The 980,000-nt window shown below is 42.1% G+C and overlaps 5 protein-coding genes across 9 annotated transcripts in view; 2 read left to right on the forward strand and 3 right to left on the reverse strand.

Moving 5' to 3' along the window:
- Window positions 1–112,951, reverse strand: part of ELP4 (elongator acetyltransferase complex subunit 4) — a gene marked incomplete at its 5' end in the record, with an annotated part of 557,453 nt that extends 444,502 nt beyond the window's left edge. The window contains 3 exons of the mRNA XM_082270757.1: window positions 36,666–36,787; window positions 104,506–104,541; window positions 112,777–112,951. Of these exons, the coding sequence (XP_082126883.1) occupies window positions 36,666–36,787; window positions 104,506–104,541; window positions 112,777–112,951 (333 nt within the window). The remainder of the gene's footprint in view (window positions 1–36,665; window positions 36,788–104,505; window positions 104,542–112,776) is intronic.
- A 61-nt stretch (window positions 112,952–113,012) lies between these two features.
- Window positions 113,013–198,060, forward strand: IMMP1L (inner mitochondrial membrane peptidase subunit 1). Its single transcript, XM_082270764.1, has 6 exons — window positions 113,013–113,103; window positions 166,515–166,659; window positions 167,263–167,351; window positions 171,371–171,497; window positions 197,199–197,309; window positions 197,899–198,060. The coding sequence occupies exons 2-6, from the start codon at window positions 166,555–166,557 to the stop codon at window positions 197,965–197,967; spliced, it is 501 nt and encodes a 166-aa protein (XP_082126890.1). The 5' UTR covers window positions 113,013–113,103; window positions 166,515–166,554; the 3' UTR covers window positions 197,968–198,060.
- Window positions 198,061–204,510: 6,450 nt separating this feature from the next.
- DNAJC24 (DnaJ heat shock protein family (Hsp40) member C24) lies at window positions 204,511–287,653 on the reverse strand. Of its 5 annotated transcripts, none has more exons than XM_082270760.1 (5): window positions 287,549–287,653; window positions 279,643–279,781; window positions 250,404–250,545; window positions 205,526–205,594; window positions 204,511–204,733 (listed from the first exon to the last, which is right to left on the reverse strand). In XM_082270760.1, exons 2-5 carry the CDS (start codon window positions 279,748–279,750, stop codon window positions 204,588–204,590), a joined length of 465 nt encoding a protein of 154 aa, XP_082126886.1. In that variant the 5' UTR covers window positions 279,751–279,781; window positions 287,549–287,653; the 3' UTR covers window positions 204,511–204,587. The 5 variants fall into 5 exon arrangements, with proteins under 5 accessions (XP_082126886.1, XP_082126887.1, XP_082126888.1 ...); XM_082270761.1 differs by having other exon boundaries at window positions 250,404–250,542; window positions 287,538–287,653; XM_082270762.1 differs by having other exon boundaries at window positions 205,526–205,588; window positions 287,538–287,653.
- A 14,516-nt stretch (window positions 287,654–302,169) lies between these two features.
- Window positions 302,170–949,507, forward strand: DCDC1 (doublecortin domain containing 1; the record flags this gene model as incomplete). The annotated part of the gene is made up of 38 exons (XM_082270964.1): window positions 302,170–302,190; window positions 351,604–351,788; window positions 361,774–362,052; window positions 371,571–371,718; window positions 373,853–374,015; window positions 438,315–438,520; window positions 440,321–440,414; window positions 483,048–483,214; window positions 613,039–613,131; window positions 631,627–631,797; window positions 640,861–640,938; window positions 651,835–651,995; window positions 694,625–694,747; window positions 723,722–723,827; window positions 741,742–741,879; window positions 744,170–744,288; window positions 749,829–749,889; window positions 754,560–754,697; window positions 758,324–758,445; window positions 857,761–857,884; window positions 860,478–860,659; window positions 869,048–869,158; window positions 875,831–875,930; window positions 876,340–876,475; window positions 883,444–883,600; window positions 892,311–892,457; window positions 902,844–903,029; window positions 910,548–910,662; window positions 910,748–910,918; window positions 914,776–914,961; window positions 917,363–917,566; window positions 918,727–918,904; window positions 923,655–923,792; window positions 933,151–933,252; window positions 938,322–938,458; window positions 942,829–942,993; window positions 945,759–945,912; window positions 949,358–949,507. 38 exons carry the CDS (start codon window positions 302,170–302,172, stop codon window positions 949,480–949,482), a joined length of 5,391 nt encoding a protein of 1,796 aa, XP_082127090.1. The 3' UTR covers window positions 949,483–949,507.
- On the reverse strand, window positions 426,805–428,068 carry LOC309565770 (uncharacterized protein; the record flags this gene model as incomplete). The annotated part of the gene is made up of 1 exon (XM_082270758.1): window positions 426,805–428,068. The coding sequence occupies one exon, from the start codon at window positions 428,066–428,068 to the stop codon at window positions 426,887–426,889; it is 1,182 nt and encodes a 393-aa protein (XP_082126884.1). The 3' UTR covers window positions 426,805–426,886.
- Window positions 949,508–980,000: the final 30,493 nt, after the last annotated feature.

Consider the following 980,000-nt stretch of genomic DNA (forward strand, 5'->3'; position numbering starts at 1 on the left):
CATCTCCAAATTGACTTCCACACCTTCCACAGTGATTTGGGATTTTTGGGGGTACAGGGGAAAATTTGGCTAAACTTTAGTCGAGCTTTTAGCTGGCGTGGTTTTAAGTCGCGCTCTGACCATATTGCATCTTAATGAATCTCACACTAGGCGCTATTTTCCGCCCGCCGTTCTTTGAATGCCAATTTCAGACTTAAATAATCGCCGCTTCGCAAAATCACGCCGAAACGCCAATTCGCCGTACTATGAATCAGGCCCATAGTGTCCATCAGGGGCCAGCTCATAAAATTCAGAATTTTACACCGTGCCTATTATAGGGCATACAGGCTTCATAGGCTTAATCCGACTATCTCTTCTACTTTCTGGTGTTGTAATCACTCACCTAGGAATTTTTTTTTTGGACATGTCCCTTTTATCTCTTATTATTGGAATGATATAGAATGTAACAACAACGCAGTCGGTCAGATCTCCTTCTCCCCCTCTCCCAGGATCTGCTTGCTAGGTCTTGTTAAGGATCTGGTTCCTTTGATTGTTGAACGCACACTTCTTGGCCTAATGCTGTTTTACGCCAGGAAGACCATTACAGTGCACTGGAAAAGCCTTCTTCTTTCTCCAATACGTTCTGTAAGCAATTAGTGAATTCTAGTTTACCTCTGTATCGGGACATCTAAAGGAACAAGGGCTGTCCCAGAAAGTTCACTAAGGTGTGGGTATGATGGCTTGGAGAAGAATCTATGACTGCTACTCAATAGCACCTGTCGACCTCCTACTAGGAGAACAGGTGGGCCAGCCTTATCCTCTTTCCAATCCTTCTGTATTGCCTTGAGAGGACCCTAGTGCTCATGGGGACAATTTTTTCATACTCCTACAATCATCCCTTTTATTTAAATGAGCCACGCGCTACTTGATTTATTTTACTTGTGTTAGTTTTGTACTGTGCCTACTACCAGGCGGCGCACCCATGTGTGAGTCAAGCTGCTCGGCCTCCGTACTTATTTTTATAAACCAATAACTTACATTGCGTAGAAAAAAATTAAGTTGACTCCAAAACATTATAATGTTTCCTTATATACATTTATCTTTATAATTTAGTAGGACATTGCCTGCTTATTGTAGGATGCAGTCTACTCTAGTTGCCCTTCTCTACATAGGCAAGAGTCAATTTGCCCCTTTCTAGAAACAAGCAAAAGTAATGAATGCCTACATTGCGCAGGTATGTTCAGTAAATGCAAAATTAATTACATCAATTGAGCCTAATTAGAAGTCATCAAACTAAGATGAGTCTAACAGAAGTGTCTACAGACATCAAATACACAATATTATTTCTATTTACTTACTCCATACTGGCAGATGCCCAAAGCTAAATATTTTTCTTTCTCTGCAAATAGTCTGACCGTTATCACACCTCAAGTTCGATCAGGCATAAGGAATGCCATCTTATAATCTTTAAGCAGTTAATGAAGCTTAACCTGATACAATGTTATTTGCTAATGCAATCTACACAAAGAAGGATGTATACACCATCATAAAAGGCATATCCAAGGATTTAACATATGGTCTTCTTTTTTGCAGTCAGAACTAAAAATGACATTTGTTTTCTTTTATTATTTTTAATTAGATTAAAAAATCTATATGAAATTTTAAAATTTTTACCTTCTTACAGTCTTCGGGCGAAGCTTTAGCTAAGATAAATTTTGTTCTTACAGATACTGTCCTAAAAACAGACCACCGCTAACAGAAGAGTAGCGTCAGAGGGTAACAGGCTGGCAGAACGCATAAAAACAGGCTGGGATTTCTTAATAGAAAGGCCAGCATTATTTTAAAACAAAATGTTTGAAATAAAGTATTTAAAAAAAAAAAAAATATATATATATATATATATATATATATATATATATACACCGTATATATATATATTTTTTTTTATGTTTTAGTATTGCAGTGCCACTATACTTGCAGCACTTGTTTTAAAGGAAAACAAATGGAGTTTCTGTGCTCCCCTCTGATTCGGTTCCTGCTTTGTTAGCTCAATTTCCTCAAGTTTGAGGCTAAAGCCTAGTACACAACATATCCACTTTATAGAACTTTGTGAAAGTGTGCACCGACGACCAGGTGGCCACCTTGCAAACCTGCGTCAATGGCACCCAATGATAGAAGGCCCTTGACAGAGAAAGGAGGAACCTGACCCCTAATGGAAAAGGCCTGGATCGCCATCTGTCTGATCCATCTGGAATGGTCGCAGAGGAAGCAGACAACCCTTTCCGGGGCCCATCTATTAGCACAAATAGTGAGTGTGACTTGACCTGAAAGACTCCGTAGCTGCCAGGTACACACTAATTGCCCAGGGCACATCCAAGGCATGCAAGGCAATTTTCTTCTGACATTTTGGCCTGGGACACAGGGAAGGCAACACAATGTCTTCATTCAAATATAAATCAGAGACAACCTTTGGAAGGAACGACAGACAGGGATGAAGAACCACCTCATCTCTGTGAACTACCCAGTAAGGTGAACGACAGGATAAAGCCGCTAATTCCGACACCCTGGGTGCAGAGGCGATAGCCACCAAGAAAGCCACCTTCTGGTACAGCGTAAGCAGGGGAATCTCCTGAAGTTTCTCAAAAGAAGGCTTCTGGAGGACTGAGAGCACCAAATTGAGGTCCCAAGGCGGCAACAGAGACCACACTGGAAGGACCACGTGCCTAACTCCCTAAAGAAAAGTATGTGGCCACGGGCTGTTGAAAGAAGACCTCTAAGGCCGACACCTGACCCTTGATAGTACTCAAGGTCAGTTTCTGCTCAACCCCCCTTTGAAGGAAGGTCAAGATCCGAGCCACGAGAAAGAGAGAGGATGAACCTCAAGAGACTCACACCACACAATGTACAACTTCTATGTATGATGGTAGACCTTCCAAGAAGTGGATTTCAAAGCTTTTAACAGCATTGGAATCACCAACTCTGATAAATCTCTATCCATCAGCACCTGGCGTTCAAAAGCCAAGCCAAAGAGGTGTCTGTAACGTCCGCCAGAGGAACCCGTAACAGATCCGCAAACCTATGCACCTTCCCGTTGAGCCGAGGCACCAACAGATTCACCTCGAGGATGCCCCACTGGAGACACAACTGATGAAACAACTCCGGAAGAAGGGACCACTCCCTTGGTCCAAAACCTGACGATTAAGGTAATCCGCCTGCCAGTTTTCCACCACTGGAATGTGTATGGCAAAGAGGGCTGGAAAGAACCGTTCTGCCCACCTTAGAATGCCAGCTACCTTCAGAGCCGACAGGACACTTCTTGTGCCCCCCTCGGTGATTGACATAAGCTACAGCCTTGGCATTGTCCGATTGAATGTGCGATATGTCCAATGGTCCAGGTCTGATCACTCGGAGTTCCAAGGCATTGATCGAAAGTCTGGACTCTTCCAGTGTCCAGAATATTTGCAGAGGACACCTCCCCAGCCACACAGGCTGGCATCTGTGGTGACTACTGTCCAATACAAGGGGAGGAAGGATTTGCCCAGCCGAAGCACCGGAGAACGAAGCCACCATATCAGGGACTCCTTCGTTCCCCGGCTCAGCCGGATCTGATTGCCCAGAGACTGTGGAGTCTTGTCCCATTTGGCCTGAATCTCCCTTTGCAGGGACCTCGTAAGGCACTGTGCAAACGGAACCGCCTCGAAGGCAGACACCATAAGGCCCAGCACCCGCATGCAATTCTGGAGGGATGACCATCTGCTGGACAGCAGGAGATGAATTGCAACCTGCAATTTCTGGAGTTTGCCCATAGGAAGGAGCACTCTGGCTAAGGCCGAGTTCAGAGTCAGACCCAGATAGTCCAGCTTTGTGGACGGAACCAGAGCAGGCTTCGAAATAATTCAGAATCCAGTGGAACTCCTGCAGAGTTCGTATGGTGATTTTCAGATTTTCCACCAGAGCAGTAGGAGATTCTGCTCACAGGAGGAGGACGTCCAAGTAGCCCAGTGCCGCGATCCACCATTGGCTTAACAATGCTAGCACCAGGGCTAACACTTTTATGAAGAACCGAGGAGAAGAGGCGAGACCAATAGGTAACGCCACAAACTGATTATGCACCTCTTCCACGGCAAAGCCGAGGAAGCACTGGTGACCGGAACATATTGGAATGTGAAGGTAAGCATCCTTGATGTCGATAGAGACAAGAAAATCCCCCTGATACAGGGATGCCTTCACTGTGCGAATGGACTCTATTCTGAACTTCTGCACCCGCACAAAGCAGTTCAGCGCCTTGAGGTCAAGGATTGGACTCACCTTGACTTATTTTCTGGGAAATGTAAACAGGTTTGAATAAAAGCCCTGAAAACTTTCCAAAGTCTGAACCACGACAATCAGCCCTTGAAGTAACAGGTATTGTACCACCCCCCAAACAGACCCTGTAAGTGGTCTGGGGACAGGCGCAAGTTGGAAGGAAATAATCTTGCAGGGGGACAAGAGCGAAACTCGATCTTGTAGCCGGACCGAATGACTTTGTGGACCCACTTGTCTTACACCAGGGAAGTCCACGAGTCCAGAAACCAGCGAAGATGTTCCCCATCCCAGTTATGGGTGACGGCACACCTTAATGCTGAAGGAGCCCTGTCCATGGATCTGGAGAAGCCCGCTCTCGGCTTGCCAGACCAGGTTCGTTTGGATCCTCTAGAGGAGACCCTGAAAGGCTTTGAGCGTTTGTCAGTCGACCCTGAGGGATGAAAAACTTGAGGTTCCTTGCCCTTAGTAGCCTGCGGAAGAAAGGTACTCTTTTACCCCTGTGAGACCTTTATTGATGTCATCAAGGGTAGCTCCAAACAAGCGATGTCCTTGAAAGGGGAGCTCAGTCAAGGCCTTTTTAGAAAACTGGTCCGCAGACCAGCATTTAAGCCAGACCAGCATTTAAGCCAAAAGACATGCCGAAGGACCACTACCGAAACAGAGAGCCGAGCCACTAGGGGAGCGGCATCCAAAGAGGCATCACAGATATACTGCAGTCTCTGGACCAGCTGGTCCACCAGCTCATCAAAGGCAGGGGGGAGCTGTTCTCCAGCCAGGTCAATGGAGAACATTAAAAGCTTAGCCCACTCAGAATTTGCGACACCAGGGCAATGGTGAATACCAGCCTCAGTGCTGAACGAGCCGGAGTGTACATATTGCGGGCCACAGTCTCCACCTTCCTGTCAGCCAGATCCATAAAGGCCAGAAACTCTTTAACCAGAACCATGGTTGCCTTGTTCAATCTGGAAACTGGAGAGTCCACCACCGGGGGAACAGTCCACTTCTTAATAAAAGACTCCTCATAGGGGCATCGCCTAATAAAGCGCTTAGGGTCCCCAAGGGGATGCTTTGCGAAATCAGATTCAGGATCTGATGAGTCAGGTGGGGCAGGGGAAGGCGGGGGGGGGGCTATTTGATAGCCCGTTGTCCGAAAGCCACCTCCAACCAGGACACAAAGGACTCCCGGACCGCCGTCAGTGCATCGATGAATGGTTGGGACCCGGAGGGCCCCACAGCCTCAGAGAGGGATCAGGTGGGGAGTTGTGCTCCAAAGACTCCATGAGTCACCAGAGGGTCCCCACAAAAAGTGTAAAATACTGCAAAGAGAAAACCCCCACCATGTTCGCCGCACCACCTGGTCGCCAGGCACAAAGCACCAAGCGATCCTCAGCAGAGAGGGAGAGGACCCACCAGACTCACCACCCAGCAGAAACAGGCACCTGACACCACCAGGATAATTTGCACACCATGCACGGTGATAAGGAAGTAAAAAGATCCAGGAGTCAGCCCCAGGGGATGAGGAGGGGCTTGCAATGCCGAAATTGCCACCCACAGGGCTCCACTGTCATGGCCCCTGCTATTTTCAATGGCAAACCACCGCAAAATGGCCACCAGACTACACAAACACGGCCGCTGTGCATAAAGCACACATTCTACAGCAAAATGGCGGCACCACGAGGCTCCCAGGAACCCAGGAGTGATCCCTAGGCCTCAAGGACAGGCACAGGCAGGATGGGGGGTCCTGGCAGAAGCCCCCACCAAGTAAACCCCCCCGCACAATCAATAGTCCGGTCGCCAACGTTGCACCCCCCCCGCCCCCACCGCAAGTATAGCACCCAGACCCCACCCCAGGAAGTGGAACAGACCACCCACACAGCCCCAGCATAAATGGAGGGGGGTAGGATTGGGGACAGATAAAGGGGGGGATGCCTGACCGAAGGAGGGGAACCCCGGGGTCTGATTGTCCCAAGGAGGGGCCCACGTCCACCCCAAAACCCTCAAGGGCGAGAGGAGGGATAGCTACTCACTATACCAGGAACCAGGCCGGCACCGCTCCAGACAGAACCTCCTCGCCATCAAAATGGGGGGCTGTCGGTCAGGAGGAACACTGCGACTCGGGCCGAGACCCAGTCGTATGCGACGTTGCGAGGCGTTTCATTCGCAGGCCAGCCCCCGTCCGGTGGGGCTATGTCACAGCCACCTAGAGCAGAGCTGAGGTCTTTGTTCGTCGCGGAACAAAAGAGAAAACTCAACATTTTTTTTCTTGTTTTATCATATGCCCATTAGAGAGACTTCTCTTAATTTCCTGTCATATAGGAACAATAGGAAGCGACAGTAAAACACTCTAAAGTGAGAAAAATCAAATTTTATACAATTGTTACCAAAGTAAGTGTCTTTTTTTATTTTCTATTCCTGTTCGTGTAACAGCCTAAAATTTTTCCTCACTTTTTGTCCCAGTGAAAAAGGTTATCACAACAATTAGACATGGCATGGTCCCCTAGAGGGGACTGCAATAAACACTTGACCGTAGTTCTAAACCCTCACCGCTCTATCCAGAACAAAAACAAAATTATGGCTTTAGTTACACTTTAAATGATAAGGGTTTTTTTGTCAGTGTTTGGTTACAGTGTGGTTAGTGTCAGGGCCAAATTAAAGACCCATACACAGCTTTTTCTGAAGTTTTCCAAAGGGACAAACACAAAAATGTTCCTCGTACGATACCACATCGTACGATTTTGTTTAATCCGTACAGTTTTCATCTGAAAGTACAATACAAATACATTACATCACTTCAAAATGTTTATTCTGCTGTATGAGAATTTTCTTACTTAAGTAACCGATTTGTTTTTGATATGGAGATAACCAAAAAAAAAAAAACGGACGATCATTAGTCCAATAATCTCTTTGTGTGTACTAGGCTTAAGTGTTAGGTTTCCCAATAAAATAATGTCTGAAAAGGAAGAGTTAGGGATTTTTTAGGGGTTAAGCTGGCCACAAACAGATTTTATTTCCTGCTGAATTGGTTAAAATTCCACCCAAATCAACAAACTTCGATCTGAAGGAGTTGGATGGAAATTTGTTGGCTGAACGGTGATGGAATTCATTCAGCTGCAGTCACTGTTTGGGTATTGTGACAAATGCTATTTTCACAATACAATAGCCAGCAGGGGGAATTCATCCATCAATGCTGTTGAGCATGGATAGAGAAATATTTTAGAAACCTATCTAACAGAATCCTATGTACAGTGCCTTGCGAAAGTATTCGGCCCCCTTGAACTTTTCGATCTTTTGTCACATTTTAGGCTTCAAACATAAAGATATAAAACGGTAATTTTTTGTGAAGAATCAACAACAAATGGGACACAATCATGAAGTGGAACAAAATTTATTGGATATTCCAAACTTTCTTAACAAATAAAAAACTGAAAAATTGGGCGTGCAAAATTATTCAGCCCCCTTAAGTTAATACTTTGTAGCACCACCTTTTGCTGCGATTACAGCTGTAAGTCGCTTGGGGTATGTCTCTATCAGTTTTTCACATCGAGAGACTGAAATTTTTGCCCATTCCTCCTTGCAAAACAGCTCGAGCTCAGTGAGGTTGGATGGAGAGCGTTTGTGAACAGCAGTTTTCAGTTCTTTCGACAGATTCTCGATTAGATTCAGGTCTGGACTTTGACTTGGCCATTCTAACACCTAGATATGTTTATTTGTGAACCATTCCATTGTAGATTTTGCTTTATGTTTTGGATCATTGTCTTGTTGGAAGACAAATCTCCGTCCCAGTCTCAGGTCTTTTGCAGACTCCATCAGGTTTTCTTCCAGAATGGTCCTGTATTTGGCTCCATCCATCTTCCCATCAATTTTAACCATCTTCCCTGTCCCTGCTGAAGAAAAGCAGGCCCAAACCATGATGCTACCACCACCATGTTTGACAGTGGGGATGGTGTGTTCAGGGTGATGAGCTGTGTTGCTTTTACGCCAAACATAACGTTTTGCATTGTTGCCAAAAAGTTCGATTTTGGTTTAATCTGACCAGAGCACCTTCTTCCACATGTTTGGTGTGTCTCCCAGGTGGCTTGTGGCAAACTTTAAACAACACTTTTTATGGATATCTTTAAGAAATGGCTTTCTTCTTGCCACTCTTCCATAAAGGCCAGATTTGTGCAGTATACGACTGATTGTTGTCCTATGGACAGAGTCTCCCACCTCAGCTGTAGATCTCTGCAGTTCATCCAGAGTGATCATGGGCCTCTTGGCTGCATCTCTGATCAGTCTTCTCCTTGTATGAGCTGAAAGTTTAGAGGGACGGCCAGGTCTTCGTAGATTTGCAGTGGTCTGATACTCCTTCCATTTCAATATTATTGCTTGCACAGTGCTCCTTGGGATGTTTAAAGCTTGGGAAATCTTTTTGTATCCAAATCCGGCTTTAAACTTCTCCACAACAGTATCTCGGACCTGCCTGGTGTGTTCCTTGTTCTTCATGATGCTCCCTATGCTTTAAACGGACCTCTGAGACTATCACAGTGCAGGTACATTTATACGGAGACTTGATTACACACAGGTGGATTCTATTTATCATCATTAGTCATTTAGGTCAACATTGGATCATTCAGAGATCCTCACTGAACTTCTGGAGAGAGTTTGCTGTTTTTCAGTTTTTTATTTGTTAAAAAAGTTTGAAATATCCTATAAATTTCGTTCCACTTCATGATTGTGTCCCACTTGTTGTTGATTCTTCACAAAAATTACAGTTTTATATCTTTATGTTTGAAACCTGAAATGTGGCAAAAGGTCGCAAAGTTCAAGGGGGCCGAATACTTTCGCAAGGCACTGTATGTACGACCAGCTAAAGGATAATATGCAAAGGAAAAAAAATGAGATCCTTTGGATAAGATAACAAGGATGCAGATGAGAAAGATTTTAATGTATGTGGCTCAAGCCATAAAGACCATGTAGGAGCAGACACCAGTAAGAGAGTTACAGCAAATGGAACCCAATGGAACAGCAAGAGGGATAGTGAAGAAACAAGATTATGCCACACCTGTTAGAATATGGTATGAGTGCTTCATTTATGTTAGGCAGATGATATATAATTACACGACAAAAACAGAAGCTTTGCCAAGCTGACGTGTCTTACGACTGTAAACGACTCAGCCAATTATCTATGGTGCTTAAAGAAACTAATTGCTTACAAACAAGCCATCACTACAAGAATCAGGCAACCCATGGGCAATTATTTATTTAGTGCAGTTAGGCTCTCTACACAGGGGCATTGGCAGTGTGTACAGCAAGCTTTTACAAAGCATTTGCAAAGCTTTAATCAAGCATCAAGTAGCTTCTTGAAGTTTTGGAAGAACCCTTCTGCTCCAGAAAGCTTAAACACTAAAGCCTGGTAGAGAAGGGCTGAATTTTGGCCGATTTAACAGAAACTGGCTGAAATTCGGACCATGTGAACAGTCTGTCTTAAAGAAGCAGGTCGGATGGCCAACTTCTGTCAAATGGGCATGCTGGAAAACCCGCATCTAATCGGCATCTGATCAGTGCTGGAAGTCAATGGCTGCAAATGCTGACTGGTGTGTTCTGGCGGGCAGGGGGGGAGGTTCAGTCCTCGTGTCAGAACACAATAGCTCAGCTAGGAGATCACTGTATTAACATCGGATTGTTAGTACAGCAAGTTCCTCCTAAGCTTTTTTTTTTCTTTTCAGCCCGTTTGTTCAAAAAAACAAAAACAAAACTGTTTTCAAGCCCTCCTAATGTATTGAACACTTGGATTTAGGAGCCAAATATGCTAGAGTTATTGGCTGGCATAGACAATAAAAGCATATATCTGCCTGTTAAAGCAGGCACATCATGTGGTGTTGATCCAGAACACCAGGTGAGCTGGGCCTCGGGAGCTGATGGTGCCACCGAATATCAGATGGAAGATGCCCCAGGAGCGAGGAGGAAGCTGGATGGTCCTTTCTGGTCAGCTTGAGATGACAGGGTAAAGTTGCCAGAATCAGGGCAAGCTTGCCTCGGCCTATGGCTGACCGTACTCTGTAAGGTACTGTACTGACCCTCTTCCCCACTGGAATTAGGCCCATTTGGTGCACAGTATCATTTTTTTTTTTTTTTTTTTTTTTATACAACGGCAAGTAAAAAATACATTTTTACTTTAATAACCTGATCTGGCAAAAATGACATAAGCCCCATTATCTAATGTAAAGTGTGAAATTTAAAGCAAAGTTTTACCCATAACAACTTAAAAAAAAAAAAAGTTCTTTAGCAAGTGTAGCAGCTTTCACTCAGCCTGCCCATGGCCCTGCACCTCCTGCTGGCTGCACTGACACAGACACGTTGACAGACTCACTATAAGGGACACAGAGCCTGTCAGCAGCTGCTGAAGGATTTCTCCCCCCTCCCTGCTCGCACTGTGTAGTGAGCAAGCGACACTCACAGGGATCCAGTCGCCCGTTCTACACCTTCCACTGGGTCCTCATTGGCAGAAGGAGAGAGCCCATCACTTGGCAGAGCTTCAACAGCAAAGGATCTTGGGATCTGTAGTTCCCAACACAGACGGCCTCTATTGTAATCCCTGGGGAAAGACTACACACCCCAGCATGCCCACAGAAGGACGGGGCTGAAGCAGAGACCATGAGGCGAGGAGAAGACTGTGGACGCAGGAGAAGAGGTGTTGCCATCCAGGGTTGATGTGACTGTTTCCTGCCACAGCTCCACAGCCGGTCACAGACATTCCACCAGAGAGCGACCGGGGATGTATTCCTGAAGGCATGAGGTGTTCTGGTTGTAGGATAGCCAGACGGGCAACCTGAAGAGCCTGCCAGCCAGGACATCGCCTTTGGGCCTTGATCAAAGGATTGGTGAGCAGGCACTTGTTCATCATACAGATACAGAAAGGCACTGCATGCAGACAACGTTGCCTATCTTTGTCTACATCAGTAGAACACTGTGTTGTACCCACCTTCCCCCTGCCAGCAGAAACTATGTACATTCTGCTTAAGAGCTCCACAGTACACCCTGCTAATCAGGACACCTAAGTGCACCCACCAAGAGCTAGCTGAAGACTCAAGACTTATTTTCTTCAAAAGGACTACACCTTAACTCTACCTCCACAAGGGGATTAACACTCGGGGTATCTTAAGAGCCCTATTTATACCCAGGACACTGGTTACAATATGAGCAGGTTAAAGACCTAAAGGTTAAGTCAGCTGCATTGACCTAAATACTGTATTTGAACAGTTCTTTGGGACTGTGGTGTTGAGGTACAGAAGTGAAAGGCCTGACACAAGAAAGGGTCATTCCTCTGCCCTCCTCCTGCCTGGACCCATAGAGCTCACTTTCATTTTTATTGGTGGTTAATTTGTTCTCATCATACTGCGATCTGGTATTATCTTTGTGGTTATCTCTGCCTTCAGGGTCATTCGCCTTAAGAAGACCCTGGGAGTAGAAAAATGATATTGTTGAACTTCATTGCTCTAAACCTTCTCCCGCTGTTCTCTATGGGGGAATCAGATGAGAACGGACCATCTGTCTGTTCTCATCTGATCCGCTGGACGGATGGAACATAGGGTTTCCATCCGTCCGGATTTCACGGACAGGATCGGAATCGGATAGCAGCGGGTGTCAGCGGAGACATGTCTCCGCTGACATCCACTGCCCCATAGGGAAAGAACCCTTATGGTCTATTTTTAGTTGCTATCTTGTGAGTATCCATTTTTTATCAAATAAATGTCCAGCGGTAATGCACTAGGTGCCTGCGCCTTCGTGTTTGTCTTTTTATTACATGAACAGTGTTGTAACTGATCACATGTGCAGCACAATGGCAACAGCAGATCAAACAGAGGCTAATATGGCAGCTTCCTTGGATGTAAAAGATAGCGAGGCTGAGTTCCACTTTAACAGTTCTTAGCCAAGCCGCTGCTGATTTAGTATCATGTTACATGTTTCACCATGAATACTGGTATAACAGGTAACATGTTACTAGAGGTGAACTTATCCTTTAAACAGATTGTAAAAAAGGTTATTTTTTTTTTTTTTCCGAATAACAAACATGTCATAGTTATGCTGGCTGTACACTAGCCGAAAAATCGTTCTAACTCGTTTTCTAACAACGAACACACAGCTGTGAGAGCAAACGATTTTGCCATCATGTAATGACCGAATTTTGATTGATAAATCGTTTAATGGACATAAATGAATACGTTTTTCGTTAGTTTTGTCACATTTGACTAGTGCAAACAATTTGGGCAAGAAACACATTACACTTTCAATTTAACGTTCGCTCGGCAGGATTTTCCAAACTGTTCCTTCGATTTTTTAGCTCTGAAAAGTTAAAACCGATTTTTTATTTGTGCCCATTACTTGGACGAAAAACGAACGAACGGTCCAAATGACAGATTTTCAAATGATTTTACGGCTAGTGTATGGCCAGCATAACAGTCATGGCCAAAAATATTGGCACCCCTGCATTTCTGTCAGATAATGAACCACTTTGCCCAGAAAATTGTTGCACTTACAAATGTTTAGGCATGCTCGTATTTATTTCTTTTGTTTGTATTTGCATGACACAAAAAAGTGGAGAAACAAAAAGCCAAATCTGACACATTCAACGCAAAACTCCAAAAATGGACTGGACAAAATTGGCACCATCAATTTAACAGCTTCCCAACCGCCCGCGGCACATTTACTGCAGCAGGCTGGCTCTCCTACGTTGGCCGCATGCGTGGTGCTGGTGGGGGGGGGGGGGGCGCCCATTAGGCAGCAGGGATGCCGATCCACAGGGCCAGCAGCCGAGATTGCCGCCTGACATCCGCGACCGCTCCCCGCTAAGAGAGGACGACGGTCAGCTGTTGTAAACACAGCTGACCGTTCTTCTCTCTGAAATGATCACTGAGAGCCTGTGATCCTTCTATATAGGATCACAAGTATCTGTGGTCATTTCACAAGCCCATCCTCCATACAGTTAGAAAACACTCCCCTAGGCTCACACTTAACCCTTTGATCACCACTGTGTTAACCCCTTCCCTGCCAATGTCATTATAACAGTAACAGTGCATGTCAGTAAGGGGTCCGATCTGTGCGCCGCAATGTCGGATTCCTGCTAAAAATTGCAGATTGCAGCTATTACTAGTAATAAATATATAAAAAGGACATAAATCTTTCCCCTAGATTGGAGACGCGATAACTTTTGCGCAAACCAATCAAAGTATGGTTATTGCGATTTTTTTTACCAAAAATATGTAGCAAAATACAAATTAGCCTAAAAGGATGAAAATTTTTAATATTTAATTTTTAGTTTTTTTGGGAATGTTCTATAGCCGAATGTAAAAAATATAGTTTTTTCGCTTTTGTTCGTTTATAGCGCAAAAAAAAAAAAAACACACAGGTGATCAAATACCAACAAAAGAAAGCTGTTTGTGGGACGAAAATGACAAATGTTATTTCGGTACAGTGTCGCACGGCCGCGCAATTTTCCGTTAAAGTAACGCAGTGCCGAATCGCAAAAAATGGCCTAGTCATTAAGGGGGTAAATCCTTTCGGTCCAGAACTGGTTAATATTTGGCCCTTGGAAAAAATAACTGAAATCAATCGCTTTCTGTAACCATCAAAGAGTTTCTTACACCTCTCTACTGGAATTTTGGACCACTTTTCTTTTGCTAACTACTCCAGGTCTCTCAGATTGAAAGGGTTCTTTTTTCCAACTGCTGTTTGAGATCTTTCTACAGATGCTCTATGGGATTTAGATCTGGACTCATTGCTGGCCAGTTCTGTACTTTCCAGCATTTTGTCTAAAACCCTTTCTGGGTGCTTTTTGACATGTGCTTTGGGTCATTGTCCTGCTGTAAGACCCATGACCTCTGACGGAGATCCAACTTCATGACACTGAGCGCTATGTTGCACCCCAGAATTCTTTAGTAGCCTTCAGATTTCATAATGCCATGCACACAGCAAAGACATCCAGTGCCTGAAGGAGCAACGCAACCGCAAAACATCAGTGAACCTCCACCATGTTTGACTGTAGGGATGGTTTTCTTTTCTTCAAAGTCCTCGGTTTTTTTTTTTTTTCTGAAAACAGTAGAATGATTTTGTTTCGTCTGTCAACAAATCTCCCAAAAGGATTTCAGCTTCCTCAGGAAAATTTTGGCAAACTCCAATCTGGCTTTAGGTTTTTGTGTCAGCAGTGGGGTCCTCCTTGGTCTCCTACCTTAGCTTCCCTTTTTATTCAAATGGTGACGTAGAGTGTGAGCTGACACAGTTGTACCTTGTGCCTAAAGCCCCGTACACACGAGTCGAAATTCGGCCGGGAATTTTCGTCCGACGACCGATCTGCCGATTTTCGGCTTGTTAGTATGATGCTTCCGACAACCGACTCTGACTTTTCGGCCGAAAAAATTCTGGTGTGCAGGCTATAAAATTTTTGTCCTCCGTCAAAACACGTCCGATTTTCGTGCAGTCAGTACAGATTTCGACAGGGAAAAATCTTATGAGCAAGACTGGGCATGCTCAGAGAAGAAAGAACACAAAGAAAGCAAACCAACACATGACATCACTTCTGAAGTAGAATTCTGTCGTGCCGGAAAATTTGTGTGCAGTCTAGAGCACATTCCAACCAACAAAACACCACTCTGGACAAAAGACGGACGTCCGGTCGGCGGAAATTCGTTGCGTGTGTGCGAGGCTTAAAGGTCAGCCTGAATTTGTCTGAAAGTTGATCGAGGTTCTATATGCACCAAACAATCCTTTGTTGCAATCTTTGATCAAATTTTCTCTTTGGTCCACCTCCAGGGAGATTAGCTACAGTGCCATGGGCTGTAAACTCATTAACAATGTTGCCCACAGGGGACAAAGGAACATTAAGATCTCTGGAGATGGACTTGTAACCTTGAGATTGTCCATGCTTTTCCACAATTTTTGTTCTCAAGTCCTCAGGCAATTCTTTGCTGCTCTTTCTCTTCTCCATGCTCAACAACAGAAAGGGTAAATCAATTATTCACCATTTTACTGGTTGCGGGTGTGATTTCTATATTGCCAGCACCTGTTAACTGATACAGTTAAGTTTAATTACAGATTACAGGAGCATCACAAACTTGGAATGCAGTTATTTCTTACAATATTGAGAAGGTGCCAATAATTTTTTTTTAGCCCATTTCTGGAGTTTTGTATGGAATGTGTCAGATTTGGCTTTTTGTTTCTCCACTTTTTTGAGTCATACCAATACAAACAAAATAAATAAGCATGAGAATCCTTAAACATTCATAACTGCAACAATTTTCTGGGTGAAGTGATGCATTATCTGACAAAATTCAAGGGTGCCAATATTTTTGGCCATGACTGTAGCTGCTCTGTGCAATAGTTTTGTACATAGCAGCCCTGAGCCTCCACTTCTGGGGTCCTTCGCCAGCAATCTTGGCTTCTTCCTGGATCCTGCTTGCTATGGGGGCACTCATGCAGACTTGATCCCAAGCCAGGTTGTGTGCATCTACAGAAACACACAGAGTGGCTGGCCCCAGCCCATGCTCCCTTCTTGAAGGATTTGGCTGACAGCAACAGGAGCAAACAGCTCCCGATTTGCAGTGTCTCCTATGAGAAATGAGAGAAGAGCTGCTGCAGATGGGTCAAGATCAGGCTCATTTAAAGTGTTTAAGAGAGGCTGGGGGGGGAGCAACTTTTGAAAAGTTTTTTTTTTTTACCTTAAAGCGGAGTTCCGGCCTCGGGGGTCAATTTGAGCTAAAAATACCCCGGGACAGTCAGGGCTAGTACATTCCATAATGGATAGCCTCTGAACTGCCCCGGGTCGCACTTACCTGTAAGAAGAAATACTTACCTTGAAAATTTCTTCTCCAGCGCTGCCATCTCAGGTGTGGGCAGCTGAAGCCGCAGCGTCCCTCTTCGTGTCCTCTTCTGTGACGTCGGAGTCCCACAATGCACTGCACCGGCCCCGCTCATCACTTCCGATGCAGGCACGGCATCCCTGCACAGCTTCTGGGCATGCCCAGAAGCTGTTTAGCAGTGAATGCCACGCCTGCACCGGAAGTGACGAGCGGGGCCGGTGCAGGCGCATTGATTCCTGGAAGCAATGATGTTCAGCTCCCAGGAATCATCGCAAACCGGAAGTAACGGCGCGGGGCGCGGCCACAGAGGGAGGAAGTGGAAGGAAGGTGAGTATATTTTCTTCTATAATAAGGTAAGTGACAAAAAAAAAAATCGCCAGTACCCATTTCTTTTTCAGGTTCCCCTTAGCAAGCGATTTTGAGGCCGGAACTCCGCTTTAATGCAGATAATGCATTAGGGCAAAAAAAGCCCTTTGCCTCTAAAACCACTTTAAGACTATAGAACTCCCCCCCCTTTCCTCTTCATGGGGGGGGGGGGGGGGATGGGGAGGTTACTCAGTCTACAGGTATATCTGGAAACAATTATAACTGATAGAAGTACAGATAGATAGTATAGATAAAACTCATAGAAGCTTTTGAAGAGAGCAGAAGCAGTTACCAGCTCTCTAGTTTTCTGCCTGGGTCCACAGACCAAAACAGAAAAAATAAGAAAATTCCATTGTTAGAGGTTAAATATATGTTTTTTTTTTTTTTTTTAATGGAGCGGCTCTTTAGCAAGAAGCTAACCAATGACTTGCTTTTATCTTATTTGCAACACATAAGACATTATTATAGAGCAAGGCAAGGAAGCCTCACGCAGGGTTAAACGGCGCTAGAATAATGACAGTACCCAGAGGCGGGAGAGAGGAACGTGTTTACTGCTGTCTTGCCCTAGTGTAAATTCTAAACTTTCATGTCACTTTCTTGCAAAAGAAAGAAACATTAATTGCTTAAAGCAGTACATGCCCTTTTAGCGTTCGAGAAGCAGAAGATGACAGATGAAAAAAAAATGTATATTCAAAATGAAATTTCATAGAAAGGCTGATTTCATACTAAATAATGACTACTTGTTCCCAAATAAAAACATAACATTAAAAAGTCATGCTTTTATAGAAGGTTGCAGATCATTTGGGAAGTGGGGATATTAAAGGGCAACTCCAACCACATAGGCAAAAATACAGTTGGAACTGAACAACGGTTTTACCTGGCAAAACAGTCTTTAAATTTAGGCACATTCTCTTCTGATCTGCCCGTTGGGTTGACTTTACAGCTATAGAGCAAATAGAAGGAATTAAACGATTTCACAGGCTCCTAAAAAATTCTTGCCCGATGTTGGGCAAGATTATACCCCTGCAAGAAATGCAAAATGTATACCATGATAACCATGCTTTCCAAGATGGCCAGACATAGGAGACATGAAACATAGCTGATGGACATGTTCCATAGTCAGACGTTTGTGAATAAGGGTCTATACTATGATAAACAAGAGTCTCCGGGTCAGCCTTCGTAGGGACCATAGGAAGCACTTTTACACAATCCCATTAAAAATTTTCTTCACCATGAAAGTATACTCATCCTTAATGTATTCAAAGCCTCAAAGCAAAAAATCACCCAGACATGGAAATTCACATCTCTAAGGTTTGTTGTAGTAAAGAGCCACATATAGGGCACATTTATCAATGAGAAGCTCATAGCTATCTTAAACTATATGCAAATGATCCATCCTCATGGTGCATTGGGTTATCAAAAAGTGCCTCTTGACTCTCTTGTAATTGGCAAGGGGTAAAAAAAAAATCTGGTAGCGAGTGTGGTGTGATGGAGTGTTCCAATGCAAGAGGATCTTTCTTGAGCACGAGTGAATTAGGAGAAGAGCACAGATCACAATTTGGTGTGGACTTATTGATTATTGGAGCACAGAGCACTAAGGAAATGTGGACTCATTATTATTGATTTTTTATGTATATGTGGGATGCATGGTTAAATAATTAGGAAGTTAAGGCCAGCCATTCACAATCTGAATCTCAGCCGGTTCACCAACCCGTGGTTACAGGAAAGGACTTTGCTCTGTGTATGGCCTGCCTAAGTGTGGAGTGCTGCATAACCTTATAATATAGTGGTTTATGATTTACATTTAAATTGGGCAGCTTTGTCATTTCATTTTTGATATTTTTCACACATATAAAATGATACATTTCTTTCAATTTTATGCCCATGCTTGACTAATCAATGCCCTCCCAACATACTAAGAGACTAATGAAACTTAAAGTATAACTATAGGCAATTTTTTTTGGAGTTTTGGATAGAGGGGAGGTGGATTAGAACACCTGACGGTTTTTGTTTTTTTTTTTTATGCCGCCTGTGCCTCCATTAGGGAGATTCCTCCTCTCTATTTGTCCTGTTTACCATTATCATTGAAAGTTAAAGTAAAAGAAAATCCCAAGTTTTGTGCTGCCCCCAGAAAAGAGGGGAAATCTTCCAATGGGGACACTAGTTTTTGTGACCTGGGGGTCACCAAGAGATTCCCTAAATTCCCTAGATTTCCTCTCACTTCCTGTTCAGCTATAAAACAGGAAGCAAAGGTAAATCTCCGCAATAGGACACAGATGGCAAAAAAATAAACCTTACTGGAGGTATAACCCTCCCTTACTCTATCCAAAATGATAGAGTAAAGGGAGGGTTTGCCTATAGTTCTACTCTAGGAATTGTTTTTTTGGATCCAGTCAACCATTTTTGACAACCTCTGAGATATTCCCCATTCCCCCCCTCTACCCCTCCCTCCGCTACCCCCTTACCTATCCCTTTTCTTCATGCATCTCCTTTTCCCTTTCTTCTTACTACCTTTTTCTCTTCTTCTTTTTCCTAATTTCATTACTTTACCTAAGTGTAGAGAATGAATTTTACTCACCACCCCCCTCCACTATGACCCATAGTAATGGCCCTGACATGAGGAGGGATAACACTTATACTTAGATCTAGGTTTCTCAACCAGGGCTTCGTGGAACCCTAGGGTTCCTCCTGATGTTGCTAGGGGTTCTGCCTCTCCGATAAGTTCCCAAAGACACCATTGTTCCTTTTAGCTATCTGTAAGGGGGTAATTCTTCCCAATGATGACAAGAGTAAGGAGCATTCTTCCCACTGACTGTCACACTAATTTGTCATGAATTGTAGATTTTTAATTTCGAGCAGGGGTTCCCCGAGACCAGAAATTGGCTCCTGTGACACTACCCTACCAGTATATTTATTTGCTCTGTGATATACAATGACCATTTTTAAAATGTAATCACTATCTCTCCCCTTATCAATTTAGATTTTTTTCCCTTTTCACTGGGGTAAAGTTTATTCTTTGTATCCCATTTACCATTTCATAGTCTGAATATTTTATATTTTCTTTATTCCTATGCCATACTATTGGCACTTTTCCACTGCAAGTACCGACTCGGCTCCACTTGGCCCTGCTTGGCCCGGTTTGGTTTTCCACTGCTGGTACCGCATGGTACGGTGTTGGAACAGTTCGGTACGGTTTGGAACGGTTTGCTTTTCCACTAAAGTAGTACTAAAGTAAGTGGGTGGGATAACAACGATTCTCTGACCAATCAGTGGCAAGTAGTGACAAACAGTCAAGGCTGCATGCAAAGGATTGTGGGATATGGTACTGGTACGGCCCTCTTGGTACCACAACTGAGGTAGTACTGTTCATGGTACTGTTTAGAGAGCCGTACCGTTCGGTTCCATGTAGTGGAAAAGCGCTGCCGTACCGTACCGTACCGTTCCTACACCGTACCATGCAGTGGGAAAGCACAAAAGCGAGCCGAACCGTTCGGTTCCATGCAGTGGGAAAGCACCATATGTCACTGTACCTGTTGCGGCCTCAAGGTTGTAACTTTTAATACTTTTTTAAATAAAATGTAAGTGAAAAAAATATTTCACAGACTGGAACCACTGGACTCCCTGCACCCTGCCGGATCTTCAGACAGAGAATGAATAACCCAACATTAAGGACACCTATGTGAGCGCTCTTTCTCCTAAAAGCTTACTATAGTACCTTGCCCTTTCCACCTGTCAGCTCACAATACTGTACACACACACATTCCTGTGCAAGCTTGGTTTTAACTATCAGCTCCAGAGTAGCAACTCAATATAAAAACAGATATAATGTCATAATAGTTGAACTGAAAAAATTATTTTGTAAATTCAGAAGGAACATATAGATGAGCAATATTATGAGTTAATTTATTTTCCTAGCATTCCCTTACTATGGGCACCCTCATTTTCCCTTTTTTTTCAATTTGTAGACTAACGCTCCCCAGAATGGTACTGAGAGCTGAGGGAATAATAATTTATATAACATCAAACTAGGAGCCCAGTGCAGTGCAGGCTTTACGTTTCAAAACATGGTTATCACTGACAGCACTGGTCTCATACTAATGATTAGAGCAACTCCGAGTGGTTTATGGTCCATATAGGGATCAAAAGGGTTTTTTTTACAAACAAATCTTTTCACTTAGCTGCCATTATGCCAGAAAAAAAGCTAAGAACTGTAAGGCCCCTTTCACACCTGTCTGTTCCGTTTTCTGCTTAGCAGGGGATCGAAATGCCGATCCCTGCTGAGCAGGCGGATGACAGCTCCGTCTCCGCTCTGTGTGCTGAGACGGAGGTGTCAGATCCCCTCTGTCCTCTATGGGGGAATCGGATGAGAACAGACCGCCTGTCCGTCCTCATCCGATCCGATCCGCCAGACGGATGGAAAAACGGAATTTTTGTAAAATCTTACCTGTAAAATTCCTTTCTCTGAGTCCTCCGACAGTCGCCGCCTCTTCATATTCGTCACATATGGGGTATTAGACTTTGTTCCGAAGGAGTAGCTAGGCAACAGAATATGTTAACAATAAAGCTTTAACATATCCCACCCTCAAGGGGTGGTCCCCTCAGTCAATACCCTCCTACTTCCTGCAACCATATCTCAGTTTTAGTGGAATAGCAGTAGAGTATACATTCAAACCCCAAAAGAGGGGCGGGGGCGGCGACTGTCGGAGGACTCAGAGAAAGGAATTTTACAGGTAAGATTTTACAAAAATTCCGTTTTCTCTTACGTCCTCCGACAGTCGCCGCCTCTTCATATTCGTCACATATGGGGACGTCCCAAAGCAGTGCAAACATGAGGGGTGGGAAACGCATCCGCGCCGAAAGGCAACGCAGTCTCCACATCAAAGAAAGGAACCTTACCAAAGGAAGGAACTAGCTGGGCAACAGCAAAAATAAGTGCTCAACAGGAGCAACAACCCAGGAAAAGACAAAAAACCAGGGGATACAAAACTTATCCCAACAGCCAGGAGTCCCCAACAAGGGACCCTAGGGAACAGCCGCACTAAGAACCTTGCGGCCAAAGGAAGCATCCGCCGATGCCTGAACATCTACTTTGTAGAATTTTGTGAAAGTGTGCACGGTCGACCAAGTCGCCGCCTTACACACCTGGGCTACAGAAGCCCCATGACGACAGGCCCAAGACGTACTCAGAGATCTAGTAGAGTGCGCCTTCACAGGCACAGGGGGAACCTTCCCCTGCAAGGCATAAGCCTGTTCAATGGTCTGCCTGATCCATTTGGCAATGGTAGAGGCGGAAGCCGCCATGCCCTTCCGAGGACCCTCTGGAAGAACAAACAAGGAGTCCGTCTTTCGAAAAGACCCAGTCGATTTAAGGTAAACCCTAATCGCTCGAACAACATCCAGAGAATGCAATCTCACCTCCTTAGGATGTTTAGGCTTCGTGCACAACGAAGGCAAAACAATATCCTCGTTAAGATGGAATTCCGAAACTCGTTTCGGCAGAAAAGAAGGATTAGGTCGCAAGACCACCTTATCCAAATGAACAACCAGGTACGAAGACTTGCAGGACAAAGCCGCCAGTTCCGACACTCTGCGAGCCGAAGTGATCGCCACCAAAAAGGCGACCTTTTTGGACAACATAGACAACGAGATCTCCCTGATCTGTTCAAAAGGAGCACGTTGTAACACAGACAGGACTAGATTCAAGTCCCAAGGGGGCAAGGGATCCCTCCTAGGAGGAACCAGATGCCGCACACCCTGAATAAAAGTGCCAACCAAGGAGTTGGAAGCTACGGGACGTTGAAACAGAACGGCCAGCGCAGACACCTGACCCTTTATCGTAGCCAGCGCCAAACGCTGATCGACACCCGTCTGAAGGAAAGACAGCACACGGGAAACCGAGTACGTGCGGGGTGAAAACCCCCTGGACTCACACCAGGCAAAATAGGCCTTCCAAGTACGGTAATAAACCTTTCCCGAGGAAAACTTCCTCGCGTTGATCCAGGTATGAACAACCTCTGGAGAGAGACCCTTCTCCTTCAGGACCTCGGTCTCAACAGCCAGGCCGTCAAAGCCAGCGACTGTAAAGCAGGATGGTAAATCGGTCCTTGAGACAGTAGATCGTCCCGAAGAGGCAGACGCCAGGGGGCGTCGACCGCCAGATTCACGAGGTCTGCGTACCAGGACCGGCGAGGCCAGTCCGGTGCCACAAGAATCACCGTGCTGCGTTCCGAGTGTAACCTGCGAAGGAACCGGGACAGCAACTGAATCGGTGGAAACGCGTACATCAGCCTGTACTGATGCCACGGGGCCACTAACGCGTCCGACGCGTCCGCCCGAGGGTCGCGCGTCCTTGCCACGAACCTCTTCACCTTGTAGTTGAGGCGAGACGCGAACAGGTCCACATCTGGAAGACCCCACTTCGCGCACAACATCTGGAAGACAGCCGGGTGGAGAGACCATTCCCCCTGATCCAGGGTCTGGCGACTCAGATAGTCCGCCTGCCAGTTCTCCACTCCCGGAATGTGAACCGCCGTTATCGCCGGGACATGAGTCTCGGCCCAAGACAGAATGTCGGCCACTTCTCGAGCCGCTCGGGCACTCCTGGTGCCCCCTTGGTGGTTGATGTAGGCCACCGCCGTGGCATTGTCCGTCTGCACCCGAACCGGGCAGCCCTGCAGCCGGTCCGTCCAGCGATAAAGACAGAGCCTTATCGCACGCAATTCCAGAATGTTGATCGGGAGGGAAGACTCCCCCTCCGACCAGGTCCCCTGGGCGGACAGAATGCCCAGAACACCACCCCAGCCCGACAGGCTGGCATCCGTGGTGATTATCGTCCACGAGATCGGACGAAACGACTTGCCCCCGGACACCAACGGGGACTGGAGCCACCACAGGAGGTTTTCCCTGGTGCGATGACTCAACGAGATCTGAAGATCCAGAGATTGAGGTCGCCCGTCCCACTTGGACAAGATCTCCGCTTGGAGACCCCGCGTGTGAAACTGCGCGAAAGGAATCACCTCGAAAGCCGAGACCATCAATCCCAGACATCTCATACACGTCCGCAGAGACGAGTTCGGAACGTCCCTGAGGGACCTGACTTCCTCCTGAAGAGTCCTGAGTTTGTCTTCCGGCAGGAAGACCTTCGCCTGCACCGAGTCCAGTATCATTCCCAGATAGGGAAGACGAACCGACGGACTCAGAGTCGACTTTGGAACATTTATCGTCCAACCGAACTCCTGCAGAGTTTGCATCGTGACAGACAGGTCCTTCTCCAGACCCTGACTGGTCGCAGACCGAATCAGAATGTCGTCCAGATACCCCAGGACAGAAATGCCCTGGGCTCTCAATAATGCCAGAACCGGTGCAAGCACCTTGGTGAAGACCCGCGGAGCCGAGGCGAGCCCAAAGGGCAACGCCACGAACTGGTAGTGATCCTCCGCAATGGCAAATCGAAGGTATCTCTGATGACCCTCGAATATGGGGATGTGAAGATACGCATCCTTCAAATCGATGGAGGCCATGAATTCCCCCGGAACCAGGGCAGCCACCACCGAGCGCAGGGATTCCATGCGGAACTTGCGAACCCGCACAGAGCGGTTCAGAGCTTTCAAGTCCAGAATTGGACGAACCTTGCCCTCCTTTCTGGGCACAGTGAACAGATTGGAATAAAACCCCCGAAATCTGTCCCGATGAGGCACCGGAACCACCACTCCCTGAGCCCTCAGGTCCCGCACCGCCAGGCGCAGATCCCGCAGGCGCTCTGGAGACAGTTGTAGATTTGAGGGAAAAAATCTGCTCTCTGGCCGAGAGAGAAACTCGATCTTGTAACCAGATCGAACGATTTCCAGAACCCATCTGTCCCGCACACGGGCCAACCAGGGCTGAAGAAAACCGAGCAAGCGTCCCCCCACCCCAAAACTGGGTGAGGGCGCCCCTTCAGGCCGAACTGTTATGGGCCGCAGGTCCGGATTGGCCGGACTTCCGTTTTCCAGACCAGGGCTTCTTCTGAGAGCCCTGGCCCTTGAACGGTTTGCCCTTGTAGTGCGGCCGAAAGGCACGAAAGGACCCCTGAGGGGGCCGAAAATTAGCATGCTTCTTCCCAGAAGCCCCCTTAGCCTTGGGGAAATGGGGCAAGAGAGTGCTCTTACCCCCAGTAATCCCCTTAATCAACACATCCAGGGACTCCCCAAAAAGGCGAGACCCATCATAAGGCAGATTGGCTAAGGTTTTACGTGAAGATTGGTCCACCGACCAACATTTCAACCAAACCAGGCGGCGAGACAACACCGCCACGCTGTGCACACGCGCGGCCAACGGAATCAGGTCCAGGTCCGCATCACACAGATACATGACACCCTGGTGGATCTGATCCACCATATCCAGGGTCGCCGCTGAGGCCGAATCGGCCACTAGGACGCGCCTAAGCATCTGCGTCCAACTTGCGATCGCCTGGGCCGCCATGAGAGAAGCAAACAGAGCCTTAAGCATAGAACCCGTAACAGAATAAGTATGACGGGCAAGAGACTCCAGTCTCCTATCCGTGGCATCACGGAAAATAGGGGATCCCTCTGCCGGGATCGCAGTGGCTTTGTTCAAAACCGCAATAGCATGATCTACCGGCGGAGGCACACACCACCGTTCATCAGTGGCAGGCGAGAAAGGATAACGCAGCTTAAATTTACTTGGTACCGCAAAAGGCTTGCGCAAATCGCGCCATTGGTCCTTAACAGCGCGCTGAAAATCAGCATTGCAGGGAAAGACCTGCGGCGTCCTGCGTTTTCTCTGCGTCCCATAAGCCGCCAAGGCAGCTGGGGGACACACCTCGTCCTGCAAACGTAGCGTCTGCTTAATGGAAGCAATCAACTCATCCATGATTGCAAGCTCTTCAGGCGAGCCAGGGGGAGAATTATCAACCCCCTCAACTTCAGCCTCTACCTCAGACCCCACTAGATCCAGAGAGGAGCGGGACCCCGATAGGGGGGTCCCCGCCAGAACAGCCCCATCACCTTCACCCTCAGAATCAGAGGACAGAGCAACTCTGGGCCGTTTAGTAGATTGAGCAGCCACCAGCATTTGCACCTGTGCAGCAAGGCCAGCCACAATAGTGGCCAAATCCCCCCCTGGGGGGGAAACAGCGGTCCCCTGGCTTTCCACCAAGACTGTGGGAAATTTGCCCTCCTGAGAATCCATTGCCCCTGTATGCCAGACAACCAAGGGTTAACTGCCCCCTTACAGCAAGCGCGGCAAGCGCAGCCCACCGCACCACACTCAGGCACAATGAGACCCCCACAGGGAATATACAGACTGAATACAGGCAATGGAACACAGGAATAGAAGGATAAAACCTGAGGAGACTCCGCTGCTGCTGCTGCCTCGATCGGTGCTTCCAGGAGAGAGGAAGTGATGCTGCCAGGGCGCTCTATGTAAGCCTATGGAGGCTACAAGAAAATGGCCGCCGTGCATGTAAACCATGCGGCCGGAGCGGGCGCCGGTAAAATGGCGCCGTTTGGCGCCGAAATCGCCGCTCCACAGTGCATAAAATCACACACAATATCATCCCATAATATGGATACATGTTAGATCGCCGCAGCGATCGCTGTATATGCCCCAACATGCCATTAAAAACATGCCCCACAGCACACAGCTCCTCACACTGCCCAGCCTGACATACTCAGTGTCATACAGCTCCCCCCCCCCCTTGCAGCCCACAGCATGCAGCCGAGAGATAGGGAGACAAGCAGTGTGATTAAAGGCAGGTTACACAGTCCCAGACTGAGACCCCCCCAGACAGACAGGTCCCCACATAGATACACTTACCTCACATGGCGTGGGGAACCCGCACAGGCGAACAAGCCGCTGCACATGAGGCAGGGAGAGTCGCTACTCAAGACGCACACAATGGCGGTTCAGAAACCGCACAGCGTCCGGTGAGGTAGCCACCTCACCAATCATCCCTGCACCGAACAGGGATGGGTCGTTCACCGTGCCAGGAGCGTTACCTGGCTGAACGCTCGATGGCAGACTGGGAAGCCACTGACCCACGACCTGCGACCAGGGGGATCAGCCCGAGACCCAGTCCGCATGATCCTCTTCGTCCGAAGAACTAACTAATGCTGACAAAAATAACAGCTAAGTAAAGGTAGAGAGAAAACTCAAACAAAATATCAAAAAGAAGAAAGAGTCTGGGACAAAAAGTCCCAGCACAGAGAGAGCCAGCCACTCCTGACAAGCTAGACATTAAAACTGAGATATGGTTGCAGGAAGTAGGAGGGTATTGACTGAGGGGACCACCCCTTGAGGGTGGGATATGTTAAAGCTTTATTGTTAACATATTCTGTTGCCTAGCTACTCCTTCGGAACAAAGTCTAATACCCCATATGTGACGAATATGAAGAGGCGGCGACTGTCGGAGGACGTAAGAGAAATAAGGTTTCCATTCGTCGGGATTTGACAGACAGGATCGGATCGGATGTCAGCGCACATGTCTGAAAAACTGACAGGTGGATCTGAACGGTCCGCATGTGTGAAAGGGGCCTGAAGGATGTTGGTGGAACATTACATGAAAAAAAAAAATGTGGAAACATGAAGGTTTTTTTTTTATTACAGAAGAGCCATACTTTGCCTGTTTACAATCTCTATTTGTTCAGTTTACCATTATTACTGAGCAGAAATGGAGGAAAATTCCAAATTTTGGGTTGTAACCAGAACAAGAAGAGAAGGGAAATCTTCCAATTGGGACACCAGTTCTGGTGACAACCAGGGATTCCATAACTTTAGAGTGATTTCCTCTCATTTTCTATTTTGGTTATGGGACAATGGGACACAGATGTTTTGTGTTCAAAAGACCATTCAGATTATTCACCTTCTTGCACATAAATTGAGCACAGGAGAGATACTGTTTTGAAATATCAGCACTCATTTAAAATAGCCTTTTTCAACCAGGGTGTTTGGCAAAATTCTTAAAAATTGCCCAAAAACTTTATGCAAACCAGAGGGTGGATCAAGCCTGCCTTTAAGTTACAGAAAGCTACAGGTTATCATTGGGCACCATTACAACCCTCTATTCACTGGCCTCCTAACCAAGGATATTGGTTGAAAAGGAGGATGGCAAGCATCTGCACAGAATCCTTGGTTGCCCAACCCTTGCCCCTTTCTGTCAGCACTGAGGTCACATTAGCTTGAGCGCGGAAGAGAAACATTGGAATACTAGACAGTACCTGTGTTCAAATGTGTATTTTGCTTTGGAAGAATAAATCAGCTTTAACGTTGGGTGTCCTACCTATGTGCATGTTGCTGCATTATGTAAAACTATTTGTTTTGGATATTTTTTTTTTAGAATGGGGTGCCTCGACATTGTGCAGAATTTTAAAGGGTGCCTTGACAGGAGAAAAGTTCGGAAACACTGTTTCAAACCATTATAAGTGCTCACACTTAGGGTCCTTTCACACGGGCGCAACCGCCAACGTCCGCCGATCCCCGCAGAGCAGGCAGATGACAGCACCGTCTCCGCTCTGTGTGCAGAGATGGAGCTGTCAGATCCCCGCTCTCCTCTCCTCTATGGGGAGATCGGATGAGAATGGGCCGCCTGTCCGTTCTCATCCGATCCGATCCGCCAGACGAATGGAAAATAGGGTTACCATCCGTCTAGATTTCACGGAAAGGATCGGATCGGAGAGCAGCGGGTGTCAGCGGACATGTCACCGCTGACATCCGCTGCCCCATAGGGATGCATGGAGCATCCGATCAGGTCCGCCTGAAAAACTGACAGGCGGATCGGATCGCCCGTGTGAAAGGACCCTCACTTAAGAAAAATGTAATAATTGCCTCCTTATTTAGCTTTGTTTACTTTGTATCTGTCTTCAAGCCAGGAGTCATCCGAGGTCTGGCAGCCGCAGTCCTCCCTACTATCTGATCTGGGACACTGTACGCATAACAGCAGCATATAACAGAGCTCTGTAGTGCTTTACATTACTCCTAAAGGTAAATTCCAAGAAGAAATATTAAACGCACAAATAAAGTAAGCCTTGTAATCATTAATACACCTTATGAATGCATTTTTCAATGTGTGTAACTACTTTGGTTGTACTTGGTATTAGCCTCCAGCAGTTTAATTTACTGTCTTGTTTAGCAGCGCAAAGCACTGCAAGGAAAACGCTAACAGGAGGAGAGAGCATAGTGAAAGAGAAGGTAGTGCATATGTAAACTGCTTCTCCTCTCACAAGGTGGGGGTGGGGAAAAGATCTGTAAGTGAAAGTGATACTGCAGAAGAGAAAGTTCAGCTATCCCCCCCCCGTAAAGCTGTATAAATATAAGGCGTTCATAGACACGTGAAACCACTCGCGTATGTTTTTCATCTGCGTATTTACGTTTTCGTGTATAGGACATGGAAAGATGATTAAGTCAACTCAACTATGCAAGGAAACATAGGAACTAAGGTACAAATTGCAGTAGGTGCTCTGGACTGATGAGTCAAATATTTGGCTGTAGCAAGAGGCAGTTTGTTTGCAAAGGGCTAGAGAGTGGTACAATAAGTGTCTGCAGGAAGCATGGTAGAGATTCCTTGCAAGTTTGGGGCTGCATTTCTGCAAATCGAGTTGGAGATTTGGCCAGAATTAATGGTATCCTCAATGCCGAGAAATACAGGCAGACATTTTTTCATCATGCCATACCACCAGCATACCTCTCAACTGTCCCTGATTTTGAGGGACTGTCACTGATTTGGAAAGCTTTGTCCCTCTGTCCTTCTTTCTTCCTCATTTTGGTCTGAGCTAAATAGTTATATATAAAGTTCACTTTTTTATCTTTCAGAAAGTATTTCTCAGTGCTAAACCTTTCATCCAATTTCTAAGTTGCTGCATTTGTAAATTTTAAAAGTCAGTATAAAGGAACAGTAGTGGGCTTAACTTTTTTTTTTTTGTATAATTCAGCTTTAAGGGGGCATAGAAGTGGGAGTGTTCTATGCCTACATACCTTTGCTGATAGGTGTCCCTTGTTCCCATCCAAAAAAGTTGGGAGGTATGCATCAGGGAGGTGTGTGATTGCCCTCAAATTTATTCTGCAGCAGGACAACAGCCTCAAACATACAGCCAATGTCTTTAAGCACTATCTTCAGTGTAAAGAAAAACAAGGAGTCCTGGAAGAAATGGTTTGGCTCCCACAGAGCCCTGATCTCAACATCATCAAGTCTGTCTGGGATTACATGAAGAGACAGAAGGATCTGAGGCAGCCTACATCCACAGAAGATCTGTAGTTAGTTCTCCAAGATGTTTGGAACAACCTACCTGCCGAGTTCCTTCGAAAACTGCATGCACAAGCACTGTGTGTACCTAGAATTAAAGAAATTATGCGGTTTTGAAGGCAAATGGTGGTCACACCAAATATTAATTTGATTTGGATATCTCGTCTGTTCATACTTTGAAGTACTGGGCATATTTCTTTACTCCTGACTGCCGGTTCACACTTATGCAATGCGGGAAGGCTGCGAATTCGCAGCCTGTTCCCGCATCGCAAACGCACCCCTGGCAGTTCACACTGCCATATGCGATACGCAGGGGGTGTCAATGAAATGTTAACAACACCCCCAGTTTGATCGCATATCGCAGTGCGATCTTTACAGTTCGCACAGGATCGGATCGTACAAGTGTGAACCACTGTGCGATCCGATCCTGATACGGCTCAAAAAAAGGGTCACTTTAGTGCGGGTGCAGTGCGAATTTAGCCATACAAAGTGTATGGCTGAATTCGCACCGCACACACGATTGCATGCAATGAAGGAGCAGTGCGCTCCGATATTACATGCGATTGCCGCAGCCGCAAGAGTGTGAACCGGCACTTAAAGCTGAAATTAGTAACAATGAAGTAATGAGAAGATGATAAAGTAGTGTAGAAGGCGCTGGCATTAAAGTGAACTTGTTACTTTGCATTGGCAAAACACAGATTTGCTATAAGTCCAATCATGACTGGTTCTCTTTTGTACATTATCATTTAGATCTTCACAAACACTAAGCAATTCCTCCACCCAGTGACAAGCACACTGAACAAGTTTGTAGAATTCTGCCTGTACACGCAGTCTGATAGTTTCAAAAAATCATTAGGCATGGCAGTCTTTTTTTTTTTTTTTTATCTTCTTCGTTTTTTTTTTTTTTCCTGCTGAGCTCTTTCATTGTTGAGCTTCATAGTTGACTTTCTGAGAGAGCTGGGAGTACAAAAGGCATGAATATGTTTTCAAAGGATGATGGATAAATTGCTGGGTGGTATATAATATACCCTACGCTGTTGATGGGCCTTTTTATCTCTTACTTGTCTCTTTTCTTAACACACATTTTTCCCTGGTGATAATTACGGCCTGAAAGAACGTCTTTTCCCCTTCCAAGTATCAGCAATATTTGTCTTGGTTATAGGTTCAGGAACCTCCCCATTACATATCATAAAATTAAAGCAGGACAATTATAGCATTTCATTGCCAGTGAAAGACAGTCCCGGCACTATTGTTTTGGTCACTCGTTACTGCACTGGAATGCTGGCAGGGAAACGTGATGTAATCGGGACAGTGTGATATTATACAGCTGGACGCCCATGGAATTTTTAATAGGCTGTGCTGAGCTAAAAACACTGCCTGCTGCTTAAATGTTGCCAGGCTCTTTTAAAATACACTCTTAGGCCCCTTTCACACAGGCGGACCGTTCAGATCTGCCTGTTCGTTTTTTTGGCGGATCTGAACGGTCCCCCCATGCATTCCTATGGGGCATCGGATGGCAGCGGAGACATGTCCGCTGACATCCGACCCTATTTTCCATCCGTCCAGCGGATCGGAACGGATGGGATCGGATGAGAATGGACAGACGGTCCGTTTCCATCCGATTTTCCCCATAGAGATGCATGGGGAACTGACAGCTGTGTCTCCGCACACAGTGCAGTGTCCTCCTGCTGCTCAGCGAGGGATCGGCGGCTCAACCCCCCGCTGAGAAAAACGGAATTTGTCCAACGGACGGATAGTGTGAAAGGGGCCTAATAAAAAAAAATAAAAACCAATTGAAACTATACTTTAAACCCAACCCAGACTTAAAAAAAAAAAAAAAATAATAATCCGCTTGCGTTAAAATAGAGAAAAAACTATTGCAATACTCAACTCCTATCCAACACTACCCCCTGTAGACTTTTTGCTCTAAGGTCCAACACCAGTCTTGTTCTTGGGTAAATGACGCCCAGTATTATTCAACCCCCTTCCAGTGAGCTCAGGGCATCATGAACTACCCCCTGTTAGGGCGTGTAATCATAGACTCAAAGTACTGCTGCAGAGAATGGCACTCAAATGTCATTAACCACTTTAACCCCACCCGCCGCAGTTGTACTGCGGCAGGCAGGCGCTCCTGGGCAAAACAACGTAATACTAAGTCGCTCGCTCAGGAGGCTGTAGGGGGCGAGCGCTCGCCGCCGGCGGCACGCTCCCGCCCCCGCTCGTTAGCCAGGGAGCCAGTTCGTGTGACCGGCGGCTCCGATGGCCACCGGCCACTCGTGATCACCCGCAGCTGAGGGAGAAAGACAGAAGGATGATGTAAACAGCCATCTGTCATTCTCCCTGAAGTGATCACAGAGTCTATGTGATCCTGCTGTATAGGATCGCATGTCTCTGTGATTACTTCACAAGCCACGCCCCTTAACAGTTAGAATCCCTCCCCTAGGGACACATTTAACCCACTGATCACCAGTAATGTTAACCCCTTCCCTGCCAGTGTAATTTTTACAGTAACAGTGCATATGTATAGCACTGATTACTGTAGTAATGTTACTGGTACCCCCAAAAGTGTCAAAAATGTCAGTTAGGGGTCCGATATGTCCGCTGCAATGTCGCAGTCCCGCAAAAAAAAAAATTGCAGATCGCCGCCATTACTAGTTTAAAAAAAAAAAAACAATAAAAATGACAAATCTTTCCCGTAGTTAGTAACGCAGTAACTTTTGCACAAACCAATCAAAATACGCTTATTGCAATTTTTTACCAAAAATATGTAGCAGAAAACAAATTGATCTAAATTGTTAAAACATTTTGATTTTTACATTTTTTTTGAGAATTTCATATAAAAAAAATGTGAAAAATATTGTTATTTTTTCAAAATTGCCGCTCTTTTTTTGTTAATAGCGCAAAAAAATAAAAATCGCACAAGTGATCAAATACCACCAAAACAAAGCTCTGTTTGTGGGGAAAAAAAGAACGTCAATTTAATTTGGGTACAGCGTCGCTCGACCGTACAATTGTCCGTTAAAGTCACGCAGTGCCGAATCGCAAAATAGGGCCTGGCCATTGAGCAGCCAAATCCTCCGGTCTTAAAGTGGTTAAATGTGTGTCATTCTGTGCAAGAGTAAGGATCACCCATCAGTGCCGAATAGAAAAAATATAAAAACCCCTCAAAAGGGGGAACCGTAACGGCACAGGCTAAAAAAAAAAAAAACATATTGCAGGTAATAAAAATTTGAAAAAAAAAAAAAAGCATTGATACAGAAATGTATAAGAACAGATAAAATACACACGGTAGCGGCTAAACATTTAGAATATCTCACAACAATGGGATACAGCTGGAGAAGAAATTCCCTTAATATGCAGGGATTTCCTCTCACTTCCTGTTTGGATATGGGACAGGTACTGAAGGGACATCTCCGAAATGGGACATAAATGGGACACAGATAACAAAAAAAAAAACTGACAGGGGTTATAGACCTCCCTTGCTCTATTCAAAATGAAAAAAAAAAAAAAAAGTTTTGCCCATAGTTCTACTTTAATAGTAGTCACAACTAGTGATCGACCAATATCTCAGCAGCATCGGTTGTCATTGCAGACATCACTCTGGTACAAGCACTTTCCTGGAATATCGGCAATATCGGTAACAGTGCATATCGGCCCTCAATATATTGGCATTGCCGATAATCGGTCGGTCTCTAGTCACAACCACAAATTAATAAACCTAACAGCACTAAAATATTTAAAGTGGTTGTAAAGCTCAGACATGAAACATGAACAAAGCATACCCCTCTATAGTGTGTACTTGTCTCAATTAAGAACATTAAGTGTCATTTTCTGTTTGCTGCTTCTTTCCTCTGAAATAATCCCTTTTAACAAGTTTTCCTGACATCAAGAAAAAAAATGGTGACAGGGGAGGGACCTCCAGCTGATTGACAGCCTCAGCTCTGTTCCTTCATGCTGTGTGAAGGTGGGGGCTGTTCCTTCCGTCCAATCCGCTCTCAGAGCTCTCCTCACTGAGCTCTGAAGTGTGTATCTTGAAACTTTCTGCCCCCTTTTTTTTCTGGCAAGCTTTAAACATTCTGCACTTTGAACCGATGTGTAGAGAAGAGAAAACTGCAGATAAACGGATGCAATTTATGTAGGTATATTTGTTTAATCTCTGTGTATCACCTGATTTCAGTCACTTCACTGGCTGCATATAAGCTTAAGACACCTTTAAGATACCATTAAATTCATTTATATATTCAGACACTGACATCTGAAATTTTTGACACACATAAGCACAATTTATCCAAATGAATTGTGTGCAAAATTATACCCTTACAGGTAGTCTTTACTCACTATGAACCTGCCTGGCCCTGACCCTGTCCCCTGTCTTTTTCTGTGCCCACCCTATCTGGACATTAGAAAGTCAGAGCCAGCATTCTGCATCAGTCTCTTGCAGGGTGGGTAGTGTGGGTAATATAAAGATCGGGGACCTCAAATGTGATGGTAATGTAAGAACTGGAGCAGTGTTTACATCAGTGATGATTCTCTAACCTGTGATCTGAGATGGTCTTTATTTAATATGAACCCATCTGGTCCCAATCCTGTCCCCTATCTTCTTCTCTGCATGCTGCCCACAAATTCAAGTTAGAAAGTTAGAGTCAGTAGAAATACTGTGTAAGTCTCTTGCATGAGGTTAGATTGTGGGAAGGATGCTGCTTAATAGAGGTAGGGGACTACAATTAGTTATTTGCAGGCTGCAATGGATCCACATCAGCTGTGCTCTGCTGTTCTAAACTGCAATCATCCTTTACATTTCTGACTTTACAACAGTAAACATGCAGCAGGCTAAGCAACATATACAACTAAATGCCATCTCTGGTCAGAGTTTATAGAAGGCTGTCTGTCCCTGCCCAAAATGCCAGCACAGGGACCTGGAATGTGGCCTCTTAGGTGCTCAGTTCTGCATGATGGGAGATATTTACATGGCTACCCTTTTTCTTTGGTCCAGGTAGCCAAAGTGATTGGTTGGAAAGTATACAGAAGTAATAATATCTAGTAAGTTATTATGTTAAAGTGATTCTAAAGGCAAACTTTTTTTTTTTTTAAACAAAAAGCATGTTATGATGACAAAAATCCAAAGTGATACGCGGAAAAAATACCCAACACCAATGTGAAAACAATGTATGCGCTAACCAGAAAATATGGACCAAAGTACTATATAGCAGATGAGTCAACCAGGCTAGATAATCTTCTTGGAATGTGAAGATCCACTTGTGGGGGATAATAAATCCAAGGTTATCGGTGGGTTCCTGGACTAGAGTGGCTTAATGTCCCAAGACTGCATCCATATGTGGAGAAAAACCAAATGGCAGTCACAAAGTGTAAAACTGCTAGAGTTGGAGTTTATTAAAAAGGGTCAAAACACTTACAAACATCCATGGGTAACCAGCATGTAAACAATGGAGTAATAAAGATGACAAATGTAGCGCCTGACGCGTTTCGTCATACATGACATATTCATAGGACAGTGCCAGCGATGAGCCTGATTTTAACCCATTTTTGCGAGTAGCCTGTTAAGGGGTAAAATACAACTTACCTGCTTCCTTCACATATCAGGAATATGAAATGTTGGGTAACAAATGCTTTAAGGAAAAAAAAAACCTTCTGCCTTTAGAACCACTTAAATTTTCCCTGCATGGGCAAAGTATGGGGTCCCTTTATAGTTTTATAGAGTTATTTTTGCTTATCAAAAGATAGAAAAACTTTCACTTGTAAACAGCTAGTAGGTAATAAACAATAAATAAGTCACACTAAGCACAACTTATTTATTGTTTATTGTTATTTGGGTGCTGTCACATTTGAAGTTGCTGCTTATCTATTTTTATTTGCACTAGCTCGGTTATTTAATACTTTTTTCTGAGCTAGTAGGTAATGCCTTTGATAAAGCCCAGTGGGTGGGGAAAAACACGTCAAATAACTGCAGGTGGTGACATAATTTCCGGCCGTTGAGATGCACACTGCTTTCGGTTTGCTCTATGCTTGTACATTTCTATGTAAATGTGAGTGGATATGTTTTAACTTGCTAATTTTAGCAATAAATGGAATTACGCAATGCGGTTTTCTCTTGCTATTTTCTTTATATATGTGCATGAGTATCTTATTGCCCTAAACACTAAGGAGCAGAGTCAGTGAGGAGGGCAACAAAGACCAGCATACCAAGGATATTCATTAAGCCCATATGGCTCCTATCACTGGGAGTTCATAGCAGCTGGTGAGTGAGTGGGCACACTGAAGGGAAGAGCTTTACTTGAATCTACAGCACTTTGGCACCTTTTTGCATGATGGATTCATTTGTTTTACAATCATGAATATTTAGGGCTCTTTCACACGGTCCGCATTCCGTTGCGGACCGTGCTCTGCTCAGCGGGGATTGAGCCGCCGATCCCCGCTGAGCCGGCGGATGACAGCTCCGTCTCCGCACTGTGTGCGGAGAGGGAGGTGTCAGAGCCCTGCTGCTCTCTATGGGGAATCGGATGAGAGCGGACCGCCTTTCCGCTCTCATCCGATCCGATCCCCTGGACGGATGGAAAATAGGGTTTCCATCCGTCCGGATTTCACGGACAGGATCGTATGCGGATGGCAGCGGGTGTCAGCGGACATGTCACCGCTGACATCTGCTGTTCCATAGGGCTGAATGGGGCATCCGATCAGATACGCCTAAAAAACTGACAGGCGGATCTGATCGGAACGCCCGTGTGAAAGGGCCCTTAGGATCACTGACTATTTACACAAAGATTATGTTGATGCATTTATGCATTATTTATTTATTGCTGTTAATTAGGAATTGCTTTTTGTTTTGATACACTGACCATGAGGTTTATTATGGGGAAGGTATCCCCACTTTGGGTAGCGCTCTATATAATTTATTTTTGCAATACACAAATATAAACAGAAAAGAATACCTTCAGTGTCGTCTGTGGATCTTCACTGGCGGAAGCAACAAAAATCTCATGTCCATTGACTACTCCTTCTGCCACAAAATACTTCAGTAGAAGATTGGAGTATGTGTTGTATGTATCTTCCTCTGTGAACAGACAAGTGATATATTAAGACATAAAACACAAGTAAGGTCATAGCTTTAGGCCACCCCACACTAGCACACAATGGACTGAAGTCACAAAATATATCTGCATAGAGTATTGAAAGATCATTCATTGACACAAAGGGGTTGATTTACTAAAGGAACCTAGACTGTGCACTTTGCAAGTGCAGTTGCAATCATTTACCCCAGAGCTTAGTGAATGTGGTGAAGCTTTGCAGATTTCCATTATCCAATCATGGGCAAGCAAAAAACATTTTGTAGTTTTCCCTTGCACCTGATTGGGTACTCTTTAAAAAGTGAGGTTTCACCACATTAAAAAAGCTCTGGGAAAAACGAGCGCAACTGCAGTTGCAAAGTGCACAGTCTATTTGCCTTTACTAAATCAACCACATAGCGTCCTATTTAAAATGGAGTACGCTGCAGGGTTTACCCAACACTATGCCAGTATTTTATGACTCATTCATAAAATGTAGGCCATGGTTCAGGGCTCGTAGAACGCTCTGTAATAGGTGAAGAGCACATGACTGGCAGGTCATATGACCAGGAGAAAAACCTGACTTACCAGTAACTCGGTTTCTAGGAGTCTTCCAGGACAGCATAGGAGAGTAGGCTTCACTTCTGGAGGCAGGAAACACAAATCTTAAATCCATAAAGGGCAGTCACCTCTTCTGCTCTTATCCAAGAACTTCCCCAAAAACGGCTTAGAAAACAACAAAGAAAACACTCGCCCAAGGTTATAAACCTATATAGGCAAATCTGTTCTGGTGTCGCCCCAACTCCCTCTGCCACAGAAGCTGACAGCGCCCGCATGGAGTGAGCCATTGGGGAAAAAGGGCATTTCTTTTTCAGAATTTTATAAGCTTCCACAATTGCATGTTTGATCCACCATTCGATTGTGATTGTCGAGGCTTGGAACCCCAACTTTTTACTAGAATGCAAAATGAATAGGGCATTATATTTTCTAATGCCTTGAGACAATTCCAAATAACACAAGACATAGGCCCTCTTGTCCAGTTGGTGGAATTCTGCTTTGTTAGGATTAGTTGGAGACGTACAGAAGGAAGGCAAAACGATCTACTAAGTCTTGTGGAATTTATAGGCCACCTCAGGAAAGGACCCCTGCACAGATGAAACATCCACTTCTGAGCAAGGGCATCTATCCCCCTGGCCCTCACGTTCTCTTTCCAACGAAAAGTACCTTGGAACCATGGCATTTGACTTGTTGGCGAATAGATCCATCTCTGGGAGGCCCCACTTCTCTGCCACTAGCTGGAAGACATCCCCGTTCAGTGACCATTCTGATTCGTGAACCTGGTGACAACCCAGAAAGTCCGCGAGACAAGTGTCCACTCCCCTGAGGTGGACTGCGGAGATTGAACTCAGGTTCACCTCGGCCCAAGTAAAAATGGCACCCGCCAGCCGGATCAAGGAAGGGCATTGAGTCCCCCCCCCCCCGCCGCTTTTTGCTATAAGAGACTGCCACTATGCTGTCCGAGAGGAACTGCACGTGGTGATCCCTCAACTCTTTGGCGAATGCCCTCAGAGCCTCCCAGATTGCCTGCAACTCCCTCCAATTGCTGATCTTTGGTACAAGGGCCATTGGGCCACTTTTGAACCCCAGTGGGCTCCCCATCCCCAAGCACTGGGGTTCGTGGTAATACGGACAGACACTGGAAGGGACCATTGAAGACCCTGCAAGAGGTTTTCTTCGTCCCTCCACCACCACAGAGACCGCTTGGTCTTTGGAGATAATTGAAAGGTATCGCCAGTGATTGTTGTCTACCATCCCAGTATCACAGGATACTGGAGACACCTGAAATGGGCCCTTGCCCACAGAACCACTGGGATCGTTGCTGCCAAGAGACCTAGACCCGACATGGCTGTTCGGATGGTCATCGCTAGATTGCTTTAAAAGGAAGCCGCTGTAGCCTTTACCTTTTCTACCTTCTCCTCCGTGAGATAGACATTCTGTTTTAAAGTTTACCCTGTACCCTAGGTAGCAGTCCTGTGCCATGTCAGGTTCATTTTTCCCTGTTTATCAACCACCCCGCAGGTCCCCTTGTAATTGGGGCAAGGAGGGGGTAAAAAATTAAAGGTCGTCTAAATATGGAATGACAGATCCCTCAGTCTCAGGGGGACTAGTAACTCTGCCAGGCTCTTTATAAAAATTCTGGGGAATGAGGCAGGCAGAACAGCAGAGCTCTGAACTGGAGATGGCGGATTTTTTTCCCCCCACTTGATTGCCACTGTCAAAAATTTTTACGATTCTTCCTGGATCATGATGTGCAAAAAAGCGTCCCTCAAATCGAAAGGGAAGTCATAAAGCTATTTGGGAGGAGAATAGATTTTGCCGTAAAGATTGTTTTTATCCAAAACTTCTTGTAGATCACCCAATTGTTCGGAGACTTCAAGTTCAAAATTAGGCGGAATTTGCCCGATGGTTTACGAACCATGAAAGCATGTGAATAGAAACCCTGGTTTGTCTCTTGCTGCGGCACCAGAATGAGGACCCACTGGTCTACCAGGTCGCCAATTTAAGACAGAAGGGCTGTCGCCCTGTAAGGATCCCTGGGAGGGGAGGTTACGATGGGCTGAGTGCCCTTAAACTGAATTTGATAGTCCTCCCTGATTATCTTCAGTATGAACCCATGTGGGGTAACCTTTTCCCACTGTAGGAGGAACAGCCCCAACCTCCCTCCCACCGGAACCAAGTCATTGGGATTTTGTAGTTTCTTTAGGAGAGGAAAAAAGGATGCCACCTCTCTGTTTACCCCTCTCCCACTGCTTCTTAGTGGCTGGTTCTTTAGGGGCCTGCCCCTAAAAGGGAATCTCCTCTTTAAGCTTTTAGGAAAAAATAACTTTTTTTTCAGGCTCCACGCAATCCTTTTTGATAGAGATTGATAATGCGCTGTGTACCGGAAATACCCTGCCTTGATCCTCTTTCAAGGCCTGGTACTTCTGATCATGGAGGGACAGAGAAGCCTGTTATTCCTTAATCTCCAAGGTTTCATAAATCACGCCCAATAAGGCATCCGCCTCCTCCAGTGAGAGCCTGTATCTAGGTGATTTAGTCCCTTGTTCCGGAGTATCTTTGGATGAGGCCACTTCACTCAGCTCCTCCAAGGAATCCGGATCTTTCTCCCTCATTTTGTCGCCCTCTTCTGGGGCTGAAGTGAGAGGTACTTCAGCTAGCTGTTTAGGGGTCTCAAGGTTCAACAACATAGATTAATTGCCTTCATTTCTTTCTTCACGCCCTGAATCTAGTCCTTACATGCCCCCCCGTTGCCTCCTTGTATACCAATTTGTCAATACAAGTCTTGCAGAGGGGTTTGTTTCATCCCTCCCTAAATTTAGACGTGCAAGCCAGGCACCCCCCCCATTTCTATGATTCTTTGGGCTGAGCCTGAAACAGGATAAGGGGAGAAGTACCCTAGACATGAACAAGTGCACCTTCACCAACACCTATGTGCACCCCCAACAGCCATATCTGGATTCACAAGGCTCCTAACCAAGATCCAGTAACAACAAAAGGGGAGGGGGACCCCTGGGGAAGTCCTCCTCCCCCTCCCCAGCCCCGTAGGCTAAGTCACCCCAGTGTTTGCCTACCTGAGCTGGGCTGGCACCACTGCCACTCTGCACTGCAGGCTCCCTGGGTCTGTCATCTTCCTGCAGCATCGTGCCGCTGCGCTTGTGCCAGTGGATCCAGGACTGCCAGCTGCTCGCGGCTGGCGTTCAAATAAACCAGAGTCACGGCTTTCACACTGCCTGCGAAACCTGGGTGAATTGCCGGAAGCCCCGCCATCCTCCTGCGTTCCAAAGGCTGGAACTCGAGGCCTTGCGCCCCCCCCCCCCCCAGCCACACTCATTCGGAATACCATGGTACCCCTCCCGGCAGAGACCTCACTCCCAAAGCCAGTCGAACCACGCAGGGAGCATCCAGCCCTCCCTGGGCTATCCTGGAGGAAAGCAGCGGTTCCAGCTTCCCCTGCAGCTTAACTGGATGCCCAGGACATCTGCACCCTGGTAAATGCAGACCCCCCCCCCCCCCAGGCAGCCTCCTAGGTTCTGGGGGATTAGAGATCCACACTGGACAAGCAAAAAGACTGGGGAAGAGAGATGGTGACCACCCTTTATGGATTTATGATTTGGGTTTCCTGCCTCCGGAGGTGGAGCCTACTCTCCTATACTGTCCTGGACGGACGACTGGAAAAAAAAGTTTGATAGGTGCTGGGATTCTTATATTTATTCAAACAATCAAATGTAGGACGTTTTTGAATAAGCTTACTGGCTTGGTGTTACAGCTCCCAGCGCAACCCTCTAAATGGGTGTCAGAGAATGACTCTAACCCAAAAAATACACAACTGGGTGTCAGATCATAGGGTGAAAGAGTCCAAGAGGATTTTATAAGTTCACAAAAATTTAAAAAAACAACTTGTTTCGGGAGCAACAAACATCCCCTTAATCAAGGCTTGGAACAGAGCAATTTTTTAATTTTTAAAAGATAACAAACATGTTATATTTACCTGCTCTATGCAATTATTTTGCATAGGGCAGCCCTGATCCTACTCTTCTTGGCTCCCCCCTGGTACTACAGGCTAGCCCCCCCCCCACCCAACCGAGCACCCCCATAGCAAGCCTTTTCCCAAGCCTGCTAAGTGTGATTTTTAAGACGCAGAGAGTGCGGCTTGACCCTGTCCCCCCTGCTTACTGGGTGTGACTGACATCAGCAGGAGCCAATGGCTCCCACTCCGTTGTCTAGACCTATGAGGACAGAGAGAGCGGAGAGAGCCTCTGCTCTCATGCACATCGCTAGATCGATATCGGGCTCAGGAAAATATAGAGGGGGAGGGGGGTCTAGAATGCATTAACCACTTACCCACTGGGCACTTAAACCCCCTTCCTAACCAGACCAATTTTCAGCTTTCAGTGCTCTCAAATTTTGAATAACAATTTCTCAGTCATGCAACACTGTACACATATGAAAATCTTTTTTTTCCCCACAAATAGAGCTTTCTTCGGTGGTATTTAATGGTCACTGGGTTTTTTATTGTTTGCGCTATTAATGAAAAAAGACCGAACATTACATTTTTCTTCATTTCGGTTTTAAAATTTTGTAAATTTAGTCATTTTTCTTCAGAAATTTTGGCCAAAAGTTATACTGCTACATATCTTTGGTAAAAATAACCCAAATCAGTGTATATTATTTGGTCTTTGTGAAGGTTATAGAGTCTACAAACTATGGTGCCAATCGTTGAAAATTGATCACGCCTAATGTACTATCTATCTAATTTCTTGGGACACTAACAAGCCTGGAAGGTACAAATACCCCCCAAATGACCCATTTTTGGAAAGTAGACAGTTTAAGGTATTTAGTAAGAGTTATGGTGAGTTTTTTGAAGTTGTCATTTTTTTTTCCCCACAATTCTTTGCAAAATTATATATATTTTTTTTTTTTACAAAATTGTTATATTACCAAGTTATTTCTCACACACTGTATAGGCATACTTGCATTGCAACTACACCCCAAAATACATTTTGCTACTCCTCCCGAGTATGGCGATACCACATGGGTGAGACTTTTACACAGCCTGGCCACATAGAAAGGCCGAAAGTAGCACCTACAGGCGTTCTAGGAGCATAAATCACACATCTAATTTCCTGACGACCTATCCAACTTTTGAAGGCCTTGGAGCACCAGGACAATGGAGACGCTCACAAAATGACTCCATTTTGGAAAACAAACATCCCAACGCATAATCTAGGAGGCATCATAAATCTTTTGAACATGTCATTTTTTTCCACAATTTTTTGGAAAATGTGGAAAGAAAATGAAAACGCATTTTCTTTAATACACAAAGTAGTTCATTTAGTGCTGGTTCACACTATTGCGATGCGGGAACACTGCGAATATACAGCGTGTTCCCGCATTGCATCCGCAGCACAAGCAGTTCACACTGCCATATGCGATACGCTGGGGGTGTCAATTCAAAGTTAACGACACCCCCAGATAAGAGCGCATATCTAAGTGCGATCTGACAGTTCGCACAGAAATCGGATCGCACTTGTGTGAACCACCATGCAATCTGATTCTGCTGCGGACCAAAAAAAGGGTCCTGTGCGTGTTCACTGCGATTGCGGTGCAAATTCAGCCATACAAACTGTATGGCTGAACTCGCACCGCACAGACATCGCATGTGATTTTAGGAGCAGTGCACTCCGAATCATATGCGATGTCTGTGATCGCATTTGAGTGAACCGGCACTTATAAGATATTTCTAACACATAGCACGTACATAGCAAAAATTACACCCCAAAATATACTCTGCTACTTCTCCAGAGTATAGCATTACCACATGTGAGACTTATATACAGCCTGGCCACATACAAAGGCCTGATATGCAGGGAGCACTGTTAGGTGATCTAGGGACATAAAATTACAAATCTAAAATCTACAAAATTTCCTCCAGCCTAAACTCGCTCATCCATGTTTTTATGGACCTTGCTTTGTGCACTGGTGCGCAGTCATGTTGGAACAGGAAGGGGCCATCCGCAAACTGTTCCCACAAAGTTGGGAGCATGAAATTATCTAAAATGTTTTGGTATGCTGACGCCTTAAGAGTTCCCTTCACTGGGATTAAGGGGCCAAACCCAAACCCTATAAAACAACCCCACACCATTATCTTCCCTCCACCAAATGATTTCAGACCAGTGCACAAAGCAAGAATCATGAAGACATGGAGGAGCAAGTTTAGGATGGAGGAACTTGACTGGCCTTCACAGACTGCGATCCAGGCCTTCTCCTCCACATCAATGCCTGACCTCACAAATGCGCTTCTGGAAGAATGGTCAAACATTCCCATAGACACATTCCTAAACCTTGTGGACAGCCTTCCCAGAAGAGTTAAAGCTTTTATAGCTGCAAAGGGTGGGCCAACTCAATATTGAACCCTACGGACTAAGACTGGGATGCCATTAAAGTTCAAGTGTGTGTAAAAGGCAGGTGTCCCAATACTTTTGGTAATATAGTGTGTGTATCTATATATATATATATATATATATATATATAGCTCCTAAACTCCCATTTATAACTAGAGGAATTTATTAACTTTATTGAAATTTTTTAAGAATCTAAATTTTTCCCTTTATTTTTATTTTTTTTTAATTGGAACTATGCATACATTTGTGGCGGTGCATAGTAATAAAACTTGGTATTCACATATACAGTAATTTGAATATAGGCCTGAGCCCTAGAAGACATAATGCAAAATGACAACAGATTTGTGCGTGCCGTTTTTAATACAGCCTCACCCTTCAACGCTTCAGAGCGATTCACAATGGCATTTTGTTTGCAAAGCTACTGTCAACAACATTAATAGTTGCTAGAAATGGTGCCCAATTTTCCAAATGCAATTATATGTGTAAAATGCAATATACATTTAACAGTAAAAAGGTGTTACTTAGAGCTTGACGATTACATACTGAAGATTAAATATGGAAAATAGCTAAAAGATTTGATGATAGGAAAAAAAAAATATGAATATGTTAACTTCCATATTAAAGGGTCAGAATGATTAAAATGAAAGTTTAATCTGAACAATACTTAACATATAAAACAGTATAAACTGTATAAATGCACATTTTTTTACAGGTAAAAAATATGTACATTTATTATTTTTTTTTTCTAAGGAGCCTGCAGAGCATTGCACCCGTGATCAACAGATCTTGGGTGCAATGTCCAGCTCCTGCAAACTAAGGCCCCTTTCACACTGTAGAGTCCGTTGGTGGATTCAGTTTTTCTCAGCAGGGGATCAATCTGCCGATCCCGCGCTGAGCAGGCGGATGGCAGCTCTGTCTCCGTGCTGTGTGTGGAGACATAGCTGTCAGGTCCCCGTTGTTCTCTATGGGGGAATCGGATGGGAACGGACCGCCGGTCCGTTCTCATCCGATCCGTTGGACGGATGGAAAATAGGATTTCCATCCGTCCAGATTTGACGGATGGGATCGGATGTCAGTGGACATGTCTCCGCTGACATCCGATGCCCCATACAGATGCATGGGGCAACCGTTCAGATCCCCCAAAAAAATGGACAGGCGGATCTGAATGGTCTGCCTCTGTGAAAGGGGCCTTAGGATAGCTGGCTGTTCATACCTTGTACGGGCAGGCATTTATCTGAGAGCAGGGAGATCAATGGACTACGAGGCAATTTACCAGCACCCTTGAAACTCATTGAAAACTGCAATTTGTCAACAAAAAAATGAATAAATGACGCAGTTACATGCGACTGATGACAAAGTCATCAGTCGCATGTAGGCATTAGTTCACAGGAAACTGAATAAGCGATGCAGTTATATGGGCAGAGACCTGCATGGCCCCACTGTTTTTAAATAGGGACAGCAGGTGCGGGGAGAAGATCAGCTGTCACAGGGTGGGGTGGTGTAGGGTGGGGTGGTGTGGGGTGGGGTGGTGTAGGGTGGGGTGGTGTGGGTAAAGGCTGCACAGGTGCTGGAACATGTTACATAATCCACCCAAAAAACGGGTGGAACATGTAACATGTTCCAAAAGTGAACTTATTGTATACTTTTAGCAGTGTTAGGATGCTAAGGGGTAAAGTTCATTCGCTATAAACAGAAGGAGGCTAAAGTATAACACTGGTTAAGATTTTGGACATTCAAAAATGTACATATTCTTGACAAGAAATACCAAAACTTTAAAACAGCCTCCAGTGGCCTCTGGCGCTACATGCACTGTGGAGCAAATAATCCTCCAAGATCACAATAGATGAGAAGCTGCTGAAGTTGGGAGTAAGTACTCTGCTCTGCCCCTCTTCCTGCACTGTATGTCTGCTGTGTGTTTACATTAGAGATTAAAAAGGCTAGTCAAATCACTCCTGGGAGTGAAAGCTGAGCTACTTAAAGAGTTATATGGGTTTTTTTTGTTTAGAATCATATTACCTAGGCGGACTGATGCTGCATCTGTCCCCCGCGCCTCTAACACTGAGAACCGAGCGATCAAACACCGCCGGTCGCTTGGTTCTCACAGCTCCATGATCTGAGAGCTGCTGTCAGTCAGCAGCTCTCTGCTCTGCCCTACCTCACTCAGTGGAGCGCTGGGCTGTGGAGGGGCGGGAAGCAGCCGGCAGGGCGGGAAGCAGCAGGCTCAGGCTCTCAGTGGCTTGCTGAGAGGCTGAGCCACGTGCCAGTCCAGGCATGTGGGCGGATCCCGACTCCATTGTCGCAATCTTACCTGAGTCTGTACTGGCTCTGTGACGTCAGCCAAAAACACCGACTGACAACGGGTCAAAGGAGTGAAGAACAAAACAGCACTCCTGTGACCCCCCAGAAGTACAGCCAAACAAGCTTTGGCTGTACTTCTCATTTAATTGAAATTAAAACTAAGAAACTCCAACTGCAAACTTTGAGGGAATTACTGCAGGATCCCTGCAACTACAGAGGTCAATGGCAGCTTGTTTTAAAGATTATTTACTGCTTGATAAAAATATATAGTGTTTGAATTTTCTTAAATTGGTCGATTCTAACAGTTCCAATTTAAATTGACTGCAGAAAACTGGGGGGAAAAATAAAGATGAAAGGTTGGTGCAATAGAGGAGTTTTTTTAGTTACCTCCCTGGTGACCTGTGTCTCCTACCTTACCTCCATTCCAGTACTGCAACCTTTGCGAAACTCTTCAAAAATGGAAATTGAAGCGCCAAAGCACTGCTAAGAGGTCCAGATACAACTTTACTCCAATAAAAGTCAGGGGCAATATAAAAAGTATCAGATGCATTTCGGGGTTCTAATAGTGCCCCCTTCATCAGAGCTTGTATAAAAAAAATAATTAGACGACAAGTGACCTGGACCTTTAATTTTATAAAAGCAGGGGCCTTGTTAGCAGCTGTTTGGCACCTCGATGAGACTCTTCAGAATTCAACACTTCCAAAAATGTCAGTGCCTATATTCTCCACTGTGGTTTCATCCACTGATCCCTATATTACCACAGGAATCATAAGTGATGTAAGGTTTAGAGAATGGAACCATGGCATCCAGCTGGGGGCACAAGCATCTGATACTCCGCTAAACGTCGAAGACCAAAGAGTCTTACAAAGGGGCTGCATTGCTGGAATGGAGGGAAGGTGGAAAACATGGACCTCCAGGGAGATAAGTATAAAAGCTCTTCTATCAAAGGGTCCTTTCATCAGGAATCCTTCACCTGACAGGGTTGCTTTAACATTCATTCCTAATTACATCCCTACGTATCGGCAAATGTGGTACATTTTGGTGCATGGCAAACAGCATGGTGATGCAGCACAATTTAAAAAAAAAAGGGTTGGGGACATCTTTTCCCCACATTTCTGTGGGTAGCAAAGTCCATTGAAATGAATGAGCTGCCTTACATGCAGAAGGCAGCTGCAGTAACCTGAACCTAGCTTAAGGCGGTCTCCTCTTACAAAATCAATGTAAGATGTAATAGATTGTAATAGATGTAATAGAAATGGAAGATGTAATAGATCACAACACCAATGGTTGTAGAGTCCAGAAGAATCGTTATTTGCAACACAAAATAAAACATCCTGTGTGTTTTGAGGGTATAGTCACTGCCCACCTTTATCAGGGCTTAAAAGCAAAGTAAACTGAAAAGGTATAAGTTTTTCAAAAAAGGATTATGGTATCGCTGAGATCAATACAGGACGAGGGATTTGAAAGCTAATATAATAGCATTTTGGACAGCACAGTGGCTAAGTTGTTTGCACTTCTGCCTAGCAGCACTGGCAAGTTTGGGGTTGAGGAACTTGACTGGCCTGCACAGAGTCCTTATCTCAACCTGATAAAGCACCTTTGGGATGAATTAGAGCGAAGCCAGGCCTGGTTATCCAACATCAGTGCCTGACCTCACAATGCGGATCTAGAAGAATGGTCAAACATTCCCATGGATGCATTCCTAAACCTTGTGGACATCTTTCCCAGAAGAGTTTAAGTTGTTATAGCTGCAAAGGGTGGGCCAACTCAACATTGAACCCTACGGACTAAGACTGTGATGTCATTAACGTTTATGTGCGTAGAAAGGCAGGCGTCCCAATACTTTTTACTTTTGGTAATATAGCTTGTGTGTGTATATACATATTAGGGATCGACCGATTATCGACAAAGCTGATATATCGAGGGCTGATATGCACTTTTCCTGATATATCGGAATCGGGCCCGGAGGTTACCAATATTGCCGATATTTCGGGAAAGTGATTGTACCGGAGTGATGCCTGCAGCTAGAGGCATCACCCCGGTACTAGTGTCCCTAGCCTATGGTCGGCTATCTTGTAGTGACAGCCGATGCGGCTGAAAAGCCGCTCAGCTGTCAATACAAGGAGCGGGAGGGGACTCTCCCCCCGGGACCCCCCCCTCCCACCGCTTTCCGTGGCTTGCTTGAGTCTCCCGTCCCACCGGGAGACCCGGGCAACCAGCCTGCACGGCCGCCGAAGACCCGATCAAAGCCGCATTCGGCTCTGATCGGGTCTCCATGCAAAAACCCAGAAGTGATGTCATGAGTGGTACTGTCTGGCGCCAGATTAAAAATAATTACAGCATTCAAAACAGCCAAACTTGGCGTTTTGAATGCTTTTAGACCCCCAGATCCCTCCACAATACCGCTATGCATTGGTCAAAATATCGGTATCGGCAATGAAAAACCGATATCGGTCAATGACTAATATATATATACATATATATATATATATATATATAACTTCCCATTTATAACTAGAGGAATTTATTAACTTTATTAAAATTTTAACACATATATATATATATATATATATATATATATATACATACAGTAAACCCCCCTCCATCGCGGGGGTTACGTTCCAGACCCACCCGCGAAAAGTGAAAATCCGCAAAATAGAAAGACCCTCTTTTTAAATACACCCTAGGAATGGGTTTTAGAACTTTCACTGTACTTTTAAAAGCATTTTAAGGTCCTTAAACACACTTTTAAAACAATAGAAACACATTTAAACACATAAAAGATACTGAGAGACAGAGCAAGAGCAATGGAAAACATAAAAATATTTAATTAACAATGATTTAATTAGTAAAATAATATTAATAGGTCTTACAGAAAAAAAAACGCAAAATACCGGGACCGCAAAAACGGAACTGCGATATAACGGGGATTTACTGTATATAAATAAATAGGTGTGCTGTGTAAAATGAAGGCGCTATATAAGTACCTGTAATAAATCACAAAAATCAAATATTTATCATAAAAAATGGCTTTACAATTATTCCTAAGTGTTTTTGAATATTGAAGCAAACTCACAAACAACCTAATTTGAAGTTCACAAGGTTTGCTGGGATAGTACACATGAAAATAGAAGTGCATTTTAAGCACACAGGTATGATATACTATTAAACAGTGTCTTGTTTTAATATTGTATAGTTCACACTTCCCTTCCCGAGGGAAGCCTTTTTTTTTCCTTTTGGTAACAACACCTGTGAAACCCTAATTACCACATTTTAACAACAGAGATATTATGCAGGGTGATTAGCAGCCACAAGCCGAGGCTGTTCTTAGAACACAGACTCACCTAATTTGTATAGCTGAAAGCAATTTAATCAGGGGCTGCACAAAACGTACAAACGGAACCATAAGCAACTGCTATAAGTTACTTTATTTTAAAGCGACTGTCATTAAAAGTAAAACATAAAATAAAGCTGTGCCGAACTGAACAACCTAGATCACCGGATTCCAACCTTCTGCCCCTTGGCACTTATTTCTTGGTCCTCTGACTACCAGGGGGCTTACTCAGGCTAGTCAAGGAAAAAATAGACGTAAGGCTGGCTTTAAGTGCCGGTTCACACTTCCGCATGTGCGGCGATCGCATGTAATATCGGAGCGCACTGCTCCTTCATTACATGCGATCGTATGTGCAGTGCGAATTCGGCCACACACTTTGTATGGCTAAATTCGCACTGCTGCCGCACAAAAGTCGCACATGAGGCTTTTTTTCAGCCGCATCAGGATCGGATCGCACAGTGGTTCACACTTGTGCGATCCGATCCTGTGCAAACTGCGATATGCGATCAAACTGGGGGTGTCGTTAACATTTCATTGATACCCCCAGCGTATCGCATATGGCAGTGTGAACTGCCAGATGTGCGTTTGCGATGCCGGAACAGGCTGCGAATTCGCAGCGTTCCCGCATCGCACAAGTGTGACCCAGCACTTAGTAGTTAGGCTTCATTCACATGTCAGCGTTGCGATCGCGGGCAGAATCACTGCGATTCTGCCCGCGATCCGGAAATCATTGCAAATCGCGGGACGCCTGTGCGTTGCCCGTGATTTACAATAGCACCCCAAACGCTGTGCGATGTTGCCGCGATTTGCGCCTGCCAAATCGCGCAAAAAAAAACACGGGACGCATGACGCCCAAAAAAGGTACAAGAGCTTCTTTGGAGCGTCATGCGTCCCACAATTTTTTTTTGCGCAATGTTACCGCGATTTGGCAGGCGCAAATCGCGGCAACATCGAACAGCGTTTGGGGTGCTATTGCAAATCACAGGCAACGCACAGGCGTCCCGCGATTTGCAATGATTTCCGGATCACAGGCAGAATTGCGGTGATTCTGCCCGCGATAGCAAAGCTGACATGTGAATGAAGCCTTAAAGCTGGACTGCCGACACAAACATTTTCCTTAACATAATTTCCTCAATAGCCACAAAGGATACAAATCTGCTTTGTGTGTACCAGAGGGAAGAGTTGTGGGAGGGGCCCAGAAGGCCCACCCACTATAGGCTGCCTGCAGAAAACAGGAGAAGGCGGAGACAAGACCAGTCAACCTACTCAAGAAGAGAGAGCAGCAGTTACTGGTCTGACTCTGCATTACATGGAGCTTCTGCACAAAGAAAAGGTTTCATGGTGGATTACTGCGCAGATCTGGAAGCAATACACAATGCACACCAAAATTCAAGAAAACACATTCCTCTTCTATTTAGACAATATTTGCTTATCCTTAAGTTCACCTTTAACGACTTTAGCCCTGGAGGATTTGGCTGATCAAAGACCAGGCCCTATTTTGCGATTCAGCACTGAGTAAATTTAACGGACAATTGCGCGATCGTGTGACGCTGTACCCAAATGAAATTGACGTCCTTTTTTCCCCACAAACAGAGCTTTCTTTTAGTGGTATTTGATCACCTGTGCAATTTTTACTTTTTGCGCTATAAACAAAAAAATAGCGACAATTTTGAAAAAATAACAATATTTTTCACATTTTTCTATATGAAATTCTCAAAAAAAAATGTAAAAATCTTAATTTTCTAACATTTTAGGCCAAATTGTTTTCTGCTACATATTTTTGGTAAAAAAAAAAAAAAATTGCAATAAGCGTATTTTGATTGGTTTGCACAAAAGTTATTGCGTTTACTAACTACAGAAAAGATTTATGTAATTTTTATTGTTTTTTTTTTTAACTAGTAATGGCGACGATCTGCGTTTTTTTTTTTTTGCGGAACTGCGACGGACAGATCAGACCCCTGACTGACATTTTTGACACTTTTGGGGGTACCAGTGACATTACTACAGTAATCAGTGCTATACATATGCACTGTTACTGTAAAAATTACACTGGCAGGGAAGGGGCTAACTTTATTGGTGATCAAGGGGTTAAGTGTGTCCCTAGGGGCGTGATTCTAACTGTCAAGGGGCGTGGCTTGTTAGATCATAACAGAGACATACGATCCTACATAGCAGGATTGCATAGTCTCTGTCATGATCTAAGGGAGAATGAAAGATGGCTGTGTTTACGTCAGCCGCCTGCCTTTCTCCCTCTCCTGCGGGAGATCGCGAGTGGCCGGCGGACATCGGAGCCGCCGGCCACTTGCGCGGGGATGTCAGGGAACGAGCGGGGGCAGAAGCGCGCCTCCGGCGGCGCGCGCTCACCCCCTAGAGGCTCATGGGCGAGTGACGTACCGATAGGTCACTTTGCCCAGGAGGGGCTGACCGCCGCAGTATATAGTCGTGCGGCGGTCGGCAAGTGGTTAAATGCAATGTTTTATTTGTTTCGCACTCTCTCATTTTTTCAGTGCTGTCCTCTTTCTCTTTTAAAGCATAAGTTCACCTTAAAGTGGATGTAAACTCTCTTCTATATACTGAGTGAAGTGAACAGCCTCAGGTGATACACAGAGATGAAGCAAATCTCCCTACATAAGTTTTACATGTACATCTGCTGTCTTCAGCTTTATATATTCTTTGGAAAATGCACACCCTGTTAGAGATTTTCTCTCCCTGTTCAGCACTGGGAGTGTTGTGCTGGTAAACACTGTGAGAAAGCTGATTGGAGGAAAGGCACACACCCCCTCTCCACATAGGCAGAGGAAGGAAGGAATGTGCTCTGAATAGACTAGCTTTCTGCTAATCTATTTATAGCACCCACCCCCACACAAAATTCAGCCGGGTTTATCCCAGTTGACAGAGAACTTGTCAGAAGTTTTCATGCTAATAACAGGAGAACGGAGCAGGAGAAAACTATGGGACTTAGCCCTGGTTCACATCAGTGCGATGACAGACATCCCATGTGATTCGAAGCACACTGCTCTGCAAATCACATGCGATGTCTGTGCGATGTAAATTCAGCCATACAGTTTGTATGGCTGAATTCGCATTGGATTTGGACACAACTAGCACAGGACCCTTTTTTGGTTCTGCAGCAGAATCGGATCACATAGTGGTTCACATATGGCAGTGTGAAGGGTTCCCGCATCTCATATATGTGAACCGGCACTTGGTTCTTTGGAGAGAGAAAAGCTGCTGGACCTGCATCCCTTTAGACGTGTTCCTATTGGGAGCATCTCACCAAAAATGACCTTTTTGTTGCAGGGGATGCCAGAAATCTGACTTGCATCTTAGTGGAGACTTCTGGGAAAATCAGTGAGCCAATCACACAAGCAGGAAATTATGTTTTTGGGGTGTGGTCAGTATACATTCTGTGTACAGAACAGCTCCAGGTAGCCATATTGCATTGCATTTTCAGAAAATTACAACAGCTGCAGATTGAAAAGGAAAGGTGATTTTTAATAACATTCAACCACAATATGATTTGTGTCACAATTGTATACACTATATTGTTTTTTTTTGTTTGCTGATTTTTTTCCCCACGAAAGTGGAATTACCCTTTAAGCTGGCAACCTGGTATCATGAGCCCAAAGACTCTGCTTAACCACTTAAGCCCCAGAAAATTTTACCCCCTTCCTGACCAGGGCCTATTTTGCGATTCGGCACTGCTTGACTTTAACGGACAATTGCGCAGTCGTGCGACGCTGTACCTAAACGAATTTGACGTCCATTTTTTCCCACAAACAGAGATTTCTTTTGTTGGTATTTGATCACCTGTGCGATTTTTTGATCATGCGTTATAAACAAAAAAAGGGCATCAATTTTGCAAAAATAACAATATTTTTCACATTTTTTTTTTTTATATGAAATTCCCCCCCAAAAAATGTAAAAATCAAAATTTCATAACATTTTAGGCCAATTTGTTTTATGCTACATATTTTTGGTAAAAAAAAATAAAATCGCAAAAAGCGTATTTTGATTGGTTTGTGCAAAAGTTATTGCGTTTACTAAGGGAAAGATTTTTGTCATTTTTGTTGTTTTTTTTTTAACGCGTAATGGCGGCGATCTGCGATTTATTTTTGCGGGACTGCGACATTGCGGTGGACAGATCGGACCCTTGACTGACATTTTTGACACTTTTGGGGTTACCAGTGACATTACTGCAGTAATCAGTGATATACATATGCACTGTTACCGTAAAATAACACTGGCAGTGAAGGGGTTAACTTTTTTTGAGAGGGAGGGGTTAAGTGTGTCCCTAGGGGCGTGTTTCTAACTGTGATTGGCTGTGGCATGAGGTGTAAGAACAGCGATCAACGGTCCTACATAGCAGAACCGTATGATCACCATTCTTACACAGGGGAGAATGACAGGCGGCTTGTTTACATTAGCCGCCTGCCTTTCTCCCTCTCCACCCGACGATCGCGAGTGACCGACAGACATCGGGTCCGCCGGTCACACGCGCGGGGGAGTCCGTGACCGCGCGGGAGCACGCCTCCTGTGGCGCGCGCACGATCCCCCAGAGCCTCATAGGCTAGTGACGTACCGGTCGTTCTAAGGTAAGTATTTCATAATGAGCTAGTATGCGATGCATACTAGCTCATTATGGGTTTCTCTTTCAGGTTGAAAAAATAAATAAAATTTGGGTTTACAACCTCTTTAAGCTGGCAACCTGGTGTCATGAGCCCAAAGACTCTGCTTAAAAGTAAGCCAATTTTAGAACGCACATTCTCAGACAAAAGGTAAGGAATACTGATGCTACATAAAACACAATTTTTTTATTTTAAGAACTCACTTTTCTCCATTTGCCTTTAATGACATTTGTAATATTCCTAACTCAAACCAAGGCCTGAGTTTAGCAATATAACAGTGAGCTAGCAATGACTGCAATCTCGCAGAATCCTTCATTCTGAGGATTACACGTTTGTGTAGAGAGCTTTAGAAACAACAATGCACCTTGAACTGTTAAAGTCAATGCATCTGCGAGAATCTTAAGTTCTTCAATTTGTCACATAGAAAATAGCTTTTTATTGATTCATTTCTAGGTCACTAAACTTTTGTTGTGTTCAAAAAGATCTAAAGTGCAGGCATGTGGGCCTCTCCAATACTGCCAATTGAATGTGGCCTTCAATGGCGTGCTGCCATTCAAAGCAGGAGAAATGCAACCGCAATATAGAAAAACTGGAATATTGATGGGTACAGAGAAGGAGGGGGTTGGGCAAAGAAAGGACGTGTTCTTTCCAAGGCCAAATGGAAACAAATTGACAGTACTATCTGAAAAGAAAGATAGAACTTTTTTCTGTGGACTTAATTTAGATCATTTTTTTTTTTTAAATTTTAGACATATTTGCAATTTGCTCAGCTCATATAATGGAAGTCTATTGATTAAGTCCATGTACTCTCTATGTGAATAGCTTCAATAGCTGGCACTTTCACCCCCTTCCTGCCCAGGCCAAATTTCAGCGCTGTCACAATTTGAATGACAATTGTGCAGTCATGCAACTCTGTACCCAAACAAAATTTTTATAATTTTTTTGTTAGACAGATAGAGCTTTATTTTGGTGGTATTTAATCACCGCTGGGTTTTTATTTTTTTGCTAAAAAAAAAAAAATGAAAAAACGAAAATTTTGAAAAAAAAAATAAAAAAGTTTTTCTTAGTTTCTGTTAGAAAATTTTGTAAATAAGTAATTTTTCCTCCTTCACTGATGTGCAGGGATGAGGCTGCACTGATGGGTATTGAGGAGGCGGCACTAATGGGCACTGATGAGATGGCACTGAAGGGCACTGATGAGACGACACTAAGGCCCCGTTCACACTGGGGCGACGCTACTTCGCCGGGCGACCTCACAGGTCGCGGCGCGCTGCTCGCCCCGCGACCTCGGAGCGGCCGGCACGGACTTCATAACATTGAAGTCTATGCAGGTCGCTCCGGGTCGCCCCAAAGAAGCTCCGGACCCTTTTTCGGAGCGACTTGTGTCGCTCATATTAGAACGGGTCCATAGCTTCTGTATGGCAGGCGACCTACGGCGACCTGTCAGGCGACCAGGTCGCCTGACAGGTCGCCCCAGTGTGAACGGGGGCTAATATGCAGCACTGATAGGCTGCACTGATGGCACCTGTGAGGAAATGCCGCTGATTGTCTCTCCTCTCCTCACACTTTGTCACTGTGAGGAGAGGAAAGGCGATAATCGGGATTTTCTTGTTTACACATCATCAGCTGTGGTTGGGCACAGTTGATCACATGGGTAAAAAGCCATGTCATCGGCTCTTTACCGAGATCGGGGATGCGCCGTATCCCTGGGACATAGTGTGCCGCCAATCGATGTGCGCCCCCGCAGGCGTTCAAGCACGGCGAGGATGGGACGACATCATATGCCTGGGAAAGATCCCGACTTTACAGCCAGGATCCACCCAGATTTCTGGACCAGCAGCCAGCTCAGCCTGAGAACCTGAGGCAGCCCCTTCTGTCCCCTCCACAGCCCAGCGCTCCAGTGAGTGCTGGAGGGGTAGAGCAGAGAGATGGTGACTGACGGTTACCTCTCTCTGCTCAGAGCGGAAGGGAGAACTGAACAATCAGTCGTTTTCGCTTTAGAGGCAGTACACATTATTTAAAAAAAAAATCACAATCACAGGGGGAGTGTGTATATAAGGCAGGTAAATAGAAAAGCTATTGTAAAGTACAAATGAAGCACAGCAGCAATCGTATCATAAAAAGGAAAAAGCCTAGCGGCCAGAGCCGTGACTACACAGAGAGGTACATCCAGACTTTCTAAGAAACTACAAAACAGTATTAATGCCATCACTTATGTCCCCAGAAGGGGTTATGGATAAGGGTGGAAGGGTGATAACAATAAAAGGACAGTGGGTGCAAGACCAAAAAGAAACTCGTCATGGCCCAGCTGCTTGGATGGGGTCAATTCAAATGTATGCAACGCAACACGCATCAGCACACATGGTCTATTGTAGTTCACTGCCATGCCATTCATTGGGATTGGCATCAGAATGCACTATACTGTTCTGACCAATGGTAACAGACATACTGGGTTGCACACATTTTCTGGTCTGTCGCAATGCCTTGGCAGCCCATATAAAATAAATGGGTTGCATTAATGCACCAAAACTGGTAATATGCTGTAAGTCTGAATGGGCCCTCAAGTAAACTGGTCACAAACCCAGGCAATTCAAATTAAGCACCTCACAACAAAAAAATACATAAGCCGAGATGACTAATTCAAAAATGTGGGCTAAATAAACAGTCAGTGTCCAGAACAATGGGTAATCTTACAGGCATATGCAAATTTCGATTTTTGTAAAAGTTAAGTGGTAAAGGGAAATTGTGGGAATGTCCACTGGTACAAATGATGAGCCGGAGCATTAGGTTAGGTATAAACAGATGTACATGCAGAGCGCAACCCTGGTCTTCTTCCTTCTCAGCACAACCTAAATGCCAACTCTTCCAACCTGTTGCCTTAAAGTTTCATTAAACATTTTCAGCAATGCTACCAAAGGGTACATTACCCTTGGCTGTGTTGATGAGGAAAATGGAAATCCCTTTGCCATTGAGCATCACTCACAGATGCCATGAAACCTAAAGGCAGAAGATGGAAGGTCTACTACTACAGACACTATTCAGGTTGCACTGAGAACAGCCAGAGGCAGACAGTACCATGGTGGTCTGCAAGCACCATCAACACCTGTCCTAAGCAATCAATGCATTCCGTTGTATTGTAGCACTGCGCAGGTCCTATCAAGTATCTCCACACCCTGATAATGAAGAATTGACACGCCTCTTGCCTCCATCCCAAAATGGGATGTCATGGATCTGGGGTGCCTATCACCATGCCCAGACATTGCCATTTTGATACGCAAATAGGGGTTTTAGATGGTGTTGGAAACTGTACATCTCTTTGAGAGAGGCGTGAGAGAAAAGCTTGGCTGCTATAGGATACTTCATTCTGCTACTGGCCTAATTAAATAATGGTAGACTGTTCAGTGTTCTAAAGAGCAATGAGTAACCAAAAAGACTTCTCAAGGTGCATAGACAATGAATATTTATTAAGGCATAAGTGTGTGTCATGAATATTTATAACAAACACTGAAAAGGTCTTGTGAGGTATGAAAAGACTTACAGTGCTTTGCGAAAGTATTCGGCCCCCTTGAACTTTTTGACCTTTTGCCACATTTCAGGCTCCATACATAAAGATATAAAACTGTGTAATTTTTTGTAAAGAATCAACAACAAGTGGGACACAATCACGAAGTGGAATGAAATTTATTGGATATTTCAAACTTTTTTAACAAATAAAAAACTAAAAATTGGGCGTGCAAAATTATTCAGCCCCCTTAGGTTAATACTTTGTAGCGCCACCTTTTGCTGCGATTACAGCTGTAAGTCGCTTGGGGTATGTCTCTATCAGTTTTGCACATCGAGAGACTGAAATTTTTGCCCATTCCTCCTTGCAAAACAGCTCGAGCTCAGTGAGGTTGGATGGAGAGAGTTTGTGAACAGCAGTTTTCAGTTCTTTCCACAGATTCTTGATTGGATTCAGGTCTGGACTTTGACTTGGCCATTCTAACACTTGGATATGTTTATTTGTGAACCATTCCATTGTAGATTTTGCTTTATGTTTTGGATCATTGTCTTGTTGGAAGACAAATCTCCGTCCAAGTCTCAGGTCTTTTGCAGACTCCATCAGGTTTTCTTCCAGAATGGTCCTGTATTTGGCTCCATCCATCTTCCCATCAATTTTAACCATCTTCCATGTCCCTGCTGAAGAAAAGCAGGCCCAAACCATGATGCTGCCACCACCATGTTTGACAGTGGGGATGGGGTGTTCAGGGTGATGAGCTGTGTTGCTTTTACGCCAAACATAACGTTTTGCATTGTTGCCAAAATGTTCGATTTTGGTTTCATCTGACCAGAGCACCTTCTTCCACATGTTTGGTGTGTCTCCCAGGTGGCTTGTGGCAAACTTTAAACGACAATTTTTATGGATATCTTTAAGAAATGGCTTTCTTCTTGCCACTCTTCCATAAAGGCCAGATTTGTGCAGTATACGACTGATTGTTGTCCTATGGACAGAGTCTCCCACCTCAGCTGTAGATCTCTGCAGTTCATCCAGAGTGATCATGGGCCTCTTGACTGCATCTCTGATCAGTCTTCTCCTTGTATGAGCTGAAAGTTTAGAGGGATGGCCAGGTCTTCGTAGATTTGCAGTGGTCTGATACTCCTTCCATTTCAATATTATCGCTTGCACAGTGCTCCTTGGGATGTTTAAAGCTTGGGAAATCTTTTTGTATCCAAATCCAGCTTTAAACTTCTCCACAACAGTATCTCGGACGTGCCTGGTGTGTTCCTCGTTCTTCATGATGCTCTCTGCGCTTTAAACGGACCTCTGAGACTATCACAGTGCATTTGCATTTATACGGAGACTTGATTACACACAGGTGGATTCTATTTATCATCATTAGTCATTTAGGTCAACATTGGATCATTCAGAGATCCTCACTGAACTTCTGGAGAGAGTTTGCTGCACTGAAAGTAAAGGGGCTGAATAATTTTGCATGCCCGATTTTTCAGTTTTTTATTTGTTAACAAAGTTTGAAATATCCAATAAATTTTGTTTCATGATTGTGACCCACTTGTTGATTCTTCACAAAAAATTACAGTTTTATATCTTTATGTTTGAAGCATGAAATGTGGCAAAAGGTCGCAAAGTTCAAGGGGGCCGAATACTTTCGCAAGGCACTGTACCTCACTGTCTTACATGCTTGATCCAGATAAGTGAAGCTGGGATCAGCATTTCAATTAAAAACTTTTAATGTATTACGGTAATGCACCCAGGCTGCATTTACAGTAGCCCATATGCCTCTGTTTAATGTTTTTCATATGATAGATTTTGCAGCAAGGGCTAAAATAACCTCTTCTGGCCGAACTAGGAGAGTCGGACCACTGCTCTCACACACAAGCATCTACCTGACTATCCAGTGACCTGACACCCCAAAACAATCCTCTAATCCTTGGGGAGTGCTGTTGGTTGCAACAGTGTTCATGGGGATGTTTTGGACCACTGGAGAGCCATGCCACTGTATTGTGTGTGAGAGCAGTGGTCAAACTCCCTTACTGCTGCCCGCACAAAGTATTTTAGCAATTAGTAGTAACAAAAAGTAAAAAAGAGGCAAATGTTTTATTGTAGATGAAGCCTGACTGCATTACAATAATAAATGAAAGGGTTGAATTGCTCTTAAACAACCAAGTCAGCAATGGCAGCTCCCATGTCCTCATAGGCTCTATTTAATGCTGGAGAGGGCACAGGAAGCTCCGTGGCAGGCAACATATGTTTGGCCAGCTCTGCTTCGCACGAGAAACAATATAAAAATGAACTGTCCCAAATTATTTATGTCCCAGAGTTTGCTGCCTGCACTTCTGCTTTACAATCAGAATCACCTCCTTCACAGCACCGCCTGCAGTGGCAGCGCTGGCATTTAAACTTATTCTGTTCAGTCAGTGCCCTTGGCATCCAAAGCAAGACTACAGATCTCTATATTTAGATGCCATTCTAGATGAGAGCTTTTTTTCTTTTTTTTTTTTTTTTTCTGTTCCTCTGCCAGCAGCTGCAATCGTAATGGCATCTTACCTCTGGCTGGTACAGCAGACGGAGCACCCCTGCATTTTCGTAGTGAGTGTATGAATGCTTCTCCCCCCCCCACAGAGACAATAAGGGTTATGTGGGTTTTTTTGTTTTTTCCCATCTGATGCAAAAAAAACAAACAAAAAAACACCAGATGTCATCTACATAGTCAGTGTTAGACAGTTTGACCCTTGGTTTATGGGCAGTGGATTTTAAAGTAAACCTGACATAAGAGAAAAATAAGGTCGGTCTTAGCTGAGCTCCTTCTAAAAAAAAAAACACTAGTAAGTGTTACTAAACCCAGGATTCTGTATTCACTATATCTGTCCTCCCACATACATGCATGGAAATGCAATTTAACTGTAAATATAAACTGCTAAATACCTTTTCTCATCAGCAGTCTTGTGACTTCTATCAGTGTGCGGCCAAGCACTAGTTAAAGCTTGTAGGAGGAGTTTTCATTATCCTCTGACTGTCCTATGAGGATGCATGACCCCTGACCCTCTCTGTCTAGACAGTGCTGATTGGCCATGTGCTAATCACATGCACCCTCTCATAAAAAAAGGAAAAACTGAGCATGTGCAGAGTGCCTCCAAAGCTCTGTTCTATCAGGAAATGGATTGGGGACAGTGGAAGAAGGAAGAGAAGAAAGGATCAAACAGCCTTTTTACACAATGTGCAGGATTAGGTTCCACAGTGAGTATAACATGCATGCTTTACTGCATATACAGACTAATTTTCCTGTTGTGGGTTTAGTAACACCTTAAAAAGGGGCTCCAAGCACCTATAAAAAAAAATAAAAGTCAGCAAGTACAAAAAGTGTAGCTGCTGACTTTTAAAAAAAACAGCCACTCACCTGCCCCATGGTCCAGCGGTGAGCTTGCCCCAGCCATCTTTATCCTAGGTCCTCCCTTTGCGGCGCCGGCATCTTCACTACGGGCACCTGGCTGTGACAGCTTGTGGCTTCACAGCCGGGTACCCACTGTGCATGCCCGAGTCACGCAGCGCATACTGGATTGGTGGATGCAGTCTTCTGGGACCTGTCAGTGTCCCAGAAGAATGCAGGGGGAGGGAGGACAACTCCCGCTGTGGAGTGCCGTGGCACTCGGTACAGAAGTGGGAGCAGATACCTGTCAAAATCGGTTACCTCTTCCCCCTCCCCCCCCCACTCCTCAAAAGTGCCAATTGGGCAAGAGGAGCAGGGGATGAGTCCTTAAAGCGGAACTTCCCCTTTTGGGTGGAGTTCCGCTTTATCATCTGGCTTCAGTATTTTCAGTCACTAACCCCTATCCAGCATGACAAACAGCAATTAAGTTCCCCTCAATAGGTTGCTGGGATGCCCACATTGCAATATGGAATTTACAACAGAGATCTATCTGAGTTTTGGCATGCAACAAAATCAGGATCTTTGTAGCTCCAGTTATGGAGGCTCCCATCATCCACTGGAGCATATATGTCACAGGAATGATTTTATACTGTGATGTCCCCTTTTTAAATAACCTAAATCAGAAGTTCATAAAAAAACAAACACACATACTCACCACTATGCTGCAGGGTGTGTGCTGTACCCCGCTGGTTCTAAGCCCGAGAAGTGAGTGAACACATGAATGCCTCAGTTCTTGGTCTACTTTGAGCAGAGAGCGGTGACTGTCAGTCACCACTCTCTGTTCTGCCCCTACAGGGCAGGAGTGACTGGCTCAGGCTCTCAGCAGTACACTAAGAAGCTAAGCCATCTGCTGATCAGGCATCTGGGTAGACCCCAACATTTTTTTCTGGAGTGGCTCTGTGACGTCGGCCAACAGGAGACTTTAGCCTGCTGTCAACTGATTCTGGGTCTCTTTTCTGTCATCCACAAAAAAGCTTTGCCCATACTTCTCTTAATTCCCAGATTGATTCATCATACAGTTTATACATCAAACCAACAGGTAGGTACGGCTGATACCTCACCTCTGTCCTTTACAGTCACAGTGCAGCTTCCAATAGCGGTGACCCCAGATCACCAGGTAAGTAAATATGTAAAGCACATTTTGCACCAAAAAAAATAAATAAAAAAGACAAAAGCAAATGGAAACAAAAACCAAAACTATTACCCCATGGAAAAATATGGCTCACCCTGACCTGTGGGGAGACCCTAAATGAAGTTGCTGATGAATAGGTCTATATGACGTAATTAAATATAGATAGTTGGTCTAGAGCAAGGCTATATGACATCCTAAGCGGCCACCACAATATATATTTATCTAAAAATCTGATGGCCACAGAATGATTATCCCAGAAATGTACCAGAACTGACTGTGAGATAAGTATCGGCTGCAGGTCCTCCTAGGATGGCATTGCTCTACTCATATGTGCTAAGCCACTGGGGACCTACAATCTATGAATATTTATGTTATACATTCTTATTCACCTGGAACATTATTTAGGGGATCTCCACCGGCCAGAAGAGCCATCAGTTTCTATGGGGTACCAATTTTTTTTTTCATTTGCTTTTTTTATGCATGTTGTGCATAACTTTTTTTTTTATATACCTGGTCCAGGTTTACTACCATTGAAAGCTGTACAATGACTGTAAAGGATAGACATTGTATCAGCAGTACCCACCCGTTTTCTTGACATATTATATATATATATTAGATCAAACTTGTGAGAATTATTGTACTTCTCTTTTCATCCAGTAGTGAAGAAGCAGTAAATGAAGAAATGCATCAACAAGTATGGGCACTGTGCTATAAGGATACTAAAATGGACTAATCCAAATTCTAGATAATACATGTTTTTAGAACACTATTGTACAGTCAATGTTTTATGTGTTCTCTATGTAATCTCTGCATACCCCCTTATAGGAGAATTATACAACAGAAAAAGATTAGTTAAAGCCACAAGTGTTTATTTTCTTACCATTACTATTATATACTGGCTTTGAAATGTAAAAAATGCAGCAATTTAGAAATTGGATGAAAGGTTTAGCACTGGGACACAGTTTCTGAAAGATAAAAAGTGTATTTTATATACAACTATATAGGTCAGACCAAAATGAGGGACAAATGAGGAGGAAAACGGACTTTGTCCTAAATCAGGTACAGTCCCTTGAAATCAGGGACAGTTGGAAGCCATGCGTATGGGCAGATTTAAAATCCCTATTGAAAATGTAGGATTCTAAGTATTTTATTTTATGGCATGGTGCTCCCAGGTGACTACAGGTTAGATTCTGCATGCATGAAGAAAGGAAGTGGCTGCAGGAGTGCTGATATGCAACAAAGGATAAAAAAAAAAAGGTGAAATAAAAGTTTTATAAATAGTGCTTTAGCAAACAAAATGTCATTAAGTTAGGGCTTAAAGCGGATCTTTACCCTCCATGCAATCTTCACTCCTATCCATCCCTCTTCTCCTAAAATAGCGCTGTTTTTTTACATTTTATTTTTTAACTACTTCTATACAGGCCACTTTCACCCACTTCCTGCCCAGACCAATGTTCAGCTTTCAGCGCTCTCACACTGTGAATTACAATTGCATGGTCATGCTACACTGTACCCAAATTACATTTTGTCATTTTTTTCACACAAATAGAGCTTTCTTTTGGTGGTATTTAATCACCGCTGGGTTTTTTATTTTTTACAAAAAAAAAGACTTAAATTTTTGAAAAAAAAAATAAGATTTTTGTAAGATCTAACCGTAAAATCGTTTTCTCTGATGTCAATCAACAGACGCAGCCTCATCTCCATGAGCCAAGTGGGTTTATGCTCCTCCCATCAGGAGTAGTCTAGGCAGGAAAATTTTAATATACACGCCCAGGGGGCTGTCCCTCCAGGCATAAACCCCCACTGCACAACCCAGCACATCGGTTTAGTTTGAAAGCAGTGAAGACAACAGAAGTACCCCAAACAGAGTGGCGGGTGCTGCGTCTGTCGATGGACATCAGAGAAAAAGATTTTGCAGTAAGATCTTACAAAAATCGTATTTTCTCTATCGTCCATCGGCAGACACAGCCTCATCTCCATGAGCTGAGTGGGACGTCCCAAAGCAGTATAGGCATGAGGGGTGGGAAAATGCAACCAGACAGTAACATCAACTTCAAAAGGCTAAACATAGCCAACCAGGCAACATGGAGCTCAAGCAAACAATAGGAGCCCACCCAGATAAAAGACCCTGAAGAGAAGTACAAACAAACATTCTCTTATGAAACAGCAGCCTGCAAAACCTTGCAGCCAAAAGAGGCACCCCGAAGAAGCCAACAAATCCACCTTGTAAAATTTGGTAAAGTTGTGCACAGACGACCAAATCACTGCCTTACAAACTTGTATAACTGAGGCCTGATGGCGAAAAGCCCAAGAGGCACTAAACGCTCTAGTACAATGTGCCTTCACAGGGAAAGGAGGAACCTGACCCTTGATTGAATAAGTCTGAACCACCGTCTGCCTTATCCATCTCAAAATGGTCGCAGTGGATGCAGCCAAACCTTTGTGAGGACCGTCCAGAAGGACAAAGAGAGAGTAGGACTCCCTGAAGGACTCAGTAACCATTATCGCCCGAACCACATCCAGAGAGTGCAAAGCAACTTCCTTGTAATGTTTAGGCTTAGGACATAAGGAAGGCAACACAATGTCTTCATTCAGGTGAAAATCGACACCACCTTAGGAAGAAAGGACGGATTAGGTCGGAGGACCACTTTATTCCTGTGGACCACCAAATAAGGCGAACGACAGGACAACGCCACCAACTCAGAGACTCTGCAGGCAGAAGTGATAGCCACTAGGAAGGCAACCTTCTGCGACAAAGAATGCAGAGAAATCTCCCTAATATTCTCAAAAGGAGGCTTTTGAAGAAAAGACAAAACCAGATTAAGATCCCACTGCGGTAACGGGGATCTTCTCGGAGGGGCCAGATGATGCAGCCCCTGAACGAAGGTGTGAACCAAACTATGAGTAGCCAACGGACGTTGGCAGTAAATAGCCAAGGCCGAAACTTGGCCCTTGATATAGTACCCAACGCCAAGCACTGCTCAACCCCTTTTTGTAAAAAGGCCAAAACCCTAGATATAGAAAACAAGCGAGGGTGCACCTGGAGCGATTCACACCAAGAAATGTACGATTTCCAAATACGATGATAGATCTTCCTAGATGTTGATTTTCTGGCCTTCAAAAGGGTAGGAATCACCAAATCAGAAAGACCTATATCCCTCAACACCTTGCTTTCAATAGCCAAGCTGTTAAAGCCAGCGACCATAAAGCAGGATGGAAGATCGGTCCTTGAGATAGTAGATTTTCCCGCAAAGGAAGACGCCATGGAGGATCCACGACCATTTTTACCAGCTCTGTGTACCAAGATTGCTGAGGCCAGGCTGGTGCCACCAGAACGACCGGAGTGCCTTCCAGCGCCACCCTGCAAAGAAACCTTGGCAGGAGAACGAACGGAGGGAAGGCATAGATCAAGCGATACTGACTTCAAGGAGTCACCAGAGCGTCTGTGGCGTCGGCCAGAGGATCCCGAGACCTGGCAACAAACATCTGAACTTTCCTGTTGAGGCGAGACGCAAATAGATCCACGTCCGGGGGCCCCCATCAGACACACAGGAGATGAAACACCTCCGGATGCAGGGACCGCTCCCCCTGATCCAACACCTGACCTGACGGTAATCCGCTTGCCAATTCTCCACACCCAGGATGTGGACTGTGGAAAGAGCCAGGACATTGTTTTCCGCCAATACCAGAATCTCAGCCACCTCCTTGGCTGCCAGGGCACTCCTGGTTCCCCCTTGATGATTGATATAAGCCAAAGCCGTGGCATTGTCTGACTGGATCCGAACCAGAGAGCCATGTAGCTAACTTGTCCAGTGAAGCAGGCAGCGCTTGATCGCTCTCAGCTCCAGAATATTGATCGGCAAGGAAGACTCTTCCGACGCCCAAGTCCCCTGAGCACAGAGCTTTCCCAGCACTCTACCCCAGCCTGATAGGCTGGCTTCCGTGGTGACCACCTTTTTTTTTAGGGTTACAAACACTTTAAATGACAGGAACTCCACCACCCATTCACAAAATGTGATGCATTGTGGGAGAATAGTAATACAGTTTTGTGAATGGCAGAGAGGGCAAAAGGAGGCGGCCATGCAACGCAACTTTTCAGAATAGCAGCGTCACCTGTAAACTCTCACATCTCCAAAAGACAGCCTTTAACCACTTTAATACAGGGCACTTCCCTCCCTTCCCGCCCAGGCCAATTTTCCCCTTTTAGCGCTGTTGCATTTTGAATGACAATTGCGCGGTCATGCAACACTGTACCTACACCAAATTTATGTCATTTTCCCCCCACAAATAGAGCTTTCTTTCGGTGGTATTTGATCATCTGTGCGATTTTTACTTTTTGCTAAACAAATAAAAAAAGACCGAAAAGTTTAAAAAAAAAAAAAAAAATTTTGTTTATGTTATACAATTTTGTAAATAAATAATTTTTTTCCTGCACTGATGAGCACTGATGAGACTGCACTGACAGGCACTGATGAGGAGGCACTGATGGGGTGGCACTGATGGGGTGGCACTGATGGGGTGGCACTGATAGGCGGCACTGATAGGCGGCACTAATATGCGGCACTGATAGGCACTGATATGTGGCACTGATAGGTAGCACTGATATGCAGCATTGGTGGGCACTGATAGGCGGCACTGCTGGGCACTGATAGGCGGCATTGATGGGCACTGATAGGTGGCACTGACGGGCACTGATAGGTGGCACTGACGGGCACTAATGGGCACTGATAGGCGGCACTGGTGGGCACTGATGGGCGGCACTGATTGGCACTGACGGGCGGCACTGATGGGCACTAATGGGCACTGATAGGCGGCACCGGTGGGCAATAATGGGCACTGGTGGGCGACACTTAAGGGTGGCAATGATGGGCACTTGTGGGCAGCACTGATAGGGAGGGCACTGGTGGGCAGCACTGATGGGGTGGGCAATGGGGGGCTCCCTGAGCCCTGATTGCCATCCCTGGTGGCCATAGTGGGCATCCCTGGGGTCATAGTGGGCATCCCTGGGGTCATAGTGGGCATCCCTGGTGGATCTAGTGGCATCCCCCCCCGAGGGTCTGCACTGGTAATCAATGATCTGATTACCAGTGCCGACCCCCCCCCTGTCAGGGGAGCCGCCGATCGGCGCTCCTTTACTCGTGCCTGTCAGGCACGAACTAAGGAAAGCCGATCAACGGCTGTTCCTATTTACTATGTGACCAGCCGTGATTGGACACGGCTGATCACATGGTAAAGAGCCTCCGTCAGAGGCTCTTTACCGAGATCGGAGATGCAGGGTGTCAGACTGACACCTCGCATCACCGATCGCCGCTCTGCGCGCCCCCGGGGGGCGCCCAGAGCGGAGTTATCCTGCCGCCGTCATATGACGTCCGGTCAGGATAACTCAACCACATTCCCGCCGTCATTTGCCTATAGGGCGGGCGGGAAGTGGTTAAGGTAGCTTTGAAGGAGGCATCGAAGGGAAGATTTTTTACAAGAAGTAGCAGCCTTCAGGATACCCCATTATACATAATTAAAGTGTTACTAAATCCACAACAGTAAAATCAGTCTGTATATACAGTGAAGCAAGCTTGTTATACTCACTGTGGAACCTAAAGGGTAATTTCCTGCAATGTGCAAAATGCCTGTTGATCCTATCTTCTCTGATCCTCCCCTTCTTCCACTGTCCTAAATCCATCTCCTGATACAACAGAGCCTTGGGGCAAGCTGCACATGCTCAGTTTGGTGTGTATTGCTAGAGTTTGTTTTTTCTTGGGAGATTGCATGTGATCAGCACAGAGCCATTTAGCACTGTCCAGACAGAGGGTCGGGTCAGGGGTCCTGCTACCTTATTGGACAGTCAGAGGAGAATTAAAAGTCCTCCTACAAGCTTTAACCAGTGCTTGGCTGGACACTGATAGAAGTCACAATACTGCTCTAACTGCTGATGAGAAAAAGTATTTAGCAGTTTATATTTACTAAAACTATTGCATTTCCGTGTACTGTGGGAGACCGGATATAATGAATCCAGGGTCCTGGGTTTAGTAACACTTTAATGCATTTAGTGCTGTATCAAAAAAAAGAAAAAAAAAAGTAAACTTCAGCTTTAAAGCCCTCATTTTCATCTTAACGGATTCCAGTAGGGATATGCTATTAAAAAATGAATTTGGCAATAATTTTTTTTTTTGATCACTTACCTTATTTTAGAAGATTCTTTGCCCCACTTCCTTCTTCTGCAGCCACGGCCCCGGACGCCACTTCCGGTTTCGCATTGCGTCCTGGGAGATGTGTGTCATCAATCCCAGGAGGCAATGGGCATGGCGGCGGCTCCTCTGATTGCTGATCGCAATCTACAGCGCATGCGTGAGATTGCGATCGGCATTCTGGGTAGCCAGAAACAAGGAAGAGGGACACAGCGGCTTCAGACGCCCACCCCCGAGATGGCCGCGCTCTGCAATCAATTTTAAAGGTAAGATATTATCTACATTCAAATACTGTACTGTAATGTGTGAATAGTGTTACTGTAATTGGCAATATGTTCGGATTAGAGGGGTATTTTTATCTTAAAAATGTATTTTTGGCCGGAACTCCGCTTTAATGCAATTGATCGTTAATGCAACGCACTGAAGTGGAAAGCTGTGAACAACCCCAAAAGGGAAAAAAATAAATAAATTAAAAAAAGAGAAAACTGCAAAAAAAAAAAAGGACAAAAATAAAAACAGATCTACTAAAAAGAAAAGATGAATAAATACAGCCGATATATCTAAAGAAAACATGCCGCATGTTTCAGTGGGATTCCTTTTCAATTTTTTCCCTTCTGGTTTTGCATCCATGAGCCAAGTAAATGAGTCCCTCAGAGAGGGGAACTGTTCTTACCTGAAAACAGCTTTTGCAAATTAATAGCAAAACAATCCAGTGCTTGAAAAGAAAAAAAAAAAAAGGGGGGGCCAACCATGTGTTACAAATGTGCCGTGACACCACAGAAACCTCATAATAAGATTTTCATTTGCTTTATTATTATTTTTTACCTCCGAACACAAACACTTGAGAGACACGAAGCCGGCAGAACAAGACATATCACTGTTCTCCATACTCCGAGGTGATTAAGTAATGTTAAGCACCGTGAATTCCACAATGGGTTTTTTTTACACGTCCATGGCCACAAGGCTCGAGGATTTCAACCTGTGTCAGCCGCATTTAATATGCACACGACAACACAATTTGGCAAACCTATAACTTACTGCATCTGGCACCGCGCCATTGCACAGGAAGGTGAATTTTGACAACTTGCTTTTTTATATAACTACATTTGGCAAATCGCTTGTTTGGTATCTCGGTGGAGATTACCTTTCGAAACGTATACAAGGTGATAGAGTCAGTTATATTGACATGCTAAGAGAACCCTGAACAGTCAGGTTGAATTACATACCTAAAGGAAATAGCGTTAACTAATTAAAAAAGCTAAGGCCATCGCAAGGTTGGGTTCATGTTTGGTCCTGTCTTAAAAAAAAAAAAAAAAAAGAAGGAAAATGACAGAAGCATCTGTAGACGTTGTGCTGCTGAAAATAAGAAAAACACGTTCCAGTGCAATTTTTATTTTTAGGATTTGAGAAATATTTTTTTTTTTACATTTTTTAATTTATTTCAGGTTCTTATATAGCGCTGTCAATTTACGCAGCGCTTTACATATACATTGTACATTCACATCAGTCCCTGCCCTCAAGGAGCTTACAATCTAAGGTCCCTAACTCAGGGCTTGACAAATTTTCCTGAAATCTAGGAGCCAGCTAAAAAAGTTAGGAGCCAGTTTTTTTTTGTTTAAAACAAACAACCAAGCTTTATTTCCAAAAAAATAACATACTAAATTTATACATAAAGACGACTAGAACCCTACTCTCCTCTATAGCGCAATCGGATGGAACCAGACTGTCTGTCTGTTTCCATCCGATGCCATCTGATCCGATCCACGGGATGGATAGAAAATAGAACCACCATCCTTCTGTTTTTGGCGGACAGGATCAGATGGCGGCAGATTACTGCTCCATAGAGGAGACTGAAGGCTCCGATAAGGTCTGCCTGAAAAACTGAAAGGTGGACCTGATCAGACAGCCCGTGTGAAAGGGGCCTTCGGCTGTGGCATGGCGATGAGGAAAAAAAAAAAATTACCGTATATATTATTATATAATATATAATTTTTTTTTATAATTGAAAAAAAAAATAGAAAAATAAATTATTATTTTTTTATAATTGAAAAAAGAAAAATAAATGTTTTTTTTAATAATTAAAAAAAAAGAAAAATAATTATTTTTTTTTTTTAATAATTTAAAAAAATAAATTAATAGTAATTAATAATAATAATAACCACACTCCCTGTCCACTTACCTTTTAAGCAAAGGTAAGTGGACAGGAAGATGAAGCCTGCAAAAACTTTCCTCTCATCTCCTCTTTGGGAAGGAGATGGACAGGCATTGAGGACAGGCAGGGGAAACAGTCGTCAGTTACTGCTTGTAAAACTCCCGGCCACCACAAGAGGGCGCCAGTTCCCCGTTCTCTCACTGAAGAAGGCCGAAAAGCCGCGGCCTCAATTTTCGGACGGCGCGGTAGTCCGTGCACTCGGTAAGTGGTTGGGGGGGGGCGCAAAAAGGAAAAGGACACCTCTTGCAGTGCACCCCAGGCGCCAGGTCGCCAATTCTAGTCGCCAATGCGACCTGGCGCCCGGGGTTTGTCGAGCCCTGCCCTAACTCACATTCATACATACATAGTAGGGCCAATTTTATAGAGGATCCAATTAACCTACCAGCATGTCTTTGGAGTGCGGGAGGAAACCCACGCAGGCACAGGGAGAACATGCAAACTCCAGGCAGGTAGTGTAGTTGGGTGTGGTTGGGATTCGAACCAGCGACCCTCTTGCTGCTAGGTGAAAGTGCTAACCACTACACCACTGTGCCGCCCAGAAATAGATGCTTTATAACTAAAAACGGAATTTTTGTAAAATCTTACCTGTAAAATTCCTTTCTCTGAGTCCTCCGACAGTCGCCGCCTCTTCATATTCGTCACATATGGGGTATTAGACTTTGCTCCGAAGGAGTAGCTAGGCAACAGAATATGTTAACAATAAAGCTTTAACATATCCCACCCTCAAGGGGTGGTCCCCTCAGTCAATACCCTCCTACTTCCTGCAACCATATCTCAGTTTTAGTGGAATAGCAGTAGAGTATACATTCAAACCCCAAAAGAGGGGCGGGGGCGGCGACTGTCGGAGGACTCAGAGAAAGGAATTTTACAGGTAAGATTTTACAAAAATTCCGTTTTCTCTTACGTCCTCCGACAGTCGCCGCCTCTTCATATTCGTCACATATGGGGACGTCCCAAAGCAGTGCAAACATGAGGGGTGGGAAACGCATCCGCGCCGAAAGGCAACGCAGTCTCCACATCAAAGAAAGGAACCTTACCAAAGGAAGGAAACCAGCTGGGCAACAGCAAAAATAAGTGCTCAACAGGAGCAACAACCCAGGAAAAGACAAAAAAACCAGGGGATACAAAAAACTATCCCAACAGCCAGGAGTCCCCAACAAGGGACCCTATGGAACAGCCGCACTAAGAACCTTGCGGCCAAAGGAAGCATCCGCCGATGCCTGAACATCTACTTTGTAGAATTTTGTGAAAGTGTGCACGGTCGACCAAGTCGCCGCCTTACACACCTGGGCTACAGAAGCCCCATGACGGCAGGCCCAAGACGTACTCAGAGATCTAGTAGAGTGCGCCTTCACAGGTACAGGGGGAACCTTCCCCTGCAAAGCATAGGCCTGTTCAATGGTCTTCCTGATCCATTTGGCGATGGTAGAGGCCGAAGCCGCCATGCCCTTCCGAGGACCCTCCGGAAGAACAAACAAGGAGTCCGTCCTACGAAAAGACTCAGTCGATTTAAGGTAAACCCTTATCGCCCGAACAACATCCAGAGAGTGCAATCTCACCTCCTTTGGATGTTTAGGCTTCGTGCACAACGAAGGCAAAACAATATCCTCGTTAAGATGGAATTCCGAAACTCGTTTCGGCAGAAAAGAAGGATTAGGTCGCAAGACCACCTTATCCAAATGAACAACCAGGTACGGAGACTTGCAGGACAAAGCCGCCAGTTCCGACACTCTGCGAGCCGAAGTGATCGCCACCAAAAAGGCGACCTTTTTGGACAACATAGACAACGAGATCTCCCTGATCTGTTCAAAAGGAGCACGTTGTAACACAGATAGAACGAGATTCAAGTCCCAAGGGGGCAAAGGATCCCTCCTAGGAGGAACCAGATGCCGCACGCCCTGAATAAAAGTGCCAACCAAGGAGTTGGAAGCCACGGGACGTTGAAACAGAACGGCCAGCGCAGACACCTGACCCTTTATCGTAGCCAGCGCCAAACGCTGATCGACACCCGTCTGAAGGAAAGACAGCACACGGGAAACCGAGTACGTGCGGGGTGAAAACCCCCTGGACTCACACCAGGCAAAATAGGCCTTCCAAGTACGGTAATAAACCTTCCCCGAGGAAGACTTCCTCGCGTTGATCAAAGTATGAACGACCTCTGGAGAGAGACCCTTCTCCTTCAGGACCTCGGTCTCAACAGCCAGGCCGTCAAAGCCAGCGACTGTAAAGCAGGATGGTAAATCGGTCCTTGAGACAGTAGATCGTCTCGAAGAGGCAGACGCCAAGGGGCGTCGACCGCCAGATTCACGAGGTCTGCGTACCAGGACCGGCGGGGCCAGTCCGGTGCCACAAGAATCACCGTGCTGCGTTCCGAGTGTAACCTGCGAAGGAACCTGGACAGCAACTGAATCGGTGGAAACGCGTACATCAGCCTGTACTGATGCCACGGGGCCACTAACGCGTCCGACGCGTCTGCCCGAGGGTCGCGCGTCCTTGCCACGAACCTCTTCACCTTGTAGTTGAGGCGAGACGCGAACAGGTCCACATCTGGAAGACCCCACTTCGCGCACAACATCTGGAAGACAGCCGGGTGGAGAGACCATTCCCCCTGATCCAGGGTCTGGCGACTCAGATAGTCCGCCTGCCAGTTCTCCACTCCCGGAATGTGAACCGCCGTTATCGCCGGGACATGAGTCTCGGCCCAAGACAGAATGTCGGCCACTTCTCGAGCCGCTCGGGCACTCCTGGTGCCCCCTTGGTGGTTGATGTAGGCCACCGCCGTGGCATTGTCCGTCTGCACCCGAACCGGGCAGCCCTGCAGCCGGTCCGTCCAGCGATGAAGACAGAGCCTTATCGCACGCAATTCCAGAATGTTGATCGGGAGGGAAGACTCCCCCTCCGACCAGGTCCCCTGGGCGGACAGAACGCCCAGAACACCACCCCAGCCCGACAGGCTGGCATCCGTGGTGATTATCGTCCACGAGATCGGACGAAACGACTTGCCCCCGGACACCAACGGGGACTGGAGCCACCACAGAAGGTATTCCCTGGTGCGATGACTCAACGAGATCTGAAGATCCAGAGATTGAGGTCGCCCGTCCCACTTGGACAGGATCTCCGCTTGGAGACCCCGCGTGTGAAACTGCGCGAAAGGAATCGCCTCGAAGGCCGAGACCATCAATCCCAAACATCTCATACACGTCCGCAGAGACGAGTGTGGAACGTCCCTGAGGGACCTGACTTCCTCCTGAAGAGTCCTGAGTTTGTCTTCCGGCAGGAAGACCTTCGCCTGCACCGAGTCCAGTATCATTCCCAGATAGGGGAGACGAACCGACGGACTCAGTGTCGACTTTGGAACATTTATCGTCCAACCAAACTCCTGCAGAGTTTGCATTGTGACAGACAGGTCCTTCTCCAGACCCTGTCTGGTCGCAGACCGAACCAGAATGTCGTCCAAATACCCCAGGACAGAAATGCCCTGGGCCCTCAATAATGCCAGAACCGGTGCAAGCACCTTGGTGAAGACCCGCGGAGCCGAGGCGAGACCAAAGGGCAACGCCACGAACTGGTAGTGATCCTCCGCAATGGCAAATCGAAGGTATCTCTGATGACCCTCGAATATGGGGATGTGAAGGTACGCATCCTTCAAATCGATGGAGGCCATGAATTCCCCCGGAACCAGGGCAGCCACCACCGAGCGCAGGGATTCCATGCGGAACTTGCGAACCCGCACAGAGCGGTTCAGAGCCTTCAAGTCCAGAATCGGACGAACCTTGCCCTCCTTCCTGGGCACGGTGAACAGATTGGAATAAAACCCCCGAAATCTGTCCCGATGAGGCACCGGAACCACCACTCCCTGAGCCCTCAGGTCCCGCACCGCCAGGTGCAGATCCCGCAGTCGCTCTGGAGACAGTTGAAGATTTGAGGGAAAAAATCTGCTCTCCGGCCGAGAGAGAAACTCGATCTTGTAACCAGATCGAACGATTTCCAGAACCCATCTGTCCCGCACACGGGCCAACCAGGGCTGAAGAAAACCGAGCAAGCGTCCCCCCACCCCAAAACTGGGTGAGGGCGCCCCTTCAGGCCGAACTGTTATGGGCAGCAGGTCCGGATTGGCCGGACTTCTGTTTCCCAGACCAGGGCTTCTTCTGAGAGCCTTGGCCTTTGAACGGTTTGCCCTTGTAGTGCGGCCGAAAGGCACGAAAGGACCCCTGAGGGGGCCGAAAATTTGCATGCTTCTTCCCAGAAGCCCCCTTAGCCTTGGGGAAATGGGGCAAGAGAGTGCCCTTACCCCCGGTGATCCCCTTAATCAACACATCCAGGGACTCCCCAAAAAGGCGAGACCCATCATAAGGTAGATTGGCTAAGGTCTTACGTGAAGATTGGTCCACCGACCAACATTTCAACCAAACCAGGCGGCGAGACAACACCGCCACGCTGTGCACACGTGCAGCCAACGGAATCAGGTCCAGGTCCGCATCACACAGATACATGACACCCTGGTGGATCTGATCCACCATATCCAGGGTCGCCGCCGAGGCCGAATCGGCCACTAGGACGCGCCTAAGCATCTGCGTCCAACTTGCGATCGCCTGGGCCGCCATGAGAGAAGCAAACAGAGCCTTAAGCATAGAGCCCGTAACAGAATAAGTATGACGGGCAAGAGACTCCAGTCTCCTATCCGTGGCATCACGGAAAACAGGGGAACCCTCTGCAGGAATCGCAGTGGCTTTGTTCAAAACCGCAATTGCATGATCCACTGGCGGAGGCACACACCACCGTTCATCAGTGGCAGGCGAGAAAGGATAACGCAGCTTGAATTTACTTGGTACCGCAAAAGGCTTGCGCAGATCGCGCCATTGATCCTTAACAGCGCGCTGAAAATCAGCATTGCAGGGAAAAACCTGCGGCGTCCTGCGTTTTCTCTGCGTCCCATAAGCCGCCAAAGCAGCGGGGGGACACACTTCGTCCTGCAAACGTAGCGTCTGCTTAATGGAAGCAATCAACTCATCCATGATTGCAAGCTCTTCAGGCGAGCCAGGGGGAGAATTATCAACCCCCTCAACTTCAGCCTCTACCTCAGACCCCACTAGATCAAGAGAGGAGCGGGACCCCGATAGGGGGGTCCCTGCCAGAACAGCCCCATCACCTTCACCCTCAGAATCAGAGGACAGAGCAACTCTGGGCCGTTTAGTAGATTGAGCAGCCACCAGCATTTGCACCTGGGCAGCAAGGCCAGCCACAATAGTGGCTAAATCCCCCCCTGGGGGGGAAACAGCGGTCCCCTGGCTTTCCACCAATACTGTGGGAAACTTGCCCTCCTGAGAATCCATTGCCCCTGTAATGCCAGACAACCAAGGGTTAACTGCCCCCTTTTAGCAAGCGCGGCAAGCGCAGCCCACCGCACCACACTCAGGCACAATGAGACCCCCACAGGGAATATACAAACTGAGTACAGGCAATGGATAACAAGAACAGAAGGATAAAACCTGAGGAGACCCCGCTGCTGCTGCTGCCTCGATCGGTGTTCCAGGAGAGAGGAAGTGATGCTGCCAGGGCGCTCTATGTAAGCCAATGGAGGCTACAAGAAAATGGCCGCCGTGCATGTAAACCATGCGGCCGGAGCGGGCGCCGGTAAAATGGCGTCGTTTGGCGCCGAAAACGCCGCTCCACAGTGCATAAAAAACACACACATTACATCCCAATATAAGGATACATGTTAGATCGCCGCAGCGATCGCTGTATATGCCCAAACATGCCAAGAAAAAACATGCCCCACAGCACACAGCACCTCACACTGCCCAGCCTGACACACACAGTGTCATACAGCTCCCCCCCCCCCCTTGCAGCCCACAGCATGCAGCCGAGAGATAGGGAGACAAGCAGTGTGATTAAAGGCAGGTTACACAGTCCCAGACTGAGACCCCCCCAGACAGACAGGTCCCCACATAAATACACTTACCTCACATGGCGTGGGGAACCCGCACAGGCGAACAAGCCGCTGCACATGAGGCAGGGAGAGTCGCAATTCAAGACGCACATAATGGAGGTTAAGAAACCGCACAGCGTCCGGTGAGGTAGCCACCTCACCAATCATCCCTGCACCGAACAGGGATGGGTCGTTCACCGTGCCAGGAGCGTTACCTGGCTGAACGCTCGATGGCAGACTGGGAAGCCACTGACCCACGACCTGCGACCAGGGGGATCAGCCCGAGACCCAGTCCGCATGATCCTCTTCGTCCGAAGAACTAACTAATGCTGACAAAAATAACAGCTAAGTAAAGGTAGAGAGAAAACTCAAACAAAATATTAAAAAGAAGAAAGAGTCTGGGGCAGAAAGCCCCAGCACAGAGAGAGCCAGCCACTCCTGACAAGCTAGACATTAAAACTGGGATATGGTTGCAGGAAGTAGGAGGGTATTGACTGAGGGGACCACCCCTTGAGGGTGGGATATGTTAAAGCTTTATTGTTAACATATTCTGTTGCCTAGCTACTCCTTCGGAGCAAAGTCTAATACCCCATATGTGACGAATATGAAGAGGCGGCGACTGTCGGAGGACGTAAGAGAAATATATATTTTGGTTAGAGCTAGAAGTTCACCTTTTCACAAGAAATGAAAAGGTTAATTTAGGCCTCATTTACAAGGGGCATATGAACCCGCGCTCCATGTAAAGGCTGTATTTACATGCATGGACATAACACAGCTGTTCTATGCATCTTCTTGCAGGCAGTGCCATTGCTGTCTATTGGGATGCAGCTGCTGCAGGGACACAGCCACTGTTCCCAATGTGATGTTTGTGCTCGTGCACGGCCCCAAATTACTCCCGGAGGCATCCCCATGCAGGTAAACTCGGCCCATCCACCAGCATGGATTCATACTAGTGATCAACCGATATTGTTTTTTCATTTCCGATACCGATTCCGATATTTTGGTCATCGCGTATCGGCCGATATTTCCGTACATTTAAAAGAATATATATTTTTTTTACTTTACAGGTACTCTTGTGGAGGGATCTGGGGGTCTAAAAGACCCCAAACCCCTCCTCTGCTCTTAAAAGCATTCAAAACGCCAAGTTTGGCTGTTTTGAAGGCTGTCATTTTTTTGAATCTGGCGCCAGTACCTGGAACATGACATCACTTCCGGGTTTTTGCATGGTGACCAGAATGCGGCTTTGATCGTGCCTTCGGCGGCCGTGCAGGCTGGTTGCCCGGGTCTCCCGGTGGGACGTCCCCTCCCGCTCCTTGTAATGACAGTTGAACGGCTTCTCAGCCGCATCGGTTGTCATTACAAGACAGCCGATTGTCGGCTATGGACGCCGGTATCGGGGTGATGCCTCTAGCTGCAGACATCACTCCTGTACAGCACTTTCCCGAAATATCGGCAATATCGGTAACCTCCAGGGTTGATTCTGATATATCGGGGAAAGTGCATATCGGCCCTTGATATATTGGCTTTGCTGATAATCGGTCGATCCCTAATTCATTCACCTGGTATGAACAAGGCCCAACACCATACACTCTCCAATCCCTCTGTCCCCAATGCACTTACCTTCATTAAGATTACCTTTGACTACCCAGGCAGCAAATGCAGGGGTCCATGGATTTGAAAGCAGCGGCCTTCTTCCTAGACAGATCAGAGCAATTCTGATTGGCCAGGTGTTGGCAGATGACTGTTTTGGTCAATCAGGATCACTCTGATCCATCCAAGCGTCTCTAAAGGAAAAAAAGAAAAAGAAGACCACGACTTTCAAATCTCCACACCCCTGCACCAGCTTTATGGGCAGTGAGGAGCCAGATTGCGTTTCTATGAAACTGGCTGTATAAAGCATCAAAAACGCACCGAAACACACATCCTTATTTAAGGTAAAGAAAAAAGAGGGGGAAAAATGCACTAGACTGCATCAAAAACGCACCAAAAACACATCAAAAACATGCATGCAGAAAAGCATCTGGAACGCATCCAGACTGCGTTTCTATGAAACTGGCTGTATAACGCATCAAAAACGCACTGGCACGCATCAAAAATGCACTGAAACACACCTCCTTATTTAAGGTAAAGAAAAAAGAGGGGGAAAAGTGCACTGGACTGCATCTAAAAACACACCAAAAACATGTATGCAGAAAAGCATCTGGAATGCATCCGGACTGCGTTTCTGTGAAACTGGCTCTATAACACATCAAAAACGTACTGGCACGAATAAAAAACGCACTGGAACACACGTCCTTATTTAAGGTAAAGAAAAAAGAGGGGGAAAAATGCACTGGACTGCATCAAAAACGCACCAAAAACATGCATGCAGAAAAGCATCTGGAACGCATCCGGACTGCGTTTCTATGAAACTGGCCCTATAACGCATCAGAAATGCACTGGCACGCATCAGAAATGCACTGGAACACACGCCCTTATTTAAGGTAAAGAAATAAGAGGGGGGAAAATGCACTGGACTGTATCAAAAACGCACCAAAAATGCACTGGACTGCATCAAAAACGCACCAAAAATGCACTGGACTGCATCAAAAACGCACCAAAAATCCACTGGACTGCATCAAAAAAGGAACCAAAAATGCACTGGAACGCATCAAAAACGAACCAAAAATGCACTGGACTGTATCAAAAACGCCCCAAAAATGTGCATACAGAAAAGCATCTGGAGCTCATCCGGGCTGCGTTTCTATGGTGTGAACTGGCCCTAAAAGAAAAGCTTTGTGCTTTGGATATACTTTAACCGGTTGCCGACCGCCGCACAACTATATACTGCGGCGGTCAGCCCCGGCCAGGCAGAGTGACGTATGGATACGTCACTCGCCTGTCACTGACTTGCGAGCCAATTGCGGGCGGGCGCGCAACCCGCCGCGGCTCGTTCACAGACAAGTCAGTGCGTGTGACCGGCGGACTCGATGTCCGCCGGTCACACTACGATCGCTCCAGTGAAGGGAGAAAGGCGGAGCGGCTTATGTAAACAAGCCGCCCGTCATTCTCCCTGGTGTAAAAATGAAGATCAGACGGTTCTACTATGTAGGACCGTTGATCTTTGTTTTTACACCAATAGCAATGTCCCTGCACAGTTAGAATCACACCTCTAGGACACACTTAACCCCTCCCTGTCCAATAAAGTTAACCCCTTCCCTGCCAGTGTCATTTTTGCAGTAACAGTGCATATGTATAGCACTGATTACTGCAGTAATGTCACTGGTAACCCCAAAAGTGTCAAAAATGTCAGTCAAGGGTCCGATCTGTCCGCCGCAATGTCGCAGTACCGAAAAAAAAATCGCAGATTGCCGCCATTACGCGTAAAAAAAAAAAAAACAAAAATGACAAAAATCTTTCCCTTTGTTAGTAAAAGCGATAACTTTTGCGCAAACCAATCAAAATACACTTTTTGCGATTTTTTTTACCAAACATATGTAGCATAAAACAAATTGGCCGAAAATGTTAAAAAATTTTGATTTTTACATTTTTTTTGGGGAATTTCATATAAAAAAATGTGAAAAATATTGTTATTTTTGCAAAATTGACGCTCTTTTTTTGTTTATAGCGCATGATCAAAGAATCGCACAGGTGATCAAATACCACCAAAAGAAAGCTCTGTTTGTGGGAAAAAAAGGACGTCAAATTCGTTTAGGTACAGAGTCGCACGACCGCGCAATTGTCCGTTAAAGTCACGCAGTAAAAAATCGCAAAAAACCCCCTGGTCTTTTAGCAGCCAAATCCTCCGGGGCTTAAGTGGTTAATATGTGTTGATAATTTGACAATTCTCCTTGAATTTTGCACAAGCCTTTTATTAATGGGTACCCTGGGGCAGAATGATAAAAGCAGAGAAGTATATTAAAGTTCTCCCGGCACGCACATATAAGAACAGCTAGGTGCCCTCATTAATGTGTAAATTAATGACCCATAAAAATACACAACCTTTATAAACATGACACTTTGTGTACGTTGTATGTTGTTTCCATAACAATGCCAATTATAGCCTTGTTTGGAAGTTTTAATTCGCGGTGCAAGCATTTCAATAGCGCTGCGGCGAACTAATGGAAAAAAAAAAAAAAAAACGGCAGATGTAAATATGTGTGTCTGTTTTCAATAATCGTTCGCTAACCTACTATATTATAGCATCTCCAGAGGACCAGGACAATTAAAATAAACATTTTAGCACCCAGAATCTACTATTAAGTGGTTAAATTAACCAGGATAATGTGTGTCAAATAATGAAGACGAGTATTTAATTCCGAAAAGTAATCTTACTGTAATGCAATTTATGGCTGCTTAACAGCATAACAAGAATCCTCTCTCTCTATACAGGGTGCTGTATGGTCAGCGCTGCGATTCCAAGAGCTTTCTCAACAATAAACCAATTCCATGGAAAGTGGGGCTTATCTGGGTTAATCTTACAGCTTGGGTTTCCAAAGATATTGGCTCATTTAAGCGGTCATCAGAAAGCTATATAAAATTGGATGATAGTAAATCCCTTTGCTAAGCCTTTAAGGGCTCATCTAAATGGGCTTTGTTTATGAGCGATGCGTTTTGCAGTGCTACTCAAAAACGCATACGTTTAAAAGGATAACTCAAAACTGCGTTTGGCCTGCTTTGTCTGCAACTCATATTGAATTTAATAGCACCTGTAACATGGAGCCAACAGGTCACATGCTACGTCATAAGGGTCACCTACACTACAACAAATAGAATTTCAAAGACGTGCAATTAAAGTTGGGCTCCATGTGCAGAGAAACCAATCTCATCTACATGAGCCATGTAAAGTCTAAGGGTGGCATTGCAATATGAGCATGTAGGTGATTAGCCCTAACGCAGGGGTCTCCAAATTCTCTAAACAAAGGGCCAGTTTAATGTCCTTTAGACTTGAGGGGGCTGGACTGTGGCCATTAGATATATATATATATAAAATAATTACATAGTGCCTGTGGTCAGTAAGAGTAGGATTAGTGCCCCATCATTGTTATCAGTGAAGGAATAATGCCCCATCATTTATTATCAGTGAAGGAATAATGCCCCATCATTGGCATCATTGGGAGGAATAATGCCTCAGTATTGTTATCAGTGGAGGAATAATACCCCATCATTGGCATCATTGGGAGGAATAATGCCTCAGTATTGTTATCAGTGGATAAATAATGCCTCAGTATTGTTATCAGTGGAGGAATAATGCCCCATCATTGTTATCAGTGGAGGAATAATGCCCCATCATTGTTATCAGTGGAGAAATAATGCCCCATCATTGGTATCAGTGGAGGAATAATGCCCCATCATTGTTATTAGTGGAGGAATAATGCCCCATCATTGGCATAATTGGGAGGAATAATGCCCCATCATTGTTATCAGTGGAGGAATAATGCACCATCATTGGTATCACTGGGAGGAATAATGCCCAATCATTGTCATCAGTGGAGGAATAATGCCCAATCATTGGTATCCTTGGGAGGAATAATGCCCCATCATTGTTATCAGTGGAGGGATAACGCCCCATCATTGGCATCATTGGGAGGAATAATGCCCAATCATTGTTATCAGTGGAGGAATAATACCCCATCATTGTTATCAGTGGAGGGATAACGCCCCATCATTGGCATCATTGGGAGGAATAATGCCCAATCATTGTTATCAGTGGAGGAATAATGCCCCATCATTGTTATCAGTGGAGGAATAATGCCCCATCATTGTTATCAGTGGAGGAATATTGCCCCATCATTGGCATCATTGGGAGGAATAATGCCCAATCATTGTTATCAGTGGAGGAATAATGCCCCATCATTGTTATCAGTGGAGGGATAACGCCCCATTATTGGCATCATTGGGAGGAATAATGCCCCATCATTGTTGTTATCAGTGGAGGAATAATGCCCAATCATTGTTATCAGTGGAGGAATAATGCCCCATCATTGTTATCAGTGGAGGAAAATTGCCCCATCATTGGCATCATTGGGAGGAATAATGCCCAATCATTGTTATCAGTGGAGGAATAATGCCCCATCATTGTTATCAGTGGAGGAATAATGCCCCATTATTGGCATCATTGGGAGGAATAATGCCCCATCATTGTTATCAGTGGAGGAATAATGCCCCATTATTGGCATCATTGGGAGGAATAATGCCCCATCATTGTTATCAGTGGAGGAATAACGCCCCATCACTGGCATCATTGGGAGGAATAATACCCCATCATTGTTATCAGTGGAGGAATAATGCCCCATCATAGGCATCGTTGGGAGGAATATTGCCCCATCATTGTTATCAGTGGAGGAATAATGCCCCATCATTGTTATCAGTGGAGGAATAATGCCCCATCATTGGTATCAGTGGAGGAATAATGCCCCATCATTGTTATTAGTGGAGGAATAATGCCCCATCATTGGCATAATTGGGAGGAATAATGCCCCATCATTGTTATCAGTGGAGGAATAATGCACCATCATTGGTATCACTGGGAGGAATAATGCCCAATCATTGTCATCAGTGGAGGAATAATGCCCAATCATTGGTATCCTTGGGAGGAATAATGCCCCATCATTGCTATCAGTGGAGGGATAACGCCCCATCATTGGCATCATTGGGAGGAATAATGCCCAATCATTGTTATCAGTGGAGGAATAATGCCCCATCATTGTTATCAGTGGAGGGATAACGCCCCATCATTGGCATCATTGGGAGGAATAATGCCCAATCATTGTTATCAGTGGAGGAATAATGCCCCATCATTGTTATCAGTGGAGGAATAATGCCCCATCATTGTTATCAGTGGAGGAATATTGCCCCATCATTGGCATCATTGGGAGGAATAATGCCCAATCATTGTTATCAGTGGAGGAATAATGCCCCATCATTGTTATCAGTGGAGGGATAACGCCCCATTATTGGCATCATTGGGAGGAATAATGCCCCATCATTGTTGTTATCAGTGGAGGAATAATGCCCAATCATTGTTATCAGTGGAGGAATAATGCCCCATCATTGTTATCAGTGGAGGAAAATTGCCCCATCATTGGCATCATTGGGAGGAATAATGCCCAATCATTGTTATCAGTGGAGGAATAATGCCCCATCATTGTTATCAGTGGAGGAATAATGCCCCATTATTGGCATCATTGGGAGGAATAATGCCCCATCATTGTTATCAGTGGAGGAATAATGCCCCATTATTGGCATCATTGGGAGGAATAATGCCCCATCATTGTTATCAGTGGAGGAATAACGCCCCATCACTGGCATCATTGGGAGGAATAATACCCCATCATTGGGAGGAATAATACCCCATCATTGTTATCAGTGGAGGAATAATGCCCCATCATAGGCATCGTTGGGAGGAATAATGCCCCATCATTGTTATCAGTGGAGGAATAATGCCCCATCATTGTTATCAGTGGAGGAATAATGCCCCATTATTGGCATCATTGGGAGGAATAATGCCCCATCATTGTTATCAGTGGAGGAATAACGCCCCATCACTGGCATCATTGGGAGGAATAATGCCCCATCATTGTTATCAGTGGAGGAATAATGCCCCATCATAGGCATCGTTGGGAGGAATATTGCCCCATCATTGTTATCAGTGGAGGAATAATGCCCCATCATTGTTTTCAGTGGAGGAATAATGCCCCATCATTGTTATCAGTGGAGGAATAATGCCCTATCATTGGCATCATTGAGAGGAATTATCCCTCATCATGGTGTCAGCAGAAGGAATAATGCTGCATTGTCTAAATCAAAAGTGCCTCAAGGGCCAGGTAAATGCACGCAAAGGGCCACATTAGGCCCCCAGGCCACATTTTGGAGACCACTGTCCTAATGTATGGGGCTCTGGCATTTAGCTGCAGGCAGAGGGCACAGGTGGGCCCATCCACCTTTGCTGCAGGCAGCATGTCAAACTCTATGAGAGACTGACAGCTGCTGCGGGTGGACAGTGCAACTAGTGATACCGACGTTTTAGAGTGCTATATGCCCAGGGATGAATGCCCAGAATGTAAGAAGTCTGCATTCCAAGCATTTGTCCCTGGGCAAATACTGCCCTAAACGATCATACCACTAGGTGCACTGTTGTGCCCTGTTCAGCTGCAGTCAGCTTCTTAGATTTTGGCAGGCTGCCTGTAGCAGAGCTGGACGGTGCACTTGTGCCCTCTGCCCACAGCTAAAAGCTAGAGCCCCATGTCCTGGGGCTAAACGCCCGTTAAAGGATAACCTCTATTGCTTCCTATGAAGAGGCTGTATTATGTGTCTCAATCATGGACAACTTGTCTAAAGGAATTAATGGAGACTTTACTCTGCATGTTAATTAAAGAGATGCCCAACCAGGAGACTTTGTAAAGGCAGCTGTGACACCCCCAGCAGGCTGCAAAGGGAAGGACTGGCAAGAAGGAGGGCAGGTGAGTATAAGACTTTGGAAATGGTGCTGGGGAAGGGAGGGATTAAACTAATTTATTTTTAATCACTTTAGGACCAGGCCTATTTCTGATACTTGTTGTTTACAAGTTAAAATCAGCATTTTTTGCTAGAAAATTACTTAGAATCCCCAAACATTATATACTGTATTTATCGGCGTATAACACGCACTTTTTCCTCCTAAAAATGGAGGAAAAAGTAACAGTGCGTGTTATATGCCGATATTAAAAAAAAAAAAAGTCCAGGAAGCAGCGCCGAGAGGTAGAAGGGGGCGGGCGGCGCCGAGGAGAAGGAAGGACGCGCTGTCATCGGAAGCCCCGCCTCCTATTCTGACATCTATCATAGGCGCCGGGACTTCCGATGACAGCGTGTCCTTCCTTCTCCTCGGCGCCGCCTGCCCCCTTCTACCTCTCGGCGCTGCTTCCTGGACTTTTTTAAAAGTGATTCGGATACTGTCAATGGCGCTGGCGAGGCTTAAATTATGGGCACTTCACTGGCGAGGCTGCATGTATGGGCACTGCGCTGGCGAGGCTGCATGTATGGGCACTGCGCTGGCGAGGCTGCATGTATGGGCACTGCGCTGGCGAGGCTGCATGTATGGGCACTGCGCTGGAGTGGCTGCATGTATGGGATCTGCGCTGGCGAGGCTGCATGTATGGGCACTGCGCTGGCAAGGCTGCATGTATGGGCACTGTGCTGGCGAGGCTGCATGTATTGGCACTGAGCTGGTGAGGCTGCATATATGGGCACTGCGCTGGCGAGACTGCATGTATGGGCACTGCGCTGGCGAGGCTGCATGTATGGGCACTGAGCTGGCGAGGCTGCATGTACAGTATGGACACTGAGCTGGCGAGGCTGCATGTATGGACACTGAGCTGGCGAGGCTGCATATATGGGCACTGCACTGGCGAGGCTACATATATGGGCACTGCGCTGGCGAGGCTGCATGTATGGGCACTGCGCTGGCGAGGCTGCATGTATGGACACTGAGCTGGCGAGGCTGCATGTATGGGCACTGCGCTGGCGAGGCTGCATATATGGGCACTGCGCTGGCGAGGCTGCACGTATGGGCACTGCGCTGGCGAGGCTGCACGTATGGGAACTGCGCTGGCGAGGCTGCACGTATGGGCACTGAGCTGATGAGGCTGCATTTGTGGGCACTGGTGAGACTGCATTTGATTAAAAAAAAATGTTCAAAGCTATTTATTTTAAATTTCAGCTTTTTTCCTGAAATTTCTCTCCTCACATTTAGGTGCGCGTTATACACCGATAAATACAGTATTATTTTTAGCAGAGACAATGTCACGCCATATTTGCGCAGCTGTCTTACAAACGCAATTTTTTGGAAAAAATATACTTTTTTTTGAATAAAAAAATAAAAAAAACTGTAAAGTTAGCCCAATTTTTTCTATAATTTGAAAGATAATGTTACGCCGAGTAAATAGATACCAAACATATAGAAAAAAGGACCGAGTGCTAAGAAAAGCCTTAAAACTCAATCACCCAGCGCTTGGTAATCAGTGCAGCAATATCTCATGCGCATATAGACAGGAAAAAACTAAAATCTTAAAAAAGCAGCTGCCTTAAAATAGTAGATATATAAAAAGGTACATACCAACAAGTTAATAAGCACAAGCAGCGCTACTAATCCATAAAATCACAATCTAACATCTACACTAAACAGCAAAAAAGAAAATGTCATTTTTTTCATCATAAAAGAAATGAGCCCTTTAAGGCCGTTGGGAGGAAGCAACGTTTGACGTCGTTTCGGTCCTCCAAGGCCATAGAGTCGAGTGGGGGCCATCTTGCCCTCACTCGACTTCCTGCCTAGGAGGGGAGAGGACCGGATCGTTTTCCCCGCTACTGACGGCTGCGGTAAGCGGGGAAAACAACCAGGAAGCGGCGGGAGAGGGGCACCTCTCCCGCCGCCCATTAAAATGATCCTGTGGCAAATCCGCTGCTGGGACCATTTTTATGTAAAAGAGGACCGCCTACCCTGTAAAAAAAATTGTGGGGCTATCTGCTGCCATAACACCAGTATTTAACGTCATAATAGCGACGTAAAATTGCGGTGGGCGGTCCGGAAGTGGTTAAAATTTTTTTATTTTTTTTTAGCCCGCAGTCTACGTTGATACACTTCACACATCCCAGTAGGCTTCAGGAATGTCTCTCTAAGTTGGCTGATTTTGCACACATGCAGCAGCGGGGTTCAGCTAAATGATTACCAAGTGAAAGCCAGCTACTAAATCCAAGATGGCAGTGAAGGGGGGGAAAAAAGCTGTGAAGATTTGGGACAGCACAGGACTTGATGAGCTGGTAAATATGTGTTTTTTAAAAGTCAGCAGCTACTGGTACTGTTGAAAAAGAAACCCCCTTAGGTTTGTGGGACTTTAAGGGTAACAGTAAAGGCTCTCTTAAGAGAAATTTTTTACGTGTAATAAGTATAAAATTTATTTTGAAAAGGTGGTATCCTGGATAAGCAATAGGCTTTCCAGGGCATTTTCAGGGCAACATGTGGTCGCAGATGCAAATAATACTTTTTTCATGTACAAAAAACCTTTCATTGTAAAATGCCTATGTATATTCTGTTTCTTGGAATTTATATTCAATTATGTATTTCAGGAACATATGCAGATTCCCTGAGGAAGATTTATGTACTAAACAAACAGTTTGAAACGCGTTGGACTCTGCTATGTACCTATAACTGTATTGTATCATTCATGCCTTTTTTTTTTCGAGTCTATGACTACAAATATGTACAGTTTATGATGATTATTTGTTATAACTACACCTTTTCAAAATAAATTTTATACTTATTACACGTAAAAAATTTCTCTTAAGAGAGCCTTTACTGTTACCCTTACAGTCCCACAAACCTAAGGGGGTTTCTTTTTCAATTTATGACGGGATTATGGTAACCAATTACCTGGTAGCTATCTACATTATTCTATATGCTACTGGTACTGTAGCTGATTATCTTTGCAAAGCCTGGTGATGATACTCTTTGAATACCTGGTGATCCTACCATGGACTCCCCCTCCTTCCACAGGGTGACAAGCCTAAATGGTTTGAAGATACAGTGCCTTGTGAAAGTATTCGCCCTCCTTGAACTTTGCGACCCAAATTTCAGGCTTCAAACATAAAGATATAAAACTGTAATTTTTTGTGAAGAATCAACAACAAGTGGGACACAATCATGAAGTGGAACAAATTTTATTGGATATTTCAAACTTTGTTAACAAATAAAAAACTTAAAAATTGGGCGTGCAAAATTATTCAGCCCCTTTACTTTCAGTGTAGCAAACTCTCTCCAAAAGTTCAGTGAGGATCTCTGGATGATCCAATGTTGAGCTAAATGACTAATGATGATAAATAGAATCCACCTGTGTGTAATCAAGTCTCCGTATAAATGCACCTGCACTGTGATAGTCTCAGAGGTCCGTTTAAAGTGCAGAGAGCATCATGAAGAACAAGAAACACACCAGGCAGGTCCGAGATACTGTTGTGGAGAAGTTTAAAGCCGGATTTGGATACAAAAAGATTTCCCAAGCTTTAAACATCCCAAGGAGCACTGTGCAAGCGATAATATTGAAATGGAAGGAGTATCAGACCACTGCAAATCTACGAAGACCTGGCCGTCCCTCTAAACTTTCAGCTCATACAAGGAGAAGACTGATCAGAGATGCAGCCAAGAGGCCCATGATCACTCTGGATGAACTGCAGAGATCTACAGCTGAGGTGGGAGACTCTGTCCATAGGACAATAATCAGTCGTATACTGCCCAAATCTGGCCTTCATGGAAGAGTGGCAAGAAGAAAGCCATTTCTTAAACATATCCATAAAAAGTGTTGTTTAAAGTTTGCCACAAGCCACCTGGGAGACACACCAAACATGTGGAAGAAGGTGCTCTGGTCAGATAAAACCAAAGTCGAACTTTTTGGCAACAATGCAAAACGTTATGTTTGGTGTAAAAGCAACACAGCTCATCACCCTGAACACACCATCCCCACTGTCAAACATGGTGGTGGCAGCATCATGGTTTGGGCCTGCTTTTCTTCAGCAGGGACAGGGAAGATGGTTAAAATTGATGGGAAGATGGATGGAGCCAAATACAGGACCATTCTGGAAGAAAACCTGATGGAGTCTGAAAAAGACCTGAGACTGGGACGGAGATTTGTCTTCCAACAAGACAATGATCCAAAACATAAAGCAAAATCTACAATGGAATGGATCACAAATAAACATATCCAGGTGTTAGAATGGCCAAGTCAAAGTCCAGATTTGAATCCAATCGAGAATCAGTGGAAAGAACTGAAAACTGCTGTTCACAAATGCTCTCCATCCAACCTCACTGAGCTCGAGCAGTTTTGCAAGGAGGAATGGGCAAAAATTAAATTCTCTCGGTGTGCAAAACTGGTAGAGACATACCCCAAGCGACTTACAGCTGTAATCGCAGCAAAATGTGGCGCTACAAAGTATTAACTTAAGGGGGCTGAATAATTTTGCACGCCAAATTTTTCAGTTTTTTATTTGTTAAAGTTTGAAATATCCAATAAATTTCATTCCACTTCATGATTGTGTCCCACTTGTTGATTCTTCACAAAAAATTACAGTTTTATATCTTTATGTTTGAAGCCTGAAATGCGGCAAAAGGTAGAAAAGTTCAAGGGGGCCGAATACTTTTGCAATGCACTGTAATTTACTGCAATTGCCGTGTACAGTGGGTATAGAAGAAAAATATACCCACCGTAGCTGGAAATTAGGACAGACACAGTTATTGTTTTATCCAGCTGTATTTACTCAGTGCAACTTATAACATCCAAGTAAAAGATATAAAACCAACATTTCAGGGAAAAAAAAGAAAAAATCAGAACAGAAACACTGAGTTGGAAGAAGGATCACAACCCTCTTAAAAATGACTTGTAAACTCAATCAGGTGTAGCTAATAACCTTCTCAATAGCATACAAAGCCATTTGACTTTAAACTGTGATCAGCTGTGGTCATTTTAAATAGCTCAGCATAAAAAGAGCTTTCCTGGAACATTTCAGTCCCTGGTAATGCAACTAAAGCAAACAAAAAACTATGGGTGGCAATGCACTGTCAAAATATCTCAAGGTTAAAGTTATGGACAGGCTCAAGTCAGCAGATGGATACAAACAAATGTCAAAGGCTTTATCAATACTTAGAACAGTGTTTGTCAGGGCACACTAACAGGCCAGGTTTGCAAGAAAACTGAAATGCATCCCAGGTGATATAATTTGCTGCTCAGTGATTGCAGTATTCTAGTCTGCATCTCCCCAAGGTAATACCTAAAATCTGGCCTGTTAGTGTGCTCTGAGGACCAGAGTTGAGAAACACTGACTTAGAAGTGCAGTGAAGTCTATTATTAAGAAGTGGAAGGTATTTGGTACAACAGACCCTCCCTGGATCAGGACGTCGCTCCAAACTAGATGAAAGAGCCAGAAGGAAACTGATCAGAGAGGCTACCAAGAGGCCTACAGCAACTCTGAAGCAGTTTCAGGAATTTATGACAAAGAGTGAGCATTGTGTGCATGTGACAACAATATCACAAATTCTCCACAAATGTGGCTTGTTACATTTACATAGTTTGTGAGATTGAAAAAAGACATCAGTCCATCCAGTTCAACCCATGATGTGTGTGTTTGCTTTTAACCGTACATTGTATACTCCCTTATGTTGTGGTCTTTAAGGTGCCCATCTAATAGTTTTCTGAAACTATCGATGCTCCCTGCTGATATGACTGCTTGTGGAAGAGAATTCCACATCCTTACTGCTCTGACAGTAAAGAACCCTTACGTATTTTAAGGTTAAACCGTTTTTCCTCTAGTTTTAGTGAGTGGCCACCAGTCTTATTGTATTCCCTTACTCTGAAAAGTTTGTTCCTTATGCTAGGGTCTTTACCAGTACAGTATTTGTACATTGATATCATATCCCCCCCTCAAGCGTCTCTCAAGCGCGAGAATAAGTTCAATGCTTGCAGTCTTTCCTTATAGCTAATGTCCTCCATTCCTCTAATTATTTTTGTTGCCCTTCTCTGGACTCTCTCCAGTTCCAGCACATCCTTCCTGAGGACCGGTGCCCAGAACTGGACAGCATACTCCAGATGTGGCCGGACCAGAGTCTTGTAGAGTGGGAGAATAATCTCTTAATTTCTGGAGTGAATCCCCTTTTTATACATCCCAGTATTTTGTTGGCTTTGCTTGCAGCGGCTTGGCATTGCATGCCACTGCCAAGCCTGTTGTCCACCAGTACCCCCAGGTCCTTTTCCATCTTAGATTCACCCAGAGGTTCCCCCCCTAGTGAGTAGCTTGCATTCGTGTTTCAGACGACCAAGTGCATTACTTTACATTTTTCAACATTAAACCTCATCTGCCATGTAGTTGTCCACCCCATTATTTTGTTCAGGTCCACTTGTAAGGTTTCCACATCCTTGTATGGGAGGGTTGTAAGAAAAAAGCCACTCCACAAGAAAGGCCACATGCAGTCACAAATGAGATTTGCCAAAACACAACTTGAAGATTCTGAGGCCACATTGAAAAAGGTGTTATGGTCAGATGAGACTAAAATTGAATTATTTGGCCTCAACTCCAAACGATATTTCTGGTGGAATTTCAATACAGCTCACCATCCAAATAACACCATTTCTACAGTAAAGCATGGAGGTGGTAATATCCTGTTCTGAGGGTGTTTCTCTGCAGCAGAGACTGAAACACTTGTCAGGATAGAAGGAAAAATGGATGGGGCAAAATACCGTTAAATTCTTGAGGAAAATCTGCTGCCCTCTACCAGAAAGTAGTCAATAGTAAGAAGATTTACCTTCAAATATGACAATGAGCCAAAGCACACAGCAATGACTACACTGTGGTTGAAGGTAAAAAAGGTGAATGTCCTTGCATGGCCTAGTCATAGCCCAGACCTAAACCCCGCTGAAAATCTGTGGAATGACTTGAAGACTGCAGTCTACAAACTGTCACCATCAAATTTAACTGAACTTGAGCAGTTCTGCAAAGAAGAGTGGGTAAATATTGCAAAGTCTAGATGTGCAAAGTTAGTAGAGACATATTCTAACAGACTAAAAGCTGTTTTTAAAACAGTCACACACACAATGCCTCCTGCGCTTAGGAAAATGGCCCCTCTGGATGGATGTGCTTTATGTCTTCATTACTCTTAGAAATAGGTAACCACTGTCTTGCTGCCCTCAAAGACTTAGGGGAGTCTAACACTGCAACGATATAAACCACACAGAGGCACTGACCTAGTGCCTTATCCCGAGACAAATAATTTATTACATAAAAGCATGGTAAGTAATGTACTCGCAAAGACAGCAAGAGATTGCGTATCACAGATCACTGTACATTCCATCCAATGTATCAATACGTATGGGTGTAACAGTCACTGAAGACCCTGTGGGCTTACGCATTTTTCGAGGAATTCCTCTTCTTCAGAGCCACTAAAGAAGAGGAATTAATCAATTTCTTGCTGTCTTTGTGAGTACATTACTTACCGTGCTTTTATCTAATAAATGATTTGTCTCGGGATAATGCACTAGGTCGGTGCGCCCTCTGTGTGTTTTATATACACTAAAAGCTGTAATTAAAGTAAAAGATGGTCCAACAATATACTGACACGAGGGGTGATCCCTTTTCCAACTCAGTGATTTTGTTTTTGATTTTTTGTATTTTTTTCTGACATGTTGGTGTTCTATCTTTCACTTGGATTTTTTTGGTTGCACTGAATAAATACAGCTGGATAAAATAAAAACTCTGTCTTCATTTCAGGCTGCAATATGATTTTCTTAGGCCCCGTTCACACTGGGGCGATCCGACTTCCCGGGGTGACCTCCGAGGTCGCGGTGCGAGCAGCGCGCCGCGACCTCGGAGCGGCCGGCACGGACTTCATAACATTGAAGTCTATGACGGTCGCTCCGGGTCGCCCCAAAGAAGCTCCGGACCCTTTTTCTAAGTCGGAGCGACTTGTGTCGCTCCTATTAGAATGGGTCCGCAGCTTCCCTATGGAAGGCGACCTACGGCGACCTGTGAGGCGACCAGGTCGCCTCACAGGTCGCCCCAGTGTGAACGGGGACTTAAAGTGGGGTGATTCTTTTCTATACCCACTTTATGTTGAGCAGGAGGGTTTTCAGCAGTGCCAACACTGACAATCCTCCTACTAATCATATTTCCTCCCTCCCAGTCACTACAGGACTGGTATCCAACCAGGGTGCCCTGCTTGTGGAGGAAGTTCTGCAGGGTGCCTTCTTAGACACGGCCTCCCAGGTCAACAGAGTAAATACTTTGGTGGACCCTGTGATTACATTAAAAACACTCTCATGGAGAAGGTAAGTAATATAAAAGGCCATAATTCCTGGGGGAGCTGCCAGCAGGGAAGAAAAATAGCCAGAGGGGGACTTAAGTCCTAATGTGCCATTTAGCCATCTCTAATATCAGTCTGACAAAATATTTCAGTAATGTTACTTAGCAGTTGGGTTTTGATAAATGAACAAAATTACGAATCATCAGCAAACATGGTGACATTTCTCAACATTCCTCCATCACCTCCCTTTTAAAACTGCCACATGCTACAATGGCCATCCTCTACTTAACAGGTTGCCTACAATCATTTATAATAATAATATACAAGTATGAACAAAAATGTAGCAACTTTCCACAGACATGACATCGGAACGCCACATGTAGAAATTGATGAAGCGTGAAAAATTAGCAAGGACACTGCAGGGACACCTGTAGCATTATACACAGACATACCATGTGTAGGATGCAAAAAAATTCTACTTATTTGAAATCCAGCTGTCATGCAAGATTGAAAGCTATACTGTTAGTGTCAAACCTTCATACCTTTTTTTTTTTTTTTTACCATGCATCTAACATGCCATCAGTATTTAAAAGACTCTATTTTGTAAGCTAAAGTAGAACAAAAGGCAAAACTTTTTTTTTTTTCATTTTTGGATAAAGTAAGGGAGGGTTATAACCTCTGTCTTTTTTGCCTTCTGTCCCATTCTGGAGATTTCCCTTCACTTCCTGTAACACATCCAAAACAGGAAGTGAAAGGAAATACCTATGTGAGGGAAATCTCTTGTTGTCACAAGGGTCACTGGAACTAGTGTCACCATTGGAACGTTTCCCAACATTACTGTTTAGGGAACAACCCACAATTTGGGATTTTATTTTACTTTCCCTTTTTTGCCATCTGTGTCCCATTGTGGAGATTTACCTTCACTTCCTATCCAATAGCCAAACAGGAAGTGAGAGGAAATCTCTGCAAAATAATGTAACCAATTGGGGTCACCAGAACTATTGTCCCTATTGGAAGATTTCCCCTTTATTACTTTTCTGGGGACCACCCAAATTTTGGGATTTTCTTTCACTTTCCCTTTTTTTTGCCATCTGTGACCCATTGTGGAGATTTACCTTCACGTCCTGTCCCATAGCCAAACAGGAAGTGAGAGGAAATCCCTGCAAAATAAGGTAACCAATTGGGGTCACCAAAACTAGTGTTCCTATTGGAAGATTTCCCCTCTATTACTTTTCTGGGGACAACCCAAAATGTGGAATTTTCTTTACTTTTACTTTGGATGATAATAGTAAACAGGACAAATAGAGAGGGTGAATCTCCTTGATGGGGGCAAAGACAGGGGGAAAACAACTGACAGGGGTTCTATTCCTTCTCTCCTCCATCCAAAAAAAAAAAAAAAAAAAGAAGAAGTTTAGCCTTTAGGCTCGGGTCACACTTATGCGATGCGGGAAGGCTGCGAATTCGCAGCCTGTTCCCGCATCGCAAACGCACCCCCGGCGGTTCACACTGCCATATGCAATATGCTGGGGGTGTCAATGTAATCTTAACGACACCCCCAGTTTGATCGCATATCGCAGTGCGATCTTACAGTTCGCACAGGATCGGATCGCACAAGTGTGAACCACTGTGCGATCCGATCCTGATGCGGCTCAAAAAAAGGGTCATGTGCGACTTTATTGCGGGTGCAGTGCGAATTTAGCCATACAAAGTGTATGGCTGAATTCGCACCGCACACCCGATCGCATGTAATGAAGAAGCAGTGCGCTCCGATATTATATGCGATCGCCGCAGCCGCACATATGTGAACCGGCACTTAGTTATACTTAAAAAACAAAAAAAAAAAAAAAACAAAGTGACCCACTGCTAGGGTGGCTGGTGAACACACTGTCAATGGGGGTGCAGAAAGTTTGGCCCGGCAATATTCAGATCCACTTTTTGTCTAAGATGGACCTAAGCCCTGCCTCTTGTTATGCTAAGTCCCACCCTGCCATTTACTGTAGTTGTCAAATAGCGAGCCTATAATGGTCAATGAGGCTTTGCAGTTTAATAGTTTAATAGCAGTGCCAGGGGCTAACCCTGAGGGGGGCTGTTCCTAGTGCCACCTTGGACAAAGGTCAAGACTTTGTCCAGCTCTGCCCTACTATAGCCGGCTGACAAGACGTGATATGATGTCACAGATGACATCAAGTCATTTCTTCTGTAAAAATTAGGCCAAAGCATTGAGTTGAAGTTCTGTGCTATTGAGAGCTCTTATTCAAGTGGTTGTAAAGTCAGAAGGTTTATTTATCTTACTGTATTCTGTGCATTAAGATAAAAAGCCTTCTGTGTGCAGCAGCCCCCCTCATACTTACCTGAGTCCATTTCTATCCAGCTATGTTGCAGGAAACACTCAGCTACCCAAGACTCTCCTTGATCATTGGCTGAGACGGCAGCGTGGCGCCATTGGCTCCTGCTGCTGTCACTCAAACTCAGTGAGCCAATGAGGAGAGAGAGGGGGCAGAACCAGGCCGCGGTTCCATGTCTGAATGGACACAGGGAGCTGTGGCTCAGCTCGGGTGCCCCCATAGCAAGCTGCTTGCTGTGGGGGCAATTACCAGGAGGGAGGGGCAAGGAGAGGCGAATAGGGACACGAGAAAAGGAGGATCAGAGCTGCTCTGAGAAAAACCCTTTCAAAAAGCAGATTAGTATAACAGGTTTGTTATTTGTAACAAAAAAAAACTAGACTTTACAATCACTTTTGGCTATCAATTCAGCGTTAAGGCTTAGTGCTGCATAATGGCTGTCACTCATAATCAGCCCCAGTCACTTAAATGGGTAGTGTGCAGCAGTGCCCACCGAACGTGAGAAGGGCTATAATTTCTGCCCTGGCTAAAAAGCAAACACCCCTGACTGCTGCCTTTTCAGGCAAAGGGGGAGAGGTTGGGGGGAAAGGGGGCAGTAAAACATTGGGGTTTTACTGCCCCCCAACTGCCAGTATGAACAAGCCCTTACAAAGAGGTTTGCTTACAAACTTGCTGAGTACAACTGAATATTAGGAAAGCACCGAAATGAAAATTCTGGGCCAATACAGAAACCAAAAATTCAGGATGCCCTTGGCCGAAAACCGAAACCGAAAATGACTTTTTTCCCACAAATGATTTTAAAATAGATAGAACAGGGGCATACGCCAGAAACAGGCAGCGACGTACACCTGTAGCTGCGAACCTTGTCGTAGTATAGTTACTGTGACGGGTTGGCAAGTGGTTAATTTAATTGCCAATGGTATGGGGGGTTAATGTATTGCCACTGCTGGTCACTGATGCATTAGTGACTGACCAGTGGCAGTTAATTAACCCCTTTGTGCTGCATTAGTGGCACCAGTGTCAGGGTTATTTAACCACTTTGCCGCAGCTCACTAGAACTCTACTGCGGCAAAGTGGCTCTTGCAGGTCTGACGACGTAGACCTACGTCGCCAGACACTCCCCCTTCTCGGCAAAAAATAAAAATCGCACAGGTGATGAAATAATACCAAAACAAAGCTCTGTTTGTGGGAAAAAAAGGACGTAAATTTCGTTTGGGTACAGCATTGCACGACCGCGCAATTGTCAGTTAAAGTCGCACAGTGCCGAATCGCAAAAAGTGGCCCAGACGTAAGACAGCAAAATCCTCCAGTGGTAAAGTGGTTAATACTGGTTGCAGTGACACTCATACTGGTTGGACTAATGCACCACAAAGGGGTTAATTAACTGCCACTGGTCAGTCACTAATGCATCAGTGACCAGCAGTGGCAATACATTAACCCCCTCATGCTGCATAATACAAATACCATTGGTAATTAACCTTGCCTCAGCCCCCCCCCAAAGAGCTAATGATGGCAATCTGCTTACTTGTGGGATTAACAATGTACTTCTTTTTTCCCCGCACACCGGCTCCTCCATGTCACAGGCAGGCCAACTCTCTGCTCCTCTCCTCTTGGGTCCTCCTTTCAAAATCCCACCTCTGGCCGGTGGCCCGCCTCTCAGTCATGTCACTACTACGTGACTATGTATATGAACTAACACACCGGGCGGGCGAGCGGCCGCTAATAGCTGTAACAAAGTGAGCCCTTCACTTCCTTGTCAGCGGAGATACCCACCTGACAGGGAAGTGAAGGGCTCATTTTGTTACAGCTATTAGCGGCCACTAACCTGCCCGCCCGGTGTGTTAGTTCATATACACTTCACCTGCGCTGCGCCCCCCTTCTTCACGACGACCATTAATTTTCAGCATCTTTGACCTGTTTTTGGCCGAAATGGGATAGGCCCATTTTTGGCCAAAATTTCGGTGCACCACTACTGAATATGCAATCCAAAGACACCTCAGGGCTGTCAACCCTGAAGCAACTGATTATAAACATTGTTCCGATTAGGTGCTAATTTTTTTATCAGTCATGGTGCTGCTGATTTTGCATCCCCAAAATGAAGATTATCCACCAAATGTCCACTCAGCATGATCTACTGGTTAAAAACAGTTGTGGGATGACAACCTCCAAATGAAGCTGACGCGTTTCGAGGGTGACCCTTCTTCTTCAGAGCTAGATTTGGAATGCAGGCAGCTGGTCTTTAAATAATCAAAATGTCACATGACCTCTAGGTATGGAATTTATTTTCATAATAAATAGTTGCAAAGGTAATGCGCTAGGCTGGTGCGCCCTCTGTATTCTTTTTGTTTTTAGAGCCTATTTGGGTTTCCCTGACCTGTTGGGAGGGGCAACACAGCCGAAATAGCAGCTAAACGAGTGGAGTCGCTCTTCTAGGGCTTCTAAGGGCATTCCGTTGCGGACCGTGCTCTGCTCAGCAGGGATCAATCCGCCGATCCCCGCTGATCCACCGATCCCCGCTGAGCTGCCAGATGACATCTCCGTCATCTGGGAGAGGGAGGTGTCAGAGCCCCACCACCGCCTGTCCGCTCTCATCCGATCTGATCCCCTGGAAGGATGCAAAAGAGGGTTTCCATCCGTCCGGATTACACTGACAGGATCGGATGCGGATGGCAGCGGGTGTCAGCGGACATGTCTCCGCTGACATCCGTTGCCCCATAGGGATTAGGCTTGTGACGGTATCAGATTTTCATGCTGCGATTAATTGATTAAGGTTTTGCCACGGTATACGGTATTATCACGGTATTCTATTATTAAATTTAAATTATTAAATTTCCACCTCACTTCAATTTCATTGCTGAATTTAGGGGCTTTGGTTCACTTATGCACATTATTATATAGTCAGTCAGTACAGACTCTGTGAACCAGGCCTAAAATAGGTCATCAAGCAGTGTCTGGCCTAACTGGTGATAACTGGTCCTGGCGCTCGGCTCCGATCCGATGGCCTGGTCATTAAGAGGGCAAATCCTTGTGGTCAAGAAGTGGTTAAACCTGAAGGAGGTGTTGTTTATAAATGACTTTACTATTGCTTTAGGCCTGGTTCACATGTATGCGGGTTGGTGGTTCACATGTATGCGGGTTGGTGGTTCACATGTATGCGGGTTGGCGGCCCACATTTGCACAGGCATAGCAGCCCATTGATTTGAACGGGTTGCTATGCCCTCATTTTCCGCAGAAAAAAGGTGCATGCAGCATTTTTTTAAAATTCAGTGGCCTTGAAATCCATCCTGCTTTTGCACCATGCGACTAACCTGCAGTTCCTGCTCTGGCAAGCTTTCTGCATTTTTTGTATACGTGGGCACGGCATTTAAAAACAGTTTGCGTGTGCGGCAACGGCAGGTAAGTCGCATGGTGCAAAAGAAGGATGGATTTCATGGCCACTGCATTTTTATAAATTCTGCATGCACCTTTTTTCAGCTGAAAATGCAGGCATAGCAGCTCAAGCCCATTCACATCAATGGGCTGCTATGCCTGTGCAAATGTGGGCCCCCAACCCGCATACATGTGAACCAGGCCTAAAGCAATAGTAAAGTCATTAATTGGTTAAACCTGCAGGAGGAGCGGTGTTTTTATCTATTAATGACTTTACTATTGCTTTAGGCCTGGTTCACATGTATGCGGGTTGGGGGCCCACATTTGCACAGGCATAGCAGCCCATTGATGTGAATGGGCTTGAGCTGCTATGCCTGCGTTTTCAGCTGAAAAAAGGTGCATGCAGAATTTAAAAAAATGCAGTGGCCATGAAATCCATCCTTCCTTTGCACCATGCGACTTACCTGCCGTTGCTGCACACGCAAACTGTTTTTAAATGCCGTGCCCACGTATACAAAAAATGCAGAAAGCTTGCCAGAGCAGGAACTGCAGGTTAGTCGCATGGTGCAAAAGCAGGATGGATTTCAAGGCCACTGAATTTTAAAAAAATGCTGTATGCACCTTTTTTCTGCGGAAAATGAGGGCATAGTAGCCCGTTCAAATCAATGGGCTGCTATGCCTGTGCAAATGTGGGCCGCCAACCCGCATACATGTGAACCGCCAACCCGCATACATGTGAACCACCAACCCGCATACATGTGAACCAGGCCTAAAGCAATAGTAAAGTCATTAATAGATAAAAACACCGCTCCTCCTGCAGGTTTAACCACTTCTGGATCGCAAGGATTTGCCCCTTTAAAGGCCAGGCCATCGGATCAGAGCGCCAGGACCAGTCATCACCAGGTAGGCCAGACACTGCTTGATGGCTATATAATAATGTAATGTGGGCTGCTATGCGTGTGTGTGTGTATATTAGACCTGCACGATTCTGGCCAAAATGAGAATCACAATTTTTTAGCTTGGAATAAAGATCACGATTCTCTCACGATTCTCTGTGTAAAAAAAAAAAAAAAATTGGGATAACTTTACTGTTACGTTTTTTTTTTTTTTATTCATTAAAGTCTATTAATTGCGTTTGAAAGACTGCTGCGCAAATACAGTGGGACATAAAATATTACAACAATCGCCATTTTATTCTGTAGGGTCTCTGCTAAAAAAATATATAAAATGTTTGGGGGTTCTAAGTACTTTTCTAGCAAAAAAAAAACTGATTTTAACTTGCAAGCAACAAGTGTCAGAAAAAGATCCAGTCTTTAAGAGGTTAAACTTCCTTTCTCCCTGGCAGAGGGAAGGAAAAGATACAATGTAATCATTTTTGTTTATAGTTAGGAGACTTAATGCTGAAAGGCTTTAGCTGTGTGAGTGAATGAGTCATCCAGCTCACTGAAATGTATCAATTCACAAGTCAGGCAGACTTGACAGAGAAACTCGGTATTTTAAAAATGCCACAATAACAATACCGTGGCTATGCAATACCGCGATATATCGAATTACCGAAAACCGGCATATGTCTAATAGGGATGCATGGGGGATCTGATCAGATCCGCTTAAAAAACTGACAGGCGGATCTGATCGGTCCGTGTGAAAGGACCCTAAAGATCAAGCCACACAGAAACTCTCAAGAACAGGAGCATTTATTTCTTCTTTTTTCTAGGCATTTATTCCTGGGCGCATACTGCCCTAAATGTTAGCACCACTCGGTGCAAAGTCCATCCAGCTTCTCAAATTTTAGCTTCTCAAAGTTTTACAGGGTGGCAGCAGCCTGTGCCTTCCACCTATACCGAAATGTCGGGATCTCATGCACTGGGCTAATGCAGGCCTTACATTATGCAATTTTCTTTCCTTCAACTACAGGCTGAAAGAAAGAATATTGCTTGATTCCCCCATCAACGCAGGCAGTGTTAATGGGGGAATTCCTCCTGCAACACTTTTGCATTTTGCTGGCAGGAGTGCAGAGAGCCTCCTCCCCCGGCCGAATATATTGGTCACTGCTGGCGGCTGTAGCCACTGGCCATGATCAGGCTAGATCAACTTCAGTACAACCAGCCTGCCCATAGATGGTTTGAAATTGGTCCAGTTCCTGCTGAACTGGGCAAATTTCGATCTATGGCCAGCCCTAGAATCCTGTGTGCATGGGGGTTTTAAAGACAGATCTGTCTGATTTTCATTTTAGTGTAAGCTATTTCTTTCTAAATAAAATACCTCTCTCAGTTCAGGCACAGTGTTCTTCTTTGATTTTTGTTTGGACATCCATATCTATAAGTGCGCTGTTTTCACCATATCTAGTCTTAATGGGGTATTAAAATAAATTTTTAGTTGGATGTGATTAGGTACATTTTATAGTCACTTGGAAAAAAAAAAGAAAAAAAGCCTTAAAAAATAATTTAAGTACAGTATCACATCGAAGCACTAGTAAGCTTTGCATTGTTGTTTATGGGAATGGATATGTTAGTCTACATAAAGACCTGCAAGGGCTGTCGCAACACCTACAACCTAATGAATCTTACGGACAGCAACGTAGACAAATATTCCTCAAAGACAACAATCAGAAAGTGGATCATGATTCAGATTTCCAAGCAATGGAAAGAAAACCCCTAAAACAAATGTTATTACACTTTTGAACCATACAGGGAGATCATTTGTTGGTCTTGGCATAATAAAGACATGTTTATACCATTTAATGTTCATTTCAGAAATGCCTTACAAGCGAAATGTTTTGGAAGCAAAACCCACTAAAGCAGATTGGCATCGACGTAATGGGCGCGTGCATCTCTTTAACGCTTGCAACTTTTCTGGCACCAAATGGATATGTTACGAGTGTTAGGAGAGCAAATTGACTGCAACATTAGTAAATGATGGAGAAATAAATAACTTATTCATGCAAATATATGTTAAGTATTTTTCATACGCTTTATTGGATAGGCTAGGCATATTTATGTAATGTTTAGACATATCTGAAGCGTGGAAATGCCCTTGAGAACAGCGTGCTAACTACAATTTCATACGCACTACGTTCCACCACCTTATTTAATCCTCTAATGATGCAGACAGTAGCTGAATCTCTCAAGAAGTATTGATTTGCAATGTGACAATATTCCTATAAGGCTGAAAATTAGAAGTTTGTTAAGGGTTACACAATCATTAAAAAGTCATAATTAACAACCCATATCCATATTCTTGTTCTTTGTGTTCCATTCGAACAAGGGTTTTATTTAAAAGGCTTTTAAAAGATAACACCTTTGTGTCTAACCTTGTCATGTAGTAACAGTGGCTCAAAGGTAAGCGTTATTGCAATGCTGTGCTGAAATCCTGGGTTGGACTCCCACCAGGGTCACTAAGAGTACAATCTTTAGAAATGAACTGGTGGCCAGTCGACAGACACTGAATAAGCAGTACAAGATTTACAAAAGAAGCCCTCGCTGATCCTTGTAGCTGTAGGCATAGTGGAGCAATTCATCCTCAGCATTCACAGAACTACTGAAATTCATTAAGACAGCTCAACTCATCACAATCCCTTCCCAGCAGGGATTTAGTAGCTTTTCAGACATCTAATCATTAAAGTGAAGGATAGCCAAAGCTATTTTGGCCATACTTCTCCTATGGGTGACAGGAATGCAGTTCGTTCTGCACTCCTGTGAATCTGTTTTCAGCCAAAGCCCACTGTTGGCTGACGGCACAGAGCCAGTTTAGGCTCTGAAAAGATCCTGACCATATGTTCGGGATCCCCCAAAGCTGGACAGGCACCTGGCTCAGCCTCTCAGCCTGGCGTTCCAGTGAGTCAGTCACCATTTTTCTTCAGCCTGAAGAGTGATCAGCAGGGTGATTGATCGCTCAGTTCTCGGTCTTAGAGCCAGCAGGTGACAGATGCAGCATTAGATCGATGCTGCATCCACCTATGTGAGTATAATGTTTTTTTTTTCTCCAATAGCCCATACTTATCTTTTAATGTAGAAATAAAGCAGGAGCTCTGAAAAGGAGGGGTCCGGGTGAGCGGAGCGGCTGAGAGAATGACTTTAGTGCTCCTGCTGTGAACATTAACAATGAACTTCTTCACAGTGCCAGTAGCTACAAAGTTCAATAAGGGCTTTTTTCAAAGTGCATTTACTAATTGTTAGAATATGTAAATACCTAAATGTTTAAAAGCCTAGCCACATATTCACTTAAAGTTGTCCCTGTTTCTAGAATGGGGTGCCAAAGCCCCAGAACACGCAGACCAGATATGCATCTTTTTTCCTTGGTTACCATTGGTGCTTTGTGGTGCCCTTCAACATATGGACATTGTGATGCTTTGTGTTAGGTGCAATTGAATGCTATTCAAAATAAAGGGCACTGTAATGCACCATTTCTGTGTCATGTATCACCCCAATGCATTCAGTGTGAACAGACCTAATAATAATTGGGTGCCGGTTTGCTCTTGTATGGCCACAGGGATTATTATAAAAAATCTCCCTGCTTGGTGCACATATTTCATGAGAAGTGCAAGGAATGGAAAGCTGTATGAGGAGTCCAATAGTGTACTTTTGGTTAAAATTTCAGTTAGCCCTGTGGGGACATTAGACGGAGCACCACAGGGGCAGAGACTGACATGAGATATTCTTTGTACTTTGTCAAATTCTGACAAATAACACTAAGTGGCCCCTGGCCCACATACTTATACATCCACTTATAAGCACAGCAGGGGAAACCTCAAATGTTGTTTACAATTGCTTTGAGGACAGAAATCTGAAATAGATGTATGATCACTCTGCCATATAAAACTGGCATGGAAGCCAGGTTGTATATTTTACAAATTTTCACAGGCCAGAAAAATAAAATCAGTTTTATAAATGAACAAATCAAATTTAAACAAATGTTTTACCTGGAGATTTTTTGTAATGAGTATGATATGATTTGGAACAACAGAAAATAGCAGCAGTAAGCCAAAGCAAAGAAATTCTAAGTAAACTTGAGCCCATCAGAGTCCCCATCAAACTCTGCCTTACATTCAAACTCCCTTGCAAAGTGAACAGCCTATTTGTTATTATCAACTCAACCCTATGGACTCTAAGAGCCGGTTCACACTGGGGCGACTCAAAGTCTTTGAAGCTGCCCGTGCAGCACAACCTAATCGCGGCTTGCAAACGACTTCTCTAATAGAAGTCAATGCAAGCCGCTCCAAAGTCACCCCCAAGTAGTGAAGGAACCTTTTTCTAAGTCGGAGCGACTTGAGTCGCTCTGATTAGAACGGTTCCATTGCACAGAATGGATCACTACTTGTCAGGCGACCAAGTCGCCTGACAAGTCGTTGCAGTGTCAACCGGCTCTTAAGGTAACTAAGAAGAAGATTCACACTGCCTTTATGCTATATGTATTAAAAAGTAAATATTAATTTGGATACAAAAATAATTCTCTCCTCCATTGCAATTGTAGCCAGGTGAACAACCACAAAGGTAAATATCATTTGGAGGTAAATGCAATTGAGATGGACTGAGGCAAACAGCAGTGCAAGGAAGTCACCCATATGCATGAAGCTACACACTGCAGGACATACTACTAATACTGTAAAAAAGAAAAAAATACTGACCAATAACAAGTAGCGTTCCTACTGCTAGACCACCACCTATAAAGGAGAGAAAAAAGGGAAATTAGAAAATATACAAACACATATAATCAAAAAAAAAAAAAAAAAAAGATCAAATTTTCATATACTGTGCTGCTTCTTTACTACATCCTCATCCCAAACAGAGCTGTCTCTCTTGCAGATCAGAACTGTATATTATTCCAGCTCCACAGAGTGGACACCAAGCATAACATTACTAAGTCTTAAGAGCTGTCCTTGGTTCTGAAATAACTCCTAAGGGTCCGTGCACACTGGCTTAAAGCGGAGTTCCAGCCTGGAGAAAAAAAAATGAAAAGTCAGCATCTTCAAATACTATAGCTGCTGACTTTTAATATAATGACACTTACCTGTCCAGGGAGCCCGTGATGTCGGCACCTCAAGCCAATCTGTCCATCGGCTTTGGGTGCAGGCATTGTAAATAAGGGAAACCAGCAGTGAAGCCTCCAGGATTCACAGCCAGTTTCCTACTGCGCGAGTCTTGTGGCGCTTTCTGAATTGTCCTGTCATCTTCTTACACACACATAGGTCCCAGAAGGCAGGGGGGAGGAGTAGGGAGGAGGAGGGCCGGATGCAATCGCGGAAGTGATGTACATCATTGCGGCGAAATAGGACGGAAGTCCAGATAAAAAACAGCAGAAAAGGTACCAAAAAACATATATATATATATATCTATATATAGATATTTATATATTAGGGATCTACCAATTATCGGCAAAGCCAATATATCGGGGGCTGATATGCACTTTCACTGATATATCGGAATCGGCCCCTGAGGTGACCGATATTGCCTGCATCTAGAGGTATCACCCCGGTACCGGCGTCGGCTGTCTTGTAATGACAATCGATGCGGCTGAGAAGACGCTCGGCTGTCGTTACAAGGAGCGGGAAGGGACGTCCCCCGCCTCCCGCGGCTCCCCCAGGTCTCCCGCCCCACCGGGAGACCTGGGCAACCAGCCTGCATAGCCGGCGAAGAGAAGACCTGATCAAAGCCGCATTCGGCTCTGATTGGGTCTCCATGTAAAAACCCGGAAGTGATGTCATGTCATCACTTCCGGGTACTCAGCGCCAAATTAAAAAAAATCACAGCATTCAAAACAGCCAAACTTGGCATTTTGAATGCTTTTAAGTGCAGAAGAGGGGCTTGGGGTATTTTAGACCCCCAGATCCCTCCACAAGAGTACCTGTCAAAAAAATAAAAAAATGTTAATGTACGAAAATATCGGCCAATACCGATATGCGATAACCAAAATATCAGTATCGGTATCGGCAATAAAAAAACGATATCGGTCGATCACTATATATATCCAAAAACAGGGTGGGGGGGGGGGGTAGTCTCTTGTTAAAGACTGAGTTGGATTTTAGCATGGAACTCTGCTTTAAAAATCGCTGCTTCTATGGGAGTTTGTTGTTTTGCCTGTAGAAGCAGCTGTACAAAAATGCACTATATGAGCCGTATTTTTTTTTCTGACAAGTGATCTGGTGTTTTTTTTTTTTTTTAAATCCAGTGTGCATGGAACCTTAGGCTTTTTGCACATTGCTGCTCCTAAACACACGTTTAGGAGCTTTTTTTTTTTTTTTGCCAAAGCCCCTGAACTCAACTCAATAAAAGCCCTATTTGTCCATGCACACATAGGCTTTACCAGGAGTTAGGAACAGCAGAGTTTAGAGGCAGTGAAAGCTCCTCTCCTGAACGCAGAAAAATCTCATTCAGGAGAAGAGCTTTTGGGCATAAAAATGGCAAACGCTCCTAAGCGCGTTTAGCACTTCAGTATGTATTCATTTCAATAACCAGAATAAATTCTGACCAATGAAATAAACCCCCAAACACCAAATGCTGCTAAACTCTGCTAAACTGGTTTGAAAAAAATGCAACTTAGGTGAGTTTTTAATGCTGATTTTCTCCTGTCAGGAGAAAAAGCGTTTACATTAAAGCGGTTGTAAACTCAGAAGGTTTTTTTTTATTTTAATGCATTCTATGCATTAAGATAAAAAACCTTCTGTGTGCAGCAGCTGCTCTGCAGCACCCCCACTAACCTTAGCTCCATCTTCCTCCAGTGATGTCTATGGGTTCCTCAGCCATCTGAGACTCTCCTCCCGATTGGCTGAGACACAGCAGTGGCACCATTGGCTCCCGTTGCTGTCAATCAAAGTCAGCTAGCCAATCAGGAGAGAGAGGGGGCGGGGCAGAAATGGGGCTCTGTGTCTGAATGGACATAGGGAGCTGTGACTCAGCTCGGGTGCCCCCATAGCAAGCTTCTCGCTGTGGGGGCACTCGACAGGAGGGAGGGGCCAGGAGAGCTGAAGCGGGACCCCAGAAGAGGAGGATCTGGGCTACCCTGTGAAAAACCAACTGCACAGAGGAGGAAATTATATAATGTTTGTTATTTTCAGAGAAAAAAAAAACAAATTTTACAATCACTTTAAACCAGTGTGCATGAAGCCTTAAAGAGGAAGTAAACTCTCATTTTTTTTTACTTGTACCTACAGGTAAGCCTTTAATAAGGTACTGAGAATATCTCTTAAACTTGCACAGTTAAGGAGATGTTCAGAGTGCATGCAGCCAGTGACATCTTCGGCGCATGCGATCTAAAGGTCCCGCTTACCGCCCTGGACCTTCAGAGACCGTGCCGTAAACAGCGGCTCATGCGCGGGAGTGACGTCATCGTGGCTTTGCCCGCAAACACTGGGGAAGATGGTAGCCGGCTCAACGGTGTGCAGGCGCTGCTGAGACACCTTCATTCTAAGGTATTTCATAATGAAGTAGTATACGATGCATTCTAGCTCATTATGCCTTTGTTTTACAGCCCCCCCCCCCAAGGGTTTACAACCTCTTTAAGGGCAGCACAAATATCGGACAGTATTGGCCGGTTCAATAGAAATCAGCTGACATTTGACCTGTGTACTGCAGCCGGACCGAGTGCTGACCGGTGTGTTTTGGGCGGGGAGGCACTCCCTCTGTCAGAAGACATTAGCTCAACAGTGGAGATTCACTGTACTAACATCAGATAGTTAGTACAGTGGCTTCTCTCCAGTTTTTTGTTTCGTTCAGCCTGCTGGGTTAAACAAAAAAAAAAACTATTAGTGTGTGCTAGGCTTTAGTCTAAACTGCAGTTATCAAATAGGAAAGAAGTGACCGCACTCCGGAAATTCAAATAAAAAACAGAGTGATTTATTCCTCATCAAACAATAACAACGATCAAACTGTGAGACATGGGACAATTGCAGGTAGACGCGTTTCACGACATGGAAAGTCGCTTACTCATTACCACATGTAATGTAATGTGGTAATGAGTAAGCGACTTTCCATGTCGTGAAACGCGTCTACCTTCAATTGTCCCATGTCTCACAGTTTGATCGTTGTTATTGTTTGATGAGGAATAAATCACTCTGTTTTTTATTTGAATTTCCGGAGTGCGGTCACTTCTTTCCTATTTGATCAGTTCACCGGATGACGGATCCGACCTGCACCTGAAACTATCTCACCTGGAGCGGTCACACCTGTACTTGGATTTCTAAACTGCAGTTAGCCTTGATGAAAAGAGGGCCTTATTTATTAAAGGATCTATTTTACCAGACTATATTGTCCCATAGTAATCTGTAACACCCAGATTCCATTTTACATTTCAGTTTGTTGAAAGAATAGTGGTGTTGTTGACCAATGTGTAATTAAGCAAGGTAGGAGGTGGTAGGCTTGAGATTGACTTCTAGAAGTGAAGTCTGTGTTTGACCAGTTACAATATTTCAGTTCCCAAAGCTAAGCTTGAGATCCTTCCTTTTTCCAGGGGGGGCATCATCTTAAGGTCAGCCATGCTCCACCCCTTTTCAACAATGTCATGAAGGGGAGGGGCTTAGTCATTATCACATAAAGCACAGGCATTCAAAGGTTTGAGAAACCTGATGCAAAAGCAAAGCTGACCCTTGGGGTGTGTTTTGGGTTTGTGCAGGCGGCGCATGCATGCACGCAACGTCAGTACATGCTGTGCATCTGTGCACCGGGCCACAAATCTCCTCAATTTCCTTGCCCTGAGCTCCCCCTCTCCTGGAATGATAGCACTGGGGCCTGGGGCTAAGGGCAGTGGTCCGCGCAGCTGCTGTCAGTCACCGCACAAGCTGCGACTTGCAAATATTAATTTTTAAAGGGGAAAAATAAGCCGCTCTTTACCGGTTTCAGAGCGCTGATCGCCGCTCACGTGACCTGCCGCCTATCTCCTCCTCTCAGGCTCTCCTCCCCTCCCGACTGACGTCAGTGGGGAATCATCGGCCCCCCGCCCGCTGCAGGCAGCTGTTAGACAGGGAGAGAGCGGAGCTGAGCTCACGTGAGCGGCAATTGGCGCTCTGAAAACTGGTAAAGAATAGGTTATTTTTTTAAAACACAGACACAGGGGCATGGGCACACAGGATTACTAAACAGACCAGACAGGATGGCATCAAGAGGCTTAACAACCACTTTAAAAGGGGAAGTTGAGATTCCAGGGGGCGGCACTTGCCCCCCCCCCCCCGCCACCCCCATGTGGGCGCCCATGCCTTCCTTACAACTTCCTATACCTTGTATATTTCACTTATGGAACATTTCCGGTATGATTCTACCTTGATTTATTTTGCATAGTGAATCTGTTTCATAAGACTGCCTTTGATGTGCAGTATAGTCTTACGTGGGGCAGTGGTGCTAGAAGAAGGTAATAATGGAAATGTATTTACAATGTAGCTATAGACTGCTAAGATTGTTAATTCATTGTCCAGGTCACATGTTGCTGGCTGTTGCTTCCCTTTAACCAGCAACGTAAGAGGGTACTTCACTGGCAACCAACCTAAGTAGACATTTCGCCAATGACCACTATTGTAATGGGACACTTCACATTTTATCTGACCATTATTTCCTTTTGTAACTACTAATGAAAATAACTTTGTCATATAGGGCAGGAGAGTGCTGCAAAATACTATACCCTGGGTGTCAAATATTTCAGGTAGGACACTTTACTATTCATGCTAATTCACAGTGAGCTGTAGTTATTTTTAATATTTTAAGGGAGTTCCCTAATGTTGAAAGCATCACAATATGCAGAAAGCATCACAACACTAAAGATTTGCAGAAGGCTGGACGTTGGGTATGAGACTGTAAATGATAAACTTTAGCTTCAATATTGCAGTCCGAATAACCAAACACCTACTTGTTAACACAAGGGGCTCCTATAGCCTCTAGCGATGATCACTGTCTTCTCCCAGGGGGGGTGACTTCCCCCGATGCCCCCCCCCCCCCCCCCCCCGCCGGGAGCAGACAGTGATACAGCAGGAGAGATTCCTGTTAGCTCTGTCTGTGCTGATAGGGGAATCTTGCGAATTCCTTTCCTGAAACCTGTGATTGCAGAAAAGAAATTTGCACCATGCATGGCCTACAATAGTTGAAATCTTCAGTCATCTGCCCCTCCCCCATACCCCCCAGGGGTAGTCATCCGGTGCTGTGCAGGTTAATACAGCCGGTGGAACTGTCTTGGGCACTTATCAAGGGTGCCGACTATGCCTGCCCTTTTCACCCCTCCTCCATTCATAGGTGTGCTATTGCTTTGATCAATAAAAAGCACTCAAATAATGAATAAGGCAGACCGTTCATTCCTCCATTCATTTATTTGTTCAGAGCTTTTTTATAGATGGAAGCTACAGTACATCTATAAATGGAGGGGGGGGGGAAGCATTGTGGCACTCTTCACGAGTGCCTATGACAGCTCTGGCGGCATTAATAACCCTCACAGCACTGGAAGATCACAGCTGTGGGGTAATGTGGGGAAGGGGAGACAAAGGATGGAAGATCTGATAAGGAGAGCAGCCACCAGCACAAGTTACACTTCTCATTCAATGCAAGAACCATCCCTTGTGTTGATTTAAAATTAAATAAACGTAGGCTTTAAGCCACTCAAGTGAAGGGAGAAGAATCTGTTGTCCAGCAGTACAGAGGAGCCTGCATGAGCGGAGGATCAGGTAAGTAAAACTGCTTTTTCTCTGCCCCCATAGACATAATCGAAGACCTAACCCTTCCAGTGCAGCCCCACTGCAAGGAGGATTTTTTAGTGGTCATGAGCTTTGAGGCATAACTAAAGACAAAACTGTTTTATATTTGCATCTAGTGGAGAGAGGTTAGAAAAACTCTCAGGTTTGTATTGTGCCCCTGTTAAGGAGATTCATCATCTCTATTGTCCTGATCACATACACTATATTACCAAAAGTATTGGGACACCTGCTTTTACACGCACATGAACTTTAATGGCATCCCAGTCTTAAGCTGGATACACACTATACAACTTTTGTGGTTAGATTTCCTTTAGATTTACCTTTACTATGAAGTGCAAGGGCCTGCCTGATTGCATACATTTCGAAAGTGTTTAGGTTTGACCTCATATTATATGTTTTTGGTAAATCTAAAGACAACTGTATAGTGTGTATGGCCCATTAGTCCTTAGGGTTGAATATTGAGTTGGCCCACCCTTTGCAGCTATAACAGCTTCAACTCTTCTGGGAAGGCTGTCCACAAGGTTTAGGAGTGTCAATGGGAAGGTTTGACCATTCTTCCAGAAGAACATTTGTGAGGTCGGCACTGATGTTGGAGAGAAGACCTGACTTGCAGTCTCCACTCTAATTCATCCCAAAGGTGTTCTTTCGGGTTAAGGTCAGGACAGTCAAGTTCCTTCACCCCAAACTCGCTCATCCATGTCTTTATGGACCTTGCTCTGTGCACTGGTCCAAATCATTTAGTGGACGGAGAAATAATGGTGTGGGGTTGTTTTTCAGGGGTTGGGCTTGGCCCCTTAATCCCAGTGAAGAGAACTCTTAAGGTGTCAGAATACCAGGACATTTTGGAAAATTTCATGCTCCCAACTTTGAGGGAACAGTTTGGCGATGGCCCCTTCCTGTTCCAACATGACTGCACACCAGTGCACAAAGCAAGGACCATAAAGATATGGATGAGAGAGTTTGGGATGGAAGAACTTGACCCGATAGAACACCTTTGGGATGAATTAAGAGTGGAGACTGCGAGCCAGGCCTTCTCTCCAACATCTCAGAGGAGCTAGCGCTCTGGTGTGGGCTAGATTGAGCACCAACTGTGTACAAATAGTGCTATAGCAGGACTGGTAGAAGGATATTAAAAAGGATAGAAATTATATTAATATATATATATATATATATATATATATATATATATATATATACACAATATGGGCTATAGCAAATAATGAAATAGCAGAAAGTCCATAATAAATAGTCCACAATGGAAAATCCCAGATGTCGTTAGGCAAAGGGTGGTGTTAGCTGCTACTAAGGGCTGGCTCCATGACACAGTGAAGTCACTGCTGTGAAAACATGTAAGACAAGAAAGAGACAGAGCGCCTCTAGGTGCAGCAATTTATTAAAAGGATACAAGCACTAGTAATACAAGTGCGCGCACACCCATCGAGAGTCGTGTGCGAGCTCTGAAACGCGTCGTGTGATCCCCCTTCCCGAGTGACGTCACGCAGCGTGCGCTGCGTTCCAGTGCGGTCCCTGGCACCCTAGCCATATCCAGAAACCGGAGGAAGGAGGACTCCCGATACAGCGTCCACCCGTCCATCCGACCGGCAAAGACTTCTCCACCTTCCAGGACTCCTGGGGTAATGTTCCATCGTTTGACATGTCACCGGATGACACAAGCCTCCACTTTACCTCTATCCAGTGAGTTGTATTACTAGTGCTTTTACCTTTTTAATAAATTGCTGCACTTAGAGGCGCTCTGTCTCTTTCTTGTCTTCTCTACAACATCAGTGCCTGACCTCACAAATGTTTTTCTGGAAGAATGGTCAAACATTCCCATAGACACACTCCTAAACCTTGTGCACAGCCTTGCTAATAAGAGTTATAGCTGCAAAGGGTGGGCCAACTCAATATTGAACCCTAAGAACTAAAGCCGGGATGCCATTAAAGTTCATGTGTGTGTAAAGGCAGCCATCCTAACACTTTTGGTAATATAGTGCAGGTCACAGGGAGTCAAAATGAGAGTAAATCCAACATTGTGAGTTGCAACCAGAAGAGGAATAGAGGGGAAATCTTCCATTGGGGACACGTGCTCCTGTGACAACTGAGGGAATATCCTCACATTGGAAGGACATCCTTTGATTTCCCCCAGGCCGCCCTGTGCTCACACCATGGAGGGGATCCCAGGCCGGGATGCTGCTGCCTCAGTTACCATGACAGCCAGTGACAGACACACACCTAGGATGTGATCCAGAGAGGGAACCCCGGTGGACACCAGCAGCTGCCCGTTGTGCACGGACGGTCGGGTCCCCCGGAGGGCCGGGAATTTCCCCCGAGCCTTCCTCCGGAAGCTGGTCTCACCCCCAGCCTGCACATTTCTACCGCTCATGCCGCCGACACCGGGCGCAGCCATCTTGCTTCGGCCGTCAACAGCACGGTGCATGATGGGAGCGCGGGACGTCACGCCCGTCCAATCAGAAAGCGGGCGGCTGCTCAGCGAGCCAATCTTGTGCTTGTTTATTTGGTGGAGCGTGCCGTCCGCGGTGCCCGGTGTGAGTCTGTCAGGTGAGAGGATGAATGGGGCGCTGTGTGTACAGGACGGGGGGAGGGGGAGGTGTCCTCAAGTATTAGAGGTCATAGAGAAGGACAGGGGGGTCCTTCTGTCTCCTCACTGTGCGGCCTCTTGGGTGCTTTCATTCATTTATTATATTGTAGCTGTAGGCCAGACTTTCTTTATTTGTACTCCTTTGTAGAGTAAGAAAGGGTAAAACCTCAGTTAGGTTATTATTTTGCTGTCTGTGTCACATTGGGGAGTTTTTTCCTTCACTTCCTGTGCTGAAGGCACAACAGGAAGTGAGGGGAAGTCTCCTCTTCGCCAAGGTGCACATACACTATATTGTCAAGTATGGGGACACCTGCCTTTCCACACACATCAACTTTAACCACTTGCAGATTTACTGCGGCTGGCTAGACTTGGCGTATGGGTACGTTTGTGCACATCCACCCCCCATTAGGAAGCAGGGAAGCTGATTTGTTGCAGCAAAAAAAAATGAAACCCAGAATTTCTTGGACTCCGGCTTTGGAATGAAACCTTTTTTTCTCTTGCGTCCTCCGACAGTCGCCGTCCTTAAAATAGTCTTCACCTATGGGTATTGACTTCCTCTCCACAGGAGTAGCTAGGCATAAGACTTGTTAACCACTTGCCGACTGCCGCACGACTATTTACGTCGGCAGTCAGCCCCTCACAGGCAAAGTGACGTAGATCTACGTCGCTAGCCTGTGAGGGTCTAGGAAGCGAGCGCGCGCCCGCCCGCGTGGTCACAGACCCCCTCGCACGTGTGACCGGCGGACCCGATGTCCGCCGGTCACTCTGCGATCGCCGCTGCAGAGGGAGAAAGTCAGGTGGCTAATGTAAACAAGCCGCCTGTCATTCTCCCCTGTGTAAAAACAGTGATCATACAGTTCTACTATGTAGGACCGTTGATCACTGTTCCTACATTCCAAGCCACAGCCAATCACAGTTAGAAGCACGCCCCTAGGGACACACACAGCCCCTCCCTCTCAAAAAAAGTTAACCCCTTCACTACCAGTGTAATTTTACAGTAACAGTGCATATGTATAGCACTGATTACTGCAGTAATGTCACTGGTAACCCCAAAAATGTCAGTCAAGGGTCTGATCTGCCACCCCAATGTCGCAGTCCCGCAAAAAAAATCGCAGATCGCCGCCATTACGCGTTAAAAAAAAAAACAACAAAAATGACAAAAATCTTTCCCTTTGTTAGTAAACGCAATAACTTTTGCGCAAACCAATCAAAATACGCTTATTGCGATTTTTTTTTTTTTTTTTTTTACCAAACATAGGTAGCATAAAACAAATTGGCCGAAAATGTTAAATTTTGATTTTTACATTTTTTTTTTGTGAATTTCATATAAAAAAATGTGAAAAATATTGCTATTTTTGCAAAATTGACGCTCTTTTTTTGTTTATAGCGCATGATCAAAAAATCGCACAGGTGATCAAATACCACCAAAAGAAAGCTCTGTTTGTATGAAAAAAAAAGGATGTCAAATTCGTTTAGGTACAGCGTCGCACGACTGCAAAATTGTCCGTTAAATTCACGCAGTGCCGAATCGCAAAATACCCCCTGGTCAGGAAGGGGGTAAAATCTTGTGGGGCTTAAGTGGTTAAAAACAAAAGCATTTAACATAGACACACCCATGAGGGCTGTCCCACTGGTCAATACCCCCCCTGCAGTAGCCATCCCAACTCAGTTTGTCTTCTGCCTAGATTAGGAGTAGATTAGGCTTCCCTGTGCTGGGGCTCCAGTCTCAGCCTTCTAATCTTCTTATGATTTTTATTTGCTTTCCTGGGCTGTTGCTCCTGTTGAGCCTTTTCTGTTGCCCAGAAGGTCCTCTTACTGTGCGTGTAAGGTTCCTTTCTCTGATGTGGGTACTACTGTTTTATGCGCTTGCGTCTCCCACCCCTCATGTCTACACTGCTTTGGGACATCCCATTGGTGAAGACTATTTGAGGGGCGGCGACTGTCGGAGGACGTAGGAGAAAACTGAATTTTTGTAAAATTTTACCGTAAAATTCCTTTCTCTGAGTCCTCGGACAGTCGCCGCCCCCCGCCCCTCTTTTGGGGTTTTCTTGTACACTTACTGCTATGCTACCAAACTGAGTTGGGATGGCTACTGCAGGGGGGGGTATTGACCAGTGGGACAGCCCCCATGGGTGTGTATATGTTAAATGCTTTTGTTTTTAACAAGTCTTTTGCCTAGCTACTCCTGTGGAGAGGAAGTCAATACCCATTGGTGAAGACTATTTGAGGGGCGGCGACTGTCGGAGGACTCAGAGAAAGGAATTTTACGGTAAGATTTTACAAAAATTCCGTTATTCACTAGCGAAAATGGCTGAGCCCGGCTAATGCCCACTTGCTAAGTGAGTAAAAAAGCCTGAACATCACATATATGAAACCGCAGTTACGTCACTAATACATTTGTCCCTAACTAGCTTGGCAGTAATACAATAGAAATCCTCCCCTCTACCATTGACTCCTGGACATCTGCATGTAGCAATTACATCCCTGGCCTTCACTTCTTATCCGTATTCTCATCAGTCCTTGGAGGGGCTAGAGAGGAAAAATATCAGGGAGAAGGTGGGGGCCTCAAATACGCAGCTTGGCTGTCGTGATCTCTGTAGTACCACAGAATCTACCATTGTCTTAAAAGGCTTTTTATCCGCCATTTTGAAAGCTTTCCAGGTACTGGCGCAGATTCACGGGGCCGGCACCGGCGATCATTACCTGTGGAGAAAGAACGACGGTCTGCTGCTGTAAACACGACAGACTGTTGTTCTCTCAGGAATCTGCACAGAGCTCCTGTGTTCCTCCTATTTAGGATCACGGGTCCCTGTATTGATTCCACAAGTCCCTCCACCATACAGTTAGAAAACACCACTTAGGCTCACACCTAACCCTTTGATCGCCCCTGGGTTACCCCTTCTCTGCCAGTGTCATTAGTACAGTAACAGTTAAAATTTTTAGCACTGATTACTGCAGTAATGTCACTGGTCCCCCAAAAAGTGTCAAAAATGTCAGTTAGGGGTCCGATCTGTCCGCCGCAATGTCGCAGTCCTTATAAAAATCGCGGATCGTATAGTAAAAAAAAAATAAAATATATATATATATATCCATGTCATAAATCATTCCCCTTGTTTGTCAACGCAATAACTTTTGCGCAAACCAATCAAAATACGCTTATTGGGATTTTTTTTTTACTAAAAATATGTAGCAGAATACAAATTGGCCTAAAATTAGGACATTTTGTTTTTTTATTGAGAATGTTATATAGCAGAATGTGAAAAATATATATATTTTTTTCAGAATTGTCGCTCTTTTTTTTTTTTTTTTTTTGTTTATAGCAGAAAAAATAAAAACTGTACAGGTGATCAAATACCACCCAAAGAAAGCTCTATTTATGGGGAAAAATGGACATCAGTTTTATTTGGGTTCAGTGTTGCACAACCACAGCGCCGTATCGCAAAAAATGGCCTGGTCATTAAGGGGGGTAAAACCTTCCGGTCCAGAAGTGGTTAAACCAGGACACATTAATTACACAGGTTCTGTGACTAAGTAAGGTAGTAATCAAAATCCCTTAGTGCCTTGCATGTTTTATATTAGCCTCAGAACCTTTGTAATTAATGTGTCCTGGTTGAGGTGGCAACCCTAACTTGCAGGTCCAAAAAAAAAAAAAAACAGCAGTTTACAACCGCTTTAATGGCAACCCAGTCTTTTTCTGTAGGTAAGTTGTGTAGAGTCCCTGAGGTAGGATGGAGTCCTTGTAACTAAAGGTTGGAGATATCCGTCTATATATCTCCCGATTCTACTAGTGACGGAGAGAAGAGGATTGTCCTACAATATGAGGCCAGTAACGAGAAAATTCATTTTCTCGACCTGACCGTTGAGGTCAGGGATGGTGCAGTTGTGACGAGTACATATTTTAAACCCACTGACCGCAATGGGTACATCGAGCAAGGAAGTTGCCATCATCTGTCATGGTTGAGCTCTGTACCCAAAAGCCAGTTTTTGCGGCTTCGTCGCAACTGCACTTATAGAGAGGACTATCTGAGTCAAGCACGAACATTAAAGGACAAATTTTTGGATAAGGGTTATGACGAGGCCAACCTGGATATGGTACTCCAGGAGGTTGGTAATATTGACAGATCTAGTCTAACTCATAAACAACCAAAGACACAGGTCGATTCCAACCGTTTTGGCTTTTCGTTTATTACCACTTACTCAAAACAGTTTAATGATGTGAAACGTATTTTTAAAAAGCATTGGAGGGTTTTAAAGAATGACAGGGTGCTTGGTCCCGAGGTGGTTTTTAGGGGCGTGGAACCCCTACGTCTTCACATTGCTCCCAATGTTCTTGATAGGCCTAATCAGCTGTCCTATTTCCATAATCTAACTGGCTTCTTCCCTTGTAGAAGATGTGCAGTCTGTCGTGTTAACTCCCTCATTGGTAGAAAATTTTGTGAGATTGTTTCCACTGCTACATCCAAAAAATATGAGATTAAACCCTTTATTTGTTGCTCCTCTACTAACGTCGTCTACCTCCTTCAGTGTCCGTGTGGCCTACAGTATATTGGCCGCACAATCAGAACACTAACAGTGAGAGTTAGGGAGCATATTAAAAATATCAAAAAGGGCTATCAATATCATAGCGTGTCGAAACATTACGCAAGATGTCACAATAAAAATCCTGCAGGTACAAGAATTTGGGGAATTGATAAATTCACTCCCCATTGGAGAGGAAGTCATGTCCGCCGGGAGATTTCACGTTTGGAAACCCGGTGGATTTTCAACATGAAGACATACTCTCCATGGGGAATGAATATTGAGTGGGATGTAAATTGCCACATCAATAATAGCTTATCATGACTTTTTTATACCACTATTTTTGGTTAAATGGATTAATATCATTTATATTGCATTGGAACACATTATTGTCTTTTAAGGCTTTTTTATGAGTATTTTTTATGATATGTTTTATATTACTTGCTATTGGTGGTGCTATTTCCGGTGTCCCCTGTGTCAGTTTTCTATTATCCTGTCCTTGCTGACCTCGGACTTCCGGCTTAGCACACACATATGTTAGTTAAATATATATTTGCGTTAAGTCATTTGATTTTATATGGTAATGCATAATATGTACTGTATGGCCAATAATTTGTGTCCCATTGCTGTTCGGCTCTTTCCCCGGAGACTTGGGTTGTTTACTGTTGTATTCTCATCCCGAGAATTTCCGGTTTGCAGAGCCGGGTGAATGGAACGCATTTAGGGGACATTTCCGCTTCTGTAATTTCCGGCTGAGACCTTTTTATGCGTGCTGACGTCTTTGCAAACTCCGCCTCTGATGATGTCAACTCTTTGACGACACGCGTAAGGTGACGCAGATGCAGACGTTCAGCACGCTATGTTACACCGCGTTTTTTTTAAAGTTATGCCTTGTCACCTTCGCGAGAATGTGAGTACTACTCTTTTACCTCAATAAACTTTTGTTGTACAGTCTACACTATCGTCCCTTTCCATCTTTTGAGGTGCCCATTACACCTTTATTAGTTTATGGGAGTTCCAAAGGTCCCGGTCTGATTAATTTCCTTGCCATCGTCTGGTTTCCCTGTGTGGATCCTTTGAGAGTGATATATGCCTGATTTACCTAACATCTGGTAAGCAGTTTGGATGGTCACCACAATTGGGTGTTATATTGCTCCTGACTCCAGCACTGGTATCCGGGACTTTCTTCTGGTTTCTTCCTTCCTTTACACATTGGACATTTGTGGACTGTATTGTTTTGGGACTCTTGTTCCACTTTTACCTTATTGGCGCTGCTTTTATTTTTTCTTTACCATTAATTCTTGACAGCTCCCCAACATATCGGCAAAATGTGCTGAAGCCTATGGTGCTATAGCACTGCGCAGAGTGTTTAAGTGGCTGTAAGGCTCCTTTTCACACTTGTGCGACTTTGACGGGACTTGAAGCAATGTCTGTAATCTTGAGGTCTATGGATCCCAAGTCGCATCAAAGTCGGACCAAAGTCATGCAGGGACTACTTTGAAATTGCACCGATATTAACGTTACTCATTGGAAATTATGGGGTATGACTTGTCATGCGATTTTACAGTCCCAAGTTATAGGAAAAGGCGCACAAGTGTGAAAGGGGCTCAAAACCTTCCATACAGTGCATCTGGAAAGTATTCACAATGCTTCCCTTTTTCCACATTTTATGTCACAGCCTTATTCCAAATCAGCTGTCCCTTGCGGAACGAAGCCAAGGATTCCAATACTGATTCTAGGAATGTCAGTTGTCCAGAGTTTGGGACGTAAAGGGTGGCTAAAGTGATCAGGTTGCCATGTAGGGTGCCCTTCAGAAAGAGATCCCTTCCATGAGGGTCTGTGTGGTCATTAGTTGGAATAAAGGGGCAGTCCTTATGTATGGCTATAGCAACACCACCTGACTTCACGGGGGGGGGGGGGGGTGGGGGGGGAGTTGCTAAGAAACCACTGGTTATATGAATGGACTGGTAATAGGGGTACGACGGACTGAGAGCGGAAGGGTGTTTCCTGCAAAAGGGGAATCTGTGCCCCCAGTCTCTTCGATTCGAGCCACAACTTGCTTTGCTTGAATTGGGAACTTAGGCCACGCATGTTGTAAGAAATTACCTTTAGGGGAGCCATGACATTAAGTTCTCAGAGGACGACCAATACCACCCCAAGATGAGTGAGAGAGAGACCCACAGGGAGTGCAGACCAGAGCACAGGTAACGCTAAGGAGACAGAGCAAAACAAATGTGAGCTACTAGAACAACACAGAAATAATAAAAAAGACAACCATGAACATACTGTCAAACATAAGACACAGGAGAGCCATGAGCCTATGAAGCAGGTTAATAACAAAAACCGTAATGGCTGTCCAGACATCCCGCCCTGGCCACCTCGCATAAGGCCCCGGGTGGTGGGATATCTGTAGAGCCATATGACCCAGAAAAAAGGGGTCAAGGACTCCATTGAGTCCGACAATTTGGGGGAAGAGGTAGGGCAACAAGCACGGGCCGTCCGACATCCACGCCTCTGCGACCACAGCACCCTGTAAGAGTGCAGTATCCAAAAGAAAAATGTGCTGCAAGGCTTAGGGAGTTTGGGAGGTGAGGATAAATTCCAGGTATCAGTTCCAGTAGGGCACATTAAAAGGGCAGCCCTGAGAAAGCCCTGAGCAAAGAGGGAAAAAAAAAATGGTTCTGGCTTTGCCAGGCGTTTCTGGCTTTCCAGGTGCTTTGGCGCTGGAGTCTGAGTTCAATTGAAAAGTAGATGGGCATGTAATAGGAGAGAGTGAAAGCATATGAGGGCGATGGGCTGTTCAAGTGTTCCTGGGAGAGGCATCGGCCTTTGAGGCTTGGCATGAGGGCCTGGAGCGTGGACGATTCCCGCCTCTCCAGCGAACGTGTTGCCAGGGGGGAGTACAGGCCGATAGTAGAATTTCTAGGGAAGGGCGCAAGTCCGGTCTATTCACTTGTGGTAATTTGAGCTGGGTCAGAAAATGTGGCAGGTCATCCTTATCCCATAGAGTATGCTGCTTACCGTCCTTGTAGACAGCCTGAACGGAAAGCCCCAGCAGTAGGTGGTCTGCTTCCCGTAGGGCCTCCAGCAGGGGCTTCAGGGCTTTTCGCTGCATCAGGGTGTGACGTGAGATATCCGGGTACAGAGATATCTTTGTGCCATCAAAGTCCACATAGGAGACACAACGCATGTGTGACATTATGCGGCCTTTTACAGAGTACTTATGCAATTTGAAAATTAAGTCCCTTGGTTTATAAGGTTCATCAGAGGGTGGTCTCAATGCCCTATGGGCACGATCAATTTCAATGTGGTCTGGGGCATCACGACCCAAATCTGCTTGAATATACCCTTTAGGTGGGGCCTATATCCCTGTATGAGGTAGCTTCAGGTAGGCCCCTAATTCTGAGGTTACCCCTGCGACTCCGGTTCTCAAAATCATCTAGTTGGTTCAGCAGCGAATCAATCCATCTGTCCTGTGCTTTACAGTGGTCACTCAAAGCCTCAATAGTGGGAATAATATCATCCATCTTATTTTCTACAGTTTCAACTCTATTCCCCAATTGAGTAGTCTCAGCCTTCAAATTGTCAATTTCGTGGCGTAGGGCCTTCTCCACTCTCTCTGCAAACCTGTCCAGGTCAGCCGCAGTAGGGAGAGACAGGATGTGCGTGCCTAGGTCCCTGCTAGCCATGAGACCCTTCACTTCATCACCCCCGCCACGGCTGGGGGACGAGGGGGGAGGTTGTGTAGTCAGCACTAACCTTGGCGAGGGGACAGGGGAGACCGCATGGGCGGACAGGTCTCCTCGGGTCGGCGCCATCTTGGCTTGCTCAAGTCTGTCTCGGCGGCCTCCAGAGAAGAAGGCATCTATGGAGCTGGATCTCGGCCAAGGGGTCTGCTGAGGCTGAGGGGATTGTCGCCACCTCTGAGGCATCCTGTCAGGGGAAAAAAATCTCCCTAAGAGCTGCTGTGGGTGAGAAATTAGAAGCGGTATGGCGGGAGCTCAGAGCCGATGCATCCTCACACCTGCATGCCGAGACCACACCCCAGGAAATGCACTGTAATTATTGTAATTACAAAAAATATAGTACCCTTTTCCTAATAGATATACAGCTGTCACATGACCCAGATCTTTCCAAGCCTTTCTGCAGGGAAACATAGGTAAGAGCCTCTAGTCCTCTGCGGCTGGTCACGTGTTTTTAAAATGAAAAATAAATAAAATAAACATCTTTTGGAATGCTTAGTAAAAATAATTAACCTTTAACCACTTGCCGTCTGCTCACGTTGAGCCTACTGCGGCAAAGTGGTTCGTTATCGTCTGGCGAAGTAGACCTACGTCGCCAGACCCTCCCCTTTCTCGGGGGCGTGCGCGCGCCGCCGGAGGCTCGCTCTCGCTGTATTCAGTCACAGCGGGAGTCGGGCCAGGGGAGGAGCAGTGGCGATCGCCGCTGCTCTTCCCCGATCGTCGGGGAATCGAGTGTGGAGATCCGCCCGCCTGTGTAAACACAAGCGGGCGGATCTCCTAAGTGACAGGCAGGGTCAGATTGCAGGGTTCAGCATAGTTGAACCCTCGATCTGTCCTTGTGTCACACAGTCACCTCCCCCCACACACGTTAGTAAGCACCAGGCATACATTAACCCCTCCCTCTCCATTAAAATTAACCCCTTCCCTGCCAGTGTCATTTTTACAGTAACAGTGCATATATATAGCACTGATTACTGTAGTAATGTCACTGGTACCCCCAAAAGTGTCAAAAAATTTCAGTCAAGGGTACGATCTGTCCGCCGCAATGTCGCATTCCCGCAAAAAAAATCGCAGATCGCCGCCATTACGCGTTAAAAAAAAAAACACCAAAAATGACAGAAATCTTTCCCTTTGTTAGTAAACGCAATAACTTTTGCGCAAACCAATCAAAATACGCTTATTGTGATTTTTTTTTTTTACCAAACATAGGTAGCATAAAACAAATTGGCCAAAATTTTTAAAAAAATTTGATTTTTACATTTTTTTGGGGGGGGAATTTCATATAAAAAATGGTAAAAATATTATTATTTTTTCAAAATAAACGCTCTTTTTTTGTTTATAGAGCAAAAAGTAAAAATCGCACAGGTGATCAAATACCACCAAAAGAAAGCTCTGTTTGTGGGGAAAAAAGGACGTACATTTCGTTTGGGTACGGCATCGCACGACCGCGCAATTGTCAGTTAAAGTCGCACAGTGCCGAATCACAAAAAGTGGCCCAGACGTAAGACAGCAAAATCCTCTAGTGGTAAAGTGGTTAAAAAGAAAACTGTTTTGGCATACAAATATATTTTTGAAATCAAATCTTTATTGGTGAAGGTAACCTAGCGTGGGCAGATTTCTGCCAGTCACAGGCTGTGTCACGCCCTCCCAGCCTGTGTCTTAGAATAAGAGGAAGGTGAAGCCACAATTATTGTTTAGCTGGTTAGTGGGCATGGAGGAGGAGGGAGGGAGAAGGCTGTCATTTACCGCTTTGTAATTGCCCACATGTGACTATAGTCACACGGGCTGCTCAGATGTGATAGGGAGGAAATGCTCAGCTTAGAAACTCACTGAAAACTGAGCATGTGCAGAGTTGCCACCACAGCTGCAAAATCCCTATCTGAATGGGGAGATGGACAGAAGGTGAACAGCTTAATCAACCAGGATTTTTGTAGAATACAGAAAACAAATCTAGCGTAGTGACTGAGTGTGAACGGCATGTAATACAGTATTGATACGATTTTTTTATTTTTTTTTGGTGACACTTTAACCACTTGCTACGTAGGGCTACGTTGCTTGCTTGTGAGGGTCTAGGGAGCGAGCGCGCGCCGCCGGAGGCGCGCTCCCGCGTGGTCACGGACCCCCCCCCTGCGCGTGTGACCAGCGGACCCGATGTCCGCCGGCCACTCGGCGATCGGCGGGGGAGAGGGAGAATGTCAGGCAGCTTGTGTAAACAAGCGACCTGTCATTCTCCTTGCTGTAAAGACACTGATCACACGGATCTACTATGTAGATCCGTTGATCAGTGTCCTTACAGCTCAAGCCACAGCCAATCACAGTAGAAAGCACGCCCCTAGGGACACACATAGCCCCTCCCTCCCAAATAAAGTTAACCCCTTCACTACCAGTGTATTTTTACAGTAACAGTGCATATATATAGCACTGATTACTGTAGAAATGTCACTGGTAACCCCAAAAGTGTCAAAAATGTCAGTCAAGGGTCCGATCTGTCCGCCGCAATGTTGCAGTCCCACAAAAAAAATCGCAGATCGACGCCATTACGCGTTAAAAAAAAAAACAACAAAAATGACAAAAATCTTTCCCTTTGTTAGTAAACGCAATAACTTTTGCGCAAACCAATCAAAATACGCTTTTTGCGATTTTTTTTTTTTTTTTTTTTTTTTTTTTTTTTTTTTTTTTTTTTTTTTTTTTTTTCTTTACCAAACATAGGTAGCATAAAACGAATTGGCTGAAAATGTTAAAAAATTTTGATTTTTACATTTTTTTTGGGGGGGAATTTCATATAAAAAAATGTGAAAAATATTGCTATTTTTGCAAAATTGACGCTCTTTTTTTGTTTATAGCGCATGATCAAAAAATCGCACAGGTGATCAAATACCACCAAAAGAAAGCTCTGTTTGTGGGAAAAAAAGGACGCCCAATTCGTTTAGGTACAGCGTCGCATGACCGCGCAATTGTCCGTTAAAGTCACGCAGTGCCAAATCGCAAAATACCCCCTGGTCGGAATGGGGGTAAAATCTTCCGGGGCTTAAGTGGTTAAGGATGCTACGCTCTGTGTTGATCTTCTTGAAGTCCTAAAAAATAGCTATATCTGTATATTTTGTTCATATTTTGAAGAACACGACGTATGACTGTCTCTGGTATTCTTAGCCGGGGTCAAAGTTCCACTTCCTGGATTCTTTGAATTCTCTCCGTTATTTTACTAGACAGAATATTCCAAATTTTTGTTTTGATTCCTGGTTAGAAATGTCCCCGTAGAATATGCCCCCTCTCCATAGATCCATTTATAGTGTTGCTAAGCCCCAATACGTTCTCTATATATTGTACTCTTTTTTGCAGATGAGGATTTATTCAGTTCCAGAAATCGTCTGCCATACAGTCTCCTGGCTGTTTTCTTTGAAAAGTATTATCTGTTATGTCGGCCATTTTCTTCCTTGGTTCCAGGGTATCTATTGTGAACACAATTTGAGAACTGCCTTGTCATCAATCGCATTCAATGTTCCTAATCTTCTTACTAGCGTCTGCCATTCTCCTCTCGGAAAGCCTCTTCCCTCATCAATTCTGGAATGTGGTGGCATTGGGTTGTGCCAATTAACCCCTTTTTAGGCAGGGAGGCCTGTCATGCTCTGCACCACAGACCATTGTCCCTAAATGGGTTAATGTTTTATGGTCAACAAATCAGATTATCCATTGTGTCACCTGACGAGTTGGGGTTCTTAGTCATGTGATTTCCTTAGCTTCCTGCTGGGGTCATGCTGAGTGCTGAAAACAAGGTATTTGTGTCAGGGGATGTTGGTAAGCAGTGAACAGCATGAGCCTAGAGTTATGATTACAAAGAAGATGACTTCATTTTTCCTTCTACTTGGCAGAATGGGATGAGAGTTCAGATCCTCTTCAACCAGCGGTGCTGGGGTCCCTAATCCTGCTAGAAAAGAATGAGCCATTTTAATTTTATGACCTGAGCTGGAAGTGGTTGTCTGTGTGTGAGATGTCAGCATATTTTGTGTGTGCGGCCGATGCTATTGATATTTATTGCATTACCACTTGATGTTATGCTATACCAGTGTTTTCTCAAGGTTTTTTAAGTCCAGGCACCTGTAAAAATGATGCACAATCTCGAGGCACCCCATTCTAACATGTAAAAATACCAAGCTAATAACTTTACACAACACAGCAACCTCCGAACATGTAGGATACCCAACATTAGAGGTGATTTATTCTTCGAAAGCAAACACACCTTTGCACACTGGTACTGACTAGTATTACAGAGTTTCTCTTCTCCTTCACACCCGCTTACTCAGCTAATGTTACCCCAGTGCTAACAGAGCAGGGCAGGGCAGGGGAGGGGCAAACAATTCTGTGCAGGCTCTCGACCTACTCATTAACCAATGGCTTAATTGGTTGTTAGGACGCCAGCAGCTAGAAGGTTGTAATGGTGCACCATGAAAATCTAGAACTTGGTGTAGCTAAAAGGCAAAATTGATTTACCCACTGACTTTTGTATACAATTATTGGTGAGTTTTTAGGCATTTTTCCAAGGCACCCCAAATGAAACCTGAAGGCACCCTGTTTGAAAAAGGCTGTGCTACATGTGGTTATTGTGTGACTATATGAAAATAGAACAAAGAAACATTTTATAATGGACAATGGAAATGCCCACAAAATGACCCCATTTTGGAAAGCAAATACCCCAACACATAATCTAGGAGGCATGGGCTGCAGATAGGTACTCAGGTACTCTGATGGGCTGGAGACAGGTACTCAGGTACTCTGATGGGCTGGAGACAGGTACACAGATACTCTGATGGGCTGGAGACAGGTACACAGATACTCTGATGGGCTGGAGACAGGTACTCGGGTACTCTGATGGGCTGGAGACGGGTACTCGGGTACTCTGATGGGCTGGAGACGGGTACTTAGGTACTCTGATGGGCTGGAGACGGGTACTCAGGTACTCTGATGGGCTGGAGACGGGTACTCAGGTACTCTGATTGCCTGGAGACGGGTACTCAGGTACTCTGATGGGCTGGAGACGGGTACTCAGGTACTCTGATGGGCTGGAGACGGGTACTCAGGTACTCTGATGGGCTGGAGACGGGTACTCAGGTACTCTGATGGGCTGGAGACGGGTACTCAGGTACTCTGATGGGCTGGAGACGGGTACTCAGGTACTCTGATGGGCTGGAGACGGGTACTCAGGTACTCTGATGGGCTGGAGACGGGTACTCAGGTACTCTGATGGGCTGGAGACGGGTACTCAGGTACTCTGATGGGCTGGAGACAGGTACTCAGGTACTCTGATGGGCTGGAGACAGGTACTCAGGTACCCTGATGGGCTGGTGACAGGTACCCATGTACTCTGATGGGCTGCAGAGAGGTACATGGGTACTCTGATGGGCTAGAGACAGGTACTTGGGACATGCCTCATTCCCGATCGTTGCTCTGCAGGCCCCCGGGGGCGCAGGAGAGCAGCGAGAATGGATGGACATCATATGACGTCTCCCTGGAGGGACAGAGGGTTCCTGTCGCCGTCAATTTGCAATGCACCAGTAGGGAACTGGTTAAGTGGTTAAGGCTCCAGCAAAATGATGTTGCTTACGGGTTACAAGATCCGGGAACTGATCAAAGCTTATTCTACCGGTTGCTCGGGCCTCCTGGTGGGACGGGAGAAGCCCGAGTGGGAGATGGGTGTCCCCTCCCGCTGTTTGTGATAAATATCGAGCTGCTGCTTAGCCTTATCGGTTGTTTTCAAAAGAAAGACTGTCGAATTGCTGGCATAACCGCGGTCCAACCTCTTGAAGTGGAATGACTTACAAGTACGTGATTTAGCGGCAAGTGGTTAAAATTGACTGCTTTGTTTTTACGAATAGCAGGCAGTCATTTTGTGAACAAACTGGCTTGGGCATCCTGTATTTGGTCAGTGTCGCCAGGATAATTTTTTTAACTGTCAATTGGAGATACGTAATTTGCGATGGGGGTAGCGGTGGGGCAACATCTTCTGGTGATGAGTCAACAGGGCAACGTGGAAACCTTGTCAGGCAGCAAATAATTAATTGACCAGGATCTACAACATTTGTTGCTATGACTGACATTGACTTTATGCCAGGGGACATATATAAAATAAAACTCTATATCGCGATCTATCCATCAGGAGCTAAACAAGGCAGGTTTCTGTTCTGAGGGGGGAAGGGATGGATCTTGTGTTTTGTCAAATTCATCTTTCCCCCTAGTAAAAGCAGCACACACAGTAAACACTGGCTAGGCACACGGTTAACCCTTTGATCTCCCTAGATGTTTAACCCCTTCCCAGCCAGTGTTAGTGTCCCGATCACGGGTTGTCACTGGTTCCTGCAAAATGTCAAAAAATATAAAACGTATATCCTGTCATTAAAATAAAAATCAAGGAGGTCATCAAATACCACCAAAAGAAAGCTCAATTTGTGGGGAATAAAGAACATAAGTTTTTTTTTTTTTTTGGGTACAGCGTCGTAAATAATCAGGCCATTTTTTTGCGATATGGCACTGCGTCATGAATGGGGGCAAATCTTCTGGAGGTCAAGTGGCTAGGAAAACAGATTGATTTTATTAATGAATAAAGACATACAGAGTTCAGCTTGAACAGAACTGGGTATGCATGTTGCCATTGCTAGTCTCCTTCAGAATATGCATGCTGCCTAATTGCTATGTTGGTCACAATTCGTACCCCGTTTTCTGTGATCAGGAAAAAAATGGAATAACCATGGGGTACAGGGTACAGAAGGCATATGCCAGATTGCCTCTAACCTTTCTTAGCACAGCCTCCCATCCAGCACTGGAGGTCATCATTGACCCCCTCAGAGCAGTACTGGTCCTATAAGAAGGTTTACCTGCAGCTTTTACTCAAAGTGCGTCTTCCACTAGACATATTGGGGTTGATTTACTAAAACTGGAGAGTGCAAAATCTGGTGCAGCTCTGCATGGTAGCCAATCCAAGATCTCCACTTGTTTCCGGAACTGTGCTAAGCAGCAGGTCTCAAGCATTGTGACTACAGGAGGTCACCCACTTGCTATGGACGCCATTCAGAGAATGCTTTGCATTTTCTAATGGAATGCAAAGCTTTCTTTAGTCTGACAAGGTTGGAGCATGTGATGTTGCTGCTCCACCTCATCCAGTCACAGAACACTTTGCATTTATTCAGAGAGGCAAAGCATTCTGTGAATGGAGCTCATGTCCAGTGGCCGACCTCTTGTGTTAAGAATGCATCAGGCCAGAATCACAGCACTGGACCTGGAAACAAATGGAAAACCCTAAAATAGCGGTGTCTACTTTAGTGATTTTAGACTTCCGGGGCATTGGCCAGCTATGGTATATAAATAGTGTGGCAGAGCGTTGCCCTGCCAGTGTCTTAGAAAGTGATTGTCACCAAGAATTCTCAAACAGGCAAGTTGAGGGGCTCCAGGGAGCTTGTGAAATGAAGAGGAAATTGGCTTTTCAGCTTCCTCTGGGTTTTAAAAAGTCTGGTTTGGGACATGGAGGTTTCCAAGTGATCCAGGTGGGATGAATTCTCCAATCCTGGGTCCAGCTATTCAGTATAGCCAGCATACTAATTGGTCAGGCGTGTGCTGGGCTTTTAATCATGACCTGACCATGGTTCTTTGCTCCAACCCGGCAGACAGGAGGTCTGGCCCAGGAGTCCGGAGAGCTCCACGTGGGAGTCAATGCAGCACGAGGCTTCTATCCGTTGGGTGAGCTAAGTCTGTAGGGGACAGACAAGGGCCTAAAGTGTAAGGCCAGAGCAACGGTGCTGCAAGTGAGAGCCAAAAGGGCTGAACGGAGTTTGTGTTGATGAGCAGAGGAATGCTGAACCCCCTGCAAGGGTAACACTTGTTTTGTGTCCTGAACTTTCTTTTAATAAACCTGGGTGAAGAAAGCCCTTTAAGAGGAAGTAAACCCTCCTCTGCAAGTTGTACCTATAGGTAAGTCTATGATAAGGCTTACCTATAGGTACTGTAAATATCTCCTAAACATGTACCATTTAGGAGATATTTACCTTACATGCAGCCAGTGACATCACTGGCACATGCGCTCTGAAGGAACGGCCGCTGGTGCTGTTCCTTCAGAGACCCGTGCCATGACCGTGGGCTCCCGCATGGCCGGATGCCGCGATGCCGCGATCCCGGAAGACGGGCGACTGAACATGTAGCCCCTCATAGAGGTAAGCGGGCGGCACGGCGGGGGCTCGTTGTAAGGTAAGTATTTCATAATATGCAATGCATACTAGCTCATTATGGGTTTCTCTTTCAGGTTGTAAAAAAAAAAAAAAAAAAATGTGGGTTTACAACCTCTTTAAAGAAGAAACAGCGAGCGGCGTGTCCTTCAACGCTCTACCTTTGATGCTAGTCCTCACAATAGCTATAATGTTCCAAGCTTGACTAATGTAACTATATAAACATTTTACCATACCGGTCATTTTTCTCTTAAAGGCCTGCAGTGTACGTACATGAATTTAACTTTGTATTCACTTCTGTAGTCCCTTTTTTATGGCAAAGCTCAAAGGGCAAAGGGAGAAGGGAGTAGCAGCACAACCAGTTGTGCGTATGTGCGAACGAGGAACCTGCTGATAGGAGAGAGGTGACTGGTCAGCTCCAATGTGCTGCATCTCCTTTTACTGACCAGTCAAAGGCTGGGGGTGGGACAAGACTTGTCAGTATTGCTTTATTGTAGTAGAGAAAATCTGGTCTTCTGAGCTGTGGAAATCTTGTGACTGGATGAATACAAATCCTTCAGCAGGTAAAGCTGCTCCCTGCATACATACATTTTTTATTTTTCCAAACTATACACTAATATGAGGTTATAAAACTTGAACATTTGGAGGCAAGATTATTTACATAGATATCTATCAAAACCGCGAAAAAGACATTAGTTTCCCTTTTAAATCAAAATTGGAATTCAAGTGTAATTTCAACACAGCAGCTTTGTGTACTCACCCTTAATAATTTCCTTTCCCCTCTTCTTTCTTTGTCTTTACAAGATTAGCTGCGCTAAAAGAATAATCAACATATTTGGCTGTCATCTGCTGAACAAAAAAGGGAAGATCACAAGGGTTTTTCCCTTGGCCTAGTTGATGGGGTTGGAGTTTTTATTTCTTGTTCCAAGCCCCCATCTGAGAAGTCCATGATGACTCCTCAGATGGAACATGGGGTTTTCTGTAATCTGCTTAGCTGCACTGCAGTTAAAAATCTTCATTCCATGTTTGTGTAATTTATAATCTTAATGAGACTTGGGCTCTGGTGGGCTTTGAAATTTATTAAAAAAGCCTCTTTTGTGTGTATGCTTTTGTTCCTGAGCGCTGGGATCTGCATATTTTAAAAGTGGTGATATATTTTTTTTTGTTTAATTAATGGATTAAAAAATAATGTGGGGATTAATGACTGTACATCATTACTTTCTTCAGCTGATATTTAGATCTGTTTGTAATAGCTTTTTTTTAATTTAATGACAAATATGAATCGTAATGTATGTCGTAAATTTGAAGTTATTCCACTGGAATTTTGCCGGTTAAAGAGCAGGGCCATGTAACTTAAGCCTATAAAAACATGTATAAATATCTTTCACCCCTTGATGCCTTGAAATTATGGGATTCTTTTTTTTTTCTCATAAATTGCTTTCTTCCCCCTTACTCCCTTTTATAGATATTTATTTTTTCCTACCATGTCTTCAAACCCCAACCTCCTTTTCTTGGTGGACCTTGCATAAACCTACAATGGTAAACTCTCTCATGGAAAAAGGGTCTGCGACCCTCCAAAGCTGATTTAAGGCGCCCTCGTCCATTGTTTCGGTATGGTATGCCAAACCTTGTCATTGGATCACTCCTCCAAGACAAAGACTCTCAGACCACACTGATTGCCTTTGAATCCACTTGCCACTAAACCTTACTCCCCCCCCCCCCCCCCCACCTTAGCATCTAAGCTAATTTCTTTCATTTATTCCCAAATCAACAGACTACCCTCTGTTCACACATGCATATGTGACCAGGTGGGAAGAGAATTAAGAGCCCAAAAGTTAGGGTTTCAAGATGCTGAACCACATTTGGTCTAAGGTGCTTTGTGCATTGGTGTGCATTCGTGTTGGAACACAAAGGGCCATGCCCAAACTGTTCCCACAAAGTTGGGAGCAAAAAATTGTCCTAAATGTCTTTGCATGCTGACGCCTTAAGAGTTCCCTTCGCTGGAGCTAAGGGGCCAAGACCAACCCCTGAAAAACAACCCCACACCATAACCCCCCCTCCACCAAATGATTTGGACCAGTGCACAAAGCAAGGTCCATAAAGACATAGATGAGCATGTTTGGGGTGAAGGAACTTGCCTGGCCTGCACAGAGTCCTGACCTCAAGCCGATTGACACCTTTGAGAAGAATTTGAGCAGAGACTGCGAGCCAGGCTTTCTCGCCCACATCAGTGCCTGAGCTCACAAATGCGCTTCTGGAAGAATGGTTAAACATTCCCATTGATAAACTCTTAAACCTTGTGGACAGTCTTCCCAGAAGAGTTGAAGCTGTTGTAGTTGCAAAGGGTGAGCCAACTCAATTTTGAACCCTACAGACTAAGACTGGGATGCCATTAAAGTTTGTGTGTGTAAAGGTAGGTGTCCCAATAGTTTTGGGGTGTGTGTGTGTGTGTGTATATACACTGCTCAAAAAAGTTAAAGGAATACTTTGAAAATAAATCATCTCTCAATGGGGAAAAATATGCTGGATATCTATACTGATATGGACTGGGTAATGTGTTAGGAACGAAAGGATGCCACATCCTTTCATGGAAATAAAAAATGATCAACCTACAGAGGGCTGAATTAAAAGACACCGCGAAAATCAAAGTGGAAAAATGATGCAGTAGGCTAGTCCATTTTGCCTAAATTTCATTGCAGCAACTCAAAATGGTATTCAGTAGATTGTATGGCCCCCATATGCTTGCATGCATGCCTGACAATGTTGGGGCATGCTCTTAATGAGACAACGGATGGTGTCCTGAGGTATTTTCTCCCAGATCTGGACCAGGGCATCATTGAGCTCCTGAACAGAGTAAGGTGCAACCTGGCAGCCTCGGATGAACCGAAACATAATGTCCCAGAGGTGTTCTATTTGATTTAGGTCAGGCGAGCGTGAGGGCCTTTCAACAGTATCAATTCCTTCATCCTCCAGGAACTAGCTGCATACTCTCGCCACACGAGGCCGGGCATTGTCGTGCACCAGGAGGAACTCAGGACCCACTGCACCAGCGTAGGGTCGAACAATGTGTCGAAGGATTTCATTTCCGATACCTAATGGCAGTCAGGGGGCCATTGTCTAGCCTGTAGAGGTCTGTGTGCCTCCATCCCATGAATATGCCTCCCCAGACCATCACTGACCCACCACCAAACCGGTCATGCTGCATGGTGCTACAGGCAGCATAACCTTTTCCACAGCTTCTCCAGACCCTTTCACGTCTGTTACATGTGCTCAGGGTGATCTTGCTCTCATTTGTGAAAAGCACAGGGCGCCAGAGGCGGACCTGCCAATTCTGGTGTTCAATGGCAAATGCCAATCGAGCGCCACAGTGCCGGGAAGTGAGCACAGGGCCCACTAGAGGACGTCTGGCCCTCAGGCCACCCTCATGAAGTCTGTTTCTCTTCTCACCTTCCAGGACGGCAAACACATGAGAAATGAGAGGCTCCACCCTACAGAAAACACAATCAGTTCACAGCTGTTAAAAGGCTCCACCCTTCCCCTTGTCCCTCAGTTTGATTGCCTCTCCCACAGCGAAACATTTATTTATTTTTTCTCTGACCTTAAGACTGTGTTGGATGGTCCCCCTGTGAGGCAGGTTCAGCAACGCCGGTAAAGGCCACACACTACCTGCACACCTTTTAGGCTTCTCACAGGTCGCCCCAAGCAAGGTACAGGCAGTCGGTCAGAGTGGTGGTCCCTCCAAAGCCTGTGGCCTGCTGTTCAGCAGGGGTCTCCGCAGGACCTTCTGTCCATTCAGTTGGAGTTTGACAATGAAGCCATGACAATGCCATGGCCATGGCTTATCTCAGTCGCCAGGAGGGCACAAGAAGTGTCCTGGCGGCTCTGGAGGTAGCTGGCATTCTAAGGTGGGCAGAACAGTTTGTTCCAGCTCTCTCCGCCGTATACATTCCCAGGGTGGTAAACCTTTTTTTGAAAAGTTGATGGCTGCGCTGGACTGACCTGCTCTATCGAGGGTCTGTGGGTGGTGGTAGGTGAGAGAGGGCCACTTGGGGAAATTAACTCCCAATTAATCTGCCCCAACTGGATGAAAAAAGGCAGTGGACCCTTGTTGAGGGGTCTGGGCTGCTACCTTAAGATACGGCCTAGTGGTTGTTTCTAAAGTTTCTAGTAGTCGGTTAAAGGAGCGCCCAAAATCGGCAATAAGAATCCCACTTAGATCAAAAGATTGTCATATTATTGGTAGCAGAACATGTTAAAGCCAAAGGGTTTCAGGGAAACAGACTCCCCCCTTCAGGGCATAAATCTTGCTATTCGGATCTGCAACCAACAGCATATGCTGTTTATTGAAGCAGGGTGGTAAACTGGCAGGCGGATTACCTTAATTATCTAGACGCGCTGATGGCCTAGTGGGGTCAGATTTACGCCTCCCATCCCCCCCCCCTCCTCCAGCTTCTGTCAAGATTTCTATGCATGATCGAGGCAGAAGAGATTCTGGTCAGCTTAGTGGCCCTGGACTGGCCTCGCCGGGCTTGGTACGCTGATTTGGTGCGGCTGGTCCCCGATGTTCCTTGGAAGCTTCCTCTGTCCAAAGGACCAATCTTCCATCTTGCTTTAGTCACTGGCTTTGAAGGCTTGGCTGTTGAACGGCAGATGCTGATGGTTAGAGGTTTGTTGAAATCGGTGATTCCAACCCTGTTAAAAGCTAGGAAATCCACTTCTAGGAAGATCTGCCATTGTACATGGAAGTTGTACGTTGCGTGGTGAGAGTCTCTTGAGGTTCATCCTCGCTCTTTCTCGGTGGCTCGGATCTTGGCCTTCCTTCAACGGGGATTGAGCAGAAACTGGATTTTGAGTACTATCAAGGGTCAGGTGTCAGTCTTCTTTCAACAGCCCCTGGCCACATATCCCCTGGTGCATACTTTTCTTCAGGGAGTTAGGCACTTGGTCCCTCCAGTGCGGTCTCTGTTGCTGCATTGGGACCTCAATTTTGGTGCTCTTGGATGTGGTCCGGCATTTAGGGTGTACTTGGCAACTACAAAATCTTTTTTTAGGAAGTCAGACTCCCTATTTGTGCTCAAGGATGGGCCTCGGAAAGGGTTTTTGGCTTCCTCTGCGACCATTTCCAGATGGATCAGGCAGACGGTGATCCAGGCCCGTTCCATCTGGGGTCAAGTTCTTCCTTTCCATGTCAAGGCACACTCTACTCAGGCGCTCAGTGCCTCCTGGGCTTTCCATCATCAGGCATCAGTCAGTGACGCAGGTTTGCAAGGCGACTACCTGGTCGTCTGTGCACACTTTCACAAAGTTCTATAAAGTGGATTTGTTGGCATCTGCAGATGCTTCTTTTGGCTGCAGGGATTTGCAGGCTGCTGTTAGAGGACCTGGTCCTCTTTGAGGGTGTATTGTTTTTTTCAGGTAAGCTCCAGTTGTTATGGTTGAGCTTCTGTTTACCTGGTTGGCTATGGTTAGCCTTGGGCATTTCCTTTTCAGGGTTTCCACCCCTCATGTTTAACACTGGTTTGGGACAACCCAATGGTTAAGAAGATCAGGAGCTGTGTTCGTCAATGAATGAAAGCCAAAATGGGATTTTTGATTTTTACCGTAAAATCCATGTGTCTGATGTTCATTGACGGACATAGCACCCATCCCTCTGTGGAGTTGTAATTCTTCTCACACTGCTTGTAACAAAACGGAGTACCTATAGCAGAGCAAGGGAGTATACCCCCGGGACTGTCCATAAGTGTAGCCAGATTTTGTTTCTGCCTAGTGTCCTACGCCTGTAGGGAGCAGTATAACCCAATGGTTAAGAGGATCGGGAGCTGTGTCCGTCAATGAGCTGTGTCCATCAATGAACATCAGAGAAATGGATTTTACGGTAAGTCAAAATCCCATTTTTATTTTTTTTTACATTCTACTTACCTGCTCTGTGTAATGGTTTTGCACAGAGCAGCCCTGGTTCTCCTTTTCTGGGGTCCCCAACTGACGCTTTTGCCTCCCCATGCCTTCAGAGTGCCCCAATAGCAAGTTGCAAAGTATAGTACAGAGTGCCCCTATAGCAAGGAAAAAAAAACTTCTGCCTTTAGAACCACTCACTTCCTGCCCAGGACTACATGTCCCATGAAGCATTGCTCCTCACATTCATAAGTTCTCAGGCACTTACTGACCTGTATGGATGGTGTACTGTGCTGTATGTGTGCTGAAATGTCTTCTGACATGTATGGGAGGTGTACTGAGCTGTAAGTGTGCTGCACTGTATTTCCTGATATGTAAACCAATAATGCATTCTGTATGCAGGCCAACCGCTCAGCTGACCAACTAATTGATTATGAAAATAGTTGTTGCTTAATGAATGAATTGTTTCAGCCCTACTTTGAAGTCCCACAGATATGAACAGTACTGGAAATCATGAGGTACGACTTGTCATGTGACTTTGCAGTCCCAATTTGCAGGACAAGTCGCTCGCACAAGTGTGAAAGGGGCCCTAAAGGCTGTGACAGACTGCAACTTTTATGAAGGATATTTTAACTCTTCCCATAGTTCTGCTTTAGGGTTTTAAGAATTTTAAACTGTGTATGGGGACTTTAACTGTGTGTTTTCAATGGAGATGGTTTTAGGTGCCATAATGCCCCAAATTTAGAGAGATGCATGGAAAAATACCAGCGTCCAAAAAGTGTGAAATAAAAAAGGCTTGGTTATATTTGGAATTTATTGTGTGTGTGAAATTTAACTTTCGCAACACCCCCCACAGTCATTCTTACAATTTTGTAGGTGAAGAATCTTGTAAAGAAAGATGAGTCGGGTGGGCAACTCAATGTTTTTTGTTTTTGCTTCTATCGTCTTCTGAAGATGAAAAGCAAGCACAGCTTTATTCACTTGCCACAGGATCTGTTTGAAGGTCTGCCGTGCTCCTTGTAAGAAAATTAAGGTTGCTGAGCTGGGCACCTTCAGTCCTTTACAGTAATGATGACTGTTCAGGAGGTGGTATGATGATATTTAGAAGAGAGCGTAGTCATTGTCCGGGGTCGCTGCCCTCCTCACAGTCCATCTGTGTTTTCGCTTTCCTTTCACAGCTTTCGTACATAAATCTTCTTCTAGAACAACTCGGCATTTTCAGAACCTGTTTAATCCAGGTTTTACAGTCTGAATTTTTATGGCAGTCTTTGTTTTGTTCATATGGAGCTGCGATAGGAGCCCTATTGAATATAAAGGACCATATCGAGTAATGGCTCATGTTGCAACTAATACTAAAGTCAAGCGGTTTTAAAGGCCGCCGTCTACTTGTAAAAGCTTTTCAACCTATGTGCAGCCAGCCATTGCTTCTAGGAGTGTTCTTCATGGTAAATGGCTACTGTACACTGATATGCTGCCTTTTTTATCCTGCGCGTACATCCATGTGTCCAAACAAACCAGAAAATTGCATATTGATAAGCCTGCTATTGATGCCTGTGCCCCTGGATCCAACAAGTAGCAGCTACGTTTGGCCCGTTTTTGACCTAAAGCTGGTCATAAATGTTGTAAATTTAGCCATTTTCTAATGAACCAGCCAAAATTTGAGCTGAAGGTGGCCCTGTTGGCATCTTCCACCCAACATCCCTGGATCTGAAATAAAGAGTCAGGCATAACATTGAGCAGTGGCTGCATTGAATCGGAGGCAGTCAATGTTTTTATATTCTCATAGCTGTTGGTGCGGCTGTCATAATGCAGCACTCGGTAAGAGAGATTTATCTATCCACGCTGTGTAGCATGGATGGGGGTATTTAGTGATTTCTTTAACCACTTAAGCCCCGGAAGATTTTACCCCCTTCCTGACCAGGGGGTATTTTGCGATTCGGCACTGCGTGACTTTAACGGACAATTGCGCGGTCGTGCGACACTGTACCTAAACGAATTTGGCGTCCTTTTTTTCCCACAAACAGAGCTTTCTTTTGGCGGTATTTGATCACCTGTGCGATTTTTTTTGATCACGCGCTATAAACAAAAAAAGAGCGTAAATTTTTCAAAAATAGCAATATTTTTCCCTTTTTTTTATATGAAATTCCCCCAAAAATAAATGTAAAAATCAAAATTTTTTAATATTTTCGGCCAATTTGTTTTATGCTACATATGTTTGGTAAAAAAAATCGCAAAAAGCGTATTTTGATTGGTTTGCGCAAAAGTTATTGCGTTTACTAACAAAGGGAAAGATTTTTGTCATTTTTGTTGTTTTTTTTTTTAACGCGTAATGGCGGCGATCTGCGATTTTTTTTTTTTTTTTTTTTTTTTTTTTTTTTTTTTTGCGGTACTGCGACAATGCGGCGGACAGATCGGACCCTTGACTGACATTTTTGACACTTTTGGGGTTACCAGTGACATTTCTACAGTAATCAGTGCTATATATATGCACTGTTACTGTAAAAATACACTGGTAGTGAAGGGGTTAACTTTATTTGAGAGGGAGGGGCTGTGTGTGTCCCTAGGGGCGTGCTTCTAACTGTGATTGGCTGGGGCTTCAACTGTATGCAGAGTGATCAATGGATCTACATAGTAGATCCATGTGATCATCTCTCATACAGAGAGGAGAATGACAGGCAGCTTGTTTACACAAGCTGCCTGACTTTCTCCCTCTCCCCCGCCGATCGCAGAGTGGCCGGCGGCGATCGGGTCCGCCGGTCACACGCGCGGGGGGGGGGGTCCGTGACCACGCGGGAGCGGGAGCGCGCCTCCGGCGGCGCGCGCTCGCTCCCTAAACCCTCACAGGCGAGCGACGTAGACCTACGTCACTTTGCCTGTGAGGGGCTGACCGCCCACGTAGATAGTCGTGCGGCGGTCGGCAAGTGGTTAATTCGGTCCGTGAGGCTGAATGAGAGAATTCTTTATTTATGGCCAGCTCAAAGCAGTATTGAACCCAAAATCAAACATGTTTTTTATTGCAGCTTACCAATTCTTAGATGTGATAGCTCCAATAGTTTTTTTTTTTTAAGGCTTTCTTCGATTTTTCACCTAGTGATCTGGCTAGTGAGCCTGCAGATGTATCCGTTACATGGATGAGACCAACACTGACAGGGATGCTTACAATGGTCAGTTTTATTCATGTTAAACTTTTATCCCTAAAGGAAAAATCTGTTACTCTAACTGCTTATAAAGCGTTAGCTTAAGTTTGGCTTCAAATTGTTTGGTATAGGCAAATCTTCTAGTCCAGGGGTAATGAATTAAAATTCAAGGAGGTCCAGTCGCTAACATTTTCTTTGGGCCGAGGTCCGAATCTCAAGTCTGTGCCCATCACAGTACTCCTTTACATCAGGTGTCCCCATGACAGTGCAACCTTTACTTCAGGCATTCCCGTCAGAGTGCCCCCTTACATCAGGTGTCCCCATCACAGTGCTTCTTTACATCAGGTGTCCCCATCACAGTGCCACCTTACGTCAGGCATTCCCATCACAGTGCCCCCTTACATCTGTTGTCCACATCACAGTGCCCCCTTTCATCAGTTGTCCCCATCAGTGTGCCCCCTTAACATAAATTGTGCCCATCATTGTGCCCCCTTAACATAAATTGTGCCCATCAGTGTGCCCCCTTAACCTAAAATATGCCCATCAGTGTGTCCCACAGAATAAATATGTCCATCGACGTGCCCCTTAACGTAACATGTGCCCATCAGCGTATCCCTTAGCATAAAATTTGCCCATCAGCGTGACCCTTAGCATAAAATTTGCCCATCAGCGTGACCCTTATTTTATGTTAAGGGTCACGCTGATGGGCAAATTTTATGTTAAGGGGCACGCTGATGGGCATATTTAATGTCAGGGGCACTCTGATGGACAGAACAAAATATGCCCATCAGCGTGACCCTTAGCATAAAGTTCGCCCATTAGCGTGACCCTTAACATAAATAAGGGGCACGCTGATGGGCACATTTTATGTTAGGGGCCACTCTGATGGACATATTACAACAAAACGTGCCCATCAGCGTTGCTCTTAACATAAAATGTGCCCATCAGCGTGACCCTTAACGTAAAATAAATAGTGTAGCATGCTAATGAGCATTTTTTTATGTTAAGGGAAACAGTGATGGGCACATTTTATTTTATGGGGCACAACAAAATGTGCCCATCAGTGTGCCCCTTAACAAAATATGCCCAACAGTGTGCACTTTAAAAAATATTCTGATCAGCAATCCCTTTTGAAATGTACCCCACATACCTTTGAGGCAGGAGTCAGGAGGCTGTGGGGGGCAGAAAATACGAGACCTACTGCAATGTGTGAGACAGAAGCATGAACAGCAGGGGGTGGGGCGCACTTGTCACGCCCTAATTTGCGGTCCAGGTGGGAGTGAGAGCCGGGAGCCGCAGTGAGGAACAGGGGGTGGGGCGTGCACGAGACGTCATGCCCCTTACTCGTGGCCCGGCGGGGAGTGAGAGACCCGGGAGCCACAGTGAGGAGCAGGGGGCGGGGCGGGGCGTGCACGAGACATCACGCCCCTAACTCGCGGCCCGGCGGGGAGTGAAAGACCCGGGAGCTGCAGTGAGGAGCAGGGAGGTGGGGAGTGCACGAGACGTCACGCCCCTAACTCGCGGCTCGGCTGGGAGTGAGAGCCGTACACCGCAAGCCGCAGTCAGAAGCGGAGGGGCGTGGATGTCACTGGTTGCTGGGACACCCACGATCCCAGCAAACCAATGCCTGCTCGTAGGTGGCGGTCCGGGCAGAAGCACTGTGCGGTCCGTTCTTGGTCCGCGGGCCGCCATTTAATGACGGCTGTTCTAGTCCATCGAACACTCCCCACCCCACAGACTGGCAATGCTGCTGTTCAAAGGCGTTCTTCATCCAGGGTGAAGGCATTCCGAGGCATTTTTACTGGCAAGATCTCTAGGTGAAAACCAAGGATCTCACTCGAACGACCATGGTGATACCCTCATGTGTAGTTTAAACACTGTTTACATTTGCTGGTGCAACTTATGTATGCGTTTTTTGGCAGAAATTAAAACCGTCCCTTAAAAAAATAAAATTCTGATCACTTTTATTGCTTTTACAAGAAATGCAAACATCCCTTGTGACAGTAAGAGGCAGTACTCTTTATGGAGGTATCTGGGGTCTAAAAGACCCCAAACCCCTCCTCTGCTCTTCGAAGTATACAAAACGCCAAAATCTACGCTTTTGAATAATTTGATTTTTTAAAATTGGCGCCGTTGGCTGCCGAGTAAACCGGAAGTGACGTCGCTTCCAGGTTACTACTTCGGAGACCCAATCAAAGCTGACTCTGGCTTTGTTGGGGTCCCCTGTAGCCGGCGGGTGTGCAGGCTGGTCGCTCAGGTCTCCCGGTGGGTCTCCCAGGTCTGGGGTCTCCCAGGCGGAGAAGGGGACGACCCTCCTGCTGCTGCTTATGATAGCGGCTGAGTGGCTAATTGGCCACCGCATCAGTTGTTATCACATGAAAGTCAACTGTCTACTCTAAAAACGTTACTGGGGTGATGCCTATAGCTGCAGGCATCACCCGGCTTCCTCAGAATGATGTACAGGTACCTAATTTTGCGGGAAGTGGTTAACTTGCCCGATGTTAGATCCTTGTGTCTAGTAGAGACTGAAGTCTGGCACACTGCTAGTTTTTTTTTCTGTTCAGCTAAGTGGACTAAATGAGAAAAATACCGCTCAGGAGGAGCCACTGTACTAACTATTTGATGTTAGTACAGCCATCTACCCCGCTGTTCTATTGTGTTCTGACAGGGGGGCGGCTCCCCGCCAGCTATTGGCTGAGAGCGCTGATTGGGAGCCGATCGGCAGACCTTTTTCGGTCATGCCCCTTTGACAGAAGCCAGCCAGGCTGCAGTACACACGGGCCGACTGACAGCCGGTTTCTATGGATTCGGCCAAAGTCACCAGACATTTGGCCCGTGTGTACAGGGCTTTATACGGTTTAGTAGATCTAAGCCCAGACTGGATGAACATTAGTATGTTAAAGCATTGTGCTCTATAAACCATTACCATGTAGTCATTTTGACACGGACAATTTTTTTTTTTTTTTATGGCTGATCTCATTAAGCCTTTCCCAACTACTTTGTGCACTGGCTCCAGCTTTGGCTGCACATTGTTTCTCTGACTGACTTCCTGATGACAGTGATGGGCCATTGCTGCAATGTGTCCCTCAGAACTGTGTGTAACTGGGTGACAACACAGAAGCACAATTGGGGAAACATTGTCACCCTATAAGAGTGCCTGGCCAAGGACCATCATGGCAGGATCACCATGTATTTTTAATGAAATGTGCCAATTTGAGAAGTGAAAACCTATATGGAAATGTTTTTAAAATGTTGAAGGTCTTGTGAGATTTTAGAGATTTAAATTAGGACCTACTTTGAACAGTGGGGCCTCGCTACAGCCAGCCGGGCAGAAGACCTGTCTATATAATAGCGTGCATCTGGCAAAAGGTAGATGGAGGAATTCATTGCCACAGGAGTAGTAGAGAAATCTTCTTCCATTTTTTTCTTTGTGACAACTGTATTGGAGGATTTCCCTACATTCAGAGAGATTTACTATCACATGTGAGCCTAGTGGGAACATGCGTTTTGGAGCGTTTCTGCGCATAGGGTAGCCCAAACGCCCCAAAGAAGCTCAAACTTTTTTGGAGCTGTATTTTTTATTTTTTTTTCCAAGTGTATTTTGCTGCATTTGTAGTACGTTAGCAGATGCACGTTTTGTTGCACGGCAACCAGTGCTTGGGTGCCATTAACCATTAATGGCACCCTAAGCGCATCACTTTTTTTTTTTTAGCGCATTTCTAAAATACGCGGTCCAGAAATTCCTAGGTGTGAATGCAGCTTTACTGTTGTCCCAGACAGGAAGTCAAGGATTGACTTTGGCATTTAGGCTTCTTCTGTCTTAGGTGAGTCACAAATAAGATAGGGTCTTCCCCCCCCCCCCCCCCCCCACAATATCCTAGTTACAAAGAAACCTGATCTATAATAAAGGATTGCCTTCCCATAGCGTCATGAGTTATGTAACAGCGGGGCAGTAGCAGGCTTTTACTTAAACTTCAGTCAAGTGGTCTCTTTCACACGGGCGATCCGATCAGATCCGCCTGTCAGTTTTTTAAGCGGATCTGATCGGATCCTCCATGCAGCTCTATGGGGCAGCAGATGTCAGCGGAGACACCTCCGCTGACGCCCGCTGCCATCCGTATCCGATCCTGTCCATGAAATCTGGACGGATGGAAACCCTATTTTTCCATCCGTTCAGGTATTGGATCGGATGAGAGCGGACAGGCAGTTCGCTCTCATCCGATCCCCCATAGAGAGCAGCGGGAGCTGTGACACCTCCCTCTCCCTCTACAGAGCTGTCATCCGCCGGCTCAGCGGGGATCGGCGGATCGATCCCCGCTGAGCAGCACGGGTCCGCCTACGGAGGCGGACCGTGTGAAAGAGTCCTAAGGCTCCATTCACAACAATGCTTTTTGCAGAAATGCAGGACATTATTTTTAACACGGTTTCCTATGGAACATGTTCATATCAATGCATTTTTGTGACTCTTGCGTTTAAAAAAAAAGTCCCTGACCCTTTTCAAAAAACGCAAACAGTGCTTTTTATACTTTTTTTTTTTTTTTTTGGTGCTTTTAAATCTGCCCAGCAACAAATGTGCAAAAAAACCATAGATGCAAATTGTGGTTAAAAAAACGCAAAAAAGCACTGGAGAAAGGATCAAAAGAAAGCTGCATAGGTGTGAATGGAGCCTGAAGGAGGCCTTCAAATGATATTAAATTATATATATATATATATATATATATATATATATATATATATATATATATATATATATATATATATATATATATATATATATAGTGGGTACGGAAAGTATTCAGACCCCCTTACATTTTTCACTCTTTGTTATATTGCAGCCATTTGCTAAAATCATTTAAGTTCATTCTTCTTCCTCATGAATGTACACATAGCACCCCATACTGACAGAAAAACACAGAATTGTTGACATTGTTGCAGATTTATTAAAAAAGAAAAACTGAAATATCACATGGTCCTAAGTATTCAGACCCTTTGCTCAGTATTTAGTAGAAGCCCCCTTTTGATCTAATACAGCCAGGAGTCTTTTTGGGAAAGATGCAACAAGTCTTTCACACCTGGATTTGGGGATCCTCTGCCATTCCTCCTTGCAGATCCTCTCCAGTTCTGTCAGGTTGGATGGTAAACGTTGGTGGACAGCCATTTTTAGGTCTCTCCAGAGATGCTCAATTGGGTTTAAGTCAGGGCTCTGGCTGGGCCATTCAAGAACAGTCACGGAGTTGTTGTGAAGCCACTCCTTCGTTATTTTAGCTGTGTGCTTAGGGTCATTGTCTTGTTGGAAGGTAAACCTTCGGCCCAGTCTGAGGTCCAGAGCACTCTGGAGAAGGTTTTTGTCCAGGATATCCCTGTACTTGGCCGCAGTCATCTTTCCCTCGATTGCAACCAGTCGTCCTGTCCCTGCAGCTGAAAAACACCCCCACAGCATGATGCTGCCACCACCATGCTTCACTGTTGGGACTGTATTGGACAGGTGATGAGCAGTGCCTGGTTTTGTCCACACATACCGCTTAGAATTAAGGCCAAAAAGTTCTATTTTGGTCTCATCAGACCAGAGAATCTTATTTCTCACCATCTTGGAGTCCTTCAGGTGTTTTTTAGCAAACTCCATGCGGGCTTTCATGTGTCTTACACTGAGGAGAGGCTTCCGTCAAGCCACTCTGCCATAAAGCCCCGACTGGTGGAGGGCTGCAGTGATGGTTGACTTTCTACAACTTTCTCCCATCTTCTGACTGCATCTCTGGAGCTCAGCCACAGTGATCTTTGGGTTCTTCTTTACCTCTCTCACCAAGGCTCTTCTCCCCCGATAGCTCAGTTTGGCCGGACGGCCAGCTCTAGGAAGGGTTCTGGTCATCCCAAACGTCTTCCATTTGAGGATTATGGAGGCCACTGTGCTCTTAGGAACCTTAAGTGCAGCAGAAATCTTTTTGTAACCTTGGCCAGATCTGTGCCTTGCAACAATTCTGTCTCTGAGCTCTTCAGGCAGTTCCTTTGACCTCATGATTCTCATTTGCTCTGACATGCATTGTGATCTGGAAGGTCTTATATAGACAGGTGTGTGGCTTTCCTAATCAAGTCCAATCAGTATAATCAAACACAGCTGGACTCAAATGAAGGTGTAGAACCATCTCAAGGATGAGCAGAAGAAATGGAAAGCACCTGAGTTAAATATGAGTGTCACAGCAAAGGGTCTGAATACTTAGGACCATGTGATATTTCAGTTTTTCTTTTTTAATAAATCTGCAACAATGTCAACAATTCTGTGTTTTTCTGTCAGTATGGGGTGCTATGTGTACATTCATGAGGAAGAAGAATGAACTTAAATGATTTTAGCAAATGGCTGCAATATAACAAAGAGTGAAAAATTTAAGGGGGTCTGAATACTTTCCGTACCCACTGTATATATATCTCCTGTTATACTTGCATGCTTTTATACAGTGGTTTTACACAGAGCAGCCCGATCCTCCTCTTTGGTCCCCCACTAACGCTCCTGGCCCCTCCTTCCCACCGAGTGCCCCCACACAAGCAGGTTGCTATGGGGGTTCCCATCAAGCCGCTGCTCTGTCCATTCACACACCCAGTGCAGCTCGGCCCCGCCCGCACTCTCTCCTCATTGGCTGTGATTGACAGTAGCCGGAGCCAATGTCTCAACCAGTGAGGAGGAAGAAACCCCGGAGAGCCGCTGCTCTCATGCACATCGCTGGATCAAGATGGAGCTCAGGTAAATATAGAGGGGGGGCGGCTGCAGCACACACATTTTTTATTCTTTCATGCATAGAATGCATGAAGTTAAAAAAAAATTCCTTGAGCCTTTTACAAGCACTTTCAGTTGTGTATGTTAATTTCACCTTAAGTTATGGGGCTCTGCAAATGAGGCTTCTTTCAACAGGCTGCTAAGCAGTCTCTGGAGGGTGTGTGAATAATTCCTATATATTATCTCTGATGTACCCGGTAAAAAGTTTGGGTGTGTAAAAGGCTGACTATAACTTTAAGAACACCATCCCTACAGTCAAGCACAGAGGTGGAAACGTGCTTTGGGGCTGTTAATCTGCTAAAGGTACAGACCGACTTTGCTGCATTTAGGGGCCAATGGACGGGGCCGTTTATTGTGAAATTTTGGATAAGAACCTTCTTCCCTCAACCAGAACACTGAAAATGGGTCATGGATGGGTCGTCCAGCATGACAATGACCCAAAACATAGCGTCAAAGCAACAAAGGTGTGGCTCAAGAAGATGCACATTAGGGTCATAGAGTGGCCTAGCCAGTCTCCAAACCTTAATCCTATAGCAAATTTATGGTGGGAGCTGAAACTTCGAGTTGCCAAGCGACAGCCAAAAGATCTTATGGATTTAGAGAAGATCTGTAAAGAAAGTGGACCAAAATCCCTCCTGAGATGTGTGCAAACCTGGTCACCAACTACAGAAAACGTCTTACCTGTGTGCTTGCCAACAAGGGTTTCTCCAGCAAGTACGAAGTCCTGTTTTGCTTGGGGATCAAATACTTATTTTACTCACTGAACTGTAACTCAATTTATAATTTTTTTTTTGATCTATCATTTAAAATACACTTTTTACCTAAACATTTATAGACCCTTCATTTCTTTGTAAGTGGGCAAGCTTCCAAAATCTGCAGGGGATCAAATAATTTCCTCACTATAAAAAACCTAATTATTTATTTATTTATATATATATATATATATATATATATATATATATATATATATATATATATATATATATATATATACACATATATACACACACACACACACACAGCTCAAAAAAATTAAAGAAACGAAAACGCATCAGATCTCATTGGGGAAAAATATGCTGGATATCTATACTGATATGGACCGGGTAATGTGTTAGGAAGGAAAAGATGCCACATACTTTAATGCAAATTTAAAATAACCTACAGAGGGGATGAATTCAAAGACACCCAGAAAATCATTGAAAAAAAATGATGCAGGCTAGTTCAGTATACTGAAATTTCATTGCAGCAACTCAAAATGGTACTCAGTAGTTTATGGCCCCCCACGTGCTTGTATGCATGCCTGACAACGTCAGGGCATGTTCCTTATGAGATGACAGATGGTGTCCTGGGGTTTTTCCTGCCCTGGACCAGGGCATCACTGAGCTCCAGAACAGACTGAGGTGCAGCCTTGCAGTGCTGGATGGACCAAAACATAATGTCCCAGAGATGTTCTATTGGATTTAAGTCAGGTGACCATGGGGGGCCATTCAATGGTATCAGTTCCTTTTATCCTCCAGGAATTGGTTGTGTATTCTTTTCACGTGAAGCCGAATTGGTGGTGTATTCTCTTCACGTGAAGCCATGTCATGCACCAGGAGGAACCCAGGATCCACTTCACCAGTGTAGAGTCTGAAAATGGGTCCAAGTATTTCATCCCGTTACCCAATGGCAGTCAGGGGGCCATGGTCTATCCTGTAGAGGTCTGTGTGTCCCTCCATGGACACCCTTATGGCATTGGCATGTATAGATGTGCCATCCTGGAGGAGTTGGTCTACCCGTACAACCTCTTTAGGGTTCAGGTATTGCCTCATGCTACTATTAGTTACACTGACCCTAGCCAAATGCAAAACTTAGTGAAAAACAGTCAGAAAAGATGAGTAGGGAAAAAAATTTCAGATGCCTCCACCTGTAAAACCATTCCTGTTTTGGAGGTTGTCTTATTGTTGCCCATCTAGTGCTACAGTTAGGTTTCAGCTGCTTTGGTGTTAATGTAATTATTACCAACCCCCTCTGCTACTTAACTGACCAGATCAATATCGCGCGAGTTTAATTGACTTGATGCTATACTCTTATTAAAAAGTGTTCCTTTAATTTTTTTTGAGCAGTGTGTGTGTGTGTGTATGTATGTGTATATATATATATATATATATATAATATACATCAGCTGATCAGCTGCAGTCATGCGCTCCGCATGAAAAGGGCTTTGCTGGAGCATTTCAGTCCCCTGTATTGCACCTGAAGCAAACTATCAACTATAGGTGGCAAGGCACTGTCAAAAGATCTCCGGAATAAAGTTTTGGACAGGCACAAGTCAGGAGATGGATACAAAAAAAATTCAAAGGCTTTATCAATGCCTAGAAGCATAGTGAAGGCTATTATTAAGAAGTGGAAGGTATTTGGTACAACAGACCCTCCCTGGATCAGGACATCGCTGAAAACTGGATGAAGGAGCCAGGAGGAAACTGATCAGAGAGGCTACCAAGAGGCCTACACCAACTCTGATGCAGTTGGAGGAATTTTATTACAAAGTGTCGTCATTGTGTGCATGTGACAATATCACAAATTCTCCACAAATGTGGTTTGTATGAGAGGGTTGCAAGAAACCATCTGCTCATCAAGAAAAAGCACATGCAGTCACAACTGAGCTTTGCCAAAATGCTTTTTGAAGATTCTGAGGTCACATGGAAAAAGGTGTTATGGTCAGGTGAGACTAAAATTGAGTGGTTTGGCCTCAACACCAAACGATATGTCTGACGGAAATCCAATATAGCTCACCATCCAAATAACACCATTCCTACAGTAAAGCATGGAGTTGGTAAAATCCTGTTATGGGGGTGTTTTCTCTGCAGCAGGGACTGGTGCACTTGTCAGGATAGAAGAAAAATGGAAGAGGAAAATACTGTCAAATTGAGGAAAATCAGCTGCCCTCTGCCACCAAGTTGTCAATGGGAAGATGGTTTATCTGCCAGAAAGTTGTCAAGGGGAAGGAGGTTTACCTTCCAACATGACAATAACCTAAAGCACACAGCAAAAATGACCACACAGTGGTTGAAGGAGAAAAAAGATGAATGTCCTTGCATGGCCTAGTCAGAGCCCAGACTTAAACCCCATTAAAAATCTGTGAAATTACTTGAAGACTGCAGTCCACAAATGGTCACCATCAATATAAATGAACTTCAGCAGTTCTGCAAGAACAGTGGGCAAATATTGCAAAGTCTAGATGTGCAAAGTTAGTAGAGACATATCCCAACAGACTAAAGGTGATTCAACAAAATACTGACACAAGGGGGGCAATCCTTTTTCCAACTCAGTGATTCTTTTTTGGAATTTTTTTGGGCTTTTTTTCTGACATGTTGCAGTTATCTTTCAATTGTTATGTTCTAAGTTGCACTAGTAAATACAGCTGGCTAAAACCGTTCTCAGTTTAGGCTGCAAAGCAACTAAATGTGATTATTTTAAAGGGGGGTGATTCTTTTCTATACCCACTGTATATTCCTTGAACAGTCTGGTGTGAATGTTGTGCAGTAACAATCAGTCACCAGTCGGAAATGATCTCTTATTGCATAGATCATGCTACTTTGTTGACATCTGGTTGCCATGGGTTACGTCACGTTATTTCGCTCTATGGTTTTATAAAGACCTTTATGAACTGCAGCCTTGCTTCCCATTTCCCACAGCATTGTTGAACACCCGCAGATGTCAAAGCCTTGCATCGATTTCTTAATTTTATTATGTTCCCTGTTGTAATCCGAGATTACCCTCTGAACAATGGTGATTTTTTTTTTTTTTCATTCCCCGACTTGATGACTTCATTTTTCCCCATCTCTCTTTATTTGACCAACTGCATTGAGTAAAAGGCCTGGACCAGCCACAATGGAATTCTCTGAGGAGCTGTCAACGAGAGATGTAATAGGGGATTTATAAAGCCAGGGGCTAATTTATGTGGATCTATTTTATTTTGCCTAGAAAGGGCAGGCTCCTTTGCGTCTACATGGCATATTGTAAGCCTGCAGAAAACCAGGAGGCTGCATATGGGAGTCCCTTGATATCATTCACTTGCTGTGTAATCTTATTATGCAAAGTTCTAATCTTCATCTAGAGTGAATGCCTCCGGGTCACAATATAGTCATATCAAGGTTTTAGAGGTCATGTTTTGTGATCCTCGGCTTAGTCTTTTAAGTAGGTCTGGGATTTAAAGGGTATTCCCCTGACAGCGTTGGAGATAGACAAGCAAGAAAGAGCCTGCTGCCTCCCCTTTTTTTTTTTTTTTTTTTTGGAAGAGGAGACCTACATGAGGTCCCTGGCAGGATTAAAGTTGATTTGTAGCTGTAGGATTTCTTAACAGATGTATTATTGGACAGGGAATAGGGGGCCCACCAGCACAGCAGAATTGGAAGGCGATTGGCATTCTCCGCAGCTAAAACAGCAGCTGCATGTGGATTTGACTTCATTTAGGTGAAGCTCCTTCCAGTCACTCGGAAGGGATGGGATGAAAAGGAACGTCGCTGATAATTTTGATGTCTGCAAGATTTACTACGGGTGTAATGGGATTATCTGTAACACCTTCAGCGCAGGGGGGAGAAAAAAAAATCACTCACCTAGCGCTTTAACTGGCAGTAACTGCTAAATAATCCCTTCCCATCTTCCGGATGCCATTCACAAGCCTCGGAGCAGTGTCTGCCCCCCGCGTACTGTTATTAATTTTTATAAATGTAATAAAGAAAATCATGTGACACAGGGCACAAAATATTCATAAGAGAATATGGTCCATGTCTGGGCCCGCGGCATGGAATGCTAGAACTTGTTTAACTTCCTGCTGCAATACTGCTAGACGCAGGTTGTAAATTGTCTTTTTAAGTTCTACACTGCTGCTTGCTATTTTCTGTTCGTCTTTACAGAATACATTATTTTTATCGCTAGCTAGATTTTATAGCTATTCAAGCTTATTTAAAGTGCAACTTGGACAGATTTAAAAGACACAAACTAATGTAGCTCTATAATCCTTTTTTAGCTCTTCAGTTCTTTTATTTTAATTCAACCTGTTTTAGTCAAGTTTTTTCCAAGAACCAAAATGAAAGCGAATAGGCAACAATTCCCTTCACAAGGAGTAGCAATTGACTGTCAATACCGATAGGCATCAGAGTATCGCCATGGAAAAAACAGCAGGTTTGTGTGTATGTATAGAGATCTATCTTTAATCTGCAGCATGCCTTAGCTTTACTTGGAAATGGTTGTAACCCCCCGCCCCCCCCAACAAAAAATGCTCCTGTGCCTTTTTAAGTCATGAGATGGCACAGGTTGATCCTGCCTGTTCTGATCTTCCCCTCTGTAAACTGACAATGCTAATCATGGCTGCTGATCTCTGATGGCATGGTCAGTTTATGTGCCTCAGTCATCCAGCTCCATCCTCCCCTTCCCTTCCTCCCTCCCTCCCTTTTAATTTCCATGGTCTGTGTGAAGCCCCGCTCCTTCCCTCCCAAACTCAACCAGTAGAGGAATGTGAGCCACTCCCACTGGAGTTCCTTGGGAGAAAGACCCGAGAAAACCATGTTACTGCACAGAAGCACTGCCATACAAGTCAGGGATAACGTTGTGGTGACATTTAAAGCAGGGCTGGGTTATAAAAAAAAAAAAATATCCCAAGCTTTGAACATCTCACAGGGCACTGTTCACTAGACATGGCGGTCCACCTAAACTGACAGACCAGGCAAGGAGAACATTAATCAGAGACTCAGCCAAGAGGCCCATGGTAACTCTGGAGGAGCTAAAGGATCCACAGCTCAGGTGGGATAATCTGTCCACAGGACAACTTTTAGTTGTGCACTCCACAAATATGGCCTTTATGGAAGAGGGGCAAGAAGAAAACCATTGTTGAAAGAAAGCCAGAAGAAGTCCTGTTTGTGAGAAGTCATGTGGGGGACACAGCAAACATGTGGAAGAAGGTGCTTTGGTCAGATAAGACCAAAATTGACCCTTTCGGCCTAAAAGCAAAATGCTATGTGTGGCGGAAGACTAACACTACACATCACCCTGAACACACAATCCCCACCGTGAAACATGGTGGTGACTGCTTAATGTTGTGCGGATGCATTTCTTAAGCAGGGACAGGGAGGCTGGTCAAAGTTGATGGGAAGATGGATGGACCGAAATACAGGGCAATCTTAGAAGAAAACCTGTTAGTCTGCAAAAGACTTGAGACTGGGGTGGAGGTTCACCTTCCAGCAGGACAACGACCCTGAACATACAGCCAGAGTTACAATGGCATGGTTTAGATCAAAGCATATTCATGTGTTAGAATGGCTCTGTCAAAGTCCAGACCTAAATCAAAATGAGAATCTGTGGCAAGACTTGAAAATTGCTGTTCAGATGCTCTCCATCCAATCTGACTAATTGAGCTATTCTGCAAAACAGAATGGGCAAAAAAATGTCACTCTTTTAGATGTGCAAAACTGGAAGAGACATCCCCAAAAAGACTTGCAGCTGTAATTGAATACAAATGCACGCCACACTTTTCAGATATTTATTTGTAAAAGATTTTGAACACCATTTATCATTTTCCTACCACTTCACAATTATGTGCCACTTTGTGTTATTCTATCACATAAAATCACAATAAAATACATTTGTTTTTGGTTGTAACATGACAAAATGTGGAAAATCTTAAGGGGTATGAAAAGTGGTGCCAAATGATCGTTTTTGTACTGCAAGGTCTTCCCTTTCCTTATTGCGCCTCAGAGTCACATCTCCCCCCACTGACCCCCCTCGTGGAGATGTCAGGTCCCTCGGAACCCTAGCTTCCCATGGTTGCTCTCACTGTGGTCCTGCAGTCCTTTGTGTCCCAGGTAGAAGTGGCATGTGGGCAAAGGCTCAGGAGCAAGTGCCTCCCGCCTTTCCCCGCTCAGTCTGTCTCATCTGATTCTCAACCTGATGCCGCTGTGGACGTGGCCCGTCCAGGAGGGCTTAATATCACATTCTCCGATCCATCCAATTAGTGAGGATGATTCCTCCATGGTCACAGCAGCTAATTAAAAAGCACTGGTAGATGCAATTATCACTGCATTGAGTGAGACCTTAAAAATGGAGAATGTGGTTCATGTAGGCACGGACATGACTGTGTCGTTTGGTACACATATGTTCCCTCGCACTCCAAAGGTGTTTCCTTATGTGCCTTATTTTGACAGGTTTTCCTGTAAGAAATGGGAACAACCAAAATTACCCTTTTAGGGTCCCCAAACATTTTGCATTACGTTACCCTTTTGAGGAGTCCCTTTTAAAAAAAGTGGACTAGTCCACCAGTGGTGGACCCTCCTATTTCCAGGTTGAACAAAGCTACCATGATCCCAGTAGAGCAGTGGTTCTTAACCTTGTTGGAGGTACTGAACCCCACCAGTTTCATATGCGCTTTCACCGAACCCTTCTTAATTGGAAAAATAAAATACGATTTTTTCAAATTCAAAACATAGGTATATATTTATACATAGGTGCACAAAATGAACAAAACCATTAAGAACAAAGAACAAAACCATTAAAACATGATTTTCACACAAAAACAAAAACTATTATAATAATGAATATTTACTGCAAATCAGTGTGACTTCTGTTGTCTTTCAGAGACCAGTTCAGAAATGCACGGCTTTACCTTGGCAAGTGCCACTCTCATGTCATTTTCGCAACAAAGTCTGTTCCTTTTCTTCGTTTTTATGTCCAGCATCCTCAAAGGATTGCTCGCAAAGATATGTTGTAACAAACGGTATGAAAATCTCCAGAGCTTTCTTAGCAATAACAGGGTACGTTACCATTTGTTGACACCAAAACGTTGAGAGCGTTGTGCTTAAGGAAGTGTTCTCTTAGTTTTGCCGATGCTAGACTTGAATTGCTCAACTTGGCATTGCAAATCATGCAGTTAGGACGCTGACTCCCATCATGTTCCGTTATACATGTGAATCCATATTGTACATATTCGTCCGACCACTTTCTTTTTTTGCTCGACATAGTTAGTATGAAGGGATTAAAATATTAAGAAAGAAATCACACGACGTACCATCACGACAGTTTTAATTCGCCAAATTCCCTGCAGCACAGAAAGGCCAAGCGATGTTGCGTGATCACCTGCAGCCAATGAGTGGGGCATGTCATCACGAATCATATGAGTCGGGTGTGTGTCTTGACCTCTGCCGAACCCGCAAGACTGACTCACCGAACCCCTGGGGTTCGATCGAACCCAGGTTAAGAACCACTGCAGTAGAGGAATCCCCGTCCTTTAAGGACCCGGCTGACAGGAAAGCGGAGATTGTGGCACGCAGCATGTTTTAGTATGGCTGGTTCGATATTGCTGCCAGTCTTTGCCTCAGCCCTGGTGTCTACTGCTGGCCATACACTAGCGAAAAATCGTTCGAAAATCTGTCATTTGGTCCGTTCCTTTTTCGTCCGGTTAATGGGCACAAATAGAAAATCGGTTTTAACTTTTCAGAGCTGAAAAATCGGAGGAACAGTTTGGAAAATTCAGGCGAATGAACGGTAAATTGAAAGGTCAGTGTGTTTCTCGCTCAAACTGTTTGCATTAGGCATTTGTGACAAAATGAACGAAAAACTGATTCGTTTATGCCAATTGAACAATTTATCAATCAAAATTCGGTCATTACATGAAGGTACGATCGTCTGCTCTCATGGCCGAGTGTTTGTTTTTAAAAAAAATAGTTTGAATGATTTTTCGTATAGTGTATGGCCAACATAAGACCCTACCTGAATGGGCCAAGCTTTTGCGCCAGGGCCTGGAGGGTGAGCAGGTCCCCGCTGTTTATGTTGATTTAGTGGACCAGTTGGTCAATGGGCTGCAGTTTATTTGTGATGCAGCTTTGAATACAACTCCTGTGCTGTCCAAACTTTGTTTCAGCAGTGGTGATTAGGCGCTTGCTGCGGCTTAAGAATTGGTCTGCAGACCAAGCCTCTAAAGCAGGCCATAGACGATTCGAATTTCGTTCGAAAATCGTAAATGGCAGTGTTATCGAACGATTTTCGTATCGTTAGTGTGGTATGTAAAACGTTCGATTTTCGTACGACAGCAAAAATTCACATATCCAACATGTTGGGTTTTTTTGCGAAAATCGGCCGAATTTCGTATCATTAGTGGGGGAGTTGTATGATTTTGCCTAACAAAACACAGAACAGTAGGGAGTGTGTCCGGTAGAGATGTGGTTAAAAGGCACAAAAAATAGTGTTTTGTCGTACGATTTTCGGCTCACATTGATGGTACACTCGATGATGTGCACGAGTGCCACTTTCGTTTATCGAACGATAAATCGTACGAAATTCGAATCGTCTATGGCCTGCTTTAGAAAGCGTTCATTGATCTGCACTTTCAAGGCGATTGCCTGTTTCAGCCTACCTTGGTGACCTCATTAAGGGTATCACGTGGGGTAGAACAGTACCTTCCTGCCATAGTCTAGGAAAGGGAAGTAGCCTGGGGGGCCCTCCTTATCGGCACATAGAATATTTTTTAGTACTTCTGGGACGGAGAAAAAGGGAAATACATCTTTTTAAATCTTCCCCAGGAGTTTGCAAGCATCCTTGGTCTGGTAAGCCTAGAGCTAGATTCGCCGGACCCGCAGAGAAGACCCCTTCAGCATGAAGGTCTGCCCTCACCCATTATTAGGGTTATGGGGACATCTTCACTGGTTTCCGGCCTCGTGGACCTCCTTCATGAGCATCAAGGGGATCTATGAAATTATTCTTTTAGGGGTACCCAGAAAGTGGGACAAAGCTTGTCCCTTTTCAGGTTATTTAGGTCTAATAAGTCTCCTTGTGCGGATTTATTTCCTGCAAAGGTTTAGGTGATGTTTAAACTACCGAAGGTCCCCCTATCCCTGTCAATGGAATTGATTTAGCTAGGTCTGATTCAAATTCTGAGCAGGGTCGACCTTCCTCTAGACAAACTTCAGGAACCACAGGCCATGATTCACCGATTGCTGTCATGCAGATAGTTCTCTCGCCCATTTTGCATACAGGTTCGGAGTCTGATGGTATCCACCTTCAAGACAGTTCTGTTTGCATAGTCCTACATGCAGGTTCGGCTCCGCAGGAGGATATCGAGGTTTGTGGCGAGATCACGGGTTCCTGTGGCAGACGCTGCAGATGTCCAAGGGGTGCGGTAAGGCCAGTATCATCCTCGGCTCAGGTTTCTTCCGCAATTTACTGTGAGGAATCAAGGGCGAGGATCTTCCAATCAGTCTGGTGGCCATAAATGTCTCTTGCGGGGTTCCTCTCAAGAGAAGACCAGTTGTCCCAAGGGCTGATCTTCTATCCTGCTTTACAGTCGCTGGTTTTAATGGCTTGGCTGTTGAAAGCCAGGTACCTCGGCCCGCAGGTTATCGGAAATTGGCGGCATTATCCTGTCGCAGTCCCTGTTTAGTGGACCATAGGGATAAAGTGGTTCTTCGTCCCTGTCCATCATTCTTGCCCAAAGTGGTCTCTGACTTTCATTTGAATGAGGACATTGTGTTGCCTTCCTTGTGCCCCATCTGGCTCATCCCAAAGAATTTGCTTTGCATACCTTGGATGTGGTTCGTGCATTTTGGGTGTTATCTGGCAGCTACGGAGTCCTTTCAGAGGGTCAGACACTTTTTGTGGTTACGGACGGACCAAGAAAAGGGGTGGCCACTTCGGCTACCATCTCCAGATGGATCAGACAGACAGTAACTCAGGCCTATTCCATTAAAGGTCAGATTCCACCTTTCCCTGTCACGGCGCATTCTACTTGGGCGATGAGTGGGCCTTCCGTCATCAGGCATCAATATCGCAAGTTTGCAAGGCAAACACAAAATTCTATAAGGTAGATACTTTGGCATCTGTGGATGCTTCTTTTGGCCACAAAGTTTTGCAGGCTGCTGTTTAGGAGGGGCTGTTTCCTCTTGAGGGTTGTTTTTCTTTAAACTTTTTTTTTTTTTTTTTTTTTTCAGACAGGGTTCCTGTGACCCGGGTTAAGGGATCTTATGTCCTGATTAAGGGCTCCTATGTTTAGCTTTGGGTTATTTTCCCCACCCCTCATTTTCCTTTTGGCACTGATTTTGGACATCCCATTAGTTATTTATGGAGCGCTGTGTCCGTCAATGAACGAAAGAAAATTTTAATTTTTGTACTTACCGTAAAATCCATTTCTCTGACACGGACACAGCACCCACCCCTCTATTGAGTTCTGATACTTCTAATACTGCTTGGTAACTAATTACCTAGAGCAGTGAGGGGGGTTATATACCAAGCTGAGGACAGTCCATGGGCGTAGCCAAGTGTGTTTTGTTCTGCCTAGTTCTACTCCTGGAGGAGGCAATATAACCCTGTAGTTATGATTTATGGAGCACTGTGTTCGTCGAAAGAGAAATGGATTTTACGGTAATTACAAAAATCCCAGGTTGCTAAGGTATAAGGGCTAGCCTGCCCCTACCCACTCCTTCTGCCATTGTCAGACTGTTCCTAAGCATCCTCACATCCATTGCAGAGTTACGAGTCCTGTATGGGTGTTGGTGGCATCTGACTTGTCAGGACATAGGGGAAAAGAGACGACGGGAACTGGCTTTGCAGTGCGCAGGCTTGGGTAAGTAAAACTTGCTTTTCCAAGTTCTCTAGGTGTAATCTAGCATTTTACCCTTGTAGTGTGGGGGCAAGCTCCACTACAGGGGGAGGAGTTTTACTTTCCTACAACTTTAATTCAAGACTTCCATTTTAAAAGAACCTTTGCATTAAACTAAATGTGTTCATTTTATAGCTTTTTGAATGTATGTAACCATTCCCACAGTTTACATGAAATGTTCACAGATTAAGGTGATCTATTTGACAAAAATATAAATAAACGTAATGGTGTGTTATGGAAAAAGTAAATACGTCCTTAGTATCAGAAGCTGATATTGCCCACTGTAGTAGAAAATGACTACTATATGATAGAGATACATGTTTTATATCTGGTGTTCAGTCTGTTCTGTATATGATGTCCACAAATCTAAGGTGAAATAACTGACAAATTTCATTCATTTAAACTAAAGTATACTCCTTCAAAACCAATTCCTCCAAGGTGACAGTTTTTTTTTCTTTTTTTTTTCTGGCAAATTAGCCACCCCTGGACTGGAAGGTTTTACCCCCTTAATGACCAGGCCATTTTTTGCGATACGGCACTGCGTTACTTTAACGGACGATTGCGCGGTCATGCAATTCTGTACCCAAATAAAATGTCCTTTTTTTTTCCCCATAAATAGTTTTTTAATTTGGTGGTATTTGATCACCTCTGCAATTTTTTTTTTTTTTTTTTTTATTTAAAGTGGAGTTCCACCCTATTTTTATACTTACCTCCATCTTCTCGCTCCGGGTCACCTGAAAAAGAAATGGATAATCGCATATTTTTTTTTTTTTTACTTACCTCGTAGCGAAGAAAATATACTTACCTTACTTCCTTCTTCCTCCTTCCTCGGCCGCGGCCCGTCGTCACTTCCTGGCTTTGCAATGATTCCTGGGAGCTGAACGTCATAGCTCCCAGGAATCATTGCGCCTGCACCGGCCCCGACGTCAGTTCCGGGGCGCGCGCGTCATCCCCTTCTAAACAGCTTCTGGGCATGCCCAGAAGCTGTGGAGGGGTGACGCGCGCGACCCGGAAGTGACGTCGGGGCCGGCGCAGAGCATCGTGGGACCACAGAAGGCGGAAGAAGACGACGAAGAGGACGCGCTGGCTTCAAGCTGCCCACATCTGAGATGGCAGCGCTGGACAAGACGTTTGCAAGGTAAGTATTTCGTCTTGCAGGTAAGTGCAACCCGGGACAGATCAGAGGCTAGCCATTGTGGAATGCACTAGCCCTGACTGTCCCGGGGGTATTAAAAAAAAAAAAAAAAACAAATCCAGGGTGGAACTCCGCTTTAAGCGCTATAAGCAAGAGCAACAATTCTGGGGAAACAATATTTTTGCTTTATAACATTCCCAATAAAAATTATTAAAACAACTTTTTTCATCATTTTAGGCCAATATGTATTCTGCTACATATTTTTGGTAGAAAAAAAAATCCCAATAAGCGCAAAAGTTATCACATCTACAAACGAAGGGAAAGATTTGTTTTTGTTTTTTTTACTAGTAATGATGGTGATCAGCAATTTTTAGTGGGACTGTGACATTGCGGCGGACAGATCGGACACCTAACTGACATTTTTTACGCTTTTGGGGGGAACCAGTGACATTACCACAGTAATCAGTGCTAAAAAATTTGCACTGTTACTGTACTAGTGACACTGGCAGGGAAGGGGTTAACACCAGGGGAGATCATAGGGTTAAATGTGTCCCTAGGGGGTGCTGGGTTCACAAGGTCATATGGTTCGGTTACAAAATCGAATTTCGATCCGTCCCTCCGATAAGATTCTTCCCTTCCAAAGTGCAACTGTCCCCAGGTCGCTTACAGGCTCTCTTTGGGGCGATACAGGACATGTTACAACAAGGATAAATATTTCCGGTTCTGTATTTAGAACGCTTTCAGGACTTTTACTCAAACCTGTTTACAGTCCCCAGGAAGGAAGGCAAGGTGCGTCCGATTCTGGATCTAAAGGCATGCAATTGCTTTGTGCGAGTTCAAAAATTCAAGATGGAGTCCGTTCGCACAGTGGGTGCTTCCCTACATCAGGGGGATTTCATAGCCTCCATAGACATCAAAGATGCCTATATTCACATCCCAATATGTGCAGGACTTCAACGGTTCCTGTGTTTTGTCTGTGGGAGAGGATCACTATCAGTTTGTGGCATTACCCTTTGGTCTCGCCTCTGCTCCTCGGGTCTTCACAAAGTTGTTGGCTCCGGTCCTGGCATTGTTATGCCAGCCGGGGATATCAGTCCTGGGTTACCTGGATGATCTGCTTCTCTGTGCAGTCTCCCACAGCGCTGGTGACCTACTTCGTGGTCACCATGAGAAGTCTGGAGGAGTTCAGGTGGATTCTGAACCTTCAGAAGTCGTCCCTGGTCCCTTTCATGAGACTGGATTATCTGGGTCTGACTTTGGTCCTCAGCCCGGGTGTTTTCTTCCTCCTGACAAACTTCAAAAACTCCAGACTGCGATTCCGCTATTGCTGTCCAGCAAATGATCGTCCCTTCTGACTTGTATGAGAGTTTTAGGACTGATAGTGTTGTCCTTCGAGGCGGTCCCTTTCCCTCAATTCCACACGAGAATCCTCCAGAAGGAAATCCTTCTCAAATAGAACAAAGATCCAAATACCCTGGACAACCAGATCCAGCTGAACCAGGTGACCAGGGGGTCTCTGATATGGTGGCTTCAGTCCCCGACGCTCAAACAAGGAAAATCACCTATATTGGACAGTTGTCACCATGGATGCCAGTCTGTCCGGGTGGGAGAGGTGTTCTCGGCAAGCTTTCTGCTCAAGGGGTCTGGGCCCTGGAAGAATCCCGGTTAACGATCAGTGTTCTGGAGCTGAGAGCGATCAGGCTTTGCCTAGTCCACTGGACGGAGTACCTTCAGGGCTGTCCAGTGTGTATTCAATCAGACAATGCCACGGCTGTGGCTTATCAATCACCAAGGGGGCACCAGAAGTGTCCTTGTGGCCTTGGAGGTGGCAGGCATCCTTCGGTGGGTGGAATGCTTTGTTTCAGCTCTCTCCACCGCTCACATTCCAGGAGTGGAAAATAGGCAGGCGGATTAACTCAATTGGTAGAGATCAAGGAGCGATCAAGGGGAATGGTCTCTCCATCCGGATGTGTTCCAGTTGTGCCTTCGTTGGGGCACTCCAGAAGTGGATCTGTTGGCATCTCGGATCATCGGGAAAGTGCAGAGGTTTGTGGCCCGCTCTCTGGACCCTCTGGCAGACGCCACAGACGCGCTGGTGGCTCCGTGGAGTCAGTATCAGCTGATGTATGCCTTTCCCCCCCCCCCCCCCCTCTCAAGTTGCTGCCAAAACTTCTTCGCAGGATCGAGGTGGAAGGGATTCCCATCATCCATGTGGCGCCGGACTGGCCTCGCCGTGCTTGGTATGCCGACCTGGTCAGGCTAGTTGCAGATGTTCCTTGAAGAGGATCTACTGTCTCAAGGGCCAATCTTCCATCCTGCCTTACAGTCACTGGCTTTGACAGCTTGGCTGTTGAAGCAAGGTGCTGAAAAACTGGGGATTGTATGCTGCAGTGATTCCCACTCTACTTAAAGTGAGAAAAGCGACTAATGTAAAGATCTATCATCGTATGTGGAAGTTGTGTATTGCGTGGTGTGAGTTTCTTGGGGCTCCTACTCGGTGGCTCAGATCTTGGCCTTCCTTCAATAGGGAGTTTATCAAAAATTGGCCTTGAGTACTATCAAGGGTCAGGTTTCGGCCTTGGCAATTTTCTTCCAAAGGCCATTAGCCTCCCATTCCCTGGTGCGTAGCTTTACCCAGGAGTGCGACACTTGGCACCTCTGATGCGACCTCCGTTGCCATCTTGGGACCTTTTTAATGTGGTGCTGTCGGTTCTTCAAAAACCTCCCTTTGAAAATATTCGGTAAATTCCCCTGCTTACCTTATCTCAGAAGGTGGCCTTCTTGGTGGCCAGGGCCGCTGTTAGAAATCATAGGGCCCCATACAGTCCACCTGACGGGGCCCCCTTCAACCAAACCCCTAATGACACCCATGGCCCCGCCCCTGACCCCGTCTTGAAATAAAATGCAGGTTTGTTGCCGTTTATATAAATGCTTGCGGAGCCAACGTGTGCGTTCGCAATTGCGCATAAGCATAAAGTAGTGGGGGCATTTTAAATTTATTTTAAATTGTATTTTTATTAATTTATTTACAAAGAAAAAATCATACACTGTATCTTTATTTTTTGCTTTCACAAGGGATGAACAACAACAGCATGAGCCATGACAGGTCCTCTTTATGGAGCTATCTGGGGTCTTTTAGACCCCATATCTGTCCTCTGGCCTCCAAAGCATCTGATCAAATCAAGATCAGTTTGATCAGATGCTTGTTCAAACCGGTAATGGCTACATGAGACCGTAACTGGAAGTGATAAAATCCTTATCGCTTCTGGTTTCTGATGCCACACAGTGGGAGGAATGACACTCTCACTGTGTCTCAGGAACTGGATGCTACTGTTTGCATCCTAAAGGCAGTAAAGGCAGGGATGTCACTGCCTGTAAAATTAATCCAGTGACTTCTTAGCCACTAGGATTACTTTTACTGTGTGCAGAATCACTGAGGCTGAAAAAAATGATGTCGATCATTGCTGTAGCAATGACCAAGATATCACCCTTCCAATCCAGTGACGTACTGGTACAGTATGTAGCTGGAAGGGAAGCAGTTAAAGGGGATTGGTTTGGGGGGCAGTAAAAATGCAGCTCCACTGCACATGTTTACTGCTCCCCCAGCTGAAGTGTAAAGTAGCATCTCACTGTGTCCTATGATCATCAGCATTATGATAATCACACAGGCATCACAAAAAGCAGGGGCTCTATCATGGCTCAGTGTCACATGACTGTTAGGTGCTGACTTTGTTATGGCTGTGCTCTGTTACAGTCTGTAAAACTCAGTACAGCCATAAGTTGACAAAGTCAGCACCCAACAGCCGTGTGGCACAGAGAATTGATAGAGCCCCTGCTTTTTGTGATGCTAATGATAACCTGCTATGCTGTGATATAATTGGACACAGTGAGGATTCTATGCACTATTCTTCACTCACTGTGTCCATGTGTCCATTTCAGCTGCACTCTCTTCCTGCTTCTCCCTGTCAGCCGCTCAACTTATTCACATCTTGGCAGGACAGCAGCCTAGAGCCGAACGGAGAATTGCAGTATCACTCCGCCGGCCGGGACTAATTGAAAATAAAGAAATAGTCCCTCCACTGCGCTCACCTCCTGGGCCCCTCTGAAGACCTGATGGGGCCCAGGAAAATGATATAACACACTCCATAGGCAAGAAGAAGCAGGAGAGGAGTTTAGAAAGCATTTTTTTTTAATAATGCAGTAACGAACTGTCATGTGGCCGGGCCCCACTGTGTAGCTGATGGGGGCCGGGCCCGGTACAATAGGGCCGGTTGTACTGCCCTATCAGCGGCCCTGTTGGTGGCTATTACTTCTGCACGCAGGGTGTCGGAACTGGTGGCGTTGTCCTGTTCTCCCGATCTGGTGGTTCACAGGGATAAAGTGGTGCTTCGTCCGGATTCGTCCTTCCTTCCGTAGGCGGTTTCCAGTTTCCACCTAAATGAGGACATTGTGCTACCCTCCTTGTGTCCTAAGGAAATTGCACTGCATACTTTGGATGTGGTTCGTCAATCAGGGTGTATTGGCGACTACTGAGTCTTTTCGGAAGTCAGATTTGCTCTTTGTACTCACGTATGGACCAAAGAAAGAGCTGCCTGCGACTGTTTCCAGATGGATTAGGCAGACAGTTGTGCAGGCTTGTTCAATTAAGGGTCAGGTTCCACCTTTCTCTGTTAAGGCATATTCTACTCAGGTCTTAATGCTTCCTGGGCCTTTTTGCCATTAGGCATCTGTGGTTCAGGTTTGCAAGGCGGCTACCTGATCGTCTGTTCATACCTTCACGAAGTTTTATAAGGTGGATGTGCTGGCATTTGCAGATGCCTCCTTTGGCCGCAAAGTTTTGCAGCCTGCCGTTTTAAGGGGGTTTTAGTCTCCCTTCTCCCTTCAAGGGTGTTTTAATGTTTGTTTGTTTGTTTTTCAGGTGGGTCTCATCTTGTTGTTCTGATGAGTTCTTTGTTGCCTGGTTGGCTATGGTTCAGCCTTGGGGAATTTATTTTCTGCTGTTCCCACCCCTCATGTTTTATGGCACTGCTTTGTGACGTCCCTACTGTTAATAAGAACAGAGACTGCGTCCGTCAATGGAACGATACAGAAAGTTGGATTTTTGTCTTACTGTATAATCCTTTTCTCTGAAGTTCATTGACGGACGCAGTACCTGCCCCTCTTTTTTGAAGTTGGGTTGGGATTGTTTTCTCTGACATTGCTTTGTTACAAAAGTGACATCCTATTGCAGAGAGAGGGAGTATGCCTTCTGGGACTGCCCATAGGCGTAGCCAGAACTTTTTTTCTGCTATTGTCCTACTCCTGTAGGGGGCTTTTATAACCCTACTGTTATGAAGAACAGAGACTGTGTCCGTCGATGAACTTCAGAGAAAAGGATTTTACGGACAAACAAAAATCGATTTTTTTTTTTTTTTTTTTTTTTTTTTTTTAGAGGCCCTAGAGCAGGGGTCTTCAAACTATGGCCCTCCAGGTGTTCAGGAACTACAATTCTTATGCCTAGTCATGTCTGTGAATGTTAGTTTTCCAATGCCTCATGGGATGTATAGTTCCGCAACAGCTAGAGGGCCGTAGTTTTTCAAACGCAATTTTTTGGGAAAAATATACTTTTTTTTTTAATATGAAAGATGTTACGCTAAGTAAATAGAAAACATGTAACTCTTTAAAACTGCGCATGCCCGTGCAACGGCGACTAACTAGGTAAATTTTACTGTACATTGGCGATGCTTTAAAAGCTTTACAGGTCACCACTTTTGATTTAGAGGTGGTCTGGTGCTAGAATTACTGTCAATGATCTGACATTCGTGGTGATACCTCATGTGTGGGACGTTCGCTGTGTGCGTGCGGGACCAAAGAGCACATTGGCCTTTGCGCACAAACATTGGGGCACTTTACTTTTGTTTTTATTTTTAAAATATTTGATTTTTTTTATTTTTACACTGTTGCTTTCATTTTTTTTTTTTTTTTTTTTTAATTGCTGTCACAAGCAATGTAAACATCCTTGTGACAGTTATAGGCATTTGACCAGTCCTCTTTATAGAGAGATCTGCGGTCTAGAAGAACCCAAATCCCTCCTCTGCACTTAAAAGCATTCAAAGCACCAAGGTCCGTGTTTATGAATGCTTTTGATTTAAAAAAAAAATTCCGGGTTATGATTACAAACAGCTGGTCCCCTCCCACTGCTTGTAATAGCAATCAAGCGGCTTGTGAGCCACTCCGATTGCTATTGCAAGAGAGTCAAACACTGGCTCTAAAAAAACTATATGGGGATGATGCCTGCAGACCCCCCCCCCCCCTCCTCAACAATGCATGGCCACATGCCCTCAACATGGGGGGAGGGTTTCCTTTGGGGCAGGGGTGGCATACTTATTCACATAGGGGTGGGTATCTGGGAGTTGCTGGGAGGAGGCCCTTGTCCCCATCAACATGGGGGCAAGGTGCCCCCATGTTGATGGGGACAAGGGCCTCCTCCCAGCAAGGGCCTCCTCACTGCAGATCGGAAGTTGTGTCCGACTTCTATATCGGAACAGTGTGAACCTGGCCAAAGGAAACCTTTTATTATATTGAAGCTTAACAATTTGTAAATCTTGTCTGCACAAACATTTTAAAGCTGGTTTTATTTGGAGTTTCATACATGCACGCACAATTTTACTACTCAAAGACAGCAGGTACTGGTGGGTTCGTGAACAACAACCTTCTGCTTAGGTATACATAGATGAGAACTAATGGAAATGACCAAAGCCATCAAATAGTGATTAGATCAGGTTTTCTAACCTGCCCAGTCAATATTCTACCTAAACTTCCCCACCGATTCTCCGACTTGAGTCCTAGGCCGGTTCTCCCAATGCTTAACCATCTCAAGAGAAGTTAAAAAGTCTCTCTGCAAAGCAGTTTATTTATTGCTTGTGGGAGAACATGTAGGCAGGCTATATATGGGACAATTTCTCAAAGAGCAATTTGTCCAGTGTCCGTTAAGCCTCGTACACACGCAACGATTGTTGGCCGACCGATCGGCCGTCTTTTGTCCAGTGTTGTTGTGTTGGTTGAAATGTGCTCTAGACTGCACACAAATTTTCTCAGCCAACAAAAACCAACTTCAGAAGTGATGTCATGTGCTGGTTTACTTTCCGTGTGTATTTTCTTCTCTGAGCATGCCCAGTCTTGCTCATCAGATTTTTGTCTGCCGAAATCTGTACTGACTGACAGAAAATCGGCCGTTCTGTTGACGGCCAACAAAAATTTTATAGCCTGCACACCAGATTTTGTTCGGCCGAAAAGTCGGAGTCGGTTGTCGGAAGCATCATACTAACAAGCCGACAATCGGCCGATCGGACGTTGGCCGAAAATGCATGGCCAACAATCGTTTACGAGGCTTTAGGATTGGTTTGTGCAAAGAAAAGATTGCTCTCTCTTTCTTCTCTGAATAACTGTAGATAACCACTGAATAAACATGTTGGTTGGTCTCTTTGCAAGTGGCCATTCTTGCTTTACAGTTGAGGGTAATTTACACTCAAAACTGACTTTGGTACATGTAAAATACTGCAAATTAGGGTAAAAATGGTTACGAATTGATTTAAAGTAGAACTATAGGCTAAACATTTTTTTTTTTTCTTTTTTTTTTTTTGCGTGCCATCAGTGTCACATTGGGGATGTTTAGCTTCACTTTTTCTGTCCCATAGCCAAAACAGGAAGTGAGAGGTAATCCCTGCAAAGAACTGGTGTCCCCATTGGACGATTTCCCCTCTACTGTAGTTATGGGGACAGCCCAAAATATTTTTTATTTTTTTTTACTTTAACTTTTGATAATAGTAAATAGGACAAATAGAGAGGGTAATTCTTCCGACTGGGGCAGAGGTAACCATAAAAACCCTCTCCACTCTGTCAAAAAAAAAAAAAAAAAATCTGTATACTTCAACCATTCTCAAAGTAGTTCCATTCTTTTCAACTTCGGGTCATGCATTACCGGCACAAATTTATTTTCTTCTGTTTTCTTCTTGATTTCTCTTTGTTGCCCTTGTCAAAGACCAGACTTTGATATAAGGTATAACCAAAGAGCAAAACTTTTTATTACATTTTGGATAGAATTGAGAGATTAGAACACTTGTCAGTTTTTTGATTGTTGTCTGTGCCCAATAAGATTCCACCTTTTTCTATTTTTCCCATTTTACTGTGATTGCTGAAAGTGAAATAAAATCCCAAATTTATAATGGTTTATAACCCTGCCTTACTCTGTCCAAACTTGGGGAAAACTATTTTGGCTTTACTTCTAATATTAAAATAAAATGTGCTAACAGAAAGGATCCTGTGTATAGTATATTTCACATTTTTCTTGTTTTTTTTTTTTTTTGAACAGGTGGGCAGTTCGGGACCCCTCTGGTAGAACTTCTGTGACAATGTTTAGAAGAGTTGTTGGAAAGACGCTGGGTTTACTGGGGTATACCATCCAGTATGGCTGTATAGCGCACTGTACATTTGAGTATATTGGAGAAGTAGTCATAGTAAGTAAATGGTTTTTGCATAGGTGTGAGTTTCAGATACTATATACCTCTGTTGTGGGGGCAAACCGTTTTAATGCTTTATTTTGGGGAAAGCTTGCAGTATATTCAGGGTTAAAAGAAATAGATTTTATTTTCAAGGGTTCACAGATTTATAAACCTCAAAGTTCAGAAATGTAGAAGTTTATAGAAATATATAAGCTTTGTGTGTTTTTTTTTTTTTTTTCTTGGATATACAGTAAATGTAAAAGATCAGGTTGATATAAAAGATGCCATTGAGTATTGTTTAACCTAAAGAAAAACTTTGGAACATATCATGTTAACCTTTCAAAAGTTGATTGTCTGGCTAGGTATCAGTATTGTTCCCGGATTTGGCACGTCATTGACCTGGAAGTTGTAGGGAAATGCAGGAGTTGACGTGCAAATTCTTTTTTCCTGTATACTTGTTCTAGGTCAGTGGTAAAAATATGTATTGATGCCAGACACAGCCAGGCAACTAGTATTCACAGAATGACAACTTTGTTTCCCTCAGGCCAGGTTTGATGAAAAAATCTACTACAGCATACATGCTCCTTGTTCTTATTTTACTATTTGTTCCCCCTCTAGTGTTCAGGACCCTCTATGCAACCAACCATACAGAATTATGATGTTCTGATATGTGAAAATTTAAGCCGGCACCTATATTCAATTCATAGGTAAGCAAATGTTATATTGTGTGCAGCAGACTATAGACTAGACTTGGGGTTTTTTAGCCCAAAGCCTACTTAGAGTCTTATGGGCAGGGCAGACAGGGCCCTACTAAAATACTTTGAGAGGGGATTTGGCATAGGCAAGAAGACCCATGATAATTGTTTTATTATTTATTTTTTAAGTGCAAGAACCTAGAGGCATACACTTTCAGATGTTCTTGAGATCCCTGATAATGCGGGGAACTCCTGCTGCTGAAGGTTGGTTTGTCTTTTTCTTTTAGCCAGTGGAACTTCTAGATTTCTGATGGGCCAATAGGAAAGCATGGAAGTCAGTGACCCACCTTAGACTTGTTTAAAGTCAAGCTCCAGGAAAATTAAAAATGCTCATGCTGGCAGTGGGCACGTGCTGGCAGTGGGCCCGTGCTTGCACTGTAAGGGTTAAATCCTTTATATCTAGGAGACTTGTGTAAGCAATTTTACTTGATCTTTGCTCCAGCAGGCTCCTCTGCTTCACCAGTTCTGGCAGCCTCTTCTCCCCTGCACTCTGGCAGGCCAAGGTGCTCTGACCTGCATTGGATGGAAAGACGCTGGGGAACAGTCCACTGCTGGAGCATGGGGAAGCGGAATGTTGGATACGTAAAAGTGCTCTTCTTGTCCCCCGGAAAGAAGGCACAGACCCATTTGGACAGAAACATTAACAATCTGGGGGGAGGGCAGTGTTGTACTAGCATATTTAGAAGCCAAACTCCAGTTTATACTTTATAAACAGTTACAGCAGCTTTTGTTTTCCTTTTCAGATAATGGTTTTAAATAATTGAAAAACTAACCATTATACAGGGGAGGACTGGGCCGGGGGGCAGGGGGGCAATTGCCCCCTGGGCTGCTCTGATGTCCTGTAAGAAGGCTGCACCGCTTCTCCCACAGACATGCCTAAAGGATTCCTGGTGAAGAAAAGTAAAAAGTCCCTGCCACTGACCTACTGAGTGCAGGATGAAGACAAGGACAGAGCACAGGCCTCCTTCCCCGGCATGGATGGTGTAAACTGTGTCTGAGCAGAGGCCGGTTCCATGACCCACTTGAAACTCCCCAAGTCAGCCCCAACTGAGCTCCCCCAGCTCCCCCAACCACCCCCTGCTGGCCAGGTTGGGACCCCGGATTCAGCCAGTGAGTAGAGAGTACCTGGAGAAGGGCTTAAGCCTGGAATGGGGATCAGGAGGAGGATAGGAAGAGGGAGAGTGGGAGGGGGGCTGAGTCGCTGCACCATAGGCCTCTGGTTTGTACTTACCCCTGGGCTGAAAGTTGCCAGTCTGCCCCTGCCATTATAAGCCCCCCTGTCGGTATTAAATGGTTTGTCTTATCCATTTAACTTACACATTCGGCTTGAGAGCTTGTTTTTTTTTTTTTTAAGACTTACTGGCTGGATCAGCAGATAAAAAAAAATATAAGAAAGAAAAAACTCTTACAGCTCTCACATTACATTACTTACACACTAAGAAATGGTAAGCTTCAATATAGTATTTGCTTTTGAGTTATACACTATTTTAAAGTGGAGTTCCACCCATTTTCGTAACTTTACATCTATGTAATCCCCTTTAAAACGACTTTTACCAATGGAAAAGTCGTTTTAAAGGGGATTACATACATCTATGTAATCCAACCTATTAAAAATGGGTGGAACTCCGCTTTAAGCTTATATATTGGACTTACATTGGTTTTTAAGCTTCTTGTAGACTTCAGACTGGTAAATGCAGGCACTTCAGTTTACCTAATATGCTGATATGCCTGTTTACTAAGAGGATGCTTAAATCATTCTATACCACAGAGGGATGAATGCCTTGGTTCCACATGCTACTCTCAACACCACACTGCTCAGCAGGAGATGAATACCTAATGAATGTTGCTTACCTGAGACTAGCTCCATCATGGCAGCAGCGGATGGAGGGAGCATTTCAGCCGTTGGGAAGAAACAGCGGTGTGCGGCCAGTTTTCTTTTAGGGAGGAAGGCAAAGCACCGCAGCCAGGTAGAGTGGAGGGGGACCTGCCATTGGTTGAAGCAGCAGAGTTGCTGAGATAGTGATAGAGAGAGTGAAAAGCGGAGCACCTGTGGTCTGTTACTGCTTAGTCCTGGAGTGGTGTCACTGCATTTGTTTGATGCTGACCCTGAAACGGAGCTGCAGCACGGTGGCCAAGACCATATATCAGTTTAACAGGACAGGTTCCACTTAGAATAGGCCTCTCCATGGTTGACCAAAGAAGTTGCATGTGCTCCGTGTCATATTCAGAGGTTGTCTTTGGGAAATATACGTATGAGTGCTGCAAGCATTGCTGCAGAGGTTGAAGGGGTGTGTGTGGGGGGGGGGGGGGGGGGTTGTTAGCCTGTCAGTGCTCAGACCATACTTCGCACACTGCATCAAATTGGTCTGCATGGCTGTCATCCCAGAAGGAAGCCTTTTCTAAAGATAATGCACAAGAAAGCCTGCAAACAGTTTGCTGTAGAGAAGCAGACTAAGGTCCTGGGTTACTGGAACCATGTCCTGTGGTCTGATGAGACCAAGATAAACTTATTTGGTTCAGATGGTGTCGAGCGTGTGTGGCGGCAACTAGGTGAGGACTACAAAGACAAGTGTGTGATGCCTACAGTCTGGCATGGTGGTGGGAGTGTCATGGTCTGGGGCTGCATGAGTGCTGCCGGCACTGGGGAGCTACAGTTCATTGAGGGAACCATGAATGCCAACATGTACTGTGAAATACTGAAGCAGAGCATGATCCCCTCCCTTCAGAGACTGAGCCACAGGGCAGTATTCCAATATAATGGCCCCAAACACACCTCAAAGATGACCACTGTCTTGCTAAAGAAGCTGAGGGTAAAGGTGGAGGACTGTTCATGAATGTATCCAGACCTAAACCCTATTGAGCATCTGTGGGGCATCCTGAAATGGAAGGTGGAAGAGTGCAAGGTCTCTAACATCCACCAGCTCTGTGATGTCGCCATGGAGGAGTGGAAGAGGAATCCAGTGACAACCTGTGAAGCTCTGGTGAACTCCATGCCCAAGAGGGTTAAATCAGTGCTGGAAAAAATATGGTGGCCACACAAAATATTGACACATGGGGCCCAATATGGTGTGTAGGTGTGTACTTTGTTGCCAGCTATTTAGACAATAATGGCTGTGTGTTGTTGTTTTGAGGGGACAGCAAATTTACACTGTTATACAAGCTGTACACTCACTACTTTACATTGTAGCAAAGTGTCATTTCTTCAGTGTTGTCACATGGAAATATAATAAAATATTTACAAAAATGTGAGAGGTGTACTCACTTTTGTGAGATACTGTATGTTGCAGCAAGCATAAGGCTATACTTATATTGTGTGTATGTGTGTGTATATATATATATATATATATATATATATATATATATATATATATATATATATATATATATATATATATATATATATATATATATATATATATTTTGTCACAATTTCTTTCCCTCTGTTTTTTTTTTTTTTTTTTCCACGGCATGTCAATTAATATTATTTGTCTCTTTTTGCATAATGTAAATGTTGGAACTCCTTTTTGCATAAGATTTAGTGGTATTCTTAAATTCAGCACTGTATGAGTCCTCTGCACCATTTCTGCCCCACATCTCCAAACCAGTTCCTTCCCCCCAACCACCCCCCTTTTTATAATCTTCGTCTGTCACAGGCAGCTGGCACTCCGTCCCCTGCTACAAGTCTGGGGGAGTTCAGTCCCCACTGAGCTGACATAGCTACCGCTGGCTCTATCTCCTTTAGCTTGCTGCTTCAGTGGAGCATTGCAAGGCTTGCTCCAGCTTTGGCATTTAATCACGATGCCAGGTGCAGATTTTGTATTTAAACAATTTCCATCCCATATAGATCATAAGCTTGCATTAGATTTTATGAAGTTTGCCTTTTTAACATATTTGTTTTTTTTTCCTTTTGGAGTAAATCCATATTGCATTTTTGCTTGTGCAGCATTCTCATCTTGTGGTGTCTTTTGTAGGGGCGATATTATAGTAGCTAAAAGTCCCAACAAGCCGAGCATTAACATCTGCAAGAGGGTAATTGGAATGGAAGGGGATAAAGTCTGTACCAGCGGCCCATCAGACCTCATCAAGAGGCACACATATGTAAGTATTGTGCTCTCTTTTGGATCTGTCAGATGACTTGTTCAGTTTTGCTAACATTTTTTAAAGGGAAATTCTTTTGCATTTTAAAATATCAAAAGTTCTGCCACCACAAGATGCCCGTTATTTTTACTTTTTATTAGCCGGAACAGCCTATTTTTTTGTGTCCCTCCCTAAAATAGTTGTTGAAACCTGGTTTACCTTGACCCCATGACTAAGCTCTGCCAACTCCACTGTCCAGTAAGATTTCCCCAGAGGCCAGTAAAGGTGATATGAAGAATGATGGGCGACTAATGGACATCTTATATTAAGATAGATTTTGGTGGTTATTAAGATGGATTTTGGTGGTTGTATGTAACAATCTATTGAAAGCCCAACTCCAGCCAATAAAGTAATCCTTTAGTTTTCGACAGAGTTGGGAAGGAGTGGAAAACATGTCAGGTTTTTACTGCTGTATGTGTCTCCATTTTTGAGAAATGTTCCCTTACTTTCTGACCCAGTAGTGTAGAGAGGATCTGATGGAAAATCTCTTCAATCAAAAGTACTGCTTTTGTGTGTGGCATTCATTGTCCTGATGACTCCTGATTCCATCATTTCATTTCCAGATATCATAGGTTTGTCACTGGGACATAACCATGAAAGGAAATCTCTCCAATGGAGTCATTGGCAGCAGACCATAATGTGTTTGTGTTTTGTTTTTGTTTTTTTGTTTTATTTCCACACAAGCAAGGTGGATGGAAGAATCCTCTCTGCTGTGCTATTGTATTCTAACAGTGAGGACTCAATGCTGCAGCCGTCAATGGTGAAAAGTTAGACATTAGAACATCTTTGGTTAACCTTCCTAGCGGTATTCCAGAGTGTGGCTCGGGGTTAAATTTCAGTGCCAAAAGCGGTAACCCCGAGCCACACTTGGGGTACCGCTAGAAAGATAGCTGGATCCTGGTAGAGGGGTTACTTACCTTGTCACCGGGATCCAGCGATGTATCCTGGCGGTGTGTGGTGGCGGATCTTCCTCCCGATGCTCTGTGTGCCCCAGCTTCCGTCTCCTGCGACGTGACGTTCGCAGGGGGGTGGAACCGGCGGCAAATTCAAATGTAAAACACACTGATACAATTCAAAATAAAATAAATTCACATTAGATTGCCCCCCAGTGCCCTTTCCTGCATTTTTACTGTACTTTTTATGTGTATATCTATATGTATATATTATATATGTGTATGTGTATGTATATGTGTGTGTGTGTGTGTGTATATATATATACATACATACTTTAACTTATTTATAGTTTTTTATTATGTTATAATTTTTGATTTCAAACTTTCATACCCGAGATGTTATAAAGAAGAATGCACAGTAAAAAAAAAAAAAAAATCATATGTAAATAGTTGGTTTGGGCTGCCCATTCTTAAGAATTACATGCAAAATAATGGTACCCCTTTCAGCACCTAAAATCCAAAAGAATCATACCGCCAAGGAGGTTAAGCTTGAAGCGGCCACACGAGGCTCGAAATTTGATTTAAAACTAGCAAAACAAATGGTGGCCAAGTTGGGTTTTATTACTTTTGAAAGCCATACACAACAACATTAAATGCAGAGAAAGGAGGGGAAAAAAGTGTGTGTGTGTATGTATATACAAGCCCGATTCCAAAAAAGTTGGGACACTGTACAAATTGTGAATAAAAACAGAATGCAATGATGTGGAAGTTTCAAATTTCAATATTTTATTCAGAATACAACATAGATGCCATGCCATATCACATGTTTAAACTGAGAAAATGTATCATTTTAAGGGAAAAATAAGTTGATTTAAAATTTCATGGCATCAACACATCTCAAAGTTGGGACAAGGCCATGTTTACCACTGTGTGACATCCCCTCTTCTTTTTATAAGTCTGCAAACATCTAGGGACTGAGGAGACAAGTTGCTCAAGTTTAGGAATAGGAATGTTGTCCCATTCTTGTCTAATACAGACTTCTAGTTGCTCAACTGTCTTAGGTCGTCTTTGTCGCATCTTCCTCTTTTTATGATGCGCCAAATGTTTTCTATGGGTGAAAGATCTGGACTTCAGACTGGCCATTTCAGTACCCGAATCCTTCTTCTACGCAGCCATGATGTTGTAATTGATGCAGTATGTGGTCGGCATTGTCATGTTTGAAAATGCAAGGTCTTCCCTGAAAGAGACGACGTCTGGATGGGAGCTTATGTTGTTCTAGAACTTGGATATACCTTTCAGCATTGATGGTGCCTTTCCAGATGTGTAAGCTGCCCCACGCACACATGCAACCACATGCCATCAGAGATGCAAGCTTCTGAACTGAGTGCTGATAAGAACTTGGGTTGTCCTTGTCCTCTTTAGTCCGGATGACATGGCATCCCAGTTTTCCATAGGGGAAATTCAAATTTTGATTCGTCTGACCACAGAACAGTTTTCAACTTTGCCACAGTCCATTTTAAATGAGCCTTGGCCCAGAGAAAACGCCAGCGCTTCTGGATCATGATTAGATATGACTTCTTTTTTGGCCTATATAGTTTTAGCTGGCAACGGCGAATGGCACGATGGATTGTGTTCACCGACAATGTTTTCTAGAAGTATTCCTTAGCCCATGTTGTGATTTCCATTACAGTAGCATTCCTGTATGTGATGCAGTGCCGTCTAAGGGACCGAAGATCACGGCATCCAGTATGGTTTTCCAACCTTGACCCTTAAGCACAGAGATTGTTCCAGATTCTCTGAACCTTTGGATGATATTATGCACTGTAGATGATCACTTCAAACTCTGCAATTTTTCTCCTGAGAAACTCCTTCCTGATATTGCTCCACTATTTTTCACCGCAGCATTGGGGGAATTGGTGATCCTCTGCCCATCTTGACTTCTGAGAGACAATGCCACTCTGAGAGGCTCTTTTTATATCCAATCATGTTGCCAATTGCCTAATAAGTTGCAAATTGGTCCTCCAGCTGTTCCCTATATGTACATTTAACTTTTCAGGCCTCTTAGTCCCAACTTTTTTGGAATGTGTAGCTCTCAGGAAATCCAAAATGAGCCAATATTTGGCATGACATTTCAAAATGTCTCAACTTTCAAAATTTGATATGTTATCTATATTATATTGGGAATAAAATATTATGAGATTTGTAAATTATTCCATTCCTTTTTTACTCACAATTTGTACAGTGTCCCAACTTCTTTGTGTGTGTGTGTGTGTGTGTGTGTGTGTGTGTGTGTGTGTGTATATATATATATATATATATATATATATATATATATATATATATATATATATGTGTGTGTGTGTGTGTATACAGTGCCTTGCGAAAGTATTCGCCCCCCTTGAACTTTGCTACCTTTTGCCACATTTCAGGCTTCAAACATAAAGATATAAATCTGTAATTTTTTGTGAAGAATCAACAACAAGTGGGAAACAATCATGAAGTGGAATGACATTTATTGGATATTTCAAACTTTAACAAATAAAAAACTGAAAAATTGGACGTGCAAAACTATTCAGCCCCTTTACTTTCAGTGCAGCAAACTCTCTCCAGAAGTTCAGTGAGGATCTCTGAATGATCCAATGTTGACCTAAATGACTAATGATGATAAATAGAATGCACCTGTGTGTAATCAAGTCTCCGTATAAATGCACCTGCACTGCGATAGTTTAGAGGTCCGTTTAAAGCGCAGAGAGCATCATGAAGAACAAGGAACACACCAGGCAGGTCCGAGATACTGTTGTGGAGAAATTTAAAGCCGGATTTGGATACAAAAACATTTCCCAAGCTTTAAACATCCCAAGGAGCACTGTGCAAGCGATAATATTGAAATGGAAGGAGTATCGGACCACTGCAAATCTACGAAGATCTGGCCGTCCCTCTAAACTTTCAGCTCATACAAGGAGAAGACTGATCAGAGATGCAGCCAAGAGGCCTATGATCACTCTGGATGAACTGCAGAGATCTACAGCTGAGGTGGGAGACTCTGTCCATAGGACAACAATCAGTCGTATACTGCACAAATCTGGCCTTTATGGAAGAGTGGCAAGAAGAAAGCCATTTCTTAAAGATATCCATAAAAAGTGTTGTTTAAAGTTTGCCACAAGCCACCTGGGAGACACACCAAACATGTGGAAGAAGGTGCTCTGGTCAGATGAAACCAAAATCAAACTTTTTGGCAACCATGCAAAACGTTATGTTTGGTGTAAAAGCAACACAGCTCATCACCCTGAACACACCATCCCCACTGTCAAACATGGTGGTGGCAGCATCATGGTTTGGGCCTGCTTTTCTTCAGCAGGGACAGGGAAGAGGTTTAAAATTGATGGGAAGATGGATGGAGCCAAATACAGGGCCATTCTGGAAGAAAACCTGATGGAGTCTGCAAAAGACCTGAGACTGGGATGGAGATTTGTCTTCCAACAAGACAATAATCCAAAACCTAAAGCAAAATCTACAATGGAATGGTTCACAAATAAACATATCCAGGTGTTAGAATGGCCAAGTCAAAGTCCAGACCTGAATCCAATCGAGAATCTGTGGAAAGAACTGAAAACTGCTGTTCAAAAATGCTCTCCATCCAACCTCACTTAGCTCGAGCTGTTTCGCAAGGAGGAATGGGCAAAAATTTCAGTCTCTCGATGTGCAAAACTGATAGAGACATACCCCAAGCGACTTACAGCTGTAATCGCAGCAAAAGGTGGCGCTACAAAGTATTAAAGTGGAGTTCCACCCTAAAATTATACTTACCTCCATCGCTCCGGGTCACCTGAAAAACAAATGGATATTCACAATTTTTTTTTTTTTTTTACTTACCTCGTATAGAAGAAAATATACTTACCTTACTTGCTTCTTCCTCCCCTCGGCGGCCACGGCGATTCGTCACTTCCTGGCTTTGCAATGATTCCTGGGAGCTGAATGTCATCGCTCCCAGGAATCAATGCGCCTGCACCGGCCCCGCCGTCACTTCCCGTGCGCGCGCGTCATTCCCTTCTAAACAGCTTCTGGGCATGCCCAGAAGCTGTGGAGGGATGACGCGCGCACACCGGAAGTGACGGCGGGGCCGGTACAGTGCATCGTGGGACCGAAGAAAGACGGAAGAGGACGCAGAAGAGGATCGCGCTGGCTTCAAGCTGCCCACACCTGAGATGGCAGCGCTGGACAATACATTTTCAAGGTGAGTATTTCTCCTAAAAGGTAAGTGCAACCCGGGACAGATCAGAGGCTATCCATTGTGGAATGTACTAGCCCTGACTGTCCCGGGGGTAATTTTATCAAAAAATGTATTCCCAGGGTGAAACTCCGCTTTAACTTAAGGGGGCTGAATAATTTTCCACGCCCAATTTTTCGGTTTTTCATTTGTTAAAGTTTGAAATATCCAATAAATTTCGTTCCACTTCATGATTGTGTCCCACTTGTTGTTGATTCTTCACAAAAAATTACAGTTTTATATCTTTGTTTGAAGCCTGAAATGTGGCAAAAGGTCAAAGTTCAAAGGGGCCGAATACTTTTGCAAGGCACTGTGTGTGTGTGTGTATATTATGTATGTGTGTGTGTGTGTGTGTGTGTGTGTGTGTGTGTGTCTCAATGTGAGGTCAGGCACCGATGTTGACGAGAAGGCCTGGCTTGCAGTCTGCCAAAGGTGTTCTATTGGGTTGAAGTTAGTACAGAGCAGTCAAGTTCTTTTACCCCAAGCTATCTCATCCATGTCTTTATGGACCTTGCTTTGTGCTCTGGTGTGCAGTCATGTTGGAACAGGAAGGGGCCATCCCCAAACTGTTCCCACAAAGTTGGGAGCATGAAATTGTCCAAAATGTCTTGGTGCTGATGCCTTAAGAGTTGCCTTCACTGGAACTAAGGGGCCAATCCCACTCCACAATCCCCCCTCCACCAAATGATTTGGACCAGTTCACAAAGCAAAATCCATAAAGACATGGATGAGCTAGTTTGGGGTGGAGGAAATTGACTGGCCTGCATAGGCATTCCAATACTTCTTAGTAGTATCTATCTCCTTACTCTCTCCATTTATTGTTGTGTGTTGCGTATTTTATATATATATATATAAAATGAGTGTGTGTGCTAGGCAAAGACCTATAAAAAGTTTGTCTTGTTGGGTAGAGGTTTTGAAATTCTGTCCATCTGGTCCTGAGATTTACAGTTTTGATAAGCTGCACAACAAGTTGGATGGTGCCTCTGTTTGTTTTACAGTTATACACTGCAGAAGGGATGCAGTGGTGTTTTCTTTCCCCAGACTGTTTATTGGACAGTAAATAAGCAGTAGACTGAGGTCACATTTTAAAATGTATCTAAAGCGTAAACTTTTTTTAGTTTTGGGAAAAGCGGTTGGGGATTAAACAACCAGACAGGGAGTTTTCTGTAGTTCAGCGGTAAACGGTGTAAAGCTGTTAACCCTGCAAAGTGTGCAGGAACTTACAGACTCACTGAATATCTGGCAGAATCAGGGTATTTGTTTGTTCTTCTACAACATAATAGAACACTATCAGTATTTAGTAGTAACCTTTAATAGACCAAAAGGGGGCAAATAGTAACTGTTCATTGCTAGAGTATCCATACACAAAACCACTTTAGATCTGCCCTATAGCAGTTTTACTGCTACAGGGCGGCGCTCACTGGATCACGTGTGTGTATATGTACTGTACCTGATCCGACACTTCCTGGTAGGGGGTGCGCATATACACAGCGGAAGCCGATCTGCGGGTGCAGGGTACTCGCTATCCTCCGGTACCCAGCAATCATCGAGCAGAGACACAGAAGTATGTAAACAAGGCAGATCACTGTTCTGATAGGAGGGAAGGGATTGCATTTGTGTCCCTGCAAAGCAGGGGAAAAATTCCATCTTTTTCCCTAGTAAAAGCACCTCGCAGTATATTAAAACAGGGGCGGGGAACACACAGTTAACCCTTTGATTGCCCCTAATAACTCACTCCTTCACAGCCAGTGTCAGTACAGTGACAGTGCAAATTTTTAGCATTGATCACTGTATTAGTGTCACTGGTCCCCAAAAAGGGCAAAAATCCTTTTCGCTGAGGTTCACTGACAGACACCGCACCCGCCCCCCTTTTGGGTTGAGTTATGTATTCTTCTGACACTGCTTGTTAAAAACTGAAGCCCTATTGCAGGAAGTGATGGTATACCCCCGGGACTGCCTCAGGGGCATAACCAAAAATGTTTCCGCCAAGTCCTACTCCTGAAGAGAGGGAGCACATAATACCAAGGGTCTAGAAGACATGAAGCTTGTGTCTCAGTGAACCTCAGAGAAAAGGATTTCACGGTAAGACAAAAATCCAGTTTTACCTTTTACTGCACTCCTTGCATTAACATAGAAAGTGTTAAGACCTTCTCCACCCCCCCATTTTTACTTACCTTAGCCCTCAATCGATCCAATGCCATGCCTGTCTGCAGTTCTTCCTGGTCTCTTGGGCTTTCTTGAGGGAGCCCTTGACCCTTCTGTTGTCAATCAAAGCCAATGATGTGGGGGGTGGGGTAGAGTCCCACTGTCTGTGTCAATAGACGCAGACATTGAGGATTGGGAGCGTACCCCCAAAGAAAGCCTCTTTCTTTGGGGACACTTGTTGGATGGGAAGAGTCGGAAGCGCCAGCTGGGGACCCGTGAAGAGGAGCTTTAGGGCCCCTCGCAATCTTCATTGTTTGCTTTTTAAAAAGGGAAAAAAGAAGCTTTACAATCACTTTAAACTCCAGCATTATTATATTTTGAAATGAACGAAGTCAGCAATATTAAAATTCACCTCCAAACTCTATTTTGAAAGCGACTGGTCATTCTTTTGTTTGACTTAATTTTGGAGAAATGCGGAGGAGCAAATGGGAGCGTTCTGCTATATGTTGACCTACAGTCAACTTATTTGTCACTTAAGGAGAAGAGGTGCTTATTAATACCCCTTAATACAGCTCTGGGCTTGAGATAAGGAACTTATTGTCCACTATAAAGGGAGAGAAAAAAATTCCTGCGCTAAGTTAAATAAATGACAGTGTATTCGATATGAATTATGTGAGCAGCTAGCACCAAAATCAACTAACAGTGATCAATAACCAAAATCTTTACAAAAAGTGCAGCGCTAAAGTAATTTGAATAATAATGTGGCAAGTGGAGAACCACAAAAAAAACATATACAATATAAGCAAAATAGTGTCCAAAATACTGAATAAAGTCCCAAAACAGAAATGCAAATGAAAATGAATCCGCATGCAAGGTGTTTTGAGGAGAACAATCCTTTTCAGTGACACCCAGGGAAAAGTGGAGGATGGGGACACCTCTGTGCACAAGTATCACAAGCAGCTTACCAGAACTCCTTGGCTACTCAATTTAATGAGACAGCCTCTCCCAGCAAGATGTTATACCAATGTCACCAGCGGTTGTCAAGCTCCAATGCTTCATAATCACTCCATCATATAAGCATGAGTATATAAAAAGAATAAAAGCCCATAGCGTAATTCCGTAACATATAAAATCCAATTTATTAAAAGAATACTACTCACAGTGAGAAGGTAAAAAACAGGTACATAGAACAGTGCGGCGTCCCGCAATTGTCCAAAACAGCATCAAGCAATGTAAAGCAGCCGGCTCCGTAAGGGGGCGTGTGGACTTCGCATCTGGAGTCGCCAACGTTTCGTCATCAAAAGACTTCGTCTGGAATATTAAAATTCACCTCCAAACTCTATTTTGAAAGCGACTGGTCATTCTTTTGTTTGACTTAATTTTGGAGAAATGCGGAGGAGCAAATGGGAGCGTTCTGCTATATGTTGACCTACAGTCAACTTATTTGTCACTTAAGGAGAAGAGGTGCTTATTAATACCCCTTAATACAGCTCTGGGCTTGAGATAAGGAACTTATTGTCCACTATCTGCTGATAAAGGGCTAAGATACGTCTGCATTTCTCGGCAACGCTTTCCAAGCCATCAGCAGCTTGATGCTGTTAATGCGCTGTCCAGTGTGGGTGGAAAAGCTGTTTACTTTTACTGCTGAGAAGGTTTCTTGCAATCTGTGATCTGCTTTGCCTTTTCGTTAAAATCTGCAGATTGGTTAGGTGAGATGTTCACTATCCAGCATGTGTCCTAAATGTGCATGTCTCAAAACACCAGAGTATTTTCTGAAGAACCCTCCCTGAGAACATGCATACGGTTTCTGCAGGTTGCCATGCTTCTGTTGGCTACATATGCACCCATTTCAACGATCGCTCCTTTTGTGTCACTCTTCTGCTTAGCATGTCACTGAGTGGGGCAACAAATGATTTCTAAAGGATGGCTTTGCAGTAACAAGACCACATAAAAACATACAGAAAATATATTTGGATGGCAGTTTAGTAGAAAAATGCATCATCATGTACTGGGCTATTAACCCTGTATTGCAGGTGGAGGAGGTTGGAGTGCGATCACAGCTGAGATCTCCTTGGGAGGCTTTGCTGGAGCGGTCGCACGGATGAAGGAAGCCTACAGGTGTGAGGAGCAAGGAAGGTAGTTCATTCCTGCAACCTTAAACTATGTGAGGGGAGGGGAGGGCTGAGAGAATAGGTTTTGTCGAAGGCAGCCCATACAAGAATCAGGTTTTTTTTGGGGGGGGGTTTTTTTTGTTTTTTCAGCCAGTGGGTTGAATGAAAAAAAAAAAAACTCGCTTGATTCCCCAATTATTGCATTTTGAGGTGGATTTGGGAAAACGGGAAGCTTCCCCGCCATTAGAATAAACTGCTCAGCACTGCCAGCTATAACTGATTGAACAGCAAATATTCCTTCTTTGATTCCACTTCTTTTCAACCCCCCTACCCATATATGGATTGGAATTCGGCCAGTCCCTGCTGAACCGGCTGGATTTCAATCCATGTATGGCCAGTTTAATTCTTGGAGTTGGGCTTTAACCAGTGTAAGTATCTGAATATCATTTGGTAACCTCATGTAATCCCCTATACAAGAACACTGGAAGGAGGAGGGGGTAGCATTATGAGCCAGTTGCGTAAATTTCACGCACGTGATAGAGGAACATGCTGACATGAGGAGCAAGGAAATAGAAAATCACCAGGCTGTATTGCTTACAGTTGTGCTTAAGTTTGCATACCCTGCCAGAAATTGTGACATTTTGGTATTGATATATAAAATATCACTTGATCATGCCAAAAAAACATTTTAAGGATTGTGTCCTATGAAGCCATTTATTATCACATAGTTGTTTGGCTCCTTTTTAAATCATGAAAACCGAAATCGCTCAAATAGCCATGATCAAAAGTTTTTATCCCCTGGAATGTTTGGCCTTGGTACAGACACACAAGTTAAAATGGCAATTAAAGGTTCATTTCCCATATCTGTGGATTTTTAAATTGCAATTAGTGTCTGTGTATGGCTTTTTAAATTGCAATTAGTGTCTGTGTATAGTTGGTCTGCTCTCATGTGGATGCACTGAGCAGGCTAGATACTGAGCCATGGAGCGCAAAAAATCGCTGTCAAAAGACCTGTGTAACAGCAAGGTAATGGAAATTTAAAAAGGTGGACATAAAAAGATATCCAAAGCTTTGAATATGCCAGTCAGTACTGTTCAATCACTTAAGTGGCAAATTTGGGGATTTCTTGATACTAAGCCAAGGTCAAGTAGACCAAGAGATTGCAGCCACAACTGCCAGAAGAGTTTTTGGGGATACAAAGAAAACCCCACAGGTAACCTCAGGAGAAATGCAGGCTGCTCTGAAAAGAATGCTGTCGTTTTTAAGGAGCACAAAACAGGTGCATCTCAAAAAATGTGAATATCATCAAAAAGTTTATTTCAGTAATTCAATTCTTACACTTCATACTGGACTTCATGCAACTTGGATTCTTTTCCTCTCCACTCTTCCTCCAGACTCTGGGCCTCGATTTCCAAAGAAATGCAACATTTTTTCACAATCTGTGATGATTTGGGGAGCCATGTCATCTGCTGGTGTTGGTCCACTCTGTTTTATCAAGTCCAAAGTCAGCGCAGCCCTCTACCAGGAAATTCTAGAGCACTTCATGCTCCCCTCTGCTAACCAGCTTTATGGGGATAGTGATTTCATTTTCCAGCAGGACTTGGCACCTGCCCACACTGCCAAAAGCACCAATACCTGGTCACATGATCATGGTATCACTGTGCTTGATTGGCCAGCAAACTCGCCTGATCTAAACCCAATAGAGAATCTGTGGGGTATTGTCAAGAGGAAGATGAGACCAGATCTAACAATGCAGATGAGCTAAAGGCCGCTATTAAAGCAAGCTGGGCTTCCATAACACCTCAGCAGTGCCACAGGCTGATCGCCTCCATGCCACGCCACATTAATGCAGTAATTCATGCAAAAGGAGCCCCGGCCAAGTATTGAGTACATACTACACTGTACATGGACATACTTTTCAGTAAGCCAACATTTCTGGTTCTTCTTTTTTTTTTTTTGTTTTATTTTATTAGTCTTATGTAATTTTTTTTTTTTTTTTTTGCGATACTGAATTATGGGTTTTCACTAGCTGTAAGCCATAATCCTCAAAATAAAAATAAATGCTTGAAATCTGTGTTTAACGCATCTATATACAATATGAGTTTCCCTTTTTGAATTGAATTAAACTCTTTGATATTTTTTTATGAGCTGCACCTGTACTTGAACAAAAATGAGCTGCATGACGAGTTACCAGAAAAAAGCCTGGTAATACAAGAAAGGAGATAAATGCTAGGACCAGAGATCCCAGCTGGGAGCCTAGGTCCTTACTCCTGACCTAGACAAATTAAAATTGATTACCTAGAGCAGAGAGGGGGGTTATATACCAGCTGAGGCTGGCCCATGGGTGTAGCCAGGTGTTTTTTGTTCTGCCTAGTCCTACTCCTGGAGAACGCAATATAACCCACTAGCTATGATTTATGGAGCACTGTGTCCGCCGAACTCAGAGAAATGGATTTTACGGTAAGTACAACGATCCCATGTTTCCCTTTCCCTACTTAGTTTGCTTTCTTTTATTTTTTAAATAAGGGGGGTGGGTTGGGTGTCTAAAAAGTAGGCCTTGCATTTTGACGCAAGGGCCACTTTGGGTACAGTAAGAAACGTCTGTGCTAGTACTTGGCATATTCATTCTATCGTACTTACATTTGCACTACTCATGTGACTTCTCTGAGCCAATCAAAATTTGCAGTGCATGTTGGTAAACTTCTGCAGTCTCAAGCAAGGTACTCCGAAGAGTGAGCATAGTCTGCTTCTGCAATCAGTTGAGAAAGTTAAATTGGCATGTGTGGCCCTAGCAGTAAGGTAATGCTATAGAAAGCTGCATGAACCTAACAGGGTTCCCACCGCCAAAGCAAGGTGAGGTCATTACTGAAGTCTGCTTGTCATTTTCCTAAAAATGAATTTCTAATGTGTAAATATTAGGCAGGGTGTCCAACAGGCACGCAGCTGGTATAATTAGATACTGTGACCCGTGTGAACCCTGAAGAAGTGGATGCAGCTTTATAACCTTGCACACCGATTCTGTGTGCATTGAGGATGAACAATGGCCCGTGCATTGGTCATGTGACTTTATAAACAACCCGCTGGGAACCCAATCAAATAAGTACAATTCATTACAAGCTTGTATATGTCATTTGCTACTGTCGCCTTTCATCATATTTCATTTTAATCAAGAAAGGTAACACCTGTGGTTAAGCCACAAAAGCAGCTTTTGTGCAACGAACACCCGCAGGCGACGAGGCAATTACATTTGTTGCTTGTTCCAAAGTGGGAAGCACTTAAATAGACCTCAGTAGGGATAGCTGAGAAGAAAAGATTTACTTATATTATCTCCGGGCCAGATTAAGTTCTCCTGTAAGCCTGTCTTTTTTTTTCTTTTGGTTTGCCACTCCCCCCTCCTTAGAATGGAATGGACTATGGTAGGGTCATTCTGAAACCTGGCTGTGCAGGTGTTGGTTTTTTATAGGGGTAAAGAAATTAAAGGACAGTAAACCTAAAGTTGACTGAAAATCGAAAAGTGAAGATTTATTACGTTTAAAGTATATCTAAGCTTGAACAAAGATTGATAGTATTGCAGCTTATTGATCCTTAGATGTAGTGGCTGCATTCATTTTCTTATTTTACTTTTTTATTTTTCCTTTTTTACTTTACATTAACCTGATAATCCTTCCCTTAGCAGAGTTGTCTTCGGACAGGGAGTGTTAGGCCGGGAACAAATGGAAGGTTTTTTTTTTTTTTTTTTTTTTTTTTTCAACCCAGTGGGCTGAATGTAAAGAAAAAAACAAAAAAAAACGCCTTATGTCTTCCCAACATAAACATGACTTAAGCCCCGTACACACGTACCGAATGTCGGCCGAACGATCAGCCGTCTTTTGTCTGGTGCTGTCCTGTCGGCTGAAAACTGCAAAAGACTGCACATGAATTTTGTCGGCCAACAACAGCCGACTGCAGTAGTGATGTCATGTGATGGTTAACTTTCCGTGTGTTTTTTCTTTTCTGAGCATGCCCAGTCTTGCTAATCGGCTGTTTGTCGGCCGAATTCTGTACTGACTGGCAAACAATCGGCCGTTCTAAATTTTAATGCCTGCACACCCGATTCTGTTCGGACGAAAAGTCGCTGTCGGTTGTCGGAAGCATCATACTAACAAGCCGACAATCGGCCGATCGTTCGGCGGCCGAATATTTACGGCCGACAATCGCTACGTGTGTACGGGGCTTAATACTCCAAAGTGTGGCGAAACCGGGACCCATTTGTTTTATCAGTGGAAGGAGCTGCCCTACTAGGGCCATAGTCCTCTCAGGGATGGACCACTCCCTTATTTACTGCCAACCTTTATCAGAAACCATTTCCCCCCCCCCCTTTTTTTTTCTCCCCCTCTTTCCTCCCTTCTTCCTGTTTTCACTCCCCCCCCCCTTTCATGTTTTCTTTCCTTTAATAAAAGAAAGGTTGGGAAGAATTGAGACCTTTTCAAGAGTGTAATTTATATTTTTATGCAGTATGTAGTTATTAGCACCTTGCTATTTAACGGATACTTTGTATTTCTCTTCTCCCTTACCTCAATAAAAATTTATATTTAAAAAAAATAAATAAAAACCTAGATCACCCCGTGTGTACCTAGCTTAACCCCTTAAAGTATACACTATAGCAGTTTTACTGCTACAGGGCAGCCCCTCTGTGCCGGATCAGGTGTATATATACGTGATGAAGTTCTTCTGGGTAGCGGCCGCGAATGCGGGCTGCCGGCGGTTCTTAGCTGTGATTATACACAGACTCTATGTCTGCTGATCCTTCGGTACAGAGGCAAAACGGCAGTCTGCCTATTTAAACCAGGCAGATCGCTGTTCTTTAAGTAGGGAAGGCATGGATCCTGTATTCCTGCATAGTAGGGACAAGAATCCATGTCTTCTCCTGGTGAAAGCACCTCCCATAATACACAAACACTAGCTAGGCACACAGTTAACCCTTTGATCGCTCCTGATGTTAACCCCTTCCCTGCCAGTGTTATTAGTACAGTGACAGTGCATATTTTTTTTTTTTTTTTTTTTAGCACTGATTACTATATTAGTGCCACTGGTTCCCACAAAGTGTCAGAATGTCGGCCGTATAATCGCAGTTCCACTATAAGTTGCTGATCCCCACCATTTCTAGTAAAATAAATAAATAAAAATATCCCATAGTTTGTAGACAGGATATCTTTTGCGCAAACCAATTAATATACACTTATTGGGATTATTTTACCAAAATATGTAGCAGAATACATATTGGCACACTTTTTTTTTTCAGAAAATGGCCTGGTCATGGAGTGGGGGGAGGGTAATCTTGTGGAGGTGAAGTGATTAAAGCCAGGCATACATGGTTCAAATTGTCCTATGCCTGGCTTTAAGGCACATCTTGGTATTGATTTGTGGCTAAGTAGTACCCTGAAAGATTTAACTTTTTTCTCTTGAATTACCCCTAAAAAAAAAAAAAAAAAAAAAGTGTACCTCTTATGTGAGGGCACTCCTAGCCTCCCGTCCCCAAATCTGCACTTCTGACTGCTAGTTTCAGGAGAATGTTAGTGAGATTTGGTGAATTTACTATGGCTCGCTCTCCCTGCTGAAGGCCCTAATGCAAGAAGGCAAAGCCCTGCCTCTATGCCCGCCTCCACAAAGAGACAAAGTGGAAAGCAGGGCATGGTAAGAACAGAATTGGGGCAAAATCAGCTGCAGGGAGACCACTCATTAGTTGTGCCTAACTGTCCACCCTTTCTACTCAGCTCTTCCATTCAAGCTGGTATTACAGCTTCTATGAATGAAACACAATCTATGAATGGAGGACGGGGGATGAATGAAAGGTTAGCTCCCTTCATTCATAGATCACATAGAAGCCGGTACAACAACTTCTATGAATGAAGGAGCTGAGCAGAAAGGGCAGGCATAGTTGGAATTTCCTGATAAGTGCCTGTGACAGCTTCCAGCAGTACATATACTGCGACAGGTCGGCCCTGTCCCACTGTACGTCGCTTTGCGCGACCGCTACTGGGGGCGCCCTGCCGGAGGCACACGCCGCTTGGCCACAGGGGGAGCCAATCAGTGGGCACCCGCGATTGCTCCACATGGAGACAGAACGGCGGTCTGCCGTTGTAAACACGGCAGACCACTGTTCTGTCATAATGAACACAGGGATCTCTGTGTTCATTCAGTGAATACAACCCCCACACAGTTAGAAAGCACCCCCCTAGGGACACATTTAAAGCTTCGCTACTGGTGTTAACCCCTTTCCTGCCAGTGTCATTAGTACAGTAACAGTGCATATTTTAGCACTGATTACTGTAGTAATGTCACTGGTCCCCTCCCCAAAAATGTTAGGTGTCTGATCTGTCCGCTTCAATGTCATGTGCTGATCGTCGCCATTACTAGTAAAAAAAAAAAAAAAAAATTCCAGATCTTTGTGTGTGTGTATATTATTTATTTTTTCGGAAATGTCGCTCTTTTTTTTTTTAAAGCGCCAAAAATTTAAAATCGCAGAGGTGATCAAAAGAAACCCTAAAGAAAGCTCTATTTGTGTGTGTGTGTGGGGGGGGGGGGGGGGGGGGAGAAAGAAATCAATTTTATTTGGGTACAGCGTCACACGACCAAGCAATGGTCAGTTAAAGTAACGCAGTGTCATATCGCAAAAAATGGCCTGGTCATTAAGGGGGTAAATCCTTCTGGTCCAGAAGTGGTTAAGGACACTTTAATTTTTAGTCTGACATTTTAGTCTAAAATGTATGTTGGGCTGGCCACAGGTGCATTGATTGATATCTCGCAGGGACATGCAATTTCTGTCCCAAGAGTCACCGCAATTCTTGACTCTTAATAAATGATACACCTGCACTGTAGCATCAGTGCTTTATGATAAATCAGTAAATTGTAACTAAAGTTCTGATTTGCTGGAGCAATGTTTTTCTACATGCAGGTGAAGCCCTGCTCAGGCTACAAGTAAACAAAGCTGTAGCAAACCTAAAGCTTTAGAGCCGGTTCACACTACTCCAACTTGGGACGTGACTTGTGTGCCCTCAAGTCGCTCCAAGTCTCTTGTCCTTACAAATTCAATGTAAATGAATGAGAGCCGTCTTAATATGCACTACTGAAGTCGCTCCGACTTCAGAAAAGGTTCCTGTACTATTTGAAGGCGACCTCTATCCGACTTGGGCACATAGACTTCAATGGGAGTCGCCTCCTAAGTCGGATCCTTATCTATTTTCAAGTGACTGTGATCAGACTTTCCAGGAAGAGGAAAAAGATTAGTCAGGCATTCCCCACAGACAAAGTCGTCTATCATTTAAGTCTCTTCAAAGTCACGCTAAAAAGTCGCTCCTTCATGGGGCGACTTTCTGGTCGCAGTAGTGTGAACCGGCTCTTAGCCTCCTGCTGTGACCACGCTGCTACATTGCCATCACATGCCTGAAGTTCCAAGTAAATATTTTGTCTCTTTGCAGCTTACTAGAACAAGGGCATAAAGGCAATTGTGATTAAGTACTACTGGGGAGTGATTGCATTAACCACTTTACAACCGGAGGATTTTGCTGTCTTCCGTCCAGGCCACTTTTTGCGATTCGGCGCTGTGCGACTTCAACTGACAATTGCGCGGTCGTGCGACGCCGTACCCAAACGAAATTTACGTCCTTTTTTCCCCACAAACAGAGCTTTCTTTTGGTGGTATTTGATCACCTGTGCGATTTTTACTTTTTGCGCTATAAACAAAAAAAGAGCGTTTATTTTGAAAAAATAACAATATTTTTCACATTTTTTTATATGAAATTCCCCCCAAAAAAGATGTAAAAACCAATTTTTTTAAAAGTTTTTGGCCAATTTGTTTTATGCTACATATGTTTGGTAAAAAAAATCGCAATAAGCGTATTTTGATTGGTTTGCGCAAAAGTTATTGCGTTTACTAACAAAGGGAAAGATTTCTGTCATTTTTGGTGTTTTTTTTTTAACGCGTAATGGCGGCGATCTGCGATTTTTTTTTTGCGGGACTGCGACATTGCGGCGGACAGACCGGACCCCTGACTGACATTTTTGACACTTTTGGGGGTACCAGTGACATTACTGCAGTAATCAGTGCTATATATATGCACTGTTACTGTAAAAATGACACTGGCAGGGAAGGGGTTAATTTTATTGGAGAGGGAGGGGTTAATGTATGCCTGGTGCTTACTGACGTGTAGGGGGGGAGGTGACTATGTGATTCATGGACAGATCGGATGTCCAGCTATGCTGAACAGTCCGATCTGTCACTCCCTGTCACTATGGAGATCCGCCCGCTGTGTTTACACACAGCGGGCGGATCTCCAGACTCGATCCCCGACGATCGGGTAAGAGCAACGGCGATCGCCGCTGCTCCTCCCCTGGCCCGACTCCCGCTGTGAATGAAAACAGCGGGAGCGAGCCTCCGGCGGCGCGCAAGCGCCGCCCAGAAGGGGAGGAGTCCAGTCACGTTAATACTACGTGGCTGGACGGGAACGAGCCACTCTGCCGCAGTAGTATTACTGTGAGCGGTAGTAGAGTGGTTAAAGAAAAAAAAAATAATAATAATTTTCCGTTTTTAATGGGCAAGTAAACGTGCAGTCTGCCATCACTCACCCTTGCTGTAAATGCTGGTATCCTAGCTATTATGTTTTCTCTTTCTTTAATATTCTGAATCACCGAGCCAGCACACTTTCATAGGTGAGCACATCTGATCACCTCTTACTTTCTTGGTTGCATTTGGGTTAAGCCGGCCATCATTAGCCAATTTCTGCTAGTTTGTCTAAACTTTGTATAGTAGGAGCCCATGTTGGCACTTCCTAGCTCCACAAAGGTTGATTGGAACATTGTCAGACACAGTAGGGTTAATTTACCAAAGTGTCTGACCTCAACTTGTTCAATAAAAGTGATACTAAAGTCTTGTATTTTTTGTTCCATATAACAAACACGTTCTACTTAAAGAGGAAGTAAAGTAAAAAAAAAAAAACGAGAAAAAAAAAGCCCTGTAAAGAGAGAGGCATAATGAGCTAGTATTCATCGCATACTAGCTCATTATGTAGTACTTACCTTAAAACGAAGCCCCGCCGTGCCGCCACCTCAGCGACATGACGGCGACATGTCCTGCCGTCCCGCTTTCGGGTTCCCGTCCTCCGGCCATCTGATTGGCCGGAGGCGCGATTACATCACTCCCGCGCATGCGCGCGGGAGCCGCCGTTCACGGCACTGAGCTCTGAAGGAACGGCACGGGTGGGCGTTCCCTCAGAGCGCCTGCGCCGATGACGTCATCGGCAGTTTGCGCTGTAAATATCTCCTAAACGGTGCAAGTTTGGGAGATATTTATAGCACCTATAGGTAAGCCTTTAATATAGGCTTACCTATAGGTAAAAGTTATACAAGAGGGTTTACAACCTCTTTAACCTGCTGCGTGAAGTGGTTTTGCACAAAGCAGCCCAGATCCTCCTCTTCTTGTGTCCCTCTTTGGTTCTCCTGGCTCCTCCCTCCTTTTGAGTGCCCCCACAGCAAGCAGCTTGCTATGGGGCAGCCGAGTCGCAGCTCCGTGTGTCCATTCAGACACAAAGCCATGGTGTGGCTTCGTCCTCTCTCTCCTCATTGGATCACTTACTTTGACAGCAGCGGGAGCCAATGGCGCTTTGCTGCTGTCTCAGCCAAAGAGGCGAGTCCTGGATAGCCGAGTCTCTCGTGGAACATTACTGAACCGAGAGGGAGCTCAGGTAAGTATGAGGGGGGATGTTGCACGCAGAAGACTTTTTATCTTAATACATAGAATGAATTAAGATAAAAAAAAATTCTGTCTTTACAGCCACTTTAGGCCTTGGCAATACAACCTGGAAGCTGATTGTGGTTTCTATGCAGAAGTGAGCTTGATTTTGTACTCTCCGGTTTTAGTGACCAAACCCAATCGGATACAGTCACTGTTTGGTATTTAAAAAGTTTTGACTGTCAGAATACAATATCTGTCAGGGGAGATTCCTCCAGTTCATGCTCTTTAGTTTGGATGGGGGAATTGATTGGTTTCGCTCGTTCAGCCTACAGGGCTCAATGAGAGGTATCTAAACCTGTATGGCCAGCTTTAAAGTTTATCAATGCCAAATCATCAGCAAAAAGATTATATTAATGGTAGCCCACATATTTCACTTCCAGTATTTTTATGACCTATATAATGAGCATATGTTCATGCAAATTAACAATTTACCAAATTGACAAAAAGCACACTGGTAACCTTTTTATTAAGCTTAGTACATACACAAATCTACCTTTTTAAAGAAACTTCAAAGAAGGTTGTATATTCCCTTTAAGTTCAGCTGCCATCATATTAGACCACCAGGACCTTTGCAGTGTCATTTAACCCTTAAGACATCTGAAAGAGACTTCCCAGCTCACAGGTCACACTCATTAATTTAGCTGACGTAAAAAGCTTTTCCAAAGACTTCTTGATGGACATGATGGCAGTGTGTTGTGGATCCTGTGTGCACATAGACTGAACTGTGATCTTAATTAGAAGTTTGACAAGCCCACTCCAATAAAATGATGAGATTATGTGTAATTGGTGTCACAGTCAATTACCATTTAGCTAATCAGAAGCCCACTAACAGGTCTGGCCTTAGCTGTGGCCTCAGGATGTTGACGAGTGTCTGCCCCCTCCATGCTGCTACTGTGACACAAGAGCACTATTCCACTCAACATCCTAATGACCTCTCTGAAGTCTATTAAATTAATGACCTAACCATCCTAGTCTCGGGGTTCCTATCATATGTTTTTTTTTTTTTCTATTTTCCGTTTACAACTTTAAAATGAACTAATGAGAATAGATATAAGGGAGTTGCCTTTACTGCCTTATTTTTAAAGATGCAAGCTTTGGGGCTGTCATTCTGATGCTGGATTCAGCACCTAGCGAGTTGCTGATGATGTGGGACAAACATGTAGGATGGAAGTTCAGACTTTTTTGGTGCCTGCTTGTTCTAGGTTGGTAGGCTAACCAGAATTGAGATAACCTTTTAGGGTTTTTAATTTTAAAATGTATTTTTATTGAAAAATTGAGATGTATATGTACAAAACATAGCCGTTGGACATTCCCCGGCTAAAACTTAAAACTACTAATACCACCTCCTATTAACCCCCCAAAAAAAGGGGAAAAACACACCTTCCATACACCTCGCTCTGTCATTCTCTTGCAATTCATCAACCCTTGAAGTGATTTTATAAGGGGATTCCTGTTCCCTCTCAACCATCAGGATAATATATCGGAATAATATTAACTCGTGTTTAGAATCCTACATGCACAAATGTAATGTGAGTCCCTGGAGAGGAACACATTTTTTGTTCATATAAACTAAACCTTATCAGGGGGGAATGAATTCAGGCTGTGGACTTCTGATCATCTGTTGTACACTCCGAATCTGTCCAAGTACCAGACCTTCTCAAATTTCTTAGAGAAACCCTGGGACAAATAAGTAGCTTTGTATAGGGGTACAACCTTATTGAATAAACGCTTCCAGAAGGGCAGATTAGGGGCTGTGTCTGACTTCCACTTGAGCACTATCGCCTTCCTATCATAAAATATTAAGAGACCCAAGAGAGTACGCATCGCCCTACGAACGGCCAGAGAGTCCACTAACCCCAGGAGGCAAACCCCAGCTTTTACAGGGCCTGTATAGTAGTTAGGGTAGATATAAACTGGGTCACTTCCCCCCAGTAGCTACTAATCTGAGGGCACTCCCAAAAGATATTGGCAAATCGAGCAAGTTTACTAGAACAGCTCCAACAGCAAGAAGAGGAATTAGGGTATATACGATGTAGTCGTTCTGGTGTAAAATAAATTCTGTGCACTATTTTAAATTGAATCAGCGAGTCTTTAGTCGATATTAGTGTTTGAAATGGGCTGTCCTAGAGATCTTCCAAGTCCTGCTCCTCCGAACGCCACGCAGTTAGCAGGGCATCTAGTCCCACATGAACCGAGGGAAGTAGTGACTTGTAGATCACAGAAAGTGTTTTTTTTTTTTTTTTTTTTTGCGAGCGTCATGCCGGAGGAGAACCTCCAAATCATCCTGCTCCAATCTAAACAAGAAGGACCGAAATTGCGCTGCATAGGCTTGTCGGAGTTGGAGGAATCGGAAGAAGAGTGCATTAGGCAATGTAAATTTATCTTTCAACCTAACATAAATAGTGCACTCCCATCACAAATATCTGAAAGGTATCTGATTCCTTTAGCAGCCCAAAGACCAGGGTCTGGTATGGAATTCAATTCTGGTAGCAAGGGATTGAACCAAAGCAGAGTTGATAGGGACCTTTTTCCCCTCACTGTATTGGGTTTAGTAATGACAGCATGCCAGGCCTCAACTGCCCTCATAGCAGCTGTAAGGGGTGGGTGAGAGACTGTAAAACCCCTGTAGAGGAGTTTATGGAGGGTCTCAGGATTCTGAATGCACAGCTTCTGATACTACTGAGGCATTTGTGTCATCAGAGAGAAGTCCTTTATGAGCATGGGTAAGCATGGTCGCCAAAAAATAGGTATGAATGTCTGGGCAAGCCAAGACCCCTTGCATCCAAGGTCTGCATAAAACTTTCCTGCTAAATCTAGCTGGTTGGGATTGCCAAAAGGAGCCTATAAGTGAATCTAATTGTTTAAAAAAGGATTTCCGTAGCCACTGTGGGGCGTGCCTAAGGCTGTATAATTAAACTAGAAGAATTTTCATTTTAATTAAATTCTCCCGATAAGGGATAAAGGGAGATGTGACCAGGCTTTCAATCACTGTTTACACCACTGAAGAGCTGGGGACAAATTAAGATGTCTAACATACTTAGTGTTGGGAGAAATATTGATCCCTAAATATTTAAAATTAGTTGCCCATTGCAAAGGAGAATTGGGGTCAGCCAACCTTTTAGCCCCTTGATCCATCGATAAGGGATTTACCCCAATTAGTGTGTAGACCTGAAAAGGCCACAAACGGTCCAGGATCCATAGTGTTTCCGGAAGTGAATGGCCCGGGTCCCGTAGAAAAAGAGAATTAAATCTGCATAGAGTGCTGTCTTTTTTTTTTTTTTTTTTTTTTTTTTTTTTTAACTTAAACCTGTGCACCATGTTAAAGTAACTGCCCTAAAGAAGAGCAGTATAGATAATGCATATATACCATTTTTTTTTTTTTTACACATAGACCAAGCTGCTAACAAGTGACCGTTACAGGGATGCTTACTGCAGTTAGTTTTGAATTCACTGGTTGCGTGATTCCAATAGTTATCTTTTTTTTATTAAAGGAATGAAATGTTGCTGTAACTGCTTAAGAAAAAGTTGGCTGAAAGAGTTGGACTTTTAATTTGTTGCTTATTTAACCGTTAGCTGCCCAAGCCAATTCTGATACCTCTCACATACATACAGTGCATCCGGTATGTATTCACAGCGCTTCACTTTTTCCCCATTTTGATACAGCCTTATTCCAAAATGGATTCAATTTACTTATTTTTTTCTCAATTCTACAAACAATACCCCATAATGACAATGTGAAAGAAGTCTGCTTGAAATCTTTGCAAATTTATTAAAATAAAAAAAACGAAAACAATCAAGTGTACGTAAGTATTCACAGTCTTTGCTCAATACTTTGGTCAAGCACCTTTAGCACTAATTACAGCCTCAAGTCGTTTTGAGTATGATGCTAGGCTCACCTGTGTATGAGCAGTTTCTACCATTCTTCTTTGCAGGACCTCTCAAGGCCCATCAGGTTGGATGGGGAGATTCGGTGCACAGCACTTTTTAGATCTCTCCAGAGATGTTCAATCAAGTTCAAGTCTGGGCTCTGGGTGGGCCACTCAAGGACATTCACAGAGTTGTCTTGTAGCCACTCCTTTGTTGTCTAGGCTGTGTGCTTAGGGTCATTGTCCTGTTGGAAGATGATTCTTTGCCCCAGTCTGAGGTCCAGAACACTCTGGAGCAGGTTTTCATCAAGGATGTCGCTGAACATTTCTGCATTCATCTTTCCCTCCATCCTGACTAGACTCCCAGTTCTTGCCGCTGAAAAATAGCCCCACAGCATGATGCTGCTACCACCATGCTTTACTGTAGGGATGGTAATGGCCAGGTGATGAGTGGTGCCTAGTTTTCCTCCAGACATGACGCTTGCCATTCAGGCCAAAGAGTTCAATCTTTGTTTCATCAGACTAGATAATTTTGTTTCTCATGGTCTGAGAGTCCTTCAGGTGTCTTGACAAACTCCAGGCGGGCTGTCATACATTTTACTGAAGAGTGGTTTCCATCTGGCTACTCCTCCATCATACAGGCCTGATTGGTTGAGTACTGCAGAAATGGTTGTTTTTCTGGAAGGTTCTTCTTTCTCCACAGAGAAACACTGGAGCTCCTGTGAGAGTGACCATTGGGTTCTTTGTCAACTCCCTGACAAAGGCCCTTCTCCCCTGATCGCTCAGTTTGGCTGGGTGGCCCACTCTAGGAAGAGTCCTGGTGGTTACAAACTTCTTTGATTTACGATGATGAAGGCCACTGTGCTCATTGGGACCTTCAATGCTGCTGAAATTTTTCTGTACCCTTCCTCAGATCTGTGCCTCCATACAATCCTGTCTCAGAGGTCTACAGACAGTTCCTTGAACTTCATCGCTTGGTTTGGGCTCTGACATGCCTGTTAACTGTGGGACCTTATATAGACAGGTGTGTGCCTTTCCAAATCATGTCCAATCAACTGAATTGACCACAGGTGGACTCCAGTTGTAGAAACATCTCAAGGATGATCAGGGCAAACAGGATGCACCTGAGCTTAATTTTGAGTGTTATGGCAAAGGCTGTGAATACCTATTATGTACAGTACATGTGATTTATTTATTTATTTATTTTTTTATTGTTTTTTTTTTTTAAATAAATTTGCAAAGATTTCAAACAAACTTCTTTCATGTTGTAATTATGGGGTATTGTTTGTAGAATGTTTAGGAAATAATGAATTTAATCCATTTTGGAATAAGGCTGTAACATAATGTGGAAAAAGTGAAGCGCTGTGAATACTTTCCGAACGCACTGTATAATCTGGAATTTTTATTTTTAACAAGATAATTACTTAGAACCCCCAAACATTATATATTATCATAAAGCAAAGGCCCAGGAGAAAACAATTACGTTGCTTTTTTTTGTCACAATATTCGCGCAGCGCATTTTCAAACACAATTTAAAAAAAAAATACTTTAACTAATTTCGTACGCCTATGGAATGGTGACAAACTACGGTACCTAACAATGTCCATAAGCGACACTTTAGTTACACAGGAGGTCTGGTGCTAGAATTATTGCTTTTACTGACGCTGGCAGCGATACCTCACATGAGATGTGATCACTGTTCACATATGCGTGGGACCTAGGTATGTGTTTCCCTTTGTGTGAGAGAGTATTGGGGGTGGGGGGGGGGCGCTTTCAAATTATTTTATTTTTTTTTTTATATATATTATCTGAAAAAATATTTACGTTTCTTTAAAAAAAAATAAAAATTTGATCAACTTTATTGCTATCGCAAGGAATGAACAACATCCTCTGTACTCTTTACTGAGACATCTGGGGTCTGTTAGACCCCAGATCTCCTTTGCCCTCAACAGGGATTGGTTTGATCAGATGCTTTACAAGCTACTAAGGGCTTGTAGATAAAATACCAAAACAAGAAGGGATAAAATCCTTATTGCTACTTTCATAGACCATTGGGGAATGTAAGTTTCTCCCTCATCGCTATAGCCAGCCCAGTGTGACCGCTGGTTTCAGTCCTGGGTCCCCCCACTAGAATGGAACAGCCTGTGAGGGGGAGCCGCTGTGTAGCCGCTCGGATCACTTTCACTTTAAAAAGAATCACCAGCTGAAAAACATACCAGGGTCATGACTCTAGCAGCCATGACACTGCTATACCCACTAAAACCCGAGGACATAAGGGAGGCAAGTTCTTAAAACTATACATCCACCTTAGGGTGACAATGCTGTATTATTTTCACTGCAGAATAAACAGTTGTCACTATTTTATTAATTGGAGCAATAACCGATCTAACAGGATCAACCGGTATTAAGACTGTTATGGGGGGGATGCAGAAAAAGAACTGCTAGAGTAATGCTGGTAACAGACTGCATAATATATGTAATTATTTGTTTGGTCCATAGTTTTTCTTTACTGAGCGAAAAACAAAGGATTACAGTTTACCTGGCTCACCGTGCTGATGAAGTATTTCTGTCCAGTGGTAATCTATATATTTTTCCTCTATTTAATTCTCAGGTTCCAAAAGGCCATGTCTGGTTAGAAGGCGACAATTTAAAAAACTCCACAGATTCTAGAAGTTATGGATCAGTTCCCTATGCCCTTATTCGAGGAAGAGTTTGTTTCCGGGTAAGCTACAAGAAGCAAATTCAAGAAATAATAGGAAATAAAGGCATGCTTTTGTGCAGCGGTTCCAGAAAAGTTGACATTTTTGCTTGGAGGATCTCTTGGCCAGTGCTTGGTTACCTGTCTGAGGATATGGATTTAAAAGCAAATGTATATTATACACATTTTTATTACTTTAATTCTTAAATGGACTGCCAGGATTTACCCACCCCTCGATTATTAAAAGTGAATAAAAAATAAAAACCCTATATACATAACTTGTTTTCCTATAGACTTCTAGCCAGTCTACTGTAGAGGTGTGGCAGCTTCATCTGACTGCAGGGGATGGGCATTTTTTTCAGGGCAGAGCAGTTCTCCCATAATTACAAGTGAGCTCCACGCAGTCCCAGAGTAATGTGGGCCAATCCTCAATGATGAGTCGTCCACCCCCCCCCCCCCCCCCCAGGGGGCGTGTAAACAGAATATCTGTGAAAGTAAAAATTGTGTGGAGTTTGTTTTTTTATATGGGGGGTGGAATTCATAGAAAATGTTTGGATGTTTTAAATGGTTTAAGAATGTATAAGTTATAGCTTCCATGCTTGCTGTTTTTCAGATATGGCCTCTTCACTCTTTCGGAGTACTTCAGGAAAGTCCCAATGGCCGACTGTTAAAAGAGGATTGAGCGTAGTGGTAGCAATTAATGTTTTTATTCTATTTTAGATTTTAGTTATTTATGCAATTTAGGATGATTTCTAATAAACTACTTCTGACATTTTTTTGGTGCTTCTTGTTGGTCTGTGCACGAGGCTGGAAAGTGAACCTGAATCTTTTAATTTTATATTTTTACTACAATAGCCAATGTCTTTTGGAAATATTACATGCAGTTATGGAAGAAGTTACAGGAATGGGGTTGGGTTTATTATGGGGGTTTTAATTAGAATTTTCTCATGCAATACTTTTCTAAATGCATTTTCCTTGTACAGTACAGGAGCCAGACTTAACATTCATGCACCTTGAGTGAAGGCTAGTGCCTTCAGGGGATCGGACACTGGCAAAACTGTTCGAAGACATTTCCCCTGGGTTTCCATCAACTAACCCAACCCCACTCCATGAGTCCTCAGTTTATTTTGCTAGTGTCCTAAGGTGTTTTGCTCTTTATGGAAAAATCACTCTTAACCCAACTAGTTTATTTTTACTTCAGATTTTTTTTTTTAATTATTCATATAAAGGACTAGCAACATGATCATCCTGTTATTGGGAAAGTTAATATAGCCCCATAACCATGCATATTATATCTATTACTTGCTTTATACTGATTATGTGCACCATGAATAGTATTTTGTTAAAACTATCAGGAAAACTGGAATGTGTTTGAAATGCTTTCACTTGTATAGTGTTACACTTTTCAAATTTATCCCTAATGCTACCATTCAGAGTCTCAATTGAATAACTAGGTGTTGCATCACACCAAAGGCTGCGCAGTTTACTGACACTTCTGCTAACAAGGTACACAGGTGCTTCCTCCAGCCTTTTTGCAATAAAAACTATGCTACTTAGATGGTCAACACTCCAGATTGCTGCATATTCTTTCAGATAAGCTTATCCAATTTCTGAACCCTATTCTGTGAATACCCCCCTGGTGTGCTAAAAGCCTGCAAACCAATCTGACCACTTGGTAACAGTGCTTCCCTTGCACCAGAGCAGGACCCTATTTTAACACCAGTCTGCGTCGGATTCTAACTATTTCAGGCACGCAACAAGCCACAGATGTATTGCTGGCTGATCAAAGAAAAAAAATGTCCACCTCCTAATCCTCCCCACTGTGCAATTGTATTCTGACAGCGGAGATTCTTCTGCTGTCAGATTACACCGATCAGGGCTGGAGCAGCTGATCGAATGAAAATTTCCAACATTTAACCGGTCCCTGCTGAACCAGGTGAATTTTGATCCATCTATGGCAGGGTTTCCCAACCCTATTCCTCAAGTCCCCCCAAAAAGCCATGTTTTAGGAATTTCTTAGATAAAATGGCTGTCATAAATACTAAGATATTGACATTAAATTAAAGCACTTGTGCAAGTTCAGAGAAATCCTAAAAACATGAGCTCTTGGGAGTACTTTGAAAGAGTGTGGGATTAAAAAAAAAAAAAAAAAACATATACTCTCCTTAAGTGAGGAAAAAAACAGAGGACTGAGCAATCAAAGAATCAAAGACTGCTGATTGCTCAGTTCTCTGTCTTCACTGAGCAGAGAGCTGGTGATTATCAGTCACCGCTCTTTGCTCTGTCCCTCCAGCACTCACTGGAGTGCCAGGCTGTGAAGGGGGCAGGAGTGGCTGGCTTGGCGGCACACTGAGAGGCTAAGCCAGCTGCCACTCAGGCATCTGGGTGGATCTTGACAAAGTCTGCATCCCTCCAGAGTCTGGACCGCCTGAGCGATGTTAGCCTGCCTTTGGCTGAATAGGGTCACAAGAATGCAGAACTAAGTGCATTCCTGTAACCCACGTCTCCTTTAAAGCAGAACTCCACCCAAAAGGGGAAGTTTTGCTTTAATAACTTGTCTCCCGCTCCTCCTAAACAATTGACATTTTTTAGGAGGGGGGGGGGAGCAGGTACCTGATTTTGACAGGTAATGGCTTCCCAGCTCAGCAATGGAAGTTATCGTTCCTCCCTCCCCCCTGCAGTCTACTGGTACACTGACAGGTCCCAGAATACTGCATCCACCACTCACGATGCAACTCACGCATGCAAAGTCGGCACCCGGCAGGAAGCCACAAGCTGTCACAGCCGGGTGCCCATAGTGAAGATGCCAGGGACAGAAGACAATGGGTGAGACTGCCTGGGGTGAGCTCACCGCTGGATCGTGGGACAGGTGAGTGGCTGTTTTTTAAAAGTCAGCAGCTGCTGACTTTTTTTTTTTTTAAACTACAGATGGCTAGAACTCCTTTTTAAGGACTGAGACTGGGAACCACTGATCTATGGCCAGCTTAAATCTGTGTTTTCACAAAACTACAAATTCTTAGACAACTAATGGCCATAATATAGCCATCATTGTCCAGTTTTTAAAAGCACCAAACTCTTGCTTCACCCACGCTCTCTTCCTGGGTAAGAAAATGAAATGCCTCTTCTAGGGGCCTCAGACATTGAGGGAATGAAGAGTGCCTAAAGGCAGTGTTTGAGGAGGCCACAGAAGATTCCTCATCCCAAGACTCTTGTACATTCTCATGTTGTGGCTTCACGCAATAAATTTGCCAATGTCGATTTGCTCAGCTCTTCTGTGCGCAAAAGCCTTGGCATTGTTGCATTTGATTCTCCTCTTGTCTCAACATGTGCTTTGGGTTAGAGACCTGCTAAGTCTAAAAAGACTGCCCTAATTCATGAACAAATAGAATAGGCATCTTATGAGCATTGGATTGTCGTGAAAAGATTTTTCACCCCTCCAGAAACCATTGCGAAGCTCTATCCAGTGAAAAACAAGTTCACAAAAAGTGGACTGTTTGGTAGTAGACCTTAAACTTTGTAGAATCTTTTGAATAAAGCAACCTCTTAGGTACGTAAGAAGTTTGAGACTCTTAAAAGGTATTGCTGCAATATCTGTTTATCAAACTGCATCTAATTTGACTAGGGCAACGAACAATCAACAGGACCCTATCTTCTAGGACTGTACTTTAGCTGAGGACTTGGGGAAAAAAAAATACTTTGCTTTGCTCTTGTGTGTTGATTCCCTAGAACTTCAAGGTATGAAATCTACAGGTAATTCAAAATTTCTTTTTGTGTACTAAATATTTTTTCACTTATTTGGTATTCGCTTTTTTGTTTTTTTAGACAAAAAGTGGACTTTTACTCCATTTTAAACTTTTTGTAGAAAACTTGTTTAAAAGCACACCCCACAAGATGCCCAACGTTGGTAGCTAGGATATTTTCAGTATAAATTCATAACTTTAGGTGCTATCCATCCATCAATGGTGTCTTACTGGCTTTAAACAGTCTTACTAAGGCAGTGGGCAAGGTGTAGCTATTGTTAATGGTCCATTGTCAAAATACTTAAACTAATCTGACAAAATGCACTTTATCATTTTGTACCCCTACTCTGCCCAGCTAACCTACTTCCCTCCCATGCAGCCTTACATGGCAATTGTGTGCTTGGTCTCTGCTGTTTTGTTTACAATCAAGCCACCTGTGCTTCAGCGCACTCCTGCCCCAGGAGATTGCCCCATAGGAAGCTACTGTGCAAGAATTGCCAGATCACTGAATATTAGCTGGATGGGATGTAAATCGTAGAAGCTGCAGACCCAATTGGCTAGCTAAGGAGGTTTGAAAGTGCACTTGTCTCTCTATGGCTGAACCTTGGCAGCTGCCATTACACTGGCCAAAGAGACTTCATTAATCAGTAAGGAAACCCCTAATTACAATGACAGTTTTCCATGCATAAAACACAGCAATTTTAAGCTATGTTACAATAAACATTTACTTCCCATGTATATCTTGGACAAAACAGACATTTTTTCTTGAGTATTTTCAGATGAAATGAAGAAGCTGGCAGCTACATACAGTGGGTACGGAAAGTATTCAGACCCCCTTACATTTTTCACTCTTTGTTATATTGCAGCCATTTGCTAAAATTATTTAAGTTCATTCTTCTTCCTCATGAATGTACACATAGCACCCCATACTGACAGAAAAACACAGAATTGTTGACATTGTTGCAGATTTATTAAAAAAGAAAAACAAATATCACATGGTCCTAAGTATTCAGACCCTTTGCTCAGTATTTAGTAGAAGCCCCCTTTTGATCTAATACAGCCAGGAGTCTTTTTGGGAAAGATGCAACAAGTCTTTCACACCTGGATTTGGGGATCCTCTGCCATTCCTCCTTGCAGATCCTCTCCAGTTCTGTCAGGTTGGATGGTAAACGTTAGTGGACAGCCATTTTTAAGTCTCTCCAGAGATGCTCAATTGGGTTTAAGTCAGGGCTCTGGCTGGGCCATTCAAGAACAGTCACGGAGTTGTTGTGAAGCCACTCCTTCGTTATTTTAGCTGTGTGCTTAGGGTCATTGTCTTGTTGGAAGGTAAACCTTCGGCCCAGTCTGAGGTCCAGAGCACTCTGGAGAAGGTTTTTGTCCAGGATATCCCTGTACTTGGCCGCATTCATCTTTCCCTCGATTGCAACCAGTCGTCCTGTCCCTGCAGCTGAAAAACACCCCCACAGCATGATGCTGCCACCACCATGCTTCACTGTTGGGACTGTATTGGACAGGTGATGAGCAGTGCCTGGTTTTCTTTTTGTGGCTTTCCTAATCAAGTCCAGTCAGTATAATCAAACACAGCTGGACTCAAATGAAGTTGTAGAACCATCTCAAGGATGATCAGAAGAAATGGAAAGCACCTGAGTTAAATATGAGTGTCACAGCAAAGGGTCTGAATACTTAGGACCATGTGATATTTCAGTTTTTCTTTTTTAATAAATCTGCAACAATGTCAACAATTCTGTGTTTTTCTGTCAGTATGGGGTGCTATGTGTATATTCATGAGGAAGAAGAATGAACTTAAATGATTTTAGCAAATGACTGCAATATAACAGAGTGAAAATTTTAAGGGGGTCTGAATACTTTCCGTACCCACTGTAGTTGGTAAAGTTGAATAAAGACACCAGTCCCTCCAGTTCAACCTGTGTGGGTGTGTTCATGTCAAAAATCATATCTCTGTATAATGAATGTGCTTGCTAAGATGCCGATCTTAAGCCCCGTACACACGATCAGATTATCAAACGATCTGTCGTCCGTTTTTTGTGGCATGCTAGTCTGATGTGGAAAGTGAAGAGGTTATTTTCATACGAATTTTCCCGTACGACAGAATTCTACTTCAGAAGTGATGTCATGTGTTGGATTGCTTTGTATGTGTTCTTTCGTCTGAGCATGCCTAGTCTTGCTCTTAAGATTTTTTTCCGTCAATCTGTACTAATGAGACGAAAATCGGACGTTATTTTGACGGACGGCAAAAATTATATAGCCTGCACATCAGGATTTTGTCAGCCGAAAAGTCGGAGTTGGCTGTCGAAAGCACCATACTAACAATCCGAAAATCGGCAGATTGGTCGTCGGACTAATTTTCCCTACAGATTTTCTTACCGTGTGTACGGGCCTTAAGGCTGGTACCACACCTAATGCGGCTCACAGCAGGGGTCTGGTGCATCCCTTTACTCGGTTTCAGGCCCTAATTTTTGCATGCATCGGACCTGAAATGGAGCCAAAAATGCACAGGACCCCTGTGCAATCCGCTCCGCAGCAGCCACAGAGATGTGTAAACTGTCTCCACTGAGAGCCGGTCACACTCTCCTGTCATGCGAATTGGATGTGTGACACCCCCATCCAATTCCCATATGTGTGAACCCAGCTTAAGAGGTTTTTTGAAACTATCAAATCTTCCAGCTGACACCACTAATTGTGGAAGTAAATTCCACATCCTTACAGCCCTTACAGTATAAAAAAAAATGGTTAAACCGCTTCTTCCATTTCATTGAGTGACCATGTGTCTTCTTACACTCCCTGAGAATAGTTTATTCGCTTTGCAAGGATCACCATTGAGGTATTTGTATATTGCCATCATATCTCCTATTACGTGTCTATTCTCCAGGGAGAATACATTTTAATGTTTGTAGTTGCTCCCTATAGCTCAGGTCCTTCAGTCCCCTTATTAATTTTGTTGCTTTTCTCTGGATTTGCTCCAGCACATCCTTTCTTGAGGATTGGTGACAAGAACTGGACAGTATACCCTGGATTTCTATACAGTGGTATGATTATGGTTTTATCTCTTGAGTAAATACCCTTTTTTATGAATGCTAATATTCTGATAGCTTTGCATGCTGTTGTCTACTGGGACCCCCAGATTTATTTTTTTTAATCCTGGATTCCCCCAAGCGAGTAACTTGCATTCATATTTTTAGCCCCCCCCCCAAGTGCACTTCTTTACATTTTTTTTAACATGAAACCTTAAACATTTGCCATGTAGTTTGCCCACCCCTTTATTTTATTGAGGCGGTTTTGTAAAGTTTCTATATCCTGCTGTGAAGTTATGGATGCCTTTTATTCTAGGTTGTGTAAATAACCTAATGGCTCATATTGTACCCCCAATGCCAGGATCCAGGCTTATTCAATAATTGCACCACATACAGTAAACGTTTTATCATTTTTATTTTATAAATAAAAAAATAGGATGTACAAGCACTGTGTGGTAAATTTGCTATGCAAATGGTCTCCTAAGCGGTCTAAGTCTGTGCACAAGGTTTGGTTGGACTGTGGCCGATTTTTATTGCGCCAAGTGCCTACTGTTCCTGTAGATCTCTATAATCAAAGAGCATGAATCGCAGTTCACCAGCAGGGATTGTTCCAAGTCCTCTTCAGTTAGTATATATTTTCCTCCACAGCGACAGGTGTAGCAGTAATATTCCTCATCTGTTCCAAAAGAAAAAAAAAAAAAAGGTAACAAGGTGAGCTCTAAATTCTACTTCTACACCTAGCTGATTGTAACCAGCAGGGTGAGCCCACATCTGCCACCTGCAGGGTGAGCCCACATCTGCCAATCTCTTTAGACCAAAGCCATGCAATGAGGACCTACCAGATCAAACAGACCCTTGCAACAAACACATATTTGTTCATCGATCTAAAGGAGATTTTAGAATCCTAGATTTTAGAATCCTATCTAAATAATCTGTAGCAGAATTGTCTGAATCACAAGGCTAGCTGAACGAGTATAAAAATATTTTGGCCACAGCTCACATATGCATTGCAGTTGCATTTTGTATGGAGTTCAGTTTTAAAAGGAAAGAAGAAACACAAAGGCTGCCATTTCTGCTAACTGCCTGGAATTATTGCTGATACAGTAGCTACAATACTAAGTCACTGGTCCAGGGTTGATGACTTCACTCGCTTCATACTTGTTCCATGTCATTGTCTCCAGAATACCAACCCTAACAGCCAGGTAACAAGTATTTGTATAGGTAGGTCAGCAATTGTCCTACCACCTATTTCCCCATAGGGCCAATTTCCATGTATGGTTTCTGAAGTACTATGGCAATCCTATGAATCTTGTTTTAAATCCAAATACTGATACATATTTTTAAATTGCACTCGTATGTACAGTATGCGTCTGCAGACCTATTCCTAAGAATAAGCTGTAAAAAAAAAAAAAAAAAAAAAAAAAAATATTCTGGTCAGATTTCAGAGATCTAAAAATGACATACGTACCATCTTCCCATTCCATTTCCTCCAAGGGAACCTGATTGTCCACATGGCATGATCGGGTCATCTCTGTTTCTAAGGAGGAAAATCATAGAAATGTTTCTCAAAGAATTATACAGGCACAAGATCCCATATCAAGATTGCTCGAGAGCAAGGGCTTTCTACATTTAAAGAATTTTCATTATGTAACCCTGAAAAGTTAAGTACCTACTGCAGATGTAATGAAAAGCCCAGGCTCTGGATAATTTTTTTTTTTTTTTAAACTATGAAGAAAGTGAAAACACCACTAGAAATGAACTTGCTAAAATTTTGATACAACCTAGAAACATTTGCCAATCCACCAAGTTTAGAAGTTTGCTCTCCCTTTATCCATAAAGTGATCTCAATCTTTGGCTTTTACATTCTTGAATAAGTGGACAGTGTGAAGTTTTATTTTTTTTATTTTAAAAAAGGACCAGGTGTTTTTTTTTGGTCCATAGCAAGGGAGCTTTCAAGGCTCCACAGGCAATGGTAGTATTTTTCTGAAATTGTCTAAAGTCGCCCATGGCTCCAGCCCATACAGATCTGGGACCCAGAGATTCTAGGCAAAGAGTTAAGTGGTTGTAAACCCCCAGGTACTGTTTGTGCCTATGATAAGGCTTACCTATAGGAACTGTAAAAATCTCCTAAACTTGTACCGTTTAGGAGATATTTACATTGCATGCAGTCAATGACATCATTGGTGCATGCGCTCTGAAGGAACAGCAGCCCATGCCATTTCTTCAGAGCCCCGTGCCATGAGCGGCGGCTACCACACGCATTACACTATGCGGCTCCAGCCAGTAGCACAGCCGGAGTCCGCAGACCCAGAAGGAAGACTGGGATTCAGCTTCCAGCGGGGACGACGTGGCCTTGGTTTTTAGGTAAGTGTCACATAATGTGCTAGTATGCATTTACTTTGCAGGTAAACAAAAATATTTTTTTTTTCAAGACTTTACTTCCTCTTTAAAGAAAAAAAATTGGGCCAAGAAAATTTCAGATAGGGGTGGCTTCTAAACACTTGGTACAATCTAGCATATAAAATCCCATTCTAGTCAAAAACATTGCTGAAACAAATAAAAACAAAAAATACATTTACATGCTGTACCCATGGCTCTGGGTAAACCCATGAACCACTGTCCTCCCATTTGATAAAAACCTGAAGGGTAGGTGTAGCTGAGCCTACAACCTTTCAAATGCTCTGCTGTTTGTTTGCTCTAAGGTGGGCATGATCAAGAAAGCCAGAAGTATTGACCGACCGAAATTCTAACAGTGGGTGGCCCTGCTGACTTAACAAATGTACAGTACATCCGGAAAGTATTGACAGTGCTTCACTTTTTCCACATTTGTTATGTTACAGCCTTATTCCAAAATGGATTAAACTCCTCATTTTCCTCAAAATTCTACAAACAATACCCCATAATGACAACGTGAAAAAAAGTTTGTTTGAAATCTTTGCAAATTTATTTAAAAAAAAAAAATCACATGTACATAAGTCTTCAGAGCCTTTGCCATGACACTCCAAATTGAGCTCAGGTCTATCCTTTTTCCACTGATTATCCTTGAGATGTTTCTACAACTTGACTGGAGTCCACTTGTAGAAAATTCAGTTAATTGGACAGGATTTCGAAAGGCACACACCTGCCTATATAAGGTCCCACAATTAACAGTGCATGTCAGAGCACAAACCAAGCCTCGAAGTCAAAGGAATTGTCTGTAGACCTCCGAGACAGGATTGTATGGAGGCACAGATCTGGGAAAGGATACTGAAAAATTTCTGCAGCATTGATGATCCCAATGAGCACAGTGGCCTCCATCATCTGTAAACAGAAGAAGTTTAGAACCACCAGTACTCTCTCTGGAGCGGGCCGCCCGGCCAAACTGAACAATGCGGGGGGAAAAGGGACTTAGGGAGGTGACCAAGAGGTCACTCTGACAGAGTTGCAGCATTTCTCTGTGGAGAGAGGAGAACCTTCTAGAAGAGCAACCATCTCTGCTGCATTTAACCAATCAGGCCTGTATGGTAGAGTTGCCAGACGGAAGCCACTCTTCACTAAAAGGCACACAACAGCCCGCCTGGAGTTTGCCAAAAGGCATCTGAAGGACTTTCAGACCATGAGAAACAAAATTCTCTGGGCTGATGAAACAAAGATTAAACTCTTTGGCCTGAATGAAGCATCATGTCTGGAGGATACCAGGCACCACTTATCACTTGGCCAATAACATCCCTACAGTGAAGCATGGTGGTGGTGGCAGCATCCTGCTGTGGGGATAATTTTCAGCAGCAGGAACTTGGAGACTAGTTAGGATCGAGAGAAAGATGAATGCAGCAATGTACAGAGACATCCTTGATGAAAACCTGCTCCAGAGCGCTCTGGACCTCAGACTGGGGCGAAGGTTGACATTCCAACAGGAGAACAACCCTAAACACACAGCCAAGATAACAAAGGAGTGGCTACCAGACAACGCTGTGAACATCCTTGAGTGACCCAGCCAGAGCCCAGCTTTGAACCCAATTGAACATCTCTGGAGAGATCTGAAAATGGCTGTGCACCGACGCTTCCCAACCAACCTGATGGAGCTTGAAAGGTCTTGCAAAGAAGAATGGGAGAAACTGCCTAAAAATAGGTGTGCCAAGCTTATAGCCTCATACTCAAAGACTTGAGGCTGTAATTGATGCCAAAGGTGCTTCAACAAAGTATGGAGCAAAGGTTGTGAATACTTATGTACATGGGATTTCTTATTTGTAATAAATTTGCAAAGATTTTAAACAAACTTCTTTCACGTTGTCATTACGGAGTATTGCTTAAAGAATTTTGAGGAAAATAATGAATTTAATCCATTTTGGAATAAGGCTGTAGCATGACAAAATGTGGAAAAAGTGAAGCGCTGTAAATACTTTCCGGATTCACTGTAGATCACTAAACTTTTGTCGAAACAGCCAGTCTGAAAGTTAGCCTCTGAACAGCAATGGCAGCCAATCTTAGAATACAACAGCTGGGGAAGGGGAGCATTTGTGTAGATGGAGAAACCTATTTGTGTACTGTCAGATTTACAAAGGTATGGATGCACAAATTTAAATTGTTTCTCTTTCATATAAACGAGTAGAGTTGAACCATAAAGAAAAAGGAGATTTTATTCTACTTTTTCATGCGCTGTCGGCAATGAATGTGATCTGGTGGAGGGAATGGACATACACGCATTGGCTGTGATTCTGGATAACTGGAGCAATTCAAAATGTTCCTGCTTTTCTAATCCAAACTAGGTCTAAATCATTGTGACATTGCAGGCTTTGGCAGAAGATTTGAGTGGTATATTCCACTGACATCTACAATGACTAAACACCCTTTTTAATTTTACACTTTGAAACCGCTTTTAATGGGAAGTTTGTCCTGTGCTGGAAATAACTTCACACTGCTTCACCATCTGCATCCCCTGAGTGCATTCTTAATTTGGAGACAAAGTGGGATAGTGTGGGCCCCAATTATAGCAGCGGGGGCTGTCACATGGCAAATTACCATACTCCAAAAGTGCAATTCACTAATAAAACTTCTTTTCATTTTTTATTTTGGGAACTATGAATTACTAAGAGTAAAGCTGTGTAAAAACAGGGGGCTTGCAGATTATATATCCATTGGCAACAGAACGCAGAGTCAAACAAAAACTCTATATGGTTAGAACGGTCGTTGGCTCTGCAAAATCATTTTGTGCCGCCAATCCTTGGTTCCATCAGTAGTATAAAAAGAAAAAAAAAAAAACGCTTGGTGCCAAAACAAATATTTATAGCTGCACTCAAAAACACCAAAATTAAAGTGTTAGAAACTGTAATAATATTGTTGTGCTGTCCCTTTAAATCCACGTCAATATGAATGCATGAATCACTGCAAAACACCAATTGTGAATATTAGATAAAAGCCAGAATAAACAATTTAACGTAAAAGTCTTTTCACCCCACGTGTATATTAAAAGAAGTCCATTCAAAAGTATCTATCCAAATGGAGATGCCACCAGTGAGTTTCACCAGCATGCCACATCCAGCCGGTTATAACCCCAGATCGCACCAGCAGGGAGAGTTGTCACATCACAACTTTCACTCCATAGATTACAATCCGGCAAAAGAAAGCAAATAACAGCCTCCCATAGTGTAAAACCGCCTGATTTATTCATTATAATACTTTGTATATACTCAGTCTTTCCAATGAGACAAGTGTGTCAAACAAACATTCAGTACTGCTGGTTCCGGATCAAGCGTGTTTGATGATGTCAGCATAGGCTCCTCCCCGACACACGTTTTCTCCAAACAAACGTTCTCAAGGAACAAGCGCACTATCAGTAGTATGCTTGCTTCTTTTTTGTTTTTTCTAGTTGAGAGTCTCAAATTTGTCTCCCTATAAATGCTGACCAGTGCTGGAACTCTGAGGCTCCCTCCCCCACATTTGTGGCGCATGAAGCTTGCCACCAATTTCAGACGCAGCAGAGACAAATCTGGGTCCCTTTGTTCTATACCTTCTGACATTTCAACAGCTGAAGCAGTTACAGCAATTGATGGCCTCATGAAATATTAGCTGGTGTGCAAAGCAGGACAGGGATTTTAAAAATAACTTCACCCCCTGTATTTTTTAAATCCCCCCTCTTACCCTTTCCGTGGTTATCCTCAAAATACATACCCACATCTTCAGTGAATCCAGTGGTGGTGTCCTGCAATTAATACTACACACCAGGCCCTGTGCTGCCATCTTCTTCACTTATGTCAGCAGGGGTTGCCATCCCTTCCAGGTTTTTGCAGCCACTTGCAAGAACCAGGAGACTGCTAGCCCTGTGAAAACTAGTGATAACTAGCAGCTGTAAAGTATCCCGATACCTCCTAGGATGCATGACATCAGTATCTCTAGAAGCTGTGGGTGACTGACTACATTCTCACTTAAGTAAGAATCCCAGAATTTCCAGAAGGGAACAAGAAAAATCCAAGTTAGACTTTCCAGTAACTTGTTTTCCAGGAGTCTTTCAGGACAGCACCTGAGAGAGTGGCTCCTCCCACTTGCCAACAGGAAACACCACTTCCACCAAACTTTAAAAGGAGGCTTCTTCCCACAGCTCATCAGTTGTAGTAGAGTACTTCTGGCCCAGGCTGGAACACAATCATAATATGGTTAATATCAGCAAAAAAACAAAGGCAGGTCACTGCTGTCCTGAAAGACTCCTGGAAAACAAGTTACCGGCAAGTCTAACTTGTATTTTCTCTTTAACGTCTTTCAGGACAACACCTGAGAGTATAAACAAGACTTACCAACTAGGGAGGGACAACAGCCTGAAGGACCTTTTTTAACAAATGCCTGATCACCTGCTGACAGAAGGTCCAGTCTGTAATGACGGACAAACCTTAAATAACTTGACCACATAGCTGCCTTACAAATTTGATTTAGAGTGGCACCATCTTTTTCTGCCCATGTAGTGGCAAGAGCTCTAGTAGAGTGTGGTCGGATTCCTAGCGAGGGAGACAATTCCATCTGGGAGTAAGCCTCCAAAATAGCTGATTTAAGCCACCTAGCAATTAACCCTTTAGATGCCTGGAGGCCCTTTATGTTGCCAGAAAAATGAACAATCAATGAGTCCAGAGACCTAAAGTCCCTTGTTACCTCCAGGTAACATAATAGAATTCTTCTTACATCTAGATTGTGAAACAGTCTCTCCTTCTCCCCTGAAGGGTTAGAACAAAAAGTTGGCAGAAGAATATCCTGAGATTGTTTTTGAACTGACGCTACCTTTGGCAAAAACCCTGGATCTTTTTTTAAGTATAATCCTATCTGGATAGATGGACAGGAAAGACTCCTTGACATGCAGTTCACTGATTCTTCTTGCGGATGTAATCGCAACTAAAATTACAGTCTTGAGGGAAAGTTCCCTCAAAGAAATTAATTCTAAAGGTTTGAAAGGCTCCTTTGTGAAGGCTTTTAGAACCACTGACAGATCCCACTTAGAAAAGGTTTAGCTGGTCTGGAACGAGTAAGTGCCCTAAAAAAATGTTGCGACCAAGGCTTCTGAAGAAATTGGTCTCTCCAGGAACACTCCTAAGGTGGCCACTTGCACCTTAAGAGTACAAGCTGGTAGACATTTGTCTGCACCATTCTGTAAGAATTCCAACACGGACACAATATCTTCCAAAGTTCAATTTGTCGAATGACACCAGCTATTGTAGACTTTCCAAACCTTAGCGTAAATCGCTCTAGTTACTTTCTTCCTACTAGAAAGCAAAGTGATTACTAGAGGTTCTGACAATCCCTTACTCTTTTTAATAGCTGCTACTCAGATACCAGGCGGTGAGGCTTAGCCTGGCTACATCTGGGTGACACTGGGCCTTGAAATAATAGATCCTGTTTGAGAGGAAGCTGCCAGAATGGTTTGACTGCCATTTGTAGAATGGTGGAGAACCAGGCTCTCTTTGGCCAGAATGGAGTAATCAGAATTACCCAAACTTTCTTTTTGTATCTTCCTCAATACCAATGGAATTAGCTAAAAAGGAGGAAAAGCATAACCTAGGTGAAAATTACAAAGATGCACTAGGGCATCTATCTCTAGAGAATGGTCATATCCGTGAAGAGAAAAGAATTGAGGGAGCTGTGTGTTATCTCTTGATACATGCAGGTCCATCTATGGACGCTACCAAGTCACAGTGATCAATGCAAAGATTTCGGGGATTCAACTCCACTCTGCTTCCTGAATTTGCCGTCTGCTCAAAAAATCTGAAAACCCATTTAATATGCCTTTTGAGAAGGAGCACTGATGAGGAAAGTAAGTGACTTTCCGCCCACTCCAGGATTTTTGGTGACCGCAGCTGAAGGGCTTTGCTTCTCGACACATACCACCCCCCCCCCCCGCCCGCTTGTTTCAGTAGGCCCCGGCAGTGGCGTTGTCTGATAAAATCTGCAGGTGGGACCTCTGGAGGTTTGGAGAGAAGGCAGCCAATGCTACTGCCTTGAGGACTTCATTGCCTCGGCTTGGGACCAAACTCCCTGTGCCAGATTCTGATCCCAGTGGGCCTCCCATCCCCACACGCTGGCATTTGTCATCACTCTCCTTTTGATCGGAAAGGACCATAGAATGTCCTTTGACAAGATCGACTAATTCCACCACAACCAAAGGGTACTCTTGACCCTAGTGGGGATCTTTACCTTTTTTTCTAGGATTCCTGGACTGTGATCCCATCCCTTCAGGAGGAAACTCTGGAGCCTTGCCCATTGAATGGCTGGCATAGTTGAGGTTAAGGTCCATAGGGCTAACATAAAACTTTTCTGACCGACATCTCCTGATTTGGCTGTAGCATAGCTACTACATTCTGGACTTTGTTTTCTTTCTCTTACAGGAAGGAAGATTCTTTGCTGTACTAAACTTATCTGGTAACCTAGAAACTGTACTAGGTGAGCCAGATCGAAGTTTGATTTTTGAAGGTTTACAATCCAATTCAGGGTTTGCAAATGCCTGCGGGCCTTGCTGCAATCTTTCTCTGGGAAAGATGCAAAGAAGAGGAGGTCGTCCAGATATGGGATTACTGAGACTCCTCAAAGGCGGAGAGGATCAAGGGCTTCTGCCATTACCTTTGTAAAAATCCATGGGGCGAATGAAAGGCCGAAAGGGAGAGCTTTGAATTGTAGATGCAGGACTTCCTTCCCCATATCCACCGCCAACCTCAGGAATTTTTTGGACTGAGGGGCTATAGGAATGTGTAGGTAGGCATCTCTTAAGTCGATCAATGCCATAAAGCATCTTTTGGTCAACAGATACCTGACAATGAAGATCGAGTCCATACAAAATATTCTGTATAGATCTGACTTGTTCAGTGGCTTTAAGTTGAGGATGAGACACAAACTTCAGCATGGCTTCCTTACGAGAAAGATATGGGAATAGAATTCCTGATGAAGTTCCTTTTTGATACCTGATTCGCTACCCTCTGTCGCATCAGATGGAGTAGAAAGCCTGGTCTCTCAGGAAAGCACCTAAGAGCTCCTGACTCCCCACTAGGTGTTTGTCTGCCAGAGGAAACACAAAAACTGAGGAGTTGTGGGGAGAACCCTTCTTTTAAATTTTGGTCCTGTTGGCAAGTGGGAGGAGCCACTCAGGTGCTGTCCAGAAAGACGTTAAGGGAAAAAGTCATTAAGTAATAAAAAGAAGAGCCGAATTGTAAGAGAGGAGGGGGTAGGAGTGCAATGATGGAAACTGGGTGGGGAGGGTGAAGGTATGCTTTAACATAAAAGACTACATACATTTTTTACATAATATAGATGTGGAATACACTTCTAAACACTTGAGGGTTGGGTCCTCTTACCTCCCTACTTAAATCTTATTTGCAGCAGCCAGGGAAAGAGTGAAGGGGAATAATATAGAACAGGGTTTCCCCAACAAGGGTTCATCCAGGAGGTTGCTAGGGGTTCCTTGAGGAATGAGCAATATCTGCCACCACTGATCTTTTTAGCTATCTGTAATGGGGTAATTCTTGCCACTGACCCTCACATCTTGAGGTGTAGATATATTAATTATTAGCAGTGGTTCCCTGAGGCCATACTGTTGTTATTTCAAGGGTTCCTCTGTACTGAAAAGGTTGAGAAAGAATACTAATAAATAGAGCGTGTTACTTGAGTCTGCTGACATCACATCCAAGAAGGGGACAGCAGTCTCAGAGCTTTTGAATGTCTACACCAGGGAGGTTTTCCAGGTTAATAACATGCATAAATACATAAATGCACATATAACAAATTGGCTAATGACGGATGTCTCCTAAAACTAAGCTTCTACAACCAGGTGAAAGCAATACTTTTACCATATAGCTTCCCATAATAAATTGGCCATAACATTTGGTGGCCGTAACAAGTCAAATAATAGCACTTCACTGTGAATAATAACTATGGGCAAATGAAACAGCTCATTTAACTGCCCTTAAGTACTGGTGAAGAAAATGTAATTAACACTTAAAAAAGACAATTTTAAGCATGCTATCCATTAATTAGCAACATATTACACTGCCTGAAATGGGACAGTTATTTGATATCACTTTCTGCATTACCACATTTTACCGGGGGTCTAAACTATGGATCTCAGGGGAGCTAGCTAGTGGGTGCAAGTCTGATTAATGTAATTACAAAGATCAGTGAGTTTTGGAAATGACAGGATCAATAAAGCCATCCTTAATAGATCCTAAACACCTACACTACATTAAATATGTAGCGAATAAGGGGGAAAAAAAAAGAATGAAGCTGTTCCTACATTGTAACAGTTGACTAACTTCGCAGATGAGAGGTGAAATATATTAATATGGATTCTCACAAATGTACGTGTGTTTTCCTTGGCGTGAAAACTATATATTTCTACAGCAGAAAATCCGAGATGCCAGGGTGGGTAAAGGCTAATATAGAACAATGGAGCAGTCAATCTAAAACCAATATTTCATCTATGGGCAGGTTCCTTTGTCCAGTAATGTTTTACACCGCTCTGCTACTGGCAGCAAGCTTTGTTCTCCTAAATCTATCTTGAGATCAGTCTCCTATAATCTTTCGATTGAGAAAGAGAGGGACACCACTATAAGCCAATCAGACTGTGCAACATTCCACAACATATTGATCTGATCAAGTAATTAAATTCAATACAAAAATATATATACAGTATCTCACAAATATTTATGTAAATTGTACATAATAATGTCAATATTTTATTATATCTTTTCATGTGACAACACTGAAGAAATAACACTTTGCTACGATGTAAAGTAGTGAGTGTACAGCTTGTATAACAGTGTAAATTTGCTGTCCTCTTAAAATAACTCATCACACAGCCATTAATGTCTAAACTGATGGCAACAAAAGCGAGTACACCCCTAAGTGAAAATGTCCAAATTGGGCCCAAATAGTCATTTTCCCTCCCCGGTGTCATGTGTTAGTGTTACAAGGTTTCAGGTGTGAATGGGGAGCAGGTGTGGTAAATTTGGTGTTATCGCTCTCACTCTCTCATACTGGTCACGAAGTTCAACATGGCAAAGAACTCTCTTGAGGATCTGAAAAAAAGAATTGTTGCTCTACATAAAGAAGATTGCCAAGACCCTGAAACTGAGCTGCAGCACAGGGGGCCAAGACCATACAGTGGTTTAACAGGACAGGTTCCATTTAAAACAGGCCTCGCCATAGTCGACCAAAGAAGTTGAGAGCACGTCCACAGCATTATATCTAAAGGTTGTCTTTGGGAAACAGACGTATGAGTGCTGCCAGCATTGCTGCAGAGGTTGAAGGGGTGGGGATATCAGCCTGTCAGTGCTCAGACCATACACCGCACACTGTATCAATGTGGTCTGCAAGGCTGTCGTCCCAGAAGGAAGACTATTCTAAAGATGATGCACAAGAAAGCCTGCAAACAGTTTGCTGAAGACAAGCAGACTAAAAACAAGGATTACTGGAACCATATCCTGTGGTTTGATGAGACCAAAATAAACATGTTTGGTTCAGATGGTGTCAAGCGTGTGTGGCGGCAACCAGGTGAGGAGTACACAGACAAGTGTGTCTTGCCTACAGTCAAGCATAGTGGTGGGAGTGTCATGGTCTGAGGCTGCATGTGTGCTGCTAGCACTGGGGAGCTGCCGTTCATTGAGGGAGCCATGAATGCAAACATGTACTGTGACATACTGAAGCAGAGCATAATCCCCTCCCTTCGGAGACTGGGCCACAGGGCAGTATTCCAACATAATGGCCCCAAACACACCTCCAAGACAACCACTGCCTTGCTAAAGAAGCTGAGGGTAAAGGTGATGGACTGGTCAAGCATGTCTCCAGACCTAAACCCTATTGAGCATCTGTGAGGTATCCTCAAACGGAAGGTGGAGGAACACAAGGTCTCTAACATCCACCAGCTCCGTGATGTCGTCATCGAGGAGTAGAAGAGGACTCCAGTGGCAACCTGTGAAGCTTTGGTGAACTCCTGGAAAATAATGATGGCCACAAAAAATATTGACACTTTGGGCCCAAATTTGGACATTTTCATTTAGGGGTGTACTCACTTTTGTTGCCAGCGGTTTAGACATTAATGACTGTGTGTTGAGTTACTTTGAGGGGAAAGCAAATTTACACTATTATACAAGCTGTACACTCACTACTTTACACTGTAGCAAAGTGTAATTTCTTCAGTGTTTTCACATGAAAAGATATAATAAAATATTTACAAAAATGTGAGGGGTGTACTCACTTTTGTGAGACACTGTATATCATAAATTCCCCCGTAAATACTTGATTCAACATTGTGCCGAGAGCAGTGGCACTGCTCCCTCTCCTCACTGGGCTCAAATCAAATCCAGTAACGAAGGAGAAGGATGGAGCCACACTGTCAATAGACGCACACAGTGCGGCTCGGGATCCAGCCTGCACGAGTACCGCCCCACAGGTAATCAGGTGGTAGGAGGAGCCAGGAGGGCTTGCAGAGGACCGCAGAAAAGAAGGATTAGGGTTGCTCTGCACAAAACCATTGCACAGAGCAGGTAAGTATGAAGGAAAAAAAATGTATCCTTTACAATTACTTTAAAAAAGTTCTTGCACTTGATAGGATATTATTTACAAAGTGAAGCTTCACCACATTCACTAAATTTTGGGGCATAGGAGTGCAACTGCATTTGCAAAGTACACTCTCTGCCTTTAGTAAACTCCAGTAAATCTGTGACATCAATTACCCAATATTTGAATCCAGAATTCAAGCGAAACACTAAAATATCCAAGGTAAGGTTTTATTCCTAATATCAATTAAGCATAATAGCCATGCGTTTTTGAGGCCACCTCAATCGATCGCCCATAGTAGAATTTTGTGTATGGGATGGGTCAAAGATTTATCTTTGAGCTTGAGAACCAACCGTTAAATATTTATATACATCTCATTTTTAATAAATAGCATACACATATGAATGATCCATTTTAATTTCAATTAAAATATTCAGCTGGCCTCAAAAGCAAAGAACACTATGCTGTATGTGGAGTCTTGCTTGTATGCAAATGTTCATACCCAGATGGATTACAATTTGCAGGACTATGTAGATGGATACATTTAACGACTTGCCGACCGCTCACTCGAGTTCTACTGCGGCAAAGTGGCTCGTTCCCGTCCAGCGACATAGACCTACCTCGCTGGACTCCTCCCCTTGTGGGCGGCGCTCGCACGCCGCCGGAGGCTCGCTCCCGCTGTATTCAGTCACAGCGGGAGTCAGGCCAGGGGAGGCCAGGATCCTCGGGGAATCGAGTTTGGAGATCCGCCAGCTTGTGTAAACAAAGCGGGCGGATCTCCTAAGTGACAGGCAGTGACAGATTGCAGGGTTCAGCATAGCTGAACCTGCGATCTGTCCCTGTGTCACTAAGTCACCACCCCCCACACACGTTAGTAAGCACCAGGCATACATTAACCCCTCCCTCTCCAATAAAATTTAACCCCTTCCCTGCCAGTGTCATTTTTACAGTAACAGTGCATATTTATAGCACGGATTACTGCAGTAATGTCACTGGTACCCCCAAAAGTGTCAAAAATGTCAGTCAAGGGTCCGATCTGTCCGCCGCAATGTCGCAATCCCGCAAAAAAAATTGCAGATCGCCGCCATTACTCGTTAGAAAAAAAACACCAAAAATGACAGAAATCTTTCCCTTAGTTAGTAAACGCAATAACTTTTGCGCAAACCAATCAAAATACACGTGAATATTGTGATTTATTTTACCAAACATAGGTAGCAGAAAACAAATTGGACAAAAATGTAAAAAAAATTAGATTTTTACATTTTTTTTGGGGGGGGGGGGGGGATTTCATATAAAAAAATGTTAAAAATATTGTTATTTTTTCAAAATTTACGCTTTGTTTATAGCGCAAAAAGTAAAAAATCGCACAAGTGATCAAATACTACCAGAAGAAAGCTCTGTTTGTGGGGAAAAAAGGACGTAAATTTCGTTTGGGTACGGCGTCGCACACCGTGCAATTGTAAGTTAAAGTCGCACAGTGCCGAATCGCAAAAAGTGGCCCAGGCGTAAGACAGTAAAATCCTCCGGTGGTAAAGTGGTTAAAAGAGGGAATGTGGAGAACAGGAAAGAGTGATCACCTCCTTGGTGCGCTACTATTTCTTCATTAGTCCAGTCACATACTGGGTAGATCCTAAAATAGACTGTATAGCTTAATTGCAGAAGGAGAGGGCAGCCAATAAACGGCTTTCCTCACAGTGATCAGTGATGCCTTTCAGTGCCACCTATCAATGCATACTAGTGCTGCATATTAGTGACTCATCAGTGTAGCATCATCAGTGCACATCAGTGAAGGAGAAAATGTATTTATTTACAACATTTTATAACTGAAACTAAGTAAATTATTTTTATTTAAAAAAAATAAACCCAGTGGTGATTAAATACCAACAATGAAAGCTCTTATTGGTCTCAAAAAAATGATAATTTTGTTTGGGTACAGTGTTGCATAACAGTGCAATTGTCATTCAAAGTGTGAGAGCACCCAGTACAGCGCCCAGTATTGAAGTGGTTAAGGATTAAAGTCCACTGTCACTTCACTGTCCCCATCAACACTGATTATTTTTAAACCACATGCTGCTAGCCTTAGTAAACAGACAGGACATCATATTTTTTTTATTTTTTCAGTTACTGGTTTGTTGCCTAGGCACATAATATACATCCCAGGAGCCTTCAGGAGGGGAGGAGCGGTTTTCTCAGCTCAGCATACTCTTACGTATTCATGCTTGAGCTGGATTCAAGGAAGTAAATGTTACATGAATCATTTGCCCTTACACAAGATGGCCACAACCAGAAAAGCTAGGAGGTGTGTTTTTCAAAGTGATTTCTCAACAAAATAAAGCATTGAGACATGGATGGATGAGGGAGTTTGCTTTGGATATTAAAAATGAATTAAATAGAGTTTCTGTTTGGTGGTGCTCAGATGCAGTAAAGATCCTTTGTAAGCTTTGGTGTGTAATATTCAGGTTTAGGGTTTAGTTTATAACTATATTAGCTATTTAGCTCCATAATTTTTGTGGACCATTGAGAAAATCATTAGCAGATACGTCCATTATGCAGGACAAACACTGGCTAGCTTGCAGCATAGTTACATAGCTAGTAACAAAAAAAAGGCATGTCCATCTAGTTTAAGCAAGCATCTTCGAACCTTGAGACCCTGTTCACATCGGAGTGTACTGGAATCACAGCAAAATGCAAGACAAGTTATTTCCTAATGGTACCCCAAACGCAACGCGGTGTAATTCTGCTGTGACTGTTGTGTAACAAAGCGCACAAAAATCAGGGCAAAAAATGTAATGCAAAAGGAACCTGGCTGAGTGGCAGAATTTGTTACATGAGCTTCTTTGGGGTGTTTTTTGTGCAGCAGAGGAAAGGCTATTTTTTAGTTTGCCCACTTACAAAGAAATTAAGGGTCTGTAATTTTTATCATAGATATATTTTAAATTATAAAAATCCAGAAATAAAAACAATACAAATGTTCTAAATTGAGGTACAGTTCAGTGGGTAAAATAAGTATTCGACCCTCTACCAACCAACAATAATGCTGGCTCCCGCTGACTGGCTAAAATAAATGTTTGATCCCCTAGCAAAACATGACTTAGTAATTGGTGGAGAAACCCTTGTTGCCAAGCACAGGGGTTTTTGGGCAGTCACTTGGCAAATCAAAGTTTCAGCTCCCTCCATAAGTTTTCTATAGGATTAAGGTCTAGACCCTGGCTAAGCCACTCCATGACCTTAAGGTGCTTCTTCTTGAGTCACTGCTTTGTTGCCTGTTTTGGATCATTGTCATGCTGGAAGACCCATCCATGACCCATCTTCAGTGTTCTGGCTGAGGGAAGGTGGTTTTCATCCAAGATTTTACAATACATGGCCCCATCCATTGGCCCCATCGTAGCATCAAAGTCGGTGTGTACCTTTAGCAGAGAAACAGCTCCAAAGCATCAGGTTTCCACCTCCGTGCTTGACTGTAGGAAAGGTGTTCTTAGGGATCTTAAAGGTACAGGCCGACTTTGCCTCATTGAGGGGCCAATGGATGGGCCATGTATTTTAAAATCTTGGATGAGAACCTTCTTCCCTCAGCCAGAACACTAAAGATGGGTAGTGGATGGGTCTTCCAGCAACATATCAAAACATACTGCCAAGGCAACAAAGAAGTGGCTCAAGAAGAAGCACCTTAAGGTCACGGAGTGGCCTAGTCAGTCTCCAGCCCCTAGTCCTACAGAACATTTCTGGAGGGAGCTGAAACTGAGTTGCCAAGGACAGCCAAACCTTAAGGATTTAGAGAAGATCTGTAAAGAAGAGTGGACCAAAATCCCTCCTGAGATGTGTGCAAACCTGGTCACACTACAAGAAACGTCTTACCTCTGTGCTTGTCAAGAAAGGTTTCTCTACCAAGTACTAAGTCCTATTTGACTTGGGGATCAAATACTTATTTTACTCACTGAACTGCACCTTAATTTATAGGATTTGTTTTATGTGGTTTTTTTTTCTGGATTTGTGATTGATAGCCTGTCTCTTTAATTTAAAATACACATATGATAAAAATTATAGACCCTTAATTTCTCTGTAAGTGGGCAAACTTACAAAATCTGCAGGGGATCAAATAATTATTTCCCCCACTGTACATAAATTGGGTGTCCCCATTGATGATTTTAACTCTTACAGATTTCCCCTCTCACGGTAGCTTACCAGGGCAGCCAAGTACTCTGCATTCAAACAATTGGCTCTCTGCCCATATACATGCCCATCTGTCAAATCTATCAGAGCAGCGACATAGCAACCCCTTCTTTGGGCCAGGCTCATTCTAAGACAAATCAAAAGGAGTGATGCCCTTTGGGCCAGGCTCATTCTAAGACAAACCAAAAGGAGCAATGCCAGTTTTTTTTATATATTCGTTTTCATGGTTCATCTTAAAATGCAACACCAGGCAAAAACTAAACAGCAGCAAAATTTGCATATATTCAACACCTAAATTGCTGTCGTAGGTCCAACTACTACTAGAGGATGTAATGCACGATTTTCACAAACAAAATATTTATGAAATAATTAGTGCCATGTTTCACTATTTGTTCATCAGTTTCAAATTATATCAAATCAGAGATCTAAGGGCAGATATATTTATGTAGCTGAAATATCACTTGCATTATATTCATGCAGCACGTTACTTGCTATTTTAGTTCTCAGATCTCATGGTGTTGAAGAAGAACTACAGGCAAGTCTCAAATATCAGCAATAAATATGTAAAGTGAAAAGTAATTTTGCCCGCGTCTGTTTTTCGCTTTTGGAAGTAAAGAGGGCAAGAACATAAAGACTGCTGCCTGTATCAGAAACAAACTGATCTCTCATAACAACTGTATTCTATAGAATCCGTAAGAAAAAGCCACAATTTACATGAACTTCCAGGCATCATTTTATTTTAGTTTTGAATAAAGTGAGGAAGGACTTGAATCCTTTTTTTTTTTTTTTAATATACTTCTGTCTGTTTCCAATAGGAAGATTTCCCCCTGAACTTCCCATGTCCCCTTTCTGGTACGCATTCCACATGTATTACTTTAGAGACTCCATTTAAAGAAACCTATCATTATAGAAGCATGGAGGTTGCCATTGCTGATTTCTTCTGCAGATTGTCATGGAGACTCGCTAGTTCCAATATTTATTTTGTCACAAAGAATAAGCATGTAGATAAGAAGCTCAGACCTTCTGATTTGCATACTTGTCCCAGGTGACCAGTGAAGCCGAAAGGGTTAGTATAACAGCCTGCCAACAAGCCTTTTCAGAAACAGGTCTGAAGACCTCTGTACTTCTCTCATGACTGGTTTGCTTTAAAGCACGAAGTCACATGTATAGATATTCATACCTGCTAAATATACTTACCTTTCTAGTGGCCGGTTTGTTGAAATGCCACTTTCTCTCTGTTACCCGACCGCTTCATGTATTCTACACTTTCCGATGCGTGGAATATCTGCTGCACGCTGAGGTTTCTTTCAGGAGAACCAGTGTGTGGTTCGTTTTGTAATCCTACAGTACAGGACTTAGAATAAATGTCCATAGACTCCAATACTGAGGCTATGTATGGGGTCATGAATGGGCATCATGACTCTGAATGGTATATAATCTAAACCATTCTAACAGCCTGCCTCCATATATTTACAGTGGAATATTCAGAAGCACATAACCTGTCACCGTCTGGTATATTTCCTATTCCTCATTAAGGTGGACTCTGTGTGTGAGTCGGACAAGTGTGTCCCTAGGGGAGCTAAATTAATTATAGCACATGAGCCTGGTTATGGTGTTTCCCCTGGCTCTATGAACCAGGAAGAGGAAATAGATCCAAACAAAGGACGTGATGAAATGATTGTCACCGATATATGGGGGTTCTATACTATACATCTAGTAGAATAATATAGAAAAAACTTGACACCTATAATTATATACTTAACCTTAGGGATTGGAATTCTCCCTACTTGTCATCTTATCTCCATTTATAGCAAGAAATATCGGTATTGCTCGGTCTCTCTGGCCCTGACGAAACCTGATGCGAAACGCGCTGGCTCATTGGGACCCACAAACCGAATATCACCAAGACTTCTGGCACTAACATCAGCTGGAAGCATGTATTGCTCCCGTAATAGGGAGATATTTCTGTGCTGTGGTTTTTAATTGATATATGTCTTGCACATGAGGGATGTTTTATATATGTCTTTATACATCCCCCTGTATGTACAAATTTTATTTTAAATACATTCAATAAATGATTCAATTTTAATATATTGGTTCTCTGGCTTTCCTTCTCCAAAATTAGCCTGGAAACCCCTACTTTATCTTTAGTTAGTTGTGGTTCCAATTTTAGGCTCGTACCTTCCAGTGATTAGACAATGGGCAACCTTTTGAGAACACTCCCTCTGGGCATCCCCCCTATAACCCTACCCCAATCCAGGAGTCCTCAGTTTTATACTAGTGTCCTATGGTTATAGACCTCTTCTCCAATTTAGATAGAATACTTTTAGATTAAAGTGGAACTTCAGTCGTTTTTTTCCACTTTCTTTATTATAAACTGTCTGCTTGTCTTTAACCACTTGAAGACCAGGCCTTTTTTGGCACTTTTTGTTTACAAGATTTAATCAGTATTTTTTGCTAGAAAATTACTTATAGCCCCCAAATATTTAATGTTTTTTTTTTTTTCCCCCAGACCATAGGGAATAGAATGGCAATTGTTGCATTTTTTTATGCCACACGGTATTTGAGCAGCAGTTTTTTTAAATGCAATTTTTTTGGAAAAAAATAAGTTTTCATAAATTTAAAAAAAAAAAAAAACAATATATACCCAGATTTTATATGAAAGACAATGTTACACCGAGTAAATAGATACCTAACATGTCACACTTTAAAATTTCTCACGCTCATGGAATATCGTCAAACGACTCCATAGGCGATGTTTTAAACACCTTTACAGGTTACTTGTTTAGAGGTATAGAGGAGGTCTAGCGCTAGAATTATTGCTCTCGCTCTAGCATTCACAAAGATGCCTCACATGTGTGGTGTGAACACTGTTTACATATGCGTGAGCAACTTACGTATGTGTTCGCTTCTGCGTATGATCACGGAAGGATGGCGGCGCTTTAGATTTTTACTTATTTTTTTATTTCTACACTGTCCCTTTATTTTTTTATCACTTTTATTCCTATTACAAGGAATGTAGTCATCCCTTGCAATAGAAATAAGGATGACAGGTCCTTTTTTAGAGACATATAGAGTCAAAAATACCCCCAACACCTTTACCTTTAAAAGCAAAAGATAAAAAAAAAGTAGTTTACTTCCACCCTGGACCAGAAGTGACGTGGCTCCGGTCCTCAAAGACCACAGAGGATAATTTCTCGGGTGAAACCGGTAAGCCCGAGAGACACTGACAAACAGTGTCTCCCTCTGCTTCTGAAAGTGTTCAAGCAGCTCATAAGCCGCTTGGAACACTTTCAAGAGAAAGCCAGCCGCCGGCTGAAAAAAATAATACCAGGATTATGGCTGATATTTTTAGCCATAATCACATTAAACCACTTGCAAACCGCAAAGTATATATACACACGTATTGTGGTTGGCAAGTGGTTAACAATCATTGCAAAAAAAAAAAAAAAAACACAACAACATTTTGGTGCCAGTAGATACCTTTTTTTCCTGCACTTTTGTTTTTTTTTTTTTATCCACTATTCACCTAGGCAAATGATGTAGGCTGCAGCAGTTCCGATGACTCCTGGGATAGAATAGTCACTAATCTCAGGAGTCATTAGTTTTCTTTTAATTCACTTTCGTGAGAGTTTGCAGCCGGGGAGGAGACTTGAGGGGGGCTGGAGATGGGAGGAGACAAGCAGAGACCCATATGTGTTTTTATTGTGAATGCGTAGCTAAAACAATGTCCTACTGCACATGCACCTCCAGCCCTTTGTGTACATATTGCTCGAGCAGCCACAGCAGAAGTTCACTCCCGCTGTGATGGATCAGACAGACAGTGACTCAGGCCTATTCCATTAAAGGTCAGGTTCCACCTTTCCTTGTCACGCCACATTCTACTCGGGCGCCGAGTGCTTCTTGGGCGTTCCGTCAACAGGCATCTATATCGCAAGTTTGCAAGGCGGCCACTTAGTCGTCGGCGCATACCTTCACAAAATTCTATAAAAGGTAGATACTTTGGCATCTTTTGGCTGCAAAGTTTTGCAGGTTGCTGTTTAAGTGGGGTTGTTTTTCTTTAAACTTTTATTTTATTTTACAGACGGGCCTCCTGTGACCCAGTTTAGGGCTCTTATGTTTAGCCTTGGGTTATTTTCCCCACCCCTCATTTTCCTTTTGACACTGCTTTTGAACGTCCCTGTAATTATGATTTATGGAGCACTGTGTCTGTCGATGAATGAAAGAGACAATGGGATTTTTGTAGTTAGCGTAAAATCCATTTCTCTGAGTTCATTGAAGGACACAGCACCCACCCCTTTTTTGCTAGAAAATTTGGGCGCCGAGTGCTATTTGGGCGTTCAGTCATCAGGCATCAATATCGCAAGTTTGCAAGGCGGCCACTTGGTTTTCGGCGCATACCGTCACAAAATTCTATAAGGTAGATGCTTTGGCATCTGCGGTTGCTTCTTTTGGTTGCAAAGTTTTGCAGGTTGCTGTTTAAGAGGGGCTGTTTCCTCTTGAGAGATGTTTTTCTTAAACTTTTATTTTTCAAACGGGCCTCCTGTGACCCAGTTAAGCCTCCTGTGTCCTGGTTAAGGGCTCTTATGTTTAGCCCTGGGTTATTTTCCCCACCCCTCATTTTCCTTTTGGCACTGCTTTTGAACGTCCCCGTAGTTATGATTTATGGAGCGCTGTGTCCGTCGATGAATGAAAGAGAAAATGGGACTTTTGTACTTAGCATTCATCGACGGACACAGTACCGACCCCTTTTTTGCTAGAAAATTACTTAAAACCTCAAAACATTATATATTTTTTAGCAAAAACCTTAGGGAATAAAAGGGGATCATTGCAAATTTTAATGTCACACGGTATTTGCGCAGTGGGTTTTCAATTATTTTTGGTAATAATTTTAAAAGTTTATTTTATAATATGAAAGATTGTATGCAAAGTAAATAGATAATGGCGACAAACTATGGTACTTAAAAATCTCCATAGGTGATGCTTTAAACGCCTTTACACGTTAGCTGTTTCGAGTTACAGAGGAATTCTAGCGCTAGAATTATTGCTCTCACTCTAACATTTGTGCCGCTATTTCACATGTATGGTGCAAACACCGTTTACATATGTGTGCACGACTTACGTATGCGTTTGCTTCTGGCGTGAGCTTGGAGAGATAGTGGTGATTTACATTTTTTAAAATTCTTAAAAAAAAAAATTATGGAGAGACCTGGGGTCAAAATGACCCAAAATCTCTCCTTTACCTTTAAAAGCAAAAAATAAAAAGATTTTTTTGCTTTAAAAAAAAAAAAAAAAAATTTTCACTTTCACCATGGACCGGAAGTGACATCATGATGTCGCTTTGGTCCTCCAAGGCCATAGAGACGATCAAAGATGATCTAGTCTTTTATCGCGTCTGTGACCAGCCGCCACACCGTCAGACAGTTTCTCGGGCGAGCCGGTGGGGAAGGAAGACTGAGAAACACTGGCAAATGACGGGAGGGGGGGGGGGAATGTCCCCTCCCACCACTTCTGAAAGCGATCCAGCGTCTCATGACCTACTTGGAACACTTTCAAGAGAAAGCCAGCTGAAAAAAACAATACCGGGGTTATGGCTGATATTGGCCATAATTCCGGTAAACCACCTGCAAACCACAACGTATATATACGTATTGCAGTCAGCAAGTGGTTAAATAAAAACGTATAAATCTAAAAAACTGAAAATCTAACAATATACAGTATGTCTTGGTGAGTCACACCAAGACATAACAGATTGTCATTGTCCTATCAAACATGAATTGTGGGAAATTCATTAACTGTGGTTTATAATACTCACTGAAATTCGGAAGCCGAAACCACAAACTCTAGCATATCTGTTGGGTTTATAAAGTATTAGGAAAGCAACTGTGTGACTTTACAGTCTAAAATGTACATCTAATAAAACAGGGACAGTATACTAGGGTGGTTTAAAAAGCCTGTGATAAAGTGGAAATAAATCTGTGGAGATGCTTCCTAAATGAGTAATGTATAGGAAAAATACAGCAACTTTTTAAAGGAAAATTAATGGTTTGGGATCAAGTTTATTTTACATTTTCACAAAGTCCATCTCCAGCCCTGCTTCCCAATCCTTCCCGCACCCCTCATATTTGTTTTAGAATTTGCACATATATTTTTTGGGATATGTTCTAGCTGGTCACATACTCCCCAACACTAATCCCCCCCCCCCCCCCAGCACAAATCATATCCCTCTTAACCACTTGACGTCTGCTCACATTGCTGCTACTGCAGCAATGTGGCTCGTTATCGTCCAGCGACGTAGACCTACGTCGCTGGACTCCTCCCCCTGTAGGCGGCGCTCGCGCGCTGCCGGGGGCACGCTCCCGCTGTTTTTAGTCACAGCGGGAGTCGGGCCAGGGGAGGAGCAGCGGCGATCGCCGCTGCTCTTCCCCAATCGTCTGGGAATCGAGTGTGGAGATCCGCCCGCTTGTGTAAACAGAGCGGGCGGATCTCCTAAGTGACAGGCAGGGACAGATAGCATGGTTCAGCATAGCTGAACATGCGATCTGTCCCTGAATCACTCAGTCACCTCCCCCCACACACGTTAGTAAGCACCAGGCATACATTAACCCCTCCCTCTCCAATACAGTTAACTCCTTCACTGCCAGTGTCATTTTTACAGTAACAGTGCATATATATATAGCACTGATTACTGCAGTAATGTCACTGGTACCCCCAAAAGTGTAAAAAATGTCAGTCAAGGGTCCGATCTGTCCGCCGCAATGTCGCAGTCCCGCAAAAAAAAAAAAAAAAAAAAAAAAATCGCAGATCGCCGCCATTACGCGTTAAAAAAAAAACACCAAAAATGACAGAAACCTTTCCCTTAGTTAGTAAACGCAATAACTTTTGGCAAACCAATCAAAATACGCTTATTGTGATTTTTTTTTTTACCAAACACAGGTAGCAGAAAACAAATTGGCCAAAAATGTAAAAAAAAATTTGATTTTTACATTTTTTGGGGGAGGGGGGGGGGAAATTTCATATAAAAAAATGTTAAAAATATTGTTATTTTTTCAAAATAAACGCTCTTTTTTTGTTTATAGCGCAAAAAGTAAAAATAAATCGCACAGGTGATCAAATACCACCAAAAGAAAGCTCTGTTTGTGGGAAAAAAGGAAATAAATTTCGTTTGGGTACGGCATCGCACGACCGCGCAATTGTCCGTTAAAGTCGCACAGCGCCGAATCGCAAGAAATGGCCCAGACGTAAGACAGCAAAATCCTCCGGTGGTAAAGTGGTTAAAAATTCCCCCTTAGCAAAAATCCTCTCCCCTCCTCCAAATTCCCCCTCCCCCCAAACCTTCCTCCCCAGTACAAATCCTATCCTCCCCAAATCTCCCCAGCACTAATCATCTCTCATCTCCTCTTCATAAATCATGCCCCCCCCCCCAATCCCCTCCAAGCCCAAACTCACCACCCCCCTCCCCCCAAGTTCCTCCTCCTAGGGCAAATCTCCCCCCATTTTGTGTTCTCCGCAACTAAGTAGCCGTCGATGATGTAAAGAGCGTCACTGAAGTTATCTAATGCCTGGTACACACAATGAGCTAATCAGACAAAAGATTGTCCATTTTTTTTTTTTTTTTTTTGCATGCTAGTCTCATATTGAAAATGAGGAGTTTACTAAAGTGATAAATTCTCATACTACAGAATAAAAATTTGGCAGTGATGTAATGTATTGTATTTTTGTTGTCGTTGGTACAGCCATTAGTCTGCCAATGTTTTTTAACCTTATTTTCAGTCAAAGCACCCTTTAATATTCTGCACAATCTTGAGGCACCCCATTTCTAAAATGTAAAAAACTAAACTAATAATTTTACACAACGCAGCAACATCCACACAGGTAGGGCACCCAACGTTAGAGGTCATTTCTTCTTCCAAAGCAAAATGCTCTTCCAATATTTTTGGGCAATTTTTAGATATTTTGTCAAGGCACGCTTGAAGAAACCTGAAGACACCATCATTGAAAATAGCTGGTCTATGCTCTGAAGAATTATGCAGGGAGTCTAATGTCATGTGATGACATGCCCCCCGAACGATGTTCATTCAATCCATATGACAGGAGCAAGGGTATTTTTTTTTCTATTCTGTGGGGCAGACATGGGGAGAAGATTAAAGTGGAAGTAAACTTCTTTTTTCAAAAATATGCTTACAGGTGTCATGTATACTGTGCCCCGCATGTCTGTGCCGCGACTCCCGTGCACATGCGTGGGAGTGAAATCATCGCAGCCCGGCCTATCAAACGGCCGAAGGCATGGAACCCGGAAGGAAGACCGGGGAAAGATGGAAGAGCCAGAGGTCCTCTAGAACGATCCCACCGCAGCGCTGGAGGGCACAGCTTAACAGGGAAGTCTGCCACAATGTACCAATATGCTGTGCATACTAGCACAACATCAGGGCCTGCTCCCAATAAGACAACGGATGGTGTCCTGGGGTATTTCCTCCCAGATCTGGACCAGGGCATCACTGAGCTTCTGAACGGACTAAGGTGCAACCTGGCAGTGTCGGATGGACCAAAACATAATGTCCAAGAGGTGTTCTATTGGGTTTAAGTCAGATGAGTGTGGGGGCCATGCAATGGTATCAAATCCTTAATTCTCCAGGAACTGGCTGCATACTCTCACCACATGAGGCAGGGCATGGTCCTAAACCAGGAGGAACCCAGGACCCACTGCACCAGCACTGAGTCTTTCAATGGGTCCAAGGATTTCATCCCGATACCTAATGGCAGTCAGGCTGCCATTGTCTAGCCTGTAGAGGTCTGTGCATCCCTCCCCAGACCACATCTGTCACGTGCTCAGGATGAACCTGCTCTCATCTGTGAAAAACACAGGGAGCCAGTGATGGACCTGCCAATTCTGGGGTTACATGGCAAATGCCATTCAAGTTCCATGGTGCCAGGCAGTGAGCACAGGGCCCACTAAAGGATGTCGGGCCCTCAGGCCACCTTCACAAAGTCTGTTTCGGATTGTTTGGTCAGAGACATTCACACCAGTGGCCTGCTGGAGGTCATTTTGTAGGGCTCTGGCAGTGCTCATCCTGTCCCTCCTTGCACAAAGGAGTAGATACCAATCCTGCTGATGGATTAAGGACCACCTCTGCAGTTATTTTTTGTGCTATAAACTAAAAAAGTCCGACAATTTTTTTTTTTTTAAAAATGTATATATTTTTTACTGCTATAAAACAAATCCAATAAAAAAAATGTAAAAAAAAATCTAAAATTTCTTTATAAATTTAGGCCAATATGTATTCTGCTACTTTTTTCATAAAAAAAAAAAAAAAATCAGCGAAGCATATATTCGTTGATTTATGCAAACGTTATAGTGTCTACAAACTATGGGATATATTTATGGATTTTTTTTTTTTTATACTAGTATTGGCAGTGATTAGTGACCTTTAGCGGGACTTCGAAATTGCGGCGGATAATCGGATACTGACACTTTTGACACTTTGCAGGAACCAGTGAAACTAATACAGTGATCAGTGCTAAAAATATGCACTGTCTCTGTACTGACACTGGCTGGGAAGGGGTTAACATCAGGGGCGAGCAAAGGATTAACTGTGTGCCTAGCCAGTGTTTTTGTGTACACGGTGTGCTGCTTTTACTAGAAGAGATGGATTCTAGTCCCTGCTTTGCAGAGACACAAAAAACATCCCTTTCCCCCTGACAGAACTGAGATATGCCTTGTTCACATATCTCAGTTCTCCGTGTATTGCCCATGATCGGCAAGTGCCAGAGAGCATTGAGCAACGGGCACCTGCTGATCGGCTTCTGCTGTGGATTTTCACAGCAGAAGCGGGCCCGTGAGCCCCCTGCAGGCAGAAATGCAGAATCACGTATATATACACACGTGATTCTGCACAGGAGAGCTGCCCTGTAGCCATAAAACTGCTATGGGGCGGACATTAAGTGGATAATGTCAAGAATTAGGGGCCTGTATTTTAAGTCATTTGTATTTTTTTTTTTTTGTAAACAATCTGCCTTTGAACACCCTTAGCTACTGATTTCAGCATTGATCTCCATTGGCTGGCTGTGAAATATTTTTAGCTGCATCACTTTTATAAATGTGAAACAAAAATGTAATTAAAATAAAATTTTTAGGCATGGGTATTCCAGGGAAATGTGCTTCGGTTTAATTTTTATGCTTGTCAATGTTACAAGAAGCAGAAGATATTTAACTCCCAACATTAAGCTATTCATAAAATAGGAGATTGAGGTTTGGGGAAAACAGTCACATAATAATATGTCACAGATAATCTGTAAGCAGTGTCTTACATAGGGGCAAGGGGTACATCTTCACCTAGGCATGAATTTATCCAAAATTATTTATTTTTTTTGTTGACCTGACCTATTGCCATCACTATCATTTAAAGCAGAACTTTACTCTAGTCTATGGAGACATGGATGGATGAGTGAGTTTGCTTTGAATATTAAAAATTAATTAACCAGTTGCCGACCACCCGCCACAGTTTTACTGTGGCAAGGTGGCTCGGCTGCACGAACTGACGTTACTGTGCGCACGCCCACTATCCCTGCGATGTGCTGATTCGATTCAGAACCAATCAGTCATCAGGTCCAGACCAATGATTTTTTGCCTGGACCTGGTGATCGGTTCTGACCAATTGCAGAATGCCCTGTGCCGATGTAATGTAAACACAGGCACAGGAAATGATGCAATCTTCTCTCCTGGAGCCCTTTTCGGTTCCGGTGTGAGAGGAGAACTTCAGACAGTGAGTACACAAGCACTACACTGACACCAGTACACATAGACACATTTGTCACCCCCTGATCACCCCCCAGGTAACCCTTTCACTCCCTGTGTCATATACAGTATACAGATAATATACTGAAAACTGTATTGGTGTCACTTGTGACGCAATTTAGTGTGAGAGGCAGTTGGTGGTAGTTTAGTGGCAGCTTCAGATAGGTCTAGGGTACCCACCATATATCCCCTAATAAAGATTTAACACCCTGATCACCCCCCAGTTAACCCTTTCTTTGCCCTGTCACTGTCACTTTTATAGTGTACAGATATTTTTTCTGATCATTGTATGAGTGTCAAAGGTGACATCAGTTCGCATTAACGTTGGTTAGCATCAATCCAGGACAGCGTCAGATTTCCTGACGCATATTTAGTAATACATTTTAACCCTTTGATTGCCAGTGACACAAACACACACTAAACACCTCCATTACTATTATAGTGTCTGAACGGATCAATATCTTTGATCAGATCAGAACTATTCTAGCGTCCCCAATAGTTTAGTATAGTGTTCCCAAAACGCAGCGTTAGCAGGATCAGCCCAGATACCTGCCAGCACCTGCGTTAAGCCCCTCTGTTCAGCTCCCAAGAAGTGCAGTATCAGCAGATTATGGTCCCTTCTAATACACAGCACACTAAACCGCAGCGTTAGCAGAGTCAGGCAGCCTGATCTTTGCTAGCACTAGCAATTACATTTTTTGGTAGCAGTTCAAACAGTCCTTGACAACCAGGTGCTTTTTTTAACCTTTGAGTCATACTAGGTACCAATAAATTTATTGGCCAAAATGTCCAAACAGAGGAACACTTGTGAAGAGGCCAGATGAGAGCGATGGGGAAGCCTCACTGTCAGAATCGGGCTCAGTATTCAAACCTGTATAGAGCAGCGGCATCCTGACAGATAGCTCTGATGATGGAGTAGTGGTCCCTGCTAAGGTTAGGCGTACTCGACCTCGTTCTTCTGTTGCTGAGGTGCAAGAATCGCAGGGTTCTCGTATGCAGCAGAGTGTCAGTACTAGTGCCGCTCAACCTTCTGGTGAACTGGCAAGCACCAGCGGCCTAGTACATCCTGGTTGTAGTCAAACCAGCACTGCAGTAATACTTGGTGATGTAGCGAGTTTCATAAATGCAATTCAAGCTGATTCGGTGGCTAGCACAAGTAGTGTCCCGCAGCCACCAAGAATTTGAAGACAAGCCCGTAGAGCCCATTGTGTCCTTCCTGATGCGCTTGCAAATCCAGATTGGGAGCCCACCACTTCTGCAGTGCCCGTACTTCTCCCATCCACTGGCCAACCAGGAATTCAGGTGGAAATTTTACTCCCCTTGATTTATCTGAGCTGTTTTTCACGGAAGATCTGTACAGATCTATTGTGGACCAAAGCAATTAATATGCCGATCAATGTATCGCCGCAAATCTAAATTTGACTATTCCCAGAGAATTTGCATGGAAACGTATCACTGTTTCCGAATTTAAAACCTTTCTGGGCCTATCCCTCCTCATGGGCATTACTAAAAAGTGTGAGTTGCGGTCATATTGGTTCACTGACTCAATTCATCATATGCCCGTGTTCTCTGCTGCCATGGCAAGGACTAGATACAAGCAAATTTTGCAGTTCATGCATTACAATGACAATGAACTGTCGTCCTCGGGGTGACCCTGAATATGACTGGCTCCACAAAATTCGGCCCCTCATAAATCACTTCAACCAAAAGTTTGCAGCCTTGTATATGCCCCAAAAAAGCTGTCTGCGTTGATGAGTCTCTGATTAAATTTTCTCCCCAGCAAGCGTGTCAGATATGGGGTCAAGGTGTATAAGTTCTGTGACAGGGCAACAGGTTGTACATGTAGTTTCCGGATTTATGAGGGAACAGATAGCAATGTGGAGCCCCCCCAACTGCCCAGACTAAATGGGGAGCAGCGGCAAGATTGTTTGGGACTTGGTGTCACCTTTTTTTGGAAAGGGGTGCCATATATACCTGGACAATTATTACATAAGCGTGCCACTTTTTAGTCAGCTTTTGTGGCACTGTGCGACCTAATCGCCGGGACTTCCCCAACGGCTTGTAGATTCCCGACTTAGATGGGGGAAACAGCCTGCCTGAAGTGTAATAAATTGCTTGCAGTGAAGTGGAGGGACAAACGGAATGTTTTCGTTCTATCCTCTATTCACATAGATATGACAGTCCAAATTGCAACGGCAACTGGTGTTGTTGAGAATACACCATAGTTTGTAGACGCTATAACTTTTGCACAAACCAATAAATATATGCTTATTGAGATTTTTTTTTTTATCAAAGACATGTAGCTAAATACATTTTAGCCTAAATCTATGACAAATATTAAGTTTATTGGATATTTTTTTTATATGAAAAAGTAGAAAATGTGATTTTTTTTCTCAAAATGTTCTGTCTTTTTTCGTTTATATTTTTATATCGCAAAAAAATAAAAATGGCGGAGGTGATCAAATATCACCTAAAGAAAGCTCTATTTGTGGGGAAAAAAAGGGCATACATTTTGGGTACAGCATTGCATGTCTGTGCAATTACCAGGTAAATTCACACAGTGCCAAATTGCAAAAAAAACTTTCAGATCCTTAAGTGGTTAAATAGCATTTTCAGTTTGTGGGGCTCAGATACAGTTAAAGCGGAGTTCCACCCGTGTTGATGTTTACTAAATGTCAGGAGCTACAAAAAGTGTAGCTGCTGACTTTAATAAACACACACTCACCTGTCCTACCGTCCAGCGACACGTCCAGCGAGAGCCTCGGTTCTCTCCCTCTTCTCCCTGCGGTGCTGGCATCTCTAGTGTGGGCACCCGGCTGTGACAGCTTGTGGCATCACAGCCGGGGTGTGCACGTGCAAGTCACGCTGCGTGTCCTGAGTGGATGGGCAATCTTCTGGGACCTGCTCCAGCCCGCACACCTAACTCACCCCCCCCCCCCGGTTCTACGGCTCACTCACCCTGGGCAGGCAGCGGTGGCGGCTTCCCCCTGCGTCTCCTCTGTGGGTCGGGCTTCCCCTGCATCTCCTCTCTCCTCCTGTGCCAATAGCATGGCTTCTCCTTTCGGACAATCGAGAAACGGGTCTCAGGACCCGCTTCCTGATTGGCCAGGAGGGGAAGAAGTGTAGCAATAGCGAATGTATGTTTTATAAAGAGATTGCACAGCAGAAGTGGTTTAATTTCCTTGTAAAACAACTAATTCAGGTTACAAAAGAAATGAAAAGCAAAACATTTGTGCAGTGGCGGCCCGTTAATTGGGGGCACAGGGGCGCCACCCCCCATCCATGTGTCCGGCCCCCTAATCTACACACAGGACGCCGGACTCATGGGGTTTTTTCATCACATGATTAGAGACAGAGGCTTTAATAGGCTTCAAAAAAGGGTGGATCCAGGGCGAAGAGCACTGCGCCCTGAGCCCACCCAGTTGTGTGACAATAGCGAATTAATATTTGTGGCTTGTGGCATGGATACATAGTGTATTAAATATTCCATATAAATTAAAACAAAGAAAATAAAATAAAATGTTAGTATAAAATATAATTTAAAAAGTTTATATATATACCAAATTGTTGGTTTCTTAAAAGAAATCTGCCCTCAAACCTCAGTTTTAAGCCACTAGGGAATAAAATGCTGATCTGTGATTCTTTATACCAATGGCCTATATCTCGTTATTAAGTCTTGTATGGGCACAGATAAGCCCATTGCTGAATTCATTTAGTTGAGGGCACTTGACCATTATAAAAAGGTCTTCCACAGATGTTTAAATTTCCCACGGACAATAAAATTCCAGGACCTTCTTAGAGCTTCTACAACTGCTAATTAAGGCATATCATTTATAAATTATGATTAACTTCAAAAATGCCCAATTATTTCATTTTTATTTTCCAGTTGCTTGCAGCTATCAGGCCATGTAAAAAGGTAGCCCATATAGGCGAAAGATGGATCTTTCAATAAGAGGATCATGCGTAAGAGGCTCTAGGCAAGGTATGTACAATGGTAGTCTTGCTGTCTGGCCTGTCGATCTAGTTCTGATATAACAATGCCGGCTACCCCATAAATGGCATCAGCAGGAGGGCGGAAGCAGGGGACACAGGAGGTAGTTTTGATTGAGTATTGCATGGAATCTTGTAAACAATCTACAGAGGCAGCTCTCTTTTATCAGTCTGGCTGAAGGCCGATGGTGGCTATGCATGAGAGATAAGCCAGAGTGTGTTACTGCAATGTGCCACTGAGTGTTTTCCCCATAGGCGATGCACTATTATTGAGTCCCCCTCCCATTAGCAAGGAGGATGGGTATACATTTATTGAAGGCTCTAATGGAAGACTGAGGGACTCCTACCCCCAGGCCGATGCAGAAAGACAGGCTATCACATCATGTAACGGGAGCCTGTGTGTGACAGAGCTGACCTATATTTTCCCTCTTCCTTGCTCCCAACAGCCTGGCGCTGTTTTAAGAAGCTATTTTCTCGGAAGCGCAGCAAAATAAAATTGCAGACGAGAGATGCTGATTTACAAAAATTTGATCCTGGATTAACTCTTCCGGTACCAAAATCAGCAGAGCATAAAATGCCACGATGCCTAAATAACTTTCTAAGCCTGGCCATGCATGTCAGGATCTGACTTAGAATGGGAAAAACCAGACCTCAAATGATCCTTCATCTTTTTCAACCACTATTCCTTCCATGTCTGCCAATCTCTCCGTTATTGCACATGCCATTATCTTCTTTATCTCCGGAAAGAATAAAAAAAACAGGACATTTCCCAACCCACTACATTTTTGTGACACAGAGGCAGGTCTCTATGTACAACTGTTCACCATACACAGACTTTCCCACAGTTGCTCATATTATGATACAATCCTATCCTGTGTATGATCATCTTACAGCTGGCCAGACATCAAACGATTGCTGCAGGTTAGGGAATTAAGTGAACACATAATGGTGTCAGCTGCCCGAAAGCAACAAAAACATGCATAATCATACGCCAAGAACAAGCACCCCCTTTTGTGCAAGATCTATCAACCGGAAATGTCTAATTGCCTACAGATATCCTAATCCCCTGCGAAAATCAATATCTCCGCTTTACGTAACTCTGATAGCGGTTGTATAGTGTATACGTTGCAGAATAACTGATCTCGACTGCAAAAGATTAGTGGAACAGGTTTTCCAACATGCTATAAAAACACCTGCAACTGATCTTCACTGCAGACATGCTGAATATGAAGTTGGAAGTGACTGTCTTGGTGGTACACAAATACAAATATCAATGGACTACATTTGGGGTTTAGGTTGCCCACCCCTTCATATTAAGCTTCTCCAGACTCACAGCCACCTTAAAGTTGATCTCCTCACTTAATGTCCTTTAACCACTTCAATACAGGGCACTTTCACCCCCTTCCTGCCCAGACCAATTTTCAGCTATCAGTGCTCTCACACTTAATGACAATTACTCAGTCATGCAACACTGTACCCATATAAAATGTATGTACTTTTTGTTCACACAAATAGAGCTTTCTTTTGATGGTATTTAATCACTACTGGGTTTTTTATTTTTTGTGCTATAAATAAAAAAAGACCGAAAAGTTTGTGAAAATTTGCATTTTTCTTGGTTTCTGTCATAAAATTTAGCAAATTAGTAATTTTTCATCATACATTTTGGCCAACATTTATACTGCTACATATCTTTGGTAAAAATAACCCAAATAAGGGTATATTATTTGGTCTTTATGAAAGTTGGAGTCTACAAGCTATGGTGCCAATCACTGAAAATCGATCACTCCTGATGTACTGTGGGGTTCCTTAAGGAATGAGCAATTTCTGCCTCTTAGATAAGTTCCCCCTCACACCATTGATCTGTTTAGCGATCTGTAAGGGGGTAATTCCTCCCAATGACCACAAATGTAAGGAGCATTCTTCCCACTGACCATCATACTAATGTATCAGGAGTTGTAGATATAGTCATTTTTAGCAGGGGTTCCCTGAGACCAGAAAGTTATTTCAAGGTAGGGCTGAACGATAGTCGATATGATATAGACTATCGTTCTGCAGCCGTAGGCGATATTCATATCGCCGAGGTCACGATATTTTGCATAGGCAGGGGGAAGGGACTCGGAGGAGGACTCACAGACTTCCGTTAGGCAGGGACTCGGAGGAGAACTCACACATCCATCCCACTGCAGCCCGCCCCACACGTTCAGCGAGTCTCACTCTCCGCCCTAGTTTTCTCAATGGCACATTCAGGGAACCAATCACGCCGTGAGCAGCTGCACAGCTAACCAATCACGCGTGCCTGCACACCTGATTGGTTCGCTGTGCCGCTAATCACGGCGTGATTGGTTCCCTGAATGTGCCATTGAGAAAACTAGGGCGGAGAGTGAGACTCACTGAACGTGTGGGGCGGGCTGCAGTGCACGAGTGAGTCAGTGTATGCGGCTGTGCTGTGATCTTTTCCCGGCTCATAGTCCACCGCTCCAGCCTCCTACCACCACTGTGAGAAAGACTGTCACTGAATAATCTGATCGATTCCACACTGTCAAAGAGACTGAGTAATTGATTTGAGAGTACCATTATTAACCCTGACCTGCCCAGTGCCCTGTATCTGCAATTAAAATTTAGAAGGCTGCCTGCATGCTTCATGATTTCCATTCCCAGCATCCTTCCCAATCCCTTGTTGACTTTAGCCTGGATTGACGGGTCCCTCAATATCGCAATATATATATCGTTCAAAAAAAAAATATCGCAATATATATTTTTTCCAATATCGTGCAGGCCTATTTCAAGGGTTCCTCTGTGTTGAAAAGGTTGAGGAAGGCTGCTCTAGAGTCTCTGCAATTAAGCTCTGTTACTGGTGAAACGAGTTAGTGTTGTGGTCTTTAGGTGGGCCGTCTGCAGTGTGGGCCGTATATTGTTTCTGCAGGACCAATAAAACTTGCTGGAGTTTAAAGACGACATCAGTGAGCCTTTCTTTGAACTTGTATCCAGTCTTTCTTTGAATTATATTTGCTGCTTCTCTATCACTGCCTATTCTCAGACTGGGGTGGATCTTTGACCAGATGTGTTGGTTAACTGCAACAAGGTCACAGACCTGGCTGGACTTTCTGGATCATATTATTGCAGGGTTTCTCAAATAGGGTTCCCCTAGAAGTTAGGGATTCCATGAGCAAGGAGCAATTTCTGTCTCTCAGATAAGTTCCCACTCACACCAATGATCTTTTTAGCTATCTGTAAGGGGGTAATTCGTCCCAAAGACCACAAGTGTAAGGAGCATTCTTCCCACTGACAATCACAATAATGTATCATGAGTTGTAAATATAGTAATTTTTGAAAAGCACTGAGAAAACTGTTGGCGCTATATAAATTCTGTATAATATTATTAATATTAATAGAAGTGGTTCGCTGAGGCTTGGATAGGTACTTCAAGGGTTCCTCTGTGTTGGAAAGGTTGAGAAAGGCTGAATTACTGTTTGAACAGAATTAAAAATCTTTTAGCAAGAATAACCGCACGTTTTTTAATTGAATCTATCCACTTGCCTGGTATTCAGCGTTCCAAAAAAAAAAAACATCAAAAAGCCAAACAGGCACCATTTACCCCTATTCAGGAAGAGGTTACTGCAGCATTTCGCCATGGCAAATTCCAGGATGACATTTTCAAGGGCACCTCTCCAAATCTAGGTTCCAACTATGCCTACAAGTTCCAGTGATGTAATGCCAAACTTTCCCAGAGCACATCTGTGCAGTCCCACCATATTATTAGATGATCTCTCTATCTGGTAGATTTCTTTGTGAAATTCTCTGTTGAATCAAAACTCTCCGCTTTAGAAAGCAACATAGCATTAAAACTGCATGGTCTGTGCTGCTGTGGGGCGTAGCTTGTGATTCAGAGTCGTCAGCAGAGGTTGCAATGATGCAGTTAGCACAGATGAATCATTCAATACTAACTTGCCAAACAATTTCTATTCCCCATAGACCTCCAGAAAACCCATCCGCATGTATATATATATGTGGTTTAAAATGTGTCAGATTAAAATAGCTCTAGTTTATATTCTCCAGAAGTAAAACATGTGCGAAAAAGAAGGGGGGGGGCAGCAAAACTATACTTTAAAGGCCGCTAAACATAAATTGCATGTTATGGAAAGACTCTAGCCAACACAAAAGCAGTTCTATAGTTCCTGGTACTTTTTCGATCTCTAACATCCATCAACAATTTTGCCCTAATTTCTGAAAAGTATCATGATTAGCACTCACTAGGGATGCACCAATATATTGGCTGCCAAACATTATCAACCGAATAGAGTTATCAGTGTTTTGCAGATAGAATGAACAAAAAAAAAAAAGTGCTGATAATAGGCATGCTACATCCTTTTGACTTTAAGGCTTCTTTCAAACGGTCCGCCTCCGCAGGCGGATCCGTGTTGCTCAGCGGGGATCGATCCGCGATCCCCGCTGAGCCGGGCGGATGACAGCTCCGTCTCCGCTTGCAGAGCGGAGAGGGAGGTGTCTCAGCACCCGCTGCCCTCTATGGGGGATCGGATGAGAGCGGACCGCTTGTCCGCTCTCATCAGATCTGCTCCGCTCCGATTACTGAACGGATGGAAAAATAGGGATTCCATCCATCCAGATTTCAGCACAGGATCGGATGCGGATGGCAGCGGGTGTCAGCAGAGGTGACCTCCGCTGACACCCCCTGCCCCATAGAGCTGCATGGAGGATCCGATCAGATCCGCCTAAAAAACTGACAGGCGGATCTGATCGGACCGCCCGTGTGAAAGAGCCCTAATGCAAATTCCTGTCCCACTGGCTTCAATGCAAAATCCTGTCCCATTGGCTTCAATGTAAAATCCCGTCCCATCGATTTGAATGCAAAAACGCCAAGGACTAAGCTGACACTTTTTGTGTACAAGTTAAAATCAGTATTCAAATACACTTTAAAACATTTAGCCCCTGTAACCCCTGTGAGCCTCCTCTTTTCCCTCTTACTTCCCTTACGTTACTATCATACCTTCTCCTATTATTTCTTTATACTCCTCTGTTTCCTTAAAGTTTTGCCACTCAACCCAAATTTCTATCTCACACTCCTGATCCTCCTCTCCCCAATTCTTTAAGGCTTCCAGTTTTCTTGTTTTATCTACTCTAATCACTCAGTCTTTACTTGTTGGGGGCTCCTCTTTTTGCCATTTTAAGGTGATAAGACTTTTAGCTGCATTTAGTAGGTGTGGCAGGAGTGTTTTTCTATATTGCTTCACTGACATCTGTGTTTCATGGAACAAGCATGTCCATAGTTCTTCTGGAACATATTTTTTTGTAATTTTTTTTATCAAGGATAAGATTTCTTTCCAGAATATTTTAATTTTTGGACATTCCCACCAAATATGGGATATTGTCCCAGTCATCTGGCAACCTCTCCAGCAGTCTCTTGAGTTCTCCTTCTGGAAATTTCCCAATTTGTCGGGAGTATTGTACCACCTTGCGAGCAATTTGTAGTTAATTTCTTCAGTAATTGTGTCAATTGCTGATTTATGTACTAGCTGTAAACTTCTATCCCAAAGAATATCCTTACTACATGGTCCTAGATCTTTCTCCCATTTCTCTTTTAATGAGGGACCTATCTCCTTTGTTATTTTGAGCAATATTTTATAAACATTTGAGACATTGTTTGCCACTCTATCCGATACACACATCTGTTCAAAGGGTCTTAAATCTTTAGCGTCTCTTAGTGGTTGGGGCAGAGTAGCAACAAAGTGCCTCAGTTGTATGTATTTCCACTCATTTATTTTCCATTCCTTTTTTTTTTGTTTTAATTCTGCGAGAGATAAGAGTCTCCCTTGATCTATTATTTCTCCTAACCGGGCGTCCCTATCATCTATCCATCTACCTAGTTCCCTACCTTCTCCAGGTGCGAAAAATTTAGTACTTTGAAGCGGAATCAGGGGTGAATTGTGTTTCCAGTTTTCGCTTAAGTGAATCGTGTCCCATATTTTTAGGGCATGTCGTGTGATTATGTCTGTGTTGCTATTTAATTCTCTAAACTTCCAAATAATTTTTGCTAGGTGTGCCGAACTAAGTGTGCATTCTATTCTTACCCAATCTTTTTCGTCTTTTTGTTTACTCCACTCTATCACCCGTGTAATTATTGATGCTAAATAATATTTTTTAAAGTCTGGTAGTGCAAGCCCTCCATGTCCTTTCTCTCTACTTAGTGTCGTGTAGCTAATCCTTGTTTTTTTGTGCTTCCAAATAAACTGGGTTATCAACCTTTTTAGTGTTTTAAAAAATATTTGTGGGATTGGGATGGGGATCATTTGGAATATGTAAAGTATTTTGGGTAGGATTATCATTTTTATTGTATTTATTCTTCCTATCCAAGAGAATATTCTCGGGGATAGTTTGTTCAGCTCTGCTCTCGTATTATTTAATATATGGAGGAAGTTTACTTTATATAATTTCTCGGGGGATGCTGTTAGCTTAATCCCTAGATAATTTATTTCGTCTTTACGCCATTTAAAATTGAATTCGTTTTTTAACTTCTCTTCTTCTTGCTTATCAATGTTTATACTTAGTATCTCTGATTTTTTTTGATTGATTTTTAAGTTGGAAAGCTTGCCATAATATTTCATAGCTTTTATTATATTTGGCAGTGTGATCGTAGGTTTGGTTATATACAACAAGATATCGTCCGCGAAAGCGGATACCTTATACTCATCCTCTCCTAGCCTTACACCCCCGATATTCACATTTCTCCTGATGGTTGCTAGTAATGGTTCCAGGGATAACACAAACAACATTGGGGATAATGGGCATCCCTGTCTGGTTCCATTAAACATCTCGAAGGGTTCTGACATAGTACCGTTGATCTTAACTCTGGCAGTTGGCTGGATGTATAGGGATTTAATCCTGGATAGCATTGTAGGGCCAAGTCCTAACTCTTCTATGGTTTCGAACATAAATTCCCAATTCACCCTATCAAATGCTTTTTCTGCATCTAATGACATTATTATGCTTGCTGGTCTATTTTTTAACATTTGATTAATTAGGAGAATTGTTTTTATTCCATTATCTCGGCCCTGCCGACCTGGTATGAACCCCACTTGGTCTCTATGTATCCATTCCTTCATCAGACTTTTTATCCTGGTAGCTAGTATTTTTGTGAATAACTTGGTGTCTGTGTTAAGGAGAGATATGGGCCTGTAGCTTGAGCATAGTAGCGGATCTTTCTCCTCCTTATGGATAACAGTTATAGAGGCGGACAGGGCGTCTTTACTCATCTCGTATTGAGTACCTATTCCATTCATGTAGTCTTTTAATTTTGGTATTAATATTTCCTTGTATCTTTTATAGTAGTTTATTGTAAATCCATCAGGGCCTGGGCTTTTACCTGATTTAGTATCTTTAATGGCCTTCTCTACTTCTTGTTCTGAGATTGGTTTCTCTAGGGCTATTAATTTATCTTCCTCAACCCTTGTCAATTTTGCCTTTCTGATGTATTCTATAATTTTCTTGCTCCTGTCCGGCTCCATGGCCTGAATATCCTCTTTCTTTACTAAGTAGAGGTTTGCATAGTATTTTTGGAATTCCTTAGCAATTTCTGTTGTTGTTTGGATTATGTCCCCGTTTTTATTTTTTATTCTATCTATAAAGTTCCTCGCTTTCCACTTTTTTAAGGTTCTTGCCAGGTTTTTTCCCACTTTATTACTTTCCTTATAGATTTCTTTTGTATATCTTTTCATTTCCTGTCTAACTTCTTGGTCTAGAAGGTCTTTCCATTCTTCTCTTTTTTTTTCTAACAGGTTATGTGTAGATATGTCTTGTGTTTTTTTATGTTTTTGCTCGAGGTGGTACAATTCCGTATGGAGTCTATCCTTATTTATTTTTCTTTCTTTTTTCCTTTGTGCCCCTTTTGATATCATTATCCCCCTCATATATGCTTTATGAGCTTCCCAGACCAATTTTTTTTGGCGTGTCGTTGTCATCATTTACTTGGAAGTAGAGTTCCAGCTCTTTCTCTATTTCTTTTCCCCATTTTTTATCGGTTAACATCTCTTCATTAATTCTCCACGCGTCCCTTTTTGGCGTTTCCCTGTCTATTCCTATTTTTACAGTAATGGGGGTGTGGTCGGACCAGGTCCTTGTCCCAATCTCTGCCTCGGTTACCCTCTCTATCCATCTATGTTCTATTAGTATGTAATCTAATCTCAAGTAAGTTCCATGTGTACTCGAGAAGCATGTATAGTCTCTGCTTTTTGGATGTAGCATTCTCCAGACATCGACTAATTGGTTTTTTAATAATTTTTCTTTTATTCTATTTTTCTGGTTTTTGTTGATGCCTATCACTTTTGAGGTGGTATCTATTTTTGGGTCGAGGCATAGATTTAGGTCTCCTGCTACGACCACTCCCCCTTTTTTAAACGTCATTAATTTCCCCATTACCTTACTCAGAAAATCTATTTGTCTTACATTAGGGCTATATATATTTGCTAGGGTAATTTCCTCCTCTCCTATTTTTCCTCTTAGAAAGAGGTATCTTCCCTCTGGATCTACGCATCTCTCCTCAAGTGTGAATCCGAGGCCTCTGGCAAGGCCAATAGCTATTCCCCTAGAATTACTCCCCGTGGAGTCCGCGTAGTACCAGGTAGGGTGGCCCTGTGAATAAAGCCTGATATTAGACGCGTGGGAGATGTGAGTCTCTTGTAGAAAGACTAGGTCTGCCCCCAAGTAAATGATTTCTTTTAGGATTTTTTTTCTTTTGTCTGGTGCATTCAGGCCTCGTACATTATATGATAGTATTTTAATTACTGCCATTTCTCATTTTTATAGTTTCCCTTTTCTCCCGTCTGGGCTTTAGTATATTCCTATATTCCTGAGGGTTCTTGCTCCTTTGGGTCGGTTTGTATCTTATAGGATTTGGTTTTTCACTCTCTCTTTCTGCAAAGTATCATGATTAGCACTCACTAGGGATGCACCAATATATTGGCTGCCAAACATTATCAACCGAATAGAGTTATCAGTGTTTTGCAGATAGAAAGAACAAAAAAAAAAAAGTGCTGATAATAGGCATGCTACATCCTTTTGACTTTAATGCAAATTCCTGTCCCACTGGCTTCAATGCAAAATCCTGTCCCATTGGCTTCAATGTAAAATCCCGTCCCATTGATTTGAATGCAAAAACGCCAAGGACCAAGCTGACACTTTTTGTGTACAAGTTAAAATCAGTATTTTTTGATAGAAAACTACTTAGAACCCCCAAACATTATATATATTTTTTATCAAAGACTCTGGAGAATAAAATGGCGGTCCTTGCAATATTTTTGTCGTGGTATTTGCGCAGTGGTCTGCAATTTTTTGGAAAAAAATAAATTTCACTGCATTTAAAAAAAAACTGAAAAGTAAAGTTAGCCCAATTGTTTTGTATATTGTGAAATACGATGTCACGCCGAGTAAATAGATACTCAACATGTTACAGTTTAAAATTGCGCACACTCGTGGAATGGCGACAAACTATGGTACTTAAAAATCTGCATAGGCGACGCTTTCAAAAAATTTTAAGGGTTACCAGTTTAGAGTTACAGAGGAGGTCTTTTTCTAGAATTATTGCTCTCGCTCGAGCGATCGAGGCGACACCTCACGTGTTGGTTGGAACACAGTTTTCATTTGTGGGTGCGACTTACGTATGCGTTTACTTTCATGCACAAGTGCACGGCGACAGGGGCACTTTAAAAAAAAAAAAAATGTCCTATTTATTTTATTCATTTTTAGCACGGTTTTAAAAAAAAAAAAAAAATTAAAATCTCATCACTTTTATTGCTGTCACAAGGAATGTAAACATTCCTTGTGACAGTAATAGGCAGTGACAGGTGGAGATCTAAAAGACCCCAGACCCCTCCACTGCACTTCAAAGTATTAAAAATGCCGAAATCTGGATTTTTGAATACTGACAGTTTTTTTAAAACGGCGCCATTAGCAGCCGAGTAAACAGGAAGTGACGTTGCTTCCGTGTTACTACATCGGAGACCTGATCAAAGCCGAATCTGACTTTGTTCGGGACTCCAACCAGCTGGCGGATGATGCTGGGTGGTTGGTCAGGTCTCCCGGTGGGAGGGGAGACCCGGCAAAGCCGTGGAAGGTGGGCGGGAGGGCTGCTGAGCCGCATCAGCTGTTCTCTTCAGAAAGCCGACCACCAGCTCTAAAAAAATGGTACCAGGTTGATGCCTGCAGCTGCAGGCATTATCCCGGTACAACCACTTCTGCAAGCCGACGTACAGGTACATCGGTTTGCGGGGAGTGGTTAAATTAACTTTTTTTTTTTAAACGGTCTGTTTCAGTTTTTGCCCAAAAGCATCCTAGGCTTTTTTCAGTTTCGGCACTGGGATTTTCATTTTGGTGCACCACTAGTACTCACCTGTGAAACAGGTAATCCAATGTGTAAGGATATGAGTAGGCAAAGTTTTGCCTTCTCATCCCACCAGACAAAGGAGGAGCAGTGACAATGCAGAGCCCATAGGGTTTGAATCCCTCCAACTGCTTGACAACTAAAAGACATGGAACTCTATAAGGGATTATTTTCTTTTCAAAGAAACCGAATTGGCTTCAATCAAGCTACACGGTGTTAGATCCAGAATAGCGCTTAGCAGAATTCCCTTATAATGGTAAACATCTCTTAAAAGCATTTACAAATATCAATAGAATTTGCAAGAAAACACACAAATTGAAATTTTTCATCATTTCTTTTAAGGACTCCAATGCAGGGGTAGGCAACCTCCATGATCCAGCAAACTACAAGTCCCATTAGGCATGGTAAAGACCCTTTCAGACGGTGCAGACTCTATCAAGCGGATCCGCCTGCTCTGTGAGGCATCTCTCCGCTAAGCAGACGAATGACAGGTCTGTGTCTGCCATGCAGAGCAGAAACAGTCTGCTGTTCTCTATGGGGCAGTCCGATGGTCCGTTTTCATCCGACTGTCATCCGATCTGCCCGACGGATGGGAACTTATCCCCATTTGTCTGTATTTAGCAGACTGAAATAGATCGGGTTCCAGTGGTTGTTCGCAGACATCCGCCGTTCCATAGAGAACAATAGGTGGTCCGATAAAGTCCCCCTGAAAAATGGACAGGCAGACCCGATCGGTCCACTGGTGTGACAGGGGCATTAGCCTGGCCCCCAGAGGCATGAGGAGATTTGTGATTTCACCACAGCTGGGGTGTCAAGGTTGCCCATCCCTGCTCCAATGAAAGGCTAGATCTAAACCCAAATTCTCAAATCTCATGTTAGTTTTGACATGTAAATGTAATTTCAAAAGTTGTTTTCAATATTTTTGAACTTACAGCTTTCATTAAAGTCCAGCTGAACTTTCTGTTCAATTAAGAAAAACACATTCAAGTGTATCAAATTAAAAGGTGTGCAAAGTCTAAAGTTAGCCATAACGTGGGGAGAGGAAGAGAAGCGCAACAACTATAGTATAGCATGTAAAGTGTAATTTTAATAGAAAATCTAAAAAAGTACTCACAAAGATAAAATCAAAAAGAGCTCAGGTAGCCTCTCGGAGAGAAACCGGACACGCAACCAGGATGCCTTGCCTTCGCCACTGGCAAGGGAGCGGAGATGGAAAGGCAGCAGGGAACCGCTGTGACTGGAAAGCCAAAGCCATAGATGAAACACAGGGCCCAGGGTATGAAGCCACCTTATGTAGTAGGAAAATGCTTGAACTGAAACCAGAATGCATTTCGAAACAACCTTGCTTCTTCTTCAGCAAAGAATAAGCAATGTTGCTTTGAAACGTGTTCCAGTTCCAGCTCCAGCATTTTCCTACTACATAAGGTGGCTCCATAACCTGGGCCCTGTGTTTCATCCATGGCTTTGGCTTTCCAGTGACAGAGGTTCCTTGCTGCCTTTCCATCTCTGCACCCTTGCCACTGGCCAAGGCAAGACATCCTAGTTGCATGTCTGATCTCTGTCCCAGAGGCTATCTGACTGTTATCTTTGTGAGTACTTTTTTATTTTAAATACACCTTACATGCTATACTAAGTTGTTGTGCTTCTCTCCCCCTCCCCACTTTTTGTCTCCTACAGCCACACAGCACATCCATGCTGGAACGAAGCATCACTTCCAGAGTTAGATTAGTAGTGTGTTGTATAGCACTCTGGGGTAGCATCTAGCTTACATAAGTTTTATATTGTTTCAAATTGTTTTACATTGCTTCACACTATGAACGTAAAATCTAGCACATCAGGGCACCGATTTGTGGCCGGCTCATCTGTGTATGGGGGTGGTTTCAGTTCAAGGGTTGGTGCCCTGTGATTATTCTTGGTGTTCCCACCGTTGATATTTTTTTACTTAAAGTTAGTCATACACATACAGATTTTTTCTAGTCAGCCTGGTTTCACATTACGTCACACTAAATGGCACAGATGAAAACATCTCTAAACATCTCAACTATTGTATTCAGACAGCCGGGGCACCCAGGGCTGCATGAATACCTGAACAGCGGCTACATCTGATGGGATAGTCACTGTTCAGGTAATAAATTCTCCATCTGGCGCAGTTGACTTTTGTCGAGCCAGGTGGTACTGACAGGGCCACATGTGGCTCTACTTTTGGCCAATTCGATAGCTCAACAGTGTGTGTTCTTTGAAAAGCAGCCACAGCCTCAGTAAAAAAGGCTATCACCTGCCAGTATTCTGTACTGAAGGATGCTTGTTCTCTGTGTGGAAGCTGTGGTCTCTCTGAGGTGTGGCATGCTTCCACCCCCCCCCCCCCCCATAGTTCACAATTATCAAATCTCATGCTTCCTGCTAATTAGAGACCTGTAGCAAAGGCTGGTTTGAGACGTAGGCCTCATGCACACTGCTGCTCCTAAATTCACATTTTCTGAGCTTTTGGCATTTTTTACCTAAGCTCCTGAACACCACTTAATAAAAAGCCTGTGTGTCAATGTACACATAGACTTTTACCAGAGTTCAGGGACAGGTGCATTTAGATGCAGTTAAATGCTTCTCTCCTGAACACAGAAGATTTGTATTCAGGAGAGAAGAGTTTTAGCAGAAAAACGCTGGCCACGGCAAAAACATCTAGGCGAGTTTAAGCACTTTCATTTTAATGGTCAAAATAAATTATTGTGGCCAATAAAATGATTTAGCGCCCAAGCGCTGGATGCTGCTAAACATAGGTAAAATGCAGCAAAACACGGTACACTCGTTTACCAGTGACCAGTTTTTGTGCTGTGAGGAGAAAGGCATCTAGGAAACTAAAGGTTCAGTTGCACTTTTTATAGGGTGAAAATCCTCTGTCTTTGTCCCCCAATTGTGCTCCTGCAATGTCACCCTGTCACATTCACCCCTGATGGAAACTATAAATGTACAGGCATGGTCCACCTCTGTCACTATTAGTGGATTCATGCACACTGGGTGTTTAGCCTTGGTGCATGGGGCTCTGCCATGTAGCTGCGGACAGAGGGCACAGATGTCCTGTCCCCCTGCCATCAGGCTGTTGAACTCCATGAGAGGCTGACAGCTGCTGTGGCTGGACAGGACACCTAGTAGTACAAACGTTAGGGAAGTATACGCCCAGGGATGAACGCCTGAAACGCAAGAAGTCCTAATGGGACACCTGTGCCCTCCACTCACAGCTAAATGCCAGAGTCCCGTGCACCAGGGCTAAAATGTCCAGTATGCATTGGGGCCTTAGGAAACCACAGCAAAGATGTTCAGCCAACTCTAGTGCAAGTAGACTAGAATTTGCAGCGAGAGGCTGGAGGAAATAACCAACACGGCAAAAATTATATTTTTTTGAACAAAATAAAAAAAACTTGGCAGTGCACGGGAGAAGATGTGGGGGAAATAAGCAGCCCCTCAAATTCTTACCTGAGCTCCAACTCAATCCAGCGATGTTGCACAAGAGCCTCATCTGTCTGGGGCTATCCCTCCTCATTGGCTGAGACAGCAGGAGAGAGAGGGGGTGGGGCCGAGCCGCCGCTCCGTGTCTTAAAGGACACTCAGAGCAGTGGCTCGGTTTGGGTGCCCCCATAGCAAGTGGCTTGCCGTGGTGCATTCGACAGGAAGGAGAGTCCAGGAGTGCCGACGAGGGACCCGAGAAGAGGAGGATCGGGGCTGCTCTGTGCAAAACCATTACACAGAGCAGGTGAGTATAACGTGTTGGTTATTTTATAACAAAAAACAAGACTTTAATATCACTTTAATTGAACGAGCTGAAGTTAGAAGCCGATTGGTTACTAATCACAGCTGCACCAGATTTTGTGTCCACCAGTTTTAGTAAATCACCGCTATATGTCATCTAGATCTACATTATTATTTATCCTTCCCTTTTACTACATCATACTAGTTGCTATGGACAACACAGGCAGTTCTGTAGCACAAATCTTGACAGAGAGGACCTACCACGGCGCTGCAGGTCGTACTCCCGCTTTGTCTCTTCATTCCCCAGAATTTTCCAAGCTTGACTGATTTCAATAAACTTGTGTGCTCCCTCTGTAGTCAGCTCAATGTCCTCTTCCTTGTGCTGCTTGTCTGGGTGGTACTGCTCTCATGGAAAATAAAAGAGAAAGAATCAATAAAGAACTCAAACTAGCCAGCTTTGTACACACGCTTTAACAGTCACTCAAACAGAAAATGTATGAAATGTGGAGCAATGTGAAAAAAGGCCATGATGAGGTTTTTTTGTTTTCTTTAACTGATGCTAAAAGGTATAGGTGGAGTCATGAGAATAAAACACGGTATTCCAATGGTATACACTATACAGGATTTCCCAAAATCCTTCCACAGACCCATGTAATACAGTCACTGCTTCTCATATAGTCTGCACAAGCTTGAGTTTAAAATATACAAAGTCTGTCGCATGGAATTTAACAAAAAGTGTTAGGATTTACTGATCTGCTACTGACAGCTCGGTGCCAGATACCACAGCATACCTTCAGAGGTCTAGTGGAGTCCATGTCTTGACAAGTCAGGGCTGTTTTGGCAGAAAAAGGGGGACCTAGTCAATACTAGGTAGTTGTGGTGTGTGGTCATAATGTTAAGTGGGGTACACACTAGTAGAAAATCTGCCGAAAATTCCCGCCCGATGTGAAATCGTCCGATTTTCGCCTAGTGTGTACACAATTTGCAACGAAAAAAAACGGAGGGACAAACACCAAAATTTTTTTTCCCCGTCCCCAGACGACCAATTTTCGTTTAATGTGTATGCAGTACGTCCGTGAAAAATCGGATACGAAAGACTGCACATGATCTGAAGTTGCTGACAACCCGGAAGTCTAGGAACAAATGTGCCAAAAAAAATAAAAAAATCGGATGAGAAATTTCGTGAACATTTATACACTAACTAAAAACGGTAATGAACGCTGAGAAGACAGAGAAAAATCGGAGGATATTTCATCCGATTTTCGTCAAGCGTGTACGGCCCTTTAGGGTTGATCAGTGCATATACAGTATATTTTATTTATTTTGCACACACACCTATACACCCATCAGCCATAACATTATGACTGAAAATGACAAAATACACACAAGGGCGCACCGGCCTAGTGCATTATCCTCTAAAAGTTTTTTTCAAAATAAAAGGTATAAAAATACTCACCAACGAGTTATAATAAAAGCATATCAAATATGGTACGCAGTCTTCAGCATCGAGATCCAAGGGTGTAACATTATGACCACCCATCTAATATGGAGTTACTCTCTCTTTTGCCACTAAAACACCCCTGACCCATGGAGGCTTAGACTCCACTAGACAAAATATCACACTGCCTCTGCCAGCTTCATTTCTTCCCTCTTCAACAGGTAAGTGACTCACATGCATCCAACCATCCACATGATGGAAAAGAAAACATCAGGCTAGGCAACCTTCTTCCATTGCTCAGTGGTCCAGTTCTGATGTTCACATGCCCATTGTAGGCAGTTTTGGCTGTCGACACGGGTCAGTATGGGCACCCTGACCTGTCTGCAGAGTACACAGCCCCATACACAACAAACTGCGCTGCACTATGAGTTCTGACATCTTTATATCAGAACCAGCAGGAACTTTTGCAGAAATTTGATTTACAGTAGCTCTTCTATTGGATCAAACTACATGGGCCAGCCTTCCCCATGTATACCAATAAACCTTGCCTGCCGAGGACCCCATTGCCGATTTTCCTTCCTTGGACCATTTTTGGCAGGTCCTGACCACTGTAGACCGGGACCATCCTACAAGAGCTGCAGATTTGGAGTTGCTCTGACCCCGTCTAGCCATTACAGTTTGTCAAAGTTGCTCAAATCCCTACGCTACAAAAAGAAAAAAAAAATGGGATATATTTAATTTAGTTTTGATATTTTATTCATTTTTTTCTTTTAACAAAAGTTTTCCATGTATTGTTGTATCTTGTCTTGTAAATTAGCCTAACAGCATCTGGCTATGCTGGATGTTTCCTCCTGGAGACATGGCCTATTCTCTTAAGGTTTGCAAATATAAACATTCGTACTTGATCACAACAGGTTACAGGGGCTCACAACTTGTTGATCTGCAGGAACCTCCCGTCCTCCTACATGACAATATGCCCCAGTTTTCTGCTTGAGCCGTTTACATCCTACTGTTATGTAAAGAGGTCTTACAGGAGTAGATAGCCTGAAGCCATGGAGCCTTCCTTTGTGGCTGACATGGTTCATCGGCTGCTAATTAGATAGCATGTACTGTCAACGCTCTCCAGCCCTTCTCCTCTATTAATTGATCTTTAAGCCGAGGAAATGTTACTTGCCCTGCATTCTTCAGAGCTGTGAGCTTCATGTGTACAGTCCTATAGATCACTGTATTTGTTGTTAAAGGGAATTATGGCGTATCAAAATATACATAGAGTTATCATTGAAGCATTTGTCTGGCTGGAATTTTTAATTTTTCTTTCACATTCCTTTAGGCTGCATTCACATGTCAGCGTATGGATCGCGGACAGAATCGCCGCGATTCCGCCCGCGATCCGGAGATCACTGCAAATCGCAGGACGCCTGTGCGTTGCCCGTGATTTGCAATAGCACCCCAAATGCTGAGCGATGTTGCCGCGATTTCCACCTGCCGAATCGCAGTAACATCGCGCAAAAAAAAATTGCGGGACGCATTATGCCCAAAAAAGTACAAGTGCTTCTTTGGAGCGTATTGCGTCCCGCAATTTATTTTGCACGATGTTACCGCGATTCGGCAGGTGGAAATCGTGGCAACATCGCTCAGCATTTGGGGTGCTATTGCAAATCACGGGCAATGCACAGGTGTCCCGCGATTTGCAATGATCTCCGGATCGCGGGCGGAATCGCGGCGATTCTGCCCGCGATCCATACGCTGACATGTGAATGCAGCCTAAAATTATTAGGCTACGTTCACATCTTGGCGTTGCTATTACAGGCGTTTTTATGGGCGTTTTTGCAGGTGTTTTTAGATTGACTAGAGACCAATGGAAAACGCCTGTAATCTGCCCAAAAAGAAGCTCATGTACTTTTTTGAGCGTTGGGCGTTTTGCTCACGGCGTCAAAATGCTCAGGTGTGAACAGGGGCCATTGAAATGAATAGGATTTGTCTTGTTGGGCGTTTTGAGAGCTGATCCTAGAGCAGAAGAACGCCCCAAAACGCCTACATGTGAACGTAGCCTTAGAATTTGAGGATTTCATTTTATACACAGACTTGGAGATTTTCCCTCCTGTGTCTATCTTTACGATAAATAAAATGACATGCATTTCTGTTAAAATACATCTTATAGTAGATCAGTTAGCCACATACAGAAGTTGTATAAAGAAATAAAAGAGTGCACAAATGCCTAGTGCAGTGATGGCAAACCTTGGCACCCTAGATGTTTTGGAACCACATTTGCGATGATGATCAACTACACTGCAGAATACATGAGCATCATGGGAAATGTAGTTCCAAAACAGCTGGGTTGCCAAGGTTCCCCATCACTGGCCTAGTGCATTACCTTTAACACCAAAGAATTTATTAAAAAAACCAAAAGCATACTCACAAACATGAGGAAATCACAAGCATAAAAGATCACAACGCCAACATTGTGGATACCAGGTCGCTGTGTTTGGAAAGCTGACACCTTTTGGGAGACAAGCACTCATCCTCAAAGCTAATCCAACTAATTACAAAGCATGATTTATATAATTAGTTAAATTAGCTATGAGAAAGGGGTGGAGAGACAGAGTGGTGACATCACGCTCTCCACCTCTCCATCTCGTCCAATCAGAGAACACTTTGCATCCATTCATAAAATACAAAGCATGCTCTGAATGGCGCCCATGCCAAGCGACCAACCTCCTGTGTTCAGAATAGAGCAGGGCAGCCTCTCAGCAGGGGACCTGGAAGCAACTGGAGATCAATGTAGTAGTTCAGCAATTACTTGCTTCCAGAGGTATTGGTTAGGTATGGGATATACATAGGTACATTGGTTCAAGCTGGACCAGTGTAACAATGAATAAACTATCTATACCTGGAACTCAACTTCAACTCCCCAGCCTCCTCAACATTACAGAAAAAGTACTTCAAAACTTCAGTTTTGAAGTTTTCAGAAAAAACAGCAAATAAAACGTAAGCAGCATTTTTTAAATTATGCTATGTGATTGGGAACATACAGTATAACAAAAGTAAAACTGGTATTACACAATTTGACTTCAAAAGTAGAAAAACACTATGAATGGACATGAGTACGATGATATGCCGTAAAGGGAAACCTCCAATGGAGGCACAGTAATGAAAGGATATTGTAAGTGTAGCCTTGTAATTACATTTCTATTACCTTTGTGTACTAGTGAGAAAAATGTACCTTTACTTCTGGAAATAGAGACCACAATGTCACCAGGAAAATAAATCTTTTCAATTGGATAAGACATTAAAGCGAACTTCCACCCAAAAGTGGAAGCTCCGATTATCTGTGCCTCCCCCCCCCCCCCTGGTGCCACATTTGGCACCTTTCGGTGGGGGTGGGAGGAGCAGGTACCTGTTTTTGACAGGTACCGTCTCCACTTCTGTCGGACCTCGCCACGGTCCATCAGAAGTTTGGCCCCCTCCTCCTTCCCCACCGCCGGGCCATTCAGAAAGCACAGCTCGCTTTGCGCATGCGCAGTAGGGAATCGCTTGTGAAGCCGAATATAAAAGTCAGCAGCTACAGTATGTGTAGCTGCTGACTTTTAATTTTTCCATGGGGGGGATGGAGCACCGCTTTAAAAGCCTTTCCCAACGCTCTCCAAACACTGCAAATATGGCTGAGCAAGGTTTTTAAAGCTTTTGCAGATGTCAAGATTGTCACAGTTAATATATACAGTATCTCCCAAAAGTGAGTACACCCCTCACATTTTTGTAAATATTTTATTATATCTTTTCATGTGACAACACTGAAGAAATTACACTTTTCTACAATGTAAAGTAGTGAGTGTACAGCTTGTATAACAGTGTAAATTTGCTGTCCCCTCAAAATAACTCAAAACACGCAGCCATTAAGGTCTAAATCTTTGGCAACAAAAGTAAGTACACCCCCTAAGTGAAAATGTCCAAATTGGGCCCAATTATCCACCCTCCCTGGTGTCATGCGATTTGTTAGTGTTACAAGGTCTCAGGTGTGAATCGGGAGCAGGTGTGTTAAATTTGGTGATATCACTCCCACTCTCTCAAATTAGTCACTGGAAGTTCAACACGGCACCTCATAGCAAGGAAATCTCCAAGGATCTGAAAAAAAGAATTGTTGCTTTTCATAAAGATGGCCTAGGACATAAGAGGATTACCAAGACCCTGAAACTGAGCTGCAGCACGGTGACCAAGACCATACCGCGGTTTAACAGGACAGGTTCCACTCAGAACAGGCCTCGCCATGTTCGACCAAAGAAGTTGAGTGCGCATGCTTAGTGTCATATCCAGAGGTTGTCTTTAGGAAATAGACGTATGAGTGCTGCCAGCATTGCTACAGAGGCTCAAGGGGTGGGGGGGGGGGTCAGTCTGTCTGTGCTCAGACCAAACACCGCACACTGCATCAAATTGGTCTGCATGGCTGTCGTCCCAGAAAGAAGCCTCTTCTAAAGATGATGCACAAGAAAGCCCGCAAATAGTTTGCTGAAGACAAGCAGCCGAAGGACATGGATTACTGGAACCATGTCCTGTGGTCTGATGAGACCAAGGTAAACATATTTGGTTCAGATGGTGTCAAATGTGTGTGGTGGCAACTAGGTGAGGAGTACAAAGACAAGTGTGTCTTGCCTACAGTCAAGCATGGTGGTGGGAGTGTCATGGTCTGGGGCTGCATGAGTGCTGCCAGCACTGGGGAGCTACAGTTAATCGCAGGAACCATGAATGCCAACATGTACTGTGAAATACTGAAGCAGAGCTTGATCCCCTCTCTTTGGAAACTGGGCTGCCACAGGGCAGTATTCCAACATGATAACAACCCCAAACACACTTCCAAGACAACCACTGCCTTGCTAAAGAAGCTGAGGGTAAAGGTGATGGACTGGCCAAGCATGTCTCCAGACCTAAACCCTATTGAGCATCTGTGGGGCATCCTGAAACGAAAGGAGGAGCGCAAGGTCTCTAACATCCACCAGCTCGATGAGGTTATCATGGAGGAGTGGAAGAGGACTCCAGTGGCAACCTGTGAAGCTCTGGTGAACTCCATGGCCAAGAGGGTTAAGGCAGTGCTGGGAAATAATGGTGGCCACACAAAATATTGACACCTTGGGCCCAATTTGGACATTTTGACTTAGGGATGTACTCACTTTTGTTGCCAGCGGTTTAGACATTAATTGCTGTGTGTTGAGTTATTTTGAGGGGACAGCAAATTTACACTGTTATTCAAGCTGTACACTCACTACTTTACATTGTAGCAAAGTATAATTTCTTCAGTGTTGTCACATGAAAAGATATGATAAAATATTATTAAAAATATTAATAGACACCTTTATAACTTAAATTAAAGTATACAAAATTCTCAACACCTAAGAAAAAAAAAATTAACTTTAAATGTATGAATATTATTATGCACTTGGCTAATTGTAGTATATGTATGTTTCAAACTAACCTCACAGGCTCCTATGTAAAGTGTTGTTGCTATATAATTAAAATTAATAAAAGAATAGGCCAATAGATTTCATACAGGTGGGCATTATCACATTGATGGATATGTATGTAATTTACTCATGCAACCTATTCACCGGATGAATAATAATTCGTTTACAAAAGACCACTCGTCGGATTCCCCTTCATCAAAATGCACAGAGCCATTGTTCTTTCAATAATATGAATAACAAAACAATTAATTTTGCTTTTCCAAGAACGCACATTAAAGCCTCATGGAGTTATATGGAGTGACTGGTACAGAGGCCGTAAACCACAGGGCCAAGAAATGATGGGTGGTGGGTAACAAACACAAAGAAAAAAAAAAACACAGACAGCAACCCAAGGCATGCTAATAGATCCTAAAACTTTCCACTTTATACACACAAAGGTTTAACTACCTGTCAGTGACAACAGCCTCTAAGAGGATATATTTTATTGTTACAGTTAATGTAGATCTAAACCCAGTCACTAAAATCTTAAAGATAATCTTTAACATGTTCTTCCTGCAGCTGACATTAAAATAGTATCTGGAGATCCTGCCACTTCAATTCTTATTCAGGCACTTCCTGTTAGGGGGGTGACAACTGTTGTGCTCCTGCATTATCACCCAGTCACATTGACCCTGCCCTGGTTGAGACTACAAGGGATTGTGTGGTCATAACTTGCATAGTGACAGTGGTTGATAATGCCTATCAGGAAGCTGGTCCAAAGCAATGATGAGTACGAGATGAGCAGCACTGGGATGCAAAAAAAGTAAAAAATAAATAAATAAATAAAATAAAAAAAGTGGCGGTTCACACTAGTACGACTTTTCAGGCGACTTGGTCAGCCTGACAAGTCGTGCACTGTCGCGGTCCATTGTGTGGTACAGGAACGGTTCTAATAGGAGCGACACAAGTCACTCTGACTTTGAAAAAGGGCCCTGTACTACTTCGGGGCGACTTGCATAGACTTTCATTTTATGAAGTCGGTGCACGCGACTTCACAGGTCGCCCCCTAAGTCGGATCGCCATAGTGTGAACCGACACAAAGGCAATTGTTTATAAAAAACAGCATTGCGGAAAACTAAGGCCGGCCATAGACTGTTCCAATCTCTGCCGGTTCAGCAGGAACATTAGGAGCTATTAAAGCAACCACAGCCCGCAAGCCTGGAAGGAATTCAAAGTGAAGATGAAAGCCTCTGCACTGGTGACAGTGTGCCGATGGAGGGCTTTGTTTTAAGGCATGTCTTTCATAATGTGCTAATATGCAATGCTTACCAGCACACTATGCCTTTTTTTTTTTTTTTTAAGCTTTAATAACCCTTTAAACTGAACCATCTATGTTGTATCCAAGATGTGGTGATGTTTTTTCAAATGTTAATTTTTGAAAACCTAAATTAAGTTTTATTGGTCATTGCCAATAATTCTTCTCCTCAATGGCCAATGCACCCTCTATTTTGATAAGTCTGCTCATAGGCACGGTGCTCATGGGGAATTTTAGTCCAATGGGCGCCCCCTGTATCTGGAGAACTTGACAAACTGCACCTTGTTTGATCGTTCCTTCTGATGCCAGACGAATACGAAAAGAGCTGTAGTCCTTGTGAGGACATCACAGGTTCCAGTTAGAGGATTTCTATTCTCTCCCTGGATCACCAATGGAACAATTACTGTATCTAAACTTAAGCTTTAGGGCAGGGGCGGGGAACCTTTTTTCTGCCAAGGGCCATTTGGGTATTTATACAATCATTCGGGGGCCGTACAAAATTATCAACTTAAAAATGTGCCTGTTATATTTGGTTTAAACATTTAATTAACTCACCCCTAATGTGATGGCTGCAACTGCTTCTCTTTGGTGAGGTGTGTGATAATAGCTGGTATTGATGATGTTGCTACTCGCAACTGGTTTTCCAGGTTTGCGTCGGTCAGTCTGCAGCGCAGTCGACTCTTTGTGGTGGTAAGATTTGAAAAGAACTGCTGGTGGGTATAGCTGGCTGGTACTGCTGGTGGGTACAGCTGGCTGGTACTGCTGGTGGGTACAGCTGCCTGGTACTGCTGTGGGTACTGCTGGCTCAGGCTGGTACTGCTGGCTGGTACTGTGCTGAGGGTACTGCTGGCTGGTACTGCTGGTTCAGGCTGGTACTGCTGTGGGTACTGCTGACTCAGGCTGGTACTGCTGTGGGTACTGCTGACTCAGACTGGTACTGCTGGCTGGTACTGTGCTGTGGGTACTGCTGGCTGGTACTGCTGGTTCTGACTGGTACTGCTGTGAGTACTGCTGGCTCTGACTGGTACTGCTGGCTCCGACTGGTACTGCTGGCTCCTACTGGCACCGCTGGCTCCTACTGGTACTGCTGGCTCTGGCTGGTACTGCTGGCTCCGGCTGGTACTGCTGGCTCCGGCTGGTACTGCTGGCTCCGGCTGGTACTGCTGGCTCCGGCTGGTACTGCTGGGTGTGCTGCTGGCGCGAAATGCTGGTTAGCAGCAGCGCCGCGCTGGAGGAAGAGAGACGATGTTTCCTGTATTGGTCACAGGCGGAGTGCATTTGATATCACTCCGCCTGTGACTCACTCAGACTGTCAGAACAGAGCCGGAACTATGCAGGAAGCATGGTCTCCGTTCTGACAGATCAGCTGAGAGACACAGACTCAACTGCACGGGGGGCCGGACCAAATGACTTTGAGGGCCGCATACGGCCCCCGGGCCGTAGGTTCCCCACCCCTGCTTTAGGGGAAAGGGAGCATCTTTTTGCCTAAAGATGAATTCTAAAAAGGACAACTGTATTAGGGCATGCACCCACTCAGAGTGCAGTCTACCTGGTCCAAAACTTACCTCTATCACCGTTCCAATGATTTTCAAACTTGGCAAGAGCTGTAAAGACTTTCTTCTGAAAATCCCTGCCAGATCCTCTTCATCCTCTGTGTGTCTGCCATGGCTCATTCATTTCTACAGGGAGTGGTAGCCATGGTGGATCTAGCAGTCCTGCTCCTCGTTTTAATAAGTGGGGCCACAGCACAGGACCTGGTGGGAATGTTTTCAGGAAAAAAAAAAAAAAAAGGTGTACAGCTCTGGCCAGGGCCATACAGTGAGATTGTTGAGATGGAGACAGAGGTTAAGTATCAAACCAGTTGGGCTGAACTCAAGATGGAGACAGCGTATAAAAGTTAGAGTTCCCCCAAGCAGCTCATTTCAATGTCCTATTTGACTATTTACATAATAATCTAGTACTCCACACCCCAACTCCCAATTTAAGAGGTTTTGCAGTGTCGGCTACAATGTGTCTGGCACCCACCTGCAAGACAAAATAAAATGAATTGAAGAACTTCTACTCTATATGGAATTTCTTTTCGCAGAATGATTACAGCTTTCTAATTATGCTTTGTCTAATAGTAAAGGAAATTAACCCAGTGCGTGACAATTGCAATTAACAGTACACTGTCACCTCCTCCAGAACCTTGGTGCATGAATCTCCATTTACACATAAGGCCTCAGGCCAGCGCAGAGTCAGCTTCAAGCTTCATTCTGAGACACAATGCGACATTTGGGATTAACAAATTATGGAAGTAAATGAAGGAAGAAAAGTCACCATCACCTATAGCAGGGGTGTCCAAACTACGGCCCTCCAGTTGTTCAGGAACTACAATTCCCTTGAGGCATTGTAAATCTCTGACATTCACAGACATAACTAATCATGATGAAAATTGTAGTTCCTGAACAGCTGGAGGGCCATAGTTTGGACACCCCTGACCTATAGCAACCAGATGACAAAGGAACAGCTTCTAGATATAATTTCCTTGTAGGTAAGAGAAAGACTGGGGCAACAAGGACAGATCACTTTCATCCCGGTTTAGAAACCCTTTAGCTAAAAGGCATGGTACACCTTTTGCAAAAAACATAAACACATTCACCCACATTAATAAACTAAAAGAAAAAGCATTTTTACATTTATACATTTTTTTACATTGAAGCATACGGAGTTGAAACCATCATCAGTATATTACAGGTGCAATGGACCGGCAGAGAGATAGGGCTGGAGGAAATAAACAATGGACCACAAGTACGGTTTTAAGCAGGTGCTCCTTTGATATCTACAAGTCCTTCTGCCACAGTGGCAGATGGGACTTGTATTCCTTTCATTACATGGCTGTACTCTCTCCACCCACACAGCCATAATGAACTCAAAAGGAAACAGGATGCTGCAGGGAGAAGCATCCCATTGTTCAGGAAGTGTGTGTGTGTGTGTGTGTGTGTGTGTGTGTGTGTGTGTGTGTGTGTGTGTGTGTGTGCGTGTTTGTAGGGGGATGGGTTGTAATCTGGGGACTGTCACCATGGAATGACCATGTATCATGACCCCCCCCCCCCCAAAATAATGGGTGTAGCATGAAACATGGTCTCAAAGGAGGTCTATGCTTTTAACCACTTTAGCCCCGGAAGATTTTGCTGCTCAATGACCAGGCCACTTTTTTCAACTTGGCACTGCGTGACTTTAACTGACAATTGTGCGGTCATGCAATGCTGTACCCAAACAAAGTTTACATGCTTTTTTTCCCACAAACAGAGCTTTCTTTTGGTGGTATTTGATCACCTCTGCGCTTTTTATTTTTTTTGCGATATTAATAAAAAAAAAACGAAAATTTTGCGAAAAATTTACATTTTCTACTTTGACTGTTAAAAAATATCCAATATATTCAATTTTTGTCATATATTTAGGCCAAAATGTATTTAGCTACATGTCTTTGACAAAAAAAATTCTCAATGAGCGTATTTTTATCCACTTTAAGACCGGAAGATTTTACCCCCTTCCTGTCCAGGCCATATTTTGCGATTCGGCACTGTGTTAGTTTAACAGACAATTGCACAGTCATGCAACGCTGTACCCAAACAAAATTTACGTCCTTTTTTCCCCCACAAATAGAGCTTTCTTTTGGGGGTATTTGATCACCTGTGTGATTTTTAATTTTTGCGCTATAAACAAAAAAAGAGCGACAATTTTGAAGAATAATTTTGAAAAAAAAAAAAAATGTAAAAATCAAAATTTTTTAACATTTAAGGCCAATTTGTTTTCTGCTACATATTTTTGGTAAAAAAAAAAAAAAAAAAAACACAATAAGCGTATTTTGATTGGTTTGCGCAAAAGTTATTGCGTTTACTAACTACGGGAAATATTTATGCCATTTTTATTGTTTTTTTTTTTTTTTACTAGTAATGGCGGCGATCTGCGATTTTGTGCGGGACTGCGACATTGCAGTGGACAGATCGGACCCCTAACTGACATTTTTGACACTTTTGGGGGTACCAGTGACATTACTACAGTAATCAGTGCTAAAAATATGCACTGTTACTATACTAATGACACTGGCAGGGAGGGGGTTAACGCTGTTGGTGATCAAGGGGTTAAATGTATGCCTCATGCTTACTGATGTGTGTGGGGGGAGGGGGTTCTGTGACATAGACAGAGATCGCAGGTTCAGCTATGCTGAATCCTGTGATCTCTCCCTGTCTGTCACAGAGAAGATCCGCCTGTTTTGTTTACACAAGCAGGCGGATCTTCTCACACTTTCCCTGACGATCGAGGAAGAGAGACGGCAATCGCCGCCGCTCCTCCTCAGGCCCGACTCCCGCTGTGTCAAAACACAGTGGGAGCGAGCCTCCGGCGGTGCGCGCACGCCGCCGAGATCACTAGGAGTCCTGCGACGTAGGTCTACGTCGCTGGACCCGGGGGAGCCGATCTGCCGCAGTAGTATTACGACAAGTGGTTAAAGTGGAACTTTACCCATAACAACTTGATAAAAAATAATGTTCTTTAGCAAGGAACATACAACCCACATTAATAAATTATGCTATCAAAATTAGTGTGTGCTGTCAATTGCCTCCAGCATTGTTCCTGTTTCTTCTTGCTGGAGGCTGCCATTTTTGCTGAAGCCCAAAGCACCTGAGCTGAAGTAAATGATAAAAGTGGAACTAACCCCATCGGATTTACAGTTTAAAAAAAATTACATTCCTGGAATGCCGGGTTGCTAACTGTCACAGTTGCTTGTTTCCTCAAACAAACTGTCAAACTACTAAATGGCTGGTGTCATAACTGATCACATGTGCAGCACTATTAGCACTATGGCAGTTGCAGATCAAACAGAAGCAGGTTCCTTGGCTGTAAAGGATAGGAGGGTTTATTTCCAGTTTAAGGCTGTTAGCAGATCGGCCTCCAAAAATTTGCAGTGCTTAAGTGCCTAAAATGGAGAGAAACTGAGCATGCACATAGCAGGGCGAGTCAGTGTATGACTGGATTTAAACAGTATAGGCCCTTTTTTTCAATGTTTTACATAGCTTTACCTGCAAAAGGGGCCAGTCTGGCGTGATCTAACAGGATTTAATTTTCTGAATAAAGTTCCACTTTAAGGTTCTGGTTATGATTACTAGCATGCTAAAAATGTCAGATACTTTATAACGGTCAGTGCCAAATTCATACAGGTGTTGAAAATGCACTAATTAGGTAAATAAGCTTTCTCTGGCATACTAAAGTAGTTTGTGGATACAGAACAGAGTAGCAGGGAGATCAGATCACACAGACTACAGAGTGTCACACAGGAGGGACTTCTCCCCACTTTTAGAGACAGGACCATCTGTCTTGGGGTCTGTGTTGAATGCTTTTGTTGGTGTCAGTAGGGTTTTGCTTTTTCGATACAAATAAACAGTAATACAAACCCTGCTTGAAGCAGGTCAAATTCAGGTCAGAAGGAGTTAAAGGGTAACTCCACTTTTGTGGGGGAAAAAAATAGCAAATAAATACAATGGTGACACAAATCATATTTTGTAATTGAATGTTATTAAAAAATTACCTTTCCTTTTCAATCTGCAGCTATTGTAATTTTCTGAAAATGCAATGCAATATGGCTACCTGGAGCTGTTCTGTACACAGAATTAACACTGACCACACCCCCAGAAACATCATTTCCTGCTTGTGTGTGATTGGCTCACCAATTTTCCCAGAAGTTTGCCTAAGATACAAGTCAGATTTCTGGCATCCCCTGCAATAAAAATGTAATTTTTGGTGAGATACTTCCAATAGGAACATACCTAAAAGGGATGTAGGCCCAGCAGCATTTCTCATTAGAGCTCTGCAGCTGCCACGGCTGATAGATAATCCTGAAACCACTCCCATTAGACCGACTCAGCACAGAGGCACATAGGAACAAACAGGGATTTCTTCAGAATAATAAAAGGTAGGAATCTGCTACAAAGTTTGGTAAAATCCTTTTTTTTATCACTTTTATTGTTGTCACAAGGAATTTAAAACATCCTTGTGACAGCATCAGGCATGGTTATGAGTAAGCGATCATCTGTATTGTGAAACGCGTGAACCTGGCATGTCTGTTTTGCACTGTCTGTATGACTTCATCTATGAGGAATAAAGAAATTGTTTGATTTCAACATATTGCCTTGAGTGTGGTCCCACCTTTGGATTTTCTACTATCTCAGATGACGGATCTGACATGCACCGGGCTTGATAACTACACTTGAGCGGCTTCTCTCGGTTTACTCCAGCATCAGGCATGTGACAGGTTCTCTTTATGAAGAGATCTGGGGTCTGTAAGACCCCAAATCCCTCCTCTGCCCTAAAAGCGTTCACCAAGATCGGTGAGATCAAATGCTTTCAATTTTTTTTTTTTTTAAATGGCGTTTACATCTGGGTAACCCGGAAGTGAAGTGACATCATCGCTTCCTGGTTATTATATCATAGAGCCCAACAAAGCCAATCCAGTCTTTGTTGGACTCCATGATCAGCCGGGAAAAGCGCCAGCTGGTCACTCGGGTCTCCCAGGGGGACGGGAGGTCCCGGTAAAGCTAGAAGGGGGGGGGGATCACTTTCAGTATATACAATACATGAGATAGTAAAGATATAGGTGGTGCTTTCCAGAGGGCAGTATATCAGTGGTTGGCAGGCATTCAGGAGGTGACCCTACTGTCCCATGAACATCTGCTTTTTTCTCAATCCCAACAGCTAGCTTGCTGTAAAAAAAAAAAATTCAGTACGGAGTGTTTGTGCTTAGGATTGTGGTGCGCTCCAATTGAACTCAAAAATGCTGCGGGGGCCACAAAGCAAAGCAATGTGGACATGGAATGTGTATGGCCCTGTCAGGCCCCCACCTCCCCCAGTGAAAAACAGCTTCCATACACATATATACACACACACACATACATATACATACACATACACACAATGGCCCATAAATGTTTAGGCATTCTCATGTTTATTTCTTTTATATAAAAGTGGAGATACAAAAAGCTAAATCTGACACATTCCACGCAAAACTCCAAGCGTGGGCAACTGATGTTGGAGAGAAGGCCTGACTTGCAGTCTCTGCTCTAATTCATCTCAAAAGGTGAGTACACCCCTAAGTGAAAATGTCCAAATTGGGCCCAATTAGCCATTTTCCCTCCCCCGGGTGTCATGCGACTCGTTAGGGTTACAAGGTCTCAGGTGTAAATAGGGAGCAGGTGTGTTAAATTTGGTGTTATCGCTCTCACTCTCTCATACTGGTCACTGGAAGTTCAACATGACACCTCATGGCCAAGAACTCTGAGGATCTGAAAAAAATATTTGTTACTCTACATAAAGATGGCCTAGGCTATAAGAAGATTGCAAAGACCCTGAAACTGAGCTGCAGCATGGTGGAAAAGACCATACAGCAGTTTACAAGGACAGGTTCCAATCAGAACAGGCCTCACCATGGTTGACCAAAGAAGTTGAGTGCACGTGCTCAGCGTCATATCCAGAGGTTGTCTTTCGAAAATAGACGTATGAGTGCTGCCAGCATTGCTACAGAGGTTGAAGGGGTGGGAGGTCAGCCTGTCAGTGCTCAGACCATACGCCGCACACTGCATAAAATTGGTCTGCATGGCTGTCATCCCAGAAGGAAGCCTCTTCTAAAGATGATGCACAAGAAAGCCCGCAGACAGTTTGCTGAATACAAGCAGACTAAGGACATGGTTTAATGGAACCATGTCATGTGATCTGATGAGTCCAAGATAAACTTATTTGGTTCAGATGGTGTCAAGCAAGTGTGGCAGCAACCAGGTGACTTGCCTACAGTCAAGCATGGTGATGGGAGTGTCATGGTACGGGGCTGCATGAGTGCTGCCGGCACTGGGGAATTACAGTTCATTGAGGGAACCATGAATGCCAACATGTACTGTAACATACTGAAACAAAGCATGATCCCCCCCCCTTCGGAGACTGGGCCACAGGACAGTATTCCAACATCATAATGACCCCAAACACACCTCCAAGATGACCACTGCCTTACATAGTCAGGTTGGAAAAAGACACAAGTCCATCTGGTTCAACCAAAAAAAAAAAAAAGTAAGGGTAAAGATAATGGACTGGCCAAGCATGTCTCCAGACCTAAACCCTATTGAGCATCTGTGGGGCATCCTCAAACAGAAGGTGGAGGAGCGCAAGGTCTCTAACATCCACCAGCACTGTGATTTCTTCGTGGAGGAGTAAAAAAAAAAAAAAAAAAAAAAAAAAAGAGGACTCCAGTGGCAAACTGTGAAGCTCTGCTGAACTCCATGCCCAAGAGGGTTAGGGCAGTGCTGGAAAATAATGGGGGCCACACCAAATTTTGACACTTTGGGTCCAATTTGGACATTTTACCTTAGGGGTGTACTCACTTTTGTTACCAGCGGTTAAGACATTAATGGCTGTGTGTTGAGTTATTTTGAGGGGACAGCAAATTTACACTGTTTTACAAGCTGTACACTCACTACTTTACATTGTAGCCAAGTGTCATTTCATCAGTGTTGTCACATGGAATTCAAAATACTAACCACAACATACAAAGCCATTCACAACTTTGGCCCAAGCTACATTACCAATCTTGTCTCCAAATATCACCCAAACCGTCCTCTCCGCTCCTCTCAAAACCTCCTACTCTCAAGCTCCCTTGTCTCCTCCTCCCACACTCGTCTCCAGGATTTCTCCAGGGCCTCTCCCATCCTTTGGAAGGCTCTACCTCAAGGGTCTTCAAACTATGGCCCTCCAGTTGTTCAGGAACTACAATTCTCATCATGCCTAGTCATGTCTGTGAATGTCAGAGTTTTACAATGCCTCATGGGATGTGTAGTTCCGCAACAGCTGGAGGGCCGTAGTTTGAGGATCCCTGCTCTACCTCAACCTGTACGGCTATCTCCAACTCTAGCTGCTTTCAGGCGATCCCTGAAAACTCATCTCTTCAGGGAAGCCTATCACTAATCTTCCATCAGCTCATTCCCCACTGTTACAACCTCTTGTAACACCTGCCCCACCCCATTAGATTGTAAGCTCTTCTGAGCAGGGCCCTCTTAATCCTCTTGTATTTTATTGTATTGTAACAGTACTGTCTCCCTTCTATATTGTAAAGCGCTGTGTAAACTGCTGGCGCTATATAAATCGTGAATAATAATAATAATAATAAAATAAAACATTTACAAAAATGTGAGGGGTGTACTCACCTTTGTGCGATACAGTATATAATATATAGAACGCACACATATATATATATTAGGGATGCACCGAAATGAAATTCTTGGCCGAAGCCGAATAATAATAAAATGCTTGGCCGAAGGCCGAATACCGAACGCGGTGTTTTGCATTTTTTAACATAAAATATGCCCATTAGCGTGCCCCTTAACATAAAATATGCCCATCAGAGTGCCCCTTAACATAAAATATGCTCATCAGAGTGCCCCTTAACATAAAATATGCTCATCAGCATGTCCCTTAGCATAAAATAAGGGGCACGCTGATGGGCTCATTTTATGTTAGGGGGCACTCTGATGGGCACATTTTATGTTAGGGGGCACTCTGATGGGCACATTTTATGTTAGGGGGCACTCTGATGGGCACATTTTATGTTAGGGGGCACTCTGATGGGCACATTTTATGTCAGGGGGCACGCTGATGGGCACATTTTATGTTAGGGGGCACTCTGATGGGCAAAACAAAACATTTAAATCAGCATTGCTCTTAACATAAAATATGCCCATTAGCGTGCCCCTTAAAATGAAATATGCCCATCAGAGTGCCCCTTAACATAAAATATGCTCATCAGCATGCCCCTTAGCATAAAATAAGGGGCACGCTGATGGCCACATTTTATGTCAAGGGGCACTTTATAGGGCACTGTGGCAACAACATATGGCAGTCTGCACACTAATGCTTGTGCAGCTGCCAGCAACTGTATTCTTCTCTCCCAAATGTGCTCAGCTGCACATCACATACCTCTATAACTGCAGCCAGAGCCAAATGCCACGAACAGGGGGGGCGGGGCGTGGACCAAGTGTGAAGGAGCCGCCAGTCAGGAGCAGGGGGCGGGACGCGTGCGTGACGTCACACCCCCCTACGCGGCCGGACAGGACACCAGCGGGAAGGGAGCCGCGAGCCGCGGTCAGGGCGGAAGCTACAGAGAATGCATACATATCAGAGGGTTACTGCAGAGGACATAATAGAGGACCGCGAGCCGCAATGAGGTGAGAGACATTGTTCGGCTTAAATTATTCGGCCTTTTGATTTATTCGGCCGAACACCGAAAGTGCCATTTTCCCTATTTTCGGCCGAATAATGTTCGGCCGTCGATTATTCGGTGCATCCCTAATATATATATATATATATATATATATATACACACACACATACATACATACATATATACACACACATACAGTACATGTATACATATATACCCAAAAGTTCCAGCGCTGACACTGTAGCAATCTCACTTCCACAGTTTACAACTGACCAATGGTGCTGCTGCTTAAGAAATGCTGGTCCCAGCATAATATAATGTAATAGTAATAGAATGTGTGTGATTGATATCTATCTATCTAATGATAATATTATGATACTTCCTCTTTTTTATTATAACAAACAGTTACCTACAAACTGAATAGTAAATACTGTAACACACAATTTAACATAGAAAGAAAAAAAAGTAACATCTTTTATCGTCCTGTTCTAATTAGGACTTGTTCACACCGCTTTAGTTGAGCTTCACTGATCTGCACAGGGCACATAAAAGTCAGCTGTTTCTATGTGCCCGGCTCAGACCCCATTGCCGAGTAGAGGTGCGATGTGATGCCATGCGCTGTGTACAAACGCAGACCTACCTGCCACAGTCCTGCTTAGGTAATAGAAATGAATGAAATTCAGTGACACATAACCTGCCTTGGGTCGCCCCTACACAACGGCCACCAGTCCCACACACTAATACAAGTAAAGAATTGGTGTGAATGAGCCCCAAAACCTGCCTGGTTGCTATGGGTTACAGCGCAGTGCCCTCTATACTGGCTTGGTAAACAAGCCTGCCCCCCCTCCCCCCTGTGTGTTATGTTGGACGTACAGTAACAAAAGATCTAGGACAAAATATGAAATTCTTATGAGACGGCGAGAGGCTGGCAATCTACAACACACTACTGCCACCCAATGCTTATGATAGGATAGGTTTACAAGCCTGCTCATTAGACGGATTCTCTGCAGGCTGAGATTTTCTGGCACCGACTTTATTTTGCTTTGCTGCCGCTGAGCCAAGCTGTTTCTTGGTGTTTAGGAAATATTTGGGCTTTTTTTTTTCCACTATGAGGAGAGAAATTTAAATATATTTCTGCTACACCCAGTTTGCATTTTGCAACGAAAGTGTCGATTCGATAAAACAAAGGAGGACTAAACTGGAGCTGTTGCCTATAGTTACCGATCAGAATTACAGTATTGATTTTTTATAAAAATTGAAAAGTGAAATCTCTCTGGTTGTTACTTTTTACACATTTTTTATTGGCTTAACCACTTGCTCTCCGGAAGGATTTACCCTCTTCATGGCCAGGTCATTTTTTGCGATACCGCACTGCGTAAATTTAACTAGCGATTGGAAAAAAGTAACTTTTTTTACTTTCTGCTTTAAAAACAAATCCCATAAAAATAAAAAATAAAAAAAAATCGAATTTCTTCGTCAATTTAGATAAATATTTATTCTGCTACATCTTTTTGGTAAAAATAATCAGTGTATATTGATTGGTTTGCACACGTTTAGAAGAATGGTTTGTGAGTCTACAAACAATGGGATATATTTGTTATTAATATTATATATATATATATATTTTTACTAGTAACAGCAGTGATCAGTGAGACTGCGATATTGCGGCAGACAAATCAGGCACTAACTGACAGTTTTGACACTTTTTAGGGACCAGTGACACCAATAAAGTGATCAGTGCTAAAAATATGCACTGTCACTGTACTAATGACACTAGCTGGGAAGGGGTTAATATCAGGGGCGATCAAAGGGTTAACTGTATGCCTGGCCAGTGTGGGAGGTGCTTGTACTAGGGGAAGAAATTGATCCATGTCCCTGCTTTGCAGGAACACAGGATCAATGCCTTACTTACTGACAGAACGGCAATCTGCCTTGTTTACATACACAGATCGCCATTCTGGATCTCTGTCTAATGATCGGTGGGTGCTGGCAAACATCGAGTCCTCGGTACCAGCAGATCAGCTCCTGCTGTGTATAATTACAGCAACAGCAGGTTGCCGGCGGTGTGTCCAGGAAGTGTAGGATCATGCACTTGGTACGGTGGGTGGGCAGCAGAGCCTCCTTGCTGCAGTTTATGTAACTTATGCGGCAGGCAATCGGTAAAGCAGAACCTTCAGTCTTGCGCAGTTGTACTGGCTCCTCTCCTTGTTGAAAGTGCTGATTTCACTGCACACTGTGAGCTTCTTACATGTGGGTATTTGACGTCAACCCAATGACGAAACGCGTTAAGCTGACACACACATCACCTCAATCTGAACACATTCTGAAACGCCTGCCGGTCGAGGCATTTCCTGGAGCAGTGCGGCTCCTCAAATTGAGTGCAGGCAACCGCACAGGAGCATAGTTCGTTTGGGATTAAGGGATTTACTCAATTGTACCTTGCTGTCTGTTATGCCTATGGGGCATTTTTATATTTAAATAAACTGGAACATTTCTTTGAATACTACACCATGAGTCCGTCTCTCTATGTGATTTGTGTCCCCTGAGATCCACATACAGGAACTTCCTCCATAAGGACACACGGATCGCTGGACCACAGATCACGGGGATCTTATAAGCGGCACGTTTTGATGTCTTGTTGCCATACGGTAATAGAGGTCAACAACATTTGGTGAGTTTGCATTTCTTCTAATCCCGCAGATTTTGGAGGGTGTCACCATCATTATTTCTTCGGGCAAATGACACTTTGCACATTTGAGGAGAGTATTCACCTGGTTGGAATTTTAGGAGTCAACACTTCACTTTGACCGAATCTCTCTTGGACTATATTTGAACTTAGCACATATATTTGGATTGCCATTTGCACTTTCCACCTATTTATTATTGGATTTAATTCACGCTTTTTTCACTCATGTTTATATATTGCACTATTTATATGTATATATATATTTATTTTATTGCACGTGAGCACTTTTATAATCAGATTAGCACTGTGATATTATATTTGTGGAGCTTGCGTTGCTAAATTGCAACTCGTAATTTATTTTTATATTTCCTCAGGAGATCTGAATACAAATGCAATCTGCTTAGGAATGCCTACTCCACCAGACTGACACCCACCTGTCAGGGCATTTTGAGATTTGCATAATCCCTGACAAAAGCCAGCAGCACACTACTTGCATCACAGCTTAGGAGTCTTACTGCGGCAGCCTGTGATATTTTCAGGAAGTAATATACAGCACACTGCTGGCCCCTCCCACCAGCCATGATCTGCCTGCATTGCATAGAAATGCACAGAAGCCCAGTGATGATATCACTGGGTCCAAAACACGTTATGAATTGAGAACAGAATTTTTAAAAACATTTTTATATTATTTTAGTAGTGTGGTTGTAAGTGATTCAGAGACGAGGAGTATGGATACAGTTGGAATATTGGTTTTTCAGTCTCAAGTGAGTTGATAAGCAAAACCCATATGATTGGAAACTGCTGATGACCATTTTTTATGTACATCCATGATCTTGCAAAACCTGATAAAGAGAATGAAATAGAAAATCCAGTGGCGTGTTTATGGGGTGGGGGGGATGGGAGGACCAGCGAAGGCAAAATATAGGTAGATCAAACTTCAGCTTTATTTTAACCAGCATTGATAAAATGAAGCCTCAAATTAACAAAGACACCAACCCATAAATACGGAATACATGATTTCTAATAGGGAAGTTATCCATTCAAAAAGTGCCAAACCCCCACCAGATTGATAGTGATACCCGCAGCCAGTCACCTTATGTCAGATGAATAAATGACACCTGCAGACTTTCTACCCCTTACTTAAAGAGGAAGTAAACCCTCCTCTTTGACTTGTGCCTATGATAAGGCTTACCTATAGGTACTGTAAATATCTCCTAAACATGTACCCTTTAGGAGATATTTACCTTACATGCAGCCAGTGACGTCACTGGCGCATGTGCTCTGAAGGAGCGGTCGCTCGTGCCGTTCCTTCAGAGTCCCATGCCGTGACTGTCGGCTCCCGCGTGCGTGCGCGGGAGTGACGTGACCGCGGCTCCGGCCAATCAGATGGCCGGATGCCGCGATCCCGGAAGAGGGGCGACTGGACATGTCGCCCATCATAGAGGTGAGTGAGCGGCACGGCGGGGGCTCGTTCTAAGGTAAGTATTGTATAATGAGCTAGTATGCGATGCATACTAGCTCATTATGTCTTTCTCTTGCAGGGTGAAAAAAAGAAAAAAAAAAAAGTTTACAACCTCTTTAAAGCAGTAATAAACCCAAAACCACAGCATAACCCTACAGTCATGAAGATGAAGAGCTGTGTTCGCCAATGAAGGAGAAATGTATTATATTGCAGAATACATTCGTTTTTTTTTTTTGCCTTTTTTCCCTTCTCTTTTCACCCGGTGACCCAGCCAGTAAGTTGTAAGTTAGTGAGATACAACTCTGAATGGGGGGGCACAGCAGACAGCAGCATTATCAGTTTGGGGGGGGGGGGGTGTTGTTAAAATGTACCAGCAGATTTAATTACACTAACAAATGGAAGCCAAACTCCAGCTAGCATGTTATAGGCCAGTGATGGCAAACCTTGGCACCCCAGATGTTTTGGAACTACATTGCCCATGATGCTCATGCACTCTGCATTGTAGTTGAGCATCATGGGAAATGTAGTTCCAAAACATCTGGGGTGCCAAGGTTTGCCATCACTGTTATAGGCAGTTACAGCAAACAGTTTTTCCCCTTTTGGATAAAGCTTTTGCATCAATAAATAAATAATGATAATTGTAATCACCCCTGCCAGTGCTAAGTGGTTTGTCTCATCCATGTAAAATGATACACTCTGCTGGAGAGCTTGGGCTTTTGAAAAACAACAAACTTGCTGGCTGGGTTACCAGATGAAAATAGAAGAAAGAAAGCTAAAAAAGTAAACTAAGGCAGCCATCACATCTAATTTGTAAGCTGCAATATAATAAATGTTTGCTTTTGGGTTTAATATGACTTTAACTAGTACTCCTAACTGTCCAAATATGATTAGTCTGTATGACTTATTAAAGTGGTTCACATTATTCTTGTGTATATATACACCAGCACATTTTTTTTTATCTTTTATTTTATTTTCCTTTTTCGGTCGCACAATTTAGGACTGTGTAAGACACCGACAGACCAACCCTAAGTGCCAGATAATACACCTAAGAATTTATATCTGGCTACAAGCATTTTAGCCTTTCTTCAGTGTAGGTGGAAAATTATTGTTCAATGGCACCAACATGGCAGACTCAGCAAGGCCTGTTTTAGCTGGATTTAGGGACTACCTGCATGAGAAAATAACAACCCAACTCAATCTAACCATGAAACAATCCTCCAATACAACACTCAGGTAAGGAAAAAAATGTTAAAGTGATAATAAATGTTCTTTGTTTTTTATTTTTTTAATAACAAGCATGCCATACTTACCTGGTCTGTGCAAAACTTGCACAGAGCAGTCCCGATACTCCTCTTCTCGGGTCCCCTGCCGGCACTCCAGGCCCCTCCCTCCCCCCTAGTGCCATAGCAGACTGGCTCCCAAGCCGCTGCTCTGTGTGTCCATTGACACACAAAGTGCAACTTGGCTCCGCCCCCATTCTCTCCTCGTTGGTTCACTGGCTGTGATTGACTGTAGCGGGAGCCAATGGCTACCTGCTGCTGTCTTAGCCAATGAGGAGGGAGAGACCTCGGAGAGACATAGCTCTCATGCACATTGCTAGATCGAGATTGGTCTCTAAGTTTTAAGGAGGCTGCTGCACACAGAAGGTTTTTTTACGCATGAAGGTAAAAAACTTTGAGCCTCTACAGCCACTTTAAGACCCAACCTAGAGGTCCATAATGGTACCCATATCTGATTCTCCATTGTCATCAAGACAGTAGTACAGTGTTGACCACAAGCTTCTCCTGCATGTCTGGCAAGTTCCGGGGGAACCATTGGAGGATTTAATGCAGCAAAGGACATGCAGGGGCGTCCTTGTTCATTCCTGAAGTTTTACCCATCTCTTTCCAATAGTTTTTATTAAAGATTTTCAAATTAACAATAGACAAAACCATCATTCATAACAAAAATAGGGGTATACAATATCATCAAAAGAACATGTGATCACTTACTAACAAGGTACCTCTAGCTGTAAATATCAAGTCGGTAAGGGTAGCTTGGATCTTTCCCCTAAATACAACCGGGCAGGGCTAGGGGAGCAGAGCCGCAAGTCCAGACACCCCAATGGGAGCATACTGTGTCCAGATCTCACGCCCCAACCCGACCCCATCAATTCCTCTATGTCTTCCATAGGAAATACCCATAGCAATATACTTCCATAACCAATTTGCTACAGAAAACAAGTTTTACCCATCTATGGCTAAGCTTTACTTTAGAAGAAAATGTTCAAGTGTATCTTACCCCAACATTTTATATTTCTGATATGTGATGGTGTTACTATGTATTTGTATTAAAAAATATCCTGTTCTCTTTGCATTGCTTCCTTTCCGTGAAATACCTGGTGATTCTGCCAGTCACCCTGCTTTCCGATTTCAAACTGACCACACCAGGACATGGAAGCACATCACAGTGTTCAATCACAGTGTGGAGAACACAGTGATTATTCCTAGTAGCTATAGTCACCGGGGCAAAGGTTGCAAGCTAAAAATCCAACAGGCTGGTTGTACTGAAGTAGATCGAAGGATCGACATGGGTACAATCAGCCTACCCATAGATGGATCAAATCTCAGCCGGTCCCTGCTGAACCAGACGAGATTCAATCTTTGGGTGCCCTAAGGCAGGCAGAACAGCAGTGTTACCTGGTCCCATTGTCTTAGGCTTACTGGAGATACTTGGCTAACAACTCTTTGCATTGCTTCCTTTCCGTGAAATACCTGGTGATTCTGCCAGTCACCCTGCTTTCCGATTTCAAACTGACCACACCAGGACATGGAAGCACATCCATCCCAGCGAGGTCAGTTTGCTTCTTAGCATTCTACTTGGGAGAACAGCCTGCCTGTACTCCAATAGTCAGACTTCTGCAGAGACACCCCCCTGTACAGGAAGGAAGATCGGTGTACTGCTGTTTCTATACATCTGGCTGACACCCCCTGCTCATCATTCTTTATCTCTGTCTCAGCATTTTGAACTGAACTCTACCTGTGCTCTGTTCAAGCTGCCACTGCCATTACCCCCTTTCCCCCATCATCACAAGGAGCCTCCAAGAGCCTCCACTGTAAATACCATTCAAAGCTGCACTTCAGGTGTGGTTTTTATAGCATACATAAAGCGGAGCTCCGCCCAAAAGGGGAAGCTTTCCTTGTTTGCACCCTCCTCCCCTCCCCATTTGGCACTTTTTTTGGGGGGGGGGGAGCGGGTACCTGGTTTTGAACTGGAAGTTCGGCCCGCCGTCCTTCCCCTGCAGTCTTCTGGGAAACCTCTTAGGTCCCAGAAGACCACAGGTCAATTCCTGTTTCCCTCACTACAGATGCCAGAGCCTGCACCCAAAGAAGAATCGGCTCGAGGAAGGACATCGCTGGATCTCTGGACAGGCAAGTGTCCTTATATTAAAAGTTAGCAGCTACAGTATTCGTAGCTGTTGACTAATTTTTTCTGAAGGAGCCTGGAGCTCCTCTTTAAGCCGGCCATAGACTGTTTGAATTCAGCAGGAACCGGCTAAGATTCAAACCATGTATGGGCAGCCTGGTAGCATCCATCGATTGACTTGGTTGGGTACAACAAGCATGTTGGATTTTTAGGCTAGCAACAATCACTAGGTTCTCTTGGCCTGGACAGTTACCCGTGAAATAAACAGGTTCTCTTTAGCAGCTGACAAGGAAAGAGATAACCTGTTTAGTTGAAGACCTCCATAACATATGACATCCAATTCACTAAGATAAACTCCCCTGCACCTGCACTCATCCTTATGGGCGCACTGGATGGCAAGCTTTGTCCTATGAAAGAATCTGCATCTGTAATACTTTCACTGTAATTACCTGCCTGCATTTGGAAATAAGAATATTCAAATAACAGCAAATAAAAGAAATAATCACAAAAGGAAAAAAAAAACACACAAAAGCACTTTTCCCCCTATTTTTACAGGTCTCGTGTCTGTAAACAGTAATTTCCATACACACAACAGCTGCAGGCTCATTCCAAAACCGATTTGCACTGACCCAAAAATATGAGCCTATATAAAATGGGCGAAGAAAAATTCGTAGTGATGGGGTCGGACAATGGCTCTGAATTAGTTTCATAGAGTTATTGTCTCTGCAACAATTGTCTGAGCAGTCATCACTTGGAATAATGTAAATTCATATCCACTTTCTAACAAGCCAGGATCCTCATTTCCATAGAGACTTGGCTTGCTGCCACCGCTACCCAGTTGTCTATTTACTCCTAATTTGCGTTTCCACCAGGGCACTTCTTAGACTAAACAATGGTGCTATGTGACGAACATCAGATCTGTTTAAAGTCTAGGTTTTTATTTACAATTACGCACTGGTGTGTCACGCCTAAGGCATCAGAGCTATAGGGGGCCTCTGCTTTCCAAGAATTCTATAAGTAGACCTTCACCCTCTTCAGTGACTTTCCATAATTTTCCTCCTCCCTAAATCCTAACCCAATTACATAATAAGACATTAAAAATGGAAATAAACACACATCATAGAAAAAAGAAATTATATTATAATATATATATATATATATATATATATATATATATATATATATATATATATATATATATATATATATATATATATATATATATATATTCTAGATTGTAAGCTCTAGCGAGCCGGGCACTCTAGTTCTTCCTGTATTGAATTGTATTGTCTTCCCTCACATTGTAAAGCGCTGCGCAAACTGTTGGCGCAATATAAATCCTGTATAATAATAATAATAATAAATATATATATATATATATATATATATATATATATATATATATATATATATATATATATATATATATATATATATATATAAATAAATTGTGTATTACATGCTATTCATACTCACTGTGTCACTATGAGATTTATGGTCTATTCTGGAAAAAACTTGCATGATCCTTCTGCTCTCTATCTCCCCCTCCTGTCCATGTCCCCACTCCAGTTGGGAATTTTACATAGCAGTGTTGCCAGCTAGTGTACATGCTCAGTTTTAAGTAAGTTTCTATGCTGAGCATTTCCTCCCCAAGATATCTGAGCAGTCCATGTGACTATAGAGCCACACATGTGGGCACAGTGGCAAATGACAGCCCACTCCCTCCCTCCTCCTCCATGCCCACTAACCAGCTAAATACATAGGAAGTGGGATATTACATATTGATTGATGGAGGCTTCACCTCCCTGGTATTCTAAGATACAGGCTGGGGGGGGGGGGGGGGTGATGACACAGCCTGTATCTTAACAAGGATCTATTTCTAAGATACAGGCTGGGGGGGATGATGACACAGCCTGTATCTTAACAAGGATCTATATCTAGTTCATATCCAGCCACTGAACGCTGTCAGCCTTTGTTGTCCTCAGTTTCTAGCATTTCATCCAATGTTACTGGACAGCAGCACAGTTGAGCTTTGATTACATTATTGTGCTTCTTGCCGCATACATACTCCAAACTGGTGGATTCACAGCTAGTAGCGCCTGGAACTCCGCTCTAAAAAGTCTGTCAGCTTATTTTTGGGCATCTGTCTCCTTTTGGGGGGAAAATCTCTTCACTTCCTATCCAGAGACATTAAAAAAAGGAGGATGAATCTACAAAGTGGGGGAATTCTCCTCCTATACAGTTGTCACAGGAACAAGTATCCCCATTGGAAGATTTACCCTCATCTCTTGTTCTGGGGGCAACTGGAAAATGTGGGATTTCCCATTACTTTCTGTCTCAGTGACATCAGAAAAAATAAAGAAGGTTTATTTACTTTAGGACACAGGCAATAAAAACTTTACAGGGGTTCTAGCCCCTCTGTATTCTAATAAAAAAAAAAAAAAAGATGAAGTTCTGGAAATACATACACTTAAAGTTGATATATGGTCATACAGTTCATTGTTGGCCATTGCCTACTTTATACCTGAACATCTGTGTGTTATGAAAACTGTTTGATTTCTCTTTACCTGCAGTGAGTGAGCTGCCCCGGCTGGCATAGAAGAGGAGTGGTAAGTTGGCATGCATGTGCCAGTCTCATAGATATATCAGTTGCGAGGTGAAATCTGACAGGAACCAGGCAGCAGCTGAGTTCTCATCTGATCAGCAGCAGGAAATGGAACCCAAAAGCTGATTTACATATGCATACGAGACATCCCGGAGTCTGGCCATTCTTCAGCAATTCTCTATGCATGTCAAACAGAAGATGAGCAAAGAATGTATTGGTTTTATTTCTCCAACTCTGCAGTGAAGAGCTGAGGACTCTCCTTGTATCTCAGAGAGGATCGTTCTGAGGAACAGGGTGTGGAAGGCCCATCCTAAAAGCAGAGCTTCAGTTTGTTTTTGTCTTTTATTATGCTTTATTATGCTGCTTTGCACCTTTACAAAATAGAATAATAATTTTAAAAAAATGTATAAAAATAATAATAATATGATCAGCTCTCGCTACTATCTCAGCTTGTCCCTGGCCCTTGTCCCACAGGTTGCAGGAAAAAAAAAACGCTTGAGTCCCCCATCAACACAGTCAGTGTTGATTGGGGAATCCCTCCCACGGAGATACTGTGTTCTCCTTGCATGGGGGGGGGGGAAATTTTCCTTCCCTGTGAGAACACAGTGATTATTCCTAGTAGCTATAGTCACCGGGGCAAAGGTTGCAAGCTAAAAATCCAACAGGCTGGTTGTACTGAAGTAGATCGAAGGATCGACATGGGTACAATCAGCCTACCCATAGATGGATCAAATCTCAGCCGGTCCCTGCTGAACCGGACGAGATTCAATCTTTGGGTGCCCTAAGGCAGGCAGAACAGCAGTGTTACCTGGTCCCATTGTCTTAGGCTTACTGGAGATACTTGGCTAACATGTAATGCAGACACACTGGTCCTTCCATACACAGGTAACTAGCATATGTATAACATGCTATATACTTACTAACAGAGCTAGCTTTTGGTACTTTTGTTTCAGCTCCGCTTGGCTATCAGATGGATGTGCCCCCAGAATGCAGTACCAGTCCTTCTGTATCACTGAATTTGAAGCCATGAGCAAATGTTCATCTTACATCTTCGAAAGCCTAAATAAACAAAAAAAAAAATTTCTACTTTTTGTAGCTTTGTCTCAGGGCAAAAACATTGTCTTTTAAATATATTCCTAAAAAGCCACAAAGTATCCTGTATGCACCAAATGCCTTTGCAAACCCTGTTATTGTGTTGTAAATGTAGCAGTGACATCATCACTGTGCTGCCTCTGCAGAGAGCAGAGCTATAGGTGGGATCACCAGATTTGCACCAGATTTTGCACTTTCCTGTTTTAGTAAATCAACATTTAGCCCAAGCTTACACTGAGGTCGTTTTGAAATTGTGTGAGTTCAGCTGAACTTGCACGATTTCAAGCCAGTATTTCAGTCTGACTTTGGGGGCGATTTCAAAGACATCTGTGCGGGTTCCTGGGTTGGAAATTGCCCCCCCCCCCCAAAATTGCCAAAAGTAGTACAGGCACATCTAAGTATGCAGGCAACCCGGGGTATATCTGTCCACATAGACCATCCTCCACACCACCGGCTCTCACCGCTGTCAGTCTGCAGTCGTGACCGGGAAGACTACCCTGCAGTAGAGCGACCTGAAAGTGAGCGCAGTGTGGAAGGGAGGACTTTACAGAGGAAGATGTTCTAAGATTGCTGTCTAAAGTGAAGACAAATAAGTCACAGGGTCCTGATGAGATACACCCAAAATTATTAAAAGAGCTTAGTGGTGAGCTGGCAAAACCATTAACAGATTTATTTAACCAATCTTTAGTAACAGGAGTCGTCCTGGAAGATTGGAAATTGGCAAATGTCGTGCCCATTCAGAAGAAAGGTAGTAGGGAGGAATCGAGCAACTATAGACCACTGAGTCTGACATCAATAGTAGGCAAATTAATGGAAACCCTATTAAAGGATAGGATTGTGGAACATCTTCAATCCCATGGATTGCAAGATGAAAAACAACATGGGTTTACTTCAGGGAGATCATGTCAAACAAATCTTATAGATTTTTTTGACTGGGTGACTAAAATAATAGACGGTGGAGGTGCAGTAGACATTGCATATCTAGATTTTAGTAAGGCTTTTGACACTGTCCCACATAGAAGACATATCAATAAACTGCAGTCATTGAGCATGGACTCCCATATTGTTGAGTGGATTAGGCAGTGGCTGAGTGACAGACAACAGAGGGTTGTAGTCAATGGAGAACATTCAGAACAAGGTCATGTTACCAGTGGGGTACCTCAGGGATCTGTACTGGGACCAATTTTGTTTAATATCTTCATAAGTGATATTGCAAAAGGCCTCGATGGTAAGGTTTGTCTTTTTGCTGATGACACAAAGATATGTAACAGGGTTGATGTTCCTGGAGGGAAACGCCAAATGGAAAAGGATTTAGGAAAACTAGAAGAATGGTCAGAACTCTGGCAACTGAAATTTAATGTGGATAAGTGCAAGATAATGCACCTGGGACGTAAAAACCCAAGGGCAGAATATAGAATATTTGACACAGTCCTGACCTCAGTATCTGAGGAAAGGGATTTAGGAGTAATTATTTCAGAAGACTTAAAGGTGGGAAGACAATGTAATAGAGCAGCACAAAATGCCAGCAGAATGCTTGGATGTATAGGGAGAGGTATAAGCAGTAGAAAGAGAGAAGTGCTTATGCCGCTGTACAGAACACTGGTGAGACCTCACTTGGAGTATTGTGCGCAGTACTGGAGGCCATATCTCCAGAAGGATATAGATACTCTAGAGAGAGTTCAGAGAAGAGCTACTAAACTAGTACATGGATTGCAGGAAAAAACTTACCAGGAAAGGTTAAAGGACCTTAACATGTATAGCTTGGAAGAAAGAAGAGACAGAGGGGATATGATAGAAACTTTTAAATACATAAAGGGAAACAACTCGGTAAAGGAGGAGAGCATATTTAAAAGAAGAAAAACTACCACAAGAGGACACAGTTTTAAATTAGAGGGGCAAAGGTTTAAAAGTAATATGAGGAAGTATTACTTTACTGAGAGAGTAGTGGATGCATGGAATAACCTTCCTGCAGAAGTGGTAGCTGCAAATACAGTGAAGGAGTTTAAGCATGCATGGGATAGTCATAAGGCTATCCTTCATATAAGATAGGGCCAGGGACTATTCATAGGATTCAGATATATTGGGCAGACTAGATGGGCCAAATGGTTCTTATCTGCCGACACATTCTATGTTTCTATGACTTTGATGGCGTTGCGGAGAATGGACAGCTTTACCCCGGATGCCTGCATACTTAGATGTGCCTGTTTTAATCATCATCTATGTGAGTTGCTAAATGTAGTACCTTCATTAAATGTAACCATATTGCTACACTTAGGGGCGCCTCTATTTGCTTTTATACTCAGTTGTGACGTGACGCTTCTTGTATTTCAAGACGGCTTGTTTATCAAGTCAAAATTTATAAAAAAAAAAAATTAAAGAAAATGTTGCTTGTCTTGGAAAACGCTCTCAAACCAAGTTACTCTCAATCCAAGGTTTTTCTGTACGCATGAACTGGAAATAACTGCCGATTACGTCTTTTCGGTTCGGTTCTTGGTTTCCTAGTTGATCCTCAGATATCACATACCTGGAATAGCTCCAAAACACAGAGAAGCTAACACTCAATAAAAGCCTCTCAAAAGCCTCAGGTGCGGTAAACAAGCTTTGTCATAGACTTCTATGGAGGCTTTGGAGACACTTTGAATATTGATTTATAATTTTTGAAGCAAAGCAAACGCATCGTGTGAACAGGATTGTAAGGTAACCATTTAAACACTTTTTTTAACAAATGTCAACAAAATGCTCAACATGAGGCACCATAGCAATAAAATATACAGTTAAAATGACATGTATCAGGTTATTTGGAAATGTATATACAGCTTGTGTGGCTCACAAAATAAAAGATATAAAGCATACAACGAGTCACCGTTCTTTCTCTAGGTATTACTCGATGAGCTTTTTAATTAGTAGAAACGGTAAGGGTAGATGCACACCACACATCCCAAATCTTATTATATACTGTTGGGCACCCTCTGTGTTCATTTACAAGTTTTTCATATGGCAGGGTTTGGTTTATCGTCTTAGGCTCCATGTACACGGGACGCTGGAAATGGCCGTTTAGGAGCAGTTGGGCGTTTTTTTCAGAAGCCCCTGAACCCATCTACACAGGGTCGTTTACAGTCATTTACAGGCAGTTGCGTTCAGGGACTGTTTTTAGAACGCAATTATTTGCGTTCGAACGTGTGTTTCCCGGCGTTTCAAACGCACAAACGCGTCCGAACGCGTCTGAACGCGTCCGAACGCGATGACCCGCGTTTAGCGTTCGCGTTTTTCCATTTTAAAGGGGAATAATTTTTTTGACCTCTAGGAACGCTTCTAAACGCAAACGCCCGCAAACGCCGCTAAACGCGGGTACAAACGCGACCGAACGGACGTTTCAAACGTCCTAAAAATTCCAGCATTCAAAGGGACTTTTAACAACGTCCCGTGTACATGGAGCCTTATCCATGTACGAATAGATGGAGGATTGAGTTGAATCCATTTGAGTGCAATGGCTTTCCTAGCCAGAAACAGCATTTCTTTCAGTAAGACTCTATGATATCTCTGCCACAGTTCTTCATCCAGAATACCCAAGAGGCATATTCTAGGAGTACATGGAATAGGTAACAATAAGACTAAGGACAAAGGATTTGTCAGGTAACCATTTTATTTAGTGACAGGAGCTTTAAAAAAGCGTGTCCAATGCCACATGCCAAGCAAGTGTAAACAAGTCCTTAATGGCTGTAAGGAAGAGACGGCCGTATCTTTCTACTTCTTTCAGTTGGACCCCTGATGACAGGCTGCTACGCATGCTCATCATCCGAGTGCCAGCTGCAATAACACTGAAGAGACATCCAGCTGCCAATTAGAGCTCAAGCCAGTCCGGATCCTCTTCCGACATGGCTGAGCCCACCAGGAAGCTGTCATCTGCAATGGGCCAACTGCTACATGAGCACCCCCACCCCCATACATACCCCTTGTATATGTGCGGCCTGAGAATGCCCTTGCTTCAGGTGATTGATCTGTTACAGATGACAGCTACCTGGCACACTTGGCTATGTAGGTTTCGGAAGAGCATCCGGTCACGCTTGAGCTCATCACTGCTCGCGAAGATGTCAGGGTGGGACCGGCTGAGCTACAGATACCTACAGGACACCTAGGGTTGCCACCTCACGCACCTCAAATCCAACACATAACAATTACACAGGTTCTGGGGCTAATTTAATGCAGATAAAGCATTAAGTCTACTTCTCATCTTAATCAGCCAATGAACCTGTGTATTTACCCACTTCCAGGCTGACCCCCCCCCCCCCCTGCAGTTTTACGTTGTTGACGTTAAATACCGTTGTTATGGATGCAGATAGCTGCCATAACCCCAGTATATTCTTACTTGGCGGGCGGTCCTCTTTCACGTAAAAGTGGTACAGGAGCCGTCTGCAGCGAGGAAAACGGTCTGATCGGTCCATGTCCCAGGCAGGAAGCCATGTGAGGTATTGCCGTGATCGTTAGAGCCCATTCACACTGCCGCGACTTGACAGGCGACTTGTCAGCCTGACAAGTCGCGGTATGTCGCGGTCCATTGAGTAGTACAGGACCCGTTCTTATAGGAGCGACACAAGTCGCTCCGACTTAGAAAATGGGTCCTGTACTACTTTGGGTCGACCTCTGAGCGACTTGCATAGACTTCCATTATGTGAAGTCCCTGCAAGTCGCGCCGAAGTCGCGGTGCACACGACTTCACAGGTCGCCCCCGAAGTCGTGCCGCTTCAGTGTGAACCGGCTCTTAGAGGGAGAGCAATAATTTGAGCCCTAGACCTCCTCTGTAACTCTAAACTGGTAACCTGTAGCAATTTTTAAAGCGTCCCGTATGGAGATTTTTAAGTACCAATGTTTGTCGCCATTCCACGAGCATGCGCAATTTTGAAGCATGACATCTTGGGTCACATTATAGAAAAAAAATTGGGCTAACTTAATTTTTTTAATTCAAAAAGTGTATTTGTTCCACAAAAATTGTGTTTGAAAGACCGTTGCGCAAATATGGCGTGATATAAAATGTGGCAATGATCTCCATTTCATTCTCTAGGGTCTCTGCTATAAAAAAAAAGAAAAGATATAATGCTTGGGGGTTCTAAGTAATTTTCTAGCAAAAAATACAGATTTTTACTTGTAAACAACAAGTGTCAGAAATATTCCTGGTCTTTAAGTGGTTAAAGAGAAAGTAAAGTCTTCATTGTTAATTGTACCTACAGATACAGTAAGTCTATAATAAGGCTTACCTGTAGGTACTGTGAATATCTCTGAAACTTGCACAGTATAGGAGATATTCAGAGTGTATGCAGCCTATGATGTGATTGGTGCATGCGCTCTGAAGTAGGGATCGATCGATTATCGGCAAAGTCGATATATCAAGGGCCGATCTGCACTTTCCCCGATATATCAGAATCGGCCCCTGAGGTTACCGATATTTCGGGAAAGTGCTGTACCGGAGTGTTGCCTGCAGCTAGAGGCATCATTCGGTACCGGCGTCCATAGCCGACGGTCGGCTGTCTTGTAATGACAACCGATGCGGCTGAGAAGCCGCTCGGCTGTCATTACAAGGAGTGGGAGGGGACGTCCCCTCCTGCCGCCTTCCGTGGCTCGCCCGGGTTTCCCGTCCCACCGGGAGACCCGGGCATCCTACCTGCACGGCCGCCAAAGAGAAGACCTGATCAAAGCCTCATTCGGCTCTGATCGGGTCTCCATGTAAAAACCCGGAAATGATGTCATGACACCACTTCCGGGTATTTGGCGCCAGATTAAAAAAAAAATTACAGAATGTTTTGAATGCTTTTAAGTGCAGAGGAGGGGTTTGGGGTCTTTTAGATCCCCAGATCCCTCTACAAGAGTACCTGTCAAATGTAAAAATAAAACATTTTTTAAATGTACAAAAATATCGGCCAATATTGGCCGATACCGATATTCAATGGCCAAAATATATCGGTATCGGCAAGGAAAATCTGATATCGGGCGATCACTACTCTGAAGAGGCAAAAAATTTGGGGGAGCATACCCATGTATTTCCAAAGCTGCTGCAGCTATGAACCAAAAGACATGCATATTAAAAAAGAATAGCGCGCAAATGCAAAAGAAATTACTACCAAATCTGAAGAGAGTCCAAATGCACTACAGGGGACTCCTCCTGTATCCACTTGATGGTGGACACTGATAGAGTACAGGTGTGTGTGGGGGGTGGGGAGGGCTGCTCAACCTCGATAGTCTGGTCAGACCGAATACATAATAAACAGGCAAAAAATTTGGGGGAGCATAACCATGTATTTCCAAAGCTGCTGCAGCTATGAACCAAAAGACATGTATATTAAAAAAGAATAGCGCGCAAATGCAAAAGAAATTACTACCAAATCTGAAGAGAGTCCATAAATAAAAATGGGGGACCTTTTTGACCAGACTATTGAGGTTGAGCATCCCTCCCCACCCCCCACACACACCTGTACTCTATCAGTGTCCACCATCAAGTGGATACAGGAGGAGTCCCCTGTAGTGCATTTGCACATCTCTCCCAGCAAGGAGTATTATCTCCAAGGGTTAGGCTGGATTCATCTCTTTTTTTCATGGATAGTGTAGGACCCACTGATAATGGGGTACTTTGACGCAGTAGTGGGCTTGAGCACGATATGGCCATATGGTGGGACCAAACCCCCATTTTTATTTATGGACTCTCTTCAGATTTGGTAGTAATTTCTTTTGCATTTGCGCGCTATTCTTTGATCACTACTCTGAAGGTCCGGCTTACCGTGCCGGACACTCAGAGCCCGTGCCCTAAACGGCGGCTCCCCTGTGCACATGCAGGAGTGAAGTCATCGCAGCTCTGGCCACTCACTCCGGAGCCCCCAAACCTGGAGGAAATACCGGGGAAGATGTCCGCAGTCTCAGTGGTGTGCGGGCACCGCTGGAGGGCATCGTTCTATGGTAAGTACGTCATAATGACCTAGTATTTGATGCATACTAGCCCGCTATGCCTTTGTCCTACAGGTTTTTTTTTTTTTTAATCAGGGTTTAAAACCTCTTTAATATGTGTTTGGTTTTAAACTGATGACGTGGCAACCCTAAGGACACCACTGGGTGGGTAGTGATTGGCTCAGGCGTGTTCGGGATCCTAGTCCCACCCACCTGAGTGATCCCACCAGGAAGTGGTGACTGCACACCGCAAATCATAGGCAGTGAGGGATTTCCCGACCCGCAGCTGCACAGAACCAGGAAATCCCTCACTGCCTATGATTGGTGAGCAGTGACCACTTCCTGGCGGGATCACTCAGGTGGGTGGGGTCTAGGATCCGGGAACACACCTGAGCCCATCACTATGGGTGAGTATGGTTTTTGTAGATAATAGGGGAGGCGCTTGTGTTGGAATTTCCACCGTCATTCCTGGGCCAATGAGCTGCTCCGCCTCCCTGATGATGTACACAGAGGGGCGGGGCTCACTTGTGACATCATTGACCTAATATGGTCATATTGAGTCTGTGGCTACACCAGCAATAACCTGAGGGAGGGAAGTCCAGAGTTCCACTTTAAAAGTGAAGCTGAACAAGTATAATATGAGCAGATAACAATGACTTCCTGTCACAGACCGCCCTCATTGTCCCCAGGAGCCACCTAACACAAGCAGGCCACACAGCAAGGCGCCATTTCTACCAAACCCGAGAATAAATACAAAATAAGAAACTAAAATGACCTCCCCTCCTCCACTCACCATCCACCTACCCACCGCCAGCTCACAGCGCCCAGCACAGCGCCTCCATCCGCAACTCGTGCGCAAGTCACCAGAAAACTACAGCTCCCATCATGCTCTACGAACCGCAGCGTTCCCCCCATTCAAAATGCTTCCAACTTTATTGTACACAGCAACCGATCTCCAGCGTGCTGTTGTCGGGGCGGTCTCTATGGCAACCAGCACGCCACAGGGCCCAACCCGCAGCTGAAAGTTGTCGATAGTGTGAAATCGTATTTTCCTGGATTGTTATTGTGAAGCCGGAACACCGAGAACAGAGAATACTGACAGGAATCCAATACTGAACTTCTGTGAGGAAGGTGTGTGTTCTTATATCTGATCATATGAGATGGGTGATAGAAGAGAATACATTCATGTCATGTCACCTCAGTCAGTCCCATGCATTGATATCGCTGAATGATTTTATTCTTAAAGTATATAAGTAGAAGTATTTTTTTTTTAAGTTTTGGACAAGGTAGAAAAGGTTAAAAATGCCTGTCAGGTGATTTTCCACAGTCTGTGTCCCCATTGCCCCCAATTACCCTTTACTTCCTGTCCCAATGACACAACAGGAAGTTAGAGCAAAGTGAGGGAATTCCCTTCTTAGGGTTTTTTCCCACTTAGAGTTGGAGGAGGGGTAAAAAAAATGTGTTTGAGCTGCCTTTTTATCACCTGCCACTTGGCCTCTCCCCCTAAAGGGGACATCACCCTAAATGTCATGTTATGCCCCCCCACTAATCAACATTATTATTTTTTTCAACGTGCTTCATTTGTGTGTTTCTTTCCCCCTGCTCATAAATAAATGTGCTGGAGTCCCAATAGAGTCCCATCCAGGTGAGGACTGGGCCCGGGGGCAGGGGGGGAAATTGCCCCCTGGGCCGCTCTGATGCTCCGTTAAAAAGGCTGCACTGCTTCTGCCACAGACATGCCTAAAGGATTCCTGGTGAAGAGAAGAAAAAACTCCCCCACCACTAACATACTGAGTGCGGGATGAAGACAAGGCCGGTTCCATGCCCCACTGGAGACTCTGCTTCCCCAGGCAGCCCCGACCGTGCTGTCCCAGCTCCCCTCAACTGCCCCCTGCTGGCCAGGTCGGGAACCTGAATTCAGACGGTGAGTAGAGAGTACCTGGAGTGGAGCTTCAGCTTGGAATGGGGGTCAGGAGGAGGACAGAAAGCGGGAGAGTGGGAGGAAGGCCGAGTTGTTGCACCATGGGCCTTTGGTTTGTGTTTGCCCCCCTGGGCGGAAAGTTGCCAATCAGCCCCTGGTCCCATCTGTGCATGCCTTGGTTCTCCCAGCCATCCGCGCACACACAGGGTTTACCACCAAAGACTTCAACCAGGGAAGACTGGAACCTCCCATGTCATGGAAAATCCCCTGCGTGTGGGAATATGCACCAGTGGACCTGAATGGCAGTTCACACCACATGCAGTCCAGTGTGATTTCTTTTTTCTGCATTAAAAACCCATAGATAATAGGTTATATGGTTCTCAATGGCATTGTTCACACCAGAGCAGTCAGTTCCTGAAAAAATATAAAACATGCTGCATTTTTTCTGTGCTGAACTGTACTGGAACGCGGAAAACTCATCAAAACTGCACCGGAATGAACTTAAATGCACCAAAATGCATCGGAACACAAATATCTTTATTTCAGGCCAGTTTATACCACATGCAGTCCAGTGCATTTTTTTTCTGCATCAAAAATGCATGGAAAGTAGGTTCTATGGTTTTCAATGGCATAGTTCACACCAGTGTGGTCAGTTCCGTTCCCTTCCTCCGGGACTCTGCTCTCCAACCAAAGACCTGGCAGCACATGTGCTTTTATACAGTATCCCAGAATGCACCGAGACAGCCTGCCCTCTACCAATCAGCCTATGCATCCATTCAACAGGTTTCCTCCCACTTTCCAATATGCCTCCCTATTGGACCAGTGTGAAACACTCTCTAGACAGAATGTGTTGCACTCTGAGCACAATGAGCGTGTGGATCTTCCGCTCATTTGCTTCCTCCCCCCGGTGCCACATTTGGCACCTTTTAGGGGGGAGGGGGGAACAGGTACCTGTTTTTGACATGTACCCTTCCCCACTTCCAGGATACGGCGCCGCGGCAAAGTGAGGTCCCCTCCTACTACCCTCCGCCGCCGAGCCAATCTGAGTGCGCAGCGTGGTTCGCGCATGCGCAGTAGGGACCCATCCGTGAAGCCACAAGGCTTCACTGCTGGGTTCCCTGACCGGCAATGGCGACGGGAGCACCTGACAGCCAATGGAAACATTGGCTGCGGTGACGACATAGCTGAACTCCAGGACAGGTAAGTGTCCTAATATTAAAAGTCAGCAGCTACAGAAAGTGTTTAATTTTTGGAGGGGGAGCCGAACTTCGCTTTAACCACTTGCCGACCCCTGCACGACTATTTACTGCGGCGGTCAGCCCCTCACAGGCAAAGCGACGTAGGTCTACGTCGTTAGCCTGTGAGGCTCTAGGCAGCAAGCGCGCGCCCCCGGAGGCGCGCTCCCGCTCGCTCACGGACCCCCACCGCGCGTGTGCCTGGCGGACACTCGCGATTGTCCGTTACACCAGGAGAAAGGCAGGAGGCTAATGTAAACAAAGCCGCCTGTCATTCTTCCCTGTGTAAGAATGGAGATCATACAGTTCTGCTATGTAGGACCATTAATCTCTGTTCTTACACCTCAAGCCACAGCCAATCACAGTTAGAAGCACGCCCCTAGGGACACACTTAACCCCTCCTTCTCAAATAAAGTTAACCCCTTCACTGCCCATGTCATTTTTATAGTAACAGTGCATATGTATAGCACTGATTACTGCAGTAATGTCACTGGTAACCCCAAAAGTGTCAAAAATGTCAGTCAAGGGTCCGATCTGTCCGCCGCAATGTCACAGTGTCGCAAAAATAAATCGCAGATCGCCGCCATTACTCGTTAAAAAAAAACAACAAAAATGACAAAAATCTTTCCCTTTCTTAGTAAACGCGATAACTTTTGCGCAAACCAATCAAAATACGCTTTTTGCGATTTTTTTACCAAACATAGGTAGCAGATAAAAAATTGGCCAAAAATGTTAAAAAATTTTGATTTTTACATTTTTTTTGGGGGGGAATTTCATATAAAAAAATGTGAAAATATTGTTATTTTTGCAAAATTGACGCTCTTTTTTTGTTTATAGTGCATGATCAAAAAATCGCACAGGTGATCAAATACCACCAAAAGAAAGCTCTGTTTGTGGGGAAAAAAAGGACATCAAATTCGTTTAGGTACAGCGCCGCAGGACCGCGCAATGGTCCGTTAAAGTCACGCAGTGCCAAATCGCAAAATAGGCCCTGGTCAGGAAGGGGGTAAAAATCTTCCGGGGCTTAAGTGGTTAATACTAATTTTAGTATGACTGATATAATTACACATGCATTTATACTGCGTACATACACTCACCGGACACTTTATTAGGTACACCTTGCTTTACACCACCTTTTACCTTCAGAACTGCCTTAATTCTTTGTTGAATCAATTCAACAAGATGGAGGAAAAATTCCTGAGATTTTGGTCCATAGTGACATGATAGCATTATGCAGTTGCTGCAGATTTGTCGGCTGCACATCCATGATGTGACTCTCCCGTTCCACCACATCCCAAAGGTGCTCTAATGGATTGAGATCTGGTGACTGTGGAGGCCTTTGAAGTACAGTGACCTAATTGTCATGTTCAAGAAACCAGTTGGAGATGATTTGAGCTTTGTGACATGGTGCATTATCCTGCTGGAAGGAGCCATCAGAAGATGGGGACACTGTAGTCATAAAGGGATGGACATGGTCAGCAACAATATTCAGGTAGGCTGTGGCATATAAACGATACTCAATTGGTACCAAGGGGTCCAAGGTATGCCCAGAAAACATCCCCCACACCATTACACCACCACCAGCCTGAACCGTTGATACAAGGCAGGATGGATCCATGCATTCATGTTGTTTACACCAAATTCTGACTCTACCGTCTGAATGTTGCAGCTAAAATCCAGACCAGGCAACGTTTCTCCAATCTTCTATTGTCCAATTGTCGTGAGCCTGTGCCAATTGTAGCCTCAGTTTCCTGTTCCTAGCTGACAGGAATGGCATCCGGTGTGGTCTTCTGCTGCTGTAGCCCATCTTCTTAAAGGTTCGATGTGTTGTGCATTCAGAGATGGTATTTTGCATACCTAAGTGGGTATTTGAGTTACTGCTGCTTTTCTATCATCTCCAACCAGTCTGGCCATCCTCTGACATCAACAAGGCATTTTCTTCCTCACAACTGCCGCTCACTGGATATTTTCTCTTTTTCTGACCATTCTCTGTAAACCCGAGAGATGGTTGTGCCTGAAAATCCCAGTAGATCAGCAGTTTTTGAAATACTCAGACCAGCCCGTCTGGCACCAACAACCATGTCACGTTCAAAGTCACTTACTGTAAATCTCCTTTCTTCCCCATTGTGATACTCAGTTTGAACTTCAGCAAGTCGTCTTCACCACATCTAGATGCCTAAATGCATTCAGTTGCTGCCATGTGATTGGCTGATTAGCAATTTGTGTTACCAAGCAATTGAACAGATGTACCTAATAAAATGGCCGGTGGGGGTATATTTTAGATTTTAAAGTAGAACTGAAGACACATTTTTTTTTTTTCATTATGGATAGAGTAAGGGAGGGTTATAACCGTTTTTTTTTTTGTTTTTTGTTTTTTTTTTGCCATCTGTGTCCAATTGGAAAAAAATTCCTTTACTTCCTGTCCCATAGCCAGAACAGGAAGTGAGAGGAAATCCCTGCAAAGTGAAGGAAATCTCTAGTTGTCACCAGAATTAGTGTCCCCATTGGAAGATTTCCCCTTTACTCCTGTTCTGGTGATTTTCTTTCACTGCAGGACAAATAGAGAGTATGAATCTCCTTAACTGGGGCACAGACAGCAATAAAAGTCTGCCAGGTGTTCTAATTATTATTTTTTTTAAAAAAACTGTGTAAAAATAAAAAAATAATAGATAAAATAATTAGGAAAAAAAAAATTGAAGCACCCTGTCCCCATTAGCTTATGCGCAGAAACGAACGCATACACAAGTCCTGCCCACATATGTAAACGGTGTTCAAACCACACATATGAGGTATCGCCGCGTTAATTAGAGCGATAGCAATAAAATGAGCCCTAGACCTCCTCTGTAGCTCTAAGCTGGTAACCTGCAGAAATGTTTAAAATGTCGCCTATGGGGATTTTTAAGTACCAATGTTTGTCGCTATTCCACAAGTGTGCGCAATTTTGAAGCATGACATGTTGGGTATCTATTTACTCGATGTAACAATATCTTTCACATTGTAGAAAAAAATTGGGCTAACTATACTGGTTTCTTATTTTTTAATTAAAAAAAGTTAATTTTTTCCCAAAAAAATGCATTTGGAAGACCACTGCACAAATACGGTGCAACAATCTCCATTTTATTCTCTAGGGTCTCTGCAAAAAAAAAAAATATATACAGTATATATACATATATATATATATATATATATATATATATATATATATATATATTATGTTTGGAGAATCTAAGTAGTTTTCTAGCAAAAAAAAAAATGATTTTAACTTGTAAACAAGTGTCAGAAATAGGCCCGGTCCTTAAGTGGTTAACAGGGTCTTTATATAGGGGTGGGTGGGCGCAAGGAGGATAGGCCAATCACGTGAACCATGTGAATAGTTAGCACAGTGGCATACCTCCTAACTTTTTGAGCTGGGATCGAGGGACACCTATTAGCGAGAGTATGTAGGCATAGGACACGCCCCCTTAAAGGAGAATTATACAAAACCCAGTGGTGTATTTAGGTTTTGTGCTGCCCTAGGCCTGACTAAACTTGTGCACCCCCTAATTTACATATGACCCACCCCTTCCTGTAAAGGCCACGCCCTTTACTGTTTACGACCTGCCCTGTCACCTGTGAACCACAGACCACAAGTCTATCAGTGCCCATCAGCGTAGCCTCATCAGTTCCCATACGTTCAGCCTCATTAGTGCCCATCTGTGCAGCCTTATCAGTGCCGCCTCCTTACTGCCAATCAGTGCAGCTTCATCGTTGACCACTTTATGGGGGTGCTAGACTGATTTGCCTCCTGGACTCTGCCCTCTGGCCCAATTCACCCCATAAGACTGGCACTTTATTAAAAGTGTAACGCAAGCCAGCAGAGACCCTTTTCGTGCGGGAACAGGGAGGAGGCTGATTTTTTTTTCTTTTGTGCAGGGTGCAGCTTTTTTGCTGCCCCCCTGCAAAGTGCCGCCCTAAGCCTGGGCCTTGTTGGCCTAGGCCAAGTTACAGCACTGGGTAAACCCACAAGTGCTTTTTTTTAACCACTACTTTTCCTTTATATTGGCTTTGGGAATTTACAAATGCAGCAGTTTAGAAATCGGATGAAAGGTTTAGCACTGGGAAACACTTTTTGAATGATAAATAGTGCAACTATATATCAGACCATAAAAACCAGGAGTAGGAAAAAATGTGTATGTATAAAATTCCCCACTCACCCAGCGCTATATATTTAAAAAAATTGCAAATGTATGGCAATGAATGCCAAAACAGCTGCTGCTATAAATAACAAATATGTATAATGGGTGTAACCGATTCAATTTGATGAAGAATGCAGTGACACTAGCAGCACTAATACATCATAAACGTAGATACATCCATGACATATAAAAATGCGTTATAAATAAATAAATGGTGATCACAGAATAAGTGCAGCATGCAAAAAATGAATGAAATGAACAAGAAGTCCAATTCACAACAGCTAAATTTTCATGCACATTGGAGTCCAACAAAAGTGCAAAGTCCTTAGACTATATAGTGGAAATATAGGATTCTTCCATACACCAGTGCGCCTCCACCATCAAGCAGTCTCACCCCCGTCAGAATGGACACTCACCAAAAAGCTGATCAGTATGCGCCTGTATGAGCAAAGTGAATATTCCACCAAAGCGAAAGGGCACAGCTGCAACTTATCTCCAATGGATCTGTGTCTCCAAATGAAACTCACTCATGCCAGCAAAACCATGAAAGTAAAAGCACAAGAGCGGGGACTCATAGCGTAATTCCATACAATTTATTAAAAGATCACACAATAAAAGTACCCCGTTCCCATCAGAATGCTACTCACAATATTGCAGATAACATCAGGCGTTGAAACAAAATATTAATTGCCGTTAGTCCTACGCTGCTTTCTAATATGCGATCACTCTGTACCTCAGCAGGCCGGAGACTTCAGCGTGGCGTTGGGCGTAACCAAGGTGACTGCGTACTCAAGACCAAAATGGGGAAGAAAGAGGGACAGAGGGACTTTATTCCAAATGAAGGGACAGTCCCTTGAAATCAGAGACAGTTGGGAGCTATGCAGTGGTCACATAGTCAACATTAGCAGAGACTCAGAGCTGTGCTCTCAGCACAGAAAATATGGAAGCATATGAGTGCCACCTGGGCAATACAGACCATTATCTTTGCCATAAAAATAAATGGCCGCTTACCAGACCTCAGCCATCAAAAGGCATGTATACAGCCTTCAGCTGAACTGCGTGGATTTATATCACCTTCTCTGTAGGCCCTGGACAGTTAAAAGCTCGCAGCTCACAAATAGGGATGGTGGAAAAAATGGAGGACCAATAGTGCATTACCCTTTAAAAACTGTGTTAATTAAAAAGAATCGCACTTACAGAAAGTTTGCTTGAATCTAGCATGAAATCTCGTGGTGGCATGGCCACCTGCCGTACGGACAGTGCGCGCTGACGTCACGGCTGACTCCGCCCGACACGTTTCTCCTCAGAAGGCGTCAACTGGGATTAGAGTACTGGGATTGTGTATGGCAGCTTGTCCGACAGAAACCCGACAAATGTCCAGCTTCTGTCGAAGGGACATGACCAAAAAACATCTGCCAATGGCTGTGAGCGCTGACCAGTGTGTTCTGGTGGGGAGGGGCCACCCCCCAATAGCCCAGCCGGGAGAATGTGTACTAACATTGGATAGTTAGTATAGTAATCTCCTCTCAAACTCCTCAGTTCTTTTTTGTTTATTGAGTTGCCTGCTGGTTTGTGCATGTGCACCTAAGCTTACATTGCCGACCCGATCCCTGTGTGCTGGCGGGATGTTTGATTTCTGCACATATACAAGAGTTAAATTATCCCACACTGGCCAATGGAGATGCCCAAAGATCGGCATCAAGGAGAAGATGATGGTGCCGGTGAGGGACCCAAACCATGAGAGAGGAGGTAAGTATAGTGCCTTTAGTTCCGCTTAAACCTTTATTTAAAACCGTGCATTTAAAGTTTTGATTGACTCCGCTCCTAAATTGCTTGAGTTTTTATAAGACGTGTTTTAGAGTTAATTTACACCCATCTATCAGTTTAGTCAATTATAATATAGCTGCAAGTTATTTTTATTAAATGCCAACCACGTCTAGCTTGTATCGCAACACTGAGACTAAAGCAATTATTAAACGTATAACTCACTCAGAATCAATCAGGATGAAATAGGTAATTCACCCTCCTAGGTAACGATACTCTATAGGCAGTCAGTTTTTCCTTCAACATTTATTAAGTATGTTTTAACTGAAAGGCAGAAAGTGTCATATTAGGCTTTATTAGCTAAGGCAAAGAGCAAGGTGCAATGTAACCCCTGTTAGCCGGCAGTAATCATTGTTCATCATTGTTCTCATATCTACTGTATGTGACAATCAGCACATTCGTTTTAGTTATTAGCATTCTTTTCAGCAGCACTGATATCTTGGGTTCAGTTACCCCCAGGTGCACAAACTTAAAGCGGAGTTCCACACTGGGAAAGTTTTTTTTAATAAAAATACCCCCAGGACAGTCAGGGCTAGTGCATTCCACAATGGATAACCTCTGATCTGTCCCGGGTTGCACTTACCTTTTAGAAGAAATACTTACCTTGAAAATGTATTGTTCAGCGCTGCCATCTTAGGTGTGGGCAGCTTGAAGCCAGCGCGATCCTCTTCTGTGTCCTCTTCCATCTTCTTCGGTCCCACGATGCACTGCACCGGCCCCGCCGTCACTTCCGGTTCCGCAGTGTCATCCCTGCGCAGCTTCTGGGCATGCCCAGAAGCTGTTTAGCAAGGTATGACGGCGCCTGCACCGGAACTGACGTCGGGGCCGGTGCAGGCGCATTGATTCCTGGGAGCGATGACGTTCAGCTCCCAGGAATCATTGCAAGCCAGGAAGTGACGAATCGCCGTGGACGCCGAGGGGAGGAAGAGGAAGTAAGGTAAGTATATTTTCTTCTAAACGAGGTAAGTAAAAAAAAAATTGCGATTATCCATTTGTTTTTCAGGTGACCCGGAGCGAGAAGATGGAGGTAAGTATAATTTTAGGGTGGAACTCCGCTTTAACACACAGCCATACATTTTTTAACCGCTGGCAACAAGTGTGTATGTTATCCTCCTGTTCGTAGAGGTTTCCTTCCGTTTCAGCCTACATTCTAAAACCATACTGACCAATAAAACCAAATATGTGTTTGAATGGCTGTGGTAAGTTTATTAGACAGTAAATACTGGGCTGACCCTTCAGTGATACTGTTTCAAGGCCCCCAGGTTAGACAACATACAGTAGGTGTATGCAGCCTATTACATTAGGGTATGCGCCCCAAAGCTCAAACACACATGCATGTGTGTATGTGTATATATCTATATATATCTATATATACAGTCTCTAACAAAAGTGAGTACACCCCTCACATTTTTGTAAATATTTTATTATATCTTTTCATGTGACAACACTGAAGAAATGACACTTTGCTACAATGTAAAGTAGTGAGTGTACAGCTTGTATAACAGTGTAAATGTGCTGTCCCCTCAAAATAACTCAACACACAGCCATTAATGTCTAAACCACTGGCAACAAAAGTGAGTACACCCCTAAGTGAAAATTCCCCCACCATTGGCCACCATTATTTTCCAGCACTGCTTTAACCCTCTTGGGCATGGATTTCTCCAGAGCTTCACAGATTGCCACTGAAGTCCTCCTTCACTTTTCCATGATGACATCATGGAGCTGGTGGATGTTAGAGACCTTGCACTCCTCCACCTTCTGTTTGAGGATGCCGCACAGATGCTCAATAGGGTTTAGGTCTGGAGAAATGCTTGGCCAGTTCATCATCTTTACCCTCAGTGGTCATCTTGGAGGTGTGTTTGTGGTCATTATCATGTTGGAATACTGCCCTGTGGCCCAGTCTCCGAATGGAGGGGATCAGGCTCTCAGTATGTCACAGTACAGTAAATATGACATACTTACTGGCCCCTTCCCCCACTCTCCATCCTGAAGATCCTTCCGGCAGCAGATGGCAAAATGAGAAGACAACCACTGCTCAAGTGAGCAATCGTGGCGCTGTGGGTGCTGGCCCCGGATCGCCAACGCTGCAACAGTAGAAATGAAGGAGAAATCGGTCGCACACCACCAGTTGCTAGGAAGATTAATCCTTTATTAACATACGTCAAAGGTACACAGGATATAGAGTGCACCAATTTCTCCTTCATTTCTACCGCAACAGCCGGCAGGAGAGGAGTGGAGGGAAGCTGGTAGCGCTGCCAGGGTAGGGGGGGGGGTGTCAGGGAGCACACAGAGAAGGCCCAGGCAGTAGGTGGTTCGAATCCTGGACTGGGAGGGTGATCAGTGCGTGAAGGGTAATTATAAGAACTGATCCTGTTGTGTGTCTCTCCCCGTATCAGCTGAAAACTGACGGGAGAGAGAGGAGGAGAAGCCAGCTTTCAGCTGCTGCAGGTAGAGGCACACAACAGGATCAGTTCTTATAAGAGCCCTCATGCCGCACCCATTACCTCCTCTCCTGCCCACATCAGGTTCTCATGCTGCCTGTGTCCCATGGAGCCAGTGGCACACCCTATGCACGTGCCTATGTTTGACAGCCTCAGTGCCGCTGATCCTGTAAGGCTTCTTTCACAAGAGCCTTCTGAAGCTCCATGCAGTTCAATGAGCAGATGGATGTACAGTAAACCAACTTGTGTCTGTCCAGGTCTATTAAAAAAAAAAAAAAAAAGGACTGCAACCTAAACATGATAGATCAGAGGTAGCCTGTTGTAAATGGAGTACATTTACATCCGGTCACCCATAGAGCCATCATTGGGAATTTCTTATGGATCTCCTGTTGAACAGCATGTAGCACTAGCCTGTGAAAAAATCCTTATAATATCAGTCAGTTGAAGGAAAGTGAGTGAGATCTGGCTTAGGCTGGCCTTTATATTTTTTAGCCTGGTTCTGTTTGAGGATTGATGCTGCATGCAGACCATGATGCCAAATGGTACCTTTGCCAGGGTCAGATGTACTCCTCTACCAGCAGAGCTGGATTTACTAGCAGCAGGTCTTCCAAAGTTGGAGTGCTACTAGTCTAAAGTTAGTAGGCAGCCAGTCTGTAGTTATCCTGAGCTGATTGATATTAGTTTTTTGCATTTGTTGGGTATCCCCCTAAGTATAAGGCATTGTTTGCTTTTGTCTGATACTGGGGAGTGTTCTCGTACAGAACAAACATTGTTATGGGTATGAATATTCATTTCACCATACTCGGTCATTAGAAGGTTTATTGCCACTGATGTGGGTTAGAGAAGAAGGCAACCTTTTAAGAGCCCATTCACATTAGCGCGACTTGTCAGCCTGACAAGTCGCGGTATGTCGCGGTCCATTGAGTAGTACAGGACCCGTTCTAATAGGAGCGACACAAGTCGCTCCGACTTAGAAAAAGGGTCCTGTACTACTTTGGGGTGACCTCGGAGCGACTTGCATAGACATTCATTATATGAAGTTTCTGCAAGTCGCACCGAAGTCGCGGTGCACAGCGGTGCACGCAACTTCACAAGACGCCCCCCAAAGTCGTGTCACCTCAATGTGAATGGGCTCTTAGGGTCCATGCACAATAGCTTAAAAAAACGCCAGTGCTCTTGAGTGTTTTTGAGCATTGTTTGTACTAGCATTTAGGAGCGTTTAGCAGTGTTTTGGAGCATTTAATATTTTTTTCTGCCAGAAAACTGCTTTCAAAAATGCAAAACAGGAGGGCTTTTTTTCCCTCTAAATCAAGGATCTCCAAACTTTCTAAGCAAAGGGCCAGATTGCTGTCTTTTAGGCTTTAGGGGGGCCAGACTGTGACCAGTGGGTGCAGAAAATCCCCTGGCATCAGTGGGCATAAACAATTCCACATCATTGGCTTGAATAGAAGGAATAGTGTCCTATTGTGGGTATCAATGGGAAGAATAGTGCCCCATCAATGATGTCAGTGGGAGGAATGGTGCCCCTTCGATGGTGTCAGTTGGTGGAATAGTGCTCCAAGGGCTAGATAAAGGTGAGCCAAGGGCCACATCTGGCCCCCTGGCAGCAGTTTGGAGAACACTGCTTTAAATGCTGAGCTTAAAAGATGCCTCTAAACTACCTAATATGCATGGACCCATAGGGTATCATCAGTTGCTTCTACAGGCGAAATGCTAAACTCCTCTATAAGCAACGTTATGTTAAGCCGTTGTGCATGGACCTTGAGAAGCGTCTTTGCCCTCAAGGCTTTGCATGGGAAGGAAGTCTAGGTGAGAAGGATCCAGTCTTTTGCCTCTTGGGTCTGCTGCCTGGGGAGGCCCTATCAGCTTCAGAATCCGGGCCCAGGGAAGGAGTTTGGGCTTGGATTATAGGAAGGTGGTTAGAAAAGACAAATTTCCACAGTCAGTTGCTGGTCTCAGCTTAAAGCGGAGTTCCAGCCATTTCACTCACCTGTCCAACGGTCCAGCGATGCGGCCGCCCGAAGCCTCGATCCTCTCCCTCGGCGCCGGCATCACTGCTGTGGGCACCCGGCTGTGACAGTTTGCGGCTTCACAGCCGGGTATGCACTGCGCATGCGCGAGTTGCGCTACACGCCGTGATTGGCCGGCAATCTTCTGGGACCTTTGACATGTCCCAGAAGATTGCAGGGAGGGAGGGGGAGAGGAGAACTTCCGCTCAGGGCGCCACGTACCTGTCAAAACTAGGTACCCACTCCCCCCCCCAAAAAATGACATGCCAAATATGGCATATCAGGGGGTTAGGACCACCTAAAGCGGAAGTTCCACTTTTGGGTGGAACTCCGCTTTAAAACCCTCCCTTGGCCAGTAAGAGGGGCTGAAGTCACTTTATTTGAGCGGAAGGATTTTTCACACAGTTTGGGTATTCTGTTATCCCTATCCTTCTCTCCCTTGGACATTGAACCAATAAAGTGTGAAAAGAATTATAATCCGCGCTATGGGCCAAAAACTATACTATATAAATGATTGGCTGTGTATGGGATGTGCAGACTTTTACATGCTATAAGAATTTAGCGAGCTGTTGCCCCCAATCCTCCCACTTCAAGAGTGGGATCTGGATTAAATTTAATTAATTGAGCCAATAAAACCTTCAAGCAGAGATTGACAGAGTGGATGTCGGTCATTAAATGTGTTCTATGGTCACAGCATACACTTTCATTTTCCAACACCAGCATTGTACATAATAGAAAATACTTGTAAAATAATTCTTTATGTTGTGAGTTCTGCCTGTCTGCTAGCCATCTCTTTCCTCAACTTCTTGGATTCCCAGCATGCTGTGCAGCTTCCTCTTTGCTCCTTTATTTTGTTTACTTTCAAATTCTAAGGACTATATATCCCATGGTACTTTGCTGCCTGCAAGTAGTATTCCTCCTGAAATTCTTACTCTCAGCACCTCTGTAGTTCAGAAGGCAGGCTCTGTGAAATGCGTGACACAGCAGTGCCTACTCACAGGGGATAGTAAATACTTCTCACAGAATTCTAGGTAGCAAATATCTGGAGATGTGCCTGTAGGCTCCATTGATGAACATCCATCCCTATGTGCAAGGTAGCTAATAGCTGACTAATTTTACTCTTAGCTTTCTTTTTCAATTATTTATTTATCTGTTTAATAAAGCTTTTAGTAATTCCAAGGCTCCGTTCACATGTAGGCGTTTTGGGGCGTTTTTGGGGAGTTTTTCTGCTCTAGGATCAGCTCTCAAAATGCCCAACAAGACAAATCCTATTCATTTCAATGGCCCCTGTTCACATCTGAGCGTTTTGACGCTGTGAGCAAAACGCCCAACGCTCAAAAAAGTACATGAGCTTCTTTTTGGGCAGATTACAGGCGTTTTCCATTGGTCTCTATTCAATCTAAAAACGCCTGCACAAAAATCGCGGTAAAATCGCGGTAAAAATCGCACGCAAAACGCTACGCTCAGGTGTGAATGTAGCCTAAAGGAAAGAATTAAAAAAAATAAATAAATAACAAACATGTTATACTTACCTGCTTTGTGGAATGGTTTTGAACAGAGCAGCCTCAATCCTCTTCTTTTTGGGTCTACCGCCGACGTTTCTGTCTCCTCCCCTTGTCAAGTGCCCCCAATAGGAAGCCTCTTGCTAGGGGGGCACTCAAGCAGGCTTACTCCTGAGACACGCTCTGTGTGTCCATTTACATACAGATTGTGTCTCACCCCTGCTCTCTCCTCATTTGCTCACTGGCTGTGATTCCCGCTGCTGTGTGAGCCAATGAGGACAGAGAGACCAATGATAGCCACTGCTCCTGTGCACATCGATGGATCAAGATGGGGCTCAGGTAAGTATTGGGGTTGGGGGGGAGCTGCACCCGGAAGGATTTTTACCTAAATGATTTGGAATGTATTAAAGTGATTGTAAAGTCTAGTTTTGTGGGGGGGGTTAACAACAAACATATCATACTTACCTCCTCTGTGCAGTTGGTTTTGCACAGGGCAGCCCGGATCCTCCTCTTCTCGGGTCCCTGGCTGGAGCTTTTGGCCCCTCCCTCCTGTTGAGTAACCCCACAGCAAGCAGCTTGCTATAGGGGCTGCTCTGTGCAAAACCATTACACAGGGCAGGTAAGAATAACATGTTTGTTATTTAATAGAAAATAAAATGAGACTTTACAATCACTTTAAACAATATGTGGCCCTTTGGTGATGTCAGGGGACAGATTTGAGGTCCCCTTTAGCTCATAGGTTGACAACCACCGGTTTACATGCAGAAAAAAGCATTTGGCGCTTTTAGCACGTGAGCGTTTATTCATTTCAATGGTCAGAATAAATTAATATTCTGTCCCGTGAAATGAATGACTGAATGCCCACCTAATCTCATTTGCAAAATGAGTCTTTAGGAGAAAAGGCATTTAGAAGAGTTGGCCTTGTCAGTCAGAGTGTATTTTTTACTTACAGTTGCTCAAATGTCATGCAAAATAAACATTGTCACCTACCATCTTTTAGGCTCGGTCCACACTGCCGGGACTTGGGATCCGACTTGTGAGACCCTAAGTAATGTGACATGTGAAATCAATGAGAGTTGTCCTAATTAGTACCACTGAAGTCGTTCCGACTTTAGAAATGGTTCCGTCACTACTTCAAGGCGACTTCTATCAGACTTGTCCCTCAAAGTAGTACTCAAGTCTCCTGGCAAAGTCTCACTGTAAGTCGTGCGACTTTCAGGTCGTGGCAGTGTGAACCAAGCTGAAATCTCTGTTTTATAAAATACATAATGTTTTGGGCTTTTAAGTAATTTTATATACATTTTAACATATGTGTTGGGAAAAAATTGCAACATTTGCATGTTTTTCACAGGTGGAAACATAGCACTAGGTGCTCATTTACTCTCTTGTTGCCCTCTGAAGAGCAATCCTCAGCGGCTCAGGTGTGTGTTTTTGCCACTCCGCCATACTACAAGTATAAGTAAGGCTTAAGGGGATCAATGAATACATAGCTGCAATAATTTACATCTTTTATATCTGCCAGGAGTTTAGCTTTAACCACTTCAACCCCTCAGGACATAAGTGTACATCCTGGGGTTGAGGTGGTTATATTGGGATAATGCCCCTACAGGCATCATCCTGGTGTCACAATTTCAGCCGATGATGGGCTTTCATGTAGAAGTGATCTGAGTAGCTTTACAGTGGCTATACCCCCCTCCCACCGCTGCCTTTTACAGGCACTCCAGTACGATCGGGGGGGGGGGGGCAAGTACTGCCGCTGTTTGGGGCTGTTTTTGAAGTGAGATGGGCAGGGCTACTGTTAGAAATCGCGGGGCCCCGTACAGACTACCTGGCAGGGCCCCCTCAAGAAATATTAAAGATATATTTAGCTAAAATTCCAACAAAATCACTATTAGCAGACACAATTATAACATAACTCGCATAATTCCTGCTAAATCTAAAAAAAAAAACTATGTTGAATAAAAAAGAAGATGAGAAAAATATTCAGGCTGGGCAGTTGGAGCTCAGTGATCAGAGAGACAGGGAGAGAGAAACAAAGATACAATTTACAAATAAACTCCTGAGCAGAGATAAGTGCTGGGAGGGGGGGCCCACACCAGTGTTAATTTTGGCAGAAAATTTCAATTTAGTCTTAGGACTAAAATGACATTTTAGTTTTAGTCCCATTTTAGTCTTCTGCAAGTGTTTTAGTTTTAGTCGTATTTAGTCGACTAAAACTCCAGTACATTTTAGTCGGCGAAAACATCTTACATTTTAGTAGACTAAAACGTCCTACATTTTAGTCGACTAAAACTGATTTTAGTCATCTATAATCGAATGGGTGTAGTTCAATTGTAATTTGTAATGCATTATTTAAGCATTTCTCTACAATTTCCAAACTCATTATATACTACTGCTGGTCCTGGAGTGAAAAATCGAATATGTTATTATTTATGGTATTAAGCTTTGAGCATGCACTAGCACAGCACTACACCAGTGTTAATTTTGGCAGCAAATTTCAATTTAGTTTTAGTTATAGTCTTTTGACTAAAATGCCATTTTAGTTTTAGTCGTATTTTAGTCAACTGAATTGTTTTAGTTTTAGTCGTATTTTAGTCGACTAAAATTGTGTTAATTTAGTCAACGAAAACGTTTTAGTCGGTTTTAGTCAACGAAATGAACACTGGCCCACACAAGGGAGGGGGATTAGTGAGGGACGACTGTCTCTTTCTAAACAGATAAAAGCTGATAGCAGGGAGAGGGACAGATCAGATTCAGGTGCTGGAGGAAGATTTCTGTATTTGTTGTCCATCACTAATCCCCCTCTCTGTGTGGGCCCCCCTGTGTGCTCGGGGCCCCCTACAAGAGGGCTGGTGGTCCCCCCCCCTATCAGCGGCCCTGGAGATGGGAGGAAGATTACTCTGTACCCACTTCCCCCCTGTGATTTAGGAAAATGGACGGTATGAGGATTTTCTCACTTCTGGTTTGCGGCTTGATGTTTACCAGCTTGTAAAGCATCTGATCAAATTAATCTCAAGTTTGATCAGATGCTTTTGAGGGCAGAGGGGCAATTTGAGATCTAATAGACCTCAGATCTCTCCATAAAGAGGCCCATTTATGGACCATGCTATCATAAGGGATGTTGTTCATTCCTTGTGATAGCAATAAAGTTGATAAAAAAAAGGAACAGTGTGTAAAAAAAATAAAATAAAAGTTTTAAATAAAATAAATAATAAAATTAAAAAAAAAATGATTTGCCTCTGTGCTCACACACAAATGCAAACTCATAGTTCGATCCAGCACGCATACATAAACTGTGATTGCACCACCCATGTGAGGTATAGCCGTGAATGTTAGAGCAAGAGCAATAATTCTAGCCCCAGACCTCCTGTGTAGAGCTCCAAAATGGCAACCTGTCACCTGTCAATGGCTTTTTAACTGTCACCTATGGAGATTTTTATGTGGCCTAGTTTGTTGTTATTCCTCACGTATATACAATTTTTAACCCTGACATGTTCGGTATCTATTTACCAAAAAGTGTGTATAATATTCTGTTTGTGTGCACTAAAAAAGTGTATTTTTTTCTAAAAATTTGCATTTTAAAAATTGCTGTGCAAATTCCATCATAAAAAATTTGCAACAACCACTATTTTATTCTCCAGGGTCTCTGCTTTCCAAAAAATATATACTTTTGGGGGGTTCCAAGTAATTAATAAGTAATAATAAAAAAGCAGATTTTTACATGTATGAGAAAAATGTCAGAATTGGCCTGGGGTTCAAGTGTCTTAAAGCCGCAAAGATATGCAATAACTATTTACTGAAAATATACTATACCCTCTTTTGTCAGACTACAGGTTTGAATGAAGCCTTACGTAAATCTATTTTCAAACATTATTTTTAGTTTACCTAAATAATGGTCATATTAGGAAACAGAATTTTGCAAAGATGTTGAATATTCTTTGCATTTATTAGTACATGTAAGTATTTGTCTTCCAGATGCAGCTGGAAGGATTTTGATGAATATCCTTAGTGTTTTCCTTTAGTGTAATATATATTTTTTCAGTAAAAATTCCTGATCTGACTGTTCCCGTTAAGCTAAAAGGACATTCATTGCAGGTCATTAATTGCATTACACTCCAATGTATAATCTGAATGAGCAAAAGGTGATGATTTGTAGGTTAAAATGTGTTAAGTAGTTGAAATGCAGCCTATTTAACTTAATTAAACAGTGTAGTGAAAATGTCTCTTTGGTAAATGGGCGGAAGTCACCTTTTGGGTCTGAGATTTTGTTTTTAGAATTTGAAGGGGGAATCCCAGGTCAGTACATACATTCAGCTGGCAAAGTAAGCCTTCAGAGACAGGTATGATCTATGACTAATATTTCTATATCACACTTATTCAGAAGACGCGTCTGTTAATAAGTGGGTGGTTCAGAAGCCCATATTAACAGTCAACTTGAGTTTACTATTGTCCCGTTGCTTTTAATGATATACTTAGCTGCCATATGTGCATCACCTTTGCTCTTTAATTTGGCCTATTGAATAAACCCGAAAGTTGAAAGGATTAACCACTTAAGCCCCGGAAGATTTTACCTCCATTCCGACCAGGGTTTTTTTTGCGATTCGGCACTGCGTGACTTTAACAGACAATTGCGCGGTCGTGCGACGCTGTACCTAAATGAATTTGACGTCCTTTTTTTCCCACAAACAGAGCTTTCTTTTGGTGGTATTTGATCACCTGCGCGATTTTTATTTTTTGCGCTATAAACAAAAAAAGAGCGTCAATTTTGCAAAAATAACAATATTTTTCACATTTTCACAAAAAAAATTTAAAAATCAAAATTTTTTTAACATTTTCGGCCAATTTGTTTTATGCTACATATGTTTGGTAAAAAAAAAATAGCAAAAAGCGTATTTTGATTGGTTTGCGCAAAAGTTATCACGTTTACTAACAAAGGGAAAGATTTTTGTAATTTTTGTTGTTTTTTTTTTAACGCGTAATGGCGGCGATCTGCGATTTTTTTTTGCGGTACTGCAACATTGCGGCGGACAGATCGGACCCTTGACTGACATTTTTTACACTTTTGGGGTTACCAGTGACATTTCTACAGTAATCAGTGCTATACATATGCACTGTTACTGTAAAATTACACTGGCAGTGAAGGGGTTAACTTTTTTGAGAGGGAGGTGTTATGTGTGTCCCTAGGGGCATGATTCTAACTGTGATTGGCTGTGGCTTGAGGTGTATGAACAGTGATCAACGGTCCTACATAGTAGAACCGTATGATCACCATTCATACACAGGGGAGAATGACAAGCGGCTTGTTTACATTAGCCGCCTGCCTTTCTCCCTCTGCACCGATGATCGCCGAGTGACCGGCGGACATCGGGTCCGCCGGTCACACGCGCGGGGGGGACCGTGAGCGCGCGGTAGCGGGAGCGCGCCTCCGGGGCGCACGCTCGCTCCCTAGACCCTCACAGACTAGCGACGTAGTACTACGTTGCTCTGCCTGTGAGGGGCTGACTGCCGCAGTTAATAGTCGTGCGGCGGTCGGCAAGCGGTTAAAAGAGGTGCATGGAAGCAAGCCAGCCCTCAGTCTGATGTACTTTTTTCTGATACAGGGATGGAGACGCTGGGCATTACCTGCTGGTGTCTCACTTAAAGTCCCACATAGCTTACATTGTTATTGAATAAACCAGTTAACTAAAGCTGGTGGTAGATCTGTCAGTTTTTTGTTCAACCTGTGGGTTGAACGAAAAAACTGACCTAATTCCCTCACCCATTCAAGGTGGATGGGGGAATCTATCCCGCTATCTCATCATATTCTTACAGCAGAGACACCTCCTCACCTTCAGAATATACAGATCAGTGCTGCAGTCTATAGCTTTTTTCCAACAGGGTGTTTGAACAGAAGTCAATCAACCACAGTGGCCATACAAGGATTGGAATTCAGCTGGTCCCTGCTGAACTTGCCAACTTTCGATCCATGTATGGCCAGCATAAAATATAGATTGTTGTAGGATTCTTCAGTCAGAAGTAGCGCTCTTAACCTCTACGATTGTTTATCAGCTATAGCCATTGGAACTTTAGCCATAGTTACCAACAGTAGTTTTATGGGGGGCAATCCAAGTTTTTTTTAAACAATTTTTTAGCTGTGCTGCATTTGAGATAGTATCTCAGGATATCAGTGAATTACTAGAATGGAAGAAGGGAACACTGCAATTGAATAGAAACAGCTGCCAGCACTAAGAGTCAAGATACACACTCCAAAATAAGATACAGTAGAACCTTGGATTGCAAGCATAATTTGTTCTGGAAACATGCTTGTAATCCAAAGCACCCTTATATCAAAGCAAATTTCCCCATAAGGAAAAATGGAAACTCAGATGGTTTGTTCCAGAACCACCATTCATTCATAATTCCTTCAGTTTATAATCTTTATAAAAAAGTTATAGCAATGTGATAAACCATAAAATGTCCATCCACAAATGGCGCCTCCACAAGGGGATTAGAAGTAAAATCCAGCAGGACCTAAAGTGTATAAAAGAGAAGAAAAGAAGAGAGGCACCTCTAAGTGTAGCAATATGGTAACATTTAATGAAGGTTCAACATTTAGCAACTCACATGGTTGATGTATAAAAGAGGAACATCTAAAGGCGCTTTTCTACTGCATGGAACCGAACGGTTCGGCTCGCTTTTGTGCTTTTCCACTGCTGATACCGCATGATATGGTGTAGGAACGGTTCGGTACGGTACGGCGGTGCTTTTCCACTACATGGAACCGAACGGTACTGCTCTCAAAAACAGTACCACCTTGATTGGGGTTCCAAGAGGTACCATACCCGGTACCATATCCCACAATCCTTTGCATGCAGTCACTACTAGTCACTGATTGGTCAGAGAATTCCACCCACCCCGTTGTTATCCCACCCACTTAACTTTAGTACTACTTTAGTGGAAAAGCAAACCGTACCGTACCAAATGGTTCCAACACCGTACCATGCGGTACCAGCAGTGGAAAAGCAAACCGGGCAAAGCAGGGCCGAGTAGAGCCGAGCCGGTACTTGCAGTGGAAAAGTGCCATAAGTATGCAGGCATCCGGGGTAAAGCTGTCCACCTCTCTTCTCTTTTATACTGAGTTGTGACATGACGCTACTTGTATATCACGATATCGCTTGTTTATCAAGTCAAAACTTATTTAAAAATGTTCTTGTCTTGCAAAACGCGTTCAAACCAAGTTATTCTAAATCAAAGGTTTTACTGTACTACTAAGTGAAGTGCAGCGCTGGTAAGATGACAGCAAATCACACAATAAATAAGGGAAAAGCTATCAGCCCACCACTGGTCATAATAAATAAATATGCATACAACTCCTGTAAATCAATAAACAGGTAAAATAATACAAATACATATGCATAGAGAGGAAATGTCCGTAAGTAAAGAATCCACACTCTTCATAAAAAGTTATCCTCTGTGCTCCGTAACAGATAACAGACAAGTGAAGAAAGTCGTGATGCTGAGCAAAGTTGGCAGCTAGAAAAGATCATGCACCACACCACCAGGCAGGTAACACAAGCTGCTCACCAGATAACAGTGACCACTGAATCACAGGTGGACAGATAAGGACATGGAATTAGGTCTCCCTCCAACCAAATATAGCTCACACTGCTCCAGCAACACTCGAAAATAGAAACAGAAAAAAGCGCCCAATACTCTTGGTCATGGTAATAATTGCAATGTCATAGCCAGTATTTTGCTGCCAATATTTTTTTTATGTTTAGGTCAGCATTTTAGTGCATTAGTAGTTACTTTAGTGGCTCAAACAGTAGTTTCTAAACATAAAGAAGACCAAATAAAATAGTCCCAAATTACAGGAGAAAACATGTAGAAGGGATATGTGTGTGGCAGGCTTAAAGGTAAACTCTCATTATTTTATTTTTTAAATCTTATTTCCCCAGGTAGCCAAATACATATAGCAATTGACCCTGTTGTTATCAGTGGCCCTGTTATTCCCTAAATGCACCTCCTAATGCTGGCTGTAGCTCTACCCTCTTCTGAAGCCCAAATTATGGGTGTTCCTGTAGAGGGAGGTACAGCCAGCACAGATATGAAAGGGTTAAATACCAGCGCTATGGAGTTTCAGTACCTTAATTGAACTAGGATAGTGGTTATTGTGGTGTAAGCTGCCCCCAACCTACCTCTGAGGTAGTAAATTGGAAAAAGTGCAAGAAATGTTGGGACCGGCGCTACCACTTTAAATCAAAAATGTGTATTTGTGCGGTTTTATAAACTGTATAGATCATACGTATTTATAAAGTGCATAAGGTGCATATAGTGCGTTTAAAATTGCAAAGTGCTGCGTGCTAGTAAAACTTCAATAAAATAGCATGGGCTGTGCTCAGTGTACCATATATCACATATACATATAGAAAGTGCTGAGTGCTACTGATACCATTAACCACGTGAGTGATTATGTGCTTATAACAATATATGGCGCCAGTGGATCTCCACCAATTGCACCGCTGCTTACCGCACTTGTAAGACAGGTGGCTCAGCACTCCTCGGTCACTAGAATAAAAGATAAGCCTCCATTGTGTAGTATATGTTGATAAGAATAGAGCAACTTAGCATCCACTCACATTTAGGGAGTTCACTATCAGCATAAGGTGTTCGCCGAGCCGCTTCCGCGTTCCACCGGCTCAAACCACCGTTCCCGGAAGTGACGTACTGACGTACCAAAACCACGCCCTTCGCGTTTCGTCATACGACATCATAAAGCACAGAGCCCGCCCCCTCTCTAAGCTCAGTGATCTGTCACTATTATGAAAAAACAAGCAGATAATTTTTGGCAGTCAATATATTGGTACATTCCTAATTAGAACCTGCAATTTAAGTGTACAGTATGTAAACCCAAACAATTTGCCATCAAATATACTATGGAAACCAATTTGTTTTGCTGCAAAAAATACTTGTTGTTATTGTCAGAATCATAGAGCGCCCTGGTGCCCTATGCACACTTCCTGTGTTATTCCATAGAGCCAGATTAGCCCTTCCATTTTTTGCCCTGACAAACACTTTCATAATGGGGTTTTAGAGAAACCGGAATCTTTAGATTTACTCATTTGGTAGTATTCAAAATGCCCCATTCAGATCTGCGATTAATACTAAGATAATCTTGAAAAAAGAAGACTGAACTGGACAGTCATAACTAAAAGGAGAACACAGGCGCCACTCTAAGTACAGTATCTTGAGATTTATTAAATGATCCAAATAAAAGGTACTCGCAAAGGAAATAGTATAAAAGGCATCATAGTGGATGTAAATGATCGCTCCCGGTGTCTTGATCAGGATGGCTTGAGCGGTCTCGATGCACAGGCTGTGACCGGTGGATTTCGGTACTTCCTGGTCACGGGGACACGCCGCTGTCATCAGTTGGCTCCAAGCATCTTCTACTTGTCACCAGGGCAGCCTACGGAGTGTGTTCTTTGGGATTTCATAAGTCAAGGACTTGTTTAATGGACTTCCAGATAATGAATTTTTTTGTTGATGATTTATTGACTGTATTTTTATCTGTTCCCCTGCCCATCCAGTGGAACTTGTGAGGTCTCTAATATTTCTTTCCCCGTTGTGCGCCAGTTTATTAAAACTTTGACAGTCATAACTAGAATGTTATAAACATGAATTGAAATTAAAAAATGGAATGCATATTTGTGGCTTAAAAAATAAATACTTAAAAATAACAAATTGCGTACAAACTAATATTATGTTCCAAAAGTATTTTCTCTTTCATACATCCCAGGAAACAGGGCATCTTCAAATTCATGAAATGAATAAAAAAGTCAGGTGCTGTTAGTTTTATGTGCATCTACATATGTGCATGGACTCAAAATATAAAATGTAAATAAAAAAATAAAAGTTTATAATAAATTATTTATAATATCAGCGTCTGTAAACCAAAAATTCATAAAGTGCATTAAAAATTGCATCAAAAATTAGACGCTGACATCCATGTGCATCTTTAAAGTGTCAAAGTGCATAAACTCCATAAGTGAATTCATAAATGAACAATACAATATTCATACACATATGGATCACAAAATACTGTGCACACTGAAAATGCAAAAAAAGTGCTCAAGTGCATAAATAGGATGAATAAAAATTGATGAGTAGAAGACAAATCGATATATAAGTGTTAAACGAATAAAGAAAAGTCCATGAACCATATAAGAGCCGGTTCACATAGGCGTGACCCGACTTTGCCGGGCGACCTGTGAAGTCGCGGTGCGCAGCTCGCACCGCGACCTCGGAGCGGCATGCACGGACTTCATATCATTGAAGTCAATGCAGGTCGCTCCAGGTCGCCCCAAAGTAGTACAGGACCCTTTTTCTAAGTCGGAGCGACTTGTGTCGCTCCTATTAGAACAAGTCCTGTGCTAATCTATGGCAGGCGACCCGCAGCGACTTGTCAGGCGACCAGGTCGCCTGACAAATCGCCCCAGTGTGAACCGGCTCTAAATGGATGGTCTTCCCCAACACCAAGACCGTGCCTGTACTTCTTAGTAGCCATTCCACCTCATGAGCCAATACACACTAAATGTTCACTAAAAAGTCCCAGGCCGCTGGATATAGCCTTTTCAATATCTGGGTTTCCAGTCCAATAAAACATATTCTCTCTCCTCTCAACAACCAAGATAAATATGGAAGCAAAGGACATAGACAAGTGATAGTGCAACTCCGTTTTATTAAGGAGCCAACATAGACACTAAAAGTATTGTAAATGGTGAACTCTGCGCTTATGGTAATATACTTGGATAGGAATACAATTAGATAAATAGTAGGCTGCTGCCTCCCTGAACTATAGTCTAGGACTATATTAAAATGAAGGGGAGTAAGGGAATGGCGCTGCCTAATGACAATAGTGTAAATACGAATGTAGTAGAGTTAGAAGAATGGTCAGAAGGAAAACTGATATATGGTATATAAAATATTCAATGAATGGACATGTGAATAAACACCTGTAGGGGAAGTGTGCTTATAAATAAATATGTAAAGTGACTACGTGCTAATAAATATGTAAATGATCAGAAATAAAGATGAATATAAATATAAAACAATGATGGTATACAATGTACAAACTGTATATATAAAAAATATATATACAAAATAATAAATAAATAAAATATCAATAGATCAATGTGATGACATGTGCATAAGTGTCTAAAAGTGACAAGTGCACATAAAAAATAATATAAACGTGACCAAATACAGATGAGTAAATAAATATGATAAAATGTTCAAAATTGGTGACTTCAGTGAAAGTACTATGATGGTTGAATAAAGTGGCAGGTGGTGATATAAAGTGACTTGGTGGTAAAATTATCTAAAATTAATGCAAATGGTGATTGAGTGGCTAAAAAAGTCCAATAATAATTGGAGAACAGGTGACAAAATCTTAGTGTGAATAATACACACTAGGTGAGCCCGTGGTGGGTGGTGAGGTGCTCCGTGACCCCTTTAATAGGTAGCCCACTCACCAGAAATACCCACCCCACACAGGGGTATAGAGCGGGTATAAGAAATGGATGATGATCCTCCAGGTAGGTCCTTAATCCCTCTGTGGGTCCTGGGATGGATGTACTGGAGGGTCCCTGTAGGGTACCGGGGTATAGAAGGATTCCTAAAAGAGGATGGCCGGGGTCTGGTGGGGTCCTGACAGTATGGAATAACTGCTCCAAAGTTCCACGGTGGGTCAGCCAGTTTCAATGGGACACGTAATGTGCATCAAAGCCGTATGGAATAAGGAAAAGGCACATAGTGTAATACTGTAGGGTAAGTGCTTTATTGCAAGTCAAAGGTAAAAGGTACTCACATTTGCAATAATATAAACGAGCGGTGTATCATACGTCTGGAACGCAATGCGATCCACGCCAAATGCCGGAACCGGAAGTGATGCGACACGCTGTACGCGTTTCGTAAGCATACGTCTTCAGCATATTGTGCAAGGGGTTCAGAGCCATTCGGTAACATGGCAGGCATTTTCTATTACTGAATATAAGATTAACCTCCACCTCTCACCTTCACTCTAAAAATGCGTTCTACAACCCCTAGAATGATCCGTTTCATGACATGACATGCCCTACTCCAAAACTGGTGACTCTCAAGACCACTTCCTAAAATTCTCCTACATCGTCAGCTCATGGAATGGGGCAACATTCAAAGAGCATGAGTCCATGAGTTGGCACACCATCACATAATGATCAATGATAATATCATAGATAGATAGATAGATAGATAGATAGATAGATAGATAGATAGATAGATAGATAGATAGATAGATAGATAGATAGATAGATAGATAGATAGATAGATAGATAGATAGATAGATAGATAGATAGATAGATAGATAGATAGATAGATAGATAGATAGATAGATAGATAGATAGATAGATAGATAGATAGATAGATAGATAGATAGATAGATAGATAGATAGATAGATAGATAGATAGATAGATAGATAGATAGATAGATAGATAGAGAGTCACAATCACATTTACAATTATTTTAATGTATTGTTTTAAATAAAGAACTTCAATAAAAAAAAATCTAAATAGCTGTGTAGATAAGAATCGCCATCGTCATTGCACAATATATAAGGTAAATATATAAATAAATTTTAGCAGCCAGACAGCCAATTATGACCTGCCGTCTAGCTGCTAATTGACTTTGTTACCATTTCATGGCAACTAGCAAAGGGCATGAAGTTGTTATAAGGAAATAAGGTGTCAGGATATAGGTGAGATGTTGTGACCATACACAGGACTGCAAATTGTAGGGAGATGTACAGCAGAAAAACACAATGGCCTCCATGATTAATGCCTTAACGATTTCAGTGCCATCGTTATGCACATGGTCATTTTTTTTTTTTTTTTTGGCTTAACAAAAAAAAAAAAAAGGTTTGATTGTGTAGATGGTAACTACTAGAGGTACACAGAAGAGAAATTTGGTACTGAAACTGAAAATTCAATTCAGGATGCACTTGGCTGAAAATTACAGTTTCTAAAATATATATATTTATATATAATTGTATTATATTAAACGTTTTAAATAATATCATTCATTTAAATTTATATGAATTTATTGTCGGCCATTATCGGCACCTTTAGCCCAAGAAGAATGCATCCCTTTAAATTCTATGTATGTCTTCACACTGGTCTGTTGCACTTCCGTTGTGGTGTTAAAATCTTGCTTGCTGCATTTTCGGTCAGTTTGAAAAAAACCACACAAAAAACCCACTTCCCCATTGAAATGCATTGAAAACACAGCAAGAACGCTTCAATAACGCACCAGTGTTACGTTATTGATGCGGTTTTTGAGTCACATGACCTATGAAAAACACACCATAAGCACAGTAAAATTGCAGCAAAATCGCTGCAATTTTCGGCAATAATATCGGCACCCTTTTCTCTATCGGCAAAATGCCGAAAACACCATTTTGGGCTGATATGCTTCTGCCGCCGAAATTTCGGTGCATCTCTAATAACTACTGCCTACTAGTTGTTTTCCTCACCTAGTCAGAGAGCCATTTATAAAGAAAAGGTGAAACAGGTTACATGCCAATTTTTCGGACCTCTTTATGGATGTCGTGTGTTGTTCTACTACAAATCTCTGTATTGTACCCTGATCACTGACCCTGGACTTGTCTAGTTGACCCGGCTTACAGTCATATATAACTTCTGTCTGTTATATCAATTTCCAAAAAAATTCCAAATTCCAAAAAAATTGAGCCATTTGGTTATCTCTTCAGGACCTCTCAACTGCAAGGCTATCATTTCCAAATTCAACTGTAAAATGACACTGCATCAATCATCAGGGAGGAACCAGAAGGTTTGCTGCTGAAAGAGAAGCCAACTAGATTTTGACTTGGGAAGATCTGTACGTTTCGGCCCTGTCCATCCTGCACATTCCAGGCGTAAAAAAATAAAACTGGCAGGTGGACTACCTCCTGGATTCAGGAGAGCAATATCTTCATGACATCTTTCACAGGTCAAAAACGCCAGAGTTGGAACTCCTGGCTGTTAGATTCAACAACATACGGATCCTCTGGCCATAGTTATAAATGCTCTGGTGACTCTGTGGGATCAGTTCAACCTGATCTATGCCTTTCCTCCTTTGCAGCTCCTGTTTTGTCTGCTTCACAGAATTGAGGTTGAAGGCATACTTGTGATTCTCATTGCACCAAATGGGCTCTGGTCAATGTAGTATTCAGACCTTATCAGACTCCAAAGTAGCTCTTCCAGATTGTCTACATCTTCTGTCCCAAGGACCAGCTTACTATCCTGTTTTATAGTTGCTGGCTTTGACGGCTTTGCTGTTGAAGTCCAGGTCCTAAGGGATAAAGGCCTATATGATTTTCTTATTTTTTTTTTTTTTTTGCTTCTAAAAATCAGGAAATCCTTATCTCACAATAATAAAAATGGTATTTATCCTCACCTTTCTCCAATCTGGTTTTGATCAACACTTGGCCCGGAGTACCATGAACAAACAAATATTGGCTCTAGAAATTCTTTTTCAAAAAACACTTTCTCCTCACTCTTTAGTAAGGACATTTGTCCCTTCTAACGCGTTTCAAGCTATTCAAGTTTATCTTGGCTACATCTTTGTTCGGACTGACTAAGGGCTCTTTCACACGGTCCGCCTCCGTGCTGCTCAGCGGGGATCGATCCACCGCTGAGCCGGCGGATGACAGCTCCGTCTCCGCTTGCAGTGCGGAGAGGGAGGTGTCACAGCTCCCGCTGCTCTCTATGGGGGATCGGATGAGAGCGGACTGCTTGTCTGCTCTCATCCGATCCGATCCGATCCCTGAACGGATGGAAAAATAGGGTTTCCATCCGTCCAGATTTCACGGACAGGATCGGATACGGATGGCAGCGGGTGTCAGCGGAGGTCCGCTGCCCCATAGAGCTGCATGGAGGATCCGATCAGATCCGCCTAAAAAACTGATAGGTTCTTTAACAATGTGAGGGTTTACATATACTTTAATGTTGTCCATCTTTGATGCGATATCACCTCCCAAAGCATCTTTATTCTACACATTTATTTTTAAAATGTAAAAACCTTTACAAAGTACAGTATGTTATTTTGTTTGTAAAAGAATTAGTACTTACCCTAAAAATTATGTTTAACAGTGCAGTGATACATAATGATATTTAAGTTGAATTCACACCTGAGCAAAGCGTATTTAAGCATTTTTCCGGGTTTTTTTTGCACGTTTTTATGCCCGATTTTAGCGCGTTTCTATGTGCAACTTGCACGTTTTTATAAAGTGTTGTTAGGCAATAGAGAAAACTATAATTTGTTGCTAGGAATTTCAGCCTTCTTAGATTTTCCAATAGCGTTTATTTCTTTTATTATTATTATTATTATTATTAAGAATTTTTTTTAGTGTAAGGGGTTAGAGTTAAGGTTCGGTTAGGATTAGGAGTGGGGGTTAGGTTTATTTATTTTTTTGTTACGGTTAGGGTGTTATCAATACTGCTAATTCTAATAACAATAATAATAAATGATTGCATAAATAAATTAATAAAATAAATACACAAATAACTAAAAATCATCATGAATAAATAAAATAACTAAAAATCATCATAAATTAAATAAAATAAATTAATATTAAATAAATATCATCTAACCCCTAACCTTTAAAAAATATTAAATACATTATTATTATTAAAATAAATAACAATGCTAAAATACATTAACACCCAAACAAAAAATACTATTAATAATAATAATAGATAACTAAACACCCTAACCCAAACACAAAATAAATAAATAAATTATTATCACTATTATTATTATTATTATTATTATTATTAATAGTATTTTTTGTTTGGGTGTTAATGTATTTTAGCATTGTTATTTATTTTAATAATAATAATGTATTTAATATTTTTTAAAGGTTAGGGGTTAGATGATATTTATTTATGTATTATCACATATTATTAATTTATTTTATTTAATTTATGATGATTTTTAGTTATTTTATTTATTCATGATGATTTTTAGTTATTTGTGTATTTATTTTATTAATTTATTTTACAATTATTTACAGAAAATTGCGCAAAAATGCGCAAATGTGCACAAAAACTTGCAAATGGCATGTTTCCATTTATTCCTGTTGGAATAAAAACGCTCACATCTACCCTATTCGAGTTCCAAAAAAGCTCCAGAACTTTTTTGAGCTTGAGGCAATTGGCTTCAGGCGACTTGGAGTGGAGATGTGAACCATAGAGAATAATTGATTTTTTTCTTCAAATTGAGTTTTGGAGCTTCAAAATGCTGAGGTGTAAATGGGGTCTAAGGGTGATGGACTGGCCAAGCATGTCTCCAGACCTAAACCCTATTGAGCATCTGTGGGGCATCCGCAAATGGAAGGTGGAGGAGCGCAAGGTCTCTAACATCCACCAGCTCCGTGATGTCATCATGGAGGAGTGGAAGAGGACTCCAGTGGCAACCTGTGAAGCTCTGGTGAACTCCATGCCCAAGAGGGATAAGGCAAAGTGTAATTTCTTCAGTGTTGTCACAGTATCTGAGATATATATATATAAATCTACACACACATTAGCTCATAAAGTGTGAGATTATCTATCTATCTATCTATCTATCTATCTATCTATCTATCTATCTATCTATCTATCTATCTATCTATCTATCTATCTATCTATCTATCTATCTATCTATCTATCTATCTATCTATTTATTTATGTATATTAGGTATCTAGGCAGTGCTTTGTGTCTCTGCCCCTACCCGCCTACGGGCACTGACCCTTGGTTCCACCTCTACCCACCTCTGAGCACCGATCCTTGGCTCCACCCCCAACACAACTCCTAGTACGGCCCCTTTTAGAGAATATGGAGTCAAGCACAATTTTTTTTAGTGCTGAGTAATTTGTATGGAATTTAGAATTGATGACAAGAAAACTAATAAAATATATCCCTTGCAGCCAGCACCAATACACCCCCTCCCCCCCTGCAACAACATATCTTCCAGCAGCTAGCAACAGTAGATCCCTACCAAAACAGTAGATCCCTTCCAGCAACAGTTGACCCTCCAAAAACAAAATTACCCCCGCCAGCAACAATAGATCGCCATGAAAAAATACATCCCCTCCAGCAATAACAGATCCCCGAGCAGCCATCATCAGTAGACCCTCCATCAAATCCCAGCACCCCTTGCCATAGCATAGATTCAGTGCCGGGACTGCGTTCCCCCATGTTCTCGCTGAAAAAAGCCCTGTATATAGGGCGACAACGCTCTGTCCCTGTCTCCCAATAGTGCTTTTGCATTGCCACCCTGTCACACTGCATTCCAAAATAAACTACATGTGTTTATTTCAACACAAATTAGACAGGCATGGTCCACTGTTGTCACCATCCAGAGAAATACTATAAAGTCATTTACCACTTCCTGACCACCCGCCGCCTTTTTACTGTGGCAGGGTGGGTCTCCTGTGCAAACCAACGTAGGTCTACGTTGGTCGTGGGGAAGCCGATGCAGGGGTCAGGCGGCTCCGATTGCCGCCTGACACCCGCGATCACTCCCCGCTGAGAGAGAAGGACGGTCTTCTCCCTGAAATGATCACAGAGCTCATGTGATCCTTCTATATAGGATCACATGTCTCTATGGTCATCTCAGAAGCCACGCCCCCCAGTTAGAATCACTCCCCTAGGGTCACATTTAACCCCTTGATCACCTATACTGTTAACCCCTTCCCTGCCAGTGTCATTATTACAGTAACAGTGTATATTTATAGCACTGATTACTTTAGTAATGTCACTGGTCCCCCCAAAAGTGTAAAAAATGTCAGTTAGGGGTCCGATCTGTCTGCCACAATGTCGCAGTCCCGCAAAAAATTGCAGATCGCCGCCATTACTAGTAAAAAAAACAAAAAAACAATAGAAATGACATAAATCTTTCCCATAGTTAGTAGACACGATAACTTTTGCGCTAACCAATCAAAATTCGCTTATTGCGATTTTTTTTTTACCAAAAATATGTAGCAGAAAACAAATTGGCCACAAATATTAAAACATTTTGATTTTTACAATTTTTTTTGAGAATGTCATATAGCAGAATGTGAAAAATATTGTTTTTTTGTTTATAGCGCAAAAAAATAAAAATCGCACAGATGATCAAATACCAACAAAAGAAAGCTCTGTTTGTGGGGGAAAAAAAAGGATGTCAATTTTATTTGGGTAAAGCGTTGCACGACCGCGCAATTGTCTGTTAAAGTAATGCAGTGCCGAATCGCAAAATAGGGCCTGGTCATTAAGTGGCGGTTCACATTTGTGCGATGCGGGAACGCTGTGAATATGCAGCGTGATCCCGCATCGCATCCGCTCCCCTGGCAGTTCACACTGCCATATGCGATACGCAGGGGGTGTCAATTAAAAGTTAACGACACCCCCAGTTGCGATCGCATATCGCAGTGCGATCTGCAAGTTCGCACAGAATCGGACCACTATGCGATCTGATTCTACTGTAGAAAAAAAAAGCCTCATGTGCGAGTTTATTGCGGATGCGGTGCGAATTCAGCCATAAAAAGTGTATGGCTGAAATTCGCACCGCACATGAGATCGCATGTAATTTAGGAGCAGTGCGCTCCGAATTACATGCGATCTCCGCAATCGCACAAATGTGAACCGGGGCTAAGGGGGCAAATCCTTCCGGTCTTAAAGTGGTTAATGGAGTGCATGTCAATTTGAAGTGGCTACAAAGAGGCAGCACTGAGATGCAGCAAAGGATGAAATAAAGGTGAGAGGTATTTAAAAAAAAAAAATTGGCAGTGCTTTAGCTAATACCACCCAGTTAGGTTTACATCTGCTTTAACCTATTGCCAACCGCCGCAAGTACATATACTGCGGCGATCAGCCCCTCACAGGCAAAGTGACGTATATATACGTCACTAGCCTGTGAGGCTCTGGGGAGCGAGCGTGCGCCACCGGAGGCGCACTCCCACTCCCGCACGGTCACGAACCCCCCCCCCGCGCGTGTGACCGGCGGATCCGATGTCCGCCGGTCACACGCACGATCGTCGGTGGAAAGGGAGAAAGGCAGGCGGCTGATGTAAACAAGCCGCCTGTCATTCTCCCCTGTGTAGGAAAAGTGATCATACGGTTCTACTATGTAGGACCGTTGATCATTGTTCCTACAGCTCAAGCCACAGCCAATCGCAGTTAGAATCACGCCCCTAGGGACACACACAGCCCCTCCCTCGCAAATAAAGTTAACCCCTTCACTGCCAGTGTAATTTTACAGTAACAGTGAATATGTATGGCACCGATTACTGTAGAAATGTCACTGGTAACCCCAAAAGTGTCAAAAATGTCAGTCAAGGGTCCGATCTATCCGCCGCGATGTCGCAGTACCGCAAAAAAATCGCAGATCGCCGCCATTACGCGTTAAAAAAAAAAACAACAAAAATGACAAAAATCTTTCCCTTTGTTAGTAAACGCGATAACTTTTGCGCAAACCAATCAAAATACGCTTTTTTCGATTTTTTTTACCAAACATATGTATCAGAAAACAAATTGGCCGAAAATGTTAAAAAATTTTGATTTTTACATTTTTTGGGGGGGAATTTCATATAAAAAAATGTGAAAAATATTGTAATTTTGGCAAAATTGACGCTCTTTTTTTGTTTATAGCGCATGATTAAAAAATCGCACAGGTGATCAAATACCACCAAAAGAAAGCTCTGTTTGTGGGAAAAAAAGGACGTCAAATTCGTTTAGGTACAGCGTCGCACGACCGCGCAATTGTCCGTTAAAGTCATGCAGTGCCGAATCGCAAAATACCCCCTGGTCAGGAAGGGGGTAAAATCTTCCGGGGCTTAAGTGGTTAATACTAGTTAAAATGAAATAAAAAATCCCAACCCTGTATAATCATTTCATATATGTCACCATGACAACCAGGCAACCAGCATTTTTAAAAAGAGAGGCCAACAATAATATGTTTCTTTCATGACAGGTTTCCTTTAAAGTGCATGTTCTTGACATAAAATCATTATTTAGTAGTACTAAATTAAATTTATTACCCTTAACAATCAGTCCGCTGAATTCCATGCTTGACTCGCTAGTACATAAAAGAAATCGTAATTTGCTTTTAACAGGATTCCCCCTGTCAATTGGGTTTCTATATGAGAATTTCAGCAGTTTGGCACCCGCAGAGCTTTGATCAATACCTCCTGAAATGCTCTTTTTAGGAACAGGCTGCGCATTGTGACCGCGTCTTTAAAGTGTGCGGCAGAATCACCTTTCAGCATCGCCGTCGTTTGTATCTTATTAGCAATTTCTTTAATTAGTTTTCTTAGTGATAGATAGTTAAAGTAACAGACAAGTGACAGATTGTTTGTCTTTAATGATTTTCTTGTTTCAGGCCCATTACAAAGCAATTAGAAAGCTGACAGCGTTTTCACTCTGCATTACTGATCATCTAAAGTGATGAGAAATGAGAGGCGATGAATATTAATTGTATATTTTCATATGATTATCATAAATTATTACCTTGTCTAATGTAATGCAGGTGAACAGTGAAGCAAAGGAATGAAGCCCAGTCATATATGTTAATTTGAGAAGGAGTGTAGACCCCATTGAATCTCATGTTGAGGATTAGGAGTTTTATGTTTGTGGAAGATGGAGACCAAATGCGTTTTCAGATTTGCTGCGTGAATTACTAAACAATGTAATTAGAAATCCAAAGACTAATTTTATTAGAGAGGTAAAATAATGCAGGATGGCACAGATTAAAGCTAAAATCTGAGCAAACGGCTAAATACAAATGAAATATGTATATATGAACTGCTATACTATACCACCAATGTAAAGAAACACTTCATTGGCCATAAATGTATTGGGCACAGTACTGACTACCAATGTATACGGGCATTTCACTAACCTGCAATGTAAGGGGGCATTTTTTCACTAACCAACACTATCCACATTTCTTTTTTAGCTATAATTATTATCAACTACTTCTGGACCGGAAGGTCTTACCCCCTTATTGACCAGGCCATTTTTTGTGATTCGGCGCTGCGTTACTTTAACTGACAATTGCGCGGTCGTGCGACGCTGTACCCAAATAAAATTGATGTCCTTTGTTTCCCACAAATAGCGCTTTCTTTTCGTGGTATTTGATCACCTCTGCAATTTCTTTTTTGCCTAATGGGCCATACACACTATAAGATTTTCTGAAGACTTTTTCCTTTAGACTTACCAAAACCAGATAATATGAGGTCAAACCTAAACACTTTCAATTTGTATGCAATCAGGCAGACCCTTGCACTACATAGAAAAGGTAAATCTGAAGGAAAAAGTCTTCAGAAAATCTTATAGTGTGTATGGCCCTTAAGACACTGCTGCCTCTAAATGCTAGTCTCAGTAGATTTAGGGTGAGATTTCATAATATCACTACTGTGCGGCTCACTGTTCTCCCTGCTGGAAGCTGTGACTTAAAGCGTTCCACCCTAAAATTATACTTACCTCCATCTTCTTGCTCCGGGTCACCTGAAAAACAAATGGATAATCACAATTTTTTTTTTTTACTTACCTTGTTTAGAAGAAAATATACTCACCTTACTTCCTCTTCCTCCCCTCGGCGGCCACGGCGATTCGTCACTTCCTGGCTTGCAATGATTCCTGGGAGCTGAACGTCATCGCTCCCAGGAATCAATGCGCCTGCACCGGCCCCAATGTCAGTTCCGGTGCAGGCGCCGTCATACCTTGCTAAACAGCTTCTGGGCATGCCCAGAAGCTGTGCAGGGATGACGCTGTGGCACCGGAAGTGAGGGTGGGGCCGGTGCAGCGCATCGTGGGACCGAAGAAGACGGAAGAGGACACAGAAGAGGATCGCGCTGGCTTCAAGCTGCCCACACCTGAGATGGCAGCGCTGGACAATACATTTTCAAGGTAAGTATTTCTTCTAAAAGGTAAGTGCAACCTGGGACAGATCAGAGGCTAGCCATTGTGGAATGCACTAGCCCTGACTGTCCCGGGGGTATTTTTATTAAAAAAAACTTTCCCAGGGTGGAACTCCGCTTTAAGGAAGCAAAACCCTGCCTTCACCAAGATGGCAGCCTCAACACACAAATAGCGCTTTCTTTTCGTGGTATTTGATCACCTCTGCAATTTTTATTTTTTGCTCTATGAACAATAAAAGAGCGCCAATTCTGAAAAAAAAAAAAAAAAAACAATATTTTTCACATTCTGCTATATAACATTCCCAATTAAATAATGTAAAAATCTAATTTTTTCATCATTTCAGGCCAATTTGTATTCTGCTACATATTTTTGGTAAAAAAAAAATTCCAGTAAGTGTATATTGATTGGTATGCGCAAAAGTTATTGCATCTACAAACTAGGGGAAAGATTTATGTCATTTTTATTTATTTTTTACTAGTAATGGCGATGATCTGAGATTTATAGCGGGACTGCAACATTGCGGCGGACAGATCGGACCCTTAACTGACATTTTTTACACTTTTGGGGGGACCAGTAACATTACTACAGTAATCAGTGCTAATAAAATGCACTGTTGCTGTAATCATGACACTGGCAGGGAAGGGGTTAACCCATGGGTGATCAAATGGTTAACCACTTTAAGACCGGAAGGATTTGCCCCCTTAATAAACAGGCCCTATTTTGCAAATTGGCGCTGTGTTACTTTAACGGACAATTGCGCGGTCGTGCGACGCTGTACCCAAATAAAATTGTCCTTTTTTCCTACAAATAGAGCTTTCTTTTGGTGGTATTTGATCACCTATGTGATTTTTATTTTTATAAATATTTTAGTTTTATATAAACAAAAACAGAGCGACAATTTTGAAAAAAAAAAAAAAATTCACATTCTGCTATATGACATTCTCCAAAAAAAAAATAAAAAATAAAAATAATTTTTTTTAACATTTTAGGCCAATTTGTTTTCTGCTACACACTTTTTTGTTAAAAAAAATAGCAATAAGCGTATTTTGATTGGCTTGCGCAAAAGTTATCGCGTCTACTAACTACGTGAAAGATTTGTCATTTTTATTGTTTTTTTTTTTTTTTTACTAGTAATGGCAGCAATCTGCGATTTTTTGCAGGACTGTGACATTGCGGCAGACAGATCTGACCCCTGACTGATATTTTTGACACTTTTGGGGGGACCAGTGACATTACTACAGTAATCAGTGCTAAAAAATATGCACTGTTACTGTAATAATGACACTGGCAGGGAAGGGGTTAACATTATGGGTGATCAAGGGGTTAAATGTAACCCTAGGGGAGTGTTTGCTAACTGTGGGGGGATGGGCTTGTGAAATGATCCCAGAGATCTGTGTTCCTATATAGAAGGATCACAGGCACTCTGTGATCGTTTCAGAGAGAAGAACGGTCAGCTGTGTTTACAACAGCTGACCGTCCTTCTCGCTGAGTGGGGAACGATCGCGGGTGCTTGGCGGTAATTGTGGCCGCCGGTCCCGTGGATCGGCATCCACGTGCGCGACCGACATAGGGTTACGTCATTTCGCGCAGCCGAGCCAGCCTGCCGCAGTAAATCTGCGGCGGGAGCGGTCGGCAAGTGGTTAAGCAAAGGTGTGTGAGATCTTATGTCGATCGCACGCTGCTGCCTTTGTTTAATCGCCGGATTTTGCAAAGAATTATGAAAAAAAAAAACCCCGCCATGCCTCCTACTAAATACCTTGGACTGTCTACTTTCCAAAAAGGGGTCATTTGGGAGGTATATATACTGTCCTGGCGTTTTAGGGCCTCAAGAAATGAGATAAGCCATCAGTACATCAGGATTGATCAATTTTCAGATATTTATACCACAGTTTCTTGGACTCTGTAACTGTACTACTAAAATAATATACACTGATTTGGGTTATTTTCAACAACAAAGAAATGTAGCAGAATACATTTTGGGCTAAAGTTACGAAGAACAATCATTTATTTGCAAAATCTTATAACAGAAACAAAATCGCAAATTTCTTTCAAAATTGTCTGTGTTTTTTATATTATTATTTACCAGTGGTGATTAAATACCACCAAAAGAAAGCTCTATTTGTGTGAACAAAATTATAAAAATGTAGTTTGGGTACAGTGTTGCAGTGTGTACAGTGTTGCAAGACGGCGCAAGACGGCGCAATTGTCATTCAAAGTGGGACAGCACTAAAAAGCTGAGAATCGGCCTGGGCAGGAAGGGGGTAAAAGTGCCTGGTATTGAAGTGGTTAAAGTGGTTGTACACCTCTGTAGTGAAAAATAAACAAAGCTTATCCCCCTATAGTGTGTACTAACCTCATTCCAAAGCAGGGGGTTCCTACCTGCTCTCTCATCCCTCTGCTATCTACATCTGTCATATATGACTGACTATGGCGACACCACAGAACCCCGGGGGATTCCAACCCTCCTCAGCACACAGAAGGTAATTGACAGCTTCAGCTGTGCATGTTTCCCTATGAGCCTGCTAGATTTATTTTATTTATTACAGTTACTTATTTAGCGCCATCAATTTACACAGTGCTTTACACATATGTATTGTACCTCCACATCAGTCCCTGCTCTCAAGGAGGTTAATATCTAAGGTCCCTGACTCACAATCATACATACACATACTAGGGCCTACTTACCTACTACTGTCTTTGGAGTGTGGGAGGATGCCAGAGTAGCCGGAGGAAACCCATGCAGGCACAGGGAGAGCATGCAAACTCTCTGCAGGCAGTGCTGTGGTTGGGATTTGAACTGTTGACCCCCAGTGCTGCTAGGTGGAAGTGCAGCCTACTTGGCCACTGTGCTGCCAAATTAGCCAATCTGCTGCCCCAGCTTTTGCAGCCTAGATCACTAAGATATTGTGTAAAATGTGTGCTTTAGAACAGTGCTCCCCAGCCTTTTTATCGCCGCGGACCGGTCAACGTTTGATAATTTTTCTGTGGCCCGCTGAGGGGGGGCGTCAATGCAGAGTGACCATAGTGCCCCCAATCAATGCAGAGTGCCACAGTGTGCCCCCAATCAATGCAGAGTGCCACAGTGTGCCCCCAATCAATGCAGAGTGCCACAGTGTGCCCCCAATCAATGCATAGTGCCACAGCGTGTCCCCATCAATGCAGAGTGCCACAGCGTGTCCCCATCAATGCAGAGTGCCACAACGTGCCCCCAATCAATGCGGAGTGCTACAGCGTGCCCCCAATCAATGCAGAGTGCCACAGCGTGCCCCCATCAATGCAGAGTGCCACAGCGTGCCCCCAATCAATGCAGAGTGCTACAGCGTGCCCCCATCAATGCAGAGTGCCACAGCGTGCCCCCATCAATGCAGAGTGCCACAACGTGCCCCCAATCAATGCAGGGTGCCACAGCGTGCCCCCAATCAATGCAGAGTGCCACAGTGTGTCCCCAATCAATGCAGAGTGCCACAGCGTGCCCCCAATCAATGCACAGTGACCAGCGTGCCCCCAATTAATGCACAGTGACTAGTGCACATACCTGATTTGCAGTGGTGGCTTCTCCTCAGTCTCCCCGCGTCTCCTCAAGTCCTCCCTCCTCTTCCTCCTCCTCCTTGGGCAATGGCATGGGTTCGCCTTTCGGCCAATCAGGAAACGGGTCTCGGACCCTCTTCCTGATTGGCAGGGAGGAGGATCCGTGTGACAATAGCTAATATTCATTCGCTATTGTCACACAAATGGGTGGGCTCAGGGCGCACTGTTCTGCGCCCCGGGTCCACCCTTTTCTGAATTTTTTTTTTCTAAAATGGAAATAATGTAATGTTCTCTGGGCGGACCGGTACCATTTGATCCATGGATCGGTACCGGTCCGCGGCCCGGGGGTTGGAGATCACTGCTTTAGAAGGCTTATGGGAAGAAAAGGCTGCAGATAAACACGTAAAACTTTCTGTATGTGGAAGAATTTATTTACAACCACTTTAAAATAATTTTGTGGTGTAGAACAGCTTTGGGAGTCAGATTTTCTACATACACCCTACTTCTAATTGTTATTTAAATTCCTATAGCTACAAATTACTGTTCACACTAATTTTCCATAGGCTGTAGATATAATAATTATTAGCAGGGGTTCCCTAAAACCTGAAATTACTTTCAAAGGATTTCACCACATTGAAAAGGTTGAGAAAGTCTGGCCTAGGCATTCCTGTGCCTACTGCCTCTTAGCTGTACATCTCAAGTGTGGGACCTAAGGCAGGCCATACACTATGCGGATTTCTAACGATCCGTCGATTGATAAACGAAAGCGGCGCTCGCGTAGAGTATGGGAGTGTACCATGAATGTGCTTCGAAAATTGTACTTCAAAACACTATTTTTTGTGCCAGTATGGGAAGTGATGCAATGTTGTTTTGACCTTTTACTGGACACACCTCCTACTGTACTGTGTTTTGTTAGGTGAAATCATACAACTCCCCCATTAATGATACGAAATTTGGCCAATTTTCGCAAAAAAAACATGTTGGATCAGTCAATTTTGGCTGTAGTACGAAAATCACGTGTCGCACATACCACATTAACGATACGAAAAACGAAAAAATTGATTTTATGTTCGATTTGGATTTCCATTAGAAATTTGCATTGTGTATGGCCTGCCTAAGACACTGCTGCCTCTAAATGCTAGTCTCAGTAGATTTAGGGTGAGATTTCATGATATCACTACTGTCTATCAAAAGTAAAGAAAAAGATGGGGCTTTGAGAAGGCCAATGGAAAGAGGAAGATCACATGTCACACAACATTGTAGTAAAAATGATTACATCTTTTATTAGAATAAAACACACATATAAAAAATATGTATCATATAGATATATATCCAAATAAAATATTGCATGTGTAGAAATATATTTCCATAAAGGGAGTGCAGATACTCTGTATCAATAGATGATAAGGTCTCTATGTTGTACGGTCTAAGGGTCCCCAGCAAGCCGACGCGTTTCGCAGCAAGGCTTCCTCAGGGCCAGAGAGACCAGGACAGACGGATATTTCCCACTGCGAGAGAGACCAAGACAAACACATGCATAGAAGGGCAGACCATCCAGGGCGAATGAAGGAACTCGAGCTGAAATAGCTGCATGTGTGTGTGTGTATATATATATATATATATATATATATACACACAGGGCTTTTTTCAGCGGGAACGTGGGGGAACGCAGTTCCGGCACCTCCAGGACTGAATGTATGTAATGGCAAGGGGTGCTGGAGGTGTGCTGCAGGGTCTGTTGATGCTGGTTGCTGGGGATCTGTTGTCACTGGAGGGAATCTATTATTGCAGGGGGGTCTGTTGCTGGGGAGATCTGTTGTTGCTGGCAGGGGATCTATTGTTGCTAAGGGTGGGTCTTATGTTGCTGGGGGGTCAGTCGTTTCTGGGAGGGATCTACTGTTGAGGAAGAGGTCTATTGTTGCTGGCTGCTGGAAGATCTGTTGTTGCTTCCGGGGGTCTATTGTTGCTGAGGAAGGGGTGGTATTTTCTTGTAGGTGGTCCATTGTTGCTGGGGGGGAGAATTTATTCTTCCAGAGGGTCTGCTGATGCTGGCTGCGAGGAGATCTGTTGTTGCTGCTAGGGAGGGGGGTGTTTTTTTGTGAGTGGTCCATTGTTGCTGGCTGCAGGGGATCTACAGTATTCTACTGCTTTTCTTGTTATCATTACAAAGCTCAATACAAATTAGTTAGTACCACAAATGTTACTGTATTATCTGAAAGGGGTGGTTTTGGGAGGTGGGTAATGGGTGGAACCAAGAAACGGTGCTCGGAGGTGGGTAGGGGCGGAGACAAGGGGTGACTTAAAAAGGGGGAGTTCCTGATGGCAGCCTCCACACTGAGATACAGTGCACATCAGGGCATAGTAACTCAGAAATGGGAAAAGATTAGCTGCAGGGAGACCACAGACAATACTGATGACTAGGCTTTTGTCTTATGCCTGTCTTTTTGAGCACAGCTTTCAGAAGTGTATAAGTAGGTATTGGTATTAGTACTCCTGTTCAGGAGACCCCTCCCCTGGGTGTAGGTGTGGGTGGATTCTGTGCACCTTTATAATCTTGTGTGGGTGAAGTCCAAAGCAGAAGGATCATGGGAACAGGCCACAACTGGTTTATGCTAAGCCCCGAGAGAGAGCCAAGGTAAGGGATCACAGCAGTGGCGTAGCTACAGGGGTCGCAGGGGTCTCAATAGCGACCCCGCCCCCGCTCTCGGGAGGGGGGGCCTGTTCGGCTCATAGAGACAGTCTGTCAGATTAAACTCCCCATTTTGCATAGGGATCGGGAGCTCCGTCAGACAGTGAACATACTCAGCAAAGTGAAAGCAAAAGAGGGGGAGGTGTCTTCCTAAGTCATGTGCTCTCTGCCTCCCCCTACACAGTGCAGTACCTGGCTTTGGAATTGGAGGTACTGTACTGCTGATTTTTTTAACCTCTTGCTGACCGCCCACTGTAGTATTACTGCGGCAGGGCGGCTCGGCTGCGCAAAATCAAGAAGACCTACGTGTTTTGTGCACGAGGTCTCAGCGGCGCCCATGCGATGCCAGAGCCGCGCTCCCGCTGTGTTTGGACACAGCCGGAGGCGGGCCGTGGGAGGAGCAGTGGCGATTGCTGCCGGCCTCCCGCAGTCATCAGAGAAACTGACAGAAGACCCGCCTGCTTATGTAAACAAAGCAGGTGAGTCTTCTGTCAGACAGGCAGAGAGAGATCAGGAGTTTCATTTCATTACATTAATCCCTTACATTTTTTTAATTTTTTTGTTTGAGAATGTTTTGTAGCAGGAAGTAAAAAATATTGTTTTTTGTTTTTCAAAATTGTCACTCTTTTTTTTGTTTATAGCGCAAAATCTAAAAACTGCAGAGGTGATCAAATACCACCAAAAGAAAGCTCCATTTGTGGGGAAATAAGGACATCAATTTTATTTGGGTACAGCGCCACACGACCGCGCAATTGTACGTTAAAGTAACGCAGTGCCGAATCGCAAAAAATGTCCTGGTCATTAAGGGGGTAAAACCTTCCGAAGCTGAAGTGATTAAAGGCTGTGTAAATATATATACTGTATATGTGTTTGCGTGATTGTGTGTGTGTGTTTTTATATCTGTTTGTATATGTGTGCAGAACTTTCCACCCATGACATGACACACTGCAGAGTATTGCAACCTATCACATTACACACTGCAGAGTATTCCACCCATTCCATGATACCCTGCTGAGCATTCCACCCGTCACATAACACACTGCAGAGTATTCCACCCATCCCATTATACACTGCAGAGCATTGCATCCATCCCATAATACTGCAGAGCATTTCACCCATCCCATGTTACTGCAGAGCATTCTGCTCATCCCATGACATTGCAGAGCATTCCACCCATTCTATGACAAACTGCAGAGCATTCCACAATCACATAACACACTGCAGAGCATTTCACCTATCCCATGACACACTGTAAAGCATTTCACCTATCCCATGACACACTGCAGAGGATTCCACCCATCTTATGACACACTCCAGAGCATTCCACCTATCCCATGACACACTGCAGAGGATTCCACCCATCTTATGACACACTGTAAAGCATTTCACCTATCCCATGACACACTGCAGAGGATTCCACCCATCTTATGACACACTGTAAAGCATTTCACATATCCCATGACACACTGCAGAGGATTCCACCCATCTTATGACACACTCCAGAGCATTCCACCTATCCCATGACACACTGCAGAACATTCCACCCACCCCTGACACTGCAGAGCATTCCATCCATCCCCTAAAACAATGCAGAGCATTCCCCCTATCCTATGGTACACTGCAGAGCATTCCACTCATCCTATAATACACTGCAGAGCATTACAACTATCCCATGATACACTGCAGAGCATTCCACCCATCCCCTGACACTTCAGAGCATTCCACCCATCCCATGATACACTGCAGAGCATTACAGCTATCCCTTGATGCACTACAGAGTGTTCCACCCATCCCATGACACTACAGAGAATTTCAACCAGTGGCAGAACTACAAGGGTCGCAAAAGTCGCACTGACCGTGCCCTGGCGCTCTGGCACCCCGGGGTGCTCCAAGACTGTAGTAAGGGGGCCTACTACAGAACATGTGGAAGAGTCTCACTGCAGGGTCGTAATAAAGGGCCCCACAATGGGAGTTAAGGGGCCCAGGCTCAGATGGAAGGGCCTCGCAACTAGTGGGTCAGGGGGGCCCTTCATGGTTTTTTGCACTAGCACTCTAAAGGTTCTAGTTTCGCCTCTGACCCACAGTTTGGGGAATTTATGATGGGGAGAGAAAGAGAAAGATAGCTGGACTTTCCAAGTTCAAAGCTATTTACACTGAATTGGACTGCACCGATGGCCTAATGTGTGAACCTAAACAGAGTGTTATCCTGTTACTTCACAGTAAAAGCATGGACATTTTTTTTTTTCAAGAAGGTGGGCTTCAGGCCTGGAGCACGTGAGACACAATATGGCAGAGTTTCTCCCTTATTTAGGTTTGTGCGTACCCTATCCCAAGAACTCCGGTCCAGCTGTCTCATACCTTAGATCGGGTGGATCTTCCAGATTCGGCCGATCAAGTTTATCAATGTGGATCGGTCTGGTGCTGTCTATATACGTCCCCACACTGATGCCAAATCGGGCATACATATATTCGATCATATTAGCATGTGATGATTTTGAATATGTTAATGCATATCCTTATGACTTCTGTTTATGTTTTCCGGCTTTTTGGTGGGACTAATAATGTCATACAATGTCTGGGGGTGGGTGGTACCTTGTTTTTGCTTCCTGATTGGTGGATGTCTGTATAAATATTTTGCACAATTGTTATATACACTTATCACATACCTGATGAAGGGGTCCTGCGTAGCTCCGCTGCACTCTCTTGTTTGTGATGTGATCATACTTCAATAAAAAACTGTTTGGAATCAACGTGAAGATCCATGGTGTGCTGGCCAATATCTACCCAAGAAGAAGCAGGGTGATGCACACTGGCCAGCTCGGTGGGAGCTGGCAGAAAACCGAGGCTGCCAACAAATGAATTCCTCTTTAACCACTTAAGGACCAAGCCTATTTCTGACACATGTTGTTTACAAGTTAAAATCTGTATTTTTTGCTAGAAAATTACTTAGAACTCCCAAACATTTTATATATATATATATATATATATATATATATATATATATATTTTTTAGCAAAGACTCTGGAGAATAAAATGGCGGTCATTGCAATATTTTTTTTCACGCTTTATTTGCACAGCGGTCTTTAAAACCCAATGTTTTTGGAAAAAGTACATTTTCTGCATTTAAAAAAACTAAACAGTAAAGTTTTTTTTGTATATTGTGAAAGATGATGTCACGCCAAGTAAATATATACCTAACATGTTACGGTTTAAAATTGCGCACACTCATGGAATGGCTACAAACTACGATATTTAAAAATCTCAATAGGCGACGCTTTAAAAAAAGTTTAGCGGTTACCAGTTTAGAGTTACAGAGGAGGTCTTTTACTTGAATTATTGTTCTCACTTTGACCATCATGGCGATACCTCACATGTGTGGTTGGAACACCATTTTCTTTTGCGGGCGCGACTTACGTATGCGTTTTCTTTAGTACGCGAGCTCACGGTGATGGGGGTGCTTTAGTATTTTTTTCCCCTATCTATTTTATTACATTTTTTTATTTTTAGCACTGTTTAAAAAAAAAATAAAAAATCTTATCACTTTTATTGCTGTCAAGGAATGTAAATATCTCTTGTGACAGTAATAGGCAGTGACAGGTACTCTTTATGGAGGGATTGGGGGTCTAAAAGACCCCAGACCCCTCCACTGCACTTCAAAGTATTCAAAATGCCGAAATCTGCATTTTTGAATTCTGATAGTTTTTTAAAATCAGCGCCCTTAGCAGCCAAGTAAACCTCCGGGTTACTGCATCGGAGACCCGATCAAAGCCGAATCTGGCTTTGTTCGGGACTCCAACCAGTCGGCAGATGTGCCGGCTGGTTGTTTGGGTCTCCTGGTGGAAAGGTGGCAGTGGGGGGGGGTTGACATCCCCTCCCGCTCTCTGGGATAACGTCCGAGCGTCTGCTGAGCCGTATTGGCTATTATCTCCTGAAAGCTGACCACCGGCTCTAAAAAGTGGTACCGGGTTGATGCCTGCAGCTGTAGACATCATCAGGGTACAACCACTTCTGCAAGCTGATGTACAGGTACATCGGTTTGCGGGAAGTGGTTAAAGTGGGGGCCCTTTTTGGTTTCTTGCATCGGGCCCTGAAAGTTCTGGTTACACATCTGATCACAGTTACCTCTGCTCTCGACCGAACTGTCAAACCACCAATGATTTGACTAATGGTTTGTCATAACTAATTATATGTGCACCACTATGGCCGAAGTAGATCAAAGGCTAAGATGGTAGCTTCTATGGCTGTAAAGATAGGAGGGTTTTGTTCCCCTCTAATGAGACACAGATGAAAAGCAAATTGACTGTGGCTTTAACCGTTCCCTACTCTATCAAAAATGAAAAGAAAAATAGTTTTGGCTTTGGATATACTTTTAAAGCAGGGATCCTCAAACTACGGCCCTCCAGCTGTTGCAGAACTTCACATCCCATTGTAACGCTCCTGCGTTTTTATATGGTGTGGATTTTCAGCTGCAGAAATAGTTCCACGTCAGTAGCCATGTAAGAGATATGCTGAGATACCATTCCCAACCTCAATGACTCATCATGTGTGGAAGGTCTTATTTCAGCCAGTAAATACACACAATTAGCAAGCTGGTTCTTAGAGTGACTTTATGCATGTGGTAACACAATGATGAAGGTTGAGGGATAGGTTGAGTGGAGGTGATAGGTGATAGACACTTGAAGGTGAGACAGTAGCAGATGGATGCAGGAAGGTTTAGCAATGTTGTATGATAGCAGATGATAGAATAGCAGGTGGACATACAAAAGAGATCAACCCAGTGCAGAAAAGTAGCAGTAGTCTCAAGAGCTAGCAATCTAGTTTATGCAGATGTGATAAACAGTCTCTACTATGCAGAGCTAGATAGTGTAAGCTTAGTATAAGTTTATAGAGAATTCCCCTGCGGGGTAATTAGCACTATTAGCGATACAGCCGAAGGGTGGTTCAGGAGAGGCGGATGATCCAGTAGCGGGATACAGGGATCAGCGCAGCGAGGTTCCGTCAGCGAAGTAAGCTTGCAAGCATGGAAGCTTCAAGCAAGGTTAGCATCCAGATAAGGGTGTTTGAACGAACACATGTGAGTGAGAACCGACGCCTTAAATAGCCATCTAGTCCGGCGCTGAGTGATGACAGCTCCAGTCTTAAAGGTGTATGCGCACCTTTCCAAAAGTAAATGGTAGGGCGCATACACTTGTGGAAAGTGTAATTTAGGGTACCAAAGGTACCGGAACATTACAATACCCCCCCCTTAAGGCCTGCTCCTGAAGGCCTCTGGAGCTGGTTTGTCTGGGTATCTCGCATGAAAATTGCGGATTAATCTAGGGGCATGTATGTCAGAGGTGTTTAGCCAGGTGTCGTCTTGGGGCCCATAGTTCTTCCATCTAACCAAGTACTGAAGTCTTCTTCTGTAGATACGAGAATCCAGAATCTCTTTTATCTCATATTCTTCTCCACCTTCAACTTGTACAGGAGGGGGAGGTGGAATATTAGGCCTTATTCCTTGGTCCGGAACATGGGGTTTTAGTAGCAACACATGGAAAATGGGATGGATTTTTAGGTCCATTGGCAATGTAAGCTGCACTGCAGCTTTTCCAGTAAGTTTCTTGATTGGGAAAGGTCCCAAGAACAGAGGTCCAAGCTTTTTGCTAGGGATCTTCAGTCTCAAGTTTTTTGTTGAGAGCCAAACGAGGTCCCCGATAGTATACTGTGGAGAAGGTCTTCTACGAAGATCATAGTACTTCTTTTGTTGACTGTGAGCGTGTGCAATGGTAGTATTTAGTAAACCCAGAGAATCCTTTATTTGGCAAAGATAGTCTGAGGCTACTGGGTTATTTGAAGGAAGGATGCGTGGAGGGAGAATAGAGGGATGGAACCCATAGTTCAAGTAGAACGGACTCTGCTTGGTTGTACTGTGAGTTGCGTTGTTGTAGCAAAATTATGCCAGGGGGAGAAGATCCAACCAATCATCGTGTTGGTAAGAAGTGTAACAACGTAAATACTGCTCGATGCATTGGTTGACTCTTTCAGTCTGTCCGTTGGTCTGCGGATGGTAAGGAGAAGTGAGCTTCCGCTCAATCCGTAGTATGTGACATAGTTCTTGCCAGAATTTAGAAATAAATTGGGATCCACGGTCAGACAAAAGAGTTTTTGGGATACCATGTAATCTGAAGACATGTTTCATCAGGAGTTCTGCCGTTTGTTTGGACGAAGGTAGTCTGCGAATAGCAATGAAATGTGCCATCTTTGTCAGATGGTCCACTGACACCAAGATGGTATTAAATCCTTTGGAAGGAGGCAATTCTACGATGAAGTCCAATGACAGAACCTCCCATGGAGTTTGGGGTATTGGTAGACTGCATAGTAGACCGGATGGTCTCGTAGTGTCAATTTTGGACCTGGCACAGACATTGCATGAAGAGACGAATTTTTGTATAGATGTTTTCATGTCAGGCCACCAGAATTGCCGAGAAATCAAATTGAAAGTCTTTGTCATACCCATATGTCCTGCCATAGGCACATCATGCGATAATTCCAAGATCTTGGTGCGTAGGGTAGGTGGTATGTAAAGTTTGTCGTTGTAGTAGAGGAAGCCTTCTGCATCGGTAGTTAGTTGTGGTGGGGGTGAATCCAACCTTATACCATGCAGAACCTCTTCCTTCAAGGAACGGACAACTCCAATAATGCGTTTGTGAGGTATTATAGGAACGGAAGGAATTTCAAAGTAGTTTTCTTCAGTTAGTCGTGATAGTGCATCCGCCTTTTTGTTCTTATCTGCAGGTGTGTAGGTCACTAGGAAGTTAAACCTTAGAAAGAATAGTGACCATCGTACCTGTCGATGCGAGAGAGTTTTGCTAGTCTGAAGATATTGGAGGTTTTTATGGTCCGTGTATATAATTATTGGTAATTGGGTGCCTTCGAGTAAATGTCGCCAATTCTCCAGAGCCAATTTTATAGCAAGCAGTTCCTTCTCACCCACGGGGTAATTTATCTCGGGACTGCTCAGGGATTTAGAAAAAAAGGCGACTGGATGAAGTGGGGGTAGGTCGTTGGGAGAGTATTGCTCCTACTGCCAGGTTTGACGCATCTACCTCCAGAATGTATTGGAGGGATGGGTCTGGATGGAGTAATATGGGAGCGGAAGTAAACCTTGTCTTTAACAAGTGGAAAGCCTTATTTGCTTCTTCTGACCATTTAAATGGTATTTTTATGCTAGTGAGCTGTGTGAGGGGTCTCACAATAGCAGAAAAGTTTTTTATGAACTTCCTGTAGAAATTTGAAAATCCCAGGAATCGCTGTAGCGCCTTGCGTGTAGTTGGTGTAGGCCAATCCTGAATGCAGGATATTTTACTCATGTCCATCTCGATTCCTGTTTTGGATATGATGTAGCCTAGAAAGAGTACCTTATCTTTATGGAACAAGCATTTCTTCAGCTTCACATAAAGATTATGTGCAAGCAATCTCGATAATACAAGTCTTACATGTCTTATGTGTTCAGACAGGGTCCGTGAATATATAAGTATATCGTCCAGATATACCACAACACAGACATCTAGTAAGTCTTTAAAAATATCGTTTATAAATCGTTGGAAAACTGCAGGGGCATTGCATAGGCCGAATGGCATCACAAGATATTCGAACAATCCGTATCTAGTTCTGAACGCAGTCTTCCACTCGTGTCCATCACGGATTCGAATGAGATTGAATGCTCCTTTCAGGTCTAATTTTGAAAAATAGGTAGCTCCACGCACCTGCTCAATGAGCTCAGGGATAAGCGGTAGAGGATAGCGATCTTTTATTGTGATAGCATTCAATTTCCTGTAGTCGATGATAGGTCTGAGACTTGAATCTTTATTGCGAACAAAAAAGAGTCCTGCTGCTGTGGAAGAAGTGGAAGGTCTAATAAAACCTTTTTCCAAGTTCTCATCCAAATAGGTTTTGAGATGGGCAAGTTCATCCTGTGAAAGAGGATAAACATGACCGAACGGCAATTTGCTATTTGGGAGTAGATCAATGCTACAATCATAGTCTCGATGAGGAGGTAATGCTTGAGCATTTTTCTCAAGAAAAACCTCAGAAAGATCCTGATAACATAGTGGTGCAATCTCATCTGTCACCACAGACAGAATCTTCCCGGAAAACGGGAGGTTACACGTTTCCTCGCAATAACAAGAAGGGAAGGTCAAGGACCGTTTCTTCCAATCTATGGTTGGTTGGTGTGTGTGCAACCAGGGAAGTCCCAACACAATGGGAAAGTGGGGTGATGGTATTAAATCGAAGGTAAAAGTCTCCCTATGAGACTCGTTAATAGTGACTAGAAGTGCTTGTTTCTGATCGGTGATCGGACCAGAGGATAACGGAGCACCGGTAATAAGACTTACTGAGACAGGTTTGAGTTTAGAAATAATAGGAATTTTATTTAAAGCAGCAAAACATATATCCATATAATTTCCACACGATCCTGTGTCAATCATGGCCTTAGTAGTAATCCTGTTCTGGTCCCACTGTAATGTCAAAAAAACAGAAATGTAGGGGTTAGTGAATGAAGTTGTCAATCCTCCTAGAGAGACATGTGAACACTCACCCTTCTTTTTGTTGACTAGGGGACAGACGTTTATCTTGTGATCCGGGGATGCACAGTACAAGCAGAGATTTTCATTTCGTCTTTTGGCTTTTTCCATAGTTGATAGCGGTGGGCGTATGGTTCCTACCTCCATAGGAACGGCCAGACTCCGAGAGGAAACGGATAATGGCATTCCCATCTTTTCAGCCTTTCTTTCTCGTAGTCTTCTATCTATGGTAATACTGAGTTGTATTAATGCATCCAGGGTTTTTGGCAGATCCGCTCGGGCGAGCTCGTCCTTAACGGCTTCTGATAGGCCAAGCCTAAATTGGGTTTTCAGAGATGCATCATTTCATTCTGAATCAAGGGTCCATCTCTTGAACTCTGCGACAAAGTCTTCCACAGGCCTCCTTCCTTGTTTCAAGGATCTTAACTGAAGATCAGCAGTACTCTGCCTATTGGGGTCATCATATAGGCTAGTGAGCTCTGCCAGGAACAAGGCATAGGAGTTGAGAAGCTGGTCGTTTTTCTCAAAAAGAGAATCTGCCCAGGCTTGAGGATCGCTTGATAGGTAAGAAATAATAGTACAAACCTTAATGTGATCAGTAAGGTAGGTACGAGGTTTTAGCAAAAAAAGTAACTCACATGCGTTTTTAAATTCGCGAAATTTTTTGCGATCGCCTGTAAATACCAAAGGGGGATTTATCTTGGGTTCAGGGGACTGAGCAGAGGTAAGTTGTGTCAGTCTAATTACCTGCTGCGACAGAGCCTGATTGTCTTCTTTTAATTCAGCAAGTGCGTGTATTAACGCAGATACTTGCTGTTTTAATTGTGTCACCTGAGTGGTTATTTCTGGAACTATTTCTGCTGAATCCATTTTTGGGTTCGTTCAATCTGTAACGCTCCTGCGTTTTTATATGGTGTGGATTTTCAGCTGCAGAAATAGTTCCACGTCAGTAGCCATGTAAGAGATATGCTAAGATACCATTCCCAACCTCAATGACTCATCATGTGTGGAAGGTCTTATTTCAGCCAGTAAATACACACAATTAGCAAGCTGGTTCTTAGAGTGACTTTATGCATGTGGTAACACAATGATGAAGGTTGAGGGATAGGTTGAGTGGAGGTGATAGGTGATAGACACTTGAAGGTGAGACAGTAGCAGATGGATGCAGGAAGGTTTAGCAATGTTGTATGATAGCAGATGATAGAATAGCAGGTGGACATACAAAAGAGATCAACCCAGTGCAGAAAAGTAGCAGTAGTCTCAAGAGCTAGCAATCTAGTTTATGCAGATGTGATAAACAGTCTCTACTATGCAGAGCTAGATAGTGTAAGCTTAGTATAAGTTTATAGAGAATTCCCCTGCGGGGTACTTAGCACTATTAGCGATACAGCCGAAGGGTGGTTCAGGAGAGGCGGATGATCCAGTAGCGGGATACAGGGATCAGCGCAGCGAGGTTCCGTCAGCGAAGTAAGCTTGCAAGCATGGAAGCTTCAAGCAAGGTTAGCATCCAGATAAGGGTGTTTAAACGAACACATGTGAGTGAGAACCGACGCCTTAAATAGCCATCTAGTCCGGCGCTGAGTGATGACAGCTCCAGTCTTAAAGGTGTATGCGCACCTTTCCAAAAGTAAATGGTAGGGCGCATACACTTGTGGAAAGTGTAATTTAGGGTACCAAAGGTACCGGAACATTACACCCATGAGGCATTGCAAAACTCTGGCATTCACAGACCTGACTAGGCATGATGGGAATTGTAGTTCCCGAACAACTGGAGGGCCAAAGTTTGAAGACCCCTGCTTTAAAGGGACGTCACCTTAGGAACCTTCATTGTAGAGTTTTACCTGCTGCTGTGCATTTACAGTTGACACATGGACCACAGTCACTTCCTACTTCCTGAATGCTAAGTGGAAAAGTAGTGTTCCAATCACATAAGCAGGAAAGCACATGTCTGGGGATATATGGGATGAGCACATTTTTAAGGCTATACACTAAATATATTTTTATTTTATTCTGAAATGTCTAAATTATGTTTATATCTAATAATTTTAAATAATAAACCAGAAATTAAAGTAGTGAGTGTACAGCTTGTATAACAGTGTAAATTTGCTGTTCTCTCAAAATAACTCAACACACAGCCATTAATGTCTAAACCGCTGGCAACAAAAGTAAGTAAACCCCTAAGTGGCAATGTCCGAATTGCGCCCAATTAGCCATTTTCCCTCCCCAGTGTCATGTGACTCGTTAGTGTTACAAGGTCTTAGGTGTGAATGGGGAGCAGGTGTGTTACATTTGGTGTTATCGCTCTCATTTTCTCATGCTGCTCACTGGAAGTTCAACATGGCACCTCATGGCAAAGAACTCTCTAAAGATCTAAAAAAAGAATTGTTGCTGTACATAAAGATGGCCTAGGCTATAAGAAGATTGTCAAGACCCTAAAACTAAGCTGCAGCACGGTGGCCAAGACCATACAGCGGTTTAGCAGGACAGATTCCACTCAGAACAGGCCTCCCCATGGTCGACCAAAGAAGTAAGTGTACATGCTCAGCATCATATCCAGAGGTTGTCTTTAGGAAATATACATATGAGTGCTGCCAGCATAGCTGCAGAGGTTGAAGGGGTGGGGAGGTCAGCCTGTCAGTGCTCAGACCATATGCCGCACACTGCATCAAATTGGTCTGCATGGCTGTCGTCCCGGAAAAAGCCTCTTCTAAAGATGGTGCACAAGAAAGCCCGCAAACAGTTTGCTAAAGACAAGCAGACTAAGGACATGGATTACTGGAACCATTACCTGTGGTCTGATGAGACCAACATAAACTTATTTGGTTTAGATGGTGTCAAGCGTGTGTGGCGGCAACCAGGTGAGAAGTACAAAGACAAGTGTGTCTTGCCTACAGTCAAGCATTGTGGTGGGAGTGTCATGGTCTGAGGTCATGGTCTGCTGCCAAAACTAGGGAGCTACAGTTCATTGAGGGAACCATGAATGCCAACATTTACTGTTACATATTGAAGCAGAGCATGATCCCCTCCATTTGGAGACTGGGCCCCAGGGCAGTATTCCAACAGGATAATGACCTCAAACACACCTCCAAGATGACCACTGCCTTGCTAAAAAAGCTGAGGGTAAAGGTGATGGACTGGCCAAGCATATCTCCAGACCTAAACCCTATTGAGCATCTGTGGGGCATCCTCAAATGGAAGGTGGAGGAGCGCAATGTCTCTAACATCCACCAGCTCCGTGATGTCGTCATGGAGGAGTGGAAGAGGACTCCAGTGGCAAGCTTTGAAGCTCTGGTGAACTGCATGCCCAAGAGGGTTAAGGCAGTGCTGGAAAATAATGGTGGCCACACAAAATATTGACACTTTGGGCCCAGTTTGGGCATTTTGAATTAGGGGTATACTCACTTTTGTTGCCAGCGCTTTAGACATTAATGGCTGTGTGTTGAGTTATTTTGAGGGGGCAGCAAATTTACACTGTAAGGCTATATGTACACGGGACGTTTTAAAAAGTCCCTTGAACTCTGGAATTTAAAGGACGTTTAAAACGTCCGTTGTGTCGCACTTGCATGCCGCGTTTGGATGCGTTTAGCGGGCGTTTGCACTCAGAACTGTTTCTAGAGGTCAAAAAATCATTCCCCTTTAAAATGCAAAAACGCGAGCGCTAAACGCGGGTGATCGCGTTCGGTCGCGTTTTTGCATTTGAAACGCCGGTAAACACACGTTCTGAACATCCTGATCGCAAATAATTGCTTTCCAAAAAACGATACTGAACTCAACTGCCTGTAAATGACTGTAAACGACCCTGTGTACATGGACAGATAAGATAACATAGAGGTGGGTTCAGGGGCTTCTGTAAAAAAACGCCCAACTGCTCCTAAGGGCTCTTTCACACGGGCGATCAGTTTTTATTCTCCGCTCTGGTCCTTTTTTTTTCACGGAGCGGATGACACTTGTGTCATCCGCTCCGTATGCCCGCATATCATCCCATCCGTTTGCGGATGATATACGGACATAATGTAAGTCTATGGGCATTGCGGATAACAGCGGATGACACCGCTGACATCCGATTTTGCTTCCTTTACGTTTTTTGAACGGAGGAAAAATAGGGTTCTGTTCCGTTCCAAAAAAGGGAACAGAACTGAAAGGAAGAAAATCGGATGTCAGCGGATGGTATTCCCCTGACATCCGCAATGCCATTGACTTACATTATGTCCGTAAATCATCCGCAAAAAAATAGGACGATTTGCGGACATACGGAGCGCCCGTGTGAAAGGGCCCTAAACGGCCGTTTACAAGTTGCAGTGTACATGGACCCTTATACAAGCTGTACACTCACTACTTTACATTGTAGCAAAGTGTAATTTCTTCAGTGTTGTCACATGAAAAGATATAATAAAATATTTTAAAAAATGTGAGGGGTGTACTCACTTTTGTGAGATACTGTATATGTGTAATATGTATACTTTTTTGAGGATTTCTGTCAATTTCTAACATTTTACAGCCTTGCTTTTATTTTCATATTGGAAAAAAGGCAATATGTTTGTTTGAAAAATGAGCATGCATTCAAAGTAGGAAAGTAAAAATATTAAGCGTGATTGCTTCACACAGTAACACTCTCCATAATAACTCACAGTTATTATAAGAGCGCAGTGGACCATACGAATGTTGACGTGACAGTATCTCACCGTGGTGAACCTACAGTATAGTGACAAGCTGAAGATGACAGATTGATAAACATGCAGAGATGGGAACACTGCAGAATGACACCATACAATATACAGTATCTGACAAAAGTGAGTACACCCCTCACATTTTTGTAAATATTTTATTATATCTTTTCATATGACAACACTGAAGAAATGACACTTTTCTACAATGTAAAGTAGTGAGTGCACGGCTTTTATAACAGTGTAAATTTGCTGTCCCCTCAAAATTACCCAACACACAGCCATTAATGTCTAAACCGCCGGCAACAAAAATGAGTACACCCCTAAGTGGAAATGACCAAATTGGGCCCAAATGTCAATTGTGGCCACAATTATTTTCCAGCACTGCCTTAACCCTCTTGGGCATGTAGTTCACCATAGCTTCACAGCTTGCCACTGGAGTCCTCTTCCACTCCTCCATCATGACATCACGGAGCTGGTGGATGTTAGAGACCTTGGGCTCCTCCACCTTCTGTTTGAGGATGCCCCACAGATGGTCAATAGGGTTTAGGTCTGGAGACATGCTTGGCCAGTCCATCACCTTTACCCTCAGCTTCTTTAGCAAGGCAAAGGTCACCTTGGAGGTGTGTTTGGGATCATTATCATGTTGGTAAACTGCCCTGCGGCTCAGTCTCCGAACAGGATGGGATCATTTTCTGCTTCAGTATGTCACAATACATGTTGGCATTCATGGTTCCCTCAATGAACTGTAGCTCTCCAGTTCCGGCAGCACTCATGCAGTCCCAGACCATGACACTCCCACCACCATGCTTGTCTGTAGGCAAGACACACTTGTCTTTGTACTCCTCACCTGGTTGCCGCAACACACGCTTGACACCATCTAAACCAAATAAGTTTATCTTGGTCTCATCAGACCACAGGACATGGTTCCAGTAATCCATGTCCTTAGTCTGCTTTTCTTCAGTAAACTGTTTGTGGGCTTTCTTGTGCATCATCTTTAGAACAGGCTTCCTTCTGCAGACCAATTTGATGCAGTGTTTGGCGTATGGTCTGAGCACTGACAGGCTGACCCCCCACCCCTTTAACCTCTGCAGCAATGCTGGCAGCACTCATATATCTATTTCCCAAAGACAACCTCTGCATATGACGCTAAGCACATGCACTCAACCTCTTTGGTCGACCATGGTGAGGCCTGTTCGGAGTGGAACCTGGGCTGTAAAACCACTGTATGGTCTTGGCCACCGTGCTGCTGCTCAGTTTTGGGGTCTTGGCAATCTTCTTATAGCCTAGGCCATCTTTATTTAGAGCAATAATTATTTTTTTTAGATCCTCAGAGAGTTTTTTGCCATGAGGTGCCATATTGAACTTCCAGTGACCAGTATGAGAGAGTGAGAGCGATAACACCAAATTTAAAACACCTGAGACCTTATAACACTAATGAGTCACATGACATCGGATAGGGAAAATGGCCAATTGGGGCTCAATTTCGACAGTTTCACTTAGGGGTGTATTCACTTTTGTTTCCAGTGGTTTAGACATTAATGGCTAGGTGTTGAATTATTCTGAGTGGATAGCAAATTTACACTGTTATACAAGCTGTACACTCTACTTTACATTGTAGCAAAGTGTCATTTCTTCAGTGTTGTCACATGAAAAGATATAACAAAATATTTACAAAAATGTGAGGGATGTACTCACTTTTGTGAGATACTGTAGGTATAGCAGCTAATGGAGCGCCCACTGCTTTATGACCAGATTGGTATCTGGCAAATGACTCTTGTATAGCTTGGAATTGGCTCATAACATCTTAGCCTCAGTGGACAATTGCCAGGTCCAGGAGTTGTCACATGGGGGGCTTGCACAGGGATTACCCCTTCTGAAAGATGAAACGTGTACAAGTGGCAGAATGGGATGACAGGAGTTTACTGCAGTCACCTTGTAGACTTTTATGGGGAAAGTTTCTACTCAACCCTAGCACGTGACCCAACCTATAACCTACACCCTAACAAAGACCCTTAAGAATGCTATTCTTATCCTATTGGGTCCTGGAGCTTTCAGTGCTCAAAGGTAACACTGTTCCACTGAGATTTCAAATGTCAAGATCTAATCATTTTGTTGACTTACTGCCTTGCTTTATATGTCTTGTACTGCGTTGCTTTATAAATTATAATCTTACAATGATGCAGCAATAGGGCAGAAGCTGGAAATCCAGCTCTTGCTCCTGGAATCCCCAAGAGATCTGAAAAAAACAAAGCAAAGTGCGGTTCAACCAACCAACATCTGATACATCAGTTTCAGTCGTATTACCTTTTAATATGCAGAAATTTGTGCTCATGCTGCATTAGGAAAATGAACCAATAATCTAAAAAAATGACCATATATGTTTACATTGTATAGTTAATTAAAGCAAGAGAAGAAGATGCTAATTATTTCATGTTCTTTATACTTTTCCCCATACAGTACATCAGTGTGTAATTATAAAAATCGTCTGAACAAAATGTAGAGCAGCAAAGATCAGGAACATACCTTTCTGCAGATGTTTTTTTCTGCTTAGTTAGGTAAATGTTAAATCTAAAAGGTGCAATTTTTCCAGTGGCTGACATACTTCATCAATCCTAATTTGTGAAATTGTTCATTCACTGATTCAAAGTCTGTATGAAAAAAAAAGATGTTCGTCTGATTAACTTTCCAGCTTGAAAAAGTTAACCCATTCTGTAGCCACATTTCTGCAAAATAATGCACCAATGCAATGCAAGGCAATGGCCAATGTACTATTGTCTTAAAAGTATATGTATGGGCAAAATAAAAATGTGCAATATCTGCACATTTTATGTTCTTCTTTAAAATGACTCTGAATTTCTAACTTCCTGATATTGGCTCACAACATTACTTCTACTTCACTTCACTGAAATTCCAAGTAGCATTGTCAACCCTGCCTTAACCACTTTACCACCGGAGGATTTTGCTGTCTTACGTCCAAGCCACTTTTTGTGATTCGGCACTGTGGGACTTTAACTGACAATTGCGCGGTCGTGCGACGCCGTACCCAAACAAAATTGACGTCCTTTTTTTCCCACAAACAGAGCTTTCTTTTGGTGGTATTTGATCACCTGTGTGATTTTTACTTTATGCGCTATAAACAAAAAAAGAGCGTAAATTTTGAAAAAATAACAATATTTTTCACATTTTTTTATATGAAATTCCCCCCAAAAAAATGTAAAAATCAAATTTTTTTAAAATTTTTGGCCAATTTGTTTTCTGCTACCTATGTTTGGTAAAAAAAAAATCACAATAAGCGTATTTTGATTGGTTTGCGCAAAAGTTACTGCGTTTACTAACTAAGGGAAAGATTTCTGTCATTTTTGGTGTTTTTTTTTTTTAACGAGTAATGGCGGCGATCTGCGTTTTTTTTTGCGGCACTGCGACATTGCAGCGGACAGATCGGACCCTTGACTGACATTTTTGACACTTTTGGGGGTACCAGTGACATTTCTACAGTAATCAGTGCTATAAATATGCACTGTTACTGTAAAAATGACACTGGCAGGGAAGAGGTTAATTTTATTGGAGAGGGAGGGGTTAATGTATGCCTGGTGCTTACTAACGTGTGTGGGGGGAGGCTATGCTGAACCCTGCAATCTGTCACTGTTTGTCACTTAGGAGATCTGCCCGCTTTGTTTACACAAGCGGGCGGATCTCCAAACTCGATTCCCTGACGATCGGGGAAGAGCAGCGGCGAACGCCGCTGCTCCTCCCCTGGCCCGACTCCCGCTGTGACTGAAAACAGCGGGAGCGAGCCTCCTGCGGCACGCGAGCGCCGCCCACAAGGGGAGGAGTCCAGCGACGTAGGTCTACGTCGCTGGACGGAATCGAGCCACTTTACTGCAGTACAGTCAACGTGACTGGTCGGCAAGTGGTTAAGGCCCGTACACACGATAAGAAAATCTGTAGGGAAAATTCGTCTGACGACTGATCTGCCGATTTTCGGATTGTTAGTATGGTGCTTTCGACAGCCAACTCCGACTTTTCGGCTGACAAAATCCTGATGTGCAGGCTATAACATTTTTGTCGTCCATAATACAACATCCGATTTTTGTCTCATTAGTACAGATTTCGACAGAAAAAAATCTTAAGAGCAAGACTAGGCATGCTCAGAGACGAAAGAACACATACAAAGCAATCCAACACATGACATCACTTATGAAGTAGAATTCTGTCGTACCTGAAAATTCGTATGAAAATAACCTCTTCACTTTCCACATCAGACTAGCATGCCACAAAAAACGGACGACAGATCGTTGGATAATCTGATCGTGTGTACGGGGCTTAAGAGTCCCTTGACCTGGACTCTGTTGGACATTACCTTGGTGCGGTAAGACCTTCATCTACAGGAAGACAAGGATATTCTCACTATGCTAGGTCTAGTAACCTGGTCCCTACACTGGATGGCATTGAGGACGCTACTCTCAACTGCATGGTTCCCTTTAAAGGCACTGTTCTTTGTCTCCTGAGCCTCACCATCCTGTAGTCTCCATTTTGGGACAAAAATTGTATACTTAGATTTTTCTTTTTCTCCTGCCCGGCAATAAAAAACCATCACTGGAGGGCTTAGTGTTTCCTTAGATTGTCAGCAGACAGCTCATGCTGCAACCCTGCTGCCCTCTTGTAGGAGATAGCAAGCAACTGGGGGTCCTTATGGGTCTGAACTATTTGGGGTCAGTCCCTACTGTGTTGGCTGATTGGTAGCCTCTATGGGGAATACTTTGAGATATCCTCTTTGTTCCTGTCCTTAAAGCTTAACTACAGAAAACGTATACCTTGCAGTGAGCCTACGCCTGCATTGCAAGTGTTAAATGTTAGTTTATGTCTAGGTTACTAGAAAAATTAGTTTTACTTACCCAATTCTGTCCTCCCCCAGGCTCCCCAGCGCTGCAAGACTGGTCCCCACAACCTTTTCTCCTTTGTAATCCAGGGGTTGGATGCCTTCTGACATCATCAAGGCCAACGTAGGGCCCAAAGTCCTGCAAAAGATTTGTTTATTGACAGTACATAAGGGTGTGCTTTCCTGCCAGGGACACGGAGGATTGAGTAAGTAAATATGCTTTTTACATCCCCTAGACATAAGTAAGCATTTAACCACAGTAGTGCGGGAGCAGCCTAATGCAAGGAAGGATTTTTACCTTTCCCCGTGTTTGGTTTGGATGTAATCTCAGGTAACAGTCTTAGCTCTCTGGTTCTTCCCTGCCAGTATGACATGATTGTTTTCCCATTCCCGTGTATTTTGGTGGGTGGTATTGTTTTCCCTTTTTTGCTAGTCTCTCTGACTAAAAGTGGTTGTAAAGTCAGTAGGTTTTGTATTCTAATGCATTCTATGCATTAAGATAAAAAAAACGGTTGTGTGCAGTAGCCCTCCTAATACGTACCTGAGGTCCAGTCTAGATCCATCAATGTTGCACCAGAGGCTCAGCTGTCCGGGACTCCCATTGGCTGAGACAGCAGTGAGGCGCCATTGTCCAGCAAAAGTGGAAGCTAGAGTGTTGAGACGAACCGTTCAACACTGACAGGGGTGCTTACAATGATCACCTTTTATTTATTTATGTAAAACCTTTATCCCAAAAGGAAAAAAAAAAAACTGCTGCTGTAACTGATTATAAAGTGTTTTCTCAAGTTCAGCTTTAATTTGTTAGTCAGGTCCATCTACTGTAAATATGTGCATCTAGTTAGTGTTACCTCTTAGGTACAACAACACGTTTCTGACGCAGGAAGTAGAACCTCATTCCTTTCACGTAAGGGCCTCTGGACCTCGACTGCATATACCTTATACCTCTAATTTGAAAATTTGGATCTTGGAAAATCTGACTATTTCAGATTGGGCATCGGTCCTTCTGGTTGTTGCAGATGGCCCTGCTGTTGGACTGCTTTCGGGCATCCTTACTGAAGGATTAGAAGAGATCTTGTATAAAGGTTGGCCTTCATTTTTTTTAATGATTAGTATATAGCAGCGGTCTCCAAACAGCAGCCCTGGGGCCAGATGCAGCCCTTTGCTTCCCTTTACCTGGCCCTTGGGATTCTGTTCAATCCACTGATACCAACAATGGGGCATAATTCCTTTCACTGACACCAACAATGGGCGGCCATTCCTCCTACTGACACTATCAAAAGGGCACAAATCCTCCCATTGACACCAATGATAGGGAAAAATTCCTTTCAGTGACATTAATGATGAGGCACAATTCCTTCCATTAATACCAACAATGGGCCACTATTCCTGCCACTAACACCAACAATGGAGCATGATTCTTCTCACTGACACTAATGATGGGGCACAATTCCTTCCATTAATACCAACAATGGGCCACTATACAAATACTGTACTGGCGACCCGAGCATAAGGAACAAACTATTCAGAGAAAGGAGATACAATAAGACACGTGGCCACTCACTAAAACTTGAGGAAAGGCGGTTTAACCTTAAAGTGCGTAAGGGGTTCTTCACTGTAAGAGCGGTAAGGATGTGGAATTCTCTTCCACAAGCAGTCGTATCAGCGGGGAGCATTGATAGTTTCAAAAAACTATTGGATGGACACCTTAAAGACCACAACATACAGGGGTATACAATGTACGGTTAAAAGCAAACACACACACACATCATAGGTTGAACTGGATGGACTTATGTCTTTTTTCAACCTCACTAACTATGTAACTATGTAACTATTCCTGCCACTGACACCAACAATGGAGCACGAGTCCTCTCACTGACATTAATGATGGGGCACAATTCCTTCCATTAATACCAACAATGGGCCACTATTCCTGTCACTAACACCAACAATGGAGCATGATTCCTCTCACTGACACCAATGATGGGGCAAAATTCCTTCCATTGATGCCAAATATGGGACACTAGTCCTCCCACTGACACCAAAATTAGGGCATTGTTTACTCCCACTGGATGCCAGAACATTTTCTACTTCCACTGGCCCCCTTTAAGTCTGAAGAACAGTAAACTGGCCCTTTGTTCTGAAAGTTTGGAGACCCCTGGCATTTAGCATCTGCACGCGTCTTCAGAATCCAACAAGAGCTTTATTTGCCACAGTTAAAAAAACATAGTGGGTACTAACGCTAACGTGTTTCCGCCAAGAATAGGCCTTAAAGCAGTAGTAAATTGCGGCTAACGAAAAAAAAATCTTCTACAAAGGTAGTGGCATAATGTGCTAGTATGCATAGCATATGCATACTATGCCTGACGAAGGGGCACGCATGCCTTGAACGCTAGCACCACCCCGCTTCCACCGGATGTGATGAGGGAGAAGCTGTGACGCCGACAGGACACCAGGAAGTGCCAGAAGCCACTGACACAGCCAGGATCCAAGGCTGTCTACACCTCTCCTGCCTCCCCTGCAGTGGATCGGATGACTTGCAGTAAAGCCTGCTTTCCTATCACTCATGTGAGTGCATTACCTTTTATGCCAATAAAGGATTGTTTTAATACTACACTCAGGTGGCGCTGCTCTGTTCTCTCTCTTCTATTTACATCATGAAATACTAAACTTCGAATGAAGCCCTCCACTGTCACTGCTGAAAGGACGTCCATCTTTCCCCGCCTTCCTTCTGGGTTTGTAGGCTCTGGCTGTATGAGCCTCAATAATGTAAATCCCGGCATGCATGCGGGAGCTGTCAGCTGCGGCACAGAGCTCTGAATGTACAGTACGGTATGCCGAACCTTCAGAGCGCATGTGTCGGTGACGTCACTGACTGCATCTAGTGGGAATATCCCCTAAACACTGCAAGTTAAGGAGATATTCAGTATACCTACAGGTAAGTCTTATTATAGGCTTACCTGAAGGCACAAGTCCAAAAAATGACTTTACTACCACTGTAATCATAGTTTTTTTTCCGATTGCCAATGTTCAAACCTCCTGTAGATAGCTGTATATAACCCAGCTGTTTAAAAATTCCTGTATCTTTCATTGGACCTTAAGAAAAAAAAGTTGCAGTAAGCAAGTCCCAATATACGAACCTTTCCCTTGGCTTTCCCCATTATGAAGGGAAAAATTCATCCTCCTCCAATGAGGTCCGGGGGAAGGTGAAGATCTCCAGATCTCATGACATTAGTGTGCAGGCAGCTTGGTACTAGATTTTTAGCTGTGGAGATGTAGACATTGTGGGAGGCTCCTACCATCAAATACCACCATACTTAAAAATGTACTTACATTTTTTATAGGAAAGGGTTACATTCTTCTGAACTCTAGTTGCGCCGATATTTTTCATTTTAAGGTCTTGCAGATTGATTAAAGCAGTAAGTTGAATTGCTACTGTACAGCCATTTAAATGAATTTACTTCTCTTATCAGGTCATGGCAGGTTACAGAAGGCCTTTAAGTGCCTCATCTGTTGGGAGCCAGTTGTCTTCGATCTCTTTGCGCAGTTTTTTATCATCATCAGCACGGTCTCATGCAAGCAGTTTAGAAGACATTATTGTTAAAGAATATCTGGACAAGATTGAAAAGCCAAAAGCAAATAGACCAGTTTTGCCCAGGTAAGATAACTATTTTGCAAGATATTTACTCAAAATAAAAAATGTTATATTAAAAATGTAAATTTCTTCACTATTTACAAAAAATTAAAGCGCACTTAAAGTCAAAACTTTTTTCAATAGTTTTGGATAGATTACATTATTTTTTGAGTCCCCTCAGGTAAATTTCAACTCCTATCTCCAGCCCCATTCACACTTCACATAGCAGGAAGTCGCCTTCTTTTTTTGTGTGGGTGATTTTCAGCCGCTTTCGCACGTAGAACACCCCATTCATTTCAGTGGGCTGTCCTATGTGCGTCACCCAAAAAAAGCTCCTGCTCCTTTATGGCCAGCAAGCTTCATGCAATTTTTTTAAAACATTTTGCTGCGATTGCCATGTGACAATCGCAGCAAAATCACACCACCTTTGTGGTGCCACTTAAAATGAATGCCCCTACGCATTTTGTAGCGAATCACGGGCAGAGTTCTGCTGAGGATATTCCAAATCGCCAAATGTGAATGGGGCCTAAGACACATACCAGGAAGTAAGTGGAAATCTTGCCACGGGGAGGCTGGCCTATAGATGGATCATTTTTAATTTTGATCAGCTAACTGGCTGATAAAAAAAAAGGTACAGATTCTCCAATCTGCTGTGTTATTCTATTCTGACAGCAGAGACCCCTCCGCTGTCAGAATACAGTGATCTGCACTGCAGCCAATTGGCTGCATGCACTGATCGATCAAAAATAGTCCTTTTCAAGAGAATCCGGCTTTTCTGTAGCGGGAACAGTCATAGATGGATCAAAATTTGGCTTGTTCCTGCTGAACTGGCCAAATTTGAATCCATCTATGGCCATCTTTAGATAGGTGTCACTGGAACAGGCGTTCTTATTGGAAGATTTACACTGTTCTGCTACATTAGTGCACACACATCGGCGCACGTTGTGTGTTGCATTAATGCAACCCATTCATTTGCATAGGCTTCCTCATGCACCACAGTGCAGTATTTTTGACAGTGCAGTGCACCACAATGCACATCTGTTGGCAAGGTTATTGGAGGTGGAATTTACAACTTACCATGCATGTCCCACAGCTCAATGGTGTGAATGAGCCCTAAACTAATTTTCCTTTGTCAAATCTAAAATTTTGTATTTCTGTTCAACTTCTATACGAGGCAATGGTCAATCTTTCCAGCTGGGAAACAATCGGCAATAAAAATGATTTTAGCTCTACAAGCACTTTATTATTCTAGAAGTATATTTTGACGTATCTGCATTATTCATAGATCTTTTCTAAAAGCCAGACTGCATTTTGAACTATACCTGTGGCCAAACCAAGGACTGCATATATTGTGTCTACATCTATTGCATATTAAATAGTTTTGCAATAATCTAATTTTTTTATAGTGAAAATGCACAATAATGTATGTTTACATAGCAGATTACCGATTAGCTGTGTAAATGTTTAATTCCTGGCAATAAATTGTAAGTGTTGTGCTTTACTGTTAACAAACCCTTCTTGAAGAAAAGAAAGACATATTACTTAATATTTTGTACCTCTGGCAGTTTCTGTTAGGATAGGCCATTGCATCTGAGCACAGTTGTATAAATATAGATTGACATTAATGGTAGAAGCACTTTGTGTATGCGATGGATCTTGCTTTAGATGGTGGATAATTACAATCCATTAATATTCTAATGTTACTGTAATTGAAAAGAAAAGGCTTGACAGGGAAAGCTGTGCAGCAAGAAAATGACAAGTACTACTCCCTGGCAACCATCATTCTCCTGCTCCTATAATCACATTCAAAACAATGACATGGCGGCTGGATTTTATATGGGGCTTTTCACGGGAAACTTTGTTTTTTAATACCGTGAGTGGCAGACCAACATTTCGTAACTGAGAAAGTGAATAATGCTAACTGTGTATTAATCATTTAATTGCCATCATTATAAACAGTAAATAAAGGCAATTATTTATTTCCAACTTCTAAATTGGTGCACAGTGCCGTTTTCCCCATAAACTGACCATTTTTTGGTTATCTGAACGGGCAATAGGTCTCTTTTATTTGAGTATATATAGGTGAATAATAGTGTGCTTCTGGTTACTATGCAAGGAATGAAATACTGAAAATGTATCAATGTACAATGAAACCGCGAATGGAATAGTCCATAAAGTTAAAAATGGAAACAGGTCCATGTGCCAATAGCAATAAAAGCATATAGTGGAGTGAAGGTGTATTTAATTCTTCTCAAGATAATGATATATCCCACTGGATGGTAATACACATGAATTGTTAAGGCATTCCACCATACACATGTGCCCTTCTCCATAATCAAGCCTCCAGATGGTTGTGATCCCCAATTACAGAGATTAAACACACATGAGAAAAAAAGGACCCCTTCTGGTTTTGAAAAGTATTCAAACCGCATGGAGCCTCCCAGAAAGCTGTCATCAGCAGGCGTGAAAGACGTCACACGTTTGTGGCCCGCCCTTTTTTTTTGAGGTTGTGCAGTTTAGGGGTCTGCAAAGACTTTGGGCCCTTTCACATGGACTTTCTGATCAGGCCCGCCTGTCAGTTTTCAGGCGTACCTGATATGGAGCGGCCGATGTCAGCGGTGACATGTCTGCTGACACCCGCCGGTATCTGATCCGATCCTGTTCGCCAAATCCAAACAGATGGTGTCCCTATTTTCCATCCGTCTGGAGGATTAGATGGGGTCAGATAAAAACAGACTGATTATTTCTTTTGCCTAATGTAAATTTATACTTACTCGTTTATAATGTTATTGGATCAGATACGATTGTTATTTCTACATACAATGTGAAAAGTATAATTACATGTTGTTAACCTCATTACTCTTCAATAAACTTGTTGGAAAAAAAAAAAAAAAAAAAACAGACAGGTGGTCCGTTTTCATCCAATCTCCCCATAGAGAGTAGGACTCTGATAGGTCCATCTCAGCACAGTGAGTGGAGACGGACCTGTCATCCGCCTGCTCAGCGGGGTTCAGCGGATTGATTCCCCGCTGAGCAAAGTGGAGTCTCCCGAGCAGAGCGATTGTGTGAAAGGACCCTAAAGCCCCGTACACACGCAACGATTATCGGCCGACCGATCGTCCGTCTTTTGTCCAGAGTTGTGTTTTGTTGGTTGGAATGTGCCTAGACTGCACACAAATTTTCTCGGCCAACAACATTCTACTTCAGAAGTGATGTCATGTGTTGGTTTGCTTTCTTTGTGTTCTTTCTTCACTGAGCATGCCCAGACTTGCTCATTAGAGTTTTCCCTGTCGAAATCTGTACTGACTGCACGAAAATCGGCCGTTATGTTGACGGCCAACGAAAATTTTATAGTCTGCACACCAGATTTTTTTCGGCCGAAAAGTCGGAGTTGGTTGTCGGAAGCATCATACTAACAAGCCGAAAATCGGCAGATCGGACGTTGGACGAAAATTCCCTGCCAATTTTTGACGCGTGTGTACGGGGCTTAACTCTACAGCTTTGGCAATCTATCTATAGTTATCTAAATATAATGATAATGGGGTTGATTTACTCAGCCCCTGTTCACACCAGTGCGACTTATCATGCGATTTGACAGTTCCATTAAAGGCAGTGGATCCATTCATATCGCAGCGACTCTGGTCACAGCGATTATGAAAAATGTTCCTGCACTACTTTTTTCGGATTTCATTGCAACTTGTATAGACTTCTGTTAAATGATGTGAAGCTTTACATAATTTAATAAGCCCTGGAACAGCTGCACTTGCAGAGTGTAACTTGCCTTTCGTAAATCAATTTGTCTAGGAAGTTATGGTAGGTTGAGAGGAAGTGTTTCCCTCAAGTATCTGCAATCTTTGTGATGTAGGAATGCTAAAACTTATGCGCATGTATTTTGATGGGAGAGGTGGTTTGTGGTCCTAGGGGCTGCTCACCAGCAAATGTGGGGTCTTGCTAGACCCCCAGAGGGGTTGGTTTGGCGCTTCCGTCCTTTCAAAATTCCCACAAGTATTTGACATCTTCTAATGACATGTCGCCAGGTCCCAAACTTTAGAGAGCCAGTTGAGTTTGAGCCTCACTTTGGTTGGATCCTACAGGGTTTGTGTGGATAGGCAAATGTAGTATGCTTTCAAGTGCAATCAACTTGTATTCAAGAGTTTGAGAGCCTCCTGAGTTCCTTTGGGGGACCTTCTGACCTCCATCAAGCTTCCTTATAAGCTTCTTCTAATTTGCACAAGCTGCTTCAGGCTTTCCTTGTATTCCCAACTGTATGAAGGATATAATCATAATATAATTCTGGTATACACCCTACAGACTTGTTAGACTACACCTCCCAACATGACCTGACTGCTGGATGTCATCATAATAGAATTGTATTTCATTTTGTACAGACCTAAAACACGGCAGCAGCATTCCCATTTAATTCTGTATCATGTCCTGACTGCTGGATGTGATCATAATATAATTCTGTTTCACTCAAACAGACCTGAAAGTTCATACCTCCCGACATGATCTGATGACTGAATGTTATCATAATGCAATTTGATTTAGTTGTATACAAAAAACAATATATCTCCCAATAAAATCAGACCACTGAATTGTGTTTATAATACAATTCTATTTAATTCTATACCTACTGAAACACCAGTGGGTTGATTTGCTAAAGGTAAATAGATAGTGCACTTTGCAAATGCAGTTGCACTGACCATTTTTTTGGTTATCTGAATGGTCAGTTATTCCCCTTTACTTGTGGCTGTGCAGTTGATGGGTCTGCAAAGACTTTTTTTCTACAGCTTTGGGAATTCATCCACAGTAATCTAATTATAATGACAATGGGGTTGATTTACTAAAGGCAAATAGACTGTGCACTTTGTAAATGCAGTTGATCCAGAGCTTAGCAAATAGGCGAAGCTCTGCTGACTTTCATTATTTTATCATTTGCAAGCAAAAATGCTTTTTTTTTTTTTTTTTTTACATTTTCCATGTATGTAAATGGGTATTCTTTGCAAAGTGAAGCTTTGCCTCATTTACTAAGTTCTGGAGCAACTGCACCTGCAAAGTACTATTGCACTTGCAAAGTACTATTGCACTTGCAAAGTACACAGTGGGGTTGATTTACTAAAGGCAAATAGACTGTGAAGTTGCACTCTGCAAGTGCAGGTAATCCAGAGCTTAGTACAAACCCGATTCCAAAACAGTTGGAACATTGTACAAATTGTGAATAAAAACAGAATGCAATGATGTGGAAGTTTCAAATTTCAATATTTTATTCAGAATACATCATAGACAGTGGCGTAGCGTGGGTTGTCAGCACCCGGGGCAAGGCAAGTAATTTGCGCCCCCTTACCCGCGGGATTTTAGCACTCGAGTCTCTTCCACTAGATTAGTTAAAGAAACCCTTACCCCCTAAGCACATGTATTGTTTGTTATGAAAATACTGATGTAATTAAAGTAAAATGCATCTAAATACAAGTTTGAATGACCAGCGTGCCCCCTTTCAAAGTAAAATGCATCTAAATACAAGTTTGAATGACCAGCATGCCCCCTTTCAATGCAGAGAGACCAGCATGTCCCCTTTCAATGCAGAATGACCAGCGTGCCCCCTTTCAATGCAGAGAGACCAGCACGCCCCCTTTCAATGCAGAGAGACCAGCATGCCCCCTTTCAATGCAGAATGACCAGCGTGCCCCCTTTCAATGCAGAGAGACTAGCTTGCCCCCATTCAATGCAGAGAGACCAGCGCGCCCCCTTGCAATGCAGAATGACCAGCGTGCCCCCTTTCCATGCAGAATGACCAGCGTGCCCCCTTTCAATGCAGAGAGTCCAGCTTGCCCCCATTCAATGCAGAGACCAGCGCGCCCCCTTTTAATGCAGAATGACCAGTGTGCCCCCTTTCAATGCAGAATGAACAGCGTGCCCCCTTTCAATGCAGAGAGACCAGCGTGCCCCCTTTCAATGCAGAATGACCAGCGTGCCCCCTTTCAATGCAGAGTGACCAGCGTGCCCCCTTTCAATGCAGAGTGACCAGCGTGCCCCTTTTCAATGCAGAGAGACCAGCGTGCCCCCATTCAATGCAGAGAGACCAGCGTGCCCCCTTTCAATTCAGAGAGACCATCGTGCCCCCTTTCAATGCAGACAGACCAGCGTGCCCCCTTCAATGCAAAGAGACTTACCTGCAGCGGCGGCTTCTCCTCAGTTCCCCACGTTTCCTCGAGTCCTCCCGCCTCCTCCTTTTGGCCAATCGGGAACGGGTCTCGGACCCGCTTCCTGATTGGCCAGGAGGAGGATCCATGTGACAATAGCGAATTTTCATTCACTATTGTCACACAATGGGTGGGCTCGGGGCGCACTGCTCTGCGCCCCGGGTCCACCTTTTTTGAAGCCTATTAGAGCCTCTGGCTCTAATCAGGTGATTAAAAAAAAAAAAACCCCACTCTGTGACAGCGCCAGGCTGCTGACTCACTCACTGCTAAACTAACTGAGCAGTGAGGAGAGGCGGCATAGGCAGGGCTTGGTTTGCAACGCCACCCCACCCTACACCAATGGACAGGTGAGGCACAGTCCAGCCCCTCCCCGCCCCGACCTGCCATTTTCAGCCATAGGGCGGCCGCGCTGTACATCTCCCAGCCTAAAGATTGAGGCAGCCACAGACAGTGTGTGAACTGTGCATGTCATAGTCAGACAGACAGAGTGACACTGCGGATGCGCCCCCCCCCAGATGTTGCGCCCGGTGCGGCCCGCCCCCCCTGCACCCCCCACGCTACGCCACTGATCATAGATGACATATCAAATGTTTAAACTGAGAAAATGTATCATTTTAAGGGAAAAATAAAATTATTTAAAATTTTATGGCATCAACACATCTCAAAAAAGTTGGGACAATGCCATGTTTACCACTGTGTGGCATCCCCTCTTCATTTTATAACAGTCTGCAAACGTCTGGGGACTGAGGAGACAAGTTGTCCAAGTTTAGGAATAGGAATGTTGTCCCATTCTTGTCTAATACAGGCTTCATTGCTCAACTGTCTTAGGTCCTCTTTGTCGCATCTTCCTCTTTATGATGCGGCAAATGTTTTCTATGGGTGAAAGATCTAGACTGCAGGCTGGCCATTTCAGTACCCGGATCCTTCTTCTACGCAGCCATGATGTTGTAATTGATGCAGTTTGTGGTCTGGCATTGTCATGTTGGAAAATGCAAGGTCTTCCCTGAAAGAGACAACGTCTGGATGGGAGCATATGTTGTTCTAGAACTTGGATATACCTTTCAGCATTGATGGTGCCTTTCCAGATGTGTAAGCTGCCCATGCCACACGCACTCATGCAACCCCATACCATCAGAGATGCAGGCTTCTGAACTGAGCGCTGATAACAACTTGGGTTGTCCTTGTCCTCTTTAGTCTGGATGACATGGCGTCCCAGTTTTCCAAAAAGAACTTCAAATTTTGATTCGTCTTAGCACAGAACAGTTTTCCACTTTGCCACAGTCCATTTTAAATGAGCCTTGGCCCAGAGAAAACGCCCGAGCTTCTGGATCATGTTTAGATATGGCTTTTTTTTTGGCCTATAGAGTTTTAGCTGGCAACGGCGAATGGCACGGTGGATTGTGTTCACCGACAATGTTTTCTGGAAGTATTCCTGAGCCCATGTTGTGATTTCCATTACAGTAGCATTCCTGTATGTGATGCAGTGCCGTCTAAGGGCCCAAAGATCAGGGGCATCCAATATGGTTTTTCGGCCTTGACCCTTACGCACAGAGATTGTTCCAGATTCTCTGAATCTTTGGATAATATTATGCACTGTAGATGATGATAACATCAAACTCTTTGCAATTTTTCTCTGAGATACTCCTTTCTGATATTGCTCCACTATTTTTCCCCACAGCATTGGGGGAATTGGTGATCCTCTGCCCATCTTGACTTCTGAGGGACACTGCCACTCTGAGAGGCTCTTTTTATAGACAATCATGTTGCCAAATGACCTAATAAGTTGCAAATTGGTCCTCCAGCTGTTCACTATATGTACATTTAACTTTTCCGGCCTCTTATTGCTACCTGTCCCAATTGTTTTGGAATGTGTAGCTCTCATGAAATCCAAAATGAGCCAATATTTGGCATGACATTTCAAAATGTCTCACTTGCAACATTTGATATGTTATCTTTATTATATTGTGAATAAAATATAAGTTCATGAGATTTGTAAAATTAGTCCATTCCTTTCTTACTCACAATTTATACAGTGTCCCAACTTTTTTGGAATTGGGTTTGTAAATGAGGGGAAGCTCTGCTGACTTCCATCATCCAATCAGGTGCAAGCAATATGCTTTTTTTTTTTTTATTTTCCTTGCAGGTGATTGGGTATTCCTTGTAAAGTGAAACGTCACACATTTACAAAGCTCTGGAGCAACTTCACAGTCTTTTTGCCTTTAGAAAATCAACCCATCATCCTTATTATGACCTGTCCACCGAATGCGATCATAATACAATTCTCATCAGTTCTCTGCAGACCTAGAACCTCATATCTTCCCAAAGAACTTGATGGCTGTATGTGATCATATTATGGTTGTATGGTAATTTATTATTCTATACAGACCTAGAACACCATACCTCCAAACATGACCTGACAGCTGGGCACGATCACAATACAGTTCTTTTTCATTCTTCACAAACTTAGGACACCACATCTTCCAACATATCCTGACTACAGCAAATAATAGTCATTTTTATTACAATAATGCTAAAAAAGGATGCAAAAAGTAATTTCCCCCCCCTGCTAAATCATATTGTCAGTGATTGACCACATTTTTTGGAAAGCTGAGTTAAATTTCTTTAAAATTCCACACCCAGGCCTGATTACTGCCAGATCTGTTAAATTAAGAAATCATTTAAATAGAAGCTGTCTGACAAAGTAAAGCATGCTAAAAGATCTAAAAAAGCAACAGTTGAGAAACAAAGTAATTGACATGTATCAGTCTGGAAAGGGTTACAAAGCAGTTTCTAAAGCTTTGGAACTCCAGCGTACCGCAGTGAGAGCCATGATCCACAAATGGAGAAAACTTGGAACATTGGCGAACCTTTCCAGGAGTGGCCGGCCTACCAAAATGACTCCAAGAAAACAACGACTACTCATCCAGGAGGTCATATAACAACCCAGAACAACATCTAAAGAACTGAAGGCCTCACTTGCCTCAGTTATGGTCAGTGTTCATGACTTAGCAATAAGAAAGAGACTGGGCAAAAATGGCATCCATGGGAGAGTTCCAAGGCAGAAGCCACTGCTGACTAAAAAGGCTCAAAGGCTCGTCTTACATTTGCCAAAAAACATCTTGATTGTCCCAAAGATTTTTTGGGCACATATTTTGTGGACTGATGATTTTGTGGATTTTGAAAGGTGAGCGTCCCGTTACATCTGGCGTAAAATTAACACAGCAGAAAATTTACTGAAAGTGTTTTCTTTTTACAAAAAAATCACGTTTGAAAAATTGCTGCACAAATACCGTTAGACAATAAAAATTGCAACGACCACCATTTTATTCCTTAGGGTCTCTGCTAAAAAAAATAAAAAAAATTAAAAAAAAAAAAATATATATATATATATATATATATATATATATATATATATATATATATATATAATTTTCGGGGGTTCAGAGTAATTTTCTAGCAAAAACATTATGATTTTTACATGTAGGAGAGGAATGCCAGAATTGGCCCTGTATGCAAGCGGTAATAAATGAAATCGTCATTTAAAAACTGAATTTTGTATTTACTCAGGTTACTTTTGTGTAATATTAAATAATTTAAGTGTGACAAATATGCAAAAAAAAGAAAAAATCAGGAAGGGGCAAATACTCTTTCACAGCATTGTACATAGACTATACACAGAATATCTGTGCATTTGTGTATAAGGCTAGGGAAAATAAAAGGAAACAATTGAATTAGTGTATATTTTTTTTATAATCTGTATTTGCTCTCTAGTTATGACTGACAGCTTCCTTTTTCATTGTTTTGTATAGAAATTACATATCTCCTTATGCAAAGACTTCAGCCAGACATTGCAAAGACAGAAAATTTAATAATACACCTAAACATGGCTCAGCCTCTCCTCCTCAATCAGTGCGTGTAGCAAGAAGATCAACATCTCAAGATCGTTCCACACATCAAAAAGCATCAGCTCGGTACAGTAACACAGATTCAGATGACGACCTCAACAAGTCAGACGTAGCTGGCAGTCCCTGCCTCTCATCCCAGTCCAAGAGAAACAGACCCGTCAGTGCTCCTCAGGGGCATGTTAGGTAATCAAACAAAAGCATTTCCTTGTTGTTCTGGGCTTACACTTGATATGTTTCTCTACCAAAAAAATGACACATGTTAAGCAAAGTTCATTTATATGTTTAACACTGGTATTGTGTTTCCGCTTCCTCCACTTTATTGTCGACACACAATAAAAGCATTTGCAGACTGTAATGTTTCAGGTCAAGTGAATGTTTTTCAGTGAAACAGACACAATGAAAATGTGACATTTGTTGTACATTATGTAGTTGTATTATTTTACCAAAAAAAACACACAGAATCACCATTCCTAAATGATATTTCAAGCTGAACTAAGCAAACGGCTAAAGAAGCCATCACATAACCCTAAAAGTTGCTGTTTTACTAGCCAAAGGATTAGTATTTCTGGCCATCCAGTCCCAAGATTTTCACAGTTCTGCTGAAATGTACAGTCAGGTTGGTGCCTTGACTTTTCTACGCTGCAATTAATGTAGAACTATAGGCAATTTTTTTTTTCGTTTTGGATAGAGCAAAGGAAGGTTATAACTAGAGATCGACCGATTATCGGCAACACAATAGGCCCCTGAGGTTACCGATATTGCCGATATTTAGGGAAAGTGCATGTACCGGAGTGATGCCTGCAGCTAGAGGCATCACCCCGGTACCGGTGTTCTTAGCCGATGGTCGGCTGACTTGTAATTACAACCAATGTGGCTGAGAAGCTGCTCGGCTGTAATTACAAGGAGCGGGAGGGGACGTCCCCCCCTCCCACCGCCTTCCACGGCTCGCCCCGGGTCTCCTGTCCCCCTACCTCCACAGCTGCCGCCACCGAAGAGAAGACCCGGGTCTCCATGTAAAAAACCCGGAAGTGATGTCATGACATCGCTTCTGGTTACTCGGCGCCAAATTAAAAAAACTGACAGCATTCAAAACAGCCAAACTTGGTGTTTTGAATGCTTTTCGGTGCCGAGGAGGGGTTCGGGTCTTTTAGAACCCCAGATCCCTCCACAAGTAGTACCTAAAAAAAAAAAAAAAATAATTTAATGTCCGAAAATATCGGCCGATACCGATATCTGATGACAAAAATATTGGTATCGGTATTAACAAAACTATATCGGTCGATCACTAGTTATAACCCCTGTCAGATTTTTTTTTTTTCGCCATCTGTGTCCCATTGCTGCGATTTCCCCTCACTTCCTGTCCCATAGCCAAACAGGAAGTGAGAGGAAATCCCTGCAAATAACGGAAATTGATTGGGGACCCCCAGGTTACCAGAACAGAATCCCCATTGGAAGATTTCCCTTCTTTTACTTTTCTAGGGACAACCCAAATTTTGGGATTTTTTACTTTCACATTTAATGATAATGGTAAACAGGACAAATAGAGAGTGACCTAACGGGGGCACAGACAGCAATGAAAACTGGCAGGTGTTCTAATCCCTCTCCACTCTATCTGACATTAAAAAAAAGTTTTGCCTTTAGTTATACTTTAATACAACTTGGTCATGAAACAGCAACAAACCGATAAGGTTATCTCTGTGCTCTCACCTCGTGTCAGCATGTTCCTTGTCAGCAGTGGGCTTGCAAGACACTTGCAAGGCCCCCAGTGCTGACCTTCCCTCTACCAGTCTGAGTACACCTACACAGGGGAATATAGGAAGCTGAAATTCGATAAAATTCAGGTACTTACACTGGTTACATTTTTAAATATGTAGTGATTTTAGCAATAAACTGAATTTATTTGTGTGTTTTCTATCTGCCTGGAGTTTATCATTAACGCTCAAAGCTGGCCACACATAACATTTAATTTTAATATTTGTACAGTCTCCTTTAGATTTACATTTTATCATATAACATTCTTTGAAATACTTTGGGATCGATTTACTAAAACTGGAGAGTGCAAAATCTGATACAGCTTCGCATAGAGACCAATCCGCTTCCAGGTTTTTTCTTTGGTCAAAGCTTAAAGTGGTTCTGAAGGAAGAAGGTTTTTAACCTTAATGCATTCTTTGCATTACGATAAAAAACCTTCAGTGTGCAGCAGCCCCCTCAGCCCACCTAATACTTACCTGAACCCCAACTCGATCCAGCAAGGTTTCACGAGAGCCTCGGCTGTCTGGGACTCTCCCTCCTCCATTGGCACCCCCGGCTGTCAATCAAAGTCGGTAAGCCAATGAGGCAGCGGCTTTGTGTATAAATGGCCACACAGAGCAGTGGCTCAGGGTGCCCCTATAGCAAGCTGATTGCTGTTGGTACACTCGGCAGGAGGGAGGGTCCAAGAGCGTCGGTGTGGGACCAGAGAAGAGGATGATCTGGGCTGCTCTGTGCAAAATATACCATGTTTGTTATTTTTAAACAAAAAAACAAGACTATAATATCACTTTAATTGAACAAGCTTAAGTTAGAAGCTGATTGACTATCATGCACAGCTGCACCAGATTTTGCACTCTACATTTTTAGTAAATCATCCACTTTGTTTTTATTTACACAATTTTATAGATAGAGGGCAGATACAGCCAACATGTTTTTGCCTTTAGATAGAGTGAGGTAGGATTAAAGCCCAACGCTAAGAAATTTTTAATTTATCCCTTTCAGTGGGGCTGCATCCACAATTCAAGGGTTAATTGCTCATTTTGTCTAGGGGAGAGGAGAAACAGTTTCAAGTAGCTGATCCTCTGCTCCCTTGGCAGATGGCGCTCCCCTATGCTCCAGAGGTGGACTGTCCTTTGGCTTGAACCACTGGGCTATGGATCCTGCCTTGGTCTTGATGATATCAGGATCCTAGACTGCTAGAGCGTGGGGGAGAAGAAGCTACGGGGACTGCTATAGCTATGGGGACTGGTCTACCTGTGAGGGGAAATAAAGAATCAGATGAGTAAATTTTTTTCTCTAAGCCTAAGGCCCCTTTCACACACTCCGTCTGTCGGACGGAGTCTGTTTTTCTCCATCCGCCGATCCCCCGCTAAGCAGGAGGATGACAGCTGTGTCTCCGCGCTGTGTGCAGAGACACAGCTGTCAGTTTCCCATGCATCTCTATGGGGGAAATTGGATGGGAACGGACCATCGGTCCTTTTTTATCCGATCCCATCCTATCCGCTGAACAGATGGAAAATAGGGTTTCCATCCGTCCAGATTTGACGGATCGGATCGGATGTCAGCGGACATGTCTCCTCTGACATCCGATGCCCCATAGGGATGCATGGGGGGACTATTCAGAGCCGCCAAAAAAACAGATCTGAACGGTCCGTCTGTGTGAAAGGGGCCTAAATGAGCAATTACCCTGGCAGTGTGGGCACAGCCCCACTACAGGGGATATTTATTTTATCGTTTTTTACTTCTCCATGTTTGGAAACATTCACATTTTTCCTATTCTTATAATGTGTGCCTCCAGGGACACAGAGTGACCACATAATATCCCCAGTGGGGGCGCAGATAACCATAAACACATTTTAATTCTATAATATACAGTATTAAGGAAAGGTTAAAAACCTCACAGCCTGTTTTTTTTTTTTTTTAATATTGCAGTCTGTGGTAAGATTTTCCTTTACTTTCTGTGAGCCAGTGACTAGTGCCACCTACCAGAGATAATTAGGAAAAATCTCCCCAATGGGGACATATACAGCAATACCACTCGGCAGAGGTTGTAGCTATTCCCTATGTACAAAACTGAATTAAGGTTTGGGTAAACTTCTCCTTTAGCAATGTGTGGACACCTAAGCCTAGCTCTTAGGTGCATTTAGCGCTTGAGCATTAATTCAATTCGATTACCTTGGGTTCAACCAGCCTGTCGGATTTTACATGTGATGATCGCTAGTGGCTGTTAAAGCCTCTAGCAATAATTATTGGGTTCAGAACACAATGGCTTGGCTGGAGGGATTCCCCTATCAACACCCATGGTTGCAGGGAAGAAATTTGCTCTGTCTATGGCCAGCTTTAGTCATATTCTTTTCCAAAGTAATATCATTTTTTTTTTAAATCATTTTTATATCTAAATCTATTTATACCATGATTAAAATACTTGAAGGTCATAAAAATAGCTTGTAATGCCAAAAAATCTAAAGTAAGTAATCCACCTTGCTGTTTATCTATCTAATCTAGCTATCTTTCACATATATTTTACAAAAAGGCTGGGAAGCGGAAAATTTTGAACCAAAAAATTGCCAGCTCATATCAAATATAGGCATTTGCTGTAAGCCTACTGTTTGTTTGATATGCAGTTATACGAAGAGTGATATTTATATGATTTAATCTACAGAAATCAATCACATTTTTCCATTTAAAGAGGAAGTAAACCCTCCTCTGTAACTTGTAGGTATAGGTAAGCCTATGATAAGGCTTACCTATAGGTACTGTAAATATCTCCTAAACATGTACCGTTTAGGAGATATTTACCTTACATGCAGCCAGTGACGTCACTGGCGCATGCGCTCTGAAGGAACGGCTGCTCGTGCCGTTCCTTCAGAGCTCCGTGCTGTGACCGTCAGCTCCAGCGCGCGTGTGCGGGAGTGACGTCACCGCGGCTCCGGCCAATCAGATGGCCGGATGCCGCGATCCCGGAAGACGGGCGACTGGACATGTCGCCCATCATACAGGTAAGCGATGCATACTAGCTCATTATGCGTTTCTCTTGCAGGTTGCATAAAGAAAAAAAAAAATTTGGGGGGTTTACAACCTCTTTAATGGTCTGGTTACAGTAAAATAAAACTTGATTTGCTGCCTTTGTGGGCCATCATAGATCCATGCACTGAATCCATGTGTTGGTCTTGTCTGTATATTCTGGAGGAGTGAGGGGCATTGACATTGGCCTACACCCTTATTACATACTGGTTAAAAACATTTACTGTAGGTGTAATGACTGTTCTGCATTGCAGCTTTGTTAGCTGATCACATTTTTTATCGAATAAAATAAAAAGGTGCGATGATCCGACTAATCAAGGTTAATATTGTGTAAGTTATAAATACCTGTTTGACCCCTTCTATGCTTTCCAAGGACGGGTGTCCAAATTGTGCTACAAGAGTTTATTGCCTGTCGCTACCATTTTTGTCCCTCCTGCTTTGCTTATCTCTTGAATAGTTTTTTTTAGCACTGTTGCACTATAGAAAAAGCTTTCTGCTCTCTTGCTGGTACACACATTTATCACAGATTATTACACATACATAGATAAATCAAACAAACCAGGTAAAATAGCTTTTATTCAAAATGACTGGGAACAATGTACAAAAAGAATGCTGTAAAAAAATTATTTATTGCTTCTAGCAATCAGCTATTCTTTCGGCAAACAAGATATGAAGATAAAACAATGATTCTGCTTGCATACTCTGCTAGCATACTTTTCATACAAAAAAGAAACCAAGGAGCTAAACCAGGGGTCTTCAAACTATGGCCCTCCAGTTGTTCAGAAACTACAATTCCCATCATGCTTAGTCATGTCTGGGCATGTCCGAGTTTTAAAATGCCTCATGGGATGTGTAGTTCCGCAACAGCTGGAGGGCCGTAGTTTGAGGATCCCTGCCCTAAACCATCTCAACCACTGATGGCTGAAAAGGTCCCAACAGATCCTGCTGCTTTGAGATCCTACTCGAGGATAGGAGCAAACAATAAAAGAACACAGCTCAAAGACTTTGCGGGTAATGTCAGAAATATTGGCAAAGTCTGTACAGAAAAAAAAAAAATTTTATTATGGGTATTGTAGGAGGCAAACTACTTAAATACTAATAAATCACACTACCACTTATTTTGGATAAATCATGGCCACGGCTTTATTATTGGTTTTAACCAAATTTACAAACAAATCATTTCAACATATAACTGAATATTTTATTAATTCACCTCACAAATAACGAATACTTCAATCACTGCCCAGCCACTACGACTCAAGCCTAACATCCTTTACTTTAAACCAAGGTTATCAATTATGTTATATGAATAAAGCCGGCACACGAAAAGGCTTCTTCCAAGTAAAATTCTTTATTCCAACATGGATAGCGGTGACAACATGACAAATGTTGACGCGTTTCGGCTTTACGCCTTCCTCATAGCATGACATCACCGCAATCCATGTTGGAATAAAGAATTTTACTTGGAAGAAGCCTTTTCGTGTGCTGGCTTTATTCATATAACATTTGGTTTGCCTGAGCACCGACACTTAGCTCTTTATCTTCCCACAGTGCGGTGGAGCTAGGGTGAGTTATTGTTTAAGGTTATCAATTATCCCCTATACTTTATTTACAGATAGGTCCCACCGCATAACAGGCCGTGATGAGGGATGGGGGAGGGGGCGGGAGCTGTCCTTGTTAAGTCCTTCTCCTGACTGGCAATAAACTGATCCCAAAACCCCTTTTTATAAGGGACCCCAGGAATTCCAGGAACTTCCAAGGGTCAGATGACCCAAAGAACCAATCCCTGATCACCTTTCTCAGCCTCTGGAATATTCCTGAGGTCACCTGACTCCGCTAGCCAATTAGGTGCCTAGTACCTCACATAACTCCCTGGGGAGCTTGAAACTGTTGCTTCCACAATCCCATGAGGAAAAGGAGGGGGGGGGCATGAAACCAACTTTTCCCCCCTTTTTCCTTTACATTACCTGCAAAGTCCTTGCACTGTGTTCATGTCTCTTTTATACTTTTCATACAACAGCCCATTTGGGTTCATTCAGACCTGTGCATTGTGGTACCGTATGGCAAAAAGGCACATGGTAATGCACAATCCAGCGTGCTTTGTAGTGCCATTCATTTAGAATGGCATCTCAATTCACAGCTACAGTAGTGGGAAACACGTCCACACTGCAGCGAACCACATTACATGTATCATGCATTAAAAAAAGGTCATGGCTGTTTTTTTGTGCATTATGGTGCTGTATTTGTGGGAATTATTGAAAGACAGAAAGCACAAATATACACGCCGCTTTATTTACTTTTATTATTTCTTTCCAAATTAATTACCAGATCATACATTATAAATTGATGTTTTATATATATTTTTTTCTTTTACTAACTAGTGTAAAATCTTTGTATTACAAATAAACTTTTAATACAGGGTGAACCCGTCACACTTGATTCAAGACGAGAACAGAAACTGTTTACCTTCAGGATCTCACTTTTTTTCTCTTTGATTTTAAAGGCTAAGTTCACCCCCCCAAAAAAAAATGCACATCTATTCGCAGGTATAAAAATATGTATTCATGTATTTTTTTTTACTCTTCAGCCTGCAAGGCATTTCACCCGTGATCAGCAGCTCACAGGTGCGATGCCTGGATCCTGCAGACTCTCCCTACAGTGTCTGCCTGTACCTCCGATACGGGCGTACAGTTACTGAATGGCAGGAGGAATTAATGGACTATGAGAGCACTCACCAGCACCCTCACAGTTCATTGAGATCTACAAGCTGTGGGCTGTGCAAAGGCCAACGGTAATTGTAGATCATTCATGCATCAAATTTTGTGAATGAATGATGTGCCTGTGTGGACAGTGCCCTGCATGGCTCCGCTGTTTTTAAATTGAGAAGATCCCCCACCCGCTGTCACTGGGGTTGAGGGGAGGCGCCAGGGGGGAGAGACTGCAGATGCTGGAACAAGTTATATGTTCCCCTCTAAATACAGGTAGAACATGTAACATGTTTACCTTTGGATTGAGTCTACTATACACAGTAGAAGGAAAGAAGAGATTTGTGAATAAGTCACTGATCTGGCTTATAGCTGTATTTGTGTTTAATACAGCTTGCACTATTGATCACTGTAAACAACAGGCTTGTATTTTTCAACAAAGCAGATAAAGATAGACAGGGAAGTATGCGACAAGAAGCTCAAGGGTGTATTCACACCTCAGCATTTTGTTGTCTTATGCCTTCAAAAGTAATCACATTTGCTGCATCTTTGGCACAGTCTCTTTCAAATTGCACCTTCCATGGGTAATACATTACAATGCATCTAAACCCCAACATGAAGAGGTGCAAATGTAGCTTAAAGTTTTATTTGCTAAAAATAAGAATGTAAAATATTCATATGCAACATCTCATATTAACCTGACTTAAAATAAATTACTTTTATTTTTTAGGTTTATTTATTTTTTATTTTTTTTGTTTTTTAGTCCTGGCCATTATAAACAAAAAAATATTTTTTTGCAAAACCACTATACATTACCTGAAGGATTTACTGTCACTTTACCCATTAAGTGTGACATATTTGAAGCCAGGGTGGCAAAATAATAAAGTTGGTTAGTAGCATTCCTTTTTCTTGCATTGTGCTTGTTGCAAGTCTTGCAGCTTACAGTTGGGAACGATATGGTCTAAGCATCAGTATGGCAGAATTCCATAGTAAACTGTTGACAAATGAAGAATAATCTTAATGGCATTGGGGAAAAAAACGGAACTTTTCCAGCTGGATACAACAGATACTGCAATAGCTAGTATTTAATGCAATATGTATAACAACTTTAAACATAGGCAAAATGACATATAATATATTATAATAATTATTATTTATTAATTAATAATAATATTCACTACCGAGACCAGAAAGTCATTCCATGAAGGAGCGACTTTTTAGCGCGACTTTAGCATGACTTTGAAAAGACTTTGAAGAGACTTAAATGATAGGCAACTTTGTCTGTGGGGAATGCCTGGGTAATTTTTTTCTTCTTCCTGGAAAGTCTGATCACAGTCGCTTGAAAATAGATAATGATCCGACTTAGAGGCGACTCCCATCGAAGCCTATGTGCACAAGTTGGATAGAGGTCGCCTTGAAGTAGTACAGGAAATTTTTCTGAAGTCGGAGCGACTTCAGTAGTGCATATTAAGACGGCTCTCATTCATTTACATTGAATTTGTAATGACAAGTGACTTGGGGCGACATGAGGTCGCACAAGTCGCGTCCCAAGTCAGAGTAGTGTGAACCGGGTTTTAGACTACTCGGTTCACAGTGTGACAACGCTGTTGTTCAATTTCACTGCAGAAAGAATAGTGTTGTCACATTATTACAGGAAAGGGAAAACTAAACAGGTAATAAAACTACATTACATGGGGGACACATGAAAACAAAAACTGCTGTGTTATTGGTAGTTATAGTGTTTATACGCTTTTAAATTTTTCCTATACTTCAGTTGATATTATTTTTAAAGCTTGCTATTTTACTACCCTTTAAATTTTCAAAATTTTCACAAAGTTGGAGTTTTCATAAAAATAATACAGTATAAGCTTAGCACAATACATTTCTTACTGCATTGATATATGATTTTTCCATAGTTCCTTTTAATACTATAAACCATATTTAAAATCATCCCTGTGTTTCCCCGAGGGTCCTTATACCACAGGTTGAGAAATCCTGGTGTAGACACATGAAATATTGTTAAACACCACAACTGCCTTAGAACCTGAAGTCACAGCTTTCCGTTGGTTTTTTAAATGAAGTGCACTTGTCATCAATACTATGAGATGACCTGTCTTCTTTTAATAACAGCTTCCCATTATTATAGTGTTCAGTTATGTGTGTGTAAATTTTGTGTGACAGTGTAAGATTTAGTATAACATCATTTTGATTTTTTTTCAGGTATTCGATGAAAAAACATCACATGTCTCCTGCTGGATACAGAGCAGTGCCAGTTTTTAAACGGCTGCCATGGGTCATCAGAGCCACAGCTTACAAAAATGGAGACCACAGCACACCCAATAAAGTGTCTGCACCAACAATTCCACTGGTAATTACAGAGGTGTCATAGTTATACATGTTTATGGGCCCCCTTTCAATGTAGTTCTCATGTTTAAGAAGGTCAAAATTGCATGGAATCATTTTATATTTCTTGTATGTCATTATTTAATACATTAGCAATTACATGTTTAATTATATTTTTATTTTATTATTTAAGTAACATTTGTGGCTTGACACAGAAGCTATTTGGCTACAATAGAACCAACTCTATCCATCTTTAAAAGAGACATAAAGTGAATTTAAAGACAATTACCTTAATTGTTTTATTTGAATGGGTAGAGTCCAGCAAAGCCATTAAATGAGATGGTAAAAATATTTAAAACTCAAACCAAAGACTACGCCAGAGTTTTTTTTGGACCCGAGTTAGAACATAACTGATACAACAATGATATAGCAGCCAACCTTATGCCACAATACCCACATCCCCATTTTGCATATCAAAATGGACATACCATTTCCTATGGGATTTTAAAAAGGCAATTATATGTTTAATTCTATTTTTATTTTATTATTTAAGTAACATTTGTGGCTTGACACAGAAGCTATTTGGCTACAATATAACCAACTCTATCCATCTTTAAAATAGACATAAAGTGAATTTAAAGGCAATTACCTTAATTGTTTTATTTGAATGAGTAGAGTCCAGCAAAGCCATTAAATGAGATGGTAAAAATATTTGGAACTCAAACCAAAGACTACGCCAGAGTTTTTTTTTTTTTTTTTTGGGCCCGAGTTAGAACATAACTGTAAAAACAATGATATAGTAGCCAACCTTATGCCACAATACCCACATCCCCATTTTGCATATCAAAATGGACATACAATTTCCTATGGGATTTTATAAGGCAATTATATGTTTAATTATATTTTTATTTTATTATTTAAGTAACATTTGTGGCTTGACACAGAAGCTTTTTGGCTACAATAGAACCAACTCTATCCATCTTTAAAAGAGACATAAAGTGAATTTAAAGACAATTACCTTAATTGTTTTATTTGAATGAGTAGAGTCCAGCAAAGCCATTAAATGAGATGGTAAAAATATTTGAATCTCAAACCAAAGACTACGCCAGAGTTTTCTTTTTGGGCCCGAGTTAGAACATAACTGTTAAAACAATGATATAGTAGCCAACCTTATGCCACAATACCCACATCCCCATTTTGCATATCAAAATGGACATACAATTTCCCATGGGATTTTATAAGGCAGTAATCATGGTAGATATAGTAAAAAAAAGGCTTTATTTACAATTAAGTGACACATAAAACTTTGAAATACAGTGGCTGGTATATATCTTTATAAAGCATACAGCATGTCAAGATAAAAACCCAAAGAATACTGTATTCTTTATAAGTACCATATACCAGCCACTGTATTTCATATTTTTGTATGTGTCACCTAATTGTAAATAAAGCATTTGTACTTTTTTTTTACTATCTAAAACTATAGTGTATTTTATATATTTTTGCGTGTCACTTAATGGTAAATAAAGCTTTTGTACTTTTTTTTCTATACTACACCTACCATGATTACTGCCTTGTAAAGTCCCATGGAAAATTGTATGTCCTTTTTGATAGTTATAAAAAGACAAAAGTGAAAAAATGAAGGTAAACGCTTTTTGAGCTTTTAAACATCCACAACTAACCTATATGATTATATTATTATTCATTTTTATTACTATCAGGAGCCTTTGTATTTTTACTACTAGGCTTCTAAAGTTGTCAAACATCCTTTTTTATGTATTCTATTGTACTAAGAACTTAAAACTGACGTGGGGATGCAAAAAAAAAAAAAAAAAGCACATAAATAGAAAAAGATATATACATGACACATGCACAGTTTAATTCCCTAGACCCACAGTAGGCTTGTTTGGTACTTTAGCCATGCCCATTGGTACACACACTTTTAAAAATTCCTGAATGCCAAAGGTAGTTTTGTTGAATGCAATAATTGCTCAGTTCCTTGTTGGATAAAAAAAAAAAAAGTTCACGCAAAAATATATTCTAACTGTTTGCTGTGGGCTACTGTTCTTTTTTCATGCTTTAGTGAATAATTCCACAATTATGAATATGTAAACTTGTCAGTAACAGAATGGCATTTTCTCTTACCTTGTATGCTGCAGTTACTGGAGAGATGCACCGAGAAATTAAAGCTAAACATGGCCGCCCGGCGTATATTCCTGTCAGACGGCACTGAAGCTATTGAACCCAAAGACATTCCCCGCGATGCTGATATTTATATCTCCACTGGAGAGTCTTTCATAGATCCTCTGAAAAATGTTAAAGGTACAGAAAAATGTGTATGGCTTTAGGGTCTACAATTAAGACTGATTTCACTCTGTCTTTTGCTTGGTTTAACAAAACTAATGTTTACTCATTTACAGCTCAGTAAGAGTATAATGTGCCTAATGAAAGACAAATCCACTGACAGGCTCGTTTATTGCCCTTCATTAGCATCCGTGCCTAATTTAATATAGATCTGAAAAGACATTAGGGAGCCTGCAGGAGGTTAAATGGTGAAAAATATAATAAATTAAATCACAGATTATTGAATTTGCTGTTTAGTTCCAGTGACACCTAACAGACACAACCCATTAGGCATGTAACACCAGATTCAGAAACATTTCAAAGTAAGGTAATTAATGTATTAACTTATGAACGTCAATGAGTACAACAAAACCTAAAATCTAATTCTATAATAACGAGTATTTTTATTTTTTTAGTCCCATGACTGTGGAACCATAGCTGTGTAAATCATACTTTAATTACATTTTAAGAATCTGATTGATTCTGAACGTAGCCTCTCTTAAGGCAATATACGTGAAATGAACACATAGAAATTTTGATCTTTTGCTTTTAATTACCATGCATTACAAATGTGATTGTCCAACATATTAAATAGTACTGTTCGGTAAATCAGAAACAGAATAAACAAATATACAATATATTAGATATATAAAAGATTTGATATCTGTGTATGAGATGAGATAGGTATTGCATTTAGTACAGTCTGTTACTGAACAACATGTAACTACTATGGCTATAATATTTTTGGATATCATTTTCTTTGGAAACGATGAGGGCGGAGGGAGTAGTGTTTGATCGTGTCTGAGAGTTGGTATGATGCTGAGAAAAATGCATCACAAAGGAAGGTGACTATGTAGAAAAGAGATGTAATTTGTTTTTTAAATTCTTAATATAAAAAAGCTTAAAAAATGCAGAAACTAGTTGAAAAAGCCTCATATATGCTGTGTGTGTGTGTATATATATATATATATATATATATATATATATATATATATATATATATATATACATATATACAGTATCTCACAAAAGTGAGTACATCCCTCACATTTTTGTAAATATTTTATTATATCTGTTCATGTGACAACACTGAAGAAATTACACTGTGCTACAATGTAAAGCAGTGAGTGTACAGCTTGTATAACAGTGTAAATTTGCTGTCCCCTCAAAATAACCCAACACACAGCCATTAATTTCTAGACCGCTGGCAACAAAAGTGAGTACACCCCTAAGTACAAATGTCCACATTGGGCCCAAGTGTCAATATTTTGTGTGGCCACCATTATTTTCCAGCACTGCCTTAACCCTCTTGGGCATGGAGTTCACCAGAGCTTCACAGGTTGCCACTGGAGTCCTCTTCCACTCCTCCATGACGAATTTTGGGTTGTTATGGAAACAAGGATTGGTGATAAAGTGTCAGTAGAGACACCTTTAGACCCATGATAACTCTTACAGGAGTGAATTTCCCTTCCTAGGGGTAGATTTCTTTCATTTTCTGTTTTCTCCCTCCGTTTTTAAATAGGAGTCATTTGTAAGTCGTATGTTTGTAACCCAGGGACTGCCTGTATATATATCTACACACATTATATTGTCAAAAGTATTGGGGCACGTGAACTTTAATGGCATCCCAGTCTTAGTCCGTAGGGGTCAATATTGAGTTGGCCCACACTTTGCTGGATGAGAAGGCCTGGCTCGCAGTTTATAATTCATCCCAAAGGTGTTCTATTGGGTTGAGGTCTGGACTTTGTGCAGACCAGTCAAGTTCCTCCACCCCAAACTTGCTCATCCATGTCTTTATGGACCTTGCTTTGTGCACTGGTCCAAATCTTTTGGTGGAGGGGGGGGGGGGATTATGGTGTGGGGTTGTTTTTCAGGGGTTGGGTTTGGCCCCTTAGTTCCAGTGAAGGGAACTCTTAAGACGTCAGCATACCAAGACATTTTGGTGAACTTTATGCTCCCAACTTTATGGGAACAGTTTGGGGATGGTCCCTTCCTATTCCAACATGACCGCATACCAGTGCACATAGCAAGGTCCCTAAAGACATGGATGAGCGAGTCTTTGGTGGAGGAACTTGATTGGCCTGCACAGAGTCCTGACCTCAACTCCATAGAACACCTTTGTGATGAATTAGAGAGGAGACTGCGGGCCAGGCCTTCTCGTCCAACATTAGTGCCTGACCTCACAAATATGCTTCTGGAAGAATGGTCAAACATTCCCATAGGCACCCTCCTAAAAATTGTGGACAGCCTTCCCAGAAGCCTTGAAGCATACATATGTGTATATGTTTTTTAAAGGGTAACTCTACTTTTAACTTCACTTTGGTAAAGAATGAGAGACCAATGGTGGGAGGGCATAATTTGGGCAGTAGTTAAAGTGGTGCTCTTGCTATGAGTGAACAGATTATGAAAATTTGTAAAAGAACAGAAAATCACAGATGCTATCTTCTAAATCTCTGAGATCATTATTTTCAGATAATATAGATTAGGGTTTTGTTTATTGAACTTGTGTATGATGTGTTTTATTTGTTTACCAAAAAAAATCTAAAAACTCTCTTGGTCATCAGAGAAAAAAATATGAGAATAGCCAAAGCAGCAAACTAGGTCAGAGCTTCATTCCACCCAATAGTGATATTGATTAGGGGGTCATTGGTAAATTAAATCACCTACTTTCTTTTTATCTTTTGGGATCTTCAATGTTATCAATAAACAACTACAGTTTCTAGTTGTGCCCACCAAGTATTTAGTTTTGTGAAGAGATTGGTGTATATATATATATATATATATATATATATATATATATATATATATATATATATTTATAAATTATTAAATTGCCAAAATGTGTTTGTATTGAACAAAACTTTTAAGTCATCCTTTAGACTATTTTTATATTTTTAAATGCTTGTATAAAGGCAAAATGACAATCCCCAGGGGGATTAACTGATCATTCTTTTGCTTTAACCCATCCTGGTCAGTGGGGTTGGTGATGATATAAACTTTAAAAATTCTTTGCTGTCTAAAAAGTTTGAAGAAGTTTAAAAGGTATTGTTTAGCATAATTAAAAAATTTGACTGGAATAGTAAGAACCCTTAGTATGGCCAAGGCAGCTTGGTGGAACCTCAAACCTCAAACTGTTGAGTATAAATCTCCAAGGACAAAAATACACCAGCTGTGGGTGATTCAGTCTATAGATCAGTGAAATATAGGGTTCATGTAGATGTGCCCTTCTACTATATTACTACATTTACCTGCAAAAAACCTGATGGCAGTAATGTACCCATGATGCCAGTGTTTCATGACTGAGGTGATAAACAACCAGCTACCGTGTTGTTGTTCTAGATAAATGAAACTAGAAAAATGTCTACGGTAGAAACAGAACACACTGGATACATTTTATCTCCTAGTTGACCTAAGATTTGCTAGAGGCTTTTGAAAGAGAACTTTGGTCATTGACCAGGATCAGGGGAGAGTAGGCCTGAAATGTTCTGTCTGCTACCCCCACAATCTGCTTTCGATGACATAGAAAGAGATGATCATGGGGGGCTCTATTGTTGCTTTAAAGGAGAGGCTCTATTATTTGGACTGTTCCTGCATCTGTGATGATACCAATTCAAGATTATGCATTTTGCAGAAATTCAGGTAATAGTTGCTAACTATTTACAATGTTTTCAGATATCACATGTATGGAATTCTGCACTGCACAGATTAAATATGCCAGAGCATGTGATGGTTAATTTGACTTTGAATAAATACAATGGCTCTTGCTATACCTGTCACTTCCAAACCCATCAAAATTATATAATGCATGTATTCATGGATCTAATTGAATTATTATTTGCTTTGTAAAGCTGGAAAACACCCTGTTTAATCTGTGATTTTTCCATGTGGTTGATTTATTAGGTTTGAGTATGTGAGAAGAGATGTCTGTTGTCTGTATTGTTTCCACTAATGACATTTAAAGGGCCACCCAAATGGAACTTGATTTACATTAAAGTTTTCCTTATAGTATGGTGAAACTAAGCAATTATTTACATGGGTGTTCTTTTTTCAGTAGAAAGTAACATATCCACCAGCAAAGGTTGGAGGAGGCTGTTCTCTGCATCTGGATCTTATCCTCAGCTAAGAAGTCAACCTTTAAAAGCATTAGGCTCCATTTACAGCTGTACATTTTCTTTCTGTAGTTACAAGCTACCCATAAATGCATGAAGAAATCTGAATAATTAAAACCCAACTTCAGGATTTTTTAAGTTTATTTGCCCTGTGAATATTATGATAAAGAGTAACTTTAACTGCAATAATCCTCTTCTCATGCACTGTCCCCTGAAGAAACTCTATTCTATTCTGTTACTACTCATCCAGTTTGGAAGGCCTCCCAGCACAATTTTTCACTTAATGATTCTTCTACCTGTGGATTTTTCTTCATCTGATGAAATTCCCCCGATTTGCGACAGGTTAAATGTACTTCTTTTCCTAACTACGAGGCTACTTTACTATGCCTCACTACTTTATTACTCTATGCTACTCAATGCAGCTGATGATAACTTTTCCTTTAGGTAATAGACCAGGCCTATCAGACGTAAAGCTGAATTCTACCTAAATATTAAACTTGAGGCTTCTTAGACTATGGATCTGCATCTGTTTTTAACACTGCCTACTCCCCACCTTCTTTCCTCCAGCTCAACTTAACTGTCAGTTGGTATAGATCCTGCATGGAGCTCTCTTCCCTTTTGCTTACACCTACTAATCCCAGTTCTATGCGAGGCATAGATGCTTTCCCTGAGCAGGCAACCAGCTCCCCTGCTTCCAAAAGAGCTGCATTAAACTTGTGTAAGGGGAAGGGAAAACCCTGCCAGAGCAACCCAGGTGTACCCCATAGTGGCTTACAGATATTTATTCCAGTGATTTAAAGCGTAACCCCACTTTTGTTCTGAAAAAAATATTCCCTCTGGGTGATCTATGTACATTACAAGGATTTAAACAAACTTAGTTGCAGATTTCTACCTTTTGTTATTCTAAAGAAATCATTGTTTGTTCCTCTGTGCCGAGTGGGTCAAATGGGAGGGGTTTCATAATTATCCATCAGCTGTGGCAGCTGCAGAGCTCTAATGAGGGAAGCTGCTGGGCCTACATCCCTTTAGACGGTTTCCTATTGCGAGTATCTCACCAAAAATGACATTTTTGTTGCAGGGGATGCCAGAAATCTGACTTGTATCTTAGGCAGACATCTGGGAAAATTGGTGAGCCAATCACACAAGCAGGAAATTATGTTTCTGGGGTGTGGTCAGTACACATTCTGTGTACAGAACACCTCCAGGTAGCCATATTGCATTGCATTTTCATAAAATACAGCAGCTGCAGACTGAAAAGGAAAGGTCATTTTTAATAACATTCAATTACAATATGATTTGTGTCTGAATTGTATACGCTATATTGTTTTTTCTTTATTTGCTATTTTTTTCCTAGCAAAAGTGGAGTTACCCTTTAAGAACAGTGGTTTTAGAACAGGAGCAGGGCCATTAGGTCATATTTTGACTCAAGCGGCTTTTGATATAAAAGAGGACTACATTGCATAGGATCATTTACAGCTTGATATGAAGAAATAATAAATTACTTTAAGACATAATGTTATGATTGTACAGTTGAGTTTGTGAATTAAATTATTACAATTTATTACATTTTAACACTGATTAAGGCATTGGAAAATATTTTCTATGCTACTTGACTGCAAAGTTATGCAAAAGCATAAATCGGAAGAGCAACTCCAACAAAACATCAAATTACATGTTGGTGACACATAAAAAAACTGCTAAACTTGCTAAAAGCTTTTTAAAGCGGTACCACCTCCTGCATGCTCTTTGGACGGGAAGTGAACTTTACCATATTGGTGATGCAAAACTGATAAGACTGAGCTTATCTTTTCACCTATCAGTTTTTTTTTTTTTAATAAAAAGTGAGGTTTTACGTAAATCTCCCATTGTATAGAATGATTATTATTTTTATTTTTTTTTAAGCTTCAGGTGAACTTCTGCTTTTCCCAAACAAAGCTAATCATTAGGTGTTGTGTTCTTTAATCCTCCCTTACAGCTTTTTAGGGCAGAATAAGCCTTACTGTGTAAGTCACAAATCACTCAAGTCACAGATAAGTAGATAGCTTTGAAAGGTAGCCCTTTCAACAATCTGTACTTTGAAGTGAGCAGTGTTTAGGTCTACATGACAGGTGAAGATGTTTCCAGAGCCTTCATAATCCTTACCTAGTTTAACTGGGCACCAAAGCTCCATAGGTTACTTGTGCAAGTTCCTAACTTTAGTTTGTCTGCTCCTGACTATTACCATGTAACAGCACTGGTGCTTAGTGATTGGCCACCAGTGTCACAGGGGATGAGTCACATTCTACTCCATACTCAGAAGTATTAGGCATTTTTTTGCCCCTGCCAGCTAACACTGAGTGGTGAGGGAACAAAGAAAGGGTGCTGCTGGGGGTTGGGTCAAAGACCACTAATCGCTCAGCTCTCAGGTCCGCTTTGAGCACAGAGTGGCACCACTCTGTGCTCTGTCCCTCCAGTGCTCACTGGAGCACTGGGCTGTGGATAGAGCAGGAGCTCCTGCTCTGTGATGTCAGCTGCCAGCGGGCTTTAACTCCTGTGGTTCTTGGGCTTAGAGCTGGTGGGGAACCGCTGCAGCATCACATTAATGCTGCAGCATAGAGGTAAATATATACTGTTTTTTTTTTTTTTTTTTTAACTCCACACTTCTCCTTTAACAGATGTGGTGGTTGCATTAATTTTCAATTTTCAGCTTAGGAACCTTTTCCTCAAGCATAGCAAATACTTTTTAATCTAGCCAGATATGCAGTGTCACAACTTGGCCTTAAGGTTTTGGGTGGATGGGTAGTTGCTTTTTCCAACATCCAGGCTGCTTTCTAACATACAGAATTCATACCTAGGTTCTTGTAATGATGTATTAGATGAATAAGAAAAAGAGTGGCTACTCAGAAGATTTTGTCCAGATCAAATATATGTATTGTTGCTTTCAGTAAAAAAAAGCCGATGTGTTCCAGGGAACCGTACGACCTTGGGTTTAAGTGGGAATACCGGGATGATGCCTGCACCTACAGGCATCATGCCATTATTATTATTCAGCAGGCGATTCTGTAGAAGGTAGATATAATCTATGGCTAATTAGTCACTCGATCACTTCTGCAGGTGGTGGAAGGGGGTCCCATCCCCCTCCCGCCACCTCTCCCGGGCTCTCTGGTCCCATCACGGAAGCCGGGAACGATGCGGCCGGCGACGATGGCTGCCTGGGACAGAGAGAGAGGAACTGACATCGTTCCCCCCTCTCTCTGTAACCCTGGAAACCGGGAGCGATGAGTAATTGTCACTTCTGGTTCCTGCCCCTTTGTTTACCTGGCCACCAGCGGCCAGAGAAGCAGCCAATTGGACCGATCTCAGTCCAATCGCCTGCATGGGGGGGGGTCAAAGGAGACAATTGGGGTCTAATAGGACCTGTTGTTCATCCCTTGTGATAGCAATAACGTTTGCACAAAAAAAGTTAAAAAAAAGTGTAAAAAGTTTTTTGTATAAAATAAATAAAATAAAAAATGTAAAGCGTCACCATCCCACCATGCTTACACGCAAATGCGAACGCATACGTTACTCCCACAATCATATGTAAACGGTGATCGCACCACACATGTGAGGTATTGTCGCAAACCTCAGAGCAAGAGCAATAATTCAAGCACCAGACCTCCTGTGCCACTCTAAATCGCTAACCTGTAAAGGCATTTAAAGCGTTGCCTATGAAGAATTTTAAGCACCGTAGTTTGCTGCTATTCCACGGGCAGACGCAGTTTTAAAGCATGACATGTTTGGTATCTGTTTACTCGACGTAACATCATCTTTCACATTAAACAAAAAAAGTTTTTATTTTTTTATTCATGAATGTGTTTTTTTTTTCAATTAAATTGCGTTTTAAAAACTGCTGCGCAAATAACGTGTGACATTAAAAATTGCAACACACACCACTTTATTTTATAGGGTCTCTGCTAAACTTAAACTTTGCAAATGAACATATAGTCAAGCCTGATGCATTTTGGAAACAAGTTCTGTGGACCGATGAGGTTAAAATTGAACTTTTTGGCCGGAATGAGCAAAGGTAAGTTTGGAGAAGAAGGGGCACAGCATTTAATGAAAAGAACCTCTGTCCAACTGTTAAGCATGGGGGTGGATCAATCATGCTTTGGGGTTGTATTGCAGCCAGTGGCACAGGGAACATCTCACGAGTAGAAGGAAAATGGATTCAATAAAATTTCAGCAAATTTTGGATGGTAACTTGATGCCATCTGTGAAAAAGCTGAAGTTAAAGAGAGGATGGCTTCTACAAATGGATAATGATCTTAAACACACCTCGAAATCCACGGGGGATTACCGTACATCAAGAGGCATAAACTGAAAGTTTTGCTATGGCCTTCACAATCTTCTGACCTCAACATAATTGAAAATCTATGGATAGACCTGAAAAGAGCAGTGCGTGACAGACAGCCCAGAAATCTCAAAGAACTGGAAGACTTTTGTAAGGAAGAATGGGCAAAGATACCTCAAACAAAAATTGAAAGACTCTTTGCTGGCTACAAAAAGCGTTTACAAGCTGTGATACTTGCCAAAGGGGGCAGTACAAGATATTAACTCTGCAGGGTGCCCAAACTTTTGCAGACACCATTTTTTTGTTTTCTGTAATTTTGAAAGTGTCAATGATGGAAATAAAATCTAACTTATAAGAATGCCTAATCTGTAATTTGATGCCTTTTGGAGATTTTTCCATCTTTCCTCGGCTTCTTTATGCACATTAATACAAATTTTTACCTGGGGTGCCCAAACTTTCGATCACCACTGTATTTGGAAGCTTTTATTGGCAGATGTCAGATTCACTTCACCGTGACTTGTTCCATAATGCTGCATCTAGCACTGCATGTGCTGACTGTTTTAAGTGCAAATCTCTACCTGAACACATCTCAGCTATCGCTTCCCACCAAGAAAAATACATATAATCTCCATAAAATAATTTGTTGCCTATTTTTCACTGCCTGTCATGCATATTGTATATAATATTCTATATTTTCAGTTCTGGATATTCTGCTGGTTTTGCGAGTTTTCTGTTAATATTAATGGCAGAGTAAGCTTTTGTCATGCTTGCAGGACATCGGAAAAGGTGAAAATAAAACACAAATAATGTAGGTTGGGGCGCTCTAAATATTCATTTGGTATTTGTTGTATTATTTAGATTGAAAAAGTGTGTACCTTAACAATGTTTATGAGCTATATTATGAGGTATATTGCTGTTAAGGAGGTTCCAAATTATGGAACTGGTAAATATACTGTACATTTCAAAAAGGTTGCTCTATTTTATCTGTGTGTCTTTTTTTAACTAAAATATACAATCAATTCCCACTCTAATTCTACTCTGGTGCATAATCTTGGCTGCTCTAAAACAATCCTTTAAACAAGAAAAATTTATATTTGTAGTCTATTACTTTATATTTTTCCACCACTGCTATTGAAATGTATCATATCCTTGTAGTTCTTGTTTGATGACCTTCCATAGATAACCACTAGGACTTTATCCAAGCATTGCCATCTCAACCCGACATCTCACCAGCATGCTCTTTGGCTTAAGTTTATACTCTCTACTATAACAACTGGGTACTTTAGCACATGCATTCTCTTGCGTTGGATCTTTAAAGTATAACTAGAGGCAAAATATTTTCTTTAGTTTTGGTGTGGAGAGGGATTAGAGCACCTGTCAATTTTTTTTTTTGCGGTCTGTGACTTCATTAGGAAGAGTAACCCATCCCTATTTGTCCTGTTTACCATTATCACAGAAAGTGAAAGAAAATCTCACATTTTGGGTTGTCCCCAGAGCAATAGAGGAGAAATCTTCCAATAAGGACACTAGATTTGTTGACAACTAGAGATATTTCCACATTTTGGATGGACTTCCTCTCACTTCCTATTTTGGTTATGGGAGAGGAAATCTTCCTAATAGACATGTGCAGAACGGAAAAATTGGTTTCTTTTCGGATAGATTTGTTATGTTACTTCAAAATTTTCGGAAAAATTTGAATTTGGATCGGTCAGAAAAATTATGCTAATGTTGTTAAGGAGAGGGCTTCCCCACTGACAGCTGAAATGTAAACAAAAGAATGCTGGCAATGAGAAATTCAGAAAAAAAATGTGTGCCCCCCCCCCCCCCAATTCATAGCAGGCCCTTTGGGTCTGGTATGGATTTTTTACATCATCAAGTGACCCAGCACCTTGTGACATCATTGACTGGGCCATGCTGGGTCAATAACATCACAAGGGGAGGGGGGTCACATGATCAGGCATCAATGACACCAGAGGGTTTTTTTTTCGGATCAGGTGGTGCGGCGGGCGTCGTGATTGACTATGGATCTACTACGGGGGGAAATGTTATTTTTTAATAAAGGACTTGTTAACCACTTGCTGACCGCCGCAAGTACATATACTGCAGCGGTCAGCCCCTCACAGGCAAAGTTACGTATGGGTACGTCACTAGCCTGTGAGGCGCGCTCCCGCTCCCGCACGGTCACTCGGCGATCGTCGGTGGAGAGGGAGTAAGGCAGGCGGCTAGTGTAAACAAGCCGCCTGTTATTCTCCCCTGTGTAGAAACAGTGATCATACGGTTCTACTATGTAGGACCGTTGATCACTGTTCCTACAGCTCAAGCCACAGCCAATCACAGTTAGAATCACACCCCTAGGGACACACATAACCCCTCCCTCTCAAAAAAAGTTAACCCCCTTCACTACCAGTGTCATTTTACAGTAACAGTGCATATGTATAGCACTGATTACTGTAGAAATGTCACTGGTAACCCCAAAAGTGTCAAAAATGTCACAATGTCACAATGCCTCAATGTAACTCCTAAACCTACCCTAATCATTAGCCTAACCCTTAAAACCTAACCCCTAAACCTAACCTTAAAACTCAGGTGAAATGTATTTATTTTTAAGGCTATTAATACTATCACAAAGATACTGGCAACAAAAAATATGCAACAAAAGCCTCTGTGATAATTAAAACCATGCACAATTAATCAGTGCACCAAAATATAATCATCTACTTTACTGCATTTGTGAAGTCACAAGTATAAGCGACCATTCTTACCAGCAGTTTGCATTACTGCACTGCTGCTGGTATGCGCTTGAAGACAACAATGGTGATGTTCTAAAACCAAACATTGCACTTTTTGTTGTGTGGACTTTATTGAGCTCTATAGGCTGCAGCTCACTGCATGTCATACTTTTTTTTCAGCATGCATTACCCCGGCATGGTGGTGTGACTTGACATAACAGGGAACAATGCTTCTGCCTTGTCTATTTGATGGTCCTGCCCCCAAAGCACCTGGTGTGAACAGGCCCTTAATCCTGCCCTCTACCTGTGATCCTAATATTAACCTAATCTAACCCATAACCTAAATCTTAACACTAATTTATTCCCCACAGCAGCGAATTTACCTTGTCTGATGCCTGGGGCATCGGTACCTAACGCTTGCAATACATGGATTAAAATTTGGCTGGTTAATCAGTAGGGACTGTGCAAAATTCCTTTTTCTTGTATGGGCAGGGAGGTTGTACAGAAGTCAACCTACTGATTAACTTCTGTACAACCGCCCTGTTGGATTGTCCTTGCTTGATCAGCATCGCTAGCTATAGCTGGCAGCACGATCAGTGTATTCTGATGGTGAGGAAGTCTCCGCGCTGTCAGAATACAATAGCTCACCAGGAAGGATTCCTTCATACACCTTGAGTATATGGTTGAGCGAATTGAGTAATTTTTTTAGTTCAACCTGCTGGTTAAACTGAAAAAAAAAAGACCCATCTATGGGCTGCCTAAAGCTGCTATCCCCTGTGCTGGGATTCTCGAGAGCTAAAGGCTACTGATACACATATATATATATATATATATATATATATATATATATATATATTTTTTTTATTCCCGTGCACATGTGGGTATTTTTATGTTTATTTGTATGTTTATTTGGACTGCTGATGCAGTAACTGAAGTATTTTCCTAAGTACTACATTATATGTGAAACGACAGCGCTGTCCCAATCTGGTGTTGTGCGCTACCAAAAAATGATACAGAAAAACAACAAAATCCAAAAAAATGTAAACAATAAAAAAGTTCATATAAATTCAACAAGTGTCCATATACTAGTGAAGTGTCAATAGTTGAATAAATCTTCATAAAGTGCAGTCCGTGCTGATAATGACTTGGTTAACTTGTGCTGTTAGTGAGCATATAATGCAATTCAGTGCCTTGCTCCCCTCCTTATGTGCCTCCACTCACTTATGCCCCGTACACATGTACCGATCGTCGGCCGAACGATCGGCCATCTTTTGTCTGAGGGCTGTCTTGTCTGTTGAAAACTGCAAAAGACTGCACACGAATTTTGTCGGCCAACAACAGCCGACTGCAGAAGTGATGTCATGTGATGGTTAACTTTCCTTGTCTTTTTTCTTTTCTGAGCATGCCCAGTCTTGCAAATCTGCTGTCTGTCGGCCGAAATCTGTACTGACTGGCGAACAATCAGCCGTTCTGGTTGCACGACAGATTCTGTTCGGCCGAAAATGCGCTGTCGGCTGTCGGAAGCATCATACTAACAAGCCTACAATCGGCCGATCGGATCGAATATTTACGGCCGACAATCGGTACGTGTGTACGAGGCTTAACTCCTGATGGGTAAATCGCCTATTGGATATATGAGAAATCCTCTGGAAGTCTGATGAGTGATTCCAATTTCTCTATACCTTCCAGCAGGGCAGTATATAGCTCAGGTGCGTATTATGTAAAGAAGATCAGAGAGTATCTATAGCATAATTCAATTTTTTACTTAAAATGTGTTAATACCAATATATATTGCACTCGCATGTAATGCTTTCATAAACGAGCAACAACCGCCAGTTTGGAATCATATACTCGCGATTTGCATTCCATACCCCGGAAGTAATGTCACCGTAAGTTCCGCCTAATGCATTTCACCCTCCCCCGGAAGCTTCATCAGAGGTTGGAAATGCCAGTGATACGCAGAGGTTTTATATCCTTACTCCTCCTACTACACCCAATGTTCCCCCTACTACACCCCAAAATTCTAGTAGAAAAGTATGCTTTCTGAAAAGTATGTCCATATACAGTATAGTATGCTGCGCTGATTTTGGACTTAATTAAATGCAGTGGACCAACACCAGCAGACGACATGGCTCCCCAAATCATCACGAGCTGTGGAAAAGTCTATTTCATTTTGAAATCAAGGTCCCAGAGTCTGGAGGAAGAGTGGAGAGGCACAGAATCCAAGTTGCATGAGGTCTAGTGTCAAGTGTCCACAGTCAGTGATGATTTGGGGAGCCATGTCATCTGCTGGTGTTGGTCCATGTTTTATCAAGTCCAAAGTCAGTGCAGCCCTCTACCAGAGAATTCTAGAGCACTTCATGCTTCCCTCTGCTGACCAGCTTTATGGAAATGCTAATTTAATTTTCCAGCAGGACTTGGCACCTGCCCACACTGCCAAAAGTACTAATACCTGGTATAATGATCATGGTATCACTGTGTTTGTTTGGCAAGCAAACTCGCCTGACCTAAACCCCATAGAGCAGGGATATGCAAACAGTGGCCCTCCAGCTGTTGCAAAACTACAAGTCCCATAAAGCTTTGGCCTATGGATGTCATGCTTGTGCTCTCAGAGTCTTGCTATGCCTCATGAGACTTGTAGTTCTGCAACAGGTGGAGGGCCCCAGTTTGCATATGCCTGCCATAGAGAATCTGTGGGATATTGTCAAGAGGAAGATAAGAGACACCAGACCCAACAATGCAGATGAGCTGAAGGCCACTATCAAAGCAACCTGGGCTTCTGTAACACCTCGACAGTGCCACAGGCTGATAGCCTCCATGCCACGCCCCATTGATGCAGTAATTCATGCAAAAGGAGCCCTGACCAAGTATTGAGTGCATACTGCACTGTACATGGACATACTTTTAAGTAAGCCAACATTTCTGTAAAAAAAAAAATCCTTTTTTGTTTATTGGTCTTATGTAATATTCCAGTTTTCTGAGATACTGAATTTGGGGGGTTTTACTAGCTGTAAGCCATATACATCAAAATTAAAAGAAAGAAATGCTTGAAATATATCACTCTGTGTGTAACGCACCTATATAAAATATAGGAGTGTCACTTTTTGAATTTAATTACTAAAATAAATTTACTTTTTGATGATATTCCAATTTTTATGAGATGCACCTGTATATACATACAGTACTGTGCAAAAGTTTTAGGCAGATGTTAAAAAATGCTGTGAATCAAAAATTCTTTCAGAAATAGAAGTGGTAGTAGTTTATTTTTATCAATTACAAAATGGAAAGTAAATGAACAGAAGAAAAATCCAAGTCAGATCAATATTTGATGTGACCACCCTTTGGCTTCAAACCAGCATTGATTCTTCTATTTACACACAGTGCTTGTGAACAACGTTTGGGCCAATCAAACACCTCCCTTATGGCATTGCATTATTGATAAGTATCTGCCTGTATTTCTCAGCATTGAGGACACCATTGATCCTGACCAAATCTCCAACTCCATTTTCAGAAATGCAGCACCAAATTTGCAAGGAACCTCCACCATGCTTCACTGTTGCCAGCAGATACTCATCATTGTCCTCTCCAGCCCTTCATCGAACAAACTGCCTCCTGCTACAGCCAAATATTTCACATTTTGACTCATCAGTCCAGAGCATCTACTGCCATGTTTCTGCACCCCAGGTCCTATGTTTTCGCGCATAGCTTAGTTGCCTGCCTTGTTTCCACATTGGAGGTATGGTTTTTGGCTGCAATTCTTCCATGAAGACTTCTGGCCAAAATTCTTCTGACAATAGATGGGTGTGCCTGGGTCCTATTGGTATCTGCCAGTTCTGTGTTGATGGCACTGCTGGACATCTTCTGATGTCAGAGGGAAGTAAGCATGATGTGTCTTTCATCTGCTGCATTAAGATTTCTTGGCCAACCACTGCATCTACAGTATGGTCTTTAACCACTTAAGCCCCGAAAGATTTTACCCCCTTCCTGACCAGGGCCTATATTTGACATCCTTTTTTTCCCACAAACAGAGCTTTCTTTTGGTGGCATTTGATCACCTGTGCGATTTTTTGATCATGCGCTATAAACAAATAAAGAGCGTCAATTTTGCAAAAAATTTTTTATATGAAATTCCCCCAAAAAAATGTAAAAATCTAAATTTTTTAAAATTTTTGGCCAATTTGTTTTATGCTACCTATGTTTGGTAAAAAAAAAATCGCAAAAAGCGTATTTTGATTGGTTTGCGCAAAAGTTATCGCGTTTACTAACAAAGGGAAAGATTTTTGTCATTTTTGTTATTTTTTTTTTAACGCATAATGATGGCGATCTGCGATTTTTTTTTGCGGTACTGCGACATTGCGGCGGACAGATCGGACCCTTGACTGACATTTTTGACACTTTTGGGGTTACCAGAGACATTTCTACAGTGATCAGTGCTATACATATGCACTGTTACTGTAAAATTACACTGGCAGTGAAGGGGTTAACTTTTTTTTAGAGGGAGGGCTTATGTGTGTCCCTAGGGGCGTGATTCTAACTGTGATTGGCTGTGGCTTGAGGTGTAGGAACAGTGAACAACGGTCCTACATAGTAGAACCGTATAATCACTATTCCTACACAGGGGAGAATGACAGGTGGCTTGTTTACATCAGCTGCCTGCCTTTCTCCCTCTGCACCGACGATCGCGGAGTGACCGGCGGACATCGGGTCCGCCGGTCACACGCGTGGGGGGGTCCGTGACCTCGAGGGAGTGGGAGCGTGCCTCCGGGGGCACGCGCTCGCTCCCTAGACCCTCACAGGCTAGCGACGTAGTACTACGTTGCTCTGCCTGTGAGGGCCTGACCGCCACAGTAAATAGTCGTGCGGCGGTCGGCAAACGGTTAATGTTGCCTGATCAATGGTGTCCTCAATGCTGAGAAATGGAGCCCCCCACATCATCAAGTCTGTCTGGGAGGAAGAGACAAAAGGATTTGTCAGAAGATCCGTGGTTAGTTCTCCAAGATGTCTGGAACAAGCTACCTGTCGAGCTCCTTCATAAACTGTGTGAACAAGAACTGTGCCTAGAACAGCCTTTCTCAACCTTTTCAACACAGAGGAACCCTTAAAATAAATTTCTGGTCTTGGGGAACACCTGCTAAAAATTAAAAACCTACAATTTATGAAACATTAGTGTGACAGTCAGTGGAAGAATGTTCCTCACTCTTGTCAACAGATAGCTAAAAGGAACAATGGTGTCATTAGAAACTTATCAGAGAGGCAGAAATTGTCCATTGTTCAAGGAACCCCTAGCAACCTCAGGAGGAACCCTGGTTGTGAAACCCTGGCCTAGAAGAATTGGCTTAGAAGAATTGATGTTGGTTTGAAGCCAGAGTTGTCGCACCAAATATTGATTTGATTTTTATGTTTGCTCACTTTGCATTATGTAAATTGATAAAAGTAAACAATATATATATATATATATTTTTTTTTTTTTTTGAGAGCATTCTTACTTTACAACATTGCTTCACACCTGTCTAAAACTTTAGCACAGTACTGTGTATATACTGTATACAGTATATATTGTACAATTCCAATTTTCTTTGCTTATATACTGTGACTATAGCTGTTTTTCAGAGTGCTTCTCCCGTTTTATGCTGAGCCATTATCTATCACTACAGATAAGCTAAATGATTTTACAGAGTCTGTTTTCTACTTGTGAAATCCTTCAATTAGCTGGAAAAAGTATTTGTGCTTTACCTGCGGACAAATGCATTAAATCCCACACATGTGGATTCCTCTTGTACTAACATTTACTGACAATAATTTTAAGAATCCTCACTTCTCACCCTCCAGAAGCTCAATATCTGTCTGTCTTTCACACACAAACTCGCATAGCACTTTGTTGCTGCGGGGGACAGTGCCTTTCACAGCTTTCTGCATAATCTGGCTTATTTAATAAGGCATTGCAAAGAGCAACAATGATGTGCAGAGTGTAGAGATGATGTGTAAAGTCTAGTAACCCACAGCAGCCAATCACATTTCACCTTTCATTGGATTAGAGTAGCCAGAACAATGATGGTTGCTGATTAGCTGCTGTTGGTTCCTGTATTTGGCACCTAGCTTTTTTCCTTAATGCCATATTTCTTCCTAAAGTGATATTTGAGTTTGGGGTAGACAGCATGGCAGATCAGTTCATTTTGACAAACAGCCGGTGGTGTTCATTTTTCCTGCAATGTTTTTATTGCACGGCGCTTTCAAAGGCTGTGCAGCACCTGGCGGGACGCTCAGTGAATATCGCTGTAACAGGAAAGGAGTTTAAGTATTTTACATGGCAGGGTGCACTTGGGGGGGGGGGGGGGGGCGAGAGCATTACCATAAATACAAATGTTCTTAAAGTGGTTGTAAACCCACTTTGCTGACATTTACCTATAGGTAAGCCTATATTAAGGCTTACCTATAGGTGCTATAAATATGTCCTAAACATGTATAGTTTAGGAGATATTTACAGTGCATGCAGCCGATGACATCATCAGCGCATGTGCTCTGAAGGAACGGCCATCCGTGCCGTTCCTTCAGAGCCCAGTGCCGTGAACGGCGGCTCGCGCGCGCATGCGCGGGAGTGATGTAATCGTGCCCCCGGCCAATCAGATGGCCGGAGGACACGAACAAGGAAGCAGGGCGGCCGGACATGTCGGCCGCCCTGTAGCTGAGCACTGCGAGGGCTTCATTTTAAGGTAAGTATTTCATAATGAGCTAGTATGCGATGCATACTAGCTCATTATGCCTTTGTCTTTACAGGTTTTTTTTTCTCCTTTTTTTTTAAGGTTTACTTCCTCTTTAAAGTTATATAAAGTCTTCTTTCACAGGGTTGGCCAGAGGGTGGAAAAACAGACAGTTCTGCATCCCTACTGCCCATCGACCGCTCGCTTACAACTTCCTCTTTTGCAATTACACCACTTGCCTTTCTATGGACTGAAATTGTAAGGCTTGGTGTCAGCCCTTCCCAGATGTCTGTTTATAAACTACTGAATCCTGACCATTCTCTTATTCTTCACAGCATCGGAGCTAATTGTTCTGTAGTGAAGATAAGAGCTGAAAGGACTTATTGAGATAACACAGGGAATGTGCACAGGACACTGGACAGTTTTGAATTTCAACAGATCTTTTGTTGCACTTAAAGAATATGTAAACCCAACATTTCATATTCCTAATATGTGCCTGTTGTACCATGTGCATATTCTCTTTGTATTTCTTTGGTTGTTTGAAATCCCTGGTGTCCCTGCCAATCCCTCTGCTTTCCCATTAAAAACTGACCACACTAAACAGGAGAGAACACTGTTGGGGAGGGGCTAGGACGGCAGCTGCACACATTCAGAGGAGAGAGGCAGCAAACAGAAAGGCTGATCATTCAGATCCCATTGTCATCACAAATAGTTTATACTGTGGAAGGCTTTTAAAGTTTGGTGCACTGTAGCACCTTGATTATGTGAGTACATCCTTGATTTTTAATAAAGTGTATTTTTAAAGATGTAAGCACTATTGGAGATTTTTATTTTTTTGGCACACCGATCAATCAAAGGGGAATCCATCCAGAGTAGGATCCTCATCTGGGGGGGGATCGATTGACCAACTTTGAGCCAAGAGAGGTGACCTGGAAAGGGTATTCTGCACATTAGGCCAAACCAAAAAATTGGTACAAAACACCTATCTTCTGCGCTTTGAGAGGAAATCTTCTAACCACATCCAGCCACACTCATGCGGCTACCGAAGACCTTCTACTTGGCTTTATTTGGATGCTTCCGCCTTGCAGCCCCTTTTCAAGACCAGGGTAGTCTGAGACCACTAAAATCAAAGAACAAACACAAGGGCTCATCAGCCTAGTACATTATCCTCTATAAAGGTTTTATTGAATAAAAGGTATAAAAATACTCACAGAGTCTTGGTATAAGCATATCAAATGGATGTAGTGCCATTCGCATCAGAACTGCAGGGTATAGTGTCCTCGAGGCCTCGTCTCTTCTTCAGAGGCTCTGGCGAAGCCTCAAAACCCCTAAGCCTAGCTTCAGAGGAAGCTATACTCCTTGGTTCCCTCTTGTGTTTGTTCTTTGATTTTAGTATTCTGCACATTTAGTATTCTGCACCTTGGTGAGTCGCACCTTCACCTCAAGCACCCTGTGTGAATGTGTCCTCACCTCAGCTCCAGTGATCAAGCAATTAAGCCTAATTAGGCAGCACTGATGAGCACTGATAGGTGGCACTGAAAGGTGGCACTGAGAGGTGGCACTGATTGGCACGGACAGGCGGCACTGATGGACACTGATGGGTGGCACTGATGGGTGGCACTGATGGGTGGCACTGACGGATGGCACTGATGGACACTGATGGGCAGCATCATAAGTGCCCACAATCAGTGCCCATAGTGCTGCCAGTCAGTGCCCATCAGTGCCTAGATGAGCAGGCACTGATGGGCACTGACTGGCAGCACTATGCGCACTGATTGTGGGCACTGATGGCGGGCACTGATTAATTGGCACTCTATTTACATTTTGTGTAATCAGGGCACTGATCATCAGTGCCCTGATTACATGTATTCGTCTCCCCTGTGAGGATGAGCCGCTGATCGGCTCTCCTCGCCTCACACACTGACAGTGTGAGGCGAGGAGAGCCGAATAACGGCACTTCCTCATTAACATGTGACCGGCTGTGATTGGACACAGCCGATCACATGGGTAAAGAGTCATGTCATTGACTCTTTACCGAGATCGGGATCGTGCCGTGTCCTAGCAACATGGCGCGGTCACGATCGCCGCTCGAGAGAGGCTGTTCTGGTGCGGCGTCATATGACGGCATCCCAGGATAATAGCTACACCACTCCGCCGTCATTTGACAATGGGCGGGTAGTAAGTGGTTAAAAAAATTGCAACTTTTTTAACATTTAAAAAAAAATATATATTTTTTTAAACAAATGTAAAAAACAATTTAAAAATGGCTAATTTACACGGGTTCTCTGTTATGTTTGTCTGCTTATAATCTGCTTATAATGATTTTAGTGTATTTTTAGTGAAAATATTGTCTTGATATATTCGCCAGGTAGGCTGTACGTGCCCCCCGTGATTTCTAATAGCAGCCCTGTGGGTAGGCACTGATGAATTTACCTACTTGGTAGTTTCTTATTTTTCCCTGGGACAGCATCCTCCCACACATTTTTCTGGATCAGGTGAACCTTTCCAAAGCAAAAGAACATTAACTCCACTACAATATTTTTACTAGTACTAGATTAACCCTTTAAAGTGTTTGCATATTCTTAAAATGTACTCCTCTTACTTGCTATATCAAAGCACTTTTAATTCTGTAAAATTTACAGTTAAACTGATTTTTTATAACTTTTTTTGAAAAAAAAAAAAGCTTCTGATCCTGCCAGACTTGAGGCAGAATTATAACTTCCTGTATTCTTTGCCTTTTCTGCGCTGATATTTTAACCAGTATTTTCAGCACTACCAGGTTTACCTTTGTGAACTACAACCTCCCCCCCCCCCGCCCCCTAGAATTGATGAGAGGGGGAGATGTTGTGTTGTCCCAATCAGGAGCTACGTTGCTCTTCTATATACAGTACCGGGGGGTGAACATAAGTAACTTTAGGATTGGATGGATCACCAGGTAAAATAAAACCTTAAAAAAAAAAAAAAAATAATAATAATAATAATAATAATGCAGCCACCAAAGCTATAGCTTGCTAAGCTGCAATATATTCGATTTTTATTTTAAATTTGTATGGAAATAAAACCTTAAGCTTTGTAAAGTCTGATTTTTATGAACACTGAGCTTTAGAAGTCCCCTCGTCTTATTATATATATTACCAAAGACTCCTTAAAAATAAGCCTTGGACATTTATCCACTGCACTTATTGCCAGCGGTAACTTGATAAAACTGCGTTATTAACCTTGCAGGCTTCTTGTTCTTACAGTCTGTGCCTGTGCTGTTTAGATTTCTCTGTGCTCAGCACATCAGCATGTTACCAAGCCTGCAGGGTACACACACTACTATCATTCTTATGGCGATTCTGTACACTTGACTGGACATTTAAATGAATATCAGAATTCATCAAGTAAATTTGGTGCACTCACTGTCTCTGCTTGTACTTGTCCCTGTCTTCTGCATTATCCTCATTGCTGCTGTAAGTCAGCAAAATAATATATTAATGACTAGAAAACATAAAATATCAGCTTTATTTAAAAAATTAATAATAATGACAATAATAATAATTATTATCTTTAATATTATGAATGCATATGTGGGTAAAATGTTTGTGCAAAACTTTAGATATTTGGCGCTTTACATACTCACTCTGTAACTCTGAATGCAGCCTGTTGTATTGCATTATATTGTATCCTAGCAGTGCTAAAAAAAAAAAACTAAAAAATGAAACCTGTGATGTAACTGTAAACCCTGTAAGGTGCCAGAACATAACAGAGAAGCTTCATAACTGCCTTCAGGATTAATCTGGATCGTAACTTTGGAGAGTCATGATTTGGCCCTTGGATAGGTTGATAAGTCAAAGAACATTGCATTATGATATGTTCGGTGCAGTCTTGCATATTTTCTACTATACAGAATTCAGCGGGGTTCCCAGGGTGATCCTTAAAGCGGAGTTCCACCCCCCCTCCAAAAATTAAAAGTCATCAGCTACACATACTGTAGCTGCTGACTTTTAATATTAGGACACTTACCTGTCCTGGAGTTCAGCAATGTCGGCACCGCAGCCAATGTTTCCATCGGCTGTTGGGTGCTGCTGCCGCCATTGCCAGTAAGGCAACCCGGCAGTGAAGCCTTGCAGCTTCATGGGCGGGTCCCTACTGCGCATGCGCAAAGCACGCTGCACATTCTGATTGGCTTGACGGCGGGGGGGTAGGAGGAGGGGACCTCACTTCGCCACGGCGCCGTTTCCCTGAAGTGAGGAAGTGTACCTGTCAAAAACAGGTACCTGTTCCCCCTTCCCCCCTGAAAGGTGACAAATGTGGCACTGGAGGGGGGGAGGAAGCAAATGAGCGGAAGTTTCACATTTGGGTGGAACTCCGCTTTAAGGTAGTTGTGTTATATTCTGGACCCTTACGATTCCTACAGTTATGGCATGGGTTTTTTTTTCCACAGTATTTTTTTTTAAGGGAACACTAAGTGGTTAAATGCACAGATGAAATTCACCTGCCAAAGTTCAGATTTTTATACTGCCCTGCTACATGGCAAAGCCCAATCTGGCAGGGCAGAAGACCTGTTTTTATCTGCTGCACTTGCAGTACGCTTACAGGTCTTGCTCCTATTTTCCAGGTGTTCTTTCCTTTATTTATCACTTCTTCCGTTCCAGGGTGGCTATGCTTACTCACTCGATGATTGTATGAGGGAAGCCATGGTTTTCACCATGACTGGATTTCAAATATGTCTTCCTCTTCATCTCTGCTACTTGGGGGGCTAGTAGCTTACAGAAGAAAATTGACATTGTTTATGCCTTCAGTTTAGCTCACGGGAAGTGACAAGGAAACTGAATTTCTGGCAAGATCAGCACTATCTTTTTCATTCTTTAAGGGAGACAGGATTCAGATATTCTGAGATAATTGAGTTTGAAGTAGACACCTGCAAACAATATAGCCATTGGCCTGCCAAATATAACCCCTCCTACTCTTAATTTGCTTCATTTAACCAATTTTATTAGCCATTTTCTCTTTTTTCAAAATAATTTTTCTTTAAACAAGACTTCATCTACATGTTGCTGAGCTTGGCTCTTTATGCAGCTGTCTGAATCAGCATATGTTCAGCAATAGCTTTGGAGACTGTACCCAGAGCCCACTGGCCTGAAGTTTGCAGGACCTGCTTGGAGTGTGACTTGGAATGTGGGCTCTGCTTTTGGCGCTTTCCAGACCTCTGTGTACTGTGTCAGTTAGCTGCAGTGCTATTTCCAGATCTAGAGCCATGGCACAACCTCTGGTTTCACCCAGCCTCTGAAGACTGTCTAGGAGTATGTCATGTGGGCGAAGCAAATGGAGCTATAATCCCTTTTCCATTGGTTTCAATGGAAAAGAATAGAACGCTGCAAAATTAATTGCTGCATCAAAAACTACGTTTTTCTATTCCCACTTTTTCAGCATGCGGTTACTGCTGCCTACTATTGTTCCCATTTGCAAGAGACCCACAGTTTCACCTCAGTTGGTCCTTGCTGCCTCCAACATCGACCTGGCCATCTCTTGTCATTAGAACCTCTTCTACAATGAGTTTGTGAATACCCAAGGTTTTATACATGGTGTTTTTCATTAGGGTGCCCCTATTTAGTAATGCATTATGCCGGATCCCATATCCACAGTAAACTATCCCAATAAATCAGGACTCTCCAGCCCATAATCCACTAACAGTTCCAGGATGGTCTGCAATGTTCCTCCTCAGGTTCCTGACATTAACAGCCTGTATTGTTTTCCCTGGCTTGAGTTTTTAAACCCTTGGTGTCATCCTTAGCTCTGTTGGGTATGGCCCCCCCCTCCTCGGCCTTATCCAGGGAGGAGTTCACCACAGCTTTGCTAGATTTTTCCAAATTTCAGCTATGTTTGCTGACTGAATAAAGAGGCTGTACTTCTATGCCTTCCCTCTGAATCTGTGTCAGCCATACAGTACATGTAGCTGTACCGCCACTTAGATTTCTGTTGCTGAGGCTCTGTCTGATGAAGAGCCTCACAAATCCTTGATTGATAGCCATAGCTCTGTCAGTCTTCTAGTGTTGTTACTAGAAATGATTCAGTATACTCATTACTTGATCCTGTCCTGTACATTAAATGGGAAACTCCAAAAAAATTTATTCAATCCTCCCAATCACTTTACAGACCAATGCCTGCTTGAGGAGACATTTATCAATAAGTGAGCTGGATCTGGCAATATCTTACCTTAATAAAACACTGGATACCTGTTAAGCATGCACCAGTGTTTAAGGATTCCAATTACAAATGTCTGGAAACTCTGCCATGCAACCCATAGCTGTAATATCGGTATATCAATGAACTGGTCTTTTAAGGGAATGGATTAAATTGATGTCAAATGATCCAGCTACTTTCCTTACTGATCCTGTATTTGTAGAGCATGTAAAATGTATGTTCTCAGCCCTACACTATTGCATAGACCAGCCTTTTTCAACCAGGGTGCCTTGAGGTTTCTTCAGGGGTGCCTTTGCAAAATGCCCAAAAATTGCATACAAGTCAGCGGGTGGATCAAGCCTGCCTTTTAGTTACACAAAGCTACAGGTTTTCATTGTGCACCATTACGACCTTCTAGCTGCCAATGTTCAAACAACCAATGATTTTATCAGTTGATAAGGAGGACGTCAGGCACATGCACAGCATCCTTGTTTGCCCTTCCCCTGCTTGCTGTATTTGCTTTGAAAGAATAAAACACCTCTAACCTTGGGTGTCCTATGTGTGTGGATGTTGCTGCATTATATAATTGAGAAACACTGGTGTAGACATCTTAGTCAACATAGTTTGTCTTATTTGTCAGAGGAGTCTACATCTGTGAATATGCAGAGAAGTCATTGGCTGAAATGTTGGTCAGTGGAACAGCAATGCAACATACACAGTACTTGCTGCACATGCCTTCTAATCAGGGTTTTTTTTCAGCTGGAACTTGATGGAACTCAGTTCCACCGCCTCGGGTTCAGGCCCTCTGCTCCCTGCTCACCACTATCACTTGTAAATACAGAAGTCCTGCTTCTGTGTTTACAAGTGATGCCTTGTCTCTCAACGGCTCCCACAGATCTGATCTCCAGAGCAACTCCCACTGAGTGCAGGATGGTTACAAGGAAGATTCATAGCATACCCCTGAATTATGCAATCTGTATGCATTGCACCCCTTAACTCTGCACTATGTATGTAGTTCAACCCCTGAACTCTGCACCTAGCGCAACTCTGAACTCTGCACTTTGTGTGTAACCCCCCCGAACTCTGCTCTCTACTTACGATGTACAGTACTACTGGTACTCCTGGTATTGAATGCCCCTTTAAGACCCTCCCATTGTTAGTGAAATTTAAACACATCCACTATTTGATGCAGTTTGGAGTGCAGTTTGGAAGGTGTGTGTATGGGCGGGAGAAGGAGGGTTTTAGGGGGTAGTGGTTGAGTTCCTGCACCTATCTTGTGAGAAAAAAAGCCCTGCTTCTAATTGGTAAATGGCTCTTTGGTGCTTCCTTTAATATGCTCATAAATGTTGTTTCTGAAGTAAAAGTACTAGAAGATGCCTAAGTCATATAATGAGGAGATTCACCCCCTTCTGAGGCCAAGCAGAATTCTTTTCTTTACTCCCAGGCTTCAACTTCCAAGGCCAGACACAAGCAAGGAGCTCAGTTTCATTGCAAGTCCTAGATCCCTAAATCTCCAGAGGCAACAAACGAATCCTCTTCAGCGTGAAGGGATGCCCCCACTTTCCAAAGAGAGGGGACCCCTGTTGGCCTTTTCGGGTACCTCATCAGAAAGCATCTTGGATGCCTGTGTAAGTAAGGTGGTTTCCAGGGAGTACAACTTAGAATTCTGCTATCTGCCCCGTCCTCATTTCTTTCTATCCAACCTGCTATTTCTCCAATGAAAAAAAGATTTCAGGGGTTTTACTCCGATTTTATTACTCTTCAAAAACGAGAAGGGGACATATACAAAATATTGGATCTGAAGGCTTGAAATGTCTTCATTCAAGTTCAATAGTTTTGAGTGGAATCCACCAGATCTGTAAGTGCTTCTTAGGCATTCAGCATGAGGCATATGTTTACTAGATTTACACAGCTGTCATCTGGTTACACTTTCTCTAGGTTTATGTTCCGGCCTCATCTGATGCCAGTTTTAGGCACAAGGTAATTCGGGCATCTCTTGAGATGCGGGCTGTCCCCAGTTTTACTAAATGAATGAAACAAACTTACTGTGCTCAACCCAAACATCCCATTCGGGCTGGTAAAGAAAGCTGGTGCTCTAGCTAATAAGGCTTTTGTAAGCAAAAAAAGACCTAATGTGTGATGAAATTTGCACCCAAAAATATGCAGCCCCGCTTATGCAATTCAGCATTTAATGGCCTTAGCCGTGGTTCACACTGCTGTGACTTGTCATGTGACTTGAGAGTTCAAAGTTGCATGACAAGTCATGCCCAATTGGCAGCAATGGAACCGTTCTAATTTGAGCGACTTGACTCCGACTTCCAAAAAGGTTCCTGCACTTTTTTTGGTCCGACTTCAATATGACATGCATAGACTTCTTTTAAAGAAGTCGTATGCAGGCCGTGATGAAGTAACGCCGACATGTCAGATTCAAACGCAAATTTGAAGTCGCAGCAGTGTGAACCGGGGGCTAATCATAGAGATGATTAAAGCTGCCTTATTCAAAAATGCATAAGGGGGGCTATATTTATGCATTTTAACCATGTATAATGTTACATCTGCATATTTTCGGTAAGATTTAGTCGGGTACGGGCTTCATCACACATTTGTAACGTGTGTACAGCTTCATATACAGTATGTACTTTTTGGTGTTTTGTTACTGTTACCCACCCCTCGATTGGACTGTTTTTGGACGTCCCAATTGTCTCAAACTAATTGAATACTGTGTCCCTAAATGAACAAAAATGAAAGCAGAATTTCCCACTTCCTGGCTACATATAAGTGACAGCTGCACCTCATTTCTCTGGACTGGCTATCTGATAATGACAGCCGTGGACCACGCTTGAGCAAGGCTGCTTGTAGTCTCCATCAGGGGTGCATTAGACAGTGTGAAAAAAAAGTAGCCCAACTTGAAGACAATTGTCACCCTGCAACAGGAAGCCCTGAACAAGGACAATTAAGGCAAAATTACCAGTTGCTAATTTTAATAAAATCTGTAGATTAAAAAAAAAAGACTGAAAACTATTTTTTATTCTGATTGACAGAGGATTCTGTATATCATTCCTTCTCTGCTGGCAGCTTTTGGTTATTAGCATGTATTGTAGCCGTTCTCTGTAGATTTTGAAATGACATTAACATGTTACAGCGTATATGAGATTTTATGTGTGTATTTAGATCTACTTCAATTTACATGCTTCTATCAAGGTTTACTTGCCCTTTAAGCTTTTTCATCTTTGGCTGTATCTTCCAGTGATTTACACTGCTGTTCCTTATTGCACCAAAATATTGGCACATGCTGATGGAAATTTCACATCCTCTCTTGCTGGATCAGCAAGCTTAACCTACCAAAATCTGGTGTTGCGCGATGCTTTTGACTGATAATCAATCTTTCCGCTGCTCGACAGTTGTTACAGGGACGCAGACTAGAGGAAGTGGCAGATGCGGACTGTCTTCTGAGAGAAGGGGCTGTAGGTGTGCTGGGGAAAAAGTAACAAGTCGTGCATATCCAAGTTTTTGACTATCCCGAGAGCCAGGAAATGTATCCACAATGTCAGCACCGTCACTTATGATTTCATTTGTCAAGTAATCTAAACGCTGAGCCCTGTTGTCTCACTGAGCCCATGTGTACAACCAATGCTTCCTAATATACATAAGGGAGGTATCGAGGGATATCACCTGTCTCTTGTTTTCATTAAACTCATATTGTCCTAGTCCCCCATTTTCTAATACCCTAACCTTAATGCCTAAATAATTTAAAACATCATCTGTTGAGACTGTTTTCCTTAAAGCAGATGTAAAACCAATCACTAAAATACTCATATAATCATTAAAGAGGCTCTGTCACAGATGTAAAACATTGCTGGTAAAATACAGAAAACTGAAGTATTTTAATTGCTTATTTGAAGCTTTTTATAATTTTTTTTATATATATTGCAATGTACCTTTGAGATTTCACTGCTCCAAAAAGAGTCAATTCCTCAGTATACCCCCCTCCCTCTTTGCACGTCACAGCCCACTCCTCTTCTGGGAGTGTCTAATCACTCTCTGTGCTGGCCCAGCATCTCTGCTCCTCCCCCTCACTTCCCTACATGAACAAAGAGGAATAATATAGAGCATCCTTTCTCAACCGCTTTACACTTTAAATGTTTTTTTCAGCCTCAGACAACATCTGCAAAAACTGTTTATATCCACAGATAGTGTGACCCATTAAGTTATACACATAGTAACTAAATAAAATAAAACATGGTGTAGAGTATTTGACACCCAAGGCAGATAATTTTTAGCCTTCATACTTTAATGGTCACTGGAAAAGTACCCCTTTGGAAGTCAGTGGGAGTGGAAAGGGCTCGCTTACATTGGTAAAAGGTTGGACAAATGCCCACCTATAAACGTGGCAATGGCCCCAAACTATGCAGGTACAATCGGGTAGAAGATCAATCCTCTACTTCTCAGGAATCAAGGAACCCCTAGCAACTTCTGTTGAAATCCTAGGGCTTCACAGAACCCTTTTCGAAAATGGCTGCTATACAGCATCACTTATGTGACAGCTTTGAGTCTGCTGGGGCTGCTGATATCACATTACTCAAATACCTGTTGATCCTGCCATGAAGATTCTTTTTCATGCCCCCTACTTTTAAAGGTAGACAGTGCTTCGTCCAGTCTCCGAATTGTGCTCCAGCAATGTCAGCCCGTGATTTACTCTTCTGGTGGAGACATTTTAGTTTGAGGCTAAGGCACTTCAAAGAGAATCAGCCATGACTTGAATAAGAACATATTAACTGTTACAATTATGCATACTTATTCATCAAAGATTTATATTTGCCTAGTTGAGCTTTATCTTTTTGTTTTGTGTCTGATTTTTCATCTCGAGTTCAAACATTACGCAAAGACTAACAAATGCTGACTACACTCATCCATTTTCCAGATTCTGAGTATATAGTCATTGAGGTCAGGCAGTTGATAGGATGGAACATTTCAGACTTCAGGTGACCTTTGACCCCATAAAAGGCTACATTTGTGAATGGAGAGTAGGGCTGATACGTTTAGCAACAATATTTAAAGCGGCCGAGACACTGGAAATGAATTGCAAACCATGTCAGCCAGGGGTTACAGCACAAATGGACCTTAGACTCAATTTTCATATAGAGAAACACAAAGAATGGGTCAGAAAGGGAAGGCTGTCCACAAGGATTAAGAGTGTGTCTATGGGAATTTTTGGCCATTCTTCCAGAAGCGCATTTGTAAAGTCAGACGAGAGGCCTGGCTTGCAGTCTCCACTCTAAAATATCCTAAAGGTGTTGTATTGAGTTGAGGTTAGGACTCTGTGCAGGCCAATCAAGTTCCTCCAGCCCAAACTCGCTCATCCATGTGTTTATGTATTGTTCAGTGGTGCGTTTACCCTGACATAATGACCTAAGGTTAGCTTTTGCTGAGTGGGCTACGATCAGGATCATCATAGAGTAAACCAAGGGCCTTGAAAAATTCTTTAACTGACCCTCGGGCTGGATCGCCTGGGGGGAGGCTAAAAGCCCAAGACTGGGGGTCCCCCTGCAACCATGTAATAATCAGGTCAACACGCTATGCACGGACAGTTCCTGGACTTGGCGTGTTAGTTTGGAAATTTCCTCAGCAAATAAATGAAAAATGTGTAAAATCCATCTTCGCAGAAATTATTATTTTTTTTGTTAAAGGCGTGTGATAATGTCATGTCTACCCCAACGCAGGTGGTCAGACACTATAGCTGGCTACTGTGTTTTTCACCTATAGCAGCCCCCTTTTCGATAAGGCAAGCAGGCCTACTGGTACACAATGCTATAGTGCCTGGCCACCACACCAGGGCAGGCGCAAACTGAGCAAAGCAAACAGCTACTTGCAGTCAGCTGACAGGTAGAGTGGTTCTATGACAGTCCAGGTAAAAGGCAGGTTGAGTTCAAGGAATAGTCCAATGTCCGGCCAAGGTCATACACAGGGAAATCCAAACTAGCAGAGCAAGGTAGACTGATGGGGGGGTCTTGATCAGGAATTACACACGTATCACTCTCTATGACAAGCATGCAAGTGAGTGTTTGGCTGACCTTTAACAGGTTTGGTTTACACCCAGAGACTGGCTACATCAATCACCTTGCAGGTGGATAGACAGACTAGGAGAGTCCCATAGCCAAAACCAGGATGCTGGAATGAGCAGCAGGAGCTCTAGATGCTCCTGACAAGTATGTGATGCGTACTAGCAAGTTATGACATTACTTAGGTTAGAAAAAAAAAAACACCCAGCGGTTTACTACCGCAATAAAACAAATTTAAAAGAAAATGTAAATTGCTCCCAACAAATCAGCTTTACAAATGCAAACTTTCTATTGAATTAAAAGATTTCCATTTGAGTTAAGTTATGCAGTCAGGTTTGATAAATGAAGCTAAGTAGAGTTCATTTCCTGTTCATTTGTTTCAGGCTATAATATATATCAATGTGCTAATTTCTTTGCATTCCTGTCATTAGTTTGTTACTTACAAGTTGTATAACTTTGTAATACAGACTTGCATAATATGTATGACCTAAGACAGGCCATAGACGATTCGAATTTCGTTCGAAAATCGTAAATGGCAGTGTTATCGAACGATTTTCGTATCGTTAGTGTGGTATGTAAAACGTTCGATTTTCGTACGACAGCAAAAATTCACATATCCAACATGTTGGGTTTTTTTGCGAAAATCGGCCGAATTTCGTATCATTAGTGGGGGAGTTGTATGATTTCGCCTAACAAAACACAGAACAGTAGGGAGTGTGTCCAGTAGAGATGTGGTTAAAATGCACAAAAAATAGTGTTTTGTCGTACGATTTTCGGCTCACATTGATGGTACACTCGATGATGTGCACGAGTTGCGCTTTCGTTTATCGAACGATAAATCGTACGTAATTCGAATCGTCTATGGCCTGCCTAACAGGCATTTTTGAGATGCAAGGAGACTCTAGCAAATTATGCGTGACATGAAGGATGAAGAATATCTAGTATGACATGTTACTATTAGCAAGATACACATGTAAGCTTACAGATATCCATCACAACTTCTTGTCTATATGCAATTGTGTGGGTTCTACCCCACCATTTTTTTTTAAAGCAAAGTACAATCTAACTTCTGTAGTTAGGCTTTTCTTCTGTTGCCCTGCTATTTCGGTCTGACATTGATTAGACTTCCATGCAACTTTAATGAACTGGTACGATTTTGATCCGACTTTAAGATGAGTGCAATTTGTCCCTTGACCAATCAAAACAATGCCTTTGGGTCTGGTATGGATTGTAAGGGAAAACCCCATGCCAAAATTGAAAAAAAAAATGGCATGCCCCCTCCCGAAAAATATTTTACCAGACCATTTATCCAAGCAAGCAGCCCGGCATGTCAGGAAAGGGGGGGCGCAAGCGAGCGATGCCCTCAATATGGGGGGGGGGGGGGGTGCTTTGCATGTTGATGGGATTGATGGGAACACGGGCCTCTTCCCACAACCCTGGGTGGTTATTGGCATCTGGAAGCCCCCCTTTAACAAGGAGGCCCCCAGATCCTGCCTCCCATGTGTATGAGTATGGGGTACACCCATTCACCCAAAAAAAAAGTGTAGTGTAAAAAAAAAAACAGGAGGCATGGTGTCCCTCGTGGTAGCACCAACATTAATCACGATGGCTGTCTCCACAACTCGATAAAAAAAAAAAATCCTTCTCCCCCGAGAAAGGTTTCCGCTGTTCTGGCTCTGGTGTCTGACAGTTCTTATATAACTATGGCCACAAGGGGCGGAGTCTCCAGGTGACGTTACTCGATGGCCACAACCCATAGTTATATAAGAACTGTCAGAAACTGGAGCTGCCAGAACAGTGGGAGCCTTAGGCTGGCCATACACTATACAATTTTCTTATTCAATTTCCTTTAGATTTACCTTAAACTATGTAGTGCAAGGGCCTGCCTGATTGCATACAAATTGAAAGTTTGTAGGTTTGACCCTATATTACATGGTTTTGGTAAATCTAAAGGAAAGTTGCACAAGAAAATTGTATAGTGTATGGCCAGCCTTAGTCAGGGGAGAAGTGTTTTTTTTTTTTTCATTGGCAGCGGTGGTGGCCATCATGGTTGACGTTGAAGTTACCATGGGGGACATTATTATTTATAATAAAGGATAAAGCTTATGTTTTGTTGGGCAAAGGACAAGTCGCACTTATCTCAAAGTCAGATCCAAATCAGGTCCAGCTATATAAAGTGACATGGAAGTCGGATTGATGTCGGACCGAAGTCGCAGGGCAAAGTCGGAACGACAGTCGTTCGGCTTTCGTGTTGCACCAGTGTTTGGTAAAGTTTCGCCACCCCCCAACAGGTTTTTAAATGCAGAAAAAGAATTTAGGTTCTGATCAGAAATTTTTGAATGGTCACAGGGGTCAGTCTTAGCATCTGCTTGCTTGGGTTAGGCAGCTCCACACCAAACTAAGGGTGTTCCTGGCAAAAACAAGATTGCTCAAACTGGAAAATTCAGGTGTATTTGAACCAAAGAGTGTGCCAAACCAACATCTTAAGAGTCCATTGATTATTGATTATTATTTCAAATGGTTACAGCACAAAGACAAAAAACATCCAACATGTTTTGGGGGAAGTGAACACACCCTTTCATCATGGTTTAGGACGCTATAGTGAAGTGTTTGCTGGAATCTAGAATGGGTGGACAAAACTATACCAGGAAATGAAGCATAACTAAAGATTTCACTTTTTTTTTTAGTTTAGCCTCTCTTTTTGAACAGATGTGTGGCGCGATCACTTTAAAATTGAAAAATCAATTTGAGAGTCAATTTGCATATCGGATGATTAGCCCATACTATGTGAGAAGTGTTAGATTTTGTTATCATTTCATTTACTTATCCACTTATAGATTAAATACTGCAATTATGGCAATTTTGTGTTTCATGAAAATAAAATGGTATTAGCAGAAACCCTCCTTTGATATTTCCATGTTGGTTTCCGATTGATTCGACAAAAGGGAATGCCGTGTGGAATCATCTTTTATGTGAAGTATCAAAAAATACAAACACATCTTTAGAATAAAAAGCACAAGCAAATAAATAAAACACATGCCTATCCAGACTCACATGGAAGTCAGTGTCACCCTTTTCATATCTGAGACAACTAAGGCCTTGCCAGGGAATCTCTCCACCCAGGAACCTTTTGTGCCAAATGTTTACAATAGCAGCTCCTTCTGATCACACTGCCAGCACTTGGCTATCTAGTTTTTAGCAACATGCCAGCTTAGGCGCACCTGCCCCCGTCTGCCTTTCCAGTGCACAGGGAGTTTCACATGACCTCACCCCTTCCCAGCTGACTTAGTTCTAGCTCTGTAGATGGCTGTGTGCCCCCAGACCCAGAGCTGGAGGTAATTAAAGAGCCAATAAACAAAAATGACAAGTTGGTCTATAGAAAAGAGCATTTTGTGACATTTGTGGATTAAAGGAGAAGTCCCATAAAAATAAACATTACTTTAGAGGCTGATTAATTGAAACTGGAGAAAAGATGGTAAGCACTAGCTGAAGCTTTTCTCTAAAGCAATCAATCAAAATTCTTGTTTCATTTTTATGTAATGAAAGGTGAAGACGTATCAATTAGTAAAAGCAAAAGCTTCACAATTCTTCTAATTTTCTCTGCTACATTGAAATTTGTTACTGCATCAGACCTGAAAGACATAAGGTATACTTAAAGATATTTGTTTTAGCTTGGAAAAACCCTTGTCGGATAACTATTGTTAAAAAAATATCCAAGCCATGCAGCACCATACCAAAACGCCGAATGCTAGGATGCTCTGCTGACTCAAAAGTGAGAGCTCCCTAAAGTAAAGGCAGTTGTCACCACAAGAAATGTCCCCATTGGAAGATTTCACCTCTGTTCTGGACCCAGGGACAACAATAATTTTTGTTTTTTCTTTCTTTTTGTCCCAATGACGGTGGTCAACAAAACATGCAGAAGGTAAAGCTGCCCAGCGGGAACACAGACAGCAAGAAAAACCTCAATTAGAAGAGATACTTATTGGTAATTATGCGGTGCCCCATAATTACCAATGCGTATAATATTCACGTGTGGGAACGCATATGTATGTGAGCAGCACCCTCCATTTATATAGGTTTTCACAATAAGGGTGAAGGTAGCGCGGAAGTGTTCACGACTATTATATTATTAGAAGAAATAGCCTGCACACACAAAAATTTATTGAAATCAGAATGAAAATATGGTCATAATAAAAAGATAAGAAGACACATAGCATCCACAGATGTTTCGGGACCACAAAGGACCTTTTCTCAAGGCAACACCAGTCTGTCACAGGCAGTAATAGGCAGTGTGCTGAAATCTTCAAAAGGGGACATTTTTTCTGGTGACCGCTGGCTAAGAGAGGATTTTTCTTACTCTGGAAAAATCTATCACTTCCTGTTGAGTCCTGAGACAGGAAATGGAGGAACAAATCTGCTGCGGTACACCTGAAAAAGATTCTTACAATACTAGGGCAAAATATGACCCTTGTCTGCTAGCAGTTTGGTTCTAGGTGTATGTAACTAGGAAGGGTGAACTGTAAGTACATAATACACTTTTCAACCAACAAAAATACACAAACTGTCTGGGGACAGCAACCACAAGATCCCAGCTGGGTTGCCCTAGTGGTCATGATGGATGACCTAAAATGTTGTGTCATACATAAAAAACGTGTTAATGACAGGCGGCAACATGGTGTTTAAGTGGTGGTGTGCAACCCCTGGCAGTCCTGCCCCCCAGTCTGTGGTGTTTGTTGGCTGTGTATAAATCCCTTGTGATCCAGCCTTGTCTTTCCAGAAATTAGAAACTAAAGCATGAGTCTTTGAAACTTATTGAAAACGCCGCAGTGTTTCTGGGGAATAGGCTCCCCCTTCCTGGGGGCTGTCAAAATACAGTGCTGCTGATAAGTCACAAGACGTACAGGAGGCTGGGTAAGTTTTAGTCAGCCCCAGTACATCGTTTTCCATCTCCATTATTTTTTAATGAGGCCATTCAGTACTAAAAGCTATTGTTTCCCCCAAATTTTTTCAAACCCTTAACCTAACCCTTTATCTCACACCAACATTTAATCCTACCCTCCCTCAAGCTTTATAACCTAACCCCAAAAAGTAAGTCTTTAGAAAAACCTGTCTTGAGACCTATATTGGGCTTCCATTGCTCATCACCTTCTGAAAATGCTAATTGCCCTGCTTTTTTGCTTTCTGAATTACTGATTCAGGACAAATGTTTAGATCAGGAGTTATCTTGATTTTGACTTTATTCTCGTTCTGGGTCTGTGACTCATAAAAAATGAAAGCTAAATGATGAGTTTGACAGCCAGAGCATCTATAATGTTGCAAGGAGAATAGCAATGGCAGCCTTTTCTTTCTTTTACACTTAACCTTCCCCCCAAACTCTTTAACTTAATGAATAACTTACCCCTTAACCTTCCTAGCGGTATTCCCGAGCGTGGCTCTGGGTTAAATTTCAGAGCCGAAAGCGGTAACCCCGAGCCACACTCGGGGTACCGCCAGAAACATCGCTGGATCCTGTAAAAGAGGTTACTTACCTTGTCACCGGGATCCAGCGATGTGTCCGGCGGTGTGTAGCGGCGGTTCTTCCTCCCGATCCTCTCCGTGCCCCGCCTTCCGTCTCCTGCGACGTGACGTTCGCAGGGGGGTGGAACCGGCGGCAAATTCAAATGTAAAAACACACCAAACACACTGATACCATTCAAAATAAAATAAAATCACATTACATTGCCCCCCAGTGCCCTTTCCTGCAGCTTTACTGTACTTTTTATGTATATATATATATACGTAATTCTTGTGAATGAGCAGCCCAAACCAACTTTATACATTATATATATATATACGTATATATATACATACATATATATATATATATATATATATATATATATATTATATATATAATAAATGTATACAGTTGGTTTGGGCTGCTCATTCACAAGAATTACATGCAAAATAATGGTACCGCTTTCAGCACCTAAAATCCAAAAGAATCATACCGCCAGGGAGGTTAAAACTTGCCAAATAATCCCAATGTTTAATCCCTTGAATCCAAAGTCTATCCTTAAAGCCCATAACTGATCAAAAACATTCACCCCTTTCCAAGTCTGCCCACTGGTCTTTTTGGCACCCCTTGATGTGACATCATCACACCTTTACTGTAGTCTTCATTGCCCTATGAGAACCCAGCCGATGGATACATTCAGTGGGAAGTGTTCACATCACCAGTGAGGGATGTGGGCACTTGAGAAAGACCCTGCCATTCTGCAGTACACAAGAAAAAGATTTAGGATCCAGTGTGTCCCATTACTGCAAACTCAGGAAAGAAATTAGGGCAGTTCATTTTTTTTTCGATCTTAATGGGGGATTGGGTGGGTGAGTAAAGTTTGGTTGGAATCAGATAGCAGAAATCAGATTTAATTTATAACCCCCATCCTTATTCTTAACCCTACCCAACACTAAATTACCAGTGAAGGGACCATACTTCCCTTTATTCTTTCAAATTTGCTCAGTTTTTATATCTGAGCACTAAAACAAAAAAAAAAAAAAAAAATAGATTTATAATTGAATACCCCATCCAATATCATTTGCTAATGCTTAATAATTTCATAGTCTATATAAATATTTGTGCAGGCATTTAATTTACAAAAGGATTGAATGTTACACATTGTTTTTTGCAACGACTGAATGATGGAAGTGTGAGTGAGATGTCAACTTCTGTTATGCTCATGTCCATCTTTCTTCGAGAGCAGAAAAGCAGGATGGTCTAAATCCGCCAAGTTGGGTTGTTGCTTGAGTTGTTTTTTTAGCACCTGTCAGTCTGTTCAGCACATATATTGTTTTGTGATTGCTCATAGCTAATTATCTTCTTTATATTGTTAGATCCATGACACTGGAATAATTTAACAGGGGGGAGCTTCAAATAAAGAAAAAAACACAGGTTGGATGGTATACCTTGTTAGTTGTGTTTTGGATCACACAGTGATACAAATTAAATTTGTTCATAGTTGAAGAATCCACTGAGAATAGTCGTGTTTTCAAATTGGTACATAAAGCTTTTATGGCTAGAAATGTATTGTTTCACTAGTCAAACTATAATGTATTTTCAGTAAGGGCAACAGTATAAGTACTTTTGATTTTTGCATTTTTTTATGCTCGCTGTTCCAAATTGTATTTATTGTACTGTATTTTCCTTACATATTTTCAAGCACTCTGTATACCTGTAATGGTCATATGTATATCAGGAGTGTGACTCGTTACCTTGCTTAAACTTAATCTCCAGGCAAATATAAAAGGTACAAAGTAATAGTACTTATAGTAAGTACCTGACTTTGACTTGCAATCGCCTGTACTGCAAAGCTCAGACTGAGAGACAGAGAAGAAGCACAAAGCCTGTGTGTTGATGGCATCAGTATAACATCAGTTTGAGACACTTTCCCAATCATTCAAAACTCATTGACAGGTGCATTTGACCTGAAATTGACCTCCTTCTGTCCTGCATTTTACTTGCTTCAAGCAGGTTTTGCTTTCCCATAGACTTGCATAGAAATGCAAAGCCCTTTTGGAGAGACCAAAAGCCCACTGAAGCAGGTCCTTACCATGTACAAGTTGTGTGTATGCTGTAGTTATAGGGAAATATAGAAAGCTGAGATCAAGTAAACTAAGTGGACTTTTTTGGATCAATAATATATGCGCTACCAGATAGCGGTTGACTGGGCGCAAAGTTAATAAGTGCCACATCCTAAATTGGAACTAGACTAATCGCAAAAGAGAGACATGGACTTTGGAGGCACAAGGTAAAATAAAACATATACATTTTATTGTTGTACATTTAAAAGCGAACACATCGCCTAAAAAAAGCGTCAATATACAAGACATTTATGTGATCAATAAAGGGTAAAGTCCGTAAACAAGCAAGTAAGAGCCAATAAAGTAATTGAATAGTTATCTGAATTATTTTCCACATCGAAAGGACCCATTGAAGACAACAGGTATAGTAGCTTTCCCCCAAAAAAGATCCGTCGGTGTGGTCATCACAGTTTCATACAAAGATTCATTGAGTCAGAACACTCAACATGTTTCGCATACTTGCTTCATCTGGAGCTTACAGTTCGATGCTCTAAATAGTAAAACATGAGAATTAGCTATAATGCATAAACATGTGATCATACAGTATAGAACATAGTTTCCAAAACCAACGCATCACATTAATTGCTAGGGGTATTTATCATCACTTCACGGATTCAATTGGAGTGGATGCAGGAAGTGAAAACACCCAGAAATGGCAAACGTGGGGCTCCATGTTGTAGAGACAGTAAAATAATGTTTCCATTAGTAAATATGTTTCGTAGTCTCTATACGCCAATTTAAGTTGCTGACTCCACCTTCCTTGCCGTTCCTTTTTACATTTTTTAGAAGCAAAATACAGGTACATTGGGAATTGTTTATCCCACCTCTTTTACTTATCATGTATATTTACAAATGGAAATGTTATTTTACTGTCTCTAAAGCATGGATCCCAACGTTTGCCATTTCCAGGTGTTTTCACTTCCTGCACCCACTCCAATTGAATCCGCAAAGTGATGATAAATACCCCTAGCAATTAATGAGATGCGTTGGTTTTGGAAATTATGTTCTATCTTAAGTGGACTTTTTGTCTTTTAGCAATTCAGGATGTGTTACTATGTTAAAGGAATTGGGTGCTGTATCTTTTTTTTTTTTGCAATCACTACATAAACTTACCTCTTCTCCAGATGAAAGCTTTCACACCATGCACATTGCAGCAGTTCTATTAATCTTTGTACCTGTGTGAAGCCAATACACGATACAGAAGCTGCTGTCAGTCCAATTGGCAGTGGGTGATCCTGCAGTAGTTCAACTACTTTAGGCAGACCCAGATGCACTATGTGCTAATTCGATAATGCACATCACGGGGTAATGGCGCTCTCCTACATAAAGTAAGCCATGTTGCCCTTTGACAGTAAATTCATCTATTAGGCTTTTACTGGCAGGATCATTAGGTACAGCAACGGCTAATCAAACTCACACACACACACAAAAACTTATTGTAAATGACTATAATTTCTCGTTAAATGTTCTATATTGTGTCGATGTTTGACTGCAAAGGAGAAAGATATTTCACGATTCATATCCATGGGAAGGACACATAATGACTGCAATGGCAGTCAATGGAAACTTCCACAGATATCCATCAATAAGATGAGACCACCACCACTGCCATGGGTAGTGCCATCTGTGTTAGGATTCACCAAACTCCAGTATGGAACAAACACGCTAGCATAATTGCTTTATAAATATGTGTGTTTCATTGTGTTTGATGGATCAGTGAGTTTGATGAATTCTTTCTGGTACAACATGCCTCGACATACTTGATTCTCATTTGGATCCATCGCTAATCAAAACAGTAATGATATGTTCAATCTGAAACTTATCTAAAAGTTATTTACCTTCCAGCCAACGTTCCCATGTGAGCGTATTGTTTATTGAAATAATATGCATTGCCGCAATAATTTTTATACAAATATTCCTGCAATGTAAAGTCATCCTTCCCCTCTTTAACAAACATTTCACAAAAAAGTTCACATGAAGGTGACAGGGATGTGATTGACACCCAGACTGGGTGTTAGTAATTTTAATAAAATGTAAAGGCGAGACTTACACTATTTTAGATATGATGTCAGGATAATATTATTGACTATACATTTTAATGACAGCACCTGTCTTAATTAGTTAAAGATGACCATTTTGCCTTGGGGGGTGTCCATGATGACACTCAGGAACAAGTAAAAACAAAAAGCTTGCATACTTAACGTGGAAAGGAGTAACTGCACGCAGGAATGTGACCAGGGCATTATGTATTTACCAAACATTGCAGCAATTGTAATTTTGACAGGTGACATAATGCAACATGACATTAGCTTTTATTGCCATCAGCACAACTGCAGGTTGATATAAGAGTTTAAATGAGAATGCAGACAGGTTTTTCTATTTTTGGCCTTTGTAAGCAGCCACAGTCATAATAATGTCTTTGGTTGAGCATACTACCCTAAAATGATGTTGTATTGCAAACTCATTTTTTTTTAAAGCTTTGGACACAGCAGAACAGGGCTTGACCCGCTGCCAGTTCTGCCAGTGACCTCTGTGATGGCTGAAATTTGCTTTACTAGTTGTATACTTACCCACTACCTGCTCCGTATTCAGTGAACTAATACTCTTTTGTACCCTTAACTAGTTCACTTGGGCATGCTATAAGAAGTACAGTACTTTCTTAAGGCAGGGATGTAAAGGGATCCTTAATTACATTATCTCCCGCAAACTCAATAAATTAAAGTAAATTAATGTGGAAACCCCACTGGGTCTTGCACGCTGCTGAATGGTAGTACAGGAAGCCTGTGCTTCGAGATGAATTGGTGGAGGATCCAAACCCATACCAGGAATCAGGACCTCGTTATCTGCTCAGAAAGAATGCAACTTGATTTTCCTAGTCTAATTTGTTGTCTGCAGGGACTATCTGAGTTTTTTTTTTCTGTAAAAGTGGCTAAAGCAATCCCGTGTCCAGGAAAAAAAATTTAACTGTCACTCATGCTGAATAGCTGGCTCCTGCAGGCTATACCATGATTTTCCTCTAAAGCACCCAGTAACCCTCATATTGGGGAACTCTGCTATACAAATGTCAATCAACTTTTTTGGTCTCCATCTGATAGGAGGAAGAAGAGGACAGACCAGAGCTGATGAACAGGGAAGCTGGTACTTTTTGTACTTCAATGCACCCTGGTATGTGCAGGTTATGGGTACTTTAGAGAAAAAACATTTTGGTGTGTAGTCACATTAAGGCGCCTGCAGCATAAGTACAAATTTATATTTTTTATTTGTGGATACAGGTTCACTTTAAATGCATAGAAGTTTGATCGCATATTACAGATTTTTGGCTGAAATAATACTTTTAATATTATAAGAGATGCAAGAAGCTGACAGCAAATTCAACTCATGGGATAGAAAATAAAAATGTAATGTTGGCTTTGATTAGCTTTACTTTTATTCGATTTCCAATATGTGCCATAACCACTTGCCAACCACCCCATAGCAAATTTATTGCTACAGGGCAGCTGTGCTGTGCAGAATCACCTATACAGTTAGGCCTATATATATATATATTTGGAGCACAATTTTCTTGCGATTGGCTCTGTATGCCGCCAGAATAAAATTAAAATGAAGCAATCCAAATGAATTTGAAGTACAGACTTTCAGCTTTAATTCAAGAGGTTGAACATAAATCTCAAGTACAAATTTTAGGAACTGCAACCGTTTTTATACACAGTCCCCCCATTTTCAGGGGCTCAAATGTAATTGGACAAATTAATATAATCATAAATAAAATGTTAATTTTTAATATTTTGATGAGAATCCTTTACTGGAAATGACTGCCTGAAGTCTGGAACCCATGGACATTACCAAAGACTGGGTTTCCTCCTTCAGATACTTTGCCAGGCTCTAACTGCTGCTGTTTTCAGTTGTTCTTTGTTTGTGGGTCTTTCTGCCTTTAGTTTTGCCTTCAGCAAGTGAAATGCATGCTCAATTGGGTTGAGATCAGGTGATTGACTCAGCCATTGCAGAATATTCCACATTTTTCCTTCAAAAGCTCCTGGGTTGCATTTGCAGTTTGCTTTAAATCATTGTCCATCTGTGCTTTGAAGTGCGTCCAATTAACTTTGCTGCATTTGGCTGAATCTGGGATAGTAAATCTCTAAACTCTGCAGAATTCATCTGGCTGCTTCTGTCTTCTGTCACATCATCAATAAACACCCATGATCCAGTGCCACTGGAAGCCATGCATGCCCATGCCATCACACTGCCTCCACCATGTTTTACAGAGGACGTTGTGTGCTTTGAATCATAAGCTATTCCAAGCCTCCGCCACACTTTTGTCTTCCCATCATTCTGGTACAGATTAATCTTAGATTCATCTGTCCAAAGAATGCTTTTCAAGAACTGATTTGACTTTTTTTAGATGTTTTTTTTTTGGCAAAATCTAATCTGGCTTTTCTATTCTTCAGGCTAATGAATGGTTTGCACCTTGTGGTGAACCCTCTGTATTTGCTCTTGTAAATTATTCTCTTGAATGTAGACTTTGACAATGATAAGCCCACCTCCTGGAGAGTGTCCTTCACTTATTTGGATGTTGAATGGGTTTTTCTTTACCATAGAGAGGATCCTGCGATCATCCACCACTGTTGCCTTTTTATGTTGCTGAGCTCATCAGTGCGTTCTTCTTTCCTCAGAATGTACCAAACTGTTTGGCCACTCTCTAAAGGATTTTTTTCATTTTTGAAGCATTACAATGGCCTGTTTCACTTGCATGGACAGCTCCTTTAAACACATGATGTAGGTTCACAACAATAGATCCCAAATGCAAATACCACACTTAGAATCAACTCCAGACCTTTTTTCCTGCTTAATTGATGAAGACATAACAAAGGAGTAGCCCACACCTGGCCATAAAACAGCTTTTGATTCAATTGTCCAATTAATTTTGGTCTCTTGAAAAAGGGATATGGCAATTCTAATGAGCTGTAATTCCTAAACCCTTCCTCCAATTTGGATGTACATACCCTATATTAGGGTGACCAGACGTCCCGGTTTCAGGGGACAGTTTCCAGACTGAGGACAATGTCCCCAGGCCAAGTCTGTCCCTGGTTTTGTCCCCCGATTCAGGGCCGGATTAAGGTAGACAGGGCATCCAATGCTGGCTGAGAAACAGCCTGGTGGCTCAGATGCCGTCGCACTCTGCTGGACAATCTCACTGCCGCTCCTGCTACTGTTCAGTGGGGGAGAGGCAGAGCCAAAAATTTACTGTTTGGAGGGCTGAGACCTGGAGGTGAGCAGTTGGAAGGGGGGGGTCTGTTTGTTCACAGGTGAGGGCAGTGGGGGAGCAGGGGTCAGAGCTGATGCAGCTGCATGGAGAGTTGGAGAGTTTAGCTGTTGTGGGGGAAGGGCTAAGCGGTAGCTACAGAGATAATCTGTGAAAGAAGGGTGCAGAGGTGAGCTATGGATGTGGGGGCAGAAGTGTCCTCTGCGCATAGCAAACCTCTGAACTCTATGCCTAACACCCTCCTGTATATTATGTAGTCCTGTGCCCAGCACTCTGTGTATTATGCAGTCCTGTGCCCAGTGCTCTGTGTATTATGCAGTTCTGTGCCCAGCACCCTGTGTATTATGTAGTCCTGTGCTCGGCGCTCTTTTTATTATGCAGTCCTGAGTCCAGTTCTCTGTGTATTATTTAGTCCTGAGCCCATCGCTCTCTGTGTTATGTAGTCCTGTGCCCAGCACTCTTTGTATTATGCAGTCCTGTGAACAGCACTCTGTGTATTATGCAGTCCTGTGCCATTTGCCAAAAAACGAAAAAAATATGTCCCTAAATTTCATTTTAAAAATCTGGTCACCTTACCCTAAATTAAACCTGAGAGTGTGCAGTTTCAGCCCATATCCATTATATAACTATAGCTTGAATGTGTTTTGGTAAATACCTGAAAAAAATTGTGTCTGTGTCCAAATATATATGGACATAACTGTAAATCTATGATTTTGCACTTCTAGGTATGAGACGCGCCGCTTCTGCTCTAATTTGTCACAGAAGAAGCTGGTCAGCAGGTGCTGGCTAATGGATGTCCGCTGGCATCTGCTGATTGTTGAGGCTGGACAGAGTTCTGCATATGTAAACATATGTAAACAATGCAGAGCTCCATTCTGACAGAGGGAAAGTGATGAAAGAAAATCCATCACATCCCTAAGTACAGCACACATAGTAACACACAAATACTAGTTAGGCACACATTTAACCCTTTGATTGCCCTAGATGTTTATTCCCTTTCCAGCCAGTGTCATTAGTACAGTGGCAGTGCATATTTATAGCACTGATCACTGTATTAGTGTCAAAAGTGTCAGTTAGTGTCAGATTGTCCACTGCAATATCGCAGTATACTATAGTATACCACTATAAGTTGCTAATCAACGCCTTTACTAGTATATATAAAAATAGATAAATAAAAATTCCTTTATATATCGCATAGCTTGTAGGCGCTATAACATTTGCGCAAACCAATCATAATGCCCTCTTTGGGATTTTTTTAACCAAAAATTTGTAGCAGAAAATATATTGGCCTAGATTTATGAAGAAATTAGATTTTTACGTTTTTTTTATTGGATATGATTTTAAGCAGAAAATAAAAAATATTGTTTTTTTTTTTTAAATGTTTTTTTTTTTTTCTTTATATGTCTTTAAGCAGAAAATAAAAAATATTGTTTTTTTTTTTAAAATGTTTTTTTTTTCTTTATAGCGCACACAAATAAAAAACACAGTGGTGATCAAATACAACCAAAAGAAAGCTCTATTTGTGGTAGAAAAAATGATATAAATGTTATTTGGGTACAGCATTGCATGACTGCGCAATTGTCAATTAAAGTGCTGTATTGCAAAAAATGGCCTGGTCATGAAGGGGGGTATATCTTCCGGAGGGGAAGTGGATATAGATTCAGGGTGACATCAACATCGAGGCAGTTTGAAGTCAGATTTTTAGGCTGGGTTCACACTGGTGCAAACACAGACATCGCATGTGATTCACACCGCATTGCTGTGCAGATCACATGCGATGTCTGTGCGATGCGAATGCCTGAATTCGCATCGCATTAGGACCAAAATAGTACAGGACCCTTTTTGGTCTGCACTGGAAACGGATCACATGTGTTCACAGCTCGCACTGCAGTCTGCAAACTGATCTGGGGGTGCCATTAACTTTACATTGTCACCCACAGCGGTTCGCAAGTGTCAGTGTGAACCTTCTGTGATTCAGGTGTGATGCGGAAACCTACACAGGATTCACAGGATTTCCCACATTGCACCAGTGTGAGCCCAGCTTCCTGGTGTGGGATTCTTGATGCACGATTAACTCCAGAAATTAGGCATATTATTTTTGTTTGTTATATATTTGTGTACTGGCTGTTCACAGGCTGAGAGAGCAAGGATGCTGAGTTGTGTAAAACGTACAGATAGCCAAAACAGGAAGGCATTGGGATTTCCACAATTGTTTTATCTTTGGGACATAAAAACTGACAGTGGATGATACCTTTACTAAGATGTCACCCACTGTCTGGGGAGAAAGGAAAATAAAAGCCTTTTTAGGGGGGAGACCTCTAATCTCTGTGGCAGGTAATAAGGAGGAAAATCTACACTATACTTCCAATGCAAGCATCTAACATATAATCTAATATTAGGACTCCTGTAGTATGCTGAGTGTCTTGTCCAATTAAAACTGAGCTGCAGTGTTGGCAATAACAGTGGGGCCATTCAAATAACTAGATTTGTTGGTGTTACCCACTCCCTTGCTTAGCTAGTATTTTGAGTGTGGCCTGACATGAACACTACTTGCACACCAGTATATGGTGGTTTCATGTACTAAGCCTTAGGGTGTTAATATGACAGGTCAGGGTGTGATTAGGGCAAACTGAGGCAATACCCACATTTCCAGTTTGATTTAGAATGCTGGCAAGGGTGCTCATACACTTGGCACCAATAAAGGTGTGCCTTTATATGTGAAATGGCGCATGCATAATACTCTATGACAGCTGAAACTAGGAGAACATGACAGTACTGAACACTCCTCAGATGCCAGACAAGTAAATACAAAACGGGAAAGCATGTCTCTCTTAAAAACCAAAGGAGAAAAAAGTTTTGCCTCATCTGGATTTCCACACTTTTAATCCTTCTTTATGGATTGACTCGGGTGATCTTAAAGTGAATGTGTGTCAATAGAGATCTTGAAACTGTCAATGCTGACTTGGTTCCTAAAGTGCAGAACATGTAGTAGTGGTCAACCTCATTCTGCCTGGCGATTTACTGACCTTAAGCAAATATACATCGGTCAAATTCTGAAAATGCTAAACATTTGTCCTGCATGCTTGTTCCATGTCAATAATTGGCTAGATATTGAAGGCAGACTCAAAAGGACAGCCTTGGGGTGTTGGCAGCTACCATGTTTTTATTCCCACAGGGCCACTTTAAATTTCCTCCATATGTGAAGTCACTATAGATTAGATTACATTAAAACAAAACAAAAGTGGAGTGCATTTAAGAGTATCAGTGGATAATAATTATGTAAATTTGTAATCAGCGTATGCTGCTCACTTTGGTGAGTGGCCAAGAAAACACCAACTTGTGTCCTGGCTGACAAGCTTAAATAGCGGAAATTCACAGTAAATTTCCAAGAGATCTTCAAAAACACATCCCAGGGTCTTATGCACCACCAGTGGTGGCTGGTGAAGTTTTAAGATGGTGCGGCACCAGACCCCGCCCTTCCATTTTGACCCCTCCCACTACCCAGAAGCCCCACCCCTTACATACTCCACCCATTTTGCCCCCTGTATTTCGCTTGCGTGAACAAATTCTCCCAATATATCACATGTTAAGGGGTCTCTCAGTACTAGTATATCCCATAATAGGGAGCAGGGGCCCTATTATGGGATATGCTGTGAGAGACACCCTATTATGGGATACACTGACTGAGAGTGACCCCGCACATATGGGATATATACTGAGAGACCCCTATTCTGGGATATACTGAGAGAACCCATGTAATAAAATAGAGGGTCTCCCGGTATATCCATAATAGGGGGTCTTCCACTTTCAGTACATCCCATATTAAGGTGTCTCTCAGTATATATATCCCAATAATAGAGGGTTAGGGGCCTGGCCATAAATTAAGATTTTGATGCTGTCACTGTACACATACTACAGTAATACACATTATAAATACATAAATTAACAGTGCTATATAAGTACCTGTAATAAAATAAAAATATTAAAACCAATAAACTATGGATTACAATGGGAAACTCCTTCAGTAATAAATAAAAAAAACATTAAAGGATGAGTACAGCCAAAGTTTGTTTGGTTGTACTTCTCCTGTGGCTCACAGGAGTGCAGTTTGTTCTGTACACCTGTAAAGCCCGCTGTGGGTTGACGTCACAGAGCCGATCCAGGCTTGGGAAAAATCGAGACAATATGGTCGGGATCTGCCCACAGCCCTGGACCGACACCTGACTCAGCCTCTCAGTGAACCGCTGGAAGAAATTCATTAAGCTGTTGGCCTAACTGGTGAACAAAAAACATTACTCACCTATGAGCTGCCTTACTGTTGACAACCCAATGCCACTTCTGCACTAAAATCCCAGGCTGTGTTATCAGCTCTGCCCAGTTCTCTTCCATTGGACTACTGAATACCTCTCTCTCTCCTCATCTTCATAAGATAAGGAAGAGTTGTTCTGTAGTTCAGCAGGGAAGAACTTTGGAAAGGTTGACAATAGAGTGTGGGTTTTCAGTCCATAAAATGTAGAGTTGTCGTCTCAAACAGGATATTAGGAGTTCACTGGATTTCTGGCAGGATCATCAAGTATTTGTGTGCATGGTCCTATCAGAAACCAACTGTCTACAAGGTCATGCTCCCTTGTAAATTAACAGGCGGGTGCACAACTTTCACCAATAATACAATCTTATAAGATTTCACCTGGCCTTCATGAAGATGTTTCAGAACGTTAGGCTTCGTATCGCCAATATTTCTAATGTAGAATATTGGTACCTTATGTTTACAAGACGTGATGACTTCCTCTACTCCCGTTCATGTTAACAACTGCAAAATATACAATTTCCAAAACATACATTGCTCTAACTTAACGAAACACAGTCTGAAAAAATGTTTGCACAGTTTATTTCTAATTATCCTTGCTATATTTGAATCTCTGTAATAAAAGAACACAAAGAAACACTCACTAATCAACTGTCACATAGTCACAAGCATGAGGTATGAAAAAAAATTGCTACCAAAATCAGTGTTAAAGAAAGGTTATCATTTCAACTGTAATAAGAAGTTGACATTTTTTTTTTTCGTGTTGATGAGACGCTCAATGGTTCTCTGATCACTGATAAAAGCATGCTAAGGTGAATTTTAATTATGACTAAATTGTTGTATTACTGTTTCATACCATGAACATCTGTTCCCTTCAAAAATGATGATTTATGCAAGCTATCAGCAGAGACAGGCTGGTACAGCTTATGTCACGCTTAGTGGGAAGCTACTGGAAGTAGTCCTCGAGTTCCCTTTCAGAAGGCTGCAGATTGAAGAGACTATTGTTCATGTAATTAAAGGGACCAGAGGTGGGCAAATTCATTCACAATTGAGAAATTTTTGACTCCTCTAAATATATGCTTGGAGATCTGTCCAATATGCAAAAAATGTCTTTAAATAATTTCTATTGTCCGGATTTATGTATTGGTGAATCTCTATAAACTGGAAATTTAAATGTGTGTATTAAGGTACATTAAATATTTACGATCTGCTGAGAAGGGTAAAATTAGTGATATTTGCCTGAATTCCCAATTACCAAAATAATCCATGACACTTTTTTGTTTTTTTTTTTCAGTTTGATTTTTAAAGTGTAAAAAAAAAAAGCACAAATGTAGTATATTGCCGCTTACCAGTTTGTAGATAGTGTGGTTATATTAGTTTAACCTCCCTGGCGGTATGATTATGTCAGGAATTTTGTACCAAAAGCGGTACAATTTTTTGCATGGAAATTTGGCGTTATGTATTATAGGCCTACAATTCTTAGTAATTACTGACTTAAACCTGACCAAAAAAAGACTCTAGTAGACATCCCAGATGTGATAAATTTGAAATACAAACGCATGAATTATAATCGAATCAATAATATAATTTTATTATATAATATATATATATATATATATATATATATATATATATATTATATTATATAATAAAATTATATTATTGATTCGATTATAATTCATGCCTTATATTATATAAATATATATATGTATATATATATGTGTATATATATATACACACACATGTATGTGTACGTGTATGTATATATATATATATATATATATATATATATATATATATATATATATATATATATATATATATATATATAATATAAATGTTATGTGTTTGTGTTTTGTGCAACGTTCAACGTTTGAATTTCCCTCCCTAGTTCCGCTCCCATGCAGCATTGCTGCTGCAGGGAACGGAACTAGGAAGTCATCATACCGACGGAGGACGGACGAGCGGCGGGGATCTCGGCTGGCGATCACAGCAATGGGAGATCATCGCTGGATCGCCAGGAGAAGGTAAGAGACACCGCTGCGCGCTCTGCACATCCACCACGAGCGTGACTCGTGGATACCGATAGCAGCATGGAAAATCCACCCCGAGTCACGCTCGGGGATACCGCTAGGCAGGTTAAATCTTTTAGACTTTTTTACCTTTATTTTTACCTTGTGATCTTACCAGTAGCAAACTTCCTGTCCTAAAGCGACAACACTCACTGACTGTACTGCGGCAATAGGTTGATCACAGCCATTGGATGAGAAGATCGCCATCCCACTGGACAGAAGTGGTTGCTGCCTCTCAGACCTCAGATCAGAGTGGTGATAGGCATTGCAGAGCCAAGGAATGTCCTAACCTTCTGCATGTGTCTGATGTGTCACAGAGGGGAGACCTGGGAGGACTTCCTTCACTCTTCTAGGTGCTGTGCATCTGAGGTCTGGTGAGTGAATCTTACAGAGTGAGGGGGAATTAACTTACGCGTTGCTAGTGGAAAGGGGGTGTTTTTGCTTGTGGGGGATGTGTTAGTTAATCCTGACCTCCACACTGTGTGTTACCTCTGCATTGTGTGCTATGATCTACTGACCCCTGCATTGTGCATTACTAAGGACCTTTGCATTCTGCATTATATACTACTGAACTCTGTGTTACATACTCTTGACTCATGCTGTCTGTGATACATACTTGTGACCCCTGCACTCTGTGTTACTTACTTCTGCCCCCTTTGTGTCTCACGTTACCGACCTCTGCATTCTGCATCACTCACTCCTCACCCCTGCACTCTGCATTACTTAGTATTGACCCCTAAACTGTGCATTACATTACTGACCTCTCACTCCTGATTTATTTACAACTGACCCCTGAACTTTTTAAGCTTCCTATTTTTTCTTTTGTTGAAGCCCGTAGCGTGTGAAACACACTCAAAAGACTTCACCTGGTGCATAAAAAGTGCACACACGCAAACGTGAACACACAAAAACTGCACAGGGTGTGCGAAAATGGTCTGGCCTCCGAAGAGGTTGGACCTATACCTTGATCCCCCGGGGCGCAAGACTCCTGACAGGGACTGAGGTACTTCCTATGGTTTGCCTGGCCGAAACCTGGCAAACCCCATTCTCCAGGGGGACTGCCGAAACAGCCCACCCCAAGTACTGGGTGGGGCTCCCCCCGAAGGGAGACCCCATGAGAGAGGGCGAACTAAGCCAAAAGGCCATGTCCACCCCCTCCCAAGACTTTCAAGGTAGGCCCAGAGACCCACACCGTACTCGTCGTGCAGGGAAAGAAGAGTGAAAGTGAAGTGACACACCACAAAGAAAAATACACACAAACAAAAAGGTGGGGAAGGGGAAGTGGGGAGGTGAATTAGTGCCTTTGTGAAAATACAAAGGCAGGCCTTCCGGCCAGAATAAAATTTCCTCTGGTCGAAGCCAAAAGGCCTTGCCCAAGAGGCAGGTGCTTAAAAAAGTGTGTAGGTGCAGTGACCATGGTGCCGAAAAACTCAAGGCGAGCTGCCCCTCACCAGTGAGAATTAAGGCACCCCTGGGCTGCCACCCCAGGGGCACATACACTACGGGCTTTTTCTACCCCGGCCCAAAGGCCAGACAGAGTGTAGCCCTATCCTACCAGGAGGCATCAGAACTTTGGACAGCTTAGGGAGAACCTACCTTCAACTGGGGACAAGCCTTTTGCAAGGCCAGATTCAACCCAGGAGGAAAGGCTCCCCCACCACCACCGCCGTTCCTTACCAATCACATCCAGGAGCAGTACTAACTGGCCACAGAACCAATCCAGTTTTCTCACTCCCTTCAAACTGGCAGGGGCGGACCCATTCAAATCAGAAGGCAATGGACCCATCCGGCTTTCTCTGATGTGGTTTACTTCCCAGTCCCCCGGTAGTTCCGGAGCGCCCTGGTTCATTTCCGCCCCCACCAATACTAACCATCAGGTTCCATACCAACTGATAAGAACAGATATTACACTTGATCTTAGCCAAAAGGGCGAGAAGCTTCCTATTTTTTTTTCTTTTTAAAGCCCGAAGCGTGTGAAATCACACTCAAAAAAGACTTAGCACCCGGTGCATAAAAAAGTGCACACACGCAACGTGAACACACAAAAACTGCACAGGGTGTGCGAAATGGTCTGGCCTCCGAAGAGGTTGGACCTATACCTTGATCCCCCGGGGCGCAAGACTCCTGACAGGGACTGAGGTACTTCCTATGGTTTGCCTGGCCGAGACCTGGCAAACCCCGTTCTCCAAGGGGACTGCCGAAACAGCCCACCCCAAGTACTGGGTGGGGCTCCCCCGAAGGGAGACCCCCATGAGAGAGGGCGAACTAAGCCAAAAGGCCATGTCCACCCCCTCCCAAGACTTTCAAGGTAGGCCCAGAGACCCACACCGTACTCGTCGTGCAGGAAGAGAAGAGTGAAAGTGAAGTGACACACCACAAAGAAAAATACACACAAACAAAAAGGTGGGGAAGGGGAAGTGGAGGAGTGAATTAGTGCCTAAGTGAAAAACAAAGGCAGGCCTTCCGGCCGAAATAAAAATTCCTCTAGTCAAAGCCAAAAGGCCTTGCCCAAGAGGCAGGTGCTTAAAAAAGTGTGTAGGTGCAGTGACCATGGTGCCGAAAAACTCAAGGCGAGCCGCCCCTCACCAGTGAGAATTAAGGCACCCCTGGGCTGCCACCCCAGGGGCACATACACTACGGGCTTTTTCTACCCCGGCCCTAAGGCCAGACCAAGTGTAGCCCTAACCTACCAGGAGGCATCAGAACTTTAGACAGCTTAGGGTGAGCCTGCCTTCAACTGGGGACAAACCTTTTGCAAGGCCAGATTCAACCCAGGAGGAAAGGCCCTCCCACCGCCATCCGCCATTCCTTACCAATCACATCCAGGAGCAGTACTAACTGGCCACGGAACCAATCCAGTTTTCTCGCTCCCTTCAAACTGGCAGGGGCGGACCCATTCAAATCAGAAGGCAATGGACCCATCCGGCTTTCTCTGATGTGGTTTACTTCCCAGTCCCCCGGTAGTTCCGGAGCGCCCTGGTTCATTTCCGCCCCCACCGATACTAACCATCAGGTTCCATACCAACTGATAAGAACAGATACTACACTTGATCTTAGCCAAAAGGGCGAGACGCTTCCTATTTTTTTGGTTGAAAATGTAATCTTTATTTGCATAAAAGATATACAAAAAACAATACTTTTGTCGGGGTACATTCTCCCCTGTACTGCGACGCAGCGCATAAATACACTACATTACAATACATTTCCGGTCATACTAATAAATACATTCAATCACATACATTCATTCTGCGGTATGATGCCTGATGTGTTGTGCGGAGTAAGGATACCCCGAGCCATCACATCATGCATGACGCCGCAATACCCCTGAAGCATGAAACTAAATAACATTGTCTATACGTTATGTTACTCAAACTGAATCAATACTGTAACATTTGAAAAAAGCAACAGGTGTGATGGGGGGGTGGGAGAGAGGGGTAAGGGGAGGGGAATGAAATCACAGGCCCGAAGCTTTATTGAATGGACAAAGACACACAAGGGGGAGTGGGGGAAGGGGAAATCTTCAGACCTCCTCTTCCTCCATGAGATCCATCAGGTTATAGTCTCTGAGCAGACTGTGAACCAGTCTGCGACAGTCCTCAATGGACATCCTCTCCCTCTGGTGGATAAGGCGCTTTCTGGCGCACCATAAAGCGTCCTTAAAGCAACACAACACCCGCCAGGCGTTGTCAATGTCCTCCTGTGTAAAAGTACCATGAAAAAGTCCATTCAGCACAGCAAAATGTGTGATGGCAGTCTGTGAAACAAAGTCTTTAAGTTCAGGTTCCAAGGCCCTCAACAGGCTCTGTGCAAATGAGCACTCCCAGAAAACGTGAAAGGACGTTTCCTCGTGGATGATACAAAAGGGGCAGTGCCTGTATCTGCACAAGTTTCTGGCATGCATAAATGTCCTGAGTGGCAGCCCTCCCTGGACAGCCATCCACGCCAGATCTTTATGCCTGTTGGTGAGTCTCTTTGAAGAAACATTCCTCCAGACCACTTTGCAAGTGGCTGAAGGGAGGCCTGGAACAGTCTCAGCAATGTCCGATGCTCTGATCAACTTGTAGATAGTTTTTGGCTTCCACAAGTCGGGCTTAACTCCATGCAGCCCCAGCTCCTTGATGAACTTGAAAGTGTCCAAGTAGTACCAAGGAGTGTCCCAGTTGTAGGGGATGGAGCTGTCCCATTTGTCCCATCCAAGGGACCTCCAGAGAGGCAGGAGGAAAAAACGGGACATGGAGTTGCCTCCAGAGGCCGAAGTTCTGTCAATCAAAGTTCTGCGAATGCAGTTGCAGGCAAAGAACACCCCCAGTAACGTTGCGATGTCGGGCACGCCCTTACCGCCCTTGAGGGGTTCCTTGAACATGACTGCTCGCTTCACTCTGTCCATCTTGGAGCCCCAGATGAAGTGGAACACCGCCCTGGTGATGGCCTTGCAGGTGTTGACCCGGGGGGGCCAGGCCTGGGCGAGGTACTGCAACACAGGGAGGATCTCGCTGCGGAGTACCAGTGTTTTCCCTTCGATGGTGAGTTCTCTGAGGCTCCATAGTCCAAACTTTTGTCTCATCTTGGACAGTCTCTCCTCCCAAGACTTCAGGGCTGCGCCCTCAGCTCCAAACCAAACTCCAAGAATTTTGATGAAGTCCGCCTTGACGCTGAAAGGGATGGATGCAGAAGAAGGCAGGAACCACTTTCCGAAGAGCATGATCTCTGACTTCCCGCAGTTGACTTTTGCCCCTGAAGCTTTGCCGAAGTCCTCACAGGTCTGGACGAGCTTGTCGATGGAGCGCTGGTCAGCACAGAACACCGTTACGTCGTCCATGTAGAGTGAGCACTTGACAACCCTTCTGTCCGGTCCCGGTGCGGTGATCCCTCTGATCTCTGGGTTCTGTCGGATGCATTCGGCAAAGAGCTCTATACAGCAAACAAACGCTTCCTATACTTCAGTCACCGCTCTCTGCTTTGCCCACCCCCCGGAGCGCTGGGGTGTGGAGGGGCAGGAGCGACCGGCTCAGGCTTTTAGCGGCTCACTGAGAGGCTGAGCCGGGTGATCATCCAGGCATGTAGGTAGATGCTGACCCTAGTGTCACAATCATGCCGGAACTGGCTCTGTGACATTGGCGGACAGTGAACTTCTGCCTGCTTTCTGCTGAAAATGGGTCACAGGATTGCAGAATGAACTGCACTCCTGTGATCCACAGGAGAAGTACAGCCAAACGTGCTTTGGCTGTACTCCTCCTTTGAAAAAGTATGCTGCATGCTGGTGATCTCTGATCTCTTCTATGTTGTTCAGGTAGATCTCCGCCTCTCTAAGACTGCCTACCTCTGATGTACTATATCCACTTGTTCTCTGGAAGATTTACCCCTGTTCATGACCAGGCCATTTTTTGCGATATGGCACTACGTTACTTTAAAGCAGAGTTCCACCCAAAAGCTCATTTGCTTCCCCTACCTCTCTGGTGCCACATTTGGCACCCTTTAGGGTGGAGGGGGGAACAAGTACTTGTTTTTGACAGGTACCCTTTCCCACTTCTGAAAGACAGCGCCGCAACGCCGTCCACCAGAAGTTCTGTCCTCCTTCTCCTTCCCCCGCCGCTGACCCTATGAGAATGTGCAGCGCTTTGCGCATGTGCAGTAGGGAACCGGCTGTGAAGCTGAAAGGCTTCATTGCCGGTTTCCCTTAGAAAGAATGGCGGTGGCAGTAGCTTCTGGCAGCCGATACAAAAATCGTCTGGGGTGCTGACATCGCAGGCTCCCTGGACAGGTAAGTGTCCATATAATAAAAGTCAGCAGCTACAGTATATGTAGCTGCTGACTTTAATTTTTTTTTTCTGCAGGCGGAACTCCTCTTTAACTGATCATTGCAACGCTGAACACAAATAAAATTTATGTCCCTTTTCCCCCACAAATAGAGCTTTCTTTTGGTGGTATTTGATCACCACTGTATTTTTTTTTTTGTTTAAAAATAAATTGACAATTTTGAAAAAAAAAAAAACAATATTTTATACTGCTATAAAACATATCTAATATAAAAAGGTAAAAAATCTAATTTTTTCATTAATTTAGACCAATATGTATGTATAAAAAAATCCCAATAAACATATATTGATTGGTTTGGGAAAAAGTTATAGCGTCTACAAACTATGGGATATATTCATGGAATTTTTTTTTTTTTACTAGTAATGGTGGCGATTAGCGACTTATAGCGGGACTGCGATATTGCAGCGGACACTCTAACTGACACTTTTTGGGGACCAGTGACACTAATACAGTGATCAGTGCTAAATGACACTGTACGAATGACACTGGCTGGGAAGAGATTAAACATCTAGGGCAGGGGTCTTCAAACTATGGCCCCCCAGTTGTTCAGGAACTACAATTCCGATCATGCCTAGTCATGTCTGTGAATGTCAGAGTTTTACAATGGCTCCTGGGATGTGTAGTTCCACAACAGATGGAGGCTCGTTAGTGTTTCAAGGTCTTAGGTGTGAATGGGGAGTAAGTGTGTTAAATTTGGTGTTATCGCTCTCACTCTCTGATACTGGTCACTGGAAGTTCAACACTGCAACTCATGGCAAAGAACTCTCTGAGGATCTGGAAAAAAAGAATTGTTGCTCTACATAAAGATGGCCTAGGCTAAAAGAAGAAGGCCAGGACCCTGAAACTGAGCTGCAGCATGGTGGCCAAGACCATACAGACAGTTCCACTCAGAACAAGCCTTGCCATGGTCGACCAAAGAAGTTGAGTGCACATGTTCAGCGTCCTATCGAGAGGTTGTCTTTGGGAAATAGACGAGTGTTGCCAGCTTTGCTGCAGAGGTTGAAGAGGTGGGGGGGGGGGGGGGGTCAGCCTGTCAGTCCCCAGACCATATGCCGCACTCTGCATCAAATTCGCCTGCATAGCTGTCATCCCAGAAGGAAGCCTCTTCTAAAGATGATACACAACAAAGCCAGCAAACAGTTTGCTGGAGACAAGCAGACTAAGGACCTGGATTACTGGAACAATGTCCTGTGGTATGATGAGGCCAAGATAAACTTATTTGGTTCAGATGGTGTCAAACGTGTGTGGCGGCAACCAGGTGAGGAGTACAAAGACAAGTGTGTCTTGCCTACAGTCAAGCATGGTGGTGGGAGTGTTATGGTCTGGGGCTGCATGAGTGCTGCCGGCACTGGGGAGCTACAGTTCATTGAGGGAACCATGAATGCCAACATGTATTGTGACATACTATAGCAGAGAATGATCCCCTCCCTTTGGAGACTGGAAGGTGGAGGAGTGCAAGGTCTCTAACATCCACCAGCTCCATGATGTCATCATGAAATAGTGGAAAAGGACTCCAGTGGCAACTTGCGAAGCTCTTGTGAACTCAATACACAAGAGGGTTAAGGTAATGCTGGAAAATAATGGCGGCCACACAAAATATTGACACATTGGGCCCAATTTGGACATTTTAACTTAGGGGTGTACTCACTTTAGTTGCCAGCGGTTTAGACATTAATGGCTGTGTGTTGATTTTTCTTGAAGGGACAGCAAATTTAAAATGTTATACAAGCTGTACACTCACTACTTTACATTATAGGAAAGTGACTTTTTTCAGTGTTGTCACATGAAAAGATATAATAAAATATTTACAAAAATGTGATGGGGTGTACTCACTTTTGTGAGATACTGCATGTATATATATATTATATATATATATATATATATATATATATATATATACGTGATTCTGCACAGAAGGGCCGCCCTGTAGCAGTATATCTGCTAAGGGGTGGTCAGGAAGTGAATATTTATGCAGAAGCACTGTTGTCACCCTTGGACCGAAGATGTAACTTAGAATAAGCACAGAAATACGTAACCCTGACACCAATTTACATCATATTTATTGTAGGTCCATGGCTTAAAAGTACTAATGTAAGATGCAGCCAAAATTTTGCATTTTTAGAAGGACCATGCAATAATAGCCCCCATATTTCTCTAGTGACAGAATCATTTTATATGTTGGAAGAAACAGCTCCTTACATTGTAAGCTACACAAGTAGCATATAGTATCAGTAATCTTGCATGATTGCACAAAGCTCAAATTGTGTGCTCCTGATTGTTTCAACATGCTACTGCATACTGCTTGTATAGTTTATTATCTATCAATCACTATCATTTCTAACTGCATGGTCCTAACTGCATGGGTGAGCTATGTATTGATGGGCTATCTGATATGCCGATTCTTGTTCTGGGTCATTGACTCACCAAGTAGCCAAGGAATGATAATAATGACAACCCCAGACAGTTCCCTTTGAAAAACAAGTCAGTAATGACAGCTCGCCCTTCACTCGCACATCTGTGCTGTGATTTGATACAGTACAAGTTAGTCATTAGGTCCCAGTCAATGATTTATGGCTGGGACCTGCTGATTGGCTTAGCGAAGTACAGAACTCTGTGTTTACTAACAACACAGGGCTCTGTACATAGAGCTGCAATGTGGCTGTTTCTTTCTCCCTACAAAGCAGGGAGAAAAACCAACCCCATCTCTTAGTAAAAGCAGCACAGATTACATATTGTAGACACACAGTTAAAGGGATTGTAAAGTCTTGTTTTTTTTCTATAAAAATAACAAACATATTATACTTACCTGCTATGTGAAGTGGTTTTGCACAGAGCAGCCCTGATCTTCCTCTTCTCGGGTCTCTCTTCGGCTCTCCTTGCCCCTCCCTCCTGTTGAGTGCCCCCACAGCAAGCAGTTTGTTCTGGGGATCACCCGAGCCGAGCTGCAGCGCTGCGTGTCCATTCAGACACAGAGCTGCCATTCAGCCCCATCCCCTCTCTCTCCTAATTAACTAACTGACCTGATTGATAGCAGGAGCCAATGGCGCCACTGCTGTGTCTCAGCCAATCAGAAGGGAGAGTCCCGGACAGGCGAGGGACTCATGGACATTGCTGGATAAAGAGGCTCAGGTCAGTGCTAGGGGGTGCTGGGGAGGCTGCCACACACAGAAGGCTTTTTATCTTAATGCATAGAACGCATTAAGATAAAAAACCTTCTGACTTTACAACTCCTTTATATGCCCCAAGATGTTAACCCCTTCCCAGCCAGTGTCATTAGTACAGTGACAGTGTATATATTAGCACTGATTACACTATTAGTGTCACTGGTAATGTCAGTGTCAGTTAGTCAGTTCCAACCATGTCAAATTGCCGCCGCACTATTACAGTCCCAATATAAGTCGCTGATCACTGCCATTACTAGTATAAAATAAATAAATAAAAATTCCAGTATATATATACATATCATTTGTAGACTGTATAACTTCCACACAAACCAATCCATATACACTTATTGGAATATTTTTTTTTTTTTTTTTCTTACCAAAGAAATATAGCAGAATACATTTCGGTCTAAACTGATGAAGAAATTGTATTTTTGTTATTTATTTTAATTGGATATATTTTATAGCAGAAAGTAAAAAATTTATTTTTTTTTCAACATTTTTGGTCTTATATCCCCCAAAAAAAAACAGTGGCAAACAAATACCACCAAATAAAATCTCTATTTGTGTGAAAAAACTGATATAAATTTAATTTGGGTACAGCGTTGTATGCAATTGCCAGTTAAAGCAGCGCAGTGCCATATAGAAAAAAATGGCCTGGTCATGAAGGAGATAAAACCTTCCAGAGCTTAAGTGGTTAAATAGAACAAGTCTGCATTTTTGTTCCATTTAAAAAACAGTAGATGACGAAAAACGAATGTAAACAGGTGAATAACTGATGTAAACGGAATCCGTGACTGAAGTTAACACATGAAGCCCTTGTAAAAGGGGCTTACCTCTTCTTTACTACTCTGCTACTCCGATCAGCTGATAGGAGCAGGGAAAATACCCCGTATGGAGGGGTATGTCAATGCTAAGCCAATCACCAAGCTTTTTGTAACAGTGCATAGTATTGTGTTGGGTAAAGCTTCAGTGACTTGTAGCCTAAAGTGATTGTAAACGATCACCTTGTAAATCAACCCATTCAGTTTAAAATAGAAATAAAATGCAAAACATTTTTGCATAGATATAAAAACTATTCATAAATACCTTTTCCTTTTTTTAAAAGTGATCACATTTCCTCTGTTTTCTCATAAGAGCTGGTGGGAGGAGAAGTAGCAGCACACTGAGCTTCTCAGTAAATGGCTGTGCAGTGGAGGCGTGTCAGGACAAGTCTGATCATTGGAGAAGAGCGCACTGAGTTCCCAGCATAGCTAGAGAACTGAGCATGGTGTGCTCTCCTGCATAGTGTGGCAAGTTTAAGTAGGGATAGACCGATATGTTTTTTTCAGGGCTGATGCCGATACCGATATATTGGTCGGTATCAGCCAATACTGGCCGATATTTTGTACATCTTATATCAGGGTCCGAGACTAGTCTTCTCTTCCTCCAACCATTAGGTGGTAATGCTCATGTAAGGGTAAAATGATGTCACATAGCATAATTCCGTTTACAAATGTTATTGAATATGCCACTCAGATATGCACAAAAGATTTAAGCAATTCCATATTAGCAGATCTGCTGGCAGATCGGTATCTCTCACCCACTTTCCGTAAGTGATACCCGGGTGACACTGCTCTGTCCGGCACCCACTCAATACCGCTCTGTTTCTCGCCCAATCCATCTCTCACCCGCTCCGTCTCTCATCCGGGGCGTGATCACGTGACCTCCGAGATTGTATGCCGGACAGAGCGGTATCACCCGGGTGTCACTTACTGCAAGTGGGTGAGAGACGGAGCGGTATCGGGTGGGTGGGAGATGGAGCGGGGGAGAGACGGAGCGGTATTGAGTGGATGCCGAATGGAGCTGTATCACCCGGGTATCACTTACGGCAAGTGGGTGGGAGATACCGATCTGCCAGCAGATCTGCTAATGTGGAATTGCTTATATCTTTTGTACATATGTGAGCGGCATATTCAATAACATTTGTAAATGGAATTATGCTATGTGACATCATTTTATCCTTACATGAGCAATATTTGGAATATCGGTAATATCGGCCAATACAGATATATCGGCAAAAGTGAATATCGGCCCTCTGATAATCAGCTTTGCCGATAATCGGTCGATCCCTAGTGTGAAGGGAAGCTGAGTGTATCATACTAGAGAAAGGTATTAAAGTATTCATGGGTATAACACAGGTTCATTTAAATTTTTGCTGCCATGTGTTTTCAGACACATTTCATTTTATTAGTAATCCATTTTACTGATTTGAATGGAATACCACAGGCCAGTGGATCACAAATGCTGCATAGAGGTCTTTTATTTTAATTCAACATTTTGCTGGGTATGGGAATTACTAGAAACTATTTTGTCTTATTTAAATTCATTTTCCCCTGCTGGAAAATGCCAAAAATAGACAAAACTTCTGGTAGGAATAAACCCTAAATGTTCTCCTATATACCTGTATCAGGTCTTCTTATTCTCATCAGAGACACTTGTAATGTATTTAGGCTAGTCTGCTACAGTGGAGCAGACCTGGCATGGAGGAAAATAGCCACCCACATTTATGGATATAACCAAAGTTTGATGAGTAGTAATAATCACTCTCCAGAGATTCCAGAGACACAGCTGCTGTCTTGGGCTGCCCATAGATGGGCATATGTCTCATTGAGAACAACAGGTTTTAAGACATCTGCCTATCCATGATGAGTGTGGATCATTTGAATTTGCTGCGGAAATTTAGGTGCAGAATTTTCAGTGCCAAATTTTGGACATTGAGAATATTTTGGACAAGAAACTGATGACGTAGTAGTGGCAGTATTACTGATGTGATGTTTTTATTTTTATTTTGATAGCATCCATTCTTCATTATAAGACTAGGAGTAGAGGTCAATTTGAGGCTTAAGCGGCCCATAGATGATTTACATTTTTTTCCTTCCATCGCAGGTGTGTTCTGCAGGGGGAGGGGTGTGGGGAGCCTGATAAGTCATCAGCTGTCAGCCGGGTAAATGTAAAAAAATAATTCCCGGCAAAAAATATTTGTGAAAAAAACAGCATGGGGGTCCCCCCCAGATCCATACCAGGCCCTTATTCGAGCATGTAGCACAGCAGGTCAGGAAAGGGAGGGGACGAGCGAGTGCCCCTCCCCTTCCTGACCCATACGAGGCCGCGTGCTCCCAACATGGGGGGGTGCTTCTCCCCATGTTGATGGGGACAAGGGCCTCTTCCCCACAACCCTGGGTTATGGTTGTGGGGGGACTGCAGGAGAGAGGCTTATCGAAATATGGAAGCCCTCCTTGACAAGGGGGCCCCCAGATCCTGGTCCCCCATGTGAATGAGTATGGGGTACATAGTACCCCTACCCATACACCAAAAAAGTGTAAACGTAAATAAAGACAGGAGCCAGTTTTTGACAATTCCTTTAATAAAAAAAAAAAACAATGTCCCCCGATGTAGATCCATTGTTAATCACGATGCCTGCCACACCACTGAACACGAAAAAAGAAAAAAGCTCATAACTAAGGCTACCGTGGTCTGCCTGCCCTGCCGTGTAACAGTTCCTAAATAGCTAAGGAGCGGGCCATCTGGTGACGTCACCTGGTGGCACCAACCCCCTGTAACATTGGCAACCCAGCATGCATCGCTCAATTACATTACAGGGGGGCGGTTCGACCAGGTGATATTGCCTTTACGGCTGTTGGGATGCAGTTCTCAATGAACTACAACAATGCTGTTGAGTGCTGTGGTAGTTCATTGTCAGTGGACACCTGTCAGTGTGTAACTGAATGCTCATTTGAGCACACAGCTTACACATAGAGTCTGCAAGAGCCCTTTGAGGGCTCCCAATAAAAAAATAAAAATAAATGCACATTTCTTTTACCTGCAAAAAGATGTGTATTCATTTTACATTTTTTTAAAAGGTGAACTTATCCTTTAAAGTGATTGGGCAGCTCTACAGCCACCTGATCACTTTTATGAAGCTGTCATAGCACCCACAGTGGCTTCTGGGCTTTCCTGTTTTTGTTGGGAGAGTAGGAGGAACTTGGGGAATATCTGTTTTCAGATCTCTCCTGCAACTAATGACCCAGGAAGAGACGTAGAGATGTATAAGAGACATAGAAACGTGCAATACTTCACTTCCAGGGTCACAGCTGTCATTCCTCTGCTAGTGTAGCCATCGGTACAGCTATGCAAGGAAAATCCATGCTTGACTAGCTGCATTGAAGGGCAGGGAAGACATTGGGGGTCTAAAGTACCTGTCCCCTGCCCTTGCCATCACATAGCAAGGGATAGCAACAAAGTAAAAAAAATAAATAAAAGTGTAAACATTATTATTCTATAAAATAAATAAAAACAATTAAAAAACATTTTTTAAAGCACCCATGTCAACCTTGCACCCACCCCATAAAAAAAGAGCAGTGTAGGTCGAGCACATGTATGTAAACATAAATTGCACTACACCCATGAGTTATCGCCACAAACGTCGGTGCAAGACCAATAATTGGAAGGCCATAGTTCATGGTTAACGCTAAACTGATAACCTGTAGAGGCTTTTAAAGCATTGCTTAATAGAAAAATTTGGGTACCATCATTTTTTGAGATTCCAAGGGCATGTACAATTTTAAAGCAGAAGTAAAGTCCACTATAAAATGTGTTTTTTAGGGCCCCCCCAGGTGGGTTATGTCATAATGTGCTAGTATGCACAGTATATTAGTACATTATGGCAGACTTACCTGTCATATGGTGTCCTCCAGTGCTGCAATGAGATCGATCTGCTGGACCTCCAACGCTTCCTTTTTCGCCTTTTCTTCCTTCCAGGTCCCGTGCCTACAGCCACTTGATAGGCCAGGCCGTGATGACATCACTCCCACGCATGCACACAAGAGTTGCAATGCCGAGGCACGGATCCGGGCTGTAAATGTTCGCTGAGCTGTGTATGCATGGCTCAGTGAGCATGACAGCTGACAGGCAAAATGATGCATTTATGGCAGAAGAGACCAATAGGTCATTATTCCCTGCCTGTCAGCCATTTGTTTACAAATTAACTCTACTTCCACTTTAAGACTTGACATGTTTGTCTTTTTGAGAGAAGAGGGTTACAGTAATTTCTAGCAAAAAAAATACATATTTTAGCATGTGTAAATAAAAGCTTCCAGGACCACTGCTGACAGTTATTTTATTGCTAATCATAATGTGATTATATGGTACAAGACTACAATGTTATACAAGTGTAAAATTATGTAGGTCCAATATTTGGAAGCAGTTCCCTTTACCCTGTTCCACTTATGCCAAATCAGCCACGTGATATAAATCACCTTAGTGATATAGGGGTAAAATGTAGACCATGAATAGTTTTCAGTGAGTAATCCTGCTTATCTATGACTGGCAACCCACAAGAGATTACATCGTCCCACAAATGCTTTCAGGCATGACTTTGGCATATGCCAGAGTTGGTAGAATGCCGTTCATTGCCAAAATGCATTCTGAATAACCATAAAGCTGAGTGTCCTATTCTAGAGACAAAGAGAATGCACTGGTTCCTTAAAGTGGAACTGCACTGCAACTGGGCACCACAAACCAAAAATGCTATTTCATTCATTTTTAGTATTTAAAGCAAACTCCCCCATCCATCCAAGTCTCCATGCTTTATTTTGCTGAGAAATAATTGTGAAAAACGCCCCCTGGCATTTCTGACCGTGGCCCTCTTGAGTAAGGGCAAGAAGCATTTACTTCCTGGAATCCATCTCAGGCATTGGCTGAGCTGAGAACCCTTCCTCCCCTCCTCAAGACTCCTGGGATATATGACATCCTTTGCCTAGGCATGGAAACCAGGAAGTAACTGAAGAAATGCAAAAAAAGTGTAAAACAAGTACATTTGATATACTTTCCTATCTATTTACTGATGCTAGCAGTAGAAGGATTAGAAATAGTCCATGTTGACTGAGAGAGTGAGGTTTCCCTTTAACACATGTATTTTTTTTCTTGCAGAGAGTGCTCTTCTATCTGGAAAAATGACATGGACTATGAATGGACTTATGAATTCTAGCTCATTGAATATAGGAAAGACTAAACTTACAATAGCCAAACACAGAGAGTCGCCTTCTACAGGTTCTACTGGGAGAATTCTGGTGTTTGTAAATGGTAGTGGGAAAGATGGACATGTCATCTCCACAACACTGGATGAAATGGAAGAGGTAGGCACATTCCATCATTCCCAACTCTGCCCAATCTTCAGGGACAGTCCAAAGCTTAACCACTTTACCACCGGAGGATTTTGCTGTCTTACGTCCAGGCTACTTTTTGCGATTCGGCGCTGTGTGACTTTAACTGACAATTGCGCGGTCGTGCGACGCCGTACCCAAACAAAATTTACGTCCTTTTTTTCCCACAAACAGAGCTTTTTTTTGGTGGTATTTGATCACCTCTGCGCTTTTTACTTTTTGCGCTATAAACAAAAAAAGAGCGTTTATTTTGAAAAAATAACAATATTTTTAACATTTTTTTATATGAAATTCCCCCCCAAAAAAATGTAAAAATCAAATTTTTTTAAAATTTTTGGCCAATTTGTTTTCTGCTACCTATGTTTGGTAAAAAAAATCACGATAAGCGTATTTTAATTTGTTTGCGCAAAAGTTATTGCGTTTACTAACTACGGGAAAGATTTCTGTCATTTTTGGTGGTTTTTTTTAACGCGTAATGGCGGCGATCCGCGATTTTTTTTGCGGGACTGCGACATTGTGGCGGACAGATCGGACCCTTGACTGACATTTTTGACACCTTTGGGGGTACCAGTGACATTACTGCAGTAATCAGTGCTATAAATATGCACTGTTACTGTAAAAATGACACTGGCAGTGAAGGGGTTAATTTTATTGGAGAGGGAGGGGTTAATGTATGCCTGGTGCTTACTGATGTGTGGGGGGGGATGTGACTATGTGACAGAAGGACAGATCGGATGTTCAGCTATGCTGAACACTCCGATCTGTCACTCCCTGTCACTTAGGAGATCCGCCCGCTCTGTTTACACTCGATTCCCCGACGATCGGGGAAGAGCGGCGGCGATCGCCGCTGCTCCTCCCCTGGCCCGACTCCCGCTGTGACTGAAAACAGCGGGAGCGCGCCTCTGGCGGCGCGCGAGCGCCGCCTACAGGGGGAGGAGTCCAGCGACTTAGGTCTACGTCGCTGGACGGGAACGAGCCACATTGCAGTAGCAGCAATGTGAGCAGAGGTAAAGTGGTTAAAAATCAGTACGGTAGTTGTCAACTTATGAGCTTAAGGAGGCCTCAACTGCGGCCCCTGACATCATCAAGGGGTCGCACATAATGTTCAATATATGTAGTGCTTGGGAGGACTGTTAAAAACTGCAGACCTAATATAGGAAATTAGGGTCAGAGAGTGTGGTCTACATATGCTACATTTTTGGCTGGGTATATGCTGCAGAAGACAATACGAAATTGGGAAAATGGCTAATAGAAATCAATATGATTACTCTAATCAATGTTCCCACTACAGACTGCCAAAGTGCAGAGGGCTACAGGTTGGGCAATGGGGCTTAAAAGGGTTGCATTTGGAGCTGAGCTGCATTAAGATTTGAAATTCTGTACTGTGTATTGCCACTCCTGATTAGCCAGGGGCTACTACATTGGGCCAGGAAATGTATTTATAAGCCTTTGTGGGCACCAACAAGTTGGTCCTGGTAGCTGAGGGGAGCAGTGGATGAGCGGGGGAAGGTGAGTGTATGCTCCTTTGGGAGGGAATAGGGAATGCTGGGGGAGTCTTACACTTTTCCCAACATGTTAGAAGAAACCATTAACTTTAATCTTATCAATTTGTGGACAAACAGCACAAAATTTGATAAAATTTGTATTGCAAAAAGCAATGAAACAGTAAAAAATTATTATGTTTGAATATATTCCGTTTACATTACCTGTATTTTCTGGATTTTTTAACTGTTTTATTTCTTATAACCTTATTATTTGTATCTTTTCATTTAGTTTTTAGATCTGTGTACTTCTAAAGTGGACCTTGGATCAACAGCGAAGTGGATATTTGATATTAATGGAGAGAAAGTTGAATATTTAAGAAACGGTAAGTATTTTTTCTAATTCCTTATTTATATATGGACAATTGGACATGGTCACATACATGTAAAGAACAGGCTTTGTACATGATGCATGCTAAATTTTCGCTGAGATATCTAGAGTACATATCAAATCATAATAGTTTACGCAGTCATATTGTTTGCTATGGAATCAAAACCAATAATTATACATCTTGTCTTTTGATAGTTAATATAAAATGAAATTGGGGCAGCAGTGTCTATTCTCGCTGATTCAGATTTGCCTCTTTTTTTGTTTTAAATTAAAGTAATTGTAAACCCTCACATTTAGGGTTGAGCGAACACCTAGATGTCCGTGTTCGACGGGTTCGGCCGAACTTTAAAAAAAAGTCCGGGTCCGTGTCCCGGACTTTTACCGAACTTTTCCCGGACACCGAACCCCATTGAAGTCAATGGGGACCCGAACTTTAAGGCACTAAAATGGCTCTAAAACACCAAAGGAAAGGGCTAGAGTGCTGCAAATGGCAGCAAAACGTAATTAAGAGCATGGCAAGTGCTCTGCAAACAAATGTGGATAGGGAAATAACTTAAAACAACAAAAAAAAAACAGAAAAATAAAACAATGTTCTTCTTCATCTCTGAAGGACGAGGCCCATATGGAGTAGGAGGGAGGTTGAGGTGGTGGTGGATGTGGCGGTGACATAGGCGTGCGCACAGGGTGTGCTGGGTGTGCCTGGGCACACCCTAATCACCTAGGGCACATAGCATTGCCAGTGAGGAGATGGGAAAGATCTCCCTGGGACCTGCTCTGCTCTATTTCTCCTTGCCTACAGGTACATGGCCCCGATACATTACTCTCCCTGCTGGCAAACACATGCATGTGTATTTCAACTTTGGGGTGCACACCTTAATGCAATAGGCTGCGCACACCTATGGGCGGTGTAGGTGGAAGCGGCGGTGGAGGAGGACCAGGGCCGGATTAACAGCATCATGGGCTTGGTGCTGAGGATTTTGAAGGGCCTTAAGGGCCGTGCCTTGCCATGCACCCAGAGGAGGAAGGGTGCAGCCATGCATGCCTAATTCAACATGGGATGCTGTCTCTGAAGCCCATAAACACATCCATGCATCGCCAACTGTCCCTCCTTGTCCGGCCTTCACGCTGTGTGGGGAGGTTCTGAGGGTGCTGCCTGGGGAAGCGAGCATAGAAGCCAGACTTCTGTGTTTACAAGTGACAGAAGAGCGGTAACAGTGAATATGGCCAACCCGGGGCCTATATAAAAGGTAGGGGCCTGGAGCTGCAGCTCCAATAGCCCCTACATTAATCTGGCCCTGAGGAGGAGGACGAGGTAGCCAACACTGCTTCTTTTCAAAAATTTTAAATGAGGGTACACCCCAAAAGAGTGAGAAAGAGCAAAAATGGAACAATGGGTGGGTAAGGTCGGTATCCATTGCTATTCTGCATAAGGTACGGAAAAGTCCCGTGGGATCCATGCCTGGTTCATTTTAATGAACGTGAGCTTGTCCACATTGTCTCTGGACAGGCGGCTGCGCTTGTCTGTTATAACGCCCCCAGCCGTGCTAAATACCCGTTCAGATAATACACTGGCTGCAGGGCACGTAAAAGGGCAAGCTCAGGCCATGTGCCCAATTTGGAGACCCAGAAGTTGAAGGGGGCAGACCCGTCATTCACTACATGTAGGCGTGTGCACACATACTGCTCCACCATGTTGGTAAAATGCTGCCTCCTGCTAAGACGTTCCATCTGAGCTGCTGGTGCTGCTGTTTGTTGTGGCGTGCTGACAAAGCTTTTCCACATTTCGGCCATGCTAACCCTGCCTTCTGAGGTGCTGGCGGTGCCCTGGTTGCGTTGGCGACCTCCTCCTCCTCCTCCTCTGCCTTGTGCTTCCACTGTGGCCCCGCTGTCAGATGGGAATGCCAGCAGCATGGCGTCTACCAGCGTGCGCTTGTACTCGCGCATCTTGCGATCGCGCTCCAGTGAGTGAATTAAGGACGGTACGTTGTCCTTGTAACGGGGATCCAGCAGCGTGGCCACCCAGTAATCAGCACAAGTTAGAATGTGGGCAACTCGGCGGTCGTTGTGGAGACACTGCAGCATGTAATCGCTCATGTGTGCCAGGCTGCCCAGAGGCGACGAAAGGCTGTCCTCTGTGGGAGGTGTATCGTCCGTGTCCTCTGTATCCCCCCAGCCACGCACCAGTGATGGCCATGAGCTGGCCTGGGTGCCACCCTGCTGTGAACATGGTTCCATCTCCTCCTCCAGCTCCTCCTCCTCCTCATCCTCCTCATCCTCCAGAACTGTGCCCCTGCTGGACAATTGCGTCCCTGGCGTTTGCGTGTGCAGGAACCCACCCTCGGAGCCCCTTGCGAATGACTGCCCTGAAAGCCTTGGAAATGTTACCTCTTCATCCTCCTCCTCCTCCTCATCCTGTGCCACATCCTCTTCCATCATCGCCCGAATTGTTTTTTCAAGGAGGCATAGAAGTGGGATAGTTAAGCTGAGAACGGCGTCATTGCCACTGGCCATGTTGGTGGAGTACTCAAAACAGCGCAACAAGGCACACAGGTCTCGCATGGAGGCCCAGTTATTGGTGGTGAAGTGGTGCTGTTCCGCAGAGCGACTCACGCGTGCATGCTGCAGCTGAAACTCCACTATGGCCTGCTGCTGCTCGCACAGTCTTTCCAGCATGTGCAAGGTGGAGTTCCACCTTGTGGGCACGTCACATATGAGGCGGTGAGCGGGAAGGCCGAAGTTACGCTGCAGCGCTGCCAGGCGAGCAGCAGCAGGGTGAGAACGCCGAAAGTGCGCACAAACGGCCCGCACTTTCTGCAGCAGCTCTGACATATCGGGGTAGTTTTTAAGGAACCTCTGCACCACCAAATTCAGCACATGCGCCAGGCAAGGGATGTGCGTCAAACCGGCTAGGCCCAGAGCTGCTATGAGATTTCGCCCGTTATCACACACCACCAGGCCGGGCTTGAGGCTCGCTGGCAGCAACCACTCATTTGTCTGCTGTTCCATGCTCCTCCACAACTCCTGCGTGGTGTGTGGTTTGTCCCCCAAACAGGCAAGTTGTAAAACTGCCTGCTGTCGTTTACCCCTGGCCGTGCTGAAGTTGGTGGTGAAGGTGTTACGCTGTCCGGATGAGGAGGCGGTAGAGGATGAGGAAGCGGAGTAGGAGGAGTTACGAACAGGAGGCAAACTGAAGCGCCCTGCAATCCTCGGTGGTGGAAGGACATGCGCCAAATTGCTATCCGCCTCAGGCCCATCCGCCACTGCATTTACCCAGTGTGCCGTTAGGGAGATATAACGCCCCTGACCGTGCTTACTGGTCCACGTATCCGTAGTTAGGTGGACCTTGGCACAGATGGCGTTGCGCAGTGCACACCTGATATTTTCCCCCACTTGGTTGTGCAGGGAAGGGATGGCTTGCCTGGAAAAGTAGTGGCGGCTGGGCACGACGTACTGTGGGACAGCCACCGACATAAGGTTTTTAAAACTGTGCGTCTCCACCAGACGGAATGACAGCATTTCAAAGGCCAATAATTTTGAAATGCTGGCATTCAGGGCCAGGGATCGCGGGTGGGTAGGGGGGTACTTCCTCTTCCTCTCAAGTGTTTGGGAGATGGAAAGCTGAACGCTTCCACGGGACATTGTGGAGATGGTTGTTGGTGACCCAGGTGGTGGTGTTGCTGACAGATCGTCTGTTTGCGGGGTGGCAGGTGCCGGTATCACTACAGATGTGGCTGGAGCGGCCGAGACTGCAGCAGAAGAGGAAGCAGGATGAGCCAGAGACGTTTCTTGGTTTTGAAGGTGTGTACTCCACTGCAGCTCGTGCTTTGCACTTAGATGCCTGATCATGCAGGTTGTGCTCAGGTTGAGAAGGTTCATGCCTCGCTTCAAGCTCTGATTGCACAGGGTGCAAACCACTCGTGTCCTGTCATCAGCACATTTTCTAAAGAACTTCCACGCTAGAGAACTCCTTTGAGCTGACTTTGGTGCGCTCGTTCCCTTGCTGCGTTGGGCAGTAGCGGGCGTAGTGTCTAGGGCACGGCCGCTCCGCTTCTGCACCCTGCTCCCTCTTCTGCTGTGCTGGTGGCTCTGTGCGACCACCGCCTCTTCCTCCAAACTACTCAGGTCACCTGCATGACGTTCATTCCATGTGGGGTCGAGGACCTCATCGTCCTCCACATCATCTTCCACCCAGTCTTCACCCCTGCCCTCCTTGTCGGTCTCCACAATGCTGAACGCCGCAGCAGTTGGCACCTGCGTTTCGTCATCATCGGAGACGTGCTGCGATGATCCTTGCATGTACTCATCTTGAGAAATAAGTGGTTGGGCATCGCTGCACTCAATCTCTTCCACTTCTGGGGCAGGGCTAGGTGGATGGCCCTGGGAAACCCTGCTGACAGAGTCCTCAAAAAGAATAAGAGACTGCTGTATGGCTTGGGGCTCAGACTGCTGGCCTGATTTGCAAGGGGGTGAGGTGAAAGACGGTTGGACATTGGCTGCAGGTGCCAACTCTGACCTTTCTGCAGTAGACTGGGTGGGAGACAATGTGAAGGAACTGGAGGCACTGTCAGCAGCAAACCAATCTACTATCGCCTCAACTTGTTCTGGCCTCATCACTTCTAGGGGCGTTTGATGCCCTACCAAATACTGATGCAGGTTCTGTCGCCTACTCACACTTGAGGAAGGTGTTTCACTTGTGCGTGTAGCTGGCACAGATCGACCATGTCCTCTCCTTGCAACAGGAGCTCTACCAGCAGCACCACGACCCAGGCCACGGCCCTTATTTGACGGTCTCCTCATATTTCTGTAATTTAAGATCTTGCCCTAGAAAGGTTTTTATTGAATAGCGGAATAGAAAATATGATCCAAAAAAAGTGTATGTATATCACACGTACACAACCACACTAGGCCCCAATTACTATTGTTTGTACCCCTAAAAGGCTAGATGAGGAGTAGGGGGAGTATGGAACAGGCAGCACCCTCAAACCTTCAGAAGTATGAGATGAACCCCAACAACTTGGAAAGGTGGATCTCTCTCACACGTACCGACACAGACTATCCCGCAATTCAATTGATCCTCAAAGGTTTTTATTGAATAGCGGAATAGGAAATATGATCAAAAAAAGTGTATGTATCTCGCACGTACACAACCACACTAGGCCCCAATTACTATTGTTTGTACCCCTAAAAGGCTAGATGAGGAGTAGGGGGGGTATGGAACAGGCAGCACCCTCAAACCTTCAGAAGTATGAGATGAACCCCAACAACTTGGAAAGGTGGATCTCTCTCACACGTACCGACACAGACTATCCCGCAATTCAATTGATCCTCAAAGGTTTTTATTGAATAGCGGAATAGGAAATATGATCAAAAAAAGTGTATGTATCTCGCACGTACACAACCACACTAGGCCCCAATTACTATTGTTTGTACCCCTAAAAGGCTAGATGAGGAGTAGGGGGGGTATGGAACAGGCAGCACCCTCAAACCTTCAGAAGTATGAGATGAACCCCAACAACTTGGAAAGGTGGATCTCTCTCACACGTACCGACACAGACTATCCCGCAATTCAATTGATCCTCAAAGGTTTTTATTGAATAGCGGAATAGGAAATATGATCAAAAAAAGTGTATGTATCTCGCACGTACACAACCACACTAGGCCCCAATTACTATTGTTTGTACCCCTAAAAGGCTAGATGAGGAGTAGGGGGAGTATGGAACAGGCAGCACCCTCAAACCTTCAGAAGTATGAGATGAACCCCAACAACTTGGAAAGGTGGATCTCTCTCACACGTACCAACACAGACTATCCCCCAATTTAACTGATCCCCAAAGGTTTTTGATTAAATAGCGGAATAGAAAATATGATCCAAAAAAAGTGTATGTATATCACACGTACACAACCACACTAGGCCCCAATTACTATTGTTTGTACCCCTAAAAGGCTAGGAGTAGGGGGAGTATGGAACAGGCAGCACCCTCAAACCTTCAGAAGTATGAGATGAACCCCAACAACTTGGAAAGGTGGATCTCTCTCACACGTACCAACACAGACTATCCCCCAATTTAACTGATCCCCAAAGGTTTTTGATTAAATAGCGGAATAGAAAATATGATCCCAAAAAAGTGTATGTATATCACACGTACACAACCACACTAGGCCCCAATTACTATTGTTTGTACCCCTAAAAGGCTAGGAGTAGGGGGAGTATGGAACAGGCAGCACCCTCAAACCTTCAGAAGTATGAGATGAACCCCAACAACTTGGAAAGGTGGATCTCTCTCACACGTACCAACACAGACTATCCCCCAATTTAACTGATCCCCAAAGGTTTTTGATTAAATAGCGGAATAGAAAATATGATCCAAAAAAAGTGTATGTATATCACACGTACACAACCACACTAGGCCCCAATTACTATTGTTTGTACCCCTAAAAGGCTAGGAGTAGGGGGAGTATGGAACAGGCAGCACCCTCAAACCTTCAGAAGTATGAGATGAACCCCAACAACTTGGAAAGGTGGATCTCTCTCACACGTACCGACACAGACTATCCCGCAATTCAATTGATCCTCAAAGGTTTTTATTGAATAGCGGAATAGGAAATATGATCAAAAAAAGTGTATGTATCTCGCACGTACACAACCACACTAGGCCCCAATTACTATTGTTTGTACCCCTAAAAGGCTAGATGAGGAGTAGGGGGGGTATGGAACAGGCAGCACCCTCAAACCTTCAGAAGTATGAGATGAACCCCAACAACTTGGAAAGGTGGATCTCTCTCACACGTACCGACACAGACTATCCCGCAATTCAATTGATCCTCAAAGGTTTTTATTGAATAGCGGAATAGGAAATATGATCAAAAAAAGTGTATGTATCTCGCACGTACACAACCACACTAGGCCCCAATTACTATTGTTTGTACCCCTAAAAGGCTAGATGAGGAGTAGGGGGGGTATGGAACAGGCAGCACCCTCAAACCTTCAGAAGTATGAGATGAACCCCAACAACTTGGAAAGGTGGATCTCTCTCACACGTACCGACACAGACTATCCCGCAATTCAATTGATCCTCAAAGGTTTTTATTGAATAGCGGAATAGGAAATATGATCAAAAAAAGTGTATGTATCTCGCACGTACACAACCACACTAGGCCCCAATTACTATTGTTTGTACCCCTAAAAGGCTAGATGAGGAGTAGGGGGAGTATGGAACAGGCAGCACCCTCAAACCTTCAGAAGTATGAGATGAACCCCAACAACTTGGAAAGGTGGATCTCTCTCACACGTACCAACACAGACTATCCCCTAATTTAACTGATCCCCAAAGGTTTTTGATTAAATAGCGGAATAGAAAATATGATCCAAAAAAAGTGTATGTATATCACACGTACACAACCACACTAGGCCCCAATTACTATTGTTTGTACCCCTAAAAGGCTAGATGAGGAGTAGGGGGAGTATGGAACAGGCAGCACCCTCAAACCTTCAGAAGTATGAGATGAACCCCAACAACTTGGAAAGGTGGATCTCTCTCACACGTACCGACACAGACTATCCCGCAATTCAATTGATCCTCAAAGGTTTTTATTGAATAGCGGAATAGGAAATATGATCAAAAAAAGTGTATGTATCTCGCACGTACACAACCACACTAGGCCCCAATTACTATTGTTTGTACCCCTAAAAGGCTAGATGAGGAGTAGGGGGAGTATGGAACAGGCAGCACCCTCAAACCTTCAGAAGTATGAGATGAACCCCAACAACTTGGAAAGGTGGATCTCTCTCACACGTACCAACACAGACTATCCCCCAATTTAACTGATCCCCAGAGGTTTTTGATTAAATAGCGGAATAGGAAATATGATCCCAAAAAAGTGTATGTATATCACACGTACACAACCACACTAGGCCCCAATTACTATTGTTTGTACCCCTAAAAGGCTAGGAGTAGGGGGAGTATGGAACAGGCAGCACCCTCAAACCTTCAGAAGTATGAGATGAACCCCAACAACTTGGAAAGGTGGATCTCTCTCACACGTACCAACACAGACTATCCCCCAATTTAACTGATCCCCAAAGGTTTTTGATTAAATAGCGGAATAGAAAATATGATCCCAAAAAAGTGTATGTATATCACACGTACACAACCACACTAGGCCCCAATTACTATTGTTTGTACCCCTAAAAGGCTAGGAGTAGGGGGAGTATGGAACAGGCAGCACCCTCAAACCTTCAGAAGTATGAGATGAACCCCAACAACTTGGAAAGGTGGATCTCTCTCACACGTACCAACACAGACTATCCCCCAATTTAACTGATCCCCAAAGGTTTTTGATTAAATAGCGGAATAGAAAATATGATCCCAAAAAAGTGTATGTATATCACACGTACACAACCACACTAGGCCCCAATTACTATTGTTTGTACCCCTAAAAGGCTAGGAGTAGGGGGAGTATGGAACAGGCAGCACCCTCAAACCTTCAGAAGTATGAGATGAACCCCAACAACTTGGAAAGGTGGATCTCTCTCACACGTACCAACACAGACTATCCCCCAATTTAACTGATCCCCAAAGGTTTTTGATTAAATAGCGGAATAGAAAATATGATCCCAAAAAAGTGTATGTATATCACACGTACACAACCACACTAGGCCCCAATTACTATTGTTTGTACCCCTAAAAGGCTAGGAGTAGGGGGAGTATGGAACAGGCAGCACCCTCAAACCTTCAGAAGTATGAGATGAACCCCAACAACTTGGAAAGGTGGATCTCTCTCACACGTACCAACACAGACTATCCCCCAATTTAACTGATCCCCAAAGGTTTTTGATTAAATAGCGGAATAGAAAATATGATCCCAAAAAAGTGTATGTATATCACACGTACACAACCACACTAGGCCCCAATTACTATTGTTTGTACCCCTAAAAGGCTAGGAGTAGGGGGAGTATGGAACAGGCAGCACCCTCAAACCTTCAGAAGTATGAGATGAACCCCAACAACTTGGAAAGGTGGATCTCTCTCACACGTACCAACACAGACTATCCCCCAATTTAACTGATCCCCAGAGGTTTTTGATTAAATAGCGGAATAGAAAATATGATCCCAAAAAAGTGTATGTATATCACACGTACACAACCACACTAGGCCCCAATTACTATTGTTTGTACCCCTAAAAGGCTAGGAGTAGGGGGAGTATGGAACAGGCAGCACCCTCAAACCTTCAGAAGTATGAGATGAACCCCAACAACTTGGAAAGGTGGATCTCTCTCACACGTACCAACACAGACTATCCCCCAATTTAACTGATCCCCAAAGGTTTTTGATTAAATAGCGGAATAGAAAATATGATCCCAAAAAAGTGTATGTATATCACACGTACACAACCACACTAGGCCCCAATTACTATTGTTTGTACCCCTAAAAGGCTAGGAGTAGGGGGAGTATGGAACAGGCAGCACCCTCAAACCTTCAGAAGTATGAGATGAACCCCAACAACTTGGAAAGGTGGATCTCTCTCACACGTACCAACACAGACTATCCCCCAATTTAACTGATCCCCAAAGGTTTTTGATTAAATAGCGGAATAGAAAATATGATCCCAAAAAAGTGTATGTATATCACACGTACACAACCACACTAGGCCCCAATTACTATTGTTTGTACCCCTAAAAGGCTAGGAGTAGGGGGAGTATGGAACAGGCAGCACCCTCAAACCTTCAGAAGTATGAGATGAACCCCAACAACTTGGAAAGGTGGATCTCTCTCACACGTACCAACACAGACTATCCCCCAATTTAACTGATCCCCAAAGGTTTTTGATTAAATAGCGGAATAGAAAATATGATCCCAAAAAAGTGTATGTATATCACACGTACACAACCACACTAGGCCCCAATTACTATTGTTTGTACCCCTAAAAGGCTAGGAGTAGGGGGAGTATGGAACAGGCAGCACCCTCAAACCTTCAGAAGTATGAGATGAACCCCAACAACTTGGAAAGGTGGATCTCTCTCACACGTACCAACACAGACTATCCCCCAATTTAACTGATCCCCAAAGGTTTTTGATTAAATAGCGGAATAGAAAATATGATCCCAAAAAAGTGTATGTATATCACACGTACACAACCACACTAGGCCCCAATTACTATTGTTTGTACCCCTAAAAGGCTAGGAGTAGGGGGAGTATGGAACAGGCAGCACCCTCAAACCTTCAGAAGTATGAGATGAACCCCAACAACTTGGAAAGGTGGATCTCTCTCACACGTACCAACACAGACTATCCCCCAATTTAACTGATCCCCAAAGGTTTTTGATTAAATAGCGGAATAGAAAATATGATCCCAAAAAAGTGTATGTATATCACACGTACACAACCACACTAGGCCCCAATTACTATTGTTTGTACCCCTAAAAGGCTAGATGAGGAGTAGGGGGAGTATGGAACAGGCAGCACCCTCAAACCTTCAGAAGTATGAGATTGTGTTCACTGTACCCCACAAAGATTGAGTTCACTGCACCCCACAATGATTGTGTTCACTGCACCCCACAAAGATTGTGTTCACTGCACCTCACAAAGATTGTGTTCACTGTACCCCCCAAAGATTGTGTTCACTGCACCCCACAAAGATTCTGTTCACTGTACCCCACAAAGATTGTGTTCACTGCACCCCAAAAAGATTGTGTTCACTGCACCCCAAAAAGGATGTTGTTCACTGCACCCCAAAAAGGATGTTGTTCACTCCACCCCAAAAAGATTGTGTTCACTGCACCCCACAAAGATTGTGTTCACTGCACCCCAAAAAGATTGTGTTCACTGCACCCCAAAAATGATTTTGTTCACTGCACCCCAAAAAGGATTTTGTTCACTGCACCCCAAAAAGGATGTTGTTCACTCCACCCCAAAAAGATTGTGTTCACTGCACCCCAAAAAGATTGTGTTCACTGCACCCCACAAAGGATTTTGTTCACTGCACCCCAAAAAGATTGTGTTCACTGCACCCCAAAAAGGATGTTGTTCACTGCACCCCAAAAAGGATTTTGTTCACTGCACCCCAAAAAGATTGTGTTCACTGCACCCCACAAAGGATTTTGTTCACTGCACCCCACAAAGATTGTGTTCACTGCACACCAAAAAGGATTGTGTTCACTGCACCCCAAAAAGATTTTGTTCACTGCACCCCAAAAAGATTGTGTTCACTGCAGCCCAAAAAGATTGTGTTCACTGCAGCCCAAAAAGATTGTGTTCACTGCAGCCCAAAAAGATTGTGTTCACTGCAGCTCACACACAGAAAAATGGATGTGGATCACTGACACCTGCCTATCTCCAATCCCACACCACACAGCAATATCGATTGTAGTTTGTAGAACACAGTTTCCCTAAAATTCAGCAGACTCTGTCCCTAACAGGATTGAGAAGAGATCGTAGATCAGGATTGAGTGCAGACCCCACCCCCCACACAGCAATATCGATTGTAGTTTGTAGAAGACACTGACCCTATAATTCAGCAGACTCTATCCCTAAAATGCCTACAACTCGCCCTGCCTAAACACTCCGACCTGTCCCTCAATTCTATCCGGACACAAATGGTTTTTTCCTGCCTATCTTTCCCTAATCAGCAGCCAGCACGTTGATGTGTGCTCTGTCCCTGAATCTAAGCAGCATAATGACGCCGCTGCGGCTGCCTCGAACTTATAAAGACTTGGTCACATGCTTCAGACGGCCAATCACAGCTACTGAGACATTTGCAGGCATGGCTGGGATGGCTTAAGGCACACCAGTTAAACGATTGTTGATTGGCTGTTGAAAGCCCGCCATGAAAAGAGCGCCAAAGCATGCAAAACCCGGAAATAAAACGACCGAACACGGATTTTTACCCGAACATACAGTAAAGTGTCCGTGTCCGTGTTCGGGTACAAAAAATCCAATTATTCAGTACGAACACGAATAATACAGTCCGTGTTCGCTCAACACTACTCACATTGTAACAAATCCATTCAGTTTAAAATAGAAATGAAAGGCAAAACATTTGTGTATAGATAGAAAAAAACATTATACATACCTTTTTCCCCTTTTTATAAGCGATTACATTCCCTCTGTTCTCAGCTTCTTGGAGAGTCAGGGGAGGAGAAACAGCATTACACTGATCTTCCCAATAAAAGGCCTGCAATGGGGGGGAAGGGGTGTCAGGACAAGTGTGGTCATTGGAGGAAAGCAGGCTGAGTTCCCAGTATGGCTAGAGAACTGACCACAATGTGTTCTCCTGCTCAATGTGGTCAGTTTTTAATAGAAAAGCAGAGTCTGGCAGGAACAGCAGGGATTTCACACAAAGGAAGCAATACAAAGAGAACAGGATAATATTTCATACAAGTATATGGTACATCAGGCACATATCAGAAATAATAAATGTTGGGTTTACATATTCTAAGGATAGGTGCAACAGGTATCCAAAACTAAGAATAAGGGGGAACAGACTGTGTTATAGGGCTGGGGGCTACAGCGGAATCAACAATGAAATAAAAATGTTCCAGGCGAATGTATGGACTCACAGCCTCTCCACACATCGATAGGTGCCAGCCCGATCTGTGATCTTGACACTTGAAGAAATAGAGTAGAGAACATCACTATTCTTTGTCCATTGTGGGAGCTGTGATGTCTGTATTGCACATTCTTTGAAGTTTCCAACATTTTTTTTATCTGCAACATCATTGAAGTGCGGCCAGTCTACTTCTCTGTTTCTTCTGGGGGCTACAGCCCCTATTGTTTAAGGGAAGCTATGGGGAACAGGGAGAAATGTAAGTATTTTTATTTATTTGGGATTTTTTATCAATAATGGTCTGTTTTTGAAATACCACAAAAATGCAACAAGCAATATCTGTAAAAACAAATTTTTGGATGGGGAATGGTGGGGTTCCTGGGGCTTGAGCAGCAACATTGTCATTACAAGTGGCTTTGATTTGCATTGTTGTTTAATAGTCTCATGGCCAATATTATGTACCCACATGTCAAAAGCAAGAACATTCTGCTATACTGCATTGTATACATGAGGGGATAAGTAAGATTAATTGGATGATAAGAAATGTCCTTCCTTTAAGCAATGTTTTACCTAATGAGGTTGATTTACTAAGGCCGGCCTTACACGGTTCGAATCTTGGCCGGTTCAGCAGGAACCGTTCAAGTTTCGAACTGTTAATGGGCACGCTGAATGTACCAAGTTGGGTACAACCAGCCGCCAGGTACTCTTACGATTACGATTATCGCTATAGCAGCCGCTAGTAATAATCACTGTCTTCTCCCGGCTAGGTCGGCTTCCCCTGCCCGTTCCCCCCGCCGGGAGAAAACAATTGACGATTTCCCTGTCAACACTTTTCTGCAACCCGTGGTTGCGGGAAAGCAATTTGCACCATGTATGGCCAGCCTAAAATCTGGTGCAGCTTCTAACTTCAGCTTGTTCAATTTGGCTTTGAGAAAAAAAACTGGAAGCTAATTGGTTTCTATGCACAGTTGCACTAGATTTTCCACTCTCCAGTATTAGTAAATCAACCCCAATGTCTGCTGCCTTTGGGCAAAGGGAGAAATTGCCCTTTTACTCCTACTTCAAAACAAGAAGCACTTAAAACCCCAGTCAACAGACTCAGGGACGTCTCAGGGCTTGTGTTTAAAGACTTTTATTTTATAATTCTGATGTGTGGGGAGAAACTTAGACAGATTTGAATTGCAATGTACTGTATACATTTTTAACTGGATCTTATGCAGTGGCGGCTGGTGCTCAAAATTTTTTGGGGGGAGCAAAACAGAAAAATGTAATAGGCATTGCTTTGCGGCAAAAAACACGGTAAAATATTGCACACCAGGATGGGAAATTATATTTTACATGTTGCTTCTGGGCCATCAAACAGGAAGGGGAGATCAGGAAATGGACATTCACTGATCTCTCTTCCCTCCACCTGGCGCTACCTGCCACGCCAGTCCCGGGTCTGTCCATGGCTGCACAGGGCCCAGGAAACATGACTGAGGCGCATGTGTGTGGGAAGAGGAAAGTGGCCGGCGCAAACAGTGGTGTGTGGAAGCAATCTGGTGGCTGCACTGCTACTGGATTCCTTCTGATAGCCAGCAGTTAGCATGACCGATTCACATACACTAAGTGAGATGCCTTCTTTTAGGTCTTGATTTCACTTATGTTTTCGGGGCAGTAAAAATGCACAGCTGAGTCGCATTTACCATCGCTCAATTATTCCCCCTTATGATGCAAATGCACTGCCTCCATCATAGGTAGTATTACACACCCCCAGTGGATGACGCCATTGGTAATGTGTACAGGATTCCCTGACACCACTGTCCTACGGCGTATGATGGAGGCAGTGCCTTTGCAGCATATAGGTGAGTGGTTGGGTGACCGTGAATGCAACTCAGCTGTTCGTTTTTCCTGCTCCAAAAACAAGACTTAAAAGTAAGCATCTCACTGTGTTTATGATCATGATGATCATCATCATCATAGCACAGCAAGTGTTGTGTAGCTGTATGCACTGACTGCCACATTAATACAACAGGTGCTGGTGCTGTATCTTTCTGTACTACCTACGATAACGATATAGAAGTGCTGCGAAGTTCACTTTCCTGCCTGTGCATTAGGATCCATGTGCTGGGCTGTCAGCAGCATCTCTATCCTGTCACCTCCGGCCACACGTGTACAGCCTCTGCCTCCTTCCTCCTCCCTCCTCCAAACAGAGGAAGGTAGATCACTTCGCCAGGGAAAGGCAGTGAGTGGCTGGCTGAGAATTTATCTGCAACAAAGCACAGTGGAGCCTGAACCTGCGAGCTGAAAGTGAAAAAATAGTCCCCTCTCTGCTCTTGCCTCCTGGGCCCCTCTGCTGGGCTGATGGGGCCCAGAGAAATGTACTGCAAGCCTTGCTATGCCTAGGAACCTGGCTGAATCCAGTTAAAACAAATGCACTATATAGATGAGTGTTAAAGCTGCCTGGGCCCCCCTGCCAAGCTGATAGGGCCCTTTACAGGAGGACTGGCTGTATTGCCCTATCAGTGGCCCTGCACTCACCTTTTGTGCTTGCAGAGTACTTAGGGTTGAAGTCTGGGTCTGGGGATCGACTGGGCTCCCACCTGCTCTCAGTCAAAAAGCTGTCCTCCTCCTTACCGGCTGGCTGGCTTGTTGTAGCGCTGTCTTCTCTGAATTGGTCTGTCCTGTGTAGCAGAGACAGTGAATGTCCTCATTAGTTGAGGCTCAGGCAGTGATGCCCAAGCACTGCCCTACGACGTCGGACGTCCTATGGACCAATCACAGGATGGCAATGGTTCAGTGGGAGTGTTCGCTCTGCGCCCCCAGGACACTCTAAAGGACGCCAATCAGCTTTCCTGAAAAAAGCACATGATGCCAAAACCCCTACCCCTCTCCATAGACAGCAGTGTGTCTGGCGCTCCACTCACACTTAAAGGTACACATTTTTTTTTTTTTTAAGGCTGATGTACAGGTGACTAGCCTTGGGGGGGCGGCGCCCCTGCTCCCCCTATTGACAAGCCGCCACTGATCTTATGACACCTGAGTATGCAAACCCTAAATTAACTAAACTGTCATTCTAAACATCATTTCAACTTTGAAAAGCTTTATGTATATTAGTGCCAGACTATGGAGAAAGTTGATTTTTTCTGGAAGTGGCCTCCTTTTGAGATCAGGATGGGTTGCGTTTGACCTGCTACTGACTTCCTTCTGACTTGCTATTGTATTTGGTAAAAAAGGAAGTTCTGACACTGCAGAATTAGCCATTTGCAGCCTTATAAAACATTTTTATTCTTAAGGAGGAATTTCAGCTATGAGTATTTTATACTGTTACATTGGTTAAGCTTGGACCAATGTAACTATGTATATACTATAACTGGTTAATGCTAGGAATCAGGAATCTGGAATCGCTGAAGTATACACTACTACTCCAATGATCTCCACTTGCTTCTGGGTCCCATGCTGGGTGGCTGGCCTGATAAATTCAGAACATCACGACATGGGCACAATTCAGAGAATGCTTTGCATTTCCCAAATTAATGCAAAGTGTTCTTTGATTCTTCTTTAAGTGCATAGGCGTGCACAGCCTGTTGTATTAGAGTGTGCACCCCAGAGCTCAAATACACGTGTGTGTGTATATTGTGGACTTTGTCAGCAGGGCAGAGGACGGTGTCAGTAGCTTCTTTTTTTTATCATTCTATTATTTTTACTATTTTATTTTAATTTATAATATTATTTTTTTACAATATTTTTTTAAATATTTTTTTTTTTTACAATTTATTTTTGTTGAAAAATCAGGGGTCTAAACAGACCCCAGAGAAAGGGACTGAGGACAGAGATTCCCCAGGCCCTTTCTCTGCAGCCTTAGCTACACTGGACAGTGAACGAAGTGCTTTTTGCTGGGCAGCTTTATGTTCTACACAAACTGAAGTTGAGTACACAGAGCAACTGGCAGGAGAGGAGATAATGGAAGGTGGCATTGCTCTGGGGGAGGGGGGGCACAAGGGAAGGGGAATTGGCAAAGCACGCAGGCACACCTGCCACACCCTGTACGCACACCTATTAGGGATAGACCGATATTGTTTTTTCAGGGTTGATACTGGTTTTCCAGCCACCCTTCAGGCTGATAATTGATATTAGATGCTGATATTCTGTGCATTTTAAAGTTTTTATTTTTACACTGACCTTTTACATTTTTTTTTTATCACTTTTATTGCTTTAACATGGGATGTAAACATCCCTTGTGACAGTAATAGACAGTGACAGGTACTCTTTATGGAGGGAGCTGGGGCCTATAAGACCCCAAACCCCTCCTCTGCACTTAAAAGCATCCAAAACGCTAAGTTGGTCACTTTTTTTAAAAATCTGGCGCCTTTAAGGCTCGGATGGTCACTCGGGCCTCCTGGTGGGACAGAAGACCCAGGCAGAACGGTGGAATGCGGCGGGTGGGGGGACCGTCCCTCCCCACTGCTAGTAATAACAGCTGAGCGGCTGATTAGCTGCATCGGTTGTTAACACGAGAATGCTAACCATCGGCTCTAAATAAAACATACCAGGGTAAAGCCTGTAGCTGCAGGCATCACTCACTCAAGCGGTGGTGGTACAACCACTTGAAGCAATATCAGGGATATCGGCAAGTTCTTGACCGATACCGATACTTAAAAAAAAAGCTAATATCAGCCCTGCCTATAATCGGTCGATCCCTAACACCTATGTTTAAGTGCTATTTATTTTATGCAGTAACCCAGAACAACCAATCAGAATCGGATTTCCAATAATCTCTAGAGCCTGGCCAGGGACTGCATTCACCTATATGTTGAACGCCATACCTTTCCCAACAACAAAACAAACGATTTTTAACAGACTGCTTGAAGAACTAATATAAGGTATAAAGAAAATGAATTTGAACCCCACATTTTTTTCATATCAACTTGAATTAGGCAAAGGGATAGCAGCCCAAGCTCCATGCAGCCTAGGAAATCAAAAACCAGGCTAAAGCCCCGTACACACGCTACGAAAATTGGCAGGGAATTTTTGGCCAACGTCCGATCTGCCGATTTTCGGCTTGTTAGTATGATGCTTCCGACAACCGACTCCGACTTTTCGGCCGAAAAAAATCTGGTGTGCAGACTATAAAATTTTTGTTGGCCGTCAACACAACGGCCGATTTTCGTGCAGTCAGTACAGATTTCGACAGGGAAAAATCAGATGAGCAAGTCTGGGCATGCTCAGTGAAGAAAGAACACAAAGAAAGCGACCCAACACATGACATCACTTCTGAAGTAGAATTTTGTTGGGCGAGAAAATTAGTGTGCAGTCTAGGCACATTCTAACCAACAAAACACAACTCTGGACAAAAGACGGACGATCGGTCGGCCGATAATCGTTGCGTGTGTACGGGGCTTTACTCTGCTCCCCCCACTGAAGCTTGCCTAATCAGAAAGGTCCAACACAAATGCCAACCCAGGTCATAATGTATCTCTGGTAGTCCAATAATGTTTTCTAAATCTTTATACCCATTTGTATCGAAATAGGACAGAACAGAAAAGCTCAAATTAAGCCGTCAATGATTTTGACATGCGAGAAAAGAACATTTGCTGCGTTATACGTCTTCTCTAAATTTTCTTTTTTTTTTAAGTTAGAAATGTTATGATTTGATGACATTCTGTTATGATACATAATGGCCTGAAAGACTTTGCAGTCTTGAAATGTACTGATAAAGTTGTAGAAAGATAATTCATCTAGTTAGGTAACATTTATCTGGTGTAATTATCCATGCATTATAGGTATTATGTACATCTACATTATAGTGACAGTCTTGCCGAACAGTTTTAAAACATTGGCTCTGAACTACATTTGATGCTTGTGACCCAGAGCTAGACAATTTCATCTGGATCATCGGCTGAGCAGATAATGCATTTGATCATTGTATAATGAATATGTTTGTTCCACAGTTGTAATTGCAACAAGCTAATTATCCTGAATGTGCTTTTTTTCCCCGCAATGTTGAAAGTCAATAAACTTGCTTGTAGCAAGACACTTTCAATCAATATCTAAGAGATTTAAAGTGGAATCTTTACCTTGGCAGGCTATTAGTGGCTTTTTAGCAATTTATAGAAAATACTTGGGCTGCCAAGTTGATGGCCTCACCCTCTAAAAATACTAGTTGCTTGGTTATTATGCTGATCCAGTGGTCTCAGTACTGGGTGAGTCAATGCCCTGGGAATAAAGCAGGCAGCCAGTGAAAAAAGCCTAGCAATAAGCTTTTTCAAAAAGAGGCCAACATAGGTTTTTAATAAAGTATATCCATCACTATATACCTAAACAGGTTAAAGTATCATGATCACCAAAATAATGTGTATGTGCAGCAAAGACTGCCCTATTTTAGGGCTTATTTTTACTGCTCCCTCAAAACTCCCTCTTAAGCATCAAAGGCACAGAAAACATGCTGTGGCCATGATTCTTTGCTTCTCAGCTGCGGCAAAAATTACCTCCCCCCCTGCATTCAACTCTGCCTACCAAATGCAATAATGCGGCAACCACCCCACAAGAACCCTGCAAACATGCCCAACCACTGCAATCGCCCAGACTCCCTGTGCAGTGCATGCGGTTCAGCGTTTACGAGGTTAAAGAAAGCAATGCGGAGGCAATATGTTGCCACCTGCCAAATGCCTCTAAAAGTGATCCAACTACAGTGACAGCCACATGTGTAAATGTAGCCTTAGCATTGGAAAGAATAGGGAACAGTGTTGCCAACCTACCAGATTTAAATTTACTGACAGGACACCCAAAACTTACTGGCACAGCCATGTTTTTACTTGCATTTCCAAAAGTTCTAAAGTTACAGTTTGAAGTGCAAATTACAGTATTTAGGCTACGAACAAGTACAATATGCAATTAGCAATGTGATTTAAAGTAGAAGTCCAACCTAACTCTAAAATCCCTGCATCTACAGACATCCACAATCTAACACTAACTTGTCTAGCCCTGTAAAGAAGAAATCACCTTTTTGAAGCCAGTCCGACCCGATCTCAAGCGGAGCTGTCAGCCGCGGCTTCGCTGTGGAGGCGGGTGCAGAGGACACATTCGACAAGGGAAGCCCAACAGTAAGTCTATGGGTGACGTCACTCCCCATTCATTTTACACCTGTTGTCGGCTGTTTCCTCTGCAGAGCTTCCGCTGCTGAAGACCCGATCAGATCGGCTTAAAAAAAGGTACAGTATGTATACTGATTCCTTCTTTACAGGGCTAGATAGGTTAATGTTAGATCATGGATGTCTGTAGATGCAGGGATTTTAGTTTTAGGGTGGACTTATACTTCAAGGTAGATATTAGGGCAAAAAACATATTTCCTTTTTTATTTTATATAGTAAGTAAGCAGCTCAGGGACAGGACTCAGGAGGGCAAGAAATTAGAATGGGCAGGCACACACACATGAAATTGGCTCTCACAGTGACACTGACAGCAGTGTGCAGCAGTATAGATGATGAGGACACCTCACTGACACAACAAGTCCCTTCCTGAGTCACAGTGACAGTCTCTCTTTATGTCAGGGAATCCCTTCAGTCCACTCTAGTCCAAACAGCACTAACAGTCCCACTCCCAGTTTGCCTTGCTCCCATCCCACATACCCGCACATGAAGCTCTGGCCGCTCCACTTGGGTCCCTTGCACCATGACATCACAGTACACGTTCAGGCACTGCCTTCGCCAGACCCACTGCCCGAACACACTGTAAAAGGCACTCATATGGTCTGGACATGTGTAGTTCAGAGCCGAGCGTCACAGCCATATTTTTTACTGGCAACCTTCTCCTGTCACTGGCATTTACTGGCAGGAGAAAAGTGCCCTTTTTTTACTGGCTGCCAGTAAAAATACTGATGGTTGTCAACACTGATAGGTAAGGTTTAGAACCTCTGTCAGGTTTTAATGATATCCAGGGCTATCACGGCGGAGAAAAGTTTTACCAGACAAGAAGTGATGGAAAATCATTATCATTGGGACAGTAAGTGAGAGAAATATCTCTATTGAAGCCCCATGTAGCAGGTGGGGCTCAATAGGGGTTCCAGATCAACTTCTGTTCAACTGCAGTGGCCCCACATGGATCATAATTCAGCTGGTCCATGCTGAACTGAACGAATTTCGATCCATCCATGGCCACCTTTAAAATAAAACACAGTTTGACTGCACATTCCCTGTAAAGACAATATATACAGTACTATAGGATTATAGGAGCAGTAGTAACGCCAAGGGGACTATTTTTGAATGTTTTTACCCAGGATTCATACAACATTCAACCAGGATACACACATTTTTCCACTTTAATCCAATTGTAAAGGATGTGTAAATCTTGGGTGCCATACATTTTAAATGACATCCTAGCACACCACTCCAGTGGTAGCTACTGCTCCCGTGCTATAGCACTCCCATGCTCTGCACTGTGGTGCCCTACATAAAAAAAAAAAAAAGGTTATGTCTGTTTTTTTTTATTTTACTTTTTTAACATGGTGCACTGCCACTCCATTCAAAATGAACAAAGCATGCTTTAATGCATTATAAAGCATTATACAAATGGGACCTAACATATGTGTAAATTGTATGAACACATTTACAAGTACTTTTTCACTTTATTATTTCAATTATAAGTACATTTCACTGTGAAATATATGTAAATGTTTTTAACAGAAATTAGATGTGTTTAGGTTTTTCAAAAATGTACTTGTAAAAGAGATCCAATTTAGCTTTATAAACATCTTGTACATAAAAATACGTTGATATACAGTATATATTTTGTATGATGTTCATGGGGACAATCATATGTTCTCGTTACCTGTATCCCTTACCTCTTGTTTTCAGTGCTGCACAATGGTTGTGCTTTACTAATACTTTTTACAATGTAAGCCTATGGGTCTGCCAACCCACTAAAAACAATGCACTCCTTTTGAAGCTGATAATCTCTCAATAGTTGCTAAGCAGGTAAGAAAAGTAATTGCAGTACAGGGTATTCTCTAATGGCTAACTTACAAATCACTTATTAAAAGCAACCCTATCAAATGGCAAAAATCTAAATTAAAACCTGCTTTTGGAAAGCTCGTATACTCATCTCACCAGTGGCCTGTGTGTCCAACCTACCAGTCTCCTCTGCATTCAACACTTCCAGGAGTGTTGGATATCCGTGTCCCATGCCACAGACCATGGTTTCATCCTCCAACCCCTATGTCAGTAATGTGTCCTAATTTATCCCTGCTTCTATGTAAATGGGGTTGATGATCAGTTTGCTGTCATGTCCTTATTTCTTGCCTGGTGTCCTTATTTCTTGCCTGGTGTCCTTATTTGTTTCCTGGACCATTTTACTGCTATAAATACTGTAGATTTTGATGATAGCAGCTTCATCACAGCATGCAGTAAAATGCTATAATCTGCTATAAGGACAACCAATGTTATAAGGAGTTGGTGTGCCAATGGTCCAAAAGCACTGACTGCCACATCCCTACTATAGAAACATGGAAAAAGAGATATCTCCAAATGAGACTTTGTAGGCAGTCGAGAAAATGAGTAGTATTATGGTAAAAACATATTTTATTTAACAAAATGGTAAAATCATGATAGACATCATATAAAAACAATATGAAAAATCATATGTATGAGTACAAATATATCACCGGTTTAGAAGGTGAACAACAGGGAGTTCAACCCAATGTTCTCACTTATACCAACATGTTTCGAATAATTCCTTCTTCAGGGAATACGTCTGAACACAGTATTAGAGACTCTCTTTTTCTCGACAGCCCACAAAGTCCAATTTGGGGTATCTCTTTTTCCATAATCTGCTATAATGGCATTGTTACTGTATTGCAATGCCTGCTATGATGCCAGAGAAGTGACTACATGCATAACACCAGCATTAGGAACTCCTTGTTCTATCATTGGATGATGAGAGAATGATACTATCATTGCACATGCGCAGTTCACTGCATGCAATTTTCAAATTGCTGTTATATAATCTTTATGAGGAAATCAGGTCTATCATAAGGGTTTACCCAATTCCTCTCCATGCGCCACGGCTAGTACCTTTTTTAACAATGTAGTCTATGAACTGGAGATGTAATGCCTTGGAACCAAAACTAAATCTCATCAAAATGGGGCAGTAAAGTAGCTTAGTGGCTAGCACATCTGCCTTGTAACACTGAGGTCCCTGTCTGAAATGATGCCCAGGATGTAAGTCCTGCCCATCGACGCGTGGATTGGTCTCTTGCTTTACTCCTCTATCGTAAATTATTTTTATAGCCAACCTCCGCCCCTTATTGTTAAACATATCTGGTGGACCCAAAGTGAAATGCCTATAGATTTGTGTATACAAAATGAACTTACGCAAGAACCCTTGAAAAGCTCTTCTACACAAACCTATTTGATGGTGTTTGGCATTGAGAAAGAACCCTCTTTACCTTTATCTTTATGACATCAAAACAATTGCCTGAGCATAGAAGTCGCCCATTGTCAACTATTCTGTAGTCAGGAATCAGATACAGAACATATTTATTAATGATAACCTAGCATCATCTTGGATGACACACTTAAAAATGTGGAAACCGTTGCTACGTAGCTACTTTTTACCTAATCAAGCAACTGCAAATCTCCCGGACTTCTATAGAAGGAACTTATGGTTAGTTGCCTGCCTATTTAGATGTCCTCTGGGGTACCCCCTCCTTTCCTTTCCCTCCCCTCCCTTGTCCTCTGCCCCTCCTACCTGACCCCTATATTGTTCCTTATTCTGCTCCCTCTGCTTCTTTTTCCTCTTTTCTCTACTCTTCTTGATACACTTCCCAGTTCTTTCACTACCTATGCATGGAATGGAACCCTGGCCTTTTTTCTTGGATTATTCTCTCTTTAGCAGTATTGTACTGATAGTCCCTTTTTAACTCAAGATAACTCTACTGTTTTAGCCTATTGACACTTACCCGTTTTGGAATGGCAGGGCCCCCGTGACATTACCTGGTAACATAGATGTTGTCTGTCAGCCCTCCGAGAGGTGAAGTGTGCATTTATAACACTACTTAATATTCCCTTTACATTTTATATAATGCCTTTGTTATGTATAAGTTTATAATGCCATGTATTGACTAGTATTACCTGACCGTGTGATTTCATTGTCAATGGTTCTCTCTTCTCTGTAACTTTTTTGTAATAAATTTCAGTAACAAACATTTTAAATTACCCCTTTCACTTCACAACCCAATCCTTATTATGTCATATGTATCTGTGTGATCATGCTTCATTCGAGACAGACCTATGAGACAAGGAGGTTGAATTACTAAAACTGGAGAGTGCGAAATCTGGGGATGATCTGCATAGAAACCAATCAACTTCCAGATTTTATTGTCAAAGCTTAATTTAACAAGCAGAGGTTGGAAGCTAATTGGCTATGGTCTACAGCTGCACCAGATTCTGAGTGCTCCAGTTTCTGTAAATCTCCCCCAGTGGGTTTTGTGACTGGAAACGGTGTTGGCCTGCCATATTTTTGTTTGTTGTCCCCTTTTTTGCATCCTATCTGGTTATATGACACACAGTCTGGAACCATTGTTTTCATGTGCCTTATGGTATTTGTTCTATGGACTTTACTGAACAGTCATATTGACTGCATACATGTTTATTCGCCTGTATTGTTTCCCTTTTTCTAGTATTTTCTACAAAATTTCAATAAACAATATTGTAAAAGAAATGATAGTTAGGACACTATCCCACATTCCAAAAAATGTTAGGTTAATTGGCTTCTATTCAAAATTGGCCCTAATATGTATAATAGGGCTGTAAGATACAGAAAGTACCTGTGATTGTAGGTTCCATGAGAGCAGGAACTTATGTGAATGTACAATATGTACAAATGTACTGCATGCATTTGGTGCTATATAAATGCCTATAAAAGATAAAATATGTTGATTGCATGCACTTGCCTAGACTGCTGAACTGCCAACTCTAATATAAACTACAGAGCAAAGAAAGCTCCAGATCTGTAAAGTATTTGTCAGGTCACGTGAATGAATTGTCGTTGGAATTATCTTTTAAAAGTTTAGGTCAAAGAAACCAGTACCTATAGGTAGCCATTGTGTTGACCTTCTAGTACCTAAAAAAAATCTGAAAGTTGGTATGCATAGAAAGATACTGTATGTTTACACAATATAAGTCATCATGTGACAGTTACTCCATAAATGCAAATAAATGGTCACACTAAATTGCTAGACATCAGATGAGTTGAAAAATGTACTGGATTTTCACCCATCTCTGCTAATCAAGCAGCAGTGAACAGAGATACCATCACACTACTCAGTCCTGCTCAGTGGTGCTTTGGCCTAATCTTGAGATTAGGGTAGCAGAGGTAATACCTGCCGTCTGACAAGTCTTTGGGAAAGGAGTAGAAGAAAGCTTCTACTCTCACCTATCCATTTGCATATATGTTGTGTGTCATAGACAGAGCCCTCAGCTTCCATGTTGACTTAGGAATCGGTAAAAATGTAAAGGGGATATCAGTATATATTATTTATTTGCACCTCAGCCCTTAAAGGCAAACTTCACTTTTGTTCACCTTTTTTTTTTTCCTACACTATGTACCTATATAGCATTAATATATTTTATTTGCAAAAATAATACAGCTTTTGGTTACTTATACACAGTCTTACCTCACTGTCTTCATAGCTGTTTAAACACACTGCTTGATTACTTCAGCCTTACTTCCTGGTCAGACTTTAGGTCATGACACAGGAAGGAGTTGACCAGCTGATCTCATTAGCACACACCCTGCATCATCTACCCTCAGCTGGTCAACTCCTTCCTGTTTCATGACATAAAGTCTGTCCAGGAAGTAAGGCAGAAGTAATCGAGCAGTGTGTTGAAACAGCTATGAAGACAGTAAGGTAAGACTGTGTAGAAATAATGGAAAGCTGTTTTATTTTTGCAAACTAAGTGCATTAATGCTATATTGGTACATAGGGGAGCCGGAATCTAGAAAAAAAAAAGTGAACCAAGCCTTTAACAACATACAGTATATGTTTTTAATATGAACTATGTATCTCATGCATTGTGGTAACCATTTTAAGGGATTTTAATTGCAATTTAGTTTTCTTTCTTTGCTGTACTCATTTTTTATTAGGGGTTAGGGTATTTTGAGGGCATTAAAATATGCGTTTAAAATAAAGTATGCATTATGACATTAGTAAAACACATGTATTTTGTGTTTTACTTGCAGTACCATATACAGTATCTCACAAAAGTGAGTACACCCCTCACATTTTTGTAATTTTTTTATTATATCTTTTCATGTGACAACACTGAAGAAATGGCACTTTGCTACAATGTAAAGTAGTGAGTGTACAGCTTGTATAACAGTGTAAATTTGCTGTCCCCTCAAAATAACTCAACACGCAGCAATTAATGTCTATACCGCTGGCAACAAAAGTGAGTACACCCTAAGTGCAAATGTCCAAATTTGGCCCAATCAGCCATTTTCCCTCCCCGGTGTCCTATGACTCCTTAGTGTTGCAAGGTCTCAAGTGTGAATGGGGAGAAGGTGTGTTAAATTTGGTGTTATCGCTCTCACTCTCTCATACTGGTCACTGGAAGTTCAACATGGCACCCGATGGCAAAGAACTCTCTGAGGATCTGAAAAAAGAATTGTTGCTCTACATAAAGATGGCCTAGGCTATAAGAAGATTGCCAACACCCTGAAACTGGGCTGCAGCATAGTGGCCAAGACCATACAGCGGTTTACCAGGACAGGTTTCACTCAGAACAGGCATCGCCATGGTCGACCAAAGAAGTTGTGCTCAGCGTCATATCCAGAGGCTGTCTTTGGGAAATAAACGTATGAGTGCTGCCACCATTTCTGCAGAGGTTGGAGGGGAGGGGGTTAACCTATCAGTGTTCAGACCATATGCTGCACACTGCATCAACTTGGTCTGCATGGCTGTTGTCCCAGAAGGAAGCCTCTTCTAAAGATGATGCACAAGAAAGCATGTAAACAGTTTGCTGATGACAAGCAGACTAAGGACGTGGATTACTGGAACCATGTCCTGGGGTCTATTGGGACCAAGATAAACTTTGTTTCAGATGGTGTCAAGCGTGTGTGGCGACAGCCAGATAAGGAGTACAAAGACAAGTGTGTCCTGCCTACAGTCAAGCATGGTGGTGGGAGTGTCATGGTCTGGGGCTGCATGAGTGCTGCCAGCACTGGGGAGCTACAGTTCATTGAGAGAACCATGAATGCCAACATGCACTGTGACATACTAAAGCATAGCATGATCCCCTCCCTTCGGAGAATGGGTCGCAGGGCAGTATTCCAACATGATAACAACCCCAAACACAACTCCAAGACAACCACTGCCTTGCTAAAGAAGATGAGGGTAAAAGTGATGGACTGGCCAAGCATGTCTCCACACCTAAACCCTATTGAGCATCTGTGGGGCATCCCTAAATGGAAGGTTGGTGGAGTTCAAGGTCTCTAACATCCACCAGCTCCGTGATGTCGTCATGGAGGAGTGGAAGAGGACTCTAGTGGCAACCTGTGGAGCTCTGGTGAACTCCATGCCCAAGAGGGTTAAGGCAGTGCTGGAAAATAATGGTGGCCACACAAAATATTGACACTTTGGTCCTAAGTTGGACATTTTTTTTTTTTCAAGTTGGACAGTTTAACTTAGGGGTGTACTCACTTATGTTGCCAGCAGTTTAGACATTAATGGCTGTGTGTTGAGCAATTTTGAGGCGACAGCAAATTGACACTGTTAGCTTACAAGCTGTACACTCACTACTTTACATTGTAGCAAAGTGTAATTTCTTCAGTGTTGTCACATGAAAAGATATAATAAAATATTTACAAAAAATGTAATGGGGGGAAAATCCCTTTTGTGAGATATTGTAGTATGTGTTTTGGAAATAGTTTGAAAAGAAACAGTTGCAACTGGGCTCAATCAAGATTATTGTTGTTATTAATATACAGAATTTATATAGCGGTTTTCGCAGCACTTCATAATGTAGAGGGGCAGTGGGGGGGGGGGGGGGAGGCGGGCAGTACAATTACAATACAGTTTATTACAGAGGGAATAGAAGGACCCTGCTCATGGAGCTTGCAGTACATTTTTTATGTTTAGTTTTAAGTATGCAGGTGTGCTTTTAAACAATATATATTTGTGTTCTTTTACTTTTTTTACTCTGTTCATGTCTGGATATTTTGATTTGATATAGTTCTGACTTATTTCTCCACACATTAAAGCAGAACTAATCCGATCAATGTAACCATTTCCCAAAACAAGAACTGTACATTCAAGGCATTCTGTAAATGATAACTGTCACAGTTGCATGTCCTCTCAACCAAACTGTCAAGCCATTAAATATCTGGTGTCATCCATGATCACATGTGCAGCACCATGGCAACTGCAGATTAAACATAGGCTAAGATGACAGCTTCCTTGGCTGTAAAGCATAGGTGGGTTTTAGTTCCACTTTAAAATTAAATCAAACCTCCCTTTACCTGTGAGCTTACAGTCTAATGTTTAAGACACTTGTGTTAGGTTTAGGAACTGAGAGAAACTATGAAAATGCTGGAAGAACAGATAAACCCAACGCAGCTGAGTAACCTGCTGAAGACTAAAGTCGGGACCCCATCATTGCAAGTGCCTGAATCTGTTTTGATATCAGCTGCCTGAAATCTATTACATAGCAGCACTTAGATTGGGAGAAGGATAGGCAGTGCTAAAGCCCCGTACACGCGCACAGATTGTTGGCCGCAAATTGTCGGCCAACGTCCGATTGGCCGATTGTAGGCTTGTTAGTATGATGCTTCCGACAACCAACTGCGAATTTTCGGCCGAAAAAAATCTGGTGTGCATGCTATAAAATTTATGTTGGCCAACAACAGAACGGCTGATTGTTCCTCAGTCAGTACAGATTTCGGCAGACAAAAATCAGATGAGCAAGACTGGGCATGCTCAGAGAAGAAAAAACACACGGAAAGTCAACCATCACATGACATCACTTCTGAAGTTGGCTTTTGTTGGCCAACAAAAGTCCAGTGCAAGTCTAGAGCACATTTCAACCAACAAACAACACTGGACAAAAGACGGCCGATAGGTCGGCCAACAATCTGTGCGTGTGTACGGGGCTTTAGAGTTAATCAGGCTCTAATGCATGCACTGGTAAGATGCAGACAGCAGGACTCTGACGTCACTGGCTCATGTTTGTAGCTCACTTTGCAGTCCGGCCCTCGGTTTCGTCTCCGCTCCCCGGAAGGCGGCTCACATAGTCACGGAGGAAGCAGGACCAGAACAGATCCGCTGCGGGCCCAGAACCAGACTACCCAGGACACCAGAGAGGGACTGTTTGCCTCGCCAGTTTTAAGCCCACATACCTTTGGGAAATGTGAGTGTCTGACTACAGTCTACATTTAGAGGCGCCTTGTGGTCTTATCTCTCTTTACATATTTGGAAAATCGCTTCAGTCTTTTCCCCCCACCTTCCAATGGCTGCCCAGAGACTTTGTGGACTCGTCTCCTTACGGTGCCCATAAATCCTACAGGACACTAAGTTCCATCACAGACTTTTAATATTCAGAATTAGCGCCGACTCATCTTTTTATTGTATTTGGGGGCAGATTGATGACCTATCAATGTGTTGCTGCTCTTTCACTGTCCAGTCTGCAGGCTGTGGGTGGGGAGTTGACAGCACTGTGTTCCTTAGCTGTAAAAAAGAAAGGACTGGCTGTCCTGTCTGACATAGGTATATAAATCCCAAAGGCGGGTGAACATAATTACAAATTTTTTGGCTGATATGTATATGTATATTTGGACTGCATATTTATTTGCTTGCTTGGAGTTAAGAATGAAATGAGTCCATTAAGTGAACCAATGTTATTGCGCACAAAAACTAAAAAAGCAACAGCATCAATATTTTCCTGTGTACAGTATACATTTGGGAGTATTTTGTAAATAAAGACTCCCACGCATTTTAGATGCTGGTTATAGACAGAGTGAGTAGCCTGTTCACTCATTAGGGGATGACAGTGATTCTAAGTGAGGCCAGACAGCTGTAAGTGTGGCAGTCACTCTCTATCTCCATTTACAAAGCAGAACAAAAGTTCATGTGTGTTCATTTACACCACATTACCCAGAATTACACTGCAATTCCTCTGCTTGGAGTGATCCCTTCAAAAAACTATTTTAGACACTTAACATAACAATATAAGCAAACCATCCCTTCCTTTGTTCTTGAGAGCTTCGACTGTGCACAGAAGATCTTTTAAATGCCACACAGAAGATCTTTTAAATGCCACACACTAAACGTCACACTAAAAAAAAATATTTATATATAAAGGTAACTCAATTGCAGCTGCTACTTTGTCTTTCGAAAAGGACTTGGCATCAAACAAGTAATATTGCATTTGTAGGAAAATATATGGTACCGTGTAGGTGGATTTGCGGTAAATGCAGGGTTTTCAATGGTTACAATTCTCTCCATTGCAAAAAAAAAGCTCCTTTCAAGTGTGCCATTTCATGCACTACGATATTTAATTAACATAGTCCTATACATTGACATGTTACGCTCGCCTGTTAACTCCAAAGAGATGGCCTCATTGGTGGAAGCTCAACAGACTTAAAGTGTATTGGAAAACTCCCAAATGTCCCCCGCCATCGGACCCTATTCAGAATCAGCAAGCGTGTGATAAGTGAAGTGGTTTTGAATATCGCCTTTAGAAGCCATGCTGTTTCGAGGCCAGCCCGGAACATGAAAAGTCTTATTTCAATACACAGTACCTCTTCACTCTCAATTTAACCCAAAAATCTGATGAACCCATTACGGCAAACTTGATTTCATGGAACACGGAGTAGATATACTTACAAATGATCAATCACCAGCCAGGAAGCAAAGCTGCAGAGCATTAACACTTCACACCGTTTAGGTCCACTTGCTCAAGCAGAAGATCGTCAAGCATATTTAATGCTCAGCTACTTTGTTCAGTGTATGGGAAGACATGACTCATGTTGTATTTAAGAAACCAAGAGGGGGCTTATATTATTTTCTGTGTACATGTTTTTGAATAGTAGGTTTCTAAAAAAAGAATGCAATTAAAAATGTAAAACTGAAATGTCAAGGACTCGAAAACCTAAAATAAGCACAGATAAAGAGCCATCAATAGTATTTAATCTATGTAGTAAACATATCCATATATGGAAAGAAAACAAGCTTGACATTTATATATATTTGCATGTAGTTTATTTTTTTTTTTTAAAGTTATGGTCAAAATTTGGCTTAGGAAGACTTGAAATTTTGAAAAATGCATTGGAGCAGCCAAAGGTGAAGGTAAAATTAAGGTGGGGTTTCATGTTTTTTATGAAAGCAATGTTTTTTCAACTTTCCTAGACTTGTTCTTGTGTCCCAAAAATGACCCATCATTTGCCTTGTTAAATATTACACTTTTTGTAAAAAAAAAAAAAAAAAAGAAAAAAGTAAAAGGCAAAAAAAAAATAAAGTCAACATTAGAGAAATAATGATCAAATACACAACAAATGGAAAAAAAAGACACCTAGAACAATAAATAAAATAAATGACACTACTCTATATAGACCACCTCAAAAACACACCCTTTAAATAAAGTGAAAAAGAGTAGAGTCTTGTTTTTAAAGTACATTTTGCCTCATTTAGAGTTTCCATTTTAGAAAAGTTTCCAGTTCACCTAAGGCCACGTACAGTATAGCTGTAGTTTGTTGTCTTATTAGAACAGATTTACTGGGATGCAATTTTAATTTATTTTTGAGAAACCATACATCATTTTCTTTGAACATTAGCATTTAGTTTAAATCATTACTCAAATGTTTATTTTCAAATAATTTGGTTTTATTAAATTTTTTGCAAGTGCTCTGATTCATATTGCCATATTACATTACGCATTTTTTAGATTTACCTACTGATGGCTAGCTCAATGCGAGTAGTATCTAAAATTGTCTATATAAAATCTCTGCCACGTCCGTACAACCACTGTGCTGCTTTATTAACTACTTGCTGACCAGGCTTTTTTTGGCACTTTTTGTTTACAAGTTTAAATAAGTATTTTTTGCTAGAAAATTACTTAGAACCCCCAAAAAATATACATTTTTTTTAGTAGAGACCATAGGGAAAAACGAGGGCGATACACAATGTAAACATCACTTGTGATAGAAATAAGGATGACAGGCCCTCTTTATGGAGAGATAAAAAGACCCCAAAAATCTTCTTTACCTTTAAAAGCAAAAGATAAAAAAAAATATATTTACTTCCAGCCTGGACCGGAAGTGATGTCATGGTCCGGTCCTCCAAGGCCATAGAGTCGATCAAAGAGTATCTACTCTTTGATCACCTATGGGAGCAGCCGGCCACACCGTTTGATCATTTTGCTGGCAAACTGGCGGAAATGGAAAGCCGAAGAAAACAGCGAGCAGTGGCGGCGTCCCCTCCCACCACTTCGGAGACCGCTCCAGTGGCTCATGAGCCGCTCAGAATGGTTTCACGAGAAAGCCGGCCGTCGGTTGCGTAAAATGATACCGGGGTTATGGCTGAAATCTTCAGTCATAATCCCAGGTAAATCACTTGCATACTGCAATGTATATATACATATTGCAGTTGGCAAGTGGGTAAACTGGAAGCAAAGCCTGCTTTTGTAATGAGCAAATGTGGCTGCCCACATGTACAAGTATCATTGAAAACTATACCTGTAAAGCAACTTTTCTGCATATACATATAAATAATTAAAACAAAGAGTAAAATTTGTTTTTAAATTAGTAAATTTGAAGATTATAGCTTATTTTTATAATACAGGTTTTTAACTTTTTTACAGTTACAGAGCTCCATTGGATTGCTCAATAAGTCCCTATATCCCCTTTACTAGACTGTTAAAAATTGTCATCATCACCAGTCCTATTTAGGTACCAGTATGGCTTTTAAAGATATCAATATTTTTTACTAAATTGTCTTATGTATATAGCAAAGAACAGAACAGCTGAAAGAAAACCATAGGGATACTATATTTATTTATTAAAAAAAAAAGGGCAATTACAAAATAGTCAGGTTGCTCAAAACTAGTGAAGATTTTGATGAGTGAATGGAGGTACGGTTATGGATACCTCCAGTTTAGAACGCCTGCCCTAAATGGATTAGTATATGCCCCAAAGGCTTCCATTTTGATAAATATAGTACTTTACAGAATTTACACAAAAGGTTGACCAAGTTTGGTGGTTCTGGGGCAGGGCATGGATTTTCATTTTAAATTATTGAGAAATATTGTAGTATAACCCATCCTTGTGCCGAAACCAGCTAACTCTGTGCTCTGCTTTGTATCCTTGTTCTATGTTATCCACCATTTTAGGCTAAATAAGGCACCCAAAAAGCATTTGGTAACTATTTTCTATGGGGTTACTGGACAGAAATTGAAACGTCTGTTAGTTAAAAAAAAATTCTCTTATTTACTAGACCAATATTTAGCTTTTCCTGTCTTTGAATGACTTCTTTAACCCCCCCCATTGAGCCTTACCTCTACCCTGCTACCCTTCTCGTCTTCTCTCCCTCCCTCCTCCCTCTCCTTTCCCCTTCTCCCCTTCCCCTCACCTCCACCCTCTATATCGGCCCAACGCCCCTCCTTTCTTGCTCCCTCTCTCTTCATCCTCTTTTTTTCTTTTTCTTTTTTTTTCTCTTCTCTTCTTCTTTTTTCTTTCCTCCGTTCCTCTTCTTTCTATCTTGTTTCTTCTATGACAGATTCTATGGCATAATCTCGATTTGAAATACTTACCTTGTACTTGAATTTTTGAAATGTGATACTGTTTGTTCTCCGAGACTTATTAGCGGCTGTGTCCGCATTTTCATGTTCTATTTTTTTAAATACCAATAAAAATTTTATTAAAAAAAAAAAAATTCCCTTATAACGTATGTAGCGCAGCTATCTTTCATTTTGATAAATCCAACATCCTTTAAATATTTTTATCGTTTAACTTTTGTAAAGCTCTTTTACCAGCTTTTAGATTGTGTTTGACCTTGTAACATCCCCCCTCCCTTTTTATTTTTAAGTGAAAACCCATTGATTGTACTGACCAGTTTTGCCAATCAAACAATTTAACATCAGTTTGAAAGTCTGCCTTTTGTTCAGAAGTCACTGAGCCAACAGGCATACAACGTCAATTCAACGGCATAGTCTGGAAATCAAAACAGCGGTGAAAAATTGCTTTATATACAGCGATCGTGCGGTTGTCATTCTGCTCAGTGGTGGAAAAATCCAAATTTAGATAGGCATTAGTATTTAAGAAAGTGACTGCTGAAGCTTCTCTCATAAACACCTTTGGGACAGTAAGATTTGACAAGCAGCATGTAAACAAAAATATACAGCAGATGTTAGGCTGGGAATGAATAAAGCAATAACTTGGCAAATAGCTGTGGTTTTATCTGCTGAAAAACAAGTGTATTGATCAGCATCAAATACAGTGTAATCACATGACATCACTGTCTGGTGAGTTACAAGTCCCTGACCGATTTCTATGTCTTGGGATAGGTATCAAAAGCACTTTTATAACTGGAAAATCACATTATTTTGCAATAAGTATACAAAACATCAGAGACAAAAGATACCATGACAGATGGCAGGGTTTTAAATGAATGTAAAATATGCAATGTTTACTAAATAGTCAAACAATCTGTCAAGATTAAGACAAAATTTATATTGACAGACTGCCAATTTTGATAATATGGCCATTTAAAGTGGTCCCGTTTTAAATTGTGTGAAACACAGAGGTTGATTTACTAAAATTGGAGAGTGCAAAACTGACGCAGCTCTGCAAAGAAACCAATCAGCTTCCAGGTTTTATTATCAAAGCCTAATGGGGTTGTAAAGTCAGAGGGTTTTTTATCTTAATGCATTCTATGCATTAAAGCGGAGTTCCGGCCAAAAATATATTTTTAAGATAAAAATACCCCTCTAATCCTAACATATCGCCAACTACAGTAACACTATTACCACATTTAAGTACAGTACAGTACAGTATTTGAATGTAGATAATATCTTACCTTTAAAATTGATTGCAGAGCGCGGCCATCTCCGGTGTGGGCGTCTGAAGCCGCTGTGTCCCCCTTAGTGGTTTCTGGCTACCCAGAATGCCGATCGCAATCTCACGCATGCGCTGAAGATTGCGATCGGCAATCAGAGGAGCCGCCGCCATGCACATTGCCTCCTGGGATTGATGACGCACATCTCCCAGGACGCAATGCGAAACCGTAAGTGACATCCGGGGCCGTGGCCACAGAAGAAGGAAGTGGGACAAAGAATCTTCTAAAATAAGGTAAGTGATCAAAAAAAAAAAATGATTGCCCAATTCATTTTTAAAATGCATATCCCTACTGGAATGAGGGTGGAGCTCCGCTTTAAGACAAAAAAAAGCCTTTTGTGTGAAGCAGCCCCCCTAATACTTACCGGAACCCCCTCTCTATCCAGCAATGTCCATAAGTGCTTCACCGGTTCGGGACTCTCTATCCTGATTGGCTGAGACACAGCAGCGGCGCCATTGGCTACCACTGCTGTCAATCAAACTCAGCTATCCAATCAGGAGGGGGAGGGGGCGGGTACACGGAGTTGCAGCTCGGCTCATGTGCCCCCATAGCAAGCTTCTTGCTGTGACGGCACTCAACAGGGGGGAGGGGCCAGGAGCTCTAGCCAGGGACCCAGGAAGAAGAGGACCTGGGTTGCCCTGTGCAAAGCCAACTGCACAGAGCAGGTAAATGTGACATGTTTGTTAATTTAAAAGAAATAAAAACGAGACTTTACAATCACTTTCATTGAATAAGCTGAAGTTAGCAGCTGATTGGCTACCACGTACAGCTGCACCACATTTTGCACTCTTCAGTTTTAGTAAATCAATCCCACTGGTTTTTTCACTTGTGCTTAATTGTCTTATAAATTTACAATATGTGCTAAGCCATAAACTTGTTTTCTCTGTTTCTGATAGAGTGGGGAAGTATATACAACATTAAGCCTTCATGCACAAGGATGCAAGAGGGATGTAGAGCTTATATTAGGACGTAATTCTCTGTCTGGGAGTCACAGGTGCAGCCTACAACCCACTGCCAGCAGCCTGTCAAAATCATTGACAGGCTGAAATGTGCTGCCCACGGACACAGATATACGTGTATCCAAATGATTTTTGCATACAGGAATGTATACCCTGCTCTGAATGCAGTCCACTTTCTCCTTAACAGTGGAAAACCATATTAATCCTTCAGACTCATGGCCCATCATTCAATAATAAAATATATTTTTTTAAATTCCTTTTCCTAAAGCGGACCTTCACCCAGGACAACAACTTATTTTCATCTTGTTCCACACCCCTCCCTTTCCCACAATCAGAAAAAAAATAAAATAAAGTGTTTTCTTACTTTTTGTGCTTCAGCACATTAGTGAGAATGATGTGGTGTGCCATTAGCATATTACAGTGCATGCATGCCACAGGGATTCCACAAGTGCAGATTAGCTACAGGCTCCAGGACCCGCCAGATATCTGTCCACGTGCGCAAATACACCCTAGACAATGCAATCCCTGGATCTTGGAATGTCTGTGCAAGAAACCCCCACACTGAACAGAGGCACTGTGAGTTTATGTTTGGTCCTGAAGGCTGGGCAGAGTCTTCAGCACATCTGTGCATGCACAATATTTTTAAAGATGGTGACGCTGGATGGGGAGTGGGACCATAGTGAGGAGGACTGAAGTTCCTCTTAGAAATGAACAAGAATTGAATATATTTTGCAAAGGTATTGAATTTACTTTATAGGTTTATAATAAAAAGTGCAGAGGTCTATCTAATTATTAAAGTTCTCCCATGTTTCCCATTCAACAGTTAAAGCGGAGTTCCACCCAAAAGTGGAACTTCCCCTTTAGGTTGTCCTAACCCCCTGACATGCCACATATGTAATTTTTTTGGGGGGGGGGCGGGTACCTAGTTTTGACAGGTACCCGCTCGCACTTACGCTCGGAGCGCCGCGGCGCCCTGAGCGGAAGTTCTTCTCTCCCCCTCCCTCCCTGCAAACTTATGGGACATGTCAGAGGTCCCAGAAGATTGCCGGCCAATCAAGACGCACAGCGCAACTCGCGCATGTGCAGTGCGTACCCAGCTGTGAAGCCGCAAGCTGTCGCGGCCAGGTGCCCACACCAGTGATGCCGGCCCTGTCGAGACCAGAGGGAGAGGATCGAGGCTTCGGGCGGCCGCATCGCTGGACAGTGGGACAGGTGAGTGTGTGTTTATTAAAAGTCAGCAGCTACACTTTTTGTAGCTGCTGACTTTTAATAAACACAGAAAAGGCTGGAACTCCGCTTTAAGGCATTGTGAAGGAGGTATTTTTTTAAATTTTACTTTCTTTTCATTTAGCTTTCCTCATTGTCTTGGTAAGGCAAGCCTCATATCATGCTGTATAAGTAAATCCGCATTTCTGCTTCTGGGAGCAGTACATAAAAGTGCTCACCAATAAAGTGACTGGAACTCAAAAAAGTTTGAATTTGCTATGTTATGGGGAACATTTAAAAATGTAATTGTTCATTAGCAGTACCTTGAATAATCTATATTTTGAAAAAATTCCTTCAGAAAAGTAGCAGTGTGAGTGTGCCTAGGCACTCCGGTGCCTACAGCCTCATAGCTGTATATCTGCAGTGTGAGATTTAAAGCGTAACTCCACTTTTGTTGAGAAAAAAACATTCCCCTCTGGGTGATCACAAGGATTTTAACACACATTGCTTCAGATTCCTACCTTTTGTTATTCTGAAGAAATCATTGTTTGTTCCTCTGTGCTTCTGCGCTGAGTGGGTCAAATGGGAGTGGTTTCATAAATATCTGTCAGCTGTGGTAGCTGCAGGGCACTAATGAGGAAATCTGCTAGGTCTGCATCTGTTTAGACATACTCCTATTGGGAGTATCTCACCAAACATGAGATTTTTGTTGCAGGGGATGCCAGAAATCTGACTTTTATCTTAGGCAGACTTCTGGGAATATTGGTGAGCCAATCACACAAGCAGGAAATGATGTTTCTGGGGTGTGGTCAGTATACATTCTGTGTAAAGAACAGCTCCAGGTAGCCATATTGCATTGCATTTCCAGAAAATTACAACAGCTGCAGATTGAAAAGGAAAGGTGATTTTTAATAACATTCAATTACAATATGATTTCTGTCACAATTGTATACGCTATGTTGTTTTTTGTCTTTATTTGCAATTTTCTTCCTCACGAAAGTGGAGTTACCCTTTAAGGCCCTGCTGCCTCTGACTGCTAGTCCTAGAAGATTTTCAGTGAGATTTGGTGATGCTACTACTGTGCAGCTCTCTGCTGTCCTTGCTGGAGCCCATTATAAGAAGAAGCAAAGCTCCATCTCCACCAAGATGGCTTCCTCCATACAGAGAAACAGTATAGAAACAAGGAATAGTAAGACAGTAAAAGTATAAAGATCAGCTGCAGAAAGATCAAAGACAATACCGGTGACCAGTCTTTTGTCCTCAGCCTGACATTTTTACTAATAGACACTCTGCTCAAGAGACATACAATAAAAACAACATTTCGCATCCGAGGTGTGCAGAAAACATATAGGCATTGATTTACTAAAGGGAAATTGGCTGTTCACTTTGCAAAGGAAGTTGCACTTGCGAAGAGCATTGTAAATGTGATGAAATTTCACTTTGCCAAAAATACCCAATCACATGCAAAGAAAAAAAAACAGCATTTTTACTTGCACATTATAATATGAAGGAAGTCAGCAGCGTTTCACCTCATTTACTCAGCTCTGGGAAAATTACAATACAAAGTGCAAATTCTCTTGCAAAGTGAACAGCCCATTACCTTTTAGTAAATCAACCCACCAGAGAATAGCTTTTTTAATAATGGACAGTGCCTTCTCACTAACATCAAAGCATTTGCACAAGTGTTTTACTGCCCAGGAAAGGACATTTAAATTTCTGTCCATGAATGGAATGGTTTGCATGTCAGGATTGGTACGCTTTCCATAGAGTGTAGTGATTGACATCCTCCTATGTACATATAATTGTGGTGTTTATGGGGAATTTCAGACCTCAGCAGATACCCCTAGTAAGAGATCTTTGTAGAGGGACGATGGGGAAGATTACAGACCAGGTTGGATTAGTTCAGCTAGTGAACTTTTCTTCACCTTGAGATGAAAAAGAGATGTCTGGTAGGAAATAAAAGCATATGGTCAATGTACAAACATCTATTTAAATAAATATATATAGTATAATCATTTAAAAGATATATAGGGAACAGAGAGTGAGACCCTGTAGAGCAGGGCTTCCTAAACTTTTTTGGGCCGAGACCCACTTCTGAATACAGTTATTTTTCGGGACCCACTTTATTGTAATTGAATATTTTAAAGCACTACAGAATTGTTGGCACAATATAAATGCACATAATAATAATGCATATTTTAAAGGGAGGGGGGTGTTAAATTAAAAATATCAATTTACTACTTTTCAATTTATTATTGAATACAATTGCCAGATGTTCTAAGTGAGGGGTCAGAAACCTGTGGCATATAAGCGGAGTTGTAAGTAATCTGCACCCTCATAGACAGTATTAGACAGGCAGAGGACAGAAATCAACCACCCCAGGACAGTGATCAGCAGGCTATATGGGACTCACCCTCCTTCCTCTCCCAGCGGTCCACAGTGAAGGTGAAGCCCCTGTTTGCCCTCTCCAGGGCCCAGCACACCTCACCCAGAGTCTCCATGATGAGGAGCTCTATGCAGGTCTTGGTGTTCTGGCTCTTCCCCTTCAGATCCTTTACTGGGGTCACAGAAGCTGCCATGAACTCCTGACACCACCGGGCCACCTGGTCCTCCTATGACACAGAGGCTGCCATCTCTGCCCACTAAAGCTGAGAGAATCCCGCTGTCAGTCTAGCCACCACCGCTGCTGCCAGCAGGACAGAGGAGCTGGCTCTGCACCCCACGAACATATCCTACATAACAGCCCACATACGTAATCACTGCAAGTATCCTCCTCGTGGGAAATGCAGACCAGCCTTCATAAACTGCGTGGGCGGGGTCCTGAATCCATCGCGATTTGACTGCACTGGCTCTCTGTAATTTGCGTGGGCTTGCACAGCACAATTTAAGTGGGCCTGCTCTCAGTGATTTCTGGCTCAGCGCTACCCACTCAAACGCAGCTCGCGACCCACTAGTGGGTCCCGATCCACAGTTTGGAAACTCCTGCTGTAGAACATTGCAGAGATCTTGCAGTTGATTTACTAAAAATAGACTGTTCAGAAGTTACGCTTTGCAAGAGAATTTGTCTCATAGCTTACTGAACGTGGCGAAGTATTACTTTGCAAAGACTACCCAATCATTAGCAAGATAAATAAAACAGCATTTCCTAATTGCACATGATTCGATGATAGAAGTCAGCAGAGCTTCAACTCATTTACTAAGCTCCAGAAAAAGTTCTCCTGCAAAGTGCATTTTCCTTTGCAAAGTGAACAACCTATTTGCTATTAGTAAATTAACCCAATGGTCACTTTGCCCTGCTGGTACAGTTAAAATAAGAGTTGATATTTTCGAGTGCATTTTCTTGATTTTATCATTTTATATTGATGTACTGTCTTGTCCTCACCTCCTATGTGTAATAAAATGTACAATTTTTGAGAATTCAGATTTTTCTCCATCATTTTGCACTGTTAAAGTCCCACTTTGCCCCCCTCCATTGTAGCTACTTTAAATAAAGGGATGTGGTGCTTTCTACTTCATCTCTAGCAATATTTCTTTAAAATCCCTGCTGGTACAGTTAACATTTACAGACGGATACGTTAACAATGGCAGCCTTCAACAATAAAAAGGCAAAACAGTTAGGTGCCAGAAGTTAGGTCACCTGACTCCTGAGCTTTGTACAGCTATACCAGTTTAAATAATCTATCTGCGTAAAAATAATTGTGAATTTTTGCCAATACCTGTTTACAGCTTTAGTTTTTAAAGCAACTCAGTCTGTCACTTAAAAAAATGTAACGGTCAGTTCCCTACAATAGAAAGCTGTTATATATACTTCCTCAGGGGCCTGTATCTCCTTCCTTCACATTGATCCAGTGCTGCATCCTCTGTCAAACTCTTCATTGGTCCAGTGGTGGAATTGTTAAAACTTAGTTTCATTTATCACCAGTGAACAATATTTTGATGCAGTCCAAAATGTAAATGGTAGCGAAAGACCAGTGACCTATCATTTGCAGGTTTGGGCAGTGAGGATGTGACTCCATAAGAAGTTTTTGTGTGTTTATTGCTGACAAAGGGATTGATATACTAAAGGCAAATATACTGTGCACTTTACAAATTCAGTTGCACCAGAACTTAGTAAATGAGATAACTTCACTTTGCAAAGAGTACCCAATCAGGTGCAAGGAAAAAAAAATGCATTTTTGCTTGCAGGTGATTGGATGATGGAAGCCAGCAGAGCTTCTGCTCATTTACTAAGCTCTGTAGCAACTGCAATTTGCAAAGTGTACAGTCTATTGGCCTTAAGTAAAACAAGCTCATAGTGTCACCAATAGCAGAATCTTCCGTGCTGCATTGCTTTCTGTGTTATGTATAAGCACATGTGATGTATTAATTATCTCATATTTTTTTGGGTTAAACATCCTAATCACTTTAGCTGATAATGATGGTAAAAGCATAACAGGTTTAGCAACTTTGTTGATGATTAACTAAGGACCTATTTATACTTTTATTTGTGTTGCTCAATATGATGATGGACGTTATGGTACCTGTGCCCTTAATTATTGGTCCTCAAAGCACTTCCATGCATCAAAAAACATGCCTGACCTTGCATTACAGCACATATGTTTTCTGATGTACACACTGTGGTGCTTAAAGGATCAGGCACATTCGTTTATTATATAGATGTGCAACGGGATTGAATTAAACGGAGTGGCAGCATCCCCAAAACACATATGCATGTTGAGCGGGCATTGTCATAAATTACAACATGTGTCATTGTGTGCATGTAGATGGGAATCCAGCCTAAGGGCCATGTCACACTACCACTTTACAGGACAGATAAATTCTCATCTGCTTCCACAGTGTCGCTCCTTCTGTGGTTGGATCAGCACTGCTTTGCCATTGGTAGGCGACATTTTGCAGCATTTCCATCAGCGAGGGAGTGATGCCTTTCTCATCCAGCTGGTGAGGGAGCAATACTGTTGAAGATATTTTCTCTGCACTTTTGGCAATCCTGACGCTGGTGATTTGTCACTTGCAACAGGATCGTAAGTGTGCCATGGGCCTACGGGAGCAGAGAGTTTTTACTATGCAACGTGAATAATTACATGGCTAAATGAAAATGGTGAAACTGCCTTCAGTTTCATCATCCAATCAGGTGCAAGATAAAATCCTGTTTTTTGTTGCTTTTTTTTTGTTTTGTTTCTTAATTTTGTTACAATAGATGGATTCATAGTGAACGTAGCTTTACCTTATTCACTAAGAAAAGTTAGTATTTACATTGCAAATGTAACATTTTCTACGCCTTTAAAAATCAACCCCTTTGCATCCATTTTGTACACATTTAGCTTTAACATTGCTTATCTTTTGGCCATTACAGCACACTTTGACACAGTCAATACATGATATCAATTATAACAGTGCTTTTCAAAATTTCCAAAGGCTAGATCTTATGTTTTTTTGGGAAGGGGACAGGCAGCCGCCGTCTTGTAGTCTCTTTCAGGACAATGCAAGTAAATTTCAGCAGGGTTTGTTCCAACTCATCTGTGATAAATGAGAAGATAAGGCAATCAGTGCACAACATGACACTCTGTTCAGTTAGTTAGACACTCTTCAGAACTATTCAGGTGTGCTCTCACAGCTCAGAAATCTGACATAGGGGGGTATCTCACTATAAATGTGTCTTCATTGCCGCTTACAATTCATGGAGCATTCACATTACCTAAGGCTTAACCTGGGTCATTTATCACTCACATTACACATTAGTCCTCTTGTCATACAAAAGCTTTGGATTTTAGCCTGGCTGAAAATGTTTTTTTTTTTTTTATATTGATCATGAAGTTTTTTTTTTTTTTTCTTTAATCCCTAGTCCCATTGCTTGACAAATGCTTGCAAAACTCTCTCACCTATTTGCGAGGACCTGTGTGGCTCTCTAAGGGAGAAGGCTTCAGCCCTACGGGAGTTAAGGTCTACATTCAAGGCGTTTTGTCGGCCCTGCGTCAACGATTGAAGTCAGCAAGAAGCTACAGCAGCCAGGTGAGTTATCATGCTCTTTGTATTTTTTTTTCCCCCCGTCGCTGTACTTGAATCAAGGCAATGATTGGCACTATGTCATAAAGAGGTGTGACATTTATACACTGTGCTGTGCTAACCATTAGGATGCAGAGATACATTCATGGCATCTAAAAGCAAGGTTTCGGGAATAGAGCTAATTGCATGTCTATTGTGTGGGATGTTGTGTTGACTTACTGCATACTGTGCATGGATTAGAGTGCACAGACACTGCACCAGACCAGATATCTATCCTAGGGAAGAAAAAAAAAAAAAGACTGAGCTGATTCTAGAAGGCAAATGCAAAAACAACTGGAGGTATTGCCCATACCAACCAAAATCCTTTTCCTATTTTATGCATCCATCTATATAGCTCCAAAGTAACCCTTAGCACTTTAGAGACAGTATTACACAGTCCAAAATTCAAAGCACTTTTGGAAATAGGGACTATTGTGGATGGTTCAGGGCTTTCTGTAAACTGCTGAAGGGTATCTTGGAGTTTTACATGAATAGAGAAGAAAGCACACTGAACTATCCAAAACAGCCCATGCTTCCAAAGGTGCTTACTATCTATTGTGCTTACCACAATCACATACCCCAGGGACAGTTCTGTTACTGATATTTTTGAACTATCATAAAAAAATGCATTACTTAGAGGCAGTATTTGCACTTAAGAAAACACAGAGAGCATACAAACGAATGCAGCTGCCATTGGTGCAAACTAGGCGCCTAAGGAACCAGATCTCTAAAGCCACAATGTCAGAAAAACAAAGATAAATTCTTATGAGTTGCCAGGGGAAATGCCCTTACTTTTCCAGATTTCATACACACGCTCACCTCCCCCACCCTTCCCTATTATCCTATGAAATTGTATAATGGTGCTGATAGTCATTGTGATGTACCATGGTATAATGTGTGCTGTTAGTTAAAAAACGTAAATAAAAAAACTGTTTAAAAAAAGGAAAAATGTAAAAAAAAGAAAAATATGTATTTGGAATGCTTAGGGCTCCTTAAGCAGATGCTGTTTGTAAATTGGAGCTGAAAATATTTAAAATTCTGTTTGGAAACTGATTCCTGGTTTGCCCTTACCATTCCTTTCGATATTAAATTATTAAGCAAGTGTTCCAGAAAGTGACCATATCAGAGGGTGCCGAATGACTAGTAAAAGGTGTGAGGTGCTTTTTAAAATGTAGAAAGTGAAGGTGTGGCCCATATCAACCAATCCAATCTTGAGTGCCATTTGTTTACTAATTAAAAAAATAAAAGCAATTCTATGGTGAACAACACTAATATTTTTATTAGCAACTAGGAGAGAAGCTGTTGAGTATCACTTTGACATTTTTTTCGCCTTATCTACCTCTGTATTGATTCCAGGCTACCATGGAACATTATCTTTATTAATTACTTTTACCAACAACAGAAACATAGTTGCCTTTTTCTGTATTTAACAAGCCTTAACTCTACATTTGTAATTTCTCATTGCTTGTCAAAGCCAGATTGGTTGCTGTAAAACATCACAAACAGTTTTGGACAGTTCTTCTCCCACACACTTTGGTATACTTTGGGGAAATGTATTATTTGATCCCCTGCAGATTTTGTAAGTTTCCCACTTACAAAAAAAAATGAAGTCTATAATTTTTTATCATAGGTGTATTTTAAATGATAGAGACAGAATATCAACCAAAAATCCAAAAATCACATAAAACAAATACTATAGATTAGGTTGCAATTCAGTGAGTGAAATAATTATCTGATCCCCTAGCAAAAATGTATTTAGCACTTGGAGGAGAAAGAAACCCTTGTTGGCAAGCACAGAGGTAAGATGTTTCTTGTAGTCAGTGACCAGATTTGTACACATATCAGGGGGATTTTGGTCTACTGTTCTTTACAGAACTAAATCCCTAAGCTTTCTTAGCTGTCTCTTGGCAACTCTAAGTTTCAGCTACCTCCATACATTTTCTATAGGATTAAGGTCTGGACACTGACTAGGCCACTTCATGATCTTAATGTGCTTCTTCTTGAGTCATTGCCTTGGCGATATGTTTTGGGTCATTTTCATGCTGAAAGACTCACCCACAACCCATCTTCAGTGTTCTGGCTGAGAGAAGGTTCTCACACCCAATTTTACAATACATGGCCCGTCCATTGGCCCCTCAATGCGGCAAAGTCGGCCTGTACCTTTAGCAAGGAAACAGCCCCAAAGCATTATGTTTCCAGCTCCATGCTTGACTGTAGGAATGGTGTTCTTAAGGTCGCAGTCAGCATTTGTTTTCCTCCAAACAGCATCTTGTCTATTTGCAAAATTATACAACATGACACCATGTTAGTGCCCTAGAGCAGTGGTCCTCAACCCTGGCCTACAGGGCCCACTAACAGGCCAGATTTTAGGTATTACCTTGGGGAGATGCAGACTAGAGTGCTGCAATCACTGAGCAGCAAATGATATCACCTGGGATGTATTTCAGTTATCTTGAAAATCTGGCCTGTTAGTGGGCCCTGTAGGCCAGGGTTGAGGACCACTGCCCTAGAGCATCCCTGGGTGCAATGTGTGTCAGCACAGTGAGTATCCCCACCCCTTAGGGCCCGTGTGCAGTGAACACGTTGCACCCATGGATGATATGCCACTGGTATAGACCTGTAAAGGAGTGGGCTAGAGCAGTATAGGGACAGGCTAGGGCGGTATATGGGTGGGCTAGGGCAGTATAGGGGTGGGCTAGGGCAGTATAGGGGCAGGCTAGGGTAGTATATAGACAGGCAAGGGTAGTATAGGGGCAGGCTAGGGTAGTATAGGGGCAGACTAGGGTAGTATAGGGGCATGCTAGGGTAGTATATAGACAGGTTAGGGTAGTATATAGACAGGCTAGGGTAGTATATGGACAGGCTAGGGTAGTATATAGACACATTAGGATAGTATATAGACAGGCTAGTGTAGTATATAGACTGGCTACGGTAGTATATGTACAGGCTAGGGTAGTATATAGACAGGCTAGGGCAGTATATAGACAGGCTAGGGCAGTTTAGGGGCAGGTTAGGGTAGTATATAGACAAGCTAGGGTAGTATATGGACAGGCTAGGGTAGTATAGGGGCAGGTTAGGGTAGTATATCGGTAGGCTAGGGCAGCATAGGAGCGGGCTAGGGTAGTATAGGACCAGGCTAGGGTAGTATAGGGGCAGGCTAGGTAGAATTATGACAAGCTAGGGCTGTATAGTAATTTTTGAGCATAACAGGTTATGTAACATTTGGCCATCCAGCAGATCAGCAACCACTACTAGAAAAAATGATGGACACCCTTTGTGTCCTGTCACACAGAACTAACTTATATTACCACTCTGTTGCTCTCTCCCAGTGCTCCCACAGTCTTCAGTGCCGGCCACATCCCTTGCTCAATTTCCACCCTAATGCAAGCCTCACAAGCTGCGCCTGAACATCGGCTGCTGGTGGAGCTGGTGTGGAAGGGATCTTTCATTGCTCTCTGTCTCCTATGGGTACCACGCCTCTGGCAGCACACACACCTGAGCTTTTCATGTGTGCTTGGGTGTTTAACAGCCGGTGTTAGACTGTGTACTAGCACTCTCGCGCCCGGCAGCTATGAGTATGCGTGTGGCAGCAGGGTGGCCTTTTTACAGGGCAGCAGAGCGGCTGTCCCTGGATGACACACAAAACATCTGGAAAAAAAATCTTGGGCGTCGATTTGCCACCCCTCTCAAAGTACTGCCTGGGTCCAATAAACACAGCGGGACCCATGGTAGAGTCAGCCCTGAGTAGGTGGCAACCAATTCATGCTACAGCGTACCAGATAGCACACAATGCTGTATGTTCTGGTGGACTGCTTAAAAAATGGTTATGCTTTTTGGTTTATTAACCACTTCAATATAGGGCACTTTAACCCCATTACTGCCCAGGCCAATTTTCAGCTTTCAGTGCTGTCGCACTTTGATTGACAATTACATGGCCATGCAACACTGTACCCATATAACATTTTTATCTTTTTTTCACACAAATATAGCTTTCTTTTGGTGGTATTTATTCACCACTGGGTTTTTTTTCTTCTGCTAAATAAACAAAAAATAAGAAAAACAAAACAAAAATATTTTCATAGTTTTGTTATAAAATTTTACAAATAAATAATCTTCAAAAATGTAGGCCAAAATGTATTTTGCTACATTTCCTTGGTGAAAATAACCCAAATAGGTGTTTATTATTTAGTCTGTAGGAAAGTTAGAGAGTCCACAAATTATGGTATATAAAAATATCTGAAAATTGATCAATACTAATGTATTCAATTATTGAAGCCCTAAAACGCAAAGGCAGTACAAACTTTTTTGAAAGTTGACAGTTCAAGATAATTAGTAAGAGGCATGGCAAGTTTTTTGAAGTTGTAATTTTTTGTCACAATTTTTTGCAAAATGAAGACATTTTAAAAAATGTTTTTTTTTCCAATTTTCTTTTTACATACTGTCACCAGTGCAATACAGTGTCATCATATGCTTGGTGTGATGCTGATCAGGGACTATGATAACAGTATGTAAAAAAAAATATATGTATTTTTATTTTATTTTTTTAAACACACTGTGACCAGAGCAATACAGAGTTACCACAGTAACACTGTATTACTCTAGGGAAGTGATCAGGATTTTTTTTACACATTATGATTGCTAATACCAGTGAATTTAATGGGTATAAGCAACCATTTTTCTGGATGAAATTGATTCATTCAGTGTTTATTTTTGTGATTAACTGTGATTGGCCACAGCTAATCACCTGCTACAGATGGGCTGTGATTGGCCCTGTCTATACCATGTGATCACTGTAACCAATCACAGCTATCAAAGTAATTTATTGTTTACAATTGTCATGTGATCTGCTTTGATTGGTCACAGCAATGACATGGTACCGAGCAGCGGGCTGGTACACCGATCAATCATCACGCTGTAGCGTCCACCCGGAAAGACAAGGGTCCCACCCAGCCGCCATTTGACAATAAGCTGGGCAGGAAGTGGCAAAGATGGCATGGGTTCCCCTAAAACCACGTATGTTATCCCATGAAATACTGCATTATAATATGTGTGGTAACACAAAACAGCAGACCTAAAAGCCAAAGAGGTCTTTCAGAAGGAGGTCAGAAATGACAGTTGAAATAATTATACTGTGATCAATAAACCTAGCCACACACATTGCAATCGTATTGTACAATCTAATTTAGATGTAAATCTAAAAGTTCAAGTAGAAGAGCTGGCTGAAGGAACTGCTCCCTTCATTTTGCCCCATACTATATGTTAATCCATTGTTCTTTGGTAGGATCCACAGCAGAAAAGGTTTCTCCAGCTTTAGGAGAGTCCTTGAGTTGTCAGAGTTTTGCTCTTAAGGTGACCCTTACCAGACAGCTTTTAATGATAGTACTGTGCTTTCACTTGTTATCACTTACCTCTGAAAAAGTTGACCTTTTCGTCCAAGAAACACACTGGATGGTAAAAAAATAATTGTTTATAGGAACCAAAACCACAGATTTTGGTTTTGCAATTACTTAAAGTCTAGAAATGACTCATGAAAAAAGATTAGATATTGTATATTGTAATATACATAATAACATAAAATGTGATATGTGAAAAGATTAGATCTTATAAATATTTGTTGTTATACATTTTATTAAATTCTCTACTCTGAGATCAATGTAAACCTCCACCCACCTCTTCCTCCCACCCCCCTTTCTGTAATTACTGGAATAAAAATCTAAAATTCAATTAATGTGCTGCGCTTCTATTTAACTCTGTATTTAGCGTGGGAAATACCAAAGTAGTCAAATAAATACTCCTAAATTCATATATACAACAGTGGTCTACACAATTCACAGTGACTATACACTCATAACACTGCGTAAGGTAGCATAAATATATTTGTGCAGTCCTAATATATAAACAGAAAGTCCAATTCCTTATTGTCATGCTGAAAAAAGTCAAATTCCTAATTGTCGTGCTGACCGTCACCAATCCCTCTGTGTGCTTCATTAAAGTGCTCAAAAATATGCAGCTGGTGACAATACTCCACTCGTGCTCCCCTTTGGGGGTTATTCTCGTCTTAGCGCCAGTGACCTCACAATTACGTTTGGTCGATATCTGGACTAAAATGTAAGGATATCCTGGCTCCCTTCCTCTCCTTTCTGAGTGTCGCTGCTTCTCACCATACACTCTGTGCATATGTAAAGATAAATGATCTCCAATAGTGCTTATATCTTTTTAAAACCAAATACTCTTTACTAAAGTGCAAAATGATTACTCACATTTACAAGGTGCTTAGAGCGCACCACTCTGACATCACTGAAGTCTGCAGCCCATTATCCCAGTGACACAAGCCACTGGTGTACGAATCCTCCACTGGGATACACTCGCCGTTCCATCCTCTTTGCCCTTCCCCTACGCGTTGCGCCACAGGGACACATTGCTTCTTCAGGGAAAATTCTGGGATTCTGCACAAATATATTCATGCTGCTTCACGCAGTGTTATAAGTGCATGGCCACTGTGAATTGTGTAGATCACTGTTGTATATATGAATTTAGGAGGATTTATTTGATCGGTTTGGTATTTCCCACGGTGAACACAGAGTCAAATAGAAGTGCAGCACATTATATGGGAATGTGAGAAGTGCCTGCAGCTTACGCTATAGAATTGATCTTAGGTTGTTCGTAAGGCTTCTAGTTTTTTGTTTGTTTTTTTCTTACCTTACCTGTGCTCATGTGACATTGCAGCCCCAAATCTTCTCCTGATCTGTTTAATACTTGCTTGAGGTCCTTCTTGGTGTCTACGTCACTGCCTGTGTGACAAGGACACTTTCTATTGGATGGCCGTTGGCAAGGTCCCTCCCAACTGGGGTGATAAGAGGTCTGACATCATCACAGGTGGATGGTAGAGGACTGGTGATCTAGGGGCATCATCACAGCATTGCTGCTGTCCCCTGCATTGGAACTGGTAACAGTAAGGGACCTGGATGGCACACTTAGTTTTATTCTAGTTTTCAACTGGAATTCAACTGATTTATTTGGTTTGTCAAATGAAGTTACTGTAAAGCATATAGATTTTTCACATTCAGCCTTTATCAATGCTAAACAGGATATTTTCCCTGCCAGCTATCTGTAAGGATGCAGTCACTGTTCAGCAATTTTCCACATTTTTTAAATTACATTTTTAACCAATGGTTCAAATTTTGACTGATTTAGCAGGAATCAGATACAATTGGAGATGCCTATGGTAAACTCAACCTTTGCTTTTAAAAAGTTATGTGAAATAATGTTGTGCTTATCAAGCCCCATTTGCCTTTTATGGATAAAAAATATATGTCATTAAAATGATTGTAAACTGATATACATTTTTTTAAATAACAAATATTTCATACACAGGTGTTCTGTGTAATGGTTTGCTGATCCTCCTCTTCTTGGGTCCCCTGCAAGTGCTCCTGGCTCCTCCCCCCTGCTGTTTGCTATGGGGACACTTATCCAGGCTCACTCCCAAGCCACGCTCTGTTTATCCATTAACACAGAGCGCAGCTCAGACCTGCCCTCCACTCCCCTTAAGGACGGTGGTTGACAGCAGCTGGAATCAATGGTTTGTTTGTTATTTTTTTTAAATTGTGTCTATGTGTAGTTTAAAATTATACGCTGTATGTACAAGTGGGAAGCCATGCTTGCTTATTACATACATAGTAGTGATTGACTAATATTGTTTTTTCATTGCCGATACCAATATTTTGGTCATTGCATATCTGTATCGGCTGATATTGGCCGATGTTTTCGTACATTTAAAAAAAAATTCTTTTATTTTTTTTTTTACTTTACAGGTACTCTTGTGGAGGGATCTGGGGGTCTAAAAGACCCTAAACCCCTCCTCTGCACTTAAAAGCATTCAAAACGCCAATTTGGGCTGTTGAATGCTGTCTTTTTTTTTTTTAATCTGGCACCAGTACCCCGAAGTGATGTCATGACATCACTTCCGGGTTTTTGCATTAAGACCCGATCAGAGCCAAATGCGGCTTTGATCGGCATTCGGCGGCCGTGCAGGCTGGTTGCCCGGGTCTCCCAGTGGGACGGGAGACCTGGGCGAGCCGTGGAAGGCGGCGGGGGGAACATCCCCTCCCGCTCCTTGTAATGACAGCCGAGCGGCTTCTCAGCTGCATCGGTTGCCATTACAAGACAGCCGACCGTCGGCTATAGACTCCGGTACCGGGGTGATGCCTCTAGCTGCAGGCATCACTCCGGTACAAGCACTTTCCCGAAATATCGGCAATATCGGTAACCGAGCTGATTACGATATATCAGGGAAAGTGCATATCGGCCCTCGATATATCGGCTTTGCCAATAATCGGACGATCCCTAATACATAGGCTCTGCTTCCTGCTTTGTGCTTTACTGTTCCTTCTAACAATGCAAGTGTAGAAATTGAAAACAATGCACTTCCTACCTTGACAGTCATTAAGTGGGGAAGATGAGTGAGGGGGAGTCAAACACAGAGCTTCCTCTTGTGCCTTTTTTGCAAATTTCTAAAGGTAATGCAATAACAACAACATGGAAGAACAAGCATACAGAATATGAACCATTCTGAGCACTGCAATAGAAATACCTAAAATAATCTTATAATTTCCTTTTTAGGATAACTTTTTTTTTTTTTTTTTAATGTAAAACTTTTATTCCTGCCTGCAAATCTCTTTACATTGGTGAACCATTTTACATCCCTTTAAATTTTGCCCCATTCACTTCCCTACCTGTGGCATCTGTTTTGCTAATGGCTGACAGTTATCTTCTGCTCTTATCTTCTGAATTGTTCTCATGCTGCACCTGTGTTGTTAAATCACCTCTCCTGTAATATTCTTCTATCTTTTAACCTTTGAAAGTTTTCAATGTACCCTTCAAACATATTTCGCAGAGGATGGCTACTTAAATGTTTTCATTCTCTAACTATCTCATTGGAATTGGTATCTCCATACTTGACCATTCGCCTCATTTTTTTCATTAAACATATATCCAACATACTGTACAGTATATTATTATAATCATTGCAAAAACATACCTGGTAAACTGATCTCTACAGCATTTATACAAAGTTTTGCTTGTAACTAGACACGGCTGACACTTTATATAGGTGCATTTATGTTCTTTATGTGTGTGTTACCCTTTGCTTCTATGTATTTTACATTATTACTAGCACTCCCTCTCTCCGTGTTAATATCTATCTATCTATCTATCTATCTATCTATCTATCTATCTATCTATCTATCTATCTATCTATCTATCTATCTATCTATCTATCTATCTATCTATCTATCTATTATATATATATATATATATATATATATATATATATATATATATATATATTCAGTAAGTGGAAATTATTTGTTACATACCACATATTAGAAAGTTTATTTTTTAGAAAAAATATGAACAAAGGAACTGATATAATTCCCTGAACAGATTTGGAGCATTTATGAGATACGTTCTCTTTTCAAGACTTCATTTTTCAAAACCTCTTGAAATATATTATTGTTTAATACCTAACAACTATGATCCAAGGGTAATCTTTATTCAAAACTACCCACGGAACCCAGACAGCAGTTTAAAGCTAAAGGGCTATTTGACTGCTAACAAAAAAAATCACTACCTCCAATACTCACATAGATATCTATATTCATATGCTGTAGATTTACATGGGTATATCCTCTGCTGGTACCCAGCTCTTCAAATATTTTGAACAATCAGTAAGCTATTGACCAAGACTTTTTAGTACACCTGATTGTCTTTATTCATGACAAAGTTGCAGAGGTGTCTATTCTGGTCACTAATACCCAATGTTTTGTCTGATTGTCAACTAATTCTAATGAAATTGAAGTAAAATTACTCACAAATACAGAGATCACTTTATTCTTGGAAGCACATACTGTATATTGTGCATATAACGTATGGGTTCTAAAAGTGTTTGAGGGCTTCTAAACATGTATTCAAGAATGCTCATTTCCTTGAATATTATTACTATTAATATTATTATTATTATTATTAGTGGTGGTAGAAGTAAAAATAATAATAGTAATATTTTATTTTATTTTTAAAATCATTATGGACAGTCATTAATCAGATCATGTTGGATGAGTTCACTATAGAGAACTAAGAATTATGCTGCCTTATCTTTTGCCCTTCTAGCAGTACACAATTTTAAGTCTTCGAAAGTGTGCCCATAGCAATCTGATAATCTTTTGCATGCTATGGTTTCCACTAGATCTTTGCCATCCTATTCATACTCAGATTGTAGCACAGTTGTGTTAGATTTGTGTTTATCATGTGACATATTGGCTCCTTGTATTGACAGGTTTATTTTTTTTGTGATAAAACAGTCCATCAACATACAGATAAAAAAACAAAATAGAACTAGATACCGTGCTTAGTGTATTTACTAAAACAAAAGAGTGCTTAAAAGCTGCAAAAGTACCATGAGATATTTATCACAGTCATATCAATAATAAAGTATATCTGTTCCGCCCATGGAGCTTCGTGCTAACGTCACTATGCAACCGGAAGCAACAGTTTTTATCTTATTTGCCGGCCGGACTTTATTAATCCATGCAAAATCACATATGTGTACATGTCAGTTCAATATTCTTTTATTAAAATGTTTTTTAATTAAGATTTACACTATGTGGAGCATATTTCCTTCCTTTGAGCTTCCATGGCAGTGTGGATGTGGATTTTAATATACTGCTGGATCCCGTTTTCCATTGGGTGGAAATATCCCTGAGGCTGGAGGTGGAAGGAGTTTTCCTTTTGAGTGCATTACACACAGGGCCTTTTTGACTTCTCTGTTTAGAGGGTCAAATTTAGCTTGTAAGCGTACAAATACCCTTGGTGGTGGTGACCCTTGGTCTCTCTGGAAGCTTTGGTGTCGGATCGTTTGAGCCTTCCTATTTACAGTGGACTTGATTTTTCACGTGGACTTTATTATTCCTCGTGGGCTCACTTTTTTATGTAGAACTCACCAGTGTGTTATATTGTTTTTTTTGTTTTTTTAATTCTTGCACTAATGACTTTGTATATTTCATTAGCGCAACAGATAAACTTTATTATAGATAAGAAACAAGTTGTCATATGTGTGTGTATTGTTCAGCCTGCAGCCTGTGCCTCTGCTGGCTAATACTTAGTACTGCAGTTTACAATTGCTACAGCTGCACACCCGACCTCCATCAGTAGTGCCCAAATGGAATATAGAACATTAATTCTGTGCCTTATCAATGGTGCCCTTTTGCCACATCTCTGGCTACTTCATGCTTTCTGATCACTCTTCAGTATTGACTTGGACTTACATAGCTTTCTGCTTTTGTAGACCACCTGCCCTGACTTTGATTCATTCCCTGACCTTGCTTACCTGACACCATCTCCAGGCTTTCTGACTGTGTTCCTGCCTGGTGATTTTGTAATGTGTTTGGTTCTGCCTGTTCAGTCAGCTATCACCTTTCAGAGACACAAAATCCACCTCATCCTGTGACGACATGCTCTAATAACCCTCTCAACTCAAGACAACATTGAGCTTTTAACAATGTCTGTAAGGGGTTTTCATTTTTAAGTGCAGAGGCTAATGCCCTGTACACACGTTCAGATAATCGTACGATAAAACTCGCTTTCGACCTGATCGCATAATAATCTGATCGTTAGTACGCAGCTTTCGACAGCCGATCACGACAGCTCATCCAACAAAATCCGAAGGGACAAACAGGAAAACTTCTGTTGTACGATAGCCTAGCGAACAACAATCGTTTAATCAGTACAGTATGCGTCCGCTAAAAATCGATTGACAAAGACCGCGCTTGATCAGAAACACTAAAATAGCACGGAAAAAGCCTGGCTGTCATTGTTTTTGTTTTGCACCATCTGATACGTAGCTAAGAAACCAGGAAGCTTTTCCGGAATCGTACGAAAAAAATCCTACGTTTATATGCATTGTTGAATTCGATATTAGTATCATGCAACAAAATGCGAACCATAAGGCGTCCGATTATCTGAACGTGTGTACGAGGCATAACAATATCACTGGGCCTGGCTCAGCATTTTGAGTTGCTGTTTTTGCTCATAGTACTTAATGAAATCAACAGAAAAGATACAGTCAGGTTAGATAATGTTCCTCTGGGTTTGGAAAAGTTTGGTCACATGAGCAAATGTTACTGCACACACTTTACCTGCTAAGATTAAGTTCCATTCTCAGTATTGAACTGATGAGCCCTAAAATGTGGAGCAACTTTTATGATATCTGGAACGTGACTTTTGCTCTCCTCAAGAAGTATGGCGTTTATTAAGTAAAAAATTAGGGTAGTTCAGAGAACAGCAGGTAATATTTCAGCACACCAGAAGTAACTAAATAACATAACAAGTTTCATTTCAAATGCACTTAACACATTCAATGACAGGGAGGCTCCATCTGATTAGCATTCTTGCTATGTAGTTGTGCTGTTGGTGGGGGTGTTGAATCTGGAATGTCATTGTACTCTCTTCTAGTGTTTGGGGACAAACACTGCTATGGGGGGAACGTGTGAAAGGGCTCTTGTCATGTCAGTGAATGAGTAAGACTGCAGTTTCAGTGTGTTTCAAGCAGGGAGGCTGTCATTCACCGATCTAACGCAAGCTAGTGGAGGCCAAGTCGGAGGAGTCTGAAATACAGTACTTTTTTATTAATTGTAGCCCCATCTAAAGGACTTTAAAAGGAATCTTCTGTTTTGACGTGCCACACAATTAGTCACCTAATCTGCCCCAAGCAACTGCAAAGTATACCTAGCGACAACTACAATTGTGAGTTGTTCTTGTTAGGTGCAGGCTTTTACATCTAAAAGGTGCTATAAACCAATCAGTTTTCTATAAAGGGAAGCATTTAGAAAATTTTCATATTTACATAGTGATGTAGTGAACAGTAAATAAGTTTATGAATGCCTAGGGCAAAAGCTTCAAACACAAGCAGTAATAAAATGGGTACAGAAGACTAACGTCATGGTCATTATATGCTTTGATTGATTATTACATTCTGTAAGAAATATCTTACATGGTTGAGATGTCAAAATATTACAATGTGTTAAGATGAAGGTTAAAAGAATGTTAAATTAGTGTAATATAACAAATAAAATTTAATAATTATTAACGTGCTGAAGAATAAACTTGGATGTCACTGTACAAAATAAAAGAAATCCACTGCATAAGTGTCTGCTTCATACAATAAAGGAGGAAGAGCATCTACAAATCTGCAGCTCACCCACTATTAATTATTTTAGCTTGTATAATATTTGTAAATGTGTGCCATGCAGTAAAATTATTTTCTAAAGATTTACCTTGCTGCTATAAAACACATAAGCTCTCTTAAACTAGAGATACATAAATATTACATATAATATTATATACAATGTATAAATAAATGTGCATGTTTGAGAGATATGAGATTTATACTGGATAATATAAAATATGCTGTATAATAATTTTAACATACACTATTTTTAAATGTAAAATCTATATATTTGAAAGATACGTTGGAGTTTGTATATTTAAATTTTTATCTTCAGAACTCCATTTGTTAGATTGGATACACCTTATCTTAGATATGAAATCTATATTACTTATGAAATAAATATCAGGACGCGTGAAAGTTAAGGAAGACCAAAAATATAGAGAATTAGAATTAATTTCTAAATGAATATTTAAAAACCTATTTTGCATCTTAAAGACTCAAACTTTTAGATTGCATACACTGTTTAATGAATTGGTATGGGACCCATATTAGGCTGACCATACATTATATAATTTTCCTGTACAATTTTCCTTTATATTTACCAAAACCATATATTTTCTCTGAGGTCATACATTAACACTTTCAATTTGTTTGCAATCAGGCAGGCCCTTGCACTAGAGAGTTAGAGGTAAATCTAAAGGGAATTGAATAGGAAAATTGTATATTGTATGGTCAGCTTTTGGTATGAGATGACAAGAATCTATATTGGGTGTGAGATTATAGAGATCTATATGATGTATTATATGGTAAATCATTTTGTATACAATATAAGTAGGACAATTGGGAACACGTGGAAGACACAAAATGCTGACAATTTTTACTTCCTAATTAATATAAGATAAGCCATTTGTATCTTGAAGACCCCAGATGTAGATTGGATATATTGCTTGTTAGATTGTTATTACAGTAAACCCCCCTCCATTGCGGGGGTTATGTTCCGGACCCAGCCGCAAAAAGTGAAAATCTGCGAAATAGAAAAACCCTATTAAAATGCATTGTAGGCATGTTTTTTTTACTGTCACTATACGTGTAAAAGCATTTTAAGGTCTTTAAACACACTTTTAAAACAATAGAATCTCATTTAAACACATAAAAGATACTGAGAGAAATAGCAGGAGCTATGGAAAACACAAAAATATTTCATTTTTAATGATTTATATAGTAAAATAACATTACAAAAAAAAACGCAATATACCGGGACCGCAAAAACTGAACCGCGATGGAGCGGGGGTTTACTGTAGATCTATATTAGGTAAAGTATGAGATGATAGAGATGTATATTGGGTGGGTGTGGTATAATATGATAGATCATTTAGGGTTATCAGTACTATAATTGACAGAGAAAACTCAAAATGTAGACAGTTAGAATTGATTTCTTAATTAATGTAAGACAAATATTTCACATTTTGTAAGGCTCCATTGACTACATTAAAGACTCAACGTACAACATTTTTTTTTTTTTACTTATGTTTACTTTTACTTATGTCTTGCCTGTCAAAAACAACCATTATTTTGTAAAAAAAAAAAAAAAAGAAAAAAAGATTTATCTTGTGAAAGACGTATTCCCCTCAATAACTAATTTAACTTTAAGCCTCTGTTTTAAAAAGCAGGGTGATTTACAGGTGGACTCTCTCCGATCCGAAGCATTTTTTTTCCTTCCAGACCAGCAACCTTAACGATCAGGTCCGAACACCTTGCTTGGGATTCACCAGACGCCCCTAGTATTGTTTGTGATACTTAGCAGGATATTTGACAGGATGCTCCGTGGAGTGGAAGTTTTGAAGGAACAATGCAATGCTCTCTGTTAACAGATGGGCAACGCACTGCCCTCAAACAAGCAGCCACCTACATATGTGAAGTAGAGTATTTTAGGAACCTTAAACTTGTGTCGTTCTCAAATGCCATAGCTCAAACAGGCCTAACATCAGTTAAATGAAGTGAAAATTGTATTCTTGTCTTGATAGAGATGAAAATGGATTTCTGGTCATGAAATAGATGCAGTTGTCACTTTTTTAAAAAGGTGTCAGCAGTTTGCTTTAGAGAGTGAGGTGCCAATTCAGTATGACAGTAAACTTGTGATCTGAGCAATCAATAAAATGCTTCAATAACTTCTGCTTCATTACACTTATAATAAGAGGCTATAGATCTGTGGCACATAAAATTTTGATAAAGAGAATATGTAAGACCTCTCAGAGAAGAGGGTTAGCCAGTACAATAAGTGCAATATTGCCATCTAGAGTTTATGGGCATGTAATTCTTCGGTGAAGCCTTAAAAAAAACTAAAGATCAGTGTTTTCTGCTACTTGTCAGCTTATTTACTGTACATTTTTCCGATTATGTTATGTGGCTGTTTTCTGTTTGCAGCACTTGTGGTGTTGTATTAGCTTAGTTTCATAAATTGTCTACCTATATTAGTGCAGAGGCTTTTTATTGTACAGGGTCGGTACATCCCAATTTTTTTTCAGGTTTTGGTAAACGCTGGTAGATTAATTTACCCACCAGCTTCTTATGGGTTTAAACATACAAGCAATCAGTTGTTGAACTTGGCATACCCACGTATGGGCTCAAACTCACAAGCATTCTATTGTTGCACTTGGCATACCCACTAGCTTTTCCTTGAGCTCTTGCCTTTCATGGGTGTTGCGTTCAATGACTTAGTAAACACAAAGAGGTTGATTTACTAAAGCAAAAAAGGCTGTTCACATTTCAACGGAATTTGCACTTTGCAGGGGTATTTTCATTAGCTTAGTAAATGTGGTGAAAATTCACTTTGCAAAGAATACCCAAGCATGTCAGCAGAAAATTTGCACACGATTGGCTGATGAGAGTCAGTTAAGCTTTCCCACAGTCATTAAGAAAATAAAACATTTCTTTGCAAGTGCAAATTCAATTCCAAAGTTAACAGCCTATTTGCCTTTAGAAAATCACCCTTGGGAGGTGCCATGCTTGTGTGTGATAATATCAAAACAAAACAATTTAGGTATATCTCTCCAAAGCATGCACATTTCTCCATGTTTTATCTCTTAGGGCTCTTTCACACGGTCCGCCTCCGTAGGCGGATCCGTGCTGCTCAGCGGGGATCGATCCGTGATCCCCGCTGAGCCGGCGGATGACAGCTCTGTCTCCGCTTGCAGTGCGGAGAGGGAGATATCACAGCTCCCGCTGCTCTCTATGGGGGATCGGATGAGAGCGGACCGCCTGTCCGCTTTCATCTGATCCGATCCCTGAACGGATGGAAAAATAGGGTTTCCATCCGCCCGGATTTCACGGACAGGATCGGATACGGATGGCAGCGAGTGTCAGCGGAGGTGTCTCCACTGACATCCGCTGCCCCATAGAGCTGCATGGAGGATGCGATCAGATCCGCCTAAAAAACTGAGGGCAGATCTGATCGGATCGCCCATGTGAAAGAGCCCTTAAGGAAAAAAAGTTGTGCGGTTGCATAGAGACCAATCAGCTTCCAGGTTTTTTTCAAAGCTTAATTGAGCAGGCTGAAGCTAGAAGCTGATTGGCCACCATGCACAGCTGTACCAGTTTTTGCACTCTCCAGTTTTAGTAAATGAACACAACTTAGTATACAAAAATACTTGTTGATCCTACCATAAATCCAGTAAACTCCTAAATTCCTGTGGAGTTGAAATAATCGCAGAACAATGAAGCAACAGCACCATAATTTTAAGTGTATTTAAATATTTTTTTTTCTTGTTCATTGAGAGATGCAGGATTCAAAGATAACTGAGTTATACTAGCACCTACAGGGGGATTTGGACACAAAAAAACAGTGGCCAGCCTAGTATAACCCTTCCCGCTTCTAGCATGCATATTTTTTTGCTAGTGGGATGGACATCTCTCTCCTGAGAAATGCTTAACCATTTTACTAGGCATTTTTTTTTTCCTCAAGAATATTTCTTTCTTCAGTCATAACTGCTCTATGGGCTGCTTATGCAACTATCTGCAGAGACATCCTCAGAAACAATTTTGGAGGCCATACCTGGACCCGATTGGCTTGGACAACTGTGGGGCCTGTCTAAAATGTGACCTTCAGCACTGAACTACTGGAGCTTTTAAAGACCTCTGTGTGCTGTGTGGGCTGAGCATCAGGATCTGCTATATTTGTTAGAACCATTGGGTACCATCATTATCCCCTTTTTTTTTTTGCATTGCTCCATGGAAAGGGTTTAAACTATCATAAATTGAGTGTTGTATCAGGCATGCACTTGGCACTCTGTTCCTGCTTTCTAAGTGTGAGGTAGCATCTTCCTGTCATTGCTACTTTTCACATGAAGGAGGTGATTCCCCCTCAGCTAGCCCATGCTGTAGTCTATAGTGCCCTGGTCATTTTCAGCCATTTGAATCTATTCTGCTCCCAACAGCCAGATTGTGATTACCCAAGGTTTTTACCTAATATTCTCTTGTCTCTGTGAAGCAATGTAACATGTTGGATACAAGCCCAAGGGGAGCAGTCCCTCTGTGTCAGGTCTCTTCAGGTGACAATCCACTAACAATTTTTGGGTAGCCTGCAGTGCCCCTTCTCATGGGCCTGACACTGACAGTCTGGACTTTTGTCGCCAGCTTAAGTCCCTACACCCCTAGGAGTCTTTAGCTTCATCAGGCTTTATCCAGGTAGGAGTTCCCTGCAGTTATGCGTAAATATTTGCACCAAATTACAACTCTGTTTACTGACTCTTAACCCAAAGGATGTGAGCGTACTTCTGCATCTTCCCCTCCAGAATCATTGTCGGATCCACTGCAGCTCTAGTGACCTCTTAGCCTTCTCCTGTAGAGCCTCTAGCTGAAGAGTTTTGCACATCCTTGGTGGATGATTTTGACCCTTGGGAGGTACCATAGCTTCCAAGCCTAAGAAAACAATCTTTTGATGCAATGTACACCACCTTAAAATTGGAAGACCAGCCTGTGGCATCTACTAGTACTAATCTGGAATCCCTGAAAGGGTCCTAGACCACTAACATCTTTCTAGTACACACCCTTTTGGAAGGCATCAAGTACATAGACTAATGAACACGTCCCACATCTGGTTTTGCAGACCAATGTCTGTTTGCTGTGGTGTCTGGTCTCTGACCATTGAAAAGGCCCCAACATTTAAGAACCCCATTCACAAATGTTTGCAAACTCTTTCCAAATTCTTGTTTTCTCTAGCAGGCTCTGCATTGCAACCATCCATGGCCATGATGTTGGTCTGTCAGACCCTTGGGGAATGGACTTAACTTATGTTAAAGGTTCCAGGTTCTATTCACATTGATCCTTTATTTGTAGAGCACTTAGAACACCTGTTCTGTCTCTTTGGAATGGCTTTGGACAGCCTCATAAAGGATGTCAGATAGGGTAAGAGAACTCATTTATGCCAGCTGAAGAAACCTAGGCTCCAAGCTGGGAAGGCTACTTCCCCCCCGAGACCAAGAAGAGTTCCTTTTGTTGCTTGCAGACTTTAACCTTCAATGCCAACCTGCCTATGTCCCTTCATGGACTAACAGACCCTCATGCTGATCTTGCAAATCTTTTAGATTTAGGTGTTTTCACCCTAGTTCCTACAGCGGAAAGGATTCTGGATTGTTACTCCAACTTTTTCACAATTCTGAAATCAAAAGGAAGTATCTGCCCCAGCTTGAATCTGAAGGCCCTAAATGTCTTCATTTGGATCCAAAAATTTTGCATGTGCTCTATCAGGTCTATCACAACTTCCTTTTATCAGGGAGACTTTCTAGCTTCTGTGGGCAGTAAAGATGCACACTTGCATATCCTTATCTTTCCTTCACATCAAAGCTACCTGTTTTGCTGTGGGTCCTCACCACTTCCAGTTTGTTGCCCTAACATTTGATCCTGCCCTGTCCGTTGTGCTCATTCTAGGCATGGAAAATTGACAGGCAGACTACTTCAGCTGGCACGGACAATCAACAGACAGAATACCTCAGCTGGCAGTACCTGATTCCAGGAAAATGGTCCCTACACCAGGAAGTATTTTATGACCTGTGTCACAGCTGGGGAACACCATATCTGGACCACTTGGCCTCCAGATTCAACAAAACTTTGACAGCTATGTCTCCAGGTGCCAAGATCTTCAAGATTGAATCAAAGGATGCTCTGGTGGCTCAGCGAAATTGTTACAACCTGATATATGCCTTTCCTTCACTGACACTCCTTCCTTGTCAGTAATGGTGATATTCATTGCTCAGGTGCTGGCTCAGGTGGATATTCTGACCTAATTGGGCTCCTAGCAGACACTTTGTGGGCTCTTCCAAATCAACCTGATGTTCTATCCCAATTCGCAGTTTACCATTCTGCTTTACGGTTTCAGCTTATAGGTATGGACGTTGAATCCCATGTCTTGAGAGACAGGGGCCTCTCTGAATCAGTAATTCCCACACTATTAAAGGCTTGAAAGTCTACGTCTTGCAAGGTTTACCATCTCACATGGAAGCCATATTTCCCCTGATGTGAGGAAAGAAAGCTTCACTCCAATAATTGGTCTGTGGAAAGAATCCTGACTTTTTTATAATCAGTCTTGGATCAGCATTTACCATTAAGGGGCAAATCTCAATCCTTGCCATCCTTTTCCAAAGACCACTATCCTCCCATTCTTAGAGTAAAAACATTTGTACAGAGTGTCTCTCATGTAGCTCTTCCTGCGCATCCACCTGTGAATGAATACAATGGCGTCACTAGGGTTGGTGTCACCTGGTGCGGTAAAACATGTTGTCACCCCCCCCCGTCAGGCTCTATTATGTCTAGACCACCCTTCCCATTGGGCTCTCTCCTGTCTAGCCCGCAAAACCCCCTTGTGGGGGTCTCTCCTGTTTAACCTAAGGCACTGGGCAGGCTAGTTTTGGGCCAGCACGGATGGGGATGACAGGGGATGCCACCATCGCAGTCAGACATTTCTTCAGCGTTTGTCACCCGCCACCACCTGCCATCGGGTATTTGAGTTTGATACTGTTGGCACTTGTGTTGCATTTCACACGCATTAATTTGCATGCAATTTTATCTGTTTGGCGCCATCAATTGGTCAATCAAATAGACATAGTGCTACAAAGGTTGTCACCATAATACCCGTCACCTGTATATCTAAACCCAAGAAGAAAAATATAATATATTGCAGCTTTACCAGTCCTTATATGTAGTGGCAGCATTATTTTTTTTAATAATGAAGGAGCAGTGTTGTCACCCTAGGACAGGACTACAAAACATCTTATTCTTTTCTATTCCTTATAACACTGGATGGTGTGTTCTGTAGTCCTCAGAGATAGGTGGGAACAATGTAACTAATTGGTACAACACATGTACTGGAAGTTATCAGCCACCATATTTCTGGCAGGATCAAATTTATTTTTTTAACTTACCCAACAAATATAGGGTTTTTAGGGTTTACATATACTTTCAGTAATGGAAGTCTCCACCGCTGGAACACAAAAAGCAATTGAAACCTAAGAGAGGTTCTAACCTTTCTATTTCATACAATTCAAGGACTTTGAAACTCCCATAACGTTACCCAGACACCCATCTATACATTATTCCTCCTTTGAAAAAGCATGGCAGAAGGACATGTGATCAATTTCCAGAACACCCACAGGTATTATTTATAAGCAAGCACTCACACAGAGACAGCGGCTGGTTAGAAGGAACACATCTGACATCCTATCTGTTCTGTCAACCGCCTCTGCCCCTCACATACAGCCCACACCTCCCACCACAGTGCTCAGTCAGAGGCATTTGTGAATGGACAGGAATATCAATGCTCTTCCTCTCCCTGTTGTATTGAAGCCACATTGATAAGATTCTGAAAGGCTACTGATTGATTACTATTATCCACTTCTATAGACTTGGAATTCTTTTTTTGTTTCTGTGTGTGTTAACTGTTTAGGAAACTGCATTCTAGTATTGAATGTAAGTAGGTCTCTATCACCTGCTACAGGGGACCTAAATGACTGTTTTGAGTTAAATGGAATGTAATGACTGACTTAAAGCGGAGTTCCACCCTAATTTGCATTTAAATCTGCATGTGCTGCTGATCACTACGCCATTCCCTTTTGGATAGTATTAATATAAAGTACCTTTTCTTCTAAAAAAGATGCACTTCCATCCAAACCCGGCCACGGCGAAGTACGTCATATCCTCTTTCGCAATGGCTCCTGGGATACCAGTGTAAGCAATCCCAGGAGCCAATGGGCATCCTCCGTGGCTAGCATCGTGTTACTTCTAAACCAGAAATGATGCAATGCTAGGCTCCATTGCTACGGCCGTGAGATAAAGTCCCAATGCACATGCGTGAGATCGGGAGGTGCTTGCTGGGTAGCCAGCAGCACCTTATCCTGGAAGAGACTCCTAGTGGGCTTCAGATGCCCACACTCAGGATGGACACTTGCTGTATCAGAAGGCTACAGTGAGTACCAGAGGTGGGGGACTCGAGTCACATGACTTGACTTAAGTCAGACTTAAGTCACCAGTTTGAGGACTTGAGACTTGCTTGACTAAAATTAATAAAAGACTCGACTTGACTTTGACTTGGTATTCATGACTTGAAACTTGACTTTGACTTGAGACATATGACTCGAAATGACTTTACTTTTTTAAGTTATTAAATATTTGCATTTTCTCAAGATGTGTTAAAGAAAAATGAATGTGCCTGTTATGTTTCTGACACCACAGTCACTTAAAACACCTCAGTGTGTTCTGATTTTTAGGACACTGGCTGTTTAACAATGGAAATACTTAACATGTTTTTAGTGACTCTGGTGTTGAAACATGACCGGACGAAGGATTTTGAGCTGTTTGGGCATTTAAAGTGTTTCTTTAATATGCCAAGAAAAAAGCACTAAGAAGTTTTGTTAATGTTGAAAATAAAACAAAACCTCTCCTGACCACTGACTTTTAACTGATTTAAAGGTGAAAATTGGGGTAGATCAGTATTTTGACTTGATTTGTGACTTGACCAAAATAAATGACTTGACTTGACTTGCTTGACTTCTAGCAGGGACTCGACTTGACTTGCTTGCTTTTCGCCACAGTAACTTGGGACTTGCTTGAGACTTGAAGGTTAAGACTTGAGACTTGCTTGTGACTTGCACATGTGTGACTTATTCCATGTCTGGTGAGTACTAACACTTTTAACGACACAGAAAACGTTGACATTTGCAGCATATGCCGATTTCCAATACATATTTGGCGATTAACACAGGGATGATTTAAAAAAAAAACAAAAAAAAAAAGTCTGGAACTGGCTGGAACTCCGCTTTAAGTCAAATTTGTTACCATCACATGACTAATGTCAAACTTAAAGTGGAACTTTACTCATACCAACTTTTAAATAATATTCTTTAGCAAGGAACATATATTCCACAATATTATTTACGCAACCAAAGTTACTGTGTGCTGTAAATTGTCTCCAGCATTGCTCCTGTTTCTTCTTGCGGGAGGCTGCCATTTTGCTGAAGCCCAGAGCCCCTGAACAGCAGTAAATCATAAAGCAGAAATAAGCTCATCGATTGATTCAAAAAACAGATACATTCCTGGAATGCGGGAAATGCTAACTGTCACATTTGATTGTGTCCTCAACCAAACTGTCAAACTATCAAATGACTGGTGTGATAACTGTTCACATGTGCAGCACCATGGCTGTTGCGGATCAAACAGAAGCAGCTTCCTTGGCTGTAAAGGATCAGGGTGTTTAATTTCGCATTAAGGCTGTCAGCAGATTAGCCTCTATATACTCAGCAGTGCCTAAAAATGGAGAGCAACTGAGCATGTGCAGTGCAGGGTGAGACCATGAAATACTGGATTTTAAACAGTATCTGCACTTCTTTTTAATGTTTTACATAGCTACTGTATACCTGCAAAAAGCCTGAAGTGATTAAGCAGGAATTTTCTGACTAAAGTTCCACTTTAAGGCTACATGTACACGGGACGTTTTAAAAAGTCCTTTGAACGCTGGAATTTTACAGATATGTAAAGGACGTTTAAAACATCCGTTGTGTCGCGTTTGCAGCCGTGTTTAGCGGCATTTAGCGGGCGTTTGCGCTCAGATCCGTTTTTAGAGGTCAAAAAATCATTCCCCTTTAAAAAGGAAAAATGCAAGGGATAAACGCGGTTGATCGCGTTCGGTCGCGTTTTGCGTTTGAAATGCCGGTAATGCCAAAAAAGACGGTGAACTCAACTGCCTCTAAATGACTGTAAACGACTCAGTGTACATGGACAGATAAGATAACATAGAGGAGGGTTCAGGGGCTTCTGAAAAAAACGCCCAACTGCTCCTAAACGTCCGTTTACAAGTAGCAATGTACATGAGGTCTTATTAAAGCGGAGTTCCACCCAAAATTGGAACTTCCGCTTTAGGGAGTCCTGACCCCCTGACATGCCACATTTGGCATGTCATTTTTATGGGAGGGGGAGCGGGTACCTAGTTTTGACAGGTACCCGCTCCCACTTCTACTCGGAGCGCCGCGGCGCCCTGAACGGAAGTTCTCCTCTCCCCCTTCCTCCCTGCAATCTTCTGGGACACGTCAGAGGTCCCAGAAGATTGCCGGCCAATCAAGACGCGCAGCGCGACTCGCGCATGCGCAGTGGGTACCCGGCTGTGAAGCCGCAAACTGTCACAGCCGGGTGCCCACAGCAGTGATGCCGGCGCCGAGGGAGAGGATCGAGGCTTCGGGCGGCCGCATCGCTGGACCGTTGGACAGGTGAGTGAATGGCTGGAACTCCGCTTTAATCTGAACTTTACTTTAGAAAGGAACATACATTCCACATCAATATTTACTCTGCTAAAATTACTGTGTGCTGTAAATTGCCTCCAGCATTGCTTCTGTCTCTTCTTGCTGGAGGCTGCGATTTTGCTGAAGCCCAAAGCCCCTGAGCAGCAGTAAATCATAAAGCTGAGCTAAACCTATCGATTTAATGGTTTACAAAACAATTAATTCCTGGACTTCTGTAATTGCTAACTGTGACATTTGTGTCCTCAAAAAAAGCTGTCAAATCATCAAATAGCTGGCGTCTAACTGTTCACACATGCAGCACGATGGCAGTTGAAGATCAAACCAAAATCAGCTTCCCTAGCTATACAGGATAGGAGGGTATTTAATTCCCCTTTAAGGCTGTCAGCAGATTGGCCTCTATAAACTTAGCAGTGCCTAAAATACCGAAAATGGGAGAGCAACTAAGCATGTGCAGAGCAGGATGAGACAGTGTATTACTGGATTTAAACAGTATAGACACTTATTTATAATGTTTTACATATCTTTACCTGCAAAAGGGGCCAGCCTGAAGTGATCTGGCAGGACTTCATTTTTTTAATAAAATTCCACTTTAATCACTTCAGCCCCGGAAGATTTTACCCCCTTAACCTCCCTGGCGGTATGATTCTTTCTGATTTTAGGTAATGAAAGCGGTACAATTATTTTGCATGTAATTCTTAAGGACGAGCAGCCCAAACCAACTATTTACATATGGTTTTTTTTTACTGTGCGTTCTTCTTTATAACATCTCGGGTATGATAAAGTTTGAAACACAAAATCATAAATTATAATATAATAAATAACTATAAATAAGTTAAAGTTTATATATATAAATGTATATATATATATATATATATATATATATATTAGTACAGTAAAACTGTAGGCAAGGGCACTGGAGAAAGTACCGGGGGGCAAACTAAGGTCAATTTATTTTATTTAGTAATTTATCAGTGTGTTTGTGTGTTTTACTTTTTGAATTTGCCGCCGGTTCCACCCCCTGCAACGCAACCCTCGCAGGGATCTGAAGCCTGGGCACACAGCATCAGGCGGAAGATCCGGCTGCAGTACACTGTTGGAATACATCGCGGGATCCTGGGGACATGGTAAGTAACCTCTTCCAGGATCCAGCGATTTCTCCCTGGCGGTACCCCGAGTGTGGCTCGGGGTTACTGCTAATGGTACTGAAATTCCACCCCGAGTCAGACTAGGGGACCGATCTACACCCACATTCTGTCTTCCTTCACAAGCCGCTATACCACTTTAGGTTATTCTCTAAGAAAAAACAAAAAAGGCCTCTCATAGTGTAGTGTGTCAAAAGACTATTTATTAATAAGAAGCAGAGAGAAACTCACATTCTTGCAGAGTGGCAGCAGCGTTTATGAATGGTCATTCAGCGTGGATTGTTTCCAACCGGAGAGATGGCCGCCGTCTTCCTCAACTGCGCATGCGTCCGACATCCACCAATGAGGGTCCACCCAATGCACGTTTTGTCATATGCAATGATGTCATCAGGGGCGTGGCCTCATGGTGAAGGGACGTAGCTTTATACAGGCAAGACGGAGCTAATTGGTTGGCAGGACAAATCGTAAATAGGAACTCAGCCCATGTGGGGTGTGAGATTTAATTTTATAAATCCAGGAAGTTTCTAGCCTGGAGACCCCTCTGGTAAGACTGCTCCCCTGCCAATCTCCCGTGTATCTATCAATACCCAAGAATAAAGTGCCTGCTGGGTTTCTGTTATGACACGTGTCATAGTGTCGAGAGACACTATGCTTGGGAAAGCCTTTAACGATGTTTGTAACATGTTCTTTTAATCGAGCCTTAGGCATCCTAGTAATGAGGCCGATATATTCCAAACCACATGGACATCAGATAAGATAGACCATGTATCTGGATGTGCAGGTGATGAAAGGTTTAATTTTATGAATTTGTTTGGTGACACCTGTCTCGAACATTTCACACTTTTTCTTACCACCTATATTTACTTTACAAACCGCGCAAGATTTACAAGGGAAAAATTCTCCCTTGTCCTGAAAGAAAGAAATCTTTTTTGGGGGATTTGTGATATTGGGTGCAACTTGTAATTTCAGGGGAGGAACACCTCTAAAAACCAGCTGGGGCACCTCAGGTAAGGTGGGACCTAAAACCCCATCATTCCGCAGCACATGCCAGTGCCACCGCAGAATTTTTTCGTAACAGAATAATGCCGTGTGGAGTATGAGAAAAAAAAGGCATGCTGATAAGTTTCGTTCTTTTGTTTAGTTTTTGGCTGTAACAGATCCACTCTATTTCTTTGATCTGCGTGTGTAAGAGCAGAATCCAGGTTTGTTTCCTTATAGCCCCTTTCCAAAAACTTTTGTTTTTAGGGAAACGGCCTCTTTAAAAAAATCATCTCTCCTAGTACAGTTACGCTTAAGCCTTAGAAATTGATTGACAGGAACGGATCTCAGCCAAGATGGATGATGACAGCTGGTGGTGTCAATAAATCCGTTCCTGTCAGTCTCTTTGAAATGCGTGGAGATGATGATATGATCATCGACTATCTTGATGTTTAGATCCAAAAAATGGATCTCATTTTTGCTCCACTCAAAGGTAAGCACAATGCCCTTATCATTCATATTTAACGTGGCCATAAATTGTTCCAGGGAATATCGCCATCCCAGAGGAGGAGTATGTCGTCGATGTACCTCCGCCAGAGCACAAGCTCTGGCCTAGGGACAACCCCAAAGACATCCTCCTCCCACCTGGCCATGAAGAGATTGGCCATACTGGGTGCAAACTTAGCGCCCATAGCCATTCCTCGACTTTGATGATAGTAGATGTTATCAAACCAAAATAGTTTCGGCTCATCGCAAAGTCGAGGAGGGACATCAAAAAATCTCTTTGTAATTCCAGCAATACATCCTGCCTTAGATAATGGGCCACCGCCTCCAACCCGTGATGGTCAGAAATTATAGTATACAATGAAGAGACGTTGGCGGTGGCCAGGATGTAAGTGTCCTTTCATCTAATGTTATTTAATTCGTTCATGACTTGCATAGAGTCACGTAAAAATGAAGGGGTTTTTACCACCAAAGGTGGAAGGAAATTATCGATATATTTACCCACCCGGGAGGTAATGGAATCATTTCCGCTAACAATGTGCCTCCCGGGTGGGTTTATTGAATCCTTGTTAACCCTTAGAAGGTAATAAATAACTGGTATCCTTGGGGCCAAGGGGACTAAAAAGGCTTTCTCCTTTTTGGTCAGAAGTTTCTTCCGAAAACCAGTATTCACTAATGTTGGTAATTATTTTTTATATTTATTCGTAGGGTTCCCGGCCAATATTTCGTAAGTGTCTCCATCCGATAAAAGCCTATACATCTCGTTATTAAACGCCTGAGTGTCTAAAATCACAATACCTCCGCCCTTATCGGCAGGTCTGAAGATAATATCCTCCCTTTCCTTCAGGCGTTTAAGCCCTTTCATAGGATTACCCTTGGGATTTTTGGTTGGTAAGGAATCAATATCCCCCGCAACTAAATCCCTGAACACTGATAAGGAGGGAGCCATTACCCCTGGGGGATTAAAAGTAGAGGCGTTAGCAAATGTGGTGGTTTTGACACCCATCAAGTAATTGGACCTTGGATTGACCAGGTTTGTAAGTAAATACCTTTTTATGTTCATCTTTCAGACAAACTTCTGTAAGTCGATAAAAGTATCAAACTTATTTAAGGGTTTCGGAGGTGCGAACTTAAGGCCATGGTTGAGAACATGTTTTTCTCCGTTCAAAATAGGTGCAGAGCTCAGATTGAAGAGGCCAGCATCCTTTATAGCCGCCTCCTTTTTCTTTCTGATCCTCCTCCCCCCTCCGGACCCTCTTTTAGGTTTTTTAACCTCTTACCCTTGGGGGTCTCCTTGTGAAAAATAACACTGTTATAATTATTAGTCCCACCCCGAGTATAAGAATCAGAGTAGGGAACTTCATAATCATAACCATCATTTTCATAAACTTAAGGAGGAGGGTCTTTGATGACTCATATGGGGCCCGGACTATGTCCGCTCATTGTTATAGGGAACAAATCCATTTAGCTCCAGAGGATACATGGTCATAAATCGGCCTGGATCCTCAAAGTGGTTAGACAAAGGATCAAACCTATTATAATGGTATACAGAATTGTTATCTGGCATTGGGGAGTGTGGCCCCCCTCTTCCCCTACCTCTGCCAAGTCCCCTACCTCGTCCACGTTGTATCCACTGAGTAGACTGTGGTCTAGGTGAGGGGACATCTGTATCTCTACTTGGGTTCAATCTGGGTCTTACTGGTGGTGGAGCACTGGGGATTTCCATCTCCTCTGTGGAATCCTCACTAGAAGGCCCTTTAGATATGATAGTAAATTGCCATTTGAAAACTTCACCCCGCTTATAGTCTAACACACATCACTGGAGAACTTCTTTTTCTTTTTAATTTTTTGTTCTAATTCCTCTTTTTCTAGATGTTTTCTCAGTGTCTCTGATTTCTTTTTATACTCTTCTCCACTTTTGAATGTACTAAATTTATCAATTATTGAGTATTATAGCAAGTACTGAGCTGTTGAATATTTATAAATCACTGCTTTAAAAATAGAAATGGAGCACCCGACTGTTGGGATTACGTTACAGCTGGGACGCCGGTTGTGCAGAGATGGTCGACTCTCGACCTTGCCTTTGTTCCCGGTGATAGGGAATCCGGAATTTGCGCCCGGCCTGCAGGACCCAGCCTTCCGCGCATTGAGAGCCCAGGGTCTCCACCAGGCCAGGCACTTTATCGCCAGTGGTCGCTGGCTATCTCGACAGACCCTCCTCTCTCACAGTTCCTTTGCAGTTCTGTAGGTTTGGCAGAAAATTTAGCTTGCCCACTTTCTCGAATCGCTGCCACCGGCGACCTCTTATACTCGACGCCTCCATCGTCTCCTGACGATGCCTGAACCTTCTTTCAGGCCCTCGTTTATTTCTCTTTGGGAACGCGATCTGGGAGTTTCCTTTTCGGATCATCAGGTTGAGCGTCTGCTTTTCTTTGCATACAAAACCTCCATGTGCTCTAAATACCAGGAGGTAGGATATAAGCTTCTGACCAGGTGGTATTATACCGCGGTTAAGCTCCGCAGGATGTTTCCTGACTGCCCGGATCTCTGCTGGCGTTGTGGAGAAGAGGTAGGCTCCCTCCTCCACATTTTCTGGTCCTGTAGTAGACTACAACCCTTCTGGCAGGAGGTCCTCCGCATTGCTCAAAAATTTACGGATCATACCCTAACTCTGGATCCGGCTCTCTTCCTCCTACACCACCACGGCCACTCGAGGGCATCCTATCGGAAATCGATCCTGCCAATCCTACTTACGGCCGCCAAGAGCTGCATTCCCCTGCTTTGGAAGCAGTCCCAACCTCCTACGGTTGCAATGTGGCTACGTAAGGTAGCGTTCATTAATGAAATGGAAGACTTGACAGCGGCCGAACGTGGTACCAGAGATCAGTTTCTTAAACGCTGGTTTTATTGGCATGAATTCAGTGCTTCCGAAGCATACAGAGATCTAGTTGCCTGAATGATATGCTCACTGTAGGTGGACCTCTCCCCTCACCCCCACCTGCACGCCTATTCCCTCCTTTCTCACCCCTCTTCCCTCCCCCCTTTTTTTTTAGTCTTCTCCCCCTCTCCCCCTTTTTTTCTTTCTTATGTGGTTCTTCCTGATCCTTTCCTTCCTACTATACATGCCTTCTCCTAAAATCTTTCCCATTCCCTCACGGCATACGCGTCATGACCTCTCTCTGGGATCTGCTGGAATGGCTGGTCCCGTGGGATGCCCTCCTCGCTCCTGTATACCGGCCACATGACAGATGCCGGTGGGAGTGGGGTTCCTCCCTTGGGGCCTGTTCTCTTGCGGATACTTATAATAACTGTATATCGTCTTATAATGCTTATTGTTACATCCCCATGATTCCTGTTTTTCTGCTCCAAGGCTTCTTTGATGCTCGGATGTATCTTGATTCAATGTTCTAATTGCTTATGTATGCCTTTCTTATCCTTAATAAACGTTGAATTTGAAAAAAAAATAGAAATGTATTCTAATAAGATGGGTAATCATATTTGTTTATGTTTTCTTTGCATTATGGTGATTTTAGACTGGTTCAGGAAGTGGTTACCATAGTCTTAATTTGGATAGGAAAAATGTTTATCTTCTTTTTTTTTTTATTGCTTTCCCCAAAAATCAATGTTTATTTGATCTGGAGTTTTTAAAAACCACATTTAGAGCCGGTCCACACTAGCGCGACTTGTCAGGCGACTTGTCAGCCTGACAATTCGCGCTCCCTCGTGGTCCATTGACCGCTACAGGACCCGTTCTAATAGGAGCGACACAAGTCGCTCCGACTTAGAAAAAGGGTCCTGTACTACTTCGGGGCGACCTCGGAGCGACTTGCATAGACTTCCATTATGTGCAGTCCCTGCAAGTCGCTCCGAAGTCGTGGTGCATGGTAATGCACAAATCGCCCCCGAAGTAGTAAGGAGTCGTGTCGCCATAGTGGGAACCAAGCCTAAAAGTGCAGTTACCCAAGCAAATCAAATAGTGAGATGACTAAAACAAATATTCCAGTTGATCTCCATGGGTTACCAAGAAGGTCTCTAAAATGATGCTTTGCATATACTGTATATTTACAAGAATGCTTCCAAAGTCTTGATATGTCTACCCATGTAAATCATAAAAATAATAATTCTCTATTCTTCACTCTGTCTTCATCATTATCATCATCATCATCACCATCATTATCACTACTACCACTCTTGATTATTAAATTATTTTCAAAATTTAGTTGTGATTGTATCTGTAACAATTATCTGCATTAATATATATGCATTTTATTTATAGTTGCATATATTTATTTAGTAGTTGTGACATGATCTTGATTAGTTCTTGGAGTTTTTTTTTTTAAATGTCACTGAACAACAGACCTTACATAAAACCAAACATCATTCTTATCGTTCTTGTCAAGAGGAATAAAGATCAATCCACTGGCACAGGATCTGATAAAAATAGTTATGCATGATGTGCTTAGCCAAGGTTGGGTTTAACTGTTCATACACATGATGTAAATGGGAATGATGTACAACTACAGAGATTGCAATTAGCCTTGTTCTGGGACCTCAAAAAGGACCTGACACCTTGGCATACAATGAATATCGAAACAGACAAAATGTTTAGCTGAACACATACTGTATGCATGTATATATACTGTTTGTTACAGCTACTAGATAGATAGATAGATAGATAGATAGATAGATAGATAGATAGATAGATAGATAGATAGATAGATAGATAGATAGATAGATAGATAGATAGATAGATACAACTTTATTGTCATTGCATAGTACAGGTACACAGCAACGAGATGCAGTTTGGCATCTACCAGAAGTGCAAAATGTAGCAATCGTGCAAAAGTGCAGATAAATATCTAGCATATTTACAGTGCAGATAACCATCTAGCATAATTTAAAAAAAAAAAAAAAAAATATATATATATATATATATATATATATATATATATATATATATATATATATATATATATATATATATATATAAATACATACACATGCATTATATACACAAATGAATGTGAAATATTGGGCAAAATGTACAGTAATGAATATAGTTCATGCTATAATTATTACCAATTACCAAGTTATATTATGATCACATATTATCTAGCTGATAAGGTGAATGTCCAAGTTTCGTCTTTCATAGATCTTCCCATGCCACAGGAAGGCAAGGCAAAACATCTGTGCAAATTTTAACAAATAAGGATAAAATATTCCTCCCTGATCCACTAGGGAAGCTTTATTAATTCTCTGGATCAAAATATTATCTTTAAATAATTATAAGTGGTGACATTATTTGTTACATGGAAATCAACCAGTCCTTTTTAAAATCCTGTTAATATTTTTGACATCACTCCCTCATGTCGTAAGGCTGTTTACTGTTTAAGGAAAACCTGCTAGGTTGAAAAGCTATCACAAAAGACTTTTTCCATACACAAAATTCGACTTTATACTCAACTGTCCCGCCAACTTTTCCTCTGATCTTCACTCAATTAAAGAACTACAGTGGCCTAAAGAATCTTCATATTCAACACCTTTAGAAGTGTCAGATGCCTTCATTCTCTGACCCAGAGTGGATCACCACCCACAGTGGTGGACCAAGCATCCAACACACCTGGAACTGTGTCAGATGTGAAGAGGCCATTGCTCTACAAAAGAGCAAAGGTCAGTGGAATGAGTGGCAGGACAGGTGTGTATAAAACTGGATATAATCTTGACTTTTAATATCTGGCTGGAGTTTTAAGTAATGGCAAAACATTTGCTTACTATTGTCTTAAAGTGTTACTAAACCCAGGACTCTGCAGTCACTATATCTGGTCTCCCATAGTACACAAAACATGGAAATGCAATCATTTTAGTAAAAATAAACTGCTAAATACCTTTTTTCATCAGCAGCTAGAGCAGTCTTGTGACTTCTATCAGTGTCCAGCCAAGCACTGGTTAAGGTTTGTAGGAGGAGTTTTCTGACTGACCTATGAGACTGCAGGCCCCCTGACCCCCTGTCTGGACAGTGCTGATTGGCCCTGTGCTGATCTAATGCATCCTCAAGAAAATAAAAAAACTCTATAACAATACACACCAAACTGAGCATGTGCAGCCTGACTCCATAGATTGTATTATCGGGAAATTATTAGGAGTCAGTGGAAGAAGGGGAGGATCAGAGAAGTCAGGAACAAACAGCCTTTTTACTCAATGCAGAGGATTAACCGCTTAGGTTCCACAGTGAGTATAACAAACATGGCTTACTGCATATATAGACTGATTTTACTGTTGTGGGTTTAGTAACACTTTTAATTATATTTTTTCTTCTTTTTATTGAAGTTTTTATGTGCAATTAACATCATTTAGAAAGACTAACAGATACAACACCTGTGACTAACATAGTATATAACCCTGCTGAAAAGAACAAAAAAAAAAAAGGATCAGTCCTATAAGGCATATATAGCCCAAATTTGTAGTGTCTTAAGATAAATCAATACTAGTACATAGCATGTCTCCAACAAAGCAGCTAGGCATTGGTCAAACATCCAGAAACCAAGTTTAGCCCTGAAAAACATTACATTTTTTTTTGATAAAGTTTAGTTCTCCCTCAGTTTGTGTACCAGTCCTGCTTAGACCCACTCAACAGGATATCATTATTAAAGTGTATGTAAACCCAAAACTAAAAATAAAAAATACTGCAGCTTACTAACCTTTAAATGGATTCATTCGTTTCCTTTTTTTAGACTTCGTTTATTTTTACCTGGTAATTCTGCAAATAATACCTCTTCCTTTGTGCACAAAGGTCCAGCTTTGAGGCAGCAGAACTTGGCTGGTGGAGTCCTATAGGAACCAGTCATAGGGCTCACCTGGACAGGGGGATATATATCCCCACTGCCTGAATGGAATTTAGAACATTGGATCAACTGTTTCATATCCGAGGCTAGTATAGAAGGACTTTACTCTATGCTACACATTTAGATTAAGTCTAATGGGCAATGACGCATTCATTGTACAGGTGTTGGGATGTTAAGGCAATGGTGTCCCTGTAGGTGGGATATCTTGTGGTCTCTATGTTGCCCAAAAGACATGCATATAATGACCTTAGCAGATCCAATTGATTTTGCTCAGAATATGATTTCCTCTTTTAGTGGTCCTGAGGAAGCTACGCTCTAAATCGAAACGCGTCGACCTGCGAAAGGCGACCCAATATACAGATATCCTCTTTGCGAATTGCTACCCAGGATGTATTAGCTAGGAGGGTTCTGTATAAGGGTCACATTCTGTATCCATATTTTTCTTCAATGATTTTAATGTTTTGTTGCATTCCTTGATGTCATGTTATACATCCGGTCTTATCAATATGTGTATAAATAAAATATTTTGATACTTTTATACAAAAATTGGATTGGTCTCATGCTAATGCCATTAAAGTCCACCTGTTGCAGGACTGGGTCCTGCATCCTTTTTTCTATACTGCAAATAATACACTTCCCTTCTCTGTGTGGCTACACTCTCTACTTTTTCACTCTCCTTTACTTTTTCAATGGTGGGAAGCACGGTTGTCAACCTGGATAGACTTCAAGTATGTCCTAATTTTGTTCCTTTCTATTACATTGGGGGTGATGGGATTAATAGTTTAACCAGAAAAGATGCCAACGTTCTTGGTTCCAGTTCATGCCACAGTAAGTGACTAAGACTGGCCATACATTATACAATTCTCTTTTTTCCTTTAGATTTACCAAAACCATATAATATGGGGTCAGACCTAAACACTTTCAATTTCTATGCAGTCAGACAGGCCCTTGCACTACATCTAAATCTAAAAGAAAATTAAATAAAAAAATGTATAATGTATGGCCAGCCAAAGACATTGTCGTTCTACAATCCACGATCAGACAATGAAATGTAGTCTTATATAATATTTACATACTGTATAACACAATACAAACACCAAATCTCTACATTTAAAAAAGCTACAAAACATATAAAACAATGCACAAATCAATAAAAATGTTCCTAAGCAATACGTACATATTCTAAACTACAGCCTAGCACCCTATCAAACTCCCACGCAAGCCTGTTTAATTTACTGAATTTTAAAGTCTTACAACACAAGTTAACCACTTAAGGATTGCCCACCGCACATTTACTGCGGCAGGCAGCCCCTCCTGCGCAAACCGATGTAGCCCTACGTCGTTCGCTCGCCTGCTGCTAGGGGGACTCCGATGCACAGCGGGCTGGGGGCTCGGCAGTGGGGGCTCCGATGCACAGGGCCGGTGGCTCTGATTGCCGCCGGGCACCCGCGATCGCTCCCTGCTGAGAGAGAAGGAAGGTCAGCCATTGTAAACACAGCTGACCGTTCTTCTCTCTGGAATGATCACAGAGCGCCTGTGATCCTTCTATATAGGATCACAGGTCTCTGTGATCGTTTCACAAGCCCATCCCCCCCACAGTTAGAAACACTCCCCTAGGCTTACATTTAACCCCTTGACCACCCACTGTGTTAACCCCTTCCCTGGCAGTATCATTATTACAGTAACAGTGCATATTTTTAGCACTGATTACTGTAGTAATGTCACTGGTCCCCCCAAAAGTGTAAGAAATGTCAGTTAGGGGTTTGTCCGCCGCAATGTCGCAGTCCCGAAAAAAATTGCAGATCGCCGCCATTACTAGTAAAAAAAGAAAACCAATAAAAATGACATAAATCTTTCCCCTAGTTTGTGGACGCGATAACTTTTGCGCAATCCAATCAAAATACGCTTATTGCAATTTTTTTTACCAAAAATATGTAGCAGAAAACAAATTGGCCTAAAATGTTAAAAAAATTGATTTTTACATTTTTTTTATGGGGAATGATATATAGCAGCGAATATATATATATATACTTTACAACATAAGGGCTCATTTTTCTGTAATCCAAGATAAGACCTGGGTGGGCTAAATAACCTAAATACTGAGATATCAGAGTGCAAGGGACACAGGATAAACAAATATAATAAAATGCTTCTAATTGTATATTTAACAGATCAAAAGACAGCAATTAGAAAAGTTCATTATTAGGGTTTACTTAAACTTTGTGGCAATTAACAACCAACAAATACTGCACAAATACATGTGCACAGGTACCATACATATGCTAATTAAAAGTGGGGTTAAACCCTAGTGTAATTAGCTTATTTACATATGTGGCATTTTTATTATCTCTATTTTGATAGTATTGGTATTAAAGTGGAACTTCACTCTCTCAATCAATATAAACAATTTATAATCCTTATGCTGCTAGCATTAGTAAATAGATAGGAAAGTATATCATATTTACTTGTTTTAAACTTTTTTTTTTTACATTTTCTTTAGTTACTTCCTGGTTTCTATGCCTAGGCAAATGGTGTCATGCATCCCAGCAGTGTTCAGGAGGGGAGGGAGGGTTCTAAGCTCAGTTTATCCCTGAGCTAAGGGCAAATGGATTCCAGGAAGTAAACGATACATGAATCATCTGCCCTTACTCAAGATGGCCACTGCCAGAAATGCCAGGGGGTGTTTTTTAAAATGATTTCTCAGCAAAATAAAGCATGGAGACATGGGTGGATGGGGGAGTTTGCTTTGGATATTAAAAATGTATTAAATAGAATTTTTGGTTTGTGGTGCTAGGATGCAGTGCACTTTAAGTGCATACTGTAGTCCTGTATAGCCAGTCTGCCTTCAGTTTTTTTTAATCAATAGCTATCTATCTATCTATCTATCTAAAGTAGCAATATAATACTTTTTAATTTCCACCAAGTAAGTTTTTTGGTACATGGTGGTTTATGATCCTTAGAGACAGTTTCTTGTGTTGAATCAGCATCCAAGTGTTTTGGGAAATTTTAAAAGGTTGGCAAGTATGTGTATACTGTAGACATGTTACATAAAATGTATCCCTGCTTTGTGTGCAGCATGCTCTATGTTCTTATCAGAATGTCTGCTCCTTCCACTGACCCATGCAATTTCCCAAGGCCAGTTTAAGGTATATTGTTACTGGAAATGACATTAAATTAGACCTTCGTCATCTGTTTCCTGTCACTACTGGTTAGCTTGCATGTGTTCATCAATCCTGGGGGGGAATGGTCTCCATGTGACTTTTTGTCTGTCTGATCTGCATAATCCTGTGCTTATGCCATGCCACCATTTCTCGTTCTTTGATATAAAAATGCATGCTGTCATTTATTCTACAACAGTTTGGCTTCAAAGTGTCCCTGTAATCTTTATTGTGCATTGTGTTTTTCTTATATTTAAAGTACTGGTGTATTTAGCATGAGGATTTAAGAAGGGCTTCCAACAAACATGAAAGCCTCTACTTAACTATAGTTCATATGTGTGTATATATATATATATATGTTTTTTTTTATCTGTGCAATTGCCTACCGTATTTGTTGCTTACATATTAGCTGAAATTTCAAATCAGCTAGAACAGTGGCTAAGGTGTTAGCGCTACTATCTTGCAGTGCTTGATCTTGATTATAGCACGTTCTTCCAATATTAGGCTTTATTTGTATTTGTAGCCTTTATACCTATTATCAGCTATTTTAAACTTTTATCTGACTATCTTAACCACTTGCTGACCGCCGCACGACTATTTACTGCGGCGGTCAGCTTCTAACAGGCAAAGCGACGTAGGGCTACGTCGCTAGCCTGTGAGGGTCTAGGGAGCAAGCGCGCGCCCCCGGAGGCGCGCTCCCGCTCCCGCGCGGTCACGGGCCCCCCGGTCACTCGGCGATCGTCGGTGCAGAGGGAGAAAGGCAGCCAGCTGATGTAAACAAGCCGTCTGTCATTCTCCCCCATGTAGGAATAGTGATCATACGGTTCTACTATGTAGGACCGTTGATCACTGTTCCTACACCTCAAGCTACAGCCAATCGCAGTTAGAATCACGCCCTTAGGGACACACATAACCCCTCCCTCTCAAAAAAAGTTAACCCCTTCACTGCCAGTGTAATTTTACAGTAACAGTGCATATGTATAGCACTGATTACTGTAGAAATGTCACTGGTAACCCCAAAAGTGTAAAAAATGTCAGTCAAGGGTCCGATCTGTCCGCCACAATGTCGCAGTACCGCAAAAAAATTGCAGATCGCCGCCATTACGCGTTAAAAAAAAAAACAACAAAAATGACAAAAATCTTTCCTTTTGTTAGTAAATGCGATAACTTTTGCGCAAACCAATCAAAATACGCTTTTTGCGATTTTTTTTTACCAAACATATGTAGCATAAAACAAATTGGCCGAAAATGTTAAACAATTTTGATTTTTACATATTTTTTTGGGAATTTCATATAAAAAAATATTGTAATTTTTGCAAAATTGATGCTCTTTTTTTGTTTATAGCGCATGATCAAAAAATTGCACAGGTGATCAAATACCACCAAAAGAAAGCTCTGTTTGTGGGAAAAAAAGGACGTCAAATTCGTTTAGGTACAGTGTCGCACGACCGCGCAATTGTCCGTTAAAGTCACACAGTGCCGAATCGCAAAATAGGCCCTGGTCAGGAAGGGGGTAAAATCTTCCGGGGCTTAAGTGGTTAAGTACTATCTTTTGCACCTTTACTACATGTTCATTTTGGAGATCCTTGAAAGATTTTGTATTTTTGGAATTTCACAAAACTGAGAGAATAAGGAGTTTCTTATTCCTATTTAGTAGTCTGGGTACCCTGAACATAAAACTCTGATTATGCATTGTTTATACTGTTTTTTTTTTCTCTCTAGACTGTCTCTTGTCTACTAATCAAATTTCAGCTAAGTTGGAAAGAAAACTTGCAACATGTTTGGTTATGTGGAGGTTTAAAAAGATCATGGGTCAATCCTTCATCTTGCTGTATTCGGCTAGCCTTTTTTTTTTTTAATAAAACATAAAAGCATTGCCCAATGTTCAGTAATTGAGTAAACATAATAATTTTTTCATTCATTCTTCTAATATCAGTGAAGCTATAAATGCATTACATTACCTTTTAGATGCCTGCCTTTCCATGCACATGAACTTTAATAGCATCCCAATCTTAGTCTGTAGGCTTCAATACTTAGTTGGCTCACCCTTTGCAGCTATAACAGCTTCAGCTCTTCTGGGAAGGCTGTTCACAAGGTTTAGGAGTGTGTCTATGGGAATGTTTGACTATTCTTCCAAAAGCGCATTTGTGAGGTCAGGAACTGATGTTAGAGAGAAGGCCTGGCTCGCAGTCTGCTCTCTAATTCATCCCAAAGGTATTCTATCAGGTTGAAGTCAGGACTCTGTGCAGGCCAGTCAAGTTCCTCCACCCTAAACTGGAGGACTGGAGGAGGTCTTCTCTCCAAAATCAGTGCCGTAATTAGCACAAATGTTCAAACATTCCCATAGACACACTCCTAAACCTTGTGGACAGCTTTCCCAGAAGAGTTGAAGCTGTTATAGCTGCAAAGTGTGGACCAACTCAATATTGAACCCTACAGACGAAGACTGGTATACCATTAAAGTTCATGTGCGTGTAAAGGCAGGTGTCCCAATACATTTGGCAATATAGTGTATACGTATATATATGTTATAAATTCTATTTTATTGAGTTTTCAAAGAGTTATCACATGAAAGATTCAACACAGAACTATAAACCAAGTCCATCTACAAAGACATAGAAAGGAAAAGAACAAAACAAAACTTTATGCTCCAACCCTGCACACCCTCATCAGGATCATCAACCGGGTATGAAATAATGCATTATTCCCCTAGAAATAATACAAAACAGAGGACTAAGTAATACAACAGAACAAAAATCAAGCCCCCCAGCAGCAGAGGACAAGCCCCATAGGTCCTCTGGGAGCTGACAGAGATGTTGGAGGTTTGAGTTGTTCCAGAAAGGTATATATGGGGACCATTTGTGAGCATCGTAAATCGAAAAAGGTGGGGCATAAGGAAGAACCCTAATAGATAGGACAAAGCCCTACCTTTCAACCATTATTTTAAAAGAAGTCAAGTCATAATTGCAGTATCAGGGTTCTCAAGCCATGGGAACCAAATTTTATGGAGTTTGAACAGGCATTCTCTGCTGTTGTACGTGGCTCTATACAAGAGAAGAGCAGCATTTACTATCGACTTCCATTTATTCAGAGTCAGTGATGTAGGGGATTTTCAGTCCAGGACAATAGCTTTCCCAGCTTAAAAAAGTAAAATACCAAGCAAAGTTCTGCTCCCTCTCCCAGGAGCCAAGGAGTCTACAAGGCTCAACAAACAATAACCAATCTTCCGGGGCACCCTGACTGCTATGACCATATAAATAGAGTGCAGGACCCATGCCCAACAGTCACGAATGGCTGGACAAGTTCAAAAGATGGGAAGGAAGCATGTACTGAGAGCAGACCACCTCCAACACTCCGTAGACTGGGGAGCCAAGAACCTCCCCACCCTGGCTGGGGTAAGGTAGCAACGATGAAAAATTTCAAACTTTACAATTCGATCTCTAGCCAAAATCAAATAACAGAACGGATTGTCTCAGATATTATCCCAATCATCGTTATCCAAGGTGGTAAGGTCCAGAGCCCATTTTCCCTACATTTAGCCAGACCCTGCGAAGTAAGCTGCTGAATAGCCATATACACTGTTGAATGAGCTATGGTTAGGGACCCTCTTCTCAGGAGAGGTTCTATACTTGGTGCCCCTAGGCTAAAAGAGGCAAAATAAAATTGAGCAGAGCGGTTATGTCACAAATGAATATAGTGAAACAGGTATCTATTGGGAAGGGAATACCTCATTTTCAAGGTATCAAAAGAAGGAATTTGCCATCCAGGAACAAGTCACCTAGGACCTTAATCCCCTTTAATGCCTAATTAATCTGCTCTGGGAGCTGACAGAGATGTTGGAGGTTTGAGTTGTTCCAGAAAGGTATATATGGGGACCATTTGTGAGCATGAGCCAGGAGAAGCACCCTAATTCTGGACCATGCTATAATAGTGGATTTCATGGTTTGACTAAGAGAATATGGCCCTTTACAGCCTCTGTAGAGGAGTGTTTCATACAAACCTAGAATCACCACCTCTATTACCACCATTGCATTATTATTTTTTTTACCTCAAGCAATTATGTGCGTGGGTGATTTGTCCCGCCAAAAATTACTGAAAAAATTAGTGAGTTCCAATCCCCCAATGACCTGGGGTTGTCTTAATATGGCTAGACTGAGACAAGAAGCCCTATTGTTCCATTGAAAGGAGGACCTTAATGTGTCCAACTGCTTAAAAAGGGACAATGGGAGCCAAACCGGAGTATTTCTAAGGACGTATAAAAATACTGGAAGTAGCTTTTGATTAGATTCACCTTGGCGATAAGCGACAAGGGTAGCAACCTACAAGTCTCAAATTTAGTCTTAGTTAATTGTAGGAGAGGTAGGAAATTGAGGGTAATAAAGTCCACTACATAGTTTTCAGCTGTTTACCTATGTATTTAATTGACGTCACCCACTGGAGAGGTAGTCACATCCTGGGCCCAAATTGAAATCGAGTCAATTAGCAAAATCTGGGACTAGTTACTGTCAATATTAAGGCCTGAGAACAGTGAATACTCCTTCAGAGTTGACGGAGCTGAATGCACTGAAAGGCCGGGATCCTGCAGGAAAAAAAGCATGGCGTCAGGTATGAAACATAAGGCTTTTAACATCTAAAAGCGTTTGAAGGGCCACAACAATTGGTTCCATCATGAGAGCAAGGATTGTGGGAGAAAGCAGGCAAACCTGGTGACTATCTCTGTGTATATGAAAGGGGGCAGACAACATGTTACCTATCTTAACTTGGGGGGATTTATAAAGGTCGGCAATCTAGGATAGTAGCCTTTACCTCATCTGAAGTTATAGGGGGCTTCCAAAAGGGCCCTATCACATTAGGAAAAAATTGAGATTGGCAAGGTTTGCAATCTATTTCTCAGTGTTGAAACATCATATGAAGGGATAGGTGCGTAACAATTTTGATAATATTTTGAAAAGAGTATCTTTATAGGAGCCTCATGAATCTCACCATTTACATCTCTAATACAGGAAACACCAGAACACAGAGAACAGTCCTCCACAAGATTGGCAGGGAGCTTCCCATTTTTTATCCCCATGTTTAAATAACAGCTCCTGGAGATTCAGAAATGATTGATGGGTCCTATGTAGGAGAAGTTCCCTTGTTATCATATAGTGTTTCTGCTCAGCTGTTTGCAGAGACTTTTCCAGTTCTAACATGTGGGCATTAGAAACTGTCCTGGTATAATGATTTAGAGCAGGCATGTCCAACCTGTGGCCCGAGGGCCGCATGCGGCCCAGAACCACAGGCAATGCGGCCCACTTCCCCCTGACTATTATTTTTTTGCTGGGGAGTAAGGAAGTCAAGTTGGGGGCACGGCCACAGCGGCTTCCAACTAACTGTAGGCAGAGGCTGCCTTGGAGCCTCTGTCAATGATAGACAGCACATTGGTGACGTCTATCATAGGAGCCGGTCCAGGAGGCAGGACTTCATATGACATCGGTCACCGGGTAAGCGGGAGATCCCTGCTCTGTGTAATCCAGCGACTCTCCTCTCTCTTCATTGCAGACTGCATTGGATGGGTACGCACTGGTGAGGCTACATTGGATGGGCACTGATCAGGCAGCATTGGCTGGGCACGCACTGGTGAAGCTGCATTGGATGGGCATGCGGGTAGGGCGCGGCGGCGTTTTATTACTTATATACCTTAACCGTAGTATATATTTTATATGCGGCCCGAGAAAATTTCTCTATACTCAATGTGGCCCAGAGAAGCCAAAAGGTTGGACACCCATGATTTAGAGAAATATATTCACCTCTACTGGAGGCTTTAAACTCATCCCACACTATTGGGGAGGTCCCATATCTCTATTAATTTCCCAGTACTCTGTCATATGCTTTTTAATCTGGGCCTCCATGTCCGAAGCACCGATCCACACTGGCTAAAGTTGCCAAGGAGGTCAGCAAGTATCAGTACCAACAGTAAAGTGAAGCTGCAGTGGGGCATGGTCCTATATACCACTTGGAAAAAATGTAACTGTGGTAATTTGTGAAAGAATAATAGAACACCAAAACGTGATGTCATAACTACATGTTTAACAGTCAACACTTACTGCTGAGATGATATTAAAGTGGTTAGAAAATGGATGCCACCCAATGTACACCTTCTAGAAGTGTGTGACTGCATTTATTCTGAAACAGCGATCACCTCTCCCTTTTAGATGGCTATGTAAAGAAAAAACTACATCCAAACAGTATGTAAACACTCTGCTGTCAGGTGAACCTGGGAGCAGGATCTCCTTCCCAAGTCTTGCATGGCCATGAAAGATTGAAGTTGGTTGAAGTTGGCTTTTTGGCAAACTTACTTGTGCCTTGAACTCTTGAGTTCACCATATTCCTGTTGAATAGCTACTAAAATGCTATAAATCCTAAAAGGTGTACAACGGCAGGTCAGCTGAAATAGTGATCACTTCCCCATTTTAGATTTAAAAAGGAACTACACCCAAAATGTATTAAGGAGCCTGTTGGCATGGGAACCTTTAAGCAAGTTCTCCTCCCCAAACCTGGCAGGGCCATGATTGATTGGAATTGTTTTTTTGGCCAGCCTATTTGTATCAACAGCCTGCTTGTACCAAACATATTCCTATTAGGAATCTACTAGAATGCACTAAATGAAGTATTTATGTATCCTGTGCCCTTTAGTGGATTCTCCATAGGAAAATATGTGGTGGTGGTAACAATGGTAGCTGAGCCTGAAGAAGCCAATAAACCTATGCTCAGCAAATCAGCAGCAGTGTCAGGTGGGTTTCTTTGTCAGTTCCCGGGCAGCAATCAAACTATTCAAAATGGAGAAATCGATTTTAGATGGAGTTGCTCTTCAATTTAATCCCGTTGTATAAACATTAAGTTGACCTTTATCACCCTCTAAATATTCTATTAGGTAGCGACTGAGTTAAATTTAATAATCCAGGAAGAAAAGATTTCTGGCACTTATCAAATTGCTGCCATTAGGTATAAAAATAGCTGAAACATACAAAAGATTGAAAATGTTATTAGTGTTCTATTAGAATAAATGACAATGATAATTATCCAGATTTTCTTTTGGTCTTGCTAGCACCTACAGTGTAATGGAATGCAGCATGCCATTGGTCCTTCCACTGGAAAAATGGTATTGAAGTTCCACTGTCTTCAGCTTGTCACACATTGCTGTCAGTGAGTGAGCTATGTTAAATTTCCTTTGGCATCTAGTAATTAACCACTAGTGAAATACATGTCGATATCCTGTGATGTGTAAAATTTCATTTCAAAGATTCTTTTGTTTTAAGCAAGTTGACAGCTACCATTTTTTCTCCTGCAAATTACAGAAAGAACAATTGAGTTGGCCATAGAATGATGGATATTAATTAATACAAACTTGATAACAAGTTTACTTTGTATTAAAACGACCATGCGTCTTTGATTTTGTGGTGTGAAGAAAGCTGTTTGATGAAGGTGAAAATTTAAACAGTGATTTCTGTTACAGATTATTTTTATTATATTCGTTTATTAGTGAATGCATGCTGTTTTGCCCTCTCAGAGTTGAATGCGGGACTAAATTTCTATTGCATCCATCTGCTCAAAATTGTGTTAGCCTGCATGTTTCATTAAGACCAAAGTAGTGTTTCTACGTTGAAACCTTCCCTCTCTAGTCCTGGGATTCAGTCATCAGGACACATTTGTACCTTTTGTTGCTTTAGGCGATAGCTGATCTGTGACCACCATGTTATTAGTATCTACTACTAACAGACTAAAATATCTTCTGACTTCTTGCTCCTTCTTTTTTCTTCCTCTTCTTCTTGCTTTTTCACATCTCTTTCTTGCAATCTTCCACAGCTGAAGCTGCTAGCCGTGCTTCCATACCTACCCGCTTCTTGTTCCTTCTTCCAATCTTCATGCAACAAGTAGACAAAGAAAAATGAAATCCCAAACAGAAACAGCAGAACCACCTTGTGCTGTGCCCCGTGCCCCCCATGGCTGCATGTACCACATTCTGTCACCTGTGACACATGCCATATACACCTGTATGCCATTAAACTTGGATGTGCACTAACTTTGTCAATGGTATTACCTTTTGATAATTCTGGTTCTTCAATGTGATTTTCCTATACGGACTTATGTCTTTGGATAATACATTTTTATTAAACAAGCAATAAACATTTACACTTCATGTCACATTTTCATCACGTCATCTCATTTTGCAACTACAGTACATTTTTTCAAACAGGTTCTACCCTTTAAAATATATCTGGTGCCACATCCACTTTAAGCTTTTGCTCATCCTTTTCCATTCCTCCTGCATATGTCCTCTGTCTTTAAGTGCCAGTTCACACTATAGCGATGTCAGACATCGCATGACTTTGCAACGCATTCAGACCAAAGTCATGCAGGACCCTTTTTTGGTCCTCACTAGAATCGGATCGCATGGGTGTTCACACCTATGCAATCTGATTACTGTCTGAATTGACAGTTTGCACTGCGATATGCAAACTAATCTGGGGGTGTCATTAACTTTGTATTGACACTCCCAGCAGTTCGCATATGGAAGTGTGAACTGCCTGGGAGTTGGGTGCGATGTAGGAACCCGCAGTGGATTTGCAGGGTTCCCGCATCACACAAGTGTGAACCGACACTAAAGAGTAACTTTATTCACCGTACAGGCTGAAGTGCTATGTAGGAAGAATTTTTTAAGATGGGCATTTTAGACCAGTGATCATCTAGGGTGGCCACCAACCTTGCCAAAGATTAGCAAATAATGTTAAGCAAATGTAATGTTACAGAAAGCTATCAGATATTGCAGGCATGAAATTGGAGATATCAAAAACTACAGAAATACTACAAGAGATGGTCAGAGACTGTAGATTTGCTGAGGTAGATGGTCAGAGACTGCAAAAATATCAGAGTTGTTGGAAGACATGCTTCAGGAGACAATCATAGACTGGTGATACATTAAATGGGCCAATGGCCACTAATCCATACTCGTACTCTTTTCTGCTGCCTTTGATACAGTTGACCACCTGTTCCTCTTTAAACAATTCCACTTCCTTGGCTTTTGTGACTCTGCTCTTTCCTGGTCCTCCTACCTACTATATCTCAGCGCACCTTCAGTGTTACCTACAAATAAATATCCTTCTCCCCTCTTCCTCTTTTCATTGGGGTCCCCCAAGACTCTGTCCTTGGGCTTCTTCTATTCTCCATATTTTCTTCTTACCTGGGCCAGCTGATAGCCTTCCACAGCTTTCAATACCATCTCTTTGCCAATGACACCCAAATATATCTCTTTACTCTGCAGTGTATCCCTTCAAACTCCTCATGCATCACTAATTTACTGACTAACATATCAATTTGGATGTCACGCCACTTCAACTCAATCCTAATCTGTCAAAAACTGAGCTTGTAATATTTCCTTCCTCGGATTCCCCTCCCCTAACTTTGCCATCAAGATCAATAGCACACCTACTGTATTAGTCCCTTCACATATGCCAGGGTGCTAGGTGTATACCTAAAATCTGACCTCTCTTTTTGGCCTCACATTCAATCACTGTCCAAACCTTACCATTGTAGACCTTATGGGGAGGAAAACCGTACAAAAAATGTGATTTCTACACAAACATTTGTATATCCTGGCAAACTCCCCTTGCACTATTCCCCTGATATATTTCTGAAAAACAAATTCCATCTGTACCTCTTTCATATGGAAACAAAATACTTCTAGAACCTCTCTTGCCACCCGTTAACTGCCCCCAGCATTAGCTAGCTTGATATTTCCCAACTTTCAAATCCATTACCTAGCTGCACAATGGATACTTATCCATGACTGGTTGGTGCCAACAAGTGACAACGTTTGTACTGCTATGAAAGCTGCTATTATGACTTAATTCAAATTATTACATATTAGTATGTAACATCAAAGAGAGGGTAACCTCCCAAGCACTATCTTAATTAAAACCTCTCTAAAACTCCTTTTGCTATATCAACAAAAATATCTGTAAATCAGATTGGTCATCCTTCCTTCAATCCAATCCAATCCAATCCAATCCAATATGGAGTAATTCACATCTACCAGAGACCATAGTGTAGGATATTCCTGCTTAGGTCACTTAAATTGGTTCATCAACTCTTTACTGACGTAACATTAAAGAGTTTCCAAAATATGCGGTCAGAGTATGTTATCCCTGCTGACAAATTTTTATACCTATTAAGTACAGAAGTTCCAGCACACTATAGCAATACAATGCTTTCACAGAGATCATTAGCCATATACAGTATACCATAAAACAATGTGTCAGATGCTGTCAGCCGCCATTAAGTAGCACATAGAACACGTTACATCATTATTGTATCCTATACTTATACTAATACTAATACGTATACTAATATTATATTATTGTAAATGAACAATAGACAAACTGTAACCTATGGGCTTTTTTTTTTAAAAATGTATGCAACGTATGATATTTCTCTAAGCACAGACTACTGTCTGCAAGGGCCCAAGCACTGGACAAAAAAGAGCCAAAGGGCTGAATGTGGCCACCATGCCGAAGGTTGGGCACCAGGGATTTGAGCTGTAAAAACAGACTTTTGATAGTAACAATTACACAATAATTAGTATGCATACACGTAACATGAAAAATATATCTAATGTGATATCATCTTACTAAGCGCCACTCTTAGATATACTGCTTCAGAAGACCTGAAGAATAAAAAGTCCCCATCAGACCTGGCATGGGAGAGCTTGAACTTTCAGAAAAGAATGTTGGACATTGTTGAGTATTTAACAATTTAAAAAATGCATATTATTTAACACATGTTCTTTGCCCATATAAGGTATTAAAGAAACAGCATGGAAAAAGGCAAGGCACAAGATCAGGGTTTTTTCTAGCAATAACCACATCTGTAGTCCCCACCTAGAGACTACCTACTCTAACACGTGTCACTGCATCGGTGCCAGCATATTTAGTGTTGGAAACAGACTTCCTACTTCACATGTGTGAGCCGCACTGCGCTTTGTGAATGGTCCCACAGTCTTCTGGGATTTGTTACATGTCCCCAAAAACTGTGGGTAAAGAGAGGGGGTCTGAACTTCTGCTCGGATCACCTAGGCGATCCGAGCTGAAGTGTTAGCCGGTACCTGTCAGAGCTAGGTACCAGCTCCTCCCCCACAAAAAAAAAATATATGCCAAATGTGGTAGAAGAGATGAGAAGGAGGATCTAAAAAGGAACGTCCCCTTTAAAGTGAAGTCTCCCCTTAAGAAGTCAGTAGTTACCTTTCCTATGCTCTCTCTTCACTCTGATTTGAGAAGTAGTTCCATGAATATGAGGAAACACACACTATTCCAGTCACATTGAATGTCAATACTGACTGCCTACTGTACTCTTTGTAAAGAGAACCTCTTCTTCCTATATAGTTAATTTATCGAAAAGATCTATAACTTACAGATTTTAAAGTATAGGTATATGGCACATTTTTTTTGCCACCCCAAACACACTAAATCGTTGCACTATTGTGCCATGATGTGCACTGCAGTACCAAAAATGGTGCAGGTCTGATTTGGGGACCTAGGGGTCCCCAAAGAATTCCCTTAATTTTCAGGGATATCCTCTTACTTCCTGTTTGGCTCTGGGGACAGGAAGTGAAGGTCAATCTCTGCAATGGGACACAGATGGCGGAAAAAAAATCTGACAGCGGTTATAACCCTCCCTTAGTCTATCCAAAATGAAAAAAAGGTTTTGCCTATAGTTCTACTTTAATGCATGTGTTAATATATGTTCATTAATCGCACCTCAAGAGACCAGCTTGGTGTGAATGGGCCCTTAGTATATCACGCGTAATACTAGATTTTCAGTGAAGCCAGATTTAGTGGGGCCAGTCATCAAGTCTATTGCACAGCAAAGCATGGCAGGAATAGTGAAGTTGATTTACTAGAGGAGGTCAGTTGAATTAATAAATTCCCCTCTTTAATGCTCTGATGTAATGCTAAGGCAGAATACAACTCATTCCTGACCACTGCTTAATAATGCATCTGAAGCAAAATTTGTCTTTTCAACATCTGTTTACCTGTCACAGACCTTTGCAAATCTGTCTCAGTTGGTTGCCCAGATGTCACAATACCATTGGACAGAACTAGTAAGAATAAAGTTTATTATTTAAATTAAAAAAAAGATGAGCCCTTACAGTAATTTTGAATGCATGCTGTAAGGCACGTTAACACACTGCACCATATCACCCTGGTTACACATTTTTTTCCATAATGTTTTATGAATTAATTATTATTAAGATTTTCGAATGTATAACAACACCAATCAAGAAAAAAAAGGGGAGTAGTACAATATAAGTGAAAGAACATGACTACCCGTAATAGAAACCAATCCTGCCTCTCAGGCTGGGTTCACACATGTCCGGTGCAAATTGTATGTTCGTTTTCACTGCAATGCACAAAAAGCATTTGTTCAGCGGTTCAGGTGCATTTTTGATGAGATTCTGATGTGAATTTGCAAGGCTCAGGACCGGATTTTTGTCACAGGTGCGATTTCAGTGCTGGCAAATACAAAGTAGATAAAAGGGGTCAACTACTGTAGTAGGAGAGCAATCCCTGCTGTTGCTGAAATGCTGAACCAAATACTGAACCAAACACTGAACGGAATCCTGAACCGATTACTGAACGGAATCCTGAACCATATACTGAACGGAATCCTGAACCGATTATTGAACTGAATACTGAACCTAATACTGAACCACCCAATCCTGAACTGAATCCTGAACTGAATTCTTAACACAACTGAATATGTGCAATTCAGAAGCCTTCCCATAGAACTCAGTGAGCCTCAAATTCGCAATTGAACCGCAATACAGTGCTCAGAAAACGCAGATGCAGTGCAAAAATGAGAACAGCTACAGACTGGGTTCACATATTTGCAGCTATGGTTTGCAATCCGGTGTCCTGTGTGTTTCTGTTCACTCGTTCAGGTGCAACTCAGGTATGAATTTTCCCTGAATTCGCACCTGAACCAGACCCAAAAACGCACAAAACAAAACAAAAGACCCTTTTCAAAACCACACTGCAGCCGTCCCGGACATGTGTAAACTGGCTCCATTACAAACTGGTCACACTCACATGTTATGCAAAATGGATGCAGTTAAAAACGCATCCAATTCGCATATATGTGAACCCAGCCTTAATGGAAATCAATGCTATTTCACATGTCATGCAAATCGTATGTTGTTCTAAACGCATCCAGTTTGCTTTTATGTGAACCGAGCCTTAGGGCATGATAATGAACGTTTATTTACTAAAGGTAAATCCACTTCGCACTACAAGTGCACTGGAAGTGCAGTCACTGTAGATCTGAGGGAGAAATGCAAGGGAAATAAAAAACAGCATTTTTGCTTGCACATGATTGGGTGATAGAAATCAGCAGAGCTTCCCCTCATTTCAGATCTTCCCCTCAGATCTACAGCGACTGCATTTCCAAGTGCACTTGTAGAGCACAGTGGATTTGCCTGTAGTAAATCAACCTCAAAGTGTGTACAGAGCAAATCACTGCAAGGACATGTGTACATGCAATGAACAATGGAGACAATTATTTGTATTGCTAAACAAGGGAACCATCAGTTATTACTGTTAGTAAGGGATTGATTTACTAAAGGCAAATAATAGACCATGCACTTTGCAAAGTGTAGTTGCTCCAGAGCTCTGCTGACTCCCATCATCCAATCATCTGCAAGAAAAAATGCTGTTTATTTTATTTTCCTTGCACATGATTGGGACTTCTTGGCAAAGTGAAGTTTTATCTCATTTACTAAGATCTAAAACAACTGTACTTGCAGAGTGCACAGTCTATTTGCCTTCAGTAAATCGACTCCAAAGTGCGAAGGGATACCTTAGTCTAAGAACACACAGGCAAATAGCAAGCCATAGCTCCTGCATTTGTCCCGTTATACCTGGCTGCCACCGGAGTATACACCTCATAGGAGAGCAGACCCCTTAACCCCTGGGCCTACCTATAGGAGCTACACCAGAGCCTTTTTGGGCATTCCAGATACACCCCTACCCCAGGACCCCCGGAGAGGAACAGGATCCAATTGAAGGATAACCTGCCTATCTATATACCCGCTCTATACCCCTGTGTGCGGTGGGTATTTCTGGTGAGTGAGCTACCTTCCATAGGGGTCACTGATCAACTCACCCATCACCCATCACGGGGTTATATTCAATATTTTTAATATATGAAGTATTTTGGTGTTACATAAATGGACTAAATACGTCACCTTATCTCCACCTATTGCTGGACCACCCATTATTTGTCACTTTATTTGATGCACTTGTTATATACAGCACTTTATACATGCTGTCACTGAGTCACCTTTTTAGTATAAATCTATTATTTGCACTGGTCACTTTATATATTCAATCATTGCCATTCAACTTATGTTTTGCACTTATGTGATTCATTATTTATATTTATATATTTGTATGCACTAAGTCACCTTATTTTTTTTTTCAAATTCTTTTTTTATTAAAGATAAGAAAGATTACAAAAAATATACATATGATCAAGTATAACAGTGTTGAAGCGTATAAAACCAAAGTACATTAAGCAAGTGAGAAAGGTGATTTCAATGCAGCAATATAACAATGCCAGACAGAAAAAATTAGCAGCAGACCTACTTTCATCTCAAAATAAAATGGACAAATAGTATGATCCTCAGGAACGTATAAAGACAGCAGTAGATCTACAGGTGATGGGAGAAACCCTACAGCAGAGTAATGCTAGACAGCGATTAACGTGAAAATGGAAATAACTGAAAATAAACTTTTCTCACCATGAAACCCGAAAAGAGGGGGCTTACAACACATTGGGAGAGGACATGGAACACAAAGGGGGAGGAGAAGGGTCAAGAGGTGAAGGAAGGAGTACTCAGGAAAGGGGTCTAGAAAGGTCAGGTGTAGAGTCAGCAGGAGACAGCAGGAGACAGCAGGCGAAGCCAGCCTCTCGCCTGCCACTGATCCCCAGGGGAGGGAGGGGGGCAGAACAGGGCAGAAAGAGAAAGAGGCCTGATGGATCCCGTGCGAAGTGTCGGCCTCGTAGACTAGGTGAGTCAGTCAGTCGACCCCCTGAAGTGCTCTGCCCTCATCCGACAGGACAAACAGATTCCAACAGCCCCATGTAGCAGTGTAGAGTTCCCTCCTGCCCTGCGAGGTCAGCACCAGGTCCTCAAAGTCGTTAATTTGCTTGATTTTATACAACCAGGGCCGCGTGGACGGCGGGACGGTGGACTTCCAGCACGCGCCTATGCAGGCTTTCGCTGCGTTGAAGAGATGGCGTAAAAATGATTTTTTGTAGCGATCCGGCTGAATAGAGGAACAATGGAGGAGAAATAGCGCCGGGTCATCCCGGAGAACACAGTCCGTCATCTGCTGGGATATCTCTCTCACCTGCTTCCAGAAGTCGCTCAGTAAGGGGCAACTCCAGAAAACATGGAGCATCGTCCCATGGTCATTCTGACACCGCCAACATCTGTCCGATGCCTCAGGGAAAAAGCCAGCTATTCTCGTTGGAGTGTAGTACCAGTGTGTCAGCACCTTATAATTGACCTCCTGGAGGCGAGTACAAATTGAGTACTTGAGGGAGAATCATGTTCCGACGTTGAGATAGTGTGAAAGTCCTTTGTAACTCTTTCTCCCATTTCAGGATGCCCGGGGCACTAAGTCATCTTATATACACTACACTCTGGTACACAGTTATGTTGGCACTTTTTCACTGATTGATATTCCATATTTATTTGAGATTATTATTCACTGCATTTTATGCTCATTGATTTTTTTATTCATACAATTTTTGTTTACCTGCTTATTTATTTATTTACCCACCATTGTGCATATATTTACATATTTTCCTGTCTAACTTTTACATACCATATAGTAGGCAGTGCCATTCCCTTACTTTGATCCCTAATAGCGAATACTAATTCGCTATTGTCACACAACTGGGTGGGCTCTGCGCCCGAGCCCACCCTTTTTTGAAGCCTATTAAAAAAAAACCCATTGGAATCCATGCTAGAATTAGATTAGGGGGCCGGACGCCATGGATGGGGGGGCGCGCGCCCCTGCGTCCCTAATGGATGGGCCTCCACTGTTTAGGAGTTACATTGAGGCTAGGGGGTTGTTTTACTACAGATAGGAAGTCTTTTCACTTTGCAAAACCTTCTGTTCCAGAAGTGGTTAAAAATGAATGGAACTGAAATGTATTGCCCCCTATTTAGTGAGCTATTATTCATTGTGGTAACATGCGTTTCTACCTTCTGTTACCACATGACAGCGTGAAAGTTAAAGTTGCAAAAATATGTGCTTGCTGAAAACACAATATAGGATCCTTTTGAATTAATCTATGAATCGATTGTTACGTCTCATAATTTAACTTAGTTACTTTGAGGAAGAGCTCTCTAAGAGAAAACAAAACATAAATAAAAGTGTTAATATCAGAAATCGAAAAATGCTAAATTGTGATACCTTATCATCACTTGTACGCTAAGAATTCTATTTTTTAAATGATATCCTGCCAGCTTTTTTTACAATCCATTAATTCCTGGATCAACATCAGAAGGAATGTCATGGCAGAGTGAAATCATTGTGAGATACACTTGTCAGGATCAAAAGTCACAGACATTCTCCAAACAGCAGGGAAGCCTGCTTATTAGACCTAATCGCAACAATTAGTATGTGCCATGTGACATCCATTGCCTATATTTTCAACTATTTTTGAAAGCTGCCAGAAAGCAAAATATTACTTTTCGCAATCTGGGAATATGTGAGATCTTGTTAATCCTCTGCCGATTGCCTTTCATGGAAACATATTTGTTTGTGCTTTGCAGCGAATGTTTTTCAAGCTTCTCCAGCATTTGAAGTCTTGACTGGCAATTTGGAAAGTCAGTCTTTTATCTGCCAGTTGGCATCACTGAACAATTCAGTCTAATGATGGGCAGGACCAAAATGCACAGTGCTGGCAGTTTGTTTTGCAGAAAGAAAGCTCGAAAAATGGGAACGTTTCTTTAAAACAGTCAAAATGTGGCTGTAGACTGATCTGTCTTCTTATACAAACAGTTCTGATACCTTGGTTTGATAGCCATGTAGAGTATTATTACCTGCCATATGCATGGTGGAAAAGAAAAATTGTATGGAGATGGAAGTTGAACATTCTTAGCTGTTTGTTGATCAAGTGTATCTAAACCGAAACCGTGAAAGTGACCCTGACTGCTTAAAGGAATCAAGGTTCAATAGAAGAGCTTCACCTTTCCAGTGGCTCGTATCTCCTACCTTCTCTTAGTTCCAATGCTGCAATGTCCGCTAGACTCTTACAAACTTTTTAGAGAAAGGGAATATAATAAGACACGTGGCCACTCACTAAAACTAGAGGAGAAACGGTTTAACCTTGAAATACGTAAGGGGTTCTTCACTGTGAGAGCAGTAAGGATGTGGAATTCTCTTCCACAAGCAGTCGTATCAGCAGGGAGCATCGATAGTTTCAAAAAACTATTAGATGGGCACCTTAAAGATCACAACATACAGGGGTATTCAATGTACGGTTAACAGCAAACACACACAGGTTGAACTGGATGGACTGATGTCTTTTTTCAACATCACAAACTATGTAACTATGTAACTCTTTAGCATTTAAAGCATTTAAAGTAGAAATAAACCTTGATCATTTTTTAGTTTGCTCTTTGAATAAAATAAGATAAACCTCCCCAGTAAACTATTTATTAAAATTCCTACCCCGGAACTTACACCTTACAACGTTCAATTCTGTTGGCTCTTGCTGTCTCAGTGCTGCTTCCCTGAACTTCCTGTCTTCTAACTCTTCAGGAAAGAGTTAATAATGGACAGATCAGTCTTCAGACAGAGTGGAGGGGGGGGGGAGGAAGGATGAGCAGAGGAGTGTCTTTCCATCCTAGGTTATGGGACTGTGTGTTTCTATTAATGCACACAGTGTAGACACAGCCCTAGTCCCTTCATACAAGGGGGTGGCTCCATAGGATGCTACAAGAGAAGGAACCATTGTAAAAAAAGGAAACCTGGGGCAGCGATCATGGCAACAGCATACATTGAAACATAGGCAAGGAATAAAAGATGAAGAGGTTGCGTGTTTAAAAAACTGAGGGCTTATTATCATCTTAACACTTCTAGGATCATCAAACTCCTGTGTCCCTTGCAGGGCTGGCCCAAGACATTGTGCTGCTTGGGTCCAAGAATGATATGCTGCCCCCCCCAAAATAAAATCACGCCCAACAAAAGGCCCCCACATCCATTATTTTATATAAATATAACCTTTAGAAAATATTACGTATACTATTATCTTCTTCCATTACTCACTACTGGACTGGTCCACCAAACACCCACTGTCTGTCCTCACTCCTCTTGTCACTCCTGTGTCTGCAGTGCCCACCGCCCTAGAAGATCTAGCCTGCCCTCCGTGAGATGGAGTGGGCTGATCTCTGACTTCATTGCGCACACCACAATCACGCAAGGGACATTCCCAGGAGGAGACACTCTACCTCCTCATACTCATCAGTTTGCACTACGGGCGGCAGTATGAGATGGGGAAATGCCACCCGTAACACGCCGCAAACTGATGACACACAAAACTGCTGTAAAAAAAATCTTGGGAGTCAATTTGCTGCCCATCTTCAAGTGCTGCCTGGGTCCAATGGACCCAGTGGGACCCATGTTAGGGCCGGCCCTGGTCCATTGCCTTATGTCACTACAGGACTCAGCATTGATGAAGAGGTCCTAGGAATCTGACACTCCAGGAAGTGTCAAATGCCAAAGAATATTATAGAGACTGCAGCGATGGAACAGTTAGAAGGTCAAGGGCTTAGGCTGCCTGACAGTTATGTATAAAAGGTCTTCAATAGTAAGCACCTTTGACTATGAATTTTTCAACTACTTTAACCAAATATGCTGTTGCACATGATTCTGTAATGTACAGGGGTGACATTTTATGTTCAAGAGTGGCAACACGTGTTTGGTTCAGCTGCAGCGTTATAACCCTTACCTACTATAAATATTAGAATTGATGTCAACAAAGAGTGCTCTGACACATTTTGCTAAGTCACTGCAGTAAAATTGTAATATTCATCTGCTGCTGGAGAGTGCATACATTAATTTTTATTAAAAAAATAATGTGATCCTGTTTTACATGCAGTGCGCTACAAAATTAGGAATGCTTTTGTGATAGTTTAGTTCTGTGAGGGGATTTTAAGTCAAACTGGGACTTTGAATTTTACTGGTACACAAAGGGATGCTAGCGTGGCGGTACTACACACAGTAGTAAGTGGCAAGTGTGTCCTATTACTTATAGGCGGCCCACATATCACGGGCCAGTCTAGAGACTGTTAATCAAGATGGCAGACAACAGTGTTACTGCATGCATTCAACCGCATGTGGTGACAAACTTTCTTGTAAACGAAAGCGTAAAACCCGTGGATATCTACAGAGGACTTCAAGCACAGTACGGTGATCAGATGCTCAGCTACAGTAGGACATTTTAATGGTGTAAACGTTTTAAAGATGTCCGTATGTCTGTCAGGGACGATCCCGACCACAGTGATTCTCAGCCCACAGCAGTCATTCATGTTAACCTTCAGCACGTGGAATGCCTAATCCTGCATAATCGGCGCATAACCTGTCGCAAAATTACACATATCTTTCTAAATTTTTCTGATGATGAAGTGAAGCAGGCTGTCCTAGGATGGTTCAGGCGTAGTGACAAATCTTTCTATACCAACGTTTTCCGTTTTCCAGGCATTAGTGAAACACTGGGATAAGTGTATAAATGTAGCAGGGAGTATGTAAAAAAATAAATGCAGTTTCAAATCCTGGTACCCCTCCCCTCGTACTTTAGTGGAACGTGACATTTCAGCATTTGGGGTGACTTTTCGGAAATAAATATGGGAGCTTCCATTACTGATTTGGTTTTTAAAAGCATAGGCTTCTGGCTATTTTAAAACTCATTGCTCCTTTACCTAGAAAGTCACTGACCTGGCATTAGAATGCTACTTGAGAAGTCTCAAAAGGCTAACCTCCCACTTTGCCTGCTTGTTTTAGGTCAGGAAGACAACCCCAGAATCTGTAATTTAAAAAAAAAAAAATCTGTTCTCTTATCATTTGGTAGTGAACCTGCCTTAAATCGGAAACTAAATTCCCTAGTATACTGTCCTCCACCTTCCGGAAACGTGGCCAGTTACATCCGTTGCTGGCTGCTGTCATCTTCTCCTCAGGTGTTGGGTTTACGGCCCCTGATTGGCCTGTTCGAGATGACATCTTCCTGTGCATGCGTATGGGAGTCAGTCATTCTAGCACAGCTGAAGTGTGCCGGGAATGTGCACCAAGCATTTTTTTAAAGGTTACATTTAGTTTCACTTTCAGCTGGAATATCTCTAGCTGAAATTTGGTTTTGCAGCTAGGCTGTAGTCACCCTGAGGTTTGAATTGTTATAATTTCCTTCCATCGCGTTTTTCCCTAAGCTCATGAGTGCTTCTCAGCAGATAGTGTAAAAGGAAACAATGTTGCTGAGTCATGAATTTATGTATCCCTGGCCAAGAACTAGAAGAGGTTTTATTGCCAGTGGCGTATGCTGAGAAATTATAGAATATTTTAGGTTTACCTGTCAAAAAAAATAGTAGGGGTTACCTGTCCATGAAGATCCTTGCCTCCTGGACTTTTGCCAGGAGAAGAAGCCATGTAGGAGGTCTTTGCCTCCCAGGCCTGCTGCCTGGGGTGGGTTTATGCTGAAAGAGGGTCAGGGTCTGAGCATGGAAGTGATAGTTTGCCTAAATGGAGCTTCGGGAGGAGGGGGGGGGGGGTGTTGACACTTTGCTGATGAAAAGTGATCTGGAGAGCTAGTTACAAGCTGCTGCCAGTGGACATTGAAGGAGTTTCTGGGGGCTTCTCTAGAGGTACTTGTGCTGTCTGTTAGTATACAGCCTTCACATTGCTGGTTTTGGTTTAAAGACCTTCACCTCTGTATTGATTGAGAGTAAATGTCTGGAGTTCCATTTTGGTCATTTTTTGGGTATCCTGTGCGCCAACCCTTTCTTTAAATGTCCTAAAGTGAATGTCTCCCAATTCCACAGAGTCAAAGATTCCGCCCTGAAGTTTGAAATGCTATCCTACTAAGCTATCTGGGGTCCCACTAAGCCGATGAAAGTAGGAGCTTGCTATTATAGGTTCTGCTTAAAGTGACTCTGTAATGCAAAAATTATAGAGGCTGTATCTGGCTTAAATACTGTTAAATTACAGACATGGAATAGGCATGTTGTATGGTCAGTTAAACATAACTTGTAGGATTTAAAGTACTCATATCTAACTTTTACAACAAAAAAAAAGTGCTGTGCTGTTGCCCCCATAAGTGCCCTTATGTAAATAAAAAAGGCCTATTTTCTGTGTTTCTTGTGATGCACACAATGTGTACAATAGGTAAAGAATCACTTTAAAATAAACACATTTTGATGCTTTGCAGCCTGACATGAAGACAGATGCAGTTTTTGTTTTATCCAGCTGTATTTACCTTTTACAATTAATAACATACAAATGAAAGCTGTAACACCAAAATGTCAGGAAAAAAAAATCAAAAACAGAATCACTGAGTTGGAAAAAAGATCACCCCCTTCCTAAAAATGACTTGTAAACTCAATCAGGTGTAGCTAATCACCTTCTCAATGGCACACAAAGGCATTTGGTGACTTTCATCCTCCACCATATCTAACTGCTGGTCAACCAGACAGGATTTTTCTAATTGAAAACTCATGATATGAGACACCATGCAAACGTAGCCTATGCAAAGCAGTGTTTTTTTATTTTTTTTATTTAACTAGTAAAGGACCTAAGGCTAATCCTGGCCATAGGAAATAATGACCAGCCAGAAAGAATATTAACCAGTCCATTCCCAAGATGGTGCATGCACCCTAGGCAGATATCTTTAATTGCTGGGTCAGCATGCATGCATCAAATAGGGTATAAATGACACATAGTGCTGCAAATAGAAAGCACTGCCTAGTCAGTAGGTACTCGTGTATTTACAATGTATGCATCTAAATCTGTAACAGGATCTACAGTCTTGTCCAGGAGAAAAAAGTGGTATTGGGACAATTATTATTATTATTATTATTATAGGTGCTTATAAAGTGCAGTCAATTTACACAGCGCTTCATGTATACATTGTACATTCACATCAGTCCCTGCCCTTAGGGAGGTTACAATTTAAGGTCCCCAACTCACATGCACAAATACACATACTTTGGCCAATTTAGACAGGAGCCAATTAACCTGCAAGTAGGTCTTTGGAGTACCTGGAGGAAACCCACTATCAGTATATAATTTCAGTTACCCTCTAAAATAACAAAAGTTAATCCTAACTGGCGCTTATCGTAAGCAGCAGTATTTGGCTGACATTTGTTCCATTATAAGGACCTTTATCCCCAATAGCTAAACAGGCATGAAAGTGAAATCATACCATTTTAATATTTCAGAAAAATTACTGTACAAAACTGTTTGGTCATATTTACAAAAATGTGCAGTTTTAGTACACATCAAAAACATGTCTATTTTCAACCATGTTTTTTAGTTGAAGTTTTCTGGGATAATTTAATCGGGACGTTTTTGTAACACTGCTTTAAAGAATAGCTTGAACATTGAGCAGAGGTCATTTCTCAAGAGCCTTTTAAGTGCCACTTATGTTAAAGTGTTGCAATTTGCTCATTCGTTCATGCTTAATCAGCTAACACAAAGCACTTTTAACATATAAACATATCAGACAATTGGGAGCTGAAGGACTACATGTACTGAAGTCAGAAAAGTTGGCCAATGAAGAATTACATGCTTCAGCACTTCTTAGCAGGATTTTTTTTCCCTGGAGAGTCCTTGAAGAATAAAAGGATTGGATTGATGGCCCAGGAGGTAAATTACTTTGGGTATATTTAAAAAGAACTGCACTGGGAAACTGGTGTTCCATTCATCCCACTACAAGCAGAAGTGCCACACTGGACAGTAACAGCGAGAGAGACGCATCAAAATTCATAGACATCATTCGCAGATCAGTTGACCCACCGTGGACACCCAACATGCCGAATCTTTAGTTTCTGACGTGTTTTAAATACTTTTCAAAAACTGTTCTGAGTATTTATGCCATTTAGCAGAGAAGGCTGCAGTTTAACTCTTGTATGAATCTGAAAAATGAATTCATAATTTTTGTGTAATTGTATTAGGCCATAAGCTCCAAGAACCATTTTGATGTGTTTGATCAGCTTTCATTGTTTACCACGGTCTCAATCTCCTTTCTACAGTGGATTTCTGACCTTACCGAAACCCTTCCTGGCTGTAAAATAAGCATTAGTATTGCCCAATAGGAATTCTGTTTAATTCCCTTGTTTACTGTGTATAACACTGACATATTATGTTACAGTTTATAGAATACACATTGCCATTCTCATCAGGCCTAGTTAAAGCTTTGCTCTAGTCACAGATCTCTGCCTCCTCCTTTTCTCTGTAGTCCTGTGTCTTCTATCTTACAGATTGCAGAGTGGGAATGCCCTACTTTGGATTTTTCAAGTAGGAACATAGGCACTTCCTTTTGTTTGTCAAGCAATGGGGTCCTCTTAGGCTCCAGTAGACTGCATGACATGATGACGTCAGTGGTGGGCACAAACTGCAGAAACAAACCGTTGGTCTCCATTCCTGTAAGGGGCACTAATGAGGGTAAGAAATTTTAGGGTGTTTTTTTTTTTTCAAAACAATTTTTATTGAAAATTGAAAGTGCAATACAGAAATGCGCATGAAAAGAACAAATTTCAAGGTACAAAAGTGAGTAACAATCGTACAGTTGACAACAAACCATATCAAGGAATGCATGTAAGAAACAAGGACACAACAGATGAGAGTTGAGTTAGAAATCCTCAGGCAACTGTGGAGAGCGTTGAAATGTTCGGAAGGTAATACCTAACCCCGTCATCCCCCTGAATTGGGGGTATTAATGTCTCCTGGTTGTTAAGGTCAAGTTGGGGTAGTGGAAGGAGACGGGGGTTGAGTGTCAGTTGAAGTCGGAGGACCTCCGGGAGTGGGGGTTCAGGCTGGGGTGAGCAAGTTCAGGGATGGGCCCATGTCCTGGGTGTCAGAGACCCAGAAACGGGAAGGGAGAGTTGTCTGCTAAGCGGTGATACATGTGAGGCATAAGCCGAATATATTGTCTATTTTGTAGGTGCGCGCAGTTCGTACCGGTTGAACTGCGGTATAGCGACCTATAGGGTGTTTTTTTAACCATTTGTGAAAGAGTGGTTTTAATCAAGGTATCACCTTGAAGGCAAGATTGCTATCCACGGAGACACCACACTTTGTAAAATATTATATGCAACAAGAGGATGCCAAGGGTGCCTGTGATTAACACAACAATGATCTGTCAACACTGCTGTGTGTGTGGGAAATGCAACAAGACAAGATCCATTCCCTTGTTTTAAATGGCTGTGAGTGATAGATCTGGTGGGGTTTACGTGTTTGGAAATCGATATATTTAGTTAGCCAAGTATGATCATATGAAGCCAGATGTGATGGATCCCAGTGTCACAGGAAATTATTAAAACCCTTGTATGATGGAAGCCTGTGTGGTCCTTGTATCCCATTTTTTAAAAATTTCTTTTCCTTTTGATACCCAGTTATCACTTTATTTTGTATTTGTCAGCATATAAAGTTCTGAGTGTCTCAAGCTGCCCAATCAATTACCCACGTATTAGCAACATATGATGTACACATGCCTGGTTACCATATGTCAATGATAATTTTTGAGAGCTTTCTCTGCAATAATGTCTTGCTATTAGACCATATGAACAGCGGTCATTACCACAATAATCATCAGCACATGTATTCAAGTATTGGTCCAAATGTAAAGAAGGATGAGTGAACAATGTATCCCATTATTCGTCTGCCACTCTCTATGCCTGTACATCCCTTGTTGCCATCTGTGTCTGACCGTTCTCTTCCCCTATACCGTCTGTGCTCCTGCATACAATCCTATGATCCATCACTACTTGCAGGTTATATAAAAAATATCAAATATAGCTAATAATTCTTTCCCAGGAGAAAAATCTCATCAAGAAAGTCAACTAGGTTTTTTTTTGTATTTATATTCTGAATTTCACAACATCAATCCTATTTAACACTTTCCTTGTTGGCATCAACATTGCCCGGAGCTTAATGGCTGGATCCCTGCTGCCAAATTGGTTGATGTCTCTGTAAACAAGAACAGCAAATTGTTTAAGGCTTTGTTTTTTGTCTCATCTCACCTACTATTAGGAAGATATCGAATTGATTCCCATTTATTGATTCACACCACAGACAAATTACTTAGTGTTTGATTCAGCTGAACAATTTTGGATCGGTTTTTCTAGAGGTGGCGTTCATCTTTGTCTCAGCCCAAGCACAGCTTGGCTAACGCCGTAAAAAGAACATTGGAGATATTGCCTTTTTCCTCGTCATTAAGCTCTCAGTTAGAATCCTCCTGTCCTACCAATCTCACTCTGGTTGATGTCCTTAGTCTTGTCTACCTACTGTTTGTGATGTATAGGCGGCAAACCAGTAATGAGCATTGATAAGTTGCTGAAACCTCCGTGGGCAAAAATGTGTCAATACGCGGTGGGGAGGAAAAGCGGCGAGTATCAAAATATCCTGATGTGATTTTTCTTCTCTAATAACACATAATGCAATCTTAAAACCTTGTTTCACTATACACAAAAGCTCAGAAGTGAAGGTTGATTGATCAGAAGTAGAAATGTAATTTTCTTGCTTTTAATATATACATATATTCTTCACTGTTCATGTATAATTAATATACCAGTGTGTCTTGTGTGGCTATTTAAAATATATATGTGTCTGGGATCTCTGTAGGCTTTGAAGTATCCAATGGTGCACACGGCAGTGAGTAAAAAAACTCATCACAATAGCTACAGTATTCCATTGACCAAGAGTTATTATAGTCATTAGCAATTGGTCATGACTAGATTCAAAAGTATCTTGGACTGCTGAATGTTGGATCAAATTTTGCTAGCTAAAGAGTTGTATGCGCAATGTAAACAAGAATTGGTTTTGTAGATGGGGTTTTGTAGACAGAGTTTAAGACAGATATGTCAAACTCAAGTGGAACAGATGGCCAAATTGCATAAGTTAATTCTGCAAAGAACCACATTGCTTTTCAGAGCCAACATTGTCCATCTGTATAAAACATAAATACACTGAAATTATAAAATATATTTTTTACAAATATAAATACTAAATGATGTTTGTAGATTACTGCAACAGTTGAACTATCATAAAGGCATGGTGAAAAGAAATATCTATAAAACAGACAAAAGTCTTCTTTGTTCTAAGGCCAAAAGGAAGATGTATTAAGACCACATGTAGGCCAGTATTGGATATCTTTGAATCTTGTTCAAAAGCGAACGTGACGCATATATTTCACTTCTGAACAGTGAACCTTAAAAACAAAACAACAAGTAGATATGTTTAACCACTTAAGCCCCGGAAGATTTTACCCCCTTCCTGACCAGGGCCTTTTTTGCGATTCGGCACTGCGTGAGTTTAACGGACAATTGCGCGGTCGTGCGACGCTGTACCTAAACAAATTTGATGTCCTTTTTTCCCCACAAACAGGTCTTTCTTTTGGTGGTATTTGATCACTTGTGCGATTTTTACTTTTTGCGCTATAAACAAAAAAAAGAGCGTCAATTTTGCAAAAATAACAATATTTTTCACATTTTTTTATATGAAATTCCCCAAAAAAAAGTGAAAATCTAAATTTTTTAAAATTTTTGGCCAATTTGTTTTCTGCTACATATGTTTGGTAAAAAAATCGCAAAAAGCGTATTTTGATTGGTTTGCGCAAATGTTATTGCGTTTACTAACTAAGGGAAAGATTTCTGTCATTTTTGGTGGTTTTTTTTTAATTGCTAGCGATCTGCGATTTTTTTTGCGGTACTGCGACATTGCGGCGGACAGATCGTACCCTTGACTGACATTTTTGACACTTTTGGGTTTACCAGTGACATTACTGCAGTAATCAGTGCTATACATATGCACTGTTACTGCAAAATGACACTGGCAGGGAAGGGGTTAACTTTATTGGAGAAGGAGGGGTTAAGTTTGTCCCTAGGGGCGTGCTTCTTACTGTGATTGGACATGGCTACTGGTGTAAGAACAGTGATCAACGGTCCTACATAGTAGAACCGTATGATCACCATTCCTACACAGGGGAGAATGACAGGTGGCTTGTTTACATCAGCCGCCTGCCTTTCTCCCTTCACGGCGGACGATCGCGAGTGACCGGTGGACATCGGGTCCGCCGGTCACACGCACGGACTTCCCCGGGAATGAGCCCGCTATTGGCTCACAAGCAAGTGACAGGCTAGTGACGTACCGGTATGTCACTTTGCCTGGCCAGGGCTGACCGCCGCAGTATATGTACTTGCGGCGGTCGACAACCGGTTAACAGTATCTGTTTGTCTATATTTATGGAATATAATATATTGTGTGAACATCCCTGCTTGGCTGCTTATAAAAACACAGGTTTGTTGTTCTTGTAAGCGGTTTATGCAAATCACCCTCTTTTATATAAATTAATGGTAATAAATGTTGTAATATTATAGAAAAGAAAAATAGGAAGGACATCTTAAAATATTTCTGAGCTACACTGATATCAGATGGTAATATATATATATATATGTATACATCAATTATATTTATATATATATATATATATATATATATATATATATATACACACACACACACATTTTTTTTTCTTTTATCCTAGCAAATTTCTCGTTGATGTCAGCAAAACCACTGTTACCTGTGAGTAACAAGTTCAAGTGTGGGTTTCTACTGAATTGCACATTTTTGCACTGTGTGAGAATTTAAAATTAGCAACTTATTACAAAGGTAATCATATGACATCACATTCTGTACTACTAGAAAAAATAATCATATGCATGTGTGTATACAGAAAAAAAAAAGTTATAAATTATTCAAAGCATGGGCTCCAAGCAGATATAAAAGTGTTACTAAACGCAGGATCCTGTATTCACTATATCTGGTCTCCCACAGCACAGAGAACATGACAATGCAATTATTTTAGTAAATATAAACTGCTAAATACCTTTTTTCATCAGCAGTATATAGCAGTCTTGTGACGTCTATCAGTGTCTGGTTAAAGTTTGTAGGAGGAGTTTTCATTGTACTCTGAGTGTCCTATGAGGCTGCAGGACCCCTGACCCTCTGTCTGAGCTCTGCTTATTGGCCCTGTGCTGATCACATGCACCTTCCCCAGAAAAAAAAATGTCTCAATACATACCAAACTGATCATGTGCAGAGTGACTCCTAAGGCACTGTCTTATTAGGAGATGGATTGGGGACAATAGAAGAAGGGTAGGATCAGAAACTACAGGATCAAACAGCCTTTTTACACAATGTGGAGGATTAATCTCTTAGGTTCCACAGTGAGTATAACAAGCATGCTTTACTGCATATAGAGACTTATTTTACTGTTGTGAGTATAGTAACACTTTAAGGACAGATCAGTATTTAAATGCAATTGTATTTGCAAATGTATTTGTATATGAATTTGATTTGATTTCAGCCTTATGGTAATCAATATACAGTAGGATTTAGACTGGAGTGGGAAGGGCAGTAATATATAAGTAAAATTGGATGAGTAGCATGCATACAGGTGCATCTCATAAAATTAGAATGTCATGAAAAAGTTGTTATTTCAGTAGCTCAATTCAAAAAGTGAAACTCATGTATTTTATATAGATGTGTTACACACAGAGTGATATATTTCAAGCATTTCTTTCTTTTAATGTTGATGAATATGGTTTACAGCTAGTAAAAACCTCAAAATTCTGTATCTCAGAAAAACAGAAAAAACAGAATATTGCATAAGATCAATTGTCTATATATGATTTTTGTTTATTATATTTCCAAGGCATTTTATTTACTATTACTCCATTCCCCCCACAGTACATACTTTACCCTACATCCTATCCCAGGCAGCGCCATATTCCCTCACCCCTTATTTGAAATATACATCTGTAGTTATATATTTATGCTTTGTGTAAACCAAGTAGAATTTCTTGTAGTATACACATTTGGTACTTGTAATAAAAAGCATAAATAATCTGCTGATAGTCAATACTAGGGATCGGCCGATTATTGGCAAAGCCGATATATTGAGGGCGGATATGCACTTCCCCCCCTCCCGCCGCCTTCCGCGGCTCGCCTGGGTCTCCCGCCCCACTGGGAGACCTGGGCGACCAGCCTGCATGCCCGCCGAAGACCTGATCAAAGCCGCATTCGGCTCTGACCGGGTCTCCATGCAAAAACCCTGAAGCGATGTCATGAGTGACATCACTTTCGGGTACTGTCTGGTGCCAGATTTAAAAAAATTACAGCATTCAAAACAGCCAAACTTGGCGTTTTGAAAGCTTTTAAGTGTGGAGATAGGGTTTGGGGTCTTTTAGACCCCCAGATCCCTCCACAAAAGTACCCATCAAAAAAAGAAATTACATTTTTTTTTAAAATGTACAAAAATACCGGGCCATATCGGCCGATACCCATATGTATTGGTCAAAATGTCGGTATCGGTATTGGCAACGAAAAACCGATATCGGCCGATCACTAATCAATATTTGTATTTATGTCATACAATGTTATTCACCAATAAAAAAAAAACCCACATGTAAAGTAAATAGCAATAAAGTATAAGGGCTCTTTCACACGGGCGGTCCGATCAGATCCGCCTGTCAGTTTTTTAGGCGGATCTGATCGGATCCTCCATGCAGCTCTATGGGGCAGCGGGTGTCAGTGGAGACATCTCCTCTGACACCCGCTGCCATCCGCATCCGATCCTGTGCTGAAATCTGGACGGATGGAAACCCTATTTTTCCATCCGTTCAGTAATCGGAGCGGAGCGGATCTGATGAGAGCAGACAAGCGGTCCGCTCTCATCCGATCCCCCATAGAGGGCAGCGGGGGCTGAGACACCTCCCTCTCCGCTCTGCAAGCGGAGACGGAGCTGTCATCCGCCGGCTCAGCGGGGATCGCGGATCGATCCCCGCTGAGCAACACGGATCCGCCTACGGAGGCGGACCGTGTGAAAGAGCCCTAACTTTTTTTTGGTGAGTGAGAGTGTTTAAAACACCTGTCAGGTTTTTATTTTTGTCTGTGTCCCGTTAGCGAGATTCACCCTTTCTATTTGTCCTGTTGACCATTATTAGTGGGAAGTGAATGTCACGATCAGGGGTCAAGCTTGAAGACCAGTTGCTATAGCAGTAGCGAGACTAAGACCAACCAGCAGGATAGTACCAGTACCTGACAAGCAGTCATCCTGGTAAATGACATGCGCTCCCGTGCAGAGTCTAAGTACTAACTGTTGTTCATCAGAGCTCCTGATGGTGGAGATGGATTTTGCTGCATGTTAGTAGCAGGTCACACACAGTCCTCAGAATCCCCCCACCAGGAGGTGAGCAAGCCAGGGTCCAGTAGTGGATAAGCAGATAGGGATCAAACAGAAGAGTAGTTAGTAAACAAGCCAAATGTTGATGACGGGTAGTTGCAGTTTGGGATCAGACAGAAGTATAGTCAAGGAACAAGCCAAGGGCCGATAACGAGTGGTAACAAAATATGAACAGCAGAAGGGAAAACTGGCTGCAGAGAGCACAATAATTTGGCAAACAGGAAGTGCAGAGATATGGCTTAAATCAGGAAGTTCATGGGAGGAGCAAAGAGTTAAGGGTTCAAGACAAACACGGTTAAAGACAGGATCATTCAAGGAATTGTACAGGCCCTGACAGTAAAGAATATTCCAAATTATGGGCTTTCACCAGGTAAAGAATAGAGGGAAAATCTTCCATTAAGGACACTAATTCTGATGACGTTGGTGACAGCCCTTGCTTTGAATTGATTTCCTCTGACTTCTTCTTTTGTGTTAGGAACAGGAAGTACCCAAATGGGACACAGATAGCAAAAACAAACAAACAAATGAAAAAAAAAAAAAACAAACGGCAGGATTTTTAACCCTTCCTATATCCAAAATGAAAAACGTTATGTCTTTAGTTCCACTTTAAACCTTCCTTAGCTAAATCGCTGTATCAGTTAAAGCACTGCTTTGGGTAGGCACTTTTAGATCTGTAAACAAAACTAACTTGAGAGTGGGGGAGTTGGGGCAGAAATTAGGGTCTTTAAATGTTAAATACCTTGATCCACCACTAGTTGACCAACACGATTGTGCTCTTCTAGCACAAACTGAGAAATATAAGGTTTCAGCATGTGACTTTATTAGAGGGGCTATGAGAGAACTAGCATTGGAACCAATGTCACACCAGAACAGAAGCCAGGTGTTACAATAATTGTGGTGATTTCTGTTCCTGTAATCTTAAAAGACCATGTCCCTGCTTATAGTAGTCAGAAAAGATTATTGATCTGCAAATATTATTTCACATCTAATACCTTTATTATATTAATGCCATTCAACCTACTAACTGCTGTTACTCTAAGGGCTGACAGCCAGCGTCTTGGTCCAGATACAGTGCTTTATATCTCTTAAACCAGGAGTTCCCAAACTGTGGGTCACGAGCTGTGTTTGAGTGGGTCCCACTGAGCTGGAAATCCCTGAGAGAGCCCGTGCAAATTACAGAGAGCCAGAGCAGTCAAATTGTGATGGATTCAGGACCCCGCCCACGCAGATTACAGAGGCTGGTCTGCATTTCCCACGAGGAGGATACTTGCATCAGTGAGTACATATGTGGGTTGTTATGTAGGATATGTTCATAGGGTGCAGAGCCAGCTCCTTGGTCCTGCTGGTGGCAGCGATGGTGGCTAGACTGGCGGCAGGATTCTCTCAGCTATAGCGGGCAGAGATGGCAGCCTCTGTGTCATAGGAGGACCAGGTGGTCCGGCGGTGTCAGGAGTTCATGGGAGCTTCTGTAACCCCAGTAGACCCCAGTAGAGGATCTGAAGGAGAAGAGCCAGGACACCAAGACCAGCAGAGAGCTCCGCATCATGGAGGTGTGCTGGGCCCTGGAGAGGGCAAACAGGGGCTTCACTTTTACTGTGGACCGCTGGGAGAGGAAGGAGGGTGAGTGCCATACAGCCTGCCAACAAATTCTGTAGCGCTTTACAATATTCATTTACAAGCAAGTGGGTCCTGAAAAATAACTGTATTCAGAAGTGGGTCTTGGCCTAATAAAGTTTGAGAAGCCCTGTCTTAAACAAAATTAATTGAATATATAGGCTGCTGTTGCCATCCTCTCCTTCTGAAAATATTAGTTGCATGGCTGTTGTACAGATCCAGTAGCTTCATCACCTTGTGTCATTGACCTCTAAATAAGGAGTTCTGTCTTTACTTTGACTTCACTTCCTGCATTCTTCTTTCTGATATTAAAAAAAAAGAGGTTGCATACAGCTGGGAAACTAGCATTTTCGGGCAGCACTCAGTAATGGTCACCTCCATTTTTCTCTTAGTACAGATTTGCTTTAAGCACACATTTTTCATTTGTCTTCAATGACAAAACATGATGTAAGCGGGATGCCTATGCAATATAGATTTTAATGGACTTTGATAGTGACTCCAATGTAAGGAGGCTCTGATGGGAACTTTGATGTAAGGGGGGCTCCAAAATAACGGGGAACTGATGGGGACTCTGATGGGCTCAAGTGTTTTTCTGTTATTCTAAATCATATTCTAAATCAAGCTTAATCAATCATTTACATTTGATTTGTCCATTTATAAAACTGATATTTTTGGCCTATGAATATCTGTTAAATATATGATGTGGCCTTCATACCAAAACGTTTGGAGACCACTGTGGTAGAAGACGCACAATTCTACAAATGAAATATGATCATAAATATAGCACAACAAATAAGTCTAAATTACAGGTAATCCTTATTATAAAAACACAAACAAGGTGGTTCTAAAAATACATAATACTTTAAAATAATATTAGACAAGACAAGATATGGCAAGACTTCGATCAGTAACCACTGCAAATAAAAGTTTATCCACTACATAAAAAAACTGTACCCTTAATGATTACAATGGCATTTTCATAGTTTAAGAATTTAGATAATAAGTACATTCATTAAAGTCTTAAAGGAAATACCCTGAAGATTAAATAACAAAGAAAGGAACATCAGGTTAAATAAACAGTTGTTGAGGAAGTAGGGAAGATTGTCGATAAGACAAAAGATGGAAAAGTTCATATAAAGTAAACATGGCAACCCAAACGTCAAAGATTTGGATAGCTCACAGGCAGATGGCCAGAAAGTCTAACAAGAGTTATTGAGTGTAAAAAAACACAAGAAGCTTTGATATCTTGTTATGTGTTGTGACATTGGGTATAGTGTGTGGATAATGCTCTGTAAAGTGATAGAAGCCCCTAGGCTAAAGGTAGGAGAGACAGTGAAAGGTGTGATCCTTCTGAGGATTGTGATTGACAAGCAGTTATGGTATGTGACAGCATTTGAGTTCAACTGATGATAGGTTAACAAAGTATGGAAGTGCGGTCATTGCCTGCGTCTGTTCAGATATTCGAGGTCTCACCAGTCTTGATTTTTGTTTTTTTGTGTAATTATGCAGGGTAATATATTTACTGGACTTTGTTTGTGTAACTTTTAGAATAGTTCATTTAAAAAATCGAAGGCCTGTGATTACGTCCCCTTCTCTCCTCTTCTTCATATTTGTCCCCAGAGAAGAACCCTAGTCATGTGGGTTACACCTTTAATGATGCCACAATCACCAAAAGCAATGACTGATAGGTGAAGGACTTCTAGGCCACACCCCAATGTGCCAAGGTATTATATTGTGCAAATGATCACATTTTCAACTGTCAATAGCGTCTTTCAACAGCCTCTCTCCAATATATGTGTGTATTGAAGAAGAGGCAAACAACCATTTTATCAGTTGGTGAAAATTATTATTTTTTTAACGCTCAATATTAGTCCAAACAAAAAAATATAGTTGTATGATAGTCATGGCTTGAATAATGCCTTTCTAAAAATGCTATATCTGTAATGAGCCTTTGTCTTGATTGCAGATCCTGATGGTTAGTGGCTCTCCTAGTCTAGCAATTTACTTCCCTAAATAGATTCTCTCGGGAGAGCCCTATTTTGAGTCCATTCAAGTTTCTTATTTTAACTAAAGCCCTGATGAAGGGGGAGTATTTTATGGATTCCTAAACCGGTTGGCTGTTTATAGTAAAAACCAATAAAGTAATTTGGACTCCTATTATTTAGTCTGAGGAAGAGGATAGAGGGGTGCATCTGTAGGTTGTATAACCTATCCTCCACTCCACTGGGGGACAAAGGTATCCTCCAAAGTATGATTGTTACTGGGTTCATCTATGAAAGAAGAGAAAGGATTTATATTCCTGAGAGAATGTAATATCTACCCAGCAGAATTATGTTTTCAAAATTTCTCCCCCTGATGCTTATGTAGCACTACTCCCTTGGGAGCTGCTTGAAGCGGGTTCCTATGGGTTACCCATAAAAACATCATGCAAATCCTTAGTACTTTAGGTTCAGTCAGAAAACAGTCTAGGGGATTTGTTTTTTTTTTTGTTGTTTATTGTAGAACTTGGGATGGGAGAAGGGATGAGTGGGATACTCCAACTAGATGAACTATGCACAACTTGAGAACTTCTCGCTATGTTGAATGCGGCAAGGCCACTGCTTCACCTTGCCACTGTAGTGAAGTATAAGATAAGCGAACTGTACTGTGAATCACTCTTCAGGGCCCTGCTTGGTACCCCCTTTGCCCTTACTCTTCAGGGTCACGTTTGGCACCCCCTTTTTCTCTTGCTAACTGTGTGAGCTGACCTTCTATCCTCTGACTTCCCTGGAGTGGTCCCCTGTCCTAGGCAGACCCCTTGGCAAGCCCCTTGGTACTCACGGACACTGTTTTTCCCAGAGGGCTCTGCCCGCAACTCCCCCGTCAGCTTTCCAGGATCCTTTAGGCTCAGCTCCACACGTGGTTCAATAGGCCGACTGCCAGTGACCACCTTCCTCAAACAGCAGGAGGAGAGACAGACGTCACTCTCCTCCTGGGGCTCTGCTTCCCGCCAAAGACGCCCTGTCACATGTGCCCCTGGCTTTTATGATCAATGCCAGAATGCACTGCGGTTGTGCCCTCCCACTGGGACTGTCACAAAAGCCTGTGTGTCACTGGCTGGGTTTCCTCCACTGTCCAACAGGCTCCCCTATTGGATACAGTGGGGACACTCCCTCAGACCAAGTGAATCACACATGGACACGTGCAACAGGCAAACTAATAGATCAGGCTCCCCTGACAGCTGAGCGCGGGACTGGACCAGAGCGGCTACAGAAAAAGTATGTATAGCGATTTTTGCTTTACAGGACTAGATAGATTTGTTTTAGAATGTGGCTGAGAGTAGATTTAGAGTTAGTTCGTTTTTGGCTGAACTTCTAATTTAAAGGGTAACTCCACTTTCGTTGGAAAAAAAATAGCAAATAAAAAATAATATAGCATATACAGTTGTGACACAAGTCATATTGTAATTAAATGTTATTAAAAATTACTTTTCCTTTTCAATCTGCAGCTCTGTAATTTTCTGTAAAATGCAATGCAATCAGGCAACCTGGAGGTGTTCTGTACACAAAATGTTTACAGAATACCCCCCGGTAACATCATTTTCTGCTTGTGTGATTGGCTTACTGCTTTTCCCAGAAGTCTGTACTAAGATACAAGTCAGATTTTTGGCATCCCCTGCAACAAAAATGTAATTTTTAGTGAGATACTCCTAATAGACAATCATGTCTTAAGGGTTGCAGATCCTGTGATTTTCCTCATTAGAGATCTTCAGGTTCAGCAGCTGGATGACAATTATGAAACCACTCCCATTAGACACATTGTGCACATGAGCACAGAGAAACACACAGGGATTTCTTTAGAATACCAAAAGGTAGGAATCTGCAACAAAGTTTGTTAAAATCCTTGTAATGTACAGAGATCACCCAGAGGGGAATGTTTTTTTGTCAACAAAAGTGGAGTTACGCTTTAAGTGTCAAGGTGAGATCCTCCTTGGCATATAATTCTTTGACTCTGGATCACTACAAGGCCAGTTTGTTGGGGTAGTTGCCTTTATACCAGTGAAAACATATTTTTTTGTTGCATTGATTAGATGGACTGAATGAGTATGGTGTTTGTAAATATGCTTAGGAAGTGGATTCACACGCAGCACATACGCTGCAAGATTCATACCAAGGTCAACGTCTGTCAGTTTTTTCTTCAGTGGACCCCATTCCAAAAGTGTTTTAGCACAGGGCATTCATAAAAAATATAAAAAGTGTACCTATGGTTCCTTGGCAGTGCCAGCACACAGGAGAAGTTTGCAGAAAGATCTTATGTAAGACTGAGGAGACTAGAGAGGATTTTAAAATCTGATGCCTGTATCTTGTTTGCTTTTGAGGGTTAATGAGCAAAATAAAGAATGTCCCTCACTGATTTAACTGCAACTGGCCAAATAGGGAGCTAGGGGAAATACAAAATAGAGAATCTTGGTTGGGATGTTTCGGGCACCAAAAAAAAAACACAATTGTATGCAAAACGATACAAAATTACTTTATTAGACACCATTTATAAAACACAGAAATAAATAAAAACAATTGTCTGATAAATCGCTAGATGTTAATAGAGACCATGCTCAATTACTGCTCTATAAGCAAAAAGATTCACCACGATTATAGAGTTTGAGCCCCAGCGCGTTTCAATTCTAGGTAAATCTTCATCTGGGAAAAAGGCAGTGGTCAATCTGAAAAACAGATATGCCATAAAAAACAACAACATTCTGTAAATAGGTACAGTCAATATAACCCAATATAACCCAAAGAGTGTCTCCTTAGACTTACATACATACATATATATATATATATATATATATATATATATATATATATATATATATAATACTATATGTCAATATGTCCTCACTAATCCCCACAGTGCATTAAAATAAACCAGGCTCATCATAGGATGTGGCAAGGAATCCAGTGACAGGTGGTCCCAGGGGTGGTCCAATGTGCATGAAGAAGGAGCCAATCAGCACTCCGATACACGTACCGCCCCTTTGACATCACTTCTTGGCATTTGTGCTACATGCTGGTCCCAGGAGCACGGCCACCCTTCCTAGTTCTTCCTCCGGTGGCCCCCCTCTGCTGGTCGGTTGGGATCTCCAACATCAAGCTGCACATTGGACTACCCTTTTTAATGCTAGTAACTGCATTTTTATCCATTGGCAATAATGTTTTATTTTACCAGAGTTTTACCAGAGTTTACTTCCCTCTTGGAGTTGCTGCCCTAGTGCTGCTGAGACACCTGCTTGCCTGTTCTGTATCCATTCCATTGCGGACATCACCTCTGGCCAGAATCCACTATCCAGAGCGCCCTCCATCTCCTTACACAGGATTTGACTGACAGCAACAGGCGCTTTCTGCCGCTCTCAGAGTCTCCTGTAAGACCAGGAAGAGGGAGCAGCAGTACTGTGGTCGAAACAGTGCTGGATATGTGGAGGAGTCAGGTAAGTGTTTAGGGATGGGGGAGAGCAAAACAAGTAGTGCTAGGATTTTTACTTCAATGCAGGGAACGTGTAGAAACACTTTAAATCAGGGGTGCCAAACTCAATTTCATCGCAGGCCACATCAGCATTATGGTTGCCCTCAATTGACCAGTTTTATCTGTAAGACTAAATGTCCAGAGCACTCCCGCCCCCCTTATATCAGATGTTAAGAGTGGGGGACTTTCATTACATCACAGTGCTCCCCCTTACAGTGTGATGCTGCTGGGAAGAAGCTGGCAGTGGTGCTGGAAAGCAGAAAGTGCAGTAACTGGAGGAGGACCAGAGGAGGGCTGGAGTTAGCTGCTGGAGTCTGCTGAATGCTGAGACCAGGGAAGGTGGAGACAAGGTGTTGCTGTGGCTGCACAGAGAGGTGCCAAGTGCTGAGACAAGGGGACAGAGACGAGCCTATACGCAGCTGCACAAGGGGGAAGCCGCAGCTGCATGAGAGGTGCAAAGGGCCACATTAAACTGGCCTGACAGGCCAGAATCGGCACGGGAGCTTTGTGTTTGACACGTGCTTTAAATGAACACATCCCCACCAGACAGGGGAACCTAGTTAATGAGCCTTCTTTTCTCTGCAGCAGTTAGAAAATACAGCTTAAGTGGCGTACACACTATAAGAAAATCGGGCCAATGATAGTCCGATTTTCCTCGTTGTTTCACAGCAAAACGGAACCCATGAAATAATTTTCTTACGAAAATTCGTACAAAAAATCTCATACAATAAACGTTTTTTGTTGTTTATTGTTTCTGATCATGCGCAGTCTCTCTTTTCTGATTTTTCTAGTACAAAAATCGTATGAAAACGGTACACATTAAACGGAAATCGTTCGTTTTTTCCCATACGAGAAACATTTTGGAGTTTGTCGCTTCGAGAATTTTCGTAAGGAAATTCTGAATCATCTGTAGAAAGTTCTGTACACACTATGCGAAAGTCGTACGAAAATTATTTGGACAAAAAGGTTCGCTCGATTTTCTTATAGTGTGTACGAGCTTTTAGTCTTTTCCTTGCCCCCAGCCTGTGATCAGAGAGAAGCAGGATACTGATATGTTATCTCTATGTACACATTGTACATATAAACAGGTGTGTGCATATAATCCTGTAGAAATAAATCGTATGCATACACTAACAGCGCTAACAAACATGTATAACAAATTCCAACATGTGTAAAGTCCAAAAGAAATAATTGAATAGTGCTGAGGAAAATCCAAGTGAGGAAACAACCAATCTATATGTCAGTTCATCAAGTGTTTCAATCAGGGTTCCATCCAAGGTTCCATCCAAGGCATGCACCACCACCTCACCGGCGTGCCCCCCCAGGTAATGCCCATGTACCTATAGGAGGAAAGAGATGCGCCAAAGACAACACTCCAAACTGGCCCCCACTGGACAACCGATCAGCCTGGAATAAGGGTCAATCCTCATGTATGGTAAGCCACGTATCATGTAAATAAATGGTGAGGACTTATAGTGTAAATCCATATATACACATGTTTATTAATCTCAAAAAAACAACCCAAATCCAATGCACTCCCAATACAAAATAAATCAGTTGAACTGATCTCAGGTTGAACTGGATGGACTATTGTCTTTATTCAACCTCACCTACTATGTAACTATGTAAGTAAGCATATAAGCCGTCAGTAGTAACGTAGGTATGTCTGAGCCACCTTACCGCCGTTCCCTCCTTCCCTGCTTCTCAGCGTCCGCGGCTCGGATCCAGCCGTCGGACTTACTTATACGTGGCTTACCATACATGAGGATTGACCCTTATTCCAGGCTGATCGGTTGTCCAGTGGGGGCCAGTTTGGAGTGTTGTCTTTGGTTCATCTCTTTCTAGGTACGTGGGCAATACCTGGGGGGGCACGCCGGTGAGGTGGTGGTGCATGCCTTGGATGGAACCCTGATTGAAACACTTGATGAACTGACATATAGATTGGTTGTTTCCTCACTTGGATTTTCCTCAGCACTATTCAATTATTTCTTTTGGACTTTACACATGTTGGAATTTGTTATACATGTTTGTAGCGCTGTTAGTGTATGCATACGGTTTATTTCTACAGGATTATATGCACACGCCTGTTTATATGTTTTCTCTTTTATAACAGCAGTTATTTTATACATTCTTTTAGTGTCATTTTATTATATCATTCATTTGTGGTATCACAATTTGCTCCGTAGCGCTGAGTGAGTGGGGTATTAAGCAAAAGCTTTGGTTTTTTGTTTCTTCTTTCCTCATTCCTTTTTTAATAGTACACATTGTACAATTTATGTGTATGTAAAGCCCAAACTTCTTTTATTAGTTGTGATCAGAGTGTTTTTTCTTATAATTGTGATCAGTATATGTGCCAATTCTTTTGCTTTTTGGTGTCCTATTAGGGCAATTTTCCTTTCACTTCCTGTTCCAGAGAAAGAGCAAAAAGTGACAAGAAATCTTTCCAAAGCAAAGGGAAATCCCCTCTTAGTTGTCACCATGACAAGTGCCCTCATTGAACAATTTTTCCTCATCTCCCATTGTGGTGACAGCTATAAAATGTTGATTTCTCATCACATTCTGTTCCCATGATAGCGGTCACCTAAACAGAGGATGAATCTGGTTCTAAAACCAAAATCAAAACAAAAAAAAAGAAAAATTGTGGAAATACAAGCATTTAACTTTTTTATTTTTATTTTGCTAGAAGATGCCAGCCATGTTTCTTTGATTTAAAAAAAAAAAAAGAAACCGAAAGAAACCCACGACTCACGGCTTAAAAAATTGAAAAGCAACCGCTGTACCAATTAAACCTCCCATAACAAAATCCCATTGAATTGGACCTCAGATGCTAAAGATATCAAAGCGTTTTGTGATTGAAATTCTCCAAATACTGCCGAAGCTTGTAGAGGGGATTAGAGCTTACCGCTGCTTGTATTCGTCTTACAGAGAGACACAATGAGGATGTTTAGTGAACACCTGCTATGGTGTCAATAAAGAGACTGTGAACTGAAATCGCACCAAGCCTGAAGTGACTGATGATGGGGTGCAGGTTATCATGCTGACACTATTCACAATTTTAAAGAGAGATCTGCTATTATACACTAGAGTTTATATAAAATATGCAGTGTCAAAATGAAATTACACCTGGTATTCTTGTAAAATAGCTTGTCTTTTTTTAATGCAGCTACCATTTTTTTTCCCTCCACCCGTCTTTCTTTTGCATAGAATTACTCCGTTGTTAATTCCCTGCGAGCATTCATTTACTTGTGTACTTAATGGCTAATGTGTTCCTTGTGCGTATATTTAATGTTTCAGCTTGGAACGCCGTGATATGTTGTATGTTATATTGTGTGGAACCTTGTTACTGTCTCTCCAACGTTGAAAAAAAAAAAAACAAAATTGTCAAGCAAGAATAAAAAGGATGAAATTAGAGATTATTTTTACTGTTAGTAGCAATCATATGCAGTGTATTAGGGTATTCTAGGGTGTAACATGAAGTGTGGTCACAGCATCCCCTAACCAAAATCACTGCCCCCCCCCTACCCCCCCCCCCCCACCGGGCTCTTCTTCTAGCAGTAGCATTATGTTTTTATTTGAGTTTATTGCTGCTTAGCTTGGCTCTGGCAGTACAGCCACACTACCAAGGTAGGTGATCCATCGATAGTAAAGACTACAAGTGCCATCTGCCACCACAGAGAGAGAGATTCACTGAACATGTCGGTAGCAATTGCACTACATTCAGGCAATTAAAAGGAAAATGTTTAAAGGCGGGGTTTTTGAGGCACAACTCACAACAAATAAATATAAAATACATCCAGTGTATTAATAGCCCAATTTAAAAAAGTGGTCCACTTGTTTCATTTCATAAAACCTCAATACAGGGCATTTCAAAGCAAAGACTTGTCCCAACTTCTACAACTCTTAGGTCATGGATCCTCAAACTATGGCCCTCCAGCTGTTGCGGAACTACACATCCCATGAGGCATTGTAAAACTGACATTCAAAGACATTACTAGGCATGATGGGAATTGTAGTTCCTGAACAACTGGAGGGCCATAGTTTGAGGAACCCTGTCTTAGGTGAATAAATCCCGGGATGTGGGACGGGAGACCCGGGCAGAGCGGCGGAAGGGGGCGGGAGGGGGGGAGGATGTCCCCTCCCGCTCGCTGGGATAGCAGCTGAGCAGCTGCTGAGCCCCATCGGTTGTTATCATCTGAAACCTGAACGCCGGCTCTAAAAAACGGTACCAGGGTGATGCCTGATACTGCAACCATCACCCCGGTACCATCCTCCTCTTCAAGCCGACATACAGGTACGTCGGTTTGCGGGAAGTGGTTAAATCTATACACAAATGTTTTGCCTTTCGTTTTTATTTCAAACTGAATGGGTTGTTTTACAAGGTGATCATTTACAACCACTTTACATTTTTATCACAACGCATAAAGGTGCCGCCATAATAGAAGAATTTAGTGGTATTTCATGAATAGCATTACGGCTTTTCGGGTCCAGCACATGTTGATATTCTTGTGGTCTCACAATTGTTATAAACCATACTGATGATAACTTATCTATCATTTCATGTTACACATTCTGTTGGGCCCATAATGGAGGCTTTCATGTTGTGAAAACGTATTTTTATTTGATAAAATCACAAATATTTAAACAGTCTATGAACAAGTAGTAAAATAAAAAATGTTGGCTGCGCCTATCCGTGTGTAATCCAATTAATGTTTTTAACCACTTGCCGACCAGGCCATAGCCGAATGACGGCTACAGTGTGGTCGGCTTATTCTGGGAGGGCGTACAATGACGTGTGGGCGTGCACATGGAAGTGTCCATGCTCGTCGGATCCAAGGGGATCACGGATCGTGTTAAAGGGCCAATGACTGCAGCCCTTTACCGTGTGATCACTCCGTCCAATGACTGTCAACAAACCGGCACATGTCTGGTTCAATTCTCTCCTTGCACACTGTAAACATCATCAGTACAGCGTGCGAGGAGAGAGACTGCAGCTACACTCATCCCCTGCCTCCTCTATGCCTCAGTTATGCCCATCTATGCCACATCCATGCCTCATCCATGCCCTTCCATGCCCTTCCATGCCACATCCATGCTCATCCGTGCCACATCCTTGCCTCACCCATGCTCATCCGTGCCTCATAAATGCCCATGCGTGCCACATCCATGCCACATCCATGCCCATCCGTGCCACTTCCATGCCTCATCTGTACCCACACATGCCACCTCAGTGCTGGTCTGTGGTTCATCCATGCCACATCCATGCAACATGCATGCCACATTAGTGCTCATCCGTGCCACATCCATGCCATGTCAGTGCTCATCCATGCCACATTAGTGCTCATCCGTGCCACATCCATGCCATGTCAGTGCTCATCCATACTACGTCAGTGCTCATCCATGCCACGTCAGTGCTCATCTGTGCCACATCTATGCCATGTCAGTGCTCATCCATGCCACATCCATGCCACGTCAGTGCTCATCCGTGCCTCATCCATACTATGTCAGTGCTCATCCGTGCCACATCCATGCCACGTATTGCTCATCTGTGCCACAACAATGCCACATCAGTGTTCATCTGTGCCACATCAGTGCCCTACAATGCCTCACAAAATTGTAATGGGAAGTCAGGAAATGACGTTGCTCCGTGAATGCTGGGCTCTGTATGTGGCCAGGCTGTGTAAAAGTCTCACACATGTGGTATCCCCATACTCAGGAGTAGCAGAATATATTTTGGGGTGTCATTTTTGCTATGTATGTGCTATTGTTAGAAATATCTTACAAATTGACAACTTTGTGTAAAAAAAAAAAAAAAAAATGCGTTTTCATTTTCTTTCCACATTTTCCAAAAACTTGTGGAAAAAATGACATGTTCAAAAGATGCATTATGCCTCCTAAATTATGTGTTGGGGTGTTTGCTTTCCAAAATGGGGTCATTTGGTGAGCGTTTCAATTGTCCTGGTACTCCAGGGCCTTCTAAAGTATGATAGGTTGTCAGGAAATTATATGTGTAATTTTTGCTCCTAGAACACCTGGAGGTGCTATTTGGATGTTGGGCCTCTCTATGTGGCCAGGCTGTGTAAAAGTCTCTCACATCTGGTATCGCCATACTCACGAGGAGTAGCAGAATGTATTTTGGGGTGTAGTTGCAAGTATGCATATGCTGTGTGTGGGAAATAACTTGGTAATATGACCATTTTGTGAAAAAAGAAGAAAAAAAACCTTCATTTTGCAAAGAATTGTGGAAAAAAATTGCAACTTCAAAAAACTCACCATGTCCCTTACTAAATACCTTGGGATGTCTACTTTCCAAAAAGAGGTCATTTGGGGAGGTATTTGAACTGTTCAGGCTTGTTAGGGTCTCAAGAAATGAGATAGGCCTTCAGTACATCAGGTGTGATCAATTTTCAATGATTGGCACCATAGCTTGTAGCCTCTATGACCTTTACAAACACCAAATAATATATACTTATTTGGGTTATTTTTAACAAAGATATGTAGCAGTATAACTTTTGGCCAAAATATATGAAGAAAAATTACTAAATTAGCTCAATTTTAAAACCAAAATGAAGAAAAATTATTTTTTTTTACAAAATCTTTTTCCATTTATAGTGCAAAAAATAAAAAACCCAATATTGATTAAATACCACCAAAAGAAAGCTCTATGTGAAAAAAGGACGACAATTTCATGTGGGTACAGTGTTGCATGATTGAGTAACTATCATTCAAAATGTGAGAGCACTGAAAGCTGAAAATTGGTCTGGTCTGGTCTGGTTAGGTTTAAGCACCCAGTGGGTAAGTGGTTAAACCAAAACCATAGTATATAAAGGTTTCACATTTATTGTATTATATCCACTTACAATAAAACTTGAGACAGTACGCTTTCAAAAATCATCCGACGGGGCAACAGCTCCCGTATGCTCTCGTATGTTCCACAAATACAGTTCTCTGTCCCCTGACTCCTCCCACGCGTGTCGTCACGATCACTTGACTTCCTCAGAGATTAGGGGTAGGGTGTTTGGTGACGTCTTTTAACATAACATGAGGCGGTTGGTTGTCCAGGCAACCGCAACTACTCTGGCTGCCAGTTTTACATATAGAAATGTGAAGCCGCACTCCGATAATTGAAATCAAACAGAGTGTCTTTATTCTTCAAAAGTTATCCAGGACAAACAGACAGTGTGAGGAATAGAATATGTCCAAGGTAGACGCGTTTCACGGCTCGAATGGCCGCTTACTCATTACAACCGTGGTAATGAGTAAGCGGCCATTCGAGCCGTGAAACGCGTCTACCTTGGACATATTCTGTTCCTCACACTGTCTGTTTGTCCTGGATAACTTTTGAAGAATAAAGACACTCTGTTTGATTTCAATTATTTGAGTGCGGCTTCACATTTCTACATGTATCTTCCCGGACAGCGGATCTAGCCAGCACCAGATCGGACACACACCTGAGCGGCATTCCCAATCCCTTTCCCCTACACATGGCCAGTTTTACATATGCCATAACAATCACATAATTTGATTAAAACTCTCAATACTGCATTAAATAATCTTATATTAAAAAAACTTCTCTAATAATATCTTCTGTATCAGTCATATAATATTTGGTGAGCATTTAAAACAATTCACTCCCCCTAGTGGTGGTTGTAAATATTATTCCTTTCCTAAAGTTACTGTTGGTCCAATTATTACCACCCCCTTGTTTTTTTAAAATACTAATTTCCGGATTATGTTTGGGGTGATAGGTCCTAGTCCCCATATCCCGCTATAATTGTCAGATCCAGATATGCAATAAAACCTCAATTACATGACCACCAAATATATTAATTTTATTTATTTATTTATTTATCTATGAACATATACAACAAGTAAAGAGAATGGAAAGAAGAAGTATAAGTATAAGATAAAAATAGGAATGAAGTGGAGGATAATGGATATGAGACAGCATTGATTATAACATCCAGCATAAAAAATTCCAAAATATAGTGAAAAAATACTGGCCCATACTAAAAGCTGATAAAATTCTGGGAAAAGCATTACCAGATATATCATTATTAGTCTAAAGGAAGACCCCCAAACTAAGAAATAAATTAGTTAAGAACATACCGGAGCCACCCAAATAAATAAACTTCTCCTTTTTTGGAAATGCCAGTTTTTTTTTTTTTTAGATGAGATAGATGGAAAAAAACAGAGTTCACCTCCACCTCCACACAAAAGAAGTATAAAATTAAGGACATGATCACATGCAACACTGAAGGTGTAATATACATTCTACAATGTCAATGTGGCTACCAATATGTAGGGAGGACCAAAAGGCAACTTGCCAAAAGAATGTATGATTATGTCCATAACATCTTTATAGGGTTTAAGAAACATTGCGTATTCCAACTCTTCTGTACATGTCATCATAGGGACCTGTCTAAATTACAGTTTTTGGGAGTGGAAAAATATAAGAAACACTGGAGAGGTAATAATAAGATACAAAAAATCAAATACATAAAAAGAGTCCTAGAGGAATGAACATTGAGTTTAATCTCAATTATTTTATTAGTGACTACTGAAGTTTTATCCCACTGTCGTAAGGAAGAGGGGTTGTTTATATATGTAATTGGTTAGGGATTCACCCATACGATTTGTTTAACATGAGCTGTCTGCCACTTAGGGAAACACATTTGAAACCTGTATTTGACACCATGGAAGCATAGGGGATTGGGATCTATCACTCCAAACATAAACCTGAAAAAAGTACTGTATTGGTATATGGTAATCATTGGGACCAACAGTAATACCATGAAAGAATAATATTAGAAACAACCACTAGGGGGAGTGAATCGTGCCCGAATTGTTTAAGATTACATATTTAATAATATATTATTTGTCCAAGCAACTGAAGTTTTAGTGCATATCTGGATCTGACAATATGGAAGCATATGGGGACTAGGATTTATCAATTCCTACTTAATATTGAAATTAGTATTCCTAAAATGAGGGGGTGGTAATAATTGGGATCAACAGCATCATCAGGAAAGGAATAATTGTAGGAACCACTACTAGGGGGAGTGAATCTTGCCCCAATTGTTTTAGATTACATATTTATTAATACAGTATATTAAGTGGTCAAGTAATTGAGGTTTTATTACATATCTGGATCTGACAATTAGAAGCATATGGGGACTAGGACCTATCACCCCAAACATAATCCTGAAATTAGTATTTTAAAAAATAAGGGGGGGGGGGGGTTGGTAATAATTGGGACCCATGGTAACATCAGGAAACAAATAATATCTAAAATCACCACTAGGGGGGAATAAATTGTGCTCAAATTGTTTTAAATGCTCACCAGTATTATATAACTGATACAGAAGATATTTTTAGAAAAGTTTTTTTTATTTAAGATGATTTAATGCAATATTGGGAGTTTTAATCAAATGATGTGATTGTTATGACATATGTAAAACTGGCAGCAGGAGTAGTTGGTGTTGCCTGGACAACCAACCGCCTCATGTTATGTTAAAACACGTCACCCAACACTCGACCCCTAATCTCTGAGGAAGTCACGTGATCGTGACGACACGCATGGGAGGAGTCGGGTGAGAGAGGACTGTGTTTGTGGAACATATGAGAGCATATGGGAGCTGTTGCCCTGTTGGATGATTTTTTAAAGCACACGGTCTCAAGTTTTAATGTAAGTGGATATTATGCAATAAATGTGAAACCTTTATATACTACACATTGGGAGTGTATCTTTTATACTGAGGGGACGTGGAGGAAAGGAAGTCCAGACAAAGCCAGCTCAGTAAGGAGAGAGGAGAGTGGAAGGAGATTGAACAGCTGAGGAGCCTGAAATGAACCCCAGCAGGGGAAGGCGATTTTAGACCTGGAAACAGGTCTAAACTGGAGGTGAGCACAGTGGTGAAAGGTGGTGGGAGTCACCGCACAATTGTATTAACTGAAATCCACAAGGATGAAGGTGGAAAAACTGCGGGAAATGAGAAGCACATTTAAAGGGAAAAATATTTGAAAGAAGAAAATCACAACTAAATGATTTATAGTGATTTGGAACTGGATACTGGATAGGTGCAGCCAACATATTTGATTTTATTTCCTTTGCCGTTGTGGGAACACTATTATTTGTTTGCAGCCATCAGTCACACGTTAGATGTGAGGGATACGTTAGGTTAGGGAGCGCAGGATATTGCACACCAGTTTTATTAACAAGTAGTACCTAACTAATTTTGGATATATTCAATTCGAATCAATATTGATTTGAATCAAATTCAAATCAAATTTGATTCAAATATGAACGAAGAATTCAAATCGAAATGAAAAAACGTAACTAAAATTAAACAAATTATGAAAACAAATCATTCTAACTAGAGATCGACCAATTATCGGCAAAGCCGATATATCGAGGGCCGATATGCACTTTCCCCGATATATAGGAATTGGCCACCAAGGTGACCGATATTGCCGATATTTCGGGAAAGTGCTTGTACCAGACTGATGCCTGCAGCTAGAGGCATCACCCCGGTACCGGCGTCCATAGCCGATGGTCGGCTGTCTTGTAATGACAACCAATGTGGCTGAGAAGCCGCTCGGCTGTTATTACACGGAGCGGAAGGGGACGTCCCCCACCCTTCCCGTCACCTTCCGCGGACCAGCCTGGTCCGGTGCAACCAGCCTGCACGGCCGACGAGGGCCCGATCAAAGCCGCATTCGGCTCTGATCGGGTCTCCATGTAAAAACCCGGAAGTGATGTCATGACATCACTTCCGGGTACTGTCTGGCGTCAGATTAAAAAAAAATAACAGCATTCAAAACAGCCAAACTTGGCATTTTGAATGCTTTTAAGTGCATGGGAGGGGTTTGGGGTCTTTTAGACCCCCAGATCCCTCCACAAGAGTACCTGTCAAATAAAAAAAAAAAATTTTTTTTTTGTACGAAAATATCGGCCCATATCGGTCGATACCGATGTACATTGGCCAAAATGTCGGCAATGAAAAACTGATATCGGTCGATCACTAATTCTAACCATAATGAATGTAACTAAACAGAATTTTTAACTTGGAAAATCCATCTGAAATGAAAAAAAACAATTTTTTTCTGATTGCATATATCTAGAGACCAACCTCATTTCAGCTCCCCCCGGTGGAAAGCAGCATACAATCGCCAAACACTATATCATGAAACCCTGTCTCTCAATGCCACTCCTTAAAACGCCCCCCCTAAATACCTCGCTGGCATGGGCCATCACACCTAAAGGCTATAAATATAATAGGGTACTCCACCCCACTACATGCTGGTTTCAGAGAGAAGGGTCAGCTCCTGAACATCAGTAACAGGGAGGCAGGCTAGGCTTTGTAATTGACAGCCTAGTGAGCTGTCAATTACAGCAGCTCTGTATTTGTATGGAGCAGAAGCCCATTGATAGATCCTCTGGCAGGCTGAATACATACCACATTACCATCTTCTGAGTGCTATTGGAAATGCAATCAAATGCCTGCCCTGGGACCTATGTACTAAGTTCTCTACCCTGCCCTATACATATTTCAATCATTTCCTCCAAAATGGATTTTTCTACACCGAAATAATATTTGCTAAATGCTACTGACATATGTTTTGAGTTGATAAGTGAGATTAGCACATGTCTTCAAGGTGGTGATTGTCAAATATAACACACAGGTTCAGATTATTAAATATGTTAATGTTTTCCTATGCTCTTTTTTAAGTCACAGTTGCATACTCCGTAGAATATATTTTAGAGAAACCTGAACCGTGAATACACATTTTACATTTTTTTTCTTCACAATTTAAAAATCCTATTTCCCGTGAATAGTAACAGTGTTCTACGAAACACCCAAATCCTATTAAACACACCTTTTTTTTTGTCAGATGTAAAAGCTACTTTAGATAGAGTATATTAGTATTTGGCTATTATGTATATCTGGTTAATTGCAGTTGTAGAGGGTGTTTAAGCCATAGCTTGGTGGGTAGTACTGTAGGCTTGCAGCGCTGGGGTTCTGTGTTCAGTTACCATTTGTGTGGGTTTCCTTTGTGTTTTTCCCCAGTAGTTACTGGTTTCTAACTAAACAGGTAAACATCCCAATGTCCTGCATGGAAGTAATTTACTTCTGTATTTGTATCTCACCAAGAAAAGAAGAATTAATGATCACAGTAGGACAACTATCCAACAGACTACTGCTCAACAATGACTTAAAGCCAAATTGAACTCTCCTTTTAAATTAGTTAAATGTGTTCCATGTATATGAAAAAAAAGATTGTCAAGCTTTTTTAGTTAGGTCTATCTATGTAAACCAGCCACATCCAGCCGATATACTGCAATGTCAGGCCCATGCAGAGAGACCACTGCTCTCACACAGAAGTCTCTCCACATGTATCTCAATGTCACTTCACTGAGTCACAGGTAGAGCTCTGCAGTCTGCAAAGTTCAAGCTTCTAGATCAGTGATGGCGAATCTTGACACTCCGGGAGTTTTGGAACTACATTTCCCATGATGCTCATGCACTCTGCAGTGTAGTTGAGCATCAAGGGAAATGTAGTTCCAAAACCTCTGGGGTGCCAAGGTTCACCATCACTGTCCTAGAAGATTGAAGAACTTTAGCTGTGACTTGGCATGGTCATTTTCGACTGATGTGGAGAAACTGCTGCTCTCACATTTAAAAACGTATTTTTTTTTTGTTTTGGATAGGGTGGTGAGTGTGTTAAAAACCCTGCTTTTTTTTTTTTATTGCTTTCTGTGTCCTCGAACTCTATAATATACTCGATTTTTCCTGGTGACCAATGTCATTGGGTCTCAAAGTAATCCAAGATGGGAAGTCCTCCATAGATGGGAAGTCCTCAATGGTAATGCCTTGGTTCCAGTGATAGCTGTCTAACAAATCCATTCTCTCACTTAGTAGAGATCTCCCCTTAGTTTCTGCTGTGTCTACAGGACAGGAAGCACAGGTAATTCTCACGAGACACTGATGACAAAAAAAATAAAAATAAAATTGTTACCCTTACTGTATCCAAAATGAAAAAAATAAATAAATATTGGCTTTAGATAAACTTTGTGATACTAAAGTCTCTGTTTTTTAAAAAAAATAACAAACATAATATACTTGCCTACTCGCCCCCTCTCATTGGCTTACTGAATTTGATTGAAAGCAATAGGAGCCAATGGCACCCGCTGCTGTCTCAGCCAATGAGGAGGGAGAGTACCGAACAGCTGAGCCTCTTGTGCAACATCGCTGGATCAAGATGGGCCCAGGTAAGTCTTAGGAGGCTGAAGGGGGCTGCTGTACACAGTATGTACATAGAATGCATTAAGATAAAAAAAGCTTCTGCCTTTAGAACCACTTCAACTTAAACCAAGGCTACGCTCATGAAGAAAACAATATTTAGCGCTCTCCACAGAAATTTTCCAGTTTGATGGTTTCATTGTACATTCTTGAAACACTGCAATGTTAATTGGAATGTATTTCTGTGTTTCTTTTTACCTCTTATCCTGAATTCACATACTCACCCACCCAGTGAATTTAGCATTGTCCTGATGTAATCTGACAGTTGGCTACCTTGCGCTGTCTATAAGGTCTTGCATCATTATCTTCTCTGACTTCATCAGGAACCCGCTTTCTTGACTACACCAGTGGGCAGTCCCAGGGGGTATACTCCCACTCTCAGCTATAGGCACTCAGTTTTTTTTCTGCCTAGTCAGGAGTAGGGACCTAGCTCCTTGCTGGGATCTTCGGTCCTGGCAATTTTTTTCCTTTGTATTGGATTTTTGTATTTTTCCTGTGAGAATCTACAACCAACTGCTAGACTGCGGGACGGGCTGGATATTTTTTTAAATATAGTGGTCACCCCAGTCCGGCCACAGCGTGCGCAGGCTTCAGCCCTGTGCTAGGTTGGCCACGACATAGCCCCACTGGATGGGGGTTGGCCTGTGAGGAGGCATTCCTCCTGGCCGACAGCCCCCCATTTAGATGGAGAGGAGGTTCTGTCTGGAGCGGTGCCCACAATGTTTCTGGTATGGTAAGTAGCTGTCCCTCTTCTCCCTCTAGAGGTTTTTGGGGTGGACATGGGCCCCTCCCTGGAACGGTCGGACCCCAGGGTTCTCCTCCTTCCCATTCAGCATCCCTCCTCTCTCTGTGGTCCCTGCGGACACTTCGCCCTTCATCTGCCGATCCCCCCCCTTCCCCATGGGGTGGCCATACCACCTTTTCAGGTTGGTCTGCAGTGTTGAGCTGGTGGGGGGCATGTGGGGGCATGTTTGTGTAGCCTCCGCGGCCATTTTCTATTGGTTTCTCATTGCTAATAGCGGCGGACCCCCTGGTTCTCCTCCTTCCCATTCAACGTCCCTCCTCTCTCTGTGGTCCCTGCGGACACTTTGCACTTCATCTGCCGATCCGCCCCCCCCCCTCCCCATGGGGTGGACATACCACCTTTTCAGGTTGGTCTGCAGTGTTGAGCTGGCGGGGGGCATGTGGGGACATGTTTGTGTAGGCTCGGCGGCCATTTTCTATTGGTTTCTCATTGCTAATAGCGGCGGTCATGACTGAAAAGCATATATGGGCGGTGATTTCGGCGGGGGGAGCCCCTCCTTATCCCCTGGTGCTGACTCCTTGATCTTTCTCTTCCTGATCGCCACATGTGTGTGCAGATAGCCTGGTGCTGCGGTGCCTGATTGGTGGGTAGCGAGTCTGGTGGGGTCCTCTTCCTCTCTGCTATAGGAGGTGCTCTGTGCCTGGCGACCTGTGGTGCTGCCAACGCGGAGGGGGTGTCCCTAGCAGTATTTTTACACTTTACACTTTTTTTGTGGGTTCCCCTTTTTCACTCATGCAGTCCCTGAAACACATTTCCCCACCTGATCCCTCTCAGAGGCTGCTGAGCCCTCTGGGTCCCAACAATCCCTTACTGCACTAACGGCGGTCCTGGAGTCTTTGGTGTCCAAGGTGGATTTGGTCCTGGGGAAAAGTGCTAGCAAAAAGCGTCCCCCACCTTCACCTGCCTCATCTGTCTCATCAGATCCTGAATCTGATTTGGCCGTCGCGGACGTGAGTCACCCTGCTGGGTCTGTGTCCACACACCCTGATTTCTCAGATAGTGAGGATGATTTTTCTGCTCCTACAGCCGCGCATGAAAAGTTGCTAGTGGATGCACTGATTGTATCTGCGCTTAAGACTTTAAAAGTGGAGGATACGGCTGATGCCGCATCAGAAGCATTGGTTCCTTTTGGCACCCACAAGCCCTCCAGAGTGGTAAGGGTGTTCCCCTTGCCTGCTTACTTTGACCAAACTGTTGCTAAACAGTGGGGTTGTCCAAAACACCCCTTTGTGGTCCCTAAGCGTTTTGCAATGTGGTACCCTTATAAGGACTCTCTGCTTAAAATGTGGACTGTCCGAACTGTGGTGGACTCTCTGGTTTCTAGGTTAAACAAAGCAAACATGATTCCGGTTGAGTCCCCGGCCTTTAGGGATCTGGCTGACAGAAAATCAGAGGCTGTCACCCACCATTTGTACACTGTGGCTGGTTCGGCACTTAGGCTGGTTTTTACTATTGCCCTGGTGTCGCAAACTCTGACCGAGTGGGCCAAGCTTTTACGCCGGGACCTAGATGGGGAGCAACTTCCCCCTGCCTTTGCTGAGCTGGCGGAACCAGTTGGTCCAGGGGCTTCATTTTGTTGGTGATACCTCTTTGGATGTGGCTCCTCTGATTGCGAGGCTGTCTGTCTCAGCAGTGGTCCTTAAGCGTGTTATTTGGCTTAAATGCTGGTCTGCGGACCAGACTTCAAAGAAGGCCTTATCTGATCTTCCCTTTTGCCTGTTTGGAGCTTCCCCTTGACATCATTAGGGTCTCACAGGGGGGAAGAGTACCTTTCTTCCGCAAGCTAGTAAGGGCAAGGAGCCCCATCGTAGACACTGGGCTAATAAGATGTTTTTTCGTCCCTCAGGGTCTCAAGACAAGGGATCAAAACCCTTCAGGGCCTCCAGTCCATTTGCACGGTAGTGGAATCCCTGCATCAGGGGGATCTTCTTGCTTCTATTGACATCAAGGACGCTTACCTTCACATTCCAATATGTGTTGGTCATCAGCGCTTCCTCCACTTTGCCGTGGATGAGGAGCAGTTTGCGGCGTTAACCTTTGGTCTCGCCTCCGCTCCTCAGGTCTTCAGAAAAGTGTTAGCCACAGTGCTGGAATGGTTGTGTCAGCAGGGGATTGTGGTACTGGGGTACCTGGATGATCTTCTGCTGCGAGCGGAGTCTCCGACTGCTCTGGTGGACAACATGGAGATTACTCTGCAACCTCTGAGGGAGTTTGGTTGGATCCTAAACCTTCAGAAGTCTGCTCTGGTTCCGTCCACAAATCTGGACTATCTGGGTCTGACTCTGGACTCAGTCTTAGCCAGAGTGTTCCTTCCTCTGGAAAAACTCCAGAAGCTACAGGAAGCAATTCAACTTCTGTTGTCCAGCAGACAGTCATCCCTTTGGATTGGCATGCGGGTGCTGGGCCTGATGGTGTCTGCCTTCCAGGCAGTTCCGTTTGCACAATTCCACACGAGATCTCTGCAAAGAGTGATTCTGGTCCAATGGGACAAGAACCCACAGTCTATAGACAATCTGATCTGGCTGAGCCAGGGTACGAGAGGGTCCCTGATCTGGTGGCTTTTTTCTTGCCAGGGCAAATCCTTTCTCCCCCTGTACTGGATGATTGGTCACCATGGATGCCAGCCTGTCCTGCTGGGGAGGCGTCCTCAGAAATGATTCTGCTCAGGGGGTCTGGACACTGGAAGAGTCCAGACTGCGGATCAATGTACTGGAGCTCTGAGTGATCAGACTTTGTCTGGATCATTGGGCGGATCGTCTTCAGGAGTGTACGGTGCAAATTCAATCTGACAATGCCATGGCTGTGGCCTATGTCAATCACCAAGGGGGTACAAGAAGTCTCTTGGCGGATCGGGAGGTAACCGGCATTCTAAGGTGGGCAGAACATTTAGTTCCAGCCATCTCTGCTGTACACATTCCAGGGGTGGAAAATTGGCAGGCATATTACCTCAGTCGACAGGCGTTGGACCAAGGGAAATGGTCACTTCATCCGGAGGTGTTTCATCAGTTGTGCCTCCGGTGGGGTACTCCTGAGATGGACTTTTTGGCCTCTCGTCTCAACAGGAAGCTGCAAAGGCTTGTGGCACAGTCTTGGGACCCTCTGGCATATGCCACAGACTTGCTGGTGGCCCCATGGGGTCAGTATCATCTGATTTACACCTTTCCCCCTCTCAAGCTTCTGCCATGACTTCTGCGCAGGATTGTGGCAGAAGGGATTCCGGTCATCTTAGTGGCTCCAGACTGGCCCTCTCTGGTCTTGGTACACCGATCTGATACGGCTGGTCTCTGATGTTCCTTGAAGACTTCCTCTCAGGGAAGATCTGTTTTCTCAAGGGCCAATCTTCCATCCTGCTTTACAGTTGCTGGCTTTATCGGCTTGGCTGTTGAAAGCCAGGTTTGTCTGATTCAGTTACATAGTTACATAGTTACATAGTAGGTGAGGTTGAATAAAGACAATAGTCCATCTAGTTCAACAGTGATTCCTACGCTGTTAAAAGCTAGAAAATATACCTCTGGGAAGATCTACCATTCTACATGGAAGTCAAACATTGCATGGTGTGAGTCTCTTGGGGTTCATTCTCGCTCCTTTTCGGTGGCTCGGAACTGGACCTTCCTCCAAAGGGGGGGTTGAGAAGCGCCTGGCTTTGAGTATTATCAATTGCCAGGTCTCGGCCTTGATGGTCTTCTTTCAATGACCATTAGCCACATTTTCCTTAAAGTGTACTTTTATCCAGGGAGTTTGACACTTGCCTCCACCGAGCGGTCTCCATTACCCCCCTGGGACCTCACTTTGGTGCTTTCAGCCCTCCAGAAACCTCTTTTTGAAAATCTTAGGGAGGTTCCCCTGCTTACGTTATCCCAGAAGGTGGCCTTTTTGGTTGCAATCACTTCTGCGCGGCGTCGAAGCTGGCGGCGTTGTCTTGTTGTTCACCCTACTTGGTGGTTCACAGAGATAAGGTAGTTCTTCGCCCCTGTCTGTCATTACTTCCAAAGGTTGTCTCTGATTTTCATTTCAATGAAGACATTGTGTTGCCTTCCCTGTGTCCGAAGCCAAAACATACTAAGGAAATTGCCTTGCATTCCTTGGATGTGGTTCGGGCAATTAGGGTGTACCTGGCAGCTACAGAGTCTTTTAGGAAGTCAGACTCACTATTTGTGCTCACGGACGGACCTCAGAAGGGGTTGTCTGCTTTTGCTGCGACCATTTCCAGATTGATCAGACAGACGGTTATTTACACCTATTCCATCAAGAGTCCGGTTCCTCCTTTCCCTGTCAAGGCGCACTCTACTCTGGCGCTTAGTGCCTCCTGGGCCATCCGTCATCAGGCGTCAGTGATGCAGGTTTGCAAGGCTACCTGGTCGTCTGGCACACCTTTACAAATTTTTTTATAGTGGAGGTGTTGGCATCTGTGGATGCTTCCTTTGGCCCAAGGTTTTGCAGGCTGCTGTTTGGAGGACCTGGTCCTCTTTAAAGGGGGGAATTGTTTTTTTCAGGTGAACTCCAGTCGTTCTTGGTTGAGCTCCATGTTCTCTGGTTGGCTATGGTTTAGCCTTGGGGAATTTTTTCTGTTGTTCCCACCCCTCATGTTTTGGGACATCCCAATGGTTAAGAAGATCAGGAGCTGTGTCCGTCAATGAACGATAGAGAAAATGGGATTTTTGTCTTACCGTAAAATCCATTTCTCTGATGTTCATTGATGGACACAGCACCCACCCCTCTGTGGAGTTGGATTTCTTCTGACACTGCTTGTAACAAAACTGATTATAGCTGAGAGGGGGAGTATACCCCCTGGGACTGCCCATAGGCGTAGTCAAGCTTTTTTCTGCCTAGTGTGCTACTCCCTTAGGGGGCAGTATAACCCAATGGTTAAGAAGATCAGGAGCTGTGTCCATCAATGAACATCAGAGAAATTGATTTTACAGTAAGACAAAAATCCAATTTTTCCATCATATGGAGGGGTAAGGCATGCAATGGAGACATTTTTCTTTGAGTGAAGTTCTAACAAACAAAATTGTAGAATATCTAGTAGAGGGAACTTAACCACTTGAAGACCAGGGCTTTTTCTGACATTTCTTGCATATAAGTTAAAATCAGTATTTTTTGGTAGAAAATTACTTAGAACCCCCAAACATTATTTTATTCTCTTAGTCCCTAGAGAATAAAATGGCGGTCGTTGCAATATTTTATGTTACACTGTATTTGCGCAGCAGTCTTTCAAATGCAAGTTTTATGAAATAAATACACTTTCATTAATAAAAAAAAAAAAACCCCAAATAGTAAAGTTAGCCTTATTTATTTGTATAATGTGAAAGATAATGTTATGCTGAGGAAATAGATACCTAACATGTCATGCTTTAAAACTGTGCACGCTCATGGAATGGTGACAAACTACGGTACTTAAAAATTTTCATAGGCGACGCTTTAAAAAAATTGACAGGTTACCTATTTAGAGATACAGAGGAGGTCTTTACTAGAGGGACGTAGTTCACTAGAATTATTGCTGTCGCTCTAATGATCATGGCGATACCTAACATGTGTGGTTTGAACACTGTTTATATATGCAGGTGCGACTTACGTATGCCTTCGCTTCTGCACGTGAGCATGGAGGGATGGGATGCTTTAATTTTTTTTCTTATTTATTTTAATTTTTTATTTTTACACGGTCCCTTTAATTTTTTTTTCATCACTTTTTTTTGCTGTCACGAGGAATGTAAATACCCTTGTGACAGCAATAGGCACATGACAGGTACTTTTTATGGAGGGATCTGGGGTCTATAAGAACCCAAAACCCTCCTCTGCACTTGAAGCATTCAAAATGCCAAGATCTGCATTTTTGAATACTTTCTTTTGTCACTTTTTTGTTACTTTTTGTCATGATGTAGCTTCCGGGTTACCATAGCCGAGAACTGATTAAAGCCAATTCCGGCTTTGTTCGAGTCTCCAGCCGGCTGGCGGACGTGCTGGCTGGTCACTTGGGTCTCCCAGGGGGACAGAAGAGCCCGGTGAGCAACGGAAAGCCCTTCTCACTGCTTGTAATAACGGATAAGCGGCTGCTTAGCCGCATTGGTTGTTATTACAAGAGAACTAACCCGCGGCTCTAAAAAATGGTACTGGGTGATGCCTGCAGCTGCAGGCACCACTTTGTTACAACCACTTTAAGCCAAAAGACTTACAGGCACGATTGACAGCTATAGCCTTGCCTTCTGACACTTATCATAACGACACCCCCTACAATCTAGAAGAGTGACAGGAAAGGGGTGATAGCAGTCACATGACTGCAGAAGAACACTTTTTTTCTAAGATGCCTGGGGGCCTATTTGCAGCATACAGTGGTGTTTTGCACATAACGAAGCACTTGACAGTTTTAGCCTTCCTTCTAAACTTTACCAACTGCAGAGATAAGAAATTGGCTGCAGAGTGAGTGCATTGTTTTTAGGGGTTTGACTTAAACATAGATGCCATTTGAGAAGATACAATCAAGCACAACAATTATGTTGTACTGCACAGAGAGCAGAGACTTCAGGTACACTTATATGAACTGTACAGGATGCCAGGGCTGGGTCCTGGATAAGAAATGTGTATCAACTTTGTTTTAATTGTGGTCCCTTTAAGAGGGATGACAAAAGAAGCAATTGGAGTACTCAGGGATTCTTACCTATGCAGGGTAAAGGGTTAAAAAAGGTAAAATTAATTTGCAGTTTTGCAAAGAAAAATCGGGGCGGGACCATCTGGAAGGTGGATGCCTTAAAATTATTGTAAACAATCACCTTGTAAAACAGCCCATTCAGTTTAAAATAGAAATGAAAAGCAAAACATTTTTGAATAGATAGAAAAAACATTATAAATACCTTTTCCCCCCTTTTTTTTTAAGTGATAACATTCTCTAACATTCTCAGCTGCATAAGAGCAGGGGAAGAGAAGCAGCAGCACACTGAACTTCCCAGTGAATGGCTGTGCAGCGGAGGCGTGTATGGACAAGTCTGATCATTGGAGGAGAGCACACAGAGTTCCCAGCATATCTAGAGAATTGACCACGATGTGCTCTCCTGCTTAGTGTGGTCAGTTTTTAATAGGAAAGCAGAGGGGTACATGGTACAGCAGACACATATCAGGAATATGAAGCGTTGAGGTAACTTACTCCTGCACTATAGGCAGGAGTGACAGTATCTCAGGGGCTCAAATGAATTGTTGGTAAGTAACGAAATGCTTTTCTTCTTGACTCACCATGTTGGCAACCAAAATCAGTATATTCTCAAGCTGATAAGTAATTATTTCAGTGTTTTTTTTTAGCATTTACCAAATCTATATTGGTAAAAATATACTGCATATGATGTTCAGATTTTATCTGCCTGGCTGTCAGGCTGATCCAGTAGCTTCAATGAGTCATTTAAAGTCACTGACTTGGAATAAGCATACAGATCAGAAAAGTCAGAACTCATCTGCATGCTCTTTCTGTGTCCTTCACTCACAACAGGCTGGAAACATTGAGTCTGCATGACAATTAGGCATCTAGAATTTTCGAAAAGAGAGGTCTGCGGTGCCATCTTTTATCTTTCCTTAGTATAATTTTTCTTTAAGGCAGCAGGGTGGGCAAGAAGGAGGGGTGTTATTTTTTTGTGCTTGTTTTAAGGCCCATGTCATACTAGTGATCCTGGGGTGCAGGGAAAACACCCACCTTCTTCAACAATGTTGGCCTATTGTCACCACTGAGAGAACAACACCCTGTTCATTTTGCCAACATGAGAACAACACATACAAGCAGGTGAGAGTTCAACTGCTCTGCTGTGTCCTGAATAGCTTCTGCTGCTGGAAAGTTCTTACTCGCTAGTTTGATAGAGGCCCTAGATCAAAGGTTCTCAACCCCAGGCCCTCCCACCTCCCAGGCCTCCAGCCAGCTGCATATCCTCTAACCTACCACAGTGCCTCCCAGCTCTCATAGTGCCCCCAACCTCCCATAATTGCCCACAGTGCCCCCCATGCCCCCTGGCAACCCTCAGCCCCACAGTACCACCCAACTTCCCACGGTGCCCCCTCAGCCTGCAGCAGAGCCTCCAGACCCATAGTGCTCCCAACCTCAAACAGTACCCCTGCAACGCCCACATCCTTCTGGAGATACCCCAGCCCCCTCCAGAAACCCATTATCTACAGAACCACCATATCTGCTGCAGAGTTCCCTAATGCTCAAAAAACCCTAGCTTCCCTCTCAATACCCCCTCCCCTGCCCACACACATCCAACTACACTCAGAGTCCTCCAGCATTTCAGTACCTATTTTGGATTCCTGCACTTTATTGTCTGAGTATATACTTTTTTTTACTAATGTGGCATGGAAGGTTTTTGACGGGCCTCAGTAGCAATAAGGTTGAGAACCACTGCCCTAGATTAAATACAAATTTCCAGAGGCTTGCATACACCTAACTAATGAAACCTGTACCAAGACAAACATATAGGCCCCCATAACTGACCTGCTAAAAACTGTATTTGGCTGGGTGTCATGCAGGTCCAATGTTTTCAACATTTCCCAAGAAACTGATGCAGAAGAAGTACTGTATTTTCTGGCGTATAAGACTACTTTTGAACCTCAAAAAAATCCCCCAAAAATGGGAGGTCGTCTTATACGCCAAATAGAATATCTCCAAGGTAGCCTAAGTATAAGTATTACCGGTAGATCAAGTAATAGGGGGGTCGTCTTATACGCCCAGTCGTCTTATACGCTGGAAAATACGGTATGCACATTACGAGTCCTGGCTTTACTCTTTACCTTATTCATTTTATGCATACTTGTTTCAGGTCAGTGACAAAAGATTAAAGGTTAGATAATCAACATTAGAGCCAGGAAAGCAATATGTTCTGAAGAAGGCAAGCAATATCAGTCCAAGTATTTCTCCTTCCTAAAAGTAAAATTTCAGTAGGTAGTCACCGCAGGGGGAAATTTATTATAATTAAACCGATTTCCTTCACAGATTTAGATTAAACTACCTGTAAGAGCCCGTAAGAACATCTGGATTGTAAAGGACGTAATAGAACTGGATTGTTAATGGTACATAGAACATGGAAAATGCTATTTCCCTATAGGCACAAATCAGGCTTGGTGCTGGGCTTTTTTTAAGGGAAATCTTTTCTTATGAAGTATAAAGTCCTTCATTTATGAACTCACCTCTAAAAATGCTAGTTGTCTGGTTGTTATCCTGATATAATGCTTTTTTTTCTTAAGCCCCGTACACACGTAGCGATTGTCGGCCGTAAATATTCAGCCGACGACCGATCGGCCGATTGTAGGCTTGTTAGTATGATGCTTCCGACAGCCGACAGCGCATTTTCGGTCGAACAGAATCTGTCGTGCAGGCATTAAAATTTTTGTTGGCCAACACCAGAACGGCCGATTGTTCGCCAGTCAGTACAGATTTCGGCCGACAGACAGCCGATTAGCAAGACTGGACATGCTCAGAAAAGAAAAAAGACAAGGAAAGTTAACCATCACATGACATCACTTCTGCAGTCGGCTGTTGTTGGCCGACAAAATTCGTGTGCAGTCTTTTGCAGTTTTCAACAGACACGACAGCCCTGGACAAAAGACGGCCGATCGTTCGGCCGACAATCGCTACGTGTGTTCGGGGCTTTACTGATGCACTCACCTGGAACAAATGTGCTGATTAGAATTTCTAACTTCACACCAACTTTTCTGATCCGCATGCTTGTTCCAGGTCAGTGACTCAAAAACTATAGAAGCCAAGGGACCGATATGTCAGCCTGGCAACTACCATTTTTAGAAGGTCAGGAATGTATTTCCATCACTATGGGTTTCTTTTAAAAAAAGACAAAGCAGATATTGGAGTTGAGCAGTTACATTGAGCAGTATTCAGTGCTACTTCATCGTTCACCAGTTTATAGCAGTCTGCACAATAGTAGAATAAATGGGAGATGACTGTTGGTTGGTTGCTATGGGCTGCTGCACTTTAAACTTTGCACTTTACCATTGTTACCTTTATCAACAAGTCATAACATTAGAAACAGAAATTATAAGGTTGGTATACTGTATATCTGCACAAACACCCTTTTCTCAGTTGCTTCCAGTGTATGATATTGCTGTGCTACTGATAATTCTACAAACTGATATTCAAGCACATGGTCATCCCCATGTTTCAATTACCCCAATCTTAGAAAAGCCCTTACACTTGCTTATGCTATTTTTTACTAATGACCTTTTTGCTAATTTTGTTTTCTCGACTCCACCCTCCCTTCCAAACTATGATTGATCTCTGGTGTTCAAAGAAAACCTCAGCAGCTAATACGCTGACTCACTTTGCTATTCTAAGCGTGAGCATCCCCCAACTCGCAGGATTAGTTTAATGGTATATAGCATTATCACACCATCTTTTGAAGTCAGAGGCCACTGATTGTGGCGGACAGTGAAAGAAAAAAAAAATCCCAAACAAACGTCGTTTTAGTCAAAGAAGCAATTCTGCAGCGCTTATCGATTGGGCAACTTCACAGCTGTTTGTAATAAATGGGATGGAAGAGACGTTTGTATGGGGCTGGAATTAGTTTTCGATTGCCAGGGCCACAGTGTCGGTACTCTTGTTTTGCTATGCCACCTTTTTGATCAATACTACATCACCCAGTAGATAGTAATTAGGTTGGAGAGAGCCATTCAGGAGGAATCTGTGTTGACTGCAACAGACAGAGCCAAGGAAAAGGTCAGACAAAATCAGCAGTCAACTAAAAGGTGGTGGGTAAAGAAAAGGACCCCGTGCCTGAAATGTACTTAGCTCTCTTTTAATTACTGTAATTTTCAACAAGAGTCAGAGAGTGAGATGATGAAGTGCATGGCTCTCTCTCCTGCTGCTTCTGATGAGGCTTGATAAGCCTCGAAATTACGCATTGACTCTCCATGTCATTTTTTTTTTCCCAGTGTTTAGCGCTAATAACCTGTAGGGCCTCGTTTTCTTTTTTTTTTTTCTTTCCTTCTTTGTACCTCTCAGTCTTAGTGTCACTGCAGTAATTACACTCTGTGAAATCTCTACTGCAATCACAGCTGCTGACTCGTAGCTACATAGACTGGGTCAGGCTCTGCAGTGACAACATGTAAAAAAAAAAAAAAAAACTCACATTGAAACTCATTTTTTTTTTCTCAACGTATTTTGTTTTGTTTCAGCTCTACGGCTATTTAATAAAATCCATCAGTTTGAAAAAAAAAAAGAACGTGCACAAACATTTCTAGAGATCTTGATGTCTTTTGTTCTTTCTTTTAATTTCATTTCATGTCTTACAGAAATACAATAGATCATAATTAAATCAATTTAAATTGTTTTTATCGTTAAATGGGCTCATAGGGATCTATGGAAAATGGTTGGGATTTTTTCCAAGACGGTTTATACTAATTGCAAGCTGTTTGTAGATGTAATAACGAAGGGCAGAAAGAAACTGATTTTTTTAACCAGTGGAGCAAAATGCTCTTCAAATAAGCACCAAGGCTAGAGCTATGATTTTATTAGTTCATTTGCGGTACTAAGAATAGTGATCTGTTGCCAATAAGATGAAACAAATGGTCCTCCTGTGGTGTAACCTACACAAGAAGCATGCAGTAACGGTCACTGGAGCATTGTGTGATCATGGAAAAAAAAAAAAAAAAAAAGATTAGAGGAACTGAATTTATTCTCTCTTGAGAAGAGGATGCTAAGGGGGGGGGGGATATGATCAACATGTATAAATACATAAGGGGTCCATATAGTGAACTTGGTGTTGTTGAGTTATTCACTTTAAGGTCAACACAGAGGACAAGGGGGCACTCTTTACGTCTAGAGCAAAATAGATTTAGTCTCCAAATACAGAAAGGTTTCTTCACCGTAAGAGCAGTGAAAATGTTGAATAGACTCCCTTCAGAGGTGGTTCTGGCTAGCTCACTAGATTGCTCTAAAAAAGGCCTGGATTCTTTCCTGGATATACATAATATAAATGGGTACTAATATTTATAGGTAAAGCTGATCCAGGGAATATCCGGTTGCCTCTCTGGAGATCAGGAAGGATTTTTTTTTCCCCTGCTGTAGAAAATTGGATCATGCTTTGCTGGGTTTTTTTTTCGCCTTCCTCTGGATCAACTGCAGGTTGTCTTTACTGTTTTTTTTTTTATTGGTTGAGCCAGATGGACTTGTGTCTTTTTTCAAACTGACTATGTAATTGTGAAGTTTTCACAATCAGGAGTAATTTTTTCTGTCTCTTTATCTACTCTTATCAGTTAACTGTATGTGATTTTAGTAGTAGGGTTGAGCTACTAAAAATTGCCTGTGCAGCACTACTCTAAAAACAACCCCATACCACCCTATCAAAGTCAAAACTGAACTGGAAAAATGTCCATTTTAATCCATTTTAATCTAAAATTATAAATGTAGTTAAGTGCTATTAAGCAGCTCATTTTTCTATGCATTTTTATGCACTGACACACAAAAAAAATGAAAACAAGAATAAATGCGCTACAGTTAACATTTAAAAATACACTAAAAAACAAAAAAATAGTTGCGGAGAGATGTAAACATGGGCGCAGAAATCCCAGGCCTGAAATAGCAAAAAGTATGTGGTAGAACATTTTATTGGCTAAACCACACCGTCATTCTATGTTTTCCACTATTTACAGAAAGGGCACAACCCTTTGAATCCTGCCCTCGAGGACTTGAGTTGTACATACTTATCTTAAAGTATTAGTCTGTATATGTCTTGCTGGGCTGAATCCTCCATCTTTACAGGTTCATTAACGGGGTGTCCTCATCAGCGTTCTAAGTTCCCCACCACCACTTTATGGTTTCTCCTTGCACTTCTATCTTTATAATGTAAAATAAAACAGGATTTAACGAGAAATGTACATTATTTTATAATGGTTATGGCAGGTGGGAGACCCGATAGAGGTTAGTGTAGAGATTTCACAGCTGGAGACCCTGAAATAAGAACACATTGAAAGATTGTTAGACTTGTATATATCCAGTGATTCCAAAAGATAAATGTCTTTCAATGTAAATCTAGGTCCTTTAATAACCTTACTTCTTTTTATGCAGCTTATGTTGCATATTATTTGCTATTGCTCAAATATGAATTAGTGAAATAAATTAATATTCGGAGGAGAGTGAGGTTGGCAACCACATGCATGCCTCTAGGAAGACGACCAACACTTGAAGGGTTAAAAGTCCATCCTTATCAAAAAGTTTAAAAAAACAACCTACACTGTACTGTAGCTATTCCTCTTCTATTTCCTTGGTATCTCCTCCCTCCTCCAAGCTTTTTTTTTTTTTTTTTTCCCATATCTCTCTATTTACTCCTTTTTTTCATTCTGGTTTATGGATATGAAAATATGGGGGAACTACTGCGCTTACTAAGAAATACATTTTGGCACTACAATACAACTATATTGTTAAAACCTGTAAAACCATAAAAAGTGCTGCGCCAAGGACATGAAAAATAATTGGACTGATCCAATGTATGTGATAACCCGTGATTGCATAAACATAAAAATCAATTAAGAACCATATATAGCTGCATGTGATATAAACATCAAGAAAGTTCAAGTCCAATTGTATTTCATTCTTTCGATGTGTCCACATTAAAAAGTGAAATCCATGCAATAGTGTAAACAAGTCCACAAAGATAAAAAGTATTGAAGAGTCTACATTAAAAAGTGAAATCCATGAATATAAGAGAAGTCTTCAGTGATCCAATGAGGAAAAGAAAAGACACACCTAGTGCTTCCAGCACCAAACAGGAAAATTAAGAGCGCTTACCAGAGATAATGAACTCTAATGCTGTTAACATAGAGTCACACAAGCGAGGGGTAATAAAGCCTTGCTGAAATGACCCTTGGTATCAGATTCCTCCTCCGATCTTTTAAGTGCTCCAAAAAACAAAAATGCTCCACATAGTGTAATACTGTCCAAAATAATGACTTTATTAAAAAGTAAACAACTTACATTTTCCATGTATAAACAGGCATTCAGATAAGAATTGCATGTAGTTTCCAACCCTGGAATGAAACATGCGATTCTTATCTGAATGCCTGTTTATACATGGAAAATGTAAGTTGTTTACTTTTTAATAAAGTCATTATTTTGGATGGTATTACACTATGTGGAGCATTTTTGTTTTTTTGGAGCACTTAAAAGATCGGAGGAGGAATCTGATACCAAGGGTCATTTCAGCAAGGCTTTATTACCCCGTGCTTGTGCGACTCTATGTTACCAGCATTAGAGTCCATTATCTCTGGTAAGCGCTCATACAATTCTCCTGTTTGGTGTTGGAAGCACTAGTGGAGTATTTTCCTTTTCCTCATTGGATCACTGAAGACTTCTCTCATATTCATGGATTTCACTTTTTAATGTGGACACTTCAATACTTTTTATCTTTGTGGACTTATTTATGGATATCTCTGATTTTCTCTTAGTACTGCTTCTCATTTTTTGCATATATATTCAGACCCTGCTATCATTCCTTCTGTATACCAAACAAGGCCCCTGGACATATATCACTTTGCAGAACATTCCCTGAACTTCATGTTTTACCAAAGGAAATGTGACCTTATACTATACACTAAATTGTAACAGTGACATCAAATAATATTCTCTGATTTACTTTAAATGTAAACTTGCCAAATTATTAAAGAGTTATTGAACAAAAAAAACAAAAAACAAATAAAAAAACTAACCAGTTTTATGTCTGAAATTGGGACATCTTCTTAAAGCGGAGTTCCGGCCACAAAATCGACCTAATCGATTTTGGGGCCATCCACTTGCTATTTGTTACCTGAAAAACAAATGGGTAGTTACGATTTTTTTTTTTTTTTTTTACTTACCTTATTATTGTAGAAAATATACTCACCTTTCCTTCCACTTCCTCCCTCTGCAGCCGCGGCCCAAGCCGTCACTTCCTGTCCCGCAATGCGTCCTGGGAGCTCTTACTCATCACTCCCAGGATGCAATGGGCAGTGACGTAGGCGGCCGGTTGCTTCTCTCATCGCGTTATTTGCAAACAGGAAAATTTTGCGATGATAGGCATCCCTATACTATGCCGATCGCATAGTACTGGGCATGCGCAAAATTTCGCGCTGCATTCACCTGCCCCTCTCCATCTCGAACCAGGAAGCAGGGCATTTTAACACACTGCGGCTTCAGGGGAACCCAGACAAAGATGGCGGCGCTCAGGACACATTTTATAAAGTAAGATTTTCTAATTGCCAATCGAATATTATACTGTAAAAAACAGGATTAGTTGATGTATGAAGGGGGGGTGACAGTTTGGGAGGTATTGATAAAAACGATTCTGTGGCCGGAACTCCGCTTTAATTGTATGTTTTAGCACACTGGCTGAAAGGCTAGTAGCAGGTAGGCAGATGGACCCTTGAAACAAGTTACCTGTTTCAGTACCAAAAAGGACATGTATAGCCAGGCTAAAGCTGGACCTCCTTGAACAAGGGGCACTTGTCAGCCCCGTGAGCCTCCCAGCTGACCCAATACACATTTTTGTGTTCATCTTTATACTTTTCACTGGCCTCTCTCCATCGACTTACGTAGATTCCCCCAATAGGCCACCCTACCAGGTCAGCATTTTGAGTTTGGGCAGAGCACAGCCTAAGCACAGGTGATGGATGTTTTGCTTCTGCATTCTGCATCTCTGAAGACCCAGACAAAGAAACATTAAAGGGTTAAAATAGTTCATGCTTGAGTGGTTTCAAATGGCAAATTTGCAGCAGCTCACACGCTAGTAAAGGTGCACTGAGTGTAAGCGACACATTAGCACTACCTTACTAACCCATTCCCACCTTCTAATCGCAGCCTCATTTTCATATATTTCTACATTATAGCATTCAATATTTAATGTATATCCAAGTGAACTGTTGCCAGGTTATGCCTTAAAACTACATCACCTTGTTAACCCCTCCACAGGTTAATGAAGGGAATATGTTGTATTTGCAATTCAGTGTATACACAAGAAAATTCTTTCTGTGGGTGCTATTTAGATGTGGCTTTTACTATGTATGAAAAATAAAGCCTTCAGTAATGCTTAAAGTATATGTTGAGTCCAAAATGTATTTTTAGTTTTGGATGAAGTCATAAAGTACTTAACCTCATCAGGTTTTCTTGCTGCCTGTGTCCCTGATTGGGAGATTCACCTCATAGGAAGAAGGGGTGAACGGAAATCTTTCACCGAGGACACCTTTTCTGGTAACAAATATGCAAGAGGGGGTTTCCCCTCCATTTGGAAACATTTCCCAATTTACTTTCATTGGTGTCTCTGGAACAGGAAGTAAATACAATTTTCACTGACAGTCAGGATACAAAAAGCAAGAAGGGAAAAAAACCTGACTGGTCTCATCTATTTCCTCTCTCCAAAAAAAAAAAAAAAATCGCTTTACACATTTTATTCTGGAACTTTAGTGTAGAAAAAAATGCTTGCAGGAGGTCTTTTATTGCAAAAGAGACTTTGTATGTCGCTTCCACAATACATGTTTCTTACCTGCCTGGTAGCAAAATTGTTTAGATTGTAAAGAGCACTTTGCACATTCTTGGAGTGCCTTGGGTGCTGGGATGCATTAACTCCTGGTACATATGCAGCTTTGTGTACAGTCTTGGCATGCCTTGGTGGGATCAGTTGACTTGCGTGGGAGTTGCATCTCTCAAGCCAGCCACTTAAAGCGGAGTTCCGGGGTCAAATTTAGATAAAAATACAGTCAGGGCTAGTACATTCCATAATGGATAGCCTCTGAACTGTCCCTGGTCGTTAAATACTTACCTTTAAAATTTCTTCTCCAGCGCTGCCATCTCAGGTGTGGGCAGCTGAAGCCAGCGCGTCCTCTTCTGCATCCTCTTCGGTGACGTCGGAGTCCCAGAATGCCCTGCACCGGCCCCGCTCATCACTTCCAGTGCAGGCGCGGCATTCCCCGAACAGCTTCTGGGCATGCCCAGAAGCTGTTTAGCAGGGAATGCGGTGCCTGCACCGGAAGTGATGAGCGGGGCCGGTGCAGGCGCATTGACTCCTGGGAGCAATGACGTTCAGCTCCCGGAAGTCATCGCAAGCTGGAAGAGACGGCGGGGGCCGCGGCCGCAGAGGGAGGAAGTGAAAGAAAGGTGAGTATATTTTCTTCAATATCAAGGTAAATGAACAAAAAAAAATCGTGAGCATCCATTTCTTTTTCAGATGATCCCCAGCAAGCGGATGGCCCAAAATTGATTTTTTCGATTTTGAGGCCGGAACTCTGCTTTAAGATGGCGTTGATGATAGTGTATGTACCTGGATAGAAAACTAGTTACAGGGGCTTGACCAAAGGGTAGTGATAAATAGCCTATCTTCTAAATGGTCAGCAGTTATAAGTTGGGTACCCTAGGGCTCTGTCCTGGAACCAATTCTGTTGATAAATGATATAGAGGTTGGTATAAATAGCTCAATCTCAGTGTTTGCTGATGTTACAAAAGCTAAGCAGGACAATAACTTCACAACAGGATATAACATCTCTACAGGAATAACTTGATAAAATAGAGGTGTGGACAAACACGTGGCTAATGGGGTTCAGTGTAGGGAAATATAAAGTAATGCATTAGGGGCTAAAAACATGAATGTAAGTTACACACCATGAGAGAACCTTGGAGGGAATCGAGGATAGAGTAAGATCTGGGGGTCCTAGTAGATCACAGGCTCAGCAATAGCATGCAATGCCATTGCCAAATTGCAACAAGCAAGGTCAGTAGAAAATTTGCATGCATTAAAAAGGGATTTACCCAAGAGATAAAACTATAATTCTACCACTGTACAAAACTCTGGTTCGGCCACACCTTGAGTATGCTGTCCAGTTCTGGTCTCCGGTCCTCAGAAGGGATGAGTTGGAACTGGAGAGAGTCCACAGAAGAGCAACCAAACTAATAGGGGGGCTGAAGGATCTCAGTTAAGAGGAATGTTTACAATCATTAAACATATTCTCCCTGGGGAAGAAACGCTTAAGAGGAGATATGATAGTAATATACAAATATCTTAATGGTGATTCTAGCATAGGGAGGAAACTATTCAGTCTTAGATCACTCAAGAAGAGACATGGCCACTGGATGAAGTTGGACAAGAAGCGGTTCAACCTTAACCACTTCCCACGAATCGACGTAGCCCTACGTCCGCTCAGAGAAGTGGTTGTATGGGGGTGATGTTTGCAGTACCATTTTTTAGAGCCGGTGGTCGGCTTTCAGGTGATAATGGCCGATGCGCCTCGTGAGCTGCTCCGCGATTATCCCAGCGTGCGGGAGGGGACGCCTCCCCCCTCCCGCTGCCTTCTGTCGCTCTGTCTGGGTCTCCCGTCCCACCGGGAGACCCGAGCAACCAGCCGGCATGTTCACCGGCTGGTTGGAGTCCCGATCAAAGCTGAATTCGGCTTTGATTGGGTCTCCAATGTAGTAACCCGGAAGCTACGTGATGACGTCACGTCCAGGTTACTTGGCGGCTAAAGGCACCAAATTTAAAAAAACTGTCAGTATTAAAAAATTCAGATTTCGGCATTTTGAATACATTGAAGTGCAGTGGAGGGGTCTGGGGTCTTTTAAACCCCTGATCCCTCCATAAAGAGTACCTGTCACTGCCTATTACTGTCACAAGGGATGTTTACATTGCTTGTGACAGCAATAAAAGTACTGTAATCATATTTTAATTTTTTTTAAACTGTGCTAAAATTAAAAAATCAAATAAAATAAATAGGGGAAAAAATATTTTTAAAGTGCCCCCGTTGCTGTGAGCTCGCGCACGAAAGAAAATGCATAAGTAAGTCGTACCCGCAAAGGAAAGCGCTGTTCAAACCACACATGTGAGGTACTACCGCGATCGCCAGAGCAAGAGCAATAATTCTAAAAAAAGAGCTACTCTGTAACTCTAAATTGGTAACCGTAAAATAAGGTTAAAGCATCGCCTATGGAGATTTTTATGTACCGTAGTTTGTCACCATTCCGTGGTTGTGCGCAATTTTAAACCATATCATATTAGGTATCTTTTTACTTGGCATGACATCATCTTTCACAATATACAAAAAAATGGGCTAACTTTACTGTTTAGTTTTTTTAAATGCAGTGAAATTTATTTTTTCCAAAAAATAAAGTTTGAAAGGCCGCTGTGCAAACTCCGCCATTTTATTTTCCAGAGTCTTTGCTAAAAAAAAAAAATATATATATATATATATATATATATATATATAAAGTTTGGGGTTTCTAAGTAATTTTCTAGCTAAAAATACAGATTTTAACTTGTAAACAACATGTGTCAGAAACGGGCTTGGAACAGAAGTGGTTAAACTGCGTAAGCAGTTTGTCACTGTTAGATTGGTAAGAGTGTGAAACTCCTTTCCCCAATCGGTGCTTTCAGTGTGTAATATCGCTAATTTAAAAAAAAATTCTTAGATGGACATCTTATCGAACACAATATACAAGGATATTGGAAGTAGTAGAGACAGAATACACACACCCTCACACCCACAGGTTGAACTGGATGGACTGGTGTCTTTATTCAACTTTACCAACTATGTAACTACGATGCTAATGCTGGAAGAAGGGAAGGCAAAGATCTTAGCAGTGACGTGGCATCATGCCAGGTTTGAATAACTGGAGGACAGGTAAGAATAGTGGACTTTGGGTCTACTTTAACCTTAACTTTTTTTAAAGTAGGGAACAAAAATTGAATTACTCAATCAGTAATTTAAGTGGATTAAATTATTATTTTAAATAAAATTAATACAATGAAAGCAATTTATCCAAAGGCCAAAAACTGTCAGAAAAATATACAGATCATTTCAGGTTGTAATAAATATCAACCTAATTTGTCTGAATGTAAGGATTGTCCAACATAGTGGATGAGTAGGATCACTTTAAGAACTGAGTGCCTTAGCTGTCCTGTAATTATGGTCAGCATTCAGGAACAGCTGTAAAATCCCTCTTCCCTGAGTCTATATTATTGATTTGCCTGCAATCATCATTTGCCATTAATTATTATTGGTAGAAAATGTGCCAGTTTGATTGAGCAGATGAAACTTTGCAGTTAGAGAAAAATTCCTGTGGTATGAATGTACAACACAATCTAAAGTGGTGAGAGAGGTGTAACATATTGCACAGTACACAAAGTGCAGCAGTTTGGGGCTCATTGGGAATAGCAAAGTGTATAGTTTGTAGGATGAGGGGAGGTAAAAGGCCCATTGGTGAATCGAATAGCAGAGGCACTCAGTGTGATGTGTCTAGAGATGGGTCAGAGTCATGAAGCTAGATGAACATCAGATAGCTTTAAGGCTATCTGATCTTTGTCTAACTTGACGACTCCAACTCATCCTTATACACACAACATCGGGCACCTGCCATTCATTTCACTGACAGGCTTTTTACCTCATCTCATCCTACCAATACAATACCTACCTGGGAACCCATAGAACAGTGGTTCCCAAACTGCTGCCCGAAGGCTGGATCTGGCCCTTTGTTTGCTTTTATCTGGCCATTGAGGCACAATTTCATTCACTGACACCAACAAAGGGGCACAGTTCCATCCAATGATACCAACAATGGGGACCAATGACACCAATGATGCAGCACAATTTCCCGCAATGACATCAATAATGGGGCACAGTTCCTCAAAATGACACCAGTGATGGAGCACAATTCCTCTTACTGATAACAAAGATGGGGCATTGTTTACTCCAACTGATGCTGGGAGATTTTCTACTTCTGATGGCCACATTCCGGCCCTCCTAAACTCTGAAGGACAGTAAACTGGCCCTTTGTTTAGAATGTTTGGAGACCCCAGACATAGAGGATGCAAGATTGGGTCCCCAGTGGTATCAATTTCACCCTGTATGGAGGCGGAGCCGTTTTTCCACGCATGTTCATGGAAAGTTGCATGGTTCTACCCGCATGGGTCACCGCAACCTCCCCAGATGTAAGTCATTTTTTCTTTTTCCTTTTTTTAATTTCTCTTAATTCAGGAAATAACCACATTTAGATACATACGGGAAATTGACTAAAACTGGAGTGTTTAAAATCTGGTGCAGCTCTGCATAAAAACCAATTAGATTCCAGGTTTTGTTGTCAAAGTGGCTCTCCTGTCTGGCCCTCCCTTTTGTTCGAGTTGATACCTCTGTCCTTTTGTGGGCCTCCAATCTGCTTTTTTGATCTGAACCCTTGGACCTCTGAGGACCACCACCTAAATTCCAAAGAGTACAGGTAGCTGTGGCTTAGAGAATGTAAAACACTGAACAGCATACAGAATGCATAAAGCCTCGTACACACGCACCGATTGTTGGCCGACCGATCGGCCGTCTTTTGTCCAGTGTTGTTGTGTTGGTTGAAATGTGCTCTAGACTGCACACGAATTTTGTCGGCCAACAACAACCAACTGCAGAAGTGATGTCATGTTCTGGTCTACTTTTCGTGTGTTTTTTCTTCTCTGAGCATGCTCAGTCTTGCTCATCTGACTTTTGTCGGCCGAAATCGGTACTGACTGAACAATCGGCCGTTCTGGCGATGGCCAACAGCCGTGCATAGCATGCATACCAGATTTTGTTCGGCCGAAAAGTCACAGTCGGTTGTCGGAAGCATCATACTAACAAGCTGACAATCGCCCGATCGGACGTTGGCTGAAAATTTACGGCCAACAATCGGTGCGTGTGTACGGGGCTTAAGTCTAAACGATTGAACTTCAAGCGCAATGTGTAGAGTGTTTATACAGCCCCTACTTTCACTTCTTGCCTTTTTGCTTAGTGGCAAATGGATTTCTGTCTTTGAACCAGCTGGGTCTTTGAGGGACACAGCCAGGGAGAAGAACGGTATCGCATCAAAAGCTTAGCTGGTTATTTAAAAAAAATACAAAAGTAAAAGAGGAATTGGACTTAAAAAAGTAGAATTGACCCAAAAACCATTATAGTTTTTCACTGTTTTACTATAGCCAACATTCCTATAAAGTTTTTATTTCAACCACACACAGTTTCCCTTACTTTCTGCAGCCAGCAACAAAACCTTAATGTACTCACAAAGTAAGACTCATTGGGAAAGATGCAGGGACGGCCTCTTGAAAGCATGGTTCTCCCCTTCAACAATGCAGCACAATGAGTTATTGACTTGTTTATATATGGAGGCCCTTTCACTCACCAACGCTGACTCTCACAGTCTGAACAAATGATTGATTCTGCTACGAGAGAATGACCAAGGTCTTGCACTAAACTCTGTAGTGCAAACTACTTTGCCCCGCATTTGTTTTCCTAGTGAATAGCTCCCTATTAAAATGCACTTTTCAGAACTACCTGCAGCTGGCCTTTATGGTGCTTTTTGTATATATAAATGACTAATTTGTGCCAGCCCTTTGTTTCTTTAACAGCCCACTGCAGAAGCCATTAAGGCTATGGAAAGTTTTTTTGTTGTCATGTGTACGTTTATTAATATGCATGCAGAACATCATATGGGATATTAGCCAATGAAAAAACTCTAATTGGCGCTCTCTTGGACAGAGGAATACATAATATTGATTGATTTGATGTACAATGGTATAGGGAACTTGAAACAGACCAGTTCTGAGAAAAATATTGCAAAACATTTACATGAAATAATTTTCAAACCATTATGGAAAATACAAAACCTACTATATTCAAAATGTTCTGATTTTTAAAAGATATAGTTAAAAGAAACATTAAAGTATAACTAAAGGCAAAACTTTCTTTTTTTAGTTTTGGATAGAGTGGAGAGGAATTAGATCCCCTGTCAGTGTTTTCTGCTGTATGTGCCCCCGTTAAGGAGTTCTCCCTCTCTATTTGTCCTGTTTACCATTATCACTGAAAGTAAAGAAAACCCCAAATTTTTGGTTGTCCCCAAAAAAGTAATAGAGGAGACATCTTCCAATGGAGACACTCGTTTTGGTGACCTGGGGGTTTCCAATAGATTCCCTTAATTTGCAGGGATTTCCTCTCACTTCCTGTTTGGTTATGGGACAGGAAGTGAAGGGAAATCTCTAGAGTGGGACACAGATGACAAGAAAAAAATCTGTGAGGGGTTATAACCCTCCATTACTCTACTCAAAATGAAAAAAAGTTTTGCCTATAATTCTAATTTAACCACTTGTTTATTTATGGTGGTACTTTTACAGCTGCCATAACCCCGGTATTTTTTATACAAAGGGCGGTCTGCTTTAACATAAGGGTGGTCCCACCGGCACATTCACCACGGGATCACCCTTATGGGCGGCGGGAGAGGACCCCCCCCCCCCTGCTGCTTTCCAGTCATTTTCCCCGCTTATGGGACCCATCAGTAGCGAGGAAAACTATCTGGTCTGCTGTCCCCTCAGGCAGGAAGTTGAGTGAGGGCAAGATGGCCCTCACTCAATTCTATGGCCTTGGAGGACTGGAGCGACGTCATACATCGCTTCCTAGCAACAGATTTTAAGAGCCCCATTTTTTTCATCATGAAAAAAAATGACTTTTTTTTTCTTTTTTACTGTACATGTGAGATCTGAGGTCTTTTTGACCCCAGATCTTACATTAAAGAGGACCTATCCTGCTTATTTCTATTACAAGGGATGTAATAGAAATAAAAGTGATCAAAAAATGTTTTTAAAAAAAAAACTGTGTAAAAAAAAAGAAAGGATAAAATAAATAGGAAAAAAAAAAATTAAAGTGCCCTGTCCCCGTTAGCTCGCGCGCAGAAGTGAACGCATACGCAAGTCACACCCACATATGTAACACATGTGAGGTAGTGCCGCAATCATTAGAGTGAGAGCAACAATTTGAGCCCTAGACCTTCTCTGTAGCTCTAAACTGGTAACCTATAGAAACTTTTAAAATGTCGCCTATGGGAATTTACCCAATGTTTGTCGCCATTCCGCGAACGTGCTCAATTTTGAAGCTTGACATGTTGGGTATCTATTTACTCGGTGTGACATTATCTTTCACATTTTTGAAAATTGGGCTAACTTTACTATTTTCTTATTTTTTAGTTCAAAAAGGTAAATTTGTTCCAAAAAAATTGCATTTGTAAGACCGCTGCGCAAATACGGTGTTATAAAAAATATAGCAACAATATCCATTTTATTCTCTAGGATCTCTGCTAAAAAAAAATGTAATGTTTGGGGGTTCTAAGTAATTTTCTAGCAAAAAAAAAAAATATTTTAACTTGTAAACAACAAGTGACAGAAATTGACCCGGTCCAGAAGTGGTTAAGGTGATCTTTTCAGTAACTTCACATCTCTGCAAGAATAAATTCCTGACAAGCAACAGTATCATTTTTTAAAGTTGTGCCATTTATCATTTAAAGACTTTCCTTGAATTCTAGTCAAATGGCATTGGCTAGGTTCAAATGATGTCATTCGTCTGCTGCAGACAGTAAGAAGCGTTTCCGCAATATCCTCTCCCCTATGAACAGACTGCAGCATGGTAACTTTGTAATAAGTCACAAGAGAGGCTACAACAGGGGCTGATCTGTGCTCCGCTGATCCCCACTGAGCAGCCAGATGACAGGTCTGTCTCCACTCAGTGTGCAGATTGCAGAGGGACCCAGTCCCACTCTCCTCTATGGGGAAATCAGGGGAAAATCAACTACATGTCCGTTTTCATCTGGTCGTATCCGATCCGATCCACCAGACAAATAAAAATAGGACCACCTTCGGTCTTTATTTTGCAATCAGGATTGGTTCAGATAGCGGCAGATGTCAGCGGACAAGTCAGCGGACTTGTCATAGAGGAGACCGATCGGACTGAAGGGTCCAATCAAGTCTTTCTGAAAAACTGACAGCCCCTGGGTAGGGTTGCCACCTCGTCCCTTTAGTTTTTAGTCGGATCTTCATCCGAAGATCCGACTAAAAACTAAAGCTGAAAACAAGGACACACATTAATAACACAGGTTCTGTGGCTGATTAAGGTGGTAATTAAACTCACTTAGTGCCCTATGCGCATTATATTAGCCTCATACATGGGCATCCACAGGTAATGCAATGCCCCCCCCCCCTGGAATCTCAACTTCCCCTTTTAAGTGGTTGTTAAGACACTTCATACCATCCTGTCTGTTCTGTTTAATATTCATGTGTGCCTGTGTGTCTGTGTTTTAAAAAAAGAAGCTGTTCTTTACCAGTATTTAGAGGGCCGAGCGCCGCTCACGTGACCCGTCGGCTCTCTCCTCTCTCTGGCTGACAGCTGCCTGCAGCGGGCGGGGCCAAGGATTCCTCACTGATGTCAGTTGGGAGGGGAGGAGGAGGGGAAGAGGAGAGGAGGAGAGAGGTGGCGGGTCACGTGAGCGGCGAGTGACACTCTATGCTTGTAAAGAATGGCTTATTTTTATAAAAAACCAACACAGGGGCACACAGGATTATTAAACAGACTGTAGACAGGACATGAAACTTCAAATGAAACTACAGCAGCAGGAGAGGAGGGGAGGTGGGCACTGACACAGGAGCAGACAGGCAGGGAGGGGGGGGGGGAGAGAGGACAGAGGAGGAGGAGGGCTGCGGATGATGAAGGCACGTAAACTGACCACGGTGTCAGGGCTCAGCAGCCATGGTATACCGTGGTCAGTTTACAGAGGGGAGGACATAGCCAGGCAGGATCAGCCAGGTATTTTAGGTGATAGAAGGGGCCAAATTACACAGCAAAGCACTGTGCTGTTTAACATGCTTTAAGGAAAAATACTCAAAATAAGTATAATGACTAAGCCCCTCCCCTTCATTACATTGTTGAAAAGGGGTGGAGCATGGGTGACCTTAAAATTATGCCTCCCCCTGAAAAAAATTCTGCGGACGCCCATGGCCTCTTAACCTGTGTAACTAATATTTGTTCTTGTTTAAAGGGATGAGGTGGCAACCCTACCCCTGGGCAGCATTGTCAGACTAGAGGGAGGGGAGTGTTAGATCTACTAGCATATTTAAATACACTAACACATTGAAGCCAAACTCCAACTAACATTTTAGGCAGTTATAGCACTTTTTTTTTCTTTTTGAATAAAGGTTTAGCATAAATAAATAAAAGCTGACCGTTGTAAGCACCCCTGCTGGTGTTAAATGGTTTGTCTCATCTCTGTAACTGATACATTCTGCTGGAGAGCTTACACTTTTGAAAAACCACAGACCTAATGGACAGATAACCAGATGAAAATAGAAAGCCTGAAAATGAATGCAGTCATCACATCTAAGTGGTGCGAACTGGTAAGCTGCAATATAATAAATATTTGTTTTTGGGTTTAATATCCCTTTAAGGCCACATTTACACTTGTGAATTGGCCTGGACACTGATTGCATGCGAGAATCTCAGCAGGGATCCACTGCAATTAGCTGAACGAGGCAGCCCCATTGAAAGCAATGGGAGGCTGCCAGCTCCCACAGATAATTGTGGCTGTTCACATGTAATCACTCATGCAGACAGTCTGTGGCCAGGGCTGATCACTCATTGATCGTTCTATTAATGATTACATGTGACCAGATGCGATTAGCTGTGGGAGCTGGCAGCCCCCTATTGCTTTCAATGGGGCTTCCTCCCACAGCTGATCGCTAGGAATTCCCATTAGGGTTCTCTCATGTAATCAATGTCAGGCCCATTTATAAGTATGAGTGTTGCCTTAGTGTTATCTAGTTATACATTTTAAAGTATTTTATATATCAGTGGATGTAATTTTAAAGGCTTTAGAGTGACCCTGTCACCACAGAGTCCCTTGTAAATAAAGCCCAGTAAAGGAAGAGGTATTATACTTAATTTCTGGTACTTTTCTATTCCATGGCCACTGCAGGTGTTTCCCAGTTCCGGTTATTTGCATAGCCACTTCCCAGCAAAACAGTGTAATTCCTTAATGCTGGCTTTTGTTTCACTCCAAGACGCACAGGCGTGCACATGGGGTGTGCAAGATGTGTCTGGGCACACCCTAATTACTGTGTGTGGTTCCGATACCCCCTATTGCCTGGGCTTCCCCCACGTTGCTCCTGCCCCTCAGTGCTGCTGGCTTCCCTCCTCTCCTCTCCCTCGCGGCTCCTGTGGGGGATGTTGTAGAATGGAAAGTGGGGTAAGGGTCTAGGAAATATGTAATTTACCAGTCCCCTTCCTTTTCTAAATGAACACAGTGAGCACACTGCATAGAAAGGCATGTGTGTTTGTGCTTTGGGGTGCACACCCTAATGAAAAAGGCTGTGCACACCTATTCCAAGACGTAAAGACGTATAGGCTGACAGGAAGAACCATAGTGAGTGGTAGGGGGAACAGTTATTCAACATGCCTGGATGTTTTGAATACCTGCACTGACAATGGAGCATCAAAGTGGCACGTGTCAACAAATGGACTGCTAAAAAGTTTAGTATATTTCCTTTTCTTTTACATGCTGGGCTTTATTAGAAGTGGCTCTGTCATGAAACTCAAACAAGGAGCTATATCTGAACTTAGCAGTATCTGAATATGAAAAGCTGCTGTTAGCGCTCTGCATTGGAAAAGTGGTTCTCCCCAACTGTGCCCCCCCCCAACTTGTCCCCCCCCCCCCCCACTGCAGCTACGGACACATCTACTTGGCCTCTGAAGACGTCATTGGATGACGAAACACGTAAGGTGGGTCAGGATGTTGTGATGTAAGCACCGCGGCCTTTTCGTAATGTGTACACATGCTTCTTTTTATCTGTGACATTGTAAGTGCGCTACTTTAAATAAACGATCAGCTTGTTTAGATATACTACACCATTGTAGTACCATTCTCAAGTTATAAGGACGTCGACACCAGCATGAATATATAGGAATGATATATATATATATCATTCCTATATATATATATATATATATATATATATATATAGGAATTGGATCCTTTGACTCGAGAGGTTTATTGGTGTTTAACACTGTGCTTCCTGGATGGATGCTTTGAGGTTTTTCCTGGATCATTCTTCATTCCTATATATTCATGTTGGTGTTGATGTCTCTGGATAAGCAGATTACTTGTTATCACGCGGTGACACGATTTAATCTACACTGTCACTCACTGGTTTGTGGAGGATTCTCTCACCTATTCTTCATATGGACTTTTTATGAACTTGCACTGTTGAATATTTAGCTTATTGGTGCTGTCCTTTTGTTTACAATTATTTATAGTGTGTTATCATATCTTTTTGTACTGGCTGCCTACTCTGCCCCTTTTTTCCAAGCGCAGATATTTTTTCAATTTTCTCATCTACTTGTGTGTTAGCCCAGCTCTACTTCGGTGTCTTTAATAAAGCCTGTACTGGCAGTCAGCAATTCTGCCATTTTGCCAAAAAGGTCCAATCACTGTGAGAGTATTTGTGGCTCTTCTTCTAAAGGCCACCATTTTGCTGAGGCTTCCTTATTTTCCCACACTTAGGGCCCGTTTACACTAGCAATTGAGGGGCATTAAAAACAAAGCTATTGATATGAATATTTACTGCCTCCCCAATAGCTCAACCTTTAGCTGCAGAAGGGCACACGCATGCCATGACCGTGATGCTTTGCTTCTCGGTCGTTATACCCTCTGTCTCGTTTGACGGACGCTATGTGAAGTGAATGGGGCTACTCTGCAACTGTGTGCAATGCATGCTAGTGTAGAGTTTAAGAGGTAAAGCAGGTGGTGAGGAGGTGATACAATACCTCCTTCCAGCCTGTCACAGCCTATCACTTTTCAGAGACTAAAGCAAGTGTGAACAAGCCCATAGATTTCCCTTCTACCCCTATTTCAGTGACCATTTAAAATTTTTAGATTTCCCCCCAGACCCTGTCGTGGAAATAACAACATCAGCATGGCAGCCAGGGAACTAACATTTTCATATAGAGACTGCCTACAAAATTCTCTCATGAAAGGTTTTCTTTAATAGATAGCTTATTTTTAGTTTTGTGTAGTTGAGCTGTGCACTTACTGTACATATGTTTTGTCAAACTGCAGCATGAATGCCAGGGTTAAGCTGTCAATGAGCAAGGAGGCCAATTAAGGCCTCAGGCAGCACTCATGGTGGGGGGTCGGTACTGTGCCCAAAGTGCCCTCTTTCCTCAGAGCAGCACAGTAATGCTTTTACTGAGCTTCTTGTCTGCATGCTGTGCCTGTCGCACAGGTAGGTGCAGTGGCAGATCCTTTTCAGTGGCGTGGAGCCTGTAAGCAGTACAGGCCGAGTGTCACTGAGCACAGCACTTTCAGCCACCATGTCTGCCTCTGTGACAAAATGGCCACCTTGGGTGACATCCGCCCAGTGCCAGGACAAGGTCATCCAGCACCCGGGGCAAGGATACCGAGACTGCACCCCACTTTCTCTCAGAGTTAGGGTCAAGGCACCCCCACCCCTGCAATAAACCATTGCGCCCAGGGCAGCCGTCCCTCCTGCCCACCCTATGTCCCGCCCCAGCATCCACCACCAGCCCTGCCCTGGCAGCTGTTTTACAGTGTTTCAAAACTGCATAAATCATAGCTCCCGACTATCCCTGATTTAGAGGGACTGTCCTCAATTTGGAACAAAGTCCCTCTGTCCTCCTCATTTGTCCATCATTTTGGTCTTATCTATATAGTTGCATATAAAATGCACTTTTTATCTTTCAAAAAGTGTTTTACAATGCTAAACATTTCATCCAGTTTCTATTTGCAAATGTGAAAAGCCAGTATAAAGGAATAGTTGTGGTTAAAAAAAGCACAAGCTTTAAATGGGCTTACATTTTTGTTTTGAATAATTCTCCTTTAAGTGGGCGTGACAAAGGGTGTGTTTTATGCCTACTTTTGCTAATAGGTGTCCCTCATTCCCATCTCAAAACATTGGGAGGTATCTATAAATGCCTACATGATACAAGATAGCCCATGCATGATGCATGTTACTGTATATGCCCTCTGATGTGCAGGAACGGTAAGAAAAAATAAAATAGGAACAGGAACTTTGTAAATTCATGCATACTGCAACACAAACACATTTATCAAATATGTCTCACTTTCATTACATAACCAAAAAATAGGAGATTTTAATAGAAATAATACCTATGTCAAAATATAAATGTAGGACCATAGTGGTACGATAACCACGATCGTTCATCATATTGTCTGTACAACATTGTTTGTTTGTTTTTTCCTTTTTGAATATTCAAATAAAAACATTGGAAAAGAAAAATCTAATTTTTTCATCATTTTAGGCCAATTTGTATTCTGCTACATATTTGTGGTAAAAAAATCCCAATAAGCGTATTTTGATTGGTTTGCGCAAAAGTTATCGCGTCTACAAACTAGGGGAAAGATTTATGTTTTTTTTTTTGTTTTTTTACTAGTAATGGTGGCGATCAGCAACTTTTATTAGGACTGCGACATTCTGGCAGACAGATCGGACCCCTAACTGACATTTTTGACACTTTTTGGGGGACCAGTGACATTACTACAGTAATCAGTGCTAAAAATATGCTCTGTTACTGTAATTATGACACTGGCAGGGAAGGGGTTAACCCAGGGGCGATCAAAGGGTTAAGCGTGAGCCTAGGGGGTTTTTTCTAACTGTGGGGGGATGGTCTTGTGAAATCAATGCAGAGACCTGTGTTCCTAAATAAGAGAAACACAGGAGGTCTGCATTGATTTTAGAGAGAACAACGGTCTGTGTGTGCCTCATTTTTTTAATGGAAATGTAACAACAAAAAGTGGTTTTATCGGAGTGTGTCCTCCGTCTATTGTATCTTTCATACATTCTTTAGTTACAAGCTGGACCTGCACTCAAGATTTGTGTCAAACAAAGCTGGACCGACCTGGGGTGCTTTATATATTTTTCAATAATTTGTATTCGTTTTTTGAAATAGTTATACAAAATACAAAGCATTTCATATGTCCTTTTGCACCATACATTTTCAAACAAATAAAAGGATAAAAAGCACATCTTGTTTGTTTCATTTCAAATCCATTGTGGTGGTGTATAGAGCCAAAAAGATTAGAATTGTGTCGATGTCCCAATATTTATGGACCTGACTGTACATGCAATGCAGTGTACTAAACATGTATACTTAAAGTGGAGTTCCGGGGACAAAAACATTTTTTCAATGAACATACCCCCGGGACAGTCAGGGCTAGTACATTCCACAATGGATAGCCTCTGATCTGTCCCGCTTCGCACTTACCTGCATGAAGAAATACTCACTGTTAAAATTTCTTCTCCAGCGTTGCCATCTCTGATGTGGGCAGCTGAAGCCAGCGCGATCCTCTTCTGCGTCCTCTTCCGTGTCTTCTTCTCCCAGAATGCGCCTGCACCGGCCCCTCTCATCACTTCCGGTGCGGCGCCGCATTCCTCCACAGCTTCTGGGCATGCCCAGAAGCTGTTTAGCAAGGAATGCGGCGTCGCACCGGAAGTGACGAGCGGGGCCGGTGCCGTCGCATTGATTCCTGGGAGCGATGACGTTCAGCTCCCAGGAATCATTGCAAACCGGAAGCGACGGCGCGGGCCGCGGCCGCCGAGGGAGGAAGTGGAAGAAAGGTGAGTATATCTTTCTACAATAACAAGGTAAGTAAAAAAAAAATAAAAATCCTAACCATCCATTTCTGTTTCAGGTGAGGAAAAGCAAGCGGATGGCCACAAAATCGATTATGTCGATTTTGTGGCCGGAACTCCGCTTTAAGGCTGGGTTCACACTAGTGCGAATTGGATGCGGGTTTCTCGGCATCCAATTTGCATGTCAGAAGACTTTGACTGGGTCTCAATGGAGCCGGTTCACACAGCTCCGGGACGGCTGCGGAGCGGTTTGTAGAAGAGTCCTGTGCGTCTTCTGGTCCATTTTAGGTCCAAATCCAGACAGAAATGCGGGCCTGATTCGTCCTTGAAATAGAGAACAGGGGCGCACCGGACCCCTGCTGTGAGCCGCTCTGCACAACAGTGTGAACCCAGCCTCAGGGAATGCGGGGTCTTTTCAGGAATTTTAGATTCACATAAATATACAAGATCAGTTTGATGTAAATATTCATAGCTACTGTATGTGTATTATTAAAAAAAAAAAAAAAAAAACTGTTTTAGTATGTCGTTTTTAGTTATGTATGTACATGGGAGCAGCCATATTTGCTCAGTAGATACAGTATATAGGCTCTGCTTTGCAGTGCTGCACAGTTTTTGTGTTTTACTGAATGTTTTTTGCAATGCAAGTAATTAATTCATCCAACTTAATAAATTAAAACAATGCACTCCCTGTGTGACTGGTATGTCAACAGTAGTTAGGCAGAGTCATTGCAAGAGCAAATCCACCCTACTTTTATTGGCTAATGCACACATCTCTACGTTTAAAGTGGTTCTAAAGCCTTTTTTAGTTTTTAGTTTCAACCACTTGCCGACCAGCCGCCACACTTTTACTGTGGCAGGTCGGCTCTATCATGCGAAATGATGTCCTGTACTTCGTTCCATGTAATAGCTAGTGGGGGCGCGCGGGCGCCGCCATTACTAGAAAATTTTAAAAAATGACATTAATCTTTCCCCTTGTTTGTAGACGCAATAACTTTTGCGCAAACCAATCAATATACACTTATTGGGATTTTATTTTTACCAAAAATATGTGGAAGAATACAAATTGGCCTAAATTGATGAAAAAATTTGATGTTTGATTTTTTTTTTTTTTTGGCTGTGTTTAATAACAGAAAGTAAAACATTTTTTTTTTTTTTTAGAATTGTCGCTCTTTTTTTGTTTATAGCGCAAAAAATAAAAACCTCAGAGATGATCAAATACCACCAAAAGAAAGCTCTATTTGTGGGAAAAAAAGACATCAATTTTTTTGGCTACAGTGTCACACGACCACGCAATTTTCAGTCAAAGTAGTGTAGTGCCGTATCACAAAAAAATGGCCTGGTCCTTAAGGGGGTAAAACCTTCAGGTCCAGAAGTGGTTAATGCACTCCTTGCATTAAGGTAAGAATGTTTAGGCATCAGCATCCCCCCTCACAACCCCCCCTTTTACTTACCTGAGCCCTCATTCAATCCAGAACTGTGCACGTGTTCAGCTCTTCTCTCTCCTCACTTCCAGGTCTCGCTGGCTTTACAGGAGCACTGGGAGCCATTGCTGTTAATCAAAGCCAGTGATGAAAGAGTGGGGGGGCCTGAGTCCCGATGTCTGTATCAATTGACGGAGCTGTGGGGCTGGGGAACCAGCACGCATGAGTGCCCCTTTGGAAACCGGCTTTCCATGGGGGCACTGGACAGAGAGGAGAGGCCAGGAGCACCATAGGAGGTTCGAGGCTGCTCTGTGCAATTACATTGCACAGAGCAGGTAAGTATAGACATGTTATTTTATTGTTTACCTTGACAATTGCTTTAAAGCCCAACTTCAGTTTAATAAAAAAATAAAAGCTGCCCTGATAATGTAAAAAAAAAAACAGCTTTTGCTGCAATACTCAAATCCATTTCAGAGCTGTTTCCTGCAGTAATTCCCTTCAGGTTGAATGGGAGCTAGCATAATTTAACCCATTGGGGTTGCATTATCAATCTGCCCTGGGTTCATAGAAGAATACTGCAGGGTCTGTAATGTCAAACGGTGGACCAAAGACTCTCGGAAAAAAGGTATGTATGCAGAATCAGGGCCGTCTTCAACACAGAGCAAAAGGGGCAGCTGCCCGGGCCCAGCCATTGCAGCTGCCCCTTGAGCCCGCACTGCCCACAAATAGTTGATAAGTGCATTTGGTAAGGCCCAAGAAAATATTTGCCCAGGGTCCAATCAATACTAAAGACGGCTGTGTGCAGAATTTAAAAAACAATGTAGGTGTAGGGGACTGAGTATGGTGGAAGGTCAAGCAGAGTTGGGTTTTAATACAATTTGTTTATTAAAGCAGTACTTTACCCTAAAGGGGAAGTTCTGCTTTATACTTCCCTCCCCCTCCTCCTCTTCTTTTGGAACTTTTTTTTTTTTTGGAGGGGGGGGGGGGGGGAGAGTGGGTACCTGGTTTTGATATGTACCCACTTCCACTTCCAGTCAGATCGCCTAGGGCAGAGATCTTCAAACTACAGCTCTCCAGCTGTTGCGGAACTACACATCCCATGAGACATTGCAAAACTCTGACATTTACAGACATGACTAGGCATGATGGGAATTGTAGTTCCTGAACAACTGGAGGGCCATAATCATCATGACTGCCAGACAAAAAGTATTTCTAGAAAACAACTAGCATGAGCAGCTCCCGTGCTTCTATTAGCAGGGGTTGCTTTTAAGGAATAATAGAAACCTGTTTAGGTTGTAATAATACATGCACATAGGGTAAGCCATATTTTCTCATTACATAGGCAAACTTTACTTCCTACTGATCCCTTTATATAACCAGTAGGGTGAGTCTGGCACTCTGTAGTCTCTAATGATATCAAATGCAAGAGACGTGATTGACCACTGAGCAATAATTCTTATACTCATAGCATAAAGTCCTTTTTACCTTTACTTTTTACAACAATATAATGCTTTTTGATAAAGCTGACACGTCCCCTATTGATTTATGTAATGTGTGATATTTAATAAAAGGTCAACTTTAACTGATATTAATGGGTTCATGTAACTGCATGTAATGCACTTAAATGTGTGTAAACTGGTCAAGTGATATTAAGGTTCATGTTAAGGTTATTCATGTAAAAGACTAGAAGCCGAAGTGCAAAAACATGGAAAACCGAGGTGAAAAAACCCTTTTTGCCATTTAAAGTGTATGTAAACTCTACCAATACAAATACGTTTTTCTTATCTTCTCCCTTCTGGTCTGTTAAATTTACCATTGAATGCCTTTTAATATATCTCTTCGACAAAAAAAAAAAAAAAAAAGCTATTCTTACAGCCAGAAATCTTGTGAACGAATAACGAATAACTCCCTGTGCTCTCTGCCTCTAGACCAGTGTTTCTCAACCTTCTTTCAGTCCCAGCACCCTTTAACCACTTAAGCCCCGGAAGATTTTACCCCTATTCCGACCAGGGTTTTTTTTGCGATTCGGCACTGTGTGACTTTAACGGACAATTGCGCAGTCGTGCGACACTGTACCTAAACGAATTTGACGTCCTTTTTTTCCCACAAACAGAGCTTTCTTTTGGTGGTATTTGATCACCTGTGCGATTTTTTGATCATGCGCTATAAACAAAAAAAGAGCGTCAATTTTGCAAAAATAACAATATTTTTCACATTTTTTCATATGAAATTCCCCCCAAAAAAATTTAAAAATCAAAATTTTTTAACCTTTTTGGCCAATTTGTTTTCTGCTACATATGTTTGGTAAAAAAAAAATTGCAAAAAGCTTATTTTGATTGGTTTGCGCAAAAGTTATCGTGTTTACTAACAAAGGGAAAGATTTTTGTCATTTTTGTTGTTTTTTTTTAACACGCAATGGCGGCGATCTGCGTTTTTTTTCGCAGTACTGCGACATTGCGGCGGACAGATCGGACCCTTGACTGACATTTTTGACACTTTTGGGGTTACCAGTGACATTTCTACAGTAATCAGTGCAATACATATGCACTGTTACTGTAAAAATACACTGGCAGTGAAGGGGTTAACTTTTTTTGAGAGGGAGGGGTTAAGTGTGTCTCTAGGGGCGTGATTCTAACTGTGATTGGCTGTGGCTTGAGCTGTAGGAACAGTGATCAACGGTCCTACATAGTAGAACCATATGATCAGTGTTTCTAAACAGAGGAGAATGACAGGCGGCTTGTTTACATTAGCCGCCTGCCTTTCTCCCTCTACACCGACGATCGCCGAGTGACCGGCGGACCCGATGTCACACGCGCGGGGGGGTCCGTGACCGTGCGGGAGCGCCTCCGCCTCCCTAGACCCTCACAGGCTAGCGAGGTAGTACTACGTCGTTCTGCCTGTGAGGGGCTGACCGCCGCGGTAAATAGTCGTGCGGCGGTCGGCAAGCGGTTAAAATTATGGACAGTCTCGAGACAACCTTTTCTAAAATGTAAAAAAATATTAGAATAGCTTTACACAATGCAGCAACATCCACACATAGAACACCAAATGTTAGAGGTGATTTATTCTTCCAAAGCAAATACACCTTTGCACACGGGTACTGACTAGTGTTCCAATGTTTCTCTTTTCCCTAAATGTCTCTATCAGCTAATGTCGCCCCAGTGCTGAGGGAGGGGGGGTTCATTATGAAAACCTGTGGCTTTGTGTAACTAAAATGCAGGCTTGATCCACCAGCTGGCTTGTATACAATTTTTGATCAAATTTTAGGCATTTTGCCAAGGCACCCCTGAAGAAACCTCAAGGCACCCCAGGGTGTCTGGGCACACTGGTTGAAAAAGGCTGCTCTAGACTGTTATCCCTTAGCATGCATTGTCCCTTGCTATCTTCGTGGACTACAAAACACCTCCCTCTGTTATGGAACAGTGAGGGATGTGTTATGCAGTCCCAAGCAGGGCTGGGACAAGGGGTTGGCAGGAGGGGAGGTTGCCCTGGGCTCAATGGTTTATTGCAGGGATGGGGGAGCGCATTGACCGTAACCCTAAGGGAAGGGGGGAGCAGTTTGGCATCCTTGCCCTGGGCACTAGATGACCTTGTCCCGGTACTGGTCCCAAGACACTGTTATGTAGTCCTAACACACTCCTTTTCCTAGGAATGGTACTCAATATGGTTGTTACCCTAGGACAGTAAGTCTGTTAATGGTAGGATTATCGGGTTAAGAGGAAAAAAAGGCTTAAAACAAAAAAAAAAAAGAATGCAGCCACCACTTACAAGGACCAATAAACTGAATATGCTAATGCTATTTTTTTCTTTTTTCGTGAGTTTATATTTGCTTTAAAGTCAGGGCAATAAAAAGAAAACATGTAATACATAGCTGCAATACATGAACATTTACCAAAGTCATATTCCTTCTAAAGACTCTGCAAGTACAGAAAAACAGGACTGCATTCAGCTCAAAAGTCCCATAGTATGCTAACAACATACAGGACTGGTTTGGTGGACTGAGTGGTGTCAGACCTGCCCAGTTGTCTTTGCTAAACTACTCAAACCCTCCCATTCTCCATCTCAGTAACACAGACACTTATTATTCTGTAGTCTAAGATCAGAACTAGGAGGGCTAACTACACTCCTTGAGATAACACAGGCAGAATGAACAGAACACAAGAAAGCTCGAATATCTGACATGATCAATAGATATATTTTTGCACTTTTTAACCGATATACCAAAACACTTTAAATGGTATACTTAACAGGCCAAAATGTAGTATATAAAAAGTTATTGGTTAGGATACATACAGTTTAAACCTTTACAGCCTTCAGGAGCCTGGTCTTTAAAAATGTGTATGAGGCGTTTTGTGGGCTTCCTTGTCATGTGATCACATGATCAGAAGCAGAGGCGTAACTAGAACCTTCAGGGCCCCCGGTGCAAAAAACCATGAAGAGTCCTCCAGGCCCCTGGCCAGGGCCCTTCCTTTCAAGCCTGGGGCTCTTCCCACTCATCCTGGGGCCCTTTACTCTCATTGCGGGGCCCTTTATTACGGTCCCGCAGCGGGACCCTTTCACAAGTTCTGCAGAGGGCCCCCTTCCTGCCATCTTGGGCCCTCCCCACGGTGGTGGAATGCCAGGGCCCAGTCGCAAGTATGACCTTTGCAATCCTGGAAGTTCACCCACTGGTGTCAGTAGCTTTTATTTTTTGGCATTTTCATTGTATTATTTTTTATTATTTTATTTTATTTTTTTCATATTTTATTTTATTTTTTTACAATGCTACTGACTATGACTCTGTCCATTCAGAAAAGGAAGGAGCTGGTAAATTACATATTCCTGGCTCTCTACTATGACACATCCCTGCAGCAGCCAGTAGGAGAGGAAAGGGAGCACAGTGGGGGGGGGGGGGAGCACACAGGGGCCCAGAGTCAGCAGAACACAAGTGAACTGGATAGGAGTGATGGGGGCAGCATACAGAGGAACCAATCTCCTCCATTTTCCTCCTGCAGCTACAAAAGGAGAAGGAGGACAGTGATTTCTCTACATGCTGCCCCCCGCCGCCCCTCCTATCCAGCTGTACAGGGGAGCCGCACAGGCCCCCTGGAGCATGGGGCCCGGTTGCAATTGCAACCCCTGAAACCCCTGTAGTTACGCCCCTGATCAGAAGCCTGCCCCAGCGCACTTCAATTGTAAACAGTGGCCTGGAGCTGCCAGTGACATCACAGTTACTGTGCTGGAGGTCCTGGTGACATCACAGTTACTGTGCGGGAGATGCCGAGTGAGCTACCAGCACAAACAGGGGACCCCAGTTACACGCATACTGTATATGTGGCAGCTTGCCATTAAAGTGGAACTTCACTCTCTCAATCAACATTAATTAATTTTAATCCTCATGCTGCTAGCATTAGTAAATAGATAGGAAAATATAAATATTCTTACAGTGTTGTGCAACCAAAAATCACCATAAAAAGTAATAGAATAAAAATATAATAAATAATAAAAATGCGTGTGTCTTCAATCAAAGTCCTTTCAAATCAACAATACATAAAACTACCCCCCCAAAAAAACATAGTCCATGTGTAAAAAAAAAAAAAAAAAGCAATATAAAAAGTGATCCAACGCAGTGTTCTTCAATCACTTAATGACACCAAAAAGTGCACACCACCACCGGCTGGAAAACCTGCTCACCTCACAGATGAGATCAATCAGATTTGTATATAGACACTCCTGCAATCTCCTCTCCTGGCATTCGGCTCTGCAAGCTCCTCTTACTGCTCTGTGATCCTCATGCAAGTACAAAGGCAGACTACATAGTGCTCTCCATTTGAACAAAATGTATTAAAAGCCCCCATAATAAAAAACACTTACAAAATGTAAAATCAAAAACGCTTGTAGTCACATTCACATTCGTCTTCTTAAGACTCTGCCCAGATCTCAGTGGCTGCATAACATCACGGGCTCGGCTCCTCCCTCCTATACGCGCGTCGTCCACTCATTGGGCTTCTTCAGTAGAGAAGCATAACACAATGTATTGGTGTAAACAGGCCTTTTTTAACACAGGGTGTTGAGACTGCTCACTTTGCAAAATGAATGCTTGATGAGCCTATTCTGTCATGTGCCAGTAAAATTCCTTTTTTTTTTATTTGCCTTGCACATGATTGGGTATTCAAAGTAAGGACAGCTTCATCTTATTTACTAAGTTCAGTGAACATTCACTTTGCAAAGTGAGCAGTCTTGACTCCTTTAGTAAATCAACACCAATATATTTTTCTCTTATCTATGCTTTTTCAAAATGCAGAAAATGACCATGCATTATATGTAAACAAGTTACAGTCATACACGTTTTACTTGCCCAATAAAAAAAAAAAGTATAGTAATAAAAAATGAAAATAATGGGAATAATTTAGAAGGAAGTTTAAAATTGTTTTTTTTTTTTTAAGTTCCCTGTTGACTATCATGTATTTAAAAAAGTTGCACATTCCATTTTGTCAGTCCCTCCAATTTCATGAAAAGAATGCAAAAATTCTCTTACTCGTTCCCTGCTGAATGGTTGCTGTTGGTTACTGCACTTTGCAAAGTGATTTTTGTCTTAATTGTGTATACATTCAATTGAAGTATCATTAAATTATTGTATATATTTGCTTGGACTCAGTAAAGAAAAAATCTCTTAAATTGTACACAATTTATTTCAAGTGGTATTAAGGCGAAAAGCAAATGTTTATTATATTGCAGCTTACCATTTGCTAGATGTGATGGCTGCATTCGTTTTCTTTTGTTATGCTATCTTTCTTCTCTTTTCATCTGGTGATCCAGCCAGTAAGTCTGTTGTTTTTCAAAAGAACAAGCTCTCCAGCAGAATGTATCAGGTACAGAGATGAGACCAACCATTTAACACTAGCAGGGGTGCTTACAATAATCAGCTTTTATTTGTTTATGTAAAACCTTTATCACAAAAGGAATACAAACTATTTGCTGTAAATGCAAATATTTAGCTCTTAGGTCAAAGAGCTCACTACAGCGCTTGCTGAATACTTGGTGCTATTACCAAAGAAATTTTAGTATCTTGTAAATAATATATGCCCCAATATTTAAATTAGGGACTTTATAAATTAAATAAATAGCGAATAAATAAATAAATAAAGACAATAAATGTTCAAAAGCAAACAAATAATATATTGTGACTGGTCACATATAATATAGTCCAAAAAAATTAGGTGACTGTAGTGCTGAAAGTAATCAAAGGAGTCCTTTGTGACTGTATAATTCAACGATTCAAAGGTGCAAGTGCTCAAGCATGGGTGTCTATAAATTCTGTGACATCAATCCGTTTCACCGTGATTTGTGGGTAGATGTAATCACTTACCAGAACCAGTGGGTCCTATATGCCTTACAGCACTAGGACCACTCGTGCTTAATTGCCCCCTGGGCTGAGATGGGTTCCCTTTTAAACTCCTATGAGCTGGTATGGGCTGGTAACAGGCTTCTCCTCACACCGAGATATGGGCCAATTGCAAAGGAAAAGAAGCTCCAGATGGTGTAGTATCAAAGATTAGTTTATTACCCACAATAGTGGGTTTTAAAAGCAGGAGATTGTACAAATTAAAAGCAGTGGTGGTCAGTGGTCGGCTGGTGCGGGCTGCGAGTCCTCTCTGCAGAGTGGCGAGCGGTGCTTCCGGCTTGCGTTCCACCTGATGTACTGTGTTGACGCTATGCGTTCCAAATTGACGCGTTTCGTCACTTCCTGTGACGTCCTCAGAGTTGCGTTTATAACCTACAGCTGCTGCTGCACTATTCACTTTATTTATTTATTCTTATATACTCTCTTTCACATCAGTATCCAATTATAACATTGATACGGATACCCTTGGCGCGGGGAATATACCTTGGTACATTTTTTTACATATTTGCTGTAAATGCTTATACAATATTAGTAAGAACCCTGCTTCAATTTGTTAGTGCATATAAAACTGCTAGTACATCTAACACCCCCCTCCCCCCAAGACTGTCAATGCTGCTGTCCAAATTACCCCCCTGTGCTCATTTCTCCAGAGTGGGGGCACTCTAATACAGGAGGTGAGTTACTGGACAGATCACCAGTTGAAAACAGAGCCAAAAAAAAAGAAAACGAATGCAGCCACCACATCTAATGATTGGTAAGCCGTAATATATTACAATTTTGGTTTTGGATTTAATACTGCCTGACAATAAATTATCACTGATTATAGTTAAATTTAGATGTTATAGACCTGCTGCTTGCCACATTTGGGATTCAATAACTAAAATTGGTTACAATAATAGAATTTCAAGGAATAACTCTCTTTTTGTGGCATTTTTTTTTTGCAAATGCAAATGTTGGATTCACAATGTATAGGCTTTAAAACAAGATCATTACCTCTTCTGCTTCAGGTAATATTGAAAGCTTTGAAATCTCGGTTTATAAGCATTCCTACTGTGCTACCACCTTATAATTTAGTTAGCTGGCTTTTATTGTATATTCAGTGCTGCCTCGCTGCAAGTCGTTTTCAATGTTTTTTTTTTTTTTTTAATTTTTCAGCTTGAACATTACATGAACGGTCAGACTGATGAAATCAGCAGAAAGGAAATATTGTCCATGACAGAAGAGGAACTTTATTTGGTCCATGAAGAGGTAAGATGGAGATCAATCTATTCTCCATTTACCAACTGAACCAAAATTATGAGAATTGTTCATTGACATTTAAAGAGCCATCTTAATGTTCATTACACCATTCGCATATCCAAGTGCTGATTTTTTTTTTTCTTTTGCATCCTTGGCAGAAAATCGATCTTAACTAGTAATTTCCCTGCCATGTGTTTTATGATTTATCTGCGGCTAAAAAGTACGATTAAAGTTGGAAAGAAAAAAAAAAAAAGGAGGAAAAAAGTAATGCATGAAATTTTTTAAATATTATGAGACCAGTGTCACGCCGAGAGGCTTTTTAGAGCATATTGTGCTGTCTTTATAGAGAGGCTTATTATTTTCACTTCTTTCAAAGTGTCGCAATTAGTTTGCAAGGGTAGAGCTACTATTATGTAAAAGGGATACTCTGTCCCCTGCAGTGCAGGAAGAGGGCTGGGAAATGGAACGTGTACCTCGTGGAATGCAAAGGGTTAAACCAAATCGACTCGTTCCCAGCACCCATGCTGGGTAGTTGACAGGCACGGTCTATAAATGAAATAATCACACAAGATTGGTCCCGGGAAAAAATGGGATATTATTTCATGCAGATTCCAGAAATGCGGATAACAATTTATTTTTTATTTTTGGTAAAAGCGGTATTTGCCAATTTTGGTCCATTAGCATCAGAAGCTTAAAATGAGAAGAAGTTAATGAATAATACATGTCCTTAATGTCTTTTTTTTTTTCTTTAAACACAAAACTGTTATCCTGAATATATTTTTCTGATTATCATTTTTGAATCTTCTTATAGTTATACACAATCTGCTTTGACTTGAGTTTTATCATGTGAGATCCCCAAGGTCCAGTATGTGGACCAGCAGCCACCTTAGTGAGTGACAGCATTTCTGGTAGCCTAAGTGGGTACAGAATATTATTTTGGGCCCTTTCACACCTGCGCATTCCATTGCATTACCACTCCCATGTCATATTTTATATGGACTGCTAACATACAGCAATAGAGAGAAAACTGGACCTTTTTTATTCTGGGTGCACCACAGTGCATGGTATGTACACTGTGGTACACTGCAGTACAGGTGTGTTGGCACCTACTGTACCAGTATACCGGGATGCCATTGTAAAGGAGTGACATGGCACAGAGTGCCAACCATTACTGTGCACTACAGCAGCCTTTTTAAACCAGTGTGCCCAGGCACCTTGGGATGCCTTGAGGTTCCTTCAGGGGTGCCTTGGCAAAATGGCTAAAAATTGCCCAAAAATTGTTTTCAAGAAAAGGTTTTCATTTTGCACAATTACAACGTTCTAACTGCCGGCGTCCTAACGACCATTGGCATAATTAGTTGATAAGAAGGAGGTCAGTCACCTGCATAGCATCCTTGTTTGACCCTCCCCTGCCCCTCACATTAGCTAAATGATAGAGAAAAAATGAGGGAGAAGAGAAACATTGGAATCAGTCCCGGGTGGTGCATTGGGGGCGCAGGGACCCCCCCTATCCACGCGTCCGGCCCCATGATCTACATGCAGGGCGCCGGACGCATGGAGTTCAATGGGGCTTTTTTTTTTTAACCATGTGATTAGAGCCAGAGGCTCTAATAGGCTAAAAAAAAGGGTGGGCTCGGGGAGCAGAACACTGCGCCCCGAGCCCACCCAGTTGTGTGACAATAGTGAATGAATATTCGCTAATGTCACACAGATCCTCCTCCTGGCCAATCAGGAAGCGGGTCCTGAGACCAGTTTCCTAATTGGCCGAAGAGCCAAAGCCGCCGCTGCAGCAGATGTCCAGGCAGGGAGGGTGAGTGAGCAGGGGGGGCGGGGTTCCTGCCGTGGTCCTGCGGGGGGGGGGGGGGTATGGTGTGTGGCCTGGCCCCTCCCTCCTGTTGAGTGCCCCCACAGCAAGCAGTTTGCTATGGGAGCATCCAAGCTGAGTCACAGCTCCCTGTGCTCATTCAGACACAGAGCTGCGACCCAGCCCCACCCCCCTCTCTCTCCTAATTGGCTGACTGACTTTGAATGACAGCAGCGGGAGCCAATCACGCAGCGCTGCTGTCTCAGCCAATGAGGAAGGGAGTCCCGGGTAGCTGAGAAACTCCACCCCCAAACCCATACATAATCACAGTGTTCCAACAGCAATGCAAAATTTCTTGTAAGATCGGCACTAAAAGTCATTGCATAGCAAGTCATCAGCAACAGGCAGGGTTTTCGTAAGTACTCCGAATCCAGGTTTCCTGCCTGGCCTGTAAACCCTCACATATATATAGTGAAGTGAATAGCCTCAGATGATACACAAAGAAAAAACAAATCCTCCTACATAGGTTTTACTTGTTTTTCTGCAGTCTCATCTTCCCTACACCCCTTCAAAAGGACAGAAAAGTATTCAAATCCTTCTTCATCTGTTAGGAGCACAGGAGGGGGGGGGGCTGAGAGACTGCAGTTACAATGTGTGAGAGCTGATTGGAAGAAAGGAACAAGCCCCCCTTCATACAGCAGAAGAACTAGGTTGTGAATAGACACGCTCTGTTCTGAGCTTCCTCCCTGACATAAATTTATCTTATGTATCAGGAAAACTTGTCAGAAGTGAGACATTCTGATAACAGAGGAACAAAGCACCTGAGAGAAACAACACATTGGAGCTTTGGAGAGAGATAAGTAAACACTACAGATATACTGTGTGTGCTATGCTCAGATTCCATGACTGAGGTTTACAGCCACTTTAAAGCAGCAGGTGGTGACAGGCTCTATGCAAAATACTTAAAAGTCTTATATAAAAATATAATACAAAATGCATGATTTTGGAAGATAGTGTGCGGCAGGTCTCTGAACACTTTTTGAACAGTAGGAAATCTTGATGCAATAAAATTACTGTTAAAGATATATGGATGGTGCTTTTCCACTTTACTACTCCTTTGCCATGTGTTATAGTTTAAGGTTATAATAAAATGTGGTTTTCTTTTCCTGTGTCAGATATGCGACTGGAGGCAGGCAGGGCTGCTGTTAGAAATCATGGGCCCCCTACAGCCTACCCAACAGGGCCCCCACTCCCCGAAAATATCAAAACAATATTTTCACAAAAAATACACTAAAATCATTATTGGCGGACACAATTGATCGGTCTGCGCAAAAGTTATCGTGTCTACAAACTAGGGGAAAGATTTATGTCATTTTTATTTATTTATTTATTTTTTTACTAGTAATGGCGATGATCAGCGATTTTTGACTGCGACATTGCAGCGGTCAGATCGACACCTAACTGACATTTTTTTACACTTTTGGGGTGACATTACTACAGTAATCAGTGCTAAAAATATGCAATGTTACTGTACTAATGACACTGGCAGGGAAGGGGATAACCCAGGGGTGATCAAAGGGTTAAATGTGGGCCTAGGGGGTGTTTCTAACTGCGGGGGGGGGGGCGGGCTTATGCAATCAACAGAAGAGACCTGTGTTTCTAAATAGGAGGAACACAGGAGCTCTGTGTTAATTGCTGAGAGAACAACGGTCTGCTGTAATTACAACAGCTGACCGCCGTTCTCTCTCCACGGGGAGCGATCGCGGGTGCCCGGTGGCCCAGTGGATCAGCTTCCCCGCTGGCGAATGGAAGCGCACCTGTGGTGTCTGGTTGGCAAGTGGTTAAAGGCCCCCTGCACACTGGACATTTTTACAGATGCTCTTTTTGGCTTCCGGCATTTTTTTCTGCAGCCAGTAAACTCCCCAGTATGTTATCCTATGTATCCATGCACACATAGGCTGTTATCAGCATTTTTTGGCTGGGGTGTTTTCTGGCTGGATAAAACCCTCAAAACTAGTGGGTTTTGAGAGGAGTTTTTGAGCTGTACAAAGGCTGTAATGCCGTTAAACGCGGGAAAATGCAGCTAACCGGCATTTTTGAGTGTATTTGATACTATAGGTTGTATTTGCTTGCTAAAAAACACAGAAAAATGTGTGGCAATACGCTGCAAAACGCTAATACAAAAAAGCGGAAAAACTCAAGTTTTTAACGCGGCAACGCTACTGCCATTTTTATAGCATCCAGTGTGCATGAGGCCTAGTAGTTAATGTGGGTCATCTTGGCCCATTCCAAACTACCGCACTAACAGGTGCACTTGTTGGGCGCACTGTATTACCTGCATGTGGCCTCAGCTACAATGCTGTGTCCTGACTGAGAGTCGAGAACGTCCTACTGCTCGGCCATTCACAGGAGGCTTTGAGTTCTATGAATGAATACAAAGTTTCTTCTGATTGACTGAGACAGAGATTGTGATGTCATCCATTTGCCTCTCCACCTCAGCCAATCAGAGAAAGCTTGTTATTCATTCATAAAATACAAAGCTTCCCATAAATGGCTGAGCAGTGCTCAGCCTGACTCTATTTTTTTCCAGGAGTGGGATGGGAAGTTCCCGTCTTGCTGCTGGAACACAACGCTGTATATTGTATGTAGCTAAGGCCACATACAGGTAATACAGCGTGCCCAGCAAGCACACCTGGGTCAGCTTGGTCCAAACAAACCATTTAAAGGGACATTAAACATGGAGATAGGCTTTAAGATCCAGGAGACTGTTTAGTTCTGTAGGCTTACTTCACAAAGCTTTAGAACAAAGACCAGGATCCTTATTTTAGCCATGTTATTGCAATTTTCAAAGTTCAATCCCTTTTTCTGAAGATAAGATATTATTTCCATATGCCATACAAGCTGCTGATACATCTCCCGCTAAGTACTGCAGATAAAACACATACAAGTAACAATGCACCGTCACCCACACAGGATTTGGGATGAAATGGCCATGACTTTTCTGATGACAAGTGGGGAACAGGTGAACTGTCAGCAGTGACACTGCCGATTGCCTGCCCACTCCCTATGTCCTCACGTGCCATTGTAGTCCATGCAGCTACAGCAGTAGTGCAGGCTGGCAATGCTGCAGTAATTTCCCTGCAGAAGGAACAGTATTATCAACCTCTAATATGAAATGAGGATTCAGTTGATCTATTAGAATAATTTCCTCTTAACGACCGCCCGCAGTTTTACTGCGGCAGGTCGGCTCTGTTCATCGCTTTGCAGGACCGCTAGCACCCATTCACCACATGGGAAGCCGATCAGTGGGTCTGGGGGCTGCGATTGCCGCTGGGCACCCGCGATTGCTCCTCGTGGAGACAGAACGGTGGTCTGCCATGTTTACATGTTCTGTCAGTTGTGAACACAGCAATCCTGTCTTCCTCTTATTTAGGAACACAGGTCTCTGTGTTCATTTAGTAAATACAGCCCCCACACAGTTAGAAAGCACCCCCTAGGGACACATTTAACCCTTTGATCGCCCCTGGGTTAACCCCTTCCCTGCCAGTTTAATTAATACTGTAACAGTGCAAATTTTCAGCACTGATTACTGTAGTAATGTCACTGGTCCCCCCAAAAAGTGTCAAAAATGGTCTGATCTGTCTGCCACAATGTTGCAGTCCCGCTAAAATCGCTGCCATTACTTGTAAAAAATAGATAAATAAATAAAAATGACATAAATCTTTCCCCTAGTTTGTAGACGCGATAACTTTTGCGCAAACAAATCAATATACACTTATTGGGATTTTTTTTACCCAAAAATAAGTGGCAGAATACAAATTGGCCTAAAATGATGAAAAATTTTGATTTTTAATTTTTTTTTTGGGAATGTTATATAGCAGAAAGTAAAAAATATTGTTTTTTTTTTTCAGAATGGTCACTCATTTTTTTGTTTATAGAGCGAAAAATAAAAAGCGCAGAGGTAATCAAATACCACGAAAAGAAAGCTCTATTTGTGGGAAAAAAAGGTTATCAATTTTATTTGGGTACAGTGTCGCATGACCGCGCAATTGTCAGTTAAAGTAACGCAGTGCCGTATCGCAAAAAATGGCCTGGTCATGAAGGGGGTAAATCCTTCTGGTCCAGAAGTGGTTAAACTATTATACAATATATTCTGCTTTAATGTTTTGTTTTGACTTCCGTATATATATGAATTTTGAATTCTGACTATAGTTTTACTTGAATTCATCACAGCGAACCATGCTGAATCAGTGGTGCATTTGGAGCCTTCTAATAGCAGTTTTGCTTTTCTTTCCCCCTTTCTCTTGTTGTAGTAACCACAGATTTGTTTCTAGTCTTTTTTTTGGACCTCTCCTCATGTAGTTCAGATCCTCCCCATCCCTGTATACATTGCTACTGCATGCTGTGTTTTTACTAAGACGGGAACATTGAAATGTGGCCACAATGGCAAATGCGCGTTTTCTTCCAGCGCAAGGCTACGTAAGCCCTTCTTTTGTGAATGGAGTGGATGGGGTCAGATAATGTTTAAAGAGAGAGCCTTTCTGTCTCTCAGGCTTGCAGCTTTCCACATGGATGCTCATCCACACAAACACATTGAATTATGAACAGACCTATTAATGGCAGGGTCAAGTTTGGTCTCCTTCTACTTCCATTCACATTTTATCTCAGAAAGAAAAGAAGGGAAAATGAGGAAAGAAATACTATGAGTTTTTCATTTAAATAAAAAAAAAAAAATATTTAGGAGTAAGAAAGAACATATATGTGTACGACCATAGAAACATAACACATAAAATATGTAGTCCGAAATAAACCTAAGTATCTATACTGAAATTATTATTCTGGAAATTTATTTATCAAGGGCTGCAATCATTTATTTTTTGCAACTAGAATTAATTTGGATTGATTTGTGCAAATTATCAAGGTGTGTAAAATAGTACTTTCAATATTAATAATGCTAATTTCACAGATTCCAGAATCCAGAATCCTTTTACAGTTCACAGCCTCATTGTACAATACAGTTTACATTATTTATCAGGGATAGTAATGTAATTTTCACAAGTTGAAAAACAACAGATTTCCCTAAAAAAAAAGCCAACCTTTTTTTTTTTTTTTAATTTTTTTAAATTGTTTTTGATAAAAAAATGTTTTGTCCCTAAATGTATCTGATACAGTGGTACAACATACTAAAGATAAATGCTTAAAGTAGATGCAAACTATAACTGAATGACATTGAATTTGCTAAATCACTGCATATCTTAAGCAACTGCCATTTCATTTAATAAAATACTTGTTTCATTTTATTTAATATAGGTACTTATATAGCGCTGCAAATGTATGCAGTGCTTCGCATATATATTGCACTTTAACATAAAGTGCAATATATATGGGAAGCACTGCATACATTTGCAGCGCTATATAAGTACCTATATTAAATAAAATGAAACAAGTATTTTATTAAATTAAATGGCAGTTGCTTAAGATATGCAGTGGTTTAGCAAATTCAATGTCATTCAGTTATAGTTTGCATCTAATTAAGGGCATTCCCTGCCCTCAAGGAGCTTACAATCTAAGGTCCCTAACTCATATTCATACACATCCAAGGGCCAATTTAGACAGGAGCCAATTAATTTACCAGCATGTCTTTGGAGTGTGGGAGGAAACCAGTGTAACTGGAGGAAACACACAGGCACAGGGAGAACATGTAAACTCCAGGCAGGATGTGCAAAATAAGACCTTTAGATGGCACCTCCCTTTAGCCAACACATCAACCTCCAAAATACGGGTAATATTGTGACAAGCCAAAAGATTAGAAAAACCCAAACAGACAATAAAGTGAAGCTGCCCCTTTAAGTGCTTATACCACTTATAAAAATCTCTATATGAACAAAGTAAAGTTGCTACCACTTCTACCCTCAATTTAATTCAAGAAACCTTTTAATGTACTGTAACATTAACCCAAATATAAATAACAAAAAGTTCACAAAATAATATAAAAGTCCAATAGTTAAACCCAACACCAGATTGTGTAGTTCAAATGTTGCCTCCTCTGTTCTCCTTCCACCCTGTGTTTTACCACGGGTTTTTTTAAAATGCAAACTCACCACAGGGATTAGACCCCTAGTTAAAAGAAGGACTTAAAGCACTTGTTTCTTCAATATTTCTCTGTAACAGAATGTTTTGGTGTCCTCATCTATAGATCCCACTTTTTTCTCCAATGACTCAGCAACAAACTGGGAAGATGCCAAGATAAATTATACCATTATAGTATGTATATCATGCAGTATTTATTAATTAAAAGTTTCCACATAATGCACAATAAATTTCTACTCACATTTAAAAGTGCCTATATAACCGGCACCAGCTTATACAGTTGTAGTTAGTATGGATACGCTCCCCCGCTCCGCTCGCAGGAGCCAGTGTGCGTTCCAATTACTGGAAGTCTAGGACCGGAATGTGGCGTCACACAAGAACCTGAAATGACAGCAGCGTGCGCTTCTACGCATTTCACTGAACATGGTGTCTTCAGGAAGTCTTCTGCCCGGAATTCAAAATTGCAAAGTGTGAATGGGACCTAAGATAGCTGATAAGCAGAAAAGGTCAGGCAGATGATTGGATTTCAACTATGTGCTGTGTGTACAGTGCAGGGATGACAGAATGACAAAGTGACAGGGGTTGAGGGGGGAGGGCAACTGAAATCTCGGGGGGCACAACCCACCCCAGCACCTCCCTAGATCCAGACATGTGGTAGTTACTTGGCTGGCAATAGCTAGCGGGAGTCTCTGCATGTGTCACTGGTGCTACTGCAAACATGGCATCCCAGGAATTCCTTTTGATGTTCCTGGGCTCTGCTTGTCTGTGCCGGCCACTGCCATGGGTGCTATATCAAACATGGTATCCCTGGAATCCCACCAGTGTGAACATTTATAGCCACAAGTTAACACTTTTGTGTTGGGCTGCATGCAGGCCGCAGGCCAGTGGCTGGACACCCCTGACCTATAACAAACCCGTAAAAGTTAAACTGATCAGATGATTAAATATTGATCAGAAGCTACAGTGAAAACTGGATGTTAAAACAACCAGTAGATTAAAAGGTATAGGCAGTTGCAATTATATACAAATCTTGACTGCAAAAGTCAAGTTTGGCCTATCCCTTCCACCTACCTTGCCTGGTGTCTGTTGTATCTTGAAATGTAGGCCAAATACAGACCAAATTTGACTTTTATAGCAAAAAAGTTGAGATTTTCATAGCAGCACTCTCGCCTTGCCTTTCAGTTCCACATGATTTTCAAAGTTACCCACTCAGACAGTTTTTCTTTATACTCTAACATACACCCAACTGAGTATATGTTCGTTTGTTGCCCCTTCCTTTTTGCTTTTTCCTATTCTCATTGGTGTCTGTTCATTTTTTCACAGTTTCTCTGCAATTTTTAACTCTTTTAAATTCATTTTGTACTTACTTTCTTGGTGGGGAATGGATGCTGGTTTGGGTTATTTTCATTTTTTTTAAATATTATAGGAAGTATTTTATTCTTTACAATGGTAAAAATGTGTCAAGTATAAAAATATTCTTGTTTATTTCTCTTTATCCTTCTGGTTCTGCCCACTTCCTCAACTTCTTTATACATACATAGGACCCTTATATATACAAAAATATTTGGCCATTGAAAGCCCCCAGTGCATGCAGGGAAGCCTTAAAGGTACCTTTCAGTCAACATTGAAAATTAAGCCTGAAAATAAATAAAAAGCATGGAAAGCAGAACCTACCTTCTCAGTTCTTCAGTTTTAATCCAGGCTTTGCTATTGTGCACCAACTCCCCTTGCCCGGTACATTTTGTCTGTAATTGATGTTAGAGCATGAGTTCTTGAGATACTGGAATTTTGTCTGCAGACTCCTTGCTGTCTTTCACATGCAGAAAACCTGCTGAAAAATAAGTTGTCAGTACTAAGATATTTCCCCCAGCCATTATTCAGATCCAAACCTGCCTTGGAAATCAGAATTGGATTACCAATGCAGGAAGAACTGAAAGAGTAAGGTATAGATCATACATGTCAGGAAGTACACTCCCACTGTCCCTGTTAGGTGGCCTGTGAAATCTAACCCTTACAACTGCCATTACCCTCTCCAACGAGAGCACATCAGTGGTCAATAAGGGTCCTTTATTTGAATAGGGAAAGTGACAATTGGTGTCAGTAAAGTTTTGATAAAATACTCAAACTAGTTTTTGGAGGCCCTTAGAGCAGGGGTTCCTGGCTAATGAGAATAGTATGACCATTGTGATATCTGATAAAATGTAGGTCTTTTAAATGTGTTTAAAATACCCAATGGGTTCACTTTAAATACAGTACAATTTTTTACATAGCTGTTTACCTTGTAGCAACGACATTCCATCATGGATCTGGGTTTAAAATTTAAAGTAGAACTATAGGCAAAACATTTTTTTTTTTCATTTTGCAAAGGAGGGTTGTAACCCCTATACATTTTTTTTTCGCCAACTATGTCCCATTGCAGAGATTTACCTTCACTTCCTGTCCCATATCCAAACAGGAAGTGAGAGGAAATCCCTGTAAATTAGTGGAATTTCTTGGGGACTCCAAGGTCACCATAAATAGTGCCCAGATTGGAATATTTTCCCTCTATTATTTTTCTGCAGGCAACACAAAATTTGGGATTTTCTTTCATTTTTAATTTCAATGATAATGATAAACAGGACAAATAGAGAGGGTGAATACCCTTAACGGGGGCACAGACCGCAATAAAGACTGTCAAGTGTTCTAATCCCTCTGCACTGTTCTAAACTAAGAAAAAAGTTTTGCCTTTAGTTATACTTTAACCACTTGCCGACCAGCCGCCGCACTTGTACAGCGGCAGGTCGACTCTGTCCCGCGAAACTACGTACCTGTACGTCGCTTCGTGAGACAGCTGGGGGGGGGGCGCGTGTTCATCCAGCAAGTCCATCCCCCACACGGTTAGCATCCCCTACATTTACCCTTTGATCACCCTTGGTGTTAACCCCTTCCCTGCCAGTGTCATTAGTACTGTAACAGTGCATATTTTTAGCACTGATTACTGTAGTAACGTCACTGGTACCCCCAAAAGTGTCAAAAATGTTAGTTAGGTGTCCGATCTGTCCGCTGCAGTGTCGCAGTCCCGCTAAAAATCACTAATCGCCGCCATTACTAGGAAAAAATATCAATAAATAAAAATTACATACATCTTTCCCCTAGTTTGTAGACGCGATAACATATTGGCCTAAAATGTTCAAAAAATTTGATTTTTCATTTTTTTTTTATTTTTTTATTGGAAATGTTTTGCAGCAAAAAGTAAAAGATATTGTTTGGTTTTTTTTTTTTCAGAATTGTTGCTCTTTTTTTGTTTATAGTGCAAAAAATAAAATCTGCACAGGTTATTAAATACCACCAAAAGAAAGTTCTATTTGTAGGAAATAAAGGACATCAATTTTATTTGGGTTTAGCGCCGCACGACCGTGTAATTTTCAGCTAAAATAACACAGTGCCGTATTGCAAAAAAAGGCCTGGTCATTAAGGGGGTAAAACCTTCCAGTCCAGAGGTGGTTAAAGGATCAAACAGTTCAACAGTTTGTTTGTATTGTTCACTTTGTTTTGGAAGAGGTTGCCACCATGCCTATTTACATAGTTTGTATTTTTACCCTTTATGGGATTTTGTTGGTAACTAAACCAACGAAACATGACATTTTTATAAAATCGAATACAAAACTGGTAAAATACATATTAATGAAAACCACAAATAGACCATAGTTGGCTTGAAGGACATCAATAAACATATAACAATTATAGTGGTACTTTTCCAAAACTGCATATATTATAAGGCTTTTATATTCCACAAATTGCTTGTTCTTGTGGCATCATGTATCCAATGCGTTTCAAGATTCATTCAATCATTCTCTTCCTCAGGGACAGAAGATTCCATTCTAAAATATCAACAAAAACTCCCAATACCATTATCTACAAGGCATGTACAGTATTGGCACATCAAATCCAAGCATTTCACTAAACAGTTCCCCAGTTAGAATGGGCAACACTTTCACATTTCTTTCATAGTACTGTTTGACATTAGGAAAAAGAACATATTACAAAGTGGTCTCTAATATATGGTTAGAACAATAAAAAAGTTTTGGTGGTTAAGGTACATTTATTTCTACAGCTCTATAAATGAAACCTAGAAAAGGGACTGTGTTGGATGAAAAAAAGGGTTGGATCCTAAAGAATGAACAGGCTTAAGCCAGGTATACGTAGACTGAATTCTGGCCGGTTCATCAGAAACTTGAAATTTGATCAGTGGTTGGCCATGTTGGCACCCTACTACCCAACATCCTTCGATCCAAAAATTAGATGGAGGAACGATTGAAGGCCTAGGTCATTCTGTGCCTGCGCTGCCACAGCATTAATGACTTATTCAGGGGGAGATGTAAATGTCAATAATTTGTAATCAGTGACGCAGGCTCCAAATTTACGCATCATATATGAGTTCAAATGTTGTACGGATAACTTTTTACACAGGTTGTTGTGGCCAGCGAGATCCACTTCTGGACCGGAAGGTTTTCCCCCTTAATGACCAGGCCGTTTTTTGCGATTTGGCACTACGTTATTTACCTGACAATTGTGCGGTCGTGCGAAGCTGTATCAAAAAAAATGGATGTCTTTTTTTTTCCCAAAAAAAATAGAGGTTTCTTTTGGTAGTATTTGATCATCTCTGCGATTTTTATTTTTTGCGCTATAAACAAAAAAAAGAGCAACAATTTCTGAAAAAAAAATATATATATATTTTTCACTTTCTGCTATATAACATTCCCAATAAAAATAATTTCAAAATCATATTTTTTCATTCTTTTAGGCCAATTTGTATTCTGCTACATATTTTTGGTAAAATCACAATAAGTGTATATTGATTGGTTTGCACAAAAGAAAGATTTATGTAATTTTTATTTATTTTTTTACTAGTAATGGCGATGATCAGCCATTTGTAGCGGGACTGCGACATTGCGGCAGACAGATTGGACATCTAACTGACATTTTTAACACTTTTGGGGGGGACCAGGGACATTACTAGAGTAATCAGCGCTAAAAATATGCACTGTTACTGTACTAATGACACTGGCAGGGAAGGAGTTAACACCAGGGGCGATCAAAGGGTTAAATGTGTCCCTAGGGTGTGTTTTCTAACTGTATGGGGGATGTACTTATGGAATGAACACAGAGACCCATGTTCCTAAATAGGAGGAACACAGGAGTTCTGTGTTCATTGCAGATAGAACAGCGGTCTGCCGTGTTTACAACGGCAGACCACCGTTCTGTCTCCATGGAGAGCGATCGCGGGTGCCCGGCGGCAATCCTGGCCGCCGGACCTGTAGATCAACCTCCCCCGTGGCGAATGGGTGTGTGCATGCTCCCCCACCCGCGACCCCGCAACGCAACATAGTTACGTCATTTGGCGGGACAGAAATGTCAGCAAGTGGTTAATCTAATACACGCATGTACGTGAGATCTAACACTTTTGGTAGTTATAAAGTACATTTTTTTTATAGAGGTCTATACATCAGACAAAAAATAGGGACAGCTGAGGGGGGAAAAGGGACAGAAGGACTTAGCGGAGCTATGCAGTTGGAAGCTCTGTATTTATTGTGTACCCAAATTAACATGCCATATGTATGTATGTATTCTTGCTTCTGTAGCGAAGACTACCTGTGTCATGATGTTTCATACTGGGATCCTCATCCCTCTCCTGCTGTGTTGTCTGATCATGAGGAGACTGAGGCTAACATTTTGGCTATAAAACATAGCTGTATTTTAGGAACGGCGTGTAGCATTTACTGAAGCTGTTAACACTTTCATCCATGCAAAGGTTTAGCCATTAGGTGGACTCTATCAGCTGGAAGCCAACTGCAGCAGCGACACCTGGAGGCTGGAAAATACAACTGCCAAAACAGTCCTAAATCGAATGCAAGAAAATAGCTTCTTTATATCACAGGTCACCGATACAACAAACATAAATGATTATTTAACCCCTTATGTTAGTCTTTAGTCTATAGCTTTAGTCCATACTCAGAAAATGAACAATTGGGGCTATAAATATAATTAAGAAATAACTAATCAGTGTCCAAACCACTATTGTGGTGTTCTGCTGTAAACCAAAAGACACAACCTTAAAAAAAAAGTTGGACTAGGACAAGATAGTAACCTAGGCACACAAGCAGTTAATAAGCAGGGACTATAGATATCTGATGGTGTATAATAATTTAATGTAATAGAAGTGGTACAGTTACAAAAACGTTTTTGTAAGGCTGTAGTCCATACTGTAGCCCCTTGGCTAGTGACTCGAAATGATTAGGCATTTACATACTTCAGTTTCGTCAAACAGGAAAAAAGGGCACATTGTACAGAGGGTCATCCTTATAATTGTTTGATTTTATGTATATATATATATATATATATATATATATATATATATACATATACATATATATATACATATACATATATATATATACATATATATATATATATATATATATATATATATATATGTGTGTGTGTGTGTGTAAATATTAATACACACTTTCAATGCACTTGCTCCAAGATTTATCATTGTAGTATAATATTTGATGCCTAGTAAAATTCTGTTTTGTTAAAAAAAAAAAAATTTAAAAAATATATATTTTGTAAATATTTATGACTACATTTTGAGGATCTAGGTGTTCCCCAGATAGGTTTTCTATTATGAACACTCCCATAAAGTGATAAATGTATCATATGATATAATGGGGGTTATTAACCAAAACTGGAGCGTGCAAAACGTGGTGCAGCACTGCATAGAAAGCAATTAGCTTCCAGATTTTAGGGCCCTTTCACAATGCTACGTCTTTCCTGCTACGTCTTTTTACCTTGCAAAAAAAATGTTTCCCTTTAAATCCTATGGGACTTTTCACACCACTGGTGCAGTGCATTTTGAAAAGTGCTGCATCTTGTTTTTCTCGGTTTGGAAGATTTGCTTTTGAAAATCTTGATTTTGAAAACTGCACCAAATACGCAGCTTCCCACTGAAATGAATGGAGATTGCGGTAAAAACGCACCACGATTTTGCATTTTTGGTGCATTTTTGAGTCACATGTCCATTTTTTACAGGTACAGGCAACCAAAAGCGCACCAGAAACGCGAAGGGAATGCATTTAAAACATAGCAAAATCTCAGAAAAAAATGCATATACATTTTTACCGCGAGTTTGCTACAGAGCATTGTGAAAGGGCCCTTATTGTCAAAGAATAATTGAACAAGCTGAAGTTAAAAGCTGATTGGCTACCATGCACATTAGCACCAGATTCTGAGTGCTCCAGTTTTAGTAAGTCTCGCCCCAAATTTTTTTTTTTCCCCCATTGCCTGAGATAGTGGGGGGGGGGGGGGAGCAATAGGCTGTTCACTGCAAGGAAAGTTTCCCCAAGGCTGAGTGAATGAGGTAAAGTTCTGCTGACATCCATCATCCCATCATTTGTAAGTTAAAATTCATTTTTTTATTTCCCTTGCTCAACATTAGGTATTCTTTGACAAGTGAAACTTCACTACATTCACTAAGCTCTGGGGTAAAATCCCTTGCAAAGTGCAACCTCCCTTGCAATGTGAACAGCCTATTTGCCTTTACTAAATCAACCACATATCTATTATGCAATTTATTTTTGTATACTGTATGTGTTTGCTTGGAGGGCATTCCTCTCTGATATCAAGGGTGGTGTTCTTATTTTATTTTATGGGTTAGGGTTGTATTTTTGGCCCCAATGTATTATAGTGGCGTTCATTTACTAATGTAGTAGGGCACTTTGAAAAGTGAATTTGCATTTGGCTTAGTAAATTAGGAAAATTCACTTTGCAAATAAAAAACAACACAATTTTGTGCAAGGAAAATAAAAAAAAATAATAATAATTTTTGATCAATCCGATAATTGAAGTCAACTCGGTTTTACCTCATTAGCTAAGTTAAGTAAAAATTCACTTTGTAAAGTAAACATGCTCTACCCATTTAGAAAATTAACCCTAGTTTATGAGTACTGTCCGTGATACTTTTTCTATTTGCACCAACATTCAATTTTTCATGACAAGCTTTCGGGGTATGTCTCCTTCATCAAGAACCAAGCAGTACTGCTTGGATCTTGATGAAGGGGACATACCCTGAAAGCTTGTCCTGAAAAATTACATGTTAGTGCAAATAAAAAAAGTATCACGGACAGTACTCAATTGTCTCTATCACAAGTGCACTAATACGGCTACAATCACCTCAAACCCTAGTTTATCTAATACAGTCATTTATTGATTATTCACTGCAGGCTTTTGTCATTTGATGGAGATTTTTGTTTGGTAGCTACTGTAATCCTTGCTATGGGGGGGGGGGGTGCAGTTCTTAGAAATATTTTCCTATAAATGTATTGTAAAAGTCACACATCTCCATTTGCATAATATTTTCTAAATTGTGATGCCACACAATTGCAAATAATAGATTCGATTTTTATACAGATAAAAAAGTGAAGGTTGTTGGCTCACTATTACTGACCATATACCAGCCACATCCCTGTAAACTAGAATTTAAAGGAAATGGTTAGGGGTAATCTGAGTCAGACCAAAGTCTGAAAAAACATTGAGCTACCACCTCCCCAGGATTGGGATTTTCTAGGGCTAGGATATGCTCTGTATATATATACATGTATATATATATATATATATATACATACACATGGAATAGTCCATAAATAAAATTTAACAAATCTATTGAAATATAAACAACAGATACATTAAAATTAGTAGCAAAAAATTGTTACAAATCAAACATTGGCAAAAAGAGAGCAGTGATATGGATCACAGGTCCTACATGTTTCGCCTGTTTTTCCTCATGTAGCGGCTTCTTCAGGGACCAATTCCTTGTAATCCATCATTGATTCATTTTGTCAAAGATTATGATAACATCTGCTGAGAAGGAGACATGGCGTCCCAGGGCGAACAGGCACGATCCCAATGCTAGCCCGGCAAAGCCAGATGGTAAGATCCAGCGTAGCCAGGGTACTCAAGGGGAAGGTTGACACTGGACCTGGCCACGATCTGCGACCAGAGTACTTAGTCCCAAAAAGAGTTTGAAATGCCTGACGTATCTGTTGGTGTGATTAACAGCTCGCAGGATGAATAAGATTTCCCTGTCCGTGGTCCGGCGTGCAGAGGGAGCCATGTACCAATTAGATTTGTATCTTTTTGACCTAATTCAAAAAGGTACAAATAAAAAGAACCAAAAATCAAAACGTTGCAAATAAATGATGTATAACCAAAAGTCAAAAGGTAACAATTAAAATACGTACGCTAAAAGGCAAAATGTTACAAATGATAGATATATAGCCATAAGACCCCTTGCACACTGCAGCTTAAAAAAGCTCAGTACATCTTTTTTTTTTTTCTGAGCTAAAATACAGCCCATTCATTGTAATGTGCCCATGCACACAGGCGCGTAAATGAGCGCCATGCATTCTACAGTAAGATCGAAATAGAAAAATCTGCATTTTTGGACAGTAATTTACACCTAATGCGTGCAAATACGCACGATTCCGAACAAATGAACGCATACGAACATACTGTCGACCTAAAAAATGCTAATTTTCATATTTTACAAGAGCGAGAAAATGCATTTGTGAATGTGCAAATTTCAATAAGACAAATACGCTTGAAAATTACAGCTGAAAAAGGAGATGCCCAAACGGGAGTATTGTGTGTAAGAGGCCTAAGTCCAAATTTTGCAAATAATACCTACATAACCAAAAGTTTAAAAGTTGCAAACAACAGCTATATGGCAAAAAGGCAAAAGTTGCAAATTATAGATATAAGACTAAAAGTAAAAAATAATGTGTGTGTGTGTGCATATATATATATATATATATATATATATATATATATACACACACACACCAAAATGTTACAAAGTTACAAATAATAGATGTATAACCAAAAGTTAAAAAGTTGCAAACAACAGCTATATAGCAAAAAGGCAAAAGTTGCAAATTATAGATATTATAGATATAAGACTAAAAGTAAAAAATAATGTGTGTGTGTATATATATATATATATATATATATATATATATATAAATAATAGATGTATAACCAAAAGTTAAAAAGTTACACTCACAGAACATATGGAGGGGCATGATTGCCAGGCAATGCAATGGGTTATTTAATGCTGTGATCTGTCAATAAAGTTACAAGGATTGGGGTCCAAGAGTGCAAGCTACATGGTAACATGTGACTACAGTTTAACCGTGCATGAACCGTGCATCATTTCACATTGCTGCAGCTGTGTGCTACTAATTGTAGCGACATGCTGCCTTAGCTCACACCATTGACCCTTGTTAGTTGTAACTTAGGTGATTGGTAAGCTTTCTAAGGTGAATTAGGGCTAAATTTATAGCTAATAGTGTGGATCTCACATTCTGTTAAATCAACCTGTGAATTCATATATATTGGTTATTAGCAGTTGCGGTATTTGCGGCAAATTGCTTTTAAGGTAAAGTGTCCCTATAAGCAGAATTTAAAACAAGTACCTCATTAGCTAAATGGTTCCATGGCCTTGCATTGTGTTTAAATGCTGTGACACATAGAATTACATTGTACTAACAGCTCTTGTAATTTAACCCCTTCAGGTGAATAAGCTGATTGATGAACTGAAAACGGCTATCAAAGAGCATCAGGGTCAGCTGGATAAACTTGCCCCACAATTACAGGCTGAACAAGAGCAGTGCGCCCATTATATCTACCAGCACATTAGACCCCTTCCGAGCAATGCTGCACCTCCACCAGGTCTACATATAAAGGTGGGTGTTAGTAATTACAATACACATAACCTACATTGTTCTTTTCATGGCTACACCGTTGTTTGCTTTAGAAATTGTGTCTTTTAATAAACCATGTCTAATATGATCTCTTTTTCTGTCCCTCTCATTATCTTCTAGTCCTCTATTCGCATCCCCCCCCCTTCCTTTTCTTATGTTCTTCTTTTCCCTTTTCTTTTTTTCCCTTCTGCCTTTTCTCTGTCTATTTTTCATTTGCTCTCCTGTTTGCATTTTTTTTTTTTTTTTTTGCTCTCCCTTTTCCTTTGTTTTTCCCTTGGCTGTGTTCTCCCCATTTTATTATTTTTTTTGTCATTTTTGGTACAGCTCAGTAGACAGATTGTTTAGAAGAACAGCTTTACTGAACAGTGGCCCTTTACCCTGCGTTTACACCTATGCGTTTTTATGGGCATTTTGCAGTTTGCAGAAACGCACTACAGTCCATTTACCATGGTTTCCTATGGTACATGTCCACAACTATGCGTTTTTCAGCCGGTGCCTTTTTGGAAAGGGCCAGGGACTATTTTTCCGGCAGCAGATTGAGTTTTGCATGTAATAGACTTTAATGGATCCACACCAAAAACGCAAGTGTTGGATTTTTTATGTGTTTTTACATTTTTTTCCTCTTTAATACTGTGTATAGGTGGTTGATAAGGAGCGAGCTGGGAAGCCGGCCGCCACGTTCTTAACAACCGAAAAGTCATTAGCTGTCAGCGGGGTTCCCTGCTGAAAGCTAAATGTGAAAAAAAAAAATTGCCAGGAATAAAAATCGTGAAAAAAATGACATGGGGTCCCCCCCCAAATCCATACCAGGCACCTTGGTCTAGTATGGATTTGGAGGGGAACCCCATGCCAAAATGTAAAAAAAAAAATGGCGTGGGGTTCCCCCCAAACTCTATACCAGACCCTTACTCGAGCATGCAACCTGGCAGGTCAGGAAAGGGAGAGGATGAGCGGGCATGTTGAGGGCATGTGGCCTGGTATGGTTCCGGAGGGGGGTGCTCGCTCATCCTCCCCCTTTGTTGACCTGCCAGGCAGTCTCATTTCTGTCAATTAGGATGCAGCAGCTGCATGTACACAGCCACTGCTCCTAATTTGATGTCCATATGGGTTCGGTTGCGTGTTCCAGAACTCACACTGTCTGCCTTTGGGGCAGTGCAGGGATGTCAAATTGGGAGCATTTGGGGAGCATTTGCACCCTGTCTATGATGTAGTGATTGGGCTTAGTAGCAAAAGAAGTTAGGGTTACGCACTCATTACATAATAAAGAGGGTAGCATCACTGCTTCCTGTAAGCTCTAACACCAGGCAACACCTAATATTTTGTGGTGGCTACCATAGGGGGAGAAGCTGTGGGGGAGAAGCTGTGGATAAAACTGGTACAGGGCTTGCCTTTATAAAGATTCCGTCACTTTTCCCTGAATGGGCAAGGTGACAGGGTCTCTATAAACCCAAAAAACATAGGGAGGTGCTAAATAGAATAAACTAGTATGTAATGCACCTACGTCCTACATGACATGAAAGAAAAAATTGATCGAGGCATAGATGGACTTTCATGGTACCGATAGAAAAATTAAATAATTTATACGTAAAAATAGGATTTTTGAAATTGTGTTTAAAACAATTAACAATTACTATTGAGTAATTGTTTTAAACACAATTTTGAATAAAAATCCTATTTTTACGTATACATGGTTTCATTTTTCTACCGGTACCATGAAAGTCCATCTATGCCTCGATCAATTTTTTCTTTCAGGATCTCTAAAAATGTATGTAACTACCTTGGTGTCAGCCCCCTGTAATCCACATATAGCAGAACTCAGACTGGAGAAGAAGGGGTTGCACTCTAAACCATTCAGGGTTTGATTGCTGTGTCCATGGCTGCCTACCTCCCCTCTTGAATATTTTCACAGGGAATGAAAACACAAGGATGACCTTATCACTGTTCTGCTGACGCTACCTTATCCAATCAAATCCAGGGGTGGGTCCCAGACCAGGCTGCATTGTTTAGCTGCAGTGTAGTCAAGGCCCAGAATTTGCCTGGAAATAGGTGCATGCATCACAAGAAAAAAAGAATTGCAAATCCTTTGGTGAAACATTTCACATGTATGTACTTAGATTTATCTGTATGTATCGATGTTATCTTCAACAGTAACAATTGGAGGCTAACTTGTTAACGCTCCAAAATAACTACCTGCATGGAGTTTGTATGCTTTCTCTTTTTTCTTTTCTTTTCTTTTTTTTTGTGTGGGCTTTGCCTTGGCTGCTCCATTTTCTCCCATCACTCAGAAATGACTGGTAAAACAATCAGCTTTCTTCTAAACTAGCCCCAATATGCGTCTGCCCATGGTAAAAATATTAAATTGTAAAATTCCTGGAGTGTAGAGACTGATGTGAAGAGGTCTATATTCGCTTAAAAATGCTGCAGGGTTACCCGAGTAAAAAAATGACTGGTGCAGGGAAGGTATCATCTCTAAGTAAATGAGTCAAATAAATAAATAAATAAATAAACTGACATCAGATTAATAGCTGTTGGAACATTTTCTGTCAGGTCATTTAATGTGCATATATTCTCCATACACCAGCCAAGTGTTCTGGTGACCTCATCTGGTCTAGGAAGCTCTTTGTACACTCACATCTTAATTTTGCCAGGCTCTTTCAATGAACCTTTACGATCTGGCCAATTTTCTGTTGACTACGTTACCTGGGCTGCTTCATTCATCTTTCTGCATTATGTTGTGGAAAAAAAGGTTTTACAAAAAATTAAAAAAAAATGATTTTTTAAATTGCTGGTTCAGTATTGCAGCTAGAGGCTTTTTCCCCTTAGGGAGTTATTTATAAAATGGTATTGACTAATTCACTAGTAATTCACAAAGCATACATTGAAGGGTAGTACAATCAATAAATCACATTCGTAATCAAAATTCTGGAAATCTGGAGGTTTTGGTCTCAGTATTATTTTCCATATATACATAAATAGAAGTATTACATTCACTGACAAGATTAAAGAAGAAGAAGTGTGCAAAATTAAAAAAAAAAAATATATATATAAACATACATACACACCTATATTGCAGCATCGGTCTCTCTTGTCGACTCTAAGACCAAGAACTGAGTAATCACATGACCGCATGACCAGATAATGCAGGGTTCTGGGTTTAGTAACACTTTAGAATTTAAATCTTTGAAGACTTGGTGGCACATGTGTGGGAATGGAGTTATCAGGTAGGTTTGGGAAGATTGTAAAGCAAAGCTGCTCTGGGCTGGCCACACAGCAAATACCTCCACAAGTCTGTGGTTTAAGTACCTACAACTCTCTGCTCAGTTCTCGGTCTTCACTGAGCAGAGAGCAGTGACTGTCAGTCACCACTTTCTGCTTTTCCCCTCCAGCACTCACTGGAGCTGTGGGCTGTGTATGGGGTGGGAGTTGTTGCTTTGGGCTATAAGCAGTGCGCTGAGAAGCTAGGCCAGCTGCTGGTCAGGCATCTGGGTGGATCCCATCCTTAAATCTTAGATCCTTCTGGAGTCTGGGACCGACTCTGTGACATGAGCCAACAGCTGGCTGGCTTTAGCCTGCTGTCTTCTGAATTTGGGTCACAGGAGTGCAGAAATAAGTGCACTCCTTTGATCCAGTGAGAATTATTGCCAAAAACCCTTTGGCCATACTTCCCTTTTAAGCTATAAATATTTTTTGACCAATAATAGGTAAATCCAAAAATGTACATCTGTTTTCTACAGAGACTTGCATAATTTTCAGACCTATGTTCTCCCGTTGAGATGCTCAATGCAAGTAGGACAAGTAGTAGGTACTTAAACCACAGACTTATGGAGGTATTTGCCGTGTGGCCAGCCCAGAGCAGTTTTGATTCACAATCTTCCAAAACCTACCCTATAACCCTGTCCCACACATGTGCTTCCAAGTCTTCAAAGATTTAATTCCTAAAGTGTTACTAAACCCAGAACTTTGCATTATCTGGTCTCCCACAGTACATCAATCATGGAAATGCAATTAATTTTGTAAATATTAACTGCTAAATACCTTTTTTCATCAGCAGTATATTGCAGTCTTGCGACTTCTATCAGTGTCTGGTTAAAGCCTGTAGGAGGAGTTTTTATTCTACTCTGACTGTCCTATGAGGCTGCAGGACCCCTGATCCTCTGTCTGGACAGTGCTGATTGACCCTGTGCCTATCACATGCACCCTTTCAAGAAAAAAAAAAAACAATGCTCCAGCAATATACACCAAACTGAGCATGTGCATAGTGCCCACAAGGCTCTGTACTATAAGCAGATGGATTGAGGACTGTGGAAGAAGGGTAGGATCAGAAAAGATAGGATCAAATAGTCTTTTTACACAATTGGAAGGCTTCTGTCAGGGATTTTGGATGGGACTTTTGCCTTTTGTTACATGTTATTATGTTATGCAACCTCTATCATTTCATAATGTAGTGCACGTGGAGCCAGTGAGAGGGTAGTAAACTATAAAACACGGTGCCTGAAATATCCCAGGTACAGAGAGCAGCCCCCCCCCCTTCCTCAGCATGGATTGTGTAAACTGTGCCTGAGCAGAGTCTGGTACCATGCACCACTGAAGAGTGGGAGGGGGGCCAAGTTGCTGCACCATGGGCCTCTGGTTTGTACTTGTCCCCTGTGCCGAAAGTTGCCAGTCTGCCCCTGCTCCAAGATGTTTGGAACAACCTACTTGCCGAGTTCTTACAAAAACTGTGTGCAAGTGTATAGAAGAATTAATGCTGTTTTGAAGGCAAAGGGTGGTCACACCAACATTGATTTGTACACATTATATTGTCAAAAGTATTGGGACACCTGCCTTCACATGAACAAGGTCCATAAAGACATGGATGAGTGAGTTTGGGGTGGAGGAACCTGCACAAAGTCCTGACCTTAACCCAACAGAACGCCTTTGGGATGGATTAGAGCGGAGATTGCGAGTCAGGTCGTCTCATAGAACATCAGTGCCTGACCTCATAAATGCTTTTCTGGAAGAATGGTCAAACATTCCCCTAGACACACTCCTATACCTTGTGGACAGCCTTTCCAGAAGAGTTGAAGCTGTTATAGCTGCAAAGGGTGGGCAACTCAATATTGAACCCTACGGACTAAGACTGGAATGCCATTAAGGTTAATGTGTGTGTAAAGGCAGGTGTTCCAATACTTTTAACAATATAGTTTATATAATAAAACATTAGAAGCAATACAAGCACTCACTCAAGGTATGGAACATGGCACAAAAACTATAAGGGAGAAAAAACTATTATTACACATACACCTGACATTTCAGTGGAATGCACCCCACCTTTCTCAAGGCTCCATCCTAGCCAAAACATTGGCTGTGTATTAAAAAAAAAAGTAATGTTTTTAGACAAATGCAGGTACCACTTGTCTACATTATAGATGGCTAATCGAGGAAGGATCACCTTGACTTATTTGCTCAATTAAAGCATATACTACCAGACCTGGAGTTAAAGTGGTTGTTAATTCACTTAGTGTTGGTGCTACAATCCCCCCAAATAAATGATGTGCCCCACTTTATGTGTTTTGTAAAAAATATGCCATTAAATATCTTATTTTATAGCACCGCTCAGCGCTCACGTGACCAGCTGCCTCTCTCGATCTGACAGCAATGCGGAGGGAGGGTTTGAGAATCCCCCACTGATGTTAGAGGATAGCAGAGGAGAAGTGGCCGGTTATGTGAGCACCAAGTGGCGCTTTAAAATAAGGTATTTAGCTGCATATTTTTTTACAAAACACATACACTGGGGCAAGTCATTTATTCTAACAAAGAGGATTGTAGCACCAATGCTAAGGTATGATACCAGCAGGAAGAGAGGGCCGGGGAGTGATCAGAGCTGACAGGCAGGGAGGGGGGGTAAGAGGTTGAGGTAGAAGAGGACAGAAGAGAGCTGCGGATGACAGAGGCACTTAAACTGACCACGGTGTCAGGGCTCAGCAGCCATTATAAACCGTGGTCAGCTTGCAGGGGGAGGGCAGAACCAGGCAGGATCAGCCAGGTTTTTCAGGTGATACAGGGGGCCAAATTACACAGCACACGCACTGTGCTGTATAACATGCATTAAGGGAACAAGACCTATTCTTTTTTTTTTTTAGGGTAACCAACGCTTTAACATTTAGTATTTTATAGCAGATTTAGATTAGTGTATATGTACGTATGTATGTTTGTGTGTGTTTATGATCTAAATGTTCTGTGTGTGTATTTTACAGTGAAACATTATCTCTGGTAGAGTTAAGTTAGAAAGTGGGTTAAATGGCTTTACAAAATGTCAAATGCAGTTGGGCAAAAAACGTATTTCTCCCTTAGGAAATTTATTATATGCAAATAAAACAGGGATCTATGCCAGTACCAAGCATGTACTATCTACTGAATTTTTTAATGGTTGTTTTGTCATATTGGTTAGTGTAGGGTAACATTTGATGTGTAGGTAAGTAAATAAATTTACAATTAACCACAATAAATAATAAATTTTTTTAATACTTTTTGTTAATTATTCATATACTGTATAAGCTAAGAATTTACCTGTGTGTCAATTGCATAACTGTGTATATACAGTATATATATATATATATATATATATATATATATATATATATATATATATATATATACAGTGCCTTGCGAAAGTATTCAGCCCCCTTGAACTTTTCAACCTTTTGCCACATTTCAGGCTTCAAACATAAAGATATAAAACTGTAATTTTTTGTGAAGAATCAACAACAAGTGGGACACAATCATGAAGTGGAACGGAATTTATTGGATATTTCAAACTTTTTTAACAAATAAAAAACTGAAAAATTGGGCGTGCAAAATTATTCAGCCCCCTTAAGTTAATACTTTGTAGCGCCACCTTTTGCTGCGATTACAGCTGTAAGTCGCTTGGGGTATGTCTCTATCAGTTTTGCACATCGAGAGACTGACATTTTGCCCATTCCTCCTTGCAAAACAGCTCGAGCTCAGTGAGGTTGGATGGAGAACGTTTGTGGACAGCAGTTTTCAGTTCTTTCCACAGATTCTCGATTGGATTCAGGTCTGGACTTTGACTTGGCCATTCTAACACCTGGATATGTTTATTTGTGAACCATTCTATTAAAGATTTTGCTTTATGTTTTGGATCATTGTCTTGTTGGAAGACAAATCTCCGTCCCAGTCTCAGGTCTTTTGCAGACTCCATCAGGTTTTCTTCCAGAATGGTCCTGTATTTGGCTCCATCCATCTTCCCATCAATTTTAACCATTTTCCCTGCCCCTGCTGAAGAAAAGCAGGCCCAAACCATGATGCTGCCACCACCATGTTTGACAGTGGGGATGGTTTGTTCAGGGTGATGAGCTGCGTTGCTTTTACGCCAAACATAACGTTTTGCATTGTTGCCAAAAAGTTCGATTTTGTTTTCATCTGACCAGAGCACCTTCTTCCACATGTTTGGTGTGTCTCCCAGGTGGCTTGTGGCAAACTTTAAACGACACTTTTTATGGATATCTTTAAGAAATGGCTTTCTTCTTGCCACTCTTCCATAAAGGCCAGATTTGTGCAGTATACGCCTGATTGTTGTCCTATGGACAGAGTCTCCCACCTCAGCTGTAGATCTCTGCAGTTCATCCAGAGTGATCATGGGCCTCTTGACTGCATCTCTGATCAGTCTTCTCCTTGTATAAGCTGAAAGTTTAGAGGGACGGCAAGGTCTTCCTAGATGTACAGTGGTCTGATACTCCTTCCATTTCAATATTATCGCTTGCACAGTGCTCCTTGGGATGTTTAAAGCTTGGGAAATCTTTTCGTATCCAAATATGGCTTTAAACTTCTCCACAACAGTATCTTGGACCTGCCTGGTGTGTTCCTTGTTCTTCATGATGCTCTCTGCGCTTTAAATGGACCTCTGAGACTATCACAGTGCAGATACATTGATACGCAGACTTGATTACAGACAGGTGGATTCTTTTTATCATCATTAGTCATTTGGGTCAACATTGGATCATTCAGAGATCCTCACTGAACTTCTGGAGAGAGTTTGCTGCACTGAAAGTAAAGGGGCTGAATAATTTTGCACACCCAATTTTTCAGTTTTTTATTTGTTAACAAAGTTTGAAATATCCAGTTTTATATCTTTATGTTTGAAGCCTGAAATGTGGCAAAAGGTCGCAAAGTTCAAAGGGGCTGAATACCTTCGCAAGGCACTGTGTATATATATATATATGTATATGTATATGTATATATATATATATATATATATATATATATATATATATACTTTAAATTTGAGTTCATTTTGGGTGCAAAATCCAAACAACAGGTATGCATATTTTGCAGACATTTACTTGGAATAATCAAAGGTTCTTATTTTGTTTTTCCAGTTCAAAACCTTGCTATTGTTTACCTGCCATGTTGTCATCATTTGACATGCAGTTTGTTTGCATTTCCTGGCCACAATTAGCAGTACAGAACTGTAAGCATATATGATGCTCTCTGGCACTTTCTTTCTTCAGCTTAAAAACATTACATTAATAATCAGCATTTTCTTACACAGTGACAATGTGTCCTGCAGCACTTGTTACACTGCAAGTAATCAGCTTTCTATCACGCTGTGTCTTTAGAATTGCGATTAACAGTTGTCAAATTAGGCATACTGAAATTAGAAAAGAAAGTGTGTTCTAATTTTACCTGGTTTAACATATTTATGTTATATATACATATGCCTGCCACATAGACTTTTCTTTTAAATAAGTAAATTTAAAAAATTGAAATGTCATTTGTTTTTTTTCCCACAAAACCTGTACATGGCAGGAGCTATTATTTTATTCCACTTTTTGTATCCACAGACATAACCCTGTGGTTCTTGTGAACTACAAGTTCCAGGGGTCTTTGTGCCAGTAGATGTTGGTACTTTTATTTATCTAGAATATCACATAGTGCTTTTTTTTACATTTGTGCTTTACTACGCTACAGCTTAAAATATGTTTAACTTTTTTTGTCTTATCACATTTACCTCTTCATTATAATGGTGGTATGTTTTTTTTCCAGGTTTATGAAAATGGCAAAGATTTTGGTGGAACCTTTGTATATATTAGCCGAAAAGATTTGCAGCAGCCAATAAAAGAGGTGAGGCTTGTACTCTATATTCTGCTAAGAAGGCAGTGACAGTGGGGTTTATTTACTAAAGCTGGAGAGTGCAAAATCAGGCTCACTTCTGACGAGCAAGAAATCAGCTTTGAGGCTTTATTGCCAAAGCTTAGGTAAAGGGGACCTTCAGTCATTTTTTTTTTCATTTTACATCTATCAAATCCTCTGCCCTTGTTGTTTTAACTTTGGATAGTAAAACATTTTTTTCTGCCAGTAAATACCTTATACAGCCCACTTCCTCTTTCTTGTCTGGTAATTTTCCTAGCCTAATGACATCATGTACAGCTCTCTCTCACTCTTGTGAGAGTTTGCCAGCAAGGGAGGAGGGGTGAGTAATAGGGGGGGCAAGGAGAGTTGCAGACCTGGACGGCGCTGGATGAGGGCGGAGATAACAGGAGACTGCAGAGATCCATAAGTATTCATCAAGAGAGGAGAAATGTGCAGGCAAGCAGGGGTGTGAGTGTGTCTGTCTGTATATATGTGTGTGTGTGTGTGCGTGTGTATATGTGTGTGTGTCTGTGTGCCTCTATGTGTCTGTGTAAATCCAGGAAGTGAACAGGCCTTAGGCATGGGCCCCTTAAAGGAGAACTTCAGGATAACCAAATCGATACTGGGTCAGGTAAGGGCTTTTTCGCTGGAATAGGAGTTGATGTAACCTATCTCACTGACAACCACCTTTTTGACCCCTTACAGTCTGGCTTTTGCTCACAACACTCCACAGAAACTACCCTACTAAAATTCACTAATGACTTACTAAACTTGCTAAAACCAATGGCCATCCATCCTCTGTAACACCCTTCCCCAATCTTTCTGGATGTCTCCTACTCTGTCCACCTTTAAACAATCCCTAAAAACAAATTTCTTCCAGGAAGCCTATACCATCTCCATAAAAAACTGAGTTTCTACCTTCTTCATCAGCTCATCCCTTGCAGTAATTATCTTTTGTACCATTTGTCCCTATTCGATTGTAAACTCTAAAGGGCCTTCCTAACCCTCTTGCATTAAATTGTATTGTAACTGTACTATCTGCCTTTATATTTCTAAGTGCTGCTCAAACTGTTGGCATTTAATAAATCCTGTATAATAATAAAATAAAATGTCTCTGAAGCAGCCCTCAGTATCCCAGAATCATTTTCAGGGAAAAAGACATGCTAAAAAAAATCATGTTTCTTTATAATATACAGTAGTTCCAGAACTGTTTGTTCACAGTCCTCACCACTTCCTACTAAACTCTAAAAGGGTTGGCATTGATGTTTAGATCTCTAGACAGGATAAATGTTTATTGCAGTAGAGCTCAACCTATAAACAATGGGAAATTAATTGCATTTATCTCTTGTTTTCTTGGAAAGACTGAATAACTGCCCAAAATCCAGGGATTTGATCTTTGTTTTAGATTTAAATGGTTCCAGAATACAATTTTCTGTGGACATGCATAGCTCCTTAGATAACTTTATTGCAGGAATGCTCTTTGTGTGTTATGGTGGCATTCATCTATAATGGCACCCTGATTCACACGTTTAGCAGGTGTTAATGCACCTACGCCATTGTGGTGCACTGTATTTGAAAAAAAAAAATAAAAAATGGGACATTTTCTGTTGATTTTTCGGAAGTTTATTTTAAATGAATGGGCTACCTTAACGCGATACATGTAAATGTGAAAAATTATGCCCCAAAATGGACTCAAAGGGACCTAAATATTTGCCGTGTGATACTCATACATTCATTGATATCCTCGGGGAACTTTTGTTTGTAGAAAGGTTTATTATTAAGCTGGAAATGTATAGTCTTGTTTGACTAGTTAAGCCAGTACACCATTGTGTCCTATGATCAGGCCAGAGAACAATCATTTTCACTGAAAAATCAAGTAGGCAGAAGATCTTTAAATGGTTGGATCACATCCAAACAACCAGCCACTCTCTTAAAGCACTCATACATATACTGTTTTGGCTATTGTATAGCTGATTTTCCTGCTCTTTCAAAATCTACTCTAATGTCAAATGCTTTGATTTGAATGTCCATGTTCATGGCTGTCTTGGTGCAGCTATATGGTCTTCATATGACTACCATGTTGTTCCTTGAATAATCCAGTACCAAATATTTTAATTGGTCTAATACATGTATAGCTAAATAATCCAGTACCAAACATTTTAATTGGTCTAGTACATGTATAGCTAAATTTGTTGAAGTTTAGCCCAGTAGATTATTTTGTTTTGACCAAAAGATTAGCCCAGTAGTTTTATTTTCTTTTGAACAATATCACTTTAGAGATCTATTGAAATATGTATTCATTGTTACTTATGATGCAACAGACTAGCTTCCACAGTCTATATATTTTTTTTATTTCTATATATGTAATTCTTTTTTATGAACTGAATAAAATTATTATTTTTTTTTAATATCCTCATTCATTTCAGTGGTTAAAAAAATGTACACATTAGTGATTTTTAATATCCATATTAATTTTATTGGCTAAAATTTTTTTAAGCTAAACTAAAACCTACATGTTCCTAAGAAATAAGGACAGAATAAAAAGAATACATATGAATAATTAAATATGGTTTGGAAAGTTTTTAAAATTTATATTGCATTTTTGAAAATATTTACTGACACTAACTTCCTGTTCGTACTGATATTTTATTTAGATTATGAGGGAATAATATTTTAATGTATGTCACTTTTTAGTAAATGCATTGTTTATACTCAGATTTTACATGCATTGTTACCTGAGAGATCAGTGTTATATTCTACAATAAATCACAATGCAGTGCGTCATTGTTAAATATTGTAACACAAAAGACTTATTAGGGATGAATTAATATCCTTTTCCTGGAATATTTGCATTTTAAAATATTCATCCACAGTTATTTTCTCCTCTGTTATGCATAGTATTCAGTATTATGTGTCATATAACTTATAATCTTCAAGTTCACTAGTTCAAAACAATTTGAATAAGGTATACTAGAATTTATATAACTACATCTTCTCCTTGGCTTGTAGCAATGACTTTTTTTCTTTAGGACTTCTTTACACTTTCTTTGTACCATCTGATCATATAAATCACTAAAATATATAAAGGGATGATCTTTTTCATTTTTAAAGCACAATTTTTGGAAAAAAAAAGAACGAGATGAGATGTAAATGAGATAAAAGATTTTACCATTTGACTTACTTTTCATTATATTGAATATCATTCCTACATTGTTGTAAATATAATGAAAAGTATGCATTATATTTTGATGTAAAATTTTAGTTATTTAATTTTTCTATTTAAATTTTTTCCTGGTGTATTTTTCATAAATGTTTCCTTATATATTGAAAAATAATGGAAGATTTTCCTATTATTTCTGTATATTTCACATTGTGATGTCACTGCTTGTTGTGTTCATTTCTTGCTTGCATCATCTTGACATATTATCCAACATATCTCAGATGAACGCACAGGAAAACATGATTTCTTCTGATTTCTGCAAGTCATTGTTTATTTACTCTTGTCTTCACATCCCTCCTCCCTTTAAAAAAAAAAAAAAAAAATGAAAAACAGTATGAATGCCGATGTTATCATGAGATGGGACTATTACCCAAATATGGAGTTTAGTCAGCGTAGTAAAATGGCTGCAGTTGTTTCCCTAGTCATTGTGCTTCTCCTCTGCTGACATTATAGCCTTTATCCCAATGAGATCCTGGCAGGTGAATGCTGATGACGCTTTATGATGAGACTGTATAGACTCTCCATTAACTCTCAGTTTGCCTACTGTTCTGCTTCGGTGAAATTATCTTATTTTATTTAGTGTTTCTTTTTTTGTATTGTGTTTTTTCTTTTTAGTGTATCTTATTAATACTTGTGTACGATCATTTAATTTGACTTTTTTTTTTTAATCATTGTCTATCCTTTATATTTGAAAAAATAAAAAATAATAAGGCTTGTTTATTGGCAAAAGAATAGCCAGGATCAATGAAAAGAGCGTATTTAACCACCAGGAGCCTTTTATATCTTTTTGCACTCTTAAAAACCAAAAACACTTTAATTATGCTTTCCCTATTGAGTCCAGTGCATTTTACCAAAATGGCAAAATTATGCAGAAATATCCTAATTTTCACCAATATTTTACAGAAATAAGAATTTCAATTTCATTAATCACTACTTGCTTTTTTTTTTTTTTTTTACACATCATATATACAATATTAATATTTTTTTAAAAAATCATTCCCTGCAGGCTTTTAAGTAAAGGAAAACCTGTGCCCAGTTAGGTACTCCTGGCTGATTGTTCGTGAATGTTTTTTCTTCAAAAAATGTTCACTTATAAAACTTTTATTTACAGTTGAGGATCTACTATTATTTTTGGTATGATTAGTTATTTACCGTATATTGATTTCAGTAACAGTTCATGCTTGAAGGCATTTGTTCAGCTGCACATATGTAGTATTTAGCAATAGTTTAATTAAAATGTAGTATTTATTCCATCTGCAATTATTCTGCATAGAAAATTCAAAAACAATTACTATTAAAGGGTAAGTGATATTGGGTTTTGGTGACACTGGATACCAAAAGAAAGTGAAGAACTGTATATTTTTTTTTTACTCTGCATGATTGATACATTTAAAATCTCTCTTTTATAAGGAAACATTTAATAAAGAATGCCTTTATGACATTCAGTTTGCAAAGTATGCCATGTTTTATTGCATACTTGTTGGCAACCTCTGTATATATTTCTACTAGGAGAGAGGGAAGGACTCACCCTGCAGTTGTTGTAATTCAAATGTTTTCCAGAATCAAAAGAGCCTTCAGAAAACTAATTGTACTAGGAGTCTGCCATGTGTTTGCTGGATGTACTATATATGAAATAAATATATGCAGTATTTACCTGAATCAAATATAATTTTTACATTTTTATTTTAGTTCTGAAAGCAGTAATAAGCCCAAAGCAAGCATTTTTATTATTATATTGCAGCTTACTAAATATTAGATATGATGGCTGCATTTGTTTTCTTATTTAGGCTTTGTTTCCTTTAGTTACACTTGATGATTCAGCCAGTAAAGTCTGTTGTTTTTCAAAAGAACAAGCTGCCTTGCAGATATAACAGTTACAGGGTTGAGATAATCCATGTACTACTGACTTGGGTGCTTACAATGACCACCTTTTATTTATTTATGTAAAACCTTTATCCCTAAGGAAAAAAAAAAAAAAAAAAGATTTGCTGTAACTGATTAAAAAAGTGTTAGCTGGAGTTCAGCTTAAGTTTGTTAAGCTCCCCCCCCCCCCCCCCCCATATTAAGGTGCTGCTATCCAAACTTTTTCAGATAAATAAAATGCAGCGCCAAAGGTAAAAATAAATACAATAATTAAATATCTAAATAAATAAATAAATAAATATCTTGTGACTACATTCGGTGCATAAAGTGACAAAGTGCAGATTTGCTGTCCAAATGTGTCCCTGTGCTCTTTCATGCAACGTGGGGACACGCTAATACAAGAGATGAGTTAGCCAGTTCACCAGATAAAAACAGACATAAAAGCTGCAATATATTACATTTTTTGGTTTAGGGCTTAATATGCTTGAACATGATAATTACATAAAGAAAATATATCAAATAAGAAGATCATACATTAGCTTTTATTAGAATAGATTTTTTAGGTATACTAAGTCCTTTAGGACTTATCAGGCTAAACAGTACTCAGGCAAACAAGAGAATTTTTAAAAATGATTTCTGTGAACACTTGGCAGTAAGGCTGCTTTTATACTATGACGCATGATGCAAGGTATCGTCCATATGCATACTTTTGCTCTTTTTTGTGTATTATAGGGCAGTCCACCCATTTCAGCGGGCTTCCCTGCTCACGAGTCACGATAAACGCTGAAAAGTAGCCTAAGCACCCTTTTGAGCTTTTGGTAAAAAATGCATATCTACCTTTTGCATATGGAGTGCCATTAACAATAAATACAGCTGAAAGTGCGATACACAGTAGTTTTATTGCAGCTTTCAACTTTAGCTTTATGAATATTTAAAAAAAAAAATTATACTGTAATTGTGTATCATCGATACACTACGATGTAAGCACCATTTTAAAATGGTCAAATCACTCTGGAGGCCTGAGCTCAATTACAACAAGGGTCACAGGATCTGCATTTGCCTAGGGTAGTGATGGCGAACCTTAGTACCCCGGATGTTTTGGAACTACATTTCCCATGATGCTCATGCACTCTGCAATTTAGTTGAGCATCATAGAAAATGTAGTTCCAAAACATCTGGAGTGCCAAGGTTCATCATCCCTGGCCTAGGGTACCCCAGTATGCTGGGATTTCCTTCCATAATCCAAAAGAGTTTGTCTGTCTATGGACATTAGACTGTAAGCTTTTCTGAAGAAGTGACTTCCATTAATAGCTTTTTGTACACTGCATAACAATGTAGAATTAATTGACACTGTACAAATAAATAAGACCTGTGAAGATTCAAAACAGTTTTTTGTTGTCAACCAATGCACTTTTAACTTTTGAAGGCTTTTGAAGATATCATAATTTTACCCCCTGTTATGGCTGTTATAGGTTTTATTTATGCCATGCATTGAGACCATAAAGCCCTCATTGTCATCAGCAAATATTTATTAAGGATGGTCCAGTAGGGGGTAGCAAACACAACCGGGGTGGTAGGATTTGACAGGTAAAATGCAGAGCAAAAGTGGAGCAGTGTAATTTAGTTTGAGAAAAAATTCTAGTGACATTATAGTTTGTACAAAATATATAAAAGATTCCTTATTCAACCAGACACCAATAAAAATGTAAATTGAATTTTAAAGCGGTAGTAAACAGCTGGCTTTAAAAAAAAAAAAAAAAAAACCTGCAAGGCAATGTCATAATGTGCTAAGAGTCATTATGTGAAACATATCTTAGAACAAAGCCCTCCAGTGCCACGTTGTCACCGGCACCGGCTGAAGGCGCTTCCATCTTCAACCAGCCTTCCTTCCTGGTTCACGGACTCCGGCTGTGTGAGTGGGAGCCGCGATGACGTAACTCCCGCGCATGCGTGCTGGAGCCACCATTTACGGCACTGGACTCTGAAGGAATGGCAGGGGTTAGTCGTTCCTTTAGAGCGCATGCGTCGATTACGTTACCGGCTGCATCTAACGTAAATAACTCCTAAACGATCCACGTTTAGGAGATATTTACAGTACCTATAGGTAAGCCTAATTATTAGCTTACCTATAGGTAAAATTCATGCATGTGAGTTTACGCCCACTTTAAATAATTAAATGTGAAGCTGCCCCTTTAAATGTAAATTTAAAATATTTTAAAGTAAGGCATTCAACACATTATGTGTACAACTAAACTGATACAATACAAAACCAATAAATAAATAAATAATCATGCAAAGTCCAACACAAATTTGATAAAAAAACATTAAAGGTATAAGTCCAAGAAAATCAAATATAGTCCACCAGTAATATTCCTATTCCCCACACCAAGTGAACAACCAGGACACCTTCAGGTATTATAGTTTGATTCATAACCACCCCGTGCCTCCTTAACTTGCCAATATATAAAATATTCCCTGAAAAGGATGGGTTGTACCAAAGATATGCCAAATAGTTGCAGTTGGCTGTCAAGGCCAGCTTTTCCAAACTAGGGTTCCTCTGGAGGTGTCTAGACTTTCCTTGAGCAAAGAATAATTTCTGCCTCTCAGATAAGCAACTAAAGGCACTACACCCCTTTTTAGCTATCTGTAAGGGGGACATTTTTGCCACTGACTGCACCATGGGTTGTAGATATAAGAATTAATAGCAGGGGTTTCCTGAAATCAGAAAGTTGCTCTAGAGTTATAGACAGGGTGGCTTGCAAATGCTTAGATTCAAAATACATTCCTAGTTAAATAAGACACATGGGGGTATGGACTGGTTAGATCAGTATGTGTGTACCTTGCTTGGTAACTTACAAGAAATTTGTTTCCAGTACACTATTCATTTTTGTGGCCTATATGCAAAGAACTTAGAGCGCCACTCCAAGCATTACAAAGCCTCCCCCGGCAGTCCAAAACATAAAACGGTGCTGGCTTTCAAACAAGCTCATCCAGGCTAGCAGAAGCACATCAAAAGACAGAAGGTGAAAACGCTGCACACTGGAGCCCAGCCACTGTACAGAAAGATGAAAATGCTTCAGCCTAAACTTCTCCTGACCACACTCCTCTGACATGTTTCGCCCCAGCCATGGGGCTTAATCATAGAGATGATTAAGCCCCATGGCTGGGGCGAAACATGCCATGAATCTTTGTTGCAAAGTTCAACCCTTTACTGAAAAATCAGATACCAGTGCAAGTCAGTGCAACATTTCTAAGTCACACAGCACCCCTTCTTCGTGCAGGGGCCCCGCATGACTCCAAAACATTGCAATAAATTGTATAGTGATGTCACCTTTTAAAAAAGGTTTGGGCTTTGCAACAAAGATCCATGGTATGTTGGCAACAAATTTCTTCTATTTGTGCTGCAGGACTTATAGTAGCTCCTTCCACTCCCTGTATTCTATCCTTTCGTGGCATTAGATGACGTTTTAAGATGCTTAGAGATAGGAAAAGCCGTCAACATTTATCTAAAGTTTTTATAATAGTTATGAATGGACTCAATAGATGGGCAGATCTCATTTTCACTTCTCATAGGCTATACTGAGTTCACCTTGAGCACAAAGATAATACTGGCTGCTACTTCCCATAGATACCATTGCACTTGACCCACTTAAATTTATATATGATGTGTAAACAGTGAAAGTAGAATGTCGCTTTTGACCAATCCCATGCAAACTCCATACAGCTGTTGCAAACAACCCTAAACCAGCTGCTTTGTTTTACAGTATTGTATTTTGTACAGGCTCCTGTACTCTAAAGGCTCCTACACACTATAAGAAAATCAGGCGAACATTTTCATCCGAGGAACCTTCGTACGATTTTCTTATAGTGTGTACGCAACTTTCTACAGCCGATTTCGACCTTCTGAATGAAAAGGAACAAGCTCCAAAATGTGTCTCGTATGGGAACAGTACGAATGATTTTCATTAATGTATATCGTTTTTGTACAATTTTCGTACGAGAAAGATCAGAAACGAAAGACTGTGCATGATCAGAAACAATAGACAACAAAAAAAAGCTTTTGTCGGTCCAGAATTTTCGTACAAATTTTCCATCATCGGTTCCAATTTGCTGTCATCGTTCGCCCGATTTTCTTATAGTGTGTACCCCACTTTAGGCTACTTTCAATGTAGTTTGCATGGTAAAATGCATAATTTTTCTGTGCAGTGCAGCTCTGGCAAAGAGCAGTGCAATGCAGATTTCAGCACATCTCATTGCTTGCTTTCTTTCTACTTTATCTAGTGTCACATAGTGACACTTCATTGATGTCACTGCACAGCAGCATAGTGCGTTGTGCTGCTGTGTGGTGACATGTAGTGCCATCCAGTGTGGTGTGGAAAAATGCAGACATGCTGCACATTGTACCAGAGTTGTGGTGTGAACAAAGCACATAGAAAATATTTGTTTTCTATGTGCCCCAGTGCTGACCTGCATTTATCTAATGCAGAACAATGCAGGTCACCACACACAGTTCTCCTGCTGCTGTTAATTGAATCCAGTGATGAGGGAGCAGGGGATGGGAACAAGCCACACTGTGGTTGTCAATAGACGCACATAGTGCGGCTCAAGAGCGAGCCCACATAAATACACCCCGTAGCAAGAATCTTGCTGGGGGGTACTCAATGGCAGGAGGAGCCTAAAGCGCTGGAGGGGGACTCCCAGAAAAAGAGGCTGGGGGGTCGCTCTGTGAAAAACCATTACACAGAGCAAGCAAGTATAACATAAAATAAAAGAGAGGCTTTAATATCACTTTCATTTGTCTTAAAGTGTATCTAAAGCCAATTTTTTTTTTTTACTTTTGAAGTAGGATATTCAATTATCCCTATCAGGTTTTTATTTTTGTCTATGTCCTTGCTGGGGAAATACAGTCTCTCTAATTGTAATGGTGACCATTGTCAATGGCAATAGAAGCGAGGGAAAATCCAAAATCTTGTTGTAACTAGAAGAGAAAGAAAGGGGAAATCTTTCAATGGGCATCTAAAAGCTCATCAACCTCACTCTAGAGAGATTTCTTTTCTCTTTCTATTGTGTCCTTGGAACAGTAAGTGAAGGTAATCTCCTGTATATATTAAAGATGTCAAAAAAGGTGGAAACTTACAGTTTAACCAATCCATACTCTATCCAAAATAAAAATAAAAAGTTTATGTTCTAGTTATACTTTTAGTTCTTCTGTGGCTAGAGGATCATCAATGGACAAGGTCTTGCCAATAAATAAAATAAGGATATACCGTTTTTTTTGAAGCCTCCTTAAAGATTTATAATGCTGATTGCATTATAATGCACTTACACATAGGTTGACAAATACCTCTTCGCTGTGTTGTATGATTAGATCCCCCGTTCCAATTTCTGCTTGATTTTGTAAGGTAAACCCTTAAAAATCCATTAGCTAACACACTAAGAAAATGTAGTGTGTACTGCAGGGGGAACGTGAAAATGAAAACATAACCTTTTACAGAGGGTCCGATGAAGTGCGGCTAAGCTGAGTGCTCATTCTGTACAACTGTCAAATCAGCTCTCTGCCTCTCTGCCAACGGGTCAGAGCTCAATTATAATCCTGTTGCCCCCCCTGCTGGTTAAAAGCCTGTGCTCATTTTGTTACTCTACACTGAGATAAACATTGCAGTCATTTTACACTCCCTTTAACATTGTATATGAATTTAATTATTATGTGTTTGGGCCACGATTGTAATAGAGTAAAGAGGATTTGGCACAGAATGTGTGTTTTGCTGTATGATTTTTTTTTACTTTGTTTTGCTTCATTCCAGCTACTTCAAACTATTGAACAAAGGCTACAGTGGTCTGCAGACTTCACTGCTTCAAGCCTGAGGCCTTCCCGACTCTTTGATGAAAAGGGACAAGAAATTAAAAACCCGCAGTCTTTGCAGAACGAGCAAAAAGTTTGGGTTTCTTGTGGGGAAGATTACAGGTAAGAATATTCCAGTTTAATGTAGATTTCTGCTATACTAGAAAGTATTGTTTTTACTGGGGCATTAGGCGATATGATATGATATTTCATACCTCGCAACTTTCTTTGTGCTGGCTTTTCAAAAGAAATACAATAATTTAGAGCAGGGATCCTCAAACTACGGCCCTCCAGCTGTTGTGGAACTACACATCCCATGAGGCATTGTAAAACTCTGACATTCACAGACATGACTAGCCATGATGGGAATTGTAGTTCCAGAACAACTGGAGGGCCAAAGTTTGAAGACCCCTGATTTAGAGGGTGAATTAAGGATTAAAGGAGAAGTGTGAGATATAACAAACCCAAACATACATACTCACCTATGTGGCTGTAGCATCGGCTCAATGCTGCAGCTGTCCTCGCCAGCTCTAAGACAGAGAACTGAGTGATTACATGACCACCGATCACTCAGTTCTTGGTCTTTACTGAGCAGAGAGCAAAGACTGTCAATCACCGCTCTCTGCTCTGGCCCTTCTGTGCTCACTGGAGAGCTGGGCTGTGGAGGGGGTGGGAGTTGCTGGCTCGGGCTCTCAGCAGCATGCCCATCAGGCATCTGGGTGAATCCTGACAATAATGTTGGGATCTCTGCAGAGCCTTGATCTGTGATGTCATCTGACAGTGCAGCCTACCAAGTACGTCATCTAAATATCATAAGCTTCAGCATTACTTGCAGTGGGGCTTGTTTCTCCCACTTACTTCACACCTTATAGTACAGGACTTGCTGTGATGAGAAACTTCCTCCACTCCCTGATCATCTTATGGGTCACATGACCAGGGAGGGGAAGTATGGAATCTGGTCTGGTTGGAGCACAGGCTGAGGTTGCCACACATCACTAACTGATATGATCTTTCTGATGTGCGACTACAGGAAGACTTTCTTCAATACTTTTTTAATACTACTTGCACATGAAGACCCAGTCACTAAAACCTCATATAAATGAACTGTAAAATGTCCAATCATATGAGCCAATTGGAAAATAATAAAAAGTCCATCAGGAAATGAAAGTGAGTAGTGTGATGAAATGAATCCAACATAAGAAAACGTGATCACAATGTTCAGCAAATCCCAACACCGATAAAGGTTAATAGATTGCGCTCACCAAATGTATAGGACCCAGATACCATATAGCATATGGGTCATATAAGCTGTTGGAATATTAGATGGATGTCCCAGCTGGATGAAACAACCTCAATGGAATCCATATGGATCAGCAACAAACGTGGATACACCAGATCCCAGCTCCAACACGGATATAGGTAAAAACCAGAGGGGGACAAACATAGTGTAATACTGCTAAAATCAATTTATTAAAAAGACATAGCCGATACACTTACAAAACGTCCACAGGTATAATGCATATCAGGGGTATGTAGTAGGGCTGACTGTAGTCCTCTTAACGCGTTTCAGCAGAAATGCCTTTATCAAAAGATAATGTCAGCCTCGAATTGCCCGCTATATATAATATTCTGGATAGCTTATCCCACTTGTAGGAAATTGATGGCGTGAGCCGCACCAAATTGCAATGGCGCCGGCGTGCGCTCCAGACCTCGCTATGGCGGACAACCAATAGCGTAATGTCACTTCCGGGACAAACCGTAAGTGACGATAATGGAACGCAATGATGCCAACGTGCGTTCCAGGACTCCATTCAATAGTGTACTTCCATCGTAACCTCACTTCCGGAATAAACAGGAAGCGACGGTACGCAACAGACAATTGTGGAAAAAGACTGCAATAGCACCAAAGATATAGAAGACACCTCCAATGGAGCCCGGGATAATTTCCAACCAAAGGGGGGATAAAAAATTGTGTAAAATTTAATATTTAATTGTGCAACATTAAAATACATAGATAATTACACATAACCAGCCAAATTAAAAGCTTATGTTATGTATAAAAATGGACCATAAATACTAAAATAATCTAAAAATACATATAAGCATAATTAAAAACATAATTAAAAAATAGAACTATTGATACATTGGAGGAAAGAGACATATAGTACGCTGAAGATAAAAAAGCTATAGTATTAAGAATGAATATTCAAGGGGATGTATCAAGCTGAATTGATAAAAGCATTTATGTCCCACTCGATATTCAAACCATACGGATAATAAGACTTTAAGGTATAGATCCAGTAAGTTTCTCTCCGGGAGACACCCCGTATTTAAGAACCACCTCTCCACGGAGGTACATACCGGTCAATAATCTGGAAAACTGTCACTTTTTTGTCTAGTGATTAGTGCAAGCAGCTTTTTTCGTTGTTGTTAGCACAGTAATCTTTGCCCTTTGTTTACTAAAATCTCATATATTAACAGAAAGAGGACTCTCGCGCTATTATGGGAAAGTGGTATGTGGTGAAAAAGTAGAAGGTCGGAGGTTGCAGCTAGCACTGATAGTTAATCCTAAAACTATGGCAGAAATTGAAGAGGTGGGGTAGTGCTGCGCTACCTCTTAAAGTGATAAATAGTAGGGCACAAAAAAGGGCCAACAAATAGATATCTCAATTGGTCAAGCAGGAAACATGCGGAAATATCAAGTGTGAACCAAAAATTGCATAAAAAAATATATAAAACCAAGTAAGACAGACTGTAATAGCAGTAAGTAATAAATAAAGCAAGCAATAAACAGTGCAAGTACAATGATAAAGTGCTACAGGATGGTGCAATTGGCTTAACACATTTTCTTATCAGCAATTGCACCATTCAGTAGCACTTTATCATTGCACTTGCACTATTTATTGCTTGCTTTATTTATTACTTACTGGTATTACAGTCTGTCTTATTTGGTTTTATATATTTTTTATGCAATTTCTGGTTCACACTTTATATTTCCGCATATTTCCTGCTTGACCAATTGAGATATCTATTTGTTGGCCCTTTTTTGTGCCCTACTATTTATTACTTTAAGAGGTAGCGTAGCACTACCCCACCTCTCCAAAATCTCATATATGCTTTAGCATATTGATGTAATTTTTAAAGTTGTTTTCAATCTGCAGATTTACAAATAACAAATCTTGTGCTTTTATCATAACTTTGGTAAGGCACTTCCTGTTATAGAGGAACAACTGTCTTCCAACTGTACTCTTTTGTTGTCACCCTGTCACACTACAAACAACCATGCCAACGCCCATTAAGCAGGCATGGTTCACCATTATCACTATCAGGAAACTGGTCCAAAGCAAAGATGTGCTGCAAGTGTTGGAGCTCATGCATGTAGACAGGAGGTGGCTGAAAGAGCAGTAAAGTGGCTTAGTGGTTCCCCAGCAGGAACTATACAAAAGAAAAACAGGGCGCACGACCAAGTGCATTATCCTAAGACAAATTATTTATTGAATAAAAAAGTGGTAAATATTATACTCACCAACTTGGCTATTGTTAAAAGCACGTCACAAATTCCAGCATAATTCCATCCATTTTCCATCAACTCATACAACAGGAAATGAAGATCCAATGGGCTGACGCGTTTCAAGGATTACCTCTTCTTTAGAGCCACATAAGACTACTGCTAGCACCCCTCTTATATATAGCACAATGGAGGGAAACACTCTTAGATGTGGGTGTCACCACCCTGCTCACTGGGTGGGATGGCCTCTTGCATCAACAACCAATGGACACAATCACATCACAATATCATAACATCACAGCACTGGATCCATCTTACACACATCCTAAGAGACACATGAACTATGTACTACTGAAAAATGAATGTTCAACATCATAAGGTCCATGTAAAATTATATAAAGGCATGAACCTCGAATAGTATGGTAAAACCATAAAACTCTCAGATCTTGCCTTATCCAGTGTTCCAGTGAAGACTGTAATTGTTAGCCCCATTGCGGCACTCCTCAATATTATCATTGCCAAGGTAGGTTCCCCACCAGAACACTATCTGCATGAAGTTTGGATGTTCTCCCTGGGCTTGCATAGGTTTCCTCTGGGTACTGCAGTTTTCTCCCACACTCCGAAGACATGGTGGTAGGTCAACTGACTCCAGTCTAAATTGGCCCTAGCATGTGTGTGCAGGTACCCTCCAAGCTAAATCTGCTCCATATTTTACTTGCAGGTCTCCCCTCAAAACTTGGTGTCATAATGAAAATTTTACATATAATGCATTACAAATGTAGTTGAACTTTTGTTTCATGAAAATATATGAAGAAAATCAGGACCAGGATGATGCATGTAGAGCACAAAAGCACAGATTCTCATACGTTTCAACATAGTAGTGCAATGCATTGAAAACTGGAAAGGAAACCTTAACCACTTTACCACCGGAGGATTTTGCTGTCTTACGTCCAGGCCACTTTTTGCAATTCGGCGCTGTGCAAATTTAACTGACAATTGCGCGGTCGTGCGATGCTGTACCCAAACTAAATTGATGTCCTTTTTTTCCCACAAACAGAGCTTTCTTTTGGTGGTATTTGATCACCTGTGCGATTTTTACTTTTTGCGCTATAAACAAATATAGAGCGTTTATTTTGAAAAAATAACAATATTTTTAACATTTTTTTATATGAAATTCCCCCCCCAAAAAATGTAAAAATCAAAATTTTTTTAAATTTTTGGCCAATTTGTATTCTGCTACCTATGTTTGGTAAAAAAAATCACAATAAGCGTATTTTGATTGGTTTGTGCAAAAGTTATTGCGTTTGCTAACTAAGGGAAAGTTTTTGGTGTTTTTTTTTTAACGCGTAATGGCGACGATCTGCGTTTTTTTTGTGGGATTGCGACATTGCGGCGGACAGATCGGACCCTTGACTGACATTTTGACTGAGAGGGAGGGGTTAATGTATGCCTGGTGCTTACTGACGTGTGTGGGGGTAGGTGACTGAGTGACACAAGGACAGATCGCATGTTCAGCTATGCTGAACACTGCAATCTGTCACTCCTTGTCACCTAGGAGATCCGCCCACTTTGTTTACACAAGCGGGCGGATCTCCAAACTCGATTCCCCGACGATCGGGGAAGAGCAGCAGCGATCGCCGCCGCTCCTCCCCTGGCCCGACTCCCGCTGTGACTGAAAACAGCGGGAGCGCGCCTCCGGCGGTGCGCGAGCGCCGCCTACAGGGGAGCGTAGGTCTACGTCGCTGGATGGAATCGAGCCACTTTGCCGCAGTATGGTCAACGTGACCGGTCGGCAAGTGGTTAAATTGCAGTTTTGAGTTGATAAAGTCTATCTACCCAAGGCTTCTGATTTCCATGTAGACATACGCCATGCTAAAATGTCATGTTCTTGATAATATGTGATTACCATATCACACCAGGGATTTCAACCCTCGGTGCCTTTCACTTTCTGCCCAGCTTCTGCACCCCCTTTGCTGACTCCTCCCTGCTTTCCTCTGATTTCCACCACCATCCTCTAGCTCTTCCTCACTAATCTGGGTTCTTCTCTGCTCCATCCTTTCAATCATCCCACTCACAGCTCTTCCTGCACTGTTACCATCTCTCCCTCCTCTACACTTGGCTTGGTCCCCTGTGCTGTCACACAAGAGGCTGAGCTACTTTCTGATGCTTGTTATACAGTTAGGGCCATACTGGAAGGGCGATTCTGTCAGGTGAGGGAACCACCTCCTCTAGATGCTACCTGGCTGGCATAGAGGCTAAGGAATCTTGCCAGCGAATATCAAGCGATATCCAGCTAATGAGGGAGAGACTCAATCCTTTGGAATAGAGATTTAGGAAAAGGGGACATGACCAAAAACTAGCAGTAGGAAAGTTCAAGAGTAATTTTAGAAAGTAGTATTTTAGTAGTGGATGCTTAGAATAGATTTCTAGGAAGATGAGGTAAAAAGGAGCGTCCGGTGTTGAGTAAACACAAGTTGTAAGATGAGTTTGAAGTTTAACAAGCTAACACATTTTAGGGGAACAAAGACTCCCCCTTGTTCAGGGCTATTAGACAAAAACAGAGGTTTACAAAAATAAAATATAGAAATGTATAGAAATAAAAAAAAGGCAAGTTAAAGCAATATTTGGGCATCATTTAAATAGATTGTGTAAGATAAATCTTCTACAAACAGAACAGATTTCTAGCAGAGGTAGAGAGTCAATCATCAGTAAGCAAAAGTAAATGATGGGTCACCTGGTCTTCTCTGCCATATCTTGTGCTCAAATGACAAGGCCTTTAGAAGCCAAAAATCTATAGTAGATTAAACTAAGTGGACTTTGACTGTAGCACAGCCGCAGTGTTTTCTGGATCACATAAAAATGTTAGGGCCAATCAGCACTGTCCAGACAGAAAGTCAGTGGTCATGCAGCCAGGACAGTCAGAGTAGGATGAAAAGTTAGAAAGCACCCCCTAGGCACACATTTAACCCTTTGACCGCCCCTGGTGTTAACCCCTTCCCTGCCAGTGTCATTAGCACAGTAACAGTGCATTTTGTTTTAGCACTGATTACTGTAGAAATGTCACTTAGGCAGACTTCTGGGAAAATTGGTGAGCCAATCACACAAGCAGGAAATGATGTTTCTGGGGCGTGGTCAGTACATTCTGTGTACAGAACAGCTCCAGGTAGCCATATTGCATTGCATTTCCAGAAAATTACAACAGCTGCAGATTGAAAAGGAAAGGTCGTTTTTAGTAGCATTCAATTACAATATGATTTGTGTCGCAATTGTGTATGCGATATTGTTTTTTCTTTATTTGCAATTTTTTTTCCCTACGAAAGTGGAGTTACCCTTTAAAGTAACACAGTGCCGTATCGCAAAAAATGGCCTTATCATTAACCACTTGCCGACCGCATACTGTATATATACGGTGGCAGAGTGACTCTCCCAGGCAAAACCATGTAGGGGCACGTCATTTGCCTGGGAGGAGCTAGGGGCCGAGTGCACGCCGATCGTCAGCGGGGAAGCCAGTGCGTGTGTCAGGCTGCTCCGATTGCTGCCTGACACCCTCGATCTCTCCCCGCTGAGAGAAAAGGACGGTCGTCTGTTGTAAACGCACACGACCGTCCTTCTCCCTGCAATGATCACAGAGAACATGTGATCCTTCTATATAGGATCGCATGTCTCTGTGATCATTTCACAAGCCCAACCCCCCCACAGTTAGAATGACTCCCCTAGGCTTACATTTATCCCCTTGATCACCAACAGGGTTAACCCCTTCCCTGTCAGAGTCATTTTTACAGTAACAGTGCAAATTTATAGCACTGATTACTATAGTAATGTCACTGGTCCCCCCCGAAAGTGTCAAAAATGTCAGTCAGGGGTCCGATCTGTCTGCCGCAATGTCGCAGTCCCGCAAAAAATCGCAGATCGCCCCCTATTAAGTAAAAAAAAAAAAATAAATAAATGACATAAGTCTTTCCCGTAGTTAGTAGATGCGATAACTTTTGCACAGACCAATCAAATTAGGCTTATTGTGATTTTTTTTCACCAAAAATATGTAGCAGAAAACAAATTGACTAAAATGTTAAAAGATTTTGATTTTTACAATTTTTTGGGGGAATGTTATATAGCAAAATGTGAAAAAATATTGTTTTTTTTCCAGAATTGTTGCTCTTTTTTTGTTTATAGCGCAAAAAATTAAAATCACAAAGGTGATCAAATACCACCAAAAAAAAGCTGTATTTGTGGGGAAAAAAGGACGTCAATACTATTTGGGTACAGCCTCGCATGATCGTGCAATTGTCCGTTAAAGTAATGTAGTGCCGAATCGCAAAATAGGGTCTGGTCATTAAGGGGGAAAATCTTCCGGTCCAGAAGTGGTTAAGGGGGTAAAACCTTCCGGTCCTTAAGTGGTTAACCAGACCCTGATAGAAGTCACAAGACTGCTATATACTGCTAATGAGAAAAGGTATTTAGCAGTTTATATTTACCAAAGTAATTTAATTTCCATGTTCTGTGTACTGTGGGAGACCAGATATAGTGAATCCAGGGTCCTGGGTTTGGTAACACTTTATCCACTCACTCTGAATTTGTTCACTACCCGGAGTTGAACTCTTACTACCCTCAGTAGAACCATTTAAGGGTTTTTAACCACTTCTGCACTGCTCACTAGAGCTGTACTGGGGCAAAGGGGCTCGATAATGTCTCTGTATTCAGTCACAGCGGGAGTCGGGCCAGGGGAGGAGCGGCAGCGATCGCCGCTGCTCTTCCCCGATCGTCGGGGAATCGAGTGTGGAGATCCGCCTGCTTGTGTAAACACGAGCGGGCGGATCTCCTAAGTGACAGGCAGGGTCAGATTGCAGGGTTCAGCATAGCTGAACCTGCGATCTGTCCTTGTGTCACATAGTCCCCTCCCCCCACACACGTCAGTAAGCACCAGGCATACATTAACCCCTTGATCACCAATAAAAATTAACTCCTTCCCTGCCAGTGTCATTTTTACAGTAACAGTGCATATTTATATCACTGATTACTGTAGTAACGTCACTGGTACCCCCAAAAGTGTCAAAAATGTCAGTCAAGGGTCCGATCTGTCCGCCGCAATGTCGCAGTCCCGCAAACAAAATCGCAGACCATTACTCGTTAAAAAAAAAAACACCAAAAATGACAAATCTTTCCCTTAGTTAGTAAACGCAATAACTTTTGGGCAAACCAATCAAAATATGCTTATTGCGATTTTTTTACTAAACATAGGTAGCAGAAAACAAATTGGCCAAAAATTTTAAAAAAATTAGATTTTTACATTTTTTTGGGGGGGAATTTCATATAAAAAAATGGGAAAAATATTGTTATTTTTTCAAAAAGTACGCTCTTTTTTTGTTTATAGCGCAAAAAGTAAAAATCGCACAGGTGATCAAATACCACCAAAAGAAAGCTCTGTTTGTGGGAAAAAAAGTAGGTAAATTTTGTTTGGGTTTGGCGTCGCACGACCACGCAATTGTCAGTTAAAGTCGCACAGCGCCGAATCGCAAAAAGTGGCCTGGACAGCAAAATCCTCCGGTGGTAAAGTGGTTAATTACAAAAGTGTGATAAAGCTCTTCAAGAACAGAGTGTTTTTTTCTGAAAGGGTTAACTCCCATCCAGACGACAGATTAAAAAAAGTGAAATAAGGGGTCTTGTTGGAGGCATTGCTGTTTGCGAATATGACAACCTTCTCCCTGACTCAGTCTTAATGCCTTGTCATAGTTCTTGATGCCTGCCTATCAGCACAGCAAGAGGGATTGCTTCATGTGTGAATAGTCACCTTAATGATAGCAGATGGAGACACCGCAGGGGTCCCAGCCCATCACGCTGTCATTGTCACAGGCTGCCCTGACCTGTTTTCCCTCCTCTGTGTTTCTTCCTTTTTAAGAGAGAAATGGATGGTAATTGAAAACCATCTTACAGCGTTCGTTTCCCCCCTATCTTATTTTATTTTATTTTTTTTTTTAACCAAACATTGAAAATGAAAATACACCACTTTAATTCTACTCTGCTGTCTCTTCGGTGATGCCATTTATCATATAGAGACATTTACTTTTCTTAAAGGACCAGTCATCCTAAAAATACAAACATGGTTGTATTTAGCATGACTCTTGGGCAAAGGCCTAGGGCAGCACAGTAAGGGGGGCAGCAAATATACAAACAGTGATAACTTTTTTATTGTTTTTTTTTTCCTCCTTTCTGAGCATTTGTAGATAAATTCAGCAGGAGAACTGTAGGGGGAAGGAAGTGTAGGGGATGTTCAGAGGAGTGAAAAGGCTCTTTATAGTGTAGGAAATCATCTCTCCTGTCTCTTGTTTGGTGGTCTGTACAGATGAAACGTGTTCTGCTTATAAAGCAGACTGCATGCTGCCTCCAATATCCCATTCTGTCAGTAATGTGTGCGTAAAAAAAATTACATGACGCACGGGGCGGAGCTTGAACAAAAGGACATCATCATTTAGATCTACGTGGGGCCGTAGAATCTCTAAATATGATGCGAAATGCCATTTTAATTTATGTAAAAGAGTTATGTGTTGACCTTGGCTGAAATACAACACATAGGTGTTGATTTACGAAAACAGGAGAGTGCAAAATCGTGTGCAACTATGCATAGAAACCAATCAGCTTCCGTTTTTTTTTTTTGTCAATGACTAATTGAGAAAACTGAAGTTAGAAGCTGATTGGCTACCAAGCACAGCTGAACCAGATTTTGCACTCTCCAGTTTTAGTAAATCAACACCATAATTTTCAACTTTTTGAAATGCTAGCAGAGTTTATGCAAAGGAAGGTGAAAAAAAGCATCAAAGTAATGCCCCGTACACACGTTCCGATAATCGTACGATAAAACTCGCTTTCGACCTGATCGCACGATAATCTGATCGTTAGTACACCACTTTCGACAGCCGATCACGACAGTTGGTCCAACAAAATCCGAAGGGATAAACAGGAAAACTTCTGTTGTACGATAGCCCCGCAAACGACAATCGTTTCATCAGTACAGTATGAGTCCGCTAAAAATCGATCGACAAAGACCGCGCATGATCAGAAACACTAAAATAGCACGGAAAAAGCCTGGCTGTCATTGTTTTTGTTTTGCACCATCTGATACGTAGCTAAGCAATCAGTACGACAAAAATCATACGGTTTGTACGCATTGTTGAACTCGATGTTAGTATCATGCAACAAAATGCGAACGATAAGTCGTACGATTATCTGAATGTGTGTACGGGGCTTTACTGTTCATGGGGTGAATTGGGGGTAATGTTTGCTTACCACATGAGTTGCAGTTGTATTAAAGATGTGTTGTTGTGTGGTAAGAATTAAAAAAAATGTAAAAAAATATATACATATAGATATATACACAGTATCTCACGAAAGTGAGTACACCCCTCACATTTTTGTAAATATTTTAACATCTTTTCATGTGACAACATTGAAGTAATTACACTTTGCTACAATGTAAAGTAGTGAGTGTAAATCTTGTATAACAGTGTAAATTTGCTGTCCCCTCAAAATAACTCAACACACAGCCATTAATGTCTAAACTGCCGCTGGCAACAAAAGTGAGTACACCCCTAAGTGACAATGTCCAAATAGGGCCCAAAGTGTCAATATTTTGCGTGGCCACCATTATTTTCCAGCACTGCCTTAACCCTTTTGGGCATGGAGTTCACCAGAGCTTGACAGGTTGCCATTGGAGCCCTCTTCCTCTCCTCCATGACGAAATCAAGGAGCTGGTGGATGTTAGAGACCTTGTACTCGTCCACCTTCCATTTGAGGATGCCCCACAGATGCTCAATAGGGTTTAGGTCAGGAGACATGCTTGGCCAGTCCATCACCTTTACCCTCAGCTTCTTTAGTAAGGCAGTGGGTCGTCTTGGAGGTGTGTTTGGGGTCATTATTATGTTGGAATACTGCCCTGTGGCCCAGTCTCCGAAGGGAGGGGATCATGTTCTGCTTCAGTATGTCACAGTACATGTTGGCATTCATGGTTCCCTCAATGAACTGTAGCTCCCCAGTGCCGGCAGCACTCATGCAGCCCCAGACCATGACACTCCCACTTCCATGCTTGACTGTAGGTTGTGGAGGACAGCCATTCAGACCAATTTGATGCAGTGTGTGGTGTATGGTCTGAGCACTGACAGGCTGACCCCCCCACCCCTTCAACCACTGCAGCAATGCTGGTAGCAATCATATGTCTATTTGCCAAAGACAACCTCTGGATATGACGCTGAGCACGTGCACTCAACTTCTTTGGTCGACCATGGCAAAGCCTGTTCTGAGTGAATCCTGCCCTGTTAAACCACTGTATGATCTTGGCCACCATGCTGCAGCTCAGTTTCAGGGTCTTGGCAATCTTCTTATAGCCTAGGCCATCTTTATGTAGAGCAACAATAATTTTTTTCAGATCCTCAGAGAATTCTTTGCCATGATCTGCCAACAAGGGCAGAAGATTTATTAGATGGAAAGGTGAAAAAAATTACTGAAGGTCCACTTTAACCACTTCTGGACCGGAAGGTTTTACCCCCCTTAACCACTTTAGGACTGCTCACTGTGCTGCTACTGCGTCTGCTACCTACGTCGCTGGACTCCCAGCTGTCTCGTCTAAACACAGCGGGAGTCGGGCCAGAGTAGGAGAGGCGGCGATCACCATCTCTCTTTCCCGATCGTCGGGGAAAGTGTGAGAAAATCCGCCTGCTTGTGTGAACAAATCAGGCGGATCTTCTCTGTGACAGACAGGGAGAGATCACAGGATTCAGCATAGCTGAACCTGCGATCTCTGTCTCTGTCACAGAACTCCCTCTTGCCACACACCTCAGTAAGCATGAGGCATACATTTAACCCCTTGATCACCAACAGTGATAACCCCTTCCCTGCCAGTGTCGTTATTACAGTAACAGTGCATATTTTTAGCACTGATTACCGTAGTAATGTCACTGGTCACCCCAAAAGTGTCAAAAATGTCAGTTAGGGGTCTGATCTGTCCGCCACAATGTGGCAGTCCCACAAAAAAATCGCAGATCGCCGCCATTTCTAGTAAAAAAAAAAAAACAATAAAAATGACAAATCTTTCCCGTCGTTAGTAGATAACTTTTGCGCAAACCAAAATCAAAATACACTTTTTTACCAAAAATATGTAGCAGAAAACAAATTGGCCTAAAATGTTTTTTTTTTTTTGAGAATGTTATATATCAGAATGTAAAAAATATTGTTTTTTTTTTTTTCAAAATTGTCGCTTTTTAAAAAAAGTAAAACTCGCACAGGTGATCAAATACAACCAAAAGAAAGCTCTATTTGTGGGGAAAAAAGCAGATATCATTTCATTTGAAATGATATGAAAGTGGTGTCGAACGACCACGCAATTGTCCGTTAACCACTTTACCACCGGAGGATTTTCCTGCTAAAAGACCAGTGGGTTTTTTGCGATTTTTTACTGCGTAACTTTAACGGACAATTGCGCGGTCGTGCGACGCTGTACCTAAACAAATTTCAAGTCCTTTTTTTCCCACAAACAGAGCTTTCTTTTGGTGGTATTTGATCACCTGTGCGATTTTTTGATCACGCGCTATAAACAAAAAAAGAGTGTAATTTTTGCAAAAACAACAATATTTTTCACTTTTTTTTATATGAAATTCCCCCCCAAAAAAATGTAAAAATCAAAATTTTTTAACATTTTCGGCCAATTTGTTTTACGCTACCTATGTTTGGTAAAAAAAATTTGCAAAAAGGGTATTTTGATTGGTTTGCGCAAAAGTTATCGCGTTTACTAACAAAGGGAAAGATTTTTGTCATTTTTGGTGTTTTTTTTTTAACGAGTAATGGCGGCGATCTGCGATTTTTTTTGCGGTACTGCGACATTGCGGCGGACAGATCGGACCCTTGACTGACATTTTTGACACTTTTGGGGGTACCAGTGACATTACTGCAGTAATCAGTGCTATATATATGCACTGTTACTGCAAAAATGACACTGGCAGGGAAGGGGTTAACAGTATTGGACAGGGAGGGGTTAAGTGTGTCCTAGGGACGTGATTCTAACTGTGTAGGGACATGTCTACTAGTGTAAAAACAAAGATCAACAGTTCTTCATAGTAGAACTGTCTGATCTTCACTTTTACACAGGGAGAACTGACAGGCGGCTTGTTTACATAAGCCGCTCTGTCTTTCTCCCGCTGTACCGGCGATCATAGTGTGACCGGCGGACATCGGGTCCGCTAGTCACACTTCCGCACTCCTCCGTGAACGAGCCGAGGCGGGCGCTCGCCTCAGCGGGCGCGCGCCCGCCCGCTATTGGCTCTAGAAGGAGTGACAGGCGAGCGACGTAGACCTACGTCACTCTGCCTGGCCGGGGCCGACTGCCGCAGTAAATATACTGTGCGCAGTCGGCAACCGGTTAAAGTAGCGCAGTGCCAAATCGCAAAATATGGCCTGGTCAGGAAGGGGGTCAAATCTTCCGGTCTTAAAGTGGATAAAAATACGCTCATTGAAAATGTTTTTGTCAAAGACATGTAGCTAAATACATTTTGGCCTAAATATATGACAAAAATTGAATATATTGGATATTTTTTAACAGTCAAAGTAGAAAATGTCAATTTTTCACAAAATCTTTGCTCTTTTTTTATTAATATCACAAAAAATAAAAAGCGCAGAGGTGATCAAATACTACCAAAGAAAGCTCTGTTTGTGGGAAAAAAAGGACGTAAATTTCGTTTGGGTACAGCATTACATGACCGCGCAATTGTCAGTTAAAGTTGCGCAGTGCCAAGTTGAAAAAAGTGGCCTGGTCATTGAGCAGCAAAATCTCTTGGGGCTAAAGTGGTTAATGATCAGGCCAATTTTTGCGATTTGACACTGCGTTACTTTAATGGACAATTGTGCAGTTGTGCGATGCTGTACCCCAAAAAAAAGGTTTCTTTTGGTGGTATTTGATCACCTGTGCGATTTTTTTTTCTTGCGCTGTGAAAAAAAAAGTGACAATTCTGAAAACAAAAAACAATATTTTTTACATTCTGCTATATAACATTCCCAAAAAAGAATAAAAATCTATTTTTTTCATCATTTTAGGCCAATTTGTATTCTGCCACATATTTTTGGCTAAAAAAATCCCAATAAGCGTATTTTGATTGGTTATCGCGTCTACAAACGAGGGGAAAGATTTATGTCATTTTCATTTATTTATTTATTTTTACTAATGGCGGCGATTAGCAATTTTTAGCAGGACGGCTCAAAGATCGGACCCCTAACTGACATTTTTTGGGGGGACCAGTGACATAATTACAGTAATCAGTGCTAAAAATATGCACTGTTACCGTAATAATGACACTGGCAGGGAAGGAGTTAACTCAGGGGCGATCAAAGGGTTAAATGTGTGCCTAGGGGGTGTTTTCTAACTGTGAGGGGGATGGGCTTGTGGAATCAACACAGAGACCTGTGATCCTAAATAGGAGGATCACAGGTACTCTGTGCTGATTCCTGAGAGAACAACGGCCTGCTGTGTTTACAACAGCAGACCGCTGTTCTCTCTCCACGGGGAGTGATCATGGGTGCCCGGCAGCAATTGTGGCCGCCCGCCCCGTGAGTCAGCTCCCCCACTGGTCAATGGGGACACACGCGCGCCTCAGGTGGCTTTCGCGCGGCCCCAGGATCGCTCCAGCGGAGTGCTGTACAGGTACAGCAATTCGTGCAGCCCGGCCAGCCTGCCACAGTATATCTGCGGAGGGCGGTCGGCATGTGGTTAAGGTAAAAAACCTTCAGCCTTTAGAACCACTTTAAAACCCAAATCTAAGCTCAGCCCCCTGCCCACAATCCGCAAATCAAGCCACCAGTAAAAGCTAAAAAAGTGTCAGCTCCTTCCTGTGTGCTTTTTTGGGGGCAATGATTCGCTAGGTGGTGAAGGCTTGAGATGACAATTCTGAGGTCTAAACCTTTAAAAAATCAAATTGGCGTGTGGCACCTGTCAGGTGTACAACGATAGAAACCTTTCTATCCAGACGCTTCCAGTTGTGTCCAATAGCATTGTCCCTCCTGCTGTCCCTTACTTACCTGCAGGATACAGAACTGATTTAGGGGTCAGGGGGACATGCTATCTGACACCTCCAGAAGTTTGTGATAGTAGCGGCATCTGAAGTTCCCTCATTCCCCATCAAATAGGCAAGTATCAAGACAAATGTTTTACAGGGTGCAACATGTTTAGTTCCGTTAGGTTAGCAACATGTTCGCTTTAAGTGTTTTGCAATTTGTGACAGTGTGTAAAAAGCTCATTGGATGAAGCCTTCAGGCTTCTTTGTTTTGACTGGGGAAACAAATTTAATGCAAAATACATTTTCTCGCTTTATAATTGTAAATGCAAATTTTTATTTAAGCTGAAATTATACTGAAAAGTACTTCTCAAACCAAACATAAACAGTCATTTTTTTTCCATTTTTTGATTGGTTATTTTCTGTGCTGTGTTAATTGTGCTTTGATTGTTATTTTAATTTACGCCACATTTTATGTTAGACGTTTTCTTTTAAGCCTATTTTTAGTTTTTTTTTTTTACCCAAATATAACGCCAGGAACAAAAAGGCTTTTTAGTATGTTACAAACACAATAGGAAAAATCTATACTGATTATTTGACAGCTTAATAAATAAATAGGTTTTTCTCTCTATCCCTTTTTCTATTTTTATAAATATATATAATTATCCTATATACTGTATTCTCTCACTCTCTCTCTGTATATTCTATATACAGTATATAGATTATACATTATAGGATAAAAAATAGGTTTCTAAATATATTCTTACTAAAATATACCTTAGTAAGAAGGAGCTTTTATAAAACAATTATGGTAATGATGCAATCATATGTATTATATAATTATGTATAGTAAGTAGTAATGACCATGCATATTAATTCTTTATTGCTTCATACAGTGCACTGCATTTACAAAATTAGAATTAGCAGCCCCTTGGAGTGTCATAACAGTGCATGTTATGATTTAATGTAAAGAAAATTGGGGTCAATTCACTAAAGCATAATGAATCTGGTATTTTTCATTACCGTGCCTCATTTGCTAATTTGTACTATAAAAATTATGTTATTATTTCAGTAAAGGAATCATTTATTGGACCTGTTAAATTTACTTGCATGTGTTTTTTTTTCTTTTTGTTTTACTAACTTTTTTAAATGGTATTTTGTATTGGGTTTTGGATCTTTAAAATATTGCTCAATTCTCATTGGTGTTAATTGAGAATTTCTGTTATCTGTCTACGGACTAGGGCAGAAATTAAAGCCATTTCATTTTTTTCTGTTATTAAAGTGAGTTATGCCAACTCAACTTACCACAACACACAAAAAAACTGGACATGTCCATCTTTTTAATGCTTTGCAACTGCACCACACATACAGATAATGGTCGTAAGTGACTGATGTAATCCATAAAAACTTCTACTTGAAGAATCCCCTTTAATCCAATATCTTTGGGAGTGACAGGTTTCTGGACCAACGCAGCATGCTGTGGTTGTTTCCACCAGTATTTTCATCACTACAGAACAAAGTGGTTGATTGACTAAACCCTGGAGAATGCAAAATCTGGTGCAGCTGTGCATGGTAGCCAATCAGCTTCTAACTTTGGCTTGTTCAGTTAAGCTTTGACAATAAAACCTGAGAGTTGATAGGTTTCTTTGCAGAGCTGCACCTGATTTTGCACTCTCCAGTTATAGTAAACCAACCCCAAAGTGTCAGATTCAAGAGCAGACATTTCTCTTAATACCAGGGATGATTAGCGGTGTGGGACGTGGAAGAGGTGAATATTAAATATATCCCTTGCAGTAAGGCAGGTTTTTTTAGACTTTTATTTAAGTGAAAGAGTCTCTTTGATGACTGGCCATCTCCTACATCCACAGTTGAGGAAAGTGGAAAAATCACCCTGGATCTATAGGGTTATCTTGCTGGTATTGCTCTTAACCTTCCTAGCGGTATTCCCGAGTGTGGCTCGGGGTTAAATTTCAGTGCAAAAAGCGGTAACCCCAGGCCACACTCGGGTACCACTAGGAAGATCGCTGGATCCTGTAAGAGAGGGTACTCACCTTGTCCCCGGGATCCAGCGATGTATCCCGGTGGTGTGCGGCGGCGGATCTTCCTCCCGATGCTCTCTGTGCCCCGGCTTCCGTCTCCTGCGATGTGACGCTCGCAGGGGGGTGGAACCGGCGGCAAATTCAAATAGTAAAACACACAAACACACTGATACATTACAAAATAAAATAAATTCACATTAGTTTGCCCCCCAGTGCCCTTTCCTGCAGTTTTACTGTACTTTTTATGTATAGATATATATATACAATATGATATATTTATACCACTCTTTTCATTCATCAGAAAGGTCATATTCAGTAACCCCCACATGTTTTCAAATTAGATATCAGCTGTTATTGATATAACAATTTGTGTCCCAATGTATGTTCAAGCCCATAGAGGCACACAATTTAAGCTGATATATCCAACTAGTTCCCCCTACTTTAGGATTGTCCTTCTGACTTTTATTGGACTAACATTGTATCTGGAACTCCTAGTAGTGGTGTGGTGCTTCACTTTTCATTTTTGCTACATCTCCTGCATCAAGTCAACTTTCCTTCTCTTCCTTAACAGTCCCTTTGTTGCCAGAAGCAAAAATAAATACAAATTCTATTAGATATGGTAGATCATGTGACTCATTCCCCCACCTCTCCTGTGACTCTATCCCTGGTCATTGGCAGCTGGATGAGGAGTGATCTCAGCCCTGTTTAATCTTCAAATGGAAACGAGCTTACACAGGGAAAGTAAATTGTCGATATTGGGTGAAGGACACATTCATTTTAGGTCTGTAATAACACAAGGAATGACCAATATCATGTTACATGTGGAACACTTTTGTCGAACATCCTTGGCTAGAGAATGTGCATACTCTAAGCTGAATGCAATAATTGCTTATCTATACATGCCTATCATACTATACAAAATTTGAACCTGAGCTTCTTTGGTGCAACAAAAATGCATAGGGCAGCCCTTTCAACTTTCCGCATTTGAATTGTGCTTTCTAAATCACTTTAGGGGGGTCCATGTTCTGGCTAGGCGATATGTGAACAAGGCCTAACAGGACATGGATAGCATGGAGGGTCTGAGCAATACAGTGAGTTCCATGGTGTTGCTGATACATGGCTGGCAGTTTCCAATGCCGATTGCTGGACAACTGTAGCGTTGTCAGAATTCAACCATGGTGCTATGCATTTATTAAGGCACATGAGTTATATTATTCATAGAGTAATTCTACAGTGGATTTCCACTTTATCTGAATAAAAAAATGATTTCACAAATACAATGAACTTAAAGCAGAACTAAGGGCAAAACTTTTTATTCTGAATAGAGTTAGAGGGGGTTATATTCCCTGTAAGGTTCATTTTTGCCATCTGTGTCCCATGGGGGGGGGGGGGGGGGTTCCCTTCATTTCCTGTCCCATAAACAAAAAAGGAAGCGAGAGTAAAAAAAATTTAAAAATCTAAATTTTTTATTATTTTAGGCCAATTTGTTTTCTGCTAAATATTTTTGGTAAAAAAATCGCAATAAGTGTATTTTGATTTGTTTGCACAAAAGTTATTGCGTTTACTAACTACGGGAAAGATTTATGTCATTTTTATTGTTTTTTTTTTTTACTAGTAATGGTGGCAATCTGCAACATTGCAGCGGACAGACCGGATCCCTAACTGACATTTTTTACACTTTTGGGGGGTACCAGTGACATTACTACAGTAATCAGTGCTATAAATATGCACTGGTACTGTAAAAATGACACTGGCAGGGAAGGGGTTAACTGTATTGGTGATCAAGGGGTTAAATGTGACCCTAGGGGCTTGATTCTAACTGTCAGGGGGCGTGGCTTGTTAGATCATCACAGAGACATGCGATCCTATATAGCAGGATCACATAGCATCTGTGATCATCTAAGGGAGAATGACAGACGCTGTGTTTACATCAGCCATCTGTTCTTCTCTGTCAGCTGCGGGAGATCGCGAGTGGCCGGCGGTCATCAGAGCCGCTGGTCACACGCACTGGCTCCCCAGTTGACGAGTGGGGGCTTCCACCGCGCGCTTCCTCTCTTGAGTCTCCTGAGCGAGCGACGTTATATTACGTCGCTTTGCCCAGGAGCGGCTGCGTGCCGCTCTAAAACTGCGGTGGGCGGTCGTTATGTGGTTAATATGTCATCATTTTCTTTTTTTTAAATCAAGAAGTTTAGTATCTACATTTGACCTCCCGTCAGCCACTTGCAATCCACTGTACACCAAAGCTCAGGCTGGGAGAGGGAGAAGCAACACAAGGAGCTAATTAGGTGTGCTGCCGGCCCCTTCTGCTAAGAAGCATGCTTATAGGACAAGTGTGGAAAGTGACAGAGAGATGAGCCTATCAACTACTTTTTCTTTCATTGTCCAGTCGCAGGCAGGGTACGGGACCAGATCTGTAAGTGTTAGTTAACCACAAAAGTTAGAAATCAGGTCTCCTGCTCTGCTAGACAGGGCTGTGCTGCATGGCAGAGCTGTGTGAATTTCAGGACTGGATGAACAGGAATAGTCTTTTGAAACGTAAAACAGCTCATACTATCATTATATCATTCTAAAAGCATAAAAACATCTGGAAAAACAATTAATACTTCTGCAATCAATGTGATTTTAGAAATACACAATACAAATCACACCTTAGAGGAATTTCTGTATGGAAATGTCAGAAGTCAATCTAAAAAACAATTTAGTCTAAATTTAAACTTAGAATGGTACACGGACTGTAGTATTTATCATATTGACATTATTTTAAATATTTTCCCAGACAGTTCACGCAGAAGTCATATATTTTATTTCCTATCCCACATTATATATTGGAGACAAGTGACAGCAATTTCTTCATTGCCATTTTCTTTCAAATATTGAATTGAGGAATGAATCTTTTGATTTTCTGGTACATCTATTTTTTGATAGCTCAAGACTTAAAACGGTTCTAAATGTAATCATTTACATTGTTGCAAACATTTGAATATGCTTTTCGGTACTTTTTGCGTTCTAGACAGGTGCATCCAGGAGTGAATTTCAAGGGGGTCATTCTGTCTGTCAAACAAATACCAGTTTATAAAATGGAGAAAAGACCATTGAAAATTGGATTTTAGAGATAAATTATTTATGAAAAGGTCTATTACCAGCTTGTTTGAGGAATTCATTCCCTGCATCTACTGTGAAAGACAGTTATTTGACCTTATGTACAGTGCCAGATTTATATGGGGGCAAAAGGGGGCCTTTGCCTGAGGCCCGCTGCCTGAAGAGGTCCTTCTCTATTTAGGAAATATAATATTTAAAAATGTGTTTCTTTTATTAAAATTAAATTTATACTAAACCCACAACAATAAAACCGGTCTGTATATGCAGTAAAGCATGCTTGTTATAGTTACTGAGAAATCTAAGGGAATAATCATGCGCATTCTGTAAAAAGGCTGTTTCATCCTCTTCTCTGATCCTCCCCTTCTACCACAGCCCAAAATCCATTTCCTGATAGTACAAAGTCTTGGGGGGCACTCTGCACATACTCAGTTTGGTGTGTATTGCTAGAGGGATTTTATTTTTTTGGGAGGATGCATGTGATCAGCACAAGGCCAATACGCACTATCCAGACAGAGGGTCAAGGGTCATGCAGCTTCATAGGAAAGTCAGAGGAGAATGAAAACTCCTCCTACAAGATTTACCAGGCACTGATATGTCACAAGACTGCTATATACTGCTGATGAGGAAAGGTATTTAGCAGTTTATATTTCCAAAAACAATTCAATTTCCATGTTCTGTATACTGTGGGAGACCAGATATAGTAAATGCAGGCTTCTGGGTTTAGTAGCACTTTAATCTTGGGAAGCCATATTGTGCATGCCATCATCTTCAAATGTTTATACTCTGGACTGGTATATTGTATCAGTCTTAAACACATTTTAATGGTGCAAGCAAACCACATGTAGAGCACTTACACCCTAAAGAATGTAGCCTATGATTGTATGTGTGCGTGCCCATGTAACCCAACGTTATATCAGGCATTTTTAAATTGCCTTAAAACAACTCTACAGTTATGGATGTTCATGTGGATGTAGAGATCTATGTTTAAATATGATATTGAAGATTTTTCATATGACAAGTGAAGAAAAAATACTTTTTGCTTTTTGTAGATATTTTATTGTGAAGCATATAACTTTGAGTTGCCTAAACTTACTCTAATTAGCTTAGATAAACTTAAAACCTTTGCATTGACAGGTTCAAAGTTTAATTTTGTTGTGTACATTTCTGAGTTGGCCATTCTTATTTATGAAAACTATAGAGTATATATGAAGTTTCCCATGCCTCCAAGGTCTAAACATTGGATGGGGCTACTTATGTCTGTATTAGCAGGAAGTAGATGAGGGACCATGTGACCATGCTTTACCTAGTGGCTACTTGAGAAAATATTCACACTCTGCTTTATGGGTACAGTTCTGCTTAAAACACTTTCTCCGGCACCTCCCCTTCTGGCCAGATACATGACATCCTGGGAGGATCTTGTTCATTTGCCTCCATCACTGGGCTGTCTTTACACAGAGAGCTCTCTGAATTATTGTACTGTGATCTCAGATGGATGGGGGGATGAACCTCCAAGAGGTGTGCCACCTTCATTTCATTTTGAAGTTGTCACCTTCAGTACCTCTGATAGTAGAATATGTCATCTGGGTTAAGTGCCACCCAGATATTATATCCAGTTAGCTTAGATACAGTAAACTTAAAACATTTGCATTGACAGGTTCAAAGTTTAATTTTGTTGTAAATTTCTGAGTTGGCTATTCTTATTTATGAAAACTATAGAGTATATATATGAAGTTTCCCATGCCTCCAAGGTCTAAACATTGGATGGGGCTATTGTATGTCTGTATTAGCAGGAAGTAGATGAAGGACCATGTGATCATGCTTTACCTCAGACATGTCCAACCTGCGGCCCGGGGGCCGCATGCGGCCCAGAACCACAGGCAATGCGGCCCACTGCCCCCTGACATTTTTGTTTTTGCTGGGGAGGAAGGAAGTCGGGTCGGGGGCATGGCCACAGCAGCTTCCAACTAACGGTAGGCAGAGGCTGCCTCGAAGGGGGGGGGGGGGGGAGGGGGGCAAGAATGTGCAGTGTTCCTGACTCCTACCACCATGACCACTTCAAATCACTGAAGTGATAATGGTGGTTAGAGTGTTCCTTTATTATCGCTCAGAAGAAGTAAACCTCTGTATACTGATTCCATTTCATTTGATCATCCTCTAGTTGTGCTAAATTAGTGCGGGGTGCATGGCAGTGTGGGAAAAGGTGCTGCAGCATTTTATTACTTATATACCTTAACTATAGTATATATTTTATATGCGGCCTGAGAAAATTTCTCCACACTCAATGTGGCCCAGAGAAGCCAAAAGGTTGGACACCCATGCTTTACCTAGTGGCTACTTGAGAAAATATTCACACTCTGCTTTATGGGTACAGGCCTGCTTAAAACACATTCTCCTGCACCTCCCCTTCTGGCCAGATACATGACATCCTGGGATGCTCTTGTTCATCTCCCTCCATCACTGGGCTGTCTTTACACAGAGAGCTCTCTGAATTATTGTACTGTGATCTCAGACGGATGGGGGGATGAACCTTTAAGAGGTGTGTCACCTTCATTTCATTTCAAAGTTGTCACCTGCAGTACCTCTGATAGTACAATATGTCATCTGGGTTAAGTGCCACCCAGATAATATATCCATACCATTAACATCTCTGATCACTGACAGGTAAACTGCATAACATTGATTATCTTGTTACAATGGTATCTGAAAGAGGGTGGGATACATTAGATTTGAGCGACTTTGACGAGGGCTAAATTTTATAGCCAAAAGTGCCTACAATTGGCATGTGAGCATCAGAACTGAACCACAGAGCAATCGAAGAAGGTGGTCTGATGAATCACGTTTTCTTTCAAATCATGTGGATGGTGGGGTGCATGTGTGTTGCTTACTTGGAGAAGAGTTGGCATCAGGATGCACCATGGGAAGAAGACAAGCCATCAAAGACAGTATGGTGCTTTGGGCAATGTCTTGCTGGGAATCCTTGGGTCCTGCCATTCATGTAAATGATATTTGACATGTATCACCTACCTAAACATCATTGACCATGTACACCCCCTTGAAAATATATACCCTGATGGCAGTAGCCTCTTTCAGTAGGATAATGTGCCCAGCTACATTGCAAAAAAGGTTTAAGAATGGATTCAGGAACACAACAAAGAGTTTGAGGTGTTGACTCATCCTCTAAATTTCCCAGATCTCAACCCAATCTAGAATGTGTGTGATGTGCTGGAAAACCAAGTCCAATCCATGGTAGCCCCACCTGGCAACTTACAGGACTTAAAGGATCTGCTACTGACGGCTTGGTGCCAGATACCACAGCATACCTTCAGAGGTCTAGTGGCATCAATGCCTCAACAGGTCAGGGTTGTTTTGGTGGTAAAAGGAGCTGCTTTTGGCAGCAAAAGGGGGACCTACTCAATATTAGGTGGGTTATCATAATATTCTAGCTTATTCGTTGTTTTATAATATATATATATATATATATATATATATATATATACATACTGTATTTTCTGGCATATAAGACTACTTTTGAACCTCAAAAAAATCCCCCAAAAATGGGGGGTCATCTTATACGCCGAGTATAATATCTCCAAGGTAACCTAAGTATAAGTATTACCGGTAGATGTAGTCTCTAAAGACACTGGCTGTGTGGGAATCCTGTACCGGTATACCGCATGTACCATAGCTCAGGCTACAGTGTACTGCACTGAGCCAATTAGGGAGAGTGATGTATTCTATTATTGAATGCAAAGCCTGCTCGGATTGGCGGAGTAACATCAGCCCGCCTCTCTGACCCTGCCAATCCGAGCAGGCTTTGCATTCAATAATATAATACATCGCTCACTGTGATTGGCTCAGCGTGGTATTCTGTATGTAGCCGAAGCTACGGTACATACGGTATACCGGTAAAGGATTCCCACACAGCCAGCGTCTTGAGATTAAATCTACTGGTAATACTTATACTTAGGGTACCTTGGAGATATTATGAGAGATTACATGTATTACAGTACTTGGGGTACCTTGGAGATCTATGAGAAATCTGACGTTTTTCAATGGTGTTGCCTTGTTTCGGAAGGGGGGTAGTCTTATACGGCGAGTATAGCCCAAAACCTATGTTTTAACTTGAAAATTAGGGGGGTCGTCTTATACACCCAGTCGTCTTATACGCCAAAAAATACAGTATATATTTGTCTCCTTTTTAATACAGTATATTTTGTCTACAGTTTTAAATAGGACATTTTTGGATTAAAATTGTATTCACAGTTCGATCCTGGTTTGCTTTTTAATATATTGTGTCTGGTTTTAAATTTTTAAATTTAAATTTAAATTACAGAACAATCTCAGATTCATACATACGTTTTGTATATTTCCTTTTATATATTTGCATCCAGAGTTCTTTATTTACTTTTACAATATATTGTTTCTGCTGACAGCGCGATTGAAAGAAAAATAATTTACAAAGACACAGAATGAAATATGTTTTTCTTTTTACACTTAACATCACTGCTACATCAGTGTCTCAATTCTCTGTAAGGGTCGTCATTATAGACAAGGTACAATGTTTTGATTACTTTTCATCTCAGGGGACTGTAGTGCATTATAGCAAATGCTTTGTAGAATGAGTTTTCTCCCTGCAGTAGTGCTAGCTTCCAATAGCCTTATGATTACAGAAGTCTAGAGAATCCAAAGTCCAGTTGACATGAGCTTACAATATAACCTAGAATCTCTAGACTGTAAGCACTAGATTGGACAGAACTTCCACCCTCTTGTATCTTGTCCTATTGTATGTTTTGCCATGCCATTATGTGTTCTTTTTTGTATGTATTTGTATTCATTTACTTTGGTTAACAGCGCATTTTTGGATATGGCCATAGGACTTAATGCTACTGTATAAATCATTACTGACAACATTTATTTAAATAATATCTGGCTCTGATGTAGGTTGACTAGGGTCCAAAAATAATTTGAAGATAAACTATAGTGAGTAGATATTTCTAGTTATTACTGTAGCCTATACCTAAATGTAATTCTTCATAGGACTTTTACATTTATTATGCTTACTGTTCTGTATTTTCATAGTTACATAGTTACATAGTAGTTGAGGTTGAATAAAGACAATAGTCCACCCAGTTCAACCTGTGTAGGTGTGTGTGGCCGTAATCATTTCTCATACCCCTTAATGTTCTGATCCTTGAGATGGATGTCCAAGAGTCTTTTGAAAGTAGCCATACTTCCCGCAGAAACCACCACTTGTGGTAGAGAATTCCACAATCTTGTAGCCCTAACAGTAAAGAACCCCCTGCGTTGCCTGAGGTTAAAACGCTTCTCCTCTAATCGCATTGTATGTCCTCGCGTCCTCATGCAATCCTTACGACTGAATCATTTTTTTTTCTATACAGAGATCACCGTCTAGGTATTTGTAAATTGCTATCATGTCCCCTCTCAGGCATCTCTTCTCCAGGGAGAAAAAAACGAGCGCTTGTAAATGCTCTTCATAATTACGGTCCTCCAATCCCCTAATTAGTTTAGTTGCCCTTCTCTTGACTCTCTCCAGCTCCAACACATCCCTCCTGAGGACTGGCGACCAGAACTGGACAGAATACTCCAGATGCGGTCAGACCAGAGTTTTATAAAGTGGTAGGATTATAATTTTGTCTCTGGAATACATCCCCTATGCATGCTAATATTCTGCCGGCTTTGGCAGCTGCAGCTTGACATTGCATGCTATTGCCTAGTCTATCTTCTACTAAGACTCCCAGATCTTTCTCCATTGTTGATTCTCCCAAAGGTTCCCCCCCCAATGTGTATTGTGCTTTTATATTTTTAGTCCCCAAGTGCAAAACTTTACATTTCTCCACATAAAACATAATTTGCCATGTAGTTGCCCACTCTGTTATTTTGTATATAAAAATGTATAGATTCTCTAGGGTCCATTTGCAAATAATGGCGCTTTTCCACTGCATGGAACCGTACCGGTTCGGCACCCTTTTGTGCTTTTCCACTGCGGTACCGCATGGTATAGGGTCGGAACGGTACGGTACGGTACGGTATAGGTTTGCTTTTCCACTGCATGGAACCGAACGGTACGGTACGGTACGGCCCTGAAAAAACAGTACCTACTCGATTGTGGTTCCAACAGGTACCAAACTGGTACCATATCCCACAATCCTTTGCATGCAGTCACTACTAGCCACTGATTGGTCAGAGAATCCCACCCACCCCGTTGTTATCCCACCCACTTAACTTTAGTACTGCTTTAGTGGAAAAGCAAACCTATACCGTACCGTACCGAACCGTTCCGACCCTATACCATGCGGTACCAGCAGTGGAAAAGCAAACCAGGCCAAGCAGGGCCGAGTAGAGCCGAGCCGGTACTAGCCGGTACTTGCAGTGGAAAAGTGCCATAAGTGATCTATTCATCATATCTGCTGAATGGCTGGTGAAATTAAATTAGCACCAAGAGATTGAGTTGTTTTAGCCAGTGTAGGCTCTACTGTACAATACACTTTGGTTTTATTGCCAATGAGTGGCAATGCAACACACTGCACTTAGAACAGGTGTGTTGGCATGCATTGTGGCATCATGCATTAAAGTGATACTAAACACAGAAGTGTTAATTGCCATCATTTTTTTAAATAAAACATATATATCATGGCACTTTATTTTCTTTTTTTTTTTATTACTATAAGTACATTTAGGAGTGGCTTCTTTTACTCTGCTGACATATGCTGTCTACACTGTGAATTTGTGTCTGGCCAGCCCTGATTGGTGCTGTGCCAGTCACATGACAAAATAAAAACAGTTTCAGAAGAGCCATTCAAGTTAAATTATATGGCCTCATGCACACTGGATGTTTTTGCAGCTGCTGTTTTTGGCTTCAGGCATTTTTTTCTGCAGCAAGTAAACTCCCCAGCATGTTAGCCTATGTGTCAATGCACACATACAGTAGATTGTTATCAGCATTTTTTGGCAGGGATGTTTTCTGGCTGGAAAAAAACCCCAGAACTAGTGCGTTTGAGAGTTTTTCAGCTGTAAAAAAAAAAAAAAATGAAAAAATCTAATAAAACAAAACAAAGAAAAATGCAGATATTCGCCATTTATGAACCTTTTTGAGCCATAAGCTTTTGTGGGAGTATAGTTTTGCTTAAAAAAACACTGGAAAATGTTATTGCAAAAAGGCTACAAAACTCGTTCTACAGCTACAGCTTTCTACAGCTAACTCTACTGGCGTTCTTATAATGTTCAGTGTGCATGAGGCCTAAATTTCAAAAATATGTTTTATAGCTCCCTATAAATCTTTATAGAACATCAGATGTGTTTTTTTGTGAATTATTTTGGTGTAGGCAAGGTCAAAGATGATTGACACTAGCTTTTATTTTGTTCAGATGGCATCTGCATCCAAGGGGCTTTTTTACTTCACAGGTATTAGGCTGCATTCACATGTCAGCGTATGGATCGCGGGCAGAATCGCCGCGATTCCGCCCGCCATCCGGAAATCATTGCAAATCGCGGGACGCCTGTGTGTTGCCCGTGATTTGCAATAGCACCCCAAATTCTGAGTGATGTTGCCGCGATTTCCGCCTGCCGAATCGCGGTAACATCGCGCAAAAAAAATTGCGGGACGCATTACGCTCCAAAGAAGCTCTTGTACTTTTTTGGGCGTAATGGGTCCCGCAATTTTTTTTTGCGCGATGTTACCGCGATTCGGCAGGCGGAAATCGCGGCAACATCGCTCAGCGTTTGGGGTGCTATTGCAAATCACGGGCAACGCACAGGCGTCCCGCAATTTGCAATGATTTCCGGATCGCGGGCGGAATTGCGGCGATTCTGCCCGTGATCCATACGCTGACATGTGAATGCAGCCTTAGCAATTCGATTTGATTTTATACTGATACTATATTTGATATTTTATACTGATTTAACTAAGGGTTTTGTGAGTTTCTTAGTGAATGTAATCACTCAGCATACTGTATCCAGCCCCCATAGTGTATCGCAATAGGAGAACATAAAAGAGGAATGAGGGAGGGGAGTGTCATTTACTACTGTGCATACTCATACATGTGTGACTCTATAGTTATGTGGGCTGAACAGATAAGAAAAAGGAGGAAATGAAAAGTTTAGAAGGAAAATGAAACATGAACATGCTCAGTAAAGGACACCAGCTGGTCTACACAATCTCAGCTTGCAGTGGGGACACAGAGAAGATGGGAGGGACAGCTGAAGGCAGGATCCACTTGGTATCTTTCTTTCTACACAAAACAAATGCTTTAGTGGCCTTGTGCGTGTGCACACTCTGTTAGTAGTCTGGGTTTAGTGAATCTTTAATACCCGTGTTGCCACAACGCACACGTGTGAATGGGCCCTTAGACAGCTGTAAGTATTACAGGTGCACCCATTGGAGCATTTTCTTTAAATTCCTCTTCCAACAACAACAACAGTAACATTTGGGGTTTCCCATCATTTTTTGTCACTAGGACAGATAGAGAGGGTGATTCTTCCCAGCACAAATGTAGATCACAATTTAAACTTAACAATTCTTCCAACAATTCTCTACGCTATTCAAACCTAAAAAGTAAAACAAGTTTTAGTTGTTTATGAGCATATTGAGAAAGGTTTCACATCTTTTTTGTTGGAACAGTTAGACTTTTGGGATGTCTGTTATAAGATGGTAATTGAAAATTTGCTTACATTTTGCTGACACACCTGATTAGAGTTTCTGCAATTGTTACAGAAGCAAATAATTTTATTGCTGTACCAGGATAGCAGTCATGAAATTGTCAAGGATGCTTAAGCCCCTGTTCACACCGGTGGGACATGCAATTTCCAAATCGCACCCGAAGTTGCACCCAATGTATTTCTATGGCTCTTAATAGCTGCGACTTGAAGTGGTGCGTTTTGAAAAGAAGTTCATGTATTACATTTATACATCCCAACTTCACTGTGATTTATCTCTCATAGACTATAATGTAAATCACACTGAAGTCACGCCTGTATCCATATCAGTGTGACTTTGAGACATTTTCGTTTTATTTTTAACCCTTTACCAAAGAGTTGCCAGCAATTACTTGAGAAAAAAACTGTACGGGGGTCCCCCCTATCCATACCAGGCCCTTATCCGAGCATGCAAGCCAGGAAAGGGGGGGACGAGTGAGCCCCACCCTCCTGAACCATACCAGGCCACATGCTCTCAACAGCACCTTATCCCCATGTTGATGAGGACAAGGCCCTCCTGCCCACAACCCTGACCGGGTGGGTGTCAGGGTGACTTATCAGAATCTAGATGTCCCCTTTAATATGGGAGCCCCCAGATCCCAGCCTCCCCTATGTGAATGAGTATATGGTACATAGTACCCTAACTTATTCACCAAAAAAAGTGTAGAAAGTAAATAAAAACACAACAACAGTTTTAACAAGTCCTTTATTAAAATACAAGAATAACAAAAAATGTCCCCCGGTGTAGAAGATCCATTGTCAATTACGATGCCCACCGCTACCCCCAAAAGGCCGTACCTGATAAAGCCTCCTGCTGTCTGACAGCTTCTCCATCTGACAGTTCTTAAATAACTAAGGGGTGGGGGCCATCCAATGATGTCCCAGGGTGACCTCCTCCCCTTCATCGCTCAGGGGCATGCTGGGTCGATTACATCATAAGGGACGGGGTCACCCCCTGATCCGAAAAACTTAAAAAGCACCAAATTGCACGACTTTGAAGTTACAACCATTGTGAACGGGGCCTAACTATTGTTAAATGAATTACTTTTTTATTTAGTGAGTAGAACCGAAGCACCCAACCGCAAAAATGGTCACTTTCACTAAGCTCTGGGGAAAATTGACTGCAACTACATTTGCAAAGTGCACAGTATATTTGCCTTTAGTAAATCAACCCTACAAATATTCTTGATGTGCAAATCTTCACAAAGGGTTGTAGAGAACTTTGATTTCTGGCATGGCTTGCCACCAATCTCAACTTCAAAGTTACACTATTGATATGTTCTACACCATTCTGTGTTTTTCTTTCTCTGTTTTATTTTTTATTTTTTTACCAGAAAAGGTGTCCCTATTTAAAGCTATCTCCTCAATTAATGTTCTGGTGATAACTCTAAGCCAACCAGAGATTAAATTCTGTATGTAGATCAAGAATTCTGACTTCAAATGCTACATACGCTATGTTTCCTCCTGGTAAGCGACTTAGAAATTATTGAAGTGAGACCTAGAGGAATCTTTCAAAAAGAATAGCAGTACATTTTTCAATTCTCTTTCCTTTCATTGCTCTCTCTGAGCCCAGGTGTACATTGCCTAGCGTGTGCATTAGCTCTGCATGTAGTACTAGTTGTGCGTCGCTCAAGCAGTGAAATAAGCTCAGTCGCCGGAAAATGTGCTAGTGTAGTGCTGTGTATTTAAACTACATTTTATGAGCCCCCCAAAATAATTTAGTAAGTGCTCTATAAATTCTTGAAAATACTTCAAACAATAATTTAAATCTGTCCAACAAAGCTATGCACTACAAGACATTCTAAAAATGAATGCTTACTCTTAAAGATAAACTTTGGCAAGCAGTTAAATACAGGATGTACATACATATAAAGAAAATGTTTTACCTGCCAAATAATTTTTACTCATATGCTGACAGTCTTGTAATCCAGGTATTCCTTTGTGTTGGCTTCACATGAACCTTGACCTCTGTGCAGCAGCATAGCTTGTTCAAGTTTAAAGATGATCATTCAAAACAAACTCTTGCAATGTGATTGGATAGTGAAAGATCAGCTGCACACTTGTGATCTCACTTTGCTCTCTCCTCCTATTAACATGTTCTCTGCAAATGCACGGTCATGCACCACAGCCTGATTGGCTCCTAGTGCTGGTTCTCCCAGTAGCAGTGCTTCTAAGCAGGAAGATACTGTGTTCTGTAGAGGCAGTTGTTTGGTGGGAGGACTACAGTGGCCAGTGGCAATGGCGGACTCACTGTCCCAAAAACCTGAAAGTATGGATAGCAGTGGCACATACAGCTATTCTGAAGAGAAAAGTTGCAATGCACTGATTGGCAGAAGGATTTTCTTCATTTGCAGGGTATTTTAAAATGTATTTTTTAAAGGATGTAACATGGTTGCTTTAACATCACATCATCAGTTATAATATGATGTGTTTTGGACTGCATTTGAGATTGTAACAGTGACAGTATAATATGTTACAGTAAAGTTAGAGGATCCTATTGTCGCCCAGTTTTCTAGTTATTATTTTGTTGGACTATTATATTTGATATACTTTAAGACAGCCTTTTTCAACCAGGGTGCCATGAGACCCTGGGGTGCCTTCTGGGCTCTTCAGAGGTGCCTTGGCAAAATGCAAAACATTGCCTCAAATTGCCCAAAATTGGCAGCATGCTGGCTAGTGGATCTCGCCTGAATTTTGTTTTTGTTACACAAAGCCACAGGTTTTAATTTGTTTAGCATTACAACATTGGGCACCATGTGATCCAGCTTTTGGGATTCCAATAGATGACGATGTCAAATTGATAAGGAAGACATTGAGCACCTGAGGATGTCCTTGTTTGCCCTTCTTTGTCTGCACTGGGGTCACATTAGCTTAATGCGGGAGAGAACTAAGGGAGAGGAGAAACACTGGCATACTAGTCAGTACTAGTGTGCAAAAGTGTATAAAATAAATCATCTCTAATGTTGAGTGTCCTATGTGTGTCAATGCCACTGCATTATGTAAAACTATTTCTTTTACATTTTGGAATAGGGTGCCTCGAGATTGTGCATAATTTTAAAGGGTGCCTTGACTGAAAAAAAGTTGAGAAACACTGCCATAAAACTACAACAGCAACCTGCACTTCTAAGAAGCCACAGCCACACTTGTTTGTGTAGCAATTTAAATAAAAGTTTATAATTAAATTTATTTAAAAATTAATTCACACATTCAGAAAGCATTGTTGTGTGCTGTAGCACAGGTGCATTGCGTACTTGCGTTGGGGTACCATTAGAAATGGTACATGGTGTGGTGGGCTACTGAATGATGCAGTAACGTATACATTTTGTCATGTGTTACCACGATGGAGTAGTGAAATCAGTCCTTAAGAAGTTGACATTTTGTTAGTCTATATATAAAAGTGTAATAAAAGATTCCATTACAATTGTTAACCAAGAAGGCTCGAAACATACACTATTTATAATTGCCTATTGTCTGCAACATAAAATAGACAACATAGTAGTAAGAATAGGGAGAAGAACTAGACCCAGAAAACACCCAGTGTTCAGTAACATAACTCTGGCAAGAAAGTAGCAGGGGGTCAGCCAATGGAATCAATTTGTTGCCAGTGGTTCTGCTTCACTTTTCCAGTTGGCAGACTTTGCTAAATCAACCACACCAGGGTTTTCATGTGCTAGGAAATAAATTTGGCCTTTGGGTCAAATGAAATAGTGATGTCATCAAGCTCCTCTTGGTCCTGACCCTTGTGGTCATTTTTGGGAGATATAAAATATGTAATTCCAATGTTTTCAAAACGAACACTAATTTTTAGGATGTTGTCAGTCTAGAATAGGCTGGAACTTCGTAAGACAAATAAAACAGTTCACATTTTTTTTAATAATGGCAAAGTGATACAACCTGTATTTACCAGCAAGAGTCTAACTAGCATTGATCTGGCTGTATTATTCGAAATATGATTCTTTGGTTGCTATGGTTTACCGTTGTACTTTATCATAGTTCTTTTCACCCCCTTATTCGATAAGCCTGATTGAACTAAGGTGAGTAATGGTTCAAATATAGAAATCATAAACAACTTAGAACTCCAAAATAGTTATCCTTGCTGTTGTATTAATATTGTTCAGCATTTTTGAAGCACAAACAGTTTTTGTAGGGTTATACTTATTATTATTATTTATTTGTTGCAATTTAATTGATTTAGAAGCATAATAAACCAACACAAGACACAACTAAAATATAATGCTAAGTATAGGGTATTCCAAATGTTATAATTGTTTTATTTACATATGTAACATTGACACACAATAGGGTAAAAGCCTCACATAAAAGACGTGGGCTTAGTCTTCTGCCTGTGTTTCAAAGGAATTATGCAAAGAGAAATTGTTGCTTGGCTGAAGTAAAAGAAAAAATATCTAGTACGGTACGCAGCAAGATTACGCCGTTCCCGATAATCTGGATAATAATACAAAGAAAATCAAACGGGAAGCGCTCTCCAAGGAGAGATGTAATTAGATTATTACATTCTTAATATGGGTGAAATCTGCTCTATGACAAAGTGCCAGAGATGCAGCTGCTCTTCCCGGATCACCTGGCCACTAGAGAGCGAGATCACAAGCCAGTGTGAATAAACCCTTGCTTAGGCTTCTCAAATAAATGTAATTACCTTCTCATCATGCTTCATTTGCAGAAGGCTTCTTGATGGTTGCTGATGACTTTTCACAGTTCACTATAGCTTCATTTTGGAAGCCTGAGAGAGCAGCTTATAATACTGATGAAACACGTTATGTAGCAGGGATTCTAGCCAGCGATGTAACTATAGGATGTTGTCCCATTTTTAAAACATTATAGATTGAGTAAACCAATCTGGATTAAAGGGGACCTGTAGTGTGTAAACTATGCCTAAAAAAGACAAGCAGAGGGCAAATAACTACTCATCAGTAATGACTCCTTGCAGCTGAACTTATCCCCATTATTCATTTATTATGCCCTGATACTGAACTGTGCATCTCTGTAAAGGCAGCCATCTTGGTAGCAGAGCAGGGCGTTGCTTCCTCATGCCTGATTTGCTCCCCTATTGAATGTTATTCTGATGATTGGTAGGGTAATGATCAAAAAGCAACAAGATAGGTGTAGAAAGCACAGATCCTCAGAATGAATGAAAAAGAGATACATGAGCTGTAGGTTCTTGGGGACAACTTCCTCTGCAGCAAGCCCTCAGGAGAACCGTGAGCAGAACGTTAGTGACATGACCAAATCTCACTTCAAATCTCCTGGGACTACCAGCCAGAGGCAGCAGTACCTTGGATGAACTCACATTGCAGATAGACAGCTAGGATGCCGGAGAACAGGAGTGTCTAGGCTATTTTTCAGGGTACTGCTTAGGCATAATTAATCTTTCTAGATGTTCTCTATATGATACCAAATCTTCACTTTTTGAGCTCAGATCCATAGAGATAAGGTGACATGTCTTATAGCTATGGCTGCAGCAAACGCCCCACTGACCATTTGTCCCAGGGGTATCTATTGATCAGGTATATTAGAAAGTATTATCCATTTGTTTATGTTAGTTCCCAAGAGAAGTAGTGTTAGGTATGTCTGGTTGCTTTTCTTCTACTGCTTCTCTCCTGTGACATAAAAATATATGCTTTGGCAAGCAGACTGTGCTTATGACGCACACTGCAAAGCATGACAGTTCCAAAACTTCTGGCATTGAGCAGCTATAAAATCTGACACACCTACAAATGCTTCAGATAAGGCTCATTTATGGGGACAACATGTTAACATGCGGTAAAACAATCCCATTTGTTACTGGTTTTCCCCAGTAAATCTATGGCAGGTATGCATCCAGGCACTACCTATCCTAAAATGCCTATATATGAAGGTAAGCAATAATATTCATAGAAGAAAGTGCTGTGCTAGTCCAAATAAACTACTGCAAATGCAAAAACAATAAGTGGTCACACACAAATACAAATGTGAAAGCGTATATGAGAAAATAATGTAAGAAAAAATAGAAACAATCAGTAAAGTAATTCTACAAAGTCCTTCTATAACACAATGTGAAAAAAAGTCAACAACTCTTCCTATGTGCTCATCACACAGATTCTACTCCACCATCATGTCTTACATAGAGGCTTACTAGAGAAGGATGACTCTCTCTATCATAGAATGGTCATATTCTACAAAGTAGTTACAAACACCATAGGTTATATCCACCGCTTCTTGTTAAGAATCTCCTAAAAATATTGCATGTGAAGAGAGAAAAACAAGAGCCATGCGCTCCTAATAGTGTAAATCCGATATAAATGTTTATTAAAAAAGACAATTAAAACCACTCACATATTTTTTGGAATTAAAGCCTTGTACAATATCACAGCCTAGGACCTGAACTGTGCACTTCCAAATGTAATTAAATTCTTGAGGTTTTTTATTTACTTTGGCTTTGGGGGACTGTCATACTCCTTTTAATCCACAAGATGGAGCACATGCCAGGTTATACTAATATGAATGTGATTTCTAGTTCAATAACTCTCATATTTTTCAATAACTCTCTTTTCCTCGACTGTCAACTAGGTATATAATTCTCAGTAAGCAGGAGCAGTCTCCAAGCCCCTGATGATGTCAGTTTTGACGAAATGTGTAGGGTGGAACTAGATGCTGCGACATCGCCACTCATGCAGTAGTGCATGGATTGAGTCCTGGGCTATGATATTGTACAGCACTTTTTTTCAAAACTATATGTGGTTGCTTTTAATTCTCTTTCATAAAAAAATTTTTATACTGGATTGATACTATTGGGAGTGCCTGGCTGTTGTTTTTCGCTTTTTATACATGCGACGTTTGGAAGGGATTCCTAACAAGTAGTAGCAGATATAACCTGTAGGGTTTGCTACTACTATGCGCAATATGACCACTCTCTGATAGGGAAACCTCTATGTAAGGCACGGTGGTGGAGCAGAATTAATTTTGACTTTTTTTTTCACATTGTGCTACAGAAGGACTTTATGGGATTACTTCACAGATGGTTTCTATTTCTTCTTACATTATTTTCTCATATTGTTTTTCACATTTATATTTATGTGTGACTACACAGCTGTTTAATGATTGTTTTTGCATTTGCACTATTCATTTATTTGGGTTAGCACAGCACTTGTTTATATGTTTAACATTTAGTATATTGAATATCTAATATTGTGCAAGCTTTTTCTTTAGATATTTTTTGTTGACCCATAAGTGCGGTATAATTTGTATTTTCACTGTTGGTTTGTAGGCATAAAGTTATAATTTGTGTTAAGAGAAAAACTGGCCAGGGAACATTGATGGTAGACAGTTTGTGCGCTAATGTCTCATATCTGTGAATTACTGAAATTGCCTAAAACAACTAATTTGGAAAATAGTTGGTGCATATAAGGGTTAGATCTAGAAGCAATCAATCACTAAAAATCTATTCCATACATTACATGTTATTAAACTAGGTTTTTGGCACTGATCTATCATCACTAGTATTGTTGAAATTTCGACAGTGATAAAAAGATCATAATTAAGTTTAACATTAGATTTAGGGGCCAGTTAAGTTAAAAGTGCAACTGCAGCCAAAGTTTTCACTGTTTTAGATAGAATCTGATGGAGTTAGATTAATTAGCTATAACTTAAATTCTTGCTAAATATTGTAGAAACCAAGATAAATCATACAGACAATAATAGCTCTTATACTATGGAAACCAATACTAGCTGAATTGTCTGCTGTGGCTATAATTACAGCCTTAAAGTGGATCTAAAGGTAAAAGGTTGTTACTTAAAGGGATTTTAAGGGCAGAAGGTTTTTTACCCTAATGCATTCTATGCATTAAGGTAGAAAACATTCTGGGTGCAGCCCACCCCCAGCCCCCTTTATACTTCTTTGAGCCCCAACTTGATCCAGCATTGTGCATGAGAGCAGTGGCTCTCCTTGGTCTCTCTGTCCTCATTGGCTCACACAGCAGTGGGAGCAGGACCAAGCCAAGCTCTGGGTATGAATGGACAATCTCCATTCAAAGGAACGCAGCTAGGCAGCGAGCCTGCTTGAGTGCCCCAATAACAAGATGCTTGCTATTGGGGGCACTCAGCAGGGGGGGGGGGCAGGACCACTCCCCACAACTACTTACCTGTGTCCTGTATCAATTCAATGCTGTGCCCATCTGACAATTTTCTCCCCACTCTCCCTGCTCTCACAAGCTTGGCTGAGAGCAGTGGGAGCCATTGGCTGCACTGTTGTACACAGCCATGCTCCTGGCTGCATTGCAGTGTGATTGGGACGCATAGAAAACAATTGTTTTCTATGCGTTTTTGCGGTGACAGGTGTTTTACAATGCACTGTTTGAATATACCCTAAGTGAGTAAGAACTGAGCCAGGATCTATGACAGGTGCTTGTCAATGAATATATCTAAAATATCAATCAGTAGGAAACAATTTGTTATTTTTCACAGTTTATAACATTTTAGGCAACATTCTAGGAGCATTATCTAAAAAATAAAATAATTGTGTTGGCTCTGACAGTTTTATGTTGTATTACAGGGTTTGCCATAATGAGTTTTAAGCCATACATGGAATATTCACACCTAGTAAAAACTGTCAAAGGGTGACCTGTCATTAGACTACCTAAGAGTACAATAGTCACACATTATATCTGTTTTCTCTAAAAATAGCACCTTCCGCCCCTTAAACTAGGACTTCTTACATCTATTCACATACTGCCATTGAGAGCAATAAATATACATGGGCAGTAATCTTTTGTTACTATGGCGACCTTTCACCCATTCACCAGCTCCGAGATGACATTTGTGCCCCTGTGGCCGGTGAGATAATGATCAGATCCCTGGGTGTTCCAAGACATTTTCTCTGTTTACCAGCTTTTGAGCTCCCGGAATAAGGGATTATGAAAACAGGAATAGATCATTATCTCAATGGTGACCCAGGGCTTAAATTAGTATGTCCAAAATTTTACTCTATGTATTCATTTTCCAAAGAGCTCTTATAATGAAAATAAGAAAACACAACCCAATAGCACCAATGCACACAGACATGCTGTTTATATCTGTATTATATTTACTGCTCTACAAGATATAAAAAGGTTTGGATTACAAGTTAAGCCTGCTGTATATATGAGTCACTATATCTGTATGTGTACATACGTATGTATCTATGTATGTGTGTGTGTATATAAATAAACAAATATATATATGTGTTTATAAAAAAAAATTATATATATATATATATATATATATATATATATATATATATATATATATATATATATATATATATATATATATATATATATATACAGTATATTATTATTATTTATTTTTTCATGATTTATATAGAGCAAACAGTTTGCCCAGTGCTTTCAAACATGAAGGCAGACAGTTACAATACAATTCAATAGAGGAGGAATCTGAGGGTCCTGCTCATTAGAGTTTACAATCCAATTTCATTTTTTTTTTATTTGTTTATTTATGTAAGGTAAATTGATTTTTTTTCTGTGTATTTGAATATGGGTCTAGACATTATTCAGCTCATTGTCTTTATTTGATCATATTTTGAGCAGCAATGCCTTTTTAGGCTTTTACATGATTAAAATTTGAAGATTGTGTGTTTACATTCGAACCTCCCCCAAACATTATTTAATTGAGCCCCAGGAGATTTTAGTCATAATGTGCTTGTATTATGGCAGACTTACCTGGCAAGTAAACCCTCCATTGTTTATGGGTGGTGGCCTCTTCTCCTGTTTTTCTTACTCGGTTTCAACTCTTTGGCCGCTTAGTTGGTTTTATTCCAATTTAAGTGTTCCAATACCTGAAATTTTTCCTGTGTGTTGTAATGCCAGGGTTTTGTTTTAAACTGGAATGTAGTAAAGTAACCAGCAGACTTCAAAATAAGTCGAATTGCTGGCATGTGTAGCAATATGTAACACTGAAAAATCTCAGCGAAATCATAAAAATTATTATTGTCTAAAGTGTCATTGCAACAATAGTAACTAATAAAACCCGAACTGGATTTACTATTTAGGAGCATATAAGCACAGTGTCATGGCACCCCCTGGCAGGTGACGTGGGCTCACCCATGGCACAAAGTTTTAGTAAGTAAAGTTTGACAGCTGGTGTTCGCCAGAGCTCCTAATGGTGGAGATGGATCAGAAACCCTGGTGATCACGTGTTTCTTCAAACTATATATTCTAGCTGTGAGTGTGCTCATGTAAATTATGTAAACATAGCCAAGGGTCAGGATGGGCAGCAGACAAGAGAGAAATCCAGTAAACCTAGCCAAAAGTAACAATGGGCAGAAGACACGATTGAAATCCAGTAAACATAGCCAAGTTTCAGTACAAGATCAGATAATACAGGAGCGCACTTGATCATCTGGGAAACACTACCACAAGCTCTGGGACAATGTGTGATAATCTTTAAAATAGATGCCACAGGAACAGTGAGCCAATCAATATTGGGGCAGTGTAACTGTAACACTGCTTTGGCTGTGAACAGAACTGGGGGCAGGCTGTTGCCTGGCAATCAGGGCGTGGACAGTGCAGGAGGAAGGCAGCATTGCATCAGCTGTACATCGCTGAGAGACAGAGCTGCATTAGGTTCATTTACCAGGCCCAGGCTACCACTGTAAGGTGGGTAAGTGAGAACCTGACAAAGCAGGAGCCTGAGGGAAAGGTGAGTATCTTGGCTGCCTGACACCCGGCAGGCACCAAAACTAAAGACACGAAATACCCACAGTCCAACAGTCCGACACCCACAAGATTCCTTGCCAGCACCGGCATCTTCTCCCCGCCTTCTTATGGGTGTCTGTCTTTAGCCATGTTGATTGACCGGTGTGAAAGATGTCACTTCAATGCATGCACAGGAGTCATTCGTCTGGACACACTGACACTGTCCCAAAAATGTAAACATAGCTGTACAAATACATTTTGCAGAGGATGTGAACAAACAGGTAAGCTTATTTTCTTACAGAAGGGACATTACACATCTCTTCTGAACTATGAGCCTGCCTGTTCGCAATTTTTTATTTTTTGCATTCAGTTTGTCTTTAACTGATGTTAGGTGCAAATTAAGGCCCCATTCACATGGCCAGTCTGAACAGTTTTTCTGGTGGACACGATTGGAAGGTTCATTTACTCCTATGGACTAGCGGGTTGTAAACGGATTTGTGTCTGCTTACACCCACCTACCTCCGAGGATTGGTGACAGCTCTCCTGTATAAACAGGCCTTCAGCTTTGTGTACACCTACGGTATACAAGAACACTGACTGTGGCTCCTGCATCAAATAAAACTGACCAATCACACTATTACATGAAACATTAAGTGTCGTGCATATGCCTGTTTTTTTGCGTGTTGTCATTCTATACACATAGGGCATCCCCTTCATCTCAATAGGCTTCTCTACGCACGTAAGATTCAGCAACGAAGCACATGTACCTTTTTGAAGTTCAGGCATTTTTTTTGCCATGCTTGTCACATGTTTTTCATGTGCAAAAAGGCATATTTGCTTGTTGTGTTTGGGGTACCATTAATAATGACTGGCACTGCAAGCCCTACATGCATTTTTTCTGTGTTTTGAACCCATGTCCAAAATCATGCAATTTTGCATGCACTCACTAAAGTGTAAATTCACCCTGAATGAAAGAAATCTCACAGATTCCACCATCCACACTGTTTAGCATGATGGACTTTTTGTATCCAGACATCCAGAGGCGGCTGTCACAATAACTGAACCTGTGGCTGCATCTGATTAGATGCAGCCGCTGTTCAATCAACAATTTTCCAGCTGGCTTCTTCAACAAAAGTCAGCTAAGCGAAATTTGCTTAGTGTAAGGCCAGGTTTCTTTTATAGCGGACCTGCTGCTTGTCAACACAGACCGTGACACCTATCATTCCCAGACAAATCAGGCACCCCTTGAACGTGCCACCTATAAGAAGGAGCCTAGCAGGCCTACATGTAAATCTAACCTGAAATAGAACAATTGTTGCTCAAAGCAAGACTTCACTCTTGAGATTTGATATTGACCTCTCAAATCCAATATACTGCAATATAATGCTTTTTGTTTTTATTGATATAAGGCTAAGGAAATACAAGTAAGTGGTACACAGTTGCAGTTATATTTGGATTAATCTGATTGAAGAGATCTTGACCAGAGAAGCATTGGGAATGGTGGAGTAATGAGTTATAATACAGATTCTTAGTGTGATATAGTTCAGAGGATTATGGCAGCAAGTAATATTTTGAGAGCTGCGTTATCATATCTTACATAGGCACCATGTAAAACTGCATTTTGTAACAAGATAATGCACAACCATAATAGACAAGCACCAGGCACATTTGCAGCAATAGATTTGCCTTCCAGGTAACCTGATTTCATTTTGTCAGGATATGATTGGAAAAACAATATTGTAAGGATCAGTCCCAAAATATTGAAAAAATAACTGTCCAAGTGACACAGACTTGAAATACCATTCCTCAAAAAACAATCAAGCATTGCTTCAAATCAACAGAATATTTCACTATAAGGTTGCAAATTAAGACAGTGCCTCTTTTTTGAGTTTCAAGGAATATGTGGGATTACTCGCCATTTCTAAATAATGTTATTACGGACCCATTACCAAAACCTCAGCACCCAAAATATATGTTTATCTCTGAATATTTGGGTACTGGCCACTGCACAACAGCCAGGTTCACATTCACACCATCTATGCTACACCAGATAGGCATTTATAACTGTAAATTAAACGACTCATAGGGATACAGAGGAGATAGTGTGGATTTTATTTAGGTAAGTTAGGTAAGTCTTGTGTCATATGTACAGTAATTGTGGAAATTTAATCTAATTTTAGATTGATTATAACAACTATGTGTAGCACTTGAACTTGTTAATGCCACTTTAATTTATGTTTCGTTTGTGTCTGGTAGGTAGTATGAGAAAGTTGTGTGATCAGTTATCAATTTGCAAGAACAGCATTTGAAAGCAATGGAACTAATACTAATTTTCAGAATCAGTATCACCTCTCCATTTTTAATATTAATATTTCATATATTAATATAGAAATATTATTATTGTTTTTTTTTTTATCTTCACTCACTTTTACTTTAAATCAGTTTAAATCACTTTATTACAGAGAGCCTAGGTGACTATACCAGGAGGGGGCTATACTAAACTCCATCTGATCAGTCAGTAATGCTATGAACACTCTTTTATGGAATTCATCTTCTCTCACTTTGATGATGACCAATGCCTGGCTTTGTCTTAAACAGTCATGTAAAATATAAAAATTATGATTTTTAGTTTCTCAATGCTAATACATACCATCTAATGTTCCTACATCTTGATCTCTTCCAGGAAACCTGTTGATAATATTCTTAACCTAAGCTTTGACAAAGTGATGTGTACAGAGGAGAAGGGAAACAAAATGGTTTACAAAACCTTTGTAGACCCTGATGCTTCTTTCCCAGGATATAGCAGGTAAAGCATATGAATCTTTTTTTCCTTCGTTCAGAAATAGACCAATCAGTAGACCTGTGCCTGTAGGCACCATAAGCAGTTATAGGCCACAGATTAGTAAGAGCATAGTCAACTCATATATATGCTTACTTATACATTGTCATAATATTCTAAACCAGACTAGGACCGACTAGTAAAAGGAGGCATGTCAAACTGGTACGTTTTTTTTGGGCTGTTTGTGGGCCTCTTGCTTCTTTTTTGCGACCCCAGCTATGGGTTTTAATTGAATAAGTCTCCAGCTGCTCAAAGTTGATGAAGGTTGACCTACCCTGCATAATGGTATGGCTGAATACTTTAAGAATTGTTTTTGCAGCTTCTTTGGGAGAAAAAGATACACTACTACAACTACTGCTATGGTGTTCTGTACTAAAGTGCTATAAACTTCTTTTCTCTTTCGTTCATTGATGGACACAGCTCCTGATCTTCTTGACCATTGGGTTATACTGCCCCCTACAGGAGTAGGATACTAGGTAGAAAAAGAGCTTGACTACGCTTATGGGCAGTCCCAGGAGGTATACTCCCCCTCTCTGCTATAGGTACTCAATTTTTTCTGCCTAGTCAGGAGTAAGGACCTAGTTCCTTGCTGGGATCTCTGGTCCTGGCAATTTTTTCTCCTGTTTTTTTCCTGTGAGATCTACAATCAGCTGCCGGACTGGGCGATGGGCTGGATAATCTAGATCCAGTGGTCACCTTAGTCTGGCAAGAGAACGCGCCCAGAACTCAGCTCCACGCTAGGTCGGCTGTGACATAGCCCCACAGGACAGGGGCTGGCCTGCGAGTTAAATGTCTTGCGAGGTCGCATACAACCGGGTCTCGGCCTGCATCGCAGCGTTCCTCCTGGCTGACAGCCCCCCATTGCGATGGTGAGGAGGATCTGTCTGGATTGGTGCCCCCCCTTCTTGCTTCGTGTCATGCCTGGGCCTAGGGATCGCTCCTGGGTCCCTGGGAGCCTCTTGGAGCCACGCCATTTTGTTGTAGCCTATTTTCTGTATAAGCTGGCAACCATGTATGTGTACCCCAGGGCAACCATTTTGGGTTAGTCTGGCATTGAATTAAATAGTGGCCATTACTGTGGAGCTGTCTGGGCATCCATTTTAGCTGTAGGAACCCCTCCTTATCCCCTGGTGCTGACTCCTGGGTCTCTTTCCTTCCTGGACGCCGCACGTGGAGTGCTTTCATCCTGGTGCTGCCAGGGACTGCCTGGTGGGGTGATGAGTCTGGTGGGGTTCTCTCCCGCTCTCTGCTGCAGGATGAGGGGGGGGTGCTCTGTGGCTGGTGTACGGGTGGTGTTACCAGCGTGATGGGGGTGTCCCTTAGCAGTGTTTTTTTCCACTTTTGTGGGGTACCCTTATTCCTCATGGAGTCCTTGGAGCATATTTCCCCACCTGACCCCCCTCTCAGAGCCTGCGGGGCCCTCAAGCTCCCAACCATCCATTGATGCACTGATGGCGGTCCTGGAGTCCTATGTGTCCTGGGTGGAGGTGGCCTTTGGGTGGCGGGGTAGTAAAAAGCGCCCGCCGCATTCCCCTGATTCATCTGTCTCCTCAGATTCTGAATCTGATCTGGCCGCTGGGAGTCTCTGGCCACGCGCCCTGAGTTCTCAGATAGTGAGGATGATTCCTCCACTCCTGTAGCCACGCACGAAAAGGCACTGGTGGACGCACTGATTGTGCCTGTGCGTGAAACTTTAAAAATGGAGGATGCAGCTGAAGCTGTGGCAAAGGCACCAGTTCCCTGTGGCACTCACAAGCCATCTATAGCGGCGAAGGTGTTTCCGTTTCCTTCCTATTTTGACAGATTTGTCACAAAAGAGTGGGAACGTCCAAAACGCCCATTTGTGGTCGCCTAAGCATTTTGCAATGAGGTACCCATTTGAAGAGTCCCTATTTAAGAAGTGCTCTGTTCCACCGGTGGTGGATCCCCTGGTTTCCAGGTTGAATAAGGCAACCATAATTCCGGTAGAAGAATCGCCGTCTTCTAAGGATCCGGCTGACCGAAACAAGGAGGCTTTGGCCCGCAGTATGTTCACTGTGTCCGGCTCGGCACTCAGGCCGGTCTTCTCCATTGCCCTGGTGTCACAAACTCTGACCAAGTGGGCTAAGCTTTTATGCTGTGACCAGGAGGGTGAGCAGCTCCCCCCTGCCTTTGTGGAGCTGGCAGACCAGTTGGTCCAGGGGTTGAAGTTTATCTGTGATGCCTCTTTGAATGTGGCTCCCCTGATTGCTAGACTGTCTGTTTTGGCAGTGGTCCTTGGGTGTGTTTTGTGGCTCAAATGTTGGTCTGCAGACCAGACCTCTAAAAAAGCCTTAACTGATCTTCGCAAGAAAAAGGGGGAAGGTTATGGGACTTTGCATGAGGTCAATGCTGTTTGAAAAAATCCAACCAAAAGCCAGATGATACAAAGAATATATTTATTGCTACATGATGAGATGCAAATATGCAGCATATGTCACAAAAATGAGACCAAGTAATCAACAATAAAAAAGGATGACCAATAAGGACACGAGCATGAATCAAGAAATAAAAAATACATATATCAAAACAACATGCATACATCTAAATCATACTTAAATAATTATATATAGGCAGATAAAAACTATATCATACTAAGGCACATATATATATATCAGTTTAAAGATGCATGGTTAAAATACAAGTCAAAAAAACCATATGAGAGTGTACAGGTTCTGTGTAACCAATAGATCATCCTTATTCCCATACATATTCCATGGTTCGTGTCCTGATCAGTATAAACAGTACATAGCTCTACGCGTTTCATGGAAATCGCATCCACTCTTCAGGAGCTTTTTAGAGATAATCTATGAATAAAAACTGATTAGTTGACTGAGCATATATCTAATCTGTTTGTGAAAAAATACACCGATGAGTTTGAAAATTAAATCAAAAAGTCTAGAGGTCTAGTACTTACATATGGATAGGTAGAAAATTATTTTCCTTACAAGATTGGCAAGCAACAACCAGGTCTTTACTCAAAAGAGTCTGGGATTTGATAATATAGCTTGAGTGGTAATCCATTACTAGGATGCACGGTGTGGGTGTATGCCTGATCCGGGGCTGAGGCGGGTAAACGCCCAGACGGTCCAACAAGAGATAACAAGGAAGGGGTAAGCAATCCCAAAGGAGACGATGAATATTTGGTCAAAAGTATCAGCAAAATATATGACCATATGTGCTGTGCAAGAAAAAATATTATATATATAAACCATATATCTAAATATATTGAACGTATATTAGATGTGTATAATCTTGAAACGACTAGATCAAAAATATTGAAGATACATAAAAAAGACCAGTGGGGGGGGGGGGGGGGGAGGGAGTTGTAAAAAACCCCCAGGGCCAGATGTGAACCGAATCTGGTGATAGGATGCAAGATAGAGGAGCCAACAAAAGAAAAGAAAAACGAACAACCGTGAAAATATTGAATGAAATGTGAGGATACCAAAGGTAGGGGGGGTAACCAACGACCAAAAGAGAGGAGAGACACACGTCTTAAACCAAACGTGCAGCCATTAGAGAGTATAAACATATGGTGCATGTAAAGAGAATCTTACCGATTGTGTTGTGAAAAGAAAAAAAAAAAACACAGGCATAGGAAGTGCTAACCACAAAGCATGTCAGGTGAGGAAAAGACATAACGAGGCTAGAGTGAGGGTGTGAATCAATTTATATCCTGGAGGACCGGGGCGGATCACCGCCAGCGCCATACAGACGCCGAAGGAAGAGGTGGAACAGAGTGAGCCTGGTATCCGGTATTTGCCAGAAACCGTTCACTCCAGAGACTCCCCCCAACGGCTCAGATGGAAAAAACACCAACACATCCAATGATCCATATAGACGGACCATGGATTGGGTGGAATGGTATGACGCCGATGCTAAACGTGACAAGCCCCACCCCCTTGCCCATGCAAGTGAAGCAGGGGGTTGAGCAGCAGATCGAGCATCGCAGCCCCGGAACCGGAAGCCCACACTTGGCACATCCTTCCTAATAGGGGGCGATGGCACGAACACAATATTGTAGAAGAAAAAAAAAAAAAAAAAAAAAAAAAGGGGGAGGGGAGAAAAAACGAATGTAAAAAATTGATACTAAAAAATGAAAAAGGAAAATCGGTGTATTAAATCAATAGGTTGATGCAAGCGGATCAGAGGGGGACGGGTGTCTGCCACCCAAAAATTGTATGCAAAATATGGGATTGATCCGCAGCATCACAGCAGAGACCTCCATCCCTGAAGCTATTTGCAAGAAAAAGGGGGAAGGTTATGGGACTTTGCATGAGGTCAATGCTGTTTGAAAAAATCCAACCAAAAGCCAGATGATACAAAGAATATATTTATTGCTACATGATGAGATGCAAATATGCAGCATATGTCACAAAAATGAGACCAAGTAATCAACAATAAAAAAGGATGACCAATAAGGACACGAGCATGAATCAAGAAATAAAAAATACATATATCAAAACAACATGCATACATCTAAATCATACTTAAATAATTATATATAGGCAGATAAAAACTATATCATACTAAGGCACATATATATATATCAGTTTAAAGATGCATGGTTAAAATACAAGTCAAAAAAACCATATGAGAGTGTACAGGTTCTGTGTAACCAATAGATCATCCTTATTCCCATACATATTCCATGGTTCGTGTCCTGATCAGTATAAACAGTACATAGCTCTACGCGTTTCATGGAAATCGCATCCACTCTTCAGGAGCTTTTTAGAGATAATCTATGAATAAAAACTGATTAGTTGACTGAGCATATATCTAATCTGTTTGTGAAAAAATACACCGATGAGTTTGAAAATTAAATCAAAAAGTCTAGAGGTCTAGTACTTACATATGGATAGGTAGAAAATTATTTTCCTTACAAGATTGGCAAGCAACAACCAGGTCTTTACTCAAAAGAGTCTGGGATTTGATAATATAGCTTGAGTGGTAATCCATTACTAGGATGCACGGTGTGGGTGTATGCCTGATCCGGGGCTGAGGCGGGTAAACGCCCAGACGGTCCAACAAGAGATAACAAGGAAGGGGTAAGCAATCCCAAAGGAGACGATGAATATTTGGTCAAAAGTATCAGCAAAATATATGACCATATGTGCTGTGCAAGAAAAAATATTATATATATAAACCATATATCTAAATATATTGAACGTATATTAGATGTGTATAATCTTGAAACGACTAGATCAAAAATATTGAAGATACATAAAAAAGACCAGTGGGGGGGGGGGGGGGGAGGGAGTTGTAAAAAACCCCCAGGGCCAGATGTGAACCGAATCTGGTGATAGGATGCAAGATAGAGGAGCCAACAAAAGAAAAGAAAAACGAACAACCGTGAAAATATTGAATGAAATGTGAGGATACCAAAGGTAGGGGGGGTAACCAACGACCAAAAGAGAGGAGAGACACACGTCTTAAACCAAACGTGCAGCCATTAGAGAGTATAAACATATGGTGCATGTAAAGAGAATCTTACCGATTGTGTTGTGAAAAGAAAAAAAAAAACACAGGCACAGGAAGTGCTAACCACAAAGCATGTCAGGTGAGGAAAAGACAAAACGAGGCTAGAGTGAGGGTGTGAATCAATTTATATCCTGGAGGACCGGGGCGGATCACCGCCAGCGCCATACAGACGCCGAAGGAAGAGGTGGAACAGAGTGAGCCTGGTATCCGGTATTTGCCAGAAACCGTTCACTCCAGAGACTCCCCCCAACGGCTCAGATGGAAAAAACACCAACACATCCAATGATCCATATAGACGGACCATGGATTGGGTGGAATGGTATGACGCCGATGCTAAACGTGACAAGCCCCACCCCCTTGCCCATGCAAGTGAAGCAGGGGGTTGAGCAGCAGATCGAGCATCGCAGCCCCGGAACCGGAAGCCCACACTTGGCACATCCTTCCTAATAGGGGGCGATGGCACGAACACAATATTGTAGAAGAAAAAAAAAAAAAAAAAAGGGGGAGGGGAGAAAAAACGAATGTAAAAAATTGATACTAAAAAATGAAAAAGGAAAATCGGTGTATTAAATCAATAGGTTGATGCAAGCGGATCAGAGGGGGACGGGTGTCTGCCACCCAAAAATTGTATGCAAAATATGGGATTGATCCGCAGCATCACAGCAGAGACCTCCATCCCTGAAGCTATTTGCAAGAAAAAGGGGGAAGGTTATGGGACTTTGCATGAGGTCAATGCTGTTTGAAAAAATCCAACCAAAAGCCAGATGATACAAAGAATATATTTATTGCTACATGATGAGATGCAAATATGCAGCATATGTCACAAAAATGAGACCAAGTAATCAACAATAAAAAAGGATGACCAATAAGGACACGAGCATGAATCAAGAAATAAAAAATACATATATCAAAACAACATGCATACATCTAAATCATACTTAAATAATTATATATAGGCAGATAAAAACTATATCATACTAAGGCACATATATATATATCAGTTTAAAGATGCATGGTTAAAATACAAGTCAAAAAAACCATATGAGAGTGTACAGGTTCTGTGTAACCAATAGATCATCCTTATTCCCATACATATTCCATGGTTCGTGTCCTGATCAGTATAAACAGTACATAGCTCTACGCGTTTCATGGAAATCGCATCCACTCTTCAGGAGCTTTTTAGAGATAATCTATGAATAAAAACTGATTAGTTGACTGAGCATATATCTAATCTGTTTGTGAAAAAATACACCGATGAGTTTGAAAATTAAATCAAAAAGTCTAGAGGTCTAGTACTTACATATGGATAGGTAGAAAATTATTTTCCTTACAAGATTGGCAAGCAACAACCAGGTCTTTACTCAAAAGAGTCTGGGATTTGATAATATAGCTTGAGTGGTAATCCATTACTAGGATGCACGGTGTGGGTGTATGCCTGATCCGGGGCTGAGGCGGGTAAACGCCCAGACGGTCCAACAAGAGATAACAAGGAAGGGGTAAGCAATCCCAAAGGAGACGATGAATATTTGGTCAAAAGTATCAGCAAAATATATGACCATATGTGCTGTGCAAGAAAAAATATTATATATATAAACCATATATCTAAATATATTGAACGTATATTAGATGTGTATAATCTTGAAACGACTAGATCAAAAATATTGAAGATACATAAAAAAGACCAGTGGGGGGGGGGGGGGGGGAGGGAGTTGTAAAAAACCCCCAGGGCCAGATGTGAACCGAATCTGGTGATAGGATGCAAGATAGAGGAGCCAACAAAAGAAAAGAAAAACGAACAACCGTGAAAATATTGAATGAAATGTGAGGATACCCAAGGTAGGGGGGGTAACCAACGACCAAAAGAGAGGAGAGACACACGTCTTAAACCAAACGTGCAGCCATTAGAGAGTATAAACATATGGTGCATGTAAAGAGAATCTTACCGATTGTGTTGTGAAAAGAAAAAAAAAAACACAGGCACAGGAAGTGCTAACCACAAAGCATGTCAGGTGAGGAAAAGACATAACGAGGCTAGAGTGAGGGTGTGAATCAATTTATATCCTGGAGGACCGGGGCGGATCACCGCCAGCGCCATACAGACGCCGAAGGAAGAGGTGGAACAGAGTGAGCCTGGTATCCGGTATTTGCCAGAAACCGTTCACTCCAGAGACTCCCCCCAACGGCTCAGATGGAAAAAACACCAACACATCCATGGTCCGTCTATATGGATCATTGGATGTGTTGGTGTTTTTTCCATCTGAGCCGTTGGGGGGAGTCTCTGGAGTGAACGGTTTCTGGCAAATACCGGATACCAGGCTCACTCTGTTCCACCTCTTCCTTCGGCGTCTGTATGGCGCTGGCGGTGATCCGCCCCGGTCCTCCAGGATATAAATTGATTCACACCCTCACTCTAGCCTCGTTATGTCTTTTCCTCACCTGACATGCTTTGTGGTTAGCACTTCCTGTGCCTGTGTTTTTTTTTTTCTTTTCACAACACAATCGGTAAGATTCTCTTTACATGCACCATATGTTTATACTCTCTAATGGCTGCACGTTTGGTTTAAGACGTGTGTCTCTCCTCTCTTTTGGTCGTTGGTTACCCCCCCTACCTTTGGTATCCTCACATTTCATTCAATATTTTCACGGTTGTTCGTTTTTCTTTTCTTTTGTTGGCTCCTCTATCTTGCATCCTATCACCAGATTCGGTTCACATCTGGCCCTGGGGGTTTTTTACAACTCCCTCCCCCCCCCCCCCCCCCACTGGTCTTTTTTATGTATCTTCAATATTTTTGATCTAGTCGTTTCAAGATTATACACATCTAATATACGTTCAATATATTTAGATATATGGTTTATATATATAATATTTTTTCTTGCACAGCACATATGGTCATATATTTTGCTGATACTTTTGACCAAATATTCATCGTCTCCTTTGGGATTGCTTACCCCTTCCTTGTTATCTCTTGTTGGACCGTCTGGGCGTTTACCCGCCTCAGCCCCGGATCAGGCATACACCCACACCGTGCATCCTAGTAATGGATTACCACTCAAGCTATATTATCAAATCCCAGACTCTTTTGAGTAAAGACCTGGTTGTTGCTTGCCAATCTTGTAAGGAAAATAATTTTCTACCTATCCATATGTAAGTACTAGACCTCTAGACTTTTTGATTTAATTTTCAAACTCATCGGTGTATTTTTTCACAAACAGATTAGATATATGCTCAGTCAACTAATCAGTTTTTATTCATAGATTATCTCTAAAAAGCTCCTGAAGAGTGGATGCGATTTCCATGAAACGCGTAGAGCTATGTACTGTTTATACTGATCAGGACACGAACCATGGAATATGTATGGGAATAAGGATGATCTATTGGTTACACAGAACCTGTACACTCTCATATGGTTTTTTTGACTTGTATTTTAACCATGCATCTTTAAACTGATATATATATATGTGCCTTAGTATGATATAGTTTTTATCTGCCTATATATAATTATTTAAGTATGATTTAGATGTATGCATGTTGTTTTGATATATGTATTTTTTATTTCTTGATTCATGCTCGTGTCCTTATTGGTCATCCTTTTTTATTGTTGATTACTTGGTCTCATTTTTGTGACATATGCTGCATATTTGCATCTCATCATGTAGCAATAAATATATTCTTTGTATCATCTGGCTTTTGGTTGGATTTTTTCAAACAGCATTGACCTCATGCAAAGTCCCATAACCTTCCCCCTTTTTCTTGCAAATAGCTTCAGGGATGGAGGTCTCTGCTGTGATGCTGCGGATCAATCCCATATTTTGCATACAATTTTTGGGTGGCAGACACCCGTCCCCCTCTGATCCGCTTGCATCAACCTATTGATTTAATACACCGATTTTCCTTTTTCATTTTTTAGTATCAATTTTTTACATTCGTTTTTTCTCCCCTCCCCCTTTTTTTTTTTTTTTTTTTTTTTTTTTTTTCTTCTACAATATTGTGTTCGTGCCATCGCCCCCTATTAGGAAGGATGTGCCAAGTGTGGGCTTCTGGTTCCGGGGCTGCGATGCTCGATCTGCTGCTCAACCCCCTGCTTCACTTGCATGGGCAAGGGGGTGGGGCTTGTCACGTTTAGCATCGGCGTCATACCATTCCACCCAATCCATGGTCCGTCTATATGGATCATTGGATGTGTTGGTGTTTTTTCCATCTGAGCCGTTGGGGGGAGTCTCTGGAGTGAACGGTTTCTGGCAAATACCGGATACCAGGCTCACTCTGTTCCACCTCTTCCTTCGGCGTCTGTATGGCGCTGGCGGTGATCCGCCCCGGTCCTCCAGGATATAAATTGATTCACACCCTCACTCTAGCCTCGTTATGTCTTTTCCTCACCTGACATGCTTTGTGGTTAGCACTTCCTGTGCCTGTGTTTTTTTTTTTCTTTTCACAACACAATCGGTAAGATTCTCTTTACATGCACCATATGTTTATACTCTCTAATGGCTGCACGTTTGGTTTAAGACGTGTGTCTCTCCTCTCTTTTGGTCGTTGGTTACCCCCCCTACCTTTGGTATCCTCACATTTCATTCAATATTTTCACGGTTGTTCGTTTTTCTTTTCTTTTGTTGGCTCCTCTATCTTGCATCCTATCACCAGATTCGGTTCACATCTGGCCCTGGGGGTTTTTTACAACTCCCCCCCCCCCCCCCCCCACTGGTCTTTTTTATGTATCTTCAATATTTTTGATCTAGTCGTTTCAAGATTATACACATCTAATATACGTTCAATATATTTAGATATATGGTTTATATATATAATATTTTTTCTTGCACAGCACATATGGTCATATATTTTGCTGATACTTTTGACCAAATATTCATCGTCTCCTTTGGGATTGCTTACCCCTTCCTTGTTATCTCTTGTTGGACCGTCTGGGCGTTTACCCGCCTCAGCCCCGGATCAGGCATACACCCACACCGTGCATCCTAGTAATGGATTACCACTCAAGCTATATTATCAAATCCCAGACTCTTTTGAGTAAAGACCTGGTTGTTGCTTGCCAATCTTGTAAGGAAAATAATTTTCTACCTATCCATATGTAAGTACTAGACCTCTAGACTTTTTGATTTAATTTTCAAACTCATCGGTGTATTTTTTCACAAACAGATTAGATATATGCTCAGTCAACTAATCAGTTTTTATTCATAGATTATCTCTAAAAAGCTCCTGAAGAGTGGATGCGATTTCCATGAAACGCGTAGAGCTATGTACTGTTTATACTGATCAGGACACGAACCATGGAATATGTATGGGAATAAGGATGATCTATTGGTTACACAGAACCTGTACACTCTCATATGGTTTTTTTGACTTGTATTTTAACCATGCATCTTTAAACTGATATATATATATGTGCCTTAGTATGATATAGTTTTTATCTGCCTATATATAATTATTTAAGTATGATTTAGATGTATGCATGTTGTTTTGATATATGTATTTTTTATTTCTTGATTCATGCTCGTGTCCTTATTGGTCATCCTTTTTTATTGTTGATTACTTGGTCTCATTTTTGTGACATATGCTGCATATTTGCATCTCATCATGTAGCAATAAATATATTCTTTGTATCATCTGGCTTTTGGTTGGATTTTTTCAAACAGCATTGACCTCATGCAAAGTCCCATAACCTTCCCCCTTTTTCTTGCAAATAGCTTCAGGGATGGAGGTCTCTGCTGTGATGCTGCGGATCAATCCCATATTTTGCATACAATTTTTGGGTGGCAGACACCCGTCCCCCTCTGATCCGCTTGCATCAACCTATTGATTTAATACACCGATTTTCCTTTTTCATTTTTTAGTATCAATTTTTTACATTCGTTTTTTCTCCCCTCCCCCTTTTTTTTTTTTTTTTTCTTCTACAATATTGTGTTCGTGCCATCGCCCCCTATTAGGAAGGATGTGCCAAGTGTGGGCTTCCGGTTCCGGGGCTGCGATGCTCGATCTGCTGCTCAACCCCCTGCTTCACTTGCATGGGCAAGGGGGTGGGGCTTGTCACGTTTAGCATCGGCGTCATACCATTCCACCCAATCCATGGTCCGTCTATATGGATCATTGGATGTGTTGGTGTTTTTTCCATCTGAGCCGTTGGGGGGAGTCTCTGGAGTGAACGGTTTCTGGCAAATACCGGATACCAGGCTCACTCTGTTCCACCTCTTCCTTCGGCGTCTGTATGGCGCTGGCGGTGATCCGCCCCGGTCCTCCAGGATATAAATTGATTCACACCCTCACTCTAGCCTCGTTATGTCTTTTCCTCACCTGACATGCTTTGTGGTTAGCACTTCCTGTGCCTGTGTTTTTTTTTTTCTTTTCACAACACAATCGGTAAGATTCTCTTTACATGCACCATATGTTTATACTCTCTAATGGCTGCACGTTTGGTTTAAGACGTGTGTCTCTCCTCTCTTTTGGTCGTTGGTTACCCCCCCTACCTTTGGTATCCTCACATTTCATTCAATATTTTCACGGTTGTTCGTTTTTCTTTTCTTTTGTTGGCTCCTCTATCTTGCATCCTATCACCAGATTCGGTTCACATCTGGCCCTGGGGGTTTTTTACAACTCCCTCCCCCCCCCCCCCCCCCACTGGTCTTTTTTATGTATCTTCAATATTTTTGATCTAGTCGTTTCAAGATTATACACATCTAATATACGTTCAATATATTTAGATATATGGTTTATATATATAATATTTTTTCTTGCACAGCACATATGGTCATATATTTTGCTGATACTTTTGACCAAATATTCATCGTCTCCTTTGGGATTGCTTACCCCTTCCTTGTTATCTCTTGTTGGACCGTCTGGGCGTTTACCCGCCTCAGCCCCGGATCAGGCATACACCCACACCGTGCATCCTAGTAATGGATTACCACTCAAGCTATATTATCAAATCCCAGACTCTTTTGAGTAAAGACCTGGTTGTTGCTTGCCAATCTTGTAAGGAAAATAATTTTCTACCTATCCATATGTAAGTACTAGACCTCTAGACTTTTTGATTTAATTTTCAAACTCATCGGTGTATTTTTTCACAAACAGATTAGATATATGCTCAGTCAACTAATCAGTTTTTATTCATAGATTATCTCTAAAAAGCTCCTGAAGAGTGGATGCGATTTCCATGAAACGCGTAGAGCTATGTACTGTTTATACTGATCAGGACACGAACCATGGAATATGTATGGGAATAAGGATGATCTATTGGTTACACAGAACCTGTACACTCTCATATGGTTTTTTTGACTTGTATTTTAACCATGCATCTTTAAACTGATATATATATATGTGCCTTAGTATGATATAGTTTTTATCTGCCTATATATAATTATTTAAGTATGATTTAGATGTATGCATGTTGTTTTGATATATGTATTTTTTATTTCTTGATTCATGCTCGTGTCCTTATTGGTCATCCTTTTTTATTGTTGATTACTTGGTCTCATTTTTGTGACATATGCTGCATATTTGCATCTCATCATGTAGCAATAAATATATTCTTTGTATCATCTGGCTTTTGGTTGGATTTTTTCAAACAGCATTGACCTCATGCAAAGTCCCATAACCTTCCCCCTTTTTCTTGCAAATAGCTTCAGGGATGGAGGTCTCTGCTGTGATGCTGCGGATCAATCCCATATTTTGCATACAATTTTTGGGTGGCAGACACCCGTCCCCCTCTGATCCGCTTGCATCAACCTATTGATTTAATACACCGATTTTCCTTTTTCATTTTTTAGTATCAATTTTTTACATTCGTTTTTTCTCCCCTCCCCCTTTTTTTTTTTTTTTTTTTTTTTTTTTTCTTCTACAATATTGTGTTCGTGCCATCGCCCCCTATTAGGAAGGATGTGCCAAGTGTGGGCTTCCGGTTCCGGGGCTGCGATGCTCGATCTGCTGCTCAACCCCCTGCTTCACTTGCATGGGCAAGGGGGTGGGGCTTGTCACGTTTAGCATCGGCGTCATACCATTCCACCCAATCCATGGTCCGTCTATATGGATCATTGGATGTGTTGGTGTTTTTTCCATCTGAGCCGTTGGGGGGAGTCTCTGGAGTGAACGGTTTCTGGCAAATACCGGATACCAGGCTCACTCTGTTCCACCTCTTCCTTCGGCGTCTGTATGGCGCTGGCGGTGATCCGCCCCGGTCCTCCAGGATATAAATTGATTCACACCCTCACTCTAGCCTCGTTATGTCTTTTCCTCACCTGACATGCTTTGTGGTTAGCACTTCCTGTGCCTGTGTTTTTTTTTTTCTTTTCACAACACAATCGGTAAGATTCTCTTTACATGCACCATATGTTTATACTCTCTAATGGCTGCACGTTTGGTTTAAGACGTGTGTCTCTCCTCTCTTTTGGTCGTTGGTTACCCCCCCTACCTTTGGTATCCTCACATTTCATTCAATATTTTCACGGTTGTTCGTTTTTCTTTTCTTTTGTTGGCTCCTCTATCTTGCATCCTATCACCAGATTCGGTTCACATCTGGCCCTGGGGGTTTTTTACAACTCCCTCCCCCCCCCCCCCCCCACTGGTCTTTTTTATGTATCTTCAATATTTTTGATCTAGTCGTTTCAAGATTATACACATCTAATATACGTTCAATATATTTAGATATATGGTTTATATATATAATATTTTTTCTTGCACAGCACATATGGTCATATATTTTGCTGATACTTTTGACCAAATATTCATCGTCTCCTTTGGGATTGCTTACCCCTTCCTTGTTATCTCTTGTTGGACCGTCTGGGCGTTTACCCGCCTCAGCCCCGGATCAGGCATACACCCACACCGTGCATCCTAGTAATGGATTACCACTCAAGCTATATTATCAAATCCCAGACTCTTTTGAGTAAAGACCTGGTTGTTGCTTGCCAATCTTGTAAGGAAAATAATTTTCTACCTATCCATATGTAAGTACTAGACCTCTAGACTTTTTGATTTAATTTTCAAACTCATCGGTGTATTTTTTCACAAACAGATTAGATATATGCTCAGTCAACTAATCAGTTTTTATTCATAGATTATCTCTAAAAAGCTCCTGAAGAGTGGATGCGATTTCCATGAAACGCGTAGAGCTATGTACTGTTTATACTGATCAGGACACGAACCATGGAATATGTATGGGAATAAGGATGATCTATTGGTTACACAGAACCTGTACACTCTCATATGGTTTTTTTGACTTGTATTTTAACCATGCATCTTTAAACTGATATATATATATGTGCCTTAATATGATATAGTTTTTATCTGCCTATATATAATTATTTAAGTATGATTTAGATGTATGCATGTTGTTTTGATATATGTATTTTTTATTTCTTGATTCATGCTCGTGTCCTTATTGGTCATCCTTTTTTATTGTTGATTACTTGGTCTCATTTTTGTGACATATGCTGCATATTTGCATCTCATCATGTAGCAATAAATATATTCTTTGTATCATCTGGCTTTTGGTTGGATTTTTTCAAACAGCATTGACCTCATGCAAAGTCCCATAACCTTCCCCCTTTTTCTTGCAAATAGCTTCAGGGATGGAGGTCTCTGCTGTGATGCTGCGGATCAATCCCATATTTTGCATACAATTTTTGGGTGGCAGACACCCGTCCCCCTCTGATCCGCTTGCATCAACCTATTGATTTAATACACCGATTTTCCTTTTTCATTTTTTAGTATCAATTTTTTACATTCGTTTTTTCTCCCCTCCCCCTTTTTTTTTTTTTTTTTTTTTTTTTTTTTTCTTCTACAATATTGTGTTCGTGCCATCGCCCCCTATTAGGAAGGATGTGCCAAGTGTGGGCTTCCGGTTCCGGGGCTGCGATGCTCGATCTGCTGCTCAACCCCCTGCTTCACTTGCATGGGCAAGGGGGTGGGGCTTGTCACGTTTAGCATCGGCGTCATACCATTCCACCCAATCCATGGTCCGTCTATATGGATCATTGGATGTGTTGGTGTTTTTTCCATCTGAGCCGTTGGGGGGAGTCTCTGGAGTGAACGGTTTCTGGCAAATACCGGATACCAGGCTCACTCTGTTCCACCTCTTCCTTCGGCGTCTGTATGGCGCTGGCGGTGATCCCCCCCCGGTCCTCCAGGATATAAATTGATTCACACCCTCACTCTAGCCTCGTTATGTCTTTTCCTCACCTGACATGCTTTGTGGTTAGCACTTCCTGTGCCTGTGTTTTTTTTTTTTTCTTTTCACAACACAATCGGTAAGATTCTCTTTACATGCACCATATGTTTATACTCTCTAATGGCTGCACGTTTGGTTTAAGACGTGTGTCTCTCCTCTCTTTTGGTCGTTGGTTACCCCCCCTACCTTTGGTATCCTCACATTTCATTCAATATTTTCACGGTTGTTCGTTTTTCTTTTCTTTTGTTGGCTCCTCTATCTTGCATCCTATCACCAGATTCGGTTCACATCTGGCCCTGGGGGTTTTTTACAACTCCCTCCCCCCCCCCCCCCCCCACTGGTCTTTTTTATGTATCTTCAATATTTTTGATCTAGTCGTTTCAAGATTATACACATCTAATATACGTTCAATATATTTAGATATATGGTTTATATATATAATATTTTTTCTTGCACAGCACATATGGTCATATATTTTGCTGATACTTTTGACCAAATATTCATCGTCTCCTTTGGGATTGCTTACCCCTTCCTTGTTATCTCTTGTTGGACCGTCTGGGCGTTTACCCGCCTCAGCCCCGGATCAGGCATACACCCACACCGTGCATCCTAGTAATGGATTACCACTCAAGCTATATTATCAAATCCCAGACTCTTTTGAGTAAAGACCTGGTTGTTGCTTGCCAATCTTGTAAGGAAAATAATTTTCTACCTATCCATATGTAAGTACTAGACCTCTAGACTTTTTGATTTAATTTTCAAACTCATCGGTGTATTTTTTCACAAACAGATTAGATATATGCTCAGTCAACTAATCAGTTTTTATTCATAGATTATCTCTAAAAAGCTCCTGAAGAGTGGATGCGATTTCCATGAAACGCGTAGAGCTATGTACTGTTTATACTGATCAGGACACGAACCATGGAATATGTATGGGAATAAGGATGATCTATTGGTTACACAGAACCTGTACACTCTCATATGGTTTTTTTGACTTGTATTTTAACCATGCATCTTTAAACTGATATATATATATGTGCCTTAGTATGATATAGTTTTTATCTGCCTATATATAATTATTTAAGTATGATTTAGATGTATGCATGTTGTTTTGATATATGTATTTTTTATTTCTTGATTCATGCTCGTGTCCTTATTGGTCATCCTTTTTTATTGTTGATTACTTGGTCTCATTTTTGTGACATATGCTGCATATTTGCATCTCATCATGTAGCAATAAATATATTCTTTGTATCATCTGGCTTTTGGTTGGATTTTTTCAAACAGCATTGACCTCATGCAAAGTCCCATAACCTTCCCCCTTTTTCTTGCAAATAGCTTCAGGGATGGAGGTCTCTGCTGTGATGCTGCGGATCAATCCCATATTTTGCATACAATTTTTGGGTGGCAGACACCCGTCCCCCTCTGATCCGCTTGCATCAACCTATTGATTTAATACACCGATTTTCCTTTTTCATTTTTTAGTATCAATTTTTTACATTCGTTTTTTCTCCCCTCCCCCTTTTTTTTTTTTTTTTTTTTTTTTTTTTTTTTTTTCTTCTACAATATTGTGTTCGTGCCATCGCCCCCTATTAGGAAGGATGTGCCAAGTGTGGGCTTCCGGTTCCGGGGCTGCGATGCTCGATCTGCTGCTCAACCCCCTGCTTCACTTGCATGGGCAAGGGGGTGGGGCTTGTCACGTTTAGCATCGGCGTCATACCATTCCACCCAATCCATGGTCCGTCTATATGGATCATTGGATGTGTTGGTGTTTTTTCCATCTGAGCCGTTGGGGGGAGTCTCTGGAGTGAACGGTTTCTGGCAAATACCGGATACCAGGCTCACTCTGTTCCACCTCTTCCTTCGGCGTCTGTATGGCGCTGGCGGTGATCCGCCCCGGTCCTCCAGGATATAAATTGATTCACACCCTCACTCTAGCCTCGTTATGTCTTTTCCTCACCTGACATGCTTTGTGGTTAGCACTTCCTGTGCCTGTGTTTTTTTTTTTCTTTTCACAACACAATCGGTAAGATTCTCTTTACATGCACCATATGTTTATACTCTCTAATGGCTGCACGTTTGGTTTAAGACGTGTGTCTCTCCTCTCTTTTGGTCGTTGGTTACCCCCCCTACCTTTTGGTATCCTCACATTTCATTCAATATTTTCACGGTTGTTCGTTTTTCTTTTCTTTTGTTGGCTCCTCTATCTTGCATCCTATCACCAGATTCGGTTCACATCTGGCCCTGGGGGTTTTTTACAACTCCCTCCCCCCCCCCCCCCCCCCACTGGTCTTTTTTATGTATCTTCAATATTTTTGATCTAGTCGTTTCAAGATTATACACATCTAATATACGTTCAATATATTTAGATATATGGTTTATATATATAATATTTTTTCTTGCACAGCACATATGGTCATATATTTTGCTGATACTTTTGACCAAATATTCATCGTCTCCTTTGGGATTGCTTACCCCTTCCTTGTTATCTCTTGTTGGACCGTCTGGGCGTTTACCCGCCTCAGCCCCGGATCAGGCATACACCCACACCGTGCATCCTAGTAATGGATTACCACTCAAGCTATATTATCAAATCCCAGACTCTTTTGAGTAAAGACCTGGTTGTTGCTTGCCAATCTTGTAAGGAAAATAATTTTCTACCTATCCATATGTAAGTACTAGACCTCTAGACTTTTTGATTTAATTTTCAAACTCATCGGTGTATTTTTTCACAAACAGATTAGATATATGCTCAGTCAACTAATCAGTTTTTATTCATAGATTATCTCTAAAAAGCTCCTGAAGAGTGGATGCGATTTCCATGAAACGCGTAGAGCTATGTACTGTTTATACTGATCAGGACACGAACCATGGAATATGTATGGGAATAAGGATGATCTATTGGTTACACAGAACCTGTACACTCTCATATGGTTTTTTTGACTTGTATTTTAACCATGCATCTTTAAACTGATATATATATATGTGCCTTAGTATGATATAGTTTTTATCTGCCTATATATAATTATTTAAGTATGATTTAGATGTATGCATGTTGTTTTGATATATGTATTTTTTATTTCTTGATTCATGCTCGTGTCCTTATTGGTCATCCTTTTTTATTGTTGATTACTTGGTCTCATTTTTGTGACATATGCTGCATATTTGCATCTCATCATGTAGCAATAAATATATTCTTTGTATCATCTGGCTTTTGGTTGGATTTTTTCAAACAGCATTGACCTCATGCAAAGTCCCATAACCTTCCCCCTTTTTCTTGCAAATAGCTTCAGGGATGGAGGTCTCTGCTGTGATGCTGCGGATCAATCCCATATTTTGCACCTTAACTGATCTTCCTTTTCAAGTAGATTGCCTGTTTGGAGCTACCCTGGATGACATCATTAAGAGTCTTTCAGGGGGGAAGAGCACCTTTACAGGCTTGTAAGGGTAAGGAACCTCGCCGTAGACGTGGCCCATCCTTCTCGGCTCACAGGAAGTTTTTTTGTCCCTGACGGTCGGCTGACAAGGGTTCCAAGCCTTTGAAGGCCTTTTCGGGAGGATCCAAGCGAACTTGGCCTGGCAAGCCCAAAGTTGGTTTCTCCAGACCCGCAGACAAGGCTCCTTCTGCATGAAAGTGCGCCTTCACCCATGCCTGGGGTGGGGGATGTCTTCGCTGGTTTGCGTGCAAGACAAGTGGGTCCACGAAGTGATGCGGTCCGGCTACAAGATCGAGTTTCGTTCTTACCCTTCAGAGAGGCTCTTTCCGATTGCAAGCCCTCTTTGGGGTGGTGCAAGACCTGTTACCTCAAGGGGTAATTGTTTCAGTTCCAACTCCGAAACGTTTTCAGGGGTTTTATTCAAAACCTGTTCACGGTCCCAAAGAAAGAAGGCAAGGTGCATCCAATTCTGGATCTCAAGGCCCTGAATTGCTTTATGCTGGTACAGAAGTTCATAATGGAGTCTGTTCGCACATGGCATCCTTGCATCAGGGGGATTTCCTTGCCTCTATTGACATCAAGCTTGCTTACTTACACATTCCAATATGTGTCTGTCACCAACGCTTCCTCCGCTTTGCCGTGGGAGAGGAGCATTATCAGTTTGTGGCGTTACCCTTTGGTCTCGCCTTTGCTCCTTGGGTCTTCACAAAGATGTTGGCTCCAAGGCTGGCGTTGTTACATCAGTGAGGAATCACAGTGCTGAGCTACCTGGACGACCTTCTCTTGCGAGCAGAGTCTCCTACTGCTCTGATGGACAACGTGGACATCACCATATGGGCTCTGAGGGATTTTGGCTGGCTTCTGAATTTTCAAAAGTTTGCTCTGGTTCCTTCCACGAAACTGGACTATCTGGGTCTGACTCTGGACTCGGCTCTAGCCAGAGTGTTCCTTCCTCTGGACAAACTTCAGAAGTTGCATGCTGCGATTCATCTCCTGCTGTCCAGCAGGTGGTCATCCCTCCGGACTTGCAAGAGGGTGCTGGGCCTGATTGTTTCTACCTTAAAGGCAGTCCTGTTTGCACAGTTCCATATTCCATACGAGGTCCCTGCAGAAAGAGATCTTGGCCAAATGTGACAAGTGTCCGAAGTCTCTGGACATTCAAATCTGGCTGAGTTGAAAAACAAAAGGGCCTCTGAGCTGGTGGCTTCACACTCCAGCTCTTCATCACTGGAAGAGTCCAGACTCCTGATCAATGTCCTGGAACTCCAAGTTATCAGACTGTGCCTGAATCACTGGACGAATCATCTTCAGGGGTGTCCAGTGCGAATCCAATCGGACAACGCCACGGCTGTGGCTTATGTCAATCACCATGGTGGGGCAAGGAGTGTATTGTCAGCTCTGAAGGTAGCCAGCATTCTTCGGTGGGCAGAACATTTCGTTCCGGCCCTCTCCACTGTACACATTCCAGGGGTGGAAAATTGGCAGGCGGATTATCTCAGTCGGCAGGCGTTGAACCAAGGGGAGTGGTCTCTTCATCCGGAGGTGTTTAATTAGCTGTATCTCCGGTGGGGCACCACCGAGGTGGATCTGTTGGCATCTCGGCCCAACAGGAAGGTGCAAAGGTTTGTTGCAAGGTCACAGGATCCGCTAGCGGACGCCACAGATGCACTAATGGACACCTGGGGCCAGTATCATCTGATTTACGCCTTCTTTTCTCTCAAGCTTCTGCCAAGACTCATGTGCAGGATCGAGGCAGAAGGAATTCCGGTCATTCTAATGGCCCCGGATTGGCCTCGCTAGTCTTGGTCGCCGACGCCCCTTGGAGACTACCTCTTAGGGACGATCTGTTGTCCCATGGGCCAATCTTCCATCTTGCTTTACAGTCGCTGCCTTTGATGGCTTGACTGTTGAAAGCCAGGTGCTGAAGGATAGAGGTTTGTCTGGGTCAGTGATTCCCACACTACTGAAGGCTAGGAAGTCTACTTCTAGGAAGATCTACCATTGTACTTTGAAAGCGTACATTTCATGGTATGAGTCGTTTGGTGTTCACCCTCGCTCTTTTTTGGTGGTTTCAATGGGGGGGTTAAGCAGAAATTGGCTTTGAGTACCATTAAGGGTCAGGTGTCAGCCTTGGTGGCCTTCTTTTAAGGACCCTTGGCCCCGCACTCCCTGGTGCGTACTTTTATATAGGGGGTTCGACATTTGACTCCACCAGTGCGGTCCCCACTACCACCTTGGGATCTCAATTTGGTGCTTTCATCTCTCCAGAAGCCTTCCTTTGAGAACATTCAGGAGATTCCCCTACTTATGCTGTCTCAGAAGGTGGCCTTGTTGGTGGCTATCACCTCTGCATGCAGGCTGTCGGAATTGGCAGCGTTGTCTTGTCGTTCCCCTTATTTGGTGATCCACAAGGATAAGGTGGTTCTTCACCCCTGTCCGTTGTTCCTTCCAAAAGTTGTCTCTGAGTTCCATCTGAATGAAGACATTGTGCTGCCTTCCCTGTGTCCCAAGCCAAAATATACTAAGGAAACTGCGTTGCATTCCCTGGATGTAGTTCAGGCTATTCGGGTGTTCCTGGCAGCTATAAAGTCATTTGGGAAGTCAGACTCCCTATTTGTGCTTACGGATGGGCCTCGAAAGGACTATCCGCTTCATCTGCAACCATTTCTAGATGAATCAGACAGACCGGGATTCAGGCCTATTCGATAAAGTGTCAGGTTCCTCCTTTCCCTGTGAAGGCGCACTCTACGCTGGTGCTTAGTGCTTCTTGTGCCTTCTGTCTTCAAGTGTCAATGATGCAGGTGTGCAAGGCGGCTACTTGGTCGTCGCTGCACACTTTCACAGAATTTAATAAAGTGGATGTTTTGGCATCTGCGGATGCCTCTTTTGGCTTTTCAGGCTGCTGTTTAGGGGGCTTGTTCCCTCTTTGGGGTGTAATGTTTTTCAGGTGGGCTCCAGTTGTTTTGGTTGATCTCCTGTTACCTAGTTGGCTACGGTTTAGCCTTGGGAATTTTTCTTGCTGTTCCCACCATTCATGTTTGACACTGCTTTGGGACGTCCCAATGGTCAAGAAAATCAGGAGCTGTGTCCGTCAATGAACAAAAGAGAAAATGGGATTTTTGACTTACCATAAAATCCATTTCTCTGATGTTTATTGACCGACACAGTACCCACCCCTCTATGGAGTTGTTTTACTTTTGACACTGCTTGTAATAAAACTGAGAACCTATAGCAGAGAGGGGAAGTATACCTCCTGGGACTGTCCATAGGCATAGTTATTTTTCTGCCTTTTGTCCTGTAGGGAGCAGTATAACCCAATGGTCAAGAAGATCAGGAGCTGTGTCTGTCAATGAACACCAGAGAAATGGAGTTTTCTTTATTTTGAATTTTTTTATGGAATCTGGTATACGTGTCTCTTATGCCCCATCCACACGTGTAAATGGGTCTGTAGGGGATTAGATCTGGGAGATCCAGCAGGGTTGGTTCCCGATGATAATCTATGAGCAGAAGCCCCATTAAAAACAATTTGGAGGCTTACAGCTCCCACAGCTAATCGCTTGTACAGTAATTACTCGTGGAGCGATTACTTGCAAATATTCGGCCTTCGATACACACCAATGATTGACCTTTCATTGCTTTTAATGGTGCTTTCACCTGCAGCTAATTACTGGGATCCCCTTCTGGGTCTCTAGCATCTAATCATAATGGCCCCATTCAAAAGCATGAATGGGGCTGTAGTAGACATGTGGTACCTTGAAGATTAAACCCACTCTGTTTGGCTCACCTTTTCATTTGAGTGTGATGCACACGAGTTAAAGAAAACAATGTCCTCTCTGAAAGAGGTGATCCTACAAGAGGGATGTTACTTTGGGCTGTGTGGCTACAGACTTTGGTGATACAAACCCAGCCCTTCTTAAACTCCTTTTAAAAGGAGGCGGTATGTATCCTGCTACCAATGCCTCATAACTTCTCTCCCTTAAAGAACCATACTGAATAAAGTACCATATCTTCTGCATGTGACACACTTCCAGTGGTGCCAGATGCCTGGTTCCCTGCTGTGTATTTTGGATCCACTTGCCGGTTGCTGCTTCTCTACGGTGTCCTGTAGGGACATAGCATCTGCCAGATGGAATCACAGCACACAGTGGGGGACAAGGAATCTGACACCCCCAGAAGAGTCAAATGCTGAACATACCATGGGCAGATATAGCTCATTAAAAGACAGAAGATCCAAGATGGATCCAAGATGGACCCAAGAAGGTGGGACAGCTAATTATCATACCTCTTTTTTTTTTTTCTTAACACTTTAAATGTGATGTTAAATTTCAGAGAGGAATGTACATATTGAGGACTAAATATAAGTTAAACATTGTGGTTGATTTACATACAATATACACAATTATTACTGAAATAATGAAAACGTTTTTTTTTTTTTTTTTTACCATGAAGATCTCAAAATGTCATAGCACACAAACCTTGCTTAGCTCCCAGCTTCAGAACACTTTTTTTCTTTTTTTGACACAGACAAAATGTTATTTCATGGCTGTCGTAAAACAATAACAATGTGTGGCCATAAATGTACAGATCTGTCACCAAGAAGAACAGGTGCTGAGACATCTGCCTATCATTGCTTGAATATCCCACCTCTAGGGCCAACTGTAGATTTTCATACCATTTTAGCCAGTGTTTGACATTGGTGCACACACACAGTGGTAGCCTTATGCCATGCTGTTTACTTAATTGGATTAGATTGGATCTAAACAAAAGCAGACAGCTGAAATGAAAATATAAAGAAAACAATAATCATTTTAGATTTATTTTGTCCTCTGCATGGAACTTAAAGTGTAGCTAAATCCAAGAACAAAATGTATATTGCAGCTTACCATTTATTAGATATGGCGCCTGCATTAGTTTTCTTTTTTTTAGGCTTTTTCCTTAATATTTACCTGGTGTTTCTGCCAGTAACACACTTTCTAGGGTGACAATGCAGGCTCACTATATTGTACCTATGGAGGAGCATTGTCATCATAGGACAATATGTTAGTACTACAGAACATCTCCCCCTCTTCTCATCTATAGTGTAAATAACATAGGGGGGGATGGCTGTTCTATAATTTACAAAGATGGCTTTACTGACACTATATATATATATATATATATATATATATATATATATATATATATATATATATATATATATATATATATATATATATATATATATATGTATATATGTGTATATATATATATATATATATATATATATATATATATATATATATATATATATATATATATATATGTATATATATATGTATATATATATGTATATATATATATATATATATATATATATATATATATATATATATATATTAGCAAAAGTGTCCCAGAACAAGCAATGCTCAAATTCCTCAGAATACACTGGAACATTTTTTTAACATGTCCCTTTTTCAGAAGTCAATCAGGCATCAGAGATGGCAACAAACAGATAGAAATTTGTCCGTCCATGCTGAACCGCCTGAATTTTGATCAGTGTATGGTCAGCCTTAATGTGAATGGAATTAGAGCAGATTATGGGGTAGATTTACTAAAGGCAAATCGACTGTGCACTATGTAAGTGTAATTTCTCCAGAGCTTGGTAAATGGGATGAAGCTTCACTTTGCAAAGAATACCCAGTCACATGAAAGGAAAATATATGTTAGAAATTCTGTATATAGCCCTACAGAACAGAAAGTGCACAGTGTGCATGGGATTTGCTGCTTGACTGCAGACAGGAAAGAGGAACTTTGTTACAGAGAAAAGAAACACAGTTTACTCATAGATGCTGCTACAAGCTTATAAACACTGCCATCTACTAGTTGAAGAATATATCTCTACTAAGTACTGATGTACAGTAGTTTTACAGTACAGTAGAATACAATTCTGTATTCAACAATTAAAAACATAATCTTTGCTTGCACATGAATAGATGATAAAAGTCCGCAGAGCATCCCCTCATTTACTAGGCTCTGGAGCAACTGCATTTACAAAGTGCACAGTCTATTTGCCTTCAGTAGCATGTGCAGGAGAAGAGTGCAAAGGGTATGGTGGCAGCCAATATGTGCAGAAAAGCAGTGTGAAGGATATGACAGGGGACAGAATTTACAGGAGAAGAGTGTGGAGGGTGTGACAGCAGGCAGCATGTGCAGGAGAGGAGTGCTGTAGGTCTGACAGCAGGCAGCATGTGCCGGAGAGGAGTGCTGTAGGTCTGACAGCGGGCAGCATGTGCAGGAGAGGAGTGCTGTAGGTCTGACAGGGGGCAGCATGTGCAGGAGAGGAGTGCTGTAGGTCTGACAGCAGGCAGCATGTGCAGGAGAAGAGTGCTGTAGGTCTGACAGCGGGCAGCATGTGCAGGAGAGGAGTGCTGTTGGTCTGACAGGGGGCAGCATTTGCAGGAGAGGAGTGCTGTAGGTCTGACAGGGGGCAGCATGTGCAGGAGAGGAGTGCTGTAGGTCTGACAGGGGGCAGCATGTGCAGAAGAGGAGTGCTGTAGGTCTGACAGGGGGCAGCATGTGCAGGAGAGGAGTGCTGTAGGTCTGACAGCGGGCAGCATGTACAGGAGAGGAGTGCTATAGGTCTGACAGCGGGCAGCATGTGCAGGAGAAGAGTGCTGTAGGTCTGACAGCAGGCAGCATGTGCAGGAGAGGAGTGCTGTAGGTCTGACAGGGGGCAGCATGTGCAGGAGAGGAGTGCTGTAGGTCTGACAGGGGGCAGCATGTGCAGGAGAGGAGTGCTGTAGGTCTGACAGGGGGCAGCATGTGCAGGAGAGGAGTGCTGTAGGTCTGACCGGGGGCAGCATGTGCAGGAGAGGAGTGCTGTAGGTCTGACAGGGGGCAGCATGTGCAGAAGAGGAGTGCTGTAGGTCTGACAGGGGGCAGCATGTGCAGGAGAGGAGTGCTGTAGGTCTGACAGCGGGCAGCATGTACAGCAGAGGAGTGCTGTAGGTCTGACAGCGGGCAGCATGTGCAGGAGAGGAGTGCTGTAGGTCTGACAGGGGGCAGCATGTGCAGGAGAGGAGTGCTGTAGGTCTGACAGGGGGCAGCATGTGCAGGAGAGGAGTGCTGTAGGTCTGACAGGGGGCAGCATGTGCAGGAGAGGAGTGCTGTTGGTCTGACAGAGGGCAGTATATGCAGGAGAGGAGTGTGAAGAGTATGACAGTGGGAGGTATGTGTAGGAGAGTAGTACAGGAGTTATGACAGGGGGAGGTATGAATAAGTGAGGAGTGAGGAAGATATGACACTAGGTAGTATGTGCAGCTGAGTTGTGTGGAGGATGCAACAATGGGCAGTATTTGCAGGAGAGAAATGTGGAGGGTATGACAGTGGGCAACATGTGCAGGAGAGGGGTGCGAAATGTATGACAGCAGATAGCGGGATTTTTTTTACTAAAACTGAAGAGTGCAAAAACTGGTGCAGCTCTGCATAGAAACTAATCAGCTTCCAGGTTTTTTCTTTTTTAAATGTGAAAGATTATTTGAACAAGCTGAAGTTAGAAGCTGATTGACCACCATGCACAGCTGCATCAGATTTTGCTCTCTCCAGTCTTAGTAAATCAACCCCCGAGTGTGCAAAAGAGTGGGAAATGTATGATTGCAGATAGTGTGTGCAAGAGAAGAGTGAGGAGTGTATGATGATGGAGTCCAGGAACAGCGGATGTATGGCTGGAGACATGGAAGATTGAGCAAGGCTTTGTTGGCAGGGCATGTTTACACAGGATATAGGACAGTGGAGCTAAGATTACCACTGGACTAGAGTCAGTGGAGGTGAGACTGATATTCGGTGTGGTACTCTGAATAAATGTGATTATGTCAGTTGTGCTGGGGACTGGCTGCTGAGGGTTAACACGTGCTGGTGACTGGCTGCTGAACATTAAAGCCCCTTTTACACCTGTCCGTTCCGTTTTCTGCTCAGTGGGGTATCGATCCGCCGATCCCCGCTGAGCAGGCAGATGACAGCTCCATCTCCGCTCAGTGTGCAGAGATGGAGGTTTCAGATCCCCGCTGTCCTCTATGGGGGAATTGGATGAGAACAGACCGCCTGTCCATTCTCATCCGATCCACCATACGGATGGAAAATAGGGTTTCCATCCGTCCGGATTTGACGGACAGGATCAGATTGGATGTCAGCGGACATGTCTCTGATGAAATCCGCTGCCCCATAGAGATGCATGGGTCATCCGTTCAGATCCGCCCTGAAAAACCAACAGGCGGATCTGAACGGTCCGCATGTAAGAAAGGGGCCTAAGTGCTGGGAACTGGCAGCTGAGGGACTAATGCAGATAAGCAGATGAAGAGATGTTGAGAGCACACACAATAAACTGGGTACTGAGTGCTGAGGAGTTAACCTACATGAACTGGTTACTGGTAGTTGAGTAAAATACATGCCTGGGGACTAAACACTGGGCAGATAATGCATAAGGGTTGAGGAATGAGCTTTGAATGGTTATCACATATCTTGAGGACAGGACACTGCAGAGTAAACACACCTGATCTGGGGACTGGACATTAAGGGGTTAATGCTTATATGCTGGGGACAGGATACTGAGGAGTTAATGCACACTCACTGAATATTCATCACTGAACGGTTGATTCACATACTGTTGAAGCAGATCACATACACTGCATACACTGCAGGCAGGTTAATAAGAGGTTAATATTTTTAATCCGGGGCAGGTAATTGAGGGGTTAATGGTCATTCTGTGTCATCTGATCACTGAGAGGTTAGTGTACATGCAGTGCATTGTCTTTGTGGAGGACATGAACAGTGTTCAACACGCAATTTGTGTAATAGGAATGTGTGAGTTTAGACCAAGGAGAAACCAGAGAATGGGATATGAGAGAAAGACCAATGTGTGTACTGGAGGTGGGATCTCATTCAGGAAAGACCAATGTGTGTACTGGAGGTGGGATCTCATTCAGGAAAGACCAATGTGTGTACTGGAGGTGGGATCTCATTCAGGAAAGACCAATGTGTGTACTGGAGGTGGAATCTCACTTAGGAAAGACCAATGTGTGTACTGGAGGTGGAATCTCACTTAGGAAAGACCAATGTGTGTACTGGAGGTGGGATCTCATTCAGGAAAGACCAATCTGTATGCTGAAGGTTGGATCTCACTTGGGGAAGACCAATCTGTATCCTGGAGGTGGGATCTCACTTAGGAAAGACCAGTCTGTATGCTGGAGCTGGGATCTCACTCATTAAAGACCAATTTGTAGACTTGAGGTGGGATCAATTCAGGAAAGCTGAGTTTGTATGCTAGTGGTGGGATCTCACTCATGAAAGACCAATCTATAGGCTGGGAAACGACCACAAAATGGCAGTATGTAAAAAAAAAAAATCTAAAATATATAAGGATATATACAGCAGAGAAGGGTTAGGACCTTAGTCAGGTGTTTCAGTGTTTCAATCTCACCTTGGCCTTGGTGGCCACTATTAATGGGACAGAAAGTGATGGAAAATTTAACATTTTACAGTTGTTATAAAGTGAGAAGACGAGGAGAAATATTCCAACGGCAATGTCCGTTGCAGTAACTTTAAAATGTGGGACTCTCCCTCACTCTGAGGAAGTTTTTTTTCCCTTTCCTTTGTCCCCCTGGAGGGAAATGTATATATGGAGACATAGACAGCAGCCAAATCTGTCAGAGGTTTAAACCCTATCCCACTCTATTCAAAACTAATAAAAAAGGTTTGGCTTGTTTTTCCACTTTAATTCTGCCATTCATTACTATAAATTTGAATCAAATTTCTAATGTGTAAGCTTATAGAAGTGTTCTGTTTCCATTTAGTTGGTGTCTTTGTTCAAGATTCCCAGACAACGTAACTCCTTCATATTTCCAATCCTTGTGTACATCGGACGTTGTAAATGCAGACAGTCTTTTTCTACAATCTAAGGTGAGCATCATTAGCTGTTGAAGACAAGTATTGCATTATATCAGTTTACAGATTTTGAAATCTTTTGACATGTAAAAAAAAAAAAAAATATATATATATATATATATATATATATATATACTGTATACACTACTATATATATATATATATATATATATATATATATATATATATATATATATATATATATATGTATATACATAAATACATATATGAGGCAGGTGCAAAAAAATGCTGTAATTTTAGAATTTCAGAAGTAGAAGTGTTAATAGTTTATAAATCAATATTTGGTGTGACCAGACCACCATTTGCCTTCAAAACAGCATCAGCTCTTCTAGGTACACTTGCACACAGTTTGTGAAAGAACTCTTCAGGTAGGTTGTTCCAAATATCTTGGCGAACTAACCACAGATCTAGATGTAGGTTGCCTCAAATACTTCTTTCTTTTCATGTATTCCCAGGCAGACTTGATGATGTTGAGATCAGGGCTCTGTGGGGGCCAAACCATCACTTCCAGGGCACTTTGCTTTTCTTTATGCTGAAGATATTTCTTAATGACATTGACTGTATGTTTGGGGTAATTTTCCCGCTGCAGAATAAATATTGGGGCCAATCACATCCCTTCCTTGATAGTATGGCATGATGGATAAGTGTCTGCCTGTATTTCTCAGGTTAAGGACATTATTGATCCTGACCCCAAATTACTCCATTTGCATAAATGCAGTCCCAAACTTGCAAGAAGCCTCCACCATGCTTCGATGTTACCTGCAGTCACTCATTATTGTACTGCTCTGCAGCCCTTTGGCATCCAAACTGTCTCCTGCTAAAGTTAAATATTAAAAATTTTGACTCATCAATGGTAAAATGGTCATACGAATTGGCCTAAAATGATGGAAAAATTTGATTTTTAATTTTTTTTTTGGGGGGGGGGGGGGGGGCAATGTTATATAACAGAAAGTGAAAAATATTGTCGCTCTTTTTTGTTTATATCACAAAAAAAAAAGCTCTACTTGTGGGGAAAAAAAGGACATCAATTTTATTTGGGTACAGCGTCGCATGACAGCGCAATCTTCTATTAAAGTAATGCAGTGCCAAATCGCAAAAAATGGCCTGGTCATTAAGGGGTAAAGCCTTCTTCTCCAGAAGTGGTTAAAGATGTGTATATTGATACCATATTCCTTCTTAACCACTTCCTGAACACCCCATAGAAGATTTACTGCTACAGGATGCCCTTTCTGTGCATATCTTTAGCACTGATCACTGTATTAGTGTCACTTGTTCCCACAAAGTGTCAAAAGTGTCAGTTTGAGTCAGATTGTTCGCCACAATATCGCAGTCCTGCTAGAAATCGCTGATCACCGCTATTACTATTATAAAAAATATTAAAAGAATAAAAATTCCAGTATTGTTTGTAAATGCTATTATGTTTGTACAAACCAATCAGTATACGCTTACTGGTATTTTTTCTTCACATGTTGCAGAATACATAAGTAAAAAATATTGTTTTTTTTTTTTTTTAAATTGTCAGTCTTTTTTTTTTTTGTTTATAGCTCAAAAAAAAAAAAAAATCCAGTGGATGACCACGGAATCGCCAGTTAAAATAAGGCAGTACTATATCACAAAAAATGCCCTGGTCATGAAGGGGGTTAAATTGTCTGGAGGGCAAGTGGTTAAGTACCTCTTCTCCAGGGAGAACAGGTTTAATGTTAGTAGCTAATCCTTTTAACTGAGGTCCTCCAGCTCTCCTATTAGCTTTGTTGTTCTTTTCTGGACTCTCTCTAGTTCCAGAGCATCCTTCCTGAGGACTGCAGATCAAAACTGGATGGCATACTCAAGATGTGGCCTAACCAGAGTTTTGTAAAGTGTTAGAATTATAATTTTGTCTCCCGATTATTTACCAGCCGCCGTATGGATACACTGGTTTTAAGCACAATGACACGGCTATATTTGTGAGTATGCTGTCTCCCCACATGGGTTATTTTTGAGCATTCATACTCCAATAGCCATCAACCCTGCATGTTTATAATACAACAACAATAATTTATTTTCAGACTTGCCTGCCCACTTACACTCCTGACGAGTGGGCAGTGTGACCCACGAAACGTGCGTTGAGTTTCAAGACATTTGTATTGATGTGCATATTGTTACTGTTACGAGATATTTTAATATATTTGTATGACCATGTTCTGTTTTGCGTATGTCAAACATTCATGTTGTTTTACTTTTGTATATTGGTTCTATACAATAAACCAGATACATTTCAACTTGAGTTTTATGACTATTGGGTCCACCTCATTTAAAGTCCCGCGGGCAATCTTCTCCTTTTTATATGTATTCAATTGGGATGGAGGTGTACTCAAATATGAAATGACAGTTTAGGTCCATTTCATTTTTTCGTCTCCCGAGTAAATACCCTTTTTAATGCAAGCAAATAGTCTGTTGGCCTTGCTTGCTGCAGCTTGGCATTGCATGCTGTTTCTAAGTCTGTGACTTGCAAGGACCCCCAAATCCTTTTCCATCCTTGATTCCCCAGTGGTTCTCCCCCCAAGCGTGTAACTTGTATTTATTTTTTTAGCTTCAAAGTGAATTACTTTTATATTTTTAAAAATTAAACCTCATCTGAATTTATCTAGGATTTCTTGTAAAGTTGCTATATCCTATAAAGTTATTGCCCTACTTAATTTTGTATGATCAGCAAACACTGAATTTGTACTTTTATTTCCAACCTCAACCTACATTAAGAGGTTGGTCGGGCAGGAACGTTTCTTCATAAATCCATGTTGATTACTATTAATGATATTGTTTTCATTTGCAAATTCTTGGATATAGTGACTTATCATTCCTTCCAAAAGTTTACATATTGTTGATGTTAGGCTGACTGGTTTGTGGTTTCTAGGAATATTGGTACCATGTTTGCTTGTCACCAATCAATTGGTATAATTCCAATCCGTTAGGTGTCCTTAAAGAAGAATAGAGTAAAGGAGGGTTATAACCACTGTCATTTTTTTTTGCTATCTGTGTCTGATTTGGGAAATATCCCTTCATTTTCTGTCCAATAGCCAAAACGCAAAGTGAGAGGAAATTCCTGCAAACCCGCAGGTCACCAAAATGAATGCCCCTATCAGAAGTTTTCCCCAATATTACTGTTTTGAGGACAACCCAAAATTTGGGATTTCTTTCACTTACACTTCCAAAGATAATGATAAACAGGACAAAAAGATAAATCTCCCTACCAAGGGCAGAGGTAGCAATAAAAACCTAATAGATGTCCTAATTCCTCTCCAATCCAAAAGTAAATAAAAGTTTTGCCATTAGGTATGCTGTGAATATTAGAAATAATGGCCTTGGCTATTACATGGTTAAGTTATTTGAGAACTCTTGAGAGTAAGCCATCTGATCCTGGTGATTTGTTCACATTAAGGCCGGCCATACACGGTTCAAATCTAGCAGGAATCAGCCGAGATTCGAACCATTAATGGGCAGCCTGAATGTTCCAAGTTGATCAATCGATCAACTTGGGTACAACCAGCCTGCCTCTAGCGATAATCACTGCCTTCTCCCAGCAGTGACAGCTTCCCCTACCCTTCCCCGCCCGGGAGAAGGCAATGGCCCGGCAGGAGGGATTCCCGCATCAACATCATGGTTGCAGGAAAGAAATTCGCTCCATGTATGGCCAGCCTAACTTTTTCAATTCTTTTTTTAACACTGGTCTCTATCAGCGACATGCGTACATTCAATACAAGGTTATTAACATTACTGTCTTGATAGTTATACATCTCCTTTTTATTTGTATAAACTCAGCAGAAGAATGCATTTAATACAGTCACCTTCTTCATGTTGCTCATGACCAACTTCCTTGATCATCATTAATGGCCCAGTATGTTCTGACCTTGCCTTTTTACTATTAATATATTTCCAAAACTTTTGGGGATTTTTTGGGGAGTGTATCCCTGCTGTTGAACTGGTAACAGACCGCAAAGTCAGTCCAGTTCTCCATGAACCCAAAAGTAAGTTCTTGAGCCACTTGTTTACCTCTCTAAGCTCTTGCTGCCTCTCTTGTGCAGAGAAGAAAGCTGAGGGAGGGACCCAGCAGGTCCACCTACTACACACTGCCTGTAGATAACTAAAGAAGAGGTGGATACAAGACCAGTCACCCTGCACAAGGAGAGAGAGCAGCAGTGACCGATCTGTATTATAGGCAGCTTCTGTGCACAGGCAAAGTTTTACTGGAAATAATACACAATAATACACCAAGACTCAAATAACAATGCACATGTCTCTTATATTAAGACATGACTTGCTTATCAGCATTAAAAATTGCCACACTTCCCAGTCATTTTAGGCATCTTCATTTAGCCATGTTGTCCCTGCTACGATATGCATTGTTTTAACGTATGATGTTTTTTAATATAGACATCCTGTATTATGGGACACCAAATATGGAGATGGACTATGGACCGTATATTATATGTTTCTTTTTTTTCTCATTAAGGATATCCCATGATCTGTTTTTTGCAATACAGATATCCCACATTTTTGACATATTTTTGAATCATTTCTATATGAGGACATATTATAGCTTGGTGCGATAATTATGTTGTTTTTTATGTCTCCTTTTTGTTCTTTTATTGGCGTCATATAGCTTAGTTCTATTGGTTAATTCGAGCTGTCCCCTTTTCCGGATGTTGATATGGCGATTTATGCGCCCGATCTTCCGGTTTAGTGGTCCACCGTATTCCGTTGACATCACTTCCGCCCAATCCCGGAAGTGATGTCGACATATCCGGTTTTGTATTCCAGAACGAGGCTTGGTGTTGATGATGGCTATTGCCGTCCCCCATAGACGTCACTTCTTGTCAAACTTTTAATTACATCACTTCCTGTTGTTACTCCCCTTGTAACACAATAAACCTGCTGTTTGGGCGCCATATCAAAGTGAGGTTTGGAACGCACGCCGGTGTTACTTCCGGTTTTATTGCGGTCCATTGCCCATTCCATACAGGTGTACCCAATGATTTACTTTTCTATATATATGAGTACTAGCTACCTGCTGACTTTATCTTTTGAAAAAGGCATTTATGCCGAAACATGTAAAGAGGACTTGGTCAGCCCAGCTGTTTTACATTTTATATGCCTGTCTTTCACGGATGTCTGTAAGTGTATCAGCTTTATTGATAATAAATTGATCTTAGCAATATTACGCTATATGTCCCTCCATTTCTTTTCGGATTCACCATCCACCATGTTGAAGGGGAATCTCTGAACAAATTCCATCTGCTGGAGATTTGCATGGTTTCCATTGGAATCGGTGAAAATCTGTGGGGACACTCCATCATTTTAAGCCTGTTTGACTCCTACACCATAAGGTGTTTGGGGTCCCATCTATCTGGTGAGCGCAACATATTTTTACCTTCACTGGTGACGGGATTTGCTGCACTTATTTGATTTGCACCAATTTATACATATTGGACTTTCTACATCACCATTGTTTATTCCGTCGTTGAGGAATGTTTCCTGTGATTGGACAATTCATTTTGTTGGATAATACATTTTTTTCTTTCTTTAGCGCTGCACATATTTTTGTATTTGTACGATATGCATAAGGCTGGATTCACAGTTATGAAAATTGGATGCGGGTTTTCCCACATCCAATTCACATAACAGGAGAGGAGAGTGTGACCGGCTCTAAATAAAGCCGGTTCACACACCTCCGGGGCGGCGGCGGTCCACACTGGAAAAGGGTCCTATGCATCTTTGGCTCTGTTTCAGGTCTGAATTCATGCAAAAATTCAGACCTGATTCACACCTGAAACAGAGAACAAGGATGCACCGGACCCCTGCTATGAGCCATGGCCACAGCTAGTGTGAACCCAGCCTAACAGGCAAGTAAAAGTACCATCAAATGTTAGTAGGAACAGCTGTGCATACATTTGCTTCTTTGTCTTAAGATATTGCACTGACTTGCATTCTTAATAATCATCCATTTACAGAGCTGGCAGAGTGAATATATAGCTAATGTGTTTAGCGCAGAAAACTATTTTGGAATCTGTTGATGTTAGGCTGACTGGTTTGTGATTTGGATAAATCGTTAAAAATGGAGCAAAAGAATCAAAAGCACACAGTGACCAATCTGCTTTCATATATGCTTGTTCAGTTGCAGGGTAGAGAATGAAAGCTAACACTGATTGATTGCTATAGGTAACAATCCTGTAAATATATTTGAGCTAACAAAAATGCAATAAACAACCAAAATATACCATAACTCAATATACAATGTCTCAATAAATATATACTGAACAAATCAGGGAATAAAGTTGCATTTATATACCAGCATTTAGTGGTCCCTGAATACGTTCTTTAGAGACTAAACATGTTGGGCGGAGTCTGAGTGGCTGACACTTTCATGCTTGCTGGCAGACAGTGTTTGGCTGACACAGTACATGCTGTATTTATTTATTTTTCCCATGTGAGTACCCATTGGTGCCTTTTATAATAAAACTATGTGACAGCATTGCACAATGAGTTTGTCCTTTTCCTCTCTCCATGGTCCATTTGTGATGTTTTGAGGAGTTAAAATACCAGCCTGAGGGGGTCATCTGACACCTATCCTGGATAGTCCTTATGTGTTTATGACCTTTATATCAGAGGTCTGATATCTCTGGCAAGAGGCTGTGTTTGGTGTTGAACCACAGCAGTGTTCATGTGTGATTTCCAATAAGTACTTCGCATGTGGATGGACTTTGTTTCTAATGTGGAGTTTTTTTAATTTATATTAATATAATTGTTTGCAATTATGGGATATTATTTTTTATAGATAAAATCCTCTTTATTCACTGATTTGTTCACCAGTATATATTCGTTGGGACATTATATATTGGTTGTTTATTGCCCTTTTGTTGTTGGTTCATATTTAAAGGGGAAGTGCAACAGGTTTTATGTATATACGCTCTTCTGTTTTGTATTCAGATAATCGGAGTGCAGCTTCTGTATAACTTTGTAAGATTTTATTTTGGTTATTATCACCTAATGCAGATTTATTTAGTTTTTTTTTTTACAAACAACCCTGTAACCCCTCTATCCGTTGTCTGCCATGACAAGTGGTAAATCATGCCCAATGTATTTTGTGACTCTGTTGAAATGTGTGCACGTGAAATATAGTCATATTTATAAGTATCCTCATTGCACATTGACTAAACTGTTTAGTGCTGGGTCTGTGTTTATGAGGGAGAGCCTCAGGCTTTGAATTGGAAGTATTGCTCAAGCAGAAGGGAATTGTTCATTGTCACTTTTACCTAGTCTAGTGAACCTGACATCTCTATAGACAGAGTTTTCAAGGTGACGACTTAACTCTTGATCTGCTTAGCTTTGCAGTTTCTTGTACATGGCATCGGCTGTTCATATCTATTTCAGCGGCCTCTAGACGTACGTTTGAACGAACATGTGTTTGACAGTCATTGTTTCAGCTGCGTCTGAGCACACATGGGTTGACATTCTGCACTAGCTCTTCCATTCATTATTGAACACTTACATTTTTAAATATTTGTTCTTTTCAAATGGAAATTGTTAATTTAAGTCATTGAGTTTCTACAATTTTCTATAAAAACCCACTATGCTTGATCACTTACCACCACACATTCAGTGCATTGAAATAGCAATTTTATTGTAAAATGTTCATTTACTTTTAGCATTTGCCCTCTCCACCCTCCACAGATAAACATTGTTACTAAGGTCAGTCTGCAGCCTCAATGTAGCTGTTAAAGTACCAGGTTTTGGTCATATTTTAAACATACTTCTCTATATGTTATACAGTGAGTTAAAACTACTTTTCTTTTCAAAAACATTTGAAAAATGTATATTTCCTAGAAACTAACAAGCTGAAGAAAACTCTTTAAAATTGCAAAACTATATTAACCTTTTATGTGATACAATAATTTTACATATTTTTTAAACTAAACGCAGGCAAGCCAACAGCTTGTTCTATTACTGCCCCTTGTCACAAACATACTTTTCTTTTCAAAAACATCAGAAAAATGTATATTTCCTAAAAACTAACAAGCTGAAGAAAACTCTTTAAACTTGCAAAACTATATTAACCTTTTATGTGATACAATATTTTAAATATTTTTGAAATGAAATCCAGGCAACCCAACAGCGTGTTCTATTACTGCCCCTTGTCACAAACTTACCTTTCTTTTAAAAACATCAGAAAAATGTATATTTCCTAGAAACTAACAAGCTGAAGAAAACTCTTTAAACTTGCAAAATTGTATTAACTTTTTATGTGATACAATAATTTTATATATTTTTGAAACTAAATCCAGACAACCCAACAGCTTGTTCTAATACTGCCCCTTGTCACAAAGTTACCTTTCTTTTTAAAAACATCAGAAAAATGTATATTTCCTAGAAACTAACAAGCTGAAGAAAACTCTACAAAATTGCAAAACTATATTAACATGTTATGTGATACAATAATTTTATATATTTTTTAAACTAAATCAAGGCAACCCAACAGCATGTTCTATTACTGCCCCTTATCACAAACTTACCTTTCTTTTCAAAAACATCAGAAAAAATATATATTTCCTAGAAACTAGCAAGCTGAAGAAAACTCTTTAAACTTGCAAAACTATATTAACCTTATATGTGATACAATATTTTTTATATATTTTTTAAACCAAATCCAGGCAAACCAACAGCTTGGTCTATTACTGCCCCTTGTCACAAACTTACCTTTCTTTTCAAAAACATCAGAAAAATGTATATTTCCTAGAAACTAGCAAGCTGAAGACAATTTTACTTGCAAAACTATGTTAAGCTTTTATGTGATACCATAATTTTATATATTTTTAAAACTAAATCCAGGCAACCCAACAGCTTGTTCCTCTCATTCTTTTGCCAAGTTGCGTTTCTGGTGAATTCTGTACAAAGAATTAAAAAAATTACTTATGCAAGACTATGAATTGAAGACTTTTAGAACATATTCCAAAATAAGCTTTGGGATTTGGTGCTCTACTATTGTCGAAAGAAGACAATAGTTTTAGTTTTTGCACATAAGAAACGTCTTGATGAATGGTTTCCCTAAGCAGACTAAAACCTTACAGGTCATTGGCTGCAGATACTTCCAGGGATCAGATACAAATAATTGATTTTGACTGGATTGTGTTTGTTAAGTGAGGGTTAAAATCCAATCTTACTATTGGGTTTGGATTTGAAGGTTTCAAGAATCTTCCCATTGATCTAAAGCTGATACATTTAATTTGTGATGGGGTATACATATGTTGCCACTGTTCTAATATAGTCCTCTCCAGGGCTTGCACTCTATATCTATTTGCATTACAGAAGGAATGGAAATTTCCATTAATTGTGTTAGAAAAGAATAGACTTCAGATTGTTTTAATTCCAGTGTTCAGGCACAGAAGGTGCATTATATGCGCTAAAGAAATCAATGTTTGGATTTGTTTGCTAATGTGACTGCTTCGTTCAGTGCTGTCAGTCACTCAAAACTGTATGGGCTAAATCGCATTTAAAGTTTTGCCAGTCAAAATGACAAATAAACTAACTTTCCCTGAAGTAGATTAAAAAGTGACAGCTTGCATTTGTGTGAGAAATATGATTTAGTAATACATTTTTTTTTTTTCTATAGAAGATTGACATAATACCCAGGTAAATTCTTAAATTGCTGTATACAAATAAAAGAAATATCCATTAAGTTGTACATTATTGTAAAAATATAATGGCAGCATGTTAAATGTGTTTTATACAGTGTACTAAGATGATTGTCATTATGTGATTTTTTTCAAAAGTAAGTAATCAAAAAAAAAGATAGGCTGCCATCTTTAATGGGAAAATATAGTGTATTTTCAGTGAACAAATATTTTAAAACCCATAATAAAGGGTTAGTTTATCTTTACAATAAATATTCTAACTGGAATCCAGCATCCCAGCACATTAACCATACTGCTCATGTGGGCGGCGCCACCTCACCTGTGCACACATGTAGGGGTAGCTCTCCTCTCGTGTACGTGCTTATTAATGCCCCGAACTAGGGAGGGTCCCGATCATGTGAAAGTCAACATTATGGCGGTACCCCAGCTTAGAGAAAAGCTGTACATTGTGTGCAGCTATGTGATATACAGATTTCTTCCCATGTTACTGCACACCTTCCTTAAAGTATGTTGCATATAGGAGGGACACTACTGATCCTCCTATGCCCTCTCCACCAGTCCAACGTAACTCTGCCACCTCACTCCCAGTAACAGAATGGGGTCCCGCTGTTCATCCAGCATGAACCTCATGCATGCACTTACTGAACTCCTTCGACTCTCCCGTACCATGTTCCTTGGGATCTCTGTACCATGGGTTTGGTCCCAGTGGCTTTTGGGGTAACTGACCGCTAGGGAGGGAGGCAGAACACCGACCCCCTTACTACCTGAGGACCTTTCACCTATACCAGGTACTACACTTTTAACCGGCTGCTATAAATTCCCACCAGCTCATGACTACTCGTGGCAACTACAATCCTGCTCTGACTCTTCTGCCGAGTTAACCCTTTATAGTGGCCTTACTTTCATACCCCAAGTGTGCTTTGCAGGCCCAGGTTTTCTGATACACCATGTACTACCATGCACCCCTTTGGAAAACTTCAGGCCAAGCTCAATAACAGTTATTAAACTTTACTAAACATTTCAGAAACATTACTATGTGTTAATTTTGAGGCACTGTTGTAATAAATAAAATGATCGTGATCTCCTATAGTGCAGAAATCTTAGGCTTCGTTAGATATTAAGGTAATAGTGCAGAAATCAAAACTCAGTTAAATAATAAAACACATAAACCCATAATATTACACAAAGTTTTAAAATGTCCATAACAACATATATTATTCAAATCACCACGTGTAATAGGTGCTCTGTATTCTTCTCACAAATAGGTGCTCTTTAATAGTGCTCCTCCACCCATATATGAAAGGGCCACTCACCAGATAACTGAGGGCCTCCAGGACCCAGCCCACTTATAATAGACTTCCTTGTCTCTGAAGTCAACTTATTTATCCTCCAATATAGATCAGCCAAGTCGCTAAGATTGCCCCCTGGGCTTAGTAGCAAGAAGGTTGCATACCCATTCCACAGCAGAAGATTAAATGCCAGAAGTTTCCCATGCATCTAATGACAGTGGGACATTTTTCAGATACAGTATGGTGAACCTTGCTTGTACAAGTGCTAGGAGGAGAAATGTTGGCCGTGCATATGACAGCAGGACAATTCTACGGACTAGCAAAGAGGGTCAGCTGGCTCAGAGTGATGGAGGCACAGTTGGAGCCCTGTTACAAGTAATAAGAGGGGATGCGTGCAAGCTGAGAGGCATGGTCCGCTTTGCAGTGACTTCCATGCGAGAGAGCGGCATTGGAGGGGTTACTGTACCACGCAGGAAAGTGCGCTCTGAAAAGTTCTGCCTAGCAGGAGGAGCCACCACCAATCTGGAGATGTGTGTGGAGACGCCACTCACGCACAGCCAATTGGAAGGAAAGTCCATAAATTACTTCCGCCTCCGGGTGTGCCTGAGAGGTAGACACGTGTGCGGAGGAGCAAGATGGTGAGTCCTGGAGCAAGTCGGAGCACAGCAGCAGCTAACCCACATGTTGGCCGAGAACCTGCGGGGCAGACCGGAGAGCCGAAGACGTCCACCCTGTGGGGGAGTGCCCGATGAAAGACTGGCGGTATTCACAGAAAGAGGCGTGGAGCATTTAGGCCTGGTATGTCCAAAAGTTTTTGAATGTGACCATGCGGGTGCGAGCTTGGAGCCAGTATGGGCATTGCGGCAATCTGCTGCTGCGGGCAGAGAGGAGTGAAGGTTGGCCCAAGAAGTTAAGTGTGACATGGGAGACCGGGGTCACTCGTGCTTTGTCGACTGCGGAATCGGGGCCTCCCCTGGATCGTGGGAGAGGAGTGTTAAGACTGATGATGCAGCTGGAGACCATGCAGCCTGACGGTGGTCCAGCCTGCACATGGAAGAAGACCCAAATGTCCGAGCCAGGATGCATGCAGGTAGTGCGGGCCAGGGAGTGGCCACCTTGTGTCTTGAAGACTGCAGCAGCAGAGACCAAGTTTGCTCCCATACAGATAGAGGAGAAAAGATAGCCAGCAGTGGCCAGGGCTGCTAAAGTGAGTGTGAGCAGCGAGGAAGAGCCCGGGGTCATCTATGTGGGGTCTCCTAATTTCCAGAATCGGTTCGGGTCCTTGGAAGAAGGAATAGATGTCTGGAGGTCTAAGGAGGAGACAGCGCAGTCCAGCCAGTCTTGATTTGCCAGATGAAGAGACTAGGTACTCTGTGGTGCAAGGAGAGTGTGCCAAGTGTCTGGGGTTCTGTGAGGCCTACGTTATTCAGGTCCCAGACCTAACCCCACCCAAGAACTATGCCCAGGCTCGGGATCAGAATGAGGCCTACGACTCTCTCATCAAGCGAGAAGAGACCCCATTTTCTCCAGCTGGGAGGGAAAACCGGAAAACCCTTCCCAGATTTTCCAGGATGCAACGGTGTTTGCAGAAGAAGGTGGCCTTGGAATATGGGTAAGATTCCCCCTATGCTCCACGGGAGGTCATGCTTGAAATTGAAGCCAAGAGAGAATCCTGGTGTGACGAGGCCATATGGGATTTCCTGTTTGTCCCAAAATAATATCGGAACTCATCCAGGGTGGATTTATAGAAGAACTTTCTATCTGTTAAGTAAACAGATGATTATTTGATTATTATTTTTAATCACGGCATCTGTTGTACACAGTTACAGACAGCATCTGTACCATTATTCAGCACTCTGACACCTTATTATCACAGCACTGTGCACTTTCTATGGTTTTACATGACCCAGTTGTCTTTAAATTCTTTAATACTGTGCAGTTTACACTATCAATGTGTTTTTATGCTCATTATATGGGGTAGGACCCAATATCTCAGCATAGTGCACAGTTTTTGTTCCATCCTGTTTTGGGATAATATCATTCTCACACACAGCAGACTTTTTATGGTTTCTATGCAGCTTTATACAGTTTTTATACAGTGGTAGCGCCATTTACCAACAATTCATCACCCCTATTCATTGCTTAACCATGCACTCAAATTGTATTATATTGTACAGCAGAGAGACATATATTTTTCCACCTAATTTATTCTTGTATATTTGTTCTTCCCTTTTCCCCCTTTCCAGGTTTGTGGGATACTCCTAATCTTTTTGTAGGATTTTTGTAGGGGGCGGCTGCATCAGAGCATAAAAACTTGGCTCATTTTGGTGGGGTTGGCTGTAGCACCCTCCTAGATAGGTGCTAGGAAAAAAAACATTATAATGCTCCATCTGCTTATCAGGGGAGCCTGATCTGTTAGTCATGCCTGTTGCATGTGTCCAGGTGTGAGTCACTTGGTCTGAGGGAGTGTCCCCTCTGTATCCAATAGGGGAGCCTGTTGGACAGTGGAGGAAGAGGCTGAGCCTCGAAACGCGTCAGCCGTCATCTTATCGGATTATGGACTAACATATGGACAATTCCTGACACTGGAGCAACTGAGCTTGATATGATAATTTTTCACCTGTGTTTGTGAGTAGCCATTTTATATGTTGCGTGAATAAAGCCTATTATTGAGGATAATGCGCTAGGTCGGTGCGCCCTTTCTTTGTTTCTGTTTGCCTTTAGGACAGTGGAGGAAACCTGGCCAGTGGAAACAGGCTTTTGTGGGAGTTCCAGTGGGAGGGCACTACCACAGTGCATCCTGGGATTGACCATAAAAGCCAAGGGCACATGTGACAGGGCGTCTTTGGCGGGAAGCAGAGTCCCAGGAGGAGGCTGACGGCTGTCTATCCTCCTGCTGTCAGAGGAAGGTGGTCACAGGCAGTTGGCCTAGTGAGCCAGGTGTTGAGCTGAGCCTCAAGGATTATGGAAAGCTGATGGTGGAGCTGCTGGCAGAGTCATCTGGGAAAAACAGTGTCCGTGAGTACCAGTGGGCTTGCCAAGGGGTCCGCACAGTAAGGGGGACCACTCCAGAGAAGTCAGGGGATAGAAGGTCAGCTCACACTGTATGCAAGAGTATAGGGGGTGCCAAGTAGAACTCAGAAGAGTAGGGGTAAAGGGTCTGCCAAGCGGGGCCCTGAAGAGTAATTCACTATACAGTTCGGTTATCAAATACTTCACTACAGTAGTAAGGTGAAGCAGCGGCCTTGCCACACTCAACATAGTTACAAGTTCTAAAATTGTGCATAGTTAATCCAGTTGGAGTGTCCCACTCATCCCTTCTCCTATCCAAGTTCTAAAATAAAACCGAAAAACCACATCCCCTGGACTGTTTTCTGACTGAGCCAAATGCTTAAAGTACTTTGAATTGCTAAGTTGTTGCTATGGGTAACCCAGGGGAATCCACTTCAAGCAGCTCCCCAGGGAGTACTCCTACACTAGTAAGGGCAAGGAGCCCCATTGTAGACATGGTCCATCCTTCTCGGTTCATTAGAAGTTTTTTCATCCCTCAGGGTCTCAAGAAAAGGGATCAAAACTCTTCAGGGCCTCCTCCGGAGAATCCCAACGAAACTGGACTGGCAGGCCGAGAGTGGACCTTTCCAGACTTCCAGACAAGGCTCCCTCAGCATGAAGGGGTGCCCTCACCCGTATGTGGGGTGGGGGGATGTCTTTGCTGGTTTCTGGACCCGTGGACCTCCCTGGTACAGGACAAGTAGGTCCACAAAAGTCATACGGTCTGGCTACAATATTGAGTTTTGTTCTTACCCTCTGGAAAGGTTTTTTCCCTCCAAATTGTGCTTGTCTCCAGACTGCTTACGGGGTCTCTTTGGGGCAGTACAAGAATTGCTGAACCAAGGGGTGATTGTCCCGATTCTGACTTCAGAACGTTTTCAGGGGTTTTATTCAAACCTGTTTACAGTCCCCACGAAGGAGGGCAAGGTGCGTCCAATTCTGGACCTCAAGGCCCTAAACTGCTTTGTGCGGGTTCAGAAGTTCCGAATGGAGTCCATTTGCACAGCACTGGCATCCTTGCATTAGGAGGATCTTCTTGCTTCTATCGACTTCAAGGACACTTACCTTCACATTCCAATATGTGTTGGTAACTACTAGCGCTTCCTCTGCTTTGCCGTGGGAGAGGAGCATTATCAGTTTGTGGCGTTACCCTTTGGTCTCGCCTCCACAAATTGTTGGCCCCGGCTTGGCATTGTTGCATCAATGGGGGATCGCGGTACTGGGGTTACTGGGAGATCTTCTGCTGCGAGCAGAGTCTCTGACTGCTCTCGTGGACAACTTGGAGATTACTCTACGAACCATGAGGGAGTTTGGTTGGATTCTAAACCTTTAGAAGATCTGCCCCTCAGGGAAGATCTGGTGTCCCAAGGGACAATCTTCCATCCTGCTTTACAGTCGCTGGCTTTACACAGCTTGGCTGTTGAAAGCCAGGTGCTGAAAGATAGAGGTTTGTCTGATTCAGTGACTCCTGCGCTGTTAAAAGCTAGAAAATCTACCTCTAGGAAGATCTACCATCGTTCATGGAAGTCATACATTGCATGGTGTGAGTCTCTTGGGGTTCATCCTCGCTCCTTTTCGGTGGCTTGGTTCTTGACCTTCCTCCAATGGTGGGTTGAGCAGCACCTGGCCATGAGTACTATCGAAGGCCAGGTCTCGGCCTTGGCGGTCTTCTTTCAATGACCATTGGCCACACTGGCCACAATTGGTGTTTACTTTTATCCAGAGAGTTCGACACTTGGCTCCTCCAGTGCAGTCTCCATTGACGCTCTGGGACCTCAATTTGATGCTTTCAGTCCTCCAGAAACCTCCTTTTGAACATCTTAGGGAGGTTCCCCTGCTTACATTATCCCAGAAGGTGACCTTTCTTGCGGCAATCGCTTTTGCGCGCAGGGTGTCGGAGCTGGCTGCATTGTCTTGTCGCTCACCTTGCTTGGTGGTTCACAAAGATAAGATGGTTCTTTGCCCCAGTCCTTCGTTCCTTCCAAAGGTTGTCTCTGATTTTCATTTGAATGAAGACCTTGTGTTGCCTTCCCTGTGTCCCAGGTCAAAACATCCTAAGGAAATTGCCTTGCATTCCTTGGATGTGGTTCGAGCGAATAGGGCATCTATGGAGTCTTTTAGGAAGTCAGACACACTATTTGTCCTCACGGACGGACCTCAGAAGGGGTTGTCTGCTTCTGCTGCGACCATTTCCAGATAGACGGTGTTTCAATCCTATTTGATTAAGGGTCAGGTTCCTCTATTCCCTGTTATGGTGCACTCAACTGGGACGCTTAGTGCCTCCTGGGCCTTCCGTCATCAGGTGCCCTCTTTGAGGGTGCATTGTTTTTTGCTGGTGAGCTCCAGTTGTTCTTGGTTGAGCTCCATGTTACCTGGTTGACTGTGGTTTAGCCTTGGGGATTTTTTTTCTGCTGTTCCCACCACTCATGTTTAAAACTGCTCGGGACGTCCCAATGGTTAAGAAGATCAGGAGCTGTGTCAGTCAATGAACGATAGAGAAAATTGAATTTTTGTCTTATCGTAAAATCCATTTCTCTGATGTTCATTGACGGACACAGCACCCACCCCTCTGTGGAGTTGGATGTCTTCTGACACTGCTTGTAACAAAACTGAGTGCTTACAGCTGAGAGTGGAAGTATATCCCCTGGGACTGCCCATAGGCGTAGTCAAGCTTTTTTACTGCCTAGTGTCCTACTCCTGTAGGAGACAGTATAACCCAATGGTTAAGAAGATCAGAAGCTGTGTCCATCAATGAACATCATAGAAATTGATTTTATGGTTTGGCCAAAATTCTATTTTTTTTCTGCTACATATTTTAGGTAAAACAAAAATCCCAATTAGCGTATATTGATTGGTTTGCTCAAAGGTTATAGTGTCTTCAAACTATGGGATATTTTCATTCAGCGACTTATCGCAGGACTGCGATATTGTGGAGGACAAATCAGACACCTAACTGACACTATTTTGGGGACCAGCTATACTAATACAATGATCAGTGCTAAAAAAAATATGCGCTGTCACTGTACTAATGATGCTGGGAAGAGGTTAACTTTAAGGGTCATCAAAGGGTTAAATGTGTGCCTGACCAGTGCTTTTCCACTGTGGGGGAAGGTGCTTCTACTGGAAGAAGGCATGAATCGATGCCCCTGCATAGTAGAGACACAGGATCCATGTCTTATGTGCTGACAGAACAGCGATCTGCCTTGTTTAGTTAGGTAGACCGCCATTCTGCCTGTGTACTGAAGCATAGGCGGGTGCCGACAGATATTGAGTCCACGGTACCCACTGCTGGGCTCCCGCTGTGTTATACACAACGGGAGTGGGTCACCGCGCACCCCAGACCAGGAAGTGTCAGATCAAGTACTGGGTACGTGATCTGGCACAGAGCGGCTGCCCTGCTGCAGTAAATGTACGGTGGGCAGTCCACAAGTGGGTAATGAGAAAGGAGACAACCCTACCTTATACTATAGCGGAGTCACTTTTAAAGTGAATTTGTAGCTTTGTCCTACATGTAAAAAGAACAAGTTTGCTATGAATGTTCCCCTGGATTGTGTAGCAGGCACCTCCAGAAAAAAAGCAAACATCTTCATATTATTTGCAAAGCACTTTGAGAGTCTAGTAAACCCAGGGCACTCTATCTTAAAAATTTATACCAGAGGTCACATGTTCTTGCTCTGGTCCTCCCCCTCTTGCCCCCAGCACCTTCCTTTTGATAGTTGCTTTTGACATTTAGTGAGGTGTTTTAAATGGTAAGTGGTGTGCTCAAATGACATGCAAGCTCTGGACAGATTCTGCATAATATAGCACTGGATCACATTGGTTTTAACAAAAATATTTTATCATGTTGCAAATTATGGGTATACATCTCCTTCCAAGGTAATCTCTTTTGTAACTATTAAACTGCAGGTGGACCACCAAATGATTTTACATCCATCAGTAATGCTTGAGAAAAGAAGCAGAGCGCCGGGTCAGTCAGGGAAGAAAGGACAACTTGACCAACCTGTTTCGGGACTGCTTTCTTGTAATGTCTGGCTCATCACAAGGGTAAGATAGCACTCAAGCATTCCCATCAGTATCTATCTTTCTTACTATTGCTATGTGACTTAAGCCATGAATTAAAATATTATCACTCACAACAATTCACTAAAACTAGAGGAAAGGCGGTAAGGATGTGGAATTCTCTTCCACAAGCAGTCGTATCAGCAGGGAGCATTGATAGTTTCAAAAAACTATTAGATGGACACCTTAAAGACCACAACATACAGGGGTATACAATGTACGGTTAAAAGCAAACACACACACACATCATAGGTTGAACTGGATGGACTGATGTCTTTTTTCAACCTCACTAACTATGTAACTATGTAACAACTTTGCCCGATGCACTAAGGTTATCTGGAGATATCTGGTAGCCTTTAGGTGGCCAAAGGCTTACAAGGGCTTTCAATTTTGTAGGCAAGTTCTGCATGCCTAGAGGCTTGTCTTTTAGTTGGCTGTCTCCTAAACCTATATGAGTGTTTCTCAATTAGGGTTCCGTGGCACCCTGGGGTGCTGTGAGGAGTCTTTAGAGGTGCTGCAGCAACAGCCGGTTTTAAGTAATCCTCTGTTAGCCCATGTGCTACAGTAAGAACAGCACCTAGGTAACTCCTGTGTACAGAGGAGGCAGAGAGCTGTGCCCTCACCTACCCTACTCTGGGGGGGTTGTGCTAGGAAAAAAAGGTTGAAAAACACTGACCTTTTTGCTTGTCTCAACCAAGCTTATTTGTTTAAAAGGAGAGTATAATTTAAACTGTTATAATATGTCCTTTTTTACTACAAATCTTTTATTTTTTTAAAATGATAAAAGATACAAAGAAATAAGGCACAAGAAACATATCTTCAAACATGGCAATAATAGCAATAAAAGCAGCATAGTATTGCAGCAATAATGTGGGTTGGCAACTTCCCCAAGAATGGTCAGAGCTTCTAGGCAAAGTGAAGTCCCTTTAAATTACATTTACAATATGATCATTTAAAAGTTCCAAGACTGTGTTTGCAAACCATTTTGGGTTTTCTAATAGAGGTCCTGGAAGCAGATGCTTTTGAACTGTGACTTTCTTAATTATGTTTCCTACAGAGAGAGCGTTGTGAATTAGAGACAGCGATGGCATGCTTTGCCACTGATAATGTACTCCATGCCCAACATGATGCCTCAGAATGTATAATAAGGACAAAAAAACGTTGTCCCAAAAATGTGCAACCTAAATAAACAGGCACAAAATAATTTGAAATCAATGTACATGTATAACGCACCAAACTGACAACAACTAAGGTCTGGTAACCCTCAGAGGCTCGGCTCTGGATTCTGGTCCGACGCCGGCTTCCCTTTCTCAGGCCTGCAGATTACACTAGAAGCTGTAAAGCTGAAACAGAGATAGTGGTTTCATCTGCCTAGCTATTCAATGGGGTGGGAAGGCATGAATTGAAAGATTAACTGAACATTATTAGACTTCTTGTGCCAGATAAAATATTTCACATGTTTAAACAAAAATAAAACTCGAACGTGAAAAAGGTTTTTTTTTTTTTTCTTTTTCATCTTTTATTATTGGAGAGGATGCATTGGTTTTTCCAGTATGATGTTATACTGTGCTGCAATTTTAGATTCAAATAGCCCTTAATATTTTCTTTATAGAAAACCTGTGAAATCCTAGCCATAACCTTTTTCTTTTTAGAAAACTTTTATCACATTTAGCTCAGTTCGCTTTTCCCCTTTTGCCCTTGTTGTTCCCAGGAAAGTAAATCATAGTTATTATTTTACATTTTACATGGCGGCTGCTGCAGTACATGCATTATGTAATATTAAAATTATTAACCGCCACATTGCGGGATAAGTGACCTACCCTTGGTGTCAAATCCTCTTAACCTTTGTAACAACTTTACAGGCAAGTCTCACTGGGAACATATGTATAATTTTTCTTAATTATCTTCAAGGCGGCAGCGTTTCTGTAATCTTTTCGGTTCAGCGGTCTTTTGTCAGCACGTACGTGTTGGAAGGAAAATGAGGTGTTAGGAGTACAGCAAGTGACACGTTATAGAACCTGCATCATTACCCTGTGAGACGCATCTAGGATAGAGCAGGGTGGAAATACCAGAGGTCTTCTCTGCAGCGCGATGAACCGTAAAATTCTGCCGCGGTTGTAAAAAGGATCACTGCCGGGAAACAGGGATCGGCCACTAAGTTGTGGATAGTGTTTAGCTTCTAATAGGTTTGATTATTCAGCTATGATGACCTCTTTATTAGGACAGAATGTTTCATTTTCTGGTGCTTTTCACAGATTTAATGTCTTTCTACTAGGCTGGCATGATCCTGAGTAAAGCAATGCCACAGATCTGCCTGGCTGTGGGGGAGCCCATTATTCTGAGAAATGCAGAGGGTACCATAATGGAAGGGTATAAACTCGCACTTCAGAAAAGGTAAGAATGCTTAGCTGGTGACTAGCAATGTCAGACAATATAATTTTTCAAAGTTTTCAAAGACACAGGGGTTAATGTGCTTACATCTTTCTATATCACCCTTGAGATTACAGTGTCCCATTCTGGCAACTTTCGTCTGGATTGGAGTTCTGTAAATTATGCTGGCTAGCCACTGTTAGGATCAGAGCAGGGTAGAACCTGCCCCAATTGCTATCTATGTTCCTGATAAAATGACCACAGCTGCATCTTCTTTCCTCTACTCTCATCCCTTTCCAATGACATAGATACCTATATTAGGGAAGTTTATGGAGAAATCTATAGTTTGTTGAAGATTTTTTTTTCTTGCAAATTGTTTATTAATTAAAATAAGTCCTTGAGACAGTTTGCAAATATAAAGGCAGGGTCAAGATATGATAAATCGCATCAAATTAATTCATGGAAGTTCAACAGGCACATTTATAACAGTAATCCAGGGGAAAGAAATCTCCATATCAAGATTTGCAATCGAGTACCATACCTTGAGTTCAAGGGGATGCAGACTTTAGCTGCATTAAAAAGGTGGCAGAGGACCGATCTACAAAAGGTTCTTACAGGAATGTGGGAGTAATGCAAGAGAAAAAATGATTGGTCGTCTGTGAGTACATAATCTGTGAACTTTTAAGAAAAGGTCCTAACGATTCACCAAAATGGCAGCAGTTGTGGGCAAACATGAACATGTTGCAAATTATCCCCTGTTCAAGTCACATCTTCAGCAGCTGTCTGACACTTTGGAGTAAAATTTTTAAAAGACAGTGGGGGTCCTGTACCATTTTGTTAAATTTGTATTATTGGTTTCCTGATATTTAGAACAGATTGAAGATTTAAAGGGAGAAATGCAGTATTTCCTGACACTGTTTCTAAGTAAAGGATTGTTGTGACCCCGCTTCCTAGCATCACAGGAATGGTGCTCTATATTTCTGTTTTGCAGAGGAAAGAAAGTGGTATCAAAAGAGTGTTGGTTGGGATTGAAGTCAACACTAGCTGCTCAAATTAAGTTATTGGGCATGAGATAGATTTCGGGGAGGGAGAGAAGATCAAAATTGTTTCAGTACTTCCCAGAGAGTTAGGCCATAAGCACTGCTGGGAGCAGCCAAACCACTCATGGATGGTCATTGCCTAGAGAGTATAAAATGGCATGCTGGAAATTTTCTCTGGGAAATCAGAGCTTGAAATGGGCCATCTTTTAAACCCAGAGAAAGTTAGGGTTGCCAATGATCGGGGTTAGTTGATGGGGGAGTTCTTACAGGCAATGGCACATATCCTTAGGGTCGAATCTATCATGGCATAAACTTTCAGGATTGGAGGGGACACCCCTGGGATCTAGATAGAGGTGGCCTATTCCAGTGACACCCATTGTTTAGGGTCTGTGTGATTGCACCAGTCAAGAAGTTGTACTGAATGAGAGGCTATCTGATATTTGACAATATCTGCAAGGGGGATACCTCCATGTAGTTTTGGAAAACAGAGGAGAGAAAAGTTTAAGCTGACAGCCCAGACAAGTTTAGTGTAAATTGAAACGACCTGCTTCATGAAGCTCATGGGGATTTAGACCAGCAGGGCTTCGAGGAGACATAGAAATGTATGCAGTATCACCATCTTAAAAATACTGCAGCAGCCAAACCAGTAGAGCATCCTTGATTGCCACCACAAAAGCAGGGTCCAAACTTTGTGGTGAAGGGGTGGGAAGTTTAAATTGAAGGCATCTTTGTGTGTGTGTGTTTTCCTAAAATTATAATGCTAAATACCTTCTTTGCAGAGCCTTCTGTTCTGTCATTTGACCTCCCTCTGCTTTCCTTCCTGGGTAAGTGAGTACAGTGGGAGGAGCTGAAATTCCCCTCTGATGAATGCAAGCTGGCAGAGGAAGGTCACATGACTGTACAGCAGGGCTCTGCAAAGAATGTATTGAGCATTATAACTTTAGGAAAACACACACACTGTACTGAGCTGGGACTTAAAAGAGAGAGGATCAAAGTAATTATTACATGTTTCTTTACTTTTCAAGCACTGGGGCAGCTGCAGGGATAAGAATTACACAGACATAAGAGGAGAGGGGAGGGACAGGGAGGAGATCGGCTCACACCCAGACTACAGAAGGAAAAGGGAGAGAGGGAGGGGGAGATGCACAGATGTTGAGGAGAGAGCAGGATGACAGAGGTATGTAAACTGACCACAGTATCATGCATCGGCAGCCATGATAAACGTGGTCAGTTTAAACAGGGGAAGACAGGAACAGGCAGGATCAACCAGGTATTGTACAACATAGAATGGGACAAATAACACTACAGAAACACTATGCTATATATTATGCCTTAAATAGATAGATGGGTTTTTTCCACCTCTTCCTTGTATTTCCTGTCCCTTTAAACAAACTGCTATTAGACTTCAGCAAGATTTCAATAAGCTTCAAGTAGTGCTGAAGTCTGCTTAGCATCATGTTTAAATTGACAGCCAACACTCCCACTAGGATATATATTCAACCTTTACAAACTAGAGCTGTATAATACTTTAAACGCTTCGACAAAGCTTGCTCAAAGCTCTGCAAATGCATTGTAAAAACTTGCTGTTCACACTGTTCCTATACAAGCTGAAACCCATGTGAAATGGGCCTAAGGCTGAGTTCACACTGGCAATAAAAGCAGGTGTTTGAGGGACTTTGAAAATGCCCCTCAAACGCCTATGCAAATAATGCAATGGACAGCATATAGTGCTGTTCACATTATAAAGGCATGAAGAGTTTGCATCGCTTCGCTTCAAAATTGAAGCCTCATGTCGAGTCAGAAGGCTTTTGAAGCCCTTCAACGCCACCCATTCAAGTCTATAATAATGCTCAGCAAACGCTCTGGCAGGCATTAGCAGCGTGGTTGTGGGGTGTTAAAATTAGTTAATTTCTGTCACTTTCCATTGTGGAGTAGTTAACACGCCTAACACTCATCAAACACTTCAAAACAGCACATAGGACGTTTAGGGAGCATTTTTAATGCTTGTAAAATACTCGATCCTAAAGCTCATTGACGCCAGTATGATGCCCATAATAATGCTATACAATTGTTATAGGAGTGTTTTTTAGGCATTAGAAATTTAGTCAAGTGTGAACACCCCTAAGGGTCAATCCACCAAAAACGTGTACAATGTATTACAGGATTTTTTAAATGCTTCACGTGTATTTAAATCCAAGAAAAAAATAATAATAATATTTCAGCTTGAGTAAAAAGAAACCCCAAAATAGTTGGGATTTAATATAGCGCTTGCTATTACTAGCCAGGGGTGGACAATTTCTTGTCAGTAGCCTGGGTTGAGATGTATGAGGCAAATATAAAGTGATAAGAATAAATTAGATAAATAAATAAAATGATGAATTAATGAACTCAATAGATATAACATATACTAGATGGTGATATATCACAATAAATACAGTGTAAAATCAATAAATGGTCATAATAAATTAGGTCACAAGAAAGTCAATCAAATCACATATGTGCCTTAAAGTGCAAAATAGTGCCAAATGAGTCCAAATAAAGTTCATAAGTGACTTTGGTGCATAAGAATTAACTTCAGTGCCAAGGGGGGAGAAAGTGCAAGTGCTTGTGCTGAGTCCTCCAGTAGTCCAACTGCTGGTACTTGTGGTGTTGGCTTTAAGGAATAATGGGGGTATGCACTCACCAGAAGTTGTGGGTCTTAATTACCGTATGGTTGAAAGACCTTTAGAGTCTTGTGGCCTCCTGGGCCAGAGAGATGACTGCTGGGCTTTGTAGTCCCCTACGGTCTGGGGTCCCCCTCCTGGATAAGCTAGATCCTCAGGGTCCGGTTAGGGTAAAAAATAAATGCTCCAGTGCAGTACCGTTAAAATATACTTTAATGTGTAAAGCTGATTGCACAGTACAAAAAAAGTTAAAATTCTAGGGATCACGCCTGTTAAATGATGCATGTGAGTGGAGAGCGGTAACTACCGGTTTGCGCTCCACCAGACTCCCAGGACGTGCAGCGTGCGTTCCACCTGACGCGCATTTCGTCAGAATGTATGACGTCTTCAGAGTCGTACGCTAGCTCGGGACCTTAAATGTGGTAGTCGCCGCCGCCGAGCTATTGTACGACTCCACCTCTGAAGACGTCATACGCTCTGACGAAACGTGTGTATATACACTTTAAGAGTTAAACCACTATCACTGGTGAAATCTCACTGAGTTTCCAGGTCTGCTGACCTCCTGTGTCCATTTCAAGGTGGCAGCACTCTGCTCCAGGAGCAGTAAAACAATTGCAGAAGGAAGAGTGAGACTTCAAGGCAGAGGGAGCTGTGCCATATCTGTAGCTGGGATATCTTGCTACACTAGTCCTTGAAAAACAGAATTATGGCTGAATATTTTTCAAGAACAACAATATCAGTGCCTTTCCATGCTGTCATACATTCATATTTTCTAACATGCATGTTGTTATGGTATGTGTATGTGTATGTGTTTTAGGCATTTATTGGTGTGCTTTAATATGCATTTTTCATGGACTTGACTTTGACTGACTTTAGAGCTGCTTCAAGCAGCTTTTTGCCTTTGCATTTACAACGATCATGATCACAAGCTCTAACGCTGGGTATAGACATGAGATAATACCCAGAAGATCCAAAGCCTGTACAGATCTTCTGTCCCCCAGGCGTTGCATAAAAAAACAAAACAAAATATATGCATAAAAAATTTGCTAAAAACACCTATCAGAGAATTATTTTGGCTATTGCTATCAATTGATGGAGCTGCCATGGCTGATTGCTATTGAGTATTCAAGTTCCCTGACTGTCAAGTTGATGCTAGTGCTTTAGCATATGGTCATTGACCTGGAACAAGTATAGGGATAAGGACTTTCAGCGATTTTTTAACATTTATTTGATTGCCTGCAGCCTAAAAGCGTGGCCATTTTCGGTCACTTCAAGGAAGGGACAATCTTGCCTACTACCGCTCTCCGTCATACATTTCTATTGGTCCATCACTATGATGGATTGCCTCCCTGACCATTAGGAATGTGCATGAAGTGAGAAGGGGCTTCAACTCTCCTGAGAAGTGCCTTACCTTTCCCCAAGAAAAAAGCTTGTACAGTTTCTCTATTTAGGTCTAGTAACTGCATTGCTTCAAGTTCATTGCAGACATCTTCATTGCTGGCCTTATCTCAGGGAACTAAACTTACTTACTGGAAAAATCCATTACTTTGTCATGATTGATTGGTCCAGAGGGTGTTTCTACAGCTCATGATCAGGCCTTACAGTAATGCTAGTTTCCCAGTTCAAAACATTATTGACCATATGGGATGATGATCATTTTGTGTGTATGGGTAGCCTAACTTTGCTGATAAAGCTGATGCATTGAATTAAACTTAACCTGCAAGAAAAATGATAAATTCTAGAGGGATAACAGGCACAGCAGGGTCTTTTCTGTAAAAGTCATCTTACCTCTGACAAGCTTGGCACATGTCAGTCTTCCCTTGAAGGCAGCATAACTCAAATACTGATATTTGTATTTCAGGGGCCGGAATAAAAGTGGACAGCTATGGGGCTTTAGTAACAAGGGCGCAATCTTCCCCAAGGTATGTCAGTAATTTCCATCAAGCTTACCTGAAGAACAGGTCATTATGGCTGAATGTACGTTGTATCATTGTTCTTGTGTTTTTTCCATTTGCACAGGAAGGCGTTCTCAGTTCTCATTGCAAATTGATACCTTTGTTGTTTATAGGCAACAAAACAAATGCCAAGGTGTATATCAAGTGAGCTTGGGAGTGTTGAGACGTGAAAAAGAATTGTAGTAAAAAAAAGCCTTATCCCAAAGTTTATAGTGACAGAGTCATTTAGCTCTCTAAATAAAAATAAAAATAGTTAGCAATTTTGTCCCAATGAATAAATCTCGTACAATTGCTAATTATATTTTTACTGCAGACATCTTGTCCTTTTGTCATGTACCTAGTTGAGGCTGAGTTGACGAATTGGCTGCCCTAACACCTCTGGTCCTGTTTCCCCTGGGTATAACAATAGGGTACAACAGGGCATAGAGTGGCACAGGTACCTGTAGGAGATCTAATAGCAGATGCAGAGCCGAGCAAGGAAGCTGGCAGCAGGCAGATGCAGGATCTGAGATGCATAGTCAGACAGGCAGAAGATGACAACAACTGGGCAGCAGGAGTACAGAGTCAGGAACCAGGAGTGGTGTCAAAGCCAGGCCAAGGTCAGTATCAAGCAAACAGAGGAGGTATCAGAACAATAGGCAGGAAGCAAGGTTGGGTCACAAGCAGTCTTGCCAACCTACCAGATTGAAATTCACTGACACGACACACAACATTTACTGGCACAGTCAAGCTTTTACTGGCATTCCCAAAAGTTACAAAATGACAGTTTTAAGTGCACATTTCAGTATTTAGGCTACAAACAATTACAATAAGCAATTAGCAATGTGATTTAAAGTAGATATTAGGGCAAAAAAACTATTTCTTATTTTATTTTCAATATAGTAAGTAGCTCAGAGACAGGACTCCAGAGGCCAGGAAATTAGAATGGCAGGCACACAGACATGAAATGGACTCTCACAGTGACACTGACACATCCTCTCCTGAGTCACAATTACAGTCTCTCTCCACGCCAGGTGGTCCCTTCAGGAGTCCCACTCCTGGCTTACTTTGCTCCCATCCTGCAGACCCACCCAAGGCTCTGCACGGCTCCCTTGCACCATGACATCACACAACACATTCAGGCACCACCTCTGCCAGGCCCGCCTCCCACCTTGGCTGCCCAATTACACTGTAGCAGGCACTCGGATCCGCGGTTCTGAGCGTCACAGCCATATTTTTTTACTGACAACTTTTCCTGTCACTGGCATTTACTGGCAGGAGAAAAGTGCCCGTTTTTTACTGGCTGCCAGTAAAAATACTGATGGTTGGCAACACTGGTCACAAGTCAGAGTCAGCAACAGAGATTCAGGAACATGAAGGGTTAACAAGCCGGGTCAGGATACAGATGTACACAGGATCAGGTCACAAGCAGTAGAAGCTTATGACCACTCAGCAATGATCCTAAAGCCTGTAGGGCTTTAAATAGGCCACTGGGTGCAAAAGTCCATCAAACATGCACGCTCGCGCTCATGAGCACGCACAGTATGCTAATGATCACGTGCAAATTAAATCGGTTAAATCTGCGTGGGGTCCAAATTCTGTGCACAGCTCTATGGACTATTCTGCATGCATGCGCATTCCTTTGAGCATGGGCATTTCTCACCAAGTCGGAGACTAAGCAATGCCACAACCCCCAGAAAATGTGTTTTGGGTGTTGGGCTTAAGCATAGTTAACAGCAGTGTTTCTGTACACAAGTCCTCAGATGTCCATCCACACAGAGGAGAACCTGTACCCATCAGCCCTCTGAAACATTCTTCAAGACAGACCAGCATGCAGCTAATTAGAACATCATAAAGCAAATCTTTAAAAAAGTGACCACACTGACAGCTAAAGAGTAAATGCATGTATTTCTCATCTACATGGAACCACATTCTTATGTTCAGTTTACTTCTTTATATTTTCTATGCTTTTCAAACTTCAAGGTCACTGACATTCAAGTCAATATCCTAAGTGCTAAACCATTGACATTTAAATATGTACTTACACATAAATTAAGGCACTATTCAGTTTTTTTGGTGGCCAGACATTATTAAAACTAAACATTTCACAAAACCATTATGCTAACATTCCTGTCTTTTATCAGTTTGACAGACTAAATAATTACAGAATGCTAGAAACAAGGACACATAGGAACACATAAATGGATCTTTTGCACGACAAGACTTATTGATGAAAATGGAGATTAATGTTCTTGTTTCTTCTGAAAAAAATACTATAAGGGTGAATAGATGAGGTGCTCCAGCAGCTACGTATGTGATGTTGCTCCTGGCCATATAATGTGACTTAAGGTGTTTTAAAATCCAAAGTTGATAAGTGCACTGTTCTTTATAAATTAGGGCAGGGCTGGAGGAATCTGAAGTCTCATAGCCAATGTGCCTACTAAATTACAGCTACAAACTTACTTTTAATTTTTTTTTTATTAAAATTTTATTTCCAGGAACAGCTTATAGGCATTCAATTATGTAGACATCAAATATTTAAAGAGTTTAGTGGTTTAATTAAAGCTTGTGTCGCATGATGTAGTGGAACAGCTCTACAATTTAAAATATGAGAACAGTCAGGCCATTGGATTTTGCTCCTGATGTCTCTGCGGCTTCCTGGACTACTTGTCCCAACAGCCCTTACAGATAACTAATCTTCTGGGTATAAATGAGTATGGGTGCAACCATGAACAACAGTACTGTAACTTTCTAGGGGCAGGTGTGTCATTCAATCACCAAAAATTTAATTGGGCGAGACAGAGTACACATCACTTGGTCCAACTCGCTAGCGCATGGGATGGGTGGCAAAGCGTAGCTGTTTTCCACAGGCAGCCAAAGAGAGAATTTTGGACCAGATTGAAAATGGCTTAGAGACAGCAAGGGTAAAATAGGGTAGTTAGAGCATTTAATTTATGGGTTTCCTAAAATACAGACATTTATTTGCAGACCTACACCTTTTATCAATACATGGGATCAGTGCCAGAACAAAGCCATTCATCACCTAGGGTAAAGTTGAGGAACTATGCCCCTTTCTCAACAGCTAATGAATGATGTTGATGTGTGCACCACACTGCCTCTTCTGGCGCCCCCATCAGAGCTTTGTTTGAAATGACAAGACAGTGTAGGGTTTATTGGTGAGATCCAGTTGGGATAAAAATCCCCAATAGGTTTACATACTGCCTTTATTAAGGGTAATACTAATTGCACCCAACACCTTCAATCACGCATTGACTTCGGAGAAGAAAAAAATATTGAAATTTCCCCCAAATCACAGCTAAACCAAAGAAAAATGCAATATATTGCAGCTTAGCTTAACAGTTTTAGATGTAGTGGCTCCCTTTTCATTTTTTTTTTTTTTATTATTTTATTTTTACCCGATGAAAGACTTTCTGTTCTACAATGGCGATGCTCACTCACTCCAAGGCTCATTCACATGGGTGCTCAGCCCCGTGCAGCGCCGCTTGTTTACTTTTTTTTACTACTGCTAATGCCTCGTACACACGTACCGATCGTCAGCCGACCGATCGGCCGTCTTTTGTCCAGGGCTGTCCTGTCCGCTGAAAAGTGCAAAAGACTGCACACGAATTTTGTCGGCCAACAACAGCTGACTGCAGAAGTTATGTCATGTGGTGGTTAACTTTCCGTGTGTTTTTTCTTCTCTGAGCATGCCCAGTCTTGCAAATCTGCTGATTGTCGGCCGAATTCTGTACTGACTGAGGAACAATCGGCCGTTCTGGTGTTGGCCAACAAAAATTTTAATGCCTGCACAACAGATTCTGTTCGGCCGAAAATGCGCTGTCGGCTGTCGGAAGCATCATACTAACAAGCCTACAATCGGCCGATCGGTCGTCGGCCGAATATTTACGGCCGACAATCGCTACGTGTGTACGGGGCTTTAGCTGAGTGCAGGCAGCTCATATAAAGAAAGGGTACACACTGGCTGTATGTACTCACCTGCACAGCCAATTTTGACAGGTACAGGTGGACGGACCCAGACGCAGAGCCCATGAGTCCACGTCTGTACACCTGTCCCTGCATACCTGTCAGAATCAGCTGTATGCAGGTTCGTCAATACAGCCAATGCATACCCTATCACTCTATATGGGCTGCAGCTATGTGGTAAAAAAAGACGTAAAACAAAAAAATATTCTACACAGGGCTGAGCATGTGAATGAGCCATTATAGGACAAATGGAGGAGCAGTATTTTCACCAGAAGATATGAATTGTTTTAGGACTACAGAACATATCCCCCTCTCCTCATCTCCATAGCATAGGGGGAGCGGTTCTGTAGTCCACAGGAGAAGTAGGATCGGTGCAGTCCAGGCAGAGAGCCCAGAAAGTTGTCAGCACACAAGATTTCTGGCAGGACCAACAAGTATTTTTTTTTGTACTTATTGAACAGAATGCTTTCAATGGTATGTTTACCAGACAAAAAGGGAGTAAATAAAATAAGCTTATTTTTAGGTTTTACATACCCTATTAACAAATCAGGTAAATTATACATTATCATGGCTCCACAGAAATATAGGAGGTTTGTAGAATAGTCAGAAACTGTGTCTTCATTACATATGACAAATATCTTTTTATTAACATCCAAATATTTTCTTACTGGCAGGCTAATCCTGAGTTTGTCCTGACCCACCTAGAGGATTTAAACCTAACTGAGAAGGCAAATCAGGCAGGGGGTCATAAGCCTCCGTACAATACCCCATCTCCTTTTCACCCGGATACCGGCACAGCTTCATCCTCAAAGGTCAGTTTGGTACTGGAATCTATAGAAATCAAAATAAGCTTTTTGCAGTTGTTTTATAGCGATCAGAATATTGCTGAAAAAGTGTTAAATGTTTTGCTTGAGATGTCATTTGCTGTAAGGTTAGATTCTACTTTTTAGGCTCGTTTCACACAAAAGCGTTTTTTAATGCTTTTTTCAGAAATGCATTTAATTTTTTTTAACATGGGTTCCTATGGAACACGTTCATCAAAGCATTTTTGTGCCTCTGCTTTTTTGGAAAGGGTTGGGGACTTTTTTCCCGCAAAATGCAGCGTTTTGCATGTAATAGACTTCAATGGACCCGTATCCAAAATGCAAGTACTGCATTTTTACCGCGATGTTGTCACGATTTGCATTTTACGATTTGTGTGTTTATTTTTTTGGGCTTCACCTTCACTGTACATAGCTGGTTGCTAAGGAACGGGCCAGGAAGCTGGCTGCTGTGTCCTTAACAACTGATTAATCATCAGCTGTCCATCAGGTCTCCACTGACAGCTAAATGTAAAAAAAAAAAAGAATTGCCGGGCAAAAAAAAATTGTGAAAAAAACCTGGCGTGAAGTCCTCCCATTCGGGTCATTTATGGATTTGGAGGGGACACCCCCATGCCAGATTTTTTTTAGAAAATGGCGTGGGGTCCCCACCAAGATCCCAAGATGTTTACGTATATGATTTTTTGTTGCACATGGTCACTTTTTGTTGCACATAGCACTTCATGCACTATTGATTATAGGTGTTTGGGTATTATATAGGGTAAAGTTTACAAAGCAGCGCTGATACCCACGTTTTTCATTATTTAAAAGGCACATACACCTATTTATCAGCAGCAGCTTTCTAATTTATTGTTTACTATTTTGCACATATTTATTACCCTTTTAAGGAAATACGTTTATAGAACATACTTTTGGCCCATAAGCGCAAGGTTTCTCTCTTTTTTTTTTTAATAAAGAACTTGTCAAAAACTGTCTATTGTCTTTTGTCACACTTCTCTACTTTATTGGTGAATGGGTGACCCCAACAACCACCTGCCAGGGTTGTCAGGAAGAGGCCCTTGTCCACATTAACATGGGGACAAGATGCTTTGAGGTGGAGGGGGCCCAAAGCACCCCCACATGTTGAGGGCATGTGACCTGGTATGGTTCAGGAGGAGGGAGGGGGGTGCTCGCTCGTCCCCTCCCTTTCCTGACCTGCATGCTCGGATAAGGGTCTGGTATGGATTTTAGGGAGGCCTCAAGCCATTTTAAAAAAAAATTTGGCAAGTGTGTCCCCTCCAAATCCATACAAGACCCAAAGGGCCTAGTATGGACCTGGGGGAGGACTCCACGCCGTTTTTTTTTACCAATTTTTTTTGGCAGCAATTCTTTTTTTTTTCATTCAGCTGTCAGCGGGGAACTGCTGACAGCTGATGACTCATCGGTTTTAAGGACACGGCGGCCAGCTTCCTGGCCCGCTTTTTCTTTTTGGCAACCAAATATGTACAGTGAATGTGAAAAAAAAAAAGAAAAATGCAATTCGCTGCAAAATTGCTGTAAAATCACAGTTCAAAAACTGCAGAAAGCACAGCAAAAAGCACTGCTGAAACGTTCAAAAGCAACATGCAAGGATGTGAATTGCGCATCAAGCATATCAATAACATGCAGCATCAAAACAGTGTAAATCCCAAAAAAAGAGATTTTTTGGGATTTATACACCAGAACCATTAAAACTCATTGTATTCTGATAGGTAAACTTAATGTAAAGCAGAAAAGTCAATGATTAACTCGTCCTCTCCCAATCCTCCTAATCTGCTTTTGGCTCTGTTATGTGATTGGTTATTTCAGTAACAAATAGCAAGCCAAGAGGGAGTAGGAGGAAGACCAGTCATTTGCTTTCCTGTATTTGCATATTTTGGGCATATCCGATTAATTTAATTCCATAACTGACCAATTGAAAATCTTAAACATTGTTGTGCTGGGAAAGAAATCAATGTAAGTATGTGGAATATAGGGCAGTGGTGGGAGATAGGTGGAGTTCTACACTCCAGTTGTCAAAACTGGTAGGGATTTTAGTACAGCAATCGCAATGTGAGCTTAAAGCCTAGTACACACAGGCCAAATGTCGGGTGGCATCCGGTTTGAAAGGGACATGATCGAAAAGGCCTACTGACCGACTCCGGATTGAAGCTCTCAGCCAATGGCTGCGAGAGAACTGACCGAAGTGTTCTGGCGGAGGGGCCATCCCTCTGTCAGAACACAATAGCACAACGGGGGAGATCACTGTACTAACAGCGGGTTGTTAGTACAGTGTCTCTGACTTGAGCTGTCAATTTTTTCTGGTCAACCCGCTGGGTTGAATGAAAAAAAGACTATTAGTGTCTACAAGGCTTAAAGCGTAACTCCACTTTTGTTGAGAAAAAAACATTCTCCTCTGGGTGATCTCTGTACATTACAAGGATTTTAACAAAGTTTGTTGCAGATTCCTACCTTTTTTTAATTCTGAAGAAATCCCTGTTTGTTTGTCTCTGTGCGTGTGGGTTTAATGGGAGTGGTTTCATAATTATCTATCAGCTGTAGCAGCTGCAGGGCTCTAATGAGGAAAGCTGCTGGGCCTGCATCCCTTTAGATGTGTTCCTATTAGGAATATCTCACCAAAAATGACATTTTTGTTGCAGGGGATGCCAGAAATCTGACTTGTATCTTAGCGCAGACTTCTGGGAAAATTAGTAAGCCAATCACACAAGCAGGAAATAATGTTTCTGGGGGTGTGGTCAGTATACATTCTGTGTACAGAACAGCTCCAGGTAGCCATATTGCCTTGCATTTTCTGAAAATTACAACAGCTGCAGATTGAAAAGGAAAGGTAATTTTTAATAACATTTAATTACAATATGACTTGTGTCGCAATTGTATACGCTATATTGTTTTTTCTTTATTTGCTATTCTTTCCCGCCACGAAAGTGGAGTTACGCTTTAAGCCCTTCCTTCCCAGCTCTGGCATCTCTTCAGATGTGTCTTTATGCCTGGGGGTTGGGCAGGATTCCTGATCACAGGACCACTATGATTAGCTGTCACAATGATCACATGATCAGAAGCCTATCCTGCTGGCTAGAAACCAAGAGCTGTCTATGACAGCTCAGTCACTGGGCTGGGCGATAATAGTGAGTGTGCTCTCAGCACAGAAACCTTGACCATCCTTGACACCCTCTTTGCCACTGCACATATGCACATGATGTTAGATGTTAGAAGTATATGGGAGTGCTACCAGAACAAGCATTTGTATACACTTGCAATATTTTTGAAGTATAAAACATTGTAAATGTGTATGTATTCTGTAGATGTACTGAATTTATTTTGTTTGTATGTAGTTTGTCCTGACATGCACTTTAAGTTACAGCTCTGCTGCACTGTAAAAAATAATCAGCATATTGACTGCTACCTATGTTGTGAACAATAAAAACACATTTTTTTTGTAAAAATACCAGCGTATGTACCATGTCTTCCACCTCTTTCTGAGACTTTAAACAATTGTGATACCTCATGTTTGAACGGGATAAGTAAGTAAATGTAGCATGACATTGATGCATTTCATGTTTAAGAGTTCTATGAATGATGCCAGTCATTTCAATCAACAGCAGCTTTCACAAGCGCCGGATGCCCAGCCACTGCCCGCAGGGGGCCCAGGGGAAACGAGGCAGCTGACAGTGGCGTTGGTGAGGAATCTCGCAGAGAAACATCCCAAGGCCTCAGCTCAAAGGTAAGCCACTGACAGAACATATATTTATTGTTCAATGACATTAGATGTTTTCCTTCAGTTTCATGTTACATTGATTCTCCAGATAGTATTGAAATATCTCCAGAGCCCTCTGGCTTGCTAGCAAATATTTTTTATTTTCTTGGCAAAATGAAATAGGAATGCCACTTTTCTATACATTTCTATATGGAATTGTCAAAGACTTAAATTTTTCACATTCAAACAAAAATTTTATTGATAAAGAAGATGGGGGTAGGGGGAGGGTACAGATAAATGGAGGAAGGGGTACAATTGCAAAAAACACCAATAACAGTACAGTAGGTCTACCATATTACAATGATCTGCCGTATAACATAAATTATGTAATTGAAATAATAATTAGTATCATAGAGCAATACAGAAAATAATTTTGAAAGAAGACGTATCCTATTAACATTCAAGATGATATAACGTTGTCCATGCATACAGTAAGAGTAAAAATATGACTCCCATCTATCTTTTCCGCAGTAGTAATCTAGTGAGTCAGCGTTTCAAGTATATTGGAAAGGTTAAGATCCATAGTAGGTGAAATGGCATTAAGTTAGCAAGATTTAAGGCATGTTAGCCAGTGGGTTACAGGCAGTGGCGGGACAAGGTCATCCAGTGCCCAGGACAAAGTTGCCAAACTGCACCCCAGTTGCCCTCACTACTCCTTGCGTCAGCCATTGTTCCCAGGGCAGCTGTGCCTCCTGCCCACCCCTTGTCTTCACCTTGGGTATTGAGATAAACGTTGGGCCTATATCTTTTGGAATTTAGCAGTGCACCCCCTGTGCTTATATATGAATTTCTTATAAGGAAGGGTAGTGTTATTGTGGAGCAACCACAATTCCTGAATTGGTGGAGTGGCTTGGCTCCGGATATATGCCACTTCCCTACAAGCTGAAAAAAAGTCTCCTGGAGGAAAGTAGTTTTGAACTTATCAAACTCTGTGTCTGGCAGTAGGCCAAGATTTACATTTCTGCATTAAAAAAAATGCCCCCTCCCCCCCAAAAAAAAAAAAAATATTGCCAAATCTTTATCATATCTTGCATGACATTAAAAATATATAAAACACATGCACATATGGGTAAAATCTCCAAATGGATTCTTCTATCTCTGACACTGTAGCAGTTAACTATCCTCCTGGCTGGAGTTCCCAGTCTTGCTTCCAAAGTACCTATTGCTTCTTCCACTAAACCCTAGTAACGTAGGGAATTGGAGAAAGGAACAAGCACATAGCTGGTGACACAGGCATTTGAAACTCTCAGAAGTTTGGAATGTTGAAGAAGCTTTCTAAGGCTACAGCACTGAAACTTCTGGCTTAAAATATTTAGAGACATTTTTTAGGGAACCTGCTTGAAATGCCCCTATTTTTCTTTTCTTTTATTAAGCCTTGATTTAGCCTTGAGTTTCTGTAGGAAATAGTTAACCACAAAGGCAGTGACATCATACTGTATGTCCTGTTGACCAAGTGGAAATTTATCACTTGCGGGTTTGTGCAATGAGATCATTATCAAGAAATGTGTTACATAAAATGGATATACAAGCAGTATGAATATCGTGTGAAGTAGTCAATGTAAAGACCCTCATTGGTTGATCCTGTGCATAACTGAGGGCCTGTTATCTTTTTCTTTGTGAAGGGAATTTTAGAAGGATCCCCTTCACAAGTCACATACAACTATGTGACTAGTGAGACAAGGCAATAATTAGATTAAAACTTAAGTAAATTCTAAAGGTTGCACTCTTCCTTCCTTGTTGTACTAGGCACTGACCCAAGAATGACTTAGGCCGGCCATACACTGTTCGAATCTCGGCCGGTTCAGCAGGAACCGACCAAGATTCAAACCAATAATGGGCAGGCTGAATGAACCAAGTTGACCCACCTGCCAGATTCACTTGCATTTATCGCAAGCGGCTGCTATGGCCCTAGCGATAACCACTGTCTTCTCCTGGCGGGAGTGGATTCCCCTACATGCTAATATATGGGAAGGTTTTTAATTATTGCATATTGGTGATGTTTTTTTTTCCTGGTTCTGATCCACTCTGCTTAACATGCCTAGGAAGAGGAATGGCCAAACACAAATCCTGGGTTTTTGAAATCTTGTCATAAGTCGTGAGTTTTTTTTTTAAATCCTGTGCTTTCTGATTTTGCCTAAACTGACTTTTAAAGAGGAGCCGTCCCCCTCTTAAAGACACTATGATCCCTTAACCACAAGTACTAGTATACTAATAGTATGTTTAAACTAGGATATACTTCTACTTTTTGATTGAGAATTGTTGTGATAAAGATTTATTCATTATTATCGACATTGGTAATAACTGCCCGAGTAAAAGCCCAATTCCACTACCCCCCCCCCCCACTAACACACACATGTGTTTTTGTTTTTATACTTACCTTTTCTCAGATTTCTTCATGCTTGTAACAGAACCGCGACCCACACTGTGTTTGTGGGCTTCTGTCAGTATACGGCTTCCTCCAGTCTTGAACATAGGTATCAGATATATTAGCTTCCCCCCATACAAAACTAGACGGAACTTACCTTGTAAAGAACTGGAATCTTTATTGAACAACTCACACCACATATATACAGGATGGACATCCCCCTCCTGATCAGATTACCCCACCAGGTTAGGTGCCTGATTACATAATCATATGCAGATAAAATTGTGTAGAGAAATATAATTAACCTGAACTAATTATCTAAAGAACAACCAACACAAACAGTGTTCTACTTTTCCACCAGTAACTAATAGCTGACAATGATTCAATCAACCTGATTAACTAGCAGACTGCCATCCTTGAGCTCCTGAAATACAATACACATTATCATAATTGTAAACACAGAACCCACAGTAGATAGCAGGTGAGTAAATCAGCATAGTCAACAATGTCTGGAAGACAGGTGGTTGAGCTGATGATATTAGCATCTGCTATGAGTCTGACTGTGTGAAGCAGTCTTCATGTTTCTTGAGATATATGGTTGATAAATATTACTATCCCATTTGAAGTAGTCCTAACCATATTCTCGGTGTCCACTAAGTACCTGTCCATCATTTCCTTGGTCACCCTGTGTCCCTAATAGAAACAGGGTGACTTACATATAAGAGGGGCCTAGGGGGCTGAGAGAGGGATTTCCCACCCTCTCTAAGGTAAGCTGTGTTCCACGGGCCCCCCAACCAAAGTGACTCCCGTCACAATGCTAGTCACATAACACACATTGGTTGATTTACTGAAACTGGAGAGTGCAAAATCTGGTGTAGCTGTGCATAGAAACCAATCAGCTTCTAACTTCAGATTTTTCAATTAGGCCCGCTGACATCCGATCCGATCCGTCAAATCTGGACGGATGAAAACCCTATTTTGCACTCTCTGGTTTTAGTAAATCCACCCCCCCCCCCCATGTGTCCTCTTCCGCTTTGCCTCTTCTTTAGAGCTGGATGATCCTCACCGGTGCAAATGCACTGATGTGATGATGCCAACACTGTTCTCATAAAAATAAAAACTGCCAACATTCGGCACGTGTGTATGCCACCCTGCCACTTATTGACGCTTATTTTCATTCCCTGGCACGTGACCCTTCTGAAATTCACTGGAGCTAGAGCAATTATCATTTCTGTCTTGGCCCTTCAAGCCTTGAGGTGCAAACTGGGATTTCTGAAGATTTTGGCTTGTTATGGGTTATATTTGCTTATTATTAATACTTTTATTTTTCAAAAAATTGAAAAATTGCCTTTAAATTAGATTGGTTTACTGATAGTGTCAACAATGCACCATGCCTGTGTAATGTGTGTTGAAGTGGCCACTGGTAGTTGACTGGGAGACTATGCAAATGATCACTGGACATAATTTTAATGAAAACTGCATATTTAAAAATATGGAAAATGCATTTTTAAATTACGTGAACACATTAAAGCTTAAATGAGATTTTAGTAATTGAGTTTACATATACTTTAACAGCATTCTTTTTCATGATTGATGGTCTCTTTAAAATATGGTCTGTGTTATATGGTCACTTTTCATTGCAAATAGTTCTATGTTAGAACGAAGCACATTTGTGTTAAAGTGGAATTCAAGCCTAACACTTACAATCCTTAAAAATGTTCCCTTTCCCTCCTTCTACCTATCCTGACTACTCTGCGTAAAGATCTGTATACTTACCTTTTTTATAGTCTGCTCCACTGCACCACGTGATCCTGCAGTTTTGCTACCATGGAGCGCTCGACAATGGCTAAGAATTTCGGGAGCTGTAATGTTACCTGTAGGCTCCTATGGCCCAGCCATTGTCGGCAGTCCCTCCTCTCCCCTGCAACCACCGTGTGGACAGTACCCAGGCCAGGCTGCCTCATACATAGCCATCATGAACAGCTGAGTCACCTCTTAGAATACAGATTCCAGGGCTCCCTAAGCTTCTCAGCCAAACCTGTTACTGTCCTGTGCATGTATGATGGCCAGAGGCCTAAGCTTTCCATTCTCTTTGCCCTTACACAGTTGACCTCCACTTCCTAGGAGTACTTACAGCCTTGATGCAAGCGCATGCTCTCAGGACTGGAACAGCCAGGTTTGCACCTCTTACTTCATTCTCTAGGCTTTGGCTGTAATAGACACTTCTCTAAATTTTCACACGGAGGCTTATGAGTAGTAAAATAAACCTCTTTTACTGGCTTAGGTGGAATAATACGATTTAACAGTCCAGATATTGGTAAAGGAATAGTCCAAATAATGGCTTACATTAGATTGCATTGAAAGCAATCAGGAGGCATGAGGTACAGTATCTTGTGGCTTATACCGAATATTGATCAGTCCTTCTCCTTCTCTCCATATCCGATCCCCAAGGATGGTACACTACACTCCCTAGAGGGAAGAATCAGGGGGAAATCCAAATCATCTCCATCAGATAATTCCAGGCAGAGGATCCCCAGGACTGATGCTCCCCTGAAGGAGGGAGCATGAGCATCTTCAGAGGATCTCTCTCTCCTTAACCTTTCCCCAAGCAGAAGACCTAGAGCTACAGCTCCTCTGATCTTAAATAGTGCTACTTATAGTACTCCACCTGGAGGAGCAGTACCCTTTAGGAGACCTCTGCCCAACTCTATCTGGCTACCACCTCTCAGTTACACAGGAGAGTCAGAGCTGCGGGATCACATGACCAGACCAAACAGACTAAAGAAAGGTAGGTATATTCATCATAGTTACACAGGGTAAGCTGTATAGGTAAGAGGAGGGGGCAGGGAACATTTTTAAGAATAGTTAGTGTTAGGCTTCAATTCCACTGTAATGTATAGGTAACTCTAGATCTACCTGGAAAAAAAAAAAAAATGAATACAGTTACTTCTATATCATTGTCAACTTACACAGCGATTTACATATACTGTACATTCACATCAGTCCCTACCCTCAAGGAGCTTATAGTCTAAGCTCCCTAACTTACATTCATACATACTCCTAATCGGGGCAATGTAGACAGGAGCCAATTTACCTACCAGCATGTCTTTGGAGTGTGGGAGGTAACCCACGCAGGCACAGGGGGAACATGCAAACTTCAGGCAGATAGTGCCCTAGTTGGGATTCAAACCTATGACCCTAGTACTGATAGGCAGTAGTGTTAACTACTTAACATCTGTGATGTCCTAATCAACAAAAGCAATGTATTTTTTTTAATATTTCATATTAAATAACTAAAGTACTTTTTAAATGGAATTATTTATGATCTTTAAAAATGCACAGTGTCATGATGCATTGATTTACATTATCATTATACTGTAACTGTAAGTCAGTATAGTGTTTTCTGAAAACTACCGAAACTATAAGGGGTGAGCAATGCCCCCTATGTCTGAAAGAGTTAAAAGATAATTGATAATAAAACCAGTGTCAAGATGGCCAAATGTGTTGGCAGGAGAAATCTTAGTCCACACAATAACTTGTAGAGCGGTGGTATTTGAGTATTAATTTGGAAGCATTGTCTATATTAGCTTATCATATTAAGTAGCTTACCTATATCAAGAGTGAATAGAGGAGAAGTGTAGCAGCCAACAAAGCCTCCTGACCCAGCTTGTCACCCAGTGACCTGTGAGAAGGAAATAATGAACTGTGAGTAGCTGTCATCCTAACTGCTTCTGACAGTTTGGCTATGGGCACATCTGTGTTACATTCATGAAGAGGTCTTTGTTTTTTTCCCACTAGTGACTCTGCAGACCGCTGTGGGGTTTTCTCGCTGCCCTGCTCCTATATGCGCCCTCCCTTCCTCGTGCGGAGAGCAGCTGCCACTGATGAAGATGACATTTAGTTTAATGATTTATTTGGCATTTATTATTGCATTAAAAATACAGACATTAATATATATATATATATATATATATATATATATATATATATATATATATATATATATATATATATATATACTTTATAATGTTTCGGTGAAACATTGGGCTTGCTTCAGAGTCCCTTCTTAAAAAACAATAAGACATATTTGACTGTTGTCATAGAGCCTCATTTTAATGGATGGGAGAAGGTGGGATTAGAGATTTAACCACCATGAGGTGCTGCAGATGAAATTTAAAATTGTAGCTTACAGTAAGACTTGGCAGTCATTATACCCCCTTTAATAGGACTCTCACTAGATGGAAATTTTGGAACACCTTTACCTGGATGGTATTAAAGGTACAAGCTCCACTGCTATCATTTTGGTTTCTGCTGGCACTACCAATTGATTCTCTGACCTAGAACAACTAATGATATATTACATGTCCTGATACTTGCCTGTTTGGGCCAGTGACTCCCAAAGTAGTAAAGCTAGGATTAGGAGGCATTCACCTTCAGAATCTATTTGTCAGTATTGGCTTCTGTCCTCAAAGGTTCTCTCCAATGATATTGAGCTATGCTAAACAGGTAATGTAATTCCATGCGGGTAGAGCATCTGTATGGGTTTAAAGCATGTTAATTGGGGACACCGTAACTTCCATTCTGTGGCCTGACATGTCATCCACTCGAGCAGGGGCTCCTAATTGCCTGTAATATCCATACCCCTTGGGGTTTGGAAACTCATTTTGGCTCCGTTCACATATTTCCATCCCGGATGCGATTCTGCCCGTGATCCCGAATCACAGAAAATCATGGGACGCTCGTGTGATTCTCGTCACTGCCAATGGTACCACAAACGCGTCAAGATTTTGCCACGATTGTCACCTGACGAATCGCTTTAAAATTGCGCAAACAGAATCGGGGGATGCCTATTGCCAAAAAGAAGTACAAGAACTTCTTTTGGGTGACAGGCGTCCCGCAATTCTGTTTGCGCGATTTCCCCGCGATTTGTCGGGCGAATCTGTCTAAATCTGTGTTAGTGAGCACTTCTCCTTTGCTGAGATAATTCATCCCAAAGTGTTCAATATTGAGTTGGCCCACCCTCTGCAGCTATAACAGCTTCATCTCTTCTAGGAAGGCCGTCCACAAGGTTTAGAAGTGTGTCTATGGGAATGTTTGACCATTCTTCTAGAAGAGCATTTGTGAGATCAGGCACTGATGGTGGATGAGAAGGCCTGGCTCGCAGTCTCCACTCGAATTCCTCCCACAGGGTTCTATTGGGTTGAGGTCAGAACTCTGTGCAGGCCAGTCAAGTTCCTCCACCCCAAACTCGCTCATCCATGTCTTTATTGATCTTGTTTTGTGCACTGGTCCAAATCATTTGGTGGAGGGGGGGTTATGATGTGGGGTTGTTTTTCAGAGGTTGGGCTTGGCTCTTTAGTTCCAGTGAAGGGAACTCTTAAAGCGTCAGCATACCAAGACATTTTGGACAATGTCATGCTCCCAACCTTGTGGGAACAGTTCCTGTTCCAACATGACTGTGCACCAGTGCATAAAGCAAGGTCCATAAAGACATGGATGGGCGAGTTTGGGGTGGAGGAACTTGACTGGCCTACACAGAGTCCTAACCTCAACCCGATAGAATACCTTTGGAATGAACTAGAGTGGAGACTGTTAGCCAGGCCTTCTATCCAACATCAGTGCCTGACCTTGCAAATGCGCTTCTGAAAAAATGGTCAAACATTCCCATAGGCACACTCCTAAGCCTTGTAAACAGCCTTCTCAGAAGAGTTGAAGCTGTTATAGCTGCAAAGGGTGGGCCAACTCAATATTAAACCCTACAGACTAAGACTGATATGCCATTAACGTTCATGTGCGTGTAAAGGCAGGTGTCCCAATACTTTTGGTAATATAGTGTATATAACATTTACTTAAGTAATGATAGATATAGTGACAGAAGTATAAATGCAATAATATCAAAATAATATATAAAGAAAGCTGCAGGTAGAATATAGATGCACTTCCAAGGTTCCTGACCATTTTCTAATGGTTTGGCAGACGATCATGGCAGAGAAGAGCTTTTCACAGTTCTGCTAGAGGACTACTTTTATTCCAGGTTTGACAGTGATATATACAGGGCTAGTATGTAAGTAAATGACCAATCTTAATTGTTTGGACAGTGATATCCCCTTTAAAAGAAGAAAGTGGGCTTCACAGTTAACAACGGCATTTCTATAGCCTTAGGTCAGTTAAGGTAAAGCCATACTTATGTCCTTATTTGGCCCCTTAACCAAGTCTCGGTGGAGGCATTCTTATACATTATTGAGCCACAGTCAAGGAACAATGTATTTTCTCCATCAATTATGAAATCTTTAGGATTCAATTGCTAGCTATCCATATGTAAAGTAAATCCCAGCTATTGACATCTTTTAAAGTCATAATAGTGTAGCACCCTCCTAGACAAGTGCTAGGTTAAGCATTTGTTTTTCTCCATCTGCTTATCAGGGGAGCCTGATCTTTTAGTTAGGCCTGCTCTCTGTGCTCAGTGTGCATTCATTTGGTCTGAGGCAGTGTACCGACTGCATCCAAAAGGGAGGCCTGTTGGACAGTGGAGTAAACCTGGCCAATGATGCTCAGGCATTTGTGGGAGTCCTAGTGGGAGGGCACCACCGCAGTGCATGCTGGGATTGACCTTAAAAGCAGAGAGAACATGAGGCAGAGTGTATTTTGCGGGAAGCAGAGTCCTAGGAGGAGGGTGACGGCTGTCTCTCCTTCTGTATGCTGAGGAAAGTGGTCACAGGCAGTTGGCCTGGTGAGCCAGGTGTGGAGCTGAGCCTTAAGTGTCCTGGGGAAACTGACAGTGGAGCTGAAAGCAGAGCTACTTGGGAAAAACAGTGTCCGTGAGTACCAGGGGGCTTGCCAAGGGGTCTGCCCAGGAAGGGGACCACTCCAGTGAGGTCAGTGGACAGAAGGTCAAAGCACACAGTCAGAGAGAAAGGGGGTGCCAAGTAGAATCCTGAAGAAAGATCTACCAAGTAATTCCCCTTTCATATACTTCACTTCAGTGGCAGGGTGAAGCAGCGGCCTTGCCGCATTCAACATAGATAGAAGTCCAACTCCTCAAGATTGTGCATAGTTTGCTAAGTTGGAGTATCCCACTCATCCCTTCTCCCATCCCATCATAAAATAAAAACAACAAAAACCGGGGGGGGGGGGGGGGGCGTGGCGACCGCCGAGCATGATGGCCGCTTAGGAAGGGAGCTTCAGGCTACGTCCGACTAACCTTATATCTACGGCCCGACACAGCACCTTCGGATCCGCCGCTTGCATAATTTCGGGCACGGGAAAATCCAGACCACCCCGCCGAGATGACAAGGAGGCGGACGGCGGCGCCCCCAGTCCGCAAACTATCGGACTTCTTCTTCTGCCCGGCGGCTCCCGGTGACCATTCAGACCGACATCTACAGCGCCTCTAGGAGCGGAGTTGCCGGCTGATGACGCCGCAGCACCAGGTCCCGCCACACAGACAGGGGAGACCGCACTGATGAGATTGGAGCGTTCCAGCGATTCGTCTCCCTCCACCCCTTCGACTCACAGCCCAGCCAAATCTCGCCCTAGGAGAGAGGGCAGTCCTCGGCTACCTGCAATGTCATCCATGGAGGTGAGCAATTCCAACAACCCTCCCATTACCTCTTGGGCCTACTCACCTCCTCCAAACCCATTTGCCAACATAGTCACAACAGGGCAACCTGTGTCAGACACAAGTTTGAAAGAAATGCTATCGATGCTACACTCCTCAATGCAGGCCAGCATCCTGGCTTCTATATCCTACTGTCATAAGGAGCTTCATGGCATGGGAGACAGAGTCAATGCTGTGGAACACAGGATGGAGGAATTCACAGTGTCCTATAATACACTAGTGGACGCCCACACTTCTCAACAGGAGGACATTCACAATATACAAGCCAAATTAGCAGATCTTGAGGACAGATCGAGGCGTAACAACCTCAAAATTCGTGACATACCTGAATCTGTCCAATTGTCCCAAATGCCTTTGTATGTAAAACAACAAAAACCAAATCCCCTGGACTGTTTACTGACTGAGCCAAGAACCTAAAGTACTAGGAATTTACAAGTCACTGCTATGGGTAACCCAGGGGAATCCGCTTCAAGCAGCTCCCATGGGAGTAGTGCTGCAATAGCGCCCAATGGCAAAACAATAGCATACCTCCCTACTTAAAAACTTAAGAATGAGGAACACTTCAGGGAGAAAGTGACTCTTGGAATGCTGGGATTTACATCAAATCTCGGTACAGTTCTGGTAAGTCTGGGACACTTGGGAGTTATGCAATAGCCATAGCAGCCCAAAAAGCTGCTATGGGGCCTGGGGCTGTAAGGAGGGCCCATTAGGTGAGCTTTTGAAGCAATTTATACACAGAAACTATGTTTGCATGTGAAGAAAAAATTAAATCCATAACTGAAGTATTAGACCAGGTCCTGCAGCCTCATAAGGCAATCAGGAGAGAATGGAAACTCCTCCTACAAGCTTTAAGCAGACACTGATCGAAGTCACAAGATTGCTCTAACTGCTGATAAGAAAAGTTATTTAGCAGTTTATATTTACTTAAACAATTGCATTTCCATGTTCTGTGTACTGTGGGAGACCAGATATAGTGAATTAAGGAAGTGTGCATTAGGGCTATAGAGTAATTTTCTACAGGAGAACTAAACATTTTGTTAAAACATAATATATTTTGATGGTAAATCTAATTGCTACTACAAAGTTTTTTTCTCTTTTTTTGGGCTATTGCATCTGCCTTTTTAGCACTTGTTTGCTGTAGTAGTGGAAGGGGTAAGAAGACCTAACATTTACACTGAGGCCCAGAGATTTGAGATACTGAATCATGTTGATGAGCTACTATGGGCAGAATAGTTAGCTGGAAAAATAAATGTTCAAAGTTAAGGTGGAACTTAACTGTATCCGAGCACCACAAACTGAAAAACACAATTTAATTCACTTTTATTGTTGAAAACAAACTCATCCATTCATCCACATCTTCATGTTTTAATTGGTGAGAAATCACTTTAAAAAACATCCCCCTAGCATTTATAGCTGCTACCTATCTTGAATAAGGGCAGATGAGTTGTATGGCATTCACTTCCTGGAATCCGTCTGGCCTTAGTGCAGGTATGCAGACAGGAGGGTATGCTTAGCTGAGAAAGTACCTTCTCCAGGTAAAAGATAAAAATGCCTATAAAAACTCATGAGATGTATGACATATATCACCTAAGCCAGAAAACAGGAAGAAATTGCAGAAATGTAGAAAAAGTTTATGAGTAATATACCTTGCTATGTATTTACTAGTGCTAGCAGCATAAGGATTAAAAATAGTTCAAGCTGATTGGGAAACTTTGGTTCCGCTTTAATTCCCTGCACCAGTGACCCCCCTCTGCTCTGTTCTGTCTACAGCTCTGGTCCTTAGTAATGTACTGACTATGCTGACAGCTCTCCTGCCACCATTCCTTGATTTAGACATACTTTATGTTAAGATCAAAAACATTTTGGAGCTCCCTGGAAGACCCCATCTAAATTTTGCTTAAGGACTCCTTTATCTGTAGTTACACCCCTGCTGGAATGTAATATAACTGGTATTAATAATGATTTTGAGCAAAGGGGATTTAACCACTTGCCGACTGCTCACAGTATATTTACTGTGGCAGTCAGCCCCTCACAGGCAGAGCGACGTAGGTCTATGTCGCTAGCCTGTGAGGGTCTCAGGAGCGAGCTCACGCCGCCAGAGGCACGCTCCCGCGTGGTCACGGACCCCCCCGCGCGTGTGACCGGCAGACCCGATCGTCCGCCGGTCACTCGTGATCGTCGGTGGAGAGGGAGAAAGGCAGGCGGCTAATGTAAACAAGCCGTCTGTCATTCTCCCCGGTGTATGAATGATGATCATACGGTTCTACTATGTAGAACCGTTGATCACTGTTCATACATCTCAAGCCACAGTCAATCACAGTTAGAATCACGCCCCTAGGGACACACATAGCCCCTCCCTCTCAAAAAAGTTAACCCCTTCACTGCCAGTGTAATTTTACAGTAACAGTGCATATTTATAGCACTGATTACTGTAGAAATGTCACTGGTAACCCAAAAAGTGTCAAAAATGTCAGTCAAGAGTCCGATCTGTCCGCCGCATTTTCGCAGTACCACAAAAAAAATTGCAGATCGCCGCCATTACGCGTTAAAAAAAAAAAACAACAAAAATGACAAAAATCTTTCCCTTTGTTAGTAAACGCGATAACTTTTGCGCAAACCAATCAAAATACGCTTTTTGCGATTTTTTTTTTTTACCAAACATATGTAGCATAAAACTAATTGGCCGAAAATGTTAAAAAATTTTGATTTTCACATTTTTTTGGGGGGGAATTTCATATAAATAAATGTGAAAAATATTGTTATTTTTGCAAAATTGACGCTCTTTTTTTGTTTATAGCGCATGATCAAAAAATCGCACAGGTGATCAAATACCACCAAAAGAAAGCTCTGTTTGTGGGAAAAAAAGGACGCCAAATTCGTTTAGGTACAGCATCGCATGACCGCGCAATTGTCTGTTAAAATCACGCAGTGCCGAATCGCAAAATAGGCTCTGGTCAGGAAGGGGGTAAAATCTTCCGGGGCTTAAGTGGTTAAGGACATATTGAGCAATCCAAATTTATGTTAAATTCCAGACAAGACCCCAGATAGTCCTAGAAGAGAGCAACCCAGATACCTTAGAATGAGCAACTCAAATGCTTGGCTACAAGATATTAGTGATGAGTGAATCTACCCAGATTGCTACATGCCAAACTTTGCTAGGAAGTGGTGCTTTTCTTCAAAGGTGAACCAGATTCATTCAATAAAGTGGTAAAGTGCTCTGTTGGATCACTTATTAGTTAATTTGCAGCTTGCAGGAGCTTGGGGCATTTCAAAGAAATCCTGTTGTGTAGCAGGTCCAGTAGGGACCCAACTTTTAAAGTTGCTAGGACTGATGGGGTAAGAACTCCCCTATTACATCAGTGACCCAAAAAGGAAGTCATTTTTTTTTAAAAGTTGATGGCTGCGCTGGACTGACCTACTCGATAGAGGGTCTCTGGGTGCGTGGTAAGTGAGAGAGGGCCACTTGGGGAAACCAACTCCCAATCAATCTGGCCCAACTGGATGAAAAAGGCAATGGACCCTTGTTAAGGGGTCTGGGCTGCTACCCTAAGATGCGGCCTAGTGGTCGTTTCCAAAGTTTCTAGTGGTAGTCAGTTGGAGGAGCGCCAAAAATCAGCAATAAGAATCCCACTTAGATCAAAAGATCGTAGTTTTATTGGTAGCAGAACATGTTAAAGCCTTTTAAAAGGACTTTAACATGTTCTGCTACCAATAAAACTACAATCTTTTGATGTAAGTGGGATTCTTATTGCTGATTTTGGGTGCTCCTTTAACCAACCAACAAGGAAGTAATCTATCTCCATATTGGTTCGTATGCTGAAAGGGGACTTTCCAGTGAAGCTTCTGGAGCATGGGCATTCTTTTTGCTTGGGCTAGTGCCACTCTACACTATAGTGAACTAATAAATATTTTCTGTGATGGAGTAAATACTGTAGCAGGCTTTGCTATGCTAGACACCCAGCGAACAGATTTTCAATGATCTCATCTCAATCGGATGTAGCAAATAGAGTTGTTTCAATAGAAGAGTCAGAGATTTTTTTATTTTTTTTATTTATAGATTTTTTTTATTTTATTGTTAGTCTATTTGGCACATATTATCGCACATGAAGTTTTAATGAGCAGAGCGGGAGTTCATGAATTATACTGCATCTGAGCAGATGATAAATGGGATGAGCAGACTGACATGATGTTTCCTGGCATGAATAGGGATAATCTCCTCCTGAAATGTGGGATTAGTCTGCTTTGAATTCAGAAGATCTCAAGAAATGTGGAGTCATCTTTCTGGGCACAAGGGTAGCATAAGAATGATTAAATAATATGTTCTGTTTCCTAGGAATTAAACTTCATCTACAAACATTCTAGGCAGCCAGGCTGGGGGGTTGATCCAGTATTTGCAAAAAGGTAAAATAATGCAGATTAACAGTCCTTAGATGTGGTGGCTGCATTCATTTTTTCCCCCTTTATTTTCACCTGGTAATCCTGCCAGCACCATACATCTTGTCCTAGAGTGACAAGGCTTACTCACCCTCACCTACACAGGTTGAACTGGATGGACTATTGTCTTTATTCAACCTCACCTACTATGTAATATATGTAACTATGTAACCCTACTTTATCTATGGAGAAACAGCATTATTACCCTAGGACAGGACTACAGACCCCATCTAACTCATTTTCCTTTAAAAACATAGGGGGTGGAGGGGTGTTATCTAGTCCCTATAAGCAGTGCTTTAAGTGGCCCAAAAGAGGTGCCGGTACTCTATTATAGCCTATAAATTTTGTCGCCCCCTCACCCCACGTCAGGGTCCCCACAGAGCACCCCCCCCCCTGGCCTGGTCTGCGACTCCGGAGCAGGAGGACTCACTGGTGGTGACTGGTCTGGCTCTGGAGTGGGAAATATTCTTTGGGGGGGGGGGCAATTGAGGGTGCAGATGTCCAAAATGAGGCGCACGGAGAGGTGGCGGTATGCTCAAGAGCCATATTTGGAAGTGGCGGTACTGAGTACCAGTGCATACCGGCCCACTTAAAGCACTGCCTATAAGGTCCCTTTCACATGGGGTGGCTTCCGTTCCGATCAGCAGGGGGATCCACTCCCAGATCCCTTCACTATCCATTTTTACCACCGACTACTGTCCTCTCCACCCAAATGTCCGCTCTTCTTCTTGTTTTTTTGTTTTTTTTTCAGGCTGGATCGGACCAGGGGGTAGGAGATAGGGGTGTGGTAACAGACACAAGTCCATTTACAACCACCTGTCCATAGGAGTATGTCCATAAACCTTCTAATCAGGTCTGCCTGAAAAACTGACAAATGGACCTAATTGGATCGCCTATGTGAAAGGGGCCAAAGAGAATTGGGAGGGCTGATAACATTGTTGTCTGGTGATCTTGCCAGTAACACATTTTCTGTTTTAGGATGGAAACGCTCAAAGTACTGTACTGTATATACAGAGGAGCAACATTGTCATAATAGGACAGAAAGTGTGTTGGGGCTACAGTACACCTCCCCCTCTTCATATCTTCCTAACATAGGGGAGTTGTTCTTTAGTATGTGAAGGTGAACTGGACAGCTTGAGCTTTCGAGTGCCTTAGAGCAGTGGTCCTCAACCCTGGCCCTCAGGGCCCACTAACAGGCCAGGTTTGCAAGATAACTGAAATACGTCCCAGGTAATATCATTTTCTGCTCAGTGATTGCAGTATTCTAGTCTGCATCTCCCCAAAGGTAATACTTAAAATCTGGCCTGTTAGTGGGCCCTGAGGACCGGAGTTGAGGACCACTGCCTTAGAGGCAGGGAGACACAATACGTTGGAGAACAATATTAAGACACATTTAACAATACAGCTTTTGTCATTTGTACAAATAAAATTATTCAATTTCACAACATGTACTTTTACTTTGCCTTTATAAACATAAGTGTGGTGCCTCATTTAATGTCCCCCCGGGCAACTCTGGCCACTTCGGTGGTTCCTGTTTTTGTATGCATTTTGGAATGGAGGCACACCACTTTGATGTGAGATTCAGATCACACCCCTCTGTATTTTGTAAAAAAGTAATGTTTTTTCACAAAAAGGGTGGTGTTACAGACACTTTATGGCTAAAGGTTTTACACCTAACTATATAACCAAAAAAATGTGGACATGCACCACATTAGTGCAGGTGTTTCCATCGAAAATATCTGGTAATGTTACGGATTGCAAAGACCTAAAAAGCATGTATCCAATCTTGTAGTGGCAGTTCGGTGAAGGCCCTTTTCTGTTCCAGCATGACTGTGCCCTGGGCATAAAGCCAGCTCCAAAAGGACATAGTTTGATGAGTTTGTTGTGGAGGAACCTAAATAACCTGCACAGAGCCCTGATCTCAACCCTGTTAAACACCTTTGCAAATAATCGGGAATGCCAATTGTGAGCCAGGTCTTCTCATCTCGCATTATAATTAGTCCTCACAAATGCTCTTTTATCTGAATGGGCACAAATTCCCATTGACATATTCCAAAATTTTGGAAAGTCTTTCCATAAGAGGGGAGGCTGTTATAGCTGTAAGCAAGGAGGGGGCAACTATCCATGGGATTTCCAACAAACCTACAGTGTATAGGTGTGATGTCAAAGCAAGTATTTATAAACACCTTGGCCATAGAATGTCTGATCTTTAGGCCTGATCTCCTGTGAAGACTTTGTCAGTTGACGGTGGCTTTCCGTGGTCCTCCATTCATTATGTAATGAAGGTTACCGCACAGCTCACAGTGTGTCAGCGTGCTAATATTATACAGAGTGCATACTATTCAACCACTCACATCAGCCCTGCTTTTAAAAAAAGCTTATGACCTAATGCCTTATACATCGATAGACTGATAAACACTCTAGGGTCAATTTGGTCTGATGCCAATAAGTCTACTGACCTATTTTTTAATTGTGGGAGGTAGCTGGAGCACTTAGATGAAACCTATTAAAACGTGTGAAGAACAAATTCACTCCATGCAAATACTGTCCTTGGTGGGATTCCAGTCCAGGACCCAGAGCTGCATGAGTGCTGACTACTATGAGTGGCACAGTGATGAAGTAGCAATATAGAATAGTCTGTACATTTATTTTTTTCTATTTATTAGAATCTAGGAAAAACTGAGGTGCATTTTAAATTAGTTCTTCAGACAGTTGTAACTAATCATTTATTTGTTCTAGATACCTAAAGTATTTTTGGTTGGAATCTGGTTATCGTTGTGATACTGAACACATCCTGGTCAGCTACCAGTATACCTCCATGTCTTAGCCATCGTAATTGTGGTTCCTACCTCTTTGTTTTATCATAATCAACCCTAATCTGCTGCCTATTAACTCAGATGATCTGTTCTTTTAATTCTGCAGTGCCATCCTTACAAAGCTAAGTGTTCTGGGCACAGCTGTTGCCATTGCATAACATGTTGTAAGACTCCAGTCAGGGATTAATAATTCAAGGCTTTCATTATCAATTATGTTAGAATTACATTGAAATTCAGTAAAACTCTGCAGTGATTATGTGTATGCTTATACTGTAGATTCAATTTAAAAAAATCTCGTTGTATGATGGTATGTCATATACTAGAGCTACTCTAAAGAGAATGGGTCATAACTAGACCCATGCAGGAATTGAAATATACGTTTTATAATCCCAGCTCAGTCTTACGTACAAAAGATTTATATCTTCTTATCTTTATGTAGCATTAATTTTTAAACTACCCCAATTTGAGTGCTAGGGTCAGAGGTCAATTGATGCCTGACAGTTGCGGCCATGTAAATTATCTGACCCCATATCAACTCATAAATGTGCATAATGGTCAGTAACAGAGCACCAATGGATCTTAGGAATGTAATGCCTCGTTTCCACTGAGCGGTACGGTTCAGTTTGGTACAGTTCAGTACGGTACGGTTCGGAACTGTACACCTTGATTAGGCTTGTGTTTCCACTGCTAACAGTACCTCAGCTCAACAGTACCTCAACAGTGTAGCTTCACCCTGTTGGTACGGTACTAATGTGCTTGGTAACCCAACAAAAGGATCCCAAGAAAGTGGTACGGTACGGTTCGGAATTAGGGTACCATTCACATTTTGAGAACGGAAATGGCAAAAATTGCATACTGTACCAAACCGAACTGAACTGTACCGCTCAGTGGAAACAAGGCATAAGTGACTGCAAGGCTCTATTGTTTGATACTGTATCTATACACACAAAAACTAGCAGCCATTGTTTGCGCTCAGGCATATGGCAAAGCAACAGCTGCCAGATTTCATGTGACCTCTGACCCTAACAGGGTAAAATATGAAAATCAGAAAAGACAGAGTGTATACATTTATAATCATGTAAAGTGTATCTAAATCCAAGAGGAACATTTTAATATATTGCTGCTTTCCAGTCATTAGATGTGGCAGCTGCATTTGCTTTCTTTCTGCATCCTTTTTTTCCTTTATTTTATCCTGGTGATCTTGCCAGTAATATACTTCCTGTCCTGTGGTGACAGAACTTACTGTACTGGATCTCTGGAGAAGCAGTTTTGTCTGTCAAGGGCACTTGCTCCTAATTTGACCTAAACACCTCCTCATATTCTCAGTATATAGGGGAGGTGTTCTCTAAGCAACATAAGAGAAGCAGGGTTGTTAGGGATTTCAGTGCAGCCTAGGCACAGTGCACAGGAGTAGGGGCTCACTAAATTTCTGGCAGCATCAACAGGTATATTTCTCTGTACATTTTTATGTATTTTTTTTTTTCTCAAAGCTACACTGTAGAATGCCAGTGGAATACACTGGGGCCATCTGACATCACAAAAAGAAAATATGTCATGGTTGCTTGGGGTGATTGGTCCAATGCCTTGTATGGTAGCATTGAGTTTTAGTATCATCCAGCCCTTCAAGCACATCCATGGTTACAACTCTTCCCATGTGAGACACAAACTCATGCAGTGCTCCTGCCTTTACAAGCTGAGAACGTGGGATTCACTGTTCTAGGGCTAACATCTCAAAAGTTACCAGATCCACTGTGGGCATCCCCACACCTGACAGAAGTTAAATGTTTATAAAGGCAAAGATATTAACATCTTTATGTCCTCGTATGAAGCTCCCACGCTCATAAAGCATAATTCGGTGACCTGCTATTACAGAGACTAATGTTGGCTGTCACCAGACTTATGCCCACAGGGAATTTGTGAAACACAAGCTAGTACTATGAAGGGAGGAAATGCTTCAGGCAGGTACATGCAGGTGTGCACGAAATGTTGCATGATGAAAACACTCACGTTTTATTTTTTACATTCTGGGCTTGGAATTATCAGGGCAGATCTTGTGTTCTGGAGTGCACTGAAGAATCCTTGGTTGCTATTTAAAAAACATGATCACCTGTATTCTATTGCATCGAGAAGAACTGGATGCCAGAGAAGGTCTTATCAAGGTTAATACAATACACCTTTTTGGAAACAAACAGATATCTAGTACCTTGCTGATAACAGACCCTCTAAAGGCTCGTACACACTTGACTAAAATCGGACGAAATATCCTCTGATTTTTCTCTCTCATGCTCAGTGGTCATAACCGTTTTTAGTTGACAGTGCATAATGTTCACGAAATTTCTCATCCGATTATTTTTTTTTTTTTGGGACATTTGTTCCTAGACTTCCGAGTCGTCAGCAACTTCCGATCATGCGCGGTCTTTCGTATCCGATTTTTTGCCGACGTACTGCATACACATTAAACGAAAATTGGTCGTCTGAGGACAGACGATAGAAATTTTGGTGTTTGTCCTTCCGTTTTTTTTTTTCGTTGAAAATGTCGGCATCGGCTGCTGAAAGTTGTGTACACACTAGCCGAAAATCATATGATTTTACCTCGGACGGGAATTTTCAGCAGATTTTCTGCTAGTGTGTACCCCACTTTAGAGTTGGAAACAAGTCTCACCTACACCTAGTATACCTGAATGGGTCTAAACTCTTTATCGTGTATAAACAATCAAAGGCTGTGTATGGACTTGTTCTTCTTTGCAACCATCTGCACTAAAAATGGACTGGATGCTTGGGCCGGATTATAATGTGGATGTGCACCATAGGTTCTAATAGAACCAAATGGGTGTCTGTGATACAATACCTTTCTGCCAACCGGCTCAACTGCTTTCTCAGCTCTCTGCAAGAATCAAAGTTACTGCAGCGAGGAGGAAAAAAATTTAATATTTTGGCTACTGCATTGAGAGTCTCTTCTCTTCTGTGTGGTTTTCATAGTAAAAGTGAGATGCAGATGCTTCAGTATATTATTTGTACAGTGCAGCATTATGTCAGGATAGATTTGCACTGTATTGAAAAAATTAGCAATAATATTTTTACTGTAATCAACAATCATAAAAACATCTGAACGTACTTAACTCCAGTTCAACAGCTGAGCTGTGATGTCTAATTTTGATGGCTGTTGGATGAGCCAAGCAAAATAAAGAAATAATTGGAAGCGGGTGTGTGAAAAAAAAAAATGGCACGTTGGCACTCTTCGTTCGCTAACTGGTTGTTGTTCTCCATCTGCTTGAAAAAAGTCAACTGGCAATGGTGCAAAGCAGCTGATTAGCTGTATAGCTGACACACAGCCACAAAGGTTTTCATACACAGCCATTGGCTGAGACACAACATGGACCATTAATACTGCCATCGTCACAGCCTCTGCCTGACCCTGTTTAGCAGAGTTCAATCCTTTTGTGCTAGAAATGTATGAGGAAATAAAATTGTAGTGCTCGCTCTCTATAAATATATGTACAGTATATATACACTAAATTGTCAAAAGTATTGTGGTGCCTGCCTTTATAGGCACATAAACTTTAATAGCATCCCAAATAGCATCCCAGTCTTAGTTTGTAGGTTCAATATAGGGTTGGCCCACCCTTTGCATCTAGGAGGCTAAAAGGTTTATGAGTGTAAAAAATGGGAGCAGGAGAAATAAGAAACCCACTCACCCGGCACTCAAGAAAAGGAACCTCAATAAATAGTCTAAAACGTCTATAATATAAAACGTAACATAAGCTGCTGCTATTAAAAGAATGATAAATGGCAAAAAAGGTGTATTATAAAAGGTGATAAGAGCATTATCAGCTCCACCTTAAACAGTACACTAGCAGCGCTAATAATTCATGCACAAAAACATAAATCAATGCATAGAGTCTCTGTAATGGGTAAATAAGTGAAGAGTTCAAGCACCCAGTCCAAGGAGAAATATACAAGGTGACAATCCAAAGATGCAGATCATCCACAGTGGTACATCCAAACCACAGAAAAAAGCCTCCACCTCACCGCTGCGCACGCCTTATGGTAATAGACTCACCAGAGGGCAATAGATATGAGCCAATAATGCCACAGCAGACTCGGAGATGGTAGATCCTCTGATCCCTTTAAACCCTGGATGGGAGATAATCCTCACTCCAAGACCACTTAGTACACATCGGGAGCCTTGCAAACCCTGGGCGGGACACCCTCCTCACATTGATGTACAAGAGCCAATCAGCATACCATGGTGCATGTAAGCAAAGCAATAAAACCACATTGTGTGATACTGTATAACTCCAACTTTATTCACCCAAGCAGACAAGCCCCTCAAGTATTGCACTCATATAAATCATATACATGAAAGCGTAGACTATAAGGGGTTATAACCTGTGTCCTGCAGCCATTCCCCGCTGTTGCAGCTCGCCGCTCGGTACCTAGCCGACCAACCTTTTTTTGTGCTTTTTGTGTTTGTGCATGAATTATTAGCGCTGCTAGTGTACTGTTTAAGATGGAGCTGATAATGCTCTTATCACCTTTTATAATACACCAGGTTTAGGAGTGTAAAACAAAGACAGACAGAGGCGCCTCTAAGTGTAGACTTTATGCAACAGGTTTAATGAATAAAATTATGCACTCACGTTAGTAAGCATATATTCATGCCCATAAAACAAGGTTCCAGTGTGGGGAAGTGTACATCATCCGGTCATGGACATCCGTCCTGCTGGAGCCGAAATCCTTTCGCCGTGGCCGGCTTGTACAGCAAGGTTAGAATCAGGAAGTAGGCTTGGTGTATTTGCTTGACAGCAAGGCTTGGTGGATAGTCGAACCTGGATGATGTCATCTGCATGTGACGCGTTTCCAAGTGTGCTTGCTGCCTGGGGGAGGGCAGCCACGCTCCTTCTTCATGGCAAGTATAATAGCAAGTGACACGGTGTACATTTAAATAGTGAAATGGGAGGAGAGATGCAAACGAAGGGAAATGTCTAATCAGTAATCTATACAAATGGTATAGATTTGGTTTACATCTCTCCTCCCATTTCATTATTAGCCCATTTGTATAGACCACTGATTAGATATATTCCCCCTTGTTGGTTCATTTGCATCTCTCCTCCCATTTCACTATTTAAATGTACACCGTGTCACTTGCTATTATACTTGCCATGAAGAAGGAGCGCGGCTGCCCTCCCCCATGCAGCAAGCACACTCGGAAACGCGTCGCATGCAGATGACATCATCCAGGTTCGACTATCCACCAAGCCTTGCTGTCAAGCAAATACACCAAGCCTACTTCCTGGTTCTAACCTTGCTGTACAAGCCGGCCATGGCGAAAGGATTTCGGCTCCAGCAGGACGGATGTCCATGACCGGATGATGTACACTTCTCCACACTGGAACCTTGTTTTATGAGCATGAATATATGCTTACTAACGTGAGTGCATAATTTTTTTCATTAAACCTGTTGCATAAAGTCTACACTTAGAGGCGCCTCTGTCTGTCTTTGTTTTAGCCCTGTGGAGCTGCCCTACATGGTGGACTTTTTCTCCCCCTGTGCCATTAATGACTTTTAACTCCATGGACTTTTGGTTTGATATGTGATCAAGCGCCTGTTAACATTGTGTATTTAGGTTTAGGAGTGTGTTTATGGGAATGTTTGACCATTCTTCCAGAAACGCATTTGTGAGGTCAGGCACTACTGTAGGACGAGAAGGCCAGACTCGCTGTCTCCACTGTAATTCTACCCAAATGTGTTCTATCGAGTTGAGGTCAGGACTCTGTGCAGGTCAGTCAAGTTCTTCCACCCTAAACTCGCTAATCCATGTCTTTATGGACCTTGCTTTGTGCACTGGTCTAAATAATTTAGTGGAGGGGGGATTTTGGTGTGGGGTTGTTTTTCAGGGATTGGACTTGGCCCCTTAGTTCCAGTAAAGAAAAACTCTTAAGGCATCAGCATACCAAGACATTTTGGACAATTTTATGCTCCCAACTTTGTGGGAACAGTTTGGGGATGGCCCCTTCCTGTTCCAACATGACTGCGCACCAGTGCACAAAGCAAGGTCCATAAAGACATGGAAGACCGAGATTGGGATGGGGGAACTTGAGTGGACTGCACAGAGTCCTGAACTCAACCCGATAGAATACCTTTGGGATGAATTGGAGTGGAGACTGTGAGCCAGGCCTTCTCGTCGTGCCTGACCTCACAAAGGCGCTTTTGGTAGAATGGTCAAACATTCCCATAGACACACTGCTAAACCTTGTGGACAGCCTTCTCAGAAGAGTGGAAGCTGTTATAGCTGCAAAGGGTGCGCCAACTCAATATTGAATCCTATGGACTTAGACTTCACTCTAGCTTCTCTCCAGGGTTCCCATGCAAAAAAATATCATGCAAAGACCATAGTGCAGTAAATCCTTCTAAAATCATATATTTATTCAAATCTATGCACTTTCAAACATACAGTAAAAAATGACTTGCAACCACTTCTAAAATGGCTGCCGCAGTACTTCTGGCATGCATAACCGCATCACTTACGGTGTCTGATGTCACTTCCGACCGGTTTCATCATCAAGACTTCTTCGGAAGATGTAGTCTTTGCCATTTGTGTGCCATTGGGGAGATTTACCTTCACTTCCTGTCCCATAGCCAAAATAGGAAGGGAAAGGAAATCCCTGCAAATTAACTACTTGACCTCCAGAAGATTTACCCCCCTTCATGATCATTCCATTTTTTGCGATACGGCACAGATGACAATTGTGCAGTCATGAAGAGAAAGGAGGGGGAAGGTGTATGGCGCTGCCAAAAACTGCTGATGTTTCTATATGTCCAAAATTTAGGCGTTATAGATACATACAAAATAAATCACCACTATGAATAAAGTGTCCAGTGCATCCTATGTGTCTTCCTATTGAATGTGCAATACTAAAAGATAATACAAATAAATAATAAATATTTGTGCTGAAAAGTGGATATAGAATAAGTGAAATTTGGTATGATGAGAAAATTAGATGAAATGTATGAATTAAAAAATAGATAAAGGGGTGGATTTGTACAGAATAAAAATAAATATATAAAAAATATAAAAATGGATCCACTTAAAGTATGACTTAAATAAGGTGCACAATAGGTAGATAAATATTATAGCAGCAATGATACAAGAATAAATAAGTCCGTTACACCTAAGAAAGAACAAATAGTCCCACAATGCAAGAAAATTCCTAAAAAACTTGGCAAAAAAAGGTGACTTGAGTGCAGGTGTTCTGATGAAATATTAAAGGTGCTCAGGTATATGGTGACCGTTCAGTGCTCCCCGCACCCCTTGGACCGCACTCACCAGAACTATGTACCCCTGCAGGGGTATCAGGCCTTGTCTATAATCCTGGATCTTCTCCACTGACCATCAAAGTGGTTGGGTGGTCCGATTATCTACCCGAATCTTGTGAACCAGGTTCCTTGATGTTAGGGTCCGAAGGTGTATCGATATATGGGGGAAGAAGGCTCACATAGAGTAGTACTGCTAAGTTTTAAAATACTTTATTGTATATAAAAATTAGGTACTCACAAAGGGAATAGAGGGTAATGGCATAGAAAGCAATAATAGCGCACTTCCGGGACGCCGTGCGTTCCACAGGGCGGATGTGCGTTCCACTTAGGCGGATGTGACGCGATGACGCTCTACGTACGTTTCGTCGTGATGACGTCTTCAGGAGTAGCGTCATCACGCCATCTCCGCCTATTTATACCAGCATGGTAAACAAGGCTCGATGCGTGCTCCAATCGGAATGCCGGGCAAGACATCCAATAGAAAAAAGAGAGAGGACGCACGCTGTTGCCGGGTAGAACTATATATTTTGGAACTTAGGGAATTTGCATACTGGCAGCTGCGTACTTAAGAGATGGACATATCTGACCTCAAAAGTCCGTGGTATGCCTCATTTGGAAAAAGAGGAGAAAAGGAAAAACCGGAGAGCCAAAAATTGGACTTTAGGAGGGTCAGGTCCTACTCTGTTGCCGTTGATACAATAACAGTGTAAAATTCTATACTTAGATATCGGGTCTGTTTACCATCTAGTGTACAGCATATTACATAAAATACATACGTTAACATTAAACTGATGGTAAAATAAATCCTAAATATAAATAATCTTACGACCAATCACAGACTTAACCCTTTCATAAAAAGCTTTAAATAATTTAATAGGTGACCTAGAATTATGATAGTAATGAAAGATAAAATAATATTGGTGATAAAATTGGTGATTAAAAACGTGATGGTGATAATGAATTAATATTAGTGACGGGGATTCAGAAAAATAGCAATGAACTAAATATAATAAATATTCTTTTTGGTCACTATGTAAAATATTTTAATAGATGGCCTAAGTTCATGGTGATAATAATAAATAAATGAAATTAAATAGATTGGTGGCTAAAAATAAATAGATTGGTGGCTAAAAAACGTGATCATGTAATTAATTAATATTAGTGATAGTGAATACATACAAAATGGAGGTGAAATAAAATATGGTGTATACTCTTTCTAATCCGTAATAAAGGAAAAAATATATATATTGTGAGAGCTATGGTTCGTAATCATTCGCTAGGTATACATTATAGGGCTAAAAAATATATATAGCACTAAAGTTATATATTCAAACATGATAGGTCTGATAACTTAATATAGGTGACTCTAATCAGTGTGGAGTCAAAGAGAACAACATATAGATGCGGGCCACATTAAGATACAAAAAGTGCAGGTAACAGAATACTTAGTGTCTGGTCAGTGGGGCTAAAAACATCAACCCAATTAGAAAGAACCTAAATGAAGAGAATGGGAAGAATATATAAAGGAAACATAGATGGGAAAATTCTTTGACTATCTTTCCGAAAAAATTATTGAATGAGGGTGGAGAAACAACAACCTGTATGACCTGTGGGTCTGTAATTAATCCTTATAGACATATGATCAAACTTTGACGGGTGATCCCATGGTGATAACCAGAGGAAGAGAATTAAATATCTCATAGGATTAAACCTGTTGTTTTAGACTTAAAATATCTAAAATATAAATATACTATATGTTAAAAATTAGAAATAAAACAGTTCAAATCAATATCCAGGTTAAGTCCTTTGGGCTGAAGTGAATCGAGTAAAAATATCCACTTAGTTTCATTTTGGGAGATTTTCTTCCTCTTATTTTCACCTCTCCAGTGTCCCTGGATTGAATCTATACCATAAAAGACTAGCCCTTCAGGGTTTTTATGATGAACTTCAAGGTAATGCCTGGAGAGGCTGTGTTTCGGGAAGCCATTTTTGATATTGGTTATATGTTCTCTAATTCTGACATGAAGAGGTCTGGTAGTGCGTCCTACATATTGCAGATTGCAAGTGCATTCGACAATATAGGTGACATGCGTAGTGTTACATGTGATCAAGTTATTGATCTTAAATCTTTTGTGATTTGCTTTTGATTTGAAGTCCATTATTTTTCTTGGCTGGGTAGGATTATTCTTACAGGCTACACACTTCCTGCATCTAATAAACCCCCTCATGTCAGGAAAAATTTTTATATTTTTTTTTTTGGGAGGGTCAATCACATTTTTGACTAATCGATTTCTCAGGGTAGGTGCTCTACGGTAGATGAATTTCGGTTTTTCTGGAAGTATCTTGGCAAGTGTTTTATCACTTTTCAGCACTGGCCAATATCTTCTAAATATTCTTTCTACCTCCTTGTATTGTCTATGGTATCCTGAAATGAAAGCCCCTTCAAATGATCCCTTATTTTCCTTTAGTCTGGTTTCCAATAGGCTTTCCCTATTCATATTCCTAACTTCTTCCCTGGTTTTTTCTAAAAGATCCTTTTGATACCCTTTTTCCTCAAATCTTTGCATTAAAACAGAGGTTTGTTGATCATAGTCTTCTACTTTCCCACAGTTTCTCCTCATCCGCATGAATTGGCCTTTCGGAATGTTATTTTTCCATTTCGGATGATGACAGCTGGTTTTCGGAATGTAACCATTCTTATCGGTTGTCTTGAAAAAAGTCCTTGTTTGTAAACGATTCTCTTCTTTAAATATTTGTAGGTCAAGGTAGTCAATTTTCTGCAGGTTCCAATGTCCAGTGAAGGTCAGTCCGTATGGGTTGGAATTGATTTCTTCTAGAAATTCTTGTAAGGACTCACTTGTCCCCTCCCAAATCATTATAATGTCGTCTATGTATCTTTTATAAAATTTAATTTCCGGTAAGTTTTGATTATAAATATGCTGTTCCTCCCACATGTTCATAAAAACATTTGCTACACTGGGGGCATATCTTGCCCCCATGGCCACGCCTTTTGTTTGTACATAAAAGGATTTATTGTACCAGAAGTAATTACTTTCCATGGCCAATTTAAGGCCTTCAAGTATGTACTGTATCTGAGTTCTTTTTAAGCTGTTATCCTCATAAAGTGCTTTTTTTATTGCACTAAGCCCATCCTTTTGTTTGATGCTGGTATACAACGAGTTGGCATCAATTGTAACCAAAAACTGAGATTCATCTGTATTCAAACTCTTAATTTCTTTGAGTAGTTGGGTACTATCCTTCAAATAGGACCTTCCTTTGGATACCAAAGGTTGAAGGAACTTATCTAAATATTCACCCAGACGAGAAAACAAAGAATCGACCCCACTAACTATGGGCCTCCCAGGTGGTTTTTCCAAACGTTTATGGATTTTAGGAATGTGGTATATTACAGGAGTTTTGGAGGATGCCGGAATTAAATATTTGGCTTCCTTTTCTGTTAAAATGCCAATATCTTTACCCTTCTGTACATATTCTTTGAGTTTCTTAGTGTATTCACTTTTTGGATCCTTTTTTAATTTCTTATAGGTATCTGGCACTTTCAAAAGGTTTTCCATTTCATCTTCATAATCTCTCTTACTTAAAATGACAAGTCCTCCTCCCTTGTCAGCTGGTCTAATAACCACTTCCTTATTTTTTTCTAAATTCCGTATGGCTTTCCAAATCCGTTTGCTGTCTTTACCATGAATCTTTAATTTTTTGATATCTTCCTCCACCATTATTTTAAAAGCTTTAATACAGTCATTGTTTGGTACCTTGGGGTTAAAAATTGAATTGTTCCTTAAAACCGTATGCTTAAAACGTGTGGATATGGGATTTGTATATTCGCCTTTAATTTGAAAGAATTTCTTAATGTTCAATTTCCGGATGAATTTTTGCAGATCTATATAAGTTTCAAATTTATCTATATCTTTTGAAGGTGCGAATTTAAGTCCCAAATCCAAAATTGCCATCTCCTCTTTGCTAAAAACTTGATTGCTAAGGTTAAAAATGCCCTTTCCTAAAACTCCCTTCTTCGCTTTCTTCCTGCCCCCTCGTTTGCCTCTTGCCCGTTGCCTCTTGCCCCATATCCGTTCCAGTGGTTCCAGTTCTGTTGCTGGTAAGGTGCGTAATTCCTCCATTCTTCTCTCTGTGGGGATATGTGATCCCTCCTGGGTCCTTGTCTCCCCCCACGATTGTTCATATAATCTGGAAATCTTCCTCGGTAGTTGTATCCTTGAGGGCCCCTCCCTCCTGGTCTTCTGTACTGATTTGTCCAATTCTGTTGTCTTGGGGGCCTCCCAAAGTGGTTGGTCTGAAAAAAATCCCTTCCCTGCTGATTGTAGCCACCTCTTCTTTCATCTCTAGGAGTGTACATTCTTTCATCTCTCAGAGGGGAAAACCTATTATGTATAGGAATCCTATAACCTGGTGAGGGAAATCTGGGTTCTTGCATCACTCTGCGTCTCTGTTGTATGGGAGTTCTATATCCAGGTGATGTAAATCTCAAATCCTGAGTTGTTCTTTCCTCATTATTACCTGCACTTCTAAATCTAACATCTCTGTGTTGTCCAGTGTTCCTAGGGGTCTGGGGTTCTTCTTCCCTAGTTCTTCTGTCAAAATTGACACTCCGAGGGGTCCTTTGAGTGGGGGTGTCTGGATACACGTCCTGATCTTCTATTTCCGGTGTGGTTTCCCTAGAATCTGCTACTAAGGTTGTTTCCTGTAGTTCCATAGGTTCTTCTCCCATAGTGGTTTGCCAGTTATAGATTTTGTTATTTTTATAATCCAATGTATCCCTACTGTATTTCTTCTGTTTTTTAGTTTGTATTTCTAAGTCATATTTGGTGATGCTTTCTTGAATTTCCTTTTCTTTATCCTTATACTCATTGGTTAGTGAGAAGGGTGTTAGGGACTCTTTTAATTGTTTAATCAGTTTCTCTACTTCCGTGAGTTTATGTTTCCTCCTAGTAATGATTGTTTCTAGGAGTTCTGATTCACATCTATTGAAAAAAATGAACCAACTATCCATTAGGGTTTTGTCATTAAGTCCATCATTGGGATGTACATCCCAGCGTAACCTTCTGGGTGTGATCTTCTCTTTTAAGTACATCTCCAGGGTGGTGATATCCCACCACACCCTGACTTGCTTCTCAAGTGCATGCTTAAGTTGCCTAAAAAGGCTGTTGACATCATAATTGGTAGACACCCTTTCACTACTAAAAATCTGTTCAATATCAACTTTCCTGGTGGTGGTGAAACTAAAAATATCCATAGCTGCAGATGTAAACACCCAGGGGTGGAGAAGATGAAATGTAAACAAATCCGCGCTTAGGATAATTCTAGATTCCTGGTATTTAGTATTGGCTGCAGCCCACCTTTATACTATATTACTAAGAATATAGTGAGAATGAAGAGAAAGGAGGGGGAAGGTGTATGGCGCTGCCAAAAACTGCTGATGTTTCTATATGTCCAAAATTTAGGCGTTATAGATACATACAAAATAAATCACCACTATGAATAAAGTGTCCAGTGCATCCTATGTGTCTTCCTATTGAATGTGCAATACTAAAAGATAATACAAATAAATAATAAATATTTGTGCTGAAAAGTGGATATAGAATAAGTGAAATTTGGTATGATGAGAAAATTAGATGAAATGTATGAATTAAAAAATAGATAAAGGGGTGGATTTGTACAGAATAAAAATAAATATATAAAAAATATAAAAATGGATCCACTTAAAGTATGACTTAAATAAGGTGCACAATAGGTAGATAAATATTATAGCAGCAATGATACAAGAATAAATAAGTCCGTTACACCTAAGAAAGAACAAATAGTCCCACAATGCAAGAAAATTCCTAAAAAACTTGGCAAAAAAAGGTGACTTGAGTGCAGGTGTTCTGATGAAATATTAAAGGTGCTCAGGTATATGGTGACCGTTCAGTGCTCCCCGCACCCCTTGGACCGCACTCACCAGAACTATGTACCCCTGCAGGGGTATCAGGCCTTGTCTATAATCCTGGATCTTCTCCACTGACCATCAAAGTGGTTGGGTGGTCCGATTATCTACCCGAATCTTGTGAACCAGGTTCCTTGATGTTAGGGTCCGAAGGTGTATCGATATATGGGGGAAGAAGGCTCACATAGAGTAGTACTGCATCACCAAATATGACTTAGAAATACAAACTAAAAAACAGAAGAAATACAGTAGGGATACATTGGATTATAAAAATAACAAAATCTATAACTGGCAAACCACTATGGGAGAAGAACCTATGGAACTACAGGAAACAACCTTAGTAGCAGATTCTAGGGAAACCACACCGGAAATAGAAGATCAGGACGTGTATCCAGACACCCCCACTCAAAGGACCCCTCGGAGTGTCAATTTTGACAGAAGAACTAGGGAAGAAGAACCCCAGACCCCTAGGAACACTGGACAACACAGAGATGTTAGATTTAGAAGTGCAGGTAATAATGAGGAAAGAACAACTCAGGATTTGAGATTTACATCACCTGGATATAGAACTCCCATACAACAGAGACGCAGAGTGATGCAAGAACCCAGATTTCCCTCACCAGGTTATAGGATTCCTATACATAATAGGTTTTCCCCTCTGAGAGATGAAAGAATGTACACTCCTAGAGATGAAAGAAGAGGTGGCTACAATCAGCAGGGAAGGGATTTTTTTCAGACCAACCACTTTGGGAGGCCCCCAAGACAACAGAATTGGACAAATCAGTACAGAAGACCAGGAGGGAGGGGCCCTCAAGGATACAACTACCGAGGAAGATTTCCAGATTATATGAACAATCGTGGGGGGAGACAAGGACCCAGGAGGGATCACATATCCCCACAGAGAGAAGAATGGAGGAATTACGCACCTTACCAGCAACAGAACTGGAACCACTGGAACGGATATGGGGCAAGAGGCAACGGGCAAGAGGCAAACGAGGGGGCAGGAAGAAAGCGAAGAAGGGAGTTTTAGGAAAGGGCATTTTTAACCTTAGCAATCAAGTTTTTAGCAAAGAGGAGATGGCAATTTTGGATTTGGGACTTAAATTCGCACCTTCAAAAGATATAGATAAATTTGAAACTTATATAGATCTGCAAAAATTCATCCGGAAATTGAACATTAAGAAATTCTTTCAAATTAAAGGCGAATATACAAATCCCATATCCACACGTTTTAAGCATACGGTTTTAAGGAACAATTCAATTTTTAACCCCAAGGTACCAAACAATGACTGTATTAAAGCTTTTAAAATAATGGTGGAGGAAGATATCAAAAAATTAAAGATTCATGGTAAAGACAGCAAACGGATTTGGAAAGCCATACGGAATTTAGAAAAAAATAAGGAAGTGGTTATTAGACCAGCTGACAAGGGAGGAGGACTTGTCATTTTAAGTAAGAGAGATTATGAAGATGAAATGGAAAACCTTTTGAAAGTGCCAGATACCTATAAGAAATTAAAAAAGGATCCAAAAAGTGAATACACTAAGAAACTCAAAGAATATGTACAGAAGGGTAAAGATATTGGCATTTTAACAGAAAAGGAAGCCAAATATTTAATTCCGGCATCCTCCAAAACTCCTGTAATATACCACATTCCTAAAATCCATAAACGTTTGGAAAAACCACCTGGGAGGCCCATAGTTAGTGGGGTCGATTCTTTGTTTTCTCGTCTGGGTGAATATTTAGATAAGTTCCTTCAACCTTTGGTATCCAAAGGAAGGTCCTATTTGAAGGATAGTACCCAACTACTCAAAGAAATTAAGAGTTTGAATACAGATGAATCTCAGTTTTTGGTTACAATTGATGCCAACTCGTTGTATACCAGCATCAAACAAAAGGATGGGCTTAGTGCAATAAAAAAAGCACTTTATGAGGATAACAGCTTAAAAAGAACTCAGATACAGTACATACTTGAAGGCCTTAAATTGGCCATGGAAAGTAATTACTTCTGGTACAATAAATCCTTTTATGTACAAACAAAAGGCGTGGCCATGGGGGCAAGATATGCCCCCAGTGTAGCAAATGTTTTTATGAACATGTGGGAGGAACAGCATATTTATAATCAAAACTTACCGGAAATTAAATTTTATAAAAGATACATAGACGACATTATAATGATTTGGGAGGGGACAAGTGAGTCCTTACAAGAATTTCTAGAAGAAATCAATTCCAACCCATACGGACTGACCTTCACTGGACATTGGAACCTGCAGAAAATTGACTACCTTGACCTACAAATATTTAAAGAAGAGAATCGTTTACAAACAAGGACTTTTTTCAAGACAACCGATAAGAATGGTTACATTCCGAAAACCAGCTGTCATCATCCGAAATGGAAAAATAACATTCCGAAAGGCCAATTCATGCGGATGAGGAGAAACTGTGGGAAAGTAGAAGACTATGATCAACAAACCTCTGTTTTAATGCAAAGATTTGAGGAAAAAGGGTATCAAAAGGATCTTTTAGAAAAAACCAGGGAAGAAGTTAGGAATATGAATAGGGAAAGCCTATTGGAAACCAGACTAAAGGAAAATAAGGGATCATTTGAAGGGGCTTTCATTTCAGGATACCATAGACAATACAAGGAGGTAGAAAGAATATTTAGAAGATATTGGCCAGTGCTGAAAAGTGATAAAACACTTGCCAAGATACTTCCAGAAAAACCGAAATTCATCTACCGTAGAGCACCTACCCTGAGAAATCGATTAGTCAAAAATGTGATTGACCCTCCCAAAAATATAAAAAAAAATTTTTCCTGACATGAGGGGGTTTATTAGATGCAGGAAGTGTGTAGCCTGTAAGAATAATCCTACCCAGCCAAGAAAAATAATGGACTTCAAATCAAAAGCAAATCACAAAAGATTTAAGATCAATAACTTGATCACATGTAACACTACGCATGTCACCTATATTGTCGAATGCACTTGCAATCTGCAATATGTAGGACGCACTACCAGACCTCTTCATGTCAGAATTAGAGAACATATAACCAATATCAAAAATGGCTTCCCGAAACACAGCCTCTCCAGGCATTACCTTGAAGTTCATCATAAAAACCCTGAAGGGCTAGTCTTTTATGGTATAGATTCAATCCAGGGACACTGGAGAGGTGAAAATAAGAGGAAGAAAATCTCCCAAAATGAAACTAAGTGGATATTTTTACTCGATTCACTTCAGCCCAAAGGACTTAACCTGGATATTGATTTGAACTGTTTTATTTCTAATTTTTAACATATAGTATATTTATATTTTAGATATTTTAAGTCTAAAACAACAGGTTTAATCCTATGAGATATTTAATTCTCTTCCTCTGGTTATCACCATGGGATCACCCGTCAAAGTTTGATCATATGTCTATAAGGATTAATTACAGACCCACAGGTCATACAGGTTGTTGTTTCTCCACCCTCATTCAATAATTTTTTCGGAAAGATAGTCAAAGAATTTTCCCATCTATGTTTCCTTTATATATTCTTCCCATTCTCTTCATTTAGGTTCTTTCTAATTGGGTTGATGTTTTTAGCCCCACTGACCAGACACTAAGTATTCTGTTACCTGCACTTTTTGTATCTTAATGTGGCCCGCATCTATATGTTGTTCTCTTTGACTCCACACTGATTAGAGTCACCTATATTAAGTTATCAGACCTATCATGTTTGAATATATAACTTTAGTGCTATATATATTTTTTAGCCCTATAATGTATACCTAGCGAATGATTACGAACCATAGCTCTCACAATATATATATTTTTTCCTTTATTACGGATTAGAAAGAGTATACACCATATTTTATTTCACCTCCATTTTGTATGTATTCACTATCACTAATATTAATTAATTACATGATCACGTTTTTTAGCCACCAATCTATTTATTTTTAGCCACCAATCTATTTAATTTCATTTATTTATTATTATCACCATGAACTTAGGCCATCTATTAAAATATTTTACATAGTGACCAAAAAGAATATTTATTATATTTAGTTCATTGCTATTTTTCTGAATCCCCGTCACTAATATTAATTCATTATCACCATCACGTTTTTAATCACCAATTTTATCACCAATATTATTTTATCTTTCATTACTATCATAATTCTAGGTCACCTATTAAATTATTTAAAGCTTTTTATGAAAGGGTTAAGTCTGTGATTGGTCGTAAGATTATTTATATTTAGGATTTATTTTACCATCAGTTTAATGTTAACGTATGTATTTTATGTAATATGCTGTACACTAGATGGTAAACAGACCCGATATCTAAGTATAGAATTTTACACTGTTATTGTATCAACGGCAACAGAGTAGGACCTGACCCTCCTAAAGTCCAATTTTTGGCTCTCCGGTTTTTCCTTTTCTCCTCTTTTTCCAAATGAGGCATACCACGGACTTTTGAGGTCAGATATGTCCATCTCTTAAGTACGCAGCTGCCAGTATGCAAATTCCCTAAGTTCCAAAATATATAGTTCTACCCGGCAACAGCGTGCGTCCTCTCTCTTTTTTCTATTGGATGTCTTGCCCGGCATTCCGATTGGAGCACGCATCGAGCCTTGTTTACCATGCTGGTATAAATAGGCGGAGATGGCGTGATGACGCTACTCCTGAAGACGTCATCACGACGAAACGTACGTAGAGCGTCATCGCGTCACATCCGCCTAAGTGGAACGCACATCCGCCCTGTGGAACGCACGGCGTCCCGGAAGTGCGCTATTATTGCTTTCTATGCCATTACCCTCTATTCCCTTTGTGAGTACCTAATTTTTATATACAATAAAGTATTTTAAAACTTAGCAGTACTACTCTATGTGAGCCTTCTTCCCCCATATATCGATACACCTTCGGACCCTAACATCAAGGAACCTGGTTCACAAGATTCGGGTAGATAATCGGACCACCCAACCACTTTGATGGTCAGTGGAGAAGATCCAGGATTATAGACAAGGCCTGATACCCCTGCAGGGGTACATAGTTCTGGTGAGTGCGGTCCAAGGGGTGCGGGGAGCACTGAACGGTCACCATATACCTGAGCACCTTTAATATTTCATCAGAACACCTGCACTCAAGTCACCTTTTTTTGCCAAGTTTTTTAGGAATTTTCTTGCATTGTGGGACTATTTGTTCTTTCTTAGGTGTAACGGACTTATTTATTCTTGTATCATTGCTGCTATAATATTTATCTACCTATTGTGCACCTTATTTAAGTCATACTTTAAGTGGATCCATTTTTATATTTTTTATATATTTATTTTTATTCTGTACAAATCCACCCCTTTATCTATTTTTTAATTCATACATTTCATCTAATTTTCTCATCATACCAAATTTCACTTATTCTATATCCACTTTTCAGCACAAATATTTATTATTTATTTGTATTATCTTTTAGTATTGCACATTCAATAGGAAGACACATAGGATGCACTGGACACTTTATTCATAGTGGTGATTTATTTTGTATGTATCTATAACGCCTAAATTTTGGACATATAGAAACATCAGCAGTTTTTGGCAGCGCCATACACCTTCCCCCTCCTTTCTCTTCATTCTCACTATATTCTTAGTAATATAGTATAAAGGTGGGCTGCAGCCAATACTAAATACCAGGAATCTAGAATTATCCTAAGCGCGGATTTGTTTACATTTCAATTGTGCAGTCATGCAACGCTGTACCCAAATAAAAAGTATGTCTTTTTTCCCACAAATAGAGCTCTTTTTGGTGGTATTTGATCACCATTGTGGTTTTTTTTTTTGCGCTATGAATAAAAAAAAAATCTACAGTTTTGAAAAAAATAATATTTTTTTACTTTCTGCTATAAAACATATCTAATAAAAAATGTAAAAAATCTAATTTCTTCATAAATTTAGGCAAATATGTATTCTGCTACATATTTTTGGTTAAAAAAAATCCCAATAGGAGTAAATTGATTGGTTTGCACAAAAGTTATCATGTCTACAAACTTTGGGATATTTTATACAATCTGACACTAACTGACACTTTTGAAACTGTGTGGGAACCAGTGACACTAGTATAGTGATTAGTGCTAAAAATATGCACTATTACTGTACTAATGACACTGGCTGGGAAGGGGTTAAACATCTAGGGCGATCAAAGCTTTAACTGTGTGCCTAGCCAGTGTTTTTGTGTACTTTGTACTCTACTAAGGGAAGTGATGGGTTTTCTTTCCCTGCTTTGTCCTGTGTCAGGACAGAGCGCTGCCTTGTTTACATAGGCAGGACTCTGTCCAGCTTCTCTCCTCGCCGATTAGTGGGTGCCGATAGACATCCATTGGCCGGAATCCGCTGATCAGCTTGTGCTGTATCTAATCACGTGATCCGGCGAAGGAGAGCCGCTCTGCCACTGTATAAGTATGGTGTGTGATCGGCAAGCGGTTAACGGAACCAATTGAGGCCCTCCAGGTAACCAAAACTAAGGCCCACATTGGAAGATTTCTCCTCTAATACTGTTCTTGGAGCAACCTGAAATTTGGGAATTTTTTTTCCTTTTACTTTCACTTTCAATGATAATGATACACAGGACAAATAGAGAAGGTGAATCTCCCTAACAGGAGCATAAAAACCTGACAGGTATTCTAATCCTTCTCCAAAAAAAATAAAAAAAAAACCTTTTGCCTACTGTTAAGACAGGGTACATGAAATTGTACACAAGAACCCAAACCAGAACAACCTAGAGATGAGCAGGACATTGAAAAATCAAAAAGCTCAAAGTACTGAATCCCTGAGCACCAGCCCCGGACTGACATTAGGGCACACCAGGCACTTACCCGGTGAGCTGGGGCCGCATGTCCTTCCGAGGCCCAAGGCAGCTAGGCTGCTCTTTAAATGGGGAAGGGGCTATATAAATAACGCAAGAGAGCAAATCTTAGCAATTACCTATACCTGATCCGAAAGCTTTACAAAACTAAGGTATGAAAGGCCAGCCCATGCAAAACTTTTTCACCCAAAACATTGACTCTGGAGCTCGAGGTCATATGACCAATGATAAAAATGTCTTCACTTCATCAAAACAAGACAGAAATAATTACAACCACCAATGAACACTATATGGTCTCAGGAGGAGTAGAAGATGGGTGTCTACACTGCCCTAAATCCCAAACAGTCATTAGAAAAGTACCTATCAAAATTGTACCACATCTTCCTATTCTTAATAGCAACCTATTGCCAGTGAAGAAGCTCACCAAGCAAAGATATGAAGTGACATTCAGAGGTAGCAGCTTTATTATCAAAAAAGGAAGCTACGTACTAGCTAAAGGAAAAAAAATCAAGGATGAACTGTATCAGCTGAAGTGCAGTGAAATGATTAACACAGTCAAAGAGGAAAACATGCAACTTAAACTACGGTGTATCCTCGCTCATTCTTCCATTCCATCCTCCGTACATCTCTCTTGGGACTTCAGGTTTGTAAGTTACATAGCACAACAAACGTGAGTCCTGAGAGATATGTATGGAGGATGGAATGGAGGACCGTGAGCAAGGATACACTCTAATTTGAGCTGCAGGCATGGTTTCCATGTTGGTGCTAGACTGTCCTCCTCCTTTGTGCTGCAAGGCCCAACATCTGGATCTGCCCATTCTTGATGATGTCCTCTCTGTCTTCTTTTAAAATGTGATTGTATTATATACATTTTGCTCTTGGTCCAGATGAGGGGATAATCCTTTGTTTTTCCTGAAGAAGCAGGCATTGACCTGTGAAACATTAAAAGCGAAAACCCCAGTTTACATATTTTTGATAATCAAGTATTGGAACTGTCCATGTATACTATGGGTGATGTTGATGTATGAAAAATGTAAATTGTAACTTCAGCAACATGTTTTATGGATACCTTTTTTAAAATGGATTTTAACTGTCATAATAACATTTTACTTATTCTGAGGAAGCATGGTATTATGTTCCAGACTACTGTATTATTAAATCCAGAACAAAATGGTGCAGAAGCATGCTTTTTGATGTGGATTTGCCAATATCATATTGGGGAAGGGATTTATGACAGCCTGCTATCTCCAAACTACTTACCTGGAAAAAGCAGTGGAGAAAACTCGGTAAGAGTTATGGAGTAGAAAGAACCCTAACCTGAAGCACATCAAAATTTCAGAAGCAAAGCACACATACATGTGTGAAAACATACAAAATGAGAATCCTGTGCTAAAGAAAGGTATATTTTACAGCTACAGTGAGTCTCAGAAGGGTTATAGATTTCTGCATCCAGACACCAAAAGGTATAAAGAAAATAGGAAGTGTGGAAGAAGTGTAATTATTAATGAAACACGTGTCAAAAGCCTCATGGAGTCAACACTATCTGACCCACAAAATGAGCTGGAAGTTCCAGTACTGCTGAAAAGTAACAGAACATCATTGAAACTGAAATTGGTGTCAGTGACTTATTCTCTAAATATAACAAAGCTGAACCGCTTGCAACCTCAGTCAGAAAATCTATGAGATCTAATAAGGGCATCCCAGCTAGACACTTGACAGCGACATAGGAAGAAAAACAAAAGCTACCTGTTAATGAGAAACAAATATGGATTAAAGCTGCAGATGAAGAGATGACATCTCTCAACCAGTTCTAGGCCAAAACCCAAAGATGTAGGCACATCAATGGAAACAGATTACCCAAAGTTCTAAGTTGAAGGTCTTCTGCCTAATGACCCGTACACATGATCTGAAAATTGAACGAAAAGTACAGCTTTCGAAGCGATCATACGATAATCTGATTATTAGTACAGAGCTTTCGAGAGCCGATCACAACAGTTTATCCAATATTATCCAATCGAACAAGCACGAAAAATGTTCTCATACAATACCAGATTTTGGTTGAATCAGTACAGTTGTCATTACAAAATACAATATAAATACACTACAACACATTACATCACTTCCGATTTTTTATTCTGTCGTACGAGAATTTTTGTAACTTTAGTAAACTCTTTATTTTTGATATGAGACTAGCATGCAAAGAAAAATAGATAATCTGTGATCCGATTTTCAGATTGTGTGTACTGGCCATAGGAATGGATGGTCCAGATGACCACTTAGGGTATTTTTATGGTAGATTCACACCAGGTGTGGTGGGACTGCATTGGGGGAGGGTGGTCTATTCCAGCGCAGGCCCACCAGAAGACAAGGCAAAATGTCTTGTCTCCTACCTGGCCGGTTCACACCGCCCTGCTGCAATGGTGTGCGCTGAAAAAAAGAACCACATGCACTACTTTTCTTCAGTGCTGCGCAATCCAAGGCAGTTCTCTTTTTAAAAAAAAGTGCAATAAAGCCCAACAATGACTGAAAAGATGCTTCAAGCATTTGTTTCTAGTGAACCTGTGGCCAGGCTATGTTCATTCGAGAATTTGCATATTCACTGAACTTAAAACAAACTCTCAGTGACTTCTGAAGTTGCAACCACTGTGGACCAATTTCACAGCAGAAATGGTGAAATCATCTTGACATCCTGACCAAACCCCCCCCTCCTACCCCCCCCCCCCCCAATATGTGTGCCTCCATTGAGGAGAATTTCTCTTATGTCCTATCCTTGTGACAGGGAGACAGAAAGTAAAGGTAAATATTTCTAATAGTGACACAGGCAGCTTAAAATATCTGCCAGATCTTACTTGAACCCCCCTGTATCTAAATTAAAAGGTAAATGTGGTCTGGTGGTGTCTTCTTATTGTATGGGTATTTTTAGCAGAAGAGCAAGACTATTTTTTTTAAAGAATGTAATTATTCCTCAGAAAGATCTCAATCATGCCTCCAGCTGCAAAAACTCTGCCTGAACTCTCTGTGTAGATGAATCACCTTCTTATCCTCATTGTATAAAACCCAAGGCTCTCAGAATCCATTTTCATCATCCAGTACAGCCACTTTTCATTTCAACCTGATATAAAGTTTTAGGTGGTGTGCAATGTATGGGAGGAAAAGTGAAAAAAACATACGCGAAATAATACATTTTCTTCATAAATCTCATTATTTCCCACCCCTCGACCGCTACTTTCATGCTATGTACTGTTGCTCTGCAATACCTTTTCTAAGAAATATTTTGTATAGCCTGTATTGCTTTTGTACAAAAAATTCAAAAAAAAATTATTGATAAAAAAATCAATGTCAACTCAACCATCTTAATGAGGTTAGTTCAGAAAAGTGCACCTATATTTTTAGAATTTTTTTAATGCAATATCATACATCCAAACTTTCTGACATCAGCAGGAATAAACTTTTAATTCAAATTAAGAAGGCAAAGAATAGGATATTGGAGTGTGAGAACCTAGGAAACATCATTGGTGAACTAATACAACAATATGTCAGCCATGTTTTCTTAACGATTTTAATCATGATATGCCAGAAACTAAAATTTCAATTATTTATAAATTTGTCTATGTGGTATATGATGCCTGAAAAATCCCATATTTTGATATTTCTCAGATTGTAAAGGACACACACCTGTCACACCGCAAGCTATGCTGATCAGAAAAAAATGATACATAAAAATGTTTTGTTGAACCCAAGTTTTTTCACTTTTTTAATATACCCACAAACAGTAGGTGGAATTTTTTTTTTTTGGGGAGGGGGGGGGGATTATCTATTATTTATCTCTTGTTTTTACATTTGCCTGGAAATATCCTTATAGAATTGACCTTCATCCAAAGGATAACAATATAGCACAGTACTTGCTATTTCTAAATTGCATTTAGATATATTTTGCTTGGAGAAAAATGCCTCCAATCTCAAAGGCTTCAACTTTTGTACTTGAATTGTTTTCATTGACAATTGTGACCTGCTTATTTTTTAGGGGATTTCTTGTGGCTATTTACATTTTCACTCAGTGAAAATCAATTACCGTCCCACAATAAGCCTCATTTGCTACCTTTGAGTATAATAGAGACACACCATTAGGATGATGACATTACCTAAAAAAGGGCAACACACAGTTGGTAGACGTAAATTAAAGAGGCTTTCACAAATGCATTAGAAGTGCTGCTGTGCCTGAAATATGCATAACATGTCTATCTATTAAAGGCTATTAGTCTGCTGGGGATGATTTGGAAGGAGGAGTGAAGGGGGATGGTAGATTATGATCTAGTACTTTGACAAAATTATGTATTTCCTTTTTCTTCTCAGTATGTGCCATTGATGCAATAAGCAGAGCCCCCCAGCTGAGCTGCATTTGGAAATGCCAGCGAGCATGGCACATTCGCTTCATTGGCCACTGCCGAGGCAAAGCACGGTCGGGAATAGAGTGCATGTATGCCGACTGGCCCACCCCCTCTTTCATCATGTTGACCTCCGTCGTTCTGCGGATGTACGCCCGGGCGAGCCTCCAATTCAAGTGGAAAACAGCTTCGGCAGATCAGTTCATAGGATATGGGGACATTTAACTTCCATCAGGCACACATCATCTTACTGATTTTTTGAAAGCAACTTTAGAGGGAACATTAAGAGCAGCAACTTCAGAAGGTGTTTTTGAGCAGTTGGACAATATAGCTAAGATACAATGTATGCCATGATTGCCAGAGCTTGGATAACAGATCAATCATAAGTAAAAAGAAAGCCATATTATATTATAAACTAAAGTACTAATTGTTGTGAGACAGCTCAAGTGATCAATCATTTGCATTCTTTAAGCCAGCCATAGATGATGTGATTTTCTTTCCTGCAACCACGGGTTGCAGGACAGAAAATGGCTTAAATCCCATATCAATACTGACTTTAGCTGCTGGCAATAATCGCATGAAAAATCCGACATGCTGGTTGCACTCTCCCGATCAACTTTGCTATATTCAGCCTGTCCATAAATGGTTTGAATCTCAGCTGGTCTCAGCCGAACCGGCCAAGATTCGAACCATCTTTGTCCAACTTTATGGAATGAGTTTTGTTTTAAGGATTGTTCATCAACTCTAGTTTATAGATTTACTAGGGGTACATACATCATTTATATGATTAAATGTATCAATCTGGTTGTGGGTCTTTCTCATGTTCTCTCTTCTCTTCTCAATTCTGTGTTTTCTCAAGAATATTATATTCCTATTATGGGTTTATATCATGACACTTTGGGGTTGATTAAAGGTAAACAGAAATTTACTCTTAACTTATCATTGAATGAGGTGAAGCTCTACCCATTTCCAGATTCTATAATTCAGTCATGTGCAAGCAAAGAAAATAAAAGTTTTTAAGTCTTTGCATGTAATTGGGTATTATTTGCAAATTGAAATGCTACCATATCCACTAAAGGGCAGTTCCCTTGCAAAAATTCTAATTCCCTTGCAAAGTGAATGGCCTATGTGCCTTATGTACCCATTTGTCTCCATTTTGTTTTATTATTTTGTTTTGGGCTCTACCTGTTGCTTTCAATAAATTACTAGAAATAATATAGGAAGCAAGCTTACAGGGAACTCTTACAGTGCCTTGCGAAAGTATTCACCCCCCTTGAACTTTGCGACCTTTTGCCACATTTCAGGCTTCAAACATAAAGGTATAAAACTGTAATGTTTTGTGAAGAATCAACAACAAGTGGGACACAATCATGAAGTGGAACGAAATTTATTGGATATTTCAACCTTTTTTAACAAATAAAAAACTGAAAAATTGGGCGTGCAAAATTATTCAACCCCCTTAAGTTAATACTTTGTAGCGCCACCTTTTGCTGCGATTACAGCTGTAAGTCGCTTGGGGTATGTCTCTATCAGTTTTGCACATCGAGAGATTGAAATTTTTGCCCATTCATCCTTGCAAAATAGCTCGAGCTCAGTGAGGTTGGATGGAGAGCATTTGTGAACAGCAGTTTTCAGTTCTTTCTACAGATTCTCAATTGGATTCAGGTCTGGACTTTGACTTGGCATTTCTAACACCTGGATATGTTTATTTGTAAACCATTCCATTGTAGATTTTGCTTTATGTTTTGTCTCATTGTCTTGTTGGAAGACAAATCTCCGTTCCAGTCTCAAGTCTTTTGCAGAATGGTCCTGTATTTGGCTCCATCCATCTTCCCATCAATTTTAACCATCTTCCCTGTCCCTGCTAAAGAAAAGCCGGCCCAAACCATGATGCTGCCACGACCATGTTTGACAGTGGGGATGGTGTGTTCAGGGTGATGAGCTGTGTTGCTTTTACGCCAAACATAACATTTTGCATTGTTGCCAAAAAGTTAGATTTTGGTTTCATCTGACCAGAACACCTTCTTCCGCATGTTTGGTGTGTCTCCCAGGTGGCTTGTGGCAAACTTTAAACTACACTTTTTATGGATATCTTTAAGAAATGTCTTTCTTCTTGCCACTCTTCCATAAAGGCCAGATTTGTGCAGTATACGACTGATTGCTGTCCTATGGACAGAGTCTCCCACCTCAGCTGTAGATCTCTGCAGTTCATCCAGAGTGATCACGGGCCTCTTGGCTGCATCTCTGATCAGTCTTCTCCTTGTATGAGCTGAAAGTTTAGAGGGACGGCCAGGTCTTCGTAGATTTGCAGTGGTCTGATACTCCTTCCATTTCAATATTATCGCTTGCACAGTGCTCCTTGGGATGTTTAAAGCTTGGGAAATCTTTTTGTATCCAAATCCGGCTTTAAACTTCTCCACAACAGTATCTCGGACCTGCCTGGTGTGTTCCTTGTTCTTCATGATGCTTTCTGCGCTTTAAACTGACCTCTGAGACTATCACAGTGCAGGTGCATTTATACGGAGACTTGATTACACACAGGTGGATTCTATTTATCATCATTAGTCATTTAGGTCAACATTGGATCATTCAGAGATCCTCACTGAACTTCTGGAGAGACTTTGCTGTACTGAAAGTAAAGGGGCTGAATAATTTTGCACGCCCAATTTTTCAGTTTTTTATTTGTTAACAAAGTTTGAAATATCCAATAAATTTCGTTCCACTTCATGATTGTGTCCCACTTGTTGTTGATTCTTCACAAAAAATTACAGTTTTATATCTTTATGTTTGAAGCCTGAAATGTGGCAAAAGGTCGCAAAGTTCAAGGGGGCTGAATACTTTCGCAAGGCACTGTAATGGGGATAGTATGTATCTCAGTGCTGTCAATATGCTTGTTTTTTGGAAGTCTCCACTTTTGGTTGCTAAATATGCAGAGTTTTCTTTTTGGGCATGTTGATTAAAGCCCATACACTAGAGCTGGTGGGATCTTGGAAAACCTTCTTATACAACGTAGATGTCAGTGATGGCTCAAAGGCATGTAGACCTTTGTAGTTGTGGACCTTCTTAGATGTATCCACCATTGGGGACCTGAGAGAAGTTTCAACTCATGCAACAACATTCGTTTTAACCATTTTATGTGCAAAATAGGCGACTCTGAATAGGAATCTATTTTACTTACTGTATTTATTTTTATAGTTTTCTTGTTGCATACATTATTGAAGCCGTAATCTTTAGAGGGTAAGCCCAATAAAATTAGATCTTGCAGTTTTGGTTGTATACCAGGGGGTTTTGTCACTTGATGTCTCTTACGTAAATTAATAACTTATTCCTACTGTTCTAGCTATAAAAAGAGTCTAACATCACACACACAGTATGTTAGTTTTCAGCTATGCTGAAAACATATAAAAATGATCTATTGTAACTCTGACATCTGGCCTATTCCTTATCCTTTTTCTAACCTTTACATATAAAGCCAATTTCTACCCTTGCAAATTTAAAGGGAAAGAGTACAACAGAGGTTAAGATGGACAAATACTGTTACTGAACTATGTATGAGCTTGTGGGAGTTCATAGGGACAACTACTGAAAAAAAGCTTAGCATGCTATAGTCCCTGAAGCCGCAAAGAGTTAGATGAGCTGAAATACAAACATCCAGTTTAAATTTAATTAAAGTTTTAGTAAAGTCTACACAGATAAGCAGGAATCTCACCATGAAAGATAGATGGTAAAAAGCCTGCACAACATATGAACGCAACACAAGGAAACCAATGTAAAGCCCCGTACACACGCAACGATTATCGGCCGACCGATCGTCCGTCTTTTGTCCAGAGTTGTGTTTTGTTGGTTGGAATGTGCCTAGACTGCACACGAATTTTCCCGCACGACAAAATTCTACTTCAGAAGTGATGTCATGTGTTGGTTTGCTTTCTTTGTGTTCTTTCTTCACTGAGCATGCCCAGACTTGCTCATCAGATTTTTCCCTGTCGAAATCTGTACTGACTGCACGAAAATCGGCTGTAGTGTTGACGGCCAACAAAAATTTTATATTCTGCACACCAGATTTTATTCGGCCGAAAAATCGGAGTTGGTTGTCAGAAGCATCATACTAACAAGCCGAAAATCATCAGATCGGTTGTCGGACGAAAATTCCCTGCCAATTTTCGACGCTTGTGTACGGGGCTTTAGGCTAATGTCAGACAAGTGACAACTTGCCAGCAACAGGATTTTTACCACTTAAAGCCTCAACTCCACTTCTGTTATCCCTTTTAATAGTTCATTTGGACCAAGTTAAGCTTTTATCTCTTTCTATGAAGACACTTGCTTGATTTCAGGGAGAGGGTGATGTTGCTCCCTTGCTAGCAAGGGACATTTGTTAGTGTTTCGGGCTAGCAAGGGGTCAATTCCATAGAGGCAAGTGGAAGCCTCTTCTGGTTGATTCAGAAATGCCCATGTGACATCAACCTCACTAAACCTCTTTGCGAAGAGAACATAGAATGGTAGCTAACTGATGGAAAAAAATATCTAAGCAATAAATCACCACTCCTGAAGCACCTTAATGCTTGATATTGCTTAGAGTTTAACGCCAATCCTGATCAAGTCATATACTGTATGGCCTACTTGAGCACTACTGACTGTAACTAGAATTCTGTCTATTGTCTACTGAAATCTAAAACGAAAAGCTTTTAGTTTTCTTTTAAAAGAACATAGTTAAATGACTTAAACATAATTACCATCAGATTGCAGAAACTATTTACTACAAGCTACCGTTTTGGGGAAGGAACCAGCTTAATTTGCATTTAGGTGATTTTTTCTTTTTTTTATAGGGTCTGAAATTAAAATTTAAATGCTTTTAACAAACCATGGCATTTTACAGTTTGACACCAATTTTCCACACAGCATGATTTAGCAAAATCCCAAATTAGCTCAAAGTGAATCATAGTTAAGCTATTTTATGCCATCTGCAATAGAGTTCTAATGCCAGCAAAAAAAAATAGAACTTTCTTCGAGGTTAGGTGTGCCAAACATTTATGCAAACATTGCATCTAACACTGTGCTTTTGTGACACGTTTATAGCCAACAATAATTTGGAGACTGCTCACAGCAGTGGACAAATTTTAGCTGACAACTGAAAAGGGCGTTTTTGGCTTTTGTTCTGTTGTCTTTGTTTCACATAACCTGAAAATTCCATTAAAACACAGCTTCTACCTCTATTAACCTTGTAATGCAGGTTAATGCGTTTTCACCTTTATTAACCTTTTAAAGCAGGTTAGTAATTATTTATGTAAATAATGTTTATTTCCTATCTTTACTTTTATGAAGCTGCAAGGTTAGCAGCACTGGAGTCCTGGGCTCAGAACTTGCAAGCAGTGTATGGCGTTTGAATATCTTCTTTTTTTTTGGGGTGTGCTCTCGTGTGCTTCTACAGACACGAAGCTCAGCTCTGCATGGTAGCCAATCAGCTTCTAACTTCAGCTTGTTGAATTAAGCTTTGACAATAAAAACTAGAAGCTGATTGGTTTCTCTGCAGAGCCTCACCATATTTTGCACTCTCCAGTTAACTAACCCTAACTATGAACTTCTTTTATTTTCTTCTTTTTGGTCTGTTAAAGTGTATGCCAAGCCAAAACTTTTTATTTACCTTGATTTTTGATATTAGGGGGAGTCCTGGATAGCAGTAAAAACTGGGGTTTTGGCCTTTACCTCTTTACCCACCCTTTAACCACTTCCCCCAGGTTCACGTCATATGACGTCAGGGATTTCAAGTGGAGAGATCTGAATGATGCCTGCAGCTGCACACATCATCCAGATATCATTCTTTTCATAATCATAGCGGCTGATTCGCTGCTTGATTGTTTTTACAGGTAGCAGGAGGGGATATCCTCCCCCCTCCCGCTGCCCTTTGGTTCTTCACCGGTCTCACCCGTCCGAACGGTGAGCCGGAGACTGAACCTGCCAGCGGCAGGATGTACCATAGAGCATACTGGTAAGACGTCACTTCTGGCACCGGCAGATGTAAACACTGCAGTTTTTTTTTGCTAGAAAGCCTGAGATCTATTTTTTTTATTTCAGGCTTTCCAGCCTAGAAGAGAGATGTGGGGTCTTGTAGACCCCACATCTCTCCATAAAGAGGACCTGTCATGACCTGTTCCTATTACAAGGGATGTTTACATTCCTTGTAACAGGAATAAAAGTGATCAAAAAAGTAAAAAACTAAAGGGAAAGTGTAAAAATAGGAAAATTTAAATAAAATAAACAATAAAACTAAAGAATTTAAAGCGCCCCCTGTCCCCGCGTGCTCGCTCACAGAAGCGAACACATACATAGGTCGCTTAGGTCATTCAAACCACACATGTGAGGTATCACCGCAAACGTCAGAATGAGAGCAATCTTTCTAGCACTAGACCTCCTCTGAAACTCTAAACTGGCCACCTGTAAAAATGTTAAAGCATAGCCTATGGAGATTTATGAGTGCCGAAGTTTGGCCACGAGTGTGCGCAATTATAAAGCGTGACATGTTAGATACAGTATCTATTTACTTGGCGTAGCATCATCTTTCACATTATACAAAAAAATCAGGCTAACTTTAGTCTTTTTAATTTTTATTTCATAAAAGTGTTTTTTTTTTCCCCCCAAAAATTGCTGCGCAAATACCGCATGACATAAAAAGTTGCAACGACCGTCATTTTATTCCTTATGGTCTCTGCTAAAAAATATTTTTAAAGTTTGGGGATCCTGAGTAACTTTTTAGGAAAAAAAATTATGATTTTTACATGTAGGAAAGAAGTGTCAGAATTGGCTTGGGAGGCAAGTGGTTAAAAGAAAACAAAACAGTTCTGGCCCGATAAACACTTTAAATATATCATAAACATTCTTTTTCTTTTTTATCTGTTCATTAAATGCATAAAAGTACTTGTTAAAAATGTGAAAGCTGGTAACTTCTTCTACTCTGCGCCTCTGCATTGTTATCTGTTACATGATTCCCAGCTCTCTCTTTGGATTACAGAACACCTTTTCCCTATGCTATAAATGTAGCACCCTCCTAGATAGGTGCTAGGTTCAAAGCATCGTAATGCTCCATCTGCTTATCAGGGGAGCCTAATCGTTTAGTAATGCCTGTTACATGTGTCCAGGTGTGAGTCACTTGGTCTGAGGGAGTGTCCCCACTGTATCCAATAGGGTAGCCTGTTGGACAGTGGAGGAAACCTGGCCAAGCAGCTCCCAAGGGAGTAGTGCTACATAAAAGAGGAGAGGGCAAGCTGTTGTTTAGCTCTTAAACCACAAAAAAACACTCCAGCGCTCAATCCAAGGTGCTCCAGATGGTATTTGGATGTGCAATGCTTCTTTAACAGGTTTTTAACAGGTACCCTTCTGGGAGACATCGCCGCAGCGCCATCCCTCGGAAGTTCTGTCCCCCTTCTCCTTCCCCCACCACCAATGAGAATATGCAGTGCGCTTCGCGTATGCGCAGTAGGGAACCGGCTATGAAGCCTAAAGGCTTTATTACCAGTTTCCCTTAGAAAGAATGGTGGCGGCAGCACCCGGCAGCCGCACCCGGCAGCTGATCCGAAAATCAGCTGGGGTGCTGATATCACGGGCTCCCTGGACAGGTAAGTGTCTATTTATTAAAAGTCTAGAGTTAGACTGTAGTCAGCTACAGTATTTGTAGATGCTGACTTTTACTTTTTTTTGCCCAGCTGAAACACCTCTTTAAAGAAACAAGAAAACCAAAATTGAATATAGACACCTCGGTGCTGCAGTAAATGAATTCCTGTGGGTACGTCATTCTGACCCTGCCAATTAAGATGACTGACGATCCCAAACTCAGAAGAAGAACAGGTGAAGATGCCAGTGCTGGCGAGGAAGTGAGCAGAGGTGAACAAAGTTCCGCTTTTAACCACTTGCCGACCGCCGCACGACTATCTACGTCGGCGGTCAGCCCCTCACAGGCAAACTGACGTAGGTCTACGTCGCTTGCTTGTGAGGGTCTAGGGAGTGAGCGCGCGCCCCCGGAGGCGCGCTCCCGCTCCCGCGTGGTCACGGACCCCCCCGCGCGTGTGACCGGCGGACCCGATGTCCGCTGCTCACTCTGCGATCGGCGGGGGAGAGGGAGATAGTCAGGCGGCTTGTGTAAACAAGCTGCCTGTCATTTTCCCCTGTGTATGAGAGATGATCATACGGTTCTACTATGTAGAACCATTGATCACCGTTCATACAGCTGAAGCCACAGCCAATCACAGTAGAAAGCATGCCCCTAGGGACACACACAGCCCCTCCCTTCCAAATAAAGTTAACCCCTTCACTACCAGTGTATGTTTAGAGTAACAGTGCATATATATAGCACTGATTACTATAGAAATGTCACTGGTAACCCCAAAAGTGTCAAAAATGTCAGTCAAGGGTCCGATCTGTCCGCCGCAATGTCGCAGTACCGCAAAAAAAATCGCAGATCGCCGCCATTACGCGTTAAAAAAAAACAACAAAAATGACAAAAATCTTTCCCTTTGTTAGTAAACGCGATAGCTTTTGCGCAAACCAATCAAAATACGCTTTTTGCGATTTTTTTTACCAAACATAGGTAGCATAAAACAAATTGGCCGAAAATGTTAAAAAATTTTGATTTTTACATTTTTTTGGGGGAATTTCATATAAAAAAATGTGAAAAATATTGCTATTTTTGCAAAATTTACGCTCTTTTTTTGTTTATAGCGCATGATCAAAAAATCGCACAGGTGATCAAATACCACCAAAAGAAAGCTCTGTTTGTGGGAAAAAAAGGACGCCAAATTCGTTTAGGTACAGCGTCACACGACCGCGCAATTGTCCGTTAAAGTCACGCAGTGCCGAATCGCAAAATACCCCCTGGTCGTTTAGCAGCCAAATCCTCTGAGGCTTAAGTGGTTAAGGACGCCTTTCATGAGAGAAATTTTCAAGTTGCCATTTTTGGCTTTTTTTCTGAAAATGTGAGTTGCCTTACTGGCTCTGAATACTTTGAGTTACTGACCTGGAAAGGGAATGCAGCAAGTGATGTCAGACAACTAGCATTTCAGTTGGAAGGTCAGCCATTGTACCCTATGTATTGCTTTCATGAAGGATTTCCTATAACCACTTCTGAACAGGCCATTTTTTGTGATATGGCACTGCGTTGCTTTAACTGACAATTGCCCGGTCCTGTGACACTGTGCCCAAATAAAATTGATGTCCTTTTTTTCCCACAAACAGAGCTTTCTTTTGGTGGTATTTGATCAGATCATCTCTGCAGTTTTATTTTTTGCGCTATAAACAAAAAAACTGACCATTTTGAAAAAAACAAAAACAAAATGTTTTACTTTCTGCTATAAAACATATCCAATAAAAAATGTACAAAATCAAGTTTCTTCAAAAATTTAGGCCAATGTGTATTTTGCTACATATTGATAAAAAATCCCAATAAGGGTATATTGATTGGTTTGCGCAAAACGTATAGAGTCTACAAACTTTGGTATAGATTTAGTGACTTTTTAAAAAATATTTTTTACTAGTTATTGCGGCAATCAGCAATTTTTAGCGGGACTGCGACATTTTGAGGGACAAATCTGTTACTAAGTGACACTTTTTGGGGACCATTGACACCAATACAGTGATCAGTGCTAAAAAAAGTGCACTGCCACTGTATAAATGACACTGACAGGGAAGGGGTTAACACCATGGGGCAATCAAAGGGTTAAGTGTGTTCCCTATCAGTGCTTTCTAACTGTGGGGGGGAGTGCTTTGACTAGAGGAAAACAGAGATCTCAATTTTCCTCTGTGGCAGAATGGCGGTCTGCCTTGTTTACATAGACAGACCGCCGTTTTGCCTCTCTACCAAGATCATGTCCACCAGATCCATTGATTGGCCCCCTCTGTGTCCAACCACAGCAGGAGCAGAACATCGGCGGCACGCGCACATGACACAGACCCGAAGAGTAAGATGATGCACATGTAAGGGCCCTGCTGCAGTATATGTACGTGCATTGGTCCTTAAGCAGTTATAGTGATGAGCATGGACAAGGCAAAGTTACTTGTTTTGTATTGTGTCAATTCATTACAATAAGTGGCATTAGTGCATGTGGAAAAAATCATGGCAGGAAACCTTTTATGGGTAAAAGAAAAGCAATGTTTTTTTTTTTCTTTTAAAAGCACTGCAAGGCACATGAAATGAACACATTACAGTGTACACAATAATGCCCATTGCCACGGTGTACAACTTCATAGTAGGAATGTTTGAAGTGTCAGTAACCATTTTTTTTGTGTCATTGTTACTGAAACTATTTTCTCTACCTGTGTGCTTTAAGCGTAACTCCACTTTTGTTGAGAAAAAAAACAGTCCCCCTCTGGGTGATCTCTGTACATTGCAGGGATTTTAACAAACTTTGTTGCAGATTCCCACCTTTTGTTATTCTGAAGAAATCATTGTTTGTTCCTCTGTGCCTCTGTGCCGAGTGGGCCAAATAAGAGTGGTTTCATAATTATCTGTGGCAGCTGCAGGGCTCTAATGTGGAAAGCTGCTGGGCCTGCATCCCTTTAGACGTGTTCCTATTGGGAGTATCTCACCAAAAATGTATTTTTTGTTACGGGGGATGCCAGAAATCTGACTTGTATCTCAGGCAGACTCCTGGGAAAATTAGTGAGCCAATCACACATGCAGGAAATGATGTTTCTGGGGTGTGGCCAGTACACATTCTGTGTACAGAACAGCTCCAGGTAGCCATATTGCATTGCATTTTCAGAAAATGACAACAGCTGCTAATTGAAAAGGAAAAGTAGTTTTTAATAAAATTCAATTACAATATGGATAGTGTTGTGAGTCTCGCGCTATCTAGAGGATTAAATCTGTATATAAAACACCCCTTAAAGCTGCGTATACCTGTTCTGTGAGCCAGACAAGGAGGTAGGAAAAGGAGAGCCATATGATTATAATTACAAGGCGCATTTCTTTATATATTGAGGTGAGCGCTTAGCACACCCCTAGGGGTTCTAAGGAGTAAGAAGCACCCCTATTATCACTTGGTGAAAGGTGGAGGTTAAAGAGTGAAGAAGAAAAAAGAAGAAATTCCGCTTATGCAGGTTTAATGATTTGGACACTATTTGGACACTATAAGCACCTTTATTCACTTATTAGCACTTTATATTTACCTGCTTTCTATATATATGTGTATTGAATGAGCACTTGTCACTTTATTTCACCTTCAGTTTATTGATTTATAGCAAAGTCCATGTTTGTGATGATAGCACTAGAGCACTTTAGTTTTATGATTTTATATTGACTTTGCACACCATCATAGAGTTATTTATTCTGATTTATTATCACTATATATTTTTTACACCATTGAATAAGAACCATTTAGCCCTTCCTGGAGCGCAATACCCTCCCCCCCCCCTTTTCAATTACAATATGATTTGTGTCGTAATTGTATACACTATATATTTTTTTTCTTTATTTGCTGATTTTTTTCCCCACGGAAGTCAAGTTAACCTTCAACTTTTCCTTCATTACTATATACATTGCTAGTAAATACCGTATATACTCGAGTATAAGCCGAGATTTTCAGCATGTTTTTTCATGCTGAAAATGCCCCCCTCGGCTATTACTCGAGTCACTGTCTTAGTGTTTTTTTAAAAATGGCGCTGTCCAGCGCCGACGTCTTACCGCGCATGTGTCGCATGCCCGGGAATAGCCGATTGTGTACAGGCTTTCCCGAGCATCGGCGGCGCATTTGCGGTGACGTATTGTCGCCGCGCGGCACGATTTTTAAATCGATGGCGCCTCACCGAATGGTAAGGGAGACTCCTCCACAGCCCCTGCATTTTCTCGTGCAGTGCTGCGGGCATGGTACAGGACATTCTCCTGTATCATGCCCGCAGCACTGCATCTCCTGTGCCATACCTGTACATACTGTGCCATGCCTATACCTACTGTGCCATGCCTGTACATACTGTTCCATGCCTGTACCTACTGTGCCATGCCTGTAAATACTGTGCCATGCCTATACCATCACCTGTGCCATGACCTGTGCCATGCCTGTACCATGACCTGTGCCATGCCTGTACCATCACCTGTGCCATGCCTGTACCATGCCTGTACCATGACCTGTGCCATGCCTGTACCATCACCTGTACCATCACCTGTGCCATGACCTGTGCCATGCCCTTACCCTGACCTTTGCCATGCCTATACCATGACCTGCGCCATCTCCTGTACCATGCCCGCAGCCCCTGTTTTGTGTCTCGTGGTGGTCCAGTTGGGTCCAGTAGCTGCTGCATTTCCCACCCTAGGCTTATACTCGAGTCAATAAGTTTTCCCACTTTTTTGTGGTAAAATTAGGGGCCTCGGCTTATATTCGGGTCGACTTATACTCGAGTATATACAGTACATGGTTGATCCTGCCATTTGCCTGAATGTACTTTTTTTGAGTGGCACCGCTATTGAAGCCATTCTGCTGTCTTCTGTTTTGCCAGTCTCGGTGCACATGTACTGGTTCTCACCTTTGAGGAAGCCGGTTACTTCTTTTTTTCCCCTGGAACCTCCCCAATGTGAAATGTAAGGCCTTGTATACATGGGTTTCAGCTTGTAAAAGAGCAGTGTGTACAGCAAAGGCTTGGGACAGGCTTCCTTCTTCCATGTAACCATTCCTCCAAAGCCCCTTCTATCGGTGCTCTATTGGTTGCATTCTGACATCATCACAGAAAATACAGAACCAGCTGCTCTGCATTGTATGTGAGGACACCTAGGGCCATGCACAACCTGGAGTACCAGTTGTTGCGGGAAATAAGATAAGAAAAAATAGCTTTTTAAAGGTACCCTGGACAAAAAGGAGCACCTAACCCTGGCAGTGTTGGGGGAGACCCACTGCAAGAGTTCCTTTGAAATTTCCCCGGAGTTCAGCTTTAAATTTCCAACAATCTGAAATTCTGTTTTGCTAGTATTGCTACGCTTTTAATAAATACATTAAAATGTTATGTACTGCTATTACCAAGACATACCAGTTTACATATTCACCAAGGAGCCCAGGAAGAATTTTCCCACATAACTTAATGTGCGTGTGTTTAATTATAAATTAGGCATTTAAGATTCCGGATGTTCCCCATAATTAAACAAGAAGAATACATGCCGCAGTGTTAATGAACTGTACATGTACCGTGTGCAGCCATCGAGATAACAGGTGTAATAATTTGATCTGGCATTGAATATCATTAGTAATTATTATACTTTAAGCTTATTATTTGTGATTATTGGCAGCCAGCATATTGTGTATTGTATTTTCTAAACACAATCCACGTGAATGTTTATCCCAGACATCTGCTATCACTTAGATTACATGCAGTAGATTGACAGACATGACAAACACAGAAATGATGCCAATTTTATATTTTGTGGATGTGTTTTAGGGGGGGAAATAGGATATTGCATTTGTCAGTTGTGTCCATAGCAACCAATCAGACGGTATCTGTTATTTATCTAGTGTAGGTTAGAAAATAGGAGTTTTTATTGGGTACTGTGGACAGCACAGAAATGTCATTGTGGTACAGGGATGCCAACATCTAACATTGTGACACACAGAATGTTAGAATGTGCCTCCAAATTCTAAAAGATGAAAAGTTGGTTGTTTTCCTATAAAACACTTTCTTTCATTTCAAACGTGTGCTGAAGGTCATTGTAGTACTAAGGCCATATTATATACACTGATGATTCATGCGGTCACAGGGGAACCAAAGGTTTAGAGAGGAACTTTATCCCCTTAGGTCATTTTGATCTTAACCTCCTCTTTCCTTGTCTTGGTTAAGTTGAAATACTCACACACAGAGTGAATCCAGTGCTACTCTGTTCTGTCCTGCTGAAAGACACCACACATGGGGTCCCATGCCTTCATCTTCTTTGCTAATGTCATGAGGAGGCTTGTTCTCTTATCTGGGTCCCAGCAACCGGCCCCCTGATGATGCTCCACAGTGCATGAGCAGTGTGTTCTACCGAAGCTTCCTGGGATCTGTGGTGTGGGTATCTTAGGAAGCTTCAGGCAGGGGAGGAAGACATTCCTAGGAGAGAAAGTTGGAAGTGCGGTAAAACATACCCCCTCCCCCTTGAAAAATAAAAAAATATATTATTTGCTGAAAGATGGGAGGAGAAATATGTATTAAAGTTGTAAAAGTTAGGGATGGTCTGCTTTACAATTCACAGTAGTGTGAATACTTTTTATTCTTTGGAGCCTCCAGCATTGAGTCTCACTTTGATGCCCAGCTTTGTCCTGCCCACCACTAGTGTATCCCGAATGTGTGCAGTATACACAGGCCCCAAGGTCAAAGTGGTGGAATTACTGTCATTGAAGGGCATGCGACTGCTACAGTATCTGGCATGGGGCGGAGGGGGGGGGGTCCCAGTCAGGACCAGGAGGGGTCTGCATTTGCCTTTCTGTTCCTTGCCTTGCATGTGCTGTGGTTGCTAGTGCTTTTGTTCTTTTAGAAACCAAGTCCCTCCCATTCAGTGTGTACCAGGACTTGGCAGAGACATGAAGTGAACTCCTCCCAAACTCTACTTGAAAGTTCCAGCCATGATGTGATTGGCAAAAGCTGTGGGAAGCGAGAGTTTAAGGAGCCTCGGAGGTACTGAATGTGACTTGGCAGTTGCCATTAATTAAGTTGGGGGCAGTGTAGGCATGGGGGTTTGTGCACAATGCATCTTACCGCTACTGCATCTTGGGTGGTGGTGGTCTTGGGGGTTGCAATTGTTAATGCTGCCACCAATGAAGCAAGGTAAAGGGGGTGGTTATAAATACACATTGTAATTTTAATCGCGGTTTCCTCAGAATCATTGGAGGAAGTGTAATTTGTTTTCCTTGAGCAAAGGGTCCCAACATATGACCTTTTACACAGGCCAACTGCTTACAGGAAAACTCCCGGTACCTGCCCTTGGACTTATATTTCTCCTGCAATGATGGGTACTGTAGTAGTTCCCTTACCATCCTGTTGCATCTCCTAAAACAAAAAATACATTAAATCAACGTGTTACTATATAAAATGTGGACAGTATTCACCTTTCCTGATGCCTACTCCAATAAACACCATTTTATTGCTGAGAAAAATGTACATGAAGTCTACACTAAAACCAAAACTTCTAGGACTGTTGTTCCTCTGGGTTCACCACAGCTCTTACTGGTTCTCGCTGATGTCTGTCACACATTACAGGACACAGCTCAGGAGCAACATTTTTTATTTATGACAAAGAGAAGCGCTTTTTCTTAATGAAGGTTATAAAATAATTGGATAATGACCGGATAATACTAACATGTGCCTTACATTCCTAAACACAGTACTGCACATATGTCTGATGAACACACTGACTGCGCATGTTATGGGGAACATCACTAGTGGCTCCTACTGCTGTGCACAAGGAACCCTCCTTAGAAAAAAAATAACATTTTGGGGCACAAAAATGTTTTATTTCACACTATTTGTGTGGAGCTTAATCTAAAGGACAGTTTTACTTTTTGGGTTTGATACTAGTTTAAAGTGATTGTAAAGTCGTACTTTTTTTTTCTTCTATATAACTACATGTTATACTTACCTGCTCTGTGCAATGGAATTCCCCATAGGAAGCCGCTCCCAGAACCAGGCTGTATGCATTTTTTGACACACACAGCTCAGCTCGGCCCTACCCTCAGTTGCTTTTTTACTGGATTTGACTGACAGCAACAGGAGCCAATGGCTCCCACTACTTTCTGTTAGTCCCTTTGTGAAGCAGGAAAGAGGAGAGAAGACTGCAGCCGGGCACAGCGCTGGATCGATCTAGAAGTTAGGTAAACGTTTAGAGGGGGAGGGAACGGGAATGCATTAGGGTAAAAAATGCTTTAGATTTAGAACCAATTAAACTTCAATACTTGCAACAAGTATGCAGGTAATGTGCTCTGACTTTAAAGAAGAGTTGTTATGGTGACAATGGTTTTGCCAGGAAATTACAGATTTTGCCATTGACGAAATCTCACTGAAGCAGTGTCAAATGTGCTTGCAAAAATTATATATTTTTTATTTTTTGAAAATATTTGATTTTTATTTGTTCTTGTTTTTTGGGGAGGAGGGATTTGTATGTAGGGGTTTTTTTTTATTTGATTATAATGTATTTGCTTTTATTTTATTTTTGTTTCTCTTTTTTTGTCTGTGAAAAAAAATTAAATAATGAGACTAATGAGATGCCATTTTTGGCACAAGATTGGGTCTAAGCTTCTGTAACCCTCAAGAGCTATTTAAAACTCACTGCACCCTTAAATACCACCAACGAGCATTTAAATTTTACCTTCATCATTGACTCAAAGTACAGTATTTTGGCAAAATAGCAATAGTTTGCAAAAATGTCCCGATTTTGGCAGCAATTTCCAAGAACTTCAAAACTCTCTATTTTTCTAATCTTTGTTAAATACTTTGAGTCACTAAGCTGGAACAAATGTGCAGAAAGGTGAGCCAGAAAGTACCAAATCTACATATTTAACATAACAGCCAGCAACCAGCATTTTCAGAAGGAGTTCGGCAGTGAAATTTATTATATGTGTCTTATGACAGGTTTTATAATTCTGCCATCAAGGAAGCATTAAAAAAAGAAGTTTCCTAATTTGTTTCCTAATAAGTTCCCACCATCTGAGCCACTGGTTCTCCTTTGCCATTCTGCTGTCATTTATTGTTGACAAATTATATTACATTTAAAGAAAAAAAATACAATCACCCCCAAATGATACCTGCCCAGAAAAACAAGCATATGGGTTATTATGCATCTAGTTGATGTGCCATGAATGTGTGGACCTCATGCCATGCTATTGCCAGCTAAAGTTGAATTCTGAAAATACATGGTTGTCATTTTCAAGGCAAACAGGCAAAGGGTTGTCAAAAAAGGGCATGGGGAGCTGGACACTGCCAAAGGGACATTTACCAATGCAAAAACAAAAAGTAAAGTTATTATTATTATTAATAATAAAATAAATAAAAATTAAGTTTGTCATAAAGAGAGTCTTTCTTATTATGTGACTTTGAGGGTGATGTAGGAAAAACATCAATCCTTTTGTTAAATGCTGAGGAGATGCCTTTAAACTGTGTGTGGTGTTATGGAACAGTGCGATTCTCACAAACAGCATCAGTGACACATATTTTAAATGTGCAGTTGGTTTTTTTTAACTTTCAGCTTGGTTTAAATATAACTGCAGCACCCAATCTGATTAATTACAATTTGAAACAAATGCTTTTTAGGTAGCTTTGGCTGCAATGCCTGATTTTTGTTATACAGAGGTAATAAGCCTGACCATAATGGTGAAGTAGGAACCACAACAGATCTAAAATCAATAAGAAAGTTTACCTATAAAATATAAAGGTAAATCCCTCAACTCTGTACTCATTAGCAAAACAGTTCAGTAGTAAAGTTTGTGAGCTTCGTTTTGGCAGTACCAAATGGTGAACACTACAGGTGCATCTCATAAAATTAGAATATCATCAAAAAGTTAATTTATTTCAGTAATTCAATTCAAAAAGTGAAACTCATATATTTTATATAGATGCGTTACACACGGAGTGATGTGTTTCAAGCATTTATTTCTTTTAATTTTGATGATTATGGCTTACAGCTAGTGAAAATCCAAAATTCAGTATTCCAGAAAATTAGAATATTACATAAGACTAATAAAAAAAAAAAGATTTTAATACAGAAATGTTGGCTTACTGAAAAGTATGTCCATGTACAGTATAGTATGCACTCAATACTTGGTCTGGGATCCTTTTGCATGAATTACTGCATCAATGTGGTGTGGCATGGAGGCAATCAGCTTGTGGCACTGCTGAGGTGTTATGAAAGCCCAGGTTGCTTTGATAGCGGCCTTCAACTCATCTGCATTGTTGGACCTGGTGTCTCTCGTCTTTCTCTTGACAATACCCCACAGATTCTCTATGGGGTTTAGGTCAGGCGAGTTTGCTGGCCAATCAAGCACAGTGATACCATGATCATTAAATCAGGTATTGGTACTTTTGGCAGTGTGGGCAGGTGGCAAGTCCTGCTGGAAAATGAAATCAGCATCTCCATAAAGCTGAGGGAAGCATGAAGTGCTCTAGAATTTCCTGGTAGAGGGCTACTCTGACTTTGGACTTGATAAAACACAGTGGACCAACACATGCAGATGAAATGGCTCCCAAAATCATCAGGGACTGTGGAAAATGTTGCATTTCATTTGGAAATCAAGGTCCCAGAGTCTGGAGGAAGAGTGGAGAGGCACAGAATCCAAGTTGCATGAGGTCCAGTGTGAAGTTTCCACAGTCAGTGATGAATATGAGGAAGTCACACGCCCATCAGCACCTGACGATACGCGTCTAGGGGGCAGAGACACCACGGGCGAGATCCAGCTACGGGACACAACTTCTCCTGCATCTCCTAAACTGATTCAATGCCTACCCAGCCCTCACAGCTTATGTGCCTACAAATGTGAGTTTTAATATTTGGATTATTTAATAAATACCTTATATACAGAGAGCACTAGATTTGTTTTCCATTTATTCCCGTTTTATGATGGAGACTGGGGAAATACAGTGAGGACAGAGCCACCCTATTTATCTGTGCAGCAACCAGGGAGCACTCAGGACCTAATGAGAGGATTGAGTCTACCCATTTGTCTGGGGATACTATAAAGCTATTTTTGACCTAGTGGTGAAACACTGGTCAAATTATAAGGTGAGAGGCCATCCATCACTGGTGGTGGGATCGTGAGCACCTGAACGATCCATTGCGGCAGCTGCACTTATTTTGGCACTTTAGAGACTGTTTATTCACTTGAAATCACTTTAATGGACTAGCACCTCGCACTTTTGATTTATCTTTTAAATTGATGCGATTAAGCTGATTTTGACATGTTATTTTAGTGTTCATGCTAAGGAGTCATATGGACACATATGTTTTATGTTGATTGATTTGTTGATATATTCAGTAATTTCTTCAACCGTTTTAATTATTGCACCTTTGCACAGCACAGCACAGCAACTTTTGTTATTTGCACTGCACAGCATTTTTTGCTGTTCGAATAGAACAGCAATTTTTTGTTATTAGCACTTTATTGTAGCGCGATATCACTTTATATATTTATTGATTTTATGTTTTTTTGATTCACCACTTTGATATTGCAGCCACAATACTTTTTGATACTTCAATACTTTATTTATTTAGTTGCGCTGATATACATTACACCTTTTTAGGATTACCAATCACCTGCATGATCGGCAAGGTACAGCATTGGTTTTTATTTTCCTTACTTTACTGCATTTTAAACTTTTGATTTTCCAAATAAATGTTTTCACATCCATTGGCTGTTTACACAGTACTTTCATAACACCAACATCTGGATAGCGCTGCCTTCTTGGTAACTTTTATGCTGGACACAGTAATTTATTGGCAGCAGCACCAGTTTTAGTCTGGGATCTCCTACAGTATGTTTGCCGCAGAGTTAGTGCTGGAACTTTTTGTTGCATGAGTGTAGGCAGCAGTTCCTGCAATGGTCCTCTAATAGAACAGCGTATGCTATAGATGGAAGTCCAGTGCAAGACAATTTTTAACCTTTAGTAAAAAATTATACTCCTGTGCTACCTTTGTAATACAGTGGGAGGTTGATGATTAAATAAAATACTGTGTGCTATAACATACAAATACAGCTGCTAGCATCACTGTGTGTTCCCACTCAGGTGAATTAAAGAACAAAATTTGTGTATTGGATGCTGCGCTGTTGTAAACTCATCAATATTGAAATAGCATGAATACCATCAAAATTAAATAAGTGTACATAAACTTAGAATAAATAATCTGGTGTTAGGTAAAAAGCTGAACTAATACATATCACAATGAATGAATAGGTGTGACAGTACATTCCAAATGACCCTGGTATTCCCAGAAATAAAAAACAAAATGGTACTAAAGATACAGTTCCATGACATTAATGTAACACACAATTCTTTGGGGGTGGTGATATGTGACTTCATGCATTTAGTGCCACCCTTGTGCTATGTGCTCTCTAGCCGCTCACCTCAAGATAGGTGTCATATAGCAGATACACTTTATTACCAAAAGTATTGGGAAGCCTGCCTATACACATTAAATTTAATGGCATCCCAGTCTAAGTCCAGTTTCAACTTTCCTGGGTAGGCTGTCCACAAGGTTTAGGACAATCAATAAGAACAACCCCTGCACATGCTGATAAACAACATATACATGGGGAAATACTTCCCCAGCCTATGGCGCTGACCATGTGTCCACTTCTTACTGGATGTATGCCTTTTAGCTGATATGTCCTGGTCACTGCAGCTCCTCTCACACTCCACTGGGGGGGGGGGGGAAGAAATTCCAATCTGTAATAGAGGGAAGCACATGCAGACCTCAGGCAATATCGCTTTATTGGAGGACAAACAGTACAGTTAAAATGCACTCACATTTTTTTTTCTTCTTTGCAAATGCATATCGGCATTCTAACAGAAGCTCCTCCCGTCCCTCCAGATAGGATCTCTCCGATCTCCTCTCCTGCGGCTCCCGCCGCTATGACCCCGCTCTCCCCTACTTCCTGTTTGCGGCTCCACCGTCGGGTCACTACGTGTCGGTACCAGTGCGCCTGCGCACCAGTCCGCCATCATCCACCGCTACACAGGAGAGCCTCAGCCGAAGCCACAAGCAGTAAGGGGCTATGGAGTGGAGGGTTCCACACGGGTACACTGCCTCTGCTGGTTGCCATGGACAACGCATTTCGGAGGCGGAGCCTCCTTCTTCAGGTCCCACCTTGCTTCCTACAAACACCTCCTCCCTAAATACCTGGAAATCCTTCAGCCCTGATTTATTGACTTCATTCTCTTAAGGGGCCAGTTTACAATTTTTACCTACCTCGGTTGGAGGGGAGGAACAAGGGGCTATCCATTTAAAGTGCAAGCACAGATATTATAAATACCTATTAAAAGTTTAAAAATTACATTCCATATATTACATTAAGTATCATATGCTTATAAAACATTGAGGGTATAGAACATTTGAAATATATAAAAAATATATAAAAAACTCTAGACTTATAGAACTCTAATAAGCCTCAGCATCTTCTTCTTTTCAGACATCCTTCTAACACCTATAGGCATACCGTTAATATGATAGCCACTAGACTATTAAGAAGTTATTATTATAAAATTAATATCAGAGATCAATATAAGAATTAAATCTAAAAACAGTCCAAAAATCAATATCAAACTTAGGCTGAGGCTCTCCTGTGTAGCGGTGGATGACGGCGGACTGGTGCGCAGGCGCACTGGTACCGACACGTAGTGACCCGACGGTGGAGCTGCAAACAGGAAGTAGGGGAGAGCGGGGTTATAGCGGCGGGAGCCGCAGGAGAGGAGATCGGAGAGATCCTATCTAGAGGGACGGGAGGAGCGAAGAGCTTCTGTTAGAATGCCGATATGCGTTTGCAAAGAAGAAAAAATGTGAGTGCATTTTAACTGTACTGTTTGTCCTCCAATAAAGCGATATTGCTCGAGGTCTGCGTGCGCTTTCCTCTATTACAGATTGGAACCACAAGGTTTAGGAGTGTGTCTATGACCATTCTTCTAGAAGTGCATTTGTGAGGTCAGGAACTGATGTGAACGAGAAGACCTAGCTTGCAGTCTCAGCTCTAATTTATCCTAAAGGTGTTCTATCAGGTTGAGGTCAGGACTCTGTGCTGGCCAGTAAAGTTTCTTCACCCCAAACTCACTCATCCATGCTTTATGGACCTTGCTTTGTGCACTGGTGCACACGCATGTTGAAACAGGAAGGGGCCATCCCCAAACTGTTCTCACAAAGTTGGGAGCATTAAATTGTCCAAAATGTCTTTGTATGCTGATGCATTAAGAGTTCCCTTCACTGGAACTAAGGGGCCAAGCCCAACCCCTAAAAAACGACCCCATACCATAATCCCCCCTCCACCAAATTTTTAGTTATTAGTGCACGCAAGCAAGCAAGGTCCATAAAGACATTGATGAGCAAGTTTGGGGTTGAGGAACTTGACTGGCGCTTCTGGAAGTATGGTCAAACATTCCCATAGACACACTCCTAAACTTTGTGGACAGCCTTCCCAGAAGAGTTGAAGCTGTTATAGCTGCAAAGGGTGGGCCAGCTCAATATTGATTGCTACGGACAAAAACTGGGATGCCATTAAAGTTCATGTGCGTGTATAGGCAGGCGTCCCAATGCTTTTGGTAATATAGTGTATATGATTATCTTCTTAGTGTTGGTGGTCTCCTCAACTTTCTTCTCTTAACCTCTAGGGGGGCTCCCATTTGAATCCTTCTATGGCTTCCAGTGTTAGGGGATGCTGTATTTTTAAGAAGGGACTGCATTCATGCTGCCCAAATGCCAAGCCTGTATGCCAGGGGAAAGCCTGTATGCCAGGGGAATAGCAAAAAGAGCCTCTCATGGTGTAGTATTATGATCAAATCCAATTTATTAAAATCCAAATGCACTTAAATTAAAAAACTATTAAAAAGCGGTGTGTTATAAATTTCCCGGGCTTCGCTCATGCATGTCACTTCCGGTCCGCCACTGCGCTCCCAGTTTTTATTGCTTTTGGCAACTTAATAGGGTATTTGTAAGCTTTATTTGTCACGCTGACCACTGTCAACAGGACAAACAATGAAAGGAACCCAAAAATATTACAGTTATCACTGGAATGGGAGGTGAGGGGGAATCTTTCAAAGAGAACGCCTATGCGACAACTGTCTAAGAGAGAATTTAACTTTGGAGAGATTTCCTTTTACTTGAAGAAACACAAAAAGAGGTGGAAAAAATCATCCCTAACAGCACACAGGCAGCAAGAAATAACTGACATGGAGTTTGAACCTTTACTACCCGCTCCATACATAAAAGGTTGTTGCTATAGATATACTTTAAAACAGGTAAAAAAAAATAATAAATGGGGCAGATTGGGAGACATTTGCTAAGTCTGCTATAAATTGTGAACGCTTGGATCAATGTGTTTATCTCTATGATTCAGCGTTGGTATTAAATGTAAAGACACTTTAAGACTTACAGTACATTAATGTTTGCTGCCAGCACAGTTTTCCTTTACTCATATAGCCACCACTAGTTTAAAGTGTATTATTTACCCCTTGCAAACATGGCTGATATTACTTTGACTTACTTCACTTGAAGGTAGTGATTTAATATCACAAAAGCCCTCAGGGGAAGCCCATGTTATGTTTGTAAAAGACTTAAAGGAAATAATGGTTTTTATTTAATCAGCATTAAGACTCTTGACATGCTGCGCTGCGGCAACCACATTATTCAGCAAACAGGCTTGCGTGACGTCTCTAATACCACAGAGCAAGCAATAATAAAAAACAGGAAGTGGCACAAGCAGTGATTATAAATTGGGCTATTTTATAAAGAGAGCATAGCTGTGAAAATGGCAAGCCTGAGACACCTAGTACATTGCGTTTTATGAAGTAAAAAAAAAACATTAAAAAGCAAGACAATGATTGTTCTAGTCAAACAGTTGCTTTCATATTACCAAAGGTGGTAAAAAACATGCTCAAAAAAGTTACTAACCGTTAAGTATCAAGCTGTCACCTCCAATATACAATTGAAGCAAAAAGTCTTTATCTTAAAGGGGGTAGATGGGAAACATAAAGTGTGTAGTTTCGTTCATGCCGTCCTTGTTAGGATGCGCGGCTGTGATACAATTTCTGTCAGATACAATCTGCTTGAAATTTTTCAGTCTTTACTTTCAAGCACAGTGTGGCTTGTCTGTTTTCTAACCTTAGGTGATGGGGCCTGCTGCCTTGTCAAATAACATTTGAGTTCCCTCGCTACCTGCCTGTTGACTAACGCACAGACTTACTGCGTTGGTAGAGCAAGCCTTCAGGGGAGCCAGGATCTGTCTCCTCACGTAATTAGCTGCAGCCGTGTGTGCAGTGAGGAGCTTTCTTCCTGGGTTCGACAAATGCAATGTCTGAATGTAAGTGTTTGGAAGTCACTTAACCCTGTTTCAGCTGGATAGATAGGGGGGAAGCCATTGTGACAACTGTGTGGACTTTGTGTTTTTAGCTTAAGTATTTTACAAAGGTTAAAATAAATTTCTGGGCCATTTCAATAAGAACTAAGTCCACTGCAGGTGCCTGGAGCTTTTGCTATATTGCGCAGGTGTAAATAACATAATTGCACATTATTGCACACCTACCCTCTAGCAATGCATGGCCCACAGCCCCCTGGTCGCTTTGTCCATGGCCACTGATGTTTTTTTGTTGGTCCAGTGTCTTCCAGGCCTTCTAGTGGGCAGCCACTGATGATGTTGCTCATGCATATGCAAGGTAATCTTAAATCCTTCTGGTATCCAGCTTCAGTCTCGTCATTTAACAGACAGTTTTATGGGAGGTAGTCATTTGGAAATTGACAGTAGGGATGGTTACATTTCAGACATAGTTTTCCACTTTGAAGTGCAGACAGGAATACTTCTTTGTGGGGAAGGCAACACAGCTTCGAAGGGGGACAAGGTCACCATCCCTGTGTTGGGGCTGCAGAGTTCAGGCATCTACTGAGAGACTTCCCCAAACATACACAGAAGCCAATTATAGTGCCCTGATGCCAGGAGTCAAGCAGTATCAGATCAAAAGTTGAGAATTCTCCATCAAAGAACCATAGATGCTGTGATTGCTCTGTTGTGTGGAGCCAGAGGCGTAACTAGAACCTTCAGGGCCCTGATGCAAGAAACCATGAAGGGCCCCCCAGACCCCTGGCCGGGGCCCTTACCTTCAAGCCCAGGGCTCTTCCCACTAATCCTGGGGCTCTTTACACTCGTTGCATGGCCTTTTATTACGGTCCCGCAGCAGGATTCTTTCACAAGTTCTGCAGTGGGCCCCCTTCCTGCAATCTTGGGGCCTCCCCACAGTGGTGCAATGCCAGGGTCCGGTTGCAAGTGTGACCTTTGCGATCCTGGAAGTTCACCCACTGGTTTGCTACCGGGCCCCCTGGAGCATGGGGCCCGGTAGCGATTGCAACCCCTGCAACCCCTGTAGTTACGCCCCTGTGTGGAGCCTTTATCGGCCAAGAGATCGAATGTCTTTGATAACAGCTTGCAAATTACTATTCTACAGCAACACTTTCACAAGCAGAAGATGAGCCTGGACATGCAGTAGATCTCATTGGCAGCTTCCAGTGAGCTTCCTGGAGAGGTAACTAGGACTACCTGAATGAAAGTGGAGCTCTGGGGGCAGGACCTTGGTCAGAAGGGTATAGTGATCACATGTAGTCCTGGGAAGAGTTGGTTGCAGGTGATATTGGTTATCTGGGGACTGGGGACAGACATGCTGAAGGGGTAACCTGCACACTTGGGACCACCTAAAGAAAGCAGGCAACTGCTGCATGCTCTGGATGCGCTGAAGGCCCTGATGCATGCTCTGTAGACATCTGGGAAAAAGTTGTCCTCATTAGGAATTCCCCTTTGGAACAGAGATTGTGGTACTACCTTCTTAGGAACTTATACTTCTTTATCTTGGCTATTTCAATGGATTACAAAGCTTCACTGTCATTTCAGAACTCTTGCCTTTAGAAGTGGCTCCATTTGTTGCCAGGACATTAACAGAAGTCTAGCAAGGCACAGTACTGGTTGGAAACCATAACACCAAGTTTTTTCTACTCTGCATGCTCTTTGAAAAAGCAGTGGCAGAACTGGCCTTAATCATGGTTGAGACTGCTCCCAAGCAAATCGGAGCAAACCAAGAGTGCAGGAGAGCTAATACCACTATTTCTACAACTAACCACCAAGGAACTGACACCCACTCAGATAGAAGCAGTAATGTGCCTATTGAATCAGTTGTCTAAAGTGTTATCACAAGGGGACCCGGACTTGGACTGTTGAAATGGTATTGAAAACAAGATATCCACAGGAAAGAGCTCTCCCATCCAGAAGAGATATCAAAGCACACCTCCACACCTTTACCAAGAAGTCAGGCAGATGCTTTAGCAGATACTTCAACAAGAGGTGTTCAAACAGAGTAAAGCTACATTCACATGGGCAGCTAGCTCTGGTGTGAATGACAGCGGCAGAAATTTGCTGATTTACTACAGCTATTTCAGCTACTTGTGAGCTGCTAACTGTGGCCGCCAAGCCATGTACATTTTCAATGACACGGCGGTGGTGGCCACAGCTATCAGTGGCTGTCTGCAGAGCCAGCGATTATCTTCAGTGTTTTCTGCTGGACACACTTTGTACAGCAGCAATGCCGGTCCTGGGGGCCATACTCTCATGAGTATAAAATGGCCAGGAGAGGGTCATTGTCTACACAAGTTGAAGCCTATATGTGACAAAGAGGAACCCTGAAAACAACAGCTCCGATTATCATGATGGCCCAGTCCCAGAAAAGAGAGCAAAGCTACTACCAGAGACCAGTAAATGGTGTTAGTGCTCTCATCTCATTCTGAGAGATGGTATATTGTACCACAAAACAAAATCAGTAACCTGGCAGGTCCTACTGTCTGGGGCAAGGGCCCACTGTGTAGCAAGAGAATTTATGAAGAAGCTGGAAACTGGGGTGTCCACAAAATGTTCACCTGGTTCAAGAGACAAGTTGTGGTGACATGACAGAACCAACTTGCAACCATTCTGCATTCCTTATGGATGACCGCAGAACTTACATTTAGACCAGGGTCCCAGATATGAAAGCAAGTTCTTTCAAGAAAAGTGCTATTTACTGGTCATGAAAAGTGGCAGTAGGGCATGTGGGATGTTTTTTCACACACTGATCAACTGCTAGGCTCATGATTAATGAAGGAAATATACCTATTACCTAGCCAAAGTGGTCTGGAAATAAAACCATACAGTACATTCCTCGACAGCCTGCACACCCTATTATGGTATATGTACCAGTGCTCTCATAGGGTCCACAAACCTTTGGCCACAGTGCCCACAGTAGAACTTGAATATACTCTGATTTCCTGGATTTAGGGGTGGAAAAAATGTCTATCTGAAGTTCCACAGTTTGTTAATGTGGGTGAAGCAAGGAGAGTTCGACCTTGACCTTTACCCTGGAGTGTTTGTCTAATGTAAAAGCATATACCTGCAAGAAAATGGCAGACACTTTGGAATGAAGTCCATGGAGTTTTCCCACAACAGTCTATTGCGGGTGTGCCATTCTAACATGTACAGAGAAAAGTATCCCCAAAAAAATTGAGATGCCTACATCATAGTGTCTCTGCCACCCCAGGTTCAATAGTGGCTGCTTCCTGCTCTTTCACCATTTCTCCAAGACTCTCAGGAAAATCCATACATCTTGACAATAATACAATGGTCACCCAGCTGAGACCCATGCTCCTGCTGTGGTGCTATCTGAAACACCATCCACTCAGGGCTGTCTTTAATATTGATTGTACCCTGGGCAAATATTTTCGTGGGCCCTCCCGAATCCACTTATCAGCTATTTGCAGACAGTGCGGGCTCAAGGGGCAGCTGCTTTGGGCCCCACAACAATGACTGTGCCCAGGGCAGCTTCCCCTTTTGCCCTGTATTAAAGATGGCCCTGCATCCACTGATGCGCCTGAGGACAGAGGTGGGTCTAGGACTCTGCCCAAGTCACTCCAAGAAACCTAATTTTAAGAGCCCCCCTGTATGCTTTGCGCAGGATGTATATGAATTGTCTGTGAACTTGTAAGGAACAGCAAGTTCAAGTAGGATGTAGTATAGCAGAGAGCCCATTTACTCTCCATGCTCATATGAAGGTGTAGGCCCCTTTTATCACCATTTCCCACAACTACCTGTGTTCCTGGAAATGCCCAGGGAGGATAGGATTCTTAGCTTTCTTACCCTAAGAGCTGAGAGGGGCCACACCTGAAAAGGCAGAGCTGGGTGAGTGATTTGCAGCCAGATGAGCAGTCCCCCAGTGTCAGAATTGGCATCTGGAAAGCCAGGCAGAAGCCAAATAGCATGCATCTTCTTCAAAGGACCCAGCTACTGTGGGGAGCCACTCTCTGTTGCCAGAGTACTTCAGTTCCGGTAGGGTGGCTGTTACGGCATTGGATCCCTCCAACTGTTCACCTGTGTCACCAGAGTTACCCTGGACTTCACTAAGGGCCCTCTAAAGAGCTATTCACTATGTATATGTCACTTCCTCAATGCCTGTGATGACCCCTAAAAACCTCACCACGCATTGCACATGGTTGCGAGGTGGTTGCAGAGTGGTTGCAGTGCAGCCTCTATTCTGGTGAATGGGTCGTGTATGACAGGGGGTGTGAGAGGGGGAATCATTTTTTGTGTACACCCCCATCCAGCACCTTTGCACCTTATGGGAGAGCGGTAAAAATGCTTCTCAACCGCACCTTTTACTGCCACCCAACCGCAAGTATAAACAGACCCCTGAGAGGAATGTTTTTTTTTTTTGCATACTTGCAAGTAACCATTTTTGTTTTACTGAGGTAGTGATTCCCAGCTAGACATTGTTATAGAGTCTCATACAGTGGTGATTGAAAGTTTGGGCATCCCAGGTAAAAATTTGTATTAATGTGCATAAAAAAGCCAAGGAAAGATGGAAAAATCTCCAAAAGGCATCAAATTACAGATTAGACATTCGTCTAATATGTCAACAAAAGTTAGATTTTATTTCCATCATTGACACTTTCAAAATTACAGAAAACAAAAAAAAAATGGCATCTGCAAAAGTTTGGACACCCTGCAGAATTTATAGCATGCACTTCCCCCTTTGCAAGGCTGAGACCTGCCAGTGTCATGGATTGTTCTCAATCATTGTCTGGGAAGACCAGGTGATGTCAATCTCAAAGGTTTTAAATGCCCAGACTCATCTGACCTTGCCCCAACAATCAGCACCATCGGATCTTCTAAGCAGTTGTCTAGAAAACTAAAACTGAAAATAGTTGACGCTCACAAAGCTGGAGAAGGCTATAAGAAGATAGCAAAGCATTTTCAGATGTCAATATCCTCTGTTCGGAATTTAATTAAGAAATGGCAGCCATCAGGAACAGTGGAAGTTAAACCAAGATCTGGAAGACCAAGAAAAATATCAGACAGAACAGCTCGCAGGATTGTGAGAAAAACAATTCAAAACCCACATTTGACTGCATGATTCCTCCAGAAAGATCTGGCACACACTGGAGTTGTGGTACACTATTCCACTATAAAGAGATGCTTGTACAAATATGGTCTTCATTGAAGAGTCATCAGAAGAAAACCTCTTCTACGTCCTCACCACAAAAATCAGTGTTGAACTTTGCAAATGAACATATAGACAAGCCTGATGCATTTTGGACCGATGAGGTTAAAATTGAACTTTTTGGCCGGAATGAGCAAAGGTACGCTTGGAGAAGAAGGGGCACAGAATTTAATGAAAAGAACCTATGTCCAACTGTTAAGCATGGGGGTGGATCAATCATGCTTTGGGGTTGTATTACAGCCAGTGGAACAGGGAACATCTCACGAGTAGATGGAAAAATGGATTCAATAAAATTTCAGCAAATTTTGAATGGTAACTTGATGCCATCTGTGAAAAAGCTGAAGCTAAAGAGAGGTTGGCTTCTACAAATGGATAATGATCCTAAACACACCTCGAAATCCACGGGGGATTACATCAAGAGGCGTAAACTGAAGGTTTTGCCATGGTCTTCACAATCTCCTGACCTCAACATAATTGAAAATCTATGGATAGACCTTAAGAGAGCAGTGCGTGACAGACAGCCCAGAAATCTCAAAGAACTGGAAGACTTTTGTAAGGAAGAATGGGCAAAGATACCTCAAACAAGAATTGAAAGACTCTTGGCTAGCTACAAAAAGCGTTTACAAGCTGTGATACTTGCCAAAGGGGGCAGTACAAGATATTAACTCTGCAGGGAGCCCAAACTTTTGCAGATGACATTTTTTTGTTTTCTGTTATTTTGAAAGTGTAAATGATGGAAATAAAATCTAACATTTGTTGACATATTATAAGAATGTCTAATCTGTAATTTGATGCCTTTTGGAGATTTTTCCATCTTTCCTTGGCTTCTTTATGCACATTAATACAAATTTTTACCTGGGGTGCCCAAACTTTCGATCACCACTGTAGAGACTATGCTTTGCAGCCACATGTTACCCTGATTGAGCCATAGAGACATTGCTGTTAAGAGTTTGTTTGTGAAGCTTTCATAATCTGTTTTGCATTATTCTTCAGTGCATTCCTTGCTGCACGGAACCTGTTTTGTATTATTGCTTTACCTATTTTGTTGAAGGACTACCAGACCGAGCCATTTTAATCAGTGGTATAACTGGCAATTGGTGCAGTTACAGGGTCCTTAGATCCTAAAAAAAAAAAAAAAATCAGTGAGAGTAATATTTTTTAGCAAAATTATTGTTTTCTTTTTACCTTGTTTATGAGGATCACCAAAATCACAAATCACAGATCATCGCATGTAACCCCTAAGTGGCCACTTGAAAATCCGAAATTGGTAGAGGAGCATTTTACCATGTTCATAAACCACACAACTAGCTGTGCTTTTGCAAAAAAAAAAAAGAAAAGAAAAAAAAAAACCCTTCCATTTTGTTTTTAATAATCATCTATGCTGATAACGCCAATGGCTGTCCAGCAGTACCTCAATATGCATGATTGCCATTTATCTGTGCCAGCGAGATCCAGAACCCTCCATCAGTTTAAAAAAACAAGTCGCTGCCAATATCCACACAGAGAAAACAAATAATCTGGCTTGTTCTCCATACAATTGCCTTTCCCACATAAGCACAATTAATGTGCCCATTACAATAACGCAGCACAATGATTGCTTTAACCGCATTGATATCGTTCATGTTTGTGTTATCGGAGGAGTAAATGCAACCAAATGGCCATTTTCTTATCTCTTCCCGGTACATTAGAAAAGTTCACGCCCTGCTCTTAAGCTTTTTTTTTTTCTCTCCCCCAACACAGCTGTAGAGTATTTTAAAGCCTATTTTTTAAATAAGTGATGCTCAATTTGTCTTTGATGATCCGAATGATTCAGGTGAGATAGGAGCCCTGTCGGGCCCTGATTTGCATAAAAATTAATCACGGAAAAATGTAAATTGATAAAAATTTTGCCTGCCTTTTTTTCGACCCCCCCTGTGCTCGAAAAGCCACGGATGGCTCCCAAAAGCAATCATCACAGTATGGTGCCACGCTGGAAGCCGAACAAATGATCACATTTGTGTTGAACACTGGCTCATTTAAATGTCAGCATTGACGGGGCGGCACATCACATGATAAAAGAGAGAGAGAGAGGAGAAAAAAAACTAGAGAAATACACAGCAGCCAAAAGAGAGTATAAATCTGTGGGTACTTCTTAGAGAAACATGATCTAATGGGAATGAAACACACGTTAATTATCCTTTTTTCGAACTGATAATTGTTTTAGTGTATTACCAGAAAAGTATTCCAATTTATTTGGAATCAAACAATACGGTGCCTGAATGCAATACCTTGTTAGATTTTATTCCCCCCTCAATTTTTAACAACTGTAATTAATCTTAAAAGGATAGTACAGAAATAAATTAACTAGCATCTGGCAAAAATGTTGTGTTTTAACCATTTCCCCTGATTAGCAGCTTATTTGATGTTATTGCTCTTCTCACGCTGCGTCCTGACTGTGTGAAAACCCCTGTCCAATGAGAGTGCTCTAACATGCAGCCATTGTAAACTTTTAAAAGTAAAAGTCCCGTCTCACAGCTCAAGGGATAAAAACAAAAATAAAGGCGCATTAGCTACAGGTCTCAGAACAAGTGGGCCATAGGAAAGTCCATGTACTCAACAGAGAGCACTATATAGTCCATACACTTTAGGCTGCCAACAATAGGAACAGCAACCAGATTTCCAGTAAATTTCACATAAAAGATGAGAGGCGCCTCTAAGTGTAGACTTTAAGCAATTTATTCCAAAGTAAAACATAGGCATCTCACATGTAGGTAGGTTAAAAACAGGCACATCAAGGTAATAAAGCAGTCCTAGGGAACATTAGTGGACGTGTGACCCATTCGCTGGCAACCTCATGCAGGGCAGCACCGTGCAGGATGAACCTTCCTGTTCACCGTCTGTAAAGGCCGGCTGTGGGGTGGATGTAAACCCAAACAAGGCTTGAGGCGCAGGTGGCTCAGAAGCATGGGATGATGACATTACCAAGATGCAACGAGTTTCTGGGCATGTGCGCTGTGAGTATTACGGCAGCTACACTTCTTTAAAGCATAGTTACTGGGACATATCTATGGCTTATATATACCACTAGGGGGAGGCACTCTAAGAGCATTTTGCAAGTTATACTGAGTGAATAGCTAGCGAATTAGTCTAGGATACAATGTACAAAAACTGGATTACAGGCCAGTATTACAAGGTGTAAAAAGTTAAAATTAAACAATTAGAATAAATAAGAACAGTCCTTATTCTTTAATAGGTGTAACTTTGTCTAGGAATAAGATGGTTATGTGGAAGGTATATTGTACCCTTTTTCTCAGGCACAGACACTATTATGAAGGTGAGTTTATGCGTGTGTGTCTATCATACATTACTTGGATCTCCTCCTGCACATGTACACACCTGTCCGGGATATATATATATATATATATATATATATATATATACACGTGGGCAAGACAATACAAATGGTCATAAATAGATTTCAAACTATAAAGGCTGTTAAAATTAAATATAGCTCAGAATTATAAATAATGAAGCACTAATATGTACACAATATATGTAGGTAAAAAGCAGAGAAGGGGGGGGGGTGGGATGGGGGAGAGGGAGGAAGGGAGAGAGCACACATGTATAACAAGGGCATTAGGCCAGGGTTTAAATGTATACCAGAGGCATAAGAGTATACCAGAGGTATATCACTGGGGTATAAATACATACCGATGGCACGTAGCAAGGTAGCTAAAGCTATATGTAGCTATATGTAGTTATATGTGGTAGCTAAAGCCCATACTAGGTGGCCATATTTTAAAGGAATTGATGGAGGTATTGGCACTAAGGGGATTCGGAATTGTATTCATTGATGGAAGAAGAAACCTGCCACCCCTATGTTAGCCGGAAGAAATATTACCTGAAGAAAAACACATTATTTGTAATGAAATATACTACTAAGTATGAAGGATAAAAGACTAGAGAATGGAGGCAAATTCAATTCCCTCATTGGAGCCCCTGGTGTGACAGAGTATCAAGAGAGTAAATCCAAAAGGTCTCTCTGGCACATAGTCTCATACTGTTCAGCTTCCGGGAGGGATCTGGGCATTTGTTCGATGACCCACACAAGGAGTCCAGCAGTGGATTTTTGATAAAATGGGATACTGTGTTTGTCTATTTCTAGTTCAATGAGACGTCTGTGTACACCAAAACCCCAACTTAAGGCGCGGATGGTGCGGCCCACATAAATCAGTCCACAGGGGCAGGACAGTACATAAAACACAAAGTCAGAGGAACAGTTGAAAAAATTGTCTATTTGGAAGGTTTACCTTTAATTTGGAAGGTCTTTTGTTCGTGACAGATGAATTGACACATTGTAAATAGGGCCTTACGGCGCTGGTACATCCCTACCAAGGGTATAAGAACTGGTTGGATGATAGCTGGGGCACAGGGCTTAAGTTTGCTAGGAGCAAATGTTTTTTCCAGGTTGGGGGCCCTACGATAGGTCACTCTAGGGCGATTCTGAATAATGGTATCCTCTTATAGTATGCTCCAGTGTTGGGCCAAGGTTTTTTTCCATTTTCTTGTATTGAAAGTGGTGGTGAATCTGGTGGAATGGTCCAAGGATTCACAGCTTTTTTGGGTGGTTTTCCTCCAAGATAAAATTTGATTTGATTAAACAAGGATTCAGGGTAATCCTTGTCCAGGAACTTTCTTTTGTTGCTCTGTTCTATGTAATCTATATCCTGGGTTGTGATTTTTAATCTGCAGAATTTTCCTTTGGAGATATTGCGACTCTATTTAGGGAAGTGGCAGCTGTTCTAATGCAAAAAGTAGTTGCCAGCAGTAGGCTTGGTGTAATTATTTGCACATATTGTGCCCTCAGAATGGCGAATTCTAGATCTAAAAAGGCTAGAGTATCAATCCCTAGCACATATGTGAACGACAGCCCATAAGGATTGTCATTGTAGTATTCTACAAAGGGGTTAATGGGGTCAGTAGGTCCAGCCCATATAATGATAATATCATCTATGTATCTTCCGAGAAGACAATGTTAGCGAAAAAGGCATTTTGTCAACAAATATAGTTGGTCTCCCAAAAGCCCATTGCCAGATTTGCATATGATGGCTCAAAATTGGCCCCCATGGCGGTACCCTGTAGCTGTAGGTAGAACTCTCCATCAAACTTGAAATAGATATGTGTGAGGCAAAACTTTGTTGCTTCCAAGATAAAAGCAGCCCGTCTGGGGTTGGTTGAAGAGTCTTGGGCAAGGAAGAATTCCAAAGCCTGTAGACCAAATTGATGGGGGATGGATGTGTACAATGAGTTGACACCTAGGGAGAGCCACACATAGGTGGTCTCCCACCGATAGGGGGTCAGCAACTCCAAGAGATGTGTGCCATCTCTAATGCAGGATTGAAGTTGATGGACCAGTGGTTGTAGATAATGGTCAATATATTGGCTAAAACTGGTGGTGATACTGTCCATGGCTGCCACTGTCGATCTCCCCAGGGGAGTCATTTAAACCGAACAGGTATATACATGTGCAGGAGATCCAAGTAATGTATGATAGACACACACGCATACACTCACCTTCATAATAGTGTCTGTGCCTGAGAAAAAGGATACAATATACCTTCCACATAACCATCGTATTCCTAGACAAAGGTACACTTCTTAAACAATACGGACTGTTTTTATTTATTTGAATTGTTTAATTTTAACTTTTTACACCTTGTAATACTAGCCTGTAATCCAGTTTTTGTACATTGTATCCTAGACTCATTCGCTAGCTGTTCACTCAATATAACTTTCAAAATGCTCTTAGAGCGCCTCCCCCTAGTGGTATATATAAGCCATAGATATTTTCTTGTAACTATGCTTTGAAGGAGGAATGTGGCTACCGTAATACTCGCAGCGAGCATGCTCAGAAACCTGTCGCATTCCGGTGATGTCGGCATTCCACTCCGCTGAGCCACTTGCGGCTCAAGCCTCGTTTGGGTTTACATCCACCGCACAGCTGGCCTTTACAGATGGTGACCAGAGAGGTTCATCCTGCATGGCACTGCCCTTCATGACGCTGCCAGCGAATCTGTCACACGTCCACCGATGTTCCCTGGGACTGTTTATTACCTTGATGTGCCTGTTTTAACCTACCTACATGCGAGTCACCTATGTTTTACTTTGGAATAAATTGTTTAAAGTCTACACTCAGAGGTGCCTCTCCCTCTTGTCTTTTATCACAGCTCAAGGGGCCTACTGTAGCTAGAATAAATGCTTCTGTGCAACCCTCTGAAATGGGTTTAACTTTGTTACTAAAGGTTCGTCTTCCATGGCCTCTGGGCCAAGCCTTGTTTCTGGCCATGTACCTGTCAAGTAAAACTTCACTTTTATTGGACCTGATGACAACAGGTAGGTAGGGCTTAGTCCTATAGTCACAGGAAAGCTTGCACTTGGTAATAAAATGTTAGCAGTGTTGGGGGGCACTCAAGATGCTATGCTGCATTACGAAGATAATAGCAGGTGCCTGTTTTAAAGTAAGTCTTTTACAAGTTTAAAATAGCTAACAGATTCTCTTTAATACCCTAGTTATTGAAATGCATGCAGCTACAATTGTCCATGCATGCATGCAAGTACTTATTATCTGATTTTTTAAACTAATCAGACCCACATTAATGTTTTGATTCTCTTAAAATTCAAGCTCACTCTTTAGCGTATAGGGTTATATCTTTACTATTTTGAATGAATCAATAAAAGGATGCACTGCTTATCGCTATTCAGCTTTATTACCAAATATATAAGAAGCATTGCGTGAAAAATGTTATCCTGCCTGATCACTTGTGGCACCCATTCTGGACATTTGTCCATATTGTGTGCAAATATCTTCTCTTGGTTTTTGGGTATGAAAAAAAATGAGAACTCTGCTGACCTCTCAGCTTTAAAGAGGAACTGCAGTCTGCTCACATAATTTGTAATAAAAACATCTTTGCCATTCTGAAGCTTCCCTTCAACCACTTTGCATAGTGTATGTTTTCTCACTTTTGAGTGTCTTTATATATAGACACACACACACATATATACACACACACATATATACAAACAGACACACTCACACCCATGCTTGCCTGCACATTTATCCTCTCTGGATGAATAGATCTCTGCAGTCTCCTGGTATCTCCACCCTCATCCAGTCCCCTCCAGCTCTGCAGCTATCATTGGCTTTCCTATCACTCATCCCTCCCTTCCTTGCTGGCAAACTCTCAGAAGAGTGAGAGAGAGAGAGCTGTGCATGATGTCATTAGCCTAGACTAATTACCAGACAAGAAAGAAGAAGTGGGTTGTATAAGGTATTTACTGGCAGAAAAAAAGTGTTTTACTATCTAAAGTTAAAACAACAAGGGCAGAGGATTTAATAGATGGAAAGATGAAAATACGACTAAAGGGCCACTTTAAACTTCAGCAGAAGCATGGGAAAATGATTATCCCTTTACTGTGCAGAAAATCATGTCATTGGGTGCTTCCATTGATACTAGGTGACACTGCCAGATTATTACAGTGTTTCTTATTAAATTTTACACCAAATGTTCTGTATAACTGGTCACTCAGTGAACCTGCATGTACATTTTTTCTGTGCAAAAACAAATGTTTAGGTTTTATTCACTCCTGAATGAATAGTCTTTCATTATCGGCAGGAGAAAACACCATATTCTGGCCACTAGATGCAGCCGAGGAGTATAGGAAATACATATGTCCTTATAACAAGTAGGGACGATCATACGGTTCGGGTCGACCATCGGTTCGACCCGAACATTGACTGTTCGAGGTTCGGCCAAATTTAGAACTTTTTGCTGAAAAAGTTCAGAATTCGGCAACCAGAACCGACCAAAATGCAATGGGCCAGGAAATGGGCTTTAAAAGCCTGTGATTGGACTAGAACCATTAGTAAAAGCCAATTGAGGGGGCAGGAGAATGCTAGGAATGTGATTGGAGTGACTAGGGGGTCCCTGGGCCAATCATTAGTGAATACGCCCCCCAGTATATAAGATAGCCCCCGCCAAATTCCTAGCATTGTAATGCAGGGACATGGAAGAGAGTGGAAGCAGTTCTGTTAATTTTACTTTAAAAGTGTCATTTAGCATTTATTAGTGTGAGGAAAGTCTCTCTATCTAGTGTAGTTAGGGTGCTATTTTCCACTTTAGTTAGATGCAAAAATTTAGTTTCTGCAGGCGTTTATAGGGATTTTTTGAGGACAAGTTTGGAGTCAGGCATGACATCTAAACTTGTGTATTGGGGTATATATACACACACATGTCTGTATATATACACCTGCACATATATAGGTGTGAAAGGAGCAGAAAACTATACTTGCTCTCATTAAATAATTAACACCAATATGGTTACGCTCCTATCACACCTATATATGTGTATGTGTAAAATACATATAAGTGTGTGCGTGTGTATATATATATATATATATATACCCCTATACAGAAGTTCAGATGTTTTGCCTGCCTCCAAAGAACCCAAAAAAATGCCCAAAAAACATCTGAACTTCTGTATAGGGGTATATATATATACACACACACTTATATGTATTTTACGCATACACGTATATAGGTGTGATAGGAGCGTAACCATATTGGTGTTAATTATTTCATTAGCGCAAGTAGTGTTCTGCTACTTTTACACCTATATATGTGTATGGGTATATATACATATAAGTGTGTGTGTGTATATACCCTTATACAGAAGTTCAGATGTCATGCCTGCCTCCAAAGACCCCAAAAAAAGGCCCAAAAAAACCCTGCAATAACACACCTGGGCGTTTTTTTTTTTTTTTTTTTTTGGCGCAGATGTTCTTTTGGGCATTTTTTTGGAGGCAGGCAAAACATCTGAACTTCTGTATAAGGGTATATATACACACACACTTATATGTATATATACCCATACACATATATAGGTGTGAAAGTAGCAGATCACTACTTGCGCTAATGAAATAATTACCACCAATATGGTTACGCTCCTATCACACCTATAAATGTGTATGTGTATAAATACATATAAGTGTGTGTGTATACATACCCCTATACAGAAGTTCAGATGTTTTGCCTGCCTCCAAAGACCCCCAAAAAATGCCCAAAAAAAACTCCTGCTGCAAAAACACACCTGGGCGTTTTTTTTTGGCGCTGGCATTTTTTTGGGCATTTTTTTGGGTTCTTTGGAGGCAGGCAAAACATCTGAACTTCTTTATAGTGGTATATATATAAACACACACTTATATGTATTTTACACTTACACATATATAGGTGTGATAGGAGCGTAACCATATTGGTGTTAATTATTTCATTAGCGCAAGTATAGTGATCTGCTACTTTCACACCTATATATGTGTATGGGTATATATACATATAAGTGTGTGTGTATATATACCCCTACACAGAAGTTCTGATGTTATGCCTGCCTCCAATAACCCCCAAAAAATGCCCAAAAAAACGCTTGCTACAAAACCGGCAAGGTGTGAAAATAGCGAAGCCATATCCCTGTTCTATAAGTGACATAATACAAACAATATTTTTTTTATGGTTCTGGACATGCTACAGACCTGAAACTTCACAGGTACACCTTTTAGACCCCCCAGACACTAAATCCAAAGTCAAAAATCTAAAAAAATCTATTTTTTTTTTCAATAATTGGCTCTCTATCAAAAATGACAATGAAATGAAAATGAAAATTTTGTGTGATTAATAGTCCCTGGGGCATGACCCAGAACCCTAGCCACCTTTTAGTGGCATTTATTGGGTTTTAGGGCTTCAAAATTGTGTTTTTTGATTACCGAAGTTTGGGTCCCATTGATTTCAATGGGGTTCTAAAATCCGGGCCGAACTTTTGGGAAGTTCAGGTGTTCTGGTCAAACCGAACTTTTCAAAAGTTCGATCATCCCTAATAACAAGATCTACAGACTGTCTGTAGTTCTCCTCCAGCTGTGTCTGTCTACCCTGTTTTGTTCACTGAAATAAGCTCTATGCAACTATTTGGCATTTTGCTGAGTGAAGTAGGGACTGGCCAGAAAGAGGTCACTTTGACACAGTTGCCATCTTGAACATTTATTGCAATTTATGTAAACCAAAAATCCCTGTTTTTAAGCAAAAGTTTACTAAAAATAAGTAAGGGTTTAACAACCACACTTACATCTCCAGGTGGGAAATGGACCTTAAAAGCACCAATGATAGGGGAAGCTGGTCACAAATTTGGTCTATCCTGACTTCCTGTTCTAATATTGTCACAACTGAATCGGCCTCTAAAACTGTTACAAGGTGGTACGTCATCCCGTCCTGTTTGGCACGTCTTCACCCGTCTGCTCCTGGTATTTGTTTCAGGGGATGCCCTGCTCTGACAGACGTCCTCCACATATGGTGTACATGCCCTATGCTCTCCCATTCTGGATAAAAGTCCCTAAACTTTTATAATCATACCTAACCTGCCACTTCTCAACAGATTCTGTTACACATGAAACCTCCGGTCCTCAACAAATCTCAGTTCAAACTGGCTATCTACTGTATGTACAACTGGCGGCAAAACAAACAATAGCGAGAGCTTGGAAACAACACTTCATACCCTTTACAGAAGTCTGCTTAGACGTTTTTTTTCATTAATGAGAAGTTCTCCAGTATTCTTTTAGATACGCACAAGAGATTCCTCAAAATATGGACCCCGTGGATCCAATATGCTCATTCTTCTATACCAACAGCCAGTTACACATCGCTATGAATGCTGAGACCCTGGGTTTCCAGTTGGGGTGCTTTTGCACTTCTCTCTTCTCTCCCCCTGTGTTCTTTCCTTCACCTATTTATCTAGGCTCTTCCATAGGGATGTTTTTTCCTTATGCACTCCATTATTTTTTGCATAGTAAACTCCATATACTGACATCTTATCCACTACGCCTGTTTCCCTGGTTTAGGTGCATGGACTTCTTTTTCTGTTATCCACCTTATCTTTCTGTTGTAGTATGTTTAAGGAATTAAATTTAATAAATATTTTGACATGCTAAACGTTTTGACACTTTCTAAGCTTTCTCTATTTGATGTACGACTGCCTTTGATGACTTGTAAGTCATCTATATCAAGCTTCTATCTCTATATCTGATTGCGGTGTATGTTGTAGTCTTTAAAACTTTTCAATACAAATGTATTGAGAGAGAAATAAGTAAGGGTTGTATAGCAGTGTGCAAAGGGTTATCTGAAAAATTTCAATTACAACTGTCAAACCAGCTGCTGAAAGCCTGCCCTATACTCCTGTAGCGCTAATGTTCCGGGTCCCCATTGCTGCACATCCAGTCACATAGCATTTCCTTCATACATTCCAATGCAGAAAACTGTCCTTGGCTTGTTTTTGATGTTTTATTAGGGATTGATGGGATGCCCAACTCGAGAATATCCAAACACTGACCCGGGGACAACTTTCTCCCAATTTACAAAAAGTCCTCTTCTTGCTTCCACCTGCATGAACTTGGTTTTCAATGCACAGCACCTGCTGTTCACTCCTATTGGAACTAGCAGGCTATTGCTAGTTCAGAAAAGGCCCATTACAGGCAGGAACTCTCAGTCCCTTGACAAAAGTAGCACAATTTGAGTGAACAGCATGACATGTTTCCTTCTGCTTCCCTGTGGCCACTGATCCCAGCGGCACTTGCTTGCAGGAATGCTAACCCACCTGGCTGCCACCAGTCACGCCTGGCTGATCTTCCTCCCAGTCCTCCTGACTGACTTTCTGCCCTAATCCTGCCCGGCTGGCACAAACATATGGAGTCCTCTCATTGCAAGATTAGATGAAGACTTGGCACTATGCAGTCTTCAAGAGAGACCTGCTACAGATAGCAGTCTCTCCCCTTGTCTTGTCCTTGCACTGTGCTGATCTTACTTACTGTCTCTCCTCGATCCTTCGTGCTGCCTCTCCGGGAGGTATCCTTTCACTGCTTCCTGTGTTAGGATCCTTCCAGGCAGCTTTCCTGAGCTCCCAGCCCAAGGTAAACCCCCCGGTGTGGGGTCCCTCAAGGGCCACCGAGAGCCTCCCTTAGCCCTGCTTCTTCATCTTCCACCTGACTCCCCCTGCTGGATTGGCCCATCTCTATTTATGGGGTTATCTTAGTCCCCTGCTAGCCCACCCCTGGGGATTGGCTGAGGCCCCATAAAGTTTCATGGCAACTCCTCCTAACCCCTGCCCTCTATTTCTAGAAGGTTCTCCAACCTACCAGAAACCAGGGGGAGGCACCAGAGAGCTGCCAAGATGAGTCATCCAGCCCTGGCCTCTAGTAACCATGACCAAATTCAGTGACCAGGGTTTTTCTGGCCAGAATATGCTTTTACCTACTCTCCACTCCAGTAGCACACACTAGAGGGTACTACACTCCTCTAAAAATCAAATCCATATATCCAGTTCTCCTCTTTTTCTGGGTTTGGAACCTTATTTTAATATAGAAAATTGTTGCCCTTTTTGCTCATTATTGTATTTCACCAGCACACCCTACCTTTTTTTCTTTAATTTGGTGATCTGGGAACCCCTTTTTGTTCAGAGCATTGTATTTTAGGAGGTACTCTCAAACACGCCCACTGCAACTCCTTGATATTATATATATTATAGGCAGAGGCAGTATTTTCTCAATATATATTTTGGCAGTGTTTCCTGCTTAGCAGTGCTACACAATGGGGGTGCTTTTACTGCTACCTCTATAAGCCATCTGACTCACTTATACTGCACTTCCCATAACAATGATATATTATCACAACAGCTGTTAAAGCTGAACTCCGGATCTCCAAATAAGCAAACATTGTCTAAATACAAGAGGCATCTATATTCTTCCTTGAATCTTGGTGTACTTTGTGTATTTCTTCCAGATCTGTGCAGTAATCCAGTATGAAACTTCTATTTTCTGCAGGAGCTTCCTGCAATAAAGACCGGTTACTGCTGCTCTCTTTCCTGATGCAGGATGAATGGTCTTTTATCCGCCTCCTCTTGTAGTTTTCTGTAGTTGGCCTTTAATGGATGGAGCCTGCTGGGTCCCTCCCACAGCTCTCTGTACAGTTTATGCAACTGCTACATTTACAATGTAATAACTGGGCTTTCAGAGACATTTGGTGTACATAAAGTGGAGTTATGTGAGGAATTGAGGAATATACTGTACGCTATATTGTCAAAAGTATTGGGACGCCTGCCTTTACACGCACATGACCTTTAATGGCATCCCAGTCTTAGTCAGTAGAGTTCAATATTGAGTTGGCCCACACTTTGCAGCTATAAAAGCTTCAACTCTTCTGGGAAGACTGTCCACAAGGTTTAGGAGTGTGTCTATGGGAATGTTTGACCATTCTTCCAGAAGTGCGTTTGTGAGGTCAGGCACTGATGTTGGATGAGAAAGTCTGGTTCACAGTCTCCGCACTTATTCATCCCAAAGGTGTTCTATTGGGTTGAGGTCAGCACTCTGTGCAGTTCCTCCACCCCAAACTCACTCACCCATGTCTTTGTGGACCTTGCTTTAAACACAGGTGCACAGTCATGTTGGAACAGGTACAGGAAGGGCCCCAAACTGTTGTATGAAATTGTCCAAAAAGTCTTGGTAGGCTGACGCCTTAACAGTTCCCTTCACTGGAACTAAAGAGCCTTCCCCAACAAACTAATACCCCCCATTATGATTTGGACCTACGGACTAAGACTGGGAGGCCATTAAAGTTCATGTGTGTGTAAAGGCAGGCGTCCCAATACAGTGTATATATATGAAGATTTTTGTGCCTGGGGTTCAGCTTTAGGAGACACAGAGCTCCCTTAACCACTTTACGACCGCCCGCTGCAGTTATAATGCGGCAGGCAGCCACTCCTGGGCAAACCGCCGTAGCTATACGTCGGTCGTGCGTAGGCAGCTAGGGGGTGAGCGCGCGCCACCGGTGGCGCTCTCCCGCCCACGCTTCTCAGCGGGGAAGCCGATGCACGGGGCAGGCAGCTCGGATTGCCGCCTGACACCCACGATCGATCCCCACTGAGAGAGAAGAATGGTCGGCTGTTGTAAACACAGCTGACCATTCTTCTCCCTGGAATGATCACAGAGCACCTGTGATCCTTCTATATAGGAACACAGGTCTCTGTGATCATTTCACAAGCCACGCCCCCACAGTTAGAAACCCCCCCCCCCAGGTACACATTTAACCCCTTGATCACCCACAGTGTTAACCCCTTCCCTGCCACTGTCATTATTACAGTAACAGTGCATATTTTTAGCACTGATTACTGCAGTAATGTCACCGGTCTGCCCAAAAGTGTCAAAAATGTCAGTCAGGGGTCAGATCTGTCCGCCTCAAATTCTCAGTCCCGCATAAAAACGCAGATCGCCGCCTTTACTAGTAAAAAAAATAAACAATAAAAATTATATAAATCTTTCCCGTAGATAGTAGACGCGATAAATTTTGCGTAAACCAATCAAAATACGCTTATTGCAATTTTTTTTTACCAAAAATATGTAGCAGAAAACAATTTGACCTAAAATGTTAAAAACATTTTGATTTTTAAATTTTTTTGGGGAATGTTACTGTATATAGCAGAATGTGAAAAAAATTTTTTTTTCAGAATTGTTGCACATTTTTTGTTTATAGCGCAAAAAAAAAAATAGAAAATACCACCAAAAGAAAGCTCTATTTGTGGGAAAAAAGGACATCAATTTTATTTAGGTACAGCGTCGCACGACTGCGCAATTGTCCGTTAAAGTAACGCAGTGCCGAATCGCAAAATATGGCCTGATCATTAAGGGGGCAAATCCTTCCGTCCAGAAGTGGTTAAAATGGTTAACTTACAAAACTCTATACAAATGAATACAATACATAAAAAAATTTAGCCAATACTAATACGCTGGAACTTCATTTTATCCTCATTTATATAAATCACCAATAAATACAGAAAAAGATGTATCAGCACATCTACCAGGATAGCTCAAAACTTCACTTTTGAATCACAAATCTCTTGACTTAGGTTTGTGGTGTAGAAGGCTCATGGACTTTGCACTCCATTGGAGAACTGATGAATCCAAGGGAGAGGATCGTATAACCATTTAAATTTTTCTTTTTGGTACAAATAAATGTTAAAGCCCAAAAAATAAAACACATTTTTGAATGGAAGTGGCTTTATTGCAATCATTGGGTCCCAATGGTCCCAGAGCATCCAAGCTTAGTATTCATAATGCCTCTGTTCTTAAAGTGGAACTAAACTAAGTTTGTTAAAAAGTGCCGACAGGTGCCGCTTTGTCCGCTCTGAGCTGAGTGCAGTGACTGTCAGTCAACGCTCTCTGCTCTGCTCCTCCAGTGCTAACTGGAGCGCTAGGCTGGGCAGTGGGCAACCGCAGCTAGCTCCTGGTGTCAGTTGCGAACTGAGAGGCACAGCCAGTTGTCAGTCAGGTGACTAAGTGGACCCCGACAATATGTGGGTATGCGCATTTGTATTAGCAAGTGCCCAATTTCTGCGAGAACGAACGGGAACGTGTATTAGCCTGTGCCCAGAAGTTCGTCCAGAGGAACCATCTCGTCCATCGGCATGCCCTTTCTTACAGTTATGGAGCACAGTCTGTGGTCATTTATCTTTAGTGGAAGTCAAGGGAGAAATCAGAGGTCTAATAGACCCCTGATGTCTCAGTAAAGAGAACTTGTCGCAGGAAAATGCTATCACATGGGGGGGGCTAATGAAGGTGGGAAGGCGATGGCGTAAAATTCGTCTCTGTGTCCCTGCTTTGAGATTACTAATGCTTGGATGTGGTGGCTGCATTTGTTTGCTTTTTTCAAGCCAAGTATACTATCGCAGTTTTTCTCTACTTTGTTATTGTTTTCTCTCTCTGCAGATTATTTGAATAAATGTACAATGTAGAGTCATCACAATTTCACTGAGAAAAATGAGTGTTGGCATGGCTGCATTAGGTCTAACTTATTTTGGTTCAAACGGATATGGATGCACCTTACTCGAAGGATCAAATAATTATAAATAAAAAATTCAGCGCAACTGTATAAAATAATAATAGAAAGCTGCTATGCACTAAAGGATCAATAAACCAAAAGTCCCAATAACAAATATATAACAAAAAGTGCTGCGCTATCAAATATGGATTATGAAGATGATAACGAGGACAGCAGTCCACAGGTGCAAATTATGGTGAAGCATGCACAAGATATAAACATTCAGTGCTCTTCAATGTGCTGGTAATCCTCCACCCAGTCTCATTAGCCTCTCACCTCACACTTAGCCTGTGTGTCACCAGACGGGCTAGTAAGACTAGTGACTATATGTAGCCCTGTCCTTCTCCCTTACCAATAGCTGATGAAGTCCCGCCCAGTGGGACGTAACACGTGTGAAGGGGGAGGGGCCGGTGACGTCACCCGCCATCCATTGCGGTCGAGACCGCTGTGTGTAATACGATCTGCTCATCACATGCACTTGTATAGTGCTTTACAAGGTAATTTTATGATTTTATGCTATGTTCAATAAAGTAATTTATTGCGGTAATGCACTATGTCCAGACCTTTGTTTTCCTATGGCCCATTGACCTGCTTTATGGACCTGTGATTTGTTACCTGTGAGCCTTATTTTCTGATGAAGAGGAATACTGATCTTACTCGAAGGATCACCAGATATAAATATTTGAAAGCAAAGGAGAAAAGAAAAAATGTTAAACTTTGTATCCCACAATGATACAGGGTTGCTAGATTACGTTTTTTTTAAAGAGATAATAGCAAAGTCCGTTCCCTTTAGGACACTGTCTCTGATTGAAATCACCAAGGGAAAGTGTGTGAGGGGAAAGAGTCATGCTGTGATTCATTTATTTATGTGTCTAATGTCATCTTCAGCTGTTGAGCACAGTAAACAACAGACTTTTTCAGCAGAGGACGTAAGGCGAAACTGAATAACATGCAAAACGATTCAAGATCTCCACCTACTGGCTGCATGTGTGATACAACAAATTATATGCAATATTTGATATACTTCTAACTATAAAAAACAGGCAAAAAATTTGGGGGAGCATACCCATGTATTTCCAAAGCTGCTGCAGCTATGAACCAAAAGACATGTATATTAAAAAAGAATAGCGCGCAAATGCAAAAGAAATTACTACCAAATCTGAAGAGAGTCCATAAATAAAAATGGGGGTTTGGTCCCACCATATGGCCATATCGTGCTCAAGCCCACTACTGCGTCAAAGTACCCCATTATCAGTGGGTCCTACACTATCCATGAAAAAGAGATGAATCCAGCCCTTCTAGAAGGGCTGGATTCATCTCTTTTTCATGGATAGTGTAGGACCCACTGATAATGGGGTACTTTGACGCAGTAGTGGGCTTGAGCACGATATGGCCATATGGTGGGACCAAACCCCCATTTTTATTTATGGACTCTCTTCAGATTTGGTAGTAATTTCTTTTGCATTTGCGCGCTATTCTTTTTTAATATTCTAACTATAAAAGTTGGTGGGTATATAGCTCTTTAAACAGCTATAGTCATTGGGGGAAGAGTCCAAAAGGGAAGATTCATTCCTATATCACAGCTGTCTATAGTACAAGAGGTCACTGGGGTCGATACTAAAAGGTGAACCTTAAAGGTGCCAACTGAATATTCTTGCCTTGTAAAAGGAACGTCTCTATTGTTATGACAAGTTATTTGATTTCAGCTAATCGTTTCCTAGTTCACATTGTAAAATTGTGGCAATCGTCTGTCTGGATGCTGTAGGCTACATGGCCATTTTTTTTCCTCTTCCATTTTTTCCCGCTGTGTTTATTAGGTGGCTTTTACTAAATACTCCCCTTTTTATTATCAATGGCACAATAAATAGAGAAAAAAAAATCCTTTCTTCTCACCGTCAATTTTAATTACAGCCATCGATAAAGTACATACTGAGACTTAGCAAATATTTATAAGATATAAAAAATTCAATGAACATATAATCTAGAGTATCTCCGCAGCCCCCTCCTGACTTGGTGAGACGGCGCAGCAATAAGCTTGTGATGTGAATCTGTTTCGGGTCCCATGACCTAAATGCAAGTCTTTAAATAAATAAGAGAGAATATGTTATTAGAAACATTAATTTGCATGGGATTTGAATCTCATTATCTCTCACAATTTGTTTGATCTCCTCACAGTTTGGCTGTCACATAATGGATTTGACGCTTGGAAGGAAAACTTCATTAATACTAATTTTTTCAATTGCAGCACACTGTATGCAAAAGAATTGCAAATTCTAAAATCAGAGACAGAACTGGGTTTCGCAGGCCCACAGCAAAGCTCAGGCTTCTGTTTGGCACCCTGGTAGTCAGCAACAAGAGGGTCACGAGGAAGGTGGTGATGTCAAATCTTCTCTGTGCTCCTACTCAGAGAGTCGCAAAGTCTTCCTGGCTTCTGAGATGGGGATGCGGGACATATTTTAATCATAAGGCAAATCTCAACAGCTACATTAATATATAACATAGGAAAGAAACACACTGCATTAAAGACGTATGAGCTTATCTGAATGTGAAAAAAGTGATGCTGCAACTAAGGAATTGTAGCATTATTACATAAACCTAAATCTTTTCTTAAATGATTAACTCTTATTCAGTATCCATGGGACTTAAAGCTGAAATCTAGGCAGATAGAAAAAAAAACACACATTATTGAACCACTGTAATCATTTAATACATTCAATGTACTTTTTAAATGCGAGTCGTGTAAGTACTTGAATTTGACCAGGCAACAGCCTCTTGCAGTCCCTTTATAGCATGGCTGGAGTGTGAGAGGAAAACGTAGCAGAAGGAGCCAATCAGTTGATGTGCTGACAGGAAACATTCTGATAGGAGTAGAGAGCAAAGTGATAGAGAGATGAGCCCATCACTGTGCTGCTCCTCCTTTCAATGTACAGTCACATTAGGAGGAGAAGAGCAGAGAGCACAGTGTCAGAGAAATGAGCTCAACACTGTGCTGCTTCTCCTTTTTTTGCCCTGTCACAGGAGGAGGATAAGAAGACAGAGCAGAGTGACAGAGATATGAGCCCATAACTGTTCTCCTTTTCCTTTCACTGTCCATTCACATTAAGAGGAGAACAGCAGAGTGACAGAGTGGTGAGCTCATCACTGTGCTGTTTTTACCTTTCTCTGCCAAGTCACATTAGGAGGAGAAGGGCAGAGAGCACAGTGACATAGAGATGACCTTATCACTGTGCTGCTCCTCCTTTCACTGTACAGTCACATTAGGAGGAGAAGAGAGTACAGTGACAGAGAGATGAGCTCATCACTGTGCTGCTCCTCCTTTCACTGTACAGTCACATTAGGAGGAGAAGAGCAGAGAGCACAGTGACAGAGATGAGCTCAACACCGTGCTGCTTCTCCTTTTTTTGCCCTGTCACAGGAGGAGGATAAGAAGACAGAGCAGATGGGCTACAGCAGCAGAAGACCACACTGGGTGCCACTCCTGTCTGCTAAGAACAGGAAACTGAGGCTATAATTTGTACAGACTCACCAAAATTGGACAATAGAAGATTGGAAAAATGTTGGCTGGTCTGATGAGTCTCAATTTCAGCTGTGACATCCAGATGGTGGAGTCAAAATTTGGCATAAACAACATGAAAACATGGATCTATCCAGCCTTGTATCAAGGGTTCAGGCTGGTGGTGTAATGGTGTGGATGATATTTTCTTGGCACACTTTAGTCCCCATAGTACCAAATAAGCACCTACCTGAGTATTGTTGCTTACCATGTGCTTCCCTTTATGACTGCAGTGTACCCATCTACTGATGGCTCCTTCCAGCAGGATAATGCACCATGTCACAAAGCTCAAATCATCTCAAAATGGAACATGACAATGAGTTCTCTGTACTACAATGGCTCACACAGTCACCAGATCTCAATCCAATAGAGCACCTTTGGGATGTGGTCAAACAGAAGATTTGCATCATGGATGTGCAGCTCACAATTCTGCAGCCACTGCGTGATGCTATCATGTCAAAATGGACCAAAATCTCTGAGGAATGTTTCTAACACCTTGTATAATCTATGCCATGAAGAATTAAGGCAGTTCTGAAGGCAAAAAGGGGTCCAACCTGGTACTACCAAGGTGTACCTAATAAAGTTGTCTGTGAGTGTATATTAAATTGGGTTTAAATATGATTTTTCTATTGCAGTGATGACAATTTGTACACACTGCACCTTTGATCTTCCATAGAAGTGCAAGTATTTCTACACCATACCGCAAGCCACTAAAAAAAGTAAAAACAAAAATCAGACTATTGTTAAGGACATCACATCTAGTTTTAATGTGCTACATGTTTTAAAATAAGCACTCAAGTGATTTACATAAAGACAATTTACAGCTAGTACATTATATTCTACTCCAACATCCCTCAGAAGACATTCTGTAGGGCGAAACATGTAAGAACGGAACTAAGTGGTGACGTCATAACATTGGCTCAGATGAGCAGCATTGTCTGAGCAAGCTGTCTGTGTATTTTTCACATTTGTGAGTATATACTCTTGCTTTTTAATAAAAATTAAGTGAGAATTATTACACTACATGTGGCTTCTTATGTTCCCTCTCTGCATCTGAGAACGTATTATAAGGCTTGTTAAAGCAGTGCTTTTGACTGCTGGTGTTTGCGGGTGTGGTTCCTGCACATGACTGTGGTATTGCCGACGCTGAGGCTGCTCCTTGCCCCATACAACCCAAACCTACCAACAGACTCCCCTTTTACTTGTCTAAAGAAAGAAGGACACTACAATCATTTGTTTGGGTTTAAAAGGCCATAGCAGCCAACTTTATTAGAACTAACTAGTAAAACACTAGCTAGCAAAGAATTACCATTATTCAACAAAAACAATCCAATACCAAAATTTAAAAGCGAATGACCATTTAGGATCTTGGAAGGCAACTTGACTTCCCCCCTGGCTGTATCCCTGACCCCAATAGACCTCCAGGCCCTCAGCCGCCACTGCACCAGCTCAAGGACTATGAACCATTGGGATCCCTTGATACCGCCTACTGACGTTGCCAGGGGTAGGTCCACCCATACCTAAGATGGGCCCTACCCCTCCATATTCCCTTTCCAAGTAGTCACAGCCCTCCAAGACCCTAAAACCCCAGCCACTGCCATGACAAAGAAAAACACACGCACCGTGCCCCAGCTAAAACCTAGATGAACAGCAAAGTCCGAAACACAAATTGACATTCACAGTATGCGTGCAACATTCATCATATAACAAACGCAGCCAAAAAATATTACAAATTCCCTCATCAGTAAAAAGTAAGTTAAGTTTGTTTATTTATTTATTTTTTTTTTTTTTTGCTATGTTTCCTAAACCTGTTTGTTCGATAAAATTGTTTTTTTTTTTTTTTTTTTTTTGTATTTTAGTCTCTTTTTTTTTTTTTTTTAACTGAGTATAACCATATCCCTTTTTTTTTTTTTTTTTTGCACACTCCGAAATGACAAAGGGATGGGCGGGCGGGAGAAGTTCTCCTATTGCTGTCTGGTCTCCAACTGACCGGACCCCTGGTCCCACCCTAAACTAGCCCCTGCTAACCCCACCTTGCCCCACCCTGCCCCACCTTCCCAAAAACCAATCACCTGCTTTAATTCTTCCTTAAAAAAGTTAACCCCCACTGGGTAGCAACCTTCCCTGCAAACCCCAGTCATGTCCAGCCTTCCGCTTACTGCTGTGCATCCATCTCCAGGCTTCCCCCCTTTCCCTGTGATAGTGTAGACCAGGCCTAATTGTTAGTAAGCTCAAATCAGCGTTAGTAAATTCGAAGGTGCATGGAAAGTTTTTCTCCAACACTTTCATTTCTAACAGTGTATGTGGTTTTTGTTCATGAAAGTCCATTCACTCCCAAAATTAAATAATGAAACCTATTTACAGGATTTGAGAAACTTATATAGTGCCAACAATTTTTGCAGCGCTTTAACAATATATAGATTGTACATTCACATCAGTCCCTGCCCTCAGGGAGCTTACATTCTAAGGTCCCAGATCTCACAGCCATACATAAACATGCTAGGGCCAATTTAGACAAGAGCCAATTAACCTACCAGCATGTCTTTGGAGTGTGGAAGGAAACTGGAGTACCCGGAGGAAACCTGCACACGGAAAACATGCAAACCCTTGGCAGGCAGTGTCATGATTGGGATTCGACAACTCTAGTGCTGCCAGGCAGAGGTGCTAACTACTAAGCCACTGTGCTGACATTCCTCAAGTCATCAAATGTACTGATGAGAATTTTCATACATACAGATGTCCACTTTGTTCTTACAAATATTTTATTCATAAATCTATGTGAATGGCCAGCTTTAGATTTAACTATAGACTCCATAGATGCCTGAGGGGATTTTGCAACTTGACAACTTGACCTTGACAGAGCTGCAGATCCTGGTGTACTGGTATTGGACAAATTTTAGGTGACAGTGCAGGCAGTCCCTGAGTTACATACATCGGACTTACATACCACTTGTACTTAAAAATGGAGGGAGACAGCAGAAAGTGAGAGGAAATCTACTCCTAGGAAGGGAATTTCACTCCTTTAAGGGTTATCATGGGAAAAGGTGTCTCCAATGAAGGTTTATCACCAATCCTGGTTTCCTCAACAACCCAAAATTTTCAAAGTCTAATTGTCACAAGTGAGATGAAATCTTCTGAACAGGGGCAAGCTCTGGGAAGCCTGGTGGAACGCAAACTGGTAGTCACCGCTCTCCACCTACAGGCGCCATCCGCAGCAGCCGTTTTATACTTTTTTATACTTTTTGTACCATTTACTAGCACTATTCAATAAAAGCAATTTTTTAATGGTACTGCACTATTGGAGCACTTTTATTTCTCCCTAAATATCGGACCTGGAGGATCGAGTATACCCAAGGGAGCGATCCCGGACCACAGGGAACTACAAGGCCCAGCAGTCACCTCCCAGGCTCAGGAAGCCACAAGCTCTGAAGGTCTTTTTACCATAAGGTATTTAAGACCCACTATCTCTGGTGAGTGCAAACCCCACTATTTCAAGTCACGCCCAATATAATAGCAGTTGGACTATTGGAGGACCCAACACTGAGCACGAGCACTTTCCTTTACCTGGCACTGAAAATTCCTACCCGTGCACTAAGTCACTTATGAACTGTTTATTTGGACATTTTTTGACACTAAGTTTGGCACTATCTTTGCACTTTATGTTAATCAAATTATTTTAAAGTTGATGTTTATTGTGATTTATTTATGCATATTAATTGTGAACATCACTGGTTTACTATCACATAGCTGTGTGACCTACACTAAAAGGTACTTATTTATAATTTTATATTTTTATACCACTTGATTGTCAATTTTATCCAGGCTATGAACAAGCAACTGCTCACCCCTGAATAAATACTAGCAAGCGCTATATTAATCCCACTATTTTGGGGTTTTAATTTTTCAGCAAAAAAAATGTTACAGGGGTGTGAACCCTTCCGTATGCTATCTATCCAAAACTTCAACTTGTTTGGCTGGAGTTACACTTAAAAAAATTTACTTGTTCCAATTTGCATATGAATTCAACTTAAAGAGGAAGTAAACCCTCCTCTGACACTTGTACCTATAGGTAAGCCTATAATAAGGCTTACCTATAGGTACTGTAAATATCTCCTAAACATGCACCGTTTAGGAGATATTTACCTTAGATGCATCCAGTGACGTCACTGGCGCATGCGCTCTGAAGGAACGCCCGCTGGTGCCGTTCCTTCAGAACTCCGTGCCGTGACCGTCGGCTCCCCCACCGCGGCTCCGGCCAATCAGATGACCGGATGCCGCGATCCCGGAAGACAGGCGACTGGACATGTCGCCCGTCATCCAGCTAAGCGGGCGGCATGGCAGGGGCTCGTTCTAAGGTAAGTATTTCATAATGAGCTAGTATGCGGTGCATACTAGCTCATTATGTGTTTCTCTTGCAGGGTGAAAAAGAAAAAAAAAAGGGTTTACAACCTCTTTAAGAACAAACCTAAAGAACCTTTCTTGTTTGTAGCCCGGGGACTGGCTATAATCTATAGTCAGAGAATCAGGAGCACAAAGGTTAGTATATTTACTCATCCGACCTCTGAAATAGAATGTGTTTTTTGTCTTGGAATTTGTCCTTCAAGTTTATTGGAAGTGTTTAAAATAGGGGTATTTGTGAGTTTTGCTTTTTAACTGCTGGATAGAGCAGTCCCTTTTTTTTTTTTTTTTTGCGTAAACATATGAGAGGGCCTCACTTTTAATGTGCCTATAGCCCCTTGGCTTTTAAGCTGGTGTAACAATCTGTATGTGCGCACTCATTTAAATTCTCCAACAAGTAGTAGCGGGCGGCCTAGCTAAACAAAGAATTCAATTTAAATCCAGTTCGATAGACCTTTGCAAAACACAATTTAGAAAATTGAAATTTTATTTTTAATGAGATTGTAACATGTATCACACCTTTGCTCTGTGCAAAATGCTCTGCCATGGGTAACCATGGTTCCTTGCATTTTTATATCTAGGATTTGAGTGGTCATGTAATGGTAGAGTAGTTGAGAAAAGTAGAAAAAAAAAAAAAAAGCACTGGACCCTTAAAGTAGTTGTAAAAGCAAAAGGTTTTTTACCATCATGTATTCTATGCATGAAGGTAAAAAACCTTCTGTGTGCAGCAGCCCCCCCCCCCAATACTTAACTGAGCCCCTTCTCAATCCAGCAATGTCTATGACAGCCTTGCCTCTCCAGTCAGGTTCCATGTGTGCCAGTCAGGTTCCATGTGTGAATGGACACACAGAGCCGTGGATCGGGAGTGTGCCTGCTTAGGTGCCCCCACAGCAAGCAGCTCCCCAGAGGGAGGGGCCAGGAGTGCATGCGTGGGATCCAAGAAGTGGAGGATCCGGGCTGCTCTGTGCAAAATCCCTGCACAGAGTAGTAAAAAAAAAAAAAAAAAACAAGACTTTAATATTACTTTAAGGTCATCTTATTGGTATTACTATCCTAACTACTTCAGCTCCTGAAGGTTTTACCCCCTTCCTGACCAGGCCATTTTTTTTACGATACGGCACTGCGCTACTACTTAGCAGAAACACAAAACCCCATTTTCCTCTCTTGCAGAATGGCGGTCTGCCTTGTTTACATAGTTTCCAAATGATCGTCAGGTTCCTCGCGGACATCGCGTCCACTGGACCTGCTGATTGGCTCCCGCTGTGTCTAATCATAGCAGGAGCGGGGCTCCAGCGGCGCACACGTGCCCCTGAGCCGATGGAAGAAATCACGTACAGGTACGTGATTTTGCACTTAAGGGCCGCCCTGCTGCAGTAAATGTACGTGGGACAGTCCTTAAGCGGGTAAAGTAATGATGTTGATGTAAATAAGTTTGGTCAAGGGCAGGTGGTTTCTACACCCCAAAGGATTTCCACAGTCTCCATGGCTTTTGGTGTAATGAAACACAAATTGAAATTGAAGCACCACACCACTGCTAAGAAGTCGAGATACAACTTTGTTCCAATAAAAGTCAGGGTTACAAACCAAAAGGTAGGCAACATGTCTCGGGGTGCAAAGGTGACTCTTTTATCAGGGCCAGAAGAAACATAAGGACATCTCCATATCAAGACAATATTAATACAATATTCCCTTCTTAGGGTCAAAAGCCCAATAGCCAACAGTATTGGATGTATACAGTAAAAAGTAATGTCAGGTAACATTGAATGGATAATTAATTTAATATACAAAAACCCCAGACCAATATATTGCATATTAAAGCGGAACAAACCAAAAGCACTAATTTATTTATTTTAATATTCAGAGCATACGCCCCATCCATCTATATCTCTATACTTTATTTTACAGAGAAATCACTTTGAAAAACATTCCTCGCACTTCTGGCTGTGACCGTGTTAAGTAAGGGCAGATGATTCATGTAGCATTTACTTCCTGGAATCCACCTGCCCTTAGCTCAGGCATGCAGGCAGGAGGGTGCGCCTAGCTGAGAAAACCCCTCCTCCCCTCCTGAAGACTCCTAGGATGCATGACATCAGTTGCCTAGACATGGAAACCAGGAAGTAACTGAAGAAATGTAAAATAAAAAAAAAAAACAGTTTAAAACAAGTTAATATAATATAACTTCCTATCCATTTACTAATGCTAGCAGCAAAGGATTCAAAATAGCCAATGTAGATTGAGAGAGTGAAGTTCCACTTTAAAGCGTAACCTCACTTTTGTTAGAAGGGAATATTGTATAAATATGGAGATGTCCTTATGTTTTTTTTATGCCCTGATGAAGGGGGTGTCTTTAGACCCCTGAAATGCATTGAAACTTTTGAAATTGTCCCCCTGACTTTTATCGGAATAAAGTTGTATCTGGGCTTTTTAGCAGTGGTGTAGCACTTCATTTTCCATGTATGTAAGGGTCAGAGATGTATAGTAACTAAGTAGAACTACTTCACGACTGTACTTAAGTACCGAAATGCGGTATCTGTACTTTCCTAGAGTAGAATTTTTTTCTCCTACTTCCACTTTTACTTCACTACATTTTTTCGATGATTTCAATACTTCTACTCCGATATTTTTTTTTTGTGCTGCATAGTTACTCGTTACAGTTATAAAAATTACCACTGCCAGAACAGTAGATGGCAGGTTTCATGAAGCTCACAACATGTGTATTATCAGCGCATACGAAAATAAACGCTAATGTATGTATAAATAAAAGCTGCATTTGAAATAATAAAAAACAATATGATGTTCAAACTTTTGACTTATTTCTTTAATAACTACATAACACAGTACTTGTACTTTTACTTTCAGTACTTGAGTAGCAATTTTTTTTCAAAACTACTGGTACTTTTACTTTCAGTACTTGAGTAGCAAAATTTAAAAAAAAACTACTTGCAATACTTAAGTACAAAAATGTTGAATACTTTAGTACTTCTACTCAAGTCACTTTTTGATAGAGCACTTCCACTTCTACTCAAGTATGGGTTTCGAGTACTTTATACAACTCTGGTAAGGGTAGAGTATCTGATTTTCTTGGATCAAGGCAAATACCACGATTGTTTTTAAATTCATGGCAGTACTTTAGAAGAAGGTTTGAATTGTCTGCACATGTTGTGATTTCGGTGTGGAGTCCAGGTAAAGTGTTGTTGTGTTGCTCTTTGATAGGAGGTATATTTAAGTAATAATAAATGAAATTTCTTTAAAAATTAAAATAAAAAAAGAAGGTTATACTTACCTGCTCTGTGGACAATATTGCACAGAGCGGTCCTTTACTGCCTCTGCTGGAGTCCCCTGCCAGCACTGTCCACTCCTTCCCTCCTATTGGTGTCCCCTCAGCAAGCATGATGCTGGAGAGGCACCCATGCAGGCGTGCTCACAATCTGGGCTGTGCGCATCCATAGACACACACAGTGCTTGAAAAGTCCTTCCTCCTCTCATTCCTTATAGGAGCCTATGGGGCGAGCAGCACTGTCGATCATAAGAAGGCAGGTAAGTGTTTAGGGATGGGGGGGGGGGATAAGTAGTGGGGAGTTTGTTACCTTACTGCGGAAAATGCAATAAGGTAAAAAAAAAAACACTTAGACTTTAGAACCATTTTAAACTGGTGATGCCGATTTGGAATGTTGATAAGGCTTACATTCAAACTGCAAAATGTGTGTACTGGTCTTACAACTTTTACACATTTTTTGGAGTAGTAACTGAATAAAGATTCACATAACGTGTGTTGGACATTTATGTAGAATTTTCATACTAATCCATCTAGATATAACAACCTCCACCCCTGACTTGTGCTAACCATAATTAATTTGGAAGAATCTGCAGCACAGTTTATGCTGAAGATTATCAACTTCAAACCTAGTTCCAGATTCAGCTGAGAACACACTGCTTTCTACTGAACCAATATTCTAGTTGATGACTGTGGAAAGACTTGCATGATATGTTGTCTCCATCTAGTGTTATTTTAGCAGAATGCATCTTAGTAAATGATATATTATTAAATAGTGCATTATCTTTATTTGTGTTTCATGTGTTCATTTTAAAGGAATCTTGTGAAAGAGACATGTAGAGGATGTCATTGCTGGCCTCCCTGTGAAAATGCCTGCTGCCTGGCTGTCTATGGCTTAATAACTAAGTCACTGACCAATAATACGCATCAAATGAAGTTGGTGTAAATTAGGAAACTGTTCCTGTCAGAAACTGAAAAGCAAGCTGATTTCAAAGCCTGGAAGTTTAATATAAAATAATATGCAGGAAAATATAACTGGAGCCCTAACGTTTGCAACCTAGTGCTGACATTACTGGGTCAGCTGCTTCCTCAAAATAGCACTTTTGGCTGTGGTCTGGGGTTGTTCTGCAGATGTCTTTTATCTCAATAATTAATAAAGAGAATCTGGTGTTCCAATAAATATTGTTCTTCTCTGCAGATGGGCAATAAAACAAGAAGGCTTATCCAAACCTGGCCAATGGAAACGATCGAAAGTGAAAAACCCTTTGTGGAACAAACTGACCTATTTGTGGCCAGTTTTGCCAAATGGAGCGATTAATGAGGTATTATTGAATTTATTATTGTTTTACATTTGGATGTAATATTTGAAGGAAAATACATTTAAGTTTTAATGTAAAATAATGTGTGTGCTTTAATGGAGACTTTTTCTGTTAATGACTCATCTTGGAGTTAGCATGGTTTTAACAATTACAGTAAAATGAATCTGTACAGAGAGAAAAACAGGCGCCTCTAAGTAAAGACTGTAGTTTTAATTAGCAAACAATAATAAAAACCTACATCAAGGTAAGTAATAGTAGGCAAGGTGGGTCCTTCCAGTGTCAGTGTGGCAGCTTGGGGCTTGGAGTCACTTTCTAAAATGAATCTGTGACCAAGCTATGGACAGTCAAGTATTTACATACAGGCAATGAATGACAAGCGCTCACTGACCTTTGTACCTGCTGGCAATGTAGAGCAATTCATTCTTAAAGTTCACAGCAGAAGTACTGAAGAACTTCTCTAAGGCAACAAGCCATAGATGATGCGATTTTCTTTTCTGCAACCAAACGAAAATAGCTAGATTCCCTCATCAACACAGCTAGTGTTGATGGGGAGCTCAGGAAATCGTCCCTGCTGAGAGAACACAGTGATTATTGCTATGGTCGACATAAAGCTGCTCAGCTCACCCTGTTTACACCTCCCAGCACTGATTAAGCATTCTAGGAAGGGCAAGCAAAGCTGCCGAGAAAACCATTTTAAGGACTGAAATCTGAGGATGAATTCTTCCAGAAAGCCTGCAGTTAACGAGGTTAAAGAGGCTTATTTTTGAAGTTTATTTACTGCTATATAAGAATGACTGCAAAATTAAATTTTAAATTACATTTTAAATTAAAATTAATTTATTTACTGCAAATATAAAATGAAGTTAATGCCCGTAGCTTGGCCACAGGTTGACATTAACCTCCCTGGCGGTATGATTCTGTCAGGAATTCTGTTCCAAAAGCGGTACAATTCTTTTCATGGAAATTTGGCGTTATGTATTATAGGCCTACAATTCTTAGTAATTACTGACTTAAACCTGACCAAAACAAGTCTCTAGTAGACATCCCAGATGTGATAAATTTGAAACACAAACAAGTGAATTATAATCGAATCAATAATATTATTTTATTATTTAATATATAGTATATATAATAAAATTATATTATTGATTAGATTATAATTCATGCGCTATATATTATATATATATGTGTGTATATAGATATATATATATATATATATATAACGCATGAATTATAATCGAATCAATAATATAATTTTATATATATATATATATATATATATATATATATATGTGTGTGTGTGTATATAGGTATATATATATATATATATATATATATATATATATATATATACATATATATATATATATATATATATATATATATATATATATATTTGCATATATATATGCATATATATGTATATGCATATATATATATATATATATATATACATATATATATATATATATGCATATATATATATATATATATATATATATATATATATATATATATATATATATATATATATATGCATATACATATATGCATATATATAATATAAAATGTGTTTGTGTTTTGTGCAACGTTTTTTTTTTTTTTTTTTTTAATTTCCCTCCCTAGTTCCGCTCCCATGCAGCATTGCTGCTGCAGGGAACGGAACTAGGAAGTCCTCCTACCGACAGACGAGCGGCGGAGATCTCGCTGGCGGTCACAGCAATGAGAGCTCATCGCTGGATCGCCAGGATAAGGTAAGAGAAGCTCCGCTGCGCTGTCTGCACGCTCTGCCCATTGACCCCGAGCGTGACTCGGGGATACCGCTAATAGCAGAAAATTCCTACCCCGAGTCACGCTCTGGTTTACCGCTAAGGCGGTTAAGACCTGGTTCACACTGCCACGACTTGTCAGGTGACCTGGTCGCCTGACAAGTCGTGCTCCATTCTGTGCAATGGAACCGTTCTAATCAGAGCGACTCAAGTCGAAAAAGGTTCCTGCACTACTTCGGGACGACATCGGAGCGGCTTGCATTGACTATTATAGAAGTCGTTTGCAAGCCGCGATGAAGTCGTGCTGCATGGGGCGGATTAAAGTCGGGGAGACTTTGAGTCGCCCCAGTGTGAACGGCTCTAAGAAGATTTAGAAAAGTGGTTACATTCTGATTATTACAATGTATTAGTAATGACTATGTACATGGCATAGAATTTCTATCTGTGCTTTGTTTAAAATTTTGGTGTTTCTTTTTATTTCATATTTTCTTCATATACATACATTTAATATTTATTCTAAATTATATCTGTGTAAACTGCAGGTATGGGCATCTACCAAATAGAACTCATCAGTATAAAAAAGCAATAATAACCCAATCCATGCTCCATCCAGTTAAAGTGTTAGGTTGCAAGAAGGTAGGGAAATTTGCTGTGTATAGGTGGGGTTTGTCCTGTAGTTGGAGCTGAATTTAAAAAAAAAAAACGTACGAAAATTTTTTTTTGGTTTTAAAGACAGAAATTTTGCACAAAAATGCAACACATAAACATTTCATTTGCTCGACTGAAGAGCATTTTTATATAAAACATTCTCTTTTAATGTTTGTTAGAAATTCGATTGGCCCATTGAAGGATCACTTCTAGCAGACAGCCCACCTCTGCAGAGACCTGCCTTCAGCCATCCAGACTGGCACATCCCGGTGAGACTGAAGGTTCTGAAGAACGGGGATTGGGACCAGAGCAGAGCCTGTGTGATCGTGGGTCCAGACCTAACCAATATGCTCATGAAACAGTGCGCTGGTGCAGCTAGGTATGAACATGTTGAACTTTTCTTATCCTTATTATTAGGGCTTGGGTTGGTAGGCTTTTGTTTATGTCAGAGCTTCTGTCCCTGTACAACCCAATGGGAAAGCCAAAGCAGTTTGAAGCAGGTTGATGTAGCTTAGAAGAAGGTCAAATTCAGGTGGAATGCAAGCTGCATTTGCTCTTCAACACAGGCCCTCATTGTATATTTGGTGATTAATGTGCTTTTAAAATTACATATGAGGACAATCTAATTGTGAAATAATATTTTAGGGTTTGCGCACACCAGTGAGCCGCTCTGGATGCAAGGCTGCAGGTGTGTGATTTAAAGTGGTTGTAAACCCTTACAAATACCCTATGAAGTGACTGGCCCCAAGTGATACATGGAGATTAAACAAATCCTCATACACAAGTTGTACCTGTTTATCTGCGGTCTCCATTCAAAGCCCAGAATTTACACAGCTTGTCTAAGCTGTCAAAAACAGGGGAGGAGTGCTGAAATTACACACTGCAGTGCTCAGTGAGGAGAGCTCTGAGAGATGATTTGTTGGAAGGGACACACCCCCTTCACACAGCACACAGGAACAGATCTGAGGCTGTCAATCACAGGGTGTGTGCTGGAGTTCCCTCCCCTGTCACCCCTTTTTCTCTTGGTGTCATGAAAACATGTCAAAAGGGATTCATAGGCAACAGAGAGAAATGGCACTGAGTACTCTGGATTGAGACAAGTACACACTATAGAGGGATACTGTATGCTTTGTTCATATTTCATGTTTGAGGTTTACAGCCACTTTAAGATATAGTGCTGATGCATAGTTTCCAGCGCATCACACTACTTACTTTTTTCCACAGAACTTTATTGAAATGTCACTTGCAACATTGCAATATAGTTGCATTCACCATAGCAGTGATGCAGTGGTTCGCATCTCAACCTGCTGTGCTAAAAAAGTGCTACTTGGAGTACTTTTTTCCACAATGCTGTGGTGTGAACTGACACCATTGTAGACAGGATATTTTGCCTTGTCTATCCACTTCCCCTCCTGAAGATTTACCCCCCTGCATGACCAGAACATTTTATTTCTATACAGCACTGCGTTACTTTAACTGACAATTGCGCGGTCATGCAATGCTGTACAAAAATGAAATGTAAGTCCTTTTTTCCCCCCACAAATAGAGCTTTCTTTTGGTGGTATTTGATCAACCCTGGGATTTTTTTTTTTTTTTTTTTTTGCACTATAAACAAAAAAAGACTGACATTTTGAAAAAAAAAAAAATAATATTTAAACTTTGCGCTAAAAAACATATACATTAAAAAAATTAAAACAATCTAATTTCTTCATAAATTTAGGCCAATATATATTCTGCTACATATGTTTGGTAAAAGAAATCCCAAAAAGTGTATATTGATTGCTTTGCATTGGTATAGCTTCTACAAACTATGGTATATATACTGGAATTTGTATTTATTTATTTTCTTATACTAGTAATGATGACGATCAGCAACCACTTCTGGAAAGATCTATATCCCCACAAATAGAGCTTTCTTTTGGTGGTATTTGATCGCCCCTGGGATTTTTCTTTTGCATTATAAACAAAAAAAGACTGACAATTTTGAAAAAAAAAAAAAAATAATGTTTTTTACTTTGTGCTGAAAAACATAAAAAAATTTGCAAAATCTAATTTCTTCATACATTTCGAACAATATGTATTCTGCTACATATTTTTGGTAAAAAAAATCCCAAAAAGCATATATTGATTGGTTTGCATTGGTTTGCATTGGTTATAGCTTCTACAAACTATGGTATATAAACTGGAATTTTGTATATATATATTTTTTTATACTAGTAATGACGACAATCAGCGACCACTTCTGAAAAGCTCTATATCCCCACAAATAGAGCTTTCTTTTGGTGGTATTTGATCACCTCTGTGGTTTTTATTTTTTGCTCTATAAACAAAAAAAACTGACAATTCTGGAAAAAAAAAAACATTTTTTTCTGCTATAAAACACAGCCAATAAAAAAAATGAAAAACATCTAATTTTTTCATTATTTTAGGCCAATATGTATTCTACTACATATTTTTGGTAAAAATCCCAATAAATGTATATTGATTGGTTTGCGCAACCATTATTGAGTCTACAAACTAGGCAAAAGATTTGTGGCATTTTTATTTATTTATTTTTTTTACTAGTAATGGCTGCGACCAGCGATTTTTAGCAGAACTGTAACATTGTGGCAGACAGATCGAACACCTAAATGCCACTTCCGACACTTTTGGGGGGAATCAGTGACATTACTACAGTAATCAGTGCTAGAAATATACACTGTTACTGTACTAATGACACTGGCAGGGAAAAGGTCAACACCAGGGTCGATCAAAGGGTGTGTCCTTAGGGGGTGCTTTCTAACTGTGTAGGAGATGGCCTTACTAGATGAACACAGAGATCCATGTTCCTAAATAGCAGGAACACAAGATCCCTGTGTTCATCTCTGACAGAACGGCAGTCTGCCTTGTTCACATCACCGCCGGAGGCGATGACCGCGGGACACGCTGATTGTCTCCCCCTCTTGCTAATATATATGTCGTTTCACACAAAAGACCCAACTTGCTGCAGTATATGTATTACTGGTGGTCGGCAAGTGGTTAAAGCAGGACTGCAGACACTTTTGACACCTTGTGGAAACCAGTGACACTAATACAGTAATCTGTGATAAAAACTGCACTGTACACTGTACTAATGATATTGGCGGGAAGGGGTTAAACATCTAGGGTGATCAAGGGGTTAAGTGTGTGCCTAACCAGTGTTTTTGTGTACTATGTGTGCTGCTTTCCCTAAGGGATGTGCTGGATTTTACTCCCTGCTTTGCAGGGAAAGAAAATCAATCACATACCGGCTATCAGGGCAGAGCTCTGCATTGTTTACATATGCAGAGCTCTGTCCAGCTTCTTTCCTCAGCGATCAGCAGGTGCCGACGGACATCCACTGGTTGGCAACTGCTGATCGGCTTATGCTGTGAATAATTGCAGCAGAAGTGGCAAACTCACGCGCCCCATACGGAGAAGTGCTGGATCACATGCTAGGTATGTGATCCGGCGCAGGAGAGCCACTCTGACACCGTATAACTAAGTTATGCTGTCAGCAAGTGGCTATACATTGAGACTGCGCTGGAAATAGCAGCCACCGTAGCCCCCAATGCATCTGGGGTGAACGAGGCCTTAAAGGTGTTGTAAAGTTTCAAGGTCATAGAATGCATTAAGGTGAAAAACCCTTCAATGCTGCAGCTGTCCTCCAGACCAGCCTTTTTCTTACCTGAACCCGATCGTTCCAGCAATGAGAGCGAGCCTGAGCCCAGCAGCTCCAGGTCTCGGGTCTCGCTGTCTCGGGTCCTCATTGGATAGATTGATAGGGGGCCAGGCACATAGGGGAACCCGGACAGCAGGGGGATCGTCGCAGAAGAACAAGAGGACAATTACGGAACCATGCACTGTGTCTGTGTCTCTCTCTCCAGCAGCTGAAAGATGGTTCCCCCCTTCTCCCTCCCGCTGGCTTTCAGCTGCTGGAGGGAAAGATACAGACATAGTGCAGCAAGCTGTAATTGTCCTCCTGTCCTGCTGCAGCGATCTCCCTCCGTGTGCTGCCCACATCTGATTCCCCCTGTGTGCCTGGGTCCCCCCCCCCATCCCTGTGGCACTGCCGCCGGTTGCTGCCAGTGCAGAGGCAGACAAAGAGTGGGGGAAGGGGCCGGTAAATATATAATTTACCAGCCTCTTCCTTTTCTGAATAGGACACAGGGAACAATTGATACTGATCGCTCCTGTGTCCATTGATAAACTGTGTTTACTATGCTTCAGTTTATAAATGAAGAGGAGCCTCTGTCTTTTGCTTATTCATCCTCAGTGCAGCTGAGACTGCAGAGAAAGGGACTGAAGAATCTATATCCTCAATTCCTTTCTCTGTCTCAAAGGTTAGATGTCAGGGGCCTGATCAGACCTCTGATATTTCAAACAACCCCCCCCCCCCCCTTTTCCCCTCAACTGCATTGTAAAAATGAAAAAATAGTTAAAAATCATTTAAAAATGTAAAAATATAATTTAAAAAAATAATTGTTTAAATAGTTAAAAAAAAATTCAAATTGTAAATTTTTTTTTTGTAATTCGAGGGGGGGCGCGTTAGGTAGGTTATACGGGACCCTGTGATTTCTAATGGCAACCCTTGTTTTGGGACTCACACTTTGCAGGTATGCCTGGGCAGCCACAAAATAGTCAGGAAATGGACTAGGATGCAGTTTTGTGCTGTAATGTTCCTGCTGTGTTTTCAGTAAAATTTGTGAACTATTCTCAAACCTGGAAGTTATTCAAGGGGTGCATAGTGGCACATGGCATAATAGGAAGAACAAGGCCTGTAAAGCACACATGGGGTATAAAAGCAAGGCCACTACAAAGGGTTAACTCGGCCATAGAGATGGAGTTCGAGAGCAGTTGTCATGGGTAACCATGAACTGGTGGGAATGTATGGCAGCCGGTCATAAAGCATGGTACCTGACGTTGGTGACAGGTCCTCCTTAGCAGGGAGTTGGTGTTCTGCCCCCCTCCCTAGCAGTCAGTTCCCCAAAAGAAACCAGGACTTAAGCATGCGCTATGCAGACCCCATATACCTAGCCGCGTGGTACAGGAGATTAAGGAGTTATTTGTGAGCGTGCATGAGATCCACGCCAGTGTTGGCGGGATCCCTTTCTGTCGCTGGGAGTGAGGTGGCAGAGGTTGACAGGACTGGTGGAGGGGCACTGGCTCAGCAGTGTCCCTCCTAAATGCAACATACAATGAGTAAGGTGTGTAGTAACACCGGACAGTACATTTTACAAAGCAAATCTGTACATTTAACTGCTGTACACACTGTACAGCTCATTTCTAAGCCGGAGTACTGCCATAATGTTGACTTTCACATGAACGTGGTCCCACCTTGCCCCGAGCAATAATAAGCGCGTACATGAGGAAGGTACCCCCACATGCAAGGTTAGTAGGCCCCACCCACATATGCACTAGCAGATTTAAATACACTAACAAACTGAAGCTCACACTGCAGTTACAAAAGCAGTTACAGCAACAATTTTGTTTTCATTTTGGGATAAGGGTTTACATCAGTGGTGGCCGGTGCGTCGGGGGCGCAGGGGCGCCACCCCCCCCATCCATGCGACCGGCCCCCTAATCTGCATGCGGGGCGCCGGACGCATGGAGTTCAATGGGTTTTTTTTTTCTTCTGTAGCATGTGATTAGAGCCAAAGGCTCTAATAGGCTTCAGAAAAGGGTGGACAAGGGGCGCAGAGCAGTGCGTCCCGGGCCCACCCATTGTGTGACAATAGCGAATGAATATTTTTTAAAGGTAAATATATTATTTCACTATTCTTCATTGCTTTAACTGGAAATATCAATATACAGCAAAATCATATCCCTACAACCTCCACCCCGCTGATGGGCCACATCAGCCATATAGCAGCTACATCACCTAGTTTGGTGATAGTGGAGTAGTAATGGGGTTCTTCCTTTCTCTACGTTGCTTGTTCTATCTTTTAATTGTCTTGAGCAAATAATTTATATTAAATTTTATTAAATATTTTGCAAGGGATACACTCAGGGAGCACATAGTCGGGGAAACCATGATCCCATATGTCATTGTATTAATAGAACAGAAATATGCCAATCCTTCAAAACAGTTCTTACAAGCTAAAAGTAAAATCAATAAAAATGTGCATTACTACCTGTTCATCCAAAGCATCTATGCTGTGCTAACCAGTTTTTCCCATGGACAAAATAACTCCCCTGAAAAAAAAAAAAATCCAAAAGAGAAAGAAAAAGAAATAGAAAAATCATCTGGGGAGCTCTTTCTTGACCAAAGAAGATCCCACTAAACTGCCATTTTAAATCCACACCAAGAAATAGAAGCTATTCACAAAAAGGATCTCAGGATGTCAAAGCTCGAGAACTAAATCCAAGCAGACCACACAGCCATATACTTGGGGTAACATTCCTGTATTCTCCTTATTAATTCCTCCATTTCCTTTTAGTGATTCATTTTAGCTACCCAGTCTTTAATAGTTGGAGCAGCCTGAGTACTCCATTGTCTAAGTATTCGTGCTGTGGAAAGGAAAAAAGGAAGCAGTCCCTTTTTAGTCTCCTGCATGGAGCCCGGATAAAAAGAAAGTAAAGCTATTTCAGGAGACTTCTTATGGAGCGTGCCAATAACATGGGAGCAGATTTAAAACACAGACTCCCAGAATAGTTTAATCCAGAGACAGATCAACCATATGTGGATTATTGTGCCTACGTCTCCCTTACAATGCCAACTCTTTTCAGGGTAAATGTGGGACATTCTCTGCAGCCTCACAGGGCATCTATACCACCTAGTTAGTATTTTATAATTCTTCTTTTGTATATAAGAGACTTGATTTAAAAGTTAGAAAGAAAGATTTCTTCCATTCTTCCGCAGTGATCATATGGCCTATTTCTCTCTCCCAATCTCTGGTGTAGTGCAGGCGATAGGGAAATGCATAGGGTAATAGTATACCATTAATTGTAGAGATAGTACAAGAGCACTCTCTATGCCCGATACAGAGACTCAAATGGACTTAGATCCATATGAAGTAAACCCGTTTTAGAAAGATGTATATAAAAATGCTGAAGCTGAAAGTAATGAAGTCATCGGCCCTGGTAGTTACACTCTGTAGTCACTATTGTATTAAATGCTTGACGTCCCTTAGGCACTAGAGCTTGTTTGATCGGGGAAGGGGCAGAAGATGTCCATTGTAGAAACCTAACCGATGATATACCCAGTGGAAATTCTGGGTTGCCCATATTTGGGGTAAGTGGGCCAGGTATTGAGGAGATACCCAACTTTCCAGCAGTCAAGTCCCAAACTCTTAGTAGACATTGGGTCAAAAGTGGGAGTGTTTGTCTAGATCTAGGGTTTCCAAACTGCAGCCCTTTCCTAGCCTTAATCGGGCCCATGGGGCACTATTGCTGCCATTGATATAAGGCACTATTTCTCCCACTGACTCCAACAATGGAGCACTATTTATTCCACTAATTCCAATGATAGGGTGCTACTGTTCCTCCTACTGTCCACAAACCCCAAGGCCATGTTTATTCTCACTAATGTTGGGCCTGGGACATTTTCTACCCTCAAGGGCCACAATACGGCCACCCTTCCGTCTGAAGGACAGTAAACTGGTCCTGTGTTTGGAAAGTCTGGATACCCCTGGTCTCGATGGATGAGATATTGGCGCGATCCACAGAAGAGAGATCAAGGGGATAGATGTTATTTGCTGTTCAATAAATACCCACAGTTTTGATTGACCATGATAGAACCAGTACAGTATTCTGGTCAATACAGATGCTATATAGTAAAATTCCATATGCGGTAGGCCTGCTCCACTCTCTGTCTTCCGCATTACTAAAATATTGTGATGAAGTCTAACTGAAGAATTCCACCAAAGATTCCAAAGTAGGCTAGATCGTAAAGACCAGAAAAAAGCCCATGGAAGGGCTATAGGTAGCGTTTGATATACATAGAGAAAATGAGGTAGAATATCCATATTGTATATTGCTGTTCTCCCTTATTAAGAAAGAGTGTTTCCCCGTGGCCCTAGACTGCAGTCTACTAATCATGGAGTTCGGCATGGGGAGATAATTCAATTCAAACATTTTCTTCTCCTGAAGAGGCGATTTTCACCCCTAAGTATTAAAAATAAGTTTTTAGCATGTCTCTTTTAATTGTTATAGTAATAAGACGCAGAGATTTTATGAAATTTACTTTGAAATCACTATAAAGACCGAATTGTTCGAATTCATAAAGAATGCTCGAAAAGGCTATTCTTGGATTAGATACATATATGAGTAAATCATCTACGAAAATACTCAATTTATATGAATTATTGCCCACCTGAACCATTCAGGGAACAATTGGATCATAGAGCAACTGCCAGGTGTTCCATGACCAAGATGTACAAGTATGGTAATAACAGACATCCCTGGCGTGTCCTGTTGGAGGTTTTAACAGGCAGAGCTACTGTCCCATTAGTCCTTATTCTAGCAGATGGGGTTGTATTTGAAACTATTATTTTTTGTATAAACTCTCCCGGGAGACCTATTTGTTCCAGAGATGCTAAAAAAGAAAACTAATGCTGCCATCACATATAAAGATTGGTAAGCTGCAGTAAAATAAATGTTTGCTTTTGGGTTTAATACCGCTTGAAAAGGGAAGGTCCTTTCAGAACTGATATTTTTCTTTTCAGTGTATACTAATGGGGGGACATTCAGGGTATGTATTAAATGATGATGTTAGCTTTTGTCCTAAGTTTTTATTTATTTTTTATCACAGCTTCGCTAAACCATGTGAGAAGAAACCAAACAAAGAGCAGGCCAACAGGAAAAGTATAGAAGTGAACTCCCTAGAAGTGGAGCAGACTGAATTGCAGCAGTTTTTAGAAAGGTAAATATAATAATTTACTTTTATTCAATGTAGTAACTGGAAATATCAATACTGTATACAGTAAAATCGTATCCCTACTACCTCCACCCTGCTGATGGGCCTCATAGCAGCTATATCACCTAGTTTGGTGGTAATAGTGTGGTAATGGGGTACTTTCTTGCTCTATGTTGATCCTTCTAGCAATTGCATTGAGCAAATAATTTAAGATAAATTCAATAGGCTGTAGTTCACAGAGGATAATGGATACCTACTATCCTAGTTCTGCTATCACAGACAGTGGTCCAATCCTACACTATATCACCAAAAGTATTGGAACACCTGCCTTTACCTGTACATGAACTTTACTTGTTTTTTTTTTTTTTTTTACTTGCGTACATGAACTTTAATGACTTCTCCGTCTTATTTCGTAGGGTTCAGTATCAAGTTGGCCCACTCTTTGCAGCTATAAGAGCTTCAACTCTTCTAGGAAGGCTGTCCACAAGGTTTAGGAGTGTGTCTATGGGAATGTTTTGACCATTCTTCCAGAAGCGCATTTGTGAGATCAGGCACTGATTTTGGACGAAAAGGCCTGGCTTGCAGTCCCTGCTCTAATTCATCCCAAAGGTGTTCTATTGGGTTGAGGTCAGAACTCTGTGCAGGCCAGTCAAGTTCCTTCACCCCAAACTCGCTCATTAATGCCTTTATGGACCTTGTTTGTGCACTGGTCCAAATCATTTGGTGGAGGGGGGATTATGGTTTGGGGTTGTTTTTCAGGGGTTGGGCTTATTCTCACCAGTGTTGGGGGTAACTAGTTACAAAATAACTGATTACAGTAACTACATTGCTTTTTTTGGTAACTAAGTAAAGTAACTAGTTACAATACTAATATTGGTAACTACACTACTTTACTAGGCTATAGGAGGTAACTACACTACTTTACTAGGCTATAGGAACGCGCTTTCCTGTGTTACCCAAGCCGTGCGATACAATCGTTATTTCGAAGAATAGAGAGGGATGAAGTTTATGAATTTTTGTTGCACTTTATGTTTTATTCTGTTTTTTCAGGTTTTGTTCTCATGTTTCCCAAAGCCTGTGTTTATACAATAAACTCTATGCAGAAAGAGTGTCATGTATCGTCTTCTACACGGCCAATTAAGAAAGAGGAAAGTAAAGTAATAAGTAGTGAAGTTACTTTTCAAATGCAGTAACTAGTAAAGTAATCTCGTTACAATTTACAGAAGTAACTAGTAACTAGTTACATTTTTTGAGTAACTACCCCAACACTGATTCTCACTAATGTTGGTTCCAGTGAATGGAATTCTTAAGGCGTCAGCATACCAAGACATTTTGGACAATTTCTTGCTCCAAACTTTGTGGGAACAGTTTGGGGACGACCCGTTCCTATACCAACATAACTGCGCATCATTGCACAAATCAAGGTCCATAAAGACATGGATGAGCGAGTTTGGGGTGAAGGAACTTGACTGGCCGGCACAGAGTCCTGACCTCAACCCAATAGAACACCTTTGGAATGAATTAGAGCGGAGACTGCGAGCCAGGCCTTCTTGTCCAACATCAGTGCCTGACCTCACAAATGTGCTTCTGGAAGAATGGTTAAACATTCCCATAGACACACTCCTAAACCTTGTGCACAGCCTTTCCAGAAGAGTTGAAGCTGTTATAGCTGCAAAGAATGGGCCAACTCAGTATTGAACCCTACAGACTAAGGCTAGAATGCCATTAAAGTTTATGTGTGTGTAAAGGCAGGCGTCTCAATACTTTTGATAATATAGTGTATGCGTTTGGAGCCTGCATTAAATAAAATGGCAAGTGCAAGTCGTTACGCATAGGGAAAGCAGGACCCTGCAAAGCACATCTGATTGTAGAGAAAAGCAAGTCTATGCATTTTTCTGGGCAGTCAGATGCCCTGTGCTGTGACCTACTTTCCCGGAGCACAACTGCTTAGCCTGCTATGAAAGCAATTAATGGACTGCAGTATTAGCAGTATCTCAGAATAGTAGGGGAAGCTCTAAAGCAGTTATCTTTTAAGAAAACCTTTGCTGAGAAAATATGTAGCCTGTCATTACTAACCTCACTTTCTGAGAATACTAGATTCTTGGCTGTAATGCTGAGCCTGTATCTTCAGTAATTTTACTCGCTGACCAAAAGCAAACATGCATATCAGAAGTTGTGATTTCACTCTCTGCTTGCTATTGGGTCAAAGCCTCAGAAAAAAGGCTAAACACATCAGAGGAACTGTACAGTCTGAAAGAACAGGTTATGTTAACCACTTCTGGACCGGAAGATTTTCCCCCTTAAGGACCAGGCCATATTTTGTGATTCGGCACTGCATTACTTTTAACGGACAATTGCGCGGTCGTGCGACGCCGTACCCAAATAAAATTGATGTCATTTTTTTTCCACAAATAGAGCTTTCTTTTGGTGGTATTTGATCACCTGTGCGATTTTTATTTTTTGCGCTATAAACAAAAAAATAGTGCCAATTCTGAAAAAAAAACAATATTTTTCACATTCTGCTATATAACATTCCCAAAAAAAAAAAAAAATTAAAAATCCAAATATTTTTAAAATTTTAGGCCAATTTGTTTTCTGCTACATATTTTTGGTATAGAAGGATCACAGGCACTCTGTGATCATTCCAGAGAGAAGAACGTCAGATGTGGAGATGTGTTTACAAAAGCTGACCGTTCTTCTCTCTCAGCGGGGAGCGATCATGGGTGTCAGATGGCAATCAGAGCCGTCTGCCCCGTGCATCGGCATCCCCTCTCCCGAGTGGGGGTGGCAGCGTGCTGCCGGCGGCACGCTCGCCCCCTAGCTGCAGGCGCGTGACCGACATAACCTATGTCGGATTGCGCAGGAGGGCTACCCTGCCGCAGTACAACTGCAGCGGGCAGTTAGGAAGTGGTTAAACAAATAATAAAGCTAAAGGCAGCTAAGCAAGTAGCATTTTCAGAGGAAGGTCAGCAATAGCAGCTTCTATATTTCTCCCTGCACAGGTTTTAAACCTCAAATGACATATAAGATATTCAGAGCTCCATTGCTGATGTCTTTCTGAAAATGCTAGTTACCTGGTTGTCATGCTAATCTAGTGGTTTTGAAACTTATAAGCCACTGGCCAGGAGCAAGCAAAAAGATCAGGAAAAACAGGGAAAGGGCAGTATCTGCATATGGGGAGGTGCAGTGTGATGTATCAGCAGTAAACTTTTAGGGGTAGATATACTGAAGGCAAATAGACTGTGCACTTTGCAAAGTGCAGTTGCTCCAGAGCTTAATAAATGAGGTAAAGCTTCACTTTGCAAAGAATACCCAATCACATGCAAGGAAAATAAAAAAAAAACAGCATTTTTGCTCACACATGATTGGATGATGGAAGTCAACAGAGCTTCTCCGCATTTACTAAGCACTGGAGAAACTGGACATTCTCCAGTCTATTTGCCTTTAGTAAATCAACCCCAAAGAGTTCACTTGCATAGAACTTATATTAATGTCAAAGTTCAATAATTCACAACAAGCGGGAAGGTACCTAACCAGGAACACTCACAGGATGCAACAGTGATGTGGCAGAGGAGGTCTTGCCCACACAACGACTGTCTTGAGGGGCAGAATGCAGCCTGTATCCAAATGGGACGGTGTCCAGAAAGGTTGGTGCCACTATCATTTCCTTACTCATCTAGGACCTCTCCCTGCCACTAATCACTGTCCCTGTCAGACAGATGACCTGTCCCTACTCTACCTACACACGAAATGCGTGCTTAACCTGGGAGCCAGGGCCTTAAATACGAAGATGGCTACCAGAGTAACATGGGGCAGCAGCATCTAATCAGATAGCTTCCCCAGTGACCCAGGAATCATAGAGGAACCATGTCCCTCTTGACTTCCCCGCCAACTGCAATGCCACTGCAGACGAGCACCACCTACAGTTGAGAAAGTAGACTGTACCTGCCTACATGCATGCTTGTTCTAGGTCTGTGACTCACAGTATTAAATCCGGGGGGGTCAGAATCACATCCAGGCATCTAGCATTTTTAGAATAGTAGTAGCGCTTTCATGTTTCTTGCATGAAAAATTGCTTTAAAGGGAACTTGCCATAACAATGACATAAAATTACCCAAGCTAGACGATCTGCTACAATATGCTGGTGCACACTAGCACCTTATTATAACTCTTCTATGCACCCATGGAGTCCCTAAAGCTGCATGTGTTATAATTATCCTTTGGTGCACCCACAAAACCCCCAAAGCTAGTAGTGTTCAAAACAGGACATAAGCTTGCCCCATCCAAAATCCCACAATGTAATAGAGACACATTAAATAAGCAATTGTATGAGTTAAGCTATAGACACTAAGCGCTCATTCTCACGTGCTGCATGCCCTACTTTAAAACTTTAAAAACTGCTGCATTTACACCTGAGCGATTTTCAGGAGCTTTTATTCGAATAATTTTGCGAATGTTTTGTAATTTAAACATTTTGCATGTGTATTCAAACTTATTGCTCAAAAAATTATATCTATACTCTGAGACAGTGGCACTGACTAATATTCAGACATAAAATTAGGAAAAATTATAAACACATCATGTTGTGCTATTTTTTAAAAATATAATCAACATAAAGTACTAAAACCCTTTGTGCAATATAATCATATATTCAACACTAATCATCAACTTATATTACAGTGTTCCATATATAAGTGAATAAAATAAAATAAAAAATCATATATATAAAGGCGACGTAACACTGCAAAGCATGTAATTGTTTTGTGCATGCCGTCTTCCCAGTGCTCCTCCAAAAGACTATTTACCAGATCAATGGACCCCACATTCAAGAGGTCTAACAGCACTTATGAATCATGTGGATCCCCCAATGGCTACATGGATCGGGCAGTCTCACATAAAACATCCAAAAATGGCTCCAAAATTTAAGCATTCAAGTGTTTAAGCATATTCAGCATGGAAGAGACACACAGAGCACACACCGTGGAGAGTAGCAGTGACGTCACCACGTCCGCCGGTGAGAGAAGAACGATTTGTGATCTGCTCAATGTTTTGTTGATCTTTTGAGTACTTATCTATTTGAGAAAAATTGGCATGTGAGCATACTATACTATGTTTTCTGTCTCTTCCATGCTGAGCGATTTTAAATAATGGAGCCATTATTGGATGTTTTATGTGAGAGTGTCAGATCCATCCATACGTTGGGGATCCACATGATTCATAAGCACTGTAAGACCTCTGTGAATGTGGGGGTCTATTGATCTGGTAAGCAGGCTTGTGTGTTGGTGAAGGAGCACTGGAAAGACTGCATGCACAGAAGAATTACAAGCTTTGTAGTGTTACGTCACTTTTATATGGACTATTCACTTATATATGGAACACTGTGATATAAGTTGATGATCACTGGTAATTATATGATTTTATTGAATAAAGGGTTTTTGCACTTTCTGGTGATTATAACCTAAAGAGAGAGCAATGCAGTGTGTTTGTCATCAGCCAATGAAAAGCATAGGTTGAAGAGACCAGTTCTTCCAGGCTGAAAAAAACCCAAAAATGTTTGATTTGAGTATTTACAGGCATTCCTTTGTAGCTTTTGGAGCATCAGGCTTTTGAGCTACAAGCACCTGAGGTCTTAATGACATCCTTCTGCCAACAGACACTGCTTAGTCCTGCGCTGCCGCCTTACATCTGGCATCGTCCAGAGGCTCGCCAACTCTTCCAGGTTCCGCTGGTGGGGCCCTGCAATGACACTTTGCTAGGTCTGCCCCCCTACTACTTACTGAATAAAAGACTAAAGGCCTCCTGGGATATGTGACGTTAATATCCTAGGTGGCCCAGTGAGCATTATGCACATCTCCAAAGTGTGGCCCTTTGCTTGTCTTTACCCGGCCCTTGGGACACTATTTCCTCCACTGACAACAAAAATGGGGCACTATTCTTCCCGTTGACACCAATGATGGGATTAGAATTCATTCTATTGATACCAACAATGTGGCAGGATTTCTTCCATTGACGCCAAGGATGTGGCACTATTCCTTCTACTGACACCAACAATGAGGCACTATCCCTCCCCCTAATACCAAAGATGGGACACTATTCCTCCCACTGACATCAAAAAAGGGACACTAGCCCCCCCACTGACACAGAAGATAGAGTATTGTTTCATCCCACTTGATGCCGGGACATTTTCTTCTACCACTGACCATGATCTGGCCCCTCTGAAATCTGAAGGACAGTAAACTGGCCTTTGTTTAGAAAGTTTAGAGACCCCAAGCCTAGGTGAATGACGTGCATGGAGGGGCAGGCCAACACGATTTGTTTGAAAAAAAGGTAACAAAACCCCAAAACGCTGCCTATTGCTATAGAGGAGGGGTCGAGAGGAGGGAAGTTACCACGGAGGGTGAAGATCCGCTTTAATTACATAGAATTTTGTTTGTCAAGAATTCTGGAGCTTTGAACTTCGAGCTACAAAACGCTCAGGTGTGATTTGGTCCCCAACCATCTATTATTTCATATACATGGAGGAAGAAGAAGTGTCTCCTGCTAGGATTTTCTATAATTTATAAGTAGCTAAGTTTGTTCTCTCTCTTGTGTTTATCTACCTGTGTGTGTGTAAGTACATTAAAGGATGGCGCTGCATGTTTCCCAACATCATCAGCAATGCTGTGTGTTCATTCACAGGTGTACACAGATAATGAACTTACCTTCCGCTGCCCGCAGACTATTTAATGAAAACGGCGCTGAGATTTTTTCTTTGGGAGGCCTTGAAAGAGATCAGCTGGTAAGATGAAGCGGTTTAACGGATTAATCTTTTCTGCATTGTGCCTCCAGACCGGTATTTGTCATACTGTTTTAAAAGATCCACCGACAGGGTATTACAAGCCACTTAGTTACACTTCAGTGTCAGATGTACAGTGGGAAGGTATGGTGGCAGGGTTCTTCACTGTCAGGAAGGTCGTATGGTTGATGTGCCTTGCTGAGTACAAAAGGTGCATTTTTATGACTGTAATGTAATCTGTTAATCCTGAGCATCAAGTTTATAAAATATCAGCAGTAATCCCAACTCATCCAAGGAGAAGTACAAGTGCTTAATGTTTTTTTATGCTTTTAATTTATCGTGCTGGGACTGCTGTTGCGGTGTACTTTTTCCTGAGATGATACAGAACACTGATGTGTTGCATTTACAACAGGTCTATGTGTCCTGCGGGGAGCTTTGGATTGATCCTCAGTTGTCAGCGATGGAGCAAAAGAGGCAGATTCTGCTGAGCAATCTCATTTCTGATGTTTCCTTTATTCACAGCTACTGTTGCTTGAGAAACCCGGAAAGTAAGTGTTCTTTATGCTTAATATCAGTCCAGATTCTTTTTAGGCAACGTTGTTCTTTATGTGCGAAAAACTGCACCTGGCAAGAAAAGGAGATAATGAGAAGCACTGACTTGTGTCAAGGCAGCAGTTTTGTATGTGTAATAGTCTTTGTGCATGGAAGTATTTGATGCATTTATAAAAGAAATATATACTTGTAAAAATGTGGTACAGCAGCTGAGATCAGCCAAGTCCTCTCCTGGTGCCCAACCTGAGTCCTGGCCCGCTGGACCCCCTTAAAAGATAGTAGTCTGTGATTTGGTGCTTACTCAAGCCAGTAAAGGTTAGCAATGGCGACTTTTAAGTTTCTTGCATGACAGATTTGCTTTAAAGGGAACTTGTCATAACAATGGTATATGATAAATGAAATCCTTCATATACATATGACTTGAACTTTTTTCCAAAAGGGAAGAAAACTCTGCTGCTGTACTTATTTAACCACTTCTGGACCGGAAGGTTTTACCCCCTTAATGACCAGGCCATTTTTTGCGATACAGCACTGAGCTATTTTTAAATTGACAATTGCGCGGTTGCGCGACGCTGTACCAAAATAAAATTGATGTCCTTTTTTTCCCCACAAATAGAGCTTTCTTTTAGTGGTATTTGATCACCTCTGCGATTTTTTTTTTTTTTTGCGCTATAAACAAAGAAAGAGTGGCAATTCTGAAAAACAAAAAAAAACCTATATTTTTTACTTTCTGTTATAAAACATTTCCAATAAAAAAAATGTAAAAATCTAATTTTAGGCTAGTTTGTATTCTGCTACATATTTTTGGTAAAAAAAATCCCAATAAGTGTATATTGATTGGTTTGCGCAAAGGTTATCGCGTCTACAAACTAGGGTAAAGATTGATGTCATTTTTATTTATTTATTTATACATTTTTTTACTAGTAATGGCGGTGATCTGCGATTTTTAGCGGGACTGTGACATTGCGGGGGACAGATCGGACACATAACTGATATTTTTGACACTTTTGGGGGGACCAGTGACATTACTACAGTAATCAGTGCTAAAAATATGTACTGTTACTGTATTAATGACTGGCAGGGAAGGGGTTAACACCAGGGGTGAACAAAGGGTTAAATGTGTCCCTAGGGGGTGCTTTCTAATTGTGTGGGGGTTGTATTCACTGAATGAACACAGAGACCTGTGCTCCTAAATAAGAGGAACATAGGATCCCTGTGTTCATTATTGACAGAACAGCAGTCTGCCATGTTTACAACGGCAGACCGCCGTTCTGTCTCAATGGGGAACGATTGCAGCTGCCCAGCGGAAATAAGGTTGCCAGACCCACTGATTGGCTCTCCCTGTGGCCAATTGAATGGTGCGTGCGTCTCCACTAACGGTCCCGCAAAGCGACGTCCAGTTACGTCATTTCGGGGGACAGAGCCGACCTGCCGCAGTATATGTACTGCTTGCGGTCGGCAAGTGGTTAAACTGTGTAAGCCGCAATTTGGCTTTTCTTTTTTTGTATCTGTTATTTGAAATTTAAAAATACATGTCAGTGTGTAGGCAGGTGGTTGGAGCCTATAGAGGTAGATAGGTTGTATGACACGTTCCTCCATGTTTTCCCAATAACTCATTGGGCTCCAAGTACTTGGTCACATGGAAGGCCTACCCCGCATGGATTCTTCTGGGCTAAATTAGGCACATTGTTACATGGTTGCTTTTCTCACCCATGGAGTACCTTTACTTTGTGTCATCTTCACCAATGCCCTGGGACAAGGCTGAGGCTTGAGTGGGGGAATACTCAACCTTAAGGCGGACCTCTACTTTTAGAGATAAATCTACACCATGTACAATGAGACTGCAACTGCAAAATGTACGCCTTCACCATAACTGGCATTTTGGAGGGACATGCTGAGCCATTGCCCACATCCACCTATCCAGCGTTTTCCACTACAATCCCCAGTAGCGGAGTGGGCTCCCTGTGCATGCTGCTCGGGCTCCATATGTGCACTCAACTTAACTCTTGAGCCTCCATACCTCTGCACAGGATGGGGAACATCTGCGGTGCAATTCACTCCCATTGCTACAAGAGACAGACCTCTGGCGGAAGGAGTGCCAACAACATTTCCCTCGCTGCTAGAGGCCATGACATCTATAACAGGTACATGCTATCAACAGGCTGCTTGTTACACTTTCGTTACTCTAGATAACTACTTATTTCTTCACATTACCCCATTCCACACTAATGTCTTCATACCCCTGTGTGTTAAGACCCACTTGCTAACTGTATGCGTGCCAGTTACTTGCAATACACCTCTTTAATAACTTCAGACCTGGCATGGACAACATTTCAATACTTTACTTAAGAAAGGTACAAGTTAGACATCTCACAGTCCAACAGAGAAAGACATTATTTATTATTATGTAGCACTGCCCCCTTGAGGACTGCCAGATTTCACAATTTCGGGTCCCCCTGAGTTACCATTAGCAACCTTCATATGCACAGTCTTTCTCTCTCCTTCTCGGCTCGCTTCAGTAACCAGTCCAGGGGTATGTGGTTGTTTTTGTGTTTTATTATAAATTAGGGATGGGAGAAGGGAATAGTTGGATACCCTGAATTAACTATTCACAATGTTGGAGGACCTCTATCTTTAGATACAGCCAGGCTGTTGATTCAACCTGCCACTGAGGTAAATTTCGTTTTGAGTCTCTTTCTTAAGACGACTTGATGAACTATGTGTTATCTTCAGGACACTCTCCTCAGTATCCTCTCTCTCTTGACTGCCGACACCAGTCCACTAGTTATCCTACTCCTGGGGTGCCCCCCCCCCAGGTCAGACCCCTTGACACGAGCCCCTGTACTCACAATACTGTTTTTCCAGGGTCTCCGGTGTCTCTCCTCAGTCAGCTCTCCTTGACCTCTGGGTTCAGCTCCGTTCCTCTGGCCCTCAGGATGACCTCCTGCAACCACGTGCAACTGCTACAGAGGAGGAGGCAGCCGCACCCTTCCCTCCAGGGCTCTGCTCTCCAGCCAAAGACCCCACAGCACATGTGCTCCTAGCTTTTATACAGTATCACATAATGCACCGAGGCGACTTGCCACTGCCAATCAGCAGGACTGTATCAAAGCCTATGCATTTATTTGTCAGCAGACTTGTATAAAGTATTCAAAATTTCTACTTGAGTAAAAGTACAAGTGCTCGATCAAAAAGTGACTTGAGTAGAAGTGGAAGTGCTCGCAGAAAAAGTTACTTAAGTAGAAGTACTAAAGTATTCAACATTTTTTTTACTTAAGTATTGCAAGTAGTTTTTTCAAAAAATTTGCTACTTAAGTACTAAAAGTAAAAAGTACCAGTAGTTTTGAAAAAAAAATTCTACTCAAGTACTGAAAGTAGAAGTACAAGTACTGTGTTATGTAGTTATTAAAGAAAGAAGTCAAAAGTTTGACCATCATATTGTTTTTTATTATTTCAAATGATTTATTCAAATGATTAACCTAAAGGACAATCACAATTCCTTAGGCTGTAACAGGGGTGGTCTCCTTCCTGAGCTTCCTCACTCTCACAGCCAGGCAGATCACTTGAAGTTGAAGGGCCAGGGGTGGAAGGTGGTGTTTTTGGTTCGTCCATCTTTTCAGCTGATCAAAAGGCAGAACAGGAGCATGCGCAGTCTTCTTAATCGCGGTTTGATTTGATTTGCTCAATTGATGATGATGATGTGCCAGGCCAGCTTCATCAAACCTACAACGCTTAAAGTGAAAAATGCATCAAAAACTACTAACAAAGTGGCTGTGCTAAAAATGCTAATAAAGTGCCTGCAATTATATATATATATATATATATATATATATATATATATATATATATATATATATATATATTCTTCTTGTATTCAAAATCATCGCCCACAGTATCAAAAATAAAGTGACATGTCTGTGTTAAATGCAGTGCAAATTATTCCCACAATGTAAATTTAATTCATATAAAATATATATGACAATACCACAATAAAATAAGTTGTGATTGTGAATAAGTTAGGTGCAAGTTTAAGTGTGTAAACTAAACTTTATAAGGAAAAGTCCATAACTGAATTCCAGTGTGCAATCTAAGAAGTGCTTGTCACTTGCTGTCAGATGCTTCCACCTTTCTTCTGTCATCTGCTCAAGTAAAGTGGTGGACTGGATAGCCTCTCTCTCTGCCTCTCACCTTCGTAGCACTGGCACTGCACTGGTTCAAAAAGCTGTCTATATTATTTTCATTATAAGAACTTGTCAGAACATGCTTCCACCACCTGTCCTTCACACTAGTAGTGCTCATTTGCTTTGCTCAAGTCAAGTGCCACTGCCAGTGGCCACTGCAGTGCAGGCACAGCCGCACAGGCAGAGGCAGGCCGCAGGAAGCACAGGCACCACCACAACACAACACTTATGGTCCATGGACCATGGATGGTCGGATAATCATCATAGCCGTCAGTTTCACTCTTCTTGGCTCAAAAAAGCCACCCATGACCCGTGTGTATATAATATATTAATATTTTATATTGATTATTTGATTCTCAAATGGCACATTTGCCATGGCAAGGATTAGGCCCTCTCCACGGTCCACCTCACTCACCTCATAGAGAAGAAGATGAGATAACAAAGAAAATGCTCCGAGTCCTGCTCCCGTGTCCGGCCGCCCGCGTCACAACTCCTCTCAGTAAGTGCCCTAAGGAGTGGAGTCTGAGTGACACACAACACGTCTAGAGGCGGAGACCTCGAGCGGGAAGACGGCAGCATGGCTCCTCCAGTGCGGTCTTAACTTGATGATCATGACAGTGATTCCGCGGGCCGCGGCGCGAGCAAGGCTGTGGGATTGATTGAATTGAGTTGTGCTGCCTACTGCTACACGCTACCTACTACTAAATTGTGAGTCAGTATATTTTATTTCATTTTTATATATAAAAGCGATATTGTTGAGCACTACTAGCCACTAGATCTCCTGGCTGTCACTTTGTCACATGTTGGGGAATCACAGCGGCTCGGCTCCAGAAGTGGCGGGTGTCCCCGTCATCCTGCCAGGGCCGCCAAGAAGTTCATCACCTAATCTTAAGTTATTAATATCTTATGAGGAGAGGACCTATGAGATTGAGAATTGAAATAATTAAATATATATGGCTTTTTGAACCAGTGCAGTCAGTGCCACAGTGCCACCCAGACGCTATCCACCAGTGCCACCACCATTAAGTGTGTTGGTCGGTCACTCGAGCACTGAAGGAGGTGGAAGCATCTGACAAGTGATGTGACACTTTAGATTTGCACACTGGAATTCATTTATGGACTTTTCGTTATAGATAGGTTTACACACTTCAACTTGTTGCACGCACCTGACCTAACTTATTTCATAACTTATTTTATTGTGATTTATTGTCATATTTTATATGAATTGAATTTACTGTTACATTGTGGGAATAATTATTTACACTGCATTTAGGCTTTAGCACATTCATGTCACTTTATTTTTCATACTGTGTGGAGTGTGGGCAGGGCACTGGGGGCAACGATGATATTATTTTGATTGCACAGGCACTTTATTCGCACAGCCAAGTTGTGTTTGTTAGTAGTTTCTTCATGCACTTTAAGCGCTGTAGCACCATTTATTTGTTTGTTTCATATTTTCTTTTTATTGGAAAGATTTGGTATAGCAGCTTTTTATTATACACAGCCTTTATTTTCATATGCGCTGATTTACAAATTACATTATACACATTTTTTTGAGCTTTATGTAACCTGCCATCTACTGTTCTGGCAGTGGTAATTTTTTTTAAAGTAACGAGTAACTATGCAGCACAAAAAAAAAATACTTGAGTAGAAGTATCGAAATCATCGAAAAAATGTAGTGAAGTAAAAGTAGAAGTAGGAGAAAAAAATTCTACTCTAGGAAAGTACAGATACCGCATTTCGGTACTTAAGTACAGTACTTAAGTAGTTCTACTTCGTTACTATACATCTCTGTTTGTCAGGTTTCCTCCCACTGTCCAACATGCCTCCCTATTGGACCAGTGTGAAACACCCTCTAGACACAATGAATCACATACTGAACACATTGAGCAGACCTCACAAACAGATCCTGCTCTCTGGTAAGCAAAGAGCAATATAGATTTGCCTGCAGCCCCTCTACTAAGTAGACATGTTCAAAAAATATACACTCTCACTAGCACCTACCTAGGAGGATGCTACACCTAGTTCCCTAGCTCTACAGGCTTGTGTACTGCCCGGCATGCCTTCAAAAGTGCATTCCAGTAATCATAGTCCTTCCCAGGCTCTCACAAGTGTAAGTTCTTTGGAGGCATAATCCAGTGCTGGTGTCTTCAGGGCAAACCCAAAGTTAAAAGTCTCTATACGTGGAGAATAACTCTCGCCCTCCAGGCCAGGACAGCTCCTAACTGTTTCAACCTGCCCCAAAGTCTAAGTCCACCCTGTCCCATGGTGACAATGCTGTTGTGCAATTTAATTGCCAAGCAAACCGTATTGCTACCCTGTTATAGGAAGTGAAGAATGATGGATCTACTGGAAGGGTCAACAGTTAATAAATGTTACAAAAACTGTACTTACTGTATAGCAATGAACTAGACCCCACCTTTCATTCACAGGTACAATGGAGCATGTACTTCTAAAAGTGTTTGTGGTCATTTTTTCCAGTATGAAAAAAAATGTTGACAGAAGAAAATGGGTTGCTGCAAATTTCAGTTGTAATTTACATACAGTACACTGTATGAAATAATGTGTCAAGCGTAAAAACAATATGCGACATGATATAACCACAGTCATTAAGACTCTCTGTAAAGATTGGACTTGGGGCACATTTCCTATCTCACAACAGGCCATCTTACACCAGAAGACATCTGCTAACAATACCTTCTTAACTGCATCTGTCAGTTTCTCATGACAGTAATTGCAATAGTCTCTGCTGAGTGTTTGCTAAGTCCAGTGCCTCTCTTTAGATCTAGCCCTGGAGGTATATGGTGACATTGTCGCTGGAACAAGGCTGTCAGTGAATTACTGTGCTGTTGAAACCACCAATGAAGAACAAGATGTGGATAATCAAGAGATTCAGGAGGAGCAAATCATTGTGGAAGAGAATGATCTGGAAGAGATGGAGTAAGTGGAAATGCTTCCTTTTTGTGTAACAAATGCTAAGGCCTCCAAATACCAACATTTCTGTTTCGGGTGACTTTTGGGGGGGTTGAGTCAGATTAAAACTGTACAAAATTTTTTCCGTGTAGTTAAGGCCCTTACCCCTATGAGAGACCAACAAAAAATAGGATAGAAAAAGATGGGGCTTTGCAGGCCAGTGGGAGTAGAAGGATCAGACCCAAAACCAATTTATATAAAACCAAGATACATTTTATTGATGATTACAGGATAAAACTACACATGGACAACCATGTATACTCAAAAAACAACAGACTGACATACAATACTAAAATCAAACATTGAGAGTCACTAGCAATATAGAAACCAATCCCTTAGGGGGATATGACCAGAAAAAAAGCCTGTGTAGGATGGAGAGTGGGTCTCAAGCTGGATTCGGTCAAAGTAGGTCCCCAGCAAGCCGACGCGTTTCGCTCAAGGCTTCCTCAGGGCCTGAGAGACCATAACAGACCGGTATTTCTATAATAATATAAAGACATAGCCAAATGAGTATCAATCAGTCATACATTTCATAATACATCATACATGGTCTTATTATGTTTCAGTCATATTTGGTTCTGGTTTTGTACTGACCCTTCTTGGTAGTGACTCATGCTAGACGACAAGGTTGTAGCGATACTAGATGCTGCTTGGAAGATGTTTCTTCCGAAAATATAAATTCTTTACAGACGTCATGAACAAATTTATTGCACTGGATCCGATACTTTAAGTCCCAAATGTGTCCCCAGAAGGAAGGCTGTGAATCAAAGCATCAACAGGGATATATATCTCCATGTCCATTCTATAGCCCATAAAGATTCTGAGCACATTTTTAGCATGATGACCCACCTTCAGGGTTTACCCTTAATGTAGCCTCCTCAATAGGGATCGCAGCCAGAAAAGGTAGGGGTCCACTCTTAGGTATCTTTTCAAAATATATATGTGTATATATTACACCATAGCTATGATGGATCTATAAATATGAACACATAGGTTACTCACCTCTCATAAAAATATATGATATGTATATGTATAGGTAGTAAACCATGAGTAATAGAAGCACATGCAGATAAGTATTCTGCCGGCTGATACAGATGGTAAAGTACAACTATCAGAGGGAAAGATAGTAAGATACCATATATAGAAGAGGAAAATAGGGCTGAGAAGGGTTAATATTAATTCAATGGAGCTAGGACAGACCTACTAAGGACAGCTGCTAAAAACACAGTGGTGCCTTCAGGCATATCTAGACCCGGAGCTGAATGTTGGCACCCACCTAATGTTATATAAAAGTGGCTTAGAGTAGGACGAGAAGCAGCCTTTCCTGTGCGTTCCTTGGAATATTGAATTTCCAACCTCTGTACTCTGGTTGGTAGCAGGGAATAACCTGGAGAAAGGACCAGTGTTTTGAAAAAACACATAAGAGGTGCTATATAGCTATAACCTGGAACTATACTTGTTCAGGGAAAGGGAGGGGGGAAGAGGAAAGAAAGGGGGAACAAAAGGGGGGGGGAGGGGGAGGAGAGGGGAAGAAAGGAGGGGAGAGAGAGGGAGAGGAGGGAGGAGGGGGAGAAGGGAATGAAGGGGAGGAGAAAAAGGGGGGGAGAAAGGAAACAGATAGGGGGGAGGGCCTGTGGTATTAGGGAAATAATAAGGCTTAGCAAAAAGTAAACCTACCTCTCCTTAGTATGTAAAGTACTTCAGGCAGGGAAGGGGGGCATATATGCATATATATATATTCAATTATGGGGAACAATCGGTCCTGGGCTACCTAAGCCCTAAAAGAGAATAATTCAAGGGTTAATTATGTTATATACAGCACCCCATTCTGTGCTGTAAAAAGTGCAGTCCTGATAGCCTTGTCCTTTCACCTAGTATAGAAATGGCTTCACTTACCTCCGTGGTCAATATACAGCAACAACCTGCCTACCTGCTCCTGTCCAGGATGAATTATATATAAGGGATAGTAAGGTGAAGACCGCCCTCGTAGTTCCAAATTAGCGCCCCAATTCATTGCATTCAGCTGGGGCCGTGTGTATGCCTAATTGCGGTCGGCTGTGTGTATACATAATTGCGGTCGGCGGCGACGCCGCCTGACCGCATCACTTCCGGTCGCTCCGGAAGTGAGGACAGTCCTCTCACCGCTCAGGCATCGATCTGCGGCGTTTCCGCCTTTCCGCGTCACTTCCGGTCGCGCCGGAAGTGAGGACACCATTATAGACAGCCTCCTTAGCCGCATCTTGACCCACCCTCCAGCTCGCGGAATACCGCATCCCATTGGGTGCGATCCACACTGTCGGCTGGGCGCTCTTTTGTTATGCTCCCTCTAAAGGCACCTATGCAGGATTACTTTGAGATACAGCCCGATCCATCGGGATCACACAAGGGACCAACAATCCAATCCAAACGTGCAATAATCAAGCTGTACATGTACACTTAAAATTGTAGAGCATATATAAGGGATATTATGATATCAGCAATTATTTCCCAGCAGCATCTATCAAAACCCTGTCGTCTCACTGGTCATCTGTTAAATACAGAAAAGAGAATACATATATATGTTAATCTACTGCACATAGGCAGAGTCATAGTATATACACATTAATTTCACATAAATTTGCATATCTCATTGTACTTCTACATTGTATTTGAGACTAGTAGTCCCTATAATACAGGATATCTTCATCTGTCCTTCATCCTAGTGTGAAAAAGGGGAATCCTCATGGGGGGGGAAAAGAGGAGAGAGGAGGGGAAAGAAGACCCATAGAATTTTAAGGTAGAGTGGTCAATAGGGCTACTATAAGAATGGTTTGTAACTAATTACATCATTTAAGACTGGATATACGGTAGCCCTCAAATCGTATATCCACCTGGCCTCTCGTGCTAGAACTTTCTTATCAATGTCTCCACCTCTTGTGTCCTCCGGGATAACATCTAACACAGTAAACTTAACAATGCGTCGATCAAATTTATGTTTTAGCCCAACATGGCCACCTATAGGAGTATTAATTTGGCCATTATTAATATACGAGATATGATCTGAAATTCTCTTCCAAAGGGGTCTTATGGTTTTACCCACATAGAAAGCCCCACATGGGCACAGCATTATGTATACTACCGCCTTTGTTTGGCATGTAATGAACTGGTTAATGTACCTTCTATGACCGTTAGGCATTACAAAGGACTCGCCCTCGAGAATATAAGGGCAAAAATCACACCTCCCACATTTGTAGAGGCCTTTGGCGTGTAATGTTTCATTGGGTCTTCGATAGTGGCTTGTAACTAACCCATCCCTTATAGATTTGGCTCTTTTGTATGTGATGTTTGGGTGATCATCTAGGTACTTTTTAAGTATTGGGTCACTTATCAAAATTTCCCAGTTTTTTTGTAGGATGTTACGCACTTCATTATGCTGCATGGAATAAGTGGAGATGAATCTAACCTTATCGTCTGTTTTTTTAGTTTTTTCTTTAAAGAGCAGGTCATGTCTCGTATTTGCTTTCGCTTTATTGTATGCTTTTCTCAGGATTTTCCTACTATACCCTCTCTGTAGCAGACGTGCTCTTAATTTATCTGCTTCCCTTTTAAAATTTATGTCCTTGGAGCAATTTCGTCTCAATCTTAGATATTGGGAGTATGGAATACTCCTGATTAGGGCTTTAGGGTGGGAGCTTTCAGAGTGTAGTATTATATTTCCTGCTGTTGGTTTACGGAACAAGGTTGATCCAACACTTCCATCTTCCTCAAAATAGAGAGTGGTATCAAGGAAATCAATCTGTTGTTTGCTCCAACACATGGTGAATTTCAAATTAAAGGAGTTAATTTGTAATCGTTGAAAAAAGGTCTCAAATAACTCAATGTCCCCGTCCCAAATGATGAGGACATCATCAATGTACCTGAGCCATGTGACCACATGGCCCAGGTACATAGAGAGGGCCTCATCATTGAAAATATTTCGTTCCCACCCACCCAGGTGCAGGTTGGCGTAGGCCGGAGCACAACATGTGCCCATGGCCACGCCCTGCACCTGGATGAAATGGGAACCGTCAAATGTGAACACATTATTTTTCAAAATATGTGCCAACCCATCCAAAATAAATTGGTTATGGGGTTTCGCTTGGGGGCCCCGTTCGTCTAGGAATCTTTTGATTGTCTGTAAACCCAGTGCGTGTGGAATCGAGGAGTACAACGCCTCGATGTCCAGCGCAATCATGATACATCCAGGGGGCATAACCTGATCATACAATACCCTAAGCAGGTCTGGAGTATCCTGGATAAAAGAAGGCAAGCTAGTTACATGAGGTCTCAGGTACTGATCGATCAGTTTGCTTAGTGGTTCCGTATAAGACCCGATTCCTGATATGATTGGGCGTCCCGGGGGGTTTTGTAAATTTTTGTGCGTTTTTGGCAGTGTATAAAATGTGGGAACACGGGGTAGATCGATTTTTATAGCTTCATATGTATCCTTATTGATTATGCCATTACTGTATGCATGGTAGATTAGTGCCTTATATTTGTTTTGGGCAGACAGAATTCTCTCTTCATTGATAGGCTTGTACCACTCTCTATTTTTTAAAATGTCCCAGCACATGTTACGGTATTGTAGATGATCCATGATTACAATATTGCCCCCCTTATCGGAGGGCTTTATTATAATCTGGGGATTTTTTCTCAATGATTCAAGTGCTTGTTTGAGATGATCACTTAAATTCTCATTCATGGAATTGCGAATTTTTAACCGATTAATATCTGCCGTGGTCTTGTTCACAAAGGCCAGCACGTTAGGGTTAGTCTGTAAGGGGGGAAACCTACTAGATTTTTTCTTTGCCATAGGGGTTTGTGTAATGGTCATTTGTTGCTGTGTTAGTACGTGTATCCCTTCTGTATCCACAGAGTCACCCTCTCCCTCAGCTGTTCCTTCCTCTATGTCAGAGTCTGTAGGGGGATCATTTTCATCCAGAAGTTGGATAAGATCTTTTAATGCTCTAAAATCTTTTACTGAGAAGTCTTTCCATAGTTCTGATAGTTCTTTATCTTTTTTAATTTGCTGTCTTTCTTTGTCAAAAATATAGCGGTAAGTTAACTTTCTAGCAAACAATTGTACGTCTTTGACGATGTCAAAGTGTGTTGTATTACTGTCAGGGCAGAAACTTAGGCCGCGACGTAGAACTTCTAGTTCATCCTGTGTGGGAGTATATGAGGACAAGTTAATAGAAAAAGTAGACTCCACTGTTGACTCCATATTCTGTGTTTGTATGTGTGGTGTTTCCACTATTGATTCCGTATTTTGTGTTTGTGCATATCGTGTTTGATCAAGTCATTGTCTTTTCACACTCTTGGGCGTGGCGCCCAAATTTGTATTGTTTGTAGCTCCTGTATACGAGGTTATTAGTGCTTGTTGTGTACCTGTATTAACTTTTTAAATTTCTTAAGGTTCAAGGTTTCCCTATTGAAGTAGTTAGTTTTGCCATTTAGCCATGGGTTTCTCCTGACAGACTTTCTTTAATGTTGAAGCTGAACTTCAGGCAAACAGCTAAATACAAAGCCATATGGGAGCTGTTTTACCTGCCAAAGGATTTGTATTTCTGTCCATTTACCCTGCATTCACACCTATGTGTTTTTAGTGCATTTTTCAGCTTGCAGAAACAAACTACAGTCCCTTTACCATGGTTCCTATGGTACACATTCATATCTCTGCATTTTGCAGCCAGTGTGTTTTTGGAAAGGGTCTGGGATTTTTTTTCCCGTGTTTTACATGTAATAGACTTCAATACAGTCACACCAGAAATGCAAGTGTTGTGTTTGTGATGTGTTTTTTGATGCATTTTGCATTTTGTGTTTTTACCCCTTTAAAAATACTGTATATAGTTGTCAATAGAGATTTTTTGGGACTTTAAAGGTGCTTGGGTAATATAGAAAACCAATTGATGGAGAAAAATTGTATTGTATTTTTGTACAGATGTATTGTATTTTTGTATATGTGTATATGCTTTATAATACATAGTCATATGTAATTTAATACCATATAAATTCTTACATGATTTTTTGTCATTATATACAGAACACCACTTGTTTTATTGGTTCATAAGTCTCCTGAGGAAGCTATGTTATCATGGTGAAACATGTAGAGCCAACACCATCACAAGTGCCTTTTTTGTACTTTTATATGCTTTTAAATGTTTGTCCTGTTTCTTTAATAATAAAAAACTTTATGGATATTATATAAAATTGAGTTTTTCTCCATCAATTGGTTTTCTATATTATCCATTCACCTTTAAAGTCCCCAAAAATCACTATTGACATCTTGCATTTACATATTGGGGATGTGGTGCATTTTTCTTACCCTCCGGCAAAAAATGTCATATTACCTATATAGAATTAGTTGCTAAGGAGTGAGTCAGGAAGCCGGCCGCTGCGTCCTTAACAATCAATGAGTCATCAGCTGTCAGCCGTGTTCCCAGCTGAAAGCTGAATGTAAAAAACAGAATTGCTGGCAAAAGAAATTGTAAAAAAAAAAAATCAGGGTCTGGCACAGATTTGGAGAGGACCTGCCCCCCCCACGCTAAAAAAAAAAAAAAAAGAATGGAGTGGGGTCCCCCTCAAAATCCATACCAGACCCTTATCCGAGCCTGCAGCTCTGGAAAGGGAGGGGATGAACAGGTGTTCCCCCCCTCCTTAACCATACCAGGCCACATACCTTCAACATGGGGGAGTGTTTTGGGGCGGGGGGCCATGTTGATAGGGACAGTGGCCTCTTCCCGACAACTCTGGGCAGTAATTGGGGGGGTCTGCGGGCAGGGGGCTTATCTGAATCTGGAAGCCCCATTTAACTAGGGGCCCCCAGATCCTGCCCCCCCCCCCTATGTGAATGAGTATGGGGTACATTACACCTCTACTCATTCACCAAAAAAGTGTCAAAAATAAAGAGAAACAGTAGATGGTTTTTGACAAGTCCTTTAAAGCGGTAGTATACCGCTTTTTTCACTTTTAACTACAGGTAAGCCTATAATAAGGCTTACATGTGGGTACAATTAATATCTCCTTAACCGGCACAGTTTAGTAGATATTTGAAGTGCATGCGTCCGCTCACGCGAGCGACGCATGCGCTCTGAAAGTCCGGCGGACCTTCAGCTTCCCTTGTCGGAAAATGACTCCCGCGCGCATGACTCCCAATCACAGCGCCGGAGCCGCCGAACCCGGAAGAGACGCCGTGGGATCATGTCAGCGCCCGCAGCGGTGTCCGGGGGTCCGTGTCGGGGCTTCGTTCTAAGGTAAGTAATTCATAATGAGCTAGTATGCGATGCATACTAACTAGCTCATTATGCCTTTGTCTTGCAGGTTTTTTTATTTTAGGTTTACAACCGCTTTAATAAAAATGGAGAATGTCCCCCTGTCATAGTTCCAACATGTCTTCTTTCTCTGGTACCGCCACTGATGTTCTTCTTCCTCCAGTCTTCTCCCTCCACTATCTTCTCCCTTCGCTATCTTCTCCCTCATGTGGTTTCTTCTCCCTCCGCTGTCTTCTCCCTCCGGTGGTTTCTTCTCCCTCTGCTGTTTTCACCCCCTGGTGCTTTCTTCTCCCTCTGATGTTCCTCGGCATGTGACGTGACAAGAGGTGGGTTCTCCAGGTGACATCACCAGATGGCCACACCCTATGGCTATATAAGAACTGGCAGACAGCGGAGCTGACACAACAGAGGGAGCCAACATCAGAGGAGCACCGTTTTTTTATTTTTAATGGGTCAGCAGCGGCGGGGGAAGAAGAAACCACCAGACGTACAAGACAGCGGAGAGAGAAGAAACCCCCGGAGGGAGAAGACATCACCGGAGAAAGAAGACAGTAGAGGCAGAAGACTGGAGGAGGAAGAACATTGATGGCAGTACTGGAGAAAGAAGACACATTGGAGGTTCGACGGGGGACATTCTTTATTTTTAATAAAGGACTTTTTTAAAACTGTCTACTGTTTTTCATAATTTTTTACACTTTTTTGGTGAGAGGGTAGGGGTGCAATGTACCCCATACTTATTCACATGGGGGGGCAGGGATCTGGGGGTCCCCTTGTTAAAGGGGGCTTCTAGATTCCAATAAGCCCCTGCCCACAGACCCCCACAACCACCCCCCATGGTTGTCAGGAAGAGGTCCTTGTCCCCTCAACATGGGGACAAGGTGCTTCGGGCAGAGGCGGGGGGGGGGGGGGCATGCGGATTGGTATGGTTCAGGAGTCGGGGCCCTCGCTCATCCCCTCCCTGGTCTGGTTTGGATTTTGGGGACTCCCCCACGCCATATATTTTTAAAAAAATTGGCATGGGTGAGTCCCCTCCAAATTTTTTTTTTTTAGCCTGCAGGCTCAAGCATGTTTTTAAATGTGTTTTCTTTGCTGCATTTTTGGAGCTGCATTATTCATTTGAAAAGCGCAATTTTGCAATGCCCGTTTCTTTTGCGTGCTTGTGATGCCATTAACAATATTTAACACCCAAACGTGCATTGCACATTTTGCAGTGATTTTACTGTGTTCAAAATTGTAGGCAGAATCGCACAATTCAGCCGGTGATTTTATAATGCCCAGATGTGAACGAAGCCTACATTGTTACTAATGTTATTAATATTGCTGTTGTGTTTCAGTATTGTTTTACTAAGAATGTAAATACATCATATTGCATTTTTCTTTCTCATAAGGAGCCCCCATAGAAGAGCTCACAGAAGAATTGATGCCTTATTTACAGATGTTAAATATCCCTGGCAACAAATACCCCCGGACACTGAGGAACCCACTGATGCTGAAACAGAACAGGACCAAAATCAAAAAGAAACAATCTATTTTAGGTAAGCATGTGCAGCACCCTCATAGTTTAAATGCAAGGCTGTCAGGTACATTTAGTTCTTTTTGTGTTTCTCTGTAATTAGTAGAGCAGTGGCTGATTGCTTTGGGCTAGGCAAGGTCCCACGGCCTTTGCACTTGATTATGTAGCACCACCCCCGCAGGAGCTGCTGATTATGTTATTGGGTCTACACCCTGCCTAACAACCCTATAGAACTGGCTCGATCCCTCCTCAGGCACAACTGACCCAGAATAGGACTGGACTATCAGATGGACACACAGGTTGGAATACAGTACTTCAATATGCAACAGTGAATTATTACCTTCTTGGTGGTAGTCCTTCTGGGTGACACAATAGGACAGCACACGGAATTGTAATTAACCAAAGCTTAATTTACTGTATATCAAATTGAACAAGGGAGATACAATAAAACACAGTTCCTTAAAATGGGTCACTTAAATCAGCTTTAAAAGAAATACCCCACACTACTCCCTCATTGATGCTAGACACAGTACCAGATAAGTAGGCCTATCTGAGTCCCTCCCCCAAAGTCCTCTTCCCTCTTCTTCTTGAGTCTTCGCTAGCCAGGGCTATTGAATCGAGCTCATTTGTAATCCAAATTAGGAATGAAGATCAAGAGAGAGAGAAAGAACAGTGGACTGTTGGTTGTCACTGCAGGGTGTCTGTGTAGCTGAGCGGTAACTTCCGTGAGTGAGGTAGGCCTCAGGCGGCTCCTTTAACGTTATTATTGATTGTCTAAGAGTGTCCTGAAGTGATATTCTAATCTACCCCGGGGTATATCACCTTCTATTGCGCTATCGCTATATGCAAGTAAAACCACTTCTTCAGAGAGACAAAGTCAGTCCTTTTTGGGCAAGTGCCCTCTCACCACAGGAGTTTCCCTTGCACGCGCTCCACTGCGATCTCAGTCCTTTGGCTCGATGTCGGCCTCGCGCGGTCTTTCTGGTGGATGGCTCCGGTCTCTGCCAACAGCGGTAAGGAGCTCCGGGAATGTGTCTCGTGCTTGAGATGGGACGGTTCAGCGTCGTCACTCCAGGCTTAGAGGCTTTGGCCTAATATCCAGCATCAGTCCTTAGCTCCAGCTTCTTAGTTCCTCGGAGTCCAGCGCAGAAGAGAGCGAGCTTGGCTCCTCCCTTCCTTTAAATAACTTCCCCCATAAAGCTGTGCGGTGCAGCCGTGCACCCTGGATCTTACAATGCACACTGGGAGATGTAGTCTTTTCATCAGGCAAAAAGGGAAATCACAGCCCGGGAAATTCCATGCAGCTACCACTAGAGGGAGCCTGTTCCTTCTCACATATCAACAGTATCTTTAGGCATATTTAACCCCGCTACACACTCCCCCCACTTGAGAAACTTTGGTCCCCAAAGAGGTCAACAGTATGGACCCTAGTGAATAAGTTGGCATAAGATAACAAAAACATTAGCATATGCCTAACAGGGAGTTATCTGGCTTTTCAGGAGCCGAAGCCAAACTCAACAACTGCATATTACAACACAGGTTCGACAAGGGAACCTCCCACCAATTGTCGGGGGAGGGAAGACAAGTCTGGTCACAGACCCCCGACACTTGGGTGGCTTGTACAGATGTGCCTGGGGGTGAGCTAGGGTTGTCTTCCACCAAATCGACGGTGAAAGAGCTAGGCTGGTCAGGAGATCTTTTTGAGGTAAAAACAGCTTCTTCTGAACATTCACCCAATTGATCATAGGTCAATCTCTTTGGTGGGTGAATGACTCTCCTCTCCCTCTGTTCCTGTGGAGGCATGCTCTCGGAGGTACTAGGACCAGGCAATTCAGCGGATTCATCAATGTCCACCTCTTCATGTCCCCACACATAGGAATCTGATGGTTCAAGAGCAGTGAGTTCTTCTTCAGAGAAAAGTGCAACCTCCTTTTCAGGGTCTTCTTCCTCAGCTACTTTTTCTGGAAGCACGTGAGAGGGTATGAATTCAGGGGCTTCTGCCCGAAGGGCTCCTCTGTCAGCCAAATCAGATGAAGACAGGGAGGCAGGTGTGGGTTCTGGCAACTGAGATGACCACAACCAGTCAGGTACCTCCTCTTCATCTTCCAAATCTTCAGATGGAGAACTTCCCTCCCCCTCATCTGGGAGTGTCGTCTGAGATCTGGTAACTGGTCTGGACCGGCGAGAAGTCGAAGGGGCCTCTGACAAATCTTCCACAGTGGGCATACGAACCGCTTCAGAAAGAGGTAGCAAATGGTTCCTATGCCAAGTCTTCAATGGGCCCACACTTCCTTCAGGCCGAATTTGGTACACAGGAAGGTTCGGCAGTTGCTTGCAGATAACATAAGGTTGGGACTTCCAGCGGTCTGCCAACTTGTGTTTACCCGGGACACCCAAGTTTCTCAACAAAACCCTGTCCCCTGGTTGCAAATTATGGATCCGAACTTTTAGGTCGAAATTTTTTTTATTCCGCAGTCCACGTTGATCAGAGGTGGCCTGAGCCTTGTCATAGGCTGCTTTCAGACTCTTCCGCAGTCGGTCCACATATCCTCTATGCGATGCTGAAGAGGTATGATCAGGCGAAATGCCAAAGGCCAAATCCACTGGTAACCGAGCCTCCCTCCCAAACATCAGCCGATAAGGGGAGTAGCCAGTGGCATCACTGACAGTGCTGTTGTAGGCATGCACAATGGCAGCTACATGTTTGCCCCAGTGCTGTTTCTTCTCTGAGCTCAAAGTTCCCAACATGTCCAAAAGAGTCCTGTTAAATCGTTCAGGCTGGGCATCCCCTTGTGGATGGTAGGGAGTGGTTCTAGTCTTTTGAATGCCTAACACATCTAACAGTCTCTTGATCAGTCTGCTTTCGAAGTCCCTTCCTTGATCAGAATGGAGGCGTTGTGGTAGCCCATAGTGTACAAAAAACTTCTCTACAAGAACTTTGGCTACCGTTGAGGCCTTCTGATCCCTTGTTGGGAATGCTTGAGCGTATCTGGTAAAATGGTCTGTTACCACAAGGACATTCCCTTGGCCACTCAGATCAGGCTCTAAGCAAAGGAAATCAATGCACACCAGCTCCATGGGTCCCTGGCTTTGCAGATGGCCCATTGGGGCTGCTTGACGTGGCAGAGTCTTCCTTTGTATACACCGGACACAAGAATGACAGTATCCTTCAACTTCGGCCCTCATACAAGGCCAGTAGAACCTGTCCCTGACAAGCTGAAAGGTTCTTTCGGGCCCCAGATGGCCATGATTATCATGAAGAGCGGTCAGAACTCCCTCTCTGTATTTAGCTGGTAAGAATAGTTGCCACTTCTCCTCCGGATCTTCAGATGGACCTCTCCGGTAGGCCACTCCTTCTCTGATCTGTAACCGGGTCCACTCTTTATGCAACAAACGGGCCCCTTGAGGGGAGTCAGTTAGAAGTAACTCAGGGCGCTGGATCTCCAAGGCTTCCAACAGAAGTTTTCCCAAAGGGTCTTCCAACTGCTCCTTCCGCAAGTCCCTTTTTGACAGCCGGGGCAAATCTTCCCCTCCAACCTGGGTCACTCTGCAATAGTATTTGGGCACTCCGACAACCGAAACCCCAATCTCTTCTGCTCTTGACCCTCCTCTGGATTGGAATTCCGTTCCCTGATATAGGGCACGCACCCCTTCTGGAGCCAAATGAGTCCATTCTTCCTCAGGTTCCTGTGAAGCATGCAACCTTCTGGATAGGGCGTCTGCATCCCTGTTTCCAATTCCTGGCCGATACTTCAGGCTAAAATTGAAACTAGAGAGGGCGGCCAACCATCGGTGTCCTGTTGCATCCAGCTTGGCCGTAGTCAACAGATAAGTGAGGGGATTATTGTCCGTCTTGACAATGAATTCAGCTCCATACAGGTAGTCTTTCAGTTTGTCAACCACTGCCCACTTCAAGGCCAAGAATTCAAGTTTGTGGGTAGGGTAATTCCTTTCAGCAGGTAATAGGCTTCGGCTCACGTAAGCGACAGGTCGCAGATGACCCTCATGCTCCTGGTAGAGTACCCCCCCCAGCCCATCTCGGCTGGCGTCGACATGCAGTTCATATGGATTTGTGGGGTCCGCATAGGCCAACACAGGGGCAGTGGTTAAGGTCTTCTTCAGCTGAACGAAGGCCTCTTCGCATTCTGGGGTCCACTGATCCTGGATGGATTCCTTAGCCTTCCGGGGTCCCATGGTGGACTTTACCGGCTTTACCAACTCAGGAACATCATCTTCTTCGTTCTTCAAGAGCTCATTTAAGGGTCGGGCAATCTGGGCGAACCCCTCTACGAACCTCCTATAATAGGAGCAAAAGCCCAAGAACGACCGGAGCTCGGTCACATTTGTGGGTCTCGGCCAGGAAGCGACAGCATCCAGCTTGTCCGGGTCGGTGGCCACCCCTTCTTCAGACACCATGTGGCCAAGGTAATGGACCGAGGACTGATAGAATTGGCACTTCTCAGGAGAAAGTTTCAGACCTTCTTCATGTAGCCTCCTCAGGACCTTTTCCAGCCTCTCCTCGTGTTCTTCCAAAGTTCTGCCAAACACGATAACATCGTCCAAGTACACCAGTACCTCTATCAAATTCATATCTCCGACGGTCCTTTCCATCAGCCTTTGGAAGGTAGCAGGGGCCCCGGACAACCCCTGAGGCATGCGATTGAACTCAAAGAACCCCACAGGGGTGATGAAGGCTGTCTTCTCCCGATCTTCAGGGTGCATGGGGATCTGATAATACCCACTCTTTAAGTCCATCACACTGAACCACTTCGCCCCTGACAGACTCTGTAGAGCATCTTCGATTCGAGGAGTGGTATACTGGTCTGGGATGGTTCTTCTGTTCAGCGTTCGGTAGTCGATACAAAGCCTCAGAGATCCATTTTTCTTCCGGACCACCACTATCGGAGAAGCATATGGGCTCCTGGACTCTCGGATAATCCCAGTCCTCTTGAGTTCTGCCAGCTGTTGACGTAGATCTTCCAGGTCACCTAAGGGGACTCGCCGGACTCTTTCCCTGAAAGGCTTGTCCTCACTCAGGCGGATCTTATGAGTGGCACTCCTGGCACATCCCACGTCAAACTCGTCCTTAGAGAATATTTCCTTCCATCGAGCAAGTTGTGCCTTGGCCCGCTTCACCCATTCCGGTGGGAGGGAAGCGTTTCCAGAGCAGAGCTCCTCTATGACAGCTTCGCCCCGCTCCTCTACTTTAAGATCAATGGGGGCAACTGGGGTAGCCGGGTTAACTTGGCCCAGGAGCACTCTGGCCGGTACCTTCACCGGTGTAGTGGAGGTGTTTCTGACACTCACTAAAACCCTTCCATGGTTTTTCTGTAACACCTTCAAGGGGATCACTTCAGGGATCACTTCTATCCCTCTCTCTCTTTCCTTTTGACCTGATTCAAAGATGATAAAAGGACCCGGTTGTTGCCATGTGAGTTTAACAGAAGCCTTAAGACAAGCCACCTCTCCTGGCTGTAGGACCTTTTCCGCTCTGTCCAACTTCCAGAGTCGTCCAACACCTTCTGCGGGGGTCTCTTGCTCCAACACTAATCGTTGGTAGGCCTGCCGTAGCATGGGGTGGATCCTTGGGGCTGGAGCATCTTGCCCCTGAACCAGCTGTATCAGAAGGCGCCTTACCAGGTCAGTGTTTGTTCCTACGATAAGAGAGCTTTTGTTGGCCCCTGGTGGACGAGGACAGACCACCGCTAAGGTGTCGAAGGTTTCAGATTCGCCAGCCACTGATGGATCAAAGATCAGCTTGATTGGCAGATACCCGTCATAGGGAAAACTTTTAGTCCCGATGCCCCATATCTCCAGATCTTCCAACTTCTGCAAAGGTAGATGGGTAAGATGTCTATCGTAGAAATCTCTATACAAAAGAGTCACTTGGGCCCCTGTGTCAAGGAGGGCTCTTGTGTAAATTCCTTCTACCTGAACTGAGACCACTGGGGAGGGCCCGACCAAGTTAGTTGGGAACTCTCTTGATGTAGCCTTGTTGTCTGATTCAGTTCTCTGTACCCAGGCCCTCTTTTCCTTTATCTTCCTTGGAATGGGCCCCCGCTGAACCCGGTGTGCATTGATTTTCCTTCCCTCAGTAACCCGGAGTCTATTACTGGGGGTATTGTATTTGGGCTTGACCCCCTGACTCAGTGTCCCTGAACCGGTGAGTCTCCTGGAGTCCCTGAAAACTGATGGACACCCGGTTGACTCCTTCACCGGTGTCCTCTGAAGTTTCCCGCCGGCTTGCGAGGTTTCGTGGCAACCTTTCCTGGGCTGGGACATACTCCTCTAACATGCCCAATTCCCCCGCAGTTGAAACAGGTTAGCAATCTTGCAGGTCTTGGCTCTGGATCTGCGCTGAGGCCAGCAGGTTCATCTGGCTTCTCCGATATACTCCCCTTGGGCAGAGTGGATACCTGACCAGTCAGGATGGACACCATTTCTATTAACTGAGACACTTGGGTCTTTAGGAGTTCAACTTGAGAGTCACCCTCTTCTACACTTATCACTCTAACTCGGGCAGTTGAGTCAAACTGCCGACTCTTCTTTTTGTTATCCAACATGACCTCTTCCTCTCTGACCATTCGAATCAGGTCGGGGTATTCTAGAATGCCGCCATCTTGACGAGTTCGTAACAGTATGGCAATGGGATCTAAAGGTTGAGCCCCTTTCAGAACCTGTCGTGCATGAGTCTCATCTACTTTCCGGGGGTCTATTCCTTTCTTTAACAGGATCTGGTGGATAATCCTATCCAGGCGTTTAATGAATTCAGACAACTTCTCCTCCTCTTCTTGATAACAGTGGTCCAACTGGTATAGAAGTTCAGCCGCGTTCTCCGTCCGACCAAACACATCTTGCAGAATGTCCAAATAATCCTGTGCAGTACAGTTCTTCTTGCTAAGCTTTAGATTACGTACAGCCTCTAATGCAGGTCCCCTTAAACTCTCTGTGATTCTCTGCTTCTTGTGCTGTTCTGGTACCTCCCATTCCTCCAAAGCCTGAGTGGCGGTGTCTAACCACTCCTCGAACCCATCTTCTGTTGAAGGCACAGGCTGTTTCCCAGAGAATGTCCGGAGTTTCCTATATCCAGTCATCAGATAGCTTGGGGAGTCCTTACTACATTTTGCTACAATCTCCCCAAGGACAGCACACAGTTCTGAGCTGAAAGTCGACAAGGGTGATGACTCAGGATGCCCTTCTTGGACACCTGTTTCTTGGCTGGATACCCCAGGAGTGGTGGATGAGGGACCCGTAGTTGGAACTCCTGGATGTATTAGGAAAAGTTCTGTTTGGTCAGTAGTTTTTACACTGTTCCCACTAAAATAGTCAGGGACCCCTTTCCTCCACTCACACAGTGCATACGTGTGTGGGACGTTTGTGTCGGTTTTTATGTCAATCACCCAGAATTTCCTGTCTGTGGATAGTGCCCTTAAAACAGGGAGGAGCTTTTCTTCAGTCCAAGCTTCTCCTTTAATTTCAACCACCAGGCCATTTTCCACTGTGACATTCTCTTCCTTGCACCACTCAGCTGCAGCGGCAGGATCCATTTCTGCGTAGGAGGGGATTCTGTGGCTGAGAGGGTTGTGTTGCAGGACTGTAGAAATCCCGGACGAGCCTCCACGTGTAGCACCACCCCCGCAGGAGCTGCTGATTATGTTATTGGGTCTACACCCTGCCTAACAACCCTATAGAACTGGCTCGATCCCTCCTCAGGCACAACTGACCCAGAATAGGACTGGACTATCAGATGGACACACAGGTTGGAATACAGTACTTCAATATGCAACAGTGAATTATTACCTTCTTGGTGGTAGTCCTTCTGGGTGACACAATAGGACAGCACACGGAATTGTAATTAACCAAAGCTTAATTTACTGTATATCAAATTGAACAAGGGAGATACAATAAAACACAGTTCCTTAAAATGGGTCACTTAAATCAGCTTTAAAAGAAATACCCCACACTACTCCCTCATTGATGCTAGACACAGTACCAGATAAGTAGGCCTATCTGAGTCCCTCCCCCAAAGTCCTCTTCCCTCTTCTTCTTGAGTCTTCGCTAGCCAGGGCTATTGAATCGAGCTCATTTGTAATCCAAATTAGGAATGAAGATCAAGAGAGAGAGAAAGAACAGTGGACTGTTGGTTGTCACTGCAGGGTGTCTGTGTAGCTGAGCGGTAACTTCCGTGAGTGAGGTAGGCCTCAGGCGGCTCCTTTAACGTTATTATTGATTGTCTAAGAGTGTCCTGAAGTGATATTCTAATCTACCCCGGGGTATATCACCTTCTATTGCGCTATCGCTATATGCAAGTAAAACCACTTCTTTAGAGAGACAAAGTCAGTCCTTTTTGGGCAAGTGCCCTCTCACCACAGGAGTTTCCCTTGCGCGCGCTCCACTGCGATCTCAGTCCTTTGGCTCGATGTCGGCCTCGCGCGGTCTTTCTGGTGGATGGCTCCGGTCTCTGCCAACAGCGGTAAGGAGCTCCGGGAATGTGTCTCGTGCTTGAGATGGGACGGTTCAGCGTCGTCACTCCAGGCTTAGAGGCTTTGGCCTAATATCCAGCATCAGTCCTTAGCTCCAGCTTCTTAGTTCCTCGGAGTCCAGCGCAGAAGAGAGCGAGCTTGGCTCCTCCCTTCCTTTAAATAACTTCCCCCATAAAGCTGTGCGGTGCAGCCGTGCACCCTGGATCTTACAATGCACACTGGGAGATGTAGTCTTTTCATCAGGCAAAAAGGGAAATCACAGCCCGGGAAATTCCATGCAGCTACCACTAGAGGGAGCCTGTTCCTTCTCACATATCAACAGTATCTTTAGGCATATTTAACCCCGCTACAATTACTTTTCCCTGCTTTCTGGAAAGCACCACAACATGGGAGTGGAGGAGGCTGAGTGAGCAGTCTGAATATGCATGAGGTCCCAGCCAATCCCTGTGTGTAGTGGGGTGGGGGCGTACCCAGGATGGCTGGAGAGAATAAGAAGAGTCTGGGGCTGGAGCAGTCAGGGTTCCTGTTCCAGGAGGGGAGGTACCCAGCCTGGAGTGATACTGCCCTCCTAGGCCACTTAGCTAACACCTGCCAGAATAATCAATGAGGTCCTAGGGGTCTAGCCATTCAAAGAAATCTCTGCGGCCAGAGAAGAAGAGGAATCTCACACAAGGACCAGTATGGAGAGTCCATTTTTCAAATGTCTGCCTGATGCAGGGGGGAGACATCAAACTACTTGAGGACTTGTGAGTAGGATTCGGCTTGGGCGTGTTCAGGATTCCACCTACCCAATCCCGCCAGACTACTGCACATGGCTAATCCCAGGCAGTGAGACATTTCCCCATCTACAGCTGCACAAATCGGGAAATGTCGCACGGGGCCTGGGTGAGTGTGCTGCTGTTAACCCCTTGGTGAATTATTGCTAAGGCTTGTTTGGCCTGGGGCGTTGTCTATGGTGTCTCAATGCTGTCCATTCCCTGAGAAATTATTGCAGGGACTGTTCTAAGAATTAGCTACAGAGAGAAATGTGTCCTTTTATTACTCTTCAGCATTCTGGAGTAACCTACTTTTGTATGCTTATTGTTGCCATATGAGTACCACTCATCTGCAATTGGGGTATTCCCATGAGTGGGAGAGTTCCTTTTTCCTCCCCTCTTTTTTTGATTATATTTAGGGGGAAATCCTTTCAGCTTTGAGTGTGCTTTCCATTTTTTGTTGTTTTTTAACCCACAGCTCCCTACCGTATCCAAGTTACTCAGCAATAAATACAGAAAAGGCAACCCCTAATCCAGTGATGGCGAAACTTGGCACCCCAGATGTTTTGGAACTACATTTCCCATGATGCTCATCTACACTGCAGAGTGCATGAGCATTATGGGAACTGTAGTTCTAAAACAGCTGAGGTGCCAAGGTTTGCCATCACTGCCCTAGACTATTCATTAAGCCAGAGGAGTAAATGCTCCATTGTGCCTGTCTGCCACTGCACTACAGAGAGAGAGGAACCTTGGATAGATAAGCGGCCCTTGCGGGGTTAGCGCTACACATGGATCATTATCACTCTAGTCAATGTAATAGGCAAATTTACTCACCCCAAAATCAGGTTTGAACAAATGAAGGTAGAATTTAAGAGCCAGTCAGTCCAATCTAAAAGCTGGGCAGTATTTAGAGGCCTGGGTACATTCATGTTCAGGCACTGGCAATACAAAGGCCCAAGAACGTAAGACACTAACTGGGACAGTCTGACTTCTGGAAGTTACTGTGTCCATGATTTGTGAACATGTCTGCACTTTACATCACTCCTGTTATTATGTGTGACATTCTGTCAGTTCAGCCCCTTAATTATCCTAGGTCAGTGTGCACTCTGAATTTGAATGTCTCATGCCTGATACACATTATTTCAGTAACGTTTACCTTTCCATCCATAGGACTCCTAGAAAATGGTTGAAGATTCATCAACAACAGTTTGAATATGTAGACGAACAGATTGTTAATTATGCTCTCCCCAATCTTGTATTGGGAGTGACAGAGATTCAAGCAGGAGCTGACGTTCTGCTTGTAAATCGGGACCCCGATGACCTCAGTCAACGCTGGAAATACCTGGAGGAAAGCAGGTACATGAATACATAGACCTAATTCTATGACCTAAAGACCTAAAGCTAACTCCAATCTAAAGTAATCTCTATATGTATTGCAGTGAAAATGCAAAAAGCAAATGTAATATTCTGTACATTAGCCGCTCCCTAAATTTACTATCCTGACAGATTTAAATGTGCCTGAGCTGGATAAACTAAACAAATACTCATTAAAAGTATGGTGGGTGTAAGGCAGCATGAAGTTACAGACAACCTGATGACAGCTGGAGTTAGAGGGGAGACTGTGAGCCAGGCCTTCTCTCCAACATCAGTGTCTGACCTCACAAATGCGCTTCTGGAAGAATGGACAAACATTCCCATAGACACACTCCTAAACCTTGTGGACAGCCTTCCCAGAAGAGTTGAAGCTGTTATAGCTGCAAAGGGTGGGCCAACTCAATATTGAACCCTACAGACTAAGACTGGGATGCCAATAAAGTTCATGTGCGTGTAAAGGCAGGAGTTCCGATATGTTTGACAATATAGTGTATATGCAAATATACGCAAAGGAGCCACCCTTGCATGCATAGATAAGAGCTGTGTCTCACTTTGTTGTTTGCATCAATAGAAACACAAAACCTTGTAACTTAGAATGGGAAGGCACACCCTTGCTTCTCATTCTCCCCCTTGCCTAGCTAACAAACTGAGCTTAAACGACACTATCCACTGTTTAAATAGAACTAAAACTTTTATTTTTAAATTTTGGATAGAACATGGGAGGGTTATAGCTGTCAGATTTTTTCACCATCTATGTCAAATCATGCAGGTTTCTCTTCACTTCCTGTCCCATAGGCAGACATGAAGTGAGAGCAAATCCCTGCAAATTAGGGGAATTCCTTGGGGACCCCCAGGTCATGAAACCTATTGTCTCCATTGGAAGATTTCCCTTCTATTGCTTTTTAGGGGACAACTCAAAATGTGGGATTTTCTTTTACTTTCACTTTCATTGATAATGGTAAACAGGACAAATAGAGAGGATGGATGAATCACCCTAACCGGGGAACAGACAGTAATAAAAACTGACAAGGGGTCTAATCCCTCTCCACTCTATCCAAAACTTTAAAAAAAATTGCCTTTAGTTATACTTTAAGTCTTTCCTGTGAACACTGGAAGTTCAGGGAGGCAGCACTGAGAGATCAAGAGCCAGCAGCATTGGAAAGGTATAAACTGCAGGTGAGTGGGTAAGAATTTTAGCAAATAGTTTACTGGAGAATGATAGTTTAGTTGGGTTTAATGTGTTAAACTTAAAAACATTGAGGAAACACAAACACAGCTACACCAGCCTAGGTTGGTGGGTCAGCGCTTACTGCGGCACATAACGTGGATACAATAGTACCATAAATAAGAAAGGAAAGTGCAAATAGATGGCAGTTAAAAACACATAAAAGAATGTTAATATAAAACCCTAAACCTGTGCATAAATGTGGTGCCAAGGTAAGTAATCGTCCAGGGCAAGATGAAATGTGAAGTCTCTGGTTGGGATGATGAGAGGCAATGTCCACAGGAAAATTTGGGGTTGGGCGACTGGCAGCTCCTATGTGAGGTATGGGATCCCTCCAAGACAGATATGCAAAAAGAAACAAGGGCGCCAGGTCATAAAAGGAAGTAATAAAACCAATTCTTTAATACTGTACACTTACATAAAAATTAGCAAAGATCGTTGTGGTAACAGGCAACTTCAGGAGGCGTGCAATCCCCAAAGTTTGGTGGACTGGAGGGTGATTCGGGACCTGTGGTGCCAGCACCGACTACGCTGCCGATGACCAGGAGCGGAGAACGGTGAAACACAAGGAGCAGTGTCCGTCCGCACCTCCCCCAAAGGCATCAGCAACGCGGAAAAAACACTGAGGGTTTAATATTTCTTTAGGGATTGCCTCCGAAGGAAGGGGATCATGTTCTGCTTCAGTATGTCACAGTACATGTTGGCATTCATGGTTCCCTTAATGGAACCCAATTCCCTCAATGGTTTCCCAGTGCCGGAAGCACTCATGCAGCCCCAGACCATGACACTCCCACTACAAAGCTTGACTGTAGGCAAGACACACTTGTCTTTGTACTCCTCACCTGTTTGCCACCACACATGCTTGTCACCATCTGAGCCAAATACATTTATCTTGGTCTCATCAGACCACAGGATATGGTTCCAGTAATCCATGTCCTTAGTCTGCTTGTCTTCAGCAAACTGTTTGTGGGCTTTCTTGTGCATCATCTTTAGAAGAGGCTTCTTTCAGGGACAACAATCATGGAGACCAAGTTGATGCAGTGTGCGGCATATGGTCTGAGAACTGACAGGCTGAACCCCCACCTTTTCAACCTCTGCAGCAATGCTGGCAGCACTCATACGTCTATTTCCCAAAGACAACCTCTAGATATGATGCTGAGCACATGCACTCAACTTCTTTGGTCAACCAAGGCAATTCCTGTTCTGAGTGGAACCTGTCCTGTTAAACCACTGTATGGTCTTGGCCACCATGCTGCAGCTCAGTTTCAGGGTCTTGACAATCTTCTTATAGCCTAGGCCATATTTATGTAGAGCAACAATTCTTTTTTTTTTTTTCAGATCTTCAGAGAGTTCTTTGCCATGAGGTGCCATGTTGAACTTCTAGTGACCAGTATGAGAGAGTGAGAGCGATAACACCAAATTTAGCACATCTGCTCCCCATTCACACCTGAGACCTTGTAATACTAACGAGTCTCATGATACCGGGGAAGGAAAATAGCTAATTGGGCCCAATTTGGACATTTTCACTTAGGGGTGTACTCACTTTTGTTGCTAAACATTAATGGTTGTGTGTTGAGTTATTTTGAGGGGACAGCAAATATACACTGTTATACAAGCTGTACACTCACTACTTTACATTGTAGCAAAGTGTAATTTCTTCAGTGTTGTCACATGAAAAGATATAATAAAATATTTACAAAAATGTGAGAGGTGTACTCACTTTTGTCAGATACTGTATGTGCATCAGAAGAGAAATTTTCGCAAATTGACACAACAGGTGAAACAAATCTGACAGTTATAACCCTCCCTTGTTCTATCCAAAATTAATTTAAAAAAAAAAAGTTTTAGTTCTTCCTAAACAGTAGATAGTATAGTTTCAAGTCAGTTTGTTAGCTAGGCAAGAGGAGGAGGCGTTAGATGCAAGGGAGTGCCTTCCCATCCCAAGTTACGGGGTTTTGTGTTTCTATTGATGCACAACATCTAAAAACATACATCGGTTATTCCCATTGTCACAGATACAGGGCCTTAAAAAAAAGTATTCATACCCCTTGAAATGTTCCACGTTTTGTCATGTTGCATGTATTTTATTGGGATTTTATGTGGTAGACCACCACAAAGTGGCACATAATTGTGAAGTGGAAGGAAAATGATAAATGGTTTTCAACATTTTTTACAAATAAATATCTGAAAAGTGTGGCGTGCATTTGTATTCAGTTCCCCTGAGTCAATACTTTGTAAAACCACTTTTCACTGCAATTACAGCTGTAGGTCTCTTTGGGTATGTCTCTACCAGCTTTGCACATCTAGAGAGTGACATTTTTTCCCATTCTTCTTTGCAAAATAACTGTCAGATTGGATAGAGAGTGTCTGTGAACAGCAATTTAAGTCTTGCCACAGATTCTCAATTGGGTTGAGGTCTGGACTTTGACTGGGCAATTCTAACACATGAATATGTATGTTTAGGTCGCTGTCCTGCTGGAAGGTGAACCTCCGCCCCAGTCTCAAGTCTTTTGCAGACTCTAACAGGTTTTCTTTTAAGATTGCCCTGTAATTGGCTCCATCCACCTTCCCATCAACTCTGACCAGCTTCCCTGTCCCTACTGAAGAAAAGCATCCCCACAACATAATCCTGCCACCACCATGTTTCACAGAGGGGATGGTGTGTTCAGGGTGATGTGCAGTGTTAGTTTTGCAGCACAAAAGTGTTTTGCTTTTAGGCCAAAATGTTTTTTGTGATCTCATCTGGCTAGAGCACCTTCTTCCACATGTTTGCTGTGTCCTCTACATGGCTCCTTGCAAACTGCAAATTACTTTTATGGCTTTTTTAAACAATGGCTTTCTTCTTGCCACTCTTCCATAAGGGCCAGATTTGTGGAGTGCACAACTAATAGTTGTCCTGTGGATAGATTCTCCCACCTGAGCTGTGGATCTCTGCAGCTCCTCCAGAGTTACCATGGGCCTCTTGGCTGCTTCTCTGATTAATGTTCTCCTTGCCCGGCATGTCAGTTTAGGTGGACGGTCATGTCTAGGTAGGTTTGCAGTTGTGCCATACTCTTTCCATTTTTGGATGATAGATTGAACAGTGCTCCGTGAGATGTTCAAAGCTTGGGATATTTTTTTTTATAACCTAACCCTGCTTTAAACTTTTCCACAGTTTTATCCCTGACCTGTCTGGTGTGTTCCTTGGTCTTCATGATGCTTTTTGTTCACCAAGGTTCTCTAACAAACCTCTGAGGGCTTTACCGCTTGCCGACCGCCGCAAGTAGATTTACTGCGGCGGTCAGCCCCTGCCAGGCAGAGTGACGTTAATTAACGTCACTAGCCTGGGAGGGTCTGGGGAGCGAGCGCGCGCCCGCGGAGGTGCGCTCCCGCTTCCGCGCGGTCACGGACCCCCCCGCGCGTGTGATCAGCGGACCCGATGTCCGCCGGTCACTCGGCGATCGTCGGGGGAGAGGGAGAATGTCAGGCAGCTTGTGTAAACAAGCCACCTGTCATTCTCCTCGCTGTAAAGACACTGATCACACGGATCTACTATGTAGATCCGTTGATCAGTGTCCTTACAGCTCAAGCCACAGCCAATCACAGTAGAAAGCACGCCCCTAGGGACACACACAGCCCCTCCCTCCCAAATAAAGTTAACCCCTTCACTACCAGTGTATTTTTACAGTAACAGTGCATATGTATAGCACTGATTACTGTAGAAATGTCACTGGTAACCCCAAAAGTGTCAAAAATGTCAGTCAAGGGTCCGATCTGTCCGCCACAGTGTCGCAGTACCGCAAAAAAATCGCAGATCGCCGCCATTACGCGTTAAAAAAAAAAACAACAAAAATGACAAAAATCTTTCCCTTTGTTAGTAAACGCGATAACTTTTGCGCAAACCAATAAAAATACGCTTTTTGCGGTTTTTTTTACCAAACATAGGTAGGATAAAACAAATTGGCCGAAAATGTTAAAAAATTTCGATTTTTACATTTTTTTTGGGGGAATTTCATATAAAAAAATGTGAAAAATATTGCTATTTTTGCAAAATTGTCGCTCTTTTTTTGTTTATAGCGCGTGATCAAAAAATCGCACAGGTGATCAAATACCACCAAAAGAAAGCTCTGTTTGTGGGAAAAAAAGGACGCCAAATTCGTTTAGGTACAGCGTCGCACGACCGCGCAATTGTCCGTTAAAGTCACGCAGTGCCGAATCGCAAAATACCCCCTGGTCTTTTAGCAGGAAAATCCTCCGGGGCTTAAGTGGTTAAAGAACAGCTGCATTTATACTGAGATTAAATTACACACAGGTGGATTCTATTTACCAATTAGGTGACTTCTGAAGGCAATTGGTTCCACTAGATTTTAGTTAGGGGTATCAGAGTAAAGGGGGCTGAATACAAATTCACGCCACACTTTTCACATATTTATTTTTAAAAAATTTTGAAAACCATTTATCGTTTTCCTTCCACTCCACAATTATGTGCCACTTTGTGTTGGTCTATCACATAAAATCCCAATAAAATACATTTAAGTTTTTGGTTGTAACATAACAAAATGTGGAAAATATATAGGGGTATGAATACTTTAAGGCACTCTATGTAATTTTTTAGCAGGTGTATTTTCATTTTATTTCAAGATCGCTTTTTGAGGACGGTAAGCACTGCCACCTGCCTGAAAGAACTCTAAGACCCTGTTCACATCTGAGCATATTTCAGCTCGTAAAATGCTCATCTCTGAAGTCTCAAAACTTCCAACAAGCAAATGGCCCCTGTTCACATATAAGTGTTTTGTCGCCAGAAGCAAAACGCCTGAAGCTCAAAAAAGTACATGAGCTTCTTTCTTTGGCAGATTACAAGCGTTTTTTTAGATGTCGACCTCTGCCTCCAAACACCTGCAAGAAAAAGCCCGGAAAAACTCCTGAAAACGATACGCTCAGGTGTGAATGGAGCCTGAGACATTAAACACCTTTTGTTTTTATAAATCTTAAATGTAATTAACTACTGTAAATTAAACTTAGTTTAGTTGAGCTTTACCTCGCCTTTTCTGTTTAAGCTGCTTTATATGGTGTTACAGTCAGACCTGCACAATTTCTGCTGTTCTTTTTCTTTAACCACTTGCCGACCGCCACACGACTATTTACTGCGGCGGTCAGCCCTGTACAGGCTAAGTGACGTAGTACTATTTCGCTCACCTACGAGACCCACCTGAGGCGCGCTCCCGCCCCTGTTAGTTCCCTGACATGTCCGCGCGAGTGACCGGCGGTTCCGATGTCCGCCGATCACCCGTGATCTCCCGGTGCAGAGGGAGAAAGGCAGGTGGCTAATGTAAACAAAGCCGCCTGTCATTCTCCCTGATCTAACTGCAGAGATCATACGATCCTGCTATGTAGGATCGCATGTCTCTGTGGTTACATCACTAGCCACGCCCCTTTACAGTTAGAAGCACGCCCCTAGGGACACACTTAACCCCTTGATCACGAAAAAAGTTAACCCCTTCCCTGCCAGTGTCATTTTTACAGTAACAGTGCATATGTATAGCACTGATTACTGTAGTAATGTCACTGGTACCCCCAAAAGTGTAAAAATGTCAGTCAAGGGTCCTATCTGTCCGCCGCAATGTCGCAGTCCGGCAAAAAAAAAAAAATTGCAGATCGCCGCCATTACTCGTTAAAAAAAAACAATTAAAATGACAAAAATCTTTCCCTTAGTTAGTAAACGCAATAACTTTTGCGCAAACCAATCAAAATACGCTTATTGCGATTTTTTTTATCAAACATATGTAGCAGAAAACAAATTGGCCTAAAATGTTAAAAAATTTTGATTTTTACATTTTTTTTTGGGAGTTTCATATAACAAAATGTGAAAAATACTGTTATTTTTTTCAAAATTGTCGCTCTTTTCTTGTTTATAGCGCAAAAAGTAAAAATCGCACAGGTGATCAAATACCACCAAAAGAAAGCTCTGTTTGTGGGAAAAAAAGGACGTCAATTTAATTTGGGTACAGCGTCGCACGACCGGGCAATTGTCCGTTAAAGTCACGCAGTGCCGAATTGCAAAATAGGGCCTGGTCTTTGAGCAGCCAAATCCTCCGGGGCTTAAGTGGTTAAAAACCCCAAAAAATGCTTTGTGTCATTGGTGCACCCCATTAATGATTATTTATAAAACATCAATTTGAAAATGTGTACACTCAAAAAAAACAAAAACAAATCGAAACCCTTATGATTCCCCTGTAATGTATGAGCTCATAACTGTATGTCCAAACGTAAACCTTTCTTATTTGTATTTTTAATAGAACATTCCATTTAGCTAGTAACACAGACCTTGTACTGGCACTCTCATTGCCAAAAGTATACCCTGGGGTTAAAGAGCAAGAAATAAGGTTCACAGGATGCCCTATTATTCTTCAGGTAAGACGTGCCATTCTGTAGTCTTATTTTCTGTTTTATGATCTCATTGTGAACCCCAGTTTGAGTTATACTTCTTTCATTACAGAAATATAAAGAACACATCAATGGAGCAGCCAATCAGAAATGGTCTTATGATGATAATAGAAAAGTGCTGATGGCACTTTATAGTGATCAGCTGGATATGGATATCACAGCAGCCATTCACACTTCAGTCTGCACCTATACTATTACCAGTACAGAGGAGATAAGTCAACCGGTAAGTGATCACAGTGCTTAAAGTGTATCTAAACCCAAAAAAATTATTAGATGTGGCGGTTGCTATTTTTAGGAAGTACAGAAAATCCTTCCTCTATAGCAGGGGTCTTAACCACTTTACCACCGGAGGATTTTCCTGCTAAAAGACCAGGGGGTTTTTTGCGATTTTTTACTGCGTGACTTTAACGGACAATTGCGCGGTCGTGCGACGCTGTACCTAAAGGAATTTCACGTCCTTTTTTTCCCACAAACAGAGCTTTCTTTTGGTGGTATTTGATCACCTGTGCGATTTTTTGATCACGCGCTATAAACAAAAAAAGAGTGTAATTTTTGCAAAAACAACAATATTTTTCACTTTTTTTTATATGAAATTCCCCCCCAAAAAAATGTAAAAATCAAAATTTTTTAACATTTTCGGCCAATTTGTTTTACGCTACCTATGTTTGGTAAAAAAAATCGCAAAAAGCGTATTTTGATTGGTTTGCGCAAAAGTTATCGCGTTTACTAACAAAGGGAAAGATTTTTGTCATTTTTGGTGTTTTTTTTTTTTAACGAGTAATGGCGGCGATCTGCGATTTTTTTTGCGGTACTGCGACATTTCGGCGGACAGATCGGACCCTTGACTGACATTTTTGACACTTTTGGGGGTACCAGTGACATTACTGCAGTAATCAGTGCTATATATATGCACTGTTACTGCAAAAATGACACTGGCAGGGAAGGGGTTAACAGTATTGGACAGGGAGGGGTTAAGTGTGTCCTAGGGGCGTGATTCTAACTGTGCAGGGACAGGTCTACTAGTGTAAAAACAAAGATCAACAGTTCTACATAGTAGAACTGTCTGATCTTCACTTTTACACAGGGAGAACTGACAGGCGGCTTGTTTACATAAGCCGCTCTGTCTTTCTCCCGCTGTACCGGCGATCGTAGTGTGACCGGCGGACATCGGGTCCGCTAGTCACACTCCCGCACTCCTCCGTGAACGAGCCGAGGCGGGCGCGCGCCTCAGCGGGCGCACGCCCGCCCGCTATTGGCTCTAGAAGGAGTGACAGGCGAGCGACGTACACCTACGTCACTCTGCCTGGCCGGGGCCGACTGCCACAGTAAATATACTGTGCGCAGTCGGCAACCGGTTAAAAATATGGCCCTCCAGTTGTTTAGGAACTACATTTCCCATCATGCCTAGTCATGTCTGTGAACATCGGAGTTTTACAATGCCTCATGGGATGTGTAGTTCCGCAACAGCTGGAGGGCCGTAGTTTGAGGATCCCTGCTCTATAGATACCATGGAGAAGTGAGACAAAAGGGGACAGGTGGAAAATAAGGGACATTTATAAAAGACATTCCCCATTTAATATACCCAGTAAAACAATAGGTTTGCAAAAATAACCTTTAACATTTAACTGTTGTTATCAGGGTCCCAAACAGTTTGGATTTCCTGTAGTAAATTGTTTTTTTTTTTAATATAGAGATATGAACTATTAAGAACCTAGGACAGGAATAGGCAACCTTCTCACTCCAGCTGCTATGAAACTACAAGTCCCATAAACATTCCAATACTCTGACAGCCATAGGCATAACTCCCAGAGGTGGGGGGGGGGCTTGAGGGGATTTGTGGTTTCACCACAGCAAGAGTGCTAAGGAATGCCCGTCTTTGACCTAGGAAGGATGTAACTTATGCATCCTAAAGTTCTTTTACACTGGGCACATGCCCACAGGTGTAGCTCTCAGAAGCTGCCCACAGTTTAACAACCAATGGCATGTACCTGGCATAAGCTGAACAAATAAATGTCTCTCTCTTACACCTCCTGTCCTGTTTGTCCCCTCGATTGATGACAGGGTACATGACACAGAGGCATGTAGTAAGTCCTGGTCAGCAGATAAACTGATTTTTGCTATTATGTTGATTTTTGCTATGATGTAGATTTTGAAGAACAGGAGCTCATACCAGAAGTCATCACCTGGCTTGGAAAATCAAGAAATAGGCAGAAGTTGGCAGCGGGTGGGCAGCAGAGGTACAGATTTGGAAGAAGAGAGTGTAAACAGGAGCTAGGCTGTGGTCAGTATAACACAGGCAGAAGATAAGCTGATGGTTCCGATTCAAGAAGCAAGCCAGAGGTCAGGTACCAGAGGAATCAAGATCAGGCGTAGTCGGAAGATCATTACTAGGTGTTTTATCCCCCATGTTTGTTAACATGCAAAGAAAGAAATATCAAGTATAGTTACCCACAGTTGTCAGGAGCAGCTAATTATATTATATATATATATATATATATATATATATATATATATATATATATATATATATATATATTATATTTAATTAATTTTTTTTTTACACAGAAGTTACTGAAGTAAAAGGAGAAAAAAACATTTAATATACTTTTTTCGTATTTAATCCCCATTTTAAATGCTACCCATACTTTTGTATAAAGATACTTTAGGCTACCCTGCTAAGCATCCCCAAAGCCTTTTACCCATCCATGCTCCTACCAGATTCACACTGTGCAACCCATGGAAAGCCACACAGCTGCTGCTGAAAATTCTCGCAGACGGCACACAGTTCTTTTGTGCATGCATGGAACTATTTTTTTTGGAATCATACTTAGGTGGATGCAGCATTGGATCGGTGGAGGCATCTGTCCCCCACCAGCTCTAAGACTGGGAGTTGTGCGATCAAACACCACTGATCCCAACCATATGGTCCGACGTCAGCCGACAGCGGGCTTCAGTACGACCTGCTTCCCTGTGATCCACAGGAGAAGTACACCCAAACAAGCGTTGGCTGTACTTCTCTAAAGAATTGGATTTTTTCCATGCATGCACAAGCTGAACTGAAAAAAAAAACACACTAAGAGTTGTTGCTGCAGTGGCTGTTCGGATCATCTTGGGTAACACAGTGTGGATCTGAAAGAAGCATGACCAGATGAGTGTAAAACTTTGTGGGGGGCATGGGGAGGGGTAACAGGTTGGCAACTCAAGCCTACACTTGACAGCTGACATTCTTGGAAGTGTCAACAGGAAGTGTCTAAACAAGGATCTTCATGGCAAGATCACCAGGTATTATTTTACTGAAAGCTGCAGACGAAAACAATTGTCGATCACCTTGTAAAACAGCCCATTCTGTTTATAAGTGTCGATCCACACTAGCGCGACTTGTCAGGCGACTTGTCAGCCTGACAAGTCGCGCTCCCTCGCAGTCCATTGACCGCTACAGGACCCGTTCTAATAGGAGCGACACAAGTCGCTCCGACTTAGAAAAAGGGTCCTGTACTACTTTGGGCGACCTGGGAGCGACTTGCGTAGACTTCCATTATGTGAAGTTCATGCAAGTCGCTCTGAAGTCGTGGTGCATGGCAATGCACAAGTCGCCCCCGAAGTAGTACAGAGTCGTGTCGCCTTAGTGTGAACCGACTCTAATAGAAATGAAAGGCAAAACATTTTTGTTTAGATAAAAAAAAAATACTTTTTTCCCTTTTTATAAGTGATCACATTCGATCTACTGAGCTTCCCAGTGATAGGCTGTACAATGGAGGTGTGTCAGGACAAGTCTGATCATAGGAAAAGAGCATACTGAGTTATTAGCATAGCTAGAGAACTGACCATGGTGTGTTCTCTTGCTTAGTGTAGTAAGTTTTGCATGGGAAAGCATAGAAACTGGCAGAAACCAGTGATTTCACATAAAGGAAGCAATACAAAGAGAACAGGATACTTCCTCATACAAGTACATGGTACAGCAGGCACACATCAGGAATATGAAGTGTTAGGGTAACAAACACATTAAGTTTAGATCTGTTTTAACTTAATGTGCCAGAATAGATGTATAACTTTTTGTGAATTCATGAACATTTGTTATAGGGCTATCTTCTGATCTCACCAAACAACAAAGAGGAAACCGTGACTTGTGTGTCCTGTGCAAGAACCTTAAGACCAATGAGAGAAATGAAGAAAATAAAAGTGGGTACATTGTTCTCTTGTGCCTCAGGACTAAAAGACTCCAACCTAAGTCCTTTAGGACCATTTCAATGTCTTCATGTCGGAAAGGTAACTCATTCAATATTGAATATGATGATTGCTAATGTCATGTAATATTAATATTGTTTGGATTGTAATCTCCCATGGTAGTGCAACTGTACTGTCACCCTTAATTTTGTAACATACTGGGCAGACTGTTATCCGTATATAAATCCTGTTAATTAATAAAACTAACAATAATCATCATCATCAACTTAACATTTCCAGCCTCCCCTTATATGTCATATTATTATTTTTACTTTTTACCAATGCAAAACAAAATTTTTCTACAATACGGTTTAATAGTAGAAGAATTCTCTAATACGTATTTATACATAAATGATAAGTAATTTATACAATTAAGACATTCTATAGCTAAAATTTGCATGATGTGGGTTGGTCCTTCTAAGAAAAAAATTGTGGGGAATACATAAAGGGTGCCTGCGACAAGCCTCCACATGACATAGGGTGTGGGTGACAGATCGATGTGCCTGTTGTGGAAGCATAGTGAGGATGGAGTGTCCATATGCACTGCGCTGTACCTCCTGCCACTGCCGCTGTCCCACAGACAGTGCAGCAGCGGGGAGTTCTGAATCTGGATGGGAAGAACCTGATAGGGATTGTATGAGTGGGTGTATGAGATTGGTGTCCAGAACATCCATATGGCTGCAGCAGAGGGTGATTGAGCTGATGGGGAGAGTTTTCAAAATGATGGCAATTGGATATGGAAGCAAGATATATATTGCCAGCGGTGCGTGACGCATACACAGGTGGGGGATGCGGCAGCCATCTAGTTGGTTGGAAACCAGTATTTGTGGTTTCAACACGAGTGTTTAGGAAGAGGATGATATGCTGTTGATACTTTTCTTGAATGTAAGTTGTTTTTACTTTACCAATAATATATATTTGACAATATTGCACTATGAGAGGTGTCCTACTTGTCCCCACATGAACCGATGACACTACTGGGAGTGAGATAGAGAATTTATGGCCTTACCTGCTTAATTTAAGATTTGCTGCCTGTATTGACCTTTGTGATGAGGGTCAATGCGATTCGGTAAGAGGCTTTGTGATTGGGTGCTGGTGACGATTCTTTTATCACTCATAGAAGATTTCCTGAGCAAAGTGGACATCCTTCTGTTTTTTGCTCTTGGATATGGACATTGATTTTAGCTTGTTTTTTGATTAGCGCTGCACCTATGTTTACAATTGGATATGGAAACTGCTGGAAGGAGTAACACTGGAGTAAATGATGAACAGCATGCGCACTGTGTTCAGGTACAGGAAAAAGATCCCTCCAATAACAAAGTGGCATCAGGGGTGTTTCCTGTCACTGTTTGCCAGAAAAGAGTTGGTCTTCATTACTTCTACTTTTTTTACCTACAAAACTGGGGGTCCTTATTTTTGTTTGCCGCTAGTGTCAGTAAAGTTGCTGAAATGGGCAGCAGGGATTGTTTCATCAGTTGCAGGCCATTTTAAAGGACCAAAGCCAGAAAATTGTCAATAAAGTTTCATTGAATTCCTCAGATTGAGTGTTATGGGTTTCATTTTGGTTGATCTTTGTGAGCCTGTAGGTGTAGGTGATGCTTGTGTGAGCACCAGAGGGAGAGAAGGAAAGAGACATGTATGTATTTTTTGTTTGTGAAAGAATAAGTTATTCCAAACCTGGTTCCTTCAAAGGAATCATAGAAAGGCATCGTAGATATTTCCTTCAGAGATTATACTAGGGGCTATTGGTGTCAATATTATCTGCTAATATTTGCTGACCTATAGCCCCTGCCCACACTTAAGTTGTCCTTTAAGACATGGCCCCCACCCCCCTGAATGCAGCCCACCTGGTCTTATACTTAACTCTGCCCGGTTCCAGAGATCTTCACTGTGTGGTCCTCCTTTACACTTTAATGCAGTCTGGCTAGAGCTTTATATTTTACTAAACATTTTCAAGTACTGGCTACTAGTGATTAACTAAGGTTTGGCTAAATCCAGTTCAGCATGAACCTTCGGGGAGCCATTTCAAGTAGCAAGCCACCGGCCCAATCAGCTGCAGCAAGGCAATTTCTTGCCCCATAGGCACGTGTAACAAGGGTTTGGGGATAATGATATCATTGACCTACTATACCATAAGGCCATATTTGGTCAATGACATTTTCCATATATGGCCATGTGGCCAGGTCAATGATTAAATCAACACCCCTGCCCCTTCCCCTTTCTTACCTGTTGCTGTGGGGTGAAGAATTCCCAGCCCACAGCTGAATGGGCTGGCAGCCTGCTATCATGTAACAGCTTCCCATTGGTTCAGGCTAAACTTTGGCTCATCACTACTGGCTACAATCACCAATGCTATGTATGGTATTATTTTTACATTATGCCACATATTTTGTAACTATATAATATAGATATTTTCTGGCTAAGCTGTTCTGACTTTGTACAGACAGACCTATCCAGTGCTGAAGCAGAACATACGCTGGACTACTTGAAAGATGTGCTGTCCGCTATGAGATCCCAGCGCCATGACTTCAGTATTGCACAGTATATGTCAACTGCTAAAAATTACAGGGCTATAAGAGTGAAGGCCTACAAAAACGGTAGTGGATTCAGGAATGGAAGACTCCTCATTGCTGGGACATTTCTAGAGGTGAGCACTACATTAGGATCTTTGTGAAATAGTGGCTTCTTCTGTTTTACATGGCATGTTGAATGATCAAAAAAGTGATAGCTAATGCTTTATTCCCTTCTTTGTGATTTGGTTAGAGGGCTTTTTTATTCCTTTAGTCCCTTATCACCATAACCTGTATGTTTACATTGTTTTTTTTGGATCCTAAACCCTAATCCTTAGAAGCCATGGTTTCCATACACTGCACTGATAAAGGCAAAAATGCCTAAAACAGTCGTATGTAGTTTGGAATAAATAGCTGTATAATGGACTATATTTGCACTGTACATCAGTGGTTCTAGATGTGCATCTGTCTTATGGGGCATAAAGTAATGTTTTGCATGACTCTGCCCACTGTATGCACATAACCAGGTGTGTCCCCAAAACACCAAAATAAACAAAAAAAACGTTTTTTGGGGACACACCTGGTTATAGACAAAGATTACTATCTTTACCTGTTGGTAGATGTGCATTGCTGAATCTTTGTTTGTCGCGACTACAGTACCGGCACTATATTGTATACCAGTGCCCTATAGTACAACTGTAGGCAAAACTTTATTTTTCTTCTTAGATAGAGAAAGGGAGAGTCATAACCCCTATCAGATCTCTTTCACCAGCCATGTCCCATAGTGGAGATTTCCCTCCACTCCCATAGCCAAACAGGAAGTGAAAGGAAATCCCTGCAAATTAAGGGAATTTTCTGCTACCCCCCCCCCCCCTCCCCAGGTCACCAGATTTAGTGTCCCCATTGTAAGATTTACCACCTATCACTTTTCTAGGGACAACTCAAAATTTGGGATTTCCTTATACTTTAATCTCAATGATAACAGTAAACAAGACAAATAGCAAGGGTGAATCTCCTTACTGGGGACAAAGACAGCAATACAAACTGACAGGGGGTCCAGTTCCTCTCCACTCTATCCAAAACTTAAAAAATGGTTTTGCCTTTAGTAATACACAGCCTTTCCAGAAGAGTAGCTGCAAAGGATGGGCCAACTCACTATTGAACCTTACGGACTAAGACTGGGATGCCATTAAAGTTCATGTGCGTGTAAACATAGGTGTCTCAATACTTTTGGTTATATAGTGTGTGTGTGTGTGTATATAAATAATTTCCCTGTGTTCTTTTGCCATTTGTCCAGCTACTAGACCTCTGTACAAAAGAGCTGGACCTCCCCAGACCTGCCTGCAGGCTATATACTGTAGATGGTACCGTCAGCCTGGAATTTTCTAGTTTGGTCGCTTGGGCTGTGAATGATTTCCATGCACAAAGCAAGGAGCAAATCGGCGATGAGGAGGTTCAAACCGACAACCGAAATGGTGAGAACCTCTTACTAAAGTTCAATTATAGCTTAGGTGTCTTATCTTATAAATCTCAGAGGAAAACCTCCACTATTTTACAGGTTAATGCAGTGTCTCATTCTATATGGATTTTAATATAGTTTATAACTCAATTTACATATACTTGCACTAAGAATAATATTAGGAAGGGGTATGTCATTGCTGAGCTTTTTTTTAAGCCTTGTCTGGCTATCTATGATTTCAACGTAAAAAGCATGAGCAAAATAACGTCATAACCAATGCTCCTCATATTAGTTTAACCACTTAAGCCCCGGAGGATTTGGACCAGGGTTTTTTTTTGCGATTTTTTACTGCGTGACTTTAACGGACAATTGCGCGGTCGTGCGACGCTGTACCTAAACGAATTTGACGTCCTTTTTTTCCCACAAACAGAGCTTTCTTTTGGTGGTATTTGATCACCTGTGCGATTTTTTGATCACGCGCTATAAACAAAAAAAGAGCGTAAATTTTGCAAAAATAACAATATTTTCACATTTTTTTATATGAAATTCCCCCAAAAAAAAAGTAAAAATCAAAATTTTTTAACATTTTTCGGCCAATTTGTTTTATGCTACCTATGTTTGGTAAAAAAAAATCGCAAAAAGCGTATTTTGATTGGTTTGCGCAAAAGTTATCGCGTTTACTAACAAAGGGAAAGATTTTTGTCATTTTTGGTGTTTTTTTTTTAACGCGTAATGGCGGCGATCTGCAATTTTTTTTTTCGGTACTGCGACATTGCGGCGGACAGATCGGACCCTTGACTGACATTTTTGACACTTTTGGGGGTACCAGTGACATTACTGCAGTAATCAGTGCTATACATATGCACTGTTACTGCAAAAATGACACTGGCAGGGAAGGGGTTAACTTTATTGGACAGGGAGGGGTTAAGTGTGTCCTAGGGGCGTGATTCTAACTGTGTAGGGACATTCCTATTGGTGTAAAAGCAAAGATCAACCGTTCTACATAGTAGAACGGACAGATCTTCACTTTTACACAGGGAGATCTGACAGGCAGCTTGTTTACACAAGCTGCTCTGTCTTTCTCCCTTCACAGGAGCGATCGCAGTGTGACTGGCGGACATCGAGTCCGCCGGTCACACGCACTGACTTGTCTGTGAACGAGCCGCGGCGGGCGCGCGCGCGCCCGCGATAGGCTCGCAAGTCAGTGACAGGCGAGTGACGTACCGATACGTCACTCTGCCTGGCCGGGGCTGACCGCCGCAGTATATAGTCGTGCGGCGGTCGGCAACTGGTTAAAGTCAACTACTTAACCACTTAAGCCCCGGAGGATTTGGCTGCTAAAAGACCAGGGGGTTTTTTGTGATTTTTTACTGCGTGACTTTGACGGACAATTGCGCGGTCGTGCGACGCTGTACCTAAACGAATTTCACGTCCTTTTTTTCCCACAAATAGAGCTTTCTTTTGGTGGTATTTGATCACCTGTGCAATTTTTTGATCATGCGCTATAAACAAAAAAAGAGCGTAATTTTTGCAAAAATAACAATATTTTTCACTTTTTTTTATATGAAATTCCCCCCCAAAAAAATGTAAAAATCAAAATTTTTTAACATTTTCGGCCAAATTGTTTTACGCTACATATGTTTGGTAAAAAAAAATCGCAAAAAGCGTATTTTGATTGGTTTGCGCAAAAGTTATTGCGTTTACTAACAAAGGGAAAGATTTTTGTCATTTTTGGTGTTTTTTTTTTTAACGAGTAATGGCGGCGATCTGCGATTTTTTTTGCGGTACTGCGACATTGCGGCGGACAGATCGGACCCTTGACTGACATTTTTGACACTTTTGGGGGTACCAGTGACATTACTGCAGTAATCAGTGCTATATATATGCACTGTTACTGCAAAAATGACAATGGCAGGGAAGGGGTTAACTTTATTGGACAGGGAGGGGTTAAGTGTGTCCTAGGGGCGTGTTTCTAACTGTGCAGGGACATGGCTATTGGTGTAAAAGCAAAGATCAACGGTTCTACATAGTAGAACTGTCAGATCTTCATTTTTACACCAGGGAGAATGACGGGCGGCTTGTTTACATAAGCCGCTCCGCCTTTCTCCCTTCACAGGAGCGTTCGTAGTGTGACCGGCGGACATCGAGTCCGCCGGACACACGCACTGACTTGCCTGTGAACGAGCCGCGGCGGGCGCGCAAGTCAGTGACAGGCAAGTGACGTATCGATACGTCACTCTGCCTGGCCAGGGCTGACCGCCGCAGTATATAGTCGTGCGGCGGTCGGCAACCGGTTAAAGGAACCAAAAAAGAGCCAATCCTCAATGAGCATTTGTAATAATATGAAACTTAACTAAGGATTTGTAATTATAGTGCAGGCTTCTAGTATATAGTGACAATCAGCACAATCAATTAGAACCTAAAAAACTACACTGCTCAAAAAAAAAATAAAGGAAAACTTGGAAAACACTTTAGATCTCAATGGGGAAAAATCTCATGTTGGATATCTATACTGATATGGACTGAGTATTGTGTTAAGAACAAAAGGATGTCACGTTTTGACGGAAATGAAAATTATCATCCTAAAGAGGGTTAAATTCAAAGACACCCCGAAAACCAAAGTGAAAAATTATGCAGCAGGCTAGTCCTTTTTGCAGAAATTTCATTGCAGCAACTCAAAATGGTACTCAGTAATTTGTATGGCCCCCATGTCTGACAACGTCGGGCATGCTCCTAATGAGACGACGGATGGTGTCCTGGGGAATTTTCTTCCAGATCTGGATCAGGGCATCACTGAGCGTCTGAACAGACGGAGATGCAAACTGGCAGCGTCGGATGGACTGAAACATAATGTCCCAGAGGTGTTCTATTGGATTTAGGTCAAAAGAGCATGGGGCCATTCAATAGCATCAGTTCTTTCATCCTACAGGAACTGGTTGCATACTCTCACCACATGAGGCCGGTCGTGCACCAGGAGGAACCTAGGACCCATTGCACCAGCATAGGGTCTGACAATGGGTCCCAGGATTAATGGCAGTCAGGGTGTCATGTCTAGCCAGTAGAGGTCTGTGCATCCCTCCATGGATATGCCTCCCCAGACCATCACTGACCCACCACCAAACCAGCAGCATAATGTTCTCCACAGCTTCTCCAGATCCTTTCAAGTCTGTCACATGTGCTCAGGGTGAACCTACTCTCATCTGTGAAAAACACAGGGCACCAGTGGCGGACCTGCCAATTCTGGTGTTCAATGGCAAATGCCAATAGAGCTCCACGGTATCAGGCAATGAGCACAGGGCCCACTAGAGGACATCGGGATCTCAGGCCACGCTCATGAAGTCTGTTTCTGATTGTTTGGTCAGAGACACTTACACCAGAGGCCTGCTAGAGATCATTCTGTAGGGCTCTGGCAGTGCTCATCCTGTTCCTCCTTGAACAAAAGAGCAGATAACGATCCTACTAATGGGTTAAGGACTTTCTACAGCCCTGTCCAGATCTCCTAGAGTAACTGCCTGTCTCCTGGAACCTCCTCCATGCTCTTGAGACAGTGCTGGGAGACACAGCAAACTGTCTGGCAATGGCAATTCTGCCAAACCAAAACGCCTATATGTGAATGGAGCCTTAGGCCCTGTTCACACCTGAACGTTTTTCAGCTCGTAAAACGCTCATCTCTAAAGTTCCAAAACACCCAGCAAGTAAAATCCCATTCATTTCAATGGACCTTGTTCCCACAAGCGTTTTGCCAGGAGCTTCTTTTTTGGCAGATTACAAGCTTTTTTTTTAGATGTCAATGCCTGCCTCCAAACGCCTGAAAAAGAAAAAAAAAAAAAAAACACACGCCCAAAAAAGATACGCTCAGGTGTGAATGGAGCCTTATCAGCTCTGCGCTAGGCAGGTGAGAGGTTTGACTCCATGGGTGTCATACAACCTACCACTGAGCTGCCATTTCTGCTCAGGAATAAAAAACAACACATACCTATCCCTGAGGAGTGAAGCCTCGTACACACGCAACGAATTTCCGCCGACCGGTCGTCCGTCTTTTGTCCAGAGTCGTGTCTGTTGGTTGGAATGTGCTCTAGACTGCACACAAATTTTCCCGCACGACAGAATTCTACTTCAGAAGAGATGTCATTTGTTGGATTGCTTTCTTTGTGTTCTTTCATCTCTGAGCATGCCTAGTCTTGCTCATAAGATTTTTCCCCATCTAAATCTGTACTAATTAGACAAAAATCGGTCGTGTTTTGACGGTTGACAAAAATTATATAGCCTGCACACCAGGATTTTTTCGGCCGAAAAGTCGGAGTCGGTTGTCGGAAGTATCATACTAACAAGCCGAAAATCGGCAGATCGGTCGTTAGACGAAATTTCCCGGCCGAATTTCTACTCGTGTGTACGGGGCTTAAGTCTGCACTATTATAACAACTAAAATGTGGAGATCCAGATCAGTTTGTATCTAAATTTTTATGGTGGTTAATGAATTATTCAGTTTTAGTATTAGCTGCTTACTCCTTTTTTTAGAGGGTGAGGAAGGCTCAGAATGTTCCTATTTTGGAATTTTTATATAAATTCCAGACTATGTATTCCCCTCTAATACAATATGCACACGAGTTTATATAGCTACATATACAAAGATATTAATGTCCACCAGGGGGCAACACTCAATAACAGGGCATACACAGGCATACATTGTAGATAGAAGCAGTATAGAGCTATTTCATGGGATTTGAAATACAAGGGTATCTTTACTATGTATTCTTTGATTGTAGATCATGAAACTGACGCATCTACAGTAACACAGATGGGCCTTGAAGAGGTGACAGTGGATGAGTATTTGCTGTGTTATATTCTGCGTCATCCTATTGAAGTTTGGGTGTCCTGTGGAGAGCCCTTTGCATCACCACATGGTAAGACTTATTATTTAAATATCACATCACAGTTTCCTTACAGTGATCCTATGCTTGGCTTTTGCAGCACAAAGCAACAGGTTTGGTTTATTAATGCCCCCAGATACTGCTGATATTTCCCATGACTACCATTCAGTCACTGGGGGAAAGTAGAGTTAGCCCTGTGAAAGCTTTAAGGTATGATGAAGAGCTTACATAGGGCCAAGGACCTTCTTCCCAACCCAATGTGACAGTACAGGTGATTGAGTGGACAGTCGCCAATAAGAGCTCTGTCACATGTTCCTCTGTATCCAGAAATACTGGGTATTTTTTTTTTTCCCTCCAAGTAGCCAAACTGAAAGGTGGAAGGTAAAGGGCAAGATTAGTCATTGCTGCTGCCGTGGCCACTAATAACCACCTGCGGACCGCATAACATACATTTACTGTGGCAGGTCGGCTCTATTGTGCAAAATCACGTACCTGTACGTCAATTCATGCAATAGCCTCTATGTGGCGCGCGTGCGCCGCCAGAGACCGCATCGCGCACTGATTGAAATAATCTATGCCTATTGGGATTTTTTTAACCAAAAATATGTAGCAGAATACATATTGCCCTAAATTGATGAAGAAATTAGACTTTTTACATTTTTTTATTGGATGTGTTTTATCGCCCCAGACCCGGAGATAAAAAGGTAGTACAGGTACATGATTTCTGCCGCAGTATATGTACGTGGGGTGGGTAAAGTGAGCCTGTGGTTTGCCCATGCTGGACAGGAAAGGACATTTAATTTAAACCCCACCCCATCAGCACATACTAACCTTTCCTTCCCATAGCGTTCTTTAGCGTAGAGGCTAAGTTCACATTTTTATTTCTCTCAAAAATCCAGCTCCCCTATGTACCAATATAACAATAATGTACCTTGGTTGCGGAAAAATACAAGCTTTCTTTGATTTTGAGAAAAGGGCCTTACCTTAGCCCTTGCTATATTGTTTTTAGAAAGCTTCAGAGACTCCCTGGTATAGAGTTGAAACCAGTAAGGCCTCTTGCACACTGCAGCTTTTTTTTACCAAGCTAAAATACAGCCCATTAATTGTAATGTGCCTATGCACACAGGCGCGTAAACAAGCGCTGTGCATTCTTCAGTAAAAACAAAATAGAAAAATCTGCATATTACGCAAATACGCACAAAATGTGCAGAACAAGAATGTGAGAATACGTTTCTGCGCATTTGGGCGAAAATGCCCATGCAAATGTGCGAACATATATGTGCAAATACATAAAAAAAAAAAACGATGAAAAAGTAGATGCTCAAACATTTAAGATGCCTTAAACACAGAAAGGAGCTTACCAGCTTACCTCATTAGCACACACCCTTCACCCAACAACTATGTTTTCACAGCATCCCCGGCATTTCTCAATGCATGGATTTCCCTGGCTTCTCCAGCGTCCTTTCAGACTGGCTCAGGCTGCAGGCTAAACTCCCTGTGGCCACATGCAGCCCAAAGGGACACCCCTGATGTAGTGCAAGGGCCTGCCTGATGGGATACAGAGTGATTGGACAGATGAGGTGTTCTCTTATTATATAGTTTTAGTAAATTTAAAGGAGATTTTACAATCAGATTGTATAACCACATTTATACACCTACGATTACTTACATTACATTACTTTTTTATTACAGTAAAAAAAATCTGCACCACGTCAAAATGTCCCATGAGGTGCTTTGCCACATGGAGCGCAGCCCACTGAAATCAACGGTCTGCCCTTTGTGTGTCACTGGAAAAACGAGCCAAAAGACATGCTCTCCCACTACTCTAGGTGTGAATGGGGCCTGAAAGTGAAATAGGTGCGTTTACACAAGAACTATGAGGCTCCATTCACATCTATGTGTTTCCAAACTTATGGCAAACTGCACAGAAAATGCGCGCTTTGCCATGCATTTCAGAAATGCATTTCAGAGATCGTGCTTGTGTTGTCATTACATGTTAAAGGCTTCCCAAGTGTGGCGAATGCACCAACCAATGATCCAAAAAAAGTTCTGGAGATTCTCTGGGGTGATTGTTGCGTGTAGTGCAACCCATTCAAGTGACTGGGCTGCCCTATGTGTTACGAGTGAAAACGCTCCAACACTCCCAAAACAAACGCATGTGAAAATCTGAGTTTTTGTAAAATGTCGATGTGAACGAGGCCTGACAACTGAGTGTCTCCGTCCACTCCCTCCTATGCACTTGTATAAAGATGGCCATACACTATGCAATCTGATTGTACAATCTCTGTGCATTTTTCTTTAGATTTACCAGAAATATGGAGTAGGTGGGAGGACCCACCTGACCAAATCCATTTAATGTGTATCAAATCAGACAGGAAGTTGTACTACATAGCTGATGGGAGATCTAAAGGAGATTGTACAATCAGATTGTACAGGAAGTGGGTGGAAGGTGGTATAGTAATGAGGGAGGTGTGGTCCAGAGTGGTGAACACACCCATAGGTGTGCGCAGCCTATTAAATTAGGGTGTGCACCCCAAAGCTCAAACACATGTGTTTGTGTGTGTCTACATATATATGACCCCAGCACATTTATCTCCCTGCCAGCACATTGAAAGGCAAGTGCCTAAAGACTAGGAATGATCGAACGGTTCGGGTCGACCATCGGTTCGACCCGAACTTTGGGTTTTCGAAATTCGGCCGAATTCCGAACTTTTTGCTGAAAAAGTTCGGAATTCGGCAACCAGAACCGACCAAAATGCAATGGGACAGGAACTGGGCTTTAAAAGCCCGTGATTGGACCAGAACCATCAGTAAAAGCCAATTGAGGGGGCAGGAGAATGCTAGGAATGTGATTGGAGTGACTAGGGGGACCAGAGGCCAATCATTAGTGAATATGCCCCCCAGTATATAAGATAGCCCCGCCAAATTCCTAGCATTGTAATACAGGGACGTGGAAGAGAGTGGAAGCAGTTCTGTTACTTCTGCTTCAAAAGTGTCATTTAGCAATTATTAGTGTGAGGAAAGGGATATCTAGTGTAGTTAGAGTGCTATTTTCCACTTTAGTTAGATTCAAAAATCTAGTTTCTGTAGGGAAAGCGTTAAGTGCCAGGGTGACCGTAGTGTAGTGTAGGGTGAACTGACACTGACTGCTATGGCAGGGTGACCAAACCCTTCCATTTCAGGGTGACCGCTATAGAGAAAATATTGTTTCTCTTAGGTGACTTATAGAACAGCGATATGGCTTCTCGCCTGTCAGCCTGCTTTTTGCTGCAGGCGTTTATAGGGCTTTTTTGAGGACATGTTTGGAGTCAGGCATGACATCTGAACTTCTGTATAGGGGTATATATACACACACATGTATGTATATATACACATACACATATAGAGGTGTGAAAGTAGCAGAACACTATGCTTGCGCTAATGAAATAATTAACAGGCATATGGCTCCGCTCCTATCACACTTATATATGTGTATGTGTATAAATACATATAAGTGTGTGTGTATATATACCCCTATACAGAAGTTCAGATGTTTTGCCTGCCTTCAAAGACCCCAAAAAATGCCCAAAAATACGCCTGCGCCAAAAAAACGCCCAGGTGTGTTATTGCAGGCGTTTTTTTTGGGCATTTTTTTGGGGTCTTTGGAGGCAGGCAAAACATCTGAACTTCTGTATAGGGGTATATATACACACACACTTATATGTATTTATACACATACACACATATAGGTGTGATAGGAGCGGAGCCATATGCCTGTTAATTATTTCATTAGCGCAAGCATAGTGTTCTGCTACTTTCACACCTATATATGTGTATGTGTATATATACATACATGTGTGTGTATATATACCCCTATAAAACATAAAGACAGAGAATATAAACCTAAGCCCAATATCTCTATCACCCTGCGCTGGTAGAAGGATGTGAACTTGCTAAACTGTATAATACAGTAAATAGCAGTGTCTAGCAGCTGCTTTGATGAATAAAAACTGATAAAAGGATGTGAATAGCCTCAAAGTCAAAGACAAGGAAGTACCACATAAGCAGCGCTTAAATGAGTGCATACATAAACCATATGTGCAAAATACAGCAATCCAGTGAGATAGATGTACTAGTAATAAATACAAAAGTCCATCTTGACCAATCGGAAAGGGGATGACCCGTCACCATGAAGTGAAAAGATAATGGATGGCAAACTTCCACCGCGTGACCCCTTAGGCAGTCAACACTCACCGAATGCCTGAAACAACTGAGCCTTCAGAGTACCAATATAAATCCCGGATCACTCCTCAGGATAATCAACACTGGCAGGTGAATCTCTCTCAGGAAAGCTCACAGAAGACTGGAACACTCAGAACGGCATCACATGTAAATTGTAAATATTAGGCATATAAACGAGAGGAGATGGCCAGAAGGTTCAGCGACCGATGGCTCACCAGTATCATACCGTCCCCAGGGTACCGGATCAAGACACCGCCGCTGCTCCCCAGACAGTCCTGCTATCACGTTCGCCTATCTCCGCTCCGCCGTGTTCCCGACACTTGGTAGCACTCGTCAGCGTTCGGCGATTTCCGCCTACAGCTCGCCGACAGCACATAGTGGTTGGGGTGGTAGGCGAACGTGATAGCAGGACTGTCTGGGGAGCAGCGGCGGTGTCTTGATCCGGTACCCTGGGGACGGTATGATACTGGTGAGCCATCGGTCGCTGAACCTTCTGGCCATCTCCTCTCGTTTATATGCCTAATATTTACAATTTACATGTGATGCCGTTCTGAGTGTTCCAGTCTTCTGTGAGCTTTCCTGAGAGAGATTCACCTGCCAGTGTTGATTATCCTGAGGAGTGATCCGGGATTTATATTGGTACTCTGAAGGCTCAGTTGTTTCAGGCATTCGGTGAGTGTTGACTGCCTAAGGGGTCACGCGGTGGAAGTTTGCCATCCATTATCTTTTCACTTCATGGTGACGGGTCATCCCCTTTCCGATTGGTCAAGATGGACTTTTGTATTTATTACTAGTACATCTATCTCACTGGATTGCTGTATTTTGCACATATGGTTTATGTATGCACTCATTTAAGCGCTGCTTATGTGGTACTTCCTTGTCTTTGACTTTGAGGCTATTCACATCCTTTTATCCATATATACCCCTATGCAGAAGTTCAGATGTTTTGCCTGCCTCCAAAGACCCACAAAAAATGCCTGCGCCAAAAAAAAACCGCCCAGGTGTGTCATTGCAGGCGTTTTTTTTGGGCATTTTTTGTGGGTCTTTGGAGGCAGGCAAAACATCTGAACTTCTGTATAGTGGTATATATATACACACACATGTATGTATATATACACATACACATATATAGATGTGAAAGGAGAGAAGCCATATGGGTGTTAATTATTTCATTAGCGCAAGTATAGTGTTCTGCTACTTTCACACCTATATATGTGTATGTGTGTATATATACATATAAGTGTGTGTGTATATATACCCCTACACAGAAGTTCTCATGTTATGCCTGCCTCCAATAACCCCCAAATAATGCCCAAAAAAACGCTTGCTACAAAACCGGCAAGGTGTGAAAATAGCAGAGCCATATCCCTGTTCTATATTAATTCTAATACAAATTATCATTTTTTTTCTGGTTCTGGACATGCTACAGAGCTGAAACGTCACAGGTACACTTTTTAGACCCCCCAGACACTAAATCCAAAGAAATCTCTTTTTTTTTTTTTTCAATAATTTTTTCAATAATTGGCTCTCTATCAAAAATGACAATTTTTAAGAACTTTTTTTTGTGTGATTAATAGTCTCTGGGGCATGAGCCCTAGGCACTTTTTAGGGGCATTTATTGGGTTTTAGGGCTTCAAAATGGGGTTTTTTGATTACCGAAGTTCAGGTCCCATTGATTTCAATGGGTTTCTGAAATCCGGGCCGAACTTTCTGGATGTTCTGGTGTTCTGGTCGAACCGAACTTTTGAAAAGTTCGATCGTCCCTACTAAAGACTTCTCTTATGGCAGAGCCAGTAAGAGAGAGATTTTTCCCATCTTCCTGCCAGCACAAAAAGTGATCATGTTAATGTACATGGGGTGATTAGGGCGTGCCCAGGCACACCTGGCACACACTGTGCGCACGCCTATGAACACACCCTATTACACTCTTCTTCTGTGGTGCAACAAGGAAGTAAATGCTGAGAGATGATCTACAGGAACTGATGGAATCTCATAATTATTTAAAAAAAATAAATAAACTGCCATGATTTTAAAGTTCCTGTGGATAAGGTGAGAGAAAAGCACATTGGGGTGTCTGGGCCAGGAATGGCATTGGAAAATGCTTCTATTTATTGTGTAAAGTTAAATTGTGCCCAAAAATGTGAACTTAGCCTTTGGGTCCTTCCAAACGAGCTTTCCGCCAGGCACACTCCATTTTGCTCCATTTTGCTCAGCGGGGGTCGATCTGCCGATCCCCGCTGAGCAGGCAGATGACAGGTCCATCTCCACTTACTTTGCAGAGACGGAGCTGTCAGATCCCTACTCTCTTCTATAGGGATATCAGATGAAAATCGACAGCCTGTACGTTTTCATCCGATCTTATCCAATCCGATCCTCCAGACAGATGGAAAATAGGGTTTCCATCCTTCCGGATTTCACGGATCGGATAGCAACGGACAAGTCACTGCTGACATCCGCCGCTCCATAGGGGTGCATGGAGCATCTGATCAGGTCCGCCTGTAAAACTGACAGGCGGACCTGATCCGAAAGCCAACGTGAAAGGGCCCTTTAACACAATGAGCACAATAAAATAAACATTCCCCAGTTAAATACTTGGTAACTTTTTACCCTAGCAATTGCAGTTTATAGCTTTCAAAGGTACTGGCTCCTACTTTTTCAATGTTGCTTCCCTGAGCTTCCATTCTTCATAGTAAAAAGGTAATAGTGGACAGTGCAGTCTCCAGTCAGTCTGTTACCATGGAGAAGTTAGGGCAGAGGAGGAGGGAAGAACAGGAAAGTGACTTGCTATCCTAATCTGCGGGGCTGTGTGTTCCTGTTAATGTGCATGTGGGCGGGGCCACTTGCCCTGCACCAGACGGGAATTGGGATCATTTGAGAATCAAACATTAACCCCCCTGGCGGTATTCCCGAGTGTGGCTCAGGGTTAACTTTCAGTACCAAAAGCGGTAACCCCGGAGCCACACTCGGGATTACCCCAGAATGTTACCTTCCCTGCGCTCCCCCGCTGTCCTCCCCACAGTCTCTCCCCACACTGTGCACGGCCAAACCGGCACTTGCCTTCCGGTTCCCTTCCCTGCGAGCTTTGCGATGCAGGGGGTTGGAACCAGCGGCAAACTTAAAAGTATAAATACACCAAATGTCATGATACAAAACTGTGATCCTAACGGATTGCACTGTATCATGCCATTTCAGCACAGGATTTCACCTGGTGACTTTTCCAGTGCCCTGCCTGTGCTTTTCCAGTGCTTTGTGCCTGGAAAATAAACGGCCATGGCGTCCAAAAGGCGGTTTTTTGCGCTAAAGCTCTTTTAGACGAACTGGAAAACAGTGACAGCGTAGCTGAGTTACTTGAAGAACTGAGCGATAGCGATTTGTGGGAAAATTCGTCATCAGGTACGGAAAGTAACGACAGCGATGATTCTGATGTCTCTTTCTCGCTCAGTTCTTTAAGTAACTCACTGTTTTCCAGTTCATCTAAAAGCGCTTTTGCACAAAAAACACTTTTTGGATGCCATGGTCGTTCTCTATTTTTCAGGCACAAAGAACTGGAAAAGCACAGGCAGGGCACTGGAAAAGTCACCAGGTGAAATCCTGTGGTGAAATGGCATGATGCAAAGTAATCCGTTAGGATAACAACTTTGTATCATGACATTTAGTGTATTTACATTTTTGAATTTGCCGCCGGTTCCACCCCCCTGCGTCGCAACGCTCGCAGGGAAGGGAAACAGAAGACAAGTGCCAACATCGGCCGAGCACACAGCGGGAAGATGGCGGGGGAGGACGGCAGGGGAAGGTGAGTTTTAAAATATAAAACAACAGATTTCTTTGCAAAAGAATGTACCGCTTTTAGCACAGAAATCTGGACATAATCAGACCGCCAGGGAGGTTAAGGCAGTTCTCCGACATAGAGGTGTCACTGTGTACAGTATTAAAATTACAGAGTTTCTCTGAAAAGTGCTGTCTTGTGTCACTACACACTGTTGTCTAATGTATGTTGCATTTATCAGGGACACTGCTGATCCCATGCCATCTCCACCAGTCTGGCATACCTCTGCCACCTCGCTCCCAGTGACAGAATGGGGTCCCATTGTTCACTCAGCACGGACCTCATGTGTGCACCTGTTAACTCCTTCCTTTCTGTACCGTGTTGTCAGGCAAAGGGTCTCAGTAATGTGGGTTCGATCCTAGTTGCTACGGGAGACCGACCACTGGGGAGGGAGCCAGAACACTGACGCGCTTACTACTGGAGGGCCCTTCACCTACACCAGGTACCATGCTTCATGACTGGCTGCATGTATCTTGCACTAGTCCTTAGTTATCCATGGCAACTGCATGACTCCTCCGGCTTGTCTTTGCTCCATGCCAGAACCAGCATGCACCCCTTTCAAGAACTTCAGACCAGGCTTAGATCAGTTGGTGCAACTTAACTTTAAGTTTTGGTAATTATGTTCAACGTGAACAAAAACATTAACATGTCCCTAACTATCTCTGCTTGGCTGCCCAGGCATACCTCCACGAGGCCCTCAAGCAGCCAGAAACAATTGACCCCCCAGCAACACCCCCCAAGTGACAATAGACCTCAGCAGCCAGCATCAATATAGCCTCCAGCACCCTGCGCCGTTACATACATTGAGGGCATTTTCCCATGTTGCCACTGAAAAAAGCCCTTGTTTTTACTTACCCAATGGCTGCCTTGGGCTGAGCACACCTTAGTATGCCTCATTCTCTTCCAGATGCCCAGAGATAGTTGATCCAGGGAATATCCAAATGCTATAGGGGTCAGGAAGAATTTATTTCCTCTGTTGGAGCAAACTGGACCATGCTTCCTAGGAGTTTTTTTTTTTTTTCCCTTCCTCTGGATCTACCATGGGCACAGGATTCTGCATGTGGACATTTTCAATGACTGGGTGAACTGTATGGTCTTGTGTCTTTTCTCAACATGACTCACTATGTCACTTTGTAACTATGTTACCTGACTTACCACTGCCCACTATTTACCCTATTCTGAAGTGACCATTCATGGACTACAGTATGAATCTTAGGGATTCACCCCAAAAAAGTGTCCACCTCTATGTGTGAAAAATAGGGATTTTTGTAACTAAACTTTTAAAAGAGAGGGGTTTTATGTAAATGTGAATAATAATATGTGTTAAATGTGTTCCCAACATAGTTGTGCAGCGATCAGAAAGACAAGAGAAAAGACAATGGTTACAGAAGAAGGAGACTGTGATTGGACGCAGCTTGATGAAACACAAAATGAGACACTTACAAGGTAATTCTGTAGTGGAAGGTAATGGCAGGTATTTTGTGGTGACTGTTAGGCTCCTTTCACACTGAGGCGGCTTCAAAGTCGCCCGACTCTGAAGCCACCCCCTACAGCGCGACTTCAGCGTGGCTTGCAAACAACTTTTTTAAAAGAAGTTAATGCAATCCGTTCCGAAGTCACCCCCAAGTAGTGCAGGAACCTTTTTCTAAGTCGGAGAGACTTGAGTTGCTGCAATTAGAATGGTTCCATTGCACTGAATGGAGCGTGACTTGTAAGATGACTAAGTCGCCTGACAAGTTGCCCCAGTGTGAACCCAGCCTTAGCCTGGATGTTTACTTTTAAAAGTGTAAAATGGAACACAGATTTATTATTTTTTTTAAGTGGAACTACACTTATTAATTTAACGGTTTTAAAAAAGTTACATAGAGTGCTGTCACTTTTCCTTCTGCTTTCTACCAAACTGTAAAACCATCAAATGGCTGAACTGGAGTCATAACTGATCACATGTGCAGCCCTATAGAAGTTTCAGATCAAACAGAGGCCAAGAAGGCAGCTTCCTTAGCTGATAAGAATAGGATGTATTCGTTCCGCTTTAAACATTTGGTTAAAGCAGAGTTCCACCCAAAAGTGGAACTTCCGCTGATCTGCTTCCTCACCCCCCCCCAGGGATGAAACATTTGGCACCTTTCGGGGGGTAGGGGGAATGGGTACCTGTTTTTGACAGGTACCGTTCCCCACTTCCGGGAGACAGAGCTGCGATACCATCCCTCAGAAGTTTGCACTCCCTCCTACTACCCTCGCCGTCGGGCCAATTAGATGGCGCAGCGAGCTTCGCGCATGCGCGGTAGGGAACCGGCTGTGAAGTCAAAAGGCTTCACTGCCGATTTCCCTTATGGTAAATGGTGGCGGCAGCACCTGATAGCCGATCCGAAAATCGGCTGGCGTGCCAACTTAACGGGCTCCCTGGACAGGTAAGTGTCTATATATTAAAAGTCAGCAGCTACAGTATTTGTAGCTGCTGACTTAAATTTATTTTCCCCAGGTCGGACTACTCTTTAATCATGATATTATATCCCACATTCCAGCAATTATTCTGTATTTTGGTTGTGCAGGACCACTTCTAAGGAAGCCTCTACTGACCTTAAAATACAGTATGTGATCTTCTATTGCTGCCATTTGAATATGCTATTTGCCTTAGCAATAAAAGGATATAAGAGGTTGCCGGGCTAATACCACAATATAGGTTCTCAATTTCTTTTAACAGCTTACAATAGTCTTCTAGATTTAAAATACACAGACACAATTTGCAGGTAACATCGAACATTGTGATTCTGTTGAAACAGATTTCTTTTATTTCAAATTTAAGAAAAAGTGTGATGCGTTTTGTGACCACACGGTGTCACTGTTTCACTGTTTACCATATTCATGATTCTGGATAGCACAATGTTCTAAGCAAGTTCAGACGACTGTTTTATGAGATCATTTAACTGTAAACGTATGTAAACCCAAAATCTACTTTTAAGCATGTTTGGCATAATGCTTCTCTATATACAGATTTTTTTTTTTTAAATTGTACCAAAGCCATGCACTTTTTACCTTTTTTTTAATTTGTACAACCCCAATTCCAAAATTTTAGGATGCTGCGTAAAATCTATATAAACACTGAATGCAATGATCTGCAAATCTAAAAAAAAAAAAAGAGAAAAATTTTATTCATAATAGAAAATATATCAAATGTTTAAACTTAGAAAATGTACCATTTTAGGAAAACAAATAAGGTCACAGCTCCCTGCTGTCCTGGCTTCTCAATAGGAGTTCTCCTGACATCCCAAGCTCACTCACTAAAGCCCGGTACACACGATGAGATTCTTATAATTTTTTTGCATGCTAATCTCATATCAAAAAGTACGAGTTTACTAAAGTTAAGAGAATTCTCGTATGACAGAATAAATATTCGGAAGTGATGTAATATGTTGTGGTGTGTTTGTATTGCATTTTCGAACAGAAACTGTACTGATTAAATGAAAATCATACAATCTGAATGAATATCATACAATAAAAAAAATTCCGTGCTTGTCTGATCAGATAATATCGGATAAACCGCTATGATCAGCTCTCAAAAGTTTTGTACTAAAGATCAGATAATCATACAATCGCAGTATTTTCAATACGATTCTTTGATCATGTGTATGGGACTTAAGCCAATTGGCACTGTATGCAGTAACAGACATTTTACTGCACTGTAAAATGTCTGTCACCGCAGGGACACACAGGAAACATTTGTTTCCTATGCCTCCCATTCACACTGCAACACAGTCTAGCGCTGTGCTGCGATAAAATGCAGACATGCTGCATTTTATAGCAACATACCGGCCCAAATCGAACTGCAATGTCAGGCAGTGTGGCACATAGCACCCCCCAGCATTGCAGTGAATGAAGTGTACATTTTTGTGCATTACAAATAAAGCTAGTACAAGAAACACACACGCACACAAAAAGGAAGCAGTACAATGCGATTAATCATGCATCTTACTGCCCCCTAGTGCAGCAGCAAAGCAGTGCGGCCAGAGCGGCGAATCACTGCTCTGCAATTTCATTTTTTGATTTATGATTTCAAGGAGGTATAGTGTAAATTGGCCCTTACAGATTTCCTCATTCCTCTGGACTCACCTAGTCCTGGCTTTCTCAGTCTCCCAGACCCGCATAGACTCTTCCAGTCCTATGAACATAGAATCTCTGCAATACTCAGCGCTGTCTCTTGAGTAGAGCAAGATCACACACCTGTCTTCAAATGGGAGCAGACCTCCCTCCCCAGTGGAGCCCTAAGCTTTGCTCCAGCCTCGCTTATAACAAGTGTGCAAACCTCCATACTCTCACAGCCTGTAGGTCTCCAATAAGACCTGGATGCAGGATTGAAGGTTTCGTCCCAACAAAGACACTTTGAAGTCTTCAAGCTCCAGACCCCAGTCTGGGATTACAAACCTGAATACCCAGTTTTATTCACTCAGAGACACTATACAGGAGCCCCACACTCTGCATTAATGCAAACCCTGTGTTGCTTTTCCTGTACTCACACAGTGGCAGGGCATGGCACTGTCACAGTACGTCCATCTAAGTAAGGGTGCCATCTAGATGATTAATAGGACGTAAACATGGCTAATAAAACTTACTTACTATGGATTTTCAGATGCCTTTGGAGAGACTGTAACTGTAACTTATTACCAAGAATACTGTTTGCTGTGATTTTATCTTTACCTGTTACGGAATTTTCATTTATTTACATTAAATGCTCCAAACACTACTGAACACCTGAGTTCCTTTTTACCTAAAAGAAAACCGGTTACAGTACATATTGGATTTGTAATACCCATTGGGTTAGCAATGAATGTTGTAGATGAGCGCTACTTAATGAGAAGTAGTGTATTTTTTTGAGTTTTAGAAAGTCAAAAAGGATAATAGCCCCTGTAGGGTTTTCACTGCTATCCAGGGCACAGCGAGAGAGAATGTCCTATATATATATATATATATATATATATATATATATATATATACTGTATTTTCTGGCGTATAAGACTTCTTTTGAACCTCAAAAAAACCCCCCAAAAATGGGGGGTCGTCTTATACGCCGAGTATAATATCTCCAAGGTAACCTAAGTATAAGTATTACCGGTAGATGTAATCTCTCAAGACGCTGGCTGTGTGGGAATCCTGTACCGGTATACCGTATGTACCGTAGCTTCGGCAACTTACAGTGTACCGTGCTGAGCCAATCAAAGAGAGCGATGTATGCTATTATTGAATGCAAAGCCTGCTCGGATTGGTGGAGTAACATCAGCCCGCCTCTCTGACTCTGCCAATCCGAGCAGGCTTTGCATTCAATAATAGAATACATCGCTCATTGTGATTGGCTACGGTACATACGGTATACCGGTACAGGATTCCCACGCAGCCAGCGTCTTGAGATTACATCTACTGGAAATACTTATACTTAGGGTACCTTGGAGATATTATGAGAGATTACATGTATTACAGTACTTGGGGTACCTTGGAGATCTATGAGAAATCTGATGTTTTTCAATGGTGTTGCCTTGCTTCGGAAGGTGGACTTATACGGCGAGTATAGCCCAAAACCTATGTTTTAACTTGAAAATTAGGGGGGTCGTCTTATACGCCCAGTCGTCTTATACGCCGGAAAATACGGTATATATATATATGTCTCAGTGACAATGATTTCACCAGATAGTAATCTAAAATTTCCAACAGCAACATAGACAGACGTAAAAATGTCTTTTTTAATGAGGTAGGGAAAGGTGACCCCTGTCAGCTTTTTATTGCTCAGGATGTAGAAGAAAAGTGTGGGGCATTGGATCTCTTAAAGTAGTAGATGTTCTTAGTCAGGTCTTAGGTACTATAGGGGGAATGAATATCCTTAGCAGTAAGAGTTGGGTGTGCAAGAAGGAAAGTCCCAAAAGCAGGACATGTAGGGGTTGATTTACTAAAACTGGAGAGAACAAAATCTTGTGCAAAATCTGGTTCAATTAGGCTTTGACAAAAAATACGGCTTTGAAGCTGATTGATCTTTATGCAGCGCTGCACCAGATTTTGAACTTTCTAGTTTTAGCAAATCATCCCCATAACGTCCAGGTTTTTTTTAATCTCTTATGCCATAAAATCCAGCACATTTTGGTTAACCAGCATCTGGAGCGATAATCAGACTAATTCAAGATTCCTTCAATGTTATCAGCCCTGATGAAGGGAACTCTTTGAAACCCTGAAGTGTGTTGGCTTTTTATGATATCAAAGTCTGAATAAAGTTGACTCTGGACTTTATACTGTAAATTCTGCTTTTGGTGCTTTTGTTCTTCCACACCTAACTTTTTAATGCTGTCTATGTCCCTGTTGCAGATTTTCTTCAGTAAACTGTTGATATTGTGACAGTAAATAAAAGGAAATTTCCCTAACCAGTAAAAACATAACCAAAGTTCAAACCTTTCCCAATTTTATCAAAACAGGACAGGACATACACTTAAATTATTGTCTATTTTGTTGTCTATTTTGTGTTGTTTTGTTTGCAGCTCGACGTGTGACTGCGCTTGCCCCTCCCACCATGGTGCCCACCACCAATCCCGCCCAGCCTGTGTCTGTAGAAGGTGGCTGGACTGAAGTCACTGATGAGGAGCTAAGACTGAAGGAAGAACTAGAGAATGTGGAGGTGACTTCATTATTTTCATTGTTCTTATATTTAAAATGGCTACAAACAAACACTATGTCTGCTTTCACACTGATCCGCTGCGGTTTTCCCTGCAGCGCAGTGCACCTGCAGTTCTCGTGCATATTTCCAATGCTTTTCAATAGACTTCCATTAAATCGGGTGGTTTAGGTGTGTGGAAAACATGAAAACTGTGGGTACACTGCTCTTCACCAATGCTGCGGGAAAACCACAGGGGATCAGTGTGAAAGCAGCCTATATTATAATTTTAGAAAGTAGCAATTTTTTTCTGTGGAGAACAGTTATTGTATTTTATAGTGCCCATCCATCTGACAGTTCAGGCCCCTTTCACACAGGGAGTCCATTCAGATCCACCTGTCAGTTTTTTTGGCGGATCTGAACGAATGCCCCATGCATCTCTATGGGGGCATCGGATGTCAGCGGAAACATGTCTGCTGACATCCGATCCGATCCGATCCGTAAAAACCGGATGGATGGAAAACCTATTTTCCATCCGTCTGGCGGATCGGATGAGAACGGACAGACGGTCCGTTCCCATCCGATTCCCCCATAGAGATGCATGGGGACCTGACAGCTGTGTCTCCGCACACAGAGCGGAGACACAGCTGTCATCCGCCTGCTCAGCGGGGGAACAGGGAATTGATTCCCCGCTGAGAAAAACGGAGTCCGCCTGACGGACTCCCTGTGTGAAAGGGGCCTTAGAGAAAGTTTGTATGTGGGTGTGGGCACACCTCATCAATGTGTTCCAGCTGTGTGGCAACTGAACCATGGAAGAAAAGAAGAGGGGTTGATTTAGTAAAATGGGAGAGTGCAAAATCTGGTGTAGCTCTGCATAGAAACCAATCAGCTTCCAGGTTTTATTGTCAAAGCTTAATTGAAGGTGAAGTTAGAAGCTGATTGGCTACCATGCATAGCTGCACCGAATTCTGCACTCTCCAATTTTAATAAAATCAACCCCAAGGCCTCATGCATGTGGATGATTTGCCTCATATAGCATAAAAAACAGCTTTTTTGAGGTGCCCGGGGGGTGGCACAGGTGCCACATACAGCCCACTGCCAGCAGCTTGTGAAAATCAATGACAGGCTAAATACATGGTAGCTGTATGTGGCTGTACTCTGTTCCTGAGCAATACTGGCATATAGGGCCGCATGCGTAGGCCCTAACAGTGGACTTTCTGTGTTCAGGTCATACATCCCTGTATGCATATAGCCCTTACACGAGTACCACTCAGAACAGCGTATGGCCCTTCGTATTTCAACCGGATTTCGTATACTGCCCTTGTGCCTCCTGTGTACCCTAAAGTGCCATGCCAAATTGCCCATGCGCAAGGTCCCTAAAGTACAGTGTATATTTACTTATATCTAGCTAGTAGTAGTTAGTGACATTCAACTGGGCATGTTCTTTAATGAAGACATTTCATAGTTTATTCAAACCACTTCTTCTGTTCTAGTAAGAATTACTGTAGGAACATACTCCAGCATTTATATCCACACAGGTAGTACAGACAACTTAAGCCAACAATATATGTAACTACTTGCGCTGGTGGTCTGTAGAGAGAATAATATAGTGAAGCAAAGTGAGTCTTGTAGCTGTATATGGAAGGAGCTGGAATGACCTGGTAAGTATATGTATAAAACTAAGCTCAAATAACTCAGATGCAAGCAGCTCCAAAGAGAAATGATTGGCAAAGCTTGGAAGTAAAAATGACACTTACTCCGGTCACTACAATAGTGCTGACAGTTCTATGAAGCTGATCACTGTAGTGGTGGATCCCTGGAGAGCAGTGTTAACTGACAGCTCCCTGTTGCCATAAGGGACTGTCAGTACAGGTTGGTGATGAGAAATGTTTCTTTCAGGATGTGTACAGCTGTCCTATGGTGGAACCAGAAGGCAGTGGAGCAGGCAGAAAGAGGTGATCTGTGCTGGCCTTGTGGAGTAATATCTCTGGCTAGCAGGTTAATGCTGGGATATTACCCTTGCTACCCTGAAGAATTTTACTGGTAATGCTGGAATATTACTCTTGCTACCCGAAATAAATTTACTGGTAATGCTGGGGTATTACCCCTGTTAGCTGGAATAAATTTTCTGGTAATGCTAGGGTATTACCCTTGCTACCTGGAAGAAATTTGCTGGTAATGCTGGGGTATTGCCTTTGCTACCCAGAATAATTTTACTCGTAGTCCTGGGGTATCACCTTTGCTACCGGGAAAAAAAGTACCGGTAATGCTGGGGTATTACCCTTGCTACCCAGAATAATTTTACGGGTAATGCTAGGGTATTACCCTTGCTACCCAGAAGAAATTTACTGGTAATGCCAGGGTATTCCCCTTGCTACCCAGAAGAAATTTATTGGTAATGCTTGGGCATTGCCCTCACTAACTGTAAGAATTTTGCTAGTAATGCTAGGGTATTACCCTTGCTACCCGGAAGAAGTTTACTGGTAATGCTGGGGTATTACACTTGCTACCTGGAAGAAAGTTACTGGTAATGCTGAGGTATAATTCTTGCTACCCGGAGGAATTTTACTGGTAATGTTGAGATATTACCCTTGCTACCCGGAAGAAATTTACTGGTGATGCAGGGGTATTACTTTGGGTTTAATTGTTGCTCCCCGGAAGAATTGTACTGGTAATGCTAGAATATTACCCTTACTATCCGGAAGAAATGTACTGGTAATGCTGGGGTATGACCCTTGCTACCTGGAATAAATTTACTGGTAGTGCTAGGGTATTGTCCTCGCTACTCGGATAAATTTTACTGATAATGTTGGGGTATAATCCTTGCTACCCAGAAGAATTTTACTGGTAATGCTGGGACATTACCCTTGCTACCCGGAAGAATTTTACTGGTAATGCTGGGGTATTGCCCTTGCTACCTGGAAGAAATTTACTGGTAATACTAGGGTATTGCCCTTGCTACTTGGAAGAATTTTAATGGTAATGCTGGGATTTTACCCGGAAGAAATTTACAGGTAATGCTGGGGCATTGCCCTCGCTACCATGAAAATTTTTACTGGTAAACCTGGGGTATCACCCTTTCTACTTTCTACACCCTTGCTACCGGGAAAAAAAGTACCGGTAATGCTGGGGTATTACCCTTGCTACCCAGAATAATTTTACTGGTAATGCTGGGGTATTACCCTTTGCTTACCAAAATACATTTACTGGTAATGCAGGGGTATTACCCTTGCTACCTGGAAGAAATTTACTGGTAATGCTGGGGTATTTCCTTCACTACCTGGAAGAAATTTACTGGTAATGCTAGGGTATTGCCCTCGCTACCCAGAAGAATTTTACTGGTAATGCTGGGGTATAATTCTTCCTTCCCAGAAGAATTGTATTGGTAATGCTGGAATATTACCCTTACTATCTGGAAGAAATTTACTGGTTATGCTGGGGTATTACCCTTGCTACCTGGAAGAAATATACTGATAATGCTAGGGTATTGCCCTCGGTACTCGGATGAATTTTACTGGTAATGCTGGGGTATCACCCTTGCTACTGGAAGAAATTTACTGGTAATGCTGGGGTATTACCCTCACTACCCGGAAGAATTTTACTGGTAATGCTTGGGTATTACCCTTGCTGCCCTGAAGAATTTTACTGGTAATGCTGGGGTATTACCCTTGCTGCCCTGAAGAATTTTACTGGTAATGCTGGGGTATTACCCTTGCTACCCTGAAGAATTTTACTGGTATTACTGGGATAATACTCTTGCTACCCCAAATACATTTACTGGTAATGCTGGGGTATTACCCCTGCCACCTGGAATACATTTACTGGTAATGCTAGGGTATTACCCTTGCTACCCTGAAGAATTTTACTGGTAATGCTGGGGTATAATCTTTGCTACCCGGAATAATTTTACTGGTAATGCTTTGGTATTACCCTTGCTACCCGGAAGGAATTTACTGGTAATGCTGGGGTATTACTCTTGCTACCTAGAATGATCTTTTTCTATAAATACCCAGTAAAACGACATGATCGTTTATTATATAGAAGGTTTGGGTTTTGGCATTTCAACCTTGCAATAACTATGTAAGTAATTTCGTTAAAAACAAGAAAATGGTAATCTCCTTGAAACTTTTATAAAAGATAAATGTTTTCAGTGTGAGCAATAACAGGAGTCGGAATGTGAAGACATTTCTCACACCATTTTATTTCATTCCTTCTGATATATTACCTTTTTGCTCTCTGTTTTCTGTCTTTCTGATCTGAGATCTGAGCCAAGCAGAAGACTCTTCTCTTATAAAGATTTATTATCAGTGATGTTATCCTCCTGCTGTTTTACTTTTTGAGTTACTCTTAATAAGAAGCTTAAAGCCTACGCAACCTGTGTGCTTCTTTTCTAGATGCGGCTCTCTGATAGTCAGGCTACCCGTGTGAAGGTTCATCCTTCAGTAGCAAATAGTGAGAAATCCCTGTACACCTATCCCACCATGAAGCGAGTCCTGGCTTACAGGAATGGAGGCAATTCAGAGCAAGCTGTATATGCTTGGGGCAAATCTCTGGAAGAGGTAAGATTTGCACTTCAGAATAACACAATTAACTTCTGTTTGACTAACTTTTACTATTGCTTCTTCCAAATGGCACATTCTATATATTGAATGTGTTAGTTGTACACAAATGCTACATTTCCCCAGGCACATGGATTTGGTCCTACATAATGTTGTATGAATTGTTTTTCCATAAATAAAAAAGCAACCTGGTTAGGAGAAGTTTGGGGCTATCATTGTGAAACTCTTTTGTAAGTGCTAGCTGCCTGGGTATTGTATTGACCACCTGGTTGGGGGACCCAGAACAAGTATAGTGATAGTCATAAGTCCCTATCTGTATACTTTTGGTGTGTCAGTGACTCAGAAAATATGTAAACCAATGAAATAGTATGATAGCCAGGCAACTAGAATTTTTAGAAGAGGTCTGCAGTAGCATCCAAATCTTATTTTTTATTTTTTTTTTATTGATAGAGTAGGCGGGAAATTCTGGAATACATAAACTATCTTGGATTTTACTGCAGAAGGGAGTCTATAGTAAAGAGAACAACATCTCTGGTTAAGCATCTCTAATGTACAAAAGGGCCATGATAGGGCACTTCAGACTGAGTAGACGAGATGCAACAGAACATGGGCGTATTTGAAGTCCAAGACATGTTTATTTTTACATATGATGCTGAAATAGCCAACACATTGCCGAAGCTTTCCCCTTTCATCAGGGCTTTTAATGGTTGATACAGGTGGGAAACCTCAGACTCAATGTGGTTAAAGAGGTTATTGGAACAATGCTGACTCATGAAATTATAGATCCTGAGTCTAGAAACAGATTTCAGCAGATGTTTCTTGAAGCAATCTGTCTTGTACCTGGTTGGAGACCGAAGTGATGAGTGAGCTTCCCTTGTGGCTGAGGTCCAAGCACCCCTGGAGTTGGTAAAAGGGAGTACAAGATCCAAAGAAGCACAGGTGCCAGTTAAGGTGGTCTGCTGGTGTTGCTTCTGATAGCACTTGACTGGTTAGTGCTCTAATAAGTTGACAGAGAAACAGGACACCCAAATGTAGGTGCAGGTGATATGTGGTAGTTGAATGACACTCGTGGCAAGTGCAGGATCAGGTTGCACAAAGCTGCTGGAAACAGGTGAGCATGGTAAAAGTCCAAGCTGAGGTCATAAATGGAGAGAGAACAAGAAGTGAGGTCGGGAGCCAGAGCCAAGGTCATGCATAGAAGTCAGGAAGGCAAGGCAGAAGCGTAGTCAGGAGGCAAGCCAAAGTCATACACGTCATACATGCATGATAAAAAAAGCAGAGTCCTTAAAACAAGCTGGGGTCACAACAGGAGGCCATGCAGAAGAGAAATCCAAAGGCAGTTCAAGTCGATAGCAAGAAAATCAAGAACTAAGGCAGAGATCACAGAGACAAAAAGCACACAGGAGCTGATCATCCAGCAATCTTTCATGGCTGCTTACTTTCTTAAATTAGGTGCTTAGCCCCAGTTTCAGGACTCTGTATATGGGCATGCATGCACTTCTCTGCATTCAAGGGCACCCATGCTGGATACTGGAAGTGCCAGTTCTGTGATCTGATGAACATACTGTACACCGCTGTGCTGAGACATGCCTTGACACAATCAGTCCAATTTCTCTCTTCTGTATCAACCATTAAACCAGTGCACGAGCAGAGCACTGCTAGGGTTAAATGTTTGTTCTGTTTAGAAATGTCCTAGTGAAGAGTTAATACTTACCTTATTCTATGCTCCAGCAGGACCTGTTCCCCTTAGCCTTCTCTCTATGGTAGTTGCATGCTCACATCCACCATGTACAATACATGGTAAGTAGCCACGCATTCTTTGTGATGATGGTAAGAGACCCCCCACAGACCAATGCTTTGGGAAGAAGAGGGCAGCATTGGAGCAGGCCAGGGCACAGGATAGGGTGAGTAATCCTGCCTGTATCTCTGGCCCCTAGACATAAGGACACAACAAAGGCCCCCACTGCAGGGGTAGGTTTTTTTCTAATTCCTAAAGTTTGGCATCAATGCCCCCTCTTTGGTGGCACATATTCACATTTGCATTGCTCAGTTCAGCCACCAAAAAATAGCTTGAACTCCCATGTATAGGGGAAAATGAGACTCACTCCCTTCTCTTTTGTGGTTCCCAGTCAGTTCCTATGTAAACTCCAACTGGAGTGACTTGGATCATTCTTGGGGCTTCCTTTTCTTGCCATCAGTGGCTGAACAGAGAAGCGGGGAAGCAAAGGGAAGATGAGTATATCCTTCTAGCAAGGGAGGCATGGAAATGAACCAGTTGTTTTGCCCTGTATGGGTAATGCACAGGGTTGCTTTTAATCAGCCTTTCTCAACCTTATTCTGCAAAGAAACCCTTGAAATAATTTTCAGGTCTCAGGGAACCCCTAAAGATAATTTCCATCAGGAGTCATTGGGAAAAATTCCCCTTACATTAGTGGGGTTCAGTGGGAGGAATGCCCCACCTCCAGTGGTGTCCAAAATGTCACCCTCACTGGCTATACCAAGTGGCATTGGAGCTGGAACCGAATCAGCTGGAATCAATAAATGAGAGATCAGGGTAGCCACAGCTGAAGGAACCCATAGCCACCCCTTAAGAAACCTTAGGCTCCCATGAAAATTTGGTTGAAAACAACTGCTTTAGAAATTATTTTTGATTTGGAAGTAAAGTGTACCAGCCCAGGTACAAAGTGAAGTTTTTTTAAGCTTGAGTCATTTGCAAAGGTAAAATGGTAGGGATTAATGCAATGTTTTTCTTTGTTGCATTCTAGTTACTGGACGACTGCACTTTAAAGCTAAGTATGCAGCATTTGCCGGCAGCAGTACTATATAATGGGAATGGTGAATTGGTGACGTCTTGGGATGACATTAAGAAGGACATGATCTTGTGTGTATCTGCAGGAGAGCCATTTCTAACCAAACAAAGTAAGACTTTCTGGTTGACTTCCAGACCACTCTAATATAAATTCCCAAAAGATAATTCAGTTGTACTGGACTCTGTAGTTGCCAACTGTACAATTTGAGTACTGAGATTTTCACAACTCTTTCACGCAGCACAGCCCACTCTGTCAGGGAAGAAGACCTGATTTTAATTTGCTGCAATTTGCTATCACTTACTTGCTTCTCCCCTTAGTCCGAGGCCTACTGTACAGAAACGTCAGGAGATTGATATTAGGTCAAAAAAAAAAAAAAATTAATCATATGTTAGTGAATACAGAGGTACATTATTTGCATCTTTTATATATGCCTAGAGAGTAGGAGATACATTTTTTTTTTATCAGAATAGATATGGACTACAGCTGGGCAGCAGAGAAATTATAGTGCATTGCGAAAGTATTCGGCCCCCTTGAACTTTTTGACCTTTCGCCACATTTCAGGCTTCAAACATAAAGATATAAAGCTGTATTTTTTTTTTTTTTTGGAAGAATCAACAACAAGTGGGACACAATCATGAAGTGGAACGAAATTTATTGGATATTTCAAACTTTTTTAACAAATAAAAAACTGAAAAATTGGGCGTGCAAAATGATTCAGCCCCCTTAAGTTAATACTTTGTAGCGCCACCTTTTGCTGCGATTACAGCTGTAAGTCGCTTGGGGTATGTCTCTCCATCCAACCTCACTGAGCTCGAGCTGTTATGCAAGGAGGAATGGGCGAAAATTTCAGTCTCTCGATGTGCAAAACTGATAGAGACATACCCAAAGCGACTTACAGCTGTAATCGCAGCAAAAGGTGGCGCTACAAAGTATTAACTTAAGGGGGCTGAATAATTTTGCACGCCCAATTTTTCAGTTTTTTATTTGTTAACAAAGTTTGAAATATCCAATAAATTTCGTTCCACTTCATGATTGTGTCCCACTTGTTGTTGATTCTTCAAAAAAAATTACAGTTTTATATCTTTATGTTTGAAGCCTGAAATGTGGCAAAAGCTCGAAAAGTTCAAGGGGGCCAAATACTTTTGCAATGCACTGTAGATCCCACATTTTTTTCTTCTTTTCTTTTATCATAAACATTTGTACCCAGAGAAAACAAAATGTTTATAAACCACTTAACTAACATAGGAAGAAAATATTGCAAAAAATCATGCTGCGCTAATTCCAATACCATAAAAGTATAAATAATGTGCCTAAATATTATTCCAAACAAAAAAAATTAACCCCATATAAATTATATAATTCTCAAATATTGAGCAAAAACACATGTAAAAAGTCCAAATATGAAGTAACGAGCAAGAATGTCCAAAAAAGAGGTGAGAAATGACCACATCCACCAACGTGAAAAACTAGGAATGAAAGTATCCTGCAGAGAACTGGTGGAGCCTCCACAAGGTAACACCATGAAGAGTTACTAAATAGTTGTGACCTTTTAATTAAAGAAAGGTCAAAATACAAATCAATACAATAACGCCGTAGAAATCTCCTTTTGTGTCCTCAAAAGATTAGGCATACTCCAAACACCACTAATATTCCGTTACAGGAGTCTCCTCAATTATACATCCAGCCATATGATTCATACAAGGGATAAAAACAGAAAGCTCCACATAGTGTAAACAAGTTAAAAAGATCCTTTATTGAACAAAGCATACCACATTAAAATGTCACAATTGTGCTTGTAATCACGCTCTCCATCTGGTAAAAAAAAAAAATGTCTTTCAGCGGACTAAGCGATGATGTCACAGCAGGCTCCTCTCTGTGCGTTTCGTCACACGTGATGTCTTCCGTGGCTCTGCATTGCACACAGTTGCAGAGTGCTTACGGCACTTCCCCATTCACTAGAATGGGTTGCGTTCAGTGAGCTTACTGCCCACCAAATGCCTCAGTTGTGACAGTTTTTGCTGCAGACATGAAGCAAAGCATCACAACTGCAGCATGTAAATACCCTGGCTGCTGCCTTTACAGCTTAAGGGGAGGGTGGTTAGGGATTGCTAAAAACATAGCTCAACCGGGCATTTTAACCTGCCCCCACTGCAACTCTAAACAAGCCCTAACAGGTGTTTCCAAGGCTGTAGGGATGAATAGTTGTGCAAAAAAGAAAAAAAGAAACATAGTACATAAAATCTTGCATTCACAGATGTAAAATTCATACAAAAAACATGCATTAGAAAGGTGGGTTACATGAGAACACAAGTGGCACCTTAAGCAGGCCATACACTAGAAGAAGTTGGTTTGAAATTATTTGGTTTTGAGAACATTCATTCGATTTTCTAATGGTGTCAAATTGACGTTTATCTTCAATTACTGTGACGAGAAAATTCAAAGGAGCAGGATGGAAAATGTTTCTCAAACAAACAAATTTCGGTGAACAGTGAATGTGGTTTTCATTTGGGAAATTACATTCATTCCAAAGTCGAAAGTTGAATTTAAACAAAATTTTGCATTACTTTTGAATGACACTTGTCGTCAAATGTACAAAGAATTTACGTATGAAAATCTACTGGTGTAAAGCCAGCTTTTAAAAACAACAAGAGAGGGGCACACAAACCTTGTGCATTACCACTAAAAAGGTTTATTAAAATCCAAAATAATACACATTATACTCACAAAAACAATTGTAGATAGCACACATGTAAACATGATCGGACAAAAGATCTCCAAGGTTGCCAAGGCACTCCACGGTGCTGGATAGCATGGTAGCGTCAGCACGTATCTGCTATGGCAGATGCGTTTTGAGGGTGAACCCTCTTCCTCAGAGCCAAAGAGTGTTACATGCCAGCTTTAGTCCACCCTTATCCCACAGATAATGCCACCCCAAAATATTCCTTTACACTCAAAGGGGTTGATTTACTAAAACTGGAGCACGCAAAATCTGGTGCAGCTTTGCAAAAAAAAAAACAATCAGCTTCCAGGTTTATTTTGTCAAAGCTTAATTGAACAACAAGCTGAAGTTAGCAGCTGCAGAAGATTCTGAGTGCTCCAGTTTTAGTAAATCCCCCCAATGTATTTTCTATTGATCAATGTCTAAAGGCTATTTCACACTGTTGCAGGTGGTTGGGGGTGCTGGACAGCCTGTCAATCACATGCAGTGTCTCACCTGGAGCTAAAACGCGTTGCTTTTTTGCAGATGCATGGGGATACCATTAATTCCTAATGGCACTCCTCCATATTTTTTGGGTGCATAAAACTTTTGCACCATGCAGTTTCAGTGCAGCTGAGATTTTGAAAAGGTGTAGGGACTTTTTCCCTACATTTTCCTGCAGGTACAGCAGGCCATTCAAATGAATAGGCTGCTGTGCCTGGGCAAACACGGCATGCAGGAAATGAAACAGCGCGAACCTTACAGCCGTAAAAAAAAAAGTGTTTGACTTGCGGTGTATATAAATCTCTGTGTGGAATATTGTTAAAATTAAATTGCATTATGTTTTGCCTTTTAGCATGCAGAGACCAGATAAACATGCGAGCCAACTATGCAAGAATCAGAAGGAAGTATGGTCCCGAGGCCACAGATGTCATCATATCAACACCTGAAGTCTTCATATCCATACCAAACAATGTTTAATGCTGGGATAGCACCATTAAATGCAAGCTGAATGTTTGCTCGCTCAAATTATAGTGCACACAAACAAATTATAATACCCAATTTTTGTATTTTATTAACAAAACGTATTACACTATTGGCATCTCTCTTGCTCGTTTTTGGTAACCAGGAATTTGGTAGGGAGGTCTGAAGGCTTGAAGCTATCTTGGGAATATATCCCATTTTGATTATTGGGAATAACGTGAAGTGACCCCGTGTCACTGGTTTTCATAGGGTGCCGGTGAGTGTCGTTTATCTTGGAGTAATATACATTTCTCTTGATGGATCGCATATAGGAGGATATTGGAGTTGAAGATCATTACAACGATCACTTTAAATTTGGAAGGTGCTATGGACGATGATGAGTGCACAATTATTTACTTATGATAAGGATATGATATTTAATTGTTATAAGCAACTTTGCACTTTATTATACAGAGCTTTTGCCACTAGTATTGTTGATTATTTATTGTTTTTATAGTGATTATACATTTTATTTTTTTTTAGAGAGAGAATTATTTATTATTGAATTATTAGTTATTGTCGCTTTTTTTAGCAATGGTGCACTATTTATGTCATTTACCAAGTGTAAGGAAAGCACATAACGGTGGCTTACAACATCAGGAATGGTATGTTCTCCTCCATTAAACGTTTTTGATGGCAATACAGTAAAGCAGAGTATACACGCTAATATTTTTTTTCGTTTGAACTGTGGGTTGAAAGAAAAAAACTTGCAGATCACTGCATCAACAGAAGCAATGTGGATGCAGGGGTCTCTCCCATTGTGTTTTTGTATTCTGACAGTGGGAACTCCACCCACCCCGTCAAAATACACAGATCAGCACTTGCAGCCAAGTGCTGATCAAAAGATGTTTTTACCAGCATGACTGTTTGACAGAAGCTGATCGTTAGACCGGCTTCTGTTAAACAGGCAGTGGTGCACACAAACCAAGAGTTGGATAGTTCCTGGTAAATTGGCCAATGTTTGGTACTTGGTACTCACAGATCCCTTTTTCAGTGATTTCAGTGTTTTTAAATTTTTATCAGTAATGGTGGAATTTCATTTTATATATCTGTATTTTTGTGCCTATAAAGTCCATGGATTCTGTCAAATAATAGTTTTTCTCCCAGATCCCTACCTGTCCTGTACTCATAGCGGGGACAAGGGAGATGAAGGTACAGTGCAGGATGGGGCATCACGTGGTCAGCTGCTCTGTGATCCCATCTGTGCATGGCTGCAAGGAAGTGAGAGAGAGGTGGAGTCACCTACACAGCCTGGCGGGGTAGGTGAGATACAACAAAGCCTTTGGGGACAGATGGAGGGGGGGGAATAGATAAGGGCTATACAGAGGTCAGAGTTGAGAATAAGTGGAAGTGAGATGTGGACAGCCTGTGAAACAGAGCTGAACACTGCACCCTGTGCATTGCACACCCCTGAACTCTGCACTCTATATGTAGCGCAGCCCTGAACCCGAGATACGACAAAGCTTTTGAGGACAGGTGGCGGGGGGAATAGATGAGGGCTATGCAGAGGTCAGAGCTGAGAGGAAATGGAAGTGAGATGTGGACAGACTGTGAAAAATAACTGAGCACTGCACACCACTGAACTCTGCATTCTATATGTAGCGCAGTCCTGAACCATGCACTTGGTATGTAGTGCACAGCTAAACTCTGCACTATGTACGTAGCATACCCCTGAAACTGCACTCTGTACATAGCGCATTCTTGAATTCCACACATAACACGCTCCTGGTATTTATTGCCCCTTTAAGATCCTCCCACCACTCAATGCGGTTCAGTGGGAGTGGGGGGCGTTCTGGTATGGTTGAGTTCCTGAACCATACATTTATATAGTCTTACAGATACATCTGGCAATTGGAGGGCAACCATAGTGCCAATGTGGCCCACATTGAAATTGAGTTTGACACCCCTAACTTAGAAGATATTTATTTATTAAAGTGAATCTGGAGTCTATAGAGATGCTGTAATGTGATATTGGATCATATTAAAGCATAACTGTATTAAAAAAAAAAGCCTTTTTTTCATTTTTTGTGCACCTAAAAATCCACATTTTTAAGCCTAAAGATTACATGCAACCCCTTCTGAAAGCAGAGACCTCGTAGAATAAAGTGGGTTGTTCTTACTTCCACTCTTCATCCTGACACCCGTCATGGTGGTCTTGGGCACCTGGGAGGTAAAGGTGAGCCTGGTACACATGGTGGGTGGGTGCTGTACAAAAGTGATCAGGCGGCTTTACAACTTCTCAGGTCACTTATACATGAAAGGTGGCAGCTGGAAGTAAAATGTAGAGAAACTCTCTGCCACTTCAACTTTGTTTATTTGCCAGGGAGGCCACTGACAGTTGAAAGAGATAAAAGATGAAAATAAAAAAGGAGCTTTTGTTGAGTTACCTGTCCCCTGCAATATATTGTTCCTCCACTAGATGTTCTTAGTCTTCCTGGTTGAAGGACAGCTGGCATCATTTAATCTAATTCCTCTAGAACTGGGCTGTCATGGTTCCCCTTAGCCTACAGTGAAGGAGAAGTGGCACAGTGATGACTTCATTTCTCTGTCACTATGCGTTTGCTAACTATCAGCAAGTCCATTGTCAGCACATGAACTGATTGGCTTCTTGTGCTGCTTCTTCCACTTGTATTCTGGACTCTGCTGTTCAGTGACTGCAGGGGGCCGATGCCAAGTTAAATTCAGGTATTAACTTTGCTTGCTTTAAAAACATACTTGTAATAATGTCTTAATAAATACAGAGCAGCATGCATTTGTGACTTTTATATCTGCCTAGATTTCAGCTTTAATGTAAACAGGTTTTTGTCATAGTCATTATTATTATTCATTATATTACAATATATTGTCTTATCTTCTGTTGTACTAGTATGTAGAAAAGATATGTTATGTTGTAAATGTTTCATTGTCAATTACACACAATTATAAAATAAACCGCAATGATGACAAAAAACAACAAGAGAGATTTGTCTTTTTGAGTTTATGATCTACAGCAGGGGTCTCTAAACTTTTCAGACAAAGGGCCAGTTTACTGTTCTTTAGGGGGACCGAATTGTGGCCAGTGGGGGTAGAAAATGTCCCGGGCCCAGCATCAGAGAGAATAAACATGGCGTGAGTTGGTGGTCAGTAAGAAGAAGAATAGTGCCCCATCATTGGTATAAGTGGAAGAAATAGTACCCCACTGTAGGTGTCAATGGAAGGAATAGTGCCCCATCATTGGTATCAGTGGGAGGAATAGTACTCCACTGTAGGTGTCAATAGGAGGAATAGTGCCCCATCATTGGTATCAGTGGGAGGAATAGTACCCCATCATTGGAATCAGTGGGAGGAATAGTACTCCACTGTAGGTGTCAATGGAAGGAATAGTGCCCCATCATTGGTATCAGTGGGAGGAATAGTGCTCCACTGTAGGTGTCAATGGGAGGAATAGTGCCCCATCACTGATATTAGTAGGAGGAATAGTTACCCATTATTAGTTTCAGTGGCAGGAATCGTGGCCCACTGTTGGTATCAATGGGAGGAATAGTTCCCCAAGGGCCAGAAAAAAGCTAGCAAAGGGCCGCAGTTTAGAGACCATTGGGTATCAGGGATAAAGGCTAGGAATAAGAACTAAGGACAAGAGGTGACAAAACAGCATATTGAAGAGTGAGAGTCTCTTTAAAAAAACCTGAATGCATGTGTGACCGAAGTCAGCAGACCGAAGTCTAACAGTTGCTGTTCTGTTATCTGCCTGAGCTCACACACTGGGGGAGATTTACTAAAGCTGGAGAGTGCAAAATCTGGTGCAGTTCTACATGGAAACCAATCAGCTTCCAGGTTTTATTGTCAAAGCCTCATTGAACAAGCTGAAGTTAGAAGCTGATTGGTTAACATGCACAGCTGCACCAGATTCTGTGTGCACCAGTTTTATTAAATCTCCCCCACTGTCTCCCAACTTTGAAGTCTGCACAACAGCATTATACAATAAAGTTCTTTAGTTGTTGACTTTCTCCTGTGTTTGACTCACACCCTTGAAAGGTGGAACGTATGAGGTCAGGTAAGCTGCATGACATCTACAGACTTAAGGTGACCCACACAGCAGCTAAAGCTGGCTGTACACTAGTAGAAGTTTTTCTAAATTTTAAGTTTTAGGAAGGTTCATTTGATTTTCTAATCATTAGAGGGGTCAAACTGATATTCAATTTCAACTGCAGTGATGAGAAAATTCGAAGGAGCAGGATAAAAACATTTTTAGTGTATGTCTTTTTTGTTTGGGAAGGGCCATTCATTCCAAAATCAAATGTTAAACGCAAACAAAATTTTGAAGCACTTTTGATAGACATTGAATGTACAGAGAGTGTTCATGCAAATGTCTGTATAAATCTTAATATAAACAATCATTGGAAAATCTACAAATATATGGCCAGCTTTCAAAGTGAGAATCCGGCAGACTCAATAGTGTTAAATAAGAGGTCAAGTATGAATCAGAATTAAACCTGCACAATTATATTGATTTAAAAGGCATAAGGTTATTTATCTTAATGCATTCTATGCATTAAGATAAAAAACCTTCTGTGTGCAGCAGCCTCCTCAGCACCCCTCAATACTTACCTGAGCCCATCTTGATCCAGTGATGTTACACGAGAGACTCGGCTATCCGGGACTCTCCCTCCTGATTGACTGAGACACATCAGCAGGTGCCATTGGCTCCTTCTGCTGTCAATCAAAATTAGTGAGCCAATAAGGAGAGAGGGTGCCCGACCGAGCTGTGGTTCCGTGTCTAATTGGACACTCTAAGAAACGGCTTGGCTCGGGTGCCCCCAAAGCAAACTGCTTGCTGCGGGGGCACTCAGCAGGAGGCAGGGGCAGGAGCACCGGCGAGGGACCTGAGAAGAGGAAAATCTGGGCTGCTCTGTGCAAAACCATTTTACAAACAAAAACGAGGCTTTACTATCACTTAAGGCCATAAACATGGGCTGAATATCAGCCTGTTCATTACAATTCATTTCAATGGCTGGGAGCACCAGTTCTGGCTGTGGGGGGGCAGTCCCCCTGTCAGAACACAATAGCTCAGCAAGGGAGATCGCTGTACTAAGGTCAGATAATTAGTACAGGGGCTCCTCCTGAGCTCTTCAGTTTTTGAACGAAAAAAAACTAATAGTGTGTACTAGACTTTAAGGCTAGGTTTCCACTAGTGCGGCTACAAAGTCGTGCTACTTCTAGCACGACTTCGTAGCAAAAGTAAACCGCGACTTCAGTTAGACTTGTCCCTCATATATAGAGGGAAGTCGCGCTCAAAAGTAGTACACGATTTACTTTTGAGGTCGCGGCAACTGAAGTGCGGCAGTGGAAACGTGCCCCATTGAAAACAATGGGTTTTGACTTGCTGTGCGACTTGACATGTGTCAAGTCGCACCGCAAGTCGCACTAGTGGAAACCGAGCTTTAGCCCAACTTTATCCAAACCAATTTTAATATTGGATAGCAAGTTTATATTCCTACAATTTTTTGAAGATTTTACTTCACTTCCTGTCTCTGTGATGAAGGACAAAAAAGGGGAGATTGGTTATCACCAGAACAGGAAATCATAGTCAATAATAACATTTCTATCTCCTACCAATTTTACTGAAAACAAAAGCCTGATTTGCAGCCTTTGTCCTCACTGGAGAGATTTTCCATCACTTCCAGTCTCGACGTGTCCCCAACCTGACAGATACTCTTGCCATATCTAAAAAGGGTTTTCCTTGAGTTGGACCGAATTATTCAGACTACTGTAGTACAGTGATGGCTGGTTCTATTTTCAGGCCACAACCTACCTGGGATATGGCTGGGCAACCAGGACCAGGACTTTCTGTGCTCTGACTTTACCCAGATGGAGTTTAGGAGCCTGGCTTTTAAGGTTTGTGTAAAAATGACTTCCTCTTATTTGGCAATGTTTAGTCTGTCAAATGTACCATTGAAAGCGTTTCGTTATATCTGTTGAATAAAATTACAAAAAAAACTGTTGATTCTGCCTGCTATTTTGTGGGTTGGAAACTTCCTGAGCACTCTGCCTCTGCTGCACTGTTATCATCATCATTCTTAGCTTTTTCTGTGGATCACAGAACACCTACCCCTATGTTATGGAGATGAGCAGAGAGGAGTGTTCTGTTGTCCATTTCTAGGATGCCATACTCATAGCTCCTGACTGTCCCTGATTTTGAGGGGCTGTCCCTGATTCGGAACAATGTCCCTCTGTCCCTCTTTCCTCCTCATTTGTCCCTCATTTTGGTCTGATCTATATAGTTGCATATAAAATGCACTTTTTATCTATCAAAAAGTGTTTCCCAGTGCTAAACCTTTCATCCAATTTCTAAATTTCTGCATTTTTAATTTTCAGAAGACAAAAAAAAAAAAAAAAAAAAAAAAGCACTTGCTAGTTTACCTATTATTTTTTTTGTATAATTCTCATTTAAGGGGGCGTGACAGGGGGTGTGTCTTATGCCTACATGCCTTTGCTAATAGGTGTCCCTTGTTCCCATCTCAAAAAGTTGTAAGGTATGCATACTATTCTTCCATTAAAGTGAAGGATCACCAGATAAACCTAAAGGAAAAAAAGTCTGAAAAACAAATGCAGCCACCACATCTAAAGACTGGTAATTTACAATATATTACATTTCTTTTACTGGGTGTAGATAAACGTTCATTTTATAACAATACACAGAGAAAGTTAACTGTATATACGAATATTTGCTTTTTAACAATGTTTAAAAATGTTTTAAATAATTGCTTTCTCCATGGACAACTCAAAGATACTACTTCTAGAGAATAGGTTCAGGAACTCCCCCCTACCTACCTCCGAGCACCGTCCCTTAGTTCCAACTTCTACGCACATCTCAATACCGCCCCAGAGTCAAGTTCTATTTTGTGGTGCTACAGTAAGTAATTTGTATGGAATTTGTTAATGATCCCCTGCAGCCAGCAGCAACAGACTCCCCCCAGCATCAATAGCTTCCACCAGCAACAATAGACCCCCCTAGCAACAATAGACTCCCACAACAAAATACCCCTCCCCAACACAACAATAGACCCCCGGCTGCAACAACAGATCTCCTATCAGCCACCATCAATAGACTCTCCACCAGCCAGCAACAATACACCCCTCCCTCAGCAGTAGATCCCTCCCAGCAACAATAGATCCATCAGTAACAATAGACCTTGCCAGCAAAAATAGACCATCACACAAAAGAAGATCCCCTCCACCAACAATATATCCCCCAGCAGCCATCATCGATAGATCCTTCAGCACACACCAGCACCCCTTGCTATTACATATATTAAGGCCGGGTTCACATATGTGGCCGCAGGTTCCAGCCTGGGGTCCGATGTGTTTCTGTTTACAAGTTCAGGTGCGATTCAGGTCCAAATTTTTGCCTGAATTTGCACCTGAACCAGACCCAAAAATGCACAATGGACTCTTTAAGCGGCCGCCCTGGACATGTTTGAATGTCTCTCCATTGAGAGCCGGTAACACTCGCATGTCATGTGCATGTCACATATGTGAACCCGGCCTTAGTGCTGGAGGTGCCGGAACTGAGTTTCCCCCATGTTCCACATGCAAAAAAGCCCTGCAGATGAGGATAAATACCATGAACAACAGTATGAACAATCCATTGGGAAAGAAAACACTGGTTCAATTAAAACAGCTTTTTTGAATAACGCTCAATACAGAAAAGCTGGAAAACCCGTAGACCACGAGTTCTGGACTAACTAATTTTAACAATTTGGTCCACCTTAACTGAAAGTTTAGGTTTAGTTGGAGAGAAAAAACATATTGAGTCTTAGCTGTAAACATTTGCTATGGCCTTTACAAAGAACTTCCCTTTTTTCTATTTGTATTTTGAAAGCCCAACTCTGCCCCTTCTCTCGACGGACCCTACAGGGCCCTATTCTTTTTCTGATCTTCTGTAGGTGACAGACGGCTTTATTATACTGTAAATGAAGGAAGCCAAGGTGATGCCCCCTAGGGCCCATGATACTCTGCGTCACAGTATTTCCTGGTTACACTGGGCACCATTCAATCCGGAAGATGGAGGCCATGGAAACTTGTTGTCAAAAGGAAGCAATGCAGGTAACAGTGCTGGATTTAAAGTGATTTTTGTAGCCTGTGCATCTTATTTTTTTATTTTATTTTTTTTACACCTATTTTATGTATGTTAATATGGAATGTAATTATATTATGCAAATTGAAACAGTAGGAATGATAGCACCTCATGCAAGATGAATGTGACTTCAAGATGGATTAGGAAGCAGAAAACTAAAGAGGATAGAGTGATGACATAGTACTTAATGTCCCATGGGTAACTGAAATACTACTTTTGGGCAGGCTGAAACTTTAACGCTGAAAATGACCCATGCAGTGGGGCTCTCCCACCAATGCTAGGGTTAAATGCACATTTCATCAATGAGTAACATAAAAATCAACTATACCTATCTTTTTGTTGCTCCTGTAAGCGCTTTCCTGTGGTTGGGGGCACTCTGAGTTTATTACATACAATTCAAAGCCAGCAGTCTTGCTTTGTAAGCGATAATGCCAAAAGCCCGCCCACAAACCAAAGCATCAGAGAGAGAAAAAGAGCATTGATTTTGCCGGGGAAGCGAGTGATATGGAAATAATTGATACCAGGAGTCTCAAACTTTCTAAACAAAGTGCCAGTTTTCTGGTCTTCAGACATTAGGGGACTGGACTGTGGCCAGTGGGAGTACAAAATGCTCCAGCATCGGTGGGAGTAAACAGTGCCTCAGGTCTTGTGGTCAGTAGTGGCAGTAAAAAAATTATATTTTGCCTGTGGCCAGTAGTGAAATAGTGCCCCATCATTGGTATTAGTGGGAGGAATAGTCCCCCATTATTGGTATTAGTGGAAGGAATAGTCCCCGTCATTGGTATTAGTGGAAGGATTAGTCCATCATCATTGGTATTAGTGGGAGGAATAGTCCCCCATCATTGGTATTAGTGGGAGGAATAGTCCCCCGTCATTGGTATTAGTGGGAGGAATAGTACCCCGTCATTGGTATTAGTGGGAGGAATAGTCCCTGTCATTGGTATTAGTGAGGGAAATAGTACCCCACCGTTTGTGTCAGTGAGAGGAATAGTGCCCCATCAATGGTGTCAGCGAGAGAAATAGTGCACCATCAATGGTGTCAGTGAGAGGAATAGTGCCCCATCAATGGTGTCAGTGGGAGGAATAGTGCCCCATCATTGGTGTCAGTGGGAGGAATAGTGCCCTATTGTGGGTGTCAATAGAAGGAACAGAGCTACAGTAAGGGAGCAATGGTGTTTTTTTTCCTGGAGTTCAGCTTTAAATTTATAAATGTTTTCACAAAAGATACACACAATTTTTGCCCAGGATTCACACATTTTTTAATAATTGCTTTTAATAAAAAATTTTATAGACCGCTAAATTGTATACTATAAACCTACACTATATTGTCAAAAATATTGGGACGCCTGCCTTTACACAAACATGAAGTTTAATGACATCCCAGTCTTAGTCTATAGGGTTCAATATTGAGTAGTGTGTGTGTGTGTTTGCGTGTGTGTAGGTATGTATGTACAGCATTAGTAAACTTTATTGATTAAAACCAATTGGCAACTCATTCGTATATTAAAACATTAAAATATGTATAATATATACTGTATATATATATATATATAGTATCTCACAAAAGTGAGTACACCCCTCACATTTTTGTAAACATTTTAATATATCTTTTCATGTGACAAGAACACTTTTCTATAATGTAAAGTAATGAGTGTACAGCTTGAAAAACAGTGTAAATTTGCTGTCCCCTCAAAATAACTCAACACACAGCCATTAATGTCTAAACCGCTGGCAAAAAAAGTGAGTACACCCCTAAGTGAAAATGTCCAAATTGGCCCCAAAGTGTTAATATTTTGTGTAGCCATCAATATTTTCCAGCACTGCCTTAACCCTCTTGGGCATAGAGTTCACCAGAGCTTCAAAGATTACCACTGGAGTGCTCTTCCACTCCTCCATGATGACATCATGGAGCTGGTGGATGTTAGAGACCTTGCGCTCTTCCACCTTCCGTTTGAGGATGCCCCACAGATGCTCAATAGGTTTTAGGTCAGAAGACATGCTTGGCCAGTCCATCACCTTTACCCTCATCTTCTTTAGCAAGGCAGTCATTATCATGTTGGAATACTGCCCTGTGGCCTAGTCCTTGAGGGGGGAAGATCATGCTCTGCTTTAGTATCAAAGTACATGTTGGTATTCATGATTCCCTCAATGAACTGTAGCTCCCCAGTGCTGGAAGCACTCATGCAGCCCCAGACCATGACATTCCCACCACCATTCTTGACTGTAGGCAAGACACACTTGTCTTTGTACTGCTCACCTGGTTGCCGCCACACACGCTTGACACCATCTGAACCAAATAAGTTTATCTTGGTCTCATCAGACCACAGAACATGGTTCCAGTAATCCATGTCCTTAGTCTGCTCATCTTCAGCAAACTGTTTGCGGGCCTTCTTGTGCATCATCTTTAGAAGAGGCTTCCTTCTGGGATGACAGCCATGCAGACCAATTTGATGCTGTGTGCAGCGTATGGTCTGAGCGCTGACAGGTTGACCCCCCACCTCATTCAACCTCTGCAGCAATGCTGGCAGCACTCATACGTCTATTTCCCAAAGACAACCTCTGGATATGACACTGAGCACGTGCACTCAACCTCTTTGCTTGACCATGACAAGGCCTGTTCTGAGTGGAACCTGTCCTGTTAAACCGCTGTATGGTCTTGGTCACCGTGCTGCAGCTCAGTTTCAGGGTCTTGGCAATCTTCTTATAGCCTAGGCCATCTTTATGTAGAGCAACAATTCTTTTTTTCAGATCCTCAGAAAGTTTTTTGCATGAGGGGCCATGTTGAACTTCCAGTGACCAGTATGAGAGAGTGAGAGCGATAAAACCAAATTTAACACACCTGCTCCCCATTCAAACCTGGGACCTTGTAACACTAACGAGTTACATGACACCGAGGAGGGAAAATGACTTATTGGGCCCAATTTGGACATTTTCACTTAGGGATGTACTCACTTTTGTTGCCAGCGGTTTAGACATTAATGGCTGTGTGTTGAGTAATTTTGAGGGGACAGCAAATTTACACTGTTATACAAGCTGTACACTCACTACTTTACATTGTAGCAAAGTGTCATTTCTTCAGTGTTGTCACATGAAAAGATATAATACAATTCTTTACAAAAATGTGAGGGGTGTACTTACTTTTGTGAGATACTGTATGTGTTGTTATTATTATTATTATTGTTGCCTTTTACAGATTGTTTATGTTTATTTTGGCACACTACCTTTATGATTACTGAGTTATCTTCCTGCTCGCACTATACATTTGATTTTTTCTTTCTATATGTGCGTGTGTGTATATATATATATAAATATATATATATATATATACATATATATATATATATATATATATATATATATATATATATATAATTTTTTGGGCTTTTAAATGTTTATGTTAAACCAACTCTAATTATTTGATTTTCCAAAGCAATGACTGCCTGGCGGTGCAGAGCCATTGCTATGTATCTTCAAAAGAAAAAAAAAACAACTCACACACTGTAAAATTCCATCAAGAATAGCAGTAAATCCACTCAGCCATACAGGAGAATATTGGCGGATCAATTCTCTTTAAACCTTGCCCCGGTGCCATCCTACGAGAGAGGCCACCGGCGTTATATACGACTAGATAACGCGGCTCTGCGGTCAGCATAAGTAAAGACCTTCTTTTTATAACACTTATAAAATTATATCACACATCCATGAGAACAAAATTAGATTTCATAGCCTGTGCCAGACCTTGAATATAAATTCTGGCTGGAAGCAATGAATTTAAAAATGTTATTACTTAATACATGCACTTTATTAGTTTCCTCAACTAATGTCGCTGACTCTTGACTGAGGCTCATCTCTCTTCTGTACAGGGTGAAATTCCTTCTCTGTCTGTCGGATGAGCTCGAGTGCGGATGGGAGAGGAAATGAATTGACATTTCAGAAGCGTTTGACCTAAATGGATTATACAGTTCCGTGCAATTATTACTGAGAATTCAATAGGATTTCTATTCAGGTTAAACCCAGTGTAAGAATAACAGGCAGGTTATCAGAGGTAGGCAGCCCCCACGTGTGTGGGGGATAATATACAATTATTACAGCGGCTTCTCCAGCAGACGGTTTATTGTCTGGATGAAACCTTCAGGGGGTTGAGATACTATAGTGGTTCAGAGAGCAGTGGTATAAGGTAACCCACAGTATTGAATCATAAGACGCTTTTTCAATTTTCCCAATGTTTTGTGCTGATTGGTTGGGATAAAAATAATTGCTTTGCAAATCTGTTGGTTTTACCTGTTTCAAGTTGCTGTTCAGTACTGCTTTCAGCTTTGAAACCATCCAGTGCATTCGGAAAGTATTCACAGCGTTTCACTTTTTCCACATTTTGGTATGTTACAGCTTTATTTCAAAATGCATTAAATTCATTATTTTCCTCAAAATTCTACAAACAATATCTCATAATGACAATGTGAAAGAAGTTTGTTTAAAATCTTTGCAAGTTTATTAAAAATAAAAAAACAGTGGCATGACACTCAAAATTGACCTCAAGTGCATCCCGTTTCCACTGATCATCCTTGAGATGTTTCTACAACTTGATTAGAGTCCACCTGGGGTGTATTCAGTTGAGTGGACATGATTAGGAGAGGCACACACCTGTCTATATAAGGTCTAAGGCCTCTTTCAAACGGCCGCTGCAGTTTTTTGCTCCGCTGCAGGACTTTTTTTTTTCACGGAGCGGATGACACTTGTGTCACCGCTCCGTATGTCCGCATATCATCCCATCCGTTTGCAGATGATATATGGACATAGTGTAAGCCTATGGGCATTGCGGATGTCAGCGGATGACACCGCTGACATCTGATTTTGCTTCCTTTCCGTTTTTTGAACGGAGGAAAAAATAGGGTTCTGTTCCGTTCCAAAAAACAGAACAGAACTGAAAGGAAGAAAATCCGCTGACATCCGCAATGCCATAGACTTACATTATGTCCGTAAATCATCCGCAAAAAAATAGGATGATTTGCAGACATACGGAGCGCCCGTGTGAAAGGGCCCTTAGAGTTAAAACTGGATACACACTATACAATTCTCTTTAGATTTTTTTTCCTTTAGATTTGCCAAAACCATATAATATGATGTCAAACCTAGATACTTTCAATTTGTATGCAATCAGGCAGACCCTTGCACTACATAATTGAAGGTAAAGCCCCGTACACACGTAGCCGTCTTTTGTCCAGTGTTGTTGTGTCGGTTGAAAACTGCAAAAGACTGCACACAAATTTTGTCGGCCAACAACAGCCGACTGCAGAAGTGATGTCATGTGATGGTTAACTTTCCGTGTGTTTTTTCTTTTCTGAGCATGCCCAGTCTTGCAAATCTGCTGATTGTCGGCCGAATTCTGTACTGACTGGCGAACAATCGGCCGTTCTGGTGACGGCCAACAAATATTTTAAAGTCTGCACAACAGATTCTGTTCGGCCGAAAATGCGCTGTCGGCTGTCGGAAGCATCATACTAACAAGCCTACAATCGGCCAATCGGTCGGAGGCCGAATATTTGCGTCCGACAATCGGTACGTGTGTACGGGGCTTGAATCTAATGGAAATCTACCAACAAAAGTTGTATAGTGTGTATCCAGCTTAACAGTGCATGTCAGAGCACAAAAAAAGCCACGAAGTCCAAGGAATTGTCTGTAGATCTCGGAGACAGGATTGTATCGAGGCACAGACCAGGGGAAGGGTACAGAAAAAATTCTGCAGCATTGAAGGTCCCAATGAGCACAGTGGCCTCCATCATCCTTAGATGGAAGAAGTTTGGAACAACCAGGACTCTTACTAGATCGGGTGCCCTGGCCAAACTAAGCAATTGGGGTAGAAGGGCCTTCCTTAGTCAGGGAGATGACCAAGAATCCAATGGTCACTCTGAGAGAGCTTCAGCATTTCTCTGTGGAGAGAGGAGATCCTTCCAAAAGAACAACCATCTCTGCAGCACTCCACCAATCAGGCCTGTATGGCAGAGTGGCCAGACGGAAGCCACTCCTCAGTAAAAGGAATATTATAGCCCACCTGGAGATTGCCAAAAGGCACTTGAAGGACTCTCAGATCATGAGAAACAAAATTCTGTGGTCTGATAAAACAAACATTGAACTCTTTGACCTGAATGACAAACATTATGTCTGGAGAAAACCCAGGCACCCAGGCCATTACCATACTTACAGTGAAGAATGGTGGTGGCAGCATCATGTTGTGGGGATGTTTTTAAGCGCAAGGAACTGGGAGACTAGCAAGGGTTGAGGGAAAGATGAATGCAGAAATGTACAGAGACATTCTTGATGAAAACCTGCTACAGAGTGCTCTGGACCTCAAACTGGGGTGAAGGTTCATCTTTTAACAGGACAATGACCCTAAGCACACAGCCAAGATAACAAAGAAGTGGCTATGAAATAACTCTGTGAATGTCTTTGAGTGGCCCAGTCAGAGCCCAGAATTGAACTTGATTGAACATCTCTGGAGAGATCTGAAAATGGCTGTGCGCCAACGCTCCCCATCTACCCTAATGGAGCTTGAGAGGTCCTGCAAAGAAGAATGGGAAAAACTGGCCAAAAATAGGTGTGCCAAGCTTGTAGCCTCATACTCACCAAGACTTGAGGCTGTAATTTGTGCCAAAGGTGCTTCGGCAAAATATTGAGCAAAGACTGTGAATCCTTATACACATGTGATTTTTTTCGTTTTTTATTTTTAATAAATTTGTAAAGATTTCAAACAAACTTCTTTCATATTGTCATTATGGGGTATTGTTTGTAGAATTTTGAGGAAAATAATTAATTGAATCCATTTTGGAATAAGGCTGTAACATAACAAAATGTGGAAAAAGTAAATACTTTCTGGATGCACTGTATGACCTAAGCAGCCTGCATGTTATATTAAAATTGAGAGCTCCATCATGGTTGAATGAGTCCAGTAAATGTTTTTTTAACGTGAAACAGAAGTGGAAAACCAGCACGTTTCAGGGTCCTAAGAATTCCCCTCTTCATCAGAGCTTATATTTTGATAATGAGTTCAGATTTGTACTGGATTGAAGATGTGGACACAAATCGGATAGTGTAATAGTTGGGCAGCCCCTTGATGCAAAGTGAGCTGTAGAAGGTTGCATCATGAGGTGGGTGGGCTGGGCATACAAAACAAGCAGAAGGACGGCAGCCCCTGACAGTGGAAGGATAATGACACCACTAAACCAGGTCATACTACAGATGGTAAGGTGATAAATGGGACAGATAAGAACCTTATTTGTGTTTACTAATTAGTTTGATTTTAATCTTATAGATCTGCTTGAAAAGAAAGTTGCACTAATATAGAGGTGGTCATTGCTGATCTCTCTTTCTAAACATGCTAATTATCTGGCTGTCATGTTGATCCAGTATCTACAAAGTCACTGACCCAGAACAAGTACATAAATCAGGAATTCTGGCCTTCTAATCTACTTTTTCAAGTATGTCATACAGAATGTATTGAAGGGAAGTAAAAAAAAAAAACAGGCACGGCACTTGACATTTGGGGGCTACTCCCTAATTATTATAAGAATTCTGAAGGTATAATGTGTCTGATTACGAATCAATAATCAAGAAAACACAATAATGCTTTCTAAGGATCTAAGCCCCCTTCATCAGGGTTGAACAACATCAATAGAGATATGTGTGAGAGGAAGTGCTACACTAGCTGCAGGATAAATTTGGTGTGCTGAATAATGAAACTGAAATACATAGTTTGCAATGAAAAGCTAGGAATTTTGAACTTGACAGAGTGTCTTGCAGAATGACATATGTTTTATATACTTCTTTTGTGTCTCCTGCTCACAAGGCTTGATTCCTTAAGGTTGAATATAGGCTATCTTCTCTTTAGTGAGTTTAAGCCACGTGCGTAACTTAGGAGGAGAAGTACCTTTCCAGAATACTAAAACCGGTCATTTTTAGATGTATTTTATACTATAGGTCAGGGATTCCCAAACTACGGCCCTCCAGCTGTTCATGAACTACAATTCCCATCATGCCTAGTCATGTATGTGAATATCAGTGTTTTACAATGCCTCATGGGATGTGTAGTTCTGCAACAGCTTCAGGGCCGTAGTTTGGGAATCCCTGCTATAGGTAATGCAGCAAGAGACATAAGATTGCTTCAGAATTAGGCCTCCTAGACATGGCTCGAAATTCAGCTGATTCCTGCTGATTCAACCAAAATTTAAACCCAGCTGGCAGCACTTTTCTCAATTAAAACAGATTTTTCAATTGACTTTTGTTGAAGGAGCCTGGTGGAAAATCATCAGCTGAACTGTGACTGCATCCAATCAGCAGGCCAGGAGGGGGAATTCCTGCATCCATACTGTTTAGTGTGGATGGAGAAATCTAAGTATGTATGGCTAGCCTTGGAGTTGAGGGAAGCACAATGAGATCCTGAAACGGGATAATGAAACCTGCCACCATCCACCAAAGACTGAAATATCAGCTTTGGGTTGCCCTGCCCTTTAAGTATATATCATCTTGATAGCTCTTTTGTAGACAAAAATGGGTTAATAGAAAACAATCCTCAGTCAATAAAACCATGGCGCCACTCATGTGTTATATAAATATATCATTTGAGAACACATTATACAAAATAAGTTTGCGACTACGAGACATTTAATTGTGAATTTCTCAGCGATTCAGCAAGTCTGCATTCTGTCCACATTACTTATTTTAATTGACAATCATTTCTGTAATTTGGATTGCTCAACTTTATTGTTTGCGCTGCCCTTGTTTATTACAATGACTGCAGTAAAAAGCACCAATGTTTGCTGAGTAGGCTTCAGGAATTGTAAGAAAATAATACGCAGGCCAAGGCAGCATATGTAACCAGCTTAAATTTAAAGGAAAATGTGCCATTTTTTCTTTATTTAATGTCACTGAAAAAATCTCCTGCTGGCAAAGTGGACCTGACGTCTGCACTGGAGCTTAGCAACCCATGCGGAGACTAGGATAGGCTAGGCATGCTTGGACTTTAAAGTGAACTCAAAGTATTGAAGTAAGAGTGGTCAGTATGACTGCCAACAAACTAATATTTTGTGAAGGAAGTCAGCACTGGGAATATCTATGATCCTCCCATTGGTGCTTTCCTTTAAATGGAACACATCAAGGATAGGAGTAATTTTCTTGGCAGGAGCATGGCATAGGATAGAGATCGGGACCCGATTCTGGGCCTTGGCTGCTGCCTTTCTGATCATGATAACTCAATCACTCAACAGATGAGCAGCTTCGAAGTTTGTGGTAAGCACCTAAAAAAAACTTGATGTCTCACTTGAAATTTTGTTAAATCTTTATCTATTAGGAATAACAGATACAGCTAATGCGTTTTTAGAGAAAAGACTCCTTGTTCTTCAGGGCTTGAACAACCATTTGTAATGAAACAAGAATGAAATAACATATATCCAGAATTGAGGTTGGATTAAGGCTAGTGTATCCTAATTGCATGTTTACATCCAATGGGCCCCCAAGGAAATTTGAAATGGTTTTCTATATATTTTTTAAAAATAAAATAAAAATATTTAAAAAGTATTTTTCTTTTTTCAGTAAAGTGAATATGAAATGTTTTGTGTGCATATTATGTAGAGGCATATGTAGAAAGCAATTTTAACTAAACTTTTAACTAAAACTTTTAACTAAAGAGATCAATAGCTCAACCGGATACAAAACCACACACATCAGTTAGTAACAGCAGTGATTCAGAGCAGAGAAACATCGATTATCAGATAATCTCATCTGAGGTTTCATTCAGACAAAGCTAGCCAAAAGCAAGCTATGCTGTCTACTTAGATAACTCACAGTGCTCTGGAAATCCTTTATCATATATTACATGTTTTATTTGTTAAAAAAAGATTGTGTAAAATATATATTACATCTATGAAACAGCTGTCAAAAAACCTGAAACCTAAAAAAGTAAATAAAATAAAATGATTCCAAACCCAATATACTTTCCTTTTAAAGAATGAGTCTACTTTAAGGTAATAGCCACCAACATACCCCCCCCCCCTTCTTGTATGTGTAGCAATAAACCTTATTTCACTGTTCACCCTGCCCAGACATAGTTACATTGTTATAACATTATTGAAAACCCAACCATACAATCCCATATACACAATCCTATACCTGCAGTTGATCCAGAAGAAGGCAAAAACCCCCCCCCCCCAGCAAAGCATGATCCAATTTGCTACAGCAGGGGAAAAAATTCCTTCCTGATCCCCCAAGAGGCAATCGGATATTCCCTGGATCAACTTTACCTTAAAAAAAATGTTTGTACCCATTTATATTATGTACACCTAGGAAAGAATCCAGGCCTTTTTTAAAGCAATCTAGTGAGCTAGCCAGAACCACCTCTGGAGGGAATCTTTTCCACAATTTCACAGCTCTTATGGTAAAGAAACCTTTCCGTATTTGGAGATGAAATCTGTTTTCCTCTAGACGTAAAGAGTGCCCCCTTGTCCTCTGTGTTGACCTTAAAGTGAACAACTCAACACCAAGTTCACTATATGGACCCCTTATGTATTTATACATGTTGATTATATCCCCCCTTAATCTCCTCTTCTCAAGAGAGAATAAACCTTGTCCAGTTTGGTGTGCTGTTCATTTAATGAAAGAAAAAGTTTACCTGTAGCTTAAAAACTGATACTTTATGGCGTTTATTTACTAAAACTGGAGTGTGCAAAATCTGTTGCAGCTGTGCATGGTAGCCAATCAGCATCTAACTTCAGCTTGATCAATTAAGCTTTGGCAATAAAACCTGGAAGCTGATTGGTTTCTATGCAGAGCTGCACCATATTTTGTACTCTCCAGTTTTAGTAAATCAACCTTTATGCCTTGTAGCTGCCCAGATCCTTCCCAATAGAATGCAGTCCCAAAATAATAATGATCATATAATTCTTATTTAAAAAAAGGAAACGGTCTGGCAGCTATACAGTTAATCAGAATAAAATCCAAGGGGAAGAGAGGAGAGCAAACATCCCGCAGTTCCATTGTTGTGGAGGAAGGCACCCTTGAAAACCCTGTAGATACTGACAGCTCAACGCTGCTGGAGATTGGGGGCTCGGAGCAGACATATATCTATAGGCATCCTAGGGGTGCATTCTTTGATATAACTACTCCTGTATTTCAAATAGTTTTCAGGCACCTTAACCACTTTAGCCCCAGCCCTATTTCGGACACTTTTTGTTCACAAGTTAAAACCAGTATTTTTTCCTAGAAAACTACTTAGAACCCCCAAACATTATATATATTTTTTTAGCAAAGACTCTGGAGAATAAAATGTCGGTCATTGCAAAATTTTTTGTCACGCGGTATTTGCGCAGCGGTCTTTAAAACGCCATTTTTTTGGAAAAAATTTGAAAAATCACATTTCACTGCATTTAAAAAATACTAAACAGTAAAGTTAGCCCCCTGCTTTAAAATGAATCTCCTGTACCCAGGTCATGCACACTCTTTTTTTTTTTACATATTTCGAATAAGCTATAAAATCACTTTAACCTTCCTAGCGGTATTCCCGAGTGTGACTCGGGGTAAGATTTTAGTGCCAAAAGCGGTAACCCCGAGTCACACTCGGGGTAGCGCTAGGAAGATCGCTGGATGCTGGAGGAGGTTTTACTTACCTTTTCTCCGGGATCCAGCGATGTCTGCGAGCGGTGTGCGGCGGCGGAGCTCTCTCCCGATCGTCTGCGAGCCCCGGCTTCCGTCTCCGGCGACGTGACGTCCGCCGGGGGGTGGAACCGGCGGCAAATTCGAATGTAAAATGCACCAAACACACTGATATCATTCAAAATAAAATAAAATCACATTACATTACCCCCCAGTGCCCTTTCCTGCAGTTTTACTGTACTTTTTATGTAAATATATGTATATATATATATATATATATACATATATATATACAGTATATATATATATATATATATATATATACGTATATATATACACATATACATATATATATATATATATATATATATATATATATATATATATATACACACACACACATTATATATATATATATATATATATATATATACATATATATGTATATATATATATATATATATATATATATATACACACGTAATTCTTGTGAATGAGCAGCCCAAACCAACTGTATACATTATATATATATATAAATAAATAAATAAATAATATATGTATACATACATATATATATATATATATATATATATATATATATATATAATATGTATAATAAATGTATACAGTTGGTTTGGGCTGCTCATTCACAAGAATTACATGCTTTCAGCACCTAAAATAATGGTACCGCTTTCAGCACCTAAAATCCAAAAGAATCATACCGCCAGGGAGGTTAAAACATGCTCTCATTCATCTCTGTAACTGTAGGCATTATGGAGGAATTTAATTTTCAATGTTCACAACACAGTTTTTTTTTTTAGACCTTAGCTATTTTCTTATTACATATTGTGCAGCAGAATCATGACAGGTTGCCAGTCCTCTAATGCAAATACACAGCAGTTCTGAAACTGAACTCTAGAGTCTTTGATGTGATCTTTGACAATAAATGACTGCATATTAGAAGCAGATAGAGATGTCAGCGAAAGTTTGCTTTAGTTGAGTATACACAAACCTTGTTCAACAGATCTTCCGGCCAGTCAGGTGATGTCACAGGACATATCTATCCATTAGCTTGCATGTGCTTCCACTGTGAAGACTCTTATAAATTCATTAGAGTTAGGACTGCAGGTATACAGGGAGCCGTGAAGTGGCCCTGCAGCTTTCACATGCGTTTGCAAATGTGTGCTAACTAAACCCCTGTTTTGACGCAAACTGTTAGATAGGTTAATCTGGTTGGTAAGCAAACTGGCTAGCAAATTGAACTGGGAATTTTACTTTTGTTTGTTTTATGTGCATTGCCCTTCCATGTGTTCTTTGCTATGAAGGCCAGTAATAGGTGGGGGCAGAGGCCATTTTCTTTGTTGTTAATGTGTACTGGTGAGTGGACATACTGGATGCCTTTGCTGTAATACCATCAGCTGGGCATCCATTATGCCCCCAATTACCTTTAGGAGGGTTGGGCCACCTCCAGGCTCACTTGCCCCATATCTATCCATTAGCTTGCATGTGCTTCCACTGTGAAGACTCTTATAAATTCATTAGAGTTAGGACTGCAGGTATACAGGGAGCCGTGAATTGGCCCTGCAGCTTTCACATGCGTTTGCAAATGTGTGCTAACTAAACCCCTGTTTTGATGCAAACTGTTAGACAGGTTAATCTGGTTGGTAAAGCAAACTGGCTAGCAAATTGAACTGGGAATTTTACTTTTGTTTGTTTCATGTGCGTTGCCCTTCCATGTGTTCTTTGCTATGAAGGCCAGTAATAGGTGGGGGCAGAGGCCATTTTCTTTGATGTCACAGGACCTTCTACTTCTCCAGTGGTGGTGGTGGGCAATTATTAGCTCTACAATATTACAGGGAGTGTTTTCATGACAGCCTGGACTCAGAGGAAGTGGGTTGAATGACGCTGGCCATCATTTAACACTGTGCCTGGCAATATGTAGTGACTGAGAAGAGTTTCTTTGGGAAAAAACTCAACATTTTTTGAAGTTGAGTATTGCAAGATCATATGCGTGTGCATGTCCACTTCTCTATCTGACACCATCCTCTGCCCTACTGACACTGTCCACTGCTCTACTTATACCGTCCACTGCTCTACTTATATTGTCCACTGCTCTTCTGACACCAACCTCTGCCCTACTGACAACATCCATGTTTTAATAGGTTTGAAAATGTGTGTTTGAGTTTTGGGGTGCACATCCTAATGCAATAGGCTGCGCACACCAATGTGCCGGATCCAAAAGATTTTAACCCTTTCACTTCTGCCGACATAGCTATTATGTCAGTGCCAGCATGTAGACACACTGGGGTTAATTTACTAAAACTGTAGAGTGCAGCTGTGCATGGTAGCCAATCAGCTTCTAACTTCAACTTGTTTAATTCATCTTTGACAAAAAAAAAAATGGAAGCTGATTGGTTTCTATGCAGAGCTACACTAGATTTTTCACTCTCCAGTTTTAGTAAATCAACCCCCCCCCCACCCCCACGTCTATTTATGTTTACTCCTGGCTACCCGCTATGTAGTTAAAGTGATTAGAGCAGTTGTAAAGCCTACTCTATCACTTCTATGCCTCCCCAACCCTACTCCTTGCCATATGTACCAGGCTAACCGGCTTACCTGGCCCTATTTTGTGCCAGGGATCTCCATATCAGGTGTCAAAAGGGAGTGCCTTTAGATCACTCACTGATAACACAAAATTTATTAGCGGTAAAGGCTTTTAAGGTGATACCTATGAACAATTTTTAGTAGCATAGATTTTTGCCAATTCGTGGGCGTGTAAAGTTTTGAGGCTGCAATATTTGAAATTTATTTACTCAATGCAGCCTCAATTTTTAAAAATAATTGGGTGTTATGTTTGTGTGCACTAAAATGAATTTTAGCGTAACAGAAGTGTAATTTTGTGACAAACAATTGCAACTATCACCTTTTTATTCTACAGGGTTCTCAGAAAATACAGTATATAATGTTTTGAAGGTTTTAGGTAATCTGCAGGCCTAAAATGTGCATTTAACATGTGATTTTTTTTTTCTTTTAAATGGCTCTGGCGGTGAAAGGGTTAAATTCTTCACCAGTGGCATTCCGCTCTTTAAAATACTAAAGTTGTAGTCAGACAACTAACAATCTCACAATAAAGGTTTTCTTTATAGTAGAAGCTCCAGGACTGTCATCGTGATCCTTCCTTCACTATCTAGTTCACAAAAATGTTGCTCATGTTGCATAATCCCCGAGGTGCCACATCCCAAAAGTGCAAAGTCAAACCAAAAGAGTTCCCCTTGGGTGGGAGCTTGAAAAGTCCTGCGTGTCTTGCTCCCTCGCCGGACACGCAGGACTTTTCAAGCTCCAACACCCACCAGGGACATATGCACTATCGTGGCTATAGAATTGCTGTGACCAGGTTTCAGCTGCTCCCATCTAGCCTCTCATTGAGACTAGACAGCGGGCAATTGCTGATAACGTGCATTCAGGAGTTCATTTAAGATCCCTAGACTCTCTAGGATAACCAGACGGCACCCCTAGTGGACAACGTTGGCATGCTGACCATTTGCTTTTAAGTACCAGGCAGGCTATCCTTATCTCCCACTCCAGTGAACTGTACCACCCTCCAAGGGCACCCCTGAGGAAGGAGTTCAGTTTACACTCCGAAACGCGTCGGATCAAACCCGGGGGCCAAGTGGTCTAAGTTTCACTGTTCTATGTGGAGTATTTTACAGCTTGCCTACTGTTTTTACATTTCTGTATAAGTTAATAAAGTTTTCTCATTTTATATATCCTTCTTGTCATATGTTTTGGTGCCTTTAAAGTCCCACCCAAGGGAAACTCTTTTGGTTTGACTTTTCACTATCTAGTTGGTCAATAAAGGGTAACTCCACTTTTGTGGGGGGAAAAATGATCAAATAAAGAAAAAATAATATAGCGTATACAATTCCAATTATAATTGAATGTTATTAAAAATACCTTTTGTTTTCAAGCAGGCAAAGCAGATTTTCTCATTAGTGTTCTGCAGGTGCACAGCTGATTGATAATTATGAAACCACTCCCATTACACCCACTCAGCACAGAGGTACAGAGGAACAAACAGTGATTTCTTCTGAATAACAAAAGGTAGGAATCTGCAACAACATTTGTTATAATCCCTGCAATGTACAGAGATCACCCAGAGAGGAATGTTTTTTTCTCAACAAAAGTGGAGTTACGCTTTATCCTAAAGCAAGCGTGCCGCTGGGGAGATATCAGAACACATGATATGCTCATACTGGATCTGGGTCAGAGATTTAGCAAGAAGATTTGCAAAGACTGAGCATGATTTCCTGAAGTTTGCGCCTTTTAAAACAACTCAGAAATGGCAGCTTCCATACTCCTATTATAAAAGTTTTCTTTTTAAACTTTGTTTTTACTAAGCCTAATCCAGGACACACCACCAGGTGGAGGTAAAGAGGTTCATAAATGTGCAATGTTTACTCAACGGTGCAATAAATATTTTATAGCTTGTTAGATTGGTATGGTTGGAAATAAAAGGTTACATGATCTTCCTTTTAAAAAAAGACTTTTAATAATTGTTTTCTTTGGTCTCCGAGATCTCTGATTACATTCTGTTAGAATCAGTTCATTTTGGAGCGCTAAGCTGGTGGCACTGATGATACTTGAGGGGTTCAAAATTGTCTGCCGCTCTCTACAGAGAAAAAATACTGGCACAAAAATAAGAAGCAAACAAAAAAAAAAGGTTTTAATTCTCAGCAGGTGCCTGGATAATAAGTAATCCTTTACTTTGTTTGTTCCTTAAAATATTTCCATAGCTAATTTTTTTTTTTTTTTACGGACTAGGGAATAATTATTACAGTCTTTGACTTGTTGGGCATAAGGTTTGCCTTTATTTTCTGTCCTAAAGAACCTACAGGAAGTGAGCAGAAAACTTTACAACGAGACGGAAAATCCCCAGTTAGCTGTTATTAATGGAAGAGGTATCCCTTTTACCCTTTGTTTCTGTTTTCGAAACAATTGTAAAATGTTGAATTTCTTATCGTCTTTTGTCTCAGTGATAATGGTTAGTAGGACGAGGAAAAAGGGTGAATCTCCCCAATGGGAACACAAAAAGCAATCAAATCCGATTCCTAACAGGGCTTTCAACACTTACCCACTTAAATCAAAATTAAATAGACAAATAATTTTGGCTTTCAACACCCCTTAACCTTCCTAGCGGTATTCCCGAGTGTGGCTCGGGGTTATATTTCAGTGCCAAAAGCGGTAACCCCGAGTCACACTCAGGGTACCGCTAGGAAGATCGCTGGATCCTGGTAGAGGGATTACTTACCTTGTCACCGGGATCCAGCGATGTATCCCGGCGGTGTGCGGCGGCGGAGCTTCCTCCTGATCCTCTGTGAGCCCCGGCTTCCGTTTACTGCGATGTGAGGTTTGCAGGGGGGTGGAACCGGCGGCAAATTCAAATGTAAAACACACCAAACACACTGATACAATGCAAAATAAAATAAATTCACATTAGTTTTGCCCCCCCAGTGCCCTTTCCTGCAGTTTTACTGTACTTTATATATATATATATATATATATATGTATATGTATATATATATATATATATACACACACATATATGTGTATATATATATATATATATATGTATACATACATACATACATACTTTAACTTATTTATAGTTTTTTATTATATTATAATTTATCAAACCCGAGATGTTATAAAGAAGAGCGCACAGTAAAAAAAAAATCATATGTAAATAGTTGGTTTGGGCTGCTCGTTCTTAAGAATTACATGCAAAATAATGGTACCGCTTTCAGCACCTAAAATCCGAAAGAATCATACCGCCAGGGAGGTTAATAACTCTATCTGAAGGTTTTAGCTATAAAGAAACAAACATTGTAAATTAGGCGTGGAAACCATCTGTCCTGGGATGGGGTATTTTTTTTAAATCTTTCTAGAGGATTGTTGGCCATGGATATCCTTCATTTGTACATTCAGTGGAACCCTAGGGTTTCTCCAGAGGTTGCTTAGGGGTTCCTTGAGCAGTTGCAGATTGATCTCGCACCTACAGTGATCACTGATTTAAGGGGACAATTTCCACTTGGCATCCAATGTAAAGGGTCACTTTTACGTTGACCATAGAAGTACAGGGATTATCACCACTGACCACCAATCTGAGGAATCATTTTCCATTGACCATCAATGTAAGGGGGTACTTTTCCACTGACAGCTAGTGTAATGGGATGCTACCATTTTCACAATTTGTGTTTCTTTTTCTGGCCATTATTATTTGTTTAATTTATTATTCTTGTATAAAACAGGGAAATGGTGTACTATAATCCACTCTGGGTGCCAAATACTCTAGTTATACCTTATTCTATATTCTCATATATATATATATATATATATATATATATATATATATATATATATATATAAAAAATGCTACAACGTACTGATTATGCAAATGTACTGTAACCTGTAGATATAGTAATTTTTCAGAAAGGGTTCACTGAGACCTCAAAATTATTTTATGGGTTCCTCTGGGATAAAAAGCTTGAGAAAGGCTGCTTTAAGGGGTAGGGTGAAGAGAAATTGCCATATTTAAGAGATTGCCTCCTCCTTCCTCACACATGATGTTTCATGTCTTTTTTTACATACTGTAAGCAGAAAGTTTACAACAAACACTTCCTTGGTTGGGCTGCTCCTTCGCTCTTAGGCTGGCCATACACTATACAATTTTCTTTTCAACTTTCCTTTAGATTTACCAAAACCATGTAATATAGGGTCAAACCTAAACACTTTCAATTTGTATGCAGTCAGGCAGGCCCTTGCACTACATAGTTTAAGGTAAATCTAAAGGAAATTGAATAAGAAAATTGTATAGTGTATGGCCAGCCTTAGTTGGAGGAGCGGACACTCCTGATCTACATGCTTGTTCGCAGTCATGATTCAGGAAGTACTGTGGACAGTCAAATAGTCAGATATATAACATTTTCAAAGGATAGCAATCCTAGCTGCCGGGCTCTTCTCCTTTACTTGACGCTGGATTTTTTTTTTTTTTTCAAAAATAAATGAACTGCAATAATTAAAATTATAATAATTATTATAATAATTGTAATTATATCCATACCCAATCACGAAAAACAATTCAAAAGACATTTTCAATCTATTTTAAATTGTAGATTTCATTACAATGATGTCTAGTGATTCTGCCATGAAAGTCCTTGTTCAGGCACTGTTATAGGGAAACAACACTTTGTCCCTGTCTCCTAATTATCAGCCTTTGCGGTCACCTTTGTCACACATTCTCCCAATACAGTCTACAAGTGACCCTGCTGACACACATTGCACTGGCATGTTCCACTGTTGTCACCATCAAGAAACCCACCCTATGAAATGACATGCAATCCAGTTGCTCGGTAGACAGTGATACAACAAGGATGCAAAAAAAAAAAAAAATTTTACAGCAAGTATTTATTAATTAATTCATTTATTTTTTTTAAAAAAATGGTGATTTGGGGAACCATGGGTAACCCACTAACTTCAGAGAGATTTTGATTGTTGCCACCTAGAAAATTGATGCGTGTCTCATACGGGGAACTAACAATGGACTGCAAACCCACCTGGCCATTTTCTCCTTCCTGCTCCTCTCCCCCTCTTTAGTTTTCCATAACTTACCATATTCTGATTTTCTCAGAATCAATTTTCTCTCTCCTTTACAGCTTAAAGTGTTACTAAACCCAGGGCCCTGCAGTCACTATATCTGGTCTCCCACAGTACACAGAACATGGAAATGCAATTATTTTAGAAAATATAAACTGCTAAATACCTTTTCTTATCAGCAGGATATGGCAGTCTTAAGACTTCGATCAGTGTCCGGCCGAGCACTGGTTAAAGCTTGTAGGAGGAGTTTTCATTTTCCTCTTAATGCCCCCCGACGCTCTGTCTGGACAGTGCTGGTTGCCCCCCCCCCCCCCCAAAAAAAAAAAAGAAAAAAAAAAACTCTCTAGCAATAGACACCAAACCGAACATGTGAAAAGTGCCCACAAGGCTCTGTACTATCAGGAGATGGATTGGGTACAGTGGAAGAAGAAGAGGATCAGATAAGACAGGATCAAACAGCCTTTTTACACAATACACAGGATTAACTCCTTAGGTTCCACAGTGAGTATAACAAGCATGTTTCACTGAATATACATACTGAATTTACTGTTGTGGGTTTAGTAAAACTTTAGGCCTTAATATAATTTTTCATTTTGATGTTGCTACATATTCAGCATTATTCCTCATGTTATTTTCGTATCTTCTTTTTTATTTTTTTGTCATAAGCCTTCTCTGCATTTGTACACTTGAACATGGAGGAGAAGCGTTTTGACCTCAGGCAACGCAGGGTTTTTTTTTTACTGTTAGGGCTACAAGATTGTGGAATTCTCTACCACAAGAGGTGGTTTCTGCGGGAAGTATGGTGGCTTTCAAAAGGCTCTTGGATGTACATCTCAAGGATCAGAACATTAAGGGGTATGAGAGATGATTACGGCCACACACACAGGTTGAACTGGATGGACTATTGTCTTTATTCAACCTCACCTACTAACTAACAATGTGCACTCCAGTTGTAACACACCAAGGTGTTTTTTTTTTGGATACTACTTGAAGTGCCTTACTATATGTTCTTTGCTTGTACTTGAAATAAATAAAAAGATTGAACAAGAAAAAAAATGACAATTGTCCCTGATACATATCTTAGTCATCCATGAATATTATTAAAAATCTCTTAAAAATGCACCTAAATGATATCTGCTGACCTTTTAAGGGACTGTCATCGATATATCCGGTAAATTGGGCAGCGGTTCTGGGATTTTTTGTTTTAGATGTTAGAGGCAAGCACTATTTGATTATATAAAAATATGAATTAACCACATAGCCATACATTAGTTTGCAGCTCCAGCCACCTTAAGTACGCCTGATTAACCTACCGCAGTTAGCGGTTTAGCGATTGAATATATATTTAAACTGGATGCAGCTCAGTGTGTGCTGTTCAGCCACTTAAATAGAAAATGACACTTCAGTCATCTGATTATTTCTGCACTGCCTGAAAGAGCTTCCTCCGCCGGCAACAGAGATGACAGCACAGTCTGGCAGTCAGATTGATTGTCTGTATTATAGAGGGAGATAACGTGCTGGCATGGAGGAGAATAAAGGAGGTAAAGCCAACTGCATATAGCACATTATACAGGCTGCACATACGAATGTCTACCACAATCCCAGGCACTTTTCATCTTCCATATACAACCAAGCCTTTTTTTGTGTTCGGCCAGCACATGGAGCACAATGCAGCCACCAATAGCAAAAAAAAAACAAAAAAAGAAAAAAAATCTGTTCTTGTTCTATAAATATATATATATATATATATATATATATATATATATATATATATATATATATATGCAGGTGCATTTCATAAAATTAGAATATCATCAAAAAAGTAATTTATTTCAGTAATTCAATTAAAAAAAAGTAAAAAATTATATTTCATTGCACACAGAGTGATATATTTCAAGCATTTCTTTCTTTTATTTTGATAATTATGGCTTACAGCTAATGAGAACCCAAAATTCAGTATCTCAGAAAATTAGAATATTACATAAGACCAATAAAAAAGGACTGTAATACAGAAATGTTGGCTTACTGAAAAGTATGTCCATGTACAGTATAGTATGCACTCAATACTTGGTTGGGGCTCCTTTTGCATGAATTACTGTATCAATGTGGTGTGGCATGGAGGTCGAGGTATTTTGGAAGCCCAGGTTGCTTTGATAGTGGCCTTCAGCTCATCTGCATTGTTGGGTCTGTTGTCTATCATCATCACTTGACAATATCCCACAGATTTTTTATGGGGTTTAGGTCAGTCGAGTTTGCTGGCCAATCAAGCACAGTGATACCATGATCATTAAACCAGGTATTGGTACTTTTGGCAGTGTGGGCAGGTGTCAAGTCCTGCTGGAAAATGAAATCCGCATCTCCATTAAGGTGGTCAGCAGAGGGAAGCATGAAGTGCTCCATAATTTCCTGAGGGCTGCGCTGACTTTAGACTTGATAAAACACAGTGGACCAACACCAGCAGATGACATGGCTCCCCAAACCATCACTGACTGTGGAAACTTCCCACTGCAACTTGGATTCTGTGCCTCTCCACTCTTCCTCCTGACTCTGGGACCTTGATTTCCAATAAAATGCAAAATTTTCCACAGTCCATGATTTGGGGAGCTGTGTCATCATAAAAGCCCAGGCAGGTAAAAGAAAGTTGGTTTTAATTAGAGAGGTGTTTAGATATGATAAATAAGAAAGGTTTATAGTTTTGCTTGTTGATAGCCCTAAAGTTAATTGAGCCTAAAGCAGCAGACCGCATGTGATTCTCACCGCATTCCTGTGCAAAGCACATGCCATGTCTGTGTGGTGCAATTTGAGCCATTCACTTTGTATGGCTCAAATTGCACTGCTTCCGCACCAATATGGTGCCTGACCCCTTTTAGTTAGACAGGAGCCAATTAACCTGCCAGCACGTCTTTGGAGTGTGCGAGGAAACTGGAGTAGCCCCATGCAGGCACAGGGAGAGCATGCAACCTCCAGGCAGGTAGTGTCGTGGTTGGGATTCAAACGGGCAACCCTGGAGCTCCTAGGCGGAAGTTTTAACCACTTAGGCACTATGCTGCCCACCTGGATCAATTTTTAA

The sequence above is a fragment of the Pelophylax lessonae genome (genome assembly GCF_965119305.1).
Source record: "Pelophylax lessonae genome assembly, chromosome: 10".
NCBI classification, from domain to species: Eukaryota; Metazoa; Chordata; class Amphibia; order Anura; family Ranidae; genus Pelophylax; species Pelophylax lessonae.

Bases quoted from the DNA above. Each gene is read 5' to 3' on its own strand.
- DNAJC24 (XM_082270760.1), bottom strand. From the start codon at position 279,750: ATGGCTTCAAATTCAGTGATACAGAAGGACTGGTACTGCATTCTGGGG. The intron at 205,595-250,403 runs GTAGGTCCTCTC...TTTCCTCCTTAG, and splicing joins GTACGACCTGCAGCGCCGTG to AAACAGAGATGACCCGATCA. The intron at 204,734-205,525 runs GTACGTATGTCA...CTTTTGGAACAG, and splicing joins GGAAATGGAATGGGAAGATG to ATGAGGAATATTACTGCTAC.
- IMMP1L (XM_082270764.1), top strand. From the start codon at position 166,555: ATGTTTAGAAGAGTTGTTGGAAAGACGCTGGGTTTACTGGGGTATACC. The intron at 166,660-167,262 runs GTAAGTAAATGG...TTCCCCCTCTAG, and splicing joins ATATTGGAGAAGTAGTCATA to TGTTCAGGACCCTCTATGCA. The intron at 171,498-197,198 runs GTAAGTATTGTG...TTTAATTCTCAG, and splicing joins TCATCAAGAGGCACACATAT to GTTCCAAAAGGCCATGTCTG.